Source organism: Balaenoptera acutorostrata, chromosome 17 (genome assembly GCF_949987535.1).
Source record: "Balaenoptera acutorostrata chromosome 17, mBalAcu1.1, whole genome shotgun sequence".
Classification (NCBI taxonomy): Eukaryota; Metazoa; Chordata; class Mammalia; order Artiodactyla; family Balaenopteridae; genus Balaenoptera; species Balaenoptera acutorostrata.
In genome coordinates, this window is record NC_080080.1 from 54,387,248 (window position 1) to 55,540,680 (window position 1,153,433).

A 1,153,433-nucleotide genomic window follows, 5' to 3' on the forward strand; every position below is an offset into this window, starting at 1 on the left:
ATTTATTCCAATCCAGCTACACTGCCTTCCTCACCTTTCTTGAACACACCAAGTACATTCCTGCTTCAGGGGATTTACTTCCTGTCCCTCCTGCTTAGGACGTTTTTCCCATAAATCGCCTCAAGTCTCACCCCTTCACCTACTCCACATCTTTGCCCAAATGCCACCTTACCAAGGAGACTTCCTGATCAGCCTATTTAAACACCCCTGTAAAACCTCACCAGTTCTTCTTTCCTTCCTGGATTTGTTTTCTACTCGATGTTTATCATCATTATCATCTGCAATACTATACATTTGCTTGTTAATTGGCCTATTGCGTGTCATCCCCCCGCCACCCCCCCCCCCCCCAACTGTATAAGCTTTTCAAGGACAGGACTTTCAGTTTTCATTATTTACAGCTGGACTCCTATTGCCAGGAATAGTGCTTAGCATAGATTTCGTATTCAGTAAAGAACTGACTAAATAAATGATCTGCCTTCTTTACTTGGAAACTGGAGCTAACTATACCTATCCTGCAGCTTTCCTGTGTGCATTACTGATAGTGCATATAAAGTTATTAGTACAGTGCTGAGAACATAGTAGCAGCTTAACAAATTATACCTCAAAACATTTTTTTTTTAATTTTAAGGTGAAAACCCAGAACACAGCGTGTTTCATTTAACTCCCCAAATATTTATGGAGAAATAACCTGTATGTACAAGGTACCATTTGTACAGGATATAAAGATAGAGAAGGCATAGTCCTTATATTACAGATGCAACACATAAACATGAGGGTTATTTTGCATGCTCAGGCACCCCAAATTCTTGCCTGAACCATATTTAAATTCCTAAAATGGTTCTATGTATCTCAAGGGCTGATAGAAAGACTTTTCATTAACAAATAGGAAATACACTTGTAAATCCCTCCTCTGCAAAAATGGCTTAGAACATTAGAATAAGGCATCTCTCTTTCTCTAAGTTATATTCTTTTCTAGGAATCTGAACATCTCTAGAAAAGGTAGATCACAAACTTACAGACTTCTGACAGATTCAAAGATCCAAATTTCTACATCTTTATATGCTATTTATACCACCCACATCTCTGTATCTTCAATATGCACATCTCTATCTACCTATGCACAAACATTGTGAAATAAATCACATACTTTTATCATTCTGAAGTATTTTTAGCCTACAAAAAACGTAGAGAAGATAAAATAAACACCAGTGTAACCTATACTTAGTTGGAGATGTATTTGATTTAAAACATTTGATTCAAATATTTTCCTAATAAATTAAATATTACAGCTGCTATTGAATACTCTTATTCTATTCTCCCTTCTTTGCTCACCAGAGATAACACTGAATTTGTTGTTTCTCATTATTTTAAGCTTTTTCTTTAAGTTTTACAACTATTAAATCCTGGATATAAATCACAGATATGGTTTCATTCACCTTCATATTCATATTAAAACAAAACAAAATAGGCTATCTCATTTAAAACTCTGGATGCCTACCTTCTCTTGAAAAATCAGGAAACCTTGCCAATCCAGGTCTGCATTTCTTAATTAGGCAGCCAGCTGTATCTCCTCATCAGCATAGTTGCATTGAATGTCTGCTAACTTACTTCAGGCCTGATTAGTGCATTTATATTTCTTATCAGGCCTCTGCAGGCATTTGCGTTTGTAATTCCTGTTCTCTGAACTTTAATCTATTTAAAATAGTTTCCACTTATCTTGTTTCATTTGTATCATTTGTGTGTGTGTGTGTATTTCTGCTTTGAAAACTATTCTTTTATTGAAGAAGATGGATGCAAAATTGGTATTTTCCCCTTCCCACTGTCACCAGCGCCCAGTTTACTTAACTTCCCAAGCAGTGGGCCTATTGTCCCATATTTTTTTTGAATCGAATGCAGCAACAAATGCTCCTTTCCTTTCCTTTATGAGACTGATGCTATTTGGAGTTAGAAGAAGTATACACTCCCCTCCTCATCTCTTAAAAATCTTCCTTTTCATTTATTAAACTAAACCTTCAGGGATTATAATCCCCAATAATCTATATTTTGTTGATCTGGTGTATATTTTATTCCATCCTTGTCATCAAAAGAAACTCTTAAGCCAGGAATGGGTAATGAATAAAGAGAAAGACCCATGGTTTCATATTTCAAGGCCTGTGTGGAGAAAATCAAACTCCAATAACAAATAATTATTTTGGACATCTGAATTATTCATTTTATTTTGAGAATAGTTAATGAATACCTGAGAAAGTATAATTCTCTTAATTTATAATAGTGCCAGGTTATAAATGCTACACTGTTTATTGACTACTATGAGGACAAATGGCAAGTTTGGAAAAATATCCACATGCATATTTTCTTAATACACAGTACCCGCAACACTTCCTTTCTGGAGTATCAGTTTATCCCAGGCCTCTATTGGCAGCAAACCAAGAAATCACTCTGTTGATTTTATTCCCTTGTAGAACCACATACAGGTTCTTTGCAGCTTCAGAATTCAATCACAGCAGTTACAAATTCTCCAATACCCATTATGGCCAAAACCAGTGTACTACATTGTGTTTTTCACATTACCTTAAAAAGGAAGCGCATTCCTGATCCAGACCCCTAGGTTCTAGTGGGAAAATTGTTAAAGACTTTAAATAGGCAAATGCGATATATTTCTTTTCTTTAATAACAGAGTTCTAATTCTTTTTTTTCTTCAGAATTTTTTTTGATATTCCTTGTTATATGAAATTGTATAAGATTTCATTAGCTTATATTTGAAAGTCATAGAGAAAGAAGATAAATCACCTTAAAGGAATTAAACTAGAAAAATAAGATAAAACATACAAAGCTGATTTTAGACCCTTGATTTCTTTGAAAAAAGGTGGCTTTAAATCCACAAAGTGCTCTTGGTGATGCTAAATGTTTTTTCTCTGTTCTTTAATGAGGAGCTGGCAGTCATTTAGTGCAGAGTTTTAGCTGCACAGAGCATAAATACCTATGCTCAAGTAGTTTTGCTTTCTATCTTGAAATATTTTCTTAAAATTCTATATTTGGAGTAAAAAATATGCCTTCTAGAAATATAAACCATAGTGTGCCTTCTTTCATGGATTGAGGGCCATCTGACTTTCAATTACATGACAAATTAATATGCTCCAGAATACAAGTCATTCCATGAAAAGTGAAGGCATAAAGAACATATAATATGCATATTAATAAAGTTATGCTACTTTCATTGTTGCATTGATTTTGTGGCATTACAAGTTACTTAAAAATTCAAACCAAGTATTAAAACTAAGTGCACCCCAAAAGAAAGATACACACCAACTTTGTTTTAAAAGAAACAGTATTTATTAAGAAATTATATGCTGAATTCTCCTACAGTCTGTGAAGATGGTTTCTTCCATTTCCACAGCACAAGACAATGGCTAAGGGCATCTGGAAAACACTTGCAATACCAGGGAATGGAGAGTTCCTAGTAATAGGAGATGAACTGAAGTGATGTATGTACTAATTTGAACTTTTGGATCCAAAGACAAGGCAATCATCCCTGCGAATCTAGTTCTCACCTGTATTGGCATTAAAACCTGTCCATGGGATCTCCTACCCAGACTGAAATATTGGGTAATAATTGGGTCATTTCAGTTCAGTCGAGCAGAGAATGCTCAATTTAATCACAGGTCAAACCAACAGTCCTTTAGCTATTGAATTACATCTGAAATATTTGCAGTATTTATTAACAAAAATGGTGCTTATTGAGGGCAGAAATAAAACTTTTCAAGTATTTTATCCTTATGATCTGAAGTACTTTAAACTATAACTTAAAAATAAATTATAAAAACTAGCATACAATGCATCTTTTCTTACATGACATTGTTGGAAATAAGTTTTAAGTGTATAATTGCAATATCACTTGACTTTTATATATGATCAACAGTAAAACATGCTAATCATAAAAATAGCTTTTACAAATATACATTTGTATACAGTGTCTCCCTTACCATTCATAAATGTCCTCCACATTTTAAGACTTAAAAAAAAACATAATTAGCAAAGGGAAAAAACACATTTACAATCTAAACCATAAAACCTGACAATTATACAGCTTAGAACATAGAAGAAATGGAATTTCTAAAATTGAACAATATTGTCCATTTTATTTGGGTTTTTATAAATTGAACCAAAGATACTGTTATGCAGTAAGAAGCCTCCTTTCACATTTCTGGGTGTTGTCACAGTTTCTTTTCTGCTTTCATGGCATCATTCATTACTTCAAATCACTTTATCTGTAGAAACTGAGAAAAGAAAAAAAGTATTTTAAAATATAGAGATTTATGTTTCATTGCTGACAGCATGCATAAATAAAAAAGTTGGTAATTAAGGCTTAATTAGGAGAAGAATAAAACAAGTCTTAAGTCTTTAGGACAAATACTTTTGAGAAGCTTAAGTTCTCAGATCCTTTGCTGTACACAACACTAAAATTATTTATATTTATAGCATGATAGATTTTTTAAAATCCAGCTAATTTACTGACTGAGATCAACAATTATTTTTCAACCTGAGTTCTTGTCCAGGTCAGAAGAGAACCACTTGAAGTTCTAGGCTAGGGAAAGAGATTTGGGCTGCTCATGAATCTTTGCTGCCCCTAAAGAGTGAACATAGGATATGGATATTAGGAAAAATAGGATGTTTTTCCCCTGGAAAAGGCTTTGAACAGTGCACTCTTAAGCCTTACGTACCCGGGATAAGAGAAAAAGCCAGTACAGGGCTCTGATCTGAGTTACACAACCTTGGTTGCAAAAGAAGAAAGCTAGAAGCAGGAAGGACAGTGGAAGACTCATGGTGCAACCATGAGCCAGAAAACACCATATAAGAGTCAAAATTCAATTGGTTGAAGAACTGAATTGAGAAATTGAATATGAATATGAAGATAAAATAATGCAAGTTTATTTAGATTAGTGGAAAAAGGCATTTATTTATCCTAGAATCCTATTAAGTTCAAGGTCTTTCTAATTAGGTAAAAAATATAATTACACCTATTATCCATCAACTTCAAAGGTTTTTTGCAGTTAGATGGGAAACCTATGTGTATGTCTTATGAACCAAAGACAAGCAAATCAATTTGGATGGGAGTTGCTGCTGAGAAGAACATAGTGCATCAGTTATCAATATTGGGGGAGCAGAATACCTTGCAGTGCTCCTGGTTATCAATCCCAGGGGAGAACTACAAACATTTTTGTCTTTGTATTTTGGTATCAAAGTTGTCAAGGAAAACCTAACACAGTCAAGCGCTGGATGGAACGACACTTTACAGCTCTAATAGCGTGTGCTGGTCCCTATAGATATCGAGTCTCCTTGGCAGCAGATGGAGGACAATTGGTCTATGACTACCCCTGTTGCTACTGTAGAAGGACCTGGAACCCACTCTCATGGAGTTTGAAATACTAAAAGATGGAGGTGTGTCTGAGGACCACTGACGTACACATTTAAGCAGGACAAAGGAACACTTATTTAGCTTAAAACAGGGAAAGTATTTCCATACAAGGCTGTAAGACTGACTGCGTGGGCTCTTTATTTCTCAGTAAGAAAGTATTCCAGACCCAAGGCCCATTCTTATGTGGCTGAGTGAGGGCTGACAGATCATAGCTACAGGCTACCCTTTCCAATAGTTGCTGACTCCTATGAGTAGTCAGAGAATTAGGTAACTTGACCCTTTATTAAAGTTTTGAGGCCTGTGATATAGAGCTTATGAAAAAGACTGGTATGGCAGTTGAGGTGGTGAGAGTTGCTCTGGATGTCTGCAGCTTCACGTCACATGTCCTACCAAGATCACAGTTGAAAAGAACTCAGTGAACCTGGATGGTATTTTCTCTTCCTTCATGGGTGTGCAAGTTTCACACTCAAGAATAGATGTGCACCTCAATAATTTTAGTTAACTGGATGTCATCTTCCTTAGTGAGTACATATCTTTTAATTCTAGGAAGATTTAGAGTTGAACATAAAATGTTTACAAGAACAGAAATCATAGTACTAATAGTTTTGTGTTAAGAAATCTGTGAACATTTGGTACTATAAACACATGTTATTTCAGATAATTTAGTCTATTAATGTGACAATCTTATGATTTCAGCTTAGAATATGCAACTAAAAATTGAGAAATAAGATTGCAGTTTTGTGATCTGAAATCTTACATCCACATCTTATGTTCATGTGTGATATTAGAAAGTCTAAGAAAACTTTAGGCCATCATATTGGTACATTTAACTTACTAGATTTTAAGAATTATCTCCTTCTCAGAAAGATTTTATTTGTTAAACCAGACAAATGAAGTACTTAAAAACATGATATATAATATGTAAAAATTTACAAATGTCATTTACAACATTTAATTAACTAATCAGGGACAATCATTTTTCAAAGGACTCTTAGAAGTACTTTTGTAAAACTTGTTCTACTTATAAATATAATCCTACTAATAAATGCCTAACAATTTTGATTAAAAGCTTTCATAAGTCAAACAACTAAAAATAACAAAATATATACCCTTAATAGTCTTTTCTCCAGTCAAAGCATTAAAAAACTTATATCCCCAGGAAAGAAAATTTCATGGGTGAGGCCTAAGTACATTTTGATATTTTGATATTCTTTCTCTCTCTTTCACTTTTTGCTTCTCTCCCTCAGTCCCTCTTTCTTTTTCTTCTTCCTGTCTTCTTCCTCATGCAATCTATATTATGTCCTTACTGATCAAACATATATGTATTTTTTTAAAATGAAAACGTTATTATTTGTGTTCTTTATGTAGTTCCAGGCTGTGTGCATGTACGTGGGAAGAGTAAATTAATCTTTAAAGCACAAAGTCTTGAACTTAATGGTTCAAAGTCAGTGTGCTACTTTTTGCATGGCGTAAAGGAGATTTTGTACATTTCCTGTATGCACATACTAAAAATCATCCCTTATCAATGCGAAATGAATACCTTAATAAAGAGAATTAAACTTAGCCTATAGAATGATACTGACATGCAGACACAAGTCATTGTGGTTTGGGGGTTTTGATGGATAACACCTGTGTGCAGGAAGGAACCGAGGCTCTTTATATGCTCGCATTGCACTCTTTCCTCCAAGGCCTCCATTGATCACTTTCTTATTACATATGGAAGATGCTTAAAATGCTGCAGCAGCTGTGTATGTAAAGTTTACTAATCATTGTGTTTCTTCAGGTTAAGTGATGGCAGATGACATTAATTTAGTATATTCTTACACCATCCTGCTGGTCTCAAAAAACGTAATGAATGGTTGTTTAGCAACAATCCATTTTGTTAAGCCTTCTGCAGCCTGCAGATTTTTTGTGCATATTCCATTACCCCAGCATGATTTCTCCTCAACCCTTCCTTTATTCCTTGATGGTAAATGATTACATAAAAATAATTATCCTGGAAAGAAGAAAGGTAGGTTTGGAAATAATTTATTGAAGTCTTACTTCCTTGTCATAAAACTTCAAAGCATTTGCCTGTCACTAGTACAAGACAAAAGCTTCATTAACTTTGCACTGTAAAATATGGATACAAGTCATGAATATAATTCTCCTTATCTAAAAACAACAAAATATATTCACCCTGGGACTTCCCTGGTGGCACAGTGGTTAAGAATCCACCTGCCAATGCAGGGGATACAGGTTCAATCCCTGGTCTGGGAAGATACAACATGCAGCGGAGCACTAAGCCCGTGTGCCACAACTACTGAGCCCACGTGCCACAGTTACTGAAGCCCACGTGCCTAGAGCCCGTGCTCCGGAACAAGAGAAGCCACCTCAATGAGAAGTACGTGCACCGCAATGAAGAGTAGCCCCCGCTTGTTGCAACTAGAGAAAGCCCACGCACAGCAACGAAGACGCACGTAGCCAAAAATAAATAAATTTATTAAAAAAAAATATATATATATATATTCACCCTGCTTTCCATAGAATTTGTAGTCTGAGAAAAGACTAGCTGTTTGCTTCTAAAGGCATGGGAGGAAGGAACAACTATGACATTCTTGCTGCTTTTTCTCAAAAAAGACAGCCGCTTAAGGAGCTGATTGGTTTAGTATAATGTGAAATTAATTGTGCTTTCCTTCTCTTGACTAGTGGGTAATTTATCTGCTGGCTGTATAGGAGCTTGGATGTTTTTAAAATAAATTCTCCTGATGATGAATTCTTTTTCAACTCTCAATCTCTCCTATTTCTGAAAAACAACAAAGAAGAGCCATTCAAATGTGCTTAGTTTATATTGAACCAAGCAATTTACTTCTATTTGACAAAGATGAAAAGGATAGTATTAATCTACAGGGAAAGCACATTAAATTTTAAACCTCATGCAGTAATATATTTGAAATAAAATAAGTACAGAAATATATTGAATAAATACACCTTATTTAGAGTTTTACCAAAAAAAAGCATAATACTTTTAAAGAAATATTCTTTCTTTCATGTCAGAAATGCTTCTGGTTATCTTTTTTCTATTTGAGATTTATAACTAATAAATAGATATAGTAATCTATATTTCTAAATAGCATCTACAGAGCAAAAAAAGTAAATGAAAATATGTGGATAAAGCAAGCTATATAACATTTTATGGAAAAGCAAGTCTCATGAACGAGAATAATCTATATTTGTTGTCACCACTAATTATGTTTATTGAGTAATTATTCAGTCATTCACTTTTTATAGACAATGTGAATATATTTGGTTTTTACAAATCCCTTATTACAAATGAGATCCAATTCAATTCAATTCAAATTTCTAAATAACATAAATAGATTCCCAGGAGCGACTGTTCATTATAAATTAAAACTTACCTTCTATTAATAAGCTCTTGGGGCCAAAATTGCATTATACTGTAAGGTGAAATAATCACATCAGAAAATCCATAATGGAATGAAAACCAAGAGGGAAGTAACTCACTGGAATGGTACAAATGAAGGCAGCTGCTCTACTATGTGATTCTTGGAGGCTGATAGTCTCCAATCCTGGTGATAGGGGTAGAGTAGGATAACTAAATAGTCAGTTTAGAAACCCCACTAGGGGATTCAAGATAGAAAGGGAATTTTAAGGGAGTTTGGGAGACTGTTATAAGCTAATGACCACTCAAGGAAAGAATCCAGTAACCTAGCAACAATCTACACTACCTTGAAGGAAGACCAGGTACATCCAAGCACCGGACACACTCAAGCCACAAACCCTGATAGTTAAAACAGAAGACAATAGATATGGAGTCTTAATCTTGTTACATGAAGTCAGACAGTTAATAGTTCTTGAAGAGTAGCACTTCTGCATGTAGTCAAGACAGAAATATAGGTGAAAGGGGACATTATACCAAAACCTGAGATGAATTACCATATTTTATTAATAGTATATGTTACCATCCTTTTGCTAATAATATACATATGATTTAAATAGTGCCACGATAGTCCCAGTTAAACCACATAGGGTCAAAGGAGGAACTAATGATGTAAGCATAGACGTCTGCCTAAGAATGTGGAAGAAGGTGATCTTCTCCCCCTCCCCACTTTTGTTTATGAAAATAAAGTCCTCTCAGTCCTTGAGGCAGAGCCTCTACCACCTGCTCACTTGTATTTCTCACAAGCATCCTATGTTAATAAATTCACTCTTTGCCTGCAACTTTGCTTCTCACTGAATTCTTTCTGCACCGACACAAAATAACCTGAGCTTCAGTAAATCCTGACACCAGATGAGCAGTTTCAATGAAAAGACAGTGGGTTTGAGTCCCCTCCTAAGTCAGGGATCATGGGTTCAAGTCCCAGTCTGAGTTTTGGCTGGTTCGAGTCCCACCTGAGAAGAAGTGCAGTTTTACTAGGGTGATGACCATTTAGGGAAGCAGGGTGTGGAAAACAGAGGAGAAAACAAAAGTGTAGTAACCAGCCAGAAATTTGGAAATAAGATGATCAAATTGTCTTCTGAGACTATAACTTGAAGATCAAAACTGAAATGATCAGGGCAGAGAATATGCAATGTCACTTAAGACAGGCTGAAGATTTTAGGGTCTTTGAGACTTGATTAGAACATAACTGAAGATTATTAAATCAGCCAAAGGAAAAAAATGTGTTGATCTGAGAGAGACTTATTTGGCACTGCAAGCACAGAAAAACAGGAAAGTCTCAGAGGACAGTTTGGCTGTGCCATTCAGGGGCTGTCCACAGGAGAAGGTGGCCAGACCCTGGAAATGTACTTGGCCCGTAATGACAGGTATATTCCTATTACAGACACGGACACATCAGACAGACTAAGAACATTCGATCAACACTCTGTTCTAAATCCATGTTTTCCAAGTAGAACTTCTGATTACAATTCTGAGCAGCTTGCTTTACTGGAAGAGAAAGCTCAGGCCAGAGAACATTGGGCTAGCCTCTCTTTCAGTTAGTCTCCCTATAAATGCATAAACGGATGTTCTGGGTTGATTGGCCAGCCTATTCCAGATTGGTTAACATTTGTCTGAGGTACTGTTCCTGTCCCAGCCCGCTGACAAAGAAGTTCTGGGAGCCTGGGAGGCTAGCCCCAGGCTATGGACTGTGGAGGATGGTAATGAGACCTTGTGGAGCTGCTTTGCCAGCTGATCTCTCCTGGTTTTACCAATGCTTGCCATGTGCATTTCAAGGTCAGGCAATATTGATAAAGCTACATGACAAGGAATAGAGGACTTCAACAAATATGAGCAATAAGGAATAATTCAAAAAGACACATGCACCCCAATGTTCATTGCAGCACTAGTTACAATAACCAGGTCATGGAAGCAACCTAAGTTCCCATTGACAGACAAATGGATAAAGAAGATGTGGTACATATATACAATGGAATGTTAGCCATAAAACGGAAAGGAATCGGGTCATTTGTTGAGATGCGGATGGACCTAGAGACTGTCATACAGAGTGAAGTAAGTCACAAAGAGAAAAACAAATGTCGTATATTAACGCATATATGTGGAATCTAGAAAAATGGTACAGATGAACCGGTTTACAAGGCAGAAATAAAGACACAGATGTAGAGAACAAACATATGGACACCAAGGGGGAAAGGGGGTGTGGGATGAATTGGGAGATTGGGATTGACATATATACACTAATATGTATAAAATAGATAACTAATGAGAACCTGCTTTATAGCACAGGGAACTCCACTGTACAGTAGGAACTAACACAACATTGTAAAACAACTATACCCCAGTTAAAAAAAAAAAATTATCTCTTCCTGCTATAGGTGAAGATACTAAGGCACAGACAACCTGAGTAACGTGTTCAGGTAGTTGGTCGAAGCCTTGACTAGTTCTGGGATCCTGACTGCTATCAAGAATTCTTTTCATTACACTGTTGGTTCTCAAACTTTAGTGGGTCTCAGAATTACTGAGTGGATTTGTTAAACTCAGATTGCTGAATTTCTGTTTTTCTAGTCTTGCGGGCTGAATGTTGTGTCTTCTCCAAATTTGTATGTTGAAATTCTAATGCCCAATGTGATCATATTAGGAGGTAGGGCTTTGGGTAAATTATTTGATCATGAGATAGAATCCTCAAAAATTGGATTAGTGTCCTTAGAAAAGAGGAAGCTTTTCCTCCCAGAGCTTCATCACCCCTTCTGCAATGTGAGGACACAGTGAAAAGACATCAGTCTATGAACTAAGAAGTGGGCTCTCACCAGACACCAAACCTGTCGATGCTGTGATCTTGGACTTCCCAGCCTCCAGAACTGTGAGAAATAAATGTTTGTTGTTGATAAGCCACCCAGTCTGTGGTCTATTGTTATAGTAGCCTGAATGGTCTAAGACAACTAGGTCTGAAATGAGGCCCAAGAAATTGCATTTCTTTTAAGGCTGTGAGTGATGCTAATCTGGGCATCCTGCTCTTTGAGAACCACTTTGTTTCACTGTTGAGAGGCATTCCTTGTGGGCCGCTCACATTCCTACATGTCTTGCTGAGTGTGCTAACATCACAAAACTGACTATTCTTTCTCAAAGCCCACTTCTCAGGATTATTTATTTGGCTGGCAATCCTGAGAACTGAGGACTGTACTCAGGAATGTATCACATAGTTCTGCAATAAATCTTGTTTCCCTCTGGACAAAGAACAGGTTTGATTACTGCTTGTTAGGAAATTGGATCTCCTAAACTCAAGGTCTCTCTCCTGCGGTGCATGCAAACTCTACCTGGCCTTCCATCTCTGACGTGGGTCTTGGGTCAAAGAAATCAGTGCAGCTATCCTGATACTTGTACTCTCTTGAGGTGAGTAGCTGAGTCTTTTTTTTCAGGAGTCTCCTGTCTTTTATCAGCATCCGTGGAACTAGGGATGTTTAATTTACTAGCTTATATAGTTATTTTGGTGGGAGTTCTCTGGCTTCAGTTGTCCTAAATACCATCAAACTTATTTAAGTTGGGTGCAACTTATGACCCAATCTGTAGTGCACATTAACTATAGTGATTTTTGGCAAGTTATGACTCCACTGGCCAACTGTCTTCTGGACGTGCTACCTGGTCACTCTTACTGCTTCTTTCCTATCTCCATCCCATTTTCTCTCTCCTTACTTATTTTTCCCTCTGATTCCTAACAGTTCAGTTTTATAATCCACACCCATTATTCTGCCCATTATTCCCATGTCTTTATCTTATTTTCCATCTGTGTCTCATGACCAAGAGACAAAACCCTAGCTATTTATACTATATTGGATCACAAATATCCAAATCATTAGGCTTTGTTATTCCATAACCAAATGGAAAGATGTAAAGACTGGGAAAATCAGTCATTTTCTATAGCATCATTGGATTTACTACATAAATAATGTTCAGATGTTTGATGTCCTCTCATAAAATGAAGGAAAATACAAAACAATATTATAAAACCATCATAAAAGTAAAAGGAAAAAGAAAACAAAATTAATGTTAATTTAACTTTATTTACCAAATTCAAATAAATTGTGTTCCTACAAATATTATAAAGTGACTGCTAAACTTTTGACATTCACGTTTTAGTTTATGACATTGATGATACCAGATACAATATAAAGAGTTTTCGATATTGAACTGAAAATAGCGTGGTAATGTAAAATTACAATTAGAAATGCCATATTCTTTATGGATATTTGGTTTGGGACATGGCTTACTATATGTAATTAAAAAAAATATTTTCAGAGTTAATTACATCATTTTTGTATCTAATTACTAATATCTCTAACAAATACATTAGTGCAGTAATAGTCTTTACATCTAAACACACAGATCATTTGTGTTTCTGGAGTACATTTCATTTAACTGAAATCACAAATAATATTCAAATAAGAGGGGAATAGTATCTTCTTTTTTGGATTCATCATAGGAACAATTTGTTTAGTGTGGTAAAGAACAACAATGTCAGAAGGCATACATTGTCCTCTCTATTGTCATTCCAGAAGCATTAGCAAATCAGAGCAACAGAGGAGTTAAGCAGGTGACCTAGGATTATAGAATGATCTTGTCTAACCTCCCAACCAAAGCAGCAGGGCTTTCCATTGCTGGTGGGTACATAGCTTTGTCCTGACTAGCTTAGGGGGATACAGAACTCTTTACCTCACAAGGAATCTTGCTCCATTTGTAGATAATAGTGGTTAGAAGAGAATTTGCTTCTTTGAGTCTAAATCTGCTAATTGGCTGAACAATATATTGAGACAAAACCTAGAGTGTGGTAACATATCAGACAGTCAGACAGAATTTGAGAGGTATAGAAGTACCAGGAGATTCCCGTCTATGGGACATGGATTCAGGTCATTTCTCCAAAGATAGTAAGAGAGAGGAAGGCAGAGACCAACTCCAGGGGGAGGTGAACTGGTATTAGACAGAACATTAGAGCAGGAATCTGAAGAATAAGATTTTCTTGTTTTGATTCACTTATTCATTTATATTTTGGGACCCCATTTGTTCCCAGGAATAAGGAAGGATACAGTTGTTAGAATAAACCTAGAGAAACTAATAAATTTACAGTAAGAGAGACAACAAGAATGTCTTACAGTCTGAAGCATCTTAATTACTTAGCTAAGACTCCCTTAATTTGCCCCGAGTAGAGATTGGGTTTGGACTATTCTTAGAATCTGGGACTGGGTTAACACTGTGGGTATGGGCCACAAGCATCAATAATAACTTTTATTTGTATACTGTGTGAAAGTTTATAAAATACTTTATATATATATTCCCATTTGATTTTTTTTTTATTAATTTATTTATTTTTTTGGCTGTGTTGGGTCTTCGTTTCTGTGCGAGGTCTTTCTCCAGTTGCGGCAAGCGGGCGCCACTCTTCATCGCGGTGCGCGGGCCTCTCACTATCGTGGCCTCTCTTGTTGCGGAGCACAGGCTCCAGACACGCAGGCTCAGCAGTTGTGGCTCACGGGCCCAGTTGCTCTGCAGCATGTGGGATCCTCCCAGACCAGGGCTCGAACCCGTGTCCCCTGCACTAGCAGGCAGACTCCCAGCCACTGCGCCACCAGGGAAGCCCCCCCCATTTGATTTTTATGAGAAACCATTGAGGTAGGTTGTTGGGCAAGAATCATCCTCATATCACTCACAAATCCTTGGATCAGACAGTGATTGTCTTGACTAAATCAAACCCAGGCTGCTTTATTTAAGACCAGTGTTTTCTCTAATATTCTGTTCTGCCCAGTTGTAAGAAGGACAGGAAGCAGGCAGACTGGGCACATCATTAATTTTAGCATAGGTGATCTCAACTGGGATGTGAAAATACACTGGTGCGCCTATGATGAGTGGGACAAAAGAGATGGAATTACTGGGAAAGTACTAGGATTTGCATATAACCTCCCACCTGCCTTTCTCTGGATTTTTTTTTAAAGTTCTGTCTTGAATTAATTCAAAATCATTTAAATTAAAAACTTGATTTAGGTACCTGTCTAAAGGAGAGCACCGAATCCTAACCACTAGACCACCAGGGAACTTAGGCCTCTGTCTAAAGGAGACATTTTATGTTGTAAAAATACATTTGATTAAGAAAAAAGAACATTTAACTTCAGAGTAAAATTATCTAATGTGGGTTACAAGTTTTATTGTTTAAAAAGTCTGTGTAAAAATTTAATTAATTTACTACTGAAAAATAATTGCTAAATTATATGATTTACCAGAGCTTGAATGCTCTCTTATACAAAGTATTAAAACATTTCTTTTAATTTTTCCCAGACTGTTCCCTGATACTTTCTGAAGTTAATTATAATTGTGTTTTGAGTGTTTTGGGCTCACTGACAATCATATTTGAGTAGCTGAATTGATAAATTACAGTAATTTTATTTGGCACATAACTTGTATTTGATCATACATCGATTTCTGATTTCTCATGCTAATTATACAGTGTCTAACAACCATTAGCTACTCCCAGGGCTGGTAAAGATAATGATAATTTCAAGATAATACTCCAAATTGTTTAAGTTAATTCCAGTGCTAGAAGCCAAATGCTGATTAATGCCGAGATTATTATGAACTTTGAAATTTTACACATTTTACTGCTTTCTACAGTTCTTTGGGTAATTAGTTTTGGCACCACAAGAAGAAATATTTTAAATAACTTTATATATAATTGAAAATGTGATTTAGAATTGATTGGTTTAGAGGCTGAATTTTAAAAGCCACTAGAAATTGTATAGTTAATTCATGACTATTCAGAATAGCTGGCGGAAGGTTTTCATGGTTATTTAACAATTCTCATTTAATTTAATTAAATTTACTGTATACACCTGTCAAAGAATTAGAAAATAAAATAGCTTCAATTTCAAAATTGAGCAAAATTAATCTGAGAGAGCAAGTGAAATAGTGAAGTGAAAGAAATAATTATGCTATTATTGTATTAATAAAACCTTGTTTTTATCAGTATATTTGAGAAATACAGTTAATTTAAAAATCTGAAGCTTTGGAATATTATCAAAATACTCTTAGCACTCAAATTATGCTGGATGTAATAAAATCCTGAATGACTCAGAGAGATTTCAGAGTCATAGTGCCTTGGATTATTATGACTGTAAAAAAAAAATCCCAGAATTGTAACATGTAGAAGGAATTGGAAATTGGACTTTGTCATATCCACTGCTAGTTACTTTTTGAAATAGGCTTAGGATACCAGCTCACTTACCTCTGTTTTCCTTTTTATATTATAAGAAAATGTAGAATTTAGAAATAGTATCAGTTATATGATCGTTCTGATATGGATAAAGATAAATAAGAGCTGGGAGCATTTTAATTCAATAAATTAATGAAATAATTTAACATAAGCTGAGTTCTCTCCTAGAAAATTTCTGTGAACCAGTCTTTCCCCAAATCAGAAAACAAACTTTTATTTGAAAAGATTTTTCCTTTATAATTAGATTCCTCTAGGAAGTAACATTTTATGGACCTGAACAGAATGCTGTAGCATCACCTGTTCATCGGATTTGATTGTGCAAATCCACAGAAGGCTCATGATTGATCACTAAACTGTGTCGTGTGCTAAAGAGAAAGGGCACTGTGTCTGCCTGGCTTTTTGCTGTTATCACCTACCCCTGGAGTTTTTTTGCTGCATAAGCACTATGTGGTATTACTTGGACCATAAATATAATATCTCCTACGTTTGCAATGTACATCTGAAATGATAAATGAGTTCTGAAGCATTTTACAAATACTCATCTTAATGAAGAGAAGTCTGAGGCACAAGGAAAGATAGTCACCTGCCGAGGGTCTAATTGGAAGTGGTAAAAAAAATCCAGTCCAGAATCGCATTAAGTTGCCCTTACTTGAAGGCCAAATTAAAATAAATACTTGATTTGAAATAACCATCACAGAATAGATGCCCCATGTCTGAATGTAGGCAATGACATGCTCTCCACAAAAACCTTCCTCTAAAAAATGTGCGTCCTTGGTGGGAGGTGCTGGGGAAATAATTGTGCAGGTGAAGTTTTAGACAGAATGTCCCCAAGGATTTTGTTGGTTTGTTCGGGCCTCAGGAGCTACATTTTGTCTAATGGAGTTTTGGTAGATGAGTGCTGGGAAGCTGATAGGGAAGGCACTTGTGACACGATTTTGCAGATTCTCTATTTTGCTGCTAACAATATAGGCAAATAAAAGAGCACAGGAGACTGGCTTCTGAGTCACAAAGAATAATTACAAATATTTACTTGTTTATCTGCACATAGCCTTACTACACTTTAAATAAATTTTATTTTAGGGGGTGATGGACAATGTTATTTTGTAACTGGACTTCTATCTCATTTTTTTCTTCTTATAACACTGTCAATGCTTACATACCTATAAAGCAATAATAATAGCTAACAGTTATTGAATATTTTAGTGTAATCATCTCATTGGCTGAACCATTTGAACTACAAAAAGGAATAAACAATTTTACCAGAAGAAAATATACCATAAGAAAATACTATACCTCACATAGGGAAAAAATCAATTATATGGGTGAATTTTTTCAACCTAATTTACTTCCAGATATAGTTACTCGATTTATGTTTACAGAGATAGTTCAAAGAAAAATGTCCTTTGCTTGTAGCATCAGTATTTATGGAGAGCAAATGTGGCCCCAAAGATTAGAAAATGAAATGTATCTTAAATTTTAAAACCATTTAAAATTCTGGGTAAAATTTGAGAATAACTGGTTTCACAGTTATTACTTTTCATATACATACTATGATATTTCAAACTCTTTCGATTCATATGAACGTTTTTCTTGTAGTAAAGGTTAAGAAAACTTTTTTTAAGGAGATGATATTGAATATTTTTTACAGGAGCAAAAATCGTTTACTTTTAGCACACAGATAAAATCCAGAAGAATGAGGTGCACTCAAGTTATTTTAATGGAGAAGCTATGCACATGATTAAAAACACATATCAAATTGTATAAAATTTGACATACTTTTCTAATGTGAGCTAACAATTCATTTGCATACAAAATTTCTGCCAATTTCAAGTAGAAAACTGTGCAAGGCAGATGACTGCAGGAGCGTGATGGCCAATCAGGATGTCATTCAGTCATCATCACATCAAGCGTGAAGTGCAGGGTAGCACAACTGAGCTCCACGTTTGCAGAGTGGTAAACAAACTGCTGAAGGTGCCCAAGACATTGTTAGGTGGGAAGATGCATGAAAAACATTGAATCATCAATTGTCCTTCTCAGTGTTCTTCCAGTTCTGATTGCATTAAAGAGAAAATTTCTGCTCATGCTTGTTCTGACATTTCTCTATTATAGTCTATGATATTTTTTAATGAGAGAGAGAGAGAGAAGAAGGAACACAAGATTTTTCAACATATGAAACAAACCAAGCTAAATTAAAAAAAATTCTGTCTTTTCATTACATTTATTTAAAATATATTTCTTACTTATGAAAAAGGATAACATGGTTTTTCATTTACTGGAATGGACTAAAGTTTAGTTTTAAAGATACATTTATTTTAAATTAAAAAAGATAAGACAATTTAATTTTAAAAATTAAGTTAAAATACTACCAATGGTTTATAGATATGGCAAAAATCATAAGAGTACAGCACAGATTAAAATCAATAAAATCTGTGAACAGTAATCCGTGAAATATCTAAGGTCACTGGAATCTTACAGACCGTGGTTGAATCTTGATTCTGCCTTTATTATCATGATGACCTTTGGGAGGTTACTTAACGTCTTTAAAACTAGTTACTTATAAAATACCTACTCCCCAAAGTTATTTTAGGCAATAGATGAAATGATGTATATAAAAACTCATTATTATTCCTGGAAGAAAGTGAAAATGGAAGTATTGTTTCCTTTTCCTCCTTTTATTTTTTGACTTGGAATGAAATAAAAATCTGTCTGTGTGTGTGTGTATGTGTGTGTGTATGATATATTATATCACACTTTTTCAGCTTTCTGCCTTTTTAAAGATAAGCTATTTTTCTACATTTTTGAGACAACTAAGCCCCAAAGATTTCACACCTTGTCCAATTCACACAGTTTGAAATGACAGCTATAGCTGTTACTTCCAGTAGACCACAGGCTAGCAAAGTTTGCTTTTAGGAAATGTTACTGAACATTATTAAAATGTATTCCTAAAAATGTGGCAAGATAGAAAATATCAAAAATGCATGAGGTATCCAGAATACTTATCAGGTTCCAGTTGATTAGAATTCTTTTCAGACTTCAAAGGCCTGAATGTTCATTTTATCCCAGGCTACCCTGGAGCTTGTGATTTTTCTATATTCAGAGCCATCCTAGAGACAGTGAAGGTTTGTGAGGGAAGATTCTGAGGTAGAATAGGACTGATAGTGTGGGCTGGTTTGCACCTGTGAGAGTTTTATGCATGGGGAACAGCCAGACATAGCCCCCTACTGCTTTGGTGATGAAGACACAGGGTGTGGGAGTGGGTGGTGGGGTGGGGGAGGGGGGATGGGGGTGGGAGGGTGTGAACTGAAGATGACCCTTTGCAATTCAAATGCTGCCTGGATAAAAATTTCATACCATTGCAGGAAAATAGATTCAGGGATTAAGTTCCAGAATACGGGGCAAGGATTATAAAAGGTTGGCACTATTTAGACAATTAATTTCTTTTCCACTGGGATCCTATCTGTTGAACTATGAATAAAATTGAAACAAGCCATGTTTTTCCTTTCTTTCAATTTCTGACTTAATGAAAAGCTTTCATAACTTTTCCCATTTATTCTGTCACAGATTATTAGATTCAGTGTAGCTTGAACAGGTATAACATTGGTTCCATCAGAAATACTGCTGTAATGACTTTCTTAGCTTGCTCAAGTACAAGTTTCTTGCATTGATATTTATTAAATGATCACAGTCATTTAACTACTTTTAAAATATTTATTCTGAGGTTTTTGAAGTACATCACACTCAATGTTTTAAAAACTAGCAGTACAAAATCAGTAAAGTCCTATGCATTTAACACTTGGTAATGGATCAATTATATTTGGAACATTAAAATAATTCAAGAGAGGAGATTTAAGACGGTGGAAGAGTAAGATGCAGAGATCACCTTCCTCCCCACAAATACATCAGAAATACATGTACATGTGGAACAACTCTTACAGAACACCTACTGAATACTGGAAGAAGACCTCAGACTTCCCAAAAGGCAAGAAACTCCCCACATACCTGGGTAGGGCAAAAGAAAAAGAAAAAACAGAGACAAAAGAATAGGGATGGAACCTACACCACTGGGAGGGACCTGTGAAGGAGGAAAGGTTTCCACACACTAGGAAGCCCCTTCGCGGGCAGAGACGGCGGGTGGCGGAGGGGGGGAGATTCAGGGCCATGGAGGAGAACACAGCAACAGGGGTGCGGAGGGCAAAGCGGAGAGATTCCCACACAGAGAAATTCACCAGCCCAAGAGGCTTATCTGCTGGGGGCTGGGAGCTGGGGCTCAGGCTTCGGAGGTCAAATCCCAGGAAGAGGACTGGAGTTGGCTGCGTGAACACAGCCTGAAGGGGGCTAGTGCACCACAGCTAGCCAGGAGGGAGTCCGGGAAAAAGTCTGGAGCTGCCGAAGAGACAAGAGACTTTTTCTTGCCTCTTTGTTTCCTGGTGTGCGAGGAAAGGGGATGAAGAGCACCACTTAAAGGAGCTCCAGAGACGGGAGGGCCACGGCTATCAGTGTGGACCCCAGAGACGGGCATGAGACGCTAAGGCTGCTGCTACAGGCACCAAGAAGCCTGTGTGCAAGCACAGGTCACTCTCCACACCTCACCTCCCAGGAGCCTGTGCAGCCCGCCACTGCCAGGGTCCAGTGATACAGGGAAAACTTCCCCGGGAGAACACATGATACATCTCAGGCTGGTGCAACGTCACTCTGGCCTCTGCCATTGCAGGCTTGCCCGGCATTCCGTATCCCTCCCTCCCCCCAGCCTGAGTGGGCCAGAGCCCCCAAAGCAGCTGCTCCTTTAACCCCGTCCTGTCTGAAAGAAGAACAGACGCCCTCAGGTGACCTAAACACAGAGGCAGGGCCAAATCCAAAGCTGAACCCTAGGAGCTGTGCGAACAAAGAAGAAAAGGGAAATTTATCCCAGCAGCCTCAGTAGCAGCAGATTAAATCTCCACAGTCAACTTGATGTACCCTGCATCTGTGGAATACCTGAATAGACAAAGAATCACACCAAATCGAGGAGGTGGATTTTGGGAGCAATGATATATATATTTTTTTGTTTTTCACTTTTTGTGAGTGTGTATGTGTATGCTTCTCTATGTGATTTTGTCTGTATAGCTTTGCTTTTACCATTTGTCCTATGGTTCTGTCTGTCTGTATTTTTCTGTTTTTCTTTGTTTTTAGTATAGTTTTTAGTGCTTGTTATAATTGGTGGATTTGTTTTTTGGTTTGGTTGCTCTCTTCTTTCTTTCTTTATTTTAGTACTTTAAAAAAATTTTAACAACTATTTTTTACTTTAATAATATTTTATTTTATTTTATTTTATTTTATCTTCTTCTTTCTTTCTTTTTTCTTCTCCCTTTTATTCTGAGTGGTGTGGATGACAGGCTCTTGGTGCTCCAGCCAGGCGTCAGGGCTGCACCTCTGAGGTGGGAGAGCCAAGTTCAGGACATTGGTCCACAAGAGACTTCCCAGCTCCACATAATATCAAATAGCAAAAATATCCCAGAGATCTCCACCTCAATGCCAAGACCCAGCCCCACTCAACAACCAGCAAGCTACAGTGCTGGACACCCTATGCCAAACAACTAGCAAGACAGGAACACAACCACACCCATGAGCAGAAAGGCTGCCTAAATCATAATGAGAGCACAGACACCCCAAAACACACCACCAGACGTGGTCTTGCTCACCAGAAAGACAAGATCCAGCCTCATCCACCAGAACACAGGCAGTAGTCCCCTGCACCAGGAAGCCTAAACAACCCACTGAAACAACCTTAGCCACCGGGGGCAGACAGCAAAAACAATGGGAACTACAAATCTGCAGCCTGCAAAAAGCAGACTCCAAAATCAGTAAGTTAAGCAAAATGAGAAGACAGAGAAACACACAGCAGATGAAGGAGCAAGGTAAAAACCCACCAGACCTAACAACTGAAGAGGAAATAGTCAGTCTACCTGAAAAAGAATTCAGAATAATGATAGTAAGGATATCCAAAATCTTGGAAATACAATGGAGAAAATACAAGAATCGTTTAACAAGGACCTAGAAGAACTAAAGACCAAACAAACAGTGATGAACAACACAATAAATGAAATTAAAAATTCTCTAGAAGGGATCAACAGCAGAATAACTGAGGCAGAAAACGGATAACTGACCTGGAAGATAAAATACTGGAAATAACTACTGCAAAGCAGAATTAAAAAAAAAAAAAAAAGAATGAAAAGAATTGAGGACATTCTCAGAGACCTCTGGGAAAAATTAAACACACCAATATTCGAATAATAGGGGTCCCAGAAGAAGAAGAGAAAAAGAAAGGGACTGAGAAAACATTTGAAGAGATTATAGTTGAAAACTTCCCTAATATGGGAAAGGAAATAGTTAATCAAGTCCAGGAAACACAAAGAGTCCCATACAGGATAAATCCAAGGAGAAACAGGCTAAGACACATATTAATCAAAGTATCAAAAATTAAATACAAAGAAAAAATATTAAAGCAGCAAGGGAAAAACAACAAATAACACACAAGGGAATCCCCATAAGGTTAACAACTTAGCTTTCAGCAGAAACTCTGCAAGCCAGAAGAGAGTGGCAGGACATATATAAAGTGATGAAGGGAAAAATCTACAACAAAAATTACTGTACCCAGCAAAGATCTCATTCAGATTTGATGGAGAAATTAAAAACTTTACAGACAAGTAAAAGCTAAGAGAATTCAGCACCACAAAATCAGCTTTACAACAAGTGCTAAAGGAACTTCTCTAGGCAGGAAACACAAGAGAAGGAAAAGACCTACAATAACAAACTGAGAAAAAGTAAGAAAATGGTAATAGGAACATACATATTGATAATTACCTTAAATGTAAATGGATTAAATGCTCCAACCAAAAGACATAGACTGGCTGAATGGATACAAAAACAAGACCTGTATATGCTGTCTACAAGCGACCCATTTCAGACATAGGGACACTTAGAGACTGAAAGTGAGGGGATGGAAGAAGTTATTCCAGGGCTTCCCTGGTGGCACAGTGGTTGAGAATCTGCCTGCTAATGCAGGGGACACAGGTTCAAGCCCTGGTCTGGGAAGATCCCACATGCTGCGGAGCAACTGGGCCCGTGAGCCACAAAACTACTGAGCCTGCGTGTCTGGAGCCTGTGGTCTGCAACAAGAGAGGCCGCAACAGTGAGAGGCCCGTGCATTGTGATGAAGAGTGGCCCCCACTCGCCGCAACTGGAGAAAGCCCTTGCACAGAAGCGAAGACCCAACACAGCCAAAACTTAATTAATTAATTAATTAATTTTTTAAAAAATGCATTAAAACAGAATCCAGAGCTTTCCAGTTACTAATAAAATAAAATAAAATAAAATAAAATAAAATAAAATAAACATTGCTACTTCAACTTTAAAAAAAAAAGTTTTTCCATGCAAATGGAAATCAAAAGAAAGCTGGAGTAGCAAGTCTCATGTCAGACAAAATAGACTTTAAAACAAGAGTATTACAAGAGACAAAGAAGGACAATACATAATGATCAAGGGATCAATCCAAGAAGAAGATATAAGAATTGTAAATATTTAGGCACCCAACATAGGAGTACCTCAATACATAAGGCAAGCACTAACATCCATAAGGGGAAATCGACAGTAACACAGTCATAGTAGGGGACTTTAACACCCTACTTTTATCAATGGATAGATCACCCAAAATAAAAATAAATAAGGAAACACAAGTTTTAAATGATAAACTAAACAAGATGGACTTAACTAATATTTATAGGACATTTCATCCTAAAACAACAGAATAAACTTTCTTCTCAAGTGCTCATGGAACATTCTCCAGGATACATCATATCTTGGGTCACAAATCAACCCTTGGTAAATGTAAGAAAATTGAAATCGTATCAAGTATCTTTTCTGACCACAACACTATGAGAGTAGATATCAATTACAGGAAAAAAATCTGTAAAAAATACAGACACATGGAGGCTAACAATATACTACTAATAACCAAGAGATCACTGAAGAAATCAAACAGGAAATGAAAAATGCCTAGAAGCAAATAACAATGAAAACACGATGACCCAAAACCTATGGGAGGCAGCAAAAGCAGTTCTCAGAGGGAAGTTTATAGCAATACAATACTACCTTAAGAAACAAGAATCATCTCAAATAAAAAACCTAACCTTACACCTAAAACAATTAGAGAAAGGAAAACAAAAAACCCCCGCAAAGTTAGCTGACGGAAAGAAATCATAAAGGTTAGATCAAAAGTAAATGAAAAAGAAATGAAGGAAACAATAGCAAAGATCAATAAAACTGTAAGCTGACTGACTCTTTAATAAGATAAACAAAATTGATAAACCGTTAGCCAGACTCATCAACAAAAACAGGGAGAATTCTCAAATCAACAGAATTAGAAATGAAAAAGGAGAAGTAACAACTGACACTCCAGAAACACTAAGGATAATGAGAGATTACTACAAGCAACTTTACGCCAATAAAGTGGACAACCTGGAAGAAATGGACAAATTCTTAGAAATGCACAACCTTCCGAGACTGAACCAGGAAGAAATAGCAAATATGAACAGACCAATCAAAAGCACTGAAATTGAAACTGTGATTAAAAATCTTCCAACAAACAAAAGCCCAGGGCCAGATGGCTTCACAGGCAAATTCTATCAAGCATTTAGAGACGAGGTAACACATATCCTTCTCAAACTCTTCCAAAATACAGCAGAGAGAGGAACACTCCCAAACTCATTCTACGAGGCCACCATCACCCTGATACCAAAACCAGACAAAGATGTCACAAAGAAAGGAAACTACAAGCCAATATCACTGATGAACATAGATGCAAAAATCCTCAACAAAATACTATCAAACAGAGTCCAACAGCACATGAAAAGGATAATTCACCGTGATCAAGTGGGGTTTATCCCAGGAAGTCAAGGATTCTACAATATACGCAAATCAATCAATATGATACACATTATTAACAAATTGGAGGAGAAAAACCATATGATCATCTCAATAGATGCAGAAAAAGCTTTCAACATAATTCAACAACCATTTATGATAAAAACCACCCAGAAAGTAGGCATAGAGCGAACTTACCTCAACATAATAAAGGCCATATATGACAAACCCACAGCCAACATCATCCTCAGTTGTGAAAAACCGAAACCATTTCCACTACGATCAGGAACAAGACAAGGTTGCCCACTGTTACCACTATTATTCAACATAGTTTTGGAAGTTTTAGCCACAGCAATCATAGAAGAAAAAGAAATGAAAGGAATCCAAATTGGAAAAGAAGAAGTAAAGGTGTCACTGTTTGCAGATGATATGATACTATATATAGAGAATCCTAAAGATAATACCAGAAAACTACTAGATCTAATCAATGAATTTGGTAAAGTAGCAGGATACAAAATTAGTGCACAGAAATCTCTTGCATTCCTTTACACTAATGATGAAAAATCTGAAAGTGAAATTAATAAAACTTTCCCATTTACCATTGCAACAAAAAGAATAAAATATCTAGGAATACACCTACCTAAGTAGACAAAAGAACTGTTTGCAGAAATCTATAAGATACTGATGAAAGAAATTAAAGATGATACAAAAACAGATGGAGAGATATACCATGTTCTTGGATCGGAAGAATCAACATTGTGAAAATGACTCTACTACCCAAAGCAATCTACAGATTCAATGCAATCCCTATGAAACTACCAATGGCAGTTTTCACAGAACTAGAACAAAACATTTCACAATTTGTATGGAAACACAAAAGACCCCGAATAGCCAAAGCAATCTTGAGAAAGAGAAACAAAGCTGGAAGAATCAGGCTCCCTGATTTCAGACTATACTACAAATCTACAGTAATCAAAACAGTATGGTAGTGGCACAAAAACAGAAATATAGATCAATGGAAGAGGATAGAAAGCCCAGAGATAAACCCACCCACTTATGGTAACCTTATCTTTGGTAAAGGATGCAAGAATATACAGTGGAGAAAAGACAGCCTCTTCAATAAGTGGTGCTGGGAAAACTGGACAACTACATGTAAAAGAATGATATTAGAACACTCCCTAACACCATACACAAAAATAAACTCAAAATGGATTAAAGACCAAAATGTAAGGCCAGACACTATAAAACCCTGAGAGGAAAACATAAGCAGAACACTCTATGACATAAATCACAGCAAGATCCTTTTTGACCAAGCTCCTAGAGAAATGGAAATAAAACAAAAATAAACAAATGGGAACTTATGAATCTTAAAAGTTTTTCCACAACAAAGGAAACCAGAAAGATGAAAAGACAACACTCAAAATGGGAGAAAATATTTGCAATTGAAGTTACTGACAAATGATTAATTTCCAAAAGTTACAAGCAGCTTATGCAGTTCAATAACAAAAAAACAAACAAACAACCCAATCCAAAAATGGGCAGAAGACCTAAACAGACATTTCTCCAAAGAAGATATACAGATTGCCAACAAACACATGAAAGAATGCTCAACATCATTAATCATTAGATAATTGCAAATCAAAACTACAATGAGGTATCATCTCTCACCAGTCAGAATGGCCATCATCCAAAAATCTACAAACAATAAATTCTGGAGAGGGTGTGGAGAAAAGGGAACCGTCTTGCACTGTTGGTGGGAATGTAAATTGATAAAGCCACTATGGAGAAAAGTATGGAATTTCCTTAAAAAACTAAAAAAAGAACTACCATACAACCCAGCAATCCCACTATTGGGCATATACCCTGAGAAAACCGTAAATCAAAAAGAGTCATGTACCTAAATGTTCATTTCAGCTCTATTTACAATAGTCAGGACATGGATGCAACCTAAGTGTTCATCAATACATGAATGGATAAAGAAGATGTGGCACATATATACAATGGAATATTACTCAGCCATAAAAAGAAACGAATTTGAGTTATTTGTAGTGAGATGGATGGGACTAGAGTCTGTTATACAGAGTGAAGTAAGTCAGAAAGAGTAAAACAAATTCCGTACGCTTGCACATATATATGGAATCTAAAACACAAACAAAAAATGGTCATGAAGAACCTAGGGGCAAGACGGGAATAAAGACACAGACCTTCTAGAAAATTGACTTGAGGATACAGCGAGGGGGAAGGTAAGCTGCAACAAATTGAGAGAGTGGCATGGACATATATACACTACCAAATGTAAAATGGATAGCTAGTGGGAAGCAGCCACATAGCACAGGGAGATCAGCTTCGTGCTTTGTGACCATGTAGAGGGGTGGGATAGGGAGGGTGGGAGGGAGGGAGATGCAAAAGGGAAGAGATATGGGGATATATGTATATGTATAATTGATTCACTTTGTTATAAAGCAGAAACTAACACACCATTGTAAAACAATTATACTCCAACAAAGATGTTAAAAAAAATTCAAAACTTGAAAAGAATGCTAGTCATTTGGTGGATAAAATTCTTAGGCCAATAATTTCAATCACCTCTGGATAAGACAAAGGGAGGTCAGTATGTATAATTAACTAACTCTTTCTGGAAATGTTTATTAATCTATCCAATAAATAAATGTTTGAAAATCGTCATGTGTAATTTGAATATACTTTAACACTTCAGATGAATGAATTGTGAGATATTTTTAAGAAATAGTTTAGATATTTCCAGATAGAATATTACTTGTGAATAACATTTTAGATTTAGAATAAAGAAATGATAACTAAAGTTTCCAATATTTTATAGATTTGATACTATAGAACAGGGGTCCCCAACAATCTTTGACAAGAAAACACTGGAATTCACCAAAAAAGATACCTCACATTCAAAGACAAAGGAGAAGCCACAATGAAATGGTAGGAGGGGAGTAATCACAGTAAAATCAAATCCCATGACTGCTGGATGGGTGACTCACAAACTGGAGAAAACTTATACCACAGAAGTCCACCCACTGGAGTGAAGGTTCTGAGCCCCTACATAAGGATTTCCAACCTGTAGGTCCTGCAATGGGAGGAGGAATTCCTAGAGAATGAGACTTTGAAGGCTAGTGGGATTTGATTAGAGGACTTGGACGGGACAGGGGGAAACAGAGACTCCACTCTTTGAGGGCACACACAAAGTAGTGTGCACATTGGGACCCAGGGGAAGGAGCAGTGAGCCCTTAGGAGACTGAACCAGACCTACCTGCTAGTGTTGCAGGGTCTCCTGCAGAGGCAGAGAGTGGCTGTGTCTCACTGTGAGAACAAGGACACAGGCAACAGAAGTTCTAGGAAGTACTCCTCGGCGTGAACCATCCCAGAATGCGGCATTAGCCCCACCAAAGAGCCCTGGTAGGCTCCAGTGTTGGGTCACCTCAGGCCAAACAACCAACAGGGAGAGAACCCAGCTCCACGCATCAGCAGACAAGCAGATTAACCTTTTAATGAGCTCTGCCCACCACCAGTCCCTCTCATCAGGAAACCTACACAAGCCTCTTAGATAGCCTCATCCACCATAGGGCAGACAGCAGAAACAAGAAGAACTACAATCCTGCAGCCTGTGAAACAAAAACCACATTCACAGAAAGATAGACAAGATGAAAAGGCAGAGGGCTATATACCAGATGAAGGAACAAGATAAAACCCCAGAAAAACAACTAAATGAAGTGGAGACAGGCAACCTTCCAGAAAAAGAATTCAGAAAAATGATAGTGAATATGATCCAGGACCTCGGGAAAAAAATGGAGGCAAAGATCGAGAAGATGCAATTAATGTTTAACAAACACCTAGAAGAATTAAAGAACAAACAAACAGAGATGAACAATACAATAACTGAAATGAAAAATACACTAGAAGGAATCAATAGCAGAATAACTGAGGCAGAAGAACGGATAAGTGACCTGAAGACAAAATGGTGGAATTCACTGCTGTGGAACAGAATAAAGAAAAAGTAATGAAAATAAATGAAGACAGTCTAAGAGACCTCCGTGACAACATTAAATGCAAAAAGATTCGCATTATAGGGGTCCCAGAAGGAGAAGAGATAGAGAAAGGACCCAAGAAAATATTTGAAGAGATTATAGTCGAAAACTTCTGTAACATGGGAAAAGAAATAGCCACCCAAGTCCAGGAAGTGCAGCGAGTCCCATACAGCAAAAAACCAGGGAGAGAGATGCCGAGACACATAGTGATCAAATTGGCAAAAATGAAAGACAAAGAAAAATTACAGAAAGCAGCAAGGGAAAAACAATAACATACAAAGGAACTCCCATAAGGTTATCAGCTGATTTCTCAGCAGAAACTCTACAAGCCAGAAGGGAGTCACATGACATATTTAATGTGACAAAAGAGAGGAACCTACAACCAAGATTATTCTACCAGGCAAGGATCTCATTCAGATTCAATGGAGAAATAAAAACCTTTACAGAAAAGCAAAAGCTAAGAGAATTCAGCACCAACAAATCAGCTCTACAACAAATGCTAAAGGAACTTCTCTAAGTGGTAAACACAAGAGCAGAAAAGGAAAAACCCAAAACAATTAAGAAACTGGTAATAGGAACATACATATTGATAATTATCTGAAACGTGAATGGATTAAATGCTCCAACCCAAAGACACAGGCTCGCTGAATGGATACAAAAACAAGACCTATATATATGCTGTCTACAAGAGACCCACTTCAGACCTAGGGACACATACAGACTGAAAATGAGGGGATGGAAAAAGAAGGAAATCAATAGAAAGCTGGGGTAGCAATACTCATATCAGGTAAAATAGACTTTAAAATAAAGATTGTTACAAGAGACAAGGAAGTACACTACATAATGATCAAGGGATCAATCCAAGAAGAAGATATAACAATTATAAATATATATGCACCCAACATAGGAGCACCTCAATACATAAGGCAACTGCTAACAGCTACAAAAGGGGAAATTGACAGGAACACAATACTAGTGGGGGACTTTAACACCTCACTTACACTAATGGAGAGATCATCGAAACAGAAAATTAATAAGGAAACACACGCTTTAAATGACACAATAGACCAGATAGATTTAATTGATATTTATAGGACATTCCATCCAAAAACAGCAGATTACACTTTCTTCTCAAGTGCACATGGATCATTCTCCAAGATAGATCACATCTTGGGTCACAAATCAAGCCTCAGTAAATTTAACAAAACTGAAATCATATCAAGCATTTTTTCTGACCACAACACTAAGAGATTAGAAATCAATTACAGGGAAAAAAACTTAAAAAACACAAACACATGGAGCTAAACAATACGTTACTAAACAACCAAGAGATCACTGAAGAAATCTCATAGGAAATCAAAAAATACCTAGAGACAAAGGACAATGAAAATGCAATGATCCAAAACCTATGGGATGCACCAAAAGCACTTCTAAGTGGGAAGTTTATAGCAATACAATCCTACCTCAAGAAACAACAAACATCTCAAAGAAACTAACCTTACACCTAAAAGAACTAGAGGAAGAAGAACAAACAAAACCCAAAGTTAGTAGAAGGAAAGAAATAAAGATCAGAGCAGAAATAAATGAAATAGAAACAAAGAAAACAATAGCAAAGATCAATAAAACTAAAAGCTGGTTCTTTGAGAACATGAACAAAATTGATAAACCATTAGCCAGACTCATCAAGAAAAAGAGGGAGAGGACTCAAATCAATAAAATTAGAAATGAAAAAGGAGAAGTTACAACAGACACCACAGAAATACAAAGCATCCTAAGAGACTACTACAAGCAACTCTACACCTATAAAATGGACAACCTGGAAGAAACAGACAAATTCTTAATAAGGTATAACCTTCCAAGACTGAACCAGGAAGAAAGAGAAAATATGAACAGACCAATCACAAGTAATGAAATGAAACTGTGATTAAAAATCTTCCAACAAACAAAAGTCCAGGACCAGATGGCTTCACAGGTGAATTCTATCAAACATTTAGAGAAGAATTAACACCCATCCTTCCCAAACTCTTCAAAAAATTGCAGAGGAAGGAACACTCCCAAACTCTTTCTATGAGGCCACCATCACCCTGATACCAAAACCAAACAAAGATACTACAAAAAAAGAAAATTACATACCAAAATCACTGATGAATATAGACAGAAAAATCCTCAACAAAATATTAGTGAACAGAGTCCAACAGCACATTAAAAGGATCATACAACATGAAAAAGTTGGGTTTATATCAGGAATGCAAGGATTCTTCAATATACACAAATCAATCAATGTGATACACCATATTAACCATATTAAGAAAAAAAATTAAAAAAAAATATGATCATCTCAATAGATTTAGAAAAATATTTTGACGAAATTCAACACCCATTTATGACAAAAACTCTTCAAAAAGTGGGCATAGAGGGAACCTACCTCAACATAATAAAAGCCATATAAGACAAGCCCACATCATTCTCAATGGTGAAAAACCAAAAGAATTTCCAATAAGATCAGGAAAAAGACAAGGATGTCCACTCTCACCACTATTATTCAACAAGGTTTTGGAAGTCCTAGCCATGGCAATCAGAGCAGAAAAATAAATAAAAAGAATCCAAATTGGAAAAGAAGAATTAAAGCTGTCACTCTTTGCAGATGACATGATACTATACAAAGAGAATCCTAAAGATGCCAGCAGAAAACTACTAGAGCTAATCAATGAGTTTGGTAAGGTTGCAGGATACAAAATTAATGCACAGAAATCTCTTGCATTTCTGTACACTAATGATGAAAAACCTGAAAGAGAAATTAAGGAAGCACTGCCATTGACCATTGCAACAAAAAGAATAAAATACCTTGGAATAAACCTACCTTGGGAGACAAAAGACCTGTATGCAGAAAACTATATGACACTGATGAAAGAAATTAAAAATGATACAAACAGATGGAGAGATTTACCATGTCCTTGGACTGGAAGAATCAACATTGTGAAAATGACTGTACTACCCAAAGCAATCTACAGATTCAATGCAATCCCTAACAAATTACCAATGGCAATTTTTACAGAACCTGAACAAAAAATGTTAAAATTTGTGTGGAGACACAAAAGACCCCAAATAGCCAAAGCGGTCTTGAGGGAAATAAACAGAGCTGGAGGAATCAGGCTCCCAGACTTCAGGCTATACTACAAAGCTACAGTAATTGAAACTATAGGGTACTGACCCAAAGACTGAAATATAGATCAATGGAACAGGATAGAAAGCCCAGAGATAAACCCACGCACGTATGGTCAACTAATCTATGACAAAGGTGTCAAAGATATACAATGGAGAAAGGACAGTCTCTTCAATAAGTGGTGCTGGTAAAACTGGACAGCTACATGTAAAAGAATGAAATTAGAACACTCCCTAACACCATACACAAAAATAAACTCAAAATGGATTAGAGACCTAAATGTAAGCCCAGACACTATAAAACTCCTAGAGGAAAATATAGGAAGAATACTCTTTGACATAAATCATAGCAAGATCTTTTTTGATCCACCTCCTAGAGTAATGGAAATAAAAACAAAAATAAACAAATGGGACCTTATGAATCTTAAAAGTGTTTCCACAGCAAAGGAAACTACAAACAAGACGAAAAGACAACCCTCAGAATGGGAGAAAATATTAGCAAATGATTCAACAGACAAAGGATTAATCTCCAAAATATATAAACAGCTCATGCAGCTCAATATCAAGAAAACCAACAACCCAATCCAAAATTGGGCAGAAGACCTAAATATATATATACATATATATATACACGCATATATAGGAATACTACTCAGCCATAATAAAGAACAAAATTTTGCCATCTGAGGCAACATGGATGGATTTGGATGGTGTCATGCTAAGTGAATTAAGTCAGACAGAGAAAGAAAAATACTGTATGTACCAGTTGGGGGGAGGGCGATAAAGGGATGGAAGAGAGACACAAACAATTGGGTATAAGATAGTCTCAAGGATGTATTGTACAACATGAGAAATATAGCCAATATTTTATAAAAACTGTAAATGAAAAGTAACTTAAAACAATTGCATATAAATTAAAAAAAAATTTTAATTTTCAAATTTTAGTAGTTTTAAATATCACTTATAGCACTCACCAGCCCGAGAGGCTTGTCTGCTCACCCACCGGGGCAGGTGGGGGCTGGGAGCTGAGGCTCGGGCTTCGGTTGGATCACAGGGAGAGGACTGGGGTTGGCGGCATGAACACAGACTGAACTGGTTAGTGCACCACAGCTAGCTGGGAGGGAGTCCGGAAAAAGGTCTGGAGCTGCCGAACAGGCAAGAGACTTTTTCTTGCCTCTTTGTTTCCTGGTGCTCAAGGAGAGGGGATTCAGAGCGCTGCCTAAACGAGCTCCAGAGACCGGTGCGAGCCGTGGCTATCAGCACGGACCCCAGAGACGGGCATGAGACGCTAAGGCTGCTGCTGCCACCACCAAGAAGCCTGTGTGCAAGCACAGGTCACTGTCCACACCACCTGTCCCAGGAGAATGTGCAGCCCACCACTGCCAGGGCCCGTGATCCAGGGACAACATCCCCGGGAGAATGCACGGTGTGCCTCAGGCTGCTGCAACGTCACGCCAGCCTCTGCCGCTGCAGGCTCACCCCGCATCCATAGCCCCCCTCCTCCTCGGCCTGAGTGAGCCAGAGCCACCAAGGCAGCTGCTCCTTTAACCCCGTCCTGTGTGAGCGAAGAACAGATGCCCTCAGGTGACCTACACGCAGAGGCGGGTCCAAATCCAAAGCTGAACCCCGGAAGCTGTGCTAACAAAGAAGAGAAAGGGAAATTTCTCCCAACAGCATCAGAAGCAGTGGATTAAAGCTCCACAATCAACTTGATGTACCCTGCATCTGTGGAATACCTGAATAGACAAAGAATCATCCCAAATTGAGGAGGTGGACTTTGGAAGCAAGATACATTATTTTCTCCCCCTTTCCTCTTTTTTGTGAGTGTGTATCTGTATGCTTGTGTGTGAGATTTTGTCTGTATAGCTTTGCTTTCACCATTTGTCCTAGGGTTCTGTCCGTCCGTTTTTGTTGCTTTTTTTTTTTTGTACTTAAAAAAAATTTTATCCTGAATAATTTTTTTATTTTAATAACTTTATTTTATTTTATCTTTATTTTATTTTATTTTATCCTCTTTCTTTCTATTTTTTCTCACCTTTATTCTGAGCTGTGTGGATGAAAGACTCTTGGTGCTCCAGCCAGGCATCAGGGCTGTGCCTCTGAGGTGGAAAAGCCAACTTCAGGACACTGGTCCACAAGAGTCCACCCAGCTCCACGTAATACCAAATGGCAAAAATCTCCAAGAGATCTCCATCTCAACACCAAGACACAGCTTCACTCAACAACCAGCAAGTTACAGTGCTGGACACCCTATGACAAACAACTAGCAAGACAGGAACACAGCCTGATCCATTAGAAGAGAGGCTGCCTAAAATCATAGTAAGGCCACAGACACCCCAAAACACAGCAGCAGACGTGGACTTGCCCACCAGAAAGACAAGATCCAGCCTCATCCACCAGAACACAGGGACTAGTCCCCTCCACCAGGAAGCCTACACAACCCACTGAACCAACCTTAGCCACTGGAGACAGACACCAAAAACAACAGGAACTACAAACATGCAACCTGCGAAAAGGAGACCCCAAACACAATAATATAAGCAAAATGAGAAGACAGAAAAACACACAGCAGATGAAGGAGCAGGGTAAAACCCCACCAGACCTAAAAATGAAGAGGAAATAGGCAGTCTACCTGAAAAAGAATTCAGAATAATGATAGTAAAGATGATCCAAAATCTTGGAAATAGAATAGACAAAATGCAAGAAACATTTAACAAGGACGTAGAAGAACTAAAGAGGAACCAAGCAATGATGAACAACACAATAAATGAAATTAAAAATATTCTAGAAGGGATCAATAGCAGAATAGCTGAGGCAGAAGAACGGATAAGTGACCTGGAAGATAAAATAGTGGAAATAACTACTGCAGAGCAGAATAAAGAAAAAAGAATGAAAAGAACTGAGGACAATCTCAGAGACCTCTGGGACAATATTAAATGCACAAACATTCGAATTATAGGGGTCCAAGAAGAAGAAGATAAAAAGAAAGGGAGTGAGAAAATATTTGAAGAGATTATAGTTGAAAACTTCCCTAATATGGGAAAGGAAATAGTTAGTCAAGTCCTGGAAGCAGAGAGTCCCATACAGGAAAAATCCAAGGAGAAATATGCCAAGACACATATTAATCAAACTATCAAAAATTAAATATAATTGAGACACGACAACCCAAAACCTATGGGCTGCAGCAAAAGCAGTTCTAAGAGGGAAGTTTATAGCAATACAAGCCTACCTCAAGAAACAGGAAACAACTCGAATAAACAACCTACCCTTACACCTAAAACAATTAGAGAAAGAAGAGCAAAAAATTGCCAAAGCTAGCAGAAGGAAAGAAATCATAAAGTTCAGATCAGAAATAAATGAAAAAGAAATCAAGGAAACAATAGTAAAAATCAGTGAAACTAAAAGCTGGTTCTTCGAGAAGATAAACAAAATTGATAAACCATTAGCCAGACTCATCAAGAGAAAAAGGGAGAAGACTCAAATCAATAGAATTAGAAATGAAAAAGGAGAAGTAACCACTGAAACTGCAGAAATACAAACGATTATGAGAGATTACTACAAGCAACTCTATGCCAATAAAATGGACAACTTGGAAGAAACGGACAGATTCTTAGAAATGCACAACCTACCGAGACTGAACCAGGAAGAAAAAGAAAATATGAACACACCAATCACAAGCACTGAAATTGAAAATGTGATTAAAAATCTTCCAACAAACAAAAGCCCAGGACCAGATGGCTTCACTGGCGAATTCTATCAAACATTTAGAGAAGAGCTCACACCTATCCTTCTCAAACTCTTCCAAAATATTGCAGAAGGAGGAACACTCCCCAACTCATTCTACGAGGCCACCATCACCCTGATACCAAAACCAGACAAAGATGTCACAAAGAAAGAAAACTACAGGCCAATATCACTGATGAACATAGATGCAAAAATCCTCAACAAAATACTAGCAAACAGAATCCAACAGCACATTAAAAGGATTAAACACCATGATTAAGTGGAGTTTATTCCAGGAATGCAAGGATTCTTCAGTATACACAAATCAATCAACGTGATACATCATATTAACAAATTGAAGGAGAAAAACCATATAATCATCTCAATAGATGAAGAGAAAGCTTTCGACAAAATTCAACACCGATTTATGATAAAAACCCTGCAGAAAGTAGGCATAAAGGGAACTTTCCTCAACATAATAAAGGCCATATATGACAAACCCACAGCCAACATTGTCCTCAATGGTGAAAAACTGAAACTATTTCCACTAAGATCAGGAACAAGACAAGGTTGCCCACTCTCACCACTATTATTCAACATAGTTTTGGAAGTGTTAGCCACAGCAATCAGAGAAGACAAAGAAATAAAAGGAATCCAAATTGGAAAAGAAGAAGTAAAGCTGTCACTGTTTGCAGATAACATGATACTATACATAGAGAATCCTAAAACTGCCACCAGAAAACTACTAGAGCTAATCAATGAATTTGGTAAAGTAGCACGATACAAAATTAATGCACAGAAATCTCTTGCATTCCTATATACTAATGATGAAAAATCTGAAAGTGAAATTAAGAAAACACTCCCATTTACCATTGCAACAAAAAGAATAAAATATCTAGGAATAAACCTACCTAAGGAGACAAAAGACCTGTATGCAGAAAATTATAGGACACTGATGAAAGAAATTAAAGATGATACAAATAGATGGAGAGATATACCATGTTCTTGGATTGGAAGAATCAACATTGTGAAAATGACTCTACTACCCAAAGCAATCTACAGATTCAATGCAATCCCTATCAAACTACCACAGGCATTTTTCACAGAAGTAGAACAAAACATTTCACAATTTGTATGGAGACACAAAAGACCCCGAATAGCCAAAGCAATCTTCAGAAGGAAAAATGGAGCTGGGGGAATCAGGCTCCCTGACTTCAGACTATATTACAAAGCTATAGTAATCAAGACAGTTTGGTACTGGCACAAAAACAGAAATATAGACCAATGGAACAGGATAGAAAGCCCAGAGATAAACCCACGCACATATGGTCACCTTATCTTTGATAAAGGAGGCAAGCATATACAGTGGAGAAAAGACAGCCTCTTCAATAAGTGGTGCTGTGAAAACTGGACAGGTACATGTAAAAGTATGAAATTATAACACTCCCTAACACCATACTCAAAAATAAACTCAAAATTGATTAAAGACCTAAATGTAAGGCCAGGCACTATCAAACTCTTAGAGGAAAACATAGGCAGAACACTCTATGACATAAATCATAGCAAGATCCTTTTTGGCCCACCTCCTAGAGAAATGGAAATAAAAACGAAAATAAACAAATGGGTCCGAATGAAACTTAAGAGCTTTTGCACAGCAGAGGAAACCATAAACAAGACCAAAGGACAATGCTCAGAATGGGGGAAAATATTTGTAAATAAAGCAACTGACAAAGGATTAATCTCCAAAATTTACAAGCAACTCCTGCAGCTCAATAACAAAAAACAAACAGCTGAATCCAAAATTGGGCAGAAGACCTAAATAGACATTTCTCCAAAGAAGATATACACATTGCCAGCAGACACATGAAAGAATGCTCAACATCATTAATCATTAGAGAAATGCAAATCAAAACTACAATGAGATATCATCTCACACCGGTCAGAATGGCCATCATCAAAAAATCTAGAAACAATAAATGCTGGAGAGGGTGTGGAGGAAAGGGAACCCTCTTGCACTGTTGGTGGGAATGTAAACTGATACAGTCACTATGGAGAACAGTATGGAGGTTCCTTTAAAAACTAAAAATAGAACTACCATACGACCCAGCAATCCCACTACTGGGCATATACCCTGAGAAAACCATAGGTCAAAAAGAGTCATGTACCGCAATGTTCATTGCAGCTCTATTTACAATAACCAGGACATGGAAGCAACCTAAGTGTCCATCATCGGATGAATGGATAAAGAAGATGTGGCACATATATACAATGGAATATTACTCAGCCATAAAAAGAAATGAAATGGAAGTATTTGTAATGAGGTGGATGGAGTGAGAGTCTGTCATACAGAGTGAAGTAAGTCAGAAAGAGAAAAACAAATACAGTATGCTAACACATATATATGGAATCTAAGGAAAAAAAAAAAGGCCATGAAGAACCTAGTGGCAAGACGGGAATAAAGACACAGACCTACTAGAGAATGGACTTGAGGATATGGGGAGGGGGAGGGGTGAGATGTGACAGATGGGAGTCTCTGCATTCAGATCAGTGTGAGGAGACCAAGGTTCCAATGGTGAGGATTAGGTGGTAGATGGTGGGGATGGAGTCAGATCCAATGACTAAAACATAAAAATCTAGAATTTGTCAAGTGTGATTATGTATGGCTACATACATGATAGACAAATCCTTCTTCCTAAATAGGATAATTATGTACCTTCTTATTTCTTGACCACTTTTTAGTATCTATCCTCATAGAAATGAAAATAACTTTCTCCAAATTTGAAATCACTGAAACTTTTTTCAGAGATTTCAAGTGTTTCTATGTTAGTTTACAAACCACTATTCCTGAGCTCGACAGAGATGATCTCAAAAGAATGTCTTGATATATGACATAAGATTTTAACAAAATATGCTGAAATTTTAAGATAAAGTTACAAGGGAACATGTACAAACACTGTAATCAAATCATTTACATTTTTTCAAGTTATTAAAATTTCCTACAACTGGAAATTTTGGTACTTGAGGGGGGAGATTGTTTGCATACATATATACTCATAGCAGGAATTTTTATAAACATGATCTTATTTATTCCTCTCAATAACTTGCAAAAACTTCCTTTAAAACATGTGAGAGTGAGCCACAGAGAGTCAATGACTTGCCTAAGGTCCTACAGCTATTAAAAGCTTGTTCAACTAAATCTAAACCCCCAATAACCCTTCTTTGAACTGAATTGCTTAACTTATATCTGCACTTTGTCAGGGTAAATGAAAATGTTTTTCTCTATTTAAAAAGGACAAAGAGACCAAATTCCCCTTACCTCTTTTCTTAGAGTGTTTGTTTGGAGGTCTAGTGAATCTGGGTCCTTCTTCTAACTTCTGACATAGAAATAAGTCTCATCAGGGATTAATCCCACCCTTTAATGTTTACAGTGTAGAGATATCTCCAAAATCAAGGGCCAAACAACCTCTAGATACATGATAATGTTGAATTTTACTTGAGCCCTGTGATCCTAAAAAACAGTGAAAGTTAAGACCCCCCCACCCCCCTATCCCACCCTTCGTGTTTTAGGAAAGGCTTACTGCAAAGAAACATCCTTCCACTATGACTCAGATAAGATCACTGATGCCTCTTTGTTTACCTATGACACAGACCAGCCAAATTCCTCTTCTTGGACCCATAAATGATTAGCTAAACTGTTTTATCCCTGTTGATCAATGAGAATAAAATTCTTGTTAACCAAACTTTGGATAAACTTCTCTCCTTCCAAGACTCTGAACTTTGGCCCACAATCAGACTGAGCCAATATAAAGCACCTCTAGAAAGATCCCTCCTGGAAAATAGGTTGCCCCCAGGATAAAACATTACCCAGTCTACTATTCATCCCATTTCCCAACATCCAGTTTGTTCTAGTCTTGTTTACTCCTCTCTATAAAAAGAAAAACCCTTTTAGCCTAACTCTTGAGATGCTTGCAGATTTTATGGTCAAGGTTCTCTACTGCAATAGTTCCATCTTCCCTTGCAATAATTCTTTCAAATAAAGCATCTCCTAACCTTAACCCTAACCCTAACTTAGTAAAGTCCATATTTGTTTTTAATTTGACATATGTAAAGGGGTAGCTCTGGAATTAGTTCTGAGATCTCTTAGAAGCTGTACAGGAGACTGTCATGAGGTTCAACTTTTTGTCTCTTGGGGAGATAATTGTTGTATGAAATGTGTGAGATTTTGTCCTGATGAGCAAGACAGCCTTAAGTTCCCCTCAGTTTGATTAAACTTTAGACAGGTTTCTTCCTGACTACAGGTCCATGACCTCCATTTTCTTAGAGCATTTACTTTAGAGAACTTGTATTTGTAAATTCTTTCTCTGCCCCTTTGAGGTGTAAATCTTCTCCTAGCCTCTTTCCAGTTTCACAATTTAGGTATTTCTTTCTCAAGAACCTGGAAGCCGTCCCTTTGAAATGTAATCATCAGGGAAGATAAGGGCCCCCTATTTCCCAGTGACAATTAGCAAACACAGGTGACTTAATCACCTTGACCAACCTCCTCTCTAATGTCTTCTAGTACTTTTCCACCAGCTCATCCCAATACTTAAAAACTTTGCTCCCTTTTGTTTCAATAGAGTTGAGTTCAAGCTTTCTCCTCCATTGTAATAGTCTTGACCCCTACTGCCACATCCTTGAAAAAAGTCTTCCTTTACTGTTTAAATCCATGCAGTACAATTTTTCTTTAACATTAACATAGCGGTCACTTTGGTGCTAGCTTACATGCATGTAAATGTGTGAATGTTTCCTCAAAAAATTGTACTTTCTGTTCTATGTTGGTAGCCTAGGGTCTTTTTGTTGCAGGACTGTTTTGTTTCTCCAACAACTTTCATAACTAGCCTTTTGAAATCTGACAGCATTAATACTTCAGATTGCTCTATTTTCCTAGCACATTATAGCATTACTAGCAAAGCAGTTTTTTCCTCTCTTTTTATATACTTAAGACATTTTTGGACTGCCTCTCATTTCTAAATGACTTCAGAACCCTTCTATCCTCTTCCTCTTTTGTTTCTCTCTGTATAGAAACTCTGGGATTGTGAAAATATTTTATTTTGTTTGAGTCTATACTCCAGATTTATTATTCTACTTCTTAACATTAGTAGAGGCAGTTTGCAAATTGCTTGTCCACCACAATACTTTTTTTAAAATTAATTTTTATTTATTTATTTTTGGCTGTGTTGGATCTTCGTTTCTGTGTGAGGGCTTTCTCTAGTTGCAGCAAAGGGGGGCCACTCTTCATCGCGGTGCACGGGCCTCTCACTATCGTGGCCTCTCTTGTTGCGGAGCACAGGCTCCAGACGCGCAGGCTCAGTAGTTGTGGCTCACGGGCCTAGTTGCTCCGCAGCATGTGGGATCTTCCCAGACCAGGGCTCGAACCCATGTCCCCTGCATTAGCAGGCAGATTCTCAACCACTGCGCCACCAAGGAAGCCCACCACCACGATACTTTTAACATCTAAAAATCCCTTAGCCCTAAAGCCCATTTTCTAAAGACCATATTGACCTCATGTTGTAGTTGGAATCATAACATCTAGTGTACTTATTGAGGCATACTTTAGTTCTGAATTCTCTGAGGTTTATTTTCTTATGAACTTGTGATTTTCACCTTTTTTGTACTTTTGTATGTGTATGCTTCTGTGTGTGATTTTTTTTGGGCTTAAAAATTTCAGATGGGGAGGCTTATTTTCTGGTTTGTTTTATAGCTCAGTGTTCTAGCTTTGCTAACTAAATTCAGGTTACTTAAAATTTGCATTTTTATCCCTCATCGGAGGTAATAATACAAAATCACCGAAAACCAACACAGCAGAGTCAATACTGCTGTGTTGACTTTGATGTGCTGGTTTTAAGCCTCCTTCTGCTGTTCCTCCTCAGTGCCTTTAAGATGCAGGCTGCTGCCTGAATGACCCAGTGAATAAGTTATAATGAAAACTGTTTGCTCCTCTGCTTTATATGATAATGCTCTAAATCACAGAGGGCATGCATACACAAGTAATATTTAGAACAGAATCTGATTGCAATACACAATAAAGTGTACTTAAAATGATAAAAGTGCTCCTAGTTTGAGGTAATATGAGGATATTTTTCTCTCTTTCTTTAACCAATATGCATTAGCATTAACATGTGCTAAGCCCCACACTAAGGAAAAATACCAAATAAAATGAGCCCTGAGAAAGTCACAAATCAGTGAGCCAGAAAGAAGGGAAATCACTAATTACAATATACCAAGTTAAGTATAATGAGACTCGTACAGTGTGGTCTGAGAAAGGAGCAAATCCAATTGTGTCCAGGACAGGTTGGGGGCCTTGTTCAGGGATTATTCATGACATGTGACATTGGTCTTGAAGAAATGGCATGTGTTGACCAGTCAGATGAAATAAAGAGTGGGGAAGGATATTCAAAGGAGGAACAGAATGTACAGAGACATGATATAATGTGTCAAATATTGTCAAGTAATCCAGCATCCCTCTATTCCACCTATCTAACCCATCCCCATATGGCCTACTGGAGGCTGAAGACTGGGCTATGCATGAGGAATCCAAAACCAAAAGAGACCATACAGCCTGCAAGGGGTTTTTAGGCTAGTGCAGATAGACCTTTAAAAAAAGTTGTAGCAGCAATGAAGTGAGCGTCCTAATAGAGGTCTGTGTAGGTTATAGAGGACACACTTAACTCTAGGAATATCAGGAATGTTTCTATAGGGTGTGGTATTAGATAGAGCTGAATATTGAAATAAAAATGGATGTTCACAAAGACAAGGAAAAGAATGACATTCCAGGAAAATCACTCCCTGCCCCTAACTCTGACCCTTCAGGAAACTTCTGTTTATTTAATTGCAATCACACAATATTGTACTCTTTTTTACAAGGCCTCTTTCATTCAGCATAATGTTTCTAAAATTTGTCCACATTGTTGCATGTATCAATAGTTTGTTTCCTTTTATTACTGACTAGTATCCGTTTTATGAATAAACCCCACTTTATAAATCCATTTTCCAATTGATGGATTGTTTCTAGTTTTGGGACACTATAAGTAGAACTGCTAAAACTTCCTTATACAAGTACTTCCTGGACACATATTTTCATTTCTCTTAAATGCTTAGGAATTGAATTGCTGATTCTTTATGTCTAGTTATATAAGAAATTGCCAGACATTCTCAATGGTTGTTGCAATTTATTTGCCTACCAACCACGTTTGAGAGTTTCAACACTCCACGTCTTTGCCAACATTTGACCCTATCAGTCAATTTTGGCTATTCTGGGGGTGGGTGGGGGCAGTGTTCAGTGTAATTTTATTGTTGTTTTAATTTTTGTTTTCCTGAATACTAATGGTTTCAAGTGAATTTTTATGTGCATATTTCTTCTTTGATGAAGTACTTATTCGCCCTTCCTCTTTCATGTACGATGTGCTCTATCTCAAGTGTTCTCAAGCCTGACCACACACTAAGACATCTTTGGACTTTTGCTTGGGCCCCACCCCCAAGTTTGATCTGATTTAATTGTTAAAGCTTGAGGTCCCTGTCCTTGAGATTTATAAAAGAGCACCCTTGGTGATTCTATGCACACCCAGATTTGAAAACCCTGTTGCTATAGTCCAGTGATTTTCAAACTGTAGGTATCAGAATCACTTGGAGGGCTTGTTAATACACAGATTGCTGAGATTCACTCCCAGAGTTTCTGATTCAGTGAGTCTGAGTTAGACCCTGAGAAATTGCTTTACTGAAAATTTGCCTTTCTAACAAGTTTCCACATCATATAATGCTGCGGGTCCTGGGGCCACCCACTGAGAACCAATGTTTTAGCCAAACGAATCAACTAACTTCTCAATAGACACCAGTCTTTCAAGCCTTTCCTCTTGGTATTTTCCATTTTCTGTTGGTAATGCGATCTAAGCCTTTGTTTTCCTTACACAGGCTTTTTCATTAAGAACCAAACCCCAATGTCACAACCTTTGTGAAGTCTGTTCAGATTCATTTGCTCTGTCATTTCACTTCCCATATGTCGTGATGAATGTGATACTTGCACTTATCACAATGTTTTGTTAATATCTGTTTATTTGTTCTGGCTGCAGCACGTCCCTCTCCTACCCAGTGAGAGCTCCAGAGAATTAGAAGCCACTGCCTTGTTCTTTGAATCTTTAGCAACTAAAATTACATAACACATTACTGAGTTTCCATGATTTTATTTAAAAAATTCTTGGTACTTTTAATGAATAGCTGGGTGACCATAGAAAATGTGATATATTAAGTCTTGTCACATTCGCAGATTCTTCAAAACCACAATTGACCATCTGTGATTAAACTGGTAGCCAGGAGGGAGAACTTCAAGATGGCAGAGTGAGATGTGGAGATCGCCTTCCTCCTCACAAATACATCAGAAATACATGTACATGTGGAACAACTCCTACAGAACACCTACTGAATGCTGGCAGAAGACCTCAGACTTCCCAAAAGGCAAGAAACTCCCCACATACCTGGGTAGGGCAAAAGAAAAAAGGAAAAACAGAGACAAAAGAATAAGGATGGGACCCACCACTGTGAGGGAGCTCTGAACGAGGAAACGTTTCCACACAATAGGAACCCCTTCACTGGAGGAGATGGGGGGGTGTGGGGGCTGGCGGGGGGAAGCTTCAGAGCCATGGAGAAGAGTGCAGCAACAAGGGTGCAGAGGGCACGGTGGAGAGATTCCTGCACAGAGGATCAGTGCCGACCAGCACTCACCAGCCCAAGAGACTTGTCTGCTCACTCGCTGGGGTGGGAGGGGGCTGGGAGCTGACCTCCAGCTTCAGAGGTCAGTGAAGGGAGAAGACTGGAGTTGGTTGCGTGAGCACAGCCTGAAGGGGGCTAGTGTGCCACAGCTAGCCGGGAGGGAGGCCAGGAAAAAGTCTGGACCTGCCTAAGAGGCAAGAGACCATTGTTTTGGGGTGTGTGAGGAGAGGGGATTCAGAGCACCACCTAAACGAGCTCCAGAGAGAGGTGAGAGCTGTGGCTATCAGCATGGACACCAGAGACAGGCAGGAAACATTAAGGCTGCTGCTGCCGCCACCAAGAAGCCTGTGTGCAAGCCCAGGTAACTATCCACACCTCCCGTCCTGGGAGCCTGTGCAGCCCGCCACTGCCAGGGTCCTGTGATCCAGGGACAACTTGCCCAGGAGAACACACAGTGCTCCGCAGGCTGTTGCAACGTCATGCTGGCATCTGCCGCCACAGGCTAGCCCCTCATTCCATACCCCTCCCTTCCCCAGGCCTGAGTGAGCCAGAGCCCCCTAATCAGGTTCTACTTTAACCCCGTCCTGCCTGAGAGAAGAACAGATGGCCTCAAGGGACCTATACACAGAGACGGGGCCAAATACAAAGCTGAACTCCAGGATCTGTGTGAACAAAGAAGAGAAAGGGAAATCTCTCCCAGCAGCCTCAGGAGCAGTGGATTAAATCCCTACAATTAACTTGATGTATGCTGCATCTGTGGAATACGTGAATAGACAACAAATCATCCCAAAATTGAGGTGGTGGACTTTGGGAGCAACGATATATATATTTTTTTCTTTTTCTCTTTTTGCGAGTGTGTATGTGTATGCTTCTGTGTGTGATTTTGTCGGTATACATTTGCTTTTACCATGTGTCCTACGGTTCTCTCTGTTTGTCTTCTTGTTTTGTTTTTTTTTAATATAGTTTATAGCGCTTGTTATCATTGGTGGATTTGTTTATTTGTTTTTTTATAAGTTTATTTATTTATTTATTTTTGGCTGTGTTGGGTCTTCATTTCTGTGCAAGGGCTTTCTCCAGCTGTGGCAAGCGGGGGCCACTCTTCATCGCGGTGTGCGGGCCTCTCACTGTCACGGCCTCTCCCATTGCAGAGCACAGGCTCCAGAAGCGCAGGCTCAGTAGTTGTGGCTCACGGGCTTAGTTGCTCCGCAGCATGTGGGATCTTCCCAGACCAGGGCTCGAACCCATGTCCCCTGCATTGGCAGGCAGATTCTTAACCACTGCACCACCAGGGAAGCCCTGGATTTGTTTTTTAGTTTGGTTTCTCTCCTCTCTCTCTTTTTTTTTTTCTTTTTCTCATTACTTAAATTTTTTTTAATTTTTAATAATTATTTTTTATTTTAATAACTTTCTTTTCTCTTTCTTTCTTTCTTTCTTTCTTTCTTTCTTTCTTTCTTTCGTTCTCCCTTTTCTTCTGAGCCATGTGGCTGACAGGGACCTTGTGCTCCGACTGGGTGTCAGGTCTTTGCCTCTGAGGTGGGAGACCCGAATTCAGGACATTGGCACACCAGAGACCTTCCGGCCCCATGTAATATCAAATGGCAAAAGCTCTCTCAGAGATCTCCATCTAAGTGCTAACACCCAGCTCCACTCAATGATGAGCAACCTACAGTGCTGGGCACCCTATGCCAAACAACTAGCAAGACAGGAACAGAACCCTTCCCATTAGCAGAGAGGCTGCCTAAAATAATAATAAAGCCACAGACACCCCAAAACACACCACCAGACGTGGTCCTGCCAACCAGAAAGACAAGATCCAGTCTCATCCTCCAGAACACAGGCACTAGTCCCCTACACCAGGAAGCATACACAACCTACTGAACCAACCTTAGCCACTGGGGGAAGACACCAAAAACAACAGGAACTATGAACCTGCAGCCTGCGAAACGGAGACTCCAAACACAGTAAGTTAAGCAAAATGAGAAGACAGAAACACACAGCAGATGAAGGAGCAAGGTAAAAACCCACCAGACCAAACAAATGAAGAGGAAACAGGCAGTCTATCTGAAAAATAATTCAGAGTAATGATAGTAAAGATGATCAAAAATCTTGGAAATAAATTGTAGAAAAAAAGAGAAATGTTTAAAAGGATCTAGAAGAACTAAAGAGCAAACAAACAATGATGAACAGAACAATAAATGAAATTGAAAAATCTCTAGAAGGAATCAATAGCAGAATAACTGAGGCAGAAGAACGGATAAGTGACCAGGAAGATAAAATAGTGGAAATAACTACTGCACAGTAGAGTAAAGAAAAAAGAATGAAACGAATTGAGGACAGTCTCAGAGACTTCTGGGACAACATTAAATGCACCAACATTGGCATTATAGGGGTCCCAGAAGAAGAAGAGAAAAAGAAAGGGACTGAGAAAATATTGGAAGAGATTATAGTTGAAAACTTCCCTAATATGGGGAAGGAAATAGTTAGTCAAGTCCAGGAAGCACAGAGAGTCCCATACAGGATAAACCCAAGGAGAAACAGGCTATGACACATATTAATCAAACTATCAAAAATTAAATACAAAGAAAAAATATTAAAGCAACAAGGGAAAAACAACAAATAACACACAAGGGAACTCCCATAAGGTTAATAGCTGATCTTTCAGCAGAAACTCTGCAAGCCAGAAAGGAGTGGCAGGACATATTTAAAGTGATGAAGGGCAAAAACCTAAACCAAGATTACTCTACCCAGCTAGATCTCATTCAAATTTGACAGAGAAATTTAAACTTTACAGACAAGCAAATGTTAAGAGAATTCAGCACCACCAAACCAGCTTTACAACAAATGCTAAAGGAAATTCTCTAGGCAGGAAACACAAGAGAAGGAAAAGACCTACAATAACAAACACAAAACAATTAAGAAAATGGTAATAAGAACATACATATCTATAATTACCTTAAATGTAAATAGATTAAATGTTCCAACCAAAAGACATAGACCGGCTGAATGGATACAAAAAGAAGACCCATATATATGTTGTCTACAATAGACCCGCTTCAGATGTAAGGACACATACAGACTGAAAGTAGGTGATGGAAAAAGATATTCCATGCAAATGGAAATCAAAAGAAAGCTGGAGTAGCAATTCTCATATCAGATAAAATAGACTTTAAAATAAAGACTATTACAAGAGACAAAGAAGGACACTACATAATGATCAAGGGATCAATCCAAGAGGAAGATATAACAATTGTAAATATTTATGTACCCAACATAGGAGCACCTCAATACATAAGGCAAATACTAACAGCCATGAAAGAGGAAATAGACAGTAACACAATCATAGTAGGGGAATTTAACACCCAGCTTTCACCAATGAGCTGATCATCCAAAATGAAAATAAATTAGGAAACACAAACTTTAAATGACACATTAAACAAGATGGACTTAATTGATATTTATAGGCCATTCCATCCAAAAACAACAGAACACACTTTCTTCTCTAGTGCTCATGGAACATTCTCCAGGATAGAGCATATCTTGCATCAAACTGAAGCCTTGGTAAATATAAAAAAAATTGAAATCGTTTCAAGTTTCTTTTCCGACACAACACTATGAGACTACATATCAACTACAGGAAAAAATCTGTAAAATATACAAATACACAGAGGCTAAACAATCCACTATTAATAACCCAGAGATCACTGAAGAAGTCAAAGAGGAAATCAAAAAATTCCTAGAAACAAATGAAAACATGACGACTCAAAATCCATGGATGCAGCAAAAGCAGTTTTAAGAGGCAAGTTTATAGCAATACAGTCCTACTTCAAGAAACAAGAAAAATCTGAAATAAACAACCTAACTTTACACCTAAAGCAATTAGAGAAAGAAGAACAGAAAACCCCCAAAGTTAGCAGAGGGGAAGAAATCATAAAGATCAGATCAGAAATAAATGAAAAAGAAATGAAAGAAACAATAGCAAAGATCAATAAAACTAAAAGCTGGTTCTTTGAGAAGATAAACAAAAATGATAAACCATTAGCCAGACTAATAAAGAAAATAAGGGAGAAGACTCAAATCAATAGGATTAGAAATGAAAAAGGAAAAAAAAAACAACTGACACTGCAGAAATACAGAGAATCATGAGAGATTACTACAAGCAACTAGATGCAAATAAAATGGACAATCTGGATAAATGGACACATTCTTAGAAAAGCACAACTTTCCTAGACTGAACCAGGAAGAAATAGAATATATAAAAAATTAATCACAAGCACTGAAATTGAGACTGGGATTAAAAATCATCCAACAAATAAAAGCCCAGGACCAGATGGCTTCACAGGCGATTTCTATCAAACATTTAGAGAAGAGTTAACACCTGTCCTTCTCAAACACTTCCAAAATATAGCAGAGGGAGGAATACTCCCAAACTCACTCTACGAGGCCACCATCACCCTGATATCAAAACCAGACAAAGATGTCATGAAGAAAGAAAACTACAGGCCAATAGCACTGCTGAACATAGAAGCAAAAATCCTCAAAAAATAACAAACAGAATCCAACAGCACATGAAAAGGATCATACACCATGATCAAGTGGGGTTTATCCCTGGAATGCAAGGATTCTTCAATATACGCAAATCAATCAGCGTGCTACACCATATTAACAAATTGAAGGAGAAAAACCATGTGATCATCTCAATAGATTCAGAAAAACTTTTGACAAAATTCAACTCCGAGTTATGATAAAAACCCTCCAGAAAGTAGGCATAGAAGGAACTTACCTTAATATAATAAAGGCCATATATGACAAACCCACAGCCAACATCATTCTCAATGGTGAAAAACTGAAAACATTTCCACTAATATCAAGAAGAAGACAAGCTTGCCCACTCTCACCATTACTTTCAAATAGTTTTGGAAGTTTTAGCCAGAGCAATCAGAAAAGAAAAAGAAATAAAAGGAATCCAAATTGGAAAAGAAGAAGTAAAGCTGTCACTGTTTACAGATGACATGATACTTTACATAGAGAATCCTAAAGATGCTACCAGAAAACTACTACAGCTAATCAACGAATTTGGTAAAGTAGCAGGATAAAAAATTAATGCACAGAAATCTCTTGCATTTCTATACACTAATGATGAAAAATCTGAAAGAGAATTTAAGGAAACACTCCCATTTACCATTGCAACAAAAGGAATAAAATACCTAGAAATAAACGTACCTAAGGAGACAAAAGACCTGTATGCAGAAAACTATAAGACACTGACTGATGAAAGAAACTAAAGATGACACAAACAGATGGAGAGATATACCATGTTCTTGAATTGGAAGAATCAACACTGTGAAAATGACTCTACTACCCAAAGCAATCTACAGATTCAATGCAATCCCTATGAAACTACCAATGGCATTTTTCACAGAACTAGAACAAAACATTTCACAATTTGTATGGAAACACAAAAGACCCCGAATAGCCAAAGCAATCTTGAGAAAGAGAAACAAAGCTGGAGGAATCAGGCTCCCTGACTTCAGACTATACTACAAAGCTACAGTAATTAATACAGTATGGTATTGGTGCAAAAACAGAAATATACATCAATGGAACAGGATAGAAAGCCAAGAGATAAAGTCAAGCACATAAGCTCACCTTATTTTTGATAAAGAAGGCAAGAATATAAAATGGAGAAAAGACAACCTCTTCAATAAGTGGTGCTGGGATAACTGGACAGCTACATGTAAAAGAATGAAATTAGAATACTCCCTAACACCATACACAGAAATAAACTCAGAATGGATTAAAGACCTAAATGTAAGGCCAGACACCATCAAACTCTTAGAAGAAAACATAGGCAGAACACTGTATGACATAAGTCACAGCAAGATCTTTTTTGACCCACCTCCTAGAGAAATGGAAATAAGAACAAAAATAAACAAATGGAACCTAATGAAACTTAAAAGCTTTTGCACAGCAAAGGAAACCATTAACAAGACCAAAAGACAACCCTCAGAATGGGAGAAAATATTTGCAAATGAAGCAACTGACAAAGGAGTAATCTCCAAAATGTACAAGCAGCTCATGCAGCTCAATATCAAAAAAACGAACAACCCAATCCAAAATTGGGCAGAAGAACTAAAGAGCCATTTCTCCAAAGAAGATATACATATAGCCAACAAACACATGAAAGAAAGCTCAACATCACTAATCATTAGAGAAATGCAAATCAAAACTGTAATGAGGTATTACTTCACACCAGTCAAGATGGCCATCATCAAAAAATCTAGAAACAATAAATGCTGGAGAGGGTGTGGAGAAAAGGGAACCCTCCTGCACTGTTGGTGGGAATGTATATTGGTACAGCCACTATGAAGAAGAGTATGGAGGTTTCTTAAAAGACTAAAAATAGAACTACCATATGACCCAGCAATCCCACTTCTGGTCATATACCCTGAGAAAACCATAAATCAAAGAGTCATGTACCAAAATGTTCATTTTAACTCTATTTACAATAGCCAGGAAATGGAAGCAACCTAAGTGTCCATCGACAGTTGAATGGATAAAGATGTGGCACATATATACAATGGAATATTACTCAGCCATTAAAGGAAACGAAATTGAGTTTTTTGTAGTGAGTTGGATGGACCTAGTGTCTGTCATACAGAGTGAAGTAAGTCAGAAAGAGGAAAACAAATACTGTATGCTAACACATATATATGGAATCTAAAAAAAAAAAAAAAGATTATGAAGAACCTAGGGGCAGGACAGGAATAAAGAAGGAGATGTAGAGATTGGACTTGAGGACACGGGGAGGGTGAAAGGTAAGCTGGGACGAAGTGAGAGAGTGGCAGGGACTAATATATACTACCAAGTGTAAAATAGAAAGCTAGTGGGAAACAGCTGCATAGCACAGGGAGATCAGCTCGGTGCTTTGTGACCACCTAGAGGGGTGGGTTAGGGAGGGTGGGAGGGAGACGCAAGTGGGAGGAGATATGGGGATATATGTATAGGTATAGCTGATTCAGTTTGCTATAATGCAGAAACTAACACACCATTGTAAAGCAGTTATACTCTAATAAAGATGTTAAAAAAAACCAAAACAGAACACTGGGAGCCAGATCACTTGTGCTGCAGAGGAAATCTATAGCAAAAACTAAAATAAAAGCCATATATCACCGCAGGCTACTGTTAGCATTATCTTTTTTTTTTAAAGTCATAAAAGGACTTGAAAAGGAATCCTTTTGAATTGAATAAGCCAGCAAGTATAAAATCAAAGAAAAATTTAACAAGATGAAAGTAAAGTATGATTCTTCTCAGAATATTACATTTGTTTCCTGAAGGCCTTCTTGTCAAATAAGAAGTGCTTTTAAACAAATGTGGCTCTCTAGAGACTTTAAAGACAAAGTTCCATATGAAAGATTATGCTGCTAGAAATTTTGAAATGTTTTATTGAAAGCTTCATTTGCAAAATGAGATGGTAATGATAATATCAATAATGATAACAATAGTTGCAATTTGCTTCTTAAATTGTGTTAGAGTCTTTGTTAAGTGCAGTTCATGAATTATCTCATTTAATTCTTACTAGAGCCCTGTGAGGGGGTGTTATTATTCTAGTTTCATGGATAACAATACAGAGGCTGAAAGAAGTTAAATAATGTGTTGAAGGCCAGTAGTCAAAACTATTTCTATGGAGTGTTGCCAGGTAAATGACAGGATGTTCAGCTAATTTGAATTTCAGATAAATGATAAATATATATATTTTTTGTTACAAGTATGTCCCATGGAATATTGGGGAGATGATTATATTAGACATTTATTCATTTTTTATCTGAAAATCAAATTTAACTGGTGTCTTGTGTTTTTATTTGCCAGATCTGGAAACTCTACTTCTATCTCACTCCAGAAAAATTTGCATCAGACCACTAGGTTACACTGTATCCTAATCCTCTATTATGTACAGGCAATTCCTGATTTACTTACTTGAAATTTATGGGATAAATTTCAAACATCTAGTACAGCATGAAGACCCTTTATGATTTGGACTCCACTTTCCTGATCTCCACATTCCGGGCTGCATCGAATGCCAAGATTCTGAGGCAGGAGCTGAATGGTGTGTGTCTGGAGGCCAGTGTAGCTGTCGTGGGCTGAGGGGGAGAGAACTCAGAGCCACATCAGAGAGGGGACAGGGACCAGATAACACAGGCCTTTGGAGATCACTGTAAGGACATATGTTTCTACTTTGAGTGAGGTGGGCAGCTATTGGTGAATTTAAAATGGAATGACCTGGCTTAAGTTTTAACAGGACCAAATTGGCTGCCGCTTGGAGAGCAATGGGAGAGGGACAAGGGTGGAAGCAGGGAGGGACTGCAAATATCAGGCAACAGCTCAAGAGCCTGCTTTTCTTGAGCTGTTGGGCTTCAAGGATTTTGTGGGTTCAGGCTGCAAGCTCTGGGTGAAAACTTCTAACTTAGAGCTAGAGAGAGGGGAATCATTCTTCCAGTTTTAGTGTGGAACCTGGTGTGGCTTCACATTGAGACATGAAAGGAACCTGTTCCAGGTGAACCTTGTGGATGTTGCATCTTTAGGTGCAGAAGAGGCAGCCCTACTGGCGGAGAGCAATGTTCTGTCACAAAAGGCAGCAGCAAAGGCTGTGGCAAAACTGTATCCTCAAGGGGAGAGCAGGTGGGGGGCAGGCAGCTGGAGCACATAATCAGACATGATCATGCACACAGCTGAGACACTTCCTGGACCCCTCAGAAACAACTGGGAAAGACAGGGGGTGGCCAGGTACTGCAACTATGCAAGAGTTCATATGACACTGTTAGACTTTAATTTTTAATTTAACTATGACCTAATTTATACCTGCATAGGCATGGAAGCATTAGGGTTAGCAAAATTAAACGAATGAATTTAAAGAACAAACCACAAACACTTAGCAAATTTTAACTGAATGTCTACTTTGTGCTAGGCATGTGCTTTTTAGATATTACCTCATTTACTTTTCACAACAATCCCAGATCAGGCATATATTATTATCAATCCCTTTTTACTGATGAAAGACATAGATAACTAGCTTGCACAAAGTCATGGAGATTTGAACTGTTTCCGTCAGAAATTCAAATTTAACTGGCTGCAGACAGAGTTCATGTTTTTAACAACTAAGCCATTTAGCCTCCTGAGGAAAATAAAGTTCACCCTAATGAGCTAAGCAGAGTTCTTTAGCAAAAATAAAAATGATTGAAATCAAGGGAGATGTCAAAAGAAATAGTCTGAAATTCACTCTGACAAACATTTATTATAGAAGGATCAGAGCTCCCAAAGAGGCTGGATTCCAAGGTGGGAAGCCAGAGCAGCTATGTCAGTCTATCACACCCTTGGCCTCAGATCAAAGTCTTAGCCATATCCTATTTCTGTTGAGAAGAGCTGGCCACTTAGCTGTCATGGCCTTGGCCATTTTTGCCTCAAAAGCATGTCACCCAGCTCAGGTCACTTGCAGGACACATGCACCATGATTGTTCATCCTATCCCTAACTCCATTTAAATTATGAATGGAGGCTTTCTTTATGTCCTTAATATCTGTTGTCAGTAGGATAGGGAAGATAGCTTATGATGGATTGACAGAGTTCAAGATGAAGGTTTTGAATACAGACCCAAATCAAACAGGTTAAGTAAACACTTTCTTGCTCCCTTGTGATATATACCTCTAACCAATTCAGTTGGCACTACCATTGGGAATGTGTCTCCCAAGTTCTTTTTTGTCCTCTAGCTAGTTTAGTCCATATGGTGATATTAAAAGGAGATCAAAGCACAGTTGATATGGGGGAGCATCCAGGTGAAGGATTTCATTAGGAAAGAAACAAAAAGCTTCAAAAAGAAGGAAACATTTTCAGTCTAGTTCATGAAGGCCAAGAATATTGATCAGAATGCTTTACACATTCCAGATTTTCAGTGGTGTATCAGAAAGCCTGCTTTGAGTTCTCTTCAACTATAGCATTGGATTTGTGGTTCAGACCTTCCCCAATGTGCATAGCAATTCAAGAGTTTGTTAAGTCCAGGTGACTAACTGCTTAGTTGAATGTTTTGTTAAACACTGAAAGATGTATTACAATGTAGTACTCAGCTTGCATGCATAAGTATTACACAATCCAGATAGGTAATTCCACTGTGGATTTGTACTAGATTTGCCTGATTTGATTGCATGTAGTCAGCAAAAGTAATTACAAGTAGAATTCTAAACAGCTCAGATTCTCTAATGAATTTAAATGCTTGGTCTGTCTATAGTTTCCTTTGGGAATTGATGTAGCTCTATAGTTTCAAACCTCAGCCTGGTAAAACTATAAATTCCTGAACTCTTCCCCAGATAATCAATATCAGCATTTTTAGCAAGCACCTTAGGTCTTTGGATGTGAGTGGACCAAAAACTTTGCTTTGGAAACAACTGACTAGCCTCTCAAAGGCTCCTGAATGTAGCTGACAGCTCATGATGTCCTCAGGTGTACAGAGTCACCTTTCTCATTCATCTTTCCCCATACACGTGGGGAGAGTTCATTCACCCTTTTGAATTAGCAGAGCACTAAGCAATCACTTTTCTATAGAATTTCCATTTTGGCACAGACTACTTCTTTGTACATTATTTTATATAAAAGGGGATTACAATTTTGGTGGATATGGAAAAAGTAAAAGAGCTTGAAATGTAAATGTCTTGTGAAGTTTTTAGTAGTTTTATCAAAAAATCTATTTACCTATCTGCCTATCTGTCTATTGATCCATCGACCCACCCACCCACCACCTACCTAATAAGAAATATCTAATGTATTTTGGATATTAAATATACTTTATGTGATTCCCCACTTGTAATCTACATCTTTTATATTGGTCTTATCATAATACAGGGCTTTGTATGTTTTGTCTGTAGCTTTTATCCTCAGATAATTGATAGCCTTCTTTTTTAATTTTATTTTATTTTTCTTGCTCTTTTTCCTTTTTATTTACTTTTTAAAATAATTAATTATTTAATTATTTTTATACAGCAGGTTCTTATTAATCATCCGTTTTATACACATTAGTGTATACATGTCAATCCCAAACTCCCAATTCATCCCACCACCACCAACCCCTGCCGCTTTCTCCCCTTGGTGTCCATAAGTTTGTTCTCTACATGTGTGTCTCAATTTGTGCCCTGCAAACTGGTTCATCTGTACCATTTTTCTAGGTTCCACATATATGCATTAATATACGATATTTGTTTTTCTCTTTCTGACTTATTTCACTCTGTATGACAATCTCTAGATCCATCCACGTCTCTAAAAATGACCCAATTTCGTTCCTTTTTATGGCTGTGTAATATTCCAGTGTATATATGTACCACAACTTCTTTATCCATTCGTCCGTCAATGGGCATTTAGGTTGCTTCCATGACCTGGTTATTGTAAATAGTGCTGCAATGAACATTGGGGTGCACGTGTCTTTTTGAATTATGGTTTTCTCTGGGTTTATGCCCAGTAGTGGGATTGTTGGGTCATATGGTAATTTTATTTTTAGTTTTTTAAGGAACCTCTATACTGTTCTCCATAGTGGCTGTATCAATTTACATTCCCACCAACAGTGCAAGAGGGTTCCCTTTTCTCCACACCCTCATCAGCATTTGTTGCTTTTAGATATTCTGATGATGCCCATTCTAACTGGTGTGAGGTGACACCTCATTGTACTTTTGATTTGCATTTCTCTAATAATTAGTGATGTTGAGCAGCTTTTCATGTGCTTCTTGGCCATCTGTATGTCTTCTTTGGAGAAATGTCTATTTAAGTCTGCTGCCCATTTTTGGATTGGGTTGTTTGTTTTTTTAATATTGAGCTGCATGAGCTATTTATGTATTTTGGAGATTAATCCTTTGTCTCTTGAATCATTTGCAAATATTTTCTCTCATTCTGAGGGTTGTCTTTCATTTTGTTTGTAGTTTCCTTTGCTTTGCAAAAGCTTTTTAAGTTTCATTAGGTCCCATTTGTTTATTTTTGTTTTTATTTCCATTACCTTAGGAGGTAAAAAAATCTCTTGCTGTGATTTATGTCAAAGAGTGTTTGTCCTATGTTTTCCTCTAAGAGTTTTATAGTGTCTGGTCTTACATTTAAGTCTCTAATCCATTTTGAGTTTATTTTTGTGTATGGTGTTATGGAGTGCTCTAATTTCATTCTTTTACATGTAGTTGTCCATTTTTCCCAGCACCACTTATTGAAGAGACTGCCTTTTCTCCATTGTATATCCTTGCATCTTATGTCATAGATTAGTTGACCATAGGTGCATGGGTTTATCTCTGGGCTTTTTATCTTGTTCCACTGATCTATATTTCTGTTTTATTTTTGCCAGTACCATATTGTCCTGATTAGTGTAGCTTTGTAGTATAGTCTGAAGTCAGGGAGTCTGATTCCTCCAGCTCCACTTTTTTTCCCCTCAAGATTGCTTTGGCTATTCAGGGTCTTTTTTGTCTCCATACAAACTTTAAGATTTTTTGTTCTAGTTCTGTAAAAAGTGCCATTGATAATTTGAAAAGCATTGCATTGAATCTGTAGATTGCTTTGGGTAGTACAGTCATTTTCACAATATTGATTCTTCCAATCCAAGGACATGGTATATCTCTCCACCTGTTGGTATCATCTTTAATTCCTTTCATCAGTGTCTTATAGTTTTCTGCATACAGTTCTTTTGTCTCCCTAGGTAGGTTTATTCTGAGGTGTTTTATTCTTTTGGTTGCAATGGTAAATGGCAGTGTTTCCTTAATTTCTCTTTCAGATTTTTCATCATTAGTGTATATGAATGCAAGAGATTTCTGTGCATTAATTTTTTATCCTGCTACTTTACCAAATTCATTGATTAGCTCTAGTAGTTTTCTGGTGGCATCTTTAGGATTCTGTATGTATAGTATCATGTCATCTGCAAACAGTGACAGTTTTACTTCTTCTTTTCCAATTTGTATTCTTTTTATTTCTTTTCCTTCTCTGATTGCTGCGGCTGGAATTCCAAAACTATGTTGAATAATAGCTGTGAGAGTGGACATCCTTGTTTCCTGATCTTAGAGGAAATGTTTTCAGTTTGCTGTGGGTTTGTCATATATGGCCTTTATTATGTTGAGGTAGGTTCCCTCTATGCCCACTTTCTGGAGAGTATTTATCATAAATGGGTGTTGAAATGTGTCAAAAGTTTTTTCTGCATCTACTGAGGTTATCATATGGTTTTTATCCTTCAATTTGTTAATATGGTGTATCACATTGATTAATTTGCATATACTGAAGAATCCTTGCATCCCTGGGATAAATCACATTTGATCATAATGTATGATCCTTTTAATGTGTTGTTGGTTTCTGATTGCTAGTATTTTGTTGAGGATTTTTGCATCTATATTCATCAGTGATATTGGTCTGTAATTTTCTTTTTTTGTAGTATCTTTGTCTGGTTTTGGTATCAGGGTGATGGTGACCTCATAGAATGAGTTTGTGAGTGTTCCTTCCTTTGAAATTTTTGGGAAGAATTTGAGAAGGATGGGTGTTAGCTGTTCCCTAAATGTTTGATAGAATTCACCTGTGAAGCCATCTTATCCTAGGCTTTTGTTTGTTGGAAGATTTTTAATCATAGTTTCAATTTCATTACTTGTGAGTGGTCTGTTCATATTTTCTAATTCTTCCTGGTTCAGTCTTGGAAGTATATACCTTTCTAAGAATTTGTCCATTTCTTCCAAGTTGTCCATTTTATTGGCATAGAGTTGCTTGTAATAGTCTCTTAGGATGCTTTGTATTTCTGTGGTGTCTGTTGTAACTTCTCCTTTCTCATTTCTAATTTTATTGATTTGAGTCCTCTCCCTCTTTTTCTTGATAAGTCTGGCTAATGGTTTATCAATTTTGTTTATCTTCTCAAGGAACCAGCTTTTAGTTCTATTGATCTTTGCTCTTGTTTTCTTTGTTTCTATTTCATTTAACTCTGCTCTGATCTTTATGATTTCTTTCCTTCTGCTAACTTTGGGTTTTGTTTGTTCTTTTTTCTCTAGTTCCTATAGGTGTAAGCTTAGATTGTTTATTTGAGATTTTTCTTGTTTCTTGAGGTAGGATTGTATAGCTATAAACTTCCCTCTTAAAACTGCTTTTGCTGCAGCCTATAGGTTTTTGATTGTTGTGTTTTTTTGTCATTTGTCTCTAGGTATTTTTTATTTCCTCTTTGATTTCTTCAGTGATGTCTTGGTTATTTAGTAACGTATTGTTTAACCTCCATGTGTTTGTGTTTTTTACGTTTTTTTCCCTGTAATTCATTTCTAATCTCATAACGTTGTGGTCAGAAAAGATGCTTGATATGATTTTAATTTTCTTAAATTTACTGATGCTTGATTTGTGACCCAAGATGTGATCTATCTTGGAGAATGATGCATGCACACTTGAGAAGAACGTGTAATCTGCTGTTTTTGGATGGAATGGCCTATAAATATCAATTAAATCTATCTGGTCTATTGTGTCATTTAAAGCTTGTGTTTCCTTATTAATTTTCATTTTGGATGATGTATCCATCAGTGTAAGTGAGGTGTTAAAGTTCCCCACTATTATTGTGTTACTGTCGATTTCCTCTTTTATAGCTGTTAGCAGTTGCCTTATGTATTGAGGTGCTCCTATGTTGGGTGCATATATATTTATAATTGTTTTATGTTCTTCTTGGATTGATCCGTTGATCATTATGTAGTGTCCTTCCTTGTCTCATGTAACATTCTTTATTTTATAGTCTATTTTATCTGATATGAGTATTGCTACTACAGCTTTCTATTGATTTCCATCTTTTTCCATCCCCTCACTTTCAGTCTGTGTGTGTCCCTAGGTCTGAAGCGGGTCTATTGCAGACAGCATATATATGGGTCTTATTTTCGTATCCATTCAGCAAGCCTGTGTCTTTTGGTTGGGGCATATAATCCATTCACTTTTAAGGTAATTATTGATATGTATGTTCCTATGACAATTTTCTTAATTGTTCTGTGTTTCTTTTTGTAGGTCCTTTTCTCCTCTTGTGTTTCCCACTAAGAGAAGTCCCTTTAGCATTTGTTGTAAAGCTGGTTTGGTGGTGCTGAATTCTCTTAGCTTTTGCTTGTCTGTAAAGTTTTTGATTTCTCCATCGAATCTGAATGAGATCCTTGCTGGGTAAAGTAATCTTGGTTATAGTTTCCTCCCTTTCATCACTTTAAGTATATCATGCCACTCCCTTCTGCCTTGTAGAGTTTCTGCTGAGAAATCAGCTGTTAATCTTATGGGAGGTCCCTTGTTTTTTATTTGTCATTTTTCCCATGTTGGTTTCAATAATTTTTCTTTGTCTTTAATTTTTTGCCAGTTTGATTGCTATGTGTCTCAGCGTGCTTCTCCTTGGGTTTTTCCTGTATGAGACTCTGTGCTTCCTGGACTTGGTTGGCTATTTCTTTTCCCATGTTAAGGAAGTTTTCGACTGTAATCTCTTCAAATATTTTCTCTGGTCCTTTCTCTCTCTCTTCTTTTTCTGGGACCCCTATAATGTGAATGTTGCTGTGTTTAATGTTGTTCCAGAGGTCTCTTAGGCTGTCTTTATTTCTTTTCATTCTTTTTTCTTTATTCTGTTCCGCAGCAGTGAATTCCACCATTTTGTCTTCCAGGTCACTTATCCATTCTTCTGCCTCTATTATTCTGCTATTGATTCCTTTTAGTGTATTTTTCATTTCAGTTATTGTATTGTTCATCTCTGTTTGTTTGTTCTTTAATTTTTCTAGATCATTGTTAAACATTTCTTGCATCTTCTCAATCTTTTCTTCCATTCTTTTTCCGAGGTCGTGGATCATCTTCATTACCATTATTCTGAATTCTTTTTCTGGAAGTTTGCCTATCTCACTTCATTTAGTTGTTTTTCTGAGGTTTTATCTTGTTCTTTCATCTGGTACACAGCCCTCTGCCTTTTCACCTTGTCTATCTTTCTGTGAATGTGGTTTTTGTTTCACAGGCTGCAGGATTGTAGTTCATCTTGCTTCTGCTGTTTGCCCTCTGGTGGATGAAGCTAAGAGCTTGTGCAAGTTTCCTGATGGGAGGGATTGGTGGTGGGTACAGCTGGCTGTTGCTCTGTTGGGCAAAGCTCAGTAAAAGTTTAATCCTCTTGTCTGCTGATGGGTGGGGCTGGGTTTCCTCCCTCTTGGTTGTTTGGCCTGAGGCAGTCCAACACCAGAGCCTACCCGGGCTCTTTGATGCGGCTAATGGTGGGCTCTGGGCGGGCTCACCCCAAAGGTACTTCCCAGAACTTCTGCTGCCAGTGTCCTTGTCCTCATGGTGAGACAGAGTCACCCCCCAGCTCTGCAGGAGACCCACCAACCCTAGCAAGTAGGTCTGCTTCAGTTCCCTATGGGGTCACTGCTCTTTCCCCTGGGTCCCAATCACATACTACTTTGTGTGTGCCCTCCACGAGTGGAGTCTCTGTTTCCCTCAGTCCTGTTGAAGTCCTGTAATCAAATCCCATTAACCTTCAAAGTCTGATTCTCTAGGAATTCCTCCTCCTGTTGCCAGACACCCATGTTCAGAAACCTGACGTGGGGCTCAGAACCTTCACTCCAGTGGGTGGACTTCTGTGGTACATGTGTTCTCCAGTTTGTGAGTCACCCACCCAGCAGTTATGGGATTTGATTTTATTGTGATTGCACCCCTCCTACCATCTCATTGTGGCTTGTCCTTTGCCTTTGGATGTGGGGTATCTTTTTTGTTGAGTTGCAGTGTCTTCCTGTCAATGATTGTTCAGCAGTTAGTTGTGATTCTGGTGTTCTCACAAGAGGGAGTGAGTGCACGTCCTTCTACTCTGCCATCTTGAACCAATTCGAGTTCTTGATAGCCTTCTTGATGGAAAAAATATGATTTCCTTCTTTATTCCCATAGCAAAAATCTGATTAGTGGTCAATCAATAAATATTTGCTAATGGATTTATTCGGAAATGAGTATGGTAACAGTTTGATAGTGTATGTATAATGTGTCAATATAGAGTTCAATTTTAAATATATTCAAGTCTTAATTTATAGGCACTAATGAAATACATAGGCATAGATTATTATAGAATCACAGATTTTTAGCCCTGGCTCACTTCTTATAAATTATGAAGTACAAGTATATTATTTTTTACATGAGGAAATCAGTCTTCTCTAAGGCAGTAAGCTACTTGAGAAAAAGAACCATTTACTTAAACATTTCATTTTACACATAAAGCAATAGTTTTAGTTATCTGTACAATTTTTGTAGCACCTGATTCACACACAGTAGGCACCTGAACATCAGTTGAATGGATTGCTTAATGGAAATCGATTTCACTAACTGGATATTTAGACTAGGCAATGTATGGAGCAGCTTCCCACATGCTCCACAAGGGGTGCCACCACTTATGGCTGTCCCACTATCACATTTTGCTGGATCTCCTTTGCTTCAGATACAAGTTTTGCTTCCCATTCATTTCAGATTTTCTTTGAGCAGCTGACTGAGCACGTGGATGCCAGTTCTTCTTTTTGGTTCCTACTGTATGTGCTAAAGACCTAATTATACCGTATCCTTGCTGAATCTGTAATCATACCCACTCTTCAAAAAGAAAAGATTTGTGTTTTTACTTTCCTTTTCAGGAACCAAGTATGATTTGGTTCATGTGGTCTGGAAAAGAGAAAATAGTAGACACCAGAACAGGGAATTTTCTCTTGACCAATCACTGGGGGGACTCCCCAGTCTCCATTTAGACTGCAGGGACTGAGGGCTACACTCACCCTCACTCATTGTTTTCCAAGTTTTAGAAATGAAATGAGATACTAGAGATAGTATCCTTACCTCTCATTAGCTAAACCCCCAATTATAATGCAGGAGTTGAGGGAGAAAACCTGAGAACCTCCAGGCAGCAATAGTTCTAATCAGTTACTTTCTGCGTGTTTAGAACATAAACCAAACACCATGGTTTGGCTTTGTTCCCTTGGCTGCATGCTCAACCCTTGCTCTTTCAGACATGGTGTTCCTGGAACACAGACTCACTCAGAGGAAAGATCAAACAAAATGGATTTTAGAAATTTCTGACCTAACCTTACTATTTTGCAGATAAGAAAGTTGAGACTCAGAGAAGTTATGTTTAAGGTGAATCGATTGGATTGGATAGTGACAGATCTGGGACTAAAATGGGCCTTGCTATCTCTTTCATGACAGCTGATTTTCATAGCTGTCTTACTCTTGTACTTGTATCTGATATTTGGAGTGATTTCATGCACATGTAGATGAGCCATCTTGCATCTGAGGCTCTCAGTTCATTGAATTCTTCATATGCAGTGACTTTTCTTCTGATCCCACTTCCATCACCCCCTCCCATGGATTTTCTCATCACCTAACTCTCACTCCTCTGAAATATCTCAGTCTCTGAGTACAACCATTGCTTTTATCTTATTCATTTCCTTTCCTTTCCTCTGGTCCTTAATGCTATAGGGACTTCTATTCCCTTTGTGCCTCTGTTTTCTCCTTCTCAGCCCCCTCCTATGTTCCCCTCCTTCCCTGCTCAACAGTGGTTCTCAAAGAGAACCCCAGACTGGCAGCATCAACATGACTTGGGAGCCCATTAGAAATGTGTATTCCCAGACACACTCAGCATACTGAATCAGAAACTCTTGGAATGGGACACAGCAATATGTGTTTTAGCCATCTGGAATGGGAATTAACAAACTCCAGGTTATTCTGATACACCTTAAAGCTTGCAAACTACTACTCTTTAATTCTGGGTCTCTAGCCTCAACTGGCTATGGACACTAACCATCAATCTTTATATGTTTTCCAAATTAGTGATCTTCTATGTTTTCCATACTCGCTTCTTCAAATCTTCTCCTTTCTCCTTAAATCTGTGGCAATGCCCATCTCTCCTCACTCTCCAGAGATTATCACCCTCTGACTTACAGTTCGTGCTTGAATTCCCTCAACACCTGCCACCAAATCCTCAGACTTACTACAGTTTGTTGCAATGAAAGAGTCCCTCTTCATGTCAAAGGCCAGCCTATACATACACCTGTGTCCTAAATTCCTTTCCTGTCAGCACTGGGGACTTTCTTTCTCCTCAGCAAGTTCTCTCTCTCTCTCCTGGCATCTTCCATCCAATTTTAATTTAAATTCACGCACTTAGGGATTTTGATTCTAAGTGTGATAAAAGCACTGTAGGGTTTTAAGCAAGGGAGTAGCATTACCTGGTATACAGTTTAAAAAGATTTTTATCCTCCTTGTGTGGAGAATGGATTGCATGGGCTGAAGCAAAAAAGTCAGTTTAGCTGTAGTGGAGATGTAACTAGCTTTGGGCTATGATTTGAAGGTAGAATGAATGGGGGAATGTGGAGCGAATCAAAGGTAATCGTCGTCTTTTTGGTTTTTAACAACTGTGTGGATAATGATGTTGTTTACCAGAAAGAGGAAGGCTGGAAAGTAATAAGATGGCTGGAAAAAATCAAGAATGTTTCTGGCATGTTAAGTTTCAATTTTTTATTGAACATCTTTGAGGAGAGAGGCATCTACTTGAGTCTAGAATTCCAGGAAGAGATGAAAAGTAGAAATATAGATTTAGGAATCTTTGACATATAAATAATACTCAAAGCTCTGGTGTCTGATGAAGTTACCTTGTGAAAGTGTGTAGAAAGAGAAGGTGGCCCATGACAAAGCCCTGGGCTATTCCATTATTTAGTGGGAATATGGAGGGACTGTTTCTAGCACGGGTGAATGAGAATGAACAACTAGTATTCTGAGAAATTCTCCTAACCAGTTTTCAGCCAAATTCTGCTGATAGGTTAATTAAAATAAGAACGGAGAGGCAACCATAGGTAATGGCAACATGGAGGCTTTCAGAGACCTCAACAAAAGCAGTCACAATGAGATGGTGACAACAAAAGTCTGATTAGAATGGCTTGAGGAACTTATGCTGTTGGATTAAAGTCCTGCCTAAGGAGAAGTTGAGAAACTTGTTAGTCTTTCATTCTAGTCCCTGATCAACAGACTCTAGAAAGCAAAACAGTTCTAAAAATAGGTATTCAAGTCCTTCAAACTGAGGCAGACTTTTGTAAAAATAAGGGTGGTTGTTAAAGACTCATATCTGAAAAGTTTAAATAAAGGTACCATGCAATTTAAACAGAACTGGAATGTTAAAAATCAATATAGAATTCCATAAATGAAACTAGGGATAGGGTAGTTACCATGCCAAAACAACAACCACGACAAAATCAGTTAAATAACAGTAGGTATTAAAACAAATTGGAATCTGATATTACCTAGGATAAGTCAAGTTTAATGCAATCAGTCCATAGATACTTGAGAGCTGGCAACACACACACACATACACACACATTTGCCTTATTCTTATTAGTCAGTCCCTTTAAGATAGTATATTTAATTTCATGACTGATAAAATATGAGGAGTAGCATTCTCATCAGCATATATTTACCAAGTCCTGGTGTGTTTATACAGGAAAGAACATCTGGAAATGAGCAGTATAATGACTACAACATTGGGAAAACAAAACATGTAAAGAATCAAGTCTCGGTCAAATCCGCAACTCATAAAAACTGGTTATCAAGCAGCACAGGCACTGAAGATGATAAACTGGTTATACACCGAAGGATCACCTTAGCAGAGTGTACAAAGGGCTGTTGGCCATATAACTAATATAATTATCATCAGTGAGTGACACTACTAAATAAGAGGGGAGCCAAGTATCATCCAATAAATGGTTGTTTTATTACCAGGATATTATACCCATGTACAGTTCATGTGTAGCTGCACAAACACAAGATTCCTTTCATGATGAAGCATTTGAGAAAAAGAATCTTTCATATGAGGCTGTAAATATACCTAATCTCATATATAATATTCCTGTTCATTCATTTATTCCCTCATATTTTAAATTAGCAAAAATATATTGAGCACTTATTATGTGCAAAGCACTGTCTGAGGTTGCCTTAAATATATGCATGTAAGAAAGAAATAAGTCCCCAATAATTAATCTATATTTTAGAATGAATGAGTCACTGACATGCTGGTACTATTACCAAAGGTGTGTGGACACCAAATGTTTAGTTCCTACCAGCTCATGACCCCCATCTTCATCGAAGTCCTCCTCTATCCCATCAGTCATCTCTTCTCCATCGGCATCTGGCCCTCCTTCAGCAGGCTCCTCTGTAGAGTGGTCTGCATTCTCTGACACACATTCATCTTGGATCAGCTCTATACTCTCTTCCAATTGCTTCTTCTGAGCTTCTGGTGGGGGGGGAAAAAGCAAATGACTACTACTTTGGGTTGCTCATGAGCCATTTGGATAAACCATGAAAAAACAGCCTATGAATGGGTAAACTCTGTACTATTAAGTGTGTGAGGAAGATAAAGTAATATTACATTAAGGTTGAATTTATTCAGTCATGTAAATTATGTTCATATATCTGTGTATTTACATGTAAGCATATTATTTTTTAACAGCATTAGCAAAAAATTGGGGAATGCAGATGGTACTTGTATATAAAGAAACAAAGATTTACATAAACAGATTGATCTTTCTGGTTATATATAGTCCTTTCTGATAAGGATGTTCTCTCTAAGGAGAAAATACAGCAAAAAAAAAAAAAAAAGAAAAGAAAAGAAAATCAGCTAAAACATAGAATTTGTTCACTCAAGGAAGGAAGACAAAGAAATCTCTCACTGACAAGTTCAAACCTAAGTGAAGAAGACAAAAACTCACTGAGGAAAAAAGTACAAAAGCAGATATGTTGGCTGTCAACAACATGTCCATGTGAACAATCCTTTGATATTTTACTCTAAATTCTGTTGGTAGATGTGGTTAACCACAAGGGTTAAAAATAAAATTCTGGTGTAAGAGAGCCTGCGTTCAATGTCGAGCTTCATCATTTACAAGCTTTGCGATGCTGAAATGATAAACCCTCCTTGTGCCTCAGTTTTCTCATCCACACAATTAGGATAGATAGATTTTAACTTTCAGGGCCTAGAGTAGTAAATCAAAGTGTTTAGTTTAGTGATTTGCAAATAGTAAGTGCTCAACAAATGATGCTACATTCTACATTAACAGAATTCCCTCTAATGCCAGGGTGTGTGCATTTCGTTCACAGAAATTTGCCCAAATGGGAATTATGCTGACAACATAATAATTATTTCCCCTAGTGTTTGGTTTTCTTCTCTTGTGAAAATACCAAGAAGCACTGGGTATTGAATAAATGAGATTATCTTATGTACCTCCTTCTCTTATTCCCATGTGTACATGACTATGTCAAAAGCTATGTGCTTTTCACACTCATTTTGATTATTATTATTTTATCAGATGATTATCCCATTATTCGAGTTTTAAAAGATGTTGCACTTTGAGTTTATTTATTTATATTTTACAGCAATAAGGATAGTTTATAGAGCCAAAATATTTTGGGGTATTCATTCTTGGTCTTTTTTGTAATGTGAGTTAAAAGGAAAATAAGCATTGTTATATACATTTTGACTCAGCACAAATCTTTTCAAACATAACTAATATGTAAATCAATAAATGGATAAATGTTATGTATAAGTAAACAGATGTTCTCTCCTATAAATTGTTTAAAATTGTAATAATAGTTACTTATATAAATACAGGCATAACTCCAAGGAGATATTGCGGGTTCAGGGTTCAGTTCCAGACCACTTTTTTTCTGTTCTTTGCTGTTCACCTGAAACTAACACAATATTGTAAATCAACTATATTTTAATTTAAAAAAAAGCTGTGATGGGCAGACTAGTGAGAGCACTGAAAAGTTTGGAATCCTTTGATATTAATCATGGCTTATGCTCCACCCTGTTGCCTCTGTATCACTGATCCTGGAAGACACATGGATTTGGCTACTCTAGTTTGATCTTCCACTCTTTCTTCTAAAAGAGGTTTTTGTACTTATCACCGGACCCCCTCACTTCTAGCCACTCTGGGTCACTACGTTGGTGGTTCAAATGCTCTCAAGTCCTGGTGTTGGTATTTTAAGAAAGAAAAAGGAATGAAGGTCTGGGATTGGATAATTATTATTCTATTAAAAAAGTCCCTAATATTACAACTTTTCCTAAAGTCAAACTTTCTCAATTTTTAGTAATTGTGTTTATTATTTTGTTATGACACACAAATGGGCTTCTGGTTAAAATTCACATTATATTGGAAATTCATTTGGTCTGGCATATCTATTTCTTCTCTAATGACTTCAGAAATATATGTTCTCTAAGAACCGTCACTTTTTGATGTTGAAAGTTATATTGTTTCTTTTTTTTTTTTTCTCTAGAAAATCTCTGGTCCTAAAAGTGTAATGGATTTTCAGAGAATGTATGTAGGACCAGATCTCGGAGTTGTGTAGTCCTCATTTGGCTTTGTGTAACAATTTGCTTCAGTTATCTTTGGAATCCAAGTTGACTTTCCTGATCTTCTTAGTTGAATACAATCCCTCCTCCTTTGATCAACCAAAACGTGGATCAGATAGTTCTGTTGTTGTCTTCTCCTTTTCTCATTAGTGTTTAAGCTTTCTTGAAACTTGAGCTATTGCCTCAAAAGGTCATTATCACACTCTAAGGGGATAATGAAGATATCAATCTTTTATAAAGTGAAAAGTGCAATACTAGTCAGTTATCAAGAAATATTTTGATGTTCTCTGTACCCCTCATTGAACGTGTTATACAGAGAAGAGATAAGGTATTAGAGAGAATATAGGATTTGAGATCCACACTTTTGTTAATTACTAGTTCTATTAACCGTAATTTTCTTTTCTAAAAAATGAGCATAAAGATGATATCTTTCAGAAGGCTACAGTATGCTCAAATGAGGAAAAAGAGGTGAATGCGTTTTTTAAACTATAAAGGGCACACAAACATGTTCTCTTAAGAGGTTCAAAATAGTTCTTGAGTTGAATCTATATTGATTACTTGATTGCTACAGATAAGTTGTCCATATCAAAATAATTCATCACTACTGATCATTAAGAATCATATATTACAAAGACAATTTTGGCTTTGACCTGGTCCCTTAATTTCTGTTTAGACAGACATAGTGTTTTAAGTTACTCTGTTTTGTGTATTAATATACAACATACCTGTAATTCCTCTGATGACCTATTTTAAAGGCAGTTGTGTATTAATATAGTTCATTGCAAAAACATCCTATAACATCCTCATTCATCCATTCATTAATTTGAAAGCTAGATGCATGGAAGACGTTATCTGGGTTGAGAAAAAAAGCTTAATTATAATGGCAATTGATTCATAGGAGTTTAACAGAAATACAATCAGTCTGTGCTTTAGTAGTGTGGCCACCATAGATTTTTGTCATTATCTCAATGGGAAATGTTATAATCACTAAGCAGTTAAAGGGTTCATGAAAAAAATCACACATGAAAGCATATCTTGTTTATAAAACTGTTGGTTCACAGTTTACCAAGCAGTTTTGATCCAGTTATTATCTTGTTGAAATAGAAAGAAACAAAGCAACTTGTTCTATTTTTATGAATAATTATCTAATTCTACTTCTATTAGAAATGAGTAGTTTATTAGTAGTTGTTAGTTTTTTAGTTTATTCTTAACTTCATAACAGTCTCCTTATCTGCATAATTCTTTTTCTACTTCTCACTTTTACTTTTTATTGTGAGTGTGTGTGTGCGTGTGTGTGCACACACGTGTGCATGCATTTATGTCTCTACTACTGAAGCTTTTTTGGGGCAGAAACCTTTTTATACTTTTTTGTATCCCTGGTGGCTCAGAGGATTACATGTAAATTAAATATTTGTTGAATATATTCATGAATTTTTGTGGAACTAAAAAGTGAAAATAAATGTCTGGGTATCAAATTCTTTATATAGAGTCACAGTGATTTTTGAATTTGGCACCATGGTAGCAAAAATACAAATTCAAAGAACCTAAAAGAAACCTCCTTGAAACATTCTACACAAGAGCCCCACACCACTAAGGCAAAATCAATCGTGGGGTATGAGAATTTCTGAGAGGAAAATTGTTCATGTTTATAACTGACAAGTCTCCAGGAGAAAAATAAACTATGAAGTCTTCAAGTGCTTGCTGGAGGAGGGCTGCCTTTGAACACTGGCATTTTTTTGAGTCTTTGTTGACTTTTTAAGTCAGAGTGAAGGACAACCACAACATTTCTTTTGTGAGAAAAGTGAGTTAGTTTTAGATTTTTAAAAGAATATATCAGGAACCAAAAAGTTAGCAGTTTGTGCCTAAAAGATATCACTAATATTATATAAATTATGAATTTCAACAGAAAAAAGTTTATTTTGGTTGCAAGTTAGTAAGTGCTTACAAAGTGCTGACTATGGGACATTCATTACCTTTAGGCCTTGAAATATCCTGAAGGGCAGGCTTATTTATCATTTTTCCAGAAGGAAAAATTGAGGCATACATATATTCAGTAAGGTGCCCACAGTTACTATATGCAAGAGTTGAAATTACCACCTAAGGTTTTCTGACTCCATAGCCTGGGCTGCTTTCTAATAATATCTCCAGAAAAAAAAGCCTAATTTCACATACCAGGGGAGTGTTTTTAATCTCTTCAGGAGCCAGACAACTTTTTTTTTTTGAGGTTTTAATTTTTTTAAATTAAAAATTATTTTTACTGAAGTATAGTTGGTTTACAATGTTGTGTTAATTACTTCTGTGCAGCAAAAATATTCAATTATATATACATTCTATTTGTAACTATTCTTTTCCGTTATGGTTTATCATAGGTTATTGAGCATAGTTCTCTGTGTTATACAGTAGGACCTTGTGGTTTATCCATCCTATATATAAAAGCCTACATCTGGTAACTCCAGCCTCCCACTCCATCCCTCCCCCAACCCCCGCTCCCTTGGCAACCACCAGGCTGTTCTCTACATCCATGATTCTGTTTCCATTTCCTAGATAGGTTCATTTGTGTCATATTTTAGATTCCATGTATAAATGATATCATATGGTATTTATCTTTCTCTTTGACTTACTTCACTTAGTATGAGAATCTCTAGTTGCACCCATGTTGCTGCAAATGGCATTATTTCATTCCTTTTAATGGCTGAGTAGTATTCCATTGTATATATGTACCACATCTTCTTTATCCATTCATCTGTTGATGGACATTTATGCTGTTTCCATGTCTTGGCTATTGCAAATAGTGCTGCTATGAACATAGGGGTGCATATATCTTTTTGAATTATAGTTTTTTCTGATGTATGCAAAGGAGTGGGATTGCTGGATAATATGCTAATTCTATTTTTAGTTTTCTGAAGAACTTCCATACTGTTTTACACAGTGGCTGCACCAACTTACATTCCCATCAACATGTAGGAGGGAAGAACCAGACAATTTTAAATTCAAGAATGAAGAAATCTGCTTAGTTAGAAACACATGTTCAAACTAAACAATGGCTATCAAAGGAAACGAAGTGCAAGTGACAGGTAAATACTTCTGTTTAAGGGAAAACGCCTCAGGCTTTAAAAAGCCCTGAAAGGAAAGAATTTGATATAAAATTTTAATCATCATATTCAAATTTTTTTTCCTGTACCTTTCATTTCTATTTCAACATGTATATATGATTTAGAAGGCAAGTTAGAATTTTGGGGATTTATGTTCAAAGCATTTTTATTAAATTCAGTTTGCTGTAGAGCTATTATCATTAATATAACTTTGAAAATTGGTTGAGTTTGCAATTAAGTTTTTTGACATGCTGGCTTAATTGCTAGCTAATTGCTAGCTGTATTGCACTTAGCAGATGGTTGGAAAGAATGTTGATATAAAAACAGTCACATTATTCATCAGAGCCAGCTAGTAGCCTCAAACTATTGTTTTCACATTGCAGTACAAACTGTATTTTTTAAAAAAATTCTACAATACCTGTGTATAAGATGAATTTAACTCAATGATTCCAGTAAATGCCATTTAGAAAGATGCACTTATTATGGCTGGTGTCACTAACAATGACATAAATGAGCATTAGGAAAGGTATGCAGGAGGAATGCTTTTAGATTAAAATACCAGTTACATAAGTACATTCCTGGTGAAAATGACCTCAAAGTTGTTCACAAGAAGTATTCTCGATAGTTGAGGTGACCATAGATTCAATATACATCACTTAAAAAAAATTACTGAGATATTGTGTTTATTTAAATCTCACAATAATTTTAAGGAATAGATATTATTTTACCCATTTTATAAATTTTATAATGACCTTTCCAAATTTTATGCAGGTAGTAAGTTCTGGGACTAGGTCTCTAGTAGGATGTGAACCTAGTTCTGTTTGATTCCCAAGTCTGGGGCCTTGGATGTTTTAGTAGTGTAAATCTATTTGCACCAAGGAAGATGAATTAGGGAGGAACTAGAAGTGTAGATAACAGCTGAAAGTTCTTAAAAAAAAAAAAAGGTGACTGCAAGAGAGCAAGTGAGTGGGCTTGGGTATCAGCAGTACCATTGAGAAAATAGAAGGGATGGAGTAAAAAGATGCCAAAAGCCAGATTTTGCAATACTGGCTATAGTAGTAATAGAAGATGATATCGAGGTTGGCAATGTGATTGACAGGATTTATGTAATGGTGATGTGACAGAGGCAGGGTGCAGAGAGAAGAGTATATTTAGAGGAGAAAGAGTTTAATTTTTAAAGACTATGATTGAGTTGTTATTAAGAAAGCTTTAACATTCCCCTCAGCTTGATTGCACTTTTGACAGACTCCATTCTGATTGTGGGCTCTGACCTCCTTTTTCTTACATCATTTACTTTAGAAACCTTGTACTTGTAAATTCTTTCTATGCCCCTTTGAGTTGTACATCTTTTATAACCCAGGCATGTCTTTTCAAGACCTGGAGGCTCTCCCTTTGAAATGTAATCATCAGAGAAAGATAGGACTCCTGGCTCCCAGTCTCTGTGGGCCAGTAGGAGCCTAACTTCCATGGAGTCAATCAGCAAACATGGATGGCCTCATCATATTGATCAACCTCCCTACTAGCATCCTCTAATACTTTTCAGTCAGCTCACTCTTGCATTTAAAAACCCTCCTACCTTCTGTTTTGGTAGAGCTGAGTTCACTTTCCATCCCCTATTGCAATAGTTTTGACCCCTATTACAATAGTCTTGAAAGAAGTCTTCCTTGCCATTTTTAACAAGTGTCCAGTGACACTTACCTGAGGGATGGCCACTGGAGCTCTCTAGGAAGCAGCTGGAAAAGTTTTGATCCATTTGCTAGAGGCAACTCAATCTCTTTTTTTCCCCCATAAATTGAGCTTCTTTAAAACATTGAATTTTTGTAGTTAAATATTTCTACAAGACTTTTTAATGAAAACAGTAGTCTTCTCTTCCCATTTGCTTACCATTTCCAGCTCTTTAAGAGCTTTATACTCACTTAGCTGATTCTTTTAAATATGTGTCCTCATATTTCTAAATAGCATGTTTATATTGCTACTTCTTGATTAGTTTTATATGCTATCTATTAACATCACCCTTGGAAAGCTGAGGATTCAGCTTACTTCCCATCCCCACTTACTTCCCATCTCCCTCAAGAGTTATATTGTAAATTGTATTAGATCAGTTTTCAGTTTTTACATAAATTAAAAAATGTAAATGCATTGGGCAGCTAAGTTGTTAGTATATAATGAATAATTTGTTCTTTTCCAAACAATATTTGACTTTCTTTGGAATTAAAAATTGTCTTAGGTTGTTTGTTTTAAACTTGGTACTTGTACTAAGTACATGTACTCCTTTCTATATGCTTAAACAAACTTACCTGTCCCTCAACCAGATGTGTAAATCTCATCTCAACCAATTCACTTCCCCAACTATTAGCCACTGAATACATTTCATCTTCTTGAAAAAGTCTCTCCCAGAACCTTTGAACAGGTCTGATCTGTACTCATTACTTTCCAGGTCTCTTTCACAGCTCATATGCTAGAATCTTCATTATCATTATCCTGATGATTCCCTTTGCCCTTGGATTCCCTGCTTTGGGAAAGTCATGTTATTCTGTTTCTTGGTTTAACTCCTTGTTTTGGTGAAGTATATCTTCAGTAATTGTCAGAGAAACGGTGAATTGGAGGTAAGTTTTTTAAGCCTTGTACATCTGAAAATATCTTCAATCTACCCTCACTTTTTAATAGTTTGGGAATTAGGTATAGAATTGTAGGTTGCAAGAGGATGTTTTCATTGCTTTCTAGCTTTTAGTGTGGCTGCTGAAAGGCCCATTGGCATTCTGATTTGTTTCCTTATATAAAAACTGTTCTCCTCTCTTTTCCTCTCTGTCTCTCTGGAAGCTTGTAGGATCTTCTCTTTGCCCCCATGCTATGAAATATCACAGTTTTATGCTTTGAAGCACATCTGTTTTCATGCCCTGTTTCAGGTACTCCGTGGATCCTTTCAATCTGGTTAACTATGTTCTTCAGTTTTGGTTATTTCTTCCGCCCCAAAAATTGTTTTTGGATGCTCCTTCTCTTTCTTTCTGAAAACCTGTTTTTCAGATAGTCATCCAGTAACTTTCATATCCTTCCCTTCCGATTTTCCACCTGAATTTTCTTCTGTATTGTCTGGGAGAGTTTCCCCAATTTTGTCTTTCAATCCTGTTTATTTGTGCTATCATATGTTAATTTCTAAATGCTCTTTTATCTGCCCTTTAAATACTGAGTTTTAGTCTTGTGTTCTTATTTCATGAATGCAATACCTTCTCTTTCTCTCTGAGGGTATTAATCAGTGATTTTTTTTTTTTTTTGAAGTTTTATTCTTCCTGCACAATCTGTTTCCTCCAATTTTTAATTATTTTTCTCTTCTTTTTTTGGTATTTGCTTTTTACATTAAATGTTTTCTGCCATCTGGTGAACCTTGTCTGTTTGTATTAAGAGTGGGGTATTAAAATATGGATGGGAAGCTTTGTAAGCATAAGGGGGATATCGTTTCTGCAGGGTGATTTTGTTGACTATTTCTTTGGGTGGCATCCATGCCAACATCTTTAAATCTTTTCTCTTCAGCTGCTCATATTCCCAACTGAAACCTCTCCTAGTGTCCTGCCAGTAGTCTGGCAGCTGAAGGGGAGGAGAATGCTTGGAATTTCTGTAGTAATTGTGTAAACTTCTGCTTTTCTCCCTGTTTTTAACTGCTCTCAAATTTGTTTGTTTTCTATTAGCCCTGAGATATGCTGTTTTAGCTTTTCTAGAGGAAACTTCTCAAGACTTCTAGTGGGCCAGTGACAGTTGGGAATGGTAACACAGGAATCTGTTTCTTTAACAGACTTTCAGCCATTTATACCCTCTTTTCCAGAGGACTATAATGGCTTTGATTCTGAGCCTTTTGGGAGTTCTATGGTTAAAACTGGACTTATTTCTAGAATGCGATAAGTCAGGTACACTTCTCCATCTGCTGTTTAGCTTCTAAGATTTTGTTCCCATTTTCTTTATGCCTAGGGATTTTCATTTTTTAAACCTGTCATTATTTTAATGCAGATTCAGGAGGGAGTAGAGCTCAATTCATGTGTTCAGTCCAACATCTGTAACCAGACACATCACCAATCTAATCCAAAGTGTAAGATAGCAGTTAGGTATTCAGGACAGAACTAGTAGCCACGTTGTAGGTGGCAGCAGTCAGATCATATCTGGAGCAACGTCTTCCATTCTGAGTACCACACTCTGTAGTTGACAAATTATACAGTGACTAGAGAAGAGAGATGACAATGGTTCAAGATGCAAAACTAAATGACATGAGAAGCAGCTGAAGAAATTACTGATATTTATCTAGAGAAAAGAAGGCGTCAAAGATGCTTTGACCAAGATTTGAATGAAGCTAAGTTGAGCATCTATGGGCCAATTATATTGACTCTATTCAAAAGCTTTGGAAGGGTGAGAATACTACAGTTCTTTTATATATTTAATTGGCTGTTACATCCACAAGGGATTAGATATTAAGCTTCGTTTCAGGGGACATAAAAAGAGTAACTGAACCAAGTGAAAGCAAAGTCCATTTTGGCTCCGTATAAGGAGAACTTACTTACCATAGGAGTCTGAGACACAAATATGATCAAGGACCAAGCAAGTAACATAAATGTGTAAATTGGCTGGATAAAGGTATTAGCAAACTGAAAAGTGCATGCCATGTATAATATGGCAGCAGTATTGAAAGATTCCAATTTTTCAAAAGAAATTATATATCTTGACATTTATCTGTAATATTCTAATTCTTGAACATTAATTTATTAAAATAAATTCTGTATCTTTTACCAAACATATGGGCAGGATGAATTTATCCTGATGGGACTGATGTGTGACCTCTCTAGTGGTTAGGTCTAATGGATAGGGTAGGTTGGTTATTCTCATTGGAATTGTCCAAGTGAGTTTGGCTGGTCATATAGGAAGCACATCACTGAGAATAAAGTTGAATTAAAGAATGCCTAATTGCCTTTTCATATCAGAGAGTCTTTGCCTGAAATTTGATTTTTTAAAAGATGTCATTGCTCATTGTACGATACTCAGTCTTTAGTTTTCCTTCTCACTCCTTTCACCCTTTATGGTCATTTTACATCACTGTGTAAACCACATATAAATTGTGGTCTTCATATATGGCAATTTATGATTCTCTTTTAAAAGAATTATCTAAGAATGAGGCAAAATTGTAGGCTAAATTGATATGTGTTATTTGTTGTTTTCAATAATCTATAGTCACCATATCCCAAAGTAATGTTATTTGAATTATTCAAATAGGAAAAAGTAACAAATGCAGGGTGGATTCATACTAATCATAATTTAAAAGCTGGAATATATGTTTGAGGCCATAGTCCCTTCATACTAATCATAATTTAGAAGCTGGAATATATGTTTGAGACCATAGTCCCTTCATACTAATCATAATTTAAAAGCTGGAATATATGCTTGAGGCCGTAGTCCCTTCCTCTAGTTTACATTTGAGGGGCTTGAGACATAGAAAAGTTAAATGACCTGCTCAATCGTGTCCAGTGCATAGTACATGGTGTTGGAAAAGTCAGAAAAGTTAGAGAAAAACATGACCTTGTTCTGAGGATGTTTACAACATCAAAGGAAGAGATAGGATACCATGCAAACATCTATTAGCAGTAATTTAAGGTACAGAGAATCCAAAATGATGTCATTATACCTCGTTACAATTATTCCTGATAGCTTAGGAATTCACTTCAAATGAAAAAGAAAAAAAGTGATCCTATGAAACTTGAACTCAGGACAATCTCCATGCTGTGTGGCTTTATCCTGTTTGTAACCCTCCATCTCCTTCCTGCCACTATTCTATGCTGGAAACTTTCATCATCAAATGACTAAGAGTAAACTAGGAATGAGAGATGTATAAAAGAGCAATAGTGAAGAATAAATATTAACTACCGTATAATTGGCTTGCAACCAAATAAACATTAAAATGGGTGTCTCCTTAAAGTTAATAAGGAAGTATTGAGCACTTAAAAAGAATTTTAATGTATTTCTCTCAACTTTCCATAATGTAGTATTGACTCCATACAGCCCTGCTTTCTTTTAATAAAGAAAATATAGAAAATGATCATCTTATCTCCATAAATATGAATACTGTTCAGGAGACAATTACTATGAAACTGAAATTACAAATTAAATAATTCCATTTTCTTCCTGACATGTTCAAGTAAGAAAGACATAAATATCAAAGGCCTAAGCCTATCATTTTAAAAATAACTGTCTCATGACTGGGAAAGTTTAAACACGTACAAAAATAAGGTGACAGCCTTTCATGAAAAGAAAATGCAAGCTTTGAATTTTAGTGTCACGTTTATAGATGATCTTCTAAGAAGATATGTGGAAGGTATTATTCATTGCAGGAAACTGGAAATTATAATATGATGGAATAAGGATCACATTTTTCTCGTTGAGGTGATTTATATTTAAATGAGTTCTCCATAATCCTTTAAACTGAAGTGCAAATTGGTTATCAAAGTCCTTTGCTGTAAGGGTTGTTTTACATAATAATGAATTTCACAGAAGTTCCTCAAAGGGAAATATTGATTTAAGCAACATCACAGGGTATTTCAATTCCAGCAACACTTTAGATTAGTGCCATAGACAGCATATAAAAAACTTTCTAAAATCTAAATTTCTCTATTAAGAAGTGTAGGCAGCATATTTTTTCTCAATAGAAAATATAACAGAAATTTTTAATAAAAATGAGCCTATTTTATCTATTATTTATCTACCACTTCTAATCCACATTAACTTACCAAAAGTTAGTGAGAATCTACCATGTGTTAGGTATATGGCTTATTGTTTTAGAAATAGGCTGCATGATAGTAGTAGGAAGTATTTGTTTGCCTATATATGTTTATGTTACTAACAAGACCAAATAGCACCAATTATTGAGCCTTTACTCTGTGTTAGTTACTGTACTATACAACTTACATGCTCTACGTTACTCATTTCTCACGTTGCCAGGTAGCCATTACTGTTCTCATTTTATAAATGAGAAAACTGAGGCTAAGAAGTTGTGAGGATTTGCACCACAGTATATTTCTTTCACCCATTATGCGGTAACACTACCTCACTGCTGGCTTCTTTTCAGTCCTGAACCCTGCATGCCTCATTACCAGAAGGTAAGCTCTAGTCGTCTCCCCAGTGATCCAGTCAACAAAGAGGCAGGTTCCTCTTTGTTGTAACTCAGTGGCCCTAGATCCCAAGTGGTTCTCATCAGTTAGTTGTTACCCAGGTAGCCTCACTTCAGGGAAATCCTGGGACCAGCCCCTGGGTGGAAACTGAGATTGTTCCAATGTTCCTATAACATTGGAAAGGGCAGTGCTTTCACTCACAAGACCTGGGTTTGAGACCTAGGTCTATCACAAACTATTTATTTGGCTATGGAAAAATCAGTTTACCTCCTTGAACCTTCGTTTTCTCATCTGCAAAATGCAGAGGCTGGATTTGATCAATGGTTTTCAAAACTGTATTGTTTATTTTTGAAAAAAGTGAAACCCTTTTAGCAAATGAAGTCTTATGTTGAATCTCAACATATAAAACAGATACAGGTAGAGCTACACTGTTTGCAGCCAAGGCTGGGTCATATAAAAGGGTATTAGAATTTTATTAGCATGGAACGAGGGTCAGGGCAGATAATTCAAAGGAGAGAGGACATTCAGTTAAAGAATTAAGTCAGGTGATGTGGCCTTGGGTGGCCAGGCATACCGTTGATACTGAGATCCTGAAAACGGGTTCTGAAGTTTTGCAGAGTTGCAGCAATGCAAGAGCGGGACTTTATAATCATGGTTTTTGAAATCTGTTAAATTTTGCTGCAGTTAATTTAATGAAATGTCAATATAATTTTAGCCCAATAGAACATTTCATTAATTGATTTAATTTTCTTAAAGGTTACTTGATATTGAGATGTAAACGTTTAATTATGATCCAACTGTTACTTATTATTAGCATCAAAATACTTTTCCTTTTTTCTCTTCTTTTTAAAAATATGAATTTTAGGCAAATTGGCTCACCTTCTCTAAAAAGTTAAAAATCAGATTCCATCATTGCAAGTCTAAGCTTAAAGACTGTATTCATGTAACTGTACTAAACTCTATTAAACTTAGCCAATATCCCCCTGGGCCTGCACTGTCTCCGTGATTGACACTGTTTCAATGGTTTAATTCTGACATGTCTGTGGCCACAGATCTTTTTCACTTACCTGCCTCCGCCTTCTGCTGCTTCTCAATCTTCTCCAGGCGCCCTAGCAAGGAGTCAATTTTAGTTTTGATCTGGGTTAATTCTTTCTTGATTGTCTGTAATTCATCTGATTTCACTGGAAAGGGGAAAAGGGATAGAATGCAACAGAACGTCAATTGCACCACGACCCACTTAGAGCACAACTCACAGACACCCCATATTTTCTCAGGACTGTGTCACATCACATAGGATACTTTTCAATCTTATCTGTTTCTCATTGCTTCCAGTGATCTTGCAATACTGGATGACTTTGCCTATTACAAGCAGTGATTCTCAGCGATGTAAACGTTTGATACTAAATCTTTTCACTGAAAGTTATGCAATGGGATAGAGGAATCTAGAAATGTTTTATACACTAACTAAAGATACTAAATTCAGTGCAAATGGTAGAGTAAATCTGTATTGTAAGATGGATTCAGATTGAGGAATGATTAAATCATGACAGGTATGCTTTGAGAACTATGATACTGTTTTGAGGACTATGTTGTAATGTATATTTTAGTGATATTTTTAATCCAGGTCCTTAGTGATTGATTGAAACCAAGACATAACATTTGTCCTCTAAAGAAGTGTCTTAAATGCTAGAGAACTCTCTCCAACTTGCTGTACTTTTGCTACTTTCTTTATTAAAAAATGCAGCAATGGGTTGTGTGTGCCTCTTTTTAAGCCCTGGGACTGGAAGGAAAGGAAATTGACTGAAGTCCCCACTGATATTTTCTACAGTTGTGGTTCCTTTTCCAGATTTTGAGTGTTTAATGGGACTATCTAAAAATGGGACTAACACAAGATTGACTACTTTTAATTTGGCAAATAAGGATGTTAAACACAACAAACATCCTACTATCAATGATAAGAAAAGGCCAGTTTCCTATTTTAAGGACAATCCTTTCAATGAAGTATGTTTATGTTTATGAAAATTTCACTGCACTGTTCTTATTTTCCCATTTCTTTGAGAATCACTGGAAACTTTGTCATGAACCCTCAATAATGAGATCAAAGATTTTTAAAGCTATAAATCTAGAAGAGCTAAACCTGTCTATGAGCTTTCATTAAGTGAGTTTTTGGGTATCCATGCCTCAGCAGAGAGCTATGCTTCAATATCTGGGGTAAAGATCTTGATTTCAGTCTATTATTCTTTTCTGTCACTTTTCCTTTCAAGTTTATAATAAACTTGGCTTGGATATTCCTGAAGAAATTGAGTATTTAGTTTGATTGATTCTTTAGTCTTCAGAAATTTTTTATAAGTAGTTAAAAACTAAAGGCAATATATGTTTGCTTGAAATAGAGCTAGTTGTCAACTAAAACATATGATATAATCTATATGATAAATTATGTATCAATATACACTAATTGCTCAAAGGAAGAATAGATTTTTTTCCAATATAAACATGAAAAAACATTTTCTATTATAAAATCAGAAATTTTTCATAACAAGCAGATTTTTATTTATGATACAAAATAGTTTGCAAAATAAAAACTACAAGAATAAGCGATCCTGTAGAGAGTTCCTATTATGAAGAACCAGACTGAAAGTGGAACACAGTTTAAAATAGAAAATTGCTCCTATGGCAATTATTTCTAAGACATCAAAGTGCCATTGTTGAATCACAGCTAAATTTGAAACATCATCTGTCACAATTGCAAATTGATTCAGCTTTGAAGAATGATTTTCATTTCCTTTGATGGAAGCATGTCATGTAGTTTTACTTAAACCTATCAAATTTAATAGAAAATATTTTATCTTAAAACATTAGATTTCAGTGCAGGAGAAATGGGACTGCGGCTGGAAACAAATAGGATATATTTTTTAGTAAGTGAAGTCACTCCTCAGCCCAGAAATGAGGTTGACTAATTATCTCCTTAAAAAACGTAACTAAACAAATCACTAATACCCTATTTAGTAGAAATTATATTAAGACTCATGTCTAACACTGTAGAAATGTCTTTTAAGATCAGAGCGATATCATTATAAAATTTGGGGCTACTTAGTTAATGCGATTCAAGCTTAGATACAGCTAAGGATGTAATCCAGACATCCTATCTGCTCTTTCCTGGTCCCTCCCAGGGAATGTTGAATCAATCTCCAGCCCTGTGCAAACTGCCCAGCTCCAATCTTGGAATGGCTAGCAGCAAATACTCATCATGGTCCTGCAAAACAAGGCTTAGAAATAGTCTTGCTTTTTGAGCAATTGTGAAAGTTGTTTCTTTACTGCATTCAGTGCTCTCCTTGGAAGAAAGGTGCCTGCTCACCTGGCCTAGTTGGTTGTAGCCCTGTTGCTCCCTCCTTCAGTTGTATTCATTATCTATAGATGGAATATGGTTTTGTGCTGTTGTGTCTGGTTTCCAGATGATATTGCTGGGATGAGCCACCTCTGTGTCTGATATACTTCTCTTTCCAATCTTTTCTGACTTTTTCTACTTTTGAGGGGCTCCTGTTAACAATTTTTCCACTGCACCATGGATTAAGCTCCTATCTGTTTTTACTTACTCTATCAAAATAGATGTATATTTTACAACTATAGATTTCCAAACCTAGAATTTTAAAAATCTTTGCAACTTGGATTTCTGATATTTTTTTGAAAATTAAAGTCAGTTCAGAGTTAAGGAGAGTCTTAGGTGTAAAACATCCCTGTCCATTTTCTTTTCTTTTCTTTTTACATCTTTCTTTTCCTATCCATTTCCACTGCACTCTGAATCGGGCTTCTGCTTTTAGTTCACCTGGCCTCTTACATAGTGAACTCAGAGTAATATATATAAAAGTCGTAAATCCTCCCTACTGAAAACTTCCAGAATGTCCCCATTTCTATAGGAAAAAGACCAAAAGCACACATGCACCAACTCTTTAAACTGGTATTTAGGGTCTGCTCCAAAGTATATTTCCAGGTGTATATTCTATTTCTTATTAAAGCAAACTCTTCACTTGAACAGAACAGCTTAATGCTTAATCTAATAGTATATGGAACCAGATAGACTGTAGTTTTCATCTATGTCCATTGGAGAGTCACTTGTAATCACTAAGATTCAGGTTCCTTATCTTTAACTTCCATCCTTTACCCTAAAGGCTTGTTATAAGAATTTAATGAGATAATGAACATAAAGCACTTTAGCACCGTGATCAGAATATCACCAGGCAAAATACACGGTAGAAGCAGAAGCTATTATTATTATTATTTACATGCCTATTCCAGCAAAGACTCTTTCTCTCCCCAAATATGTCTACCTGCCTTTTGGAGCTTAGTTTTAGTCTTGCCTCACCTATTAATTCTTCTTCGTTTAACCCACTGGAGGGTGTATCTCTTATCTGTAATCTATTTAACAGCATCTCACATTTACTGCTAGACACATATTGCTAGTTGATTTTTCCTTTATATATCTACTTTTCATATTAACTTGCAAACTTCTTGAGAGTGAAGACCTAATTAGGCATTGAAGAATTTTAGGAGTCACGCTTTTCTGTGTTTTAATAAGCTCCTTCTCCTCTTATTGATTGATGAGGCTCCTGATGCTTACCATGAAGTCCTAGGCTGTGAAGTCTGTCCTCCTTAATTAAAAAAATGATATTAACAGGTTTAAGAAGAGATCCTATATCAAATTGGTACCTAATGAAAACTTTTTGTCTTCTCATCATATACCAGATTCACGAAAAATTATTCAGATTCCTGGGTAAATTATTCAGATTTCTGATGATACAACTTTTTAAAAAGAAGGAATATTGGATGGTTGTCTGAAGCAAGACATATTAATGGATTTATCCCATTATAGGCCCTCTACAACCAAATTTTTTGAATGAAGAGAGGGCATCCAATTACTTCTTTCCACTTTCTCTCCCTCCCTCCCTCTTTCCCTCCCTCTCCTTCCTTCCTTAATAGAACTTTCATTCTTAACAAAACTTAGTTCAGTGTATTAAACACAGTAAGAATTACCAAATACCAGAAAATTTGTAGGTATGTGTATGTAGATATGGTTACACTGCACGCCAACTTCAAACAGACCAACAAATTTTATTAAAAGCTTTGTGTATGTGCTGGGCACTACTTTTGAGTTGCCTGTCTAATGGGGAGATAGATAAGCAAAGAGGAAGTGCAAAAAGAAAATTAGCATGAAAATATGCCTTTTCTCCAGAAGCACTATGAGGAAAGAATATGAAAGTTACCCATGCCTGTGGTAACAACCCTTTTCCCAATTCCACCTAGTACTCTAAATCCATAATCTTCATTTTTTAAGATACATTGGCAGAGGATATAATACCATTATTTGTATTTATGTAGAGTATTAGTGCGAGTCAGGAGTATTTCTTTTGCTAAGAATAATAACGAATACTTTAAATCAACTTGTTGTTATGCAATTTTCCCCTAATATAGACAAGCTAGAAGCTTGGGAAAATGAAATCTAATTACTGAAGATTATGAATCCTGCAATTTAAAAGTTATGAATTTTAGAATTTGAGAAAATTGCTTTATTTCCCAGCCAGCTCCAACTTACCATCTCTTGCCTCATCTTCTTCTTGCTTTTCTAATTATCTTAGTCTCTACATAGTCACACCTGTTCAGTGTCTCTTGAATATGTCCTGTGTTTTCAGACATCCATACCTTTGTTTCTGTTGTTTTCATTGACCTGTCTTACACTCTCATCTTCCTCACCTAGTAAATGCCATTTAATACTTAAATATTCAGCTCAAATGCTACCTACATTGTAAAGTCATCCTCAACTTTCGATCATCTTCTTCAACAATCTCATCCTCCTCCCAGCCATACTTCTTTCATATGATTCTTTGCATGATCATTTATTTAAATGTCTCTCTCCATGACAAGAGCAGGAACTACTCTCATTTTTTTTTTTTAAACTGCTCTCATTTTTTAACTCAAATGTCTAACATATTCACTCAACAATATTTATGGAGACCCAGTATTTTCAGGCTCCTTGCCAGGAGCTGGGGATGTATTAGTTAACAAGAGGGATAAAAGTCCCTGAAATTGTGGAACTCCCATCTAGGTGTGGAAGAAGATGATAAACAAACATCTATATATCTATATCTATATCCATATCTATATCTATATCTATCTATATCTATATCTATATCTATATCTATATCTATATCTATATCTGGGAGAGAGAGAAAGAGGTTTGCAGCAATTTTCTTTACAAGTATACATTTAACATAATGAAAAAAACACAGATATAGCTAAGTCTAGTTAATAGTAGTGTAACAATATGTATCATTTGATAATTATATTATCTTAAAATACAAACTACACTGTTTCAAACTACAGTGAAATATACACCTCCAGATGGGGAAAAAAAATAATGAAGACAAGAAGTTAGGGAATGCTTGGCTAGGGAATGAGTTTTGTTATTTTATACAGGGCGGTCAGGGAAAGCTCCACTAATAAGGTGACATTGGGGGGAAAGTTTCAGTAAGGGGAGAAAGCAAGTCATTGGAATGTCTAGGGATGGTGGGATGGGGGAAATATGAGGCAGAGGAACGATAAACACAAAGGCCAGAGACAAGTGTGTACTTGAGGTGTGTAAGGGACAGCAAAGAGACCAACGTGGCTGGAGTGGAAAGAGCAAGTGGGAGAAGAGTATGAACAGTCAGGAGGTAAGGCAGGGACTTGAGAAGGGGAAAAACACATGGAGAATATTGTACAGAGTCTTTTTGGCCAGAGTAACACTGTGGCTTTTACTCTGAGTCATGTAGGTGTCACTGATTTACCTGACGAGCATCATTCTGACTTCGTGTTGTGAAAAGACTGCAGAAGGGCAAGGGTGGAATCAGTGAGATCACTAAGAAGCCTGTGGATTATAATTCAAGGGAGAGATGGCAAGAGATTGGATCAGACCAAGGTATTAGCAGTCAGGTTGTGAGAAGTAAATGAATTCTGCATATATTCTAAAGGTGGAGGGGAAATAATCTGCGGATGGTTAGAAGTAAAGTATAGGTGAAAGAGGGGAGTCAAAGAGAACTCCATAATTTGGGGTCTGAGTAACTGGAAGGGTGGACTTGCCATTTGCTGGGATAAGGAATACTTGTAGAAGTTCAGGTTGAGGGGGAAGATCAGAGGGCCAGTTTAGACTGGATTGTGAGATGCCTATTTGTGTCTAAATACAAGTGATAAGTAGGCAGTTGGGTATATAAGCCTGGAGTTTATGGGAGTGATCAAAGGTACAAAAATAAATTTGGCAGTAACCAGTTAGAGAGATGGTATTTCAAGTTAATATAGAGGAAAAGTTTGCCCTCGTAGTTGAGTATACACACATATTGGTGTTTTAGAAGACATTAGTAATATTACCTTCAAAAGAAAATGTCTTTTACTCTTTCCTCTAGATAAGTTCAACAAAAGAAAAATTGCAAAAAATTATAGACAAAAGAAACCATACTGTCATAAAAATCTTTAGTTGTCCGGTTGAGTACAATAGTTTATTTTTGTATGGATGATTACCAGACTTGAATTTAGAATTATTCTTCAAGATCAGCAAAATGATAAATTGAAAAACAACTAACAAAGTTCCTAAGATAGATTCCTTTAGCTTGTTTTTAGACTCTAGAGAAACTAGGAGCCAGGTTATATCATACAGATAATCAAATATTTTCTTAAACTATCACTGTAGTTTTTAGTTAGAAATAAAAAAAAAAGCCTCCTTAAATCATTTCAGACCTGCTCTGTCTAAATAGTTCATTGATTTGGTGATAAATGTTACTGTGTTTTGATAACAGTCAACAAAATGATGTCTGTGCCTTTTGCTGTCACATGAGATACAATCCAAAAAGGAAATTAGGCACACAGAATGACACCATTTGCCTATATCAAAAAATGTGTGCTTCTCTGATTTATGTGGTGAAAGATATTTCAATTTATTTTAATCACCTGTGGGGTAAGTCTATCGAGGGACAAATGAAGACTCTTAAGCTAACTGTCTAGATCAGTGGTTCTTAACAAAGGGTAATATTGCCCTGCAGAGGACATTTTGCAATTTCTGGATACATTTTTGATTGCCACGACTTGGACAGGGTGGTGTTACTGGCATCTAGTGGGCATCTGGTCTGCTAAATGTCCTACAGTGTACAGGTTAGCCCCCAACACCACACCAAAGAATTATATGATCAAACAAATACAAAGCCTTGGAAGCCCTGGTCTAAATAATTATATACCCTCCCTCACCAACACTGTGTTTCCTAGGAAATATTAAGAAAATTTTAAAATGTTTGTAATCATGTGACCTTTAACAATAATTCACGTTAATTTATGTTACTCTTTTAATTTCCCCCAGCCTTTGATAAATTATATATATATCAAAAAATATAATTTGCATAGAACTTAAATTTATTAATCACTTTTATATACACTATTTCATCAATAAGAAACCTGAGAATCTGACAATTTACATGACATTCTCAAAGCCCTATAATTTATGATTTTGTGTAATGTAGTAATCAGAACAGGTGGAGTTCAGGTTCAAGCTTAGGTCTTCCGACTATAAACTAATATGCAGAAGAAGCTAATTTGCCAGCCTAGTAAATATTTTTCAGAAGTCAGACTTTGGAGGGGGGGTGGGAGGAACTGGGAGATTGGGATTGACACATACACACTATTGATACTATGTATAAAATAGACAACTAATGAGAACATATTGTATAGCACAGGAAACTCTACTTAATGCACTATGGTGACCTAAATAGAAAGGAAATCCAAAAAAGAGGGGATATATGTATATGTATAGCTGATTCATTTTGCTGTACAGTAGAAACTAACACAACATTGTAAAGCAACTATACTCCAATATCAATTAATTAAAAAAACAAAAGTCAGACTTTAAAGAATTTTGCTAAAAAAGTGAAGCAATTGAAGTAATTCTCAATTTATATATGTAAATATAATTCGGCAGTTACCACCCCTATGGATGGAATTTTCTAGAAAAAGCAATTACATATATGTGCATGTGTATGCATTCATAGTACCTATGCCTATGTACATTTTTACCAATTATTTATGTATATTTTTAGAAAGTGAAAATGAAATGGGGAATGAATGTATTATTTTATTCAATAACTATTCATTAAACACCTACTGTATTCATCCATGCATCTAACATTTCACTAGCAGCTGCACATATACCATATCATTTAACCCTTAAGATAAACAAAGTATATAATATTAAATTTGTTCTATGGATTAGAAGAGTGAATGTTAGAGAAGTTAAGTAATGTGTTTAGGGTAGCCTAGCAAAGACGCAACAGAATCAAGTTTAGAGTGGGCTGCTTGATTCCAAAGCTGTGGTTTATGCTTGTTTGTTTGATTGATTTTTTTTGCCCCAAGCCTGCCTCCTTGTTCTCATGGAGTTTACAATTAGTGGAGCCAAAAAAAATAGGTAAACAACTTATTATAATACATAAGAACATAAAATATGTAAAATCATGGAGGAATAAGTTAAATGTGTCTATTGCTTGATGTTGAAGTTACTTTTTGGTCTTCCCTACCAGACTGTAAGATCTTGAAAATGAAAGATCCTGTCTATTTTGTCTACAGAATATTTGTTTCTTAGGAGTCACATCTATTTGATCTATGGAACATCAGTTTGGCAGTAATTAAAATTATGTTAACTATGTGAGTAAAAACAGAATCAAAATTAATTTCCATATGGTTAAATCACTGATCATAAAAATATTCATGAAAAAATGGGGACTTGAACTCAGACTGGAAGGATACTTTGGATTTCAGCAAGGAAACAAGATCTTCTAAGTAAAGGAAGGAGCAAATCTTAAAGAGCTTGGAAATGTGCATCAACATCCTGGCTTCTTTTAGACCCTGGAGTGTAGGTCAGAATTTGTCCCCTTGTTTCACTAACCCAAGATATTCTATAACTAAGTAGCATTTCTAAAGAAGTAGTTCATAGTCAACTGTGAAATGTATAAAAAACAAAAAGGAAAATGCAAAAAGCCAAAATAATATTGGTGACACACATTCCATAAATAAATAAGAATATACTTTGTGCAATGCAAAAGTGACTTGACGGATACATTTGTAATCTAAAATGGAGAGATTAGATGTCCATAAAAATAGCTATAAAATTAAGCAGAAGGGCTTAAGTCTCCTAATAAGAAGATGAACAATTGGTTTGGCTTTAGAGGACAGACAATACCTTTGTAGCACAGAAGGGTTCAAACTTGTTTCATAAGAATGACATTAAAATCATTAATAACGCTTATTTGTATGTAAGAAGATAATGCGTTGATAACACATTTCTTGAGATAAAGGAAAGGGCTTTCAGATGGATGTATATGAACATGAGTTTCGAAACATTTAAATAAGTGTTCCATTAAGCTAGGAGAAGAGTAAGGGGCAAACTGGGAATGGAAGTACCAGATCAGATATACCTGGATGACTACACTGAAGATTTTGGATTCTTACTTAGTAAATGGTAGTAATTTTGAATCCTGAGTGAGGAATTGACAAAGCATTTGGTTTAGAATAATCCTGCAGTTGGGCATGTAATTAACAAGATTAAGGGAGAGCACAGAGTCAAGAAAACTAGTTTTAAGAGACTATTAGAGTAGTCAAGGACTAGTTATTAGGACCAGACCTAGGAAAAGAGCAGAAGAGGAAGAAGCAGAAGTAAGAAATGTTAAGGTTTATTGATTGGACCTAATGCTCACAAACTTTTATAATCTCACAGTGGAATGATTAGCACTTTTCTGGAACTGTTAGTGGAGTACAAAGAAAAGCATAAGCTCTACAGTAAAACTGAGAAAACCATCTCAAATGTTCAAAAGCTATGTTGATATAAAGATTCTGTTGAACCTTTTATTTGCCTTGTTTTCTGTCTGTATTTTTAAATCTGGTTATGTTAACGAGCCGCATTAAACCCTAGTGAACAAGCCAAGCACAGATGCTCACAAATGTATTTATTTATTATAAACACATTGCAATTGTTTTGGTTGGGCTGCTGTGTATCTAAATACTAGGTTGTGATTTTAGCAGGGACTTATTACTCTTTTTATACAAAGTGCTCATCAACATCCAGACACTGAAGCCATGTGTTTCTGAGAAATTCAGTGTGTTTACCAGGATGAGCTAAATGGGCCTGAATCTCATTCTCAGCTAATTACTTAACTAAAAAATATCCAAGAACTTGGTTATTAAAATGAAAAGAGCTGAAGGATATGCCAAGATCTCCACATTTTGTTTTGGCTTTATATGCACATAATTTTTTGTTGTGGACTAAATTCTGTACCTCCCTCAAATTTTATATATGAAGGTTCTAGCCCCACTAGCTTCCAAACTGTCACTGTATTTAGACATAGGGCAGTTAAAGAGGTAATCAAGTTAAAAGGAGGTCAGTAGATCCAGTAAGCCCTAATCCAATATGACTAGTGTCCTTATAAGAAGAGGAAATTTGGAAACATAAACACAGAGGGCAGATGATGTGAAGACTCAGGGAGAAGATGACCATCTACAAGCCAAGGAGAGGGGGCTGACACAGACCCTTCCCTCAAGGCCCTCTGAAGGAACCAATATGACCCACACCTTGATCTCCAACTTCTAACTTCTAGAACCGTGAGGAAATAGATTTCTGTTCTTTAAGCCATCCAGATTGTGGTACTTTGTTATGGCAGACTTAGCACATGAATACAACCACCATTTAAATTTCTTTTTTCTTTTTTTTTTTTTTTTTTTAGAAATTTCATGTAATGTCTGAAACATTTATATTAACATATTTCTATACATATTTCCATACAAATACAAATATAAGATTTTTAGAAATTTCATGTAATGTCTGAAACATTTATATTAACATATTTCCATACAAATAACCCAATGAAAGTTTAGTATTAGTTGTTTTGTTTGTTTTTTTATACTGCAGGTTCTTATTAGGCATCAGTTTTATACACATCAGTGTATACATGTCAATCCCAATCGCCCAATTCAGCACACCACCATCCCCACCTCACCGCCGTTTTCCCCCCTTGGTGTCCATATGTCCATTCTCTACATCTGCGTCTCAACTTCTGCCCTGCAAACTGGTTCATCTGTACCATTTTTCTAGGTTCCACATACATGCATTAATATACGATATTTGTTTTTCTCTTTCTGACTTACTTCACTCTGTATGACAGTCTCTAGATCCATCCACGTCTCAACAAATGACTCAATTTCGTTCCTTTTTATGGCTGAGTAATATTCCATTGTATATATGTACCACAACTTCTTTATCCATTCGTCTGTTGATGGGCATTTAGGTTGCTTCCATGACCTGGCTATTGTAAATAGTGCTGCAATGAACATTCGGGTGCATGTGTCTTTTTGAATTACGGTTTTCTCTGGGTATATGCCCAGTAGTGGGATTGCTGGGTCATATGGTAATTCTATTTTTAGTTTTTTAAGGAACCTCCATATTGTTCTCCATAGTGGCTGTATCAATTTACATTCCCACCAACAGTGCAAGAGGGTTCCCTTTTCTCCACACCCTCTCCAGCATTTGTTGTTTGTAGATTTTCTGATGATGCCCATTCTAACAGGAGTGTGGTGATACCTCATTGTAGTTTTGATTTGCATTTCTCTAATAATTAGTGATGTTGAGCATCTTTTCATGTGCTTCGTGGCCGTCTGTATGTCTTCTTTTGAGAAATGTCTATTTAGGTCTTCTGCCCATTTTTGGATTGGGGTGTTTGTTTCTTTGACATTGAGCTGAATGAGCTGTTTATATATTTTGGAGATTAATCCTTTGTCCGTTGATTCATTTGCAAATATTTTCTCCCATTCTGAGGGTTGTCTTTTCGTCTTGTTTATGGTTTCCTTTGCTGTGCAAAAGCTTTGAAGTTTCATTAGGTCCCACTTGTTTATTTTTGTTTTTATTTCTATTACTCTAGGAGGTGGATCAAAAAAGATCTTGCTGTGATTTATGTCAAAGAGTGTTCTTCCTATGTTTTCCTCTAAGAGTTTTATAGTGTCCAGTCTTATATTTAGGTCTCTAATCCATTTTGAGTTTATTTTTGTGTATGGTGTTAGGGAGTATTCTAATTTCATTCTTTTACATGTAGCTGTCCAGTTTTCCCAGCACCACTTATTGAAGAGACTGTCTTTTCTCCATTGTATATCTTTGCCTCCTTTGTCATAGATTAGTTGACCATAGGTGCGTGGGTTAATCTCTGGGCTTTCTATCTTGTTCCATTAATCTATGTTTCTGTTTTTGTGCCAGTACCATATTGTCTTGATTACTGTAGCTTTCTAGTATAGTCTGAAGTCAGGGAGTCTGATTCCTCCAGCTCCATTTTTTTGCCTCAAGACTGCTTTGGCTATTCGGGGTCTTTTGTGTCTCCATACAAATTTTAAGATGATTTGTTCTAGTTCCGTAAAAAATGCCATTGGTAATTTGATAGGGATTGCATTGAATCTGTAGATTGCTTTGGGTAGTATACTCATTTTCACAATGTTGATTCTTCCAATCCAAGAACATGGTATATCTCTCCATCTGTTGGTATCATCTTTAATTTCTTTCATCAGTGTCTTATAGTTTTCTGCATACAGGTCTTTTGTCTCCCTAGGTAGGTTTATTCCTAGGTATTTTATTCTTTTTGTTGCAATGGTAAATGGGAGTGTTTCCATAATTTCTCTTTCAGATTTTTCATCATTAGTGTATAGGAATGCAAGAGATTTCTGTGCATTAATTTTGTATCCTGCAACTTTACCATATTCATTAATTAGCTCTAGCAGTTTTCTGGTGGCAGTTTTAGGATTCTCTATGTATAGTATCATGTCATCCGCACACAGTGACAGTTTTACTTCTTCTTTTCCAATTTGTATTCCTTTTATTTCTTTTTCTTCTCTGATTGCCGTGGCTAGGACTTCCAGAACTATGTTGAATAATAGTGGTGAGAGTGGACATCCTTGTCTCGTTCCTGATCTTAGAGGAAATGCTTTCAATTTTTCACCATTGAGAATGATGTTTGCTGTGGGTTTGTCATATATGGCCTTTATTATGTTGAGGTAGGTTCCCTCTATGCCCACTTTCTGGAGAGTTTTTATCATAAATGGGTGTTGAATTTTGTCAAAAGCTTTTTCTGCATCTATTGAGATGATAATATGGTTTTTATTCTTCAATTTGTTAATATGGTGTATCACATTGATTGATTTGCGTATATTGAAGAATCCTTGCATCCCTGGGATAAATCCCACTTGATCATGGTGTATGATCCTTTTAATGTGTTGTTGGATTCTGTTTGCTAGTATTTTGTTGAGGATTTTTGCATCTATATTCATCAGTGATATTGGTCTGTAATTTTCTTTTCTTGTAGTGTCTTTGTCTGGTTTTGGTATCAGGGTGATGGTGGCCTCATAGAATGAGTTTGGGAGTGTTCCTTCCTCTGCAATTTTTTGGAAGAGTTTGAGAAGAATGGGTGTTAGCTCTTCTCTAAATGTTTGATAGAATTCACCTGTGAAGCCATCTGGTCCTGGACTTTTGTTTGTTGGAAGATTTTTAATCACAGTTTCAATTTCATTACTTGTGATTGGTCTGTTCATATTTTCGGTTTCTTCCTGGTTCAGTCTTGGAAGGTTATACCTTTCTAAGAATTTGTCCATTTCTTCCAGGTTGTCCATTTTATTGTCATAAAGTTGCTTGTAGTAGTCTCTTAGGATGTTTTGTATTTCTGCGGTGTCTGTTGTAACTTCTCCTTTTTCATTTCTGATTTTATTGATTTGAGTCCTCTCCCTCTTTTTCTTGATGAGTCTGGCTAATGGCTTATCAATTTTGTTTATCTTCTCAAAGAACCAACTTTTAGTTTTATTGATCTTTGCTATTGTTTTCTTTGTTTCTATTTCATTTATTTCTGCTCTGATCTTTATGATTTCTTTCCTTCTGCTAACTTTGGGTTTTGTTTGTTCTTCTTTCTCTAGTTTCTTTAGGTGTAAGGTTAGATTGTTTACTTGAGATTTTTCTTGTTTCTTTAGGTAGGCTTGTATAGCTATAAACTTCCCTCTTAGAACCGCTTTTGCTGCGTCCCATAGGTTTTGGGTCGTCGTGTTTTCATTGTCATTTGTCTCTAGGTATTTTTTTATTTCCTGTTTGATTTCTTCAGTGATCTCTTGGTTATTTAGTAACGTATTGTTTAGCCTCCATGTGTTTGTCTTTTTTACGTTTTTTTCCCTGTAATTCATTTCTAATCTCATAGCATTGTGGTCAGAAAAGATGCTTGATATGATTTCAATTTTCTTAAATTTACTAAGCCTTGATTTGTGACCCAAGATGTGATCTATCCTGGAGAATGTTCCGTGCGCACTTGAGAAGAACGTGTAATCTGCTGTTTTTGGATGGAATGTCCTATATATATCAATTAAATCTATCTGGTCTATTGTGTCATTTAAAGCTTCTGTTTCCTTATTTATTTTCATTTTGGATGATCTGTCCATTGGTGTAAGTGAGGTGTTAAAGTCCCCCACTATTATTGTGTTACTGTCGATTTCCTCTTTTATAGCTGTTAGCAGTTGCCTTATGTATTGAGGTGCTCCTATGTTGGGTGCATATATATTTATAATTGTTATATCTTCTTCTTGAATTGATCCCTGGATCATTATGTAGTGTCCTTCCTTGTCTCTTGTAACATTCTTTATTTTAAAGTCTATTTTATCTGATATGAGTATAGCTACTCCAGCTTTCTTTTGATTTCCATTTGCATGGAATATCTTTTTCCATCCCCTCACTTTCAGTCTGTATGTGTCCCTAGGTCTGAAGTGGGTCTCTTGTAGACAGCATATATATATGGGTCTTATTTTTGTATCCATTCAGCCAGTCTATGTCTTTTGGTTGGGGCATTTAATCCATTCACGTTTAAGGTAATTATCGATATGTATGTTCCTATGACCATTTTCTTAATTGTTTTGGGTTTGTTTTTGTAGGTCCTTTTCTTCTCTTGTGTTTCCCACTTAGAGAAGTTCCTTTAGCATTTGTTGTAGAGCTGGTTTGGTGGTGCTGAATTCTCTTAGCTTTTGCTTGTCTGTAAAGCTTTTGATTTCTCCATCAAATCTAAATGAGATCCTTGCTGGGTAGAGTAATCTTGGTTGTAGGTTCTTCCCTTTCATCACTTTAAGTATATCATGCCACTCCCTTCTGGCTTGCAGAGTTTCTGCTGAGAAATCAGCTGTTAACCTTATGGGAGTTCCCTTGTATGTTATTTGTCGTTTTTCCCTTGCTGCTTTCAGTAATTTTTCTTTGTCTTTAATTTTTGCCACTTTGATTACTATGTGTCTCGGCGTGTTTCTCCTTGGGTTTATTCTGTATGGGACTCTCTGCGCTTCCTGGACTTGGGTGGCTATTTCCTTTCACATGTTAGGGAAGTTTTCGACTATCATCTCTTCAAATATTTTCTCTGGTCCTTTCTCTCTCTCTTCTCCTTCTGGGACCCCTATAATGCGAATGTTGTTGCGTTTAATGTTGTCCCAGAGGTCTCTTAGGCTGTCTTCATTTCTTTTTATTCTTTTTTCTTTAGTCTGTTCCGCAGCAGTGAATTCCACCATTCTGTCTTCCAGGTCACTTATCCGTTCTTCTGCCTCAGTTATTCTGCTATTGATTCCTTCTAGTGTAGTTTTCATTTCAGTTATTGTATTGGTCATCTCTGTTTGTTTGTTCTTTAATTCTTCTAGGTCTTTGTTAATCATTTCTTGCATCTTCTCAATCTTTGCCTCCATTCTTATTCCGAGGTCCTGGATCATCTTCACTATCATTATTCTGAATTCTTTTTCTGGAAGGTTGCCTATCTCCACTTCATTTAGTTGTTTTTCTAGGGTTTTTTCTTGTTCCTTCATCTGGTACATAGCCCTCTGCCTTTTCATCTTCTCTGTCTTTCTGTAACTGTCTAAATTTCTTAAACTATCATTTTGATCAGGTAGCACTTTGCTGAGAGTCTTTTCCCTCAGCCCTGGATGAAATTCCAACCCTTCAATATTCTCCACAGCTTTTCACTGTCCTGTTATCCATCTTTATCTTTCATTTTGCTTAATCATAATATTCTCAGTTTCTTAACTGACATTATTAGTGATAAATCTTTGCTTCAGATAAAAATAATAACTGTTATTATTATTATTATATCTTATTATTAAGACTTTCATAACTTTCATAACACTGTTCTAAGAGCTTTACATGTATTAACTCATTTAATCCCTACAAAAACTTTATGGAGAAGATGGTAAGATTATCATTCCCATTTTATAGATGAGGAAACTAAGGCACAACAAACAATGTATGTTGTCCCAAAATACACAACTAATAAATGGCCGAGACACTACTGGATTCCAGTTATAGCAGTTTCATATCCCATACTCTTAACTGCTATTCTCTGCTATACCACTCCTACAACTAATAGTAATAATAAACTTCACTGACATTGACTATTTGACAAAACTTGCCTAAGCTATGCATAAGTAATTTAATTCCCATGAAAAACTATTTGATATACAGTACTATTATTTCCATTTTACAGATAGAAAATAGAGGCATATAAGGATTACAGGATTTCCTCAAGACCACAGTGCTAGTATGTTGTGGAACACGAATTCCATACCAGGCAATCTGAAAGCAAAGCCTCTGCTCTTCTCCACCCAGAAAAGTAGGAGACTCTCTTATTCTCTTTTCAAATCCACATATCCTTCTACACTCAATTCAGTATTCTCTATTGAGCCTTCTCTAACCCCTCTGGCCAAAAACCTAAAAGCAGAATATGTAATTAGGTCAAAATAACAGATGAAATGGGATGTTTATTTGATATTTGGCTGGATATTAACATTGTTTCTCTGAGTGATGCTTCATCTCTATATTAAAATCATGGGGACGGGTGCTTCAAGATGGTGGAGTAGTAAGACATGGAGATCAACTTTCTCCCCACTAATACTTCAGAAATACCTCTACATGTGGAACAACTCCTCCAGAACAACTACTGAACCCTGGCAGAAGACCTCAGACTTTCCAAAAGGCAAGTAACTCCCCACGTACCTGGGTAAGACAAAAGACAAAAAAAAAAAAAAAAAAAAGACAAAAGAGTAGGGATGGGACCTGCTCTTCTGGGAGGGAGCTGTGAGGGAGGAAAAGTTTCCACACACTAGGAAGCCCCTTCACTGGCAGAGACTGGAGGTGGTGGTGGGGAAGCTTCAGAGCCACGGAGGTGAGCACAGCAATAGGGGTGCAGAGAGCAAAGCAGAGAGATTCCCATAGAGAGGATCTGTGCCGACCAGCACACACCAGCCTGAGAGGCTTGTCTGCTCAGACTTCGGAGGTCGGATCCCAAGGAGAGGACTAGGGTTGGCCCGTGAAAACAGCCTGAAGGGGTTAGCACCACAGCGAAATGGAAGGGAGTCCGGGAAAGAGTCTCGAACTGCTTAAGAGGCAAGAGACCATTGTTTTGGGGTGAGCAAGGAAAGGAGGTTCAGATCACCGCCTAAACGAGCTCAAGAGATGAGCACGAGCCGTGGCTATTACCACGGACACCAGAGACGGGTATGAAACGCTAACGTAGCTGCTGCAGCCACAAAGAATCCTGTGTGCAAGCACAGGTCACTATCCACACCTTCCACCAACCGGCGGCCTGTGTAGCACGCCACTTCCAGGGTCCTGTGATACAGGGACAACGTCCCCAGGAGAACATAAGGCGTGCCTCAGGCTGTTGCAACATCATGCTGGCCTCTGCCGCCGCAGGCTCTTCCCGCATTCTGTACCCCTCCCTCCTCCCAGCCTGAGTGAGCCAGAGCCCCCGAATCAGCCCCTATAACCCTTCCTGTCTGGGTGAGGAACAGACGCCCTCAGGCGACCTACATGCAGAGGTGGGGCCAAAACCAAAGCTGAACACCAGGAGCTGTGTGAACAAAGAAGAAACAGGGAAATTTCTCCGAGCAGCCTCAGGAACAGTTGGTTAAATCCCCACAATAAACTTGATGTACCCGGCATCTGTGGAATACTTGAATAGACAATGAATCATCTCAAAATTGAGGTGGTGGACTTTGGGAGCAAGTGTAGACTTGGGGTTTGTTGTATGCGATAGATGTTTCAGATTTTTATGTTTATCTTAGAATAGTTTTAGCGCTTGATATCACTGGTGGATTTGTTTATTGGTTTGGTTGCTCTCTTTTATTTTTTCATTACATTATAAAATTTTTTTTTACTTTAATAATATTTTTATTTTAATTATTTTATTTTATTTTTAAAATTTATTTATGTTTTCTTTCTTTTTTTATCCCTCTTCTTCTGAGCCAGGCTGACAGGGTCTTTGTGCTCTGGCCTGGTGTCAGGGCTGAGCCTCTGAGGTGGGATAGCCGAATTCAGGACATTGGACCACGAGAGACCTCACAGCCCCATGTAATATCAACTGGCAAGAGTTCTCCCAGACATGTCTGTCTCAACGCTAAGACCCAGCTCCACTCAATGGCCAGAAAGCTCCAGTGCTGGACAGCCCATGCCAAACAACTAGCAAGACAGGAACACAACCCCACCCATTAGCAGAGAGGCTGCCTAAAATCATACTAAGTTCACACACACCCCAAAACACACCACCAGACATGGCCTTGCCCACCAGAAAGACAAGATCCAGCCCCATTCACCAGAACACAGGAACCAGTCCCCTCTACCAGGAAGCCTACACAAGCCCCTGAATCAACATTACCCACTGGGGGAAGACAACAAAAACAACAGGAACTATGAACCTATAGCCTGCAAAAAGGAGACCCCAAACACTAAGTTAAGCAAAATGAGAAGAAAGAGAAATATGCAGCAGATGAAGGAGCAAGGTAAAAACCCAGCAGACCAAACATATGAAGAGGAAATAGGCAGTCTACCTGAAAAAGAACTCAAGGTAATGATAGTAAAGATGATCAAAAATCTTGGAAAAAGAATGGAGAAAATAAAAGAAACGTTTAACAAGGACCTAGAAGAACTAAAGAGCAAACAAACAATGATGAACAACACAATAAATGAAACAATGATGAACAACACAATAAATGAGAAAATAAAAGAAACGTTTAACAAGGACCTAGAAGAACTAAAGAGCAAACAAACAATGATGAAAAACACAATAAATGAAATTAAAAATTCTCTAGAAGGAATCAATAGCAGAATAAATGAGGCAGAAGAATGGTTAAGTGACCTGGAAGATAAAATAGTGGAAATAACTACTGCAAAGCAGAATAAATAAAAAAGAATTAAGAGAATGGAGGACAGTCTCAGAGACCTCTGGGAAGATATTAAATGTGCCAACATTCGAATCATAGGGGTCCCAGAAGAAGAAGAGAAAAAAGAAAGGGACTAAGAAAATATTTGAAGAGTTTATAGTTGAAAACTTCCTTAATATGGGAAAGGAAAGAGTCAGTCAAGCCCAGGAAGTGCAGAGAGTCCCATACAGGATGAATCCAAGGAGAAAAATGTCAAGACATATATTAACAAAATTATCAAAAATTAAATACAAAGAAAAAATATTAAAAGCAGCAAGGGAAACACAATGAATAACATACAAGGGAAACCCCATAAAGTTAACAGCTGATCTTTCAGCAGAAACTCTACAAGCCACAGCAGAGTGGCAGGACATATTTAAAGTGATGAAAGGGAAAAACCTACAACCAAGATTACTCTATCCAGCCAGCATCTCATTCAGATTTGACAGAGAAATTTAAACCTTTACACACAAGCAAAAGCTAAGAGAATTCAGCATCACAAAACCAGCTTTACAACAAATGCTAAAGGAACTTCTCTAGGCAGGAAATGCAAGAGAAGGAAACGACCTACAGAAACTAGCCCAAAACAATTAAGAAAATGGTAATAGGAACATACATATCGATAATTACTTTAAATGTAAATGGATTAAATGCTCCAACCAAAAGACATAGACTGACGGAATGGATATAAAAATAAGACTCATATATATGTAGTCTACAGGAGACCCACTGAAGGCTTAGGGACACATACAGATTGAAAGTGAGGGGATGGAAAAAAATATTCCATGCAAATGGAAATCAAAAGAAACCTGGAGTAGCAATTCTCATATCAGACAAAATAGACTTTAAAATAAAGACTATTACAAGACACAAAGAAGGACACTACATAATAATGAAGGGACCAATCCAAGAAGAAGGTACAACAATTGTAAACATTTATGCACCCAACATAGGAGCCCCTCAATACATAAGGCAAATGCTAACAGCCGTAAAAGGGGAAATCGACAGTAACACATCATAGTAGGGGATTTAAACACGCCACTTCACGAATGGACAGATCATCCAAAATGAAAATAAATAAGGAAACACAAGCTTTAAATGACACATTAAAAAAGATGGACTTAATTGATATTTATAGGACATTCCATCCAAAAAAAAACAGAAAACACTTTATTCTCAACAGCTCATGGAACATTCTCCAGGATAAAGCATATCTTGGGTCACAAATCAAGCCTTGGTAATTTTAAGATTATTGAAATCATATCAAGTATCTTTTCCAACCACAATGGTATGAGACTAGATATCAAATACAGGAAAAAAACTGTAAGCAATACAAACACATGGAGGCTAAACAATACACTACTAATTAACCAAGACATCACAGAAGAAATCAAAGAGGAAATAAAAAAATACCTAGAAACAAATGACAATGAAACATGACGACCGAAAACCTCTGGGATGCAGCAAAGGCAGTTCTAAGAGGGAAGTTTATAACAATACAACCCTACCTCAATTAACAAGAAAAATCTCAAATAAACAACCTAACCTTACACCTCATGAAATTAGAGAAAGAAAAACAAAAAAACCCTGAAGATAGCAGAAGTAAAGAAGTCACAAAGATCAGATCAGAAATAAATGAAAAAGAAATGAAGGAAACGATAGCAAAGATCAATAAAATTAAAAGCTGGTTCTTTGAGAGGATAAAAAATATTGATAAACCATTAGCCAGACTCATCAAGAAAAAAAGGGAGAAGACTCAAATCAATAGAATTAGAAATGAAAAAGGAGAAGTCACAACTGACACTATTCACCATTCACAAGCACTGAAATTGAAACTGTGATTAAAAATCTTCCAACAAATAATAGCCTAGGACCAGATGGCTTCACAGGCGAATTCTATCAAACATTTAGAGAAGAGCTAACATCTATCCTTCTCAAACTCTTCCAAATTATAGCAGAGGGAGGAACACTCCCAAGCTCATTCTATGAGGCCACGATCACCCTGATAGCAAAACCAGACAAATACGTAACAAGAAAAGAAAACTACAGGCCAATATCACTGATGAACATAGATGCAAAAATCCTCAACAAAATACTAGCAAACGGAATCCAACAGAACATTAAAGGGATCATACACCATGATCAAGTGTGGTTTATCCCAGGAATGCATACACAAATCAATCATTGTGATACACCACATTAACAATCAAGTATGCACAAATCAAGCAATGTGATACACCACATTAACAAATTGAAGGATAAAAATCATATGATCATCTCAATAGATGCAGAAAAAGCTTTTGACAAAATTCAACACCCATTTATGATAAAAGCCCTCCAGAAAGTATGCATAGAGAGAACTTACCTCAACATAACAAAGGTCATATATGACAAACCCACAGCCAGCATCATTCTCAATGGTGAAACACTGAAACCATTTCCACTAAGATCAGGAACAAGACAAGGTTGCCCACTCTCAGCACTATTATTCAACATAGTTTTGGAAGTGTTAACCACAGCAATCAGAGAAGAAAAAATATAAAAGGAATTAAAATTGGAAAAGAAGAAGTAAAACTGTCACTGTGTGCAGATGACATGATACTATATGTAGAGAATCCTAAAGATGCTACCACAAAATTACTGGAGCTAATGAATGAATTTGGCAAAGTAGCTGAATATGAAATTAATGCACAGAAATCTCTTGCATTCCTATACAATAATGATGAAAAATCTGAAAGAGAATTTAAAGAAACACTCCCATTTACCATTGCAACAAAAAGAATAACATACCTAGGAAAAAACCTACCTAAGGAGACAAAAGACCTGTATGCAGAGAACTGTAAGACACTGATGAAAGAAATTAAAGATGATACAAACAGATGGAGAGATTTACCATGTTCTTGGATTGGAAGATTCAACATTGTGAAAATGACTATACTACCCAAAGCAATCTACAGATTCAATGCAATCCCTATCAAACTGCCAATGGCATTTTTCACAGAAGTAGAACAAAAAAAATTCACAATTTGTATGGAAGCACAAAGGACCCTGTATAGCCAAAGCTATCTTTTGAAAGAAAAACAGAGCTGGAGGAACCAGGCTTCCTGACTTCAGACTATACTACAAAGCTACAGTAATAAAGACAGTATAGTACTGGCACAAAAACAGAAATATAGATCAATGGAACAGGATAGAAAGCCCAGAGATAAACCCATGCACATACGGTCACCATACCTTTGATATAGGAGGCAAGAATATACAGTGGAGAAAAGATAGCCTCTTCAATAAGTGGTGCTGGGAAAACTGGACAGCTACATGTAAAAGAATGAAATTGGAATACTCCCTAACACCATACACACAAAAAAGCTCAAAATGGATTAAAGACCTAAATGTAAGGCCAGACACTCTAAAACTCATAGAGGAAAGCATGGGCAGAACACTCTATGACATAATTCACAGCAAGATCCTTTTTGACCCACCTCCTAGAGAAATGGAAATAAAAACAATGATAAACAAATGGGACTGAATGAAATTTAAAAGGTTTTGCACAGCAAAGGAAACCATAAACAAGACAAAAAGACACCCTTCTGAATGGGAGAACATATTTACAAACAAAGCAACTGACAAAAGATTAATCTCCAAAATATACAAGCAGCTCTTTGAGCTCAGTATCAAAAAAACAAACAACCCATATCAGAAATGGGCAGAAGACCTAAATAGACATTTCTCCAAAGAAGATATAAAGATTGCATACAGACACATGAAAGGATGCTCAACATCACTAATCGTCAGAGAAATGCAGATGTAAACTACAATGAGGTATCACCTCACACCGGTAAGAATGGGCATCATCAAAAAATCTACAAACAATAAATGTTCGAGAGGGTGTGGAGAAAAGGGAACCCTCTTGCACTGTTGGTGGGAATGTAAATTGATACAGCCACTATGGAGAACAGTACGGAGTTTCCTTAAAAATCTAAAAATAGAACTACCATATGACCCAGCCATCCCACGACTGGGCATATAACCTGAGAAAACCAGCATTCAAAAAGAGACATGTAGGGCTTCCCTGGTGGCGCAGTGGTTGAGAATCTGCCTGCTAATGCAGGGGACACGGGTTCGAGCCCTGGTCTGGGAAGATCCCACATGCCACGGAGCAGCTGGGCCCGTGAGCCACAATTGCTGAGCCTGCGCGTCTGGAGCCTGTGCCCCGCGACGGGAGGGGCCGCGATAGAGAAAGGCCCGCGCACCGCGATGAAGAGCGGTCCCCGCACCGCGATGAAGAGTGGCCCCCGCTTGCCGCAACTGGAGAAAGCCCTCGCACGAACCGAAGACCCAACACAGCCAAAAATAAAATAAATAAATAAATAAAAATCAAGTAAAACTTTAAAAAAAAAAAAAAAAAAAAAAGACATGTAGCACAATGTTTATTGCAGCACTATTTACAGTAGCCAGGTCATAGTAGCAACCTAAGTGTCCATAGACAGATGAATGGATAAAGAAGATGTAGCACATATATATAATGGAATATTATTCAACCATAAAAGGAAATGAAATTGAGTTATTAGTAGTGAGGTGGATGGACCTAGAGACTGTCATACAGACTGAAGTAAGTCAGAAAGAGGAAAACCAATACTGTGCATACATTATATATGCACATATATATATATATGGAATTAAAAACAATGGTTTTGCAGAAGCTAGGGGCAGGACAGGAATAAATATGCAGACGGAGAGAATAGACTTCAGGAGACGGGGAGGGGGAAGGGTAAGCTTGGACGAAGTGAGACAGCGGCATGGAGATATATATACTCCCAAATGTAACATAGATAGCTAGTGGGAAGCAGCCACACGGCACTGGGAGATTAGCTCAGTGCTTTGTGTACGCCTAGAGGTGTAGGATAGGGAGGGTGGGAGGGAGACAAAATAGGGAGGAGAAATGTCAATATATGTATATGTATAGCTGACTCACTTTGTTATACAGCAGAAACTAACACACCATTGTAAAGCAATTATACTCCAATAAAGATGTTAAAAAAAAAAAGTATATTACTGACACAAAAACAGAAATATAGACCAGTGGAAGAGGATAGAAAGCCCAGAGATAAACTCACGTATATAGGGTCACCATATCTTTGATAAAGTGGGCAAGAATATACAATGGAGAAAAGACAGCCTCTTCAATAAGTGGTACTGGGAAAATTGGACAGCCACATGTGAAAGAATGAAATTAGAACACTTCTTAACACCATACACAAAAATAAGCTCAAAATGGATTGAAGACCTAAATGTTGGCCAGACATTATAAAACTCTTAGAGGAATACATAGGCAGAATACTCTATAACATAATTCACAGCAAGGTTCTTTTTGACCCACCTCCTAGAGAAATGGAAATAAAAACAAACATAAACAAATGGGACCTAATGAAACTTAAAAACCTTTGCACAGCAAAGGAAACCATAAACAAGACAAAAAGACAACCCTCAAATAGGAGAAAATATTTGCAAATGAAGCAACTGGCAAAGGATTAATCTCCAAAATATACAAGCATCTCATGCAGCTCAGTATCAAAAACACAGACAACCCAATCCAAAAATGGGCAGACCACCTAAATAGACATTTCTCCAAGGAAGGTATACAGATTGCCAACAAACACTTGAAAGGATGCTCAACATCACTAATCGTCAGAGAAATGCCAATCGAAACTACAATGAGGTATCACCTCACACCAGTCAGAATGCCCATCATCAAAAAATTGACAAACAGTAAATGCTGGAGAGGGTGTGGAGAAAAGGGAACCCTCTTGCACTGTTGGTGGGAATGTAAATTGATACAGCCACTATGGAGAACAGTATGGAGGTTCCTTAGAAAACTAAAAACAGAACTACCATATGACCCAGCATTCCCACTACTGGCCTATACCCTGAGAAAACCATAATTCAAAAAGAGACATGTAGCACAATATTTATTGCAGCACTATTTACAATAGCCAGGACATGGAAGCAACCTAAGTGTCCATCAACAGATGAATGGCTAAGGAAGATGTTGCACATATATACAATGGAATATTACTCTGCCATAAAAGGAAATGAAATTGAGTTATTTGTAAGTGAGGTGGATGGACCTAGAGTCTGTCATACAGAGTGAAGTAAGTCAGAAAGCGAAAAACAAATACTGTATGCTAACACATATATATGGAATCTAAAAAAAAGAAAAAGAAAAAGAAAGTTTCTGAAGAACTTAGGGGCAGGACAGGAATAAAGATATAGACGTATAAAGTGGACTTAAGGACACGGGGAGGGGGAAGGGTAATCTGGGACAAAGAGAGAGAGTGGCATGTACATATATACACTACCATATATAACATAGATAGCTAGTGGGAAGCAGCCACATGGCACAGGGAGATCAGCTCAGTGCTTTGTGTCCACCTAGAGGGGTGGGATAAGGAGGGTGGGATGGTGATGCAAGAGGGAGGGTATATGGGAATATATGTATACATATAGCTGATTCACTTTGTTATACAGCAGAAAGTAACACAACCTTGTAAAGCAATTATGTGCATTTGGGGTGAAAAAACCAACACAGCACTTCCTTAGTGTTAAGATATGTTCTCAACTACTACTTCTTTTTTTTTTTTTTTTTTTTGAAATCTTTATTGAATTTGATACAATATTTCTTCGATTTTTTTTTTTTTTTTGCCACGAGGCATGTGAGATCTTTTTTTTTTTAAACATTTTTAAAAATTATTTATTTATTTATTTATTTATTTATTTATTTATTTATTTATGTATGGCTGTGTTGGGTCTTCGTTTCTATGCGAGGGCTTTCTCTAGTTGTGGCAAGTGGGAGCCACTCTTCATCGTGGTGCACGGGCCTCTCACTATCGCGGCCTCTCTTATTGTGGAGCACAGGCTCAGTAGTTGCGGCTCACGGGCCCAGTTGCTCCGTGGCATGTGGGATCTTCCCAGACCAGGGTTCGAACCTGTGTCCCCTGCATTGGCAGGCAGATTCTCAACCACTGCGCCACCAGGGAAGCCTGGCATGTGGGATCTTAGCTCCCTGAGCAGGGATCAAACCTGCACTCCCTGCATTGGAAGGCGAAGTCTAAACCCCTGAATCGCCAGGGAAGTCCCACAACTACTACTTCTTAAATTTAATTGAACTGCCTTTATTTGTCTGTTAGGCGCTTCAGGGATTTTACATTCGTCTGTCACCTGTCCTGTCACTGAAAGTGCATTGACAGGACCCCAAAGGCATCAGAACTTACTAGAATTTCTCTTGATAGACATTAGAATTTAAATTAATTATTTAAAGAAAGTAATTTAATATTGTATTTTTTTCAGAAGACACTGTTTTTTCAACTAAAAACTCAGCTAAAGGTCATAGGTGTTCGTGTCTTCTTTTTTGTAAAGTGTTTATTAGCAATATCACATCTTTATCTTATGATTCCATGATGTGGGACAGGAGAAGTTGATTATAGTATTAGTTCAAGTTGATTTGAAAAGGGACAAAAATACCTAGTGGTAATCTAATTTTATTTTAAAAGAGCAATCCATTTTAAACACTTATCGGTATTCAACTTTGGCAAATTATAGCATTAATATATTTTTTCTTTATATGGTTTTTCTCCTCAGTTGAATTTAGTACTATTAAAAACTCTGAAATAAGAAAGACAAACTGTCCAAGCTATAACATTAATTTCCTCCCCTAAACTTGCCAAGTCATTAAGTACTGGGAAACAACTATTAATAAAAGACCAAACTATATACCTCAGTAAATATTCATTCACTTAAGCCAATATTAACACAGTATATTTCACACTTCACTCAAATTTTTTATGTGTGATTTGAATTTGAAAATTATTGTTTTTCTTACATACCAGGTTAATTACAGAAGTACTATCAAATAATGAATACTTATATACACACAAATATACACACATACTTATATGTGTGTGTGTATAAATAATATTGTCTGCCAATATGCTTTTAGAGAGAATGTGCAATTGTGATTCTAGTTATGCTTGCCAGTGAATTATATACAAATCTTGTTTAGATTTATATTTCACTAAAATAACACTAAAGTTAATTTTTGTGAATTGAGCCTTTAAATATATAGAACTATATGAAGCATACACAGAATTGATCAGTCTGTTGCCTTTCTGTGCTAATAATTTTATTTAAATTAACATAATTTGAGAATTAATACATCCATAATGTATTTCAAATAATTATTTTATTAGATGGTCCTTACAAAAGGGTAGTTTTCATTATGTCTGCAAGTAGCTGACTTTGGCAATTTGGTTTTTATAAACATCCTTTCATTACTGATTTATTCCAATGTAAGAAAAAATGTTATTAGATTTTTCAGTATTTGGGGATTTCTGAGGGATAGAAACATGAATACAGTCTATGTTTTGGTGCCTCAACCCTCAAAACAATATTAACTTAAATTATAAAGTAAGATAAATTATGGCTGACATGGAAACTGGAAGAGCATCCATATATACCTAAGACCCATGTCCTCTGAAAGAAGGTGGAGGCATGGAATTGGAGTATTTGAACATACAGTGGCAAGGAAAGAAGCTAAGTATACAGAGGTTCAAAAAAGGGCTGTTTGCCTCTCCCAGAAGGCTGGAATGTTATTGTTCCCTGGGTAGGTGGGGGAAGAGGAGAGGGATTCTGTAGAGTGATGAAAGGGACTATACCTAGCACCTTGCAATATATAGTCCTTGGAGAGTCTGAGAGTCCCGTTGACACCAGAGGCATTCCCTGAGGGGAGATGCACTGTTGAGTGGACATCTATCTCAGTTTATACCTGAGAACAAGGAAGTTCTCACATGTCAAAAGAGAGGTCCAAGATAGCTACTAGTCAATTTGGTAAGAAATCACATTGGCTTTTAGTCCCTCACTTACGGACAGAAAAAAATAGCTCGAGGTGCACAGATGTTGAGGAATTCTCCAAGAAAGAAAGTGATTTACAGAGTAGCTTTTTGTAGGAGGGAGACGAGGCAAATAACTGGACTAGGTGGAGACTGAGGATGTAAAACCAATGTTATAAAATGTTAATAAAAATGTCATGGCCTTAACACTTAAACAGAAGCAATTTCAAACAAGGATTTCTAGAAATAAAAACTTGATTTCTGAATAAAAAAGTGTTAGTAGTAAAATTGCTAAAAAGCAAATTTGGGAGAGCAAAAGTTGAAAGAAACTATCTCACAATAAAGAGGAAAAATAGAAAAAAAAAAAAAAAGAATGGTAAAAAACAAAGAGGACAGAAGTTGGAGTCCAAATATGTCAAAAGGAAAAGAGACATGGAAAAATTTTCCATTGATTACACATAAGAATTGTTTGTAGAATAACAAATAGAACAAACAATCCTAACATTTGTATGGAACCACAAATTGGCCCTGAATAAATCAATTTTAAGAAAGAACAAGGCTGAAGATATCATGCTCCCTGATTTCAAACTATATTCCAAACCTAAAATAATCAAAACAAAATAGTATTGGCATGACAACAGACATGTAGATCAATTAATAGAATAGACAGCCCAGAAATAAACCCATGCATATATGGTCAATTAATTTATGACAAAAGAGCAAAGAATGTACAATGGGGAAAGAACAGTCTCTTCAAAAAATTGTGTTGGGAAAATTGGACAACCACATGCAAAAGAATGAAACTGGACCACAATCTTATACCATACACAAAAATTAACTCTAAATGGATTAAAGACTTGAATGTAATGTAATCAAGACTTAAAACCATAAAGATTAAAGATTAATGTAATGTAATCAAGACTTAAAACCATAAAGCTCCTAGAAGAAAATGTAAGCAGTAACCTCCTTGACATAGGTCTTGGCAATGATTTTTTGAATATGACACCAAAAGCAAAAGCAACAACAACAAAAATAAACAAATGGGACTACATCAAATTTATAAGCTTCTGTACAGCAAAGGAAACCACCAACAAAATGAAAAGGCTAAATGGGAGAAAATAATTGTAAATTGTATCTGATAAGGGGCCGATATGCAAAATATACAAAGAACTCATACAACTCAATAGCAAAAAAATAATCTGATTAAAAAGTAGGCAGAGGATCTGAACAGACATTTTTCCAAAAAAGATATACAGATGGCCAACAGGTAGATGAAAAGATGCTCAACATCATTAATCATCAGGGAAATGCAAATCAAAACCACAGTGAAATATCACTTTATATCTGTTAGGATGGTTATTCAAAAAGACAAGAGATAAATGTTGAGGAGCATGTGGAGAAAAGGCAACCTTCATGCGCTGCTAGTGGGAATTAAATTGGTGCAGCCACTATGGAAAATAGTATGGAGGCTCCTGAAAAAAATTCAAAGTGCAAAAAAATTGTACCTTAGCCCAAAGACATTCAATTTATAGTGATTAATGAAGTCACAGAAGATATAGCAGTATCCTTATCTCTGATGACCCCAGCTCTCTTAGTCAGTCAGACTCACTTATAGTGAGCTCTCCCAGACCTGCTCTAATGCCTTCTGTCTCGAGTCTTGCTATCTGTCCCTATCATTTTTTATCTACTAGTTCTATAGCAGATTTCATATTTTCTCTTTTCTGTAGTAGGTCTGAAATTACTTTACTTCTATGGATTTACTAACATTTTATCCATAAACTCAGATATGAGCTGAGTATCCTCATGTCCATTTGGAAGATGAGAAAATGTAGTTTTACAGAGTGTAAATTCCAGCCATCATTCCACAGTACTACTTGACTAAAACGCTAGTTTGTCCAAGTTCCAGACTACAATCTTAATGGAAATAGTTTGCTTCTGAGTAATTCTGATTACTCTGTTTTTGAAGCTGAATGAATCATTTTGGGAAAGCTTTCTGCTTCTCATTTAATTTTATGGATTGATCTTATTATATTTCACTGAGTATCGGGCAGGCAATCTCTCCCTGAGTCTGTGAGGAATTGATACTGATGTTAAGTTTATGTTTATATCTTACGCTTGCCCCTCATGACAAAGATCTCTTTTAAAAAAGGCCGGAGGAGCTTCAAGATGGCGGAAGAGTAAGACAGGAGATCACGTTCCTCCCCACAAATACATAACAAATACATCTACATGTGGAACAACTCCTACAGAACACCTACTGAATGCTGGAAGAAGACCTCAGACTCCCCAAAAGGCAAGAAACTCTCCACGTACCTGGGTAGGGCAAAAGAAAAAAGAAAAAACAGAGACAAAGAATAGGGAAGGGACCTGCAGCAGTGGGAGGGAGCTGTGAAGGAGGAAAGGTTTCCACACACTAGGAAACCCTTTCGCGGGCAGAGACTGCAGGTGGTGGAGGGTGGAAGCTTCGGAGCCACAGAGCAGAGCGCAGCCACAGGGGTGCGGAGGGCAAAGTGGAGAGATTCCTGCACAGAGGATTGGTGCCGACCAGCACTCACCAGCCCTAGAGGCTTGTCTGCTCACCCGCCGGGGCGGGTGGGGGTTGGGAGCTGAGGCTCCGGCTTCAGTCAGATCGCAGGGAGAGGACTGGGGTTGGCTGCGTGAACACAGCCTGAAGGGGTTAGCGCACCACAGCTAGCCGGGAGGGAGTCCAGGAAAAAGTCTGCAGCTGTGGAATAGGCAAGGAACTTTTTCTTGCCTCTTTGTTTCCTGGTGCGTGAGGAGAGGTGATTAAGAGCGTCGCTTAAAGGAGTTCCAGAGATGGGCGCGACATTCGGCTATCAGCGCAGACCCCAGAGACAGGCATGAGACGCTAAAGCTGCTGCTGCAGCCACTGAGAAGCCTGTGTGCAAGCACAGGTCACCTCCCCTCCCAAGAGCCTGTGCAGCCCACCACTGTCAGGGTCCCGCGATCCAGGGACAACTTCCCCGGGAGAACGCACGGCACGCCTCAGGCTGCTGCAATGTCACGCTGGCCTCTGCTGCCGCAGGCTCACCCGGCATCCATACCCCTCCCTTCCCCCAGCCTGAGTGAGCCAGAGCCCCCGAAAGAGCTGCTCCTTTAACCCTGTCCTGTCTGAGCAAAGAACAGACGCCCTCAGGCGACCTACACGCATAGGCAGGTCCAAATCCAAAGCTGAACCCCGGGAGCTGTGTGAACAAAGAAGAGAAAGGGAAATTTCTCCCAGCAGCTTCAGGAGCAGCAGATTAAATCTCCACAATCAACTTAATGTATCCTGCATCTGTGGAATACCTGAATAGACAACGAATCATCCCAAATTGAGAAGGTGGACTTTGGGAGCAATGATATATATACTTTTTCCCCTTTTTCTCTTTTTGTGAATGTGTATGTGTATGCTTTTGTGTGTGATATTGTCTGTATAGCTTTGCTTTTACCATTTGTCCTAGGGTCCTCTCTGTCCATTTTGTTTTTAATTACTTAAAAATTTTTTTTCTTAATAATTATTTTATATTTTTTATTTTAATAACTTTATTTTATTTTATCTTCTTCTTTCTTTCTTTTTTCTCTCCCTTTTATTCTGAGCCGTGTGGAGGACAGGCTCTTGGAGCTCCAGCCAGGCATCAGGGCTGTGCCACTGAGGTGGGTGAGCCAAGTTCAGGACACTGGTCCACAAGACACCTCCGAGTTCCACATAATATCAAATGGCAAAAATCTCCCAGAGATCTCCACCTCAATGCCAAGACCCAGCTCCACTCAACAAACAGGAAGCCACAGTGTAGGACACCCTATGACAAAAAACAAGCAAGACAGGAACACAACCTCATCCATTAGCACAGAGGCTGCCTAAAATCATAATAAGGCCACAGACACCCCAAAATACACCACCAGACATGGACCTGCCCACTAGAAAGAAAAGATCCAGCCTCATCCACCAGAACACAGGCACTAGTCCCCTGCACCAGGAAGCCTACACAACCCACTGAACCAACCTTAGCCACTGGGGACAGACACCAAAAACAACAGAAACTATGAATGAGCAGCCTGTGAAAAGGAGACCCCAAACACAATAAGTTAAGCAAAATGAGAAGACAGAGAAACACACAACAGATGACAGAGCAAGGTAAAAATACACCAGACCTAATAATTGAAGAGGAAACGGTCAGTTTACCTAAAAAATAATTCAGAATAATGATAGTAAAGATATCCAAAACCTTGGAAATAGAATGGAGAAAATAAAAGGGACGTTTAACAAGGACCTAGAAGAAATAAAGAGCAAACAAACAGTGATGAAGAACACAATAAATGAAATTAAAAATTCTCTAAAAGGGATCAATAGCAGAATAACTGAGGCAGAAGAATGGATAAGTGACCTGGAAGATAAAATAGTGGAAATAACTACTGCAAAGCAGAATAAATAAAAAATAATTAAGAGAATGGAGGACAGTCTCAGAGACCTCTGGGAAGATATTAAATGTGCCAACATTCGAATCATAGGGGTCCCAGAAGAAGAAGAGAAAAAGAAAGGGACTAAGAAAATATTTGAAGAGATTTTAGTTGAAAACTTCCCTAATATGGGAAAGGAAATAGTTAATCAAGTCTAGGAAGCACAGAGAGTCCCATACAGGACAAATCCAAGGAGAAACACGCCAAGACACATATTAATCAAACTATCAAAAATTAAACACAAAGAACAAATATTAAAAGGAGTAAGGGGAAAACAGCAAGTAATACATAAGGGTATACCTGTAAGGTTAACAGCTGATCTTTCAGCAGAAACTCTGCAAGCCAGAAGGGAGTGGCAGGACGTATTTAAGTGATGAAACAGAAAAACCTACAACCAAGATTACTCTACCCAGCAAGGATCTCATTCAGGTTTGACAGAGAAATTGAAAGCTTTACAGACAAGCAAAAGCTAAGAGAATTCAGCACCATGAAACTAGCTTTACAACAGATGCTAAAGGACCTTCTCTAGGCAGGAAACACAAGAGAAGGAAAATACCTACAATAATAAACACAAAACAATTAAGAAAATGGTAATAGGAATGCACATATCGATAATTACCTTAAATGTAAATGGATTAAATGCTCCAATCAAAGGACATAGACTGGCTGAATGGATACAAAAACAAGACCTATATATATACTGTCTACAAGAGACCCACTTCAGACCTAGGGACACATACAGACTGAAAGCAAGGGGATGGAAAAAGATATTCTGTGCAAATGGAAATCAGAAGAAAGCTGGAGTAGCAATTCTCATACCAGATAAAATAGGCTTTAAAACAAAGACTATTACATGAGACAAAGAAGGACACTACATAATGATCAGGGATCAGTCCACAAGAAGATATAACAATTGTACATATTTATGCACGCAACATAGGAGCACCTCAATACATAAGGCAAATTCTAAGAGCCATAAAAGGGGAAATAGACAGTAGCACAATCATAGTAGGGGACTTTAACACCCCGCTTTCACCAATGGACAGATCATCCAAAATGAAAATAAATAAGGAAACACAAGCTTTAAATGACACATTAAACATGATGTACTTAATTGATATTTATAGGGCATTCCACCCCAAAAAAAAGAATACACATTTTTCTCAAGTGCTCATGGAACATTCTCCAGGATAGATCATATCTTGGGTCACAAATCAAGCCTTGGTAAATTTAAGAAATTTGAAATCGTATCAAGTATCCTTTCCGACCACAATGCTATGATACTAGATATTAATTACAGGAAAAGATGTGTAAAAAATACAAACACATGGAGGCTACACAATACACTACTTAATAACCAAGAGATCACTGAAGAAATCAATGGGGAAATCAAAAAATACCTAGAAACAAATGACAATGGAGACACGACAACCCAAAACCTATGAAATACATCAAAAGCAGTTCTAAGAGGGAAGTTTATAGCAATACAAGCCTACACCCAGAAACAGGAAACATCTCGAATAAACAACCTAACGTTGAACCTAAAGCAATTAGAGAAAGAAGAACAAAAAAACCCCAAAGCTAACAGAAGGAAATAAATGATAAAGATCAGATCAGAAATAAATGAAAATGAAATGAAGGAGACAATAGCAAAGATCAACAAAACGAAAAGCTTATTCTTTGAGAAGATAAACAAAATTGATAAACCATTAGCCTGACTCATCAATAGAAAAAGGGAGAAGACTCAAATCAATAGAATTAGAAATGAAAAAGGAGAAGTAACAACTGACACTGCAGAAATACAAATGATCATGAGCGATTACTACAAGCAACTTTATGCCAATAAAATGGACAACCTGGAAGAAATGGACACATTCTTAGAAATGCACAACCTTCTGAGACTGAACCAGGAAGAAATAGAAAATATGAACAGACCAATCACAAGCACTGAAATTGAAACTGTGATTAAAAATCTTCTAACAAACAAAAGCCCAGGACCAGATGGCTTCACAGGCGAATTCTATCAAACATTTAGAGAAGAGATAACACCCATCCTTCTCAAATTCTTTCAAAATATAGCAGAGAGAGGAAAACTCCCAAACTCATTCTACGAGGCCACCATCACCCTGATACCAAAACCAGACAAAGATGTCACAAAGAAAGGAAACTACAGGCCAATATCAGTGATGAACATAGATGCAAAAATCCTCAACAAAATACTAGCAAACAGAATTTAACAGAACATTAAAAGCATCGTACACCATGATCAAGTGGGGTTTATCCCAGGAATGCAAGGCTTCTTCAATATAGACAAATCAATCAATGTGATACACCATATTGACAAATTGAAGGAGAAAATTCATATGATCATCTCAATCGATGCAGAGAAAGATGTTGACAAAATTAAACACCCATTTATGATAAAAACCCTGCAGAAAGTAGGCATAGACGGAACTTTCCTCAACATAATAAAGGCCATATATGACAAACCCACAGCCAACACCATCCTCAGCCGTGAAAAACTGAAACCATTTCCACTACGATCAGGAACAAAACAAGGTTGCCCACTCTCACCACTACTATTCAACATAGTTTTGGAAGTTTTAGCCACAGCAATCAGAAAAGAAAAAGAAATAGAAGGAATCCAAATTTGGAAAAGAAGAAATAAAGCAGTCACTGTTTGCAGATGACATGATGCTATACATAGAGAATCCTAAAGATGCTACCAGAAAACTACTACAGCTAATCAATGAATTTGGTAAAGTAGAAGGATACAAAATTAATGCACAGAAATCTCTTGCATTCCTATACACTAATGAAGAAAAATTTGAAAGTGAAATTAAGAAAACACTCCCGTTTACCATTGCAACAAAAAGAATAAAATATCTAGGAATAAACCTACCTAAGGAGACAAAAGACCTGTATGCAGAAAATTATAAGACACTGATAAAAGAAATTAAAGATGATACCAATAGATGGAGAGATATACCATGTTCTTGGATTGGAAGAATCAACATTGTGAAAATGACTCTACTACCCAAAGCAATCTACAGATTCAATGCAATCTTTATGAAACTGCCACTGGCATTTTTCACAGAACTAGAACAAAAAATTTCACAATTTGTATGGAAACACAAAAGACCCTGAATAGCCAAAGCAATCTTGAGAACGAAAAATGGAGCTGGGGGAATCAGGCTCCCTGACTTCAGACTATATTACAAAGCTGCAGTAATCAAGAGAGTTTGGTACTGGCACAAAAACAGAAATATAGATCAATGGAACAGGATAGAAAGCCCAGAGATAAACTCATGCACATACGGTCACCATACCTTTGATATAGGAGGCAAGAATATACAGTGGAGAAAAGACAGCCTCTTCAATAAGTGGTGCTGGGAAAACGGGACAGGTACATGTAAAAGTATGAAATTAGAACACTCCCTAACACCATGCACAAAAATAAGCTCAAAATGGATTAAAGACCTAAATATAATGCCAGACACTCTCAAACTCTTAGAGGAAAACATAGGCAGAACACTCTATGACATAATTCACAGCAAGATCCTTTTTGACCCACCTCCTCGAGAAATGGAAATAAAAACAAAAATAAACAAATGTAACCTAATGAAACTTAAAAGCTTTTGCACAGCAGAGGAAACCATAATCAAGGCAAAAAGACAACCCTCAGAATGGGAGAAAATATTTGCAAATGAAGCATCTGACAAAGGATTAATCTCCAAAACATACAAGCATCTCATGCAGCTCAATATCAAAAAAACAAACAACCCAATCCAAAAATGGGCAGAAGACCTAAATAAACATTTCTCCAAAGAAGATATACAGATCGCCAACAAACACATGAAAGAATGCTCAACATCATTAATCATTAGAGAAATGAAAATCAAAACTACAATGAGATATCATCTCACACCAGTCAGAATGACCATCATAAAAAAATCTACAAACAGTTAATGCTGGAGAGGGTGTGGAGAAAAGGGAACCCTCTTGCACTGTTGGTGGAAATGTATATTGATACAGCCACTATGGAGAACAGTATGGAGGTTCCTTAAAAAACTAAAATTAAAACTACCATACGTCCTAGCAATCCCACTACTGGGCATATACCCTGAGAAAACCATAATTCAAAAAGAGTCATGTACCAAAATGTTCATTGCAGCTCTATTTACAATAGCCAGAACATGGAAGCAACCTAAGTTTCCATGAACATTTGAATGGATAAAGAAGATGTGGCACATATATACAATGGAATATTACTCAGCCATAAAAAGAAACGAAATGGAGGTATTTGTACTGAGGTGGATGGACCTAGAGACTGTCATACAGAGTGAAGTAAGTCAGGAAGAGAAAAACAAATACCATATGCTAACACATATATATGGAATCTAAAAAAAAAGAAAAAGAAAGAAAATGTTCAGAAGAGCCTAGGTTCAAGATGGGAATAAAGATGCAGACCTACTAGAGAGTGGACTGGAGCATACAGGGAGGGGGAAGGGTAAACTGGGACAAAGTGAGAAAGTGGCATGGACATATATCCATTATCAAACGTAAAATAGATAGCTAGTGGGAAGCAGCCGCATAGCACAGGGAGATCACCTCAGTGCTTTGTGATCACCTAGAAAGGTGGGATAGGGAGGGTGGGAGGGAGGGAGATGCAAGAGGGAAGAGATATGGGGACATATGTATATGTATAACTGATTCACTTTGTGATAAGGCAGAAACTGACACACCATTGTAAATCAATTATACTCTAAAAATGATGTTTAAAAAAAAGAAAAAGAAATGATAATTATGTGACATGACAGAGGTGTTAACTAGAACTCTGATGGTAGTCATATTGCAATGTATAAATGTATCAGATCAACACATTATACACCTTAACCTTACACAGTGTTATATGTCAATTGTGTCTCAATATAAATAGATAAATACATAAATAAGAAAAGCTAATTAAAAAAAAAAAAAGCCCTGCTAGTTAAACCTAATATTCAATCCTGTTTTTCTTTGTTCTCCATTTCTAAACTTTTTTCACATTTCTGCTCTCCATTCAATAAGTTAAATATACTTCATCTCCATTAAATTCACACATTATATATATGTGCTTTGGTTGGTTTCACTTAATATAAGAACCGAACATATGTTTATTTTAACCAATTATTTCTTTATACTCTAATTGTGAAATATAACTTTAATATGGGGAATTGTTTAATATATATTTAGAATTTAGCAAGTATTACTAAAAGCAATGCCTCTGAATCTCCACTGAGGGAAATACAAAGAATGCCGGCAGTGCCCTGCCATGTTGAGTGCTCTGTCCCAGATACCACACATTATGCTGCTTCCAAGTAGATCCCTCTCCCCTCCAAAAAAGATTAGAACCTTCATTTTCAAAAGGTTCATAAAGTCCAAAGGAAAATTGATAAAAGATATACTTCTAGATCCTTCTTGCTGAGATTTATGAGCTGAGAGAAAGAAAATACTAACAAAGGATAGAGAATGATACAAACAACAGTATTTAAGTGGAATACTAGATGTGGTTAAGATGTTGGGATATTGTACATGGGATATTAAGAGAAAAAGAAATATAATTAAATAATTTAGACCAAGTCAAAATATGCATATGTGGGGAAAAATAAAGACTTCTCTAGGCATGCATAGATTCAGAAATTATGTTATCAGTTTACCCGACGTAATTATTTTAGAAGCAACCTAAAAACTAAGAATTAAAGGAGAATGGATATAACCAAAAAAATCTTACAAAATTTTAAATTAAGTCCTAACGGGTAGTAATGATAACAGACACTTGGAGTGGTCAAAGAAGCACTAAGTACAGAGTATATGAGAAAGAAAAGATATAAAATACATAAATATTTAACAGAAGCTGGAAGCTAAAAGTCTAATGTTTATGTATAAAACTTGAGCTTCTATGGCAGAGAAGGGTGGTGGAGGAGAAGGTAAGGTGGTTTGGGAGTGATGAAATAGAAGCTTTGTAAAGTTCATGTCCTGGCAAAGGAGACCAGAATATACAATGGAGCAAAGACAGCCTCTTAAATAAGTGATGCCTGGAAAACTGGACAGCTACATGTAAAAGAATGAAATGAAATTAGAACACTCCCTAACACCATACACAAAAATAAACTTAAAATAGATTAAAGACCTAACTGTAAGGCCAGACTCTATAAAACTCTTAGAGGAAAACATGGGCAGAACAGTCTTTGACATAAATCACAGGAAGATCTTTTTTGACCCACCACCTAGAGTAATGGGAATAAAAACAAAAATAAACAAATGGGACCTAATTAAACTTAAAAGCCTTTGCACAGCAAAGGAAACCATAAACAAGACGAAAAGACAGCCCTCAGAATGGGAGAAAATATTTGCAAATAAAGCAACTAACAAAGTATTAATCTCCAAAATATACAAGCAACTCATGCAGCTCAATATCAAAAAAACAAACAACCCAATCAAAAAATGGGCCAAAGACCTAACTAGACATTTCTCCAAAGAAGACATACAGATGGCCAACAAACACATGAAAAGATGCTCAACGTCACTAATTATTAGAGAAATGCAAATCAACACTACAATGAGATATCACCTCACACTGGTCAGAATGGCCCTGATCACAAAATCTACCTTCAACGAATGCTGGAGAGGATGTAGAGAAAAGGGAACACTCTTGCACTGTTGGTGGGAATGTAAATTGATATAGCCACTATGGAGAACAGTATGGAGGTTCCTTAAAAAACTAAAATTAGAACTACCATGTGACCCAGCAATACCATTACCTGGCTTATACCCTGAGAAAACCATAATTCAAAAAGACGCATGCACCCCAATGTTCATAGCAGCACTATTTACAATAGCCAGGACATGGAAGCAACCTAAATGTCCATCAACAGAGGAATGGATAAAGTAGTGGTACATATATACAATGGAATATTACTCAGCCATAAAAAGGAACAAAATTAGGTCATTTGTAGAGATGTGGATGGACCTAGAGACTGTCATACAGAATGAAGTGAGTCAGAAAGAGAAAAACAAATGTTGTATATTAATGCATATATATGGAATATGAAAAAATTGGTATAGATGATCTTATTTACAAAGCAGATACAGAGACACACGTAGAGAACAAACGTACAGATACCAAGGGGGAATGGGGGGATGAATTGGGAGATTCGGACTGACATATATACACTATTGATACTATGTATAAAATAGATAACTAATGAGACCTACTGTATAGCACAGGGAACTCTACTCAGTGCTCTCTGGTGACCTAAATCGGAAGGAAATCCAAAAAAGAAGGGATATATATACACGTATAGCTGATTCACTTTGCTGTACAGTAGAAACTAACACAACATTTTAAAGCAACTATACTCCAATAAAAATTTTTTTAAACAGGTAAAAAAAGTAAAGTTCATGTTGGATGGGAGTTAGCATAGCTATTGTTTGATTTTAAGAGAGAAATAGGTTTTATCTATAAATGTTTAATATATTATAGCCACTAATGAAATAGAGAGGCCTAGTAGAATATACAAATTAAGGCAGTTGAGAGGGAATAGATAGGAAATAAAAGAAAATTCATTAAGCAAGCATAAGGAAAGGAAGAAAAGAGGAAACAATAAGTTAAATACTTGGAATTAGGATGGAAGAAATATAATCCAATAGATTAGTTAATAAAATAAATGTAAAAGTATTAAATTTCCCTTCCAAAATACAAAGACTTTCATGTTGCTTTCAAAAACAAGATCCAGATACATGTTGTTTTAGGAAATATGCAAAAATAAAGTGACAGTGTTATGTGTTAAAATATTCTACCAAAAGATATGTTGAAGTCCTCATCTCCAGTGCCTGTAAATGTGACCTTAGTTGGAAATACATCTTTGCAGATGTAATCACAATGAGGTCATTAAGGTGAGTCTTAATCTAGTATAACTAGTGTCTTCATAAGAGAAGGAAAAGAGACACAGACACAAAGACATGGGAGAAGACCATGTGATCATGGAAGCAGAGATTGGAGTGGTGTGTCAGTAAACCAAGAAATGCCAAAGATTGCCAGCATACCAGAAGCTGAGAGAAAGGCACAGAACAAACTGTCCGCTAGAACTTCCAGAGACAGAGCACAGCTCTGCTGACACCTTGATTTCAGACATTCAGCCTCCAAATATCTGTTGTTAAATGATTCAGTTGGTAATAATTTATTACACCTGCCCCAGGAAACTAACAACAAAGAAAGGTGGAGAATAAATGGATATATTCGGGAAACACAAACCAAAAGAGAGCCTTATCAGTAAAGGATCAAGCAAAGTATCAAACAGAGTAAAATTCTAGGCTAAAGATAGTAAATGAGATATTATATAAATGTAAAAGTTACGATTCTCCAGGAAGTTATAGAGAGGCAGTATTGAAAAGGGCACAGACTAAAGAGCCTATACTCTAGACACAGATGCTCTAGAAACAGGCTGTAGTTCCTGGCTCTGTTATTAAATAGGTCTGTGACTTTAGGGATATTCCTTAACTTTTCTATGCCTCATTTTCTACACCTATAAAATGGGAATGATAATAATACTTCACTTATAGGCAGTTATGAGAAACAAATGAATTAATATATGTAAAATTAATATATTTAAATGAATTTATATGTACTAATATATAAAAAAATATATGTTTAAAACAATAGTTATCATAGAACAAACACCAACAAAAGTTAGCTATTATTTTTCTCCTCTTATTATTATAAAACATCATATAAAAACCATCCAAGCAATGTGGGATATAAAATAAAACCTGAAGAAAAGAAAAACTTTATAAAGTCACTATCTGGTAGAGGATTTTTAAACAATCACTTTCAGAATTTGACATATCAATTTGCCACAAAAGAACAAATTCTACAGAGGATTGGATGATACAATCAACAAGGTAAAACAAACACATAGTATTATACTAAAAGCAGAAAATATATCCTATTTTCCACTTACAAAATCTCATTATTATGAAAGCAAGAGAAATTCTTAATAAGATCCTTAAAAAAGATTTTATAATTCCCATTCTCTCTCCATGACCCAAGAAAACTAGAAATCAAAAATAAAATGGCCAAATGCAGCTTAAGCATTTGAATATTAAGATATTTACATCAAAATAACCATTGTAAAATACCACTCTTCTCTGCATCACTGTGTTTTATGGCAATCAAGTGGCTGAGTTATACGAAATTGCTCTTGCCCAAGAATGGCCACCATCCATTGGTTCTAAACCAGGGTGATACCATCTCCTTAAGGAAGATTTAGAAATGTATAAGGGTACGCATGGTTGTTACAAAGACTGAGGAGTGCTGTTGGCCTTTCAGGTTTGGAGATCAGGGATGCTAAATGTTCGGCAAAGCTCGGAATACTCTTACACAATGTAGAATTGCCATGGCCAAAATATCAATAATGTTCCCATTGGTAAACATTGTTTTAAAAGTGACTACAGGGCAAAGAATCCACAGATGCTTAAGATATTTCTATTTGAAATTAAGTTAACACTACTAGGGTAAAAACATCCTCTATAAACCTAGCAGGCAATTCAATGTTCAATTTTCCGCAGCAAGAACCAAATTCAAGAAACTTCTTTGCTTTTGACAATACTCAGAGAGCATATAAGATTGTTTAGAGATTGTTGCAGAAACTCATTTTCTTTTATTACTAAGACTCAAAAAGGGAATTCACATTTTTATTCATAGAGTAATTAGATAAATGGATAAGTCAGTACATAGGGAACTGTAAATCTATGTAATTTGCTATTTAGGTTATATTAGCTAAGTCAAATTCTGAGTGCACAAAACTTAGTTACCGGAAACATTAGTGCTTCCGATAACTACTTCTTGCACATTCTCATGTAAAAACAAAGTATTTCAAGAGCGTTCTCTCTTAGTATTTCTGATGGGACTAAGACAAAAGGCAATGTTCTAGAGTAGATAGCATATAGGGATGAAAATGAAAAAACATGGGTTCTAGTGTTGGCCCTACCATTTACTAACTATGTGAACTTCTCTGTGCTTACTCATCAGTGACATTGGAATAACGGTGTTTGCCTTATTTGTCTTGAAAGATTGAGATGCAGAGTAACTATAAAATCCCTACAATGGCCTGACAAGCTTCCCTGGAACTCGCCTTCCCTCTACCTTATTTCCTGCGTAATTTCCTCTTTCTCCCTCTGCTGCACTGGTTTCTTGTTCCAATGTAAGATCTCTGCACTGACCATTCACTCTACCCAGACACTCTACCCTTGATAGCTTCAAGCCCACCCTCTCACTCTCTTACTTCCATGAGGCCTCTGCTGAAATGCCACCTCATCTGAGAGGCAGTCATATACCATCCCATGAAATACAGTGCTTTATTCTACTTTATTCTTTGACATAGTGATGATCTACTGTGTAACACCTCAGATTTTACTTTGCTTGCTCTTGTCTGTCTCTTCTCCGTAGAATGTAATCTCAAGAAATGCAAGAAATTTTGCTATCCTTTCCTTAGGAATAATATTCTACTAATAAATTAGAGTTTTCTGAATCTGTCCATATAAAAATTTAGCAATGTGTTTAGTTGGGAAGTTTGTATCTCTACTTTTTATTAATTAATGTGAAATCATATAAATATTATTTTTTATGACATTACATGTTTTCAGACACATAATTCTCATGATTTAGAATAGTATGGAAAGTTACCCTTTTAACCTATCTACTATGCCTATCTTAATTATCCCAGTGCTCAAATATTCGAAACATGCATTGAATTTGCACGCTGTTTCCCTGAAAAGATACTATATGCACTCTATTTTGAAGTGAATTTTTTTCTTCATTAAAAGCAACATGTTATATTTCAAGACTTCAATATGTCACAAGCTAGGTGGGCCAAGAGCATGTTATTTGCTCTAATAAAACAGTTTTCTACTGCAGTGTAGTGTAGTGGAAAGCAGAGACCATTTCTTATCCATTTTACATTCCTCTCATACATTGTACACAGCAAATGCTCCATAATCATTGATTAATTTATTGAATATAGACATTCATGCAGTGATAAGTATCCCCACCCTTCTATAAAGAGAAAAAAAAAAATAAAGAAGATACTTACATTTAGAGCCTGATGAAGAAGATCCACTGACAGTAGATCTTGATCCCCCTTTCATGGAAAAGACTCCTTTCCCCCTGCGAGTTGTTGTTACAGCCACTCTGGGACGCTTCAGTGGAATTACTGCGCGGGGAGGTGGAGGCACACGCCCATGGTAATCAAATAACCTTCACAAAATACAAACGTGGCTGAGAATTGGTTTATGCCTAAGTGTTCTATCAAATGTGTGAGACGATTAAGAGAATGGCCTTGTAAAAAATGTCAGTAAATGCTTTTGTTATCATTGTTGTCCTCAAGAAGATTCATTTTTCACTAAAGAAACAGGATGCTAATATAGTCTATGCTTTCTGGGCATTAGAATCTGACCCTTAATATGAACTCATTTTTAAGGTATGAGAGAACAAGGAGCTTTTCAATATGTTGAAATTATGTCGACCTTCATTCCCAAGTATATTTCTTTGCTTGATTTAACAGATTTATCCATTTTAGGAACAGAAATCTTCCTTTAACACATCAGATACTTATTAGCACATAAGTGTGAATGGAGGAATAGACCATGCAGAATCAGGGACAAAGAAAAGAAAATTACTGTATGATCAGAAAACAGCTCAGAAGGAAAAAAAAAAAAAAAGGAGTATATCTAGTTTAAAGAGGGCAGCTATAAGAGACAAATCAATATTGTTCCTTACCTCTCTGTAAGGACTTCCTTAAGTAATGAAAGGCTCAGCTGACTACAGAAAAAAAGGAGGCTGAGTTTGAATGAAATGCCGGTAGCATGAGGACAAACCTTTGTTGACTAAAGAACTGGTGGGAAATATTTATCAGGATAACTTTTTACTATTCTGACCATTTGATAGACATGCAAATTGAGACTAGAGATATTTGTAGTTAGCTATTAAAAAATTCTCTAAAAAAAAGAATACCAGTAAAATTCTTTGAAGCTTCTGCTAAAAAGTGAGAAATTGTATTCACTACAACCAAGGCATTTCCATTAAACAGTGAAAGGAATCAAAAGTATAAGAATATTTACTCATTTATATAAATATATAATTAATAGATTCAAAGTTTCATATTATTTATACTGCATACACATAACAAATTTTTGTGTGACTTAGCACATTTGAGCAGAATAAAAGGGTCAGAGAAAAAAGTATGATATATATATTCTATTTGCCAGTGAACCAGAGGTATTATTACTTTGTCCACTATAAAGAAAATCGTGTTATTGACTTAGAATGATGATTATTATGTAGTTTACTGTGACACCATTATATGGATTACATTCTCATAACTGCTTTAAAACAGTCAATAAAAATAATGGGAAAGACAGAAATGAGAAAACTAGAACAGTTTTAAATTTTAAAATATCTAAAACCTTTTATAATAGGTTATTTCATAAAATTACATCTCATTTACACATACAGATGGAAATGTGATCACCTCTTTTTGGAAAATAGTATATGAAATATAATAACAAGATAGGCTGGTTTCCAAATATTCATTCATAAACATTGAAAACTATGACACTATGGAGAAGAAAAGTTGTATATAAAACACCTTTAAAGCAGAACTTAGTACTAGGAATGTCTTCTACATTAGAGAGCTAAACTGTCCAAAAATGATTTGGAAACATGCTAGGGAAATACTAAGAGATGTCTGGAAAGGAAAATAAATGAAATGAGACAGAATTCAAGAGAGGTGTCATCTTCTGCGCATAAGCAAAGTCCATTAGAGCCAAAGAACTGCCAGCAAAGAGCAGGTCATTGATGTCAACACATTATAGTTTACTTCAAAAGATATAGACAGGATGAGGCTGAAAAGGGTTGTAAATCTCATTCATACCACTAAGGGCTGGAAAATCAGAAGGGTCAACTAAGCCTGCCCCTCATTTCAATCACAAAACAAAGTCTACATTACTTATTTATAAGTTGAAATCACAGAGCAGTTTAAGTCAGTGAACCAAGATACTAAGGCACTTTTCATGAGCTACAACACCCAAAGCTATTGAGCGAAAAGAAATATGACAATTGACTGATCTCTCCCAGGGTAGAAGTTGCTGCTTGAGATGAACGGCAAGCGCTTTTGGAGGAACAATTTCCCCAGGACTTGAAAATGCAATTTAGCAGGTTCATTAAATAAACTAATCTATACACTGGGTTAAGAAAATTTCTAAAGCACAACTAAAATATATAATGATGTAAGAATACTATACTGGAAATGCAGGCCAAGTAAAGTCACCATAGTCACTGCTACTTCAATTACAATAAAATTCAATAATATTTTAACTGCAATGTTTATCAATATTTCTATTGCTTCCCCCCAAACAGGGATTACAAAGCTTCCAGTGTTGGCCAGGCCTGCTCTCCTGTGGAGAAAAGAGAGCTGCATTTGTTCACTGTATTTGTGACATACTTTTACTATAGGATGTACATTTTAGTAAAATGCTCAGTGTGTGTTGGGTTCTTTGTTGTAAATTCCTATAGGAAGTAGCCCTTGTTCTCTGAATATTTTGATGTGTTGCTTCAAAGAAACATGACTCCTTTATCACCGTGGAATCAGGTTTTACCAATTCATTCTGTCACTGTGTTGGGAAGATATGCGGCATCGGAACTTAATTTTTAAAAAGTGATATTGTAATATACAAACAAAGCTAAATGGGCATTTCATGTGAGAACATAATTTTAGATTTTAATGGAGTTGGGGTGTTTGTTAATTTTCACTGGGCAAAGTTGAGTTTACCAGAAATAAAAAGAAGGAAGACTGGGTATTGTCCTAAAGCATAAAAACATAACAAGATAAGGATGGGAAGGGGTCAGTTTTCTGGGATTGCAAGATGAGATGTAGGGGCTCTTCTAAATACAGAAGGAAGTAGGTGAAAGGCAGCCTGTGAAGGAGACACAAGCATTGGCTTTCTCATCAGAATCCTGTCTATAGCAAATCAAAGAAAATAGTCCAACAAAAATTTCCATACAATAGAATTAAATGGAATCCAAATCTCCAAGGTCAGTTAAAAGCTTAAATTTTCTTCCTTCCTCTTGGTTTTTTGTTCTTCCACTCCCAGAATTATGTTCCCTTTCCTTTTCTGTAATGGTCCTTCATTTTCCCTAATATTGTTAGAATACTGTTTTTACCATAATATTTACAGGTCAAATAGATAATGATTTATAATGAAGTCAAACACATAATTCTCCCTTCCCTAAGGTCTATTTTAAAATAAAAACTTTAAAAGACCTACTTTCAAACAGTAAATAACATAAATGTAGTCAGATTTTAATAAAAACAACCAATTGAGGAAGTTTGAGGGTCTATTTTATTGAATAAACATTTCTACTTTTCATGTCCCCATTTCTTGTTTGGATTTTTTTTTTCTTTAATAATATCATTATCATTATTTCATGTATAATTTCATTATCAAGCAAAAGCTAAAAACTGGTAAACAATTTTAATATTGATTTACTTGATAAAAATAGACATACCTTGTCTCTAGAAATAATAAGGATATTAGTTATTTTAGTAAGTTGTTTTTTGGACAAAGACAATTTAATGGCATATTGACATATAAAATGAATATAATTTTGAATTCTTGTTTTTACTAAAAGTTTAATATTATTAAACTTTAACAATAATAAAGCAACATTTACATGTATTTTCAGAAAAAAATACATGGGAAAAAAACAACTTCCAATCTCTCACCCTAAAACAACTACTGTCATTCTCTAATATTTTTTTCCACAAGCATCCATATTTTTCACATAATTGAAAACATAATATATATACAGTCATGTATCCTGGCTAATTCTCTTTGGTTTATATTAAAAACGTTTCTCAAGTTTGCTAAATGGTCTTCCTAATGTTTATTTTAATTGCTGTGGTGCATTTTCTCCAGTAGATACACCACAGTCTAATAAATCATTATTTGATTGACGGACTTTTGACTTGATGCTTATTTTTCACTGTCAACCAATGTGATTTTAAAATTCGTGAAAAAAATTTGAAAATGTAATATTTGCATATTACACTGAACACTAAAATTTCATTTAGATAAATAGTAATTTAAGAAGCAATAATTACCTGTTTTCTTCTAAATGTCCCTCATAAAAAAGAGTTTTTCATTTTCCTTATTTATGAATCCAAACTTACAGTCCCTATGTGGTTAAATGCTAACCAAACAATGTAGTCTGGACTTAGGGTTAAATAACAGGCCTGCCCAGAGCCAAAATCTGACAACAAATTCAGGGCCGTGTTCTCACTGGGGTCTTTTAGCAGATAAATGAAGATCATTAACTCTAGAACCAGAGAAGATTTCCACCTCTGTCTTGATTCAACCTTGCACCCTTCTGTCTTCAGCATGCTTAAATTCTGATAAACATAGTCTATAAAACCAAATTAAGGTGCCTATTCATTTTTAAGAAAGGATATATTTGAAATCCACATGAATGATTCTAGCCTATTAGTATATCTGTTTTCTACACTGTTTGAACTACTCAGAATTCTGTTTATAATTTCTACCTTGACTTCAAATAAGCTTTTGGTTACAACTGAATCCAAAAATACTTTTTAAAGGCACACTTCACTTGAGACCAGTCAATGAGTAATTCTCATTTCTTTTTTTTCTCACTAAACTGTTCCAAGATTTTCAGTGAAGCCACCCCTGCCAACCACCCACCCCACATCGGGCTCCATCCCCAATCTTGTCCAAATGCTTCTTGAACATGCTTTTAACGGGCTTACTGAAATTGTCAATGATCTTTTTTTGGCAATATTTTGATCTTAATCTTTATATTTTGTACAATTTTGCTGTCTTCTATATCTTGTATACAGCTTTGGGTAGTTAAAAAGTGTACACAATTAAATAGCAATGGTGAGGTTATAAATCAATAAAATTATTCTCCTATTTAATTCTTACAATTCTGTAATGTGTGTATTGCTAAGTCATTTTGCCCATGAACGAAACCTGTGAAAAAGGGATGAGATGACTCCCCCCAAGTTTAACCAGTCAACACACGCACACTGAGGCCTGAAACTTGCTTCTAACTCCAAATCACACCCTTTGTCAACTGGGCCATGCTATGGTTTCCAAATGTTTTAGGTGGAATCCCATTCTACCAGATGGTAATTTAAATTTGCACAATGAAACAGACGTTGCTTCTTGCTAATATGTTTTTCCAGTATTCATGAATATATACTGTGCTCTATAATCAATGATCTGAGACAAGTGCAACTTGACAGAGTTTTTTTCATTAACTTCAACTCTGGTAGCTTCTCTTATGTTAATTTACACAAGGTCAAAATGGATCCAGGTCTGAACAATACAGATTTTGAATCACTGATATATATATATGTTTTTTATATGGTAAAGCAGCTCTGGCATTTCTTTTTCTCTGTCAATACATGTTTACTCATTACTGGAGGTTATAAATGGCTCAGTGCCTTTCCTGATACTATTGAATAAAGGTTGGATTAAAACTGCTAATATCTCAGAAATTGAAAACATTCCTTGGGGGTGTTCAATATAATTTTAGGTATACTTCTCCGTAAACTTTACTTGGAAGAGTATATATATTTATGTTTCATTTTAATAACATGTGATGTTCTTCATGTAGAGTCACACTTGACCTTTTAAAAGACAATGCCACTGAATACTGTAAATTATTGGGCAATTCTTTGTGTAATATAAAAAATGAAAGTTTAGAATAACCACTCAATTCTATTATTTAGTGATACTCTTCATGATCCCTGAAACCATGGATAGACACTAAATTAGTTTTTGGAAAAGTTACTGCTGGATAAATGTACCAAAACAATCACATTAAGATGGAACTTTGTGTAGAGAAGTTTTCTAAGCTGAAAGAGTTTAAGGGTTGAAAATCCCCAATTACATTAGAATTCCCAAACCTGGCAGAAGTAGTCTAACAATAGGATGCAAATTAATGTCAGTTATTAAGATATTGTCTCTCAGCTTATGTGAGACATTTAGTCACATCTGGGGTTGGGAGTCTGCAAACCACATTTCTGTGGGAGCCAGCTGGCTCCTTGCTAGGCTCAGCCAATTAAGGACCTGAGAAGAACACTGGAAGAGGAAGAGAGGACTCGACCCTTCCTGTTTAGCTTCCTGTTTTTGTTTTGGGTCCCTGTTCTTGTCAGTGTTACTCTAGACTTGTTTCTTTACCCTGGCAGCAAAAATTCATTCCAGTAGTAGCAACTGAATCCAGTTTGAGTAATTTTGCAACATTTGCAGAACAGTCTTCACACTTCCTCAGAGACCCTGGTACCAGTTGGTACTGCCTCCTTAGAGGTCTGGGTTCCAGCCCCACGGGTTCCCCCTCTGCGCTCAGATACAGCAGAAGCAGCTAAGCAGAACCTCCTACTCACATTGTGAGTTGTGCAAATCCGCTTTTCTACAGTGATATTTGATAATCCCATCTTTTCCTCTGTTTCCCCAACCCTAGAGGTGGTAGCTGCTTCCTGTAGTTTGCTAACTCCATCATACCATTGTGGGTTTTATTGTTGTTGTTTATTTGTTTTTGCCTTTTCAGTTCCTTAATACATAGTTAGAAAGTTTTTACAAACAATTCTCCTTGTTCAACATAACTATATGATTTCCGTTTTCCTGACAGAAAACCAAGCAGCATGGAGTTAATGGAAATAACTGAATGGTCTCTCTCTGCAGATAAGAGTGTTCAGCTCCAACTAGAATGTTCTGGGGGGTAAGAGGAGGGAAAACAATGCAAACAGAATGATCCAGAGGTGTCACAATGGACTATTATGGAAGGACAACTGAGCAACCAGTGTATTGCTCAGTTATAGGGACACTGCTACATGAATAACAGTATAAGAAACATATTCTCCATCACTGTTAATGGTTACTGTTAACAGTTGCTAGTAGCTAACATGGATTAAGCACAAAAAACATACCAGGCATAATGCAGGTCATAAAAATATGCTACTTCATTTAATCCTCAGAACAATCTTATGGGGTAGGCATTAATTTCATGCTCACTTCATAGATGAGACAATAGTTTTTGTGGTATTAAATAAGTTGCCCAAGTTTGCACCACTAGTAAAAAGAGAAAAAAAAAATTAACCATAACTACAAGCAGAGAGTAACTAAGGTGGAATTAGTGTGGATAAAACTGTTAGCACTGACTTGGTAAGTTATTTCTCTTCTCCAGCCTCTCCACTCTGTTTTCCTTTCCTGGGGATCTATGTTCACAGGGAACTCCTGACTACCTCTACTAGTGACAGATGCTTCTGTCTTTCTTAGCCAAGTGAAAAAATGAAAAATAAACTAATGAGGGCACAGACTGCTCAGAGAGTCTGTTAGCAATACACCCATACTGATCTTTGCACAATTATAAACCAAACAGATTTTATATAAGACAAATAAATGATTTTGGAAATTGTTCAGAGTTAGCTTTTTTGTGTAGTGGAGTGTCATCTGAAAGCTTCAGGCTCTGTAATTATTTGCTGATTAAGGCTCTTGCTCTTTTGCATGTAAAATCTGCCTATGTATCTGCCTATCTATCTATCTATTTATCTATCTATCTATCTATCATCTGTCTATATCTATCTAATGCTTTTTATTGATAAAATGCAAATGCAAATTTTGGCTTCATTTTAAAAATGAGAAAACTGAAAACCTGCCTAGTTGCCCAAAGTTACAGGTTAATTACCAGAACTTGGGTCTCCTACCATCTACTCCATTTTAGGTAGAAATTCTTTCAATGTGGAAGGAAATCACATGATAGAAAATACTTTAGAGACTACAATGCAAAAACATTTTCATATTAACAGACGAAAAGACAATGTATATTAATTGAAAACTTTATTCATAGCAATGAAGACAGTGTTCTGCATACTGAAACATAAAAGCATATCAGAAAATGTTTTTACAATTGTCAAAAACTAAAATTTTTAAATAAAGAATATCTAAATGTTATCTTTCTTTCATAGTAACTGGGATTATTTTAATGCTGCCAGATCTTCACATTGTTAGAAGAAGTTATTATGAGCTATTTAATATTTAAAATAAAATATTATATTTGATAGAAATTATAAAAATTATTTGAGAAAACCATCCTTAAAAAGTCATGTTTGGTCATAAAGTGTTGACTAGAGAAATCATTTGCTTAACTCAGTAGTTTGAACATAGTGGTGATAAAGGTATGGTTGTGGATCTAACTTCCGTGCAGATAAGGCTATTTCCTGTTATATAAATATTGCTCCTCTTCTGTTTGCATATCCACACAGTTGGTTGTTGAGTATAAATGGAAACCTAGTTTATGATTGTAGTTCTGCCACTAATTAACTATGTGACCTTGGAGAAAACAAAATGTCTCTAAACCTAAGGAGATGAATTAATCACAAAAATTGAGTATCCACTATGTGTGAGACTTGATGATAGCGCCTGAGGATACAATGAGCAAAACTGAGCATCTTCCCTGCCCTTTTGGAGGAAGGAAGGACATAAGCAAAACACTGTTGTTGCAGAGAGAAATATAGCAATAAAAACCAGGAACAGTGCTGTGAAGGAATAGTAACGGGTGCTGAGAGGGGAACAGGGGAACCTCATTTAGTCTGAGAGAGGTGTTCATGCTGAGATCTGAAGGATGAAGTCAAGTTAACTAGATGGTGGAGTGAGGTATGAGGAGAAGGAGCAATCAGAAGAAGGTCCCCAGGCAGGAAGGAACACCGTGTTCTTGTGGAACTTAAAAAGGACCCTCATGGCTGGAGCAGAGAGAACAAGACCCTTACAAGGGATTATGAAGTTTCTTCCCTATTTAAAATGTCTATTCTGTTTTTCTAAGTTTGCATTTTTATGCCTTGGGATTTTTGTTTGTTTGTTTGAATGAATTTATTTACAATTAAAGGCTTAAACAATATTTACCTCATTTTGTGTGTGTGTGTGTGTGTGTGTGTGTGTGTGTGTGTGTGTGTGTGTGTGGTCCAATGATCTATCTACACACAGTCAGTCCTTGTTTTGCATATCTCTAATATCTCAATTACCAATGCTTAGTTAAATAATACCAGTCCCCCAACAGCACAAAACAAATTTCAGTTACCACATATATTAACTGTGAGTAATTTCGTAAAATCCAAGCTTTGCTGCTAGCTTTTCAGTCCACAAATCACTAAGTAAATGACAGATGCGCATGATGATCAGTGGCCAATCACATCACCTCTTTCAAAGTCTGTCAGTGATTTGTCCCTGTGCATCTGTTTGTTCACACATGGATAGCAAATGTGTAGTTGTATTGTTTCCTTTTATAAAAGGAGTTTTATAAAAATGGATAATCAAAAGAAGGGATTGGTGCAACAAAGAATTGAAAAGTAACACTGGAAATAAAATTAAAATTAAATGTAAATGGAATTAGAGGAGAAATAGCTGACTCTAGGGATGTGGACACTCTTCTATTCAAGAGACTCTAGAGATGGAGGCAGAGGAACTTAGTAAAATAAAACATATTTTTTTTATTCCAAATATATATATTACATCCCATATGTTTATATGAATTTTAAGTAGTATGCTCCTCAGAAAACACTAAGGATTGCTTTGCACAGCCTAAAAATGGCCCTGAATGCCAAAAAGTTCCTTCAAAATCCACAAAGCTATTTGATATACAGTTCACCTGAAAAAAAAAAAAAAAATTCCCACAGGGTATCATAAATTGACTTCCTTAAGCACAATGCCCACAGATGAAGCAAAATAGTGGTTTAAGCCAGAGATAAATGCATGCCTTTACATAAAATTACATCTAAAAGGAAAATATCAGAAATTAAAGATGTTATATTAAAATATGCAATTGTACGTTGAAATTAAAACATATTGACATAAATGAGGAAAGTGGTTGTGATGTGCTGGAAAGGGACGAAGATTTCCCAGAGGAAGTGACACTTGGCAAAAGAACCACACACTGGGGGAAGTCTCAGAGGTAGTTCACAACATTAATAAAATGTCAAAGCTGATCCAGTCTTAGGAGTATGACAATTCACCAAGGGATAAAAGAGGTGTTTTCTCCATATCATAATAAAAGAAGAAGGCAAGTGCTGTTCAAATTACTTTCGGCAAGTCTTTTTTTACAAGAAATGAAGCACACTAATTCTCAGTATTTTTACATTACAGTGTTAAAATTTTAAATTAGTGTACTAAATAGCTATTAGTTTCACTGTATTTTCCTATACATATGAATAGGGAATTTACATATATGTATACATGTGTAAATACGTATATTTATAACATAAGAGAGTTTTTAATGTTTTAACAAAAAATTGTTAAAGGTCATGGAAAAATCCTATTTCCCCCCATTGATTATTAACATCACTCTGCATGGTTTTCTTTTATGGTCACACACTGCTATGCAAAGCAAGAATTGTCCTTAATTTTTACAGAATCTATGTGTTGTATGAAAGCAGATGTATTTTAGAAGGTTGTACTCATTTTCTGAATTTATAAATCTCTCAGTCTTGAAGAATTCCAAGTCAACTACAGATCTGGAAAATAATATGGGTTAATTAAATCTTTAGAATATCATCCAAACATTAGAAACCAAATATTAGGCTTAAGCACCTCTGAATTCTGAAAGTCCAAGATCTACTATATTTCAGTAAGTACAATCAAAATAGAAAAATCTGGCTATCTTATATTTTATTGGGACTTTTTTTTTTACTATAAAATATTATTTAAATGTTATTAATCAATAATACCTGTGAATGAAATGTATGGAACACTTAAAATATAATTTAAATCAAAGGGAAAGAAGGATGAGAAATTTACATACCTATTGTAGAAATCATCTCTGTAGTAATCATAGTCAAAGACATAACCACTAAGGAGGGAAACAAAAAATTAGTTGTTGACAACAGCAATTTTGGTATTAATTTATAATGTAATAGCAATACATTTGTTACTTTTAAATATTTATTTTTCAGTGTAATTATGTATCCAAAGGGCTTTACAAGATAATGTCTAATTGGATATAATGCTGTATCAAACTCATTATATGTTTGACAATGTAAAGACTGATAATGGATTGAGTGGTTTGGAATGGAAGATGATAGCAAAAAGCAAAGTTAATTTTTTAATACTTGTACTACTTGTAGGACCATTTTTTTTCCCCAGACAAGATATAATATAGCTATCCTTTTTTCCTAAGGTATGTATACTGAGGCTAAATGAACAATAAACAAATGGTATAGAAATAATATAAATGGAAAGGTTTAATGACCCATTCATTGTTAGAAAAGTAAATAGAAATGTAGTTTCCTCAGAAATCCAGCATTTCCTTTTTATTCTAAAAACTTATGATTCAATAATTTATATAGAGAAAAATTAAAAAAAAAACAGTTTGAGTCTTACCAACAATAACAATAATTTAGGGCATTTAAATAGGAATTAATAGGTACATTTTAGTGATAAGATTATTACCAAGCTCCTTAAAGGAATGTAAAATAAAAATTTCCCTCATCCACTTGTACAATTGTTGTTTACAAAGCACTTTATATGAATTATTTCCTTTTAATTTTAAGTCCTCACAACAACTCTGTTGGATACTGTAACTGGAAAAAACTAATGTGCAAGGGACCTAAGGGGCTAGCTCAAATTTTAATCACTAGTAAGAGACAGAGCTGAAGCTTCAGAGAAAGACTTCTGAATCCACGTCTGGAGCTATTTTTTATGACACCATGCAACCCTCCCCAGCCTGGAAGAAATTTAATCTCGTGATGAATGGAGTATCTCTACTGCAGGGGAGTAATCATTTTAAATGTTTATTCATTTATTTTATTGTTGTAATATATATATATATATATATATATATATATATATATATATAACATAAAATTTACCTTTCTAAGCTTTCTGTAGTCAATTTTTTTTTTAAGTATAAAATACACACTTTTAGTATGAAAATAACATATCTCATTTGTATTTTTATATTATTACACATTGATTATTAATTTCATATTGAAATGATACTATTGTGAAATGTATTGAGTTAAAGAAAATATATTATTAAAATTAATTTTCCCTATTTCTTTTACTTTACTTTGGCTGCTGAAACATTTTGAATTACATGTGTGGTTTGGTTTACATTTCTTTTTCTTTTTCTTTTTTTTTTTTTTTCCACACACACACACTGTATTTTATTTTTACAAGAGATAGATAGACTGACACCAAGCATTGTACATGGATGACCACAACAAAAGCAACAATGATTGCAATTACCAAACATGAAACACACTTATACTATGTCATAATATTGACATTCAGTCCAGTAATCCTCCACTGTAACAGCTCCTTTACTTTGCAGTGAAAATTGATTTGTATATTCTTTTCCTCTGAGTCCTTGTGGGATTTTTTTTTTTTAATTCAGACAGAAAGTCACAAAAATTATACTCATCCTCATCAGTTCACTCAGTCCCATGTAATTAATTTCTTTTTTTTCATCTTGATCTTTTGTTAGCAGTTTTATGAGTTCATCAGTTTTTCATTAGAGTTCTGAAAATGCTTATTCATTCAGTTCAGCAGTACAGTCAGTTACCAGAAACCTGTACTTGTCAGAGTCTTTTCCATGAATTTCTTGAAGATGAAACTCTTTTATAGGAACACATTTGCAAAATCATCAGAGTACACCCAGAACTGTCTGTAAATGACAAAAGACTTAAAAATGACCATGGTTAAAGATTTGAACTGTAGTCAATTTTTAATGCCAAAATTCAGTGGCATTAAGTACATTCACAATGTTGTGCAAACATCACCATTAACCATTTCCAAAAAATTTTATCATACCAAACTGAAACTCTGTACCCATTAAACAATACTTCTCCATTCCCTCCTTCCCCTGCCCCCACCCACCAAGCCCCAGTGACTGCTTTTCTACTTCCTGTTGCTATGAATTTCCCTATTCTAGGTACCTCATATACGTGGAATCATACAATATTTGTCCTTTATTGTTTGGCTTATCTTACTTAGCATAATGTTTTCAAGGTTTATCTATGTTGTAACATATCAGGATTCCACTTTTTTTATGACTATGTAATACTTTATTGCATTTATATACTACTTTTTGTTTACCTATTCATCCATTGATAGACATCTGGGTTGTTTCCACCTCTTGGCTGTTGTGAATAGTGCTAATATGAACATTGGTGCGCAAGCATTTGTTAGAGTTCCTGCTTTGATCTCCTTTGGGTATATGCCTAAAAGGAGTATTGCTGGGTCATATGGTAATTCTATGTTTAACCACTGTACAACAGGCAAGTCATTTTATATTCCCCAGATGGTCAACTTAATGGTCCTTTACTTTATAACTATTCTTATGTTAGGAAAATTGAAAGAACATATTGAAGAGGGCTTGTTATTCCTGGTTTTCTGGATAAATGTATGTATTTGTCCTGACAGTCGTTACATATGGCAGGGTGGAGAAAACCTGCTATAGCATACATAGCCCATCAGAGAGAGTTTGTTTTGCCTCCAACCAGTCTAATGGAACACAATAAGTTTGAACTCAAGTTCTGAAATGCAAAGTGGAGACCTATTCCATGTGAGTGTCTAATGGAAGACCGAGCATTGTCTAGCCAGAGCAGTGCTGCTGTATATCTACCCCTGCAAACAAAGGAAGACAATGAGACCACTGCTGAAACAGTAAGAGCAAAAGTAACCATTTTTGTTCCACAGTCACAGATTGTTTAAGTCATAATGTTTAATGCTTTAGTTGATATTGCTGGTGTTAGACTCAACTATGATGTTAAGTTGAGGGATTTTAAAGAAAACCTACTGGCTAGCACCAAATCCAAGTTATAAATTTCACCTCAAAACTTTCCTGAAATAGCAGTACATATAATTTTCATTGTGATTTGGTTTCTTCTGCAGATAAGGGATATGATGACACCTTATCCAAACTTTTGTTTGGAAGTCTCAAGTTAAAGGTTATGCTACTTTCATACACATTTGTCATGAGTCATCATTGTTGTACCTTATGGCTGATTATTTTTAAGAACATGTTGGTAGATCTCCACAGCTTATTTATCTTACAACTGAAAGTTCATACGCTTTGACCAGCCCCGTTTCTTTCAACTCCAGCCCCAGCCAACTACCATTTTACTGTTTCTATGGGTTTGGCTTTTTCAGATTCCACATATAAGTGATACCATGCAGGATTTGTCATTCTCTGACTTACTTCACTTAGCATAATGCCCTCAAGGTCTATCATGTTTTCACAAATGGCAAGATTTCCTTCTTTCTCATGGCTGAATAATATTTCATTGAATATACATACCACATCTTCTTTATCCATTCATTTGATGATGGACATGTTAAAAAACTCTATGGTGGTAATCATTTTGCAATATATAAGTGTGTCAAATTAACATCTTGTATACCTTAAGCTTGCACAATATGTCAATTATACCTCAATAAAGCTGGGGGGGGGGAAAGAATATGTTTGTTGAATACAAATGTATATATAATAATATTCATGTTTGGATAACACAAATGAAGTTCCCAACAGCCAAGGCAAAGAAAAAAAAGATAATCAAAACAATATATCATTTTAAGAATTTTGTTGAGACTTTGTTTATGAAACATGATGCCTGGGGAAGGAAACATTCTAGTTATTGAAACACTATTCTTGGTGCTTTTCCATGCATAATCTGATTTAACCTTAACAATAGTCTATAAGATGTAGAGTGTTATCCCAATTTTACAGGACACTGAGGTCTAGATATATTAAATATCCTAAATAACACAGATAAGTATTCTAGTACAGCATAGTCATTCATATGCTCATTTGCCAAAACTTGAGTTAGAATCTATGTGTCAGGAACTGTAAGAGGCACTTGCATTTAGAAGTGAAATAGTTTTGGTTATGCTCAGGAATCTCACAGTCTAGTGGTGATCAAGATGGCCTTAATATCCTGCCCAGCTTGCTTAAACTATAGGTAGATTTCTTCCTGGATATAGTCCTCTGACCTCTCTTTTCTTAGAGCATTTATTCAGAAAACTTGTAATTGTATTGATAAATTCTCTGTCACTTTGACATGTAAATATTCTCCCAGCCTCTTGCCTTGTCTTTCTTAAGGACCTGGGAACTATCTTTGAAATTAAATAATAACAGTCAAAATAATGACAATAATTAAATAATGTTGAGAAGTTACTGATTCTAATACATTAATTTGATATTAACCTAAGCATCAGACATGGTGATAGACATTTTAGATGCATTAAATAGCTATTGCTTGATAGGACAGTAATATCCACTCAGTGTTAATTCTCAATATTTTCAGATGTGACCAAATAGAGAGAGAATAGTGGCTAAAGTGTTTTACCTTTTTTTCTGAAACTCTTTTAAAATACATTATAACTTCAGACAGTGGAGTTTAATAGGAAGAAGAAAATATGAACTATTATTTTTTTTTTTTTAAAGGATTTTCTTATTTATTTATTTATTTATTTATTTATTTATTTATTTATTTATTTTTGGCTGTGTTGGGTCTTCGGTTCGTGCGAGGGCTTTCTCCAGTTGTGGCAAGCGGGGGCCACTCTTCATCGCGGTGCGGGGACCGCTCTTCATCGCGGTGCGCGGGCCTTTCTCTATCGCGGCCCCTCCCGTCACGGGGCACAGGCTCCAGACGCGCAGGCTCAGCAATTGTGGCTCACGGGCCCAGCTGCTCCGTGGCATGTGGGATCTTCCCAGACCAGGGCTCGAACCCGTGTCCCCTGCATTAGCAGGCAGATTCTCAACCACTGCGCCACCAGGGAAGCCCTGAACTATTATTAATGTGGATATGACAGTAATGATTCTACTCATGTCTTATACCTTTAAGAAATACTTCAATAATTTACCAGCCTTCTGGAAATTGAAAAGTGCATGAGAAAAAAATTGTATTTTTATTTTTCTCAGTCTATGCTTAACTTATCTTGTCCAATCTGCTTATTTTTTGTTCAATCCTGACTGCTAAGGCATATTTACAAGAACAAGTTATAGCTAAGCATCCTAAATTGTTTGATCTCCAAGTCTCACTTTCTGCCATCATAAACTCAATTTTACTTGTCAAGTTAAAAATGAAATAAAATGCACAAACAAAATCTGTATAATCTTGGCAAGGCTGCTTTTGTCTTAATGGTTTGGATTTTAGCAGAAATGCCATGGCTGTAGTTGGCTCAGGTCATAAGCTGTAAAATCAAGCTGGATTTCCAAGGAAGAGGAAGAGATTCAAGGAGATGAATCACCACGGGGCAAGTCTGATTCATGCCTGATGTGCTTTCCTCAGTATCCCTCCCGCCCTCAATTCTTTTTTTTTTTTTTTTTTTTTGTCTTTTTTTTTCTTCCTGCAGATTCTCTCTCTCTCATAAAAATCCCTTCTTTTTTCTTTCTGTGTCAAACTCTATTTGAAATTAGATGTCAAAAATGGCATTTCCAGGAGTCATATTCAGCATTACAAGGTATTTTATGTATCCTAGAATTGTATTCGTAGGAAAAACTTGTCTTTCACATTAAAAAAGATCCCCATTCCCCGCTATAAGCCAAGAGTGGTGCTGTTATGCTCATGAGTTAATATATTTTCGCTTTTAAAGGAGGAACCTTTGCAACTTTCACTCTGGTAGTTTTCTGTGACAATCTGGTTCTTAGGCCATTGAAATAAAAATGATAATAAAGTAGATGTTTAAGGCAATGCCCAGGAGGAAGCTAATTCCTGTAAATGTCGTTTTTGTCATTTGGGGGCATGGTCAGTGGCAAAGGGCAAGTAATGGACTGTTTTTTTTTTTTTTTTAAGTTCTTATTTTTTTCACAATTTATTTATTTATTATTTTATGGCTGTGTTGGGTCTTCGTTTCTGTGCGAGGGCTTTCTCTAATTGCGGCAAGTGGGGGCCACTCTTCATCGCGGTGCGCGGGCCTCTCACTATCACGGCCTTTCTTGTTGCGGAGCCCAGGCTCCAGACGCGCAGGCTCAGTAATTGTGGCTCACGGACCTAATTGCTCCACAGCATGTGGGATCCTCCCAGACCAGGGCTCGAACTCGTGTCCCCTGCATTGGCAGGCAGACTCTCAACCACTGCACCACCAGGGAAGCCCAGTAATTGACTTTTTAGAAAACTGAAACAGCAGTTTTGAATATTTAACACAAAGAGTTTATATTTGAAATTTTAAATCTTGAACACATTTACAACTTTTATTCTACTTTACAATGTATCTATATTCTATTTCCTCAGATTCCCTCAAACGTTAATGGGAAATAGGCAGTGGTAAAGTGATTGTTTAGAGCTGCACACTCACACTCTTTTTTTTTTTTTTTAACATCTTTATTGGAGTATAATTGCTTTACATTGTTGTGTTAGTTTCTGCTGTATAACAAAGTGAATAAGCTATACATATCCATATATCCCCATATCCCCTCCCTCTTGCATCTCCCTTCACCCCTCCCATCCCACCGAGCTGGTCTCCCTGTGCTATGCAGCTGCTTCCCACTAGCTATCTATTTTACATTTGGTAGTGTATATATGTCCATGCCACCCTCTCACTTCGTCCCAGCTTACCCTTCCCCCTCTCTCTGTCCTCAAGTCCATTCTCTACATCTGGGTCTTTACTCCTGTCCTGCCCCTAGGTTCTTCAGAACCATTTTTTTTTTTTTTTTGTAGATTCCATATATATGTGTTAGCATACGGTATTTGTTTTTCTCTTTCTGACTTACTTTACTCTGTATGACAGACTCTAGGCCCATCCACCTCACTACAAATAACTCAATTTCATTTCTTTTTATGGGTGAGTAATATTTCATTGTATATATGTGCCACATCTTATTTATCCATTCATCTGTTGATGGACACATAAGTTGCTTCTATGTCCTGGCTATTGTGAATAGTGCTGCAAAGAACATTGTGGTACATGACTCTTTTGAATTATGGTTTTCTCAGGGTATATGCCCAGTAGTGGGATTGCTGGGTCACATGGTAGTTCTATTTTTAGTTTTTAAGGAACATCCATACTGTTGTCCACAGTGGCTTTATCAATTTACATTCCCACTAACAGTGCAAGAGGGTTCCCTTTTCTCCACACCTTCTCCAGCATTTATTGCTTGTAGATTTTTCGATGATGGCCATTCTTACTGGTGTGAGGTGATACCTCATTTTAGTTTTCATTTGCATTTCTCTAACGATTAGTGATGCTAAACATCCTTTCATGTGTTTGTAGGCAATATGTATATCTTCTTTGGAGAAATGTCTCTTTAGGTCTTCTGCCCATTTTTGGATTGGGTTTTTTGTTTTTTTGATATTGAGCTGCATAAGCTGCTTGTATATTTTGGAGTCTAATCCTTTGTCAGTTGCTTCGTCGGCAAATATATTCTCCCAGTCTGAGAGTTGTCTTTTCATCTTGTTTATGGTTTCCTTTGCTGTGCAAAAGCTTTTAAGTTTCATTAGGTTACATTTGTTAATTTTTGTTTTTATTTCCATTTCTCTAGGAGGTGGGTCAAAAAGGATCTTGCTGTGATTTATGTCATAGAGTGTTCTGCCTATGTTTTCCTCTAAGAGTTTTATAGTGTCTGGCCTTACATTTAGGTCTTTAATCCATTTTGAGCTTATTTTTGTGTATGGTGTTAGGGAGTGTTCTAATTTCATTCTTTTCCTTGTAGCTGTCCAGTTTTCCCAGAACCACTTATTGAAGAGGCTGTCTTTTCTCCATTGTATACTCTTGCCTCCTTTGACAAAAATAAGGTGGCCATATGTGCATGGGTTTATCTCTGGGTTTTCTATCTGGGTCAATTGATCTATATTTCTGTTTTTGTGCCAGTCCCATACTGTCTTGATTACTGTAGCTTTGTAGTATAGTCTGAAGTCAGGGAGTCTGATTCCTCCAGCTCCATTTTTCTTTCTCAAGATTGCTTTCGCTATTCAGGGTCTTTTGTGTTTCCACAAATTGTGAAATTTTTTGTTCTAGTTCTTTGAAAAATGCCATTGGTAGTTTGATAAGGATTGCATTGAATCTGTTGATTGCTTTGGGTAGTTTATTCATTTTCACAATGTTGATTCTTCCAATCCAAGAACATGGTATATCTCTCCATCTGTTGGTATCATCTTTAATTTCCTTCATCAGTGTCTTAGAGTTTTCTGCATACAGGTCTTTTATCTCCCTAGGTAGGTCTTTTATCTCCCTAGGTAGGTTTATTCCTAGGTATTTTATTCTTTTTGTTGCAATGGTAAATGGGAGTGTTTCCTTAATTTATTTTTCAGATTTTTCCTCATTAGTGTATAGGAATGCAAGAGATTTCTGTGCATTAATTTTGTATCCTGCTACTTTAACAAATTCATTGATTAGCCCTAGTAGTTTTCTGGTAGCACTTTAGGATTCTCTATGTATAGTATCTTGCCATCTGCGAACAGTGACAGTTTTACTTCTTCTTTTCCAGTTTGGATTCCTTTTATTTCTTTTTCTTTTCTGATTGCTGTGGCTAAAACTTTGAAAACTATGTTGAATAATAGTGGTGAGAGTGGGCAACCTTGTCTTGTTCCTGACCTTAGTGGAAATGGTTTCAGTTTTTCAACATTGAGAACGATGTTAGCTGTGGTTTGTCATATATGGCCTTTGTTATGTTGAGGTAAGTTCCTTCTCTGCCTTCTTTCTGGATGGTTTTTATCATAAATGGGTGTTGAATTTTGTCGAAAGCTTTCTCTGCATCTATTGAGATGATCATATGGTTTTTCTCCTTCAATTTGTTAATATGGTGTATCACATTGAATGATTTGCATATATTGAAGAAGCCTTGCATTCCTGGGATAAACCCCACTTGATCATGTTGTATGATCCTTTTAATGTGCTGTTGGATTCTGTTTGCTAGCATTTTGTTGAGGATTTTTGCATCTATGTTCATCAGTGATATTGGCCTGTAGTTTTCTTTTTTGTGTGACATCTTTGTCTGGTTTTGGTATCAGGGTGATGATGGCCTCATAGTATGAGTTTGGGAGTGTTCCAAAATATGGGGGTGCTATATTTTGGAAGAATTTGAGAAGGATAGGTGTTACCTTTTTTCTAAATGTTTGATGGAATACACCTGTGAATCCATCTGCTCCTGGGCTTTGAGTTCTTGGAAGCTTTTTAATCACAGTTTCCATTTCAGTGCTTGTGACTGGTCTGTTTATATTTTCTATTTCTTCCTGGTTCAGTCTCAGAAGGTTGTGCTTTTCTAAGAATTTGTCCATTTCTTCCAGGTTGTCCATTTTATTGGCACATAGTTGCTTGTAGTAATCTCTGATCATCCTTAGTATTTCTGCAGTGTCAGTTGTTACTTCTCCTTTTTCATTTCTAATTCTGTTGATTTGAGTCTTCTTCCTTTTTTTTTTTTTTTTTTTTTGAGGAGTCTGGCTAATGCTTTATCAATTTTTTTATCTTCTCAAAGAAGCAGCTTTTACTTTTATTGATCTTTGCTATCGCTTCCTTCATTTCCTTTTCATTTATTTCTGATCTGATCTTTATGATTTCTTTCTTTCTACTGACTTTGGGGTTTGTTTTACTTTCTCTAATTCTTTTATGTGTAAGATTAGGTTGTTTATTTGAGATTTTTCCTGTTAATTGAGGTAGGATTGTATTGCTATAAACTTCTCTCTTAGAACTGCTTTTGCTGCGTCCCATAGTTTTGGGTTGTTGTGTTTTCATTGTCATTTGTTTCTAGGTATTTTTTATTTCCTCTGATTTCTTCAGTGACCTCTTGGTTTTTTAGTAGTGTGTTGTTTAGCCTCCATGTGTTTCTATGTTTTTTACAGTTTTTTTCCTGTAATTGATATGTATTCTCATAGTGTTGTTGTCGGAAAAGATACTTGATATGATTTCAACTTTCTTATATTTACCAAGGCTTCATTTTGACCCAAGATATGATCTATCCTGGAGAATGTTCCATGAGCACTTGAGAAGAAAGTGTATTCTGTTGTTTTTGGATGGAATGTCCCATAAATATCAATTAAGTACATTTTTTTAATGCATCATTTAAAGCTTGTGTTTCCTTATTTATTTTCATTTCAGATGATATATCCATTGGTGAAAATGGGGTTTTAACATCCCCTACTATTATTGTGTTACTGTTGATTTCTCCTCTTATGGCTGTTAGCATTTTCCTAATGTATTGAGGTGCTCCTATGTTGGGTGCAAAAATGTTTACAATTGTTATATCTTCTTCATGGATTGATGCCTTGATCATTATGCAGTGTCCTTCTTTTTCTCTTGTCTTTATTTTAAAGTCTATTTTGTCTGTATGATAATTGCTACTCCAGCTTTCTTTTGATTTCCATTTGCATGGAATATCTTTTTCTATCCCCTCACTTTCAGTCTGTTTCCCTATGTCTGAAGTGGGTCTCCTGCAGACAGCATATATACGGGTCTTGTTTTTGTATCCACAGCCTGTCTATGTCTTTTGGTTAGAGCATTTAATCCATTTATGTTTAAGTTAATTATCAATATGTATGTTCCTGTTATCACTTTCTTGTTTTGTGTTTGCTATTGTAGTTCTTTTCTGTCTCTTGTGTTTCCTGCCTAGAGAAGTTCCCTAGCATTTGTTGTAAAGCTGGTTTGGTGGTGCTGAATTCTCTTAGCTTTTGCTTGTCTGTAAAGGTTTTGATTTCTCCATCAAATCTGAATGAGATCCTTGCTGGGTAGAGAAATCTTGGTTGTAGGATTTTCTCCTTCATCACTTTAAGTATATCCTGCCACTCCCTTCTGGCTTGGAGTTTCTACAGAAAGATCAGCTGTTAACCTTATGGGGATTCCCTTGTGTGTTATTTGTTGTTTTTCCCTTGCTGCTTTTAATATGTTTTCTTTATATTTAATTTTTGATAGTTTGATTAATATGTGTCTTGGCGTGTTTCTCCTTGGATGTATCCTGTATGGGACTCTCTGTGCTTCCTGGACTTGACTGACTATTTCATTTCCCATGTTAGGGAAGTTTTCAATTATAATCTCTTCAAATATTTTCTCAGTCCCTTTTATTTTCTCTTCTTCTTCTGGGACCCCAATAATTTGAATGTTTGTGTGTTTAATGTTGTCCCAGAGGTCTCTGAGACTCTCCTCAATTCTTTTCATTCTTTTTTCTTTATTCTGCTCTGCAATAATTATTTCCCCTATTTTATCTTCCAAGTCACTTATCCGTTCTTCTACCTCAGTTATTCTGCTATTGATTCCTTGTAGAAAATGTTTAATTTCATTTATTTTGTTGTTCATAATTGTTTGTTTGCTCTTTAGGTCTTCTAGGCCCTTGTTAAACATTTCTTGTATTTTCTCCAATCTATTTCCAAGAGTTTGGATCATCTTTGTTATCATTACTCTGAATTCTTTTTCAGGAAGACTGCTTATTTCCTCTTCATGTGTTTGGTCTGGTGGGTTTTTACCTTGCTTCTCCATCTGCTGTGTGTTTCTGTTTTCTCATTTTGTTTAACTTATTGTGTTTGGGGTCTCCTTTTCACAGGCTTCAGTTTCATAATTCCCATTGTTTTTGGTGTCTGCCCCCAGTGGGTAAGGTTGTTTCAGTGGGTTGTGTTGGCTTCCTTGTGGAGGGGACTGGTTTCTCTGTTCTGATGAATGAGTCTGGATCTTGTCTTTCTGGTGGGTAGGACACCATCAGCTGGTGTGTTTTAGGGTGTCTGTGAACTTACTATGACTTTAGGCAGCCTCTCTGCTAATGTGTGGGGTTGTGTTCCTGTCTTGCCATTTGTTTGGCATGGGGTATCCAGCACTAGAGTTTGTTGATTGTTGAGTGGAGCTGGGTCGTAGCCTTGAGATGGAGATCTCTGGGAGAGCTCTCATCAATTGATATTATGTGGGGCCAGGAGGTCTTTGGTGGTCTAATGTCCTGAACTCGGCTCTTCCACCTCAGAGGCTCAAGCCTGACACCTGGCCAGAGCACCAAGATGCTGTCAGCCACATGGCTCAGAAGAAAAGGGAGAAAAAAAAGAAAGAAAAAAATAAAAAAAAAAGAAAGAAAGAAAGAATGAAAGAAAGAAGGCAAAGAAAGTAAAGTTATCAAAATAAAAAAAAATGATATTATTAATATAAGAAAATTTAAAAAGTAATTAAAAGGAAGAGAAGAGAGCAACAAAACCTATAAAGAAATTCACCAATGATAACAAGTGCTAAATACTAAACTAAGGTAAAAATAAAAATCAGAAACTAGTCAGTCGCATACAGCAAACCCCCGGTCTATAGTTGCTCCCAAAGTCTACTGCCTCAATTTTGGTATGATTCATTGTCTATTCATGTATTCCACAGATGCAGGGTACATCAAGTTGATTGTGGAGATTTAATCCACTGCTCCTGAGGCTGCTGGGAGAAATTTCCCTTTCTCTTCTTTGTTTGCACAGCTCCCGGGTTTCAGCTTTGGATTTGGCCCCACCTCTGCATGTAGGTCGCCCTCTGGAGTCTGTTCTTAACCCAGACAGGAGGGAGTTAAAGGAGCAGCTAATTAGGGGGCTCTGGCTCATTCAGGCCGGGGGAGGGAGGGGTACAGAATGCAGGGAGAGCCTGTGGCAGAACAGGTCAGCATGACATTGCAACAACCTGGGACGCGCTATGAGTTCTCCCCAGGAAGTTGTCCCTGGATCACGGGACATTGGCAGTGGCGTTCTGCACAGGTTCCTGTTGTGGGGGAGGTGTGGATTGTGACCTGTGCTTGCACATGGGATTCTTTGTGGCTGCAGCAGCAGTGTTAGCATTTCATGCCTGCCTCTGGTGTCCGCAGTGGTAGCCACAGCTCGTGCCCATCTCTGAAGCTCATTTAGGCGGTGCTCTGAATCTCCTCTCCTCATGCACCCTGATACAATGGTCTCTTGCCTCTTAGGAAGTTCCAGAATCTTTCCTGGACTCCCTCCTGGTTAGCTGTTGTGCACTAGCCCCCTTCAGGCTGTGTTCACATAGCCAACCCAGTCCTCTCCCTGGAATCTGACCTCCGTCCTCAGCTCCCAGCCCCCACCTGCTCTGGCGGGTGAGCAGACAAGCCTCTCAGGCTGGTGAGTGCTGGTCGGCACCAATCCTCTGTGCTGGAATCTCTCTGCTTGGCCCTCTGCACCCCTGTTGCTGCACTCTACTCTGTGGCTCCGAAGCTTCTGCTGCCTTGCCCACCCTCCCGTTTCCACCAGTGAAGGGGCTTCCTAGTGTGTAGAAACTTTTCCTCCTTCACAGCTCCCTCCCTGTGGTGTCGGTCCCATCCCTATTCTTTTGTCTCTGTTCTTTCTTTTTTGTTTTGCCCTACCCAGGTACATCACACTGTTTTTCATTACTGGAGATTAAATGAGACCTAGTAACTTTCCTGGGATTTCATTTAAACTTTTTAAATAAGAAGAAGAAATCACAACTCATTGGGTTTTGCAGTATATATGGTCCATTTTATATAATCCCTTTTGAATTCATAAAACCAGCTTTATTTGAGTAAACTAATACACAGAAGTATTTCTTTTAATTTTTTTTATCACAGAACATCATTAAAATATAATCTGAAGAATATTAATAAATTTCCTAGCACAAGGAGGGAGCATTTTAATGGTTTCTTAACAGACATCCTACCAATAATGATTGGAGCCTTCTCAATTACTATATCTTGATCCCTAAATTAAATTGAATAATCAATTATTGAATACTTATTGTAAGGAGAATACTGGGAGTTGTGAATAATAATATCATATGAGTAGAATGTGGCTTCTAACCTCAAGGTTTAAGGGATTAAGCAAGTACAATCTAGTTTAAGGGACTAGACAAATACACATATGAACATAATTCAAAGCCAATTTGATAAATGCCAAAATACAAATATAAACTACTATGAGAGCTTATAGGCAGAAGAAATAGGATGTGGTTGGGACAAGGAATCAAACAAGGTTTCTTGAAAGAGATGACATTTTAGTCTTTGAAACAGGTTGTAGGGATTTGATAAGTGAACGTTCAAAAGTAGTCCTTCTAGATGGTCAAGATTTAGTGGTAGAAAAGTGTGGGACAAGTATGGAGAACAGTGCTTTATGAAGTTTATTCTCTCTCTTTAGCACAGCTATTCTTCAGAATACCTATGGAAGTTGTGAATGCAGAAATTATAATGTAAGATAACTGAATTTCCAGAGCATACTTCTCTACAGTTGAGGTTCCCAGTGAATCAAATTTTCCTCAGAGATACCTACAGGATTCTACTTCTAACTTGTCATAAAATTTGATGTGTGTTTCCAAGAGTATATACAGAGTACATACAGTTGAACAGATTTATGAACTTTACTAACTTTGCTAAGCTGTATATGGACAAAAAAATTGTCCATTTTCATTTTGGGGAATACAAATAAATCTGTATATTTACTTTGGATAGTGTGTGTGTGTGTGTGTGTGTGTAGTGGATACACATAAACACATGGATTCAAAATGCAAAAACAATGGAATAAGCTATTGTCTTAATAGCATTGACAAAATACTCAATTGACTACCAAGGATTTTGGAATGGGGGAGGAACCCAAGGATTATGGCACATTTATAAAATTCCTGGCTAACTGTGAACCAGGACCTAACAGCTTAGAAAGATGGAGTGACTAAGAAGTTCAAAGATTAAAACAATCCACCCAGTACATTTAAGAGTTCTGGTCTGTTAGTTGTTGTGAGTCAAGCTTACTGTCTCACACATTTAAAGGATGATTTATTTAATTGAAGCGTGTATGAAGACTGAATTCTGGGGACAAGAAAGAGGAGGGAAAAAAAAGAGAAATATTTTTCTCTCTTCTGGCTAACACAGGGATTCTGATTTTGGAAGTGTCACCTTGAATGGGGTATGCTTGTTACTCTTCTCTGTGCTGTGTTCCCTAGGAAGGATATTCACACATATAATTCCAAAATTGTGTTTACACAATTCTTTTTACAGAATATAAAAAATAAACAAATAAGAACAACAACAAATCCTCCAATGACTCCCCATGTTCTCCAAGGTAATGTTCAGACTCTTCGATATTCAGCACTCTCCACATGCTGCTCCTTCTTCTGACATTCTTTAACAATTCCTTCAATTACTCTTTTAATCACTCAGACTTTCCCAGCACCTATTCTCTGAGGTGGCACAGAATAGCTCCTTTCTCTCAGACACAGATATTCTTGTATCTCTACACAATCTTCTGCATTAACCCAACTGGTTGCTCAACAGAAATTTCCGGTTATGGGGCTTAGCTCAAGCTCTCCATCTGTCAACACATGTATCTTCTTTCTGTTGAATATGAATCCATTCTTAGGGCATAACTCAAGCCCTACATCTTCCCCAATTAAAAGTTTGTGGAGTTAGACTAAATTCCACTTACTGTGCTATTCCTTGATTATAGTTTTTTGTATTTACATCTGACTCATGCTTGTCAGCTCTCTGCTTTTCCTGTCACATAGCTAATCTATATAGATTTATTTCTGTTAGCCTTTCCTTTCACAAACCAATCTCTCTGTTCCATTCATCATTCCTGTCTTCCTTCTTTGAACTTACTCTAATTTGTCTGAATTTTTTGACCCTGAAGTTTTCAGAATATTTTAGGAAGACTCATGTCAATATCCTGTAGCATATTACACATCTTTTTGTTTTAGCTGAATTTATTCACAAATGTGCAGGTTTCATTCTTAGAGCTTCTTATTCATACTTCCATCTGAACATATTTATATTGTTATTGACAATTCATGAGTCTATCTGATTAGATTGTGAGCTCTGAAAAAACAGGGTGTTTGTAGTCACCCAGTAGATATTTTTTGAATTGAATATCAGACTTCTGTGGAACTTTTCACTATAGTATTTATTATTATTACTTTTTGTAAGGAAACAAAATGTCTATATTAGAATTTTTAAACACCTGAAGATTAATATTAGAATGTGTACACAATTATAATCAGGTTAGATCATGTTGGGTTAGAGCTTTCTATCAATAAATATCAATTTATTGCCTCTTACTCTAAATCCACCTTCTTTTTACTCTTGCTTTGTGAGCTGGATCTTGTAAACATTGTTCCTTTGGCAGCTGGCACCATGTTAGGATTTGTCAGTAGAGAGTGCTTGGAGGAAAACTGACAGTCAATGAAGAGAAAGGGGCTTCTTTTTCCTGGTTTCCATGTGTTTTTCTCCTTGCTTCTCTGGCACAGCTGTCAGCACCATACAGGACACCCACTGAAGCTCACTGGCACTCCAGCAGGAGGATGCCTACTCATTATCCCCAGTCCACCAACACCCCAACAAACTCCTGTGACATCCAGTGGGCTGCAGCCAGCCTCTCTCCAAATGAGATGTGAATCTCAGCCAAGGAGAAAGAGGCTTTTCTAGTTTGTTCCTTCTTTGGATACTCTCCTTCAGCCATAGTGATAGTAGTTGTTCCCTACATTTTCTATTCTCATATCCTTTTGCAGTCGCTTTTACCTTTTTTAAGTAGGCAACCATATTTTCCTAGTTCATAATTATTCATATTACATTTTCCCTGTTAAAATTACTGGTGTGGTTTCTGTCTCTTGTCTCCTGGTTGGACCTTAACCAAGACAATCCAGTTTAAGCATTCTTGGATTCTACATGTTTAAGAATGACCAAATGCAGTTGATAAACTTTTAGCCAGACTTATCAAGAAAAAAAAGGGAGAGGTCTCAAATCAATAAAATTAAAAATGAAAAAGGAGAAGTTACAACTGACACTGCAGAAATACAAAAGATCATAAGGGACTACTACAAACAACTATATGCCAATAAAATAGACAACCTAGAAGAAATGGACAAATTCTTAGAATGGTACAACCTTCCAAGTCTGAACCAGGAAAAATAGAAAATATGAACAGACCAATCACAAGTACTGAAATTGAAACAGTGATTAAAAAACTTCCAACAAAGTCCAGGACCAGACAGTTTCACAGGTGAATTCTGTCAAACATTTAGAGAAGAGTTAACACCTATCTTTCTGAAACTCTTTCAAAAAATTGCAGAGGAAGGAACTATCCTAAGCTCATTCTATGAGGTCACCACCACCCTGATAACAAAACCAGAAAAAGATACCACAAAAAAAGAATATTACAGGGCAATATCACTGATGAACAGAGATGCAGAAATCCTGAACAAAATACTAGCAAACTGAATCCAACAACACATTAAAAGGATCATGTGGGATGATCAAGTGAGATTTATCCTCGGGGTGCAAGGATTCTTCAATATATGCAAATCAATCAATGTGATACACCACATTAACAAACTGAAGAATAAAAACCATATGATCATCTCAATAGATGCAGAAAAAGCTTTTGAAAAAAATCAACATCCATTTATGATAAAAGCTCTTCAAAAAGTGGGCATAGAGGTAATCAACCTCTAGATAATAGGGGCCATATATGACAAACCCACAGCAAACATCATTCTCAATGGTGAAAAACTGAAGGCCTCCTCTAAGATCAGGAACAAGACAAGGATGTCCACCCTCACCACTGTTACTCAACACAGTTTTGGAAGTACTAGCCATGCTATCAGAGAAGACAAAGAAATAAAAAGAATCCAAATTGTAAAAGAAGAAATTACATTGTCACTGTTTGCAGATGACATGATACTCTACATAGACAATCCTAAAGATGTTACCAGAAAACTGCTAGAGCTCGCAAATGAATTTGGTAAAGTTGCAGGATAAGAAATTGCTTGCATTCCTATACACTAACAATGACAAATCAGAAAACAGAATTAAGGAAACAATCCTATTCACCACTGCATCAAAAAATAATAAAATACCTAGAAATAAACCTACCTAGGGAGGCAAAAAACCTTTATTCAGAAAACTATTAGACACTGATGAAAGAAATTGAAGATGACACAAACAGATGGAAAGATATACCATGTTCTTGGATTTGAAGTATCAATAATGTCAAAATGACTATACTACCTAAGGCAATCTACAGAGTCTATGTAATCCCTATCAAATTACCGATGGCATTTTCCACAAAACTAGAAAAAAGAATTAAAATTTGTATGAAAACACAAAAGACCCTGAATAGCCAAAGCAATCCTGAGAAAGAAAAATGGAACTGGAAGAATCAGTCTCCCTGACTTCAGACTGTACTACAAAGCTACAGTCACCAAAACAGTATGGTACTGGCACAAAAACAGAAATATAGATCAATGGAACAGGATAGAAAGTCCAGAGATAAACCCATGCACCCATGGTCATGTAAGACAAATGAGGCAAGAATATACAATGGAAAAAAGACACTCTTTTCATAAGTAGTGCTGGGAAAAATGGACATCTACACATAAAAGAATGAAATTGGAACATTCTCTAACACCATACACAAAAATAAACTCAAAATGGATCAAAGACCCAAATGTAAGGCTAGACACTATAAAACTCCTAAAGGAAAACATAGGCAGAACACTCCTTGACATAAATTGCAGCAAAATCTTTTTTGATCCATCTCCTAGAGCAATGAAAATAAAAACAAAACAAAAAAACTGGGACCTAATTAAACTGAAAAGTTTTTCACAGCAAAGGAAACCATAAACAAAATGAAAAGACAGCCCTCAGAATGGGAGAAAATGTTTGCAAATGGAGCAACCGACAAGGGATTAAGTTCCAAAATGTACAAACAGCTCATGCAGCTCTGTATCAAAATAACAAACAACCCAATCAAAAAAACAAACAACCCAATCAAAAAATGGGAAGAAGATCTAAATAGACATTTCTCCAAAGAAGACATACAGATGGCCAAAAAGCACATGAAAAGATGCTCAACATCACTATCAGAGAAATTCAAATCAAAACTACAATGAGGTATCACCTCACACCGGTCAAAATGGCCATCATCAAAAAGTCTACAAACAATAAATGCTGGAGAGGGTGTGGGGAAAAGGGAGCCCTCCTACTTTGTTGGTAGGAATGTAAATTGGTACGACCACTATAGAGAACATTATGGAGGTTTCTTTAAAAATAAAAATAGAACTACCATGTGATCCAGCAATCCCACTCCTGGGCATATATCCAGAGAGAACCATAATTTGAAAAGATACATGTACCCCAGTGTTCATTGCAACACTACTTATAATATCCGGGGCATGGAAGCAACCTAAATGTCCATTGACAGAGGAATGGATAAAGAAGATGTGGTAAATATATATAATGGAATATTATTCAGCCATAAAAAAGAATGAAATAATGCCGTTTGCAGCAACATGGATGGACCTAGATATTATCATACTAAGTGAAGTAAGTCAGACAGAGAAAGACAAATGCCATATGATAGCACTTATATGTGGAATCCTATTAAAAAATGATACAAATGAACTTATTTACAAAACAGAAACAGACTCACAGATTTTGAAAACAAACCTATGATTACCAAAGAGGAAACGTGGTGGGGGAGGGATACATTAGGAGTTTGGGATTAACATACACACACTACTGTATATAAAATAAATAACTAACAAGGACCTACTGTAAGTACAGGGAACCTTACGCAATATTCTGTAATAACCTATATGGGTAAAAATTCTGAAAAAATAAGAATATATGTGTATGTATAATTGAATCACTTTGCTGTACACCTGAAACTAACACAGCATTGTGAATCAACTAATCTCCAATAAAATTTAAAAAAAAAGAATGCCCACATGTGATAGATAGTGAAAGGTTAGAGGTTGTCTATTTGTAAGTGAATCTTTTTTCATAACTTGTACAGTTGATATTTTTATTATTACTATTATTTAACTTATTGGATTATAATGGTTTTTCTAAACTGTTTTACTTCAAGGGTAAATATATCAACTGCATATGTTCCCCATTGTAGAAACTAACTTATAAAAATATTTGAGAGTAATGTCAAATGGGATAAGAGTAATAATAATATCACCAATGATAACGTTAACATTTACTGAAAGTTTAGCATTCATTGGTCACTGTTCTAAGTGCTTTATATATATCAAATCATTTAATTGTCTTAAAAATCCTTAGAGTTAGTATTAATATTATCCTGGTTTCATAAATGACAGAAGCAAGGTATCAATACGACCAATTAAAGTCCAAAGCAGAAATCACCTTGTCTATGGCTTACCAGATATTGTTGTAAGAAATATTTAGATACTTTCTTCAACTGCAAGTTCAGTATAAGCCAGGAGAACGATACCACTACCATAAAGCTAATGGAATATTAGAAAGCATTAAATGAACTGTAGTTTCTATTAAAAAAGGAGGTAACAATTCCATTGCACTTTCACTTTTGAGACATCCCTGTAAATATTTAGTTCAGTGTATTTCAGTGAAGTTTCAGAAGGATTTCAACCAACTGGAACACATGCAGATGAAAGAAATTAGGATGGCAATAAGTTTCAAAACAATGCCCCTGTATAAAAATGGTTGAATTAAATAAGAATGTTTGGTCTAGAGAAAAAAGCCTTTGGGAAGGAAGGAAGCTAATTATTCAAACATTTGAAAGGCTGTCTAGTGGAAGAGGTACTGAATTTATTCACTGTGGCTCCAGAAGGGAGGACAATTATTGAAGAGTAGTAATTACAAGGAAGAATGTTACTGCTAAGTATAACAAAGAAATAAAATAATGAGTTCCAGATACCTTGAGCTTCTAGTAGTTTGGGAAAGAAAACAGAATCATTAAAAGGAGAATACTGTGGGGAAACATTATATGATCTAGCATAACACAGTGTAACAAACACATATGTCTCAAAAAAAGCCCAAAAAACCATTTGTTAAGGATTTTATAGAGAAGAGAATTAATGCATTATGTATTTCTGGGATATCTTCCAAGCTGAAATTTCATGATTTTATTAAAATTAAATTACATTGTTAAAATGTAACATTTAGCTATTCACATACAGGTTTTAGGAAGGTGATGGCCTGAATCTGACTCCTTTTCCTTTAGGCACCAGTTCTAGATTCCCTGACTCTCTTCAATCAAATTGGTGCAGAATTAAAGAAGAAATAAAAATTGAACTTTTATATTATCTAGAAAAAAATAAAAATAATGCTTCTTCCAAAACCTATGGGTCACAGTAAGAACCTGACCAAAAAAAAAAAAAAAAAAAAAAAAAAATTACAGTTTTAGAGGTTTCATTGTTAAAGACAAAATATGAAAAAGAAAGGAATTCAGCCTTAATCTCATTAGATAAAAGAGCAACATGGTAAGTCAATGTAAACTAGTTTGAAGCCTGGAAATCTATAAACAATCTGGCACAAAAAGAAATTAAAGGAGGAAAAATATGATTTTCATTAGTAGATGATAGACAGGCATTAGGTAAAATTTATGAGACATTCCTTATAATATATCATAAGTAAAATAGTAAGAAGAAAATTACTTAAATACAATAGATATGTATCTGAAACAAGAAGGAATTAATGTAAAATAGTAAAACTATTTAAATTAGAATTGGGATGTTAGCTTTTATCACTATTTTTTTCAAAAATATCCTGAAAGTTTTAGCAAATCTTTATACACTAAACTTTTTCTTCCATTATGCACATTTACTTGGTTTTTTAAATTGCCCATTTTCACAAAATACCTAACTATTAAGAGATAACCTCTATGTTCTTTTTATTACAAACTCATATTGCACTAAACACCTATTACTTAAGATGAGTGTTTCCTATAAATTTTATAGAAGAAAAAGGAGCATATTGAATCATTCGTCCCCTCCTCGTTGACTTAGTTTGCACTCTTTGTCAATTATCACTTTATTGTATAAACATGGCTTATTGTGGTTTTTATTTTATCCCCACTGATAATAAGGCAATTCTTATCCCTAAATTTCATGTTTGTAGAAGAGATAGTCTCCCTCATAATTACCACCCTTCAAAATTTTCTTTTATATTCTCATCTCTAGATGAACTTTAGAAATGTCAAATTTTTCCCACAATCATTCTCAAGCAATCATTTAGCCTGTTTCATGAATTTCCCAGTTAAAGAACATGACTAAATAATTGTTATAATTAAGTTGATCTTTATGATGTTGGTGTCCAGGTGAGACAGGCTGGGACCTGGGATCCTTTGCTGCAGTGCTACAATGTTTGCACCTGGCCAAATGTCTCAAGCAATAAAATACAAAGAAACTATAAGGGACTGCAAATAACTGCGTGCATGTGCAGTTGGGGCAAATTATGGATGACAAGATACAAAAAGACCAAAACCCCAACTGCTACTTCTGAAGAGCCAGGAGCAAAAGCAGGGGGCCAGGAGTAAATGCAGGTACTGGGCATGTCCCCTGCACACAACACCACCAAAGGGATGGGCAAACCCCCTAAGCCACCCCTCCAGCCCAACCCCTGGACACACCCCTACCCTCACTCTGTATAAGGAACCAGCTCACCCTCCCACCCAGGGAGCAAGCAAGGGAACATGTTACTTGCTCTCACTCCCTGCTACTGCAGCAGGGGCCCCATTAAAGCCTTGCCTGAATTTCTTGTCTGGCCTCTTATCAATTTCTGTTGCTTAAGGAAGACAAGAACCCAGTCGGTAACACAGGGTGGACAAAATCAGACTAGCAGCTACATTTATAGAATTCTGTCTGTGTTTGGTACACGGTATAACATATTTTCTGTTGACATCTTTCTATTACCTTCATAAATGAAAAATGACATAGCTGAACACAGAATTGTTGTGTTACAATCCTTTCTCTCAAAACTACGTCCATCATTGTCTTCACATCACCAAGAAAACTGAGTCCAACATTATTTTTTCTCTTAAAGTTTTAATTTTTCTCTTAGATTTTTCTTTTGGTATGGATACCTATATGTTTCTTTACATTTCAAATATTAAAAATCTCATTAAAATCAATGAATTATATTTTACCTTTCATTACTGACTCTTTCACGTTCTCTTTGGGAACACATATTATTACAGATAAAACCCAATGGTCTTTCATCCATTTTTTTCTTTGTTCTCATTTTTTCACTTCCCTTTCCTCTATTTTACTCAAGGACTATTTATCAAATTTTTCTCTGGGTATATACCACTTACTGGATTTTTTTCCCCTGTAGTATCAAATCTGCCATTTATTGCTTCAAATGAAGCATTGCACTTAATCAGGAGTTTTGTTGATACTGAAATTTTCTAGATTAATATCTTATCATAACCTACTAACGTTTCTCAAAGATACTTTCATTCTGAGCATTACTGAGCTAAATTAACAGACATTTTCTATAATATTCTTGTTTCTAGAAATAAATCTTTTTTAAAAAATTGAGCAAAATTGACATAACATTGTATTAGTTTCAGATGTACACATGATGATTTGATGTATGTATATATTGTAAAATGATTACCGGAATAATTTGAGTTAACATCCATCACCACACATAATTACATTTTTTCTCATGATAAGAACTTTTAAGATCTCCTCTTTTAGCAACTTTCAAAACATATAATACAGTATTAACTATAATCACCATACTGTAATTACACCCCTAGGATTTATTTACCTTATAACTGGAAGTTTGTACCTTTTGACCACCTATTCATTCTGAATAGAATTAAATTTTATTCAAATAAATGAGTTCTTTTTGAGCCTCAGAATACTGCTCTGTTTGCTTGTACTTAAGAATTTTTTCCAATGTTTTTTCCAAGCTTCCATGGTTTCTTTCTCATTAATTCTCTTCTGCTTTGATTAAGTCAATTTTCAGTGTTTTCACTGTTATGACCAAGTAAATATTGTTTACAGTTGGGTAATATACTGTGCAATAATTACATTTCCTTCTTAAAAACTGTTGTTGACTTGGTATTTATAGTGGCCTTATTTTTTCATTCTTCCTGGAGTTCTCCATTCCCCAGACTGGTCCTCTCTAGGTCTGCTACAGAGTTACCATCCTGGGACTCCTCTTCACCAGCCACCAGGAGACTTGGTTCTCTTTTGTGTTAGACCCTCTTTTTTTTTTTTTTTAATTCAATGATTTTGGTGAATCAAGGTTCAGGAGATTTCTTAGAAAAGGTTTGTTAATCCTTAGATTTCTAAAAAATACAGTTGATTCTCATTATTCATGGATTCTGTATTTGTGAATTTGCGAAGTTTATTTGTAACTCCCAATTCAGTATTGCAATGCTTTCATGGTCATTCAGAGACATGCACAGAGCAGCAAAATATTTCAGTCACTGAGGCAGCATTCCAGTTGAGATTGAATAAGACGATACCCTGCCTTCTTGTTTTACCTCTCACACTGTAAACAAGTGTTATTTTTCATGGTCTGTTTAGTGCTACTTTTTTTGTACTTTTGTGTTTTGTTGGTGATTTTGCTATTTGAAATGGCCCTCAAACAAAGTGCTGAAGTGCTGTCTAGTGTTCCTAAGCACAAGAAGTCTGTGGTGTGCCTTAGGAAGAAAATGCCTGTGTTAGATAAGCTTCCTTCAAGCAAGAAGTATGGTGCTGTTGGCTATGAGTTCAATGTTAATGAACCAGCAGCATACAGGAAATAAGCTGTCTTTAAAGAGAAACACACATAAAGCAAGGTTATGTATTGACTGGTTAACAAAAATGTGATCAGAGGCTCACAGAACTTAATCCTACACTTCCCCTGGGGGCAATGACTGCGTGTTTGCTAATGCAGTGGTTGAAGTGAATTTATGGAAGATAACTACCACAAATAACAAGAGTCCACTGTATCTTTTCCAATCTTCATGCTTGATTGATGGTGTGTGTGGTGGGATTGACAGTCTGGATCTTCAGGTTGAATATATTTTTCTCTCAGAATTTAAAAAGCATTATTCCATTGTCTGTAAGTTTTTCTAATGTTGAGAAATTTGATGTCATTCTGATTCAGAATCTTTGTGTCTCTTATTCCTCTGTTTGAAGGTTTAAGGTCTTCTTATCTATAGTAATTAATCTGCCGTAGTTTGAGTCATCTTTCATTCATTGTGCTGAGTGTCTTTCTATTTGAAAACACATATCTTTCAGTTTTAGGACATTTATTGCATTACTTATTTGACAATGTCCTCTGTTTTCTCTTTGTGAAACAACTTTTACTAGATATTGAACTCCTGGAGTAACTCTCTAATTTTAGAGCCTTTACTGTTTTTCATCGCTTTGTCTTTTTGGTCTTTTAAGTTCATATTCCAAACTTTTATTGAATTCTTCATTTCTCTTATAATGTTTTTAGTTTATTTCCTTTTTAAAAAATTTTATTTATTTTTGGCTGTGTTGTGTCTTTGTTGCTGTGCCGGCTTTCTCTAGTTGCGGCTAGCAGGGGCTACTCTTCATTGTGGTGCATGGGCTTCTCATTGCAGTGGCTTCTCTTGCTGTGGAGCACAGGCTCTAGGCGCATAGGCTTTAGTAGTTGCAGCACACGGGATCAGTAGTTGTGGCATGTGGACTCAGTAGCTGTGGTGCGCATGCTCAGGAGTTGTGGCACACAGGCTTAGTTGCTCCACTGCATGTGGGATCTTCTCGGACCAGGGCACGAACCTGTGTCCCCTGCATTGGCAGGTAGATTCTTAACAACTGCACCACCAGGGAAGTCCCTTAATTTAATTTCTAAGAAAATTTTCTTGTTCTCCATATATTCCTTTTTAACTATTCCTTTGCACATAAACATGACATATTTTCCTATATCTAGGGATAGTAGTTATACATTTTTAGAGTTTTTTGTTGGTTTGTTTAGTTTACTTTTACACTCTCTCTATTTCCTCTATTTCTGTAGAGTTCTGATTTTCTCTGGGGTGTCTTTCTTTCATGTTAGAGTATTTTTTCAAATATCTGGTGGTCCTTTGCTGGTTGGCCATAATTCAGAGCAAGGCACCAAAAACCTGACAAGTAGCTCTGTGTGTGTGTGTGTGTGTGTGTACATGTGCACATCTTGCTGACTGTTGGTCTCATTGGAGTGTGATTGGGCAGGGTCTTAGGAGTTTATTGAGACTGTAAAATGTCAGCATATCCAGGTCTTCTGGGATAGTCAGTTTCCTCAGAGAGGATAAACTGCTAAGTCTTAAATAAAAAGAAGTCTTATCCTAGTCTAATGTTGAAAAATTATGGTATTTTGGGTTTACCCTAATTTTTTCATAGGCCATTAAGATAGTGGCAGAATTTTTTTCTCAATTGTGAAACTAGAGCATCGGTTGGAGTGTTAGCAGTTAATGTCATTTCTGGCACCCAGCAAACATTTCACGTATACCATCATTCCTTCTAATGGTGAAATCTATTGCAAAGCAAAGGGGATAGTTGAGGACTAGACAAGAAGACATAAGCTCCTTTTGGGGGCATATATTTTTAAAAATGAGGAATATGAAAGAATAAGCAGAAAGGAAAAGGGAGAGGGAGATAAAGCAAAGGGGTAGGAGTAGAAAACATGGGGGAATGGGAGGAGAGAGAGGAAGAATGAAGGCAAAGAAGAGAAGAGAGAGGAGGCAGGAGAGGGAAGGGAGGGAGGAGTTGATGAAAGATTGAAACACAGTCAGGGATTTACAGTCTTTCTGATGTGGTCATTGTTTAATTTTTCAGTTAAAAATTCAGTGTCTCTTCTAAGATACCCTTTGGTGTAGCCAAATGATACTACTAGCTATCTCCAAAACAGAAACCAAACCTGCCTGACTGGGTCCCATATCAACAGTCTGACGACTTTTTGTTTATAACCACCTGTCTTTCAAGGATACTCAAGTAATGGCTTACATTACAGATATTTGCCTATTTTTATTTTATCTTCTTTAGGTTAGAGTTACCAAGCAATGTCTTGTATTATAGATACCAACTCATTTGTTTTTATCCTCATCATTAGATGATAATGTCCTTGAAACAAAGACTTAGTTTTAACCAAGGCTTCTCAGCTTATTGTAGTGAGGGACCAGGTTTTTAATTTTAAAATTACCAATCCATCACAGACTAATAATTTCATAAAATACAATATCATACACTTAGATGTCACAGCAGTATCAAAATGCAATAAAGGTTTCTAAATGCTTATTCGTCTTTTTTGTACTTTAATTAGTCATAAACTGGTAAAAAACAATTCATGGATTGGCAGTGTTTTACTGAGTCCCTGAGAAACACTGGTCTAATCCACCTTTATAATTTGCTTTGCACCTAGCAAGATTACTTGAACAGAATTTTGCACTGTGTAAATTTCACCTAAATATAACTGAATTGATATTCAGAACTAAGGATAAAGATCCTGGAAATGAAGCCTTGATTAGAATGAAATGGCATCATAACATTCACTTCTTGTTTTTAACTTGTACTTTGAAAGTTTAAATATTAAGCCATTAACAGTGTTCTCAAAAATATTGTGAATTGCAGAATATTTTCAACATATTAGTTATTTAAGTCTAAATAATTTAGCATCACCCTCCATCTGTCATTGTCAAAAATAAATGTCTAAATATTTTACTAAATTCTCCAGCAATGATAATTTGGTGTGTGATCTTTGTAATATGGAAGGAAAGCTCAGTAATCAATCATGCAATAGGAAACTATTCTTGTGTAGTAGGTTAGTTTAGAACAGCAGCTGATGTTGTTCTCACATAATATTTTGCACACACACACTTACAGTGCCCTTCAAATAATGAATTGATGCACTTATTGGAATTGAACAGCTGTTCATTGTGCAAAAGGCAGAGATGCTATCAAATTCTTTCTCAAGAGCTTCAGATGAAAACCTGATGACTGAAGAAAATTATGACTGAGTGCTTTGATTTATCAGGCAGTGCCTTAATCTGTGACTTGGTGGTCTTATAAGGGAACTTGGAGTATTTAGCCTGCCATGGGCCTACTGAGATTAATGTGGATAATCAAGGGCCCATGATTAAGGAACACATTTTAAAAATAAATTCTTTAGAAAGCCTCACTTTTTAAAACAGTTTTCAAGATTTTTAGTATCCAGTTGGGCTATAACATATACTTCATTGAAATACCTCCTGCATGATATGATAATTTAGCCAATATCTGAGAGAAATGTCTCATCAGGTGCTCCATCTTTCATATGCTTTTCATTGAAGCTAAGGGAAAGCTATAGTCAAGGGTAGCTTACCATTGAGTCAAACCACAGGCACCATTATATCATTTTGAAGTTGAACATGGCCTGCAGGTTCTAAATGTTGAGTTTTGAGTGTGATCTAGTAAAAAGTTCACAGAAGAAATAGTAAGGTTTCTAAAAACATAAAACATTTGGGGGTTGGCTTTTCATTTTAATATAAACCTTAATTACCATGCAGAAATATAGCAGCTCAATGTATTTTTTTCACTGATAAGCTCTTAAAGCACAAGTGATGCCTTCCGTTTGCTAATATTTGGCCACTATTGATTATGCTGTGATAACTGATTTGTTCTGCAGCATTAAGTAGGAAATCTTTTGAATCAAAAAATATTCTGTATTTTGAAAATGTCATTAAAAGTGTTGAAAAGGTCACATTTTGAGGTTGATGAAATATAGATCAGTCATTCTTGGCTGGATGAACAGAATTTAATTGAAAAGTGAGGCTTCGAAATTTTTGCCAGCACTTTTATAATGCAAATCTGGGATTCACAATGACTCTAAAAGCAATAAATAACTTTTTATGTACATAATTATTTTCCTGAATAATTAAAGCTATTATTTAGGCATTCATGATGATTCAAATGAATATGAAACTCAGAAGAGAGCATAAAATGTTAGTATGCATGAAATTGGCAGCTGTTTAAGCAAAAGGCCTAGGCTGGACTCCATTCCAAAATCGTTACTAATGTGCTATGTGTCTTTATGGAGATTACATCACCTCTCTATGTCTCAGTTTTCCAGTTTTAAAAGAGTTATAATATCTATTTTATCTATGTGAGAATCAGTAATGATTCAGTGAGCAACAAAAAATAAAGGCTAGTTAATAACTTGAACCCTCTAAGATGAGTGCTTGCTTCCAGGAAATTATTTAGATAATCAGGTATGATTCAATTGGAAAGCCAGCTTTAGGTATATTTTACGGAGTTAAAATAGGAGCAAGAATTTATTCTCTTCAAATAAGCTTAACTAATTTTCTTTCCTTTGAGTTGGGTTGATTTCAGATTAATGAAAGCAAAGCACTTTATTTATTTTTCATACTTATTTCCAGTGAGCGATTGTTTTCAGGACAGATTTTAAAAGTACAGGAGACTAAGATTTCATTTCAAATTGAATCAATAGCACTCTCTTCATGCAGTATTTCTACATATGGCATCTAAATTATCTGAGCCACCATTTCTATTTTATTCATACATACATTCAATAAATATATTTTTCATCAATCAGATTATATGCATACCCTTTCCAATATGGCTTGACACTTTAGAAACTTGTTCGTCAACAACAGTGCTGGTGGCAATAAGGAAACAGTGGTATTTGTATAAGTTATCATACCTGTCAAAGCCTTTATTGCTTTAGATTTGATTCCATAATATCACTCAAGATTAGTTCTTCACATGGTGGGATTTTATGTATGCCAAGTTTAGTTATTTATTTTCTTATGTATAGGTATTTGATGTCTATAAATTACTTTGGCTAAGTTAGAATTGTGTAATAATGAAGTGATTTTAAATCCTTCACGTATTTTAAATCTCATTAGACTTGCCTTTTAAAAATAATTAAATGGTGAAAATTTTAATAGCTAAGAGTTTAAATGGTACAGTTAGATTATTTAGTCAATATTATTTAAGCTACAATTTTAACAACATTTTGTCTTATACAGACATATAACCTGTATGAGATCAAATTTGTTATTGGGTTGAATGGATTTAATGACTGAACAGGTGCTTTTTATTTCTACATATATTTATATCAAATGATAGATTAATTTTAAATGCTTTAATTTATTATGATCAAAGATCTCATCCAAACTTGGAGGGGGGGGAGGCTGCCTATGATATATAATGTTATCAATTCTCAAAGGAAAATTGATATGAACTGTGACATTTGGCTTAATGTGACATTTTATTATACGAATGAATTAGATAGTAGTGAAAGTGCTGATAACACTCTTTTGAAATATCATCAGCTATAAAGTCCTGCACCACTGCTTTCTTTATAAGCAGAACTTAAATAAATATACTTGATCATCCTATGTATTTTCTTCCCTCCAGGTAACACTATATTCCTCCCTGCTATAATCTGAAATTACTTCCTTTTCCCTGAGGAGAACATTTCACTAAAGAAACAAAAGATGTTTCAGTCACAATCAGCCCCTCTGTTTCCTAAGACATTTTTAAATTGTAAGAATTGAGGAAGACTCTTTGATGACTCTACTGTATTTTATTATTGAAGTGTAATGAATTCTTGCTTCTTAAAACTATGTCCTGGAACCCATGCATTCAACACACCAGTGTCAAAATATATATAAACACGATTGATTACCCAATTTATTTGTGATATTGTATATGCTATCGTAGCGCAGTTTAAATGATTTTGACAAGTACAGAAGACTGTCATTGACAAGTGCAGAAATAAATGATGGGTTTAAGTGTTCCAATGTTTTTACAGCATTTTACTGAGTGGCAGGATGATAAATTAAAATTACAGTTGTAGCATCAGGCCTGAAAGCACAACTGCTTTAGATTACAAAAATAGCACTGTGGAAATTTTGTGTACTCTCCAGAGAAGTAGCCTGGAGGACCTTGGAAAAAAATGAAATGTGCAGTTGCTAAAGGAATCATTAATTTTGTGGTAGCCTGAGTCTAAAAAAATTTAAAAAATAGATTTTTAGAAGAAGAAAATTGGCTTTATCCCTTTATCCCTTTTTCCCTGGAGACCTAGAGAAAATTGGAACCACACTATCAAAAGATAGGCATTGAATCGGCCATTAGTGATTCCATGATGTCTGATGGACATGTTTAAAGCTTATGGACAGTTTCTTGCTAACTTTCCCTTAGTTTCAACACTACACCTGGATTTTTGCTTGTCATTCTGTCACCACGATCCACGAAATTCAGTTGAGAATCCTTGAAGACATCATTCAATCACACTGATTCTGATACAATTAAAGAAAATAATATTTCATCAGGCATTTCTTTTCCATTCTTTTTTAGATATGTTTTTGACAAATGAAAATTGTATACATTTAAGGTACACAACGTGATGTTTTGATATACATATACATTATGCAATGGATTATCACAGTCAAGCTAATTAACATATCCATCACGTCGCATAGTTACTTTTTTTGTGGTGAGAACACTTAAGATCTACCTTTTTAGCAAATTTCAGGTACACAATACAGTATTATTAACTATAGTTACCATGCTGTAACTATAAGTTCTCCAGAACTTAATCATCCTGCACAACTGAAAATTTGTCTCCCCATTTCCCCCACCTCCCTGGCAACTACCATTCTAGTCTCTGTTTCTGAATTTGGCTATTTCAGCTTCCACATATAAGTGAGATCATGCAGTATTGTCTTTCTGTGTCTGGCTTATTTCACTGAGCATAATGTCCTCCAGGTTCATCCATGATGTCACAAATGGCAGGATTTCCTTCTTTTTAAAGGTTGAATAATATTCCAGTGTGTGTGTGTGTGTGTGTGTGTATACATACATATATTACATTATCACATTTTCTATATCCATTCATCTGTCAGTGGACATTTAGGTTGTTTCCATATCTTAGCTATTGTGAATAATGCTGCAATGACCATGGGAGTGCAGGTACCTCTTCCAGATACTGATTTAAAAATATTTCCTTTGTATATATACCCAGAAGTGGGCTTGCTGGATCATATAAGTAGTTCTATTTTTAATTTTTTGAGGAACTTCTATACCATTATCCATATTAGCTGCACCAGTTTACATTCCCACCAACAGTGTACAAGGGTTCCCTTTTTTCCACATCCACACCAACACTTGTTATCTTTTGCCTTTTGGATGACAGCCGTTCTAACATGTGGGAGGTGATTTCATTCTGCTCAAGTTCTGAATCTTTTCAAGTCATGCCTAAATTATTGCAACAGCTTTCTAAGTGACTCTACTATGACCTCACTTTGGAGAACATTCTTCAGTTAAAAGCAAAACAGACAAACAAATACACATACAACCATCCAATTACTCTAGTGAATCCTTAGAAGGTAAAGGAAGTTCCTTGCATTATTATAATTTCTCAGGATATAGCCACTACTTTAATTTACCAATCTTAATCTCTCTCCTGTCTTTTCATGAACCTTCAAGTTTGTTAGACTGGGATGTCTGACATGCTTGGTGCAGTCTCTTCTTCCTGCTGCCAATTTTTTCTTCCAATTCTTTCTTCCAGAAATGCTACTCTTAAAACCTCTCTATTGAATTCTTACTTCACCTTGAAGATAAATTCAAGTCCTACTTTTTGTCTTGAAAATTTTCCTAACAATCTGGCCAATTTCTTCAACTTCTCAAATCCTAGATTGAGACCATCTTTTAATTCCTAAATGATTGGTAGAAACCAATCATTTTACAGCAGTCGTATAACTCTCTTTTTACTTTTTGATGCTCTTTTGCAACTATCCCTAAATTGGCATTGCTTTCCTATCTTCATGCTCCTATTATTAAAATTTTAAATATTGTACTTGTTATTTTATATAAATCTGAGCACATTCCAAAACTGTCTTCCTGTCTTTGTGCTTTTATTTCTTTCTTCTCTATCTTCCTCAAAGATCTCCCAAGTAAAGTATTTCTTCACTACTGTGCTTGATTTCACTCTTCTGAACTTCTTTTCCAAGAATTTAATCCATTACCACTCTTCTAGAATATTCAGACCTTTGGATTTAATTAGTTGGAATTTCTGTAATTCAGAGGAACTCACTCCTTTAGGAAAGATTTATAATATAACTTAGATGTTGCACAGAATGTTGATAACAATTGATATCTATCCCTGTTTACTATGTGTAAGATACTGTTCTAAGCACTTTGCAATATTATCTTATTCAAAACAGCCCTAAGAGTTAGCTATTACCTCAGGGGAGAATATGAAGGCAGAGAGGAGTTAAAGAAATTGCCCAAGGCACCTAGCTAGGAAAAGACAGAATGGGATTCAAACTAAGAAAACCAAATTACAGAACTTAGTTTCCTAAAATAGGTAGCTAATGGTATAATAATGTACAGAATCTGTCAGTAAATACAAAGTCTCAAACAAAACCTGGATAAAAGTAAACTAGTACAAATCTTTGACCTAATAAGAATGTCGAGGTTTAATAATGTCTTTATAACAATAGCAGAAGTACACTGAAGTTCCGAATTCAGTTCCAAGACTGGAAAGAAAAGGGGGAAATCTTCTCCAAGGAAAATTATTTAACAAAATAAAGCTGTTAGCATGGGACTTCCCTGGTGGTCCAGTGGTTAAGACTCCATTCTTCCACTGCAGGGGGCATGGGTTCGATCCCTGGTTGGGGAAGTTTCACATGCCATGCAGTGTGGCACATATATACATATATATATATATATATATATATATATATATATATATATATATATATATATATATATATGTTAGCAATTACTTAAGAATACTTTTAGTTGTAGGGTGAGCTTTGCTGCCCTGGCAGTGTTAGCCCCCTCTTGGTTGGACTTAGTAGAATAGGTCAGGTACCTTTCAGGGGATGCAGGAACTCCATTGGCTGGGCCATGATTAGCTCACTCATACAGCCAGTGTTTTAACTGAGATAAATATAATAATTTTGATATTTTTATCCTTGATGTGTTTTTTAATGTCTCTCAGCCAAGCCTGAGAAACAATATATTCTGAGCTATTCCAATAAAAATTTCAAATTCTTCTGAGTTATTTAAATTATTCTAATACAATGAAAAAATCTGAAAAAATATTTACCCATGCAGTAAATAATCATCCTCATAATAAAGCTAATCATACAAAAATTCAACTGTAAAATCATTGGTATGATTCAGAGTTTCAATTTCAAAATACAACTCATTCATAGTAAAAGTCTTTGAAAAAGTTAACTTCATGCTAAAGAGGTAAGAGGAAATAACTCACATGGAAAATTTTATTAGTGCCTTGAATATACTTTTAAGTGGCTCAGTGTCTGCAAAGTGTTGACAGCCACTTGCTCTTGAAGGGAATTCATGCATTGTCTTGACATGTTCTTTTACACTATGAATCTGAATGTCAAATGAACAGGAGCTTCCTTTCCCCTCATCTCTTTTTTTCGTTAAAAAGCTGTAAAAAGATTTTTCATGGCAAGACTGGTTTCAAACTAAGATTTATATCTTAGACTCTTAATTGAGACCATCACTTGGTTCTTACTCACTTTTCTGAATGCAAATTGATGTCTGTTCTCTTCCAGCTTATTTCCAAAATCAGAATCTGTCTGATGCCTCATACAAGAAAACATTTGCCAGAAGAGTTTTCTAAATTGCTCTAAAATGTAATGTTTTGAGGATGAGTAGAATATCAAACATCTAGTACTCATTTAGCACTCAAGTCTAAGCTCCTCTCTAAAAAACTGAGTCGATTGATTTTTTTTTTTTTTACTTTTAGGTGAGTTAGATAGGAAAGAACTTGAATTTTTAAATCTATTATTTAAATTTATTATATTTATAATAAAATGTATTTTATGATATATTTTAATGAATTTACATATGTAATACATAAGTTACATAAAATTTATATTAAATATATTTATAATAATTTTAATATAAAACATTTTATTTTCATGTAATAGAATATTTATTAAATATTAAGCTATAGTATTTAAAAATATAATCCCAACCTTAGGTCTAGGAAAACATTAGAATGAACACAGGCAGTGTGTTCCCAAGGCACCATGGTGACCTCCATGGCACACCTTTTCATCTGTTTACATCTATCCTGGTCTCTGATGGATGAACTCCAAGACAGTTCTCGATCAATGTGTCCACTTCCGCCATATATATCCAAAACAGAGAGATGCCATGGGAAGTTGTATTTCAAAGATTTTCGGAAGAGATTCCAGAGACCATAAATGTCTGCAAGACCAACCTGTGTATGCTTGTAAGGAAAGGATGAGGGAGGCTGCATACATGATGTAGACAGTGATTCCAGCCCTGGTTGGTATCAGAATTGCCTAGATAGCCTTGGAAAACACTGCATCTATTGACCTACCTGAATTAACAGAATCAGACTCTGGGATGAGCCTTAATGCCTCACTCCAGGATAAAGGTTAGTTTTTAATTTTTCTTAATTACATTATTTTACTAATAATTTACTGGTGCATAGGAAAGAAAGTTCCTCCTTTATCACCGCATAGTTGAAGGTCTAAGATCTGAAATTTCACTTAATTTCGTTTCACAATTCCCTAACCTTTTCCAATAAGCAAATACTCCCTTGTGTTATAACTTTCTCTGACAAATTTTTCTGCTGGCATATTTAATTTGAATTTATGTTTGTGACACTTAAATATTTTATTTCATAATTACTGTAGCACATTTATCAAAGGAAGAATTTTGCTCCCTAATTTACATTAAGAAGAGACGCACATTAAAATTTTATCAATATTTCTTCCCATTAAAATTTTATTTTATTTTATTTTTTTTAACATCTTTATTAGAGTATAATTGCTTTACAATGGTGTGTTAGTTTCTGCTTTATAACAAAGTGAATCAGTTATACATATACATATGTCCCCATATCTCTTCCCTCTTGCATCTCCCTCCCTCCCACCCTCCCTATCCCACACCTCTAGGTGGTCACAACTCACCGAGCTGGTCTCCCTGTGCTATGCAGCTGCTTCCCACTAGCTATCTATTTTCCATCTGGTAGTGTATATATGTCCATGTCACTCTCTCACTTTGTCCCAGCTTACTTTTCCCCCTCCCCATATCCTCAAGTCCATTCTCTAGTAGGTCTGCATCTTTATTCCAGTCTTGCCCCTAGGTTCTTCTGATCATTTGTTTTCTTTTTTTAGTTTCCATATATATGTGTTTGCATACAGTATTTCTGTTTCTCTTTCTGACTTACTTCACTCCATATGACAGTCTCTAGGTCCAGCCACCTCACTACAAATAACTCAGTTTCAATCTTTTTAATGGCTGAGTAATATTCCATTGTATATATGTGCCACATCTTCTTTATCCATTCATCTGTTGATGGACACTTAGGTTGCTTCCATGACCTGGCTATTGTAAATAGAGCTGCAATGAACATTTTGGTACATGACTCTTTTTGAATTATAGTTTTCTCAGGGTATATGCCCAGTAGTGGGATTGCTGGGTCGTATGATAGTTCTATTTTTAGTATTTAAGGAATGTCCATACTGCTCTCCATAGTGTCTGTATCAATTTACATTCCCACCAACAGTGCAAGAGGGTTCTCTTTTCTCCACACCCTCTCCAGTATTTGTTGTTTGTAGAGTTTTTGATGATGGCCATTCTGACTGGTGTGAGATGATATCTCACCGTAGTTTTGATTTGCATTTCTCTAATGATTAATGATGTTGAGCATTCTTTCATGTGTTTGTTGGCAATCTGTATATCTTTTTTGGAGAAATGTCTATTTAGGTCTTCTGCCCATTTTTGGATTGGGTTGTTTGTTTTTTTGATAGTGAGCTGCATGGGTTGCTTGTATGTTTTGGAGATTAATCCTTTGTCAGTTGCTTCATTTGCAAATATTTTCTCCCATTTGAGGGTTGTCTTTTTGTCCTGTTTATGGTTTCCTTTGCCGTGCAAAAGCTTTTAAATTTCATTAGATCCCATTTGTTTATTTTTGTTTTTATTTCCATTTCTCTAGGAGGTGGGTCAAAAAGGATCTTGCTGTGATTTATGTCATAGAGTGTTCTGCCTATGTTTTCCTCTAAGAGTTTTATAGACTCTGGCCTTACATTTAGGTCTTTAATCCATTTTGAGTTTATTTTTGTGTATGGTGTTAGGGAGTGTTCTAATTTAATTCTTTTACATGTAGCTGTCCAGTTTTCCCAGCACCACTTGAAGAAGCTGTCTTTTCTCCACTGTATATTCTTGCCTCCTTTATCAAAGATAAGGTGACCATAGGTGTGTGGGTTTATCTCTGGGCTTTCTATCCTGTTCCATTGATATATATTTCTGTTTGTGTGCCAGTCCAATACTATCTTGATTACTGTAGCTTTGTAGGATAGTCTGAAGTCAGTGAACCTGATTCCTCCACCTCCGGTTTTCGTTCTCAAGATTGCTTTTGGTATTCGGGGTCTTCTGTGTTTCCATACAAACTGTGAAATATTTTCTTCTAGTTCTGTGAAAAATGCCATTGGTAGTTTGATAGGGATTGCATTGAATCTGTAGATTGCTTGGTGTAGTAGAGTCATTTTCACAATGTTGATTCTTCCAATCCAAGAACATGCTATATCTCTCCATCTATTTGTATCATCTTTAATTTCTTTCATCAGTGTCATAATTTTCTTCATACAGGTCTTCTGTCCCCTTAGGTAGGTTTATTCCTAGATATTTTATTCTTTTTGTTGCAATGGTAAATGGGAGTGCTTTTTTAATTTCACTTTCAGATTTTTCATCATTAGTGTATAGGAATGCAAGAGATTTCTGTGCATTAATTTTGTATCTTGCTACTTTACCAAATTCATTGATTAGCTCTAGTAGTTTTCTGGTAGCATCTTTAGGATTCTCTATGTATAGCATCATGTCATCTGCAAACAGTGACAGTTTTACTTCCTGTTTTCCAATTTGGATTCCTTTTATTTATTTTTCTTCTGTGATTGCTGTTGCTAAAACTTCCAAAACTATGTTGAATAATAGTGGTGAGAGTGAGCAACCTTGTCTTATTCCTGATTGTAGTGGAAATGGTTTCAGTTTTTCACCATTGAGGATGATGTTGGCTGTGGGTTTGTCATATATGGTCTTTATTATGTTGAGGAAAGCTCCCTCTATGCCTACTTTCTGGTGGGTTTTTATCACAAATGGGTGTTGAATTTTGTCGAAAGCTTTCTCTGCATCTATTGAGATGATCATATGGTTTTTCTCCTTCAATTTGTTAATATGGTGTATCACGTTGATTGATTTGCATATATTGAAGAATCCTTTCATTCCTGGGATAAACCCCAGTTGATCATAGTGTATGATCCTTTTAATGTGCTGTTGGATTCTGTTTACTAGTATTTTATTGAGGATTTTTGCATCTATGTTCATCAGTGATATTGGCCTGTAGTTTTCTTTCTTTGTGACATCTTTGTCTGGTGTTGGTATCAGGGTGATGGTGGCCTCGTAGAATGAGTTTGGGAGTGTTCCTCCCTCTACTATATTTTGGAAGAGTTTGAGAAGGATGGGTGTTAGCTCTTCTCTAAATGTTTGATAGAATTTGCCTGTGAAGCCATCTGGCCCTGGGCTTTTGTTTGTTGGAAGATTTTTAATCACAGTTTCAATTTCAGTGCTTGTGATTAGTCTGTTCATATTTTCTATTTCTTCCTGGTTCAGTCTGGGAAGGTTGTGCATTTCTAAGAATTTGTTCATTTATTCCAGGTTGTCCATTTTATTGGCATATATTTGCTTGTAGTAATCTCTCATGATCATTTGTATTTCTGCAGTGTCAGTGGTTACTTCTCCTTTTTCATTTCTAATTATATTGATCTGAGTTTTCTCCATTTATTTCTTGATAAGTCTGGCTAATGGTTTATCAATTTTGTTTATCTTCTCAAAGAAACAGCTTTCGTTTTATTGATCTTTGCTATCGTTTCCTTCATTTCTTTTTCATTTATTTCTGATCTGATCTTTTGATTTCTTTCCTTCTGCTAACTTTAGGGTTTTTTTGTTCTTCTTTCTCTAATTGCTTTAGGTGTAAGGTTAGGTTGTTTTTTTGATATGTTTCTTGTTTCTTCAGGTCCAATTAAAATTTTAAATAACAATTGTTAGTATTCATCATTAAAATATGAAGCCGAATATTGGTACTCATGTTTATTCCATTCACAATTTTCATTTTTTTCTCCCCATTATAAATCTTCTTTTATTTTCCCCATGCAACTCAAAACACAGCCTACAGAAGTGGAGTTTTATTCTCTAAACTATTTCAGACCTCTGTGATTGAGTTTTTAGAACATTATATATGAATATACCTTCCATAACTGTAATAATAGCTGACATTTATGAACAATTACTATGTGCCAAGAACGGTGCTAAATCCTTGATTTAAATTTTCTTTTTTGATCTCCATTTCACAGATTAGGGACCTGAGGTTTGGGAGTTTAAGTAACTGACCAAATTAATAAAACTAGCTTGTAAGTGTCAGAGTCTCTGATGGTGAAACAACTTCTAGAAGTACATATATATTAATAAGTGATTTCAGACACTGTCAGGCAATGGACTGAAGTATGCAATATTTAGTACTGATTTATTCATTAACGTAATTTTATTGAACAGAGAGTTAAAATTAATGTAAGAAGATATGCAGGGCTCTAGAAAAACTCAACCTTAAATACTCACATGTCAACTGATACCATAGATAGTACATCATGCATATTTATTCCCTTTGGCAAGTGACGAAATTGAAGACACAAATTTGAATCATGGTTCTTATAGTAGATTACCTGTTGCCTAGTAGGCTCATATGTGTCCATTATGTTCATTATCACCCTTTCCTCTTACTGAACAGGGTCAGGATAGAGATTCATACATACTTTTGGACAATGTTATTCAAAATCATTTTCTTACAGGAGAATGGAGACATTTAGCTATAAATTAAAGTATCCAGTCAGCAGAACTATTTGGGTTGCTTGTTTCCCCCACTTATTTTAAGACAAATCTAAGGAAATCAATATCTTCTTACTGCCATGCCAGTTTTCCCATTTTGAGTAGTATTTGTTGAGTGATAGATCATTCTTTTGAAGAAACTTTTTCTCAGTGCTCTAATACTGAGTTCTAAACTCCTGATAAGTTTAAAACAAAGACTACTGAGCATCTGCCCTCGTAAAACAGAGGTTTGCAATAAAAACTGGATTCCACCTCAAAGTAGTCGACAGAACAGGAAATGCTGCAGAACAACTGCACTGAGGCATAACGAGAAGCTATTCCAGCCTCCGGACTTGAGGACAGGACACATATGCATTCAAAACAAAAGATTACTTCAGGCTTAAAAGTTTTTAAAAATAGGATCTTATGATCATTGAAAGAAGCATGTGCTAATGATTTTTTTGAGCCAGATCAACTTGACCTTTCATTTTTCATGAAGTCATCCAATAAATGCATTTACTGTTTTTCTCTCCCAGAACCCCTAACAATTATTTTGATTCCTGTGATTCAAATGGTCTTCTGAAAAGCTTTTATGAGGAGTAGAAGGGCAGAGGGAACCATGTTGTTCAATGAGTGACAGAAATATTCATCTGCTGCAAGCAAAGTAATAAAAGAAAACTGATGTCATCATTTAAAAATCTAACCTCATCCTATGTTTCTGGTCATGACTGCCTATGTGTGTGTGTGGTTTTTTTTCTTATCAAATATAGCATGATTTCTTCTAAACTAGATGTCACATCTTCCAATGCTTTTTGATACTTTATAACATCAACCATAATGAGTAAGAAGTCCCTTAATAAAACATTTTAATATGTTAGTCAAAGGATTATGTAATAGATCAGTAAAAACATCTTTGCTGAGTCTTAATTAGCTAAATGGCTAAAAATAGTACATGCATATTCTTGTCAACAGTATATTATTATTAGAACATGTACTGCGACTCCGAACGATACTATCAGAGAGGGCAAGCATTAGTCTTACTTAATCTGCTTCAGGGTTTTTCAGCTTTGTGTTCAGAGAAGCAGTAAGTGTGAGCAGCGGAGAAATAAAAGGGAAATGAAAGAAAGGGGAAAACGAAAAAAGATTTTGGATACAGATTTAGAGAAAAAAGGGGGAAGAGATACTGAATAGAGTAAATTTAAAGGAAACAGTACAAAAATGAATAGACAGACTAGGAATACTGAAGCTGTGGTTCAGAGGAATTTTTAAAACCAATCAGAGCACACTTTTACGTGATGAGATAATCACTGTGTACCTTTTTAGATTTACATAGGATACAGGATTTCATATACATTCATTAGTTAAATTTCTGAGATCAGAAAACAGCCCAGAGAGCATTTTAGTTGTCTTTTAAAGGTAGATAGCCTTATTGCTAAGGAAATGATGAATCAATGGTAGATTATGACTTTGAATATGGGCTTAAAAGGACTGAAAGTACTGTCTTGGAAGACCTTGTTAATTTGAATTAAAAATCAATTAGAGAATTGAGATTTTAAAAATTTAAACATATACTCACCCAACAGACAGGAAAGGCTCCTTTGACTCAAGTCTATGAAAAAAGATATGAAAATTTTATTTTAATATAACAATTTGCTGTACACTTAAAATTGCTTTTATATGAATCTGACAGAATTATTATACCTGTTTGGATGAAAATGCACAATTTGGCTCTAGTAAAAAGCTACAAATAATATATTAAGACCTAATCTGGACTAATTCAATTTCTGCCTGGATTAATGCAGAGGCTAAATAAAATGAGAGAGACATGGAATGGAAACATAGCATTTAATTAAGATAATAATATTGCTAGTCTAATTCTGATTTGAACTCTCTATATTTACTTATTTTCTTTTTTACAGCAATTTGTAGAATTTTTAATACATCTATTTATAGTTGTAGTAGTGAAACAATTTATAATATATTTGGTTAAATATTGACTAAATAATTTGTTTACAGTAAATATTTTGTAATGAAGAAAGAAGCAGCATACCATTCATGGTCATTTATTGGCAGCAACACAACTTAGGGCAAGGGAAGCTAGGTCACAGATTAGGGTTCTCCTGCCTCCTTTGTGTCTCCAAAGAACCAGGTATTCTTTGTACCTCCTAATATATTAAAGGAAAATTGTAATCCTGAAGCCTCTGGCTAGTTGTGACATCTTGAGAAAACCACTAAAAACCTTCTGGGTCTTACTTTCTCCACTAAAAAATAGGCTAGGATTGCTTCCAGCTAATTTTCTGATTTCATAAATTAACTATATCTTTGCAAAAGGTAAATAAATCAGGAAATTATCTACTTCTAAACATTTCCTAATTAATAATTAAGGAGACCAGTTGGTAGGTGTAAGTTTTTAAACTTATGATTAAGGGTTAAATGTAGGCAAATGCTGAGGACATTTTAATCTAAACCTTGGTGTTTAAAATTTTTAAGAAGCATTCATGTTTTAAACTATTTTATTAATATATAAATAGTTGTAGGAAAATGGCAAGAAATTTAATTTGGCAGAAAACATTTACTGAGCATCAGCTGATTATGCTTTGACATGGAAAACTAATGAGACTACCTTAGAATTAAGTCAAAAGACTTTACTTTTATATGAGTCTAAACAATGAAGGCAATAACCCCTTTTTTGTCTTATTTCATTCAGTGTATATAAAAAATGGCTTAGGATAGCCTCATCCACAAGAGGGCAGACAGCAGAAGCAAGAAGAACTACAATACTGCAGCCTGTGGAACAAAAAACACATTCACAGAAAGATAGACAAGATGAAAAAGCAGAGGGCTATGTAGCAGATGAAGGAACAAGATAAAACCCCAGAAAAACAACTAAATGAAGTGGAGATAGGCAACCATCCAGAAAAAAAATTCAGAATAATGACAGTGAAGATGATACAGGACCTCAGAAAAAGAATGGAGGCAAAGAATGAGAATATGCAAGAAAGGTTTAACAAAGATCTAGAAGAATTAAAGAACAAACAAACAGTATTAACAACACAATAACTGAAATGAAAACTACACTAGAAGGAATCAATAGCAGAATAACTGAGGCAGAAGAACGGATAAGTGACCTGGAAGACAGAATGGTGAAATTCACTGCTTTGGAACACAACAAAGAAAAAGAATGAAAAGAAATGAAGACAGCCTAAGAGACCTCTGGGACAACATTAAACACACCAACATTCACGTTATAGGGGTCCCAGAAGGAGAAGAGAGAGAGAAAGCACCTGAGAAAATATTTGAAGAGATTATAGTTGAAAACTTCCCTAACATGGGAAAGGAAATAGCCACTCAAGTCCAGGAAGCACAGAGAGTCCCATACAGAATAAACCCAAGGAGAAACATGCCGAGACACAAAGTAATCAAATTGGCAAAACCAATGACAAAGAAAAATTATTGAAAGCAGCTAGGGAAAAATAAAAAATAACATACAAGGGAACTTCCATAAGGATAACAACTGATTACTCAGCAAAAACACTACAAGCCAGAAGGGAGTGGCATGGTATACTTAAAGTGATGAAAGGGAAGAACCTACAACCAAGATGAATCAACCCAGCAAGGATCTCATTCAGATTCAATGGAGAAATCAAAAGCTTTACAGACAAGCAAAAGCTAAGAGAATTCAGCACCACCAAACCAGCTCTACAACAAATGCTAAAGGAACTTCTCTAAGTGGGAAACACAAGAGAAGAAAAGAGCCTACAAAAACAAACCCATAACAACTAAGAAAATGGTAATAGGAACATACATATCGATAATTACCTTAAATGTGAATGGATTAAATGCTTCAACCAAAACACACAAGCTTGCTGAATGGATACAAAAACAAGACCCATATATATGCTGTCTACAAGAGATCCACTTCAAACCTAGGGACACATTCAGACTGAAAGTGAGGGATGGAAAAAGAAATTCCATGCAAATGGAAATCAAAGGAAAGCTGGAGTAACAATACTCATATCAGATAAAATAGATTTTAAAAGAAAGAATGTTACAAGAGACAAGGAAGGACACTACCTAATGATCAAGGGATCAATCCAAGAAGAAGATATAACAATTATAAATATATATGCACTCAACATAGAAGCACATCAATACATAAGGCAACTGCTAACAGCTATAAAAGAGGAAATAGACAGTAACACAATAAGAGTGGGAGACTTTAACACCTAACTTAAACCAATGGGCAGATCAGCCAAACAGAAAATTAATGAGGAAACACAAGCTTTAAATGACACAAAAGACCAAATAGATTTAATTGATATTTATAGAACATTCCATCTAAAAACAGCAGATTACACTTTCTTCTCAAGTGTGCATGGATCATTCTCCAGGATAGATCACATTTTGGGTCACAAATCAAGCCTCAGTAAATTTAAGAAAATTGAAATCATATCAAGCATCTTTTCTTACCACAACACTATGGGACTAGAAATCAATTACAGGGAAAAAAATGTAAAAAACACAAACACATGGAGGCTAAACAATAGGTTATTAAATAACCAAGAGATCACTGAAGAAATCAAAGAGGAAATAAAAGAATACCTAGAGACAAATGACAATGAAAACACGATGATCAAAAACCTATGGGATGCAGCAAAAGCAGTTCTAAGAGGGAAGTTTATAGCAATACAATCCTACCTCAAGAAACAAGAAAAATCTCAAATAAACAAACTAACCTTACACCTAAAGGAACTAGAGAAAGAAGAAACAAAACCCACAGTTAGCAGAATGAAAGAAATCATAAAGATCAGAGCAGAAACAAATGAAATAGAAACAAAGAAAACAATAGCAATGATCAATAAAACTAAAAGCTGGTTCTTTGAGAACATGAACAAAATTGATAAACCATTAGCCAGACTCATCAAGAAAAAGATGGAGAGGACTCAAATCAATAAAGTTAGAAATGAGAAAGGAGAATTTACAACAGACACCACAGAAATACAAAGCATCCTAAAAGACTACTACAAGAAACCCTATGCCAATAAAATGGACAACTTGGAAGAAATGCATAAATTCTTAGAAAAGTATAACCTTCCTAGACTGAACCAGGAAGAAATAGAAAATATGAACAGACCAATCGCAAGCACTAAAATTGAGACTGTGATTAAAAATCATCCAACAAACAAAAGTCCAGGACCAGGTGGTTTCACGGGTGAATTCTATCAAACATTTAGAGAAGAGCTAACACCCATCCTTCTCAAACTCTTCCAAAAAATTGCAGAGGAAGGAACACTCCCAAACTCATTCTATGAGGCCACCATCACCCTGATACCAAAACCAGACAAAGATACTACAAAATAAGAAAAGTACAGACTAATATCACTGATGAATATAGATGCAAAAATCCTCAACAAAATACTAACAAACTGAATCCAACAATATGTTAAAAGGATCATACACCATGATCAAGTGGGATTTATCCCAAGGATGCAAGGATTCTTCAATATACGCAAATTAATCAATGTGATATATCATATTAACAAATTGAAGGATAAAAACCATATGATAACCTCAATAGATGCAGAAAAAGCTTTAGACAAATTTCAACACACATTTTTGATAAAAACTCTCCAGAAAGTGGGCATAGAGGGAACCTACCTCAACATAATAAAGGCCATACATGACAAACCCACAGCAAACATCATTCTCAATGGTGAAAAACTGAAAGCATTTCCACTAAGATCAGGAACAAGACAAGGATGTCCACTCTCACCAATATTATTTAACATAGTTTTGGAAGTCCTAGCCATGGCAATCGGAGAAGAAAAATAAATAAAAGGAATCCAAATTGGAAAAGAAGAAGTAAAACCGTCACTGTTTGCAGATGACATGATACTATACATAGAGAATCCTAAAGATGCCACCAGAAAACTACTAGAGCTAATCAATGAATTTGGTAAAGTTGCAGGATACAAAATTAATGCACTGAAATCTCTTGTATTCCTATACACTAATGATGAAAAATCTGAAAGAGAAATTAAGGAAACACTCCTATTTACCATTGCAACAAAAAAAATAAAATACATAGGAATAAACCTACATAGGGAGACAAAAGGCCTATAGGCAGAAAAGTATATGACACTGTTGAAAGAAATTAAAGATGATACCAACAGATGGAGAGATACAACATGTTCTTGGATTGGAAGAATCAATATTGTGAAAATGACTATACTACCCAATGCAATCTACAGATTCAATGCAATCCCTATCAAATTACCAATGGCATTTTTTACAAAACTAGAACAAAAAATCTTAAAAGTTGTATGGAGACACAAAAGACCTCGAATAGCCAAAACAGGCTTGAGTGAAAAAGATGGAGTTGGAGGAATGAGACTCCCTGACTTCAGACTATACTACAAAGCTACAGTAATCAAGTCAATATGGTACTGGCACAAAAACAGAAATATAGTTCAACGGAACAGGATAGAAAGCCCAGAGATAATCCCACACACCTATGGTCAACTAATGTATGACAAAGGAGGCAAGGATATACCATGGAGAAAAGACAGTCTCTTCAATAAGTGGTGCTGGGCAAACTGGACAGCTACATGTAAAAGTATGAAATTAGAACACTCCCTAACACCATGCACAAAAGTAAACTCAAAATGGATTAAAGGCCTAAATGTAAGGCCAGACACAATAAAACTCATAGAGGCAAACATGGGCAGAATACTCTATGACATAATTCACAGCAAGATCCTTTTTGACCACCTCCAGAGAAATGGATATAACAACAAAAATAAACAAATGGGACCTAATGAAACTTAAAAGCTTTTTCAACCAAAGGAAACTACAAACAAGACAAAAAGCCCTCAAAATAGGAGAAAATATTTGCAAACGAATCAACAAAGTATTAATCTCCAAAATATATAAACAGCTCGTGCAGCTCAATATTAAAAAAACAAACAACCCAATCCAAAAATGGGCAGAAGACCTAAATAGACATTTCTTCAAAGAAGACATACAGATGGCCAAGAAGCACATGAAAGACTGCTCAATATCACTAATTATTAGAGAAATGCAAAACAAAACTACAGTGAGGTATCACCTCATACCAGTTAGAATGGGCATATCAGAATATCTACAAACAACAAATTCTGGAGAGGGTATGGAAAAAAGGGAACTCTCTTGCACTGTTGGTGTGAATGTAAATTGATACAGCCACTATGGAGAACAGTATGGAGGTTCCTTATAAAACTAAAAATAGAATTACCATATGACCCAGCAATCCAACTTCTGGGCATTTACCCAGAGAAAACCATAATTCAAAAAGACACATGCACCCCAATATTCATTGCAGCACTGTTTACAATAGCCAGGTCATGGAACCAACCTATATGCCCATCGACAGACAAATGGATAAAGAAGAAGTGGTACATACATACAATGGAATATTACTCATCCATAAAAAGGAATGAAGCTAAGTTATTTGTAGTGAGGTGGATGGACCTAGAGACTATCATACAGAGTAAGTCAGAAAGAGAAAAACAAATACCGTATGCTAATACATATATATGGAATCTAAAAAAAAAAAAGAAAAAAAAGATGATCAGAAGAACCTAGGGGCAATACGGGAATAAAGATGCAGACCTACTAGAGAATGGACTTGAGGATACGGGGAGGGGGAAGGGTAAGCTGGGACAAAGTGAGAGAGTGGCATGGACGTATATACGCTACCAAACGGAAAATAGATAGCTAGTGGGAAGCAGCCACATAGCACAGGGAGATCAGCTCCATGCTTTGTGACCACCTAGAGGGGTGGAATAAGGAGGGTGGGAGGGAGGGAGATGCAAGAGGGAAGAGATATGCGGACATATGTATATGTATAACTGATTCACTTTGTTATAAAGCAGAAACTGACACACCATTTTAAAGCAATTATACTCCAATAAAGATGTTAAAAAAAAAAAAAAAGATGTGGTACATATATACAATGGAATATTACTCAGCCATAAAAAAGGAACAAAATTCGGTCATTTGTGGAAACATGGATGAATCTAGAGACTGTCATACAGAGTGAAGTAAGTCAGAAAGAGGAAAACAAATATCACATATTAACACATATATGTGAAACCTAGAAAAATGGTATAGATGAAGTGGTTTGCAGGGCAGAAATTTAGACACAGATGTAGAGAACAAACGTAAGGACACCAAGGGTGGAAAGCCGCGGGGGTGGGGTAGTGGTGTGTTGAATTGGGAGATTGGGATTGACATGTGTACGCTGATGTGTATAAAATGGCTGACTGATAACCTGCTGTTTAAAACACTGAATAAATTAAAATTCAAAAAATAAAAAATGGCTTATTAGAAATATGCCTTGGTCCACTTACAGGCTGAGCCAATATGGTTCTCTGCCCAATGTCCTGCTGCTTTGGGTGAACAATTATAGCAGGGAGAGACTTTTTTAGGGAGCAGCCGCCCTAGCAAACCCTCTAAACAGCAGCATATAAGGAAGAAGCAGAGAAAACCAATAGTTGGTGTTAAGAGTTGGAGGCATATATTTATGTAACCTGTTCCTCTCCTGAATTCCAATATTATTCCCGCCTCCATGTAAATTATTGGCCATATTGTGTGCTTGTTTTTCCCATACATTTATGATATGGATAGATAAACAGATCTAAGAGAAAAATACTGAAGATAAATAGTGAAATATGTTTGGATATGCTTGTTTTATAAGACACGATTAGTGCTAAATGGTGAAAAGAAATTACCTTGAAGAAATGAGGGGGATTCTATATAACGTGATGCAGAAGACGGTTAACTTATTTGGAACATCAACATGATGATGATATCACTTCTCCCTTATTTTTCCATCTAATAACACTTGAGAAATAGCTAACATGAGGGCATGAATAGAATACCCTCTCCCCGTGTTTGCCAATAATTCAGCCTAACATCAGTCAGACTTTAGTGCACATGTGTGATTTGCTTGTGTAAGGTGCTAGCCTCCAGTCACCTAGTTCTCCATTTCCCATGGCCTACACTGGCCCCCTTGCCTCTCACTGCTGCATGCTTCTTGGTGGCATTGAGTAATATACTAAACAAATTTTAAAACATTTAATGTATGACTCCCCTTTCATTCTGCACATCTTAATTACCAATGCCCGGTCAATTTTTCCTTTATGTTCCTCTTATCTCTCTCTTCACTTGGTTTCCAGGCTAGTTCTCATCACCTATCCCAGCCTAGCTGGTCTCTCCAAATGTAAATTCTTTGTTCAGAGTTGCTCCAACTTGATACACTGGACTCACACTAAGCTTCCTTCCATGCTGCCACCCACACTACTTGTTTAGAAACTGCATTTGTGCTGCTCTCCTTATGGGCATCATAATCAACATGAATAGAGGCAAGATCCACCACTTTCCTTTCCCTGTGCAATTACTAGAATGCTGAGTTCAGAATGTGTTTGAAGTAATATTTATTGATTGATTTTCCCTTTTCTTTTGAAGTAAGTAGCTGTTGGATTGGAGCTTATAGGTACATATGTTGCCCCACTGACCCCAGTGATTTATATGGTTAGTCTTACTATCTACTTAGTTGTCTCCTTCAACTTTTACCACTTGACTCACCATTTCAACCATCTCCTTTCAAGTGCTCAATATAAGATCTCAGAAGAGAATCCAAAGTTTTCAAAATGATGTTGGATAGAGTTCTGACTGATGTTCTATAAACCAGGGGTTTGCAAACTCCAGTCTATAGGCCAAATCCTGCTCACCACCCGATTTTACACAACCTGTAAGCTAAGAGTGTTTTTTACATTTTTTAATGTTTGGAAAATATCAAAAGAAGAATAATATTTTGTGAGTTATGAAAATTATATGCAATTCAAATTTCAGTGTCCATAAATAAAGTTCATTGGGACACAGTCATGCTCATTCATTTATATATTGTTTAAGACTGTTTTTGTGCTACAGTAGTAAGTTGAGTCATTGTAACAGGGACTGAACGTCCACAATCTTAAAATATTTACTCTATGATCTTTACAGAAAAAAAGTGTGCCATCACTTGAAATATGATTATATTGTGGGAAGGAATTGGAAACGATTTCTCAAAAGTGGCACTCTTTATTTTGCTACCTATCAAGATATTCTCCCAGACTTCAAAGTTCAGAATAATTTGAATTCCTTGTCTACACCACCAATTCAGTCTCTGACCCTACTGACAGATTAATTCCCCTAAGTGCTGTTTTCATGTCACCACCTTTCTTGATGATTTCAATAACTACAGAATGATGCCCAAACTTTTCCGCTTGTCATTTGAAAGCTCTTCACAAACATGCCTCACACCAACTTTCTATGTTATTCTTTATCACTTCTATTACTAACTACTTTATTCCAGGAAATTTGTCTATATATAGCCCAAACAAATCTGGTTTAGCTTTGCTTTGGTGTCTTTAAATTTTGTTTCTATACTGGAATATTGTTTTATTCCTTCTTTTTGCTATCAAACTCTATTTATCTTTTGAGTTTATCTAACTTAAAAAGCCATTCCTGACACCTTCATCTTATAGGGACAATCTTGTCTCTAAACTTCTATTACTTATTATCTCCATCACTATGCTATAGTCTCAAGACAATAGTCCTTGTTAAAAAGCTAACTAAGAGTTTATTAAGATTGGTAAGAATGTTAAACTTGCCTCTCTGCTTGGATAAGAAGCTCCTGACAGTTTTTTGTTAAGCTTTCCAATGGGCCCAGGAGGGAGATGTCTGCTGATGCTCTATGAGCTGAGCAGAAAGGCAAGGTTATTGTGCATTAGTCACTGTAAGTCATGAAGACAAGAATTTTCAGTGGTGACATGGAGCAGGAAATCTTGGTCCCCACAGAGGGGACCTTGATGGTCATGACTATGCCAAAGATAAGTAGTTAACTCTAAGGGCTGAAACTGCTTGAATCTACGAAAAGCTCATTTTTGTAATTTTCATTCTGAAAAGTGAAAAAAATGTAAAAGAAGAAAACTACTAGAAGAAACATCCTTTTGGAGAAAATTGTTTATCAATTTGATCCTTAGAAACAGGTGATTACATTGTGATATGCCCAGAGAGAACTTTTCTGAGGTTTTAATAAGGTAGTTGTTCTGTGAAGAAAAGGATTGATTTCATCTTTCCTGGGATTTTCTTTTAACATGAAATAGGTAGTGAATTTAGTAATTCTTCATTCAGGACCCGCTGGAATTAAGAGTGGAATAAGGTAAACAAATCACAGCCCTTAGAAAAATAAGACACAGTAGAGAAATAAAATAAAATGAGAAATGAAGATCAATATTTGCGGCTAAAGGTTTTATTATACTTTGTATTTAACAAGAACAAAAAACTAACCCAAATTTACTAAGGGCCAGACATTACTCAAAATGCTTTATAAACATTGACTTATTTAAACATCATGATACCTCTGAGGTAGATCTCATTTTGCAGAGGAGGAAACTGATACCCAAAGATGCTAACTATCTTGCACAAAGTCACACAGCTGAAGAGTGGTTGAAGTAGGATCTGAATTTAGGCAATCTGGCTCCAAAGTTATTGCGGTCATGTCTTGCATGGTGTGCTGCCTCACATCTGTTTATTTATTTTGTTTGTTTTATTTTGTTTGCATGTGCCTTATGGCATTTCCTCTCTTTACACATTCTGTGTTCTACTGAGAAATCGTATTTGATTTCAAATGTCTTCAAATGATGGATATTCACAAACTTAAGTCTGCAGCATCACACAATTTGTTTATGCATGGCTATATCCACTCACCATACAACTCCAATTGTAGGTGCCTTTAACTTAACATGCCCCAAATGAAATTAATCATCTTCTTCTTTCATTCTGCTCTTCTTTATCCCTAACTGAATGGCATAATCAGTCATCCAGATAATCAAACTAGAAAGATTAGAATCTTTCTCATTAACTCCTTTCTAGCAACACTCACTTTCAGTAGATTCTCCTAGTTCTGTTGTTTCTATTGCCAAAAGTCCTCTTCATTCTGTTCTTCCCTCTCTATTATTATGACAGTTCAAGTGGTCATCAACTTTTATGTGGGCTATTAGAATAATCTCCTCTGTGACCTTCCTTCTTCAGTATTCCTTTGGAATAGCCATATCTACTAGCAGAACTATCTTTCTACAATACAAATGTGATCATGTAATTCCCTTCATTACAAATATCTGAGTGCTTCTAGGAAATATTCCCTTATAAGGCACCATAGGTTGGTTAGGAGTGCTTCATAACTCTTCCCATAGTAGGCCCCTGTAACACTCAATCATGATGTATTAAAAATTACAAGCATATTTTCCAGGCTCCCCATTAAGACTGTATACTCCTTGAAGGTAAGAACTCACTGTATTTCAAATACTTAGAATCATGTCTACTTCATAAGAGGCTCTTGGTAATGATTTTGTCAGATGAACTTTCCCTGCCTTGCTCCCCCACCCCCCAACTACTTCCATTATTTGCCTACAGAATAAACCCTTTAATATAACTAAAAGTTCGTTCAAAATCTGGTTCTAGGGTACCTTACCAGCCTTTTATCTGCTACCACTTCAGCCTACAGATTCTATGCTCCAACCAAGCTGAGCCAACTGCTCACCGTCAAGCGACATCTTGCTTCCTCACATCCCTGTGCCTTGGCATATACTGGGTTTTTGCAGAAATGACTTCAAGTACCTTGTTTTTGCAAAACTAGTGTTTTTTATGAATCCAAAGTGACTTATAACTATGATCCCCTACTATATTTATAGGATTTTGTAGTTAAAATTATGGAGCAACAACACTACCATCTGATCTATTCTCTTTAGCAATGGTAACCCACACGTGACCTACATTTAAGATGGGTGTACCAAAGGGCTGAGAATGCAGCTTTCAGAATCAGACTGCCAGGTTCTGGTCCTGACACTACCACCTTCTGGCTGCACAGCCTTGGAAAAGTAAGCCACTTTTCTTTGCGCCTCAATGACCTCTCTACAAAATGGAGGTAATAATAGACCTAATTCTTAGGGGTGTGGAGAGAATTAAATAACTAAATACATCAGATACAGGGAGTCCAGGTTGGGGAATAATTTGTTGTAGCAGTTATATATTAATGAGTCATGTTGGGATATGTTGGGGAAGATATGCTGGAGGCAGAGGTGGAATTGTAGGCCGGGAACTCAGGGAGGACATCTGGGGAAATACAGGTTTAGGAGTCATGTCATCAACCCATAGTTAGTATGTGACATCATAGGAGAGAATGAGGGCCCCAGAAAGAGTGTGTAGAACGGGAAGAAAATGGTTTTAGAGAGAATATCTGGGGTCACTAACAGGCTTCCAGGTGTAGATTCAAAGTTCAGAAAGGGGCAGGAGAACTGTTTAGCCATTGGTACTAATCTGTAACTGGCATGGCACCCAGCACATAGCTGATGTCCACCAGTATGGGCTGAGTGAGCAAATCTGTGCCTGGATCTGTCACCAGCCTTTAATCCGTTCTGTGGGATAGGAGTAAATAAAAAAAGAAAAGATTTCTCTCTGGAAATAGCTCATGTGTGCTTAACCTAAGCTAGAAAGGAGGAGAAATGGAGGAGGATTACATTCTTAGATATACATCAGAGTCTAGTTTGAAATCTAGTGATGTTTGAAATATAGTTTGTCAACCCATGAATGAATGAATTAACCCATTAAAGGGATGGAAAATCTTTTATCATTACGTACATTTTTTTTCTCAAAAAGAATTGATCTTCATCTGCATTTCAAATAATATTTTAAATACAAACATGATTGCAGGCATTTTATGTAAAGAACAGTATGGCTGACTCCTATCTGTCCCATCACTCTCTCCAGGAACCCTGGGAGACTAATGATGATCACCATAGCCAGAGCTTACTATGTGCTAGAAACTATGCCAGGCCCTGTGTACATGTAATTTTGACAATAGCAGATGAGAAAATAAGTTCAGAAAGACGAAGTAATTTGCTCAAAGTCATACAGCAAAATTATGGAGTCTGAATTCAATCACAGACCTGACTCCAAAGTCTATACTCTTAACCTCTGCTCTATCCTCTAAGAAATGGGAAAGAAAAATAAATGCTACACACTGGCTGGGCCTCTGGTCTATCTGGCCCCACACAGGGCAGGGTGTGGTCCAGGTCATTGTGAGTTAACACTTGCTAACCAATTGCTCTTTATTTATGGAGTAACTTGATATGCTATTTTACAAATAGTTTAATAACCTTCTTAAGGATTATAGGAATCTTATTTTGATATTTAAAATTTAGCCTAAATTTCATCATTAGCCATTTGTAATCTAAACACATCCACATGACATTTTCATCATTCCAAGGTCCTCTAATTTAAACAGGCTTTTTTTTTTTTCAATGTAAGTGGTTAAATATGAGCAAAAATTTATGATTTTGATCAAAGATAAATACTTGTAAGGTGATTCTTAGATGCTGTCCTTTACTGAACATTAAAAAATAAAACAATTCTGTCAGCATTCTTAAAAATTCATTTATCACCAAAAGGTAAAAAAAAATGGAACAAAACAAAACAAAAACTACATAAGAGTTTTCTTTATGTAACAGGAACCAGATATTCATAGGTGAGTTCTTTGACGTTCAGTGAACGTCGGAATCTGTCTATGGTACTTATTCTTTTGGCTCTTCTCTCCTCACCTAACAAGAAAAAATAAAAGCAAAGGCAGCCCAGTCTTCTGTGCTGACTGACCAGGGCCTGGATGCCTAGGAGCCCTTGCTGTGGGGAGCAATACAAGAGGCTTGTTAGGAAGGACAACCTCCTTGGTGCCCGGCTTGGGAAGGAGCACTGGGCTGCGCAGGCACCAACCTCCTCATCTCCATCTGCCCAAAGTCTGAGTTCACATCATCAGTCAGTGTCTTTGGTGGAACAAGAGTTCAAGACGCTGTTGTCTACTGATCATAAGCAGCACTCAGAGCGTTCTCGTGCCAACCATGGTGTTTTCCCAGGGGTGGCTACCTACAGTGGTGTAATGTTAGAATAGAGGCTCAAGGATTATCCCATGTGTAGCCTTTTGCTGTGTCCTGTCAACCACACTGAGAAATTTGTGGCAAAGCAGAGCTCCGGGATGAGACTGAAATGGGATACTCTGGGGTGGCTAAGAATGGAAACTATCGTTTCCTTAAAAGCTTGTATGCCCTAAATCTGAGAGGTCAGATAAGCTTTAATTTTCATGTCAATGTGGACTAATTGATGGTGGTTGCTGGGAACAACATGTTGACAAGAATTCTAAAACATATTTAGGTCTCAGGGTGTAACAGTGCTGTAATTAACCTATGTCTGCGATAGAAATAGGAAGAGAGAGGAGAAGAATGGTGTCCAAATATGTATTTACCAACTTTGCACTAATAGAAGGCACAGAAATTTGCTCAAACTTACAAAAGGAATAAAGAGGTATAAAGTCTGCAGTGAAACCTAGATTTCTAGACATATATCAATGTGTACAAATAATAATGTATACCTAATGCCACATATGTAATAATAGCCAATATTCTGAATCTGACACACTATTTCAGCATTTTAATACATTTAATCCTCATAACCTCCCTGTGAAGTTGGTACCATTATCATATATTTTATACATAGGAAACAGAGTCGGAGAGGGATCGAGTAATTTCCCCAAGATCTATTAACCTAGAAAGTCATAGAGCAGGATGATAAATCAGGCAGTCTGATTAAGACTTTCAGTTCTTCATATGATAGTGTATCTTTACCATTTTCCTATACGTTATTTTTTGGTCATTAGAGGACGTAAAATTCACCTCAAAGCTGTAGAGAGCCAGCTCCTGTGGTGGAATTTGCTACAATGGATTCCATTACTCGGGAGTAAAAAAAAAAAAAAAAGCTTTTCCCTTTATTTCCTGTGATACCTTTTTCAAGGGCTTTCATGCTCAGTTGAAATCTCTGCTTAGGGCTCTCATCAGGCCCCTTGGTACATTCTATTTGCGGTTACCACCATCTGCGCTGCTGACTCCAGGAACAAGTTAATGGATGGCTGTGGTATCAATGAAGAATCTCAGTGGCAGTTTTGACACTCACAGTTATGACTTTTGCCCCCTTGGAAATTGAGGCTGCAGGGCTCATCTCCCTTGGACAGTCGTAATGTTCTTTCATAACTTTACCGGGAGGCTTGATCCATGGCAAGAGGAATGAAGGTGAAGAATAAAGAGGAATCTCCTGGTAAGAAAGACCATTAACCATTGGCAGATTCCCCTGGGAGCCTTGAAACTCTTTCTCCAACTGGGAGTGGAGCTAGGGGTAGGGATGGTAGCTTTTTGGCCAAGGCAGAGTAGAGTGTCTCAGCCCTGCTCTGTTATGATTCCACAGTCAACCTCATCATACCTCACATTGCAGGGGAATGCGCACAACTCTGGATGTTTCTATTAAAATAAGAAAAATGATTTTTTGAAAAGAGATACTTTCAAACACAATTATTTTCACGTTGGAAGATTTGCTCATCTCAGTTCCAACCCTATGTAGTGAAGGGACGTAAATTTACGAAAAACTAGCAAGTGGCTGCTCAGCTGTCTCTTTCAATTGTCTTCTTTAGTTACTTGCTAATAGATGTTAAATCTTACAGAGAAACTGTGCATCTGCCAAGAGCACAGTCGAGGGAGGCCGGTAATCAGTCACAGAGTTATCCAGCTTCCCATCTCAATCCTCAGCCCTGCTCTTTGCAGAATTCTAATGTCATTTATCTTTTTTCCTCCATTTTAAATGAAACTATCAGAGCCAATACATTTCTGGGCGGTCTTTTGATTGCCAGTCACAATAAGTTGTTCAGAGTGTGAATGGTGCTAAATGACATAACACATGTATTTGTGGGGCTGCCCCAGTAGCTTGAGATGAGCAGTCGACTTTTGTCCTCACCTGCCTCCCCTGCCCACCACCCGGCCTCCCTCCAGTCCACACTGCTCACCTGTGCCCCACATTCTCACACCCGCTTTGGTCCCAGGTGCAACCTCACCTCTCTCCTCTGCCCTGTCTTAGTCAAACACTTGAACTTCATTTAGCTTAAGTTGTAGCTAATGTCTGATACAGGCTTGGAAACAATAACTCATGTTTGCATGTGTTGCTTAACTGTGTTTCTTCTCTTCCCAGTGACAAACTTGTCTGGCAGATAATGTCCTGCCTGAGTTCCTGTCTTTGTAACCTCAGGCCCTCTCAGACACAGCTCTCCATCCTTCTGGTTTAGAAAAAATTCTGGCTCTTAATGTCAGAATTGAATGACGCCCACGGCCACATGCTGACAAAATTGTGTGATGCAAATTGTCTGCCTGGGCTACTCAACATTATGTCCTCCTGGATTGTGTTGAAAGTTCCACCTGACTGGCTAGGCTGTGTTTTAGGGCAGGGATTCATGATAGTGTCCCTCTAACTCTACAGCTATGGCTGTCTTACAAGAGCATGGTTTTATAATTCCAGGTCCCAGACTCTCCTGGGCAGCTCCCTGAGTTAACTGTGCAGGATCTAGCCATGACCCCAAACCTGATGGATACAGTTTTGTTAAAGAGTGCAATGGTTTCCACAATGCTGAGTCCACTGGTGAATTATTAGTTTAACATGACCTTTGAATGGCTGACCCAGTTGATTTTGTCTTCCCGAAAATATTTTCTCCTCTGGGTTTCATGTCACTTAGTGTAACAATCTCACTAGTTGTTTCTTTTGAGTCTCCTTTGCTAGTTCCTGACTTCAAATATTAGTGTGTTCCAGAGCCCACTTCTTGGAATTCTTGTCTTTTCGATCTTTAGTTATTCCTTTGATGTTTGCTCTCATCCAGTCTCTTGGCTCTGAGTACCATCTACATACTGATGACTCACAGATGTGGACACCCAGTCCAGACCTCCCACTGAAATCCCGATTGGGTATTCATCTGTCTACTTTACATCTTCACTTGGATGCCTAATAGATATCTCAACTTTAGTATGTCCAAAAGCTACACTTCTAATCTCTACCACCTACCTTGGCTTACTGTAACCTCTGCTGTGAGTATTCCTTGGCTCACTTAATTGCAACTTCATATGTCCAGATGCTCAGTCCAAAATCCTTGGAAACATCTATGGTAGACAGTCTGGCAATCATCAGTTCCTTCTCTCCACCCATCAAGAGGTGAAGTCTATGCTCCTCATCTTACATATGGACTGGCCTTGTGACTTGCTTTGATGAATAGAATATGTGACAGATGTGACATTGTACAATTTCCAACCCAGATTTTACAAAGATAGGCAACATCTTCTTCCTTCTTGAACTAAGTCACTATGTGAAATTCTGACTAATCTGAGCCCACTGTGCTGTGATAAAATCTAAGTTTACTGCAGGGCAAAACCATGTGTAGAAAGATGCTCAGCCACCACAGCTGTTCTAGCTAGCCCCAGCTGAGGTACCAGATATGTAAGTGTAGAAGCCATCTTGGACCCCACACAGAACAGAACCACTAAACTGAACTCAGCTCAGATTGCTGGATATGACAAATAATACATCTTTTAAGCCAGTAAATTTTACGTAGTAGTGGAAAATAATATCCTTGACTCTGTACTTTCTCTTACAGTCCACATTCAATCTGTCAGTAAGTCTGTTGGCTCTCTTTCAAAATATATCCATAACATAACCATTGTTTTCATCTCAGATGCTACCACTTCATCTGAGTCACCAAAATCTCCTGCCTGTTTTCCCATGTTCCTCCCTCATTCTTTTATAACCTGTTCTCAACATAAAGCTAAAGTGACCCTTTAAAATTTAGGTCCTGTCATGGTACTCCTTTGCTTAAAACCTTCCAAAAACCCTCCTTTTCACTCAGAGTAAAAGCCAAAGAACTGCAATGGTCTATAAGGCTTTACATGACTTGGTGACCCCCATTAAATCTCTACCATTTGTTTGGGGAAAATTGGCCTCCTTGCTTTTTCTTAACCACATGGGTATGTTTTTGCTTTAGGGCCTTCGTGCTGCTAGTTGCTCTGCACAGGACACTTTTCTCCCAGGTAAAACCTTACCTGCTTATCACCTCCTTCAAATCTTTGCTCAAATGTTACCTTCTCAGCTAGGTCTTCATGGACCACCCTATTGCAAATTGCAACACTTATCCCCTTCCCACTCCTTTATACCTCTTTCCTTGCTTTACATTTTCTTTAACACCTACCTTCTAACTTATGGTTAATTTCATTGTTTATTTTTGTTTATTATCACTTACCCCACACTTGAAGACCAGGTCAGGGATTCTTACACATTTGGTTAGCTGATATATTCTCAGTTCCCAGAACAAACTCCAGTAGGTGTTTTGTTAATTACTTGATGAATGATTGTATCAGTGAATCTGTGTTTTCTTCTCCTCCATTAAACCCACTAAGTGTCTTTAATATAGGCTGAATTTGGTCAATCCCTGAACCAGCTCTGTTTATAGAGGCTTAGAGATAAGTCATTCTTCGAGGCTTGAGAGTTTGTGGTCCATTCAAAATTGCTGGGATCAGAAATTCTTCTCCAAGTCTCCATCATTCTACCATATACTCTTAGGGCTGACCCCATGTGAAATTCTTATTTTGTCTTTCATCTCTCTCTGACTCTCTCTCTCTCTCTGTCTCTGTCTCTATCATTTTGAGTTGTGGCTAACATTTGCTTTCTCTCTTGGCTCCTAATAAATTCTAGTGGTGCTATCTCAAGATCCATCATGGAGACCAGCTGACTGGGTTGTGCAGTTGCCTTCCCAGACTTTTTCAGTCAATATTCCAGGACTGGAGCTTTGTTCTGGATCTGGGTCTATGCCCAATACTCATAACTTGGCCACTGGATGACAACTCTCTCTGGCCAGACTGAGTATACAATATCTGTCTGATAACTGTCTTCCCACATTATTCTCATCTATACACAGAGCTATTTTTTCTTGCTTTTTATTTCTTCAGCATTATATTACAAAAATCTATGTTTGATTTTTCAGTTAAAATGGATGCCTGGTATTACTTATTTCTTTCACAGTATCTTTATGGGTTTTTTTCATGCCACATATGTCAACATTTTTACACTCAATTTAGTTTGTATTTTCAAATACTAATCATATAATATTTCTTTTCTCAACCTTCTAAACATGGGATGTGCTATATTGAGTGTACATAATAAAGAGTAAAAAAAATGAGAAAAACAAAGTCTTCAGCAAATCAAGCAATTAGAAGTTACAGTTCTACTTAAGTTCTTCTAGAATTGTCACAATATCATAATAATGCCTTCACCCTGATGTTGTGGATAATGTTAGTAAGAATAGCACTTAAGGTGCCTGTAACAGTTGCTAGGCAATCCAACTCAAAATGCTATTTCACAAATGATTATCTGTATTTTGTGGGTCATCCTCTGCTTCCTTTTCAAACTTAGCTATTGGTTGGTGTATCATTTTCTTAAAAGTACATCCTGATACATTTACTGTACCCAGACTCATTATGACTAGCTGTCCTGCAATGATAGATTCTCTCTGTTAAGAGTCAGGAACACAAAACCTCTGCCTTCTCTTTCTGTCATATACTACACACTGCACACTGAGGCTATAACCTGCGCTTTATTCAAAACTATTCTGTTACTATTTGTAGCTCACTACACTATGCCCTTTTAAAGCAGCAGCAGCAGCAGCAAAGTGGCTGAAATACAGCTTTAAGTACAAGGGGACAGTTATTGTCAGGCAAGCACCGTTGTCTTACTACTGGCTCACTAATCTGTAGTCAGAAGAACTGCCATCCCCATGCATTCATGATTAGTTATTTTATTGCACCACTTTAAAGGCTCATAAAGTTTGACTTTTTTGTTTTTGAAGATCAGATGACTTCAGCTGCTCTCCCCCCTGCACCCTGCTCCTTCCACTCCTCTCTGCACCATGCACTCCTAATCCTGCAGTTAGCCCTGGCAGGGACCACTTCTCCATGTAGGGCTGTTGGCCTGAGGTGAACTGTAAGACAAATGTTAATGAAGTTGCCCTTTTAGAAAATTAACATTTTAATAACCATGATGACTAAGAGTCTAGTTCTAAAGATGAAGGGCTGTATCTGTTTAACTGGTTTTACACAACACTGAACACAAAATTCCTCATTCTTGCCTGCGTGAGTGCTTTTGTGTTTATCATCTACCACTGGCAAAATCTGCTTTTAAAATCTGTTTCTCTCTCTTTTTGGTTAGAAAATTCTCATTAAAGAAAATTTGCATTAGGTACTAAAGTTGCAATAAAAATATTATCCATATCCTCACTGTCCAAATACAATTACAACTAATATATTGACCTCTATTTTTTTCTCTGCATATATTTGTTTCATTTGTACGTAGTTTTGTTTTTCTGTTTCTATAATACATACTGTTTATGTAATTAGATGCTATTATATATGCTGTGTATATAATTTTGCTTTATTTTTCTACTCATTTCTTAAATCTTTTCTCTTGTAACTTGAATACCTTGTGAACATTCCATCTACTGGATGTGTCATATCCATTACTGCATAATATTTTGGTCGAATCAGATTACTCAATATTATAAATAAAACTGCAAAGAACATCTGGGAATAATTTCTTTTTTTTTTACATTTTTAAATATTTGGGATTATTTATTTAGACATACTTCCAGAAATCGAATTACTTAGTCAAAAGATATGAATATTTTAAGATACTGGATAGCGTTTGAAGGAATAAAGACATAAACTTGATAATGAAGCACCTATGCCTTACTTTACTCTCTGGATTAGAAAGTAAATAGCAAGATCCGAGAATGTTAGAAATGGGAATAAAGTAAGAAATGATTTAACGATTCCTTCATGTTATTATGAGAAAACTGGGCTTAAAAGAGGTTAGATTGCTTATAATTACATAGGTGGCATGGGCAGGTAGTAGCAGACACAGGACGTGGTTGCAGGTTTCCAAACTTCCAATTCAGTGCACCTTCTCATGACCACTAATATCTTTTCAGACTGAGTAATTCTGAAACATAAGTGGAGATTTTGCTGGAGAGAAGATATTTCAAACAAATACTAAAGTGCAAACTATACAGCAACTCAGTTTCATTTGCAATGTAATGTTCTTAACTCAGAACAAGCTCCTTGTCCTTTGATTCCAGCACAGAATAAACATACATGAAATACATTTCAATACTTCAATTTGGAAGGATATCCCCCAGTGCTCTATTCTGATATTTAGCAATACCAATAGGATGAATTATCAATCATGTCATCATTCCACTAGAAAGGAATTTTGAAAGTTTAATAGAGTCAATTAATTTCCAAAAAGATGAATTTTTGTTCAAAGAATTTATCATACATAGCTGACTGATAATCTGGTGAGACTATGTTGCATTTTTTGCCCTCATCTGTCTAGATATCAAAAAAGGAAGCATTTGTTTTTTAGTACTTAACTCAGTCAGAAGAATTATTCTTGCAAAGTCATCAAAAGTTTTATGTAATTTTTACAAGAAAATTGTGGACTATTTTCTAATTAATATATTTAAAGCCAACCAAAGTTTATAACAAACTTATAAACTTCACTTTTTTATTGTGCAGAACCTGCTTATAATTAAAACTTCAGAATAAATCTTTCTATAAATCAACATTTTCTATTACCTTACAATTTGTGATATTTTCAAACTTTAATTGACCAGGGGAAAATACTTTTTTATAAAGTATTTTTTTATAAGATACTTTTTTATAAAGATGGTAAAATTAGTTAATTTTATAAAATAGCCATATGTGGTTTAAAAAAACAATGACATTGCAAAGGTGAGACAATATGATAGAGGAAAAAGAGCTATTTAATTTCTCACTAATCCAATCACATCCATCTATATTATACATATTCATTTTATCCTCTCCTCTCCTCATTTTGTATGGGCTCAGACATTCCTCTACATCATGGCACTTTTCTTCTTACTTTTTCTCCAGTTGTTAGAAAATAAGCAGTCAGACTGGTCATAAAGCATCCTCCTATGTGTGATGGGAATGTTACAGAAGCCCTGGTGCTTCAGAGGAGCAGTCAGTGGGGCAGTACAAAGGTTAACCTCTGGGGCAGGAGTGTAATAAAAGGAGCTTTCCATCAGTCTAACACAAGCCAGTCCTTAATTATCACTCTCAATTGTACTTTAAAAAATTGAGAAAAAAACCTAAGAACTTAAAACTTAATACTTCCTCTTGAAAATAAGGGAAGAGATTTCCCTCCCCTCCTTTTGAGCATTTACTTTAGAAAACTTGTCATTGTAAGGACTTTCTTCTTTCTTTGAAATGTATATAAATTATTTTGAAGATTAGATAGGGCTTTATGACCTAGACGTGTCTATTTTCTAGGACCCAGGAGCCATCTCTTTGAAATTTAAGTATCAAGGGAGATAGCACGCCTATCTCCCCATTTCTGTGGGAAGGTAGGAGCCTAATTTAGGTGTTCCAAGGTGTGAAACTACTACCTGTCACAAAGATATGAGAAGGTTAATTTTCCTCCGGATAAATCCAACTACCAATTGGTTAACACAGATGGTCACCCTAATTACCTGGTGGAATTACAATGAACTATGCATGATGAATGGTGCTGTCATGCCTCTTACTTGAGAAATAGTTATGGTATATCCTGAGAACATGTATGAAATGGGTTATAGCTGTTTCAGGATATAAAAGAGTGAGATTTCTTTCTGTTTTTGTAATCTCTTAGTTGATTACCTGTGATGTGTATGGCATTCTGGATTAATGCTTATTCAATAATAAGTGCTTTCTTTCTCTACTAATTTTGTGCAGAGGATTTCTGGGTTTGGAGAAGATTTTGTTTTTAATTATATTAAAAACAGTGTAAAGAGAGGGTACCACTCCCACAGTAAAAACTTTTTAGGCTTTAATTTGATTTGTTTAAAAAATAGGACTTTAGACACATTTCAATTTTTTTTCATGCTCCCTTCCATGTAATCTTGTGGAATGGGCAACATATCCTGGAATTTTTAATTTATGTATAGATTGAGAAGATGGAAATGATATGAGCCCTTTTGGGCAAAAGAGGAATAAACTAACTCTTCAAAAATAAACACAAACAACTTAGATTAGAAGCTCAGGACCTTAAATTCTCTACCAAGGGCTATCCTAAAATAACAGGTTACTGTAATGATCAAAAAAATAAAAGAATGAAAACATATGACATCAGCAGTGATAGTGAAGACACTCCATCTTGTGACCAAGCAAGATGTCTTTTGGAAGGTAAAATCCAGAAAGCACCTTCCTCCCAGGCAGGGAGCACTTCCCCAGTGACCCAGCCATGAGAGATTCTCACCATTCTCCTATGCTCTGGTGGGGACCAGCAGTGTTACTGTCAGTGCTCTAACACCCCATCATGAAAGCATGAAAAACACAGAGTGAGACACAGGGAATATATAACACAAAGACAATAACACCTGAGTCCTCTTGATGAGGAGGCTTTGATTCAACAGAAAACCCCATTTTCACAAATGAAAGAAAGCAACTATTTCATGACAGGCAGGAGCTTCTAAAGTACAGTAAAACTACCAGCTAGAAGAAAAGAGTTGTGTGTCTTAATCTACACCTGCCAACTGTGAGGATGAGGTGAAATTTCAGTGCTTTCTCTCCCATGCTAGATTTATCATTCCTTTTCCATTTCTCCCAATTACAGAGGAAGAATATTAAGTAACAGGTCAAGAGACCCCTGTGTGAAAGGTCATAAACATCTAAGCATGGTCTTTTTTTTCCAGTCTCTGGGGCTGGGTAGACAAGAAAACCAAGGGCTCAGCCCTCTCCTCCTAGCATGCAGCTATGTGGGTGATTTGAGCCGAGGCTGCTCTACAGATCTAGCCATCTTGGGACATCACTCTTTCTGAGTTTCATGCAGTTTGTCCCAGGATGGTAAATTGCTTTGGGAGAAGCAGAAAGAAAGACTGTGTGGCTTGTTCTACTGCAGTTTATCCTTGGCTTTTGCTGAGAGACTTCATAATAAAACTCCCATTAGTTTAAAAATATTGTGTGTGTGTGTGTGTGTGTGCACATGTGTGTATTGTATAACTGCTACTGAGGGTGGTATCTACTATGCTGTTTAGATGATTTCATATGCGATTAATAATTCTCTCAGAAGAGAGAATTAGGGAAAAAATAGTTTCTCATCACAGATGGTAGTACTCTCTTTTAATAGATGATTACGTAAATTATCACGCACCCTCTTTTTGCACTGACTGCTAGGAATCTCATGGATAAGTTTGATGCCCAATTTTAATATCTTATTATTACATACATTTTCTAAGTATAATTTGCCTGATCCTACCCACCCACCCCACTCCTAACTCATATCTTGTTCTTGGCTCTTACCTCTTCTTAAAATTTGTTGTATCGTTTTGCTTCCTTTGATTTTATCATAAATTGCCTCAAATCAAACAAATAGAACTGTAATGTTTCAAAAAGCCTTAAAGATGAATTCTCTGCATCAAGGACTGTACCATCCAGTCTCCTTATACCAGTACCATATTCTTTCTATATGCAAGAAAATATTCATGGATATTTATGCATTAAAAACATAACAGAAGACTGCAAATAGGTCATCCTTTAACCTAGCAGAGAATTGCCTGCAGCAGAACTATTTTAATGGGTATTGTGTCAGCATTTCTTTTACACATTTCACATTAAAAGGTTTATAAATTACATTCGCTTAGTATTGAAATACGAGGTATATACTATAAGTAAGTGTAATCTTTTTTTTTTTTTTTTAAGTCTCCTCTTTAGGCAGTTATAAGAAACATTAACCTGTTTAGTTAACTGTGCAAATTTTAGCAACATTATCATAGCTCACAGCTCATTTTAAGTAACTTCTTAGAATACTTTATTATAGACCTTTTCTTTGAATCATCATAATAATGAGAATAACTAAAACATGGAAAACATCTGTAACAGTTCCAGGCTCCTTAAACACATATCATCTTTCAGGAAACTTGTCTTCTTCTTTTATGCAGCTGGAAAAGCTAAGGAATAAGAGATCCAATTCGAACCACTGGTGAAGCTTTGCCAGTTTTAGGATCCAGGCCACTTAACCCTCTCTTCATCAATCATATGCACAATATTGAAGCATCCACAAAGTGAATGTTTGGAACCTTTTCTGCTTCAGCAGCATTTTATGTTTGCTTGGGAAGTGTGAATTAAAGAGAAGACACCGTCAGTTACCCAGATATATGGATGTTCAGCTTTGAGTTTTAGAAGTAAACACTGTTTTGTGTGTATTTTCTCTTGTGGATATTGGCAACTACACTTTTCATGAAAGTAAGTTCGTTGCCCAGGAAAGATTGGATCAGGAGCAAAAAAGAGATCGCAGTTGCTACACAGACCCAGCAACAACTGAATTTTAAGTTGAACCTTGTAGGCATGTCAGTGCTGGGCTTGTATACATTTCAGGACAGGATGCATTAGTGCAGGGGTAGGAGTACATTTCCCTGTCCTCCTCACAGTCCGTTTAAAAACCACAGAGCCCATTCCTAGATGGCTTCCTGAGTGAGCTCACCTGACTAGGCAGGTGAAATGGATGCCTTTACCGGTGCAAAGGGAGGCACTGACACCGGAAGGATTACACTTCTGAAAGTGAAGGTGTTTTATCCTTGACATTATAAAAGAAGACGTAAATAAAATAATAATAATCAATAGCTAATTGGTAAACTTTCTCAGCAAACAGAGCAAGTTAATGCAGTGGAGATGTCCCGGCCATTTTTCCTCCATAATGATGTTTGGTATTTAGCATTAGCTGAAATTAGCTTCTATTGCTTTCATTTCTATTGTCAAGGTTCTATGAGACACTGTGGGTCACCTGAGGGTCCCCCTTTCCCATGATGTGCCAGAGTTACCATGAAGGGTGAAAATAGAACTCATGTAGGTCAAGTGGTAAACAAATTACCGGAGATATTTTGCTGTAGAGTCACCTTACTCGGCTCACACTCTGAAAGTTTTTTGATCATTGACATTCGTATAATGTAACCCGCATTCATGGCTATCACCTCTAATTGTGGTGATCTTAAAATTGTAATACTATAGGTTACCTTGTGACAATCTTAAGGAGTCTTAAAGGTACTTGCATTGGCAATCCTGAATCCCATGGTCATCTCTGTGAGGTGAGAAGGTTGCTATGAAAAACAACTGTATACAGCAATAAAACCATGTTTGGGAATAATATCTAGTAATATCCATGAAATGAGTGGGATGAAACTTGATGTTTTATGTGTCTCACTAAGCTGTGCCCCCTGTGACCCAGAGGGCTTCCTCTTGGTGTTAAAACCTGTGCTGTTCAGCTCTGATAAATAATATCTGTGTGCCCTGGTTGTCAGCTTTATTCACATCAGAGAGGAAAGGTCTGTCTCCTTTGCAAGCAGAAGCAAAACCATCATACAGTTATTCTTATTTAACAATTGTTTAGCATTAATTGGAACTTGGCATGCTGGGAAACTCACTTTATTTCACAGCACCATAGACACTGTGTAATGTACATAGCACATTTGAAGCAGCAATTTATGAAAAGTTACAATATTCTTTCTAGAGAATGGATTTGCTATTCACCATTAAGACTAGGTCCAATATTTATGGAATGTTCACAAATGATTAATTATGTATCATTTACAAATAGCCTCTAATAGGAGATATTTTTATTATAAGTGCTATTTTAATGAATTGTCTGTCTCTATAGATTCATGGGCAAGACAGCAATAATTTCTTTTTACTTCCTTCCGCCAACCCCAAACCTGACCCTGCTGCTGCTCATCATGCCTTTCCTATTTATTTGGCAGAATCATGTGAGCATTCCCCTAGAAACCTTGGACATATCTGTGACTCTCACTTATACCCCATTTCCAGTCACTCATCATATCCAAATGGATTCTTGTTGCCTGCAGAATAAAAGCCAAATGTCCTTAGTCTGATAAGCAGCCAGATAAGGATGCTGACAGCCTGAGCCACCATAACATGGTGGTCCAAGTGCTCTATCCTAGCTCTCACCATGAGAAACTCATCTTCATCTCTGTGTCTGTGTTCCTGCAAATGTTCTCTGGATGGCATGCCCTTCTTCCCCTTTGTCTGCAGAGTGAATGCCTGCTTGTTCAGAAGTTGGCTCTAGAGGCATCCAGACTTTTCACTCCCTGTCCACCAGGCAGAATCTATAACTCTCTCATTTATTTCCTTATAGAAATATATGCATACTTCATTTATGTTCCTTATTTATATGTATATCTAACTCATGTATAAGATATTAATATATTGAAGCTTTACTCAGTTTTTAAAAAATTGTGTCTTCTATGTGTACCATGTTAACTTAGCACATGACAAAATCTTAGGGAAGGTTGTTTGGCTAAACTGAAAATCATGTTAAAAGAAGTAACAAATCAAAGCAATGCCTCAGTGAATATTCTATGTAAATACTACTTTGTGGTTGATGATGCAGGTAAAATAGACATAAATGAAGAAGGAAGTCTGATAGCAGATCACTGATATCCCTAATAGAGTAAATAGATATAAGACATAGTGGTTTAGGGCACAAGGTAGATCAGAGGTTACCTATAACCATAAAAATAGTTTACTTTTATTTTATTATGCTCTCTCCTTGCCCTTCAGCCTTGGCATTTTCTGTGCCATTTATCTAGAAGAACAGCTACCTTAGAGTTTAGATCATAGTAGACTCACAATGAATATGTCTTGTATGAAAGAATGAATGAATGAACAAATGAAATTGTTCCAGCTCTTTCATTTTACAGATAAGGAAACAGACCCAAAGATGTAAAAAATAGAAAAGCAGAAACCACCTTTTCAAGCTGCTACTATATTCCCCACAATGAGCTAAGTGCTTTCATCTCAATTATTCCATTTTACAGTATCAAGAAAAAGTATACAACTATTATGTTAGATAAAGAACTTGAAGCTCAAAACCTGTGCCCTATGATAACACAGATTGGTGGCAACTTTTGTTCTTATACTATGTACAGTGTGCAGGCTCTCTTTTGCCACCGGCTGGCATGATAATCCTGGACAGAAACATAATTGATTATTGGTTTTGGTGGGCAGGATCTCTGCTTTTTAGAATCTGCATTGTTTAGATGGTAGCAGTAAATATGGGGAGTTGTGATCAAGTGGCAAGATCTTTAGAGTTGAAAGCTGAAAACCAGTGTTCAGTTCCTAATTTTGTTACCTTTCTTTGGGCAAATCCTTTATTGTCTTGGAAACTTAGTTTCCTCATCTATAAAGCAAGGCACATAATACCAACCTTGGGGAGTTCTGTGGTGAACAGATGAATAATGACTATGAAAACACATTTTGTCTACATAAAAATAAATTATTATTATTATTAAGCTTATGTAAGAATGAGAGCATGTGTATGAAAGGGCTTTCTAGGCTGCACGTTCACTCTCTTTTGTTCCCTCTGTTATCGTTTTGCAGTTTCATAACATCCCAGCCTTCTTTTGTGTAAACAGATGAAAATAGGATAAATAAATATTTCCCCACTAATGTGATTTGTATACAATATATCAGATTTAAATAAACTTCTGCTTCTAATTCTTCTGAATTCACAATTCAGCAAAACTTAGTAATAGAGAAATAACAGTTAAAAAGACATTTGTTTCTTGTCATAAGCTTCTATTCTTGTAAGTAAATCAAAACACTCCAAGAACAGGGAAAATACAAAAATTAACATCATCGCACAGACAGTGGTAGCTCTTTGATGAGAATAAAAGCCACTGACAGCTTCTTCTGGTAATCATTGAAATTATGACTTTTCAAACATTCTGCATTAGCTGCAGCTCTAGCATACATTTTAAAATCAATCTGATCAAAAATTATCTGCATTTCTCAGCTTTTTAAACATTGTCTTTTTTACCTCAAACAAGTTACAGAAAGCATCATTTGCCTTTTGTTGATGACTTCATCTCTGACCTTTAACATCAATACTGCCTTATGACCAATTATCAACAATTGTTATGTTCTGTAGCTTTCCCCTTTTATATAAAAATTTTTATTAAAATTAAATAAATGTACACAGCCAAAGTGAAAACAGCAATTAAGATATATTTCCAATGTATTTTTTAAGATCGCTGATGGTCATACATTAGAGAATCCTGGTACATTAGGCTTGAAAAGGACCTTAGAACTCATCTAGTTCTGACCCTTTTATTTTATAGACCGAGAAATGAAGCTGTGAGTGGCTGAAAAGGAGATTTTCTAATTTTCTGAGAACAAAGACAAGGAAACAGCTCCAAACTATCTTTTGAGCACTCTTCTTGCTATACTATATCAGAATATAATCAATTTTGATATGTATAACTCAATTCTCCTTTATCCAAATGACATCAGGAAAAAGGGGGCCTTGCTCAGCACTTACATTAGCTTTTTGGATGTGGACACTGACAGAATGAAGATTATGTATCTGGGACAGGACCAAATAAATTGGAAGATAGGAGATCTCAATAGCCTGGAACAATTGGCTAAGTCTAACAAAAGGGAATTTAACAGAGAGAGATGAAAAGTCAGCACTTAGATTACAAAAACCAATGGCAAAACTACATGAAGTGGGACATATGGCTTAGCGGCAGAGCACTGTTTTTTTTTTTTAAGTGGCCATTTTTAAAGGAACCAAAATTTCTATGAGTTTAATCTTAACGTCTTCTCCAAATCAACTGAATTTTCCGTAACCTAATAGAAGTATATATAGAACAATAAACATGCTAAGTATAGTCTACTCCGTCTACCTGGAATTGAGATTATAGGCATACACACTGATAAACTGGGGCATGTAGAGGAGAAAGACCAGAGTGTTAAGTTGACTCATATCCAAATATATGAGGAAAGTTTAAAGGAATTGTTAATGTCTCTCTAGAAAAGAGAAGGATTGTATTTGTTTTTTGGTGAAATGGAGGTGAAATGAACATGTCCTTTGTAACAAAGAGGCTGAATGATCTGTTGGAAAGAATTCAGGGCATGGCATCAGAAAGCATGAGTTTGAGTATTGGCACAATCATTTACCAGTGGTGTGACCTAGGAAAGATCTCTAAGAAACTGCATATCAGCTTCTTGATCTATAAGATGAGAGTAACAATATCTACATTGCAGGATTGCTGTGAAAATTAAATTAAATTAAATAACATATGTAAAATATATGTAGTACATGGCATGCAGAAGTTAACAAATATTAACCTTTGCACCACTTGTTAGGTAGAGTCATGAGAGATTTTTATTAGATTTTATTAGAGGAATATCTTGTAGAAGGGTTGTTTAAGCAAAGATGAAAAGGTTAGGCAAGATCGCTGCCAATGCTGCTTGATATATTTATATGTTGGCCACCAGCATTTTGTTGTACTTTATGCCAGTTAGAAGTGCTCTTCAAAATATTTGATTCCTTATAGGTTATATTGCCTTTTAAAGTTGCAAGAATTTTTCACTACTACATATCATAAAATAGTGTTTGCTTACTTACCTATAAAGTGCAGAAAGGGGCCTCTTATTTCCAGGTTTTGGTCTGTATGGTTTGGGTTCTCCTGCCATGTTGATATCTGAAAGCATAAAATAAAATAGCACTGATTAAGAAAATATTAAAACTTTTGAGAAAAGTAAATCATGAAGTTGTATTTTTATTTTTGTCATTTGTCTATGCAAATGTTATATGCCATTCATTCATTCACAAGTATTTATTGAGCAGCTCCTCTAGGTCAGGCACTGTTTGGGATACATCATGCACCAAACAGGTTAGATCCATGCCCTCGTGGGACTTATCTTCTATGGGGAGGGGGCTTGAGAGATAGTTATTAAAACACAATCATAACAAATAAGAAAGCTATATAACATATCTGAAGGTGAAAAGTACTACGAAAAAAAAATATTGAACAACGTGGGGGGTCAGGAATTCTTACTAAAAATAGAAAGAGTGAGAGACAGAGGGAGAGAATGAGATATCCTACTGATTTGGAGTTTTGCCAGGAACATCTCAGTTTGTATAGACATTTTTGTGGAATAAAGCTTTGTTCCTAAGAGGAATTGTTATATTTTCTTTGGTGATATCTTCTCCGAGTGTTAGAAGAGTGGAACTGTAAAGCATACCAGGTTTACTGAGGAAAAAACAAAATGCACTCAGCAACTGGAATGTGCAGTTACAGAGTTCTGGGGTGATCAGAAGGAATAAAGAGCACATCTCTTGTCTTCATGAACTAAAACTATAATAAAGCCTCTAAGATGAGACAAGAAGATTCTTAAGTACATGACAAAAGAGTAGTTGCAAATAATTGACCAATCTTAGTCTTAAAAAAAAAATGTGTAAAACTGTTATGAGGTTGGGTGTTAAAGGTTTGGGAAATGACATAAACAATTTGATTTAATAAGGTTAAAATTTTAAGAGGATGATAAAAAAGAAAATCTAAAGGAGGTGAACTTCAAGAAAACTTTGAAAGAAGTGAGACATTATTCTGACAGAAAAGAAAGGCAAAGTTCTATTTCTTGTACAGGGGACTAAATATGCTGTTTGGGGATAGATGAGCCACCCATCAGTAAAAACAACCAAAATGTCTAGATGAAATACAATGTCATCTCTTTTTAATTTAATTTTTATTGGTGTATAGTTGATTAACAATGTTATATTAGTTTCTGCTGTACAGTAAAGTGAATCAATTATACATATATACATATCCACTCTTTTTGGATTCTATTCCCATATAGGTCATTATAGAGTATTGAGTAGAGTTCCCTGTGCTATACAGTAGGTTCTTGTTAGTCATCTTTTATAAATAATAGTGTGTATATGTCAATCCCAATCTGCCAATTTATCTCTCCCCCCCTTCCCCCTTGGTAACCATAAGTTTGTTTTCTATGTCTGTGACTCTATTTATGTTTTGTAAATAGGTTCATTTGTACCATATTTTTTAGATTCTGCATATAAACGATATCATATATTTGTCTTTGTCTGACTTACTTTACTCAGTATGACAGTCTCTAAGTCTAGCCATGTTGCTGCAAATGGCATAATACATCTCTTTTAAAAAACACATTGGGCTAACAGGAAAGTAAGGCATTCACGGAAGCCTACAGCTGAGTGGACATAGCAAGTCAGATGGAAATGGAACACTGAACCTGGCTTGGTCTTTGAAGACATTTGTAGAAGCCAGAACTTGAGCTTTAGTTTTCATTTCCTTGTGGATCAGAGGGGACAGGAGACAGTGCCCACACTAAAGGATAGGAAACACATGCTCATCTAATTCAACATCCATATGTGGGAAAATCCTTAACTAAGAAGAGAAGGAAACTTCTTTCACCCCCAAAGAGTATCTATATAAAATCCATAGTAAATAGCATACTTAATAGTGAGACATGCGGTACATTTCCTTTAAGATCAAGGGATTTAAAAGCCACATAGCACAGGGAGATCAGCCAGATGCTTTATGTCCACCTAGAGGGGTGAGATAGGGAGGGTGGGAGGGAGACACAAGAGGGAGGAGATATGGGGATATATGTACACATATAGCTGATTCACTTTGTTATACAGCAGAAACTAACACACCATTGTAAAGCAATTATACTCCAATATACTCCAATAAAGATGTTAAAAAACAGACATGACTCTCCCTCTTTGCACTCGCATTTTACTTCACTACGTCATTCCCACAGCAATGACTACTGAGTGTTTGTTCCCTTTGACTCTGGACTTCTAAAAGGCAGTCATAACTTCACGCAACGTCTCATGCCCTTTAGTTAGCATCCTGCACAGGGCTGTTTATACAGTAGGTGCTCAAGGGATCCATCGGTTAACTAAATTCATACAAGCCAGAAGGTGTGTCCTTGCATGGGTTGTAGTGTGTCCAGCCAAACACACTTTGTCAGAACATTTCCTAAAGTGGTATTTATCTAAACAATGTTTTAGAAGGTGTTAATAAGAATGTTGCCAAATAAATAAGTCACGGTAAAATAAATTTGGTAAAAATGCAATAATGTACCCCTTTCTCAGGTATTTGTAATGCATATTAAAAGAAAAGATTCGGGAAGCAGAAACATTCAGTTATGTTTAACTCAAATGCTTTCATATATATATATATGAAAGAGAGAAAGCGAGTATTTTTTGGATAGCACACCTGTTAACATCCAGCAAAACAGAGTGCCCCCAGAACACTGGTTTATGAGATAACCTGAAATGTTTAGAAAAATATTTCACATTTATTTCTTTGCCATGTATTCAATTTGGAATATCCTCTTTTGAAAAGTTAATTTAATGTTTTAAATTGCACATCATTTATACTGCTACAATAAACAAATACTTGCTACTTAGCTTTACCACTAATGATCCCTGCTGGCATCTGTTATTTCTAGAGAAATTTAGCCTTGATATTGAAGTGACGTCTAACTTACAGTATAATAAGGTGTCCACATTACCAGTGTTATTTTTTAGATGGAGAAAAAAAGGAAAATAAATATTTTTCTAAGGAAATTAATTAAAAATAATATCTTTATTCTTGGGATTTTTTTGTTTTGTTTCCTTCCCCAGGTTTAAATAAAAGTTTAAATAATTCAGCTACGGCATATAGACTGCCAGGAAAAGTTATTCATTCTTTTATCCTTCACATTTGGATGATTTAGGGATTCATTACTGTTCCATTGAATAAAAATTCAGGAAATAAAGAAAATAGTCTGTTATGCTTGACAAGTGAATGCATAAAACCATACATTATCCTAGTATAAGCACCATACCACTAAAAAGTGCTTTTGCAGTTATTATTAGTTTAGATCCTCAGAACAATCCTGTGAAATAAGTAGAACAGGGATCATTATTCCCATGTCATGTATATAGATGTTTGTGATACTGAGAAATTAAATGGCTTTCATAATAATATCATCAGCTCATTTCACTACAGCAGTCTTTATTACTGAGCACAGCCCATGTGCCAGGCACTGAACTAGTAGGATAGGAGATACCCTGCCCCTGCCCTGCAAAACATGATTGAGAGTTGGACTGGAGCTGTACCAGACTCATGTTCTAGAACTTTCCCTATTATCTCATTGCTTTTAACCAGACTTTGGATGCCACATTTTTTATGCCACTTAAATCTGGTTTGGCTGTGGAAAGCAGCCTGTAAAGTAATATATTCTGAGTCCCCAGCAGTTTTGGCATCATGGGGGAAGATGTATGATTAAAGAAATGCTGTAGGGAGATTTGTCTGGCAGCAGTGGGGGAAACACATTTGACTTTCAACTGAGCTGCTTGAGATTTCTTGGCCATGTAGGTTCACAACCCTGTGGCTTGATAGAGCTGCCCAGAAGTGCTTTTACTCTAAGAGAAAAATGCACCAGACTTGGAGAGGCAAGTGTATGTTCTAAAATATGACCATTTGAAGCATTTTAAGCCTAAATCTGAGAGTGGAACCAATTTTGCACAAAAGTAAATGACTTTCTAATCTTGTTGTTTTTCCCTTCACAGAATCAAAACTAGTTTTAACACTTGAAATATGTCCTTAATAGTATGTTAAAATATTCTCTGTTATGGGAATGAAACTGTAGTCTAATTTCACTGGGCAGTCACTGAATTGTGACCATTTTAATGAGCCTTTGGATGTAGTTTCATAAATTAGTTCTGACACAGCACTATGGCAGATTGGCCTCTGGTTATTAGAATGCTAATGCAAAGATCACTTGTTGGCCAGATTCCCATTTGTTACCAGAAAGTACTGTAATGCTCCCAGGCTTGGTCTGCAAGGACAAATAAAAATGGAAACTTGAACTTATTACTAATTAACTGGTAAGTCTGATCATTGTATGTGACTTATTTAGATCCAAACTGATTTTTTCCCCAATAGAAACTGAAGTAAAAAAATTGGACATGTATACTTGAATGCCCATTTTTATTTATGTCTATTACATAATGGTTATATTACAAAGAAAATAGAGATGATACAAATCATTCACTTTCATTGATCAAATAATTACTGAACATACAGAATGTGCCAGGTACTGTGCTAAGTATTGGGTAAATAGACATAAATGCTGTTTCTGTTCCCAGGATATCGCAGAGAAAGGTAAACCTGCAGCTAACCATAGTAAATGTGGTGAATGCCACAATAAAGATGTAGACTTTGTACTTCGTGAATGTGCTGCCCTGTCTTCTATTGCTGAGGATGCCCTTAAGTGTCCATTGTTGGTAAATGAAGTGGTTTTCTACCAAAACACCAGTTATAATGTTAGCAGTTTCATAAACCCACATCTATCAGCAAACTCTGCAATAAACCTCAGCTTGTTTCTGTTCTTTTTTTTTTTGTTTAACTTTGTTGTTCCCATTGAAACTTCCATTAGCTAATTGTCAAAATACCTTTGATTTGCCTTGAAACATAAGTAGCCATGAAACTAGATGAAACTTTGTGGCTTTGGTGCGTGTTTAATAAATATAGTTTAAAGTAATTTAGCAGAGAACACAAACATATTTTCAAACAGGTGTAAAGCAAAAACCAAATGGTAACAATCATCAAACTGGAATTTACTTAATTCTTAAAACTTTCAACTTGGATGATTTTTTTCTATTATTTTATCTCATATAATCTTGGATAAATTTTTTGAAGAATGCATTTTTATATTCCATGACCATCTCTACAAATCTCCACAAAGGTAAAAATGAAGAACAACATGTTTTATTAAGAGAGAAAACCTCTAGAAACCAAATGGATAAAATACAAAATTTGGATAAATGTTCCAGCAGCATCATGAATATATTTAGAACCTCGATTAATAATTTTATAAATACATCTAATGATCTATTGACATCAATAGTGGAGACAACTGTTATGATAATTAATATAAAAATACCTAGTGAAAAATAATCTTAGCCATATGTTCATTATAAATGCATAGACTTAACACTATTAATTTCTTTGCATCCTGAGTTTATTTAGTTTCATACTTGGGGAAAAATATTCTGTAAGGAAAGTAAAATTCAATGAACAGAGAGTCTAGATTATCAATTTCTTTAGGAGCTCAGATCTCAATCAGTGAAGTAAAGTAGACCCCAAGATTTGAGTATTGCTTCTTTTTGTTTTCTTCCTTTTCTAATGTCTCTCTTTCCATATGTGTATATATGAACTTATTTTCTCAGGTCTTTTTTTGTAGTGGCTTTGTATTCAGTGTTTAAAACACCAACGCTACAGTGGTATGCATTTTATAATTCATAAATATGATGAAATGCCAAAGCTAATGTTAGGTAGTTAAAAGCATTTTATGTGGAGAGTAGTATACAACTCTGATAAAGTTTGGTTGGCAGACAAGCAGCATCTGTATCATGTAGGAAGCTGTTAGAATGCAGAATCCAGGTTTCATCCCAGATCTGATGAATCAGAATCTGCATTTTAACAAGACACCCGGGTGATTGCTATGCACATTGAAGTTTGAGACACATGGCTATATAATACATTTAGCTTAAATCCCTTCCTTCAATTATCTTTTAAGAACTTTATTTTTTAACTGTTTTGAAAAGAGCGTGATAAGAATTCTGAGCATACAAACAGTGCCTTTAAGGAAGAAACTTGAAAAATGCTTGTCTAAAGGCTTAGAATGTAATAATGCTACTCTAACCTCATCTTTGATGATGATAGTAGTTGCTAGTATTTGTATATCATTTAACAGCTGATCACATTTTCACACACATTAACAAATAATCATCACAATAATCTTGGGCCATGGGTCCTATTGTCAATTCCCACTTATACAAATTGAAGTTGAGAAAGTATGAGATTTTGCACAAAGTAGCTTAGCTAATAAGTAGTGGTGCCAAGACTCTGAGCTCAGGAGTTCTCACTCCAAACATCTTGTTCTATAGATAAAGTTTCACTTTTCAATTAAAAATAAATCTACTGCTTTTGACAAGACATATAATTTGTTGGCAAACCACAAAAATATTTCATAATTTCATTTATTAAAATAAAAAGATGAATCGTTCATAAAGTCTCCATGAGCATGTATAAAGTAGAAATCCATTAAATTAAATCCTACTGTTAAAATTCCATGAGAAAACAAAATTTCAAAGAACTCTTTGATTGAGAATGCAAATATGAAAGACAGAGCAAGAAATCAAGGTAATACAAAGAATCTAAGATCCTTCATCAAAAACGAGAAAGGTACAGTTTATCTGATATTGAATAACAAAGCCAAGCTAAGATAAAGAAAAGAACACATGAGATTTAATCAGATAAAAAAAAATCTTGATATTATTAAGAAAAAATATTTAGAGGATAAAATTATTCCACCTGGAATGAAATCAGTATCATCCCAAGGAGATTCTCGGAAAATACATACCCTTTTGCAGAACTGAAATTCCTCATATCAGATGCCTTTTACTAAATGCTTTGTGATGTGTTGCCCTCATCAGACAATGAAACTGCAAAAATAATTTTATGGATCATATTATAGTATAAACATCAGTGTTCTGCATTATTTACTTATTTCTTCGAATGTTCTACCACCAGCAGGAAGGTTTTGTAAAAAGATACTTCGTGACATTATGGCATCCTTACCAACTCTGTATGCTTCTGATTCAGATTGTTGCCTATACATCACTGACCTTAAGTGTGAGAACAGATAGTGAATACAATTCTAAATGAAAGGACATTTTGGAAAGGATTAAAAGACTTTTAAGGGTCATATAGTAGCAGAAGTGAAGTTGGAATTCAGAGCTTCTGATCAGAAGCTGAGCAAATTTTCATAATACTAAAATGACTGTGTCACTCCTCATGAGAGTAAACAACCAAAACAAAACAGCCACACCAGCACAATAAATTATAGATTTTTTTTTTAAAAGAGGCAAGCATGTCCTTTTATTATAAAAAAGTTTAGGCATGAAGGATAGAGTGGTTTACCCAGACCATACGACCATTTGATAGCACAGCTTGGAAAGGACTCTCTTTTCTAACTCTAAGTCTAGCTCTCAATCATTATTTCTGTCACTGGCTTAAAAGTCATTGATAAAATATTTACTTTGCTTCAGTCCTTTTATATATCCTCAGTTCACAGGTATTTAAACATACAACCTGCCTTCAAATTTCTTCCCCCACCAAGAATATTTCCATTTTCGTTATTGGAAGTTAAATATATTTACTGAGCCATTATACGATGGTTTTCTTCTATGTATATTGATATCATTTTCTTAGGTTTTCAGAAAGTTCACATTGAAGCATAAATCTTTTTTGCTGTATGTATCAAAAATATATTTTTAATTTGTTGTATTGTCATGGTTTAATTTTGAAGGCAATTTAGATTAAAATATCCTCTGATGCCTGTACTTCCATCAGTTTCTCTAAAACTTGTTATAGGTTAGTCAAGTTTGAGCATTTTTTAAATCATGTAGTTCTAGGAGTAACTCATAAACAATACTTTTCTAGACACCAAAAATGGGAGCTCACTCATTTATAGGGTAAATCACTATGGTAAGCCTAGTTTACATAGATGCTGACAAGAGAAAAAAGTACCCTCTTCATGGTGTTTATACTTTTGCAAAGAAGACAATAAAAAGAAAACAAATAAAAAGTGATATTTCAAAAAAAAAATATTCTACCTGTATCTTACTCTGTCTCTATCCAGCCTCATTCCCTCTCTTGCCCTCCACACCTCATATTTCACTACACTCCCCAGGATTCTCTTCTCCAACTATACTGGTCTCCTTGTTGTTTTTCAAGCAGGTCAGATACATCCCTGCCCTTTGCTTTAGCTGCTTCCTCTATCCCAGCTTCCTCTCCCCGTAGATAATCCCATGGTGAACTCCCCCAAAGCCTTCAAATCTTTGCTTAAATGTCACCTTTCTCACCTGTTTAATGTGCTGACATTTCATTTCCCTACACTTCTCACATTCAGAATCCCCATTACCCTGCTTTCATTTTTGTTTTCCAACGTATTTATCAACTGCAAATATGTGATACAATTTATTTACTTATTATATCTATTGTTTGTTGCTAGATGAACCACCCCCTACCTCCATGCTAAAATGTTGGCTCCGTGAGTCAGGGATCTTTGTCTGTTTTGTTCACAAATATATTCAAAGAACTTAGAATATTTGGCTAATAGATGGGACTTAATAAGTGTTTGTCGAATGCATGAATGACAATGCAATGAATTAGTGAATGCATTATCTGAAATTCCAGGACTCAAAATGGCTGTTGAAGGTAAAAAGTAGTCAGGAAAGGTTATAGTTAGAGTGACCATACAATTTAGTATCTAAATTGGTCATTTTTTGAGTGTGAATAGGGAAATAAAATTATTAAAATTGTAAGATTTTGAAAATTTAATTGATCAACAAGTTGGCTTATTATATCACTGGTTTAAAAAAAGACTAGCAATCAAAAATGATTTAAAAAAATTCTTTTAATAAATATGTTTAGAATAAAGCAAAACTAACACAAATTTAGGTTTATTATCTGAAATAAAAATAACATAACTGAGTAATTTCCCATGTTGCTTTGATCATTTTATTTGGATTAACCTCTCTTATATTTTGTCACTTACATTTTTCTGTAAAATTTATTTTTCAATTATTCTATTTAAAAATTTTCATAGAATTTCTCAGATCTTCAAAATTGCATTTTACCTTTAATAGTTTTGAAATTAATGACACTTTCAAATGATTCTGCTTTGCAAATATAATATTTTAATTGAGAATACATTTTTATAGGTGCTGAGGAAAATAAGATCAGATAATTATAAGTGGAAAATATTCTCAATTCTATATTTACATTGATATGTGTAAATATATTAGCCCAAATATTTTCATAGGTACTGTCTTTTTACTTCTATTCGACAGAGTACTTTTCTTGACATATTTTTATAAGATAAAACTTGTCCAAAATGTCTTAACATCCTTTTGACTGTCTCAGTAAATGTAGATGCCATACAACCACAGGGATCCTCAATTTCACTTCATTCTGGTACAAAATACAACTATTTAATTATAAATAGAAGCTCCATCAAACGGCTTTTCCCTACAGTTGAGTTATTTCAAAGCATTATCATAGAAAAATCAAAATTAAATCTTGTATACCTTTATAACTTACATTGTTTAATTTATTTATTCTAGCCCTTGCTTCTGTAAGAATTTTTCTTTTCATTTGTGAGATTTGCTTTTAATAATTGAAAATCTTTAAAAACTTCAAAATTTGAACTTTGTTGAACAATTTTATTAGAGATTTCCAGCTAATTTTGAATAAAATGTAAGCAAAATTTAGAGGATTTGCAAAGTAGTTCTTCAAAAGCTCAAACATTTCTAAAATTCAATTGATGATAGGTAGCAAAGAGAGATTATGTGATAACATACTTATGTTGTCTTTTTAGTTCAAAATAAAATTCATCACCAAAATTTTTTAGTGTTGTTTTCTGACTGTGTAAACCTAAAAATATTTATAAAATGTGATACTTACAGCTCAGTTTGTATAAATTAGTAGAATATCACAGCTTGATTGATGCAATTATGAATTATGTATATAATATAACCAACTCCAGGTACATTTCTGCTCCATATGTATCCTAATTTACTAAGAACATTATTTTTACCACCATGCTGTGTTCCACCCAAAGTTGTATTCATATTATTATGACAAAACTCGCATAATTTTATTTTCAATGTTGAATTTTTATACTAAATTTAAAATACCATTCACATATAATGTCATCAGTTTAACAGTTATCATTTAGTAGTCAAAAATAAGGGTTTTAATTTTAAAATAAACATCTAAATGCACATAAGCAAATTAGCTTATGGCCTATTAAAAGTTATGAATAAAATAATTACTGTTATTAAAAAGCCTTCAGAATAATTATTATGGCTAGAAATTGCCCATAAAATGGGAAGCCAGGAAAACATGTGATTCCTCAAAAGAAATTGTTTTTCCCACCAGACCTGGTGGACAGGCTTGCCCCAGAGTGGTTCCCATTCACAGTAGCCCCTGCCTCACCAGACCTAGGGGGTGGGCTCACCCAGGCCCAGAACTGTTTTGCTGCAGCCCCTGTGCCACCAGATCCAGAAGGTGTGCCCACCCCATACAAAGGATGCCCTTAAATTCCTGGCATTTCTGAGCCCCAAGAGACTGAAACAATCACAGAGACAGGTCTTGGCAGGTGACCATCACCAAGGCACTGCACAGACAGACCAAAACACACCCCCAGTCTTCCAGTGACTGTTCCTTCAAGACTGGGAGAGACAGCAGTTTCATCTTATACACAGGAACAAACACAGATAATCAGGCAAAATGAGGAGACAGAGGAATATATTTTGAACAAAGGAACAAGACAAAATTTCAGAAAGAGATATTAATAAAATGGAGATAAGCAATTGACCTGATTAAAGACTTTAAAGTAATGGTCATAAAGATGCTCACAGAATTAAAATAAAGAATGAAAAGCATGGTGAGATTTTCAACAAAGAGATAGAAAATTTAAGAAAGTTCCAAACAGATGTTACAGAACTGAAGCATATGATAGCTAAACTTAAAAGTACACTAGAGGGATTCAACAGCAGACTCGATGAAGCAGAAGAATGTGTCATTGTGCTTGAAGACAAAGCAATGGAAATCACTCAGACAGAGAAACAAAAAGAGAAAAAGAATTTTAAAAAGTTAAAATTCTTTAAGGGATTTTGGGATAACATCAGGTGGAATAACATTCTCAGTATAGGGGTCCCAGAAAGAGAAGAGGGAGAGAAAGGGCCAGCAACCTTATTTGAAGAAACAATGACTGAAAATTTCCCTAATCTGAGGAAGGATACAGATACTCAGGTGCAGGAAGCTAAAAAATTTCCAAATAGAATGAACCCAAAGAGATCCACACCAAGATGCATTACACTTAAAATGGGAAAAATTAAATATAAAGAGAAGATCTTGAAAGCAGCAAGAGAAAAACAACTTCTTACATACAAGGTAAGGCTATTAGATTTTTCAACAGAAACTTTGCAGGCCAGAAGAGAGTGGCATGACATATTCCATATCATGAAAGGAAAAAACTTCCAAGAATTCTCTACCTGGCAAGGTTATCATTCAGAATCGAAGAAAAGATCAAGAGTGTTCTCCAGATCATAAAAAACTGAAGAAGTATTGGGTTGGCCAAAGAGTTCATTTGGATTTTTCCACAACACCTTATGGAAAAACCCAAAATAACTTTTTGGTCAACCAATACATCCCCACTAAATTGGCCCTACAAGAAATGTTAAAGGGACTTTTTTGGGCTGAAAAGAAATGACATAATTAACAACAAGAAAACATACAAAAGAAAAAAATCTCACTGGAGATTATAGTGAAGATGGTGTATCAATCAATGATAAAGTAGGTATGAAGGTTAAAAGACAAAAATAGTAAAATTAACTAAAACTACAATAATTAGCTAACAGTGCATAAAATAAAAAGACATAAAATGAGACACCAAAAATATAAAACATGAGGGGGGAGTGAAAATGTAAACTTTTGGAATATGCTTAAATTTAAATTGCTATCAATTTAAAACAGACTATTATATACATAGGATGTTATATGTAAACAAAGCAAAAGCTCAGTAAACACACAAAAGAAAATGAGAAAGGAATCTAAGCAGAACGATGAAGAAAGCCATCAAACCACAAGAGAAGAGAGAGAGAAGAAAGAAACAGGAGGAACTATAAAAACAGACAGCAAACATAAACAAAATGTCAGTAATTATTTTAAATGTAAATGGACTAAACTCTCCAGTAAAAAGATATAGAATGTCTGATAAAAAAGAAAAAGAAAAAGACAAAAGCAAGAACCATCTATATGCTGCTGACAAGAGACTCACTTCAGAAGTAAGGACATGCAGACTGAACATGCAGGGATGGAGAAAGCTATCCCACTTAAATGGAAACAAAAAGAAGGCTGTTGTAGCTATACTCATATTAGACAAATAGACTTTAAAACAAACACAGTAATAAAGGACAAGAAAAGTATTACATTAATGATGATGGAGTAATCCAGCAAATAAAATATAACATTTATAAATATATAAATATATATGCACTCACCACAGGAGCACTCAAATATACAAAGCAAATATTGATGGACCTAAAGGGAGAAATTAACAGCAATACAATAATAGCAGGGGTCTTTAACATCCCACTTACAACAATGGATAAATCAACCAGACAGAAAATAATAAGGTAACACAGACCTTAGATGACACGTTAAAACATATTGACTTAATAGGTATAATCAGAACATTCTACCCCAAAGCAGCAGAGTATACATTCTCCTCAAGTGCACATGGAACATTCTCCAGGATACATCACATGTTAGGCCACAAAAAAAGTCTCAATAAATTTAAGAAGATTCAAATTCTATCAAGCATCTTCTCCAACTACAGTAGTATGTAAAACTACAAATCAACTATAAAAAGAAAACTGGAAAAGTGCAAATATGTGGAGATTAAACAACTTGCTACTGAACAATCAATGGGTTATCAAAGAAATCAAAGAAGAAATTTTAAAAAATACATAGAGACAAATGAAAACATACAATATCCAAAATCTATGACATTCAGAATAAGTCGTTCTAAGAAGGAAGCTCATTACAATTAATGCCTACCTCAAGAAACAAGAAAAATCTGAAGTAAACAATCTAACTTTATACCTAAACACACTAGGGAAAAAAAGAACAAAGCCTAAAGTGTGTAGAAAGAAGGAAATAATAAAGATTAGAGTGAACAAGATGGTTTCATTAATGAATTCTACCAAAAATTGAAAAAAATTAATACTTATTCTTTTCAAACTCTTCCAAAGGACTGAAGAGAGGGGAATACTTCCAAACTCATTTTATGAAGCCAGCATTACCCTGATGCCAAAACTGGACAAGGGCACCACAATAAAAATGTCTTTAATGAACATAGATGCAAAAATCTTCAACAAAATATTAGCAAACTGAATTCAATAACACATTAAAAGGCTCATAAACCATAATCAAGTGGGATTTATTCCAGGGATACAAAGATAGTTCAACATCCCCAAATCAGTCAATGTGATACACCATATTAACAAGACAAAAGATAAAACTCTTATGATCATCTTAATAGATGCAGGAAAAACATTCAACAAAATTCAACACCCATTCATGATAAAAAGTCTCAACAAAGTGGGTATAAAGGGAATGTATCCCCATATAATGGAGATTATATATAATAAATCCACAGCTAACATACTCAATGGTGAAAAGCTGAAAACTTCTCCTCTAAGATCAGGAACAAGACAGGGATGCCCACACTTGCTACATTTATTCAACGTTTTATTGGAAGTCCTAGCCACAGCATTTATGCAAGAAAAATAAATGAAAGGCATCCAAATCAAAAAGAAGGAAAACTATCACTACCTGCAGATAACATGATGCTTTATATAGAAAACCCTAAAGACTCCATCAAAAAACTGCTAGAACCCTAAAGACTCCACCAAAAAAAAAAAACCTGTTAGAACGAATGAATGAATTCAGTAAAGTTGTAGAATACAAAATCAATCTACAAAAATCAGTGGCATTTCTATACACTAATAACAAACTATCAGAAAGTGAAATTGAGAAAACAGTACCATTTACAATTGCATCAGAAAGAATAAAATAGCTAGGAATTAAATTAACCAAGAAGGTGAAAGACCTATACTCTGAAAACTATAAGTCACTGATGAAGAAAACTGAAGAAGGCACAGATAAATGGAAAGATATTCTGTGCTCATGGATAGGAAGAATTAATATTGTTAAAATGTCCATACAACTCAAAGCAATCTACATATTCAGTGTAATCCTTTTCAAAATTCCAGTGGCATTTTTCACAGAACTAGAACAAATGATTCTAAAACATGTATAGAACCACAAAAGATCCTGAATAGCCAAAACAATCTTGAGAAAGAAGAAAAAATCTGGAGGTATCATGCTCCCTGATTTCAAACTACACTACAAATCTATAGTAATCAAAACAGTAAGGTATTGTCATAAAAACAGACACATAGGTCAATAGATCAGAACTGAGATCCAAGAAACAAACTCACAAGATACAGACAATCAACTTAGGACAAAGGATCAAGAACATGCATGCAATGGAGAAAGGACAGACTCTTCAAAAAAAATGGTGTTGGGAAAACTAGACAGACACATGCAAAAGAATAAAACTGGGCCACTATCTTACACCACACAAAAATATCAACTGTAAATGAATTAAAGACTTGAATGTAAGACCTGAAACCATAAAAGTCCTAGAAGAAAACATATGGGTTAACCCCCATGACATCAATGTTAGCAATGTTTTTGTGGATCAGATTCCAAAGGCAAGGGTAAGAAAAGCAAAAATAAACAAATGGGTCTACATCACATGAAAAGCTTCTGAACAGTAAGGGAAATCATCAACAAAATGAAAAGGCAACCTACTGAATGGGAGAAGATATTTGCTAATCACATATCTGACAAGAGGTTAATATCCAAAATATATAAAGAACTCATACAACTTAACAGATTTAAAAATGGGCAGAGGGTCTGAATAGATGTTTTTCAAAAGAACACGTATAGATGGTCAACAGACACATGAAAAGATGTCCAACGTTACTAATTACTAGGGAAATACAAATCAAAACCACAAGGAGATACCACCTCACACCTGTTAGAATGGCTATCTTCAAAAGCCAGGAAATAGCAAGTGTTGGAGAGGATGTGGAGAAAGGTGAACTGTAGGACAATGTTGGTGGAAATGTAAATCAGTGCAGCCACTATGGAAAACTGTATGGAGATTCCTCCAGAAGTTAAGAATAGAACCACCATATGGTCCAGCTATTCCACTTCTGGGTATTTATCTGAAGAATACAAAAACTCTAATTTGAAAAGATATATGCACCCCAATATTCATAGCAGCTTATTTATAATAGCCAAGATATGAAAACAGCCTAAGTGTCCATTGATGTATGAACGGATAAAGAAGATGTGGTGTATATACACAATGGAATACTTCTTAGCCATAAGAAAGAATAAAATGTTGCCATTTCTGACAATGTGGGTGGACATTGATGGTATCACATTAAGTGAAATAAATAAGAAGGTGAAAGACTAAAACCATATGATTTCACTCATATATGGAGTCTGAAAAAAATTGAATAAAAAAAATACAAAAAACAAACTCATAGACACAGAGGACAGATTAGTGGTTACTGGAGGGAGAAGTGGACCAGGGGGTAAGCAGAATGGTTGAAAGGAGTCCAGTGTATGAAGATGGTTCGTAACTAGACTTTGGGTGATGATCACTCTATAATGAACACACATATCTAATCACAATGTTGTATACCTAAAATTTATATAGTGTTATATACCAATTTTACCTTAAAAATAGAATGAAAAAAAAAGAGAATGAATTAAAATTATTTTAAATTGATATATAACTCACATATAACAATATATTAGTTTCAAGTGTACAGTATAATGATTTGATATATGCATATATTGCAACAGGATCATCACGATAAGTTTAATTAATGTCTATCACCACAAATACTTACAAATTGTTTTTTCTTATGATGAAATCTTTTAAGATCTTCTCTCTTAGCAACTTTCAAGTATACAATACAGTATTATTATTATTAACTATAGCCACCATGCTGTGCATTACATCCCCATGATTATTTATTTTATAATTGGAAGTTTGTACCTTTTGACCACCATCGTCTACTTCACATACCCTTCACTCCCCTCACCTCTGACAACCAGCAATCTGTTATCTGTATCTATGAGCTTGGTTTTGTTTTTGTTTTTGTTTTTGTTTTCATTTATTTGCTTTTTTAGTTTCCACATATCATATGCTACTTATCTTTCTCTGTCTGACATATTTCACTGAGCATAATGCCCTCAAAATCCATCCGTGTTGTCACAAATGGCAGAATTTCCTTCTTTTTATGGTTGAATAATCTTCCATTGTATGTATGTATATATATATATATATATATATATATATATATATATATATATATATACCCCGTTTTCTTTATCCATTCATCCACTGATGGACACTAAGGTTGTTTCACATCTTGGCAACTATAAAAATGCTGCAATGAAATAGGGGTACAGATATCTTTTCGAGTTAGCATTTTTATTTCTTTTGGATAACTACCCAGAAGTGGAATTGCTGGATTGTATGATAGTTCCTAATTTCAATTTTTTCCTCAAAAGGAATTCTTGATGTGTGAGTTAGGTATTGTACCTGTCTCAGGGGCTCATAATTACAAATAATTGGTGGAAAGTCTAGAATATGGCTTTAAAGAAATATTATTTATTAGTGACTTATGGGCACTAGAAAAATTTAATATCACAGATACGTAGTGGGGTTAATAGTAGTCATTTTATAAAAATATACTAGATTTTGGACAATGGAGAAGACTAAATAACTAATAAATTTCTGAATTATAAGCTAACCTGCACAATATGTATGCAATATTCAATATTGTTTTCACCATTTTACAGGTAGTTAAACCTTAGGCAAGAGAGACAAATAACTTGCATAAGGCTACACAGCTAGTATTCTGGCAGAACCCACATTTAAACTAGATTCTTTCTGAATCCAGAGGTACATTCCTCAAACTATACCCAATTACCTGTTCCTACTTTAAGTGTAGAAATTTTATCCTATTGCTCTTGGCAACAACAAACACTTGAGAAAAAGAAAGGTAAGGAAGTTTATCTCCATTGGATATTGAATGACTAGTGCAGGCAGCTTGCTACATGGGTTAGTGCTTATTAGCTTCTGATGAATATTTTTAAGGGAGAGGATACTGAGTGCATGTATTTGGGGAGGAGACAGATTCTAGGGACATTATCTGATAGTGATTGATTACTGTAGTAGCTTAAAAAACATGTCCACAAATTCTTTCAAACATGTAGTAAGCTGAATAATAGTCCCCTGAAGGCATGCCTGTCCTAAGTCCCAGAAACTGTGAGTGTGTTACATTACATAGCAAAGGAGAATTAAGATGACTTTAAAATAGAAAGATTATCCTATATTATCTGGGCGTGCCCAGTGTAATCACAATGATCCTTAAATATGGAAGAAGTAGGAAGAAAGGAAGGTCAGAGTGATACAGGCTGAGAAGGACTCAACCCACTATTGTTGGCTTTGGAGGTGGAAGAATGGGACCATGAGAAAAGGGATGTGGGAAGCCTTAAGAAGCTAGAAAAGACAAGGAGATAGATTCTCCCCACAAGTCTCCAGAAAGGAATACCACCCAGCTGACACCTTTACTGTTGCCCAGTGAGACCTGTGCTGGATTTCCGACCTACAGAACTCCAAGATAATAAATTTGTATTGTTTTAATTCTCTAAGTTTATTGTACAGGCATGCTTTGGAGATAATGTGGGTTCAGTTCCAGACTACCACAATAAGGCAGATTATCACAATAAAGTGAGTCACATGAATTTTTGGTTTTCCAAGTGTATATAAAATTTAGGTTTACACTATACTATAGTTTATTAAGTGTGTAATAGCATTATGGCTAAAAAATGTACATTCCTTAATTAAAAATACTTTATTGGTAAAAAATGTTAGCCATCATTTGAGCCTTCAGTGAGTAGTAATCTTTTTACTTGGCTTGATATTGATGGATGCTGACTGACCAGGGTGGTGGTTGCTGAAGTGTGGGGTGGCTGTGGGAATTTCTGAAAATAAGATGACAGTGAAGTTTGCTGCATTGATTGACTCTTCCTGTAACATGTAATGCTGTTTGCTAGCATTTTACCCATTGTAGAACTGCTTTCAAAATTGGAGTCAGTCCTCTCAAAACTAGTTGCTGCTTCATCAAGTTTAAGTAATATTCTAAATTGTTTATTGTCATTTCAACAGTCTTCACAACATCTTTACCAGGAGCAGATTCCATTTCAAGAAACCACTTTCTTTGCTCATCCATAAGAAGCAATTCTTCATCCATCAAATCTTTATCATGAGATTACAGCAATTCAGATACATCTTCAGGATCTACTTCTAATTCTAGTTCTCTTGCTATTTCTACCACATCTGCAGTTACTTCCTCCAATTAAGTCTTGAAGCCCTCCAAATCATACTTGAAATTTGGAATCAACTCCTGTTAGTGTTGATATTTTTACCTCTTCCCATGAATCAGCAATGTTCTTAATGGCATCCAGAATCTTTTCCAGAAGGTTTTCAATTTATTTTGCCCAGATCCACCAGAGGAAGCACTATCTATGGCAGCTATAACCTTACAAAATATATTTCTTAAATAATAAGACTTGAAAGTTGAAATTACTCCTTGATCCATAGGCTACAGAATGGATGTTGTGTTAGCAGACATGAAAACATTAATCCCACTGTACACCTCCATCAGACATCAGAACGCTTGGGTGACTGGGTACATTGTCAATGAGCAGTAATATTTTCAAAGGAATCTTTTTTTTTTTTTTTTTTTTTTTTTTGAGCAGTAAGTCTCAATAGTGGGCTTAAAATATTCAGTAAATCATGTTGTAAACATATGTGATGTCATCCAGGCTTTGTTGTTTCATTTACAGAGCACAGGAAGAGTACATTTAGCATAATTCTTAAGGGCCCCAGATTTTTGGAATAGTACACGAGCATCGGCTTCAACTTAAAGTCACCAGCTACACTAGCACCTAGTAAGAGATTCAGCCTATACTTTGAAGCTTTGAAGACAGACACTGACGTCTCTTCTCCTGCTATAAAAGTCCTAAAAGGCATCTTCTTCCAATAGAAGGCTGTTTTATCTATATTGAAAATCTGTTGTTTTGTGTAGCCACCTTCATTAAGTATCTTAGCTGGATCTTCTGGATAACTTGCTGCAACCTCTACATCAGCACTTGCTGCTTCACCTTGTACTTTTATGTTATGGAGATGGCTTCTTTCCTTAAACTTCATGAACCAACCTCTGCTAGCTCCAAACTTTTTTTTTTTTTCTGCAGCTTCCTCACCTCTCTCAACCTTCATAAAATTGAAGAAAGTTAGGGCCTAGCTCTAGACTCTGCTTTGACTTAAGGAAATAGTGTGGCTGATTGATCTTCTATCCAGACAACTACGACTTTCTCCATATCAGCAATAATGCTATTTTGCTTTCTTATCATTTGTGTGTTCACTGGAGTAGCACTTTTAATTTCCTTCAAGAACTTTCCCTTTGCATTCACAATTTGGCTAACTGTTTAGTGTAAGAGGCCTAAATTTCAGCCTATCTCAGCTTTCAACATGCCTTCCTCACTAAGCTTAATAATTTCTAGCTTTTGATTTAAAGTGAAAGACGTGTGACTCTCCCTTTCACTTGAACACTTAGAGGCCATTGTAGGGTTATTCACTGGCCTAATTTCAATATTGTTATGTCTCAGGCAATAGGGAGGGCTGAGAAGGAGAGAGATGGGTAAAGAGCTCTTGGGTAAAGCAGTTACAACACACACAACATTTACTAATTAAATTTGTCATCTTATATGAGCACAGTTCCTGGTGCCCCAAAACAATTACAATACTGACATCAAAGATCACTTATCACAGATAACCATAACAAATATAATAATGATGAAAAGGTTTGAAATATTGCGAGAATCCCAAAATGTGACACAGAGACACAAAGTGAGCAAATGCTGTTGGAAAAGTGGCACTGATAGATTTGCTCAATGTAGGGTTGCCACAAACCTTCAATTTGTAAAAAATGCAGTATCTGCAAAGTGCAATAAAAAGAGGTATGCCTATAATTTGTTATAACAGCAATAGAAAAGTAATATAATACTCTTTCCTTCAGGAAGGAGAAGGTAATTCACCTCTGTGTGAGTGTGGGCTGAACTTACATCTAATGAATAGAATGTGTGACTCAATTCTAATGAATAGAATATAGCAAAAAATAGGATATCACTTCTTAGATTAGGTTATACAAAGACTGTGTCTCCCATCTTGGGTACACTCTCACTCTCTCTTGGATTTCTTCTTCATTCTGAGATAGATGGCTGCCATGTCTTCAGTCTCCTTGTGGAGAGGCCACATGGTGCAGAACCAAGCCCTAGCAGCAACCATTTGGATGAACTTGAAAGACTGTCTTCCCCCAGTCAAACCTTTAGATAGCTGTAGCCCTAGTTGACACCTTGATGGTAGTCTCGTGAGAAACTTTAAACCAGAACCACCCAGGTAAGCTGCTCTCATATTCCCAATGCACAGAAATGGTGAAATAGTCAATGTTTGTTATTTTAGGTTATGAGGCTTTGAGATATCTTGTTATGTAGTGATAGATAACTGATACAATTACTCTAATGTTCTTATTTACCTACCAAAAGAGAAAACAGGTAGAGAAGAAAAAAAAATGTTACTTAGGTGGGTATTCCTCCTTTTCTACAAATAAACTGATGTGAATGTGCATATTTCATTGGAAAGTTATGACAAGAACATGCAGTAGTTTTCTTTGTATTTTTGTTTTTTTTATACGCAAATGTTCATAGTAGCTTTATTTTGTATTAGTCAAATACTTGAAACAAACAGAAGTCCACCAACAGTGGAAAGGACTAACAAACTGTGGTATATTCATACAATAAAATATGACCAAGAATAAAAGTTAATGATCTACTTATACTTATAACAAGATGAATAAATATCAAAATTATCATTCAGTACAAAAAGCCAGACCTTCACCTCCTCCCAAAATAGTATCTCCTCATTCCCTGATTTCATTTGTTTAAAATTTTAGAAAATTCAAACTAATCTCTAGTGATAGAAACCAGATCAGCAGTAGCCTGAGGATGGAATAACATGATGGAGAAGTAGAAAAGAGGAATTACAAGGAAGAACAAGGAAATTGTTGGAATTGATGGATATGTTCATCATATATATATATATATATATATATATTTTTTTTTTTTTTTTTTTTTTTTTTCCTGCTTCTCCTGGATTCCACAGATCACCCATTGCCTGTGTATTTACATATGTCCTAAGAATAAAAGTTATTTAAGACAAAATATAGAAGCTTAATGCTTTCAGGATTTGGGGAAAGTGTTCTGAAAAGATTTTAGTTATTTCTCATTAGTATATCAATATTATTTTAATAAATTGGAGTTTTGGGCAGAGGCCTGGTTAGAAAGTTAAGCCCATTTTTATGACTTTGAGATTGTTGTGCTTGTGTAGCACCAGGAGGTCATTTTTAAACAATTTTATTGAAGTATAGTTGATTTACAATGTTGTGTTTAATTTCTACTGTACAGCAATGTGACTGAGTTATACACATATATATTCTTTATCATATTCTTTTCCATTATGGCTTATCATAGGATATTGAATATAGTTCCCTGTGATATACAGTTGGACCTTGATTTTTTTTTTTTTGAATTTTATTTTACTTAATTTTTATACAGCAGGTTCTTATTAGTCATCCATTTTATACACATCAGTGTATACATGTCAATCCCAATCACCCAATTCATCACACCACCACCCCCACTGCCCTCCACTTTCCCCCCTTGGTGTCCATACGTTTGTTCTCTACATCTGTGTCTAATTTCTGTCCTGCAAAATGCTTCACCTGTACCATTTTTCTAGATCCCACATATATGTGTTAATATGTGATATTTGTTTTTTTCTTTCTGACTTACTTCACTCTGTATGACAGTCTCTAGATTCATCCACGTCTCTACAAATAACCCAATGTCGTTCTTTTCTATGGCTGAGTAATATTCCATTGTATATATGTACCACTTCTTCTTTATCCATTCCTCTGTCGATGGGCATTTAGGTTGCTTCCATGACCTGGCTATTGTAAATAGTGCTGCTATGAACATTGGGGTGCATGTGTCATTTTGAATTATGGTTTTCTCTGGGTAAATGTCCAGGAGTGGGATTGCTGGGTCATACAGTAATTTTATTTTTAGTTTTTTAAGGAACCTCCATACTGTCCTCCATAGTGGCTGTATCAATTTACATTCTCAACAACAGTGCAAGAGGGTTCCCTTTTCTCCAAACCCTCTCCAGCATTTGTTGTTTGTAGCTTTTCTGATGATGCCCATTCTAACTGGTGTGAGGTGATACCTCATTGAAGTTTTGATTTGCATTTCTCTATTGAATAGTGATGTTGAGCAGTTTTTCATGTGCTTCTTGGCCATCTGTATGTCTTCTTTGGAGAAATGTCTATTTAGGTGGTCTGCCCATTTTTGGATTGGTTTGTTTGTCTTTTTAATATTGAGCTGCATGAGCTGTTTATATATTTTGGAGATTAATCCTTTGTCTGTTGATTCATTTGCAAATACTTTCTCCCATTTTGAGAGCTGTATTTTCGTCTTGTTTATGGTTTCCTTTGCTGTGCAAAAGATTTTAAGTTTCATTAGGTCCCGTTAGTTTATTTTTGTTTTTATTTCCATTACTCTAGGAGGTGGATCAAAAAAGATCTTGTTGTGATTTATGTCAAAGAGTGTTCTTCCTATGTTTTCCTCTAAGAGTTTTATAGTGTCTGGGCTTACATTTAGGTCTCTAATCCATTTGGAGTTTATTTTTGTGTATGGTGTTAAGGAGTGTTCTAATTTCATTCTTTTACATGTAGCTGTCCAGTTTTCCCAGCACAACTTATTGAAGAGACTGTCTTTTCTCCATTGTATGTCCTTGCCTCCTTTGTCATAGATTAGTTGAGCATAGGTGTGTGGGGTTATCTCTGGGCTTTCTATCCTGTTCCATTTATATATATTTCTGTTTTTGTGGCAGTACCATATTGTCTTAATTACTGTAGCTTTGTAGTATAGTCTGATGTCAGAGAGTCAGATTCCTCCAGCTCCGTTTTTTTGCCTCAAGACTGCTTTGGCTATTCGGGGTCTTTTGCGTCTCCATACAAATTTTAAGATTTTTTGTTCTAGTTTTGTAAAAAATGCCATTGGTAATTTGATAGGGATTGCATTAAATCTGAGGAATGCATTGGGTAGTATAGTCATTTTCACAATGTTGATTCTTCCAATCCAAGAACATGGTATATCTCTCCATCTGTTGGTATCATCTTTAATTTCTTGCATCAGTGTCTTATAGTTTTTTTCATAGAGGTCTTTTGTCTCCCTAGGTAGGTTTATCCCTAGGTATTTTATTCTTTTTGTTGCAATGGTAAATGGGAGTGCTTCCTTAATTTCTCTTTCAGATTTTTCATCATTAGTGTATAGGAATGCAAGGGATTTCTGTGCATTGATTTTCTATCCTTCTACTTTACCAAATTCATTGATTACATCTAGTAGTTTTCTGGTGGAATCTTTAGGATTACTTATATACAGTATCATGTCATCTGAAAACAGAGACAGTTTTACTGCTTCTTTACCAATTTGTATTCCTTTTATTTCTTTTTCGTCTCTGATTGTCGTGGCTAGGACTTCCAAAACTATGTTGAATAATAGTTGTGATAGTGGACATCCTTGTCTTGTTCCCTATCTTAGAGGAAATGTTTTCAGTTTTTCACCATCGAGAATAGTGTTTGCTGTGGGTTTGTTATATATGGCCTTTATTATGTTGAGGTAGGTTCCCTCTATGTCCACTTGCTGGAGAGTTTTTATCATAAAAGGCTGTTGAATTTTGCCAAAAGCTTTTTCTGCATCTATTGAGATGATCATATGGTTTTTATTCTTCAATTTGTTAATATGGTGTATCACATTGATTGATTTGCATATATTGAAGAATCCTTGCATCCCTGAGATAAATCCCATGTGATCATGGCGTATGATCCTTTTAATGTGTTGTTGGATTTTGTCTGCTAGTATTTTGTTGAGAATTTTTGCATCTATATTCATCAGTGATATTGGTCTGTAATTTTCTTTTTTTGTAGTGTCTTTGTCTGGTTTTGGTATCAGGGTGATGGTGGCCACAAAGAATGAGTTTTGGAGCGCACCTTCCTCTGCAATTTTTTGGAAGAGTTTGAGAAGGATGGGTGTTGGCTCTTCTCTATATATTTGATAGAATTCACCCATGAAACCATCTGGTCCTGGACTTTTGTTTGTTGGAAGATTTTTAATCACAGCTTCAATTTCATTACTTGTGATTGGTCTGTTCATATTTTTCATTTCTTCTTGATTCAGTCTTGGAAGTTTATACCTTTCTAAGAATTTGTCCATTTCTTCCTGGTTGTCCATTTTATTGGCATAGAGTTGTTTCTAATAGTATCTTCGGATGCTTTGTATTTCTGCGGTGTCTGCTGTAACTTCCCCTTTTTCACTTCTAATTTTATTGATTTGAGTCCTCTCCCTCTTTTTCTTGATGAATGTGGCTAATGGTTTATCAATTTTGTTTATCTTCTCAAAGAACCACCTTTTAGTTTTATTGATCTTTGCTGTTGTTTTCTTTGTTTCTATTTCATTTATTTCTGCTCTGATCTTTATGATTTCTTTCCTTTTGCTAACTTTGGGTTTTGTTTGTTCTTCTTTCTCTAGTTCCTTTATTTGTAAGTTTAGATTGTTTATTTGAGATTTTTCTTGTTTCTTAAGGTAGACTTTTATAGCTATAAACTTCCCTCTTAGAACTGATTCTGCTGCATCCCATAGGTATTGGATCATCGTGTTTTCATTGACATTTGTGTCTAGGTATTTTTTTATTTCCCCTTTGATTTCTTCAGTGATCTCTTGGTTATTTAGTAACGTATTGTTTAGCCTCCAGGTGTTTGTGTTTTTTACTTTCTTTTCCCTGTAATTGATTTCTACTCTCATAGTGTTGTGGTCAGAAAAGATGGTTGATGTGATTTCAGTTTTCTTAAATTTACTGAGGATTGATTTGTGACCCAAGATGTGATCTATCCTGGAGAATGTTCCATGCACACTTGAGAAGAAAGTGTAATCTGCTCTTTCTGGACGGAATGTCCTATAAATATCAATTAAATCTATCTGGTTTATTGTGTCATTTAAAGTTTGTGTTTCCTTATTAATTTTCTGTTTGGATGATCTGTCCATTGCTGTAAGTGTGGTGTTACAGTCCCCCACTATTATTGTGCTACTGTCAATTTCCTCTTTTATAGCTGTTAGCAGTTGCCTTATGTATTGAAGTGCTCCTATGTTGGGTGCATATATATTTATAATTGTTATATCTTCTTCTTGGTTAGATCCCTTGATCATTATGTAGTGTCCTTCCTTGTCTCTTGTAACATTCTTTATTTTAAAGTCTATTTTATCTTATATTATTATTGCTACTCTTTTGATTTCCATTTGCATGGAATATCTTTTTTCATCCCCTCACTTTAAGTCTGTATGTGTACCTGGGTCTGAAGTGGGTCTCTTGTAGACAGTCTATATATGGGTCTTGTTTTTGTATCCATTCAGCGAGCCTGTGTCTTTTGGTTGGAGCATTTAATCCCTTCACGTTTAATGTAATTACTGATATGTATGTTCCTATGACTATTTTCTTAATTGGTTTGAGTTTGTTTTTTTTTTTTTTTTAAAGAAATTCACGTTCTTTTATTTATTTATTTATTTATTTATGACTGTGTTGAGTCTTCGTTTCTGTGCGAGGGCTTTCTCTAGTTGACTCTTCATCGCGGTGCGCGGGCCTCTCACTATCGCGGCCTCTCTTGTTGCGGGGCACAGGCTCCAGATGCGCAGGCTCAGTAATTGTGGCTCACGGGCCCAGTTGCTCCGTGGCATGTGGGATCTTCCCAGACCAGGGCTCGAACCCGTGTCCCCTGCATTGGCAGGCAGATTCTCAACCACTGCGCCACCAGGGAAGCCCCTTGAGTTTGTTTTTGTAGGTCCTTTTCTTCTCTTGTGTTTCCCACTTAGAGAAGTCGCTTTAGCATTTGTTGTAGAGCTGGTTTGGTGGTGCTGAATTCTTTCAGCTTTTGCTTGTCTGTAAATCTTTTGATTTCTCCATCGAATCTGAATGAGATCCTTGCTGGGTAGAATAATCTTGGTTGTAGGTTTTTCCCTTTCATGACTTTAAGTATATACGTCACTCCCTTCTGGCTTGTAGGGTTTCTGCTGAGAAATCAGCTGATAACCTTATGGGAGTTCCTTTGTAAATTATTTGTCATTTTTCCCTTGCTGCTTTCAATAAGTTTTGTTTTTAATTTTTGCCAATTTTGATTACTATGTGTCTCAGCATGTTTCTCCTTGGGTTTATTCTGAATGGGACTCTCTGCACTTCCTGGACTTGTGTAGCTATTTCCTTTCCCATGTTAGGAAAGTTTTCAACTATAATCTCTTCAAATATTTTCTTGAGTCCTTTCTGTCTCTCTTCTCTTTCTGGGACCCCTATAATGCAAATGTTGTTGCCTTAACAGTTGTCCCAGAAGTCTCTTAGGCTGTCTTCATTTCTTTTAATTCTTATTTCTTTATTCTGTTCCACAGCAGTGAATTCCACCATTCTGTCTTCCAGATCACTTATCCTTTCTTCTGCCTCAGTTATTCTGCTATTGATTCCTTCTAGTGTAGTTTTCATTTCACTTATTGTATTGTTCATCTCTGCTTGTTTGTTCTTTAGTTTTTCTAGGTCTTTCTTAAACATTTCTTGCATCTTCTCGATCTTTGCCTCCATTCTTTTTCTGAGGTCCTGGATCATCTTCACTATCATTATTCTGAATTCTTTTTCTCGAAGGTTGCCTATTTCCACTTCATTTAGTTGTTTTTCTGGGGTTTTATCTTGTTCCTTCATCTGGTACATAGCCCTCTGCCTTTTCTTCTTGTCTACCTTTCTGTGAATGTGGTTTTTGTTCCACAGGCTGCAGGATTGTAGTTCTTCTTGCTTCTGCTGTCTGCCCTCTGGTGGATGAGGTTATCTAAGAGGCTTGTGCAAGTTTCCTGATGGGAAACCCTGATGGGGTTTCATGAGGGACTGGTGGTGTGTAGACCTGGCTGTTGCTCTGGTGGGCAGTTCAGTAAAACTTTAATCCACTTGTCTGCTGATGGGTTGGGCTGGTTCCTCTACCTGTTGTTTGTTTGGCCTGAGGCGACCCAACACTGGAGCTTACCTGGGCTCTTTGGTGGTGCTAATGGAGGACTCTGGGAGGCCTCACGTCAAGGAGTAGCTCTCAGTACGTCTGCTGCCAGTGTCCTTGTATCATGGTGAGAAAGAGCACTCCCCTCAACTCTGCAGGAGACCCTCCAACACTAGCAGGTAGTTCTGGTTCAGTCTCCCCTGGGGTCACTGCTCCTTTCTCTGGGTCCCAATGCACACACTACTTTGTGTGTGCCCTCCAAGAGTGGAGTCTCTGTTACCCTCAGTCCCGTCAAAGTCCTGCAATCAAATCCCACTAGCCTTCAACGTCTGATTCTCTAGGAATTCCTCCTCTCATTGCCGGAACCCAAGGTTTGGAAACCTGATGTGGGGCTCAGAACCTTCACTCCAATGGGTGGACTTCTGTAGTATAAGTGTTCTCCAGTTTGTGAGTCACCCACCCAGCAGTTATGGGATTTGATTTTATTGTGATTGCACCCTCCTACTGTCTCATTGTGGCTTCTCCTTTGTATTTGGATGTGGGTTATCTTTTGTGGTGACTTCCAGTATCTTGCTGTCGATGACTGTTCAGCAGTTGTGATTCTGCTGTTCTCACAAGAGGGAGTGAGAACACGTCCTTCTATTCCACCAACTTGAACCAATCTGATCCATGCAGTATTTGTATTTCAACAATGTACACATACACTAATTGACATTTCTATAAATATAATTTAATCAACTTTATTCAAATTATAAATGGAATTAAAACCTCAATACATAGAATAAAATTTCTCAACACATCATTTTTTGAGAATACAATAATCCATTTTTGCACATATTTTAATGGATCAGAGTTGTCAAAACTACTGTGAGATCAACTAAGGCAATTAACCTCTAATTTTTTCCTCTGTTCTTTCTTCCCTTGAATTTTGCTTTTCCATTGAAGTCTATACATAATGGAACAAAGCATGTCATAAATTGAAATTAATTAGTGGGTTTTCTACTTTGCTGTCTAGAAATATTCTCCAGCCTGTAATTTATGAAGGATAACAATTTCCAACCTAAAAAATATACATATATATGTATATGTATATCCATTAACTAAAGAAAATAGTCTTTAGCTTCATGATACTCAAGTTGATTTTCCAATTGAATGTTTATTGAAATAGAGCATCTTTTTTTCCAATTATGAGTGTAATTTGTCTCATGTAAGGAAATATATGTACTAGCCACATTATGATTACCATGTGAAAAGTAGCCAAGTTCTCTCCCCATACTGTTTTTTAATTTTACTAACATACAGACCACAAATTCAGTATTCATAATTTTTTTTAACATCTTTATTGGAGTATAATTGCTTTACAATGGTGTGTTAGTTTCTGCTGTATACCAAAGTGAACCAGCTATACATATACATATATCCCCATATCCTTTCCCTCTTGCGTCTCCCACCCACCCTCGCTATCCCACCCCTCTAGGTGGTCACAAAGCACCAAGCTGATCTCCCTGTGCTATGCGGCTGCTTCCCACTAGCTATCTATTTTACGTTTGGTAGTGTATATATGTCCATGTCACTCTTTCACTTTGTCCCAGTTTACCCTTCCTCCTTTTCATGTCCTCAAGTCCACTCTCTACATCTGCGTCTTTATTCCTGTCCTGCCCTTAGGTTCTTTTTTTTTTTTTTTTTAAGATTCCATATATATGTTTTAGCATACAATATTTGTTTTTCTCTTTCTGACTTGCTTCACTCTGTATGACAGACTCTAGGTCCATCCAGCTCACTACAAATAACTCAATTTCGTTTCTTTTTATGACAGAGTAATATTCCATTGTATATATATGTCACATCTTCTTTATCCATTCACCTGTCGATGGATACTTAGGTTGCTTCCAAGTCCTTGTTATTGTAAATAGTGCTGCAATGAACATTGTGATACATAACTCTTTTTGAATTATGGTTTTCTCAGGGTATATGCCCAGTAGTGGGATTGCTGGGTCATATGGTAGTTCAATGTTTAGATTTTTAAGGAACTTCCATACTGTTCTCCATAGTGGCTGTATCAATTTACATTCCCACCAACAGTGAAAGAGGGTTCCCTTTTCACCACACCTTCTCCAGCATTTATTGTTTGTAGAATTTTTGATGATGGCCATTCTGACTGGTGTGAGGTGATATCTCATTGTAGTTTTGATTTGCATTTCTCTAGTGATTAGTGATGTTGAGCATCCTTTCATGTGTTTGTTGGCAATCTGTATATCTTCTTTGGAGAAATGTCTATTTAGGTCTTCTGCCCATTTTTGGATTGGGTTGTTTGGTTTTGTTTTGATATTGAGCTCCATGTGCTGCTTGTAAATTTTGGAGATTAATCCTTTGCCAGTTGCTTCGTTTGCAAATATTTTCTCCCATTCTAAGGGTTGTGTTTTCATCTTGTATATGGTTTCCTTTGTTGTGCAAGAGGTTTTAAGTTTCATTAGGTCTCATTTGTTTATTTTTGTTTTTATTTCCCTATCTCTAGGAGGTGGGTCAAAAAGGATCTTGCTGTGATTTATGTCCTAGAGTGTTCTGCCTATGTTTTCTTCTAAGAGTTTTATAGGGTCTGGCCTTACACTTCTCACCTTTATTATTCAACATAATTTTGGAAGTCTTAGCCACAGCAATCAGAGAAGAAAAAGAAATAAAAGGCATCCAAATCGGAAAAGAAGAAGTAAAACTGTCACTATTTGCAGATGCAATGATACTATACATAGAAAATCCTAAAGATGCTACCAGAAAACTACTAGAGCTAATCAATGAATTTGGTAAAGTAGTCGGATACAAAATTAACGCACAGAAATCTCTTGCATGCCTATACACTAATGATGAAAAACCTGGAAGAGATATTAAGGAAACTCTCCCATTTACCATTGCAACAGAAAGAATAAAATACCTAGGAATAAACCTACCTAAGAGACATAAGACCTGTATGCAGAAAACTATAAGACTCTGATGAAAGAAATTAAAGATGAAACAAACAGATGGAGAGATATACCATGTCCTTCAATTGGAAGAATCAACATTGTGAAAATGACTATACTACCCAAAGCAGTCTACAGATTCAACGCAATCCCTATCAATCTACCAATGGCATTTTTCACAGAACTAGAACAAAACATTTCACAATTTGTATGGAAACACAAAAGGCCTCAAATAGCCAAAGCAAACTTGGAAAGAAAAACGGAGCTGGAGGAATCAGGCTCCCTGACCTCAGACTATACTACAAATCTACAGTAATCAAAACAGTATGGTGCTGGCACAGAAACAGAAATACAGATCAATGGAACAGGATAGAAAGCCCAGATATAAACCCTCACACCTATGGTCACCTAATCTATGAGAAATGAGGCAAGAATATACAATGGAGAAAAAACAGTCTCTTCAATAACTGGTGCTGGGAAAACTGGACAGCTAAATGTAAAAGAATGAAATTAGAACACTCCCTAACACCATACGCAAAAATAAACCCCAAATGGATTACAGACCTAAATGTAAGGCCAGACATCATAACTTCTTTTAAATGGAAGTGTTATTTAATCAATTCCATTGCCCTGCATTGTTAAAATATAATTCTCCAAGTCCAGTTTAAATATTGACTCATATATTAATCATCTCTATGTACAACTCTAAAGGAGATACACAAACTGCACACTGGGGATTTTGTTTCCATGAGGTTGAAAGAATTTCCATAATTAAATGTTGCAGTAGGGACAATTGTCCTTCTGTATAAATCAGTATCCATTATTATTTTCTCTGTGAAATCAGTACTAGTTTTACCTTTTGAAACTAACTCCTAAGGAAATTTCTAGTGGATAGAGATTATATACTTTTAATTTGTAATGTCGTCTACTGCTACAGTAATATTTGACATTACTTCTGATCTGAGTTTAATTTATAGCATATAGTCAAATATTCATATTATCAAAAATATTTCTAAATTCTACTCATATTCAGCAACAACAAATTAACTCCATATCTCTACATAGAAGATATGGAATTCTATTTCTCAGAAGCACTTTCCCTCCTTAATTTAAACTTTTCTTGTTAGTGAATCAACATATATGTCATCACTGTTAAATTTAAGAGGGGAACAAGATACAGTACCACAGGAAATTTCAAATAAGAATGGTTGAGTTCACATTTTTTGTCCCTAAATTAAGTAAGAAATTGCTAGGGAAGAATAATAATTTTTGTATATTTTTAAAAGGGAGGAGTAATCTTGATTTTATTCACAGTGTAATCAAAATATGCTCCCATTGAGTAAAGGAAAATATGCTCATCTACAAATCAATTAGTTCTGCTAATGAAAAAATAGAACAGCTTTTTAAAATGTATCTTTTATTACGTCCTTGCCCTGCATATAAAGCTTAGATAATAAATCATGACAAGAAAATTTCATCAGCAATATGAATATTAAAATATGAATATAATTAATTATGCACAACTACATTCCTCCTCAGATTGGGGCTCCAGTATCAGCAGAAGATGCTGTATAAATTATTATGTTAATAGTGGAATTGTTGGGAAGAGAGTCATGTGTTACCTGTGGGTTCCTAAAATATGTACATAAATAAAATGACATTAAGCCATCAATATTTTTCTTAGAAATGTGACAACTCAATGCTGGCAAAGCAAACATTTTTCAATTGTCGGTGTGGTTTGTGACTAGGATGTAACTGTCATTAGAATGTATTAGCATGTTTGAACTGTTATTTGTAGGAAAGAATAGGAAACCATCACTGAGAGGCTGTTATGTACTATCCATGATCTTAGGGAAGTTATTCAGGTAGTTTTGTGTGCTGATCACATAATCTTTTTCTTTCCTTCTAAGGACTGCCTATAAATAAATTTGTATTGCTCTATTTCTTATTTACCTCTCTTATTTGCTTTACTTTGTTTCTTTTCTTGTTTACTTAGAATTTAGGCATCTGAGAACATGTCTGAAACATTTTATCACCTCATATTTCAGTATTCCTACTGTTTTTTTTTGGGGGGGGTTTGTGGGTGCCATATGTAATAAAATCCATGGAATATTGGTGTAGGTAATGTATGTCCCTTATACTTTATGGGCATATTACTAATATCAAATATTCAAAAAATGTGGGTTGCCTTTATTTGTTCATGGCAATAAATTATAACAACTTTCTGTAAACCTTTTTGGAAATGCTCAGCTTAATCACAGCTCACATGGTTTAAAACTCTGATTTCAATACGTCTAGCTTAATGGCATTCTCAAGTGTCAAGGTCACTCAGTAAGAGGTTGATTTCTTTTTTACAATACGCCGTGTTTTACCTTTTTTATAACAGCTGTCAAGTCACAAAACATTTGCAGTAAAGAATGATTAAATTAAGTGGATTAAAAATTTAGTCACAATATTATATAACTAGAATCTTCTTGGATTTCTACTGGGGCCGAATAATTTTATTATTACATTTTTATTAATATGTAAAATATGTGCAGTTCAATAATATAAAACAACGTAAGATAGATAATTTCTTGTTTCTTAAAGAGGCAGTTTTATACAAACACAACACCCATACACGCAAATTCAACCATGTTGAAAAATCTAATTCAGTAAAAACAACAATTTTCTGGTTCTATCTAGAAAGCATTTAAACATTTCAATTTGACATTGCAAGACTGAAATGAAGTCCAGTTTATTCATGGTTACAGCATTTGTTAGACATGTGGACACACTGATACAGTAAATATAAAAGAAGGGGACTATTGAGATTTAAAGTACCTGCTGTACCTCAGTGTCCTTGATGCCTTAAGAAGGTGCTTCTTTTGACAGCATGTTATTCATGTGTGCAGCTGTGACAGAAAAGACTGATAGGGGGTCAAAATTGATTTTTAATGTCCCTGCAAAATGACCGTTACTTGGTTTGGGGGACATAGCACCTGTCTGTAGGAGATAGGACTGCTTCTTTGGCCACACCAGCATTTTATTCTGATCCACCACTTTCTGCTAGCTTTATAGCATACATATGCCATTTTGCCATGTTTCAACAGCTCCTTCAAATTTTACATCTTCACTCTCCCTGTTATCTCAACAGTTGAGCCTCAATATCCCATGGTGCTTAAGCATCAATATATTCATAGGTGGTCAGAGCACCAGGCTCAGGAGAAAGACTGCCTGGGATCAAATTCTAGCTCCAATACTCACTAGACTGGAAATGGGAAAATTGCCTAACCTGATCCATCAAAAAATATTGTACTACCTCATAGTGCTTTGGGGAGTAATTAAGTGAATGAGTATATGTAAAACTCTTAGAGAGAGCTTGGCGTATAATGCACTCAATGGTTAGCTGTTGTGGTGGTTATTATTATTTTAATTCTTCTTCTTCTTATTATTATTATCATCCACCTCCCCATGACTATTGGGTGGTGCCATCTATCACTCCTTTTTCCTCCTTATCTCTCTGTCCTTCATTCAATAAAAGAGGAGGTGTTGGGATGGGGAGAGTTGTCTTGTGGGAGTGTGCAGTACTTATGAACTATTGTCTCCTTTCCTCTTCACATTGAGAAAAGATAGAGTGGTATCCAACTTTAGTACATCTCTGAAGCCAAGAACAGAGATTTCAAGAAAATCACTCAGAAAATGTAATGATTTTAACATGAAAAGACTACTGATAGCTTTGTCACTGGATGTCTACTTAATCACTCAGCCTGTCTGATCTTCCTTGTGCTACCTGCAAAGGAGAAAGGGAACTTGGGAGAAAGTAAGGTAGGACGGTCAATTAGAGGGGGACAAGAATCACCTCTTTGAATTCATAATTCAAATCCAGATTCTGTTTGGGCCACAGACAACAAGTATGAGTTATCCATAGAGGGTAGTTGGGATTTGCAGCCATAGGCTTGCCTGAAATTACATCAACATGGGGACAAAAAAGTGCACACGTCAGAACACTTTGGAATGATGCCACCAACTGGGTATCAGACCGAAGACCTGATCTCACCAGAGACCAAACTCCTTGTCAAAGGAGCCTGTTCAGGCCATCACTCATATTTATCATGATCACATAAAATGCGCTAAAAGCAAAATGACGTGGCCACAAAAGGACTAACACGTTTCTAAGGTCAGGTAAGTAAGAAGATGATGTCTAGGGTCTCTTGTCTCCTCTTGTCCACATATGAGCAAAGTGAGTGCAGGGAAGAAAGATGGGGCATGAGAGCAAGTGGAGCAGCTGGCTGGAACTGTTGGTTGACCATCTTCAACCAAGAGCAGAAGGGCAACACTGCAGGAATAAAATCATAACAAGATAGCATGTGCCCATGTCCCATCACAAGCTACCATATCAGTCACAGAGAGCTTGTGTTCAGACTTCAATGTGTGAAAGTGATTTCTATCTTGTTAAAGGCACTGCATTTTGTTATAGTTGCCTAATATCTGTCTAGTTAATATAGTATTAATATATCATTTCTTAAATGATTCTTCTAACTATTTTACCAACAACTAGACTTGATTATGTTGGATAAAAAGGTTTTATGTACTATATTGTAGATGCCCAAAGATGCTATGTCCTTTCTCTTACCAACCTATGCCCTGTGAATTTTTGCCTAACTGGTTTAAAATTCAGTTTAGCTATCACTTCTTGAGGGCAATTTTTCCTGACTCCTTAGTAAAGTTCCTTTTTCTGTGCTGTCCAGGTTTACCTCTTTCATAGTATACAGAATATGATATTTATTGATGACTTCCCCTAAGAGACAGTGCATAACAGTTTCTCAGCACATTGTAAGTGCTCAAAAATGGTTTTTAAAATAAATGAATACAAGGCTCAAAAGAAGGATAATTCAAAATTGTGCTTAAGGCAGAGTGATATGACCACAAGTCTGTAGGAAAGTGTTAGAAGCAAATGCATCAGACAGTGAGATCAGTTAAGACACTATTAAAATGATGTGGATGAAAATGAAAAGGCTATAAACAATGGGGTAAGAAACAATGCAAAAAGGTAATAATAATATTTATTTTTTTACAACTCCCATTATCTGTTACAGAAGGATTCTTATATCTAGATTTTAATCTACATTTCTTTGAACATTTGACATATAATTTTCTTTTAACTTCATGGCCTCACTTAACTAGTTATTAGACAATGGGGAGGTTAACTTACTGAGTTGTTCAATTCTCAGAACAATGCTGCTGCCATTACAGAGAATTCTCTTTAAAGAAAGTATCGAAAACAAAAATGATCAAGTTAATTGCAGAGAGCAGATGTTAGGGTGACTGAAGATTACCAAGGAAAGGAGAAAGGAGACAAAGGACATAAAGGATGTAAGAAAAAATGGGGGAAAATGCCTGCACATTGATACTTTGTACTGGATCAAAACCTACATCAGAATATAATCAATAGGTTGAATAGTAATGTCTTAATAATAGTATTTGGGAATTTTTGATTATGGTTACATATTTCTATATTATTAAACAAATATTAAACATTTGCATTCAACCAGCCAGCAGATTCCAGATTCTGATCAAAGAACTAAATATTGTATAGATTGGAGTCAGGATGCAAAGTCAATGTATCAATATTTGAAGTGATCCATTCAAGTAGAATGTTAACACGAGAAAGAGATGCTTTACTGTAAGCTATATTTTTTGCTATAGTAGTTACTGGCTTCAAAAACTTTCCAGACGATATACCACTTCCTTTGTTTGGTAAGTAACTCAGAGAATTTCAGATATTGGAACATAGGGCAGGATTATAATAGATCATCTTTTCCTTAGAGATTTTCCAAAGATTAAATATGAGAGCCAGGTTAGAACTAGATCTTCTCATTTTTCATCTGAGCTGCTTCTCTCCTATCTTACTCATCTTCCATCTGTATTATCCACATACTCTTCAAGCTCATACTATGATGACTGAAAGCTGCACATTTTATTTGACGATTAGGTAAACTATGCATAGCATTCAACTCCAGACCTACAATTTCTACCTGCAAAGATATGCTTGTGCTAATAAACTCTCTGTTGAATTACAGCCAAGAGTTAGAGGAAAAAAAAATATGAACAAAATGCAGAATCCTCTCAGGTAGTGAGAAAATTAGATGAATTCATTCAAGTAGTGTTGGAAGTTACCTGCAACCTTAGTGGGGTTACAGAATTATACTTCCCCACCCAATGAGCTAAAAACAGTTTAAACAGATCATGATAAAATGGAAAAGGAGAACAAGTGATTCACTAAGTTGCAAAACAAATTCTCAGCTGTAATATGTGGACTTGTCTTTTATTTTTGAACAAGCATATGGAAATTAACTCTAAGAAAATTTTTAAGGTGTTTACCCGTACCTTGGTTAGAACCTGAGAGAACAGAGGGTCCAATGATTTCCTTTGGGCTCAAATATGTGACTAAGAGATAAATATGTATATCATGACCTTGGATTTTGTCTGACTACAATGGAAACTCTAGTCTCCTTATCTAAGTATCTTTAAACCCTGAAAAGATGAAAAAATAAGTAGAGAAATGACAAATTATATCAAGTCATTATTATTATTTTTCTATTCACTTTTAAAGTATTTAATGTAATCTTAAACTTTGTTATGTAAGGTATTTGAAATGATAGTTATAGCTTAATAATATTTATAGGATCTACTTAGAAAAAATGTGCATGCTATATTTATGTCTTCCCTTGTAGGCATGTAAAATATTGAGAGGACCAGATGTACTAAAGTTATCTATTTAATGTCATAAATGTTTAAGACATTAAAATTATATGTAAAAAGGATTAACTTTACAGAGAAATTCAATTTCTTAAAAAAGAATTAATTTGAACATTAATCAAAGAACGTATTAAGAACAAGCCATTATTATTATTTTAATACAATTACCAAATGTATAAATTGGATTTAAAAGTATGTAAGATGAATGAACCTAAATCTTAAGAAAAGTAAGACTTAAATGTGTAACGATAAATTGAAAGTTAATTTAAATAAAAATTAACTTACTTAAATATCTATATACAAAACTAACATTAGACATTAAGTACCTTAAATTTGGTTTTTAAGTCAATCTTACTAATTATTTTGAAGAACCGTATTGTTGTTGAGTGTGAGATTAGGTATATTGACAGATTTCTCTATATTCCTTCGATTTTATACATGGAGCTAGTTTCTTATTGAGCTATCTTGGGGAGCACTAGGCCATTTTACTGCAATTTCTTATCAGGGAATAAATAGAATTTATTTTTCTACTTACTTTTCTCTTTCTAAGGTATGAGAAAGAATGCCTTCCAAGAGTTTGTGTTTGGTGGTATAGCTCAATAAAATTAAAAGGTCACAGGACTCCTTTTTATGGTCATGACTAATCCCTTGATTTTCTTTTCATCATATACTATGCTTGAGTATGAAGAAACTGCTGTGCCCTTTCTGGAGTAGGAGTTACTCTTAGCCAAATTGTCTGATTTGAATCTGAGAATTTTAAAAAGTAAGATTTTCCTCAATGTACTCAATGCATCACTAAAGTTTCAGAGTTTTATATGTTTTAAACATTTGTGTTTTTTTCTTTCTAACATAAAATACTATGCCTATGTCAACCAAATAGAATAATATATATTTGTGATATATTATATATTTGTGATAGAACTAGTATTTGTTGAAAAAATTTATTAGTAGTATTATTGTTATTTCACATTTTCTTTTGGTTGATTTCCCCCTCCTATGGGAGGTGTCTACTGACTTGGATTCAAATTGTTATCAGAGAATGCAAAGAGAAAAAAAAAAAAAAATGTTGATGTCCAGAGTGGGATTTTTTGATTCTGAAGCTAGAAAACAAACTTGAAAGCCAGGCTTTGTTGAGAGATAAAAGAAATTCCTCCATTCCTTTACTCTTTCTTAGCAAATATCAAGAGACACCCTGTAGACCCAATCTTAGGTTCTTCCATAGCCTGGAGAAGCTACTGCTTCAACTAATCTGTCTGAACCATGAGGCTACTCTATAATATATAAGAGAAATCCAAGCCAAAAACTATAGAAATGGAAATCATGCACTTTTAACCCCAAGGGGTATAGGAAGATGGAGCCAGGAATAGAAGTAGGAGGTAGGCAATGAGATATACACGTCAAAAATCCAATGACTGGGTTGAATGAAAAGACAAAATTACAGGGTTTTTGGCTAGTTTCTGTGTGGGATTCTGGAAGGAGAGGTTCCAGACTGGCATTACTTGCATAAATAAGAGATACCTCATGAGAGTAAAAATTCTATATGCTACCTAGCAAGTGGGAGCCTCATGAAGAAACTTGGATAGTTGCAGAAAAATAAAGAAGACATATTTTCTTTGCATTACTGAACAGTGGAGAGTAAACCTTGCAACCCCAACTTACCCAAGAGAGTCACTTCTATTATAACTTGTGTCCCTAAAAACGCTATACTACATCAAATTGCACAATAAAAACCACAGAGTTTATGGGAAAATGTGGGTTGTTGCACAGCACTCAAACACTTCATCAGTGATACATTAAAAAAAGGAGGGGCTTCCCTGGTGGCACAGTGGTTAAGAATCTGCCTGCCAATGCAGGGGATGCGGGTTTGAGTCCTGGTCCGGGAAGATCCCACATGCTGCGGAGCAACTAAACCTGTGAGCCACAACTACTGAGCCTGTGCTCTAGAGCACATGAGCCACAACAACTGAAGCCCGTGCGCCTAGAGTCCGTGTTCTGCAACAAGAGAAGCCACTGCAATGAGAAGGCTGCACACCGCAATGAAGAGTAGCCCCCACTCACCACAACTAGAGAAGCCCACGAGCAGCAATGAAGACTCAATGCAGTCAAAAATAAATAAATAAAATAAATAAATTTATATTAAAAAAAAGGATCCTAATAAAAACAGTAGCATAGTTTTACACATGCTAAACCATTAAGAAACACATAAACATTGCAATAAAATGGCACTTTATCTTGCAAAAGGACGATTGTGGAAGAGTTGTAGTTTGTGAATCAATGTGAAGTGGTGGAAGGGAGTAATCTGAAATTGTAGGGAAGGTTGTAGCACCAGGTATGGATGGACTAAGGTGATTGGTGCATTTAGCTGGTAGATGTTTAAGGGGTGTGTGTGTGTGTGTGTGTGTGTGTGTGTGTGTGTGTGTGTATGTGTGTGTTTGGGGTGGGGGTTATGCGTTCCTCTTTGGCTAGGTTCAACTGGGTGAATGTCTTATGTTCACCTACTGTTTCTCCTAGATGAACTTATACATACACAAAAAGATAATTCCTGTTATGCTGAAATATGCTTTAGTATATTAATTACTTTGGAACAGATTCACAGTTTCAAACAACCGCCTGCAATTCAAGGTTTAATATCATCAGTGTTTACCATCCCTAGTGCAGATGAAAAGGTCTAAATCCGAAGCACCATTCAGATACCAATCCCAGATCTCTGCTTCTCTAAATAAAATGATTCGCTCCAATTTCAGTACCAGCAAAACAGAAGGCAATTCTGGGACTTCTATTAGTGATCCTCCTTTAAGAAACCTTGAATGACCTTGACTTTTTGCGAGTAATTTAGATTGGCGATTTTCAAAGTGTGGTTCACAAATAATACTTGACTGACACACATGCTGAAGTGTGTTTTGTTTTATTTATTTTATTTTTTCACTTTTTAAATTCATTTGTTGGTTGCACTGCGTGGCATGTGGAATTTTAGTTCCCCGACCAGGTATCGAAACTGCGCCCCCTGCAGTGGAAGTGTGTTCTAACCACAGGACTGCCAGGGAAGTCCCCTGAGGTGTGTTTTAAATGGGACTGCACAATTCAATGGAATCTAGTTTCTTCCCCACAAAGGTCAAGCAGTTGGTGCTCTGAACTTGCTGGGGTAGGTTCACATTTCTTTGTCTCTTTAAAGAGTGTGGCTTCCTGCTGTGCTTAGTTGGGACCTAAAGAGAGAGAGGCAATGGCAAGAGAATGTCTGGCTCAGTCCAGCAGCATTTTTAGGCAAACTGAGCAACACCAGGTTTGTGTCTGGGCCTCACACAGTGGGGCTCCGACTGCCACCCTGCACCTCTTCAGCCGGAGTGGGGCAGGATCTGTGGGGTCAGGGGTGTTTCAGGGAGCTACGAGCTTCGAATTATGGATCATGCAGAGGGAGCAGTAACTAATGAAATGTCTGCTCTTATTCCATCCCACTCATAATTCCCCAATATCTCTCTCTTCCTTATTTCCTTTTATTTTTTAAGTTGTGATAAAATATATGTAACAAAATTGACCATTTTAACCATTTTTAGGTGCACAGTTCAGTGGCATTCAGTACATTCACACTGATATGCAACGATCACCACAGTCCATCTCTAGAACTTTTTCATCTTTCCTAAATGAGACTCCATCACCATTAAAAAATAACTCCCCACTCCCCCGCAGCCCCAACCCCTGATAGCCACCATTCTGTTTTCTCTTACTATGAGATTGACAACTCTAGCTACCTTATATAAGTAGAATTGTACAATATTTGTCTGGTTTGTTTCACTTAGCGTAATGTCTTCAAGTTTCATCTGTGTAGTAGCATGTGTCAAAATTTATTTCCTTTTAAGACTGAATAAACTTCCTCTCTCAATTTTCTTTTGATGTTGAGCAAAAAAGTACTATTTACTTCTAGACAGTCTATGTCTTGGCCTGTTTTGTTGCAGCACTTAGGGTAAAGTGTGGCCAGATGTTCTTAGTTGATATAAGCTTGAAAATATTCAGTTACTCCTCAGGCTTTTCTTTAGACTAAATAGTTTCAGTTTTAAAAACACTTAGTTTTAAAAGTAACTCTCCAGCTATGAATAAAATTGGTGACTGAAATGTTGAAACCATTTTCTTAGATCAATCTGTCTTCAAATATTGAACACAAATTGACAGTGTTTCCACAAGAGGTACTTTTAGCTTGGTGAGGGGAAGGCAATCAACCAGAATGCTAGGTGACATTTCCTGTGGCAGTATCTTTTATTTTCTGATACTCACTGCGGCCAAACTGTTTCAAATGAAGGAGTGAGGAGTAGATTCAAATGCAAAGTGACCTCTGAAGCTGAGGAAAGAACACAGAGTAGAAAACTTCTCCATTTAGCTTTATCCCATATCAGGGAATCACTATCTTATTTTAGAATGCTGTCATTTTAAAGCTTTGAAATGCTTTCTATAGAAATGATTACATTAATCCTGCAGTCAATTTGTGTGAAGTTAGCAAGTGTTACAGTTACCAAAAGTGCTACAAAAATAATTGAATACATTTTTAAAACTAGTAGATAATGTGACTGTAATTTATTTTCTTGGGATTGCCAGGAAAGAGCAGAAGAGAAATAACTCTATCAGGCACCAGAAAAGAGATAAATTGAATAATGTCAAGCTTAATGTTATTCAGTGATCTCACTTGGTCAATAAGTGCCATTAACTTCTGTTTTCAATTATTCTTCCCCTTAGGAGCACACAGAATTTAGGACAATTCTTTCTTGGTTTAAACTATATGTGTAGAAGTCAGCCTGATGGATAACCTAATCTGACTGCTGAAGGACAGCCTGATTCTCTGTCACACTTCACCAGGACCAATGTGTAACGTACTACCCTTATTTTCCCTTTGGGGATGTTCCATTATACCTACCTTTCCTTGCTTTAAATGCTTGGTGCACATCAAAATCATTGACCTGTAGGAGTTGAGGTCTACCTATCCTAATTTTTTCTAGATCTTTCTTACTTCCTGGAGTCACTGTTATGACACGTAAGGCAGAGAGCTGATAAAACTTGAAACAGGAGGTAACAGTTATGTGGATGTATCCCTCTTTCTTCTTTTGCATATAGTTAACTTCTTAGGATTAATCATTTTTAACAAATATTTTTGTTCCAATTAACTTCCTGGACTCGACTAATATTTATAATTTTGTTTTCATTTATTGATCATTTATTCCATGCTTGTAATTGTATACTGTTTGCTGAGGAAATTTCTTCAGAAAAAATAAAATTGCATGATAGTTTGAAATATCTCAAATTTTTTTTAAAGTACTGCATTATCTGAACACAGACTCCTTTTGTTGGCAGAAACTTTTCCTGTTATATATAAAAATGCTCACCAATTGTCCAGGAAGGTATTTGATGTTATACTGGATATTTATCCATTAAATTCACAAGGCTATAGCTCAATGCCTGTCTAGAGTCTTGCCAGTGTTTTTCTATCTAAACTTGTAATAGACAAGGTTATCAAGGACATTTGAGCTCTTTACAAAATTAATCCTTATGTGACTATCAACTTCTCATTTATATCTTTTCATCTCTTCTTTGTCTTTTCTCATCTTCAGCTCTCCACCCCATACCCCACCCCACCTCAGGCTCAAGGGAGAACCTAAATTAAAAAAAAAAAAAAAAAATGGCCTTGGAAATAAATGGCCAGTGTAATTTCCAAACCTTGGATAATATTGGTCCACATTTTTAGTCAGCTAGCAACTTAAAGAATATGCAGTACAGAAGACTGTGAAAATTAAACCTCTTTAAACTAAGTATTTCCTTCTGACAGCAAGGTTCTCAAGGGAAGGGTTGTATGCAGTGTATGTAGGTATGTATGTATGTATGTATGCCATGGCACAAATTCTTTCCTTCAAGGTGGCATTTTCTTCTGTAAATTACAAAGACATTCTGGATAACATCACTGTTCAGGAGTAGACAGTGGGCATGGAGTAATGGATAGTGAACCTGGAGGAGACTACAACAAGCAGTGCTCCTAGGGCTAACAGTGCTGTCATCGTCATCTTTTCCACCTTCTGTGTGAGACTTGGTGTCTTTTCTTTCCCAGGTTTTTTCTGAGTCTCATGTAGGGTATGATACTGAAGCGGTACATACATAGGCAGGGAGTCAGATCCCTTTAGAATAACCATTCCTCCAAGTCCATTTGGGGGACTACGGCTTGATAAACCATAACTCCTTTTCTGGTGGCCTCCTACTTAAAAATAAAGCACCCTCCTTCCTTCCTTTCTTCCCTCTCATCTTCCTTTATTTTCCTTGCAAGACTCTTCAGGCCTCAGAAGACATAACATATTAATGTACCGTTATAATATTAACCCAAATAGGTGTCATCTGGCACCTTGGTTATGTTAGGAACATAATCCTCTTATTATCTTTGCATTTCCAGGTGCTTGTCATCACTGAACCCTCCAGCTAAGACTGCTAGGATAACTTTCAATTACTAAAAGCTTTCTCCAGAATAATACAGAAACTTCTTAGCCATTTGTGCAGAGCCATCAACCTTATGCCCTATACAATTCAATTTTTGTGATTCATTTTTTAAACCCCTGGAGTTTTAATGCAAGTTCCAAAATGTATTAATGTGTTTTGAGCATCTCAAGGAAACCTTTAAAAGTTTCCTTTGAACTACAGACTTTCTTTTTAGAAGAAATTATACTCTGTTGTATAACTTCTTCTCTCTCACTGGTTGCTTTTACTCTGCAACCAGTGAGAGAGAGAGAACTCTGTTCCTCCTTTCTTCTCCTGACTTTTAACAATAACCCTCAGGACTTAGTCTTTTGTCCTTTTTTCTCAGCACTTCATCCTACAGAGAGAAACTAACTCTCCATGTTTCAAAACTATCTTCCCATGAATGACTCTAGATCTTTCAAAATCTTTCACTTCATTTTTGAAGTCTTCTGTTTCCAGAGGGATGTGATACATACCTAACGTATAACAAAAAACCTAAGCTGGCTATCTTCCTTTCCTAAGGAAACCTTTTCCAACTGCTCTTTTCTAAGCACAAATACTAGTCTTCCTCCAATTTTTTCACACCACTAGACCACGATACTTAGACTTATTCTTTAGCTCTGTTTATTCTCCACATTTACCATGGAACTAAGTCCTCATGATATGATTATTTTCTATTGCTCTAGCCACCCCTCTCAAACAAACCCATCAAAACACACATGCTTAGGTTAATACTTGGATTTCTTGTTCTGTTCATCTTACATATGTTTATTTCAATTCTTTTTTATATCATTTCACTCTTTTTATTAAGGCATCCAGTTACTTTTGACTCTTTTATATTGAGGTTTAACTTTAAAGATTACCATTAAATCATACTCAACTAATAGTTCTCAGCTGCATTTTTCCAAAGCGATCTTTCACTGTTATTAAAAATGGTTCATCTGCTTCCTTCAAGTGAACCACTTTAATCCATCCTCTAGATGTATTGCTAATTGTTTCCTTCATGATTTTGCTCAATTGATTTCTTCTACCTGAAAAATATCTTCACTCTTTCCTGCTCAATAATTTCCATTATTTTTTTCAAGACATAGAACATAATACTTCTTTTTGAAAAATTCTCTCTAACTCATATTTCTTTGTGTCTATACTCTTCATTTACTTGGCTTCTATCTAGTTGTTAATGGTAGGGGAGATCATCAAGAAGATGTTACTGCCAGTTTGACCAGTGAGCTGGACCCTGATAATTGGAGGCTTCCTTTCCCCTACCCTGTCCTTGGAATGTACATCTCCCTTGCCTTCCCCATTCCCAAAAGCTGTCCAAAGGACACAGCCTTTAGATGATGTGATAATGAGGCAATCTGGACAAGTACAGGTGACTGAACCTGAGGCAGGAGACAGATGGGCCCTCAGGGCAAACAGTTTGAGTTCATTCCCTGTGGACCGATACTCCAAGACAGGAATAACAGGACAATTGAGAGAGGAGGCTGGGCCCTGCCTGTATAGAAGATAAGAGACCACATATTTCTCACTCTTGAAGTCGGGAGACCTCCCTGACTACACATGTGCAGAAAGGCTCCTTGGAGGTCAAAAGGAGAGTGAGGCCAGCTAATGCTCACTACCCATAGGCCTCTTCGGTAGAATCCATCTTGGCTAAGAGATGCACACACACACGGGAAAATCCTGAGCTATACCAAATACAGACTTTGAACCAGGCAAAGCAAAATGATTGGCCAAAGGAAACCTGGAAGAAATGCCCCATAAAAGTGATTTAAACTGCCATGAGGGCACGACTCTCTCTCTGAGCCTGCCTGTGTGTCTATCCACACGTACTTACTCTTTTTTTCCTCCTAATAGTTACTTTATTTGTTCCACTACTTTCCATATTTGTGGGAATTCTTTTTCTGCAAAGCCATAGGGCCAGCGCCTTGTCACTGACCACTGGTCTAGTGGCTAGGATTCGATGCTCTCACCACCGCGACCCGACATCAATCACTGGCTGGGAACTGAAACCCTGCTTCAAGCCACTGCAGGCCAAGGCCACCTGGAATCAAACCCAGTTAAGGCTTCTATATAAACTTTTAAGATTCTGGTTAGCAGGTGCAGAAATCTACTTGTCTTGTGGCCACCCAAGACATGTCTCTTAAGTAAGTTCCCGTGCTTATTAAAGCTGCCACCTGCCAATCCCACTCCTGGGCATATAACTAGAGAAAACCATAATTCAAAAAGATACATGTACCCCAAAGTTCATTGCAGCACTATTTATAATAGCCAAGACATGGAAGCAACCTAAATGTCCACCAACAGATGAATGGATAAAGAAGATGTGGGGTGTGTGTGTGTGTGTGTGTGTGTGTGTGTATAAAATGGAATATTACTCAGCCATAAAAAGAATGAAATAATGCCATTTGCAGCAACATGGATGGACCTAGATTATCATACTAAGTGAAGTAAGCCAGACAGAGAAAGACAATCATATGATATCTCTTATATGTGGAATCTAAAAAAAAATTTACAAATGAACTTATATATAAAACAGAAACAGACCCACAGACATAGAAAACAAACTTATCGTTCCCAAAGGGGAAAGGGGAGGAGGGATAAATTAGGAGTTTGGAATTAACATATACACACTACCGTATGTAAAATAGATAACCAACAAGGACCTACTGTATAGCACAGGGAACTATACCGAATATTCTGTAATAACCTATAAGGGAAAAGAATCTGAAAAAGATATATTTGTATATATAACTGAATCACTTTTCTGTACACCTGAAACTAACACAACATTGTAAATCAACTGTATTTCAATTAAAAAAAAAAAAGCACAACAAAAAACCTGCCACCTGCCACACTGGAGCAGTCTGCCTTTTTCTCTGCTCTCCTTGCCCTCCTTGTATGGAGAGGGGTGGGGAGTTGGTTTAAGATTATACCAGGAGGGTCCTGAGATTGTGAACTGATAGTTAATTTACATTATTTTATTTTACATGTTTCTATCTGACCTTAATTTTTCTTAGTTTCTTTTGTACTAAACTGTAAGCTCTTTAATTCAACTGGTTAATATCTGAGACAGTACTCTTTCCAGTGATAATACAATATGAAGCATTTGTTTATGAACCAACAAAAGCATTTGAGAATTGTTTATGAACTTACAAAAGAAAACCACAGCATTAGACCTGAATATTTTTAGCCAAATTTAATCATCCCAATGAGCTTAATTTTCAGTGAGAACTATGGAAGAAGCAACATACAAATTTAAACATTCAGAGTAAAAACTGTATCTTAAAAATGGACACATTAATTAATTTTAAAATTTCCATTATTTAATTTTATGTTTTTGCTGGCAATTAAAATGTCATCTTTAAAAAAAGATATGTATTCATGTATTAACAAAATGGTTCCTATTTAATAAGCCATTTACCTGTTAATCAGCTTCACACTGAATGGTTAGTTTAGTAATAAATGTTTAATTTTACAATTAAGCTCCATCAGCTAAGAAAATAATTTTAAGTCTCTCAAAAATTGCAAAGTTTAAAAACTTATTAATAGGTTTGGGCAGTTTGTGTTAGACCATTCCATTAAACTTCACTACATTTATTATAGCATTACAGTCATTTCGAAAACCTTATGCATACAAATGTCAAGACATTCAGAGCTGTGGTTCATAGTATACTAAAGTATGTTCAGTTACTACAGAGTAATATTTTATTGTCTTATGATGCTCACATTAATAACAATATATATCTGTACTGTGTACAAGATGTAGCTGCAAAGGTGATATTTGTTCATATTTTCCCAAATGATTTTGCCATTTAGGGAGAAGTTTAAAAAATACAAAATAACAAAGGGTATGAAAAATATCTGTAAGAGTTTTGCTGACAATGATGCAAATCCAAGTTTTAAGAGTGTCTATAAGATCTAAGTTTTAAGAGTGTCTATAAGATCTAACCCTATTTGCTGCTAACAGTCCTGCAATGACTTCTCATAGATTACAGGAGAGCACTTAAATCTTTAGTTTGGCATGTGAATGAATCATAGCCTGGCTCTAGCCTTGTCTTAAGCACAACTTTGTACTTCTTGATGCTCTTCTTTTGTTTTCTATATCAGGAATGTTCACCTCTTCTTTTGAATTCCTACTCTTCAAAACTCAACTCAAGTAGCACCTTCTCCAGCCTTCCCTAATTACACCATCTGATTTGAATGGTGCTCCTCTGGCCCCCATGGCAATCTGTGCTTCCCTTTATCACAGCATTTAGTACAATCATTGATTTATTTATCTGAATATTTGGCTGCAAGTTCATCAAGGGAAGGAATCATACCTAATTTGATCACATGTCAACACCTAGCACAATGTCTGACATAGAGTAAGTAACCAATGTATTTTTTAATGAAAACATGGATTGATTTGCATAAACTTCATCTGAAAATTAGTCTAATTATCCTGGAATTATACATACACATTTCATACGGTCATCTTCTTTACTAGATATGTGTGCCTTCCAGTGGCACTAGTCTATGTACATTAAAGTCTGAAATAATCTTTAGTTCTATAGGGAAATCTGCTAGAAATAGATTATTCAGATGGAAAGAGGAAAAAGGTCATAAAATATCTCCCTTAAAAGTTGGACTGTTAATGGTACATAGGATAAAATTGAGCAATGTTGTATAAAGGTCAATATAATGTCAATATAATACTTATATCTGTTAACATACTTTATGAATTAAAATGAAATTAAGCATTTTTTACCTTTAAGTTTATTGCAACAAAAAGTTAAATATAACTGCTAATAATAGCAACTAATAGTTTTTCAGTAATTCTGAGTTTTAAAAGTATTTTTGCCTAAAAATGTGGTGATTTAACCATGGTGTTTGGAACCAGACAGAAATTTCATGTCTTGGTTTTCTCACTATTACCTCCTTGAGATACTTAACCTCTTTATGCCGTAGTTTTCTCATCTGTAAAATATGAATTGCCTAATACAGAACCTGGCAAGAAAGAACTCCATTAATGTAGCATTATTTTGGTACTAATATTAGGATCTCTTTTGTCTTTCAAAATTTGTATAATAGCTAAATAGAATTTAAGGGAAAAAAAAACGTGAACTATTTCTTTTAAAAATGTTTTCATATTAGGGGTTGGTGGAGGAATAATTGTACTAAATATTAGGTAAAAGAGCTTTAGCTAGAGCATAGCAAGCAACTCTGGATACTCAAAACAGGATAAGAAATGGTTGAATATTTTCTTAGAGAACACACAATTCAGAATCAACAATCAAATTCAACTGTGTATCACCTGAGAATGGACCTCTAATCATGTTGTTTGGAAATGGAAGTGTTTACCTAATAACATCATAGGGTAGACAATATGAATATGCTGGGACTTCACATATCTGATATTTCAAGTGCCTAAGCTATTCTTACATACTCTGCATGTGTAGTTCATATTTCATCTGTTTCATGAAACTTTTTCAATCCCTCAATTTCTGTAACACAGAAATATTACTAAAGTTTCAACGACATGTATCCTAAACTGTTCTTTACTTGTTTTTAGTGATTCCCCAAATTATTTTTGGAAGAGAAGATGAGATTTTATGTTATCTTTTTATCATAAAAGACACAGTAGTTTGACTGATGTCTCAAACACCTAGCTCAGGGCTGTTTATAGAGATGCTTAATACAAGCTTTTTGTGCTGATATAGAATTCAGGTATCTTTGGAAACATTAACTTTTCCCAGTATATGAGTATATTTATTGCACTGAGAAAAAACATTAAATTAAAATAGTTTGCTCAATATTGTAATTATTTGTTCCCTATGAAATATAATTAACTATGCTCGAATCTGCCTCCTATGTCTCTCACATTGCTAGGAAAGTCTGGCTATAGTTAGTGTTTGAGTTTTGCATTTTGGGAAGAACATTTTAGGAAAAAATGTGTCATAATTGCATGTGTTTGACTTTGTAGCATTTGGGGACTGACTGAAAGGCTAGCCTCCAAAGAACATGGTCAGAAATAAAGACTGCAGTGTTTGAGAAGACATCCTGAATGATGTCTCTGAACCTGTATTTTCTTTCTAAGTGTTTGGATCTTAAGGAAAGGAGCATGCTTTTTACTCATAGTTTGATGGTAGCATCCTCCTTTTAGGAAGGTTGATTCAAGTTCAACCAGAAGCTTAATTCATGGCTGAAGAGAACCTCATGTTTGATGGTCCCAATAAAAAGTGTAGATTATCAGTGTTCCAGTCAAGTGGAATGGGTTTCAAGCTAGCATACCAGCCTAAAAAAGAAAATGGAACATTCACGTACAACTAGGTTAGAGATTCAGTCATTTACACTGAGTCCACGCAGGTGGGAAGAGGCTCAGTTGGCAGTTGGCACATGGGAAACTCTACTGCTGGACTAAAAGGTGACTGATACATAGTTAATCTTGGTTCTCTTCAGTTTCAGGAGCCATGCATGATAGAGTTTGCAGAATACACTGAGAGGAAAATTTTTAAATTCTTTGTCTATAAATTGCATTGTTTTATTACTTTTTAAAATTGAAGTATAGTTATTTTACAATGTTGTGTCAGTCTCTGCTGTACAAGAAAGTGACTCAGTTTACACATATATACACTCAATACTCTTTTCCATTATGGTTTATTCCAGGAGATTGGATATAGTTCCCTGTGCTATACAGTAGGACCTTGTTGTTTATATGTTCTAAATGTAATAGCTTGCATCTACCAACCCCATATTCCCAATCCATCCCTCTACCTCTTTCCCTCCCCCTTGGCAACCACAAGTCTGATCTCTATGTCTGTGAGTCTGTTTCTGTTTTGTAGATAGGTTCATTTGTCTCATATTTCACATTCCACATATAAGTGATATCATATGATATTTGTCTTTTTCTTTCTGACTTACTTCACTTAGTATGATAATCTTTAGTTGCATCCATGTTGCTTCAAATGACATTATTTCATTCTTTTTTATGGCTGAGTAGTATTCCATTAATACACCAAAAATGCATCTATTGTTTCTGGTATTCTGTTCTTGTCACTCACTAAAGACGTGGATTACTCTTATAAGAATGGTCTGATCTAAGGGGAGGGGAGGGATGGATTGGGAGCTTGGGGCTACAAGATGTAAACAACAAGGTCCTATTGTATAGCAGAGTGAATGATATTCAATTATTCATTGTCGTAGTGATAAACCATAATGTAAAAGAATATAAAAAAGAATGTATATACATGTATAATTGAATCACTTTGCTGTACAGCAGAAATTAACACACTGTAAATCAGCTATACTTCAATAAAATAAATTTTTAAAAAGAAAAAAATATATATATATATAAACTCCTTTGCTTTTACAGCTTGATCTTTCCATCCACAATACCCAAAATAAAACTCTGTTTTATTATGCAATTTTAACAATAAAGAAATAGCAAATGAAAGATTTTTACAAGGTTATACCTTAAAAATGAAAGAAAAATTTACCTTTGGCATATTCTATTAAGGTAAAAATAATAAACACAGATGTTATAGCAAAATTCATTGTTTTAGCCAATTATAATATTTTTAAAAGATGAGTAAAGACTTTTATTTGTTTTGCTCTGAAAATTATTTCAATTAGTAAATTAGTTTGTCAGAGATTTAAATTAAGTTGTGATATGCACAACAGGAATAGAAAATGGAATTAACAACAAAAGATATTCAAACATAAGCAGAGATAAATCTGACTGCCAACTTGTTGATTCAAATAGACTGTGCAGAATTTGTATATTGCAATCTGTGTGCATAAATCATGCAGTTCATATACAAAGAGCAAGACTTATTTGCAGCAGTATCCCCAAATAAAACGATTGTGTATATTTTCAAACAAAAAGACTACTTTGTATGTAGGTCAGAACTCACATTTATTTTGCAGTAATAGCAAGTATTGTTCTGCCTTTTTATTATTTTTGTTAGCCTCCTTTGAACATTTAATCCAGAGGTAGGTGACACATTTTGTGCAGCAAATCTTCCCATCTCTGGACTTGACTGATTGTGACAGGTCAGATGTTTCAGTGCTGACTACCATTCATCAAGTGCTCGTTGTGGTCCGTGCACAGGGCTAAGGGTTTTGAAGATACTTTCCTATTTAATAAAACATCCATATGATGTAAATCCTGCTATCATTCCTGATATTTAGGTGAGCAAACAGGTTGGTGGGGCTTGGAAGTGTTCTAACTTTGGCCCACTTGATTCCAAGATGAGCGCTTTATTTATTTATTCATTCATTCATTCATTCATTGAAGTATAGTTGATTTACAATGTTGTGTTAGTTTCAGGTGTACAGCACAGTGATTCGGTTACGTGTGTGTGTGTGTGTGTGTATGTATTCTTTTCAGATTTTTTTCCCTTATAGGTTATTATAAATTATTCGGTATAGTTCTCTGTACTATACAGTAGGTCCTTGTTGGTTACCTATTTTATATATAGAAGAGTGTATATGTTAATCCCATCCTCCTAATTTATCCCTCCCCTCCTTCTCTTTGGTAACCATAAGTTTGTTTTCTATAAAGCTTAGACTAAAATTGAGTTTTTCTCTTATAAATGCCACTGTATTATTTTCCTGCTTTCTCCATCTTTAGGACTAGCTTCATCATTCTGTTTCCAGTACTAACGCTAACATTATATACTTTTTTCATTATGTGTCCTCACATAAACCATTGTATTAATAAACCCACAATGATAGGTAGATCAGGAATAAAACCATGGAGTGAATGAAAAGGAATCTTACAGTTTTAGGTTAGTTTAATTTTTTAATTTGTTAATATGAGGAAATTTTTATATAGTATAAGTGAATGAGACAGTATACCCTAGGGGTCTGAAACAAATGACATATGAATGACAGATGACAGACTGAATATAACACTAGGTTTATTACCCTATACCTGCTTCCTAAAGTGTAAGCTAGTTACTCATTTAAACATTCTTCATAATCTCCATTTACCTTATGGCAGTAAGTATTAGCATACCAAAAAGATAATAGTATGGTGGATCACCGTTTCTATTTTTATTGGTCATTCTGACTTTCCCCAAAACTAATAACTGACTCTGGGACCCAAAAGGATTAGGATAAAAGCATAATAATTTTCAAAATAAGCATTTAAAATCATGATTATATAAATAGTCTTGTCAAAGAGACTCACAGACATAGAGAACAGACTTGTGGTTACCAAGGGGGAGAGGGGTGGGGGAGGGATTGATTGGGAGTCTAGGATTAGCAGAGGCAAACATACATAGTACAGATAAAAAACAAGGTCCTACTGTGTAGCACAGGGAACTATATTTAATATCCTGTAACAAACCATAGTAGAAAAGAACATGAAAAGGAATATATATGCATATATATATGTATACATATATATATATAACTGAGTCACTATGTTATACAGAAGAAATTAACACAACATTGTATATCAACTATACTTCAATAAATTAAAACAACTTTTTTAAATAGTTTTTTCAAGTAAGTTATAAGTACATCCTTTTTAGGCACTGCCAAAAAATTAAAAAAGTATTTTATTTTCATTGAATTTCTACAAAAAGACATTTCCCCTTCTATAAATGTTAGTTTTGTTCTTTGGGATCTCTGATGTCTGATATTTTGATAATATAATAATAGGGTTTTTTTTAGTACTTTATATATGTTAAGAGTTTTGTGTGAATAATCTTACTCATTGGATTGTGACTATCCCTTTTCCTCTGGTGGGGAAAGAAAAGTTTGTGGAGTTTGAGAAAATTACCCAAGGCCATGCATTTAGTAAATGGAGAGGCTAGTGTATAAACACAGACAGGGTTATTAATCATTCATGGTTCAATTTAACAAATATTTACTTAACACCTACTCTATCTTGGTGCAGGTTCTAGGTATAAAACAATGAGCACAATATGTGATTTTTTTCTCCTGGTGCTTCTAGACAAATGCAAGGAGCAGATATTAAACAAAGAACACATTTGTGAATATATATTTACCAACAGTGGTGAGGGTTACATACAAAAACTTAGAAACTTGAGAGCCTGTAGAAAAGGGAAACCTCTATGGGGGATAAAGGAAGATTCCTGAGGAACTTACATTTGACCTGAGGTCTCAAGGACAAGGAGTGTGTGTTAAACAAAGAAAGTGTGGGGAATGGGAGTGAGGATTTAAGAGTGTTTTATGAAAGAGAACACCATGAATGGAATCCCAGCTTATTGAAGGATGGAAAATGATGACAGTGTGGCTGAGGTGGGAGAGCTACGTGGAATATAGGCTGAAGGTACAGAGGTGGTTCAAGGACTTTGGTCTTTTTCTAAGGGCAATAGAAAGCCATTAAAGGTGTTTTGTATCACTATTTTATTTTTATTTTGGGGAGCTAAATGTGAAAGCTAGATTTGGGTTTTTACGACATCACTCTGGCTAGAGTATAAAAAACAAACTGCCGCATGGAAATAACAGATGTAGGAGACACCATTTAGAAGGTTATTGCAGTAGCCCAGATACAAGATATTTAATGCTTGAAATAGCTAGGTAGGTGTGAAGGTGGAGTGAAGTGGATGGATTACAGGACAGTTTAAGAGATACAATCAGTGATGTTTGGTGATGGATTAAAGATGGAGGATGAAGGAGAGAGAGGCTTCAAAGATGATAACCAGATAAATTGCTTGCATAATCATTATGTATGCTGCTTCTCTGTACTCCAAAATAGAGGGAGATTTTTAAAGCAGAAAATCCTACTCCATGCTCTCAGGTAAAATCCTTATCTGAGCTTTATCCTTGAAAGAGGGTTAACAATCCCACGCTGCTCACCACACAGAATTACTGGAAGGTCAAGTGATCACCTCCCACCTGTGAGTGCAGATCTCAGCTTCACAACTTACAGGCTGTATGGCCCCAGGCAAATGAGGTTTTCCAAGTCTTCATTTCCCCTTGTAAAATTAGAGATAATAATATCTGACATATAGGGTCGTCATAAAAAGTAAATATTCCATGTAGCCTATTTGCTTAGTTTACTTTTTGTCAAATGGGATTTTTCAGCAAATAAATGCTCTTGTTCCTCCTTTTCATTTTTTCTTCTTCTCTATCCCTATTTCTTCTGTACCTTCTCCTCCTATACCATTTCCATTTTCTTCTCTTCCTCCTCCACCCACCCACCATCATCAGCATCCTTCTCTTTCTCCTCTTCCCACTTCTTTTTACTCATTAACATACTCATTCATTAATCTCAAAATAATTTTTTCATTCCCTCTTTGTATTAGCCCTTTTATTTTGATTCCCATACCACCACCAACTATTGGACTTTATTATTTTATTCCTCTACTAAGATGAACTGTGTCATTGCTTCTGGTCTTGCCATCTCCAAATCATATGACACACCCCTGTCAGATTAGTGTTCCTAAGCTACTATTTTTATCATGTCTCATTGTCCTGCTCAGAACTTTTTGTAGCTTCTCATTGATGGTATGTAAAATGGAAATACAATGAGGATTTATTTAGATCTTTGGAGTCAGAAGGGGTTGTTTTGTTTTGTCTGTTTTTTGGCTCATGCATTCACCAATTTAGGGGGAACTATTGCATGTCTCTAAGGCTTGGCATCCTCTTCTGTAAAATGGAGACAATAACTACGTATAAGCTTGTTATGAAGATCGCTGAGATAATGTATTCAGATGCTTAGAATCATGCCTCATACATCTCAGGAGTCATTCAATAGTTGATGTTATTATCATCATAGAATGAATGTCATACTTCTAAAGTAAACCACTGAAGATCTTCCAATCTGATGTCTATTCATATTTACATAACCCCGTTTCCAGAAGAACTATTCAAGAGGAGTTCTAACTTGGGAATAAACTTAACCCTTCTTTATTCTCTAAACCACCTGGTCTCTTCCAAGTCTCCATTTCTCTTTCATTATATACCTTCCTCCCTACTTCTAATCACCAATAGTCTACGTGTCCTTCAAATTTTAAATGCCATGGCAGGAATAATCTCATTTTTCACAAGATGACAAGGGAATTTTGTGCACAGCTTGTGTTGTATTTCTGTAAAATTCTTTAGGATGTAGACCACCATATGTATATTTACAGCCCCTAGTATAGTTTATTTATCATTAAATGTTTGCTAAATGTATAAATGAATTTAATGCTTTTATCACTTAAAATATCCATACATATTTTATGGATATTTTATATGATATATAATATTTTGTTTCCAACATGAATTTAAGGCAATTTATGTTTTATAAATATTGTTGTTAAAGATGGCATAGTGCTGTTTTCTCTCTTTTAAAAGTCTAAATAGAGTTTAAGTCATATTAGGTTAATGATTATCCTTTAGTTATAGTGCACATAAACCAAGTAAACTGCTAGGTGGTAACTAAAACATTTATTTTGGACTTTCCCTAATTTTTCAACCATTATCTGTAAGAAAGACATTACCTAGGACTACACCCCCAGAAAGAAAGTTATATAAATGTAATCTGGATGAATTATGCTACCACTGAACAGGTTTGTCTATTATGCAGTTATTCAAAATGATAGTTATTTAAGGATTTCTTGATTTTATATATTCAAGTTGCTTTAAGTCCATTTAAAATATCTGAATTTACTTTTATAGTAAAGAAATGCTTTTGTTCTCTTAAAGTTTTGTGAAGTGGTGATAGTTTACTGTTTTATAGCCAATGAAAATACAAACCTACTTGCTTGTAAAGAGTAATTATTTTCATAATCTTCATTTCAAATTTAAAGGAAACTGATGATTTCAAACTAGATTGTTCAATGTTTAAATGCGTTTGCTACTCCAGTATGCATCCAGGAAAAAAAAAAAAAACATAAAATGTATTTATGCAGGCTGTTTACAACAACGATTAAGATTTTCATCATTTCTAATGTTTATGAGCAGGGTATACAGAAATCTGTGTCATTCATTATGAGATTCACTTATCTGGGTTCTGGCAGTTCTATTATCTCTCATGGTAACTCATATTTCTAAATTGAAGAACTCACAGACATATATTACATAATGTTCACACTCAACTAGAACATGGTGAGTGTAAAAATTATTGTTATTAAAGGAACTGAAAATTAAGTCTTTTAATGAAACATCATTTTTTTAATTAATTAATTTATTTATTTTTGGCTGCGACAACAGATGTATTTTCTACTAAAGGACACAACACTTTTTGATTAAAGCATGCATCAAACTAATTAATCTATTTTAGTAGTCCATTCTAATGTTACCAAAGTTCTTCTTTATTACTATCCTTTTTCCTTGGTAAACTGACTAGATTGATCAGATTCATTGTTTAAAATAATTAACTACCATTATCACAAATCAAATTTCTACAGTAATGGGGAAAGAAACCAGTGTGGCCTATATCCATTCTTGGTTGGTTTTTTGTCATGACAATGTATCTTCATATATTACTTAATGACCTTGGCAATTATGTTATATCTAGAAAGAAAAAAAAACAAAAACAAAAACAAAAAACAAACTATGCTTAAGCCACTTCTCCAAAGATGAAAATAACATTTTTCATACAATGTATTTGAATAACATTAGTGCTCAGATGATTAAAAAATAATACTGGTTTAGGCGAATCTTAAGCAGTGGGAAATTTATAGAATATTCATTAAATACATACAATTGAAGTATATACAACAACCTTACCTGCCATTAAATTCAGACCATGATAAACAGCGGGTTGATTGCACATCGAGGAAAAGAATGAATGAAGCTATGCTTCAAAATTAATAGGTGATTGCAAAAATAGAATATTCCTAGAGCTCATAATACTATTCGCATTATGAAAATAACATTGACGTGTTCCATTGGGGAAGATTAATTAGGTATTGTGAAATATACAGAGTACTTCTGCTGAGAGTTTAATTATGGACTATTGATTTGATAGTTATCTGGTGAACTTCCAAGCACAACTTTCAGGGAAATGAGGGGCTTGCCTATAAAATCTTAAATAGTGTAATGTGCATAGTGTGGGGGAAAATGATGAAATAAGATCCAGAGGAATAACTGAGCATTTTGGTAATTACATTGATAAAAATATAGAGGATTTTTAAAAATTGGTTTTATAATGATTTGGCAAGTAACAGTGTAGAGGCCAAAACAAGTTGCTTTAGAAGTCCTCGATCAAAGCCTGTGTCTCTGGGCCAGAAGAGATAGAAAAGATGGATTCTAAATGAATGTCAAAGATGGTACTTTTTAAGTTTGCCAGGAATTGGAGCAGTAGGTCAAGAGCCTTGAACATTGTTCTTATAGCAAAGATAAATTGATGGCTAACTGAATATCTTTAACAAAGGTACCTAGCACTCTAAAGGAGTGAAAAAATGATGATGAAAGATCTCTAATTCAGATATGAAACCTGTCTTTTATATTTTTACCTAAAGATAGACAATGTAAAGTTTTCAAATTATGAATTTGGAATAGTTATTATATTGCCAACCATGAAGAGGAGTTGAGGTTTAAACCTTTGTAGCCATGCACATTTTAAAAAACTGCCAAGAATATTATGGCTCCCTCAGGGACAATTACATTAGAAGGTAAATATATGTGTTCATTTACCTATGTTACTGAATGTAAGCAGTGCAAGTTAAAAATATAATAAAAATAGAATATAAAAACTAAAGCCAAAGTCTCAACCATATTAGTGAATTCATTCATTTATTCATTCATCATATAATCATTGAGCTCCTACCATGAGCAGGGTACAGAGCCAGTAAGGTACAAGATACAAAGATTAAAAATAAATCTAGTCTTAAAAAAAAATAAAAATAAAAAAATAAATCTAGTCTTATCGTAGTTTACTAGAGAGAGCTATGAGAAGAAATAAATAGAATTTGCAGCATGGTAAGCATTTCAACAGAGATAATAAAGAATGATGGGAAAGCATATAGGAAACAGTTATGTAGCAAATGGTGAGTTTAGTAAAGGTGGCTATAAATAAGAAGATAGAATATTGTAATAATAAAAAGAACTACTTGAAAATTGATGTTAATTATTTAAATATAAGAAAATATTATCATAAGTATTTCTATTACACATTAACTTTACTGCCTTACAATATTATTTTTTAATGAAATAACTAGTGCTGAATAAACCCCTAATCTCCCAAGGAAGGAAGGTGGGCAAGCACATTTATTGGTCACCATTGCTGATGGGTAATAAAACAAATCCTTTCCTCCTCTATGAAATGCAGGCATTAGCCGAGATAACTCTGCAGTCTTTTTTGCTTGCTTCTTTGTCATTGTAACATTTATAAATAACGGAGCACAGAATCAAATGAAAGTCCTGACAATTCTGTCCAACCATATCCAAGTCTATGGGACACTGTGATTGAGTATGATGAACATGATAACTTTAGGTTCAGACTGGAAGTAAATCAGTAGTTTGTGGTTTGCACTGTTAATGGAGGTATAAAATATGTGGTTATTAAAAAGATACCATGCTATACTGTCATTCTAACTAGATAAAGTTGGAAATTTTCCTACTAATTTTACTCAAAGCAGGACCTGAACCCATTTTAAGTCTTCCTCAATGAACAAATCTTATATTCTTAGATCCTTTCATGGTAAGCAAAGTAAAGTTCCTTAGAGAAATTTAGTCACACTCATTCTGATGCCTTGAAGGAAAAGATAATAGCATACTCTATTAGTGTAGTGTCCTTTAAATTGCCTAAAATTTAACCTTTGCTGGCTAAAATGAAAAAGTTATAATGAAAAATACTAATTGAAACTAACTTCACATCCCTCTGTGAAGAAAGCCTTTTCTGAAATTGTAGATATTTATATTCTGTGAAATTCCACATGTACAAACTTGACACTTGATCAAAGGAAAGTTAAGGTGATTGAATTTTACTGCCTTCATAATGTAAAATTAAAACAAATAATTGTTTATTCAAACATAGGTGTACTGCATTTTGTATATGAAGGTGTCACAAGAAATATGGCACAAATATTATATATGTAAAAGTAGCTATATATATAGTTAGAGACATTGTAGTTCTGATGGCTGTGTATTGGCCCTAGTCTGGTCTGTCTTCCTTCTTTCATCAATGTTATCTTGGAAGTAGGTCCTTCTTTGAAGGATGGCTGGGCAGGGTGACCACATTGGCCCCTGATCCAGAAAGAGGGTTAAACTATCCAGGCCACAGAAAGCTCAAATCTATGACCTTGGACCTTTTAGCTCAGTGCTCTAACTCAGGTAAGACGCTTGAAATAAATTTAGCAAGCACATAATATTTTGCTTTCAATTCTTTATTGAATCCCTTATTGCTCCTCTAAACAATTTTATCTTTTTTTTTTTTTTTTCAGTTACCAAGTCCAGAAGGTAAAATGACTTGTCAGTAAAAATTTTTGGAAATCTCAATTATACTTAAAAAAGAAAAAATGTGTAGCATGGAGATCCTTTCAGAGTCTCTTCATTATTCTAATAGCTTCTTTTCAACTGTTCCATTCTAAGCTTTTATGTCAGAAATTTGCCAATGCTGAGAAAAACGTTTGTGCTCTAACTAACTATTCAGGTCCATTTAATGTGAAGTATTCATTATTGACACAGATTGTACACATATTTGAAACATTGAAAGCCCTTGAGAGAGCTTTTAACTGCAATAACTTTAAATGCTTTGGAAATGAGGTCACTTTTAGTTACAATTCAAGAATTTCTAGTTGGTATCACTACTGAGTAGTGAGAATAATGGAAAGGACATTGAAAGAAAAGAATAAGAAAGTAGGCAATGAAATTACTTTATATGACCATTCTAAATATATCCCAAAGTTAAAAGTTACATCACAACTTAGTAACACAGATGTATTATGTATGACATGAAGTCTTATCTTTCACAGACTCAGCCAGTAGGTCTTGGACTTGATTCAAGATACTCCTTCTAGTCTATGTCTCTGTGACTTTGAGGTCTGAAAAAAATCAACCACTGAGTTACTGCTGAGATTAATAGCTACAAATCTGTGGAGAAACAAACAATTTGTTCCTCTAACTGATGCAAAATTGATTTAACAAATAATGAAACCTAGAAAGAGAGCCAACCCTGGCTAGGGGGAAAAAAATTGAGAATGTAGAGAAACAAGTTTTAATGCTGAATGTGTTACCAGCTTAAGTCTTCAGTTCTTAAAACATAATGATACAAAAATCTGGAAACGTTAAATTAACTAGAAACTAGCTCAATGATTAGTGCAACAGAAGTCCTTGGGAGAAAGCCATTTTTCCATGTCACTTCCAAAGTATGCCTTAAATTTGGGGTAAACATGATTAAATTACCCAAGACATAATGTAAGTGGTTTTAGATTCCTTTTAATACCTCTTATGAAATAAGTATATTAGAGTTGTTAACAGAAAAAAAATAACTCTAAAATCTAAGACCAGAAATGGTTAGCACATTGAACATCATCCATGGATATTTTTGAATATAAAAAGGAAAAGATATTTCATCAATAGACCGAATCATAGTGATTTGGGCGGGAGGCAGGGGGGATAACTGCAGTTTCTAATTGCTGAAAGAGGTGCATAAGTAAAGAAATCTATTCCTTTAATCCTTCAACAACTATTGATTGAGGGCTTTCTAATGCCAGACCATGCAGGGGATGTAGCAGTGAAGAAAGATATCTAGTCTCTGTCCTCAGGGGGTATAGCCAAATGACTAGATACATTATAATTTACACACGAAGCACACATAGGGTACAAAGGAATACATATAAAGATCAACTCTGCTAACCATACAGAGCTTAGAGAAATTAATCTGTAGGAGGTGATTGCCTAAACTGGTTCCTGATGGATGAGTAGGAATTAACTAAGATAGGGGAGTAGGGTGTTCTAAACAGAAGACGCTACATAAGGAGTTAATGATGGAAAGAATTCTTCAGAGGACAGAAAGAAAATTCAGCATCATACGCTAAACCAAAATATTCAAAATGGGATGGCAAGAAATGAATCCATACACGAAGGATTATCTTACTTAATAGTAAGATAATCAAGAAATGCCTTGTAAGTTTTTTAAAGTCATAAAATTAGACAATGCTTTCTTAACATATATTTTAATGCAATGATTGAAAAATTGGTTCACTGTAACACCTGAGCAACAAAGTTTAGATGGATAAATAATATGAAGGCTTTCAGTTAATACTGATATAAACACTGACCCAGGATAACTGAAAGGAGAAACCAGAGTTATCAACTAGTGTTAGTTGATAACACAGAGTGATGATGCTTGCTTGTCAATGGAAATAACCTCTAGACTTACTTGGGTTTTCAGTAAATTTGGCAGTTAAAATTTATTTAAATTAGAACAATTAATGTAGATATATACTGCTGTCCAATAAATACAACAAAATCTTTTTTTTTTTTTTTAAAGGATTTTCTTATTTATTTATTTATTTATTTATTTATTTTTGGCTGTGTTGGGTCTTCGGTTCGTGCGAGGGCTTTCTCCAGTTGCGGCAAGCGGGGGCCACTCTTCATCGCGGTGCGCGGGCCTTTCTCTATCGCGGCCCCTCCCGTCGCGGGGCACAGGCTCCAGACGCGCAGGCTCAGCAATTGTGGCTCACGGGCCCAGCTGCTCCGTGGCATGTGGGATCTTCCCAGACCAGGGCTCGAACCCGTGTCCCCTGCATTAGCAGGCAGATTCTCAACCACTGCGCCACCAGGGAAGCCCACAACAAAATCTTAACAATTTCATAATAACTTATTTGGAGATCTCTGCTATTTTACTTTTCTAGATGGAAGATAATAAAATATCTAAGACATACATGTTATTCTATAGCAAAAGAATTCTGTAACTGTTAGTCATGATGAATAAACATAGGGGAGAAGTTTATAATTTTTCTTAAGTCATTTCACTTTATAATAATCATAAAAACAATAATGACCAAAAGTCATAATTTCATAGAGTATCCTAACCAGCTTTATTGCCACATAAATATGGCAATGCTAAGTATGTGCTATGAAGTTATATTGTTATTAAACACACAAAAACGTATAGCAAAATGTAAAAAATGTCCACTATATCAGAAAGTCTCCAAGGACAAAGAATTGTTTGACAGTCATATTTTTAAGTATCAGTCTATACCAGTGATTGGAATCTTAGTCAAAAAAATGGTACAAATGAACATATTTACACAACAGAAATAGAGTCACAGATGTAAAAAAAATAAAATTTATGGTTACCAGGGGGGAAGTTTGGGGAGGGATAACCTGGGAGATTGGGATTGACATATACACACTACTATATATAAAGTAGATAACTAATAAGGACCTACTGTATAGCCCAGGGAACTCTACTCAAAACTCTGTAATGATCCTGTATGGGAAAAGAATCTGAAAAAGAGCGTATATATGTGTATGTATAACTGATTCAATTTGCTGTACAGCAGAAACTAACACAATATTGTAAATCAACTATACTCCAATAAAAATTAAAAAAAAATACAAAGATTAGTGAGATATAATCATCATTGCAGCATACCTTATACATTTCCTTATACATTTAATGACTCTGGTCCCAAAATAAAGTTATATTGCTACAACTGATGTGATTGCATTGGATAACAATATTTAGAACATGCTTTTGGGGAAAAAGTATTACAACAGATATTTCTTATACCTTACAACCTATTCTTAAGTTAACATTGATAAAATTTAATAACGTGGGCAACTTAGAATTTTGGGCCAGTTGATCCTTTAACATACAGATAAACAACACAAGATTTACTTAACTGGGCTTGAAAATGCAATGATTGAAAAATCTGTTCACTGTAACACCTAAATAAAAAAGTTTAGGTGGATAAATAATATGAAGGCTTTCAGCTAATACTGATGTGAAATGGAAAATTACTACAACTGTTGATTTAATTACTGCCAGTATTAATCTAGGAGAAATAGTATTACTAAAGATTAGTAGCTTCCTCAACTAAGTACATTAGATAACTGTTTCCATAGGACAAAAACAACTTGTAAGCATCTTTAACCTGATAGATTACTGTATTATTATAAGAGAACTGGTTTACTTAGCATGGTTCCAACTTCCAAAGCCGCATTTCCATAGGCTCAAAAGAGAATCTCAGCAACAAACATATCATGCTCATGACATAATTTCTTATATCTTGTTCCTGTGCTTGCTTATCAACTGCTCCCTTAAATATTCAAGTAACAAAGAAGGTTTTTAAAGAATTTTAAATTATTTGTTTTTCTTTCAATTTCAAATAAATTGTCATGTCCATTCAAACAGCATCCTCTCTCAAAATCTAGCTTGGGTTCTGGAGAACTGACATGGTGAACAATCTGAAAATTTTTTCTGTCTAAATTGTGAATAAACAAGTAAATTCTAGATACGTTCATGGAGTATCCATGCTACAGTCTCTTTGGGAGACTCTGTACCCATTAATCACTTGAGTGTATCATCTTTTTTAGAAATGATCATTAGAAAAAGGCTACTTTCAAATAAATAGTTCTGGGAGGACAAATTCAGAAAAATTTTATGACCACTTGTAAAATTCAAGTGACCATTTTCCCCGTGCTACCTCAGCAAAGCTGAAGTAAAAGAGTAAATGAATTTTTCCTCTCACTCCAATTAAAAATAACTGTTTTCTGAATTTGTGTAAGTGTATTTTTATTTAATTGTGAACCAACCTTTCATTAATTACTGACACTATAAATTAGATAGAATTAAATAGTCCAGGGAGTCTGTATACATTTACAGGTATAGTATATTCTTGATATTGTATTTTATGTTACATTTGATTATCATATAAAATACCAAAAAAAATTAAAATCTGAAAGTACAGGTAAAAGTTAAGTTATGACTATATGCTGTACATTTAAAAACAAACTTGAGTTGAAAGGCACTGTTCAATTATGGAAGGAAAAAGGTATAAAGCAGTCAGACATCTACATGAACCCAGCAGAGGTGACTTCAAAGTCAAAATTCCCATTGCCTGTGGAGCCTATTAAGAGGACAGATACTAGCAATTTGAAGAACAATGTGTGTTTATTTAAGGAAATACATCCAGCTGTTCCTCTAAGGCATTTTCAAGTTCACTGAGTATCAAAAGGATCATGTAATATAAAATATACTTATAATACTTTCCAATGATAAGCAGCCTAAGGCATGAAACATTACAAAAATATATGCCACAGTCTCTATAAGGAGCTTAAGGAAATAAATGTGGATTTTATCTTTATTTTAGAATAAAAATGAAGCTCTAGAGATAATATATGTCAATGATAGGAGACCATTAAGACCTTGAGTCAACATTAACACATATATAATGTTGCCCTGTATAACTAAAGCTGTCAGAAATTCCACAATCAGAATTAGAGTGCAATTCAGTAAATAATGCCAAGAAAACCAATAATTACAAAAAAGGAAAATGAATCAAAAGGTTATGCCAAACAATTTAGGTGTTCTAGAACAAGAAGAATGTAATGACTCACAATGAATTTCTAAATCACTGCAAAGCATTTTGCTTTTCTAAGTTCTGGAAACTTTTAATCCTTTTGCAGAAAAAATAGCACACAAAGTAAATGTATTCATATGTGAACATTTCACTGCATGTTTATATATGTAAAACTTTTCCTCAGGATATTTTTTTCTGTTTTTATATGATTCAAAGAATAGGGGTATTGATCAAACAATATCTTTTGCCTTTTAAAGTTAATTTATTAGTTTCCTCATGGGATATATAAGCTTATTCTTTCACTCTAGTCAATATGTGTTTGATTGGTGCAAGATGGCGGAGTAGAAGGACATTTGCTCACTCCCTCTTGCAAGAGCAGCAGAATCACAACTAACTGCTGAAAAATCATCGACAGGAAGACACTGGAACTCACCAAAAAAGATACCCCACATTCAAAGACAAAGGAGAAGCCACAGTGAGATGGTAGGAGGGGTGCAATCACAATAAAATCACATCCCATAACCACTGGGTGGATGACTCACAAACTGGAGAACACTTATACCACAGAAGTCCACCCACTGAAGTGAAGGTTCAGAGCACCACATCAGGCTTCCTAACCTGGGGATCTGGCAACAGGAGGAGGAATTCCCACCGAATCAGACTTTGAAGGCTAGCGGGATTTGATGGCAGGACTTCGACAGGACTGGGGAAAACGGAGATTTCACTCTTTGAGGGCATACACAAAGTAGTGTGCACATCAGGACCCAGGGGGAAGGAGCAGTGACCCCATAGGAGACTGAACCAGACCTATCTGCTAGTGTTGGAGGGTCTCCTGCAGAGGTGGGGGGGTGGTTGTGGCTCACCATGGGGACAAGGACACTGGCAGCAGAAGTTCTGGGAAGTATTCATTGGTGTGAGCCCTCCTGGAATCTGCCATTAGCCCCACTGTAAGCTCCAGTGTTGGGTTGCCTCAGGCCAAACAAGCAACAGGGAGGGAACTCAGCCTCACCCATCAGCAGACAAGCAGATTAAAGTTTTACTGAGCTCTGTCCACCAGAGCAACACTCAGCTCTAACCACCACCAGTGCTTCCCGTCAGGAAGCTTGCGCAAGCCTCTTAGATAGCCTCATCCACCTGATGGCAGACAGCAGAAGCAAGAAGAAACATAATCCTGCAGCATGTGGAACAAAAACCACATTCACAGAAAGATAGACAAAATGAAAAAGCAGAGGACTATGTACCAGATGAAGGAACAAGATAAAATCCCAGAAAAACAACTAAATGAAGAAGAGATAGGCAACCTTCCAGAAAAAAGAATTCAGAATAATGATAGTGAAGATGATCATTCAGGACCTCAGAAAAAGAATGGAGGCAAAGATCAAGAAGATGCAAGAAATGTTTCAAAAAGACCTAGAAGAATTAAAGAACAAACACCAAGAAGAATTAAAAAACAAACAAACACAGATGAACAATACAATAACTGAAATGAAAAATACACTAGAAGGAATCAATAGCAGAATAACTGAGGCAGAAGAACAGACAAGTGACCTGGAAGACAGAATGGTGGAATTTACTGCCAAGGAAGAGAATAAAGAAAAAAAAGAATGAAAAGAAATGAAGACAGCCTAAGAGACTTATGGGACGCCATTAAACACACCAACATTAACATTATAGGGGTCCAAGAAGGAGAAGAAAGAGAAAGGACATGAGAAAATATTTGAAGAGATTATAGCCAAAAACTTCCCTAACATGTGAAAGGAAATAGCCAACCAAGTCCAGGAAGTGCAGAGAGTCCCAGGCAAGATAAACACAACGAGAAACACACCAAGACACATAGTAACAAATTGGCAAGAATTAAAGACAAAGAAAAATTATTAAAAGCAACAGGGAAAAACAACAAATAACATACAAGGGAACTCCCATAAGGTTAACAGCTGATTTCTCAGCTGAAACTCTACAAGCCAGAAGAGAGTGGCACGATATATTTAAAGTGATGAAAGGGAAGAACCTACAACCAAGATTACTCGACCTGGCAAGAATCTCATTCAGATTCAATGGAGAAATCAAAAGCTTTACAGACAAGCAAAAGCTAAGAGAATTCAGCACCAAGAAACCAGCCTTACAACAAATGATAAAGGAACTTCTCTAAGGGGGAAACACAAGAGAAGAAAAGGACTTACAAAAACAAACCCATAACAATTAAGAAAATGGTAATAGGAACATACATATTGATAATTACCTTAAATGTAAATGGATTAAATGCTTCAACCAAAAGACACAAGCTTGCAGAATGGATACAAAAACAAGACCCATATATATGCTGTCTACAAGAGACCCACTTCAGACCTAGGCACACATACACACTGAAAGTGGGGGATGGAAAAAGATATTCCATGCAAATGGAAATCAAAAGAAAGCTGGAGTAGCAATACTCATATCAGATAAAATAGATTTTAAAATAAAGAATGTTACAAGAGACAAGGAAGGACACTACATAATGATCAAGGGATCAATCCAGGAAGAAGATATATCAATTTTAATATATATGCACCCAACATAGGAGCACCTCAATACATAAGTCAAATGCTAACAGCTATAAAAGAGGAAATCAACAGTAACACAATAATAGTGGGGGACATTAACACCTCACTTACACCAATGGACAGATCATCCAGACAGAAAATTAATAAGGAAACACAAGCTTTAAATGACACAATAGACCAGATAGTTTTAATTGATATTTATAGGACATCCCATCCAAAAACAGCAGATTACACTTTCTTCTCAAGTACACATGGAACTCTCTCCAGGATAGATCACATCTTGGGTCACAAATCAAGCCTCAATAAATTTACGAAGACTGAAATCATATCAAGCATCTTTTCCAACAACTGAGATCAGAAATAAATTACAGAGAAAAAAATGTAAAAAGCACAAACAATGGAGGCTAAACAATACGTTACTAATTAACAAAGAGATCACTGAAGAAATCAAAGAGGAAATCAAAAAATACCTAGGGACAAATTACAATGAAAAAATGATGATCCAAAACCTATGGGATGTAGCAAAAGCACTTCTAAGAGGGAAGTTTATAGCAGTACAATCCTACCTCAAGAAACAAGAAAAATCACAAATAAATAATCTAACCTTACACCTAAAGGAACTAGAGAAAGAAGAACAAACAAAACCCAAGGTTAGTAGAAGGAAAGAAATCATAAATCTCAGAGCAGAAATAAATGTAATAGAAAGAAAGAAAACAATAGCAAAAATCAATAAAACTAAAAGCTGGTTCTTTGAGAAGGTAAACAAGATTGATAAACCTTTAGCCAGAGTTATCAAGAATAAGAGGGAGAGGATACAAATCAATAAGATTAGAAATGAAAAAGGAGAACTTACAACAAACACCGCAGAAATACAAAGCATCATAAGAGTACTACAAGCAACTCTATGTTAATAAAATGGACAACCTGGAAGAAATGGACAAATTCCTAGAAAGGTATAACCTTCCAAGACTGACCCAGGAAGAAACAGAAAACATGAACAGAACAATCACAAATAATGAAATTGAAATTGTGATTAAAAATCTTCCAACAAACAAAAGTCTAGGACCAGATGGCTTCACAGGTGAATTCTATCAAACATTTAGAGAAGAGCTAACACCCATGATTCTCAAACTCTTCCAAAAATTGCAGAGGAAGGAACACTCCCAAATTCATTCTAGGAGGCCACCATCACCCTGATACCAAAACCAGGCAAAGATACTACAAAAAAAGAAAATTACAGACCAACATCACTGACGAATATAGATGCAAAAATCCTCAACAAAATACTAACAAACAGAATCTGACAACACATCATAAGGATCATACACCATGATCAAGTGGGATTTATCCCACTGTGATATACCATATAAACTAATTGAAGAATAAAAACGATATGATCATCACAATAGATGCAGAAAAAGCTTTGGACAAATTTCAACACCCATTTATGGTAAAAATTCTCCAGAAAGTTGGCACAGAAGCAACCTACCTCAACATAATAAAGGCCATATATGACAAACCCTCAGCAAACATCATTCTCAATGGTGAAAAACTGAAAGCATTTCCTCTAATTTCAGGAACAAGAAAATGATGTCCACTCTCATCACTATTATTCAACATAAGTTTGGAATTCCTAGTCATGACAATCAGAGAAGAAAAAGAAATAAAATAATACAATTGGAAAAGAAGAAGCTAAATTGTCCCTGTTTTCAGATGATATGATACTATATATAGATAATCCTAAAGATGCCACCAGAAAACTACTAGAGCTAAACAATAATTTGCTATAGTTGCAGGATACAAAATTAATGCACAGAAATCTCTTGCATTCCTATACACTAACAACGAAAAATCAGAAAGAGAAATTAAGGAAACAACCCCATTCACCATTGCAACAAAAAGAATAAAATACTTTGGTATAAACCTACTTAAGGAGGTAAAAGACCTGTATTCAGAAAACTATAAGACACTGATGAAAGAAATCAATGATGGCACAAACAGATGGAGAGTTATACCATGTTCTTGGATTGGAAGAATCAATATTGTGAAAAAGACTATACTACCCAAAGCAAGCTACAGATTCAGTGCAAACCCTATCAAATTACTAATGGCATTTTTTACTGAACTACAACAAAAAATCTTAAAATTTCTATAGAGACACAAAAGACTCTGAATTGTTCAAAGCAATATTGAGGGAAAAAAACAGAGCTGGAGGATTCACACTCGCTGACTTCAGACTATATTACAAAGCTACAATAATCATGACAATATGGTATTGGCACAAAAACAGAAATATAGATAAATGGAACAAGATAGAAAGCCCAGAGATAAACCCACACACCTATGGTCAACTAATCTATGACAAAGGAGGCAAGGATATACAATGGAGAAAAGACAGTTTCTTCAATAAGTGGTGCTGGGAAAACTGACAGCTACATGTAAAAGAATGAAATTAGAACACTCCCTAACACCATACACAAAAATAACCTCAAAATGGAGTAAACACCTAAATGTAAGACTGGACACTATAAAACTCTTAGGGGAAAACATAGGAAGGACACTCTTTGACATAGCACAGCAAGATCTTTTTTGACCCACTTCCTAGCATAATGGATATAAAACAAAATAACAAAACAAAAACAAAAATAAACAAATGGGACTTAATGAAACCTAAACTTTTGTACAGCAAAAGAAACTGTAAACAAGACAAAAAGACAGCCCTCAGAATGGGAGAAAATATTTGCAAATGAATCAGCTGACAAAGGATTAAACTCCAAATTATATAACAAATCATGCAGCACAATATTAAAAAAACAATCAAGCCTACCAAAAAATGGGCAGAAAACCTAAATAGACATTTATCCAAAGAAGACATGAAGATGGCCAAGAGGCACATGAAAAGCTGCTCAACATCACTAATTATTAGAGAAATGCAAATCAAAACTACAGTGAAGTACCAATTCACACCAGTTAGAATGGGCATCATCAGAAAATCTACAAATAACAAATGCTGGAGAGGGTGTGGAGTAAAGGGAGCCCTCTTGCACTGTTGGTGGGAATGTAAATTGTTACAGCCATTATAGAGAACAGTATGGAGGTTCCTTAAAAAACTAAAAATAGAACTACCATATGACCCAGCAATCCCACTACTGGGCATATACCCTGAGAAAACCATAATTCAAAAAGACACATACACCCCAATGTTCATAGCAGCACTATTTACAGTAGCCAGGTCATAGAAGCAACCTAAGTGCCCTTCAACAGACGAATGGATAAAGAAGATGTGGTACATATATACAATGAAATATTACTCAGCCATAAGAAGGAACGTAATTGGGTCATTTATAGAGATGTGGATGGACCTAGAGACTGTCATATAGAGTGAAGTAAGTCAGAAATAGAAAAACAAGTATCGTACGTTAACGCATATATGCTGAATCTGGAAAAATGGTACAGATGAACATGTTTGCAGGGCAGAAATAGACACAGATGTAGAGAACAAATATATGGACACCAAGGTGGCGAGAGGGTGGTGGGAAGGGATGGTGGTGGTGGTGGGATGAATTGGGAGATAGGGATTGACATATATACACTAATATGTATAAAATGGAAAACTAATAAGAACCTGCTTTATAAAATAAATAAATAAATAAATAAAATTTAAAATAAATAAACAACATGGACTAATTATAGCACAGGGAATTTTACATTCAACACCTCATAATAACCTATACTGGAAAAGAATATGAAAAAGTATATATATATATGTTTGTGTGTGTATATATATGCATAACTCAACTACTTTGCTCATACCTGAAACATTGAAAGTCAACTATACTTCAAAAACATATTTTTTTTTAAAATAGTGTGGTCTGTCAAGAGGTCATTCCTGTCCACCCTAGTTCTGAGGATGATATTAAAAGGTAGCTTTGGCAGGAATATTAATTAAGAAATCCATGTGAAGTTCACACTTTGTTAGGCCAGCTGGCTCCTGGTCACCAAATTAAAGGCTTATGAAAGGTCAGTAAAAGTTGGGAAAAAGTTTTAAAAAAATGTATTTTAATTTAACTTCGTGTGTTCAGTTTCCTAAAGATTAGATATCAAAATTATTAATAACATTTTGAAAGTGCAATGAAAATCAGAAGTGCTATGGATTACTATATTTTTGCTTTTACATGTTAGATTATTGCTCTATTACATAAATTACATTAGTTAGAGATAACAAAATGTGTAAAACAGTACTTGGAATATGGTAAGGATTCAATAAATGTCAAATGTTATTTTTATCATTTCTGGTATTATTATTAATTCATTTACAGCTGTCCCATTTTCCATTTGGATGAAAGCAAAGGTCTAATGATAAAATCATGTAAAATTAGACAGCAAATTTTTATAAGAAACATTTTAAATATGGTGGAAGATAGGCAATTTCTAAAGTTTCAATAATCTTCGAAGCCCAGTTGGATGTGTCACTTGCCAAGAAAATGCCATCTTAATTAATCTATGTTGACAAGGCTGAATACACTTTCTTTCTTTTTGGAAAGTTTAACCTTACATATTATAAGGAACAACAATGAATACATTATTTTACTTAAGTCTATTCTTTTAGTATATCAAATACTCATCATTAGCTTAGCTATAAATGTCCTTGATTTAATGTCAATTTGTGCTTGTGTGATGACTTTTTAGCTACCTGCCCCCAACCTTTTTTTGACCAACTTCTGTCATAGCTGGTATTTACATTTAATGATGTGAAACTGCCATTTTTGACTTACAAAAATGACAATTTAATATGGCTCAACTAAATACATAGACTGTCCAAAAGACATAATTACACTAGATTATGTTTTTTAAGAAGTTGTTTCTAAGTAGATCAAAGACTACTTCCTATACTTTCCCACTATCCATAAATGCTTTTGAATGGTCGTCTTTTCTTACAGTCATGTAAAAATCCCTGCATTCATGACAATATCTTAAAAGGATGTATTGACATCTACTTTAATACCAACCTTCTTTTGCTAAGAGCCTAGTTGCCACACGTGTATCTTTTATGCTCAGTAAATACAAATCCACAGCATAATTTCCAACTGTAACATTCTTTGAGAGTTAAATGCCATTTTGTAGAGAACATTTACCTGAACAACTGGCAGAGTAAATGTCATGGTTTTTATGCAGGTCTAGATACAAATACAGCACAGATTCTTAGACAAGAGAAACTAAGAGAGCAGAAGATGTATGATAGCCACATTGTTTTCTGAATGTAGACAGGTTGAAGGAAAATGTACAAATGCTCACAAAAGTGACATTTGCCTTTGTGGAGCATTGTTATGTAGAAAAACACATTGAGGAGAGAGAGAGAGATAAATGAATAAGTATTCCCGCAGGCAGAACCAGTTGCAGGCTGGAGCCTGTAAAAGCAAAGTAAATGATTAAGGATGCTGGGCTGACCAATATGTATTTCCATATAAGGTCAATTTGTATCAATGGTGTTATCGGTCAGCCTGTACACCTCTGCTCCCAAACTGACAACTATGGTCCCATTAAGCATGCTCAATCAGACCATCCTGATTCTATCCATGAAGACATGATTCCATGGAGGAATGTATAAAGTAACAAATTATCAATCCATACCTGTTATAGAATTCATATAAAGAACTTGAGAGAAAAAATGACTGGAGAAATTTCAGATGTCAGAGTAGAATTCCCAATAAGCATCAATAACAGAGAAATCAAGGATTGAATTTAAGAGGGTACTCCAGGGAGGACAGCAGTCTGTGTCTTTCTGTCCATGCCTTAAGAAGTCTTATAATAATTCTATAAAACTATAAATTTATTTTTTTCTCATCGCAAGAGTTTTAAAGAAAGAGTTTTAACATATCAAGAATACAAGGATATTTATAAGATGATAAATCAGAAAATATTCTTGTTCAAATAATATATTTCTGACCTCTGGGTGACCGCTGTTTGATTCTCTTGCAGTTAATGATTGAATGCCTTGCCTACTATAAAGTGTAATGAATTTTATACATTCTTACAATTGTCATTTTAATAAAAATATTGCATGAGTCACTTAAAAGTGTGGATAGTGCTTCTTAAAAGTTAATAAATACATTTTATATCTCAATTTAGTTATACATAAAATATACCATTCCACTTAATTCTATTGGGTTGGCCAAAAAATTCGTTCGGGTTTTTCCATAACACTTTATGGAAAAACCTGAAAGAACTTTTTGGCCAACCCAATATGTTTTACTCTACCCATCCAATGCTCCTGATGCTTTTTCTTTCCAATTCTTTTTTTTTTTTTTTTATTAAAGTATAGTTGATTTACAATGGTGTGTTAGTTTCAGGTATACAGCAAAGTGAGTCAGTTATACATATATACACATCTATTCTTTTTCAGATTATTTTCCATTATAGGTTATTAAAAGATATTGAATATAGCTCCCTGTGCTATACAGTAGGGCCTTGTTGTTTATCTATTTTATATATAGTAATGTGTAGCTGTTAATACCAATCTCACATCTTTTCATTAATTCAACATTGCCTCCTTTGTGGTCCTCCATATCCCAAGTACCCCAGGGACTCTGCACATGCTGTTTCTGCCTGAACTATCCAGGAAGCAGAGCTTGCTCCTTCATTCCCTTTGGGTGTCTGATCAACTGTCACCTTAATCACCTTGGCTTTTCCTGACTGACTACCCTATGGAAAACAACAATTTTCTACCTCACCTTCCAAAAGTCCCTTTCCTTTTTTTGCTCTATTTTGTTCCATAGTACTTAGCATCACATGGAGTAATATACATTTATTTGTGTGTCATCTTCCCTTCTCCAATAGAATTTTGTTTTGTTCATTGCTACAGCCATAGCACTAGAGCAGTGTCTGAAGGTAATATAACAAGTGATCAATAAATATTTATTTAATGATTAAACATTATTAGACAGTGATGGATTGTTATGGGTGAAGCATTTTTTTATGCTCTGAGAATGCTTCAAGAAAGAATAAAAGGTACCTCACATAAAAAAAAAATCTTAGATTAGAGGAATAAACAAATAATTTTCAATGTATATGACAGAATATAGAAAATGTAAATAAAATTACAATTTACCATCTGAAAAAAGAAGAACAAAAAGATAAGTTTGACTTGGAAACTGGGGGAACCTTTAAGAAGGAGATGACATTTGAGTGACACCTCTACCAGAGATGATTTCTATACATGAAGATGCAAGTGAAGGCCACCCATCAACAGAAAGATATATGGGCAAAGACATGGAGATGAGAGAGTATGAACGTTTGGGATAATGAAGTAGCCCATTAAAGGCTAGAACATAGTATCAAGAAGGAAGTATGCAGTGAGTGACAATGATATAAATGTCTGTGTTATAAGGTCATGGTTGTATTTCATTTTCTAGTTCAGCAATTCCCAATATTTGAGAATATGAGAACATGTCTTTTAAACATTGAAACACAATGAGATCCCTGTGTGATATAGTTGTTTAAAATAAAATATAAAACATATGGCATTAAAAGCTATTAAAATTTACTATGACCTTTTAAATATATTAGTTTTCATTAGAACCAAAAAATAGTATATGGGTATATAGGTATGTGTACATGATATACATATGGGGGGATATACATATTTTTTCATCATTGTACAGGCAGTGATTAATATTCATATGGATTCTAGGACCTCACAGTAAATCTATGGTCACATGGATCTGAAGCACATGAGCCCAGAGCCACAGTCTAGGCAATGAGAACTTGTCACACGTCTTCGAGTAGGAATCTTACTTGATGAGGCCTATGTTGTGAAAGCACTGAGGGTTAGAGATGGAAGACACCTTAGAAAACATCTTCTCTGCACCGTCTGCTGAAGTTATAGAAGAAGAAACTGCAACCCACAGAGATAACAGACCTTGGCTGAGATTACAAGCAGAGAACTGTGACTAGTATTCAGATTTCTGAAGTGATCTCATCACATATTTCCATAATAAGATGGATAACATCACCCAAACATATCATTAGCAATCAAAAATGAATATCTGTTCCTAGTTAGTAATAAGATTAACACGTTACACACCTAAAATTAGATATACACAGTTTTCTCTGCTGTGGTACAAGGATTGTAGTATTTTTCAAATTCTCTCTCTAATATCACATGGATCCTACTCTAGTTTTTCTCTTAAGCCTGTATTTCAAAACATATTCATCTTTAAGAATTTATCTCCACCTCTCTTTTCAAAACCAAAAATTGTTTTCTCAAGGTCATCTGGAATTTCAGCAAAGGAGATTACAGGTGTACCTTGTTTTATACATATAAGGATTTTTGAAAATTAAACATAAGCTGCACACTTCAATAAATAGATTGATTCAATATGTATAAAAATTCAGTATTTAAATGCTAACAGAAAAATTTATAGTGGTGATGATTTCCACCCCAAACTAATTTGTAAAAATAGACTTACATATATTAGAGTTCCTTAAAGTGGTTTCTACCTGCTTGGCTCTGGTGAAATCAACATCTGACACATGGAAACATTTTTTATTACCACTCGACCAATTCTGTATCTAACTGAAAGTCCTTACGCAGTTAGGCATAGGTAAGATCTGCTATATGAATGAACACTGAAGCGGTTTCCTTTTCGATAACAATTGCTCCATCAAAAGCAAGGAAAAGGGGACTCTTCCCTTTCTCTCCTCCTCCTCTGCAGGGAATTATACATAACTAATCTAGACATGAGTGAGGAATGGATTTCAAAGTCTCCCAGGAATTTCCAAAGACTTAGTGTCATTTACACTTTAAAAAAAGACAGATACCTGTCTTTTACAGGTATCTGTGCTCTCCTGCTTCTTTTCAAACCCCTGGCATAATCATATGCACCTTTCCTATTCCTCCTTTTGGAGCCTCTAAAAGAAAGTTGCATTATTTTTACTAAAGGACATTATATTAAATTGTTAGGGAATGAGAACATTAGAAAGTTTATTTACGTATTTTTCCAGTTTAAAAAAAAAATCATAAGAACATTTTCCTTCTTTCCCACATTGAAATTTGTTAAGTGTGCAATTATTGCTTTAATTGGATTACAATTGCCTCTACATTAGTTTATGCTTTTTACATGATCAAAAACACATAAAAGATATGACTGAAAGTGGAAATGCACTGTATTTTGGTGATGGATAATTCAGATATTTTTATATACCCATTAGATAGCAAACAATTGTTTACATTCTGCTTTTGCAAATATTGTTAGTATAAGAAGGAAATTCATTTAAGGAGTCTATTTGCTTTTATTGCTAAGTTTTCTATATACCTTAACTTATTATATTCTTGCTGTCCAATATTTTATATGATTGGAATATAGAAACAGTTAATGCAATGTATTACAGCTAACTGATACAATTAAACATAAGTAACACATTAGTTTTTTTAAACTAAGTCATTCAGTACACCCTACTGTGTTCATCCTGTATAATTATACATCTTCTGACTTGTCTCATGTAATTCACAATTTCTTCCTGCTGCTTAATCGCAGACTTCAGCAAGCTCATTTTAGGGGAAGAGACTCGGTAAAATTTTTCTGAGAATCTTTTATTTGTCATGTGCATTAAGGCAATGATAACTCCCATGGAAAAAAATGAGGGGGTGTACAAAAGATACAGGAGTAAAAGTGCAAGATGGTTTTCAAGTACATGCATAATTTAGATTCATTCTTGTGGGAGGAAATCATAAGGGAATTAATCAGCAATATATTTGTAGATTTTGCACCAATCATTTTTATAAGAAAAAAGTAGCAATTATTATATGTTGTTTCTCAATCACAAGAAAGAAATAGCATCAAAAGGCAATCAGGCAAAGAAAATCAAACTGGCAGTCCTGTCCCTCAGAGCTTTCTGTGATGCACAAAACTTCTTTGAACAAGAGAAATGTTAGTGTTCAGGTCTTCAGTGAAAAATAGACCAAAATGAGATCATTCTCAAAAAAAAAATCACATGTCTATCATATTTTGGCCTTTTGATGGAGTAATTGTTGCTGATAGTCTTGCTATGTTTTAAAATATTTGATAACATCTAAAGACATCATAGGAATAATGAAAAGGTGCAGACTTTGACTATAGAACAAGTTGTAGTTACCTGTCTAAGATGGCAAATAGAGTCAGTGACAGGACACACTGGGCTAAATATGGTGATAATTACTTTAGGCAATGGAAAAGATAAAGTGATAAAGAGTTGGGCTTACTGGAGAAAGATGTGATTGGAAAGCTTTCCATGACAGGCGTATTGCTTTACCATAAAACACAGTTTTATTATAAGACTCTTTGATTTTTAGCTAAATCCTAATGGCTTTCAGTTCCATAATCATCTTTGTTCTAGACTTTAGGCCAGGGTGATTGTGCTGCTCCTTTTCAGTCAGAATCAGTCCCTTTAGGTTAGATTACAGATGACTCCTTTTAACCCTTTGAAATGATGCCTGTAGTGAATTATGTTACAAATATGCTCTGCTCCAAGAAGTTTGGCAATGAATATCTTGTTAAATATTCAGCTTGTCATTCACAATTAACTCTCTCCCTGCCATTCAGAACTGTTTTATTTCCCCTGAGAGTTATGATTGAAATTGGATGAATAAATAGAAGTTAAAAAAAAAAAAGAGAGAGAGAGAGAGAGGGAGAGAGAGAGAACTATCCTGTTATCATGCCTGTATGAAGGATGCTGAGCTAGACTGAAATTGCATTTGATCTGTTTCTCTGTTGATTTTGTAAACCTTTCCAAAGGTTTCCATAGTAACAAGTGAATTAGCCCCTTTCCCCCCAACATCTTTCAAGCATGTAACAGGGATAAAGGTTAGGGTGAAAAAAGCTACAATATCTTTTCTACTCCCAGGATATATCTGAAGTCATGATTAGTCTTTTAAGAAATCAAGTATGTTTCTCCCACCACAGTCATATGAAAAAGTTGGGTCAGAATTTACTTACATCTCTGATGTCTGCGTTTGCTCCTGTACATGGTCATTCTGAAAAAATCCGACTTTCTAAGAAGTAATTGCTTTGACCACGGAGACAAAGAGAGGGTTGTGCTCCTGCTTTGCAGTAAGACTGTTGCTCACTGACAGAAGGTAACCAGCAATCACACAGTGAAAGCCAGGGTAATACCATTCTCATAAAATTACAGGGGAGATGTTACAGCCTGTAACTACTCTATCTAATGCAAATCTTCTAGAGCAAATTGTATTTCCTTCACCCGCCCCCAACTGATATCAGTTAAGTTTTCTAATAAAATCTCTACTATTAAAGTGCTGTGCTCAAAATAATGTTGAATTAAGAATAGATTCATATATTTAGCAAGAATAGTAAAACTGAAAATCTAAATATGAAATATAAGAACCCCTGTTATTTATTTACATAAATTAAAAACTATCCTTTGGATTCTCATGTCTTTTAGCCACTCTCGAATGTTTAGATTTGTATTTTATTTTGAAACTACTGAATTCTTTCCTTCTTTGAGCTCCCAATGCACTTCGTAGTTTCAATTATTAAAGCAATTATCACTTTTAGGTTTGTCTAATTCTCTAAACAGACTGCTTCTCAGGAAAAGCAGGAACTGCATGTTTTCACATTATATCCCCAGACCTAGTACAGAGGAACACACAACAGGGTCTCAGGTTTAGTGAGTACCTACTCTGTGCTACACATTCTTCCCCCTCCAGAAGGAAGACTTTCATGAAGCTTTCTCCCACCTTCACCCTGCCACCTCATCTCGTTTTAGTCCTCAGACCTCTATTTTCACAGTATTTTGGGCATATCCTTATCTGAACATTGTCATCTCAACTGGACACAGAAGAAGCTTTGTCTTTGTATGTCTTGTACTCTCTGCTCTGAAAGCAATGCCTGGCACGCAGCAGAAACTCAGGAATACTACCTCTCTCAAACCCTCCACAAGAGTACGTGCTTTCAAATCTCCTTTATGTGCTCATTAGGGTGTCTGAAATGCAGTTTTTATTTAAAATACAGAAGGATTTATACACTAGTGAAGAATTTCTATGAGATATGACTTGATTATGCATAAACCTTCATCTTCCAGCCAAAACCAGAAAATGTCTTCAACTGTCAAAATTATTTTTTAGTGTTAGCAAACTCAGGCTACTTACTAATAGGAGGAGATATCATTTCCACAGCTCTTCTTAATAGAAGGATTATTTCAGTGTCATGAGTACTTTTACACTTAAGTAATTACTACAGTTCATGATCACAGATGCCAAGAACAGCATTTTAACAAGTTTTTGGCAGTATTCCTCTCTAGTTTCCTTGACTTTGGACTAACAAACTGCACTGTTTAATAAGATGCTCCATCAAAGACCACTATGGGTATTTCTTACTGTAAGTCATAGTTAGTATCTGTATTTATCTACATACAATATGAAACACTGGGAGGATTTTCCTTGTGTTTTCTACAATAGTGAGATGAAAATATTTCAAAAAGAAATTAGGCCTTTTCTGAATGACATATAATACACCTTATGTTCCACAACCTTACTTGCTTAATTTTTCTCCATAGCACATTGTGATCACCTAACATAATCTGTATTCACTTGTTTGTTTTCCTCCTGTCTGTCTCTGCCTATTAGAACATAAGCCTCCAGAGGACAGGGCTTCATTTTCCTCAGAGATGTATGTCCAGAGAGTAGATCAGTTCCAGGTACAAAGTAGGGTCTCAGCAAATATTTGCTGAATAAATGACTTTTATGAACAAATTTAAATGATAAAAACAATATGATCACAGATTATTTTTCAATGAATTAGTACAATAACAAAATTCATGCTTATTGACTAAAATTACTTTCTTACTTAATGCAAATACTTATCATTTCACACCTCTCTTTTGGCCCCAAGATGAGTCTGAATGAGTTCACTGATTTAGATGAAATTGCTTATATTCAGAGATGTGAAGATATATTTTAAAATTTGCTGGAACAAAAAGTCACAATGAACAAGCAAGTTCTCTTTTATAAAAATTACTCATTCCATAAGACCAACAAACATAAAACCTATTACAATCAAACAAATTAAAACAAAGTTTGTCTGACATATGTGTTATATATAATTTTGATATGAATAACCATGTCATTAATGATTATTAGGTAGAAATAGCCTAATTACATAATGACACAAATGCTATTAATTTTAACAATATTACATGGTACAATCAAATTTGTAGTTTTTCTCTTTTACACTGTTAGTTCTTCATTATCTATAATTAACATCAATCTGAACATTCTTTGCAAAGACCACGTAACAATTTAATTTCATCCACATATGCAACAACCTCTCACCCAGCCTCATTCATCATCACACATACACAGATGCATGTTAAAACAAATATCCTGACTCATAGTCATCAATGTTTGGCACACCTTGTACCAAAGCCGACTTTCTTAGGCTCTATATAGGGGTTTTTATCTCATCAACTCCTTCTTACGTTACTTTTCTCACCTCAGGGTATAGAGAGCATCCACTCTTGAATCTTATATCTCGGGTCAGTGGCTTAAATCCTGTTTTAAACCATCAAAATTGGGGATCTCAAATAGACCTAATGAATTAAGGCCAAATTCATGAGTACCACGTTGCAGTACAGGTAGGAAGGTGAGAGAGAGGCAGGGGCAGTGGCTGAGGGAGAGGAGAGGCTTTAGTAAAAGCAGAACCTGGGCAACTTTCAGCCAGCCCAAGAATGAGGAGGAAGAATGTAGACATAATAAGGGAAAAAATGTCAGTGAAAAGAAGACAGGTGCCAGCATATCATTCTTTTTATCCAACCGTCTTAAAAAATACAGACTGAATAGAGGTGTTTTGTCTTCAAAATCGGATTTATGCCTGTAATGTCAGAGATCAAAAGAAGCATCACTTCCTTTATAAAATATCTCCATATCTACTCCCGCACAATACGATTTCCTTTAATGGAAGGAAGGAAGGAAGGAAGGAAGGAAGGAAGGAAGGAAGGGAGGAAGGAAGGAAGAGGGAAAGAGAGAAAGGAAAAGAGGAAGAAGCAAGCCTCTGTGTGTGTGTGTGTGTGTGTGTGTGTGCACGTGTGTGTGAATGAGAGAGAGACAGAGAGAACTACTCTGTGCTATGTGTCAAGCACTGGGCTAGTTATATACTGTATCACTAATCTTCATAATCTTCACAACAATCCTGTTACTTAGCTATCTTTACCTCCAATTTAGAAATGAGTAAACTTTAGCCAAATGAGGACAAGTACAGGTAACATTCAGGGACACTGCATGACTTACATAGCTGTGTTGACAACATTTAATTGGGAACTAGACCAAAATGATTTTAGAAACAAATTAGGTAGCAATGCACTTGGCAGCTGCTGGAGAAGACTTAAACAAAAGGGTCACTATAATGTCACTAGTAATGTACTGAAATCAACAAAATGACATTTGCCCAAACTCATCACAGGGAGTGAACACTGTGTGGTTTAATAAGAGCTAACATTCATTTAGGGAGTTCACATTAGGTGCCAGACTCACTTCTAAGAGTTTTATATGCATTACTCATTGGATACTGAAAACAGTTCTATGATGGATTTATTATTATTATTATTATCATTGTTGTTATTATTATTATTATTACTATCATCATCATCATCCTCATTTTATGTTTCAGTAAAATGAGGCTGAGAACAAAGTGTTCTGACTAAAGTCTCACAGAGTGCAAGAGGTCGTGCCCTGCTTTGAACTGGCTGGCCTTTCTCCAGAGCCTGTGCACTATAACATGCCATGTAAGGTCGAAGGGATACTTTCAGCAGCTATTTAGGCAGTAGGGGATGAGGACCCACAAGGGACATGTTTCCATAACAACGAGTGGTGTTAAACTAACTTCTAAGCGGGGTGGATGCAATTAACTGCAGAGTTTTGGCTGCTGGCAGGGACAGTCAAGTTCAGAAGCACAGCAGACTGCTTGGGACAAGAGAGGTCTGCTCACCTCTGCAACAGTGGTGACTTCCCTTTCCCAGACATGTCATCTCCCCTGCCTCTCCTCCCCACGCCCAGCCCTCATCCTTTCCTCCAAATAAAACACCAAAAGAACATTTAGAGAATACCAAAAGTATCAAATTATTAGCCCATCCAGAGTTCTAACATCCTTATCTGGTTTAAAAATTACAATATGTGTTGATTTGGATAAAACTTCTAAGAATTTCATCAAGGCATAGTATGTAGACCATATAGAAGTATTTAACTTGAACTGTATGATATCTATATTTCAGAAAATTACTAGAATAATAAAATGTTAAAACTTTTCAGGGTAATAAAATTATTTTTTCTGTGTAACAAAATTATGCTGCCAAAATTCCTCATTTACAGATATCTACTCCACAACAGACAGCTCTTACAAGTTTGTTGGATGGAAAACTGAAGGGAACTGCGGGGCATGACCTCAAGGGCCTTGACCCCCATACTTCCAGCAGGAGCCTGAGTCCAGATTCCCTAGGAGTTAGCCCACAGCTTTTTCCTCTGAACACACTAGCTCTGAAATTATAACCTTAAGTGATATAAGTGATATCTCTACACTCCTTCGGTCAAATTCTCTCCAGTTTGGACAGAAAGTTAACCTTTCTCTTATGTCATTCTTCTCACTCAACAGCACGAGGTACAGATGTGGACCTTCTTTATCCTTCCTTCGCTACCATGCCAGCTGTCCCCATGGAAACGCTGCCCCTTCTCCTCTCAGATATGAACTCTGCTTTCTTTTTTTTTTTTAATTTACTTTATTGGAGTATAGTTGGGTTAGTTTCTGGTGTATAGCAAAATGATTCAACTATACATATGAACACATATATATGTATTCGTTTTCATATTCTTTTCTATTATGGTTTATTACAGGATATTGAAGATAGTTCCCAGTGCTGTACAGTAGGACCTTGCTGTTTATCCATTTTATACATAATAGTTTGCATCTGCTAATCCCAAACTCCCAATCCATCCCTCCCCCACCACCCCCTTGGCAACCAGAAGTCTGTTCTCTATGTCTGTGTTTCTGTTTCATGGATAAGTTCATTTATGTACTATTTTAGATTCCATGAACTCTGCTCTCTTTATTGAAACATCTCCTTGCTAGTTTAGTCCCTATAAACTCTTGACAGAAGTTCTTTCCTCAGGATCTTTCAGGGATAACATCCAAATAATTTTCAGCCCCAGCAGAATCACCAATCCATCTTTTCAATAATTTAAGCAAGTATATCTATATCTTCTGTACATGTCTATATTAAGTGGCTTGCTCTCTTGCCTAATGTCTCTGAAACTGAACCCTTGCCTATTTGTCCAAAGTCAAGTGCTCTCCTGTTAGTGGATAATCTAAAAATAGTTATTAATTAAAATACTGAGTGGCTATCATATAAAAATCTTATCATTTTACCTAGTACCTCATATTAATAATATATTCACCATTGTTCTTTTTAAATCAAAGGAAACAAAACTTCTTAATGTTCAGTTCAAGTTTTCATTCAAAATATTGGTTCAAATGAGGAAAAAAAAATCCTGAATGATGCTTCTTTATACTTGACTGCTGTTGAAAGTGAAGCAATAAACAAACAAGTCAATTCTGTGTTCTTTGGTTTGGTTCATTAAATTTTTTTATGTATCTGGAAAAGACTTTTCTAAGATTTTTTGTAAACTATAATTGGATTTTATTACTGTCTTCATTCATTTCTTTGGACTTTCTCCAATTCCTTATGCTCTAATATCAAATAAATCTTTGAAATCATTAATTTTTTGAAATATGTAATGCCAAGTATTAAATACAGTTAACATATTTCTCCTTTATAACTCACTCTAATGTGACTTTATTTTCACCAAATCTTCTTAGTGGTAATTGTTTTTGAGCATTCTCACTTTTGCTTGCTACTCTTTTTTGTATGGTTCCCATTCCATTTTATCTCAGTTTCATCTTTCCTTTAGCCTAAATTTGATTACTCAGACTTAGTTTTATCTTCTTAATCGTCTTATTTGCCCATTTATATTTGGATAAATTTGCATTGTCTCAAGTTGAATAGATTGAATACTATCTTTTTTCATCATATCCTTTGGATAGGTCCAAATACCTAATGGTTACTAAAAAAAAGTTTTTTAAAAGAAGACTAAAACATATACAATTAAATCAACCTTGAATTTCCTAGAATATGAAGTGAGTTATTTATACCTGTGTAAATAGTTTACCTCACTTCAACATATTTTAATAAATGTTGTTAACAAATTATACACGAAAGATGTAGTAATCCTAGACCTAAAGAAACACAGTCTCTTTGAGATCATAGCCACATAAAAGGTACTAAAACTATAACGAAATACCTTGCAGACATAGGAACACAATAATATAGCTTATTGGATGTGAACATGATGTAGGGGAATTGCTGTACCATGTTCCCTGGAGGTGTTTTATTTATGAAAAACATGTGTTCAGTAGTTCACAACTCTGTCTCAGAAACACCATCTCCACTGCATCCTGAGATGGAGAGACACTATGAGTTTACAAGGCATAATGATGAGAAAGTAAAACATCCTTAAAGTCATAAGAGTTTCCATAATTATGAAAATTATGTATAGAATTTCACTATAACAAAATTTACAAAATAGGAAATGCACTCTTATCTATCATCTATCTATCTATCTATCTATCTATCTATCATGTATCTATCCATCTATCCATTCTTTCTGTCTCTCTATCCACATACCCACCTACCTATCTTAAAAACCAGAGAGTTGTGAGTTGTAAAGCTACCTAGCAAAACAGTGTCTGGGGGTGCTTAGAGGATGTCATACTCTAGAGGCCAGAATGTAGCTGAAGAAGATGCTTAAAAAAGCAGAGAAAATGCAGTCAATGGTGGTGCCAACCAAGTGGCACCTGAAGCAGAGGAAGGCAAAATGTAGCAATGCTCCACGGAGAAATAGTGTTAAAAGTCCTGTTGCACCACCTGTGGATTTCTTAGGACACTGCCTTTCTCTTTTTTCTGGCTGATTCTATCTCAGTCAGCTCCTTCCATCAAACTTGTCCAACTCTCTTCTCTTTAGTTTCTGAATTCAAGCATCTGGTCTTGTCTTTCTAGTCTATTGTTTTTCCTTCTTGCTGTCTTTTGTCTATATAAAACTATACTTTATTGTATACATGTATAGTGGAGTATAAGTAAGGGGTTAGTTACCTCAAATTCTTATTGGTATTAGGCAAGGAATAAAAATATGATGCCAAAAAAGGCTGAACCAGGGGATTTATCACTTTATGATGCCTTGCATTTTCTGCTTTAATGAGTATACATTATTAAGGTTAGGACCAAATATTACAATTTCAATTACTACCCATAGAGTCCACCAATATTAGTTTCATAATGTAAGCGAAGTACATGAGATACTTCAATTAAAAACTGTTCACTAATTATAAAAATTGAATGGAATCATATAAACGATTATTAAGTGCTTACTTTGTGCCAAAACATTATTTAGGATTTTACTTCAGTTTGAATTGCTGGGCTTATTGTTCTTCTTTTAAAAAATATACTTCTGTTACTTTATTTAATCTTGTGAGGAAGGAGTTGTTATCTCATTTTACAGATAAGGGAACTGAAGTTCAGGTGTCAAGTTCATAAAGCTGGCAAGAAGTAGAGCCAGAATTTGAATCCAAGTTTGAACTGTAAAAAGCCATGTCCAATCCATGATACCACTATCTTATATATTGAACAAATAAATGTCAGACAATAAAAGCAAATTCAGAAAACAGTAGAGAACAGAAAACACTACCTAGGATTTTACTTCAGTTTGAATTGCTGGGGTTATTGCCACTATTTTGGAAAATATACCTGATTTTAATGTGTAAGACAATGGGAGAATAAAGTTGATATACAGAATTTCAATATAGAATGCATGCTGATAGTCACCCATCTTAGTACTCCAAATAAAGGATTCTAGAGATGCATATACAAGGATTCTAAAGATATTTATGTGATGGTAGAATAGGAGCCTAATCAATGCATATGATATATTTGTATTAACCTAAGGTCTAATGTGGACTTGGAGTATGTTCTTCATGGAAATGAATCAGGTAATATAGAATGGCCCAGGGAAAGTTTTCAATTAAAAATAGATAAAATTAGGTCAAAAAGTTAACTACACATACACACACACACACACATTTTTTAAAATATTGGGCTAGATGTTACAATGTTTCTTTCATTGTTTAAACTATAATATTTTAAATGGGCAAAGACCAATACTAGATGTGTGAATCTTTACGGAGTTTTAAAACACACTAGCTAAAAATAAATTTCTATTTATGGATCATATTCAGCATATTTTGGTTTCTAATGACACTATCAAAATTGTTACTCCAAAATGTCTAATCATTTCCAATGTAAAATGTGCATAAATTATCTTAAGTATATATTAATAGAATTCATTTCAGCCTGTCTACAAAGTAGTATACACAGCAGTCCTGTTCTCTTAATTCCTTTCCTGTTCATATTTAGTTACAATTATCACATTGATGAGCGACTTCAGCCTGCTGAGTTGAATAGATTGAATTTTCAGGTATAATTTAGCATTACATAGCCGAACGGTAATTCAGGAATCCAGCTCCAATCCTCATTTTGTGTGGATTTGTGTCTGCTAAGGGGCTCGGAACCACCTGGATAGTCTTTGACCTCACATATGTGTTCAAAGACAACTATTTGAATAAAGTCTGCATCTGCCATTACCAGCACAGCAGTATGAGAACAGTAAATATGTAAATGAAATTCACAGTTCTCTTACTGTCATAAAAACTATTTTTAGATGTTTTCTTAAATGGCTTTAGATATAGAAACAGGAGCTATAGGTGGGGAAAAAAAAAGTCTCAACTTTTATTTTCCAAACTGTCTCCTTCAGTTTGGCGAACACTAAATCTCATGTTATCTTTAAATTATGCCTTGGAAAGCTTTAGAAATCCTGCCAGGATAGCGTAAAACTTAAATAAGTCATTAAGGGATGGGTCACAAAACATGAACACAAATACAGCATATGAAAATGTGATTATTCGATTTTAAAAACCTTTGGTTCCTAACTTCTAAGACTACCTAGAGAAATGATTGTAAGAAAAGAGTATAACAGAGAAAGAAGGGGGATTTCAGCTTGTAACTATCTGATCTTGATTCAGTGAGAAAAAAATCTGTGTTTTGCTTTTTCTATTTTCTGGGGGAGTTGATGGTACAAGTTTCCAATAGCATAACTACCCATGTTCCCACCCAGATCAGATTAACCTGATTCTTTATTATTATAAAATTTAGGACTCCAGCTATTATCCTTCATTGAAATTAAATTAATTTAACCTTTTTTCTTTCATACACCTAATACATATACTTTGTGCACTCAAACTGTGCCCTTCGGAGCTCTGAGCAAAAACAGATTGATTGTTCATGCAGCTTTTATTTTAGTGGGGAATACAGACATTAATTGAATGATAATATGAAACAATATATTCTATAGGTTCAAAAATAGGTGTTCTGAAAGTAGATGTGTGGTCTGTCCTCTGAAAGTAGATGTGTGGTCTGTCCTATGAGAATGTATAAAAAACCAGTCCTTGACAGTAATTAGGTCCACTCTTCTCTGAGGCTATATGGATGAGTGCCATGGTAGGAGTGAAAGAACAGTCACAGGTGATCATAAAGTATTAGTGAGAAAATTACTGAGATGAGTAGAAAGCTTATAAGAAATACATATGCTGATATATGAAGTGAATGATAGTATACAATTGTTATTCAACAAATAATGTTGATAAAAGTTATTATGTTAAGTTTGTTTCCAATTTGCAATCATATTTCAAACAATTGTTCATTACTCAAATTAAGACAATAGTAGTTAATAGAATTCTATGCCTTATCACTCCCTCCTACAAAAACTGGTTAAGTGTATACTAGATATAGAGGGTAGAGGAAGATAAATAGCCATGATCTTAATCTTGAAATTGTATTTACTAATAGATATTATGTGAATATAAAGGTTTTTAAAATGAATGTTTTAATGAAAATACCAGTGAAAATACGTGTCTATATCAAAGAGGATAAATGTATCCAGAACCCTGACACTCTAAATGCTGCTTTTCGTTTTGCAAAAGTGGCAGTGAGTGGTGATGGAAAGTTGTGTAATAAGTCGATAAGTGTCTGACAAGAGCTCATTCAATGCAGATCATTGGACAAGATATCTTGGGAAATTTCAGTGGAAGCAGAAGAAATAATATCTGTCCTAGAGGACATCATAGAAACATAAACCAAGATATATGTATGTGAGTTGGTGACCATGACATGAATGATTTAGTGACAGCTGCCCAAATACGCTAAAACAGATGAAACAAATAAACTGCTGAAAATTATGTGCAAAGACCTGACACATTACTGAGAAACAGTGATGAATAAACATGACTTCAGAAAATGGTAATAAGAAAATATTTATAAAATGAATACCAAATCAAGGCATTTCTGGTTAATCCTCATTCTACTTGATATTAATCAATATCTGACAATGCTAATTATTAGCTTATTTCTTGGCTTTTATGCCATTGTTGTTTCTTGTTTTCCTTACTAGTATGAAATTTATATTTATTGATCCAGCTATGCAAAACTAGAGATTCAAATTCTGTATCTGCTAAACATGTTTTAAAACTCAAGATTCTGAGCCAGACTGGCTTGGTTTATTTGAATACCAGTTCTGCCACTCACCAGCTTTGTGATCTTGGGCAAGTTGCTTTGTATATACATACCACAGTTTCCTCATCTGTAAAAGTTTCCTCATCTATAGCATCCTCACATTATTTTTATAATTAATATAATTATTATAAGAATTAAATGAGTTGATATATAAAAAATGTTCAGAACAGTGACTAGAATAATAGGTATTATTACTAAACACATTCATGTAGATTTTCAAAAGTCATATCAAATTCAACATGGTGCAAAAAAACATGCTTCTCTTCCGTTGTTTTTGGCCAGATTACAACATACCATAAAACCACAAAACTGTAATCTACTCTGTCTGCTCATTTGCTACTATGTCCCTAGCAGCCCACCCAATGTCTGAGATATACAACTTGCCCCACTAATATTTATTTATAAAGTTAATTAGTATATTGATTTTCTATTTTTTTTTTTTGTAAAAATTACCACAAATTTAGTGACTTTAAAATAGCACAATTTTTTTCTCATAATTTGGGAAGTCAGAAGTTGAAAATAAGGTATTAGCTGGGTTACGTTCTTTCTGAAGAATTCAGAGGAGAATCTGTTTGCTTTTTCCAACTTCTAAAGGTTGATTGTCTTCCTTGGCTCATGGCCCCTTCTTCCACCTTAAAAGTGCGTCATTCCAACCACTGGTTCCATCACCGTATCTCCTTCTTCTTACTTTGACCCTCCTCCCTTTCTCTTATAAGGATTCTTGTGTTTACATTGGCCCACCCAGATTAGCCCAATCAATATTTTAAGATCCTTAATTTAATCATATCTGCCAAATCCTTTTTATCACATAAAGTAACATAAATACAAGTTCTGGGGACTGGGATGTGGACATATTAGGAAAGTTGTTATTCTTTCCTCTACAGTCTGCCTCTAGCTCCCAAAGGGTTATGTCTATCCCACTCCATTATGTTTCAGGCCTGGGAATAATCCTATGTGGTTCTTGGTTCCTACCTCCAGGGCCATAGCTTTGCCCTCTGGGCCCTTGGTTCTATCCTCTGGAGCTGAAGCTCCACCCTCAGAGACATCCTTATTTTTTCTTGAGGGTAGTACATGTTTGTAGTAGTGAAGTTTTATCATACTGTTTTCTTTCTGTAGAATTTTGGGAGTCAAGTAGGCTTTGTATATTTTGTCCTTTCTTTGTCCCTTCAGTTCAAGCATTTCCACTTTTATAACTTCCTCAAGAAACTTGTGGATCTCCCATGTATGGCATGGGACATGACTCCATTGGACAAGAAGATCATCCACAATTCTCTTGTGGATAATCGGATTTCTATTTCTAGATTCTGCTGAGATAATTGAGAGGATCCATGAGACACATGCTCATTATCTCTTCAAAGAGCTCTCTGTGTGACTGAACACACAGTCTATCCTTATACTTTCAAAGCATTAGCAAAAGGTTGTCCAGCCACACACTTTGCAATATCTCCAGAGCATGCCTTCCTGACTGTGAATTTTATTATTATTTATTTTAGCATCTTTTGCAGTCTGGATAGTCTGGGAATTTCCCTTTTGGCTTAACAATTCTTTCCTGAACTTATCTCTTTCTTCTTGCATTTTACTATAAACAGCAAGAGGAAATCAAATCATACCTTCAACCTATTGCTTGGAAATTTCCTCAGCTAAATATCTAAGTTCATCACTTAACCATATGATTATATCATATGTACACATAACAGTTCATCTGCTTTCCACAAAACTGTAGAACACAATTCAGCTAAGCTTTATACCATTATATAACAAGGATCCACTTTCCTCTAGTTTTCAATAACATACTCCTCATTTTGTTTTGAATCCTCACCAGCATTCCTCAACTCAGATTTAATGTCCTTATTTCTACCAACATTCTGCTTATTATGAGTTAAGTGTTTTCTAAGACAATATAGATTTTCTCTATCGTGCTACTCACTTCCTTTTGAGTCCTGCCTAGCAGCAACTTTAACATACATATCTCTACCAACAATTTGTTAAAAGCAATCTAGGATTTTTATCATGCTCAAAATTCCTCCAGCCTGTAACCATTACACTACCTAATTTTAAAGCCATGTCCAGGTTTTTAGATATTTGTTACAGCTACACCCCACTTCTAGGTACCAAAATCTTTATTAGTTTCACTTTGCTGCTGTAGCATATTATCATAATAATAGTGGCTTAAAACAACAAAAAATTGTTCTCTTAAGTCTGGAGATCAAAAAACTAAAATTAAATTGTGGGCAGTGTTGCATTCCATCTAGATGCTTCAGAGTAGAATCTGGAGGATCCATTTCCTTGCCATTTCCAGTTTCTAGAGGCTGTTGGCATTTCTTGGTTTATGATCTCTTCCTCTATCTTCAAACTGAATTACTTCAATAGCTGGTCCATTGTCATATCTCATTTGTCTTGCTTTGATCCTGCTGTGGGTCTTATAAGGGCCCTTGTGATTACATGGCCAATCTAGATAATCCAGGATAATCTCTTCCCATCTCAAGATCTTTAATTTAACGGCATCTGCCAAGTCTTATTTGCCATGTAAATTAACATATTCACAGGTTCTGGGGATTAGGACATGGACATCTTAAGAAGAATATTATTCTGTCTACCACATTGAGTGATACATCATACTCAAGCTCTTTTTGACTAGTCATATTCTAGGGCTCCTTCTCTCATAACTAATCCTGTTATTACTAATTTACCGACATATCCCTCTTATGTAGGTTTCTTTTCTCCATTCCTACTATCACCACCTTTTTCTGCTCAAATCTCTCCACTAGTAATGTAGAGGTCTCTTAGCTCCAATCTTTCAACTGGCTAATCCAGTTTTCATATTGCTATCAGAATGTTCTTTCTAATCCTCTCAGATTTTGATACCTCATTTAAGTAGCTTTCAAATAACTAGAGAAAAACATCTAAAATTCTTGGCATGACATTTATGATCTTCCATAATCAGGCCTTAACTTTTCCTCTTTCATATTCTTAGCTTCACCCACCTTTCATAATATGGGCAAAGCACCTAGATTTAGGTTGTTCCATAAACCTAACTGTCCATTGATAATATTTTCACTATGCTTATTTTTTGAAAAGCCTTCCCTTCTACCTTAGTTAATTCAAAGAAAACATCTGTTTTGAAACTTTCTCCAAATACCATCATTTGGGTTTTTGCTTTTCCTTCTTTTATGCCAACATAATTATTTATTTACAATATTGACCACTATAACAGACTATAGTGGGATTTTTTTATAATTAAGTGTAAATATTTCTGTCTGCTTCTCCCAAATGCCCATACTAATACTTCTGTATGTAATATTCATGTGAATAAAATTTATATTGAAAAATAACCTACACACAGAGAAGTGAAAAGAGAATGCATGTGGAGTTTAGTACATTTTACAAAGGGAACACACTGTGTAATCAGCATCCAGATCAAGAAATTGTCCCTGTTCTGTCTCTTCCCAGTGACCTCTTCCCAAAGTTAACCACCATACCAACTAATAACACCATAGTTATTTGTATGTGTTTTTAAGCTTTATATAAATAAAGTCATGCCCTGTAGAGACTTGTATTTGGCTTCTTGTGCCCAAAATTATGTTTGGGATATTTAAACATGTTGGTGGGTGCCATGTAATCTGTTCATTTTCATCTTTATTGTAGTATTTGGTTGTATCAATATGCTACAATTTTTTTTTGTCCATTCTACTGTTGATGAACTTTTGGGTGGTTTCAGTTTGGGGCTTTTAGAATTAACACTATTATGAATATATTTGAACAAGTCTTTTGGTAAACATATATATCTGATTTTAACATATATATTTGATATTTATATTTCAGAGTAGAATTACTAGTTCACAAGGTAATGTATGATCAGATGTAATAGATATGCCCAGGACCTTGCTTTAATTATTGTAGATTTATAATGTTTTCCAAAGTGCTTATATCAATTTACATTCCCATCAGCAATGCATGGCAGTTCTAGATGTTCCACATCCTTGGCAACATTTGTCAGTATATTTATTTGAATCAGTTTGGTAGCTGTTCACTGGGAGATCACAGTTTTAATTTGCATTTTTCTGGCGATTAATGAGTTGAAAACCATTGTGTTTTTTTCATTTGTATATCCTCTTTTCTAAAGTGTAATTTCAACTTTATCTCCATGTCTCTGTTGAATTTTCAGTGTTTTTTTCCTTTAATTTCATTTGTAGGAATTCTTTACAAATTCTGGATAGGAGTCATTTGTCATATATATATATATACGGAGAGAGAGAGAGGGAGATAGAACATGCAAAAGAAGCGATGCTCAAATCAATGGAGTGGGAAAATATAGTCTGAGTTTTCTCATATTCATGGATGCAAAAATCTAAATCAGAGCAAAATATTAGCAAATTATATGTGGTGATCCACAGAAAGGATAACATATCATGATCATATTGGGTTTATTCTAGAAATGAAGGTCGGATATAATATTTAATAAATGAGAAAAAGTCATATGCATCAGTAGTAAAAATATATATCTCTCAAATACCTTCTTCTACACTGTGACTTTCTTTTCACTCTCCAAATGATGCAGTTAATAAACATGAGTTCTTACTTTTAATAAAATCCAAATTTTCAAATTTTCCTGCTGTAGTTATTATTTTCTGTTACCTTTAAGAAAGCTTTGTGCTCTCCAAGATAATGAAAATATGTTCTTATGATTACTTCTAGAAGTTTTATTATTTTCACCTTTTGATCTCCAATATAATTGAAATTTCTTTCTGTATGGTGTGAGGTAAGGGGTCAAGATTAGAGCTCTTTTTTTTTTTTTTTTTTAATGGAGATCCAATTTATGGCACATAATTTAAACAGACTATTATTTTCCTACTGAACTGTAGTGTCACTTTTGTTATGAACCAATTGACCACATATATATAAATCAATTTCTGGATTCCATATTCTGTTCCTTCAGTCTGTTGATTTATCCTTGCACCATACACATTGTCTTAATTATTGTAACTTTATAATGAGCCTTGATATCTAGTGGTGTACACCTACCAATTTTTTGTTTGTTTCAAGAGTGTTTGTATATTCTTAGTCCTTCTTATTTCCATATTGAATTTTAAAATAAGATTGTCAGTTTTTATTTAAAAAAAATATTGGGGTTTTGATTAGGATTGCATTTAATCTATAGATTAATTTGGACAGAAATTGTATCTTAATAGTAGGTATTCAAATTCATGAACAGGTTTTGTAGGTTTTAGTGTAGAGATTTTCCACATCTTCAATTAGATTTATTCTGAAATATTGGAAGTTTTAAAAACAATTTTAAATAATGTGCCTTTAAAATTTAACTTTCTATATGTTTGTTGCCTTTGATGGTATAGAGAAAAAAATTTGACTTTGTATATTTGACTTTCTGGAATTGCTAAACTAATTCTAATTGATTAAAACAGTATACAGTTATATTGTTTTATATTTTCTATAGCTCAATCAAGTTATCTCTAAATAAGGACAGTTTTTATTCCTTCCTGTAATGGCTATGATGTCCAGTGTAATGCTAAATATGAGTGGTTAGAGTGGGCATTCTTTTGTCACTCCTGATTTCAGGGCAAAGAGTTTCAATAATTTACCACCAAGTACGATTTTGCTTTTTTGCATATTTTATTTTCAGAAACTCTTTACCCCATTAAAGACATTCCCTTTTATTTCCAAGAGTTTTTTAAAATCACTATTAGATGTTGAATTTGGTCAAATCTTTTTCTGCATCTACTGATGCATATGATTTTTTCTCATTTATTTTGAAATATTTTGATTGATTTGAAAATGTTATACCAGACTTGTATTTCTAGAATAAACCCAAAGTGATCATGATATGTTATCTTTTCTATGGATTACTGCATTCAATTTACTAATATTTTGCTCTTGTTTAGATTTTTGCATCTATGCATATGAGAAAATTCAGACTATATTTTCCCACTCTACTGAGTCTAGCATCACTTCTTTTGCATGTACTTTGTTTCTGTGAGGATATGCCATCTCTGCCATTCTCCCAGGAGAGATAGAGCCACTGTCTTCTGTGGTTCACATAGCACCTGGAGCATCCTTCTGTTATAGGCCTCACCATTGCCACACTAGACTATGCGGGGGAAATAGAATGCCAGTACTTGTAGCTTAGGAGGTGTACCATTAATCTTTCTTAAATGCAATGGTGATTAATTCCTTAGAGATACAATCAAATAATAACTTGGAGGTTTTACTCTTCATTTTCGTATCTTATTGTACCTCTTCTCAATTCACTCTCACTTCAACAACTTAGTGATGAAAATAAACTGTTCTTATAAAATGCACAACTTAATTTGTCTCCAGCAAAGAGATTCAGAAAGCTAAAACATAATCTATACTTTCAACTAGCCACAGATGGCTAGAATGTCCCAGATTCTATCTCAAGAGAGATGTGTAGAGAAAGATAACCCTCCTTGTAATCTGGAATGCCATAATTTATATATGACAGAAACCAAAGTCCCTTTGACTTTCCTTCAGTAGCAGTTCATCACAAGCACATTTATCATTTCTAGATATTATACAAAATTATACTGACAAACAGACAAACAATACAAAATGTTGGTATTGCAATAAAACTGAAGAAATTAATTTTAACTTTTAGGTTTAATAAACACCAGCTACGTGGAAATTCTTCAAACAGTGCTTTAACTTGCTTGTAAAAATGTTATAACTGTAAAATGCTTACAGAGTCTAGATTTCTTTTCCTGTTAACCTCAGAAATCACTTTTACAAGGAAAAAAAATTGGCAGTCACACTATTCTAAAGTGGTTATGTCATTTTTTTCTGTAGATTCACATTTGTCTGACTTAATTTCACAGATAAATTTATAGAAATATATGAAATAACAGATGCTATGTCCAAAAACTGGGTGATCACAATCCAACTCTTTAGACTTCATCATCCACTTCCCTTCACTTTCCTGTTTTAATTATTTAATATTTGACTGTAGAAGTGAAAGACTGATTCTCTCTTTTATATTATTTGTATATGATAATGAAAGATAATTTTTTAAGCTGTAAGTGTTCCTTAATCTTTTACATTAGTAATTTCTTTTTTTATTTCAATTTTATTTTATTTATTTTTTTATGCAGTAGGTTCTTATTAGTAATCTATTTTATACATATTAGTGTATATATGTCAATCCCAATCTCCCAGTTCATCCCACCATCATCTCCCCCCACTTCCCCTCCCACCTTTGGGGTCCATACATTTGTTGTCTACATCTGTGTCTCTATTTCTGCCTTGCAAACCGGTTCACCTGTACCATTTTCTAGATTCCACATATATGCACTAATATACAATATTTGTTTTTCTCTTTCTGACTTACTTCACTCTGTAAGACAGATTCTAGGCCCATCCACGTCTCTACAAATGATCAAATTTTGTTCCCTTTTATGGCTGAGTAATATTCCATTGTATGTATGTGCCACATCTTCTTTATCCATTCATCTGTCGATGAGTATTTAGGTTGCTTCCATGTCCTGGTTATTGTAAATAGTGTTGCTATGAACATTGGGGTGCATGTGTCTTTTCGAATTATGGTTTTCTCTGGGTATATGCCCAGTAGTGGGATTGCTGGGTCATATGATAGTTCTACTTTTAGTTTTATATGGAACCTCCACACTATTCTCCATAGTGGCTGCATCAATTTATATTCCCACCAACAGTGCAAGAGGGTTCCCTTTTCTCCACACCCTCTCCAGCATTTGTTGTTTGTAGATTTTCTGGTGTAGTTTTGATTTCCATTTCTCTAATAATTAGTGATGTTGAACATCTTTTCATGTGCTTCTTGGTCATCTGTATGTCTTCTTTGGAGAAATGTTTATTTAGGCCTTCTGCCCATTTTTTGATTGGGTTGTTTGTTTTTTTTTAATATTGAGCTGCATGAGTTGTTTACCTATTTTGGAGTTTAATCCTTTGTCCATTGATTTGTTTGCAAATATTTTCTCCCATTCTGAGAGTTGTCTTTTTGTATCGTTTATAGTTTCCTTTGCTGTACAAAAGCTTTTAAGTTTCATTAGGTCCCATTTGTTTATTTTTGTTTTTATTTCCATTATTCTAGGAGGTGGGTTAAAAAAGATCTTGCTGTGATTTATGTCAAAGAGTGTTCTTCCTATGTTTTCCTCTAAGAGTTTTATAGTGTCCAGTCTTACATTTAGGTGTTTACTCCATTTTGAGGTTATTTTTGTGTATGGTATTAGGGAGTGTTCTAATTTCATTCTTTTACATGTAGCTGTCCAGCTTTCCCAGCACCACTTATTGAAGGGACTGCCTTCTTTCCATTGTATATCCTTGCTTCCTTTGTCATAGATTAGTTGACCATAGGTGTGTGGGTTTATCTCTGGGCTTTCTTTCGTGTTCCAATGATCTATATTTCTGTTTTTGTCCAGTACGATATTGTCTTGATTACTGTAGCTTCGTAGTATAGTCTGAAGTCAGGGAGTCTGATTCCTCCAGATCCACTTTTTTTCCCTCAAGATTGCTTTGGCTATTCAGGGTCTTTTGTGTCTCCATACAAATTTTAAGATTTTTGTTCTAGTTCTGTAAAAAATGTCATTGGTAATTTGATAGGGATTGCATTGAATCTGTAGATTGCTTTGGGTAGTATAGTCTTTTTCACATATTGATTCTTCCAATCCAAGAACATGGTATATCTCTCCATCTATTGTGTCATCTTTGATTTCTTTCATCAGTCTCTTATAGTTTTCTGAATACAGGTCTTTTACCTTCTTAGGTTGGTTTATTCCTAGGTATTTTATTCTTTTTTTGCAATGGTCAATGGGATTGTAGCCTTAATTTCTCTTTCTGACGTTTTATTGTTAGTGTATAGGAATGCAAGAGATTTCTGTGCATTAATTTTGTATACTGCAACTTTACCAAATTATTGATTAGCTCTAGTAGTTTTCTGGTGGCATCTGTAGGATTCTCTATGTATAGTATCATGTCATCTGCAAACAGTGACAGTTTTACTTCTTCTCTTCCAATTTGTATTCCATTTATTTCTTTTTCTTCTCTGATTGCCATGGCTAAGACTTCCAAAACTATGTTGAATAATAGAGGTGAGAGTGGACATCCTTGTCTTGTTCTTGATCTTAGAGGAAATTCTTTCAGGTTTTCACCATTGAGAAAGATGTTTGCTGAGGGTTTGTCGTATATTGCCTTTATTATGTTGAATTAGGTTGCTTCTGTGCCAACTTCCCTGAGAATTTTTATCATAAATGGGTGTTGAATTTTGTCCAAAAATTTTTCTGCATCTATTGAGATGATCATATGGTTTTTATTCTTCAATTTGTTAATATGGTGTATCACATTGATTCATTTGTATATATTGAAGAATCTATGTATCCCTGGGATAAATCCCACTTGACCATGGTCTATTATCTTTTTACTGTGTTGTTGGATTCTGTTTGCTAGTATTTTGTTGAGGATTTTTGCATCTATATTGATCAGTGATATTGGTCTGTAATTTCCTTTTTTTGTAGTATCTTTTTCTGGTTTTGGTATCAGGGTGATGTTGGTCTCGTAGAAAAATTTGGGGAGTAATTCTCCTTCTTCAAATTTTTGGAATTGTTCGAGAAGGATGGTTGTTAGCTCTTCTGTAAATATTTGATAGAATTCATCTGTGAAGCCATCTGGTCCTGGACTTTCATTTGTTGGAAGATTTTTAATCTCAGTTTCAATTTCATTATTTGTGATTGCTGTTTTCATATTTTCTATTTCTTCCTGGTTCAGTCTTGGAAGGTTATACCTTCTGAGAATTGATCCATTTCTTCCAGGTGGTCCATTTTATTGGCATAGAGTTGATTGTAGTTGTCTCTTAGGATGCTTTGTATTTCTGTGGTGTCCATTGTAACTTCTTTTTCATTTCTAATTTTATTGATTTGAGTCCTCTCCCTCTTTTTCTTGATGAGTATGGTTAAAGGTTTATCAATCTTGTTTATCCTCTTAAAGAACCAGCTTTAGTTTTATTGATCTTTGCTATTGTTTTCTTTGTTTCTTTTTCATTTATTGCTGCTCTGATCTTTATGATTTCTTTCCATCGGCTAACTTTGGGTTTTGTTTGTTCTTCTTTTCCTAGTTGCTTTAGGTAAGGTTAGATTGTTTATTTGAGATTTTTCTTGTTTCTTGAAGTAGGATTTTATTGCTATAAACTTCCCTCTTAGAACTGCTTTTGCTGCATCCCATTGGTTTTGGATCGTCGTGTTTTCATTGACATTTGTCTTTAGGTATTTTTTGATTTCTTCAGTGATCTCTTGGTTATTTAGTAACGTATTGTTTAGCCTCCATGTGTTTGTGTTTTTTACGTTTTTTTCCCTGTAATTGATTTCTAATCTCATAGTGTTGTGGTCAGAAAAGATGGTTGATGTGATTTCAATTTTCTTAAATTTACTGAGGCTTGATTTGTGACCCAGGGTGTGATCTCTCCTGGACAATGTTCCGTGTGCACTTGAGAAGAAAGTGTAATCTGCCATTTTTAGATGGAATGTCCTATAAATATCAACTAAATCTACCTGGTCTATTGTGTCATTTAAAGCTTGTGTTTCCTTATTAATTTTCTGTTTGGATGATCTGTCCATTGGTGTAAGTGGGGTGTTAAAGTCTCCCACTGATATTGTGTTACTGTTGTGTTACTGTTCCTCTTTTATAGCTGTTAGCATTTGACTTATGTATTGAGGTGCTCCTATTTTGGGTGCATATAGATTTATAATTGTTATGCCTTCTTCTTGGATTGATCCCTTGATCATTATGTAGTGTCCTTCCTTGTCTCTTGTAGCATTCTTTATTTTAAAATATGTTGTATCTGATATGAGTATTGCTACTCCAGCTTTCTTTTGATTTCCATATGCATGGAATATCTTTTTCCATCCCCCCACTTTCAGTCTGTGTGTCCCTAGGTCTGTAGTGAGTCTCTGTAGACAGCATATATATGGGTCTTGTTTTTGTATCCCTTCAGCCAGTCTATGTCTTTTGGTTGGAGCATTTAATCCATTCACATTTAAGGTAATTATTGATATGTATGTTCCTATTACCATTTGCTTAATTTTTTGGGTTTGTTTTTGTAAGTCCTTTTCTTCTCTTGTGTTTCACACTTAGAGAAGTTCCTTTTGCATTTGTTGTAGGTCTGGTTTCATGGTGCTGAATTCTCTTAGGTTTTGCTCGTCTGTAAAGCTTTTGATTTCTCTGTCAAATCTGAATGAGATCCTTGCCGGGTCGACTAATCTTTGTTGTAGGTTCTTTCCTTTCATCACAGTAATATATCATGCCACTCCCTTCTGGCTTGTAGAGTTTCTGCTGAGAAATCATCCGTTGACCTTATGGGAGTTCCCTTGTATGTTATTGTTGTTTTTCCCTTTTTGCTTTTAATAATTTTTCTTTGTCTTTAATTTTTGTCCATTCGATTACTATGTGTGTCGGCATATTGCTCCTTGGTTTTATCCTGCCTGGGACTCTCTGCGCTTCCTGGACTTGGGTGACTATTTCCTCTCCCATGTTAGGGAAGTATTTGAGTATAATCTATTTAAATATTTTCTTGGGTCCTTTCTCTCTCTCTCCTCCTTCTGGGACCCGATAATGCAAATGTTGGTGTGTTTAATGTTGTCCCAGAGGTCTCTTAGGGTGTCTTCATTTCTTTTCATTCTTTTTTCTTTATTCTGTTCCACAGCAGTAATTTCCACCATTCTTTCTTCCAGGTCACTTATCATTTTTCTGTCTCAGTTATTCTGCTATCAATTCCTTCTAGTGTATTTTTCATTTCAGTTATTGTATTGTTAATATTTGTTTGTTTGTTCTTTAAATCTTATAGGTGTTTGTTTTTCATTCTCCTAGGTCTTCGTTAAACATTTTAACATCTTCTCAACCTCTGTCTCCATTGTTTATCTGAGGTCCTGGATCACTATCATTATTCTGAATTCGTTTTCTGGAAGGTTGCTTTTCTCCACTTCATTTAGTTGTTTTTCTGGCGTTTTATCTTGTTCCTTCATCTGGTACATAGTCTTCTGTCTTCTGATTTTGCCTATCTTTCTGTGAATGTGGTTTTTGCTCCACAGGCTGCATGATTGTAGCTCTTCTTCCTTCTCACAAATTCCTTTTGAAGGCAAATTTCTCTGGCACTAAATTCTTGAAAAGTCATCACAGACAGTTGAGGTGTAGGTTGGCCTCCTCAGTTCTTTGTGACTGGCCAATTAGCTGTGCCTTCCCTGTTCTCAGTTTCTCAAGTCAGAGAGTCCAGGTATGATGGTAAATGTACAAAATACGAAGCGCTGCTAAACCCACAGGAAATGCTGGGTGGACGTCTACATTAGTAATTTCTAATTTACTATATTTGCATATTATCATTGGACACATCTTTGACTGTATTTGTACATTGTCATTTTGTCACCTAACATTCTTAGATGATAGGATTCCAAGTTCTCAACTAAATAAATTTTACACAGATGAACATAGCATGTTATTTAAATCATAAAGGGATGTTTTATCTAGACTTGTTTTATATTACAAATATTCATTCCAAAGTTAAAGAAAAAGAGAAAAAAAAACAATGAAGAATAGAGAAGTAGCCCAGTTAATCAATGGCATTTGTAGAGAAAAGCTGAATAAATCAAATACTTAAAGTTCTCGTTAATCCATTTTAATTCTTTTTCTTTGATTTATCACAATAATGAGTGGTAGAATTAACTGACATAAATTTATTATCTTTCCCATACTTTCCCTAACCATAAAGTACCAAAATAAGCAAAGTGAGCAACGTGAAATGAGCAGAAGTTCAGGAGGGGGAATAGGAATAGAAAAGAATCAAAGGATCTACATAACAGTCCTTAGATAATAAGAGTCACTACAGTAACTATCTCAGAGATTTCAGTAAAACAAGTGTCTTCAAAATGTGGTGGGAGAGTTAATGAATACTTAGAACACAAAAGTACTAAAGAATTTTTGTGGAAAGTAAAAGAAGTTTTTAGAAATTTTCTGTAGAACAATGCATAGCACCCTGAAGGAGATAACATACTACACAGTTTGAATAGGTTCAATGATTTTGCTGTATGATACTCTGTTTCTCAAGTGACTGTTCCAACTAATAAAGGTATTTTCCAATATGAAGTAGTAAGCTATGGAGAAACTTAGATTGCAGTGTCCTCAAATGATTAGGCTCTAAAATAAATTTGATCCTCCATGTGGAAAAACAAGGCCCATGTCTATCAGGAAATCAATTTACACAATCATTTGAGTGAATTAAATAGTATTGTTGTTTTTCACTGTAGTATTTCTTCCCATTCAGTGTACTTCCTTCAAAAGTGTGAAAACATATCCATGATACTCAGCACAGGAGGGAGCACTGGAAGTTATGATGTATGAATTGAAATGAAATTGAATCATAGACGAAAAACCATATTACACAAAACGCATCTTCTGTTTTATTAACTCGTAATAGACTAATTTAAATTAAACCCCTAGAAGCAATATTCTCTGGCTGAAGTAAAAATACTAAATAACTTTAATTTTAGCCTTCGAGTTTGTAATATTTCAGAGTACAGATAAAATGAAAACATGATTATCCCTGGATTAGAACTCATAAAGTTGCAATTGTAGTCATTTCAAGTATGAAAATGATGTTTCCTTAATTTGGGATCTAGAAGGACTATTTGTAATATTTAACATCAAGGCAAATCCAATTCAGCTGTTAAAATGAAGGCAATTGAAATGCATATGATGTTTGTCATATTATCTGGTGAATTACAGAAAAATAAAAACACATATAAAATGAAGATTTTAGATATCAAATGAAGGCAAATCACCTTCCCCAAAATTATAAGCAATAATAAATCAAGTGTTGGAAAAGGAGGCAAATTAGAACAGTTACTATGAGGAAAAGAATTTTCAAAAAAAAGAAAAAAAAATATATGTAAAATGGATTAATATAGGAAAATCACACATTGGGAAATTTGCCAAAGATGACGATCTTTTTCACACCAGGCGCCCTGTATGCATGTTGTTCTTTTTGCCTAGTTCCCTTCCCTCTTTTCTGATGGTACACACTTTTTCATGTTTCAAGACTCAGTTCTCGTGTCACCGCCTTTAGGGTGATTTTCCCATCTGCTCCAGGCACAATTACACTCAATTCTGCTATAATGCTTGTTTTGAATTTCTTCCAGAACAATTGATATATGGGAATAGTTTGAGGTTGCTTATGTGTGATTTCCCCAATGAAAAACAGGGAATGAATGCAAAAAATGGCATCAGTTGAACTTAAGCTGAGTAGAAATACACAAAATTCACCCATACACACCTCAGCCATGCTACCTCAGTTCACTGCACGTGTTTTGAGCCACATATGCTACAACCTTCCCTCTGATTTCAGCTCTCCATCCCTTCTGTACCTCACAATAATGCACAACTGCAACTTTTCCAATGGCAAACACAAACTTCAGATTTTAAGGTAAAAATACCCTATATATTGTATTATTTATGTACTTGTTAACTATTAATATATATATAAAGTGCTACATTTGTATTAGGCTCTTAAGAATTTAAAAAATATGTCTCTAATGAAATGTTTTAGTGTTGTGCTCCAAACCCCAACTTTCTCATTAGTCCTATTTTTTTTGTTGTTTTTTTTTGTTTTTAATTTTGCAGTTTTGAATAGTGTGGTGATTTTTAGAAAAGCGTATATTGTGTTATAGCAGAATTGGCTATACCTCCATTAGTGGCTTTCTCTTCTGTGATCCAGTAGTACTTAGCATACTGAGTTGCATTTATTTGTATACTTATCTATTTCTTCCACCAGAATGTGCAAATCCCCTGAAGTGGGAAAGAATCAGGGACTTGAAGGAAGCTGTTCAGAGTCACTGTGGCTGAAGGGTGCCTAGGAGGGTGGTGGGGTGAGGGGCTGCAGTGTAGAAAATGGGTGGGAGTTGGGCGATGTGCAGGGAGGAAACTAGGGTAAAGCCTAGTGCAGTAGCCTCACCTGGTGGCTTGGGGTTGATGGGTGACAGTGGAGATGGAAAAAAGTGGATTGCTTTTTGTCCCACAGCTCCAATCAATCAATCACAAAAACCCATTGATTTCACCTCATAACTGCTCTGATTCCTTCTTTCCAGCTTATTGCCTCTACTTCAAGGCTCATTATTCTGCCCCTTTATTATTACAACAGCCTTTTTCTCTCCTGTTATAAACTGAATGTTTGTGTCCTCCCTAAATTCCTCTGTTGAAATCTTAACCCCCAATGTGATATTATTTGTAGATGGGGCCTTTAGGAGGTAATTACAGTTAGATGAGGTCATGAAGTAGCGTCCTCATGATGGGATTAGTGTCCTTATAAGAGATACCATAAAGCTTTCTCTCTCTCTCTCTTTCTCTCTCTTTCTCTCTCTCTCTCTCTTTCTCTATCTCACCATGTTCAAGCACAAAGAAGAGGTTGTGTGAGCACACAGCGACATAGTGGCTACATAAAAGCCAAGGGCAGAGGCCTCAGAATGGAACTTACCTTACCAGCAACTTGATCTTGGACTTAACCAGCTTCCAAAAATGTGAAAAAATAAATTTCTATTGTTTAAGCCACCCAGTCTATGGTAATTTTTTTCTGCATCCCTAGGTAACACATCCGCATAAATATAAACTCTACTTTGGCACGTATGTAACATATGTATATAAGCTATGCAGAATTTTTGAAACTCTTGATTGGCTTCTCAAAGCTATAGAATAAAGTTTAAATATCTTAACATATCACACCAGTTATTTCATGATTTTAAGTCTACATAACTTCCCCCGAGCCTTAACGTTTGCCAGTCCCAACCTCCTCAATGTCAAAATCTCAATAGCTCCCTAAACACATATAGTTTTCCCATCAGTACTTTTGTTCACACAACTTCTCTGTTTAGACTGTCATTTGGCTTGATCTTTATGTGAAAGTCTTCTAATTATCCTTTAATATTTTTCTCAATCCTCAACTCCTCCAGAAAACAAAAACTTTACCAAAGGCTAATCTGTTTTTTTCATAATTCCCATAACATATCTTTATCATTGCTTTAAACACCTCTCTTTCAATATTTTTTTTTATTATTATAAGTTCCTTGAGGGCAGTGGTCACTTTCCTTTTTCTAATTCCTTCTGTACTACCAGATATATACTGGGTACTCCATAAATATTTACAGACTGAACAAACAGATGTGTCTAGCACAGAGACTCGGCAGAGTATCATGTATTCAATAAATGACAGCTGTTACCATTATTTATTTTATGCACTAATGCTAAATCAGCATTAGCTTTCTTCAGGAAATGTGAAAATAAGAAAGAGACTCAAGAAAGAACTTCATGTTGAAGTAGAATCAAATAATTTTTCTGACCTTTTGTGGCCTCCTTTTAAATTCTTTATCACACACCTGTTGTTGGTTGTATTAAAAAATGTTACACATCTTGCTGGGCAGAGGAGGTTCTTTGTATAACAGGTAATCCATAAAGCTGACAATTCAGCCCTAGTGATCAGTTGTTGTCCATTCTGATATAGACAATGACAAAAAAAGTGAGAAAAGCAAGGTGCTCTTGTATAACTTACAATATAGGTGGAATTCGAAATTTTGAACTAATGATTTTTTTTTCAGTTGGCTGGTAATTTGAGAGAAAAGTATACCACTTGACCTCACTCTGAAACACACATTCTGAAAAATCTATAGATCCAGCAATCCAAAGAAGTTCATCCTCCTATAAATAGCAAAATAGAAAGTGGTTTTATTTTCCACTTGTGCTATATGTGTTTATTTCTTTAAAGAAAATGCTACTGAAGTGGGTAAAAGAAAAGTAGTTCAGGCTAATAATTTAGACTAGGAGTACATGCACTGAAGGTACATTGAAAATGTCATAAAAAAGTCATCTCATGTGGGAGCCAGTTTAGCCATTCCTCTAAGTTTTCCTTAAAAACTGCTTTAACTGAGAAAGTAGCTGAAGTAATTGTATCTTTTATTTTCTTTTATTGCACAAAATATCAATAAATACTTCTGGTTTTAATCATTTTCCATTCAGAAGCAATCTTTATTCTTTTTTATTTCCAGGTTTATCACCAGTTTAAATTGTTAGATAGAATATGTTGTAGGTACACTTTTCTGATTCAGAAAGTCTCTGAAAAACACGTTTTGTTATGATTATTAAGAAATAGACAAATTAATTATTCTTGATATAATAACATACCATTTTTAATAGGTAATCTATTCTTATTCCCATTTACCATACTTTCCTTTAATTCTTTTTAAGGTTATAGGAATAACCTTGACCATGTTTTAACTGTTTATATCATCTCCAGTCTGTATCTAGTACTGTCTGAAAATAGCTGAACCATGTTATTTATAATGCATTTTACTAATGCAACAATTTTAACTATTATCTTATTTAATAAGGGCAAACCAAGATCAAATTTTATTTCATCCAGGACATTGACAGCTGGAAAAAAACAAGTTAAGCCTTTAAGGTTTAACTCAAATGGCCCCACCTTGATGAAACTTTTCTGCTTCTTCTTTCCTTTAATTCCTCATTTATTCCTCCAAAGTGCAATAGTACATCAAACTTATCCACGTGTATGTAATCAACTCTAAGCAACTGAAAACATTTTGAGAGGATTACAATATCTTCATTCTTTCTTCTGTTTCCCATAAATGTTGAGCACAGAAGGTCCTCAATAATCATTTGGTTGGGCATAACTATGACATAATTAGCTGAGCGGAATCCATAATGCTGTTCTAGGATTGGGTGGGGATCTTAAATGGTCATCTGCTCTTAAGCATAACACACTGAATCCATGGAGACAGATTCAGATATCTCATGGGCTCACTGTCAGATCTGTTTGCTGACCTGACTAAATGCTATTAGGCACACGGGATTTGGAGGCACACTGTGAACATTAGGACATGGTTTTGATTGCAGTATCTTCCTAAAAAATCCATAAGTAAAAGTGTTATGTCTGTGATCAAGCTTTGTGCATTTACATGCAAACCACAAACTAAGACCTATTTCTGCCAAAATTGCACAGATTTTTTGAAGAAAGGAATAAACTGCACTTTTAATATAATCATTGTATAAGAAATCCAAATTTAACATCCATATTTCTAAATCAGTGATTCCTTTACTTTGGGATTTCATGAGTCAGAAAATCTCCAAGGGGGAAAATATTCTTTCAAGTAAGGACATTAAAAAACAGTATCTCCCATCACTACCATTTCATAAAGAAAAGATCATCCAGTGTCTATAAATTATGATGAAAAGACATACAGTGTAGTATCTATGGAAAATGGAGGGCTAGAAAAGACAGACTTTTTATAAGTGTACACAGTCATGAAATATTAAGGGATTTGACAAAGAAGTCAAAGATGGCCTTTTAGAAGAAAAGATGTGTTTGAATTTGAGAATATTTGTATTTGAGGCATGAATACCATCAAATAGTTTTTCCCTCAATTAAATATCAACTTCTAAAATTTTAATTAGTAACTTAGTTTTGAAAATATTCCCTAGGTTTTGGGTGGTAATTTTTGTACTTTTAAAGTCAATTTTAAAATATTATTTGAGGAATCAGGCAATTACCTTTAGTTCCCCTATATCCGGTATTTAAGGGGTATTTTGTAAAACTTTATTTAAGATAAATTAGTTTAAAACATTGGTGGAAAAACAATTGAACTGGTAAATTGATTATATTTAAATACATTTTTTATGAAAGAAATTCCTCAAACTGATCTCTGAAACCACTTAAATTATCCAAAGGTATATTATAATTAAAAATTAAAAACATTTAATAAGCATATCTAAGGAGGTTCATGGAAAAATGCAGGTTAATTTTCAATTGCTATATTTATTTGTTAAACTTTCAGAATAACATAATTCTCAAACAGTTTGGAACTGGCAGTACAAATATCTTGTTGTTTATGGGTTTTATGCTTTAAAGTCCTTCACTTTAATTATTTAACTAAGCATGTTTATGTTTTAAGAACTCTGTTATTTAAAAGTTGGTGACACTGAGTTTTGTCTTCCTTTTCTTTTTTTCACTAACAACATTGGCATATGCCCTCTTATAATTAAATTTTAGGTAAAAATAAGTAAGACTAAATCTAAGGACCCAATTTAAGTCAAACTGTGTTTCCTTTGAAGAAATTATTCTAAAGTATTCTGTAAGATTGGATTCCTTGCATTACTTAGTAAGCAAGGACAGGCCAGACTAACAGGCAGGCAGGAGTTTTTTTATTTAATGAATTTTTATTGAGGGCACAGTACATGGGGAAAAAAAAAATGCTAGGGATAAGAGATAAATTGTCCTGCCCACCAGGATTATTCAGTCTTGAAAAGATAAGAACTACCTTTTTAGTACTTATAAAGTCCTGTGTAATCATCCTGACTATACAATTGGGCTTGAAGAAATAGGAAGAGGCCAGAGAGAACCTGGAGAGGAAGTGACATTTGGACTGATAATGAAGAATGCAATGAATAGAGAGAGCAACAAGCAGGGAGCAGGAAGTCCAGGCCTAACCCAGCCCTCCTGAAGCCTGCAGAATCTAGCAGTGCCCACATTTCTGTGGGCCTCAGTGCAATCACCTGAAAAATGAGAGGTTGGAGCTGTCAAAACTCTACCATCTCTTCAAATTCTAAAAGTTCATTAACTCTTTTTTTTTAAACCACAGTCAAGTTGGTAAAGCAAAGTCCTTGCAAATTTGTCCAACACAATTAGATGAGCACATTTCTAGAAACCAGAATTTCTTGGTGAGAATACTTTATTAAAATTCTCACATTTTTGTGTAATCATCTCTTTAAGAAAGATGAGATACCTGATGTTTCCTTCCTGAAGCCCCTTCTAAAGGGACAGTACAGTGAGAAACTGTTAATTGGTTTATAAGCATTGTGTTCAAAATGAGTTGAATGCCTGGCAGAAAGAGTTATGAATAATTCTTTATATAGGAAAAGAATAAAAGCAAAACAGAAGATCTTTGAAGTCCTTTAGGTGTCTTCTCAGGGGAAAAAAGTTAGAACTGATCCTGAGCAGAAAGTTTATAAATAGGATCCCAACAGCAGTCGGAAATCAGTGCAAAAGACGAAAGAAGATGGGTTTCTCTTTTTTGTCAGTGGGAAATAGTTAGAGAAGATATCTTAAAGTAAAAAAATTAAACCCTGTTGCGGAGGAACAAGCTCTCAAGAATTTTGATGTCAAATAAGCAAGAGTCAGCTTCAACCATCTGGGGGCATTTTGAGACTAAATTAAGGGAGATGAATACAAAAAAAAAAGAGTGAAAGGACTAAGAATCCGTTTCAATGCAGACTTAATTTGTGAATTGCTCTATTTACAGAGATGCATTAAGAAGTAAAATATTTAAAGTTAGTGTTTGATGGAAATGAACGAATTTATGCTTATTTAATAAACACTTAATTTTTAAAGAATTTGTCATTTACTAATCTAATACATAGAACCAGGGTAAAAGTTAGATACATCTACTCCACTAGTGATAGAAGCACCACTTTTACTTAAGGCCTGACCTGTAAGAGGTGAACAGTCATACTGTACTGAAGAGGGATTTTGAATCCTTAACATTTGCTTTGGACAGAGTTGATCATAAATATGCTCAGAATCATAAACACACTCACATGAGTGTTCTGAAGTGATAACTCCCAAGCACAGAGACTATTCATGATCAATTATAATGTCAACATGTAGCAAAAGTGGGCAAATACCATGTTATCTTTGGTATAAAATATGGAGTCAAAGAGTGAGAGGTGTTGTGACGAAACCAACACTAGATTGGGAGTTCTGGCTTCTTATCCCAACTTTCTATCACCTGCTAGCTGTAATTTACCACAATATTGTAACAGCTCCAAGGGCAGGACCAAGTTTTATTTTTCTGTTTCTTGCACATAGCAAGGTACCATGAACATTACAGTGATTTCAAAGTTGAAAGTGTAGTTGATCTGTGTGTTTGCAGTATGAAGTACCTGGGTGGATGTTTGAATACAATGCTGAGAAGATGATCCTGGGCAGAAAGAATGTGAATAAATGAATGTGATAATTCATTCATATAAATGAATAAATGAATAGATGAATGAGGTGTTGAGTAAGTCAATTAACCTCAGTTCTGCTAAACAACTCATTTATTAGTGAATCTTTTTGATGCTTGTCTACTTGATTTCTTTATGGTGCTTGATTTTGTAAGTTCTTTCATATTTTTATCCTACTGGGTCATTTTTGAGTTTTAACTACCCTGGAATGGTCTAAGTCCATTATCAACCAAGTAATATCAGTCATCATAAGCAAAATTATTTTGTCATCTGTAAATCTTTAAATCCTCCCTCACATTCACTCACCAAGATGGCTGCTTTATCTCTACAGTGCTCAGCAAACTGCTTCTCCATTTATTTCTTACTGTAATTACCTAAGTTTAGATAATATCTTTGTAAGTGGTCTCCCTGCCTTAACAAACTGACCCAGGTGTCTTCTCAACATCATATTCAGACTTCCAATGAGGCACTTTATACAGCAACCACATGGATCAGCCACCCTTTTGAAATTCCTAGGTCTTACTACTGCTGTTCTAGTTGTTTTAAATAATATCTTACATCCTCTTCTCCATCCCCAGCCCCTCCACGCCAAAGTTTTACTCCTGTCCAGACCTTTACTCAAAAACTTCTTCCTCCTCTGCGAATGCTCTCTCTTTCACTGGGCAGAATGTTTCACTTCTTTCTCTGAGCTCCCACAGTAGCATTTAGCACTATTTAAATGAGCTGAAGGACAAGGTGAAGTAAAGTCTTAGTCACGTTTGAATCCCCTATACCTAACACAGTGACTATTCAATAAACATTTTCTGATCATCATTATATCAATACCTTGACAGATACAGCATTCCATGACAGGTAGTGGTAGTACTTTATAAAATAATTGCCTGCTAGTATAACATGGCTTTTCTTCACCATCCAAGGAGATACACCATGGGAGAAAGGTGACATAGTCTACAGATATTTGCCTAAAAGTTTTAATGAGAAAGCTTAGGGGAAAATCCTTTTCTCTAAGGCACCATTTCCTCACAGAGCACCATATACTCCATAGCTATGTGGAAGCGCCCATTCCTCTCATTCATTCCCAGAAAAGCACAGCCATCTTCTCCATTTTATATGAATACAGGCAAAAGACTGCACAACAGGTCCCCATACACCATTTCCTACTGACATACTTAAAAAGACTGGCTCATTCCGGGTGTGGGTCAGGAACAGTACAAGATAAGTTGGATACATTTTATCATACCAGAAACAAAGAAGCTATCAGAGATGACTCTGGTCATGTCTTCAATTTCTTTGGAGGCAACCTGAAGTGGTTCTCACTGACTAAAGTTGGAAAGATTTGAGGAAAAAAAAAAAAAAGAGAATAGCTGTAATGGATTGAAAACATGAAGTATTTAAAACCATGAGTTCATAATGATAGTAAGATAAATGCTTCATCAGTCACCTTTAAATGATATTAACCAATTCATTATTTTGAAAACTGATAAATAAAGAATCAAGCATTTATCTTGATTTTCCTACATGCACTGTACTGCAGCATGACTAAAAGAGCTGATCAGAAGAAACGTCTTTTCACAGAAATATTACAGCAAATAAATTAAGAAAGAATAATAGAAAATCACCATTTTGGAGTCCTTGATGGGATACCAGATTTAGACAATGATCATAAATGGGCACTAAAATCCAAAAAGAGGGACAAACAGATAGCTTTGGTCTCTTGATGGAAGTACTCAAAACTATCTATGAAGTATTCCTGCCAAAACTTGAACCAGAAGCTGATCAAGTCTTCAGATGTAACTTGAAGCTTACAGGAAGTACAGGGGCAGTGGAAATAAATAGTTTAAAATTATAAGATTAAAATAAAAATATCATAGGACAAATTACCCATTTTTCTTCCACAAATGAGTTTAACGGAAAGAGAGAAAAGAGAAAGGGCGAATTCTTTCCTCTGTTTGAATAAAGCCACTCTACTTCCTCACTTTTACCTGGCTATCTAAAATTAATCTTCACAACTCAGCACTTAGTGTTAGGGGTCGTGATCAGATTATTTACCTGTCTCTCCCAATAGACAGAGCAGGAACAATGTATTATTAATTTTGTATTACTCAGCAACTACCAGAATGCCCAGCACATGGCACATAACATGTGTTCAATAAATGTTTGCAGAATAAATAAGTGAATAAATTCCAAGCACCATCAAACTGCCATTTCTCTTATCTTTGCAACTCCTTTTTTCATCTTACCAGCTTTGGGAGTAGAGGAAGCAATGGAAGGCAAGGTGACAAAGAAAAGCTTTTCATCTGACCACAGGAGAAGGCTTGCAAAACTTGCCATTTATCAGTGTCCTGAATACTTGCTACATGTTAGTATCACCTGGGGAAATTTTAAAAATACTTATAGTTGGTCCCATCTCCAGAAATTCTGATTCATTTGATTTTGGGTGGAACCCAGGTACATAATTTTTTTAAGCTTCTTGAGGAGATACAAATGTGGGGCCAGGATGAAGAACTGTTCTGTACTTGTTTTTAATGTCTTTCTATTCCACCCAGCCTCCCAAACTCTAACATCCTGTAAGTACAGGGTTCATTGTTATATCCTCAGAATCTAGTCCAGAGCCTAGTTTATAGTGTTAACTATATATCTGTGTGTGTATGTGTACATATGCACAGTCATTTCATATGCATACTTTGTTCATGTGAATGAATATGAAAGCTCTTTGTCAAGAGAACATCTTCACTTTGGTGCTCCTCAGAAGTAAATAGCACAGGCCATGAAGTCAGCAGAAAGAAAAATGAGTTTTTTATAACAATGCAAAGTATGTTATGGTGGTTCGATATATGTGATAAAGCTAGTTCCTAATGCAAGAGCAGAGTCAACCATGGTTGGCAGAATAAAAGTTCTGTTATCTTTGTTTTACTAAGAAAACACATACAGATCCAGAAGTCAATCAATGCACGTGCCATCAAAGTGGTTGCCGGTTCTCAGTGTGCCAAAACCAAACACGTCTGTATTCCAGAAAATACAAGAGTAAGCAAAAACTGGCCCAATATTGCTTTCATTCCTTGTTGCCAGATAGATAGTTCCTATTTGATAGTAAAAAAAGATCTGAAAAATACCTTAAATCAGATGGATTAGTCAAGACCTGTGATTTTCTTTATTTCTTATTATGGAAAGTTTCAAACATATACAGAAGTCAAGAGATTAGTGTAAAGAATACCATGCACACATCAACCAACTTAAACAAACATCAGCTCAAAACAAATTTGTTTTATCTATTGTCCCATTCCAGATTATTCTGAACCAAATCCAGACATATCATCTTTTCCATTAAGTATCTCAGCATAACTAAAGGATAGGATTTCTTTATTTAAACAAAACCATAATACTATCATCACATCTACAAACCTTAAGAATAATTTCTTAATATCATCAAAAATCCAGTTAGTAGTCATATTTCTCAAAAATACTTTTCTTTATATACTGTTCAAATATAGATCCAAATAAGATTCATGAGTTAATCATGGAGCTAAAATGTATATTAGTGTGACTGTAGCATAGAATACAAGAAGTTTTCAGAGGCAAGGTAAGAAATGAAAGCACATTCCTATCAGGAAAGGCATGATAAGCTGTGTGAAGGAGTTTGGGCATTATCCTGAAAGCAATGAGAAGCCTTTGAAATATTTTAAGGATTGAGAAGCATGAGTATATTTAAGAGGAGAAGAAAGTGAGCGATGTTAAGGGAGCTGGAGAAGAAGTCACATATTGAATCATGGGTTTCTGAGTTTGCAAACTTCTGGGTTTTTTAAATTTTCTTTGAGAACTGGACTTGGAGGTCTTGTAAGGTCATGAGGAAAGCAACTTTCAAATTTGGATAACTATCACTAGTGTGGGTCCATGAGGAGAGAACAAAACAGAAACTATAATATTACTAAATAGACCTGCTTCAGCTCAAAGGAAAGAGAAAAAAGCATTTTGCACAACTCGCCTTCTCTGCTGGCAGGGTGAGTTTATCTGGGAAGAAAAGGAGCAAAATCAAGGAGTAAATGAGCATATAATTAGGTGAAGTTCCCTTTTTTGTTTTCTCAAAACATATACGTAATAAAAGATAAATATGTCAAAAAAATTATTGCTATAAAAGAAAGCCATGCATATAACAAAATAACTCGGAGAGTCTAGAAATTAAATCTGGTACATTTAAACAAGAAGAATAGGGAGATTTTTATAATAGTAAAAGTCATGTTTGATTCGAAGGCCAAATCAGTAAACAAGACAAGACTACATATATAATTCACAATAAAGATTTGTCACCCAACAAATAAATCAAAAATAGAAGAGAAACACTTGAAGAATAAAGTAGACTTATCAGAAAAGTGGGTGACTTTTATTTATATTTTTTAATCTATGGCTCATCAAGTAAGCCCAAAATGGTAAGAATTTATAGGTTCGGTTACATGTATAAAATATAATTCATATGGTAAGGCATTTTAGATATATACGAATGTACTAAACTCTACACCCTGAAAATAGCATATATACTATCTTTTCAAATTCTTCTGGATACAGATTCAAAATTTGCTCTATAGTAAGCTCCAATTATAACTTTAGTGAATTCCTCAATTTACAATTAATATATACCTTGTTTTCTGATGACAACATCAAATAAAAAATAAGATCTCCCTCAAAAACGTCTTCAAATAAAAACCTGGAATCTAAGGAAAAGCAAAAACAAAAATATAGAATGTCTAAAATATAATGATTAAAAAACAATAAAAAAACAAACTCTATGATGTAGGTCAAAGTTGTCACTACAGGAAGATTTATAGTCTTAAGTACACATCAAAATAAGAAAATATAAATTAAATGAATTGTGAACTAAAAAAACTAAAAATAAAATAAGTGAAATAAATCTAATTAAACAGATGGGAAAAACTAATAAAGACAGAAATTAATGACATTTAGAAGGTACAAATACAGTCTAATTAATATATAAATCCAGCATATGGCTCTTTAAAAGAAATGTTAAAATAGATAAACTACTTAATAAACTAGTTAAGAAGCAAAAGGAGAAATCATAGAGTTAGAAATATTAATAGGAGAAATAAAGAGAAAATTAAAATAATTCTCAATTTTCAACTCTATGTTCATAAATTTGAAAATTTAGGACAATTTTCTTTAAAAGGAACATTAAACACAAACAGCTCAACTGTAGTAGAGGGAATTGAGAAAGTTGTAAAATGTCATGCTTATATGATTTCAAAGGTACTACCAACCAAACTTCTGTGGAATAAATGTTTCTAGTATTATTTAAACTGATCCAGATCTTATGAAGATTAGACAAAACTTTAAAACTCCAAGCTTTTTAACAATATTCAACATATCGTTGAAATGAAATCTGATAAAGATATAACCGCAAAACAAACAAATAAAACCTAGGGGCCAATCCTGCTTATGACTATTGATGCAAAAATTCTATACTATAACCCCAAATGAATAAAAGGCCCAAATACTTTATTCTTGGATAGGCAAACTCAACATTGCAAAGATGGCAATTCTCCCATATTCATTTCTAAGTCCAACATAAGACTCTTCCCCTCCAAAAGCAAACAAACAATAAAACTTCAAACATTATTTTCAGACACTTGAAAGGTGATCTAGAGAAAGAATAAACATGTAAGAACAGATAGGATTTGAGGTGAATGTGTATAGGGGGATAGAAATACGAATATTAAATGGGAAAAGCCCCATCAGATGTTAAAACATATAAACACATTATAAAGCTGTGATATAAAAACTAGTTGGTGCTGGTGTTTATATGGAGATTATATATATATATAATATATATATCACATATATATAAATAAGAAAATAGCTAATAACTCAAACATATATCAAGGAAATATGAATATACATGCACATCACAGGAAAAACTTATGAATATATGAATATAAGCTAATTTCATTCATAAAGAAACGCACATAAATCACTAAGAATATTTATTTTATCACCATATTAATAAAGGTAAAAATTTTTATAATACACATTTTTAACACAGGGCAGAAGATGAAACAGGCACTTTTATCAACCATTTGTGGGAATAGATATGGATTCAACAGCTTAAGGTGCAGAACAACAAGACTGACTGTATGTATTTCAAAAGTATACTTTTATGGCCATAGAAAATTTCTAGAAACATATAACAAGAAGCTTCTAAAATTTAAAAATATTTTGCATATATAAATGTGTAGGAATACAAATAGTGTGAAAGCTTATAAGTAAAAGTAGTCATTCTCTGCCTCACTCCTTGCTTTTGATATTGATCCTTAAGGTCAACTACTTCTTAACAGCTTTAAAAAAAAGTCCTCCATGTAGCTTCCTTACATTTCTTTAAATAATATGATTCTATGGTTTCTCTTGATTTATCTAGTTTTTACCATATCATTTGATTTCCTGCTCTCATATTATAAGATAGGTCATTTATACCATCATTACTTTTCATTCACTCTTCCTTTCAATATAGTCATGTCGCTATTTTCATTTCTCTTTGGTAACCATGTAAAATTGAATAATTTACTTAAACCTCCAATTCTTGTGCCATTAATAGAGATGGTATTTGCTTTCCCACTTTATCTTGTAACCTTACTCTGTCTCCACTTTCTCCTCCCAAACATCAGTTATCTATAATTTTATGTTTTGATTATTAATGTGAAGAACAAATGCATTTTGTTTTATAACCATTCATCTTCTGAATTTCAGCAGTTGCATATAAAAGGCAAAAAGAATAAATAATGTTGATATTATTATACCTATATAAAGCCAAATGGTTATTATACTTCCTTCCTGACAAAATTTACCTTGACCATCCACCTCCTCTTAGCCCACTGTCATAGATTTTATAGGCCTTCTTTTTTTTTTTTTTTTCTTTCCATTGCTGCCTCTGTCATTGTCAAGCTCTTCTGATGTCTCAAGCACACTGTGACACCACTTAGATCTCCTTTAAGGGATCACCTGCCTCAGCAGCTGGAAAAGTTTTCAGCAAGCTGCCTTTCCTCAGGTCACAGCCCTTGTCAGATTGCCTCATATGCAGAGAGCTACATTGACCAAGGAAGCACGCTTCAGGGGTGACTCTCATTAGATAACTTATCCGAGCAGTGGGATAAACGCTCCCCCCTTTTGGGTCCAATGGATCCAATGGAGAGACATTTTGGGTCCAATGGAGAACAACTCAGACAGACAGTATCAACTTCTGAGCTTCCCTGGGAAGGGCTGAGGCTACTGAATCTGTATCACCGCTCCACTTCTCCATCCTCCCAATCCTGTTTCCTTTCACCTTTTCATAAAGATGTTGATCCATATTGTAGTCCCTCATACTAATTTCAATCTGCAGAATCTGCTTCCTGGAGAACCCAACTTGCAACAATGCTGTTCTAGTCTGACTAGTACCTTGGTGATAAGCCAATAAACAGAATGCTGATAGAGCCTAAAACCACTAATACTGAAGAAAAATTCACCAGGTGTCTTTTCTCTGTCCTTCCATTTGTAGTAAACTTCCTCCCTGGGAGTAAGTCAGAGTCCATCTAGCAAGACCTCTCTTCACTCTTTTTCTACTGGAGCGCCTTTATCTCTTGAGGGAACCCATATCCAGCTGCTAACTGAGACATAAGGCCAGAAGGAGAATCTGGCTTAATACAAAGCCAAGATGCAGTCTTCTCTATCTCTCTTTTTTTTCCTCCAACTCTTCTCCCAATGTCTCCCCTTTTCACTACTCTGTCTGAAGAAGCCTAGACAGAGAAGTTCCATCATCTTCAGTTTTCTATTTGTCTTAGTGAGTTTGAGCTGCCATATATATATATATATACATAAATACCATACACTGGGTGCCTTATAAAAAACGGAAATTTATCAATATTTCTTACAGATCTGGAGGCTGGAAGTCTGAGATCAGCTTGCCAACATGGTTGTATTCTGGTGAGAACCCTCTTCTCGTTTGCAGATTTCTGACTTCTTATTGTATCCTCACATGGTGGAAAGAGGGTGAAAGAGGTCCCAGGGGTCCCTTTTTTAAGAGCATGAATCTCATTCATCAGTATGGAGCCCTCATGATCTAATTATCTCCCAAAGGCCCCACTTTCTAATACCCACTGTGGTTAGGATTCAGCATATAAATTTTGAGGAGAAACAAACCTCCAGTTCATAACACTACTTCATTTTTCCTTATTTGTGTCTTTTAATAGCTATTAGGGTCAAACAGAAAAGCTTCATCTCCCAGCAGACAGGACATCAGCTCTGGGTGGTTAGTTCTCCTCCTGGGCTGTTGCCTAATTCCTCATCTTGTAACAAACTGTTGGAACCTCTTCCTATGTGATCATTAGCACTGATGACTCTGTCTTTGGCATACTTCCTGCTGTTTCTGAAACCATACAGCTTATCCACAATTTCCTGTGTATACATTTTCATAATAACCAAGTGTGAGAAGGGGAAAGAGTGAAAGAGAAATATGTGCTTTCACAGAGAAATGCTATGCATACTTTAAAAATAGGTATATACTTAATAAAGAAAATAGCACTCTATGTTAAATGAAGGACTCCCTTTCTTTCTGAGATATTCTCTTAGAATCCTCCTCCTCCAGTTTTTCCTCCACTTGGTGGGGCCAAGTTCAACCAAGACTGACCACTCTTTAGTCCTGTTGCACAGCTTTGTTTGGAATTGGATCCACAGTTTCCTGAATTTCCTTTCTTCTTTATTGGTTTGTTCCCCCATTTTTTGGAAAGGCATCCTCTTTCTCTGTTCTATTTCCTCATTCAACTTTCTTCCATTCAAATTTGTCTCCTTGAAATTGTTGAAGGTGTTCATTTGCAGATGAAAACCCTTCTGGTCTTTTAAAACTTGGTAATGTACACTCTTTTAAACCATTTTATTAATGTAGTATCGTGAAGGAAAACATATCTGCATGAAAGCTCTCTGCCAACTTGATGTCTTCCAGGAAACTTGGATGAGTTTCATCTGGCAATAGGACTGGGATTCTAAGAAATGAGGGAGGCTCCTTTTTGACTGCAGTTCTTTTGAGCTGTTGGAAATTTTTACTGTGAAAGCATATTCTTTTGTTTTTCAATAAAATACAACTTTTTTTGACAAATGGACAAACATTTAATAAGCAACAGCTATGTACCAGACACTGCTCTAGACAGTTTTTGAGGGTACAAGAGATTGAGGAAAATCAAACATCAATTATACAATTCAAAAAAGAAATTACCATTGAAACAGCACATCAATTTCTGGATTTGTCATTATATGCTAGGTCTGTTGAAGCATATAGATTTTCAGTATGCTTTATAAAAATACAGTGAAAGCAATCTTTACAGTGTCAGGAGCTGAAATTCCTTTCACTCTCATAATGTGGTCTCTGAAACAATTTTTAGCATTATGTAAAATCTGAATCAGAAGCTTAAAGTGAGCTCTTTTTTGCCATGTAAAAGATTTTTCCATTGTCTTATGTGTTTGAGAATGACTTCAGCTATAAAATTATAATCAGAGTCAAGCAAAATGAAAGAGAAAACCTTCCAAGCTACTTTAGATATGGAATGGAAGAATACTCAATTGATCTATCACATATGGCTCCTTAAACCTAATGCATTTTAAGACATAAAGAGTTTTACTCATTTTATATACATTTAAATGACATTTAAAAATACATAGATAATGCTTTTATAAATTTTTGCAATTTCTCTAATTTATAGGAAATCCATACTCAATTTTGGATAAGTTTATATATTTACATTCATTTTTCAAATACAAGGGAGCTCTAGGGTGGTGAGGGAAATAAAGGCACTAACACTTTTTGAATGCTTACTTGTTACCAAGCGTTGTGAAGCTAGTATTTATAACTCTGGTTTTCTAACTACAGTATCAGAATATTAATATTTCATCTTGACCTCTGGGATAATATTAAATGCAACATTTGTATTATAGGGGTTCCAGAGGAGAAGAGAAAGGAAAGGGCTTGAGAAAATATTTGAGGAATTAAAGCCAAAAACTTTCCTAACATGAGAAAGGAAATACTCACTCAAGTACAGGAAGTGCAGAGAATCCCATGTAGGATGAACCCAAGGAGGAACACCCTGAGATACATATTAATCAAACTGACAAAAATTAAAGACAAAGAAAAAACTATTAAAAGCAACAAGGGAAAAGCAACAGATAACATACAAGGGAATCTCCATAAGGTTATCAACTGATTTTTCAGCAGACACTCTGCAGGACAGAAGGGAGTCACATGATATATCAATATTTCAAGTGATGAAAGGGAAAAACCTACAACAAAGAGTAGTGTACCCAGCAAGGCTCTCATTCAGATTTGATGGAGAAATCAAAAGCTTTACAGACAAACAAAAGCCAAGGGAATTCAGCGCCACCAAACCAGCTTTACAACAAATGCTAAAGGAACTTATCTAGGCAGGAAAGAGAACAGCAACTTAAAACAACCTTGTACATATATAAACTGCTAAACCAAAACTTCATGAGAACAGCAAACCCAAAAACTACAATAGATACACATATAAAAAAGAAAAGGCAACCCAAACAAAACATTAAAAATGGTCATCAAACCATAAGAGAAGAGAACAAAAGACTAGGGGAAGAAAAAAAACCCTACAAAAACAAACCCAAAACAATTAAGAAAATGGCAATAAGAACATACATACTGATAAATGCCTTAAATGTAAATGGATTAAATGCTACAACCAAAAGATACAGATTGGCTGAATGCATACAAAAATAAGACCCATATATATGCTGTCTACAAGAGACCAACTTCAGACCTAGAGTCACATACAGACTGAAAGTGAAGGGCATGGAAAAATATATTCCATGAAAATGGAAATCAAAAGAAAGCTGGAGTAGCAATACTCATATCAGACAAAATAGACTTTAAAATAAAGACTGTTACAAGAGACAAGAAAGGACACTACATAATGATCAAGGGATCAATCCAGGAAGAAGATATAAAAATTATAAATATATATGCACCCAACACAGGAGCACCTCAGTATATAAGGCAAATGCTAACAACCATAAAAGGGTAAATTGACAGCAACACTATAATAGTGGGGGATTTTAACACCTCACTTACACCAATGGACAGATCATCCAGACAGAAAATTAATAAGGAAACACAAGCCTTGAATGACACATTAGACCAGATAGATTTAATTGATATTTATAGGACATTCCATCTGAAAGCATCAGAATACACTTTCTTTTCAAGTGCAAATGGAATATTCTCCAGGATAGATCACATCTTGGGCCACAAATCGAGCCTTGGTAAATTTAAGAACATTGAAATCATATCAAGCATCTTTTCCAAACACAATGCTATGAGATTAGAAATCAATTACAGGAAAAAAAAAACTGCAAAAACACAAACACATGGATAGTAAACAATATGTTAATGCACAACCAATGGATCACTGAAGAAATCAAAGAGGAAATCAAAAATACCCAGAAACAAATGACAATCAAAACACGACAATCCAAAACCTATAGGACACAGCAAAAGCAGTTCTGAAAGGGAAGTTTATAGCAATACAATCTTACCTCAGGAAAAAAGAAAAATCTCAAATGAACAACTTAGCCTTACACCTAAAGCAACTAGAGAAAGAAGAACAAACAACAGCTAAAGTTAGTAGAAGGAAAGAAATCATAAAGATCAGTGCAGAAATAAATAAAATAGAGATGAAGAAAACAAAAGCAAAGACAAATGAAATTAAAAGCTGGTTCTTTAAGAAGATTAACAAAATTGATAAACCTTCAGCCAGACTCATCAAGAAAAGAAGGGAGAGGACTCAAATCAATAAAATTAGAAGTGAAAAAGAAGTTACAACTGACACCACAGAAATACAAAGGATCATAAGAGACTACTAAAAGCAACTATATGCCGAAAAAATGAACAACCTAGAAGAAATGGACAAATTCTTAGAAAGGTACAACTTTCTAAGACTGAACAGGAAGATACAGAAAATATGAACAGATCAATCAGAAATACTGGAATTGAAACTGTGATTTAAAAACTTCCAACAAACAAAAATCCAGGACCAGAAGGCTTCACAGGTGAATTCTATCAAACATTTAGAGAAGAGTTAACACCTATCCTTCTGAAACTATTCCAAAAAATTGCAGAGAAAGGAACACTCCCAAGCTCATCCTAAGAGGCCACCACCACTGATACCAAAATCAGACAAAGATATCACAAAAAAAGAAAATTACTGGCCAACATCACTGATAAACATAGATGCAAAAATCCACAACAAAATACTAGCAAACCAAATCCAACAGCACATTAAAAGGATCATACACCATGATCAAGTGAGATTTATCCCAGGGATGCAAGGATTCCTCAACATACATAAATCAATCAATGTGATACACCACATCAACAAAGTGAAGAATAAAAACCATATGATCATCTCAATAGATGGAGAAAAAGTTTTGGACAAAATTCAACACCAATTTATGATAAAACACTCTCCAGAAAATGGGCATAGAGGAAAATTACCTCAACGTAATAATGACCATATATGACAAAACCACAGAAAACATCATTCTCAATGGTTAAAAACTGAAAGCAGTTCCTCTAAGATCAGAAACAAGACAAGGATGTCCACTCTTACCACTATTATTCAACATAGTTTTGGAGTCCTAAACACAGCAATCAGAGAAGAAAAAATAAATAAATAAAGGAATCCAAATTGAAAAAGAAGTAAAGCTGTCACTGTTTGCAGATGACATGATACACTACATAGGAAATCCTACAGATGCTACCAGAAAACTATTAGAGCTCATCAATGAATTTGGTAAAGTTGCAGGATACAAAATTAATACACAGACGTCTCTTGCATTCCTATACACCAACAACAAAATATCTGAAAGAGAAATTAAGGAAACAGTCCCATTTACCATCACATCAAAAAAATAAAATACCTAGGAATAGACCTACTTACGGAGGCAAAAGACCTGTACTCAGAAAACTATAAGATACTGATGAAAGGAATCAAAGATGATGTAAATTGATGGAGAGATATACCATGTTCTTGGACTGAAAGAATCAATATTGTCAAAATGACTATACTACCCAAAGTAATTTACAGATTCAATGCAATTCCTATCAAATTACCAATAACATTTTTCATGGAATTAGAACCAAAATTTTTATAATTTGTATGGAGACACAAAGACCCTGAAGAGCCAAGGCAATTTTGAGAAAAGAAATAAAAAGAAACGGAGCTTGAGGAATCAGGCTACCTAACTTCAGAATATACTACAGAGCTACAGTCATCAAAAGAGTATGGTACTGGCACAAAAACTGAAATTTAGATCAATAGAACAGGGTAGAAGGCCCAGAGATAAACCCATGCACATATGATCATCTAATCTATGACAAAGGAGGCAAGAATATACAATGGAGAAAAGACACTCTCTTCAATAAGTGGTGCTGTGGAAACTGGGCAGCTATATGTAAAAGAAGAAAATTAGAACATTTTCTAACACCAAACACAAAAATGGATTATAGACATAAATGTAAGACTGAATACTATAAAATTCTTAGAGGAAATCATAAGCAGAACACTCTCTGACATAAATTGCAGCAAGATCTTTTTTGATCCACCTCTGAGAGTAATGAAAATGAAAACAAAAAATAAACAAATGGGACCTAATGAAACTTAAAAGCTTTTGCACAGCAGAGGAAGCCATAAACAAAATGAAAAGACCCCCCACAGAATGGGAGAAAATATGTGCAAATGAAGGAAATGACAAGTTATTAATCTCCAAAATAGGGGAGGAGCTTCAAGATGAAGGAAGAGTAAGACACGGAGATCACCTTCCTCCCCACAAATACATCAGAAATACATCTACACGTGGAACAGCTCCTATAGAACACCTACTGAATGCTGGCAGAAGACCTTAGACCTCCCAAAAGGCAAGAAACTCCCCACATACTTGGGTAGGGCAAAAGAAAAAAGAAAAAACACAGACAAAAGAATAGGGACGAGACCTGCACCACTGGGAGGGAGCTGTGAAGGAGGAAAGGTTTCCACACACTAGGAAGCCCCATGGTGGGTGGAGACTGCAGGTGGTTGAGGGGGGGGAGCTTCAGAGCCACGGAGGAGAGCACAGCAACAGGGGTGTGGAGGGCAAAGCGGAGAGATTCCCACACAGAGGAATGGTGCAAACCAGCACTCACCAACTTGAGAGGATTGTCTGCTCACCCGCCAGGACGGGTGGGAGCTGGGAGCTGAGGCTCAGGTTTTGGTCGAATCCCAGGTAGAAGACTGGGGTTGGCTGTGTGAACACAGCCTGAAGGGTCTAGTGCAACACAGCTAGTGGGGAGGGAGTCCGGGAAAAAGTCTGGACCTGCAGAAGAGTCAGGAGACTTTTTCTTGCCTCTTTGTTTCACGGTGTGCAAGGAGAGGGGATAAAGAACACCGCTTAAAGGAGTTCCAGAGATGGGTGCAAGCCACGGCTATCAGCGTGTACCCCAGAAAAGGGCATGGGATGCTAAGGCTACTGCTGCCACCATCAAGAAGTCTCTGTGTGAGCACAGGTCACTCTCCACACTTCCCCTCCTGGGAGCCTGTGCAGCCTGCCACTGCCAGGGTCCCATGATCCAGGGACAACTTCCCCGGGAGAACACAAGGTGCACCTCAGGCTGGTGCAAAGTCACCCCAGCCTCTGCTGCCGCAGGCTCGCCCCGCGTACGTACCCCTCCCTCCCCCTGGCCTGAGTGAGCCAGAGCACCCGAATCAGCTGGTCCTTTAACCACGTCCTGTCTGAGTGAAGAGCAAACGCCCTCAGGCAACCTACACGCATAGGCGGGTCCAAATCCAAAGCTGAACCCCAGGAGCTGTGCGAACAAACAAGAGAAAGGGAAATTTCTCCCAGCAGCCTGAGGGGCAGTGGATTAAATCTCCACAATCAACTCAATGTACCCTGCATCTGTGGAATACCTGAATAGACAACGAATCATCCCAAATTGAGGAGGTGGACGTTGGGAGAAAAGATATATATATATATTTTTTCCTTTTTCTCTTTTTGTGAGTGTGTATGTGTATGCTTCGGTGTGTGATTTTGAATGTATAGCTTTGCTTTTACCATTTGTGCTAGGGTTCTGTGTGTCCGTTTTTTTTTTTTTTTTTTTTTTTTTACTTTTAAAAATATTTTCCTTAATAATTATTATTTTATTTTTATTTTAATAACTATTTTATTTTATTTTATTTTGTTTTATCTTATCTTCTTTCTTTCTTTCTTCCTTTCTATTTTTTCTCACTTTTATTCTGAGCCGTGTGGATGAAAGGCTCTTGGTGCTCTAGTCAGGTGTCATGGCTGTGCCTCTGAGGTGAGAGAGCCAACTTCAGGATACTGGTCCACAAGACACATCACAGATCCACATAATATCAAACAGGGAAAATCTCTCAGAGATCTCTATCTCAAAGCCAAGACCCAGCTTAACTCAACGACCAGCAAGCTACAGTGCTGAACACCCTACGCCAAACAACTAGCAAGCCAGGAACATAATGCCATCTATCTGCAGAAAGGCTGCCTAAAATCATAAAAAGGCCACAGACACCCCAAAACACACCACCAGAGGTGCACCTGCCCACCAGAAGACAAGATCCAGCCTCATCCACTAGAGCACAGGCACTAGTCCCTTCCACCAGGAAGCCTATACAATTCACTGAACCAACCTTAGCCACTGGGGACAGACATCAAAAACATCAGGAACTACGAACCTGCAGCCTGCAAAAAGGAGACCCCAAACACAGTAAATTAAGCAAAATGAGAAGACAGAAAAACAAACAGCAGATGAAGGAGCAAGGTAAAAACCCACCAGACCTAACAAATGAAGAGGAAATAGGCAGTCTACCTGAAAAAGAACTCAGAATAACGATAGTAAAGATGATCCAAAACTTGGAAATAGAATAGAGAATATACAACAAACGTTTAACAAGGACCTAGAAGAACTAAAGAGGAAAATAACAATGATGAACAACACAATAAATGAAATTAAAAATACTCTAGAAGGGATCAATAGCAGAATAACTGAGGTAGAAGAATGGATAAGTGACCTGGAAGATAAAATAGTGGAAATAACTACTGCAGAGCAGAATAAAGAAAAAAGAATGAAAAGAACTGAGGACAGTCTCAGAGAACTCTGGGACAACATTAAATGCACCAACATTCGAACTACAGGGTTCCCAGAGGAAGAAGAGAAAAAGAAAGGGATGAAAAAATATTTGAAGAGATTATAGTTGAAAACTTCCCTAATATGGGAAAGGAAATAGTTAATAAAGTCCTGGAAGCACACGGAGTCCCATACACGATAAATCCAAGGAGAAACACGCCAAGACACATATTAATCAAACTATCAAAAATTAAATGCAAAGAAAAAATATTAAAAGCAGCAAGGGAAAAACAACAAATAACACACAAGGGAATCCCCGTAAGGTTAACAACTTATCTCTTAGCAGAAACTCTGTAAGCCAGAAGGGAGTGGCAGGACAGATTTAAAGTGATGAAGGAGAAAAACCTATATACAAGATTAACCTACCCAGCAAAGATCTCATTCAGATTTGATGGAGAAATTAAAGCCTTTACAGACAAGCAAAAGCTAAGAGAATTCAACACCACCAAACCTGCTTTACAACAAATGTTACAGGAACTTCTCTAGGCAGGAAACACAAGAGAAAGAAAAGACCTACAATAACAAACCCAAAACAATTAAGAAAATGGGAATAGGAACATACATATCAATAATTACCTTAAATGTAAATGGATTAAATGCTCCAACCAAAAGATATAGACTGGCTGAATGGATACAAAAACAAGACCCATATATATGCTATCTACAAGAGACTCACCTCAGACCTAGGGACACATATAGACTGTAAGTGAGGGGATTGAGAAAGATATTCCATGCAAATGAAAATCAAAAGAAAGCTGGAGCAGCAATTCTCATATCAGACAAAATAGACTTTAAAACAAAGAGTATTACAAGAGACAAAGAAGGGCACTACATAATGATCAAGGGATCAATCCAAGAAGAAGATATAACAATTGTAAATATTTATGCAGCCAACATAGGAGCACCTCAATACGTAAGGCAAATACTAACAGCCATAAAAGTGGAAATCGATAGTAACACAGTCATAGTAGGGGACTTTTAACACCCCACTCTCACCAATGGACAGATCATCCAAAATGAAAATAAATAAGGAAACATAAGCTTTAAATGATACATTAAAAAAAGATGGACTTAATTGAGATTTATAGGACATTCCATCCAAAAACAACAGAATACACATTCTTCTCAAGTGCTCATGGAACATTCTCCAGGATAGATCATATCTTGGGTCATAAATCAAGCCTTGGTAAATTTAAAAAATTAAAATCATATCAAGTATCTTATCCGACCACAATGTTATGAGACTAGATGTCAATTACAGGAAAAAATCTGTAAAAAATACAAGCACAGGGAGGCTAAACAAGACACTACTTAATAACCAAGAGATCACTGAAGAAATCAAAGAGGAAATCAAAAACTACCTAGAAACAAATGACAATGAAAACACTACGACCCAAAGCCTATGGGATGTAGCAAAAGCAGTTCTAAGACATAAGTTTATAGCAATAAAATCTTACCTTAAGAAACAAGAAACATATCAAATAAACAACCTATCCTTACACCTAAAGCAATTACAGAAACAATAACAAAATGCCCCAAAGTTAGCAGAAGGAAAGAAATCATAAAGATCAGATCAGAGATAAATGAAAAAGAAATGAAGGAAACAAAAGCAAAGATCAATAAAACTAAAAGCTGGTTCTTTGAGAAGGTAAACAAAATTGATAAACCATTAGCCAAACTCATCAAGAAAAAAAGGAAGAAGACTCAAATCAATAGAATTAGAAATGAAAAAGGAGAAGTAACAACTGACACTGCAGAAATACAAAGGATCATGAGAGATTACTACAAGAAACTCTATGCCAATAAAATGAACAACCTGGAAGAAATGGACAAATTCTTAGAAATGCACAACAATCCGAGACTGAAGCAGGAAGAAATAGAAAATATGAACAGACCAATCACAGGCACTGAAATAGAAAATGTGATTAAAAATCTTCCAACAAACAAAAGCCCAGGACCAGATGGCTTCACAGGCGAATTCTATCAAACATTTAGAGAAAAGCTAACACCTATCCTTCTCAAAATCTTCCAAAATATAACAGAGGGAGGAACACTTCCAAACGCATTCTATGAGGCCACCATCACCCTGATACCAAAACCAGAAAAAGATATCACAAAGAAAGAAAACTACAGGCCAATATCAGTGATGAACATAGATGCAAAAATCCTTAACAAAATACTAGCAAACAGAATCCAACAGCACATTAAAAGGATCATACACTATGATCAATTGGGGTTTATTCCAGGAATGTAAGGCTTCTTCAATATATGCAAATCAATCAACTTGATACACCATATTAACAAATTGAAGGAGAAAAACCATATGATCATCTCAATAGAGGCAGAGAAAGCTTTTGACAAAATTCAACACCCATTTACGATAAAAAACCTTCCAGAAAGTAGGCATAGAGGGAACTTTCCTCAGCATAATAAAGGCCATATATGACAAACCCACAGCCAACACTGTCCTCAATGGTGAAAAACTGAAACCGTTTCCACTAAGATCAGGAAAAAGAAAAGGTTGCCCACTCTCACCACTATTATTCAACATAATTTTGGAAGTTTTAGCCACAGCAATCAGAAAAGAAAAAGAAATAAAAGGAATCCAAATAGGAAAAGAAGAAGTAAAGCTGTCACTGTTTGCAGATGACATGATACTATACATAGAGAATCCTAAAGATGCTACCAGAAAACTACTAGAGCTAATCAATGAATTTGGTAAAGTAGCAGGACACAAAATGAATGCACAGAACTCTCTAGCATTCCTATATACTAATGAAGAAAAATCTGAAAGTGAAATTAATGAAACATTCCCATTTACCATTGCAACAAAAAGAATAAAATATCTAGGAATAAACCTACCTAAGTAGACAAAAGACCTGTATGCAGAAAATTATAAGACACTGATGAAAGAAATTAAAGATGATACAAATAGATGGAGTGATATACCATGTTCTTGGATTGGAAGAATCAACATTGTGAAAATGACTCTACTACCCAAAGCAAGCTACAGATTCAATGCAATCCTTACCCAACTACCACTGGCATTTTTCACAGAACTAGTACAAAAAATTTCAGAATTTGTATGGAAACACAAAAGACCCTGTATAGCAAAAGCAATCTTGAGAAAGAAAAACGGAGCTGGAGGAATCAGGCTCCCTGACTTCAGACGATACTACAAAGCTACAGTTATCAAAACAGTATGGCACTGGCACAAAACAGAAATATAGATCAATGGAACAGGATAGAAAGCCCAAAGGTAAACCCACACACATATGGTCACCTTATCTTTGATAAAGGAGGCAAGAATATACAGTGGAAAACAGAAGCGTCTTCAATTAGTGGTGCTGGGAAAACTGGACAGGTACATGTATAAGTATTAAATTAGAACACTCCCTAACATCATACACAAAAATAAACTCAAAATGGATTAAAGACCTAAATGTAAGGCCAGACACTATCAAACTCTTAGAGGAAAGCGTAGGCAGAACACTCTATGACATAAATAACAGCAAGATCTTTTTTGACCCACCTCCTAGAGAAATGGAAATGAAAACAAAAATAAACAAGCGACCTAAGGAAACTTAAAAGCTTTTGCACAACAAAGGAAACCATAAAGAAGACCAAAAGACAACCCTCAGAATGGGAGAAAATATTTGCAAATGAAGCAACTGAGAAAGGATTAATCTCCAAAATTTACAAGTAGCTCATGCAGCTCAATATCAAAAAAACAAAGGAACCAATCCAAAAATGGGCAGAAGACCTAAATAGACATTTCTCCAAAGAAGATTTACAGATTGCCAACAAACACATGAAAGAATGCTCAACATTATTAATCATTAGAAAAATGCTAATCAAAACTACAATGAGATATCAACTCACACCAGTCAGAATGGCCATCATCAAAAAATCTACAGACAATAAATTCTGGAGAGGGTGTGGAGAAAAGGGAACCCTCTTGCACTGTTGGTGGGAATGTAAATTGATACAGCTAATATGGAGAACAGTATGGAGGTTCCTTAAAAAACTAAAAATAGAACTATCATACGACCCAGCAACCCCACTACTGGGTATATACCCTGAGAAAACCATAGTTCAAAAAGAGTCATGTACCAAAATGTTCATTGCAGCTCTATTTACAATAGCTAGGACATGGAAGCAACTGAAGTGTCCATCAACAGATGAATGGATTAAGAAGATGTGGCACATATATACAATGGAATATTACTCAGCCTTACAAAGAAACAAAACTGAGTTATTTGTAGTTAGGTGGATGGACCTAGTGTTTGTTATACAGAGTGAAGTAAGTCAGAAAGAGTAAAAGAAATACCGTATGTTAACACATATATATGGAATATAGGAAAAAAAAAAAAAAAAAGGTCATGAAGAACCTGAAGAACCTAGGGGCAAGATGGGAATAAAGACACAGACCTACTAGAGAATGGACTTGAGGATATGGGAAGGGGGAAGGGTAAGCTCTGACAAAGTGAGAGATTGCCTTGTACATATATACACTAACAAACATAAAATAGATAGCTAGTGAGAAGCAGTCGCATAGCACAGGGAGATCAGCTCGGTGCTTTTGACCACCTAGAGGGGTGGGATAGGGAGGGTGGGAGTGAGGGAGACACAAGAGGGTAGAGATATAGGAACATATGTATATGTATAACTGATTCACTTTGTTATAAAGCAGAAACTAACACACCATTGTAAAGCAATTATACTCCAATAAAGGTGTTTTAAAAAAAAAAATCTCCAAAATATGCAAACAACTCATGCAGCTCAATAGCAAAAGAACAAACAACCCAATCAAAAAGTGGGTGGAAGATCTAAATAGACATTTCTCCAAAAAAGACATACAGATGGCCAACAAACACATGAAAAAATGTTCAACATCACTAATTATTAAAGAAATGCAAATCAAAACTGTAATTGCGCATCACCCCATACTGGTTTGAATGGCCCTCATCAAAAAATCTACAAACAATAAATGCTGGAGAGCATTTACACTTTGATGGGAATGTAAATTTGTATAGCCACTATGGAGAACAGTATGGGATTCCTTAATAAAGTAAAAATAGAACTACCATATGATCCAGGAATCCCAGTCCTGGGTGTATACCAGGAGAAAACCATAATTTGAAAGGATACATGCATCCCAATGTTCATTGCAGCACTATTTACAATAGCCAGCACATGGTAGCAACCTAAATGTCCACTGATGGAGGAATGGATAAAAGAAGATGTGGTACAATGGACTATTACTCAGTCATAAAAAAGAACAAAATAATGCCATTTGCAGTGACATGGATGAACATACAGACTGTCATGCTGAGTGAACTAAGTCATACAGAGAAAGACAAATATATGATATCACTTATATTTGGAATCTAAAAAAAAATGGTACAAATAAACCTATTTACAGAACAGAAATAGAGTCATAAACGTAGAAAACAAACTTACGGTTACCAAGGGGGAAGGAGGGTGGGGAGCTAAATTGGGAGATTGGGATTGACATATATACACTACTATATATAAAATAAATAACTAAGAAAAACCTACTGTATAACACAGGAAACTCTACTCAATACTCTGTAATGACCTATATGGGAATAGAGTCTATAAAAGAGTGGATATATGTATATATATAACTCACTCACTTTGCTGTACAGCAGAAACTAACAACATTGTAAATCAACTATACTCCAATAAAAACTTAGTTAAAAAGTATGTTTCATCTTGTTCGTTTCGAACGATGACTGGGTATGCCTAGCACATTGTCAGTAATCAGTCAGTGATAATATTTTCACTTATTGTCCCATTTTCATGGGTTAATCTAAATGAGACTGGCCATGTTACTATGAACAGAAAAAGCTATTTCAAGGGAACAACTGTTTTTCAAGTCTGCCCATAGAATCACTGATTAATATTTGCCTATCAAATGAGAACCTAAATAATATCAGAAAGAAAGCTGTCTTGGGCCCCTGGGAAGCAGATCTTCAAACAAACATGGTGTATATAAAAGGAAATGAGGCTGGATCCACAATCCAGGAGTGAACATCAGTCTTACACTTTGTGCTCAGTCATATTGCAAATATGTCCCATTGCAACAGGATAAACAAAACAAACAAACACACAACAACTGACTGGTCATAAACTGAACCCTCTATCCTTCGATAACTATAGGAAAGAGTCATATTATTTAATTTCATATCCATCTTGTAGCATTATTGTGAGCTTTTGTGCTATGTATGCACATAAGGTGGTAACCATTGCTGGTTCTCAGAGATGGCTAATATCTAAGAGTAATCAAAAAAGGCTGCTGTTCCAGTGGGTCATCATGCTAATCTCTGAAACATACTTCCAACAAGAGTGTCAAAGCATCATCTCAAAGCTGAAATTCAGCATATTCAGAATCTATTTCTTCATTCTTTTTGTCAACAAATATTTATTGAAGACCTACAATATGCCAGACATTGTGTTATACATCACAAGAATACCAGTGAAAGAAATAAACCTAAAAAACAAAACAAAGCAAAATAAAAACCCTACTCTCAATGGGCTTACATTTTAGAAGGGCAGATAAAGAATAAGAAAAATGTAAACTACACAGTATGTTAGAAAGCACAAGTTCTGTTGAGAAGAGTAAAGCAGGGAAAAAAATAAGGTGTGTGGAGAATGGCGGACTACTGCTTTAATTCAACTAAAACGGGCTCCATTTGAAGATGACATTTAAGCAAAGACCTGAAGGAGTGGAAGCAAGTGATGGGGATCTCAGAAAGAACAGTATTCCAAAGTACAGGGAACAGCAATTGCAAAGCCTCCATAGGCCATTTAAGGACTTTGGCCTCATGCTCAGCTGGTCTATATTTATGTATAGATAATTATTTTGATGATAATATTCTTAGAACTTCCTTGGCTGAAAAAATAACCTATTTTGTTGTATGTCAGTTAAAAAAAAAATAGTGGCAGGGAATTAAAAGCACTTGAAGAGTATCCTTTATTAATATTTTACTCAGGGACAAATTCCTTCTAAAGTAATCATGTTTGCAGCATGAAAAAATTTCTAATATTTATCTCTGATAGCCACCCCCAAGTTTCATACCATGTTTGTTTTTAGTGTTAGACTAACTGTTGTACACAATGATATTTATGCAAATGTCTTGTAGACACTAACTTGACTAGATGTTCAGATTCTCTTTTTAATTTTTTTTAAAGCTCTTAAGTAGAAACCACATTTCTAGCTTTCCAGTGAATTGATGCAGTATCTGAATCCTGATTAAATAATCCTTGTTTCTTAGTGTGATCTAGAGTGACCATATAATTTATCATCTAAAGTAGGGCACTTTGGTGGAGGACAAATGTTAAACTAGAAGAGCATAAATCAGAACTGTCCCAGACACCAGAGCGTATGGGCCCCAGAGATAGACTGAACAAGAATTTTGGGGTTAAGCAGGTTTAGAATTGAAAAACAGCCTTATCTGTTAAGGAAGCTTATCCAGGCTGTTTTAGACCCATAATATGGAGTTGTGAAACCTAACATCGTTGCTTAGGAGAGTTTATTCAGATGAAAACACATACATGTCCAGGACAGAGCAATTTTAAGGAGTTAAATCTCAGCAAAAAATGGGAAAGTTTTAAAGACTTATGTTCAATTATTGTAGAAGTTATTGAAAGAGGATTATTATAAAGCTTTCCTGGGCTAAGTTACTCTAAGGCCATTGTAGGGTAGAACTATAGTTACTCAGTGAGTAACAAAGTAAGCAGTAGTGGTTATGAGTATACTCTGGCATGAATAATAGTGCAATCCTATTTCTGTAGCTAAAATCATAATAAAATGGAAGTAATGGAATCATGAAATATAGTATCCATAGTCTTGTTATTAGAACAATGAACCTCATAATAAATAATTTTTAAGTTTTTAGGTATCATATTGATTTATTCAAAATTGTAAATTTTGCTAACAAAAGTTTCTTTGGTAGAAGAGATTTAAAATTTTCACCTCCTCTTAAAATTATAGTCCAATGTCATATCTACTTGTAGAAACACATTTGACACCAAATTGCCTCATACTGGAATCCTTATGGGACAATCTAGTCTCTTGAGATTTAATAACATGATCAATTGTCATGTCAAATACAAATCTGAGTGCACTAGCAAAAGATTCTAAGATGCTTTCTATAAAAAGACATTGAAATATTATCATTTTCTGAAATTCAAGATATTCAGACCTTTCTCTACTCTTTTAAATTACCTTAATCCAATTAACCGACTTTTCTTTCCCAGGCTTTATGCACAGAATTTGACGTTCTGCTCCATCTCAACTACAGTTGGCATAATACATTATCTACTTTGCTCCCCAAATCTACTTCAGTAATTGTCTTTATTTCCTCACCTCTACTAAAATGTCTATTTCTATTTTAAACAATTTTTCATATAATATGTAAAGTTTTATGAAATTGTTATAATTTTCAATAGTTAACTTTTGTCAATTTACATAGTCTGTAGTATATTTTAAATGACAAAATTACAGATTCTGCTGCTTATTTTTGACACCTCAAACGTTTTCAGATGAAATAACTTCAAACACTATATTTATTACACAGAAAACATTTGCTTCTATATGTAAACTTAACTCTGCCAAAACCTGGAGTTTGAAGTACATCTCTGTGATTCATTAAATTTTCCTATTTGTCTTAATGTAATACATATTTTTATCATTCCTTGTGCTTTGAAATAAGCAATCTAATATTGTGGTTCTATGCATATTATTTAATAGTACTACAACCATGAACTATATCAATGATACTATATTAATAATATTAATAACATTTATATTATGTTCTCCATGTTGCCTGGCACTATTCTAAGTGAATTTAATGGTTTTAAAAATTCATATACTCCTGGGGCTTCCCTGGTGGCACACTGGTTAAGAATCCACCTGCCAATGCAGGGGACACAGGTTCGAGCCCTGGTCTGGGAAGATCCCACATGCTGCGGAGCAACTAAGCCTGTGTCCACAACTACTGAAGCCCGTGTTCCTAGAGCCTGTGCTCCACAACAGGAGAAGCCACTGCAATGAGAAGCCCACACACTGCAACAAAGAGCAGCCCCCACTCATCACAACTAGAGAAAGCCCACGCACAGCAACGAAGACCCAAAGCAGCCAAAGTAAATAAATAAAATAAATTTATTAAAAAATTCATATACTATATGTTGTAACAAAGTTTTGGATAAAACATGGGTAATCAGTATGCATATAAAAGATTGAATATTATTAATTACTAAACTGTTTTATTAAAATAATACAAAAGGTGGGAGGTCTTAAAAACGATATCACTGTGTGATATTTTAATTCAAACAATATTTCCTGAATGAATGAAACTATGAAATGTCATTTTGATCAAAAGGCTGATGGGTGAATAGACATGGTGCCTTCCATCCTGAAGAAGACACTCCAATGAGGAATGATTTGCTGGGAAAACCTCCTCAAATAGGTAGATAGCACCACCATGTATTCCCTGCATAATTTGTGTTAAGCTGTTCCAATATTATTAAAATGTGTGTATGGGACTTCCCTGGTGGCACAATGGTTAAGAATCTGCCTGCGAATGCAGGGGACACGGGTTCGAACCCTGGTCTGGGAAGATCCCACATGCCGTGGAGCAACTAAGCCCATGTGCCTTAACTATTGAACCCGCGTGCCACAACTACTGAAGCCCACGCACCTAGAGCCCGTGTTCCAGAACAAGAGAAGCCATCGCAATGAGAAGCCCGCGCACCACAACGAAGAGTAGCCCCCGCTCGCCGCAACTAGAGAAAGCCCGCACACTGCAATGAAGACCCAACGCAGCCAAAAATAAATAAATAAATTAATTAATTAAAAAAAAAATGTGTGTGTATACACACACACATATGTATTCATAATTCAATTCAGTACATTGGATACATGTTCAAATAATGTATGCAATATTTTTACTAAATTGTTGAAGATGTCTAATTGTGATGTACAATAATGTGAATCTAACATAAAGTTTTAGATTTTTCTTATGTTAACAATTCATCAAATATGAGAATGTTTAACATGGTCTGAGAAAATGTCAGAATCCTTGCACACACTAATTTTGACCTTGCAATGAGAACCAACTCTCTGGCACCATCTATTGATTGCATCGCTTTACTTCTGCATCAAGATACATGCAAATTAGTACTGAATGAATAAAACATAATCTCTTCTTTCTCATTTTTCGTTGATGATCAGTAGCTGGAGCCATCAACACTGACAGTAGTTAACGCCGTCAGATATATCCATAAATTTAAGCTGCACCCTTGAAATCCGATGTAGCCTTCTAATCATGAATGAAAACTTGCCTTAATTTGTCTGCTGGGGTCTACCTCCACAGGTGATATTCATGCTGAAATGTATAATCAGAGGCCAAAATAATCTTTACCATGATTAACTGGCTCTGTTGTATGTCTTTTTTCCTTTAAAGCATTTCAACTCTGCTGGAGAACCTCTGACAATCCTCTGTGGTGCTGACTTTGAACCTGGGTGTCAAAAGGACAACTATGTAAAAAGCATCAATTAGGTGCCATTACTTAGCTAGTTACTTTGACATAGACCATTCAATTTAATCCTTCCCCAGATTACAGATGAGGAAACTAAGTGCAGAGAGATTAAACATCTTGCACTAAGCCCTTCATATCTTTCAGGTATTTAATTCAAATAGCACTTTTTTTCCAGTAAGTACTTCACTAGCTATTGTGCCTGAAATTTTGAACACCACACCCCTCACATTTCTTGTCCCCTTTTATCACTATACCACATATTTCACTTATGTATCTTGCTTCTTGTCTGTATCCCTCCATGGGATGTAAGCTGCATGATACTAGGAATTTTACTTCTTTTTGTTCATGACTGCCATCTCAACACCAAAACAGTGCCTGGCACAGATTAGATGCTCAGTAAACATTTGTTAATAAATGAATGGGGAAATTAATGAATGTCTAGTCAATGGCAAAGCTAGGATTTGAATCCATGATTCTTCACATGCTCTTTCTACTGTCACAAGCTATGATACTTTCATCCTGTGCACAAAAAAAAAAAATGTCTCCAATGTTTCATGTTAACTTAAGTCATTCAAGAGATTTACTTTTCAAGTCTCCTGAATTAACCAGAAAAAGGATGCATCTAAAGTGACCACTCATTTTTCCAGTATATAATACATTTCTGCTGAGTGTGTTGTATGTACTAGGCACACATACAGGAAATGCTCTTTCTCTCATTTGTGCCTACAGTATATATGTGTATGAGTCACTGTGTAAATACTTGTATGTTTGACAGTTCCCTACAAAACCTTCTTGCAGGATGTATGTTTGACAGTTCTCTACAAAGCCTTCTTGCAGGATGCAAGGAAAAGGATCCACAGATCAACATTCCACTAATAGAATATGGGGAGAGGGAGGATTAGGACACACTGGTTTATCTTGTTTGACTTAAAGAACGTTAGTCTCCTCTGTGCTCTTCTCTGTCTATTTACAGTACACATTGTCCTATGCTTTAATGATCAGCTTATAATTTTACTCATCCTTGTAACCTAATGCATTCATTCATTTATTTGAGTTTGCTTCCTGGCCCTTAGAAGTGACTCAGTTACTTGAATATATAATGTTTAATGGTGAGAGCTTAAATGGAGTAGACTTATTTAAAAGGTTCCTTCACTCCTATTTTTCAGATGCTCCCAGGTGCTCCTGATGAGAAAGTATGTATCTAATGAATTGCAAGGCAACACAAAAGAGAGATCAAACTTGTCTATCTTTTTCAATAAACTCAGTGACTAACTAGACACAAAGGTATTAGAAAGAAATTTAAAACACAGAAGAGAGGTCTTATAATCGCCACTAGGTTATTTATTTATTTTTTAATGTTCACTCCCTTTTTTTTTTTTTTTTTTTTTTTACCATGCTGCACGGCCTGTGGGATTTTAGTTCCCCAACCAGGATCCAACCCATGACCTCTGCATTGGAAACATGGAGTCTTAACCACTGGACCACGAGGGAAGTCCCATCCACTAGTTTATTTTAAAGAAATACACACACTTACCCCCAGTGTGTTTACAGTAAGAATGCTATGGAATTTATTTCTTTGTGGATAAAAGGGAAGAACACATCAATTTGCTAAGGAAGTGGAGTCATATGAGAAAGTAGATCCCAACCTAGTGTCAATTATCAGGGAATGCAAGCAAGAGGGAAATAATCAGATGTGAAAAGGCAGCTAGAAGAAAGAACTTAATCTCCCTCTAACAGTCCAATAGGTTTTTGTGGAGATAATATATCTAAACTTGTGCAGAGCAATGATTCTATAAACAAGATCAGCTAAATTTCGTGGGCAGCCTCAGGGAAGATGTTTAACTGTGCCTCAATTTCTTCACCTTTAAAATAGAATTGAGAGGATACTTAGTTCTTAGGGTTGTTGAGGAATTAATGATTTAACATATAGAAAGCAATTATAATGGTTCCTAGCACATAATAAGCACTACATAATGTCAGTATTATAAGTTTTATTATTAGGAGTTGTAGTTTTTTCACTGTTTCACTTTTGTTTCTAATAAATCTTTGGTTTATTGTTTCGGCAGTTATATTTACTATATATATTTTTAGAGATTTAAAGGGTATAAAGTAAAGGATTGCCTATTTGTTTTGAATTGCATGTTAAAATGGTTCAATTCTTCCCTAGAAATGTGTACTGGGATGTCAGTGGAAATGTATAACAGGCTCAAGGGAAGGGCGAACACCAGAGATAAATTGGGTCCATATTTCCACACTGTAAGATTATTTTACTAATCCAAAATTGGAGATTCTGGGTTATAGTTTTAATTTAGATGAATTTCATAAAACTTTTTATAAACGTTAACATTATATTGTGCAAAGAACACAGCTGGAGACAGATTTAGATCTGAATATCACCTCCACCAACTGTAATCCTCAGACAAGTTAACTCAGCCTTTATAATGGTCCCCATCCCCTCACTTCTCTGACCTCTCACACTGCTCTTTTCCTCACACCACCTACATCCACATCCATAGGCTACGTCAGCCCCCTCATTTATTTCCTCAAACATGTCAGACATGTTTACACCTTAGACCTTCTCTGTTTCCTCTGCCTGAATATTTCTGTCCCCAAATCCCCATGGGTAACTTCGTAATCTCCTACAGGTCTTTGTTTGATGTAACTTTCTCATTAAAATCTCCTCTGTTGGGCTTCCTTGGTGGCGCAGTGGTTGAGAATCTGCCTGCTAATGCAGGGGACATGGATTCTAGCCCTGGTCTGGGAAGATCCCACATGCCATGGAGCAACTAGGCCCGTGAGCCACAACTACTGAGCCTGCACGTCTGGAGCCTGTGCTCCGCAACAAGAGAGGCCGCGATAGTGAGAGGCCTGCGCACTGCGATGAAGAGTGGCCCCCGCTTGCTGCAACTAGAGAAAGCCCTCGCACAGAAGTGAAGACCCAACAGAGCCAAAAATAAATAAATAAATAATTTTTTTAAAAAATCTCCTCTGTTGACCTTATTTCAGATCTTGAAGATCGATGAGTTTAGAAGCCAATGGTGGCTGCCTGAGTTTGATTCTCCTTACTCACCAGCCCCTCAAAACCTACAAAACTAACAATAAGAGATGATCCACAGGTAAAACCACAGCTGATCCACACCTTTAGCAACAGTAGGAAACAGAAAATGTAGTAATCTTCAGATCACCTGTAAATAGTAGGAAAAAAATTCCAATAGCAGTTCCAATGCCCGCACTGTAAGCCTGTGGGTGTCAAGAGGGGGAGTGAGAGGAGGCTTAGGAGGCTCAGTTGAAAAGAATAGATGAATGAAGATGCCTTAGATAAAACACAAATGAAATCATAACTAAAGAGAGAAAGTTCAATACTAAATGCCAAAATACTGAGCACAGGTCAGGACTTGGTGGTTCATAGCACTGTTAGGGGATAGTGAGTGGCATTGGAAGTGGCAACTGCTAGGAGTCTTTGCTTCTGGGGAGAGGGGAGGAGTCAGATGAAGATGAGGAGGTACAACTCGGACATATGGCCATGAAGGACAAGGATGAAACAAGAGGGGAAGGCTAAAGAAACCAAAGACACAAAAAGGAAAATCATACCAATCTCTCCACTCGCCACACTGCTCTCAAAACGCCATTTATAAAAGAAGTTGCACAGATTAGGGCAGAACTAAAACAAGTGGACACTCTCGAACTATGAAGCATAGAGGAACAGAAAAGAGCAGACGACAGCCATACAAAACTATCATGAAAAAATCAAGAAAAGTTAATTAAAGAATTTCAGCTTATGAAAATTTTCTCAACAAACCAACCAAAAAGCTGATGAAAACTATAACACAATATGCCAAACCGAATTCAATATCCTCAAACAAGCATTAAGAAATACTTTTAAAATACTTTGAATTGGAATTTAAACATTCAGTGCATAAATAGATAAAAGAGAAAGAAATAAAATGAGAATTAATTGAACCCAGGAAAGAAACAGAAGAAACAATTAAATATTGCAAATGAAGACTAAGGTACAAGACAACCAAGTGAGAACAGATTCGAATGAAAAGGGCCTTGATGAAAGAAAAAAGCCACCAGAAGAATGACAATGACAAAAAAAAGGAAAACAGAATGGGTCAGATTGAAAGTGATGGACATGGAAGGTGAGCAAAGGATGTCCAGCATTTGTATGTCTAGAGTCCTTGACTAAGCAAATTAAAACCATGGAACAGAACTAATATTTACAACTATAATCCAAGAAAACTCTCCATAAAATAAGACTTGAATCTGCACATTGAAGGGGCCAAATGGATATCAGAAAAAATTGAACTAGAACAAGCAACTCCAAAATATATCTAAGTAAAACTTTTAGACTTTAGAGAAAATTAAAACATCCTCAGGGCCTCCAAAGATGATGAAGACCAAAGTCATGAGAAGTAGACAGGCAACCAGACTTCTCAAAAATGAAATATAAAACAAGGCAACGTGAACCAGCATTTTCAAGAAATAAAAGAAATCCTGACACCAGCTGAGTTCTTCAAGTGTCAAAGTAATAGAAAATCAGGGTTTTTTTTTTTTTTCTTTTTACAAATTTATTTATTTATTTATTTTTTATTGGAATATACTTGATTTACAATATTGTGTTAATTTCTGCTGTACAGCAAAGTGATTCAGTTGTACATTATATATACATTCTTTTTTATATTGTCTTCCATTATGGTTTAGTACAGGATATTGAATATATTCCCCTGTGCTATACAGTAGGACCTTGTTATTTATCCATTCTGAATATACTAGTTTGCATCTGTTAACCCCAACTCCCAATCCACCCCTCCCCCCCACTCCATGGCAAATACATGTCTGTTCTCTATACCTGTGAGTCTGTTTCTGTTTCGCAGATAAGTTCATTTGTGTCATATTTTAGATTCCACTTATAAATAACATCATATGGTAGAAACTCAGTTTTGAATGTGCAAAAATTCAAAGAACACATGTGCGTTTCTAAAGGAATCTATTAGAGGATGAACTTCTAGTTGAAAGCTGACTGGAGGAACTCTGGCAAAAGGATTGATGGTGAGTATTTCACATTTTTAATTATAGAATTAAGAAGTATAGAAGAAGAGTATGTAAATACAATATGTTCTGACAAATAAAATAATGAAACTTAAAGAAAAAATGAGGAGAGAAGAAGTAAGATTAGTTCATTGACTACCGCATCTGTATTAAGTAGGAGTCTAATTAAAAACTGACAGAAGAGATATAAACATTTAAAAGAGAGACTAAAAGAAAAGAATTAAGATCATGGTAAAAGTATTAAAACAAAGGTAACTACCAGAACAAAAAGAGAAATCTTTATAAGTACCAAAATATAGTAGAAAAATGAAAAGAAACAGACAATGTGAAAAGCAAAGAGGACATACAAGAAACAGAGGAAAAACACTGTAAAAATAAGATAACATAATACACATGGTAATTACAACATGATACTATGACAGAACTGAGACCCAACATATTAGTCATTTAATAAATGTCATTAGGGTATACTCATTTAATGAAAAAATAGATTTTCAATTTGGCTTATAAAACAAAATCAAACGCTATGCTATATACAAGAGATAAACCTGAAATACAGTGATTCAAAGGCTGAAAACCAAAGAAATAGGCAAAGTTTACTAGATAAGGTGAAACCTAAGAATGCAGAGATTATAATCCTGATGTCAAATAAAGTAGAATTTAAGCCAAAAAACTTTAACTGAGGAAAGAATGACACTTTATAATCCAAAACTCCCCTGCTATCACTCCAGCAATCCAGATCTTCCTTACACTGCTTTACTCTTTCTTTTTTCTAAAGAATGTATACATTTCTAATATATATTTTACTTCATTTATTATGTCTAATAGTAAGTGAGTGAATTTATTATTAGAATGTCAGCCAATGACAGGAAATATTTCAGCTGTTTTCTTAATTGGTGTATACCAAATTTCTAGAATTTCAGGGTGGGTTGTTTTTAGAGATTACTCCCCAGTTTTCCCCTCCTGTCTCCTGACATTTTCTGGCCCTTGGCAACAGCCAAGGTTCACAGTGGGCGGGAAGGGGGAGGCCGGGGATGCCCTGTAGGGGCCCGGAGCCCACAGCTGTTTCCCTTCCTGCTGCCCCCACCACCCCCACCCCGTTGTCCAGGAGGGACCCTCCGGGCTGGCTGAGCTCAAGGCCGAGGTGGCTGGGAGGGGAGGGTATGTTCAGAGGCATGGCCATCGCCAGAAGGAGACATCACTAGCTCACCTTCCCTGTTTGGAGGTAATAAAAAGAATTCTCTGGGGTCAGAAAAAAAGCTCGATAAATAATTGGTTAAGTGCATGAATAAATAAATTTAATCTGTTTTTCTTACCTGTGATAAGAAAACAGGAGAAAAATGCATAAAAATCTTTTATCAAAGACCCACCTGACCCCTGGATGCATTTAATAATAACAATAACAATAGTAATATTTTCAAAGCTAACTCCTTGTGTCCTTAAATACCTGGCAATATTGTTTTGACAGACCCAAACTATCCTAGAGGAGACAAAAACTGAATTGATGGAATCTTATCTAATTGTTGCTATTTAGATGAAATGTCTGCAAGTGGTGCTCCAGCTTTCTCTATCTCATTCCTTCTTCATTGACAGAAACATTGTTCAACTGAGTAGTAGTAAAATTTAAGGAAGGAATAAACACATTTTTACTCAATAAAATTTTAATTACCATGGTACACATCATACTTCAATACCTGCCTTCAATTTCCACCCACCATAAATTCACTGAATGAATTAACATGCAAGAAAACACAAGTGGTAAGCAACCATAAAATATATGAGTGGCCAATATTAAGACATATGGTTCTCTTTTAGCCTCTATTTTCTTCCATTTCCCCATTTTCACTGTGTTTAAGTCTATGGAAAAATAAATATTGAAAAACATTTCAGGGTGTTTAGGTGTACATTTAGAACTCTTTGCAATGTGAATTAGCCATAACTATAATAATATCAAATGAAATAATAATTTGTGAGTCTCACAAGCATTTAGAATCATAAACACAGAATTTTGGAACATGAAGTATAGAAAATTTTAATACCATAACTAAATATAGCTCTATGTATATAGAGCTCTGTGTATACATAGTTCTATGTATATTTTCTGAAAAGTAAAGTAGTTTGACTATATTCTTTTTAATTTTCAGATATGACAACAAACTCAAGCTTCACATAGATAAAGACAAGCAACAGCACAGTAGTTAGAAAGTCAGATAAAGAGCCCTTCCGTTTGGGTGAAATGGAGAGAAATAAGCTGTGAAGGTGTTTTTTTTCTGCAAGGAACACAAGACATTACCTTAACTTTGAATAGATTTGAAGATGTACTTTAATACTGTTATATATTTTTTCTTCTCCTCACATTCTAAAACAATGCATGTCACTGTGTGTGATAGATTTTTTATGGCCATGGAACGATTTTCTTTGTGAAAAAGAAAACAGTCTAAAAAATAAGTGTGGAATAGCCCTGTTTGTCAACAAGATAAACACTAGTAAAAGAATCAGTGGGTGGAAAAAAAGAGAGAAACATTTGGGTGTCAATGAAAGGGAAAAAAGTGAAGTGTTATTCTTGTGGGAATGTATTCCACATAGGCTGGCCAGCCAGACACAGGATATGGTGATCTGTCTGTCCTACTGCAGGTCATCCAACTGACAGAATCAAGATGTCACAAGGGGAGATATCTTTGAGGTTTCTTCTGGATACCTTTACTCTTATAAATAAAATGTGTATATCTCTTAACTTGTCCTACTTACAAGTGTCACAAGAAGGGTTCTTCCCTGATAATAAAGGAAGTTGCTTCAGCTTAACAAACTACAGAGAGAAACATTTGTTTCCAATTTTGAATTTGTATCATCTAGAAAGGAATCACTGATAAGGATCATAATTCCAAATTTTAGGAGAGTAAATTGTAGAAATTTTAGAGCAAATATAAGAAGAATAACTTTAAAGAGTGATGTTAAAAAGGAAGGTGGCTTTTTCTGAATATGTGTAAAATTAAATTCTGGTAATACAATCAGATAATCCTAATAAGTACGAAAAAATCAGAGGCTCTAAAGAAGGTGTGTAGTGTTACTAGACTCTCAAGTGGATTTTGTTGGAAAAGTACACTTTACATTATAGAAAGAGATCAAATAAACAGAGTGAATTGGGGTGGAAGGACTGAAAAAATGGTGTCTCAGCATCTTAAGCCAGGAATAGGCAGAGGTTCATAAGCCAAAGGTAGTCTTTATTATGCTCAGAGTGAGAATACCAAAGATGCCGTAAATCCAGAGATTGGGTTATAGGGCATAAAGTTAATTGTTGAGAGTGAGAAAGCTGAATTATTCAATTTCCTCATCTTTAGAACAGAAAACGGATAGTAACAGTGCTAAAATTTATTGAATATGCGTATTCCAGGTATCATATTAAGAGCCTTATGTGGAATAATGTTCCTCCCAGATCTGTACTTTCAGTGCCATTTTATCTCTTAGATCTAAAGAAACAATGACCCCCAAATTATTTGTATCCAAGGACAAGGTGACATAATTTCACTTTATATGAAAAGAAAGACAGGTTTTTATGACTTTTGTTTAAATCCCTCAACACTGTATATAATTGCTGAAAAGCTGACTGTAAAGTAATGTCAGGAGATTTGGAGTTTCTACAATAAAAGAGGTGATTATTACACTGTGTTTGAAAGACTATATCCAAAAATGCTTTAGAAGAGGTCATTGTGCACATTTAGAATATCCTGATAAATGTATCCAGGAAGACAAAATGCCTAAAAATTTTGTCATAAAAGGAATAGCTCTTCTGCAAACGATAGTACTTAGAGAGAACGACAGTTGTTATAAAAATTGGAAGGGATGTAAACTAGAAGATAATTGGACTTATTTTATCTTCTCCCAACATAGCATAGCAATTAAAAATTCTTTCATTTTTAGGGGGCTTCCCTGCTGGTGCAGTGGTTGACAATCCACCTGCCAATGCAGGGGACATGGGTTCAAGCCCTGGTCCAGGAAGATCCCACATGACACAGAGCAACTGAGCCTGTGCACCACAACTGCTGAGCCTGTGCTCTGGAGCCCGTAAGCCACAACTACTGAGCCCGCATGCAACAACTGCTGAAGCCCACGTGCCTGGAGCCCGTGCTCCACAACAGGAGAGGCCACCGCAATGCAAAGCCCACTCACTGCAACGAAGAGTAGACCCCACTCACCGCAACTAGAGAAAAGCCTGTGAGCAGCAACAAAGACCCAACACAGCCAAAAATAAGGTAAATAAATTTTTAAAAAATTCTTTCACTTTTTGATTTTTTCTTCATTAAGTATGGATTATAATATAACATACCTCCTTGTAAAATTGTTGTGAGAATCAAATAAGAAGACAACTAGAGAGTACTTAACATATTAATTAACCTAATGTAAATGTTCAACAAACACCATCCTTAGTAAATAGGATGTACACTTCATAATGGCAGCAATCAGGAATCATGACTATCTTTGTATTATCCTTATACCACCATAATCTGGCAAACAGAAGGTTATCCCTAACCACATGATGAATATATAGATGTGGACTTTCCAGAGTCACAAACAGAATTGGGAGTGTGACTTACAGGGTGAAAGGCTTCAACTCAATAAATGCAGTGGAACCAACCTAGAGGAGCATAGTGGTTTACCACTTTTCCACCATTTGCACATCAATAGAATGAGTTCATGAAAATTGGAGTGGTTGTTAACTTAACATGTTGACCTCCCCCAACTTCTAGGTGTTCTCTCTCTGTGACACACTGCACAGTGGTTTCCCTCCTACCTCTTTGACCATTCCTTCTGTTTTTTATTGAACTTTCCCTATTGTTTAAACTTTAATCCTAGAAGATTCCCTGCCTTCACACTCTATTCACTCTACCTGGTGATGTTTGTATCTAATTCTATGGTTTCAACTATAATTTATATGCTGATGACTCCAAAAACTGAATCACAAGTTTATTCCTAGATGGTGAGCTCAACTGTCGATTCAGCTGTCAATTAAATAGATCTACTGCAATTTTAGTTTGACCACTGTTAATCTAAAGCTAATATCCTCTAAATACTGCTAAACACTTCCAGGAATCCAGACATATGATAATCCTCTTCCATTTTATGTCATAATACCAACTCCAAGTTCAACAAGGAATACAATCTCAAATTAGACAAGATATTTTGGAATTATTATGCCTTAGAATTGCTATTTTCATGTTGTTCATGTTGAATGCATAGCTGAGTTAATCTATTATTAATTCAATTGATGTTTCAATCAAAATGGGTCTTGACTAGCTGGATTTCTTCAATATAGGGAATATGTCTTTTAATTATCTATAAAATAATATTCAGTAAAGTTTTATCCACTAATGGAAAAATCCTAAGTAGTTACAGAATTCTTATTTTGGTAAAGATAGCTTACAAACATTTTAGAGTGTTTCCAACTTGGATGCACTGCTATGATCACCAGTTCCTTTGTAAGACCTGTGGTTCACTGTTAAAGTTTGTGGCCTCTTTTGGTTTCTACAGCTGTTTGTTATGATGAGTGCATTCAGCTTAGCTGATGCTGAATTATTTAATAGCTACAAAGGACTGTTTCTTGAAGGCATGCTTTGCTTATCCTTGGAGATGTTTACTTTATTTCTACTCAACTGGAACCCGTCAGAGTCTATTGACATGGGTGGAGTTGGTTGCTCTCCCACTAAAAAGCCCAACTTGCCATTCTTTTTTTTTTTTTTTTTAACATCTTTATTGGAGTATTATTGCTTTACAATGTTGTATTAGTTTCTGCTGTATAACAAAGTGAATCAGCTATATATATACATATATCCCCATATCCCCTCCCTCTTGCATCTCCCTCCCACCCTCCATATCCCACCCCTCTAGGTGGTCACAAAGCACCGAGCTGATCTCCCTGTGCTATGCAATTGCTTCCCAATAGCTAGCTATATTACATTTGGTAGTGTATATATGTCAATGCTACTCTCTCACTTTGTCCCAGTTTAATCTTCCCTCTCCCCATGCACTCAAGTCAATTCTCTATGTCTGCATCTTTATTCCTTCACTCTGTATGACAGACTCTAGGTCCATCCACATCTCTACAAATGACCAAATTTCATTCTTTTTTATGGCTGAGTAATATTCTATTGTATATATGTGCCACATCTTTTTCCATTCATCTGTCGATGGGCATTTAGGTTGCTTCCATGTCCTGGCTATTGCAAATAATGCTGCTATGAACATTGGGGTGCATATGTCTTTTTGAATTATGGTTTTCTCAGGGTATATGCCCAGTAGTGGGATTGCTGGGTCATATGGTAGTTCTATTTTTAGTTTTTTAAGGAACCTCCATACTGTTCTCCATAGTGGCTGTATCAATTTACATTCCCACCAACAGTGCAAGAGGGTTCCCTTTTCTCCTCACCCTCTTCAGCATTTATTTTTTTAGACTTTTTAATGATGGCCATTCTGACCAGTATGAGGTGGTATCTCACTGTAGTTTTGAGCTGCATTTCTCTAATAATTAGTGATGTTGAGAATCTTTTCATGTGCCTCTTGGCCATCTGTATATCTTCTTTGGAAAAATGTCTATTTAAGTCTTCCACCCATTTTTGGATTGGGTTGTTTGTTTTTTTGATATTGAGCTGTATGAGCTGCTTCTGTATTTTGGAGATTAATCCCTTGTCAGTTGCTTCATTTGTAAATATTTTCTCCCATGCTGAGTGTTGTCTTTTCACCTTATATATGGTTTTCTTTGCTGTGCAAAAGCTTTCAAGTTTAATTAGGTCCCATTTGTTTATTTTTGTTTTTTCTTTTCATTACCCTAGGAGTGAGTCAAAAAAGATCTTGCTGTGATTTATGTCAAAGTGTGTTCTTCCTATTTTTTCCTCTAAGAGTTTTATAGTGTTGGGTCTTATATTTAGGTCATTAACCCATTTTGAATTTGTTTTTGTGTATGGTGTTAGGGAGCATTCTAATTTCATTCTTTTACATATAGCTGCCTGTCCAGTTTTCCCAGCACCAAATATTGAAGAGACTGTTTTTTCTCCATTGTATATTTTTACCTCCTTTGTCATAGACTAAGTGACAATAGATGTGTGGGTCTATCTCTTGGTGTTCTATCCTGTTCCATTGATCTATATTTCTGTTTTTGTACCAGTACCACACTGTCTTGATTACTGTAGCTTTGTAGTACAGTCTAAAGTCAGGGAGCCTGATTCCTCCAGCTCTGTTTTTCTTTCCCAAGATTGCTTTGCCTATTCAGGATCCTTTGTGTTTCCATACAAATTGTAAATTTTTTTGTTCTAATTATGTGACAAAGGCCATTGGTAATTTGATAGAGATTGCATTGAATCTGTAGATTGCTTTGGCTAGTACAGTAATTTTGACAATATTGATTCTTTCAATCCAAGAACATGTTATATCTCTCCATCTGTGTCATTTTTGATTTCTTTCATCAGTGTCTTATAATTGTCTGAGTACAGGTCTCTTACCTTCTTAGGTAGGTTTATTCCTAGGTATTTTATTCTTTTTGTTGCAACGATAAATGGGAGTGCTTCATAATTTTTCTTTCTGATATTTTGTTGTTAGTGTATAGGAATTCAAGAAATTTTTGTGCATTAATTTTGTATCATGCCATTTTACCAAATTCATTGATTAACTCTAGTAGGGTTCTGGTGGCATCTTTAGGATTCTCTATGTATAGTATCATGTCATCTGCAAACAGTGACAGTTTTACTTCTTCTTTTCCAATTTGGACTCCGTTTATTCCTTTTTCTCCTCTGATTGCCATGGCTAGGATTTCCAAAACTACGTGGAATAATAGTGGAGAGAGTGGACATCCTGTCTTATTACTTAGAGGAAATGCTTTCAGTTTTTCACCACTGAGAATGATGTTTGCTGTGGGTTTGTCCTATATGGCCTATATTATGTTGAGGTATGTTCCCTCTATGCCAATTTTCTGGAGAGTATTTATCATAAATCAGTGTTGAATTTTGTCCAAAATTTTTCTGCCTCTATTGAGATGATCATATGGTTTTTATTCTTTAATTTGTTAATATGGTGTATCACATCAATTGATTTGCATATATTGAAGAATCTTTGCATCCCTGGGATAAATCCCACTTGATCATGGTGTATGATACTTTTAATGTGTTGTAGGATTGTGTTTGCTAGTATTTTGTTGAGGAGTTTTGCATCTATGTTCATCAGTGATGTTGGTCTGTAATATTATTTTGTTGTGATATCTTTGTCTGGTTTTGGTATCAAGATGATGGTGGCTTCATAGAACGAACTTAGGAGTGTTCCTTTCTCTGCAATTTTTGAATTAATGTTTTAGTTTCCTTCAGACTAATATCCAAGAGTTAAATTGCTGGATTAAATTGTGGTTTTATTTTTAATTTTTTGAGGAACCTCCATACTGTTTTCCATAGTGGCTGCACGAGTTTACATTCCCACCATCAGTGTACAAGTGTTCCCTTTTCTGCACTTCCTCGCCAACACTTATTTCTTGTCATGTTGACAGTATCTGTTCTGACAGGTATTTTTCCAAAGAAAGCGTACAGATGGCCAACAGGCACAAGAAAAGATGCTCAACATCACTAATTATCAGGGAAGTGTAAACCAAAACTACAATGAGTTATCACCTCACACCTGTAGGAATGGCTGTTATATAAATTTTGAAAGCTCATTGGCCTCCCTGGCAATATACATATATTTGACCTGTGTTACAAACCTCCTTTCACATAAGTCCAGTCCCATTTATAATAAGAATTCATTGCATAAGTTTGATCTCTAAGTCTGTGAGTCTGTTTCTGTTTTGTAATTAAGTTCATTTGTATCACCTTTTTAGATTTTGCATGTGATATCATTTGTCTTTCTCTGTCTGACTTCCTTCAATTAGTATGATAATCTCCAGAATTTATGGTTACCAGAGGGGAAGGGTGGGAGAAGGGAGAGATTGGGAGTTTGGGACTGACATACACATGCTGCTATATTTAAAATAGATAGCCAACAAGACATACTGTATAACACATGGAACTCTGCTCAATATTTTGTAATAACTGAAATGGAAAATAACCTGAAAAAGAAGAGATACATGTGTATGTATAACTGAATCACTTTGCTGTACCCATGAAACTAACACAACATTGTTAATCAACTATACTCCAATATAAAATAAATTTTAAAAAAGGAATTCATTGCAGAGCACACTGGGTAGCCAAGCTGTGTTTAGGATGACTCCCATGTTCCTAATCGGTAGAACCTTTGTGACGTCAGATTTTCAGTTTCCAGAGTCTTCTACCCATTCTGAATTATTTTCAATTTAGATCCTCCCTCCCTCCCTCCCTTCTTTTATTCCTTCCTTCCTTCCTTTCTTTCTTTTTTGTAATTTTCTGTGCTAATCTTATCTGGAACAAATTCTAAATGGCGTTGTCTGATTCTCCTAAATTTTCCTTCACTTAAATGATATTCTCTTTTGGTGATTAGAATTATGCTTGGAGTCTTTATTTCTTCTTCCATGTTCTCAGAGATAATGCTCTTACAAAGGAAAGCTAAGATGCTGTATGACTTTTAACAGGACATTTAACCTTCCTGGACTTCAGCATAATCATTTATAAAATTTCTGGGTTAAAGGTTCTTTTTAAAAAGTATACAACCTATTATTTTATTGACTCCCAAATTCATATCCATTGTAGAACAATTAGAAAAGACATACAAGGAGGAAATATCACATATAATTCCACTTGATAAAAACTTTCAAAATTGTAGATAACCCTTCAAGCTTTAGCCCATGAAGTTCTGTGTGCATACACACACACATGCACAAACACACAGATATATGCTCACATTATGTACTATAATATTGTATAATATTATATGTATTATACACACTACTCTGTCATTTGAGCTTAGTTTTCTCTGAGAAATACATGCAAAATATTTTTATAAACTAATGACATCATTTTTATTGTTTGCTTAGGTTTGCATTCATGGATGATCCAGAATTTGTTTAATGAATCTGCTATTATTATGGAGTATTAGGTCTCATTGATTATTATTATTATAAAAAAGTTGCAATGCACATCTTTGTATAAATATATTTGCATACTCACTTATTTTCCTAGGATGGATGCCCATAAGTAGTTTCTAAGCCTAAGAATATGCACATTTTGAGGTAATTTTCCCAAATCTCTCAATTGTTTTCCCTTAAATATTTTCCAACATGGAAGGTAAAATAATGTAGTTCACTTTTATTTCTATCCATTGAATAAAAAATTATTGAGCACTTACGTACTATCTAGGTGCAGGAGATATAGAGGTAAACAAAACAGACAAAAATTTCTGCCTTCAAAGTGCATACACACTAATCAAGCAAGACAGACAATAGTTAAAAAAATCAATTAATTCCATAGTATATTAGAAGGTGACATGTGCTACAGAGAAATCCAGGGAAGGGGTTGGGAGGATTCAATTTCAATAACAGGCTAGATTCTTTCTGTGGTCACCTTCAGTGTATTGTAATTCTGAGTCAAGGTCGTAGACATGATCAAATGCTCTGCTTTTTGCTCATCCATTCAGGAATCCAGGTAACTGAAATGTCTATAATTTTAATTATAGTATATACAAATGCCAGTTATGTGGTCTGTTTGTGAAAATTATCTTTCCTATTTCTCTTACCTATTGGAACATTGAGATGGGATCTTTCAGCATTAATATTTATGTTTTTCTCCCTATTTTTACCAAAATACTAATGCTGAAAGTTCTCATGTCATTTCCCTTCATTGATATTTCAATCTGAGATTGTGAATTCTCTTGCAAAATGCTTCTATCTTTTCTGTTAGGTCTCCCTATCTACCCCTATTTTCACTTGTGTTTTTTTTTTTTTGAAACACTCTACCTCAATGATCCTCCCCATAAGCATTCTATCCCAACACATTCATCAATAAAGTTTCATGATCCTGCTTGTCACTTTTCATGGTGATTTCTTCAGAATTTAACTGCCATGTGGGCTGATATAAAAATAGATTCATTAACTCTTTTAGTGAATATTAACAAACCACCTACTATTTAGGATTTACTTTTTTATTTTTTTAAATTTTGTTTTTGTAGTGAGCAAAAACAAGTTGGTCTATCTTCAAAGGTGCTTATATTATAACAAAGGATGAAGATAAACAAATGTATAGAAATAAGGAAGTACCATAAAGAAAATAGACAGTGTCTAGTGGAGATCATAATGGGACAGGGTAGTCTGGAAGGTTTTCTCAAAAGGCATTACTAATTTGTAGCCTGAAAGATGAGAAAACACATGAGAAATGCATCCTAATGCATCTTGTGCCTCAAGGAAATACCCAATGAGCTTAGAAGCTGCATAAAGGCTGATGGCTGTAGAATAATGAGAAGAGGGGAAAGTGACTCTAGGTACAGGAGTAGAGGCAAGTACCAGTCCAACCATATCAAGTAGGTTAACAGTAAGAATTATATTCTATATTCAATAATAAATTGAAGGGTTTTACACAATGAGTAACATCATGTTTATTTATATTCTTATAAGATTACTTTGATTGAGGTTCCAGAAAATGGATTGAAAGAGGGGCAAGAGAGAAAGATATCACACCAATTAGAAGGCTAATACAGTAGACTGAGTGGGAAATCATGGCCTGGATCAGCTGATGGCAATAGAGATAGAAAGAATTTAATTTGGGAGGGGGTACATAATTTGAAAAAACTTTTGTAAAGACTGTATTGGAATTGGGGGTTTTAAAGGAGAAAGGGGAATCAGGGATTGGCATCAGGTTTCTGGCTTAAACAAGTGAGACAATGGATGATTGTACTATTTGTTACAATGGGAAAGTGGAAAACATCAAGAATTCAATGTTAGCTACAAGGTATGAACTTAGAGAAGAGGTCTGAGCTAGATAAATAAATCTGGAATTTATCAGAATATAGATTCATAAGTGAAGAAAATAGGGAAAAAGAAACTGAGAAAGACTGGCTAGAAATGTAGCATGAAACCTAGAAGAATGCTGTTGCAGGAAGAAAGATATGTTGTGTGTATCAGTGAGAGACCCTAAGAGATAAATATCAATACTAGAAATTATCCATTGACTTATAAACCTAGCTACTGTCGGTGAGCTCAGTAAGACTTTTTTTCTGGAGAGCAGTGGGAAGGATTTTAGGTGAAAATTAGGTTAAGAATGAATGTATTGGGCTTCCCTGATGGTGCAGTGGCTAAGAATCTGCCTTCCAATGCAGAGGACACAGGTTCGAGCCCTTGTCCGGGAAAATCCCACATGCCATGGATCAACTAAGCCAGTGTGCCACAACTACTGAGCCTGCGCTCTAGAGCCCATGAGCCACAACTACTGAGCCCGTGTGCTACAACTACTGAAGCCCGCGCACCTAGAGCCCCTGCTCCGCAACAAGAGAAGCCACTGCAATGAGAAGCCCACGCACCACAAGGAAGAGTAACCCCCGTTCACTGCAACTAGAGAAAAGCCTGGGCGCAGCAACAAAGACCTAACACAGTAAAACAATAAAAAAATAAAAAAAAAAATAAAAAAGAATGAATGTACTACCACTTAGGCTTCCTCCAAACAATGCTTTAACACAAAGATGTCACCCTTGGACAGGAATTTCAGGGACCCAGATGCTGAACAGAGAAATGGAAAAGTATCACGGTTTAAAAGGGAATCATTCCAAAAGAATTGTGCTACCTAATAAGAAAAATGGGAGTCTGAACTGGGGAGAGGAATGCTAAGTTTTAATATTTTACAACATTTTTTAGGTCGTTCAACCCAGCCCAGAAATGACAAGAACCATGTCCTTCTATGGCTGCAATTTAATTTAAAAACACTGCAACTACTTAGGATATCTAATTAAAGATACATTCAAGAACAAGGCTATGTCAAGGGTAGAATAAATATGTAAAATGGAGGAAGGTAATGGTACCAATTTTACTTTGTCCAAATCTGTCAGGCCTTTACATTTTCTCTGGAATAGGGATTAGATTGGTCCTTCAGCATCACATGAAATAAAGCCTGTGAACACACAGCAAACTGTAAGGTTCTCCAACCTTTTTATTACTTATTATTAATAATAAACCTTATTATTACTCATTATTACTCTATTCTAAAACGTTATTAATCAAAGGTCAAAGACCGATAACCTTTGGTAATATATATTAAATTTGGCAGAAATATGCATACAATGGAATGTAATTTGATAATATGTTGTGTACAATCACTTAACTATTTTTAATAAATTTAAAACTTGATTCAGACTGACAGTTTGTATTAAATCAATCACTATGAAACAGCATTCTTTTCTCAAGCAGTTATATATTTATGTTTTTTCAGTGTCTCTTCTAAGAATCATTAAAATCGATGTTCCTTAATTAACTAATATTTTTCAGCAATCTCAAGTTACATCTGAAATAATCTCTGGCTTGTTGTGAATACTCATTGAATTAATTTTCCTTGTCAAATGGAGCCTCAGTTTTTTCAGAGGAATATTCTGGTAGTTTAAATGTCTTTTATTACATCTAGTATTTACCTGGATGGATTTTCTTAAAAGAAAAATCAGTATGAGGAAAAGTGAAGAAAGATCCCCATCGTGTGGTCAAAAACTAATAATACAACAACAGTAGAGAATGGGAGTCGATTTTCTATGTTCTTTATTTAGATATTCAGAATTTTACTGACAAATCATTTAGAGGGTAAAGCCAGGCAGAATTAACACAGTGCAGGCACATGAAGGCAACTGCCTGCTGGCAGAGCCTGGAATCCCCACCTGCAGCTCGATGTCAATATGCTCATATTACCTTATTTTCTGCCCTCAAGTATCCTCTAACTTAGTGAACAACAAAAAGCCTCTCAAAGCACTGTTTGTAATCCTCGATTCCGTGTTCCCACAGCGCACTTTCTCCTAAATGTACCCAATTGAAAATTTCCTCCCCATACTTCTCCAAGAGAACTTTTATCAAGGTCAGTGATAATCTCAATATTAAGAGAATATAAATTGAATTCTGTTGCTGTTGGTGACTTACCACTGGAAAAAGTAAGACTTAAGGGGTAAAGTGTTTTTCAAGATACTAATTAGGAGATTTATTAATTTCACAAACACATCTATCCTAACCACTGTATTACCTATTAATAACAAGGAATGCTTTTTTAAAACAGAATATGGGTAATAATAATTATTTCATGTGGTGAACTAGATCAAAATAACGTTTCATGCTTTTAGACTAATATTGTAACTTGACTCACTAATTCTTTACCTAATAGAAAACCTGTTCCTATTGAAGGTTTAAGTAATAAAATAAAAGAACAAATCCAACAGCATGTCATAACCAAGGAATGGAACTGACCTAATATTTAGAAGTGAAATAAAACTAAGAGCTAGTTCTTCATTTAGGGTGACATTTAAGTTTCTATTAGGCTTATCATCATTATTATCATTTGTTTTGTGAGAACTGTACATATTATAATCATATTTAACTTTTAGTTAGCCATACATATCTTGAATTTTTGAGCATGTGATGTGTACAATGCCTTCAAGAGATATCCACTGAAAATTTTATCTAATAAAGGTATAGGGTCTATCTAATTCTTACTTTTTACAAGACTACAGATCTTTCACTAATAAATCAATCTTGTAATAGTTTTTTTTTTCTTTCTTTCCATACAGGTACCACCTTGGGATATGTACTCCAAATCTTATACGTTGAAACACGGATATGTCTATTTTTCAAACTAAAAAATATTTTTGTTCCTTTATTTCCCATTATATACTATGTGAGCTTTCCATGATCCACAGGACTTTATGTTGGCAGGGTTTATACACCACATAGGTGCTTGAATCCTTCTCATTAGACAGTAAGGAAATTAGACAGGAATTTGTTTTATGACCTTTAAAGGGACTTCTCTAAAAAAGTTATACTAATGCCCATGAGTCTCTGTTGATCACATGACCTGACCCCTTGGCCACACTAGCTCTGAGGGAATTCTTCTACATTTATGGCTGCCATTTTTCTAGGAAATTTCAGGCAACTCTGTAAAAACCTGCTCAGAGTTTGATGACCCCAATTAGATTCTAAAATTTTTCCATGCCTGCAACATAGTCTGGCCCAATAAAAAATGAATGTTCATGTCTGAGACTGAATTCTGAGCTGGAAGAAAATCGCTCTTGGGATTTATTTGACATTATCAATAAAGTAAACCCTTCTATATTCTTCCTAGAGTAAACTTTGAACAAGCCCTTCATGCTGAAATACAACTTGGGACAAGCTTTTCCCTTGTTTCTCTCTAGGTTACTACCATCCACTGCTCTCCCTGCTTTGGGGCATCAAACACATCTTCCTTCCCATTTTTATAGCAGCATAGCTCCAATTTTCACTCACTACTACTTTTGCCTTGAATTGTTCCCTCCACAGTTCTATTAGAATATAACTATTATATTATCCTATTATGTGCAAAAGCCCAAACTAAGCACTAAGACACTGTCTGGTTTACCCTTTTTCTTTTTCATAATTTTTAACATGATAGCAGAAAAAGGAGGGGTAGCTGTTTAAAGCTGATACAGTTGGGAATCAAGATCTAATAGGAGAGAAAGATTCCATAACAGTTCTCTGTTAGTTAAATTAGGCAAACTAAACTCAGTTTAATAAAAAAGAGTACAGCAAAAAAGTGGTAATCCATTTTAGAAAAATTTCCATAAAATATTACAAAGTATCTAAAAGTGGAACTTTATGAGATGGATCTAATTAAAAGGCAATGTGCTTATGATTGCTTATTAAGTATTTTCGAAATACCTATTAGCCATTAGGCATTGTAAAAATGACTGAAAATATGATAGCACACAAGGAAATACAATAAGTGGCTTCTGCCTATATAGCCTGATTTTACAGTTAGTTATGCTATCATTCCTCAAGGACAGGTACCAGGGTGATGTTTTCCTGAGGTCAGGAAATGCCATGTGCAACATATACACTAATCCTCCTTATCATCCAAAATATGTACATGTTTTCAAAAGAAGAAAGTGAAAAAAAGAAAGAAGGGAAGAAAAATTTGACTGTGGTCCCAGCTCTTTTATTAGCAAGCACACTGTTTGTACGGCCCTCTGCAGAAACAAGGAGTTGAATTCAATGACATCCAAGGTCCCTTCCAGCCTTAAACATCTAAGAATCTGTAAGCTATTCCACAGGTAAGTTAAGCAACCTATTCTTGAGCAAGTTCGAAGAGCTAGGGCCAGAGTCTACTTGGAGAGATGGGGAAGATGTAAACTGATCACATTCTTATAATTTCAGCACAGAATCTCAAAGTAGAGAGAATAATTTTTCTTCTGTTCTTGTAAGATCAGTTCTGACACCAACATTGAAACCTACACTGAGCATAATACTAATACTTATATTAATAACAACAGCAACAATGAAGACTTACTTAGTCTTTACTGTGCGCCAGGCACAGCAATAGTGCTTTATATTTATTGATATTTGAAAATTAATCTTAACAAACAATAATGTTTATATCAATTCTATGTGGTAGGTACTATTAATGGGTTTCATTTTACAGATGAGGACACCAAGGCTTAATAACTTAATTAGCTTGCTAGAGCTTATAAATTGAAGAGCTGTAACTTGAAAGGGAAGATGCCTTGCCTCAAAATACTATACTATGTAGCCCAAGGAAAGAAGGTGGCTTGTAGGCCTCAAATTCTGTAGCCATTGAAGTGGAATGGCAAAGTTTCTATACGGAATTTCTCAAGCATTATGAAGCAAATTATTCTGAGTAAAAGCTGCAGAGAGAATTCTGACTTTAAGAAATGATTCAGTGTAAATTAGGAAAATATTTGAGAGACTGCAAAACCTAATAGTATTAATCCTTTAATTGTGTAAGGCTATGTAATTTTTCAAAAGCCTCTCTTTCCTGAACATTATTGTACAGAATCCATAGAATTCTGTAAGTGGTTAAGAATGAATAGTATGAATATGTTAAAATGAAGAAAATGGTGCTCAGAAAAGTTAGAAAACTTCTGAAGCTCTCAAAAGAAAGAAGAATCTAAATTAGATCAATCGACTTCTATGTGCCATGCACAGTAGGTGCATCAACCTGAGAAATTCTCACGTGAGGAGAAGCATGGAAATCAGTTCTTTATAATGTACACTTAAAGGAAAATTTATTATCAGAGATATTTACTAATATCCCACTACTGCCCAGCATTTACAAAAAGCACTAGTTCTATGTGGACAAGACAGACTTTAGTGCATGGTGATTTCCACAGTCTTCATGGTATGCAGGAATGGTTCCATGGGCCTGCGACCTGGACAGCAGCACAGGGCCCTGCTAAGAAGCACCTGAACTTGACTTAATGCTCTGCAGGTCAGAAATGATTAACCAGGGGACCCACATTTTCGTTTTGCATTGAACCCTACCAATTATGTAGTCAGCTCTGACCAGAAGCATTGGCATCACCCGAGAGGTTTTTAGAAATGTGACCTCTTAGGCTCTACTCAGAACTTTTGAATCAGAAACTGCACTGTAACAAGATTCCGAGGTGGCAGATATGCACACTAGCTTTGACAAGCACTAATGTGGATTATGAGCTCAGAGGCAGACTGGAACTGGCTCTGCATCTTTGTTTTGCCCACTACTTTGGGGGTTTGGGGAGATCACATAACCTCTCTAAGTCTCAGAATCTTCACTTGCAAGATGGAGAAAATAACAGTTGCTAAATTAAATAGTACAACATAACACTTAGCACAGTGACATGCACATGGGAAGAGTTGGTCAATGTTAGCTTATTATTACCATTATTATTACATTATGGCCTCACGACTTCTGCTTTGCTGCTTCTGCAATTCCTGGCAAAGTTATTCATGGCTTAAAGCCTTGCCTAACTTGCTCTCAAATGCATGGCCACTTTATTTTAATGGATATTGTTTACCTAATGCTAGTCTTATCTACACATGAGTTTCTTCTTGCCATTTTTAGTAAGATAGATCCATCTTTCATTTGGAGAGATAGCGTAAGCACTTTCCCTGTGTTTCTCAACCAGACACTCGTTCTCTCTGCTAGCAGTCACCTGGAAGCCACACTTGCCCAGTCCAGCCTGCAACAAACCCATGTGAGAGTGCAGACAACTGTCCCCAGCTCAGGCCAACTCACTCAGAATCTCAAGGGGTGCAGCACTGGAAACCTAACTTTAATAGTATTTTCACATCCAGCAATTCTTTTATATAATGTAGTTAAGGAACAATTTCTCTAGGAAGCATCTCTAGTCATTAAATTGCAAGTTTCAATAATTTAGAAATAACAATAACTGACAAGCTAGGAAGACACTTTTATAACTTTATTTTTTAACTAATTTTTCTTCCTTAAAGTTTTTGTTTAATTTTGAATTTATTTTATCATCTATATATGCACAGGATTTAAGTGCTCAGTCCAATGAAATTTGACAAAAATATATTTTATAACTTTCTTTAAATTGCCCCAGTCAGTGGCTTGGTTATATTTCTTTCTTTTTTATTCTTTTCCCAGCCTTTTGAAAATATAGCTGCAGTTTAGTTTATTGGGACAAATTACCAATAATCTATATTGAACTGCCTTCTACTCACTCCAATTACTGTGTGACCTCAGACATCTAAACTTTCTGTGTCTAAATTTCCTCATATGGGGGGAACTTCAAGATGTCAGAGGAGTAAGACATGGAGATCACCTTCCTCCCCACAAATACATCAAAAATACATTTACATATGGAACAACTCCTACAGAACACCTACTGAATGCTGGCAAAAGACCCCAGACTTCCCAAAAGGCGAGAAACTCCCCATGTACTTGGGTAGGGCAAAAGAAAAAAGAAAAAACAGAGACAAAAGAATAGGGATGGGACCTGCAACTCTGGGAGGGAGCTGTGAAGGAGGAAAAGTTTCCACACACTAAGAAGCCCCTTCACTAGCAGAGACAGGGGGTGGGCAGGTGGGAAGCTTCAGAGCCACAGAGGAGAGCACAGCAACAGGGGTGCAGAGGGCAAAACAGAGAGATTCCCACAGAGAGGACTGGTGTCAATCAGCAACCACCAACCTGAGATGCTTGTCTGCTCACCTGCCGGGATGGGTGGGGGCTGGAAGCTGTGGCTTGGGCTTCAGAGGTCAGATCCTAGGGAGAGGACTGGGGTTGGCTGTGTGAACACAGCCTGAAAGGGGCTAGTCCACTAGCTGGGAGGGAGTCTGGGAAAATGTCTGGACCTGCCTAAGAGGCAAGAGACCATTGTTTCAGGGTGCACGAAGAGAGGGGATTCCTTCCCTGTCTGACCACAGAGGGCAGAGCACTGCCTGAAGGAGCTCCAGAGTTGGGTGTGAGCCGCAGCTATCAGCTCAGACTGCAGAGACAGACATGAAATGCTAACATTGTTGCTGCAGCCACCACGAATCCTGTGTGCAAGCACAGGTCACTATCCACACCACCCTGGAAGCCTGTGCTGCATGCCACTGACAGGGTCCCACGACCCACAGACAAGTTCCCTGGGAGAACACACAGTGTGCCTCAGGCTGTTGCAACATCACGCCAGACTTTGCCACTGCAGGCTCGCCCCACATTCCAGTTATAACTACTGTACCCCTCCCTCTCCCTGGGGTGAGTGAGCAAGAGCCCCCTAATCAGTCACTGCTTTAACCCCAAAATGTCTGGACAGAGAACAGATGCCTGAGGGTGACCTACACACAGAGGTGGAGAAAAAACCAAAGCTAAACCCCAGGAGCTGTGCAAACAAAGAAGAGGAAGTGAAATTTTTCTGTGCAGCCTCAGGAGCAGTGGATTAAATCCCCACAATCAACTTGATGTACCCTGCACCTGTGGAATACCTGAATAGACAACTAATCATTCCAAAATTGAGGTGGTGAACTTTGGGAGCAATTGTAGACTTGGGGTTTGCTGTCTGCAACTGACTTGTTTCTGATGTTTATGTTTATCTTAGTATAGTTTTTAGTGCTTGTTATCATTGGTGGATTTGTTTATTGGTTTGGTTGCTCTCTTTTTTATTTCTTTTATTTTTATTACTTTAAAATTTTTTATATTTTAATAATTTTTTATTTTAATAATTTTATTTTATTCTTTATTTTTTAATTCATTATATTTTTTCATTCTTTTTTTCTCCCTTTTCTTCTGAGCCATTTGGCTGACAGGGTCTTTGTGCTCCAGCCTGAGCCTCTGAGGTAGGAGAGCTGAATTCAGGACATTGGACCACCAGAGACATCCCAGCCCCACATAATGTTAATTGGCGAGAGCTCTCCCAGAGATCTCCGTCTCAACACCAAGAGCCAGCTCCACTCAACTATCAGCAAGCTCCAGTGCTGGACACCCCATGCCAAACAACTGACAAGACAGGAACACAACCCGACCCATTAGCAGAGAGGCTGACAAAGTCATATTAAGCTCACAGACACCCCAAAACACACCACTGGATGCGGCCCTCCCCATGAGAAAGACAAGATACAGCCCCACCCACCAGAAAAGAGGCACCAGTCCCCTCCACCAGGAAGCCTACACAAAACACTGAACCAACCCTGCCAACAGGGGGCAGACACCAAAAACAACAGGAACTATGAACCTGCAGCCTGAGAAAAGGAGACCCCAAACACAGTAAGTTAAGCAAAATGAGAAGACAGAGAAATATGCATCAGATGAGGGAGCAAGGTGAAAACCCACCAGAACAAACAAATGGAGAGGAAATAGGCAGTTTACCAGAAAAATAATTCAGAATAATGATAGTAAAGATGATCCCAAGTCTTGGAAATAGAAGGGAGAAAACACAAGAAATGCTTAATGAGAATCTAGAAGAACTAAAGGGCTAACAAACAATGAAGAACAACAAAATAAATGAAATTAAAAATTCTCTAGAAGGAACCAATAGCAGAATAACTGAGGCACAAGAACAGACCTGGAAGATAAAAATAGTGGAAATAACTACCACAGAGCAGAAAAAAGAAAAAGAATGAAAAGAATTGAGGACAGTCTCAGAGACCTCTGGGGCAACTTTAAACACACCAACATTTGAATTACAGGGTTCCCAGAAGAAGAAGAGAAAAAGAAAGGGTCTGAGAAAATATTTGAAGAGATTACAGTAGAAAACTTCCCTAAGACAGGAGAGGGAATAGTCAGTCAAGTTCAGGAAGAGCAGAGAGTCCCATACAGGATAAATCCAAAGAGAAACACACCAAGACACATATTAAGCAAACTATCAAAAACTAAATACAAAGAAAATATATTAAAAGCAGCAAGGGGAAAGCAACAAATAACATTCAAGGGAATCCCCATACGGTTAACTGCTGATCGTTCAGCAGAAACTCTGCAAGCCAGAAGGGAGTGGAAGGACATATTTTAAGTGATGAAAGGGAAAATCCTACAACCAAGATTACTCTACCCAGCAAGGACCTCATTCAGATTAAATGGAGAAGTTAAAACCTTTACAGAGAAGCAAAAGTTAAGAGAATTCAGTACCACCAAACCAGCTTTACAACAAATGCTAAAGGGACTTCTCTAGGCAGGAAACACAAGAGAAGAAAAAGACCTGCAAAAACAAACCCAAAACAATTAAGAAAATGGTAACAGGAACATACATATCGATAATTACCTTAAACGTAAATGGATTAAATGCTCCAACCAAAAGACATAGACTGGCTGAATGGATACAAAAACAAGACCTGTATCAAGAGACCCACTGTCTACAAGAGACCCACTTCAGACACAGGGACACATACAGACTGAAAGTGAGGGGATGGAAAAAGATATTCCATGCAAATGGAAATCAAAAGAAAGCTGGAGTAGCAATTCTCATATCAGATAAAATAGACTCTAAAATAGAGACTATTACAAGAGACAAATAAGGATACTATATAATGATCAAGGGATCAATCCAAGAAGAAGATATAAAAATTGTAAATATTTATGTGCCCAACATAGGAGCACCTCAATCCATAAGGCAAATGCTAACAGCCATAAAAGAGGAAATCGACAGTAATACAAAATAGTGGGGGATTTTAACACCCCACTTTCACCAATGGATAGATTATCCAAAATGAACATTAGTAATGAAACACAAGCTTTAAATGATACATTAAACAAGATGGACTTAACTGATATTTATAGGACATTCTATCCAAAAACAACAGAATACACTTTCTTCTCAAGTGCTCATGGAACATTCTCCAGGATAGATCATATCTTGGGTCACAATCAAGCCTTGGAATATTTAAGAAAATTGAAATCCTATCAAGTGTCTTTTCCTATGAGACTAGATATCAATTACAGGAAAAAAATCTGTAAAAAAATAAAAACACATGGAGGTTAAAGAATACACTACTAAATAAACAAGAGATTAGTGAATAAATCAAAGGGGAAATAACAGAATACCCAGAAACAAATGACAATGAAAACACGAAGATCCAAAACCTATGGGATGTAGCTAAAGCAGTTCTAAAAGGGAAGTTTATAGCAATCCAATCCTACCTCAAGAAACAAGAAACATCTCAAATAAACAACCTAAACTTACACCTAAAGCAGTTAGAGAAACAAAAGAAAACAACACCAAAGCTAGCAGAAGGAAAGAAATCATAAAGATAAGATCAGAAATAAATGAAAAAGAAAAGAAGGAAACAATAGCAAAGATCAATAAAACTTAAAGCTGGTTCTTTGAGAAGATGAACAAAATTGATAAACCATTAGCCAGACTCATCAAGAGAAAAAGGGAGAAGACTCAAATCAATAGAATTAGAAATGAAAAAGGAGAAGTAACCACTGACACTGCAGAAATACAAACTATCATGAGAGATTACTACAAGCAACTCTATGCTAATAAAAAGGACAAACTGGAAGAAATGGACAAATATTTACAAAAGCACAACCTTCTGAGACTGAACCAGGAAGAAACAGAAAGTACAAAAGACCAATCACAAGCACTGAAATTGAAACTGTGATTAAAAATCTTCCAACAAACAAAAGCCCAGGACCAGATGGCTTCACAGGCAAATTCTGTCAAACATTTAGATAAGAGTTAACACTTATCCTTCTCTTCCAATATATAGCAGAGGGAGGAATACTCTCAAACTCATTCAATGAAGTCATCATCACCCTGATACCAAAACCAGACAAAGGTGTCATAAAAAAGACAACTACAAGCCAATATCACTGATGAACATAGATGCAAAAATACTCAATAAAATAGTAGCAAACAGAATCCAACAGCAAATTAAAAGGGTTATACACCATGATCATTGTGGTATATTGCAGAAATGCAAGGATTCTTCAATGTATGCTAATCAATCAATATATACACCATATTAACAAACTGAAGGATAAAAACCATATGATAATCTCAATAGATGCAGAAAAAAACTTTTGAGAAAATTCATCACCCATTTATATAAAAATTCTCCAGAAAGTAGGCATAGAGTGAACGTACCTCAACATAATAAAGGTCATATATGACAAACCCACAGCCAACATCGTTCTGAATGGTGAAAAACTGAAACCATTTTCCTTTAAGAATAGGAACAAGACATGGTTGCCCAGTCTCACCACTATTGTTCAACATAGTGTTGGAAGTTTTAGCCACATCAATCAGAGAAGAAAAAGAAATAAAAGGAATACAAATCAGAAAAGAAGAAGTAAAACTGTCACTGTTTGCAAATGACATGATACTATATATAGAGAATCCTAAAGATGCTACTAGAAAACTACTAGAGCTAATCAATGAATTTGGTAAAGTAGCAGGATACAAAATTAATGCACAGAAATCTCTTGCATTCCTATACACTAAAGATGAAAAATCAGAAAGAGAAATTAAAGAAACACTCCCATTTACCACTGCAACAAAAATAATAATATACCTAGGAATAAACCTACATAAGGTGGTAAAAGACTTGCACTCAGAAAACTGTAAGAGACTGATGAAAGAAATTAAAAATGATACAAACAGATGGAGAGATATACCATGTTCTTGGATTGGCAGAATCAACATTGTGAAAATGTAGTATTACCAAAGCAATGCACAGATTCATGCAATCCCTATCAAACTACCAATGGCATTTTTTACAGAACTAGAACAAAAAATTTCACTATTTGTATGGAAACACAAAACACCCTGAATAGCCAAAGCAATCCTGAGAAAGAAAAATGGAGCTGGAGGAATCAGGCTCCCTGACTTCAGATATTACTACAAAGCTACAGTAATCAAAACAGTATGGTACTGGCACAAAAACAGAAATATAGATCAATGGAACAAGATAGAAAGCCCAGAGATAAACCAATGCATGCCACATATGGTCACATTATCCTTGATAAAGGAGGCAAGAATATACAATGGAGAAAAGACAGCCTCTTCAATAAGTGGTGCTGGGAAAACTGGACAGCTACATGTAAAAGCATGAAAATAGAACAATTCCTAATACCATACACAAAAATAAACTCAAAATGGATTAAAGACCTAAATGTAAGGCCAGACACTATAAAACTCTCAGAGGAAAACATAGGCACAACATTCTATGACATAAATCACAGCAAGATCATTTTCGACCCACCTCCTAGAGAAATGGAAATAAAAACAAAAATAAACAAATGGGACCTATGAAACTTAAAAGCTTCAGCACAGCAAAGGAAACCATAAAGAAGATGAAAAGACAACCCTCAGAATGGGAGAAAATATTTACAAATGAAGCAACTGACAAAGGATTAATCTCCAAAATGTACAAGCAGCTCATGCAGCTCAATATCAAAAAAACAGAGACACAGTCAATAATGAGCAGAAGACCTAAACAGTCATTTCTCCAAAGAAGTTATACAGATTGCCAATAAACACATGAAAGGATGCTCAACATCACTAATTAATATAGAAATGCAAGTCAAATCTACACTGAGGTACCACCTCACACCAGTAAGAATGGCCATCATCAAAAAATCTACAAACGGTAAATGCTGGAGAGGATGTGGAGAAAAGGGAACCCTCTTACACTGTTGGTGGGAAAGTAAATTGATACAGCCACTATGGAGAACAGTTTGGAGGTTCCTTAAAAACCTAAAAATAGAACTACCATATGATCCAGCAATCCCACTGCTGGGCATATACCCTGAGAAAACTATAACCCAAAAAGAGTCATGTACCACAATTTTCATTGCACCACTATTTACAATATCCAGGACAGGGAAACAACCTAAGTGTCCATAGACAGATGAATGGATAAAGAAGCTGTGGCACATATATACAATAGAATATTACTCAGCCATAAAAAGTAACAAAATTGAGTTGCTGTAGTGAGGTGGATGGACCTAGAGTCTGTTATACAGAGTGATTTAATCAGAAAAAGAAAAACAAATGCTGTATGCTAACACATACATATGGAATCTAAAAAAAAAAAAAAAAGGTTCTGAAGAAGCTAGGGGCAGGACAGGAATAAAGGTGCAGACGTAAAAAATGGACTTGAGGACACAGGGAGGCAGAAGGGTAAGCTGGGACGAAGTGAGAGAGTAGCATTGACATATATACACTACCATATGTAAAATAGATAGCTAGTGGGAAGCAGCCACATAGCATAGGGAGATCAGCTCAGTGCTTTGTGTCCATCTAGAGGGGTGAGATAGAGAGGGCAGGAGGGAGATACAAGAGGGAGAGAAAATGGGATATTTGTATACATATAGCTGATTCACTTTGTTATACAGCAGAAACTAACACAACATTGTAAAGTAATTATACTCCAATAAAGGTTTAAAAAAAAAAAAAAAGACAAACCAATAAATAAATAAATAAATAGATAGATAAATAAATTTCCTCATCTAAAATAGGGTTAATAATAGAATCTCCTTCATACAACTGCTATGAGGGTTCAATTAGTTACTATATATAAGATACTTAAGAGTCAGTGTCTTGCAATTGGCAAGTATTCAGTAGATTCTAATTATTGTTATCACGATTAGTATAATATTAAAAGACAGGAAAATATCACATGAGCTTTCTGCCAAAATTTTGTAATTACATTTAGAAACAATTATTTCTTGAAAGGATCAATACACAGCAAACATTTTCAGAGATGTATATTTAAGGATGTAAACATACCTTTTATGTTTCTACTGTTTCCATCTAAGAGTTTACTGTGCTAAAATTTATTGTGTTTAAAGGATTCATTTTTAGGTGTTATGCAAATAAAGGCTTTAGGGTTTCTGACAGTAATTCTATAAGACAAGCATAACTCTTTCCATTTTAATTCGTTTATATTGAAATTCTGTTTACTTATATATTTTATATTTCCTACCATTTAAGTTCTTTACCCACAGTAATTCATAAGACCCTAATCTTTTCTTTTCTTTCTTTTTTTTTTTTTTTTTTTTTTTTTGCCCCTAATCTTCTCAAGAGCTTCTGCACTCCCTGAACTTGGATCACAAGTAAATACACTTTGCAACCACCTCCAAAAGAAAGATTGAAAATAATCCATTCTGCACTGTATATTTTACTACCATAACTAAATTATATTTACTGGAAAATACAAGCAATTTACATGCAGTGACAATCTTTTTCTTTGTCACTGTGTCACTATGGATTCATAAGAGTGTATTTTAAACTTACATTAGCTATGCTGTTCCAAGTATATTGAACGAAAGTTGTCTTACTCTTTTTATCCCTTGTTTATTCAGAGTACATTTAAATGATTTTTGCAGTTTTCCCTTTTACACCAAACCACACAAAGCAGTACCCCCAAGTAATACAGAGATGTACATCTTCCAAAAGTTTTTTACACTGTTCTAATAAAAATAAAAGAAAATGTGATGCCTCAAATAAAATAATCAAATTCTCTCAAAAAAGGAATATTGAAGCTTATTAATTTTTATTTTATCTTTTCCCCTCTGGACACAGTAATAGGCTGGATCTATTTTCTTTCTCATAGTTACTTCCCAAAGCAGGTAGTGGCTGCTTATTGGCTTTATAAAATGCATTAGTGGTCTTGTTCTGGCTCAGAGATAAGCAACTTATGGACTGCTAACAAAGCCTACAAATACAAGATTTTGTCACAGGGACTATGTTTTTCTGCTGTGCTTTTGCGACATCTGCCATTCTGGTAACTGATATGGCCAGGTACTTATGATTTGGGTTGCACACAGACAGCCATATGAGCCACTTTTGATGCTGTTTTTGTAATAAATAACATTTTTTTAGGTCACAGTGACATAAGAGTCAGAAATCATAAGAAATAATAAATATATTTGACCACTAGAAACAAACAAAAATTCCCCAAATTGAAATCTTCTACATGGCAAGCAGACAAACCACAATCTGAGAGAAAAAGTTCAGTCTATTTTAGAAAACAGGCTAGTAGCATTACTATGAAAGAACTCTTATTAGTAAGACAAATATACAAATAAAAGTTTACAAAAAAGGAATAATGAATTCATAAAAAACAGCAAAGAGAGACAAATTATCAAAAACATAGGAAAAAAATTCAAGCTCACAAAAAGAAACCCTATATTTTGTCCATCAGGAAGATAATGTTTTGTCTTCTTGGGGATGTACACCCACTACAGATGTGGCTGTAATAGTAAAATTTCTAAACTATTCTTAACATCACAACATACCTACAAGTATAGAGAAAATATGGATGAATGAACTATGATAAAGAGAAAGTAGATGGAAAATATTTCTAAAAACAGAAATGTAATATGCAAATATTTAACGAGGTTTGGCCACATAATTATTGCATTAATCAAACATGTTATGGATTCATATAATGAATCATTCATTTAACTTACAAATATTTATTGAGTGCCTACTGTGAGCCAGGCAGTAAGCAAGGGAATATGTGATAAAAATATTCAGATAAAATCCCAAATTTCATATGTGTTTCTGTGTGTGTCACATACACACATATAAATACACATACCTATGTATCTCTGCCTGAGTCTGTCTATGCCTAACACCTAATTGCAATGGCTATAAGAGCTCTGGTTAGGGTGGACATCTAGCCAAAGCTTGCTAGGACTTTCCCAGTTTTAAAAATCAAAGTACCGCATTCTGGGAACTCCCTCAGTCCCAGGAAAACTGGGATGTTGTCACCCTTGGAAGAAAAAAATGTTGGCAAATGGAAAATATGTGTATATCACTGTTAATTTTTAAAAAATAGATTAATCTTGAAAATATACAAACAGCTCATGCAGCTCAATATCAAAAAACAAACACCCTAATCAAAAAATGGCCAGAAGACCTAAATAGACATTTCTCCAAAGAAGATATACAGATGGCCAAGAGGCACATGAAAAGATGCTTAACATCACTCATTATTAGAGAAATGCAAATCAAAACTACCATGAGGTATCACCTCACACCGGTTAGAATGGGCATCATCAGAAAATCTACAAACAATAAACGCTGGAGAGGGTGTGGAGAAAAGGGAACCCTCTTGCACTGTTGGTGGGAATGTAAATTGATACAACCACTATGGAGAACAGTATGGAAGTTCCTTAAAAAACTAAAAATAGAATTACCATATGACCCATCAATCCCACTACTTGGCATATACCCTGAGAAAACCATAATTCAAAAAGACGCACGCACCCCAATGTTCATTGCAACACTATTTACAATAACCAGGTCATGGAAGCAACCTAAATGTCCATTGACAGATGGCTGGCTAAAGATGTGGTACATATATGCAATGGAATATTACTCAGCCATAAAAAGGAACGAAATTGGGTCTTTTATAGAGACGTAGATGGACCTAGAGACTGTCATAGAGACTGAAGTAAGTCAGAAAGAGAAAAACAAATATCGTATATTAACACATATATGCAGAATCTAGAAAAATGGTACAGATGAATTGGTTTGCAAGGAAGAAATAGAGACACAGATGTAGAGAACAAACATATGGACACCAAGGGGGGAAGGGGGGTGGTGGGATGAATTGGGAGATTGGGATTGACATATATACACTAATATGTATAAAATAGATAACTAATGAGAACCTGCTGTATAGCACAGGGAACTCTACTTCACTTTGCTGTACAGTAGAAACTAACACAATATTGTAAAACAACTATACCCCAATTTAAAAAAAAATTACCTTACCTCTCTCAAGTATATAATAACTTATAGGAAGTTAATGACACTTTCTACACATCAAACCACGTGTCACTTACTTGAAAACCCTATGTGAATGAACTATTTACAAAAGGCACTCAATAGCTTCTTCATAGAGTACTACTTTCAGATTTTTGCAAGATAGGATAAACCATGATAAAATAACACCATGAATGTGGTCATTAAGATCCAAATGCCTCAAATAAATGGCACACCAGGAGCAACAAGATACCTAGTGTCGTGATCTTAGTTTCTAATGTCATTCTCCACTGAATAAAAACATGAGCTCCCTGGAGAAATGGCTGATTCTGGGAGTGGGACAGGAAATAGACAATATGTGCCTGGAACATCTTGAAGCATCAGAGAGTAAGGAAGTGCTACAACATACACACACACACACACACACACACACACACACACTGATGGGGCTATATCAAAGAGCACAGGGCCGAACTGAAAGAGCTCCCGATGGCCAAAGCTGGAACAATGTAAGCAACAAAGAAAATGAAGCCGTATTGGATTATAACTCCAAATATATATGTGTGTGTGTGTATACATATATCCATGGCTCCATACTGATATAAATAGTTGAGTAAATTTATAAATACATGAGAAGAATTCCAAATAGATATGTAATACTCCATCCTAAGGGAGGGGAGGCATAATTCTCCACTCCTTAAGTGTGGGTTGAACGAAATAACTTCTTTCCAAAGAGCACCGTACAGAAAGGGGAGCAAGGGAAGGAAACTGACAGTGGAGAAACCTAACAAACATTACTACAGCCAGGTGATCAAGATCAGTGTCAGCTGTTGTAAATATGTTGAGAGTATGCACTCATAATATGATGTGATGAAAATGACACTATACCCCTGTGGTTTTCCTTCCAAAAATCTATAATCCCTGTCTAATCATGACAAAAGCATTGCACAAAATCCAACTGAAGGACATTTTACAATATACCCGACCAGTATTTCTCAAAACTATCAAGGTCATTAGAAACAAGGAAAGTCTAAGAAAATGTCATAGCCAAGAGAATCCTAAGGAGACTTGACAATTAAATGGAACCTGGTATCTTGGATGAGATCCTGGAACAGAGAAAAAGACATTAGGTGAAAACTAAGGAAATATGAAAAAGCTATGACCTTTGGTTAATAATTATGTGTCAATATTGGTTCATTAATTGGAGCAAACATATCGGATGTTAGTAATAGGGGAAACTGTGTGTGTGGGGGGGGCTGGGATTTATATGTCCTCTTCAGTATCTGTTCAGTTTTTTTCTATGAATCTAAATCTATTCCCCCAAAATAGTATATAGATAAAAAATCCGGTATTGAACCAGGCACAGTTATAATGAATTTGCACCTTCTACTTAGTATTTTTAACATGTAAAATTACATCTAATAGGCCCCAGTGTTTGGATTTCAAAAAAATGTACTAGAAAGGGAAAGGAATTCTCATTTACTGAGTTCATAATATAACACAGCACTGGGGATAGGTACTTACATGTATATCATTATCTTTAATTTTCATAGGAACCCTATGAAGTAGACACGATTCCCATTCATGGATAGGAACTGAGGTTCAGGGTTGAAGTTGATCAAGGAGAAACTGTAAATTAAGATGCTCAGTTTAGATCTGAGTTATTTGACTTCCAGCCCCTGACTCCTTCCACTATTCCATGCCTCCTGCAAATTGGAAGGGACTTAACAGACCTAGTAGAAACTCCTGCTTACACAAATCATCTGGATGCATACAGTATGCAGCAAAGACTGACATAATTCAGAAATTTCTGCTAGCTTGGTTCTCAGACTTGTGAGGAAGAATGATAAGCAGAAAGGTCACTGGACTCTGAGCCAAAGGCCTGATGTGAGGGTCCTCCATTGGCCCGTGCACTGGCTGGGAGATTTTGGGTAACTGCCTAAGCTCTGGACTTCTGATTCTATGTCTGCTTAAAAAAGGCCGATGAGACTGTGCACTCCTTGAGTGGTTGGGCTTGGGTTTCTGCAGCCTGATTCTCCCAGCACCCAGTGCAGTGCTTGACCCCTAGCAGGTGTGCACCACATTTCTGCTGAATTAAATTGAACCACGGAATCCCGGCAGAGCTGGGGCCAGGACCAGCGTCCTCAATAGAATTTTCAGAGGCAGCTTGGCAAAGAGGTATTGTTAAAGCAGCCAGAATTCAAAAATCAGTGACATTCCTAAAAAAATATATCTTGGGAATCTATGAATTTAGCATATGCACATTTTATTTCCCTTTAAGAACCTGCTAATTGTTTATAAGTTCATTCACAAAAGAAAAAGGAACAAGAATAACCCCAGATGGGAATATGAAACAACTGCATGGAAAATGAAGGTCAGCAGAAGGGCCACACAGGAGTCAGGCAGGAATTGCAGGATTGGACCAGCAGTTCCAAGGAGATTGGACTCAAGGGACAGAAGGGCTGGGCAGCAGTAAGACCCTCAGAGGCACAGAAGCACTGACAAAACAGCAATGCTACCCCAGTCCAAATCCAACATTTTCAGGAAGGAGGGCAAAAGAGTAAAGGAAGGCACTGCTGAGGGCCTGGGCCCCTCTCTTCTCATCCCAGACCTGGTCCTGCATCGGGGGCTCATGTCCTCACTTGAGGACACCTAGGCCCACGCGCTCAAGCTCCAGCCACAATCCTACAACCTCCGCCAAGCCAACAGTTGTCCCTGGGCCATGCTCAGGCCTAGGGGTTCCTTACCACCTTTGGGAGAAAAAACCTGGAAGGGAGGCTCCAGGCCCTTGGAGGTGGTATGGGGCCTTTGGATAGGGAATTTGGGGGTCTTTAGTATTGAGACTGCAGTTTAGAACAATGCTACTCAATGTGTGTTCACAGACAGCCTGCTGTCTATAAACTCTTAGTTACTGGAACTCAAGGCAATATCTACAAAAATTGAGAGTTCTTTGTAAAGAACATTACAGCAAGTTGATAGAGTAATTTTATGTCTGTTGAAACTAAAAATAAAAAAAAAACCTAGAGGCTTAGAATTTATATATCTTTTAAAATACATTTTATCTTTCTAGGAATTTATTTTTATTGTTTTCTTTATCAAAATATTGATCCTCAACAGAGTGGGGGACAAAAATGGGTCCTTCATCCAAGAGAGTTTGAGAAACACTGTTGAGAAGAAGAATGTGAATTCGGATGCACACATACCCTTGGACCTACAGATTCCTCACCAGGTGAGGAGAAAAACAGAGGTGGAGGATAGAGTGGAGCTTTTAAAGATCAGGGTCCAGTTTGAGCAAAACAGTTGTCCAGTTTGACTGAATGACCCTGCTTTCTACAGTTTCACAATGGATGAGAGCAGAGTTTGCACAATGATCAGGGGTTCTGTCTACCTACGGGCTTAGGCATGTTGGAACACACTTGAGAAAATTGTTGGATATCTGACCTGATTTCAAATTTTAAATGGAAAACATGCTTACTGAAATAGGCTTTGTAAATCAGAATGTTTCTTCACATGGTGAGTGAATATTAATTGGTCAAGTGTGTGTGTATGATTGGCTTCACCCATAACCACACTAGGGAAAAAGGTCTCAAACTATAAGTCTTAATATGATATCCCCAAAACACTCCTTTTTTTTTTAAATTTAGTATATATTTTATTTTTTAATTTATTTTTTTAAACATTTATTTATTTTGGTTGTGTTGGGCCTTCGTTGCTGCACACGGGATTTCTCTAGTTGCAGAGAGAGGGGGCTACTCTTTATTTTAATTTTTTAACATCTTTATTAGAGTATAATTGTTTTAAAATTGTGTGTTAGGTTCTGCTGTATAACAAAGTGAATCAGCTATACCTATACATATATCCCCGTATCTCCTCCCTCTTGCGTCTCCCTCCCACCTTCCCTATCCCGCCCCTCTAGGTGGTCATAAAGCACCGAGCTGATCTCCCTGTGCTATGCGGCTGCTTCCCACTAGCAAAACACTCCTTCTGTATCTAGTAAGTGCCCCAGCATTATACACCAGCAAACATTTATACAGATGGTCCCTGACTTATGATAGTTTGACTTATAATTTTTTACTTTAAGATGGTGTGAAAGCAATACAAATTAAGTAGGAACTGTACTTTGAATTTTGAATTTTGATCTTTTTTCAGGCTAGTGATAACGTGGTCCAACACTCTCTCATGATACTGGGCAGTAACATCGAGCTGCAGCTCCCAGTCAGCTATGCGATCAAGAGGTTAAACATCTGCTACACTTACAACCATTCTGGACCCATACAACTGTTCTGTTCTTCACATCAAGCACAGTATTCAACAAATTGTATGAGATATTCAACACTTTGTTATAAAATAGACTTTGTTTTAGATGGCTAATGTAAGTGTTCTGAGCATATTTCAAGTAGGCTAGACTAAGCTATGATGTTTGGTAGGTTAGGTGTATTAAATGCATTTCCGATTTATGATATTTTCAATGAATGATGGTTTTGTCAGGATGGTGCCCCACTGTAAGTCGTGGAAGATCTGTACAACGTTGTGTCTCTTAAAAAGTTCTGCTAGATCATTTCAGAACAATTTGGAGTTTCTTATTCTGGCTATCTTTGGCTTTCAAATTTTGGAGTCTTAATGCCATATTTAACTGTCTGCCAATTTAATATTCTTCAATTTTGATTTGGAAATTATGTAATAAATACTTTTTTTCATCCTTATATTTATGTCTATATATGCATATAAAATTATATTTCCTTAAAACTGGTCTAACACCAATGTTTCAATCTTGCAGCATAAATTTCTTTTATGGTTTTTACGAGGTGATTACTTAGTCAAATAGTCATTAACTAGGTACGTACTTAAACTAAATCAGGAGTTAAACAGTCTTAGGAGGGCTGTTTCTCTTTGATGTAAAATAGGTTTTGTTAAAAATAAAAAACAAACCTGAAAACAGGCATATTTTCATAATCTCTGGTAAATGAAATTTTAGGAGCAGGGACTGCTGGAGCCAAGGATAAATTTCTCTGTGTTAATTATAAAATAGCATCACATGAAGGTCTCAAAGTTACATGTGTTAGGGAAAAAAGAAAGAAAATAATTATATATATTGAGAAAATGATTATAATATATTGAGAAAAAAACATATTCTAAATTGTACCCTTCTCCACACTTCCGTAAATAATCATATTGTTACAGCACTTCATAGTTTCTAAAGATCTGTGTTTGTCTCATTTTATTCTCACAATAACTGTATCAGATAGGCAGAGCAAAAAGCTGATATCCCTGTTTTATGTATTTCAGAAACATGAGAGAAATGGTCAGGCAGCTACCTGCCCAGCCAGTGACTTACCCAGCACCATGCCCAGGCCTGCTGATCTGGCCTGTGTCCTTTCTCCACTACTGGATCATCATTTGCTAAATTAATATTTTGTTAATTTTCTCTAACCTGGAACAACATGAGATGTATTTCTGAAATTTAAAATAAGTTTGAGGGCCTGAATTCATATTTAATTACTCTCCAACCAAAATAACTTTTACAAATGTTCCTGAATTTAGTATTGAATTACTACAAATTCTATCTATACTCTGGCCAGAGAGAGTCAAAGGAAATTAAGCAGTTGACTTGTAAAAATCTAATACATATTGCTTCTTTTTCACATTCTACTGCTTTTTCAGGAAAAAGGAGAGGTAAGAAAAGAGAAACAAGAGAGAAGAAGAAAGAAGAAAAATTGGGAGAGACATAGGAAGGAGAAAAAAGAGAGAGAGAAATGCTGTTTTAGTTTTATTAAGTTGAGTGAAAACATTTTTAAAAAGATCAGGCAAAAACTAGAATATAGCAGTCACACGTGGAACAATTTAGATTTATCATTTTTAATCACACCGTACTCACACACAGATACACACATGCAAACACACCACTTCCAGTAGAAGAGCATTATTTTCTCAATTTATGTAAAATGTTTTCACTGAAATGAAATGCTGATAAGTCATTAACACAGGAGCAGAATTAGGACCCAATGCTGTGACTCCAAATATTTCCACTATACCACACTGAGATGGTTTCCCCCATATACTCACCTTAAACATACATATTTATAGTATATCACTCTTCACTCTTTAATGACTAAACTTTTTTATATTCTTCTTGTAAGAAAAATATCTATTATCACAAGACAACATCTATTAACTGTGCAAGACCTCAGGGCCCTGTATAAGGGTCCCTAGAACATCAACAACAGGTTGGATAAACATTTGGAAGCTTACACCAGCCATATTTGAATTATGTGCATGCAGTAGAAAGACCCTCCACTTCTTTATAGAAACACTTAAAATATACTGATACCTTCAAGGGAGAATTAAAGTAAATAATATTCAAGGAAATTATTCAGGACTTCATGTTATTTTCTGTATACACAGAATGATATCAGGCACTAAGGCTATATTCTTGTGTTTTTAATTAAAACAACATAAAAAATGTCCTCAGTCTTTCTCGATCCCAAGATTTCAGATGCAAATGTAACCTAAACTTAGGGGTTATTCTCAAGATCAAGGTCACTAGTGCTTAATGACATGTTCCTGCTCAAATAATTGAAGGACAAATAGTTTGCTGATAATGATATATTCTATTTGATGATTGAAGAAACTGGCAAACTCTCCTCCTTAAGTCAATTTACTAGAGGAAACTTCTTGAAAGATGAAGGATGTCAACAGTGTTTTTAAAAAAGGGAAGATGTTTGATGTGTGTATGAGGGTGGAGGAGCTTCATGGGAATAGGGAAGCACACAGGGAAGTGGGGATATCAGGCAGCAGAGAGCAACGCAGACGAGCTCGGCCGTTTTGGGTGGAAAACGTACTGTGATCTTAATAACATGCTGAGGAGCAGCTGGGCGGGGATCAGGGGCTAGTGGAACAAACTCCAGTGTGAGGCTGGCTTGTACAGGCTTGTACCTGCAGACAAACGAACTCCGCTTGGCTCCGGTAGGTTTGACCTGCTAGCGGGGGCATTTCAATAGAAAGACTGCTATCAATTGGCCACAGGCATCATAGTTCAATCACTTAAAGAAGGTCAGAATGCAGGGTTGTGCTCTTCCCCAGTGAGGAAGTGGTGCGCTATGTTATTGTGGCAGGAGTTCACACTGGTTGGGCCAACAGCGTAGGGAGAAAGAATGACTGCCAGTGAACCTGAGCACCCAGCACAGTACAGTCTAGGACTAGTAATGGATCCAGTGCAGAGCCTGTAGACTGGGAACACTCGTAAGTGAGAGACTCTGCAGAAGTTAGAGTATGATAGCAATGAGCAGCAGGTTTACCATGGCCATGAGCAGCGACGAAGGGGCTCTGCTATGGAAGCCGGTGCAGGAATGGAAACTGCAGATGATGATGATGATGGTTGTGGTGACGGTCATTACTGCAAAACGTTGTCAAGAAGATTAAATGTTAGTTTTTGTGGATTGCTTACAATAGTGTCTGGGTCCTAGTAAGCCATATTAACGTTGGAAATGAAAAGAGTTAGAGGGATGATGCACTTTTGATTAGAACACAAATATGCACCTGCCTGAGGTTGTGTACTAAGATGGAAACCCAAATGAGAGATATTGTTCAAAGATAATGTTCTTTTTTTTGGAATTCCTTAAATGAAGTTTGTAAGTTAAGACTTTCCCCTATTTCACATTTAAAGAAAAAAATAGAAAGAAAGCACTTTGGCTGAAAAGTTAAATGTTCTCCAAATCAATTTCAGCCAGTTCGTTGATTTACTTTATAACAAAAAATCACCTTTTCAAGGATAATGGGGCAGCTGGATTTTAGGAAGATACTGTGTATGCAAGTAGACTGAGAACCCAATGTCCCAAAATAGTTTCAAAAATACCAAATATTTACCACAAGGTGGCACCAAAGGGCTTTTCAAAGATCTACCTTCCTGCCTTTATATGTTTGTTGCGTTCGCTGTTTTCCTTCATCTATCACATATAATAAGTAAAAACTACAGAGCATGCTTCATCCTCTAAAAGGGAAAAGGAAACCTGACAGTTAAGTTTCTCTTGGTAGCAAATCCTGAATGTGACACATCGATGGATTGCAAACTGATATGAGGTTAAAATTAAGGAATAAGAATAGATGAAAAACAACCCTATTACAATGTGCTACAATTTCAGAAACAATAACCTCTTAAAGAGTGTGTGTCAGATCTCTGTATTTTCAACATATTTGTAGAACTATTCTAAACCGTTTGCAGAAATTTGAATTAGGAGTATGTAGGAATTCCTGCAAGAAACATGGTACACCCTGCAGGCACAAGCAAGAAAACAGGACTATATTTTTGGCACTCGGAGTACAGACAGCCTTCATTGTATTTCTCATCAATCTCACATTTGCGTGGACGGCACTCAGATCCACCTTACTGCATGTGTTAACATCTGCCCTTTATGTAGGCAGCAAAGGTTTAAGAAAAAAGTGGTTGAGATCAACAAAAAGGCAACCAAAATGGAGATCCTGTACTGACAGACAATAAGCCCCATGTTATTTAGAATATTTTCCCAACTTTCACAGCTTACAAGCAACTCAAAATAAAATATTTTGAGTGAGTAGGGCATGGAAATTCATTATTTATCATTAAAGGTTCAAATAGATTAGTCTAAAGACATGCTGTTAGGTGAAGGGCACTGACTTTATAAGAGGAAAAAAATATCCATCTTATATTTCTCATTGCTCAGGGAAAACTTTGTGAAGAAGGAAAAACTATGTATTACCTTTCTCACTCAAATCATTGGCTCCATAAAAGTTTTCCTCTCATAAAACGTAGGCAAATGAATAGAAAATGCCAGGTAGGGACAAGTGTTATTTAAAAAATAAGAAAGAAAGAAAAAAACTGAGAAAGAAGGTCTAGAACAAGGACGGTGAGATTTTTCTTAACGTCGACTCTGGGAAAGCATATTTCAAGAAGTGATATTATAGCAGAGAGTTGAATGAAGTGACTGACAGTGAGCTACACAGATATTAGGTTTAATCAAATCATAACCACAAGGACATGTCTGTAGCCTATAGTGCAAATGTCCACGTATGTCAGAGAAAGTGTTACTTATTATCTAAGTCTAGTTTTCAAAGTAAGGGCAGCGCTTACTTTTCAGCCGCCAAGTTAGGGGTCTCATCCTAGCTCTTTCACTTACTCAGGTGCCAATTTGAGTGAGTTACTTGAACTCTCTCACCTCTGTTTTCTTTTGCCCTAGAGTGAATAGAATGATAGCCCTCTCCTCGCCTTGAACTGTGAAGTCTGGTGAAATTACATACCTACGTCAGAGTCCTTTCTTCCCCTCCCCTTTTCTCCCTGATTGTTTTCATATTTTCTCAGCTATCACACAGTAGCAGTAGTACAATGGCACAATTCTTTACTCATGCATCCATTTATCCGATAAGCATTTATCAGGTTCTAATTACATATCAATACTATGTTCTCTGCTAGATACTGTTGATTTAAACATGAATAAATCCCAGCATAAGCCTATAAAGAATTTAGTCTAAGGGGAGAAACAAGCATGTAATTACACTGGAATGTGATCGTTACTATCAGAGTTATTCACAGTATTGGATGAGAAGTTAGGAAGGGGTACCTAAGTCCTGTTCCCCAAAGGAATTTGAAAAAAAGACCAGTTATAATTATAATAATAGTAATAATAATAATAATAATAATAATAATAATAATTATTATTATTATTATTATTATTATAAGCACACATAAAGAAGAGGCAATAGAGAGTGTGTCACTTTTTGGGGAGAATTACAAGTAGTTCATGTTAACATCTCTCCCACTACTTAGTCTCCCTCACAGGCCTTCTGACAATTTCTAGAACGTTCCAGACTCTAACTCTTTGAGACATTTATAATTTCTGATCCTTATGCTTAGGATATCCTTACCCTCAACACTTCATGTGGTTGAGTCCTTCTCATCCTTTAAGTCTCAACTTCAAGACTATCTTTTCAGTGAGATCTTGTCGGATCATACAATACAAACTACTCTCCCCCATCATTGTTCTCAGTGAAAGAAATCTATTTTATTTTACTCATCAAAAGTTGATCTCATTTTGATGACTTTTTAAACTGTCTGTCTCCCTTACTCCATTTTAAGCACAATGAAGGTCAGGAAAACTCTGTAACCCCACAGTTAGCCTGGTTCTCACACATATCATGTGCTCAGTATCCATTTCTTTAGTGGATAAATGGACATGAGCACAAGGGGTAGGACAGCTAGAGAATGGATTAGAAAACTACACAGAGGTCAGGAAATGCCATGCTGTAAGTTTGCACTAAATCCTAAAAGTGCTGGAAAATCCTGGAAGGATCTCAGTGGACAAACGGAACCAATGCATTTTTAGTATAGAAAATCACTCTGGTGAAAATGTAGGGGAATCACTTGGAATCAGGGCAGGCTTGAATTAGGGAGATCCATCAAGGCCCTGCTGCAGTAATTCAGGTGAGAAAATGCTGCAAAAGGGTAGGCTAAGTGAGCAGCTCTAAGGATGGAATAAATAGATTCATGCGTTATCACAAATGGACAGAATTTTGTGTATGACTAGAAATAAAGGGAGAATGCAGAGCAGTCTAAAAGGACTTCTTAGATTTCTGACTTGGGTGACTGAGTAGATAAGAAAACAAAATTGGTATGTAAAGATGAGAAGCAGGTATTGAGTGTTCTGAACTTAAAGTGATTGTTGGGTATATTTTGGTCTGGAGCTCAGGGGAAAGGTCTAGGATGCAGACTGGGGAGTCAAATGACTATGATGTCACGATTAGGGTACTTTTATGGCAACAATACATGGCTATTTGACAGCAAAGGGTGGATGAGCTCACTTAGGGCGAGTGCATGCAGTGAGAAAATTAGAAGAGAAGAATGGAAATGGCAGCGACATCAGCATCCTGACTGAGTCAAACATCTCTTGTTTTGGTCCCCACCTCAACAACGACATTTTGGCATCCATCCACATTCAAAAGTGCCCATGTGGGAGCTGTGAGATACAGCAACAAATGCCAGCAGACACAGGATGAGTCTTGCTAACCCATGTCTCAGGCACTAGCCTTATAACCCTCAGTGTTGGCTGTGGACCCTGCAGTGGCCTATGAACGGGTTCCAGCCACTCCTGGCTGCAGTCTGGGAGGCTCAATGTCTTAGACAATCACTCATGGCCAAGAGAGGCTTTGTGGAAGCCCCAATTCCCAGAGAAATTCCAGCACACCACTGGACCCACAACAAGGAGTTTAGATGCATTGAATAGGGTGAGGAGAACAGCTTGACTTTATCCACATCACACCGCCCCCTACCCCTGACCCTGCTCAAGTGGCACAGCTTAAGGCCAAGAGAGATAATCTCAGGTTTGATTTCTCCCAAGGTGGAAAGTGAGAGCTTGTGAGCAAGCACCCAGCTTCCTCAGCTGTGTGAGATGCTGCCAAAGAGGCTGATTTCTCTCCCACCTCATCCAGAATACTGAATCATGAGCTGCATGACTGGGGGCAAGGAGAGGCTGGGAGAGTGGCAGATAGGACTCTCAGAGGGCATTAAAGGGATGTGGATCCAACTAACTGTGTCACAGACTCTGTCAAGAAGCCCGTCCATGTGCCACTGGGAATACCTAGCCTGCAGATCCCCACAGCCGGCCCATGGGCACCCCCAGTGCTCCTTGCATCTCACCCACACAAACCCCAACCCTGTGGCTAGCTCCCTGTGCACACTGCCCACAGTGGTGGAAAGAGTGAGCTTTGGCAGGTGGCTAGTGAGCACACACAAAAAGCCGGCTCAAATCTGTGAACCAGAGAGAGAACACAAACTTGAGCTTTAGTGCCACCTTTCAGAAAAACAAAAGGAAGGCTGTCATCACCCAGCCTGGTGCATTGAAGGATCGAGAAAAGACACACAAGCTTAAGAATTCTGCCACAAGAGGGAGCAAGAGGCCTAGAGCAGGTGTATCCATAGATGGTCAAAAAAGGCCTCAGAAGCCCTAGTCACAGGGCTGTGGGAAGGCATTTTTCTACAACAGGCTGGTGGTAAAGATCTCATATGCAAAGACAGCAGTGAAAAATTTCAAAGAACAAGAAAAAATCGAGAAAACATGACACCAGCAAAAAATCACTATAATCTTTCAGTAACCCATCCTGAATACATGGAGATCCCCGGGGGCAAATTCCAAGCCATGCAAAGCTGTTGAGGGTGCTGTCTTACCCATGTGGGGAGAATCTAAGTAAAGAGGTGGAAGGGGGAACCCCACCACAAGGAGGTGTGGACATGAGATTCTACCAGTCTTATATATTCTTTTCTGGTTATTACAGTGTGTTGAGTCAAGTTCTATGTGCCATACAGTAAGTTCTTGCCGATTACCTATTTTGTCTATTGAAGGACCAGCCTAGAAGAACCTAGAAGGGTAGAGGGCAAATCTTCTTACCAAACAGCTGGGATGAGAATGGGATGCAACTTTAATGCCTGGATACTGCTTGCCGCAAAGTTGTTGCAGTAAGAGATGTTGAGACACCTGACAGAAGCCAGCAGAAGATGAGAATTCCTACTACATCAGTCAGTCTCCTGGATCTCTGCTTGCAGGGTCTGTTGGAAACAAGAGTGCTGTGTGGCTGACAGGGTCTTGGTGCTCCAGCTAGCTGTCAGGCCTAAGCCTCCAAGGTGGGAGAACCAAGTTCAGGACACTGGACCACCAGAGAACTCCCTGCCTCAGGTAATATCGATTGGCAAGAGCTCTCCCAGAGATCTCCGTCTCAACACTAAGACCCAGCTCCACCCAGTGACCAGCAACTCCAGTGCTCGATGCCCCATGCCAAACAACTAGCAAGACAGGAACACAACCTCATCCATTAGCAGAGAGGATGCATAAAATCATAGTAAATTCACAGACACCCCAAAACACACCACCAGATGTGGCCCTGCCCACCAGAAACACAAGATCCAGCCCCACTCACCAGAACCCAGGCACCAGTCTGCACCACCGAGAAGCCTACACAGCCACTGAACCAACCTCACCCACTGTGGGCAGACACCAAAAACAATGGGAACTACAAACCTGCAGCCTGTGAAAAGGAGACCCCATACACAGTAAGTTAAACAAAATGAGAAGACTGAGAAATATGCAGCAGATGAAGGAGCAAGGTAAAAACCCACCAGACCAAACAAATGAAGAGGAAATAGACAGTCTACCTGAAAAAGAATTCAGAATAATGGTAGTAAAGAAGATCCAAAATCTTGGAAATAGAATGGAGAACATACAAAAAATGTTTAACAAAGATCAAGAAGAATTAAAAAGCAAACAAACAATGAAGAACAACACAATAAATGAAATTAAAAATTCTCTATAAGGAATCAATAGCAGAATAACTGAGGGAGAAGAATGGAGACATGACCTGGAAGAGAAAATAGTGGAAATAAATGCCACAGAGCAGAATAAAGAAAAAAGAATGAAGAGAATTGAGGACAGTCACAGACACCTCTGGGACAACATTAAACACACCAACATTCGAATTACAAGGGTCCTAGAAGAAGAAGAGAAATAGAAAGGGACTGAGAAAATATTTGAAGAGATTATAGTTGAAAACTTCCCTAACATGGGAAATGAAATAGTCAGTGAGGTGCAGGAAGCACAGAGAATCCCATACAGAATCAATCCAAGGAGAAACATGCAAGACACATATTAATCAAACTATCAAAAGTTAAATACAAGGAAAAGAATATTAAAAGCAACAAGGGAAAAGCCACAAATAACATACAACATATAACGTTAAAAGATGATCTTTCAGCAGAAACTCTGCAAGCCAGAGGGAGTGGCAGGATATATTTAAAGTGATGAAATGGAAAAACCTACAAGCAAGATTACTCTAATCAGCAAGGATCTCATTCAGATTCTATGGAGAAACTAAAACCTTTAAAGACAAGCAGAGATTAAGAAATTCAGCACCACCAAACCAGTTTTAAAACAAATGCTAAAGGAACTTCTCTAGGCAGAAAGAAAAGACCTACAAAAACAAAACAAACCCAAAACAGTTAAGAAAATGGAAATATGGGCATACATATTGATAATTACCTTAAATGTAAATGGATTAAATGCTCCAACGAAAAGACACAGACTGGATGAATGGATACAAAAACAAGACCCATATATATGCTGTCTACAAGAGACCCACTTCAGACCTAGGGACACCTACAGACTGAAAGTGAGGGGATGGAAAAAGATATTCCATGCAAATGGAGATCGGAAGAAAGCTGGAGTAGCAATTCTCATATCAGACAAAATAAACTTAAAGTCTATTACAAGAGACAAAGAAAGACACTACATAATGATCAAGGGATCAATACAAGAAGATATAACAATTCTAAATGTTTATGCACCCAACATAGGAGCACCTCAATACCTAAGGCAAATGCTAACAACCATAAAAGGGGACATCAAGAGTAACACAATCATAGTAGGGGACTTTAACACCCCACTTTCACCAATGGACAGATCATCCAAAATGAAAATAAATAAGGACACACAAGCTTTAAATGGCATATTAGACAAGATGGACTTAACTGATATTTATAGGACATTCCATCCAAAACCAACAGAATACACTTTCTTCTCAAGCACTCATGGAACATTCTCCAGGAGAGATTATATCTTGGGTCACAAATCAAGCCTTGGTAAATTTAAGAAAATTGAAATCATATCAAGAAAATTGAAATCGTATCTTTTCCAACCACAAAGCTATAAGACTAGTTATCAATTACAGGAAAAAAAAACTGTAAAAAATACAAACACATGGAGGCTAAACAATACTTTACTAAATACCCAAGAGATCATTGAAGAAATCAAAGGGGAAATCAAAAAATACCTAGAAACAAATGACAATGAAAACACGACTACCCAAAACCTATGGGATGCAGTAAAAGCAGTTATAAGAGGGAAGTTTATAGCAGTACAGTCCTACCTCAGGAAACAAGAAACATCTCAAATAAACACTCTAAACTTACACCTAAAGCAATTAGAGAAAGAATAACAAAGAACCCCTCAAAGTTAGCAGAAGGATAGAAATCATAATGATCAGATCAGAAATAAATGAAAAAGAAATGAAGGAAACAATAGCAAAGATCAGTAAAACTAAAAGCTGGGTCTTTGAGAAAATAAACAAAATTGATAAACCACTTGCCAGACTCATCAAGAAAAAAAGGGAGAAGAATCAAATCAACAGAATTAGAAATGAAAAAGGAGAAGTAACAACTGACACTGCAGAAATACAAAGGATCATGAGAGATTACTACAAGCAACTATATGCCAATGAAATGGACAACCTGGAAGAAATGGACAAGTTCTTAGAAAAGCACAACCTTCTGAGACTGAACCAGGAGGAAACACAAACTATAAACAGACCTAACACAAGCACTGAAATTGAGACTGTGATTAAAAATCTTCCAACAAACAAAAGCCCTGGACGAGATGGCTTCACAGGTGAATTCTATCAAACATTTAGAGAAGAGCTAACACCTATCCTTCTCAAACTTCCAAAATATAGCAGAGGGAGGAACACTCTCAAACTCATTCTACGAGGCCACCATCACCCTGATACCAAAACCATACAAACATGTCACAAAAAAAAGAAAACTAAAAGCCAATATCACTGATGAACATAGATGCAAAAATCCTCAACAAAATACTAGCAAATAGAATCCAACAGTACATTAAAAGGATCATACACCATGATCAAGTGGGATTTATTTCAGGGATGCAAGGATTCTTCTATGTATGTGAATCAATCAATGTGATACACCATATTAACAAATCGAAGGCTAAAAACCATATGACCATCTCAATAGATGCAGAAAAAGCTTTTGACAAAATTCAACACCCATCTATGATAAACTCTCCAGAAAGTGGGCATAGAGGGAACCTACTTCAACATAATAAAGGCCATATATGACAAACCCACAGCTAACATCATTCTCAGTGGTGAAAACTGAAACCATTTCCTCTAATATCAGGGACAAGACAAGGTTGCCCACTCTCACCACTATTATTCAACCTAGTTTTGGAAGTTTTAGCTATGGCAATCAGAGAAGAAAAAGAAATAAAAGGAATCTAAATTGGAAAAGAAGAATAAAACTGTCACTGTTTACAGATGACATGATACTATACATAGAGAATCCTAAAGATGCTACCAGAAAATGACTAGAGCTAATCAATGAATTTGGTAAAGTAGCAGGATACAAAATTAATGCACAGACATCTCTTGCATTCCTATAGACTAAAACGAAGATCTGAAAGAGAAATTAAGGAAACACTCCCATGTACCACTGCAACACAAAGAATAAAATACCCAGAAATAAACCTACCTAAGGTGGTAAAAGACTTGTACACAGAAAACAATAAGACACTGATGAAAGAAATTAAAGATGATACAAACAGATGGAGAGATATACCATGTTCTTGGATTGGAAGAATCAACATTGTGAAAATGAGTATACTACCAAAGCAATGTACAGATTCAATGAAATCCCTATCAAACTACCAATGGCATTTTTTTACAGAACTAGAACAAAACATTTCACAATTTATATGGAAACACAAAAGACCCTGAATAGCCAAAGCAATCTTGAGAAAGAAAAACGGAGCTGGAGGAATCAGGCTCCTGTACTTCAGACTATACTAGAAAGCTGCAATAATCAAGACAGTATGGTGCTGGCACAAAAACAGAAATATAGATCAATGGAACAGGATAGAAACCCCAGAGATAAACCCATGCACATATGGTCACCTTATCTTTTATAAAGGAGGTAAAAATATACAATGGATAAAGAGAGCCTCTTCAATAAGTGGTGCTGGGAAAATTGGACAGCTACATGTAAAAGAATGAAATTAGAACACTCCCTAACACCATACAAAAAAATAAACTCAAAATGGATTAAAGACCTAAATGCAAGGCCAGACACTATAAAACTCTTAGAGGAAAACATAGGAAGAACACTCTGACATAAACCACAGCAAGATCTTTTATGAACCATCACTAGAGTAACAGAAATAAAAGCAAAAATAAACAAATGGGACTTAAATTTAAAAGCTTTTGCACAGCAAAAGAAACCATAAACAAGACAAAAAGACCACCCTCAGAATGAGATAAAATATTTGCAAATGAGACAACAGACAAAGGATTAATCTCCAAAATATATAAACAGCTCATGCAGCTCAATATCAAAAAAAAAAAAAAAAAAAAACAACAACTCAATCCAAGGATGGCCAGAAGACCTCAATAGACATTTCTCCAAAGAAGGTATACAGATTACCAACAAACACTCAACATCTTTAATCATTAGAGAAGTGCAAATGAAAACCATAATGAGGTATCTCCTCACACTGGTCAGAATGGCCATCATCAAAAAAATCTACAAACAATAAATGCTGGAGAGGGTGTGGAGAAAAGGGAACCCTCTTGCACTGTTGGTAAGAATGTAAATTAATACAGCCACTATGGAGAACTGTATGGAGGTTCCTTAAAAAACTGAAAAAAACCTACCATATGACCCAGCAATACCACTACTGGGTCTATACCCTGAGAAAACCATAATTTAAAAAGAAATGTGGGACTTCTCTGGTGGCGCAGTGGTTGAGAATCCGCCTGCCAATGCAGGGGACACGGGTTCGAGCCCTGGTCTGGGAAGATCCCACATGCCGCGGAGCAACTAGGCCCGTGAGCCACAACTACTGAGCCTGCGCGTCTGGAGCCTGTGCTCCGCAGCAAGAGAGGCCACAATAGTGAGAGGCCCGCGCACCGCGATGAAGAGTGGCCCCCACTTGCCGCAACTAGAGAAAGCCCTCGCACAGAAACGGAGACCCAACACAGCCATAAATAAGTAAAATTAAAACAAAAAAAAAAAAATTAAAAAAAAAAAAAGAAATGTGTACTATAATATTCATTGCAGCACTATTTATAATAGCCAGGACATGGAAGCAACCTAAGTGTCCATCGACGAATGAATGGATAAAGAAGATGTGGCAGATGTTTACAATGGAATATTACTCAGCCTTAAAAAGGAATGAAACTGAGTTATTTGTAGTGAGGTGGATGGACCTAGAGTCTGTCATACAGAGTTAAGTAAGTCAGAAAGAGAAAAACAAATACCGTATGCTAACACATATACATGGAATTTAAAAAAAAAAAGAAAGGTTCTGAAGAAGCTAGAGGCAGGACAGGAATAAAGGCACAGATGTAGAGGATGGACTTGAGGACACAGGGAGCGGGAAGTGTAAGAGGGGACGAAGTGAGAGAGTATCATATGACATATATACACTACCAAATGTAAAATAGCTAGCCATTGGGAAGCAGCTGCATAGCACAGGGAGGTCAGCTCAGTGCTTTGTGACTACCTAGAGGGGTGGGATATGGAGGGTTGGAGGGAGGCTTAAGTGGGAGTGCATATGGGGAGGTACATATACATATAGCTGATTCACTTTGTTATACAGCAGAAACTAACACAACATTGTTTAGCAATTATACTCCAGTAAATTTGTTAAAGAAAAAAGACATGGAGACTTATGATGCACTTCATAAAGAATTCAAAATATTTGTTTTAAGGAAACACATTGAGCTACAAGACAACACTAAAAGGCAATTTAATGAAATTAGAAAAACAATACGTGAACAAAATGAGAATATTAACAAAGAGATAGGAACTATAAAAAGGAATCAAACAGAAATTGTGGAGCTGAAGAATACAATGAATGAAATAAAAAAAAGAAATAGAGAGCATCAACATATGAAAAGGTCAATCAGAAGAAAAAAATCTGTGAATTAGAAGACATGGCCCTTCTAAATTATAGAGAGGAGAAAAAAGAAAAGAATGAAAAAGTTTAAAGAAAGCTTATGTGATCTATGGGATGCCTTCTAAAGAACCAGTTTGCAAATTATTGGAGTTTCCAGAAGGAGAACAGTAGTAGATGTAGACAGAAAGTTTATTTAGAGAAATAATGGCTTAATATTTCCCAAACATGTGGGAAAATTTGGAAATCACTTTAATAAATGGTGTTCAGAACACTGGATAATCATATGCAGAAGAATAAATTTGGACCCCTTTCTTACACCACTCACAAAATTAACTCAAAATGTATTAAAGTCTTAAACATTAGACTTGAAACTATAAAACTCTTAGAAGAAAACATAGGGAAAAAACACCTTAACATTGGTCTTGGGAATGATTTTTTTGGTGATGACATCAAAAGCACAAGAACAAAACAACCAAAGCAAAAATTTCATAAGTGGGACTGCGTCAAACTAAAACGCTTCTGCACAACAACAACAAAATCAACAAAATGAAAAAGCAACCTACAGAATGGGAGAAGATATCTGCAAATCATATACCTGATAAAGGATTTATATCCAAAATATATAAAGAACTCACATAACTCAATAGCAAAAACACAATCAACCCAATTAATACTAGGCAGAGGAACTAAATAGACATTTTTTTTCCCAAAGAAGACATAGAAAAGGCCAACAAATACATGAAAAGATGCTCATCATTTAATCATCAGAGAAATGCAAATGAAAACCACAATGAGATATCACCTCACACTTGTCAGAATGCTTATTATCAAAAAGACAAGAGACAGCAAGTGTTGGTGAGAATGTGGAGAAAGGAACCTTTGTGTACTGTTGGTGGGAATGTAAGCTGGTACAACCATTATGGAAAAAGCATGGAGGTTCCCCTGAATATTAAAAAATAGAAGTAACATACGATCCAGCAATCCCACTGCTGGTTATATATCCAGAAGAAATGAAATCACTACCTTGAAGAGATATTTGCTATTCCATGTTTATTGCAGCATCAGACACAATAGTCAAGATATGGAAAACAACCTCAGTGTCCACCAATGGTTAAACGGATAAAGAAAATGTGGCATACACACACACACACACACACACACACACACACAGAGTGGAATATTATTCATCCATGAAAAATAAGGGACTCCTCAATTTGTAATGGCAGGGATGGATCTCAAGGACGTTATGCTACATGAAATAAGTCAGACAGAGAAGACAAATACTGTATGATATAACTTATATATAGGCTCTTAAAAAGCAAAACTCATAGAAACAGAGAGTAGACTGGTTGTTGTTGCCAGTGACTGAGGGAAATGGGGCCATGTTGGTCAAAGGGTACAAACTTTCACTTACGAGAAGAATAAGTTCTTGAGATCTAATGGATAGTGTGATGAATATAGTTAACAATAATGTATTATATACTTGCAAGTTGCTAAGACAGTCAATCTTAAATGTTCTCACCACAAAAAAAATGATAATTATGTGAGGTCATGTAATAATTTTGCAATATATAAATGTATAAAATTTTACACCTTAAACTTAAACAATGTTATATGTCATTTATATCTTAATAAGCTGGAAAAAAGAAAAAAAATGTGACCTTGGGGAATAAGGGGAATAGCATTGAGACAGGAAGTGAAAGAGTCTACAGAAGAAATGTAGTATGGCTAACCAGACAGTTATCCCAAAACCAAGAATAAATAGAGCCATGAAAATCAATGAAAACAAAAATGTCCAAAAGGAGGAAGATGCTACTATCATCACAGCATCACTAGCTTAGGTTAAAGGTGGATTTTGTTATTTAAGTTACGGTTCAGCTTCAAATATCAGAAAACCTGCTTTACACTGACTTAAACCAGCAGAGCATTATTTTTCTCAATATACAGTAAGTGCAGAGGAGGACAGCTGCTAGGGATGGTCATAAACTCCTCTGAGCCAGGTCTGTAGAATTCTCTTGCATTTTTTCTTATGTTACAAGATGGTGGCAACAGCTTTGGCCACTGCATCTGTGTTTAAGGCAGGAAGATAGGGTAGGGTGAAGCCAAGCAGAGTCAGCCTCATCTGACTTACTTAAAATCTCATCAGTAGACTTTTGGGCAGAATCTGTCCCAATGTCATTATTTCAGGAAGGCTGGTAAAAATGAGTATTTCATTTTTATATCATCTCCAATAGAGGTATTCATCTACCACAGCATTGAACACATTTTTGGTTTCCTCTTCTCTGTCTTTGCTTTCTCTAGGCATTGTTACTTAGTGGTAAATATCATAGGTTAAGAAATAAGACAGACACGCTCCACTCCTGACTTCCTATGGGACATGAGACCACAACTTCTCTGTGGCCCCAGTTTCCGCCCCTGTAAAATGGGGATTACTTGTTATAAGATTAAATTATTAAATTAAATAATTTATAACATACTTTAGTGAAGTAATAATATATAATATTAAGATATGTGTTATCAATAGTAATAGTATCCTATTTGTATATATCAAATGTATTTATAGCATTCTCTGACTACATCTTAGCTTTGCCATTTTGGAACCTTCTTGAAGGAAGGAACAATATCTTAGATACCTTCACACATCTAAGATTTTCTATAACCTTGTTTTATGCATTATAGGAGCTCACTAAATATTTCCTAAACCTCTTGTTGAATCTAATTAATTCCTGATGGTAACTAACAGCACAATGATGCAAACTGTTATGTAGAAATACATGAAACATTAAATCTGATGCATTTCCCAATATAAATGGACATTTCAGCAGGCTCTCTTTGATGTTTATTTCTAATATCGTGTAGTCAGTTTGTTCAGGGTGGCAGAATCATGTTCATTCCAACAATGGGGCTTTGCATTAAAAGAAAAACAAATCTTCATAAAAGTAATTTTTTTTCAAATTCCCTCCTCATTCCCCTCAGTCATATCAAAATCATCTTAGCATAGATCTGCTTCACCAAATGGGCTGTGCATGGAGCCCCAAGGCCTGCAAATTCAGACTGGGAGATCTGCAAAGAAAGCAAATGTCAGCGATAAACATCCTCCTAGGAATACATTTTGCCTCAAATACCAACCTCTCTTTATCTATTAACTTCTTAAAGAGCAGACCTTTCTAGGCAGTGTGTAAAAGTGAGAGTGTGAGTTCAGCAGGCAAATAACAGAGTGGATGGTCACAAGGTTAAATAAATCAAGCTGAGAGAAGGAGTCTAACGTAAACCAACAATGTAGGGAAATAGCTCACAATCAGTCCATGATTTGTCGGTACAAAAAAGAACCAAATGCCTCAGCTCATCCCCTGGATTGGTGTTATTATTTTACATGGTTAAAAAAAAGGATTAGGTAGGGAGTTTGGGATTGACATGTACACACTGCTATATTTAAAATGGATAACCAACAAAGACCTACTGTATAGAACAGGGAACTCTGCTCAACATTATGTAACAACCTAAATGGGAAAAGAATTTGAAAAAGAATAGATACATGTATATGCATAACTGAATCACTTTGTTGTACACCTGAAACTAACATAACATTGTTAATCAACTATACTCCAATACAAAATAAAAAGTTAAAAAAAAATGAATTACATTTGGTGAAATAAGGATGAGTCCCACTTAGGGGACAGAGTGTAATTAAAGATTACACCAGCTATTTTGCTTTCAGGGAAAAAAAGCAAATAATAAAACCAATATTAAGGCAAAAAATAACAGCAGGTTTTTAAATTAAAAGTTTCAGGAATGAATAAGTCAAACAGTGATTGAAAACCCACCATTGTATGTGCTTAGGATATTACCCATCAATTTGGCAAAGAGTGGCAACGTAAAAATTATATTCAAAACAGAAAATGATCCTATTGTCAAATTAGATCAGGCCAAGAGAATGAATAGGTTGATCACAAAAGAAAGAATATATGTATATACCCTCTTAAACCCTGGACCGATTTCTCACATCACTCTATAACAAAAAAAGCAGAGTCTCCTTTTTAGGAACAATTAGTTTGAAGCAAAGTACCTTTTTTTTTTTTTTCATATAGGAAGCAAAGCTTCCCTTGTTTGAAACACACACACATACATTTATGGGATGGCCAAAAAGTTGGTTTGGGTTTTTCCATACAATGTTATGGAAAGACCCGAAAGAACTTTTTGGCCAACCCAATACATACAATTGAATCATTCCACATGCTTTTTTGGAGAGAAGTGATAAAAGAAATGAATGGTAAAACACTTAAAACACTAGATTTTCTTCCTTAGAGATATCAAAGGAAGTAATTCCTTTTTATATCTCAATAATCAAGAGTAAATTTTAATCATAGTAAGTTCAATAGATATAGACTATCTTAAATTTTTAAAAATAACATTTCACTAATATTTAAATAATGATATATTTATTGTGGTTATTTTATTAGCTCCTATGGGAGGAAGCAGCTTATTTTGTTATATAGTTTGTTGACTCACAAAATATATACAAAGTATCATCTAGAAATTTAATATCACCATACTAAATCTTTTCTTCTAGCCTAGAGAATGCATACAAAATATTTCACCTACATGAGGTTTTAATTTTCTCCATTTATAATCATAATACATTTATGAAATTTTTACTTGTCAGTGATACATGTTAATAAGGGATAATAGCAAGCTTAGTTGTTTAAGTATTTATTAAATGTGTTATCCAGCCCTATGATAGAAATTTATTTTTCCATGTAAAAAACTAACTTAAGTTTATACACTTCTTTCTGCAATATTCCCAAACTGAAAATCACATATTTTTTTTCTAATGATTTATAAAAATTAAATGCTTGGAAATAATTTTATGTTACATTTTTGTTATAGAATGATATTTTTTATAATTATATACAAAGTCCTCTTTTAAACCTAAGCTTTTTTTTTTTTTTTTTGGCTGTGTTGAGTCTTCATTTTTGTGCGAGGGCTTTCTCTAGTTGTGGCAAGTGGGGGCCACTCTTCATCATGGTGCGCGGGCCTCTCACTATCGCGGCCTCTCTTGTTGTGGAGCACAGGCTCCAGATGCGCAGGCTCAGTAGTTGTGGCTCACGAGCCTAGTTGCTCCGCGGCATGTGGGATCTTCCCAGACCAGGGCTCGAACCCATGTCCCCTGCATTAGTAGGCAGATTCTCAACCACTGTGCTACCAGGGAAGCCCCTAAGCTATTTTTAATTAACTCATATGTCAGGTTTTTTAAATTATTCAACAAACACTACTTGAGGCAATATTAAGTGAAAGACACTGTGATATTCACCGGGGGTAGAAAAGTAAAGAAGACTCTTTTCCAGCTAATAGGCTTAAAATCCAGAGCTTGCTATTTAGACACATGCATAAATCAATGTCCATAAAATATGTCATAAGTGGGACAAGAGAAGTCAGGAAGGACACATCATTGCGGGGGGAGGTCTAGGGAAATCCCTGGAGGAGATGGCCTCCATACTCCTAAAGGGAGGAGAAATATTTAGCTTGACAAAACGGAGGAAGGAGGCATTCTAGGGAGAAACACATAGGAACCCAGGCAAGGTACTACCACATAGCAGAAGGTAATACAAAGAGCCTGAGGCTGAACAGACACAGGGCCCAGATAACAGAGGTCTGTATGTCATGCTCAGGAGACTGGTTTATCTTGTAGGTGATGAAGCATCAGCAAAAGACTTTGAGCAGACAAATGATGGGGTCATCTTTATGCTTTAGAGCAGGGCTGGGCAAACGTTGTCTACAAAGGGCCAGATAGTAAACATTTCAGACTTCATGGAGCCTATTGCAACTACTCAAGTCTACTGTTAAAGTGCAAAAACACCAAGAGACAATAAGTTAAAGAAGTGTGGCCGTGTTCCAATAAAACTTTATTTATGGATACTGAAATTTGAACATCATATAATTTTCATGTGTCACAAAATATTACTTTTCTTTGTTTCTTTCAAAGCCATTTAAACCATAAAAATCAATTTTTGTTTGCGGTTTGTACAAAAGTAGACAGCAGGTCAGATTTGGCTCACAAGCTGTAGTTTGCTCATCCTTGTTTAGATGTATGACTATGGCCAAATCTATGGTGCATGGGCTGGAATGAGACAAGACTGGAGTCATAGGGACCTATTAAGAGGTTATTTCATTCACTCAGTATAAGAATTATGTGAGCCTGAACAAGGATATTGGAGTATAAGAATTATGTGAGCCTGAACAAGGATATTGGTAGTAGAGATTGAAAGGAAGGGGAAAAAATCTGGAATATTTGGGCAATAAATCAGCAGAATTAGGTAATTAAGAGATTAACCTAAGGGAGAAATCACAAAATACGTACAGGTTTCTGGAGTGAATAACTAGGTGGATGGCGGTATCACCAAATATGATAGAGAAGTTAAGGGAACAGGGTGCAGTTTAGGGCAAACAATGATAGATTCAGAGAATTCTGAGAAATTTAAATGCCACAGTGACCAAGGGCTTATTCCACTGGACTAACTAAAGCTATGTTTCATTACTTTAGAAAGACTTTTGCCTGTTCTTTCTGCTTTTATATTTATGAACATACTTCACTGCCCTGGACACCTTGCATTATTTGAAATTTTCTTATTTCAGAGAATCTAGTTTTTAAAATGGTTCATTTTCCTATTGAAGCTTATACTCAGTTTATTGAAACTCCTGGTCTTTTGTTTGTTTGTTTGTTTCTGTTATTTATTTTATATTACCTTAATCTTGCACCCTGCTTCTTTAAGTAACAGGGAGACCCTACCAATCTCTCCCTTTCCGCTCCATTGATTGGTATGAGTTCCTCTAGTTGCTAGACACAAATCACTGGATTTTCAGTAGAATCACTGAGGCTGCCTTAGTAGAAACTTTAAGCAAGTTCTTGGCCCATAGAGAAGGTTAGTGTTAGAAAACATACTTGTCCTGTCATGAAACAAAATTACACCTGTGATGGAATAGTTTGGTAATTGGAAAATAGATTTATAAAAAAAAACTGTGATCAGGAAACTTGCACAAGCCTCTTAGATAGCTTCATGCACCAGAGGGCAGACAGCAGAAGCAAGAAGAACTACAATCCTGCAGCCTGTGGAACAAAAACCATATTCACAGAAAGATAGACAAGATGAAAAGGCAGAGGACTATGTACCAGATGAAGGAACAAGATAAAACCCCAGAAAGCCACCTAAATGAAGTGGAGATCGGCAACATTCCAGAAAAATAATTCAGAATAATGATAGTGAAGATGATCCAGGACCTCATAAAAAGAATAGAGGCAAAGATCAAGAAGATGCAAGAAATGTTTAACAAAGACTAGAAGAATTAAAGAACAAACAGACATGAACAATATAATAACTGAAATGAAAAATCACTAGAAGGAATCAATAGCAGAATAACTGAGACAGAAGAATGGATGAGTAACCTGGAAGACAGAATGGTGGATTTCACTACTGTGGAACAGAATAAAGAAAAAATAATGAAAAGAAATGAAGACAGCCTAAGAGACCTCTGGGACAACATTAAATGCAACAACATTTGCATTATAGGGGTCCCAGAAGGAGAAGAGAGAGAGAAAGACCAGAGAAAATATTTGAAGAGATTATAGTTGAAAACTTCCCTAACATGGGAAAAGAAATAGCCGCCCAAGTCCAGGAAGCACAGAGCGTCCCATACAGGATAAACACAAGGAGAAACACACCGAGACACACAGTAATCAAATTGGCAAAAGTTAAAGACAAAGAAAAATTATTGAAAGAAACAAGGGAAAAACAACAAATAACATAAAAGGGAACTCCCATAAGGTTAACAGCTGATTTCTCAGCAGAAATTCTACAAGCCAAAAGGGAGTGGCATGATATACTTAAAGTGATGAAGGGAAGAACCTACAACCAAGATTAGTCTAACCAGCAAGGATCTCATTCAGATTCGATGGAGAAATCAAAAGCTTTACAGACAAACAAAAGCTAAGAGAATTCAGCACCACGAAGCCAGCTCTACAACAAATGGTAAAGGAACTTCTCTAAGTGGGAAACACAAGAGAAGAAAAGGACCTACAAAAACAAACCCAAACCAATTAAGAAAATGGTCATAGGAACACACATATCAACAATTACATTAAACGTGAAGGGATTAAATGCTCCAACTAAAAGATACAGACTCGCTGAATGGATACAAAAACAAGACCCATATATATGCTGTCTACAAGAGACCCACTTCAGACCAAGGGACAGATACAGACTTAAAGTGAGGGGATGAAAAAAGATATTCCATGCAAATGGAAATCAAAAGAAGGCTGGAGTAGCAATAATCATATAAGATAAAATAGACTTTAAAATAAAGAATGTTACAAGAGACAAGGAAGGACACTACATAATGATCAAGAGATCAATCCAAGAAGAAGATATAACAGTTATAAATATATATGCACCCAACATAGGAGCACCTCAATACATAAGGCAACTGCTAACAGCTATAAAAGAGGAAATTGACAGTAGCACAGTAATAGTGGGGGACTTTAACACCTCACTAACACCAATGGACAGATCATCCAAACAGAAAATTAATAAGGAAACACAAGCTTTAAATGACACAATAGACCAGATAGATTTAATTGATATTTATAGGACATTCCATCCAAAAAGAGCAGATTACACGTTCTTCTCAAGTGCGCACGGAACATTCTCCAGGATAGGTCACATCCTGGGTCACAAATCAATCCTCAGTAAATTTAAGAAAACTGAAATCACATCAACCATCTTTTCTGAACACAACGTTATGAGAGTAGAAATCAATTACAGGGAAAAAAACGTAAAAAATACAAACACATGGAGGCTAAACAATATCTTACTAAAAAACCAAGAGATCACTGAAGAAATCAAAGTGGAAATCAAAAAATACCTAGAGACAAATGTCAATGAAAACACGATGATCCAGAACCGATGGGATGCAGCAAAAGCAGTTCTAAGAGAGAAGTTTATAGCAATACAAGCCTACCTCAAGAAACAAGAAAATTCTCAAATAAATAATCTAACCTTACAAATAAAGGAACTAGAGAAAGAAGAACAAACAAAACCCAAAGTTAGCAAAAGGAAAGAAATCATAAAGATCAGAGCAGAAATAAATGAAATAGAAACAAAGAAAACAATAGCAAAGATCAATAAAACTAAAAGCTGGTTCTTTGAAGAGATAAACAAAATTCAAAAACCATTAGCCAGACTCATCAAGAAAAAGGAGAGGACTCAAATCAAGAAAATTAGAAATGAAAACAGAGAAGTTACAACAGACAGCACAGAAATACAAAGCATCCTAAGAGACTACTACAAGCAACTCGATGTCAATAAAATGGACAATCTGGAAGAAATGTACAAATTCCTAGAAAGGTATAACCTTCCAAGACTGAACCAGGAAGAAATAGAAAATATGAACAGACCAATCACAAGTAATGAAATTGAAACTGTGATTAAAAATCTTCCAACAGGGCTTCCCTGGTGGCACAGTGGGTGAGAATCTGCCTGCCAATGCAGGGGACATAGGTTCGAGCCCTGGTCTGGGAAGATCCCACATGCCATGGGGCAACTGGGCCCGTGAGCCACAATTACTAAGCTTGTGTGTCTGGAGCCTGTGCTCCGCAACAAGAGAGGCCGCAATAGTGAGAGGCCCGTACACCGCGATGAAGAGTGGCCCCTGTTGCCACAACTATAGAAAGCCCTCACACAGAAATGAAGACCCAAAACAGCCATAAATAAATAAATAAATAAATAAAAATAAAATGACTAAAAAAAAAAAATCTTCCAACAAACAAAAGTCCAGGACCACATGGCTTCACAGGTGAATTCTATCAAACATTTAGAGAAGAGCCAACACCCATCCTTCTCAAGCTCTTCCAAAAAACTGCAGAGGAAGGAACACTCCGAAACTCATTCTATGAGGGCACCATCACCCTGATACCAAAACCAGACAAAAGACTACAAAAAAAGAAAATTACAGACCAATATCACTGATAAATATACATGTAAAAATCTTTAACAAAATAGTAGCAAACAATCCAACAGCACATTAAAAGAATCATACACCATGATAAAGTGGGATATATCCCAGAGATGCAAGGATTCTTCAATATATGCAAATCAATCAATGTGATACACAGTATTAATAAATTGAAGAAAACCCATACGATCATCTCAATAGATGCAGAAAAAGCTTTTGACAAAATTCAATACCGATTTATGATAAAAAAACTCTCCAGAAAGTGGGCATAGAGGAAACCTACCTCAACATAATAATGGCCATATATGGCAAACCCACAGCAAAAATCATTCTCAATGGTGAAAAACTGAAAGCATTTCCTCTAAGATCAGGAACAAGACAAGGATTTCCACTCTCACAACTACTATTCAACATAGTTCTGGAAGTCTTAGCCACAGCAATCAGAGAAGAAAAAGAAATAAAAGGAATACAAATTGGGAAAGAAGTAAAACTGTCACTGTTTGCAGATGACATGATACTATACTTAGAGAATCCTAAAGATGCCACCAGAAAACTACTAGAGCTAATCAATGAATTTGGTAAAGTTGCAGGATACAAAATTAATGCACAGAAATCTCTTGCATTCCTGTACACTAATGATGAAAAATCTGAAAGAGAAATTAAGGAAACACTCCCATTTACCATTGCAAGAAAAAGATAAAATACCTAGGAATAAACCTACCTATAGAGACAAAAGACCTGTATGCAGAAAAGTATAAGACACTGATGAAAGAAATTAAAGATGATACCAACAGATGGAGAGATATACCATGTTCTTGGATTGGAAGAATCAATATTGTGAAAATGACTATACTAACCAAAGCAATCTACATATTCAATGCAATGCCTATCAAATTACCAATGACATTTTTCACAGAACTAGAAAAATAAATCTTAAAATTTGTATGGAGACACAAAAGACCCCGAATAGCCAAAGCAGTCTTGAGAGAAAAAAAACGGAGCTGGAGGAATCAGACTCCCTGACTTCAGACTATACTACAAAGCTACAGTAATCAAGACAATATGGTACTGGCACAAAAACAGAAATATAGATCAGTGGAACAAGATAGAAAGCACAGAGGTAAACCCACTCAAATATGGTCAACTAATCTATGACAAAGGGGGCAAGGATATCCAATGGAGAAAAGACGGTCTCTTCAATAAGTGGTGCTGGGAAACTGGACAGCTACATGTAAAGAATGAAAGTAGAACACTCCTTAACACCATACACAAAATTAACTCAAAATGGATTAGAGACCTAAATGTAAGACTGGACACTTTAAAACTCTTAGAGGAAAACATAGGAAGAACCCTCTTTGACAAAAATCACAGCAAGATATTTTTTGATCCACTGCCTAGAGTAATGGAAATAAAAATAAAAATAAACAAATGTGACCTAATGAAACTCCAAAACTTTTGCACAGCAAAGGAAACCATAAACAAGACGAAAAGACAAGCCTCAGAATGGGAGAACATATTTGCAAACGAGTCAACGGACAAAGGATTAATCTGCAAAATAAATAAACAGATCATACAGCTCAATATTAAAAAAACAAACAACCCAATCAAAAAATGGGCAGAAGACCTAAATAGATATTTCTCCAAAGAAGACATAAAGATGGCCAAGAAGCACACTAGAAAAATGGTACAGATGAACTTGTTTGCAGGGCAGAAATTGAGACACAGATGTAGAGAACAAACTTATGGTGACCAAGGGGGGAAAGCGGCAGTGGGTGGGGTGGTGGTGTGATGAATTGGGTGATTGCGATTGACATGTATACACTGATGTGTATAAAATTGATGACTAAATAGATAAATAAATTAATAAATAAATAAAGATAAATAAATAAATAATAGATAAATAAATAAATAAATAAAGTGATCACTTTTATTAAAATAAGGTGCAAGTCTTCTTTATTGACTTGCCTGGAGATCAATGCATGAAAACTATAAAAAATATAAAATAAAATAACTGTAAGTGATTTTTATGGTCAGTTATACACTATCATCTGAACATTGATAACTAAAAACTTACAAAATGTTCTTATCTAGACACAGTGTTTTAATTGGAAATAAAGAAAAATACATGAATGGTAACCAACTATTTTTTTAAACTCCCAATTGGGATTTCTGTTGCTGGAGAACAAAAGTAACTCGAACATTGCAAAAGGTCTCACACATTGATGTGTGTCTACACGTATCAGCTACTGAACCCTCCCAACTTCCCAGGAGAGCCCTGCTGAGCACTCTGGTCCCCGCTGAAGAGTTGGAGGAAGGAAGGTAGGGCAACAGCAAATCAAAGAATACCAATGAAAGAAAAAAAATGCTTGCAAACCCAGGGATTCCTTTCTTCTCTATACCCTCAACTGGGTAATTAAGAATTATTCAGGGGAGTTGGGACCAGGAAGAATTTGTCTGTAGGTATCAAAAAGCAGCTTGGACAGAAACTGTAGACTTGAAAAAAGTGAACTCACTTTTGTTTCTTTATTGGGTTGGGTTGGCTTCATCATAACTTGTTCCCACCAGACTGTCTGCTACAGGAAGAATGACAATCAAGCAGTTAAGGCCAATGACTTTAATGTTACAGTCAGCCCACAGGGTCTACATCTTCAGATTAAACTAATATAGAAAATATCCAGATAGAAAATATTTGAAAAAAAAATATTCAGAGAGTTACAAAAAGAGAAACTTGAATTTGCTGCATGTTGGGAACTATTTTATAGCATTTACTGTATTAAGTATTATAAGTAATCTATAGATTATTTAAAGTATACTGGAGGATGTGCATAGGTTGTATGCAAATACTATGCCATTTTATATAAGGAACTTGAGTATCCATGGATTTTGGTATCTGTGGGGGTCCTGGAACTAATCCCATGCAGAAACCTAAGAATGGCATTACATAAATTGTCAAGAGGCATAGCTTAACAAAAGTATATGAGGAAAGAAGGTGTTCTTTGCTGAGTAAGATTGTTTCTTCTAACCCTGGAAAACTGATGGTGCTGGCCCAAATTCTCACGTTCCCTCTAAGGAACATGTATGTCACTTGAAATGTGGTAACCAGATGGAAAGAATGGGAGGTTTGGGAAGCAGGTGTCTGAGTTTCTCTAACCCTGTTCCCTGGAAGGTTAACCTCACTGAAGATCATGCCTGCTCAGTTTTCATGATATATATTTTTTTCTATTTTGGAGATGCATGTCTTAAACATCAGGCTCATAGTACAAATCCTTCTTGCTCTGATTTCTTGGACACCAAAAACACTTTTCTGATTTTAATTTCACTCTCTGTGATTTTCTACAGAGGGAAAAATGCTGTTGCCAGAAGATGGGATTTTCTATGGCCCTTGGCAGTTATGTTTCATATTTTATTGCCACCATTATTAGAGCGGCTCCTTTTTAGGAATCACAACTACAAATACTTTGTCTAACATTCAAATCTATGAAAGTACATGTTATCCAAATTTTAAAGGGCTAAGGAAAATTAAGAAACTTACCCAAACACTCATAACTTCAAGCACTGCTGCCAGGATTCGAATCTAGTAGTATTAGACCCCAAACCTGCATTCTAGCTACTCCATCAAATGGTCTCCTTCTAAATCAGCTTTCCAGTAAGTATTCTAGTACTTTGTGAACTGCTTAGATTGAGTCACCTTGTGTCCAGTTAATTCTGGGCATCAAATCATATCCCAACAATGCCTTTCTCTTAATGAGTCAAGAGGCATTTTCAACAGTTCATAAATATGATTCAGTAATTTATTAACTTATTATCATAATTTGGTGCATAAAAGTTATCACTGGGGAATTATTATTTTTACTAGAGTTTTTTTTTTTCTTTTTTAGAATTACCAGTGTGCATTGTGTCCTAGCAGCTATTCAACAGTACTTCCTACTTACTGCTCTACACATTATGTAGCTTACATATTTAAATATATGTATTATTCGTTTAACTTGTGTGGGGAGAGGTTATTATAAACAACGTTACCTCTAATGTCCATTTTATATCTGACTCTAACTTGTCAATGATGTAAAATGTTACTAGAGATAATTTCTCGCTTGCTCTCTCTCTCTCTTTAAAAGCAACCATGCTCTAAAAATTCAAGGTTAATAAAAGTGTGACTGGACTATCAATATTTTAAATGGAGATGGTTCATTCAAGCTGAAACCCCAACTTGATAGACTTCTCTGTTTTAAACATTCCACTAATGAAATGAATCAGTTTTATTTGAAAATTTGGATTCAGGATCAGGATCAATAGGTTGGAATCATTTAGGTTAAAAAAAAAAAAAAACACACCTCAGGGCTGTCAACATGAAAATGTCTCCTCTCCTATGTTAGCCAAAAGCATATTGGTTTTAACTGAAGTAATGATTGCGGAGATAGGAGAAATAATGATTTGTGCTATAATAATAAAATGTATTCTCTATTAAAAGAGACAGGTTGATTGTTGTTTGCACATTTTTTTTTTTTTTTTGTTTGCACATTTTTTTAAGTTAAAGTATAATGCGTCAATTATTTGTTACCTCAATGCTATTGATAATATAAATATTCTGAATATTGATTTTGTTTGTAACAAATTACAGTCATTTTTACATATATATGTAGAATATAATTTGATAATAAAATAAACCCTTAAAACGTTTCCACTTAGGACCAAAAAAGGAGGAACTTTTTTGTCTTACGGTGAATAATTTAATAATTCAGAAGATTTTTTAGTATATCACTAAATGCTAGGCAACATTTTTATATTGCTCAAAGTATCCTATTTTGTCTAATTCATTGTAGATTGTACTATGACTCTTTCCATATCTAACAAAAAAGTTAAGTTATTAAATAAGAATAAATATTTCAGAGATGTTAATGTTTTTTAGGTATTGGGGTTGATTGATAGATGATACTGAAATTGGGCTGGCAAATTAGAAGCCAGATATAGGAACTGAATGAAGATTAGGGTGGAGATATGAATGTAAATGAAGCTAAGTAGAAAATGTAGAGATCTGTAAGAAAACATGGTGGAAACTGATGTAGAAAGGTACAAGACCATTAAAATGGGCACAAATGCTACCATGAATGAGACAGTGAGGAAAAGAATAGTGGGTCATGAGGTATAGTCACATGGAAGATAAATTTACACAAGCAGATGGGGAGGTTCTAAGAAAGACTGGTGCATCTATGGGTGTGTTCAATCTAGGAAAAGGTAGAGAGACTAGACCTGAACTTAGGCAGCTATGAAGAAAGATGTTCACTTTGCCAAGGAAAAGCTATATCTCAAACCAAAGAAATATATGCAATATTCCCCTAGGCCTAAGAAGAAAAATGTGTAAGCTATTCTGGCCTCTGCTTTAAATGAACCAGCTTGCAGACAAAAAAATACAATCCATGAAATTACAAACGGTCTGTATGTACAGAGATTTACACTGGATACATAAAACCAAAAATGCCTGTGTACCTAAAGCTTACCTTCTAACATGTCCATCACTTCTGCTCTGTTTGAAGGCATATGGCTACATATTATTTAATATACTAAGTGTCCACATTCTGTTTCATACAGTCCCCTATTTAAGGGTAGATGCTAAAAAGTGTGTGCATATACTGGATAAAAGCCAGGTGATAAGCTGCTAGGAAAAGCTGCTTTGGAAAAGCTCGGCCCAAGTTAAGATCCTGGAGTCTAGTGTCAGCCAGATTTTCTTTTTCAGGAGATTGGAGATACATGGAGAAAGTTTATCAGTTGATAGAAAAGAAGCCAAGAGTCTTTAAGTTAGAGCATAGACAATGTGAAACAGCTGAAAGCTTGAGTTGCAGAAACTATGAGTAATCAGAAGTTATGAGTGAGCAGAATTCATGAGGTAGAGAAGATCAGATATACAGGGGAGAGTTTGAATCAGGTTGTAGGTAAAGTAAGAACTACAGAAGCAGAAAAAAAAAAAGAATTTGAACCCTTATCTGATACCATATACAAAAATTAACTCAAATGGAGCAAAAGCCTAAATGTAAGAGCTAAAATTATAAAACTCTTAGAAGAAAACATAGATGTAAATCTTCATGATCTTGGATTAGTCAATGTTTTCTTAGATATGACACCTAAAGTACAAGCAACCAAAGAAAAAATATATAAATTGGACTTCATCAAAATTAAAAAAAAACTTTGTACTTCGAAGGACACAGTCAAGAAAGTGAAAACAAAACCCCACAGAATAAGGGGAAGTTCTTGCAAATCATGTATCTGATAAACCTAAGCATTTCTCCAAAGAAGATATGCAAATGGCCACTAAGTGCATTAAAAGATGTTCAACATCATTAGCTAGCTATCAGGAAAAAGCAAATTAAAATAATAATGAGATACCACTTCACATCCACAGGGATGGCTATAATCACAGGTAGACACTAGTGTTGGCAGGGGAGTGGAGAATTGATACACTTATACAATGCTGGTGGGAATGTAAAACGGTGACACTTTGGAAAACAGTCTTGCATTCCTCCAAAGGTTAAACATAAAGCTACCATATGACTCAGCAATTCCATTCCTAAGTGTGTACCCAAGAGAAAAGAAAACCAATGTACACACAAAAACATGTACACAAATGCTCATAGCAACATTATTCATAATAGTCAAAGAGTAGAAAAATCCAAATTTATATCAACTGATAAATGGATAAATAAAATGTGGTATATCCACATGCTACATCATGGATGAACCTTGAAAATATGTTAAGGGAAAGAATCCAGTCACAAAAGACCACTTTTTGGTATGATTTCATTTATATGAAATGTCCAGAATAGGTAGATACATAGAGACTGAAAGTAGTTTAGTCATTGGCTAGAACTGGGGGTGGATGGAAAATGGGGAGGGGGTGCTGTCAAAGGGCATGGGGTCTCTTTTTTGGGTGATGATAATGTTCTAAAATTGATTATGGTAATAGTTGTACAATCCTGTGAATATACTAAAAATCATTGAATTGTATATTTTAAAGTTGTACACTATATGTGAATTATATCTCCAAAAGCTGTTCTCAAAAAAATGGATTCTATCAGTTTATTAATAACTTTCCAGGGTCCATAGATTATAGTGATATATCTTTTCTTATTCCCTTGAATTTTGGCTGTGTGCCACAGATACCTATCTGCCCCATTTCCACATTTTCCATTACAAGAATCACCCTTGTTACTACATAACATAATACAAGTTTGTCTCTATTATATGAATTCAGAAGATGCTACCAGAAGATTTTACATGAAGATGTTTGCAATTCCATGATCTACACTGTCTTAAGTGTGTGCTATGAAGCTATGGAATTATGCAGAAAGATCTTTAATAAGAATTAAAGGGAAAATCCCCAAATCTAATGAGCAGAAACCATTCTTTCCCTGGATGTTTAGCAGTGGATTTCCTGTAGAAAACTCCCATCTGTTTATCTGGGGGATGACTTGGTTCAAGTGGAGATTTTCTTATTCTTAGGCAATTTTAAAATTTTACCGTGAAGAAAAATCAATGTTTCAATATGTATTATAGGCATCTTCCTGGACTTCTTTCTTCACAAATTAAACTTTGAAAATTCATGAAAGAGATTAAGAGACTAGCCTAGGTTTCAACATTCATACTGTCAACAGCCTCTTGTACTGTAAAATCGTGTCTAGATCACATGTTCAATGATCTTCCTATTAAAACCTATTAATTCATTTAAAACAGTTTTTTGTGTTTATAATGTGCACTACGCCCAATTGTTTTCCTGGTATAGAACTGATATACTAATGCACACAGACATAAGACCCCAAAACACCCAATAGTGCTTGTTAGCATAGGTAAAGCTGAGAATTTCAAACAGTGTCTGTCTTTGTTTTTCTAGTGCTGGAATTACAAACCCTGACTCAACTGTGCCTGCCAGATGCTGAATTGAATATATATATTTTGAGTGAATAGTGTGTGTTTGATATAATGAAAACATATGTGTTTGATATGAATAGGTATGTTGAAGTCCTAACCCCCAGTACTTGTGAATGTGACCATTTTTGGAAAGAGGGTCTTTGCAGATGTAATCAGTTTAAAATGAGGTCATTAGGGTGAGCCCTAATCCAAAAAAAAACTGATGAAATTATAAGAAGAAGAGGCAGAGACACACAAGGAGAATGCCAATGATAAAGAGACAGTGGCTGGAGGATGCATCTACACGCCCAGGAATGCCAAGGATTGCTGGTCGTCACCAGAAGCTCAGAAGGAACCAACCCTGTTGATAGCTTAATTTCAGACTTCTAACCTCCAAAACTGTGAGAAAATAAATTTCTTTTGTTTGAAGCCACCCAGTTTGGTACTTTGTTACTGCAGCCCTAGGAAACTAATACAGTGCCCAAAGGTGACACGTCTGACATATAAAGTAAATCCACTGTGACCTCCACTTTCTTTCAAGAGACGCTATTCACCTCAGGAACACTGAGATTTATAGGATCACAGTTTTTTAAACTATGGTACTAAATATATCACAGGAAAAAGTCTTTTTATTGTATAACTGCAACTTATGTCAACATTTTGAAAGTGACAAAGTAACAAAATAACAAATGTTTGTTCAGTGTATGTTTTTTCTGTCCTTAGTATAAAAATCATCTAAAATGAAGAGGTAAATTTTATTTATGTGTCATGTTAAAGGATAAGTATTTTTAGAAGGTGATATATTCTACAACCTCATAGTGGTAACAATCAGCTAATTCTGAGAAGAGCAAAAATATTTCTTTCCCTTGAGAATAATACAGGGAATGTTAACACAGGAGCTGGTTCATTGGAAATAACATTTTGTAGATCACACTTTTTAAAGTATTATGTTCAGTTCATTCTCATTTGGGCTGGATGCAAGCGAGCATGAGAGAACTTGCATTCTGTTCATGCCATGTATTTGAAATAATATGCTCAATGCATGGGACTCAAGGAGGGCACCCTCATGATGACATAACCAAGAGATGTTGGTTGTTGGCTTAATGAGGTAATTCACAGTTTAACAAAGGAGATAAAGACAAAGATAACACACTACAATACAAAGTGATGACTGTTATAGTAAGAGTGTTTACAATGCATTGCTAGCTTATAGAGGACATTTCAACTAAACATGTTTAGGGGATTTCAGGAGAACCTCATAGAGGAAGGAACATTCTGTAAGGTTCTTGAAGGAGGAAGTGTATTCCCCACATCATAGAAGTAGAGAGGTGGGCTAGCTTATTTCTCATATAACACTCAACTGATGAGATAAAAGATACTCTCAGAATTCTGAGTGTAGCCAAGAAGAAAAGCCCTGATGCTGTTCAAATGAACCCCATACATTTCAACTTTGAAGACCACTGAAGACCCTTTGGAAAAGCCAAACCAGCATTTCTATGGGAAAAAATATATAAGATTTACAGAAATATTTTGAGACACTAAACTATTCCTTCAAGATATATTAGAATGACTTTTGAATTATTTTTACTCTTTTTAAAATTGAAATATAGTTGATTTACAGTGTTGTGTTAGTTCCAGGTGTGTAGTAAATTGATTTGTTTATACATATGCATATATAAAAATATATATATTCTTTTTTACACTCTCTTCTATTATAGGTTATTATAAGATATTGAGTATAGTTCTCTGTGCTATACAGTAGGTCCTTGTTGGTTGTCTATTTTATATATAATAGTGTGTACATTTTAATCCCCAAATCCTAATTTATCCCTCTTCCCCCTCCTCCCCTTTGATAACCATACATTTGTTTTCTATGTCTGTGAAATTTTTAGACCAAAAGAGAAAAATTAAGTGTTCAACTTCACATTGTTTCAGCATATATTTCCTCAGTGACACGGATGGTAGCGTTTTCTGTGTCTTAATGTTATATCAATGACTAAGACATGGTCCTTTAGCTATTTACAATCCAGGGAAACAAGAGGGCTATATCAGATATACCAACAATGATCTAATACAAGTCCTAAATCTGTAAGTACATTCGTGGGCAAGGGAAAACCTATCTGGATTTCTGCATAGGACAGTGGCCATGAGGTCTTTAATTAATTATGTATATGTATGTGTATGATTGCCTCCTCTAAAAACTAAAACATCTACAGTTACAACTTCAAAGAAAATGAGTAATTTTTTAGTGAAAGTAGGTAATTATTGAGTCATATGCCTCCCATATACATTATAAATTACCTATCTGCTAATTCTCATTAAAGATATTAGAGACACCACTTACTGCTATTTTTCATGCTGAAAAAGCTTCTAAACTACTTTAAGTATCTAATGTAGTATCAGATAATATCTAGAATTTAAGAGACAATTGAGTTTACTGTGTAACAACATTTGGTCAATTGGCCTTTACAAATATAGGGCTCATTTCTGCATGTCAAGAGCCGTTCTCAGTGAAAACAGGCTCCGAATCCAGAACTCTAATTCTGTAGAATGCTTATGATTTCTGTCATACCCTATCCCTTGTTCTTTTTGATCAACATCTAGGTAGCACTCAGTTTGTGGAATCTATGGGATGTTCATCCTCGCCCCCCCCCACCCTTCCTCCCTCAGTTCCTTTTCCCCTCTCTCTCTGTCTCTCTGCCTCTCTCTATGGTCCTCATCAGTGATTTTGTTATCAAAGGTGAACTAGAGCCAGGAGAGTAGCAAGACCATGTATCAAAAATCCTCACTTACCCTGTCTGACTATTAGATATCTGTCACGATTGTGTGGAATACATTTATGATCATACATTTGTACTCTAGTCTCTAGATCCTACATACACAGCGGATAAAAAACAACAAACAAGCAAACAAACAAAAAACTTTACCCAAGAAAGATAACAAAAGTAAGGAGAACCATAGGCAACAGTAAATGAGGAACCCCAGGTAAAATTCCAATAAATTTAGAGTTGGAAATGCCTTAGAGATCATATAGTCTAATCTTATTTTTAGAGTTAAAGAAATTAAGACCCAGAGAAGCTGAAATCATATAGTTGAATATGTGCAAAGGATTATGCTTAGTCCTTTGTATATATTGTCTCATGTGATATGCATGACCCTAATCTGGTAGGAATTGTCACCATTAAACAAGAGGAAACTGAGGATTAAGTTGGTGTGATTAAGGAACGTGTTGTATGTAGCACAAAGAGTTAGGGGTATATGTCAATCCCAATCTCTCAGTTTATCCCTCCCCTCCCCTTATCCTCTGGTAACCATAAGTTTGTTTTCTACGTCTACCTCTGTTTGTAAATAAGTTCATTTGTACCCTTTTTTTAGATTCCACATATAAGGGATATCATATGATATTTGTCTTTCTGTGTCTGACTTATTTCACTCAGTATGAAAATCTCTAGACCCATCCATGTTGCTGCAAATGGCATTATTTTGTAATTTTTTATGGCTGATTAATATTCCATTGTATATATGTAGCACATCTTCTTTATCCATTCAGCTGTTGTTGGACATTTATGTTGCTTCCATGTCCTAGCTATTGTAAATAATGCTGCAATGAACATTGTGGTGCATGTATCTTTTTTTTTTTTTTTTTAATATCTACGTTACTGATACATAAATTTATTTTGCATATAAAAGTTAATTAGAGGTTAGGTTGAACACAGCAAAATTAAAGACATTTAGAGCTTTGCAGATGAGTTTATATAAGATCATATACACACTACTATATATAAAATAGGTAACTAATTAGAACCTACTGTATAGCACAGGGAACTTTACTCAATACTCTGTAATGGCCTATATGGGAAAAGAATCTTAAAAAAAAAAAAAAAAAAGACTGGAGATGTGTATATGTTTAACTGATTCACTTTGCCGTACACCTGAAACTAACACATTGTAAATCAACTATACTCCAATAAAAAAAATTTAAATGAAAAAAAAAAAAAAAAAGAGTTAGGGGTAGAGTTAGGATTCCATCCAGCTCTCTTTTCTGCCTGTGCTCAGAACCACCTTGTCACATTGAAAGGATAAGGGCCTCTGGAACGTCAGTGTAACCCTTAGAGACACCATCTTTTCTTCTGAAACGAATAAGATAGTCATTGCATTATTCTTATGTTAAAGTAAAAGAATAAGATCCAAACAAGTACATTTTAAAATGTACTGTAAGTAGATGAGGTGTAAAAGCACATGTGTAATATTGATGCTCTTAATGTAGTTTTGGAATCTACCAATGCAGTATATTCATCCAAGAAGCATGTCTCAGTGGTTCTCAGGGAGCCTGCAGGCTAAAAATGTATGTATTAGATGAGACAATGCTAACCTACTAGTGGATGATATCCTTAACCTTGTATGGAAATCAGAGAGTGATGAAGGCAGAAATGAAAAATTTAATAATGAAAATGATATTCACTTCTTTTCATAATTATTGAAACCTTTGATGAAAATTATGATTTTTATTCTTTGTCCTCATAAACCCAGTCTGCTCAGTTCAACTATAAGTTATGGGATATTTCCTCTGTTTCAGTTACTATTGTGGGATAATATATCATTATAATCATCTACTTGATTTTGTATGCATTAATTATCATTGTTCAATAGTATTCAAAGGCCCACATTCAATTAAGTACTTCAAAAATAGAATCTGATGTTAATGATGAGAACACATTCCATGAAATTAAAATTAGTAATTATTTATAGAATAAAGTTCCACAGAATTTAAAGAAATTTAAACCATACATTCTGTGTATCCTAAATAGACAGATCTGTATAATTTACAAACCTTGCCTATCTACAGAGGAAATAAAAAGAAAGCAAAGAGAATGAGGGCCTTGGTTATTTCTGAATAGAGCGAATACTGTTATTTTGGAAAAGGAACTTGCTCTCTCTGAAACTTTTAAAGTAAAACAGGATCTTGTCCCTGTATATTTTCATGATAATATCTACTATCATCTTCCTATGCCTTTAAATAGAATTGCTGGTCTCTAAGGTATGAAAACCAACCAAGTTACAGAAATGTTTATAGAAGACCTGGCTTTTTGGAAGTTGTGTTTTATAGGTCATTTTTTTTAAGTCTCCCATCCTGGTTAGGAACACCATCCCTTCAAAATGACAGGTTAGCTGTTCACACGTGTGGCCAGTAAAATAAGAACTAAAGTATAGATTAACAAAGGTACAAAAGTAACATCTGAACAACAAAGAAGAAATAAACTATTGTGAAGATAGAATCAGAGTTGTTCTAACAATGAAAAAGTCACCAGTATCATGAGAGGCCGTAGCTAGCCACTGCTATTTGCACCCTGTACAAATTATTTATCTAAAGGTAATTCATAGTCTTCAGGTCACTTCTAACACAATGTATTTATGAATTTCATGTTCCATGTTCTTTCTTTTCTCCCATCATTTTCACACAGTGCTATATCAAAGTGTGGCTCAAACTCTGCACCCTTTGTTCACAATGCAGAAGCATTTTATGAGTGGGAGACAATTCTTCATGGGTCTCTTGTGTTTTTGCATGTCTTGTGAGAGGCACCAACTAAACTTTCTTTGAACTATTTTTTCATCCAAAGATATTTGTATAACAAACAGCCTAGGAAGATATATTTTCCCCTCTGGAGCAGAGGAAAAACGTGGTTACTCTCCATTATAAAAGATTTGGGGTTCCAAGTTCAAGTTTATCTTCTGTAATGCAACCCATTGGCTATATGCATGCACCATCTTGGCCCATATGTATTACCGCCCGCTGCCCATACCTGGTGGTAAGGGGAACTGACTCACTTATGCTAATGCTCATAGTCTTCACTGTATTGTGAGTAATAAATCCTGTGTCTCTAACCCAGGCATCCTGGGTCCTCTGTTAACATTCTCTGACCCAAGAATCTTGAGTGTTCAGTCAGCATACATAAAACTGAGGTAGGGTTAACCTCTTAACATGCAAGCTGGGTAAAACCTCAGACTTCTCACAGTTCTTGAGAGCCCTCTCTCATGAAAGTGTTATATGTTTAAGAAAGTACTATTACATATTAATTTTATAATATTCCCAAATATTTATGGTGTGCTTTTATGTTCAAGGCTTCTAGACCTCCTATAGGAGGTAAGACTATAAATAAAATGCAGTTACTAATCTTATGGAATTCACTGTATAAGAAAATAATCTAGCAAGAAACTAGACATGTACATAAACAGCTGTGATTAGCAAGATAGAATATAAACGCCAAGGAGAGAGCTGATGGGTTACATAAGTGAAAAAAAATACAATCCAGGAATCTCAAAATCAGAAGGGACCTTAGTGACATAATCATTTCTTCCAGATTTGATTGCAGAAATGTTTTGATATAATCAGCCTTCCTGTCATAGTTATATAGTCATTGCTTGGAATTATCCAAGGACACTAGGGAGAAAGTATTCACTATCTTGCAAAGTAGTCATTTTCATATTTGATAGTTCTGGTTGCTAACATGTTATTTCTTGAATTTAAAACCGTCTAAAGATAAATTCCATAGTTTCACCTGCCTACAGTTCTAATCCTCCTTCCACAAGAGTGTCCTTCAACTGTTGTGCAATGTTCTCACTCTTAACTGGGCTCTTATTCAGTAGTTCATTTATCAACATATGTTTCCATATGCTACATTTGCACAAATGACCGTTAATGCCCAAACACACAAGTTTTCATTTCTCCTGTTAAATTTCATCTTATTGATTTCGACCTTGAATTCCAGACTGTTGAAATAATTTTGAGTCTTGATTCTGTTTTATATCTGTAACAAGGTGGCAACATAATTTGATGATCACATATGCTACAGAAATTACTGAATGAGTTTAACAACTATATTCTGAACCAATGATTATGCATAAACTTAATGTTTGTTACCTATGGACGTTTAACAAGGACTGAAAAAAAAATTGATGTGCAAAACTTCTGATCATTATTGCTTGAATTTCATGTGATATTTTCCCTTGCTATTTTTAGGAGAATGATTAATTATCTGATTGCTCTCTAAAGAAATGAATTAGGAAGATTCTGTGCTCCAAAATGTACAGAACAGAGGAATTAAACCGCACAGTGTTCAGTGTTATTAATGATAATATATGGCCATTGGGGCTAAAGACCTCTCATATGTCCTTTTCATTTCTCTAAGTAATTAGGTCCTCTCATTGGAACACAATCAATTCATCATGTTCAAGGTACAGGTAATATGATGACTGATGTCTCTGCCACAAGCTACATGATATAGAAATATTATATATGACTTTTTAAATAATTTTACAAAACAGAATGTCTGAGTTTATTTCATACTCATATGCTTCTTTTCCCCTTTTGGCATTCTTATTGCTCTTCTCCTAAAATGTGACACAGATGTTAATTTAAGTTGCCATTAGGCCTCTTGTTCTGACAGTGCTAGATATGATCAGCTGAATATGATTAATAATTGGGCTTTAAGCTATGAATTGGGATAACAAAATACAATATTAGCTGTTTAAAAGTATTTTCCTGATACATAATCTGATGTTCTAAAATATGTATTTCCACAATTATTTTCATTAATATTTCATAAGCTATTATATATAAATTATGCACCTGTATATGAAATATATGCTACTTCCAAGATTGTGACATCATTAACCTCATCTGAAGTTAGTAAATTTGTATTATTTTAATAATGAATACTTGATAATTCAACATAAAATTAATTTCAAGGAAATTAAGCATAATGCCTGTAACTGGCATATCGGACGGGCAGAATCTAATAGGATACAATTAAGAAAAAAGCTTGGGATTTCCCTGGTGGTCCAGCAGTTAAGACTTTGTGCTTCCAATATAGGGGGCCTGGGTTTGATCCCAGGTTGGGGAACTGAGATCCCACATACCGCAACTAAGCCTGTGCACCACAACTCTTGAGCCCACGCACCACAACTAGAGAAGACTGCACACTGCAACGAAGATCCAGCATGGCCAAAATAAATAAATAAATAATAAATAAAAATAAATTTTAAAAAGAAGCTTTATTTTTCTGAAAACCATGTGTTCAATATGTTCTTTGGGGAATCCTTTTCAGATCCCTAGAATACATCTCCATGAGATGTTATAGCTTTACAGTCACTATCATTGATTAGAACAAGTCCTGTATCAGGGGATTGGGGAAAGAACAAAAACAAAACAACTCTTATTTATTAATAACTCCAGTCCTAAATAAATCTAAAATTCACATTTACAACTAGTTAAATGCTCTTCTTTTCCCTTCATTTTGGTCTGAACTGTGGTTCTGGGTCTCCCAGTGGGGAAGGGAGTGTGACTTAGTCATCAGCTCTCCTGCCACCTCTATCTCCTGTATTTTCCAGGGTCAGTGCAAGCAAGGAGGAATTTCAGGCAGACATGCAAAAGTCTTAGTTCCTTAGTAGTTCTTATCTGGCTAATACTGGCTGACCATCATGCTCTCCGCTATGGCCCATCTACAAATACTGGCTATATTGTGAGGTACATATGTGATTTCTTCAAAGACATCCTCGAGACACTGCTCTATACCATACTCCCTACGCAGAGTTCTGCATAGTTCCCTAAAGTGGGTCAGGTGGCTCTAACACTCCTCCCACCTCCGGCAGCCATTCCCAGCGGCACACCTTACAGCTTCTTTCTGCCTTCTCAGGTGGCTGCTGTGCAAAAGCCATCTTGATGATTGATTGAGCCACTTAGTCCACTTTAAACCCATACATTCAACATACTCTGGACATGAAGAAACAGAAACCTCTTTCCTCATTCTGCCCGTTTTTTTTTTTTTTTTTTTTTTTAAACCATAACTGTCCACAGCTTGAAAAAGCTTAGGCATGAGAATCAGGTACTAGTCTCTATGTTCACATACATTCCTTAATTGAGTGACCTAAATCAAGCTCTCTCAAGAATCATCTTGCTAAACATCCCTCAAATGCACATGTGAGTTCCACCCGTTTCTTCAGCTCAGCATTTCACCAACTGAGGAGAACAATGCCACCCTGGACATTCCAGAAAACCACAAAGCTGTGAAGTGGTTCCCTTGGCTTAGAGAGGTAGTTGCAGTCCCCCGCACTCCTCTGTGTGTGTGTGTGTGTGTGTGTGTGTAGGGGTGGTACAGGCTCAGAATAGAAGTAGGCATATGAAATGACGTTTTAGTGTCTAGTGAGGCTGACAACTCTATTTCCATGGCTTTATGCCATCATCCTGTTGAATTTCTGGCATTCTCTTATATGGGTTAATGGAGACTTAAAAACTGCTGAGCACACCTGTTTTTACTCACTTATTATGAATGTGTTTAGCCATTCTAAGTAGGTTGTGGACTAGCATCAGCTGTTGTTCTCAGTTTTGGAGTTTCAACAATAACTTGAGACATCTAGAAAGTCCTTAAGTTTTATATAGATATATAAATTATATAAGTTTTATATATTATGTAAGTTTTATATATATATAATTTAAAATTTCAGCTAATGAAAACAGCATATTATAACTATTGTGGTATTTTGCCTGGAAAATCCTTAATTTTAGTTTCTAAAAAACTAACATAAACATAAAAACATTTCTTAGTCAAATAAGTTTGGAAACCCTGCATTCTGTAACTCTTTTCTGGCAGATGAAAAGTTCTAAAAAGTGTTACAGAAAAAACATACTTATTTAATTTTGTTTACACAACACAACACTTTTTCTACATAAACTGTCAATACTATTATATCTTATGGAATAAATGTCTCTGAAACACAATTTGTGGACTTAAAAATAAAATTTAAAAACTAACATACAGCCTTCTGAAATTCAATGTGATTGCTCTGAAGTGGGAATGGACTGTAGGTTAAAGTCAATTATCAATGCCTTAAGAAGTGAGTGATTCTCTAGGACTTAGTCTCTTGCGATTCCATCTCAAGGAACTTGTAACCTCAAGTAAACTTAAAAATTAATAGAAAATATAATTTGATACTATAACATTTAGCCAAAAATACTGTATCTCAATGTTCCCATTATAATGAGTGAAGAAAATGTCCACTTTTAATTTATGTTTATTCCATAACCTTATGTTCTATGAATAGGTAAATGGCAACATCAAGAAAACAAATTTGCATTTGACTGGGCTATATCTGTACTTTTTGCTCCTCAAGGGTGAGTACTGCTTGCTACTTGAAGCTTATGCTGACTTCACTGACTACTGTATTTAATAATACATGCTGTAGCCATCCATTTTTCAGGCCTGGACATGAATGTTGCTTTTTAACTCAGACAAAGTGAATGAAAATGAGTCATACAATTTTTGTACAGTGACGTTGGCATCACAAAAATACCTTATATGGTACTCTTACATTACTGAGTCAAAGCAAAAGAAAAGAATATGCATCTCCAGTAAGTTCAGAGTATTATCAGGTCATAAGACATATTTTTAAATATTAAGAAGAATATTAGATTTACCTTTAGCCCTAGGAGCATATAGAAACCTGCAATGTAGTTTTTTTAAAAGAAAATATTACTAGTATTATTTTCCAGCTTAATTTTACAATATTAGCTTGAGACTCAGCATTTAAATATTAGTTACAGTGGGAAGCAGCCGCATAGCACAGGGAGATCAGCTCGGTGCTTTGTGACCACCTAGAGGGGTGGGATAGGGAGGGTGGGAGGGAGACGCAAGAGGGAGGAGATATGGGGATATATGTATATGTATAGCTGATTCACTTCGTTATAAAGCAGAAACTAACACACCATTGTAAAGCAATTATACTTCAATAAAGATGTTTAAAAAATAAATAAATAAATATTAGTTGCTATTCTTCTATGGATAATAACTCTTAATAAGTCAAATCATAGGTTTATTATACATCCATTAATAGATCAAATGAAGGAAGGCTTCCTAATTTTCTAAGTGCTTGGATCTGAGGGCTTGATTTAGGGAGTCATTAAGTAGAAAGAGTTTTGGACTCGGGTATGGCAAGCCTGAATTCAAATCTCTGCTCTGTGACCTTGGACAAGTCAATCACAAATAACGCTAAGTTGAAGTTTTCTCACGTGGAAATGGAAATCAAATACCTCCTTTGGTTCTTTTGAAGCTTAATTTGGGCTAGCACATGGTAGTGCTCAATAAGGCCCTCTCCTGGAATCAAGAAAGAATCCTAAAAAGCACATTTCCTAAGGGAATCTTAGATAAGCTTTGCACACCTGACCCTGTCTCAGCATTCAGCACCCAGGACTGCAAGTGTCTGCTTAATCATATGTACCTTACATGATGGGCAGCTTGAAAACAGGGACCATTTCTTGTTTCTCCTTTGTCTCCAATATGTAGCAGAGTATTTTGCACATTTGACAAATATGTTAATATATAAATAAAAGGTATTTTCTGAATTAATTAAAATGCCAATGCAAACATTTAGATGTATGCTTCCTATTTCCTTTGTCATTTAGATTAAAGTATATTTAAATGAAGCATAAAGCAGTCATCCAAGAAACATTTTCTGTTAAAATGTGGATGTGAAAAACAATCATTGTTAAATATACATACACACACACATATATATAATTGTGTATGTGTGTGTATATACACAAAAAAATACATATAGATGTATATGTATACACATGCAACTGTATTTCCCTCATTAAGAAAAGTTAGGTCTAGTTACCTCCTTCCAGTAATAATCAATGCATATTATTATCACTACTATGAATCAATAATATCCACTAACAATGTTGACAATTATTTTCATTAATAAACGTTTATTGAGCTCATGCAATGACTTTAGAATGTACACAGCACCAAATTAGGCTTTTCCCAGACAGCTTTAATTCCAAATTAGACAGGCAGACTAGACACAAACACAGAGAATGAAGGTTAATGCATTCAGGGAAAGAATGAGTGACATCATGGCACATACATCAATCCCTGATGCTTAAGAGGAAAGTGAGAGATTCCAAATTGCTTAATACAATTCAACACCATTAACAAAAATACCCATAACAACCACAAAGACTCAAGCACACATTCTGGGTGAAGGTTGACTTAAATGTCTCAAGTCAAGGAAGGACCCTGAATATATTACTCATTGAACAACCAGTGAGGCAGAAAAAAAGGGTTGTATTTCCCTAGATGCTGAGTAACATGGTAGAGAACAGTCACTCTAGGAAATGCCATTTACAAAAAGCTTTTAGTGGAAGTGAAAAATCATCTGTCTAGCATTTTCTTCATCATCCTAAGAAGATATTAGGAGATGGAAAAGAAATGTGTTATAGTGGATCCGTTACCTCTGTGTGATAGTTACTTTATTTTTTTCTCAACTCACAATCTCAGCTCTTTAACACAATATCAGTCGAATTTCTTTTGCTTCTGCATATCTCAGGTGATTACAAAATAATATTACTGCATGGAAAAAGAAACTTGAAAGAAAATACACTCAAATATTAATAACTTTTTTAAGAGAATAAGAAAAAATAATCAAAATGATTAAATCCTCATTAAGTTTAATCTATATTATCTCTAAAGGTATTTATTAAAGAGTAAATCTTTAAAGGTATTTAAGAAAGATAAGAAGTTATGTGAATGTGGTGTATTTGTTTCCATAAGTTTTCTGTATATATTCTGCATGTAATATGTTCTGATATCATCTGATTTTTTTCCAATTAAAAATATCATCAAGTGTGTGGGTATCCTAAACTTTGTGATCATGGGTTATATGCAGGCTCTAAACTTTCCCAGCTGAATAAATGTGGCTAATAATTTCACTAGTTCTAAGCCTCTGTTTTCTTGACTTTTCAATAACAACTTACATCCTTGTTGCAAGGATTTAATGATGTCAGATATTTTAGCTACCAAGCAAAGCTTGGCATATACTATGTCATCAAAGACGTTGGGTTTTTTTTTTTTTTTTCTGGACTAAGCTTTATAATTATGCAGGGATGTTTCCTTCACTCTTCCAGAAATATAAAACAATCTAAAGATCATTGTATGGTCTGAAAGTAGATAGGGAGAAAGTTTACCATATACAGACGTAGCTTTCATCAATTAACTTTATCACTCATATCCTGGAATTCAACAATTAATTTAGAAAACCTGCCAACTCAACAATCTGGAAGCATTCTTACCTTAGCTAGCCACAAGCTGATTTCAGTAAGTTCACATGTGAACTAAAGATTGAAAAGTCTATAAGGCTATTTCATTTCATGGAAAGAGCACTGTTGTTTATCAGAAGATCAAGAAAATATTGGGTCAGTTTATACCAGAAAAATAAAACACAGGGAACAAGGATATCAAAGACCAAATAACTGTCATTGATTTCTGTCACTAAGGCAAGCTCAGTGTCATTTAGTATTCAGATACATGGGAGTCAGGAAGGATGTCATTGTTAAGAATGCCATTGATTACTTAGGAATAAAGGAAATTTAAATTAGTGTTTCATAACATCCCAAACTATATACAGCTTTTAGTCTATAAAAGTTGTATATTTAATATTGATCATTACAATGAGACACAAATCTATGCATAGTTTATGAAATCAACGAACATTTGTAGTTAAAGGCCCTTATAGTTTCTAGACCATACCAACCATTATATACCAAACCTGCCTGGAGGGGTTAGGGGCATGCTCAAAAATCAGTTACTTTGTTAACAGTTGAGCAGGACTGCAACCCAGCTCTCCTAACTCTCCTCTCAGTGATGTTTTTACTAAACAGCTTCATCTACATTTTAAAATAGTTTTCTTACCATCAAAAGTGAACTATAAATAGGAGGATAACAGCAATGTTCAAGAAAATATTACATATTTGTAGCAATACCAATCAAATGGGTCATGTGGAAAAATGACAGATCTTTTAACAAGCTAAGTGGGATGCCTGGAACTTTTTTTCAGTTACATTGTGAAGTGGGTAAGAGCTGAAGCTAACTCACCAGTCTGATATACTATTTCCAAGAAAGTGTGATTCTTTATGCATTTATGTCTTTTTACTGTTCAGGAAGTAAAAGTAAAATTTGAACAAAAAATCCAAGTTACATTTTCTATAACAGTAGTTATCAATGCAGTTCAAAAAGTCTTCAATGTTTATTGGTAAAATTAACCAGAGTTTTAAACTCTGATAGTCTTGACTGGAGTATGTAATTATGGTTAAACATATATGAAGATCAATTCTTAGCCACCTAGGAAGTATTGGATGTACTAAAATATATAGAAAGGAATATCACAATGAAACATTGTGTGGAACTCTTTTATTTCTTAACCTTCTACACTAGGGTAAGAATCAGACATGTAAGAAGACACCTAATTATCCTAATTTTTTAAATTAATTATAAATGTTTTCAATGCTCAGTCATTTTTTTTTTTTTTTTAATTTTATTTATGGCTGTGTTGGGTCTTCGTTTCTGTGCGAGGGCTTTCTCTAGTTGTGGCGAGCAGGGGCCACTCTTCATCGCGGTGCGCGGGCCTCTCACTATCGCGGCCTCTCCCGTTGCGGAGCACAGGCTCCAGACGCGCAGGCTCAGTAATTGTGGCTCACGGGCCCAGCTGCTCCGCGGCATGTGGGATCCTCCCAGACCAGGGCTCAAACCCGTGTGCCCTGCATTGGCAGGCAGATTCTCAACCACTGCACCACCAGGGAAGCCCATGCTCAGTCATTTTTAATATCAATCTGGAAATTTGATTTGATTAGTCTTAGACTATTTCAAGAACACAAATGATATTATGTAATAAAATATATCATCATTAAGCTGCCCCAGGTTTGTCCCTCTCTACTGATTAGAATAAGTAACGACCTCTTCCTTTGCATTGTTGATTAAAAGCCCTTCCTCCACGGAATAGTCTATAGATAAATTTGTTGGAATTAAAACTTCTGGACAAACTTTCATAAAATATTTTGCTTACTATGTACCAGACACTATAATAATCATTTATATGGATTATTCCTAATATCTTATAAAATTGACTATTATTATCTTCCTTTTACAAAGGAGAAACAGAGACTTAGAGAATGGAAATAACTTAATGAAGGTAAAACATGTCAAAGGCAGTAGAACTGGAACTTAAAGATTATCATTATGGTAATAGCTCTCTAGAACACTTAAAGCTAACAGTTATGGAGTATATAAAGTGTGCCAAGCCTCTGCAGAATACTTACCATGTTATCAGTTAATGTAATCCTCACAAGTCCATAAATTATGTGTGCAGTTAGGTGGCATTATGTCAGACTCTGGGCATGCAGAAATGAGATCTCTGATGAATCTCTGAATACAGTGATTATCTGGAGTTACAATAGATAAAGACTGAGGAAAGTTCATAGAGCACACATAACTGTGGACATGGGGGAGCAAAGTTTTCAGAAAGCAAAATTATGTGATGATTGTAAAATATGTTCTCAAATTCTTTGACACTAAAATGGAGAGGTGAGTCACCTCTTTTTGAATTTGGACTGAACTTTAATGACTAGCACATAACCAATAGAAAGGAGTGGAAATGACACTGTGGGAATTTTAAGCCAATGCAACTTGGGTCTTATTTGCTGAATCACTTACACTTGGAGTCCTGAGCCCCGCGGGAAAAGCCCTACCACCCTGATGCTCCATGCTGTAAGGAGGCCAGGCCACAGGGGGAGGCCAGACCACAGGGACACCCCAGATGGAGGTGCTGTGGTTGGCAGTTCTTGTCTCCCAGTTCTCCCAGATGAGCCACCAGATAAGGGAGTGAACAAAGATTCCAGATGATTCCAGCTCCCAGACATTGCAACATTCTTCAGACTTCCTGAATCACATTCAAGGCTCCGGAACTTGGGTATCATAGACATGCCACTCCTGCTCTGCCCTTTTAAATACTGACCACAGAATCTGTGAGCATGATAAAATGGTTGTCTTATCCTGATAAAATGAGGGGTAGCTTGTTATGCAGCAATAGCGACTGGAACAATGTTTTTAATAATTTTAAGAGTATTTGTAATGATAAGATAAGCCTGAGAAAAACCTCTAACAGTGGATATTCTTTAGCTAAAAACAAAATGTTACCAAAAAGAACATGAAAATACAGTTTAGTATGTAATTTAGAAAATAAAATACGTCTGGCATCAATTACCATCTCACTTATGGATTTCGAGCACATAATGAATGAATGAATGAGTGAATGAATGAAATGAAGGTAAAGTATCTAAATAGTGTGGTTGGTTGTGGTAGATAGCCACTGGCCACATGTGGCTATTGATCAAATTGAGAAGTATTGTAAGTGTAAAATACACACCAGGGTTTGAAAACTTAGTATGAAAAATGATGTAAAAATATCATTAATAATTTTATATTGGTTAACCACTTAATATTTTAGACATTATCACAATAGTTTCTACATTGATTATATGTTGAAACAATATTTTAAATAGTAGGTTAAATAAAATATATTACAAATTAATTTCCCCTGTTTCTTTTTTTGATTTGTATAAAATTTTAAATTTAACTGTGTTTCACATGGTATGTCTATTGGACAGAACTGGATAACCATAATTCTTTCTTGAAAACTTATTAGATACTTAACTAATGAAAAAAATAGGACAGAATCTAATTAATAATTCTCATCTTCTCACAGTTTTCTCCAATTCTGAAGAGGAAGAAGACTGCTTTTAATTTATTCAATGACTTCTATAATCCAGGTCACTAATACATGAATTTAATTGCCTCTTATTTCACAATAAGGGGGAAAAAAGAGTTAGTGTTGGAAACAAACAGAGTAAAGCTAATGGTGTCACATTAGATGCTGGATTTTATTAAAGATACTTTATTTACTATTTTGTTGTACTATTTAAAATATTTACTTTATTTTTACACTGAAACACCATGAATCAAAACTTTTCACATATTTTATTTTCTCATTAACTTTGAATTTATTTTATCTACCCTCTGCCATCTTATCAATGTAATATATTTATTATTTTCCTAGATTTTCACACCTCTTACAGCAGAGACCAGCATGATAAAAATGTAATAAATATATAAAATGATTTTTAAGCAGAATCTCAATATCTTGGGATCATTTGAAAAAGGAGGAATTTATATTAACATCTCAAAAGTAAAGAGAGTTAAAGCTTTATCTTAGTAAAATCATGGACGTTTCTCTTTTGAATGTTGAAATAATTGTGCAAACATAAATCAGTATACATTCTAGCCTTTCTACCCCTAATCAAAACCCATACATACTCCAACCACGGACTGACTCTTCTTTTCCAGCTAACACAGTCTTCTCTTCACCACTGGCCATTCCTCTGTCACTCTTAATTCTAGACTTTCACTCTACCTGCCAGGCTGCTAGAGAGCTGCCACCAGTTCCATCTTAAAAGCCTGACATTTAGCCTTTCCTCCTCAGCTTCAGTCAATCAACTATTTGAACTTTGTGAATGTACCTTGCAAAATAGGTGGATAGTGTCAGCCTGACTAAAAACTGTGAGATTGACTGTTTCCTTCCTCGAAGAAGCATGTAATTATGCCAAATGTAACTGTTGGCCTGCTTGTCTGATGGCCTTTCTGTCATGTGCTCTCCTCAGAAGGACCTGAAAACTGTCAGATAACAGCTGTGTGAAGCAGTTGGTGTCACCTCTGGGAAAACACCTGTCAGCTTCTATGTACAGTCAAAAGTTCAGTGAACAGGAAGACAGTCAAGGTGGTGGAACTACAAAAATAGCAATAGATTCTGTAGACTGGAAAGCAGATAGGCCAGGGTTCTGCCAATAACCATGTCATTCTGTTCTGGAGCAGTGTAAACTAACGTTTAGAGCTTCTGTTACAAATTTAAATGTCTTCTGGATCCAAGCAGGTAAAATATTTGTGGAAAGACCAGATATTATTATTACTGCTACTAGTGCTTTCACAATTGTTTCTGGCTTATTATATGCCAGATGTGGTTTCAAGAAATATTTATATACATTTATTTAACTTTTACAAAAGTGCTATAAGGTACTGTGATTCTCTTCATTTCTCAGATATGTAAACTAAGACCTGGAGTAATGTGGCCAAGGTCACGCCATAAGCAAATGTAGGATTCAATTTCAAGCTTTCTACCTCTGGAGACTGCAGTCTTAACCTCAAGCTATACTGCTACAGGGAGTGATGGCAACTGTGTCAACCAGAAGTGCAAATGTATTGCCTGAAGTCATTCACTTTTGGTTGCAAAAACCCAATGCATCTGCCATTCAATTCAGCTACTGATTTATCTACCGTCACAGGCAAAACAAAAGTTGGCACGATTTTTCTAAATTCCAGCCATGTGTTCTCATGAAATCTGAAATTAAATATAAATATCTAACTGTTAAACAATTTTATTTATAGTAATCAAAACACATGCTTTAAAAAGCCTTTTCTATACTAGTATTCCTTAATACTTAAGTTCACTGCTTGTTTTATTTATATTTCTAGGGTAAAGAAGAAACTAACATAAAAATCTCACAGTGTAAATAAATGAAAGTCTAAAATATAGAGTTTTAATGAGTCTTTTTTTTTCAAACTAACAAGTAAGTGATTGAAGAAAATATACACTGATTGTGCCTTATGGTAGATAATAACTATTGGATAAACTATTATAAGGGGTTTTTTTTGTTTGTTTTTCAATTAAGGAAGGATGTGATAGAATAATCAACTGTTTCATATCCAGTATTCCCATTTCTAAAGACTGTAGGGTAATCAAAGCCTGGGCTGTCTTTAATCACTTGCTGTCTCAAAAGTAATCAGATCTAGGTGGTTGAAATCACTTCTTTTAATTTTCAAATATAGACTCTTGGATATGCAGGGAGAGGATTCTCTCCCATTACCTTGACCTGATTAATAAAATGGAGGGAATGTGCAAATCTCTATTCATTATGGCACACAGGTACTCATTGATGGACCTGTGCTTTAAGAATGTGCTTTTGGAGGAACTTCAAGATGGCGGAAGAGTAAGACGCGGGGATCACCTTCCACTCCACAAATACATCAGAAATACATTTACATGTTGAACAACTCCTACAGAACACCTACTGAACACTGGCAGAAGACCTCAGACCACCCAAAAGGCAAGAAACTCCCCACGTACCTGGGTAGGGCAAAAGAAAAAAGAAAAAAAACAGAGAAAAAGAATAGGGACGGGACCTGCACCAGTGGGAGGGAGCTGTGAAGGAGGAAAGGTTTCCACACACTAGGAAGCCCCTTTGAGGGTGGAGACTGTGGGTGGCAGAGGGGGGAAGCTTCGGAGCCACGGAGGAGAGCGCAGGCACAGGGGTGCAGAGGGCAAAGCAGAGAGATTCCCGCACAGAGGATTGGTGCCGACCAGCACTCACCAGCCCGAGAGGCTTGCCTGTTCCCCCCCCCCGGGGCGGGCGGGGGCTGGGAGCTGAGGCTCAGGTTTCGGTCGGATTGCAGGGAGAGGACTGTGGTTGACTGCATGAACACAGCCTGAACGGGGCTAGTGCACCACCACTAGCCGGAAGGGAGTCCAGGAAAAATTCTGGAGCTGCCAAGGAGGCAAGAGACTTTTTCTTGCCTCTTTGTTTCCTGGTGTGCGAGGAGAGGGGATTAAGAGCGCCTCTTAAAGGAGCTCCAGAGATGGGCGCAAGCCGCGGCTATCAGCGCAGGCCCCATAGACGGGCATGGGTTGCTAAGGCTGCTGCTGCGGCCACCAAGAAGCCTGTGTGTGAGCACAGATCACTATCCACACCTGCCCTCCCGGGAGCCTGTGCAGCCCGCCACTGCCAGGGTCCCGTGATCCAGGGACAACTTCCCCAGGAGAACACACGGAGCGCCTCAGGCTGGTGCAACGACACGCTGGCCTCTGCCACCGCAGCCTCGCCCCGCCTCCTCCGTACCCCACCCTCCTCCCCCGCCTGAGTGAGCCAGAGCCCTCGAATCAGCTGCTCCTTTAACCCTGTCCTGTCTGAGCGAAGAACAGACGCCCTCAGGCGACCCACACGTAGAGGCGGGTCCAAATCCAAAGCTGAACCCCGGGAGCTGTGCGAACAAAGAACAGAAAGGGAAATCTCTCCCAGCACCCTCAGGAGCAGCAGATGAAATCTCCACAGTCAACTTGATGTACCCTGCATTTGTGGAATACCTGAATAGAAAACAAATCATCCCAAATTTAGGAGGTGGACTTTGGGAGAAAAAAAAAATATATATATATATTTTCCCCTTTTTCTCTTTTTGTGAGTGTGTATGTGTATGCTTCTGTGTGTGATTTTGTCTGTATAGCTTTGCTTTTACCATTTGTCCTAGGGTTCTATCCGTCCATTTTTTTTTTTTAATACTTAAAAAAATTTTTTTCTTAATAATTATTTTTTAGTTTTTATTTTAATTACTTTATTTTATTTTATCTTCTTCTTTCTTTCTTTCTTTCTTTTCTCCCTTTTATTCTGAGCTGTGTGGAAGACAGGCTTTTGGTGCTCCAGCCAGGGGTCAGGGCTGTGCCACTGAAGTGGGAGAGCCAAGTTCAGGACACTGGTCCATAAGAGACCTCCGAGCTCCACGTAATATCAAATGGCAAAAATCTCCCAGAGATCACGAGCTCAATGCCAAGACCCAGCTCCCCTCAACGACGAGCAAGCTACAGTGCAGGATACCCTATGCCAAACAATTAGCAAGACAGGAACACAGCCCCATCCATTAGCAGAGAGGCTGCCTAAAATCATAATAAGGCCACAGACACCCCAAAACACACCACCAGACGTGGACCTGCCCACCAGGAAGACAAGATCCAGCCTCATCCACCAGAACACAGGCACTAGTCCCCTGCAGCAGGAAGCCTACACAACCCACTGAACCAACCTTAGCCACTGGGGACAGACACCAAAAACAACAGAAACTACAAGCCTGCAGCCTGCAAAAAGGAGACTCCAAACACAGTAAGTTAAGCAAAATGAGAAGACAGAAACACACAGCAGATGAAGGAACAAGGCAAAAACTCACCACACCTAACAAATGAAGAGGAAGTTGGCAGTCTACCTGAAAAAGAATTCAGAAAAATATTAGTAAAGATGATCCAAAATCTTGGAAATAGAATGGAGAAAATACAAGAAACGTTTAACAAGGACCTAGAAGAAGTAAAGAGCAAACAAACAGAGATGAACAACACAATAAATGAAATCAAAAATTCTCTAGAGGGATCAATAACAGAATAATTGAGGGAGAAGAACGGAGAAGTGACCTGGAAGAGAAAATTGTGGAAATAACTACTGCAGAGCAGACTAAAGAAAAAAGAATGAAAATAATTGAGGATAGTCTCAGAGATCTCCGGGGCAACATTAAACGCACCAACATTCGAATTATAGGGGTTCCAGAGGAAGAAGAGAAAACGAAAGGGACTGAGAAAATATTTGAAAATATTATAGTAGAAAACTTCCCTAATATGGGAAAGGAAATAGTTAATCAAGTCCAGGAAGCACAGAGAGACCCATACAGGATAAATCCAAGGAGAAACATGCCAAGACACATATTAATCAAACTAATAAAAATTAATACAAAGAACAAATATTAAAAGCAGCAAGGGAAAAACAACAAGTAACACATAAGGGAATCCCCATAAGGTTGACAGCTGATTTTTCAGAAGAAACTCTGCAAGCCAGAAGGGAGTGGAAGGACATATTTAAAGAGATGAAAGAGAAAAATCTACAGCCAAGATTACTCTACACAGCCAGGATCTCATTCAGATTTCACAGAGAAATTAAAAGCTTCACAGACAAGCAAAAGCTAAGAGAATTCAGCACCACCAAACCAGCTTTACAACAAATGCTAAAAGAACTTATCTAGACAGGAAACACAAGAGAAGGAAAAGACCTACAATAATAAACCCAAAGCAACTAAGAAAATGTTAATAGGGACATACATATCGATAATTACCTTAAATGTAAATGGATTAAATGCTCCAACCAAAAGACATAGACTGGCTGAATGGATATAAAAACAAGACCTGTATATATGCTGTCTACAATAGACCCACTTCAGACCTAGGGACACATACAAACTGAAAGTGAGGGGATAGAAAAAGATATTCCATGCAAATGGAAATCAAAAGAAAGCTGGAGTAGGAATTCTCATATCAGACAAAATAGACTTTAAGACAAAGACTATTACAACAGACAAAGAAGGACACTACATAATGATCAAGGGATCAATCCAAGAAAAAGATATAACAATTGTAAATATTTCTGCACTGAACATAGGAGTATCTCAATACATAAGGCAAATACTAACAGCCATCAAATGGGAAATCAACAGCAACACAATCATAGTAGGGGACTTTAACACCCCACTTTTACCAATGGACAGATCATCCAAAATGAAAATAAATAAGGAAACACAAGCTTTAAATGACACATTAAACAAAATGGAATTAATTGAAATTTATAGGACATTCCATCCAAAAACAACAGATTACACATTCTTCTCAAGTGCTCATGGAACATTCTCCAAGATAGATCATATCTTGTGTCACACATCAAGCCTTGGTACATTTAAGAAAATTGAAATATTATCAAGTATCTTTTCCGAAACAATGCTATGAGACTAGATAGCAATTACAGGAAAAAATCTGTAAGAAATACAAACACATGGAGGCTAAACAACACACTACTTAATAACGAAGAGATCACTGAAGAAATCAAAAAATACCTAGAAATGAATGACAATGAAAACACAATGAACCAAAACCTATGGGATGCATCAAAAGCAGTTCTAAGAGGGAAGTTTATAGCTATACAAGCCTACCTTAAGAAACAAAAAAATCTCAAATAAACAACCTAACCTTACACCTAAATCAATTAGAGAAAGAAGAACAAAAAAACCCCGAAGTTAGCATAACGAAAGAAATCATAAGGATCAGATCAGAAATAAATGAAAAAGAAATGAAGGAGACAATAGCGAAGATCAATAAAACTAAAAGCTGGTTCTTTGAGAAGATAAACAAAATTGATAAACCATTAGCCAGACTCATCAAGAGAAAAAGGGAGAAGACTCCAATCAATAGAATTAGAAATGAAAAAGGAGAAGTAACAACTGACACTGCAGAAATACAAAGGATCATGAGAGATTACTACAAGCAACTCTATGCCAATAAAATGGACAACCTGGAAGAAATGGACAGATTCTTAGAAATGCACAACCTGTCGAGACTGAACCAGGAAGAAATAGAAAATATGAAAAGACCAATCACAAGCACTGAAATTGAAACTGCGATTAAAAGTCTTCCAACAAACAAAAGTCCACGACCAGATGGCTTCACAGGCGAATTCTATCAAACATTTAGAGAAGAGCTAACACCTATCCTTCTCAAACTCTTCCAAAATATAGCAGAATGAGGAACACACCCAAACTCATTCTACGAGGCCACCATCACCCTGATACCAAAACCAAAGATGCCACAAAGAAAGAAAACTAAAGGCCAATATCACTGATGAATATAGATGCAAAAATCCTCAACAAAATATTAGCAAACAGAATCCAACAGCACATTAAAAGGATCATACATTATGATCAAGTGGGGTTTATTCCAGGAATGCAAGGATTCTTCAGTATACACAAATCAACCAATGTGATACACCATATTAACAAATTAAAGGAGAAAAACTATATGATCATCTCAATAGATGAGGAGAAAGCTTTCGACAAAATTCAACACTGATTTATGATAAAAACCCTCCAGAAAGTAAGCATAGAGGGAAACTTCCTCAACATAATAAAGGCCATATATGACAAACCCACAGCCAACATCATCCTCAATGGTGAAAAACTGAAACCGTTTCCACTAAGATCAGGAAAAAGACAAGGTTGCCCACTCTCACCACTGTTATTCAACATTGTTTTGGAAGTTTTAGCCACAGCAATCAGAGAATAAAAAGAAATAAAAGGAATACAAATTGGAAAAGAAGAAGTAAAGCTGTCACTGTTTGCAGATGACATGATACTATACATAGAGAATCCTAAAGATGCTACCAGAAAACTACTAGAGCTAATCAATGAATTTGGTAAAGTAGCAGGATACAAAATTAATGCACAGAAATCTCTTGCATTCCTATACACCAAAGATGAAAAATCGGAAAGTGAAATTAAGAAAACACTCGCATTTACCATTGCAACAAAAAGAATAAAATATCTAGGAATAAACCCACCTATGTAGACAAAAGACCTGTATGCAGAAAATTATAAGACACTGATGAAAGAAATGAAAGATGATACAAATAGATGGAGAGATATACCATGTTCTTGGATTGGAAGAATCAACCTTGTGAAAATGACTCTACTACCCAAAGCAATCTACAGATTCAATGCAATCCCTATCACACTACCACTGGCAGTTTTCACAGAACTAGAACAAAATATTTCACAATTTGTATGGAAACACAAAAGACCCCAAAGCGCCAAAGAAATCTTAAGAAAGAAAAACGGAGCTGGAAGAATCAGGCTCCCTGACTTCAGACTATAATACAAAGCTACAGTGATCAAGACAGTATGGTACTGGCACAAAAACAGTAATATAGATCAATGGAACAGGATAGAAAGCCCAGAGATAAACCCACGCACATATGGTCACCTTATCTTTTATAAAGGAGGTAAGATTATACAGTGGAGAAAAGGCAGCCTCTTCAATAAGTGGTGCTGGTTAAACTGGGCAGCTACATGTAAAAGAATGAAATTAGAACACTCCCTAACACCATACACAGAAATAAACTCAGAATGGATTAAAGACCTAAATGTAAGTCCAGAGACCATCAAACTCTTAGAGGAAAACATAGGCAGAAAACTCTATGACATAAATCAAAGTAAGATCCTTTTTGATCCATCTCTTATAGAAATGGAAGTAAAAACAAAATTAAACAAATGGGACCTAATGAAACTTAAAAGCTTCTGCACAGCAAAGGAAACCATAAACAAGACAAAAAGACACCCCTCAAAATGGGAGAAAATATTTACAAACGAAGCAGCTGACAGAGGATTAATCTCCAAAATATGGAAGCAGCTCATGCAGCTCAATATCAAAAAAAAACAACCCAATCCAAAAATAGGCAGAAGACCTAAACAGACATTTCTCCAAAGAAGATATACAGATTGCCAACAAACACATCAAAGAATGCTCAACATCATTAATCATTAGAGAAATGCAAATCAAGACTACAATGAGATATCATCTCACAGCAGTCAGAATGGCCAACATCAAAATATCTACAAACAATAAAAGCTGGAGAGGGTGTGGAGAAAAGGGAGCCCTCTTTCAATGTTGGTTGGAATGTAAATTGATATAGCCACCATGGAGAACAGTATGGCGGTTCATTAAAGAACTAAAAATAGAACTACCATATGACCCAGCAATCTCACTACTGGGCATATACCCTGAGTAAACCATAATTCAAAAAGAATCATGTACCAAAATGTTCATTGCAGCTCTGTTTACAATAGCCAGGACATGGAAACAACTGAAGTGTCCATCTACAGATGAATGGATAAAGAAGATGTGGCACATATATACAATGGAATATTACTCAGCCATAAAAAAAGAATGAAACTGAGATATTTGTAGTGAGGTGGATGGACCTAGAGACTGTCATACAGACTGAAGTAAGTCAGAAAGAGAAAAACAAATACCGTATGCTAACACATATGTATGGAATCTAAAAAAAAGAAAAAAGAAAATGGTCAGAAGAACCTAGGGGCAAGACAGGAATAAAGATGCAGACCTACTAGAGAATGGACTTGAAGATACGGGGAGGGGGAAGGTTAAGCTGGGATAAAGTGAGAGAGTGACATGGACATATATACACTACCAAACGTAAAATAGATAGCTAGTGGGAAGCAGCCACATAACACAGGGAGATCAGCTCTGTGCTTTGTGACCACCTAGAGGAGTGGGATAGGGAAGGTGGGAGTTAAGGAGATGCAAGAGGGAAGAGATATGGGGACATATGTATATGTATAACTGATTCACTTTGTTATAAAGCAGAAACGGACACACCATTGTAAAGCAATTATACTCTAATAACAGTGTTAAAAAAAAAAAAGAATGAGCTTTTGCTGTGTCAGCAAGATACACCCCACAAGAATGATCCTTTATTGACTGAGCTGTCCTTCTCAATCTTGTGAGGGAGACCACTTTCCATGCCGCACTAGACAATTATTGACCAGCATTAATGCCTAAAAATGTAAAACAAGTTGTTTCATGGAAAAAATTGTTCTGATACTAAACTAACACAAAACAATTGCTCCCCTTCTAGGATTCTATGGAAGGAAGCAAGTCTTTCAAACTATCTTTAGTTAATTTAGTTTTCAGAAAATGAACTTTATTTTATATAAAGGTATATATTTTAAATACAATATTTTGTGTTTATATTTGATTATAAGCAAACAATAAACACACATATTTAGTTCTGACTTATAGACCAGCAACAGACATACATGAGATTTTAATGGGAGAATAAATGGGAGATTCAGTAGCACTGAAATAAATAGAAAAGACTTTTAATTTCTACTGCAGAATAAAAATGTCATATTATTATAAATCATAGTCAATGTTTTTCCATTTTATTTTACAAATCTGAGGTTGAAGATTTCTGCATCATCACAGAAGTAAAATGAAAACAAAACCTTATTGTGATTATTGCAACACTTGGTGAAAACTAGCCAGAATTTTCTGCATTCCAGGGACTTTTACCTTATATGTCATGTAAACAAATATTGCCCAATTACGGACACGAAAGAAAAAATATGATAAGAATTCTTAATCAAGTTTTAGTCTGATGACAGAAGAATGGAGACATACCCAAATATTTAGCTTTATTGCTGGATTAAAAATGCAAAGTAAAGTATTATTTATGCCCACTTTCAACCATGACAGAATTACTAAAATCATCTTGCCCTATTGCCATAAACAACTAAAAACATGAAAAATATATGTGAAACAAACATGCTCAGATACTGAACAGCAGACAGCACTGGACTGAGAAAACAGAGAAAAAGGAAACGTATGAAGTGAGTCCTATGATAACCATCTCAGCTTTCTACCAGGAGGCTGTTTCCAGATCACTGTGCTGGAAAGGTGGAAAGAGGGTGCAGATAAGTAGAAACAGTAGGCTTTCTGAGTTGAAGAGGCAGAGATATACGTTTGGTAAAACTGAAGCAGCTGGAATATCTAGGGTAAAGTCCTAAAGAAAATGGAGCTATGAGAAAATGGAGAAAGAGATTCAGAAATCTGCATAAGGGTTTGCCTGAGACTTTCTGACATTCTAATAGGTGTGTAGCAGTATCTAACAGCTATTTTAATTTAAATTTTCCTGATGATGGTTTATGATGTGGAGCATCTTTTCATATCCTTATTTGCCATCTGTGTATCTTCTTTGCTGAAGTATCTGTTAAGGTCTTCAGCCTTTTTAAAATCAGGTTTTTTTTTTTCAGCATGGACTTTGAAAGAGATATTATAAATAGGCTCAAGATTAAAGGAAAACATGAATACAATGAAGAGAAAATGAAAGGTATATAAAAGAGTCAAATTGAACTTCTATGAATTAAAAACACAATATCCAAAGTGAAGAACTAAATAGATGGGATTAATAGCTGATTTGATACTTATTCTAAAAAGATCAGTGAAGACATATCAATACCAAATATCCAAACTGAAGCACAGAGAAAAATAAATGAAAAAAAAAAAGTAATTCAGTGACATGTTTAAAAATATTAAGATGCTTAAAATACATAAATTGGAATTCAAGAAGGAAGGGAAAGCAGAAACTATATTTGAAAAATACTCCAAATGTAATAAAACCAATAAACATTCAGTTACAAGACCTGTCAAAACTCTAAGCTGGGTAAACCAAAAGACAACCATATCCAAGTACATCTTAATCAAATTGTTGAAAACCAGTGGGAAAAAAAATTGTAAAAGCAGAGGAAAAAAAGACATATTTTGTGCATAGCAGCAAAGATTACCAGTCTTCTTATCAGAAATTATCTAAATCAGAAATCAATGGAATGACATTTTGAAAGAATAGACAGAAAAAACTGTCAAGTTAAAATTCTATATCCAGAGAAATTTTCCTTCAAGAATGAAGGCCAAGAATTCAGCCCATCAGAAGCTAACAGAGTTTGTTGCCGGTAGATCTGCGTGATGTTTTTCAGATAGAAGGAAAAGGACCCCAGAAGGAAAACTGGGTCTACATTCAAGGAAAAAGAACACTGGAAATGGTAAGTATGGATAAACATAAAATATTTTCCCATTTTTTAGTTTCTTTAAAAGATAATTGAGAGTTAAAAGCAAAAATAATAACAATGCATTAGGTGTTAGCATATATATAAAATATAATATGAAAAAATGGTCAGAAAAGGACCAAAGAAGTTTATGGAAGTATACTGTTGTAATGTTATTTTATATATGAAGTTATATTATAACAGGATTTGAAGGTAGACTGTGATAATATAAACTTGCAAATTGTAAACTCTAGACCAACCTCTGAAAAGTAAAAGGCAAAAGGTATAGCTAATAATCCAATAGTAAGAGATAAGATGGGATTCTAAAAATAAATCAATTAATCTAAAAAAAGATAGGAAAAGAGGAAAAGAACAAAGAGAAGGTGGATGAATGAAATAGATTAACAAGATGGTAGATTTTAATGTAACCATGTTAATAATTACATTAAATATAAATTGGTTAAACACTCCAATTAAAATGCAGATGTTTTAAGACTAAATTGTTTCCTTATATGTCATTGTAAAATTTTCTACTTACGTTATGTAGATGTATATGTGTGTGTGTGTGTGTGTGTGCGTGTGTTGTGTAATTTTAAGGAACTGGCTCACACAATTGTGGGAGCTGGCACATCCAAAATCAACAGGGTAGTACATCAGGCTGCAAACTCAGACAAAAGTTGACATTTGAGTCTTGAGTCCACAATTTGTAGGTCAAACTGAAGATTCAGGAAGGATCTGTATGTTATAATCTTCAAGCAGAATTCCTTCTTCTCTGGGAAAGCTCACTTTATGCTCTTAAAGCCTTCAAATGACTGGATGAGGCCCATCTGTATGATCAAGGTTAATATCCTTTACATAAAAGGCAGCTAAATCTCCAAGATTTACAAGCAGCTCATGCAGCTCAATAACAAAAAAACAAACAACCCAATCCAAAAATGGGCAGAAGACCTAAATAGACATTTCTCCAAAGAAGATATACAGATGGCCAACAGACACATGAAAGAATGCTCAACATCATTAATCATTAGAGAAATGCAAATCAAAACTACAATGAGGTATCATCTCACACCGGTCAGAATGGCCATCATCAAAAAATCTAGAAACAATAAATGCTGGAGAGGGTTTGGAGAAAAGGGAACACTCTTGCACTGTTGGTGGGAATGTAAATTGATACAGCCACTATGGAGAACAGTATGGAGGCTCCTTAAAAAACTAAAAATAGAACTACCATATGACCCAGCAATCCCACTACTGGGCATATACCCTGAGAAAACCATAGTTCAAAAAGAGTCATGTACCAAAATGTTCATTGCAGCTCTATTTACAATAGCTAGGACATGGAAGCAACCTAAGTGTCCATCATCGGATGAATGGATAAAGAAGATGTGGCACATATATACAATGGAATATTACTCAGCCATAAAAAGAAATGAAATGGAGGTATTTGTAATGAGGTGGATGGAGTTAGTCTGTCATACAGAGTGAAGTAAGTCAGAAAGAGAAAAACAAATACAGTATGCTAACACATATATATGGAATATAAGGGAAAAAAAAAAAAAAAGGTCATGAAGAACCTAGTGGCAAGACGGGAGTAAAGACACAGACCTACTAGAGAATGGACTTGAGGATATGGGGAGGGGGAGGGGTGAGATGTGACAGGGTGAGAGAGTGTCATGGACATATATACACTACCAAATGTAAAATAGATAGCTAGTGGGAAGCAGCCGCATAGCACAGGAAGATCAGCTCGGTGCTTTGTGACCACCTAGAGGGGTGGGATAGGGAGGGTAGGAGGGAGGGAGATGCAAGAGGGAAGAGAGATGGGAACATATGTATATGTATAACTGATTCACTTTGTTATAAAGCAGAAACTAACACACCATTGTAAAGCAATTATACTCCAATAAAGATGTTTTAAAAAAAAAAAAAGGCAGCTAAGTGTAAATGTAAATCACATCTACACACATCTTCACAGCAACATCTAAACTAGTGTTTGATCATATGACTAGACACAAAATTTAACCATCACAATTAGCAAACCTTAGATCCCACCTATGAGTCTGATTACAATCATTTTTACTATGTTTCTTTTTGAACCATCCTTCCCCTCTTTATTTAATCCAAAACCCATCTCATTCTCTTTAAGTGTTTGCTAAAGCATCCCTTCTCACAAGTAAATCCATTCAATATGGATTTTTCCTTAGATGCCTTCTTTATACAGTATGCGTTTAATGTTGGTTTCCTTCTGCTTATGATCTATTTTTGCTCATGCGTATGAACTGTGTTTCATTCATTTGATTGTAAACTGAGAAGGGGAAAATGCATATAATCAATCTTTTTAAATCTCCCTGTAAAGCCTTATTTACTAAAAAATAAATCTCCACGTCTGTTCCCATAATATGTTAAATTGTTGATTTAATGGAAGGAAGGAAAGACAAGCCAGGTTGTGACTTGCTATTCATATTCTGTTTTCAGAAACCTTTATTATCCTCAAAACAATTTATCTTTGTATCATGTAGACAAATAATATGAGTTTTGAAAGGGGGAGGTTTAAGGAAAATATTACAGTGTGAAACAGCATGTAAACTGATTCGAAAAGATGTTACTTCCTTTTTACACAAGAGGAAAAAAGTTTCTCAATTCTCTTTAAAAAGTTTCAAGTATTGGTTCTAGTTTGCCCCAGAAGTCCTATCTTTTGTACTGACATAATTATTAAAGAGAGCCCTCTTTCAAATGAATCCCTGTTTAGAGAATTGATTATATGATCACTCTAGTTCAGTAAGAGGATGTGCCAATATTCAGGCCATAAATACTGGTTATGGCAATGGGTAAATTTTGATGCATTAGAATCCTATTAAAAACAAAGCTGTCTACCCTTCCCCAACTTTCTTTACCCCACCCCAATAAATCTGGGGCAGGATTCAGACCTTTAAGAATTTAACATATTTGAAACAATCCAAATTTTGAGAACCACTAACCTCTAAATTGCAATACACTTTCAATTATTACACTTAAAGCCAACATCAATTTACACTTCTTTGTGCAGACAATAACACACTTTACTACTGCAGGTCTTTTGAGGGATCTTTATGGCTTATGTTGGTTTTTTTTTCCTTATACACTCTGTATTCCAGAAAGACCTCAGAAGGCCTTTGAATCTAAACCATTAATAGCCCTCTTAGTCCTCTGGAAGTCATGAGGAAAAATGAGGGCAAGTAATGATGTAGTCCTTAGGCATAATTTGAATAACTCTAAGATGTGATTCTGTCCACATTCAATGAAAATGATGAATAGGAAGAAGTTGTTCCATGATATAAGATAGGTATAAAAAGAAACTGTTAATGAGGAAAATTATATTCAAATATATGAACACAGTTAGTCTGAAAAACCTAATATAATCACAGACTCAAGAGTATACTGGTTCTACAAAACAGTGTAACCTGACAAACTGAGGCCTAATGCACTTCAATAATTTAAATAGCTTACCCCAAAATAATAACTGGTTTTAGAAAAACTGTATGTCGCCTGCCTCATTTCAGCTTTTTAAAAATACCACATTACCCAGTAAAGTTTGGATTATGTACTCTCAGGATTAGCTGTCTGACTCTATTCGTTCATTAACTTAGATAATTGAACCATAATGTCTGCAACCATCTGAAAAAATCATGGGTGTGATGTCTCATTTAGTTATATTATTTCTGAACAGACATTCAGAAGGTCAATATGCATTTGTAGTACATGAATAAAATAAAAATAAAATAACAAAAGTAAAAGAGCCCGCAGTTTTATAATAAGTGTAATATGAATCAAACAGAAAAATAAGTGGCTGTAGCATATGTAAAGAAGGAAAAAGAAATCCCTTGTTTTGTCATAGCTCTCTAAAACCTTCAGTCATTCAGTATATAACTGTTTCTAATTCAGGAACATATCCCCACGGTTTTGATTATTTTTTTTTTTCATAGTCCCCAACCCTGCCCCACAAATTTTTTCATGAAAACTCATGAATTTATTTGGGTATTTGTAATTTTTATTCCAATATAGCGCAATATCACCAGGATATAGTTTTTAAACTCTCTTGTTGCAGAAGGACTTTCTCTTAAAAAGGCAAAGGGTAAATGGTATAGCATGAGAAAGCACAAAATGTTCTATGCAATTCAAGATCATCATTCTTTCTGCTAAAGACATTCAAATGGCCTACAGTCTAATGGCCCCTATGAAAAAACACACACCATAATACTTCCATTATGGATGGATACTACTAGCCAAATGACTGAACTTCTGCCTGACCTAATTCAAATGAATTGGTTTTGTGTTCAATGTACTAAGGAACAAGGCAATTAATCATTTTCATTTTTAGTTACTGGGGGAGGCATGGGATGAAGAAATGAAGGAAACTAACAATTTTGTGCTGTTCTATCTACTGTATAATTTTTTTGTTTACTTTTTTATTGCGATATAATTGAAATATCATTAAATTCATTTCAGGTGTACAACTTAATGATTCAATATTTGTATATATTGCAAAATGATCACCACAATAAGCCCATGTTAACTGGGCTTATTCCATTGTATAGATGAAGAAATTGAGGCAGCTCAGAAAAGTTATGTACATTGTCCAAGGTTCACAGTGTGAGTAAATAGCAAACTTAAAATTTGAACCCCCAAAAATCTGACTCTAAATACCCCTCACTGCATCAAACCAAAAATAAAGGCACACCCAATAGGAGCTTTAGGAAAATTCAGTAGTTAATTTGTCCTTAGAAAGAGTTGTGCTTCAAATAGTCTTTAAAATACCTGGTTAGTTATAATCACTATATGATTCATGTCAAAGGAGCCGAAGATACTTATTCATGCAAATTAATTTACCTCCCACAACTTTCTGAATCCTTGCTCAAACTTGATCTTTTTTATACCATTTGTATAGCTGATCTCAGCCCTCTGGCTAACTGGGTCAGACAACACTCACATTGGGGCGCTCAGGCCACATGGACATCTGGTGTCCCATGGTAGATATTCTGTCTCTACCAAGGCCCCACAGCAAACCAGAAGCTGTTTCTCTAAAGGAGGGTAATTATCTGCAGAGGAAGACATATATATGGTCCAAAACCTAGAGGTCTGCTTGCCAGAGGCTCTATATAGAAATTCTCTTTGCCAAGGACACTTGAAGTATCATTATTGGATCTGCTAGATCATGAGGCCTGTGTGGTAAGAAAGCTTACACTGCAGCCTGAACTTGGTGCAGAGCCTTCTCATTTTCTGATCCCTACCCAAAACTAGCAGCCTGATGGGTCACTTTTTAAACGGGTTAACATTGCACATTCAAACATGGTAAATGGTCCACATCCATTTGGGGAAGAATTAGAGAGAGATTTAAGGTGTGTAGTTTTACCAGCGGTGCAGGGTACTTCTTCAAGAGGACTTGGCCTCCCCCTAAATCAAGAGACTCTGGATATGTGAATTGACATAGATCTGGAAAGGGAGTGAGGAGCCATGGCTCCTCATTGTGGAGACTCAGATCAGGTCTATGGCCACCAGACCTAGAACAATTCCAGTTACACAGATCAAGTGATACTCTAGTAGTCTGCTCACATATTTTGTTCCTAGAGAAAGCGTGATTGCTTACCTCCAAATATATCTATAGGACCAAGGCAATCTGATTACCTATATGTCCCTGCTACCTTTAGAACACATGTTCCTATCTGTCTTCAGCAATTAAATATTGGCATTGGCTTTTGCTACTCTGGGATCCTATAATCCCCATTGAAATCAGGGAACCCATTTAATGATAGTGTGGTAGGCTGAACAATGCCTTTCCTTCCTCTTTGTAAAGATGTCCACATCCTAATATCAGAAACCTGTGAATATATTACATTACATGGTAAAATGGACTTTGCAGATGTGGTTAAGTTAAGGATCTTGAGATGGAGATGTTGTTCTTGATTATCTGAGTGAGTTCAATATAATTGCAAGGGTCCTTTTAAGAGAGAGAGAGACAGGCAGGTGGTCAGAGGAAAGCTATCCTACACTGGCTTTGAATATTGAAACGGGGCCATGAGCTGTTTCTAGAAGCTGAAAGAGACAAATACAAATTTTCTGCTGGAGTCTCCAGAAGGAAGAGGCACTGCGGACACCTTGTTTTAGCCCTGTAAGACTTATTTCAGAATTCTAACTTCCAGAAATGTAGGAGAATAAATCTTTGTTGTTTTAAACCACTAAAATTTCTGGCAATTTGTTACAATATCAATAGGCAACTAATATGGACTTCACTCCATAGAAAAGTGGTTCTCAACCCGGATTAATTTTGTTTCCCTCAGGGCATGTTGGCAATATCTGGAGATATTTTTGATGGTCATGACTCAAGGGAGGGTAATTCTGGCACCTAGAGGGTTAAGACCAGGAATACTCTTAAACATCCTGCAATGCCCAGGACAGTCCCTCACACAAAGAATAATTCCATCCAAAATGTCAATAGTGCCTACAGTAAAAAATTCTGCCCTACCTGGCCATGAAAGGAGTGTAACCACAAAGCTTTTCAAGAATGCAGGTATTCTCTCACTAAAGTGTTTTCTCAGTGCCTTACTGAGGGCAATGTTTTCTGGGCCTTCTCATGGAACATAGTTATACATGATAAATCCAGTCCAACATTTCTAACTCCCTAAGTCCTTGGATTCCCTGTTCCACATCATGCTAGAGGAGCAGTAGGGTGTCAACCTCATTAACTGTAGGCTACTACCATGGGGTCCAACAACGTTCAGTCGATGAACCAAGTAATCTTTCAGAGCCATCTCCAGCTGCACAGCTAATTCATAAAAACAGAATCTCCAGCAGCTCCACCCATATCAATGAACTCAGCCAGATTTCAGTTTCTATTCCATTCTCCTTTGGTCTAACATCCTTAGAATCCATTCCCATTCATTCCTCAGATTTCTGTTGACATATATTTACAAAGACTTGCAATTCTTTTGGTGTGTAAGCTGTTTTCTCCTAGGTAATAATATATAACTGTTGCTCTTGGAATATGCTGACATTTTATCCTAATTATGGGTATAGTAGCAAGAGGAAGTAATAGGTCTTGCGAATTGGCATCCTTTTCCAGATGTTCATCCTAAATGAGGTTATCACAGGGTTTTCAAGAGAAAGAAAGCTAGCGTTCTCAGATACTGGAGGGAAAGTTATTTCCACTGGAATGGGAGTCTCAAAGTGTTCTGGGGCCCAAGATTGTCAGTTTCATCTGTGTTGAACAACAGAAGTACCCTTTCCAAGATTTAGGGTCCCATTCTCTATCAGTTAATGCTCTAATTGATTCATATGAGACATTTACTGAGACCGTGAATTAAACTGGAATTGTAATATAACAACACACACAATTACATTTTGTGTTTCATTTTCAGCTATATCAACCCTGCAGCTACCAGAAAAATAGCTTTGTTTAGGGCTACTATGGAAGCTCTCTGATTCTCAGGTAGTTATTTAAACACTTTAGAAACTAGCTTGAGTTTAGTAAAACTAAATGATACTCAAATAAATATTTTCTCATTGACTACTAGAAATAGTACATAAATTAAAAGCTATAGAAATTGAAAATCTTGATTTTGGCAAGATATTTCATAAATTTTCCTGTGCTAGCCAAATAGGCAATATTACAGAAATATGGTTATATAAATATATAGTTTAAACTAAAAATAGAATTACCATATGACCCAGCAATCCAGCTACTGGGCATACGCCCAGAGAAAACTATAATTCAAAAAGACACATGCACCTCAATGTTCATTGCAGTACCATTTACAATAGCCAGGTCATGGAAGCAACCTAAATGCCCGTCGACAGATGAATGGATAAAGAAGATGTGGTATATACATTCAATGGAATATTACTCAGCCATAAAAAAGAATGAAATTGGGTCATTTGTAGAGACGTGGATGGATCTAGAGACTGTCATACAGAGTGAAGTAAGCCAGAAATAGAAAAACAAATATTGTATATTAACACATATATGTGGAACCTAGAAAAATGGTACAGATGAACCGATATGCAGGGCAGAAATAGAGACACAGATGCTTAGAACAAACGTATGGACACCAAGGGGGGAAAGTGGTGGGGGCGTGGGGGGTGGTGGGATGAATTGGGAGATTGGGATTGACATGTATACACTGATGTGTATAAAATGGATAACTAATAAGAGCCTGCTGTATAAAAAATAAATAAAATAAAATTCAAAAATTCAAAAAAAAAAAGCCATATACTTTGGTAGCTTTACGTCTTTGAAATTCTGCACTCAAATAGTATTAGATAATTATCTTATTTAGCATCATCTACATGTGTCACTTATATAGTTCTGAAGAGAGGTTTTCTAGGATATAATTTTATACTGTCCCATTCATTAGTCACCAGAAGATAGGTAACACAAGTCTGGGAGTGGTTGCTATTATATTAGAAAATAAAATAAAAAAAAATTTAAAATAATTTCCTGAAGGGAAATTATGAAACAAAATTAACAAAATGAATGTTAGCAATGGTAAATATAATGCCTTGGTTTTACATTCAGATAAATAAATTGCATGAACACAGCATGAAAAGGCACTTGCCTAAATAGTATTTTATATGAACAAGATTTTAATATTTTTTGACTGAAAAATCGTTACAAGGTAAAATAAAGCATTGCTAACTCATCCATTAAATTTGGGTAACATTGGAGCTTCCCTGGTGACACAGTGGTTAAGAATCTGCCTGCCAATGCAGGGCACACGGGTTCGAGCCCTGGTCTGGGAAGATCCCACATGCCGCGGAGCAACTGGGCCCATGAGCCACAACTACTGAGCCTGCGCGTCTGGAGCCTGTGCTCCGCAACGGGAGAGGCCGCGACAGTGAGAGGCCCGCGCACCGCGATGAAGAGGGCTCCCGCTCGCCGCAACTGGAGAAAGCCCTCGCACAGAAACGAAGACCCAACACAGCCAAAAATAAATAAATAAATAAATTAATTAATTTTAAAAAAAAATTAGGTAACATTAACATAAATATGGTAAAGTATAGCGTAAGGGATTCAGACGCAGGAAAACCTTCCTTTCCAGTGTTCAGGCAATAATTGAAAAAGTCTTTATATATTTAAAATCCCCACCGTTCACAAAAGTTACCAACAATTTCAGTAGAAACCAGGCAAGGACAAGCAGGAAAACAAAAGGTCTAGAGACCAGTCATGGGAAGAATATTGAAGGGATTTAGGCTGTTTAACACAGGGAAAATATAAGACTTTCATAGGACAATGATGGCAGTCTTTAAATATCTGAATGGATATTATATGGATAAAGTGTTAAGCTTCTCTAAAGATACAGATGGAGAGCTTGGGACAACGGTAAACGTTAGAAAAATACAGATTTAGGTTTAATACAAGAATATATTTTGCAATAATAGTAATAATTCTTGAAAGCATTCAAGAGAAGCCAAATTATCATTTGTAACAGATATTATACAGAGGCATTTCTACACTGAGTATGAGATTGGGCTAGGTATATCTAGTGTCCTCTTGCTTCCTAAGATTCATTATTCCGAGTACATACGAGCACTTACTAAAAGGAGAGATGATAGAGAAGGCAGGGCTATTTAACGCATATTTTTGGACCAATTTTTTTCATCAGTTATATTGATCTTAAGGCTGGAATCGACAGAACAAACATGGTTAGAAGAATTACATGTGAGAGAGGTAAGAAAACTGTAAGATAATACCCAGTCACCTGAGTGTAGTTTATGTAAATACATTTTTTTGTATAGACATATCCTCATTTCTTCCAGGGAAATTATCAAATATGCTTTCACATAAATGTAAAAATCTAGGAACTTCTGAATTAATACTGAAATTTTTAAACTGTTAAAATTATGGTCCTCAAGTGTAAAGATTAAAAAAAAAAAACAACAATTAAACATAACATTTGGTAAAATCTATAATAAAGTATATCTACCAAATATATATAGAATCTTGTTATTAAAATAAGCAACAGATTCATAGTATCATAAACTTTAAAAGTTAACAAAGAGACATCCCTTTAAGACCTTAACCACAATTTAAGGAAAAGAAGGTTTTTTTCTAGTGAAGCAATTTCCTGCACATAAAAACAGCAAAGAAAAGATTTAAGTTCACTGTAACATATTGACTGCTGGGAATTAGCCAAAAATAAATAAATAAAATTTTAAAAAGTTCCCCAATTTAATCGCTCAGCTTTTGCTTACAGTAAAGGCTCTAAATCTGTCCCAAACTACTGGTGTTTCTAAGATAAAGCACAGAGTTTTCCCTGAGGTTCCCTTGGTACCCGAAACTACATCTCTGCATAAAATTATTCCAAGAGAGTCACACTAAATATAGAAAGAGAACACCTATCCATATGCTTAAAAACTATTTAAAAGATATGAAATCAAAGAACACAAAATTATATTATATATAACCATTTTCCATATCTAATATCAGTTTCAATGAGATTAGAACTGTATTTTATATTTTTAGGGACTTGAGTTTGTTAGTAATTGTGTGGGCTTGCAAAATGAAATTACTATGATAATTATGGTAAGTGTGGAATAAGGATAAGATTTTCATTTTTTTTTGTCAACCATACCCCATTCTTGTCCTCAGCCCCAGTGCTGTGGTTGTGTGATTTGAGGTAAGTTTGTGGATAAATGGATGCATTCATCATTCTTAGGTTTTCTCCAACAGAGGCATCTCCTCTTGTTCCTCTTTTTGAAGATACACATCTCCTGGACTGGGCTAGAGCCAGGATTTAACACATGACGTGACCCTGACACAGTCCTGCTGAAGAAATTGCCTATCCTGGCCTCTGGGGACGTGAAGTGGGGAAGCTGGAGGCGGCAAAGGGACTCAGAAGTGAGGATGCAGATTGACTCAGATTGCCCAGGGCTGTTCACAGTTAAAACATTATTCCCATTTTACAGATGATGAAATTGAGGCTTAGATAAAGAAATTGTGATCATATAGAGTTATATCATATTGGCATGCTCACTCTTTATTTCCTGAAGCATATTTATTAGATTTTACTTGAGTTAAATATAATATCTTGACTAGCCAAGTTAAACTTCAAAAGATTTACCTTTAGAAGATTAACAATCACATAGAATAACAGGTAACCATTTGAAAATTTGAACAAGTGCATGAAGAGTTTGGGATCATTTCAGATATGTTCAAAGTGAACTTTCAGATGTGTGTTCAAAGATTCCAACTATAAATATGAATAATTATCTCTTGCAGATAAGTCATCTGATAACTTTCACTTCTAAAAAAGGCTACTTTTGATTTTTTTTTTCACATTAATGATGACTGATGAAAATATTTGCTCCTACTCCAGAATCCAAACAATAGGAAAGTTCAAATTACCAGACATTGCTGGAAAAATACTATAAAAACTGTGTCCATCATGAGTTCACAGTTTCATAATTCTAAAGATATAAAGTGATTATTAGATTTTAAATATTAAATGTCATTGACAGTAACATTGATGTTAAACATTAGCCACCACTGTTAACTTAGGAGAAATTTAAGTAGCTCTAATAATGCTCTGACTCTTAGTAGTAAATCTTTCTGTATTCTACTCCATTCCTCCTCAGGATAACTGAATTTTTACCTGTTGGCTGTATCAGAGGGGCTAGTCTGATGACTGATAACTGTCTCATACCCTGTTTCCTTTTCCATTCCAGGAGAGGTTTGCTGTCTACTTCCACGATCATAATCGGACACATATTTCTCTATTTTATGAAAATAAAATATAAGCTATATCCATCTTCCCTCACCTACTAAGCAAAACTACCACCTCCTCCTTCTCTTCTCTTCCAGGTTGATGAGACTTTAAATTGCCTTCACTCTGCACTGCTTCCCACCCCCTTTCCCACAGTAGAATGCTTTCCCTCTACTGACTCTGTCTTCCTCTACCACCTTGGCTCTACTGAGATTGTATAAACATCTTAATTCCAAGCAACTACTAGGTTTTTCTTTAAGTACATTTCCTCTCTTACGAAAATCTTTATTTAGCCATTTTATTACAAACTCCCAGTCATTCCAATATTATTCACATAGATTCATGCACACATATTCACACATGTACACAAACGGAGTGTGCAAGTTTCACTGCTTATTACTGTTTCCTTAACACATCTTCTACTCCCTTCTTTAGGTCTCTGTTCTGATTCATTAAGAGTACTTTTAACAAAGTAATTTTAAACGTATTTTTGACAAATAAGGTACACGATATGGATATAGTCTCTGAGTCCTTGTCTCCTTGAAAGTTTTTCACTTTTTTCCTGACAGATGAATGGTGCTTTGGCTAAGTATATATTTCTTCACTGGCAAACGTCTTCCTTCAGTAGTAGTTTGTAGATGTTATTCTATTGTCTTCTACCTTCGTGTTGCAAATGAGAAGTCTGATGACAGACTATTCTTTTTTTAAGTTATTTTTATTTTTGTATGAAAGCTTGAATTTTTTTTTTCCTTTTTAGGCATGGATTTTGAGAATTTTAGAAAGATATGTCCAAATAATTTCTTTTGTATTCAAGCTTTCCTGTGGCCCTTTCAACATGCATACTCAGGGAAATGTTTCTCTAGTATGTTTTACTTATTGATTTTCCTCCATCTCTAACTTTTTCTTTGTATCTTCTATAAAGCACTGCCTTGAAATGCCTTGTCTCATTTCAACCTTTTCCTTCATGGTTTCATTTCTTTGTATTTTGGGTCTGTGTTTTTAAATATTTCTTATTCTAGATGTTCTAGGCTAATAATCAAATTCTCAGCAGTAACCATCCCCGTCTTTAATTAATTTATTGAATTTCTAAATTCAAATGTTTCTGTCATTCCAGTGTAAATTTTTATGCAGTAGATTCCTTTGGTTGCTTTTGTTATTATTTTTGTTTGGTGAAAGTAACAGTCTGCCTCCTTCAATTTGTGCTTCCTCCCTAGCAGATGTCCATGGTGATTACTTTCTTTGATCTTCTGTTTAATTTCTCAGTGCACTCACGGACATTTTGTTGTTGTTGTTTGTTTGTTTGTTTTGGTTTTTTCTCAGAGTTTATTTTCTTATGAGAATCAGAGCAAGATGGTATAGAATCTTATGTAGAAACAACCTGCACTTTCTGTTCTGTGGACCTGTTATATACCAGCTGGCAAGCCACCTGTCCTCCACTGAAGGTATCATAAAGTTTCTCTGCTGCCAGGTTTCCTTGCTATCAAGGTCAGTACTGTGTAGTTCACCTGTTACAAAGGAAGGCAGCTATACTCACCACTATACCACCAATGCTTCTCATCTGTTACAAAGGAATCATCAGGTAAGTACTCCTAGGATTGCCCATGTACCAGTTACTGCAATTCATTTCAAAAAGCTACACTTCACCGTAGACAAAGCTAGCTCCAGGTATTCTGACCATCATATCCCAAGGACTCTATGCCATAAAACCACAAGCTCCTATACTGTACCTATGGTGATTAAGTCCTGTGCTCAAGACCTCTCTGCATGGCCTCTGATCAGTCTCTGAGAACCTCAGGAGATTAACATGATGCTTCCTTAACGTTAATGTGCACAAAAAATATCTAGATATTTTAATAAAATACAAATTCTGAGTCAGTAGGTCTCCATTTGAGCTCATGTGTCTCCCAGGTGAGGTAGATGTTTCTCGTCTGCAAAACATACTTTGTATAACAAGGGAGTAGTTAATGTAGTCAGTAATGATTTGTAAAGAGAAAAGTAGCAAGAAAGTCTATTCATATTTCCATATTACTAAGCTTCCTTCTCCAACTCTTTAAGTGCCCTGCCTGCTTGTGCCCTCCATGTGGAGTAGAGAAGCCCCAGGGTCACAAGTCTGGCTCGTTGATGAATGATGCTCAATGCTAAAGCCAAATGTCCATTTGTTTCATTTTTGAGAATGTTTCCCCATGAATTTCTTGTTACAATCATTTACCCACTTGCTGGAACTTCTAATTACAACAGGCTGGAATTCACTGTTTTCATAACATGTTGATATTACTCTTGGCTTCTTTGACTTCATTCTCCACTCTAGTTCTAGGTCCTGACATTTAACTAATTTGCAAAATCTGGTCTGATTGTTTGGGGCACGGCCTAATACAAAACAGTAAGTAGACATAGTAGAGTAATGATGCTGTGGACACTTCAAGTAAGACAATTTGCATAGATGCCTCAAATGTTTATTTACTTATTTGTTTGTTTGTTTAAATAAGAAGCACTAAAAAGGACTTCCCTGATGGCACAGTGGTTAAGAATTTGCCTGCCAGTGCAGGGAATAAGGGCTAGAGGCCTGGTCAAGGAAGACCCCACATGCTGTGGAACAACTAAGCCAATGTGCCACAACTACTGAGCCTGCACTCTAGAGCCCATGAGCCACAATTACTGAACCTGCATGCCACAACTACTGAAGCCCATACACCTAGAGCCATGCTCTGCAACAAGAGAAGCCACTGCAGTGAGAAGCCCGTGCACAGCAATGAAGACCCAACACAGGCAAAAATAAATAAATAAATAATAAATAAATAAATAAATAAATAAAAGTTTATTTAAAAAAAAGAAGTGCTATAAAATTAAATAATTAGCTGATAAAGTAATCAATATCTATGTCTAAATATTTCTGTATACCAAAGCCTGTAGGCATCCTCATATTCTAGAACAAATAGTTGTTTGATTCATTCATCCAACAAACATATATTGAAAATCTATCATGTGCCAAGCACCCTGCAAAGTGATTGTGATTTAACAGTAAACAAAGCAGGCATTGCTAGTTATCCTTAAATGTTATCACTGATTAGAGAGATTCGGAAATGTACTTTACCAAGTTAAGGGACATCATTAGACTATACAATCTGCATATAAACTGAATTTGGTTAAACAGCATGTAAAGAAATAATCTTGAGAGCACCAGAATCACAACTAACTGCTGAACAATCATCGACAGGAAGATGCTGGAACTCACCAGAAAAGATATCCCACATTCAAAGACAAAGGAGAAGCTGCAATGAGATGGTAGGAAGGGTGCAATCACAAAAAAATCAAATCCCATAACCACTGGGTGGGTGACTCACAAACTGGAGAATAATTATACCACAGAAGTCCACCCATTGGAGTGAAGGTTCTGAGCCACACGTCAGGCTTCCTAACCTGGGGGTCAGGCAATGAGAGGAGGAAATCCCAGAGAATCAGACTTTGAAGGCTAGTGGGATTTGACTGCAGGACTTCGATAGGACTGGAAGAAAAAGAGACTCCACTCTTGGAGGGCACACATAAAGTAGTGTGTGCATCAGAACCCAGGGGGAAAGAGCAGTGACCCAATAGAAGACTGAACCAGACCTACCTGCTAATATTGGAGGGTCTCCTGCAGAGGTGGGGGGGTGGCTGTGGCTCACCGTGGGGACAAGGAAACTGGCAGCAGAAGTCCTGGGAAGTACTCCTTGGTGTGAGCCCTCACAGAGTCCGCAATTAGCCCCATAAAAGAGCCTATAGGCTCCAGTGTTGGACTGCCTCAGGCCAAACAACCAACAGGGAGGGAACTCAGCACCATCCATCAGCAGAAAAGTGCATTAAAGTTTTACTGAGCTCTGCCCACCAAGCAACACCCAGCTCTACCCACCACCAGTCCCTCCCATCAGGAAGCTTGCACAAGCCTCTTAGATAGCCTCATTCACCAGAGGGCAGAGAGCAGAAGAAAGAAGAACTAAAATCTTGCTGCCTGTGGAACAAAAAACACATTCAGAGAAAGATAGACAAAATGAAAACGCAGAGGACTATGTACCAGATGAAGGAACAAGATAAAACCCCCAGAAAAACAATTAAATTAAGTGAAGATAGGCAATCTTCCAGAAAAAGACTTCAGAATAATGATAGTAAAGATGATCTAGGAACTTGGAAAAAGAATGGAGGCAAAGACTGAGAAGATGAAAGAAATGTTTAACAAAGACCTAGAAGAATTAAAGAAGAAAAACCAAAAAGGATTAAAGAATAAACAAACAGAGTTGAAAACTACAATAACTGAAATCAAAAATACACTAGAAGTAATCAATAGCAGAATAACTGAGGCAGAAGAATGTATAAGTGACCTGGCAGACAGAATGGTGGAATTCACTGCCACAGAACAGAATAAAGGAAGAAGAAGGAAAAGAAATAAAGATAGCCTAAGAGACCTTGGGGACAGCATTAAACACAACAACATTTGCATTATAGGGGTGCCAGAAGGAGGAGAGAGAGAGAAAGGACCCGAGAAAATATTTGAATAGATTATAGTTGAAAACCTCCCTAACAAGGGGACGGACATAGCCACCCACGTCCAGGAAGCATAGAGAGTCCCAGGCAGGATAAACCCAAGGAGAAACACGCCAACACACATAGTAATCAAATTGACAAAAATTAAAGACAAAGAAAAATTATTAAAAGCAAGAAGGGAAAAACGACAAATAACATACAAGGGAGCTCCCAGAAGGTAAACAGCTGATTTCTCAGCAGAAACTCTACAAGCTGGAAGAGAGTGGTACGATATATTTAAAGTGATGAAAGGGAGCAACCTACAACCAAGATTACTCTACCCAGCAAGGATCTCAATCAGATTTGAGGGAGAAATTAAAAGCTTTACAGAAAAGCAAAAGCTAAAAGAATTCAGCATCACTAAACCAGCTCTACAACAAATGCTAAAGGAACTTCTCTAAGTGGGAAACACAAGAGAAGAAAAGAACCTACAAAAACAAACCTAAAACTATTAAGAAAATGGTAATAGGAACATACATATCAATAATTACCTAAATGTGAATGGATTAAATGTTCCAACCAAAAGACACAGGCTCACTGAATGGATACAAAAACAAGACCCATATATATGCTGTCTACAGAGACATACTTCAGACCCAGGGACACACAGACTGAAAGTGGGGGGATGGAAAAAGATATTCTATGCAAATGGAAATCAAAAGAAATCTAGAGTAGCAATACTCATATCAGATAAAATAGACTTTAAAGTAAAGAATGTTGCAAGAGACAAGGAAGGACACTACATAATGATTAAGGGATCAATCCAAGAAGAAGATATAACAATTATAAAACTATATGCACCCAACATAGGAGCACCTCAATACATAAGGCAAATGTTAACAGCTATAAAAGAGGAAATTGATAGTAACACAATAATAGTGGGGGACTTTAACACCTCACTTACACCAATGGACAGGTCATCTAGACAGAAAATTAATAAGGAAACACAAGCTTTAAATGACACAATAGACCAGGTAGATTTAATTGATATTTATAAGACATTCTATCCAAAAAACAGCAGATTACACTTTCTTCTCAAGTACACACAGAATATTCTGCAGGATAGATCACATCTTGAGTCGCAAATCCAGCCTCAGTAAATTTAAGAAAATTGAAATCATATCAAGCATATTTTCCAACCACAACACTATGAGATTAGAAATAAAGGACAGGGAAAGAAAGGTAAAAAACACAAACACATGGAGGCTAAACAATACTTTATTAAGTAACCAAGAGATCACTGAAGAAATCAAAGAGGAAATCAAAAAATGCCTAGAGACAAATGACAATGAAAGCACGACGATCCAAAACCTATGGGATGCAGCAAAAGCATTTCTAAGAGGGAAGTTTATAGCAATACAATCCTACTTCAGGAAACAAGAAAAATCTCAAATAATAAATAAATAAATCTCAAATAAATAAATAAACAATCTAACCTTACACCTAAAGGAACTAGAGAAAGAAGAACAAACAAAATACCAAGTTAGTAGAAGGAAAGAAATCATAACGATCAGAGCAAGAATAAATGAAATAGAAACAAAGAAAACAATAGCAAAGAACAATAAAACTAAAAGCTGGTTCTTTGAGAAGATAAACAAAATTGATAAACCTTTAGCCAGAGTCATCAAGAAAAAGAGGGAGAGAACACAAATCAATAAAATTAGAAACAAAAAAGGAGAAGTTACAACAGACACTGCAGAAATACAAAGCATCACAAGAGAGTACTACAAGCAACTCTATGCAAATAAAATGTACAACCTAGAAAAAATGGACAAATTCTTAGAAAGGTATAACCTTCTAAGACTGAACCAGGAAGAAATAGAAAATATGAACAGACCAATCACAAGTAATGAAATAGAAACTAAGATTAAAAATCTTCCAACAAACAAAAGTCCAGGACCAGATAGCTTCACAGGTGAATTCTATCAAACATTTAGAGAAGAGCTAACACACATCCTCCTCAAACTCTTCCAAAAATTGCAGAGGAAGGAACACTCCCAAACTCATTCTATGAGACCACCATCACCCTGATACCAAAACCAGACAAACATACTACAAAAACAGAAAATTACAGACCAATATTACTGATGAATATAGATGCAAAACTCCTCAACAAAATACGAGCAAACAGAATCCACCAACACATTAAAAGGATCATACACCATGATCAAGTGGGATTTATCCCAGGGATGCAAGGAGTCTTCAATATACACAAATCAATCAATGTGATACACCATATTAACAAACTGAAGAAGAAAAACCATATGAACATCTCAATAGATGCAGAAAAAGCTTTTGACAAAATTCAACACCCATTTATGATAAAAACTCTCCAGAATGTGGGCATAGAGGGAACCTAATTCAACATAATAAAGGCCATATACGACAAACCCACAGCAACCATCATTCTTAATGGTGAAAAACTGAAAGCATTTCCTCTAAGATCAGGAACAAAACAAGGATGTCCACTCTTGCCACCATTATTCAACAGAGTTTTGGAAGTCCTCACTATGTCAATCAGAGAAGAAAAAGAAATAAAATGAATCCAAATTGGAAAAGAAGTAACTGTCTCTGTTTGCAGATGATATGATATTATACATAGATAATCCTAAAGATGCTGCCAGAATACTCTTAGACCTAATCAATGAATTTGGTAAAGTTGCAGGATACAAAATTAATGCACAGAAATCTCTTGCATTCCTATATTCTAACAATGAAAAAGCAGAAAGAGAAATTAAGGAAAGAATCTCATTCACCATTGCAACAAAAAGAATAAAATACCTAGGAATAAACCTACCTAAGTAGACAACAGAACTGTACTCAGAAAACTATAAGACAATGATGAAAGAAATCAAAGATGACACAAACAGATGGAGAGATATATCATGTTCTTGGATTGGAAGAATCAATATTGTGAAAAAGACTATACTATCCAAAGCAGTCTACAGATTCAGTGCAATCCCTATCAAATTACCAATGACATTTTTTACAGAACTAGAGCAAAAAAATCTTAAAATTTGTATGGAGACACAAAAGACCCTGTAGAGCCAAAGCAATCATGAGGGAAAAAAACAGAGCTGGAAGCATCAGACTGCCTGACTTCAGACTGTATTACAAAGCTACACTAAACAAGACAATATGGTACTGGCACAAAAACAGAAATATAGATCAATGGAACAGGATAGAAAGCCCAGAGATAAACCCACGTACCTATGGTCAACTAATCTATGACAAAGGAGGCAAGGATATACAATGGAGAAAGGACAGTCTCTTCAATAAGTGGTGTTGGGAAAACTGGACAGCTACATGTAAAAGAATGAAATTAGAACACTCTCTAACACCATACACAAAAATAAACTCAAAATGGATTAAAGACCTAAATATAAGACCGGACACTGTAAAACTCTTAGAGGAAAACACAGGAAGAACACTCTTCGGCATAAATCATAACATGACCTTTTTTGAGTCACCTCCTAGAGTAATGGAAATAAAAAAAAAAAAAATAAACAAATGGGACCTAATGAAAGTAAAAAGTTTTGCATAGCAAAGGAAACTATAAACAAGAGGAAAAGAAAACCCTCAGAATGGAAGAAAATATTTGCAAACGAATCAACATACAAAGGATTAATCTCCAAAATATATAAACAATTCATGCAGCTCAATATTAAAAAAACAAACAACCCAATCAAAAAATGGGCAGAAGACCTAAATAGACATTTCTCCAATGAAGACATACAGATGGCCAAGAGGCACATGAAAAGCTGCTCAACATCACTAATTATTAGAGAAATGCAAATCAAAACTACAATGAGGTGTCACCTCACACCAGTTAGAATGGGCATCATCAGAAAATCTACAAACAACAAATGCTGGAGAGGGTGTGGAGAAAAGGGAAACCTCTTGCACTGTTGGTGGGAATGTAAATTGATACAGCCACTATGAAGAACAGTATGGAGGTTCCTTAAAAAACAAAAAATAGAGTTACCATATGCCCCAACAATCCCACTACTGGGCACATACCCAGAGAAAACCATAATTCAAAAAGACACATGCACCCCAATGTTCATTGCAACACTATTTACAATAGCCAGGTCATGGAAGCAACCTAAATGCCCATTGACAGACGAATGGATAAAGAAGATGTGGTACATATATAAAATGGAATATTACTCAGCCATAAAAAGGAATGAAATTGGGTCATTTGTAGAGACGTGGAAGGACCTAGACACTGTCATACAGAGTGAATAAGTCAGAAAGAGAAAAACAAATACCATATATTAACACACATATGTGGAATCTAGAAAAATGGTATAGATGAACTGTTTTGCAAGGCAGAAATAGAGACAAAGATGTAGAGAACAATGTATGGACACCAAGGGGGGAAAGAACAGGGTGGGAGTAGGTGGTAGTGGTGTGATGAATTGAGAGATTGGGATTGACATTTATACACTAATATACACTAATATGTATAAAATAGATAATTAATAAGAACCTGCTGTATAAAAAATAAAATAAAATTCAAAAAAGAAGAAATAATCTCATAATTTTGCTTGCTTTGAAATGACTTGTAGATTATATCGATATAAATGTATTTGTATTAAAGTGGTGAATCTTTAGTATATGCGTTGTTCCCAATCATATATGAAGACATGGATAAGTTTTGTTCTAGATTTTTGATACCATTAAAAATGGAGGGCATCAATGTCAAGGCAGAAGTTAACCACAAGGAGGCAGAAAGGACTGTGCTGGCTTTAACCATGATGGACGGCTTACAGTTCACTCTCCATAGGCAAATCATATTGTAATGAGTAAAACCCTATGCCAGTAAAATAATATCAATCAGGGATGGGCTTACATTCTAGCTGGTAAGCTCTCTTCTGGTGGAAGGAATTGGGCAAATGTGGATGATCTGACAAGAGTCCTAGGGGAAGGGTTTAGAGGGTAAACAGAAGGTGCTGCAGAGGACTTGGGAGCTGCAGAGCATCCTGGCATGTGCCTGGGATGCCACTGTAGGCGAGGCTGTGAAGACATAAACCAAGTATGTCAGAATGGCCTCCCTTTTCTGACTTTCTTCACTGCTGCATTGTTGAACTCCGCTGCTAGGAAATGGTGCAGCTCATTCCTTCAGTAGATTTTCTGAGTTGGTGTGATTATGGACTATTGTGCCAGGATGCAATTTTTTATTGCTCTCCCTAGCCTTTGTCATTGAGGGTCAAGCCCATTTGTGGTTGGGCCCTAATATGTAAGTTAAAGAATACTTAGTATATGCCATTGTTGAGCTTACAGTCTATATTATAAACACTTGAGTCATTCCTAGATCTAAAGGATAGCAAGAATACATATAAACCTGTGCCAGGAAAACTATATGCAAAGCCAACATACTTTAGGAATTATGGGGAATGTTGTTCTTTTATACTGTATAATATGATTCTTGATAATCAAACAATAGGAGACACTTAAAAAGTAGGACTATTAGGTCAAAATATAAACAAAACTAAGGAAAGGACTGTAACCAATCTTCTAGAGGGCTTCTGTTGAACATTAAATAACAAAATACATCAGTTTTCTATAATTGCCCAATTGATCAAAACCAAAACAATGGTCACTCAAATGGAACTCTTCCAGAATGACTCTCTAAGAAGGGAAGCCAAGTGAATTGAACAATGACATAGGAACAGCTAATACCTTTTGAATGCTTATTATGCACCAGTACCTGGTTAACTGTTTTAGATGTGCATGGCAGGTATTTTTTAGATTCACCATTTTGCAGATATATGGAAACAGAGGCATATATTTCACAAAGTCACACAACTAACAAGTGGTGTGGTCAGGATTTAAATCCAATAGTGTTTGGCTATTGAGTTTGGACATTTAATCACTAATACAAGCAGAGAAGATGAGCAAACACTTGGAAGTTAAACTGAACTACAGTTTGAAGCTTGGCATGGCTGTGGATGAAATGACAGTAGACCAAACCACCCTATATTCTGAAATCAGAGAATTTGACTGTTGGGGAAAATCTGAAAGGCTGCATTGAAAATGGTTCATAGATGCAGACTTCAATCATACTTCAAAGTACGTGGATGACCTAAACCAAGGTAATTCTTTTAATCATCAGTTTTGCAAAGAGAAACACAGAATGAAGCACAATTTGCACGTTCATCAATTTTGTTTTCTTTCCTCTTCCAGAGCTATTACCTAGATATTATTCTTTAGATATTCTTTAAGTAATCATATATACTTAGTTCCAATTTAAAAATTAGATTAACTGACATGCTTTAACTTTGGTATCTTTGATGAGAGTTTTTCATAGTCTCTTCAGGGAGGAAAAGCATTGCTACAACTAGTAATCACAATTATGAAACTGAAATAGTGATCATGATGGATTATTTAATAAAAATATCATTATATCTTATGCTATGGTGTCTCCACTGTTGTTGTGTTGGTCCTTCAGAAGTTGTTAGGTATCCATAGAATTACTTATGGCATTAAAGAATTTCTACCTTTTGTTGCTATTATTATTATTAATTTCTGTTGTTTAGTATCCATTTCACCTTCTTTGGGTAATTTCTTCTTCTGAGAAATTGTCTCTTCTTCTATTGTTTGTAGCCCAGAGAGAGCCTTAATCAAGTTGTGTTGCCCTTCTCTAGCCAAGAGGTAGCTCGGGTAATCTGAGCTTAGCATTTGGACTCTCTCCTTATAATCTGAATCATGCATAAGAATGAAAACTGAAAACGTGCCCCCATGAGCCTAGGAAGCAGTCACACTTTTTAGACCCTAGAGTTACTTGGGATTTATTGTTTTCCATGTCTGTTTCTCTAATCTTCTCCTGGATGCTGTAAGCTCTCACACAGCCTTTCAATCAATTCTGTTTTTGCTTAGGTTAGCTTAGTATCTATTTCTGGGAACTTAAAAAACTTAAAAGAAAAATAGGATACATTGATTTGACGTGATTGGGATTTGGCATGTTCTCAATATGCCTCCACAGTTCCCTTGGAACTTATTACCTAACCCTCAATATCTCTGAGCAGCCTACTTTTCCTCCCATCTCTGGCCCCTTCATAGCTGACCTATTAGTTCTCTGCTCTGACCTGATTTTATCTACTTTGAAAACTTGACCACAGATTGGTCACATCCTGAGATGTCCACCTTTTCCCCACCTGAGCCCCTTATATTCTGAAATAAGTTCTCACTGTCATTAACAGTATTTTTTATCAGCCAGATCTTTGCCTTGTTACTATTTATTTAGTAATCATATACTAATTTTTCCCATTCTACTATACCACTTCCAATGCTCCCATGATTATTCAAAATAGTAGTCCAATATAATAAGCTAAAATCATGATCTTTTACATGAAGAATGAATCAGCATGAAATATAAATTTAATTCCATCAAAGATAAATAATTTTCAAACTGCCCAATGGGTTATAGCAAAGGCTGTGTTAATGGCTTCAAAATTAAAAAAAAAACAAAAACAAAAACAAATAAAGAACAAAAGGAGTCTTATTTCTGCTTCTTGAGAGTGTCCTTAGATGTATTTTGTGGTTCCAGAGGAGGTTAAACAAAATTCTTGTTTGCTTCTAAGAAAATTCCACTCTTACATCCATAAGCACAATTATTTCTGTATGTCTTCACACTGTGCATTTTTATGATTACAAAATAAGTCTTATATTAAATACTTATAAATTTGCTACAAAAACACCATTAATCAAACTACTAATATAAGGATAAAAAAACATTTTATCACTTTTTTCCCAAATAAATAGCAAATATCACTCAGTAACTGAAAGAAAAATATTAGAGAAAGAACCATATGAATGAATGGAAAGTACTATTTTGAGCTTCAGTTAACAAACATTCAATTATTTTTCAGAAAAAATATGATAATTACATGAAAATGTGATTAATGTTTAATGTGCTATTACGGTATTATTTATAGCTTAATGTTATTGTTGGTTGACATTGTGTTCTCTCACAGTCTTAGGACAGTTGTAGTTGCATAGGGCAAAGGCTAGTGACATTCTTCAGAGGAAAGAGAATGATGTGTTTCAGGTGCCACTGAACTCAAAGCATGGTGCCAAGGACAAAATTAGAAAGTGCTAAAAGCAATTATAGAGGACAATCCTCACTGAAATTTATAGCACATTTGAAAAACTACATGCATACTGCCTAATTATCTCTGTAGGAGAACTTTCATCTCCAGCGACCAGAAATTTTAAATTCAAATTTTAGTAATATAGGTCAACATAAATGCAGAAAGAAAAAAAAGAAAACTGATAATTGCGAAACTGGGAAATAAATCCAGAGAAGTGATTTCAGCTAACAGAAATAGTACAGAAGTGAGTTCCGCTAACAGAAATAGCAACTATCATTTCAAAACAAATTTTTAAAAAGTATTCCTAAATATAATACAAGAAATGCTCCAATCTTCTACAACTAAAAGTCTATAAATGACAGTTCACAAATAGTGACTTCTCACCTCTTAATGATCAGCTTTGCAGAGTCATATCTTTTCACAAGGAAACTACAGCCTCAAATGAATCATAAAGGTCAGTTGAAAAGAAGAGAAAAAGGGTTTAATGAAGTTTTTTCAATGGAAAAAGTTTTTATCACCTGGAATCACAGGGAATTTGGCCAGCAACACAGGTGCATTGGCTGGATCAGTTTCAAGGAAGAAATTTCTCTGCATGAAATTTATGGGTCTAATATTATTTTGAAGAACAGTTTAAAATGATCACAACAATAAACTGGGGGCTTTACTCACAAGATACGCAGATATTCCAATGAACAACCTACACTATTCCAGGAAGAGGAGGATGTTTCAAGGAACTTTCATGCACGGAGTTCTCCAGGGTGTTGGGTTATAGTTCAGAGAACTACAGGGCATCTAATAGGTACCTAGTTGTGTAGGAGAACATCTGAAAAGCCAATCTGGGTCAAAGGGTGCAACAGCTGGATGCATGACAAGCCAAGGAAGTCATCAGTTAATGATGGATGGGAACTTAGGGAACATAATTCTTTCTTCAGCAATGTAAGCACCTTGAATGCAAGTCAATATTCTCAAAACCTGGCATAAAGATGTTAGTGTCTGTGAACAAAGCCTTTTACTGCTGTTGTTACATCAAACAATGATTGCCTTTAAAGGATTCTAAATTTCATCAGTAGAGATTACTGGATTTAAACAAAAAATACTCTTTCATATCTCATTAGGTTAGCTGCAAATATAGATATCATAATTCACATAAAATTAAAATAGGGCTCTGTCAAGAGTAGGCTTTGTCACAACTGCTTCCCAAACTTCCTTAAAGTAGGGTAGACTATGAACTCAGTATTTCCAGTCTCATTCTCTCTAAATATTCATTTATCCAGCACAGATTTTCTAACCCATGCCCTGCTTAGAGTAGGAAAATTTTATAAGTAAAATCACTTGAGAATCTCAACTGGGAACTTCAGAGTTTGCTCTCTTTGTAAGTTTAAGGTTGGAGATACATTATATATATATATATATATATATATATATATATATATATATATATATTACATATATAAATTAATATACAAATTAATATATATATGCATACTTTGAGAATAGGATTTCTTTAATGAGTAGAACTCTATAAAGAAAAAGCAAAATTCTTGCAAACCTCAGTGTTGAGTTAGATTATATTTTTATACTACTTAAAATATATATAAACATGAAACTAGGTATAAACTATTTATATATAAATTAGGTATAGAATTAACACATAACCTATACATATAAAATTAAACTGACATAAATGAAAAACAAAACCACAATATCAATAAATTCAAATTATCAACATAAATTTAATGTGACAGATAAAGTTGTATCATAAACTAAATAGCAGCTGACAGAATGAACACATAACTTAGCTGTGTGGTGCAGATTCTTTACACTTCTGCATTGTGTTAAACCCCAGGGCTATGCCCCTAATGACAACATTTTATGGCTTTTCTTGTTAAACTATTGCAAAATCTTCCTTTGGGCAGTGTGACTTGAAGTCTTGTAACTTTTATCTTCACTCAAATGAATCAATGGCCTATTACATCAGCATTTGTTCTTTTCCCATTAGCCCAGAAAATTATAGTTGTGATATTCGGGGCCAACTCTATTGTAAATACAAACTTTTGTAAATTTCTAGCACTGAAATTGTGCAATGTACACATTTAAAAGATGGTCATTCATACAATTCAGATTATGGTGTATCATTCTCATTCACATACCATAATACATATATCAAAATGTTTAAAGAGAATGTTTATTCCAGCTTGTTTTATAAAGTGATCACAGTGATATAAAGGAAGTCACAATAGTCCTTTCATTCCTCAGCCTGTGCCTCTTTTCCCTCTGTTTTTAGACTTCTATCCTTTCCTTTCCATCCAGTAACTACTGATTGCTCTGTGTCCATGCCAGACCTGTCCAATCATGGAGAAAATTACTTTGATGAACACATGCACAGTAAAGCATTGCTTTCATAATGAGTTACCACTCCCAGGATTATTTATAAAAACTACCTAGGTAGAGAAAGCACTGCTTATACAAAATGAATTAATTTCTATCACCTACCATAGTAAGGATATATATTTTCATAGCAGCCCTTTCTTGGTGTCAGATAAACCAAACTATGCTGAAAAATAGTATTCTGTCTATGTTGACAGAATTAAATTTAATTAACCAATGCTATCTATATAGGATGGATATATTTTTCTAGAACAACTTTCTGCTTTCCATACATACTAAAAAAGAACTGTAACAAGTTAGGTTTTCTATTGTAAATTGCTACCAATTATCAATTTATATCTAAGACTATTTCCTAGATGCTTGCTAAATGAATTATTCATATTTCTCTAAGTTAGGCTGAGGATCAACTAAGTCCAAAATATCAGTGGCTTTAATACTTATTTCCCATTCAAATTATAGTGGTTATGCCTTTGTATTGGGCTGTGGTCAGTGTGGTCAGTGTTCAGATCTGCAGTATTGTCTTCTCAGAGACTCAGGCTGAAGAAGCAGCCCTGCTTGAGACATGTTGTTACATTAACAATGGTCGTAAACAGAAGCGGCAAAATTAAACAATATGAGCACATTTAAAGCTGCTTCTTAGAAGTAGCATATTTCATGTCCTCTCATGTTCTGTTAGTCAAAACGAGTGTCATGAGCAACGCTGACAGCTGAGTAGAGAAAAACTCGGCCTATAAGGACTCGTTGCAAGAGTGTGGAAGAAGCCAAAAACTGAGCCCAATGTTACAAAAATTACCACTGTAAATAATGTGTTAGGGATGTGATTAAACAATATAGCTGATTTTCTCATCTTTTACAAATCCCTCATGGTGGCCAGGAGCTCAGTCTTTGGAGTCAGGCAGCCATGATGAGACTCAAACTTTGACACTCACTAGCTGTTTGATCTGGAGCAAACCCTCTCCGTCTCAGTTTTCTCAACTGAAAAAAAAAAAAAATAATATCGGTCTCACACCTTTATTCTAAGTATTAAATGAGGTACTTAATGTAAAAATCTTGAATATCCTCTTAGAATTTTGTACATTAATATGCTTTCCATCTCTCCCTCATCCATCATCTCTACACCTCATACCACCTTAATTCTGAAAAGTTCAAGCAATGTGCAATTTAAATAGTCATTTTCAGTACTATTTTGCATGAATCACTCTTGTCCTTAATCAAATAAAATGACCTTATTTTGTTTTTATCATTTGTCACATTGTTCCTGCAAACGTATATGATATGAAAGCAATTAATCTGGGAAGGGAGTAGAAAAATTTCACAATAAAACATTGTGTAGAAGTAAGCTCAAGTGAGCAGGTCATTTTATGTTCTGACATTCTTTCTAATGTTCATGACTTTTCACGAAAGCAAGTTATCCAAAACAGTGAAAATTTTATACACTCCCCCTGTTCTTTCTAGTAGGAGTAACTACATGTTATTATATTTATTTCACACTAAACTGTTAGCCAGTAGCTTTATTGTTATGTATTTCTAAATGAAGAAAATGTTATATAGGCTACAATGATCCTCACATACTTAAGAGTTGATCTACATGTTGAGCATGGGGTAGTTTCCAGAAGAGGCCACTTCTCAGAAGCTAAATCTATTTCCAAAAAAAAAAAAAAAAATCGTAAAAGAAAAGTTGGAACATATTAAATGAAAATTTCTAACCAAAACCTTAGCATTACTTTTGTTCATTCAAGTGTTCATTGGTTAGGAAAATGGTTCTTAGGATGGAGTTATACCACTTAAGGAAACAGAAGGAAGTGATTTCCTCCAGTGAGTCTGTGGCATGCAACAGCCTAATGAGGTTCAACAGGGCCCATCAAAAGCCCAGTGAATGACCATGTATGTCAACGTGCTATTTCTCAGCCATTAAGAACGCGCTTGTGTATAAAAGAGATTTGCCCCTACAGTCATGGAAATTGCTGTTTAGATGAGGAAGGAAGTGTTAAACAAATAATTACAGGGGAGTAAACATGTTACACAAAGTTAGGAACCAGAGACAGCACATAAAGACAAAAAATAATAATGACTCAAAATTAGCCCTGAAAAATCCCTTAAATAGACCAAAAATATATGACTCACATTATAAAGGTTGATACTTCGCCATATTCTTTATTTTTTGGAAGAAGTAATTTATAAAAAATTGTATATTGGGCCTAAAAATGCTTTAGACATTTACCTTTTATTCAATTGGATTTATCTAGGATTACTTAACTTAGGGGATGAGATGCTGTTGTATACGAGGACATTGTAAAGAAGGTAGTGAAATGAGGGTGAAAATGATTGAGATTTGGTTTGTGATAAGGAAATGGAATTTGTTCTGGGTAAAAAGATTTTTCTGAGGCAGAGAACAACACTCCCAAGAACTAACAGTTGCTGGAGAAAACGATAGGTCAGAGCGGTGTAAGTATTACTGGAACTATGTGTCTAGAATCTCTTTGGCATTTATTGAGTGCCACCAACAGTGATTGGAATATAATTTGGTAAGTTTTATATTTTTGCTTCTTTCAACTGTTTTTTTTTTAAATTAATTAATTAATTAAATAATTTCTGGCTGTGTTGGGTCTTCGTTTCTGTGCGAGGGCTTTCTCTAGTTGCGGCGAGCGGGGGCCACTCTTCATCAGCGCGCGGGCCTCTCACCATCGCGGCCTCTCTTGTTGTGGAGCACAGGCTCCAGACGCGCAGGCTCAGCAATTGTGGCTCACGGGCCCAGTTGCTCCGCGGCATGTGGGATCTTCCCAGACCAGGGCTCGAACCCGTGTCCTCTGCATTGGCAGGCAGATTCTCAACCACTGCACCACCAGGGAAGCCCCTCAACTGTGTTTATTTGTAAATATCCCTTGCAAAGACAGAGAAACCTGTTAACTGGATTTTTAGTATTTATACTTATGTATAATAGAAACACTGGACAAGTAATAGTCATTTTGATATTTTCTCTTCAAAAGATACACACTCACATTGAACTGAACTCATCCTGATTGCAAAGCAAAGCACAATGAATTCCCAGAAATTGCAAAAAAATTGTTATGTCTATTACATTTTCAGTTTCTTAAATGTGTGATAGTCTAATTAACTTAAAGTGAAAAATACTGAGATGATTTCAGCTAATAATAAAACATTGTTGCCTACACAAACATGAATGTCTTTCAGCTGGGATAGCTTAATTTTGCAAGGAATTTTGTTATTATAAAACTACTGTTACATCACGATAACCAAGTTTCTAAAAGAAACCAATTAAGTTTCAATTCTGTAAGATAATTAAAGGAATATGAGAAAATAAAACTATATTAAGAATGTGATTATGTCACACTAACTCTATCTTAAAGGCTTTTTTAGAGGTTAATTTAGTATTCTAAATATTTAAAAATAGTTATGTGTATGGAAAGATGATTCACCTCACAGCAAATGTTTGTACAACAGTTACTTTGTCCACATACACCACTTCATATCAGTAGGCTAATAGTATATAAATATCTGCTAACATAGATATACATATTAAAAAGGAAATGGGCAGCAAAAGCCAAGAACATTAATTTTCTTAAAGGTCCACTGTCACCTATAGCTTGATTTTACTTGGGTTTATGACCGGATTTTCATTAAATTCTCATTCATATTTTTTTCCGGGCACAGAGGCCCAGAAAAAGTTAGAAGCTACTAATTTTCATGGTGTTCTAAATACCTCAAGAAAAGGTTACTCTAGTTCTTTTTAGAGGTTACTAAATAGTTTATTAGACACTCTTATAGGAACACTTCTAAAGTTCAGTGTTACCATTTTTGCCTTGAAACAGTTTGAGGTACATAGCTCAGTCCTGAAAACATGCCTCGCTTGAGGGGTGATGTAAGGTTCATAGGTGAGATCTGCAAGAAACAACTTGCTCAGACCCAGAATATGTCATTGGCCTATCCTCCATGCTTGGCAACAAGGAGTAGTGTTTTTTCCTTAGCAAATTACATAAGATTTGATTGATTTTACTGTATATGAATTTGAAATTGTTTAAAATTTGAATGTCTTGACATTTAATTTTTTTGAATAATAGCATATGTTTTCTTTCTTCCTCATCGAGCTCATTTATGTATGTGTCTGTGTGTGTGTGTCTGGGTGTGGATTTTCTCTCTCATGCCTTTTGACTCCCACCCCAGCATCTTAAACTACTTAATTGAATAGTCACATTTCTGTTATCACTCTGTCTTACATTGAAGACTCTTTAAATATAATAACTTTCTTATTTCAAAAGTTACTTCTTATATATAATGAGTTGATGGAAATATTTTAAACATGAGGCTGGTAAATTGGATAGAATTAATATGACCACTCCACTACATGAAGCTATAAAAAATGTCAGCAGTTGGAATATGAAGAAAAAAGTGGGTCTAATTAGGAAGCCAAAGTCAAAACAAAGATCCAAAATCAGAGTACCAGGTTTGAATAATAGCAAGATTATAAAATCAAGTAACATCAAGAAAGGACCCACAGATATCTGAACAGGATTGTTTGCTTTAGCTTGTAAGTGGGACCCTTCTCATCTGTAAAACTGGGCTGATTTCCTTTACCTTATAAAAACAAGATGTGTGTATGGATGAGGCCATATTGGGAGACAGGTTCACCAACAATGACCCCACTTTGACACAGCTACCTTGCTGAATTTCCATTTCCCAGATGAATACACATCTCACTGTAGTTCACATGACAGATAAAACAAAAAATATGTTCTAAATTTAATTGGAAGTATAGCCATCTTGGTTTTTTTTCCAGAACTTTTCTGAAACCACATTGCTCCCAGTTCAGCTCAACTTTGGAGTGATTTTCAAACTCATTTTCTCTCAACTTTTTTTTTTTTCCATTTTCGATATCCAATAACCAAGTCATAAAACTTCCTCTCCTAAAAGTTTCTGACAGAGTTACTCCTACTTTATTCATCACTCTCCTTTTGAACTTACCAAAATGTACTGAAATTATGTATATTCCTGTCACTCTATAGCCTCCAGAAAAATGTGAAGATCTGTAGAACCAGGGCAATATTTTACTCCCTTTGTGGTAGGCATTCAAAGCAGAGTTGAGGATAAATGAATGATTTAATGAATCCTTTTCATTTACAGTTACTATTTTGGTCCAACCATGGAAGAAATGACATGGATTTATTCCAACAAATATTTATTCAGCACCACTCACTAGCCTAGGACAAGGGCATACAACCCTGAGCAACTTAGATGTGGGCCTCTGTCCCCAACATATTCCCACTATTTTTTTGTAATTACCTTTCCTTGCTCTCCAGTGTAATCAATCACTGCCATTAGGTACCTGTATGTATCATCCACCTAAGAATATTCTTTCCTTACAGCTCTTTCTTGCTTAAACTGTTCCTCTTAACTGCAATGTGCTTACCTATAACTCTACCAACTCATTAATGATAACTTTTTAACTCAAAAGTCACTTTTTAAGGAAGAAAACTTTACCTAATTAATCCCATCTCAACTTCCTCTCTTTTTTATACCACGTTCACCTAGCAAGTATGTATAAAATAGTCTAGTAATCCTATGAACTATAGGTAGATTTAGATTTAAATGATCCTGAGGTCCAAATTGTGCCTTATATTATTCCCATTTTTCAAACCAGCAACAACTATGCTCATCTACAAATCTTTTTTTTTTTTTTTTTTTTTTGTAAAAGCTTGTTAACTGAAACAATAAAAAGTTATATTGTCAAAAATATAACTTTGGATGTTTCTGTTATAATTATTTCAAAAAGCTTAATTTCATGTGCCATTTGCATTCTTCTCTAGAGTTTATCTAGAAAAGATCTAAATTTCAGTAGGAAAACAAATAAAACAGGCAGTTATAATAAATATAGTAAATTTAACTTTAAAACTGGGAAAAATTGACATATTCTCTTGTTAATGTCTCCTTGGTTTGCATCTAAATGTCTGTAGCTTTGAAAATTCTTGTTGTACCTCATTTTCCTTGTTTTTCTTTTAAATATTAGGTTATATTTCTACCATGAGTGATAGTTAGAGAACTAAGATTCAACTGCAATGGTGTAATTATTTTCTTACCTTGAAAAATAATTTGTTTATAGGTTTCTTATGATATTTTAATAGCTAGTAAACAAAAAAAGGTTAAAACTCACTAAGAAATTTGGAGTCTTTATTTTTTATTGTAAATCTTTATTTTCATTGTTGGAGAAAACTTTCAGAATGATAGCATTTGTAGAAGTTCTGTTTGTAACTTTTATATTCTGAAATAGTGAGAGAGTCTTATGAGTTTCTAAAGGACTACAATATTTCTGTTATAATATAAACCCCCTTTTACTTTTGCAAAGTAAGGTAGAAAGCTGTATAATAAAAAAAAGTATATTTTTTAGAACTGGATAAACATTATGTTAACTAAATCTACATAGGCAGGTTTTTCAGTTCACTTTTAGTGATTAAGTGGTTAAGCAAGGAATGCTATAATACTATTTGAAATCTAGAACCTATTAATATTTTCAATATCATGGAGGAAACATGAAGCAAATAATTTTGTTCATGTATTTTGATTAAACTTTAATTGCTGTGTTAGCAAGACTGTTCAATTATTAGAAAATATCTATATTATATCCCCTAGTACTTCTCTGGAATCTTTAAAGAGCTGAAGCAAAATAACTGCCAACCTAGTGAAAAGAACCTGGTGAAAAGAACCTTCAAAAGTGAAACCAGACAAAAAGGTAGGGGGAGAGAGAGTGACTGCCAGATAAATAAAAATTGAGAGAAAGTTTTACAATCAGACTGATATTAATGAAATGCTAAAAGGATTCTTCACAGAGAAACAAGGAAAAAAAGGGAAGGAATGAGGAGTAGTAGTAAGGGTAAATATTTGGTAAATATTAATGGTTATTGGCTGTACAGAACAATAAACATATAATCTCACACTGCTTAAAATACATGTAGTGAATATTATGGGTAGGTGGTGGTGGCAGCATGGATTCTAACAGACAGAGCAACTCAGATGGTGAAAGTACAAATCCAAATACAACATATGCAACAAATATCAGTAAGGAGATTGAGGAGTTCATCTCCCAGCCAGAAATCCTATGGATTTGTTCAGGTCTGACCATACGTAATTAAAAAGGCTTTACCTGAAGGGCCTCATGGGGGAAAACTGTCCCCCTACACCAGATATGGTGCACAGCCAATGCACTGCAGTCTCTGAATGGCGTTGCAGACTTGCAGTCAAGGACTCAGGGTCCCCTGGCCAGCCATGCTCTTCTGAGTATCTGCATTCCTATCCCAGGCATCTCTCTTCAAAACTTTCTTTGTGTTTGTGTCTTTCCAAGATATCTTCCTCAGAGTCTCTGCCAAAACCTACTAGCTGGGGGAGGCAGGAAACCTTGAAGATACTCTTCTGCACTCTGACTCAATACTCAGTACTTTTCCACACTGAACCCTTCTCTTTTGCTCTTCCCTTAGCCTCAGGTTCATAAAAAAGCAGGAACCTTTTCTTCATGGCCCCTTAAGCAATGAGAAGACGATGATGACCCCCACGTCTCTGCTAATTCACCTGACCCTCAACCAGTATGCCAGCCCTTGGGGAAAAATGGAACAGGGAGGAGTTGGCCCTTTCCTCAGTTTAAGCTCTTGCCTATACCATCAAGATAAGTGACGAAAAGCTTGACCATTACTTTCATTTTGGCTTCTTGTTTTAATCAGCTATTCTGATATTTGGCAGCTCAGCTCTCTCCAGCTCAGCTGAGCCTCTGACAAAATATGCCCATGGACCTCTGAGCATGAGTAAGTACATGGAACAAAATCATCACCTGCTAAAATACCTATACAGCATGACTGCATCTGTGTGGGATGAAGAGGAGTAACAATAACTGGTCAGCATTACAAGCAGTGACTCCCTGCAAATGTAATAGACCCATATGGAAATAGCAGCCGAAAACTTAAGATGGCTGTTATTATCCAATTTGTTGGAAAGAGGGGTCTGAATTTTCAGGAAACCATTTTCGTTCCAGAGAAGTTTTGACCTTTTAAGCTCTTAACTAACAACCAGCAATGCTATTCCAAGCAAAATCCTACAAAAAATTGCAAAGAAAAAAATCTAAATTTAACAGAACAGAACAATAAGGGCAAAAGAAAGAAAAGTAAAGGAAAGAAAAGAATAGTTCAGCTTAAATTGAAAAGTGAGCACAGGAAAGAGATCTCAGATTGTAAGATGACATGTTTTAAAATAATTTGTGAAAACAATATAAGAACTTTAAAGTTGTGAACGAGAAAACCTTTTTTGCCCTACTGTCTCTCTTCTAAAAACATTAGATAATGAATTTAATTCTAGAATGAGAAACAAAAATAGATGCCACACAAGTCCCAAAATAGGTTTTAAGAGAAAATAAAATATAATAAGGAAGATGAAAACATTCATATAGGCAATAAAAGCATACCAGAAATACATGGCCACAAACACAACAAAATTATACCTTACAATTTCTAAATTAGTTAACTATTTTAATGAAATTATAGAAGTTTATGAAATAACTACACAGATCAAAATACGAAACTCTCTGAAATTAGGTGAGTGGAAAAGATATCTGTAAATATGTGACAGAACTCAGGAAACTTTGGAATTAATAGAAAAAATAATTTCTTAAAGAAAATCTAAGCTTTGAGGAACACATGAACAAGTAAACACATCAGATAACGTCTTAGGAGAAGTAGGAGATGGAAAGGAGGTAAATTTTAAAAATCAAAAATAAGTGAAGACAAATAATAAAAAGAATTTGAGAAAAAGTGATAGACATAGAAGATAGCAAAGAAACTTCAAACAATGTAAATTAACAAATATAAATTATAATTAAAGAATACTTTCCTGAAAGAAAAGATGACTTGAAAATATATAATAAAAGAAAACATTGCATACCTGAGAAAATTGACCCCAAGCAGCCAACACCAACAGATAGTGTCCTTTAAAACATAGTTTAAAAATCCTTTTGACATTTGGTCAAAAACACTGAGTCACTTATAATGGAAAGAAAGTCAGTTAGCCATCAGAATCCTACAGCTAATCTTTATAGCAGAAGACCATGCAGAAATGTAATTAAAAATCAAGGAAAGCAACAGATACACACAACCATATATAAAACAGATAAAAAACAAGTATTTACTGTATAACACAGGGAACTATATTCAATATCTTGTAATAACCTATAATCAAAAAAAGAATATATATATACATATATATACACACACACATACAGACACACACACACACACACACACACACACAAATTGCTTTGCTATACACCTGAAACTATTTTAAATCAACTATACTTCAGTTAAAAAAAAGAAAGAATCCAGGAAAGCAAAATAAGAGGTGGATATCATATCAATTCAAACTGAATTTCAACAATAAGTCCACAGCTTTGAGGAAAAATTCAAAAATTCAGGGAATATTATTCCCATAAACCTTTCTGAGTAATCTGCTTAAGTCAAGCTTAAGACAAGGAAAACCACTGGAGACATAGATAAGTACTTATGGTGAGCATTTAAAATATAGTAAGAGTATAGAAAACCTAAACACCATGATCAGTAAGATAGACATTATTGCACTTTATTAAATTAAAAAATAATTATACTGGAGACTTCACTTCTTGAAGTTAACATGGAAAATATCAATGCTCATTAAAATGTGGCCACAAATTAGGCTACAAAGAAAACTTCAGTAAGACAAAAAACTAATAACAGGGGCTTCCCTGGTGGTTAAAAGTCTGTCTGCCAATGCAGGGGACACGGGTTCGAGCCCTGGTCTGGGAAGATCCCACATGCCGCGGAGCAACTAAGCGCTTGAGCCACAACTACTGAGCCTGCGTGTCTGGAGCCTGTGCTCTGCAACGGGAGAGGCCGTGACAGTGAGAGGCCCACGCACCGTGATGAAGAGAGGTCCCCGCTCGCCGCAACTGGAGAAAGCCCTCGCACAGAAACGAAGACCCAACACAGTCAAAAATAAATAAATAAATTAATTAATTAAAAAAAAACTAATAACAAAAAACGGTATTCCTAAAGATAAAAGAGAAAAAATTATTAATAACTTGGATCAAAGGGTAGATAAAAATAAAATTACAGAATTAAAAAGAGAATAAAAGCATAAGATATCAAATGCTACAAATAGCAATAAAAATCTATATAATTTTAAAATCAAAATTAAAAATAAAAAGTAGGACACACTCAAAAATTGGGAAAAGAAAAAAATATTAAAAATATTGAAGGTAAAAATAGAACTAATAAATAAAAATAATAAGTTCAAGAGCTTTCCTTTGAAAAGTTCAACAAAATAGACCACTATCATAATAAAAATTAAATGGTTGGGGAGAGGTAAGATATCACAATTATTATTGAAGATATAAACAAAGTAATTTAAGTGTTCCAAACACCCCCAAGCACCTAAGCACAGATTATCCAGGTGAATCCTGCCAAATCTTTAAGCAATCAGATAATCTCAAACCTACTTAGCCTACACCAAGCATAGAAAAAGGACTACTCCCAAACTAACTCATAATGAATACGGTATAATATTATTGTCAAATTCTGACTAAGATTTCTCAAAAATAGTAAACAACCAATCAAATTCACTCATAAAAATCAAGGTAAAATCCTAAATTCTAAAATTTATCCAACAGAATCCAGCAACACAATAACAAACATATTGTGATCAAGTGGGGTTTATTCTAGTAATGCAAGGATGGTTCAATATTTAAGATATTCATTAATTTCTATGAATATATCACATTAATGGAGCTGTGATAAAAGTCATATGATCTCAATAGATGCTAAAATGATGTTTGATAAAATTCAGTACAAATTTACATTAAAATTCCTCTCTCTCTCTCTCTCTCACACACACACACAGACACACAGACACACAGACACACACACAGACACACAAACATAACCTTGGTCCACCAAAATCAAAAACCTAATGTGGGAACACAGGATACTTTCCTACAAAATCAGGAGCAACAGAAAAACACCCACTACTTCCACTAATATTTGTTTCATTTGGAGCTCAATATAATTTGACAAGAAAAAGCAGTGATAATTATAAAAGGAGCCATAAAATATGTTTATTTGCAGATATGAATATATCCTAGTACAACCAGAAAATATCAATATGACCACTTAATAGACAGTTTAAGTAGTTAATGATCTTAGTAGATCATTAGTGTACTACCAAAAATAGTATCTGTGTATAAAAAATGGGTTATAAGATACAATGTAAGAAAAGACTCCATTTACACTAACAAAATTAAAGTAATATACAAAAGTGGAAATTGAAAAAGAAATATATATGGATAACATGAAATAAACCATAAAACATTGCTGAAAGATACTAAAGTAGATCTGGGCAAATAGAAATACATACCATGTTCTTGGTTACAGTCTCTATCACAAAGATGTCAATCTTCCATGTTAATTTGTAAATTTAAAGCAAACCCAATAAAAACAATATTTTTTTCTGTATCTAGAAAATTTGAATAAAAAATGATTTGAAAGAGTAAACTGGTAGTAGATTCAGGACATTTTTGAAAAACGGAAAGCATTGTGGAGGGATATACCCTACCAAATGTCAAGACATACCCTTCTTTAATGAAAGTAGTTTAGTATTGATCGGTTTTAAGTGAGACATACAAATGGAAGAGGAAAGAAAATTCAAAAACAGAACAAATTGCTTATGGAAATTTAGTATACCATAAAGGCAGGATTCAAAATCATAAAGGAAAATATGGATTTTAAAATAAGTGATGATGTTATAATAAGATAGCCATATGGGATATAGTAAAATTAGAAAATTCCTTATTCACATAACAGGATAAATTCCAAATGAATCAGAGCAATGAATATTAAAAAATTCATGAGGAACAGAATTTAAAAAATGGGTGAGTTCTTATAGAACCTAGGAATAGAAAAAAATTTTTATAAATATGATTCAAGGGACTTCCTTGGTGGTCCAGTGGTAAAGAATCTGCCTTCCAATGCAGGGGATGTGGGTTCGATCCCTGGTTGGGGAACTAAGATCCCACATGCCAAGTGGCAACTAAGCCTGTCTGCCACAACTATTGAGCTTGCGTGCCTTGATGGAGAGCCCACATGCTGCAAACTAGAGACTCCACACACCCTGGAGCCTGCGCACCACAACTAGAGAGAGAAAACCCACATGCCACAACTAGAGAGAAGCCTGAGTGCTGCAGCTAGAGAGAAATCCGGGTGCTGCAATGAAGAGTTCTCGCATGCCTCAAGAAAGATCTCATGTGCCACAACTAAGACCCAACAGAGCCAAAAATAAAAGGAAAATAAATAAATATAAATATGATTCAAAAGCAACAGTGAAAAGGTTAAGGAGTTTAATTAAATAATTATTTTAAAAATTTCCACAAGCAGAGGAAAACTAACATACATGAAAAATATTAACTCACATCACTCATAATTAGGGAAATGCAAACTCAAGCTATATAAGATTCCATGTATCATACATCAGGTGGGAAAAACATTCAGAATTCTTTCAACATACATTTTTAGGGAGTTTGTGGGGAAAAGTCACGGCCATACATTGCTAGACAGAATGTAAAATCGAATAACATCTACAAATGAGATATTTGGAAATATGTGGCAAAATGTAAGATGTTATTACTATTTGACCCAGCACTCTCACTTCTTGAAATCCATTCCAGAGAACCTTGAGTAAAATATGAAAAAAAAACATTTCAAAAAGCTATTTATAGCAACATTATTTGTAATAGAAAAATATTGGGAAAACTCAAAAACCCATCTCAGAGGTCTGGTGGAAAAGGTACGGTACAAGGAACATCTACACAAAAGAGTACTATGCAGCTGTAAAGAAGAATGAAAATATCTCAGAGATATGGAATTGTTACCAAAAGAGACTACACACACAAAAAAGGAAATATGGATAAAGTATTTTTAGTATGTCATTATTTATCTAAAATGGAGGGTGTATAGATAAATAGATTAGATCTTAGATAATAGACAAGTAAAGAGATAGACAGGTTAACCAAAGACAGCTAATTTTAAAAATTATAAATAAGGGTGAGAGCATACTTTAGAGGAGCTAGGGATAACAGCTAACCTGTCTTTGAATATATCTTATTTTCACTTTGATTTTGGAATCATGTAAGTATTGCACATAACTGTAAAACAAAATAAGTTTAAGAAAAGCAAATGGAAAATTTCCTTCTTTTTCAAGACTGAATAATATTCCATTGCATGTATATAACACATTTTCTTTATCCATTTGTCTTTTGATGAACACTGGGTTATCTTGACTATTGTAAATAACACTGCAGTGAACATGGGAGTGCAGATATCTCTTTGAGATCCTGATGTAAATTATTTTAGATAAATATCCAGGAGTGGGAATTCTGGACTAAATGGTAGTTCTGTTTTTAATTTTATAAGGAATCTCCATACTTTTTATCTACAACACCCTTTCACATTTCCAACAATAGTATATACAAGGTGGCTAATGTTTCCACATGCTCTCTAACATTTGTTATCTTTTTTTTTTTCTGATAATAGCCATCTTAACAGGTGTGAAGTGACATCTCATTGTGGTTTTTATCTGAATTTACCTGATGATTAGTGATGTTGAATACTTTTTCATATACCTGGGGGTCATTTGTTTATTTTCTTTGAGAAATGTATATTCAAGTCCATTTTAATTAGGTTATTTTTATTTTTTTATTTTTTTGCTAATGAGTTGTAGGAGATTCTTATATGTTTTGGATATTAACCCCTTATTAGATAAATGGTTTGCAAATATTTTCTCCAATTTCATAGATTGCCTTTTCACCTCTGTTGATTGCTTCTCTCCTTCTGTAGAAGCTTTTTAGTTTGATGTAGATGAACCTTGAAGCTATTATTCTAAGAGAAATAGCCAGTCACAGAAGGTCAAACATTGCATGATTCCACTTATATGAGGTATCTCAGACTCATAGAGGCAAAGAATAGAATGGTGGTTTCCAGGAGCTGGTGTGTGGAAAATGTTCTAGAGATATGCTATACAAAATAGCACCAATAGTTAGCAATATGGTATTGTGCACCTCAAAATATGTTAAGAAGATAGATCTCATGTTAAGTTTTCTTACCACACACACAAAAAATACACAAAAGAACAGAAAATTTGTGGAGGTGATGGATATTTAGCCTCTTGATTGTGGAGTTGCTATCATGAATGTATGTGTATGTCCAAACTCAGCAAGATGTATGCATTAAATATGTGTAAATCTTTTACATCAATTATACCTCAATAAAGTTAAAACAAAATAAAAGCAATTCCTAATAATCCAGCATTTTAATTGGGTATCTACTTAATGACATAATCTCACAGAAAGGAACTACCTCAAGGGACTTTAAAAGTTTATAGTTTTGTTGTTATTACCTAGTAGAATATTCTTTATGAAAAAACACACCAAAAACAAGAAAATATTAAACTGTTTCAGAAATCATAATGATATTGGTGATGATGATACTTATTTTGTGACACATTTAAATGTATGCTATGGAAAAATCAAATGAGTAATTATAAAGTGATGTTGAGAAGTGAGATTTCTGGTAATGCTGAAAGGAGATATAGATGTAAGATTGATGAGGTTAACTAAAATTCCTGTAGAGGGAGGTTTGCAGCTGCCAAAGAGGCAAGAGACTTTTTCTTGCCTCTTTGTTTCGCGGCGCATGGGGGGAGGGGATTCAGAGCGCCGCCTAAATGAGCTCCAGAGACTGGCGCGAGCCATGGCTATCAGCGCAGATCCCACAGCAACAGGGGCACAGAGGGAAAAACGGAGAGATTCCCGCATGGAGGCTCAGCGCTGAGCAGCACTCACCAGCCCAAGAGGCTTGTCTGCTCAGCCGCCAGGGCGGGCGGGGGCTGGGAACTGAGGCTCCGGCTTCGGTGCTAGCCGGGAGGGAGTCCGGAAAAAAGTCTGCAGCTGCCAAAGAGGCAAGAGACTTTTTCTTGCCTCTTTGTTTCATGGCGTGCAAAGAGAGGGGATTCAGAGCACCGCCTAGACGAACTCCAGAGACGGGCGCGAGCCGCGGCTATCAGCACGGACCCCAGAGGCGGGCGCAGGCTGCGGCGGTCAGCACGGACCCCAGAGATGGGTGGGGGACGCTGGGGCTGCTGCTGCCGCAACCAAGAGGCCTGTGTGTGAGCGCAGGTCGCTCTCCACGCCACCCCTCCCGGGAGCTGGTGTGGCCTGCCGCTGCCAGGCTCCCGTGATCCGAGGGCAACTTCCCTGGGAGAACGCACGGCGTGCCTCAGCCTGCTGCAACGTCACGCTGGCCTCTGCCGCCGCAGGCTCACCTCGCATCAGTACCCCTCCCTCCCACCGTCCTGAGTGAGCCAGAGGCCCCGAAGCAGCTGCTCCTTTAACCCCGTTCTGTCTGGGCGGGGAACAGACACCCTCAGACGACCTACATGCAGAGGCGGGTCCAAATCCAAAGCTGAACCCTGGGAGCTGTATGAACAAAGAAGAGAAAGGGAAATCTCTCCCAGCAGCCTCAGAAGCAGTGGACTAAAGCTCCACAAACAACTTGATGTGCCTGCATCTGTTGAATACCTGAAAAGACAACGAATCATCCCAAATTCAGGAGGTGGACTTTGGGAGCAGGATATATTAATTTTTCCCCTTTTCCTTTTTTTGTGAGTGTATATGTGTATGCTTCTGGGTGAGATTTTGTCTGTATAGCTTTGCTTTCACCATAGTCCTAGGGTTAGGTCCATCCGTTTTTTGTTTTGTGTTTTTTTCTTTTCTTACTTAAAAAAAAATTTTTCCTAATAAATGTTTTCTTAATAATTTTTTCCTTATTTCCTATTTTTAGAAATTAAAAAAAAATTTATAAGTTTTTTCATATTTTTTATTTTTAAAAATTAAAAAATTTTTTCTTAATAATTTTTTCTTAATTTTTTTCTTATTTTTTATTATACAAAATTAATAAATCTATTTTTAAACATTAAAAAAATTTTCTTAATAAATTTATTCTTAATTTTTTTTCTTATTTTTTAATATAATAGTTTTATTTTATTTTATTTTATCCTCTTTCTTTCTTTCTTTCTATATTTTTCTCCCTTTTATTCTGAGCCGTGTGGATGAAAGGCTCTTGGTGCTCCAGCCAGGCAACAGGGCTGTGCCTCTGAGGTGGGAGAGCCAACTTCAGAACACTGGTCCACAAGAGACCTCCCAGCTCCACGTAATACCAAACAGTGAAAATCTCTCAGAGATCTCCATCTCAACATCAAGACCCAGCTTCACTCAACGACCAGCAAGCTACAGTGCTGGACACCCTATGCCAAACAACTAGCTAGACAGGAACACAACCCCATCCATTAGCAGAGAGGCTACCTAAAATCATAATAAGGCCACAGACACCTCAAAATACACCACCAGACGTGGACGTGCCCACCAGAAAGACAAGATCTAGCCTCATCCACCAGAACTCAGGCACTAGTTCCCTCCACCAGGAAGCCTACACAACCCACTGAACCAACCTTAGCCACTGGGGACAGATACCAAAAACAACGGGAACTACGAACCTGCAGCCTGTGAAAAGGAGACCCCAAACACAGTAAGATAGGCAAAATGAGACGACAGAAAAACACACAGCAGATGAAGGAGCAGGCTCAAAACACACTGGACTTAACAAATGAAGAGGAAATAGGTAGTCTACCTGAAAAAGAATTCAGAATAATGATAGTAAGGATGATCCAAAATCTTGGAAATAGAATAGACAAAATGCAAGAAACATTTAACAAGGTGTAGAAGAGCTAAAGAGGAACCAAGCAGTGATGAAAATCACAATAAACGAAATTAAAAATACTCTACATGGGATCAATAGTAGAATAACTGAGGCAGAAGAAAGGATAAGTGACCTGGAAGATAAAATGGTGGAAATAACTACTACAGAGCACGATAAAGAAAAAAGAATGAAAAGAACTGAGGACAGTCTCAGGGACCTGTGGGACAACATTAAACACACCAACATTCGAATTATAGGGGTACCAGAAGAAGAAGAGAAAAAGAAAGGGACTGAGAAAATTTTTGAAGAGATTATAGTTGAAAACTTCCCTAATATGGGAAAGGAAATAGTTAATCAAGTCCTGGAAGCACAGAGAGTCCCATACAGGATAAACCCAAGGAGGAACACGCCAAGACACATATTAATGAAACTGTCAAAAATTAAATATAAGGAAAACATATTAAAGGCAGCAAGGGAAAAAAAAACAAATAACACACAAGGGAATCCCCATAAGGTTAACATCTGATCTATCAGCAGAAATTCTGCAAGCCAGAAGGGAGTGGCAGGGTATACTTAAAGTGATGAAGGAGAAAAACCTACAACCAAGATTACTCTACCCAGCAAGGATCTCATTCAGATGTGATGGAGAAATTAAAACCTTTACAGACAAGCAAAAGCTGAGAGAGTTCAGCACCACCAAACCAGCTTTACAACAAATGCTAAAGGAACTTCTCTAGGCAAGAAACACAAGAGAAGGAAAACACCTACAATAACAAACCCAATACATTTAAGAAAATGGGAATAGGAACATACATATCGATAATTACCTTGAATGTAAATGGATTAAATGCTCCCACCAAAAGACACAGGCTGGCTGAATGGATACAAAAACAAGACCCATACATATGCTGTCTACAAGAGACCCACTTCAGACCTAGAGACACATACAGACTGAAAGTGAGGGGATGGAAAAAGATATTCCATGCAAATGGAAATCAAAAGAAAGCTGGAGTAGCAATTCTCATATCAGACAAAATAGACTTTAAAATAAAGACTATTACAAGAGACAAAGAAGGACACTATGTAATGCTCAAGGGATCGATCCAAGAGGAAGGTATAACAATTGTAAATATTTATGCACCCAACATAGGAGCACCTCAATACATAAGGCAAATTCTAACAGCCATAAAAGGGGAAATTGACAGTAACACAATCATAGTAGGGGACTTTAACACCCCACTTTCACCAATGGACAGATCATACAAAATGAAAATAAATAAGGAAACCCAAGCTTTAAATGATACATTAAACAAGATGGACTTAATTGATATTTATAGGACATTCCACCCAAAAACAACAGAATACACATTTTTCTCAAGTACTCATGGAACATTCTCCAGGATATATCATATCCTGGGTCACAAATCAAGCCTTGGTAAATTTAAGAAAATTGAAATCGTATCAAGTATCTTTTCCGACCACAACGCTATGAGACTAGATATCAATTACAGGAAAAGATCTGTAAAAAATACAAACACATGGAGGCTACACAATACACTACTTAATAACGAAGTAATCACTGAAGAAATCAAAGGGGAAATACTACAAAAAAAAAAAATACCTAGAAACAAATGACAATAGAGACACGACGACCCAAAACCTATGGGATGCAGCAAAAGCAGTTCTAAGAGGGAAGTTTATAGCAATACAAGCCTACATCAAGAAACAGGACACATCTCGAATAAACAACCTAACCTTGCACCTAAAGCAATTAGAGAAAGAAGAACAAAAAACCCCAAAGCTAGCAGAAGGAAAGAAATCATAAAAATCAGATCAGAAATAAATGAAAAAGAAATGAAGGAGACAATAGCAAGGATCAATAAAACTAAAAGCTGGTTCTTTGAGAAGATAAACAAAATTGATAAACCATTAGCCAGACTCATCAAGAGAAAAAGGGAGAAGACTCCAATCAATAGAATTAAAATGAAAAAGGAGAAGTAACCACTGACACTGCAGAAATACAAATGATCATGAGAGATTACTACAAGCAACTCTATGCCAATAAAATGGACAACCTGGAAGAAATGGACCAATTCTTAGAAATGCACAACCTGCCAAGACTGAACCAGGAAGAAATAGAAAATATGAACAGACCAATCACAGGCACTGAAATTGAAACTGTGATTAAAAATCTTCCAACAAACAGAAGCTCAGGACCAGATGGCTTCACAGGCGAATTCTATCAAACATTTAGAGAAGAGCTAACACCTATCCTTCTCAAACTCTTCCAAAATATAGCAGAGGGAGGAACACTCTCCAACTCATTCTACGAGGACACCATCACCCTGATACCAAAACCAGACAAAGATGTCACAAAGAAAGAAAACTACAGGCCAATATCACTGATGAACATAGATGCAAAACAAAATACTAGCAAACAGAATCCAACAGCACATTAAAAAGATCATACACCATGATCAAGTGTGGTTTATTCCAGGAATGCAAGGATTCTTCAATATACGCAAATCAATCAACGTGATATAACATATTAACAAATTGAAGGAGAAAAACCTTATGATCATCTCAATAGATGCAGAGAAAGCTTTTGACAAAATTCAACACCCATTTATGATAAAAGCCCTGCAGAAATTAGGCATAGAGGGAACTTTCCTCAACATAATAAAGGCCATATATGACAAACCCACAGCCAACATTGTCTTCAATGGTGTAAAATTGAAACCATTTCCACTAAGATCAGGAACAAGACAAGGTTGCCCACTCCCACCACTATTGTTCAACATAGTTTTGGAAGTGTTTGCCACAGCAATCAGAGAAGAAAAAGAAATAAAAGGAATCTAAATCGGAAAAGAAGAAGTAAAGTTGTCACTGTTTGCAGGTGACATGAGACTATACATAGAAAAACCTAAAGATGCTACCAGAAAACTACTAGATCTAATCAATGAATTTGGTAAAGTAGCAGGATACAAAATTAACGCACAGAAATCTCTTGCATTCCTATACACCAAAGATGAAAAATCTGAAAGTGAAATTAAGAAAACACTCCCATTTACCATTGCAACAAAAAGAATAAAATATCTAGGAATAAACCTACCTAAGGAGACAAAAGACCTGTATGAAGAAAATTATAGGACACTGATGAAAGAAATTAAAGATGATACAAATAGATGGAGAGATATACCGTGTTCTTGGATTGGAAGAATCAACATTGTGAAAATGACGGTACTACCCAAAGCAATCTACAGATTCAATGCAATCCCTATCAAACTACCACTGGCATTTTTCACAGAACTAGAACAAAAACTTTCACAATTTGTATGGAAACACAAAAGACCCCGAATAGCCAAAGCCATCTTGAGAACGAAAAAGTGAGCTGGAGGAATCAGGCTGCCTGACTTCAGACTATATTACAAAGCTACAGTAATCAAGACAGTTTGGTACTGGCACAAAACCAGAAACATAGATCAATGGAACAGGATAGAAAGCCCAGAGATAAATCCATGCACATATGGTCACCTTATCTTTGATAAAGGAGGCAAGCATATACAGTGGAGAAAAGACAGCCTCTTCAATAACTGGTGCTGGGAAAACTGGACAGGTAAATGTAAAAGTATGAAATTAGAACACTCCCTGACACCATACATAAAAATAAACTGAAAATGGATTAAAGACCTAAGTGTAAGGCCAGACACTATCAAACTCTTAGAGGAAAACATAGGCAGAACACTCTATGACATAAATCACAGCAAGATCCTTTTTGACCCACCTCCTAGAGAAATGGAAATAAAAACAAAAATAAACAAATGGGACCTAATGAAAATTAAAAGCTTTTGCACAGCAAAGGAAACCATAAACAAAACCAAAAGACAACCCTCAGAATGGGAGAAAATATTTGCCAATGAAGTAACTGACAAAGGATTAATCTCCAAGATTTACAAGCAGCTCATGCAGCTCAATAACAAAAAAACAAACAACCCAATCCAAAAATGGGCAGAAGACCTAAATAGACATTTCTCCAAAGAAGATATACAGATGGCCAACAGACACATGAAACAGTGCTCAACATCATTAATCATTAGAGAAATGCAAATCAAAGCTACAATAAGATATCATCTCACACCAGTCAGAATGGCCATCATCAAAAAATCTACAAACAATAAAAGATGGAGAGGGTGTGGAGAAAAGGGAACACTCTTGGACTGTTGGTGGGAATGTAAATTGATACAGCCACTATGGAGAACAGTATGGAGGTTCCTTAAAAAACTAAAAATAGAACTATCATATGACCCAGCAATTCCACTACTGGGCATATACCCTGAGAAAACCATAATTCAAAAAGAGTCATGTACCACAATATTCATTGCAGCTCTATTTACAATAGCCAGGACATGGAAGCAACCTAAGTGTCCATCATCGGATGAATGGATAAAGAAGATGTGGCACATATATACAATGGAATATTACTCAGCCATAAAAAGAAATGAAATGGAGGTATTTGTAGTGAGGTGGATGGAGTTAGAGTCTGTCATACAGAGTGAAGTAAGTCAGAAAGAGAAAAACAAATACAGTATGCTAACACATATATATGGAATCTAAGGAAAAAAAAAAAAGTCATGAAGAACCTAGTGGCAAGATGGGAATAAAGACACAGACCTACTAGAGAATGGAGTTGAGGATATGGGGAGGGGGAGGGGTGAGATGTGACAGGGTGAGAGAGTGGCATGGACATATATACACTACCAAATGTAAAATAGATAGCTAGTGGGAAGCAGCCGCATAGCACAGGGAGATCAGCTCGGTACTTTGTGACCACCTAGAGGGGTGGGATAGGGAAGGTGGGAGGGAGGGAGATGCAAGAGGGAAGAGATATGGGAACATATGTATATGCATAACTGATTCACTTTGTTATAAAGCAGAAACTAACACACCATTGTAAAGCAATTATACTCCAATAAAGATGTTTAAAAAAAAAAAAGAAACAAATTTTCTTCCCACTCTAAAGAGAAAGAACAATGCTTAAATAGGTTGTGGTACATGAAGTTAATATCTATTTCATATGTCAGTGGTCTATTATTTGATCCATAATCAATCCACTTCAAATCAAGGGCTTGTAGGGTTTAGTGGGATTTGCAAATCATAAAAGGTTTATTTGAGAGTCAAAAATTTCAAGAAGCAAATGATTTTACCTAAACCTAAGTTTCCCTTGTCACTAAAAGCAAAATACTTAAAACCAGTAATGAATATACATCCTGGGAAACTAAGTGTTTTCTTCAGGAACCAGCGTCCTATAAGGAACATCTGGAAGACAAGATGTTCCTGAGTCTCTAGCAATATGGTTTAAGAAAAAGTGAGTATGTTGAAACACTTGCCCTGAAAAGCAAAGTTATTAAGTTATAAAGCACTTGCTTTGTATGAAAAGACATTCAACTTAGACACAAGGAGTGAGAGACTAGATTTCAACTAAAAGAATAAAGTCTTTGACTTGGATTCAGGCAGAAAGGGTGATTATGGCTGATTAAATAGGTGTTCCAGAGACTAACTGGAGGACACAACCGAGAGAGGATCCCAGAATGACTGGGAATGAAAAATGGTATCTTATTAGAAGCACAATTTAATTTTGTGGCTCTCAAAGCATAGTGATTTGGTGTCATCATTTTTTTTCCTTGGGTTTTTCTAAGTAAGGCACTAAATTTTTAGTGTGGGTATTGCTCCTTCCCCATTGCATTCTTCTCAAAAGGACAGTGAATAAGTGAGCACCCTAACAGGTGTTAGGGCCCAGGGTAGGCTGCCCCAAAATATGCCTCATTGACATATTGATTATTTTGAATTAAAGTTACTTAAGAAAGAGCTGATGCAAGAGGGACACTAACCCTCCTCTCTGTCTCTCTAAAGTCAGGAAATAAATCTCTCTCATGTGAAAGGTGCCCTCCCTACAACAGGAGGTAGAAGGACACCCTTATTGCCAGAGATAGGGAATTTGGGCAGAGAAACCTGTATAAGCAAACCTTACTTCTTTACTAATGTGCTACTCAAGCCCATACTTTGCTTAATCTCCTTACTAATTAAGTCCCCAAACCTAAGTTTCTTCATCCTGTCAATTCCTCTCAAATTTATTGTTTCTTTTGAATGGATAAAAAGATGTGGCACATATATACAGTCGAATATTACTCAGCCATAAAAAGAAACGAAATTGAGTTATTTGTAGTGAAGTGGATGGACCTAGAGTCTGTCATACAGAGTGAAGTAAGTCAGAAAGAGAAAAACAAATACCGTATGCTCACAGATACATATGGAATCTAAAAAAAAATGGTTCTGAAGAACCTAGGGACAGGACAGGAATAAACACGCAGATGTAGAGAATGGACTTGAGGACATGGGGAAGGGGAAGGGGAAGCTGGGATGAAGTGAGAGAGTGGCACTGACATATATACACTACCAAATGTAAAATAGCTAGTGGGAAGCAGCTGCACAGCACAGGGAGATCAGCTCGGTGCTTTGCGTCCACCTACAGGGGTGGGATAGGGAGGGTGGGAGGGAGACACAAGAGGGAGGGGATATGAGGATATAAGTATACATATAGCTGATTCACTTTGTTATACAACAGAAACTAACACAACAATATAAAGCAATTTTACTCCAGTAAAGATGTTAAAAACAAAATTTATTGTTTCTTTGTCTCAAAAGTATAAAAGCTGCCTGCTCTGGCTACTTCTCAGGCCCCATTTCTATGAGACCTCCATGTGCACAAATTACAATTGTTCCCTTTTCTCCAGTTAATATATGTTTTGTCAATTTTATTACTAGCCCACCCACAAGTACTCAAGAGGGGTAGAGGGGGAAATTTCCCCCTCCCTGACATAGGAAAAGGGACTCTGGAAAATTAGCTATAGTTCTTTAACACGTGAACTGGACTTTACATTTGTCATTAATTTTTAAAAATTAATTGTTAAATGCATCTCTACTAGTATGTACTAATCTCATAACAATCAGGATAGAGGCAATAAATGGGTATTTCTCTGATTTTGGCTCAGATGTGGCCCTAAGTAGAGATTTCAACTTAGAAGTTAAAGCAAAATTGGTCAGAAAATTCCAATATCAAGGTAAACAAGTAGAATGGGGATGTTGAAAAAAAAAAAGACATATGTAAAACTTACCAATGTCTTTTGGACGGCATTACTTTTTCTTTAAAATATAGAAAAGTGAATTGGAGAAATATAAATAAAACTATATTCTTATATGGTAACGATTATTTGTGGTTTTATTGCAAGCACTTATGTAAAACATCTTTTTTTCCTCAAGACTATTACCTCAGACTTCACTCTCACTTTATCGAATTCCATACCTTCCCCCCAATTTTTCATAATTACATTATATAACTTGGTAATACAACATTCTTAACACTCTTCTAACTTGATTTCTTTATGCTTTTATATCTTGTTTCTTTTATATGCTCCTTCTTCTTTGTTATGTCTGTGGACATGATAGAAGTAACATCATAAATTAAAATATGTAATTCCAGGGAGTTCTCTGGTGGCCTAGTGGTTAGGATTCTGGCCTTTCCTCACTATGGCCTGGGTTCAATCCTTGGTTGGGGAACTGAGATCCTGCAAGCCACGTGGTGTGGCCAAAAAAATTTTTATAAAAATATGTAATTCCAGATACTGATGAGGGCTATGAAAAAAATACAAAGTACAATAATAGAATAGACAGTGCAGGCAAGAGGGTAGAAGACTATTTTATTTTAGATAAGTTGGTCAGAAAAGCCTCTTTGGGAAAGTAAAATTTGAGCACAGCATACAGTAAAGCAGGGAAAGAATGATTAGCAAGGACCTGTCTTCTGAGCAGAGGGAATAGCAAGTCCAAAGCCTCTGAGGTAGAACAATCTTGGAATGTTTGCGGCATATCAAGACAGCCAGCAACACTGAAGTGGTACAAGAAGGCAGAGAGAAGGAGATGGAGTTGAAGATGTGGTAATGTGGTGAATCATCGCCATGGTATAGAATAAAACCTTATTCTGGGTGCAATGAAAGGCATTACAGACTTAAGAGCAAATTAATGGCATAATCTCATTTATGTTTTTAAAGGGACACTGGCAGGAGTGGATAGAGGCAGACCAGTTAGGGGGTTATTTCAGTAGTTCACGTGAGATAACAGTGGCCTGTATAAGACGGCTATTGGTATAGATTTAAAAGTTGATTGGGTTTGGGATATATTGATGAAACATGATGATGGATTACATTTGGAGTGCAGGGGGAAGAGAAGAATCAAGGTTGATACCTAGGATTTTGTTTGAAAAACTGGATAAATGAAGGTTCCATTTATTGTGATGGAGAAGTATGCAGGTGAAGGAAGCTGCAATGTGGATATCCAAAAGAAGACCTGGTATAATCAGTTTAATATAAGAATCTGTATAACTGATTCACTTTTTTATAAAGCAGAAACTAAAGCATTGTAAAGCAATTATACTCCAATAAAGATGTTTAAAAAACAAAAAAGAATCTGAACCTCACAAAAGATATAAATTAGGGAATCACTGATGTATTAATTATACTTTTTCCTTATGTAGAAAAAAGTGTCTAATTTTTATTTTTATCTGCATACTTACTACAAAGTATTTTCTCCTAAGAATTTTCCTTTTACTTCAGACTATATTCTCATTTCTTTGAAAAAAAAACTATATTATTCCCTGGACATCAGACATAAATCTGATTATTGCACATGACTGAACAGGCATGACATACAAGATTCCTGCCTAGATAAGAAAGAATAGTTTATATTCCTTTTCCAGTTATTAAGATTTACTTCCCTTTGCTATTTTCTATCCCTTCTCCCCCCAAAATAAAAACAGTAAATGAGGAAAAAACATTAGCCCCTCAGAGCAAGTGCTATAAGTATAAAAAGTAATTATTTTATTTTTTGCTCCACAGAGTGTTTCCTAGAAGATAAGACATCATTGCAAGTCAAATAAAGTTAAACATGATGCATATCTTTTATTTGCCTGGACCTGTTAAGACTGGTGGAGGCAAGAAGTATTACAAAGCAGACGATCTCACGCTTATAAATTTGTAGAGAAAATAAGGCACTTATAAGTAAACCAATATGAGAACAAGAAAATAATATAAATTATAAATATATAAGTACTATAATTGGTTAAGAGATAAATATTATAGTAGTGCTTGTCCAGATATGCTCAGAGACTAGAACACTAATGTGAAACCCGTACCGGAGTGGGACTTACCAAGCGGTTGGCCTGCGATGATCCTGGCGTTTTCTCCAGCCACTGCAGCTCTTGCGTGCCGCTCACTCATGTACTGTACAAATGCATAACCTTTGTGAACTGAGCAGCCAACTATTTTTCCATACTTTGAGAAAATGGCTTCAATGTCAACTTTCTTGACAATGGCTGTATTTAGATTGCCAATGAAAACACGCGAGTTGATGGACTTGGGGTCATTCTTATTGGTGACATTGCTGGTCTGTGTTTTGCCAGTCATGGTTGGCTCACCTTGTTTTAATCCTTAAACAAAACAAAACAAAACAAATCAAAAGGAAAATAATTAGATTGAATGGATACCATTGGCTTTTAACAATTTTTCAATAGTGTACCAGGTAAACTCAAATCCCCAAGTACTACTGATTTTCTTGAGAAGAAAATTTAGTAATATAGTAATAAAAGGTGAATATTGCATTGCAAAATGAAGTAGAAAAATAATTATAATTATTTAGCATACAGTTATAAATTCCTGATTAATTTATCTAAAATTCAGGCCTGCACAGTGATTAAATGTTTTGTAGTTTTTATTTTTAAGTCTATCAATATTTCAGAAGCAAGTATGAGAAATAAGCCACCTTAATCTATCAGTGAAAAAGAAAATCCAGAATGGCTAAGGTCTGATGGTGGAATATAGTACTGTAACCTCCATTTATAGTGGAGAACATGCATTTTTATTTCTACATTTTCTATAATACGTAGATATGTTAGCTATTTCATTATCAAAACCCTTCTATCAGAAACTAACAATTCATTTAGTTAAATGCTGTGGAAGAGAAAAAAAGGAATTAAAAATTAAAATTTTTTTTGGAAAATTTAACATAAGAAAAACATATTTTGAAATAAAGGATTTAACCAGAATTAATTCTGTACATTCTCTATAACCAATACCAAATATCAGTTTTTAAAAAAAAAGAAAGATAAAACAGCATGTGTAGCTAGTTTTCATCAATGATCAGCAAATTAGTAGACTGGGCATCTGTATTGAAATTTTCATTCTCAACCGCAGTTTTAATTCATTTAACTAATGGCTCCTATGTTGCCTAAGGACTGCTAGTATTTCTAAAAACTGTTTTGTGAGTTTGGCAGAGTTTTTAATTGTGCTTAATTAAACTCAATGAAACTTTTATTTCCAAGTACTCCAGAACTTGCAGATTTATTTTTTAAGCCTTTAAAAATTCATTCATTCATTCAACAATATTTATTAAGCACAATCTTTGTTTTTGTTTTTTTTTTTTTTGCCAGACATCATCTTCTAAAGTGCCTACCAATTTAAAGAAACTAGTATGGTGAAACTAAAATTTCAACAAGGATACAATCTCTAATATTGATGATAATTGTTGAACACTAGCTAATTGATACATTTTATCAGTGACATTATATTTTTATGCAAATAATCTCTTAAAATCTTATAGCTATATAAATAATTAATAAGTGTATATTGTTTTTAAAAACAATTTAAAATGACATTTCTAAATTGAGCACTAAAGAGGTGGAAATTTTAAAGACATGTAAATTAGATATACTTGAAAATTTACTCATTATTCATTTAAAGTAGCTACTTCTAAAATCAAGAGCAACCACATAACACAAAAATGTTTCAAATTAGGCTGTTAATGATTACTTCTTGGATTATTAAAATTTTACTAAATATTGGACACGACATTATACATATCTCCTTATAATGAAGGTTGACTTCATAAACAGTTATTCACATAAAAATTGAGTATGGCATCATTGAAAACAGGGATTATATTGCTGCCTTGTTTGTTTTGGCTTAGCTACATTTAAGGGCTTCCTTTAAGAATTATTCAAGGTTAGGGTTGAAGGAAACAAAAGTTGATTCTTTTTTTTTAAATTTCGCAATTTGAGCTATTGCATACCTTAAGCTAATGCTGTGAGAATCAATTCAAATAAGAAAAATTAAGGTGTATATATGTATTTTAAACAAACATTTAGCTTCCTCCTATAATCTAGTGTATTTTAACCACACTGAGGAGGAAAAATAAACTAAATATCCCTTTTTGGCTCCAGAATGTATTAAGGGCTACCTTTCTTACAACCCTAGTCCAACATCAGTAATGCAATCCATAGAAATAATATTATTTTCTTTTTGTTCTTATGTGGTAGATATTTTTAGAAATATCATAAAGTTACTTTTAAGAATGAATGATTCTTATGGTTGACATTTTCTTTCCTGGACAGGAATAAATTGGTTAAAATGGAAACACAAGAATTGTTAGAAGAGGTCATAAACATGGTTTACAGAGCCCAGTGGTCTTTCTTTGACAGTGACCCTGAGTCAAATTTAAAATGAGGGCACAGCTGCAGTCTGAATTCTTACTGTAAGTGTCTACATGCTTTCTGTGACTCCATCCTTTTACTCTATGTAGATGACTCTCATAACTGTAAGTCCAAACTGTCATTTGTGTAATTCTACCTAATGACTTTTGATCACCTTAAAATCTCTGTGTATCTAACTGCTCACATAAAGACTTACTTGCCAGTTTCTAACAGGTTTTAATAATGAAAGAGTTTTGTCACTGTGTTGTACACTATCAATATTCCCTGAAAAATTAAGCCTTAACTCATAATGTAATATTTAGCTTGTGCTTCTCTGTTACATGACTCTTCATCAGCTGAAGAAAGACTGCCACTTTCTGGCATGATGGAATGACAAGAGTTAAATTACCTCTCTGACTCAAACAACTAGAAAATCAGGCTAATATACATGGAACAAATGTTTTTCTGTCATTAAGCCACAGGCAGTGTGGATCTATGACAGCTGAGCCAAAAAAAAAAAAACAAAGTAAGGTCTAGGATTGCTCCAGCTTTCTGTCTGGGAAGCATATTTCATGTCATAGAGTTGGTGAGTGTGTGTGTGTCTCTGTGTGTGTATGTGTGTGTGTGTGTGTGTGTATCACTGAAAGCAGAGACAGGGACCTTACTGAATTTATGTGATAGATCAGAGTTTAAGGCGTCTAAAGAGGCAGGAATTTGTGAAGCAGATTTCTAGAGAGAAGAGAGCTATACAAAGAAGTAATTCCAGAAATCATCTTAGGGGTCCCTTGAATCTATGCTGATTCCTAGGATATGCATGAAATGGATGAACTTCTATGAGGCTGGTTAAAAAGTTATTGGAAAGTTGTGAGCTGAATGCTTCCCAGACCCACAAAATGCTATGTATCATTCAATTCCTACCAGCAACAGTAGAAAGTCCAAATTGGATCCCTCAATCATTAAATTTAGACATCAGAAGGACCAGACCTTAGTAATGGGCATAAATAATCCCCAGAGTAAAAAGTACTCAAGGACCACCCTAACAAAACTTAAAAACAATTCTCAGGATGATCAAACTAAACCAAAAAACAACTTAACTGTCTATGAGAGCAAAGCGTAATACTTCTTTATGAAAAGTAGAGCTCAGACACTAAACAACATAAAATACAAAATCTTTAGAATCCAGTTAAAACCTCCTAGAGATCCCAAGATCAAAAAATATGACCCATAATCAGGAGAGAAATTAAAGATACAAAAAAGAATCAAGTGGAACATCTAAAGATGAAAACTGTAATATCTAAAATGAAAAATTGATTTTTTCTCACTAGGAGCTCCATCTGAAGTGCTGGGTGAAAGGCTTCCGAGTGCAGCATCCTACGAGCAAAGTGAAAGAATAAGCACAAAGGGAAAGGAAAAAAAAAAGAAGTGTAAAGACTTAAAATGCAGCAAAGACCTAAGCAGTTTGAGTTTGCTCCTGCCCTTTCTGCAAGGGGCAATCACGGGTGCGAGCCCTGGTCTGGGAGGATCCCACGTGCCGCTGAGCAACTGAGCCCGTGTGCCACAACTGCTGAGCCTGCGTGTCTGGAGCCTGTGTTCCGCAGCAAGAGAGGCCGCGATAGTGAGAGGACCGCACACCGCGATGAAGAGTGGCCCCCGCTTGCCGCAACTAGAGAAAACGCTCGCACAGAAACGAAGACCCAACACAGCCATAAATAAATAAATAAATAAATAAATAAATAAATAAATAAAACGAAAAAAAAACTCTACTGCAGAGAGGAGGAGCTTCAAGATGGTGGAAGCATAAGATGTGGAGATCACCTTCCTCTCCACAAATACATCAGAAATACACCTACATGTGGAACAGCTCCCACAGAACACCCACTGAACGCTGGCAGAAGACCTCAGACCTCCCAAAAGGCAAGAAACTCCCCACGTACCTGGGTAGGGCAAAAGAAAAAAGAAAAAACAGAGACAAAAGAATAGGGATAGGACCTGCACCAGTGGGAGGGAGCTGTAAAGGAGGAAAGGTTTCTACACACTAGGAAGCACTTCGCGGGAGGAGATTGTGGGTGGCGGAGGGGGGAAGCTTCAGAGCCATGGAGGAGAGCACAGACACAGGGGTGTGGAGGGCAAAGCGGAGAGATTCCCGCACAGAGGATCGGTGCCGACCAGCACTCACAAGCCTGAGAGGCTTGTCTACTCACCCGCTGGGATGGGCGGGGGCTGGGAGCTGAGGCTCGGGCTTCGGTCAGATTTCAGGGAGAGGACTGGGGTTGGCAGCGTGAACACAGCCTGAAGGGGGCTAGTGCACCATGGCTAACCAGGAGGGAGTCCGGGAAAAAGTCTGGAGCAGCCGAAGAGGCAAGAGACTTTTTGTTGCCTCTTTGTTTCCTGGTGCGCAAGGACAGGAGATTAACAGCGCAGCTTAAAGGAGCTCCAGAGACGGGCGCGAGCAGTGGCTATCCGCATGGACCCCAGAGACAGGTATGAGATGCTAAGGCTGCTGCTGCCGCCACCAAGAAGCCTGTGTGCAAGCACAGGTCACTCTCCACACCTGTCCTCCCGGGAGCCTGTGCAGCCTACCAATGCCAGGGTCCCGTGATCCAGGGACAACTTCCCAGGGAGAACGCACAGCGTGCCTCAGGCTGCTGTAACGTCACGAAGGCCTCTGCAGCCACAGGCTCGCCCTGCATCCGTACCCCTCCCCCTCCCCGGCCTGAGTGAGCCAGAGCCACTGAATCAGCTGCTCCTTTAACACCTTTGTGTCTGAGCGAAGAACAGACGCCCTCAGACAACCTACACGCAGACTCGGGTCCAAATCCAAAGCTGAACCCTGGGAGCAGTGTGAACAAAGAAGAGAAAGGGAAATTTCTCCCAGCAGCCTCAGGAACACAGGATTAAATCTCCACAATCAACTTGATGTACCCTGCATCTGTGGAATACCTGAATAGACAATGAATCATCCCAAATTGAGAAGGTGGACTTTGGGAGCAAAGATATATATATATATTTTTCCCTTTTTCTCTTTTTGTGAGTGTGTATGCATATGCTTCTATACGTGATTTTGTCTGTATAGCTTTGTTTTTACCATTTGTCCTAGGGTTCAGTCTGTCCGTTTCTTTTTGTTTTTTTTACTTAAGAATTTTTTTTTTCTTAATAATTATTGTTTAATTTTTAATTTTAATAACTTTATTTTAGTTTATTTTATTTTACTTTATTTTACTTTATTTTATCTTCTTTCTTTCTATTTTTTTCTTCCTTTTATTCTGAGCCGTGTGGATGAAAGGCTCATCGTCCTCCAGCCAGGCGTCAGGGCTGTGCCTCTGATGTGGGAGAGCAAAGTTCAGGACACTGGCCCACAAGAGAGCTCCGAGCTCCACGTAATATCAAATGGTGAAATTCTCCCAGAGATCTCCATCTCAACACCAAGACCCAGCTTCACTCAACGACCAGCAAGCTACAGTGCTGGACACCCTATGCCAAACAACTAGCAAGACAAGAACACAACCCCATCCATTAGCAGAGAGGCTGCCTAAAATCATAATAAGGCCACAGAAACCCCAAAACACACCACCAGACATGGACCTGCCCAACAGAAAGACAAGATCCAGCCTCCTCCATCAGAGCACAGGCACTAGTCCCCTCCACCAGGAAGCTTCCACAACCCACTGAACCAACCTTAGCCACTGGGGGCAGAAACCAAAAACAATGGGAACTATGAACCTGCAGCCTGCGAAAAGGAGACCCCAAACACAGTAAGTTAAGCAAACTGAGAAGACAGAAAAACACACAGCAGATGAAGGAGCAGGGTCAAAACACACCAGACCTAACAAATGAAGAGGAAATAGGCAGTCTACCTGAAAAAGAATTCAGAATAATGATAGTAAAGGTGATCCAAAATCTTGGAAATAGAATAGAGAAAATACAAGAAACGTTTCACAAGGACCTAGAAGAACTAAAGAGCAAACAAACAGTGACGAACAACAGAATAAATGAAATTTAAAATTCTCTAGAAGGGATCAATAGCAGAATAACTGAGGTAGAAGAACGGATAAGTGACCTGGAAGATAAAAGAGTAGAAAAAATACTGCAGAACAGAATAAAGAAAAAAGAATGAAAATAATTGAGGACAGTCTCAGAGACCTCTGGGACAATAATAAATGCACCAACATTCGAATTATAATGGTCCTAGAAGAAGAAGAGGAAAAGAAAGGGACTGAAACAATATTTGAAGGGTTTGTAGTTGAAAATTTCCTTAATATGGGAAAGGAAATAGTTAATAAAGTCCAGGAAGCACAGAGAGTCCCATACAGGATAAATCCAAGCAGAAACATGCCAAGACACATATTAATCAAACTATCAAAAATTAAATACAAAGAAAAATATTAAAAGCAGCAAGGGAAAACAACAAATAACACACAAGGGAATCCCCATAAGGTTAACAGCTGATCTTTCAGCAGAAACTCTGCAAGCCAGAAAGGAGTGGCAGGACATTTTTAAAGTGATGAAGGAGAAAAACCTACAACCAAGATTACTCTACCCAGCAAGGATGTCATTCAGATTTGATGGAGAAATTCAAAGCTTTACAGAGAAGCAAAAGCTGAGAGAATTCAGCACCACCAAACCAGATTTACAACAAATGCTAAAGGAACTCCTCTAGGCAGGAAACACAAGAGAAGGAAAAGACCTACAATAACAAACACAAAACAATTAAGAAAATGGTAATAGGGACATACATATTGATAATTACCTTAAATGTAAATGGATTAAATGCTCCAACCAAAAGACATAGACTGGCTGAATGGATAAAAAAAATAAGACCCATATATATGCTGTCTACAAGAGACCCACTTCAGACCTAGGGACACATACAGACTGAAAGTGAGGGGATGGAAAAAGATATTCCATTCAAATGGAGATGAAAAGAAAGCTGGAGTGGCAATTCTCATATCAGACAAAATAGACTTTAAAACAAAGACGATTACAACAGACAAAGAAGGACACTATGTAATGATCAAGGGATCGATCCAAGAGGAAGATATAACAATTGTAAATTTTTATGCACCCAACATAGGAACACCTCAATTCAGAAGGCAAATACTAACAGCCATAAAAGGGGAAATTGACAGTAACACAATCATAGTAGGGGACTTTAACACCCCACTTTCACCAATGGACAGATCATCCAAAATGAAAATATATAAGGAAACACAAGCTTTAGATGATACATTAAACAAGATGGACTTAATTGATATTTATAGTACATTCCATCCAAAAACAAGAGAATACACATTTTTCTCAAGTGCTCATGGAACATTCTCCAGGATAGATCATATCTTGGGTCACAAATCAAGCCTTGGTAAGTTTAAGAAAATTGAAATTGTATCAAGTATCTTTTCCGACCACAATGCTCTGAGACTAGATATCAATTACAGGAAAAGATCTGTAAAAAATACAAACACATGGAGGCTACACAATACACTACTTAATAACAAAGAGATCACTGAATAAATCAAAGAGGAAATCAAAAATACCTAGAAACAAATGACAATCAAAACACGACGACCTAAAACCTATGGGATACAGCAAAGCAGTTCAACGAGGGAAGTTTATAGCAATACGATCGTACCTTAAGAAACAAGACACATCTCAAATAAACATCCAAAACTTACACCTAAAGCAATTAGAGAAAGAAGAACAAAAAAATCCCAAAGCTAGCAGAAGGAAAGAAATCATAAAGATCTGATCAGAAATAAATGAAAAAGAAATGAAGGAAACAATAGCAAAGATCAATAAAACTAAAAGCTGGTTCTTTGAGAAGATAAACAAAATTGATAAACCACTAGCCAGACTCATCAAGAAAACAAGGGAGAAGACTCAAATCAATAGAATTAGAAATTAAAAAGGAGAAGTAACAACTGGCACTTCAGAAATACAAAGGATCATGAGAGATTACTACAAGCAACTATATGCCAATAAAATGGACAACCTGGAAGAAATGGACCAATTCTTAGAAATGCACAACCTGCTGAGACTGAACCAGGAAGAAATAGAAAATATGAACAGACCAATCACAAGCACTGAAATTGAAACTGTGATTAAAAATCTTCAAACAAACAAATGCCCAGGACCATATGGCTTCACAGGCGAATTCTACCAAACATTTAGAGAAGAGCTAACATCTATCCTTCTCAAACTCTTCCAAAATATAGCAGAGGGAGGAACACTCTCAAACTCATTCTATGAGGCCACCATCACCCTGATACCAAAACCAGACAAAGATGTCACAAAGAAAGAAAACTACAGGCCAATATCACTGATGAACATAGATGCAGAAATCCTCAACAAAATACTAGCAAACAGAATCCAACAGCACATTAAAAGGATCATACACCATGAACAAGTGGGGTTTATCCCAGGAATTCAAGGATTCTTCAATATATGCAAATCAACCAATGTGATACACCATATTAACAAACTGAAGGAGAAAAACCATATGATCATCTCAATAGATGCAGAGAAAGCTTTTGACAACATTCAACACCTATTTATGATAAAAGCCCTGCAGAAAGTAGGCATAGAGGGAATTTTCCTCAACATAATAAAGGCCATATATGACAAACCCACAGCCAACATCATCCTCAATGGTGAAAAATTGAAACCATTTCCACTAAGATCAGGAAAAAGACAAGGGTGCCCACTCTCACCACTACTATTCAACATAATTTTGGAATTTGTAGCCACAGGAGTCAGAGAAGAAAAAGAAATAAAATGAATCCAAATCGGAAAAGAAGAAGTAAAGCTGTCACTGTTTGAAGATGACATGACACTATCCATAGAGAATCCTAAAGATGCTACCAGAATACTACTAGAGCTAATCAATGAATTTGGTAAAGTAACAAGATACAAAATATATGCACAGAAATCTCTAGCATTCGTATATACTAATAATGAAAAATCTGAAAGTGGAATTAAGAAAACACTCCCATTTACCACTGCAATAAAAAGAATAAAATATCTAGGAATAGACCTACCTAAGGAGACAAAAGACCTGTATGCGGAAAATTATAAGATACTGATGAAAGAAATTAAAGATGATACAAATAGATGGAGAGATATAGCATGTTCTTGGATTGGAAGAATCAACCTTGTGAAAATGACTTTATTACCCAAAGCAATCTACAGATTCAATACAATCCCTATCAAACTACCACTGGTATGTTTTCCAGAACTAGAACAAAAATTTTACAATTTGTATGGAAACACAAAAGACCCCGAATAGCCAAAGCAATCTTGAGAAAGAAAAGTGGAGCTGGAGGAATCATGCTCCCTGACTTCAGACTATACTACAAAGCTACAGTAATCAAGACAGTATGGTACTGGCACAAAAACAGACATATAGATCAATGGAACAGGATAAAAAGCCCAGAGATAAACCCATGCACATATGGTCACCTTATCTTTGATAAAGGAGGCAAGAATATACAGTGGAGAAAAGACAGCCTCTTCAATAAGTGGTGCTGGGAAAGCTGGACAGCTACATGTAACAGAATGAAATTAGAACACTACCTAACACCATACACAAAAATAAACTCAAAATGGGTGAAAGACCTAAATGTAAGGCCAGACACTATAAAACGCTTAGAGGAAAACATAGGCAGAACACTCTATGGCATAAATCACAGCAAGGTCCTTTTTGACCCACATCCTAGAGAAATGGAAATAAAAACAGAAATAAACAAATGGGACCTAATGAAAGTTAAAAGCTTTTGCACAGCAAAGGAAACCATAAACAAGATGAAAAGACAACCCTCAGAATGGGAGAAAATATTTGCAAATGAAGCAACTGACAAAGGATTAATCTCCAAAACATACAAGCAACACATGCAGCTCAATATCAAAAAAACAAACAACCCAATCCAAAAATAGGCAGAAGACCTAAATAGATATTTCTCAAAAGAAAATATACAGATTGCCATCAAACACATGAAAGAATTCTCAACATCATTAATCATTAGAGAAATGCAAATGAAAACTACAATGAGATATCATCTCACACCGTTTAGAATGGCCATCATCAAAAAATCTAAAAACAATAAATGCTGGAGAGGGTGTGGAGAAAAGGGAACCCTCTTACACTGTTGGTGGGAATGTAAATTGATACAGCCACTATGGAAAACAGTATAGAGTTTCCTTAAAAAACTAAAGATAGAACTACCATACGACCCAGCAATCCCACTACTGGGCATATACCCTGAAAAAACCATAATTCAAAAAGAATCATGTACCAAAATATTCATTGCAGCTCTACTTACAATAGCCAAGATATGGAAGCAACCAAAGTGTCCATCAACAGATGAATGGATAAAGAAGATGTGGCACATATATACAATGGAATATTACTCAGCCATAAAAAGAAACAAACAACAAAATAAGAATAACAATGAGAAATACCCAGGATTCAAAAAAGTCAAACAACAATATTAACACATACTGTATTCAAGAACCTGGAAAGAGATTAAAGGGATCCAAAAATGAATTTAAAAACGAACTCATACCCTAAAATTCATCACATGCTGACATCTAAAGCTACTACTCAAAAAAATCCTATAAAATAAGGTAAAGCCTGGCAAATGCTGCAAGATATACAAACTAAAGTTGTAATTTCAGAAAAAAAAGAGATCATATCCAGTTGAGAAGAAGACCAAAGAAAACTTTTTGAAGCAGATGATATATGAATTAATCATTAAAGGATATTATTAAGAATTCACTGGGCATACAGTTAATTTCTCAGCATTCACAAAAAGATAGTTGTTTTTTAAATACTTTAACTCATATACACATACTTGAATAATTTTTTCATTAAACGAATTGGTATAAAATTGCTTTGACTTATAATTAGAAAAAAGAAAAAAAAAAACTGAACTGAAATAAACTAATGTATTTAAGCAACTCTTCAGGACAAAATAAACCAAAAGAAAAGTCTGAATTTATTCTTGAGAAAACCATCCCCAATTCAGAAAGATATAACATATCCATCAGGGCAGTGACAATTCTTCAACAGATCTTAAGCATCATAAACACTATTTTTTGAAAAATCTTTTGATTTTTTTTTTTTTTTTTTTTTTTTTTTTGCCATGGGGCAATCACCAAGCATATTTGGTGATACCTCTACCATTCATAAAAACAAAAATCACAATTACAATTAAGATTAAATTCTTAAGCCTCAAACTACTCCCTGAAATAAGTCAAATGTAGTTTTTCAAAAGTAAAGATTTTAGGGAATGTGTACAATGAAGGAAAAAAATATAACTGCAACCTCAAAAAATACTCATTGTTACAATTTTGATGTATTTTCTTTATCATTTCTTTCTAGTACTTAGAAAAAAATTGTAAATTAGAAAAAAAATAAAGTCATCATAATTTACATCCAAGTGCCATTACTTATTACTGCAATACCCATGTTATCAAGTTGTTAAATAATCTTACTAGATATAACAAATAGTTACATAGTAATAAAGCTATACCATAATCTTCATTCTCTTAATGAATATTCAGTTTGTTTCCAATTTTTTTAGATCACAAAAAAATCTCAGATTAATACCTTGACAAATTCCGGGTAGTATAAGATGGAAAAATATTTTTTAAAGTTATTTAATTATCAGTACTCAGCTACTTTCCAGAAACGTTGAGTACCTCTCCTCTCCCACCAGCAGTGGCTGTTTTAGGATACTCAAAGTAGTTTTGATGCCTGCCAGCTCTTCCCTAAGTATTCAAAGTATTTTCTGACTCAATACGTTGAAAAGGAGGAATGGGCAGATCATACGTTAAATAAGAGAAAGATAATCTGATCTCTGCAATGAAGTAAGTGAAGTTCGTTTAAGAGCTTAGCTAGGCAGGCAAATAATAGAAACAGCATAATTCCCTTGTACTCAGGGAAAATGAATTAATGTTTGGAGCTTCCAGGCATATCATCAAAGTCATTATTATTTAAAAAATGTAGTAAAAGTTATTCTGATTTCATTTGTTAAATGCACACTTTATTAAATCCACATATTATATTTTAAAATATTGGTGAATAGCATGTGTTCAATGTTTATTAAAAATTTAATGGTTGATAATATAGAAATTAAAAACACTATATATTAAAACATTTGATAAGATAGATAACCCTTCTATCTTAATATTGCAATTGAGTTGCTACAATTATGATGATATTCAGAAAAAAAAGTGAAATTTCCTAGTTACACAGTTTTTGAAAACATATTAATTATATTCACATGAAATTATTTTTTATACCTTTTTAAAACTATGTGCCTCAGAAACCGAGTATAATATTGTGGCAGTAACACCATATAAGAAACTAGAAACCCATTTTTCATTTTCCTTTTTAACTACAAATCTATGTGTAAAAAATTTAAAAATATAAAATAGTTTTCTTTTAATAAGGACTCACTAATAATAAAGGTGATATGATAAATTTCATAGAAATTGCTTAATATGAGATATTTTTGTAAGAAACATGTTTTAAAATGACAATATGATATAGAAAGGTTTAAAAAATGAGGCAAATTCATTCAATAGCTCAAGGCAGAACATAAAAATTTAATAAAATTGTGTAAGCAATTGAAAAAATTACTATATAAATAAGAATGGCATTAATTTTGTAAAGCAAACTATGTTAGCTAAAATATCTTCATAGCAGTGAATAGATTTGAAAAGAATCGTTAGCTACAGAGAAATAAGTATTTTTCATCTAGAGATTGAGATCAAGTAGTTGACTGGCAAGCAAAAAAATAAATATGTTAAGTATAGATAATGTAATAATTATAGTTATACAAAGTTAATGATTTTTTATTGGTTATTGTAACTATAAAGTTGGAAAGCAATGAATATGGGTAAGACAACATTTCAAACGTAGTTAAGAATTTGGGATATTAATCAACTTTTGTGTTAAACTGAGTTAAAATTATTTTGGAAAATGCAAATTAGTAAATTTTGTAAACAGAGTAATGATAAGTGTTAAACCACCTATTGGGAAACATTTAATGAGTTGCTGCAGATCCAACCATTCATTATTAGGCAGAGGGTTACAGTCTTTAAGAGACCATCACCTAGGTTTGTGAGGCATCAGACACATCCTGTGGAAATCATGGGCAATATGATAGAACATGGCTGGGCAGGGCCAAGCATCAAGAGTAAATTAGGGAATATATCAGTGTAACTCCTTTCTTTGCTCATGCATTAGTCATCTGGACTGCTGTAACAAATTATCATAGGCTGGGTGGCTGAAACAGCAGACATTTGTTTCTCACAGTTCTGAAGGCTGGGAGTCCAAGATCAATGTGTCAACCGATTAATTTCCTGGTAACATCTCTCTTCCTGCCTTTCAGACATCACCTTCTCACTGTGTCCTCACATGGTGGAGAGAGCACTCTGGCCTCTCTTCCTCTTCTTATAAGACACTGATCCCACCATGGGAGCCCTACCCTCACAACCTCATCTAAACCTAATTACTTCCCAAAGGCCCTTCTTCCAAATAACATCACACTGGAGGTTAAGGCTTCAGTGTATGAATTTTGAGGGGACATAATTTAGTCCATAAAAGCTCACATCACCCAAGGTTAAGAACCCACTTGTGTTTGGAGTTTTCAGCAATTGGAACAAGCTTCCTCTGAACCACTAGAAATGTTGTGACTGATGTTGTATCTATTCTATCAGGGATCATGTAAACATTGTCTATTTATCCAATAATTACATTCAGTGTGAAAGATTCCAGTGAAATTTTTACAAATAAGAAAAATTAACTAACATCTTTAAATTGAAACCAAAAGAGTCAAAGAGATAAAACTATATGACGGTATAACTCAAGAGTATGCACTTATAAGTCCTTAGGTACACTTATATTCTCTAGAATATGAACAAATTGATATAATTCTAGGAAATTTACTGCATATGACATTCTATGTGAAATAGAGCCTTTAGTCACACAAATTGTCCAAGATAATGACTGTAATTATGCTTCCAGGATAACTTTCTACTGGTCAACATGACCTAGGCAGAAGATTGTTTTGAGTTATATAGGGAGGTCAAATCAATAATAATTAGACTCTTTCTACTTGACTGGGGGAAATGGGTCAAGCAGGGTTAGTACCCACTTGTGATATAAGGGTCTTGGGAAGTGGAACAATTAAGAAATAAGCTCCCTCTGAACCACTGGAGATGTTGTGATCGGTGCTACATCTATATTATCAGGGATCATACAACAAGGACAGACACAGCCCTATGACACTGACTGCTATTTGAACCATTAGTTGGCAGAGAGCCATGGACCATGAGGCACCAGTACTTTGGTTTGTGACTAGTCAACCACATCCAAGTAGAGACAAAGACCTATTTGAAAAGATCCCTCTGTGGGCTGGGACCATGCAGTCAAAATAAAGTATGGAACAAATATTCAGTGTCATTTCATTATTTGTCACATAACCCGTCTTCTTTTTTAATTCATGTTATAAACATTGCTAAACAGGTTCCATTTAGGAGATTCTGAATTTTAAAACATGGTCCATAAATTATTAAAACTATCTCAAAAGCAGTTCTACAATACTTACTTTATATTTACCAAGCACAGGGCACTTATTATATACCTGCTCTTGGTTTAAGTGCTTATTAAAATGTTCATTCACATACAGTAGTAAGGAGAGGGTTCTACCTTTTCCTCTAATTTCCTCTGGGATCTGGAGTATTTCCAGAAAAGAGTTCCAAGTTACTTAAAGAAGGCACCCATCACTATAGTGCCCAAGGGTTCTATAATGAGAAGCCTCTTCACCACCAAAACTATTCACATTATGCTGAAGCAGGAATAACCACAAACTGCTAAGACTTAGTCTGTGATTTATATTAAAAATTATATTAAGAATGACAGGTAGGTAACACAGTATCTTGAGAATGCCCAGAGATTATTCTGATATTTTTTTTCTCAGAATTTATAAGATCCATCTATTTACTAACTCCAACTAGATTTTTCCTGAAATAATATAAAAGAATAGAAAACATACAATTTTGTATTTGCCTTCTTCTGTGACTCCCAAAATAGTAAGTTGTATGGTGTAGTTCACTTAATCAAGTATAATAAAGAAAATATGGAGATTAAAAGTAAAAGCCTCATAATATTCATTTCTAATTGATGTACAATATGAGGCCAGCAATGGAAAAATAGTAAGAGGATTATTCTTGTGTATTCACTAAAATAAAACTCTGCTCTATCCCCTGTATGCCTCCACTGAATGAAGCATCCTTCTCCATTTTAAAACTCTTAGGTCACTTAAAGCTAAATTGCAGGAGGTAAACATTGTCATGCCCATAGGAGAAATTCACTCACTCCTACTTAACAGGTCCATTCCACTCTTGTCCTCTTTGTTCAAACTGTCAATCATGACTGTTCCCTCAGGAGTTAAATTCAGACCACTAAGTGATTTCATGTAGGCTACTAAACTGCCCGCAGAGATGAACAATTTTCAATCATTATCGATGTGGCTTTGGAAGACTGGCCCTAGAGTGAAAGGTCTTAAACCACACAACAATTCCCTGAAATTTCTGTACTCTCCTAAAATATAAATAAATTCCCTACAATAAGTGCAACAGTGAATTTCCCTTCACAAACTTTAATGTTTGGGGTTGTATTAAGTAGCAATAAAAATGATACAGTGAAAATGCCTACTGTATGTCTAGATCAGATAAAATTCTTGTTTACAAATTCCTTAAACTCAACAGCTATGAAGGCAGATGCAGTGTTATTCATGATAGCAACTAGCAACCCACGTATTGCAAAAAACTAATTCAGAACATAATTTCTCCTTGGTGGAATAAATCCCAGCCTTGTTGATATAATTTTCTATGATGACAGTCAAGACTTCCCAATTCTCCCCTCCCCTTAGCTATCTAAGGCAGAATCTCCACAAAACATTAGAAAATCCCAGGTGATGTAGAAATTAAAAATTATGGATTCCCTTTTCTGAATGAAAGCTATAGGATTATTATTAATGATCACCCACTCATAAGCTTAGTAAAAGTTAACATTTGTTAAGACCTTACTCCTGAAATAATAGGTAAGAAGAAGGTTGACTCTAGGTAAGAGATAACTATGCCACTTAAGTGTCTTAATTCTCTAGATGTTTGCAGTCTCCACATGCAATAAGGAAGAACAAATACGACTCCATATTAGATCTGTTTCTTTTACTTTAACCTTTGTATTCTATTGCTTTTGCTACAAGTTAATCACTAAATTGCTGTTACCTATAACTTAAAGCATATATACTGGCCCATCTCTGGGAACCCCGCCTTCCATGCCTGGACTTTAAGCTAAAATACATTCGTTCAGTTCACAAAAAACATTCCGACCAGACCCACCTATGAAAGGCTGCAGGAAAGAAGAAATTAACATCCTTTAAGCCTGGCTGAAACCAGGAAATATTTGCAGCAACTATCGCCTTTATTACTTTACCGCCTCACCTCCCCAATCTTTGTTCTATAAAAGAAACTAGCATCCAAACCTGGGTAAGATGGTTCTTTGGGACACTAGTCCGCCATCTTCTCAGTCTGCTGGCTTTCTGAATAAAGTCGCTATTACTCCCCAACAACTTGTCTCTCGATTTATTGACCTGTCATGCAGCAAGCAGTACAAGCTTGGAATTGGTAACACACATAGAATAGGTTTTAATATTAACATAACTAGTATAACTTGTCAGACTTGAGGAGGAAACCTACGTTTTAAAAAATGCTGTCACTAGAGTTACACACACAACGATTCCAGTCTCAGGTCTGCCTCCTTTTAGGTGAGTAACTTTGAGCAGTTATTTAACCTCTGATACTCATTTCTTATCTGAAATTTAGGAATAACAATAGCAACTATTGATATGACTTTTAAGAGACTTAAATGAGATTCAGTAAAGCACTAAATACAGTATTTGGCACATAGGAATTCATTAAAAGATGTTAGCTGAGTTATTATTCAGAATACATGGATAGGTTAGAAAGTCATTCCCTAGATTATTTTTCTTCAGTGAAAATTACATTTATCCATTTTCAGATACATAGAGTTGACCCAAGGATAATTTACATCTCCCCTTTGACTGCTTCAAGATTCTCAGGCAATGTTCTGGTAATCTGATAACTTCTCTGAGGCTGGATTTGGACTCTGATTTCTAGTGCTTTACACCAGGTGTTTCCCAAAGTGCTTTTACAGTGCACTCTAGAGACACAGAGTGACACAGATTCAAATAATATTATATCTGAGATCATTGCAACTTTAAAGTCAGCACGTTGTTCTCAAAAGGGGTTCTTGTGAATCAACACACTGGAGAGGTTTTAATTAACAAATGATGTATCACAGCCTTGGTTGAGGCTGTGTATTCATGAGCAGTTGTGATTCTACAGGTATCTTGCCTTTGGCAATATGACCTAGCCCTTGAGTATCATTGGCACATACATAAAGACCTGATGCTATAGAAGTTCTAGTGTTTTTGGTCTGTTCATATAATTTCAAAAATAACCTTCATGTTTTATGCATCTTCTCTTTGACTGCTTGATTTTGCAAGCGAAGTCTGCAATAGCCTACAGAGGGACCACAAGAATTATGTGGATGTAAGCTTCATCTGGAGTGTACATTTCATGTACTCAGGTAATAGTGTTGGTCAGGGCTCTTTTTGCACATTTATATTAGAAATTTATTCCATAAATTTGAGATGCTGCTACAAATATTGCTATAATTTCTGCTAGAAAGAATGAGATAGTCTGTGGGGGTAAAATTCTGGGAAAGTCAGGTTTCAGAGATTGGCCAATCATATTCAAACTACTGTAGGTATTCAGAAATATGCTGTATTGGGCTTCTATTAGCTTCCAAGGTGATGAAACAGATAGAAATTAATATTCATATGGTAAGTTGCACACACACACACATGCACACTGATAGAAATGGTTTATAATTTACAAATGTCTGTACTAAGCCAACACGACAAGCTGCAGGCAGAACAGCTCTGTGTCTCTCACACATATGAAACCTGGATCGCAGCTAAAGGGAACTCCACCCTGGATAGGGAAGCAATGTGCAGTGAGATATCCTCCTGGGGACTGGACACCCAGGGAGGCTTATACCTGAGAAGTGGAGAATGGTGTAGGGTCTCCTGCTTTATACAGTCTTTGTCCTGCAGTTAAGGTATTCTAGCTTTTCTTGACATTAAAGAGACTCTTACTTAACCTTGGGTTGACATGAAAATTTTGTTCAATAGAGTTGTCACTGAAGGGTTTCAAAACAAACTTCATATATAAATTTTTCTCAGAACATATTATTATTTAAAATATTTCAAACTATAATCCTAGAAGAATTCATGCAGGTCCAAATGTAAGCAACAAAATACCTTCTTCAGGTTATGGTTTCAATTAAGATATTTAATTCTCTGGTCAATGAATTATATAAAATTTTGCAAATAGGCATAAAATGGTTGTACATTTGACCTTATAGACAACTTAGAGGAAAATGTGTAGGATCAAAGTGAACTACTTATGGCCTATAGCTATCCTTTCATGCATCTCTTATTTTCTTACTAAGTTAAATGCAGGAATGAAATATATTATCCATTACATGTGTATATACATATAGAGATACACATATATATAATATACATTTTAACTCTGTGATATAATTTAGCTCAGGGTTTTGAATACCACAGATGGCTAACGCTCATTGAGTTCATTTAAATTTGTAAATGAAAAATTTTAAAAAATGAATGAATGATTGAAAAAATGCCTAAAATTATTTTTAGTTCTTATTGATGTTGCTAGTTTGAATTAAATATATACTTCTACATCAACACTACCACTCCAACTCCCCAACCAGACAAATAGCAATTAGATTATTATTTTTAAATTTTGATATAATTGTATAAGACAATATTCATTGGTAAATTCACTGTCTTCTATGATTGTATGATGAACTGTGTTGATAGTCAAAACTGACAGAAGCAGTAAGACATTCCATTGGAGGAGAAAAATCCTTCTGACAGGTTAACATTTGTAAAAGGTTCTGTCGTATCTCATGGGCAAGAGCTATGTTTTCTTCCCAGTTGTGTCAACTGAAAGTTTTCCATGTATATGTGTGTGTGTGTATACACACACACACACACACACACATACATACTATATATTCCATATATATAATTTTCAAGTGAAAATTTATTCCATATATACATATCCTATACATGCAAATAATGATTACTGTCCTTCTTGGCTTGAGCAAACCATCTAAATCAAAAAGAAGAGTCTATGTAAATTAAATACATATGTAAACTAAATAGATTGAAATACAAAATCCTGCAGGGATTATCATATTTCTGGAGGAAAAAAGCACAATTTTGAGAATCAGAGATATGTAAGAAATACTTTTGACTACTATTGTTAATGGTATGCTTTTAAACATCTTCACAATTTTTGTGAACAGCATTGAAAGGAATATGTACTCAGTACTGAATTAAGGGACATGCAATTCCATACTGGAAATGGATCTCATTATTTTAAAATGGTGTAAAAACACATTCCTCGCTATGAAAACATTTTAACACCCACAATACACAATAGATTCAAACAGGAAAGAAGAGCTATTAAGAAAATTGGATGGGGAGTGGTTCCCTCCATTGTATTAAAAAAAGCGCCTGTATTTTACTAAAGTATATTTAGAAATGATAGCTATCCTTTTGTAGCTATTGTTTAGTTGATAGCTGTGTAGTTTATTTGGTAAAATAAACTTGAAAGTCACTTAGGGTCATAAACACAGTCAGTAAGGTCCTCAACTTTTCAAAGATTTATACAGAAAAACATAAATATTGTAATATATAAGTAGGTTTTATAGTCTTGAGAGTCCAGAAGCCAAAATGATTTTTAAAAGAGTGTTGATACTTTCTTACCTATTGCATATTCAGTGGGCATTATCTGTAGTGTTATCTGATTATCTCTGAGTTTCCATAAAACACTTTACATATAACAGCCACTTCTAGAGGACCACCTGCTAGAACTCTGAGGGCTCTCCAGAGGACTTCCTCATCTGTAATAACGCTAGCATCTGCGAAACCCTTTGTCTTTTCTGGGGTAGCCCACGTTGTGTGCAATCCACACACAACACAAAGACTGCTTAGAATTTGGGTGAAGGCTCATAATGTCTATTCTTAGAGAAAGATAAAATTGATGTCCATTGTTAAACTTTAAAAACACTTGGAGATCAAACAAAATCTGACATTAAGAAGATCTTACTACATTATTAGCTCTTATGACTCTTCAGTGATAGTAAATTCCCAAGTATGCTATTATTTTTAGAAGCATCACCGTACTTCCTTACTTTGTAAAGGTAAAGTAGGTCAGGACACCTAGGTGGGTGTCACACATTGGTGTTTCTTATCTTCAGAGAAGGAGTTTATATTAGATACATTTTCTTTAATATTCATTTCCTTCCATATTTTATATTTTATGAGGTAATTGATTTATATCTATTATACTTTTTATCAACAAGAAAGTTAATTTAGAATATATGCATCATTTTAAAAAACTAAACCATTGAAACTTTATCTAAATGTAACAAAATATTACATTTCCTGATATCAAACCTCAAAGAAGGATGTTCAAGAAATGGCTCAAGATCATGAGTTTGTGCACTGTGGAGAACAAACCTCATTGAGAATCAGCAGCCACAACCCCCAGGGACACCCATCATTTCTTAAATACTGTCTTCTGGCTGGTAAGTTTCTTCACTAAGGCATTAATGTAAGGACTGACAGTCAATGGACAACTAATCCTTATTACCTGTTAATACAGTTAAAAAAGTAATACTTCAACAATATCCGGACTTACATATGTTTCGCTTTTGTACACACAGACAGTATACAGAGAAGAGGCACAATCTAAGTTGGGCGTGTAAGTCGTAAGTTATAACCTTTAAGCAAGGAAATGAGACAAACCAACAAAAAACCACCACCACCAACAACAACAACAAGAACAAAAACCCAGAAGAATAGCTTTTCGTTGTCTGAAAATTAGGAAGAGGAAAAGAAAAGAAAGAGCAACCAAGGGGAAAAACAAAACAAACAAACAAAACCAGGAGAACAATCAAGGTTTTAGCTAGACTTCATCCTGTCAGTTCTGTGTTGGGTTATTAACAGCTGCCCTTCAGTGGGCTCCAACATTTGTCAGAGACTGTCCTAGATAGTTCATAAGTTGTCATTAAATTAAAACAAAACAAAACAAAACAGCAAGCAAGCAGTGTTACTCACATTCCACAGATCAAACAAATGATGCACACAGAGGATAACTTGTCTGAAGTGACACAACTACAAAATAGTGGAGTTCGGATTCAGATCTCTGCCTCATTCCAGTCCATCATGCTATTATACCTCATTCAGTACCACAACTCATTTCAAAATTTCAATATTGGAGGATTTGACAAAGAAGCAGAGCAACTCAAAAACATGCAATTCCTTCTCATTCTGAGAAGATCCTCTCCTTTGAAGAACCCTATTGAAGTACTAGCATCAACCCTAGTGAACCATAGTGGACACATCAACCCTAGATGTGTCCATCCAGACAGATAACCCCCCAATTCTTTAAACTGTAGCATATAATGCATTGTGCTGTTTTTAGAAATGTCTCTTTCTCCAACCAGATACCTTTTATCATGTAATATATATATATAATCAACACGCTATGTATATATTTTTTCTAAAGGTATTTTGGCAAGCAAATGTGTAAGTAGAACAATATTTTGGGAATTCAAAATTTATTTATTTATTTACAAACTATAGTCACATTCATGTTCATCTAACATGCTTATGTATATTTATCCTTCTTATAATTCTTAAATTTTATAAAATATGTCTGAGTTTAAAAGATTTGTTTGAACTCCTTTATTATTAGAATTTTTACAATGCATCATCAGCCTGGTGCAATAGAGGTAGCAGTAGTTTAAGAATCATAATCTAAGGCAGTGGTCCCCAACCTTTTTGGCACCAGGGTTTTGTGGAAGACAATTTTTCCAAGGACAGGGGTGGGAATGGTTTTGGGATGATTCAAGCGCATTGGTTTATTATGGTCTCTGTGCAGTCAAACCTCTCTGCTAATGATAATCTGTACTTGCAGCCACTCCCCAGTGCTAGCATCACTGCTTCAGCTCCACCTAAGATCATCCAGCATTAGATTCCCATAAAGAGAGCGCAACCTAGATCCCTTGCATGCACAGTTCACAGTAGGGTTCACGCTCCTATGAGAATCTAATGCTGTCGCTGATCTGACAGGAGGCAGAGCTCAGGTGGTAATGAGAGCGATGAGGAGTGGCTGTAAATACAGATGAATTTTTGCTTGCTCCCCCGCCGCTCACCTCCTGCTGTGAGGTTTGGTTCCTAACAGGCCACAGACTGGTACCGGTCTGTGGTCTGGGGGTTGGGCACCCCTGATCTAAGGCAAAATGCTTAACTTCTTCGCATTCTTGATTTCCTCTGAGTAAAATGGGTTATACATTTTATAAGATAAAACTCAATCACAAGGCAAACTTTGAAAAATTCAGTTTTAAAAAAATATTACAGATAATTTGTGCAGTACTTAGCAAATAGTACTCGCTTACCAAATGTTAATGATCAGCATATCTGTCACACTACAGTTCCTTTCGAGAATTTTATTTAGCCTATGTTTATATTTATATAGTAATTTGAAGCTCACAAAATGCTTAATTACTATTATCTCATTGATTTTTATAACCTTTTGAAGTAGATGGGACTTGTATCACTGGTGCTGTTTACACAGAAACCAACTAAGGCTCAAATATCCAGTGACATTGATCATACAGCTACAGAGCTGAGTACTGGGGATCAGTTAACACCTAATTTAGCAGCATTTATATTATACAACACTCTTTCTGTTTGTGATGCATTTTAGTATAAACCATTGGATTAACTCATTCATTGTAACTTTAGTGACGGTCTAAAGTAATACTTGGAAAAGTGTTTACCTTGTTCACAAATTAGAGGATCTTACTTTCTTTTCAAGGTGTACAAACCTGAACATTACATTGTACGAGAATTCTATTCTGAAGGATAATAATCTTTAAAAAAAATAGTGTTTCTGAAGTACTGTAAGACCTTTTCCATGTGCCTAGCATGCCTTCCTTTAATTTTTTCTCTGAATCATTTCCCTTTACAATGATAGAGACAAGAGCACATTGACTCTAATGCATCAAGTTAAGTATTTATTTACATTCTTCAACACAGTCTTGGAAATGTCAGTCATTAATCTACTGCCAAGTATCAACTAGTGAAATATGTCCTTGATTTCCCTCCTTCAGAAAGGGTTAGCTTTGTATACAAGGCCTTCCAGAGCAAAAACTTAAAATTCTCTTTTAGCTAATTGTGAAATATACTGTTATCACGACCTAATAATTACTGTGTGAAATATAAACCCAAGCAAATGGCTTGTAATTGTCTATGCCAATGTCCAAAGTCATTGGCTAGAGCTCACCTCTGTGAATACAGGGTAAGACCTCTGTGCCAAACATGTGCCCTGCCATTGGAGGGAAAAATAAACCTTTGTTAGCTGTAAAGTCACTCGGGCTTATCTCCTGTGTCACAGAGCAGCAAAGGAGCAAACAAAAACCCTATGTGCTTAATGAGACTTGACAATCCATCCTTGATGGCAAATTAATATACTTTGTACTTAAGTGGACCTTTTTATTTCCTCCTAATTGCAAGATACTAACCAGATGCCACAGCCTGCATTTCAGTCTGGAAAACTCTTAGTTTATCCCACCCAGCCACAATCTCTGCATATTGCTTTACTAAGAATGACACATTTGAAGAATTCATAATTAGATTTCAGTATCTGATAATTAAATAATTAATTAAAATAAAATGGGTCACATATGGACCAATAATGCCTGTGTCTCGTTAACCAAGAATTACTAATTTAATTCTGTGCACCTGAAGTTAATAAGAATCAATCAAAACAGAATCTCTAACTCAATTATATTTCTAGATCTGATGGATAAACAGGCTTTGGGGATAGTATCCTAGTAATTCTAGAACATTTTTGTTTTTCCTTAAGAAAAGGAGATGCGGCAGGGAAAGTGCAGAGTAGAAATAGTGGAGGACAATACAAACTCCAGTATCATTAATTTAACGTGTCAATGGGAAAAAAGAAAAACCAGTTCTATCATATGTTCTAGACACTTTTGTCAAAGTATAGTGCTTTCTAGATAAATACCAACTAGATGACAGCTTTTCTCTGATTACATAAGTCTATACAGTTTTTGGTTAAACTGATCTCTGCCTTATGACAGGTTTCAGATGTGGAAACTTATATTGCCTTTGTTACCTTCAGAAGAGAGCAAAATATCAGGTATCATGCAAGTTTAAAGAACAGATTGATTTAGGCTGAAAGGATTCAATCTAAAAATGATATTTCAACCAGGTAAATTTTTACTTGTATTCCAGCTCAACTAAGCTATTTAAAGGTCACAAATAGTATGTGTATCTTATGAATGTAGATTTATTTTTTTATCTGCTGAATAATTTAAACCGTATTTTTGGACAAAATGCAAAGTAATTGGAAGTTAGTCTACTGCGACCTAATCTATTATTTGACTAAAATTTCAAAACCATCTTTAATCCTAATGGGATTTAGAAAAACAACTTAACTTCCTTGTCATAAGAAAAATCACTGTTTCATTTAGCATAAATATATTTTCAAATCTGAAAAAATCTAATAACCTAATACTTCATAAAATATTTTGATTACCAGTGTTCTAGAAAATGATAATTTGAATTATAAAGTTTGTAATAATTAATGACAAAGATAAAACTTAGAAAAATCCAATTTTCTATGAATTAAATTACAGACCTGGAGGCAATAATAGAATACTAAAATCATAGAATCTGGAATCAGATGACCTTGGTTCAAATGGCAGCACAATTTCCCAGCAGTTGCATGTCTTTGAGAAAGATATGTAACTTCCTCCACCTTTGTTTACCCTATTTGTAAATTTAAGATAATGATGTCACTTTTCTCAGGAACCCGGAAAGGAGATGAAGGCAATTATTACAATGCCTGGGTACATAGTAAACGCTTAAAATATTACTGACAGCATGGTGATCTAGTTGGAACAGAGTTGGTCATAAAGGGAAAAAAACAATGATGCATAGAAACAAATCAGCAGTTGCAGAGAATAGTATCACTCTAATGTCATGGTCAATTTAATCAATGTTAACTTTGTCACTGCTACCATTTAAATAGTAATTATGAAGTTCTATACCACAATATGCTAAAAAACATAAAGAAGATACACAAAATAGAAAAACAAGCTTAAACACATAATGATAATTACACGAGTAAAAATGAGAAAATAAAAATAGTCACCATATATTCAGTGATTCTATGTACAATATACTATTGCCAACATTTTTATGAACTTTATCTTTTTAACCTTACCACCTAACAACTATTTTTAAAATTTTAATAAATTTCCCTTACGGCTATTTATTTATTCTATTTTGGGATTACCTTTCAAAAAATATTTCTAATCTCATGCAATTTTAGATTTTTTTCATTTAATATTAAATCATCCAAAAATCTCCACATTATTCTACATATTTTTTTTATTTTAGTTATTTCTTTTCATGAAATGGTTTTTAACTGATAAAAATCATATAATTTATTGTTAGTATATAACAAGTAAAACAACACAGGAAAACAATTATAGATAAAAATTAATCTTTTCTTTCAATATTAACACATCTCTCCTCTCCCTCCATTAAAATGTGAATTGTTGGGGCTTCCCTGGTGGCGCAGTGGTTGAGAATCTGCCTGCCAATGCAGGGGACACGGGTTCGAGCCCTGGTCTGGGAAGATCCCACATGCCGCGGAGCACCTGGGCCCGTGAGCCACAATTACTGAGCCTGCGCGTCTGGAGCCTGTGCTCCACAACAAGAGAGGCCGCGATAGTGAGAGGCCCGTGCACTGCGATGAAGAGTGGCCCCCGCTTGCCACAACTAGAGAAAGCCCTCGCGCAGAAACGAAGAGCCAACACAGCCAAAAAATAAATAAATTCAATTAAAAAAAAAACAAAATGTGAATTGTTTAATGTGTATTTGCCCATCTTGTTTGAAGCATATATAAACATAGACAAAAAAAATGTATATAGGAATATATCAAATTTTTAGGCACAAAAGCATTATGAAAGAGGGAAATGTTTCTGGAATTGCGGAGCCCGGATGAAACTCTATTTTAGAACCAAGAAGATTAAAAGGTATTGAATCAGAATCTAGTGCAGGCTGGTGGTAAATGGGAATCCCAGGATGCTGAAAAGATGGAGGCAGATGTACTGTTATGGATAGGCAGCGTCTGACTCTCCTTTCTTCCCTCAGATGGGAATGAAGCGCTGTTGATACTGAATTTGACTCCAAAGACAGGTGAGTCAATATACAGCATGACAGAGATTGACAATTTAAAATTTTTCCCAATTGGTTATTTATACGTTCAGTATAAAAAAGTAGGAGTACGGGTGTAGCAATAATTGAACCTCTCCAATCTTCCAGCTCATGACCTTGGGGCCAAGGGAATAAGTGTTAAAGTACACTGGTTCACTCCTTCTCTGTATTGATTGCCTTTGACTAATTAAATCTGAAACAGTATAGCTTTACTTGGTGTGTATACATGTGTGCATGTGTCTGTTTGTCTCTGTATATGCTATAACTTACCTAACACACTTGACTATCATATCATACACGTTATTTGCAACTTGCTTATGTTACTTAACAATACAATATGGACATCCTTTCAAGTCAGTACATATAAAGTTACTTATTCTTTTTAAATCTTGCATAATATTTTCTACAACAGATTAAATATATTTTGTTTAACCAGTCCCTTATACCATTACCATGCAAACACTTCTTTATTTTTGTCATTGCAATAAATAATGTAAAAATATTCGATGCATGTATGTTTAATATATTGGCATTTTTGTTTACGTAGAAAAATTTTCAAACGTGATTACTGGGTAAAATTATATACTTTTTTAATTTTAATTTTAATTTTTATTAGATATGGTGATCTTAACTACCAAAATTATTATTCATAGCAACTCACAGTTCCACCGGAAACATGTAAGGGTACCAATTTTTCCATTGCCACAAAAGCATTAAATATCATTAAAAGTTTAGTTTTTGCCAATCTGATGGGTGAAATGGATAGCTCATTGTTATTTCCCTTTACATTTCTCTATTAATGATTTTTAACATTTCATATAGTTATTATCCATATGCTTTTCCTCCCTTTGAATTTCCTGTTAACATCATTTGTCTATTTTTTTAAACTAGATTAGTTGTATTTTTCTTATCAATTTTTAGGTGCTTTTTGCACAAGAACCATAGTAATTATTTATTTCACTTAAGTATCTCCCAGTATTCTCTGTGTATCTTGATTCTATGGTGACTTTCATCAGCAAGGCATTTTTATTCTTATGAAATCAGGTGTATTAATATTTTCCTTTAAATCATTTGCATTTCATGTCTTGATTAATATACTTTCTTATATCTGTTTAATAGTTGAATAATTAATATTCACATTTGAATAATTAATATTCACTTTTGAATCTTTACAATCTTCTGAATATTTTTGGTTTGTTTTCATTATTTTTTATAGGTTTAAAGGTAGAATTGATTTTGTTTATAGATTGATGACCCAATATATCAATATTATTTATCAACTATACTACCATTTCTTCCATTGGAAACAAATGAGACCCCTTAATACATTAAATCCTCGCAATAATCAAATATTTCTCTGGAATTTCTTTCTAGTTAATAATATTTTCTCTATTGCTATGCCAACATTCTGATATCAAAATGGATGGGTCAAAAAATTCTTTAATGTTCTTCCTTTTCAAATTTTTCTCTCAAATTCATTTGTCACAATATACTGTAAATTATTTTTCCAGCTTTTTAAAAGAGTAGGTCTTTTATATACTTGTATCAAATCATCATACTGTACATCTTAAAAGGAATTACACAAGGTTATATGTCAATTAAATCTCGATAAAGCTGAGAAAAAAATCAACACTAGACATCTTTTTTTTTAAATATATTTATTTATTTATTTTTGGCTGTGTTGGGTCTTCATTGCTGCATGTGGATTTTCTCTAGTTATGGTGAGCGGGGGCTACTCTTTGTTTTGGTGCAGCGTCTTCTCACTGCAGTGGCTTCTCTTGTTGCGGAGTATGGGCTCTAGGCACACGGGCTTCAGTAGTTGTGGCGCTCGGGCTCAGTAGTCAGTGGCTCGCGGGCTCTAGAGCGCAGGCTTCAGTAGTTGTGGTGCACGGGCTTAGTTGCTCCGCAGCATGTGGGATCTTCCCAGACCAGGGCTCGAACCTGTGTCCCCTGCATTGGCAGGCGGATTCTTAACCACTGTGCCACCAGGGAAGTCCTAGACATCATTTTTAAAGGTGAGAGCTTGAAGTTTTTCCCTCAATGATTGGGAAAAATCCAAGTATGTTCCCTTGACTACTTCTATTCAGCATGGCACTAGAGGTACCAACCGATTAAATTTAAAAAAATGGGTCTTTGATGGAATCTGAATTAAATATACAGATTAAATTTTTAGAAAGGGCATTTTAATGATAAGTCTTCCCATACAGCAAAATTTTCAGCCATTTTTTTATGTAATTTTATGATATTCAGTGAAATTTAAAAGTTTTAGTGAATAAAAACTCCCATATATAGTATTCAATATAAATTTTTTTAACTCATGATAAGTTCATGTTTGTTTAAAAGCACATGGGAACTAAGAAAACTAAAAACACACAAGAATAAAAATAATCCCCCAAAGAATATAATTAATTCTGTCATATTTCTTTCCAATTTATTTCTTATTTCAGTTTTTTAAAAATAAAATTTTGGTATTCTACTTTTATACTTTTCTGTCATGGGAATTTAATAATTACTGGACTTTTAGAGTTGCTTATTTTTCCCTATTACTAATCGTAATTAAGTCTACGTCTTTGTGCACTTTAATTTTTAACTTTGTTATGGATTCCTAGAATAAAAATAACTTGATCAAGGGATGTACCTGATTTTTCTGTATCTTCATCTGATTTTCCCCCCTAAGAACAGCCAATTATTCTGACACCATTCACTGAACAATAATTTGGTTAGCCAATGGTTGCAATACTTTTCTTATACACATGAGGATTATGCTAATTATTGTACGTACAGATGTGTATTGTATGAATATATAAAGTGCTCTTACTCCATTTCTTTTAAATAGTATATAGAAATGTAACTATCTACTTTTAGATAAGAACTTTGGAATAATTTGTCACTTCCCAAATTGTTTAAGAAATTGGTATTTGATTGGATTGCTATACAGACTATAAATTAATTTGAAAAAATCTGTATCTTTACAATAGTCAATCTTGCCTCCTAGAAACATGGTTGGTATATTTTAATTTACTTAAGGCTTCTTTTAAAATCCTTGAGTAAAGTTCTAATTTTTAAATTACAGATCAATAGGTCCCAGTCCTGGAAGTACAAAAGAATCACATAAGGAGTTTCTAAAAAGATGACAGCTGGAATCCATCCCCAAAGATCTTGATTTTATGAGACTGAGAGAGAAAGACAGAAATGCAGACTTAAAAATAGACATAGATCAATAGATTAATATAATCTAATTTTCTTGAACACATGTTTATTATAATGATTTTTTTGGTTTATATAATTGGTTTTCATTTTGTCTGCGGGAAATCATCATTCTGAAATATATTATTATGTTTATGTCTTATTGCATTGACCATGGACTTAACAGAATAATATTAAATAGGAAGTATTTTGATGACTTTAATTGGAATATCACAGTTTCACAGTTTTATAAAGAATTACATTGGCAAATCAATTGTGTGTGAATGTGTATATAAGACATGATTCATTATTTCTAACATTCTAAAAAGTCTATGAAGAAAGTTAAATTGGATGTGTAAATGGCATTTGAAGGGTAACAGTATGTATTTTTTAAATGTTATCTGATTTTGAAGAGCAAAAGAAACACAATTTATAAAACTGCATCATTTTAAGGAGTTTTAGAAAATAGTATATAAAATTGGAATGTTGGCTTAGAACTTATCTCCTTGTGAACTGCAGTGTTTTGTAAAAACAGTAACATTTCCTACACACACACACAGTAAATTCGATGAGTACAATGAATATTCCATATGTAAACGGCACTACAGATGATGACTTATATGTTACATTCAAGGTTATTAACATGAACCTCAGTATTAAAAGAAACGATCCGATCAAGTTTGACAGCCAGAATTGAAGATTATTGTTTAATATCATCTTGTCATTCCAAATAATTATAATATATGTGAGGGAGGTTGCATATTTTTAACTTAGTCCTGTCAGCAACATTAATTATTTGACAGAACTAATTATTTTGAGAATAAAAATCTGCTCAACAGGAATAGAAATTGCACTTTTACACGCAAACCTAGCTCCCAGGCTATGCTGACAGAACACCCAGATCACATTTAATTTCCATTAGTAAGGCCAGTCATTATTTTAATATGATTGCACAGTGTTGTAAAATGTCCTTTTTTTATGAAAAGCAATTAATTTTCATTTAGTAACATTTTGGTTGCCAAGTATTTAGAAGTGACTCCTCAGAATGCAGTTTTCCTACAAATACCTGTATTAACCCCAAAATCAATATTAGAATGGAGACAAGGACAAGCAGAATAAAACATAAAGACCTGGATTTTAATTGCCATCATTAATACCACATTAATTTTGAACACTCCCATTCATGCCAGGACATCAGTAACAAAAAGAACTTTTCTAGTTCTAGAGCTACAGGATAAGATGTTAAATAGCAGCACTTAAAAATAGTTCATTAAAAAAAAAACTATATATATATATAGGAATGAAATAAGCATGTGTAATGTTTTTTCATCAGATTTGATTGCATTCTGATTGTAGATGTTATAAGTTATTCAGCCTTGATTATCAGTAAAGTGTACCAGATGTCATGAAGTAAAAGGCCAGAACAAGGTTGCAAAATAAACACTGCAGCTCTAAAAGACACAGAAAAACAACCATTTTCAACATTTTGAAAATTAGGTTTTTTTTTAAATCATCGTATTTCAGTTTTATAGTTCGTACTACATACATGATGTTAAATTACACTTCAGATTATCCTGGTTGTAGAAGAAAATAAATTATTTACAAATCATCTTATCTATTACCTCTCAAAAAAAGAGAATAGGTTTTTGCTCAAGAAATGTCAATGAGTTTAATGATCCCTCAATTAAGTGCAAGGTTAGACCTTTTCCCTAGAAATGTGAGGAAGCACCATGATTTTTTCTTCATTGGCTTTGCCTTGTCTGGGAGTTCCCTAAATCACACTGTAGGAGCATAAGACACAACAGGTCTCCACTGTCTGTTCAATGCTTAAAAAACGCCACTGCTTAACTGGTTAAAAGGTCGTAATATGGGTAAACAAACTTTAAATAAAAATAATTGCCCATTGACAGATGAATGGATAAAGAAGATGTGGTATATATATATATACCCAGTGGGATATTACTCAACCATAAAAAAGAATGAAATAATACCATTTGCAGCAACATTGATGGACTTAGAGATTATCATACTAAGTGACGTAAGTCAGACAAAGAAAGACAAATATCGCTTATATGTGGAATCTAAAAAAAGGATACAAATAAACTTATTTACAAAACAGAAATAGACTCTGACAGAAAACAAACTTATGGTTACCCAATGGGAGGGAGGAGAGAGATAAATTAGGAGTTTGGGATTAACAGATACACACTGCTATATGTAAAATAGATAACCAACAAGGACTTACTGTATAGCACAGGGAACTCTACTCAATATCTTGTAATAACCTATAATAGAAGAGAATGTAAAAAAAGAGTATATATATATATATATATATATATATAATGAATCACTTTACACCTGAAACAGAACATTCTAAATCAACTATATTTTAATAAAAATTAAAATAAAAAATTGTCAGATCTTATTAATGATTTTCAGTGTCTCTCATTTTGAGTCTTTTTTTTCAGCTTGTAAAATGGACAAATAAAAATTGTATATATTTAACGTGTGCAACTTGTTGCTTTAATATATGCATATATTGTGAAATGATCTTACTTATGTATGGAATCTTAAATAGTCAAACTTACAAAAGCAGAGAGTAGAAGGGTGGTTGTCAGCACTGGAGGGAGGCGGAAATGGGGAGATGTTAGTCAAATAGTACAAAGTTTCATCTCTGCAAGATGAGTAAGTCTAGAGATCCAAAGAACAGATGGCGCCATAGTTAACAACACAGTGTGTATACTTGAAATTTGCTAAGGGGGTAGGTAAGCATCCTTATGAGGGTGGGATATTGGTGGTGGCGAATGTTAACTCTGTGAGGTGATGGATATGTCAAGCTAATGCTTGACTGTGGTGATCATTTGTTTCTTTAAGATTTGCCAAGAAACCTCACAATTCACTAATTTAATATTTACACCTATTTTCCCCAAACCGGTATTTTACTGATAACAAGGAAGAACTTCAGCTTGAAAAAGCAATTTAAAGAATGCATTATAAGCTCCTCTACCACAATGTAAGCTACTGAAGAAAGCTGGTTGCATATTCTCAATATTGTATTTCTTCCTTTTACTCACAAGGCTGTTCCCATAGTAAATACTTAATAAAGTTTGCCTAATGAAACATGCATTAAGGCAGCATAGAAAGAGAAAACTATCAGCAAAAAATCTTTTATACTCTGAATAAACAGGAGTTCATCAATCATCGCTAGGTGAAAGGAAAAAAAAAAGCTATGAATATAATTTTAATGCTGGATATTATTTGGACTTTTTCTTATGGAATTATAGAAAGTCTTTACTATCGTCTTAGGAAATATAACATTTCAACTTAGCATGTTGAAAAGTATGTAAGCATTACCCTGTTCCTCCTAAAGGAATATATTACAAAAAAGCAGTTTCATTTAGATGTGAATAAGAACAAAATATATAGAGTTCTACGGAAGCTTTGATGATTAAACTCAAATGCATATCAAGTCCAGCATCTCCTACTTCCCTCACTAGAGGTTAAAAGTACTATTAATGGGCACCTTCAATACTAGGAAGGTTAGAAGTACATCTTGCTACCAGACATTGAGTGCTTTATTCGAGGTGTCATGTTAACAAGCCCTAAAAGGGATTCATTAGTCGTTGCAATGAGGCTTTTTAGTAAAAATAAGTAATTAATGGAATTATGAATAATGGTTATTATTCAATTCAATCACAGAAAATGACATTGAATATAAAAAGAAGGATTTGATACTGTTCAATAACGTAGTTAGAATTTTGGAGAACTAATCATATAATGGAAATAATATCCTAGGGTGATGATACTCAGTCTACAACATGCAAACTCAAGAGAGCTTATTCATTTGGAGCATGAAACTCTTTTATGAATTTCTAATTTTTAAACCTGGGTATTATACTAGCTTCTACAGGACACATGATAAGCATGTGGCGCTCAGTGATTAATAATTACAACAAAGATATGTTGGCTTCTAGCAAATAGGAATGAGATGATTTCTTTACTACTCAAAAATAAAAGCAAACTTAAAATTCATTCATTTCTTCTTCTGAAATTCATTTCTTCTTTCTTCTTATGATATAGATGAAAGAAAATATTGTTAATAATCTACACAATGCTATCCCTATATATACAATCTTAAGAGTTTGGTATATTATGAAAGCGTAGAAAGTTAACTTTCTTACCCAAAGCTCATTCTTTCCATTCTACCCATATGTGCAAATCAGGAAGCAGCAGTTAAATAGGTGAATTGATTTTGAGTCATCTAAAAAACTACAGTTACTAGCAGGTGTAGTCACCATGTTATGAAAGGTATAAACCCATACTTTGCTCCCTGTTTTGTAGACCTGAGTCAGTAGATTGATTCAGGCCTTACAAGAGGCCCTATAGGTTCCCTCTCTCTTGTTCTGTCTCCATGTAGACATTTGAGTGGTGATCACAGAGACACGTTTCTATACCTTGTTGCAATACTTACTGGTTCTCTACCTACTACCAGATGGTAGTAGGATCCCAAGATCTGGGTGGAGGTTTTAATGGGTAGTAAGAAGTCTCTTACTAGATCGTGAGCCTAAGTGGTGTCATGACCCAGTTTTTCCAGAGTTTGAATTAGAATGTTAAGTGCCCCAGCAGCTATTAAGGTACATTTTGGTTCTTATCAGTTATTCTTCATGTGTTTAGCCTCATTGGGAATTCCAGTAAGAATGAGAGGAAGATTTCTGTTTTTTTTCTTTTTTTCTTTTTTGGATTTGGAGGCCATAATACCATGGAAAAAATATCAAAACTGCCCTAACATCATACTTATAATAAACACTAAAACATGGGAGAAGGTTGAAGATAAAACTGCAATTATATTACTTTGAATCTGATTGACTGTGGTTTGACGTGTTCTTGGAAAGTTAAAAATCAGGGCTGGAAATACACACACACACACACACACACACATACACTTAGATACATATGTAGATATATTTAGATATATATTCCCAGATTATTTATATATAAGAATATAATTGCATATTTTTCATGGATATAGATAAGCTAAAGTTTGCTTCACTAAAAGGGTTCATTCTGAGAATGATAGTTATGTCTCAAAATGATTTGAGTATATACTCAGTAGTTTAATTTGCTTAGTTACTAAAGGCACGGTTACGAGTTGATTGTTACCATAGAAGGAAACATCTAAACAACACTGGAAAGGACAATATCATGTCAACCCTGTCAAACTTCCCTTTGAGGGAATCTACAGCATTCCAAACATACTCATCTAATCCAAAACTGAACACTTGGTGATAGTACTAACTAGCTTGCAAACTTTGGACTGTGACTATCTTTGATATTCCATGTATAACCAGTCCTTTCACTACCTTGCTTGTTCACATGGAAAAGAGACTGGGGTCTAAATGGCCCATTACACCATGACTAAACCTAAAATAACAAAATAAAAAGAATAATAAATTCAATATAGTTTTTATTTCTGCTGCTATTAATAGTCTCACTAACTGAAATCCTTTATTGCACCATAAAAAACAACTTTTCTAGTAGATGGTATTCAATAAATATGTACCTACATGTGTCAGGCACAGTGCTTCCACTTATTATACTTAAATGTCACCAAGCTATATTAAATATTTTATAAATAAGCAGATGGAAACTCAGAGAAGTTCATAATTATTCAAAAGCATACAGCTAGAGAGTGCTGAATCAGTCTGTCTATCCTCAAAAAATCTATTATCTTTCCACTAAGAAATAGTAAATAGTAACCAGTAACTGGTAATTCAATGTTTTCCTCATTCCTGCTCCTTCTGAAGAGATGCTTTATACATTTACTTCTATTCATACTGTGAAAAAGAGCCAAAAGTCACAGATAGAAGAGAAAACATAAAACTGTTTAATTTTAAGGTTGTAAAAAGTAAGAAAAGTGAGTACCTAAAGTTTTCAGAATGAAGATAAGTGGAAATGAAAGATCAATAAGATAGTCAAAACAATTTCCAAATACCATACACCTTATATAAATAAATTAGTTACCTGTTCCTAAAAGATTCCATATGCCAGGTAAATATGTAAAACTATGAAACTGCATGCTTTTATATCAAGTTATGTTTCTTTAAAATATCATCTATTGATGGATATTTTTAAAACATCAAAGAATAATGTGTAATAAAAAATTTAAATAAACAGAGCTTTAAATAAGCCATCACAAACTCAAAATGACACTTTTAAATTGATGTCTCAAAATATTTTACATCTCTCTGACACTGTTCCAGTTATCCAGGAAAGAGGGAGAATCCATGTACCACTTTAGGCACGTCTAAAGGCATATAAAGTATGCACCATTTGCTTATTTGCAGGTCACTTTTTTTAATAGAAATTTGTTTCCCAAGGAAGAGCTAAAGTGAAGATCTTAGTCTTTACTGTGTATATCAAAGATGAATGTATGTTGTGTCTGTTCTAAGTAGGTCCTCTGGTGTGGAAAATATATAATAATGGGACCCCTCTCAGAGTTTATAATCTATTAAGGGGCAAATACAACCATAAATACAAATATAACTATAACACAAGAAACTGTTATGTGTAATGCCTTATTAAAGATGTATTCATTCATTTGTATAATGTGTACCCATTTGTATTATGGGTAATCATAGTAGGGAAAAACACAATCTTCTATGGTATCCAGTACATTTAATGAAGCTTGAGGCATTTGAATGGTTAGTTAAAGAGAAAGGTTTCCAACAGATTAAAAAAACATGAACAGCTTCATAGAATATTCAATTTGATGAGTGTACTACATACATATAAAGAAGCAGTTTGGAGATCTGCTGAAAAGGCAAATTAAGGTCAGATTGTGGAGATTTTGAATGCTAAGCAAAGGAGTTTGAATGTAATTTAGAGAGCAAGGAGGATTTACTGAAGTATTTGTTAGCTTTTGGAGCAGAGATATAATACAGTATCTAAATATTTGCAAAAATATTTTGTAAGCAAATCTCTTTTAAAAGCTCTGCTTGGGCTTCCCTGGTGGCACAGTGATTGGGAATCTGCATGACAATGCAGGGGACACAGGTTCAAGCCCTAGTCTGGGAAGATACCACATGCCGCGGAGCAACTGAGCCCATTTGCCACAACTACTGAGCCTGTGCACCTAGAGCCCGTGCTCTGCAACAAGAGAAGCCACCACAATGAGAGGCCCGCATACTGCAATGAAGAGTATCCCCAGCTCGCTGCAACTAGAGAAAGCCTGCGCGCAGCAATGAAGACCCAACACACCCAACGAAGACCTATTTTTCCAAACCCATAGAATGTAAAACATCAAGAGTGAACCAAACTGTGGATTTGGGTAATTCTAATGCAAAAATATAGGTTCATCAATTGTAACAAGTGTGCCACTCTGGTGGAGGACGTTGATATTGGAGAAGGTTATTCATGTTTGGGGGCAGAGGGTATATGGAAAATTTCTCTACCTTCCTCTCAATTCTACCGTGAATCTAAAACCTCTCTAAAAATTGTCATTAAAAAGTCTGTAAGACTAGTTTTGATCATAGGTTAACTACTTATTTTATAAGACATCCAACTTCATTTTTAAAAAAATCCCTAGATAGTAGAAAGCTTTGTCCTGGAGCTTTCATCTTTAATTCTTGTTAAAGCATTAAAAAAATGCTGAAAAAATGTAGGGCCACTTTCCAGAGCCCCCAACCCCCAACCCACACATTGTGTCTAACAAACTCTCCTGTGAGACTTAGTACAACACTAACAGATGGGCTGGCTCTGTCCGTGTGTGGAGGATTTGCACTCTGCCATGCACAGGGAGAGTGAATTTCTTGCCCCGTGGATCACACAGGAACACTGAGGACGGTAGCAGCATGGTGGTAAGGTGAAGATTCAACTCTCCCTGGCCCACAGGACAGGGCTGCAGCATTACAGATGACATTGTTATGATAATCTATGGGCATGATAGCCCCTGAAGTGGAGCCATGAATGCCCTGCATGGCCATACCTTGCAGCCCACCCCTGAAAGGAGCACCTACTGAGTATCCCTAGCTTAGTAAGAACTGCTTTAAAAGTCAACCCAAGTAGGTTGACTTCTGTCCTATCCCTCAGCTGAGATTTGCTGAAGTCTTGAGACCATAAAGACCTGGGAGCTTAGAGGCTGCTCAATGGAGGACAGAGAGTTTAAGAACTGGTACAAAACCAGCCAGCAGAAGACACTGCTGCTCCTCCATCTGCTGGTTTGTTTCCTCTTGAGACTTCCCACTAGCTTGACCTGCTCCAAGCATCACCAAAGACACGAGAAGATAAAACAGAATAACAAAGCACCTCAGACCTCAGAACTAGGGAAAGGGGGAAAAACAGTACTAGAATAGGTGGTTCCCAGAAAAGTAACACTGTTAGAGGAGAAAGACAGTAATTTTCCCAAATAGGGAAATGAAGGAAAGGAAGAAGGGAGGAAGGAAGGGAGAAAAAGAGGAAGGAAAGAAGGAAGGACAAACCATCTCTATAATTTTGCCGTTCCAGAATATCATATGGTTGGGATCATACAGTGTGTAGCCTTCTCAGATTGGCTTCTTTAACTTAGTATCATGCATTTAAGCTTCCTCCCTGTCTTTTCATGGAAGAAAGAAAGGACAAAAGGAGAAAAAGAAGGAAAGAAAAAAGAGCTCCCTAATGAGAAATCCAGCTTAAAGACTTAAGGACTTCAGGAACTAAAAGACAAAATGTCATTCACTCCTGAAAAGCAAAATGTATTTCGAAGCATAGAGAAAACATGTAAAAAGATAAAAATAATCAGGGAAATATAGTAATGTGGAGGTTATGACAAAACCAGGAGACAGAAAATGCAAACACAAGTCATACTAGAAGGAAACACATTAACTCATGGAGAAGGGGCAGAAATTCAAAAGATAATAATACAGAATTTCCCTACTTTAAGGAAAAATTTAATTCTGCATCACAAAAAGGCTAGTTCCAAACAGGAATTTTTAAGTACACATAGGTATATCCAGGTAAAGTGTCAGAGAAAATTTTATAACCTCTAGACAAAAAATAATAGTAATAATAAGAACTTACAGGGAAATAGATAGTATAAGATTTCCTCACTTATATCCTAGGAAACTAGAAATATGACAGAGAAAATACTATAAAGGATTCTAAGGTATAGATTAATACACAATATCACTAATTATGGTTATCTGAGTTGGACACAGGTAAGGTTAGAGAGTATAAGGAAAAGGGGAAAAAGAAAAGAGAGCCATATTTTTAGGGCTATTTTTAAAAATTACCCCTGATGAAAATACCATGTATCATATAATCTCATTTACCTCAACTGTATATGTAGGGGTATTTATAGAGAAAGTAGTATGAAATATAGTTAGAAAAAAGACTTTTTGTAATGGAGCTTCAGATTTTTTTGGTTTTTTTACCTATACTTGTCTTCATTTTTAAAAATTATTAGCATGCATTACTTATATAATCAGGGAAAACAATAAATCTATTCTTATTTTGGGAAAAATAGTTCTTCCAAGTTTTGACTCCTCATAACTCCTCCCAGAGGTCTTCATATCTGTTTGCAAAATACCACAAAATAAATGGAATCCTTTCTCTACATGAAGGATCTCTAAAAATATGAATGAATATTTGAAATATACACAAATATAAATTTAAATAATTTTGAATGATCCCTCCAGGATTCTTCTACTTGTACTCTAGAAATCCTTGCTTCCTTCACAGAACTCTTCTACCACCACCAATTGCCATTCAATTGCCATTGAAATTTTCCATCTCTAATTTACTCTAAGCCTAAATTGCATTCAAATCTTTTTCTTCCTGAAACGTATTCTTGGAGACATCCATTTCCTTCACATAATAAATATGTGTTCTCTTCTCAAATTCTTTTCTAGACCCTGCCTTCCATTTCTCCTTCCTCCTACAGTCAAATGTCTCAACAGATTTGTCAATTCTCATTGACTCATGTTCTTACTTGACAGTTCCAGCCTTCAGTGTCTAGAGGAAGCATTAAAACACCAATAACTAAAAGCTGCTTGGCTCCAGGAATTTTTCCAGGCAACACTGTAAGGCAGATGTTAAACATTATTTTAGAAACAGAAAGCTATATATAGTCCATTTATTTCCAAGGTGGGCCCAGTATTACCCTGGAAATCATCTTCTCTATAGTAGTCTACTAACTGACCTCTTAGCTATGCAAATGCATGGTGAGTAATCATCCTTCAGAGAACAGGGAGCAGGGGATAATTTCACCTCCAATGGTCTGACTAACACTGCCCCAGCCAATGTCTTTTGGTAATAAGAAATGAAGGTAAAGGAGGAAATAGATCAATTAAAAGAGTTCAAGGAACCTCCTGGGAAGAAAATGAGCAGGGCACAGAGGTTCAGCCCAGGGCCCAGAGAAGACTGAAATTTAATATTCAGGAGCAATTTATAGCAATGAAACAGGGGCAACAATAAAAACCAAGGATGTTTGAAAATGGGAATCTCTTGGGTATTGGGCTCCAAACTACTCACCTGTGTGTTTTTCAGACTAAGAAACCTCCAAACCCATTGCAATTCTGGATTGACAAGGCCTCTAAAAGTTAATATTAAGCTCTTTGCTAAACCTTGTAAATGATAACTCATGCAATTAATTGGACAAGTACAGTATTCAATCATATTTGTACAACCAAACTTGTGAAGCAGGCCATTCAACTTAAGCTGAAGGGGAAAAAAAATCACATTTGTTACAATCTTTTCCAGATATAAAGTATGTGTACTATGAAAATAACTGTCTCTATAAAGTGAAGTTATAAATTATCTCAGGATAAATTCTTTCCTGTTATTCTACCTTGCACGGATGCTAACACTTCAATCATTCTTTCTCTATAATGCTATTTTGGTTCCAATATTAATGCAAACACAGAGCTAATGTTTCATAATCTCACTCAATGGAAACAAACATCTTTCTTCTGTTGAATTCACAGTCCTGGTACAAACATTTGCCTCAATAACATTTTTCTCTGATAGTAAATCCTTACTGCATACATCTTTGCCAAACTAGATCAATTTTATTTACTTTTCTGTTTCTCATTAACAGAGTTCAATAAATAAATTCATTATAAAGTAAACTTTAACACCCAATTTGTACACAAATGTAATAGAAAAGGTATTTGCAGACTTCTTATAAAGGGGCAGAGAGTATAAATTTTAGGCTTTGCAGGCCATTTGATATCTATTTCAACTACTCAGTTCTGCCATTGTAGCTTAAAACACCATAGACAATATGTAAATGAATGAGCATGGCTATATTCCAATAAAACTTTATTTACAAAATCTGGTGGTAGACTAGATTTGACCTCTGGGCAATAGTTTATTGACCCTTGCTCTATATTAAAAACCTGGTAATAATTTCACACACTAAAAGTCTTTTTCTATTAACCAACCACCAGTTCCAGAGTGTACTTATTGTATATCAAAGATTCAGCCAAAGTGAAGTAGAACTTGACTTCTGCAAATGTATCCAAAGAATTCTTTTAAAGTATATTTATCTTAGTGTTCTTATTATTATCCCATAATCCAGTAACCTACAAAGGGTGGGGCAGTGGGAGCAGTATGCCAGGGTGCAGGTGATTCTAACCAGTGTCAGTGAAAAATCCTTTCCAGGAAAATTAATTGTTGATTGGTCTAAATTCTAAACAATTGCTTTGGCTATTTTTGAATTTTAATGCTTTATTTGTAAGTTTCAAATTGTCCTGTTTTTATTATTTATCCTTAAAAATAAATAAAAAGACATTCTACATGAACATTAATTCTGACAACTTTGTTATACAGTCAGTCTCTGAGACATCCATGAGTATTTTAAGAGTGAAGTTTTTGTGAAGTTTTGGATCATTTGAACCCACTTTAGGCACAGTTCAGTCTCCAAACCCTGTGCTACTACATATCCCTATCCCTGCACTTAAACAGTAGGCTAGATATAAACAGGAATGATACTGTGATTATACACAGGAGGAAATTGAATGTGAGTTACTTTACCTCCATCATTTGATGTAATTACTTGTTGTTTTTATGTATTTATAAATTTTCTGGAGTTTATTGTGAAGTGGAATTTTTATGCATCCCTTTCTAATTTAGTCTTATATTAAGAATGTTTTTCTATGTTTGTGTATATCTCTTGTTCCCAGTTATGAGCATAGAGAGACCAACAAATCTATTTATACTGTCTATTGAACATGAATATACAAAGAAGATTAATTTGGACAAAGTCATTGAAAATTTGCAGAGGTTAAAGCTGGAAAACAAAATGTTAGTATTTATTTTTACAATCAACTAAAACATAGGTATGCTTTTCCTTTTTTTCCAAAAATGTATTAATATAATTTGTAAGTAGTAAACACCATTACTGGACACTTGTTTTATTTTTTAATTCTTTACTTATTTATGTTTATTGGCATATATATACAAGTTCAATAAAAGAAAAATTTCATTGCTTGGAATCCTTTTCTGGCTATTATGATTACTTGTTTCATTTCATGATTATTACTAAATATATTTTATTGTATAGAGGAAGGGAGTCTTAAGCAAGAGTCCCCAACGAGTGTCAAGTATAGTAGGCACACTGCTGCCACACTCCATAACATGGAGAGTTAGGGGGTAGATTACATGGGCCCTAGAAGCCATTGTCAGAATTTTGACTTTTAGAAAAAATAATAAGTTCCAGGTCCATCCACATTGCTGCAAAAGGCGTTATTTCATTCTTGTTAATGGCTGATTAATATTCCATTGTATATATGTACCACATCTTCTTTATACATTCATCTGTCGATGGACGTGGAGATTATTATACTAAGTAAAGTAAGTCAGACAGAGAAAGACAAATATGATATGATATTGCTTATATGGGGAATCTAAAAAAATAATTGATACAAATGAACTTATTTATAAAACAGAAACAGACTCACAGACTTAGAGAAAGAATTTATGGTTACCAGGAGGGAAGGGTTGGGGGGAGGGATTGGGATTTACATGTATACACTACTATATTTAAAATAGATAACCAACAAGACCTACTATATAACATAGGGAACTCTGCTCAATATTCTGTAATAACTTAAATTGGAAAATAATTTGAAAAAGAATTGGTACATGTATATGTATAACTGTATCACTCTGCTGTACACCTGAAACTAACACAACATTGTTAATAAACTATGCTCCAAAATAAAATAAAATTTAAATTTAAAAAAAGAAAAGAAGTCTTTTTTTTTAATTAAAAGAGTGGCATAATATAACTTACATGGTAAAATAACCACACTAGAACAAAACAAAACAAAAAGGAACGAAATTGGGTCATCTGAAGAGACGTGGATGGACCTAGAGTGTGTCATACAGAGTGAAGTAAGTCAGAAAGAGAAAAACAAATACTATATATTAATTCATATATGTGGAATCTAGAAAAATGGTATATATCAGTGGTCCCCAACCTTTTTGGCACCAGAGACCGTTTTCATGGAAGACAAGTTTTCCACGGACAGGGGTGGGGATGGTTCAGGCAGTACTGCGAGCGATGGGGAGTGATGGGGAGTGGCAGATGAAGCTTGCCCGCAGCTCAGCTCCTGCTGTGCCACCTGGTTCCTAACAGCACAGCTGTTATACCAGGGGGTTGGGGATCCCTGGTATAGATGACCTTATTTGCCAAGCAGAAATAGAGACACAGATGGAGAGAACAAATGTATGGATACCAAGGGAGAAAGGAGTGGGCTGGGAGCAATTGGGAGATTGGGATTGACACATATACACTATTGATACTATGTATAAAATAGACAATTGATGGGAACATACTGTCGAGCACAGGGAACTCTACTTAATGCACTGTGGTGTCCTCAATGGGAGGGAAATCCAAAAGAGAAGGAATATATGTATATGTATGTCTGATTCATTTTGCTGTGCAGTAGAAGCTAACACAACATTGTAAAACAACTATACTCCAGTATAAATTAATTTAAGAAAAAAAACACATTACAATAGATTATAGGAGAGTTAAGCATAGAAGAAAGGAGACTGATTAGGAGCTATTTCAAAAATACGGATGACATAATAGATAATAGTGGTAACAGTGAAGGCTGTGAGAGCAGGCTTCATTCTGGATATATTTTGAAAGTTAAACCCATTTAGTTTCCTGGAGAACTTTGAACATGAGATGAGAGAAAAAACATAAGTCAAGAAGACCTCCAAGGTTTTTTTTGTTTGTTTGTTTTTTTAATGCAGTCCTTCATCTTTTTTTTTTTTATTAATTTATTAATTTATTTTTGGCTGTGTTGGGTCTTCGTTTCTGTGCAAGGGCTTTCTCTAGTTGTGGCAAGTGGGGGTCACTCTTCATTGCGGTGCGCGGGCCTCTCACTATCGCGGCCTCTCTTGTTGCAGAGCACAGGCTCCAGACACGTAGGCTCAGTAGTTGTGGCTCACGGGCCTAGTTGCTCCGCGGCATGTGAGATCTTCCCAGACCAGGGCTCGAACCCATGTCCCCTGCCTTGGCAGGCAGATTCTCAACCACAGCGCCACCAGGGAAGCCCACCTCCAAGGTTTTTTGTGCTGAATAATTGTAAGAATAGAATTGTCATCAACTGAGATGATGATGGCTGTAAAAGGAACAGGTTTGGTGAGAAGATCAGGAAATCAAATTTGGATGTATTGAGTATGAAATGTCTATTTGCCACCCAAGTGGTGATGTCAAGTAGGTAGTTTAATATATGAGTTTGTAGTATGGGCAAGGAGTCTGGGTTGGATATAGAAATGTGATTGTTGCTAGGATATAGAGGGATATGAAATCCATGACACTAAATGAGATTACCAAAGAACAGAGTACACAGAACCAAAGATGGAATCCTTAAGCACTCCAACATTAGAAGTTTAGAAGAAGAGGTTAAATCAGCAAAGATGTCTGAGAGGGGTAACCAGAGAGGAAGCACACATCTATATGGTGTACATGAAGCCACTTTAAAAAGTCTTTGCAAGAATAAGATATTGCCTGAAAAAAAGTTAGTACAGTTTTTGGCATATAATATGCACTCAATAAAACTAACCATTGTTAGTCATAAGTATAATAAGTATATTTTGTGATATACTTAAATTGATTGGTCTATATCTAATTCACAGATCAGTGAAAAACACTAGTTAAAAAACTAGTTCATTGCTTAGTTGAAGCTCACCGTCTCCAAAATAAAACTCACATATCACTTTAAATTAATGTTGATAATTATATTTTAATTGGTTTTGCGATTTTGTTCATATTTAATGAATAAATACATTTTTGGACTTTTATCGTTGTAGAATGAAATAAATATTACATATTTAAAATAACATAATAAAAATAACTTGAGTCAACACTACAGATTGGCAAGATATTTCTTTCCTTTTAAAGTGCTCTGTTCGTTATTCATGTTTGAGAGAAACTGCCCTATACTACAGTTCTTCTAGACTACTCAACATTCCTTGCACACACCCTGACATTTCACACCTCCCTGCCTTTGCTTATGTTCCTTCCCCTGCTTGGGATCCTACCACTTGATGAGTTCTTTCTCCTCTGAATAGCATGTCCAGAATTATTAACTCCCTCTTTGGTTATCCTATGGCATTTTAAATATATCTGCATTACACTGCAGTGGTAATTTACTAGATTGTATTCTATCTAATTGTTTATACATTTATTTTACCTTCTAAAACTCTAAGAAAATTGAAATCTCGTCTGTCCTTGCTGCAGTTTTCTCAGTATCTAGCCTTATTCCCGGAAGTGCAGGTGCTCAATATTTGTTAAATGAATGAGTTTATTGAATGACCATTTTTTCTTGACTTCTAAGGTGCTATCTATGTCAAGAAAACCTGTAGACTTAATAAACGTTTTTCCAGAAAGGAAAGCTGCATTAAACAAATGCCCGTTTAAAAACGCAACTTAATTTCAGAAATATTAAAATGGAAAAGTTACTTACATCTCTGAATTGATGTAATTCAGTAATGTCTATCTAAAAGGAGATCTGAACATTATAACAGGAACAGAAAATATGTAAAGTGTATAAATGAAAGAAGATGTGAAATATTTTGCAGTAAAACTATATTCTCTCTTAGAAAATGACATTGCATAAAAAAATGGCAGGCTTTTTTTTTTTTTCTTTCAAAATTGGCTTTCAGTTCCAATCCATTCTGTTTTTTCTCTTAACAGCTTTGCAAAAATATGATAATTCTGTCTCTCTGTTCTTTCTTGATGATAACTGCCCTCCCAGTTAATCATCTCATCCTTTCATCAATTATTACATTTACCACCCTTGAAATGACGATGTGCTTGCTTGGCTGCGCATAGGTGGAATTAAGCTTAAGGACAAAGGCATATTATTTAAGTGATTTATAATCATTGTGTTATTATTAAACAGAGAGCAGAGGACTACTAATGTGTTAAAATTTTCAGAGTATTAGCATCCTAAGAAAGTTATTAATTAGTCACAACATTGTGACCTGATTGACCCCAAGCACTCAGAGGTCCTCAGTGACTTCACAGTTGCTACGTTATAGCAGCAATTAATACTCTCCATTTCAATGAGAAGACGAAGAGGAAAAAGTGATGCACCAATGTTAGTATTTGCAAATAAGATGTCTAATCTCCAGAGGAAAAATTTTAAGCGCCGCCTTTTTAAAGTATTAGCAAAGCACCATATCATGTTACATAGGTATGTGAATTAGAGGAAAATAACATCACATTTAGACATAAAACTGAAATCTGCAATTAGAAATTGGAGTAAATAATTTTATCTTTATTTTAAATGTTAAATCTCCATGAATACTGTATTTCATGTTGATTTTATTCTAATTCTCTCTTTTGTGTATTGTCAAGATCCTTTAGAAGTATACTGTACAGCAAAGAATCTCAAAAGTATATCTTTTCCATAAGGAGGTTAATTGAGACACAATATAGAAAAATAATATCAAATATAGTTCTTATATACAGTGCCTTACCAATCTAGGGATAAAATCAAAAGTGCTATTTTCACTGTGTGTCTGCTTAGGACTTTCATTTATCAATAGTGAATCAGTGACCTACAAGGGTGTCATTATTTCTCATGAAAGTGCAAATACCATTACACTTTATGCCATCACACACCAAATTATTTGGTTATAATGTAATTCTTTTAATGATGGGTGCGTTAGTGGAGATCATCTTATATCTATAAGAGCAGGAAACGAAACATATGCACAGCTCCCTATAGCAATTGTTAAAATAAAAGCAAGTGCTACTGGAACCACTGTTAAAAAACATATACCCTAACACACACAGATCTTTGTAGTGCATGTCTATGTTCTGTTGGTCTTTTTTCATGAGCATTTTCAGCAACTTGAGTGTAGGCAATTACAGACTGATGGAGATTTTTGAGGTTGCTAAATGTTGAATGGAATTTAAGACTGGCTAAATTTTTGCAGAAGAATACAGATAAATAGTTCAATCATTTAATAGAAAAACACAAAATTATTCTTTGAGCATAAAAGAGCACACAAGAAAGTCAAAAACAAAATAAAATTAGTCTGCTAAATATTCATTCTCACCAGACCAGCAAAGTACTTTTATTACAGACCATAGGATTAAAAATGGAAATAACTTTGTTATACAGGATATTTTTTCAAAAATGCTATCTAATATGGGATACTATCTTTATCCATATTTGGAAAATTAAAAAAGGAAAAAATAAGATATTATTCCTCTGTTCTCAATAATGTGTTTCTACTAATCGATTTATTCTTTTTTAATTTTCTGGTTTTGTTAAGTACTACAGTAAAGCATAAGCATATATTAATTGAAGAAAACACACTATTGAAAAAAACTTATCCATTTTCCTTATCTAGTTTTGAATATATTTCTAGACAATATTAGAACACAGTTCCTATTTAAATTTTCAGTTTCATTTTTTTTTTCTTTTAAAAATTAGGTATTATTCATATACATTAAAAATGAGCACTTAAATACAATATTCAACTTTATGAAGGCTAACAACAGTACACATTTACACAATACTGCCCAAGCAAACTATAGCACATTTCTATCACTCCATGATATTCTCTTGTTCTTTTCTTTTTTAAATGGAAACCACCAAGGGGCTGGTTTGTAACCAATATCTGGGTTTTTCGTAGAGAAGTGTGTGATTCTTCCAGGGTGTGTCTTAAAACAACCAAGAAAAACTAGATTCTGGTCTCTTACTTTTGTTGTGATAAGTCTATATTTCCAGCCAGTATTACATGTTTGTCTACTCTGAATAGGGAATAACAAAGCAGTCATTGCCGTTTTAAATCAAAGGAACAATTGTATTTAATGGATCCATTTTGTTGAAAACATACTTGAAGCAAAGATTTTAAGTCCTAGATTCAAACTTCATCATGGTGGCTAATACTGAGGAATTACTATAAATTTTAAAAATGTAAACTAGAAATTATCTAAGGATATATAATTGTATTAGTTTAAATTTTAAACATTAATAAATTGAACTAAAAATGTAATGCCAAATTCAGGTTCTTAAAATTCTTCTTTAAAACATTTTAGCATACGTACAATTAGAACTTGAAATTTTAAGAATATACTAACTCTGACAGTTAGGACCTAACTTGAGAATCACTGGAAATTTGGGTCAATCAAGCTAGGAAGGAGACGCCAAGATGGCAGAGTAGAAAGATCCTGAGCTCACCTCCCTAGGGCATACCAAAATTACAACTATTTACAGAGCAACTACTGATAAGAAAGACTGGAAGACTAGTAGAAAAGATCTTCTACAACCAAAGATAGAAAGAAGGAACCAAAATGAGATGGGTAAAAGGGGCAGAGACGCAGTATAGTTAAGACTCATACCCCAGGAGGGCCAACTTGCAGAGGTTCTCCCCTAGGAGTGAGGAGTCTGAGCACCCAAGCCTGGGGGTCCTAGCCTGGGAAAATGAGCCCCCAGAACTTTTGGCTTTGAAGGTCAGCAGGACTTACTTAAGGGAAAGCCAGAAGGCTTTGGGAAATAGGCTCTACTCTTAAAGGGCGCACACAAAATCTCACATGCTCTGGGAACCAGGGTAGAAGCAGTAATTTAAAAGGATCCTGGGTAGGATCCATGCGCTGATCTTTGAAAATCTCTTCTAGAGGCGGGAACCAACTGGAGCTCACCCTGGGGACATAGACACTGGCATTAGCAGATTTTGCGAGCTTGTTTACCATGAGGTCACTGGTGTTGTTAAGAACCATTTTGGAATCCTCCTTCTAGCTTATTAACCCTGGGACCTAGCCATGCCCAACAGCCAGCACTGGGTCACATCAGGCCGAGCAACTAGCCAGGAGGGGACACAGCCCAGTGCACCAGCAAGCCAGCTGCCAAAAGACCCCCTGACCACACAGCTGCCCTAGAAACTGACCCTACCTACCAGAGGTCTTAGGACTCAGCCTTGCACACCAGTGTGCCAACTAGTAGCCCCCAAGACTCCCAGAGCCCTGGAGCCAGAGACCCTAGGACCAGGCTGTGCCTACAAGTGGACTGGCAATAGCCCCAGGACCATCCTCACCCACCTGGGCCCTGGCCCCACCCACCAACAGGCAGACACCAGCCCCAGGATCACCATAGTTCAGCAGTCTGCCATGTCAAGACCCAGCCTCACCCACCAGCAGGATGGCACCAGCCCCAGGAACCCATGGGCTCAGGTCCTGCCCAAGAGGAAGCCAACACCTACTTTGGGACACCCTGGATCCCACAAAAACTATGTCAGAAACCAATGTCACCCACCAACAGGCAAACACCAGTTCTAGGACTCCCAGTGTCCTTCACCCAGAGTCCCTGGGACCAGATTCTGCATAACACTGAGCTGGAACTAGTCCTGGGAGCCCTGGGCCCTGTCTCTGACCATCAGCAGGCCAACACCACCTTTAAGACAACTTGAACCCCTCATCCAGCTTCCCTAGGATCCAGTCCCACTTGCCAACAGGCCAACATCAGCTTTAGGACACCTCAGATCCTGCCTCCAGCAATGTCAGGAACTGGCCCCACCTACCAGCAGGCCAACAATAGATCTAGGTCCCACAGCACCACAGACCCATAGTCACCCACCCCAGATCCCAGCTCCACCAACCAGTGGGCTAAGTGCCCCACACCCCCACCAAACACTCTGCAGAAAGTTGCCTTGTGACCTGACCTTGCCTACCAGCCATGAGCAGCCTTCATACAAGACAGGACTTGGCAATGGACTGGGCCAGGGGCCAGCCATGCCTAACAGACTGCTCACAGTCATTAGCTTGCCAAAACAGAAGGACCCATGCAGCCCACATATGGAGCACCCCTAGAGCATAGAGTTCTGGTGGCCAGAGGGGAGTGCACTGCTGAGACACACAAAACATTTCTTACAAAAGGCCACTTCCCCAAAGTTCGGCAACAAAACCAACCTACCAAGTACACAGAAGTAAAAACAGCAAATTAGAGAAAATGAGGCAACAAAGTAATATGTTCCAAACAACGGAACACTATAAAATCACAAAAGAAGAACTAAGTGAAGTATAGATAAATAGTCTACCTGATAAAGAGTTCAAGGTAATGATCATAAAGATGTTCAAAGAACTCAAGATAAATTGGATGAATAGAGTTGAGAAGTTAAAAGTTTTTAACAAAGAGTTAACCAACAAATTAGACCAAATGGACCAGATAGATAGATAGATAGATAGATAGATAGATAGGTAGATAGATAGATAGGGAAAACATTCCACCCAAAAGTAGCAGAATATACATTCTTTTCAAGTGCACACAGAACATTCTCCAGAATAGATCACACGCTAGACTACAAAAAAGTCCCAGTAAATTTAAGAAGTTTGAAATCATATCAAGCTTATTTTCCAACCACAAGGCTATGAGTCTAGAAATCAACTACAATAAACAAACAAAAAAAAACTGCAAAATAAACACACACACAAGAATCACATGGAAGCTAAACAATGTGCTACTACACTATCAATGGATTACTGATAAAATAAAAAAATACCTGGAGACAAATAAAAATAAAAACACAGCGATGCAAAATCTATGGGATGCATAGATTTCTTCTTTTTATTTCTTTTGCTTGTATGATTTTTTGTGGTTATTGAACCATCCATGCATCCTGGAATAAATCCTACTTGATCATGATGAATCGTCCTTTTAATATATAGTTGAAGAAGACAACTTGGAAAGGAAGAAGTAAAACTGTCACTCTTTGCAGATGACATGATACTAAACAGAAAATTCTAAAGACACCATCAAAAAACTAATAGAATTCATAAATAAATTCGGTAAAGTTGCAGGATACAAAATTTATATACAGAAATCTATTGCATTTCTCTACACTAACAACCAACTATTAGAAAGGGAAATTAGGAAAACAATCCCATTTACAAACTGCATCAAAAAGAATTAAATGCATAGGAATAAATCTATGGAGGTAAAAGATCTTTACTCGGAAAACTATAAGACACTGATGAAAGAAATTGAAGATTAAACAAACAGATGGAAAGTTATGCCTTGCTCTTGGATTGGAGATTTAATATACATAAAATGACCATACTACCCAAGGCATTTTACAGATTCAATGAAATCCATATCAAAATACCAATGGCATTTTTCACAGAACTAGAACAAATAATTCTAAAGTTTGTATGAACACACAAAAGTTCCCAAATACCCCAAACAATCTTGAGAAAGAAGAACAAAGCATCACACTTCCTGATTTCAATCCATACTACAAAGCTACAGTAATCAAAGCAGTATGGTACTGTCACAAAAACAGATATATAGATCAATGAAACAGAATATAGAGCCCAGAAATAAACCCATACTTACATGGCAATTAATCTAAGACAAAGGAGGCAAGAATATACAATGGGCAAAATATAGCCTCTTCAATAAATGGTGTTGGGCAAACAGGACAGCTACATGCAAAAGAATCAAACTGGCGTACTTTCTCATTCCATGAACAAAAATAAATTCAAAATGGATAAAAGACTTAAATGTAAGGCCTGCAATCATAAAACTTCTAGAAGAAAACATAGTCAGTACACTGTTTGACATAAGACTTAGTAATATTTTGGGGGGAACTGTGTCCTCAGGCAAGGGAAACATAACCAAAAATTATGAGACTACATCAAACTAAAAAACTTTTGCTCAGGAAAGGAAACTATCAAATAACCAAAATGAACATCTACTGAATGAGAGAGGATTTTTGCAAACAATATACCCAATAAGGGGTTAATATCCAAAATATACAAAGAACTCATACAGCTCAATATGAAGAAAAGAAACACCCTGATTTAAAAATAACAGCTCTGAATAGACATTTTTCCAAAGAAAATATATAGATGGCTAACAGGCACATGAAAAGATGCTCAGCATCACTAATCATCAGGGAAATGCAAATCAAAACCACAATGAGATATCACCTCACACCTACCAGAATGGCTATTATCAGAAAGAAAAACAAATAACAAGTGCTGGTGAAGATGTGGAGAAAAATTAACCCTCATTGGCTCTTGGTGAGAATGTAATTTGGTGTAGAGATTATGAAAAAAAGAGAGGAGATTCATCAAAAAAATTATAAATAGAAACTGATCAATCAATTCCACTCCTGGGTGATTAACTGAGGAAGACAAAGACATTAATTAGAAAAGATTAATGCATCCCTATGTTCATTGCAGCATCATTTATTTACAATAGACAAGATATGGAAGAAATTTAAGTGCCTATCAATAGGTGAATGGATAAAGAAGATGTGGTGTGTGTATATATATACATATATATAATGTATATATATACACATAATGGAATATTGTATGTGTGTATATATATATATAGTATGTATGTATGTGTGTGTGTGTGTGTGTGTGTGTGTATATATATATATATATATATATATATATATATATATATATGGAATATTAGCCATGAAAAAGAACGAAATCTTGTTATTTGCAACAACTCAGGTGGACCCAGAGGGTATTATGCTAAGGGAAATAAGTCAGATAGAGAAGGAGAGATACTGTATGATTCCACTTATATGTGGAACCTAAAACAGAGTTAGATGCACAGAACATGTAGGTGGTTGCCAGAGAGAAGAGGGGTCAGACAGGAAAAAAATAGGTGAGGGAGATTAAGAGGTACAAACTTCCAGTGGCAACATAAATGAGTCACAAGTATGAAATGTACAGTGTGAGGAATATAGTCAATACCTAAGTAACATATTTCTATCATTTCAAAATATATAGAGATATAGAATCACTATGTTGTGTAACAGGAACTAACATAGTTGTGTCTGTCAGTTATACTTCAGAAACAAACAAACAAGTAAACTTATAGAAAAAAAGATCAGATTTGCTGTTACCAGAGGAGGAGTGTGGGCAAGGGGGCAATTGGATATAGATGGTCAAAAGATACAAAATTTCAGTTATAAGATAAACAAGTACTAGGGATGTAATATACAACATTATAAATATAATTAACACTGCTGTATGATATATATAAAACTTGTTGGGAGAGTAAATCCTAAGAGTTCTTATTACAAGAAAACATTTTTTTTTCTTTTTCTTTAATTTTGTATTTATATGAAATGATGGATATTCACTAAACTGATTGTAATAATCATTTCATGATATCTGTATGTCAAATCAGTATGCTGTACACCTTAAACTTACACAGTGCTCTATGTCAATTATATCTCAGAAAAATGGAAGAAAAAAAAAAGTTCTGCTCAGGTATGCTCTTATTTATTTATTTATTAAAAAAATTTTTTTTAATTTAAATTTAATTTTTTGGAGGTCACTGACTTTAGTGTTTTATTATTTAATTTATTTAAACTAAAAGCAAATCAAAACAAAATAGTTCACCAGTATCTTGTCAATTTCTAGTCAAACCACAATATCCAGCCTCAGGCAATCATCTTTTTAACTTCTAATTCCATAAATTAGTTTTACTTTTCTATGTTATCATACATGGAATGCAATATGAGCTATTTTCTGTCTAGCTGCTTATGTTTTGCATAATGTCTGTAAGATTTGTCCATGTGAGTGTGTGTTAGTAGTTCCTTTCCTTCTTATTGCTGAGTATGAATATTTTAAAAATCTATTCAAGTATTTCACTCATTCTCTTGTAGATGAATATTTGGATTGTTTCCAAGTTTGCCTATTATAAACAGGTTTTCTGTGAGCACTAATGAAAATAACTTTTTGATAAAATTCAAGATAGGATGAGAAGGGAAATTGCTCAGCCTGCAAAAGGGCATCTACGAAAGTTCTACAGTTAATATCATACATAATCATGAAATATCAATCTTTGTTCCCCTAAGGGAATTAGCCAGGAAAAGATGTTTCCTATTACCATTTTATTTCAACACTGGAATATCTAGCCAGTGCAATACTCTAAGAAAAAGAAATAAGAGGCATAAAAATTGGAAAGGAAGAAGTATAATGGTCATTATTCTTAAACAACATCATTGTTTATGGAAAATATCCTTATGAATGTTACAAAAAAATGTAGAAGATCAACACCTCAATTTTGTAACACTGTAGGATGCAAGGTCAACATACAAAAAAGTAATTTTATTTCTATATAATCTAGTGAACAGTTGGAAAATGAGATTTAGAAAAATACAATTTATAATAACCATAAATCTTTTTTAAATAACTTCATTGAGATAGACAAAAAGCTGTACATATTGAATGTATATAACTTAATAAGTTTGGAGATAAGAATAATAAATAAGGAGGGTAGGAGGAAACTTTGAGGTGATGAATGTTTATGGTACAAATAATCTCTTAAAAATAGACTGTTCTCAAATTCTAGCTGTCGTTTATATCCTGCCCTGGCCAAGACTTCTACGCATTCTTCTGCTGTCACACTGAACCCCATTTCCACTCTTTATAATAATTGTCAATCATGGAAGCGACCTAAGTGTCCATCAACAGATGAATGGATAAAGAAGATGTGGCACATATATAAAATGGAATATTACTCAGCCATAAAAAGAAACGAGATTGAGTTATTTGTAGTAAGGTGGATGGACCTAGAGACTGTCATACAGAGTGAAGTAAGTCAGAAAAAGAAAAACAAATACCGTATGCTAACACATATATATGGAATTTAAAAAAGAAAATGGTTCTGAAGAACCTAGGGGCAGGACAGGAATAAAGAGGCAGACATACAGAATGGACTTGAGGACATGGGGAGGGGGAAGGGTAAGCTGGAACAAAGTGAGAGAGTGGCGTGGACATATGTACACTACCAAATGTAAAATAGCTAGTGGGAAGCAGCTGCATAGCACAGGGAGATCAGCTCAGTGCCTTGTGTCCACCTAGAGGGGTGGGATAGGGAGAGTGGGAGGGAGACGCAAGAGGGAGGGGATGTGGGGATATATGTATACATATAGCTTATTTACTTTGTTATACAGCAGAAACTAACACACCATTGTAAAGCAATTACACTCCAATAAAGATGCTAAATAATAATAATAATTGTCTACGATAACAAAGCATGTATTGGGTAGTTAATATACTCAGTGATCTGTAAATTCAGATGATACTAAGCATTATATTAATATAAAACATTAAAGGAATATTAAAATATTTAATTTATTTTAAACCTTTTTCATGGAGTACTTTTATTTTACTAGCTCTTTACTTTAGAAGACCATCCCTCAGTTGCAGTGGAAACTAATTACAACCAAGATTATTAAATCTACTTTTGGCACACATTGATAGCTGTGCTTTATTGCTCAGAATCAGCAATCTGCAGGGATATAAAAGTCATTTCTCCACTATTACTGGTCCGTCTACCTTCTACCAGGAACTCTAGAAAATGGCTTCTCTTTTCAGCCCAATAGGAACTACAACACTCTATTTTGAACCCTAGCCTATCACTACATTTTTTGACTTTCTTCTCCCCATCTCCTCTTTGACTTACTTGCCTACCTCCTCCAAAATTCTCTGTATACCTTTCTGAAGAGTAGTTTCTCCCACCAAGCTTTTAAGCTATCTGTTTTTCTTACTCTATCCAATTTAGGATGTGCACAGATGTCCTTAATTAGAAAGCCAAAGGCATTCATTAAGGTGCCTTGCTAAACAAAGACAGTTGTCTTCCTAAGGGAATCCTGTAGACAGCTCTTAAAGTAAGCATTTTTTCCCTCACTGAGGCAAGATCATTACAAGCACCAATGTACACTCAAACTCAAGATCATTAACCCATTTTAGTTTTCTTTTGATAATGATGATGAGTCATAGTCATGAATTACAATTAAAGTGCACCTTTCTATTTTATATTTTCCAGTTATTCTCCATAATGTTCCAAATTTGGAATATATATTAGATGAATATCTCTTGAAGAGTTCAGAATAATATTTTGCTTATATTTAGCTTTAAACATCATTAATTAATAACCAAAGCCTATTTATTTGACAACAGTAAGAGCAAGGGCCCCACTTGTCTACTGGTTTATAGGTGTTAGCGGATTAAATTTAAAAAAAAACAATTGTTAACTATTTCAAGCAGGACACAGCCTAAGCTCTCAGTAAATATCTGGGAATTAGCTGATATCAATTCCTTTGGAAACAAAACCATGTCCCAGTATTACCTCTCTCTCTCTTTTCAGTAAGATTAGTCTATGATGCTACTGTGGATCAGAATCCATTTGCCCAAATCGGCTTGGGATACCAAATCTCAGCATGTAATTTCCAACTTCGGTCAAAGCAGTTTACAACAACTGCTGGACATTAAAAGATGTTCTGATTATCTGAAGTGGTTAATGTTTCCAAATTCTCAGCAGACTAAGTAATCTACACTGGGAAGACTGGCTCAAACGGAAAGCAGCTGGATTTTAATTAAGAGAATATTTTGTAGTAACACGGATGGACTCGGAGGGTATTATGCTAAGCGAAATAAGTCAGACAGAAAAAAATACTGTGTGATATCACTTATATGTGGAATCTAAAAATACAACAAACTAGTGAATATAACAAAAAAAGAAGCAGACTCACAGATATAGAGAACAAACTAGCAGTTATTAGTGGGGAAAGGGAAGGGGGGGGCAATATAGGGGTAGGGAAGTAAGAGGTACAAAGTATTAGGTATAAAATAAGTTACAAGGATATATTGCACAACATGGGGAATGAATATAGCCAATACTTTATAATAACTATAATTGGAGTATAACATTTTAAAATTGTGAATCACAATATTGTACACCTGTAACTTATATCGTACAGCAACTATACTTCAACTTTAAGAAAGAGGATACTTGAGAATTACAATTCATGTTGTATTTAATATCTAGAAACCAGACTCGGGAGGAGGAGGCAACAGCATAAGTAGTAGCAAAGTAATCTGTAAAGTGCACTTCCTGCTACACTACAATTTTCCTCTCCTATAAGAATAATCATTAATTATACCAACAATATACTAGAGTTTCAAGAATAAAGCCCTCCAAACTGTCAACTGATTGACTATTTTAAAGATATGAATTAAAATAATTTGCAAATAACTATTCATTACTTTCCAAGGTGAAATCGATCCTTAGTTTTGGAACATCAGGCACTATTTGAATCTTAAACACAGGTTCCAGTAATTTGGGGGAAAAACCTTGTGCCATTTTTTGTGGTTAATAAAATCGTTGGTCCAAATGTTCCTTTGTGTTTATTCTATGCTGCCCATCTTCGATTACAATGTTTATGGAAGGAAACAGGATAGATCGATTTCTGCATTCAAAACAGGAGCTTTATTTTAAGCATTCAATTGTCATGTAGTATTTGTGTATAATGATGATGAACAGCCATGATCTTCAGGAAAAGAAAGCACATTTAACTTGGGGTATTTTGGAGATTTTAATAAAGGAATTGTTTACAAAAGTGTGTGAGATTAAGGGGAAAGCACAAGAGACATGCAGAACCCTGTCCGTAGCATCTGAGTGGATAAAAGGGAAGTGGTGATGACACAGCCTGAAGAAACTACATGAAGAAGACACTTCTGGGCAGAAACAGTGAGAGAGACAGAGATAGAGAGAATGACTGCTGGCAAATTAGTACATGGAAGCCAAGACTCTCCTGGGCAAACAAGATGTATGATTATCTTATTTTGAGAGGTCATTAAAATAATATCTAGAGCTTTTTAAATTACAGAGAAACAGTTTCCATCCCCAGATATTCTGATTCAATTTATTTAGGGTAGGGCCAGGCATCTGTAATTTGTAAGGCCAAAATAGATGATTTCGACATATAGACAATATTGATAGACTGCTCAGTATTTTTCCTTGTGCAAAAAGTGATTATCATAGAAATCTGGACGTTGTAGTTATTTTTATTTAGACATTAGGTCAGATTTCCTTTTCTCCCTTCCCATCTTCAGAACACATGTTATACTGCTTTTTATTTATTTGTTTGTTTGTTTGTTTGTTTGTTTATTTATTTATTTATTTATCTTTTTGTCTTTCCTCCATTTGGTGATAAATTCTCACCACAGGGGGCAATCTTTTCACCTCTTTAACCAGGATGCATTTATGGCCTTAGTAGTGATAAATCAGTAATATTCTGAACAGAGGTAGGAATGGACTTCTTTAAAGAATAAATAAATAAACAAATAATAAATAAATCACAGATAAGTGACACCTGTATCAACATACATAAAACTCTTGGATTTTAAAACCATAAGTAATCCACATTAATACATATTTTGTATCACAGAGACTTTTACTGATAATTTCGGACTGAGAATTCATGCTTGAAAGAAATAGGGAGTTTTAAAGTAAAAAAAAAAATAAAATGTTATTTGAGCTGTGAAATATAAAAAAAAAAAAAACTGTTTCATTTATTCAACAAGTATTTAGTTGGAGACATTACAAAAATCAATGAAAACTATTCCTCACCTATGGAATAAAAGGAGTTCCTATTCTGATACTCTTACACTTTACTCGTTTGGTCTGATGCAATTATTGTTTAAGCCTATTTGACAGGTATCATATCTTCCTCTGAATCCTGAAGGGAGTTAAAGATATGACTGGTAGTCATTTTCTGAGAAATAATGCTAGAAATATTATTGTCTCTGCTCTGAGAATCAAGATGAAATGCTAAAAATCACTTTCTGTGAAGCTGTAATCCAATTCTTTTGTCTGAAATAAAACTTTCAAAAACTGCTTAGTATTTTTACCTTTGCATAAAGTGATTATGAAAAGAAACCAGGAGTCACAATGAATTTCGACAAATAGAGAGAAGGCTCATGGTGAGAAAGACACAGGGTTGGATTCTAAAGGAGAAACCTTAACAACCAACACTTACAATCTGCCTAACAAAAATTAGATGTAGATGCATGAATGATGTAAAGAAGTGCAAAGTCTTCTATGAGCTAGGTCAAAATGACCAATACAGCCATTGTGGGGATAATAAGAACAGAAAGATCTGAGATTTCATCTAGAAAATAAAGTATGGGTAAGATTTGTATCAATACTTTACAAAAGGATAAGTGAATCAAACAGAAGCAAAGAAAATGGTATATTATGATCCCAAATCTTCTATCACAATGTTTTTACCCTGCATGAGGAGCACAGAGGTCTTCCTTGTGTTCCTTTTACGCTATATTATATCACTGAATCACCTCACCTTCCAAAACTGTGCCTTAATTACCACATAAAATTCTAATGCTACAAAATCTGTTTTGCTACAGGGGTATTTACAACTGAGCTCCAGGTGTAGTTACTGCAGTTACCTACAGGGCCTCTTCAAAATGAAAATGTTCAAAACTGAATTAAAACTTCTTTCTAAGGTTGCACCCCTTCTGCATTTTCTGCATCATTTTATAGCTCCAACATTTTCCCCCAATTAGTAAGACATCACAAGCCTGGGAGAGCATGAGAAATGTGTTTGCTCTGGTTCCATGGAGATCTTTATAAATAGAGTAAATGTATTTGAGAAATGTGGCAATGAAGGAATAAAGATACTATTCTGATGGATATGGGTTGGAAGACATAGTGTGAGTCAAGAACCTTCAGGTATCAAGAGGAATACGACAAATCTTTAGAGATTATCAGCAAGTAAACCTCTGTTAACCTCAAGGGAATAATGATAAGAGTTGAAGGAATAGCATTTTGATGAGATTTAAAAAAAAAAGATTAAGGATACTTCAACTTTCTTGATTTTGATCTTTTTAGAAAGCAAGGCAGATTTTCCACAGAGTCAAGGCATTGGGTATATAAGTAGAAGCTTGAGACATGTTTTGATATTTATTAGGTTGTTTGTGGAATATAAAAGTTTTATACAGAGGTGATTCCATGCTAACTTTCCTTTGATATAAATAATCAATTGGATATATGAAATAGGATTGCATTCATCTCACATTTTAATGAGCATAGCATCTGACCTCCCGAACTAGTCAAAAAGCTCCACCACAGACACGTTCCTCTTCTTAATGGTGATTTTCCATATGGACCCTACAACCACCTCTATCTCGAACTGTAAGATACAGAAAGTCAGGAGCTGTATCCATTTTCAGTCACCATTTTATCCCTGACACAAGGTAATAATAACTCAAATATTTATTGCATGAATGTCTGTTATTAGTATAATCCTTCCGACCTCTTAAACTGATTCATATTTCACCTCGTATCATTTAGTAACCTTAAAGCCAAATTGAAAAATCTTCTCTACTGTCCTTCCTTTGACTAAATACTTAATACTTTTATGTATCATGCATTCAACCAAAATACGCCAACCTAATATGTTTTCTTGAAAGTGTTCATTAACACAAGAGACTTGATCCATTCCAAAGTGAGGAGACAGTAGCAACTGCAGTATGTTAAAAAAAAAAAAAAAATCCTAGAGACCATACCTCCAATAATTTCTTTAGCCACTAGGTACCAAAAACATCTTCTCTACTAGAAACTTCTTTTAACATTATTGTCTAACGTACCAGCTAACAATTTATCACAATTCACAATCCTCATAAAAGAAACTATAGTCTCCTCTCTTTAGTATACATCTAAACACATTTTTCTATCTTTCTGGCCCTTCACTAAGCCCTTGGAAATTTTATAGTAGAGACTTTTCCAATCTGTCCAAACTTGTTTTATACATTTTAAAAATCTTTAAAAAGCAGTTGCCTTTATATCCGTGATTTTTCTGTCTCTTTTTAAAAAATTAAATTTATTTATTTTATTTTTTGACTGCGTTGGGTCTTCGTTGTTGCGTGTGAGCTTTCTCTAGTTGCGGGGGGCTACTCTTTGTTGAGGTGTGCAGGCTTATCATTGTGGTGGCTTCTCTTGTTGTGAAGCACGGGCTCTAGGCATGCGGGCTTCAGCAGTTGTGGCACGCGGGCTCAGTAGTTGTGGGGCACGGGCTTAGTTGCTCCGCAGCATGTGGAATCTTCCTGGATCAGAGCTCGAACCCGTGTCCCCTGCATTGGCAGGCAGATTCTTAACCACTGCGCCACCAGGGAAGCCCTGTTTCTTTATTTCGAAGAAATAGAGAGTGGAGTACAGAGTACACTCACCACACAAAACTTAGTCTAAGATACTTCTAAAAATCGAAGTTTCCTCAGCCAAAGCACTTGCAGGAAATACATTTGCAGGAATGACTGTTTACAGTGCAATGGAGCTGGACTTTTCACCTTCAGTACAAAGTCAAGATAAAGTCTGAGAGATTATTGCATACTATAATTGCAAATATATTTCGTAAGTAATAACCTACAGAGCTGAAACTCCATTGAAGGAACTTATTCCACATGTACATGCTTTAAAGAGCTAGAAAATGTATTATAGCTCCATGCAATTCCCTCATAAAGTTGCACTTATCCTATTTCCTGGTTATAACAATAGTTTATAATTAATTAACACACATTTCTAGTAGGGAAAAATAATTAGAAATTTACTTTTCCATAACAGTTTCTTACTACTTTTACTAAAAAGATTTTTTTTTAAACTCAAACAACTCCAAAGATTTCCAAAATTTTGGGCAAATAACAATAAGACCTTTTACAGGCACAAGCATGAAACTGTTGAAGTGGAAATTATGTGCCATTAAAATTTTGTATTCAGCTAATTTAACCTTTCTGCTTTGAAATAATCTTCAGTCAACACTTCATTTCACTATTAAGTCTCCGTTTCTTTCCCATTTTAAATTTTGTAGCAAAGCTTGTGCCAATAGTGGTGAAGCTGAAAATAAATCAGTTATTGAAACAGCAAATAAACTCAACTTTTATTTCATCCTATACCTCATAATGACAAGAATCTCATAGTTAGGGTACTTAATGCATCAGAAACATTAATTCCCTGAGTTAGAAGGCACTTTAATATAAACAAGAATTTCATATTGATAAACCAAATTCCATTTTATTCTTTGAGGCAGAGATTTTTAAAAATTAATCTTATTATGCATACCAGTGATAATATTATAGTATTTATAATAACAATACCAATAACACAGAATACTTTATATAGAAGGAATTTATTTGCATATTATGCAGGTTTCATATGCCAGACCAGGGTAATAAATGTAACATAAGTAATACAGCTTGGCACCTATAAATGTATGGAAGTTTCATTTCTTGAATTAATACTGCCTTCATCTAACAGGTTGAAATGTTAAGAATTTCCCAACTTAAAATTATTTCTAGTAACTAATAGAAACTCAAAGCACATTGTTAAATTATGAAATGTACACAAAATGAACACATACGAAAGCATGAGATATATAGGATGTTGTATATTGTATTAAAAATACTTTATCAGGGCTTCCCTGGTGGCGCAGTGGTTGAGAATCTGCTTGCCAATGCAGGGGACACGGGTTCAAGCCCCGGTTTGGGAAGATCCCACGTGCCGAGGAGCGGCTGGGCCTTTGAGCCACAACTACTGAGCCTGCGCGTCTGGAGCCTGTGCTCCGCAACAAGAGAGGCCGCGATAGTGAAAGGCCCGCGCACTGCAATGAAGGGTGGCCCACGCTCGCCACAACTGGAGAAAGCCCTCATGCAGAAACGAAGACCCAACACAGCCAAAAATAAATAAATAAATAAAATTTAAAAAAAAAAATACTTTATCATATGAGGATTATTTTTTCAAAGCAAAAAGATCAAATAAAGAGGAAGATTTCATTCTTTAAAACATCCAAAGTTTGAAAAATAATTAAAAAAGGAGATCTATTAGTAAAAGTAATAAGTAAATTTGAGTATTTTATAGTAAATGTTAATTGCATAAACTCACTTTTAATTTTTCATTTATCTCTTGGTAAAAGTATCTTAAAGATTATTAAACATTTTAAAGATGATGATGATGATAATAAGAGCCTAACATATCCCATCTAAGCAGAGTCAAGAGTATTCTAACATTATTTACCTAACTGGATTATCTGCTCAATGTAAAACTTTTCTTTGACATTCCTTTGTTTTTAAATGTATAATTTAAATTAGAGACTTCTTAAGAATTTGTAGCACAAATATTATATTACATATGAGAGTTTAATTCTTAAAAAAATCTGAATAAGTCAGTTGAAAAGACTAAAGTGGAGCAAAAATAAACCATATATTAGTATATGGATCATTCTAAAGGAACCACCCTTTCTCCCCACAGATTTGTACAGGAATGTAAAGGACTACTACAAGAAATTCATTTAAAGCTTCCTAATTTGTTCCTTTTTTTTTTTTTTTTTTTTTTGCTGACAGTATTCTAAAGGTGTGAGCCACCAGAGTCAAGGATTTTGGTCTCACAGCTGCCATAAAAAGAGTTTTGTGGCAGAGTTTCAAAGACAATTCCATTAAAATAAATCCTTATAAGGGAGTAAGCTAGTAGGTGATCGACATAGAACAGTTTTTGGAAGAAAATAATAATCTTGGAGCTGTTATAATGAAGGAGAGATTTCAGAAAAGTAAAACTAATTAAGTCAGAAGATATTTTTCATCCTTATTTGAGATCTAAGTAGTATCCAGCTTGATTTCATTAAAAGATGTGAACTCATCTACTCTTTTCCAGGTATGAATGCACTCTTTGCCCATTGAAAAAAGCACAAAGTCCTCATTTGCATTCAAAGCCCTCTATGATCTGGTCCAACTATATTTCCAATCTTATTCCCCCAGCCCATCTTTATGTACTTGATGTGTTCCAGTTAAATGGACTAGGTCCCCAACACGAAGATACTTTGCTTGACCCCCTGGTTCTATAGTTCTCTTTGCCTGGAATTCTCTCTTTGCATGTCCCAAACTGACTATTTCTTCAGCTCAATTTAAAGCCTTTCCCAATCTCTCAGAGAAAATTAATAGCTCCTCTCTTCTGAACTCCCTTGGGACTTTTATCTTCATCTTTCTTCTGCCACCAAACAACTTTTTGTAATAAGGAAGAACAAATCTGACTCCATATTAGATCTATTCCTTTTCCTGTGCTTAGTCATGCTGGCTCTGCACTTTTTGTAGACGAATGTTACTTATAGCCTGAAATATACAGGATAGCCTATTCTCAGGGCTCGGACATTTAAGAGTCCATTCATATAGGGATTAAAATTTGCAGAACAGAGAATAACATTTGTCTTGTTGGAGGTTTACAGGAGCATAATGACCTGACCTACATGGACAGTTACAAAAAAAAAAAAAGGATTCTGACACCAAGAAGTTTGCAACAACTAACCACGCCCCTCCCTCACCTTGCCTTTAAAAGTGCTTTGCTGAAACCCTTCAAGGAGTTTGGGGTTTGGGGGGAACGAGCCACCCATCTCCTTGCATGGCCCTGCAATAAACCTTTCTCTGCTCCAAACCCTGACATTTTGGTTTCTTTGTTGTGCATCGGACACACGAACTTGCGTTCAGTAACATTTTATCCCCATGTATTATAAAAATTCATATATTTATCTCCCTTGAAAGGAGAGGCAGAACACCTTATACAGATATGTATAGCCAAGGACACAGTAGATTCTGAATGAATAAATAAATGATGAATAAATGAACGGTCAAATGAAAGAATGAATTGACAAAAGATATTTTTACCAAGTTGTACATCAATGCATGGCTACCAGATTAGCAGCAGATGAGAAATTAGCTAATCCAGGGTAAATTTTTAGAATATTTTGTATAAAAGGATAAAGATTAAAGTGCCAATCATGAATAAAGTCATAAAAGTGTTTTTACTGAGAAGTTAGTCATGTAGTACACAAACACTGAGCCCCTAATTTCTCTATGTGTAAGTCATTGTCCAAAGTATTGTAATTCAATATACTGCCAAGATTACCAGATTTGTTTCTTTTATATAACAAACACTCCATAGTGTTTTTTGTGGGCCAAGTAAATGTCCCAAGAACTTTATCAATATAATTCATTTTTTTCCTCATAAAATCCTGTGAGAAAGGTTAGTATCCCCATTTTATAGACGCAGAACTGATGCTCACAAGGTTAAGAGATTTACCCAAGGTCACAGTGAGGATACATGGTCTACGCTGCATCTTTCAAGTGAGGTTTGCTCTACAATATGCTTATTTGTTTATTTTTGTAGAACGTTGGCTGTAAAATAATCCTATATGTCCTAATTTATGGTAATGTGACATTTGGGAAACTGGGAAACTTCTAATCCTTGTTGTTTTCTGACTTACTTTAAAAAGCCTCAAATCAAAAACGTTATTTTAAAAATCCATATTTCTGTTTACAGCAATAACTTTGAAATACAATAGTTCAATATATTCCCCACCAGGTGTGGTGTAATTTGATTTTCTATGTAAAAAACAATTAGAAAATCATCACAATTTTTAGGAGAAATCATACTTCTGACACCATGTCTGTGTATTGATTCCAGTTTCACCAAACAATGTTAAAGCCAAGAGGCAATGTCCAATGTTACACAAAATTAGCATGGTGAACATGACACAAAAATGGTCCTTCTGATACATCAACAGGGTCTGATTTGAGGAACTCTAAATGATAGTAACATGGCATCTGCATTTCGGGGAGAGTGAGCTCCTGCTTAAATAACTGCGATTAACAACTAAGGCTTTATGTACTAACAAGCCAAGTTTGATTGTAATTCGTTTGTGTAATCATCCCTCTAACATATAATTATACACAATGACCAGTGAATTAGGAACAAACAAAAAAAAAGGAAATGGAATAACTTTCAGATTTAAAGAAGCAGGCTCTGGAACACAAGCTGGCTTTCAGCCGGCACACTGCTGCTATATCATAAGAGCTACTCCGCAAGATCATTCAGAAAATCATTGGGAATAATAACAGCATTCACATGTGATGTACCTCGCAACAGGCCAGCAGGCCACAATGTCTGTAAAACAGCAAACTGCCAGCAAGATTTCATGTTGCTACTAAAATCTGAAGTGTGCAATTACTTTAATTTTATACCTCTCTTGTTCAGCACAAAAAGACATTTTTTGGCAACAGGAAAAAAAAAATCCTACACAATCAGTCATACCTTGGCCTTTCAATCCCATGTTTCAAGAAAGCCATCTCCTGTTTTTAATTTCATCTCTAACTATATGACTACAAACATTACAAAGTTATAGTTTCTGAAAACTATGCCCTTGGGAATTCAGTTTTCATCTGAAAGAAATAGATAAATATTTCCAAAATGATGGTACAGGGCTTAAGAGAACTATTAAAATGCCATTGTCTATATTTTATGGTAATAGATGTATTACATATCTTTATTCAATCATGTAATTTCATAATAATTTTATAAAAGGAATATTTTTTATCTTTTTCTCAAAATATATTAATTGGATTTCAATACAATTATATAAAACTACCTTTTCTTCATATATCAACAAAAAGGAACAAACTACTGATAAATATAATAGCATGGATAAGTATCAAAGAATATTATGAAAAGTGAAGGAAGCCACATCCAGTATGATTCCATTTATATAACATTCTGGAAAAAGCAAAACTATAAAGACACCTAGTATATTAGTGGTTACTAAGGGTGGACTACAGAGAGGCTGGTGGGGATATGATGGGTGGTAGAATCATTCTATACCATGATTGCAGTGGTATGTACATAACTGTATGATCTGTTAAAACTGATAGAACTGTGCACTAAAAAGGATGATTTTTACTGTATGTAAATTATTCCTCAGTGAACCTTACTTAGAAATTATTTTCATATATGTTTCCATATTAATTTTCCAAAACTCACTAGAAGATAGATGGGGCAAGTATTGCTATCTTCGTTATTTCACAGAGGAGGACTTGATGCTCAAAGAAGTTAAATAACTTACTTGTGGACAACAGCTAATATGTATCAGATATAAGCTAAATTTGGGTCTTCCAATGCCATATCCAGCATTTTTCTTATTATAGTACTTTGGATACTTTAGCATAATGTTCAGTTCAATTAAAATTAGTCCCCTACTCCTACATTCACTCAAGGCATCTCATAGTGACATTTTCCATATTTAAGAAACAATATTGAATATGACCACCAGGCAAATGTTAACTTCATAATGAATTTAATATAATGGTGTATTATGCCATTTTGGCAGCACAAACACCAAAGATTTAAGGCTTACTTAATAATTCATTCTGATTAAGGTGATCAATATCACATTAGGAATGTTTGAAAGAACAGAAAAGTGTTAAGATGAAAGAAGGAGTGAGAGGTACTCTAACATCTAACAAAGTCAATAGAAGAGGAAATTGCTGTTTGTTTGTATATTGCTCAAGAGAATTGCACCAAGATCTTCTAATTTTAGGCTCAGTGTAAATTCTTAGTCCAATATCTGACATATAGTGAGTGTGCAATATATTTTGAGTGAATGAATGAATTATAACTGGGTTATCCAACCAAGGTATGAGTTGCTTTATGAAGTCGTCACCTGCCATTTAATAAGGAATGGATGATAAGCTGCAGGAAGGCTATGAAAGAGATTTCTCCTTTAGACAAGGGGTTGGGGAAAACATGGAAGATTTCTTCTAAAAGCATAGTATTCTGGGGAGAAAACTTGCAGTACAGAGTATAAATGAGTTTGAATACCTGCAATTTGGGAGTGGAAATAGAAAGGCAATAGATAAAATAGAAAAAAATATATTTTTAATGAAAGCTTTTCAACAAATGATGTTGGAACAACTGGGCATCCACATAAAAAGAAAATGAATCTAGACACAGACCTTATGTTTTTCACAAAAATTACTCAGAATGGATTATAGACCTAAACGTAAAATGCAAAACTATAAAACACCTATAAGATAACATAGTCGAAAATCTCAGTGACATTAGGTCACTAGAATTTCTAGCTTCTGCCTGAAACCAAAATTTTGCAGAGATTGTACTTATAAGATATGCTCATCTGAATGTTTAACATAAGTTACTTCTTTATTGTCAGTTATGCTGAAGATGTAAAACAAAATGGTCATTCATTTTAGTTGTGAGTTATGTGTGCCTTCTAACAATCTATATTATTCTTCATTAAATTTTTCTTGGAGACAAATTCTTGCAATATTCTCTTAATTTATATAAGTGAATATATTTTATTTATGATAACAGAAAAAAGTTCTTGGTAGGGACATCTGTCACAAGACTGGGCTTTTATTCAAATGCAAGATACTATAGAAGAATCCACATTTATCTCCATTAAATTTTCTTGCAAACTATCCAAAACATGGTTTCCACATTAGAAAGAATGAAGTTTTAGGAATTATTGAAAAGTATTTTTTAAAAATACTTTTCAACTTACCCAAATATAAATAATGCATATTCACTGAGATATATTCACAACGTTCTTTAACAAAAAGAAGAGAATAAAAATTGCTTGCAATGCAATCCTATCACCTGTTATATCCACAGATATTTTGGGGTGTACGTTCTTATCATCTTACAGTGCCTGCATTATATACCCTTATCTTTTGAATTTTCTCTCCCCTGTCCCCGGACTCATTATTTTGAACATGTTTCCAAGTCACTAAAATAAAATTTCACAATAACTTTTATATTTAGATTTGTTTTATCAATAGTATGAGTTTTTAAAATTTCCAAATAGTTATACAATCTTATGATTCAAAATTCATGAAGAATGAAAAGATGTACAATAAAATGGTTATGAAAGTTCTTTCTCTATTTCTGTCCTCCTAAACTTCCAAATTCTCTTCTCACCAATGACTAATGCTATTATTTTCTCATAAATTTATCTGAAAATAATTTGTACATATATACTAAATATGTGCATGAACTTCCCCCTTTTAATATAAGATGGCATTATACCACATGCTCTGTTCTGAACGTTGTTGTTTTACTTTTCAAAATAACAATGTATCTTAGAGAACATTTCACATCAGTAAAGAGTTTTCACATTAAGTTTTTATAGCTTCATAATATCCTGTTTAATGGATGTACCATAATGTGCCAGGCAGTTCTCTATTGATGGGCATTTTACTCTTACAAACTACGCAGCTACAAACTACCTTGTTCATTTTGCATGTGTATAAATATATTTGTAGGGTAAATTTGTAGAATTGGAATTCCTGATTGAATGACATTTGCATTTAAAATTGATGGACAAGGCCAAATTGCTTCCATAAAGGTTCTACCAATTTATTCTTCCATAAGTATTTTGATTTACCATAACTCGTTTAAACCCTCCTCTGTTATTGTACTTCTAAGTTTTTGCAATCGTTTGCTATTATTTACAAGGCTCTGATGAACATCCTAAGTTGTTAACAATATTTGTGCCACCCTAAATTATTTCCTGGTGAATAATCATAGGAGTAAAAATAATAAGATTCTTTGAGACAATTGATTTTGTAATTACATTTTCACTTCACTCTCTTATAAAACTACATCATTGTTTCTTTTTGTGATACTTTTTAAAATATTTATTTATTTGGATGCACTGGGTCTTAGTTGTGGCATGCAGGATCTAGTTCCCTGACCAGGGAAAGAACCTGGGCCCCCTTCATTGGGAGTAAGGAATCTTGACCACTGGACCACCAGGGAAGTCCCTACATCATTGTTTCTAAGTCTTTTAGGTGAATCTCTTGAACTTTCCCAAAATGCCTCCACCTTTAAAACTGTAAACTCCAGTATTCTACACTTTCAACATCTCCTTCTATCCTTTCAAGATTCTCATACCCTCATGTCTTCTCCACATATTCTAGACTACTAGGCTTCAATATATAATCTGTCTGCTCCAAGCTGTCTTCACCCCCTTCTGTATCTAGTCAAGATTCCACAGCTCATCACTTTGGCTGCTTTCCAACACCCTTAACTCTATTCCTGTTTCCTATATTTGATAAAGTCTAAATTTCACATCAACCTAAACTGAGATGTCTGTGCTTTAGGGACTTAGCTGCAATGTTTTCTGGCCTTTCTTATAGACTTCCAAGCAAGGAGAAAAAAGACGTGAACCAGTACCATGACAAACTGAAAAGGAAGTTTGACAGTGTACAGCAATCACTTCTCATAACTTCCCTGGTCAGTTCTCTGCCCCATTTCCCCACAGATGCTACTATAAGTCTTCATCATGTTCCATAAACACACTACTCCACTCTCCTCTTCCTCACCCACAAGGGACGATTTCAGCAATTTACTTATAGAGAAAATAGAAGCTATCAAAGGGGAAATTCTCTGCCTTCTCTCCAGCTCCCTCTCCCCTTTAACTACCAATATCTTTGCCTCCAGTGAAAAGGATGTAAGACTGACATTGACACTTCTGCTTAACCTCTCAGTAATTCCCCAATGCCTTTAGGATAAACTCCTTAACATGACCTACACTGTCCTTAAGGATTTGAACCCTTGCTGCCCGCTCATATCTATGTCTCTTCACTTCCATGTACAGATTATACTCCCGCACAATTCCCTGATCTGCCATGTTTGCCCTAATCTCTTACCTGTTAGAAATGCATTTCATTTTATTTACTATTCACCTAATTATGCCTCCTACTGTTTCAAGACTCAACCCAAATGCAACACTTTCTAGAAAAATTTTCTAGACCTCTCATCTTGGTCAGATGTCATTTCTACGTGGTCTCAGGAACACTTTTGTAGACTTTAACCATAGCATTTATCACATCATATACAATAACTGTTAGGTAGACATTGATTCCATTAGATTTACATACAGAGTAGAAGCTAAATAAATATGTTATAAAAATATTTATAAATAAATTTTGGCATGGACTTGTTATTTAACTTATTATCTTTTTTTTTATGTTTCACTACTATGTCTCAAGAGTTTCTAATACCAGATGTTTTGATTTGAAAATAAAATCAAATTAATTGATAATTATGATTTTGCTCCCATGAGAATTCTTCATTCTTATGCTTTCTCACTTCATTTTAAGGAAAAAATAAGTATATACTTCATTTGGGGTGGAGAGTGATCAAATAAAAATTATTCACTTATGATATTTTTATAAATATCCAATTATCAACACATATTTTCTGATTTTATATTTTAAGGCCATAATAAATATAATAAAATATTTTTTGAAATTTTTTTCAAGCTAACCTAAATTCTCCTTATGTGTTACATCATTCTTCTTATCAGTTATAAACTTAAGGTAGCATTATAAATACTAGTAGTTTCCAGCCTTGACGTACCTTTTCTTTTTATATGATTGTGAAATATATTTTGTAAGTTTGAATTTTTTTTCTCAAATGTTTCAATGTACTTTTTTAATTAAGAAGAGAGGAAAGATAATGGAGTAGCTCTATACTAGGGGAGAAAGCATATAATAGTGTCATATGAAACAAAATCTGGAAAAGAAATGACTTTCTGTCCCAAGACTCAAGACTTGATATAACCAACATTAAACATAACAACAATTTTAGATACGGTATTGAACCTTAACAACATCTTTTAAAATGAGTGGTGGAAAGATTTAATTTTGTGTCATGTTTGGAAATACAGAATTGTACTTTTGTGACCTCATGGTTTTACCTATATGGAAATTTCTACAACTATGTACACTGGACCAGTATATGAAGATGCAAGACTACACACTAATCATATTTGACATTTGTCATATCATCTAAATAGCAAAGAATCAACTGTCACATGCAAGGAACTATTAGAGAAAAGTACAGTTGAAGTTGATTATTTCATACAATTTCAACGGTATTTCCTGACAAATTAAAGAATTAAGTTGTAGTTAAACAAGACATTGATTTATTTGGGTGTAAAAATTAATTGTTGAGCAGATGCCTAAGGTCTTTTATACTATAAACTCTTCAGCAGTTTAAAAAACACTTACTGAGGATCTACTCTGTGCCAGACAGTATTCTTGGCACTGGGGCTAAAAGCATAAATAAGATAAAGTTTGATATTTTGGGGATGTCATCGTATAATTCAGAAGACACACTGTTACCTAAACGAGTTCACTATAAGGTGGTAATTGGAAATAATATAAGAAAGCAAAAATAGCTGTAGATACACCAAGGAAAGGAAATCTAACTTTTTCTGACCTAAAATTCATTTCAGAAGGGTGAGTAATTCAAGTTCATTTGTTCAAGATCAATGGAGAGGAGAAAAGCATATGCAAACAATTAGGCTTAAAAAGAGTACAAATTTAGGTAAACAAGCATTGTAATTCAACCATGATCCATGATATATATGTATTTAAAAAAGACAAATTAAACTAGAATTACTTTTGCTACTATTTATTGTTTCCTAAATGCGGGCACCGTTATGCAAACCTTGCCTAACTTAATGATATTACTCATCCCATCAGGAAGGTGAGATCCATAAATAGATAGATATCTCAGAAGCTTGAAAGAGTTAAGTCATTTCTAAGGAACAGCACAAATATACCCATCAATCATATTTGCACCAGTAAAAATTTGAACAAAGCATTAAATCTTGCCTTGCTAGTTATCACCCATAATTTCAAAATATAATCATTTGGTCATCATTAATAATTATTTCCATCAATATTTTAAAAGAATATCCTGATACACTCAATGCTCTCATTTAGAGGATTTACTTTAAAAATATTTTGTTCTTAACAGATTTCATAATTAGTAAATTATTGAAGAATTATAATTTCACTTTAGCATAAAACTATGTTATCAATACAAAAATAAAAGAACGGAATTAATGTTGAGATAAAAAGACACTAGGAATAAGCAATAGCTGATTGATTCCCATAACTAGGGTAATGAAATAGACAAGGCAAAGAATATAACAGAATGCATTAAATACACACAAATCACAAAGTCTTCTAAATCTACAATGATGTCATACAACAGCACAATTATAAAATGATTCTATTCCTTTCAAGAAATGTTTCTAAATATGGAAATGTTATTATGTCCCTTTTCTGTAATACTGCAAAACAACATGCTATATGTAGTTAGAATGCCTCAAGACATTTGGTAAAGAGTGAAATGGTCTACTAGACTACGGTTAAATCAAGAAAGGAAAACACTATCAATAAAAACAAAAATGAAAGCCACTCCTGCCAGCAAAAAGCATTTAAAAATTTTAAAGTATACTCAAATTTTTATATTATCCATTACCAGATTTAGAAAAGTGCTTGTGAATATGATATCTTGTAATATCCCTTATCTGCTCTGTGAGTCATTGCTACATAATTTAGGGATGGGGGAAAACAGCTTTTACTGCTTTTTATTCATGAAAAGCAAATATCCAAACCCTATATTCCATTTATTCTTCAGAATGACAACTGGAAAGGAAACTAAGATTCTAGAAATGTTAAAGTTGGGCTTGGCTATGAACAGGGAATAAAATAAAATTTTTTAGATAAGCTTTTCATTGTCAGTACAAAAATAAAATAGAGATTCTTAATTTTAGATTAGTCTTTTATTTTCTGATAGTTTCATAAACTCTATGCATTGCAGAGAAAGGTATGGATGCAAAAGCAACTCCTAGAATTGAGCATCTATGGAGAGCAATTATGATAATTCATTACAAAATGTACTTTAATATCTTTGTCAGAGTCAAATGTCTACATGGTAGAGAATAAAATTTTTAAAACTTCTCTGACTAATGTCATTGTTTTTACTCTAAAATGAAGTAATGTAGACTGAAAGTTCCTATGACACATTAACAAAATACCGAATGTTAATAATACATTTTGCCCTTATGAGTCTCAGTCACCTGTAGTCATTGTATATTTATTCATTTGTATATTCCCAGTGCCTGCCTCATAGTAGGGATGCAATAAATATTTATTGAATTAATGACTAGACAGAGGTTAATAAGTACTTTGAGCATGCATATGAGCAATAAATCATTCATTGTTCTCTTTGGAACAAGGTCAATCATCCAGTACTTTCAAATATAGGTCAGGGAACGGAGCACAATCCAGGAAGAGTGTGTGCTCTGCAGCAGATGTCTAGGGTCAGTATCGCGATTATCATATTATAGTAAGTACTGCACCACTTACTAGTTGCCTGACCTCGGGAAAGTAAAGTAACCTCTCTAAACCTTAGTACCCTCTGCCTTCTTCTTTGGTATAAGAGGGATACCAAGTTCAGATGGATGTTGTATTAAATGAGTTAATACATGTAAAGTGCTTAGAATAGCTGTAAGATTGGAGCTTGAAAGGTCATCCATTAATGTACTGGAAAACGTTTGAGAACTTGCCATGGTCCAACATCTGTGCTGGGCACTAGAGAGTAACCCTTCACACAGTTTCTGTCTCAAAAAGCCAAAGTGGGGCAGAGACAAGGGTATTTTAGAGTTGTGTACATTTTGCTCAAATAACAAAATGAGTCAGCTGAAATACACTGAAAAGGTTGAGCTGAGTTTTAAAGGATAAATAAGGCCTAGAGAGTTATCAGATAAAACTGAGGTTGGAGTTAGGGTTCTAGGTAGAAAAAATAACAAGGATGAAGACAGGCTGGAACTGAGATGCTACTAGAAAGATTTAGGAAATCAGACTAGACAAAATGACCATGGATAAGGTCTCATGTAAATTGTCTGGGGAAAAATATATTTCTAAGATCTCAAGTACAATGATAAAACAGATGTGAAAATTTATATGGAAGCTGACTTAACAATGATTTCAGTCCAGTTAACTTAGAGTTCCTAAAAGCAAAAGATTGAATAACTGAAATAATTTCCTAATGTTTATGAAAATAAGTAAATATAAAGAAGCTCTTGATATTTGATTATCATAGTTTTTGTGATTGATTTTGTGTTCTATCAGGTTTAGGTTAAATCTGTTTTTCGATATTTAAGTGCTGAATGACATAATTCTTTGAAACAAAGAAAATGGTCCAGAGTCCTATAAAATACTATATTTTCTCTACAAATACAAACATCTGAGTAATTTGGGGTACTTATTTGAGCAAAAGCCAGTACTTTTGGGAGACGGCTAAATCACAGGTTTATTATATTTGAACTTGTTTTCCCTACTCTAATTAAAAAGCCTCTTTTCTCATAATAAACTCTTTTTTTTCCCCTGTTGGAAGAAAATAATCCCACTTTTCTGTTTTGTATTCCACAGTGAATGCCTTATCTTTTATACCAGACTCAAGGTATCCCTTATCCAGTCCTGAAGCCTTGAGGAATTTCAATAAGAAAAAAAGAGTTAACATGAAGAAAGCACAGGCTGTTTTGAAGTGACATTAGCTGAACAATCAGGGGAGACCGATTAACAGCCAGAGATTTGTTCACATAATAGGTCTCTACTTCAAAATTGTTCCCCAGTCATTGTTCCCAAATCCTGTGCTATGCTTGGCTCATTTTTGTTCCCCTTTGCATGGTAGTGCATTTTATATTATACTGCGTATATTTATCCCAATTCAATCCATATAAAATAACTTGTTGCAGATTACGTGAATCTTTTATGAATTGATTTAGTCTTTCTGAAGCTCTGAAGAGTATCCTAGTTTCTAGCATAGAGCAAAACCTGCTGTACACAATATAGTAGTTGGCTTTTATTCATTCATAAAATAAAGATTTCCTGAGTTCCTCTTACGTGCCTGGCACTGTGCTGGGAACAGAGATTCAGAAATGAATGACACGGTCCGTTCTCCCGAAAAGCTGTGACTTTATTATGGCAGATCATTATGAGACTGAAAAAAAGGTACTGAGCAATGAATGTTAAACAACAGCTTCCTGAAGGATTAAATGTATGAATTAATTCTTAAACTAGATGAGAAAGAATACACCAAATGAGAGAGAGCACAAAGAGTTGACAACAAAGCTTCCGCCAGTGCACGTGGCCAGATCAGCTGAATGACCTCCAGCCCCCAGACCTCCAACTACAGTGTCCAGGATAAGGATGTGATCTTGAACACCAGTCAGGCTGATCTGAGATGTAAGGCTCTTTATCAGTTGAAGGAAAACACCCTCCTTCCATTATCCCTGCCTCTATTTAACCACTGGTCCTTAACTTGGTAAAGGTTTCAGTTAGTCTATGAAGTCCTTGAAATTATATAACAGCAGTTTGTATGTATGTGTGCAATTTTCCAGGAAGAGTTCAAAAGCTCACATCAGATTTTCAAAAAAGGTTTGCCCCACTGCCCCAAACAAAGACAGAACTTGTAGATGTCTAATTGTCCATCTACGTGATGCTGGCTACCACTGCCCCCATCTTGCATCTCTAGAATGACTCTGGTCTGGATAGGTATTCTGTCCATAATGCCTGCCTTACCTGGAAGAGGCCCTACCTCCTTCTCACTGGTACTCACCTGCAGGACCCTCACATTACAGAATACTCATTTTGTTCTTTGTGGAAGCATCCAGTCTGCCTTGAGACCAGAGTTGTGCTACTTCTGACACTGGAATTCTGGAAATGCATGAAGTCCTCTATTATATCTAATCTTAAGCATGCTTTTATGCCAGAATCATAACCTCTGCTAGCCTTTTATGTTTGAGACTGAGTTAGCCTACACCTGGGTTTGGCAAACAACATACATACATACATACATACATACATACATACATACAAACATAAAATGGTACAAAATTTTGCAAACAGAAAGGCAGTCAAAGTTTCATTTCCACTTAAGGATCTAAAATGCTGTTTTTGTCTGCTTATATCTATATGCTCCCAAAGTATACAAATTTTTTTTAAAACCAATGAAACTTGTTTGAGATAATGTTGAAACTATCAGGCACATTTAATTCATTTCTGAATAAGAAATGCTCATGTCATTAATACTATGACCCTGAACGAGGACAATATCAGCATCAGTCTGAGACAATTGTTCAAGACTAAATTAATTGTCCTTTCCTTTCTCTGGGTCAGATGAGCACTTCGAGTCTATTTCTCTGATTGCAGTCTCTTGTTTTGACTGTTTATAAATTATGTATGTTCATTTATCTCTCTTGTTAGATTTTAAACTCTTTGTGGGCATTGAGTCTGGCTTGTTCCTATTTATATTCCTATTTATATTCTTGGTATATAGCTCAATAAGCTTAACAAAACAAATAAATAACTTGTATGCTAAAATGTTACTTCTTCACCAATCATGATGTCCATACTCACTCTTCCCTCATTCCCTTGTTTTCAGAGATATCATGTCTGAATACAAGAGTCTCTAGAGATTGTTAAGCACCTCTGGATGTTGAACTTGTAAACAGCCAAGAACTCCAATTGTATATTGTATGTATATGTACACACATACATCCACACATGTATATGTGAGGGTGTGAGTATAAAAAATTACATACTTATACAAAGTTATATGATGCAATATAATATCATATATCAAGGAATTATGACTAAAATTCTTAACACTTAGAACTATCAAATTCTATGTCAGTCTAATTAATTCTTTAAAAGCACTGATGAGACACAGTAGGAAATACTGTACTGACACTATTTAAGCAGTGTACTCAAATAAGATAAAGGTGATCACTGTAAATCAAATTTATAAGATCAGGAAATGGGCTAACTTTTCCTCTGAGGAAAAATGTCCAAAAATATCTTAACTATAGGTAATATGCATATACAGAAATGCAAAGAACATTTTCCCTTTCTTTTAGATATTTTTATCTAATAATCTATTATATTTTATGTTTAGAAAATTAAAGGTCAAGAAAGAAGTGTAGAAAAATACATGAAAATTTCAATACTAAATACAATAATGTTGTGAACAATGCAATTCTGAAAACCATGGCAACATTTCTTTAACTCTTGAAAAAAATTTGAGCTGGCTGAGACTTACAACACAAGATTTATAGTATTTTCCTTCTAAAGAGTTCTATAAACAATTAATTCATTTAACAACATACCATATCAATTTTGATAAGCAATGTTTTCTTCAGTTTTTTTACTAGTGGGAGGAGAACCAAAATAATTTTATAATATAGACTAAAAGGTAATATGTTATTGGGCTTTATAATATTGGCAAAAATCTATCTACATGTAAATTTTGTGTCTAACTTATTACTGATACATTTATACACTTTATAACAGCTGCATTCTATTTTAGGTTATCAACAATTAGAACTGAAATAAGTAAAGAGGAATGAACTACACATCTGAAGATAGCTGACTGGACTCAGACCCTGGCAGCACACAATTCTGTTAGCTCTCTAGTTAGCAACTTAGGAAAAAAAGAATCATTAACAACCAGCCAACTGTCACCCTGAACAAAGTTGGAAAGGTCAATATGATGCTTTGATGGTTAGACAGACTGCCTTATGTGTAAGAATTTTTTTTTTTTAAAGCATCTAGAGAAAAAAGGAAGAGTTGCACACTGCCCTATCTGTGGGGAACCATTTATTAAATGGGTCAAGGAACACATATTTCAAGTAAGACTGTTGGCAATAAAGGGCATAGATTCAGTCTGTAATAAACACCAGCCTGATGTTCACTGAAATAACACAGTCAGGGCTGCCCTTTAGAACATTGATCCCTCACTGGTAAATATCAGGTACAAGAACAATATAGCAAGTACAAACCATAGGCATTTTGAATCGTATTACAGCAAAAAACAAAAAAACAAAAAATACCAAGAAGAAAGCAAAGGGGAGCTGCAAGTAATGCCAAATATTCTTAATTTTGAGATGCTAGATAAAAACTCTGGGCCATAAGGCAAAGGTGTCTGTGGTATTGTCAACTAATATTCAAAGCACTCATTTTAATATATTAGGGATGGCAAAACCAAATGCTTAATGAGATTTAACAAATTTGTTATTCTAAGCATTATGTTGCTCCCTCTCATTGTGAAAATTATCTAGTCTTAATTACATTGATTTTAAGTCACAATTTTTCTAACAGCTACTCAGAATTCAAACCCTCATAATCCAAAATCTAAATAAGTCATATTTTAAGTCAGATCCTAATTCATAATATTACTCAACAGTTAGGCAAATGTGTCCACTATTTACACAAATAAAGAAAATAAATATATAATTAATTTGATATTGTCATGTGAATTTAATTGATCAATGTTGCCTTTGGGCCGAAGACCTGAAATTATATTGGAATCATCAGAATTTTTTAGCATACCATAGTATCAACTTCTCACTCTCTCTTTCTCTCTCTCAGATTTAGTTTTTTTTCTTTTTTGGCCACCCTACATGGCTTGCAGGATCTCCACCGATTCCTCACCACTAGACCACCAGGGAACTTCGTCAGATTTAGTTTCTTAACACTATCTGAATTTGGGAAACAACCTAAAAGTTGATGGGAATGTTGAACTAAAAATAAGTGTTTATGAACGATGACAAAATATTTTAAGACAATGACCATTACCCCACTACAAAACCCATCAAGGTAGCTGCAGTATTGGTGGACTGCAGGTGGATTCAAGAAGTAGATGATCCAAGACCAAAATGTACCCATGGTGACTCAATTCTACTTTCTTTGGCTAGAATTAATCACATTACTCAAATAGGAATAGAGGATAATATTAGAACCCTCCTACAATCTACTTCTTTACCTGTTTGTGTACCACACCAAACTTGGGTAGGAGTGGGGAACAGCTGTCCTCCACTGGCTACTCCTAGGTGTTGAGAAACAATATCCAGGCAAAAACAGAACCCACGTCTGAAGTAGAAATTTATAAAATAGGAAGGTGAATTATCAAAAGTTCAATGTCTTTCTGGAACATGACATTTGGCAGCTTGTTAAATTGAGTCACTTGATAGAATCTTCTAAAAAATTTCACCCCTTTTGCTCACAAAATTGTAAAAATTAAGCACAATGAAAAAGGACTTAATAAGATGTTATTTTCCTGCAGTTTAAAGTTAAATAAAATTCCAGAAAGTGCCTAACTTTTGCATGAAATAATGTGGAAAAAATTCAAGGATTTTTGCTCTTTTATAGGCCTTCAAAAAAGCAATTTAGAATTGAATAAAAAAGAAAGATATTATCTGAACTGTAGGTATTGTGAAAACTGTGCTTCGAAAATTAAAATACTAGTTTGTGCAGCAGCCATAAATTACTAAACTAATTATCTAGTAGCAGGCATAACTGAATCATTCAAAGGGGTAATTAGCAATCAGACATAATGAGCACTGCTACTATTTCTTGTCATACTGTATTTAGCTTCCATGCAGGCTGGAGGAACTGAATTATTTCCTATCCTTCTCAGAGAGCATTACTGCTACATTGAGTGCATCAGCCCATATTATTACTCCCAGTACTTCAATTCTTCACTGGACTGCACATTTCTGATTTCCCCTGTCAAAAGTTTCCCAGTTCTCCCAGGCCCTTTAAAAGCAGTCATCTTCTTAGTAATCATTCCTTAATGTGTATGTAAACTGCATCAGAACCAAATTATATATTTTCTTTATTAGTTTTACTGAATTCTGACCCAGTCGCTTAGGTGGTATCATTTTAAACCATATTTTTGGAGTAATAGCTAAAGTTTTAATGTAAGATTAAATTAAAATACTTCTAGAACTTTTCACGCATCTTTTAAACAAAAATCTGAACAGTGCTATAACTCATCCATTCATTCATTTTTTTTACTGAACGCCTTCTACAAGTTCAGACATGAGTTTGTGTCCTGGGACATGACAATGAGGAAGATATGGTCCCTCCATCAAGGATCACAAAGTCTACTCTAGGGAGACAGGTACTTAAATTTTTGCACTAGAATGTGGTAAAAGTAATAATGAGGCAGTTACGTGAGCAAATGGATGTATCAACACACTACCATACACCCCTTCCCCTTACTGCCTCCTCATATTAGGAGCAAATTAGAAAGATTGGATGGAAGAATAAAATTAATAATGCAAATCAATTAGGAGAGAGTATAGTTTTGAGAAAAAATAAAAATTTAATTAAGTCCATTGTTTTATTCAGTTGAGATTTATTAAACACCCATGATATGAAAATGCCTTGCTTCTTAACCTTAGCTTCAAAAGACTAATGTTCTGAGTTATGATTCAGAAACTCTCTTGGGGAGCCAGGGTTAGGAAGCACTGCACGGAGGCACTGAACAGTTAAAAGAAGCAAATCCCTTACTCAGCCACTAGGTTTAGCCAAAGAACGTGTGAGGACATTTATGGTGGAGGAGAGAATACAGCTATAAAGGAAAGGGTTTTTAGTAATGGGAACGAGCTTTGCAAGCAGCACTCAAACAGGATCATAAGACATTTTTTCTCTCCCGAATCCATCAAGGAACATAACATCCCTTCTCTCCTTGCTGTGAAGGTGCTAAGTGCTTCAAAGCCCGCCACTTTTGCATTTGGGATGAGGATGCACCTTCTGCAGTCCTGCTCTGTCCTGAATGAAAACAGCAATTTAAAAAGACAAAAGATCAATATAAATATAGACATATTTTAGGAGAGGCAAAATTCTGTTCTTTAAGGATTTATTTTTTTTAATCTCCTGAGAGGGGATCATTCTGCAATTAGCATAGAAACAGTGAAATCAGGAAGAAAATCAGATAGTTCACAAACCTTTAATATTTTGGTTCCATTATCTGGAAGGGACTGGATCTCATGTTTGCTGGATATTTGCATATTATCATTACATGTGAGGATAAACAGAGTCTATTATAGCAGTTCATATTCTGAATTTCTTTTGGAAGAATGCAAAGCAGAGAGAAAGAGAAAGGAACTATCATGACCCCAGCATCCACTCTGCACCAAGCATGGCACTAAGAGTTTTAAACGTGGAGAGTGAGTAGACATGCGTGAAGCTCGTATATCCTAAGACTTTCATCTGTGATGAGATTCCCAATCCCTGTTTGGACCACAAGTCACCCAGGAGCTCTACTGCTCACTGATGGGTTAGACAGACTATTCTGGCTATGAGAGGTGAGTTCCAAGCATTAACTAAAAGTACAAATCCCCAGGATTCAGGAAAGGCATGATAGCTGCTCTCTTTATCTTCATTTTGGGCTCTTTACCTACCTAGGGTCAATGATTCCCCAATTCAGAGTCACAGAGGTGATACTCCGAAGTTACTGATATTTCCCTATAGCAGAAAAAAAGAAACAGTCTACCAGTGCTTTGTTATGGTAGCACAAATTCTAGAGTGTGAATAATCCTGTACGAAAATTGTACATCATCTCTCTTCATAAATTATTTGTGCACTATGTAGGGAGCCAGAAACTGAATTGGGACAAAAAAAAAAAAAAAAAAAAAAAACTTTTCAGAATTAACATTATTTATAAAAAGTCATCAAATGGAAATTGTTCATCAATTTAAACATATCAACAAGCAAACCAAAAAACCTCTAAACTCTCTGCCTACCCCGTTCCTCCCCCCGCACACACACGCACACACTCTCACACACATGCACAGGAACACAAGCCATATAAGGTTTAAGATAAAAAAAAAACTAGGTTTGTATGTATCATAGGGTGGTTGGGCTGGAGAGTAGTTGCTACTAAATGGAAGGTTCCTCCTCTCACCTATGTAGCCCCTTCCTAGTAATGTATCTATTTTAATAACTGCAACAAAAATGACATTGACTCTGGTTACTTATATATAATCTCATTTATATATTAAGCCATACAAAAATCTTTCTCTCAGCATGAAAGCTACCATGCACAATAAGGGCTCCTGTGGTTGCTTATATACAAAATTTTGTATGTTCTACCACCACCCACAATATAATGTGCATTACAATGTATTCCCTTCCTTCATGTCTGTCTTTCTCAGTGGAATCTTAAAACAGTATTAGAAGGCAAACAATAGATTTCCTTGAATAAACAAAAACACACATTCATTTGTAGTTCTGGCTGTCCACACCAAGATACCCATGTCCATCTTATTTTTTCATATCTCTCTGAAGGATCAGAAACAGTTCTCTGTCCTGAGCTTCCCACAAAGGGTTTCATCTGGTACCAAATTTCTTAATGCAAAAGGGATCTAATTACTACATTGAATTCATCCAATAAATGTTTTTAGCCTAAACTAGCAGTGGACGAATGACAGTGTTAAATATCCCACTAGCCATTGCTGTGGCTCATTTTAACTTGACTGATCTCAGATGAATCAGCACTTGGACAAGGTACAGAGTAAAAGGAAAGATTGGTCTATGGGCCACAGACTGTGGACCAGAGTATGATCTGAGAAATGGAGCCCAGGAATCAAAGGAAACTCAAAGACAAGGTAAGTAGTCCACACAGGTGCCACTCCAAAAGGAGAGAAGCCCAGGAATATGACACTAAGAAGAGTGTAGGGATCCAGACAAGATGATTCAGAAGTGGGGTGCATTCCTGAGCAGGTGAAGAACCTGGTGGCTGATCCCTAGAGAAGATTGTCGTTCAACCTGAGGAGATGCTAGTGACATAGAAGTTCTCTGGGCAAAATGTAACACTAGTGACGCAGGTAATGGACACCAATTCCTGATATGTCATTTCAGGCCACAAACTCAACGGCCTCCTGGAGTCTCAGGAGTAACATAAATGACTGAAGTAGGCTGTGCAAAAACATAGCAGACTGACAGCATTTGGAGTGGAAAGAAAGCTCATGCCCTGCATTTAAGTTTTTGAAATTGGTGGGCAGTATACAACCTATAGTTTATGACTCCAGCAAAATGCTGGACCATTTATCAATTACAGAAATAAAAAAAGAATAACACGGGTAGGAGAGTAAAATCCCAGTCCTGGTTCTCATACTACCTACCAATATGGCAATGCCAAAATGGTTTAGCCTTATAGAATATAAAATATATAACTGTGAATCTAGCTTGTTTACAGTTAACCAGTGCGGAATGGCCCTTACATGGCACCCCTGTCAGCTCCAGAACATATGTTTGCCTTGGGCTGTGTTTTACAGCCCTCACTCCTGATATCTTCATTCACAGGCTGCCAAAGTCCCTATTCTATCACCCCACAGACATTGTCTCAATAATTAATACTCAAGTGAGTCATAGAAATATGTTATTTCCCACAGATGTGTTTACACAGAAAATAAGTTGAAAAGCACTGATGTGGGTTAATTACATTATACAGGTGAGAAAATAGACATTCCAAGAAGGAAAATGACTTGCCCAAGGATATGTAGGTAGTGCATAACAGGGCCAAGATTAAATCCAGTTCTTTTATTTCATAGCCTGGTACTGAGATGACCTTAAAAGACCCTTTCAGAGCTGGGTCCCTGAATTTAACTATTAAGTGATTTTTCCCCCCCACTACACTCTTTCATGCACACACATGCAAACATAGCATATAACCTTTCCTTTAAAAAATAGCTGAAAATTTAATTTTTTCTTGTTAGACTTTCTCATTGTGGGCATTCCTAATAGTTCAGTGTGAGTGCTGCTTCCTTGGGGAATGTAGAAACAATACACATGGATAGATTGCAGAGCAAAACAGAGAGAAATACCACACACTTTGAGAAACACAAGCACATCTATCAAACATGGGGAACATTCAGAATATTAAAAAAAAAATGTATGCATAGCTTGGAGTGCCAGTCAGTTAAAATATTACAAGGACTAATTTCTCCAAAGAGTTTTCAGAAACATATAGTAATACATATAAAATGCAAAAGAAGAGAAGACAAATCTGTTCTTTCCTCTTCTCCTTGGCATTTTCAACATAACTATAAAATTTAATATTTTAAAATATATACACATTTTTAATGCAAATTAGAATCAAATATTGGTCTCTTTTTAAAAAAACTGAAAGAATTAATTATCAAAGAAAATAATACTATAAATGATTAAATAATTTTATATATAATATTATTTGACAACAAAAGGGCATAGATGAGTGATTTAGTTTGGCACAGAAATGCATTTAAAAATCATTGATTTTGTCACAAGAGGGAGCCCATGTTTTTTCAATTAATTCAAACACGTTGCAAATAAATAAAATGAAGGTAATTTGATCCTGACTAAATATGAAGCTCTAAATTTTATAGCATAATTTATTATTGATAACAAAATATAAATTAATATTAAATATCAGCAGACCTCTCCCCTTCATTTCATGAAGAGATGAGAGAAAACATTTTTTAATGTTTTATTTCCCAAAGAAAACTAGAACATGATATGTTCTTCCCCGATATGCAAGAAGCAAATGAAACATGTAATACAGTTTTAATATAAAAATTTAAAACTCAAATATATCACTCTGATATTGTGCTATAAAGAAAAAAGTACAGACTCGTTTTCTCCTGGTTCATGATTATGTACTAACTATTCTTCTAAATTATCTTAAATCTTTCTAGAACGGTTATTGGGTGGATAACAAACAGAAGGACAAATATTGATTACAGAGTCACGTAACTTCCTGAAAGATATGTAACTTCTATGAAACTAAATTTCCCACATCTATAAAAGAAAGATGTTCAGCAAGCTTTCGGCAGAGTTATGAGAATTAATGAGATAACCTAAACACATTTGGAACTGGCATTTGGTAATTGTTAATAAACAGTAGTTTCTTTCCACCTTTTGGGTAAGCATTATAGAAATTTCCCTGATAATAAATATTTTGAAGTCTTTTTCATAAAAATAAACTTTTTCCCAATAGCTAATTCCCCTTCTACTGACTTTCAACACCTATTCTTTCCTTCATAATCTAAACTTCTCAAAAGAGTAGCATACACTGGCCACTACCATTTTTCATCTACCAAAATTCCTCCTATTAATCTCCCAGTAAATTCAAAGGACTTTGTCTTTATTTCCCTGGATCCTTCTGAAGCATATGATGTGTCCTTCTTATAAACTTATTTCTCCTCTCTGATTATTCCTTCTGTTTCTTCTATATGCCTGTCTCTCATTATTGGTTATGCCTAGGGTTCAACCAGGAGTCTTTGATTGTCCCACTTTTTCCATTTCTCTGGAAATTTTATCTTCTTTCATGGTTTCACTACAACCTCTAGGATAATGACACAGTAGACAAATGGGTCTGCTAGAATGATCTGTCTAGCATGCAGATCTAACCATTTCTGTTTTCTGCTGAGCAGTCTCCTGATATTCTCCTTACCCAGAAAGAGGCAGCTGACTGGGAGGTTACACAGTATGCCTGTTTTGGCTGGCTCTCATACTGTTGGTCCACACAGTGTATTGTTTTGTATGTTTTATTTTAATTATGTATCCACAAAAAGAAAAATAAGATAAAACATAAGATTCCACTACTCTAGCTTCCACTGAAAAACTGAAAAAAATGAAAATACTGGGGCCTCATCCATCAGCAGTGAGGCAGAACTACAAGGTACGTTTGCTTAGGTATGACATGTTTTCCCCAATTCATCAGCATCCACGCCATACTTTACCACTTCACTGGCATTGGAGGTCACTATTCATCGTCAAATTTGTGTTATTTTATTTATTAGGATAGAATTAAGAGGATAGTGAAGTACTTTTTCTATCCAAGTCAATATCAAAAATGGGAAAATTAAAGCTAAACAAAGGGGCTGTGCACTTCAAGAAAAATTCAAAGAAAGATGTTCTGCATCCAAAGAATTAACTTAAGAAACCATTATGGAATTAAACCTGCTGCTTTCCTCAGTGTCTGCCTGGTTCCCAGAGGCACTGAGATTGTGATCACACGGCATGCCCCAAGTACCCACTCTGTACCAGTGGGAACTAAGGGTTTTACAGGAAGAGACTGAGTGAACATGCATGAAACTCATATGTTCCAAGCTCTCCCTGTGGGATAAGATCCCCAGTCCACATTCTCACCACAAAGCAACCAACCAGCTCTACTGTTCACGGGTGGATAAGACAGAAGTTTCAGGCTGTGAGAGGTGAGTTCCCAAACATTAACTGAAAATAAAAATATCCAGGACACACTAGTTATTCTCCTTGTCTTCATTTTGGGCTTTTTACCTAACTAGTGTCAATGATTCCCCAATTCATAGAGTCATAGAGGCAAAACTCCCTGGTTATTTTCTAATTGCAGAAAAAACCTCCAATGGTGCTTGGTTAGGTGGTGCCATTCACTACCTATGTGATGTTAAGCTTGTCAGTTAACCTCCTTGAGCATGAATTTCTCTTCTGTAAAGTAGGTTATTAACATCCATCTCATAAAAATTGTGGAGAGAGTTAACCAACCAATGTAGTAATGTAATAATGGTACTTGGCATACTAAGTACTTAACAATGTGGCTATGACCTTCTCATCTTCACAGGCATTTATATAATTAGCCCTTGTAAGATATGTGTTTATGTCCACCTCCATTCACAGATGAGGAGGTACACAGCAGAGGAGTGTCAGAACCTGTGTTGGAAGCCAGGCTTTTTGACTCCACAAACCAGAGTATTATCCACTACTTGACCAATATAGTATGCTGACTCCCTCTCAGTAAATGGCAGATAAACAGATATATCTGTAGTGTGATATGTAAGTTCTTTCATGACCAAACCCTAGTTGTTTTCTGTTATTCCTTGTCTTGATCCTTACAATACTAAAACCTGCATAGAACATCTGCTTCCCCGAGCCTGCATCCAAACATGCAGCTCAACACTTCCTCCTCTCCTTAAATGCTGTCTTCTGTGATAGGAAAGTCTTTCTATTCATCCTTGATTGCAGCCCAGACATTACTGAGTCAACGTATGTCTTCTCCTTCCATAGGGGCTCCTATGGAAACTTTATCCCACATTTGAGTTAAGCACCTTGGGGTTAGGAAGGAGATATTATTCAGTTTTGTGCCTCAAAGCTTTTTGTAGTTCTTGATATGTAGAAGGTAAGCAAAAATGGCCATTGTCTGAGGACTAAGGGAATGAACAAATAATAAAAGCCCTATACAGGTTTTGATACTGAGGAAAATAGATTCTATATGCAGCATTTAAATTTGAAGCATTTAATTAGAATCAAATTGCAAGTGCTAAAATAAGCTGATCCTAATTTAAAAACGGAGCATACATAATATATTTTGTTACCACTTAAATTTAGCTGTGTCATCACAGTGATGCATATTTATAGTCTTTTCTCATATTTATACAAAAATGTGTGTGCCAAGAAAATTTAAATTTCAGAAGAGTTTGTAAAGTAAAACCACATAAGAGGGTAACAAACATCTCAAATGCATTTCCATAGCTTTTCTTGCTTTTCTCTCTTTTTGCCTTTTTTGCTGTTGTCTAATATTCAAATGTTCAGTGATATTCCCTTTTGTTTAAAATAGCATTTGTTTACAAAACATTTCTTTTTTTTTTCATATTTCTACTTAATGTTTGTGTTCAGCTCATTCTTAAATGGTGGTCAGAGGAACGTATACCTGTATCTGTGAGAAAAACATTTGAGTACACTTTGACCCAGAGAAGAATTTTCAAAGCCAATTGGGCATGAGGTGGGGAGCTGACCTGGAAGGTTTTAAAACAACAGAAAGACCTTAGTTTTTGAGGTCAGAGCAATGACTAAAATTTTTATTAATATTACTGATACTTAAGTAAATCATAATATGAAAGAATTTGCTGATTTAAGATGGCACAGACATAAGGTTTTACTCAGAACACCTCCCTTTTTTTACCTCCCTTTTTCTCTTTCCTCGGTTCTTCTATCTCCTACAGCTCACCATTCTACCTGCTCCATTATTTTGAATACATTACCATCCACATTTAAGAGTTCTAAAGCAAACTGAAAAAGATTAAATTTTATTATAGTTAGATCAAAAATGAAGGTAATTTTAAATGTCCAAATCTGATCATTCAAATCTCTCTTATGCCTTATGGTCATAAGCAGCACAACCACTTTCTAAATTCATACTGGCCGATCAACAAAATTCACACATTTAACTGCTGGGCTGAACTGTGGTCTCTCTCCTAAATAGTCCTAGGCTTCTATTCAGGGCTCCAAACTCCAATAAATTATGAGCGATCTGAAGACAGGGATCATTTCTTATAAAATTTTGAATTTTCAGAGATCTCACAGTGCCTTATAAAACTCATAGAAAAAAGTGAAATTCAACAAAGCTTCTCCTCCTGAAAAGTCTGAAGTAAAGGAGGAAATGTGAAATTCTCTTAGAAGAAAATGTACAAATTTGTAATCACCAGTTAGTTTGTAGACTGTTTTATACTTTCATATGCTTGATGAAAATGTACTTTTCTTATTTAAATAAATACATCACCACTACATAACTATTAGACAAAATCCTGATAACACTAAATGATGGCAAAAATGTCAAGCAATTAAAACTCTCCTTTATTTCTGGTGAGAATGCGAAAACCTCAATCGGTGATGGATAAACAAACTGTGACATATCCACACAATTGAATACTACTCAGCATAAAAAGGAACTGATTATTGATACGTGGAACAAAGTAGATGAATGTCAAATGTTAACTGAAAAAAGAAGCAAGACTTTAAAAAGACTACATACAATATATTTACGTTCATATGACATTCTTGCAAAGGTAAAACTATAGGGACAGAAAACTGTTTTGTCTTCACCAGGGACAGGAGAATACAGCAGATTAATTTTAAGAGTAGCTGCATTCCTGCGTGCTTGCCATGTACCATTATCTTATTCAATCCCTCCAAAATAATCCTATGTGAAGTAGAAATTATTTTTATACTTTCTTCTCAGAAGACACTGATTTAAAAAAAAAAAACAAAACAGAATTTGAACTCATGCTTTTATTTTTTTTTAATCACTTTTCTATTCTTTTTCTCTCAGATTTAGGGCCATGTCAAAATTTTAGATGTCAGGGACTTCCCTGGTGGCACAGTTGTTAAGAATCCACCTGTCAATGCAGGGGACACAGGTTCGAGCCCTGGTCCGGGAAGATCCCACATGCCGGCAGAGCAACTAAGCCCGTGCGCCACGACTACTGAGCCTGCGCTCTAGAGCCTGTGAGCCACAACTACTGAAGCCCCCGCGCCTAAAGCTCGTGCTCCTCAGCGACGAGAAGCCACCGCGATGAGAAGCCTGTGCACCACAACGAAGAGTAGCCCCCACTTGCCGCAACTAGAGAAAGCCCGTGCAGAGCAACGAAGACCCAACGCAGCCAAAAATCATAAATAAATAAATTTATTAAAAAAAAACATTTCAGATGTCATAAAAGAGATAATTTTTTACTATTAACAAATACATACCTTTTTCAGTGCTTGAAGAATGTATGCGTTCCAAGTCCTGAAAATAAATATCACTAGTGTTGGTCAATAAATTCTCCAAGTGATTACCTACCTAAAACTCTAAAATGTAAAGTCACTTGTATATGAAATGCTGTAAGCTTTTTCTCGCTCATAAAATTTCATAGTAAATTCCTACCTTCTGCATTAATTATAATGAGTTAAAAATGTAAAATAACGTAATTGAAGATATTATGAGTTAATATTCATTCTATCATATACTGTACTGATTTAAAATTTGTTTCTTGGGCTTCCCTGGTGGTGCAGTGGTTGAGAATCTGCCTGCCAATGCAGGGGACACGGGTTCAAGCCCTGGTCTGGGAAGATCCCACATGCTGCGGAGCAACTACGCCCGTGAGCCACAATTGCTGAGCCTGCGCGTCTGGAGCCTGTGCTCCGCCACAAGAGAGGCCGCTACTGTGAGAGGCCCGTGCACCGCGATGAAGAGTGGCCCCCACTTGCCACAACTAGAGAAAGCCCTCGCACAGAAACGAAGACCTAACACAGCCATAAATGAATTAATAAATAAATACATGAATAAATAAAAATTTTTAAAAAAGTATTAAAAAAATTGTTTCTTAAAGTAACTATGACTGCATATATCATTATGCATTGTTACTTTAAAAAGTTTGAAATTGAGGCTAAACAGTGAAGATTATTGGTATGCATGAGTGAAGGAGTAGCAAGTATAAATCCGGCATAGCCAATCAGCTGATTTTTTTTTAATTAATTAATTTATTTATTTATTTATTGGCTGCATTGGGTTTTTATTGCTGCGCGCAGGCTTTCTCTACTTGCAGCGAGAGGGGGCTAATCTTCGTTGCGGTGCGCGGACTTCTCATCGCAGTGGCTTCTCTTCGCTGCGGAGCACGGGCTTTAGGCATGTGGGCTTTGGTAGTTGTGGCTCGCAGGCTCTAGAGCACAGGCTCAGTGGCTGTGGCGCACGGCCTTAGTTGCTCCGCGGCATATGGGATCTTCCCGGACCAGGGATCGAACCCGTGTCCCCCGAATTGGCAGGGGGATTCTTAACCACTGCACCACCAGGGAAGTCCCTGCTGATTTTTTTAATTGCAATTAAGTATTAATACATTTTCAAAAACATTTGTCCTTACTGTAACCATAAGAATCTGACACGTTATTAATTTTGGCTGAAGAAAATACTTGTATAGTCATCTGTGTTTTAATTATTAAAATTAGGAACATAAATCAAATGAAAACTATGATCAGAATAAAATCACATATGTATAAAAAACAACAAAATGTCAATCACAATTAATCTAGTCTCCATGATGCAGAAAGAAAAATCCTGAAAACAGAAGTACGGATGATGTAAGTAGCTTATAGGAACAAGAGCCCCTCAAAATAAAATGATACAAAAAAACAAACTAAAACAATGCTTACATCAAAGTGCGCATGAGAAACTCTGTCACTGCTTGTATTATGTATACCTAGGCTTGAAATTAACATTTAATTCAGTTGGCAACCTCTAGACAAGTACCATATGTCATATAAAACAGGGGTGTCTCTACAAGGACAGTGGGGAGAACACATTAGAGAAAAGGGAGAAAGCTGGAATAAAAATGACTCCTATGACTGCTGGAAGGAGATTATTAATCCAGAACAGCAATGATTCCAGAGAAGGAAGCATCCTCCATCCAATCCTGCATCTCCATTAGAAGGACAGCTCTAAGGGAGTGAGTCTGGGGGATACTGTGCTAAGAAAGAGTAGGGAAGAGTGGCTCCTGACCTTAAAACACAGTGTGATGCCTAGTTTGAGGAGTGAAAGAAAAGGCCAGTTCTAGAAGTAAGTAGGGGCTACCAGGCTTCATGGAAGACAGGCTGGCCTCAGTCTCTGTGGTGAGTATGGTAGTGATTGCTCTGAATATCTGATTCCTAGAGAACAAGGAAATTATAGGGTCTATGACATGTTGAGATTAAAAATGACAAAATCTAAGGAAAGCACCTCACATGACCCAATCTTGTTATATTGCAGGTAGTATAAAGCAATTATAGCACATGCCTAATTTAGTTATATTAGGTATATTATGTATTTAGTATGTGTGTAATGTATCTGGAGTCAATTTAAAAGTCCCCTCTTAGTAAGTGATTTTCTCTTATTTTCTGTAAATATTCTGAAAACTACAAATTATTACTTAATATTCTTCTTTGCAGGTAATGCCTGATGTGAGTCAATATACTCAGCACCATAAATCTCCACTTTGAGAAGAAATTTTCATCCAAGATTTGCAACATCTCCACCAATAACAGAGTGATAATGTCATGTCTACACTAGATGTTTTTTAGGAAAGAGAATCATATCCTTTCTCACATACAGGAATAAATTTGAGTTACATAAAGCTATGAATTCTAATATCCGTGTAGGCTACTAAGCTCTGGTACAGAGAGAAATAATCACAGATTCCTAGAATCACATAATCCTACACATCAAAGAATGTGAAGCCTTTCTTTTTTTCCACATTAGCTGTTTTTCTTCCACTTCCAAGTTTCTCAAACTGAGACAGTGCATCCTTTAAGAGACTAATGCATTTTTCTTAATTCTATTTCATTTAATTATTTTTATTTTTGGCTGCATTGGGTCTTCGTTGCTGCGGGCTGGCTTTAGTTGCAGTGAGCAGGGGCTACTCTTCGTTGTGGTGTGCGGACTTCTCATTATGGTGGCTTCTCTTTGCTGTGGAGAATGGGCTCTAGGCACGCAGGCTTCAGTAGTTGTGGCACACAGGCTCTGTAGTTGTGGCTCACGGGCTCTAGAGTGCAGGCTCAGTAGTTATGGCACACAGGCTTAGCTGCTCCGCAGCATGTGGGATCCTCCCGGACCAGGGCTTGAACCCGTGTCCCCTGCATTGGCAGGTGGATTCTTAACTACTGCGCCACCTGGGAAGTCCCGAGACTAATGCATTTTTAGTCCATCTAAAATCCAATGAGGGCAACAGAAGAGGTCATGTCATATTTTTTAGAATAGTCATATTAGTATCTTCAGAATATTAGTTTATCCTTCCCATTCATTACTTTTTAGAGATATTATTAGTTGAAATAATAGAAACGTATAGGGCTGGCCAAAAAGTTCGTTCGGTTAGTGAATACATTGTTCAATAAAATTCTTGGTGAATATGAAAATGTGTCTTTTATTTTTACTTAAAACTGAACGAACTTTTTGGCCAACCCAATACTATCATGAAATCAAAACATATATTGCCAGTTTGATCAGGTATTTCAACAAAATAAATATCAACAAAAATGAAATCTCAAATCTCAAATCTCTCAACTTAAATACACATATTTTTCTTACCTAAAAAAAAAAAAAATTACCAGTTTGAGAAGCAATTCTATTACTAATATACATTGACTTTTGTTGAAATGGTACTAAATCTGCTTTAAAGAAACATCTTAGCTACCCATATCAATTGTACTTTCAAATATTTCTTAGGGCTTTCAAAAGCTAGGTAGGTCCTCAGCTAAAAATCCATACAGACACAAGCTATTTCATGCCTTCTGTTTTGGGCTGATTGTGTCCCTCCAAAATTCATATGTTAAAGTCTTAACCCCCAGGACTTCAAAGTGTGACTGTATTTGGATATCAGGTCTTAAAAGAGGTAATTAAGTTAAAATGAGGTCATTAAGGTGGTGTCCCTAGTAGTAAGAAGACAAAATTAGGACACAGACATGTACAGAGGACGAGCACATGGAAACACAGGAGAAGATGGCCAATCTATAAGCCAAGGAGAGAGACCTCAGAAGAAACCAACCCTGCCAACATGTTGATCTCAGAGTACCCTCCTCAACTGTAAGGAAATAAATTTCTGCAGTTTTAAGCAACACAGTCTGTGGTACTTTGTTATGGCAGCCCTAACACACTAATATACCTTCGTGCAATGTTCTCCTTGAGAACAAAAGATACCATTGAGCTGAACAATGGTGGTTCCCACTTACAAACATCCAATGTGAACATCACTGATTCAAAGAATAGTTCTTGTCATGGTCCAAAATTTGAAAAAAAAAAAAAAAAATGTATAAACACCATTCTGTTTCAGGTGTTATGTATTTTACAAAAGTACAAAATATAATCCCTCCTCTCTAAGAATTTACAGTCTAAATACAGAAAAAAAAAATAACATATATGGAATAAAAATAAATACGGCACAGCCATATAGAGGCCCACCTGGGTGCCATAAATCATAAGTGCAAGTTCTGGGTATATTTGCTACTAGGCTGAAGGGAAAAGAAACACCTGTGTCCACAGAGATATATATCTGCCTCCTGATGGAGTATACAAGAATTCCAAGGTTTTATAGATGTTTAACTTTAGAAAATGATATATAGGAAGAGGTTTTTCTTATAAGATTGCCATAAGCACAGATTCCCATACCACTAACTTATAAAAAGATAGTAATAAACATTTATGGAGTGATTATTATACCTGACACATTGCTTACAATCACATATATAATATTATATAAATATTATGTAACTATTATATATTAGTTTCCTAGAAGTCCTATAAGGAAGACCACAAACTAACAATCTAGGTGACTTAACACAACAGAGATTTATTGTCTCACAGTTCTGGAGACTGGAGGTCCAAAATCAATATGTCAGCAGAGCCATCTTCCCTCTGACACTCTGGGTAGTCTTCTTTTGCCTCTTTCTGGCTTCTGGGGGTGGCCCACAATCCTTGGTGTTCCTTTGTTTGGAGCTGCATGCCTCTGTCTCTGCCTCCATCTTCACATGGCATTTTCCTTTGTGTGTTCACATCATCTTCTTATACGGACACAAGTCATGTTGCATTAGGGGCCCACTCTACTCCACTAAGACCTCATCTAAACCAATTACATCTGCAATGACCCATTTCCCAAGCAAGGTCACATTCTGAGGTACTGGGGGTTAGGATTGTAACATATCATTTTGGGGGACACAACTCAACACATAACTAGATAGATAGATAGATACATAGATAGGGATACTTTTTAGAGAAATTTAGTGTGTTGTAGGTGGTGGGAGTCAGCATACTAAATTGATCAAGTACATAGTACTTTGATTTATGGAGTCAAAGCATCTGGCTTCCAACACTGATTCTGACACTACTCTGCTGTGTAACCTCACCCTCTGCCCGTCAGTGTCCTCATATGTAAAGGGAGGTGGACTGTACAGACATACTTTACAAGGTTGTTCTGAGGGTAAATATACTAATGCCTGTAAAGACAAGGAGATTGTGGACACAGCCCTAAGTACTTAGTATGCCAACTACCATCACTGTACTACTACATTGGTAAGTTAATTCCCCCTGCAATTTTTATGAGACAGACATTAATGCCCTACTTTACAGAAGAGAAGCTCATGCTCAGGGAGGTTAACTGACAAGCCTCATATCACGCAGAAAGTAAATGTGACATCATGAAACCCAGTTACATGCTACTTCGATGCTGTGGCAGGCACTGTCCCATCTCAGGGCACAGTGAGAAACACATGAAACTAACCCCAGTTATAAAAGAAACATGCTAGGGCTTCCCTGGTGGCGCAGTGGTTCGGAATCTGTCTGCCAATGCAGGGGACATGGGTCGAGCCCTGGTCTGGGAAGATCCCACATGCCGCGGAGCAAATATGCCCATGAGCCACAACTACTGAGCCTGCACTCTAGAGCTTGTGTTCCACAACAAGAGAAGCCACCACAATGAGAAGCCCATGCACCACAATGAAGAGTGGCCCCTGCTCACTGCAACTAGAGAAAGGCGGTGTGCAGCAATGAAGACCCAATGCAGCCAAAAATAAAAATAAATAAATAAAATAAATAAATTAAAGGAAACATGCTAGAGGAACATTTCCTTGATCACTATAATCTGCTTTGAAAGTAAGTAGTTTATATATGTTTTATTTACATAGTCTGAATCTATCCAGTAAGGAAATTTTATAATAAATAATACTTACAATATTAAAAAATTCAGAACTGTTATTCATAATTTTATTTTAAAAAGTACATTTGTGTCTTATGCTGTATGATTTAATAAAATAGCTTTTTACATAATTAGATAATTTTACATAATTTTTACAAAGTTATCTTGATTTTACACCCTGAGAATATTTTTTGATAAATAAAAAAGCACAAACATACTACTTAGGAAAAAGAGAAAAGTGTGTTTGAATGTTTGTTTCAAATGGGTAACTCTCTAATGCTGGTTATTTATGCACTTAAACCCTGATCTGAACTGATCGTTCACAGATAAAACATGAAACTCCTAATTTCTAAAATTTCCTCCCTGAAAATCCTTTCATGAAATAATTTCAAATTTTACACTAAAGGAAACCACTGACGCTCACTGGTTTTCTCACAGTGGTTCTTACTGTCTCTGTAAAGCTGGGTCTCAGGTGGAGAATAAGAACGTTTTTCTAGTCTCTGCGCATTACCACTTTGTCAGTGACTTTCTTTCCTCACTTTGAACAAAAAAGAAGAGTACATCTGCACTTGAACTTCACAACAGAGTATAGAAATAAAAAGGATCTCCAGAAAGCAGTGAATATTCCCCAAAGGCAAAACTGTTTTCAAATATAACTAATGCTTAAAATATATGACAGCATGATAGAAGGAAAGAAGGGTTTTGAGGCAGGTAAAAGTGGATTGTAATCTAAGCTATGGCATCTCTGAGAAAGTTTCGTCACTATCTGGGTTTTCCATTCTCTCACTGTAAAAGAAGGAATAGGTTGTTGGGAAGAGCACATTAAATACAGAACTGAGGTAACTAGCAGACCGTCTAGCACAGAGTGTGCACTCAACAAATGTCCCTGCTATGACAAATCTAACAAGGAGAAGTGAAAATCTGCACTGTACAATCTCCATGAAAATGGCACAACAGACTCTCTGTAGAAATCTGTGCTTTGCCTTTTGTCATTTCCTCCTGCTTCTTCTGCAGCAAAATGCTAAAATGTTGGGTGGGAGCCATACATTTAAGTTTCCTGAAGGTAAGGGTTTTGCCCATGTCCATGCTATCCATACAAGGATAGTGAGTACTGCTGAAAAGGGGGCTAGGGGACATGTCTTAAACTCGATTTGCCTAGTAAATGCCATGTTTTACTTAAAATTGCTGATGGCAAATTTAATTGGAGATTTTAAGAGGCTGTTACCTAGATTTTCCTCCACCTCCATCATCTAAGCCCCACCCCACCCCCGACACACATCAAAATAAATGGGAAATGCTTCCTCTGTGCCAGCCACTCTATTAACATGAAAGTTTGGGGACCTAGGAATCTCCTAACATTTTAAGAAAAGCAATTAAACTGTCTCAGCGGTAAACATGTGAAACAAACTAAAAATAGAGATGTATACTTGTCCACATCTATTTTTCATGTGGAAGTAGAAGGTAGCCTTTGGAGGAAAAATGTTGTTTCTTTCTTTAAAAACATTTAAAAGGTCTCATTTATTTCACTTCTCATTTAAGATATTGGTCTAAAATACATTGGAACTTTATTCAACAATGGAATAAAGATCAAAACTACAGCTACAATATCAGGTTTTTAAAGATGTCAAATCTCAACAGCACTAAACCAGTTCTTCATTGTTCCTTATGTTATTCTCATTTTGTAAGTACTCAAACAGTCTGTGCAATTCTTCACTGCTTTTTTTCTGCAATGATTTCCTTTTCAATGATTTAAGCAGTCTATTCTCAAAAGCAATGCTCAGAAATCCAATTACCATTCCAACACCACGCTTTTGTAAGCCCAGAGCATTAAACCATAGAATATGATTCTTCTTGCCCCTTCCTTACACCTCTCACTCAGGCACTCTGCGTTTCTTATCGAAAGGGGTTTTGGTTTTGTTTCGCTTTTCTTGGATTTCTTTGGATAAGAAAAAGTGGCCATAAATTTTGTTACAACGAACAGAAAAGAAACCCCCATACATCTTTCATGTGAAAATAAACACAAGAAAATATATAAGAGAAGAAAAATTGATCAATAGGCGATTTCTCCCTTAAAATAGTGTTTGTTCTATCTTAAAAGTGGTTTATGAATTATAAATTGTAACGTTTTAGTAGACATAACCAACACTTAATTTCCTTCATATTTAACTTCTAGTTTTTTAGATAAGTTAAGAGATTTAAAGTGGAAGGTCCTATGGTAATGATAGCAGGTAACTTCCCACTTATATATTTTATCTTTCTGAATTCATCTCATGAATACATTGTGTGTGTTTCTATGCATATCTGTGCACAAGTGAGCATGTATTGTGAGCAAATAAAAAAAAGATCGAAATTGATAGAGATATTACAGCAAAATTTCTAACTTAATTTCTGGAAGCAATAAGCAAAGACATTGACAAAGGGTCAAAGAAAGAGAGAAATCTTTAATTGGATTAAGGCTGACTAAATCCACTTAGAACTAGAGCTCTGTGTTTAAGATTTTGTTTAACCATGAGCCATTTCTGACTAGCTGTATTCTAAATAAGACAAAAGGAAGTAAATCATTTAAACTCTAAATCTGAATTGAAACCAATGTTTTCACAGCCCATGTTAGAATGAAGCCAAAATACATGCGGGACTCCTTAGAAGTGATGGAAATTTTACGAATGTGGAATCAAAAGCTCTTATGATCAATGACCATCTGGCCGCCTGAATGTCTTTTTAGTCTAATATTAGCTTTGAGAAATAATAATATGTTTTTTAAAGGAAAGTATAAATAATAATTTAAGAGTTTATATGTTCTACAGAAATCATTTTTAAAATAATTTCAATATAAGCGAAGTATATTGAACGATTTTCTACGTATGTACATATATGTATATATACACATATGTATACGTACATACAGAGTGGAGAGAGAACATGAGAAGACAAGTAATACATAAGCACAAAATATTTAAGGGCAGAGAGCAGAAAATGATAATAAAGAATGAACTTCGAAAGGTCTTTTGTTTCATGTAAATTTGTTTGGACATCATTATGTAGGTCAATGTTTTCTCAAAATGTGATTTTTGGAGCAGTAGCAATAGAGAAACACAGAATGTTTAATTAAAACGTAGACTACTGGGCAAGCTCAGAATCTAAATCTGTAGGATGCAGTCCAGAAATCATCATTTTACCCAGTTCCCCAGGTGCTTCTATGGAAGTCTAAATTTGAGAACCACTCCTAAATAAAGTACAATAAGAACACCACACTATCAGCTTCTTTATACAAAAAAAACTCTGGAGAGAGTGAGGAGAAAGGACTGGAGGGCTGAGGCAAAGTCTGGACTTCTGGTTGACAGCCTATTCTAACTGCTGAGGCAAACAGTGGTACATACCATCCTGTTAACATGCTTTTAACACTCAGTCTTCTCCCACATACACAGTTGCTCTTTTCCATTTTGAATAACCAAGGTGAAATTCCTCTTTGTTTTTTATCTTAGTAAATGGGCCTTCAAAATTAGTAAAATGGCCCTGGATCTCAGTTCAGGAAGATATTTGGAGAGATATTCAGCCAAAGATAAGTAAAAAGATGTACTGTTATCCTGAATTTCTTTATACTTTGAAAGATAGATAGATAGATAGATAGATATGCTTTATTTCCCAGTTTCATTGCCCCAAGTGAGACTGCACACATGCTGCAATGGTAGTAACCAAACCCAATTTACCTCTCACCTCAAGTTGTCAATTGCTGATGTTACTTTCCAAGCACCCTCCCTCCCCCACCAATACACACACACAAATCTTGCTTCCTAACAACTGGTCCTGCAATTGGATCCACCGTTGGGCTGATCAATTTTCCACTGGAGTCAGGATAGGACATCGAGTTTGATAATTAGCTGGAGGGAAAAGTTTTGAATTGCTGTTTTGCAAAATCAGACAAGAAGCTGTTGAAGATCATGTAAAAGTTAAGATCATAATTTGAATTATCAATTTTGATAGACATCTCTGTATAGGACTAGACAAGTAAGTCTATTAGACTAAGGAAGGTAGGAAGGATGGTGCTACAGGTGCAGAACTGGATAAAGGAGTTGAAAAGGCTGGAGAGACAGTGAGTTCCAGGAAGAACAATGGAAGCAAAACCAGAAGTGATGACAAAAAGTGAGTTTGCTAAAGCAGAATGTAGTTCATGGTGAAAAGAGAATTGGAGAGTTGAGCAAGATACATATCAACATGAAGTGTGTTTCTGGGCTGGGCCTATTGTCTTGCCCGTTTCCTTTCCCCTGAGATATCATGATACATGTGTGGGGAATCTAGCATAGAGGGAAGCCATTCCCCCTTCCCAACTTGGTATCTGAAGGTAGCAATCTCATACCATGCAGTGAGAATAAGAAAGAAAGATGGCTATGGTCCCAGCAATGAGGACCATGACAAACTCAATTCACCTAGGAAAGCATGCCACAGAAGAAAAAGGACACAAAATGCTTCTGATTTTGTGATACTATTTCTATCCCTTGAATTTTGTTGCAACCCAAAAGAAAAGCAGTGTCACTATCAAAAGAAAATAGTCCAGGCTTTACAAGAGGTTGTTCCCAGCATTCTTCTTCCTTCTACGGAATACTGTGTATTCTAATTTGGACTTTCTAATTTCTACCCTACCTTGTCAAAATGGTTCTTGGAGCTTTGGGCATAAAGAATCTGGAAGAATAGAATTTTTCAGTTCATATTTTTGGAACACCAAGAAATGGACACTACTCTCCAGGAATGTTTCTAAAAATATTATTTTTCCTTTCTTAATTGGTGCACATATTACAGCTGTTCCTATGCTGTCTCAAAAGCCTCCTCAAATTCATTTTGTTTCCTCTTCCTCTTTCACTGCTATGTACTCATTGCCTAGCATTTGGCCAGGCACAGTGTAGACGTTCTATAAATATTCAAATATTTCTTTGAAAGAAGAAAAGGAAGAAAGGGAAGGAAAAAGATTAAACACTGATTGGTTGGTGGGTGGCTTATTGCTCTATAGCAAGAAATTATATAAAACATCTAAGAAAGCAGTGTTTTCCTAGGGTATGCATTCACAAGAATTCATTTTTCTGTAACTTGGTCCAAGAATAAACAATATTGGGGGCTTCCCTGGTGGCGCAGTGGTTAAGAATCCACCTGCCAATGCAGGGGACACGGGTTCGATCCCTGTCTGGGGAAGATCCCACATGCTAGGGAGCAATTAAGCCTGTGCGCCACGCGCCACAACTATTGAGCCTGCGCTCTAGAGCCAGCGAGCCACAACTACTGAAGCCTGTGCACTTAAAGCCTTTGTTCCACAACAAAAGAAGCCACCACAATGAGAAGCTGGTGCACCGCAAAGAAGAGTAGCTCCCCCTCGCTGCAACTAGAGAAAGCCGTGCACAGCAACGAAGACCCAATACAACCAAAAATAAAAACAAATATACAAATAAACTTATTTTAAAAAAAGAAACAATTTTGGCTTTCATTTTAGATAGACTGATCATAAAATGTATCTTCCGAGCTATAACACATTTGAGAGTAAAAGGTCACTATTAGTAATTAAGTTTGGAAAAGTGCACCCTAGTACTGTTACAATAGGGCAAATGAGGAAACCAGTCACCCTAGTTTTTGATGACCTTCTGCAAAACTGAACTCACCAATTCGATATGTTGCCTAAACAAAAGTAAGAGTGATTTTGTAATAAAACCTACAAAAAATGGTTCAAATTAATACCTGTAAAAATCTCACTTTCCATTTATTTCTTCCATATCCTTGAAAGTACCAAATCTTTGAATTTACTCTTCTCTCTTCATACGAGAGCCAGTTTCCACCCTCTTTGCTTGTTTAATTCCTCCTTATCATCTGAAGATTACTTAAGTGCCACCATCCCAGGGAAGCCTTACCTTCCTTTGATCCTTCATCCAGCCCAATTCCTACCACAGACTAGCTTAGCTCCTTGGGCTACTGCACTTATCACAGGTTGAATTCTACATTTATTTGTTATATTTAATGTCTGTCTTAACCAGTAGCTCTTATGTATACATAAGAGGACCAGAATGAGGTATAATTCTACTCATCTTGTATTCCCAGCTCCTATGTTGTATTTGGTACATAATGAATGCTCAATAAATATTGAGTGAATAAAAAGTTAGTGGATATATGAAGAACAGAATCTCTTTCATTGCCAAAGGGTGATTACTATGTAAGAAATCTCAAAGTGCCAAATAAGCAGTGCATTTGTATGATACAAAGATATCTATAACCTTTAATTCATCTTTAAATGACCCTTAATCATGTAGTTTTGTTGGCATTGAAAATGTCTGATGATTGACGTTGGTATCCAAGAGTAACAGATGTGTTAAAGGTTTAATACTTCATGAGTGAATGAATAAATGAATGACTGAGAAAGAAGTGTGTTGATAACAGAGGATCAGTGCATTTCCTATAAAAAATTACACATAAAAATTCTATATTCACACACAAAGATACACATAATTAAATGATTAAGTAATATTGTCATGGCAACTCAGTAATTTATTTTTGTTAACTATACAAGATATCAGTTTTTCATTTCTAGATATTGTCTGCACATAAGGACACAATGCCTCTAGGACACAGAGGAGTTTAACAATTCAGTTAGAATTGCAGAGCGAGCGGGCTGGTGGATCCAGGCAAGGAAACTGTTTACCAAGTTTGTGGTTAAACTTAAAATGTGTCTTCAAATAGAATACATCCATTCTTTAAAAACAGATACAGTATTTTATAGTGAAGGTAGTATCAAGTAGCCTAATTCTAATTTCAATTCTGCTAGTAAGAAATCACTTGAGTCTTATATTCTTTCTGGAAAATTAAATGCATTAAATAAATGTTTTCAGTCTTACAGTCCATCACAATCACCTATAGCTTTAAAAATTAAGAATGACTAGGACCCACTCTGAATCTTGGATTTCAGTGTTTCTAGGGTATAGGTCTAATCTTGTTTAAAGAGCTCCAGATGATTACCATATACATCCAGAGATGAGAACCAGTATAGTACTGGGATGGAAACCAGAACACAGAAGCACTACAATCATCTCTCTTATTCTAGATTTCCTAGGCCACATAATTGAGTTTCAGTATGGACCTCTAAGGTCTCTCCCAGAACAACATTTTTTATTATTTTGAGGGAAAATAAAGTATAAACACCAGCAAGCCATAAAAAATTCAAACAAACAAAGAAACAAAAGTTACTTCTTTTCAGATATTCAGACACTTCACTTGTAGTGATAAAATGGCACCTGAACTTTATTACATTTTTAATGATAATGTACATGTTGGTAGTTGAGTATTAAAAAGTCTGTACATCAACTATACTCAATATCATTTACCTTGGATGCTATAAAATCATAGTGAAAAGTACAAAAACATAGGAACAATAGACTGATACAAGATCTAACTATGTTTTGCATCAGTTTGTTACATTTGGTCTACCTCTTCATTTGCTTCCCTTCTCCTGCCATTATAGAAACCAAGGACATTTAGCCATGTGAAACACAGACATAAGTAGACTTTCTAAGCCACAGTCATATAGGCTATTTTCAGCAAACTTTCTCCTGGGAAATTCACATTAATGTATTACGAATAAAATAGAAGGAAGACCATCAGGAATAGACCAAAAGTGAATAAAAACAGCAAAAATAGTGTTAATGTTTCTTTACTACAAAGAATAACCATTGATGTAGAATTTATATCAACAGAGTTGAATATAATTTTCAAGACAATTTACAAAGTGATAAAATGTTATTATGAGATTATGAGAAAATAAATCTCATAGGGGACCAAAAGGGAGGAACATGGTGAAACCATATATTTAACACACCAGAAGCTATGTTTAATTACATTCTTTTATAAATTCATATTAAGATTTCTTTACTTAAAAGGATTTGAGACTACATTAAATATAATAAAAAGTCTAGCATACCAAAATGAGATTTTCAATAGGTAGAAAACCCCACTGACATATAAGACATACAAAGAAAAATAAGATTAGAAATAATAATACATTCCAATCAGGAAACTCTAAGCTACATACTTGATGCAAGATTTGGATCATGACTTAAAACAGAGAACAAGAAACTGATCTTCTTGATTACATTAGTAACTCCCTATAATAACACTCATTCTATATGCAAATCATTCGTAAAATGAAGACTATCTATTCAATTCATATAAAACCTTATGCATTTCTCCTTCATTTTGAGTAAAACATAAGATAGACATTACAACAATTTTCACTTTTATGCATGTTCTAATTGAAGATCAGCTGTGTTTGACAACTTTAAATATAAGGCTTTCTACAAGGAATACATTCCAGAGAATCATGAAAAAATGAGACAAAGTGAGACAAGTTCTCCTTTTTCATATGCAAAACTTACAGTGAAAGATGTTGGAATGTCCAATAAATTAAGCTGCTCATCCAAAAACATTTCTAAACATATATTATTTGGGTATCAATATAGGTGCGTCTGATAAGAAGAGGGAATTTTTTTCCTTCTTCTGCAAACATATAGTGTCCAGTTAGAATAATACCTACTTTCCCCTAAAAAACTGTAATATTTCTAAATAAATAAACATAATGTTCATTTATAATCTCTAAATTAATGAAAATGTTACACAAGGTATAACAATAACTGAGAAATGGATAACTTAAAAAATATTGAAAGTACCTGAAAATATTTAAAATACCTAAATGTTTTTAAATTCCCAGGACTTGCTCTTGGTCTTAACATGACAGTTTTATTGGAGACTTCTAATTTTGATAATGGATTTTGAAGAACTAGAAAAATTTCAGTACATAATTACTTATTTATTATTTATATAATTAGTAATATATATAATCAGTATTATAAAATAGCAGTGAGAAAGGAATTATAGTAAATATTTCTTTAGCAAGACTTTTTTTTTTTTTTAAAGTATTTCTTTTAAACGTTTCTTTAATTAATTTATTTATTTTTGGCTGTGTTGGGTCTTCATTTCTGTGCGAGGGCTTTCTCCAGTTGCGGCGAGCGGGGGCCACTCTTCATCGCGGTGCGCGGGCCTCTCTCTGTCGCGGCCTCTCTTGCTGCGGAGCACAGGCTCCAGACGCGCAGGCTCAGTAGTTGTGGCTCACGGGCTTAGTTGCTCCGCAGCATGTGGGATCTTCCCAGACCAGGGCTCGAACCCGTGTCCCCTGCATTGGCAGGCAGATTCTTAACCACTGCGCCACCAGGGAAGCCCTAGCAAGACTTTTGTTAACCCTTTTGCTTCTTCTCTGTTTCATTCTTTCTTTTTGATTCCTCTTCCTGCCTTTCCTTTTAGTGAACTTGCCACCTAATCCTCCAAAGTCTGTGGGGCTTTGCTTTCATAACCTCTTGGTAAGTTCACCAATTATGAACGAAACTTGGAATTTTGGATCAAAATGTTTTTACCTTATAATATATGCCACTACTTGAGTCCAATTCCTTGTACTATTAGAGGACTGCAGTTACCTGGGCCTTTAATGACAAAGTTTTTCCTGCATGTCTAGTCTATTTTCTCTCTAAGGAGCCAAGAAGATATCTACTTAATTGCTTTTAGCCTAAAAGTTATTTCAGAGAGATTACAGATTACTTTTATCATTAATATAAAGGCTGAAATTAAAGGAAAAGAAATCTATAATTAGAAGGTTATTAAAAGAATAAAACTGGGACCTTAGTATTCCAACTACTAATATCATCTTACAATGTAAAAGCCTTTGGGATCTGCAATTCACTTGTGATATAAACAAAACCCACAGTAAAATCTCTCTAGACCGAAAATGTCCTGCTTTCCTTAATAAAGGACAATCTAGGATCCATGTGAGAAGACTCTAAGTGAACATTCAGGTAAACAACATAGATAATGCTTTGGATTTTATTATATTCAGAAAATAAAACATTACCTCTATCAAAACAAAATAAAATGAAATAAAATTCAAATAGAGCACCTACTCATCCTTAGGATCTCACGCTTGCTCCATTTTCCAGTCAGTCAGATTCCCTCAGTCCACTGGATGTTTTCCTTCCTAGCTCTTAATATAGTATGTAGTTTTATTTGTATTTTTGTATTTATTTTGTTAATATTTGTTCCTCCTTAGAAGGAATATATTTTTAATTGCTTTGTGTTCTAAAATCAATCATAGTGATTAAAGATTCAATATATTTGCTGAAATAATGAATGTTGAATACCATGAAACTAGTCATAGCTAACATTTTTGAGTGTTTAGCATGTGCAGATACTTATAAGCACTTTACATATATTAATGTTCTTCCTCCTCTTTATTACACTGGCTATAGACTCTCTTATAACCCATCTTAACCAATGAGTAAACAGGCAAATTTAAGTATCTGGATATTCGTCCCATAATTTGTGACAAAGGAGGGATTTGAGCCCAGGGAGTCTGGCTCTTGCCCCCTTGCTCCTAACCACTATTTTATGCAGTTATTTTTGGATATTAGATGACATATGGCAATTTCCAACAGTTGGAAAAATACCTTGTTTTCAAAGGCAAGTATTTCAACTGAAGGAAAAGTTTTTAAACAAATAATCCGTGGCTGAATCTTTGCCCACTATTTAATAGGGTAAAAGAGAAATAATAGCTATCATTATTATGTGTCTGGCATTATGCTAAGTGCTTTACATGGATCATCTCATTTAATCCTCATAATGGTGAAGACTGTGCTTGCCACAGTAACTTGCAGACAGACGGTGGAAACTGTTGAACTGAACTGCTTGTTCTAAAGAACAAAACCAGGAAAAAAGTGAAGAGAGTTCAACGATCCCCATTTAAGTTAAGGAGCTTGAGATCACCCGGTTTAGATGGAGAGGGAATAGAAAGATTGTGGTGAAACTGACGGGAATAGTGAAATATTGGAAAAACCACTGAAAGGACAACAAAATTAAGTTTTTGAAAATGAAAAAAGGAAAGAACGAAAGAAAGAAAAGAGACTGTGAAATACCAGCTGAGAGTTAATCTGAAGCTTCGTACGTAGTGGACACCATCAGCAAGTTCTTCTATTTTTTTTTTTTCTAATAATGTTCTGCAGCTCAGGAATGGCAGTGGAAAGCACAGATGCTGGAGTAAGTATCCTCAATGACAGGAGCATGGGAAAAAGTCAAGCATAAAATATATGACTTGCTCATTCTGAAAACAAGATACATTTAAAAAAAAAAGTCTGTTCTGGTTATTGCCAAATTCCCATCCATATGGCATTTATTTCATTTTCAAGAATTTTTTGAAAAATAATATTATCTTAGTTTCTAAACCTAGAATAAGAGCATTTATTGATCCTGGGTGTTGTTTTCAAAAAAAAATATCCCACTTTCAGTAAAAAAGCTATAACTTACTGTAATAAGATTCATCCTAGAGTTTATTTCCTTTCTCATTTTGTATGTATATCATAAGCTGGGAATTCAAGCAGAAAATAACTGTATTCTCCTGCTCTGTTCTAATATACACTTTAAAATTCCAACTTAAATACTTGGGTAATATTTTCTTTAAGCATTAAGAAGAGGACAATGATAAAACAAACACACTTCAATCAAACATAGGCAATGGCTCTTATTAAATCAATTTTTTTTTTTTTTGCTTAATCTATAAAGTGCTCAAAAAGTTAACATAATATCACTGTAGTAGGTTAACAGGGTCAGAAATTGAAACCAGGTAGTCTTGTTCTAGGGTGCAGATTCTTAACATCACTTAATACTGTCTTTCCCTTTACATTATTGTAGACAAAGGAGAAAGCTTCAATATATGTTAATCGGGGGGTAAATTTTCAGAGAGTATTTTTTTGTTTACCAATTAATAACTTGTGTTTGGCATATGGTAGACACTCAAAGAATAATATAGTAATTTCAAGTGAAAATAATATTTAGCTATCTCTAGAAACACCAAAGATGTGTTCTGCCCTTATGTCTACCAGAGACCGTATTAATGGAGCTTCTGCGGCTTGGCCATTTCTTGGTTCAGCTCTATGGTCTGTCAAAGAGAGACATGCCATTTGTTCTACAACATAGAGTCATTAGGATATAAAAAATATAGTCTGGACTATAAGATGAAAATATATTTATATAAAATAAACTTCATATAACACATACTTAATAGGTTTAGAAGAAGTTAATTTGTGTTCTAAAGGAATTAATACAGATATCTGTTATTAATGTGCAAGATTTAATTCTGGCCTTTAGAGTCTTAGCTGATGTTAATATTGTTTTAGAATATAATGATCCTATGTCCCATATACAAGTGCAGTGAATGACTGCCAAATTGTCATATTAATCGTTCATTTAAAAATGCCATCTACTTGAATGAGAATCATTAATCTATAGAAAATATTGTTTTTTTCTCTGGCCCTCAGATTTCTCACTCTAATATAACATTACAGTAAATGAAGTCTGTGATCGCTTTCCTCCTCTAAGATTCTATGATCCCAAATCTTAAAAAAAGCTGGCCCAACAAAGTGACTATTTGTCCCAGTTTCTCAGGACTGTCCAATTTTCACCTGTTGTTCTGGAATAATTATTAAGGACATCCCTTTACTTCTCAATAATGTCCAGTTTGGATAATAAATTATTCACATTGTAAAGAATCAGAGATAATGTTAATTTTCACTTATATATCCTAGAGTACCTAGTGTAATATTCAAATAATTTTTAATATATAATGAATAAAATAATGCATATCACACATGAGTAAAGGGAACTCAATAACAATATAAAAATATGCCCTAATATACATTTAATGTTAAATATTAAGATATTTCATATTAAAGTTAGTTTATGCAACATTATGGATGATCTAGTGATGAGTGCACCTGGCTTCTAACCATAGTCATCTCCTTCAGGGAAGTTAAGCACACATTTTTCCCCCATAATATAATCAAGACAGATTTATCGCACTACTTTCCCCATGTGAGGATGTCTATAGTTAATTACACCACAGTGCTAAGTATTCAATGGTAATGTTATTCTAAACATTAATAGGAAAGTGTAATGCAAGATCAACAGTTTCTCTATTTCTCTTAAATTATAATCCTGTATGTAGAGTTGCTAGAATTAGCAAATGAAAATATAAGACATCCAGTTAGATTTAAATTTCAGGTAAACACTAAATACGTTTTTAGTACAAACATGTCCCCAATACAGCATGAGTGTCCAATATTTTATCTAACAACCCTACCTATATGACATTCTTATTCCTAGATGGCTACAAGTGCTTTGAAAAGCACCGTGGTAGTCAGAAGCACATCCATATCTTGGTCTTGCCACGTCCTATCTTTGTGCCTTTAGGTAAGATATATAAGCTAAGACTCAAAATCCACCTCTATAAGGAAACAATATTGGTCATCTAACAGAGCTATCGTGAAGATTAAATGAGATGATCAGCCTAGTACACAGTAAGCAATTGATCAGTATGAACTATACCTTTATTATTATTCTGAATAAAAATATACAAAATATTTTAGTCATTTTTTGGAATCATTTTTAAAAAACTGATAGCACTCACTAAAACCCATATTCTCCTCTTCTTTCTGAGTCTGTAGCTAGATTATATTTCCCAGGGTTCTCTTGCAGTTAGGTGTGACTGAGTTCCAGACATGAAATGTGGAAGAAGTATCGTGCACCGTTTCCAAGTCAGTCCCATAAAATTCTGTCTTAAGTGCTCCTGTGGGCTTTTTGCCTATTACGCTAGCTGCAATGGAGAATCCCTCCTACACTCACCAGGTCAACACTGTGAACCTTGGACTGTCAAGTCAGACTCACAACAAACACAGATCTTATCCAATATCAAGATTTAGTAATAATTTCCACAATACCAGAAAGCAAGGCAAAGCGGAGCAAAGTTTAGCACCACTTTAGGACTCATTCTTGCCCAGATTTAACATGAATGTCTAAGAGATAAATACAGTAATCTCTGATACAAAAGATATTTTCTTCATGAAACATTTCCATTTGATACTTTATTTTTATGTACTTTATATGACATTTTCACGGATTTATGCTTCATAAATTCATAGATTTGCATGCAATCCTAGTCGGACCAGGAACATTCCAATAGATGAAAATATAAAAACAAAAAAACCTCTCCCGATGGTAAATATCACCAGTGTAGTAATTTACAGGAGGCCTGTCATTAATCAGCTTGCTTACAAAAGATTTGACTTGTTCACCTTTCTTTCTTTGGCGGGGGGGATCCCCCAAGTGAGGCAGATCATGCATTACAAACCTATTGAAAACTCTTTCCTTTCAAAAAGCCAGGTGTTAGATGCAAGATCCTCAACCTGCCTGGGTTCTAAGTAACTGAATGGAGTACGGTTGCCATGGACCCTTGTTCACCTACCTCATGCTAACAGAATGAACAAAGAAAGAATTTTCTATCACTTTGTGCCATTACATATATTTGGATCTATTACTGCAGCAGCTGGCCCAGCCTACATATATATATATATATATATATATATATATATATATAGTTTTTAGATTTATATCATTGCAGGTATAATTAAAATGATAAATACATAGAAACCTTTATTTTTAAATAAAGTAATATTTCATAGCCTTCCTATTCCTAGATTATTAGGCTAAATATCGTAAAATGTTTTGAGATACGTTATAGTGCTTAGAAGTAATCTCTGGAGACAGCCCTCTATTTATGTTCTAGTCTTGTCACTTGCCTTGGACAATTTATAACTAGGAATAAGCCTCAATTTCTTCATCTATATAATAATAAGTATAGTAGTCTTTAATAGAGTTGCTGTGAGAATTGAGATGATGTTGAGCCTGGTTCATAGTATGTGATCAATATTTATAGGTAATATTATTATTGTTATTATGATGATGAAAGATCTATCAACATGTTTTATTAAGAGAATCAGCTTTTCAAAGTGAAAAAAATTAAAAAACGTATCATTTAAAGTTTCATTTTCCAGTAAAAATTGACTCTGCATTCAGAAAGCTTGTTTTCGCCCACATTCTGTCCAAAGACAGAACAATATCAGCAAACACATTTCTTTGCGATAGAGATACAGGGAATTTTATTACAACAAGAGGTACATAAAAAATACATGGGAAACTAAACCTGTTCAGTCTTGAGTCAGAATATTTTCATTACATCTGCAAATTATTTATTCTAACACTGTTTGCCACTGTTGATCATTGTTGAATCTGGGTGATGGGTATATAGGGTTACTTCAATCATTATCTCTAATTTTTCATGCTTGAAATTTACCATAATAGAAATTATTAAAAAAACAAAAAAAAACACAACTCTGTTCTTGTCTTTTGTATTCTTTTGAAACTCTGGAACTATTAGCCATGATGAGGAAGGCAGCAAGCTGTGCAGGGGTGCGTCTTCCCACCACCAGCTATGCACAACAACAAGAACAGAAACCACTAAAGGATTTACCACTCACTGAAAATGTACACAAAGATGTATAAATACACCACAGAGATCAAGTTGTAAAAATAATCTGATGCTCATGTCTGAAAGAATAACATTATTATAATTGTAATAACTAGCAAGTATTAGTACTTATCATTTGTCATTGTTTGGTGTGCCATTAGTGCCTGATTTCACCCTCAGATCAAACCTATGCTTATGCGCTATTATTATCCCCATTTCACAGAACAGGAAAAGGGGAGATAGAGCGGTGACATAGTTCATCCAAGGCCAGAGTTTGTACTCTGATTCTAGAACTAGAGCTTATACCCTTAGCTATAACAACAGCTAAATACTATATTAATCCATGTAGTGGTTTTATTTAGGAATGTGTTGGAAATATATTTTTAATATATCACAACTTAATAATAAACAGATAAATAACCTAATTTAAAAAAGATCAAAGGGAACCCTTGTGCACCGTTGGTGGGATTTGAAAATGGTACAACTGCTTTAGAAAGCAGTGTGGTGGTCCTCAAAAATTAAAAATAGAATTACCATATGACCAGAAATCCCAATTCTGTGTATATATCCAAAAGAATTGAAAACAGGGTCTCAAATAGACATTTGAACACTTATATTCACAGCAGCATTATTCACAATAACCGAGAAATGGAAGTAACCCAGATGGTCATCAGCAGATGAATGGACAAACAAAACGTGGTAAAAGCATACAGTGGACTGATATAGGCTACAACATGGATGAACTTTAAAAAATTTTATGCTAAGTGAAAGAAGCCAGTCACAAAGGACAACATATTGTATGATTCCATTTGCATGAAAAGTCCAGAAAAGGCAACTCTATAAAGACAGATTATAGATCTGTGGTTGCCTGGGGCAAAAAAGTATAGGAGGGTGGGGATGGTTTGGGGATGAAGACTAAGGAGTGCAGGATTTCTTTTTGGGGTAATGAAAATGTCCTAAATTTGACTGTAGTGATAAATGTACAACTCTGTGAAATACTCAACAAAACACTGAATTGTACATTTTAAATAAGTGAATTGAATGATACGTGATTATGTCCCGAGAAAGCTGTTTAAAAAAAAAAAAAAATGTGTTGGAGGAAGCCTACAGGATTTGAAATAGAGAATAAAATAAAGTTTGAAATGTATCTTAATATTATTTAAGAAAAAAATGTTACCAATATTGTTGTGTAAGAGGACAATTCTCTATTTTCTATTCAAACATTGAAGCATCATGTGTATATCTCCTAGAGAGAGACAGAGGAAAGCAAAAAATACTCACAAAATTCCTGTGTTACTATGTAAGTTTTCTTCCCTGCTTCTAGATGTTTCAAAGTCTGTTAAAATTATTCTGTGTCTGCACCAGCACTCCTTTGAAGATTATATTTGAGAACTAGAAGCTTTGACGGTATAATCACCCATAATCTCCTTTCCATGCCGAAAAGGACAAATTCCAGCAAATACTGAATGCATGAGGTTCTTTAATGCTTTTAGAGAGCACTGGTATTTTATTTATTTCAACATGTCTTAGACTCTTAGGCCCATGGTAGTTGAAATGTTTTCCTGATTATATAAACTTAAGTGTTCAGTTTTGGTGTTCCTGGGTAAGAGGTAATATGCACATGTTTGTGCAAAAGATTTATTTTAAATGGCAATATTATATCAAAAGAAAATGGCCAGAAGTGCCACCTCTTACTTTCCACTTACCTAGCACTTCCTAATCCAGAATATATTTGAATATATTTACCTAATATTATATTCCCAAATGTTATTTAGTAAAATAAGCAAAAGGTAAGGGAGGTTTTTTCCCCATTTATTTTCACCACCGACCCACCTTCATCACTACCCCCACGTGACTTCATATTGCCAAACTGATTTTCAGAGTGAGTGTACAACCCAGGGTCTCAAGAAGAAATATAACTAGATTTCCTAAATCCTGGAAATGCACACTCTAACTGAAAAAAAGGAATAATAAACACCTAGATGTACATAAATACATAACACTTACTAATACACTCAGAATTCCAGAAGTGTTAATTCAGCTATTCAACTATTTGTGTAGCCACTTAAAAATGTGAAAAAATCAATGCCATGAAAATGCCTTAAGAAAGGTAAACATATATACAACAGTCTCTTACTTAAAACACTGTGACCCAAATTTGGAATAAAAGAGGTGGTGGTATAGTTAACTGAAATTTTTTTCTCTTTTTTTCTTTTCTTTTATGTCTTAAATAGAAGAGAATCATCTTGCTTTCTTCATATCAAGCAAAAGTCTATAATTCATTTGCACTGTTTTTCTAGTTTATGGCCATTATTAATTAAGAATGAAAACATGTACAACTAATCATCAGGGAGATGCAAATCAAAACCACAATGAGATGTCACCTCAAACCTGTTAGAATGGCTATTATGAAAAAGACTAGAATAATAAGTGTTGGTGAGGCTGTGAAGAAAAAGAAACCCTCGTTCACTGTTGGGAGGAGTGTAAATTGGTGCAGTCACTATGGAAAACAGTATGGAGGTTCCTCAGAAAATTACAGACAGAACTACTATATGATCCAGCAATTCAACTTCTGAGTATTTATTTGAAGAAAACAAAAACATTAATTCTAAAATATATATGCACTCTTATGTTCATTGCAGCACTATTTACAATAGCTAAGATATGGAAGCAACCTAACTGTCCATCTATGGATAAATGAATAAATAAAATGCAGTACACACACACACGTGCACACATGCATATGTACACACACAAGGGAAATTTATGTAGTTATAAAAAAGAAGGAAATCTTGCCATTTGAGACAACATAGATGGACCTTAAGGGCATTATCCTAAGTGAAATAAGTCAGACAGAGAAAGACAAATACTGTATGATCTCACTTATATGTGGTATCTAAAAAAACAAAAACAAAACAAAAAAACAAACAAAAACCAAATTCATGGATACAGAGAACAGATTGGTGGTTTCCCGGGGTGAGCAAAATAGGTGAAAGGGGTTAAAAAGTACAAACTTCCTTGTATAAAATAAATAACTCATGAAGTATGTAATGTAAAGTATTATGACTATAATTAATAATAACATATTTTATATTTGAAAGATGCTAAGAGAGCAGCTCTAAAAATTCTCATCACAAGAAAAACATTTGGTAACTATGTATGGTGATGGATGTTAACTAGACTTACTGTGCTGGTCATCTCCCAATATACACAAATATCAAAACATTAGGATATATGCCTGAAACTAACATAATGTTACATGCCAATTTTATCTCAATAAAGAAGTAATAAGAACACATGTAGATTATTAAACTAAAAATTTAGAATGAAGAATCTCATCATTTTTATGGTTTGAATAATATCCTTCAAAAATAGATTAGTATATTCAAAGAAACAACTCTATTCTCTTATTAAAACTTTAATGTCAGAGTCGTCTTTCAAACTACAAACTCAAAGGATATCTTTTTGAAATGAGTTGAAAATCTGAAAGAGCACGTAGTTTCCAGACATAAGTCCTGGAAACGATGTTAGCGGTAGCTACTTTCACTACCAACATGTGGCAGGAAACAGCATGTCTTGCTTGTTAAAGTCAAGATCATCAGGCTGAAGGATAGTGTTGATTCCATTATTGAGTTCATTGGGCCAATGCACTTGATCCTGTTTTAGTCAACTGGTAGTTAGTAGATTATATACTTCTTTTATTTTTTTAAGAGAAGCTGTGAAAGCTAGCTTTATTTCTGGAAAAAAAATCTTTATTACTATTATGTAGTCTATATATTGAAATCTAAGTCATTTATTCAAGACACAACCAACAGCAAAGGGTATTAAAAAAAGATTTCATTTAATTTAATTCCTGCAATAAATTAATACAAATGAACAACGTACGGTGAGCTCTCAAGCTCTTCATCTTAGGTAACATGTTTAACACAGTGATGCTTTTGTTGGTGAAAATGTCATTATCATTTCATTATTTATTGTCTAATTCTCTATAGGAGCACCAATATAAATAAAACAAAACAAAACAAAAGCCAGATCTCTTGACCATTTACAAGGCTCTTTGCTAAACCTGATGTGGAAAGCAGAAGTGGGTAAGGGAGTTACATTTTTCTCAAGTTGCCTATACCTTTGGAGGTTATTCAAACTTGCATTCAAGAAAGAGATTACGCAAGGGCCATCAAAAAGTAGAAAGATCTCTGAGCATAAATTGAGAGGTTTACAAGTGACTTCATAAAAAAGATGAGATCTGAGCTGAGCCTTAAAAAAAAAACAGGTTTTGGACAGTGTAACCAAGAGAAGTGCTCAGAGGCAGAGAGAGCATGAGCAAACCAAGGAAGTCTTAATCAGAAAAGGAACTGCAGTTCTACTGCAGTGATCTTGAAACTTCAAGGACATGACCCATTACAATATTTCTCATAAAAGTGATAATGACCTTTTACATGAGAGTATTTTCCCACCTACTGTAGGATGTTTAACAGCATCCCTGACCTCTGGCTACTAAATAGGTCCCCTCTATTCCTTTAGTTATGGAGAAAACAGAAAATCCCCTCATATGTTTTCAAGTGCCCCCTAATGGTAAGTAAGACGTTCCCACAACCAACCACTGAGTCAAGAATTAAATGAAATTTATTTTTTAAAAGAGTGAAATAGAATAGGGGAAAAAGTGCATTAAGTGCATTATAGTAGAAAGGGTTACCAAGTAACGAAGGGTCTTGTCATAACTGACTATTGACCTGTTGAATTTTAGAGCTGACAGGGATCTGATCAAGCACAGTCTCAGTGATTTTCAAGTTTCATATTTTATTAGCATATCCAGTGAAAAAAACTTATAAGTCATATACCCAGCTTCATGGAAATTAAAGACCAGAGAACTAAAATAACTTATCAAATTAAGTATGTCTGCTATAACTAAAATGAGGAGTTATTAGAGATATTTGAGAGGGGACAATTTAATTAAATTTATCCAGAAAGACTGTGTTAAGTCAGAAAAATATATTCCCTCCTTAAATAATCAAACACATAGCAAATGTTTTCCTACCTTTCTTTGTTAGTTGAAAACTGGGCAATGAAAATCCCTGAAGTGGTCTTCCACACCTAAAGAAACTAATGTTACCTAAAGAGTTTTTTCACAGCTTTTTCTTAGATAATTTGAATACTTTGTCTATCTTTAAATCTTTATGTGCAAAATTTACGTACAGTTCATCCCTCATCCCTCAAAAATGGCCCATGTCTGCCCTACACCATGGCTGGGTAAATCACCTACAGGGCTGGTTTAGAAGTATTACCTCAGCTGCCTTTACTAGCTGCTATCAGTCTCATATCTGTGGCCATAAGACAATTAATGCTGTAGGCTAGATCTTAATATGTTCTTCTAGTCCCTTCAGTATACGTGCCCTCCTCAGAACTCAACTTTTGCCTTGGCTTTTGAATCTGAACATCCCTCTGATTTCAGTATCTGCCCCAGTCTCAGATAAGAAGCTCCCTCTTCTGTCCTGAGACCAGATAGGCCACATGACTAGGCATAAGCACAGGTCTTTGTCATGAAAGGGTAATTGGACAACATAGTTCTGTTCATACTCTATTCACAGGAATTTTTACATTCCCTGATAAAACTTGAATAAAACTGAAATTAATAAAGGAATAATTATGCATATAAGTAGATGCTTTTGAAAGCAACATGGCTTTGTGTAGAGCTTAAAACAGAGGCCAAAAGCTGAATACAATCCGCAAATATGCATTGGTTGCCCAGTGTGTAGTTTAAATGTAAATACATTTAAATTGTAATCAATTTGCTACAGTCTCCATCATCCCATATTACATTATACTGGGCAACTACATAAATCTATGTTACTATACATGTTTGAATTTGCAATTACTGGCAGAGTATTTAAGAGCATAGACTTTGATGTCAGAGAGGTTGATTCAAGACTATTGCTCTGCAAGCAACCTTCTAGCTATAAGGTGGGATACTAGCCAAAACTATATCATACAGTCAGTGTGAGCATTAACTTGGATAAGGCATGTAAAGTACTTAGCATATGCTCTAGCATATAGTAATTAATAAATGCTAGTTCTCATTATTCTTTAGGAAATGAAACCCCTGCTGCTAATGACATCATGTGAGAGCAGAGAACATGAGTAAAATGCTTTGCCTAAAAGCAGTACCACCTGGGCATAATTTCACAAACATAATTTTATGTAGACTGCTTTAATGGAAACTGACATTAGGGAAGTGAACTTTAGTAAATGACAGAACTATAATAAGATTTCCTTGGATTGGTTTTTAAATGTGCTACATTGCACCGAAACAATTCTGCCCATTAGTTCCAAAGCAAATGTAGTTTTCAGCCATGTGTTTCATACATCACTTTTTCAGGTATGTAACTCTATGAGCTAAGTGTTTAAAAAATTAAAATTAAGTCACAGAATCCAAGGAGGAGATGATTACTATGAAAGGAAAACTCAGGCTTACCTTGAGTTTTATAAAAGTGAAATGTCTCCTAGGTCCTCTTAGCTTTCACATTATTTGTTGAAAGAAAAAGTCAAAACTTATAACCTCATTTTATCCACAAGAAAACATGTAGGCTAAAAATGTTTTGTTGTTTGGTATAGAATACCTGAAAACTAATAGAGATTAATAATGCATTGGCAAGGTTAAATAAAAAAGGGAAATTTTACCTTGTAAAAATCAAAAAACGTTCTGTTAGCTGAGAGGTGGATTAGAATGTTCAAAGTGCTTGGGGACCAAGCACTCTGTAAACTCTGATTTATACTGCAGGCATCATATGCCTACCTACTTCAGAATGACAAACAGTACCAAGCTGAAATCTCAACAGCAGCCCCAGAGCGTTAATGGCAAATGTCTTCCATCTTAATAGCTGAGTCTGTGCCATTCTGTACACTTAAAATTCTGAGCATTTAACACTTCTTATTGCATCTAAATCCAGATACAAAAACCTTCAAATCAAACTATTTACCTCAACTGAAATCTACCTTGAATAAGTCATAAGAAGGGAGAAAGATGGCAGTGAAGAAAGCCAGAGAGAGTTTTAATGAACTCTAGAATTTCAAAAATAATGGCACAGAAGCTATTACAGTTTTTCCCCTCACATTGCAAAAAAGAGTATCGGTCTCGCTTACACTCAATAATCCCAGAAAACAGGAGGAGCAGTACAGGGTTCAGTGCTCTGCTTGTCTGCAATTGATATACAAACAGCACCACTCAGATTATTTACCACGAAAGGCTCTTTTTTAAATGTGTTACAGTTGAGGAGGCATCTAAAGTATTCACATTCAAATGGTTTATTCTTATGCTGTTCCCTAAAATTCCAGTGGTATCTGGAGACTCAGTTAAAAAGAAACTATGACAATCAATAAATGCGATGGCTCTGGCCTAGGTTCCACCAGCACCTGCTATTGTGCTGCTTTGTTCCCTGTGAAGACTTAGTTAGCCTGATGGGTAGAGTTAGCAGCTACCTACCTATGTTTCCCTGGAAGTAATAACAAGGTTTCATATTCTGCTCTACTAGATAAGCGTCTCTGCCATGATTCCTCTGGTGAATGAATTTAGGATTCTAATTAAATTACCAAAATAGAGGCCTTTTGACAGTGTTATTACTGTGTAAATTTGTGTTTCCCATTGCTGCTGTAACAAATTACCACAAGCTTAGTGACTTAAACAATACAAATTTATTCTCTACAGTTCTGGAGGTCGGAAGTCCAAAATCAGACTTATGGGGGTAAAATTAAGATATACACGGTGCTGCATTCCTTCTGGAAGCTCCCAAGAATTCATTTGCTTGCCTTTTCCTGCCCTGAAGGCTGCCCACATTCCTTGGCTGGAGCCCCTTCCTCTGTTTTCAAAGCATATCACTCCAACCTCTATTTCATCATCCCATCTTCTTCTGCCCTTGATCTTTTTGCTTCCCTCTTATAAAGACCCTATGATTGCATCAAGCCCCAACTAGATAATCCAGGATTATCCTTCTATCTCAATATCCTTAATTTAATCTCATCAGCAAAGTCTCTTTGCCATGTAAGGTAAGCTATTCACAGGTGTTGGGGATTAGGAAGTGGACATCTTTGGGGGGCCATTATTCTGTCTACAGCAAGGTTGCACTAAGTTAATCGTTTAATGGAAATGTATTTACACATTAGATATTAGGCCCCATGTGTATTGATTATAAACAAAACCAGAAGAAAATCTCAATAATTGTAATGTGACCATTTTTTTCAAAGTAATATTTTCTAAAACCATATTTCACAAACCTTTATAAAGATTACTGACAAAGTTCTAAATATATAAATTTCTGAGTTGCTACTCTCTGTTAATTAAGAATAACTGAACATTTCAAATATAGATAAGATTTAAATATCTATTTCAAAGCAATTTTCATTAATCCTTTTTATTTTTTTATTATTATTATTTTTAATGTGTCTGTCATTTCCCCTTCTGGTCTGCAAGTGCTTAGATGCCTAGAACTTAAAACACAAGTAAATGGTTTTGTTAATGTTTATTAAAATGAATGAGTGAGTGAATGAAGCTATTTCAGATGGCTATATGTTAAAAGACAAAACTCTACTTTTATCTTTCCACATTTTAAAGCAAAGTAACATTGCTGTTTGAAATATTAAATGCAAACCTGATGTTCAATCAACTTGTGAGAACTATATAAATGCTTTTTTAGACAAGCCTTATTCCAAATACATGTTAGTACTTTTTAAAGAAGTCCTTAATAAGTCAATCTTACAATAGAAACATTTTCAAATAAAAATGATCCATAAATATTATTCTTATTTCAAGTTAATTTAAAAGCTTCCTGATCTAGGACTTGCTCTAGATGCACATGACAAGTTCAAACACATTTCTAACAACGTGCTGAATTTGTGAACAGTTTTATACTTTTTTTGCAAAAATTACTATCAAAGCACAAGAGCAATATTTTAATTGATAAATAATTAACCTATGTGCAACAAAACAAAAAGTTAAATAAAATGAATATAGTTAAGACTTTTAAAAAATACGTTTCCTTTAAAATTGTTTAATAAATCAACTTCCAAATTAATATATGATCATATCAAGAATTACACCCTTATCTAAAAGCAAGAACACTTTAACAAATGATCTATAAATTAAAATTAGTTTACTTAAACTTATATACCTGGGAAAAGATATATGAAGTAGCTTCCTCACAGGTATATTAAATTTCTAAATATTTCACCCTTCATATTTCTCATTCTAGAAAATTTTACCAAAGACATGGTTTTTATTTCACTGTCAGTCTCAAAAAGGAAAGAGAACTCATTTAAATAGAATAATTAATCCTCATACAAATATTCTCCACTACCTCAGGATCCCATGTGCACATCAAATTTTGCTGATGTTTTTAAAAAATATTAGTGATGATATGAATATTTATAATGTGTTAAATGTTATTCAGTAGAAAAATAATAAATGTCATTGATTTGAATTTCTATTGTAATTTGAAGGAAAATGCAAATGCTGATGGTAAATTACTTCATTTACAGATAACATTGAAGATTTTTGAAACTAATTGTATTGGCACTTCTTCTTACAAAAGAAAATAAACATAAATTTCTGATCACAAGAAATCCTCGAATATTTTCAACCCAAAATTCTAAGTTACTGAAAATAACCTCACTGCATAATTCATTAATAAAATACATAGAAAATTATATTTTAAAATATTTTATTCTATTTTTATTGGAAATAGGGAAGTGGGAATTGGGTGTTGGGGCAGTAGGTGCAGTGGAAATAGAATGCCTTTGCAGTGGAAAAGAACATGCAATGGAAATAGAACATGACAACAAAGATAGAAACAAAGAACACATAGAGCTTAAATCTCTACTACGTGCATGAATATGTTTACATAAATCAAAGACATTTTAAAAACCATTAAATAAAATATGAATATCCCAATAAAAAGTGGGCTTATGATAAATGTCTAAAAGAATATGCATTAAATGTGGACAGTGGTTTCTATGGGTTATGATGATTTTTTATTTTCTTCTTTATATCTTGGGTGTCTCCAAATGTTTTGCCAGGAACATGTATTACTTTAACAAACAAAACTAAACAATGTTGAACTTTCTGTTAAAAATATATTTCGTGTTTAATCTATGAGCCAAAATAAAGATGATCTTAGTTTCATTATACTTTCTAAGGAGAAAAAATAGAAAACACTATGCCTGACTTTTTAAAAATAGCACTTTCTATTTGTATGTGAACTTGTAAGAATTGTTCACTTAGGAAAAAATATTTAAAGCTACTTTTATCTTTTTGTGGAAATCCTTTGCACAAAATTGTGGATTATCAAGAAAGTATATTTTACTGAGTCATGAAAATCCATAGTCAAACACATATATAACATCACATTTATATTCAGTTAAGATTTCATCATAGCATATTGATAAACATTGTATATTTATAAACCTAAGAAAAAAACCTGATGAAGCTGTTAAATGATTATTTTAATAGGTGACATTTTATTTAAAAGAAGAAATGCCACTTTCTATGTATAAGGGAATAAATTACAATTCAACCTAAGGAATTGCTTTTAGGTTTGTATTAATATTGAGCAATGACAGAAATATGATTTTTTACTCTAAGTATCCTGATTATATTATTGCTAAATCATCTATTCATGATAAATGAAATATATAAAAGAAGAACCATGAGGTATCAAATTGTATAGCTGCACTTCACTTTCAGTTTGTTTCATGCCTATTTTCATGAATCTCTATTAAAGTAAGGGGTTAAATAATATTATAGCCACCATTAGATCATTTGTAAACTACTATCATTTTCAAGAAGAATATTCATGGATATCATTGTACTAGTCAAAATCTAATTACTTGAGGGGAGCTTCAAGATGGCGGAAGAGTAAGACCAGAGATCACCTTCCTCCCCACAAATACATCAGAAATACACCTACATGTGGAACAACTCCTACAGAACACCTACTGAACGCTGGCAGAAGACCTCAGACTTCCCAAAAGGCAAGAAACTCCCCACGTACCTGGGTGGGGCAAAAGAAAAATGAAAAAACAGAGACAAAAGAATAGGGATGGGACCTGCACCAGTGGGAGGGAGCAGTGAAGGAGGAAAGGTTTCCACACAGTAGGAAGCCCCTTGGCAGGAGGAGACTGTGGGTGGCGGAGGAGGTAAGCTTTGGAGCCACGGAGGAGAGCGCAGCAACAGGGGTGTGGAGGGCAAAGTGGAGAGATTCCCGCACAGAGGATCGGTGCCGGCCGGCACTCACCAGCCCCAAAGGTTTATCTGCTCCCCTGCCGGATCGGGTGGGGGCTGGGAGCTGAGGCTCAGGCTTTGGCTTCAGTCGGATCGCAGAGAGAGGACTGGGGCTGGCGGCGTGAACACAGCCTGAAGGGGTTAGCGCACCACAGCTAGCCAGGAGGGAGTCCGGGAAAAAGTCTGGAGTTGCCAAAGAGGCAAAAGACTTTTTCTTGCCTCTTTGTTTCCTGGTACACGAGGACAGGAGATTAACAGCGCCACTTAAAGGAGCTCCAGAGACGGGCGCAAGCCACAGCTAACAGCGCGGACCCCAGAGACGGGCATGAGACGCTAAGGCTGCTGCTGCCACCACCAAGAAGCCTGTGTGCGAGCACAGGTCACTGTCCACACCTCCACTCCTGGGAGACTGTGCAGCCCGCCACTGCCAGGGTCCCGTGATCCAGGGACAACTTCCCCAGGAGAACACACGGAGCGCCTCAGGCTGCTGCAATGTCATGCTGGCCTCTGCCGCCGCAGGCTTGCCCTGTTCTCCATACCCCTCCCCCTCCCCGGCCTGAGTGAGCCAGAGCCCCCGAAGCAGCTGCTCTTTTAACCCCTTCCTGTCTGAGCAAAGAACAGACGCCCTGAGGCGACCTACATGCAGACACACGGCCAAATCCAAAGCTGAATCCCAGGAGCTGTGAGAACAAAGAAGAGAAAGGGAAATCTCTCCCAGCAGCCTCAGGAACACAGGATTAAATCTCCACAATCAACTTGATGTAACCTGCATCTGTGGAATACCTGAATAGACAACAAATCATCCAAAATTCACAAGGTGGACTTTGGGAACAATGATATATTTTTTTTTTTCTCTTTTTCTCTTTTTGTGAGTGTGTATGCATATGCTTCTGTGTGTGACTTTGTCTGTATAGCTTTGCTTTTACCATTTGTCCTAGGGTTCTGTCTGCCCAGTTTTTTATTTGTTTGCTTGTTTATTTTTTAGTATAGTTTTCAGCATTTGTTATCCTTGGTGGATTTGATTCTTGGTTTGGTTGTTCTTTCTTTCTATCTTTCTTTTTTTTTAAATACTTAAAAAAAATTTTTACTAATTACTTTTTGTTTTTTATTTTAATAACATTTTATTTAATTTCATTTATTTTATTTTGTCTATTTCTTTATTTCTTTCTTTTTTTCACCCTTTTATTCTGAGCCGTGTGGATGACAGGCTCTTGGTGCTCCAGCCAGCGAGTGCCTCTAAGGTGGGAGAGCCAAGTTCAGGACATTGGTCCACCAGAGACCTCCCAGCTCCACATAATATCAAAAGGCAAAAACCTCACAGATATTTCCATCTCAACACCAACACCCAGCTCCACTCAACGACCAGCAAGCTCCAGTGCTGGACACCCTATGCCAAACAACTAGCAAGGCAGGAACACAACCTCACCCATTAGCACAGAAGCTGCCTAAAATCATAATAAGGTTACAGACACCCGAAAACACACCACCAGACGTGGACGTGCCCACCAGAAAGACAAGATCCAGCCTCATCCACCAGAACACAGACACTAGTCCCCTCCAACAGGAAGCCTACACAACCCACTGAGCCAACTTTAGCCACAGGGGGCAGACACGAAAAACAATGGGAACTATGAACCTGCAGCCTGTGAAAAAGACACCCCAAACACAGTAAGTTAAGCAAAATGAAAAGACAAAGAAACACACAGCAGATGAAGGAGCAAGGTAAAAACAGACCAGACCTAACAAATGAAGAGGAAATAGGCAGTCTACCTGAAAAAGAATTCAGAATAATGTTAGTAAAGATGATTCAAAATCTTGGAAATAGAATGGAGAAAATACAAGAAACGTTTAACAAGGACCTAGAAAAACTAAAGAACAAGCAAACAATCATGAACAACACAATAAATGAAATTAAAAATTCTCTATTAGGGATCAATAGCAGAATAACTGAGACAGAAGAACAGATAAGTGACCTGGAATATAAAATAGTGTAAATAACTACTGCAGAGCAGAATAAAGAAAAAAAAAAAAAATGAAATGAATTGAGGACAGTCTCAGAGACCTCTGGGACAATATTAAATGCACCAATATTCGAATTATAGGGGTCCCAGAAGAAGAAGAGAAAAAGAAAGGGACTGAGAAAATATTCAAAGAGATTATAGTTGAAAACTTCCTTAATATGGGAAAGGAAATAGTTAATCAAGTCCAGGAAGCACAGAGTGTCCCATACAGGATAAATCCAAGCAGAAACACACCAAGACACATATTAACCAAAGTCTCAAAAAATAAATACAAAGAACAAATATTAAAAGCAGCAAGGGAAAAAACAACAAATAACGTACAAGGAAATCCCCATAAGGTTAACAGCTGATTTTTCAGCAGAAACTCTGCAAGCCAGAAGAGAGTGGAAGGACACATTTAAAGTGATGAAAGAGAAAAACCTACAACCAAGGTTACTCTACCTAGCAAGGATCTTATTCAGATTTGATGGAGAAATTAAAAACTTTACAGACAAGCAAAAGCTAAGAGAATTCAGCACCACCAAACCAGCTTTACAACAAATGCTAAAGGAACTTCTCTAGTCAGGAAACAAAAGAGAAGGAAAAAACCTACAAAAACAAACCCAAAACAATTAAGAAAATGGTAATAGGAATATACATATCGATAATGACCTAAAATGTAAATGGATTAAATGCTCCAAACAAAAGACATAGACTGGCTGAATGGATACAAAAACAACACCCATATATATGCTGTCTACAAGAGACCCAGTTCAGACCTAGGGACACATACAGACTGAAAGTGAGGGAATGGAAAAAGATATTCCATGCAAATGGAAATCCAAAGAAAGCTGGAGTAGCAATTCTCATATCAGAAAAATAGAATTTAAAACAAAGACTATTACAAGAGACAAAGAAGGACACTTCATAATGATCAAGGGATCAACCCAAGAAGAAGATAAAGGAATTGTAAATATTTCTGCACCCAACATAGGAGCACCTCAGTACATAAGGTAAATACTAACAGAAGTAAAATGGGAAATCTACAGTAACACAGTCATAGTAGGGGAATTTAGCACCCCACTTTCACCAATGGACAGATCTTCCAAAATGAAAATAAATAAGAAAACACAAGCTTTAAATGATACATTAAACAAGACGGACTTCTTAATTGATTTTTATAGGACATTCCCTCCAAAAAAACAAAAGAATACACTTTCTTCTCAAGTGCTCAGGGAACATTCTCCAGGATAGATCATATCGTGGGTCACAAATCAAGCCTTGGTAAATTTAAGAAAATTGAAATCGTATCAAGTATCTTTTCCAATCACACCGCTATAAGACTAGATATCAATTACAGGAAAAAATCTGTAAAAAATACAAACACGTGGAGGCTAAAAAATACACTACTTAATAACCAAGAGATCACTGAATAAATCAAAGAGGAAATCAAAAAATAACTAGAAACAAATGACAATGAAAACATGACAACCCAAAACCTATGGGATGCAGCAAAAGCAGTTCTAAGAGGGAAGTTTATAGCAATACAATCGTACCTTAAGAAACAGGAAACATCTCAAATAAACAACCTAACCTTACAACTAAAGCAATTAGAGAAAGAAGAACAAAAATCCCCAAAGTTACAGAAGGAAAGAAATCATAAAGATCAGATCAGAAATAAATGAAAAAGAAATGAAGGAAATGATAGCAAAAATCAATAAAACTAAAAGCTGGTTCTTTGAGAAGATAAACAAAATTGATAAACCATTAGCCAGACTCATCAAGAAAAAAAGGGAGAAGATTCAAATCAATAGAATTAGAAATGAAAAAGAAGTAACAACTGACACTGCAGAAATACAAAGGATCATGAGAGATTACTACAAGCAACTCTATGCCAATAAAATAGACAACCTGGAAGAAATGGACAAATTCTTAGAAATGCACAACCTTCCAAGACTGAACCAGGAAGAAATAGAATATATGAACAGACGAATCACAAACACTGAAATTGAAACTGTGATTAAAAATCTTCCAACAAACAAAAGTCCAGGACCAGATGGCTTCACAGACGAATTCTATCAAACATTTAGAAAAGAGCTAACACTTATCCTTCTCAAATTCTTCCAAAATGAAGCAGAAGGAGGAACACTCCCAAACTCATTCTATGAGGCCACCATCACCCTGATACCAAAACCAGACAAAGATGTCACAAAAAAAGAAAACTACAGACCAATATCATTGATGAACGTAGATGCAAAATTCCTCAACAAAATACTAGCAAACAGAATCAAACAGCACATTAAAAGGATCATACACCATGATCAAGTGGGGTTTATTCCAGAAATACAAAGATTCTTCAGTATACACAAATCAATCAATGTGATATACCATATTAACAAATTAAAGGAGAAAAACCATATGATCATCTCAATAGATGCAGAGAAAGTTTTCAACAAAGTTCAACACCCATTTATGATAAAAGCCCTGCAGAAAGTAGGCATAGAGGGAACTTCCCTCAACATATTAAAGGCCATATATGACAAACCCACAGCCAACATCATCCTCGATGGTGAAAAACTGAAACCATTTCCACTAAGATCAGGAACAAGACAAGGTTGCCCACTCTCACCACTATTATTCAACATAGTTTTGGAAGTCCTAGCCATGGCAATCAGAGAAGAAAAAGAAATAAAAGGAATCCAAATCGGAAAAGAAGAAGTAAAGCTGTCACTGTTTGCAGATGACATGATACTATACATAGAGAATCCTAAAGATGCGATCAGAAAAGTACTAGAGCTAATCAATGAATTTGGTAAAGGAGCAGGGTACAAAATTAATGCACAGAAATCTCTTGCATTTCTATACACGAATGATGAAAAATCTGAACGTGAAATTAAGAAAACACTCCCATTTACCTTTGCAACAAAGAGAAAAAAATACCTAGGAATAAACATACCTAAGGAGACAAAAGACCTGTATGCAGAAAATTATAACACACTGATGAAAGAAATTAAAGATGATACAAATAGATGGAGAGATATAGCATGTTCTTGGATTGGAAGAATCAACATTGTGAAAATGATTATACTACCCAACGCAATCTACAGATTCAATGCAATCCCTCTCCAACTACCATGGACATTTTTCACAGAACTAGAACAAAAAAATTCACAATTTGTATGGAAACACAAGAGACCCCGAATAGTCAAAGCAATCTTGAGGAAGAAAAACGGAACTGGAGGAATCAGGCTCCCTGACTTCATACGATACTACCAAGCTACAGTAATCAATACAGTATAGTACTGGCACAAAAACAGAAATATAGATCAATGGAACAGGATAGAATGCCCAGAGATAAACCCACGCACCTATGGTCACCTTATCTTTGGTAAAGTAGGCAAGAATATACAATGGAGAAAAGACAGCCTCTTCAATAAGTGGTGCTGGGAAATGTAAAAGCAGGAAATTAGAACATTGACTAACACCATACACAAAAATAAACTCAGAATGGATTAAAGACCTAAATGTAAGGCCAGACACTATCAAACTCTTAGAGGAAAACATAGGCAGAACACTCTATGACATAAATCACAGCAAGATCCTTTTTGACCCAGCTCCTAAAGAAATGGAAATAAAAACAAAAATAAACAAATGGGACCTAATGAAACTGAAAAGCTTTTGCACAGCAAAGGAAACCATAAACAAGATGAAAAGACAACCCTCAGAATGGGAGAAAATATTTGCAAATGAAGCAACTGACAAAGGATTAATCTCCAAAATATACAAGCAGCTCATGCAGCTCAATATCAAAAAATCAAACAACCCAATCCAAAAATGGGCAGAAGACCTAAATAGACATTTCTTCAAAGAAGGTATACAGATTGCCAACAGACACATGAAAGAATGCTCAACATCATTAATCATTAGAGAAATGCAAATCAAAACTACAATGCGATATTATCTCACACCAGTCAGAATGGCCATCATCAAAATATCTACAAACAATAAATGCTGGAGAGGGTGTGGAGAAAAGGGAACCCTCATACACTGTTGGTAGGAATGTAAATTGATACAGCCACTATGGAGAACAGTACAGAGGTCCCTTAAAAAAGGAAAAATAGAACTACCATACAACCTAGCAATCCCACTACTGGGCATATACCCTGAGAAAGCCATAATTCAAAAAGAGTCATGTACCACAATGTTCATTGCAGCTCTATTTACAATAGCCAGGACATGGAAGCTACCTAAGTGTCCATCAACAGATGAATGGATAAAGAAGATGTGGCACATATATACAATGGAATATTACTCAGCCATAAAAAGAAACGAAATTGAGTTATTTGTAGTGAGGTGGATGGACCTAGAGTCTGTCATACAGAGTGAAGTTAAGTCAGAAAGAGAAAAACAAATACCGTATGCTAACACATATATATGGATTCTAAAAAAAAAAAAAAAAAAAAATCATGAAGAACCTAGGGGCAAGATGGGAATAAAGATGCAGACCTACTAGAGAATGGACTTGAGGACACAGGGAGGGGGAAGGGTAAGCTGGGACAAAGTGAAAGAGTGGTATTGTATATATGGACATATATACACTACCAAATGTAAAATAGATAGCTAGTGGGGAGCAGTTGCATAGCACAGGGATATCAGCTCGGTGCTTTTTGACCAGGTAGAAGGTTGGGATAAGGAGGGTGGGAGGGAGGGAGAGGCAAGAGGGAAGAGATATGGGGATATATGTATATGTATAACTGATTCACTTTGTTTTAAAGCAGAAACTAACACACCATTGTAAAGCAATTATACTCCAATAAAAATGTTAAAAAAACTAATTACTTAAAATTATTCTATAATTATAGGCTATCCATGTCATTAGTAATAATCCTTCCTTTTTTCCTCCTGTTCTCTCTTTCTTTCTTTCATAAATAATTATTTGTTTTGCATGAATTAAAATATACCTGAAGGGACTTCCCTGGTGTCGCAGGGGTTTAGAATCCACCTGCCAATGCAGGGGACACGGGTTCGAGCCCTGGTCCAGGAAGATCCCACATGCCACGGAGCAACTAAGCCTGTGCACCACAACTACTGAAGGCTTCACGCCTAGAGCCCGTGCTCTGCAACAAAAGAAGCCACCGAAATGAGAAGCCTGCGCACTGCAACGAAGAGTAGCCCCCACTCGCCACAACTAGAGAAAGCTTGTGCTCAGCAACGAAGAGCCAACGCAGCCAAAAATTAAATAAGTAAATAAATAAATAATATACCTGAATTTTTTTTTTCAGCTTTGTGTAACAACTTACAGATCGACTATAATCTAACAGGAATGTTAAGAAGAGAGTGACTTGCAGGCTTGAAATCATGCTATACCAGGATCATTTGTAGAAACAGAGAGGCCTGGAATGTGCAGGGGAGGGGAAAAAATTGGAGGCAAAACATGTACTGTCTTCTGATGTAAATTAAAGGCAGGGCTAGCATTTGGTACTGAATCTGACTTGATTAGTAAGTCCCAAGTTTTTCAACTTAGTCCAACAGGAAGAAGTTTCAGAGAGCTAGATTTCAGGTCAGGAATAAGATTTGTACACAGATAAAAATAAAAAAATAATATTCATTGAACGCTTACTATTTGCCGAGTACCATGCTCAAAGATTTACGTACATTATTGTGTTTAATTGTCAAGGCAATTTTGTCAGGTATTAGGGAACTGATGCTTAAAGAGTCTAATAAATTCCCAGACATATGGCTAGTAAGTGGTAGAACTAGAAGTTAAACAAAAAGAGTCTGATTATAAAGCCCCCACTCTAACGCACTATTCTTAATATGAAAAGAATTAAAGCACTTGTCAGATGGCTTCTTCAGGGATTAAGCCTGGGTAGTTAGCTGAATCAGGTAGGCTTCCTGTGGTAAGCAGCTTTTAAGATGCCTTCCAAAGATCCCTGCTTCCTGGTATTGATATCTTTGTTAATGCCTTTCTCTTGAGTATTTGTTTCTAACCAAGATTATATAGCAGTGTTGAGGGGATGTCATTCTGTGATTGGGTTATAAAAATTGTGACTTCATTTTCCTAGCTGATTCTCTCTATTGCCTTCTCTGTCTGTGCTCTTTAATGAAGGGGTCATATTGGACTAAGTCACTAACCAAGTAACTGAGAGCAGCTTCCAGTCAGCAGCCAGCAAGGAACTGAGGCCCTGGGTGCAATGGCACTCAAGGTACTGAACTCTGCCAACATATACATTAGTGAGTTTAAAAGTAGATCCTTTACCAGTTGAGCTTTCAGATGAGAGGTCCCAGGCCTGGCTGGCATCTTGACTGCAGCCTTGTAAGTCAGCCTGAAATAGAAATCTCTCTCAGGTAAGCAGGGCCTAGATTTCTGATTCACAGAAACTGTGAGATGATAAATGTGTGTTGTTTAAAGCCACTAAATATTGGGGGTTAATCTGTTACACAGCAGTAGATAACTAATACACGTTCCTGAGGCAGGGACTATACCTTATTAGATTTCATGTATCCAGCAACTAACACAGTTCCTAAAACACAGAAAGCAGCCATGGATACCAACTAAGTGGAAAGCTAATGAAAGAGGACAGGATTAAACTAATTGATCTTTAAGATAATTTGAAACTTGAGATTCTATTATTATTTCATGTAAAACATAATTAAAATAAACTCTCCTCCATGGTCCTATCCACTTTATCAGAATAAAAGATATTACAAGTAAAATAGCCTAAACTCAATAACAAAGATTTTTTTTCTCCTCCACTCCCCCAGGTTTATTGAAATATAATGTAGATACAAAAGATTCACCCATTATAAGTATGCCATTTGATAAATTTTCAAAGCTAGAAATATTCATGTAACTACCACCAAAACCAAGATACAAAGCGTTTCCAACTAATGTGCCCCTTTGCAATCAAGCCTCTTTCCTGACTCCTTCAGGCAACTATTTACTGATCAACTTTCTCTCATTATAGTTTTACATTTTCTAGCATATCATGCACAGAGATGTTTTTAAATGCTTGATGTATATTTCAAATGCACTAGGTGTAAAGATACAAGACCATATAAGTCAGCTGTAGCTGAATTTAATATTTTCATTTTTCATTCATAATTTTATATGTAAATCTCTTCAATAGATTCTCTTTACAAATAAATAATGTTATCTATAAGAAAAAGACTAAATATTTCCAATGGAATTTTTACTAACTGATCTTTAATAAATTGATCTGACCAAGAGGACAGTTTCTAAAATTCCTCAAAGATCCCCGGAATTTATCCAGAATTTTTCCCTCTGAACATTGAGAGAAAAATGAGAATACCTGTTGTACTGTATTAAGCTATTCTGCAGTGGCCATTTATAAGCATTTTTTTATTTAACAGCTAAAAGAAGGTTGAGGCTATAGTAAAGCAGGAAAGGATTTTACATTTACAGTTAGAATTCTCTGGATTTTGATGCAACTTGGCTCTGTGAAATTTGTTCTTGCTGATTAAATTTTCAACACTGACACAATCAGGCTGCTTTTGAATGCCTGGTCTTTCTCCAAGTTGCAAGTAAAGAGTCATACAGTCATCTAATAAAAATGCTAAAGACATTTCCTTGAATGTAAGCATTGATGGATGGATAAACAACAGTGAGACCTGCATAATGAAAGCAGTCACAAAACTCTACAGTATTAGGAGTAATATTTACTGAATTCTCACAATGAGCAGGGTGCCACATTTGCTATATCAAGTGTTTCTTCACTTACTGGGGGAAAATGACTAATAGTTACTAGCACAAATGCAGGAGTCAATTAAGTCAGAAAAGCCTTGATATGCCTACAGCATCAAAGCTCCATTTTACGTGGTAAGTATCTAAATAAATCCCAAGGAGTGCCACTAATGTCTGTCTCAACTTGTAGATGCCCTTTGGTAACCACTTACAATTGAACGATCTCATTCAGAGGTAAACAGTACAGTGAACAGAACCGTCTGTTTGGGATCACACTAACCTAGATGCAAATTGAGTTTTGACTTTCACTAAATAAGTTTAGTGGCCATAGGAAAAATAATGTAACTCCTAGAGACAGTTTCTTCAGATATAAATGAGTGCTTTATATATGACAAGATGTGAAGCAGGGTTTTTCCTGTTACTTCAAACATTTCAGCTAAAGCCTCAATTGAGAACGATAAGAGAAAGGACTGTAAAGAGTAGCTGCTAGGCACCTCTCCTAGGGTTTCCTAACAGGCAGCAAAACTGGCTACAAACCTAGCCCTTCATCTGGATCATCAAATGCAGAATTTGGAGTTCATCGTGAGAGAAAGTTGTCAAGGCAATGATATGTTATCCAAAGGAGCGGTTTCAGCTTATCTCCTGCCCTGCACACACACTCCACACACTTATCCTAGGGGGCCAGCTCCAAGGGATCTAAAAGTAGTGGGTGGGGCAGATCAGACCAGTGTCTCAATTCTGACCACAGGCTTTCTGAGCAGAAGTGTGCAGGCAAATTTCTGCATGACCACTGTGATGAGAAGATTTTGGAACAGCTGGCTTGTGGCCCCTGGAGTTTGGGGAAGCATTTGAGCATCGAAATGGCTGACCCTTTCCCTCCTAGATAATTCAGAAAACAGAATGCTGGCTGGAAGACAGCAGACAAGCAGACCTACATTCCATTACTTGTCAGGACAAGAATGCCTGCATCTCCTATAGGCTCAGTGCATCCCACAGAAAGTATTTTGCTATCCTTATAGGATCCTACAGAAAAGTATTTCCTGCCAAAGTAAGAGAAGGAGGTTATTGGATTGGTTACCGTGTGCTGGAGCTGAGTGATAGGTAAAATGCAAATGTCCATTGTCAGAGAGCTGAGGTCCAAAATAGTGGTGGTATGGGGGAGATAGCAGGGTTCTAAAGAGCCTACCAGTATACCCCACAAAGCAGACAGCTCCTGTCAACAATGGAGATATCTATTACTGAGAGAGACTAGAAAAATCCCAGTCAATTCATAATTATTCTAAAATGCAGGGCTAGAGCTAGTGGCAGGCCTGAACTGAGGGGATGGGAGACATATTGAATTTTATCTAAATTTAGGACAGATTGAAAATTTTAATAACTGAAAATAAGTTTCAGTTGTTGAAATTAAATTGTGTTTATAATCGATGGTCTGCAAAATTATGGCCTCTGCCTTACCTGTATCAAATCACAGGGTCAAAGATGTGATAACACAGTTGAAGACAAAAAGTAAAAGTGCTTTCTGCTTATATTGGCTTTGAGTTCAGACCATTGAATAAAATCATTACATAAGGATTACAGATAATACACGTTAAATGTCTTCCATAGTACCTGACACACAGAAAATGAGTTTAATAAATATGAGTTACTGTTAGTTTTATTACCATGTCTCTGGCACTGTTAGTTACTTTACTTACTCTAATCCTCCCAATAAATCTACAAGGTAGCTATTGTTATATTTATTTTATAGATGAAAAGAAAGCAGAAACAAAAGTGAAAGAGGCAGTCATTACCCTGAGAAGATAAATCTAAGGGAAACAGAGTAGTACATTAACGGTGCTAATGGCTCAAATAGAGATTGTACAAGGTGGCATCAGAGGCCAACTCAGACCACACTTAGGCTTTCCCAAAGGATCTGGTCCCCAAAATAGGAGTCAGTTATCCAGGTTAAAAAGAGGGACAAAATTTCCAAATGATGGGCTCTACAAGAGGTCCAGGATGACCAAGGTACAGGAAGGGACATAGCAAGAGGAGAACAGAGCTGCAGGATGGAGTGATATAATGAAATACCTGTAACCCTCCTTGGTCATTTACCCTGAAGACAGTGTGGAACTAAGGGATGAATTTAAGTAAGGTAGTGGTCACTGCCATGTAGGGATCTCTACACAGAACCCAGAAGTATGGTATTGCAATCTGAGAGCCCCTAGTTGCTGAATCAGGCCAATCTGTGAGTTCTCTGACCTCTTAGTATCCCTCATCTGTAAAGCCCGTTAATGTATTTGTCTTTAAATGGAGTAAAAATAACACCTACTTCATGGGACTATACTGAAATGATGAATTACAAAGTGCTACATAAGTCTTATATTATGAGCTCAAACACTGAAAATGCCAGTCAACTCTCCCCAATTTTTCTTAAAATTAACAGTTAATTATATTATCAGTAATTAAATTTCTCCTCTGCATGTTGATACGTGTTAGGCATCAAACAAATTTTTAAAAACTCATTATTTGTACTAGTCTAAAAACATTCAGCTGGATTCTTTAAATTTCTGCTTCTACTATACATTCTAACAAAGGCAAACATAGAAAAATATGGCAGGAAAGTCAGGACAGCTAAGGGCAAAAGCTAACTATGGAGGCTTCACTTGAAGTTCCCAGAGTGGCAATAGTAATTACAGGTTTGGAGCTTGTGGCAATTAGAGCAAATTCTCAAGTGCAGTGCTTCTCTTTCCTCCATAAATCTGCAGTGACCTGGTGACCTAATCCAAGTATCAAAAAAGACCCAACTCTGACAGAATGCCCTCTTCCCTAAGTGGATGTTTGCATTTCTTTGTATAAGTGCCACGAAAAGAGAGAGAGAGGGAGAGACAGAGTTATCAGGGTGAAATATAATGAGGGCATCTTATGAGGCAGCAGAACGATATAGTGGGAAGAATATGGCATCTTTTCCTAGAATCAGCTCCTCACTACAGCCTCCTAGAAGCGTGGTGAAACTGGCTAACAGACTTAGATCAGAAAGGTGAATGGTCAAGCTCAGGGTCATCCACAGACCAGCTTACCGGGTGCAGTGTGTGGGATGTCTGAGATTGATCTAACACCACCAAAGGCTGGCCCTGACACTTCTGGCACCTTTTCTAGGTGCAGCTGGGAAAGCCACAGTGCAGAGGCCAAGGGGCTTCATAAACCTAGGACCAGTTGCATCAGGTTCTGATACAAAGAGAGTCAGCCTTGAGAAGAGGGCATGTAAAAGATTCTAGGGAAGAGGTGTCAAGGAATAAAAATACAAGTTATGCAATGATCCAGAACAATGGGGCTATTCCTTCCAGGACCTAGGAAGAAGCCCTTCAGAATTGAGGACTGAGAGTAGATGGATGGGGAATCAGTCCCCGTCCTTTTCATTCTAAAATGATCTTTAGATGAAGTAAGAATAATACCGAAGGTTCATTTTTATTGTAACTTTTCTCACATGATTAGATGGTTTTCAAGGATTTCTTTAAAAATAACAGTACATATCTGAAATTTGGCTTATCCAAAAATCCATTTATATGCCTCTTAGAAGTTGATTAAATTTAACTTCTTGCATTTAGTATTCCAATCAGCAATGTTTTTTTTTTATCTTTTAAGAGGCTTGGAACATAAAATTAGCCCAGTATTGTAACAATCAAATTTACTCAATTTTTTCCAAAAAAGGCAATTTTAACATATGTAAATGGAGCACTTGATTACTCATATGCATGTGAAATGCTCTAATATATACTGTACATCTAGAGAATTTGAACTATTTGCTTTACTTTCCTGGATTTGGGGGGCAGAAAGAGATGGTAATCATAAAACCTGTGTTTACCCAAGGGATTATGCCACTCTTGCTGTCATCATTATGTCAATGGCCAAAACAAACACTATAAGCATTGTCTCAGTACTAATTTGATGAAGGGTTGGAGGAGAGTTAAGAAAAATTAGAACTTTCTTTGACACCACAGCTTTTGGGTCTGGTTGTTACCAAGCCCCAGTTCCAAGCTGCTCTAAATGATGAGGCTGATGGTGCCATGTTCTTACAAGACCTCCAATGTCTGGTTGGATTCCTAGGACAGACTGGTACAAGCGGGTAGAGCCCATAGGAAGTGCTTATCCTAGAATTAAAACTCACAGAGTGGGAAAAGATGAAGTTATAAAATGAAAGAGATAGGAAGAAACTCTCAGAAGTATATTGGTCCTTGAAATGTGTATTAGTCTTCATCCAGAGTTCAAAGAATATCTATTACAGAAACAATATTATGCTTTCATGAAAATGCATTTGTCGTTGATTAAAATAGAGTCCTATGATAAAAATCTGTGGGACATACTCTACAGGAATTAGAAGAGTGGCATGATAGATGAAAATTGAAAATTGTTTCAGGTTCATATAGAGGGCACTGTATAATCATAATGATGAGAGCTTGCATTTGTAAAGGATTTTAGTTTTCAAAGTGCTTTCATACCCATCATCTCTGCTGATCTTTACAACAACCCTGTGAGCTACGTAGGGCAAGAATTATCATCTCCATTTTAAAGGAAGGGAAACTTTATATCTTTCTCTCTCAAATAAGTAATTTTGTATTTAGAATGATTGTACAACATTTCACTCATCTTGATAACTGCACTAGCCTACTGAAAGCACTTACCCATTTATAAAATAAATTTTAAAAATGATAGTGAAAACTAAATAAAATTTATAAGATGGAAATGTTCTGGAAGAAACAGACACAATTAAAGAGAATAAAATAGTGTGAATATGTATGCAGGTAGGTGGGCCTGGGAAATTATTTTGTATAATATAGTTTTAAGTAGTTTCCTTATTTTGTGGGACATTTCCATGTAACTCTCTGGCTACCATCTCAAATTTCACGTGTCAAAACTTCACCTTCATCTCTCAATTTTCCTATCTCTAACTACAGAAGCCCAGTTCATGTCTTTACCCAAATTAGACAGCTTGGTTCACCTCTTTTTCATTTAACTATCTGAAGTCAATCACCCCATCTTTTTCTTTGAATTCCTGCTGTCTCTACATAAATCCCAGGTCTTCACTCACTGAATTTCACACTGTACTTCAGTTTATCTGATTTATGATTTTACCTTAGGTACTGCAATATACCATCAGCTTATTCTTTTCCTCACAAATATTCATTAGATCCCTATATTTTTTTCTCTCTAAGGTAAAAAGTACTTTACCTGCCTTTCAGAATCCTTTATTATCAAGATACAAATACTATCCGATTTCCAAACACTCTCTTTTCTTTTTTTAATGAGACCTGGGTCCTCTTGCCTCTCCAATGTTTTATGATTTTTCCTTCCTCAAGCCTTCAATGTCTTGCTCCATTCATGCAGAAACCAAAGTTCCCCTGTTTCTTGCAAATATTTATTCTCTATGCTTCATTCTGCTATCACTTCCATGATCTGATTCTCTGTAGAAGGCCCTCATTAATGAATACCTACATGATTTATACTTTGTGAAATTCAAGTAGGATCTTAATTATATAATGTCTTATACTGATCCATATTCATTAATCTGTATCTCCAGTTACGCTGAAGGCCTTTGACAGAAGGCAACATGTTTTAATATTCTTCTGACGCCCTAGGGACCAAGCAGTGATAAAGACATAGGGGTGGCTCATTTTTAATTAATAACTATATTCAAAAGCATAGAAACAAAAGTTTGAAAATAAATGCATTCATTCATGCTAACCATGCATTATGTTAAGTGCTGAGAATATAATGGCAAATAAGAAAGACCTGCTGCCACCCTCACTGAGCTTGTGGTCTCCTGCCATGGAGAAACCCAATAAACACCCTCCATGGTGAGTTCTAACTGCCTAACATCATGTAAAGTCACAAAGAAAAATAAGAGAGGAGAGTTGATCAGTATTTATTATAAAAGAAGCTCACAAATGAAATAACACCTTTTGGCTTTATGAAGCTTAAATGGTTGACGAGTATTGCTATTTTCCATATAGCAGCACAGGGACCATAAATGGTTCTACATTATGTGAAATATGAACATCAGTGAAATGCTTGGCATTTCAAGTTGGAAGCTAGAGGGAAAATGATTTATAATTCAATAGTACATATTTTTATATTCATCAAACACTGTATGCTTAACATCATTTAATTTTAAATAAAAATGAATAATTAAAACTACCCTAATAAGCATATAAAATAGCTTGAAGAACTTTAAAATTTTGGTTATTCATTAACAGAACAGATAAATTATGTTAATCTCCACTAATTCTTTAAATTTTTACAGTAATATTGAATTTAACTTGCAAATGTTTGATAATCTAAGCCATCATAGAACAATCTGGTAAACTGATGCATTTTCTTTATGCATCAGTATGTATTATGTACAGATTTTTGTAGACTTAATTAGCAATGTTAAACCATGGGAAAGAATTAAAGACAACCTTAAGAATAACTATTTCAAACGAGATATGTTAGTCATATTTCGATTTAAAAAAAAAAAATGACTGCAGTAATTTTTTATCCTAGAGCTGGTTTAATGTTGAAAAAGAACATATATTTAATTCCCATGCCAAATGTAAGTATTTTAACCAGCAGATGTTCACTTTTTGACATTCTCATGTACGATATGCCCAATCATTACAGAGACAAAAGAGAGAAAATACCTCTAATGCAAAAAAATAAATTTTTGATGATATTAATTTGATCATATAATTTATTTATAATTTAGAGACATTCAAAAACCACATTAGACAGAATTTCCAATCATCAGTGAAACTTATGTAATCAACAGACCTTTAATGTTTCAAAAGATGCTTTTAGTTTTTTTCCTATGTACAAATTCATTAATATTTAGAGGGGAGACAGCAAGGAAAAAAGCTACAGCAATAATCATCAGGTATATAGAAAGAAAATCAAAGAAAAACAGTGTCACAGAAACTAATGAAGACAACTATATCAAGAAGACAGCAGGCCATGTTAGACGCATCAAGAAAATTCATTGAATGAAGGATGAAAACAGGTTAATTGACTTAGTAATTAGGTCACAGATAAACTTAGTGCAGTTTGAGAACAGTGAGGGGTGGGAGAGCTGAGGTCCTGAGCACCAAACCTTTTCTACCCCTCCAATATATCTGATGTCAGGGAATTCCCCGGCAGTCCAGCAGTTGGGACTCCGCACTTTCACTGCCGAGGGCCCAGGTTCGATCCCTGATGAGGGAACTAACATCTCACAAGCCACACACTAGGGCAAAACAAAAAAACAAACAAACAAAAAAATCTGATGTCAAATAAAGAAAAGGGTGGATCACCTCGGGTGTAAATGCAGATCGAAGGAATTGCAGGGAACAGGAGCATAAGCACATTTGGAAGCAGAGAATATGGAAGTAGTAGAAAAGAAGAAGCTGTACATCAGAAATGAAATAGGATAAGTAATTGAAGAAGACGGAAAGATGGTGAAACAGAGAGAATGGGGAAGAGTGAGTGTTAAGGACACCTTTTACTTTAAGATAAGAAGGAGTGTTGAGAGAAGGAAGAGATGCACATGTAAATTTTCAAGTGGGGAAGGGGTTGAGGACAAGGTCAAACACTGAGAAATGGGGGGACCTGAAACAAGATAAAAAATCATACCAACAACTACAGAGAAAAATCATATCAACAATTACAGAGAAATGGGGGGACCTGAAACAAGGTTAAAAAAAACCCAATCATACCAACAAATACATTGGTAATTGTTGAAATGGGAATGTAAAAAGAGGATAAAGTAATATTGTCACCAGAGTATGATTCAACACAAGAATATCTACTAAAGTAACATTTAATTTAATAGGTTAAAAAAGGAAAACCATGTACCAATCTCAATAAAAGGAAAAAAAACACTGAAAAAAAAGTCTATTAAATACAAGTATGCTTAGAAAAAAAGTTAAACCCCTTAACGTGATAAAGAATAGCTATCAAAAATGAAAAGTAAACACATACTTAAAGGAAGCATTTAAAATATTCACATAAAATTAGGAATATAATAAAGAACCATCTGTATAAACTTCTATTAACATTAAAACTGGTAAGGAAAAGATAAAGTTGTGTTTGTAAAGTTTGAGGACTAAGGAAACTGCTGCAAAGATGCTGGGTGTTAAAGCAGTCTACAAAATCAATAACATGCCTTTATACCAGAAATAACTGATTTGAAAGAATAAGTGGGGAGATAAAACACCCTTTTACAATAGCAACAAAATAATAAGGTACCCAGAAATGTCCAACAAAAGAGGTGTGAGCTGTCCTTTGGACATTCACAAAATATTGTTGAGAGACTTTAGCAGACCAGAAAAAAAACAGCATGCGATTGTTCGTTGTTGGATGGAGGACACTCATTGCAAATATGCCCTTTGTCTCTGAATTTAACTATAAATTTACATCAATTTCAATAAAAATCTTAGCAAAGTTTCTCACAGAATTAGAGAAACTGACCCTAAAATTTATAAAAAACTGCCAAGAAGCAACATTTTTCAATTTTGAAGAAAAGAACAAAGTTAAGGCTCATTCCCTACCAGATACCAAGATTAATTTTAAACCTGTGGCAATAAATAAATAAACATGGTGTATTGAGTTATATAGGGATGGACAAATAGAACACTGGAATAGATTGTAATCCATAGATAGATAGATAGATAGATGATAAGATAGATAAATAGATATTTAGAGAGAGAAATACTGTTTGAAAGTGGTGGCATTACAATTCAATGTGGAGAGAAATACTTTTTTAATAAATGGCTCCTTAACAAGAAGTTATCTCCATGGAAAATGGTAAAGTTAGATCCTGACTACACCTCCTATGGGTACACATATGTAACAAATCATTGTGGATTAAAGACTTAGGAATAAATAGTAAAGCTTTAAAATTATGTAAGATATTATAGGAGAATGTGACTTTAGTGAAGAAGGATGCTTAAACACTCTCATTGAGAGTAGAGGGGGCATGCTCACGGCTGTACATTGGGTTTTCTCTTTCTTTTTGGTGATTACCCTGTACCACCTGATCGCTGGGAGTTTTCCTGGCTTCTCTGTTCCTGATATGACTGTTAGAATCGGGGGGGGGGGGCATTTTTGTTTGTTTGTTTGTTTGTTTTTGATGATTTGGCCTAACCTTCACTTGGTGGCATTGGTGGACTTTCTAAGATCAACCATGTCCTCCAACAGCTCCTTCCAAAGCTGCCCAGCCCTCAGCTTCTGTAGGGGGACACCTCATGCAAAGTCATGGGCGACTTGATACAAGTACACTGCTGATGAATGCATATATCATGCCATATACCGCAAAGCAGGTAGAAACTTCTTCATCCTGCCAGGCAAATCTGGGGTGGTTACTTCTGACCCTCTCTTCTCTTAAGCATTTTATGATACCACTTTCCTACTTTGCTTGGGTCCCCACCATTGACGCTGGTCTACCCCAGGCAGCTGCAGTCTTCTCCCAAGTTTATGATGGGAGACCAAAGCACCTGCTTGCCTTTCCCTCTCCACTTCTAGGATTTTAAACAGGAAATACATGTAACTTGGCTGCTTGCTTCTCTTTACTTGCACTCTAAAGCAGCAAAAGGAACAAGCTTTCCTATTTTTCTTCCCATGTGATCTAAATTTATCTTACATCATCTGGTCCTCATTCTTAGTGGTAGGAAGCCTCACGGTCCTGTGAACTCAGGTGTAAAGATTATCTTCTCCATAACATGAAAATAACTCTCCAGTGAAGGTCCACCAGGGGTGGTTCTTGATGTAAACCTATGGGTAACAAGGGACTAGAGATTACCAAGGAAGAAAATACATTGGTTTATATCTCAGAAATATTATGTTTCTTAAGTATATTTTACAGAAAGAAGTTACAAGGCTCAAAACAGATTGGATGTGAGGAGGGAGGAAGTCTATGAAATAGACATCATTCGTCCCATTTTGCAGGTAAATAAACCAAAGTTTTAGAGGAATTAAGTAACCTGCGTGACATCAAATGAAGCAAAACCAGAATTCTAACCTAAGTGCATATTATTTCTACAGTAATAAATTATCTGGGACTTCCCTGGCAGTCCAGTGGTTAAGACTGTGCTCCTAATGAAGGGGACTTAGTTCCTGGTCAGGGAACTAAGATCGCCCATGCTGCAAGGTGTGGCCAAAAAAAACCCCCAAAAACAAAAATAAGTAAACAAATACATACATACATACATACATACATACATACATAAATATCTTCCTATTAAAAAAAGAAAATAAATCATCTAATCTTTCAAGAAACATAGAGACTACCAGCACTAAAATTTCATATCATATGATGGAGTAATGGATAAAACACAATTCACTAAACATGCTGTGAAATCAGGTCATTCATGACAATTCTCAATGTAAACCTTCTAGCATTAATCAACCAGTATTAAAGCAAATTAAAGGCATATTTTCATATATCTTGAAGGAGAGTACACTGTCGATGAAAATCTTTTAATTAATAAGATGGCACCTGTGAAGTTTTTATATTGTAATTAAATTTATTTCAAGTTGTATTCATTACTAAAGCTGATATCAGGAATATTTATAAATACACTGTCAGAGTAGTATGAATGCTAGGAGGTATTACTCTTTTATTGACAAGCACTTGAATGTACGCACTAACAACTCTTGACCTCCCTGGATGTGAATGAAAGTTGTACAATCAGTCAAAGTGACATAAAGCACTGTTTTTAAACCAGTGAAAAACACTTTAATCTAGTCCTAATTTGATCACCTCTCTCACCACTGTTATTATCGATAATTATTACAATTAAATCATCATTAACTAATCCATCAGAGGATTACAAAAATTGTTAAGTATCTTCCCAATGCCTCCTTCAGTGAGATTTCCCAGGGAGGCAATTAGAATTTTGTTTCTTTTATAATGTACTGTTCAAATGTAAATTTCCATATTCCAGACTGAAGCCTGATCTAAATGAGAAAGTGATTTGGGACATATCCACAGAACATGGAGCTAAGTCTGAGAAAACAGGCAGCAATCGATAGCAGAATAGGTACTGAGAGAACAGGCAGCTTCCAAGGGCAAAACTGAATTTGAAATGCAAGTTCACAGACCACCAGCAGTTCAATGTATAGGGGCAAACAATAGAAATCCACAACTAGTACATCTGATCTCCCATGTGGTGAGCACTCAATAAATAGTTTCCTATTTTCATGCTATGAGTTTACCTGAAGCAATAAACTATGATGCCAAATTATCACATGTCATATTACAGCAAACTCAAAGCTGGGTAAGGAGCTTTATTTTCTTCTAGAGAGCAGTGAAAAGAGCCAAATGAACTGTCTCAAGGACAGAAGTTACCATCTCAACATGGCATATCAGTTAGATCTTGTGGGAAACACACAATAATCATAATTCTAGACTCTGCTCTGTATTCTAAAAAGCTATCATTTATGATTAATGCATTTTGCCCATTTTATAAATAAATAACTCAGCCACAACCATAGTGAGATTTTATGAAGGCCAATTCTCCAGTCTCCCAAACTCATCTATTGTTCTTAGAAGGATGCTGGTGTCTATGCAATTGAATTTTTAATATACATATATTATATCTTCTTAGATGTCTACAAAGACATGAAATATCATTCCCTTGGAGGTAAAACTATTATGTGAAAATCTATTTTTAACTATACTTGTTTCAGGATAATTAAGAACACACAGTTTCTCTCTCCAAGCAAGAAATTCTCAAAGTAATGTGTTCTAAAAAGAGACTACTGTATTAAACATTATTTTAAAAGCACCACGTGGGCAGCGTCATTCAGTTAATGATCTTATTGCTTTAATAAATTATTTAAATAAATCATGGAAAAATATGCACTCACCATTCTCACATTTTATTATTTTCTCTTCAAAGGGTGTACACTGACAACTTGTTTTAGTCCACCAGGTTGCAAGATTAGAAAATGAAAATCACTAGTCTTTTTGAAGCCTTGATGGATGGCAGTCACGTTGCTTAATCAGCCAGGATTCTGGTACATTGACCATTACAAAGTAGTGGATATGTTTTGGCCAAAGACTTCACAGTTCACTCTTACACATGTTCAGTCTTTTGTTGAATGACATTATCTTTATAAATTATTTATACCTACTTCAGCAAATTAAGTTGAATGTTCTTTAACATTTATTACAAAGAGTGGCATTGACATATATACACTACCAAATGTAAAATAGATAGCTAGTGGGAAGCAGCCGCATAGCACAGGGAGATCAGCTCGGTGCTTTGTGACCACCTAGAGGGGTGGGATAGGGAGGGTGGGAGGGAGATGCAAGAGGGAGTGGATATGGGGATATATGTATACATATAGCTGATTCACTTTGTTATACAGCAGCAACTAACACAACAATGTAAAACAATTATACTCCAATAAAGATGTTAAAAAACAGTCATTAGAATTGAGTTTTTAGTAAAGCATGTGGCATATATTTGCATACCACCATTGCACCATTAACACCCCTGCCTGTGCTCAATTTTCACAAAAATGTGATCAAGTAATTCTCTCTATAGCTTCCTGTTACCGGCTTTAGTGTATTCTATAAAATAGCTTTAGGTCTTTGAATCTGTGAGGCTCAAACTTCCACTGAATTATGCATAAAATGCATACTTCACTCTTTCATACAAGAGGTATTTGTTAAATATCACTATGTGCTCTCTTCCAGACTGCAAACAGTAAATTTATGGTATAAACTTTAAGAATCTCACAATGATAAAGAATCATATGGTTCAGATCTGGCTCACAGTGGAAGCTTGGACAATTTGTATCCACTGTGGTATCTGGCTATTGTATGTGGGCTGCAGTCAAGATTCTGGATGAAAAAAATAGAAAATAACTCTGTATATCCTGAGCCAAAAATAACCTTAATGGATAGATGATGGGTGGCTCAGAGAATCAATGGGCATGAGGGTGATTTGGGCTTGAAAATGTTCAGAAATCAAAGGAAGCCTGGTGGTTAGAACCACACTCAAGATGACCTCACAAAGACTGTGTTTTTAAACTGCTCTTGGCTCCTTGGCTCCCACGCCCACTATCCTATTGGAGCCAAGGAGCCAAGAGGGTGCTGTTGCTGCTGCCACTTGCAGAATAGATTTTAAACTATCCTTTTTTTTTTAATGATATATCCAGACTAAATACACACCAGGAGGATGCTTATGATTGGTTGAGTGTAGCCCAATGTCCGCCATTCATCTGCCAGAGTTCTCAGAAGGCAAATACCTCGTCTTCCTTTTTCCCTAGTGGTAGATAACAGTCAGAAATGTTCACAAAAATGTGCCCAGGGACGGTTTTTGTTGTTGTGGATACGGACGTCCTCCATTAGCAGCCAGGAGGTACCATGTCTCCACTGTTATCTCTCTTCCTCTATATCTTGAAATCTCTAGCATGGTTTACATACAAATTACTTCAGTTGCTGCCAAGCACTTTAAATACTTTTTGGGTTTTATTTTCTTTTTGGTTTTTATGTTTTTAAAATTCATGTAGAAGACTTAATGCTCTGGCCAGGCTATTCTACTGCTAATCAGAGCTGTTAAGTGTCTTATAAGCTGGCTGCATGCAGTGTCATTATCACCTTCCACAACACTGAATTCTCACTATGCTTCCTGAGTTCATTAGAATTAAAATTTACCAACTTTACTTTTTTTTCAAGAACATTGTCCATTAAGGCAGACATCTTCAAAGGGTTTACCTTTATGAACAGTTTTCCAAATTGCTGAAGAATCTAAAGTTTTTCTCATCTTTAATGATGTTTTTGTATTCAAAATGTGTTTATGGGATGGTTTCCCATTCATCTTGATTCGGGGTACTTTTAATGCTGCTTCTGTCTTGTAATGCTGCATCCTCCTGTAAGCCTTGCTTTTCCTCTTGCAGGCTGGCAGAGGACAGTAGAGCAGCCAACACAGAAAACTGCTGTTCGTGCATGGCTAAAGACAGTCGTGATTTTATAGCATCCTGGGCATTTCACATTTATGAAGTAGGAATTGGGGCTCTGCACCAGGCACTTCTTCTTGTGTTTCCTCTTCTATCTTGGAGAGGGATGAAGGAGATCCTTTGCAAGAGGCATCTTCTCATGGGGAAGTCATCATCCCAGAAAGTCTAATAATTTTTTTAATGTTATGAGTCAGTGTTTCAGAATGTAGCCTCCTAAGGACTTTGGATTTTAGTGTCCAGTAATTTCACTTAAATAAGATGTCAAAAGCTTCCCCTATGTACATATGAATGATTACTATAAATTTGTTTTTCATTTTTCCTGAATTTGAGCTCCAGAGGTCTTACAATGCTCTCTTTTATGATTATGACAGTTGCAGTTATAATCACAAAAAATGTAATATAGAAAATTAATAAGGAAGTAATAGTTTTGAACAGTTTTGTTGTTTTTTGTTTGTTGAAAAGAAAGAGTGAAGGGTATTAGATGCCACTAAATATTTCCACTAAAAATCTCTAAACATCTCCCTCCTAGGATATTGCCCACAGATATGTTTCATGGTGAAGAAAAAAATAGTGTCAATGCCTGTTATCACAAATTTTTTTACCAGATAATATTAAATACATTAATGTGTTTAGCCCAGCTCCTGGCATGTAATAAACTGAATAAATGGGAATTGAAGAGGTTTCCTTTAACAGGGGAATAGAAGACAGTAGAAATAGAGATTCTGGGAGACTTTTAAGAAGCTAAACATAATGCAAAATCAGTGGGCTTCTGTGAGGAGGCATGAGAGAAACGGATTATGAGGAAAGGGAGTAGCACTCTATTCTATTCAATCTCTATTCTCAACATCACAGACCAGGGTGTGTTTGCCTAATAATTTAATTTTTCAGTAGTAGCACTCTTTGAGGATTTTTTACCCAGAAATAATAATAATAATCTTATTAGTAAGACTCTTTTTGTCTCCTTTCTCTGAAACAAGGTATTTCTGCAACCTCTGATAATCTGAGGCTTTGTTTTATAAACTCTGAGAATCTGATAACCTACTGACCACAAGAGCAACCCTAACCTCCTAATTCCCACGAAATGAATAAAAGGTACTGCCCTCATCCTGCTGCCAGGCTTCTGCCAGTTTGCTCCTTCACAGTGTTGAAAATATTTCTGACCACTTACTCAACTGTAGTTTGTGTAATTATTCAAGTCCTAATACATGGAGCTAACCACCACCATCTAGCAGTACTGAAGAGTCTACACTGATAATCACTTGTAGCACACCTACTGTTTCGAAGCTGAGAACTTTTGTTGGTTTCCTTCATTCCTACTTCTGTCCCTTACCACTCTAAAATACTAATTTTACTGAACAAATCATATGGCTTGCCATTTACACAATTCATGGACAATATACACTGAAACACAAAACATCACTTTATGCATGTATGGATGGGTGTGGTGGGCGGGGGTGTGTGTGTATAACTTCCTGTGTTAGTTCTAACTACTCTGAAAACACCTTTAATTTACATGAAAATAATAACTTCTTATTCTTGAAAATCTAACTATTTCAGCAGATGATTCAGAAGGTTAGGTAATTCATCTTAGTCTTCTCAAAAGGTAATTAGGTAATTCTCTTAGTCTTACCCAAATTTTTACACGTAACCAAGTTAAATCAGATTATTTCAGCTATACACAGTGAAACTGAATACATATTGTCTTTTAAAACTTAATTCTTCAATGCCCACTGGGAGAAATACTGAGTCATTCCTCAGCAAAAGAATATAAACACATACACTTGGAAATAAAATGATGACAAAGACCAATATTATTCAAAACTTGCAAGGTTTCGTAAAGCATCACTGTTGGAATGTTTTGTGTCCCATTGCTGTTAATGAAATTTGAAATTGATGGAATTAGAATGAAGAAAGGCCAAATAAGACTCCCTGCTGAAATCATAGCTTGTGTTGAATGTTCAGTATCTGAATGTCTCTAATTCCTTCTGTTTTGAAATTGTGCCACCAAAATCATGTTCTATTTTAATCCATTATATTAACTGATTGAATGCTTAAATAGTTTTCTTTGGGAAGAAAAGGATTCATTAGAATTTTTTAATGGTTTGCTATAGGCTAATGTATTTTAATAGGAGAGCACTTTCCTATAACTATTTAAACTAAAGCATGTGAGAGATTAATGTTTTCTATTCACTAGTGTCATTTGTTTACCTTGTTCTTTTAGAATATGAAACTCAGCTAGCTGATTTGCAGTGTTAAAAGGTTCAAAATAAATATACTCCTGATTTAAGAACATCTAAATTAACATGCTTGAGTGAAAGTAAAACTAGTGATTAAAGGAGAAACAAATTCTCCTGGAAATGTTTCTATAACCTACTCTCCCGCTGACCTTCCCCAGTTCCCTTCATCTATCACTTAAATCTTGATCAGAAGATCTGTAGGAAATGACTGAACTGGACAGAAATGTGTCTTCACAGTCAGAGAAGAGAAACAACATGCAGAACCCAGAACTCCAATCAGAAGCCCTTACTGACAGAAAGTTGGCACACAGTCCCCTACAGAGGCTGCTCTCAATCTCTTTTCCTTTGGCCTCCATCGATTAACTATTTTCCAAGAAAAAAACTTTGTCCATCACAACTGTTAAGTTTGATACCCCTTAAACTTAAGTCTAGATTTTATTGGATTCCAAGATGACAGTGTGGCTGCGGTTCACGGAATAACCCGTGCGCTCCGCTCTCCATTTCTCAGCACCAGGAACCCTCCTGTGCGTCAGTAGTCACTGACTCTTTCTGGACAAAAGGCTGTTCACAGAAGTGGTGTGTGTCACTCCTGACACAAGCATTTCAGAGCATGTGCTTGATCCCTCAGTCCTCTCCTCCTCTTCACAGTGACCAGGAGGCCACCTTCCCCAGATGGTGCAAGTAAAAGATGGTGGAACCTCTGTCAGCCTGGCCCATGGGTGACCACGTGAGGCAGAGTTCTCTGCAAACGGACTTAGAGGTGCAGTAAACATGAAACAAACTTCTGTTGTGTTAAGCAAAGGAGATTTCTGGGTTAAGTTGCTGCCACAGCATTACCTCTGATTAAACAGGCTTGCCCTTTAGAGATGGAGGTATTAATGGACACCTGGGTTACCCTGCAGGACTCAAGACAAATGGAAAGGCTCAAATATCAAAATGAACATCTGCAGCTCAACAAAGATATTTCCATTCTTGGTTAGGGGTCTTTCAGATGAAAATAATTAAAACCCAGCTCAAACTACTAAAGGTAAATGAATGTACACTGGTTTGTTAAAGCCATGGGAACTACAAAACTGTTGGAAAGGAGAGGGTTGCAAATGGGATGCTTCAGGAACAAGAATCAGAGACTGCAAGGTTGACACGACACTCTCCAATTCTCACCCTTGTATCTCCATATAGGATCCCTTCATTTTCTCTCTGTGCGGCCAAACTCTTCCCATAAGCCAAGAAACACGGCTCCTGATGGTTCTCAAACCTCTGCCACCAGAGAGAAAGTGACAGATGAACTCATGTCTTTTTGCTGTAATTTAAAAATCCCAAGGAAAAATATGATAGTCATAGCTGGAGGTAAGTGTCCCCAGGTGGGCTAAGCAACTGTGTCCAGCAAGGGATGTGGTCTGTAGACGCCATTAAGCTTCAATGCAGAACATCTAGTTGGAACAGAAGCAAACCCAAAAATTATTTCTAAAAAGAGGGCCTTTCTGGTCAGATAAAGCATTCATAAACATGTTCAAAATCCATTATGCACATAAATAAAATCCAAAAATCTCTTAAAACTAAAGGTTTTGTTTTCTAATTCATTTGATGGCAAAACTTGACCTGATCTGAACTAATTTGGCAAACTAGGCATGAACTTGACATGAAGCTGTTGAAATGTTTTTTTTCTTTTTTTAAACATCAAGGTTTTATTTTCTGAGCACAATATTCTGCTTTTCTTTTTTTTAATAGTATTTTGATTTTATTTAAGTATAATACATGCACATGGTAAAAATTCAACTGCAATGTTTATTTGTGAATAGTAAATACATTTCAACATAGAAATATTTGAATGTAGAAATATTTGTAGAATATTTGAGTATGGGTTGCTGTCCAAATCCTTCTGGGGGTGTTATATAAAACATGGTATATGCATTATATTACTTTTCAGATTATAAATTCCAAAACATGCCTCTAAGGTTTTTAGATAAGAGACTTACATCAGGAATTATAATAGTACAAATATAAATATCCATAGAATAAATTATGTTATCATAATTTAAGAACACACATGTAATAGACACAGAGATCTATCTACCTATATCTATAATTCTTTTTGAGAGAGAGAGTGAGAGAGCACATATCCAAATAGATACATGGACATTTGTGTTTCTTACACATTTAACTTTCCATTTTCAGCTACAAATTCTTAACAGGAGAGTTAAATATGTCAAGAAACATCAACTCAATACTACTTATGCACACAGTGCGAGTTTGCAACTTGCTGAAGTAAGGAGTGGTATGATGGAATCACATAGATTCAGAGATGAAAGTAATCTTAGAAATCATTTAGGACGCTCCCTCATTGTCATATGAGAACATTGAAAAAGGGAGAGAAAAAGTGACTTCCTAAGCACAAAGAGTTGGTGACAGTGCGCTTCTACAATCTTTTTTTTTTAATTTTAATCAATGAAACACAGCTTTTTAAAGATTCTAGTGCACTGAGGTTTAAGCCCTTTCAATATTACATATTTGCTTAGATACCTTAACTAAATTATGAGCAAAAGGATAGGGAAAAATTATAATGATACTGAAGTGGTCTTAGATAAAAGGTGCTATAAAAGTGTTATTTATTATCAAAAGAAGTATGGGAGAGCCTGTTATGTCTCAAGGCAAAATTTGCTAAAATAAAAATATTTTGAAAAATACTTGAGTACTTCTATGATGATTCTAACCTTTGGATTTGTTAAGGTATCTGAAAAGTAGTAATTTTTTTCTTACAGATGTAAACTATATTGAAAGATATGAAAAATTATGAAACATATAAAGGTATATTATATGAGGTACATTTCTCTCCAATCACTATGTAGTTGGCTTTGTTTTCAAGATAATTTCTGTAGAGTGTTTTTCCCCAAACTCCACAATGTAGTTTACCCCACTTTCTGTTGTAAATAACCTGAAAGATTGCTATGTTTTGTCACAGACTCTATTTCCTGCTCTTCCCCAAATTTCTCGTCCTTTTCACCACTCTTGTGAAAATTTGCCTTAAAAGTAATAACATCTAGCTGTCATTATGGGGTTCATGCAAGTGGTGAATTGTATACATCATGCAGGTAAACAGCTGACTAGCCCCCAAGTTATTCATCTCTGATATCACTAGTTATCAAATAGTGTAAACATTTTCTTTACCAGTACTCTATCATTTCACTCCCAGTGGTCCAGATTCTCACTGATTGTTGTTGTTGTTTGCACAGTGTGCTTGCATTATCTTTCTAAGTGAACTTAAAACCTATGCTGCTTTAAGGTAGACATTATGGATATCCCGTCTTTATTTTGCAGGTTTGAAAATTATATCCAAGGACTTCCCTGGTGGACCAGTGGTTAAGAATCCACCTTCCAATGCAGGGGATGTGGGTTCGATCCCTGGTCAGGAAATTAAGATCCCACGTGCCACGGGGTAACTAAGCCCATGCACCGCAACTACTGAGACTGTGCACTCTGGAGCCCATGCGCCACAACTAGAGACAAGCAAGCGTGCTGCAACTAGAGAAGCCCGCACGCCACAATGAAAGATCCCGCAGGCCACAACTAAGACCCAATGCAGCCAAATAAATTAATTGATTAATTTTTAAAAAAAGAAAATTATATCCAGAGAAGTTGAATCATGTGCCCTCTTAGATCACACAGCTTTTTAATGGTTTTAGTGCTTATTAGTCATTTTGATACATACAAATTTCACTTTAACATGCATACAATTCATGCTTCCAGTTTTGGAGACTCTGTCTTCCTATTATCTTTTGGTTAGAGGTAGGGTCTTCCCTCCCACAGCAGAACCAGAACATTCCAGTTACTTGCTTGCTCTCTCTGGTTCCAGGCCTCAGAGCATCAACATGTGACTCAGGAAGACATCATCTGGGACTGTGAATCTAGAGCAAGTAACCCAAAGAATTAAGGGCAGTTAAAAACCAACTATAACCACAGCCACAGTGCAGCACCCACGTGTGTTGTCAGTGTCAATAGTGTCAGTGTCGTCAGTGTGGGGTCCAGTATCAGCAACAGAATGATCCTAGCCACTATTCCAATGGCATGATTTTGCCAAGTAGCTGTCTTAGGTTCCCAACCATTTCGAAATCTGTGGTTTCCCGCATTCCATTTAACTCTATGAGCTAACCACTTCCTTCCAAAAAAAATTCCTTTCATGGTTAAAACCCATATTTGCTCTCTGTTGTTTACAACCAAAAACTCTGATTAATATAATGTCAGTATTGAGTTAGCACACAGGCTCACCGACCTGTAAAGCTTTATTCTTTTTCCATCATATGTATCTCACTGTTTTCATAAAATAAATTTACTTTAATTTTCTAGGCCCTATCAGTGGTACCTTCTGCTGCCAATAATTTCTTTTTAGCTGTTAAATTTTTTAGCCCTTTATTTATGATACAAATTGGGTTATAATGACTAACATCAATTTTTTACATAAATAGCTTATAGAGTGTAGTCAAGGTATTGACTTTTGCGGCCAACATTAGTTTTACAACACTGTAAATCTGTTTCATCCTACAGATGAAGAGTGATTTATAAGTAATTAATAAACTCTGGAAAAGAAAAACAAGTAGTGTCTAGATGTAAATGAGAAAAATATTGGATGAATATATGAGAGACATATTTGTGCCTTCAATATGTAAGAAAGGACAGGTGGAACATTATGTAAAGTATAAAATGTATCAGACAGGTATATCTCAAAACTCCCAAACAGCTATGTATTTTAACAACTGACTGGAGGATAGTTTACCATTAAAAGGAAGACTAGTTAATAATCAAAGCGTAGAAATCATTCATTTATTTACTTACTCATTCAGTTATTTGTTCATCAGCGAACAGTTCCAAATGCACCAAGCATTTCCCAGTTGTCATCTCTGGTTTATTACCTATGAAAGTTTAATAGTGCCTCTCACTGCCAGTGGAGGTTTGTGCCCTGAAATGCATGGAGGTGGGGGCGGGTACATGCATTGCATAGAAAGTTAAAAAAAAATTGAAAATTGGAGCTGAAAATAAGATTTTCTCTAAATTTCTTAATCCCACATATGGTAGACTTTTCTAAATTATATGTTAATTTATCTTAAAATGTGTGAATTAATTTTCCAATGTAACATTTTAGCAACATTTTAAAATCTTAAACTGAACAACTAGAAAAAATTATGAACTGAAGAACTGGTGTGGAATGTACTTTCCTAATAAGTATTGTTTGTAAAATTTTTAAAATGCAAAGCCATGTTTTATAAGTTAGCATTTATGAAACTTAAGATTTATCACAACATACAGACTTTTTACTAACATAAATATTATTTATTTTTGTAAATTCAGGATCATTTACTCTTTTAGTAACTTAATTTAATTATAACAGCGAATGACATATTATTTAATACCAAATCACATTCACAGTTTTAATGTTATTAAATTCCTAATATTTTACTAATTGGGGGAACAAATAAGACAATGTTATATATTAATACACTTCTTATTTTCCTCCAGCTATGTCAATAAGTTGCAATAAAGGGCTTTTTAAGTAGGTCATATGCTACTTCATTGAAATATTAAAATATTTTTATTTTAGTTTCCATTAGAGGGTTATTATCAAAGCTGTTAGAGATCTGTATTGCTTATGAACATCATTTGCTGGTCACAGTATAATCCATAATACTTGATTCCTTAATGTAAGTCACATTGGATGAAGCTTAGGCTCCTAGTAATAAAAGTAAACTTTATATATTAAAATGGCAACCTCCACCATTTTCTCAGAAGTGATGGCAGGTGGTGTGTAGATGTCCCCAGGGAGTGGGGCAGGTGGTAATGGTATATGCATTTTATTTGGTCTCTTCCCCTATCAATCACTCTCACTCCTCTCTCTCCCTCCCCTGCCTCCCACTTGCCCCATCCCATGTGAATAGCTTTAGGTTAGGTACTGTTACTCTGGTTCTAGCACTCAGCCCCCACTATCCTCTTTGCTCTCACATTTGTGTTGTGTATTTGGCCCTTGAGGGCACCTGAGTTTGAGAGCTGAGAGTTACTGCATAACAAGACTAAACATAAATTGGAACAGAGTGTGAAAGACAGAAGAAAGACTCCCCTCTTGCCTTTAAGGAGCCAAGAATTCAGCAGTAAAAACAAACAAATACTACTATAGAATACAAAACAGCGATCCTCATCTATATTCCACACAGACATAACCAATGGAAGGGGCACATTTCCACCAGTATCGGTAATTGCTGTGCTGTGATTTTTTCAGCAGTAGCAGAGTAAGTTCTCTTGCTCTAAATCAAAATACGTAATTAAAATCTCAGGTCGTTGGGAGGTGAAGAAACAGAAGCAGAGGTGAGCAGTTAGAAAATGCTCCTGAAGTGATTCTTGGATGCCTCCCCTTACTCACCTAGCTCTACCCTTCTCAACTCCTCCTCCACCTCTTTTTGAGAATCACAGATGCAGACAGGGTTAAATGGAATCACACTGCAGGGAGCTTGTCTATAAGGATAATGATACCAAAAGGCTTCCCTCTCTCAGGGGTGGTTTTGCACTGTGCCAACCTAGAAAGGCTGAAAACTGAATCTCCCAGAATTCCCTTTCCTTTGTGGTATTGGGTTAGTTTGGCCATACAGGAATACACACGACGTTTAGAAGGTGGCGATAAAGCATCACTCGTTATCCTCAAGAGGTCTGTGCAGGGCCCCACGAGCCGCTGCATCTCACTCACTTTGTGGCTAATTTGGTGGCACAATATTGCACAGGAAAGCAGCCAAACTAGCAGTTCATTCAAACTCACCCTTCTCCCCATCCTCTTCCAGTTCCTTGGTGTCCTGAGTGAGGTGCATGTGCAGGTCCCTGATGAAGGCCCTCAGTTTCTTCAGCAAATAGCCAACAACACTGAGTTTAGGTGTAGTGACAGATGGACGTGGCTTCTGGTTTGTCCTTGTGGGTTCCAGAGTGTCCTCATGGATCCCAGCTTGTCCTTGCTTTATCTCTGCTTTACGTCCAGCTGCCCAGTTGACTTACAAGGACGTCATGCTTGTCATCACATGCATAGGTAGCAGCTTTCCACAGACATTCCACAGAACTTCTTCACCATTAATTAGTTTTTTTTCGGATCCCTCAATCACCCCTTTTCAGGTCTTCATTTTCCCCGTGTTTCTTACAATTGTGAAATGTTTAATCCCCCCCCCAAAAAAAAATCCCTTAGTCTAAACCACTCATGGTGGTTCTGCTTTCTTACTCAAACTCTAATATAATTTATATTATATATATGTATATACACACACATTTCATATATATATATATGAAAGCCTTTAGTAGTGCCTCAATTCCTGTGAGACTGGCTAAAGTGCTATTACCCAGAGAGGAAGAAATCCCTCTAGAGAGAATAATTAGGGACACATGAAATGTTGAGATGTCTGAAACCATTATGATCTCAATAAGAACAAATACCCAACTCATGCAATTCCTCTCTGTACTTTACTTAAATCTTGGTGCCTTCCCCTCTGTAGCAAGTACTATGCTGATACTTTGCTACCAGTGATCTATATTCTAAGGAAAGTGTAACTATCTCCTGAATGTATCCTCTGCCTCCAGCACTCTCTAGCATTTTGTGTCTATTCAAGAATTACTTACTGAATGAATGAAGGAAGGAATGATGCAGTGAATGAATGAATGTTAAAGGCATTTTCCATCCACTGAAACTTCAACATAATAATGTTCACTGATTCTCTACTACATTATCAGGCAGAGTACTTGTTCGATTTTAAATAGAATAACCTGGAAGATAAGAATTATTATTGGAATTTTACAGATGAAGAAACAGAGATTAAGTAAATATCTTGCTCAGAATCACACAGCCAGTGTATGAAAATAAACTTGTGTTTGTCTCACCCCAAAGCAGGGGCTTGTTCTGCTACATCAGGCTGCCTATCAAAAGAACCTTCTCTCTGGAGAAGCCTCACACAGACAATTTTATCTTGACTTCCTCACCCACCCATCTCCCAGGAGCATGTTCTCCTTCCAGGGTCAGTTCTTATTTTTCATTGTTTATTTGGTCAGCTATTCTCAAACACAGTTTTCTGCAGATATAAAATGCCATCTGGTCCAGCCTTTGATTCCTGCTTCTCCCAAATTCTGCCTTGTGAGTATGACTCAGCCTGACCTGCTTCTGCTTTCCATTTTAAACCCGGCTAACAATGACATCAATGGATAAAAAAAAATTAGTCATTGGCTTTTCAGGTGAGCTGTGGCTTTGGATTTCTTCTTTGATGTACAGGATATGTGACGAGATTCACTGCAGCTCTGAAGCAGCCATGCCATCAACTATGGCAGCAAGCCTAGCCCTCCTGTCCCAGTTTCCTAACTGTCCAGTTTCTTCCAATGCCTCCCTAGTGGGTGTACTCAGGCCACTTGCCAACTTCCTGGTTCTCTGTGGCTCTGACCTGGGTGTCCACTGCCTCATTTCCAGCACAGCCACAGGCTTGAATATTGGAGTGCTAGAACCCAATCCAGGTAGCTGGAACATCAAACCTGTGTAAGTCTGATGGAATATTTTCACACAAAGTGAGGAGTGGGGCTTATCATGTCACTCAGATTAAAGGCACAAATCATTATTTCATATGTATTCTGAAATCACAGTAAATACAACATTAGCCCATTCACTGCAGAACAGCCATGTCAGCAGTTCAGATTTGGTCTTTGTTGTAGTTGTTGAAATAAGTTCTTAATGTGAAATGCTCAGTAGCATCTGAGTAATGCATTACAGTAGACATGAACCAAGTTTCGATATTTCCTCTTTGGAACGAATTATGCTTATTTACAAGTTAAGAGTAGGTAGTTCTAATTACTTACCCTATTGTGAGTTTTAATGACTGACTTTAAGCTACAGAGGGTTTTCCAGCTATTATTTCCTTTAGAGTTTCTAAAAGCAACAACTCTTATTAATGTTTGTAAAAGATAATGTTGGAAAAAAGGTAATGTTAAAATCAAGGCGCTCTATACATATATTTAAGGACAGGAAAATGTATTACCATTGAAAAAACTGTACATATTTTCAAGCACAACACAAATATTGTAGGAGTATTTAATTGAACTATTTTAAAATAGTGGCAGTTATACTTCCTTACATACTTTTCTAATTTTTAAACCTCAAAATTACAATCTGAATATACAGTCTGACATAATTAGAACTATGCACAGCTTCTAAAGCGTGCATAGGAAAGGAAAAGCTAATCCACTTCAAGAAACACTGTTTCTTAAAATGACAAAGCACTAGCATTTTGTAGTTTTCAGGTTTTTTAATTTCCTGTTTTTGAGAAGTTGTTGAATGTAGGATAATATTTTGGCCCTGATTCACTGTTAGGACAAGCAGTCTGGAGACCTGACTTCCTGCAGAGCACAGTGAGAATTATCCAATGTCATGTCCTCTACAGATTCATAGAACTGTTGCTGTGAAAAAACCATGGCAATGAATCTAATTCATCCTCGCACTCAATGCCTGCTGGCATATCACATACCTCTCTAGAGAGATCGAAATGTATTCTATTTTTAAAGATTTCCAGAAATCCCATAACCTCACTCAATAAATCCTTCCAATGTGCAATTACTTTCCACACCAGGAAACATTTCCTTATATCTAAATAAAATCTCTTATTCTATAGTATCTTTGTGCCCTCTGCTTCCTCTTGTCCTATTTGCAGTCAAGATTAGGAATGGATGCTTTCTTAAATATATATATATATGAATCACTTTGCTGTATACCTGAAACTAACACAATATTGTAAATCAACTGTACTTAAATTTTAAAAAATGGATGCTTTCTGTATTGTCTTATTTATTGGCCTTTAATCTTCACTGGAATGAATAACTCATTAAAACTTTCTTGAACATTTCAGTGTCTCTTTCACTAGAAAGTTCCTGAATATTTCAAGTCTTTTACAAGTAAGTAGTTTTTATGTTAATACAATGTCTTACAAACTTCACAACAATTATTGGATTAATACAAAATGTTCATGTTTATCATCTAGCACAAGTGCTTACCTGGGAGGGTCTCAGAAAATATTTCTTAATAGTTTACAGGAGTATGGGGTTTCCAAACTCTAGCATTAACTGAAACAAGTAAACCCTAAAAAGATCAGAGAGTATTCAAATAACACCCCTGTGCTCCACAGCAAGAGATGAACACACTATTTTTCACTGTATTTCATTTTCATTAATTTAAGGTTAATAAGCCATACGTAGCTAATGACTACTGGATTGCACAAGGCATGTCTAATAAATACAAATATAAAATTGTATATTAGAAATTTTATTTAGAAATTATTAAATTTTAGAAAAGTGAGTTTATGTTTTTTCATCTCAGAACATATCCTGTTACTGCAGGAGTGAATTCAGATTCTAAAAGTATCTGTTTTGTATATACAAACTGGGAAAGTCTGTTCTTTATTTTATTATATAGTTATTTTATGAAATTAGTATTTTCAAAGTGATTAGACAAAATATGAAAATGTACAGGTAGGAATACTAGCTATCATTAAAAATGCTTCTATTTTAAACTAAAATAAAAGAAACGATTCCTGAAGATAGTTAAGAACATTAAATATTTAAATATTAAACTCATATATAAAATAAGTATATTGTAAGCAGAATAAATGTTTTCTTACTTTACTACAATAAATTTATCTTTGAATCTACAAGTGATTCATTACTAATCTAGCAGCTAATTCAATCCTTCATTCTATTCACTTCACAAGGCTATATGGTTAATTTAACAAATGTGGTTTATGCTGATTCAGTAGAAACCTACAAGATAATAGCATTAAATTTTGGAAATTTTTGTCTGGGTTTGTTTGCACTTTCAAACCCTGTCTCAAAATAATTTAAGGATTGTTACCTTATAATTCAGTCTCTCACCCCCACCTCCATTCCCTAGGAAATAAAATTACAGTTTTATACTGTGAAATAATAAGGAAAAATAATATTTCCTTTCATTCATATTTAATAAAATTGATTAAATTGGTTAGATAGCATATGTGTGTATATATATATATATATATATATATATATATGCATATATCTACCTATAGATAGATATATAGATAGATACACACACAAACATATCTTTTCATTTTTTCATTACCAGGTTCTATTTCTAGCATCTGTATTTTTTTGCCAGCAGTTTAACCACCTAGTCCTTGTTCACCTCATAATTGAACTACTTCAACAATTTTATAACCGTTCTGGATCCCTCTAACCTTGCCCTTATCCAATAAGATACCATAAATCTATTTCACATATTACTCGTGTAACACCACCCTCTTACCTAAAGCAATTCTGGAAGATTTTGACATTTTGTCATCTGAATCTATGGCATTAAATCAACCACCTCCTCATTCTCTCAACATTAATATTTCTAAGCATTTTTCAATTCCTCATTAACACAGCTTTATCAGTGTAGCCAAGCCATTCTTCCTCCATGACCAGTTCAAGATGGCTTTATTTTCTCCATATTTTCTTAGCCCTCAATGTCATATCAGTATTCTCACTGTCACATATTCATCATTTCCTTCAAGGCCCTGCTAAAAACCATGCCCATCATTTGCTAATCTATCATTCACTAATCTCTTCTCTAATCTTTTGCTAATCTGTCCTGCTTTATAGTTTTCTAATCTCAAACCTCATAGCAATAAGCTACAAAATTTCACATATTCATAGAGGTAACAGTCTTTATTATTTTACAGAACACACATGCACACTCACACACACACACAATTTTGTCTTCCTGCCTAAACGCTGTGATTCTGGGGTATTCTCCAAATTCCGCTGTAAAGTTCTATTCCCCAAATATTTCATTTTGGGTTGATAAATTAATAAAATGACTATTTCTTACCTAAACTAAATATTTTAAATGGGATTGAGAAATTTTAAGACCAACGACTTCACTAAAATATCCCAAATGAAAAACAATAAAATATTCATATTTAAATTCATTCCTCGACATCTCTTTCTATTTGCTACTTGAAATTGTTTGGTGAAATAATTCTAATTTAACTTAAATGCAAAATATAATTTTAATGGCTCTAGAAATACTAATGTGTTTTTCAAAATTATTTTTTATTTCAAAATTATTTTCTTATTAGGCTGTCCATGCAGATGGAGAGCCAGATTTCAAAGAAAAATTCTTATTTCCTTCATGTAGCAGAAGAAAAACAGCCAAGCATTTGAAACTTTATTATACTAATTAAATTTCTTTTTGTTTCTCAGTTAATCATTTTCAAGATTGACTGCTTTTAACTTTTGATTTCTAACGGGCAAATAGCCATCAGCAAAAATGTTTGGCAAGTTAGACTATAGTAAATAATAAGAAAGAAAAAGTTGAAGTCTAGCTAGTTCAGTATAGGATGATAAACTACACGAGCCAATAATTTAAAAGAAAACAACCTAAAATGATGAAAAATTTTTTCTAGAGATCCAAAAATATAAGTTAGGTATTTCACTGAAAGTCCTGAGAACATGGATTAAAAGTTGTTTTCACTAGATACATTTCCCCAGTGCCCAAGGTACTGAGCAATATTTCGCAAGGAAACCTTGATCTTCAATTAGTGTTATGCTGGACAGAATTAATCAGACTCCTTAGGGCTAGACACATAATGAGAATTAGTGCAGGGTAAGTTTTAATTTAACTTTATGGTGAATGTCTGTAATAGTTGCAGACAGTACGTGGAAATTTATGAGATGCCACTCAAAATCAGGGAAATCAATCTTTCTTCGCCTTCAGCTGCTCTTACATTTCTTCTCTGATCTACAGTGTGTCAATCACACTTTATTCTTCCTGGAAATTTGCTTGTCACAATGATCAGAGACAGTACTGGCATAGGTTGGTGGGGTCCCGGGTATGTGTCCCTGCAATATGAAGGACAAAAGTGCATATCGTAGAACTATTCTGCATTCCCCATGCTCTTGAATGTACCTCCAGGATTGGAACTAGCATGTTGTTATAGTTTGTTTTATTCACTGTGTTACCAAGACTTCTTCAACATTTTAGAAAAGGTCGATAGCAACACCACTCATGCTGTTTGTGACACCAATACAGCACATATGTGTCAGTCTGATCACCACTGCTATGTTGTGGTGATTCTACATATTGTTGCAAACATCATGTACCCCACTGCACTATATATACAGTTGCAAACATCCAATTACCTCATTTTGAACCTTGCCTAAACATTTACATATCTTTTCATTTTTCTATTTTATGACAAATAAATCATTAAATATATTTTTCGTATGAGGTATATAGGTAAATTATATTGTCTATGAATTTCACTTCAGATTACTAAAAGGGATTTTGGTGTCTAACAGGGTTGAGAACCACTGTTCTAAGCCAACTGCGATGATCCCTTTCTCTTTTACCAATCACTCATTATTCTTTGCAGCAAGGGTAGGCCAAGGACAGGGAAAACTATAAATAAGTCCTCTGGTGGTCTTAGAGGAAAACATTTGCTTACTGCTTATTCTAAAAGGGGAAAGAATACGAGGAGATCTTGTCAAGTCTTTACTCTTCCATCCTCGTGCCTTCAATGAGAACACAATTGCATTGTAACAATGAAGCAACAAACTTGGAACAAAAGGGCAAATGCCACTGAACCAATGGATCACCTTGGAATTACTCTCTCAGTCTTCTTGATATATGAGGGTAGAGGGGTTTACATGGTTTAAATGACTGTTATTTGGATTTTACACAGCCTAAATCAGTTGCACCTGGTACACAAATGAATTTATTGAATAATACCTTACCTTCAAACCTGGTTATTCCCCATTGTTCTATGCCACCATTTACCCAGCTGTTAATGACAATAACCTTAGAGTCACTTTTATTACTATCCATCTCCCACATTTAACCAGTCTTAAATACTATGGATCTGACCTCATAAATATGTGGAAGTCATTTACATTTTCATTTTTCCCTTTCAACATCTTAAGCCAAATGACCATCACATTCTAACTGCATTTTCTGCTATAGCCTTCTAATTGGCCTCACTGGGTCTCCCTCACCCCCTACCATATTCTCTACCCATAACAGACTTAACTTTTTAACATACAAATTTAATCGTATTAGTCCTCTCAGGAAAAGAAGTCTCCTCTTGCTGCAGAACAAATTCCCAAAGCCTTCACTAGGTACATAACATCAGTCCCACAATATACACATTAGCCAGGCTATTCCCCTTGCCTGAAAAACCCTTCTTCCCACTGTCTCCACCACCCCACCACTCCACACACAAACTCTCTTTTCATTGCTAACTCATAGTCACTTTCAGGTGAAGTCAGCTTAAAACATCACTTCCTTGAAAAAGCCTTTTCTAACCATATATTCAGTCAGCCAGGTGTTACTCACTCTCATGAACACTAAGCAACATGAGGGCAGTTGATATGACATACTTATCATTGTAGTCCTGCTTCCCTGCAGAGCCCTTGTCCTAGACTAAGTGATCAAGTGATACTGGTAGAATGAATGGAAGAATGAACTATTTAATCTCCCCGATCTGATTCTAGATATAACAATTTTCCTAGGATAAAATTTGGCTCTCTCCCTAGGTCGTCCTCAGGGAAGAATGAACTAGGCATGTCAAACAGAGACCTGTCCTCTTAAAAATTGCATTTGCCAATATAAATTAATCATTCTGATTTTACACATGGGTCTCATATGATTGTGATTAGTGTGAGACAGAAGTGCTCTTGGATGATCATAAAAATCAGATTCATTACAAAGCTGAGGGGTCTTCCCTGGAAGGTGGTAAATTAATCCAAGTAAAGTCAACTTGTGAGGCCCTATTTGTGTGGCTTTCCCAAAGGACTATTGCCCTGAAGTAAACTGAAATCTTAAATTCTCACTGTGATAGGACAAAAATACCAAAGTATAAATAGACACAAGCTTTCTGCTATCTGCACCTTCTAAGAAGGACTCTTCCATTGCTCTGCTTGGCTCCAAAAACTCTTGTGCTGATTTAGGAATTCAATGTAGAGAAAAATTAGAAGACCTTTTGAGAGGCTAAACTGATTTATACAAGAATGAATTACATTCCACAGAAAATGTAAAGTTAAGAGGGAGAAGAGAGTCAAACTGGAATGAGAAAGGCCTGGAGCTAGAGCTGGAATTCTGAAAAAGAAACTGAGAAGTGAGCTGTGGAGGCTGTCTGGGTGAATCTGACCCTGTGAGAAGGAGAAGGAAGAAAACGATTTCTTAGGAAGTTTGCTTCATGAAGTATGGTGTATAATCCCGACCCTACTGTGCACTAAAAACATTGAGTAAAACTTCTAAGTAGAACTGTCCAGAGTTTGTTTTATATTTTATTTTAAGGGAGATCATGCCTTAGGGCAGGAATGTAGAATTACAAGGCTTGTCAAATACATTGAGTAAATTGCCTTCTAAAAACGTGAAAACTCTAACAAACTGTCTTCAGTCAGCATGGCTTTCACCAAGCCGGGTCAAAAGAAAAGTCATTACTATATATATAAAATTATAATCCTTAACACAGCTTCTAATAATTTATTCATGTAACCACAAGGAAGTGTCTTTTAAAGGGCCATGTGAAATAACAAAGATCAGAGCAGAAATAAATGAAATAGAGACCAAAATGGCAAGAGAAAAGATTAATGAAACTAAGAGTTGTTTTTTTTTTTTTTTTTTAAGGTAAACAACAGACCTTTAGCTACCTACCAAGAAAAAAAAAAAAAAAAAACAGGGAGAATGCAAAGAAATAAAACTATAAATGAAAGAGGAGGCATTACAACTGATACCACACAAATACAAAGAATCATAAGAGACTACTGTGAACAAGTATCTGCCAAAAAACTGAACAACCAACAAGTATCTGCCAAAAAACTGAAAACCTAGAAGAAATGGATACATTCCTTGAAGCATACAACCTCACAAGACTGAATCAACAATAAATAGAAAATATAAATAGATCAATTACTAATAAACACATTGAATCTGTAATCAAAAATCTCCCAACAACAAAAAATCCATAATTAGGTGGTTTCATTGGTGAATTCTCCCAAACATTTAAAGAAGAATTAATACCAATCCTTCTCAACCTCTTCCAAAAATCAGAAGAGAAAGGAACACTTCAAAATTCATTTTATGAGACCAAAATTATCCTGATACCAAGGCTAGATAGGGACACTACAAGGAAAATAAAAGTATAGGCCAATATCCCTGATGAACATAGACACAAATTCCTCAATGAAATATTGTCAAACCAAATGCAACAATATATTAGAAGGATCATACACCATGATTAAGTGGGATGTATTCCAGGGATGCAAAGAAAGTTCAACATCCACAAATCAATTAATGTGATACACCACATTAACAAAATGAAGTCAAAAAATCATACAGTCATCTCAATAGATGTAAAAAAAAAGCATTTTACAAAATTCAACACCAATTCATGATAAACACTTTCAACAAAGTGATTATAGGGGGAACATACTTCAGCATAACAAAGGCCATGTATGACAAGGCCACAGCTAACATCATACTCAATGATGAGAAGCTGAAAACGTTTCTTCTAAAATCAAGATCAAGACAATGATACCTGCTCTTGCCACTTTTACTCTCCTTTACTTCCAATTGATGCCTTTTATTTCTTTTTCTTGTCCAACTAGGACTTCCAGTACTGGGTCTCTGCTTGCACATGACATGATCTTAAATACAGAAAACACTAAAGACTCCATCAAAAAACTATTAGAACTAACAAGTGATTTAAGTCAATTTGCAGGATACAAAATCAACAAAAATCAGTTGTGCTCCTATACACCAACAAGTAACTATCAGAAAGAGAAATTAAGAAAATAATCCCACTTACAATAGCATCAAAATAAATAAAACACTTAGGAATAAATTTAACCAAGGAGAAGGATCTGTACCCTGAAAACTATAAGACATTAATGAACTAAATAGAAGATGACACAAATAAATGGAAAGATATCCCATGTTCATGGATGGGAGGAATTAATACTGTTAAAATGTTCATATAACCCAAAGCAATCTACAGATTCAAGGCAATCTTCATCAAATTCCAACATCATTTTCACAGAAATAGGAAAAGCAATCCTAAAATTTGTATGGAACCACCACCACCACCAACAACAAATCCTGAAAGCCAAAGTAATCTTGAGAAAAAATAACAAAGTTAGAGGCATCAAACTTGCTGATTTCAAACTATATTACAATGCCATAGTAATCAAAACACTGTGGTACTGGCATAAAAACAAACATAGATCAATGGAACAGAATATAGAGCCCAGAACTAAACTCATACATATATGGTCAATTAATTTATGACAAAGGAGCCAAGAATACATAATGGGGAAGGACTGTCTCTTCAATAAATGATGATGGGAAAACTAGATAGTCGGATGAAAAAGAGTGGAAATGGGCATCATCTTATACCATACACAAAAATCAACTTAAAGAGGTTTAAAGACTTGAATGTAAGACTTGAAATAATAAAACTCCTAAAAGAAAACATAGAGGGTAAGCTCCTTGACACTGGTCTTGGCAATGATTTTTTGGATTTGATACCAGAAGCAAAAGCAACAAAAAACAAAAATAAACAAGTGGGACTACATCAAACTAAAAAGCTTCTACGCAGCAAAAGAAACCTTTGACAAATGAAAAGACAACTAGTGGGATGGGAGGAAATATTTGTAAATCACATATCCTTTAAGTGGTTAATATCCAAAATTTACAAGGAACTCATAAATCTCAGTAATAAAAAAACAAACAAACAACAACAAAAAAAAAACAAATAACCCAATTTGGTTAGACCCAATAGGATCTAAATAGACATTTTTCTAAAGAAGACAAACAGGTGACCAACAGGCACATGACAAGGTGCTCAACATCACTAATCATAAAGGAATTACAAATCAAAACCACAATGAGATAGCACCTCATATCTGTTAGGACATCTATTATCAAAAAGACAAGATAAATGCTAGCGAGAACATGGAGAAAGGGAAAACCTTGTATATTGCTGGTGGGAACATAAACGCATACAGTCACTATAGAAAACAGTATGGAGGTTCCTTAAGAAATGAAAAATAACACTGCCATATGATCCAACAATCTCACTTCTTGGTATATATCTAAAGGAAATGAAATCATTACCTGGAAGAGATATACATACTCCCATGTTCACAGCAGCATTATTCACAGTATCCAAGGCATGGAAACAACCTAAGTGTCACTTGACAGATGAATAGATAAAGAAAATATAAGATACAGGTAGGTAGGTAGGTAGGCAAGTAAATAGATATAGATATAGACACATAGATATTCAGTCTTAAAAAAGAAGGAAATCCTGTCATTTGCAACAATATGGATGAATCTAAAAGGCATTATGCTAAGTGAAAAAATAAGCCAAAATGAAAAAGAAAAACACTGTGTGGTATCACTTACATTTGGAATATTAAAGAAATGCTGAACTCATAGAAACATTAAGAAACTGTAGAAAAGTGGTTGCCAGAGGATGGAGGTGGAGGAAATAGGAGACAGTGGCAAAAGGGTACAAACTTTCACTTATAAGATGAATAAGATCTGAGGATCTAATGTATCAATATAACATGATGACTATAGTTGGTAACACTGTATTGTATAAATGAAATTTGCTAAGATAGTAGAACTTGAATATTCTCACCAAATAAAAGGAAAAAAACGTGAGGTGATGGATATCTTAATTAACTCAATGGGGGGGGAATCCTTTCACAATGTAGACATATATCAAATCATCACATTTTACACTTTAAATATCACACAATTCTGCCAATTATACCTCAATAAAGCTTGAACAAAATCCTGATAAAAAGGGGCCATATGAAAAAATGTTTTAATGGTAATTGCCTCAGGCATGCAAACAAAGACCTACACAAAAAGCAGTTTTCTATGGTTAGTAATTGGCAATAACTTCAGACTCTCAAAAACTATCCTAGAATATTTAATAACAAATATATCTGTGTTTGAAAACTGAAAACCTCTTACATAAAGTAATTATTTTGTAATATAATAGGTTTCAAAGAGGAGCAAAGATATTTTATGGCACTATCAAATATGAATGAAAATATTTATATTTCATTTTAGAAGACTTTATTAAAAAATTTACTCAGCACTGTTAACACCACTCAGAGAACAACTCCCAGTCCTGTAACAAATTCTCACAAATCTCTTTTTAGGTGGTTGAAATGTTTTTCATAAGTTAGAAATTCAGTCAATGTTCAGTCTCATACCTTATAACAAACCTCTGTATGCCCTATGACCAAAGAGTGAATCTTACTTTCTGAGTGATTCATTGATTAATTGCGAATTTGCATTTCTAAAAGTATAAATTTGATGAAAGTTCAAGCTACAGGGAAATTAGCAACATTGCCACAGCTGGAATCTATTTAAGTGGAGGGATAGATTTCATGAAACTGTAAGTTTATATGTTTATGATTGAAAAAAATGTAAAAGAAGGGGTGCATTGGGAATACTGCTGTAGTATGTGTCTGTGTGAGATACAAAAATTACGAAAACACAAGTCCTGTCCCATAGGGGCATAAAATCTAGATGGAACATGTACACATATAATCAAGACAGTATGTTAAACGACTCATTGGAGTAGTGATGACAGGAAAAACATCTCTATGAAGGTCCAGAATTTGGTATTTATATTCAAATAAAGTTATTTTCTGGCTTTAAACGAGTTTGCAATTCTTTTGTAGAGTAGAAAAGTCATAGGTTTTGCAGTCAGAGCTCAATGGTCAAATTCTAGCTGCCCAAATGGGCAGTGTAGGAAAACGGCTTAATCCCTCCAAGCTTGTGTTTCATTGTCTTCAGAATGGAGATGATAAAATCTAATCCATATTGTTGTAATGAGAAATAATTGAGCATCAAATGACAGCAGATTACTTGTCATATAGTTTACATTCAATGGGTATTATTTCCCTTTCCATTTCACTAGCAGTTTTTAAACACAGCCTATTTCCATATTTAATCCAATTGTCTAGTCTCAAACACCTGCTAGTCCTGCGGCTATGGGGAAAGTATTTAAACTGTCTGATCCTCAGTTTCGTCTTTTATAAAATGGGAATCAAGGTGGTACCTACCCACAGGTATCACAAAAACATATCAACTGGCCTTTCAAATGCCCTAATTTTATTTGAACTCTGTCTATTGGGATTTTTAAAGATGTATTTCTTCTCAGTATTTATAATTTCTGTATCTCCTATTGATTAGCTTTCCTTTTTCATTTATTATTCCTCATTAATTCTGGTTCACTTTATATATATGAGGGGGCTATAATAAAATTTAAAAACCCAGCAACTTGTTGAAGGGGGTCTCAGTTTTTCAAAGGTTCTGAATTCCTGAAGAGTATAACCAAAGAAAGAACCAGGTAAAGCAAAAACAAGGGGGATCTTCTCTGGTCTTAGTACAGGGGGATTTGTATTACTAGCACTGGAATAGCAAATTAAAAGAAAAAGAAAACTTTCTAATATCTCCACTAACAAAGCAAGAATTAAATTAAAGAGATATTGGTGGATAAAAATTTCTTAAATGAGGAGCATTCTTAATCAGCTTGCCTTAAAATCTCTGCAGCTCCCTCTCCACGGCAGGGTAAAAGTCAGGCTTACAGGTATATATCTCCATGGAAAAATTAACAATTATTGTATGCTGTGAAATTAACTTCTCTATGTCACTTTGTAAACTCTCACTCCCATCCCATTCAGTCTCTATAAACTTAAATTCTTTTTTTTTTCTTAAGTAAATTGAAAATATAACCAATGTGTTAAAATGCCAAAAGATTTATTATTACAAATATATAAGCACAATGTGCATTTCAAGATCTACTGCATAACAAGCACTTTATATACCCTCCAATAAAGTTGCGGAGCAACCATATTATGCCACAGATAAAGAGCAAAAACAGAAACAAAAATTACTAATCTTAAGAGAACTAACTAGGACAAATGAGAAGACACTGCCAAGAGAAAAATTACAGATTAATAACAGGACAGTTCGTCAGAGAGCACATTCCAAAGATGGGCTATATTCAAGAACAGCGAGGTGGCCACTTTCTAGGGATATTGTAGATGCAAGTCAATTACACACTGGCCAGCAAAGCAGTAGAAAGAAATTCAAGTCATTCCTGAGAGGTGGAAAAGTCCCTCTGTTCATGGGATTCTGTAATGCTAAGTACAAATAATAGAGTTAATCACCTTTTGAAATGGATACCTAAATACAAAATATACATTCAAAAGAAACCACAGTAAGAAATAGCCTGAGGAATAAACCATGTGAATATAAGTATGCAATATCGTGATCACTTTCAGAAAAGGAATATGGGAAAATGAATTCAGAGTTTAAGTTTCCTCTTAGTTATTGATCAGTTTAGAACATTCTAAACAAAATATCTAGGTAATCAGATCCAAAGTGACAGTAAATTATTATTCAGTATTGAACTGGTTTTAATTGGGTACCATAAACAAGCATTTCACTTAAAGTAATATTGTATGATTTCTAATGTCCAAAGGAAGAGTAACCCAGAACAAACAGAAGGGAATAAATTATTTATCACTATTGTTTTTGATAACTTGTTTTGCTATTAACAACATGATTGCAAAAATCCATGCTATAACACAACCTCCCAGCCCCATCGGGCCCCCTCCCCATCCCAAGGTGGTCCCCAGTCCTTAAAAGCCCAGGGTCATTTTCTACTCCAAAATAACTCCATTTTACCACTGAACAAAGATAGCTGAAAAAGTTCTTGTGAGCAGAGAAAATAACTCTTCTATCGATCCCTCTCCGTCAAATAGTGCTCTAATCCTCCCTTCTAATTATAGCATTTCAGTCACCACAAAACTCCTTGCCCCTAATTATTTGTAGCCATTTTCCTCTAGAGAGTTTTATTTGTGTTTTGTTATTTGGCAGTATTGTCGCAGTGATAATGAGGAGGGGCCACTTGTCATTGTAAATGGTGCAGTACTCTGATTAATGTCCCTTTGTGAAGTGTACTATAGCGCCCTGATCCTGGAGCAATGTACCCATGACTTGTTTTTACTTACTTATTTGCTTGCTTGCTTGCTTACTGACTTATTTATTTCATCTTGGGGACCCCAGGCAGACCAGTATAGTACTGGGTAAACCAGGGACAATATAGATTTCAGAATATTATAAACCCAAGAAAATAAATGTAAAACTTGAAATCATGGGCAAATACTAGGAAACAATTTCTTCATTTTAGAAAAAGCTTTGCAAATAGCACTCAATTACAACTGCTTTTTCATAGTTCTACTCTGTACAGCAAATGTTATTAAATGTTATTACAGTTGGCATTTGGGGCCTGTGAATTGGTCGACTGAAGGAGGTATTTGGCAATGGAGAGTATACAGGGGTAATTAAGTTATAGGGCTAACCAACTGTGGTGGGCATTGGCCATACACAGGGCTGCACACTGTCTTTTGAAAAGCCCTTTGGTGCTTGAACAAATTTTCAAAATATGAGTTTCTCCATTCTCATTCGAAGGTCAAATTGATATTCCCAAATTCCCTTAAATTGAGATGGAGGTGTGTGATTGAGGCTCCAGAAATCAATTGCAGAAATTGAGACACTTGCATTTGGATGGGAATAATGTGAGGAAGAAGCTCCTAATTCTGTTGGAGGTTTGGGGGTTTTGCAGTGGCCTATGACTATTCCTGGTAACAGCATCAGGGACAATAATGACCCAAATGATACAAGGTCAATTCTTGGCCCAGACTTAACCTCATTGGGATGGTAGGCATTCCTCCATCTTACTGCACAAGTAGCTATGGGGCTAATGCTCTTGTGACATGCTTGTAAGCTTATCTCCTGAAGACTTAGCCTCAAGCCTGGTTCTCCAGGATGCCCACCAATTCTCTGAGCTATCAAATACCTTATAATTAATACTTTGGCTATTTAAAGTCTGTATCCATTGATTGCAATTAAGAGCAATGACCAATACTGATTGGATGCAAGATTGAGCGGTGGGGAGAAAAAAATATGAAGGCAGACTCAAGAATCTAAAGCTCAGATAACTACACATGATTGACCTGCTGAGGAAAGGTGTCCAATCTGCTCCAAAGGATGCAGCAACAGAAGTTCTAGGGGGCTTATGGTACCCCAAATTAAGTCAGAGACTGATGTGGGTTTGGATCTCAGCTCTTCTACTTTTTCAATTTTTTAAACTGTAATACATAATATTATTGTAAGAATTGGATATAATCTATGTAAAGTGCTTAGCACAGTTGTCAGTATAGGCTGTTGTTATACAGACGAGAAAGGGACAATAGCTGAGTATTCTGGATGAATCACCTAATCTGTGGACATAGCCCCAGATAGAGGCAGGTGTAAATGCTAAATTGGGTACCTGGGATCTTAACCAAATAAAATGGGTTTTAGGCCCTGGTTCTAGGTGTGGTCTGAAAATATGACAAAACTTAGGTAAGAAGGCAAATCCAGGAGAAGTCAGTAAATATGGTGTCTGAATGGTTGCTTCCTGGACCTGGGGGTGCCAAGACACTAATCTCAGAGACAGTGACCTCAAGGCATAGAGCAGCAAATCTAAACCAGTGGTGTTCGGCTGCTCTTCCCTCTCCAGTCTGTGTAAGGGTTGCCTGAAGAACAGGGCCGAACCCAGCCTGCAGGTGAGGGCTACTTTAACCATAGGTGAGTGGACCACGAATGTCAGAACTCTCCATTTCTCTCATGTTAATTTACATACACACACACACACACACACATAAACACACACACATACACACACACACCACAAACCTTCTATCATAGACCTGGAACCTGTAAGAAAGTTGGTTCTCAATAAATATTTGTAGGATTGGATTAAACATATAAATTGAACGCTTTTGAGAAGCTGCTGGAACATAGTTTTCTTGTTATTCTGAACTCCAGAAAAAATGTTCAAGGTCGATAAAGCAGTAACAGTTCCTGGTGGTTTAATTGTCTGGCATTGTGCAATGATTTGCTCAGTTCTATCCAGACACTTCTGTACATTAAATGGACAACTGACTGCGTAAAATAACCAGCTTTATAAAGTGATGTTCATGGCAATCTAGCTGCAAAACAGCCTGAGAGGAATGGATGTCAGTGGGACATTCAATGAGTTCTTGCAAGGTGAACTGAAATGAAGCAATGGTAAACAGAGGATGAAGGAAAAAATGTATGCAAGACAATTTCAAGCTCAGTCATAGCTTCAAACAACAAACCTGATCTCAGGAAAAGTCACAGCATTTCACAAGATGGCCTGGCACAAAGGTACCAAATTGTAAGATCTTTACTCAAAGGGGGTGGGATGAATTGGGAGATTGGGATTGACATATATACACTACTGATATTATGTATAAAATAGATAACTAATTAGAAACTATTGTATAGCACAGGGAACTCTACTCTGTGGTGTGGTGACCTAAATGGGAAAGAAATCCAAAAAAGAGGGGATACATGTATACGTATAGTTGATTCACTTTGTTGTACAGTAGAAACTAACACAACATTGTAAAGCAACTATACTCCAACAAAATTTTTTTTAAAAAGTGATTTTGTCAGCAGAGCCTAAGAGGCAAAGCTGCAGACACTAACGCTCTGCAGAGAAGCTAGAGTTGCCAATTCCAATCAAAGCTAAGCAACACAAATGAATAGAAGACTAAAATATTCAGATGCAGTTTATGCATACTTTATTTTTTCTGCTCAGAAAATAGACAATAGGAGCCTATGCCATTGCCTGGATTAGAACCAAGATGAACCTATAGGTAAAAAGTAGTTTTAGAGAAAATATGAAGGATGGGTTAGATTAAAAATAAATAGGACAGATGAATGGATAAAGATGTGGCACAGATATACAATGGAATATTACTCAGCCATAAAAATAAACGAAATTGAGTTATTTGTGGTGAGGTGGATGGACCTAGAGACTGTCATACAGAGTGAAGTAAATCAGAAAGAGAAAAATAAATACCGTATGCTAACACATATATGTGGAATCTCCAAAAAAAAAAAAAAATGGTTCTGAAGAACCTAGGGGCAGGACAGGAATAAAGACGCACACGTAGAGAATGGACTTGAGGACACAGGGAGGGGGAAGGGTAAGCTGGGACAGAGTGAGAGAGTGGCATGGACATATATACACTACCAAATGTAAAATAGATAGCTAGTGGGAAGCAGCTGCATAGCACAGGGAGATCAGCTCGTTGCTTTGTGACCACCTAGAGGGGTGGGATAGGGAGGATGGGAGGGAGATGCAACAGGGAGGGGATATGGGGATATATGTATATGTATAGCTGATTCACTTTGTTATACAGCTGAAACTAACACACCATTGTAAAGCAATTATACTCCAATAAAGATGTTAAAAAAAAAAAAAAACTAAATAGGAAGACATTCTAACTAATCAACAAGGGACAGGGAGCTTCCCTGGTGGCGCAGTGGTTGAGAGTCTGCCTGCCGGTGCGGGGGACGTGGGTTCGAGCCCTGGTCTGGGAAGATCCCACATGCCGCGGAGCAGCTGGGCCCGTGAGCCACAATTACTGAGCCTGCGTGTCTGGAGCCTGTGCTCCGCAACAAGAGAGGCCGCGATAGTGAGAGGCCCGCGCACCGCGATGAAGAGTGGCCCCCACTTGCCGCAACTGGGGAGGTCCCTCGCACAGAAACGAAGACCCAACACAGCCAAAAAAAAAAAAAAAACAAGGGACAGGGTATTCACCTTAGAGAGGATAGATTGGGCAGGCTCCTCTGAAGCCTGGAATCACAGATGAAGCAGTAACAGATAGAAAACAAGGTCATCAGTGGTTAAGGGATGAAGGAGAGACCTTAGCACAGTAAGGGTTAGAGATACCAGAGATTTGATATGGATGGGGTGGCACCGAAGGGCCAAGAACAGTATCTGCCCAAGAAAGATGCAAAAATGGAAAAGAAATGGGAAGGACAGCAAAGCAAAGAGGTAAAGAGCTTAGAGTTCTGAATAATAACAAGATGGAGGGGCTAAATATACTACAATAGTAAACATGTTTATTATAAATATTTCATAAATATCAACTCTGTATTATCAGAATTTCTATTTGTGTATACTCATGTATTCTGACATGTTTACTTTCGAGCTTTAGACTGTATTAATTTTCAAGTCTCCAATAAAATCAATATTTTGGCATAAAAATTCCAGGCCTGAAAGAAACATTAGAAACTTTCATTTATCAATTTCCCCTACAATTAGAATAATTATTCATTCATTCATGCAATATATATTTATTAACTCTCTATTATAAATATAAATACACTCTCATGATAAACAGAAACCATTTATAATACAAAAATCAACATGTAGAAATAAAATTATGTTTAAAGAAAAGTTAGCTTGTCAGTCAGTCATTAACATCAGTAATAGAAGCACCTGAGGTTTACAGTCATCTGAATTTGGCAAATCTAGTCAGATACTGGATGTCAACTTGCTTAAATACTAATTTGTATAATTTAAAAAATTAAACAATGCAGTATTTTTTCCTCATTATTACTGGTATTGCAGTATTTTATTCCTTATTATTATTGCAATATTTTATTTATTATTATTACTCACTGAATAAGTACCACAGAGGAAGATAAAATCAAGCACTTGTCCTTAACGAATTTCAGTTCAGGGTGGAAACATCCAAGCAGGCAAACCACTGCATTCAGAGTAATTATGGATAAGTGAAATAATAGAAATTCATAGAAGGTACAACTGTGGTCCCAAATAAGGAGAAATTAATGCAGGTTGGAAGGTTGAAAGAAGGTTTCATAGAGGGGAAGAACAGGTAGAGGTATAAAGTAGTAACAGGCAATCTGGAAAACCACCACCCAGTGCATAGTACCTGAGCTGTCCCATAGCATGCCTTGGAGTTATAGTTATTAGGTAATATCCCCATTAGCCTCTGTGAAGATCCCCAAGAGTAGGATGGGGTCTTTCTGGTTCACTGATATTTAACACCGGCATCTAGCACAGGGCCTGGCTTATTGTCAGTGCTCAATTTCCATTACTGGATAAGTGAAGGAATGTGTTTCCATATTCTGGAATATGGAAGCAGAAAGAAGAACAGGGCTGAAACAAGTAGGGTTGGAGAGGGACAGACTGGAGAGTGTTTTAAAAGGCAGTATTGGTCATATTGAAAAAGAGTAGACTTTACTTCAAAGGTGATATTTCAACCAATTAAATTCATTAATTACCTAGAGAAGACATGAAAAGACCCATGGATCCAAAAGATACTATTGGGGTAAATATAAAGTGTTATGGATTGAACGGGAAGAGACTTTTACTAAATACAACAGAATTTTGTTTAACTTCTATGATGATGTTTTTCCAAACTGCCTTTTTGAGAAGAGGCTAATATTTCCTAATGCAAAGCACACGAGTACCATTGATCTAACTGGCTCTGGGAGCATCTTCCTAAGTAACATTAAACAGGAAGCTCCAGTTGGTAGCTGTACCTAGCCCAGTACACAGCAAGACTATATACTCTTTGCCTCCCAAATAATTTTAACAGTAAATATAACAAGGCAAGTGTTATGCTGGTCAAACTACAATCTGGTCGGTGCCATAATCTTACACGTTCCCCACTTTAGTCATTTATTCACTTAGGTCACTGCCCGGCCCCTGAAAGTATTTAAGTGTGTTATCCTAATTTACATACAATACTCTTTTTTAAAAACAAGATAGAAAGAGAAAATTGTAGAATTTAAAAGTATGGTAACAGAGTATTTCTTTTTTTTTTTAATAACTTTTTTTTTTAAAGGAATTCCTTTATTTTTATTTTTATTTATTTATTTATTTATTTATTTTTGGCTGTGTTAGGTCTTCGTTTCTGTGCGAGGGCTTTCTCCAGTTGTGGCAAGCGGGGGCCACTCTTCATCGCGGTGCGCGGGCCTCTCACTATCGCGGCCTCTCTTGTTGGGGAGCACAGGCTCCAGACGCGCAGGCTCAGTAGTTGTGGCTCACGGGCCCAGTTGCTCCGCGGCATGTGGGATCTTCCCAGACCAGGGCTCGAACCCGTGTGCCCTGCATTGGCAGGCAGATTCTCAACCACTGCGCCACCAGGGAAGCCCCAGAGTATTTCTTTTGAAAAACAATATAGTTTTTGTTTATGTAATAAGACACGTTTTTTCTTGATTAACTGTCAGAATTACAAGCATTTAATAGGTTAATTTGTATTACACTTAATCATATGCTGCTCTGTGAGATCATGGGTTGCAATTGCTATGAAATATAAACCAAAGAAGGAGTAAGTTCCTTTTCAAATTTCCCTCACACTGTGGCAAATGCCTTTATTATAAAAATGAAATTCTTGTTACACAAGATCACATTATTAATGATAGATAAACATTTTAAGAAGTACTAGTTGTTTTAATGTGAAATTAGACACATTGGGGATTTTTCTAAGTGTGATCAGTATACCAATTGCTGTACCTCAGGGCCATATCTTAAAATTTTTATATAAGTTGTTTCTGTCTTATTTTTAATTGTGAAAATATATCCAATTGTGGTTAGTCATCTGTTTGTATGCAGCTTTTTTAGAGAGGGAGAATTAAGAAAAGAAAAAGAATTACTTTAAATCAGAGTGGAATTACTTAACTCATTTCTTCCTTTCAATTATAAAATATAAGACTGCTTATTCTGTTTGGCCTTCCAGTTTTTCAATTTTGTATTATTTACATGATTCTTTGCTGAGCTAGGTAGAAAGGGATCAATGTTAGGATTGATAAATGTATGTACTTTGCTTGCTTTTCAAAATGCAAGGAGGATGTATCAGATATTCCGAGTGAGCAGAGCAATGCTTATCTGCATTGCTGAAGGTCTGCAAAAGTCCCATAAATTGTAAGAAACTGACAGAACTAATATTTCATACCACTGTGAATATAACTTGCTAACAGTATAAAGCTATCAACAGTAAATATTCTTTGTACTTTTCTGTGAGAGGATTTTCCCATGGATTTTCATTAAGAGGTAACCTACAGAACTAAATCTTTAAAATACACCCCTTTGATAGAAATTATTCTTTAATGCCAGTACACACAGCTGTCAATTTCTGATCCACTTTGAATGTAGAATCATTTATTTAATTCTTTACTTCTATGATGTCTACCAAATGATCAATGGTTAAGCATTTTATATCACTTTTTAGATTTTCTTTGCATTTGAGAGATTTGCATACTTCCATTGTGACTCTTGTTTCAAATTCGGAACAGTAGAAAAAGCTGGAGGCCTTGCTGGGATTCTGCTTATCTGATATACATTATATATAGTGATTACAGCTAGGACAAAACACCAGCTTCAACAGACTTTCCCATCCAGATCATATCTTTTTTCTGTAATATACTGATATAACAAAGGAAGCCAAAGCAAAGCACAACTTGACTAAACAAAATACTACTCAGGCATGCAGAAGTGACATGAGATGAATCTGCATTACCTTGGCTAGCTGGGTCCCACTGTAGCACATCAAGGATTAATGGGCATATGAAGCTTAGGTCAAATGCTTATTTATTCAGTAAGCAATTATGGAAACCCTTGACTTATCCATCACCATTTGGAAATAAACACCTACTTCACTGATTTCTTTAGATAATGGAAACTCATGCCTTAAACACCAAAGCTTTTGGTTTAATTTTCATCTTCTGTGAAATGTATTAGATATTTCTCTGTTATCTCTGTGCTGATGCCTTCACAGTGATTAATGTGTGTAGGCCTGGTTGCTCTCATTCTAAATGACCTGGGATGACTATGCTTTTGGAGTTTTATAGATATGTATTTTTAAACTGTTCTGTACCTTCACTTACTGTCAAGGTATTGTTAACAATTTTTGCTACTGTGAATTTAACTGACTTTATAGTGGGTTTTTTTTTCTTTTAAAATTTTTCTAAGCAACGGTTTCCTGAGTAACAGTTCGGTTCTCCTCTATAGTAAAGTAGATCAATTTTAGTGTAAGTTTGTGTGTGTGTGTGTGTGTGTCTGCGTGCACGCGTTTATATTGCATTTAACTTATCAGTGCGGTTTGATTAAAATACTTTTTCTTATCTCTATAATGATAATGATAATAAAAGCATTTACTCTTTACCATGTGCCATGCTCTGTGTTAATCACTTTACATATGTAACCTAATTAAATCCTCATTACAATTCTGTAAGTTATGACCTCTTATTGCCTACTATAGTCTACACATGGGAAAACTGAGGAAAAAGATGTTAAGTGAATTTTCCAGGTTCCCACTGAAGGTAGTGTTAAGAGATGGAGCTCAATAACCCAAGGCTGTCTGATTCCAAACACTCTACCTTCTACAACGTCCAAGTGATTGATATTTATTATTACTGAATAGTGAATTGAGTAGTCACTTCAGGATGAGTGAAGCATATCTAAACAATGGTTTTCCTTACTACTGGTCCACACTGACATAACATAATTATAGGTATATAAATGCAAAACTGATTTTTATTATAGACAAGCAGCATTTTTTTAACTGTTTATCTTAGATTGGAGTATAGTTGATTAACAACGTTGTATTAGTTTCAGGTGTACAACAAAGTGATGCAGTTTACGAAACAAGCAGCAGTTTAAAAAAGGAAATATTCAGCACTAACTATGTGCCAGGTGTTAAGGAACTGCATATCTACTAACCTCATTTATACCTCAAGCAACAATTATCTCAAATTTAGAGTCAAGGAAACTGCATTCAAAGAGCTAGAATGTGAACTCAGAATTTCTACATGCTAACCTGCATGTTTAACCAAGTTAAGAGGAAGGTTAACATGATTATGTAATAATGAAGATCATGCCACATAAATATACTTGAAAAAATGGTAATGTTTAGTCCAGAAAAGGCAAGGCTTAACAGAGACATGATACCTGTCTCATAAAGTGAAGGCGTGATTTCATGGAGAAGCATCAGATTTGCATTAGGTCTTCCTGCTAGCAGGACTAGGAAGAGCCAAAAGTAAATTTCAGCTAAGTGAATGTTTCATTGTCATTACCCTGTGCTGATGGAGGATCTGTTTTCTAGTCCATTTAGGTTACCGTCTTTCAGTGGTTCTCATGTATGGAGTAGAGCAAGTTGCAATTTTGTTCACATGGGCAAATGGGAAATCACAAGCCTTGGTACCGAGACTGACCCCAGGTTCCCCCTCAGCCCTGGGTTAACCCCACCTTCAGTTCATGTCTGACCCAGTCTGAGTTTTGGTGCTCTTTTGGTATGTGGCACTCTTTGGCTCTTATGGTCTTTGAGGATATCTCTTAATTATTTGTGAGCTCATCTATGCCTGCATAAAATATATTTTATTTAGAATGCCTAGGCTCTTATTTTGTGATTTCAGGTTACTAATTTTGACATATTTCCAGAAGCATCAAAATGACATTCCTTGGAAAACCGTAATGTTCTATAAGAGCACTAAGTATCATCATTATTTATATTAGAGAGATTCTAAATTATTATCACTGGAAGTTTACCTGAAGATATAGATGACTAGCAGTGAGACAATATGTTAGTTAGCATTGGACTTCTTTTTTTGGGTAATATTGTACAGAATCCCGGAGTATAAAACAGATCAGAGAGGGCTGGCTGATTTGAAAGTCTGGCAGCAGCTGCACAGTAAGTTTCATCTCCACTCAAAGTTTACATTAATGTGCTTGTTTCAGTAGAAATCTTATATTTTTCCCCAGAGAATTAGCTGGGTTAATATTGCTAATAACACTCAATCAGTTCCAAGATGTTTTATTCATTACAGCACCACAGCTAATTTCAGCCTTTTAGATTTATTAAAATATACCTCCTGATTAATTGATCTTAACATTTTTAGTTCTTTTTGGATAATTCCTATTCTACATGCTTCCATGTTCCTAGTACAGTTAGATGCATTTCTTTCTATCACTTAGGAAATCAGTACTGTATACTAAAGCACAAGTGTCAGCACTGTGGTCCCACTCTGTGACTAACACTAACCTCTATGTAACTTCCCTCACCTCTAAAATGGGATAGTGCATAAACTTCCCATTTTACAGAATTATTAAGAATATGAGTGTTGTAAAAATATTCTATAAAGTTTTATAAAAGTTGGAGGAATGTAAGGTATCTTTTATTCTCTAAAAAGAATTTATATTAAAAACAACAACAAAGACAAATATTTCATATCAAAACACTTTAAGCTATCTCTAATTTCTTGGTGCATTCATTTACTACTTTGGCTAATGCATAGTTTCACTTTTTCCTTTGAGTTGATTTGAGCTGTAAAAATTGTCTAATGGATAGAATATGCTATGGCACACAGCATGATGCTGGAAATTATCAAGCACCTAGTGAATGTGAGCCCCTCTTTATATTATCTTCCCTTAGAGAAAAAGTTGATGGTTAAACAGAGAGAGAGAGAGAAAGAGAGAGAAAAGAAAAAAACTCTACTTGCTTAAAAGGTGAGTTGAGTATCTTTTACCAGCTTTTACAAGGTGTATTGCATGCCTATTTACAAAAGTAAGGAAACTGTCAATTTGATGAAGTACAGCTCACAACTCATTAGTGTGGAACACAGAAGAAGTATTCCACATCAAAAATGATTGCTGAAATATTCACAATTACCAGCTGCTCAGAAACCATTGTATATGGATAAAAAACATGTCACATTTAATTTATCAGATGCTTTCTACTGCCATACTTTTCTTTCGTTCAATGTACTGAAAAGTTATAAAAACAACTTTAGTCTCACTGTAGCCATGTATAGACATTAAGAATAACACAAATCCATTATCTACCACGATATAATTGTATCTACATGGGTGAATAATCTTCTCCAGCTTCTTTGCACTCAATTCTGAATTAAGTATTCCTTTAAAGATATTTGAATACACAACACTCAGTATCTCTATTAGAAAACTACCATTTCAATATAAAGAAAAGAAAACACATTCATTCCTGAAGCTATAGTCCTTGAATGAGCTGACATGATTAGCTCCATTTCTATAGTGACTAAAATGGGAAACATCATCAGAAAAACAATGCTGTATTAATTTTCTAACAATATTGAAACGAATCAAATATGCACTCAGACACTTGTGAAAATAAAACAGTAATAGTCTAACTTTCCACTGTGTGTAATTCTGTGATGTAGGCTTCATGTAAAAATGTAATAATCAAATTAACCCTTTGCAAAGATCATCAGACACAGCCAACTGCTATGACCTACTAACTCTACCTTGAAAAGTCCAAGAATAAGCAGACTAAAACAACCGTATATACACTTACTCACACACACACACACACACACACACAGTATAATTATCCCCAAATAAAAACAAATGAACAAGCTAACAATAATCCATGTGTAGGTTTCAGTCTTGCATTTAATCCAATGTAAATGGTGTAGTGTTTAGACTAGTGTCTGCGGAGGGCCTTGCTCTCCTAGGCTCTCAGTGAACATCATTTCTGCTCCACAGCACTGCATGTCATCGGCTCAGTCGTGTTATGGACTCTGAATGGGTGGCCCTCACTTTCTGCTTTCAGTATCAGCTGAAGCTATGGTTATGGCTCTATTTAAACTGTCATCAGAAGCTGTTTAAAACCATGAAAAAGAAATAAGGCCTGTTTCTTTAGAGTTTGTCTCTAAAGAAATTTGAAAATTCCCTAATAATTACAGATTTGTCTTATTTTTAAATAATTCCCCAACCACTCTAAAAGTATCTATTAGAACACTTAGCTCTTTACATACTTTAAAAATATCCTATCCTGTCCCTAAAGTATATAGAAAGTTATAATGAAGCTCTTCCCTGATATGAAATAAAATATTACTATCTATCCTTCTTATAAATTTATTCATACTTTACTTGTTGCAAAAAGGATTTTTCTAATGCCAGGCTATAACTGAAGAAAAAAGTGAGGAAATTCACTGAAAGGAAAAAAGAAGAGAAGGAAAATAAAGGCTGGGTTGTATCTATAGACAAAATATATGGACCTTGGAGTTTTGCACATTTTCTAGACGTGAACAACCATACTAGCTCCAGTGGATATAGCAGTCATCATAAGTGAAAAATATTCAACTGTAGTGTCCAAAACATTAAAAAAAAAAAAAAAAAAAGCTACTGAGGAGAAGTACAGCTGTTCCTGGAACTGAAGACTGAGGGAAAATTCTCCTGTAATCCATGTAGAGAAGTCGCTAATAATAGAGTAGTATAACCAAACAACCTTTAAAAACTACAGAAGGTTTCCCAGGATGGTCTTACACTGTCACTCAGATGAATACAGTATAGTTTTTTCATGTTTAAATCAGTTCCATATTGAGAAACATCCTTCGAATGTTGACCACTATTCTGGAATAGCACATCTGAATGCCATTCATTCTAGTCTTTAATATTCATTAATTTATTTATTGAGCAAATGTTCAAGGAGAACCCACTACTTGACCAATTGTTCCTGACTTGGAGAAACACCAGTAAAGAAGATAAACAAGACCTCAGTTTTCCAGTGGTTTATATTCTAGTTGAGAGGGGCAAAAAGAGAGGTGACAGAAGTGTACACAGAGGGGAAATAGATAATAAAAGAGTAAAGGAATAATTGAACCTAATAGTTCTAGATCTGTGCTATAGAATAAGATAGCCACTAACTACAGCTGGCCCTTGAACACTTGAAATATGGCTAGTATGACTGAGAAACTGAACTTTTAATTTCCTTTGGTTTTAACAAATTTAAATTTAAAAAGTTTTATGTGGCTAGTGGTTACCACACTGCCAGCACAGTTCTAGACAGCGCCAAGTGCTATGAAAAAAGAAAACATGGTGAAGGCGGATATATGGCAAGGAGATTATATTTGAGCCTAATTCTGAATAAAATGAAGAAGCAGCTATTCAAACACCTGGGACCTGATGATCCAGAAAAAGGAAAGAATAAATACAAAAGCCATGAAGCAGAGTGCATGATTAAAGAGACAAATGAGTATGAGAGTTTGAAACAAGGCCCATGTGACCAAAAGCTTAACATCAAAGGCAAAGACGGGAGGATGAGGCTAAAAAGGACAAGTCACCTTTACATATTTGTAGTATTGGATTTTGCAGTAAAACTAAGAGGTTCACTCTAAGAAAACGAGAATAATCTGAGTTCTATACTGATTTTGTACTCCTTAGCCGATAACATATTCCTGGTCCAAAGAAACAGAACCAAGTAAAATTTGGAATGCATCATAAATAATGTTGTTCTTTTTGGCTTTATCAACAGGTGAAATAAATTTGATTAGAGATAGAAAAATCATGTTTTGAGCCTATCTTCTTATAAGAAATAATATATTTTCTATGTTCTTAAGCTCAGTCTATAATTTTGAGGGCAAGAACTGTTGACTCCTTTTTAAAAGTGAAAAAAAAATCAATCTGAATCTAACCAAAGAGGACCACACTAGAAAAGTTAATAAAGTTAAACACTGGGAAGGACAGGAATTTACATGTTTGAGTGGCACTTGGAGTGCTCTAGAGACAGGACATTTTCATAGGATGCTTTATTTAGCATCATCATCAACTGTGCTATATGGAGGGGCAATCAGATGCCAGCCTGTAGTGTACAGACTTCAAGGCAGTTGACTTTGGAATGTAAACTAGAGGAAAACATTTTTCCTTAGTCAACCAGAATCTGAGAATCCATAGCCCCACTCACTAAATACATACCTCAGGTGATTATGGCAGAACCTCATTACCAAAACTATGGGTTCACCTCTACCTTCCCAAAATGATGTGTTATGTCTCAATGTATCAAGACAATGTCATGTTTATGGTAAACTTTTCTTTTAAGATGACCCCACTTCTGAATGTAACCACTTCTGATTTTTATTTTAGACGTGATTTTTCTAACCTGGCCAAGACTTATTTTATGCCATTTGTTCCTGACTCAATATATTTAACAAATCAAAACCTAGAGGGCTTAAGTCTACATTTTCTGGGCATAGATAAAACATTTTGCTTTTGTTTTGTTTTTAACAATTCATTGAAAAGAGGCAAGAGTGGATCTTCTTCAAGACAAGTGAGTTTGATTTGTTTGTTTTTTTATTAAGTTTCTTAGATAGACAAAGTTGAACTCTCTCATTCCAGTCACACCAAGTTAAAATGATAGTGAAAGGACAGTTCCACCAAGTTAAAATGATAGTGAAAAATAAATCTTTTACCTGGACAATGGTATCACTGGAAAGACTATAGAAAGTACAGAAGAGATCATTAAAATGTATTCTATGATGCTGGCATCCAGGTTGAAAACACTGTAAAAGTTTCTTCTACATTTATCCCACATGTTACCATTAATCCATGTCGGATTACTTATATATAAATCTAAAAAGAAATTTTCTGTGATTAATGCCTTTAACTCTAGAAGAATAACCTAAAAAATAATTCTCTTGCCTCAAAATCCCAATGTCCCCATTGTACTCCAAGTCAATGCAGAGCTAATTAATTCTGCAAGAGTGTGGATAGAATAAGTCAAAGATTACCCATATACACCCAAATGTCCATGCAAATAGTATGGAATTTAAAAAGCAGAATGTAGGTGTCAAAATGAAAGCATATTCAGCTTGACAGGAACCAAATGCAATCAGGAAATGAGGTTTCCCCCATATGAATACCAGGGACCTCATTAGTAGTTCCATTGAGGTAGACAAAAATGAAGCCGAAGAATTCAACTTTCTACCTGCCAATATTGTTTTTGATGACCAAATATGTAAATGACTTTAAATATTGACTATGGTGAGCTAAATGTGCTAAAATCTATTTTTTTTAAAAGTATAAAACATGGTCTCCTTAGAGCTAGCCTCTCTGGTCAAATTCTAAAAAAAATATTTACTATTGAGGTGAATACTCTAAGGGATTATCTGCATTAGAAAGTATGCAACCACTGACTTTTCCAAAGATAGCTATCACAATTCCAATTCCCACATAAGCCATTTGACTCAATTCTAGAAAGCCAAGCTCATCTGACCTAAACTGGAACACGGCAGAACTTTTTCTGAAAATGAAGGAGTCTGCAAGCTTTCTAGACCAATCCACCTGTATTAAGGAGGAGATCATTGCTGACTCAGCCAGATAAGGAAGATAAAGAAAATCTCCATGGATTACTATTAGGGAAATGGGGGTAGACAATGAGTGGTCATCTCAAAGTCAAAAGTTAGAAGACTTCATGGTTCTTCTAATGGTTCTTAACATTTTTCTATTTTAGCTACTATTAAGACATATGTATGATTTTCCCTATTAGACTGAGAACTTTCTAAGGATAGACTCTGCTTTCAGTTCATGTTAATAGTTTCCATTGTGCCTCACACAGGGTATTTCATTTATAAGAAGACTGTTAACATTAAAGGACACCCCTGGCTCTTTACTGGGCACTTTTATATGTCATCTCACTGATATTCATGAAAGACTGATCAAACAACTAAAACAATGCATTTAGGTGTCCAATGTTAGCATACAAAGGTAAGGCCATGAGTTGGTTATTTAAAAGTGTAAATTCAGAGGGAAGGGAAAATGGGGAGTTATTAACTGCTGGGCAAAAAATTTCAGTAAGGTAAGATAAATAAACTCAGAGATCTGCTGTAAAACATTATACCTATAGTCAACAATAATGTATTTTTCACTTAAGCTCTGTTGAAATGATAGATCTCATATTAAGTGTTCTTACCACAATTTTTTAAAAGATGTTAATTTAGAGTTAGCCTTCAGATCATTCTCCTGGTAGGGGAAAGAAATCAAAAACAAAAACATAAGTAATACATAATTAACCATAGGTAAATGGAGTCTAAAGAAGCTATGATTACTCTTCTGTAAAATATTTAAGAGTATTTCTGTCTTCCTCTGCCCTTATGGAAAATTTGTTCCTTAGTTCAGGAAGGTAGTAGAGTACAGTCTGCTCTTATGTCTAAGTGGTGTGAAATAAAAGGACCACTGATGTATTTTTAGGGAAAGCACCTAGGGACCTTTAATAAGATTTAACTGTCTGGGTTCACGTCTGGATCTTAGATTAGTTTACAGGTCACCCCTCCTCCCCTCTGGCTCTTCTCTGAATCCAAAGAATGGCCTCTGGGGATGCATCTTTGCTGCCATTATACAGGCATACTTCCATTAGAGTCCTTCTCAGCTTCTGAGAGTCACTAGGAAGACAGACACTAGCAGCCAGCAATAATAGGTTGGAGTTGAAAGTAATAAACTCGGAGACATTCAAAAGGGGAAAATCCTTAAAAACCTGAATATTATTATCAAGGTTCTTCATGAAATGTGAATAGTTAAGATGGCTCTTTATTAACCTGTTCCTTCATTGATCATGTGGTTACTTGTTTTTTGTTATTTTGATATTTTTTTTTTAATGGGACCAAATCTTGTATAATCCTTCTATTTGCATTTCTCATGCTCCTGAGTGACTTCTCCTTTCCCTTTGCCTTCTGTTTTTTTCCTTTGAATCAGACTATCAACAAATAATGGGCACTGGATCAAACCTTGTGTAATGCTTTCATTTCCTTTCCTCAAGCTGTGGACCCTTCCGCTTCCCAGGTGACTTCTGTATTTTCTTGAGAATCTGACCCTGAAAGTACTAAAAGAAAAGTATGTGATAGGTAACCAGACCCATAAGGCTCAAAAAAACAAAAATAAGTGAGATGACACTTCAAACTGACATTTTAACAAAATGTCCTTCTGTTTTACACACAAAAGTTATTGTCTTTTCCTTATAAGGAAAGATGTTATTTGAGAAAGTCACATTGCCTACGGCACCAAGAGAAAGTTACAATCCAGTAAACATGGAAGAAAACCTATAAAAAGTAGATTCAAGAACTCCCAAATTTTGGAGGAGGGGTTATTAAATGTACAGTTAAATAGCATTGATTATTTTAAGAACTTCATAACGCAAACGTAATTTCACGATTCAAATAATATAGCCTATACCTGTTTACTATAATGTATTGTACAAATTTAAGGAATCGTTAGGATTTGCAAGACTATAATTGTAGGGACTTCTCTGGTGGTGCACTAGTTAAGACTCCACACTCCCAATGCAGGGGGCCAGGGTTCGATCCCTGGTCTGGGAACTGGATCCCACATGCATGCCACAACTAAGAGTTCACATGCCACAACCAAGGAGCCAGTGAGCCGCAACTAAAGAGCCAGTGAGCCACAATTAAGGAGCTGGCGAGCCACAACTAAGGAGCCCACCTGCTGCAACTAAGACCCGACACAACCAAATAAATATACAAATAAATAAATATTTTAAAAAGACTATAATTGTGACTGAATCATTCAGAAAATATGGAAGCTATGTGTTTGATTACAGAATATTATGCTTAACAAGTCAAGGCATGTGTAATATTATTTGAACATTGTCACTGATATGAGAAAATAAGACAATGATAAACTGACTTTCTTTTTTTAATTAATTAATTTATTATTTATTTTTGGCTTCATTGGGTCTTCTTTGCTGTGCACGGGTTTTCTCTAGTTGCAGCGAGAAGGGGCTACTCTTCGTTGTGGTGCGCATGCTTCTCACTGCGGCGGCTTCTCTTGTTGCAGAGCACGGGCTCTAGGCACGCAGGCTTCAGTAGTTGTGGCTCGCAGGCTCTAGAGCACAGACTCAGTAGTTGTGGCACACTGGGCTTAGTTGCTCCATGACATGTGGGATCTTCCCGGACCAGGGCTCGAACCCATGTCCCCTGCATTGGCAGGTGGATTCTTATCCACTGCACCACCAGGTAAGTCCCTGATTGACTTTATTTCTGCATAACTTAGTAACAGCTAGGTTTACTTCGGTGACAAACATTTCGGGGGAAAAAATTAATTTGCATAGGCTTTTCAGGTAAGTTTTTCTTATTCAGAAAGCCTTTCTCATAGACTCTGAGTGTGACCATAGTTACTGACTCAGGATGCATAATGAAGAACGAGCTTTCAGGACTTCCCTGGTGGCGCCGTGGTTAAGAATCCACCCGCCAATGCAGGGGATACAGGTTCGACCCCTGGTCCGGGAAGATTCCTACATGCCGCGGAGCAACTAAGACTGTGCACCACAACTACTGAAGCCCACGTGCTTACAGCCCATGCTCCACAACAAGAGAAGCCACTGCAATGAGAAGCCCGTGCACCACAACAAAGAGTAGCCCCCGCTCGCTGCAACTAGAGAAAGCCCCTACGCAGCAACAAAGACCCAACACAGTCAAAAAAATAAAATTAATTAATTAATTAATTAAAAAAAAAAAAAAAAAAGAACGAGCTTCCTGGGGATTTCTGAGGATGGCTTGAAGAAACCTGTGGAGTCCAAGTTCACAGAGTCTATAACCTATCCAAAATAGCAGCTCTTTTAAAAGGTAAATTTGGGTTTTACTACATCCAAATGATAGGAGGATGATTATAAGAATTTGATGCTGTTGCTCCAGAGTTACACATACTGTAGCTGTATAGGATAAGATGAACACTCTTCTTTCTGTGATTCAGACACACATACTCTGGGATACTGCTTTAATTGTAAAGATCACAGACAGTTGTTATAAATGAAACAACCCTGAAATTACAATGATGAATATTATGGTGACTAGCTGCTTGAATAGTTCTTAAAATATTATTGATACAAGCTCAGTCTCTGCGGAGATGTTCTGATTAGCGGGGATAGCATCCTAAGCATTAGGATGATACAATGTACATTTTCAGTAAATGGAATAAATATTCACTATTCTTCCTGTTTATAGAGAAAGTAAGTATATTAAATTCCTCAATAAAATCCAGCTTAAAATATCAGTGTCTCTTTATCATTTTCAAGATAAAATACTGTCCATTTTGCATAGCATACAACGCCCTCCATGGCCTTTCTCACCAGGCTCAACTTTTAAATCTTGTCCAAATGAACATAATGGTTTAGTTTTATAGAAATTCTTGAAATTCCTCAAACATACCACCATGTCTGTACCTTTGCATGTGTTATTTTCCTTGCAATAAGTGTTTAAAATGTTGGTTATTACCCAACTGTAACCAATAATACCCACTGTATTGATTTCATGACTCATGACTTGGTCACCAATGACACTTTGAAAAAATATGACTGAGGGAAACAGTATGAGAAAGGAAATGAGTCTTAGGTAGAACTTTGTGAAATCCAAAATTTAACTGCTAGTTTAGGGAGGATGAGCCTTCAAAGAGAGGGGAAACCCAGATACTTAGAGACAAATACAGGTATGCTGTGAAGAAAGCAAAGGGAAGAGTATTTGGAAAAGAAAGAAACTATTATTTTTACTCATCACTTACAACATAGTAGCTGAGTAACAGCCATTTGATGAATGCACCATATGGTATTCCGCCAGCTCACAGTGGATAATAACTTTGGTTATTTCTATCAATAGTTCTCAGGACCAACAATGCTATCACATGAGCCGTCTTATGAATGCATCTTTATGCCCTTGTTCTACTATTTCCTTAGCATAAATTCCTATAAAATTATCAGAACGATGCTGTAAATAGCATAACACTTAAAATGTAGTATATATAGCCAAACTGTCTTCCAGAAAGACTGAAAACCATACTCTTGTCAACAGAAAATTAGAGTGTTTATGTTTTTATGGACCCAAGCTACTGGAGCTAATACTTTTCATTCACCTTTATAATCAGGTAAGTAGAAATATTAGTATTTCATTATGTTTTTAATTGGCATTTCTTTTATTTCACTGAGGTTATGCATCTCTTCACATATTTATTAGCCATTTCTATTGACATTGTGAACTTAATGTCCACATTTTTTCTAATTTCTGTTGAGATATGAGCTTAGTTGCTCCGCAGCATGTGGGATCTTCCCGGACATGGGATCAAACCCGTGCCCCCTGCGTTGACAGGCAGATTCTTAACCACTGTGACACCAGGGAAGTCCCTATTTATGATCGTTAAGTTCTTTACATATTCATGATAATACGGTTTTTTTCTGATTTACCAGTTTGTTTTTCATGCTTTAAACATGAAATAGTGCTTTTTAAATGTCTTGAAGGGATTTATCTGTTTTCCAGTAAGGCAGAGACTCTGAAAAAACAAAGACTCATGGCTGCATCTAAAGGCATCAGATTGCTCTACATCCTCACTATGCAAAACAAAAGGTAGCTCGATAGCACAGTTGTCATTTACAATGCAAGAAATTGATGGTAAATTAAATTATGAGGAATAAAGGAGTTCTAACAGAATCTGCTTATTTAATAACAAGTCACAGTGATTTATATTGCATTAGTAAAACAAAATACTTTTATTTACAACAATAGAACAGAAAAAATTACACAAGGAAACACTAAACCTTAAAACCTTATAAAAATATGGTAATATATGAAGTAATATATGAACAAAAGTGCAAAAGTTCGTGGCTTAAGGCATTACCTTTCAAGTACACATTTGCCAAGGCAAGACATTTTTGTGTGTATATACAAATATCACACTCCAAAGCGATTGTTGTTGACAGGTGAAATTTAAGCTCACAAAGGACAAAGGTAATGCAGTAGGCAGTAATTATTTGAAGTATAATGTCTATCAGATTAATGTAGACTTAATGAATGATGCTCATTGTGCATTAATACCATATGACAACTTCATGAAGAGCTCTTTAAAACCTTCGAGTTTAAGAAAACTTGGGATAACTTGGTTTTGAAAGAAGTTACTCGGAAAACTGACAGATTTCTAGGTCTAGAGATTTCTACTGTTTTAAAACTTCCAAAGAGCAATCCTTGTCTACATCTGGAAGGTTGACAGTCTTTTTCTGTGAAGGGACAGATGGAAATATTTTAGGCTGTGTGGGCCTTACTGCATCTGTCACAACTATTCAACTCTCCTATTGTAGCAGCAAAGCAGCCATAGATACTTGAGGTACACAAGTGGGTGTGACTGTGTTCCAATAAAACTTTATTTACAAAAACTTGCAAACTGGATTTGGCCCATGGGCCCTAGTTTGTGGATCCTTGGTCTACATGATAAAATTCAAACACACAGAGCCCTTCACATCACATCACAAGATACCTCCATGGGCTCATCTACTACTTTCCCTCTACAGACTCTCTACATACTGCCATACTGAACTTATTCCTGTTCTCTACATTGTGCCATTTCATGACACAGCTTGTTTTCACAGCCTATCTATCTCACTACTGTGCAGGAAGAAAAGTAAATTTCCCTCCATACTTCTGAGTTCTTGGCTCGGACTCCTGTAATAAAATACATTAACAAGAGGAAAAACAAACAGAAGTTTATTAACATGTATACCTCATGTATGCATGGTGGGTACTCAAGAAAAAGTGAGTTTCCCTGAAGTGGCTTAGAATTCAGGATTAAATACCATCTTAACAGGGGGAGTGGGGATGCAGGCCTCTTAGAAGTCAGTTGATTTTTAGGAAAAATGAATGAACCCTTAGAAGAAGAGATGGGAGGTATCACTGCTTGTTACAGTGTGTCTGGGTGTGGTGTGGACTTCCAGTCTCCTCTCCTGTGATAAAAGTCAATATTGGTTGATGAAAATCCCAGGGATGGGACCAGACTGTTGACAGCTGAGTTCCTTTTGAAGGATAAGTCTTTAGGCAGATAAGCAGAGTTCAGAGAAAGCCTCTATCTGCATTTGCTGTTTTTCAAGTGTCTTCAGATCAAAATAATCAATATACCAAAGTGGCATATTTTGAAGTGGCATGTTCTGATACATTTCACTACCTAGAATGTCTTAGCGCATTCTTCCCCTGGAAAATACATTGCATCATACTCCTATCCTCCACCCCTGCTTATCACAAGGACTAACTTATAATCTCCAGGGTAACGATTATATTCCATTCATTTTTAAATCAACTGGATCTGGCTTATGGTGAGAGCTCAAAAAAGGTTGTTTCTGAAAAAGGACCGGAGAAGTCATTAATATAGGAGGTAGAGACTGCTAGTTGCCTCCCAATAGCCATTAACATCCTTAGTAGTAGAGTTTGTATTACAAGCCAAACTCATGGCTGCCTTAAAAAATGACATTTTTTTTTTCATGGAAAGGCATTTTACTTTAAATATAGCAGTGTGTACATGTCAATCCCAAACTCCCAATCTATCCCTCTCTCCCACCCTTCCCCCCCGTAACGATAAATTTGTCCTCTGAGTCTGTCTCTGTTTCGTAAATAAGTTCATTTGTATCATTGTTTTTATTAGATTTCCCATATAAGTGATATCATATGATATTTGAAAATGACTATATTTAAAGCCTCCCTGGCAAAAAAGTTCTGTCCAGTGGGATCAGCATAGAAGTAATGTACGCAAATTCTGGGTCATGCCCTTAAAGGGAAAGGACATAGATTTTTATGTGAGAAAAAAATTATGTTTTTAAATTACTCTCATTGCAGTGTCTATCATACATGATTACATTGTCACGTTAATTATACTAAAAACTTAATATAATTATAATTAATATACTTAATGTTAGTATTCTGGTCTTAAAATGTATTGCTACAGAATATGAAAATATTTATTTATTAGGTGGGTATATATATATTTTAAAATACTCCTTGCTATTATAACTGTATTTTAAAATAAAAATAGCTTAATGTTTAAGGCATAAACTAAAGAATTAAAGTTTTCAACCGTCTACCTGTTGTAGCAATTATTTCAATTGGGAAAAGTTAAGCAATTAGCTAAGTGCAAAGAGAAAACACTCTAATTTTATCTCCTAGAAAAGGAATGAACAGTCCAATTAGGACAGTAAGTGGTCATTAGCAGAGAAGTAATCAGAAAGGTTAGAATCTGATACAGTTTAAAATGGACCATGAGAGTATCTTAAACAACATACTAAGGATTAGAGTTATAAACAGAGTTTTCCTTGAAATCCAGGTGCCGTAATTTATACAATCATATATGGCACTATAATGTAAGTAATCATATATGTATATTAAATTGTTAATATGAAATTAACCTACTAGTTTGTAATGTGTTAACTACTTATTATTTTTAAATAAACAAATGACACAAATGTTTTTATTCTTTGGATTTTTCCCCAAGAGACACAGACCAAAAGTTACCTGCTATCCATACAGAATGGTCAGCAAAGTGCAACTTTTGCAGGCCAAGAAGCAGGCCATCTTGAGATACTAACTGGGCAACATTAAAACAAATTATGCATCTCCAGCTTAGGAATAGAGGTGGATAAATGAAGAAGAACATACAAGAAGGTTAAATTCAGGTTCAGATTTGTCAATTGTCAGTTCAGAGTTTGTTAGTTTTCAACTTGAAGGTGAAGTACTTCTGAATGATGACACTTTTCAAGCCTTGGCTTTACCACTGGTGGCTGAAATGAAGGCATGTCACATGCCAGAAAAGCTGAGGCAATCAGGGAACTATGAGTTTAGTATATTTCATCAGTTATGAAGAGTGATTTTGTAGTCATGGCAGAGGCTGTCAGAGAACAGTATAATTACAAGAATTTATCCAGGAAAGGGGAAATTTAAAATTCAGTGAATGAAATTGACTAGGACATCAAGAATGTAATGTAAGAGAATCACTTGGTCATTAAAAATATATGTAGTTTGATGATAATGAAATAATGAAGGTAGCATTCGAGAGTGAGTGGTGAGGTGTTCTGTCCCCATAACAGTGAATCTATAAAAGTGGACTTGGTGACCTCCACTGAACATTCCACAGAAATGTGGGTGTTTTATATATTATATAGGAAATATAAAGGGAAATCACTCTCCTTTCCCACCAGCACAATTATTTTTATGCTACAATGGGAAAGGTTATTGGAAATCTTGGCATGGATAAAGCATGTATACAGTTTGATCCAGGCTTCCTAGAATTAAGAGTACCAGAGGAAGTAACAGTGCAGGAGGTAAAGAGCAGAAAGAGCCTGCATGATATATTTAGGGTCATTTCCTAATGAAACCATGGTGTTATGGGTTATGTGGGAGGCACACGTCAGTGAGAGAATTATGAATTTAACACCTTCAGAATCCCAGGTAGGAGGTAGAAGGCTACAACCAGTTTCCCCAAGTGAGAAATTGTGCAGAAATTGGCATTCATGCATTTGTGAAGTAGGAAGAAAGCAGGCTGCAGAGAAGCATGAATAGTTCTATAATAGTAATATTAAATAGTGTAAAAACAAGAGCATCACACCAGTCACCAAAACTTAATTTTAAGTAAAGTGTTTACTGAAAAGCATAATAATGAAAAAAACATAAACAGGGACTTGAAAAATTCCAAAAGGAATACAATCCTTGCAATGAAATTCCACTGAATGGATTCTTAACATGTTGAGAATTTTAATATGTTTCAGGCACTCTTCAAAAGAACTTGATGAGGTTAACTTTAAATGAGGAAACTGAGTCATGCAATGGTTAAGAAAGGTCACTAGTAAATGGCTCTAAACTATACTACCAGTAAAAATTCATCTTGTTTGAAGTACAAACTATGAATAATGTTACCCACAGTCATAGGAAGGAAGGAAGGCAGGAAGGAAGGAAGGAAGGGAGGGAGGGAGGAAGGGGGGAACAAAGGGAGGAAGGGAGGGAAAGAGGAAAATTAGCCACGTATCAATTAAAAAACTTGATTGATTCAACAGCAAAACAACCAAGATATTCAATAGTCAAATAACCAGTAGACTTAGTTGAATAGTGCAAATCACCAATATACTAATCTTAAACCAATTAGTGAAATAGAGACCCTTTAATTCATCAAAATGCATGTTTAGTAGATAAAGTATCATCACTCACAACCCACACACTATCACAAACACACACAAAATTCACTGGAGCACAGTTCTATGGTTTTAAATATGCTATTAACTAACTATATTACATGATTCAACTATATAACACAAGAGACTCACAAAATATTTAAAAAGATGATTACATAAGTGCTGTAGTGACATTCCAATCTCTTTTAACACATTCTAGTATTCCAACCCTGTGATTACCAGAATAATTGTTGCACTGAGTCATGCTGTAGCACTGTCATCTGTTGTAAGATGGCATGTTTAAAATTTTAACACACTTGTTTGATGATGAATGATGGAAATCATAATACAAGAGAAATTTCCTTTCATGGTAAATCCCTGGAATTTACAATGTGTGGTCATGTAGGCAGTCCATGATTTTCCTCATTCTGTTTATTTGAAGATATTTAATTTAGAACTACATTTCAAGTGCCTTTACCTACTATTGTACTGGTCTACCAATTGAACATTGTGCATTGAATTGCAAAGAGGAAAAGAGACTTCCTTTTTAAAAAGCTCAGCCCTAGGCCAAGAAGTGGAATGACTTTTTGTTTGTTAAGGGACATATATGGAGGTAAAAGGAAAGCATTATTCAAAGTTCCAAGGACAGCCTTTTTCAGAAACCTAGGTCATCTAAAACCTTCTATCAAATGATTTTAAATTTAAAGGAACAAGAAAATGAAAATGCTTTTTATAGCTAGCTTGTTAGATTTAGGCAAAATTTATGATACAATCGAGTTATTTATGTGTTATATGAATGCCACACTGCATACCTTTGTAGAAAATAGATTTAATTTTGTATGCAATATATTTATCATATATTTATGAGCTTTTCCTAAAACTTGAGGCATGTTTTACTATTTTAAATGATCATGAGGGATTGTAACTCATCTAACATTTATTGAAACAACTTCTATTTACGAATCCCAAGTTGGTGGAAACAGAGATGAGTAAGTTATGGTCCTTGCCCTTAAGAATCATGCAAAGTACTGCAGCCCATCTTTGCTTGGAGGAATATTATATCACAATTTAGAAGGAAAAAAAGACAGCTTCCTTATTTTAAGCATCTCCTCTATTTAGCTTCTACCCCAATCCTGGTCCCATAACCCAAAAATAGTTGATACTCCCAAATTCTATTTGCAGACAAAGTCACTAACTTTACTATAATAATAGCCTTTTCACTAATTTAAATCATATGAAATGATGGATGTGGGGTACTTGATGAAAGCATCCCTGCATTCTAAATTGATCTGCAGAGGAAAACAAGGTTTACAGCAAAGGGGGAGGAAGGTCTGTGATCCAAGAGGGTTGGCTGGTGTCAGAGAGACTGGAGACTGATTAGGGAAAGGACATGGGAAAAACAGGAGCTGGTCACCTCATACATGCTCACTGATGAATGAAGCCATTCTAGATTTGAGGTATCCAGCTCAGCTTCATAAAAGGTAGCCTTAACCCCATATTAATAGAATAAACAAAATCAAGTCTTGGTTAAGGTAGGGTCTCTGGTTTTGAATCTTGACTGTCACTGACAAGCTACTGAAATTCTTTGTACTCTCTTTTCCCTTGATGATTTTCCTTGTTCTGATATCTGCTTTCTCTGAAATTATAATAGGCATGTCACCTTTCTTTTGAGCGTGATATATTTTTCTCCATCCCTTTAGATCTAAGTCTGTATCTTGAAACCCTTTCAGCTATAATCTCTCTATACCTATACTGGAGCCCTGTTAGCATGGTGGTAGCATACAGAGAAGAGGGAGAGTTCCATGATCTTATGACTAAGTCTCGGTCTTTTAGTGGCCCCATGTTCCAAGATTGTGACCTACACAAATAAGGGTTTCTTAGCTTCCCCCGCAACTGACAGGTGACAAAGGAAGACAAGAGGTACTGTAGTGGCAGAAATCCCCCCTATCCCCTTAAGATATTTTTCCCTGAAGAGCAGGTCTTTGTGATGGAGAACACCCTGAACATATTTCACAATGATTACTCTTCTTTTCTCTTTTCCAGAACCAAGAGAGTATCTTAGTTCCTCAGGAGGTAAAACCCATGAAAGTTGGGTGTATTCCCTAAGACTGTACTACTCGGAATTTTTCACAATCACACTAGTCCATAGCCTCTAGCAATTCATGAAAATTATCATTTAAAGATTCCTTGACCAGTGTACTACTCCAGGGCTTCTGCTCCAGATCTTGGATGTGCCTCTGGATTAGCCTCTCTCCAAATTTCAGCATGGCAGTTTGCCACGAGACCTCATTTATCTGATGCTTCCAAGAAAAGCCATTGACCTTCAGTTTGTTCAACTTTTTCTTGTTGTAAGGACAGGATTGATGACTTCCAAGATCATTACATGTTGAAGCTAAAATCACAAGTCCTGCTTTTAAACCTCTTCCTTTCCTCTTTACTTTCCCGACAATCGACTTTCTTTCCCTCTTCTTTCTAGTATTAGACCAAGAAAAAGCTTTTTACCACCATACAAAGGATAATCTTCCTTAACCAATGACATTTCATTAGGAAATTTAGATATTTTGAGACATCTTAAAAAATGAAAACAAATTGAAGAATGGTGCCATGATAAGTCACCAAGTCTAAGTAAGAATTACTTTCATGGAAAATTCCAAGGCATGGAATTCTTTTACTCCTAGAAACTCAAAAGTTAGGCAATAAACAGAGGCATTGCCAAAAGAGATAAAAACTTCCTAACAATCTTAGCTGGAACTATGAAGAATCTAGAATCATATTTTAATTTTCTGCTCTAGTTCATTTGAGTCAAACAAACAAACAAAAAAAATGGAGTACACAGAAAGGCACTGGGAGAAAAGAAGCCTTTATACCTATACATAGAAACAAGGTTATTGTGTTCCCGTACATAGCAGGTATTAAGTAAGCATTTGCTGAATGAATGAATAAACGACTCCATTTCACTTTAACTTTAAAGCCAACTGCAAATATAAATTAAGTTCTGTATGTTTTGTATTTGTATTTAATTGTGTTATGCAGCCAACACACAGGACATATACATATATAAAGGTGACCCTTGAACAACAACTGTTTGAACTGCATTGGTCCACTTATACCTGAATTGTTTCAATAAATATGTATTACAGTACAACACAATCCACAATTGGTTGAATACAGCCAATTCAGAGGGATGCCTATAAAATTATAGGAGGATTTTCTACTGCAGGAGGCAAGGTTGATGCCCCTAAGCCCCGCATTGTTCAAGGGTCAACTGTAATTACATGTGGAATGCAACTTTATTACAGTGAAATAAACTGGGAGTGGGACACAAGTTTGTTTGTTTGTTTTGCCTGTGTGTATGTGTGTATATATATACATGTATGTGTGTATATATACATATATACACACACATCACACATATATATACATATACATATAGACCATATATATATATATTCATGTGTAGGTATATATGGTACACATACATACATAGAGAGAGAGAGAGAGGAGTGGAAAGGGGATTGGCAACCTGAATAGATAGGGAAAATTTCAAGCTTAGAATGCCCACCATGTACCTACCTATAGTTCATATCACTCTAGATTAGATAACACACATTATTTGTTCGTATTATGCCCTTCATGAAAAACCTAAGCAAATATAGTGAATCTGAATCTGATATCATTATTCTGACTTTGACAGATGTGTTTTCTTTCCTATAAAATCAATTCTACTACAGAAATTCAGAATTTCAACTATAAATGTTGGAATTTGAATATGGAGAAAGTGTTTACCCAGCTTACATTTTTAAATGAAAACATTTTACTTAAGGATTTATGTACAACTGACACCATTCATGTATTTTAAGTATATTGCAGGAATCTTACATATATATTTTAAAATAATTTGGAGAACAAGAAACAGAATAAAACAGGTTACATGTTTGAATTCCACTTTCACAAAATTCCTTAGAGAATGTGTACCTTTTGAAAAACAATTCTTTTATGACTAACACCATTCAAAAGATACATTTCCTTTGGAAGTTTAACAGGAACACATTCTAATATATTTATGTGGTGAAAGGATGAAAAAAATGTGCTTCTTCACTTCAAATATAGCTTCATCTTTCCTAAGTTTTTTCTATGCACAAATGACTCAGAAACTATTAGTAATAAAAGTTTTACTTACCTTTGGAAAATATCAAAACTTCCTAAGAGACCTGTCTCCTAGCTGTGATTAAAGGAATAGGGAGTTAAAAAGACAACCAGCAAAGCACTCTGAGCATGTCACTTGGTGTCTGCGGCAACCTTAAGAAGAACTTAAGGAAGCCCTCCCTCTGTCTTGCTATCACAGACAATGAGAAAGAATTTTGGTCCCTCTCCTCAGGAGAGAAAGTTATGCATTTGGTCAGCTATTCACAACATAAATGCAGTTCTTTTTATTATGAGTATTAAAACTACTTCAGACCAAGGGCAAAATCTGACCCCTTGGAGAAGTCAAACCTTTCCTAGAAAAAACTTTACCATCTATATTCACCATGAAGACAGAGTACTGTGAAGAAATACTGAGAAATTATTTCCAGCTGACTTAAAACAGTCTTAGCATCATGAATAAATACAACTTCTCTATTTTAAATGTAAGTAAAACAAATCTATTGATTCTATGAATGTACAACAGAAGGGAGACAAACCTTCTTCAAGATGTCCACTTGAACGCTGTGTTCCAGCTCCTGATGCAATTGTATAATTGGCTGAAATTCAGCCACATAGGGAAGCATGTGTATATCTCAAATTCACTTAAGAAAATGCTCTTGGTTGAGAATCATTGCAAAGAGTGTGTTAAGCACTTCAATTCACTTAATGGTCATTCCTAAGCAAACCAGTCTTACCCATATCAAAACCAACCCATATTCTGCACAAATAAAACCTGTAAGAATAATATAAGGAGGAAAAAGATAAATCATCTTTCATTGATTTAATTTAAAATATTAAAATATCAATATTTAATATTATTTTTAAATATTTGATATTTTAATATTAATATTTTAAATATTTAAAAATTTTACAGATAATGAAACGAATGCATTAGCTTCATAGAATCTCACTACCAGTTTGTCTATATTATAACCATTATTGTAACAGAAACCATATCTGTCCTATTCTCCACTCTATCCTCATCACCCCCATTCTGCCATTGAATTGCTGAGTATTTATTGAGACACTTCTTTCTGTATGCCTGACACTGTGCTAGGCAGTAAGATTTTAAACAACAAGTAAAGACATTTGATCTTCCTGACCAAATGGCCAGGAAGACAGTTTAAAAAAAAAAAGTATGCAAAACAAGAATAAATTTATTTATAAATGTAACATCTATAAATGTTACAATTGCTACAAAAAAGCAGTGCCACATGATAAAAGTTTGCCACAATTACAAAGTCAGTGGAGGCTTTAAGAGGATGTGATGAATGATATGATTTGAAAGATAAACAGGACAGGAGGGGCAGGCAGAAAATACAACATATGCAAGTGTCCAGTGGCTTGGTATAAGAGGGGCAGTGAAAGAAAACTACTATGGCTGGAGACCAGAGAGTTAAGAGCAGGGACTAGTGTGTTGTAGATGCAGATGGAGAATTAGGATGGTAACATTTAGCTCATATTAAGGATGGAGGTCCTCATCTTGAGAACAATAGAAAAGATCTCTTTGGGGATAGGATGGAGGACAAACTGTAAAACAGGGCCCAGGTTCACAGGAATGTAGCCTGTGCAGATGCCACAGTGTCACGTGCTTAGTTTAATGTTCTGCTGTTGCCATATTAAAGTTTTAATACATTTTGAAAATAAAGTCTTGCATCTTCATTTTGCACTAGGCCTCACAAATGATGTAACCGTTCTAATTGTAGGGGGTCAACAATGGATTAAGATAGGTTTTATGTCTATTTTAGTTGCCTGTAAAAGAAATAATTGTAAGACTAAGGTGAAGATGAAAGGAAATGATATTTAACAGGAAAAAAAGTAAGGGTGATAGATGCAAATATTTAGTAAGTGAAATAATTAATTAAAATTATAAAGAAGAGGAAAGAAAGAGAAGGAAGGAAAGAAGAAAAAGAGAAGCATAAAATAGCCAGTTTCCATGAAACCTAGGATGTGCTTTTCCAACTGTGCCAAATTACATTTCACTTGCCAAGATAAAAAGCACAGCTTTGATCATGACAATTTGCTCCTCAAAAAATTTTAATAATACAGCAGGTATTAACAGTTACCTAAATAAAATCTATCCCTTTTCCCTTTCCTCCTTACTACCAGAGGCCTGACTGTGTTCAGTTGAAACCCTTCTTTACAAGGCCGTGTGCTTCAGTAAGCCAGTCAGGGCAAACCCATTTCCTTTGGTGGTTATTAGTTTAGAAACTGGGTGTGGCACAATTCTGTCCAATGTGATGTGATGGGAAATCTGCTTGAGAGTTTCTGAACATACTTTCTCATTGCTAAAGAAACACATCTATTTCCTCCTCCCCTCTTCCACTTGACCTTGCCACATAACCCAGAATCAGTGCAGCCATCTTGACATGATGAGGAAAGAGACTACAAGCTCAGAATAACAGGGCAGCAAGACTCTAAAAACCCATGCTCAGCTGCTGAATTACAGAGCCTCTAAGCATCTACTTCAGAAATTCTAATGTGCAATCATAAAATTCCTTTTGTTTAATCCTCTACTAGATTTAATATCCTTGAGGTCAGACGCTGTTTTATTCATCTTTGCTTTGCCCCAAGCATCAAACACAGTGTTTTCAATCTCATAACTATATCTTATGTTTGAAAGGTGAGTTAATTTAGGAGCCAAGGATTACATGTAGCTAAAGTATCACAAAATAATATTTGGTACTGATTTACATGTACTTCATCCCTGCTCTTCTCATTATATTCCATTTAACTTAGAATCATTATATTGCATAAGAAGTGGGTATTTTTGCTTCTATGAATCGTAAAATCGAGTTTTGGAGTGCTTTTGAGAATACGTAACCTAGTTAAATGAAGTGTTATTAAATTTTAATTAACATGTGCGATTCAAAATTAATCAGATCCGTAACTAAAATCGTGCTCAGCAAATGATCACACACACACACACAAAATGAAGCTCTCTAGTAATTTCAAATTATGTTTTGTTTCATAAAGGGTTTAGTATGTTATTTCCTCTGCTGAAATAGGGAACCCCCTATTTTTTTCTTTATTGTTTCACTTTATTGCACTTCACAGATACTGTATTTATTTTTACAAATTGAAGGTTTGTGGCAACCCTGCATGGAGCTAGTCTATTGGTGCCATTTATCAAACAGCATTTGCTTACTTAGTGTCTGTGTCACATTCTTTTTTTTTAATTTTTGAATTTTATTTTATTTTTTTTATACAGCAGGTTCTTATTAGTCAACAATTTTATACACATCAGTGTATACATGTCAATCCCAATCGCCCAATTCATCACACCACCTCCCCCACCCCCTGCCGCTTTCCCCCGTTGGTGTCCATACGTTTGTTCTCTACATCTGTGTCTCAATTTCTGCTCTGCAATCTGGTTCATCTGTACCATTTTTCTAGTTCCACATATATGCGTTAATATACGGTATTTGTTTTTCTCTTTCTGACTTACTTCACTCTGTATGACAGTCTCTAGATCCATCCACGTCTCAACAAATGACCCAGTTTCATTCCTTTTTATGGCTGAGTAATATTCTATTGTATGTATGTACCACATCTTCTTTATCCATTCGTCTGTCGATGGGCATTTAGGTTGCTTCCGTGACCTGGCTATTGTAAATAGTGCTGCAATGAACATTGGGGTGCATGTGTCTTTTTGAATTATGGTTTTCTCTGGGTATATGCCCAGTAGTGGGGTTGCTGGGTCATATGGTAATTCTATTTTTAGTTTTTTGAGGGACCTCCATACTGTTCTCCATAGTGGCTATATCAAGTTACATTCCCATATATGACAAACCCACAGCAAACATCATTCTCAATGGTGAAAAACTGAAAGCATTTCCTCTAAGATCAGGAACAAGACAAGGATGTCCACTCTTGCAACTATTATTCAACATAGTTTTGGAAGTCCTAGCCACAGCAATCAGGGAAGAAAAAGAAATAAAAAGAATACAAAGGGGAAAGGAGAAGTAAAACTGTCACTGTTTGCAGATGACATGATACTATACATAGAGAATCCTCAAGATGCCACCATAAAACTACTAGAGCTAATCAATGAATTTGGTAAAGTTGCAGGATACAAAATTAATGCACAGAAATCTCTTGCATTCCTATACACGAATGATGAAAAATCTGAAAGAGAAATTAAGGAAACACTCCCATTTACCATTGCAAGGAAAAGATAAAATACCTAGGAATAAACCTACCTAGGGAGACAAAAGAACTGTATGCAAAAAACTATAAGATACTGATGAAAGAAACTAAAGATGATACCAACAGATGGAGAGATATACCATGTTCTCAGATTGGAAGAATCAATATTGTGAAAATGACTATACTACCCAAAGCAATCTACAGATTCAATGTAATCCCTATCAAATTACCAATGGTATTTTTTACATAACTAGAACAAAAAATCTTAAAATTTGTATGGAGACACAAAAGACCCCGAATAGCCAAAGCAGTCTTGAGGGAAAAAAATGGAGCTGGAGGAATCAGACTCCCTGACTTCAGACTATACTGTAAAGCTACAGTAATCATGACAATATGGTACTGGCACAAAAACAGAAACATAGATCAAAGAAACAAGATAGAAAGCCCAGAGATAAACCCACGCACCTATGGTCAACTAATCTATGACAAAGGAGGCAAGGATATACAATGGAGAAAAGACAGCCTCTTCAATAAGTGGTGCTGGGAAAACTGGACAGCTACATGTAAAAGAATGAAATTAGAACACTCCCTAACACCATATAAAAAATAAACTCAAAATGTATTAGAGACTTAAATGTAAGACCGGACACTATAAAACTCTTAGAGGAAAACATAGGAAGAACACTCTCTGACATAAATCACAGCAAGATCTTTTTTGATCCACCTCCTAGAGTAATGGAAATAAAAACAACAATAAACAAATGGGACCTAATGAAACTTCAAAGCTTTTGCACAGCAAAGGAAACCATAAACAAGACGAAAAGACAACCCTCAGAATGGGAGAAAATATTTGCAAACGAATCAACAGACAAAGGATTAATCTCCAAAATATATATACAGCTCATGTAGCTTAATATTAAAAAAACAAACAACCCAATCCAAAAATGGGCAGAAGACCTAAATAGACATTTCTCCAAAGAAGACTTACAGATGCCCAAGAAGCACATGAAAAGGTGCTCAACATCACTAATTATTAGAGAAATGAAAATCAAACCTACAATGAGGTATCACCTCACACCAGTTAGAATGGGCATCATCAGAAAATCTGCAAACAACAAATGGGCTTATTTTTAATGGGGTCAGAATAGAGACTGATAAAAATTCCACATGTAAAGAAGGGTAGGTATTCTCTTAAGTTTCAAATTCTTGAGAGATGTTGAGTTTAAGTCATTGAATTTATGGGTACAGAATGAGAATAAACATCTGAACAATGTAACATATTTTATGCTGATATAAAAAATAAAGAGATCCACCAGGGAAACAACTACAATTAAATTTAACAATTTTTAAGCAAACGGTAGAAAGGATATTAGACAAAATAATAAATAACTTAAGATTTAGCTTTTACTCCAACCATACTTACCAGAATGCACATGTAATGGATAAAAACCACCTTTCCTAATTTTCTACCTAATTTTCTATATCAACTAATAAAACATGTTAACACAGGTATTAATAATAACTTGAAAAAACTTATGGAAGTTAATTTATCTTTCTCATCTTTCTCAATTTTGAGCATGATATTACACAAATACTTTCTGAGAAAAGAATAATGAATGATTTAGAGTACATGAAATATGGTCATAGAATGGAACACCACCAGTAATTTTCCATATCTTTCTTAGCCAGAATTTCTGTAAATTGCAAATGTAAATTGCAAACCAGGCATTTAGACAGACTTAGGACAGAGATGAAGAGTAAATTGATTAACAAGAGAAGTTCTAGTAATTCCTAGGAAATCAAAGTAAAGATTGACTTTGGTAAAATTTTGATAGAAACATGAATTTAAAGAACTTTCTAAATGTCTGATTATCTGGGTCTTAAAAGTTAGCCAAGTGGAAGACACAGATTTTACATACAACAGTAATCACATGCATGTGCAATTCCCTAAATTGAAAATAATAATTTTTACAAAGTATTAGATTCTTTGCTTTCTAGTCAAGTAATTTTACTAAACATGATCAGTTATGCTAAAAGCTAAATCTTACTCCAATTTTTAATGAACTACTATCAAAGCAACCTATAATTTTCATTAAATTTAAAAATACAAGGAAATATTATATACAATTTTAATACTGGTGTACCTGATTCAGAAAAAAAAAAAAAAAATTGGCCAGGCAGTGGAATAGCAGAATTTGGCAATTTCTCATTCAGATTAAATATTCAGAATTGGCTATAAACTATGCAGCTAGTGACTATCTTAGACTCAGGTTATATTCCATAAAAAGGCTACAAGAATCCTCATTGTATGCAAAGTCTATTTAACTAGGCTTAGATTAACAAGAAATTGGGCAGCTAATTTAACCAACTTTGATCAATGTGTAGATTCCTCTGAAATTAATAATCTTCATTATTTTGCCTAAGGTAAGGCAAAATTATATGGTTCAAAACTCAGGAGGTGCAAAAGAGGCAGTCATTGAAAGTCTCCTAACGTGCAATTCTCCCTCAGGCCTGCGAGTCCTCCTCCCACAAGTTGCAAATTGTATCAGTGTCTTATATATGAATTTAGGTATATATTTTTGCATATTCAACAAATACATATAAATATTCTTTGTCTCTCTTTTATACAAATAGTTTTATAAAGATGATATAAAATTAGTAAGCACACTGTTGGCATATCATTTAATATGACTGGGAGATGATCACACATCAGTTCATAAAGGCTTCCTCAATACTTTTTAAAGGTGACTATTATTCTATAGTGTAGACTATAAATCATTTAATCACTATTTTCTTATACATATGGAAATATAGGTATAGAAAAATTCTTAGATGGATTGTGTGTATAAAATGTAATTTATTTTCTTACTGAAGGACATTAATTTTGTTTCCAGTTAATTTTGTTTCCAGTGTTTTGTTATCACAAATAATGTTAAGTGAATAAATTTTAGTCTATATCCTCTTATACACATGGGAATGTACCTACAGGGAAATTCTTAGATATGCATGGTAATTTCAGTAGCAACTGCCAATCTGCTTTCCAGCTATGCATGAGAGCAACTGCCTCTCTAAAGCCACACACCAGAGAGTGATTTTGAAGGAATTCCATATGTTTAATAGCTATTTATTTTTGTGAACTGTTAGTTCATATCTTTAGCCTATTTTTCTATTGAATTTTTCAACTTTTTCTTACAAACTAATATTAGCTCTTTATATGTATCTTAGGAAAATACATATCGCAGTCTGTCACTTTTGTCATTGTATTTTGCTTATGGTAATGTGTCTGCAGAATTTTTTTTAAAGCGCTTATGTATTATTTTTTAATTGGGTTTGAGTTTTGTATCATATTTACAAAAGTCTTGTACACATACATATGTATACACACACTTATATACACATGTATATGTATTCGTAATTGTTTTTCTTCCAATATTTTCCTGTTTTTTTTCTTTTAATTATACATGTATTTTTCGCTCAATTTGGAATGTTGTGGGTTTAAGGTAGTACACATAGTCCCAAATTTACTTTTTTCCAGGTAGATACAAGATTGTCCAACATCATTTATTATATAATCCACCCAATTTGAAAGTCACTTTTATTTTATATTAAATTCCTGTATGTATGTTCTCTATTTCTGTTTTTATTTTATTTCTGCTTTATTGTTCTAGCAGTCTCTCTAAGTTTATATACAGAATCACATCTGTCAAATGATCGCAGCTTTATAATAAATCTCAGTATCTAGTAAGGCTAGTTTCCTGTCATTACTCTTCCCTTTCTGATTTTTTTCTTTTAACTATTTATTCTGATTTTATTACTTAGATATAATGCCATCAGTTACTAAAACAAAATCCCCAAGATATTTTACTGGGATTTTGGGAATTTCAGAGATTTTTAGATGATCAGTCCTCTTTTGTAGATTCAATCTTCCAAGCACATAGAATAATCTTCATATAAGTCTTGTACATTTCTACAAGGTTATTTGTAGTATTTTTGCTTTGCTAGTAGAGTTAAAAGAAGTTTTAAAAAAATCATTCTATGTTTAAACTGTGTTGTTTATGAATAGAAAAAGTGATTTATTTTCCTTGCTAAGTTATTTTATTGTTTATAATAGCTTTTCTGTGTATTTTCTTGATGTATTTTTCATTAACTTATCATTATTTGCAAAGATAATGACTGTCTACCTGGAAAACATTATTATATACATAAACAAATAAATATATATACTATGTAAAAATATTTGTATGTATTAACATTTTCATCTTTGTGTAAGATTATTTCCCTCTTGCTATTTATTTATTTTTGGTCATAGTGCATTCTTCCATTTTTCTTAATTAGGTTAGCCAATTTTTTTCTCTTTCAAAAAGTAGCTCTGAGATTTCTCTTTTTAAGAAGTTTTATTGTTCTTTTTATTTTTTCAATCCATTATTTTCCCATTTTACCTCTATTAATGTTTCCTACTTTTCTTAAGTCCATTGTTTTCATAACTTAGATGCTTAAGATATTTAATTTCTTTTTTGTTTTTTCCTAATATAAATGTTTAGGTGTGTGAATATATCTCTGAGCTTCCTGCCTCCATTCCAACTACTCAGATATTAACCATTTCTATTTTATAAATTTTCTAGAATTTCTACAATGTTTTATTTTAGGATTACTTTTTCAAATAGAAGGTTTTTATCAACAATTTTTTCTTATTTTTAATACCACAGTGGTCAGACTCTTTAACTTTTTAATGTTTTTATTAATTTCTTGTTTTCTTTTTTTTAATTTTTATTGGAGTATAGTTGCTTTACAATGTTGTGTTAGTTTCTATTGTACAGCAAAGTGAATCAGCTATACATATACATATGTCCCCTCTTTTTTGGATTTCCTTCCCATTTAGGTCACCATAGAACACTGAGTAGAGTTCCCTGTGCTCTACAGTAGCTTCTCATTAGTTATCTATTTTTTTAAAAAATTTATTTATTTATTCATTTATTTTTGGCTGTGTTGGGTCTTCATCTCTGTGCGAGGGCTTTCTCCAGTTGCAGCAAGCTGGGGCCACTCTTCATCGCAATGCGCGGGCCTCTCACTATCACGGCCTCTCTTGTTGCAGAGCACAAGCTCCAGACACACAGGCTCAGCAGTTGTGGCTCACGGGCCTAGCTGCTCCGCAGCATGTGGGATCCTCCCAGACCAGGGCTCAAACCCGTGTCCCCTGCATTGGCAGGCAGATTCTCAACCACTGCGCCACCAGTGAAGTCCCCAGTTATCTATTTTATACATAGTGTCAATAGTTTATATATGTCAATCCCAATCTCCCAATTCATCCCACCCCCGCCTCCCCCTTGTTATCTATACGTTTGTTCTCTACGTCTGTGTCTCTATCTCTCCTTTGTAAATAAGATCATCTATACCAATTTTTTCAGATTCCACATATATGCATTAATATATGACATTTGTTTTTCTCTTTCTGACTTACTTCACTCTGTACAGGATGTGTTTTATTACAGAATGCTTTCTGCACTACTTCTACTTTGACTAATTGATTGAAACTGTCTTTACAACCTAAGATGTTATAAATTTCTATTAATTTTCCATTGATGCTAAGAATGTATATTTGATTTTTTTTAGGTTATAGTAGTATAGAAAGATTAATTTAATGTACCTAATTACATTATTTAAATCTCCCGTATTTTTGTTTAATTTATCACTGACTGAGATAGTTAAATTAATGTTTGCTGATAATGTGATTCTGTTCTATTTAATTCTATCTCATATGGTTTTTGCTTTTATGGATGTTTTTGCTTTTATGGATGTTTTTGTTTTTATGGATTGCTTTTATAGGTTTAAGCTATATTGTTTGTATACAAAATAATTGTAATTGCTATACTTTCATTGTATTATGTATACTTTAACATTATAATTGTGTATAAATTAGCAGTTGGCCTTAATTCAACATTCTGCAAATTAACACTCACAATCTTTGATAGCTATTTATTGGCATTTTTTTGTTTATCATTGCCCATGTTTTTATTATCATGCTTATATTAGCAATCACTAAGAATCACCTTATTATAGAAGTATCTGTTGTTTAAAGGACAAAATTGAGCTTTGATTCGTGATCAAATATAACATTCTTTTTGCTTTAATAGTTATACTTAACCCATATTTATTTATTTATATCACAAATATTTGCCTTGTTTCTGACAGTTCATTTTAATATATTCCATCAATTTTAATATACACATTTTCACATCTCTGAAATTGGGATGGATTATTAAAATCCATGAAGTAATACACTCTTCAGCCTCTTGCAGTTGCTTTTGGGTAGGGGTTGTTACAGCTTCACTGGCATGTACAAACTATCTGAAAAGTACACTGTTTTCTTCCTCATTCTAGGTGGCATGACTGGACACCTGCAGTCAACAAACCATTTAAGGACCATTTGACCATTGTCTGAAACCTTCTGTTGACCACTTTAGAAAGAGACCTAGAAAGTGCCAGGATGCACCAAATCAAAGGCATGAAAAAACCTGGGACGGAGGGAAGACTGTTTTAGATTTTTCAAAGACTTAAAATATAATAATAAGTTTCTTGTCTTTCCATGCATTCCATGAGCTCTTATTTTTCTATGTTTGGTAATTGGTCATAGATGCGTAAGATTTTTAAATTTGGGGCAAAATGGTTAAAATTTTTCTCTGCTATGTGGCCACAGATTTTTTGTAAGTATTTTTTGTTTTCTGCCTTTTATGTTCATTTCCTTTTTTCTTTTTTTTTTTTTTACAGAATCTTTGTAGAGACATTTTATTGGTTCCTTTTTGATTACTCATCCTTTAAGTCTCTGAATTTTTCCTTGTTGATCTATTTACATATGATTTGTGTTTAGGAGGGATTATAGCTATTTCTTAAGATGAGTGGGGGGCTTCCCTGGTGGCACAGTGGTTGAGATTCTGCCTGCCAATGCAGGGGACACGGGTTCGAGCCCTGGTCTGGGAAGATCCCACATGCCGTGGAGCAACTGGGCCCATGAGCCACAACTACTGAGCCTGCACGTCTGGAGCCTGTGCTCCGCAACAAGAGAGGCCGCGATAGTGAGAGGCCCACACACCGTGATGAAGAGTGGCCCCCACTTATCACAACTAGAGAAAGCCCTCGCACAGAAACGAAGACCCAACACAGCCAAAAATAAATAAATTAATTAAAAAAAAAAATATATATATATATATATTTTTAAAAAAAGATGGGTGGGATTTTCTTTTTCTTAAATAGAGTTTTGGGTTGAGGTTCAATAAGCCTTTATTTATTAACAGCTAGTGGAAGTATGCAACTATTATTTCTTTTCACAAGTCAAGGACTTCCTTATTTCCCCTGCTATGGAGACAGATGTCTTCCTAAAAGTACAGCTTAGGTGAATATTCTTCACTTATCACCACCCTCTGTTTGTGGGAAACCAACTATATTCTGGGAAGTTCCTGACTCAAGCCAATGCACCCCATTCTAACTACTTCAAATAGAGAACCTGGTCTTGTGTCTCAGAATGTGCCCTGCACCTTTGAAAAGTGAACTTGACTAGCTTTCTGAGATGTGCACTGTGGGCATCTCCACTCCTCCTTCTTCTTTATTCTCTTCTCCCTCTCCACGGGTTTGGCAGCCCTTCTAATTTACTGTCTCCACAAATATAATTAGAAGTTTGTTTTCTATTCTCTTTCTGGCCTTGAGTAATTTTCAGAAAGAGAAAGAGGAAATGGTTGTTCTGAATGTCATTTTTAATTAGTGTTACTTTAATCAATGAAAAAATTTACTTTAAAAATATATATGGCTATGCATTTTTAAAAATTTGTCTGTGAAAACATATAAACTGGAATTTAGAAGGAAAGATGATATACTTTCTACTTTCCTTTTACTTTTCTAATCAAAGATCCATTGTTTGTATTTTCCTAGGTTTTAAGGCAAAGACCCATGTCCAAGTGGATTTAGAGACTGATTTATCACATTATAGGCCAGGGTGAAGTATACCCATAATCGGCTGAATCAAAAGGGAAGGAAGAAAGGCAAGTCTACTCTACAAATGCACAGAGAAATTCCAGAAAAGCGGTGTTTCTATGTTCTTCCTAATTAACAGAAAGGTTACTGTTCCTCCCTCTGTAATGAATGCAAATCACCACGACAGCTGCCAACATGAGTCCCCCATTCACCGGTGGCCTCAAGCTTCAGTTGGCTGCTTCAGGAGTTAGGTAAGTTGGCTATACTCACGTAGATACTGTAACAGAACTTGTCACTCTTCCCCCATCCACTCAAGATAGAAGGACCTCGAAGGCTTTCAAATTGTCTAACTCTTTCCATGCCCTATGATGTACACGCTAAGACTGGGAAAAGTTCCCTCAGGGTAACTGCCGGTGTCTCTCCCCAGTTTTCTTGATCCTGATCTGAAACACCAGAATACAGACCTCTGGTAATTCAATTTACTCCCATGAGGATAAGTATTCTGCTTTTGTAGAACAAGTCTCCTAGAGTTACGGGAAGGCTTTGTGCTTCATCTTGGTCCAAGACCGTTAATCCTCAAATCCTCTGTCCACTTCCAATGTTCTTCACTTTCAAGCTATGGTAGCTCCCTCAGCTGAACTGAGGCAAGGGGGCCCAGCCCTGAATCAGCTGGTCAGTGACCTTAGGCTGTCCCCTGAGAGGAGGTTTAACCTTGGACCAGGCAGTTTCCTAAAGTTGAAGAGAGGTACCACTGGTTCTTGAGGCAACTCAGGATAGGCGCATTGGCCCTGATGAGAGATCAAGGAGGAGCACCACTGAACCCACTGCAACATTGAATCTTGACCAAAGCTTGTTAGGATAATAGTCTGAAAACACTTAGCCTGGTAGACAGGGTTCCAGCATCAACTTACCTCGCAGACCCACCCAAAATCTAGCTTTGGAAACAATATTTTTCTGTTTATTTATCATTTATAAAATGTCCTAAAAACTCATCACAGCCAAAATATTTGCTTAAGAAATCTTATTTGGGCATAGTCATAGACATCTAAGTTTTATTTTGAATGCTGTTGGAATAATTTTTGCCATTGATAAAGGTTACTAGTTTCCGAAAATCTCTTTGCCTTAAGACACTGGAGCTACATGTTCTTCTCTTGTTTTCTTCCCCTACAGATTGTAGAATACCTTCCTTCATTTCACATTAATATTCTACTTTACCTTTGGTTTTCCAATCCAAATCTTCCTACTGGTGTTGAACTATTCAGTAACGGAGGCTATGTCACCTCCTGGGATGAATGATCCCTATTACACTCAATTACCAACCAGTGTGGTTTCCTTACCATAAATGGAGGAAGAGTAAGAATGGGACTAGAAGGTGGAATATAAGCTTTTTAATAAGCTAATATGACAAATGACATATTATGAATCCAATTTATACTCCTAAATTATCTATAAATAACAGAAAATAAACAAATACAATTCAAGGAAGTTGAAAAACATGTACATTCTTTTCATTCGCTTCTTTGTCATGCAATTTCTGTTCCCTTTCTTCACATTTCACACAATTAAAACTATACAGATTTTTTTCTAATTGCCCCATATATATTCCACTAAATTAAAGCTTACTCATATTTTCTAAATAACTATGTGCTTTTAATCTCCCCTACTTCCTGAACATATTGTTTTTTTTTTATTTTATGTGAATGAGCATATGTTGCTGAATAAACATCAGCTGAATGACTAGATGCATTATTAAAGGAAAGATCAGTGACAGCTAGAGTTATACCCAAGTCTTTTATAACTCCATATGAAGAACTTTTAAATGGAAACAATCTACCCTGAAACAAAAAGCTCTCTTGATTCAATTTTCACATGAGCAAATATTATATGCTTAATAAATGTTAGTTATATACTTGGATGAAAGAATGAATAAATGAGTGGGTTTTTTTACTCAATAGTTCATATATCTCTTAGGTTTTAAGCTTAAAACAGAAAAACTAAAGCTATCTTCTAGTTTTATCACCTCAATTTCTCATTCTGTTAGGTTCAAATATTTTTCACAAATCAGCTCTGTATCATTTGTTCCCCAAAAGTCATATGAAAAATAGTTTTAATTAAAAAAAAAATGTAACTTGACAATAAAAGCCTTCATCACTAGTACACAAAAATTCCAAGAATAGAAACTGTTTAATGAGTTTACCATAAGTCAAGTCAACATCTAGAATTCTCTAGAATCAATGTTCTTATCTCAAGGTACATAGTTCAGACCTCAAGCTAATCACACACCATTAACATTCTGCTTACACTGTTGCACGATCCCATCTATTCTGATTCACTGTGATAAACTTTAATATTATGAAAAATAAGGCACTAAAACATCTAACAAAATGTACAATTGTGTTGAAGAAGCAAAATAATCCTATAACTTTTCTTTAAAAACTTGTGTGATTGTGAGAAAAGTAGAAAATTAGAAGTCACTCCTTTTTAAAAGATAGTGTAAATATTTGTAGGAATTCATTTCACATAGAACATTGAAGAATATGATTATAAAGTGCTAGTGGTTTTGAACTGATTAGAAAAAGAGAACTCATTTTCAAAAGAAGTAACTGAAGGTAAAGAATTGCTAGATAAAAGATTTCACTAATATCACATTATATTAGTTAACAGGTGACCAGAAATACAAAATTGATACAGATTTAAAAATACAACTTTAAAACATGAAAAAGATATGATGAATTTTATATTTTATCATATATTTCTAAAAAAAAGAGAAAGTGTCAGAACAGAAATGTGTTTCATATATAGGCCATAGAAACGTGCATTTACTTCTGCTAACCTTTGATTCAGATGGAAATTGTAATATCCATATAACCACAGAAGTGTACATGTGATATCTTTTCCCATCCAGTGGACCAAAAATAAAATATTATTATTCTGAAGAAGAAAGTAGAAATACGTAACTATTTTACTTATGATTGAGTATTACATTATACCCGTTGTCCTCAGGAGTTTTGCAATTACTAAGCTTTTGTTTCAGGTCACACATTTCTGTTTTAAATTTCTTAGCATGGTTTAATGAAAGACTCCTAAATACCTACATCTCACCCTGATTAGCTATCTTGGAAAACTAATTAAATAATCAATAAACAGAACAAGTATAAGTCAATAGGACCTTTGATAAGCAGGCATGATCTTCAACCTACAACAACAGAGTTGTTAGCAATTATAGGGGAAGCTATACCTTAAAGTTCATTAAAACACACTTGCAAAGCTATTAAATGTTATCTAAAAATGGTTTCTGTACTGTTTATAATGTGGCTCTTCATTACTAAATTTTATCTCAGTCTATTTTTAAACACAGTAAATAATAGACAACACATTTTACCCAACTTAAATAAGGTAATTTGAATAACAACTACATACCGTTTCTATAATTCATTCATTTATACATTCATTGAGCAAACATTTATTCATTATGTTCTTAATATGTGCCAGGTGCTGTGTTATTACAAAGACAGAAACACCAATATGTCATTCTATTGACCATCAGTCAGATTGCAGTTTAGTGGAAGAGACAGACACATATAGAGAATAATTTAATTTATTATTATAAGTGAAAATGTACCCTGAATGTTCTCTAACCTCAACAGAATATTGGTAAAAATGAAACCATATTAGTAGTAATATTTAATTTCTCTGGTTATAGACTCCCACCTACATAGCTGTAGGACTTAAGATGCTCCATCTCAAAATCTCCCAAATTATTTCTGGGAGTGCCTCAGGTGTCCAATATAAATTCCTGACCAGTCGTTTCCCATTACTCTGCTCCAGCATCCTTGTGAGTGCTCATTTCCTCAAAGGAATTTGGAGGACTCCCTTCAGCAGTGTGTCTCCCACCAGTGCTCTTTATAGAACAGTGTCCCTTCCCTCTGGTGCTGTCCCTTGTTTTCCAAACGCTGTTCACCCTTAAGCAGCCAAACAGGCTGACTTCACTTCTCATTGTGCCAGAGCCAGATTTTATTTTGTACAGGGATGGTGAGAATGTTGCTAACCCAAACTCTGACCACACATTGTCACCTGTGTACTGAAGCATTGATACTTGTGTTATCCAGTTCCTCATGCAAAAACACATTTTACTTTTATTTACAGCCCTCCTTTTTTTCCTAAGCCTCCGAACTGGTCACTAGAGTGGAGTCAAGAAACTGATACCATGGCTCTCCATCATCCCTGACGCTCCCCAGGAGAATCTGGACAAAAAATATTCTACTTCAGGAATTTCCAAACCCACTCCATTCATGTAAAACTCAGTTCATGCATATTAATTCCCTGGGGGTCCTCCAGACCCTATAATCATTTTGCTATACAAACCTGCTGAGTTTCCTGCCTCAATGCACAGCATATCCACACACTCCACTGTTTAAGCCTTACATGTTGCATTAATTAATTCTTCTTCCTTCTCTCCTATCTCCATCATTTGATTCATATTAAACCCCCTCTAAACCCACTCCCCAACATCATTTCATTTTCTAAAATTCTGCACAGATATCTTTATAACAATGTGAAGCTGTCTATCACATTTCTCTGTTACATATAACTCTTAAATGGCTTTCCACTGACCTTATGTAACCAAGCAGGACCCTCTAGGACCTTCCTAGGACAGACTCTCCCCCTCATCCACCATGTCCTCTGCCTGCCTCCAGCTAGAGTATCCCAGGCCTCCCCTGAGTCACAAAAGCCTGGCTCAAAAATTAATGATAGAAAGGATGTCAACATGTAGTGACAAAAATTGCAGTTGGGCCAGGAGAACTAATAACAATAAACTTTAAATCAGCCATATGACTGTCACAGAATCTTTAGTCCCTCTCTGAAGAATCTAGATAACAGTATCTAAAGCACACTTCCTGAATTGTTTTACAGATGCTAAAACCCCCATCAAATAGAAAAAGTTAACTACGTGATGACCATGAGCACATGGCCCCAAGCCTACTGGACCTGAGGATTGATAATGTTAATCCCTGTGATACCACCCTGTTACTTCACCATCAACCAAGCAGAGAATTGCTCACCAGCTGATCACATACCCTGCAATTCCCCTCTCTCAATTTGCCTTTAAAAATGCTTCCCTGAAACCCACTTGGGAGTTTGGGGTTTTTGAGCATCAGCTGCCCACATTCCTTGTTTGGCACCTACAATAAACACTGCATTTTCCTTCACCACAAGCTAGTATCAATAGATTAGCTTTACTTTGTGCGGGCCAGGGGACCCAGGTTTGTTTCAGTAACACAAGATATTTCAGGCTCCTTACAGGATACTCCAGCTTTCATTAAAGAGACTTTCAGATATATTTTATGGTATGGCAAGTGCAATGGATAAAATATTGGACTCTGATCCACCCTTAGAAAGGAATATGACAATTTGCCAGGGCAAAGAAAAGATGTTCACTCAGTATCATAAGCTATATGATGAGAAGATGCAGACAAGTACTATTCAAACTATAATTAATAAGTTATTTAAAAGAAATAAAACATTTTAATTTTCATTGTTTCTAATTTTAATACTATAATTTTTACTATAACTAACATTATAATTTAAATTGCAGTGTACTAAATAAATATTAGTTTTACAATTTTTTATTTCCTTTTACATTTATACTTTCAAGTAAGAGAGCTTTTGATGTGCTGACAAAAATGGAAAGATCACAGAGCAATCATAACTTCCCACATGGATTATCAAAATTACTTTGCATAGTTTCAGCTTGCACAGTCATTTTTATGGTCTCACACTCCCACACAAAGTAAGAAATACCTGTACTCTCTTAATTCTAATCTTACAACACATCAATCCACAGTCATCCAATTTCTTCCATGAAAACTTCAACTGTTGCCTATTTAGCCCTCTCATTACATGTATATCTACTCCATAAAAGCAACAATGCTAACATTTCTAAGTCTCTTTAAGCAACAGATTAAAGGATAACAAACAGCTGATCAACATTACATATCCATTTAGTTATACAGTAGTGCGTGGGTGTCCCTCCCAGACCCTCATTATCCTCCTCTGATTGATTTTTTTAAGCAAGAGAAACTACTAATTACTTTAGATTTACGAAGAACCAAGTAAGCTTGGAGCAGATTTAATTTTTCCTACCTTTTTTTGATTGGTATACCTCTCGGTCAAATAAATGCAAGAGCTGAATGTCTCCTTCCCTAAGGAAAGGGTAAAACAGGACATTTTTTTGACTCAGTGTGCCACATTTTTGCACGCAGAGCTCTGGAAACTGGATGGAATAATTAACATAAGGAGCCTGGGGCCTTTTCAAGGGAAGGGGAAGATGAATACAGTGAACAGGATAAAATGAATGCAGCAGCCCCAGGAAAGATGTAGCCTGGGATATATGTGTGGGATTAAAAGCATTGTTCACTAAGATAATACTCTGGTTGCTTGGGAATTTTTTGGCTTTGAAATCTCTGATCTGAGTTTATTATTAGGAAAATTTCCATGCCTTGAATAATTAGTACCTCTGTAGGAAACCTCCATTCAGCCAGTAGTAGATGCTACATTATAGTTTTGAGAATAATATACCTTCAAGTTACTTGAAAGACACATACAGTAAGAAAAAAAAAGAAGAAAAGGGGGGGCATGCTTGTCATGCAAACACAACTGCACAAAAAAATCTACTTCATAGACATTCTGGAGTCACACACTTCCCCCTCCTGAGGACAATACCTACATTGCAACTACTCACCAAGAGCTAACACTGCTTCCCCACCTCAGTAGCTTCTCCCAATCAGCTCTGAGCCTCCTGGTACCAGCAGAACAAAGTATAGTTTATGTTACCATGTTTCAGACACACAAACTTCATTAAATGATTTTGTTCAGAGAAAGTCTCCCTTCTATCATCAGCAGGACCAAATAAGATCAAGTGCCAAATGACACAAGGATTCTTAGACCCATACGGGAGACCTCTGGGTGGAACAGACAGCATTTGCAGAGAATACCACTCTACAGTGGAATGTAGGGTACAATTCTGAAAAACTGCTTTGTGGAAACAGGACATGAAATTAACATAACTATTTCATCTATTATGCAACCTTCAACACAGGACAATGGCATCTAAGGGAGGCAAAGAGAAGATGGTCCAATTGAAAAGGGAGAACAAGGGTTATCTGCTCCCACACTCATCCTGCACATTGAGAACCAAAACCACACCTTGGTGTATTTTTTAACAAAATTCTCAACAGATTCTGCCTTTAACTCCCCCATGCCAAAGCACTGTCAAAGCTTTGTGAGGTAGCATTCTCCCTGACCTAGACAAGCAATAAACTCAGCCTTGTCTTATCAGCAGGTTCTGGTTAGTAATATCTGGGGAATGACAGACCATATGTGACAAAAGAACTCCAACCCACAACCTCTTCAGCAAGCAGCTCGGAAAGGGCAGGACTTGGGTCAATGACTGCCAGATTTCCCTTATTTTTGCCCCCACTTCAAACTCAGGACTAACCAGAAAGGGTCAAATATTCTCTCCAACCAATCACAAAAGATGTCCCACATTCTGGACAGCCCACCTCCAGCTTCCCATGTCAACAACCTCCAATCAGAGAAAAACGAACACTTTCCCAGGTTTTTTTTTACTCTGAGCTTTCCCACTCCCATCTGCCTTTGAGTCTCTGCCAAATACAGGTGATGGTGGCTGACTTCACTGTTAAAACAAGCTCCAACTTAATGGCCTCTATTTTTCCCATTTCAGTAGTCCTCCTTGCTTTCCACAGGAGTTGGTTTTTGACAACAGAATTTTAAAACTACAAGAGAAGCTTTTAGAAGAATGGATTGGCAGCATATTTTTCAGAACTGCTAATTTTTCAGTCAAGCTTTTAAGAAAAAATAGCAAATTCCCTGCCCATCCAAGAGTTTAAAAGTTACTTTAGCTCTGGATACTACTGATTTTCTCATATGAAATTCAGGATAACAAAAGCAAGCATTCCTGAATAACATAATCTAGTTCACATACAAAATTCACCATCAAATCCTGCCACTTAAAAAACTATCTTCTACATTTCTCATTTTTCATTCTTTAGTTCCATACCTGGTTAACTAATCACAATTCACTTTTATTTCCTTCAGCACCACTTATGATAATGCTAAATTGTCAATTTATTATCTTTAAATCATTCTTAAATGCCAATGGCATTTTCTAAGTACCTATTTTCTCAAAAGGAACTAAAATAAATTAAAAAGAAGACTATAGAGGACTTTATTATTTTTTCTTATAAAGAGTAGAGAAGGAAAACATATCCTGCAATTTCATATGCAGGAGGAAAGAAAACATACAATGTGCCTTCGAGAGAGACACGTAATTTTTCTCCAGCGCAGATGACTACTCAGAAAAATAGCATTACATGTTGTTTTTCGGATAGTCAGAGCTTTCTGCAACAGGAAAAATAGAGAACTAAATTTCATATATATTAAAATGTGGAGAAACAAAGAAGAAGAAGGAAAATAGTGAGGAAGGTTTCAGTTCTCCAAGAGTGGGGATCATGAATCTCAGCAAGATCACGAACAGTGAGGAGATGAGGACATCGATGTCCGATGACAAATGACAGCCTGTGAGAAGTTACGAGAGTGGGAATAACTATGAGACTGTTAATAATATTCTAAGCATCAATTTGTTACTGTTTTCTATACTGTACAACCGAAATTGGTTTTAAAAAATTGTGCTAAATTCAAGAGTTCTGTGATCATGATTGATTTGAAGAACCAAAGAAAAAGATGCCTAACCTGGAATGTACAAAGATGTCAGAAGACTTAGAATTCAGGGGAAATGTGAAATCAGACCAAGAGGTGACTGGGAGAAATGTAGATCCCAAGTATTCTTACAGATAGTGTGGGGGAGTTGCTGACTTTTCTGTAATAATTGGGATGGAAACTTAGCTAAATTTCACTTACATATTAAAAGAATAAAGGCCAGAGGATTTGGGAACCCCCAGGCAACTGACATTTAGGTGACATACAATTCTGTAATGATAGCCATATAAGTGTTAATTAATAGAGACACAATTAGGGCTGGTTCTTTCTTTGTTTCTCTCTCTTTCTCCTTATTTCTTTAAAAATTTCCCTTATTGGTGAGTTTGTTGGTATTTATAATGAATTATCTGGTTTGCATTTCAAATCTAGAAGTAGTTCTTTGTCCTCTTTCCACTTTTCCCATTATCATATTAAGCAAAAATGTAACATAGAAGTAATTTTAAAAAAGAATTTATTAGCATTACAAATATTCAAAGCATACAAATGTGATGTGGAAGGGGAGGACTGAATGAGGAGCTATTTCCCTGGGGTTCGAGGCCAGGTTTTTAAACTGAGTTTTCTCAGTTAACAATCCCATGTTAGTAAGAAAAATCAGTGAGACTCAAATTTCAAATCAATACTATGTGGAGAATAGAATAGTATCCATTTGTAACTTTGTAATGGGGTTCTAGGGTAGATAGAATTGTAAATTATGTGTATATATATATATATGCATTTAACATAAATATGTTCACATATACATTTCACATATATACATATTCCATATGTATATTTTCCACATATATATTCCATATATACAGCTAATATATATTCTTAATATATGCATTATAGAATATACATAATCCCTATATATGTAGATTATATATATATAATTATACCTTTATTTTAATTACTTTCTTGGAATTGAACCATAAGGAGTTTGAGATAATATCCTCCCTCATCTAACCAACAGCTCAGTAGAGAAAGTATAATTGATTATTATGCAGCTTCACTGAGATTCTACAAAAATATAATGTCATTTTATTGATTATCAATTGAGATAAAATTTGTCATTTTTATAAAGGCAAGCCCTCCCCACTCAAATGATAAGCCCTCCTGAAACTGGATGCCAATTATATTTACAGTAAGTACATTTTTGTAGTTAATATACACTGCATAATATTTTACTAGTTTTAACTAGTATTCTCAATCAGCAATAAGGTCATGTTATTAACAGGTCAATAAAATGTCAGCTTTAATTCTTAGGCAATGCTTTAAAATCAAGTTTTTATAATTAGTATTTATTAGAGACAGAAATAACTGATATTTTTGATATCCATAATATTTATGAAAATTTATATACTATATTAAATTTTTTTAATGCTTCTCATTTATTTCACATAAACTTTAAGACCAGTTTAAATGTCCCTTATTTCCCAAACTTATTTAATGTCTACTATGTGTCAGATCCTTGGTAAACTTTGAGAAAACTAAGTATAAACAGTGTTCCTCACAGATCGTTCAGTCAATCATGTCCCTTATTTAAGTAAGACTGGACCTTTCTCAGTGCTTGGCAGTTAGAAGACATTTAGTGAACTCATATTACCCTCCCTCTCCTTCCCTTATTTCACACTTTCTACCTTTGTTGAAGCCTACAGTTAAACACACAGCATTGAAATTATATGCTTGTATGACTGTTTCCTCTAGAATGAGCTTGCAGGGTTTCATTTCACTATTTCAAGCCTGAAGAATACACAGTGTCTATGTCCGAAAGGCAATCAATTCATTAATTATTTGAAAGGTGACAGGAGAATAAAATTAATAGACAAAGAAAAGAGATCTGGAAGATATCAAAAGCAGAATTACATTTCAATGTGCTACTTTTCTCCAATGATTTATGGCTCCTTCTGAGAAAAATTGAAGCTTTCAGAATTTAATGACATTTAAAGATGGGGACTCTTAAAAAGGCCAAAGTATGTAAACAAGAGGTGACAGTGGATATGTTACAACCAAGAATATTTAATATAACAAGCTGAAACATTCAAGATACACATCCGGGTTTGCTGAGGTGAGGGGGAGGGTGGCTGTTTCTGGGGAAGAGGGTGGGCAGCCAGAGAGAGGAAAGATTGTTTGATTGTCATTTAATGTTTCTTGTAAAATATTTATCCTCTCCTTTTCTCCCTCCAACAAGCAGTGATTGTCTTCTGTGAAACAGAAATGTCAGTGTCTAATATTTCGCTAAAGCTAAGACATAGCAATTCCTTCTGCCTGAAGCCAAAACGAAGAAAATACCCTCAAGCTCGACATATTCTCTTACTGCAGCTGTTCTTATAAAAAACTAAGGAATTCAGTCAATACTGAGGTTTGAAATTTACAGGGAAAAAACAAATACCTAGATTTGTAGTTAACTCTTGGTTCATTTTACTGATTTTTCTCCCATTTATGAACTGTTAATCAGGGTTAACACTGCAGTTTTCTTTTGAAAGCAACATAAACACTATAAAAGAAAAAAAAAAAAAGAAAAACTTCATGAAACGGCAATTGCCAACAGAGGAATTGCAAATGGACGATACATATATTGGGTTTTTTTAATAAATTTATTTATTTATTTATTTATTTTTAGCTGTGTTGGGTCTTCGTTTCTGTGCGAGGGCTTTTCCTAGCTGCGGCAAGCGGGGGCCACTCTTCATCGCAGTGCGCCGGCCTCTCACTATTGCGGCCTCTCTTGTTGCGGAGCACAGGCTCCAGACGTGCAGGCTCAGTAGTTGTGGCTCACGGGCCCAGTTGCTCCGCGGCATGTGGGATCTTCCCAGACCAGGGCTCGAACCTGTGTCCCCTGCATTGGCAGGCAGATTCTCAACCACTGCGCCACCAGGGAAGCCCCGATACATATATTTTTAAAGTTCAATCTCAGTGGTAATTAAACGTATGATATTCCATTCTTCACTTACAAATTGGTTAAAATACAAATACCATATGACATCACCTATATGTGGAATCTAGAATATGACCCGAGTGAACTTATCTACAAAACAGAAATAGACACACTGACACAGAGAACAAACTTGTGGTTGCCAAGGGGGAGGAGGGGTGGGAGAGGGATGGACTGGGAGTTTGGGATTAACAAATGCAAACTATTATATATATGTATAACTGAAACAGTTTGCTGTACACCAGAAGCTAACACAACATTGTAAATCAAATATACTTCAATAAAGTGAATTTTAAGAATACATATTGGTCAAAATAAAAATAAAAACTGAGAATAGTCTCTTTTACCAAATCCATGTTGGCACACATAGAGGAAAATGGATTCCCTTATACCCTACTAGTGACAATACAAATTAAAAAAAAAAAAAGTCTGACAGCGATTTTCCACTATGAATCAAATGTTTTAAAAGCATTCTTGCACTCACCTAGCAATTCACAACTCTTCCTTAAGAACTAATATGAGGTGTGCATTGATGAAAACGCCTTGACTAAATTTTAGACAGACATTGTTCTGACTGTAGGCCCTAATTTCCCTTTTCTTGGAGTGTTTACTTTAGAAAAGTTGAAATTATAAATTCTCTCTCTGTCCTTTGAGATAGAAATCTGTTTTAAAAGCCTCTTGCTAGCTTTGCAACCCAGGAAGGTCTTTCTCAAGGACCTGGGAGCCATCCTTTAGAAATGTAACTATCAGAGGAGACAGCTTCCCTATCTCCCAGTTTCTGAGAGAAGTGAGAGCCTACCTTCTGCCTGTGCCTTGCTCCAAATAATAAAACTATCTCCTGACACAAAGGTAAGAGAAAATTTACTCTTCCTTTGAGTAAAACCAATTAGCAAGCACAGATGGCCTCTGGTCTTCCTCTCACCCCAGCATTTAAAAGTTCTCTTGCCCTTCATTTCTTAGAGTTGAATTCAGTTCTTGTCTCTCTCCACTACTGTGATAGCTTTAAATAAAGTCTACCTTTCCTGTTTAACCTTATCCAGTGTAATTTTTGGTTTGGAAGCATAAAAAGGTATGCATTACTATAGTAATGTGTGATTTATGATAGCAAAAATAAAAATATTAAATGTTCAATGATACTAATTGCTTAAATTATAAGTATTGTGAAGCAAATAAAATACATCAGAGAAAAAATTTTCCTTTTACAAATTTTCACACACAGATTTTTAAGTAGGGAAGCAAGTTGTAAAATGAAACTATCATGAATCTATTCCTATTCTTTGGGTCAGTATCTTTGTTGGCTAATTATGGTTTCAAACAGGGCATTAAAATGCAATAGAACAATAATGCACAACTAAAATGCAAAAGGAGCACAAGGTGACATTAGAAATCTTCCATATATGCAGAATTCCATGTAATTGATGAATGCAACATTCTGCAACTATTTATGTAGCAATTTAAGCCATTGAAAAATGAGGTCCTGTCAGAGTTTGCACAGATGACAACTGAAGAAGAGAAAATCAGCAATGATGACATGACAGATGCCTCCAATGATTTGAATATCATAGGATTAAGAGATACTGCAGCACCATGGTCCTCAAATGTGGTTGCCCATTGGAGTCAGCTTGGGGAATATTAAAAAATACTGATTCTGGGGGGCTGGCCTGGGTGTTGCGATTTTTTTTTAAAGTCCCAGATGTTTCAAATGCGCAGAAATATTACAGAATCACCACTGTAAACAATAGGCTTGGTGCCCTGCATATATCCCTCAATATCACTTCACTGTATCCACATGTACACTGGCCTGACTTCCAACCTGAGACTCAGCCTGTGGGCTTTCTATGTCCAATGGAGCTGGATTAATTTCTTTATTCCTTTTATTTCAGAATACCAGCAGTCCTCACTTTGCACAGTTCTATGGTAACTGAGATTTGATGGTAACTTGATTTGATCTCAGTAATCACAGAACTGGGCCAAGTGAGGATTGCCTGCATGTCTGTCATCACAAGAAGCCCAGGATCCAAGGTCATGTTTCAAACCCAACAAAAATCTTTTACAGCTTTCTGCATCCCCCTGATTGATACCATCACCCACCACTCTCCAATCCTGAAATCATTAGATCTTGCAGAAGTCATGTTCAATTATCAGCAAAATTCTTTACCCACACACATCCTTCTCTGACTATTCTGATCATCCTCTTACTCTAATTAAATCCTGTCTCTCCAGGATAATGCTTCTCCTACATCCCTTCAAATTAAGGTGGCTGTTTTTCTCTCCCACAGTCCTTGAAACAATAGCTTTTCCTCCTTGCCACTATCAGTTCATTTCCCTCCATTTTTCCTAAAATCTCCTAACTGTCACAAAATCAGATACCACCCATGACCCTTCATCATTTTATTAATCTACCAACCACCTTGTTAATTTCCCTCCTTCCTGGAGGATATCAGCTCCTGGTTTCTGTCACTCTCTCCAGCTCTAACTCAAATTTGTTGGTGATTTCAATGATCTTCCCAATAAACTGGTCTCATAATTTCTTGATCTCTTCTTTTCCATGATGTAATCTCCACTCTGTCTCATCCACTCCTACCCTCATCACTCTTCGCCTTTTTATTTATCCAGATTAGATTGTTTGGCTTTATGATTGTTACCATCATAAAGTGGTAACTTTCTGTATATACATCCAACTCCTTAACATCTCTCTTGCCTCACTGTACTCACACAGCAGAAGGTCAAACTTGGATACATCTAACTCTCAACATACTTGGTTTCTGTTGGCACATAATCAACCATGGACAGAGAAAGACAAAGCTGTGTCATCTAATGGTGCATCCACCTTTTCAGTTACGCACATCAAAAATACTTAACTCATCCTTGACTTCACTCTTTCTCTCATACCATAAATTCAATTATCAGCAAATCCTGCCAGTTAAACCTTCAGAGTATATCTGATATCCAATCGTTTGCCACCACCTCAATTCTACCTCTGTGGTCTAAACCACCATCATTTGTCACTTTTATTATTGTGATAGCCTTCTCAGTGGTCCCCCTGCTTCCATCAACTCAGCATGCATAGGTATCCTTTTAAAATTGTGTTACTCTTCTACTCAAAACTCTCCAATAACTTCTACTCTCACTCAGTAAAAAGAAGGTACTCAACATTGCATACAATTACCTCTATTATTCTGTCTGACCCCGTTTCCTATGACTGTTCTCTCTCACGTACACCTCATCAGTCACATGGACCTCCCTGTCATTCCTCTAACATGTTAGACATGCTCTCACCCCAGGGCCTTTGCACTTGCTGTTCCCTGTTCCTCTTCCCTAGAGATCCATATAACTCTTTCTCTCTCCTCCTTCAGGGCTTTATCAAATGTCATCTTCTCAGTCACTACCTTATTTCAAATGGTAACCTTGCCATCCCAGCACTCCTGATCCCTCTTCCAGGCTCCACAGCATTTGTAACTGTCTATCACACTATATGATTTATTTTTGTTTATTCATTTACTTGTCTTCCACTAGTAGGCTTGTCCTTAGGTTTAATCCCCACATCTTAAAAACATGGGGTGAAGTGTAGATAGTAGTAACAATTTTTGCCATCTAACAATTAGCCCTCTATGCATTATTAATGGTAACTCTTAAATCACAAGACATATTATATATTCCCTGGAATAGATATACTTAAATGACTTTTTAAATCTTGGGACTCATGTAAGAATATTTTTTAACTGTAGCTTTGAAACGTATTACTGTAGTTTCATAGGCATGATAGGTTTGATCAAAGTTCCCAGCTCCTCAGAGGTATAAGACAGAGCAATATCTGGAATTCAAATAATATCCAAAATCTCATTATGGCTAAATTAATGTGCTGAAATGAAAAAAAAAACAAATGGATGTATTAAGTTTTTGCTTTTCAACATCATATACAATTATATTTTTCTCCCCTCATTTCTCCTTCCCTGTCCCCTCTTTAACTCTCTACTCCTTTGTACTTCACTTTTTTTTTCCAGGAAGGGAATTCACTTGAATATTTCAGCTTAAATACAGACACCCAAGCAGGCCTTGTGTTGAATATACTCCTAGCACTAGAAGTGACACTAATTTTAGGTCTCCAAATTATTATATCTTTCACTGCAATTAATATAATTCAAAGTGGATATTTTAAAACAATGGGAAAAAATATCTAGTTAGAAAGAAAGAACTTGGCCCTAATCATCTTTTGCCATTACTGGGTATGAAGAGTCTCTCCCAAATGAGTTTTAACCCATGCCTCTTTCATCTAATGACTTCATAGGCTCCTTTAATCCAAAAATCTCTAGGAAATGCCCAGCCTGACTGTGGTAAGGTTAAATACTGTTAATCATCTATGAAACCTTTGCATTGAAAATCTCTTTATACTTCTACAGAGCTCTCCTTGAACAATCCTGTTTTAAAATAGTAAAAATATCTAAACAAGAAAAAATCAAAAGCTACATAACTGGGCCTTAAATATCCCTGAGTGATATATACTTGAGAATCTAAACATTTCATTATTTTACTGGAAATGCCCTGGCTTGTTTAAGAAAACACCAATGTCACTGTTATAAGAGAGTAAAAATGAATTTTATATAGCCAAACATTATACATTTCTCTAATGCTGAACCACAGATGGCTTAAGAAGCTAAAAAACAATCATTCAAACAGCAATTTTCTGCGTTACTGCCTGACTTTCTGAGAATAACTAACCTTTTACATGATGGAAAATTGGAAGAAAATAGTATTATTAAATAAGATATTTTCACACCTGGTAATCTGGGGAAGGAAAGACTTTATGCCTATCATTGAATAAGATTGCTTCTCAATGTGATTTTTTTTTAGCCACATTTTATTATAATACAGGAACAATTCTCTAAAGCCTACTTCAGCAACTATTTCCATCTATTTGTTATTCTGTCTTTTCTTTGCCTTTGAAACAAAATTACAGTGGGTTTTACAAATGATATCCTATTTTAATTGATTTCTTTAATTTGCTGTGCTGAAATTTCTTTTTAATTTTTTACCTGGTCTAGAAAAAATTAAATATCTTTTTAATTTTTAAATTATATTTATTAGATGCTCCATTTAATAAATACAACCAATACTTTTTATTACTCCACTAGAATATGTATTCACTTCCGAGTTTCAGTCATTTCATTAACCATGATAATTATGTGACATCATATATGCTCCAAGTTTCCACCTCTGAGGAAATTTCTAATCCTTTAGATATGCTACCCTCCTCCCCCTTGTCTTAGGTAAGCCCAGAAAGCCTTGGTGATAATAAGAGCAACCAGTCTAAAAGGGATGCTTTTGGCTACAAATAATAGCAAATCCAACTAACTGAGGCCCAAATCATAAGAATATTATCAATAATTGTTCACTAAAATGATCCAAGTTTCATTCAGTGATTATACAAGGACCTAGGTTCTTTTAATCAGTTGTAACATCATGTTGGAATTTCTTCCTCTGTTTAATTACATGATGGTCATCACAAGATAAATGCTACCTTTCCAGGAACATGTCCCCATACTGTAATCCCACAAACAAAGAGGGAGTGGGAAAAATGGAATGACTTTTTTCTAGGCAGTGCTGCTGACAAGCAAAGTAGGAGCATAACATGGATGTCAAAACATGATTTTTGCCTACAACAACTTGACTAAAGTCAAAAGAAAAAACAACAGGTCAGCAAAGTCCAAGGAAAATACCCAACAGCAGGCTCAGGTTAACTCTTCATTCTTAACTCAAAATTTACACATCATCCTAAGTTGGTTGCACAAATTCTTTCCAAATCCCTTCTCCAAACTTTCTTAAGAAGCTAGTTATATTTGGATACACTTCTAATTACTAGAAAGTTACCACATTTCTATGTAGATTATTTTATTAAATACCACTAAAAAACAGGGAGAAGAGGTATCTAACTTCTACGCCAACCAGGAGTGAAGCACGTAATTCACTTAGGTGAATGCTTTGCTCCATTTTTTCAAGTTCAAATGGTTTTCTTGGCTCTCCTCACTTTTCATAACTTAAAAAAATAAAAGCATTCTGTAATTTCCCATTCTGTGTTTGGTCTAGCCCATAAAGTCTGGGTGACATATACACAGCCACTTGATTTTGGTGACCTCACATATTTTATTTGAATCTCTTGCTTAGATGTCTGCTCCTCAGCCATTAAAACAGCATTGTCCTTTGATCAATACCAATGCCTCAATAAGAATGGCAAAACAAATATATAAACAGGACCTTGCAAACCGTGCTTGAGTCTTTGTGCAGTTGAAGGATGAACCTTTGAGTTAGGAGCCATTCCCACCTCCCACCCACTGCTGCCTTTCTGTTCCCAGCAGGCCAAAAAGTTCACAGTTTGAAAAGGATGAAAATATAGGGTAACAAGAGAGAAAAAAATCAATACTGTTTCATTCAAATATGCTTTTGCAATTACTATGTGTGCCAGCTATACTACTAAGCACTGGGTATATACTACAGAACAAAGTGATAGGGTCCCTGACTTTGTGGAACTTTCAGTCTACTGAGAAACAGGGTCTATAATCAACTTAACAAATACAAAGACCCATAATTAACATCTTTTCAGTGCTATATAGTGTGTATATGCTATACAGTACATGTAGTAATAAAGGATAACAGAGGGGAGCAACTTAGATAAAATTCCTAGGAGAGGAAGGTCTCTCCAAGAAGGTACTTCCTAAGACAAGGACTGAAGGACAAGAGGAGGACAGACACATAAAGCATGGGGGGAAGAAATTTCCAAGGAGAAGAAACATCGTAAGACAGCAAAGAACTTGGCATGCTCAGAGAAGTGAAAGGATACCTCCAAGGCTGAAGCACAGGGTACAGAGAAAAGAGTGGAATTAAGACAAAATGGAAAAGGTTTGCAGGGGATACATCATGATAGAATTCAGAATTCAGGTTTTGTTCATGTAAAATGGGAAGTCACTGGAGACTTTCAAATGGTGGGAGGACAGGGTAAAATTATTATATAAAAATAAGTGTATATTATTATTATATATAATTGCATAATATATAATACATAATATTGTCATATGTATTTTATATATATATGAAATTTCTCTTATTACTTTCTATTACTTTCAGGTGGATAGAATAAAGAAAGAAAGTTTAGGGTAGAGCTTTAGGACAAACTGGTTCCTGCCGAGCTTTCTAAAAACTCTTTGATAATTCATATACTAGACTTTGAAGAAGGTAATACTGGAAAAAAGAATATAGCATACTCCAGGGGGTTGAAGTTAAATAGTGGTACGTACTCAAGAGAGAACACTCTGGGTAGAGTTATATTTGGCTTACAGCATTTAATTTTTTCATTCATCTGTAAAAGCCTACATTTTTAAGCCATTTTTGAGAAAAAACATATACTCAAGTGTGGAGATATGAAATATCCCACCCCACTTTTCTCTCCAAGAGAAGATGAAATTTAAGAAAGACAGAACAAAATTGATATGATTAATCCATACTGGAAAAAAATTTAAATAACCTTGTGTTGTTCATGTATCTAGAAATTCTCCAGGGGTATTTAGGACATTCCAGTGTCCTGACTGATTTTAAGAAACTGCTCCACTTAGACCTCCCACCACAATTTGGGTCTTCAATCCAGAATAACACTTAGAAAGCAAGCCATAATTTGAAAAGATACATGCACCCCAATGTTCACTGCAGCACTATTTACAATAGCCAGGACATAGAAACAACCTAAATGTCCATCAGCAGAGAAATGGATAAAGAAGATGTGGTATATATATGTAATGGGATATTACTCAGCCTAAAAAAGAATGAAATAATGCCATTTGCAGCAACATGGATGGACCTAGAGATTGTCATACTGAGTGAAGTAAGTCAGACACAGAAAGACATATATCATGATATTGCTTATATGTGAAACCCAAAAAAAAAAAAAACAAAGAGTACAATTAACTTATATACAAAACAGAAATAGAGTTACAGATGTAGAAAATAAACTTATGGCTACCATGGGGTAAAAGGCAGGGTAGGGATAAACTGGAAGATTGGGATTGACATATACACACTACTATATACAAAATAGATAACTAATAAGGATCTACTGTATAGTACAGGGAACTCTACTCAGTACTCTGTAATGGCCTATATGGGAAAGGAATCTAAAAAAGAGTTGATATATATATATGTATAACTGATTCACTTTGCTGTGCACCTGAAACTAACACAATATTGTAAATCAACTACACCCCAATAAAAATGTTTTAAAATAAAAATAAATTAAAAAACAAATAAAATAAATAAATACATAAATAAAAAGAAAGCAAGCCAGGACTCAGGCCTAAGAAACATCTCCTTATGAGGATGTTAACACCCTTTTTGGTGTCAATGAAAGAGCTGCATAGCTATCGGTGCAGATTCTCATTCACTCCAGGCAGGGAAGTGTGAAAACACAGGCTCACAGCAGCCCAGAGTTTTAAAGCTGGAAAATAAACTCAAGTGAAGAAAGCAGTCTGACTACTCTCCATGTTTGTATGCCATGGGATCACAACAAATATGTTATCTCCTCCCAAAAGAGATTTGTTTTCATGTAGATTAACCACTTATGAGAGGGAACACACCATTCCTCTCCTACTAAAATAAAAAAAAAAAAAAAAAAAAATATATATATATATATATATATATATATATATATATATATATATATATAAAATCTCAATTCAAATTGTCCCTCAAGAAATTGTATGAATCACCTAGTATGACCTATTATGCACAAATACAATTCTGGGTACTATGAATTCAAAGCTGAGCTATGACATACTCAAGGAAACATGATCAGTGCAAAGCTGAAGTCAGTATCTTTGAAATCTCATGGACCTTTATTTAATGTGTATGGTGTTAAATCCAGAAATGAAAGATATTACTGAGTTTCTTATGATACTTCCCTTTGAAAATTTCCAAATCCTTAGACTAGGACATATTGTATTAGGTAAACTTGGGAAATGACCAACAAAATTGGTATGGCATTGTATATTTTGATGTTTCAGGAAAGAAAGTGAATATACTACATCCTGTCTTTCAGTGATTTTTAAAAATATCTCTAAATTAATATTTTGTATGTGGAAAGTTGGGCATATTGTTCTTTGCCTATGAGCAATTCTTATCTAGTGACTTCAGAGATATCATTAGTCATTGAGATTTAATGCAAATACTTTGCTGTTGAAAGCTTTGAAAGGCAAATGCAAGAGTATTACTGTATACTCATTATTGAGACACAAATTTAATGTTGGAGTTACGAAGAATCAGTAGACCCTATCCTCTCCTATGTGCTAATAATTCTTTTCAGAGAAAACCACCAAAGTGCAAGTTCTTAAACTTACATAACTGATGACTTCACCAGCACAGCTATTAGGACTCAAGATTTGTCTCTATCTCCCACTCCTCAGGGCTCTCAACACTGGTTCCTGGTGATGAGGTAACTGCTATATATATATGTGTGTGTGTGTATATATATATATATATATATATATATATATATATTTAAATCTTTCTTGATTCTACTGAGAAAATGGTGGCTAAGTGGAAGGAACATATTTTTTCACATTAAGAGTACTTTACCACACAGAAGCTTTATATGCATATTCTTTCAGCATTTTTATCTCAGCTCAACTGTTACCCCTCAGACAAATCACCTGTGATTACACTATATGAAGGTGCCCAGTCCATTCTAGATCATTCTCTTATTTAACTTCACCCAATAGGCTGAAAAAAGACCCCTACCCAAGAGGTCCATGATCCAGTCCCATGAACCTGGAATATGTTATTTTATATGGCAAAGAGGATTTTGCAAATGAGATTAAGTTAGGATTGTGAAATAGGAGATTATCCTGGATTATCCAGGTGGGCCCCAAATATAATAATCACAAGGGTCTCTTAAGAGGGAAGCAAGAGGACTTCCCTGGTGGCACAGTGGTTAAGAATCCACCTGCCAATGCAGGGCACATGGGTTCAAGCCCTGGTTCGGGAAGATCCCACATGCCGCGGAGCAACTAAGCCTGTGCGCCACAACTACTGAGCCTGTGTTCTAGAGCCCGCAAGCACTGCAACTACTGAAGCCCACGCACCCTAGAGCCCGTGCTCCGCAACAGGAGAAGACACGGCAATAAGAAGCCTACGCACTGCAACAAAGAGTAGCCCCTGCTTGCTGCAACTAGAGGAAGCCCGCACGCGGCAACAAAGACCCAACACAGCCAAAAATTTAAAAAATAAAGAAAAATTTAAAAGAGGGAAGCGACAGGTTCAAAATCAGTGGTAGAAGATATCAGAATGGAAACAAGACAGAGAAGTGATGCCAGAAGGTGCTATGAGCCAGGGAACGCAGGGAACCTCTAGAAGAAGAAGAAGGCAAGGAGAACAGATACTCCCCCGAGGACTACAGAAATAACACAGTCCTGCCGACACCCTGACTTCAGACTTCTGATCTCCAGAACTGTAAGAGAATAAATGTGTCTTGCTTTAAGTCACTAATAGCAAAAGGAAATTAATACACTTAATTTTCATTTTCTTCATAGCACTTGCCTCTACCTAAAATTGTCTTGTTTCTAAATTGTATTTTTTTTACTAAATTTCTTTCCATATTTGAATATAAACTTTCTAATGTAGGCACAGAACTTGTCTATCTTGTTGGCTGCGGAAACCCCAGCACTAGAAAGAACATCCCAGACATAGTAAGTGCTACATAAGTACTGAAGAAGTAAGTAGACTAGGTAATAGAAATACAAAAGACATGGACGTGAACACTAAACTTTGTTCTCATGACAACTGTGTGCTTTCTTCACTGTTATGTCAGGAATGCCTTTATCTCTTAGGGGGAAAAATGGTGAGGACAGATTGGTGAGGGTAGATGTGTTTTAGTATAAAATTCTAATGTAGTAAGTTAACTGCTTTATTGAAAAGTCCAAACTTCACTGGGGTACAAGTATTAAATCGTTTTATTTCATTCTCTAATTCCTATACTACTCTTCCCTGTCCCTGAAGGATATGTAGAGCACGTTTAAATTTAGCCCAATTTAAACTTTAAATATCATACCTAACTTAACACTCATGTCTTCCTCATCCTCCGTGATTTATCCTTAAATTCCTCTCCGTCCCACTGTTGTCTGCTTATTAGGACACAGGACCAGGTTTACCATTATTTTAAAAGGAATTATTATACAAATCTTGTTTTGAAATGCTAACTATCCATCCTAAGGGAGACCTGTTCCTTACTTAAGGACTTATTTCCTCTGGGACTGTATTTTTGTTTCTAAAACTTATTAGCAAAACTTATTTTTCAGAAATCCTCACTGTGAATGTCAAAGTATACTCTTAAGTATTTTATACTGAATTGTAAACTTTTTGTTGGAGTCTTGTTTTATACTTGTTAAACTGAACATAATTTTTGGATAATGTTTAAACATTACTTTTCATACTTGAAATAAACATTTATTTTTAATTAAAAAAGTAAAAAAAAAAAAAAAAAAAAAAAAAGGATACCTTACAGCAGGCCTGGATCAGATGCCTTTTAATAACTTTCAAAAAGTATGCTTAATTTCTACTACTTTCAACTTTGTTTCTCAGGTTGCTTAACTGAAAAATGGAGATAATAGCTTTCTTCCCATAAAAAGAAGTTGTCAAGATTCAAAAAGCACAAATTACAAGAAAGAGCTTTGTAAACTGAAGAATGATAAATAAAGAGTTGGGGAAGCAAGTACCTGTTAAGAGAGGGAAAGGAAATCACTTTGCTGAGCCATGTTATGGTCCACAAAGACACCTGACACACTCCATAGCATTTAACCTTCCCAAGTGCAACTGAGTATAGGACAATTTGGGACACAAAGACAGTGAGAATCATGGCCATATTCACATTGGCTAATAAGTGGCAGAGCTGGGATTCAAAGTTAGTCTCCAGAGCTCATCTTCTTTCCAAAACATTACACATTATTAACAAAGAAACAAAAAAACAAAGCAGCTTATTATCAATGGGCTCTTTTTACTTCAAAGATTATGCTCCATGTATAAGTCATATATATATAAATGTCACAGTTAAGTTGTTATGTTTTAAGAGCAAATGCAACATGATTTCTTACATGCCATTGAGTGTAGGCTAGTGAGCTTGGAGTTGAATGATACCATATTTTTTTAAAGATTTTTTTTTGATGGGGACCATTTTTAAAGTCTTTATTGAATTGTTTACAATATTGCTTCTGTTTTCTGTTTTGGTTTTTTGGCCACAAGGCATGTGGGATCTTAGCTCCCCAACCAGATATCGGACCCACACCTCCTGCATTAGAAGGCGAAGTCTTAACCAACCACTGGACTTCCAGGGAAGTCCCCAGATACCATACTTTTAAAAATGAGTTTGCAGAAGTAAACTTAATTTTTTCCTTAAAGAACCAAAATACAAAGATTGTCTCAAGGCCACTGACTCCTAGTTAACTCATGTCAGGCATGACATCCATAAAGAACTCCCTAAGAAATTTTAAAAATGGATCAGATGGACTATTTTATCTTTCCAGAGGACGTCTTTAAGAAAGAAATGAATGTTCAGTTGAGAAAAAGTAGTACTGATTTTGGAAATTTAAGTTGCTTGTATAAGAACTCCAAATTTAATACTGGTATCCAACTCATGTATATCTGCCCCTCCCCAATACAGTTATAAGATAGCATATTAGCAAGGTGAAGGGGATTGAATATATTTGCACAACATACTCAACAAATAGGCTAAGTTTTCAAAAACATGAGAGGTTGAGAGATGGCAATGCCCTTTTTTAAAACTTTCCTAGCTTTCTTCTCTTCCTTTGAAAACTGTTCCTTCTTCTACTCTATCTTGTTTTCCAGTATAAGCATGGAGCACGGAGACAGTGTTTCTTAATACTTTTGCTAGAACTCTATAAAAATGTCTGAAAATATACAAAATATATTAGGCCTAAAGGCCAAAAGGAGTGGAATTATAACTTACATAATGTTTGTTTATCACGCCACCTGCTGGGTTGCAGCTGATCAGTACAAGAGAAACACCAGACCCAAGTAGTGTCAATTACAGGATCTTGATCCCCTGGACACAGGTGACTGACCCCAGAGTGACCTCAGCCTGGGCTATCAGAGAATATCTCTGGGATTTTTCATTCTGGTGGTCAAGATCTCAGCTATGGACCTTTGAAGACTGTCTCTCTCATATGCCATATGGTGAAAACCTACCATGAGAAGAGATGGGACAGAGCCTGGGCAGAGTTCTAGACTTTCATGCAGCTTTGTTTTTTTAACCCTCTCTTCAGTAATATAGGAATCTTTCAATAAAATCTCAGTTTTTCCTGGGCTCATATGAATTGGATTTCCGTGACCTATAGACATAAAATTTCTGAATTATACAAAAACATCAAGACCAAAGGAATAGTGTCTCATGGGTGTCAGCAAGTTTTATGAATGTCAGTGGTGAGATTAAAAACAAAAAGTTTTCAATTTGCTTTAATGTTCAAAAAAGAAATCTTAGATACAAAAAGCTGTGCTTTTAGTTTTACTTTGGAAGATGAAAATCCTATTCTTTCTTCTGAGCTACTTAGCTAAATATTACCTAAGAGAGAGTAAACTTAGTTTCACGATACTGTGTACAGATTATGCAGAGTACTAAATACAGGATATACAGGTAGGACTCTGAATTTAACTGAGAAAACATTAGTGTATCTTCTCTCTCAATTATTAGATTTCAATAATACTCAGATAGCACAGCAAAATAATAATAGTTAATAAAATATCATTAAAAACAAATTATTATGGAGAGAAAGGGAAAGGGCTTTTACTGAGATTTGTAACGTTTATTAACAGTTTACTAAACTAAAGCACACAGGTGCACCATCACCACCACCACCACTATGATCACATTTAAGTATTAAGATTTTTTTAAATGTCATATTTATATTTAAGCAAAATGTCATTCTTGGAATTTGATTATGACCTTGGATTTTGGAGACCTCAGAGCAGCTTGATAGGGAAAAAATGTGTTTCTTGCCAATTAACTAATCAAAAAGCAAGTGTAGGTTTTAGAATGAGAAAGGAGACAGGGATACAGAGGCAGTAGACAAGGGAGACACAAAAGATGTCTCTTCCATGCTTACATGTTCCTAGTTTTCTAAATAAAAAAATAAATAGTAGCAAATTTACATGGAAGCATGATGCTTACTGTATTTAAGTAATCCTGTATCTCTCAATCCCCCACCAGATAAAATATATCTCCTCTCTCCTTTCTTATTATTATATTGTCTGATTTTTTTGCTCTCCAGTTCAGTCTTTCTTTGCAGGAGATATATTTTCATCCTTGATGACATCTCGAACAATGCTGGCAGCTAAAGTGAGGTTTCTCCTAAAATCTACAAACAAAAATGTGGTTGGCACCCTCTACAATGACCCCCAACATCCCCATCTCCTAGTTTTTAGTCTCTTGTGTAATCTTATCCCTTTGAGTAGATATTTAATGATTTGTTTCTATTGGATACAATGTGGCAGAGGTGATGATAGGATTTACTTGAGATTAGTAACAAAACAACTATGGCTTCTACTTGGATGCTCTCCTGCTTACTTGCTCTGAGGGAAGCCAGTTGCCATACCATGAGCTGCCCTTCAGAGGGTCCCACATGCCAAGTATGTGGCCAACAGCCAGAGAGGACCTGAGGCCTGCCAAGGGCCACACATGACTAAGCCTGGAAGTGGATGCTTCCTCAGAAGGGCCTTGAGATGATTTGACTGCAGCCTTGCACGTGGCCCTGAGTCAGAGGCACCCAGATCCTGGATTCCTGATCTACAGAGACCGAGATAATAAATGTGTGATGTTTTAAGGTGCTAACTTTGACTAGGTAGTAATAGATAACTAATACAAAAAACAATAAATTTGCCCTCAAACTATAAAACATTATGATCAACAAATTCATTTTCAGTGCTAAAAAATACAAATCTACCTAGGCAAGCTGAATAATTGCTAGACTGAAAGGCATCAACCTAGCAAATGTATATAACTATTTCTATATCTCTATATCCATATCTGTATCTATATTTATATTTATGTCATCTATCTGAGGGGGCTGATTGGCCAAAGAAAAGGCTGCAAAACAGAATGAACACGCTATTGTATCCTGATACCAGTGAATATCAACTTGATCTAATTAACTGCACTAATTATGACTCTGTGTTTATCAAGCAATTTTCTGATTATGATGTAGCTTATGAGCCATTCATACAGGCTGAAATCCTTGCCTCTGCTATTCTCCAAAATATTCCAATGTGTTTTCATAATGATTTATAAATGAAATTTCATTTCACTGCCGTAAAGTTCTGTCTACAGTAGTAAATAAACTAGTTATATGGACACTAGTATTCTGGCCCATGTGACAATGGTATTTCTCATTTTGCTGATAAAATCAGGTTTCTCAGCCAGATGTTCCATCACAGTAAATTTACTGAGTTAATGAAAGCCACTCTGAAATCTCACAGGTAGTGGCCTCCTAGTCTTCTCCCCAGATGGATGCTTTTACCTTCAATGTCTTTCTTTTAATTAAATATATATATATACTTTTTCTACTAATAATAGAAAATAATCTTAAAATCTTATTTTGAGGGTAGCCTAATAATTTTTAACAGCACCACTGAGTTAATTTAGCACCATAAAATTCACTTATTTTAATTCTCCAGTTCAGTTTTAGCACATTTATACAGTTGTGCAACAATCACCACAATACATTTTAAATGCTTTAAATCACCCCCCAATTGCTTTGTGCTCATTTACAGTCAATCCCCACTCCCACTCAGCCTCAGGCAGCCACAGATCTGCTTTCTGTCTCTACAGCTTTGCCTTTCCTAGAACTTCAATATAAGTGAAGTAATACAACAAGTAGTCTCTTGTGGCTGGCTTCTTTTACTTAGCAAAATATTTTTGAGATTCATTTGTGTTTTCACATGTATTGGTAGTCCATTCTATTTATTGCTGGATAGTATGCCATTTACTGAAAAAAGTTGAAAAAAAAATTTTTTTTTGAATAGAGGACGTTTAATATTTCTGTGCTGGTCAAACAGAACACAGGTGGGGAGTACATAGGGGAGGGGGTGGAGGGCCCCCTGCCTCTTGGGAGGGGTGGCTTGTGAAGGGGTGTATGTGGAGGTTTCTTGGGAAATAATCCAAGGAGTCTTCTCAGCAAAGGGGCCTGGCCTGGGGTGTCAGAAGCATCAAACACACCCAGTCCTTGGTCTTAAGTTGGGGTCCCCCATAGGGGACATCACAAAAACCTGCACAGGAATGTCTACAGTAGCTTTATTTATAATCGTCAAAACTCAGAGACAACTTATATGTCCTTCAGGAGGTGAATACACTGTGGTTCATCCAGACAATGGAATATTTTTCAGCCCTAAAAAGAAATGAGCTCTCAAGCCATGAAAAGACATGGAGGAACCTTAAATGCATATCACTAAGTGAAAGAAGCCAATCTGAAAAGGTTACATACTGTATGATTCTGACTATATGACATTCTGGAAAAAGCAAAACTATGGAGACAATTAAAATATCAATTTTTGACAAGGGACAGAGAGATGAACAGGCAGAGCACAGAAGTTTTGTAGGGCAGTGACATAATCTATGTGATATTATAATGGTGGATATATGTCATTATATACTTGTCCAAACCCACTGGCTGTACAACTCTAAGAGTGAACCCTACATTAAACTATGGACTTTGGGTGATTATGATGTGTTAATATAAGTTCATCCTTAATAAAAATATACCATTTTGGTGAGTGATGTTGATAATGGAAGAGGCTATGCAAGTGTGGGCCAGGAAGTATATGGGAAATCTCTGCACCTTCCTCTCAATTTTATTGTAAGCCTAAAACTGTTCTAAAAAATAAGTCTTTTTAAAAAAAGTTCTTTTCATGTATTTTGGAATACAAGTCCTTTATCAGATAACTGTTTTGCAAATATTTTCTTCCACTCACTAGATTGTCTTCTTATTTTCTCATGTTGCCTTTTGAAGAGCAAACATTATTAATTTTGATAAAGTTCAATTTATCATTTTTTGGTTCTTATACTTGTCACACTAAAAAATCTTTGCCTAATCCCTAGATTACAAGGATTCACTCTTATTTTTTCTTTTATAAGTTTTTACATTTATATCTTTTAGATGCTATCATGAATGGGATTCTTACTGATTTTTTATGTTATTTCTGGATTGTTTCTAGTTTCACTTGTGTGTGTGTGTGTGTGTGTGTGTGTGTACTCCGTGACCTAGTTGATATAAAATTTTTGAATAGAAAGATACAACTGTTTCAACACAAATACAAGCATACCAAAAAAAATATTAAAGGCATTTAATTTTAATCATGTGCGGTCGAGAGCAAAAATGGATTTCTTATAACGTTACAAAAAATATGTAATGTTTTAAAAATTGAGTATGGAAAGCTGTAATGAAGAAAGAAGAGCTAATATCCCCAATCACATTGTGAATTTATGGCAGAGTTTGAAAATTCAGTTCCACATGAATTGTACTCACACTGGCATCCCATGAGATCTACCTCTAAGTTAATTTATTCACTGTGATTTGTTGTCAGACTCAGCCAATAAAAATTACTTTTAAATTTTAAACATGTTTAATTTGCTATTTTCAAAACTTTAAGAAACGTGGAAGGCATTTCTTCTACTTCTCCATTTTAAATAATAATTAAGAATAAAAGATACGGAATGTGACATTCTATATAAACATTGTAGTGTTACAGTGTCATCCTTAGGCCAGTACACTGCATGATAATTTTTATAAAAAGATATGTGAAAATGATACACACACACAGGGATATATAAACTTTATCAAGTAGTCAGTTGAAAACTCAAGCCAAAAGGCTCCAGGTGTTGCACTCCCTCGAGCAACCAAAATCCTTTTACATTTCTTCAATGTCAGCATCCTCCCTTTCCTTCTCTAAACAATTATTTTGAAGACATGTTTTCAAATGTTAATCTCTACTTTCAAATTTTCAAATCATAACCTCTATTCAAATCTATATTTGCTTTTGTCTTTCATGAATCATCAAACTTTCCATATAGCATCTTTGAAATCTGTTATTTTATAATGAGTTCCAACATCACCATTCCTACTGACCATTAATGTGCCACTTCTTCCTTCTCAGAGAGTACCCAGTTCTCTACTCTCCTGTACTTGGTTACAGGTCAAATCTGAGAAGAGTTCTTAGTATCTGCAGATATAAAAGACCTTTTGCTCTTTTGACTTGTTAGGAATTCTGCTGTCATGGTTCAGTCCTTTACTGGTGAGTGCTCAACCCTGCCTTCAAGTAATGCGACTCACATACATGGCAATATCTGAGTCTGTGGTCTTCTTTCCACAACAGCATTATTATGAATAATAATGAGCTGTGTTTTCTATGATTGAGGCATTCTCACATTAAAATTATATAGTTAAAAACTAATTTATTTGCATTCTTACCATTAAAAACTTCAGGAAATGATCAAGATAAACATTTGTACTATAATTTTAAAATACCAATGATCAAAAAAGTACTTCAATTAATGTTTATATTATAATTTTCTTTAATTTTCCAATGATATATTTGGATAGTTATTTCCACGATTTGACAAGTATTAATGCCCATTTCTGCCAATAAGTGTTTATAAAAATAGGAAAAGATATTGACCGTAAATATAACATTGAATCACAAACACTCAGAGTTGATCTTTCTTAAAATAATAATTAGAATTGTTGGCACACATTAAATACTCTATTATAGAAATCATTTTGATATTACTCAGCCATTGTTAGTCTTAACTATTAATTAAATTTAATGGACTACATTTTCCTGTCATAGGAACATGTGGTTTCTAATTCCTAAAGAACTTAAATTAGATATTGGAATTGAAACTAAAAGAACAGAAAGCCAAATAAGTAGTCTTAATTCAGGGAACAATTAAATAATATATTTTACAAGATAAAATCATTAAATAATGACTAAGGAAAAAAGCTACCGCTGGCTCCATCTGTATTCATGACAGGAGACCTACATCCCCACATTTGTCAATCACTCCCACTAAGAATTCTGTTGAATAATGCAGTTGCTTACTAAAGCATTCAATGCGTCATGGCATAAGTGGCCACCAGTCCATAAATCTCAAATTAATTAGTTTTTAATTTATCTGTATTCACCAATACACTTCTACTCTGACTATGCAGTAGAGTCATTTTTTCTCATATTAATTATGTAATCCCTACAGTGTAAAATAAGAGATCTTGCTCTTGAAAGCACTAAAACCTTTAGAGAAAGAATGAATTATAAACTCACAGTGATCACCTGAAAAGCAGCAACACCAGCAGTTTATTTCATGTGTAAATGTTTTGCGATTGCACCGTTTACACTCAGTGCTAATTACTTAGTACTTTTTCATCTTCTGGATTTATTATATGCAGTAGGGAGGGTGTTAGAATGACTTTTTAAAATGTCTTTAATTTGACTGTATATACTAACAGATTACTGTATAACATGCGAGCCTTTCCCCATCACCACCCCCCCCCCCCACCACCTCCCTGTTAAACAGTATGCTTGCCTTGCCTTAGAAGAACTTAGATGCCAAAGAAAGCAGGGAATGGTTCATTAAGATGTGAGACGGCAAAGGGCCCATCCAGTCTTCCCTCTTACTGGAGAATGCTACAGCACATGACAGCCAGCAATACTTTGTTATAGAAATTGCTTGGATGGAATGGACTGAACAAAACAACCATATTAGAAGAAAGGAATAGTGCTATGATAGCCTCTGTTCTACATTTTCACTCCCAATTAACACTGAAAATTGTGGCTATACTATAATAATTATAGTTTTTCTTAATTTGTAAAGTGGATATATCTGTGGTTTACTGAAACAAATATAGAAAGGAAATAAACTACAAAGTAATATAATGAACTACAGAAAATGCATTTATTATTACTGTTTCCCTTAGTCATAGTTTTATTTTACTGGATTTTATTTTACTTTAGGCCAAGTTTACCCCCAATAATTCCCTGATAAACACTAGTTTTTGAACCTATACATTATACACTGGGTTGCAGATTGCTTTTTTTTCTTTTTTTGCAACTCAACATAACAGAGTTGTGTCTAAATTTAAGATATTTTCATCATCCACCCGCAAAAAGAAACCGTATATTTTAGCAGTCAGTCTCCGTTCCCCTTTACACCCAGCCTTCAGAGACCACTTATCTACTTTCTCTATGGATTTGCCTATTCTGGACATTTCACATAAGTGGGATCATACCATGTGTGGTTTTGTAACTGGCTTCTTTCACTTAGCATAATGATTTCAAGGTTAATCCATGTTGCAGCATGTATCAGTACTTTACTCCTTTTTTATCTTAAATGCTATTCCATTGTATAGCTTTACCACATTTTATTTATCCATTCATCAGCTGATGGATATTTGAGTTGAGTTGTACCATCTTTAGCTATTATGAATAATACTGCTATGAACATTCATGTACACGTTTTTGTGTGAACATATGTTTTCAATTCCTATATGTACATACCTAGGGGTGGAAATGCAGGTCACATGGTTTACTCAGCATGTTTAACATTTTGAGGAACTGCCAAACAGTCTTCCAAAATGGTTGCATCATTTTACATTCCCACCTGCAAAATAGATATGAGGGATCTATTTTCTCCACATCTTCACCAACACTTACTGTTTTCAATCTTTGATTATAGCCATCCTAGTGGGTATGAAGTGGTATTTCACTGTGATTTTGGCTTGCATTTCTCTAATGGCTAATGATGTTGAACAACTTTTCACATGACTATTGTCCATTTGTCTATCTTCTTTGGAGAAATGTCTATTCTGATCCTTTACTCATTTTTAAATTGGGTTCTTTGTCTTTTTACTTGGAGTTGTAAGAAATTCTTTCTGGGTACAATTTCCTTTGCACCAGAGTACAATCTAGTGGCTCCTTCAGCCAAAATCTTTTGGATGGTAGACTCTTTCTATTTTTGAAAATGTCATTTTTTTCACATTTATCTTTTCTCTATCTTCTGGTGACAATCTGCTACTGTGGGCTGTGGAAACATCCCTGTAGGGAGGTTTCGTGTTTGCTTCTGCTGGTCCCAGGAGGTTTCAGGTGTTTCACTTTGGGATCTCCGCATCCTGCACGGTGTTAAATCACACTCCACATTCACGAACGGCCAAGCTGGGGATTGAATTCTCCCGCAGAATCCCATTTTTCTACTCACAGCCTGAAGAAGTGACCTTCAGAACTTCTTTGGTCAGAGTTTTTTAATCTTCTTTTCACTGGGGGAAGAGGGGGTCCCAGCTTTTTGAAGGAGTCTAAGTTTTAGTTCCCTACCTCACGTGAGCCCAGGCTACATCACCTATCCTCCTCCAGGCATTGGACTGATACCCCCTGGGAAAAAGTATCACCCTTTCTTACTGTTCCACCTGTGGGTTTCCACATCACTTCTTCCACCTTGAGATTTCCTATTATTTCTTTGGAGCTTAATTTTGTATTATGTATTTCTACAGTATGTGTTGGATTTCAGATTTCTTTTAAGAGTGATGCCTCTCAGGGAGGTGATTATGGCTTGTAAGTGAATGGGTATGGCTGAAAAAGGCAGAAGACTAACGGCCGTCTAAATAGCCTCTACAAATTAAATGAAATATTGTCATCAGTTCATGACTGCAGCTATTTGAAGAACCCCTCACTATATCAGACTGTCTCTTAGAGTCCTGATCTCCTGAAGCATTTGCTAAATAAAGATGTACGCTACTTCTGATAGCTTCATGTCATCTAGGATTAGCCCTACTGTTCACAGCTACCACACATTGTTTAAGATATTCTCAGGGATCCTCACAGAAGTTTGCCCTCCAGTCCTCACTTGAAACCATTCTGCTTATTATCCAATTTTTTAATGACCTGACAAATGGAGGAAGTTTGACACTGGTAAACATTGATAGTCCTGGCAACAAGCCTTTGGGAAAATAAAATCAGCAACAGAGTAGCCTACCACCTGATACTGAATCTTGTATAGTCAAAAGTTCCTGGATTTCTCTCTACTCTGATTTCAATTGCAGTGATGGAGTTTATGCAAACCCTGGTGAAAAATAGCTCTCAGTTATTGAGCCTAAACTCTGAATTATTTTGGTCCAATCAGATATATTATAAGGTATTCTGTATCCAGTGCAAAAACATCAGTGAACATTCAAGGAACAAGCAAATTGTGTTTTTGGATGCAGATTTCTGAGTCTGCTTTCCTGCTAACAGATATTTTTAAGTGACATTCTAGAGATGAGAAAAAGAACGTCACATAGTCAAGATGTGGGTATCCATAACAGTGCTTGACTCATAGTAAACACTCAGTAAATAACATTTGAATGAAAGCTCTGGGGGCACCTTTGGAGGCACAATAAATAAAGAGCAGTGGCTTCCTTCTAGGACCTGATAATTTGGCTATGGAGGTGTGACAAAAACAGAGTGAAAGGCAGTGCATAAGAGGCATCAGCCACTCTGGGATTAATCATCAATGTATGCTTTAGGTACTGTAGGGGTGCAGAATTTAGGACATTTTAGGCAATATAGCTAAAAGGGCTTAGAATTAGAACTGGGTATTTTGAGGGATCCTCAGGAAAATAATCAAATGAGTCCTAAAACTCATAGATTACCACAAAACAATCTTTCTTTCTTATGTGAAAGATGCAAAGAATAGATTATGATCATTTTCCTTTATCAAGGCTGCCAAGCAAGATCACTCTGCCCTTTCCTGTAAGATTCCTGCAGATCTGCTCTCAGAGTGAATAATGAGCACATCTGCTGCTTAAGTCCCTGTGTTTATACTCTTTCTCAGTATACGTCCCTGAATACTGATGAGGGAGAGAGGTATCCCTTTGTTTCTCACACCAATTGAAAGGATTGGCATTTACCTACTGAGGTAGTAATTTGATTTCACCAGGGGCTCTCAATCTCTGTCCCAGGGAAAGTAATGAAAAACAAAGGGTCAAAACACCCCTTGCCAGAGGGCTAGCCTGATCTGCCAGACCCAGCTTTGAAGTCTAGGATAGTTTCATATTTGCAGATTCCCACCTTCAGAACTAAAGATAAAAGTAATATTGGAAAAACCCTACTATCATCTGAGACTGCATTTGATAGGAAAGAAAGAAAATATAATATCATTGGTCTAGTTTTCTTGGAGCTCTGAAGTTTCCTTCTTGGAGCTCTGAAGTTTCCTTGTTATTAAAAGAATAGGACCACAATCTATTCCAGAGGCAAAGCATTTCCTAGTTGGAAAGACACAAAACAAAAGAGGACTAGGGTTTGAAAAGGTAGTGTGCCAGGGAGTACACTGAAGGTGAGAGGAATGAAATGGAAAAAAATCGTAATGGCAAAATCCAAGAGGTATATTTAGGGGATTTAGAGTGAGCCAACTTGGCTAGTGAAGATGATTTCTGTAGAAATATAATGGGATATGAGGCATGATAAATGGGAGTTGAAACTAAGCTGCCGAGTAGTTTGAAAGCTATACTACAGAGGAGCCTATAAATGTCAGGGAACCATTTAAAGGTTTTGACTCAGGCAGCAACATGATCAAAAGGAGTTTTAAAAGATTATTGTGGAGCTATATTTAGGTGAGCCTAGATGGAAAGGGTGAGAGAAAGGAGGCTTATGTAGTTGGCAAGTCAAGATATGATCAGGTCAGGATGAGGAACGTGGGAAAAAGAAAGGGGAAAAGGGAATGAATATGAGAACTAAAACTACTCAAAGACTGTAATATCTGATCTTGATAAAAAATAATACATTAGTGGGGAGAAGGCTGTAAGTGGCACATTCAAGACTGGTTAACTAGGAAAAAGGTGGCACTTATTAAAACCAATCACAGAGTTATTAGCAGCTCCCTGAACCATGCTGCCTGAACTGACCAATATATCACTGAGGTCCTCAAACCTAAGACACTGTGGAACAGAAAGGAGAGAGAACTACTCCTCTTCATGCATTCCTTCTCTCTGGATAGCCCAGAATTACTTCCCAATCCCAAGGGCCGTACCCTTAATCATATCTACAAAGTCCTTTTATCTATAGGGTAACAACATTCATAGGTTCAGAAGATAAGCATGTAGACAACTTTTAGGTGTCATCATTCTGCATACCACAACCACCTAGATATGGAAGCCTAAGGAGAAAGCTGTTTTCCTTTGGAAGGAGAAAAGAGGTAGGAAAGAGCAGGCTTTACAAACACTTCTAGTTCATGACAGTAGTTTTGTTCATACAACCTCTCCCATCTAGAACCCATCCCTTTCTACCCTTTAAAGTTCAGCTGTAGTCCAATCTCCTTTAAAACCCTTTTCAAAGCAACTTGAGCTCATATTATTTCATGCTTTTCCATGAGCATGTTAAACTCATAAATTCATGAGCAATACCTCGGGTTTTCCTACATTATTTAAATTAATTCATTCAATCATCCATTCATTCAACAATACTTACTAAGTTTTGTTAAAGGAAATCTTGAAGGTGTAGCCACCATAAGTATAACTATACATCATTACTGACTTCAAGGAGCTCATGTATTTTAGGATCCTATTTTGTCTCTTCAACTAAAACACTAGCTTCATGAAGGAAGATTCACACATTTGGTGCTTTAGCATAATGCTAAGCCAAGGCACAAACATTAAATATATGAATGACCAAGTACTAAAAATAAAAAATATCAGTCTTCAATACTAAAGTAATATATTAATCTTTGATCAACAACTACAGACATTTAAGCATAAACTAGTGATTTAAGTTGTATTTAAAATGGTAGAAATTGGCATTATTTACTATCCATCATCTCATTTTTTAAAATTAATTTATTTATTTATATTTTATTTTTGGCTCTGTTGGGTCTTCTTTGCTGCGCGTGGGCTTGCTCTAGTTGCGGTGAGTGGGGGCTACTCTTCGCTGTGGTGCACAGCCTTCTCATTGCAGTGACTTCTCTTGTTGCGGAGCATGGGCTGTAAGCATGTGGGCTTCAGTAGTTGCGGCACATGGGCTCAGTAGTTGTGGCTTGCAGGTTTCAGAGCGCAGACTCAGTAGTTGTGGCGCACGGGCTTAGTTGCTCCGTGGTATGTGGGATCTTCCTGGACCAGGGCTCGAACCCATGTCCCCTGCATTGGCAGGCAGATTCTTAACCACTGTGCTACCAGGAAAGTCCCATCATCTCATTTTGAAAGTATCTTGTCAGGTCATAATTACATAAGATTAATAGAACCATATATTCCTTAATATTACGGCTCTTTCTGTCCTGTAAATAAACAGATTTAATCCTATCAATAGAAAGTATCCTGTCAAAATACTTCAAGAATGACTGACAACTATACTACAGTTATGAAGAATAAACTGAAAACTTTGAGATAAATCAATAGATTTGAGTCACACGCATTTTATTATTAAAAATAAGCATTTAATACAGGAGGCCAATATTTAATTAAAATGTGGAAGACCAAAATTTCACACTTTTTCTGACTAATAACAGCTCACCTTTAAAGTAATCTGTGTTTCATCAAAATACAGTTGGAGACACCAAACTTAGTTCAATGGTGAGGTGTAAAGTTGTTACTGAAGAATTATATAAAGTTGCATATAGCTTTAAAATTGATTTGACCATTACTCTCAGCTAGAGGCCTATTTTACACTGTGACCAACTACATAAAAATGTATAAAACTCAAACAAAGCTTACATAAAACATCTACTCTTTACTACATGCCTATGTACTCTGCTATTTTCTATTCTAATCTAGTTTACTCAATTCTATTCCACTCTTTTAAAAATGCTAAATTTAACCTAAAATTGATTTCATCAGCCACTAATAGATCACCAATAGGTTGGAAAACTATTGTTCCAGAACATTCTACACAATTCATCTAAAAACTTAGAAACGTTTTTTCTCTTTATCAATTCAAAATCTATAGAAAAGAACTCATGGTAGTTATTTTACAGAACGGGATAAGACAGACAATTTGCTAAATTACACTTAAATGCTGTATCTTTCACTATAAAAAGAGTTATAGAAGCCAATAGATCATAGTTTGTTTACTTTTTGTTTACAGAAATGCTCAAGAAACAGACTCGGACTTTGTTCCATATTTATTATTTGATACCACCAGAAAAATAAACTATAAACATTTTGATAAACACATTGAAAGATGGTCTGTTTTCGGTTTAGATCTGTAAATACTCTTAGCTCATAAGTAAACTGGAAATGTTATTTTGAGTCTCCAGTGTGAATCAAAACAAATATTCTTATGCATATACAAGCTGCAATCAAAAAGTACACTATATTTTTCCAGTAGTGAAAGAACACAGTTGCCAGAATGAAATGTTAAATCAGAAGATTAGGCTTGAAACACTGAAATTAATAACATCTACAAACAGAAAACCTTACCCAAAACTTCTGATCTGGAACCATGACTCCTACAGTCACTGGTATCACGCAAATTTCTATCAACAGAGAAGAGCTGACTTTATTGCCATGAAAATATTCTATGTATGTTACTGATGAAAAAACTATTTTTAAAAATATAGCTTTGAGTTGAGTAAATGATGAGACAAAATTGCCTCTGTCAAGTGTTGTATTATGTTAAGTCTATTCCCAGGCAATTCATTTATAAACATAAATGGATTTTATTTTTAAACTTACAAAAATCTGAATTGATGCAATGAACTTTAAAAAAAAAGCAGTCTATACCTCTTAAAATCACTAAGATGGCTAATTTAATGCTGGGTCATAAAGCAATAAACATATGTTGAAAATGAAATTTTCAAACACCAATGCCTAGAAAATGAATAAATTTAGATAGAATTAATGAAGACATGCCCAAACATTTTGGACTAATATTGTAGAGCCATCTTTTCTGATCTCAAAATAGTATATAGACAGAACTTTTATTATATATTGATCAATACGTGGTAAATAAAAGCAAATGTGACAGGATTTTGCTGAGATAACATAAATCAGATATGTATTAAAGAATTTGATTTTAAAATTATTTAAAAATTAATTCAATTCTACCTGAGTAAAATTCAAAAACTAAGTAATACATAATAATAATACTAATAACAATAGTAATAAATGAATCTTTGGAAACAATTTATTATAGTTACACAAAAGTTGGTGGTACTAATCATATTTAACCATAATTAAGGCAGCACAAACAGTTAAATAATCAATATATGGATGACAGAAATTTGCAAGCCCAAAATTATCATCTGCTATATTTCAGAAAGTGTTTATCTCACCTCAAAATTACAAAAAAATAACTAAACAGACAGGAAAAGCATAATCATAACAACAGAATTAATGGCAAATTGATTTACTCTAAGAAAGGCAGGATTGTTAGGGCTTTTAAGCAATATGGAGAGAAACATCATTCGTATAATTTTTAGGTGATTATTTCTATGATCTTGACAAAGGAGCAATGTGATTCCAGAGTTCACATCTTCCTTCTCTGCATGTTACTATTTTCCTGGTTGGCCAATGTAATAAGGTACATACACCTATGGCCACCAACAATGGCCACTAAGAACCTGCCTTACCCCTTTTACTCGTTAAGAGGTGTTCCTACCATTAAGAGGTGCAGTCAGTTTCTCCTGCCCTTTTATCTGAGCTGGCCTTGTGAGTTGCTCTAATCAACACAATGTGGCTGATAATAAATGTGAGGTGACATCCCTGGACTTTAGAGTCAGGCCTGAATAGGACTGGCAGTTTCCACTTCTCTCTTAGAACCCTCAGACCACCATGCCATGAGATACCAAGCTAGCCATCTGGGCAGGCCACGTGGAGGAGAACTAAGCTGGGGCTCTGGCTGAAATCCCAGTCCTACCACCAGCTGAATGTAGCTTCGTGACTGATGACATCTAAGACCAGCAGAGGAACAGTCAATACACAGAATCATGAGGAAGAAAAGAATTATTGTATTAAGCCACTAAGTTCTTTTTTATATATAAATTTATTTTATTTATTTATTTGTTTGTTTGTTTATTTATTTATTTTTGGCTGCTTTGGGTCTTCGTTGTTGTGTGCGGGCTTCCTCTAGTTGCAGTGAGTGGGGCATGGGCTTAGTTGCTCTGCTGCATGTGGGATCTTCCCAGACCAGGCCTCGAACCCGTGACCCCTGCACTGGCAGGTGGATTCTTAACCGCTGTGGCACCAGGGAAGCCCCAAGCCACTAAATTCTAGTGTGGTTTGTAACACAGGGCTAGGTAACTGAAATGATTGGTTTACTTCCTCATATGATCTTAACCTTACTGCAGGAAATATCTAACTTTAAGTGCAATCTTTCCTGTACAGCTCTCAGAGTAGGAACACAGGTAGAACATAATAAAATAAAATTCATAATAGTTGTTTAATGCAATCCAGAATGACTCCTCTCTATTTCTAGCCTTTCCAGGGAATGTGCTGAAGCCAGATATCGCTGTCAAATCTGGCCACTCACCTGCAATAGCCCGTGCTCCACTCTTGGGGGTCCTGACATGGAATGCAGGGGGTATGCTCACATAGTGAGACTTTCACACAGCCAGACTTTTGAAATATGTGGTATGTTATCACTGTTTCCTCTTAGGCATTGTTTTATATATATGCTTTTCTGTTGTCCTTGCTATTCAGAACAATCAAAAAAATACAATAATTAAAATAGCATGAAAAAGACAGTCAGTGGTTTGATCATTAAAAAAATTAACCATGCATAAAAGCATAAACAGGAAAAAAACATATTTCTTAATGAATATCTAAATGAGCATGTACCCCAAATGTCCAAATCAGACCATTTCAGATATTTTTATCTATAAAAGAATGCTAAACTACCACGAGGAAGAGGATATTCTGGTCTCAAATTTCATGCTGATGGAGTATCCCTGTTCAAGTCACTTAATTTCTTTATGCCTCATTTTACTGAACAATTAGAATGATAATCCCTATCCCTACATACATCACAGGAAATTTGTTCAAATAAATGAGATAATATATATGAAAGTACTTTTGAAGGCTACCCAAGAAGGTAGTTACTGACACGTGAGAAAAATGTAAGGCATGGGATATAGGAGCTGGAAGGGAATTTAGAAGTCAGGCTAAGCAACATCTCTTACGCATTATCATTCACCTTGTGCTTAACCTACATTGTAAAGGCAGGTCATTTCATTTTCAGACAGCTTTAATTGTTAGTAATGGATTTAACTAATCTGCGTCCTTGTCACTTCTGCCCTTTGACCCTATTTCTTTCCTCCAGAGCAAAGAAGAACATTTCTTTTCTACCCCTGGTTCAATTCAGTACAAAAGCATACTATCAAAAATTGAACTAGGACTTGGGCTACAGATATGAATAACACACAATACTAAGATGAGGTCTGTGCTCTCACGTCCATTGCAGGCTAGTGGAGAGAGGCACATGTGTCAATAAATTAATGTGCTTCAATGTGGTAAGTCCTGAAACAAAAAGGATGGGTCAGGGACATAGGGAACACAAAAAAGGGAATGATCCATCCACCTGGGACCATCAGGCAGGTTATCACAGAGAAGGTGTCTCTAGAATTGAGTCTTGAAAGGTAATTACGAGAATAGTTAGTGGGGAAATATAAAAAAATGAATTTGTGAAAAAGCATAAATAGTAACAACCATTCAGTCATTTGCAGGTAGTTAATATGCTCCCAATATCACCTGGCTAAAAATTTCTTAAACAGTATTTACATTAACTTCTTGGTACATAATTTACAGATCTACTCATCATCCAGTCAAACTGGCATCATCTTCTGAATGTGTTACAGATCTGAAGAAGAATAAGGAAGAGAAGGAAAAGAAACAATATACCAAGTTCTAGACACAAATTTTGAACTAGAGAATGTCTTTTGTTGATACCATCCAAGACAGCAATTAGTTTGTTTGGGTAGGAAAAGGAAGGGAGGGGAAGGACTTCTCTGGTGACACAGTGGTTAAGAATCCGCCTGCCAATGCAGGGGACACGGGTTCGAGGCCTGGTCTGGGAAGATCCCACATGCCGCGGAGCAACTAAGCCCATGCACCACAACTACTGAGCCCGCGTGCCACAACTACTGAAGCCCGGGTGCCTAGAGCCCATGCTCCACAACAAAGAGAAGCCACCACAATGAGAAGCCCACACACCACAACGAAGAGTAGCCCCCGCTAGCCGCTCTCTGCAACTAGAGAAAGCCGGCGCACAGCAACAAAGACCCAACGCAGCCAAAAATAAATTAAATAAATAAATTAAATTTTTTAAAAAAAAGGAAAGGAGGGGAGGAGAGGTACAAAGAAACTATCACTTGTGTACAAAAAATATCTAGTCCATCTTCAAACTAAGCCTTTTAAAGCCTGTCTTTGCTATCCTGTCTGTAGTATTTAATATTTCAACCTAAATGTAACATTTCATATTTATTCCTCTAAATTATCATTTTGTTTTCAGACACTGATTCCAGTTAAATGAAAATAGCTGAATCTGACTCAGTGCAGCAGGCACTCATGCCATTCAGTTCATATCTGAAATCCTGAAAAGCCCACCCACTTTCTATGTGCTAATCTAAATAACTGATTAAAAAAATAAATAGCAGAAGAGAGTAATAAGCAAACCCCACTGCCACGATCCTCCACTTTACAGAAAATCTGATAAACCACACTCTGTGTGTGTGGCTACCTCAGCTCCCATTCTTCCAGCACCAAATAAGCTAATGATTCTCAAATTGATGTCTAAAGTCACTATTTCTCCTCTAAGTTCCAGTACTGTATGTCTAGTTATCTTCCAGAATTTTCACACAGATACCCCACAAGGACTGTAAACTCAGTGTTCCAAAATGTCTAGTTATTCCCATGTGTCCTCTAAACCTGCTTTTCCTCTGTTACTATCCAACTTGCTTAAAGACAGCTTTATCCTAATGGTCTCATCGGAAACCATGACTCATTAAATTTTCTTTTCACGAAAGAGCTTGGTCCTTAAAATATAAATTAGTTTAAAATACTCACAAATCCATATGATTAACCAACATTTCATCCCACTTAAAATATTTACCGAGAAAATCAAGTCAATGCAATTTCAGAAAATGTACTTATCCAGTTAGGAAGGCTTATAGAATCAGAGAAAACATGCTTTTGGTATGATGTGAGTCTATTGCCTACTGCCCTGGAGTCACTCCCAGTCAGCCAACAATTGACCACAAACCAAGCATGATATAATTTCTGACCTGGTATTAGAAGGCATATGTTAGTATCACCATGATGATGCTGATGAAAATTTATAATACCAAAAGATTTGTCTGCTATGAATTTTAGCATTTTATGGCTGTACTTGGCATTTTGCAGTCCCATTAAATAATTAAGTGGGTCTTCATTTCTTCCAAGTGTCACTGTTCTAAGTATGACCTTTCAACTCCAGGCATAGCCTTTAGCAATTGGAATTTAAGTAGGCAAAAACAATGAAATCCTGCATAAATTTTCCACTATAATTCGAAGATTCAATAATCTGTGACCTAATGCTCCATAAAGTAATTCAGGCTGAAAGTGGGGCTCTACCAACCACCTGAATGTGCTCCAATTACCTTTACTGACCACATTGTTCACAAATATTTTTCCCAGCAAGTTTCTTTATCAAGAATAAAAATTTTTGTCAAAAAATTAAACTTTTGGGGCTTCCCTGGTGGCGCAGTGGTTGAGAATCTGCCTGCCAATGCAGGGGACACGGGTTCGAGCCCTGGTCTGGGAAGATCCCACATGCGGCGGAGCAACTAGGCCCGTGAGCCACAACTACTGAGCCTGCGCGTCTGGAGCCTGTGCTCCGCAACAAGAGAGGCCACGATAGTGAGAGTCCCGCGCACCGCGATGAAGAGTGGCCCCCACTTGCCACAACTAGAGAAAGCCCTCGCACAGAAATGAAGACCCAACACAGCCATAAAATAAAAATAAATAAATAAATAAGCAACTATGGTTAAGAAAAATATATTTAAAAAAAAAAAAAAAGAAAGAAACCCTGTAGTGAAAGAGAGAAAAGGAAGACTCTATTTCTTTCCTTTAAAAAAAAAAAAATTAAACTTTTTAGGGGACTTCTCCGGTGGTTCAGTGGGTAAGATTCCATGCTCCTAATGTTGGGGGCCGGGGTTTGATCCCTGGTCGGGGAAATAGTTCCCACATGCATGCCACAACTAAGAGTCCACATGCCACAACTAAAGATCCCGCCTGCTGCAACTAAGACCCGGCACACCCAAAATTAATTAATTAATTTAATTAAACTTTTTAAAATCTCTACTTCTCAAAAGTTTATATTCAGAATCAAAAACCATTTAATAAACACCTGCTGTGTTCAGACATTTACACCTCATAAGATTCTTATAAAGTAGATAGTATTTGATAGGTACAGAAGAAAATGGGTAAGGTTATGACTCAGGGGACAGAAGCCTGGTTCATTTCCTAGGCTTACATGTTATCTGCTTCGATAAATTACTTGTAGTTGAATTTCCTGTTATGGTATCTACTCCCTAGAGTTGTCTGAGAATTAAGACATTCATGTAAAGCCCTTAGAATAAGAAAAGTAAACTGGGACACACAAAAAGAGGTTAAATCACTTGTTGAAAGTTATATAGTCAAGAAGTAGCACTTCCCTGATTCCGATAACTTTCTGTTACCTGATTCCAGTTCACTTTCTCTACCACGGCTGCATGAGGATTCCATTTTTTTTTTAAGATGTAGACAAGATGGGGACATCAATTAGGGCCAAGATTACTCTAAAGGTTCTCAGAACAGCAAGCACAGCCTTTAGAAGTTGTTTTATGTCAGAGAATATCTTTTAATGTAAGTCACTCCCACTTATTCCACAGGAAACCTTTTGCCTGCTGTTTGATTTAAGAAAACGCCCTGACTTAGTGAAAACTGATGTGTAAAAATACAAGTTTCTGCTGGCAAATAAAAAACGCTTTTCAGAAATGGGAAATGTTCTTCTTTGTGGAAGAACATATGTTCAGAGAAAAAAAACCAGCATATACTTTTGTATGTAACTCCACTCAGCTTACACATTTGAGGATATCGTATTAAGGCTGAAAACTAGAACAGAGATGTGGCACCCTGCAACAGCTGACAGATGTCGGCAAACAAGCCAATGCATAGAAACCTTCTCCACCTCAGAGATAATTACACCCTTCACCAGTATTCAGACATACCCTTTGCAGCTCTGGGCTTTGGTGGACCTGTTAATTGTGGCAAATTGCTTCTTTTGCCATGACACTGGGTATTTCATGATATTCAATCCATGTCTTTCAATGTATTTTTAATTGAAACCTTACTCATAATGATAATAATTTTGTTAAGTGGTATCCTTACTTATGTTCCTGTTTACTAATGGGGAAAAAATCTTTTAATTTAGTCTACAGTGATATTATATGCAAATCTCATTCATTCATCTATTTCCATAAAATTGGTTTTGAAAAATTTAAACAAACTTCCGGAAAAAAAAAAAAAAAAAAACTCTACATGAGAGAATTTAAGCACATACAGAGTCATTTTGGATGTGCAGTTACAATTTTTATGACTTCATTTTACACAAATATTTTATTGAGTGTCTACTGTTAGGCAACATTTTAGGGATAGAAACACAAACAAGGAAATTTTTCTCTATAAAAAAGTTAAACTCTTAAGTCTGGACCTCAAAGCCTTCACACAACTGTCCTAACAGAACTCTCCAGAATAACTGGTACTAACCTCCATCAGTGACCTGGAGCATCAGTTATACCCAGCTTCTTTTGAATTTTCAAATACACCCTGAACTTACATACTCCACATATTTTTTTCTAAAACATATTTTTTCATATGCTTCTTCCAATACTGTCTAAGTTTAACATACTTTTAACCTTATCTCAAATAATCCTTCCATGATCTCCACCAACCAGAAATAGTCCTTTTCCAGCACTTTTACATCTCTTTTACATGACGTCTCAGGCTTTGCAGTCTAGTAATCTAGGTTTGGCAACTCTTTAGTACTATAAGGGAAATTCTGGAAGGCAGAGTCTGCATCTAAAGCTGTATGTCCTATACATTCTGGTATATTACTTTACACATAAAAGCTATTCATTCAGTACTTTTTGAATTAAGTTTTTAAAATAATTATGATTTTCAGTGTAAGCATGCATCATTTTGTGATACAAAACTGACATACCTTTACTTTTTCATTTCATTTAACATATACGCACTTTAGAATTCCTATAGTACTGAAATTCTGGAATTCAGAATATGTTTTCAAAAGCCAAAGGCAGTTGGAGTCCTCAGGAAGAATACTTAGGCTAGACACAGTTAAAGGAGAAATTACCCATCCCTCCCACCAAGGCAATTGACTTCCCTGATCACAGGGCCTGAAGACCCTACAGACTTTTCTAGATCAGCCAGTTATGGGGACTGTGTTAGTCAGGGTTCTCCAAAGCAATATATATATAATGTTACTATAGGAATTGGTTCACATAATTATGGAGGCCCAAGAAATCCCACAATCTGCCACCTGTAAGCTGGAGACCCAAGAAAGCTAGTGGTATAATTCAGTCTGAATCCAAAGGCCTGAGAACCAGTGGAGTTGATGGTATAAGTCCCATTTTGAGTTTGAAGATCTAAGAACCAGGAAGCACTGATATCCCAGGGCAGAAGGAGATGCATGTCTGGCTCAAACTGAGAGTGAATTGGCCCTTCTTCTGCCTTTTTGTTCTATTTGTGCCCTCAACAGGTTAAAGGACGCCCACCCACACTGGGGAGAGCTGTCTGCTTTACCAGTTCAAATGCTAATCTGGAAACACTCTCACAGACACACCCAGAAACAATGTTTACCAGGTATCTGGGCATCTCTTAGTCCAGTCAAGCTGACAAAAAATTAACCATCAGAGGGACCAAATTTCACCTTTCCATTCCTTCCATTTGCACTATGCTGTCTGAATCATTTGAGGTCAGGCTAGGCAAGCCTCAGAATTACCTGAGTTGTAAAGATACCCATAATTTGAAGAAGTATATTCAATATTATGAATTAATCTTATATCTTTAAAACAAGAAATAATGTATTGCTTTCAAAATATAAACAACAGAAGATAAAATCACCTTGACTACTGTTGATACTAAAACGATAAATAATTTTCAATGGGGGTAAAAGGAACATGGTCCAATGGAAGTAGCAGAACCTCTGGAAAGTTTGGAATTTTATGTTTATTAAAAGATGGCATCAGTCGCAGATAAAGCTACCAACCATTACAGTTTACCCAGAACAATGAAAGTCCTCGGGACATGTGACTTGCAGTGCTAAAACCAGTAAAGTCCTGTGCCAATAGGGATACTTTGGTCACTTTCTTACAAAGGAATTAACAATAATATTTTCATCCATTTAGGGATATTAATTCCCCAAAACTCAACGTGGACTGGGCAATGGTGTGCTGCATCTTGGAATAGGGAGATGGCAGTAGGAAGGGACAGAACCATGAAAAACTGTGAGAGAACTGCTTTTCTGTATCAGTGATGTCAGAGGAAGAAATATTGCTTTAAATGAACTAAGAATAAGTTCTATTTTACCCGAGCAAGAAAATGGGTGAGAGATTACCTAATTCAAAAAACCCATAAAAAAACACACAAAAATATGGCTAAGACATTTATACATGAACAACTTTTCTAATTTAAGATGCAAGGCCACTGTAACAGCACCCAAGGGGTCTCAATGACAGGACACTCAGAATCTACCTCACCCAGTCAATTACTTTGCAAATGCCAGGCAAGGTAACACCTCTTTTCATTCAATGGTAAATAAAGTAACATGGGGATATGCACACATGTTTTTAAGGACAGTGATACTGGTGGTGAGGTAAGTATACATCAAATAAGAGGCACAGATGTTTAGGAAAGAAGTTTTATTAAGTGTAGGTAAAATGGCAAAATTGAAATCAGAATTTGAAGCAGAACAACAGGGGCTTATGCAGAAAGCTAAATCTATAATATAAGTGACAAACTTGAGAGGACTTTCCAACACTGTAAGGGAAATAAAGACATATGGAAGGAAGTAAAAAATGAGACACAGATATTTTTAAAGAAAAGACCAGAACACATGGCAAAGAAATAACATTCAAAAATAAAATACTTTAATTTGAAACCTGTTTGTTTGAAAACTGAAAGGGATTACTAATTATATTTCAACTTAATTTTTAAAAATTGCTTTATTATTGCAAAGATTTTTTTTCTCTTTATTTCTAGGGATAAGGGAGAAAAGTCCAGATTAAAACAAAACAAAAAACAGGTCATGTACATCAGGAGTCATGTTTGACTCAACTTCTCCTCTTCACCACTAAATTGTAAAAATCACTCAAGCAGTGTCTACAGAAAGAGTAGCTATCCATGAGCCAGATGTGACTTAGAGTCATTTTTTCCTTCCCTGCTTAAAAACAAATTGAATATGAATGCCTTCAAAATAGGTCTGCACCTCTCCCTTTTGCCATAGACTTTATCTAAATATCTTATATCTGATACACTTCATGATTTAACTTCCAGCTTGGACCCTGTATACATTTGTGAGTTTACTTTAACCTGTAGTCTACAGAGAATTTTTAAACTAATTAATATTGGAATTCATGTCTGAGGCAAAAGAACTTGTCTTCTGATATTCATGGCACTCTTAAAACTTATATCCCCAAATAAGCACCAGTTGTCTAGAAATAAAATAGATAAGAATAGGCAAGACATGGTTTACTAACAGTGTCAACAGAGTATTAAAGGTTTCTCTCAATGTTTGTCTTACACTACAAAATATAATTGTGAATATCTGTGTCTTAAAGATAAAAACATGACAGTTAACTTTATCTAATATTATATCAACAAAACCTGTGAAATAGGTGAGTGGGGGCATAGGAGCAGTAAAGAGTGCTAATTCCTTCATTCTGCCCTCTAATAGTTGATATAATTTCCCCATTGACATTAACTTAGGTTTAAGTAAAGTAAAAGTTTTTAAAGTAAAATGGAACTAATAGGTGAATCTGTAACAGAAGGTAAATCTTCTCTCCAAATCGTTAGAGAAAAAAAAATAACAGGAATGAAAATAAATTTCACACATCAAAAGAAGGAGGCAAATCATAAACAAACAAACAAACAAATCAGAAAACAGTAAATTTTAGAGTCTAACAGCACTAGCTGTTATTAGCAACAGTAAATGAATTAATGCCCTTATTAAAAGACAAAGATTTGAAGACTGAAAATAAAAATCAACCATATGTACTTTCATAAAAAACTATTTAAAAGAAAATGTCATATAAGGGTAAGATTAAATATACACACATGATTATTAATTTCAGCCAAAGTGGAATTTTTTTTTAAAGACTGTGTTTTTTAGTATCAGTCCCCCTAACTAAATTCTAGACTACAAAAAAGGAGAGAAGTTTATTTATTTTTTAAATCACAATTTAATACTCTGACCTAAATCACAGTGGGAACTCATTAAATATTGAACAGATGGGGGAATGGATGAATGAAGGGCAGGGTGAGCAAATGAATGAAACATGGCCCAAACGCCCTGCCTGGCTCCAGTGGTAAGGAATTCTTCCTTCATCTGTTACACTTCCCACACTCTGCTTCCATAGGACCTTTCGCAGACCTTTCCCATAACATTTTCACCAACTGCAGTTATCAGCTTGTTTTTTCTCTTTCCCACTAGTCTGTAAGCTCCTTGAAAGCAGTGACTACAATATTATATACCAGTATTTCTAGCCCTCATGTTTATTAAATGAACTTCCTTGTATCTGGGTGCAGCTTCCTACAACAGGGAGATTCTACAGCCTACAAAAATGCAAAATAGCAATAAATGTAATATAAAATGTGATGAATGTCACCAGGAATGAATGACTAAGTCACATAACACAATATGCCAAGTGCTGTGCAGAGTGTTTATGCACATATTAATTCATTTGTTATTCCAATATCTCCAGGTTGAAGGTCCCATTTATCATTCCCATTTTACAGAAGAGGCAGTTAAGACATAGAGGGATAAAATAACGTGGTCCATGTCACACAACTAATAAATGGCAGAGCCTAGATGCCAACTCAGGGATTCTTGGAGTCACAGCTCGTAGTAACCGCAGTGCACTGCTATAAGATGACTATAATTCAAAAGTCATGTCAAGTGAATAATTTTTCTATTGTAAGAGTTATAATTTGTACCAGGAGACTTTTTTACTATTAGACAATGAAAGTAAATTGCTACCAAAATTCAATATAAATATACAAGCATCTTAAATTTCTGTATCTTGATACAATATCCTCACAAAAACAGTCAGGTTATTTGATCTGACCAGCAGAGCCTCTGAGATCTAGTCTGAGGTCTGCTTTCCAGAACCTGATGATGCAAACCCATCATATTCTGTGGTTGATGTTTATTTTTCCTCAGCTTTATTTAGATATAATTAACATAAAACACTGTGTAAGTTTAAGGTATACAACGTGATGATTTGGTACATGTATTTATGCATAGATGGGGTAATGACTATCACAGTAAGGCTAATTAACATGTCAATCACCTCATCTTCCTGTGTGTGTGAGTGTGTGTGTTTGTGTGTATGGTAAGAATATTAAGATCTCTATTAGCAACTTTTCAAGTATATCATACAGCGCTGTTAACTGTAGTCACTCCACTGTACATTAAATCCTTAGAATCTATTCATCTTATAACTGGAAGTTTGTACCCTTTGACCAATATTTACCCATTTCCCCTACTCCCAGCCCTTGGCATTGACCAGTCTACTCTCTGTTTCTATGAGTTCTTCTTTTTTAGATTCCACATGTAAATGAGCTCATACTGTATTTGTCCTTCTCTGTCTGGCTTAAAATTTCACTTAGCACAATGCCCTCAAGGTCCACCCATGTTGTTACCAATGTCAGGATTTCCTTCTTTTTCATGGCTGAATAACATTTCATTGCATATCTATACCACATTTTGTTTATCCATTCATCTGTAGACAGACACGGGTTATTTCCATATCTTGGCTATTGTGAATAATGCTGCAATGGACATGGGGATGCATATATCTCTTCCAGATCATGATTTGGCTTTGCTTGTATATATACACAGAAGTGGGATTGCTGGAGGCATCAAATCACACTTCTATTTTTAATTTTTTGAGGAACCTCCATACTGTTTTCCATAGTGGCTGCACCGATTTACATTCCCACTAACAGTGTATAAGGACAAACCCATCATTTAAATGTTACCTGCTTCAGTTTCAACAATTCTATAAAGAGAATAATATCTTCCTCATCTACGTTTTTACAAGAATATGGTGAAATAAAGAAGGCACACTAAGTAAAAATGACTTGTAAACATCACTTAGAGCTTCTTTATCTGTCATATTGCATACAGGGAACACTCTTTCAACATTACTTTTTAGAATTTTAAGAAAATGTTCAATATTGGTGAATTAGGAGCAATTAGCTTTGCAAAGAAGGTATAAAAATCACCTGACATGCCTGAGTAGAGGTAGACAAGGGAGATACTGTTCTAAAGTATGACTTTAGAATGGTTGCTTTCTAATATACTAAGGTTGGAAACAGAAATTGGGCTCCTTGGCACTCTATTTTCTATTCATTACACCCTATTTTGCCTTTAACTTGGTAAGAAATCTGTAGTAAAAGTCTCTAAGAAAGTACATGGCAGACTCTGTTTTAAAAAAAAATCACCTTTCATACTAAGGAAAATCAGTATCGACTATAATATTAAATTTTGTGTATGATTTTTTCAAGCAATTAAGCAGTATGTTTATACTATTTGTTTCCATTTTTTTAAACAAAATCCACATAGTTCTGTATTTCTATCTTGCAATTTCTTATAATGTACTAAGCAAAGTTTTGTACATAACAATATCAAAAATGGCCATTATTTCATGGGCTAATAGAAAAAAAGACATTTAAAACTGGAACACAACATCACCACACTAAATTCAAATATAAATTAAGTAGATTATGTATGAAACATGAAGCTAGGACACACCTGAAGTTCTGCTTTCTACCAACCAACTGCTCAGATGCTTATGTGGATTTGATTTCAAGGAGAAAATTTTTTTAAAATCCAGAACAAGATGTTAACTGCTATTTGACTGTCATGGTATCAATTGTTGATTGTTAGAAAGCCTGTTTCCCTAAAATTAAAAAGTATATGTATGTAAGTAGATTTTCAGTTTCCTTTCTATATTATCTTAGCTATTTAATGAACTAAGACATTGGACTTCGTGATAAACTAATTTAAAATAAAACTAAACCAGAAATTCTGTACCAATATTTTTATAAATTTTGGACTTGTTTTCCAAACATTTTCCTTATTGTAAGAAATTTAGCTTTTTATATTTTTCCTGTTATTGTGTTATTAGTAGCTCACTTATGTGTGTATAAAGAAAAAAAAAAACATTGCACTGAAAATAATAACAAATTAATCAGGTATTATTTTTCCTATTTTCTCTCTGGGAATTTTTTTCAAGACTTAGAATCTTCTCTAAATGTAGTATAGTATAATGAAGAAGACATTCTCTAAGACATCAAGAAACCTGAGTTTGGTCCTGGACTTGAAACAATCTCACAGCATTCTTTGATTTTCTAGAACTCAGCTTAGTTTACTATAAAATGCAAAGTGAATCCTCAACTCTTTTTCAATTTTAAGACTATAGGATTCCACATTCATCTTTTTTCACTTCCTCAAGTCTTTGCATTAAAAAAAAAAAGAATTGTAAAAATCAAGTTAAAAGTTTCAGTTACTATCTCAGAAATGTGTTGGTAAAGTTATAAATTTTAATAGCTTATTGATAAAATTTAAGTTGCTGGAGAATCTTAAAGAGGAAATTTTAAATGACAGTTGTACTGTGGTTACTCTTCATTGATGTGGATCGCAGATAGATGAGGAATAACTGTTTATGTGATCTCTTCCACTGCATCTGTTTAATTGAAAAATTTAGAGAAATCCTAATAAGTGTCAAGTAACTGTATCTGGACAACTATAGTAAATTCTACTGGGACAAAGGAAGAACATAGTAACTTTATAATTTAATTAGTCAAATTCCAGGTACTCCTAATTTCTTACCTCAATTTGGTAATACCAGTTTTTTTAAAAAGTATCTCCTTTCTTCTATTTTTATATTCATCTGTTTCAATATTGTCTGCACAGACCATTGATGTTCATGATGTTGTCCTTTTCATCACAATGGATAACTACTTTTGTTCAAGAAATAGTTCCTCCATGACTATGAAATAAATAAATATATAAGAAGAGAGGCATGAATACAAAGTGATGTTTCTTTCTTTCTCTCTCTTTTTCCCGTCCCCTCTCTTTATTGATTCTCAACTCAAAATCTCCAATAACATCATAAGAGATAACGAGAGAGGGTTGAGAGGAAGAGTTTTTTCCCCATCTGCAGCTTCACAATGTAAATCTACAACCAGGAGAGAAAGTTTTGGAGATGAACACAGGATGACTAAGGACTATGCAGAGGCAGACTGTATTCACAGCAAGAGAGGAGGGGATCAAATTACTGCTGCTATTTTGGGGAAACAATATTAGAATAATCATTAATGATGTCTGAATTCTGACAACCAGGAGTTCCTAAGTGTATTAAGAGGGACGGATCAGGTGTTATCCCCTGGGAAAGGCATGGCATTGTTTGCCTATCAGCAGATTATTTGGCCCAGGTTTGATACAGCTGTGTAGGACCATTACTGACTTAATCTTTACTTTTTATTACTCCCATGAGCCCCTGAATCATCCTCAAGCTGTAAGACTAGACCTGGTAAATTTCTTTATGAATATTCTGAAGAGATGTCTTGTGACAGCCTGATGTACCCAACCAAACTTGATCCAGTCAGATATTTTACTACCTAGCATATTAATTAGTGATCCTATTTTTTTCCTCTTAGGTACGTAAAGGAATCCCTTAAGCAAATTAAGGAAGGAATAAAGCCACACGAACCTTATTGTTGATTATTATTGTTATTATTAATATGGCTGTAATTTATTAGTTCAGTAATATTAAGCATAAATATTGTTAATATTTTGAAACTTTTCACTTAACAAAGAGCTTTTATAAAATATATTCACCTGACATAATAATACATAGAGGGATTTTTTTCCATTTGGCTGTTTTTTTAAGAGTTATAAATTAATGCAAAACAAGGATAGTCTGGGTCCCGCCGTTTACTATATTTGCATAACTGAAACTCTGGCAGACCCTTTTTACTGTTATCCCTGCCTAAACAGCAGAACTGTGAGCAGATGTTGAGCTGGTTCTCTTAGTTTAGACATGTCTGGATTATTACACTTGAAGGGATACTTTATTACAGGTTCTTGGAAAATAATAAAAGAAAGTATTTTTAGAAAAGAACTTTATAATAGAATTTAGAATAACTAAAACTAAACTACAAATTTACTTAACAATTCACTAATAACTAACACCTGCATTCTATCATGTACTACAATCTTCTAGGTTCGGGCCAAATTTTTTATACAATTACATCATTAAATCATTGCACAAAGTTGCGGGAATAAACTTCAAACAGACCTAAATCTTTGACTTGCTAAAAGACACAGGTGTTCTAACCTTGAGGAAAATGCAGTAAGATGTTGGGAGTGTTAGTATTAGTTACATGCACCTAATGAGCAATTCATAAATATTGCAACAAGCCAAAAGGGGCTAAGGCATCACATAAAAATGGCAAGGTAAACACCAAGAAAGACCAGCCACATGGGCAGCCTTCCGGTCAGGGGAATGCTGGGACACCTCTGATGTACTTGAAGGTCTGGGACATTTGCTCCTCTAACGGGGATAAGGTGGAAAGCTTCCTGCTTTGCACAACCTCCGCCACCCAGTTAGGTTCTTGTAAACTTCCTTAAGTTAAACAAATTTGTATATTTGGCCTGTGCTGTCTTTCCACAAATTATCATCACCATTTTGACAATCTCACAGATGCTATAAAAAGATATTTCTAAGCAACTTATTTTACAGTTGAGGGATCTAAAGGCCACACTGCCTAAGTTCATGTAGTTAGGACGTGGTAGAACTAAGATTTGGACACAGCTAGTCTCACTCCAGAGCCTGTGTTGTCAACCTTCATGCTTTCAAAGGGCCATATACAACTGATGACACTTAGAAAATAATACTGGTAGATGACAAAGTCTTTTTTTCTAGAATTGGTGAATTCTTCTACTCAGTGATGTTGAAAAGCATCCATCCATGTCTTTCCTCCAAAGCGAGCTCTTTAGTCCATGCCACCAACACATCTCACCCGGACTATGGTCACAGCCTCCTGCAGGTCTATCCTCATGTATATCTCCTCACCACCAAACAGGTCTCCAAGCAGAAGCCAAGTTCAGCTTTTGGACCCTGCCCAGTTCTCCAACCTCACCTCAGACCACTTCCCCACATCAACATTGCTCTAGCCACATTGGCAGCCTTCTGTCAGTTTCTAAATGTGCTACGGTCTTTCCCATCATGTCTTCTATGACAGTTCCCTCTTTCTTTACCTGGCAATCTCTTATTTCATGCATACCTCTGAGTCTGCCCTTCTCCAGGCTAAATATTTACTCTAATTGTAATAAATGTTCTTATGAAACTACGTCATCCAAAACTACTGAAGCATATTAGATGTGGTAAGTCATATGCATATGCTCAAACAGCTAATGACAATAATAACAATAAGACAACAATAGAAGATTTCCTCAGTATCTAATTTACTTCCTTTGTGCGTTTTCTATCTGAAGCCTTCTCTGAATCAGAGCCCCCAAGCAGAATTTGCCAGATTGCTTTTAGACCACCAAATAAGAAGTCTAAATTCCCTTATACTTATTACATTTTGGTAAAATTATTTGTTGATAACTCAGTTTGTTCTAATAAACAGTGTGTCAGAAGTTGCTAATTATTTTTCAATATCCATTCTCTTCTTCCTTTCACTGAGACAATCTTCTCAATGGGTCTTTTGTTTCTGCACATCTTACTAGCAGAGAAACTTACTGTCCTTTGTTCCAGATTCTCTTTCCAAAATTGTTTGTACACCAAACAAACTGGTGAGTTAGACAGAGTGTCTCCCTCTGGAACAAGGGTAAATTCTTTGATGGCAAGTATGAGAATAAAGATCATGCTGCCTTCCAGTACAAAGTTGGAGTAAGTTTGCTTGCAACTCCTTGAAAAGACTGAGGTTTCCTAAGCCTCCTCAGCTGTCATGTACACCTACATGTGCAGCACCCACCTAAGTTACTCCACCCCTCCCCCCTGCCCTCCATGGGTCTTAAGGAGAAGAGTAACAATGTGAACTTGAAAATCATGCTGCCTGCCGTGCCCTGAGTAACAGTCTTTTGCCTCTAACCTGGGAGTCTTGTGTCTTCTGACAGCATCTAAGATGCTGAGAACACGTTAAGAACAACCTCAGACCCTTCACAATTCTTCACGGATTCCAAGTAATGGCCAGCATCCATCTTTAGTTGTGAGTGTAGGAGACTTCTGATGATTCTGGCTCCCAACTTCTGATTCTTCCAGCCAATCCCCAGATACTAGCAGAGACTAGCCACAGCTACTGTGCTGTCTGCATTCATGACCCACAAAAGTGAGAGATTATGAATGATCATTTGTGTTTTAAGCCAATATGCTGTGTGGGAACTGGGTTAGCAGCAAAGACAACTAAGACCTGGGAGTGAGGTGCTGCCCTAACAAAAATCTAAAAATGTTTCAGGGGACTTGGACCTATATGGTGGGGAGAAGATGGGAGGGTTTTGAAAAAAATCTGTTAGAGGAAGCCTGATGGCCTTCAGGATAACTTAAAGGAAAGTAAAACCATGATACTGAAAACTGGAAGAAAGAAGACCTTTGCTCTGTGGGACAACTCTGGCTACTTAACGCTGTTCAGAAAAATCTGCCTGTGTACTTGGATAAATATAAAAAGGGAAAATAATGCAATGGTGCACAACTTCATATATAGTTTGCTTGGCCAATAAAATTATTAGAAGCATAGAATATAAAGGGAATATTATACAGTTGTCCTTAATGTTAAAAAGTTTGCAATCCTCTCTTGTTGTGATCCTTTATTCTTCCTGAGAACCAGTGGGAAAAGTATAAGCTTTTGAAACAAGCCTCATTTAACCTTAGTTGAATCTCGATGTCTTTATATGTTAAATGGGATAACTTCACAGGCTTACTGGGAAGTTTATTTTAAAAACAGCAATAATAATATAGTTGCTTCTATTTCATTGTGGCAGATTGAACATGTATGGCCATCTCCTGTCCTTCCCCCTAAATTAGTAAGATGGTAACAGAGAACAAAATTTTACTAAACTACATGGACAAAGTGAGAAGAAGAAAGAAAAGAACAAGAAAGAGTGGCATACCCATTTAAGTTGAGGGAAAGCACTTAGAAGAATGACAACTGGAGCTAGCAGAGCCAAGCCAGTCTGACTTTAAAGAGCACTAGCAAAGAGAGGGGCACTAATTCATGTCCTCCAGAACCCCTAACTCAGAATGCAGGTCCCCAACTCATGAACCCCGATAGGGACACCCTCAGGCTACTACACCATGACTATACAATCGGGCAAAGGGAGTATCTCCTAAGAAACAAAATCTGAGAGACCCTGGAGGGGAGGACCTTCGGCATAGCAAAGCGAAGAATAAGGCAAATTAAGTCATGAAGCAAATTTGTGGGGGGAGTTATAATTGAGTCTATATATTTAACTATGGGACCCTTAGCTCTTTTCTACCACTGAGCTTCCAGAACTTGGATAGAGAGGTACACACCTCCCAGATAGAAAACTAAAGTATTCCACTCTGGAAAATCTGATGAACTTCAAAGAAAAATTCTGTGGATACTGATGCTTGGAAGAGCTCATCGATAGACAGTTCAGCCCAGATCACTGGTCCCTCTCTAGGAAACCCAGCAGCTGTCCCGCCCACCATGTGCCCACTTAATTGTCCAACCCCACCCCAAGCACACAGAGCTTTAGTGCCTTACTGTTACATATCAACATAACTAGGGACCATGAGACATTTGAGGATGCTCCCAACACACACAAAAATGGGAGACCAACAAAAACAAGCAGAAAAATAAAACCAGGTGGAAACAGACACCATGAAAGGAAAGAAAAAATTACAAATAAGAGCAATCATACTGCCAATGCACCTTAACTTACTAAAAGTTGTGGGGAAATATGAGGAGGGGAAGTATCTCGGTGTGTGTGCTCATGCACGTGTGCATAATTGTGTATGTATGTGCATGTTTGTTTTAGAGAAAAGGTATATGTAATAGAAAATCAATGTCCGTATTATTTTAATATATGCAGGCAAATATTAAAAGAAATATTTAAGAGAACTAAAAGTGCTTTTCCCTTTTAATACAGTGAGGTAGAGGGTGGGGTTTTTCTTTACAAGCCTATTACTACTATTATATTTTTAAGCTACGTGCATCTATTGCTTTAACTTAAAAATACATGTTTTTAAAATGCACAATGCTGCTCCTAGGATATAATTGGTTCTCAGGTTTGATCCTCTTTAGTTTACCCTTTCCATTTTTTCGGGTTAAGCTGAAAAGTCTATAGCTTAGCTGGGAAGAGTTTAAAAGTTACTGACTCAAGGTTCCCACAAATGGCTAATGCACACCAGTCTTGCCTTGAGAACATAGTTAACCATGAGGGTGAAGCAGAGTTCGAAGCACTCTCTCTTCTCTCAGAAACACAATAGCACTTGCTGTCTATTTTATTCATGTGGCAATGAGTCATGCTATCATTTATGACATTTCTTCTATCATCTTGAAGCATTAAATTTCCCTACAACAATGCATGTTCTTTGAAGATATTTATTTCTTTGTAACAGTGTTGCACTTAGTAGGCACTCAATACATATCTGTTGATTGGAATTGATTATAGGAAAGAGGCCAAGACTTTCAATATTCTAGATCTCAGGAAGTCAGGAGGTCAAAATCAGCAATACCTCAAATGACACTTATTAGAATTTTGGAAGACAGCCTAACACACGAGATCAGAGTTGAAGAGAATTCTAGATAGAATAATTTTCTGGAAAACTCCAAATTTTTACATTATTTAACTTCTAAATAAAGATAACTAATCAAGAATATAATTGTTATTTAATTTTATACTTTTATAAATCAGGTAAATTCACAGGCTAGGGGAAATTTTTTTGTTATTCATTTGTCTCAATTCTGGTTTAGGAAACATATATAATTTTTTTAAAAAATTTATTTATTTTTGGCTGTCTTGGGTCTTCGTTTCTGTGCGATGGCTTTCTCTAGTTGAGGCAAGCAGGAGCCACTCTTCATCGCAGTGCGCGGGCCTCTCACTATCGCGGCCTCTCTTGTTGCGGAGCACAGGCTCCAGACACGCAGGCTCAGTAGTTGTGGCTCACGGGCCTAGTTGCTCTAGGGATCTTCCCAGACCAGGGCTCGAACCCGTGTCCCCTGCATTAGCAGGCAGATTCTCAACCACTGCGCCACCAGGGAAGCCCCAGGAAATACATAGAATTTTTACGGCCTACAATAATATTGATAAACACTGGTAAATAATTTTAGAAAATAGTCATTTCTGCTAGTGATTCTTCAACAATGAATTAAAATACTGGCTTTCTATTTTTCATCTATCATCACTTTTTCACTGTGAAATCCATTTTGAGGAAAAAGCACCAAATATGATTCAGTATTTTGGCACATACACCAGAGACAGTGCCTTAGTGTGAATCTTGGCAGCTACTAGCTGAGTGATCTTGAGTAAGTTATTACCCTCACTGTACCTCACTTTCCTATTAACCTCACTGCACCTCACTTTCCTCACCTGTAAAATGCGCATAATAATTACTATGTCACACTGTCATGAAGACTCAATGAGCTGACATACGTCAAGGCTTTGAGCAGTGCCAGGAACATTATAAACACAATGTAGCTATTTTAAAAAAAGTTTTCTGCAGATAAGCATATTCTAATTTACGACGTATTTACTGTTCTGATGGAATTAGAAAATGCCCCAGTGGTTCAATGCATGACAGGGATCAATTACAGTTATCAAAATATCAGAATATTTTTATTTGAGTTGATCATGAATGAATGATCAGCTATATAAACGTTCAGTTGGTGAGAATTTGTTCAGCCCCCTATCATGAAACATCTTAATTTTTAAAAAGACATTTCCTATTAACTCTGGAAGTGTCAAACCAAAAATGGGGGAAAACCAACAATGTGATTGGGTAGCTTCATGCTGTTTTTATATGTTGATTCCCAGTACTTATAAGAGAGGAAGCTACTACATATTACAGGGCCGTCTGTGTCTGATATAAGATGCCTTCATCTCTTTGACAGCTGAGGTAAAGTCCATGGTTCACAGTATAGCTTCTAATTCTGACCAGGAAACAGGATGCATGGTATAGATTGTCATAAATCTAGACCATGTGGAATTCATTGTATTTTTTATTAGAAAGCCAGAATTAACACACTGAGAGGCAGCAGCTGCCACTGTGCCTTCTGCTTTCAGGTTACTGTTACCCTGTGTCCACTCTGAACATGTTATCCCCCACTAAGCCCTGAGGGAGAAGCTCTCAGGTCCCCCTCTCTCCTCCTCACACCCTGTCACTGCAGCCTCCAAGGCTTTACCACTCTCCCATCTTCCCCACTGCCTCCCAGTTAAGCTCAGTCAACACACCTCTCTGATCTGATTCACTGGACTCATATGAATTTCAAGACAATATAAAAAGGAAAGTTATCCTCTACTAAAAATGTGAGTCTTTCTGTTATAAGGTAAGCAACAGCTGGCTGACATGTGCTCTAGTTCACAGAGCAAACATTAACTGTGCACCTAGGATGCACAAAGCATCGTGAAAAGTTCTGGAAATAGAAACAGAAATGAGGAAGGACAAAGTCTGCCTTCAGGAAACTGGTAGCCATTGAAGAAAAAAATAGATATAGATGATATAGATAGATATAGATATAGATAGATATAGATATAGATATAGATATGTATGATGCAGTGAAAATATCTGCAACAAAATAGTTTCTCCGGTGATATGCATAAGATCAACTTCTGGGAATCACCACGGAGATATTTTATAAATATTTCCCAATTTTCATTCACTAATGAATGTCAGACTGTCTGAAAAAAATATGTACCCCCACTTTTGATAATGGATAATTATAGTTTTTTGAAGGAGAAAGGGTGGATCATACTTCAAAATATTTTAATTTTGCTAAATGCTATACAAGCAATTTTAGATTAATTTTATGACTGAAATTAATGTCTTCTTACAAGTTAATATTTTAACAGTTGTTTTCCAAATACTTTTATTTTTAGAAGGAACATTAATTTTTTTTGTAGATGATGTTTCTTTTTCTTATATTTCCTGGTTTTATCAACTCTTGTTTCATATCCTCCAGTTTTTTTGTCCATTCATATTCTGAGTCTTAGAATTTCCAATTTTGCAATGTTCTTTCACATATGCAAATATTGGTTTAATGATATTTATTTCATGTTACATTTTCTTCTACTCTGTGGATGGTATTTGGGAAGTATAATCATCTGATAAAAATATTAGTTCTTACTTTTTGTTTTCTTCTTACAGTAATGTACTTTGGATATTGCTTGATGTTTTCTATTCATTTTAAATGATCTTGGGATTTTGTGTATCAACAAGAAAATGGTTCTATCCAGGAGTGAAGGATTTGAATTTTTTTAGTGTTATTGTTCAAGAGTACCTTCTTCTTTGGTATAATAAGTGTATTTCATTATACTAAAATATAATACATTTTATTATATTGTGTTTTTAATTAACTATTTAATTTAAAAGTGTTTTTTTTAATTAACTATTAAGCAGAAAGAGGATGATGCATCATATGACTGCATGATACTCTTTCCCCTCTTTAATACCCATGATTTCTACCAACTGCTTCTCTCCTTTCCTTCACCCCTCAGCCCCTAAGGGTTCCTCCTCTTTTCATCTCTCCCTTAGGCAATGCCTTCCTAGGCTGCTGCCACCTTCCTTATATTCCCCAGTAGCCAGGGTTGTGATCCACCAGGTGCCTGACCTCTTCTCAGTACTTCTCCCTCCTTCTTGGGAATCATCTTATCTGTGTTTACACCAGCAAGATCCTCATGAACTCACCTGTCTACTACTCAGTCTCCACCTGATTCTCCATTCCATCATGGGCTTTGGAACTGGATGTGCGGATGTCATATAATTTATTTCCCATTTAGAAGTACATTGAAGTCTGCTGTATTCTTCGTTTCTTAGTTACTCTGTAGGCATGGGTTATAAGCAGTCTTACTTGCTCTCCTCATTGATTTCTTTCTTTTTTATTTTTATTTTTTGGCAGGATGTTTGGAGAGACTAAATTTAGAGAGCCATCATTATCCTGTAGGAATCTAGACGATTTACCATTTAAGAACCACACAGGTTTATCTACTAATTAGAAACTAGTTAAATAAACTACATTATATCATACTCTTTCCTTCAGTTTAATAAACTTTTGGTAAAGTACATGTCATCTCCCATTATTTTGTTATTTTCTACCCTTGTCTTAAGCCTGGAACCATTTTCCTTTTGTTTCCAACTTTTTCTTTTGCATTTTTATTATGTCTGTCTTAGTTTTTTGATATGGTAAAAATGCCATCACTGCAGTTACTGTATGAAGATATTGTTTGGAAAAGTACACTGAGTGATCAGAAGGCAGGGTCCTTGCAACATCTGTACCTGGCATACACAGGGCAGTCTTTTGTGGAAAAGTTCTTCAGTGGGCCCTCCCTAGAACTCTTTTCCTTTCAGCACAGACCTGTGCCTTACATTGAGTGGCAAGTTGATCACCTGAATTAGGCCAGATTCACAGTACTGTAGAACAGATATCCATTATGAACAGGCCTCAACTCTACCCAAACACTCACCCCTGAATGGCAACAAACCAACCACAAATGACCTACAGGGAGAGTAATTCAGCAAAGACAAATCAGAAACTCTTGGTAACTTCATTTGACAGGAAAAAAAATTCATTCTCACTCAATTCCTTGCATATGCTTAGCACAAACTTTGATTACTATCAACTTTGAGTACTATAAGTAATTTGTTTGCATTGTTTCTTTTTCATCCTGAGTAACTTTATATTATTGGACGGATGCAAAATCAAAAACTTGTTCATAAATATGTGACTAAAAATGAATTGCAGTTCACATCCTCCCAAATATGCCATATATACATTGTGTATGTGTGTGTATACACATTGCAAAATGTATTACTCAGGTAGATTATATTGGATGCATGTAGTACAATTAAACTATCTGGATAAACAGTGAAACACAGCCATATAAACAGGTTTAAATAACTGGAATCATGTTGGTTATATATGAGAAATTCATCAGATAATATTTAGCATTTCATATCAATCTAGCGTCAACTGATTTGAACTGCTAATACAGTACTTACTAAAAGCACTATGAACTATCAGCTGCTGTGTTGAGATAACAGCACCGTTGCTGAGGTAAGCTGTTAAATTTGGAGATTCCATTCCTGGAGTTCTCCTTCTATGATTTATATATCTTTTATATCAACATCTTGCTGGACATTCCGAGATTACTTTCTGGCCATCCCAACTTCCAGCTGTCTTCAAATTATGCCAGCAAAAATTAGTTTAATACAAATTTGGGACAGACTAAAATTCAGAACTGAAGGTGCCTGACTACCCTTCCAGGAGACACAACTGGTAACTGTTAATCAGCTACAATTAAGGCAGGTAAAGTGTTTCAGAGATCTTCCCCACCAGATGGCTCCCAAACAACTGAATGTATGCATTGACCACAGGCGAAGAGGATAAGTAAATGCATTATTGAAGGAACCTGATATCTATACAAAGTTTCTAGGCTCTATTTCTGGCATAGAAAATCCATAAGAAACTAAGGAATGGTAAACAAGTCAGAAGATTAAACTGTTTTGCTTAAATTGTTTAGCCTTCATAAGTGAATTTAATGGACCCTTTATTTGTTAAATAAAGAAATTACTATGATATTTGTCATTCTCTGACTTACTTCACTCAGTATGACAATCTCTAGGTCCATCCATGCTGCTGCAAATGGCATTATTTCATTCTATTTTATGGCTGAGTAATATTCCATTGCATATATGTACCACATCTTCTTTATCCATTCATCTATCGATGGACATTTAGGTTACTTCCATGTCCTGGCTATTGTAAATAGTGCTGCAATGAACAATGGGGTGCATGTATCTTTTTGAATTATGGTTTTCTCAGATATATGCCCAGGAGTGGGATTGCTGGATCATATGGTAGCTCTTTATTTAGTTTCTTAAGGAACCTCCATACTATTCTCCATAGTGTCTGTACCAATTTACATTCCCACCAACAGTGTTGGAGGATTTCCTTTTCTCTATGCCCTCTCTAGCATTTACTGTTTGTACATCATATGATATGGAACAAATGAACTTATTTACAAAACAGAAATAGAGTAACAGATGTAGAAAACAAACTTATGGTTACCAAGGGGGAAGGGGGGGAGGGATAAATTGGGAGATTGGGATTTGCATATACACACTACCATATATAAAACAGATAACTAATAAAAACCTACTGTAGAGCACAGGGAACTCTACTGAATACTCTGTAATGACCTATTGGTAACTTGATTACTAAATATGGGAATAGAATAGAATAGAATCTAAAAAAGAGAATGGGAATAGCATCTAAAGAAAGTGGATATATGCATATGTATAACTGATTTACTTTGTGTACAGCAGAAACTAAAACAACATTGTAAATCAACTATACTCCAAGAAAAATTAATTAAATTTTTTTTAAATAAATAAAAATTTTAAAAAGAAATTTCTGACATCTGAAACATAACTTCTGGGGAGAGGGATAAATTGGAAGATTGGGATTGACATATACACACTACTATATATAAAATAGATAACTAATAAAGACTACTGTATAGCACAGAGAGCTCTACTCAATACTCTATAATGGCCTATATGGGAAAAGAAGCTAAAAGAGAGTAGATATATGTATATGTATAACTGATTCACTTTGCTGTACACCTGAAACTAACACAACATGGTAAATCAACTATACTCCAATAAAAATTTTTAAAAAAACAACTAGTGATCTAATGTAAAGCATGATGACTATAATTAACAATGTGGTGTGATATATATAAAAGTCATTAAAAGATTAAATCCTGAGTTTTCCCCACAAAAATAAAATAAAATGTGACTTCCCATAATTTACATCACTTTTGTAGTTTCTTTTAAATCAAATGTTTAATTTCAAAGCATTAGTGTTTTTATTTATAATCATATAAATAAGTGGATTTTGAATTATACGATGATCTCCAATGCAAGATCTGTAACCCCCCATGCAGAAATACTCCTTTATCAATTTTCATGAAATTATTTTTTTTAAATGAGAACAGTAAATACTACTTATTGTTAAGCCTGTCTGTTTTGCACGGGGTCAGAGGGTAAATAAGCCCCTCAAAAACAAGGACACTTTTTATTCATTTCCATGACCTCAAGCTAAAGCAGGTGTATGGCAAGGTAGATAATTAACTTGAAAAATTATAAGAATTTTCAAAAACCTATTTTCTCACATTTCATATATTTTACATAAATATATTACTTTTCTCTCACATATCTTTTGTCTTTCATTCCCAGAATTCTGTTTCAGTAGTCATGCAACTCACTTCCTTATGGAGATGGAAAGGTTACTCAGTAATTATCAGGCTGCCAGGACCAGGAGACACCTCTGCAGTTAAATCAGCCTAGAAAGGTAATAGTAGTTTTGGAGTTTTCACTCTATGATTTACAGGCCTAATGTATCAAAATCTTTCAAAACATTCTGAAGTTATCTTCTGACCATCACAATTTCAAGTGGTCCTTAAATTATGGTAACACAAATAGTTTAATACAAACCCAAGAGGACAGTCCAAAATTCAGAACTAGAGTTGTCTATGACTGTTGTTCAGGAGACATAAATGTCAATCTGAGGTATACCTGTAAACCAGCTAAGGTCATGAAAACTATGTTTAGCCAATCCCTTAGAAGGTACATAAAATAAGGATCATGAAAAGAGAATCAAAAGGACAAAATGATACCTCTTATGTGAATTAAATCCATAGATAGATCCATGAACTAGGTAACTAAGAAGTTCTTCCAGACTTTCGAGGGCACTTCAGTAAATAATAGTGAAATATATTGTAAGTATGCTTGGGAAAATAGAACATTCTAGAAAGAATAATGATTGAATAAGTTTATAACACTAAAAGTATGGTAACATTAAAGTATAAACACCAAAACTATAGATATCGAAGTTATTATTTTGTGATGTTCTAATTATATCTGTTAGCTTTAGAGAAGAGAAAAACAGTTCAACGAATCAGATTTAAAAGGCAGAGGAAGGATGAGGACAGGGAGTAGGGAGGGAGGAGGGAACAAAAAGGATAATTTTTCAACCTTAGTCTTGGCATACAAAGTAAAAAGGGCGGATTCCAAAGTTATATACTGTAGGAGTGGGGTGACAGATAATAGAATATTCCCCTAACCAGTTTGCCTAACTGACTTCTTCACCTGTATTTCAAACTCTTCTGAAAATTTTGTATTAAAAAATGTCTTAGGGTGGGAGGAATTGGGAGATTGCGATTGACACATATACACTATTGATACTATGTGTAAAATAGACAACAGATGGGAACAAAATATATTGCACAGGGAACTCTACTTAATGCACTGTGGTACCCTAAATGAGAGGGAAATCCAAAAGGGAGGGGATACATGTGTATGCATGGCTGATTCATTTTGTTGTGCAGTAGAAGCTAAGGCAACATTGTAAAGCAACTATACTCCAATAAAAACTAATTAATAAAAAAAAAAATTTAATGTCTTAAACTGAAAATGATATTGCATTAAAGTTAACCAAAAGTAAAATTTCTGTTATAATTAAATGAAAATAAATATTGAAGAAGAATGCAAACAGTGAATGAAATTTTCCTAAAATGTTCAAAATAGACAAATGGAAAGGGCCACTTAGAACAAAACAAAACATTTCTAATGTTTCTGAAATGTTTCAAATTCAGTAAATACTTTAACAAAATTAGGTCAAATATCCTCCCAGAAAATTGATTTTAAGATGTTGCAAGTTTTATTAAACCAGCAACAGAATGAAAACGCAACCTACAGAATGGGAGAAAATATCTGCAAATCGTGTATCTGATAAGGAATTAATATCCAAAATATATAAAGAACTCACACAACAGCAAAAAAAAAAAAAAAATCTAATTAAAAACATGAGCAGAAGAACTAAATAGATGTTTTTCCAAAGATAACGTAGAAACAACCAACAAGTACATAAAAAAAGTGCTCTCCCTCACTACTCATCAGGGAAATGCAAATCAAAACCACAAGGAGATATCACCTCACACCTGTCAGAATGGCTATCATCAAAAAGACAAGAGCTAAGTATTGGAGATGATTTGAACAAAAGGGAACCCTTCTGCACTGCTGGTGAGAATGTACATTGGGGCAGCCATTATGGAAAACAGTATGAAGGTTCCTCAAAAAAATTAAAATTATGATCCAGGAATCCCATTTCTGGGTACATATCCAAAGGAAATAAAAACAGAATCTCAAAGAGATATCTGCATTCCCATGTTCATTGCAGCATTATTCACAACAGGCAAAATGGATGAATGGATAAATAAGATGTGGGGCGTGTATATATATATATATATATATATATATATATATATATATATATATAATGGAATAGTATAGCCACCAAAAAGAAGAACATCCTGGCATTTATGACAACATGGATAATGCTTAAGGGCATTATGCCAAATGAAATAAGTCAGACAGAAAAAGACAAATACGGTATGATGTCACTTATGTGTGGAATCTAAAAGAGCTAAACTCATAGAAACAGGCTGGAATGGTAGTTACCAGGAACTGTTGGGGGTTGGGGGGGTGAGTATAAAGGGAGATATGTTGGTCAAGGTATACAAACTTCCAGTTATAAGATGAATAAGTTCTTATATGTATGGCAGAGTGATTATAATTAATAATACTGTATTATATAATCGAAAGTTGCTTAAAGAGATCGTAAACATTCTCACCACAAAAAAAAAAAAATGATAATTGTGATGTGATACAGGTGTTAGCCAATGCTATGGTTGCAAACATTTTGCAATATGTCAGTGTATCAAAGCAACATAAACTTACCCAATGTTATATTTCAATTATATCTCAATAAAGCTGGAAAAAATAAATAAAAAGCCATCTTACAAATCAATAATAAAGGGGGATGAATACTTTAATGGGGCTGAATGGGCAAGGGCACAAAGAAAACATTTACAAAATGAAAAAAAAATATGTTGCAAATTTTTAAAAAGTTGACAGAAAGGAAAAGACATTCCAATGAAGGCAAATCACTCAACAGTGGTAGCTCTTTCCAGATAAGAAAAGGAAAGCTTAAGGAGGTTAAATAACTTGCCCAAAGTCATCCATCTGGATCAGTTATAAGAGATATTTATATCTGTTAAATATGGTAAACCAATCTCTCTCTCTTATCATTACAGATCAAAAATTTACTCTCCATGCCATATTGTATCTTGGTCATCAGGTATAAAAGCCTAGGAATCAGGTGATTTCTGTTGGAGATATGAGACAGAAACTTGTCACTTTATCACACTGAACAAAAAAAAAAGGATAAAAGTTATATGTGATAGTGCTCTTAAAAGCAAGAATCTTTTTTTTTTTTTTCAGATGAATCAAAAGACAAATGGACAAATCTAAGAAATGCCAAAGCTAAGAAATGGCCAAGCAAAAAGAACTAATTAGCAATGACTAGACTCTTCAGAGGATAGGAGCACTTTAACTGTGGAATTTTTCCAAAAATCCCTAATGCACTGAAAATTAGGGTAGTTACCTAGCTTTCCTTTGTATTTCTGTTTGTAATTTGTACCAGAGAGAGGTACAAAAAAAATAAATAGGTAAAAGAGCTGCCAAAAAAAATTGGAAAGAAAGGCAAGGTAATCAAAATTGCAGCAGGATATTCTAGACAAATGAGACAGGAAAGCCAAGTGTACATCAATGGCACAATGGCTACCTAACTGAAAGTTTCACAGTCAACATCAAAAGCACAAAAAGAAAGGAAGCCACTCTCAAGTAGGTGATGAGAAGTGACTTAAAGAGTCTGAGCTGTATAATGACATTTCCAACACCATTTTAGCAGTGGTGTTAGAATAGACTAAAGACAAGGAGAGAGAGAAACAAGACCAAAAAGAAAGCTAGTGCATCATCAACACACCGAAGAGCCCAGAATATGATGACGGTCCAAGTGGAATAAAAAAGAATGGATGGGAGAATGAATGGGACTTGGTACGCAGTGAGAGTGACCACAACAAAGAGAGGGAAATACCAGAGAAAATTTCAGTGTTTGTAATGGAGGGACTGGAAGAATGGAGGTGGCATAATGGCAACATGAAAGCAGTGCCAGTCCTTCCTTTCTGCCTCAAAATTGCAAAAGTAAAATATTAATTCTAACTCTACTCAGTTCCTAAACTATAGAAGACAAAAGCTGGAGTGAGTTAGGCACTTTGAGCCCCTTAGCTGCTAGGTTTGGAATTAGTCTGTGACAGCGTCGTAGACATACCCAGACCCAGGACCTGCCACAGTTATAAACATGTCTCCACCAAATCCATCAGGTTTTTTCCTATAAAATGGAAGCCTTTATTGCTCTCTATTAAAATATGTCATAAATAAAAATCCAAATATGAGAAAGAAAGAAATTACCATAACCTAATTGCCAAAAGATATCAACAATATGTCAAGGGATTTTTCATATCCACAAATATTAATCTACTTTACCACTTTCGATGGCTATATTTTTATAATACTTAGCTTTTAACTAGTTCCTTCCAGATAGGAATTAAAGTTGTTTCAAGTGTTCTAATCTTACACATAAATTGATAACTGTATAAAATGCCTTTGCTGAACATTTTTATTAACTTGTATGACTATCTCTTTAAGGTACATTCCTTGATGTGTATATATTATATGACTAAATATATACATTTTTAAAACATTTTCATACATATTAACAAAATACAATCCAGAAGGAGTACACCATTTTATATGCCCGCAAAGAGTATATTCAAATGCCCATTTCCAAACACTCAGAAAAATACTGAATATTGTTAACTTAAAAAAAATAGTTTTCAAATGGATAAGCTAAAATTACATCTCATTATCATTTTGCATTTACTAGATTATTAGAAAATCTGAATATATCTGCATATTTTATTGGTCACTCATATCTCACATGTGCAATGTGAGAACAATTTTCACATTTTTCTTTCAAGTTGTACATGTTATTTTTATAGTAGAAAAATTTTATGTCTTATGTAGCCAAATGTTATCTTTTCTCTTAGAATCTTTGCCCTTGGTATCACTTACTAAAAACCCCTTTACATTCCAAGTCACCCAAATTTTGAGTACTTTTATTGTTTCAATGTTTATAATTAAATCTCTCATGCATTTGGAATTCATATTGGAATAAGGAGTGAAGGACTGACCAGACTTTTTTTCCCCAAATGACTACGTTTTATCAAGGCCTCTTTTGGAGTATCTGCCTTTTCTATGATTGTCTGAAATGTCAACCTTTCAGATGCTAGGGATGCCAAGATACATGAGAAGCTCTTCCAGGCTTCTCCAGGAAGAGAGGGTATTAAAAAAAAAAAAACAATTGCAATGGAATCTTACAGATGCTGTGGGAGAAAAGCATAAAGACATCAGAATGTAGTGAGGACATCAAATAAGGCATATTATTCCCTTGAAGGTCAAAAAGGGAGGGGTGTCACCTCGTAGTAAGTGCTTTTCTCCCACAGAGTCTGTAAGATTCCATTGCTTCTGAAAGAGTGTTACTATATGAGGCTCGCTAAATATATGTGGACTGAATAAAGGCAGTTTAACATGGAAGTTAAGAGCAAGGCTTTGGAATCAGAGAGGCTTGCACTTACGAAAAACCTCTGCTATTTAATGGTGGTTTGAGTAATTTCCTTTTCCTCATAAGATTCTGTGTAAAGGACTTAGTACAGTGTTAGGCATAAAATATTGATATGTGCAGAATAATGGTAGCTATTTGTAGTGAATAGTAATAAGCAATATTAAGTTGTGTCCATAGTAATGACCATACTAGTATGAAAATTGAAAAAAAAAAGTTCCATTTCTACAGGATTTGTAAAAATCTCTCTTAAGGAGAATAACTAGAGAATAATTTACTATACAACTAATTTATATTTAAACTTATGTAAATACATAAGTTTTTAAATACTACAATTTGCTTTTGTCATATTATTCATAAGAAAATTTATGAAATTCACAAATATAATTAAATTTAAAGAAATACAAGTTCTGTTTATGCATGTTATTATTATTTTCCTCATCCAAATTAAGTAAACGGATTTGTGTCACTTTCACAAACTGTTCTGTAACATTTAATAATGTTATGGGGTTGGTAATAACTCTCCATGTATAAATTATCTCATAAATTTTATGACTGTAATTATCTCATTGAACAAAATGCAAATTTCCTTAATTAAGTCGGCTACCATAGAAAATTTTATGAATTGTTACAAATATTTTTTAAATAGAAATTTGAAGAAATTTCTATACCGTTATGTAGTCTGTTAGCACTAATAGAGATTAACAATGAACCCTGTGTCTGTGGACTCTATTAGGTTAAATTTTATTTAGTCAAATATACATTATTTCTTTGATTTGTCATTTATGTCCTATCTACTTCTCAAACTAATTAGGGATGGCATACAACAAAAGGGATATGTAAATTATTTTAGTAGTTGTCTATTCTTTTATATCACACTCAAGTTCTCCTATTTTAATTCTGCAAACAGTTTTATTACCCTGTATTATATAATCAGATTCTCTTAACATGGGAAGAAAGTCATTGCAGGTCAGGAACCATGGGTTCTAGTTCCGGTTCTGCCACTGCAAGAGCACTTGACCTCAGGTGTCACATAACTTACATTTTCATCTATAACATGAGAAAGTTGGACAGGAACTACCTCAGGGTTTATTCTATCTATAATTTCTCTTTCTTCTAAAAGATCCATTCTCTTTTCTGACTCTGAAGTCCCTAATTATTCTCCAGTTACTCAGATTTTAAACCTGAGTCATCTTAACATGAAGTGAGAGATACGAGCATCTACATAAATGATTATGATAGGAGTGAAAAAAGGTGTTTGGGTTAGCGTGGCCTGTTCTTGGAGTGACTGAGTCTCAGTAATGAGGCAGGAGATAGATGGGCCCCAGACTGAAGAGCCAGAGTTCGCCCCCTGTGGACAGATGCTCCACAATAGCAGGAGCGAGAGAAGAGCTGAGCCCTGCCCAGATCAGAGATAAAAGACCACATATTCCTCATTCTCGAAGTCAAGGAGACCTTCCCGACTGACTACACACATGCAGAAAGGCTCCTTGAAGGTCAAAAAGGTAGGGGGCGTCACCTCATAGTGAATCCATCTTGGCTAAGAGATGCACAAGCACACATGGGAGGACCCTGAGATATACCAAATACGGACTCAGAGCCAGGCAAAGCAAGATGATTGGTCAAAGGAAACTTGGAAGAAATGCCCCATTGTATTGCCAAAAGCCCGTTTTCGGTTTTAAGGTTCATTGGATCCGCTGGCAAAATAACCATTTGTTTCACACAAATAAACAGCTTTAATCAATTCTTTAATGAAAGGTGATTTAACTTAATTTTAATATACAATTGTTAGAATGAAAGGAATAAGAATATTACAGAAACACAACAGGGTATACATCACCGAATTGGGCCGACACCTACTTCCAGATCCAAACAGCAGCTGGGAAGTCCGAAGTGACAGCAATCTGGAGCCCCATTTGGGAAGGGTCCCAGGTGGTGCGTCCACCCCATGGATGAGACTTCAGATTGGAGTTCTGGGGGCTTCCGTTTTTAATTCCAGGCTGCAAACTGACATCAGTTTACGTGCAAAAATGCAGCTCTGGATGCACTTTAACCATGCTGTTGGTTTCACCATGTAAGTCACAAGATTTTCCAGACCCCGGGGGACTGGCCAGGTGCCCAGGGCTCAAGAAATTCCAAGACTCACTCCTTTTCTTATCGTAAGCGCCGCTTGACTTGCTAGCAGCAATTGTTAGGTGTGCAAGCAGGCGTGCAATCCAGGCAGGGTCACAGGTCGGGTAGAGGCCTTTTTCTGCCTCTGAAACCTGAACAAGACTCCTTTACTAGTTTTCCCAACACCTATAAAAGTGATTCAAACTACCACTACTACAAGGGCGCAACTCTCTCTCTGAGTCTGCCCGTGTGTCTATCCACACGTACTCTTTTCCTCCCAATAAACACGTTACTTGTTTCAGTACTTTCCGTCTCTATGTGGAAATTTATTTCTACACAGCTGACAGGCCAGGGTCTTGTCACTGGCCACTGGTCTCTTGTGGTCTAGTGGCTAGGATTCAGCACTCTCACTGCCTCAGCCTGACTTCAGTCTCTGGCCAGGAACAGAAATCCTGCTTCAAGCCACTGCAGGCCGAGGCCACCTGAGATCAGTAAGACCCCAAATGAGATGCTAATATTATGGAGTAAATAGTTTCATATTCCCTCCTAGTTGAAGCAATATAAGGGGAACTGGGTTATTACCCACTTAACGTGCTTTTCCCCTCTGTGCATTGAGGACTGCTGGTCCTCTACTGTGCATTCAACAGGCTCATTCTTCAAGGCTCAATTCCAATCCCACTACCTCTATGAGACCACCCTTGTTTTCCTGATGAAGACACAGAGCAATTCATACACACTTCCATTATGACTCTGAACACATCCTATTTCCTCTTCAAGGACAGAAAATTACATTTCAGATTATTTTGTGTACCAAAGAAACTGGAAGTATGCCTTGTTTTATAAATTCTGTCCAAAATATGGCTGAATGATCACATGACTGTCTGAATGTACACGTGTATGTATGTATACAAATTGAATAAATGAATGAAGCATGAGATGAAACTGAAGATCTGCGACCTGAGTATTAAGGGCCATTTAAAGAAGAGACTGGGAGGATGTTTAAATCACAGCATGGAAATGAATGGCATATAAGTTCTTACATATATTGTGTGTGTGTGTGTGTGTGTGCTCATGAGCACCTACAAAATAAAACTTTGATGAGTCATTCACATTTAATACAGTGAATGATACGCAAATACAGGTGCTTCCTCTGTTTCAAAATTTTGAAGATTCTTTTCGAAATACTGATGTTCTTACCATTTCCAACTCTACACAAAAGTTGCAGGATTTTGTCAGTTCATACTTTTTGTGCCCAGTGTTAGTCTTATTCTCAGGACTCTAGCGTTAGGACTTCCCTGGTGGTGCAGTGGTTAAGAATCCGCCTGCCAGTGCAAGGGACACGGGTTTGAGCCCTGGTCAGGGAAGATCCCCCATGCCGCAGAGCAGCTAAGCCCGTGTGCCACAACTACTGAAGCCCGTGTGCCACAACTACTGAAGCCCACATGCCTAGGGCCCATGCTCCGCAACAAGAGAACTCACCGTGATGAGAAGCCCACGCACCTCAACAAAGAGTAGTCCCCGCTCTCTGCAACTAGAGAAAGCCCACGCACAACAATGAAGACCCAACGCAGCCAAAAATAAATACATTTATAAAAAAAAGAAAAAAGAGTCTAGTGTTAACCCAGCCATCTAATGGTCAAGTGTACTTGGATCAGCAGTGTTATCAAAATCCTTCTTTGCTGGTAATTTTGTACGTGCTTCCTCATACACTTGAAAACTTCCCCTACATCCAGGATGGAGTTTAAGTTCTTTAACTTGTCTTACTCTTGTCACTCCATTTCACGGCCCTCCTCCACCTTCATTCCCACATACTACGCTATTTTCTCTGACTAGAACATTAACTACCGCAATCACATTTTGGGGGCTAACATATTCATTCTTCATGTCTCAGATTAAATAACACTCACAAGACAAAAAATTTTCACTGAACACTCAAGAATGAGGGAGCATCTCTTCAAATCACTCCCTTACAGTTCTATACTGTGCCTACTGAAGCATTTCTCTCACTGTATAATGTTATCTGCTTACAAGTCTGTATTCTCTGCTTAAGTACATGTTCCCTGTGGACCAGGAAGTTGTCTTTTAACTTGCAGTGACAGGCACAAAGTAGTTCCTTGATTAATAATTGATAAACAGATACACAATTGTGACATATGATAGTAATAATTTAAAAAGTCAAAGAAGAAAAATTGTTTTCTAAATCATGATTACAATACTGAAAATAATTTCTAAGACTTGATGCATGGTGCCTAATGACCCATAACTACTGTAATCATAAGTAATCCTTATCAGTTTTACATCATTCCTTAACAGTAATAGGGGAGTCAGGAGGGATAACTGACTGGAGAAAATATTCTCACAGAGTGTGACTTTGATACTACAAGAGGACACTCAGATGAAAATACCAAAAAACAAAATTTTTAAATAAAATTATAAATTGTAATCGTGGAGAAGAAGATTACGTAAATTTTGCTTCATAAGTACTGATCGAATTGTCATTTTCTAGTTATACCTACAAATAAGTATTGAATTCCCTCTCAATGCAACTTTGCATAAGACTGAGTTAGCAAGAATTATACACAAAGTTTTTAAGAATGATAGCACCTAGAATAGCAGCTTTCAAATGTTTTTTTATCACAGTATTTTCAAGAAATACATTTTTTTCTTGAGTTCCAATAAAGACAGATAACATAAGTATGTACAAACACATAACTGAATCAAGTTTCATGAAACAATACCTAACCTACTACAGGCAATGCAATCTATTTTCCAAAAAATCCCTGCAAACATGCATAGATTATCATACTTTCTTAACAGACTTCTGAAAAATAATTTCTCCCAAATTTAAAAATTTAAGAAGAGGGATTTTATGTTTCTTAGTTATATTCTTTGTAGCTTGACTGATGGGTTGAGTAATAGTTGCTTTATTTTTAATGAGTAATAAGAATACATTGAAATAATACAGATAAATGAAGGTGTGAATGATAAGTTTAGGTACTCAACAAACATCTAAATAAAATATTAAGTTTTAATCTAAATAAGCGTATGAAATTTGTGAAGATATATGAGATCTTACCTGAAGAAATGCAGCACCTCTTTGATCTAAATAAACAGGTAGTCATGCTTACCCCTCGATACATTATTATGTTTTTGATATGCTGTTACCTATAGTGATTGGCTCCTCTACTCCTGTTAAACTCACTAAAAAAAACTACTTCTCATTATTTCTCAGTCATTCATTCTTTCCAAAGCATATTGGATCTGCACATGTGTCAGGCACAGGGCTGGGTGATAAAGATACAATGGAGAAAAAGAGAGACGTGGTGTCTGTCTTCATGGAGTATTCATTCTAAAGAAGCCAATTGATAGCAGCCAAGTAAACAGCACACACAGTCTGGATTGCGCTACAAAGGACATATACAGGGTGCTGTGAGAGAGGAAAACCTGAGTGGGAGAAGCCATACAAGTTTGAGGCCAAAGAGCCCCTCTTTGAGTAGGTGCAATAAAACCTGAGACCTCAAAAATGAGAAGACATCAGTCCTGCAAAAAGCTAAGGGCAGAATTCCCATGCAGAGAAATGGCCAAGAATCTGGGCAGAACTAATGCTTCCTTGAGGAACTGAGAAGGACTCTATGGCTGAAACATAATCAGCAAGAAGGAATAAGACAAGATTGGAGAGATAAGCAGGAACCAAATCAGGCAGGGCCTTGTAAGTCATTGCAAGGAAGCTGGATTTTGTTCTAAGTGTAATGAAGAGCTACTGAAAGGGTAAGTCAACTCATGCCATGATCTGATTTACATTTTTGAAAAGTCACCTCTAACTGCTATGTAGAGAATGGATTAGAAAGTATAAACATGAAAGTCAGGTTAAGAGACTACTTCAGTAAATCTAGGCCAGAAATGATGTAACTTGGCCTAGGGCAATGGGAGATAGGATAAAAAGGTGGAAAAATTCAAGGTCCATTTTGTAAGAGAACCTGTAAGACTTGCCCAGGATTAGAAAAAAGGGGCAAGGCAAAGAGAAGAATCAAGGCCAATCACACACCCTCAGCTCACAACCGAAGACTTGGTCTTTTTATAGCATTCTTTCCCCCATCCCTTTAGCCCTGTTGGTTACATCAGAAGCTACTTGGTTATCAGTGGCATATGAACCCTGAAGGACCTTTTGTGCATCAGGGACCAGATTACTATTGGCCAAAGTGATTTACTGTATCCTTCCAGTGAGGTTTTACAAGCCCATAAAATAATTTTATACATAAACTTCCATGGTACAGGTGAACTTGTGCTCTCCTTTCATCATTTCCCAAAGTGAGATAGAGGAAATTTTACACATTCTCCACACAGATTTAAGCATCACCATCTTAAGGAAACCCTCACAGGATCTTCTGATCAATAAAACAGACCTATGACTGGGCTTCGGTGCCTCACTGTGTTCACTTCTATGATGGCACTCAACACACTGCACTTTGATTCAGGATCCAGGTTACATATTTGTTTCTGTAACTAGCTAATACACAAGCATTGTTAAATATGCACTGTTGGAATAAATAAAGTTAATTAGTGTGTTAATACAGCACAGATTAACATACAGGACAGAACATGGTAAGTGTTCAATAAATAATCTGGACTTTTACTGATTTACATGGATGAATTTCAACTTATACTTGAAAGAGATTTTTTACTTATTACAAGCATAAAAATTACTTACTTCTGCATGTCATTTATATTTTACAATGTACTATTTCAGAAAATAAATAATCTCAAATGTCCCTCAAAAAACTCCTGAGGGGACTGATATTAATGTACCCATTACACAGATGATTAAACAATGCTTATTTTACTTACCTAATACACAGGCACAGTATCCATGTACCTCAAAATATTTAAAATAGATATACTATATCTAAATACAAAAATGGATAGTTAAATCATAGTTATATAAAAAAAAATACTTAAGGTCATGAATAAAACACAGCAATTTTCTGCTTTGTGTTAAAAAAAAAAGAAGAAGAAGATTGGCAGGCTCTAGGAAGATGGGCTGCATGAGAAGCCGAAGAGTATAGACATTTCCCCTCCAGATGCACTCCAGTTAACCTACATCCAAGTATATCAAGTATATGGATACTGAAACATAAGAAATATTATGTTTTTCTCGCTTTAATTTTAGATTTCCTTTTGTGTCATGATAGGATTGGGAAAAACACATTTCTATTACTTGGACTTGTGATATCTAATAAAAACAGGTAAGATTTATTTAGCATTACTTTGAACATTTTATAACACTTTGTTTCATACAAGGTACTTGTTTACAGTACTTTGTTTAATTCTTTAAATACCCCCTTTTGCGCACTATCATTATTCCATTATATGTGGATGAAGCCCAGGTTTAGAGAAAAAAAGTAACTTGCATAAGATCTCACTGCTAGGAATCAATACAGCAAATATCTAAACCATAGCTTTCCCTGGTTCACACACTTACCCACCATGCTATATTGACTTCTCTCCATCAAATGTTATTCCTTGTTACCTCCATTCCTGTAAAGAATTCCTGAGTTATAACTACTTGTCCCTCTACAAATGTGAAAATAATTACTTGCAGTTCTGTTTCTCTTTGTGCATATTGTGTATATATACTACTCTCTATTTTCCTATAAGATTAGTTTATTTTTAAATGTTGTTTATGGTGCTACCAAAACCTCCCAATGGAATTAATTAATGAATATTCTCTATTCATTGTAATATGCAAAGTAATAAATGCCTTCTCAGATTAATGGCTGAGACAAAACTAAGATGGTTAATGAATCTCAAAGCCTATTTACCCCTAGGCAATAGTGATTATTGTTCTTTTACAGTCAACCATATCATTAGGAGGAAATACAAGAGAAATATATTTTATCTCACCTGAAAGTGTTGAAGATGATGGCTGTGTAAAGGGTTCAGCACAATACAAGCTAATATCATGATATAAATATTTAATAGAATATTTTAAATGATTTAGAGTTTATTGGGGTTTACTAAGACAGTACAGCTTAGATTAATAAATGCATTAGAGATAAATTTTATGAAGTATAGGAAATAAAAAGAAATTATATTAATAATGTACTTCTAATCACTTATGTACAAATTCTATTTAATTTTTCCAGACTGTGGTTTACAGAAATTGTTCTTCTTGTTTGGTTTAATTGCATGAAACTCACTCCAAAAGAAACTCAAAATGAGTGGCTAGTTTCATCACCTGTGGGAAATAAAATATTGGCTAATATGGAAATTGTTTCAAATAGCTGCTATGTGTGCATAAAAATTATGCTCTTATGTAAAACTCAGGAATACATTTGGAAGTGGGTTGTTTTTCTTCTTTTTGTTATCATTTACCATAATCTTCCAGAAACGTATTATGAAACAGGGAGCTCTCTATCAATCATTTCTGGGATAAACATTTCCCAAAAGGTAATGTTACAAGAATATCTGCTTTCCAGTTGTCGATTTATCAGGGACAAAAATATACCATATTTCTCCATATACAGAAAAACCATCTTTTGACTCACAGTAAAACCATACATATTATATCAAGCCAAATCATTCCAAAATGTATTATACTTATATAAATGACAAATTGAATGACTGAATATATAAACATGGAACAAACAGGTTTCTGCAGTCTTAAAATACTTATGATGGCATAACTGTTTAAAATAGTAGCAGCATTAATCTCAAAGTAGTAATACAATATTTTAAAGAGATGATTAATAGATTATCTAGTCATACTTATCTACCTTGTTAGGAAAACCTGGATGACCATATCAAAATATGCACCTGAGGGTATCCAAACTTTCCAGAGTACCCCAGTCAAACATTCATTTAGTTGACTAGGTTAGGAATATCAATATAACTAAAAAAACAAATCGTTATTGTTGTCATAGCCAGAAAAATAAAGGACCCCATTTTCTTTTGTTTCACATCATCCAGTCACAGGAAGAATGTTTGACCAATCTCAAGATTCCTCTTTGCCCGTCTACATGTCTTCTATTATCATTACTTTTTAGGAGGATGGAGATAGCAGTAATCTTCTGGTGCCAGTGTCCTTATTTCCTTACCTTTAGAGCCTACTATCTGTGTTATACCCAGTTAAAGTTACTATTACTTAATAATTTTCAATATTAGAATTTCTTTTTATTTCCTTTTGTTCACATACTCTATGCTTCATCATGCACCCTCATCCACTTCCCTTTAGGAAAATATGCTTACTTTTCCTATTTTGTTAAGAAAAAAACATAGAGGTGTCCTATTCATTTTAAGTTACATTTAATACAAAGTGTGAGTGAAAAATAGCAAGCTGATCATTACATTAAAAAAAAAAAAAACACATGAAATCTACAAAGTACACAGTCTCAGCTTTTCTTGCTTATAGTTTTTAATTTATGTTCACTGTAACTAACTCCAGGCCTCAGTTTGACATCACATGATCTAAGCGTATGCACTAAATTTACCAGGTTCCAGGATAACTTGAAAATGTCACTGAATAGTGATTCAGATGTGGGAAAATCATACTGTTAGCCTGCTGGAAGAGTTTAAAAAGAAGACTTTCATTGGCATTGTGGCTACTACATCATCATCACCCCTTGCGTTTATTGTTCATCCATTTATTCATTTGTGAAAGAGTCATTTAACATGAACCGGGCCCACACACTGGGCCCAAAGCAACAAATTTGCATTAAGTTTATCATATGCCCTGGAAGATCAGAAATCATGTGGTAGGCACAGAAGAGCAATAAATTGATTGTTGGGATAAGCTTCCACAGAGCTGTGCACAGGTGCTGGGGGAGCCAAGAGGAGGGGCACCTAAATCAAATTTGTACTGGGCACGTTCTCTGCAGGGAGTAAAATGTCTTTGGAATTCTAACCTGTGGGGCATGAAGGTCTACCCTGCTGTCAATCTGTCAATCCACAGTATTTCAAAAAACTATTGCACCAGAAATAGTCATCTGAGGATTCTTTGTCATAAAATTATTGCCCTATTTTATAACATTTTAGGTGCATATTCTTCACTTTTTAACATCTCTGAAAGAAAGCCATATTATACAATTGAAAGCATGGCATAGTTTAATTGACAGCACTTTCTCCCTTATCAGTGCATACAATAATGATGCTTCTGACCATCACAGGCATCTTAGAGTTGATGATATACAGGAAGATATCATTCTGCAAAACACTGCTTGGGCAATATTTCTCTTGGGATAGCATAACTAGCCCGATTAGCTTCTCTCCAGTTATAAAGGGTTACATGTCCCACTGACTCTCCACAAAGACTTAAACACTATCATCATCACTGCTATCAACTTGGAAAGAGGCTTGAATAAATTGTCGATGACAAGACTATCCACTTATGAGAAATGGCTTCAGCTTGCCCATACTTTTCATAAATGGTGAAATAAAATGTTCCAAAATCTCTCTCCTAAAGAGTCTAATTTTTTCCAGAAAACATGTTAATACAATGCTTAACCTACAGGATCAGTAAAGAGAACCAGCTTATAAAATATCCCACTAGTTTTATCCTCAACCATTATTTTACAGCCTGATTATGCAGGGCATATCAAAACAGGCATGTTTATGAAACATCAAATAGTAAGAGAACTATTTCCAAGGATGATCTACTATAAAATTTTTCCAAGCATTCTGCTTTTCAAGTGGATCTGAGAATTTCTATTATACATGGACCAAGTTGTACAAGCCTGAAAAAACATCTATATGATCAAGATATATGAGGGGTTTAAAACACTTATATTCTCATCTTTAACTCATAATTATTTCCTTCTCAGTGTATCGCTGATCTAGGCTTAAGTGTCAGCCTCCAGTTCTTTAATATTACATAATTTGTCATCCTCTTTTGATAATTATTTTTATTTAATATTGTACAGGTACAACTTAAAAAATAATTTATTTCAAATATATTTAATATTTAGTGTATTTTAAATACCTTAAGATGTTTTCAAAATTGGTTTTAACATGCATTTCCTAAACCACTTTTATTTTGGAAATTATAATAGTCTTTTTTGTAATAGAAAACACTGACCTTAAATATCATGGTAGATTTTAAAAACTAAACTCATGCAGCAAATTAAAATGCAAAATGTGCTTGTCTGGAACAATTATTCACAGAGAAACAAGGACACACTAAGTGGAAAGAGATTACCTACTGAAGGTAAGATTTACATATTAATGACAGAAAGTTTGCACAAACTCAGAGGCTAAGCTGTGTTCGGTGACCAGCAGGCTTCTATTTATAAAGGACTCTAACCCACCACAACCTTTTGTGTTATTATTACAGACATTAATCTACTAGCAGCATAAATATGTAAGCTAGGTCCAATTTTATTTCAGGACGAGAACATAGAATACTGATTATGAGACCCATCTGATCTGATGCACCATCTCTATCTGGAGAGTGAATTAGCTCATATGGATTAATGAATAGAAGAATGATACTAGTACAATGTGAAAATCAGTTGGCTTTACCTGCAACGTCCTATTTGGTAGCCACCAGTCACTTGTAGTAATTGAATGTACATAAGTTAAAATTAAATTAAAAATTCAGTTTCTCAATCCCAGTAATGACATCTTAAGCGTTCGTTAGCCATACGTAGCCTACTGAACAGTGCAGATATATAACACTTCCCTCATCACAGAAAGTTCTACTGGATAGTGTGGAATTAATTAAAGAAACCTCAGCTAAAATTAGAGTTGGGATAGGCCTAAAGAGGGAGCTCTCACGACACATCATACATCCTCCCATTACTCCAAACAGGAAAAGACAGTAGGCCGACATCTCCCACAGGAAGGTGTTGCCTACTTTACTAACCAGCAGGAAGAACAAATTTTTATCTGCCAATGACAGCCCAGTGAACCAGGCACTGTAGTAACCCAACCAATGAGAAGCCTCCATACTTCCTCCAATGGACTCTTTCGGTATTAGAGCCCCTCCCAAATACCCCCTATTCCCTTATAGCCAGCTCCTCTTCCTGTTCTCTGGATTTGCCTATGGTGCACCACAGTTCGAATATCCTCAGTTGCAATTCCTCTGGCTATTCCTGAATAAACTCACTCTGCTGGGTGAGATAACTAGCTGTTTTATTATTCAAGTTGACAATAGCACTGGTTTATACTTACTATTGCCCAAAAAGTTAAGGATCTATGCCACCAAGTAGAAGCAGGTGAACACAAAGTTCATTAGCAGAGCTGCAAGCAACAAGAATTCCTTTCCACTCATCTCGATAACATCACAGTGTTATTCCTTCCTTATGCCTCCTTCCACCTGCCACCTCCACCATTTTTTAAGGTTAATTCTTACATCTGTTCTGTTACTTCTTTTTTATTAGGAATTTTACATTACTTTTTAACACTGCTGAGACTTCTATTAAAATAGTGTGATTTTTCTTCATGATATGGTTACACAGACTTACAGTGATAAAAGCCTAGGTCCATTTTCCCCATAAGCCTTATAAATTTTACTGCATAATTTAGCAAATTGTTTGATTTTTCAGAAATGAATATACTGTATCATAGCCAAAATGTCTGTACAGTCTCTAAGAACAAACTAGGATCAAATTCAGGATCTGGCATCCCTGCAAACTACTCAACATGTAAGGCCCACTTTCATGTGTACCACAGGGATAATTACACCTGGGGTCATAGCATAATGAGGATGTTTGTTATGTGCCTTATGAACAGTAAGTGCAAATGTGTGGCGTTATTTACAGATGCAATCATTTACTTTCAAATGTTTCACTGAGACTGTAAATTCTGACTTCATAAAGAATTTCTTGTGAGTATATCTTTATATGGGAGAATACTTACATTTTCTCATACAAGTAGCTGGTACAGTTTATTCCAGGAAGTGTGTACAGTGATGAGAAGGGAGACCTAAATTTCGGTTTATAACTTCCTATACCATTTATTTTTGTGTGTGTGCCACGTGCATACATTAGTTACTCAAATGAATCATTTTTAAAATGTTCTTTAAAGATCCTTTGTCCGTGTTCTTCTCTTCGACCTTGGGGATGGGTGAGGTAGTGTGGTTTGGATGACCAGAAATCACAAAAGTCACCCAAACATCCTCAGAACTAGAGAATAAAGTATTGGTTGGCTTATGGATTAAAGATAAATAGGCCACTGTCTAAAAGACTGAGAAAACCTACCTAAGTAGCAGGGAAAAGTTACAGAGAAAAATGAAGATGCAAGTGGCAGAATAGATAAGTTAAGAAATATGATCCAGAATTTTTTTATAAATAATTAAAATTTTAATGTATCTGTACTTAATATAGTATCCCCCTTAAATGAGTAGTATTTTTAATGTAAGATCACTTACATTATACAGAATCAATAAATAATAAGGTATAAATATTCTCTTTATAAACAGAAAGGATATATTTTAGTACTGCTGACCATTTTGATGAAAAGTTGTTTATTAGTCAAATGGTAATGCCAGTTTTTGCATTTTATGTCAAAAAAATCATTAAGGACATGACATTTATTCAAGTAGTACAGGTTTTACTGTAACGCCAATAATATTAAACTTTAAATCTTATTTTTGTTGTACTTTGAACTGCTGGAATCATGAATCAGATAAATCAGTGCTTTTGAAACCCTGTAATGAAGGACCAGTCTTCCCTTCTCCCCACCCTTAATCTGCTGTGGACTGATAAAATAAAAATTAATTACTAGGAAAATGAAATAAAACCTACATACAAAAAGACAAGCCAAAATGTTTATCAGACTCAATAGGTAAAAATTACTCTGTCATTTTGCTATAAAGCTTCTTAAATGTTAACTCTCAGTTTCTGTCTCCTGGCAGACCCAAAACACACACTGGTGAAGTAACTGTGGTCCCACAGACCACCTTCTGAGTAGCCCTGAGTTAATCACACCACATTTTTTTTCCTGGAAAGAGGGCTAACATACAATTCAATAAAAATGTTTCAAATGATTCTTGCCTCAAATAATTCTTCTCTCAAATATATATATATACACACACCACTTATATGTTATTGTAGCTATTATAGTAAATATGTTAAATTACTTCTTTCACAATATTTGAAAATGTTAACAGAATGCTGAAAAAAAATAAATTTTATTGCATATTTTAGAAATATTCAGTTCAATAGCCTTTTTTTGGTAAATATGTGATCGCATTCACGCATATGAAGATGTATACAAATACAGTATCTCCTCTACTTAGTTATATAAATTTGATAAAGCACAAATACACATTCCATCTTATATAAATGCCCCAAATAAAAATAAAGTTTGGGGACTTCCCTGGTGGCACAGTAGTTGGAAGTCCACCTGCCAGTGCAGGGGACACAGGTCCAATACCTGGCACGGGAGGATCCCACATGCAGCAGAGCAACTAAGCCCGTGAGCCACACCTACTGAGCCTGTGCTCTAGAGCCCGCAAGCCACAGCTACCGAGCCCAGGTGCTCCAAGTACTGAAACCTAGAGGCCATGCTTCACAACAAGAGAAGCCACCGCAATGAGAAGCCCACAACGAAGAGTAGCCTCCGCTTGCCGCAACTAGAGAGAAAAGCCCACGCAGAGCAACAAAGACCCAACGCAGCCAAAAAACATGAAAGTTTGAACATAAAAACATACCAAAATTTTACTTCCATTTTATGTATATGAAATAATACAAATTTCTTATGTGCAATTTATCAATTTTCATTATTCAAAGCTGATTTACATGCTGCCTGATTACCTTGCCTTATCTTTTCCACCCAAGGGTAACAACTGTAATATGGTCTAATTTAGGGCTTCCCTGGTGGTTCAGTGGTTAAGAATCCGCCTGCCAATGCAGGAGGCACGGGTTCGAGACCTGGTCTGGGAAGATCTCACATGCCACAGAGCAACCAAGCCCGTGCACCACAACTACTGAGCCTGTGCTCTAGAGCCCGCAAGCCACAACTACTGAGCCCACGTGCCACAACTACTGAAGCCTGCATACCCAGAGCCCATGCTCCACAACAAGAGAAGCCACCACAATGAGAAGCCCGCGCACTGCAAAGAAAAGTAGCCCCTGCTCACAACTAGAGAAAGCCTGCGTGTGGCAACAAAGACCCAGCACAACCAAAAATAAATTACTTAATTAATTTTTTAAAAATGGCCTAATTTAACATATTCTGTACATGATAGGCCTAAAGTATTAGGTACAGATTGTGACAATTGATAATAATAATGGACCACAGCCATAGAAAATTAAATTGCCTAAAGACAAAGAAAATTGAGGTAGTGTTAATAATTTAGGGGAAAAAAGGAAATTTTAACAATAACAAATTTTTTTATTAAACTCTGCTGAACATTTTTTTCATTCAACTTCCAATAATATCAGTGAAAGAGCCATACTTTTATTTATAAAGAAATCCTTCTTACACTAACAAGATATACTGAGGACATTCATGGTACCTACATCGACAGTTGTTGTACACATAACTCCATAGCGTATGTATGTTAATTATGAATATTCAGATACATATTCTGAGAATAGAATCTAAATACAAATATGCAATTATTATATTCCTTAAAGTATAATAATGGGAAACATGAAAATCATGTCATGAATTTATTTTGAAAATTACAAGTATGGATTTATGAAAGCTGATTTTTAATTTGCATTTTGTGTCAGTGTTATAAGTGATTACTTTTATCTTGAACCAGAAATACACACACACACACACACACACACATATATAAATTCCTTTTGAGGCAAACATAACCTACATATTCCAAATAAAATAAATTTAAGAAAAATGGGAATCGCTTAAGTAAAATTTGATGCATTGTTTCAAAATAATAGTCATTTTAAATATAACTTTTCATTATATGCAGAAATCTATTTTCACACAATAAGACAGTTACCAATTATATCTGTATTTTGAGAATAACCCAGAAAGTAAGGAAAAGGAAACACAGATGAATCTTGAAGCATGTTATAGAGAACAATGTCTAGAGGTTAAAAGAAATCTACTTTGGTAGACTGAAGTAAATGGAGAACTTTTTATTACTTAATTACTACTGAAATGTCCTTTCTGTTACATACCTAAATCTTCTTATGAAACTCTTCATGATAAAAATTGCCAAAAAATGTTTGTTTCGAAAGATGAAAAGACAATTGAAAAAAAAGCATGTTTAAGAGAATAATGATTTTTTCAAGTATATACTCATATATTCACAGAGTATATTTTTAGTGAGATACTGAAATCATGTCTTGTTTTTCAAAGGGAACATTTCTAGTTGTATAGTTCTCACATCTCCTTTACCTCAATTATGCTACCTGTACTCCACCTATAGCTCCACATATAGCTACTAAAACATTGTTTCTTGAAGCCTGAAGCTATTTCATCAAAATTTGGATGATGCAATAGCCTTTGCTTCTTCAGAGATCAAATGTGTGTTCTCATTCTAAGCCTCAGATTCATTTTGCTGGTGATTTTGTGCTACTCATTACACAGCTCTGTGATTAATTTCTTTATTAATAGATTTAGAAAACACCACCTGCCCCCAAACACAAAGGAGTTATGAGGATCACATCAATTTACTCATTGGAAATGGGTTTCAAAAACTAAAACATAAAGAAACAAAAGATGGTATTGTCATTACAGCAAGACAGAAGGCTATGATAGCATTTTTCATGTTAAAAAAATAAAATGTGAAATATATGAAACTTCCATTTTTTGTCAGGAAACAACACTATGTAATTCACAAAAAAATATTTTTACTCAAAATTTATATTCAGAATTATTCATCTTTGTGCTAGAAATCCTCATGTAAATCTGCATTTTTTTATTCAGAACTACATTTACATCCACATGAGGTTTTCTGAAAGACAGAATTCACAATGGTTAAGAACACAGAATCTTAGGGTGATGGATATGTTAATTAGCTTGAGTGTGGTGATCATTTCACAGTGTGTATGTATATCAAAACATCAAGTTATATACCTTAAATATACACAATTTTTAAATGTCAATGATATCTCCATAAAACTGTTAAAAAACAAAGACAGAATCTGTCTTTAATAAAACTGCCTGAGTTGCAATCCTGGCTTTGCCACTCTGTGACCTGGGCTTACCTTCCCTATACTTCGATTTCCTCAATGCTTTTGTGATACCTAAAGATATTAATGCATGCAATGTGCTTAGAATATTGCTTGGCAAATAGACAAATAGACAAGTAGTGAATAAGTTTTTGAGAATGTTAATATTATTATTATTATTGTTATTATTATATTGTCTCCATAGATTTCCTTACGGATGGTTCTCCAGCTCCATGAATTCACTTTTCTATATTCTAAATATATTTTCCTGGGTTCTGATTGAGTGTAAACATTTATACACAGCCATATCAAATCATAACACATCTTGATGTCAGCCAACAGAACAGTTTCCTGAATTTCATGGAATTCATCACCATTCATCAGTATATCATTTTGGATCAAGGTACAGGCAGTTAGTGGATTAACCCAGCAGCCAACTTGAAACATAGAATACAGAGTTTCTTATTGCTTAGAGTCGGGAAACTATGCATGCTAATCACTGACATTGTAATCTAATCACCAAATGATAAAAACATCATGGGAGGAAGCAAAATCTAAGTGCTGGATCTAATTACATTACTATTCAGTGGCTTGATGGAGAAGCTGGGCAAGTTGCTGCAGTCATTTATACAACCAAACACTCAACAGACCATTTTAGGCCCCAGTCCAAGCTGTGACTAGGAAGCTAGTAGCTGTACATTTCGAATCAAGATGAGTTGTTAGAGAATAACTAAGGGAGGGGCTCTGCGAACTCCAATTCTTATGATCTTTGGGTAACAGAAAACCGAAAGTGGAGGTTATGATAATAAAACAGTATCGTTTACAAGAAAGAGGTCAGGCATAGAGTCACACAGACATGTTTTCCAATCTTGATACCGAGCAGGACCCTGTGGGGCTCCTGCGCACAAAAGCTTTCCTGTGTCCCCCATCTCTTTGATTAAAGGAAATAGGTTTCATTCAGCCTCCAAGACCTTCCCTGTGCTCCAACCGGCAAGTTCAAACAATTGTTAAGTAGGGAAGGGAGGGGATGCAAGACAAGGGAGGAAACAAACAGTAAAGAGAAACAATAGTGCAGCCTTGGGGCAAGATCCTGGTTCCCCATCAAAGGATAAATACAACACTATCTTTGAGCTATTTTGCAGATACTGAAACCCCCACCAGGTGGGAGAAGTTAACAGTTAAAGAGGACGTAGACCCCAGACCGGTTGGAACCAGAAGGTTGATGATGCCGGCTCCCACTTACCTCACCACCAACCAATCAGAAGAATGACCACGAGCTGATCACACCCTCTTTGAACCATTACTATAAAACTCCTCACTAGCTCCTCCAGGTTGGGACACACAGTTCTGAGGGCGTTAGCCCGCTGTGGCCCACTTTGCCTGGCAAAGCAATAAAGCTGTTCTTCTGTACTTCACCCAAAACTCTGTCTCCGAGATTTACTTCGGTGTCGGGGTACAGAAGCTGGATTCAGCTTCGATCTCTGCTCTGCTGCTTGCTGACTGACATGGGGCAAGTGACCTAAATTTTCAGTGCCATCATCTATAAAATGGGGATAATAAAACACCTACCTTTCAGGGATCGTGTCAATACTAGAGACAATGACTACAGACTATCTGGCACATGGTTGTGTTCAGGTAGTAGTGCTGATTTTTACTTCTCATCATGAAATTATAAAATACATTACGGAAGAAACCAACATTTAACATCATACACAGCTCTATTATCACTCACTAGAATTACATGAACAACATGGAGATTACACTAGTTGTATATCAGTGCCAAGCACACCTTAGGCAGGCAAAGTTGGTTATGATGCTGATGATGATGATGCAATTTATGGAAACAGAGTGAAGTGAATAATCTATGTATATGTGTCTCTCATATAAGCATGATCAGTACAGAGTCTCATTTTAAAGAACTAAGATTGTGAAAATAAAATGTAATAAAAAATGTTGAGCCAACTACAAAATAAACTTTCAGTGGCCCGTGACCTTACAACTTGGATTCTGCCAATGAGTAAAACAAAACACAGTACTATATTATGAGCATTTCTCCATTTTCTGCTCTGGTAGAGGGAATGACTCGAAGAACAGATGATGTACACTTCATTTCTATTTGCATTCTTCAATCGGTACTTGTATATATTTTGTTTACATCATAGTAGCCTTGCGTTTTTTGGAGGCTAATGGAATAATGTTTCTTATGGACGATGCATTAATTGAGAAAGAGAAGTAGTTCGTGCTGCCACTAGCTCTATAGAGGCCTATAGTATGGTATAGTAAAATAAGAAGTTTGCTAAAAAATATCCACTGTGAGAAATCTATAATGTATTGAATACCAGTTATCAAAATGTTATCAAGACTTAAAGGCTTATCAGCTGTCAATATAGAGACTCTGCAAAAGTAATTTTAAATTTTTGAAAAATAAGAAGACATATATATACACACATATGTATATTTATGACTAAGCTTGTACAGTTCTGAGGCTATAAAACTAGAGAAGAAACTATAAAGAAGAAACTATAAAACTATAAAGAAGTGAGATTCATTTTTAAAATATATCAGAATATCTACCCTGATGTCTGTATTGTCAATCCAAAGTTATCAGCTTCACAGATATACACTTATTCCAATGATGTTGTCATACTCCTCTTTAATAACTGCCTTTGTGTAGGTATTGCCATAGGAGAAAAGTAGCTGCATTAATTCATAATCACACTACCTAAGTTGTCAACCAAAAGCAAATGAGATGAGAGTACAGAGAAGCAGCATATTGTACAAATAATGATAGTAGACTATTCAGAAATAGTCATTGTATTGGAACATATACACGTGCATATATACACACACACAAGCACGTGCATGCACGTGTGCACACACACACACACACACACACACACACACACACAGGTGGGGTTGGAAAGGTAAAGGAACACTACACCAGAATGCTAAATCTACTTTGTAATGTGTTTTATTTACCTGATGGGATTATAACACTGGTTGCCATCCCAATAGCACCTTAAAATAAAACCAGGGAAATTTTAATATGCAGAATTCCAAGCTCCACCTTAAATCCCCAGAAATCTGAGTCTCAAAGCTGTAGTCAGAGCACAGAGGATTTTTTTCTGCTCTCAGATGCTTCTAAACTCGATATAAGGCCACTGAGTTAAAAGACAGAGGCCATCATTTATAAAAAACATTGCCATGTGGTGGTTCAGTTTATGAAAGGTTATGCTCACAGCGGCCATTAGAGTGAGATATTATCATCCCCATTTTCCAGACGACAAAAGGAAGCTTTCAGAGATTAGGATGCAAAGCCAATCGGTATCTGAGTCCAGATCTGTCTGATTCAAAAGTTGTGCTTTTCACAATACACCAGACTTAAACCAAAACGCTTTCATGGAGTTTATAACTGGGGCCACAAAGTGACCAGTGAAAGGAAACTCACAAAGAGCCAGCGGTGTATTGTGTTCAGTAATCAGCGGTGTTTTGAAAACTGCATGTGAATCTGTTGGATGTCAGCAAATATCCAAAAGACAATACCTCCTGAAAAAATAGTCTCCTTGTAATATCTGACATGAAGAGCTTTTTGAGGGGAGGGACTATATTTGCAATATTTGTTAGTTAACTCTTTTTTAACGTTTTTATTTATTACTATTATTGTGTGTGAGTGTGTATGCAACAAGCTTCTCTAATTCAAAATTAAAGCAGAGCATCGGACTTCCCTGGTAGTCCTGCGGGAACTAAGATCCCAAATACCGTGGGGCAACTAAGCCTGAGCACCGCAACTAGAGAGCCGAGAGCCCACGGACTCTGGAACCCGCGCTCCACAACTAGAGAGAAGCCTCCGCGCCCCAACTAAGAGCCTGTGCACAGCAACGAAAGACCCCGCAGCCGACGCAGCCATAAATAAATAAATATTAAAGCAGAGCACTGCATAACTCCCAAAGGGATGGTAACATCATGTAGCCAATACGATCTTCCATCTCCTTCTTATTTATCTCTTTCCCCCCAGATTGCTAGATACAAAATGTGAGAAACAAAAGAGTTCATATTTAGACAGCGCTGCTACTCTCAGGTAGCCATGTTCGAGAACGCTTTTATGTCAAAAAGGAGCAATTTCAGCCTTGTTTGTGACCCCTGATTTAAAACTTCCTTATTTTTTTGAAATTACACATTTAAATAAATAATATATTTGAATAACACTATTTAAGTGCTCATTTTTGTCCATCATCCCAATAATCAGACAGGGTAAAAGAATTTAATGCCACTTTCTACAGATGAGGAAACTGAGGCTCAAAGAAAGTGCGATTGAGCGCAAAGGCCAGGGCAGGAATTACACACAGGTCCTTGTGCCTGCACTTGTAAGGCCCTTCCAAGGTTCTCCCTTCCTGAGGAGCTGAGAACCCTCCTTCTGGAAAGCCCATGCTCCTCCTGAAGGTATTAAGAACAATCACAAATACAACATTGCTAAGAACTGACTAGTTAAAAAATTTACCAGTCACAGTTAAGCTCTTTCAGCTCAGAGAGTTAAGTCTGAAAAGGTTGATGTACTAATTACATTTTGAGGAGAAAAGAATAACTCATGATAACTTTTCTAAATTTGTTAGTATATTCTGATTTACTTAGATATAAAGATAGAAAATTCTGACTTTTTTTAAACTACTATTTTGTAAAAACGACAAAAAAAATAACTTTAAAAGATTTTGGTTCCTGTAGTAATGACAACTTTCTAATGCAAATACTCTCATTACTGATTAATTTTTTTTTAAATTTAATACTTTACAGAAAAGAACTTTGTGTAGCCAATCAACTTCAGTGTCCCTTAGACAGAGTCATGGGATGTGTTTGCCACCATACATAAGGGGAACTCAAATTGTTGACTGAAAAATGGTGAATTTGATCTATACTTGACAGTTGCTAACAGGATTTTGCAGCTAAAATCTTCGCTCCTAATAATACTTTAACAAATTAAATGTCTTAATAACCTTTTTAAACAGCAAATTGTGAACTCTACTTTGATACACTCTATTTTGATAGACCTATTTTCCTTAATAATTTCTCCCTCAGCTTCCACAGAATTACACAATCTTTCCAACTTCCTCACTGGTTTGCCTTGCTTTCACCCACTAACATTGGATATAAATGCTCTACAAGAAGTTCTGTCCTGCCTACTATTCCTTATTCTCAGATTCATGCATTTGAATTTCAACTACTACATATCACCTCCACAGAGACAATTCCAAACTTGTGCTCTCTATTCCTAAAGCACCAGTTATTCTATCAAATGATAACTTCAACTACTCACTTGACAACCTAAATTCATATTGTCCTCTAATTTGAATGTTTATAACATTGAATCAACCCTAATCATATGCCCCCACTGAACAGTTTTTCCAGTGTCGCATGTAGTCTTGATGAAATAATTACATTTTCTAATAAGAAAAGTGCCCCTTAAAATGAGTAGTTTTTGAGTGACTGAGTAAAGAACACTTCTCCAGCTACTCAAATGAGGTCTCCTAATTTTAGGTACCATCAGAAAGGCTGGAATTACCTCCAGATTGCCCACACACTAATGTCATGGATGCAAACTCCTTGAAATCCAGAACTGTGATCTAGTTTCCTAGTATTTCCCACAGTGCTTAGAATACTTGAAACTTGTCAAGGACTGAATCATGTCTCCCTAAAATTTGCATGTTAAGGTTTTAACCCCCAGTACCTGGGCATGTGACTGTATATAAAGATGGGGCCTTTGAGAGGTAATTAAGGTAGTATGAGATCATATGGGTCGGACCTAACCAAGTATTACTGGAGATCGAGACACCAAGGATGTGAGCATATAGAGGAAAAGTCATGTGAGGACACAGCAAGAAGGCTGCAAGTCAAGGACAGAGGTCCCAAAACAACCAAACCTGCTGACGCCTTGATCTTGGACTTCTAGCTTCTGGAATTGTGAGAAAATAAATTTCTGCTGTTTAAGCCCCCAGTCTGCAGTATTTTGTTATGGCAGCCCTAGCAAACTAACATAATATTCATCATTTATTTGTTGGATTGATTAAAACTTGTAATTTGCTATTTTTCTCCTTCTCAGACCACACTTTTTAAGGCAGATGCACAAAGATAAATGCCTTGAAATTATGGATTTCTCTTTGTTCTTTTTATTGCTAACTTAGTGTTTTAGAAAAGCCCTGCTATTTCTAGTCCCCACATCCCCCACCAAAGATACATTGAATTTAGGTTACTTGTTCCTTCAAATAATGTGCTGTAGTGGAATCAAGGCATATTGAAAAGATAAAGCATCCAGGTAAAAGAGCGGCGGGGGTTTCTCTTCCAAACACCCTGCATATGTGTTGGAGGGGGATTGTGCAATATTTTCAGGTTACAATATTTTTAGAATCCTCTCCAATTCAAACTTAAACAGATCACTCCTTAATTCCTGAACAGGAAAGGGCTTCATGCAGTTGACTTCCAGCCATATGGCCTTCCTCATCCTGATCTGTTTATCTTACCCTGAGACACTAGAGACAAGAGCTATAAGGGAGAGATGGGAGTAAAACTTATAAACTGCTGTTACTTTAGCTGGCTTGAACCAAGGTAGCAACTGTTCAATAACTGTATATTGAGAACATTATCTGAGGTCAATGGCTTTGAAGACATGCTAAGGGGTCAACACACGTTTTGCTAGCCAAAAAAAAAAAAAATCAACATCAGATGAAGGAGTGTTATGGACTGAATGTTTATGTCCCCTCAAAATTCATATGTTGAAACCCTAACCCCCAATATGAGAGTATTAAGATGCGAGGCCTTTGGAAAGTGATTATGTCACAGGGTGGAGACCTTATAAATGACATCAGTGCCAATGTAAAAGGGACCCCAGAGAGCTCCTCCCTCACCTCTTCTGTCAAGTGAGGATGAAACATGAAAACAGCCATCTATGAACCAGAAAGACTCATCAGACACTGAATCTGCCAGTATCTTGATCTTGGACTTCCCAGCCTGTAGCACTGTGAGAAAAAGTTTCTGTTCTTTGTAAGTCACCTGGTCTATGGTATAATTATAGCAACCCAAACAGACTAAGACAAACGGTCATATTTGTAAATAATCAAATCCTAGGTAACACAGCATATATTATGAGATGACAGTAACCTAGTGGGTTAGAATTCAGAGTTTCTCATCAGACTGACCTGGGCTGAAGTTTTGGCTCTGCTACTTACTAGCCCTGTCACCTTGGGCAAGTAACTTAATTTCATTGATTTCCCATTCCCCAGTCTATTATCTATAAAATAGAAACAGAAATAAGGAACCTCAGAGACCTAGGTATGTTTTTTTTTGCCTAGTCCATAGTAAGAATTTAAATAGCAATTATATATTATTTTTTAAACCTAATAATAGTGAATACTCTTTTTGCTTACTAAAATTATGTTTTCAGAGTAAATTATTTTTGGAAATGATTTTGGAAATACCCACATAATCTTTCTTTGTGAAGAAATTTGTGACAGTAGTTGAACATATGGCATGCACAAAAAAGATACATTTAAGAATTCACCAAATATTATAAAAAAGCAAAATGTCACAGTGGTACTTTGGGGAACATAGTATGGTGAGATGACATTTTTGTAAAGATGACATTTTTGTAAAAGTAAATAACAAATAGATGAAGACAGAGCAGAGTAACTTGATTTAGGTAAAATTGATATTGATCAGGGATACGTAAAAATATACAGGTAGAACCTGTAGGCAGTAATAACACACAGAGTTATAATGAATGTTTATATGCATTCAACATGAACCAACTGCTTCAAAGTATAATCTTTGTAAATAAGAAAAAATATCTTATTCCATTTTTTAAGACTATCATATAATATTATTTACAGATTTTAATTTATCAATATTCTTCCAGATATTTTAATCTGAAGACAAAAACAATATCTTTGTGCTCCTCTTTCCTTTATTTTTCTGAGCTGGGATGCGTCTATCAATAGATGATTCTGATATTTTCTCAGATCTTTTGGGGGAATTCCTGAGAATCAGTCGCTACATGATATTTTTTTCTGTTTTATTCAAAATTATTAAATTATAAGAATAATTCAAAATGATTTGCCTGTAATGATTACTTATGAAATGTTAGTCAATTCACATATAATGCTATAAGTTTAAAAAACCAAAAACATTGTAAGTGGATATACACACAAATATATATTCACTTAAATCATACAGTTAATTCTAGGAATGTTTATTGAATCTATAAAGACTGGGGCAGCTACTTTCATAGAGAGAGTAGTTGGAGATTTTGAAGCCATGGAGAATAGGACAAAGTTTTATTTATATTAGTATTATATTTTGTGTATTAGTAACTAACACTGGGTCAACTGATAAGTGTTTATGAATGAATGAATGAATGTGAATTAGTGAATGACTGAATTATAGTCCTATTTTTAAGAAGCATATAATCTAGAAAGGACTAAAAATGCATAAGTACAATGTGCTATGTTTTATACCAGTGCTTCTCAAGCAATTTGTGGTGAATGACCATTTTTTTATTTCCAACCAATCAAAAAGCAGTATTTTATAAAATACAATAAAAATAAATGACTAGAAAAATAAGGAAAAACAAAAAGACATACAATGAGACATAAAATTATTCAGTAAAATTGCTAGGAAGTTTCAATTTCCTGTCTCCAGCTAGCAACCAACAGGCTACAGAATATATTTTGAGTAGCTCCATTTTTTACTATTGCCATCAACAACGTGATAGAAAAAAACCCCAGTTAACCCATAAGTAAATGAAAGAAAAGCAGTTGAAAACGTCCATTAAAATCAGTTTAGGATAATCTGCTGGGAAAATGATCATTTTCTTCCTGTACTTTCCAGAATTCTATTGTGAGTCACACAACAGACAAAAAAAGCAGGACACCAAATGGTCCTGGTTCTTTTCAGCAAACTCGACTCATCTTGGCAACTCTGCAGGATTCAAAAGGAGGATATGCACGTATAGCTTCTCTCCTCTAGAAACAATTCACAGCACCAAGCGCTCCCCTTATGGCAGGTAAAAAAAACAATTTACATGAGTGATAAATGGTAAATGCCATAAGCATCCTTCCCATTTCCATTTGTTTCCTTTTGAAAATAACTAACATTCCTTTGTTATGTTGTTGGAAATAGTTAATTTACAACTGCAAAAAGTACTGATGTCTCTACACCTTTCCCATGTAATACTGTTTTTATGTTAATATGTTTCAAGTACTTTTCACCTATGAATACTACTTAAAAAGTGTTATTATTTGTGCTTAGTAAGCCACCACAGTATTCAAAAGTTAATACATACACCTATATGTGTTGAAAATATTAAGAAATCAGTATAAAATTTTAAACTTAAATTTTTAAATGTTTGGCAATTTTTTTAAACATTCAAAATGTCTTTGCCTATGCAAAAAAAAAAAAAAAAATCTACAAAATTCAATTAAATAGCCTATTTCCTGGTGGTTACGTTCTAAAACTATCATGAAAGGTTTGTAAAAATTGCTCCTGAAAATACCTTTGATAGATCATATACTACTCATACATGAATTTATGTTTTTTATCTCATCTATAAGTAAGTCTAACCCAGTCAGTTTTTCTACCAAAGGTGGATAAGGAGACAAATTCCTTGGATGAACACCGGATGAAGTACTAGGCTTGTGCTTTCACCAAAAATATAACCAAAAGTATATGAATTCATGTAAATCAAAAGTATACAGTGCTAGAACACTGGAATAAAACAAACACAAAAAGATGGAAGTATGGGAATACACATTATTTAAAATAACAATCAAAAGAAAAAGCAAAAAGAATCAACTAAAATATTCACAGTGGAGCATGTCAAAGTACATCACTACAATGACATACTATATAACCATTAAACTTATGCTGCAAATAATAGTTAATGACAGTGTGTTTAAAGTATATTGCTAAGTGGAGAAATGTTTTGACTATAAATAATTTTATGTTATACATAATAAACAATTATGTGATTATTATGTATAAACCACATAGATTATATAATGTATTACATAATTATGAGTGTATATTATAAATTATATCATTAGTGATTTAAACAAAAACTGAAAGGATATATCCCAAATAATATAGAGTGGGAAATGTAATTTTTAAACTTCTCCCTAGTACATGATTAAAATTTCAGTATTAACACTATTATAATAACAGTCCTTCCCTTTAAGATTTTTTGAGCATTTTTAATTTTCATTTCATTTTTAAAAGATATGCACTCAGAACATGCACATCAATTTAGTTATTTGGAGGGAAATCATGTAGTAGAGTATAAAATTAAAAATTTCAATTTTGAGAATGAATAATATTCTATATCAAACTTCTTGCTCCTAATATTAAAGGAACTTATAAGGCCAAACAGCTTATTTTCTTGTAACAAATCCAAAACTATCTTTTCTCTCAGGTATGTTATAAACTTAACCTGAGATTATGGAATTTCAGTACCTGCCAGATATATTAAACTGCTTCTCCTTTACCAATGAGAATGAATAATATTCTATATCAAACTTCTTGCTCCTAATATTAAAGGAACTTATAAGGCCAAACAGCTTATTTTCTTGTAACAAATCCAAAACTATCTTTTCTCTCAGGTATGTTATAAACTTAACCTGAGATTATGGAATTTCAGTACCTGCCAGATATATTAAACTGCTTCTCCTTTACCAAAGTGCAAAAGGAACTAAGGAATACTCTCCTAATTGAAGATCTCACAGATAGAGCAATAATGATCACTAGATAAGTAAAGATACTAAGTTTCACAATAGTATTTTTGACATAAAGGGAAAAATAGTATCACTGATTCATTAATATTTTGAAATTAATTAATTTTGTAGTTATATATCTGAATCAAAGCCATGGCACATTCAATCAAAAACTCAGAACCCGGGCTTCCCTGGTGGTGCAGTGGTTGAGAATCCGCCTGCCAATGCAGGGGACACGGGTTCGAGCCCTGGTCTGGGAGGATCCCACATGCCGCGGAGCGACTGGGCCCGTGAGCCACAACTACTGAGCCTGCGCGTCTGGAGCCTGTGCTCCGCAACAAGAGAGGCCGCAATAGTGAGAGGCCCGCGCACCGCAATGAAGAGTGGCCCCCGCTTGCTGCAACTAGAGAAAGCCCTCGCACAGAAACGAAGACCCAACATAGCCATAAATAAATAATAAAAATAAAATTTAAAAAAAAAAAAAAAAAAAAAAAAAAAAAAAAAAACTCAGAACCCAAAATCTGGCATTAACATGCTTTGAGTATTTCCAATTCCTTTTATGATTATCAAAAACAGGAAACCTATCTCATAGTAAAATTTATATAAATTTAATAATGTCAGGCATCTTTTAGAGATAAAGAGACATGGTATCCAATAAATAGGCAAAAAATAATGAGAACTACTCCCCTAATTTGATTCCACATGGCAACTATACACCTAATACCATTTTGTAAAGATGTTAATAATCATCAAATAATCTCTTCCCCACCCTCTCACACACATTCACACAGTCATATCCCCCCTCACTCACACAAGGACACACCTTGAAAGACCTGTAATATGGATATATGCTTCACTCTGAAACAAGCACATAATGAGAGACAATAAACCAAAATCCAATGCTCATATTTCCCCACCAAGTTCGTGGTGATTTTAACCCAAAATACTAAATCACTTTAAATCTTGGAGACTACACAAATTGCTTAACAGTCTATAAACTTGAGGTGTTTCAATTAATGAGTCATTCTACATAGAGTCAACAAAAACTGGTTTGACTTTATTCACTGTATTATGAGTTCTATTTTGTAAGTGGAATTACATATGGAAATTAATCCTCTCATTTAATATAAAATAAGACACCATTTTAACCCTGATCTTTATTTTTACCCTTATGGAATTTGTCAACATCTACCCCTTCTAAACTGAAAGCCCATTCTCCTACATGATGTCATACCTCATGACACACAAAATAATGAAAAAAGAATTTTTCAAGAAATACTTACTGGATAAATATTAATATTCTTTGCCGACTGACCATATTTTGGGATCACTTTTTAGCAAAAATGAACCTGAATGAATTTCAGTTCAGATTCTTAATAAAATGTGAAAACTAAAATTGAGACACTCAGAGAGTATTTTAAAATATATCTTGACTAATCTCTGGTAAGGAGCAAGATGCCAAAAAAAAATTAAATACATGACATAGTCCTGAGATCTTCTGACGTCTCTACATCTACGTTATCCTATGGGGTAGCCCCTCACACGTGTGGCCCTTCCACACTTTAACCTTGGCTAGTTCTGTGCTGTAAGTGTAAAACACAAACTGGATTTCAAAAACTTAGTACAAAGAAAGGTAGACTACTTAAAAAATAATTGTATATTGACTACATGTTGAAATGATAATTTTTGATCAGCTGAGTTACATAAAATATATTATGAAAATTAGTTTCATCGGTACATTTTTATTTTCTTAATGTCTTTTAAAAAATGTAAAATTATGTACGGTGGCCTGCTTTCATGGCTTGCATTGTATTTTCCCTGGACAGTGCTGATCTGGAGAATGTCTTGCCATCGCTGTTAGCTGGCCTCTTCCTCTATCTCCCCTCCTCCCTCTTCTACTGTTTCTTTTTTCTTCTTCATTTTTCCTTTCTAGAACTGCAACAATGTCAGGAGAGAGGTCTGGAACAGGGAAGGAAGATCTACTGATTCTGAAATAAAAAGACTGCAAACATGATGGTATGGGTTCAGAAATTAAATGAAACAAAATATTCTCATATTTTATTGGTTCACTAATCTAAATTATTAATAAAACTATATTGTCCATCTGGAAGAGCAAAGATCATAGATATTTCTGAGCTCATTTTATAGTTTTTATAATATTTAAGTTTCCGATATTTTTTTTGAAATATTAAATAATCTCAAGATATTCCAAAACAAAATTCATTTTGCCAAACACTGGACTCTATTTTAGGGCATAAAATGTGCATGAACACAAAGTCACACACATATTAATTTTCTGCTGGCCTCTTTTTCTCCTCAAAAATCTATCATTCCTGTCATCTCCCAATTTTCTTTCCAGATAGCCCTCTCTAAATCTTTTTGTTGCTTTTGTCCTCTTCCTTGGCCCTTTTACAACACTTTTCCTGCTACACATTTCCCCTGTATGCTCCCATATGTTCCTGACTTTGGATAACAATGTCAAGAGTGTACTGTCAAATCTCCCAACCTGAGGACCTTGCCAAGTCATTGGAGAAGAGGGAGAAGCATTGCATTCCAAAATTTTCAAGTGTCTTAATGACCTAAATAACCATAAGTAATCACTGCTACTTTGTTTAATTCTGATAACTTCATGCATTGCCCCTTTTCACATGTACCATTTCCTTCCCCAAGTAGATGGTCAGTTCATGAGGGTAGGCCCAATGTCTGGTCTTGTTTTTAAACTTTTTTAAATCTCCTAAAACACAGTGACTTAGATTTGGTAGATTCCCAACAAATATTGGCTGAATGAACAAACAAGTGTTCAAAATCTCACCAGTTATGCCCAGAGCAGAAACACTACGGAAGACTCTGAGAAAACAAGAACTGGAACATATATAGCAGCACAGTTCCAACTGAAAGCATTGTGTGTTTTTAAATCTTCTGTACATAGGGAGCTGTTGTGAGTGTGTCTATTTTGTTACACAAATGTCACTGACCTACTGATGTACACATCAAAGTATCCCTTTTTCTCCACCTTTTAAACAAGGCACGGTGGTGTAACCCAAGTTGTGGAGCCAAAAAGTCTTGGGTTCAAGTCTTTACTCAGCCATTTGACAGCAGTGGGACATTTGACAAGTCACTTGTTTGATCCTCAATTTCCTCCTGATATTACTGTCTAGGATAATAATAAATTCCTTCAGGGTGTTACAAAGATGAGGCACAACATGACTAAGCATTTAGCAATCAGTCTGAGCCAGGAGGGATGATCTATAAATGGAATGAAGCAGTAGCAGTTGCAGCAACAGAACTGGCAGTAGCAAGAGCTACTGTCTATCTACCTGCCAACTGGACGTCTGATTTAAATAAGGAGTTTGAACTGAACTCCAAAATATATAGCAGATACTCTACAATGTTCTTTTAAATATGAGTCATTTACTGCTCTATTTAGAAAGTACTGAACTGCAGTATCCTTTATTTTTGGTTTTGATCAGTTATGTCCTTATAACACTCAACTTTGGGTTGCAGTATCATTGCAGAATTTATTTCTGTATTACCTAATAATTCTAATCAAACACAAACAAGATAAACACACACACACACACACACACACACACACACACACACACACTATATATCTACAGCTCTCATAATGTTCCGAAAGAAAGGACTAAAATCCCAGCAGTGACAAAAGAAAAAAAAATTCCTTTATGGCATCAGTTGATCATAAACTTCCAAGAATGTCATTGACACTTTTAGCACGTTTCAAAGTTTTCCTTTTCACTTTTTTCCCTGTCATCCCCTTATGAATTTTTAAAAGGTGTTAAAAATGACCCCTTCAACGCTCAGCTTCTCCTCACAACACTTTCAACTTCTCGACATCAACAGCAACTGCCTCAGTTAGCTGCATGCCTTCCCATACTCTGAAATGTGTCATCATTTGCCTGTGCTCCACTTTCAAAATCTGGAAATACAATATTCTTCTCTGATCAAAACCATCCATCCTTGCACCTCTCTCATCTTATTAAAAACAGTGAACCTACTATTACTTTTCATTTTGACCTTCAGGCTCCCAAATCTTCTCTGTTCTTAGTCTATTCATCTTCTGTAGCTGCCCTTGCCTCCTTCCCCAGCCCAGATTTATGGTCAGTCTGCAAGCCCAGCTCTTTGTTTTACATTATGCGTGCCTTGCTAATCTCCTAATCAAGGAAAACTCAATTGTTTGTTGACCCATTCAAATTACATGTTGTGTTGCCAGAGAGAGTGATGCAATTGTGTCAACTAGTGAAAACAAATGGTTAATTTTACCAACTTCCTCCTTATGGCTGTAGACTCTTCGTATAGACCTCTTGCATATTCTCTGCTAAATTCCTATCCCTATGCTAGTTGATCTCAACCTACCACCTTGAGTTTACCTGAGAAAACTAATCATTAGATGGCAAACTCCCCGCAGGCAGTGTCCTTAACTAGTCTTACTTACCACTGAGTCCCCATCCTCCAGTACAGGGCTGAATAAATAATGAATTGAGTTAACTAACGAACTGATACAATTCCCTTCCTCTTCTAAGATGTGACCAGCCTCTTCTTGTGCTACTACTGATCATACCAACATTCTTAGAACATTCTGAAACTTGCTCCTGAAAATTACTTTCCTCCCACGATACCGCTATCTCTTCTTGCTAAGGGGGTTCCATCCTGAAAAAAGTAAATACACATCCATAGTTCCTTTATTATGGCTTAAAAATACATCCCTCCTCCAATAATATTACTCCCTTGAATAATATTTCATTTCTACAATTAACACTTAACTGAACGTACTTCTTGTCTTCATATCTTCAAAGAGCCCATGTGACCTTAAACATGGACAACTGGATTTCGGCTTGTATTTAACCCTAATATGCACATTTTTTCTCAATGACAAGTAACAGACTTTTCAACACTTTTGCTGAAAATATTCAAACAAACAGATAATTTGAAAGAATAATACAATAAAATCTGAACAATCATTCCCTGGATTCAAAAATTATTAACAAATGATTTGATTTACACACACACACACTTTACCATGACTTATATGAAATTAGGTGGCAAACATCATGGCATTTATCCCTAATTCAGCATGCATATCCTAATATCACTTATAAGCTAGCCCATGTGCAAATTTTCCCAATTCTACCAAAATGTGATCTTTTATAGCCTTTTTTAAAAAAACTAAGATCAAATAAAGCTCCATACACTGCATTTGGTTGTCTTTAGTCTCTTTTAATCTAGAAAAGTCTCCCCACAGTGATAATGTCTTTTGAAGAGACTAGGCCACATGTCTGGTATCTTCATGAAAAATACTAAACCCTGTGAATTTGTATGATTATTTCCTCATGGTTCAGTTTAACAGCTTCCACTTTCTCTGTATTTTTCTGTAAATTAGAAGTTAAGCCTAAATAGGTTTTAGATTCAGCTTAAAACATTCTGGCAACAAGATTTCACAAATGGCACTGAAGACTTCATACTGCATCCATCAAGAGGCTCATGGCCTCAGGCGATTAGTGACACGGGGTTTGATCACTCAGCTATTTAAGGTAAATGCCAGATGCAATTAAGAAGTAATCCTTGAGCACAAGGAGAACACGTTATTCCCCCAAATATTTGTAACTAATGGTTTTAGCACCTGTTGATGATTCTTGCTTGAATCATTTATTTCAATGTGAATTACAAACAGTTAATTCTAGCATTTCTTATACTTACTTACATATTTTGTAAAGAAGAGCTGTCCTTCATCAACTAAACAAGAGCTCCTCCTAACAAGCAGGACAACCATTTATTTCAATTTATATTATTTTCAGAATCGATTTCTTTTATTAATATTTTTTTATTTAGAGGATCAGGTTGGACTCATGGGCTTTATTCAATGTTTTACAGTCTGTTACAGTCACTCTTGTTGGAGGAGGTTACTGAGAGGATGTGACCACTGGTTGACCCTAGAGTAGGACCCGAACAATCAGAGGCTTCCTATCCCCACCCCTGTCCTTGTATTAGGCAGGAAGTTAGCCCTGAGCAACAAGAGGCGGCGCGGTCGGCTGAACGTCCAATAGCTGCCTAATCCCGCCAAACCATCTGCCAACCCGGCCCCAAACATGCCCTCATCAGTATTCCAAAACAATCAGGGGACCGGAAAAATCCCCCACTGGCCGACTGGAGGGACCTTCCGCACTCTGGCCCATGCTCACACCTCACGCTATCATGTCCATAGATAAACTTTGGCGGCCATTAGGCTCATTAAATGTTCATAAATACTCTACGAATACATACATCTGATTATAACAGACTGAATTATGGGAAGGACATGTGCAGCAGAGCCTCTTGTTATATAATCTGCAGCTGTCAATCAAGGCTGTCAATCAACAACCTTGCCTTAAAAACTCTGTACCCCCAGCCCTCCCGGGCCACTGCCTTCCTTGGCCTGGCCCGCCTCTCTCTTGAGGTGTTCTCTCTGTTCTCCCCGTATCTTCAATAAACTCTCTTGCAACAGTTAAGACCTCAAATTCTTCTCTGCGTCCTTACCAACAACCGAGGCCCACGGGAGGAGGGGTCTCCAGACCCTCTTCCACTAACACTTGGAATGTATATTTAGGCACTTCCAGGACTCAGTCTTGAGAAAGCAATGTGTTGTTGAGAACATCTGGACTGGATACGTGACTGAACCCCATCAAGGCTTCTATACAGGGATCTCCCACTTCACTTTTACTAAAGACCTGCATTAGTACCCATTTTCACTAACTGAAAGAAATCCAAAGAGGATTTTCATTTTATGAATAATATCAAGAAGCGAAAATAGCATTCAGGATTTTGCATCGAGCCTCATAGAGGCACACCAGAGCATTGAGAGTGGCACCGCCAAGTTCCCTCCTCAGGAATTACACTCAGCATCTCAGCAGCAATCCCCCATACCTTTAATTGCGTTTGTGAGCATCTGTGCTTTCTCTTGATTTATTTTGTGCATCTGTTAGCAAGATGTGTCCTAGGGTAATTGCTTCTTCTCTTTACACCATTTCGGCTTACAAAAGGTTTCACGGCAACGCTCCACTTTCAGAGAGTGGGGGAAATCTGAATAAACTTTTAAGATCCTGGTGGGTGGATGCAGAAATCGATTTGCCTTGCAGCCGCCTAAGATAAGCCTTGTACATAAGTTGTCCTGATTATTAAAACTGCCACCTACCAAGTTGGAGTAGTCTGCCTCTTTCTACAGTCTCTCTTTGCCCTCCCTGTACAGGGGCCAGTTTCTAATTTCACCTGACATTGGGAACCAACAACCACTGATATTCAAATTTATCTGAATTTGGCAACTGGGAGGCCCTTCAAGCTAGTCCCTATTTACAGTTACAGTTTACAAATAAGGCTTATACAACCTTATTTGTCTGGGATCGTTTCCTCACTTCCTGGCACAATGAGAGATCCCAGGCTCATCTTATACTTTTTCTGCCTGGACTTAGAATCAGCAATTTCCTTAGAATCTGTGTAAATCTCCAGAGAAGGGAAATTCTCCATTTTCCCTTGAGTGGGAAATGGTACTTAGAAACCATGATTTGTGCACTAGATGTGCTCATTGCTGCTGAAGAAACATTGCTTGGAAGTAAGGAGACAGAGCTAGTAAATCTCTTTTTAAAATAGGTACAATATATTTTAATATCTGATAGCTTAGCCCCCTTTGCCCTTCTTTTTCTGAGTTACCCTAGCTGTTCTTCCTTTTTTTTATTTCTTCTATATTTAATTTAAAATCAATATACCTAGTTCCAGAAAAACTTCTTACTGTTCTTCCTATTTAGTCATGTTACATGCTCAAATGCATGCACACACACACACAAGAATGTGACACATACAGTCTTGAGAAATGATCTCTTTATGATGCTGTCACACCATATCCAGAATCACGGAATGTTTCTTCACTTATTTAAGTCTAATATGTCTCATTCATTTAGTTTCTTCTTAAAATTAATAGATTTTAATCACAGATTCAAGGACCTTTTTCTCAGGTCTCACCTTCCTTCAAGCCTATACAGCATCAGCCTTGCTGAACAACACTCCTCTCTCTCTACACACACACACACACACACACACACACACACACACACACACACACACACACACATGCTCCTCCTAAGCTTCAGTGGCTGTCTTCCTTTTTCTCTTTCTCTGCCTTTAACCAGATCCCTTTACATCCACTCAGAAAAATGCAGGTGTTTCCCAAATGTCTGCCTCCTAAAGTTTTAATGTAGGTAATTTTGTAACATCTTTCTCTAGTTTTCAGTGTGCTTTCCAGCTCTAGATCTGAATTTCAATTACATATCGGTCATTTTATCCAGGTTAATATTAGAACTTCATGTTAGTGATATGTCCAAAACTGAACCATTCTCCCACCCCCAACCAAACCAGGCCCTCTTCTAGATATTTTTATCTTCTCCTGTTTTGTTTTATGCTCCTGGTTTTCAAGATATCCAGATTCCAAAACTCAAAAGCAGCACTTGATAGTCCCTCCACCTTGGCCTCCAAATTCACTGATTTTATGGACTTGTAGATTAACCATCGTCTTTGAAATCCATTGCATCACGTTCATTCACACTGCCTCTACTATAGTTTATGTTTCCCATTCTTTACTGAAAAATATTATTTTCAAGTTCCAAGGAAACTATTTAATAATAAAATCCTTTTTCACACATCTGAAGAGGCAATTAAAAACAGCATCCTAAAATAACATCTTGCAGTTATATGTGTTTTATGTTTTTAACAAACAGATAAAATGAGCTTGAAAAATGTCACATACAAATATGTGTAACAGCGAAATTCTGAGGTGGAGATGATGTTGATAGTGAGATGTTGGTAGACAGAAGAGACACCCATATTTATAGATTTACTGTGCTATGAAAGAATTGGCTGTTGAGTTTTCCTTTACAAAAGAATAACTTTCCACATCACACTGCAAAAGCTTCAAGAGTAGAGACTGCATTTTGTACTAAATATTTGTGCAGTGCTTTTCCCACAACCTCGTCAAAGCCACCGTGGACACAGAACCATCTATTCTGTCCTGACCACAGAGCATGAGTGGCTTCTCACAAATGCCCACGTATTGGGTCTGTTCAGAAAATCCTACAGTCCTGGAGAGCTGTGTGATGGCATGGTCACTTGAAGGCCCTTTCAGCACCAGTAAAGAGTCTCTGTGTAAATGGTGCCATTTTCTGTTATTTCTGGCTGCAGCATTCAGTAGTAAAAACTTACCAAAATACAGTCATTTTAAATAATGTACCAAGAATACATATATAGCAGTTGTTTTATGCTAGGTAAAAGCAAACAAACAACATTTCATCTCTACAAATGGAGCATACCTGTACAGAAGGAGAGAGACACATGGTGTCAATTCAGACATTCCTATCATTTGTCCCTCTACTACCTATGGAGCCTTGAGCAAATTACATATCTCTCCAAGTTTCAGTTTCCCCAAAAATATAAAAATGATGGTATCACTCATGGAGGGGAAGGACACATCGAAGTGCATTCATCTGACACATCAATAAATGTAGTCCTACTTTTCTTTCCCTCTCTTCTTGATTTAATGAAAAAGTAGCCTTTCCCTACTCCAGCCTGTTAATAGTTTCCAAACTGACTCAAAAATATGTTGCTCCTGTTATGATTTAGCATATGGCTACCAAAATGTGTATAAATATTTTCTCTAAATACATGGATTAGGTACAAATGCAATTAATTTCCACTGCTGAAGTTTAAACAAAATATTCAACTACATTATTCTAAGCAAGAAAAAAAAATAGATAGATGGATGAGTCATATGTAATTTTATGAAACATATTGATGCAAGTAAAATCTCTAGTTTTTCTTTAGTATGAAGGTGCATATTGAGGCATTCCATTGCATCTTTCAGAAAAGCAGGATAACGTTCCCATGATCTCTGCTATAATTCTCCTCTCCATTTAGATTTATACATGGCCCAAGAAATAAATCTTGCAGTCCTGACCCCAGCTGCGGAGTCTCCAAGGACAGTCCAGAAGACATTTATCCTAAACACTAACTGACGTTCTCCCACTGCCCTCTCTATGTCTAGGAATGGAAAGAAAAAGGGAATCAACACCTCTATATTTTCCAGAATGCAGTCCCAGAACAACTGTATCATACATAAATTAAAAACCTTTAATTTTATGGGAGAATTAGAAAAGCACAAAATCAATTTTCCACAATGTAAGTTTGTTATTTAACAAGAGTCTAACAAAACAACAAAAAAATTCCCCAATATTTTCTTGAAAATCTAAAAAAGCTACAGGAAAAAGCAAAACTACTAAAAGTTGGCAATAGCTGGGTTATATATATGTATTCTACATGTCAAAACTTAATAATAAAAAGAAGAGTGATGACAAACATTTATGTAAGACTTGCTAAATATGTAACTAGTTTTTGGTACATTCAGAAATCAAACTATTACTTAAATTTTATTTAATAATTATTGTTCTCAAAATCATGATGTAGTAAAACTAATTGCTTTCATTGTCACTAATGTGAAAGTTTGTTGCCACTGTCAATTACCGAAATTTATTAAAAAGTCATACCGAATTATGAAAATAGGATTTTAAAGGTATTTATGCATGTCACTAGAAGCAGCAAATGATAATAATAATGAAACAATTAGAAAATAATAACAACAACTTCAGACCAGTAAGAAATTTTTTAAATTAGTTTTTAATTTCTTTCCGGAGCTCCATAAACAACTTGAAGAATACATTTCAACATTACCTCAGTTTTTCATACACAAAATAGAATTTTCTTAATGGCAATGTGATAAAAGAAGTGAAGAAAATAGCTGTATTTTTTAAAGTCACAGCTAATCATCATTTAAAAATAAAATTTTGAAAAGTCAGAGAGGAGAATAAATTAAATTGTAAGTAAAATATTTTCAATTTCCTTTTTAGCATGCAAACAATTTTAAATACCCACTTCACTTCTCTTCTACTTCCAGTGTAGAGTTTTATTTGATTTGATGCACTGTATAATTAGTGCTTACAATATCTGTAAACAGTAAGCAAAGCATTTACTCTAGTCAAATGCTTTCAGGAATGTAACAGATATAGGAGCTTTTCCACACACTTCTTGCTAGCTGCTTTAAAAAAATGACTGTTTTAGTTAAGAAACAATTATCCGTATAGCATGCGATTTTTCTAACTAGGAAAATATAATTTTTTTGTATATCAAATGTATGTGCATTCTTTTTCTATTCCATTATTTTCACATTCTGATAGCATCATTGGTTTGCACAAATTTGGTAGCTCTTTTAACCACTAGCCTTTCATAAAAATTAGAGAAAATAAACCGACTATCTTTTTTTAAAAAGGCAATATACCTTTTGTAATTAAGAGTGCCTTTATAAATATGTGTTTGAAACTTTTCCCCCTTATATCTAACACCACCACAGTGTGGCTGCTTGATGCACACTAAGAAAAAAATCAGTGTGCTACTTGCTTGCTTATAATCATGTAAGGATAAAAATAAGAAATAATTAAATGTTTACTTTTCATGAATAAAATTTCTTCATTTAAAAATTCTTGGACAGACCAAACACTCAAGACAGAACTCCAGGTAGGGTTTTTTTTTTCTCTACAATGTTCAAGACTGGGACAGAAAATGTAAAGTTAATTCAGTAATACAGGATTTTTCAAAATGTCCAAATTTTGGTATCCCCTAGAAAAGTTCTAGCAAATTCAGCAGGTTGTTTAAAATCTGTGACGATTTCTTTGTTGCATGCAGATGATAAAATACTTAAGGTCAGTTAGTCATCCAGAAGCCAATTTAATCTTATATGTCTTCCTTCTCTCATCCTCTACCTTCACCCCAAACCCTCTCTCCCAGCGAAACATCTTTTATTTCCTCTCAGTAAGCAGTAAAAAGTAATTTGCATGATTAAGTTCATCAGAATCAGGGTGAGTTACTTACTGAATTTAAGAACAATATTATTTTTCCATGAGGAACCAGTAGGCGGTGCTAACTCTAGTATACCACATTCAAAGATTTAAACCAAAACACTCACAGACCAGGTGACCAGTTTTTTAACGAGTTGTGGAATTCCCAATATAATTCATGGAGGAGGAAATTTCAAAGTTTCAATATAATAGAAATTTAACATAAGTATGTAACATAATGGACAATCAATATTTAATGAAAACCTAATATGACTAAAGGTTCTTAGCATGATCTTTATTTACAGAATATTTGCACAACTAAATATCTATTCCCACTTGAAATCCTATGAACATCTTCTTCCACCCCATTATGGTTTTAATCTCATTTGGAAACATCACACAGTACCGTCTACATTCTGCACCAATCTTAAGACACAACTACCTCCATCTTAGGGAAGCAAGTGCTCCTCTTAATGAAAATTCTGGTATTATTACTCAAGTTTTTCTTTCTCACTCACTGTCTCTCTCTTCTAAAAGAACTAAATGACTTACAGTGCATACACCCTGCAAAGAAATATTACACACATGCATTGTCTTGCATTTTTAAATAAATGAGCATATCTACTTACATACATTATTATGATAAAAATGATTTAAAAAACACAAAATGTTGCAAGGGGCTTTTTAAATGTTTTTGCTGGCTGTTTAAACCATATGAAAGACTGCATTTTAGTTGAGTGCTCACCACAGCAATAAAATCAAAATTTACAGCTATGTTACATAATACTTGTGTCAAATCTTTGAACTATGCCCTTCAGGATATCAAGTCTGGTGTATACATGCAACAGGAATTTCTAAACAGAGAAAAGCTACCCTGGGTACAAAAGTAACTCACACTGCTACTTCCAAAGACCTCTGAAATGAGAGAGTGCATTGTGAATTTAGAAATATATAGCTTTCTAAATATTGCAATAAATTTTAATCTTCTGCAGATAAATGATCACTTGCACTCCTCTTTCACCACAAAGAGTAAAGAAATACAGGCATAAAACTTCATTCCACCAACTGAGCTTGCAGACTTAAATATTTGCTTGAAAATCCATAGTGTATGTTATTAACATGCTTGTTATGAGCCCTTTTGTATATTGGATTTAGTTTTTATGCCTAGTTTTATAAACTAGAAGAAAACTTAACCTGAGAAGTAAAAGTTATTTCACTTGCCTTATACTTATTTTAACAGAATCCAAATTATACAAAGCTTCAGAATCAAATCTTTTAAATAATGGCCTCTAGACAACACAAAATTTATTTGGCGATCAAGTTTTCCAGGAGATTCTGTCACTGTGTTAAATACAGAAAAGGCTTTTTATTACCAACTACTCCAAAAAGTAGTACCAGATTACACTGGAAACGTAACAGGACAATCAAAAAATATCATAAACTCCATAGAATACATTCAGCACTGAGTACTGTGCAATGCTATCAACACACCGAAATCTACTACCACCATCACCAACACCTAGTCCTGTCCTGTGGCCGGTTCTCAGGGGAAAAAACCTTTGTAACCACCATGAAGTGGTTAAAAAGAGGGAAAACACATTGTCCCTGTAACACTCAACCTTATGGGTGTAGTCTCATTCATGCAAACTAACAGTTTCGTCCTCAACATTAAACCCAACTGACCATCACAGAAAGTAACTATCTCCCCCCACCCTGGAAGGCGCCAGGCACTTAAAACCAAAGCAACACAACAGGGAAAGAAAAAATCCAAAGACGGCACCGCTAAAAAGACAAACCCTTCGGAACCAGCAAAACAGGCTGGGAAAGACCTACTGCGTTGTTTACTCAATGCAAACAGGAGGAGCGGGAGTTGAGCTTGCGGGGGCTGCTGCCATCCTCAGGGATCTGTAAAGGTCTCGAGCTCCCGGGCCCCGTGGCTAGACGCCAGCCCCTTCGGAAGATGCCGCCCCTGCCTCTTCTCTCCCCCAGTCTCCCGGGCGCACGTAGGGGCCGCCCCGGCCGGCCCGAGCCACATCCTCGACCCTCGCCCCTGCTGCTCTGCAAGTGGCCCTCGGAGAACTTACAGGGCCCGCCGGCTGCCGCGTCCCCGGCCGGCGACGCCCGGGGCGCAAGACGCCGCCCGCTGCGGAGACGACCTGGGAGCAGCCGAGGGAGGGACGGTATTTTGCGCACATCCAAAAACCAGCCCGAGGCCGGGAACTGACTTTGGCTTCCCCTAGCTCCCGTCACGGCTTTCCCCACCCCGGGCTCGGACACTGCCCGGAGCCGCGAGCGCCCACACACGCGCACAAGCACACAAAACACACACACGCACATACACACATAGAGATTTCTTTGCCAGGACCAGTGTTGCCATTACAAACCCGGGAAACGCCTCCAAGGGGACCAAGTACCTGCTCTCTGCGAGCTGCTCAGCTGTTCACTTCATCCTCCGTTGACAAGGAAACCAAACCGCACTTCATTTTTTTTTTTTTTTTCCAGAAAAACCTTCCACTGCCATCATTTGAAAATTGATTTACGGGGAGGGGAGGGGGAGGAAGAAAGGATAATATAGATATAGATATCAGGATATCTTTCATAAAATTATCTCGGTTTTTTAAAAAAGTCAGATGTGCAAAAGTCATGGTTAATTTAAAGGAGGAAAAAAGTATTCGCTTAAAAATAATCCTAGTAACCAGCTGCAAGAAAAGTTTCATGTTATCAATGGGTATCAAAAACAGGAGGGAAAAAAACGAATTTGTTCTCCCCGGCTTCCAAAAAGGGCACAAAAATAGAAAATTCATGTCTTTGCTCAGTGGTTTGTACCAGTATTGCAAAACCACAAACTTGTAAACACTGCCGTAAAATCCCACCTATACAAAAATCTTATCAGAAAAAGAGTATGCCAAAAAAAGAGAAACATGCTTTTTATTTTTACAAAGGAAAAAAAAATAGGCACCATACTTCACATCGCTTTTTCCTTCAAACCAGTTGCATATCTTGCTGGACTTGGGAGTCGCTCCCAGCGGGCACAGTCGCCGCGGACTCCCAGACACAGCGCCTTGTCTACAGAACCATCGCATGCTAGAAAAACTTGGATTCAGGAAAAGGCTCAAAACCATGCTCCTCCAGCTTTCCCAAATATAAACAGTAATCAAAGAAGTGGAAAAAAAAAAAAAAAGAAGAAAAACAAAAAAGGGACAAAAAAAAAAAAAGAATAGGACAAGAATGCCACTGAGAAGGTACTCACCGAGAGGGAGTAAAATGTTGGAATAAAAATGAGATTTAGGATAAAATACAGTATGGCGGTGGAAGAAGGAATGAAGCGCGTTTTTTTCTCTCAGTCTCTGCCTCAGGCACTGACACGTGACTCGCAGCCAGGCTGACTTGCAGGCAGCCAGGAAGGACCGAGGCTGCGAGGGGGGAAGCCCCACGGAGCCCAACTCCAGCAGACGAGGCTGCGGCGGCCGCGGCGGGGAGCCCGGCGCCTGCGAGCGGCAGCACCAGGGGCGGCAGCAGCTGCAGCTCCCGGCGAGGCTGCCTCCGCTGTGAGCCCAGACGAGCAGGTGCCCCTCACGCTGAGGCTGAGCACACGCACACGCACACGCAAGACAGGCAGGGCGCCGGCGAGAGGGGGAGCCGAGCGGGGCTGGGCTGGAGGCGCGCAGCTGCCGCTGGTACTGCTGCTGTTGCTGCTGCTACTGCTGAGGCTGCTGCCGCGGCCGCCGCCTCCGATGGGGAGCGCGTGTTCTGGGGCAGCTCGGGGGATGCTGATCAAACGCCTGGGAGGAAGTGAACAACTTGCTGCTCACCTCAAACTTGTTGTTGCTTGCCACTTCCTTGTGTATTCATCTATTTTTCATCTCAGCGTAGTTACCTGGGGAGAGATCCCATCCCTTTCTCTCCCGAAGTTTCACTATTAAAGCCCAACTGAACTCAGTCTTTTTTTCCCCCCTGATTTCCCATTTCTCATCCCTGCTAAACTGCCTTGGCCTCTGTCATTCCCTCCCCCTAGATATGCGCTTCCCCCTCGCGGTTCTCAGGGAACCTGGCTCAGCGCGCTACGGGGGGCGTTGTCACGGGCAAAGCCACCGTCAATCTTTATTGCCAACAGAACCCACAGCATCTCCTTTGCCGTTGTCAGACAGGAATGTTTGCAGTTTGAAAGACAAAACAAAATCTCTCATTTAGGCAACCAGGTCCGGGGTTTCTTTCTTCAGGTTGCAAAGCGATGGGCGGGGGCGGGGGTGTCGTTAATTTATTCATTCTTGGACCAGGCATTGTTTGTTTTGTCTGCGTGGGCGCGCGTGCTTCCAAGCTCCTCTGGAAGGTCCCTGATCCATGGCAAGAGGCTCCTGCCAGACTCTTCCCCAAGTTGTGGGCTGGGGCTGGAAGTCAAAGGAGAGGTGCCAGGGAAACAAGTGAGTCCATTGTGTAAGTGCTCCCTGGGAGAGAGTGAGCACTTGGCGGTCGAGAGGGGGAGACGTGCACCGGGAGTGAGGCGACGGCGCAGCCCGCGAGAGCCCAGGTGGCTGAGCTGTGGATTGTGAAGGTGAGGGTGAGAGAGGGATTACTCCACCTAGCATCTGGCTAGGATGCCTATCGCTTGAACAAAGATTCCATCAGCCAATCGCTGGATGCAGTGGGATTCTTCTATTGCTTCCTGTTAAAGAATCAGTTTTCTGGGAGCTTGAACACATCTATTTTTCTTCATTTTTGTGCAATACTAATATCAGGACCGTTTCCCTGTGCTGCTTTGAATCTGGGTTGTGTGGAATTAATTGGCATCGCTATGTTTGAGAATGAGCAATTGACACAGTTCTGCAGTTCACAGGTTTCTGCCCCTGATCTTTATCTCAATGTTTCCAATGTTGACATTTAAGATAAAATGCCTCCACCAGACATGATCTAGCCTGGACAATTCTGAAAATTAAGTACACATCCACTATAGAGATCTTCAACAGCAAAGATATTTCTCAAGCATTCTGGTTCAGCATTCATTGACCAAATAAAGTATTAATCCCAATTTAAATAAAAGAGATTTAAAATAACCATTAAAATATCATTAAATATTTATTTTGGTGAATTGCCAACTCTATACCCACTTATTATACTTACTTTAAAGTGAGATTTGCTGATTAGAAATACTGACTGAGAAAGATGAATGCATCAAAGTGGATCTGGTAATTTTGGAAGCCTTGTTGAGTTCCATTCAGAAATGACAGGATTTTAAGCTGGATAGTATAGATCAAATATTGTGCTTTTCACTTGTAAAATACATGGGGCTTCTTCAAAAAAAAAAAAAAAAAAGATCTCTCCAAATGTGGTCTTTTTCTTCTCTGAGTCAGGAATTAATTCTTCCCTACCATAAAACCCTTAGTTTGCTAAATTTTCCAAAATTTTCCTCCCATGTCAAAAAATATCTGATTCTAATCATTTAATAAGAAAATATTGTTTAATGCATTTTTTTACAGCAGTATTGAGAAACTCCACTTTAAAAATGAGTTTTGAACCCTTCAACTAGCTTGGGCAATGCCTGGGTTTTAAAGAGTTATTCAAGAAAAACTTTGAAAAACAAGCTGTTTAGAATTACACTGCAGTAATGGCTGTCAGCCAATCACAGTGATTGCCAGGCTTTTATTATTCAATAAAATGACTCCCCTTTATGTTAAATGCAGTTCTGCTGAAGAAAAAAATGAGACGTCAATATCCTCCCTGCCTTTTCCCATTACTTATGTAATGACAGTAAGGTGCTCAAAATATTCCATTTATTTTATTTCCAGTTTGCCATTTTTATCTTTTAAGTTGCATCACCATATTAAAACCAAGAGTAAACAAAATTAGACCAAGGGAACTAGTATTTACTGAGCATAGCCTCTCATTTAGTTCTTGTTACTGCTGTATGACATTGATTCTATTATACTCATTTTACAGATTAGGAAAATAAAGTCAGAGGATTTAAGTAATTTGTCAAGCATTCCATTGTTAGTATTAGAGGTGGAATTGAACTAAATTTTTATCCAGTTTTAGAGCTAGAATAAAGTATTTCCAAAAAATACATGAAAGATACTAAATATTTTCAAATACTGCTACTGATGCCAATTAATAAATGCATGATATTCTAATTAATTAAGTAGATCTAAAATAAATTTGTGGGAATTGATTTGGCTATATTATTCCCAAGTTAGTAGCACACATATTTTCATACACTTTTTTGATTCCATAAAACACATGGAGAAGGAAATGAAATTTCCTCAAAAGCAGAGATTAAGGGGTTAATTTTTTCTTTAGCAAAGATCTGTACAAAAAATATGGTCATGAACTTCCTGGTCACATCCTCAGGAGTTAATGATAGAGACTTTTTAAAGCAAAGTTGCAGTTGTGAACTGTGCCCTTTTATATCCATTCTGAAGTAAGCTATGGAAGATTCATAATTGAAAACTATACTAAAAAGTATACTAAATTTACAATAAGACAGACAAATAATGATGATTAAGGAAAAATCTATTTTGAAATCTATGCTACATGATCTCAGTGTTTTTCCATTAGAAAATATTGAAATATATGAATCATATATGCATACATATATTTTACATATGAATATACACTTAGAAATTATGTGCTACAATATCATGGATTCAATGCACACTTTTACATCCAATGCCCTCAGATCATTTTCTTCTGTTTTGCTTGATATTTTTTTCATAATTTACTGATTTTAATTTTTGATTAATTTTATTTTTTTCCATTATATTTCCAATCCCTACCTATGAACATACTTCACTTATGTGTCTCTTTCAAGTTTGAATGGTTTCCTTTACTTTTTCCAGTACTTCTATTGGAGGAACTGCAAATACCAAAACTCATCAAATAATTTGTACATATTATCAAAGAAAGTGATTATAAGATATGAAAATAAACAGTAGCAGTGTATATGGCATGAGTAAAATAAGGAAGAAAGAACTATCAAAATTTCTGTGTAATTTAATTTTTAATATATATTTTATTCTTCATATATTTTGTGGAATCCAAAAAAAACAGATGTGTAGAAAAATACATATCAAAATTTCTTATGATTTATGTACACTCATAACTACTTCCATATAAAATTAATAAAATATGCTAAGAAAATTAATTTAAAACAAATTAATGTGTCTATTAATTAATATTCTTACTTTGAATGTGTTTATTTTGCATTAAACAGATTGTAGTTCTGTGATAAAGTGACCTCCAGCAAAAGTGACAGTGTGTACACAAGAAAGCCCTGATGAGCTTCCTGATAAATACACTTTAGGCACAGAGAGGAAAAAGAGCAGCACATGACATGTTCAGTGTTCTGCACCATTTGTTATTATTCATTGATTACTGATGTGACAATCATGCATTCTAAAGAGGATATAAAATATATCAGTTTTTAAATTTAGAAGCTATGAATTTATCCATGATATCTCTTTAGATTTGAGGAGTTAAAGATGAAAATGTGGTAATCCTAGAGCCAGGTATGTGCCTCTGAAAAGGTACTAAAGATTTAAAATATTAAGTTAATTTTAAAACACTCTATTATGTATTAATATAATATAAGCATTCAGGGAGCCTGAAGGGAACAAAAAAGAAGGGGAATTTATGCAAAACAAAACAAAATGAAGTGAGAAACATCATAAAGGGTAAATATGTGCTATTTAATAACTGCTTACTATGTTTTAGTTGCTTGACATATATACTGTCTTAAAATCTTCATAATTGAAACTGAGATTCTAAATGACTCTGCTCAGGGACACTGGACTAAACAAACGGAACAGAAGAGCTTTCGTTACTTTTCTAGCAATGGGAAAAGTAACTTTAATGGCAAAGTGCTATCACTACAGCTAAGAAACTGAGAAAGTGATAGTGCGTGGAGGGCAGGAGGGGAGGAGAATACAGAGGACAAAGAGGGATGTGGAGGGGGATGAATAGAAAGAAAGGAGGAGAGGAAGCAAGGACAGAGGAGAGAAGGAGGGAGGAAGGGAAATTGTGAGACCAAGAGCATTGGGTGGGGGGCCTGGAAAATCTCCCCCAAAATACATGAGAAATGTAAGACAAGTGCAAACACTGGACAGATTTGGGTCACACAGAAGAGTCCTAAAAGACATGTGACAAAAAGTACAATAGAAAAATATTGCAGACTTTACAGTATATTTCTTTGGTGAAATTAAATGTTGCCTGAAAATTCCAGAAAACAGTCTTGCTGAGGTTAACAAAACTGTATACCAGAGGAAGTAACATTTTTAAAAAGAGAGAGAGAGAAAACCAGAAAGAGCTATCTTCATCTGTGTTTAAAAATCAAGAGATTGATTTATCCTATGACCCAGACTGGCAACAGAAGACAGTATGGTTTCATTGGAAAAATAATTTTGCCTAAAGAGAAAAATCTTGAAGATGTATGAGAAAAAAATGGACATTTTATTGTCTGTCCACAAGATCTTAAATTCAGAGTTATGAAGTAGCTCCTTTATGTAGAGTGATATAGTTGTATAGCTATAGGTATGATTCTCCCGTTGATTTTTTAATCTTTGTTTATTTGTAATTTTTAAAACATGTGGCTTAGAGATGATCTGGATTTTAAGTATCAATATTAATTTAATTAAACTGTACTTTTTTTTTTCTTTGAGGTAAAGGTTATTCACTTGTTGTTTGTTAAAGGATTATAGCATTCAAGAGATGAAAGCATGAGATTTGTTGGTTATTATTAACCAGCTCCTGTCAATAAGAGGCACTTTTAATTTCTATGAAATTTAGTAAGTTATTTATTTTTATTAACATAAAGCTTACATTTGAAAACAATATTTTTCTAGAAATGAGATGAAGAGTTTTCACAAGCCAGGTAAGTATAATAAAATAATTTTATGCTGACAAATTATGTGACAACATACACTGTAAGCCTCTTACTCCAGAGTTGGACACCTAAATAATCAATATTTGCTCATGAACATTTTTCGTACTAACAAATGTGTGAATAGACGTTTGGTTAAAAAATGATTATAGGAAATAATTAAATCTAATTTGTGGCATGTATAGATCTGTATTTTCCAGATTCTTTTTTTGGTCTCATTGAAACAATATGTTGTTTTTATATAATTTTTCTGTTTTATATTCTTAATTTCCTCTGATATTCTCTACTCCCTTTTTTCTATCATCTCAGAACTTGGACCTCTTTTATCTTCCTATACATATTCAGAGTGTGTATGTGGGGAGGGGATAGAACATAGTAATACATTAATTCCTTGATTTTTACTTTATTTAATTAATGGAAATATTTGGTACTAGCTAATGTGCTAGTAGACATTTGGTAAAAAAAAAATGATTTTAGGGAATAGTCAATTATGTATGTGATATCTATATGTCTGTATTCCCCAGATTCCTTTTTTCCCTTATGGATATCTCCCTCCTCAGTGTAGAGAGAGGTCAAACATGTTAAGATCTGAAAAGATCACAGTCCTTGCCTGCTTGGCTTCTGGTAGTAAATTATTTGTTATTTTATTCATCTAAAACTCCAGAGAAAAGAATAATGAGGATCAAACACAGGCTTTCCAAATAAAAGTATAATGAACTACTAGTAGGCCACTGGGCAAATATGAATATTTCAAACTACAAACTTATAAATACACGAACATTCCAGTTAAGCTTCACATCACAGGAAAGTAGCTCACCATTCATTATAAGTACTCACATGTTCTTGCATGAGTGCCAATTTCAGATGCATTTATCTTTACAAATTACAGAAAATCAAACGTAGGGCTTTTCTCTATTGTCACATAACTATAAAAAGATTTCATTAAAATTTGATACACATCATTTTTTGCTTGTTTTCAAGAAGAATTGGTAACTAATTTTTTTAAAATAAAAATAAACTTAAACAGAATGTTCTATTAGTAGTCCCTAAATCAACTGTATTCAAAGCCCAGGAGATTAAAAAAAATGTATAAATTCCAGACAAAATGTAATATTTAAACTTGATACTTATTTTTCTTACAATCTGTATTTTTTTGTTATTTGTACAAACAAAGATATAACATGATTTAAAGCTTATAAGAATAAATCAAAAAACATTCTTCAGACATTTACTGGAGGCACAATTAATTGAAAAGGCCATTATCAAAATATTATAGTACACTAAATGAAAGTTTGCAAAGAGAAAACAAAGATAGGAAATTTAAATTTAAATTTCCCATTAAGATTACATTCCTTTTTGCAGAGGAGGAGAGATTTGGTCGATATCATTTTGTCAAAAAGAAATGCATCTCCTAATTTTCTTCCAGCAACCTTCTCTGTTGTTTGATGAAATGTTCCTAGAATTGAGTATAGGTACCAATAAAGCTAGAATCTCTTCTATTCAGGATAAGGACATTAATTAGAGTCCTGAAGCATAATACCTCATAATTATATGCTAATTTAAATGTTATATATAATGTATTTTTATCATCATCAACCACAAAATCCAGTGGCTATGACAATGAATTGACAAGTGTAACATTTAAGTAGATAAACAGATTAGGGAGGTAGATAGACTATTAAAACTTATACAATTTCCTTACTCATATCCTACAAGCCATGTACAATTTAAATAATGATTATAAAGACATTCATTTTTTATTATGAAATAAATTTATTCTGTGTTAGAGAAATGCTCCTTTGGTACACTAAAGTATGTGACTATTTGCAGTTATCCAGCAATATGTAGAATTATTTTTCAACCTATTCAAGCACGGTTGGGGATGCATAATGGGGAAAATCTGACAGAATAATCTCAGAGCTGAAACTTTGTTAACGTGACTGTGAAAATGAACAAAGAAACACATGCTTCAGTTCTCTTCTCCAGGAAACATTTACAATATGGATCATAAAAGACATTCAAAAATTCAGACTTGGATTTCTTTATTCAAGAGTCAAATTTAACTAAGATGGAATCAAAGCATGTCATATGTAAAGATTCTCAAATCAGACTAAAATATTTAAATTCAATAAAATATTTGTTTATTGATCCTATTTCATTCTTTTTCAATTTTTTAAAAAGCATGATTTTGTTTGATAAAACAAAATATCTTCAAAAGTTGCAGAGAAACCAATGTACCAGGTACCTGGCATCAGTTTCTTTAACAAGGGATTACATTTCTCTCTGTACCTTTGTTCTCATTGACTGATCAAGGAAATACACAAATTCACCAGGAAGGATTAACTTTATTCTAATACTGAGATCTCAAAGGATTTTATTCCCTATATCTTTGTAATGATTCTCCTGTAAAAAATACTGAATCATCTTCAAATAAATATTTTATATTGTCCTTCTATAAAAATTAAGGACCTACCATTAATTTTTACCTTGGTGAAAGCATTTCTGCAGGATTCTGTTTTCTTTCTATACTCTAACCATGCAGGGTTAGGTTTTTGAGAATGTAGAGTCATGGACAGTTCATGTGTTCCCTACACATTCTTAAATATCAGATTTTCAAGCAAGCGTTTCCCAAGTACTAGATCATAGTCAAATCATGGTTGAATTATTTGACAAGTGCCTAAAGTGCTGATAGAGGCTGTTGCTGAATAGATATCCATATGCTTTAGATACCAGGCGTTCAGGCAGCAGAAATGATATTCTCTGTTAGAACCCAGGGCCTGATATGTATATTTCACTGAGGTGGAGAACCAAGACACTTCTCCAAAGTGGTGTGATGAAGGGCAGATTCCCATATATAGGTACAACTTTTTTGCTTTTAAAAAAACACTGAATAATTTGGCTCCGCATTCTATGAAGATCCAGAATCCTGCCAAGGGGAAGAAACAAAAAAGATGAACAAGGGCCTGAACCTTTTTAGGGACAATTATTTCAATATGCAGCCCAAACAAAAAACAGTTCTGATGTTGAACAGACCTGTGTTCTTAGGGATCTGCCAGAATGTTGAGCTTAAAAGCATTCCCAGAAGTATCCAAGTCCATGTGCTTATTGAATGAGACTACTTATCATTATCCTTTTGACAGTGCAAGATGCTTGTTCCAAATAGCCATTCAATAATATTATGAAACTTTTATTTCTGATAGTAATTACCCAAGACTAGATTGCTTTTGTAAATGCTGCTGATTTGCAATCAGATGCTAATAAAATGCCAGGGAGCAAAAATTTTCAGAGGCATGGGTACCATCATTTATTTATTTATTCATTTATTTATTTGCTCATCCATGAGTTTCTTTCACTCATGGAAGTGAACATTATTTCAGACATGCAATGCTCTCTACACTGTGCTCGATGCTGGGAAGACAAAGATAGAAGAAGGAAGTTACTATGCCCAGTGCACTCCTCTAGATGAAGGATCTCCAATTGCTGCTGTACGGCCATTTACAGATTCTGCCTGTGCTTGATCTCTTTCTATCTCTCTTTCTGTCTTTGGTGCATTTTTCTTTACACCTTCACTGTTCTCTTCTCTCCCAGCACTTAATCTTATATCCTACATATGGTTACAGCCAAGCTAGAGCTTATAGGATAATCTGGAGTTTTAAAAGGTAAGATGAAGTATAGAGAAGGGAGGTGAGGACAGGTGAGGGAGAGGGAGAAGAGAATAAAGAGTGAAGGGAAGAAGATGTCTGTGAAAAATCCAAGTGAAAATTTCCATTGCATAATTGGAAATATTTATCTGGAGCTCAGGAGAGTTATCTAACCAGAGCTAATAAATATGGATAAAATCAGTTAAAGTTATAATGACCATATGGCATAGATACACAGAGAGGTGATATGATTACACCTGAATGGTTACACACCATTCTGCAGAGCCAGAATTCACACTCAGACAGTGTTACTTCCAGCTCTGAACAAGCTCCCAACATTTAAGAATGCAAAGGAACTGTCAGAATGCAATGGAAGCTAAGAGAGTTTCAAGAAGGCGAGAGTGGTCAAGAGAGGAAAATGTTGCTAAGTGTTCGAGGGAGAGAAGTGATTTTGTACTGAAGCAAATGATATGAAGAAAAGCACTGGAAAGATTCTAAAAATATCTCATTGGTGAGAACTGTGTAATCTGAACATCACAGCTGCAGAAGAGTTTGTTACTGCTCTCCATGCTTGAGAGAAAAACCTCACCAGAGTTGTTGGAGGAGGTCTTCAAGAGTACGTGACCACCAGGTGACCCACAAGCTGGAGGCTTCTCACCCCCATGCCCCCTTTGTAATGTACGTTCCACCCACTGTTCACACATCAAAAGCCTTTTCAAGGAGGAAGCCTTGAGAGAACAATCTGTACTGTATACATGACTGAACTCCATTAAAGCCTCTATATAAACATTTAAGATTCTGGTGTGCAGGTGCAGACATCTACTAGTCTTGCAGCCGCCCCAAAACAAGCCTCACATGTAAATTCCCGGCTTTCTTTGGACTCTACTTGCCCTTCGTGTTCTGGGGGTGGGAGTGGAGGAATTTTGAATTTCATCCAGGAAGCTCCTGAGTTTGGGAACCAACAAGTGTGGTAAGAATGTCACTAGAGAGGTGTTTAGAAGTGAGTTGAGATTACTTTGCTACTTTTACAGAGCAAAGGCTCACTGCCAGACTCACATAGAAGCCAATACTATGGCTCCAGCTTTTGAGAAAAGAGTGAGCTTTTTTTTTTTTTTTTTATTTTTGGCTGCGTTGGGTCTTCGTTGCTGTGTGTGGGCTTTTCTCTAGTTGCCGCGAGCGGGTGCTGCTCTTCCTTGCGGTGCACGGGCTTCTCATTGCGGCGGCTTCTCTTGTTGCGGAGCACGGGCTCTAGGCACGCGGGCTTCAGTAGCTGTGGCACGCAGACTCTAGAGCGCAGGCTCCGTAGTTGTGGCGCACAGGCTTAGTTGCTCCGCGGCATGTGAGCTCTTCCAGGACCAGGTCTCGAACCCGTGTCCCCTGCATTGGCAGGTGGATTCTCAACCACTGCGCTACTAGGGAAGCCCAAAGAGTGAGCTTTATTTCGAGGAGACAGGCAGCAAGGCTCTCAAATCTGTCTCCTGGATCCAGGGTTCAGGGCAAAATTTAAGGGGTTAGGGACAGAAGCTGATTGGTGACCTCAAATCAGTAATCAAGCTACTTCTGCTGCTGGAAGCCAGATTTTCCATACTGAAAGATCTCTTTGTAGGGGGGCTCTGGTGGCAACATTTCTAACTGAGTTCTATAGACTGAAGGTTCTTGGTTCCTGGGCCATCCAGGTTTGGAAAATGAGCAGTGTGGTCTCCATAAAATAACTCAAGGTTTGATTAATCAACAACTTATTTAAGGAGGCAAAACCAGTTTAAGTTGGTCAATGTTTTAAGTGCTGTTTCACTACCAGATTTTGGACAATTGAGAAGAAAAGAGAAAAGAGAATCTGATGCCACCTATTTCCTGGAAGAACAGAGGTATCATGGTTTAAAAAAAAAAAAAAGGCAGCGGGATAAGTTGGTGTTGGGACTAGTGTTGGAAAAATTTATTAAGTTAGTTTGGGGACACACTATGCTAGAAGTGACAGCAAGCTACACAAATGGAACTACTCACGGGGTAATAAGAAAAATGTGCTTTTTGTAATCTAAATTTCCCAGTTGTTTCTTCAGTCTTGAGAGTAATTGCCAAGGATTTTGAGAGCAGAAGCTCTTTGAATGGATGAGCCTCCAAAGGAAATACCTGGAGAGATCAGAGGGACTAAATTTTCAGAAGTCTAAGTTAAAGAGCAAAGTAAAAGAAGGGAGCAAAGGGGCTGGCATTGAGTGAACAGATAAGAAGAGTTACTGACTGGAGGAGAGAGAGGAGATGGGAGATGCTAGAGCTGAAGGATCGTCAGCAATAGGAGATGGAGAGCAAGCTGCAATTTCACTCACACCTTACTTTATTGGACATGCGAACACAAGTTCACAACTTTGAAAGTTCACAACTTGAAGGTTCATATGTAGGGGAACTTACTGTACTGTAAATGAGAGAGACTATTTGTTATCTTTCATGTTAACTCAGTTTATGTAAAGTGTGGGAGGACATAATATATTTAGGAATTTAAGATGCATTAATGATCCATTCAGGGCTCTAGTGGTGGTGTATGAGTATAGATGCTAAGTGTCAGAGGAATAGGCTTGTTTTTTTAATGCCCCAATTTCCTGCTATACAAATATCTAGGAGCATTAAAAAGATGACATGCGGATATCTGCTACATATATTGTTAATACTGCCTATGTTTAGAGTGTGGACAAGTGACGAGGAATAATAATTAGAGTGAAGCAGTTTTAAACAGGTTCAGGAAGGATTAGCCATAAGGAAGATACTGCTGAGATGCTTCTGAAAGCCATGGAGTTGTCTCTTGTGATGTGCTTTGTCAGGCAGAACTAATTATCTGTGGATGATAAGAGAAAATATGGTGAAAAACAGCAGCCATTTCCCATAGCGGGAATATCCATTTAAAACCCAACAACTCCCTGAACCATGAGATAATTGAAACAGTACCAAAGCTGGCATGAATAACAAGGCCTGTACTATCTTTCTCGGAAAGTGGTGGAGGCAGGCAATGAAAATATCTTCAAACACATTTTAGAGAAATTAAATTTCATTTAAATTTACCAACATTACCCAATTAGAATAAGAAGAGAGTTATTAAATACACCCAAACTAAGGCTTTCTTACCAGAAAATTAACTTAGCTTGCAGAACTCTGCAGGTGGCATAATCTGATATATCATACATTTTGGTTTTAACATGAAAACAAACTTTAAAGATTTGTTTAGATTGCCTTTGACTATATATTCAGCAACCAAAATTAACACTAAGTGTCTTAATGAATGTTTGTGCCAAATTAAAAGAGATAACACCTGAGAAAACTTAATATTCTACCCAACTTTCAGAATCTCTATCAATAAGGAAGTTATTTTTGTACCTGGATTCAGTTAATGACAGCAAGAATGATTTACAGGTGTGAATGCTGCCAATTCTCTCATACACTGTCCTTCTTTAACACCCCAATTTTCCAGGGCTGGGACATTGTCTCAAGAAGTCCTCAAGGACCCAATGTCTTCTATGGGTCTTTTATACTATGCTGAGACTGTGGCTTTTTTTATCCTGGTACCAAAATGGCTGCTTCTACTCCAGGCATCATATCTGCCTTCTAGTCAGAAGGAAGGAGAGAAGGTCAAAAGGCAAAAAGGTAAGGAAAGCCAGGAAAGTGACTATGTTTAACTAGCACTTTAAGAAAATCAGAGTTTGTTAACAAAGAAGAGACTAGGTATTATTAAGGCAACCATAGTGTTCGCAAATATACAAATCTGTTACCAGATACTGAGAGAAATAAAAGAACAGGGATTCTGTGCCTTTTAGAATTTTAAACTATATTTATTGGTGTGTAGCACAGGAACTGCAATAGTAGCACTAATGTTTGTTTATTCAATAACCAAATGGTCTGAAAGTTGCAGAAAATTTGAGTAAAGAATTTTTTTTAAAATTCAACAAAATTGTTAAAAGCATTTTTTGAGTCAAACATGAAATAAGAAAGGTGAATAAAAATGGATATTTGAACTTTACCAATATATTTTCTCTTTGTTTTATATTAGTTTCCCATTACCAAGGATAATCACAAGTTAATTATAAATGAAAACTCTGGTAAGGTAGATTATTTATCAAAATTTAAAAAAAAATGATAGGAAATTTCTAATGTGACAAATTATTAGAAAAAATTAAGATTTTTTTCCTGTAAATTTAAAATAATGATGAGATACATGTAAGGTTTTTTGTGTCTTGTTTTAAATGTTCATTACTTTGTTCCTGCTGAATTCCCAAAGTGGGATATAAGTTATAGTGAACTGCATTGCTATTCATGTATTCCTTTCTTTACCACTGCCTATCTCTGCATCTCTTCAAATAGGCAGCATGTTCTTTGAGTTTATAATGATACCAATAGTCAGTGTAAATGTAAGCTGCAAGTAGCAGTATAAAACCAACTTAAAATCAGTAGGTTTCATGAATCGCTCTTAAATGATATTTCTCTAAAAAAGAAGAATGTACATGCTAAGGAAAGACTGAACTTATTAGAATATTTGCAAACAGTAATAATATTGGCATTTTAAAGAACTATATTCGTTAGAGTATAAAATTATTGATGGTGACTAACATTGTAATTAGAATATAGCGGCTCACATAATTTTATAAAACAAGTAGATATATATACCGTTTTCAAATATGATGCTCATTTATCAAAATAGAAAAATATTTCCACCCCCGTCAGCAGAAACTAATTGTCAACATATATAAGGTAAAATATATGGATATAAAAGGATTATTATAAACATTCCTGCTTTATGAAGAAATAATAAAATTGTCTTATGAAAAAAAATCTTTTTAGTCAGAAAAGTCACATTTTCAATCCAATCATTGAAAAATAACACAGGTTTTGTAATTCAACTGTTACACATTATAATGTCTATGTAGAAACTTTAAACAAAATTTCTATATTTTAGTAGGCTAATATTTATAATCTATCATACTTTCTATAGTATTTGCATTATGATGCTAAAAATTAGTCAGATATAAAAAGTTGGTAAAATCAAGGACATAAATTATGCGGACACCATTTTTTACATACCTCATTCTCAAATCGGAGCCATAAGGACATTACAAAACAATGAACACAAAAAAAGTATCTTTTGTGCTCGTCTAAATGAGAACTACTGTAAAGCTGTAATTCGGTTTTGGCTTTTAGGTATTTGTAATACATAGCAGCCAAAACTAATTTCATACACACACACGTAATTTTCATACACACACTTAAGAGGAACACCTTGGCAGAAAAATGTAGAATATTCTCCTTATATGCAAAGGAAGGCTCCCTAACTGATGTGAACTGAAAAATAAAACTGATTGAGTGGTTGCCCAGAAAGTGAACATAGCAAAAAAGGTTAGTTTCTGTGTAGTTAGGAAAGCCTCTAAAGTACGGAAAGAAAATTCCTTCCTGAGGGGAAGAAGAGTGACTAAAGGTTTTTAATTTTGTTTTGTTTGATTTGAAAAAAAAAAAAAAAAAAGTGTTGGAGAGATGGATCCAGTGTGATTTTGAAAAGGAATGGGTAACATGATCTTTCAGTGAAACTGAAGTTTGGTGAATTGTATTTTTAGAAGTTATACTATGAAAAGGAACATATGCCCCTTTTTAAACAACAAAATTAACTGATAAGTAAATTTTAAGGAACTGCTTGATTGACCTTTGGGAATTTGGGAGGTGAAATGAACTGAAGTCTGGGATAAGCCATCACAAATGTATCAGCATAATAACTGAACAGAATAGTCTAGCTTGGAAGTCAACGCTTAAAACAGGTAATTTCCCAGTATCTCTTTCCTTGTCTTAAGAAGCTTTATTCCTTGTCTTTTTAATCCAAAATATAGATATTTTTAAAAGGTTCAAATTCAATTAAAATCATGTTCTAATTAGACAGCCCTCTTATCATATAAGCAAATAGCAATTTTTTCTTTTGCTGAATTCATTACACTTACAGTCTGGCTGACTTCCACAATATTGTTTGGAAATTCGTAACCCACAGTTATAAGTAAATCTGTTGATCTTTACTTTGGAATATGCTTCATAGAGTTCCCTATGTGTGATGCAGCTCAATAACAAGCCAATGCCTACGAAGTGAAACACCTGCCCTCATGACTTCTAATTCCTGTCTCACGTTTAAAAACAGTGTTCTCAGTCCAAATTGTCTCAACAGTACAGCAGGTCTGTTGCAGATAGCGTCCATCCACATGGGCCTCTTGGACTACATTTCAGCTACTCCAGGCATTATTGCAATTTCTTTCAGTTGCCCCCAAGGCACTCCTAAGTGAATTCTATCAATGCCACGTAGCCTGCACTTTAAGTCCCAAACATACTCTTGAAATTTGTTGAAAATCCACTCAGACATTTTCACACTATGCAAAAATAGTAAAAAAAAAAAAAAAATTATTTTCTGTGTACCACTCATTTTGGATATATACTGCATTGTTTTATTTACCTCCTTACTTAACAATATGTGTCCCTGTGTGATGGTATGTGTGTGTATATGAAAGAGAGGGAGAGAGAGAGAAACAGAGAGTCTTATCTTTCTAATCGGATTCTAAAGTCATTGAGAGCAGATGAGTACTATATACCCTAATTGTGTCACACACAATATTGGTGGATAGAATAAAAAATAAACCTATATACTAGTTGGCAGTAAGCTGAGTGATGATGTCTATGGGATATTGGAATTAATCTATGGCATTATTTCTGTATTCTTTAAACCTCTGGTGCATGTGCTCACACACTTCATTAGTTATTTAAATACTTGCTAAGGCATAAATCATACTCACTAATGGAAAATACACTTGGGTTGCACATGAATGTCCACCTTTAAACAGAATGATATTGGAAGTGGCTGCCAGAATTGGAATTCTGTTAGTCACATGCTTTGCACAGAACTGGAATAAATGCTTGTTGAATGAATATTTGGGGTGAGTGAGTGATCCTTCAGGGACAGATGTAAGGGATCCATCATGTGGAATTGGCCTGATGTTGTTGGTGAAAGCAGTTCAGCGTCTTAAAGACCTCAGCAGCAGCTCTGTTTTGCTGGTACATAGAATAGCAGTTCTTACCTCTTTGATTTTCTGTCAGAGCAGGGAGAGGGCTGTTCAAATGCTTGCAGCGCTCCCCAGGGTTGCCAGGTTGCTAACTGCAGGCACAGCTTTAATCCTCTTCTCAAGAAAGTGCACTGCCGTAGACATGAGTCAAACAGACACTGTTTTATGGATATGTTAGAAAATTTAATTTATCAAACTTGTAAATCATTCACGTATTTCAGTTCCTTATTAGTAGTAGCAAATTGTCTGTAGCCTCAAAAAATGAGTGTATTACATCAAAACCTTGCTACCCAGCAGTTAAGGATAACTGCATAAAGAAACAGCATTGCATTTTGATCATTAGTTTTTCCTTAAAGTGCTATTATATTGATTCTTAGATCACTCTTCTGTCATGATAAGCATGATAACTTCCTTCTTGATGTGTATTTTTGGAATTCATTTTTCAGTCATTTCACTAGACCGTGAGAGACCTCTTCTCAAGTCTTTTGTTGCTCCGGCACCTGCCACAGTGCTAATAAAAACTTGGAGTATAGGTGTGGTCAAGATGTTTTATTTGTATGTGCTTTTATTTGGTGTCAGACTTGTGCCAAGTGCTCCAACAGTAATAATGACATAAACACAAGACCCCCTTTTTTTACCTGCCTGATTGTATAAGTTATATGATAAACAGAGGAATGATAGAGTCTGATTAGTATTTGTAACAAATCCTTGTGACCTCAGGTTGGAGGGTGGTTTTAAGGAGGCAAGACTGAAGACAGTGAGATGTCAGTAGTTCATGTGACAGTTGGTAAAGACTAGAACTAGACTGGAACTAAGGAAGCTGAAGCAATCAAAAAGAGGGAGAGGATTTGATAGTCTTTCATGAGGTAAAATGAACAGGACTTGATTGTTGAGTTGGAGGCAGAATGAGAGAAGAGACTAGGATAATTCTAGTGACCGGAGGCTGGCTGGGTAGACGGTGGTGGTATTAATGGAGATTATGAGAAGGATAACCCATTTGGTGAGGGAACGATGGTGAATTCAGTTTTGCGATGTCTGGCTTGAGGTGCCTGTGGAATTCTTTTATTTATGCTCATCAGGCAGTTGGAGTCTTTAGTTGAGGGAAAAGGTCAGAGTTTGGGAGCCAGCAATATACAGGGTGTAGTGTAAGACATGAAAATAGATGAAATCACTCAAATAGCATGTAGAATGGGAACTGCAGGAATTGTGGATAAAAAATACCAGCATTTGAGGGGCAGGCACAGAATAATCTGAAATAATAGATAGGAACTGAAGTTCTCAGTCCCTGGTGAATGAAGGAAGTCTAGATTTTCAAAAGTGACTAGTCCACACAGCACGCAAATCTTGGTTCCTAATACCTTTCTCTAATAAAAGGAACCAAGACTCCTTGGAGAAATAGCTGAATTTAGGGCTAGGGCAGGGAATACACAAGTGATCCTGGGGCATCTTGTAGTGCCAGAAAGTAAGGAAGTGCTAACACGCACATACACACACAATCCACAACACATTGATGAGGTTAAGTCAAAGGGACAGAGAAGTCAACAGAAAAACTCCCAAAGATGGCCAAAGATGGAATAATTTGAGCAACAAGTAGTATCAGTATCGAATTATAATCCTGAGTATAAAATATCCACAAACCCATATGGGATTGAATCATTGAGTATACAGATAAATGAAGGCAAATGGACAAATCTCCCATATTAATTCCAAATAATTTATGTAGATACACTGTGCTCAAGGAAGGAGAATATAAATCTCCACTCCTTAAATGTAGGCTATATGTGGCATCTTCCTTCTAAAAAGTATAATATGGAAAGGGGCCAAATGGTAGTTTTGCAGTGGAAAAAACTTACAACCACTAACCTAGACCAGTGATCAAGGTGAACATTAACAGTGATGTCATATTGAAAGAATGTACCATTTTTATGATGTGATGAGAATGACACCTTGCCTGTGCTCTTCTTCTCCATAATTCTTAACTACAGTCTAACCATGAGAAAAACTCCAATTGTGATACATCCTGTGACATATCTGACCAGTACTGCCCCAAACTGTTAAGGTCATCAAAAATAAGGAAAATCCTTAGCAAGGAAAGGATGAACAGTGGTAATACATTTAATGCAATGTGAAGAGTACATAGCAACAAGCAAGTGCTCAAAAATCCGAACTTTTCTTCGCCTCTCCTCTTTTCCTCCCCTTTCTTCTCGTGAAACTTTAACAAATGGAAACCTTTTGTGTACATAGTATGTATATATTTGCTTATTTGAAAATTCAAGACTGAAGCCTTCCTAAGCATTTCTCTTGACTTCATATCTGTGTAACCCTCTCCTAGCATATCTTTATTTATTCTTGCTACATTTTATCTATAGATTAAATCAGGAAAACTGGAAAATGAAATCGCATCTGTAATAACAAATTTGAGATAGTCTCAAATAGAAAAAATTCTTATAACTTCCAAGGAGTAGAGATAAATCAAAGCAATTGAGAATGGTTACAGCCTTAGAACGGTCCCACCCATGAGATGTGGTGTGTGGCAGAGATTAACTCCTAATCTTATAAAGAGTGATCCTTCCTGGATTTCCTGGACAAAATCTTTTTAGCTATAATCTCTCCCTTAAGATCACCCTCCCCTTTTAAGAAGTGATTATTCCAGGAGAATAAATACAGGGAGCTGAGGTCAGCTATATATCTTGTAAAATACTTGTCTGGAGCAAAGGTCTTGGTGTCTTGTGATAAACCCTGGGAAGCAGGCAAAATATGACTTGATCATCCCTTTACCTTCTTTATTTCAACTCTTAGTGATTTTGTAAATCATTTGCTTTTTATGCTTGCCTATTTAGGCAATGAAAGCCTGTCATTGAATCTTAGCACTCAGATCTGCTTTTCCTCAGCTGGCTCCATATACTCTACCCACTTTCACTATCAACAGCAAATTTATCTTTCTTTGATCTCATTCCTTCATACTTTCTATTTTGTTATTATGTTACTAGTCCTTCTGCCAGGCAACGGATTTAGTAGAAGTCTACAAAGAGTGTTATAACTAAAAGGGAATTTGTAACCATTAGTCAGTAGATAAAAGTGGTAATTTCATGTATGTGTTGAAAATTTTCAGCTCCAGGTCAGAGCACAAAAGTGGCTTCTAGGTAGGTTTCTGGAAATGCCTATAATGGAAATGAGATGTCCATTATGAAAAATTGTACACATACAGTTGTCCCTCAATATCTGTGTGGGATTGGTTCCAGGACCCTGCAAAATCCATTTTGATTAAGTTCCATAGTTGGTGTTCCACATCCTCAGGTTCAACCAACCACAGATATTGTAGCACAGTACTGTAATGTTTACATTGAAAAAAATCGCTTATAAGTGGACCCGCACAGTTCAAACCTGCTTTGTTCAAGGGTCGACTGTATGTTCATATATATATACACACACACACATATGATCCTCTCTTCTGTATGTGGTATGTGTATTTTTGCTTATTTGAAGATTTAAGGCTGAAGCCTTCTAAAACATTTCTCATAACCTCATATCTATGTAATTATGTATATATGTAAGATATGTAAAATACATATAAAATTTTTTCTTGCTAAGCAGATTTCTTGAATGAATTCAGGATGATTATTTTTATTTTTTTAAAGATTTTTTTTTTTAACGTGGACCATTTTCAAAGTCTTTACTGAATTTGTTACAATATTGCTTCTGTTTTATATTTTGTCTTTTTGGCCACAGGGCATGTGGGATCTTAGCTCCCCGACCAAGGATTGAACCCACACCCCTTGCATTGGAAAGTGAAGTCTTAACCACTGGACTGCCAGGGAAGTCCCCAGGACGATTCTTAAAAACCAAAAGCAATGCGATTCAAACCTTAACATTGTTAGAATCACACAGAGAAATACAGAATTTTTTTGTGAGATTTTCTGCAAACAATGTAGGCCATTTGAACAATTTGTGGTGATAATTCTCTCCATTTGCAAGGTTTGCTCGCATTCCCCATATTCTAATTATAAATCAACAAAAATAGATGCAGCAGCATGTTGTGGACATAGCACTAAAATTGCAGGTAATTTAGTCAATGGAGAATGAGTGCTAAGCAGAAAGTACTCACCATATCCCATTAGAACTCCACAAGTTCAAAGTCAATGCTAGGTATCTAGGCCATCCAAGAACAAGATCACTTGTATTAATTAGAATGGTAAAGGGCAAGTGGCTATACCAAAAAGACTGAAAAAAATACAGTGGTTTAACTGAGATGGAAGTTTATTTCCCTTTCACCTAAGCATGTTTAGGTTGGTGGGTATGTCATCTTCACAAGATCATTGTTTTTTTCTCAGTTTGGTTTGCCCATTCAGCACCACTGTCCTAGTCTTCTGAGTCTATTGTGTATTTCTGACACTTCTGTGTTCCATCTCAGAGGAAAGGAAAAAGACAGGAAGATGCAAGCAATTTCCTTTAAACAAGTGAGGCATGCTTTGTGCTCATGTCCTATTGGTGAGAACCTGATAACGTGGCCACAGTGTAAATGCTGAACTTTGCTTCATAAGATTAATAGCTGGTTTGTGGCTTTCAGCTTAAGGAATTGAATACAGTGAAAATAACGATGTCTATCCCATATGTTTTTTGAGAAATACACAAAATAAAATCATGTCTCCTTATCAAGGCATATAATAATCATTCACTAAATATCAGGCATCTTCCTTTCTCCAGATGATTCGGTTAGACCTAGTGATTTAGGATTTCTTTGGCGAATTCATGATCTGCAGTGTCTGCTGAAGATACAAAAACTCAAAGTCCCTATGGGCCTCAAGAGAACAATATGTATAAGTAAGTCAGGATTGATAAGCAAGGGCTTCACTGAACAATAAAATCATTTTCTGCTTTTTGGAAAATCATTCTACCCTATGTGGGATTAAGATTTAATCTCTAATTGAAGAGGAATATATTATTTCAGCTAATAATTTTGGATTAGACAATGTGGTTCTAGATTCCCAAAGCTCAGGATCCCTATATGGTAAAAAGTCCTAGAAAATGCTGCACATCACCTGACACCTGCCTGGCATGTTCCTCTAATGTTACTTAAGTGCTCATAGATTTACCACTCACAGTATTTAAAAGAAATGCTCTGTGATTTGGATTTTAGCCTTACCTCCTACATATTTCATGGCATTTCATTTGTCCTAATGTGACATACTGCAATAAGCTTGCCTGAATAAAATAGACAAGTTTTCCACTGTGATTCTGAAAAAGGTGAAAAAGCCCTCCTTTTCAACGTTTGTTTCATTGTTGAGTGCTTTGGAAGATGCCATGGTCATAACTATTACATAAATCCCTTGGGAGATCATGGTCAACACTGAAAGAGTTCAAATTCTAGAAATGTGATTATTTACTGTCTAAAGATTTCAAAAGAAAACATGGCTGGAAGACGTGTTCTATGTTTAGTCTATAAAATTACAATAGTAAATTTAACATGATCAGAAAATGAAATGTTCTTCACATTTCTGCATTCTCTGGCTAAGATTTGCATTTGGAGGACCTGAAGCATGGGAATAACCTATGAGTCAGTCATTGGAAGCCAATACACTCAGACATCATGATGGATAATCTAGAATCATGAGTAAAGATACAACCAGCATTAAGTGAATGGTATTAGGAAATTGTAGAGGCAAGAAGGCCTAAATTATTTCAGTATAAACAGGTTCCAAAAGCAATGACATTACAAGTAATAATAGCGTTGCTACTTTTTTCTCATGGTGGGAGACATGAAATTAGCTAGTAATGAAACATTTGACAATAAATAACAGGAAGAAATGCTTTCTAGACATAAACAAATGCCTGAACACAAGGAAGGATCCTCACATGCAGTGATTGAAGGACTAACAAATATGTAGTCCTATTTTCTCTACCCACTAGTCTAAATATTTATTGATACATAGTTATATCTCATATAGACCCATGAGTTTTGTATTACGCATCTTAATTAAATTAACTATACTGGCAGGAACCCACAAAAGTATTTTCCCAGGGTCCTGCACATACCTTGGGAGACACTGCCCTCTAAAATATTTAGAGATAGAGAAAAGAGATCTTAAGATATTTGTTTCTTGCGGTTTTTTTGTGGGTTTTTTAATATTATGAAAGGATTTTTCTTTTGGTATCCCTTGGAGACACTTCAGGCATGATTTAAATTGTTTTTCCTCATGTTAGGCCAGTATCTTTTTACAAGCAACACCTATTTCACAAATGAGAACATTCAGACAGAAAAAGTGATAATATAAGGATTACTAGTAACAAAGAGTGGAACTGAAGTTTGTGTCAAGGTGTGTCTGACTCCACCACACAGCACATCTTGTTGTTCCTATGATGAGGGGCTATTACAGGCTCTGAAGTTCTGGAGATAGTAGCACTTAGAATCATCACTCCTTTCGCTTTCCTGTGGTATCAAAGCAATCTCACATTCATTATATTCCTTAAATAAATATTCTTCACTAATACAGAATAAAATCACTAGGATCATTAAATCAAATCTTCTCAGCAGTTGTCTTACAATCAATAAGCATTTGCTTGCTGTAGGTTTGATTGAGTGCACATGATCTGTAGAGTCAGACCACTGCCACAAAATGACATAACTAAGTTCCTCTGCAAATATTCAGGACTAGAGGTTAGATACATTTCTCTCGCCTCAAGTTTCTGATTCCATAGGGAAGCCTGACTATATAGGTATCTATTGACCTTTCTTTGTATCACCTTAACTTCAACATAGGCAGTACCTGCCAGAGTTTCTTGCCCATATATGATTCAATAAATACATATTGAATGAGTGAATGAATGAATGAACAAATGAATAACTATCTGAATACTCTTAATACTCTGAATTGAGGTGACATGACACTTTATTGAGTAATTTTCATATCCTATTCTTATGTGCCAGATATTATCAAATAATTAAATATACATTTTAAAGTTAATATTCTGACAGAACTGCCAAGATTCAGTAGAAAGTAATTAGTAAAAGTATGTTATTATGGCATATAAAATTATAAAATTGTTATTCACAAGAAAATATGTAGCTTAGATATATGGATCAAAATGTTTGAAGCATAAATAATCAAATTCCTCTGATATGACTATATCACTGCTCAAAGATCAGATAAAAACTATGCTGAGGAGAAAATCAAGCCCAAGAAAATCTTGTAGATACTATATTGTTTATGTATAAAAATAATTGAATTAGTAATATATTCTTTTTTGTGGTAAGTGCTTAACAATTGATAAAGCAAAATCTAAAAACCATGCAATCTAATGTTAATTCTGCTAGAAAAGGAATAGTTTTTTTATCGAACTGGATTTATTCCAGAGAAACCAGCTTCTGGGGGTGTTGGGATGTGGCTTTCATATGTTAATGAATAGTTTTACTTTGCAAAGTTGTTGGTGGGTAGTCAGGGAGCAAGGAGAAAACCCTCGTTGATCCCTAACATAAACTGATCAATGGGAAAGCACAATGAGCTTGCAGCAATGAGCACGTTGTTTCTATCAGTATTGATGATCTAATTTATAATAAAAAGAGAATGCCTTTGGTGTTATCAAAGGTTGTATTCCTCCTAGAATAATTAGGGAGGAGGGAATAGAGGAAATCAGCTCCGTGCAAGAGGTTTGTGCTTAGAAGTTGGTCAAATAAAACACATGCTCGATTCAGTCTGTATATCTTTAGACCAGAGTTATTCCGAGCCACACTGGTAAGATTGAGAGGCATTGGCCACACTCAACAGTTAATATCCACAGGTCCTTTAGAAACATTCTATTTTATTTCAACGCCTCCTATACAGAGACCAGAGTAATGTTTATCACCCATTAGTCATTCAAATAAAATATTCAATGAATGAATTGATTAATTGATGGATAAAGCATTTGGCAACTGGCACCATAAGGATAACTTTATTGATTTATTTATACTTTTCAACCTTTAGAATATTAATTATCTAGAATGCTTAGGTAGATGCCTAATTGAAATGATAAAAATGTTCATTTAGCTTTTTAATTACTTGAAATTATTTTGATATATTTCCTCTTTCTCTTTGTATATTTCTTCAGATTTTATAAAGGTCAAATATATAATCAAGAAATTGAAAATAATTCCTGGCTAATAACTAAAGAGTCTTCCTGCTGTACCAAACATTGGTAGTGAATGAATTATTTATATCACCTGATTTAAATGCCATCCTGATAACATACATATTTTCTCAGTTAACTAGTTCTGGAGGAATAAAATTAAAAACCAAATTTTCTCCCAACCCAGAAGAGTTCTTCATAAAAGTAGTAGAAAAAGAAAACAGCTTTATTATTAAACAAGCATTCAATCCAAAAATAATGCACATGAAAAATAATCTGCTAAGAGATTGCAAAGGCAGAAAGAAATCTCACTCTTTTATATAGCCAAGCAGATACAACCTGTTCCATACAAGTTCTTCAAGATAAATAATACTAGTCCCCAGGTAAGAGGATTTGGCCACACCAATTGTCATGCGTAGTTCTTCCTAGATTCACCTGGTAATTGGAGTGACTATTCTTATTAGCAACTGCCTTTATCCAAAGGAGTACAAACTTCTCACATCTTTACGAAAGGAGTTTTGCTAGTTGGAGCAAGGTGCCTGCCAAAGTTAGCCTCCTACCCTCCCATAGAAAGTGGGAGATAGGGGTGCTGTCTTCTTTGACATTTACATTTCAAAGAGATGGCTAGCAAGGCCTTAAGAAAGACATTCTTGGCTCATAAAGTTGACAAAAGGCCTATATAGTTTCAAAAGGGATTATACACACTTAGAAGACAAGAAAAAGTACTTAGAAGTTTTTTGTTTTGTTTTGTTTTTTTAATTAATTAATTAATTTATTTTTGGCTGTGTTGGGTCTTCGTTTCTGTGCGAGGGCTTTCTCTAGTTGTGGCAAGCGGGGGACACTCTTCATTGCGGTGCGCAGGCCTCTCACCGTCGCGGCCTCTTTTGTTGTGGAGCACAGGCTCCAGACGCGCAGGCTCAGCAATCGTGGCTCACGGGCCCAGTTGCTCCGCGGCATGCGGGATCCTCCCAGACCAGGGCTCGAACCCGTCTGCCCTGCATTGGCAGGCAGACTCTCAACCACTGCGCCACCAGGGAAGCCCCTTAGAAGTTTTTTAAAGCAAATATTCTAAGAAAAAGGAGGGGAGGAAAATTTCTTCCTTTATTTTCAGCAGGGAGGATCAAGCTTCTTATTTTCAGTTTGTATTTGTTCTTCCATGGTCATACGTTTAATTCCAGAATTACCTTGCTGATGGCGATAAGTTCACACCCTAATGGCTGCCACCATTTCTCTCTCAGAATTTCCTCGTTTCTCTTTGTATTTCCTACTTAATATCACTCTGGTATTACCGAATTAGAACGCTTGGTAGCTCAACTTTTAATAAACTGTTGATTTCTGGGCAACGTGATTACTTTGTCTGAACCATAATTTTAAAATTTAGAATATACTATAGGTATATTTCTAATTCTCTGTGCATAATGAAGAAAGCTAATGCTAGGGGACCTCGATATCTGAAGGTCTCTGATTTGAGTTGTACTAATCTCCATGGTAAGCGTTTTCTTTATACCCAATCTCATTTTTTTAATTTATTTTTTTGAAGTGTTAATTACTGCTGTACAGCAAAGTGATTCAGTTGTGTATATATATATATATATATATATATATATATATATATATATATATATATAATATTATTTTCCATTATGGTTTATTATAGGATATTGAATATAGTTCTCTGTGCTATACCATATGACCTTGTGGTTTATCTATCCTATATATAAAAGCTTACATCTGCTAACCCCAGCCTCCCACTCCATCCCTCCCCCAACCCCCTATCTCTTGGCAACCACCAGTCTGTTCTCTATGTCCATGATTTTGTTTCTGTTTCATAGATAGGCTCATTTGTGTCATATTTTAGATTCCATGTATAAGTGATAACATATTTGTCCCACTCTCATTTTTGATAAATGGAATTATTTTAAAATTGGGCTTGGTAGTCCTGTAACCAAACCCAGATTTGACTGCTCACTGCTCATAAGCCAATAATTCAAGAGGCAAGTGTTAGTAGAAAGGAAAGATGCTTTAATCAGAAAAGCTGGCAATCTGGAGAGAAGGTGGACTCGTGTCCAGAGAGCAACTCCAAAGATTCTGCTCAGCCATGACAGTTTTTAAAGGGGAAGAATGGGGAAGAATCTCAGTGAATCATCGAGGCAGGAGGTTGGGTTGTACATCATTCTCCATTGCGCTCAGATTGGCTGACTCTTTCTTCAGATGTTATCTTGCCTGTGTGATCTGCCTGCAGGATTGCTAAGGGAGCTGTTGGGGATAGAGAGCTGGTCATTTTTTAATTGCTTAATTCTTCACTCTTACTTCTTTTTATCTAGGAAAAGAGTCAACAGTTTAGGCAAGGCATGCTGTGCATTCAGGAGAGCGTAAGTCAGGAGTTAGGCTAAATTGCCTAGTGGTCTCACTCCTATGATTATGTTCTTTTAAGGTTAGAGGGGAACAGAAATGGGCAAACAGGAGAGGGGCAAAAGAGTTGTTTTCACTAGGTCTCAATTTATTTACTCTTACAAAGAGAAATACAAATGGCTAATATGAATAGAGCAATTGCTTAGTGCTGGGCACAGTTCTATGCACTTTACATCTAGTAATACATTTAGCCTTTAAAACAGCTACATGGTAGATACTATTATTATTATTATTATTATTTACAGAACAAAAACAGAAATACAGAGAGTTTTAGCCATTTTCCAAAGCTTGCATAGCTAACTAGCATCAACATTGGAAATTTGACCCAGTGCCCCCAAAGTGTAATAAGGACTATATTACATGGTGTTATGAAGAGGCAAATTAGATAATCCACTTAGTGCAATGCTCAGCACATAGAAAGCACTCAATGAATACTATCCACTATTGCTGTTTTATGATTGTTGCTGTTGTTGTCATTCTACAGCTGCATTCTTCAGGCTTCCAGGGTAATCTTTATTCTTTTCTCCATTAACTTCAAAAAGCTATTATTCTACCTGCTCTATAGGTAATATTAACACATAAAGGCAGAATTTTAGGTTGGAAAATTCTGAGTTTTTTGATATTGCAATTTATTTTTCTTTTAAAAAGTTAACAAAGATCAAATGTAAAACTTCGACATGTGGAGACTGAGTATAGTTTGGGATTTTCTGATCCTAATCATTCATTTGGTCATTCATTCATTGATTCAGTCAACAGCTATCTAGTGAGTGCCTACTACATGCTAGGCTGTATGCTAGGTGAAGTCCATCTTTTAAAGATTTGAGAAGAGTCAAGGAGTATTAGAGGTTCAAACCCCAAAGATATTGAAACCTATTATTAGAGCTTAATCTTCAAACAAATTTGGCATAAACTACACAGAAGGCTCAGAACCTTTTGAATATGACCCTGTCATCTTTCACTAAGTGATTTATTCAGAAATCTGTTACTATTTCCTTGAGGCAAAATAGACTTGAATGACCCACGGTTTCCATTAGTGGTTTTCGATTTTTTTTTTTTCTCAGCTAATTGCTTTAGAATACCTCTCCATCTGCAATATCCTTATAGTTAATATTTTAAAACTCTCTGATAGAAACTTAGCTTCCCCTTAGGAAACCTGAAACTTGCAAAAGCAAAGTATTGAACTTATGAATGGTGGAAGTGAGAAGTCAGACATAGTAAAAAATGTTTAAATTTTGAAGAATTATTCATAGAAATAATTATACCTTGGTGAAAACATACCTTGAAAGTGTCTCTTTGTGCTACTCACCTCAAGGTCAATTTTTGCCACAGTCATCGGTGGTGAGTAGAGGTGTGGGAAGGCTATTGTGTAAATGTCACAGGACTGGGTAGTTTGGTTTCAAATTCCCTCTCTGATTCTTAGTCAACATGTGATTTGAGGGCATTTACTCAACAGCTTTACATCTCAGGTTCCATATCTGGAAAGTGGGTTGATATTGTAGGGGAGGAAAATTGATTTTCCCCTCTACCCTCTAGGTTCTTGGCTGAGATCCCTCTGTAATAAAAGACAGATGAGCAGTAGAAAAACAAAAGCTTAATAACATGTATACCTCCTGCATACATGAGAAGTACCCAGAAAAACTGAATAACTCCCAAAATGGCCCAAGTGATCACCTTGAATACCATCTCCAGCTAAAGACAAAAGATGTTGGGAGTGGAGGAACCAGTTATGGCAGGTTTTCAGGCAAAACACAATAAACATGGGTATGGTTGATATGCAGATTTAGGCCATTGCCTTCTCTAGTCCTTACAGGGTCTGCATTATTTTTGCTCTCTGATTTCATTTCTTTCTAGGCCACAAGAGCTCAGGACCTTCTTGTTCTTCTTTGAACAGGAGAGATACAATCCTGCCCCAAAGTTTAGGTAATTGATGTTGCCTCTCTTGGAACACTTTTTGACCTATGCACTGCACAGCTAGCTTCTCAGTTTCTTCTCTTTACTCATATGTGACCTTCTCTTTTAGGCCTTCAGTAACCATCCTACTAAAAATGGTAGCTCCCCTCTGAACACTTCCTAGTCTTCTTTTAGGTTTTATTTTCCTCCATAACACTTATCACCATTTATTATATGCTATAATCTACTTACTTATGCTGTTTATTGTTTGTCTCCCCCATTAGAATACAAACACCTTGAGGGCAGGAATTTGTGTCTGCTTTGCCCAATGCTGTGAACCTACTTCCAAGAAAAGTCTAAGATTCAGATGACATTCAATAAGCATATGACAGTACAAATTGTCCAAGTAAAAAAAAGTAAATAATCATAATTATTAAAGTGTGAATAAAACAAATACTGTGGGTCAGAATATGTAGGATGGCATTGTGATGAGGAAGACTTGAATTGTATCCTGGGATGATCTGTATAATTTGAGACAATGGGAGAGAACTTGAAAGAGCTTAGGAAGAATACAGTTACCTTATATCATCATTGATTGTCTTAGTTGTTTACCATTTATATTAGGTAATCAATTCCTAGGTATTTAACCAGGAAACCAGATATTATAATTGGTCTTAGCCAGTTTGCTATATCATACTTATGATTGAGTACTTCACACTTTCTATCAACTGGAAATCCCATGATATGTAAATATAATAATCTAATAGTGCTCTCCATATCCCAAGGGTTGGTTCAGCCTCAGACACCCTTCAAGAAAGACCCTATACATTTAGCATAACAAGTAAATTCTAATTTTGAATTAAGCAGAGGCTGCATGAATTGAGAATCCTATGAACTGTCTCTACCATGTCTATTAACATTAAATTAAATTAAATTTTTAATAAAGGATTTTCTTTGCATTTGTTAAATGAAATATGAGTCTGTTTTGAGTAATGGAAGGGTAGCTTTATTTTTGTGATGCTCTGATTTATACAAAAATTGCTTGGGTATTGTTCAGTACTATATTCTATGAAATAAAGTTACCAATATGTGATATCCTTATCTTGCTTTCAGATGTGTTTATGTCCAAAGAAAATTATGACCCATAAAAATGATCTCTCCTAAACAAATACATGGTATAGAATAGAAAAAAAAATAAAAAATAACACTGTGGTTTTACTTGACTTACCTGTATGTGCTTGCTTACTTCTTAAGTATTGGATGCCTCAAATCAAATACTGTTATTGGTCTTAGACACTTTCATTTTTATTAGCTATACTCTGCATATTTTTCAGGGACTTACATTTTCTGTGACATTGCCAAATTGTCCTTACATTTGATAAAATGTATTAAATATTATGTTCTTATTGAATTTAAACTAATTGCATTTGTTTCAGTTACTGAGACCACATTCTGTAGCATTCTGTGCATTTGTGTCTGTTTTTATTGTGGTATACTGAAGATTTTCTCTAAGTAAATTAGCGATAAGCCAAGAAATATTTATGAAGAGTTTATATCATTAAGTAGTTGAGGGAGGTTAACAAATTATTTTCAATGTTAATTCTTATCAATCTTTCATATTAATATGCAACCTGAACATTTTATAATTTAGTGAATTAATCAGATTTATTGAGTGCTTTATAAAATTGCTTAATCTTAATGTAAAATGCATTAAAGTCTTCTTCCCTTGTAGAATGAATCACACACTTTTGCCCTAGCCTGTAAAGGCAGGCATTATATCTAACTTATTCTCCTATCACAGAGTGTTTGCACCAAGTCCATAAGAGCTGCTTAGCAAATATTTGTTAATTAAACAGTTAACAGTCACAGAACAAAAATTTTCTCTAATTTTTGCTATTTTGAAAGGAATTGCTGTATTAAAGCATAAAATCAAATATACTATTAACCTCAAGAAACTTACAGTCTGAAAATAGTTTCAACTTTTTTAACTTTTGATTTTCCCTGAGATATCCTAAAATATTTTTCTCTTTTAATCTCCATGTGTTCTGATACTAAATCCAACTCAGCACAGGCAAATCAATATGTGGAGTAGATTGGTTGCAGAGAAGGCAAAGGTGGATTGAGAGGCACCTGGGTCCCTTTTGTGATTCATGCTACTTAAGAGCTAGCTTGGATTCTGCATTGGTTTCCCTTGGCAAGTCCTAATAAGACCTGTTGTGCTGGTGTCCATACATTTTTTTTTTTTTAATTTATTTATTTATGGCTGTGTTGGGTCTTCGTTTCTGTGCGAGGGCTTTCTCCAGTTGTGGCAAGCGGGGGTCACTCTTCATCACGGTGCGCGGGCCTCTCACTATCATGGCCTCTCTTGTTGCGGAGCACAGGCTCCAGACGCACAGGCTCAGTAATTGTGGCTCACGGGCCCAGTTGCTCCGCGGCATGTGGGATCTTCCCAGACCAGGGCTCGTACCCGTGTCCCCTGCATTGGCAGGCAGATTCTCAACCACTGCGCCACCAGGGAAGCCCCTGTCCATACATTTTAACATTTTTGCTCTAAAATGTGTTCCAACTGAGTTAATACATTGTATGGTCACTCTACGTATGACTTCCTCTTTCCATCATCACCAGTTTGCCATCTAGATTTTTCAAAGTTCCCACTCCATGAGTACCTTAGAATGTGCAGGGACTTTTAGATAGCTGACCCTAGTTTGAGAAATTCTAAAATTGAGTATAAATAAACACAAAAGTCCTGCAAATTACCACTCCTTAGTTGGTTCAATAAGTATGCCACATAGCAGTGCCTGAGATCCAATTCATGTATTGTTAGAAAAAATTTAGAAGCTTCAGTCCAAATGTACCAGATGCTTCATGTCAAGCACCAGCGGCAGCATTGCTATTAGCATCATAATAAAGGACAAGATGACACATTAGATATCAAAAGAATGGCTTATATTTTTTCTCTTACTAAATTAGAGAAGTTGCCAAACATCTAAATTTGTATTGAAAACTTTGCTTTTTCTAGCTGAAGCTGGATATTGACCCTGCTCTATTTTTCCTTAATTTGCAAAATGTTCCCAGTACATAAATATCTGGGTACGTGTACAAGTTTTAAATATTATAATCACATTCTTAAAATAATTTGTATTTTTGTCTGTTACAATTTTGATTTATGCATGATATAAATGACTTTGTTTATAGCCTTTTGATACTTGAAACGTAATCTTGCCCAAACAATCAGAATAACAAATATAATTATTCAAACCAACCGATCTCATTTTGGCAGAAAGGAAACCATAAGCTGTGAAATCTAACTGCCTAGTTTTCAATTTTCTATATATTCAGTCATCTTGAGGACATAAGGATCATTCAAGATTTGATGCATTTTTTTTAAATGTGTACCTTAAAGGATGAAGGGTAAGTTTTAGATTCAAACAGATCTGGGCTTGAATCCCAAGTCAGTCAATAACTAGCTTTGTGAGTTGGGCAAGTTATTTGATCTTGTTCAGCTTCACTATCTTTATTTGTAAATGAAAATAACAATGCTCCCTTCCAGAAGGTTACAGGATTATGTGAGATAATGCACTTAATGTGTCCAGCACAGTGCCTGGCACATAATAAGGGCTTATTGTTTTTCTTTTTTTTTTTTTTTTTTCCAACAAAATTACCAGTGTGTTGAAGGAAGGAACTGTACTTATTATTCTTTGTCATATCTCTTTCTTACTTGTCTATCTTCTTTTCTCAAAAGTGCCACCTACATGGTACTCAATAAAAATATACTGCCTTCATTTAATAATTTCTAGAACTTGACTATAAACCTGACATTTCTTAAGCTCTGTCTGATAATACTGATCACTTTACCTGTGCTCTAAATCCTGTCCTCTCTAGTCTAATCTGATAATCTCTACTCACAAATATTGCCTCCTCTCAACTTTACTTTCAACCCATCCATATACACTAACACTGTTCTTTTAGCATGTAAATATTATATTCTCAAACTAATCTTTCCAAGAAGAAGAAGGAGTAGGAGAGGGAGAAGAAAAAGAGAAAGACCCCCTTCGTCCTACATTCTAATCTAGCATTCCAATATTCTTCTCCCTAGAACCATGCTCTTTGCAATAACAGTTGGCATTCTTATCTTGGTTTTGTCACCCATCATTTTTTTTCCTTAACCCTTAACAACCTGGTTTCTGACTCACTTTTCAGTATTTTTGCTCTCTCCAAAAACACTAGTAGCCTACTATTTGCCAAATCCAGAGATATTTGTCAGTCCTTATCCTGCCTTGCCTCTTTAGTTGACCTCTCTACTGATCTGAGCTCCCTGTCTAATGCTTAAAATAACTAAAGTCAGAAGGAAAACCCAACTTTCCATTCATTAGTTAAGCCAACCACTCATAGAGGAAAAGAAAATCTGAATTTGTTTGATTATTGCACTTTCATCTGTTATAATTGTATATTTACCTAAATTAACATTGTCAATTAAACTATTTGCAACTCAAGCAGGGGGTTTTAGATGTTTTTCTATTGATATTGATTATTCACCATTAATAATCTCCCTTGATAAATATACAAAATTAGCATTTTAAAATATTTTTTGGAAAATAGGCATAACATTTTTTGATGCTATCAGAAATTTACCATCCAGTTTTAGTATTATGGATTTCCTGCTATTTGTCTTGCTTCTGAAGTGATCATTTTTGTTTATTCAGCCAGACCTATCTAGCCAAAGAAAAAGATAAGGATTTTCCATAAATATATATCAAAGAAACATCTTAAGCATATCATTGTCACTATGATAGATATTTATTTGAAAAAAATACCAAGCTTTATTCTGTTAAGAGAATAGGAATTGACTGGAAAGAGAGAGCTAAAGGGGAAGGATGGGTGAGGGAGGCTGTGGCAGACACTCAGATTCAGAGGCAAGTGGGAGCATGGGGCTTTCTAGGAACTGAAAGAAGGCTAATGAACCAAGAGAAGGTAGATAGGGAAAAGATCTTGACAGCCCTTTGGAGCGTTTAGAGATTTTAGTCTTTATCTTAAAAATAATGTAAATATTTAGTAATACTTTAAGCTTGATGAGGGAGAGATGAGGGAATAGATAAACTTTATAAAAATATCAGTTTGGCTACAGATTGCACAGTTTGACTACAGATTGGACAGAAACCACAGTAAGTGCAAAAAGGCTGTTAGCATGCTACTGTAGTAGTCCAGGAAAGAGATTAGAGATTATGAGAATTTGGAGGACTAGAATTAGTGACAGATGTAAGACATGTTTAGAAAGTAAAACTAAAAGTGAAAGGAGTTGGTGAAAGTTTATATAAAGTGTTATGAAGGTAAGAGTTGTATAAAGCATTTCTTCAAAATATTTAATTTATCAGCTACAAGGTGAATAATTGAATAAGCAATGTGGAGGAGACCAGGTTGTGATCAGAGAGAATACTAAAATCAGGACTTTTGGTGAGAGTAGAGATGGCAAAGATTGAGATGATAAGGAGGGTAGGAAGAGGAGCAGGAAACTGCAATCAACTAAGAGCAAAACATTGGAGGATTAGATGTTGGACTGGCCATGCATATCAACACTGGAGTCACCTCAGATACTAGAGATGAAAGCTGAGAGTGAGATAAAAACATCTTCAAGAACTAAAACAAATGAGCTATTGGGAGAAACAATATTTAATAGATGGATAGAGAAGCTTGCAAATGAAGCTGATAAGAAGCACATAATTTGGTTTGTATGAGTAGGGGATAGTGAATGTGTAATTTAATTATCCCATCAGAGATAACATCGGCCTTCTTGGAGAAGCAGACTAAGTGCACATTGCTGAGTGCCATAAATTTCAGTCTCATTTTCTTCAAGAGGGACCTTTTGTAGTATATGTGGAAAAGGAGGATGACTAACATCTGTCACAAATCTTCCAGGTGCATCTACTTCTTCACGTCATATGCTCCTCAGTGTTTCCCTCAAATCCTTCTGAGCTTTGTTCTTTCATACTAGAATCATTATACATTTGCTGTGATACTGCTATTTCCTGCCTAACTGTGTTGCAGGAGGTATTATATTCTTTAATTCCTATAGCAGTATTCTAAAATACTGAATTTGTGCAACAGACTTCAATGAAGCATTAGAGTGTGTGTGTGTGTGTGTGTGTATACACATACATATACAGCTATCCAGGGCCTCTGTATTAAGGTTCATCCTTAACATTTCTCCATAAGAGATCATTCGTTGAACCACTCTTTCAGTAAATCTCCATACAGGAAGTGGTGCAATGAATTCAACATTATTTTAGTAAACAATCTTTATTCATCAGTGTGCTTTTCTTGTATGTTTAATATTAACAGTTGAAACCTGAAGTTTTAAAAAATTATGGAAAATTCTGAAATATTGACTTACAATTAATCACCCAAATAGTCAATCAATAAATCACAGATAGTATTTAGTGTTACCTTATGTAAGGTATTACGTTAGAAAGCACTGAATCAACACACACACACAAAAATCAGATTCATGCCTCTCAAGAAGACTTTAATCAAGTGCATAAAACAAAACATATATGCACCTAAGAGAGTCCATTTATTTAGCTATTACTTTTAAAAACACCTACTATTGGCAGGGAACTGTGATAGGTACTTCATATATGTCACTTTTAATCCTCTCAAGGGAGATATTTTTATTCTCATTTAATATATGAGAAAACTAAAGCTCAGAATTTTGTTGATAGAAAGTTCACTTTCAAGTTTAAGAAATTAATTCCTTCCTAGAATAACATGTTCATAACAGTAAATGGCATTTTGAACCAAAGGTACTATAATTAAATGCAGAAAGTTTCAAAAAATTAAGAACATACAGAACTTACTTTCTGACAAAAATAAAGTTAGAAATTTTAAAAAACATGAAAAATTTATATGCAATATAATTCTAAATAATCAATAGTCAAGTTAGAATCATACTAGACTTTAGAAAATACTTGGCACCAGTAATAATAAAAATTATTCAGAGCAAAACATGTGATATACAGTGAAAGTGAAACATAAGTATTCTCATTAGAAAAGAAGAAAGCCTAATAAATTATGACCTAAGTATCCAATCTATGAACCTACAAAAAGAATAATAAACAAATACATTTAGGTAAAGGAGAAAAAAAAATAAGAGCAGAAATTAATTAAAAACATAAAATTGTGATGCAATAGAGAGAATTAAAAAAGTTACATGTGTTTGTTTTAAACATCTATACAGTTAACATATAGCAGGATGATAAGATTAAAAGAATATACATTAAAAAAACATACTAGAAGTAAAGCCCAGATAAATAGATGCAGCAGAGATCATCAAATTAAGAGTCAATATTATGAACTTGATGACAATAATTTTTAAAACATAAATTATGTGAGCAAGGGAGATTGGTTCAAGATGGCAGAGTAGAAGGACATGCACTCACTCCCTCTTGCGAGAGGACCAGAGTCACAACAAAATGCTGAACAATCATTGACAGGAAAACACTGGAACTCACCAAAAAAGCTACCCCACATCCAAAGACAAAGGAGAAACCACAATTAGATGGTAGGAGAAGTGCAATCACAATAAAATCAAATCCCATAACCACTGGGTGGGTGACTCACAAACTGGAGAACAATTATACCACAGAAGTCCATCCACTGGAGTGAGGGTTCTGAGCCCCACGTCAGGCTTGCCAAGCTGGGGGTCTGACAATGGGAGGAGGAATTACCAGAGAATCAGACTTTGAAGCCTACCAGGATTTGATTATAGGACTTCAACAGGAAGAGGGGAAACAGAGACTCCATTCTTGGAGGGCACACACAAAGTAATGTGTGCACCAGGACCCACAGGGAAGGAGCAGTGACCCCATAGGAGACTGAAACAGACCTACCTGCTAGTGTTGGAGGGTTTTCTGCAGAAGCAGGGGTTGGCTATGGCTCACCACGGGGACAAGGACACTGGAAGCAGAAGTTCTGGGAAGTACTCCTTGGTGTGAGCTCTCCTGGAGGTGCCATTAGTCCCACCAAAGGGCCTGTGGGCTCCAGTGCTGGGTTGCCTCATGCCAAACACCAACAGGGAAGGAACTCAGCTTCACCCATCAGCAGACAAGCAGATTAAAGTTTTACTGAGCTCTGACCACCACCAGTCCCTCCCATCAGGAAGCTTGCACACTCCTCTTAGATAGCCTCATGCACCAGAGGGTAGACAGCAGAAGCAAGAAGAACTACAATCCTGCAGCCTGTGGAACGAAAACCACATTCACAGAAAGATAGACAAAGTGAAAAAGCAGAGGAGTATGTACCAGGTGAAGGAACAAAATAAAACCTCAGAAAAACAACTAAATGAAGTGGAGGTAGGCAATATTCCAGAAAAGGAATTCAGAATAATGATAGTGAAGATGATCCAGGACCTCGGAAAAAGAATGGAGGCAAAGATCGAGAAGATGTAAGAAATGTTTAACAAAGACCTAGAAGAATTAAAGAACAAACAAACAGAGATGAACAATACAATAACTGAAATGAAAAATACACTAAAAGGAATCAGTAGCAGAATAACTGAGGCAGAAGAACAGGTAAGTGACCTGGAATTCACTGCCACGGAACAGAATAAAGGAAGAAAAATGAAAAGAAATGAAGACAGCCTAAGAGACCTCTGGTGCAAGATTAAACGCACAAACATATGCATTAAAGGGGTCCCCAAAAGAGAAGAGAGAGAGAAAGGACCCCAGAAAATTTTTGAAGAGATTACAGATGAAAAATTCCCTAACATGGAAAAGGAATTAGCCACACAAGTCCAGGAAGTGCAGAGAGTCCCAGGCAGGATAAATCCAAGAGGAAACATGGCGAGACTCTTGGTAATTAAATTGGCAAAAATTAAAGACAAAGAAAATTTATTAAAAGCAACAAGGGAAAAATGACAGCTAACATACAAGGGAATGCTCATAAGGTTATCAGCTGATTTCTCAGCAGAAACTCTACAAGCCAGAAGGGTGTGGCACGATATATTTAAAGTGATGAAAGGGAACAACCTACAACCAAGATTACTCTACATGGCAAGGATCACATTCAGGTTCAACGGGGAAATCAAAAGCTTTACAGACCAGCAAAAGCTAAGAGAGTTCAGCACCACCAAACCAGCTCTACAGCAAATGCTAAAGGAACTTCTCTAAGTGGGAAACACAAGACATGAAAAGGACCTAAAAAAACAAACCCAAAACAATTAAGAAAATGGTAATAGGAATATACATATTGATAATTACCTTAAATGTGAATGGATTAAATGCTCCAACCAAAAAACACAGGCTCACTGAATGGATACAAAAACAAGACCCATATATATGCTGCTTACAAGAGACTCACTTCAGACCTAGGGACACATACAGACTGAAAGTGAGGGGATGGAAAAAGATATTCTATGCAAATGGAAATCAAAAGAAAGCTGGAGTAGCAATACTCATATCAGATAAAATAGACTTTAAAATAGAGAATGTTACAAGAAACAAGGAAGGATACTACATAATGATCAAGGGATTAATCCAAGAAGAAGATATAACAATTATAGACATATATGCACCCAACATAGGAGCACCTCAATACATAAAGCAAAATGTTAACAGCTGTAAATAAGGAAATCAACAGTAACACAATAATAGTGGAAGACTTTATAACACCTCATTTACACCAATGGACAGATCATCCAGACAGATAATTAATAAAGAAACAAAAGCTTTAAATGACACAATAGACCAGGTAGATTTAATTGATATTTATAGGACATTCCATCCAAAACAGCAGATTACACTTTCTTCTGAAGTGCACATGGAACATTCTCCAGGATAGATCACATTTTGGGTCACGAACCAAGCCTCGATAAATTTAAGAAAATTGAAATACCTAGAGACAAATGACCAAAAATACACCACCATCCAAAACCTATGGGATACAGCAAAAGCAGTTCTAAGAGGGAAGTTTATAGCAATACAATCCTACCTCAAGAAACAAGAAAAATCTCAAATAAACAATCTAACCTTACACCTAAAGGAACTAGAGAAAGAAGAACAAACAAAACACAGAGTTAGTAAAAGGAAAGAAATCATAGAGATCAGAGCAGAAATAAATGAAATAGAAACTAAGAAAACAATAGCAAAGATCAATAAAACTAAAAGCTGGTTGTTTGAGAAGATAAACCAGATTGATAAACCTTTAGTCAGATTCATCAAGAAAAAGAGGGACAGGACTCAAATCAATAAAATTAGAAATGAAAAAGGAAAAGTTACAACAGACATTGCAGAAATACAAAGCATCACAAGAGACTATGACAAGAAACTCTATGCCAATAAAATGGACAACCTGGAAAAAATGGACAAATTCTTACAAAGGTATAACCTTCCAAGACTGAACCAGGAAGGAATAGAAAATATGAACAGACCAATCACAAGTAATGAAATTGAAACTGTGATTAAAAGTCTTCCAGCAAACAAAAGTCCAGGACCAGATGGCTTCACAGGTAAATTCTATCAAACATTTAGAGAAGAGCTAACACCTATCCTCCTCAAACTCTTCCAAAAAATTTCCAGAGGAAGGAACACTCCCAAACTCATTCTACAAGGCCACTGTCACCCTGATACCAAAACCTGACAAAGATACTACAAAAAAAGAAAATTACAGACCAATATTGCTGATGAATATAGATGCAAAATCCTCAACAAAATACTAGCAAACAGAATCCAACAACATATTAAAAGGATCATACACCATTATCAAGTGGGATTTATCTCAGAGATGTGAAGATTCTTCAATATATGCAAATCAATCAGTGTGATACACCATATTAACAAACTGAAGAATAAAAACCATATGATCATCCCAATAGATGCAGAAAAAGCTTTTGACAAAATTCAATAGCCATTTATGATAAAAACTCTCCAGAAATTGGGCATAAAGGCAACCTACCTCAATATAATAAAGGCCATATATGAGGAACCCACAGCAAACATCATTCTCAATGGTGAAAAACTGAAAGCATTTCCTCTAAGATCAGGAACAAGACAAGGATGTCCACTCTCGCCATTATAACTCAACATAGTTTTGAAGTCCTAGCCACAGCAATCAGGGAAGAAAAAGAAATAAAAGGAATACAAATTGGAAAACAAGTAAAACTGTCATTGTTTGCAGATGACATGATACTATACGTAGATAATCCCAAAGATGTCACCAGAAAACTACTAGTGCTAATCAATAAATTTGGTAAAGTTGCAGGATGCAAAATTAATGCACAGTAATCTCTTGCATTACTATACACTAACAATGAAAGATCAGAAAGAGAAATTGAAGAAACAATCCCATTCACCACTGCAACAAAAAGAATAAAATACCTAGGAATAAACCTACCTGAGGAGGTAAAAGACCTGTATTCAGGAAACAATAATACACTGAAGAAAGAAATGAAAGGTGACACAAAAGATGGAGAGATATACCATGTTCTTGGATTGGAAGAATCAATATTGTGAAAATGACTATACTACCCAAAGTAATGTACAGATTCAATGCAACCCCTATCAAATTACCAATGACATTTTTTACAGAACTAGAACAAAATATCTTAAAATTTGTATGGAGACACAAAAGACTCCTAATAACCAAAGCAGTCTTGAGGAAAAAAAAACAGAGCTGGAGATATCAAACTCCCTTATTTCAGACTATACTACAAAGCTACAGTAATCAAGACAATATGGTACTGGCACAAAAACAGAAATATAGATCAATACAACAGGATAGAAAGGTCAGAGATAAACCCATGCACCTATGGTCAACTAATCTATGACAAAGGAGGCAAGGATATACGACGGAGAAAAGACAGTCTCTTCAATAAGTGGTGCTGGGGAAAATGGACAGCTACATGCAAAAGAATGAAATTAGAACACTCCCAAACACCATACACAAAAATAAACTCAAAATGGATTAAAAACCTAAATGTAAGTCCAGACACTATAAAACTCTTAGAGGAAAACATAGAAAGAACACTCTTTGACATAAAGCACAGCAAGAACTTATTTGACCCACCTCCTAGAGTAATGGAAGTAAAAACAAAAATAAACAAATGGGACCTAATGAAACTTAAAGCTTTTGCACAACAAAGGGAGCTATAAACAAGACGAAAAGACAACCCTCAAAATGGGAGAAAATATTTGCAAACAAATCATTGGACAAAGGATTAATCTCCCAAATATTAAACAGCTCAATATTAAAAAAAGCAAACAACTCAATCAAAAAATGGGCAGAAGACCTAAATAGACATTTCTCCAAAGAAGAGATACAGATGGCCAAGAGGCACATGAAAAGCTGCTCAACGTCACTAATTATTAGAGAAATGCAAATCAAAACTACAACGAGTTATCACCTCACACCAGTTAGAATGGGCATCATCAGAAAATCTACAAACAACAAATGCTGGAGAGGGTGTGGAGAAAAGGGAACCCTCTTGCACTGCTGGTGGGAATATAAATTGATATAGCCACTATGGAGAACAGTATGGAAGTTCCTTAAAAAACTAAAAATAGAATTACCATATGATCCAGCAATCCCACTACTGGGATATACCCAGAGAAATCCATAATTCAAACGGACACATGTACCCCAATATTCATTGCAGCACTATTTACAATAGCCAGGTCATGGAAGCAACCTAAATGCCCATCAACAGACAAATGGATAAAGAAGCTGTGGTGCATATATACAATGAAATATTACTCAGCCATAAAAAGGAACGAAATTGGGTCATTTGTAGAGACATGGATGGACATAGAGACTATCATAGAGAGTGAAGTAAGTCGGAAAGAGAAAAACAAATATCGTATATTAACACATATATGTGGAATCTAGAAAAGTTGTACAGATATACCAGTCTGCAAGGCAGAAATAGAGACACAGATGTAGAGCACACATGTCTGGACACCAAGTGGGGGAAGCAGTGGGGCTGATGGTGGTGGGATGAATTGTGAGATTGGGATTGACATGTATACACTAATATGTATAAAATAGATAAGTAATAAGAATCTGCTTATAACAATAAATAAATTAATTAAAATTTAAAAAGAATTAATCAATGAGAGACTATAGATAAAATGAAGTACAGCTGTGCTAACAGAGGCATTCTCAAAATTGAGTAGGAATCCACTAATTTAGAGATTTGCAGAGTAGAAAAGCCAACGCTTTCCAAACTCCCAACATCAAAAATATGCATGTCACCCCAAGTCTTTTTCATGATCTTTTCATTAAATACATTTTTTCTGGGAAAATAATAATTGTGTGGGCAACCTTTTGGAAAAAATGTATCTTACCAAAATTAATTCAAGAAAACATAGAAATTCAGCTAGAACCCCAAAGTTTCTTACCTAAAATTCTTGGAAAATTTTTTTGTTTGTTTTGAAATCAAAGTTTTTCAGATTTTAGAACATGATATGTTACATATATTTTATTTTATATGACATTGCCAGCAGGTAAATGCATAATAATTGGATTGCAGGACTTCAACTGTAGAGGGTTGGGCTATACAATCATTAAAGAATTTGAAAGAATATTCAAAAAATTACCTACAAAGAAAATATGAGGACCAGTTTAAACACATAATTAAAGTGAAAAATAGTTGCTATCTTGCACATGTCTATGAGAGAATTTTTTTAAAACAAGGAACTTATCTTTACATTTTTTTAATGGCATGAGTTTAACCTTGCTGGCAAAACAGAAAATAACCATATGAAAATGAAACACTACAGGTTAACCTCTTTTGTATGTATAATGGGAACATCTTAAAGATAATATTAGTTAATCAAATCTAGCGACATAACAGTACAACCAAGTTGGTGTATTAAAGAAATGCAAGGCTAATTCAACATTAGAAAATTTATTAATGTGATGTAATTTATTGCATTTACAAATTAATGACAAAAGTAGGATCATCCCAATAGATGCATAAAATAATCATGAAAATCTTTCAGGAATTACAACAAAAAATACTTTAGCAACATAGGAACAGAAGAGAACTTTAATGTGATAAAATCTAGAGAAGAAAATAACATTTAATAGTAAAATGTTAAAAGCAATTCTCTTTTAAAAAAGAATAAGACAAGGATACCCACTGTCTTGATTTCTATTCAATATTGTTCTAAAGGGATTAGCCAGAATAAGAGGAAAGGAAAAGACATACTGTTTTGAAAAAGAAACAAAGATATCAGCATTCATAGATGTATGATCTCCAACACAGAAACCCCAAAAGACTCTACAGACAGAATTAATTAGAGATTAGAAAACAGTAGCCAAATATAAGATAAATTCTATGGCATTTCCCTACACCAGAAAATCAGAGAAACTTTTATTTTAAAATATATGTTATCTATGAGTATAACCAAAAGTACAAGGTACTAAAAATAAATCTCACAAGATATGTAAAAGATCTTTCTCAGAAAATCAGAATACTTTATTGAAAGACATTAATAACCTAAATAAATTGCATTATATGCAAGGATAGGAAGAACCAGTAATGTAAAGGTGTAAACTCTCCAACAAAATAATGTAAAAATTCAACGCAATTCCAGTTAAAATTTACACAAATTATTGTCGTGGAACTTGACCAGCTGATTCTTAGATAGACGTGAAGGATTAAAGAGCAAGAATAGACAGGAAAGTTTTTGAAAGATAAGTTGTTGCGTTTTATCTAACAAATATCAAGATTTGATAGGAATCTCCAGAAATGAAGGCAATGTGATATTGTCACAAGGAAGAAAATAATAATGAATGATGAAAATCCTAACATATAAGGCAACTTATTTATGAGAGACATTGGAAATTAAAAAAATAATTTTAATAATTGAGGTAGAAAACCTAATTAAGGCACATGAACAATCAAAAGAGAGAGGAAAATAATACAAAAATAAATGTTATATATTAAGTAGTGCTCAGGGGTATGAAGAATATTAAATCAGAGTAAAAGATGTTAAAAGGTAACAGCAAGAAAACACTAGTTAGATAGTGTAGTCAGGGAATGTTTCTCTGAGTAGTGAACTGAAATGAGAGAACAAGTTATGTAAATATATCTGGAAACATCAATAGTGAAGGACCTGAGGGAAAAGTGTTTTTGACAAGTTCAAGCAACAACAGGAAAACAGTGACAGAATGAGACAGAGAGTAGGTAATAGATGATGAGGTCAGAGGAGAATGTTGAGTGGGGGAGGGGTGCAGATCATATAAGACATTGAAGGTTCTGGGAAGAATTTTGGACTTATTCTAAGAGAGGAGGAAATTTATTGGTGGGTTTGAAGGAAATATACCTTAAGATCTGATATTTAAATTTTTTTTTTAAATTGTGGTAAAATAAATATAACATTTACCCTCTTTTTTTTTTTTTTTTTTTTGGGTAAAAGGAAAAATATCTTTATTGAGGAAGCTGGCAATCCTTGGGAGAAGGTAGACTCAACTCCCAAAGAACCAACTCCCCATTGCCAGTCAGGGGGAAAGAGCTTTTAAAGGGGGATTTCAGGGGTCACAGGTGGGTGGAGGGGGGATACATGCAGAATACCACAGTTAGCTCTGACAATCATCTTGAAATTAATTGGTCATGTGGTGGTCTGATCAGTGTCATCTTGATCGTTTTTTTGTTTCTATTTATTTATTTATTTACTCTGGATTTTATTTTATTTGTTTTTTTATACAGCAGGTTCTTATTAGTTATCAATTTTATACTTATTAGTGTATATATGTCAATCCCAATCTCCCAATTCATCACACCACCACCACCCCCCAACATTTACCCTCTTAACCATTTTTTTTTAAGTCTACACTTCAGTAGTGCTAAGTATATTCATATTGTTGTATAACAAATCTCCAGAACTTTTTCATCTTGCAAAACTGAAACTCTCTTCTTATTAAACAACGATTCTCCATCTCCCCCTCTCCTTAACTCCTGGCAGCCACCATCTACTTTCTGTTTCTATGAGTCTGACTACTCTAGATGCCTCATAGAAGTGCAATCACACAGTATTTGTGTTTTTGTGACTGGCTTATTTCATTTAGACTAATGTGCTCAAGGTTCATCCGTGTTGTAGCATATGTCAGAATGCCCTTCCTTTTTAAGGTTGAATTATATTTCTTTGTCAGTATATACCATATTTTGTAAATCCATTCATCCATCAATGGATATTTGGACAATAAACTTCTACCTAGTGTCTACTGTGAATGATGCCGCTATGAACATGGGTATATGTGTATCTCTTTGAGATCCTACTTCCAACTCTTTTAGATATATAACCAGAAATAGAATTACTGGAGCTGATCTGACTTATTTTAAAAGGATCATTTTCTTGCTGTATGTAGAAAGACAAGGTGAAAGCAGGGGACCAGTATGACGGCTATCCCAAAATCCAACACAGTGATGATGTTGTTTTGGGCTAGAACTCTAATGGTGTAGGTGGTGGTAAAAATGGTCAGATTCTGGTAGAGTCAATTAAATGTGTCTCTGGATTAGAAGTGGGGTCTTAGAGAAAGAGAGGAGTCCTGATGACTCTAAGTGGTTGGCTTGAGCAATTACTGGAAAGAGGCAGAAAAGGGGACTATTAGGGGATGTTCACTCTAGAGTGTGGGGATGATCAAGAACATGGTTGGGTATTAAAGTGGACATATCAAATAGTCAATTGTGTATTTCTCTTTAATTGACAGTAAAGTTAAGGGCCAACGCTATAAATTTGGGTATTGTCCTCGGTGTGTAGGTGGTATTTTAAGGTGAAATCCCCTAGTGAGTGAGTACAATCCTCCTTAGGTATTTGTGGGGGTGTTGGCTCCAGGACCCACATGGATACAAAAATCCACAGATGCTCAAGACCCTTATATAAAATGGCATAGTATTTGCATATAACTTATGCACATCTTCCCATATACTTTAAAGCATCTCGTAATTACTTATAATACCTAATACAATGTAAATGCTATGTAAATAGTTGCCAGTATGTGGCAAATTCAAGTTTTGCTTATTGGAAGTTTCTGGAACTTATTTTTTGAATATTTTCCATCACGGTTGAATCTGCAGATACGGAATCTGCGAATATGGAAAGCCTACTGTATAGATGGGGAAAAGAAGATGTTCAAAGACTGAGCGCTTGAGCTAGCTGACATTTAGAGGTTGAGAAGAGGAGAATAATCTGGCATAAGAGTGAGAGAAGAAAGGGCAGTGAAGGATAAGAGAAGCAAGCTGAGTGATGTGCCTTGGAAATCAAAAGAAGAAAACTATTATATCAAAGAGGTAATGATAAAACATTTTGAAAGCTGATGACATCAAAGTAGTTAGAAGAAATTAAAAATGGCCTTTACACACATGAAATAAGTTAATTGTACTTAATTAAAGGAAATGAAATTTCAAATTACATTGAGATACCACCTATTATCTATTAGGTTGGTAAGCATCGAAAATTTTGACAACATTCCCTGATGCAGAAGCTGTGAAGAAACAAATACTCATATTGGTGGTGGGAATGAAAAATGTTCTAGCCCCTATAGAGAGAAATTGAGCAATAATTAGCAAAATAATATATGCATTTATACTTGACCCAGTCATATCTAGGAAACCATTCAAAAAATGCTCTGGGAAGAAATCATAAAATGTATGACCAGAGACTAATTTTCAACGCCATTTAAGAAAAAAAAAAACAACCTACCACCCAGGAGAGAACTGCTCTATTTAAAAGAGAAAAAAACAAAAAACTAAAAGCCCTATCTGGATTCTACTTAGAATAAAGCAACAATACAAACACAATTTTTAGATAATTGGGGAAATTTGGTTGTAGACTGGATATTATTTTATTTTGTTCTTAATTTTGTTACTGTTTCTTCTGCTAGATGAGATCATGTATTTGGGGGTTTTGGCAGGAAAATGTTTATTTTTTTAGAGCTGCATATTGAATAGTGATAAATTTGGGAATTTGCTTTAACATATTTTGGCTTCACAAGCTATACATATTTTAGCAAATGAAAAAAGAGAAATGTGACAAAATCTTGACAGTGGTTAAATTTGAGTGACGGGTGAAGGGCATTGTTTGAATATATAAGGGCTTAGCATTATGTGTTCGAGGTTCAGCCATGTTTGTGGCATATGGCAGGATTTCCTTCTTTTTAAAGACTGAATAATATTCCACTTTATATATACATCACATTTTCTTTATTCATCCATCCATCAGTGGACATTTACATTGTTTCCAGATCTTGGCTGTTGTGAATGAACATGAAAGTGTAGATACCTCTTTAAGATCCTGATTTACCCCCTTTGGATGTATACCCAGAATGAGATTGCTGGATCATATTGTAGTTCTATTTTTAATTTTTTTTGGAAACTTCATACTGTTTTCCATAGCAGCTGCATCATTTTACATTCCCTCCAAAAGTGTACAAGTAACAGAAGGACATATACTGCATGATTACACTTATAAGAGGTATCTGAAAAAATCAAACTCATAGAAACGGGAGTAGAATGGTGGTCTTCACCATTCTCCAGATGGTGGTTTCCAGAGACTGAAGGGAGGGGGAAATGAAGAGCTGCTGTTTAACAGTAAAAACATTCAGTTACGCAAAATGAATAAGTTCTAGAGATCTGATATACAACATTTTCCTGTAGTGAACAATATTGTACCATGCACTTAAAAATTTGTTAAGAGAATAGATCTCATGTTAAGTGTTCTTACTACAAAACAAATTAAAAGAAGAATGTGTTTTAAAAATATATGTAAAGGCTACATGGGGTTTCATTGTATTATTCTTTCTACTTTTGTGTATGTGTGAAAAATTAATAATAATTTTTAAATCTGCTGATACTAAGTAATAAGAGGACAAAATGACTCTTGGCATTGCCATTGCAGTGGTGACTTTCAAAGAAGCTCACAGTGGTTTATGTACAACCAAAAGAAATTAGGCCAAGACGAATTATCAAGAGAGACAACAGGTGAGTCTTTGGAAGAACAATGTAGAGGGGAGTAAAGAAACGGAGAATGATATAGAGTGACATGTGAGATCAAATTCTGTTTTAAAATTTTTTTCAGTTGAATTATTTCAACATGATTTGATGGAGTCAGATTATTCTCTCCCCAATAAGAAAGTGTAGTCAGAAGTTCTCTTCTAAAACATGTAATTAGGATGAGTAGGGTTAGAGAAATTGAAAAAGATAAATTTTTGTGTTTATCTCAAACGGGAATGGTTTTACCAATGGGCCAAAATACCTAAAACCCCTCAGGCAAAATACTTTCATCCCTGGACCCTTGGAAATTGCAATGCCTCTACTGTTATTCTTTCTCTAGTTTTCCTTAGGTTATCAATCGCTTTCTGTTTGTCACATTCTTTCTTTAAATACATGAATACTTTCAATTTTGTCCAGAATGTCTTTACTTCAGAGTACTGTTTCACTGGGAGACTTTGCATAACTCTTCTTTGTACCATTATGAGTTAATCTCAACTGTAACTTTCCAAGAGTGATATTAGTTTCTTTAAAAATAATAGCACAGTAATAACTTCTTAGTTCTTCAAGAAGGCTTTATTTAGTTCTTTAAGAACACTTTATAGAACTGTATTAAGATTTACTATAGTGTAATGAGCAGTTTATATTTTGAGATCACATATTCACATTTATAAGACAAATATTTCAAAAAAAGTCTTTATATATATATATATATATATATATATATATATATATATATATATATATATATATATATATGATCAAATCTCCAGGGACAATATCAGACCTAATTCTCACAACTCATATAGAAGTGAAGTTGATATACTCTTTAAAATGTGTTAGATGGCTCAAAAAATTGCCCTTATTTTGACAAAGCCTGCGGCATTAAAGTTGCTTTTGCAAAGATTGACTATAATTTTTTTGTCAAATGTAGTGGTAGAAAAAAATAAATATTTTAAAACAAATATTTCTGTATAATTTTAATAACAGTGAACAATTATGCAAAATTTAACATTTGATTTATTCCCTCATAACACATCAGTCTTCATTGTCCCAGGAATTTCCATCTCCATTTTTATAACTGATGAGACCCAGGACCTTGGGATGATCTTTAATATTTCTCTTTCTTTCATACCATACATTTAGCCATCACAAAACACACTGACTGTATATGCAAGAGATATCTAGAACCCTACCACTTCTCCTCACCACTTTCTCTCTCATGCTGGTCCACACCTCCACTAAATCTTGCCCAGGTTGCTGCAGTAGGCTCCCACTGGTCTCTCTGCTTTTGTTTTTACTCTTCCCCCAATAATGTAATGCGACACAGCAGCCAGAGCGATCCCTTTAAAATTAAACATCAGATAATGTTACTTCTCTGCTCAAAATAACTCTATGAACTATTTCTCTCAGAGAAAAACCAAATTGTTTAAAATGGTCTACAAAGTCATTCATGATCTAGCCCACCTCCAAACCATCCCCCTTCTCCTACCACACTTACCCTCACTTACTAAGCCACAGTCACAAGGATCTCCTAACTTTTTCTCAATACAGTAAACAATCCTACCGATGGACTTTGCACTTGCTGTTCCCTCTGTCTAGAATGCTCTTTCCCAGAAACCTGGCATATTCTCTCCCTCATCAATTATATCTCTGCTCTAATGTCTTGCTATCAGACCTGCCTCAGACCTGGAATCAGCCAGTTATCCAAGTAGCCCTGGTTCCTTTTAGTGGGAGATGGTATTTAGAGATCACAGTTTGAGAAAAGGGGTTTCACTCCTGATGGGTTGATCATGGTTTCAAGAATTTTCCAGTGAACAGAACTAGAAAATATATGAGTGTTCTATCTATCATCTATCTATCTATCTATCTATCTATCTATCTATCTATCTATCATCTATCTAATCTATCATCTATCTATATGAACATATACACATATGTAGACAAAGCCATAGATATGTATATATTTTAAAAATAAAGCATCTTTTGATTTTACCTGAAATTCCTATTGATATTCAGTAAATCTTAACCTCTACCTTTTTACATACATACCTCCTCTCCCCCACATTGGATGTCTTGAATTGTAAGGATACTGGGGATGATAAAATTAGAATTGTTTATTTTATGGTACATTACATACAAAGTACATTTAGATAGTAATAGCACCATTAGCACCAATTTAGTTTAAAAAAGTCATTTTTGCAAATGCTCTCCTCATTCTCTATGATTTATTCACAGTTTTATTGTACCCATCGTCAGAACATGCTGCTGACATACTTTATACTCTCACCTTTAAAGCCTACATTAATTTTGATTCTATAGGTAAATCACTATATCTATAATTCTTATCATCATTAACGTCAAAGTTTTTGCAGTCATTTTGGTTGTCTGAAGCTGATTCTTTAATAGATTTTAAGTGAAGGCTCATGGGGAAAACATTTCTTGAGATCTTGCATGCTGATGACAAATCTTCTGCAACCTTTATACTTGAAATTGTTGACTGAAAAAAATACACAACCTGAAAGTTGAGAATTATGTTTTATTTGGTGGACAAAACTGAGGACTTAAGCCCAGGGTGCAGGTCCTCAGATAGCTCTGAGAGACTGCTCCAAAGAGGTAATGGAGGAGACAGGATATATAGGAGTTTTTGCAACAAAGAACACCAAAACAAACAAACAAACAAAAATCAAAAGATTATTCTTAAAGAGAACAGATATCTCAAGATAAGAAATTAGCACTTTGCTAGGTGTGGGAAGATACAAAATTCTGGCCTTATTGAAATCATTCCTTTGATATGTACCTCAGCTATCTGTGGCCAGTATCCTGTGTTTTCCCATCCTAAGCCTCTTCAGGGTGCACCATTTGGGGGTGGCTGCAGTGGCTTATGGCTCAATGACAGCATCCTGTTTCTATCCTGAGTTCCATCAGGGCTCACCTTTGGGACAGCTGTAATGTGATGGCTTGATGGCTGCAACGTCCTTTGTTTACTGATATGGCAGGCAACATTTTTCACTCACAAAAGTAATGTGAAGAGATAGATGGCATAGTTGGAGTACTTGGAACTCACTTCTCCCCATGAACACATCAAAAATACACATACGCATGGAGCATTCTCACTGAAAACTAACTGGAAACTGACAGAAAGACTCCTGTACAACCAAGGCTGTAAGAAAGATCCACATGGAATTGGGAAGGAAGGGAAGAGAAGAAATCAGGTAAGGATGTGTGTGTCTGGGAGGGGTCTTAGAAGGAAAGGGAGATCACAGGGGTGTGTAACTGCCCTGGGGAGGGAGCAGGCTGAGCCACATGTGGGGTGCCCACAGCCATGGAGTCTGATGCAGGGAATATGAGCCCCCTTGTTTGATTGGTGGGCCAGTGGGACTAACAGGACAGTTGTGGAAAGCTTGCACTCACTTGTGAGGAGCACATGCACACTGACTTGTTCCAGAGGTGGGGCAGAGATGGTGGATTGAAAATGCTTCAGTGGCTGCCCAGTTTCCTGCAACCACCGATCATACACCCTAGCCTAAGCTGAGCAAATGTTCCAGCCCTGTTTACTTCATGTCACAGGTCTACACTGGAGCAAGGGCTGCCAAGACTGAGGATAGAGTTTGGCCATGGGACACACTTAGACCCGAAGCAGTGTCTGAGTGGGGAAGGGGCAACCATTACTGGTACTTGCATGGGCAGTGCATCAGAGGCAGCCTGAACCTCTGTCTGTGGCTAGACCACCACAGTCTTTACCCATCACTAGCCAAGAGCTCACACAGACCCCTCTTGTTCCAGCACTGCTCCCCTCTGGGGCAGGGGTACTGGTGTTGGGAGAGGGGAAAGCACACATTTGAAGGGAACAGAGCCAACTTGGACCTGACACTAAGGTCTTCTGCTCCAGCAACTTGGGATCTGCCCCTGCTCCTGATAAGGTGGTGATGGCCACTGAGCAGAGGGAAATCCCACCTCACACATAGCTCTGGGCCCTAGTCCCTCCTCCAGCCCCACTTCCTACTAATGTGATAGCTGCCAGCACTCCCTGAGGAAAGACATAACTTGTGTTCACATGAAATCCAGATCTCCCACCAAAGCCTGAGAACACGCAGAGTATATAGGTATGCTACCACATAAGGACACTGCTTCAAGAATGGAATGGGTAACTCTTTCACCTAAAAAAGTTAAGCAAAATGAGAAAACAGGAACTGGTCTCAATTGAAAGAGCAAAAGAAAACCTCTGAAAAAGTAAATTACTAAACAAAATTTACCAGATAAAGAATTCAAAGCACTAGAAATAAAGATGCTGAGTCAGAGAAAAGAATATATGAATACAGTGAGAATTTTAACAAGGAACTAGAAAATATAAAAAAAGAACCAGTCATAACTGAAGAATACAATAAATGAAATGATAAAAAACACTAGAAGGACAGCTGACTAAGTGATACAGAGGAACACATGAATGATCTGAAATATAGAATAATGGAAATCATCCATTCAGAAGAGCAAAAAGAAAAACAAATCAAAAGAATGAGAACAGTTTAAGAGATCTCTGGGATAACATCAAGTGTATCAACATTCACATTATAGGGGTCCCTGAAGGTTAAGATGGATAGAAGAGGTTGGAAAATGTATTTGATGAAATTATGGCTGAAAACATCCCAAACCTAAAAAGGAACAGATATCCAGGTATAGGAAGAACAGAGGTCCCAAATAAGATGAATCCAAATGGACCAACACCATAATTTTATCATAATTAAAATGGAGAGAGTTAAAGAGAGAATTCTAAAAGCAGTAAGAGGAAAACAAAGAGTCATATACAAGGTGACCCCCACAAGGTTATCAGTTGATTTTTCTACAGAAACTTTGCAGACCAGAAGAGAGTGGCATGATATATTCAAAATGCTGAAACGGAAAACCTGCAACCTAGGATACTCTGCTCAGCAAGATTATCATTTAAAATTAAAGGGGGTAAACATGAAGATGTAAAATAGGACATCAAAATACAAAGTGTGGGGAAGCAGAGCAAAAAATGTAGGTCTTTTAGATTGTGTTTGAATTTAAATGACTGCCACTTTAAAATAAGTAGATATAGTTATAGGTCAACATATATGAACCCCATGGTAACCACAAATCAAAAACGTACAATAGATACACAAAAACCAAAAAGAAAGGAACACAAGCATAACACCACAGAAAATCATCAAACAAACAAAAAGGGAAGAAACAAAAGAAGAACTGAGTAGAGAACTACAAAACAACTGGAAAACAAGTAATAATATGGCAATAAGTATATACCTATCAATAATTAATTTACATGTCAATGGACTAAATGCTCCGATCAAAAGGCATAAGGTGACTGATTGGATTAAAAACAAGACCCATGTATATACTGCTATCATGAGACTCACTTCAGAGCTAAAGACACACACAGATGGAAAAAGATATTTCATGCAAACAGAAACAAAAAGAAAGCAGCAGTAGCAATACTCATATCAGACAAAATAGACTTTAAAACAAAGTTTTTAACAAAAGACAAATCAGGCATAATATAATGATAAAAGAATCAGTACGAGAAGAGGATATTACACTTGTTCACATATATGCACCAAATACAAGAGCACCTAAATATATAAAGCAAATACAAGCAGATATAAAGGGAGAAATGGAAATTTCTAGAAACGTATAGCCTGCCAAAACTGAGTAAAGAAGAAACAAACAATTTGAAGAGACTGTTCACAAGAAGTGAAATAGAATCTATAAAACAAAACAAAACAACACACACACACACACACACACACACACACACACACACACACACAAAATCTCCCAGAGATCAACATTTCAGACCCAGATGGCTTCACTGGGGAATTTTACCAAACATATGAAGAAGAACTTAGACCTATCCTTCTCAAACTGTTCCCAAAAATTGAAGAGGAGAAAACACTCCAAAATTCATCCCACAAAGCAACCATTATCCTGATGCCAAAATCAGACAAAGACACCACAAAAAAGAAAAAAATAATAATTAAGGGCCAATATCTTTGATGAATATAGATGTAAAAATCCTCAACAAAATATTAGCAAACTGAATTCAACTATATATTAAAAGGATCATATAATATGATCAAATAGGATTTATTCCAGGGATGCAAGGATGCTTCAATATTTGCAAATCAATCAATGTGATAAACCACATTTACAAAAGAAAGGATAAAAATCACACGATCATCTCAATAGACTCAAAAAAAGCATTTGACAAAATTCAACATCCATTCATATTAAAAACTCTCATGAAAGTTGGTGTAGAGGAAACATATTTCAACATAATAAAGGCCATTTATGTCAAAACCATAGCTAATATCATATTCCACCGTGAAAGACTGAATGCCTTTCCTCTAAAATCAGGAACAAAACAAGTATGCCTAATCTCACCACTTACATTTAACAAAGTAGTGGAAGTCCTAGCCTTAGCAATCAGACACCAAAAAGGAATAAAAAGCATCCAAATTGGAAAGGATGAAGTAAATTTGTCACTATTTGCAGATGACATGACACTATATGTAGAAAATCCTAAAGTCACAACCAAAGAAAATACTAAAACTAATAAATGAATTCAGTAAAATTGCAAGATACAAGATTAATATACAGAAATCTGTTGTTTTTCTATATGCTAATAATGAACTTGGAGAAAAAGAAAGTTTTAAAAAATCCAGCTTAAAATTGCATCATAAAATATAAAATACCTAGGAATAAACTTAACCAAGGAGGTGAAGGATTTATACTCCGAAAATTATAAAACTTTGAGTAAAGAAATTGAAGGTGATACAATGAAATGGAAAGATATCTTGTGTTCTTGGATTGGAATAATTAATATTTTTAAACTATCCATAGTACCCAAAGCAATCTACAGATTTAACACAATCCATATCAAAATACCTGGGACATTTTTTTCAGAACTAGAACAAATGAACTTAAAATTTATAATGAAGTACAAAAAACCCTGAATTTCCAAAGCAATTCTTGAGAAAAAAGAACAAAGCTGTAGGTATCAACTCCCTGACTTCAGACTATAGTACTAAGCTACAGTAATCAAAACAACATGGCACTGGTGAAAAAACAGAATTATAGATCAATAGAACAGACTAGAGAGCCTGGAAATAAACCCATGCACCTGTGTTCATTTAATCTAAATAAAGGAGGCAAGGATAAACAATGGAGAAAAAGACTCTTCTGTAAGTGGTGCTGGGGAAACTGGATAGCTACATGTTAAAGAATGAGATTAGAACATTTCCTCATACCATATGCAAAAATAAACTCAAAATGGATTAAAGACTTAAATGAAAGACCTGAAAATCATAAAACGCCTAGAAGATAACATAGACAGAACACTCTTTGACAGAACTCATAGCAATATTCTCTTGGATCTGTCTCCTAAGGCAAAAAAAAATAAAAGCAAAAATTTAAAAAATGAGAATTATACTTAAAAGCTTTTACACAGCAAAGGAAATTATTAACAAAATTTAAAGATAGTCTACCAAATGGGAGAAAATATTTGCAAATGATATGACCAAAAAGAGTTAAGATCCAAAATATATAAATAACTCAAACAACTCAATATCAAAAAAATAACCCAATTCAAAAATGGGCCAAAGACCTGAATAGACATTTTTCCAAGGAGGACATGCAGTTGGCCAACAGGCACATGAAAAGTTGTTCAACATCACTAATCATCAGGGAAATGCAAATCAAAACCGCAATGAGATATCACCTCACACCTGCCAGATTGGGTATCATGAAAAAGTCTCCAAATAACAAATGCTGGTGAGGATGTGGAGAAAAGGAAACCCTTGTTCAGTGTTGGTGGGAATGTAAGTTGGTGCAGCAGCTGTGGAAAACAGTATGGAGGTTCCTAAAGAATCTAAAATAAAACTACCATATGATCCAGCAATTCCATTCCTGGGTATACATCTGAAAAAAAAAAAATAAAACACTAATTCAAAAAGATACTTGCACCCCAATGTTCATAACAGCATTATTATTATACAATAGCCATGATGTGGAAGCAATCCATGTGTCCATCAACAGATGAAGAGATAAAGAAAATGTGCATACATGCACACACACACACACACACACACACACACACACACAGGAATATTACTCAGTCATAAAAAAGAATGAAATTCTGCCATTTGCAACAAAGTGGATGGATCTAATGAATATTATGCTTGGTGAAAAAGTCAGAGAAAGACAAATACTGTATGTTGTCACTTGTATGTGGAATCTGAACAATAAAACACACAAATGTATACAATAAAACAGAAACAGATTCACAGACATAAAAAACAAACTAGTGGATACCAGTGGGGATAGGGAAATGGGAGGGGCAAGATAGTAGTCTGGGATTAAGAGATACAAACTATTATGTATAAAATACATAAGCAATGGGCATATATTTTAAACACAGGGAAATATATCCCTTATTTTGTAATAACTTCAAATGGAGTATAATCTACAAAAATATTGAGTCCATATGTTGTACACCTGAAACTAATATAATATTGTAAAGCAACTATACTCACCAAGAAAAGAGGTATCCTTAAATTTATATAGCACAACAGAAAATCTAGATTATATTCATCGTATTAATCAACATGAAAGTAAAAGTTAAATGAAAAGATTGAAATAAATAGAATAACAGTTGTTATTATCTAGGATTGTTGATATTATAAAGTTACAAAGAACACATTACTTTAGAAAAAAAAAGTAAGGTAATGTTGTTCTTAAGTAGAGAGTACTCATGTTTCCTAACCAAGTCTATAACATGATTTCTGTAATTTAGGTTGATTTCCTTAAAGATTTACTTTACAAAATTACCTAATTTCTGTGCAAATTCTCCTTCAAGGACTTAGTGCTACGGAGAGACACACAATTCATGATGATTTTTAATATTTTAAGACATTTAAAACCATGCTGGATGAAAATTCTTTATGAAATCTGATGTGAAAACATATGGATTGTTTTCTTATTTTAACAACAGCCAAAATTTGCCAATATCATTATGGTAGTCAGCTTTGATACCTTATCATCTTTTATTAGAGTTTAGTAATTTGGATTATTCGATTTATTACAATATACTCCCTTATGAGTAACTCATTATCTCTTCCTCTTTCTTCCCTCCACCAAACCTGTATATCCTGCAGGATGTCTATAGTTATCGCTATGATCCCATACAACCAGTCAAGCATTGCAGAAACTTAGCGTCATTCTTAAGTCCTTTTCCTTTCATACTGTTTTCAATTGACCAAGGAGTTTTGTGGATATTTATCTATTAAATATTTCCTTTTTCCCATTATTTTCTACCCCTATAGTCAATATATACAATTATGACATTATATTTTATCTAGATTATTGAAAGGAATGGCCATTATACTCATAGCTTTGTCTACTCCCTATTTTCAGTCCAATCTATCCTCCTCCCTTACTGTTGATATAATAATCTTTCTAAAATACAAATGATCATGTGAAATCTCTGATATAAAGCACTAGCAGATCCTCTTCACTAATAACATGAAGTTACATTTATTAACATGGCAAAAAAATACTCTTCAAAATCCAGTATTTATCTACAATTCCAGTCCCATTCACCACTTTTCTCTCTCTCATATCCCATATTCAGATGTGGATAACAATTTTTAGTTCCCTGAAAATACACTTATGCCTTTGTACATGTTATATATGACTAGACTTATTTTTGTCTCCAGATTGACCTCGATTCTGTTCATCCTTTAATAACTATATTAATTTTTTTCTCTTCTTTGAAGACTTATCCTGTCATCCTAGCCAACATCAAATAGTTTATAGCATTTGACATATCCACTCACTTAATTTTTAAAATTCGATTTCTCCTGAGTTCTACCAGCTCATGGTTTAATTATTCCTGTTGACTTGCCATATTGACCCTGAATTTTTATATCTGTGCTTTGGTCTTTTATACATGAAATTTTTTGTTATTTCATATACATGAGCATTTCATTTCATTCATGAGCATTTCGTTTCATTTACAGTGTGAAGAGATTTTTCTGGCCAATGTTTTGTACTTGCCATTGGCCTTTCCTGTTCCCTTTTTCCTTTTGTCATGGAGCATCTTATACTCCCTTTGGTTTCTTTGTGATTATTACTTACCTTTCTATGAGGTATATTCTTCTTAAACCAAGATGTTTATGTTGAGAAGGGAGTAAGCTTAATTTCTGGCTAGTACAAATCCTCTGTGACACATATTTGTGTGTGTGTGTGTGTGTGTGTGAAGGCGGGGTGGATCTTTTAGGTGTCATACCTCTCCATGCAACAACGAACAGAGCTTGGAAGCCATAGATGTGCTGACAGCATTGTCTTCTTCACCACACCTCCTCTACAAACCTCTTTCTGCAAATTTGACTTGTCTGTTGGTTCAGGGAAGTTCTTACAGCAGGTACCTGTAATGATGTTCATTGTTCTAAACAAGGAGTTATTTGTTTTTAGGCGTGTGCCACTTTCCTCAGAGTAGGATTCTCTACTAGCAATGTCTGATGGACATCCTCTCTCAAAGTCTTATAATATTACTTTTTGACCTCGATTGCTATTGTAGTCCAGGAATATAGATAAATCTTAATTTCACAGAAGATGATATTTGGTCCTTGCTCTTCTAGTCAATTGTTAAGTTATTTCTGAGAAGGGAAGTAGGGATGCCATCTTTCCTCTGCTATACCAGAATAAAAATGAATTCTCTGTACTCAAATTATTAATTACAAATGGATTTGATACTATAGACTGAAGGCATCTTGAGGATAGGAAACTTTATATCATATATATATATATGTTTGAATCCACATTGCATGGTTTCTAGATCTATTTGAAATGCTAATGCAGACTAACTGATGAACAAACTTAGCTAAGTAGAGAGGATGGTGGTGGCACTACAAGTTGAAGCCATTACAGCCAGAGGAAAAACAAATTAAGATGTGTATGGCATCTGGGAATCAGTTTATTTTACAGGAATGAGTTTATATTACACTCAAGTGTAATTTTGTATTTTTTCAATTTCTCAACTTTAAGAATAACTATTTCTTTAAGTTTGAAGTTTTTTAAGTTTTTAAACCATTTAATCCTAGAACCAATTCTTCACAGTACATAGAAGATATGCTCAAAGTTGACTCTCTCTCTCTCTCTCTCTCTCTCTATAGTCACCTTTGAGCATAACTTGAATATAATATAAAATATATGATATATAAAATATATATAATATATATTTTATATTGCATACTATATAAATGCATATTGTCTAAAATATGTAATATTTTACATATTTCTGGAGATTACATATAATATAAGATAATAATATATATAATAAAATAATAATATATATAATATCCAAAAATCCAGGTAGATAAAGAAGCATCTGGCAACTTTTAATTGGCATCTTTACAAAAGTTCTTTCTAACCAGGCACCCAGATATAGATAGAAATATCTGATCTGTTGTACTCTTTCCAGCCTATGTTTATGCTTGTCTCATTCAGCAAATATCTATGAATAGTACTCAAGGTATCCAGAGAATGTGCCAGCTTGATATAATTCATTAACTTCAAAAACTTCAGAAGAATAATATGGCCAAAACTTTAAAAAATACTTAACATTTTTGATGCACAAATTGTGTTCCAAAAGTTTGCCAGGAACAAATTACTGTTATTTTATGCCAATAGAAGTTGGAGTTGTTTATGGTTTGGGGCCATGGCAAAGAATACCTCTATGAACATTCTTTTCATGATTTTTGTACTTATATTAACACATTTATGCTGGGTACATGCCAAGGAGTGGATTTGTTAGTCATAGGAATTGATTTTTATGTATGGTGTGGGGTAGGGATCAAGATTAATTATTTTCCTTGTGGATATACAATTGATTCAAGGGTTAGTGAAGAGAACATCTTTTACCCAATATACTTCAGGCTTACCTTGCCATAAATCAAGTGGCCGTAGGTGTGTGAGTCTGTTTACTGTTTTGTTTTTGTTATTTCTTATGCAAACATATTACTTCTCTGTTAGTTGTTTGGTCCTTAAGTTAGATATACTGATCGATTATTTTTTGTTGTTGTTTTCTTTGTTTTTGCTTTGATTTTGTTTTGTTTTGTTTTTAATTGGAGTATAATTGCTTTACAATGTTGTGTAAGTTTCTGCTGTATGATGAAATGAATCAGCTATAGGTATATATATATATCTACTCCCTCTTTGACCTCCCTCCCACCCCCCCATCCCACCCATCCAGTATATTACAGAGCACTGAGCTGAGTTTCCTGTGCTTTATAGCAGGTTCCCACTAGCTATCTATTTTACACATAGTAGTGTATATATATCAATCCTAATCTCCCAATTCAACCCACACTCCCTTTCCCTCCCTGTGTCCACATGTCTGTTATCTATGTCTGTGTCTCTATTCCTGCCCTGCAAATAGGTTCCTCTGTGCCATTTTTCTATATTCCACATATATGCATTAATATATGATATTTGTTTTTCTCTTTCTGACTTACTTCACTCTGTATGACAGACTCTGGGTCCATCCACATCTCTAAAAATGACCCAATTTCATTCCTTTTTATAGCTGAGTAATATTCCATTGTATATATGTGCCACATCTTCTTTATCCTTTCATCTGTTGTTGGACGTTTAGGTTGTTTCCGTGTTGGGGAACATGTGTCCTTTTGAATTATGGTTTTCTCAGGTTATATGCCCAGTAGTGGGATTGCTGGGTCATACTGTAGTTCTATTTTTAGTTTCTTAAGGAACATACATACTGTTCTCCAGAGTGGCTGTATCAATTTACATTCCCACCAACAGTACAGGAGGGTTCCCTTTTCTTCACACCCTCTCCAGCATTTAGTGTTTGTAGATTTTTTTATCATGGCCATTCTGACCAGTATGAGGTGATATCTCACTGTAATTTTGATTTGCATTTCTCTAAGGATTAGTGATGTTGAACATCCTTTCTTATGTCCCTTGGCCATCTGAATGTACTCATGGAAAAATGTCTATTTATGTCTTCTGCCCATTTTTAGATTGGATTGTTGGTTGTTTTAATATGAGCTGCATGAGCTGTTTGTATATTTTGGAGGTTAATCCTTTGTCCATTGCTTTGTTTGCAAATATCTTCTCCCATTCAGAGGGTTACCTTTTTGTCTTGTCTATGGTTTCCTTTTCTGTGCAAAAGCTTTTAAGTTTAATTAGGTCTCATTTTTTTATTTTTGTTTTTATTTCCATTGCTCTAGGAGGAGTGTCAAAAAAGATCTTGCTGTGATTTATGTCAGAGTGTTCTTCCTATGTTTTCCTCTAAGAGTTTTATAGTGTCCAGTATTACATTTAGACCTTTAATCCATTTGGAGTTTATTTTTGTGTATGGTGTTATGTAGTGTTCTAATTTCATTTTTTTACATGTAGCTGTCGAGTTTTCCCAGCACCACTTATTGAAGAGGCTGACTTCTTCATTGTATATTCTTGCCTATTTTGTCATAAATTAGGTGACCACAGGTGTGTGGGTTTAACTCTGGGCTTTCTATCCTATACCACTGATCTGTATTTCTGTTTTGGTGCCAGTACCATAATGTATTGATTACTGTAGCTTTGCAGTATAGTTTGAAGTCAGGAAGCCTGATTCCTCCAGCTCCATTTTTCTTTCTCAAGAGTGCTTTGGTTATTCGTGGTCTTTTGTGTTTCCATACAAATTGTAAAATTTTTGTTCTAATTCTGTGAAGAATGCTGCTGGTAATTGGATAGAAATTGCATTGAATCTATAGATTGCTTTGGGTAGTATAGTCATTTTCACAATATTGATTCTTCCAATCCAATAACATGGTATATTTCTCCATCTCTTTGTGTCATCTTTGATTTCTTTCATCAGTGTTTAATAGTTTTCTGATTATGGGTCTTTTGCTTCCTTAGGTAGGTTTATTCCTATGTACTGTATTCTTTTTGTTGCAATGGTAAATTGATTGTTTCCTTAATTTCTCTTTCTGATCTTTCATTGTTAGTGTATAGCAATGCAAGAGATTTCTGTGCATTAATTGTTTATCCTGTAACTTTGCCAAATTCATTGATGAGCTCTGGTAGTTTTCTGGTGGCATCTTTAGGATTTTTTATGTATAGTATCATGTCATCTGCAAACAGTAACAATTTTACTTTTTCTTTTCCAATTTGTATTCTTTTTATTTCTTTTTCTTCTCTGATTGTTGTGCCTAGGACTTCCAAAACTATGTTGAATAAGAGTGGTGAGAGTGGACATCCTTGTCTTCTTCCTGATCTTGGTGGAAATGCTTTCAGTTTTTCACCATTGAGAATGATGTTTCTGTGGGTTTGTCATATATAGCCTTTATTATGTTGAGGTAGCTTCCCTCTATGCCCATTTTCTGGAGAGTTTTTATCATAAATGGGTGTTGAATTTTGTCAAAAGCTTTCTCTGCATCTATTGAAACGATCATATCATTTTTATTCCTTAATTTTTAATATGGTGTATCACATTGTTTGATTTGCATATATTGAAGAATCCTTGCTGTCCTAGGACAAATCCCACTTGATCATGGTGTGCAATCCTTTTACTATGTTGTTGGAGTCTGTTTGCTAGTATTTTGTTGAGGACTTTTGCATCTATGTTTAACAGTGATATTGGTCTGTAATTTTCTTTTTTTGTGATTTCTTTATCTGGTTTTGGTATCAGGGTGATGGTGGCCTTGTAGAATGAATTTGAGGGTGTTCCTTCCTTTGCAATTTTTTGGAAGCATTTGAGAAGGATAAGTGTTAGCTCTTCTCTAAATGTTTGTTTGAAGCTGCCTGTGAAGCCATCTGGTCCTGGACATTTGTTTGTTGGAAGATTTTAAATTACAGTTTCAATTTCATTACTTGTGATAGGTCTGCTTATACTTTCTAATTCTTCCTGGTTCAGTCTTTGAAAATTTTACCTTCCCAAGAATTTTTACATATGGCAAAAAAAAAAAAAGCGAATAATAATAAAGAGCAAAAAATAAAATATTAGAAAACTAACAGATATGTTAGAAAAATAAAAATATAAATGAAACAACAAGCAGAAGGTAAAACAGAACCCCAATAGCAAAAAATAAAAAAAAAAATGGCCAGAAAAGGCCTTGGTTGTGGGGGGGGGAGATTGTGCTTAGGTGGAGGAGGTGCTTAGGTGGGGCGGGTCTTAGGTGGGGGCGGGGTCTAGGTCTAGAACACACGTGGCCGGAAAAGGCCCTGGGGGGCGGTGTGGGGCAGGGCTTAGGCTAAGTGCTGCAAGAGGGGCCCCAGAGTGCCTCTGGCTTCAGAGTGCAGATGATCAGGCCCCAGACCCCAGCAGGCTTCCCAGCGCCCGAGTGGTCAGGGGAAACACTAACCACCTCTCCCCCATCCTCCAAACCCCCCATGGTCCTTCCTGGCATGGGAACCCATCCTCTCCCCCAGCCACCCCTCAGGGGCACTGGTCCCATCTGGCCTCCATTTCTTCTGCCCCCTCAATCCCCCCCATGTCCTACCTGGTCGCTCAGGGGGTTCCTCCTAACCCCTTTGGTGTTGAGGTCCCCCATCAGCACCTCCTGGTAGGTGTTAATACATTTTCTCAGACAAACCTTTAAGAACACTGATAAATTGTATTTCAAACCTGTCAAATCATAAGCTAAAGACATTTTATAGGGAAAATGGAATAGCTAGATGATCATTATTAAACTGTATTCTCCTTAAAAACCACAATCTCTTTGTAAGTCTGGTTAGGCTCCTTCCCAAGAATGACTTACAAATAGACATGTTTTTCAGAATGACTCTGAAATAATTGGTGTCTCTACTAAGACATTTTAATAGGAATTCTAATTACTTCCCAGAGGGATAATAGATTCTACCCATTCACAAATTCTGTCAAAGGCCAGTTTTAGAACAATTTTCTTTCTTATAGATATTTTTTCAGCAAACAGCTGTAAATGTTCAATTACAGACTCCTGAATAGAAATGTTCTTATAGATTTTGAAATTGAGTACAGAATATCCTCTTTTTTTTTTTTTCAGCTTATTCTAATTTTAGTCCTCAAACCAGTCATTTAAAATAGTATTAAACTTTTAAAAACATTTTATTTTCCTCCTCCTTTTCATAAAGAGTGGCGGCAAAGCTCATGATTCAAACCAGTTACAATGACACTGAAGGATTTTGGATTATCCATATGTTGAAAATGTTCTACTATTTCAGCAAAACTTGCATTTAACAACCTGTATCTGAATTTTCCAAAAACAAAAATAATTCATATGAGGAAAATAAAATAATTATCAATAGATAATATTTAATTCACTTTTATTTCAGATCTTGTCATTAAAAATATTATAACGTGGAATTAAGTCAAAAGAGTGGGAGAAAATGAGTCAGTGGATACACTTTTATCACTCCTACAACTTATTATTAAGAATACTACCATGACTAATGAGAATTTTTTAATTTGTGAAAGGATTGTTTTGAGGTGTTATTAGAAAACATCTTTTCATATATTCATTTATTTAAAAAACCCATTTTATGGGGTAGTGATTAGACTCTAAGTAGGTGTTCTCTTTCTATCTCCTTCAAAAATAAAAGAACATAATATTAAACAAAGACATTAATTTTGCTTCAGAACTTCTTTAAATTTTCTGATGATAAGGTAAAGTCAAATTTAAATGTCTTTCAAAGTAACAAATATAGCACTGCATTTATTTCCATAATGCAGAATTTTTGATATGCATACTGTTAGCATGATTTTTACAACTGAACTGGTGCAAACAGAAAGTAAATCAGTCCTGTAATCTCCAAACATGCTCCCTGGGCCTTGCATCTAAAACCATCTGGACACTATGACTGCATTCTATTTATTGCATACAAAAGCCTGGATCCTGCCAATGCATAAACAGTAATTAAACGCACAAGCCAACCATGCATGCCAGATTGGCGAGAACTATCCTTTGAGTATCTTACAGTTTCTATGCCAATGAGCTTACTGAGAAATTGGCTGGTGATTAAAGATTAATGATTTATGGTTGCAAGTGAGGTTCATTTGCTGCTTACTGAAATATGTTTGACAGCATCTTTATGATTTTTCTAGAGTCCATAGTCTTAGAAGTAATTATTCTTAAGAAAATATCTCAATTAATTTCCAAGATGAGTTTAAGATATCATCATATGAAATCTTAAGATCTTAACATATAATTATCATGCAGCATGCCTCTTTTCCAATACCTTCTTTGATAAGCAAGTTTACCTTTTATGCTTTTACATATAGTTCTTACACGTTACACAGTGGAGAGAAGAGCTATTTAGGCTGTTTTTTCTAACTTTGCTTCTGTAATTCATATCTTCTTTGGCTGCTCACAGCCCCTGCTTAAAGCAAGAGGGCATGATGGATGAAAAAGAAAAATAATGGAGGCAGTTACAAAAAAGACTAGTTTTACCTTTGGTTAATCGGCATTTTACCTTTTAAAGATGTTTAGATTTTTCGAGAATTTGTTGGTTCCCATGAGAAAGCAAGTGTTGGGAAGAATTATTCACTTAAGTGTGAGAATAAACTTGCAGATGCTGCAGAGGGTAGAGGAACTCATAATTTATGTTTCAGAAAAGAGTATATTCTTGAGTGCTACACCCTTAGAGCTTTTGAAATCTGTTAATTCACCAATACCAACATAACATATAATTTTTTTTTATAAATTCAGTAAAGTATAACTAAAAAAATGACTGACCCCTTCAAAACTTTAACGGTTCTATAAATACAGAAATAAAGTAATTTATAAAGGTGTTAAAATTAATTCTGCCATTAAAATAAACTCCACATTACATTACATTATTACTGTAGTAACCTAACTCTGAACTTCTCTTGAGTCAGCAAAGTGAATCAATGGTGATGAATGATGATTACAGCTGAGCAGTGCATGGATTAAATGCTTGCCTAGTCAGGAAGGCATTTTCTTCCAGTACAAACAGGCTTGTCCTCACTGACTCTTTCTGGTCTCTGCACCTTCCCTTCTGTGAAGTTTTTTGGCTTGGGAGGCTAAGCCTTAGCAGGTACATATTTGGCAAAAGCTGCTTCTCCAATTAAATTCTTCTTAAAATTCTCAATATCAGTTTTTATTCACAGTACTATTTTGTTCAGAACCTTTGCGGAAATGTTTGTGCAGGTTCCTGGGTTTAACCTGGATTGTATTTTCTTCAAGAGGTATGTGTTTGCTGTGAATACCCTCAAAACACAAGTTAGTGGTATTTAAAGTCTCTCGGGTATTACCTCTAAGTTGATGCAACATACTGTCAAGGCCCTTGCTGAGAAGTGGCACGTACTGCTCTGGTTTCTCTACTCAACATGAGATGAAAGTAAAAATAGCTTAGATAAGATCCACAACTTGGTTGTGGATCTTAATAAAGTCACTGCTTTATTTAACCAAGACTCTCTATTTTCTCAATGATATCCACAGCCTTTTAAAAACCCATTGTTTTGTCTAATATTTCTGCTCCAACTTTATAAGGTGAATTTTTTTTCAGGCTTTTTTTCTCACAGTAAATAAGAATTAGTGCTTTCCCTAGAGATAACAGAAATGCCAGTAAATAAGACGTGCAGAGAGATGCAGATGCATTAACTAAATGACTCACATTGCCACCATTCAAATTTCTGTTTGGCAAAATTTCAATAATTATGTGACCTAGACTTCGGTGGTCATTGTCCAATTGTTGAAAGCAGAAATGCTGAATCTCTGAATCACAGGGCCTACTGTGCAGCCTGAAATAGTAGTTTAAAGCTATTCTAGGAAAAAAAGAGAAAAATATATAAAGAAGGCAGTGAGAAATACTAAAAAGCATGGATGTTTTCCATAATGAAAGCATGTAAGCTGCCAGATCTAACTGATTCAGACAGTTTTATATTAAGAATCAATAAAATAAGAAGTGAGCAATTATTACCTATAGTGTAGGTGGAGAACTGCCTAAATAAACCCTGCTATAAACTGTAAAATGAACTATGCCAGTCCAGGATCCAACTAATGATTTGGATAAATAAGATACAAGAAATGAAAGAGGTGAATTTTAGTAAGCAATAAAATCAAAATCAATAATCTACTCAGAGGGAATGTTGGTAAAATATATTAAAAGTCTTAAAAAATTCATGTTCTTTGACCCCAACATTTATTTTCTAGGAATTTTTCCTAAGAAATCATGGAAGTTATCAAATATTTGATTAAAAGGATGAATACATATGGAATTTTTGACTATAAAGGAAAATTGGAGAAACATAAATGGCAAATGACAGATGCCATTTAAATAATGTTGAAAATATTTAATAATATGGAGGAAATAACATAATTATAACTAGAAAAGGGGTTTACAAAAAATGCTGCATGAGTTTCTTTTTGTTGACTATAGGTGACAGGGACAAAACATTAAATCTTAAATATTAGTAATAACCCCAACTGCCTATTAAATGTGAGTCCCTAGAAAGGTCTTAAAATTTTTTTAAATTTTATTTTGCAAAATGTTTTAAAGGGATGCACATAGGACATGCTGAGTGAATGAAAAGATGAGCCTCCTTAAGGAAGTGCATATATCAACAAGGACATGTTTGCTTGATAATTAAATAATCTTGGGCGTACCTGTTAATATGCTCCAATATGACCTTGAAAGGGCAGGCGACTTTTCCTAAAACTCAAATACCTAGAAGAGTGACTGTCATGTAGTTAGTATTCGATAGATCAATAAATATTTGTTGATTGCATAAGTGAATGTTCAGTAAGTTTGAGAAAATCTCTCCAATTATTTATGACAAGTTGACCTAAGATTTGGACAATACACTGAAATTTACAACTATAAAGGAAAAGTGTACTCACTCTGAAAGGCATTTTGAATAGAAAGATTTATAAGTACATATAGTTGATGCAAGGCGTTTACAATTTTATGCATTTACATCTTGGGCAATTTAAATTTTCTTTATATTTGCTTTATTTTCCATTGTTTTATTTGACAAAGAATGGATATTAATGAATGGCACTCAAAACAATAAAAAATAAATGTTTATTATAAATATTGGGATAAATTATTTATGAGTATACTCAGGTCTTAAGATAATTGGTATACTGCCAAATTACTGTCAGATATTCGGTACTGTGCATTTATAAGTGCACTGTTTCCTTTAAGTGCTAAAAAATTTATATTTGAAATACTTACATTAATTTCTTGTGCATGTAGATACACAAACACATGTATACTGCATTAACCCCTGAGAAGGCAAAAATATTTGAATTGAAAGTCTACATGGAACAATATGAAAATCTACATGGAATTGCTGTTTTCCTCTCAAAATATGATGCAGCTAAACTTATAGATTTTGTGTCCAGTGGAAGAATCAGACTCAAAATTACTTTGTAATTAAAGACAATTATGCACTTTAAAATGTGTTTTGACTAGTTTCCTCATCATTGAGTGTTGACTGCACCAAATGACTACTTTTAAAGAAAAGAGTATGAAAAGAGGAAATTAAATTTACAGTGGGGAAACCTGGCAAACATTACCTTGGCCGCGTGGTCAAGGTGACCTTTGTCAGGGATAAGTCATGTTGATAACCTGTACTCTTACTATGCTGTGAGAAGAACACTTCACTTCTATGATATTCTTCCTAAAAACCTCTAACCCTAGCCTTACCAGGAGAAAAACATCACACAAACAGAAATTGAGAGCTTTTATATATAATAACTTCCTGGTATTCAAAAACCTCTCAAGGTCATGAAAAGCAAGGAAAACTTGAAAAACTGTCATAGACCAGAGGCAAGTAGAGAGATGTGACTGCTAAATGTAATGTGGTGCCCTAGATCCTGGGACAGAAAAAGATTTGTGAAATCTAAGTTGAATTAATAGTAATGAGCCAGTGTTAGTTGTTTCAAATGTACCCTGGTAGCGTAAGCTGTTATAATAGAGCAAGCTGGGTGAGGAGGTAAGGGAAATAGTTTTCCAACTTGTCTGAGAATCTAAAACTATTCTAAAATTTTTTAAGTTTATTTAAAAATGTGTTCTGACATCCCTGCATACTTACCAACTCACTAGAATACAAAGCAAAGGAGGTAGAGAAGGAGAAATAAACAATAGAGGAATTAATACCTGGAAGGAAAATTTTCAGAAAATTTTAATTGTTTTTTCCTATTATCAAGTGGTAAAGCCGGGTAAGATTGCCCTGCATCTTCAGATCCTGCCACCAGATTTGAGCTTTTTTAGCATATGCTCATTAGTGATTTTTCCTGGAGGAAGAGACCTGCCTTCTGTAACCATATGTTAAACAGAAAATTTAAAAAGCCTTGTTTCCTCAAAAAACAACATTTCATTGCCAGATAGTGGGGTATTGGTTTGAGATGACTCCTCTCTCCAGAAGCTTTTATACTAATAGCCTGTAATTGTTATTATCTGGATATTTCAGGGATTATTTCAGCAAATTAGGCATGAAATCTCAAGATAATTGTTTCAATTATCCACTTTACTTTTGTTTCTCTACATATATTGTGCTTGGATTTGTTTTACTGTGGTATCCTAAGTATCAGAGTCATTATGCAAACCATAAGAAACACTGAGAATCTTTATATGTTCATAACCATTTCCAAATCACAGAAAACAGCCATCAGTTTAATCAGCACAACATGTGTTTGAGTTTGTGTGTGTGTGTGCATGTGAGGTGTGTTGGTGAATAATAAAATTTGACTTCAGGGAGACAATTGCTTAATTAATTTAATTTTTGTCCTTCAAACTTTATTTTATTAGTTTATTAATTAAAATTAAGAGTACTGATAAAAGATGATTTATTGTTTTACCAGGATCATATATATAAATATAGCAATTCCTATATATTGTGAAGAGACTAGTCCAACTTATATGTTTCTCTATCATTATAATCATGTTTTCATTTCAGATATGGTTTTCTGGCACCACTGTGGCAGTTGTATTTCATGTGCACAGGATGAAAATCATCTTTGCTCCATTAGTTAATATTGTAGGATGTTAAAATGGCACTATTTTTGTCCTAGTTTTGGTTCACGCTCCAAGGGCAAATACAAATCCATAGGTCATAAGTACTCCCACTTTCCAAATAACGTGGTGGGATTGCAAAAGAGCCATTGAAGACTGGTTTTATAGATATGCAAACAACTGACTTCCCTTCCCTTCCCCTCTGACACACCTTCCCGTCCACACCCCCCTCATCCCCCAACTTTTTAGTTCATTGAATGATGAGCCTGAGCATTGCTAAGAGCATTGCTTTTCAAAAAGGTGGACCTTAGGCCACTGGAAACGAACCTGCACCTGAGGGGCCTCTGACCCTTTTTCTTCCTCTACTGTGACCACCCAGCCTCTTTTGCAGACACTTTTAATTGTGTTCCTTACTGCTGCCACAATTAGCATGATTGTTAGAATTCAGTTAAATCATTTACATACCAAGAGTTACATTAAAGCAGAATGCACAAATGAACATGTCATTTTTGTTATAATAAATATAAAATTTACAAAAAAAAAAATACTTGAGGTATTAAAGGATTGAAGTTGAAGTGGCCTGAGGATTAGGGAGGGGATTTCTTTAGATAAGCTGTTTCAGTGCTGTGACAGGACCCACCTACCTCCCACTCCTGTGGGGACGAGCAGAATTTGCTTGCTAATGACCCCAAGCCCTTAGGGAGAGGAGCCCCAAGAAGGACAGTTAACCTGAGAGTTAACCTCAGGTGAGAGTTAACCCCCTGTCCCTTGGATTTTGGGAAGCACAGTAGACAAATGTCTGAATTATGCCCATAACCAAATGGAACTAGAGGTAAGAGTGGCAGGAGGAGCCAGGGCAGCAGGGAACAGGCTCTATGGGGATTAATTTGCTAGCACTGATGGTGGGTTCAAGGTCTGAAACCGCTAGGTGGCGTTTCAGGGGACTCCTAGGAGCTCTGGTTCTTTATGTCTCAGTGCAGAAAGAATTCTGTGAGAAGCAAAGTGATAGCTAAGAAGTGATTTATTACTTTAATTATTGTGATAGGCAGTCTCTACAATGATCCCCAATGATATCTGTGTCCTGGATTCGTATCCCTGTGTGTGGGCTAGACTTATTGGACTAACTTTTACAAAGTAGAATACCATAGAAATGATGGAATGCCTTTTCTGAAATCAGATTTAAAAAAAGATAAAAAAAAGACTGTGGCTTTCATCCTGGACACTCTCTCATTTATATGGAAAGCAAGAACAGAGAATGGGCAAGAGGTAATATTTAAAGACATAAATGGTGGATAATTTCCCAGATTCTAATACAGAGATGAGTCTTGGATAGCATTGAAAATATAGTCACAGCTAGACACATTTTAATGAAATTGCAATCGTTGGGAAAAGAAACATAATTTTAAAACAAAAAGAAAAATTGAAACAAAGGAAATTGTATCAAAAAAAAATCAAAGAAAGAGAACAAACAAACTTTGGTGAATGCAAAATTTAAATAAACAAAGATAATTGTAAGTAAAAAAAAAAAGTGATTTATTAGAATAGAATGCTTGTGAGGCTTACAAACGGGCAGGTAAGAGGGTGCTGTGCCCTGAGAACTTAGTGGGCTACAGTTTTATAATCAAAGGAAAAGTGGGGAGGGGGAAAAGACCACCATCTTCCAAATTCTTGAGTAGATGTCAAGTTTTCATCATCAGCTCCTCCTCCTCCAGGTTAGACAGGTAATATTTCTTGTCCCTACATGGTCCAGCCAGGCCTGTCATGGCCCTATGGAAAAATTATTTTGAGTCTCAGTACAATGCGGGTCTTTCATTTTGAAATGTCACTTTTCCATAAATTATTGGTTTTTTTATGTGTGCAAAGAGTATATCCTAGGGGTCATTAACTTACTGAGCTCACTGGGCAGGATGTGGGTCTCATGCCACCATTGTTTTATTGTTTTGGGGTATGCTTCTGTTGCATGGTTTTGTTGCTCAGCAAAGCCTGCTTGATTTTGTGGTTAAGCAAACCTGCTTTCTTGAATGATCATTAACTTACAGGGGTCTCCCATACTTTTTCCTTTACTTACAATCCCCTAGTGGGATTAACTATTTAATTACCTACTTTGTCCCTTTACTCTATCCTTATCAGTCAGATGTAGAAATAGTGTCCTGGTCAGATGAGGTGACAGATGCAGACCCTGATGGGTGATTTTAAGCAGCAAGCCAAAGACAGGGTAGCCCCTTCCCATGGCAGCTGCAGTTAGTGCGACCCAGAAAGGACAGATGCTAAGAGAAAAGAGTCTGCTTTAAACATATGATCAGGTCATAGGAAATGGAGATCAGATTAGATTGATACTGGTTAAGTGTGACTTTTTCTTTCCCTTACCTCTATCCATCCCTTCCCTCCTCCTCTTCAGCCTTGGGGAAGTCAGAGGCAGCCTGAAGAGCAGGGGTGGGGAACTGGCTACCAGGAAAGAGAAATGTTACTAAGGACCCTCAACTTTCAGCCTGCCAGCCTGAAGCAGGTTCAAGTCAGCAGGGAGCTTTATCTTTTCAATGAAGGTGGGAGACATTCCTTCCCTTCCCTTCTCTGTCTTCCTCTCCCTTCCTTTTCCTTAATTAACTTTCCTTTTCTTTCAAAAACAAAGAGTGGAGATACAGGGTATTGAACCTAAACTGGAGATTTACCTTTAAATGAAAGTTGGAGTTTATTTATTTTTGTCATACAGGACTGAATATACCAATCATTGAATCTGGAGGTCTTTTTATTATCTGAGATAATAAACTTGCACTAGATCTCATCCAGAGTCAGGGGAATAACCTAACCCACAGGAAGCGTTTGAATGGTCAAAGGGAGAATAATTAAGTTTTCTAAACCCTCCTGTCAATCCTATTCATTCAAGATACAATTACAACTGTATGCAGCACATTCTACTTGGTTTATATTAGTTGGAATTGGTTTTGTTCCTCTTCAATCCAGCATTCTATAGAAATGTCATGCTTAACTTTGATCTTCTGGTACAATTGCCTGTGCATATTTTTATATTGTGTATTATGTACATAATGCTGTTTCCAGTGAATAAGTGGATCTTTAAAGACGTAAACCTTATGTGGCTCTCCTTGTGCCTTGTGAACACCACATTTGTATTATACAATTGTGTATTCAAAATCGGAATGGTTTTTTTTTTCCCTGTGAGGTAGTGATTATGAAAATGTGTTCTTTTTTGCTTTCTTGCAACACAGCATTGTTTGTCTTTTCATTAATTGCTGCCAGCATAAATCTCTACTCTTTAGCCAGGGTAAGCTTCTGGGCTCTGTATACTTTCTTTTGATTTTTTTTTCTTTCTTTTCTGTCATTGTTCACAGACTCAGCTCAAGGATTTGGGATATTTTAATACCCATGGAATTAAACAATACTTGTATATACTAGGGCCTGCTTGTTATTAATATTCTCAGTTCTAATTTTATTGCTCTTTTCTATACTCCAGAAAAGTGATTTTTAGACTGTGTCCCGGGGTCTCACAGAAGGGGCTGCTGCTGAGGGTCTCCCCATCTTTATTTCAACAACGGCAGCTCTCTTTTTGCCTGTTTTGTATCTTAGATCTCCAGATATGATTTCTTTGAAGGAAGAGGTCTATGACTAAATAGATTTTAAAAATCATTACTTTAGAAGAGCAGCCTGAAGACTTCATTGAGTCACTTTTGCCTTTCCATATTTGCTAATTGTAAAATCTTTTTATAGTTCCCCACAACTTCAACATGTTTTAATCAAAACTTTTGCTATTCTCTGATATTTCTTCACACAGGTTTTAATGACTAAATCAGCCCTTTCATTTAATAGAAGAAGAAATATTTTTTCTTCCTCTTAAAGATAGTGTACCAATGATTCCTTCAGCTCATTGAGTTATATTTAAAAGGAATAACTAAACTGAGTACATTATATTCCTTTAAAAAAGTAATTTTTGGACATCATTTACATTTTTTCTCATTATAAGAGTGATACATACTCACTATGGAAAAAGTGGAAAATGCAAAAAAAAAAAAAAAAGCCATTCACAATCTTATAACTTTGAGAAAAAAAAACTATTAACATTTTAGTTTATACATACACTGAGCATTTTTATATATGCTTATATTTATATCTCTAACTCTTTTTGCCTTCATAGCAACATGGTCAGTTTCCAGTCACAGTTTAATAATACACTGATATTGGTACAGACAGAATGGTATGCTCAGAGAAGAAATAGTAGGTAAAAAAATGTGTGGATAATTGGAAGCATAAATTGTGGTCTGAAGGTTGATACCGACAAAAATAGAGATAAAATACAAGGGGTTTGATTATATATCAATTATATCTTAATAAAAAATAAAAGGGGTTTGCATGGCAATATAAGCTCAGGTATAGTTTAAGAGGCAAGAACCAAGAAGAATCTGATCGGGGGGAAAACAATACTGGGAGATTTTAAATGAGTAGGTAGTGGAAGAGCCATTAAAAAGAGCCTGGTCACTATAGGAATTCTATCTGAAATAAGGAGAGTGAGAATAAAAGTGAAAATAAAGCTCCATGAAATGTCATGAGCAAGAATGTTGGAAAAAATCAGGACCTGATGGCTGTTTTGGGCATTGAATTTAGATTCAACATATCACCATTGACCTGGTTGGATTGGAGGAGACACACACTATGTACCCAAGAGAACCAAGCACTTTGGGAACTTTATGGGACATAGCCTACTGCCTCAAGTTCATAAGATTGAAAAAGGTCAAGTGCAAGTTGTGGGCACCTTTGCACTCAAGCAAATGGAAAGACACAAGAAATTTTTAAATAAAATATTTTGCTGGGTGTTGACTCAGCAGCTTGATGGAACCAGTATGTATAAGACCAGAAAATCCAGTCTCACCCTGTGTTCCATATGTCCAACTCTACGTCTAACTCCATATTCAGTGGTATGGTGAAATTTTCCCCATGGTGGGAGTATTTACACCACAGAAATTAGCCAACACTACAATCAGGTTATTTTTTCTTTCTTTTCTTCCCAGAGATCTGCTTTGTTACCACACCACTGTGCTGGCCTCTCATCTTTTATATATTTATTAATTTTTGGCCTTTTTCATTAGCTAGAACTACCAGTATGATGGTGAGAAGCAGTTATGAGAAGGAATGTCTTATCCTTCTTCCTGATCTTAGAGGGAAAGCTTTGAGTTTCTCACCATGAAGTGTGGTGTTCAGCTGTAGACTTTTTGTAGATAGTCTTTGTCTACTTGAGAAAGTTCCCTTCTATTCCTAGTTTACTGAGAGTTTTTATCATGAATGGGTGTTGGATTTTGTTAAATGTTTTTCTGCATTTATTGATATGATCAAGTGATTTCTGTTTTAAACTGTCGATGTGATGGATTACATTATTTGATTTTCACATGCTGATCAAGCCTTGCATAACTGGGATAAAGCTCACTTGGTTGCAGTATGGAATTCTCTTCAGACATTGTTAGATTCAATTTGCTAATTTTTTTGTTGAGGATTTTTGCATCTATGTTCATGAGAGATATTGGTCTGCAATTTTCTTTTCTTGTAATGTCTTTGTCTGGTTTTGGTATTAGAATAATGCTGGCCTCAGAATGAGTTAGGAAGTATTCCTTCTGCTTTTATCCTCTGGCAGAGATTGTAGAGAATTGGTATAATTTCTTCCTTAAATGTTTGGTAGAATTCACTAGTGAATGCACCTGGTCCTGGTGCCTTCCATTTTCAAAGGTTATTAATTATTGATTCAATTTCTTCAATAGATATAGGCCTATTTAGATGGTCTATATCTTCTTGTATGAGTTTAGGCAGTTGTGTCTTTCAGGAAATTAGTTCATTTTATCTAGTTCATCAAATTTATGGGTATAGAGTTGTACACAGTATTCCTTAATATCATTTTAGTGTCTATAAGATGTCTAGGAATGCCTTCTTTTTAATTTCTGATATTAGTAATTTGTGTCTTCTCTCCTTTTTTCTTAGTTACCCTGGCTGGAGACTTACAGATTTTATTGATCTTTTCAAAGAATCATATGATTTCATTGATTTTTCTCTATTGATTTCCTACTCCCATTTCATTGATTTCTCCTCTACTTCTTATTAATTCTTCTCTTTTGTTTATTTTGGATTTAATTTTCTCTTCTTTCCTAGTTTCCTAAGGTGTAAACTTTATATTATTGATTTTAGACCTTTCTTCTTTTCTAATATATGCATTAATGCTATAAATTTTCTCCTAAGCACTGCTTTCACTGCTTGCTACCAATTTTTATAAGTTGTGTTTTCATTTTCATATAAGCTCAAAATACTTTTTAAATTTTCCTTGAGATATTTTTTCTTTGAACCATGTCTTGTTTAATCTCCATGAATTTGGGGGTTTTCCAGTTTGTCTTTTGGTTATTTACTTCTAGTAATATCATCATCATCATTAAATATCATCATCATCTGAGAGCAACCATTGTATGATTTCTATTCTGTTAAATTTGTTGTGGTATGCATTATGGCCCAGAATGTGGTCTATCATAGTTAATGTTCTATGAGAGATTGAAAAGAATGAATTCTTGGATGTGTTTTGCTGTTTTTGAATGAAACAAGCCATAAATGTCCACTATATCCAGTCAAATAATGGTGTGGTTGAGTTCATCTTTGCCCTTATTGATCTTCTGCCTGCTGGATCGGTCCATCTCTGATACAGGATTTTTGAAGTATCCAACTATGATAGTGCATTCAGATATTTCTCTTTGCCATTCTATTAGTTTTTGGCTAACATAGTTTGATGCTCTGTTGTTAAGCACATACACATTAAGAATTGTTATGTAATGCCCTTCTTTATCCCTGATAACTTTCCTTGCTTTGAATTCTGCTCTGTCTGAAATTAATATAACTACTCTTGCTTTCTTTTGATTAACATAGTATATTTTCCTCTATCCATTTACTTTTAAGCTATATGTGTTTTCATATTTAAAGTAAGTTTCTTGGAGAAAACATATAGTTGAGTCTTATGTTTTGGTCCACCCTGACAATCTCCATTATCTATTTTAATGGATACATTTGGGTTGATGACATTCAAAGTGACTATTGATATTGGTAAACTAGTTATCTACTATATTTGTTACTGTTTTCTATTTGTTGCTCTTGTTCTTTGCTCCTAATTTTGTCTTCCAACTTTCCCTACCAATTGTGGTTTTATTTGAGCATTTTATATACAATTGACCCTTGAACAACACATGATTGAAAGACACAGGTTCACTTATACGTGGAATTTTTTCCATAAATATGTACTACAGTGCTACAGGATCTGTGATTGGTTGAATTCACTGATGCAGAATCTCGGACGTGGAGGGCTGACTGTAATATTATAGCCAGATTTTTTGACTTGCTGGGGTGTCAGTGCCCCTAACTCCCACATTGTTCAAGGTTCAACTGTAATTCCATTTTGCCTTCTTTCTCAGCATATTGTTTATACTTTTTTTACACTTTTCTATGTGGTCATATTTTAGTTTGTGTTATAATTTACAGCTAATCCAAGTTTGTGCAGAAGTAACATTGTACTACTTTACAGATAGTGTGATTAGTTTATGATAATAAAATAATTGTAATTCCTCTCTCCCAACACTTGCATCATTGTTGTCATTCATTTTACTTATCTATAAGGATACATAAGCATATATATGGACATAAGATATATACATAAGCTTATATAATTGAATATGATATTCAGTATTATAATTCTGAAGAAACACTTATCGCTTAGGACAATCAAGAATAAGAAAAATAAAAGTTTATTTTACCATTACTTACTCTTTTTTTGATGTTCATGTTCTTTCTTTCCATATGTAGATTTGAGTTTCTGGACTATATTGTTTGCCTTTTCTCTAAATAACTTCTTTTAACATTTCTTGCAAAATAGGTCTACTGGAAATAAATCCCCTCAATTTTTGTTTGTCTGAAAAGTCTTTATTTCTCCTTCACTTTTGAAAGATAATTTTTTTAGATACTGAATTCAACAGTTTAAATGTCATTCCACTCTCTTCTTGCTTGCATGGCTTCTGAGAAGCTGGGTGTAATTCTTATCTTTGCTCCTATATAAGTATTTCCTTCACCACCCCTTCCCTGGCTCCTTTCAGGATGTTTTTCTTTATCTTTGATTTTCTGTAGTTTGAAAATGATATGTCTAGATGTAGTTTTCTTGACATTTATTTTGCTTGGTGCTCTCTAAACTTCCTGGATCTGTAGTGTGTTGTCTTACATTAATTTGTAGAAATTCTTAGTCATTATTGTTTCAGGTATTTCTTCTGTTCCTATCTATCTCCTTTCTTCTCCTTCCAGTATTCCCATTATGCACATGTGTTAACCTTTTATAGTTGTCCCACAGTTCTTGAATACTCAGTTCTGGTTTTTTTTTTTTTTTTTTTCAGTCTTTGTTCTTATTACCTTTTAATTTTTGAAGATTCTATTGATGTATTTTCTAGCTCAAAGATCTTTCCTCAGCCATATCCAGTCTATTATAAACTTAACAAAGGTATTCTTTTCTGTTAGAGTCTTTTTGATCTCCAGTATTTATTTTTATTTCTTTCTTAAGATTTCCATCTTTCTGTTTACATTGCCCATTTGTTCAACATCTGTGCCATGTTTGGTTCTGATGCTTGTTGTTTTTCTTCAAATTGTGTTTTTTTGCCTTTTGGTATGCCTAGTAATTTTTTCTTGATAGCCAAACATGATGTACTAGGTAAAAGAAACAGCTGTAAATAGGCCTTTGGTAATGTTGTAGTGAGGTGGTGGAGTGGTGGGGGAGGAAAATGTTCTGTAGTCCAATGATTAGGTCTCAGTCTTATAGTGGGCCTGTGCCTCTGAACTGAGAACTTTGCCAGTGTTTCTTAGATTTTTTTTTTTTTTTTCTTCCCCCATAGGTGGGACAGGATGACTAGAGTGGGCTGGAGTTGGGTATTTCCCTTCCTCTAGGCCAGTTAGGCTCTGATAACACTCTAACGGGTAGGCTCTTGTTAATTAGTTCCCCTGAGGGCAGGCCTTCTTAAGAAGAACAAAATGCTCTGGTGTATTTCAAAATAATTCTATTTCCCTTTCTCCTGATGGAAGCGTGAGAGGATTTTTCTGTCTCACTACTGTGGGAACTTGGTCAAGGTCCTGGATGTAAATATCAATATTTTGTGAGCCTCTGTATGACTGGGTCCCCCTGAAGTTTTTAACTCTTAGACTTACCCATACTGAGCATCCAGCTATTCATCAATTACAACTCAGGTTTTCCTACCCTGGCACTGATTCCTAGGTGGTTCTACTCCTAAATCACTGCTCCCATAAGCTGTGACACCCAGGAATTGCCTGTATATCTCTAATCTTGGGGAACAATGATTTACACCAAGTCTTCCTTTCTTTTAAGGATCCATGAAGAGTTGTTGGTCTTTCAGTCTGGTCAACTTTTTTATTTGTTGTTAAGACACAGTGGTGATTTCCATGCTCCTGACATTCAGAACAGGAAACTGGAAGTGAATTACATAATAATTTTTATCATCATGTTGTCAATTTTTGCAGAAAAAAAAAAAAAAAGCCTCCTGGGATTTGATTGGGAATACAATGAATCTGTAAATCAATTTAAGGAGCATTGCTATCTTATCTTGTGTTCTGAAATATGAACACAGTATAGATCTCTATGTATTTTACTCTTCTTCAATGTCTCTCAGCAACATTTTGTAATTTTCAATTTACTGGTCTTACACATATTTTGTCAAAATGACCTAATTATGTCTATTTATGCTATTCTAAATGGTATCGTTTTCATATTTAAATTTTCACATACTCCTTGCTAAATATAAAAATGTATTACATTTTTGCATATTCACCTATTGTCCTGTGATATTGATAAAGTTGCTTATTAGCTCTAGTACTGTTTATTTGTATTTTCCTTAGAATTTTCTACATAGATGACCATGTCATCTATGAAACAAGATAGTTACATTAATTGTGTTGTAAATTTATTTTTCTTGCTACATTGCAAGAAAATTAAAGGTTCTGTAAATGATTATGACTCCCATTATTAATGTTAAGTAGAAATGGTAAGTCTGGACACCTTTGTTTTACTACATATTCAGTAAGAAAAGACTCAAGGTTTCACCATTAAATGTGATGTTAGCTATATATTTTTCTTAGATACCTTTTATCAGATTTTGGAAGTTCTGATCTATTGCTAGTTTGCTTAGCACTCAACATAATTTGACATTAAATTTTATCAAGGTTTTTTCTGCATCTTTTGAGATTTTTATAACATTTTCAATTTGTAGTGTCTTGATATGGTGACATGCATTGAAAGACTTTCAAATTTGAATCAACTTTGTATCAGTGGAATAAGTAAATAAAATTTTACTTGGTCAAGATGTACTGTCATTTTTATACATTTTACAATTTATTTATAATTTTTAATAATATAATGATTGTTTATTTTATAATATAATGTTTGTAATTTATTTAAGGATTTTTGTGTCATGAGGAAAAATAGTCTATAGATTTTGTTTTCTGCTTTTTGTTTTTTTTTTGGTAAGGTCTGTGTTTTGGGAACAAATGTATGGCTGGTCTCATGAAATGAGTTGGATACTTGTCCTTGTTCTTCCATTCTTAGAAGGGATTATGTAAAACTGTATTATTTCTTACTTAAATGTTCAGTAGAATTTCCCAGTGAAGACTTTTTGGTCTGAAACTTTGTCTGAATAAATTTTTTACTATAATTTCAATTTATTCAATAAATATAGGGCTATGCAGATTATTTATGTTTCCTTGAATAAACTTAGACAGTTTGCATCTTCCAAGAAATCTGATTATTTTCCTAAATTCTTGAATTGATTGTCATTCAGTTGTTCATAATTATCCCTATTATTTATTTAATTTCTGTAGAGTCTGTAATGATATTCCCTCAATCATTCCTAATATTGGTGACTTGCATATTCTGTAGTTTTTCTTGATCCATCTAATTTAGAATGTTTTCTCACTAAGTAAATTCTTCATTAACCGTGGATTTTTTAGAACTGTGTTGCTTAATTTCTAAACACTGTAGATTTTTCTAGGTATTTTATGGAAAATTATTGTGTTTTTTAAAATGTATAGCTTAATGCCCTTATGTTCAGAGAACATGTTTAAAATGATTTTAACATTTAAATTTATTGAGATTTATTTCATGGCCCAGAATGTGGTCTATTTTGTGAATGTGGCAGATAATTTGGAAATAATTATTCTCCTTGTAATTTTTTTTTTTTAATTTCTATGTCAATTAGGATAAATTGATTGGTTGTGGTGGTGTTGTATATTCTATAATATATTCATTACCTGTATGCTTATTTATATTGTCCATTGGCTCTTAAATACACTATTGTGTTGTTGTTGTTTTACTTCTTTTCCTCTTTTTTTTCAGTTTGGATAATTTCCATCGAAATAACCTTCAGTTCTCTAATTCTTCCCTCAACTCTATCAAGTGTCATGATAATTCCATCAAAGGGATTCTTAATTTCTGATATGGGGTTTTCTTTTCTAGAATTTCCTTTTGACTCTTTTCTAGACTAGGAAGTGTTTTTATTTTTTAATTTAATTTCTTAGGTTTATTTGTCTATCTATTTTTATTGAAGTATAGTTGATTTAAATACTGTTATGTTGCTTTCATACCTTGACAATTGTGAATAATGCTGCTATGAACATTGGATTGCATGTATCTTTTCGAATTAGTGTTTTTGTTTTTTTCTGGATAAATACTCAGGGATGGAATTGCTGGATCATATGGAAGTTATATTTTTTGTTTTTAAAGTAACATCCATACTGTTTCCAAAGAGGTTATACCAACTTACATTCTCAACAAAAGTGTAAAAGTGTTCCCTTTTCTCCACATCCTTTCCAGCATGTGTTATTGTAGACTTCTTGATAATAGCCATTCTGACAGGTGTGGGTGATAACTCACTGTGGTTTTGATTTTCATTTCTTTATTATTAGTGATATTGAGCCACTTTTCATTTGCCTGTTGTCCATTTGTATGTCGTCTTTGGAAAAATATCTATTTAAGTCTTCTGCCTATTTTTTTTCTTTTGAATTTTTAAATTTTATTTTATTTATTTTTTTATACAGCAGGTTCTTATTAGTTATCCATTTTATACCTATTAGTGTATATATGTAAATCTCAATCTCCCAATTCATCACACCACCACCCCCACGCCACTTCCCCCCCCTTAGTGGCCATACTTTTATTCAATACATCTGTGTCTCTATTTCTGCCCTGCAAACCGGTTCATCTGTACCATTTTTCTAGGTCCCACATATATGTGTTAATATACAATATTTGTTTTTCTCTTTCTGACTTACTTCACTTTATGTCAGTCTCTAGATCCATCTACATCTCTACAAATGACCCAATTTCATTCCTTTTTATGGCTGAGTAATATTCTATTGTATATATGTACCACAGCTTCATTATCCATTTGTCTGTTCATGGGAATTTAGGTTGCTTCCATGACTTGGTTATTGCAAATAGTGCTGCAATGAACATTGGGGTGCATGTGTCTTTTTGAATTATGGTTTTCTCTGGGAATATGCCCAGTAGTGGGATTGCTGGGTCATATGGTAATTCTATTTTTAGTTTTTTAAGGAAACTCCATACTGTTCTCCATGGTTACTGTATCAATTTACATTCCCACCAACAGTGCAAGAGAGTACCCTTTTATCCACACCCTCTCCAGCATTTGTTGTTTGTAGATTTTCTGATGATGCCCATTCTAACTGGTGTGAGGTGATACCTCATTGTAGTTTTGATTTGCATTTCTCTAATAATTAGTGATGTTGAGCAGCTTTTCATGTGCTTCTTGGCCATCTGTATGTCTTCTTTAGAGAAATGTCTATATAGGTCTTCTACCCATTTTTTGATTGGGTTGTTTGTTTTTTTTTAATATTGAGCTGAATGAGCTGTTTAAATACTTTGGAGATTAATCCTTTGTCCATTGATTCATTTGCAAATATTTTCTCCCATTGTGAGGGTTGTCTTTTCGTCTTGTTTGTAGTTCCTTTGCTGTGCAAAAGCTTTTAAGTTTCATTAGATCCTATTTGTTTATTTCCATTTTTATTTCCATTACTCTAGGAGGTGGATCTAAAAAGATCTTGCTGTGATTTATGTCAAAGAGTGTTCTTCTTATGTTTTCCTCTAAGAATTTTAGAGTGTCCAGTCTTACATTTAGGTCTCTAATCCATTTTGAGTTTATTTTTGTGTATGGTGTTAGGGAGTGTTCTAATTTCATTCTTTTACATGTAGCTGTCCAGTTTTCCCAGCACCACTTATTGAAGAGACTGTCTTCTCCATTGTATATCTCTGCCTCCTTTGTCATAGATTAGTTGACCATAGGTGTGTGGGTTTATCTGTGGGCTTTCTATCCTCTTCCACTGATCTGTATTTCTGTTTTTGTGCCAGTACCATATTGTCTTCATTACTATAGCTTTTTAGTTTAGTCTGAAGTCAAGGAGTCTGGTTCCTCCAGCTCCATTTTTTCCCCTCAAGACTGCTTTGGATATTCAGGGTCTTATTTGTCTCCATACAAATTTTAAGATTTTTTGTTCTAGTTCTGTAAAAAAATGCCATTGGTAATTTGATAGGGATTGTGTTGAATCTGTAGATTGCTTTATGTTGTATAGTCATTTTCACAATATTGATTCTTCCAATCCAAGAACATGGTATATCTCTCCATCTGTTTGTGTCATCTTTAATTTCTTTCATCAGTGTCTTATAGTTTTCTGCATACAGGTCTTTTGTCTCCCTAGGTAGGTTTATTCCTAGGTATTTTATTCTTTTTGTTTCAATGGTAAATGGGAGTCTTTCCATAATTTCTCTTTCAGATTTTTCATCATTAGTGTATAGGAATGCAAGAGATTTCTGTGCATTAATTTTGTATCCTGCTACTTTACCAAATTCATTGATTAGCTTTAGTAGTTTTCTGGTAGCATCTTTAGGATTCTTTATGTATAGTATCATTTCATCTGCAAACAGTGACAGTTTTACTTCTTTTCCAATTCGTATTCCTTTTATTTCTTTTTCTTCTCTGTTTGCAATGGCTAGGACTTCCAAAACTATGTTGAATAGTAATTGTGCGAGTGGACATCCTTGTCTTGTTCCTGATCTTAGAGGAAATGCTTTCAGTTTTTCACCACTGAGAATGTTTGCTCTGGGTTTGTTGTATATGACCTTTATTATATTGAAGTAGATTCCCTCTATGCCCACTTTCTGGAGAATTTTTATCATAAATGGATGTTGAATTTTGTCAAAAGCTTTTTCTGCACCTATTGAGATGATCATATGCTTTTTGTTCTTCAGTTTGTTAAAATGGTGTAACACATTGATTGATTTGTATATATTGAAGAATCCTTGCATCCCTGGGATAAATACCACTTGATCATGGTGTATGATCCTTTTAATGTGTTGTTGGATTCTGTTTGCTAGTATTTTGTTGAGGATTTTGCATCTCTGTTCATTGGCAATATTGGTCTGTAATTTTCTTTTTTTGTAGTATCTTCGTCTCGTTTTGGTATCAGGGTGATGGTGGCTTCATTGCATGAGTTTGGGCGTGTTCCTCCCTCTGCAATTTTTTTGGAAGAGTTTGAGAAGGATGGGTGTTAGCTATTCTCTAAATGTTTGATAGAATTCACTTGTGAAGCCATCTGGTCCTGGACTTTTTTTGTTGGAAGATTTTTAATCACAGTTTCAATTTCATTACTTGTGATTGGTCTGTTCATATTTTCTATTCCTTCCTGGTTAGGTCTTGGAAGGTTATACCTTTCTAAGAATTTGTCCATTTTTTCCAGGTTGTCTATTTTATTAGCATAGGGTTGCTTGTAGTAGTCTCTTGTGATGCTTTTTATTTCTGCAGTGTCCATTGTAACTTCTTCTTTTTCATTTGTAATTTTATTGATTTGAGTCCTCTCCCTCTTTTTCTTGATGAGTCTGGCTAAAGGTTTATCAATCTGGTTTATCTTCTGAAAAAACCAGCTTTTAGTTTTATTGATCTTTGCTATTGTTTTCTTTGTTTCTATTTCACTTATTTCTGCTCTGATTTTTATGATTTCTTTCCTTTTACTAACTTTGGGTTTTGTTTGTTCTTCTTTCTCTAGTTCCTTTAGGTATAAGGTTAGATTGTCTATTTGAGATTTTTTCTTGTTTCTTGAGGTAGGCTAATATTGCTATAAACTTCCCTCTTAGAACTGCTTTTGCTGCATCCCATAGGTTTTGGTTCATCGTGTTTTTGTTTTAATTTGTTTCTAGGTATTTTTTGATTTCCTCTTTGACTTCTTCAGTGATCTCTTGGTTATTTAGTAATGTGTTGTTTAGCTTCTATGTGTTTGTGTTTTTTACATTTTTTCCCTGTTATTGATTTGTAATCTGATAGCATCATGGTCAGAAAATTTGCTTGATATAATTTCAATTTTCTTAAATTTACTGAGGCTTGATTTGTGACCCATGTTGTGATCTATCCTGGAGAATATTTCGAATGCATTTGAGAAGAAATTGTATTCTGCTGTTTCTGGATGGAATGTACTATAAATATCAACTAAATCTATCTGGTCTATTGTGTCATTTAAAGCTTGTGTTTCCTTATTAATTTTCTGTTTGGTTGATCTGTCCATTGGTTTAAATGAGGTGTTAGTGTCCCCCACTATTATTATGTTACTGTTGATTTCCTGTTTTATGGCTGTTAGCAGTTGCCTTATGTATTGAGGTGTGCCTATGTTTGGTGCATATATATTTATAATTGTTATATTTTCTTCTTGGATTGGTCCTTTGATCATTATGTAGTGTCCTTCCTTGTCTCTTGTAACATTCTTTAGTTTAAAGTCTATATTATCAGATATGAGTATTGCTACTCCAGCTTTCTTTTGATTTCCACTTGCATGGAATATCATTTTCCATCCCCTCACTTTCAATCAGTATGTGTCCCTAGGTCTGAAGTGGGTCTCTTGTAGATAGCATATATATGGGTCCTATTTTTGTATCCATTCAGTGAGCCTGTGTCTTTTTGTTGGAGCATTTAATCCATTCACTTTTAAGGTAATTATTGATATGTATGTTCCTATTACCATTTTCTTAATTGCTATGGGTTTGTTTTTGTATGTCCTTTTCTTCTCTATTGTTTCCTACTTAGAGATGGTTCTTTAGCGTTTTTTGTAGAGCTGGTTTGGTGGTGCTGAATTCTCTTAGCTTTTGCTTGTCTGTAAAGCTTTTGATTTCTCTGTCAATTCTGAATGAGATCTTTGCTGGGTAGAGTAGTCTTGGTTGTAGATTCTTCCCTTTCTTCACTTTAAATATATCATGCCACTCCTTCTGGCCTGTAGAGTTTCTGCTGAGAAATCAGCTGTTAACCTTATGGGTGTTCCCTTGTATGTTATTTGTCATTTTTCCCTTGTTGCTTTCAATAATATTTCTTTGTCTTTACTTTTTGTCAGTTGGATTACTATGTGTGTCAGCGTGTTTCTCTTTGGGTTTATCCTGCCTGGGACTCTCTGAGCTTCCTGGACTCAGATGGCTATTTCCTTTCCCATGTTATGGAAGTTTTCGACTATAATCTGTTCAAATATTTTCTCAGGTCCTTTCTCTCTCTCTTCTCCTTCTGGTGCCCCTATAATGGAAATGTTGGTGCATTTAATGTTGTCCCAGAAGTCTCTTAGGCTGTCTTCATTTCTTTCCATTCTTTTTTCTTTATTCTGTTCTGCATCAGTGAATTCCACCATTCTGTCTTCCAGGTCTCTTATCCATTCTTCTGCCTCAGTTATTCTGCTATTGATTCCTCTAGTGTATTTTTCATTTCAGTTATTGTTTTGTTCATCTCTGTTTGTTTGTTGTTTAATTCTTCTAGGTGTTTGTTCTTCAATTCTTCCAGGTCTTTTTTAAACATTTCTTGCATCTTCTCAATCTTTCCCTCCATTCTTTTTCCGAGGTCCTGTATCATCTTCACTATCATTATTCTGAATTGTTTTTCTGGAAGGTTGTCTACCTCCACTTCTTTTAGTTGTTTTTCTGGGGTCTTATCTTGTTCCTTCATCTGGTACATAGCCCTCTGACTTTTCATCTTGTCTATCTTTCTGTGAATGTGGCTCTTGTTCTGCAGGCTGCAGGATTGTAAGTCTTCTTGCTTCTGCTGTCTGCCCTCTGGTGGATGTGGCTATCTAAGAGGCTTTTGCAACTTTCCTGATGGGAGAGAGTGGTCTCTTCTGCCTATTTTTTGATTGGGTTCTTTGTTGTTTTGATATTGAGTTGTATGAGCTGTCTGTATATTTTGGATTTTAAACCGTTATTGGTCGCATCATTTGCAAATATTTTCTCCCATTCTGTAGATTGTCTTTTCATTTTGTTGATGGTTTCCTTTGCTGTGAAAAAGCTTTTAAGTTTGATTAGGTGTCATTTTTATTTTTGCTTTTATTTCTTTTGCCTTGGGAGACTGATCTAAGAACATTTGGCTATGATTTATGTCAAAGAATGTTTCACCTATGTTCTCTTCTAGGATTTTCATCACATTATGTCTTACATTTAGATATTTAAAGCATTTTGAGTTTATCTTTGTATATGATGTGAGAGAATGTTGTAATTCCATTGTTTTACATGTGGCTGTCCAGCTTTTCCAACACTACTAGTTGAAGAGACTCTCTTTTCTCCATTGTGTATTTTTGCCTCCTTTGTCATAGGTTAATTGACCATAGGTGTGTGGGCGTATTTCTGGGCTCTTTCTTCTGTTCCATTGATCTATGTGTCTGTTTTTGTGCCAGTTCCATGCTCTTTTGATTACTTTAGCTTTGTAGTATAATTTAAAGTCAGGGATCATGATACCTCCAGCTTTGTTCTTTTTCCTCAGTATTGCTTTGGAAATTCTGTGTCTTTTGTGTTTCCGTATAAATTTTAGGATGGCTTGTTCTAGTTCTGAAAAAAATATTTTGGGTATTTTGATAGGGATTGCATTAAAATCTGTAGATTGCTTTGGCCACCCAGTTTTGACATTTTAGCAATACTAACTCTTCCAATAAAAAGGCATAGGATTAAAGTCTCCTACTATTATTGTATTATTGTTAATTTCTCCCCTTATATTTGTTAGTATTTCCTTTATATATTTAGTGCTTCTATATTGGGTGCACGTATGTTAATAAGCATAATATCCACTCTTGTATTAATCCCTTTATCATATATATCGTTATATAATGCCCTTATTTGTCTTTCTTTATGGGCTTTGTTTTGAAGTCTATTTTGTCCAATGTGAGTATTGCTACTCCTGCTTTCTTGTCATTTCCATTTGCCTAAAATATGTTTTTCCATCCCTTCACTTTCAGCCTGTGTATGTCTTTCACTGTGAAGTGCATCTTATAGAGGCAGAATATTGCAGGTTCTTTCATTTTATTTAACCCAATTGACCACTCTATGTCTTTTGATTGAAGCATTCAGTCCATTGATGTTTAAAGTAATTATAGATAGATATGCACTTATTGACATTTAATTCCTTGTTTTCAAGTTGTTTTTGCAGTTCTTTGTTTATTTCTTTTAGTTTTTCCTTTTGTGGTTTGATGATATTCTTTTGCAGTATGCTTGAATTCCTTTCTTTTTGGTTTTTGTAAATCTATTAAGTTTTTGATTTGTGGTTACCATGGGACGATCCATAAATATATCTATTGGGGTGGCCAAAAATTCATTCTAAGTAAAAATAAAAGACACATTGTTCATTTTCACTAAGAACTTTATTGAACAACATATTCATTAACCAAACAAACTTTTTGGCCAAGCCAATACTTGCTTTAAACTGATAATCATTCAAGCTCAAATACATTCTAAATATTGGCATTTTTATACTCCCCTCCCCTACATTTTGTGATTTTGATTTCCTATTTTACATCTTCATGCTTATCCTTTTACTGTTTATTGTTGTTGTAATCTCTTTTACAATTTTTTGTTTGCTTTTTAATCTACATACTGGCTTACTGAAGTGAAGTTCATTCCTTATCATAGATTTGCTCTTCCTATTGTGATTTTTCCCTGTCCTATAGATTCTGGCTTATTTTCTATTTAGAGAAGACCCTTCAGTATTTATTTCAGAGTAAGTGTAGTATTGCTGAATCCTTTAATTTTTGTTTATCTGAGAAGTTCTTTATCATTCCTTTTATTCTAAATGATAATTTTGCCAGGTAGATTATCCTGGGTTGTACTTTTTCTCTTTCAGGACTTTGAATATATTATGCCACTCCCTGTGGCCTGAAAACTTTCTGCAGAGAAATCAGCTGATAGCCCTATGGGGGTTTGCTTGTACCTGACCCTTTGTTTATTCTCTCTTTGCCTTTATAATTCTCTCTTCATCATTAACTCTTGCAATTTTAATTATGATATGTCTGTTGTGGGTCCATTTGTGTTCATCTTTTTGGGATCCTCTGAGCTTCTTCTACCTGGATATCTGTTTCTTTCTTCAGATTTGGGAATTTTTCAGAACTAATTTCTTCAAATACTTTTTCCTTTTTGATCCCCTTCTCTCTCTTTCTTCCTCGTGGAACCCATATTATGCGTAGGTAGACACGTTTTATATTATCTCACAGCTCTTGTATGTTGCTTTCATTTTTTTTTTTTTTTTAATTTGTTTTTCTTTCTGCTGTTCTGATTGGGTGATTTCCATTATTCTATCTTCTTGATTACTTATTCATTCTTCTGTGTCATTTAGAAAGCTATTCATTGTTGTTTGATTGCTTTATATCTCAGAAATTGAATTATCTATTTTTGGTTGTTTCTGTTTTGTCTTTATAGTTTCTAGTTCCTTGTTGCAGTGATCAACAAGATTATCTATCAAGATAATATTTTTTTAATCCAGGTAATTTTTTTTTTTTCTTTACCACCTTTGTGAACTGAGTATCTGGTATACTGATGAGCTCTTTTTCATTATGTGTTCTTTCATGGGATTTCTCTTGCTCTTTTAATTGGGAGTATTTCCTCTGCTTTTTCATTTTCCTTAACTTTCTCTGTCTCTGTGAATTTAGGAGAAACAGTTATTTATTTTGGTCTTGAAAGGGTGTCTTATGTGGGAGTGTCCCTGTGTAAGCTGTGTGTTCAGTGTTTTTAGTGCAAGGGTTGGTTTTGATATGGACTTCAGCCACATCTTTCCTCAGGGTGTACTGGCCACTATCACTATGATTGGGGTAGTGGCTGGTGTTGGAATATCTAAAGCTTGTGCAGAGTGTGAGGCGAGACTTCCTCTATGCTCTGTGGATGTTGCTGCCTTGTCAGGGTCCTGTTCTGCCACCTAGATGTTGGAGTAGAAGTCCTGAGGGTTGGACTCAATCAGGCTTCATTCCCCTTGAGAGTGTGCTCTGTCCCAACGGAGGGGTTTACTGCAGCAAGTGAGGCCAACATGCTAAAAGAGGAATGATGTGCCACCTGTGTAGGCGTCCACAGCTCTGCTCACATGCAGCCCATCACATCCCTTCCCCTGTTGTGGTTGTCTCAGACCTAATGTAAACCTACAGCATGGAGTGGGTGGGGCCAGAGTATCTGCTAGGCTGGCACTGGGGGTAAAGGCATTATGGCTGCAGGAATTGAGGTGGCCATGCTGATGGCAGATATCTGGGCTGCTTCTATGGCAGTCTTCTCTCAGAACCTGTTTGCCCCAGATCCTGCACCAAGCTGTAGTGTGCAGTGGGTGGGGCTGGAGAATTCCCTTGGCTGGGAGATGTGGCCTGGAGTGTGGACCCAGGTATGACCACCACCACCCAAACTGGACTACACCCCAGGCCCCTGGGCAGTCTGCATAGCTAGACCCAGATCCTATGCCAGCTGTGGTGTGGAGAGATCAGGGTTGAGGTGTTTGCCCCACTTGGTTTGGGGAGCACAGTGAGGCAGCAGCTACGAGTGCAGAGCTCTCTCTACTCTGATTGTTGGCAAGCCAGCACCTACACACTCTTTGTGAGCAGAATCTAAGCTTCCCTAGCCCTCCTGTCTATCCCTGCAGTTCTCCCAGCAGCTAAGCAAGCTTGTCTCTTCTGTGTAGGACCCCAGGACTGGAATGCCCAGTCTGTAGCTTGACCTGCTCACTCTCCAGGGCGAGGGTTCACCTGTGTAGAGCTTCTCTTTCTTTCACATCCATCCTGGGGTGGAGGTCCCAACCCTATGCCTTTTTTTCCACACTACCTGGTTATGTGGAAATCTTACTTGCAGTTTTTTGTGTATAGGAGTTCTTTTGCCAGTTTCCAGTTAGTTTTCCATGAGAATTGTCCCACATGTAGATGTATTTTTGATGTGCTTGTGGGGAGAGGTGAGCTTCATGTCCTCCTACTCTGCCATCTTCATTCAATCTCCTCCATTTGATTCTTTATTAAAGTTTCCATCTCTGTTCAAATTCCCCATCTGTCCATGCACGTTTCTCACCTTGTACCCTAAATCCTTGCCATGGGTTATACTCTTGTACTGTGTTTTTGTGAATGTCTCATAATTTTTGATAGACTGCTAGATATTGTAAGTAAAAGAACAATAGAGGCTGAGGTAAATAATATTTACACCTGGAAATGTGCACACCTCTTTTTTTTTTCTTGCCATTAGGAGAGGGTCAGTGTTGAAGTTGAGCTGAGTGTGGGTTTCTGGTTGTACTAGTTCTCTTCAGGGAACCAGAGGCTTCACATTTCTTTGGTTGTATGAAGCTAATGTCTTGTGCAGAATATGAGGCCTGAAGTATTGAGGAGTATGTCTTAGCATTTCTGTTACTCCCCAACAAGTCCTACATGCCTTTGCCATGGAAGAAGTCTCATTCTCTCTCTTCTTTTACCTCTTCCCCAGCAATAAACTCTTCTTCCTTTTTTACTCATTGCAGGGGAGTGTCTTAGTTCTCTTGCTCTCTCACTGGCAGACCTTTTCCACCAGTGCCTCACTGGTAGAGTGCCCTCAGCATTCTTGTTTTTCCCACAGTGGTAGCAGAGTTCTGCTTCATATCAGTGCAGGGTCCTAGATCTGAGCTGATTTTTCTCCTCCACCCCTCTCCTCTCATGCATTGCCTATGGTAGCAGAATTCCTCACAGTATATTTCACATTGATCAGAGTGGGCGGAGGTACAAGCGAGTTTCCTGCTCCTTCTTTAGTAGGTCATTGAATCACACTTGAGTAGATATAAATAAAACCATAACCTTTCTGAATTTTACCTGTGATAAACTTAGTGAGATAATGATTGCTGGATGATATGTTTAAAATAATTTGAGGCAAATTTCTAGCGCCTGGGCTCCTATATCACTTATCTTCAATTTTTAAAATGGTGTGCTAATTAAAGTACTTGATTCCTCAAAAAGCTTATGGAGTGTAATTTTTATAAACAATTAGTGCAGTGAAGAGGAACAAAATCAGCCAACAATGCCATGTTTTCAAACAACAGCCTAATAAAAAATCTCAAATAATTTTATTGACAAAAATTCTGGAGGTATTAGAGCTTGCCTCAAAAACTGAAGTTAAATTTATAGTGCCAATGAATAAATGAAATTCCTGGTTGATAAGCAATTATCCTAAGGGGAAAAGCCAGGGTAATGGGTGCCAGTTGGCAAGTGGTACACTTGTTGGCAGTCTCTGTCAATGATACAAACCGAATCAACATCCTCACTGAACTATCATCTCACCCACAGAGGTGTTCTGTATACAACACGGTTGACACATATTTTATAAGAGTACTGGAAAGCTCTTTTGCTACGCCTATTCTGTATCTATTCTGAGAACACACAATAAAAAAAAAAATAAAGAGAATTTCACTTCATTAAAATATATTTTGTATCTAGAAACACTTGTGTGTCTACTTTAACAAATTTTATTGACATGTTCAATATGTTCTTTAAAATGTGAACATTATTACACAAATAGATTTAGCTCTTTTAAAAATTATATACTTTACTTACCCATAAATCCTAAGCTAAACTCATGCCAAAATTTTGGGAACAAATGTTTATTTTATTGAAGTTAAATACATTTGACTTGCTAAATTCTAGAGAACAGTCACCCTATAAAACAGTAACAGAAAAGCCTCCAGCAGGAGGAAGAGTTTAACAAGTTAAGTCTGACCCAAATGGATAAACTCTAAGCACAGAACAGCTGAGCTACATATTTGTAATATTGTGTGAGGCAGGTACTAGAGTAAAGGATGTCACAGAAGGAAGGGTAAAATAACTTAACTCCTGGTAGGTAAACTGAACTCCAAACTGATTTGCTGAGCTCAAAAAAGACACTTCTACTGTGGTGAGTTGACATATTTACATTTTGATATAAAGACAGTAACAGAAGGAGAAATATTTTTTTAAAAAAATTATTTTCTTGAAGTATAGTTGATTTGCAATGTTGTGTTAATTTCTGATATACAGCAAAGTGAGTCAGTTATATGGAAATATATACATTCTTTTTCATATTATTTTCCATTATGGTTTATCACAGGATACTGAATACAGTTTCCTGTGCTATACAGTAGGACCTTGTTGTTTTTCCATTCTGTATATAATAGTTTGCATCTGCTAATCCTAAACTCCTAATCAATCCCTCCCTCACCATCCCCCCCTTGGCAATCACAAATCTGTTCTTTATATCTGTGAATTTGTTTCTGTTTCATAGATATGCTCATCTGTGTTGTATTTTAGATTCCACATATAAGTGATATCATATATGGTATTTGTCTTTCTCTTTCTGACTTACTTCACTTAGTATGATAATCTCTAGGTCCATCCATGTTGCTACAAATGACATTATTTCATAGTTTTTTATGGCTGAGTAGTATTCCGTTGTATATATATATACTACATCTTCTTTATCCATTCATCTGTCAATGGACATTTAGGTTGCTCCATGTCTTGGCTATTTATTGTAAATACTGCTGCTATGAACATAAGGGTGTATGTATCTTTCTGAATTATAGTTTTGTTGGGATATATGCCCAAGAGTGGGATTGCTGGATCATATGGCAACTTTATTTTTAGTTTTCTGAAGAACCTCCATTCTGTTTTCCATAGTGGCTGCACTAATTTACATTCCCATCAACAGTGTAGGAGGTTTCTCTTTTCTCCACACCATCTCCAGCATTTGTTATTTGTAGACTTTTCAATGATGGTCATTCTGACTGGTGTGTGTGTGTGTGTGTTTAATCTAGCATAAACATGCCATTTTTCCTTTCCAAGATGCATTTAACACCATCAGTGCTTCATCTGCATCAAAATTCTGTGGCCAATCCTCAAGTCTGCCGTTTGTACCTGGAGGTAATTGGATTCATTGACATTGAGTAGGTTAATCACAGAAGGAGCTTGAATCTCAGTGACATTATTTGTGTTGCTTCCTGCATCTGTGTATCCAAAATAATTATTAATATCAAGTATAACTTTTACTTAGAACAATTTTATTTACTATCTTTTAACTTTTATATAAATGGAAGATGGGTAGATAGATAGAAAAGTAAAGTACACATGTATACCAGAAAAATAGATAAAAAGAGTTAAATATGTAAAAAAATATAGTGTTATTAAAAAATCGTTTTCCTTGAAGTGGTTTCATTTGCCTTTCTTAATGTTTTTCTATGCATACACAGTTATCTATTTTATGTAAAAACAACAAAAAAAGTATAGTTCTTGCCATGATGATTAATTTTTTTCACTGAACAATTGGTTAAAAATATCTTTTTCATGACAATATTATCACAACTTCATTTTAATATATATATGTATTCATTAACAGATAGTACGGGATGGACATCTGTTTAGCTGAATTTTTGCATCCATCATTTCCTTAAGCTAATTTTAAGGTAGATGTAAAGTATAAGTTGAGACTTTGAGTCTACATTAAAAATTCATATATATATATAGTTATATATATATATATATATATATATATATATATATATATATATAATTTCAAATGTGAATGTTTTAAGATCATGGACCATGTAACTTCATTTATCTCTAACACAGGACCTGGCACAGAGTACTCAAACATTAAATGGAGGCAATTATTTGTTTCAATATCACTGACAGCATGTGGAAATTAACTTACTTTGAATATAAGAGAAACTTTATAAATTATTGTTAAGATTTTTTAAAAAATCAGACTCAGCTCTCTCATCCTGATTATGATCAATTATTTGAAGAATGTGAAGGAAAAGTAGGCTTTTACTCAAGAGCTTAAAAAGGAAATCAGGTAGGTTATGACCTTGGCCACTTAGCACCTTGAAAAAGAAGTTGTTCTAAACATGCAGATATCCCAAATATACAAACATCTTTATGATTTAACTAATTTCAGACAATTTGTCTTTTGAAATGTACAAGCAGTTTTTTTTTTCTTATTAGTGTATATTGTCGTAGATAATACATATAGGTATATTGAAATGATAGCTAGAGATTGGCATATACTAATTCAAGTTAGTGAAGTTTTTTGAACATCCTATGTAGGATGTTAGTTGTTTTGGGATGTTACAGGATGAATAACCTGTATCTGTAAAAGTCATTGTAACATAGTAGAAAGGAAGGAGAAGCCACAAAACTATGATATAAGGTAGAATTTAATGAGTCACAAGAAAAGTGATTAGTTTAGTTAGAAAGGTTAGAATACATTTCAAGGAGGAAGAATACATTTTGTTAAAGAATGGCTGACTTTGAGAACAAACAGGACTGGAGATTGGGTTACCAGGTAAAATACAGGCCTCTCAGTTAAAGGAGCATTTCAGAGAAACAATGGATATTATTTTAGAATAAGTATGACATATGTAATATATGGGACAAACCTATTATTTTTTAAAAATCATTTATCTGAAATTGAAATTTAACTGGTGTTTTGTATTTTATTTGCTAAATGTGGAAATCCTAGTAAGAGAGGATTCCAAATAAAGTAAACTGTATTATAAAATACAGGAGTTTGGTGAAGAGCAGGGATTGTTTGGGGAAAAGCATTCAATTCAGTTCAACAGAGAAGCCATGCTGATAGATAGGTAGCATCAGAAGAGCTAAGTTCATGTCCTGGTTCTAACACTTGATTAACTGAATAATATTAGACAAGTTGAGTAACATCTTAGTTTTGTTTCAGTTCTGTTTCTCCTTAATGCAAATATTAGTTACTACCCTCCTTTTCTCATATCTTTGTGAACGTCATGAGATGCGATGCATGACCGTATTTGGTGAGTTTTGGAAGCTGTATGAATTTTAGTTACCATCAGGGCCATAGTACGGGGGCAAGAGTAGAATTTTATTTCTAAATGTAAAACCAGAGACCTTAAATAAAGTTTACACTTGGCATAGGCAGAAATGATATTTAAAATATTTGACAATTGGTATGACAAGGCACTGACCAATCTGAATAGATACCATAAAGAATCTGATTCTTTTCTCTTTTTTCACACTGGCCTGTCTTGTTATATACCTGACTTTCTGTGTGGTGTGCAAGTGCCAGAGATTGATTGCAGAAATGGGGAAGAAGAAAAAGGAGGTTTACAACTTAACATCAAGACTGACAGTGCTTTAATTTTATCACCCCCGCAAATTCTACTAGTAATTTTAAAGCAATAATGTTTTCTTTTCCTAAACAAAAATATCACATATTTGTAACAGAAAATTCAGAAATATGGAGAAGCAAAAAGGGTATATTTGATGAGAAATAGAAATAATTTTTGATAAAATTAGCAATCACTTAAAACTTTGGGGGAGAATTGATATCCTAACAACAATAACAGTATATATATAGATATACATATATACATATTATATTAAGTCTCTCACAAATAAATGGAATAATAAATTTAAACAATCAATTGAAAAATGGGCAAAGGATATGAAAAAATTCAAGGTAGAAGTAAAAATGGCCAATAAATATTTTAAAAGTTGTTGAACCTCATTAAACATATATATATATAAATGCAAATTTAAAAAAAACAACAGTTTATGTTAAATTCAGGAAATACTAAAGAAATAACTATATCTTTGCTGTTAAATATAAGTAAAAATGGGCAATTCCTTACCTTTGTGATAGTGCAACTTAATATATCATTTTTGGAGGATAACTTGAAGTAGCTACAAAAATTTTAAAAGTAAAAAGTCAAATGATTGATAATATGTGATTCCATTTCACGGGGGGGGAAATCTTGTATAGACACATTTATAAGGGTATTCTCTGTAATATTATTGGCAATAGTGAGAAAATTGGAGACAGCCTAAATGTCCATTATAGAGAAAAAACAAATTTAATTATAGAACATCCATATAATATCATGACATGAAGGTAATAAGGAGTGATGTAGATTTATATGTATTAATTGAATAAGTGATTATGAGCTATTTACCTAAAAACAACTCTTTATTTATTAATACAGATGTATCAAGATATATACTGTATTATATATACATAATACGACATAAATATTATATGACAGATATATGTTGGCTTATTATTTTAAAAAACAAAACTTTTGTGTATGTATATGTGTGTGTGCATTTATGTGAGATGAATGTGAGTGTTTATATATGTAAAGTGCCTTCTGGAGCTAGAAGATGAGGAAATAAGGCCTTAAAGTCATTAGGATAAAGACAAACAAATAGCTTCGAGAACAAATTAGAACACAATATTGAATATGCGACATCTTTTTGGATGGATGTGTGGATAGGGACAGAATGAGAAAGAGGATACGATCAAAGAAGACTGAAGAGTCATGCTTTGGCTTTTATAGAAATAATATCTGAGGTTAAAGAGACACTACTGAGTGTTGAAAAATAAATAGGTTTATATTAATGTGTGTGTGGCTCTAGAAAGAATAGTTGACACTAGAGCTTTGGACTGGAGATCTGTCTTTATAGAAACTGTAGTCTGGGAACTAAGAAGGTTGCAATAGAGAAGAAAAGAATATTAAATACAAAAGACCCAGGAATTTACGGGATTCTCGGATGCAAGAAAGTCAAAAGTCTGAAAACTAGAAAACTAATCTGATTTATCATCTCCTATGTTGCTTTCTCCTTACAGGTAAAATTATGATCTTACTAATAGGGTTCCCCTTATTAGAGTGCAGAATCTCTTTGAAGCTTAACAGTATATGTGGACTACCCTATTGCCAAGCACTCAATATTGCTTATAAAACTTTGAAAACACTGATTTAAACTTGGACAACATATCCCTCATTATTTTACTTCAGTTGGTACACTCTCTCACAGTTTATATATGTATGTATTGACTACTTCATAATGAATCAGTCCTTCAACAATGAAAATATAATTCATATATCACACTTATCTTGCATGGCTCAGTCAAGGTTTCAAATGTCTATAATTAAACTAAAAAGAAGAAAACACTATCTGTGGCAACTTCTTCAAATTACCATCAGACTTTAAAGATATCCTCCAACTACTCAAATGGCACAGCTAAGCCATCACATTCCACACTATATTTCAATATTGTATATTGCATTAAGCCATACAAGAATAATGGTGATCTGAACAAAGGAACTGTTTGCAATAAGTATAGAGTGGAAAACACAGACATTTAAGAAGTAGTTATTAAGCATTTTGAAATAATTTCAGGTTAAATTCCAAGTCTCCATCATGGGTGCCTCATAGGGTCACTTATTAAAATAGGAAATATAAAAAAGGATAAGTTTCTGGGACATAGTTAGCTGGAGTTGCTTGCTGAAAAAAACAAAGAGAGATGTCCAGTAAACTGTTGGAGCTTGAGCATGAAGAGGACAATAAAATAAAATTCCAGATTTCAGAACTATCAGCTTCAGCCACCAGGGGAGGTGGTGGGATCAGAGTGAGAGTGTGTAAAATAAGAATAGAATAAAACATAATGTATTGGCAGTAGAAAAAGCCCTAATCTAATGTCAGAGACTGTGATGGAATATTCAGGACAAACTACTCAAATATTGTACGTAATATCTAATATTATTTATTTTGTACTTCTCCTGCTCTTTGATATTAAAAAGCTTTATGTGTTATTTTACCCTATGATAACTGCTATTGTCCTGAGTCTAGCCCTGTTTGTGCCTAACCAGTTGCTTAATAATTTTCTTTTTATACTTAGTAGCAATGATTTGCTAGGACTTCCAGCAGAAATTATTATTTAATGCATATAAGTGTGGTATTTCTTACTTTAACAAGAAACATTAGCATTAAATTTCTATAATGTCAGCTCTTTTTATTGTGTAAACATTTAAAATAAAGAACAAAATTTGGAAATTTAAAATTTAACATAAAAGATACTTGCCTGTGGTATCTTTATGTGTTAATAACAAACTCAACCACCCCAAGTAAGCTGCTCTATCATACTGATTAAAAAACTCTTGCTGTTCAAAAAAGATATTATCTATAAAAACTGCTCTTTTGTAAACAGAGTAGCTTCACCAATCCATCAAAGGAGACAATGTGTGTAGCAGTGCCTATCATAGTACCTCCTGAATAGAGGGGATTAAATTATATTTACCACTGGCATATAACTGTAATTTCACAAAATTCCAAATTCTACAGATTTTATAAATACCCCACAGACATGCAAAAAAATAAATAAATTTTTTTCACAGCGCTTACCACCCAGTAATGAAAACTGGTACCAGGATTGTTCTGTCACTGTTCCATATAATTTAATAGTTTTCCTATGAAGAGTAAATTTATGACTAGAAAATATGATTTAATGTTTTTCACTTTCAACAGGACATGTCATTTTTAGTCAAATTGAGTGTATAGAAACTTCATATATCTTGAAGTGTTATTTTGAAAATAACCAAAATTAGCCTTGTTAGCCAAAACTCCAGGCTGCAAAGGACTTCTTCCATAGAGAACTCAGCTTTAAAAACAATTCTTTTCTGTGGGGCAGATTCTAAGGACTTCTCTACTCATTTTGATCAAAGCTACCACTCTTCAACCATTTTAAAATTAGGAATGGCTGTTTATTTGTCTAAATTATCTGTATTATGAATTTATCAAATGAATGAAAAATACCCGTCCCCCCCTTAAAAAGTACCCAGCCTATTGCACACACAAGTGAGGAGAATCTCTGCAACTAGCAACTGGACGATTTATCTGGGGCTTCTTAAATTAAAAAGCTGAATTTGTTGTTAGTATTGTACAGATACCCTTGACTTCAGAAAAATCTAATAATAATGATAATTATGCTAATAGTCTAACTGTCACTGAGTTGGGACCTGCGTAGCTTTGCCTATAACTCTACAATATCTTCAATGGTAGATCATATTAAGCTCATATTAAAGATGAACTAAGATTCAGACATGGAAGTGACTTAAACCAAAATCATACAGTAATGATAGAGAAGAGAAGGGGAAGCAAGGTTTTCTTTTCTCAAACCCAAATCCAGGGTCAAAATAGTACAGAGATGGAGATTTTTTTTTCCTGTGTGCTTCTTAGCAGATATGATTATTGAATCAGTGGAACAAGTGGCTAGTAGCTAAAGTATCTGAAAATTCTGAGTGATGTCCACGTGGACCACCCCTTGATGACATGTAAACTAATGCTTTACAAGTCTCTCAGAGAAAAAGTAAAAATACAGATTATTGAATATTCTGAATTGCAGAGTCCTAAATTTTTACTTTTCTAGTCGTATATCAGGAGTTTTTGGCAAACTGCATACTTTGTGCAAGTATTCCTATTAGCATGATTGCCACTGTGCTTTGCAGTAAATTCAAGTAAAAGGGTGGGGAATTTAAAGACTACAAAATGAATTATTTTCCACCAGCTGCTTGTGGCCAACTAGGAAGATTACAATTAGGAAGCATTACACTCTAGCTGGCCCTGCAAGAATACGAGCTCATAAAATCAAGGACTACAATGAATCAAACATTTGCATAATTTTAGGTGCCATACAAACAACTGAACTGCAGTGTCTTTGTTTGTGAATACAGAAGAGACACAGAATCCTGCCTAAAATGAGATGAGATGGTGGTGGGTTTATCAAAAGTGGAAGCTCTGCCTCAAGGATTTGTATGTAACAAATCCTGAGGCTAGTGCTGCAAAATGTTGAACATCTATTTCAACTGAGTTCGCCTCCACCCTTTAATAAAACATGAGTACTGTGTGCCCTTTTCATTAATTTTTTCCAAAAATGTGAGATAATGCAAGAGGATTAAGTGAAATGTAAAACCACCCAAAGTTTAATTAAAATGCTTCAAAAGAAAAACTTTATTAATGTTTAACTTCCCTCTTCTAGTAAAGGTTCCTAGCACATCAAAAAAATTTCAACCAAGGATGAGAGAACACATTATTCTAAAACTCATGATTATTATATACTTGAAATAGAGCATTTTGCCATTTCACATAGCAGATGATGGTTTGGATCATAAAAATTTACAATAAAACCATATGTATAAATATATTTGCAAAATAATTAGCTGTTTTTCCTCCAAGTACTGGGGATAAAGTAGGACATTGTAAACCAAAAAAGGGATGCAGAAATAGGCTTAAGAGAGAGCATATTTCTACCTTAGTGGATCAAGCATATGAAAAGCCCCAATTTTCTGCCTGTCACTGTATTCATGTTCTTTCCCATGTGACTTTTAGGGTCTTTCACTATGTTCCTCACTTTTACATCACTACCACCACCACCGTGAATCTTGATTAGCCTTGTTGCTATCTTGGATTAGCTTAGCTAAGTAGGATGTTATCAGATGTGATGCTAGCAGATGTGATGCAAAAAAGACTCGGTAATGTATTTGTGTATTTCCACTTGCCTTTCTTTCCTTTGCCAGAGAATATGCCTGAGCTAGTTTGGTGGAGGATGAAAGATATGTGGAACAGAACCAAATTGTCCAAGTTTTCAGCCAAGGATTTCCTTTATAAACTCAGTTATGTGAATGAGACCAGACAAGGTCATTAGAGCTGCCTAGTTGACTCACCACTGATCACAGAAGCATTGGAGAGAGCAGCCAAGATCAGCCGAGCCCAGTCCAAATCAGTTGAATTTTGTAAGCTCAGGAGCCAAATACATGTTTATTATTTTATGTCACTGATGTTCTCTGTTACTCAACATTTTTGTGGCAATAGATAAATAATACACCTACCTAATGAATTAGAAGCAAAATATAACCCATCAGCAGGTATTTCCAAATGGAATCACATTCCATTATATGTGAGGAAGAGACAGCACTTGTAACAGATAAGGATTAACTGAACTTCTAATTGAATAGACTGTCCTCTTTGTCCTTTCCCACCAAATCCACTTCTCTTTGAAATTATTTATGTTTTTCTGTGGGGAAAAATAAAGAAACAAGGAATAGCTTTATCAGCACTTATACACTATACTAGAATGATTTATTACTACATTACTCCTTCTGATGTGGGAGTGTGTGTATGTAGTGCGTGTATGTAGTGCATGTATGCAGTCTGCTACCAGAAACACTCATACTTACTTCAAGTAAAACAGTTGCAGGAAAATGTCAAAGAAAAATTGCACCAGAGGAAAGGAAGACTATATTCAAGACTATTTAAATAAGGGAGAGAAAATGAACTTAAATCTGCTAAAACAAAAAGCAGGGAAGTTTTTAAGCACTGGGGTGAGCTAGTGGAGCAGTGCTGGAGGGCATTAGTTGGGGGGTTGGTCAGTGTGATTAGACCATCTATGTTTGCTAATTGACATTGATCTTGATCAAAGTTAGACAGCTACCTTTTCAGGGAGACTGAGAGATAAGGGTGCTATTTTTCTTGGTGATTATATTTGAAAGGGATGACTCCCAGGTCCTTGAGAAAGACATTCTTGGGTTGTAAAACTGGAAAGAGGCTGGGAGAAAATTTATACCTCAAAGGGCAGAGAAAGAATTTACACTTTACAGGTTTTCTAAAGTAAATGCTCCAAGACAAGAGAGGTCCAGAGTCAGGCAGAAACCTGTCTAAATTTTAGTGAGGCTAAATCTGTGTTAAGCAAAAGTTCTGTGTATTCATTGTAAACAGTTCTAAATTGGTTTTGATCTGGCTTGATATTATAATCAAACTGACCTATAAAAAGTATAGAGTTTGTCAAAGTCTGAGACAGACCTTATTCTTCATTGTTTGATTATATATAGCTTCTATCCTAAGTTTAATCTAGATGTCTGCCATTGCCAAAAATATTGCTGACCTAAAAATATATGGAAATTAGAGTACACATTAAATGAAGCACATTTATTCCTATTCTAAAATATAAGGGTCACATGATATAACTGAAAATGTTTCTCTGCTCCCAAATGGATTACCTTGAACAGCATTTTCACATATGTTACATTTTTGGTGCAGGGAGCAAAATTGCTGTAATGCATATAGAATTATCCACCAAATCATGTTTCTGATAGCAAAGAGGTAATAAAATTCAAAACAAAAAGAAAATCCTAAAGGTTGCTGCTTCTTTGAGATTTAACACTTATATTTTAAATAAATGAAAAAAATTCAAAGCCAGAAAAAAGAAATGATGATTCAAAAATATAATGCTTAACCCTAATAGTAAGTAAATTAGCTTATTTGCAAGTGTAAAACCAAAGCTTTTAAAGGAAATTTCCTCTAAGCTGTAAGTTTGCTTTTAAAAATACAATTAAGGAAGCATTTTCAATGAGTCAAGGGTCAAACAGTGATTCTTTATGTGCATCCAAGCAGGAAGAATCACAAGGTACTTTGTCTGGTGTTTCTAGATCTATAGGTGGGACACACAAATGGACTGATTTGGGCATATAACAATGCCAGAACCTCTAAACAGACATTTAAAGAGATTTTGCACTTTCAAATAGAAGGGTCAGGAACTAAAGGTTAGGAAGTTATCAGGGATTGTTTCAACTTTGTCCCAAGTATATTTCCAAATTATTTACAGAGGATATGAATTGACTGTAGATGTCTAGGTAGAATGGACTCAACGATTATGATTATGGTTTGAAAAATATTAATATTAATTGTATTTGGATTATGACATCTTATCAGAAAGGAATACAGACACCCAAACACACACACACACATATATATATGCATATATACGTGTGAGGAAACAAAGTAATTTCCTTCAAAACAGTAGAAAACACACAGGAATAAGATATTTGACCTTGCAAATATCTATGTATTATGCAGATCAATAAAAAAAACTTTGAGATTTGGGCAATATTATTTTATGTGTACTTATTGTTTTTTTTACCTGAATCATGATTTAACTGGAAGCCATTCTATGTATTATTATTATATACCTGGGGTTATACACCATGCAAGCTAAATATGGCCTGTCATCCATTTTGGAACAGAGAGATAAAACTGGATTTTATATTTTTGGATATTATTTTGAAGATATTTTAGATGTTAATTTACAAAAATTAAGAATATTTTGGTAGGTAAAATTATATAAGATTCAAATTTCGGTGTCCATTAATAAAGTTGTATTAGAATACATCCACATTAATTCATCTACGTATACTGTAAGAGTGCTTTTGTAATAAAATGACAGAAATGACATGGGACAAGTATTGTAAGGCTCACAAAGTAGAAAATATTTACTAGCTGGCCCTTTACAGAAAAAGTGTGTTGACTCATGTTACACTTTATAATGTATGCAAATAATATAACAAAAACAAGCTTTTATTTTACTTTGAGTGATTATAAATGAATATTTGTGCTCTTCCACCTTGATCCTTTCAGAAACTATTATTATTATTATTCAGAAATAATGGGGGATGGGGAGCAAGCAGGTGGATAAAAAGTGGGTGGAAGTCAGTAGTGATTCAAATCCCTTTTCCTCTTTAAAAAGGCATGAGAAAAAAAAAAGACATGAGAGTTTTCTAGAATAATTCATCGAAAAGAAAGGAGGGAGAGAAAGAGAAAGGGAAATGTCACGTGAGAATTGAATATTTGACTTTTAATATCTTCAAGTAATACAGTTTAAGGTTCCTGTGATTATGTCACTTGATAGCAAAGAATTTTAATGAATTAATTTTGAAAGTAAGTAATGCCAGCCTCTTAAAAATGTGTAATGTATTTTACAATATGGATGATTGGTCAATTAACTTGGTGGAGATGAAATTTCATACATGCACCCTTAAAATTTTCATGTGTTAAATTTCAAGCCTTAAAACTACAAAGCTATATGTAATAACTTCAAAGGTAGTTTTCTCCTCCTGTGAAAATCCTAGTGGCGGCATGCCTATTTAGTAAGGACAAACCACTAAACCTGGAAAAGGAAAATAATGTGAATAATCAATTTGTCAAAAACATGTAAATAAAAATGTTATTTCACTTATCTAATAGACTCAGAGCATATTTATTCACAATTTCTCTGGGCTAAAAAAACGAAAATGTTCAGCTATAGCTGCAGGTTTTTCTACCTTCAGTATAAAATCTCAGCTTTCACAGGTGTTAATGAAAGAGATGTAAGTGTATGGAAAAGAGAATAGGCACTGAATTATTTATAAAGGTGAATAATAAAGAAGTGTAAAGAACTGGGTGTCTTGGAAGATGGTGATAAAATATGGATCATTTTCGTTATCACTTCTGATCAGTGCTTTGATTAATAGGCGTCTGTAATCATCATATTAAACCAGTTCCCTTACCAGAATGCATCTATAAATCTGTAGTCAGAATGACTAATTTGTTTTACTCCATATAAATAGCTTTTATTACATTATACTTAAAATTTGGAAACAAGCATACATGGCAAATTAAAACAGATATATAGAATATCTCATAAGGCAAGAAGAAAAATATACATTGCTAAAATTGTCAACTTTTATATTATCTACAATCTTGTGAATACTTAAACATTCTCAACTCATCCTTATTTAACAAGGTAATGTGACAGAAAAAAAGAAGCCACGGGTTAGGGATCCTCAGGCAACTGTAGATCAGTGCATATGGTACATCATTACCAGCCTGATTTTAAAGGAGTTTTAGAGCTTTAAATTCCAAATCACAGTTGTTGCCGATATGCATTTTACTGTTATTGCCTTCCCTTTACCAAATAAAGGTAATTGATGATTTTAGTGTATTTTGAAATTTCAGTGTAATGTCTGTATTTAACTTTTGACGTTCTCTTTTTGCATTATCTTCATTTATTCCCACGTCCAATTTGTGTGGGTCATTGTTAAACATTTAAATTGAACAATTCTTAAAATCATTTTAATGTTTTATTCGCTTAGTCTCATGTTGCACTGTCCAACCTGCTGCCTTTTTTTGAAATTAGCCATATGATCCTTTCATGCAACCAAATATAAGAATTCTAAAATTTTATTACAATCTTTATTGCAGACTTTGTTTTAATTCATGTGAAGTAATTTAAGGAATAAAAATATTGAAAGAACATGTTTTGATTCCCAAGTCTGCCAATTTTTACAAATCATAATAATTTCTACCTTTCTAAAACCCTTATGAAGTATACCTTTAGAATCATCTATTTAATACAAAATTAAAAACTATTATATATGTTTTCTAAATTACATACATCTATGAAGCTTCCACAATAACATTCCAATTTACTTAAGTACCAGGAGTATGTATCATAACACTTTTATTTTTCTCACAGCAAATGACACAATACTTGTCACATAATATTTTCCCAAGGTATTTCTACTATAGATGGGAAACGATCAAAGGAAGGGGTAAAGCTCCACTCTGACCTTGCTATTTGAAATAGCGAGACCCCTGGAATGTAAGAAGAGCTGGTTCCTGAATAGCTCCTCACTAACAGAAATGAAGGGTGGAGATGTCGACCATTGTCTGAGTAAGGGTATCAATGAGAAAAATACCTCCCTTTGGATAATCTGCTCGACTCAACTTTGAAATAAGCATAACATCGTCAATTAATGGGTTGCAGTGGGCTGTAGAGTGTGTGATTTTTGTGTTAGTGGGGAAAGAGGGAGTGCCACAAAGGAACCAGAATGACTTGAGATGAAATGTGGCTACTGTTGTCAACCACAAAGCTATATCTTCAGTACTGTGTATTTTCTGTCACCTCACTTTTGACAACATATTTAAGGGATGAAGAAACTCTCCAAAGATTTGTGTTTATTTGTAAGGAATTTGACACAGTTAAGTTATAAAATCAATGTATAATTAGGACAGTATTAAACATTCTACAGAATGAATAATTGTGCATTCTGGGGCTAATTAAAACTTGTATATTATTGAAGACATTTCAACATCAGCAACATCAATATTAATAATACTTCATGAACTGTTACCTTGTGCAGGACATAATCATAGGTACTATGACTTCAAAGTGACATAAACATATATTTGCTATAGAAGATAGCATATCAGTTGTCTATCCTCCAGTCATTCCCTCTTCTTCCTTTTCAGTAGAAACCTGCCTTTTAAAGGTATCCCCCACTCCTTCCTTTCATCCCAACTCCCCTTTCGACCATAAACCCCACCCAGCCTTAGGGAAAGCTAACATCACTTTTGGACCCATGGGTTCAGTAATGAGTATGCAAACTACTTCAGGCCAATAATATATGATAAATATATTGTGCGACTTTGGGAAAAAAATTCTACACTCTAAAAAGAAAGACAAAGAAAACAATGTGTCTCTTCTTTTTTTTTTTTTTTTTTTTTTTTGCTGTTATGGTATGTGAATGTGACCATTGCAGTAGCAGAGACCTTTTTGCTATAGTTGTAAGATGAAGCCATCTGGTGAAAGACGGAGCAGAGGAATTGAAAAAAACTGAGGTTCTCATTGAGTACCTGCATCAACTGATCTTTAGACCACTTACCATTTACTACATACACATTTCTGGACTTCCTGTAATGTACAAAATACATTTTCTTATTAATTAAACCAGTCTGAATGAGGCATTTCAGTTATTTTGCAGCTGAAACACATTTTAACTGATGCCCCAGGAGCTTTAGTAGCCCTTGAGAATTTGTTGGAGATACAGGTCAAATAATAAAATAGTAATAATTGTCACTGAAGGCTTTCCATTTGCCAGGCCCACTTCCAAATATTTTAAGTGTGTTATCTCAATAATCCTCCCACCAACACACAAAATCTGAGGTAGGTGTTATTGTTGTTAGCCACATTTTATAAACAGAGAAACTAGGATTTATACTCCAAGATAGTGACAGAAACAGGATTTGAACTCAGGCATTTGACCCTCAGGGATTGAATTATGGTGGTTCTCTAGAAGGTTATGTATTCTAAGAAAAGACCCAAAGGCTCATTGAGGTCTATAAATTATTTCAGATATAGAATTTTCAAATCTAAAACTGGTAAAGAATTAAAGAGTAGGTAGAATTTGTGTTGAGTCACAAAGAGAACGGGAGGTCAAAACAACCAGTTTATAGAGAGAAAGGTATTGCTATTTCAGGCCCAGGTGAAGGCGTGAAAACAAAGGTGGAAGTGAGCTTGTCACTCTTTTTTGAGGAAGGGTGGGTTGTGGTGGCCAGATTCTTGAGAGGATTAGAGATAAAGAAGGTTGGAGGAAGGGTAGATACTATGATAGAGATTAATGCCTTCCCTCCCCTTAAAATATCTACATGATAATCCCTGAAACCTGTGAATGCTACCTTACATGCAAATGGGACTTTACAGATGTTATTAAGATTAGAAATCTTGAAATCAGAGATTTATCCTGATTTCACATGAGCCCTTGAAATCAGAGAAATTTCTCCTGCTGGAAGAGAGGAGAGATGAGGCAGTAAAGAGATCAAAGACTTGAAGTGTGAGAAAGACTCAATCTGCCATTGCTCCCTTTGAGGATGGAGAAGGAGCCAAGGAATGCCGATGGCCTCACTAAAGTGAGAAAGGCCCCCTTGCTGACAGACAGAAAGGAAAAAGGACCTGAATTCTTGGAACTGAATACTGCACATAACCTGAATGAGTTTAGAAAAGGATTCATCTCCAGAGCCTCCAGAAAGGAACACAGACATGCCCACATCCTGAATTTGGCCTTGTGTAACCTAGAGCAGAGAATTGGCTGAGCCACATTTATTCCAGGACTCTGAACTACACCTCTAGGAGATAATAAATGGGTGTTGTGTTGTTCTTAGCCACTAAATTTGTGGTAATTTTTTACAGGCAACAATGGAAAACTATTCGAGGTACCAAATAAGTATAGGAGATGGAGACAAAGCAAAGATAACAGAAACATAAGCTAGTGTCTTCTGTGTGGTGTTCTACAGAAAACTAATTATTTGAAGTAAAACGCTGGATTAAGCAAAGTTGAAGTATTTAATTATTTGACTTTTTACATTTTAAATTTGGAAATGAAATACCAAGGTGAACATCCAAGACAAAGAATATGTGGTGCTTCTCAAACTTATTTAGGTTTAAGTTACCTAAGATTCATCATAAGCAGCTGATATAATCCATCCTAATTCCAAATACGTTCAATTAAATACTCATTTTAAATTAAACTATGTTTTGCCTTTTAATTCATTTTTATGATTTTTAAATTCATTTTTCAGGTTATCTGTTATTTCTTTTTCAGATCTGAGTTTTTCTTTGTTCTCATCTTTTATTTTTTCCTCTTTTCATTTTATTTATAATTCTATATAATTCTTTTGTTATTACCATTTTTTAAAGAAGGTAAAATGTTTCTTGCCATTTACAAACATGTAAAACACTGCAGTTATCACAGGGCAATATTCTGCAATTTTTAAGTGGATATGTATTAAGTATTTCAGGCTTACAAAATTGTATGGCAATAACACAGCCCTAGGGTGTGAGATTTAATAGGATTGCTCAAGAGTTCCTGGTGAAAAATAATTAGAGCTTTAGTCACACTGAAATAAGAGTGAGTACTTCCTTCTGGCTGAGCTTTCAGCATATATATATATATGCTAGGGGAAATTTCTAAATGAATTATTGGATAAGACTGAGGAAGAGTCTCAACAGAGAATTGCCAGAGAATGAATAAAATGATGTCATGTATGAATGGAGAGAGGAAGCGATACAAATTTATTGGGGCAGCATACCAAAGATCAATAGCAATATAATTTTTATCTGTCAATGTGAGAAATAACTTCAAGTATTAAAAGATTTCATAAGACATTAGGTTAATATTACCAATCAGAAAATTTTATATATATAAGCTAAATAATCTTGAATTTATATATATTTTAAATTTCTAATTAAAACAATAGAAAAAAAAAAGAACTTTTAACACAATTTCCATGAAATACATATTCTAAAAGTGTGATCTGTTCTAAATCAACCATTTTTCTTATTTTATGTCCTGTATGTTTTATCACATTGATGTGATACACTAATTCATATGTTGAAAATTAAGAACCATTTTTCTTTGTTTCTTCTTTCTTCTCTGTTTAGTTTGTTTGTTTTTCCATAAGCTCCTTTATGTATGCTTAATATAAAATTTTTGCTGCTGATACGAATAAGAAACGTTAAGCAATGAAATTCAGCATTGATGCTGAATATAGTCCAGATCATATAAGACTTGTAGTATGTCTTAATTTTGTCTTTACATTTTCAAAATACTTACCTCTAGGTTTTGTTGTCAATATTTCTATAGTGTATTGACCAATAGATAAAACTTTTATAAACATGGCACCTCTTACATACAAAACACAAGTTGTATAATTAACATAATAGGTTAAATCATTTTGTTTTACATCATAGATATAAAATTCAGCTCAGATTAAAGTTGATTATTTAATATTAGCTTATATAAAATATAAATTTAGACATAATTTTTATACAGTTTTTTGCCAAGAATAATTTGAAGATTGCAAACTCATTACTTCTCTAGATATGAGTATTGATAGTACTGATACACTTTGCAGTACTGACAGAGAGATATATAGTGTTAATATTCAGGTCTTTTCTCACAACAGACTATATCGATGCACTTTTATTTAACATGGTTTGGTTGTTGTAAGTGCCAAAGTCATTTGGTAAAATTTAAATACTAGATATTTGCAAATAGACATGATAGTCTACTTTGTTAGTCCATATTTAAATATCTTCAGTTATTGTGATGTGCTCCATTACTCTAGCCCTCTTTTTTTTTTTTTTTATAAAATGTGTCATTTACAATTATATCTTTTCTCTCTCTGTCTGCCCTAATTACCTTCCTTTTCATGAACCTAAACCCCACAATACATAATACACGCTGCCCTGCAACAAGGGACTTCAAAGATGCAGTTGTTTGTAACAAGGTCTCAAATTTAAGTGGAAATAGTGTTTCCTACCAGCCAATTCTCCCTCTATTGTGAGGAGAATCAAGGCTGCAAACTGATGGGATTTGGTGGATAATGAGACACAGAGAGGGTACAACATATGCTGAAGCTCTGTAAAAAAACTTGCTTATATACAATGGGTTAGGGATCATGGAAGTTTACAGTATCTTACACGTTTGGTAAAATAGAGCTTTGATTAGGAAAGTCCCTTTTAACACCAAATTAGAAGCAAATTGATTTTACTTACTACTTCTTTACTGGCTATTCTGAGGTACAAAATAAGGAAAGATAGAAGTGTTCATGTAATAATGGGTCCTGAGTCAACAAAAATAACTGGCCCAGAAAGAGATGTCAACATTTGGAGAAGTAAGCAATTAGACTTAAATTGAATGACAACCAGTCTGGGATGTTTCAGAGATCAAAGCTAGCCTTGATAATTCAAAATAATGCAAAGAGAAAATCATTGTAAAAAAGTAAAATAGAATGAGTAGAAAAATAATCTAAAGTTTCTGCTTAAATTTTATTATCCTCATATTTACTATATCATTTCTATGAATTATATTTTAAATATTCATATGTTTAAAAAACAGAGTTTTTCTGTTAAGAAATAGCAAAATGGTCTCTATTAAATTGGATCATTTTTTTTTTTCGGCAGTCTCTAAAATGATGTAGAATTATAATGTTTTACAGTTTTGGAGTTAAAATTTGTGAGCTGTGGAGATACACTTGAGCTGCAGTCAGAATCCTGGATTCAGTAGGTTATTGGGTGGCTCTTCTCCATTTGCTCTCTAGGTCCATCGTGTGCCCTCTTCTACAGTGAGCTGTGCTCTGGGTACTTACCTCCTTGGATTGTAATATCTGAATATCTTTTGCCCTGTTTACAGTAAGTCAGGTAACAGGAGGCATAGCCAGGGAAAAGTATGTTGAGTCTTTTAATTTTGTTTTCATCTCTCTAATCTCTTTGGAATTCTAACCCAATGTGCCTTCTGTTTCCTTCTGGAAGTATGACTGACATAGATGGGGAAACTGCTGGCTGATAGGAATGTATCAAGTGAGATGGAAAGATATACCAAGTTCTTGGATTGGAAGTATCAATATTGTCAAAGTGACTATACTACCCAAGGGTAGCTACAGATTCAATGCAATCCCTATCAAATTACCAATGGCATTTTTGACAAAACTAGAACAAAAAGTTTTAAAATTTTTATAGAGACAAAAAAGACCCCGAATAGCCAAAGCAATTTGAGAAAGAAAAACAGAGCTGGAGGAATCAGACTCCTGGACTTCAGATTATACTACAAAGCTACAGCCATCAAAACAGTATGGTAGTGGCACAAAAACAGAAATATAGATCAATGGAACAGGATAGAAAGCCCAGAGATAAATCCATCCACCTATGGTCACCTAATCTATGACAAAGAAGGCAAGAATATACAACAAAGAAAAGACAGTCTCTTCAGTAACTGGTGCTGGGAAAACTGGACAGCTACATGTTAACAAATAAAATTAGAACACTCCCTAACACCATACACAAAAATAAACTCAAAATGGATTAAAGACCTAAATGGAAGGCCAGATACTATAAAACTCTCAGAGGAAAACATAGGCAGAACACTCTTTGACATAAATCACAGCAATATCTTTTTCAATCTGTCTCCTAGAGTAATGGAAATAAAACCAAAAATAAGCAAATGGGACCTAATGAAACTTAAAAGCTTTTACACAGCAAAGAAAATGATAAACAAAACAAAAAGATGACCCACAGAAAGGGTGAAAATACTTGCAAATGATGCAACCGACAAGGGAGTAGTCTCCAAAATTTACAAACAGCTCATGCAGCTCAATATCAAAAACACAAAGAGCCCAATCAAAAAATGGGCAGAAGACCTACCTAGACATTTCTCCAAAGAAGACATACAGATGGCCAGCAAACACATGAAAAGATGTTCAGCATTGCTTTTAGAGAATTGCAAATCAAAACTACAATAAGACATCACCTCACACCAGTCAGAATGGCCATCATCAAAAAGTCTACAAACACTAAATGCAAGAGAGGGTGTGGAGAAAAGGGAACCCTCCTACACTGTTGGTGGGAAGGTAAATTGGTATAGCTACTATGGAGAACAGTATGGAGGTTCATTAAGAAATGAAAAATAGAGCTATCATATGATCCAGCAATCCCACTCCTGGGCATATATCCAGAGAAAAACATGGTTTGAAAGCATACCTGCACCCCAATGTTCACTGCAGTGCGGTTTACAATAGCCAAGACATGGAAGCAACCTAAATGTCTATCAACGGATGAATGGATAATGAAGTTGTGGTACATATATACAAGGGAATATTACTCAGCTATGAAAAAGGATGAAATAATTCCATTTGTAGCATCATGGATGGACCTGGAGATTATCATACTAAGTGAAGTAAGTCAGACAGGGAAAGAAAAATATCATACGAGATCACTTATATGTGGAATCTAAAAAAAAATTGATACAAATGAACTTATTTACAAAACAGAAACAGACTCAGAGGCTTAGAGAACAAACTTATAATTACCAGGGAGAAATGGTGGAGGGGGAGGGAAAGATTGGGAGTTTGGGATTGACATGTACACATTGCTCTATTTAAAATAGATAACCAACAAGGACCTACTGTATAGCACAGGGAATTCTACTCAATATTCTGCAATAACCTAATGGAAAAAGAATTTGAGAAAGAATAGATACACGTATATGTATAACTACTCAATATTCTGCAATAACCTAATGGAAAAAGAATTTGAGAAAGAATAGATACACGTATATGTATAACTGGATCACTTTGCTGTACACCTGAAACTAGCACAATATTGTTAACCAAGTATATTCCAATATAAAGTAAAAGTTTAAAAAATAAAAAAATAAAAATAAAATAGTAAATATAGTACAACATAAAATATATGATAGTAATCTATATCTATATCTATATCTATACACAAATATACATATATAGAGCTTTGTCTGATGGTTGTCAAATAGCCATTTCCCATATTGAATTATGTCCATTTTAAGATATCTATATGTACTATATTATGTATTGTATAGTATTTATACATATATCACTATGATATATAGTATATATTATAATGTGTACAGATATTATTAATGTATATAATCATCTTTTAGTTATTAATAAAATATAGTTTGAGAAAAAAAGACCTAAAGTCCACACATTTTATTTAATTTTTATGTGCCTATGTGCATAACTCTTTTTCATTCTAAAACAATGTTTCATCATTTTTCACTTTTTATTTTTTGCCCATTGAACTTTTACAGAAGAAGCCAGCTTATTTAGACTATAGCATATTCTACATACTGGGTTTGGTTGATTGTTCCTTGTATTATCCTTTAACTTGGTCCTTTATCATAGCTGATAGCTCCCATAAACAGAGAGAGACCCAGAGGCTTGTTAGATTTAGGCTGACTTCTTTAGACTGATTTGCTCTCTGCAGAGGATTAAACTTCAATCTTCTGCCCGGGTGGGTAGGTCCCATCCTCCACCTGCATGATGTGGGTGAGAAGATATTCAGGGTGACCTACCTGCTTCTAACAGACTTTCACCAGCCCTCTTAATGTTATTGCAGCTTTCATTCCCCTCCCCAGGAGCCCTATTGCCGCCTACTTCTAGGCTTATTATAAGTTCTGTAGAATGAATTTATCTTCCACTTTCCCTTTATCAGTAGCTTTAGAAACAGGTTTTCTTTTTTTTGTGGATTTTATTTTATTTTATTTTTTTGCTAAATTACTTCCCCCTTATTCTTCTGCTTTCAGATTGTAAACTTTTGTTCTATTGTCTCTTTATTGTTATATTTGACCTGATGGGTTTATGTCTTTAAGAAATACCTTTAAATCTGGGATTTGGAAAAAAACATACTTAAATGTGTATTTTTGATCCATTATATTTAGCTGTTTTTAGAGTGGCTATTGTTCACTGTTTATGTATGCAAAAGTACAAAAATATTTTAGTGCCCTAGAGACAGTGATACAATCTGTTGAAGTGTAAAGGGAAAACACTGCACAGGAAATCTGCCTCCAGGAAAGGAAAGTGGTCAGATTGTCAAGAAGCCTCATGTGTCATCTTAAACTGTGGAGAATTCACTTGGCCCTCACATCTACAGGTTTACAATATTTATCTTATGATCACCATGAATGTGGATCTACCTCTTATTTATTCATTCATTAATGCAGTGAATAGCTTTTAGCCTTTACCATGTATCAGAGTATGAATTCAAATTACACATCACAAAGAATGATATGTCGAATCAGATTGCCAATTGCTAATTTCCAAAAGGAAGTAGAGCTATCGTGTGAACATGCATATTTACAGAAACATGGCCAGCACAATAATCCTTTAAGCAGGTCTACACTGGAAGCCAAATTGTACGTAGAAGTTTGCTGAAGCAGGACAGGAAAGTCTTATGATCCAGATATTTATTGGCATCTGAGTGTGAGAGGACTAGACTTGCCAAAGGACCTGGTGTGATTGAGTCATGGACAGGAAAGCCATCTTCTTTGGACAAGGCTTCAGCAGGCTCTGCCAAAACATGGCTCTCCAGTGCTTATTTTGTATGTATGTCTACTGCTAACACATCGCTCTGAAAGAAATACTTCATTTCAGAGGAACCCTGGATCTTTTCTATACTTTAATGTGACCATTTGTTTATTTCATGAGTGATGCGTTATGCATTTTTTATGCTTAAAATCTTAGATTCCGATTTTATATCCAACTGGTTAGCATAGCCCCTAGTGTACCCTTTATGCTTACCAGTATTTATTGTGAGTGATTAAATCATTAAGTTCTATACAGTATAATCTGATTGTATTTATCTATAAAAAAATTTTAAATTTACCCTCCAAACAAAGGTAAACAGGAAATTATATTGAAATTTTTTGCATAATTAATTTATCATGCTTAATAACCATGATATAAATATACACACATGTAAGTATAAGTATGTGATTTAAGTCTATATTTCATTTTTCATAATGGAAAATGTGAAATGGATACATGTAAAATATATGTTATAATTTACTGTTGTATATTTTAAGCATCAAATTAATAAAATTTTAATAAATATCACAGCTTTTATTACAACCATAATCTCAAGAAATGGGAAAAGAAGTATTATCAAGGGAAATCTTCATATCAATTAGCTTTTTGCTTTTAAAAACATAAGAAAAAATAACTTAATGATGCATGGAGTAGATCTAGAAGGATGAAAGTGAAACTTTGGCCTTGAGGCAATATTATTTAAACAAAAATGCTACTTGCTCAAATTAAGAAAAACAAACCTGATGATTGTAAGTTTCTGCTTCTTACAAGGTTTTAATTTAATACTTGTTATCATGTGGAAACAAAACGCATATTAAAAAATTAATCCACAAATTTGTAATATCATTAGCTTTATTAAACAACTTTATCTTGGTTTTTATAATGAAATTCATGTACAGATAATCAAGAGTCCACACACAGGTTCTGCTTCATATTCTCATATCTGAAAGGTATGGCCACATCAAGCCCATTTTAACTTAGGTCCAACCCATGTTAGCTTTGAAATTGAGAGGACTGGAAGCTAAGTGGTTACTGCTGCTGCTTCAGTTTTGATTCACCAACTGAAGAGTTTAGAATTTGAAGGGGAACTATTAACCATTCTTTGTCATAAACAGAAGGGCTTCTCTGGGAACAAGAAATTAAAGAATACAATTAAAACTATGTTGTTTGAACATTTAAAAGATAGAGAATTCTAGTAAGAGTAAAATGAATACTGCAAATTATACCTGAAGCAAAGGATCAAAGAAGCTTTAATTATTAGAAAAGGACAAAATAGTGACAAAGGTGGGGAGGTGAGAGATAAAAGTGTACCATAGGAGGGCATTCATGTTAAAGAAGAGAACTTTATCTATCTAATTGCAAGAAAAAATATTTAGGATTCATAGGGAATCATTAGAAAATGATATTAAAAAACTCACCATCCGGGATAGTTTGGAAATCAGTGTCCAAAATCAAAAAGAAATCTATCCATAAATGAGTCCAAGGTATATGGTCACATGAGCTTTGATAACATAGTTAATTTTAGCATTCTTTACGTTTTGTAAGGGAGAACAATCACGGGGAGATCAAAGGAAAGAACTGTTTTTTGTTTTTTTTTTTGTTAAGACACTGAAAGATTGTGAACTTCTGCACCAATGAGAGGTTTGCAAGAGAAATTCGTTTTATTCTGAAAAATCCATTATGTATTGTTTTATAGATATCATTGTTCAAATGGATAATTCGATCAACTCCAGTGTAGCAGATATTTAATGATTTTTAAGAAAGTGTCTAGCAAATTTTGATAGCATATGTTATTTTATTCTAGGTTGCCAGTTTTTCCCCACATGAGTGAGGTTTGTCAGACTGTTGATAATAAATGACCAGACCCAGGTGCTACTTAGTGAGGAGAATGCTGCCACTTTCTAGAATAAGCTTTCAGTAACTAGCTTCTTTTAGTACTGTTTTGAATAAGTAAGATGTCTATATTTCAGAGGTTAAATAAAATGGAAGAACGTTAAAAACAGAAGATGATAATTTTATGCAATACTTTATTTTCTAGAATAAAAGAAAAGAAAAAAGACAATGAGAAATGTTATTTCTATACTCGGGGTTTGAACATGCATGCTGACTTTTTAAAAAATATTTTATGATTTTCTTCCTTTTCTAGTATTGATTTTAGCCTTAGTCATCCACAAGGTCTCATCTGATTTATCTCATTTTCATTCAGTAATTAATTAATTGATTCAACAAATATGTATTTACACATCTATTTGGGTTTAATGGATACAACTATGAATACAAAGTCTCTATTATCAAGGAGGTTACTCAAAATCGTTTGCATTAGAGGTAGGTATTGAAGGGTTTGTGTGTGTGTGTGTGTGTGTGTGTGTGTGTGTGTGTGTGTGTGTGGTGTTGGTCCACGAGGTAGGGAATGGGGACAAAGTATTGCACCTGTGACTCTGACTTCAGTAAAAGGAGATGCTTAAAATTAGCTTGCTTACTCCAGCCATGATTCTGTTACATACACTGTATCTTTAGACGTTATCTAAAACATTAAATTTATTACAAACTTACCTTTTAAGTAGAAATGAAGAAAGCAGTAGAGACCATTTTTCATTCTAAGGAGAAATTCAATGGTTTTTAGCAATTTTAGACAAAAGGCTTAGAAACATCCCTTAATGCTCTTCTTTTGGTGATATTTCCCACTAGATCAGATCATTCCTCATATTTTCAATCTTTTGGGGAGAAAAATAATTTCTCAAATTATCTCAATGAGATAAATTGCCTTTTGTCCCACTCACGCTTTGTTTTCACATCTAAAATGAGTTTCTATTGAATTCTTGGTACATTATCAAAGACCCCGACAGGAAGTGGTCGGGGGAGCCTTCACCTCAGGAAAGAACTGGGAGGTCACTGAACCTTTTTGCACAGCTCCAGGGAGATGCTTAAAATAGTTTATTGACTTCTTGTGCCTGAAAGAAAGTGAAATAAAAACTAGTGTAGAAATCAGAAACGAGCAATACAAGAGAATTGTTGCTGAAGGGATTGACTTAAGAAAAATTGCAATAACTAAATATGTATAGTTTGTTGAAATAACTTGGGAGGCTATAAGAGCTGACAACAAACATTTGTATCCTTAGAGGAGATGATTCCTAGGAGCAGTTCACAGGCACTGTGATGTGGGGTGGGAGTGGACTTACAAGAAAGCAAATTTAAGTTCAATATTAGTATATATATTTAAAGTGAAGTGTATCAGTTTGAGGGAAAGAAAACTATTCCTTGGGGTAGAGGCTTGAGTTATTCCAAAAGCAGGAGGAACAAAACAGAATATGCTGTTGGCTGTTTTCAGTGAAAGCGTAATATGCGTATCAGTCCTGAGAGAATTGATTTCCTCTTTGGTTTGATTATTAGTAAATTTAAATGAGTCATTTTGGGACAACGTTTTAGCGTTGAAAAGATAAAGGTAATATATAAATATTTGTAGACTATCAGAGTTTTTAAAAATTCATGACAAGAATGATGTGTGATAAGCAAAGTCCTTATATAAAGAAGAAACCTAATTATAATTCAATACAATCAAACCTTGATCATGTGTTGTAATGCATTTGAATATAGAAAGTGTTATGTCACTCATAGATGATTTTCAAACCTCATTTTAACAACTATATGCAAGCTCCATCAAACTGTCCCTATGCTGTTGAAAAGGAGTCAATTAACTGATGGATATTTTATCTTTTTCGTTTCTCTGTGCACCCATTGAGGTAGTTTTGGATGAGTAGTGAAATTGCCAAAATGGAAGAGATCTTAGGGAATGAGAAGAAACAATGGGTCAAATGGTCCACAAAGCAGACGATCACACTTAATAACTTAGAGGTGGCTGTGGTTCATTAATACTCATAAGGGACATTTTCTAAGAAAAGAGAAGTTAGTGATATTTTTAAACTACAATAGAAAAAATCACACTGCTCTTTATAAGTCAAACTGTATAATACTACACTCTGTTATAAGTATTGTAATGTGTTAACATCCAAAAAAATTATTATTCCCAAAGAACAAATGAGGCTAGCAAATTTACTTTTGGTGAATTTTAATTTACTAGTTACTAATAATATGGACTTATAATGTCAGAAAATGAAATGTAAATTGGACACATATTATTTTTCTACAAATCTTCAACTACCTCTTGGATATATTTTTACGGTTGTAGACACAGAAAATCATCTTTTTCCAGGAGAAACTTTAATGTCCTCTTATGTTGTTCTTGAATGGTGGTTCTAAAAGTGCGATTGTGGCATCATAGAAGCACAGGGTGAGAAATGGAGAGATGAGGCCATGCAATCCTTTCCCCCATCACAGCATGGCTTTGCCTAAGCTACCCCAGATAATGAGGCAGACAGTTTCTTAAAGATTTTCAATGTGTGAGATGTCATTTCTCCTTTGGTGATGTTACAAATGAGATATATTTCTTCTTGTTCTGTATTTTGTTAAAGTGAAAAACAGCTCCTAATTATTCTCTATGTAATAATTATTTGTATACTTGGGGTCAGTCTAGTCATCTAACATTTTCTTTTTTGACAGTGACAGCAGGATGCAACTTTGAGATAGGAAAGAATTTCCTATTGTACCTAATTGCTTTCATTTCAGTTAACAGTTAAGCTTGAAATGACATTTCTTGGTTTGGTCCTGTGTAGTCATTTTGACTAGGGATATCCAGTGCCTTTGTCTCTTGGGAATGGTTATAGACTGAATACCAGGGCTGTCCAGAAATTCTACAACTCCCTAAGGGAGATGTTTGGGATTTAGACTGTACTACCCCAGAGGAGTAGTTTGAATACCAGAGATATCTAGATCTAATTTCTCTCACATGGGTTTTATCTGAGTATGTCCGGAAGAGAATTTAGCAAAAAATTTTAAGAGTTTCTCTTATAGATCTTTAACGATGTATTAAACACTGTCTCAAACTTTATATGCCTTATCTTATTTAATTCTTATTATAACACTTTGGTGTAGATATTTATTCTTCTTCTCATTTTTATACAGGAAGAGACTTGGGTTTGGACAAGTTAAAAAAGTTGCCCATGTTTACACAGCTGGCTGTGTGTTAGATGCAGCTGTCAAAATTCTGACTTTAGTACAAAGTTGTCACGCTCTCCTGGCTCTACTAAGGAGGCAGAATTCAGCTTTTCTAATTCACAGAAATGGCTGAAGCAGAACTTATCCATTCATGGGTGAGTAAGGAAGCAGGCCTTTAGCTTGTTGTAAACTGTAGTGTGGGGAGCAACTCGTATAGCAATCAATTGATGAAATTCACTCATAGGAAAATTTCTTCAAGCTCTTGATTGGTGAGTGAGTATAAGAGCTTGATAAACACAAGACTACTCTTACCATGGGACAAGAATTAATAAAGGCAACCAGCAGAAGAAATAGATATATAAGGCAGATGCATTTCCCCAATTGAGTCTAGGGTTCATGTCCTAGCTGCAGCTATTGACCCTGCATTGTTGGTGAAATATACATATAAGCCTAAGTTACCTCTGAAAAAATGTGTGTAGTTTCTATTTCAATGAACTTTTTTGATAATCCTATATGGTCAAAACTAAAATAATATTTCTAGATTGAATGAGGAATAGATGATAGAAACAAGGCTCAGGAGAATTGCATATGATACTGTTTTTTGGAGGTGATGAATATGTTCATTACCCTTTTAAAAAATTTTATTGAAGTAGAGTTGATTTACTGTGTTGTATAATTTCTGCTGGACAGCAAAGTGACTCAGTTGCATATATATATATATTCTTTTTCATAGTCTTTTCCACTACGGTTTATCACAGGATATTGAACATAGTTCCCTGTGTTATACAGTAGGACCTTGTTGCTTATCCATCGCATATATAACAGTTTGCATCTGCTAATTCCAAACTCCCAGTACTTCCCTCCCCCTCCCCCTTGGTAACCACAAGTCTGTTCTTTATGCATATGACAATTTTTGTCAAGAGCTTGGTATCCAGAATGCACCAAACTACAGCCCTTATCTGATGCTACTATTAACATTTATTTAAGTGTTTTAGGTCCTCGTCAAAACCAGGGTTTATTTTACTTTTCTAGGCCAGGCCTACTTAAGTAATTAGGCAACATTTCAGGATCATGGAAAGTTTTTAGCCTCCCACCCCAATGATCCCTTTATTTATTATCAAAAATGATGTTAAAAACATTATTCTAGGTCTTTTCTCGGATTTCACCTTCTTAGTAAGGACTGACTTGACCATTTTGTTTAAACTGTAATCTCACTCCCAGCCCTCCTAAACCCTTTTACCTCCTGATCCTCCTCTACTTTTAAACTTTGCTTTTCTATTTTTAACTGTATCATTTATTTCCTTCTAATATGTGTGTATATGTGTTTACTTCTACATGTGTAGATTATAATTTAAATATTGTATTGTCTGTCTCTTGCCACTAGAATACAAGTTCCATAGATCAGGGATACTTGTTTGCTTTGCTCACTCTTATATTCCCAGTGTTAGAATAATGCTCAGAGCATAGTAGGCACTCCATAAATATTTATGAATGAATAAGCAAATGGCCACTCATTATTGCTCTAACTTCAGCTCTCTGCTTGAAAGATTACTTTTTCAAAAGACTATAAATATATGGACTTTTTTGTTTTTTGTTTAATACAAAAAGGCAAATAAACTTATTGGTTTCTGCTTACCACAGGGCAACTGCTTTTAAAGGGATAAATATTCTAACTCCTTTTATTGATCTTATTTTACAAAAATTATGACTACAGATAATATACAGGAAGACTTGACTTTGAGATAGTCCAGTGGGCATTTCCTTCTCCATTCCATATTATATATATGAAAACATTGAAGAGGCAGAGTTTTTAGAAGAAGCAATTCCTCACAAAAATTTTTGCAACTTCAATTGTTCTAATTAAGTAATATAATCCTCATAGCTATCCTATGATGTCTGTTCAATTATACCAGAAGTTTAAATATCCTGTACAATATCACTCCTTTAATAAACAAGTAAGCTAGCATTCTGACTGAAGCTCCCTGGCTTCAGAGTCTATTTTTTTCTACTGTACTATGCAGGTTCATGTTTTAATTTACTCTTCTGCTGAAGATGGAGAGCAAATTAATTGTATGGTGAGAGCTGAGGGAGAGGGCTGTCCTATCTTTTTTATGCCCATACAGCGAAATTTGACCAAGGTTCTTCCAGAGAACACTGAGCTATAACTCAAAGCTGGAGAAGACACATATTGGTCTGTGTAGAAATTCTGATGTCAGCTGTCAGGTCAATTCAAAGTACTCAGTGTTCCCAGCCTAAGAAAAATAAAAGTTTTATATCAGAACAGTTGAAGTTAATTGGTTTATGCCTATCTAAAGAGAAATATAGGTATATACCAATTACCAGGCAATAAAAAAAAGAGATTAGGGTTAATACCAGATGCTCCCCTAAGAAGACAAATACAAAATCAAATGTTGCTATGTCAATGCTGAGGGTCATCTAGGAGCTGTATAAAGTGTCCAGGCCAGCAGGTAAAAACTTGTGTGTTACAAAGTCCCAGATCTTTAGATTCCTGCCTTTTAATGGTGAAAACTTTTAAATAGGTGTATTAGAGATGCTTTGTTACAGATTAACAAGGTCATAGGCAATCTACCAGGATGCTAAATATGTCTTTGAAAATTGACAGAGATTTTTAAGACAACATAAAATTGTAGACATTCGCTTGGATTTTGCTATTGATTAGTGAACTGGCTGTGCTGAAACATCAACATAGTAATTAGTATGTCCTCTAATTAGTTCAACCTCCCTCTGCCTCCTCTCTTCCTTTGATCATTCCTTGGCAATAAAAGAGGCTAAAAGTTTGTAAATGTAGCACCCCATATAATTTTGTTATCAATACGTATGTTTGATTCAATTACAGCTTGAAAAGGAATGGCGACTTTCTTAACTCTTTCCCTATAACTTTATGGTTTAATTATGTTTGTATATTTCAGGTCTAAAATGATAATCCATTGTTTACCTCATTAATTATGTGTAAATATATATTTTATCATGTGAGAAATAGTTTAAGGGTGACTGCTAGTAAAATGATATCTCCTTAGCCGTTTCTTTGTTTGCCTGAACCAACTATATAACATACTTATGAGGATAAAAACTTTTAACAGCATTGTCCATGAAGTTTTTTAAGAGTCAACAGATTGGCAAAATGTGAAATGCTTTTCCACTAACTACAAAACTTCTGGTGATGAAATGACTTCTGAAGTTGATGATGCAGCTATGTTTTTCCATTTGTAATATAGCAAACCCAAATATACTGTCCTGAAAATAAGTAGAGTTAAGAAATGTCTGTTCTGTGCTCTATCGGCACTGTTTCAAAGATTCTTCCAGCAAGTCAGGTCTAAATAGTCAAACAGCTATTGTGTTAGCATTGTTTGAAGGGGTACCCAAAGTATTGTTTTCCTGACCCAAATTATATTTGGCATCTCATTTTATGGCTTATGTGGATAACTAAAAAAATAAAAATAAAAAAAGAACCTGAGTGGGGATACTGACAGAGAATCACTGCCTCTTACTTCAAATAGTGAAACTCTCCATGTGCAGGTTTTGGATGGCTGGGTGTGTGATGGAGGGCAAAGGAAGAGTGCTGGCCACAGTGCATAATTAGAGTCAGCATCTTTTTGTTGTCCATTCATTCACCATATGGGAGATTCAGCCATGAAGGAAGTGGATGCTTTACTTACATTCAGCAGAGCTCTACTGAAGGCTATGCCTACACACACTGCAAAGTTGTTGTTTAAAACAACCTACCCTCCGTGTGCAGACTTCACAAGAACATTTTTACTCACATCTAAGTGAATCTAAAGTGGAATAAATAGAGTCATATTAGTGTTGATTAGTGAACCCCTATCTGGACAAATCTCTTCTAACTTGAGGAAGAAAAAACAAAATGCTATGGCCTATCACTAGAGGCTATAGAATGATATTAGAAGCTTATTTGGAGGATTTAGAGGAAGACCAAACCTTGTAAAATAGGTTACATCTTAGGAACCAAAGTTTAAAAAATAGTTTGTGTTTTTATGGGTTAGAAGCATATTGCTTCTATGAAAAAGCCAAAAAACAGAAGGTATCTGGAAAATACAGTTGAACCTTGGACATTTTAGGGGTTGGAGTGAACTCCCGCACAGTAGAAAATCCACCTATAACTTTACAGTTCACCCTCTGTTATCCACAGGTTTAACCTACCTCAGATTGTGTAGTACTATAGTACGTATTTATTGAAAAAAATCCATGTGTAAATGGATCGACGCAGTTCAAGCCCATGTTGTTCAAGTGTCAACTGTATAAGCTAAAAATAAATATTGAAAAGGATGAATTTCAAAGTCAGTGTCTAAGATGAAAATAGAAGTGAAATAATTAAACTACAAGATTGAAAGAAAACAAGGTTAATAAAATAGGCAAAATCAATATTAGGGCGTTTATTGAGTAATAATGATCTTGTGGAAAAGAGATCACTAGTGAGTTGACAAACTTGAGGACATTTTCCAGATTTAGAAGGAAAGCATATAGAAATAAAAAAATAATGAGAGTGTCTCTTCTTATAAGGGTACTATTCCTATCATGATAGCCCTACCCTCATGATCTCATCTAAACCTATTTTTCTCCCAAAGTCCCCTTCTCCAAATACCATTGCAATGGGGTTAGGGCTTCAACATATGAATTCTAAGGAGACACAAGTATTCAGTCCATAATATTATCCTACATTGATAATCAGTGTCTCTAGTTAGAAACACAAAATTGGACCTGAGGAAACAAGAAAAAGCATGCAGTAATAATCTCAACTAAATCTGGACATTAATGTATTTTGAGCACTAAATAAGGGAGAGAAAAAGTATAGAAGGTAGTGTAGTACATTTTTAAGCAACTGAAACTGTATGGACTTTTTATGTCTGGGTAATTACAATGATTGGGTCCATGCCATAGATATAAATAATAAAAGGTAAAATTGTTTTAATATGCATAGCTGATGTACAGACACCATGACTCAATTTGCCAAACCTTAGTCTCATAAACAAGATCTATTCTCAGATATAACAATAGCTTTCATACACTTCTTGTTATTTGAACTATAATTCTGTTTCCCAGGAAACTGGGCACTGGAGTTACCAAGTATTCTAATGTTATCAAAATAAGTTTCTAAATTACTGTTTTACTTTTGAAATTATTTTAGCTAATTCATTTTTTAAATTAATTAATTTATTTGTTTTTATTTTTGGCTGTGTTGGGTCTTCATTGCTGCACATGGGCTTTCTCTAGTTGAGGCAAGTGGAGGCTACTCTTCGTTGTGGTGCGTGGGCTTCTCATTGTCATGGTTTCACATGTTGCAGAGCATGGGCTCCAGAGTGCAGGCTCAGTAGTTGTGGCACAAGGGCTTATTTGCTCCCTGGCATGTGGGATCTTCCTGGGCCAGGGGTCGAACCCGTGTCTCCTGTATTGGCAGACGGATTCTTAAACACTGCGTCACCAGGGAAGCCCAACTAATTCATTTTTAAAGGAATCTATACAATTTTTTTCCAATAGATTTTTCAACTTAGAACTAGATTTTTAAAAATATACTATTTTGGCTATTCAAAATTATACATTTCAATTTAACGTTACTACCATTTTAAGTGTATATTTACACTATAAAATGTGGATTGAAAAATACCGAAAGGTCTCAGATGCATCTGATTCAGCACAATGAGAATTCTCTCTGACTGTTTACATTGGCAGTTCCCCATCTCCCTCAAAGTAATATTGGAATCTCATTTTTTTCTGGATGACAAATCATTGCAATATTGGAATGCTTATATAGCATGTGTTATTTCATTCTCGAGGTGGAAAGGGAAAAATGACAATATTTTTATTGCATCAGTATGGAGCATGGAATTAGTTGTCATGAAAGCTGATTGAAGAAATGCTCCTATCTCAAATCCATTTAAAGTGACTTTGAAAGGACTGAGTTATAAACATGAAATGACCAGAATACAATAAAGCCAATGTGACTGCTTTAGCCATCTTAGTAATTGATTCCAATGGCAGCTGCTGATGCAATCAGCAGCATTTATCATTAGGACAGCCCACGTGATTGGATTGGCAATTCCCATCAGATTGTAGTGTGTGAGGGTGTATGTGTTTGCCTGTATGTATTCACACATTACATAGCTTATTTGCTATCATCAAATACGGAGGTCAGTGGGATAATTTGAGTTTTGCTAAGCAATAAGCTCATGTTGAATTATTATACCAATGGCAGAATTTGAGAAAGGGTCAGATTTTTCAAATGTAAAGGGAAGACACTCTAAATTTGAGATACAATTTTTTCTGCAGTTTTGATTATTATTTTAATATCCATTAATAAATATGCTGACTTACCAAATTAAAATAAAATCAGATAATACTATCTGGTACTATGGCAACAACTAAAAACATGTTCATATATCCTAAATAATTCAATTTGTAAATAAAAGGGGGAAAATCCAATATTTTATTTCTTTTTTTTTAAACATCTTTATGAAGTATAATTGCCTTACAATAGTGTGTTAGCTTCTGCTTTATAACAAAGTGAATCAGTTATACATATACAATATGTTCCCATTTCTCTTCCCTCTTGCATCTCCCTCCCTCCCACCTTCCCCATTCCATCCCTCTAGGTGGTCACAAAGCACCGAGCTGATCTCCCTGTGCTATGCGGCTGCTTCCCACTAGTTATCTATTTTACATTTGGTAGTGTATATATGTCCATGACAGTCTCTTACCCTGTCACATCTCACCCCACCCCCTCCCCATATCCTCAAGTCCATTCTCTAGTAGGTCTGTGTCTTTATTCCCGTCTTGCCACTAGGTTCTTCATGGCCTTTTTTTTTTTTTTTTTTTCCCCTTAGATTCCGTATATATGTGTTAGCATACTGTATTTGTTTTTCTCTTTCTGACTTACTTCACTCTGTATGACAGACTCTAACTCCATCCACCTCATTACAAATACCTCCATTTCATTTCTTTTGATGGCTGAGTAATATTCCATTGTATATATGTGCCACATCTTCTTTATCCATTCATCTGTCGATGGACATTTAGGTTGCTTCCATGTCCTGGCTATTGTAAATAGAGCTGCAATGAACATTTTGGTACATGACTCTTTTTGACCTATAGTTTCTCAGGGTATATGCCCAGTAGTGGGATTGCTGGGTCCTATGGTAGTTCTATTTTTAGTTTTTTAAGGAACCTCCATACTGTTCTCCATAGTGGCTGTATCAATTTACATTCACACCAACAGTGCAAGAGTGTTCCCTTTCCTCCACACCCTCTCCAGCATTTATTGTTTCTAGATTTTTTGATGATGGCCATTCTGACCGGTGTGAGATGATATCTCATTGTAGTTTTGATTTGCATTTCTCTAATGATGAATGATGTTGAGCATTCTTTCATGTGTCTGTAGGCCATCTGTATAGCTTCTTTGGAGAAATGTCTATTTAGATCTTCTGCCCATTTTTGGATTGGGTTGTTCGTTTTTTTGTTATTGAGCTGCATGAGCTGCTTGTAAATCTTGGAGATTAATCCTTTGTCAGTTGCTTCATTTGCAAATATTTTCTCCCATTCTGAGGGTTGTCTTTTGGTCTTGTATATGGTTTCCTTTGCTGTGCAAAAGCTTTTAAGTTTCATTAGGACCCATTTGTTTATTTGTGTTCTTATTTCCATTTCTCTGGGAGCTGGGTCAAAAAGTATCTTGCTGTGATGTATGTCATAGAGTGTTCTGCCTATGTTTTCCTCTAAGAGTTTGATAGTGTCTGCCCTTACACTTAGGTCTTTAATCCATTTTGAGTTTATTTTTGTGAATGGTGTCAGGGAGTGTTCTAATTTCATACTTTTACATGTTCCTGTCCAATTTTCCCAGCACCACTTATTGAAGAGGCTGTCTTTTCTCCACTGTATATGCTTGCCTCCTTTATCAAAGATAAGTTGACCATATGTGTGTGGGTTTATCTCTGGGCTTTCTATCCTGTTCCATTGATCTATATTTCTGTTTTTGTGCCAATACCAAACTGTCTTGATTACTGAAGCTTTGTAATATAGTCTGAAGTCAGGGAGCCTGATTCCCCCAGCTCCATTTTTCGTTCTCAAGATGGCTTTGGCTATTCGGGGTCTTTTGTGTTTCCATACAAATTGTGAAATTTTTTGTTCTAGTTCTGTGAAAAATGCCAGTGGTAGTTTGATAGGGATTGCATTGAATCTGTAGATTGCTTTGGGTAGTAGAGTCATTTTCACAATGTTGATTCTTCCAATCCAGGAACATGGTGTATCTCTCCATCTATTTGTATCATCTTTAATTTCTTTCATCAGTGTCTTATAATTTTCTGCGTACAGGTCTTTTGTCTCCTTAGGTAGGTTTATTCCTAGATATTTTATTCTTTTTGTTGCAATGGTAAATGGGAGTGTTTTCTTAATTTCACTTTCAGATTTTTCGTCATTAGTGTATAGAAATGCAAGAGATTTCTGTGCATTAATTTTGTATCCTGCTACTTTACCAAATTCATTGATTAGCTCTAGGAGTTTTCTGGTAGCATCTTTAGGATTCTCTATGTATAGTATCATGTCATCTGCAAATAGTGACAGCTTTACTTCTTCTTTTCCGATTTGGATTCCTTTTATTTCTTTGTCTTCTCTGATTGCCGTGGCTAACACTTCCAAAACTATGTTGAATAATAGTGGTGAGAGTGGGCAACCTTGTCTTGTTCCTGATCTTAGTGGAAATGGTTTCAGTTTTTCACCATTGAGGACAATATTGGCTGTGGGTTTGTCATATATGGCCTTTATTATGTTGAGGAAAGTTCCCTCTATGCCTACTTTCTGCAGGGCTTTTATCATAAATGGGTGTTGAATTTTGTCGAAAGCTTTCTCTGCATCTATTGAGATGATCATATGGTTTTTCTCCTTCAATTTGTTAATATGGTGTATCACATTGATTGATTTGCATATATTGAAGAATCCTTGCATTCCTGAGATAAACCCCACTTGATCATGGTGTATGATCCTTTTAATGTGCTGTTGGATTCTGTTTGCTAGTATTTTGTTGAGGAGTTTTGCATCTATGTTCATCAGTGATATTGGCCTGTAGTTTTCTTTCTTTGTGACATCTTTGTCTGGTTTTGGTATCAGGGTGATGGTGGCCTCGTAGAATGAGTTTGGGAGTGTTCCTCCCTCTGCAATATTTTGGAAGAGTTTGAGAAGGATAGGTGTTAGCTCTTCTCTAAATGTTGGATAGAATTCACCTGTGAAGCCATCTGGTCCTGGGCTTTTGTTTGTTGGAAGGTTTTTAATCACAGTTTCAATTTCAGTGCTTGTGATTGGTCTGTTCATATTTTCTATTTCTTCCTGGTTCAGTCTCGGCAGTTTGTGCATTTCTAAGAATCTTTCCATTTCTTCCAGGTTGTCCATTTTATTGGCATATAGTTGCTTGTAGTAATCTCTCATGATCTTTTGCATTTCTGCAGTGTCAGTGGTTACTTCTCCTTTTTCATTTCTAATTCTATTGATCTGAGTCTTCTCCCTTTTTCTCTTGATGAGTCTGGCTAATGGTTTATCAATTTTGTTTATCTTCTCAAAGAACCAGCTTTTAGTTTCATTGATTTTTGCTATTGTTTCCTTCATTTCTTTTTCATTTATTTCTGACCTGATCTTTATAATTTCTTTCCTTCTGCTAGCTTTGGGGTTTTTTTGTTCTTCTTTCTCTAATTGCTTTAGGTGCAAAGTTAGGTTGTTTATTCGAGATGTTTCCTGTTTCTTGAGGTAGGCTTGTATTGCTATAAACTTCCCTCTTAGCACTGCTTTTGCTGTGTCCCATAGGTTTTGGGTCATCGTGTCTCCATTGTCATTTGTTTCTAGGTATTTTTTGATTTCCCCTTTGATTTCTTCAGTAATCACTTCGTTATTAAGTAATGTATTGTGTAGCCTCCATGTGTTTGTATTTTTTACAGATCTTTTCCTGTAATTGATATCTAGTCTCATAGCGTTGTGGTCGGAAAAGATACTTGATACGATTTCAATTTTCTTAAATTTACCAAGGCTTGATTTGTGACCCAAGATATGATCTATCCTGGAGAATGTTCCATGAGCACTTGAGAAAAATGTGTATTCTGTTGTTTTTGGGTGGAATGTCCTATAAATATCAATTAAGTCCATATTGTTTAATGTATCATTTAAAGCTTGTGTTTCCTTATTTATTTTCATTTTGGATGATCTGTCCATTGGTGAAAGTGGGGTGTTAAAGTCCCCTACTATGATTGTGTTGCTGTCAATTTCCCCTTTTATGGCTGTTAGTATTTGCCTTATGTATTGAGGTGCTCCTATGTTGGGTGCATAAATATTTACAATTGTTATACCTTCCTCTTGGATCGATCCCTTGATCATTATATAGTGTCCTTCTTTGTCTCTTGTAATAGTCTTTGTTTTAAAGTCTATTTTGTCTGAGATGAGAATTGCTACTCCAGCTTTCTTTTGATTTCCATTTGCATGGAATATCTTTTTCCATCCCCTCACTTTCAGTCTGTATGTGTCTCTAGGTCTGAAGTGGGTCTCTTGTAGACAGCATATATATGGGTCTTGTTTTTGTATCCATTCAGCCAGCCTGTGTCTTTTGGTGGGAGCATTTAATCCATTTACATTCAAGGTAATTATCGATATGTATGTTCCTATTCCCATTTTCTTAAATGTATTGGGTTTGTTATTGTAGGTGTTTTCCTTCTCTTGTGTTTCTTGCCTAGAGAAGTTCCTTTAGCATTTGTTGTAAAGCTGGTTTGGTGGTGCTGAACTCTCTCAGCTTTTGCTTGTCTGTAAAGGTTTTAATTTCTCCATCACATTTGAATGAGATCCTTGCTGGGTAGAGTAATCTTGGTTGCAGGTTTTTCTCCTTCATCACTTTAAGTATACCCTGCCACTCCCTTCTGGCTTGCAGAATTTCTGCTGATAGATCAGATGTTAACCTTATGGGGATTCCCTTGTGTGTTATTTGTTTTTTTTTCCCTTGCTGCCTTTAATATGTTTTCCTTATATTTAATTTTTGACAGTTTGATTAATATGTGTCTTGGCGTGTTCCTCCTTGGGTTTATCCTGTATGGGACTCTCTGTGCTTCCAGGACTTGATTAACTATTTCCTTTCCCATATTAGGGAAGTTTTCAACTATAATCTCTTCAAAAATTTTCTCAGTCCCTTTCTTTTTCTCTTCTTCTTCTGGTACCCCTATAATTTGTATGTTGGTGTGTTTAATGTTGTCCCAGAGGTCCCTGAGACTGTCCTCAGTTCTTTTCATTCTTTTTTCTTTATCGTGCTCTGTAGTAGTTATTTCCACCATTTTATCTTCCAGGTCACTTATCCTTTCTTCTGCCTCAGTTATTCTTCTATTGATCCCATCTAGAGTATTTTTAATTTCATTTATTGTGATTTTCATCACTGCTTGGTTCCTCTTTAGTTCTTCTACATCCTTGTTAAATGTTTCTTGCATTTTGTCTATTCTATTTCCAAGATTTTGGATCATCCTTACTATCATTATTCTTAATTCTTTTTCAGGTAGACTACCTATTTCCTCTTCATTTGTTAAGTCCAGTGTGTTTTGACCCTGCTCCTTCATCTGCTGTGTGTTTTTCTGTCGTCTCATTTTGCCTATCTTACTGTGTTTGGGGTCTCCTTTTCACAGGCTGCAGGTTCGTAGTTCCCGTTGTTTTTGGTATCTGTCCCCAGTGGCTAAGGTTGGTTCAGTGGGTTGTGTAGGCTTCCTGGTGGAGGGAACTAGTGCCTGAGTTCTGGTGGATGAGGCTAGATCTTGTCTTTCTGGTGGGCACGTCCACGTCTGGTGGTGTATTTTGTGGTGTCTGTGGCCTTATTATGATTTTAGGCAGCCTCTCTGCCAATGGATGGGGTTGTGTTCCTGTCTAGCTAGTTGTTTGGCATAGGGTGTCCAGCACTGTAGCTTGCTGGTCGTTGAGTGAAGCTGGGTCTTGATGTTGAGATGGAGATCTCTGGGAGATTTTTGCCTTTTGGTATTACGTGGAGCTGGGAGGTCTCTTGTGGACCAGTGTTCTGAAGTTGGCTCTCCCACCTCAGAGGCACGGCCCTGATGCCTGGCTGGAGCACCAAGAGCCTTTCGTCCACACGGCTCTCATATCACAGTCTAGAGACAGTGTGAAATAGTTTGAGGACCCAGGCTCCTTCCATCGTCTTCTTTGGGTTTTGCCTTTAGCAGGTGAACGCAGGCTCACTAACGCCACAATTAGAGCTACTGCAGCTGAGAGCTCCTTGAACCTCTGACAAAAGCTGGCAGAAGGTAAGAGTTCTTACCACATCAGCTTCCTGGATCTCTGCCTTTTTCTTCCTTGGTGCTTAGTCTAGTCTCACTTGCTCATAGGGTGCTGCGTGCAGAGGCCTCCCACCAGGTCCTTCAGACCAGAGTTCTATTTTATTTCTTTATAATGTTTCAAGCATGTCAAATGCAGTGAAGCCTCTGTGAAAAAAATACTAAGATTATTAATAGGACTGGAGTAGCTTATATTTTGAAAGATGTGGAAGTTAAAATGTCACAAACTACATAATTGTGATGATATATGTTTATTTGCAGTATCATTTTCCCGTGTAAGGTGGCAGAGCATATAGATGTTATGTTAGGTAGGAAAGTACTGAACACATTTTTACTGGATTTTATGCATTTGAGGACTTACTTTATATATTTTTATTTTCCAATTTGTGTTCCACAGAACATAGTGTTATGAGAAGTTCTGTACAAAAAAAGTAATCTATGGTCAAATAATATTGAAAAATACTGCATTCTTTGTCCTCACCTTGGAAGGTCATAAGAAACATCAACATATTAAAGGCTCTGAGAAGTTCAATAATGAAAACTTGTTAGTTCAATGACTGATTCTCAAACTTATTTAATTATTGCAACGTTTAAAGTATAACATTACATAAACATAAATGTAGAACACACTTTGGAAAATACTGATATAAAGGATAATATTGTTTTCTAGGACATGAAAAGTATTACATACTAATACTTACAAGCATAGAAAATAATGACTGGCAGGGGTATTGAAAGTAAGAAATTATACATTAGGTTCTGGAATCTTTTCCTCAGCATTCCGTCAGATAATCTTCTGGCATATTCTTTGACGGTTCCTGTGAAGCACAACTCAATTTACTCTCTGATATTTGCCTTTTGCCATCCCTGGACAGCTCTGATTCTTAGTTCCCGGGTTTCCAATATTGAGTTGGTATATAATTCTCCACACCTGCTCATTTGTCCTAACTGTATTCTTTATTCAGAGGTGTTAGGGATCCCGGAGAGATATCATCCAAGATAATGAGTTGATTGTGATTCTCAGCTTTTGTGAGTGAGGGGGTTGGCTTGGAAAATATTATCTAAGATGAAGTAGTGAATGATATAAGAATCTTGTTTGGCCCATCCCTGTAGAAAAGGTGCTGACAGGAATTAGGACCATGTTTTCCAGTGGAAAAATAAAGATGGCCTCTTCCAAATTAAAATTGGCTGGGGGTGAGGAGATAGGGTTTCTTTAGCCAGGCAGGAGGCTCTTTAGCCTCAAATTTTAACATACCTGTTAATGACTTGGTGATTTTAGTAAAATGTAGATGCTAACTCACCAGTTTGGGGTTGGGTCCAAGATTCTGAGTTCTAAAACTCTTCTAGGTGATACCAGTGCTGTGGATTCTCTGACCTCACTTTAAGCAGCAAAGCTCTAGGATACTCGCAGTGCTTACTGATTCAGGAATGTGAGAATCTACTGAGTCAAGTTAGTTAATGCAGTTTCCCAAACTTTCTTTATCAAAAGAATCACCTGGAGGTTCTTCTCATAAACATGGATTCCCACATCTAATTTCTATATACGAAATAATATACTTTAGGGAAAAGGGCCAACATTTTATTTTTAGTAATTACCCAGGTGTGCCCTGTGGTTAACAAGTTTACACAACATGGAGATAATGCAGTGTTTTTCCGAGTTGATCTTCAGACCACAACCAAGCAGCTTACATAAGGATCCGCTCTCCTGAATTCTTTTTGAAAATGAGCATGGATGTCCTCATTAATGTTAGAATTCAAATCTCCCCAAGACCCTGATGCACATCAGGCTTGTGAATCACTGCTTATGAGTGCTACTTTTTGATGTGAGTTAAGAGATATTCCCCAGATTTTATAGAAGGTGTTTAATATTCTAGCCTGCCAGTATTCACCCAAGTAAGAGTGCTAGAAGCAGTGCCTCCCTGAGGTCATTGTGGTTACAACAGTGGTAATTAGAGAAAAGGCAGAGAGAAAGGGCTCCTTGCGGAGAGTTGGGCCTTTACCAACCTCCATTAATCTGAGAGGTTTGTGTATAAGAGTGTTTTAATGAGGCTGACAAGGTTTTTCATGCTGGCAATTCTAGCAAGATTGCTGAGTTTAGAGTAGAATTTTATTCTCCACAGTGAACTGCTGGGTTTGGTGGAGAGTTATATGGTAGAAAATGAAAGTTCTTAGTATACTTGAAAAAAAGAAAAAACAGTCTTTTGAGTTGGATAGGTTTAGTGTTGGCTCTATTTATTTATCTTAATAGTAATACTAATAGTTATTCAGTGCTTACTATGAACCAGGATCTGATCTAGGTGCCGAATATTTCTTTAAATTTCGAAGCAAGTGACTTAAGCCATCTACATTCTTTCAGTGTCCTACTTTGGTTTTCAAACCATTATTTGATCTCCCTCATGCAAAAAAAATTTTTTTTCTTCAAAAACCAACCCAAGTGACTTTATCTTCAATGTTGGCAGCCTCTGTGCCACTGTAGGTGCAGTTCTGTAGTCTCCTCAGTTTCAGTTGATTTTTGCCTTCATTTAAACTTACTCTACACCCCAGACTCATAGCTGTTTCATTTTAGCTATTTCTAAACACCTTCCTAAAGAACACATTGTTGGTCTAAAGTTCTGTACATTTACCTCAAATATGCCCTTGCTATATCTGTCCTTTCTCCTTATTCCTATGGTTTCATGATTCTTTTACTTTCTTCCAACCTATCTGGACACTTGCAGCTCTCTTCCTTAACAAACCTAGATCCTTGTTCACTTGCACTATGTCTCAGCAGACTCTTCTATTCTATCCTATTAGGTCTCACCATTCCTAGAAAATTCTACAATCTCTTCCTCCTCACTGCTTGGACATCTGAGTACTAATACAGAAACTCTATGACCAGGTAGAATGGTGAGATTATTGAGGGGGGTTTAATCTCCATATGGCTGTGAGTACACACCCAACAATCCTTTCACTCTGTTATGGTCTGCTCCCTGGAACATTATTCACAGGAATGATTCCAAAATTTTATTGTTATCCTTAAAGCTCTAACTAAGGATTCTTAAGTCTGTCTGTATTTTTGATTCACCCAAAAAGATTTATTTTCTCATGATCAAACTCAAACCAGAGCAATTAAATAAGAATCTGAAGGTTGGGCCCAAGCAATTTTACTTAAAATTTCTTTGCAAGTTAATTCTAACATGCAGCCATGTCTGAAACCACTGCTCTAATGACCACTGCCCAATGTCTCTTGTTTCAGCAGAGAGATTTCATCTCCTAATCTTTTCAAAGATATTGAGACTATCACACTTGAATTCACCCTGTTTCTTTCTTTCAACTCCTGTAAATTTGCACGCATCAACACTCATTCTAATCCATTTCCGTTCTCAAGGATGAGATCTTTGGTCCTGTCCATGGTCAATCCTTCACATTTGTCCTTGAAACCATTTATTTTTATTCTCTGTGTCAGTTTCTGTGTCTCTGTCTTTGTGTCTGTCTCATCTCTTTTTGCCTCCATCTCTCTGTTTCTGACTTTCTTTATGCATGGGGAGGCTGTGTGTATGCCTCTCCCAATCTTGGTGTCTCCCTGTTCTTCATCTATGGCTTTGTGCCCAACTGGGTGGTGGGTTGAGTGTGTGTTTTCTCAGTTTCTTTATGCCTCTCTATCTCTTTTTTTCTTTCTCCATTTTTCTATGTCTCTTCCTGAGTTTTTTTTTTTTTTTTCTCTCTCTCTGTCTCTTTCTCTGTGTGTATGTGCATCTCTCTCTCTCTCTCTGTGTCTTCTTCTCTGTCTCCACATTTCTCTCTCTGTCTCTTCCTCTTTTCCTTTCTCTCTCTCTCTCCAACTCTGGTACTATCACTGTTCCCTGTTTCTGTCTCTATGTCCTTGTCTATATCTGTCTTTCTCCAATCTTTATCTCTCTATTAGCTCTTATTCTTAAACCTATAGATATACTCATATCTCTCCCATTAAAAAAGAGAACCATTACATGATTCTGAATCTCATGCTACATCCCTCTCATCTAAAACTCTACAAAGTAAACTAACATGGCTATGTCAATTTCTTGCTCCATCTACTTTTCAATAAACTTCAAACTGGCTTTTATCCCTACTCTGCAACTAAAACTGTTCTCATTCTGTTCACCAAGGGCCTCTAATGACTAAATCTAACAGACACATTGAGTCATTAGGTCAAGTGGTACTTTAACTCTATAGGAAATTTGACCCTCTTAACCAATCTTTTCTGTTTAATGTTCTTTCTTCTTTTGGCTTCCATGAAATAACTCTCTAATGATTCTTCTACACTCACTAATATTGTGCCTAATTTTTTTCAGCCTTTTCTTTCTAGTCTTATTCTTACATATTGGTGTTTCCCAAATGTGATAGATTGACCACAATATTTTGCAGCTCCTTACCAAAGATGGTGAAGTATATTTCCTCACCCAATCTGAGCTAGCCTTTTGTCTTGCTTACACCAAGAGAATGTGGTACAAGTGGCATTGTTGAGATCTGGAGCCGAGTCCTCAAGAGACTTTTCAGGGTCAGCCCTCACTCTCTTGGAATATTGAAAAGCACCTTGTGATCAAAGACTGCTGCATAGAAATAGAGCCCAGTCTATCCAGTTGTCTCACCTGAGACCCACCTCCAGGTGATCTATAAGTTAAATGCAGCCACATGAATGAAACCAGGCAAGACTGCCAGAAGAAAAATTGTCAAAATTTCTATACTACCCAAGGCAGTCTACAGATTCAATGGAATCCTTATCAAATTACCAATGGCAGTTTTCACAGAACTAGAACAAAAAATCTTAAAATTTGTATGGAGACACAAAAGACCCCGAACAGCCAAAGCAATTTGAGAAAGAAAAACGGAGCTAGAGGAATCAGGCTCCCTGACTTCAGACAATACTACAAAGCTATACTCATCAAAACAGTATGGTACTGGCACAAAAACAGAAATATAGATCAATGGAACAGGATAGAAAGCCCAGAAATAGACCACACACCTATGGTCAATTAATCTACGACAAAGGAGGCAAGAATACATAATGGAGAAAAGACAGTTTCGTTAATAAATGGTGCTGGGAAAACTGGACAGCTACATATAAAAAATGAAATTAGAACATTCTTTAACATCATACACAAAAATAAACTCAAAATGGATTAAAGACGTAAATGGAAGGCCAGATACTATAAAACTCTTAGAGGAAAATATAGGCAGAATGTCCTCTGACTTAATTCTCAGCAATGTCTCTTTTGATCTGTCTCTCAGAGTGATGGAAATAAAAATAAAAATAAACAAATGGGACCTAACTAAATTCAAAAGCTTTTGCACAGCAAAGGAAACCACAAGTAAGACAAAGAGACAACCGACAGAATGGGAGAAAATATTTGCAAATGATGTGATCAACAAGTAATTAGTCTCCAAAATTTACAAACAGCTCATGCAGCTCAATATTTAAAAAACAAACAACCCAATCAGAAAATGGACAGAAAAGTTAAATAGACATTTCTCCAAAGAAGACATACACATGGCCAAGAGGCACATGAAAAGATGCTCAACATTGCTAATTATTAGAGAATTGCAAATCAAAACTACAATGAGATATCACCTCACACCAGTCAGAATGGCCATCATCAGAAAATCTACAAACAATAAATTCTGGAGAGGGTGTGGAGAAAAGGGAACCCTCCTACACTGTTGGTGGGAATGTAAATTGGTACAGCCACTATGGAGAACAGTATGGAGGTTCATTAAGAATGAAAAATATAGCTACCATATGATCCAGCAATCACACTCCTGGGCATATATCAAGAGAAAAATACGGTTCAAAAGGATACATGCACCCCAATGTTTATTGCAGCACTGCTTACAATAGCCACAACATGGAAGCAACCTAAATGTCCATTGACAGATGAATAGATATTGAAAATGTGGTACATATATACAATGGAATATTACTCAGCCATTACAAAGAACAAAATAATGTAATTTGCGGAATATGAATGACCCTGGAGATTATCATAGTAAGTGAAGTAAGTCAGACAGAGAAAGACAAATATCATGAGATATGCCTTATATGTGGAGTCTAAAAAAAAAATGAATTTATTTACAAAACAAAAATAGATGCACAGACTTAGAGAATGAATTTATGGTTAACAGGGGGGAAGTGTGGGTGGAGGGATAGACTGGGAGTTTGGGATTGACATATGCTCACTGCTATATTTAAAATGGATAACCAACAAGGATCTACTGTATAGCACAGGGAACTCTGTTTAATATTCTGTAATAACCTAAATGGGAAAATAATTTGAAAAAGAATAAATGCATGTATGTGTATAACTGGATCACTTTGCTGTACACCTGAAACTAGCACAAGACTTAAGCAACTCTACTCCAGTATTAAAAAAAGAAAAATTTAATTAACTCCATATGTATTTTATCATTTTTGTTTTAATCCATTAAGTTTTGGGGTGGTTTTACATGCAGCAATAAAAAGAGTGATATACCAGAATTCCTAATGTCACTAATTTCTCTTCACATTCTTAAACTGTCCTAGAATAACTTCTTAATGTTCTATTTTTAATGTTTTAACTGCCTTCTTTATATTTATGACTGACAGATTAATTTTTTTATCTCTAATATCTCTTGAGGATCCCAAAGCCATAAATTTAAATTTTAAGCAATATCAATGATTGAATGTCCCATAATTACTTCTAACTCAAAACATCTAAAAACTTAAAAACACTATGTGTTTTCTAATTCATTTATTGGCACCACTACCCACCAATTTCCTAACCCTAAAATCTGGCAGTCACTCTTTTTCTTTTTTTTTTTAAGGCTGTGCTATTCTGCTGTGGGATCTTAGCTCCCTGTCCAGGTATCGAACCAGGGCCCACAGGAATGAAAGCATTGAGTCTTAACCACTGGACTGCCAGAGAATTCCCTATGGGTCACTCTTGAATCCTGCTCTTCCTCAAAATCCGTATCTAATAAATCTTTTGGTATAAATCTGACCTATTAAATATCTCCTTCTGTTGCTGCTTGTTCTCATTACTCAAACATTGGCTAGTTCTTGCCTGGACTGGTTGACTGGTTTATCTGGCTTTAGTCTCAGGCCTCCTCAAATTTTTACTACATAGTAATGTAACTAAGTTAAAAATTTTACTGATTCATCCATAAAAAATTTAATCTGCTAGTATGACACACAGAACTTTTCAGTTTGAGCCTCACCAACTTATCCAGCTTTACCATCTCCATTTCCTGTCTCCATGTTCATCTACATGACATTTTCTATGTGAGAAATACTGGACTATATATAAATATACATATATAGGATGAAGTTTCAAAGATTGTGCTTCAAATAATGTCTTTTCTGTGGGGGAAGATGGGAGGATATTTTTGTTCATTTGCTTGGTTCAGTCCTATTCAGTCTTCAAGGTGAAACTCAGGAATTACCTTCCCTAAGCAGATTGGGTTAAAACAGCATCTTCTGCTTTTTGCTGTAATATCATGTGCATATTTCTATCATAGCAGTGGTCCCACCATATTGGAATTACCTGACTTCCCATCCGTCTCCCTGTATCTCCTATTAACTCCTTGAGCCTATTAACACATTTTTCTCACAATTCCCAATATGATGCTCAAAGCCTGATACAGAGGTAACTCAATAAGTATGTGTTTAACTTTTATTTTGAACTCAGTTTTCTCAGCTATGTGATTAGTCATATCATTATTGTGAAGTAAAATGTACTAGTGTAGAGTAGATAGTGTAGAATGTAATTTGCAAAACTATTAGCTTTCCTTCTACTCCCCACTGAAGAAATAAAACTGGAGACTGGAGCAAAAAGGCTAGAACTAGGCACAGTCTGCCTAGATAAAATGAGTTAAACATTATAAAAAGAATATTAAGGATAAAATAGGAATATACCTTCCGGGATATTTGATGATTTTCTCCCTGAGAAACTAGACAAATGGAAGCAGATTCTTCAGGTTCTTCATTAACTTTTGCAAAGGGTTCCTGATATGCTTACAGGCCTGGTCCATCAAGAGTCAATATTCTATATAAGTAAGATAAAGCTGGATTAGGAAGGGATCAACATAGGTTATACTAAGTCATGTATTTTTTGGTTATTAGAATCTTTTCTGTGTTTGTTTCATTTCTATGGAGTACATTTATATTTACGTTGTTAAATTTAACTCAGAACTCCTCTTTCTCAAGATGTTTTTAGATCCTGATTTGTAAAAGGCAAGGAACATGACCATTGTAGGGAGAGGAATATCTGGATCTGGAGAGAATAGAAAAGTTAGACTTCTTACAATTGCTTTTGTTTGTTTTCAGTTATTCTGGATTATGTACTTGGAATGTCAAATAACATTTAAAAATGAAGGAAATATTTGGGTTTACCAAGGAAGGTGTTATGGTCGAATCTTTGTGCCCCCCCCCATCCATATGTTGAAATCCTAACTCTCAATGTGATTGTATTAGGAGGAAGGCCTTGGATAGTAATCAGACCATAAGGGTAGAGGCCCCATGAATGGGATTAGTGCCCTTTTAAAAGGGACCCCAGAGAGCTCTCTTGCTCTTTTCCTACCTTGTAAGGATACAGTAAGTCAGCTCTCTGCAATTTGGAAGAGGGTTCTGACCTGATCCTGACCATGCTGTCACCCTTAACTCAGACATCCAGGCTCCAGACTGTGAAAAATAAATTTCTGTTATTTATAAGACACTCAGTCTGTGGTATTTTGTTAGAGCAGCTCAAACTAAGATGGAAATTGGTACTGAGAAGACGGGGTGTTGCTATAACACATATCTAAAAATATGGCAGCATTTAGCATTCCCCCCAAATGGGTAGAGGCTGGAAGAGTTTTGAGGTTCATATTAGAAAAGCCCAGATTTCCATGAATGAACTTTTAAAAGTGATTCTGGTGAAAGCTAAGAAAGAAGAGAGCTGTACAGAAAACATTAAATGTGGAGAATACGTAAGTAACCATGAACAGAATGTTGGTATAACATGGATGGTAAAGGTCATTCTTATGAGATATCAGGTGAAATGAGAAACACATTATTGGACAATGGAGGAAAGGCAATTCTTGTTATAAAGTGGCAAAGACCTTGGCTGAATTGTGTTTCTGACCCAGTGTTTTGGGTAAGGTAGAACTCACAAGTGATGAAATTGGATATCTAGATGAAGAGCTTTCTAAGCAAACTGTTGAAGAGGACTTGGTTCCTCCTGACTGCTTATAGAAAAATGTGAGAGGAGAAAATAAACTGAAGATGGAATTCTTAAGCAAAAAAGAACCAAAATGTAAATTTTGGACAATTCTCAGCCTGTCCATATTGTAAAAAATGAGAATATTTGGAAGAGAATGTTAAAGGCATGGCATACCAACCATTTGATAAGATTAGTTGTGGGTGTGAACCATGGATTTAATCAACCATCTTGACAAAAGCTAGAAATAAAGATGGGATTATGCTAGCAGAAACACTGTCACTAGGACTAAAGGAAACAGAGAAAGTGGGAAAAATGAAGGAAGACTTGGACTTCTTAGAACCTATAAGACCAAAGCATAAAACTGTTCAGCTGTGATCACAGATTATTCTTCAAGATAAGAGAAGAAGAATCCCAGAGGCAATTCAGAGATCATCAGGGCAGCCACTTGCACCACAGTTTCAGCATGCAGGGGCCAGAGGCCAGGGTTTCTTCCACTTCAATATCAAAGGGTGGGAGACCAGATGACTAGTGGAGCTATGGGGTTGGGGCCAACCAGCTGAGCCTTGGAAGCTCAGCCCTTGGAGCCTTGTCTCTGCCCAGACAGAGAAGGTTGATTTGGGTGGGGTCACTGCAGAGATTCACAGTGGAGGCAACACCTTGCTGAGCTGTTGGGGTGACACTGTCACCCCAATGGGTATGGAAGGGAGAACATCCAGCCAAAAAGGATTGTTCTTGAAATTTAGGATCTTATGGAGCATGCCTATTAGGTTTTGAACTTACTTGAGACCTGTCATCCATTTCTTCTTTCCTAATTCTCCCTTTTGGAATACTAATATTAATTCTATTCCTGTGCCACCATTGTACTTTGGAAGCACATAACTCGTTTGGTTTCACAGGTTCACAGCTGGAGAGGAAATTTGCCTGAGGATAAATTGTACCTTGAGTCTCCCTCATATTTGATTTAGATAACATTTAGATTAGACTTTGGACTTTAGACTTTAGAATTGATGCTGGAACTAGTTATGAATTTTGGAGCTGTTGAGTATACATGAGAGTATTTTGCATGTGAGAAGGACATAAAATTTGGGGGACTAGGGACAGAATGTTATGGATTGAATATCTGTGCACCGTCCCCATTCATATGTTGAATCTTAACCTCCAATGTGATGGTATTGTGAGGGGGTGCTTTGGGGAAGTAATTAGACCAGGATGGTGGAGTCTTCATGAATGGGATTAATAGCCTTATAAAAAGGACCCCAGAGAGCTCCCATGCTCTTCTTCCACTATGTGAGGATACAGCTAGGAGTCATTTTTGCAACCCAGAACACCACCATGCTAATATTCTGATATTGGACTTCCCAGCCTCCAGAACTGTGAGGAATAAATTTCTGCTGTTCATAAGCCATTCAGTCTGTGGTGTTCTGTTATAGCAACCTAAACTGACTAAACAGAAAGGTTGCTTAAAACAAGTTTAGAAACACTATTTTTAACATATGTTATACTAAGACCTAGAGGACCTTACATGGAGTTTTCATCCAGTTTTGGGAATCACATTCCAAGGGGCAGGGAGAGAAACTATAATATGTGTGAATAAAACTATCTAGAATAAGAAATGCAATTACTTTATTTATAGTTACACAAATATGCTTCCTTAAAAAATTGACTTTAAATTTTTTAGAGTGTTTTTATGTTCAAAGCAAAATTGACAGGAATGTACACAAATTTCCCATATATCCCTGGCCCCCACAAAAGAGTAGCCTCCTTCATCAGCAACATCTTCCACCAGCGTGATCCATTTACTACAACTGATGAACTTACACTGGCACATCCCCATCACTCAAAGTCCAAAGTTTACCTTTTAGTTCAATCTTAGTGTTGTACATTCTATGGGTTTTTAATTTTAATGAACTCAAATTTATTAATTATTTCTTTCATGAATTGTGTCATTGGTGTTGTATATAAGAAGACCTCACCATATTCAAGTTTATCTGGGTTTTCTCCTGTATTATCTACTCAGAGTTTTATAATATTGAACTTTATATTTAGGTCTATAATCCATTTAAAGTTAATTTTTGTGAAGGATATAAGGTCTGGGTCTAGATTCTTTTTTTTCTTTTCCTTTTTTTTTTTTTTTTTCAGTTGGATATCTGGTTGTTTCAGCATCATTTGTTGAAAAGACTCTCTTTACTGCAATGTATTGCTTTTGTGCCCTTGTCAAAGATCAGTTGACCATATTTATGTGGGTCCATCTCTGCATGTGTTCTGTTGATCTATTTGCCTATTCTTTCACCAATTCTACACTGCCTTAGTTATTGGAGCTTTATAATAAGTCTTGAAGTCAGGTAGTGTCAGTTCTCCAATTTTGTTCGTCTCTTTCAATGCAGTGTTGGCTATTTTGGGTCTTTTGATTCTCCACATAAATTTTAGAATTAGTTTTGTTGATATCTACAAAATAACTAGTTCCTGATCTTAGAGGGAAAAGTTTAGAGTCTTTACCTGCTTTTTGAGTGTTGAACCAGCCTTGCATGATTGAGATAAATCAACTAGGTCATGGTGTATACTTCTTTTTATACTTTTTTGGGGACTCAGTTTGCTAATATTTTGTTGAGAATTTTTACATCTATGCTCATGAGAGATATTGGACTGAAGTTTTCTTGTATGTCTTTGTATGGTTTTGGTATTAGAGTATAATACTGACCTCACAGAATGAGAAAGGAAGTATTTCCCTTAGCTTTTATCCTCTGAAAGAGATTGTAGAGAATTGATATAATTTCTTCCTTAAATGTTTGATAGAATTCACCAGTAAACACATCTGTGTTTGGTGTTTGCTGTTTTGAAATGTTATTAGTAATTGATTAATTTTCTTTAAGAGGTATAACACTATTCAGATAGTCTATTTCTTTTTGTATGAGTTTTCACACATTGTGTCTTTTAAGTAGTTGGTCCATTTCATCTAGGTTAACAAATTGGTGGGCATAGAGTTGTTTATAGTATTCCCTTATTATTATTTTAATTTCCATGAGATCTGTCAGGGTTTCCTCCCTTTCATATGTGATATGAGTAATTTGTGTTTTCTCTTCTTTACTTAGTTACCCTGGTTATAGAATTATTGATTTTAGTGATCTTTTCAAAGAACTAGCTTTTGGTTTCTTTGATTTTCTCTATTGATTTCCTATTTTCAATTTAATTGATTTCTGCTCTAATTCTATGACTTTTTTCTTCTGCTTACTTTGAATTTAATTTGCTCTTCTTTTTCTAGTTTTCTAAGGTAGAAATTTGGATGATTGATTTTAGATCTTTCTTTATTTCTAATATACACATTCAATGTTATAATTTTCTCTCTTAATACTCCTTTTGCTGAATTCCACAAACTTTGATAAGTTATATTTTCATTTTCCTTTAGTTTGAAATATTTTAAAATCTCACTTGAGATTTCTTTTTGACCCTTGTTTATTTAGAAGTGTGTTGCTTAATCTCCATGTATTTTGGGATATTCCAGTTATTGTTCTATTGTTGATTTCTAGTTTAATTCATTGTGGTCTGTGAGAAGATATTGTGTGATTTCTATTCTATTAAGTTTGAAATTTATGTGAGGTCTATGGCTCAGAACAGGGTCTATTTTGGTGAATGTTCTATGTGAGCTGGAGAAGAATGTGCATTTTGCTGTTGTTGGATGAAATCGTCTATAGATGTTGATTATGTCCTGCTTATTGATTATGTTGTTGGGTTCAACTGCATCCTTACTGATTTTCTGTCTCCTGGATCTGTCCATTTCTGATAGAGAGATGTTAAATTTTCTAACAAAATGGTGCATCTATTTCTCTTTGCAATTCCATTCATTTTTGGCTATCATAGTTTGTTGCTCTGTTGTTAGGCACATATGGGGTTTTGGAGAATTATCCCCTTTATAAACATTATGTAATATCCTTCTTTATCCCTGATAACTTTCCCATGCTTTGAAGTCTGCCCTGTCTGAAATTACTATAACTACTCCTGCTTTCTTCTGATTAGTGTTTTCACTATGATGGATATTGGCAATAAAAAAAAAAATTGGTGCTTGCCCTCAAATAATTTATATAATACTCAATTACATACAAAGCAGTGGTTTTTGGGGAAAACATTCTAAACTTAAAATAAACAAGTCAACTTTTAAATTTCATTAAAAATTGTGGCAAATCAGAGAATATGATTATTCCAATTAAATTTATGTAATTTAAAAATCTATGTGATAATAACCAAACTCAAATACTATTGCAGTGCATGTATACACATACACACACACACACACACCCCAAAAGAAATGAAAGAAAGGAGAGTGATTGTGATTGGTGGAGAATGATCAGTCAAACTGGTGTTGGGAAAGAGAAGGGCTGAGTAGAAACTCTTTCTTAGACTTATTTTGCTGATTACTGAGCAGTGACCATCATTTTTGTCATGTAAGAATTTGATTATAAACTATTAAAATAACAAAAGGAAATTAACAGTGTGGTATAATGCATTCAGGTATTCACATGAAGTCAACAGATCTGTATTTTTTTTGGTAAAGATGGTCAAATTCGTTTTTCGTTAGATATCTCATCATCCATGAGTCCTCAAAGTTCATAATGAATGAGTTCTGAGAGTGCTATTATATTATATTATATTATATTATATTATATCATATATTATATTATATTACATGATAATTATCTGTAACTATAACATCTATTTAAAATTCTGGTTCATAGTTTTATAATCTTTCAGATTATTCTGTAGTCATGTTAAGAATAAGAAAAGAACAATCTTTTAATTAAATACATTTGATATTTTTCTAATGTTTTACATTTATACTTCTGTATATTTTATTATTCTTGCTCAAAAGCCCAGAGGTTTAAATTTGACATAAGACATTGTGAAATAAAAAAAAAAAAAAAAAACAACTAGAGAAACTGAGAAACAAAATTGATGATACTAAAGAAAACCTTAACAATAATATCTACACACATGTAATTTTATAAAGAATGTATAAGAGGAAACCCAGCTATAGTCTGTGAAACATCATACAACACAGGATGTGCTCAACATTTTATTTGATATTATTTAATAATTTATATACATTGTATAAAGTACACTAGAATCTCCTCTTCATTTCACTTTAAAGTTAGATTTTCATAACATTCTAACCTTTGAACAATTTATTATCAATTTTCTTTACTTCAGAAAATTACATTAGAATTTTTGGCAAGTCAACAAAAAATCTCAAGTTCAAGAATACTGGTGCTATCTAGCTAACTTAAGTACATCTAATTATCTTGCATTAAGTTTGAGTTCTAATTTGTTTCCTATTTCAAGCAATAAAACCTTTTCCTGTGTAATAACATTTAGGATTTATTTTTGTAAAAAATGTAAGTGTACCTTTTGTGCATCTTTCTCCCTAATGCTTCCCTAGTTACAAATGTTATCAAATCATTGCCCTTTAAGCAAAGATGGAAAAGTTGGCAACTGTACAGCTAATTTTGAACATTTTCATTATTTCCTAATAAAGCAAGAGGGTCATAGGCTCAAAGTATAAAGCAAAATGTGTTCTGCATCTGAAATATGCTCCAGTGAGACATCTAAACATGGAGTCAGGGCAACCAAGAGTAGTTAGTGCACAAAAAAACTGCCACAAGCAGCAGAAACCAAAGTGGAAAAGAACAGCTTCTTCTTGGAAGGCAGAGCTCATTTTCAATTTGCTTTTTTTTTCCCCCTTAAGATATCTAGGATACAATAAATTTTAGAATGTTCTCTGGATTGCCATCTGATTGCTCCCTCCCTTTTAATTTGTAAATTGATTTAATCTGGGCTCTCAAGAGACAGAACGATTTTCTGAACCATCAGTGCAATTACCTATTAAAGTTTGAAATTGTTTGTAAAATGACATTGCTTAGAAGAGGCAATTCTTTTCAAAATTAAACAAGATCAGGATAACAATCATAACAATCATATAATGGTACAATGTGAGGTTCATTACTTGTACCTTCTAGGGCAAAATGACATCAGGTAGAGTAGGTACAGAATTCACCATTTTTGTCTAAAAATAGAAACATTTTCTAGAGGAATAAATTATTTTTTCCTTATAGTAATTGTTAGGTAATAAAAAAAAAACCCAAAATATGAGAATTATAATTGCTTTTAATACTTTTAAAAATCACAAGTTATTTAAAGGCTAGGAATAGTTACTATCGGTATTAATTATATGGCATAATGTCACTATCACATATGGATGTACATGCATTCTTTAGTTTCATCAGGAAACTTCATTTAATATTAGTGATCAGAGTGGGTGTGGTCGAGGTGCACACCCTGACGTCACCTCACCCTGCTGCTCCACCCACGCCACCTGCTCCTGGCACTCGGTTAGCCCTGGCAGGCCAGGGTCCACCAGACCCGGACCAGCGTCCTGTACATTGACCGTCCCGGCCAGCCTGGATGTAGAAGTTAAGGAAGGGGACACAGAGACTCGGATGGCTACACATCTGACATATCAGCAAAGAATCATCTTTTCATTTGTGGCAGAAAACTAGGCAGAAGAAGTAAATCTAGCAGAAAACATTGTTATTTCCTAAGAATACTGCAAGGATTAAAATACAGCTAAAGCCAAGTTCCTGATAGAGACCTTCAAGATGGCAGAGGAATAAGACGTGGAGATAACCTTCCTCCTCACAAATACATCAGAAATACATCTGCATGTGGAACAACTCCTACAGAACACCTACTAAATGCTGGCAGAAGACCTCAGACCTCCCAAAAGGCAAGAAACTCCCCACATACCTGAATAGGGCAAAAGAAAAAAGAAAAAACAGAGACAAAAGAATAGGGACAGGACCTGAACCTCGGGGAGGGAGCTGTGAAGGAGGAAAAGTTTCCACACATTAGGAAGCCCCTTCACTGGCAGAGACAGGGGTGGGTGGGTGGGGGGGAAGCTTCACAGCCAAGGAGGAGAGCACAGCAATAGGGGGGCAGAGGGCAAAGCGGAGAGATTCCTGCACAGAGGATTGGTGCCGACCCACACTCACCAGCCCGAGAGGCTTGTCTGCTCACCCGCTGGCTGGGATGGGTGGGGGCTGGGAGCTGAGGCTCCAGCTTTGGAGGTCAGAGCCCAGGGAGAGGAGTGGGGTTGGCTGAGTGAACACAGCCAGAAGGGGGGTAATGCACCACAGCTAACCAGGAGGGAATCCGGGAAAAATTCTGGAACTGCCTACGAGGCAAGAGTCCATTGTTTTGGGGTGCACAAGGAGAGGAGATTCAGAACACCACCTAAACGAGCTCCAGAGATGGGGCACAAGCCGCGGCTAACAGCGTGGACACCAGAGACGGGCATGAAACGCTAAGGCTCCAACTGCAGCCACCAAGAAGCCTGTGTGCAAGCACAGGTCACTATCCACACCTCCCCTCCCCAGATCCTGTGCAGCCCACCACTGCCAGGGTCCCATGATCCAGGGACAACTTCCCCAGGAGAACACACGGCATGCCTCAGGCTGTTGCAACTTCACGCCAGCCTCTGCCGCTGCAGGCTTGCTCCTCATTCCATACCCCTTGCACCACCGGCCCTGACCGAGCCAAAGCCACCTAATCAGCTGCTACTTTAACCCTATCCTGTCTGAGTGAAGAACAGATGCCCTCAGGCAGCCTACACATAGAGGCGGGGCCAAATCCAAAGCTGAATCCCAGGAGCTGTGCGAACAAGGAAGAAAAAGGGAAATTTCTCTCAGCAGCCTCAGGAGCAGTGGATTAAATCTCCACAATCAACTTGATGTACCCTGCATCTGTGGAATACCTGAATAGACAACGGATCATCCCAAAATTGAGGCTTTGGACATTGGAGCAATGATATATATATATGTTTTTCCTTTTCCTCTTTTTGTGACTGTGTATGTGTATGCTTCTTTGTGTGATTTTGTCTGTATAGTTTTGCTTTTACCATTTGTCCTAGGATTCTGTCAGTCCATTTTTTTTGTTTGTTTGTTTTTGTATTGTTTTTAGTTCTTGCAATCATTGATGGATTTGTTTTTTGGTTTGGTTGCTCTCTTCTTTCTTTCTTTCTTTTTTTTATTAGTTTTTATTTTTTTTAATTTTTAATAATTATTTTTTATTTTAATAACTTTATTTTCTTTTCTTTCTTTCTTTCTTTCTTTCTTTTTTTTTTTTTCTCCCTTTTGTTCAGAGCTGTGTGGCTGACAGGGTCTTGGTGCTTCAGGCAGGTGTCAGGCATGTGCCTCTGAGGTGGGAGAGCCAAGTTCAGGACACTGGTCCACCAGAGACTTCTCGGCTCCATGTAATACCACACGGCGAAAGCTCTCCCAGAGATCTCCATCTCAATGCTAAGACCCAGTTCCACTAAAGCACCAACAAGCTACAGTGCTGAACACCCTATGCCAAACAACTAGCAAGACAGGAACACAACTCCATCCATTAGCAGAGAGGCTGCCTAAATTCATAATAAGGTCACAGACACACCAAAACACACCACTGGATGCAGACATGCCCACCAGAAAGCCAAAATCCATACTCATCTATCAGAACACAGGCGCTAGTCCCCTCCACAAGGAAGCCTACACAACCCACTGAACCAACCTTAGCCACTGGGGGCAGACACCAAAAACAACAGGAACTATGAACCAGCAGCCTGCAAAAAGGACACCCCAAACACAGTAAGTTAAGCAAACTGAGAAGACAGAGGAACACACAGCAGATGAAGGAGCAAGATAAAAACCCACCAGACCAAACAAATGAAAGGAAATAGGCAGTCTACCTGGAAAAGAATTCAGAGTAATGATAGTAAAGATGATACAAAATCTTAGAAATAGAATGGAGAAAACACAAGAAACATTTATCAAGGACCTAGAAGAAACAAAGAGCAAAAAAACAATGATGAATAACACAATAAATGAAATTAAAAATTCTCTATAAGGAATCAATAGCAGAAAAACTGAGGCAGAAGAATAGAAAAGTGACCTGGAAGATAAATTAGTGGAAATAACTACTGCAGAGCAGAATAAAGAAAAAAGACAGAAAAGAACTGAGGACAGTTTCAGAGACCTCTGGGACAACATTAATCACACCAACATTCAAATTATAGGGGTATCAGAAGAAGAAAACAGAAAGGGACTGAGAAAATATTTGATGAGATTATAGTGGAAAACTTCCCTAATATGGGGAAGGAAATAGTTAATCAAGTCCAGAATTGCAGAGAGTCCCATACAGGATAAATCCAAGGAGAAACACGCCAAGACACATATTAATCGAACTATCAAAAATTAAATACAAAAAAATAATTAAAAGCAGCAAGGGAAAAACAACAAATAACATACAAGGGAATCCCCATAAGGTTAAGAGCTGACCTTTCAGCAGAAACTCTGCAAGCCAGAAGGGAGTGGCAGGACATATTTAAAGCGATGAAAGGGAAGAACCTTCAACCAAGATTACTCTACCCAGCAATGATCTCATTCAGATTCGAGGGAGAAATTAAAAGCTTTACACACAAGCAAAAGCTAAGAGAATTCAGCACCACCAAACCAGCTTTACAACAAATGTTAAAGGAACTACTCTAGGCAGGAAACACAAGAGAAGGAAAAGACCTACAAAAACAAACCCAAAGCTATTAAGAAAATGGTAATAGGAACATACATATCGATATTACCTTAAGTTTAAATGGACTAAATGCTCCCGCACAAGGACATAGACTGGCTAAATGGATACAAAAACAAGACCGTATATTGCTGTCTAAAAGAGACCCACTTCAGACCTAGGGACACATACAGACTGAAAGTGGGGATGGAAAAAGATATTCCATGCAAATGGAAATCAAAAGAAAGCTGGAGTAGCAATTCTCATATGAGACAAAATGGACTTTAAAATAAAGACTATTACAAGAGACAAAGAAGGACACTACATAATGATCAAAGGATCAATCCAAGAAGAAGATATAACAATTGTAAATATTCATGCACCCAACACAGGAGCACCTCAATACATAAGGCAAATGCTTACAGTGATAAAAGGGGAAATCGACAGTAACACAATCAAAGTAGGAGACTTTAACACCCCACTTTCACCAATGGACAGATCATCCAAAATGAATATAAATGAGGAAACACAAGCTTTAAATGACACATTAAAGAAGATGGACTCAATTGATAGTTACAGGACATTCCATCCAAAAACAACAGAATAAACTTTCTTCTCAAGTGCTCACGGAACATTCTCCATGATAGATCATATCTTGGGTCACAAATCAAGCCTTGGTAAATTTAAGAAAATTGAAATCATATCAAGTATCTTTTCTGACCACAACCCTATGAGACTAGATATCAATTACAGGAAAATATCTGTAAAAATACAAACAAATGGAGGCTAAATAATACACTACTTAATAGCCAAGAGATCACTGAAGAAACCAAAGAGGAAATAAAAAAATACCTAGAAACAAATGACAGTGAAAACACGACGACCCAAAACCTATGGGATGCAGCAAAAGCAGTTCTAAGAGGGAAGTTTACAGCAATGCAATCCTATCTCAAGAAACAAGAAACATCTCAAATAAAAAAACCTAACCTTACACCTAAAGCAATTAGAGAAAGAAGAACAAAAAAACTCCAAAGTTAACAGAAGGAAAGAAATCATAAAGATCAGATCAGAAATAAATGAAAAAAAATATGAAAGAAACAATAGCCAAGATAAATAAAACTAAAAGCTGGTTCTTTGAGAAGATAAAAAAAAAAAAAAAAGATAAACGATTAGCCAGACTCCTCAAGAAAAAAGAAGACTCAAATCAATAGAATTAGAAATGAAAAAGAAGTAACAACTGACTGCAGAAATACAAAGGATAATGAGAAATTACTACAAGCAAATATATGCCAATAAAAGGGAGAACCTGGAAGAAATGGACAAATTCTTAGAAAAGCACAACCTTCCGAGATTGAACCAGGAAGAAATAGAAAATATAAATAGACCAATCACAAGCACTGAAATTGAGACTGTGATTAAAAATCTTCCAACAAACAAAAGCCAAAGACCAGATGGCTTCACAGGTGAATTCTATCAAACATTTAGAGAAGAGCTAACACCTGACCTTCTCAAACTCTTCCAAAATATAGCAGAGGGAGGAACACTCCCAAACTCTTTCTATGAGGCCACCATCACCCTGATACCTAAACAAGATAAAGGTATCACAAAGAAAGAAATCTACAGGTCAATATCACTCATGAACATAGATGCAAAATTCCTCAACAAAATACTAGCAAAGAGAATCCAACAGCACATTAAAAGGATCATACACCAGGATCAAGTGGGGTTTATACCAGGAATGCAAGGATTCTTCAATATACATAAATCAATCAAACTGATACACCATATTAACACACTGAAGGATAAAAACCATATGATCATCTCAATAGATGCAGAAAAAGCTTTCGACAAAATTCAACACCTACTTATGATAAAAACCCTCCAGAAAGTAGGCATAGAGGGAACTTACCTCAACATAATAAAGGCCATATATGAGAAACCCACAGCCAGCACCATTCTCAATGGTGGAAAAATAAAAGCATTTCCACTAATATCAGGAACAAGACAAGGTTGCCCACTCTCACCACTATTATTCAACATAGTTTTGGAAGTGTTAGCTACAGCAATCAAAGAAGAAAAAGAAATAAAAGGAATCCAAACTGGAAAAGAAGAAGTAAAGCTGTCACTGTTTGAAGATGACATGATATTATACATAGAGAATCCTAACGACACTACCAGAAAACTACTAGAGCTAATCAATGAATTTGGTAAAGTAGCAGGATACAAAATTAATGCACAGAAATCTCTTGCATTCCTATACACTAATGATGAAAAATCTGAAAGAGAAATTAAGGAAACACTCCCATTTACCATTGCAACAAAAAGAATAAAATACCTAGGAATAAACTTAACCTAAGGAGACAAAAGACCTGTATGCAGTAAACTATAAGATACTGATGAATGAAATTAAAGATGATACAGACAAATGGAGAGATATACCATGTTCTTGGATTGGAAGAATCAACATTGTGAAAATGACTGTACTACCCAAAGCAATCTACAGATTCAGTGCAATCCCTATCAGACTACCAATGTCATTTTTCACAGAACTAGAACAAAAAAATTCACAATTTGTATGGAAACACAAAAGACCCTGAATAGCCAAAGCAATCTTGAGAAAGAAAAACGGAGTTGGAGGAATTAGGCTCCCTGACTTCAACCTATGGTACTGGCACAAAAACAGAAATATAGATCAATGGAACAGGACAGAAAGCCCAGAGATAAACCCACACACATATGGTCATCTTAACTTCACAAAGGAGGCAAGAGTATACAATGGAGAAAAGACAGCCTCTTCAATAAGTGGTGCTGGGAAAACTGGACAGCTACATGTAAAAGAATGAAATTAGAACACTCCCTAACACCATACAAAAAAATAAACTCAAAATGTATTAAAGACCTAAATGTAAGGCCAAACACTATAAAACTCTTAGAGGAAAACATAGGTGAACACTCTATGACATAAATCACAGCAAGATCCTTTTTGACCCACCTCTAGAGAAATGGAAATAAAAACAAAAATAAACAAATGAGACCTAATGAAACTTAAAAGCTTTTGCACAGCAAAGGAAACCATAAACAAGATGAAAAGACAACCCTCAGAATGGGAGAAAATATTTGCAAATGAAGCAACTGACAAAGGATTAATCTCCAAAATATACAAGCAGCTCATGCAGCTCAATAACAGAAAAACAAACAACCCAATCCAAAAATGGGCAGAAGACCTTAATAGACATTTCTCCAAAGAAGATATACAGATTGCCAACAAACACATGAAAGAATGCTCAACATCACTAATCATTAGAGAAATGCAAATCAAAACTACAATGAGGTATCACCTCACACCAGTCAGAATGGCCATCATCAAAAAATCTACAAACACTAAATGCTGGAGACGGTGTGGAGAAAAGGGAACCCTCTTGCGCTGCTGGTGCGGATGTAAATTGATACAGTCACTATGGCGAACAGTATGGACGTTCCTTAAAAAACTAAACATAGAACTACCATATGACCCAGCAATCCCACTACTGGGCATATACCCTGAGAAAACCATAATTCAAAAAGAGTCATATACCACAATATTCATTGCAGCTCTATTTACAATATCCAGCACATGGAAGCAACCTAAGTGTCCATTGACAGATGAATGGATAAAGAAGATGTGGCACATATATACAATGGAATATTAGTTAACCACAGAAAGAAACAAAATTGAGTTATTTGTAGTGAGGTGGATGGATCTCGAGTCTGTCATACAGAGTGAAGTAAGTCAGAAGGGAAAAATAAATACTGTATGCTAACACATATGTATGGAATCTAAAAAAAAGAAAAAAATGGTTATGAAGAACACGGGGCAGGACAGGAATAATGGCACAGACGTAGGAAATGGACTTGAGGACATGCGGAGAGGAAAGGGTAAGCTGGGATGAAGTGAGAGAGTGTATGGACTTATATATACTACCAAATGTAAAATAAATAGCTAGTAGGAAGCAGCCGCATAGCATAAGGAGATCAGCTCGGTGCTTTGTGACCACCTAGAGGGGTGGGATAGGGAGGGTGGGAGGGAGACACAAGAGGGAGGAGATATGGGGATATATGTATATGTATAGCTGATTCACTTTGTTATAAAGCAGAAACTAACAGACCATTGTAAAGCAATTATACTCCAATAAATATGTTAAAAAAATAATAATATTAGTGATCAGATACTCTAGTGTTTTTCAAAATTAGAACTTTATTACTTAGTTATAAAACACTTGATCTTTAGGCAATCATCACAACATTTTTAAGCACTGCAATGAATAATATTTTTAAGTTTATGCAGAACCGGAATATTTTTGTATCATAATTTTATGATTTTTTATTAATTTTTGTTTTGCAGTCTCATTCAAGTTAACTTTTGCATTATTTAATTACATTTAGTCTGCTTTAAAAAGTTCATTGTCATTTTTCTGCAATAATGGAATGGATTGTTTTTTCAATCTTTTTTTGCAAGATACTTTTTACTTTCTATACCCTAAACTTCCTCTTTTCTTTTAAATTTGTTCATGATTGACCTCAGTGAACCAAGCAGTCAAAGTAGTCTCAATATGCATTGAAGTCTCTATGTCACGTTAAACTCTAAATAATTCATCTAATGATGAACACTTGTGTTGCTTCCAGTTTTTGGCTATTTTGACTAATGCTTCAATGAACATGGGTATACAAATATGTGTTTGAGAGCTTGTTTTCAATTCTTTTGGGTATATACCCAGAAGTGGAATTGCTGGATCATATAGTTATTCTATGTGTAATATTTTGAGGATCAGCTCTACTGTTTTTCTCAGGGGCTGATTCACTTTACAATTCCACCAGCAATGAATGCACAAAGGCTCCAATTTCTCTATATCTTTGCTAACATTTGTTATTCTCTCTTTTTTTTTTTTTTAACAGCTATCCTAATGCGTGTGAAGTGGTATTGAATCATTTTGAATATGATTTTATTCATGCTGTTGTCAACAAATATAAAGATATAAAATCCAAAATAATTAAATATACATAAAATAATTTATGCAATTACAAGCAAAAATATAAATCAAGGAGTTTCACTTATCCCACTCTCAAATAGGTCTGGTGAAAAGGTTTTTTGTGCAATGAAACATGCAATTAGCATAAAATATTTAGGACTTAGTTGAAAGTTTTGTGTTGTTGCTGTGTAATATATCACTTTCAGGTTTTTATTTAAGAGTGAAAGAAAAATAGAAAAATGATCAGAGTACAACATTTAGAAGTAATTTAGATTGAAAATGATGTTGTGGTGGGTTATTTCCACATATATGTCTGACCAGATCTCTCATGGCAACATGTCTTTTTGTCATGTGACTTCTATATTCACTCATTCAAGAAGATGATGTCTTACGTCTGGCCCAGTATAGTTTCTCCAGCTGACCAGGGACTCTCCAAGTGGAATATGGCCTCACCGGAAAGGTCGCATTTATTGTCTATAAGCCTCTTTGTCAAGACCTCTGAAAAATTTGAGACGGTCCCCAGTAGGCTCTCTCAGCTAGACATTAAGTACTTCTGAGAATCTTGATAGCATTTTCCTACAGTATTCTCACACATGCAAAATAGAGATAATTCTACCTTGAAAAAAATGATAGATATTGCTTTGAGGGCATGAAGCATCCTAATGAAATTTATAGAAAAATCTACAAATTTTAAAAGCCTCGAACCAACAACACACCACCTGATTGGACTGAAGGGACAAAGATATTTCAAAATGCAAAAAGCTCCCAACTTCTAAAGATAAGAAACAGACTTAGAGCTACTCAGCTGTAAATACCTGCTATTTCTTCTAGAAAAGTTTGGCTAACTCTGAGGCAAAGCCAAGATCTTTGAAAAACAATGGATTAGGAACCAGAACTACACTCCACTCAGACTTTTCCTTGTGTCTCAGAGAAAGGGAACTGGTAACATGTGTCCAGCTGGATTCAGAATTGCCATGGGTCAGTGATAAATAAATGCTTTCTGTTTTTCTTTTATTTATTTTATTTTTTTGCTTTTTTTTTAGCATCTTTATTGGAGTATAATTGCTTTACAATATTGTATTAGTTTCTGCTGTATAACAAAGTGAATCAGTTATATGTATATGCTCTTCTTTTAAAATGCAAGTGTCCATTGCAATTATTTTATCTGTGCTTTATCAGTGTATGCAGAAGGCAGATAATCTGTCATTTTATGTCTCTAGATTAAGAGCAATTGAATGTGAGCAGCTGCATCCAGTAATCCTCAGGCATATATGGACATAATTTAGATAATGACATTCTGGATTTTGAGAAAATACCTTAAGGGTATGAGGCTTTTGGAGGAGGGAGGAATGTATTTTGCATGTGGGAGGCCTGTAAATTGCTGTGGCCAGAGGGTAGACAATGGTAGATTGTTTCCAAAGTTGTGCACATAAATCCCTCTCTCTCATCCTGCATGTCTGTTTGCTATGTGAATTTTCCACTCCTCCATTAATAAGAGAACATACTTCTCTTCCCTTTGAATTTATGAAAGGTCCTGTTTCAATCAATGGAATGTAAAAATGACATTGTGTAATTTCTGGGTCTATTAACTAAGAAAACTTGCAATTTCCATTTTAACCCTCATTTTCACACTTCCAGTTTCATCCAGCTACCATGTAAAGAAGCTTAAACTAGGCTAGTTAATGATGGTTATGGGAGAGTAGAAGAGATGAGAAGAGAAGGGGGGGAGGGAAGAGAGATTGAGATGGAGATTATGTTCAGGAGAACCTAGGCACCCAATACATCTCTGTAGAAAATAGAACTCATTAGGTGAATACAGCTAAATTTTGGAGTGATTTTCTTATACAACAAGAGATAACTAGAAAAGGTTTATTTGTCTTAATCTTTGAAAGAGATAATAAGGTTGGGGAAACTTATGTTCCTTTTTATTTATGGCTTATATTTGTTCAAATTAGAAATATTTTCATTGCCAGGTGACAGTAGAAAATTTATGGGCAGTATTACAGAAAAGAGCTAAAAGCACCCTTATACTATGGCATCATTAACTTTTCTTCTTTTTCTGTCTTTTTTTAAGAAACAAATTACCAATACTATTTTTGACTACCAAACTGATTATTTTGGTAACATTTTTGGAATAATATCCACATTCTTTTCCTTATTATTATACTGATGATTATCCCGTTTATATTGCTCAGTTTGTTTTTTTGATCCCAAACTAAGCACCAAGAAATGCAACTTCTTTGGAGCCAGGCCTAAATATTGTTATTTTTTCTGCTTTTAATTTTATATATAAAAATATGATTTAAAATAATGAATGAATATGGCATCTTATCACAGTCCTAAACTGTAAATTTCCAGTAGCTGCTATTCTTAAAGTAATGCTTAAACAATCACAAGATTACAAACAGGAACTCAGTAAGATGGAGTAGCTTTTCCTAACCACGATAAACCCAGTTGTTTTATTGGAAATGCATCAAGCTGGTATTTTAGGATAAAAGAAAATTTAGTGAAATCAAAAAAGCAAATTGCAGAAAATTAATTACAGCTATACCCCATTTTCATCATAACACCTGTTTACTTAACCAAGATTGAATTCACATCAATATCCTTTCAAAATTTGATCACTTATTAACTTACTGGTTACGCTCAATAAGAGACATTAAATACACACTGACAATTTTACAGATTAAGACAAATCTCACTTTAGAAGATTCCTTTCTTTTAACCAATGTTCATTTAACATCATAAGTCAAAAATATTACTATTTTAGGTTGTTATATTTTAAGATTTATGTGATGTCTTTAGACATCTTTATAATCTCTTCTAAATAATAGCAATTATATGTCAAATTATAATCACAAGAAAAAATGAAGAATTTTGGATGTTTAAAATTCCCATAGATCTTTTGAAAATGAAAGAATAGACTGTTAGTTTGGAGAAAATACCAAGAGAAGTTCTATTTTCTGAACTTTGCCTTCTAGTAAGTATTTGAATATTTTAAAAATGAAGCATTCATATCTAAAGTGATTTTCTACTATTTTTGAACTTCAAAAGTCTTCTCCATTTTTATATGGTAGCAAAAAATTCTCTTAAACACATGACTTGGTGCTCACTAAATTGAATCTCTATAATTTGAATTTTAATTACTAAGTATGCCTAAATTATTTGAAACATTTTTGATTTTTCTACGTAGATTCAGGGTGAGTAGATTACACTGGACTGGAAAAGAAAGTCTTGCTTTTGGCTCATTTCTGAAAACTGGATCATCTCTTTTTTGCTTACTGATTTGTATGTGTTATTTATGTTTTGATGCAAGTCCTTTTTAGGTCATATGCATTTTCAATATCTTCTTCCACTGTTAGCCTTGCTTCTTCACTCTTTTAATGGTGTGGAAGACAACTCCCCATGGTGCTTCTGCATATCTGGAATCTGTTTCTCTTTCAGAGTATCTTTTCAAGAATTTATAGGAAATAGTTTTGGAAGATAGAGATAGTACCTCCCTTTGGGGCAGAGGGAAGTTTTGTTTCCTGATCAGGATAATAATAAAGATAATGCCTTCTTCTGTAGCCTAGACACCTTCTAGGCTACATTTTCTAGTGGCCTTCTTATAAGACTATAGATTTCCTTAGCTTGGGTTTCACTCCTGTAGTGCATCTCATGGCTATAGAGGCATCATCTGATGAGTCACATTGTTCTTTAGGTATTGGGCTCAGGGAACTGGTATGAGTATTACTCTGTCTATTGCTCTTGCTGTGAGAAATAAACTGTCCTTTGTCTTTGACCTAGCAGCTTCATGACTACTACCAGTATCCTTATACCTCTAATTATTTTTGCTTTATATATTTTGAGACCATGTTAACTAGTATATTTTGAATTGAATAACTTCTAAGTTGGTTGGCTCCTTTATTGTTCTAAAATACCCTTTTTTGTCTCTTGTAATGTTTATTGTCTTATTGTCCATTTTGCCTTATTAATGTCAACATATACAGTTGATTCTTATTTTTTAATCAATCATGATCTTTTTAAAATTGGAGTATTTATTTTGTTTATACTGGATATAATTATTGATAAATTTCTATTTAGATTTATCATCTATTTGGTTTTCTTTTATTTGTTTGAAATTCTTTTTTCTGATTTTTTACCTTCTTTTCAGTTTATCATGGTTTATTATGTCTTTGTTTAAGTTCAGTCTGACAATTTTTATCTTTTAATTGGTGTATTTAGTATATTTCCTCATCAGTTTGTGTTTAAATGTACCATCTGGTTATTTGTACTGTTTTTGTCCCACGAGCTTTAAACATTCTTTTTTCTCCTTTTTTTCATTCTTTGGTTTAATTAAGCATTTTTAATATTTATCCTCTTGTCTGTCATATTTTAAAATTATTGTTTGAGTGGTTACATGAGAAATTACTTTATTATTTATTTATTGAAGTCTGACTTAACGTAATGTTTTTAATATTCCCCTGACAATGCAAAGACTTTAAAACACTTTAACTCTATTTTTCACTTTCTGATTTTTCTTTTGTTTGCCATTTACTTTAATTATTCATAATTTTTAAATCCCACAAGACAGCAATGTTTTTGTATGCAGTCAATATTCATTTAGATTTATTTATACATTCAATATTTTCAATCTTTATTCTTTTCTGAATTTCCAGGCTTCTATTAGATCATTTTCTCTCTGTCTTAAGTATTCCCTAAGTATTTTCATTAATATAGATCCAATAGTGATGCATTTTCCTAATTTTTATATATCTGAAAAAGTATATATGAAAATATACCTTCTTTTCTTTTTTTAAGATTTATTTACTATTTATTTATTTATTTAACTTATTTTTGGCTGCATCAGGTCTTAATTGTGGTGCTTGGGATCTTCATTGAGGCATGCGGGATCTTTCATTGTGGTGCATGGGCTCTTCACTGTGGTGCGTGGGCTTCTCTCTAGTTGTGGCATGTGGGTTTTCTATTCTCTAGTTGTAGCGTGCAGGCTCCAGGGCACATGGGCTCTGTAGTTTGCAGCATGCAGCCTCTAGTTGAAGTGTACAAGCTCAGTAGTTGTGGCATGCGGGCTTAGTTGTCCCACGGCATGTGGGATCTTAGTTCCCTGGCTATGGATCGAACCCATGTCCCCTGCATTGTAAGGCAGATTCTTTACCACTGGACCACCAGGGAAGTCCCTACCTATATTTTTGAAGCACATTTTCTCTGTGAATAGATTTCTATGTTAGTGCATTTTTGTCACTTAAAAAAAAATTCAGCTGTAAAATCTTCTGCTTCCATAATTTTTATAGAAAAGTCAGCTGTCAGTTCTATTGTTTTTATTCTAGCTAATTGGTCAATTTTTTTTTTTCTTCCTGCCTGCTTGTATGATCTTATTTGTTTGCCTTTGATTATTTATTTTGTTTCTATTTGTGTATTTGATCAGTCTGGAAAATTATCTGCTTTTTTCTTTCAAATATTGTTTATGTACTCTTTTCTTTGCCCTTTCCTTCTGAGACTCTGTTTACAGGTTATGTTAGGTATTTTTAATATATCCCCTTTGTCTCTTAAGTACTTTGGTGTATTTTCCATCCTTTTTCCTCCCATCTCTCTCTGTGCTTGGAATTGGATCAAAGAACTATCTTCCACCTCATTAATCTGATTTCTTTTTTGGAGAGAAGACACTGTGGCTAATCTGCCATTAAACTCATATATTGAATTCTTTATTTTAGTTTTTTATATTTTCAGATCTGAAATTTCTATTTATATTCCTTTTATATTTTCCTTTTCTTTGCTGAAATTCTGTATCTTCTCAATTTACTTCATAATATGTTTTACTATTACTATAAAGGGTATATCTGATATTCCAATATCTGGATTCCCTGTGGGTTTCTATTATCCATTTCTGTTATAATTTGCTCTTTTTTGTCACTTTTCCTTTAATTCTCTGCTGAGACCTTTATTAGTTTCAACTGAAAAACTAGAGTATTTATAAGGCCTTCCTCTTTGGGAGTCTGAACTTCACTCTTTGTCTTTTAGACATGTGGGGTTGCCAAAAGTCTGTTGGTTTCTCATTCATAGCTAAAGCAAAGGTAAATATCCATATTAAACTCAAGAAGTGAGGTGTGTCAGTGACAGGTTTTATTTTTCTGTATGGGTGATCTATTTCTGGTTTGTCTTTACTCCGTTGGGAGACCCACCTTAAATCCAGGGCTCATTACCAGAGAGCCTCTACCTTGATGGATCCTGAACTCTAACTCTTGTTTCTCTAGTTCTGTGAGATGGTTGCAAGTGCTGCCCAGATTCTCAGATGCCTATCTTGCCATTGGTAGATTGCAAATGCCTTGAGCAAAAAGGTAGCACCAAATGCTGGTCTCACATAACTTACTTCCCTTCTCTTCAGGATATGGATGTTTTTGGACACAGCTACAGGCTACTTTGGTTCTCTCTGATGCTTTCAATCATATTTAATTAACTGGCATTTCTTTATTTTTGGTGATGGGGTTGATCAAATAAAGGCTAATCTACCTTCCTTAAAACGCTTTACATTCAGCACTCATAATCTTATGGAGGTAATATCTTAATTTCTTCCAGATGTTTTGCTTTTCTCACTTTTGTTTTGAAATTAAATCTGGAGTTTTTGTTTTACATCATATGAGATAAAGTTATGTTTCAGTCTCTTTCCATATGGACCTCCAATTAAACAAGCACCATTTATTGAATAGTTCATCTTTTTTCCCAGTGATATATAATGCTTCTGCTCTCATACACAAACTTTTCATAGAGGGTGGATTTGCATCTGTTTTCCTTATTTAGTTTCATTGGTCTAATTATCTCTTACACAATTTTTGAAATGCTCTGTTTTTTGTCTTGAAATAGAGACAATATTTGTTCTTAAAAATGTCTTTATTGTTGGCTCTATGTCATGTAAATTTTAGGCAGATTCTTTTCAAATTTTGTGAAAAACACTGCTTGAATTTTATTGGATTGCATTAAATTAATAGAATGATTTTGAGAGACCCGAATTTATTAAATATTTTCATCTATTAGCATTGTAGAAAATTCACCATTTGTTTAATTCAATAAATTTAAACAATTTTGTCCATGAGCTTCATGCTTATTTTTTTTTTAACATCTTTATTGGAGTATAATTGCTTCACAATGGTGTGTTAGTTTCTGCTTTATAACAAAGTGAATCAGCTATATGTATACATATACATACATAATACATATCTCCCCATATCTTCTCCCTCTTGCAAAAAATATGGAATGCTTCACGAATTTGCATGTCATGCTTGCACATGTATCGTTCCAATTTTAGTATATGTGCTGCTGAAGTGAGCACTTCATGCTTATTTTTGGTTGGACTTATTATTTGGCAACCTTTTTTTCATTATAAATGAGATTTTTTTAGTAGACTTTTTTTTTGAACTTTATAGATTTAGAGAAAAATTGAGATTTCATTGAGTACAGCATACCCAATTTCCAATATTATTAACATCTTACATTAGTATGGTCAATTTGTTTGCATCAATAAATCAATATTGATACATTTTTATTAAATAAGTCTGTATTCTCTTCAGAGTCCTTACATCTTACCTAACAATTTTCTGTTCCAGGATTCCATCTGGACACCGCATTCCATTTAGTTGTCATGTCTCCTTAAGCACCTCTTGGCTGTAACAGTTTCTCAGAATTTCTATGTTTTTCATGACCTTGACAGTTTTGAGTACTGAACAGGCAGTTTGTACAATGTTCCTCAATTTGGGTTTATTGCATATTTTTGTCATGGTTAGGCTAAGGTTATAGGTTTTTAGTGAGAATACCATAGAGGTGAAACACACTTCTTATAGTGTAACAGGTTACATATTGTCAAGATTGCTTATCACTGATGATGTTTACTTTGGTCAGTCGGCAAAGACTGTATTTTCCAGGTTTTTCTAAAATAAATTTCCTTGTCTCTTTCTTTTTCCATACTTCACTCTTTTGAACTAATCATTAAGCACCAATTCTTCATTGTATACATACACCACATTTTGTTTATCCATTCATCAATCTATGAACATTTGTTCTGTTACCACTTTTGGACTATTATGAATAATGGCTGCTATGTACATTGGTACACAAATTTGTTTTTATTTATCTTGGGTATATACCTAGGAGTGCAAAGACTTCTTTATACATTTTCTGTATGTTTGAATTTTGAGGAACTGGCAGTCACTTTTTCCAAAGTGGCTGCATCATTTTACATTCCTATGAGAAGTCTATGAGTTTTCCAATTTCTTCATATCCTTGCCAACTTTTGTATTATTTGTCTTTTTGATTTTATCAATCCCAGTGGATGTGAAGTGGTATCTCATAGTGGTTTTCATTTGCAAGTACCTAATAATTAATGCTGTTGAGCATTTTATGTGCTTATTAGCCATTTGTATATCTTCTTTGGAGAAATATCCACTCAGATCCTTCATCTATTTTTAATTTGGATTATCAGTCTTCTTATTATTGACTTGGAAGAATCATTTATATTATAAATACAAGTTTCTTATGAGTTATTTATAAATATATTCTCCATTTTTCCAGGTTTCTTTTCACTTTGTTGATGGTATTCTTTGAAGCAGAAAAAAAATTAATTTTGATGAAGTCCAATTTATCTGCTTTTTGTTTTGTCCCTTTTGCTTTTAATGTTAGCCAAGAAGACTTTGCCCAACCCACAAACTTGAAAATTAACTACTATATTTTCTTCTAAGACTTTTATAGTTTTAGCTTTTATAGTTTTAGCTTAGATCTATGATTCATTTTTAGCTCATTTTTTGTATGTCAAGAGGAAGGGTCCAACTTTATTTATTTGTATGTGAATAACCAATTGTCCCAGCACTGTTTGTTGAAAAGACCATTCTTTCTGATTGAATTGTCTTGGGACTCTTGTCAAAATTCAACTGACCATTAATATAAGAGTTTATTTCTGAACTCCCAGTTCTATTTGATCAATTTATCTATCTATCTATCTGTCTATCTATCTCTCCTTATCCCATTACCACACATTCTTGATTACTGTAGCTTTATTTTAAGTTTTCAAATTTAGAATTGTGAATCCTTCAACTTCGTTCTTTTTCAGTATCCTTTATCTTTTTAAAGATTGTTTTGCATTTCTCTATGAATTTTAGATCACCTTGGCAATTTCTGCAAAAAAAGCTTGCTAAGATTTTGATAGAAATTGAATTAACTTTATAGATCAATTTGGGGCATATTGCTATCTTAATAATATTAAGTTTTGTAATCCATGGACCTGAGTTTTCTTTCCATTTATTTAAGTCTTCTGTAAGTTCTTTCAGCAATGTCTTAAAGTTTTCAGGTTATAACCTTTACATTTGTGTTAAATTTATTCCTAAGTATTTTATTTTTTGATGCCACTGTAACTTGAATTGTTTTGTGATTTCATTTTTTGATTGTTCATTGATAATGTATAGATATGCAATAGATTTTTGTATATTGATATTGTATCCTGCATCCCTAATGAACTTGTTTATCAGTTTAAAAAATTTTTATGTGTGTCCTTCAGTTTACACATAAGATTATGTCACCTGTAAATAAAGATAGTTGTATTTAACTCCATTCTAGAAAGGCATTATTACTTCCACTATAAAGTAGTGAAAAATGAGAATTACAGGACTCATATGGGTACTAACAAGTGACAGAACTGAATTTGGATGCATCTATTTGAGATCAGAGTCGTCCTTTTTCTTTTTTATAAATTTATTTATTTTTGGCTGCGTGGGGTCTTTGTTGCTGCATGTGGGCTTTCTCTAGTTGAGGTGAGTGTGGGCTACTCTTCTTTGTGGTGCACAGGCTTCTGATTGCAGTGGCTTCTTTTGTTGTGGAGCATGGGCTCTAGGCACGCGGGCTTCAGTAGTTGTGGCTCATGGGCTCTAGAGCACAGGCTCAGTAGTTGTGGTTCATGGGCTTAGTTGCTCTGCAACATGTGGGATCTTCCCAGGCTAGAGCTCAAACCCGTATCCCCTCCATTGGCAGGTGGATTCTTAACCACTGCACCACAAGGGAAGCCCCCAGAGTGGTTCTTCTTATAGATCTCTAGCATAATACCAAGATAAAGAAACATTGTAATACTTTAAGATCCATGAAAAGAATCTTATCCTTGGGAATGAATGCATCAGTTTTCCACTGTATGCTCCTGCTTCAGTAATTCATAATTTGGTAAAGTTGTAACATCTTTATGGTGCTAATAGTGGAGAGTACACATCACTCATAACCATTTCTCCTACCACTATACCCATTAAACAAAAATTCTTCATTGGCCCCCTTGCCTAGGCCTCTGGCAGCCACCCTTCTACTTTCTGTCCCTATTAATTTCACTTCTCTAAATATCTCATATAAGTGGAATATAATATTTGCCTTTTTGTGACTAGCTTATTTCACTTTGTATAATGTTTTTTAAGGTTCAGCCAAGTTGTAGTATGTATCAGAATCTTCTTTTTAATGCTGAATAATATTCCATTGTATATATATATATATATATATATATATATATATATATATATATACACACACCACATTATATACCACATTTTATTTACTCATTCATTCATCATTGGATGAATGCTTAAATTGCTTCTACATTTTGGCTATTATGAATAATATTCTATGGACATAGGTGTACAAATATCTCTTTGAGATCCAGCTTTAAATTATTTTGGGTTTATACACCCCAAAGTGGAACTGTTGGGTCATATGATAATTATATTTTTAATTTATTAAGGACCTCCCATACTGTTTTCCGTAGTGGTTGCACAATTTTACATTCTCACCAGCAGGTGACAAGTGTTCCAATTTCTCTACATCCTGGCCAAAACTTGTTCTTTTCTTTTCTTTCTTTTTTTTTTTTTTTTTTAATAGACTTTCAGTTTTGCAAGATGAAAAGAGTTCTGGAGATACTTTGCACAACAATGTGTGAATGTACTTAACACTACTGAACTCTAAACTTCAGAATGGTTATGGTGGTAAATTTTTAAGTTATGTGTATTTTACCACAATTTTAAAAAATTACAAAAGTGAAAAGAAACAATACTTTACTAAAAAATGTGAATGTGAAACACATTTTTAAAACTACCGAATTTAGAAAAAGTCGTAAATATTATTGCCTTTAAATATATGGTAATATGTAATATTTTGAGACCCTAACTGTATTATATAATTACATTTCTTTTTTTTTTTTCATGAAATCTTTTTTCTTCTGGAAATAAATATTCACTTTAAAAAGTTCTGGAATTTTCATCTTTTCTGATTTTAAACATGTCACAGTACTCCTTTTCAATTTTTGCAACATCATTCTTGATTTCTTATATTGCAAATTTTGTATGGATTTTTTAGTATTGAAACAAATAGCTCATCAACACTATAACCATAAAGAATATTGGTGTACAGAGGTTGTAATTTTAAAATGTATTTTTAAATTTTTTAAATGTCTCTAGATTTGTACTGGAATATGGGCTTAAGTTTTTCACTGCTCATATAATTCATGCTGAATAGAACTCCGATTCAAGTTTATTTTATTCTGATATTTGACTTAGAAACAAAGAAACAATCAGCTTCTGTATGTACTGGCTTCATATTAGCACAGCATGTACCCCAATCTTCAAAAACTTTAGGATGTAGAGCCACATTCTAGGAAAGATAGCAGTGTGTATTTAACTTCAAACTTGCATTACATTTCCTTAAGATTAAATTGCAGGATCAGTGAATCTTAGATTAGACATGGTTCTTTAATTATTATTTATTAATATTATTATTATAATACTTCCACTCTGCAAAGCCATTATTGCATATGAAATGCTTTTAAAACAATCTTATGGGTTGGAAACATTGGACAAAACTTGGAAAAGTTGATACATCTACCTCAACTCGTGTAATTTGTAAGAGGTTGAACCCTGCTTTTGAACTGGTTACCCGTTAAGGCTGTTAATACCTATTGTAGCTTAGTGCATTACCTAGGAGAGACTTAGCCATTCAAATACATTATTTTTTTAAGTTCCAAAGCAAGAGCAGATTGTGGGGGTAGACATATATAATTATAAAGATAAGATTGATGACTACTAAATGTTAAAAAAATATATTTCCACTTTTAACCCAGAATATCATTTAAGCAAAGTATATTCTGGACAAATATGCCTTAAAATATATGATGAGAGACTTGACAATAGTGATTTTTGTATCTTTCTACCCAAAGCATAGGAAAACTACATTAGATGCTCAATAAATATTTGCTGAACTAATGAATTACAAATGGATATAGAACATTGAATGATAGCCACCAAAGTCTAAGACAACATTATTGTTGAAAGGAAAGCTAATAGATCTCACCACAACATAGTACTATTCCTGGTGGCTGGCCATATCTTGGCCAATTTTTTTTTTTTGGTCAGTGACAGTGTCAAATGTAACACCATAATCTTTTATGAAAATTTAGTATCCAGTGGTGAGCAAAAATGATATTATTCCCAATACTGCATAAAGTGAAATTATATTAAAGAACAATAAGACCTTTCATTGTATTAGTTAACAAAGATATTTGACATTATTGACCAAAACAAAAATACTGAAGAAATACTGGCATAATCTGAAGTACATCTTTAGGGAACATGGCAAGCTCAGATGCAGTGAGGAGAGCGAGCACCACACTCTAGTGACGGATTCTGTATCCAGAGTGAATACAGACCAAACTAAAGCATACTTTTCTTTGACATTGGTTGTAGAGTGGCCTTGTTATTCTCATACAATTTTACAAGGAAAGGCAAATCAATGAGTTTGTTATCTTCATGAACACAGAAGTCTATATGCCATAGTTACAAAGATTTCAAAAGCTTTCTCTTCTGAAATCTGGAGTACTGTTTGAGGAAAACTGTGTTTTCTTTGGGCAGAGTTTGTTTCTCTAATGGGTTCTGCTCACATATTTAGATGTGTCTTGTAGTGGAAACCACACCACGAGTCTCTCTCAAGGCCTATGTTCTGACTCCAGCCCATCGACTAACTAGCAATATGATTTATAAAACTGAAAACAAAAAGTATATGATCTTTCCTGTAACTTCAAAATTTTAATTTTAAGATTATCTTTTTATTATGGATGCTAAATCTGTATTTGAATTGTCTTATTTTTTACGATGTGCAGCATGGTTTTGTCTGTTTTGTGTGTGTATGTGTTACTTTTAGATTGAGCCATGACGACTATAGAACAGTTATGTTCATTGCACAAGTATAAACAGGTTTCCCAAATGCAGTCTTTTTCACTGGGAGTTGATATTGATAGAAACCTATGTCCTTGCTCTCATTCTGCCCTTCAATTTTGACATCTATCAAATCTCCCTTTTTTTTCTATCTCAAAGAGAATATTAAGGGCTGCTGATCAGAGAAAAGACATCAGAGAAGACCAAAAGAGCACAATGTCCTGATGTTAGATATATAACAATGCTTCAATTATAGTTCCTTAAATTCTATAGATATTTAGGAAGGCTTTAAAAACATTATTTATATTACATAAAATGTGATACATTAAGAACAAATACCCATAAAAGTATTTAGATAGATTCACAACAGTTAAGAGCATGTTGTTAACATTGTGTGAAATATTATAAACTATGAGGGAAAATAATAATTTACTAACAAGAAAATCACAATATTGGGTACATTAAAATATTGAGAAATCAGAAGTAATAATAATAATAATAGAAGAGTAGAATATAAAGGAAACACCAAAACACTTTCATCACACTTACGAATAAACTGCTTTCTTCTTCCCACATTCTCCTCTGGGCCTAAGGCATAGCTGTAAGCAGCATTATAATTGTGGTGGATATGGATGCTAACACATTTATTCTCTTTTTCTGTGGGAAGTGGGAAGGAAAGGAAGACATCATTTTTAACATAATTTTTGAATAATCTTAAAACTTTAAAAATTATTTTCTAATTAAAAAAAATCAATCTAAATTTTAGCCTGTTAATACAATAAAAAGAGAATTGTAATGGAAAAATAAGATCACAATTGTTATTGATAATATCATCCCATTGATATTTATCTAATGCACAGGACCATTTGACTGCAGCTTGAGCTGTCACTAAACTTTGTAACTTCACAATTGGGATTGATTATGGAAAGGCCAATTTAGCTACAGTGATTAGTACTGACTGCTAAAATAGCTGAAACACCCCTACAGGTCATGATTCTGGTTGATTTTAACTCTACGAAGGAATGAAAAAGATGAGCTCTTCAGTGATTTGAAATAATAGAAATCCAAACACAACTTTGTATTTTGGAATAACAATAAATGATATTTTAAAATACAATGTTAAGTCTAATTTTAGACATCAATTTCCACTTTATTCTGCTATTCTGCATCACCTTTTTTTGTTTTTTGGTTTTTTTTTGGTCACAGCTTCCAATACACAAGGATATTGTGATTATCAGTCTAGTCTCCCATGAAGATGTTACCATGAGCTGAAATTCTAGCCTCCTTATTCAGAAAATGTTAATGTAAGAAGATGTTGGCATGCATATACTCCTTGGCATGTGCATTACTGGGGACTGCTGGTTCTTTCAGGAGTTACATGGAATAAGAAAAGCTCTTCTTCTATATGAAAATCTGTGGTGGTGGTGGGGATCTTAAAAGAGTCAAATCTTGGGCTTCCCTGGTGGCGCAGTTGTTGAGAATCTATCTGCCAATGCAGGGGACACGGGTTCGAGCCCTGGTCTGGGAAGATCCCACATGCCGCGGAGCAACTAGGCCCGTGAACCACAATTACTGAGCCTGCGCATCTGGAGCCTGTGCTCCGCAACGGGAGAGGCCGCGATAGTGAGAGGCTCGCGCACCGCGATGAAGAGTGGCCCCCACTTGCCGCAACTAGAGAAAGCCCTCGCACAGAAACGAAGACCCAACACAGCCATAAATAAATAAATAAATAAATAAATTAATTAATTAATTAATTTAAAAAATTAAAAAAAAAAAAAAAAGAGTCAGATCTTGCCTAGGGACTTTAAAGATGGAGATCATTATTCTTCTGCCCTGTCTACCCCAGGAGGCTTTTCAGCTGGGATAGGACTCTTCAGGAAGTAGAGAGAGTAACAAACCATATTGTCCCAGAAGGATGATACAGAAAAGAATAGCAATTAAGCTGGAGGAATCTAAGGCTGAAGATCCCATGGGGCTTTAAGATGCCATCTTATCAACATGATTAGAAATACTAGTCATCATTTTGATAAAATATTTATACAATTCTGAAATCTTAGTAACTGTATATTTATTTCTCACTTCAGTTTCACAGCAGTATGTGACTTTAAAAACCTTTAGAAATACTAAATTGGTGTTTGAAATTAGCAGGGAATTATGTACAGTTTCACCACTTTACTTGGGGGAGGAAGCAGCTTTTAGTTATAGATAAATACTAAAACTCTATAGCATAAGAGGTGAAGATGAGATTGATAAGACCATCAGCCCTCTTTGAGCAAAAATACACAAGTATAGGAAGAAAAGAGGAAGGAGACAACAGAATAAAAATTTTAAAAACCCCAAAAATTTATGGCAGTGAAACTGCAAAATGAGAAGGTAGCAAAACACAACCTCAAGGAAATTTTGCAAGATACAAAATGCTCTAGATAAATTGATGAAAACACTAGGAGCTGATGAATGACTTCCTTTTCTGGGAAAGCATTACAGTTTTCCAGGAAGGAAATTAAAGAAATTTGGTATATTCTACCAACATTCCCTGTTTTGGAGGGATTACTGAAGGATGCATGGGTAGACCATAAAATAAATGGGATATGTCATATGTTTTGCTCCTTCCCTCACTATGGATAAATAGCATTTAAGGGTTCAAATGGAGTTCAAGGGTAAAGCTTGCTTTTTGCCATTTTTCTCTAAGCCAGTTTCTTAAAAGTAGCAGGGATGTACTCCAATTTGTGACAGTGCTGTCTAGTCTAGGAGAGTTAGGTCTGGAGGCAAGAGGACACCACTGAGAAGATGGTCCTTTTGGGCTATTTCCATAAGGAAGGTGCCAAAGCACAAAGAAATTACACTTTCCTCACCAAAAATTACTTAAGTCCATGGAACTTTTTTTTTTTTTAATTAGCATCATTATTTTCAGATGTCATGATCATGTGCATTAAAGAGGAGCATCAATGTAAAACTATTAAAGCAAATAAAATAGGTCAGGGTTGTGGTCAGTTGCAATGTGAATGTGTAAATATCAGTATTTAAAAAATATATCAGCAATAATTGCTTAGAAAATAAGATTGAAATAGTCGTCAGTAGCAGTAATGATAATTGTATAGCAGGGAATACACTTTTAAAATATGTACAGGATTTACATGAAAAGAAAACACATACTATTCTATCAGGAAAGAAGAAAGAAGGGGTAAATATAGCAGCATGCCATGTAATTGACTGATAAAAATGGAATACTCTAAAAATATATAATTCCTAAATTAAAATTTGATATAATTTGCAAAATAATTCAACAAATTTTTTGAACTTGGAAAAGTTATTCCAGACATCCTCTATAAAAAGAAACGTGAAAATACCTAGGAAGTTTAAGACAAAGATTAATAGAAGATGTTAAATTTTAAAACAATTAAACACTATATTATTTAACAAAAATCAGCAAGGTACAAAAATAGACTCATCAGTGGAACAAATTATGGATGTCTAGAAAAAGACATCGATATATTTGAAAACAGTGAGGTAAGGAGAAATTAGTCAATAAACGTTACATAGACAGGAGATTTGCCATTTGAAAAAAGTTACATTTCTGTTTCATATATCACATGAAATCTTTCCAGATTTATCAAAGAAATAAATTTTAAAAATTATAATTTTGGTTTTAAAAAGAGTTTTCCTAAGATATAAAACTCAGAAACAAGAGAAAATCTTTGTTATCTTTCCATACTTAAACATCTCCATCCTCAACCTTACCACACAAAGAGAAAAACAATTTTTCTCTGGAAAATAAATAAAAACCACCAACATCTGAAAGAAACAGGTTCACATGTCTGATACACAAATATTTCTTAAAATGTAAAAAAAAAACAAAACATGGGGGTATTGAACCTTAGTAAAAAAAAAAAAATAGTAAAACAAAATGTTATTTTATTATAGCAGATAGAAAACAGTTAAAAACATTGAACTCTGTTTCTGTCCAACAGAAGCTTTTGTGATGATGGAAATGTTCTATATCTTTAATATCAAATAGGCATTAGCCATATGTTGTTATTGAGCATTTGACATACGACTAGTGTGACTGAGGAAATGAATTTTAATTTTATTTGTTCAATTAATTAAATTTTAAATTGGAATAGTCTCTGATGGCTAGTTGCTGGACATTGAAGTTATAGAGTTTCAGCTGAAATATAGGCTTTTTCCCATATCATCAGTAAAGGAGTTAACATCACAATTTTTTGAGAAATCTGGCCATATGTACAAATTTTCTGGGTATTTTCTCTCTGACCTAAAAATTCCACATCTAACTTTTTACTGTAAGAAAATAGAATGATAAGTACAAAAAATGTGTATACAAGAATGTTTATTGAACTGGAAAAATGAAGACCTTGTAAATGCCTAAAAATAGAGAAAAATTTAATTAGATTTGGTGCACTCACACCTCCACATAACATAACTTCCATGTTCCTTCTGTTTTGTGGTCACTATCCTCTGGAGTTTCAGATACAATGGGACACAATAGTTAAGAAACAGTATGACCAGTGCCTGGAAAAGTTGCATTATCCCTTATCTTGTTTCTGAGACCACTCTTCTGTTAGTAACTCCTCAGTGAATTTTGATTCTGTATGAATGGCTCATCATACTTTTTTCTCATATGGTATTTACTAATTACTACAACTCTTAAGCCTTAAAGAGGTGGAATTTTGAATTTTACGTATGCCGTAATATGAAACTGAAATTTTGTTTCTTATCCTCCATTAAACTATAAACTCACCAAGAGGTGGGAATGTTTCCTAGTCAATAGTATTCCCCAATGTTATCATAACACATAGTATTACACAATAAATATATGTTGAACTAATTAAGTAAATGGCTTCGATTCCTTTAGAGACCTGCTCATTGCAATGGGGTAAAAATTTGTATAAGTCTAATACAAAACATATCTGTTGTAGATGAATGATAAATTCAACTTTCTGGATCAAGTTAATGCCCAATTCTGAATCTTGGTCTGTGCATCTATCATCAACTCAGCTTGGCATTTTTTTTTATTAATGCAACAATGATTATAAGTACATAAATCATTCAAAAGTAAATAAATAAGGCAAGGATTATAAAGGCTTCATTAATTGCAAAGTTTGATAAGCTATCCTGATAATTTAGCCGTAATCACTTGTACATTTTTATTGGTGAAGCCATAAATCACTTTATCAAATTTTATTCTTTGATATTTAACCAATAGACTGCACATTATTAAAACAAGTGATGTATCTCCTCCAAGGTTTTTCTTTTTATCTCTGGAAATATTTGTGGAAAACTAGTTTAATTTCAAATTAAAGAATGCTTTCCTTTGTTTTTTCATCTACTGATATTTTAATGACACTGACATCACATTTGTAACAACATAGAAGTCATCAGAAAAATATGCCACGTTTCACAGGAAAAAATGTTCATGAAACAAACCAAAATTAAAATGTAAGAAAAATGAAAAGGAGACCAGTTGAATCCATTTGGAACAGCTGCCACAGAACATAGAACAGAGAGATCTTCTTCAAAGGGATATTTAGACCATTTATTTCATCTCCTCTTTTACTTTATATATTTTTCAACAACAGATGGATTAGGACAAGCTGTGTCCCCATGCATGAGTGTTTTATATAGGTATGTGATGCTCATTTTGGCTAAGCACAACTGAGTGCTTTCTTTTTCACCTGCCAAGGGTTCTTTAAAGTGACTTTTAAGATTGGTTTTTATGTTGTCCTGTTCTTGCCTGTCATTGGAATCTGAAGTTATGAAAGGAAAAAAATGTCACCCCTTTGAAATTGAGTCTTGCTCTTGAACTCACTATCTGAAGACATGTGGTTACCAGAAAGTTAGAGGTTTGGAGGCCTTGCTTTTTTCTAAAGTTTAAAATATTAACTCTTAAAAAATCAGTATCACCACTTCACATAAATGAGGCTGCTATGAGTGAATCATGTGATTTTTCCCTCTAATTGTACAATTTTCGGGGACACAAAGGCAATAAATATTTGAGATTTTAAAATAAGACATTTTACAGTTAACTCTTTTACAAATAGCTTTTATAATCTTTAAAAAATCTCGGAAGATGGTGCTGGTGTTTTATGTTCTGTGACCAAGATGCATCATACATGTATTTTTTTAAATTAAATCAACACATAATCTGTTCCAAATAAATATCCTAAGTCCTACTTTTGGAAATGTTTAGTTGTTCAAAAACCGTTTTTATTTTTGATTTTCAGAACTTAGAATGGTTGCTGAACTTAGAAGGGATACACTTTAACTACAACTCAAAAATATCCTTTAAAAACATTACATGACAAATCTTTCCATTGATTTTTGTGAGGAAAATGCAACTGAATAAAAATATTATAAAGACATTTTTCATAACTCAGAAAAGAAAAATAATATTTACTTTCTTCTTCTTTTCATCTCTTATTATACTTATGTCTTTTCTCTAATCACTTTATATTTTTTGTTTATAAAGTTTACTCTTTATGTTATTATATGTTTATTAATTTCTTTTTGACAGATAATTTTCATTGTCTTAAAATCTTTTTGTTAACTTTGGTGTCATTTTTTAGAAATATATCCCTCTAGAATGAACTATCAATTGGTTGTGAGAATGTTAATGTTCTATAATTTTGCCACTTATTTGTATCATGATTTTGAGAAATTAAGAGATGACTTAGTATGACTGTGTTTATGCGACTCAATTAGGAATTTTTTTTTGCCTTTTTTGAGATATTTAAATAAAACTGCTAGGGACAAAGGACATTTTGCATTTTAGTAAGATTACTAAAATAAAGATTTTAGTCTGCTATTTAGATTATATTTTCTATGGTTTTAATTAACTAATTAATGCTATCTTTACCTCTTCATTTCACAACTTCTTGATTTCTTTTGGTAGTGGTAGTTGTCTACTAAGAGGTTTTTTGAGTTTTTTTGTTTGTTTTGTTTGAAACAGAATGGAAAAAACCATATTTGGATCTATAAACTGGGCTGAATTGACTGTCATTCCAATATTGACAATGTACACAGTAATTTTGGCTCGTAAGGGCTTTTGCTTTCTATATATGCACCATTACCATGGGATAATGAAGGATAAAATTCTAAGGGTCAGAAATCTGTATTGGCTTGGTGCACTAATGCAATTATTAGCAGTTTACGCTAAAATACCTATGTAGATGCACTTACACACATACACATATATTCACTCACTTAGAACAAAGCTGAAAAGTATGATGGAAAGATAACCTATTGCTAGACTTTGAGAAAATTCTCCTTTTATAAGGCAGAAGGAGCTGAGCTGAGAAATGTTTGCCCAGGTATACTTAGACTCTGCATAATGAAACAAAAACAATTGAAAGGTCATTTCATATTTTCCCCACTCTCTTTGACATAACTCAGTGTTTCATTATGCATACAAACATAAATACTTAAGCTGCATTCTATATTAAAGGCTAACTTTAGCATATATTAAATTGTTTACAAACACATAAACACACACAGAGCCCATTGCTGAACTTATTTTGTTTCACTGTTGTTATGTTGTTGCCTGGATTGTTTTAAGTGTTGTTATACTTAGCAATATCAATTAATGTATACATTGTAGCAGACACACCCTAAAGTGATTCACAGTAAATTGTGTCCTTGTATAATTCTCTCCTCTTGAGTATGGGTGAAAGCTGTGACTTGCTTCTAATCAATAGAATATGGCAAAGGTAGTGGGATGCCAGTTTCTTGATTAGGTTACTTTATGGGGCAAAGGGTCTCACTATTTTAATTGTGTTATATTATATAAAACTTTGTTTTAGCCAACCAAAGAGACAGAAGTTCTCCTACTAACCTTGAAGAAGCAAATGAGATTGGAAGCAGATTCTTCCCCAGTCAAGCCTCCAGATGAAAATGCAGCCTGACACTTTGCAACCTTGCAAGACACTGAGAGGACTCAGCTAGACCCTTCCCACTCTTGACCCATGACATTTGGGGATGATATATTTTGGTTGTATTAAGTTGCTAAATTTGTCATAATTTTTTATGCAGCAATAGAGAATTAACAAAGATATTTACACATCCTAATCATTTTGGGTACAATTCTAGATCGATTTTCCCAGATGACTTTGAGAATTACTTTGCTAGATTCCCACAAGTCTTTCACATTTTTGATTGTGATCATATTGAAACTATAAAGTATTTTTGAGTAAATATGCATTTTTGTGTAAACATTTAGTTTTTTAATCCAAAATTATGTTCTCTTAATTCTTGTTATGTATTCTTTAAAAAAAATTGTGGTAAAATACACAACACACAAAATTTACCATCTTAAACAGTTTTAAGCATACAGTTCAGTGGTATTAAATACATTCACTTGTGCAACCATCACCACCATCCATTTCCATAACTCTTTTCAGCTGAAACTCTATACCCATTAAACATAACCCTCCCATTATCATACCCCTCCCTGCCCCCAGCTCCTGGCAACCACCATTCTTCCTTCTGTCTCTATGATTTTGACTACTCTATGTACCTGATACAGTGTTTGTCTTTTTGTAACTGGCTTATTTCATTTGTCATAATTCCTCTTATTGTTCATCTATGTTGTAGCCAGAGTCAGAATTTTCTTCTTTTTTAAGACCATATAATATTCCATTGAATATGTATACACCATTTTTCTTATCCACTCATTAGTTGATGGATACTTGGGTTGTTTCCACATTTTAGCTATTGTGAATAGTGCTGCTATGAACATGGGTATACAAATATATGTTTGAATCCCTGCTTTCAATTTTTATTGTGTATACCCAGGATTGAAATTGTTGGGTCATGTGGTAATTCTATTTTTAATTTTTTGAGGAACTGCCATACTGTTTTCCAGAGTGGCTTTCCCATTTTACATTCCTACCAACAATGCACAAGTGTTCTAATTTTTCTATATCCTTGTTGACATTTGTTATCTGGTTTTTTTGATAGTATCCATCCTTATGGGTTTGTCTAGAAGTATATTTTTTGAGATAAAAAATGTATTTTGTCTTTGATCCAGATGATTATGTTTCTACATTAATATATTGCTATTATTTATAAATTAAATTTGCTAATGTTAAACCAGCACTGTATTCGTACACAATGAGTCCAAAATGTTATGTTACCCATGCTATAACTCATGAAATATTGGGTTGACCAAAAAGTTCATTTGGTTAAAGAATACGTTGTTCAATAAAGTTCTTGGTGAAAATGAAATATGTGTCTTTTATTTTTACTTAAAACTGAATGAACTTTTTGGCCAACCCAATATAATATCAAAATCAATTTACTCATATATTAATTTATTATTTTTGCATTTATTTTGAAAGAAACATTGGTAAATGCTATTATTTTTGTACTTGGTCAGTTTTTGTATCTTCTGAATTCAATTTATTAACATCTTATCATTTCTTAATACTGAGATCCAGCTTATGTATCATGAGAATTAACTTTGAAGAATTTGAAAAAATGATCACTTTTAAATCATCTGATCTCACTGATTTTCTTGGAGAAAATTTAACTTTTTCTATTTTTTTATGGTTGTTGGTTTACCTTCTTCTGAATAAATTTGATTACTCTTCATAGAAAAATATTTACTTAATAGAGAATGTCAACTATCTATTGAAATAGATATTTCAATCCTTTATCTCATTTTAAATCTTCTCCAGATCAGAGAATATATTGTCTTCTTCATTTCTAATTTATATATTTTGACCTTCTTTCTTTTTTCCTTTAAATAATTTCCTGGATCTCTCGTCTCTCTCTCTCTCTCTCTCTCTCTCTCTCTCTCTCTCTCTCTCTCTCTCTGTGAGATTAAGAATCAGAGTTTGAACTAATTTTTAACCTTTCTCTTGCTTTCCTGTTTTCTAATTAATCTCTATTATTACACCAAGTCCCCTACATATGAACGAGTTCAGTTCCAAGAGCACGTTCATAAGTCCAATTTGTTTGTAAGTCCAACAATGTTAGCCCAGGTACCCAAATAACACAACGAGCTATATAGTACTGTACTGTAATAGGTTTAAATACTTTTCACACAAATAATGCATAAAAAACAAACAAAAAATAAAGAAAGCATTTTTAATCTTACAGTACAGTACCTTGAAAAGTAGAGTAGTACAGTACAACAGCTGACATACAGGGGATGGCATTGAGTAAACAGGCAAGAAGAGTTACTGACTGGAGGAAGGAGAGGAGGTGGGAGATGGTAGAGCTGAAGGATCATCAGCAATAGGAGATGGAGGGCAAGCTGCAATTTCACTAATGCGTGACATTGATGGCATAGCTTCTGGTTCCTTGCTGCATTCAATTCTGTCTACCCTCTTGAAAAACGACCCAGTGATGTCTGGGTAGTAGCTCTTTTTTTCTGGTCATAGACGACACAGTAGCACTGGATTGCATTCAAAACAGCTTCTGCAACCTTGGTGTACTGTTCTACGTTTGGGTCCTGTGCCTCAAAAACTAACAGTGCCTCTTCAAATACAGAAAATCCTCTTGCCATTTTCTGCATCATGAATCTCTTTGGTTCTTCAGTTACTTCTTCCTCTTGTCTCTCTTCATCCTTTCTCTGGGCACGTTTGCATCTTTGAAAGTTTGCAACTTGAAGGTTCGTGTGTAAGAGACGTACTGTAGTTTCTTGTTTACTTGTTTTCCCATCATAGTCTTCCTGTAGTGAAAGCACAATTTCTTTTCATTGTTTCCTACTAGCAGTGATAATGTCAAAGCAGGAAATTTTCCTTTGAATATATCTTTAATTATATACTATAAGCTACTACTGTATGCCACTGGGGGAGAGTTAATGACTAATTACATTTTCGATTTCAACTTAATGTTAAGAATGCTTATTACACTGAAGTTTTTGAACTAAAGTATAGTTGATTTACAATGTTGTGTTAGTTTCTGGTGTACAACAAAGTGATTCGGCTTTATATATATATATTCTTTTTCATTATGGTTTATTAGAAGATATTGAATATAGTTCCCTTTGCTATACAGCAGGACCTGGTTGTTCATCTGCTTTATGTATAGTAGTTTGTATTTGCTAATCCCAAACCCCTAATTTATCCCTTCCTCACCCCCTTTCCCCTTTGGTAACCATAAGTTTGTTTTCTATGTCTGTGAGTCTGCTTCTGTTTCATAAATTCATTTTGTCATATTTTAGATTCCACATATAAGTGATATTATATGGTATTTGTCTTTCTCTTTCTGACTTACATCACTTAGTATGATCATCTCTAGGTCTACTTATTACATTGATTGAAAGAAAGATCCTGGCTTTAAGGTAACTTTCATTAATTCGAAGTTTTATTGCATTTTATTTTAAACATATAGCTTCATTTATTGTGACTTGCAAGCTGTAACTGACAATGCTACTATGTTTAACTATACATATATTTCCAGTAGCCTGATAGTACAGCATATTTATAAAGCGTTTTTTGACTCTCCATTTTTTTCATTCAAATGAATCTTCTTTAGTAATTCTGTTTTTGTGTTTTTGTAATTTTTGTTTGATTTCTTTGTGAATGACTACAAGTAGCACTTTATAAAATAAATTGCATTTTTTATTGATTTGATTTTTTCTGCCATATTTATTTTGATATTCTACACTACTGTTGCCATTGTATATTGATTACTTGAAAAGTCTCACTTCTCACAGGGGTAGACCAGCTGGTTCAGACAAAACCTTCTGCTGAAATTAAAGAAAATTATGTTAAAAAGTAAATATGATTGAAGACAAAAAAAGAGCTTCTAAGTCACTAAGGAAGTGAGTAATTGTAAGCACAGTGCTAAAAGAACAATCAATAATGGAGTAAGTATTTTCCTTGTAGTAATTTTCTAATTCCAAAAGGTATGACTGGCAGGTTCAAAAACTGAGTGTTGGTTTTGACTGACACATGGATTGGGTGTGGGAAGAATTTGGATCTAGGGTCAGCTAAGGAGGAAGAACCCTGGTAAAACAGCAAAGTTTTCCTTTGGTGGCATAAGGAACCAACCAAGTGAGAGTGAACCAGAAATAGATCATCTCTCACAAGGACTGAAACAGCTTTTTATTATCTTAACCCTTGATTGAATTAATAGGTTCTTAGATTGCTAGAGCTCCCAGAAGTTAAATATTCTCTAGAATTTGACATTGTCACCTATATTTGAACAGCAGATACACGATGATGCAGAATTCCAATTTAAATTAATGCCAACAAAGAGAAAGAAAATGAAGAAAACTGTTCATAGCAGCGTTATTTGTAAAGGTCCAGAAAAAAAACCATGTCCCTGAAGAGTACAGTGGATTAATAAATTTGGTGTATTCATTCAATGGGACAGTATACAGAAAGGGAAACACATTAGGAAAAGATATTGATCAAAGAGAGCCAATCCAGGAAGGCATATTGTACAAATTCAGTTCCTATCAAGTTCAAATGCAGACTATAAACTCTATTGTGAGAAGCTGGGATGGCAGTTTTATTTGGGGAGTGATAGAATCATGGGTAGGAGTGGATAACAGGGAGGCTTCTGAGATGCTGGAAATAGTCTGCTTCTTGAGTTGGGTGGTGGTTATATGGATGTTTGCTTTGTGATAATTTATTGAGTTACACATTAATATTTTGTGCCCTTACTATATATATATATATATATATATATATATATATATATATATTATGTGCCACAGTAAAAAAGTAATAGTAAAAATACCCAACAATATAGCACTTTTTATATATATAATTTTACTACTGGTTGAGATATTTTACCCATTCTATAAATGAGGAAGTTAGAATCCAGAAATATTAAATTATTTGTTTTAGTGGTCAATATCAAATAGCTGATATTAAATTTAAATATGTTAATATCATCTAAAACTGAAGGTTGCAGCATAGTTTTCTACATTGACAAAAAAACCCTGCTAATAATCACAACTAACTTCTAGTCCCTAACCTGAGCTATAAGTATAAGAATATCTAATATTTTCTGTAACCCACTTTCCTCTTTATATATATATATATATATATATATATATATATATATATATATGCAAATATATATTTTTTTACCTTAATATGGGTAATGTATCTTTTAACTCTAAAATCCTAGAGGGCATGGGCAGACCTTATAGAAATATTGTCCCATCTAACCATCAATTGAAAGACTCATTTGTACGTGTTCTTATTTAGTGGAATTTCTCTACATCGGGAGGAGGCTTATTCTATTTTTGGTAAAGTCTGTCTTTAGAACCATAATTCTGTTGTTTGACATTTAAATGCAAGCCTTTCAGATACAAGTCTATTGGGTATAAATCGCAAATCAAATACCTGCTAGTAGTGTGACCTTGAGCATATTACATAACCTCACTGTGCTTCAGTTTCTTCATCTGCAAAATCAGGATAATAGTTACACCTACCTCATAAGGTTGTCATGAAATGTAAAGAAGTTATATATGTAATGTATTTAGAAGTATGTACCAAATTCTTTCTGTGTTAGCTAACATTATCAATGCTAATAATAAATAATATTACTTATTAAGCCTATCAGTATTTCAGATTATACTGTTTGTTCAGAAGTGATTCAACAGCCATTTATAGAACTCTCAGAATTCCTCATAACGCATAGTCTCCTTTGCAATCCCGTTAATGAATCTGTTGCTTCTCTTTTTTCTGATTATGATTTAATAGACAAAACTATGGATATCTCTTTCAGCCACATTTTCTTCCTTTGCTTCCCATTTGGCATTTAATGTGGACAGAAGAGGGTCAATGGAAATGGAAGAGAAACACCCAGAAATTACATTTCATGTAAGTATTCTAATTTATAATGGAGTAAAATCTTTAACTAATTTATGGAATGGGATTAACTCCTCTTTAAAAATATTTTTCAGACTGTAGTCCATGAATCTCAGCATGGACTTGAGTTGGCCTTACACAGTACTAGTCTAGCTTCTTTTACTAGTATTTCTATAAATTATCCATCTAGTTATGGCAGTCTGCTTACCTGGTTTAATTGGGATGGTCTATGTTTGAACTTACTGGCCTGATGTGATTATTAATAGTGTCCCTTTTCACTCTCAAAAGTGTGTGAGCTTGGACCATACTTATTTGGTTGCTCTAGTAAAAGGCAAATCTCTAGGTCATCAACTTCCCACTCAAACAAAACCTACTAAGAAAGACTGATAGTGTTTTATTATATTTCGCCTTGCCAGTTGAATTTTTAAACATTTATTCACAATTTTCTTCCCCCAGAACATTTGAGCCAATGTCATTTTCCTATCTCACTGCAATGCTGTCTGACTACTTTGCAGAGATTTCTTCCTTATTATCCACCAGGAAACAACATCAACGTTGCAAATTTAGTTTTACAGATATGTACATATTTTTGAATACACCCACATATATTGGCAATACTTGGCTCTGGTTTAGATACTGTTCAATTCTTGCAATAGTCTTAAAATAGTCTTGCAAATATTTTCCCTTGGAAAGTAATGATCTGGATTTGATGCTGTCATTTTTTTAATTTTGATATTTTCACCATAGATGTATATCCAGGAATATTGAGTTAGAATATTTTCCTATTTTATATAAATAATAGATTTGAAAAATTATAATTATGATCTGAATCACATTTTAAGGTGAATTAGAGTAATCATACTAAATTTATTTTGTTTTCAGGACATTGTCATAGAAAATATTAGAAATAAGGCTTTTCTATCTGAGAGACAGCAGAACTCAATAATTATTGAAATAGAAGACACCCCAGTGGTAGAATGAAATAGATTAAAAGTTTTGTTAATAAAGGATGTAAATTTTATAATAATTTACTTTCATATTTAAGAAAAACTAGGAAATAATGTTATAATAGAAGATTGATGATATGTCCCTGGAAGAGATACAAAATTTTAACAATGCTGAAAAAATTTTTTTAAAAACCTAGTGCTAAGAAAAAAAATAGGAGATAACATTTGACTTTATAGCCAATAATTCTGTTGAACACTTGTAGAACTGGTTTCAAGGGAAAGATTAATTTTTCTTCCCACTTTGTAGTTTGAAATGACTTCATCATTTAGCCATATGATGATCATTCTTTCATAAGATGCTTTCAAAAATAGTAGCTTTTACAAAAATATCAGAACCAGTCATGGAGTGTCTAGTCCAAAACACAGCTGTCCCAGCTCTCATAGTGATATGGAGTGTCTGGATCCTACTTCCTAAACAATGACTGGTATGTATTTTATATTCAGGCACCAGCTGAAGCTAGTGTAACAAAGAGTTGGAAAATTGATCACTTAACATGTTGAAATAAAGTATATCAATGACTATGTTAGGTTAGTAACATTTCTAGGTATAGCATTAAACAAATATAGTATTCTCCACCCAGTTACTCATTCCAACTAGACAAGACTCAAAATGACAGAAGGAGGCAGAGTCTATATTTGAACCTAAAATATACAGCCCAGGAGAACATCCTGTCAAATATAAGATGACAGATAATTTCTCATCCACCAAGTGCATGTAGTAATGAGTATAAATCAGACTGAAATAGGACCATATCCCAAAATAGTTACAAAATCTGTAGCAGGAAATAAGGGTGGCAATAATATATGATACCTGCTATGTAAGGGAGAACTGGATCTACAATGTTATACTAATGAACTACTAAATTTCTCCCCTAATTTTAAAGGAATATCTCTTGTAGGATATATATCATTTGCTTAATCAGGCAGAGAATAATTTTAAAAAGAAATATCAAATAATAATCCAAAATATTATTTGCATGTATGTTAGGTATATCCTTTGCTATTTCTTCTTATGTGAAACTATTAAAATCTTTCATATATCTACCAAGAAAGGGCACTCTCAATTTAGAAGGACCTTTTCATTCACCATCTATAAGGGATGCACTTTAAATATACTATTCTCATATATTTAGTAGAATCTTTTTCTTTCAATTTTTATTTATTTTTTAAACAAAAGTTTTATATATACATATATTATATATATATATATATTTAAGGTGTACAATATGATCTTTTGATACACATATACACAGTGAAATGATTACTACAGTCAAGTACCTGAGATCTACTCTCTTAGCAAATTTCTAGTATATGATACAGTAATTAGTAACTATAGTCACCATGTTGTACATTGGATCTCTAGAACTTATTTAGTAGAAGCTTAATGACAATTGACATTTGTGCCAATCAGCATCAGGTACGTGTTAATAAACCTCTTGAAAGGGCCATTACATAAATCTCTATAAGAACAAAAATATATATATATTTGATAAGTAATGCATTCGTGTTATTGGATGAGTTACGATACAGTAAACATGAAGTCTTAGCTATACAAATAATTCTAAGTGATTTTTGTTTGATAATAACCCAATTTTTTCCCACTGGATACTTGCTTGAACCCTTATCCAGAAAGAACAGAAGGAATGTATCTCTCCTTCTTCCATGTGGATCCTGTTCTTCCTTAATCATGCCAGTTCTGTCTTATCCTTGTCCTTTCCTATACGCCATGTTGACTTGTGGCCATTCATCTTGGAATGACCTTCTCCTTATTTTGGATTTGATAGATTATCTATGGAGTTCTCAGTGTCTCCAACTGTAATTGCTCAATACTTGGAAATTTGGGTTTAGAGTGTTCATCAGTTGTATTTATTTAGCAATAGTTTATTATTTCTACTTGTGTTTAACAAAGAGAGCCATGAAAATGCTAGAGGTTAGGAAGATGCAGTCTGTCAACCAACATGTGCATTTTAATTATGTGCTGCAGCTGTTTGGGAATGTATTCATCTCTAGGCTTCACCATTGTGTAAGGGCTAAATAATTTGTCATGTGTTGTAGAGGAAACAATTTCTGCCCTGAATGGTCATTATGAAGAATAAAACATACAAGGACAATAAAATCTAATCCACTCTATGTTTACTTCCTATGTCAGTTATAAATATCTCTTTAATGTAGCAATACGTGGCTTTAACCTTTAAATGTCACCTCTACTTGCATAAAATATAGTGTCTTTGTATTTATTTAATATATTTATATAATAAATTCCTGGAAGCAAACTTGGTCATTAGAGATCAGAACGGAGTGAATCAGCTGCCACTTTTCTTAACACATATGTAATAATTACAACAACCATTAATTGGGTACCTGATATATGATAAAACTTATGTATTTTGTCTAATCTTAATAACATTTTTGCAAGATTTCCATAATTCTTGTTTAATATATGAGGGAAGTGAGGGCCAGAGTGATTAAGTGACTAACTCGCTAATTCATTTAATAAATATTTATTAATTACCTACTACTGATTACCTAGTTTGTAGCAGGCATGTTGCTAGGTGCTGGGTATATGGTAGTGGGATGAACAAGCATGTTTTTTTGCCCATGTGGCACTTTAACGGGTGACTTAGTGTTTGGCAGCATCGGGAGGACTGAGTCGCACTCCAGTCCTCCTATTTTCTAATTGAGTGCCACTTGCTAGTTGTGTGCCAACTTTCTGGTTGCATGTAATTTACTAGGTGCCTGAATTTCTTAAGTTTGATAACCACTGATTTATCTCATCTGTAATATGAACATTGCAGCAATATTTGCATTACAGAGTTTTTATGAGGCTTTATTGAGTTAATTAGTGGTAACTGTTTAACAAGATGACAGGCATATTATACTGCTTAATAAAAAAGAAATTTATACAAATGCATTTTATAAAATCCTATACAGTGTCAGAGACTATGGAACCTATCTTATTGCTCGGTACTGCATGGATTTTATGCCTAAAGTCAAATTATGTTCCAAGATGGATGCTAAAGCTTCAACACTTCCATCTACATTTCATCCAGCAGGAAGAATATAAGAAGCCCGTGGTCTCTAATTATAAAAACATGTCCTGACAGTCATAAAACACTTCTGCTCAAACCCCGTTAGTCAGAAGTTAGTCATGTGGCTATTACTTAACTGAAGGTGAAGCTGGGGAATGTAATCTTGATTCCACCAAAAATTGTAAAGTATCTGAGACTTGACCCTACTTGCAAGCCAATCACTTGGGCTGCCAAACTTTCATAGATGCTGGAAGAACACATGATTCTCTGGGGAAAAGGCAAAGGACTTTATTACAGCAGAGCTGGCAGCATGAGCTATATGTGGGCATCAGTTTCCCTTGCTCCCCAGCACCCACTTGGGGCTCACAGATATGGATGCCGTGCACATAGTGGGTCAGTGTCACAGCTGAGGTACACTGTGCTCAGGAAACCTCAACCTTATAAGGGACTTCCAGAAAACCTGCCCAAACTTTGCCCCAGAGGAAGACATTGTTTTCTATTATCTGACTGGGAAACACATCTGTCCATTGGGACAGGCTTGTCTTCCAAGGCTATTTGCTACCTCAACGTCTTTGAAATGAGAGTCTGGAACAAAAGATGTGTAGAAACCTGAAAGACCCATGGACAATTTTCTCCTAACATATGCTGGGTAATTCTGTGCTCAGTTAAAAGCTAGAAAGGTCCTATTAATGCTAGGAAAGAATTGGAAAACAATTGGAGAAAGCTGAAGTCAAATGCTATAGCCCATATTAAGGATGTACAGTGAGGTTTAGATTATGCCCCTATCATGTTTCAAGGAAACCGATCTTGTAATCGTATGTATTCCTAGTCGTTACATGTATTCCTATTTCTATATCAGTCTTGACTCCATTTTTTTAATTTGGAATCTCAGTCTAAGGAGCATGTACTGAACACTTGCGAAGTTCTTAGCATTAAGTTAGATCTAGGAAAATCATAATGCATGAAACATAGGCTCATCTTTCTGTGGCAGTAGAACTTGGTCAACACAATTTCGCAGAGACACAGTTACAAATTATCTTACTTGTGGTCTGTGATTCTGGCTTATTCGTGTCTCTGCTTGATTTCTCTGTCATTTGACTACTGACCATTTTTACAGTCAAGATCTACACATCTCATTTCTAATTTTGTTCTCAAACTCTACTGGACATGCCACCTCCTGCTGAAATTCTTTCTTATCTCTGCTTGCTCCTGACGGATAAACTTAGCCCTTTTACATGCAAAACTGACTCAGCTGCCTAAGTGGCATCATAGTAAGGAGGTTGTAGGCTCTATTTGGACAATACCTAAATATTGAATCTTGATTCTCCCATGTGTATTTTTGGTACTTTCTATATATCTGATTTAATATTTAATTTATTGTCACAAATGTCTTTTTTCCCATCTACATTCTGATTCCTATGCCTTTTCTTAGGTCACATTTTATTGCTTTAACTTTTTCTGCTAGTGTTGCTTACTGCAACTGACTGTGGTTTCTTCTCCTGTTCTCTGCCACTGCAGTCACACAGTTTCATTCCTGCTCTCCTGTCACCAACTCACAGCCTTTTGAAGTTTTGAAAAATTAACCAACAAGGAGAACTAGTATAAAAGACTTTTACCTCTGCCTCTTGTTTCTCTTCTCAAATTTTATACTTTCCCAAAAAGATAAGCAATATATGAATATTATATGACTATTTAGTACACAAAAAAATTGAAGTCAGATTTAATAACATTTTAGAGAGAAACACACAGTCTCTTAATATTTTTGACAGACTTGGAATATGAAAAACATCCAAGAGTCTGGCTGTGGCCTCTATGGGGAGATGTGTTATTGGGAGTGAGTTCACCAGGCCTCAAAATGAGCATGTGACACATTCCCTGGCAGAGAAGTGGGGCTCCTCCCTCCATTCTCTTTATCACTGGCCTTGGAGTGAGACTAGGAGCTGTCTGTTTCATAAGAAAAAACAGAATGGAAGGCTTACATTACCGCAGTAGGAAAAGACATGTTTTAGTTTATTTTTCCTAAAGTTTCCGAAGTAATTTTGATGTAGCTCCCATGTATAAGTAAAATAAATTAGGCACTTTCATCATTAAAGTGTTAAATTAAAAATAATGGAGTAGTGCTGGGATTTTCACGTTACTCACTTAAGGAAGATCAATGTTTTTTTCAAAATAAGGCATATTGTCAAGAAGTTTATTATTAAGAATCTATAGGAATGAGACAACCTGTGACCAACAAGCTGGAAGAGAGTTTCACTTGGTTTAAGCAACAGGACATCGGGATTGCTCTGAAATTTTTATTGATAGGATATCATTTGTAGAAAGGTGGAAATAAGTCACAAAACATTACTTGCTTAGCCAATATTATGGACAGATTTTGTTTGTTAATAGTTTGTAGTTTTGTGGTTGTGTGATCCAACCAATTAGGTTAGGAGAAAACATTGGTAGGTGATGACTATATGCATTACTAGATCTATAATAAATGTTTGGATATGCACATTCTCAAAACCGATCCCAGATACCTTGCATTTTAAATATTAAAAAATAAATTTCTTTAAGACTAGTATTTTTCTTGCTCCAGTTCACCTGATACTCTGTAATTTTTATCTGCTCCCTGCATCACCTCTCTCAAAATGAACATGTGTTCCCCTGGGTGGGACAAAAAGACACTGGGCAGTAGACTCAATGTTATGGCTCTGAGTATTTGAATCACTTTCCACCACACTAATATTTGTTTTTGTTTAATTTGGCTGAGAACAAGCTCCAATTAATTTTCCTTTAAAGTAAATACTTGCATTTGTAAGCCTTTGTCTGGTTGTTATTCTTTTAATTTTTGGATGTATAACTACTTGTAAAAAGAAAGCGTGTATATTAATATGTCTTATAAAAATCAAGTCTACTCAAATCTTTTTTCTTAGTAACTGTAGTGTGTTTTAAAACAAAAATACTAAGAGCATTGTTGAAATAGAAGTAATAATTTAATGACACAAATAAAAGGTATACCATTGAATGTACTTTTACTTTTACCTAATGATTATAGGACAATTATGACAATTTTGGATACTGAAAATTTGAGGGATCATCCAAATTAATAATTACTAAGATAAATTTTAATTGAGATCTTATATTTGTTGCTATAATGTCTATACATTTAGGACCTATGTATATGTATCCTACTTTGAATAACTCATGCCACGTTGGTTAATTTATGAATAGTTCAGAGTCTTTTACACATTTAATGTATATTACTTTAAATACTAAGCTTCAATATGGTTAAAATTGAACTTAATCTATAACTTATCCATGTTACCACATAACTTCATTAATGAGCTACTTATTTCATTTCTAGCGGCTGGTCAGGAGTAGATATATACATTCTTAGCTGGAGGGTGGAAATTAGATTGTTCATTTTACTTACTTATTATTTCCACTTATTAAACAAGCCCCTTCTTTGAAATCCTTTGAGGGTACACATGCAAACAAATTCACTCTAAGTGACATTTACTCTACAAAATTAATTTCACATCCCTTCCCTCTAGTAGAGGACTGTGCCAAAGACAAAAAGACAAAATTATTCTTTCATTGGCAGACAAGTGTTTTTCATGTGGATGGTGCATTGACTCAGGAAGCTTGAGACAGCGGAGCTACTTCTTTTAGTCTTCATTAGCAGTCCCCTTTAATCATTCCTAGCTAACCCATGAGTGGTGCACTTCTAATTTTTTGACTGATCAAAGCACCCCCAGCTAGACCCAGAGGAACCAGTTAGACACAGTTAAGCCAGACTCTTGCTAAAATGTTTAAACCCACTGATGGTTCCAATGACTCTCCTAGAGCATACTTCTACTTGCTAAATACTAATCACACTGTTATATCTCTGAACTCCTCCATGAAAGAGAAGCTAACTTTATTCCCAAGGAGATATATCTGTATAGTCATAAGCATTGTATCATTATACTTGCCCATTTGAGTAAGCATAATTGACAAAAACAATGTACGATACTAGTATTTTTGGAGTAAATTTTCCTTCCTTCCTCCCTCCCTCCCTTCCTCTCTCCCTCCCTCTCTCCCTCCCTCTCTCCTTCCCTTCCTTCATTTTGCTTTGTCATCTAAACAAAAAACCCATTCATTCATTCATTCATTCATTTGTTCATTCATTCAAGAATATTTATTGAACATTTACCATGTCCCATGCTAGGCACCAGAGATATACCAATGAATACAATATGGCACTTCCTGTGTACAGTGTAGTGGGGAAGAAAAACAAATTAAAAAATTATATTAGTTTCTACCATCTACCAAGTGGCTAGATCATAAATTAGGCTCTTTGTAAGTGTTAATGTACTAGCTGGATATAAGGAAAAAAACCTTTTTTTTGCTCTTATGTTGATAGTAGACTCATAATTCAACAGGGACACTGAGGCAAAAGTGTTAAGTTTTAACATCTAAGTTTATTTAAAGATAGCATTGTTCCTGCATAATAGCCGATTCCCAGTAAATGGCAGTATGGCAGTAAATGGCAGCTATTTTGATTTTACCAGAGCTGTGTTCCACTCCACAGCAGTTTTCCACTGACTCTTCATACAATCTTCCCATTGCATATAAGACAGAACAGAAGCTTTACTTTCTAAAGCCCATTATTCAGACTTTTGCTCAGCTTGATAGCCAACTAGTATCAAAATAATCCTCAAAAGCACCTCCAAAAACTTTTCTACTACTGAACAATAACTGGTAAGTCTAATTAGAAGGTGTGACTAAAAAAACCAGGAGCACTATTTACATTTTAATTTTAATGGGATGTATATATTAAGTATAATAAGGCTAAAACAACACTGTATTTACCAGGTGTGGTGAGGTAGAGCAGGTATCTGGACAATATAGATATTCATTCTTGTTGAAATGTTTTCTTTTTCCTTTAATGGAGGAGGATATTTTCTCCTTAAGTTAGGTAGATAAATTTCTTAACTTTCAATTTCACTTTGCCTACTTAGATATAGCTATGCTTCTAAAATTCTGACAGTTTTTGGAGGGCAAAATCATATCTTTCTTTTATTAATTTCTTTAACTTTTAGTATGACAGTTATTTCCACAAGGAGAATATTTAATAAAAATATATTATTATGAATCCAAAACCCATGAAGTCAAGTGTAGTGAAAGGTAAAAAGAGTCAGCTGTTCCAGACTCCTTACTAATTTGTGTGCTTTTACTTGCTTCCATTGCTACTTTAGGATTTCCGCACTCACTATACTAACAAGGCAAAAAAATTACAGCATCTGGGCATTCAACCAAACCTCACATGCTGTCATTAAAACTGAGCCACCTTGTGAAAGATTTGCTGAAATGATTTTTTTTTCCTCAGTGCAGGTGCTTAAATTTGTCAAGCTGTCTTTTTAGTTTGGTTGATTATTTCAGATCTTGCAAATTTATTTATAACAATATGTACAGTCATTAACAGTGTGAGGTGACATATTTATTGCTGTTTTTCCCAAGGTAGAAACCAAACTGCACTTACTGAGTGGGGTGATCTCGTTTTTCTATTGAATTGACCACTTTATTCAACTTATGTAAAAGTCTCATAATGATTGTTATTTCTTGATTTTCACGCTTAGCCATGTAACTAATTTCCTTAAGGAAGAGAAAAAAAAATCAGTAAAACTGTACATCTGCCAACTTTGTATGAGCTAAATTTCTTTTCCAATTAAAACAATGCCTCTTCTGCTTCTTCAGATGAGAAAGGTGTTAGTAATCAGGTTGAATTAAAAATAAAATTGAGAACCTATGAGTTAATTTTTGACCCCAAGAATCCTTACCTAGTATAAGAAACCAATAAAATGATGACATAGTATATTTTATATTGGGATAAATATTAACAAACTAATATTTTAGGTCTTCTTAGTGCAAAACATAAATTAATTTCAGAGAGAGAGAGAGAGAAAGACTCCTTAAAGAATTATAGGTGTTTCCCATGTACTACCTCTCTGAAGTTTTCAAAGACTTTTTTCTTAACTTTCCAGGTCACCATCTCCTTACTTGGAAGAAATAATCAGTTGCATTGTAATATTACAAAAAAGTATTATGTTTGTTAAAAATCTTAATAAAACCTTACTTGCAGTTTGACAATTTTAGAAGAGGTTTCATTTTCAGATGAAATTCCTTAGACTGATTTGTATGTCATTTGAATTTCCTGTCTCTATTGTAGGCTGACACTACCTAGTTGGAGAATCATTCTCTTTTTTTAACATTTGATACATTTTCCTTTTTGTCTCTGCAGGAGTGACTGATTGACAATACTGTATTCTAATTGAGTGAAATTCCAAAGGCAAGTCCATGGCCAGAACAGATGTTTGTTGCTTTAGTGCCTTATCCATTTTTAATAATCCTCTAGGCAGTATCTGTTTATTTTCTCTTTTTTCACTTCTTTATCCTGCTCTCCCACTTTGTAAATCTTATTTAAGGAAATAGTTACACTTCCAGTTACAAAGAATGTTGCAATAAAATAATCTTTCAGTAGTGCTACTGTGCACTTATCCTCCTGTCTCATTCTCATAAATTATTGTTTAATTCTTTAGGGCCTAATCAGCTTTTTCTTAATTTGTCTATTTGACTACCTGTGAAGAAACACTGCTACTTAGCTGCACTATCAAATTATATTTTTCATCATAATGCATATTTTCATATTCTTAAATGCAACAAGTAATGAGATTTATATTATTTTTATTCAGACAAAATTTCCATTATATTTTCCATTTTATACATAATTATCTCATTCTTGGTGTTCTTTTTTAACCACACAACATTTATGTCATTTATAATTTATTGAACAAGCTGCTCATTTGAGATTCACAAAGAATTAAAATGAATCAGTAAAATTTTAAATGTTAATTCTTTACAATTAGCAAATAGGTCACAAAGCAGATAAACTACAATCCTCTATTTAGTCCGTGAATCATCCTAGACTCTCATAAACAACTAATGCTTTTGAACCAAAAATAAAATAATTTTCAATATAAAAATACAGAGCTGTTTCTTCATTATCCTTTGTTGGCTGTAATATGTGATTCTTAATTTGAACTGGAAACACTTTCCTACTGTGTTCCTCTTATGATTTTCTTATTAAAAGAAAGAAGAAGCACAAGTAAGGGAAGAAAAATTATTTTGCCATTTTTGGGTCTATGGACATTACCCTATTATCCATAATAAAATGAAAGCCATTAAAATGTCACAAAGAATGCAAACCAAATTCAGCTACAACCTTTATATTCAACAAAGTCTTATCTATGACCTCTGTGTGACAAAGGCTGCAAAACCAGATGTATCCCTATTTGTAGGGATTTGTGATTAGTTTGATGAGTGAATCTTCTATCACATGCTGTCATTTCAGGAAAACCAAGATAGTCAGCTTATTTTAAAGAAGCTCAAAAAATAGCTAGTCATTTTACCTAGGATAGCCACTGCTGTACATTTATGACAATGCTGTCTGAGAAATCAGGGTGAGAAAAGGACTAGGAGAATAAGTAAAACATGTAGTCAACAGTAAAGACACATTTCCAAACATTTAATAATTTTAACAGAATCTACAATGGAGTGCATCACATATGTATCTCTTGAATCACTAGCTTCTCAATGCTAGTAGATTTGACTGAGTCAGAGAGCTTTTCTACAAGACTCCTGGAGAAGGCAGGTACTCCTAGCTCTGTAGTTTACCACCTGAGTGCTTTTGTTTTGTTGCTTAATATCTCTCCAATTCAAGTCTTCCTCTACTAAATAGTTATACTGAGAGCACCTACCTCATGGAATTTCTATGCGGGTTGAATAAGATAATACATGTATAGTTTCTAGTATATAGAAGGCATTGAAAGTATTCCTATTATTACTTAAGATATGGACTCTGTTCTTAAAGAGTGCACACAAAATCTCATATGTTCTGAGTCCCAGCATAGAAGATGTGGTTTGAAAGGAGACTTGGTCAGACCCACATACTGATCTTGGAGAGCCTCCTGAGGAGCCAGAAGGCAACTAGAAATTCCTCTGGTGATGGAGATACTGACTCTAGCCATTGGGGGAGCTCATTCCACCACAATAACACCTACGTTGGCAAGCGCCATTTTGGAATCCTCCCTCTAGACTAATAGCACTAGGGACTTGCCCCAACAACCAGTGGGGACACAGGAGCTATGTGAAGAGCTAGTCCCACCCAGCAGCAGGCTTGCAGCTGCCACATGCTATCAGGCTGGATAGCTGGCCCACAAGGAGTCTACTCCACCCAACAGCAGGCCCACAGACACTGCACAAGGCAGGATCTCACAGCCAGCTGAGCCAGGGATGAGCCCTGCCTACCAGTGTGCCTACAGTAGATGGCCCTGCTGCAACAGAAGGGCACATGAAACCCACATAGGGAACACCCCTAGGTCATATAGCTCTTGTGCCCAGGAGGCAATCATGCTTCCAGGCCCCACAGGACATTTCCAACATAGGGCCAACTCTCTAAGTTCAGGATAGGTAACTGACCTACTTAATAGATAGAAATAAACTGATGATCATAAGCATGCATTTGAACATAAAAGATCATCAACTTACAATAGTCATTTATAAATACAAGTTGTTATATATGGACCTCCTGATAACCACAAACCAAAATCCTATAATAGATACACACACACAAAGAGAAAAAGGAATCCAAATATAACATTAAAGATAGTCATAAAATGAGAGAGCACAAGAAGAAAAAAGGAACAAAAAAGAATTACAGAAACAACCAGAAAACAATTAACAAAATAGCAACAACTACACAACTATCAAAATTACTTTAAATGTAAATGGACTAAGTGCTCCAAATAAAAGACAGAGAGTGGCCAAATGGATTAAAATAACAAGTCCAATCTGTATACTGCCTATAAGAGACTCACTTCAGATCTGAAAACACACACAGATTGAAAAAGAAGGGATAGAAAAAGATATTCCTTGAAAATGGAAATTAAAAGAAAGCTGAGGTAGTAATACTTATATCAGAAGAACATAGTTTAGTACAAAGACTTTAACAAGAGACAAAGAAGGACAGTCCATAATGATAAGGGGACCAATACAAGAAGAAGATATAACAATTTAAAATATATATGTACCCAACATAGGAGAACCTAAATACATGAAGCAAATATTAACAAACATAAAGGGAGAAATTGACAGTAATACAATAATAGATGGGGACATTAACACCCCACTTACATCAATGGTGAGATCATAAAGACAAAAATTAATAAGGGAACTTTGGCCTTAAATGAAAAGTTAGATCAGATTGGGAAAAAAAAAAATATATATATATACACACACACATATATATATCACTTCATTCTAATACAGCAGAATACACATTCTTTTCTGGTGCACACAGAACATTCTCCAGGTTAGATCACATGCTAGGCCACAAAACAAGCCTCAGTAATTTTAAGAAGACTGAAATCAAATCAAGCATCTTTTCTGACCACAATGGTGTGACACTGGAAATTAATTACAGGAAGAATAAGAGAAAATTCAGATATGTGGAGGCTAAACAATATGCTATTAAACAACCAATGGGTCACTGAAAAAAAATCAAGGAGGAAATCAAAAAATACCTGGAGACAAGTAAAAATTGAAACAAAGATCCAAAATCTATGGGACAGAGCTAAAGCAGTTTTAAAAGGGAAGTTTTTTAGTGATACAGGCCTACCTCAGGAAACAAAAACAATCTCCAATAAACAATTTAAACTTATACCTAAAGGAACTAGAAAAAGAAGACAAACAAAACCCAAAGTTAGTACAAGGAAGGAAACGATAAGGATAAGTTAAGAAATAAATGAAATAGAGGCTGAAAAAACAATAGAAAATATCAATGAAACTAAGAGCTTGTTCTTTGAAAAGATAAACAAAATTGGTAAACCTTTAACCATACTTGTCAAGAAAAAAAGAGAGAGGATCCACCTAAATAAAATCAGAAATGAAAGAGGTTACAATGGACACACAGAAATACAAATGATCATAAGAGGTTACTACAAACAATAATACATCAATAAATTAGACAACCCAGAAGAAATGGATATATTCCTAGAAATATGCAATCTTATAAGACTGAATCAGGAAGATGTACAAAATATGAGCAGACCAATTAACAGTAATGAAATTGAATTGGTAATAAAAATCTCCCAGTAAACAAGTCCAGGGCATGCAGCTTCACAGGTGAATTCTACCAAACATTTAAGGAAGAGTTAACATCTATCCTTCTCAACCTATTCCAAAAACTTGAAGAGAAAAGAATGGTTCTGAACTCATTCTGCGAGGTCAGCACCACTTTAATACCAAAACCAGACAAATAGAACACAAAATAAGAAAATTACCAGCCAATACCAGTGATAAACATAGGTGCAAATATCCTCAACAAAAATATTAGCAAACTGAATTCAACAATACATTAAAAGGATCATCCACCATAATCAAGAGGGATTTATTCCAGGGATGCAGTATGGTTCAAAATCCACAAAGCAATCAATATGATATATCAATTAGCAAGCTGAAGAATAAAAATCATATGATCTCAATAGAAGCAGAACAAGCTTTTCTTTTACAACAGAAAAGTTGAAAAACAGAAAACAGAAAAATTTCAACAAAATTCAGCATTCATTTATGATAAAAACTCTCAACAAAGTGGGTATAGATGGAACATAACTTAATAAAGGTTATTTATTACAAACTCACAGCCAACATCGTACTAAATGGTGAAAAGTTAAAAGCATTTTCTCCAAGATCTAGAACAAGACAAGGATGCCCATTCTCACCATCTTTATTCAACATAGTTCTGGAAGTCCTAGACACAGCAATCAGACAAGATAAACAAAGAAAAGGAATCCAAATTGTAAAGGAAGAAGTAAAACTGTTACTGTTTGCAGATGACATGAAACTATATATAGAAAACCCTAAAGATGCCACCAAAAACTATTAAAACTAATAAATAAATTCAGTACAATTGCAGTATACAAAATCAATATACAGAAATGTGTGTTTTTTTTCTATACACCAATAATCAACTATCAGAAAGAGAACCAAATAAAACAATTTCACTAACAATTGGATCAAAAAGAATAAAAGACCAAGGAATAAATCTAACCAAGGAGGTAAAAGACTTCTACACTGAAAACTCTAAGAAATGGATCAAAAAATTACAGACAACACAAACAAATGGAAAGATATACCATGCTTAAAAAATGGAAGAATTGATATCATTTAAATGACCATACTACCCAAGGCAGTCTACAGATTCAATGCAATCCTTATCAAAATACCTATGGCATGTTTTACAGAACTAGAACAAATAATTCTAAAATTTGAATGGAACCACAAAAGACCCCGGATAGCTAAAGCAATACTGAGAAAGAAGAACAAAGCTGGAGGTATCACACTTCCTGATGTCAAACTATACTTCAAAGTTACAGTAATCAAAGCTGTGTGGTATTGGCATTAAAAACAGACCCATGGATCAATGGAACAGAATAGAGAGCCTAGAAATAAACCCATGCTTATATTGTCAGTTAACCTACAACAGAAGTGGCAAGAATATACAATGGGGAAAAGACAGCCTCTTCAGTACGTGGTGTTGGGAAAACTGAACAACTACATGCAAAAGAATTAAGCTGGATCACTTTCTCACACCAGGTACAAAAATAAACTCAAGAGGAATTAAAGACTTAAATGTAAAACCTGAAACTGTAAAACATCTAGAAGTAACCATAGGCAGTATGCTCCTGGACATTGGTCTTAGCAATAGTTTTTTGAATTTGTCTTCTCAGACAAGAGAAACAAAAGCAAAAAATAAACAAATGGGAGTACATCAAACTAAAAAGCTTTTGCACAGCAAAGGAAACTATCCACCAAACATAAAGCCCACCTACCGAATGGGAGAAGATATATGTAAATGTCATTTCCAATAAGGGGTTAATATCTAACATATACAAAGAACACGTACAACTCAATATCAAAAAGACAACCTGATTTTAAAATGTGCAGAGGACCTGAATAGATATTTTTCCAAAGAAGATGTATAGATGGCCAACAGGCACATGAAAAGATGCTCAACATCACTAATTATCAGAGAAATGCAAATCAAAACCACACTGAGATATCACCTCACACCCATCAGAATGGCTATCATCAAAAAGACAACAAATAGCAAGTGTTTGCTAGGATATGGAGAAAAGGGAACCCTATTGTACTGTTGGTGGGAATGTAAACTGTTATAGCCACTATGGAAAAAAGTGTGGAGCTTTTTCAAAAAATTAGAAATAGAACTACCAAGCAACCCAGCAAGTTGACTCCCAAGTATTTATCTGAAGGAAATAAAAATGCTAATTCAAAAAAGATATATGCACCCCAATATTAATTGCAGCATTATTTACAATAGCTAAGATATGTGAGCAACCTAAGTATCCACTGACAGATGAATGGATAAAGATGTGATATATGTAAAATAGAATATTACTCCACCATAATAAAGAATGAAGTCTTGTAATTTTCAACAACATGAATGAAAACTGGAGGGTATTATTCTTAGTGAAATGTCAGACAGAGAAAGACAAATACTGGATGTTTTCACTATATGTGGAATCTAAAAAATAAAACAAAGAAATCAAGACGAAAACAGACTCATAGGTACCCAGAATAAATGGGTGGCTGCTTAAGGGAAGGGAGATGTGGGGTTGGGTGAAATAGGTGACTTTGGATTAGGCAAAGCCTTCTTAGATACAGCAGCAGATATCAAAACACAAACAACTAAAGAAAAAATAGATACATTTGTCTTCACAAAATTTAGAAGTTGTGTTCTTTTAGGGACACATCAAGAAAATATAAAGACAATCTAAAAAAATAGAGGAATTATTTGTAAATCATATGTCTTATAAGGGATTTTTAACAAGATTATATAAATAACTCACAAGTCAATGATAATCTACAAATAACCCAATTAAAAAATAGCAAAATAATTTACATAGACACATATCCATAGAAGATTTACACATGGCCAATAAATATACAAAAGTACTCAATGTTATTAGTTATCAGGGAATGCAAATCAAAACCACAATGAGATAATACTTATTACCCACTGATGGCGCTAATAAAAACAAAAACAAAAACAATGGAATACATAGAGAAGATGTGCCATATATATATATATATATATATATATATATATATATATGCCATACACACACACACACACACACACACACACACACTATGGAACACTACTCAGCCATAAAAAAGAATGACATTTTACCATTTGCAGCAACATGAATGGACTTGGAGGGTATTATGCTAAGTGAAATAAGTCAGGCAGAGAAAGAAAAATATTGTATGATATCACTTATATGTAAAATCTAAAAAATTCAACAAACTAGTGAATAAAACATAAAAGAAGCAGACTCACAGATATAGAGAACAAACTAGTGGTTAACAGAAGAGGTAAGGGAGGAGGGGCAATATAGGGGTAGGGGATTAAGAGGTACAAACTTATATGTATAAAATGAGCTATGAGGATATATTGTACAATGTGGGGAATATAGTCAATATTTTATAATAACTATAAATGAAGTATAACCCTTAAAAATTGGGAAGCAGTATATTGCACACCTATAACTTACATAATATTTACGTTAACTATACTTCAATAAAAAAATAATTAAAAACAAAACAAACAAGCAAACAAAAAAAGCCCAGAAAAACAGAAAACTAAAACCAAAACGAAGCCAGTTAACTGTTGGCAAGAATGTAGCATGTAGGAATGTAAAATGGTAGAGCTACTTTGGAAAACAGCCTGTTAATTTATTGAAAAGTTAAATATAGAGTTACCATTTGATTTAGCAATTCCAGCAAACTCAAGAGAAATGAGAACATAAGTGCACACAAAAGCTGGTACATGCGTATTCCTAGTAGCATTATTCATTACAGCCCCCAAATGGAAACAACCCAAATGTCCACCTGTTTATGTATTGTTCAACAGAATGCGGTATGTCTGTACAATGGAATATTATTCAGCAATGAAAAGGAATAAAGTATGGATGCATGCTTCAACATGGATGAATCTTGAAAAAATTATACTAATTGAAAATGCCAGTCACAGAGGAGCACATATTGTATGATTCCACTGATACAAAATGTCCAGAATAGGCAAATCTACAGAGACAGAAAGTAGATTACCTTTGCCAAGGGCTAGTAGTGGAGGGTGGGGAATGGGGAGAGACTGCTAAGAGGTATGAAATTTCTTTCTGGTGAGACAAAAATATTTTAAACTTAGATTTTGATGATAATGGGACAACTCTGAATATACCAAAACCCACTGAATTGTAATCTTTAGGTGGGTCAATTGTATGGTATATGAGTTATACCTCAGCAGTGCTGTTAAAAATATAAATGATTATGTTTACAGAAAATTCTCTAATTTTGTTTACTGTGCAAAATCACTGAATATAATATGAAAATACCATGTTCTAATTTCACTGCTAAGTTTTCCCTCAGTGTAAGAACCACAGTACCCTGTATAGATGAAAATATAAACATTGCCAGATGCCTCACAAAGAGATTCTTCATGCTTTATTTTTCTATTCTCTAGTGAAAAAAATAATTTTGGAATCTCTGATATTACTTCATACTCCCACATAGAAATAGAGGTAAATTAACATAAAATGACCAGAGAAACTGGGAAAATTAGTGAAAGTGTTTTCACTTTGAGGCTTGGTATTCAATATAAAGCTAGTTGTACAATTATGGAAATCAAGGATTTATCATTGGTCCTATTGCATTTTGAGTCTTTAAGAGAAAAAGCTACCTGTTTTCTGTTCGGTGGATTCCTAAGGAGGAAGCAAGGACAAAGATGCCCCATCACTGGATGGTATTTATTCTAACCAGACCTGACAGCTTTCTTTGCCAGCTTTCACGTGGAGAGGTTACATTATGGGACCTAAAAATGCTCCACAAAAAAAGCTGTTACCTTGAGAAGTCAACCATGGGACTGTAGATTGTTTAGTGGTGAAGGAGTTGAACACTTTCTCCCAAGAAACCCAAGGCCTGGGCATTGATGCATGGATCTGAACTGGTGAAAAACTAATGAACAGCTGTCTGCTTCCCCTTGAGCGGGACTAAGCTTCAACAGCGACACCATACTGCAGGAAAATGGCATCGGGTAGACTCAACAGATGTAAGGGCTCCCCCTGCTGCTTAGGAGGAATAGCTTCACTACCCTTCCTGGCGCTTAGGGCTGTCTCAGTAGAGCTTCAAAAGAGAAGCACTGTACTTGCTGATATTAAAGTGTGTGGAGCATCAGGTAAGTCATTGTAAAAATGAATGAATTATGTACTTTACCTGGAGTTTATGGAGGTATTCACACTGGTTATATGAACAAAACATGTACTTTAAATTTTGAATTCAAATATAATAGTAGGTTTAAAATAGGTTGCAAGGAGTGGGTAACTATTTTAGTAAGGGAGAGTTTAAAAGACATTATTCTTTATTTGAAACAAAACCTATTTGAAATTTCACTTCTACTATTAATCATGTTCTTTCTCATCTTCTTCACCTAATATAAAGACAATGACTTTCACCTTGGAGAATAATAATACAAAATTGGCTTTTACTTGCAATGATTGTAGACTATATTTAGAGAGACTAAACCACCATTTCTTGTTCTCAGGAGATCTGTTGAACAAGAAAGAAGGCCAATATATTTTGACTTTTAACTTTCCTTTTAAAAACAGAATTCTTCTTTCTTACTCGTACAAGTGCTTCCTTATGCAATGAAATCTAATAAATAACATGGGTATTTGGGCAGTTCCAAAAGGATGCTTTAGAGATAACCCTGGAAAATCTTTCTACAGAAAATAATGTAATAAAAATGAGGCAAAGGAATGTGGGCAAGATCTTGAAACCAGGCAGGTATGTGGAAGCAAAGCAAGGATTTATAAAAGTTATCGACAGCTACAAACGAGTCTCTATAACTTAGGAACTAATTATTTTGTCTAGATTTTTCCATGTAGTTTAAATTTTTCCCTCTCCTATCATGCTTGAGCTCTTTAAATGTAATATTTTCATCTCAGGGAAGTTCAAATAGGAAGAGAAGAGAATGAGTAAGCCAATAATGATCCTTGATAAGAATCTCAGTAGTGACTTGGATATATTTTTACACTATGTGTAGCTTCTGATGTGACTCCTTACAAGGTAAATCTTGGGTATGCATGAAGTCACCCTACCATCCTCTTCTGCCATGAGTGATGTTGATTTTAGCCTTTAGCTGTGCTATCTTTGACTGTATCTTTACCTGGTATAACTGCTAAGGAACAACGGCAATCAGGGTCTAGCACTTTATCCCTTGTAAAGTAGAGCTTCCACCCTACATGTGGGAGCTGGGTAGAGGAGGGAAACCACAGACCACTTTGATATGCTTGCCTAGAATAGATTTGCTACATAGGCTTGGTGGGCATGAGAAATTCTGGTGCCCTGCCAGCCACAAAGAGAAACCAAAGTCCTAGACTAGGAGTTGGTGGTGAGGGAAGCCCATGTTCTTGGCCATACCTCATGGAGTAGATCATCTATTGCATTTATCAGGGGAGGGGGAAGGGAGCAGGCCATGCCTCAAATGCTGCAGGCTCTCACTCTTTTAATCATGATTTAATATATTTTTTTGAACTCATGTTTCTCTATTTGCTGTATACTCTTAGGATACTTTCCAGAGTTTTTAAATAGTTTTTTTTTTTTTTTTTTTTTTAATAATTATGATTTTTTTTTTTCACTGGGTTCAGAACCCACAGAATTCCAATATGCTGAAGTTCTCCTCTGTGGTCATACTTCCATGCTGATCTTTTGTCTTCATGATCTTTTACATCTTCTAATCATTTTTAACTTAGTCTATTATATATAAAACACAAAGAAAAAATTCAAAATTGATGAATCTTCCTCTACCTTTTGCCCCCTTTCACTCTTTATCTTTACAAAAAAGTTTTAGATAGGAGCCTATTTTCTTGATCTCAATTTTCTCAACTTTTATTTATTTTTTAATACATTAAAATATATCCTTCTCTTCCAATACTTTATTGAAACTATCCTTAAGAAGGGAAATATTATTCTCCCAATTGCAAAATTTTGTGATCCCTTCCTCCTCATATTTGCATAGAAAACTTATCTATATTTATTTTTAATATTCTTTACTGTCTAAATTATTGAACAATCATGGGAAATGGAGTCTACCTTTTAAAACTATTTTCTAATACAGTATTTGATATCAGATATAATGGAGCACATTTGACTAATTGCACGTTTGTCTGCTGTTTCCCAGAACATTCTTTATTTTCCACACCAAGGTCTAAACTTCAGCTACAGTTTCAATTTTAAAGGGTCTCCAAAATGTGGGTATTTTTCTTCAGAAAAGTACATCCTAAGTAAAATCATTTCTGCTGCGAACATATTATAAGTACATCCTAAGTAAAATCATTTCAGCTGCAAACTTATTATAAGTGAACGAATGTACTCTTTAGAGAGAATGACAAACATCATAGAAGACAAAATTTTGTACTAAAAATACTTGATTTAAACAAGATGCAAGCATTGTTGTCAAATTACACATATATACAATAGTTTTTCATAACTAATTAATTTTTCTAAAATTAAAATTTTAATCTCATTAAGATTAATTCCTAAATTGTACTTTACATATGGGTTCCAATGAAGAGGTAATCTGTTTCATTATCATAAAATTATATTATTTCATAATCTAGAGAGTAATAAATTCAATTTTATATCTTAAGAGATCATAAGTCTATTTAGGTACTAACATTTACTTCTCTGTGACTTGGACTTTGCAGATATTTAAACTTTCATATTCCTTTCCTCTGATTATATAGAATGCATGGAGTATTAATGTATTATTTGCAATGTTAATTATATTTTGACATAGACTAAATACTACCGAAATGATAATGCTTCCTTTAAGAAAATAATGGAATGGCAAAATGTAAATTTTTTAGGAATCTTGCAAGAGAGAAAAATTCTCAAAATTTTAATATATTGAATATTGAATTTTCAATATTTTAATTTTATTTTTATTCGAGTTTTAATATCTAATAAAAAATTAAAGCCATGTACATGTGGAAAATAAATTGCAGATACTTTTTTTTTTGAGTCTGTTTAGACTAGTAATTAAGAGAGGAGGTTCTGAAATCTGATCATCTGCATTCAAATGACAGCTCTCTCAACTGTTGGCTATTTAACTTTGGCCAATTTACCTGATGACTCTCTTCTTGAGACTTTTAATTTTTAAAATAGGAAGACAAGCAACTGTCTTATAGAGTTGCTTTAAAAGTTAAGCAATATAAATACTTTAACATGAGTATCTTCAGGGCAATTTAAAACTTAACATACACAAACCCACAACACACATACACATGTGCCTGTATATATAATTAAAAAAAAAAAAATCCAACCATCTTTCAACTTTTGTCAAAAGCATTGGAAATTCTAGACAATAGACTGAGACTTTATGAAACTCTTCAATAGATTGTGTCCCCAGAAAACCTGAACTTGGAAAAAGTAGCCAGTGGATGATTTAAATAAGTATATGATCTAAAGCAAACTGTCTTATTTCTTTCAACATTTAATTTTCTTTTTGCTGTTTCTGAAAATAAAGCATTCAGGAGTCCTGCCATCCCATTTTCTGATCAACACATTTATATGCATGATGCATTTCATTTTTAATCTTAAACTTGATGTTCCTCTTCCCTACTTGTATTCCCTTGAATTATTTTGCCTTCTTCTTTCCAGAGAGAGATAGATAGCTATTTTATCTTTACTTCTACCCCTTATGACTTTCATGTATTCTGTACTCACTTTTTTTTAGCACATTCTTTTTTAACTCTATTGCTGTTAAGCTTAAAGCACACTCTTTCCTCAAAGGGTGTTGAATAGCCGGAGGCTTTGAAGAAGAGAGAAAATTATTTAATGACATCTTTAACAAATGTAGACATTTACCCAAGGTTTAAAAAATAAAGTGTTATTTTGTGGAGGAAATATCCCTATAATTATTATGCAAACTATTAACTTTCTAACTTATTTGTATGTATTTTCAATCATAGAAATTAATATTTCAGACCTCCTATATATAGAAGCTTTAGATAAGTACAAATATAAAACACATACTGTAGTAAATGTAGTCCTTGTCTTCAGTGAACATTTAATTGAAATATAGGCCCTCTTGTGTTCACTTTGTTAGATGAATATCATTAAATTAGAATTACTACAGTTCAGCAGTACAGAACTTAATGGTATATAAAGATTGTATAGAACAATCTAGCAGACAAAATCAGCAAGTGCATACTTATTTCTTGAATAACAGAAACGTTTATGGTAATGGCACCTCATCTGTTCTGAGATGGTTGCCTTTTAAATTATCTCAACAGAAAATTTTGAGATGGCTACTGACAGCAACAGCAAAAACAAAACATTTTCCTATTTATTTGAATTAGAATCTATTTCTGTATCTGCTTTCTGTATGAAATAAAGCTATCAATCCATCAGTTTATCCATATGTATTTTCCCTTTCAACACCAGGGTCAGGCAATAGAATCCAAAGCTTTCTGCGAATGGTTTCTGTAGCAAAATCCTTGTCTACTTGCAGGACTAATCTCTAGCTTTAAATTCAGGATGAGATCTACTTTGGCATTTATTTCCTTCCACTTCTCTTCTGTCAATTTCTATTTTAACAATGTAATGGAAAAATATAACTAATCCCATTATGACAGCATGCTCTGATATCTACTTAGTTTCCATCAGCTTCTTTTAAATCTCATTTTAGAGCAGTCTTATTTAATTTCTGAAAACGGTCCAGTACCCTGACTAGTGAGCACCCAAAATACCAGAATGTAATACACAACCTAGCTCAATCAGCGTGCGTGTATGTGTGACTGGTTTTGTGTATAGCTAGTTATCCATAGAGAAATATGCACATATAAAGACAGGTATACTTCTGTTTCTTTTTTTCTTTTTGAGTGCCACTTTTTTTTTAAACACCTTTATTGAGTATAATTGCTTTACAATGGTGTGTTACTTTCTGCTTTATAACAAAGTGAATCAGCTTTACATACACATATATCCCCATATCTCCTCCCTCTTCCATTTCCCTCCCACATTCCCTACCCCACCCCTCTAGGTGGTCACAAAGCACCAAGCTGATCTCCCTGTGCTATGCGTCTGCTTCCCACTAGCTATCTAGTTTACATTTGGTAGTGTATATAAGTCCTTGCCACTCTCTCACTTTGTCCCAGCTTACACTTCCCCCTCCCTGTGTCCTCAAGTCCATTCTCTACATCTGCATTTTTATTCCTGTCGTGCCCCTAGCTTCTTCAGAAACTTTTTTTTTTTTTTTTTTAGATTCCATATATATGTGTTAGCATATGGTATTTATTTTTCTCTTTCTGACTTACTTCACTCTGTATGACAGTCTCTAAGTCCATCCATTTCATTACAAATAACTCAATTTCATTTCTTTTTATGGCTGAGTAGTAGTCCACTGTATATATGTGCCACTTCTTCCTTATCCATTCATCTGTCAATGGACACTTAGGTTGCTGCTATGTCCTGCTTACTGTAAATAGAGCTGCAATGAACATTTTGGTACATGATGTTTTTTGAATTATGGTTTTCTCAGGGTATATGCTATATGCCCAGTAGTGGGATTGCTGGGTCATATGGTAGTTCTATTTGTAGTGTTTTAAGGAACCTCCATACTGTTCTCCATAGTGGCTGCATCAATTTATATTCCCACCAACAGTGCAAGAGGGTTCCCTTTTCTGCACACCCTCTCCAGCATTTATTGTTTGTAGACATTTTGATGGTGGCCATTCTGACCGATGTGAGGTGATACCTCATTGTAGTTTTGATTTTCATTTCTCTAATGATTAGTGATGCTGAGCATCTTTTCATGTGTTTTTTGGCAATCCCTATGACTTCTTTGGAGAAACGTCTATTTAGGTCTTCTGCCCATTTTTGGATTGGGTTGTTTTCACTTTTGCTATTGAGCTGCATGAGCTGCTTGTATATTTTGGAGATTAATCCTTTGTCATTTGCTTCATTTGCAAATATTTTCTCCCATTCTGAGGGTTGTCTTTTCGTCTTGTTTATAGTTTCCTTGGCTGTGCAAAAACTTTGAAGTTTCATTAGGTCCCATTTGTTTATTTTTGTTTTTATTTCAATTTCTCTAGGAGGTGGGTCAAATAAGATCTTGCTGTGATTTATGTCATAGAGTGTTCTGCCTATGTTTTCCTCTAAGAGTTGTAAAGCGTCTGGCCTTGCATTTAGGTCTTTAATCCATTTTGAGTTTATTTTTGTGTATGGTGTTAGGGAGCATTCTAATTTCATTCTTTTTCATGTAGCTGTCCAGTTTTCCCAGCACCACTTATTGAAGAGACTGTCTTTTCTCCACTGTATATTCTTGCTTCCTTTATCAAAATTAAGGTGACCATATGTGTGTGGGCTTATTTCTGGGATTTCTATCCTGTTCCAATGATCTATATTTCTGTTTTTGTGCCAGTACCATACTGCCTTGATTACTGTAGCTTTGTAGTATAGTCTGAAGTCAATGAGGCTGATTCCTCCAGCTCCATTTTTCTTTCTCAAGATTGCTTTGGCTATTCGGGGTCTTTTGTGTTTCCATACAAATTGTGAAAATTTTGTTCTAGTTCTGTGAAAAATGTCATTGGTAATTTGATAGGGATTGCATTGAATCTAACACAAAGATTGCTTTGGGTAGTATAGTCATTTTCACAATGTTGATTCTTCCAATCCAAGAACATGGTATATCTCTCCATCTTTTTGTATCATCTTTAATTTATTCATCAGTGTCTTATAGTTTTCTGCATACAGTTCTTTGTCTCCTTAGGTAGGTTTATTCCTAGGTATTTTATTCTTTTTGTTGCAATGATAATTTGCGGTGTGTCCTTAATTTCTCTTTAGATTTTTCATCATTAGTATATAGGAATGCAAGAGATTTCTGTGCATTAATTTTGTATCCTGCTACTTTACCAAATTCATTGATTAGCTCTAGTAGTTTTCTGGTAGCATCTTTAGGATTATCTATGGATAGTATTATATCATCTTCAAACAGTGACAGCTTTACTTCTTCTTTTCTGATTTGGATTCCTTCTATTTCCTTTCTTCTCTGATTGCTGTGGTTAAAATGTCCAAAACTATGTTGAATAATAGTGGTGAGAGTCGACAGCCTTGTCTTTTTCCTTATCTTAGAGGAAATGGTTTCAGTTTTTCACCATTGAGAATGATGTTGGCTGTGGGTTTGTCATGTATGGCCTTTATTAGTTGAGGTAAGTTCCCTCTATGCCTACTTGCTGGAGGCTTTTTATCATAAATGGGTGTTGAATTTTGTTGAATGCTTTTTGCCCATCTATTGAGATAATCATATGGTTTAACTCCTTCAATTTGTTATTATGGTTTATCACATTGATCGATTAGTGTATATTGAAAAATCCTTGCATTCCTGGGAAAAACCCCATTTGATCATTGTGTATGATCCTTTTAATGTGCTATTGGATTCTGTTTGCTAGTATTTTGTTGAGGATTTTTGCATCTATGTTCATCAGTGATATGGCCTGTAGTTTTCTTTCTTTGTGACATCTTTTTTCTGGTTTTGGTATCAGGGTGATGGTGGCCTCGTAGAATGAGTTTGGGAATGTTCATTCATCTGCTATATTTTGGAAGAGTTTGAGAATGATAGGTGTTAGCTCTTCTCTAAATGGTTGATAGAATTCACATGTGAAGCCATCTGGTCCTGGGCTTTTGTTTGTTGTAAGATTCTTAATTACAGTCCCCATTTCAGTGCTTGTGTTTGGTCTGTTTATAGTTTCTATTTCTTCCTGGTTCACTCTCAGAAGGTTGTGCTTTTCTAAGAATTTGTCCATTTCTTCCAGGTTGTCTATTTTATTGGCATATAATTTCTTGTAGTAATCTCTCATGATCTTTTGTATTTCTGCAGTGTCAGTTGTTACTTCTGCTTTTTCATTTCTAATTCTATTGATTTGAGTCTTCTCCCTTTTTTCTTGTTGAGCCTGGCTAATGGTTTATCAATTTTGTTTATCTTCTCAAAGAACCAGCTTTTAGTTTTATTGATCTTTGCTATTGTTTTCTTCATTTCTTTTTCATTTATTTCCCATCTGATCTTTATGATTTCTTTCCTTTCTCGAACTTTTGGGGTGTTTTTGTTCTTCTTTCTCTAATTGCTTTAGGTGCAAGGTTAGGTTTTTTATTTGAGATGTTTCTTGTGTCATGAGATAGGATTGTATTGCTATAAACTTCCCTCTTAGAACTGCTTTTGCTGCATCCCGTAGGTTTTAGATCATTGTGTTTTCATTGTCATTTGTCTCTAGGTTTTTTTGATTTCCTCTTTAATTTCTTCAGTTATCTCTTGGTTATTTAGTAGTGTATTGTTTAGCCTCCATGTGTTTGTATTTTTTACAGATTTTTTTCCTGGAATTGATATCTAGTCTCATAGCATTGTGGTCAGAAAAGATACTTGACATGATTTCAATTTTCTTAAATGTAACAAGGCTTGATCTGTGACCCAAGATATGATCTATCCTGGAGAATGTTCCATGAGCACTTGAGAAGAAAGTGTATTTTGATGTTTTTGGATAGACTGTCCTATAAATATCAATTAAGTCCATCTGGTCTAATGTGTCATTTAAAGCTTGTGTTTCCTTATTTATTTTCATTTTGGATGATCAGTCCATTCGAGAAACTGGGGTGTTAACGTCCTCTACTATGATTGTGTTACTGTCGATTTCCTCTTTTATGGCTGTTAGTATTTTCCTTTGTGTTGAGGTGGTCTTATGTTGGGTGCATAAATATTTACAATCGTTATATCTTCTTCTTGGATCAATCCTTTGATCATTATGTAGTATCCTTCTTTGTCTCTTATAATAATCTTTATTTTAAAGTCTATTTTGTCTGATATGAGAATTGCTACTCCAGGTTTCTTTTGATCTCCATTTGCATGGAATATCTTTTCAATCCCCTCACTTTCAGTCTGTATGTGTCTCTTCGTCTGAAGTGTGTCTCCTTTAGACAGCATATATACGGTTCTTGTTTTTGTATCCATTCAGCCAGTCTATGTCTTTTGGTTGGAACATTTAACCCATTTACATTTAAGGTAGTATAAATATGTATGTTCCTATTCCATTTTCTTAATTGTTTTGCGTTTGTCATTGTAGGTCTTTTCCTTTTCTTGTGTTTCCTGCCTACAGAAGTTCCTTTAGCATTTGTGGTAGGACTGCTTTTGTGGTGCTGAATTCTGTTAGCTTTTGCTTGTCTGTAAAGGTTTTAATTTCTCTGTCAAATCTCAATGAGAGGGAAAAAAAAATTCCATGTCAAGACTGAAGAATCAGCTCCTGTCCCAGAGTTTCCAGCCTGCCCGACTGCCCTAAAGTTTTCCAATTTGTGAGGCAACAACATTTTCATTGGAACCAACATGGCAGAGTAGAAGGACATGCTCTCACTCCCTTTTGCGAGAACACCAGAATCACAGCTAGCTGCTAGACAATCATCGACAGGAAGACACTGGAACTCACCAAAAAAGATACCCCACATCCAAGGAGAAGGAGAAGCCACAATGAGATGGTAGGATGGCTGCAATCACAGTAAATCAAATCCTGTAACTGTTGGGTGGGTGACTCACAGACTGGAAAACACTTATACCGCAGAAATCCACCCACTGGAGTGAAGGTTCTGAGCCCGATGTCAAGCTTCCCAACCTGAGGGTTTGGCAATGGGAGGAGGAATTCTTAGAGAATCAGACTTTGAAGATTACTGGGATTTGATTGCAGGACTTCAACAGAACTGGGGGAAACAGAGACCCTACTCTTGGAGGGCACACACAAAGTAGTGTGCATATGGGGATCCAGGGGAAGGAGCAGTGACCCCAGGAGAGACTGAACCAAACCACCTGCTAGTGCTGGAGGGTCTCCTGCAGAGGAGGGAGGTGGCTGTGGCTCACCATGGGGACAAGGACACTGGCAGCAGAAGTTCTGAGAAATACTCCTTGGTGTGAGCCCTCCCAGAGTCTGCCATTAGCTCCACCAACGAGCCCAGGTAAGCTCCAATGTTGGGTTGCCTCAGGCCAAACAACCAACAGGGAGGGAACCCAGCCCCACCCATCAGCAGTCAAGTGGATTAAAGTTTTACTGAGCTCTGCCCACCAGAGTAACAGTCAGCTCTACCCACCACAAGTCCCTCCCATCAGGAAACTTGCAAAAACCTCTTAGATAACCTCATCCACCAGAGGACAGACAGCAGAAGCAAGAAGAACTACAGTCCTGTAGCTTGTGGAACAAAAACCACATTCACAGAAAGATAGACAAGATGAAAAGGCAGAGGGCTATGTACCAGATGAAGGAACAACATAAACCCCCAGAAAAACAACTAGATGAATAAGAGATAGGAAACCCTCCAGAAAAAGAATTCAGAATACTGATAGTGAAGATGATCCAGGACCTCAGAAAATGAATGGAGGCAAAGACTGACAAGATGCAAGAAATGTTTAACAAGGACCTAGAAGAATTAAAGAACAAACAAACAGAGATGACCAATACAATAACTGAAATGAAAACTACACTAGAAGGACTCAATAGCAGAATAACTGAGGCAAAAGAACGGATAAGTGACCTGGAAGACAGAATGGTGGAATTCACTGCTGCAGAACAGAATAAAGAAAAAAGAATGAAAAGAAATGAAGGCAGCCTAAGAGACCTCTGGGACAACATTAAACACAACAACATTCGCATTATAGGGATCCCAGAAGGAGAAGAGAGAGAGAAAAGATCAGAGAAAATATTTGAAGAGATTATAGTCAGAAATTCCCTAACGTGGGAAAGGAAATAGCCACCCTAGTCATGGAAACACAGAGAGTCCCATACAGGATAAACCCAAGGAGAAACACACCAAGATATATAGTAATCAAATTGGCAAAAATTAAAGACAGAGAAAAATTATTAAAAGCAGCAAGGGAAAAATGAAAAATAATATACAAGGGAACTCCCATAAGGTTAACAGCTGCTTTCTCAGCAGAAACTCTACAAGCCAGAAGGGAGTGGCATGATATACTTAAAGTGATGAAAGGGAAGAACCTACAACCAAGATTACTCTACCCAGCAAGGATCTCATTCAGATTCGATGGAGAAATCAAAGGCTTTACAGACAAGCAAAAGCTAAGAGAATTCAGCACAACCAAACCAGCTCTACAACAAATGCTAAACGAACCTCTCTAAGTGGGAAACACAAGAGAAGAAAAGGATCTACAAAAACAAACCCAAAACAATTGAGAAAATGGTCATAGGAACATACATATCAATAATTACCTTAAACGTGAATGGATTAAATGTTCCAAGCAAAAGACACAAGCTTGCTGAATGGATACAAAAACAAGACCCATATATATGCTGTCTACCGGAGACCCACTTCAGACCTAGGGATACATTCAAACTGAAAGTGGGGGGATGGAAAAAGATATTCCCTGCAAATTGAAATCAAAAGAAAGCTAATGATTACCGGATCAATCCAAGAAGAAGATATAACAATTATAAATATATATGCACCCAACATAGGAGCACCTCAATACATAAGGCAAATGCTAACAGCTACAAAAGAGGAAATTGACAGTAACACAAGAGTGGGGCACGTTAACACCTCACTTACACCGAAAGACAGATCATCCAAAATGGAAATAAATAAGGAAGCAGAAGCTTTAAATGACACAATAGACCAGATAGATTTAATTGATATTTATAGGACATTCCATCCAAAAAGAGCAGATAACACTTCCCAAGCGTGTACGGAACATTCTCAGGATAGGTCACATCTTGGGTCACAAATCAAGCCTCAGTAAATTTAAGAAAACTGAAATCATATCAACCATCTTTTCAAACCACAACTCTCTGAGATTAGAAGTGAATTACAGGAAAAAATCTTAAAAACCACAAACACATGGAGGCTAAACAATACGTTACTAAATAACCAAGAGATCACTGAATAAATCAAAGAGGAAATCAAAAAATACCTAGAGACAAATGACAATGAAAACACAACGATCCAAAACCTATGGGATGCAGCAAAAGCAGTTCTAAGAGGGAAGTTTATAGCTATAGAAGCCAACCTCAAGAAAGAAGAAAAATCTCAAATAAAGAATCTAACCTTACACCTAAAGGAACTAGAGAAAGAAGAACAAACCAAACCCAAAATTAGCAGAAGAAAAGAAATCATAAAACCAGAGCAGAAATAAATGAAATAGAAACAAAGAAAACAATAGAAAATATCAATAAAACTAAAAGCTGGTTCTTTAAGAAGATAAACAAAACTGAAAAACTATTAGCCAGACACATCAAGAAAAAGGAGAGGACTCAAATCAATAAAATTAGAAATGAAAAAGGAGAAGTTACAGCAGACACTGCAGAAATACAGAGCATCCTAAGAGACTAGAACAAGCAACTCTATGCCAATAAAATGGACAACCTGGAGGAAATGGACAAATTCTTAGAAAGGTATAACCTTCCAAGACTGAACCAGGAAGAAATAGAAAATATGAACAGACCAATCACAAGCACTGAAACTGAAACTGTGATTAAAAATCTTCCAACAAAAAAAAAGTCCAGGACCAGATGGTTTCACACGTGAATTCTGTAAAACATTTAAAGAAGAACTAACACCCATCCTTCTCAAACTCTTCCAAAAAACTTTTAGAGGAAGGAACACTCCCAAGCTCATTCTATGAGGTCACCATCACCCTGATACCCAAACCAGACAAATATACTACAAAAAAAGAAAATTACAGAACAATATCACTGATGAATATAGATGCAAAAATCCTCAACAAAATACTAACAATCAAAAACAACAACACATCAGAAGGATCATACACCATGATCAAGTCAGATTTATCCCAGGGATGCAAGGATTCTACGATATACACAAATCAATGTGATACACCATATTAGCAAATTGAAGAATAAAGACCACATGATCATCTCAATAGATGCAGAAAAACTTTTGACAAAATTCAACACCCATTTATGATAAAAACTCTCCAGAAAGTGGGCATAGAGGGAACCTACCTCAACATAATAAAGGCCATATGTGACAAACCCACAGCAAACATCATTCTCAATGGTTAAAAACTGAAAGCATTTCCTCTAAGATCAGGAAGAAGGCAATGATGTCCTCTCTAGCCACTACTATTCAACATAGTTTTGGAAGTCCTAGCCATAGCAAACAGAGAAGAAAAAGCAATAAAAGGAATACAAATTGGAAAAGAAGAAGTAAAACTGTCACTGTTTGCAGATGACATGATACTATACATAGAGAATCCTAAAGATGCTACCAGAAAACTACTAGAGCTAATCAATGAATTTGGTAAAGTAGCAGGAGACAAAATTAATGCACAGAAATCTCTTGCATTCCTATACACTAATGATGAAAAATCTGAAATAGAAATTAAGGAAACACTCCCAGTTACCATTGCAACAAAAAGAATAAAATTCCTAGGAATAAACCTACCTAGGGAGACAAAAGACCTGTGTGCAGAAAACTATAAGACACTGATGAAAGAAATTAACGATGATACCAGTAGATGGAGAGATATACCATGCTCTTGGATTGGAAGAATCAACATTGTGAAAATGGCTATACTACCCAATGCAATCTACAGATTCAATGCAATCCCTTTCAAATTACCAATGGCATTTTTTATGGAACCAGAACAAAAAATCTTAAAATTTGTATGGAGACACAAAAGACCCCGAATAGCCAAAGCAGTCTTGAGGGAAAAAAACTGAGCTAAAAGAATCAGATTCCCTGACTTCAGACTATACTATAAAGCTACAGTAATCAAGACAGTATGGTTCTGGCACAAAAACAGAAACATAGATCAATGGAGCAAGATAGAAAGTCCAGAGATAAACCCACGCACCTATGGTGAACTAATCTATGACAAAGGAGGCAAGGATATACAATGGAGAAAAGACAGTCTCTTCAATAAGTGGTGCTGGGAAAACTGGACAGCTATAGGTAAAGGAATGAAATTAGAATACTCCCTAACACCATACACAAAAATAAACTCAAAATGGTTTAGAGACCTAAATGTAAGACCGGACACTCTAAAACTCTTAGAGGAAAACATAGGAAGAACACGCTTTGACATAAATCATAGCAAGATCTTTTTTGATCCACCTCCTAGAGTAATGGAAATAAAAACAAAAATAAACAAAAGGAACCTAATGAAACCTCAAAGCTTTTGCACAGCAAAGGAAAAAACAGGACGAAAAGACAACCCTTAGAATGGGAGAAAATATTTGCAAACAAATCAACAGACAAGGCATTAATCTCCAAAATATATAGACAGCTCATGCAGCTCAATATTAAATAAACAAACAACCCAATCCAAAAGTGGGCAGAAGACCTAAATAGACATTTCTCCAAGGAAGACATATAGATGGCCAAGAAGCATATGAAAAGCTGCTCAACATCACTAATTATTAGAGGAATTCAAATCAAAACTGAAGTGAGGTATCACCTCACACCAGTTAGAATGGGCATCATCAGAAAGTCTACAAACAAATGCTGTGGAGGGTGTGGAGAAAAGGGAACCCTCTTGCACTGTTGGTGGTTATGTAAATTGATACAGCCACTATGGAGACCAGTACGGAGGTTCCTTTAAAAATTAAAAATGTAGTTACCATATGATCCAGCAATCCCACTACTGGGCATATACCCAGAGAAAACCATAATTCAAAAAGACACATGCACCCCAATGTTCACTGCAGCACTATTTACAATAGCCAGGTCATGGAAACAACCTATATGCCCATCAACAGATTAATGGATAAAGAAAATGTGGTGCATATATACAGTGGAATATTACTCAGCCATAAAAAGGAACGAAATTGGGACATTTGTAGAGATGTGGATGAATCTAGAGTCTGTCATACAGAGTGAAGTAAGTCAGAAAGAGAAAAACAAATATCGTATGTTAACGCATATATGTGGAACCTAGAAAAATGGTACAGATGAACCAGTTTGCAGGGCAGAAATTGAGACACAGATCTAGAGAACAAACATATGGACACCAAGCAGGGAAAGCAGTGGTTTGGTGGGGTGGTGGTTTGATGAACTGGGTGATTAGGATTGAGATGTATACACTGATGTGTACAAAATTGATGACTAATAAGAACCTGCTGTATAAAAAAATAAATAAAATTAAATTTAAAAAATTTTAAAAAAATCTCAATGAGATCCTTGCTGGGTAGAGTAATCTTGGTTGTAGGTTTTTCCCTTTCATCACTTTAAATGTGCCCTGCCACTCCCTTCTGTCTTGCAGAGTTTCTCCTGCAAGGTCAGCTGTTAACCTTATGGGGATTCCCTTTTATATTATTTGTTGTTTTTCCCTCACTGCTTCTAATATTTTTTTTCTTTGTATTTAATTTTTGATAGTTTGAATAATATTTGTCTTGGTGTGTTTCTCCTTGGATTTATCCTGTATGGAAGTCTCTGCACTTCCTGGACTTGATTGACTATTTCCTTTCCCATATTAGGGAAGTTTTCAACTATATTGTCTTCAAATATTTTCTCAGTCCCTTTCTTTTTCTCTTCTTCTTCTGGGACCCCTATAATTTGAATGTTGTTGCATTTAATGTTGTCCCAGTGGTCTCTAAGACTCTCCTCAATTCTTTTCATTCTTTTTTCTTTATTTTGCTCTGCGGTAGTTATTTCCACTATTTTATCTTCCAGGTCACCTATCCATTCTCTGCCACAGTTATTCTGCTATTGATTCCGTCTAGAGAATTTTTAATTTCATTTATTGTGATTTTCATCATTGTTTGTTTGCTCTTTAGTTCTTCTAGTTCTTTGTTAAACGTTTCTTGTATTTTCTCCATTCTATTTCCATGATTTTGGATCATCTTTACTATCATTACTCTGAATTCTTTTTCAGGTAGACTGCCTATTTCCCTTCATTTGTTTGGTTTTGTGGGTTTTTACCTTGCTCTTTCATCTGTGTTTCTCTTCTTATTTTCCTTAGCTTACTGTTTTTGGGGTCTCCTTCTTGCAGGCTGCAGGTTCATAGTTCCCATTGTTTTTGGGGTCTGCCCCAGTGGCTAAGTTTGGTTCAGTGGGTTGTGTAGGCTTCCTGGTGGAGGAGACTAGTGCCTGTGTTCTGGTGGCTGAGGCTGGATCTTGTCTTTCTCATGGGCAGGACCAAGTCCAGTGGTGTGTTTTGGGGTGTTTGTGACCTTAATATGATTTTAGGCAGCCTCTCCGCTAATAGGTGGGGTTGTGTTCCTGTCTTGCTAGTTGTTTGGCATAGGGTGTCCAGCACTGTAGCTTGCTGGTTGTTGAGTGGAGCTGGGTCTTATTGTTGAGATGGAGATCTCTGGAGAGCTTTTGCCGTTTGATGTTACATGTAGCTGGGAGGTCTCTGGTGGACCAATGTCCTGAACTCTGCTCTCCCACCTCAAAGGCATAGGCCTGACACCCGTCCAGAGCAGCAAGACCCTGTCAGACACATGGCCAGGTATGTGGGTAGTTTCTTGCCTTTTTGGAAGTCTGAGGTCTCCTGCCAGCTTTCAGTAGGTGTTCTGTAGGTATTGTTCCACATGTAGATGTATTTCTGATGTATTTTTTGGGGAGGAAGGTGATCTCCATGTCTTACTCCTCTGACATTTGAAGGTCTCCCCAGGTATATTTCTTTTAATGTAATGTTTTCTTCATGGATCAATTTATGTGGGTCATTACTAAATTATCTTTAGAAATATTTTCCAAATATGAAACTGAATTGCTTGGTAAAATATAGCTGTTTATTTTCAATGTTTTGAAATATTATGTTTAATGTATACTTTGAATCCATTTAATTTTGAATAATGAAATTTGATGTGCTGATACTGTGTTCTTTTAATATTGTAATCACTGTGTGTTAGGCACTGTATCAGTGATTGAAGTTTCAAAGACAAATAAAATATGTTGCTATTCCTGACGTCTAATAGTAGTTTTCCACCCTGTGTACATTAAATCACTTGGGGAGCTTTGGAGTCTTATGGGCCCCATCCCAGGGGATGGTGATTGGCTTAATTTTTAAAGCTCTCCAGTTGATTTTAATATGAACCCACTGTGAGACCCATTGTCTTACATCTAAAAGGGGAGGCTGAAAGTCACATAAACGGATATTCACCACCATGTAGTAGGAACCTTGAATAGACATGCACAGGAGCTGTGAGAGATGGAGAAGGGTCAGAGAAAGCTACTGGAGTTTTTTATGGGATGTCTGTTGTGGGTGGGGTAGGTGTGAGGAGTGGTACCATGCTGCCTGAGTTGAGTTTTGAACATAGAGCTTCTCAAGTAGTGGAGAGAAAAGTGGGTAGGAGTATGGAACTTCAAGGGAAGGAAATCCAGAGAGAGGAAACTATCTACAAAAGGATTCATATAACAGCCTGGTGTGTAAGAACTACTTGCCCTTTGGCATTTTAGAACTTTCAGGTGTGCATCTGGGAGTGGCACACATGGGACCAGAGTGAAGGAGATCATGGAGCATCATTAGACCTTATGCTATTTTATAATACATATTCAAATCCCCATTTAACAAAGAGAAAAATAGGGTAAAGTAATAAAGACAAGAAGGCTCTGAGCAAGCACTCAGTTTTGAGAGTTGCATATTGAAAGACTAGTTACATAATCCTAATCTATCCTGGTGGTCATTAAGGAAAAGAATGATGCTACAGTCTGAATATAGTCACATGTGGAAATATTGTTTTTTATATATCATAGGAGATATAATGCCTAAAACATGTGTAAAATGGAAAGAAACAACTTCCTTGTTAATTTGATCTCCTTATTCCAGACATTAAAAGAAGTATTAACTTCCTCAGCAAATAAAAAATACTTATTAAGGATGTGTAATATTGTAGGCACTCTAAATCAATTTTGGTCTGCAAAGCTTAGCCATATATTTTAGCCAAAATAACCTTCACCATTCCAATAAGGTCAATTAAATCATCATTGGTTTTATGGCTACCCTTTAAATTTTTTTTTAATGGAAAATGTGCATTTCTGGATCTGAGAGAAAGAGCACACATTTTAAACTTTCTTTCCTTGTGAGATGCCATTAAGATGATATTAATGGAATAAAAATGGTTTAAATTTACAATGCTGAAGAAAAGGGGTGATGACAAGAAAAATAATTCAACATTCTTAAGACATACTAAAAGAGAGCTGAGGAATAGTTTCTGGTAAAGTCAAAGCTGCAGGCTAAGGTAAGTAAGTAGGAGGCTGTAGCCAAGGGTGTGACAGAAGTCCTCTGTGGACCTTAGGTTGGGGAAGTGGGTTGGTGTTTGACAAGCCAAATAAAGAATGAGAATGGAAAGACGGGGGGGATGTGGATTAATTACAAATCAATAGGTGAAATGATTGACTAGTCACCTCTTTTCATTCCAGACATTTAACACTACTCACTCATCACTAAAGAAACTGAATGAACTCTCTGAAGAAGAATTAAGATAATTAGAATGGACATGAGAGCCTCAGAATATTCTTATTTTAGGGCCCCAAAGCATGAGGTCTCCATCTTCTTGAGAGTAATAATCAATAAGCAATGTAAACTACTTAGAAGCTACACTCTGCTCTTTATTGTCTCATTCTTAGGACTGAAGATCACCAGGTTTTACATCAAAATTTGTAATATGTAAAAACCCAATGTCCTCAAGCATACAAAATGACTTTGGTGTAGCAGTGCTAATTTTGGGATCAAAGGGAAATTTTAAAATATCTAAAATTTAAATTTGTAGTATTAGAGACATTCAGGAAGATATTATATCTCCACAAAAAGAAAAATACAGAACAGGAATGAGATGCAATAACAAAGGAATGATTAGAACACAAGAAAGAAACATTTAAATGTTTAGTGTGAGTGTAGAATTAAAATGTAATGGAATGGTTGGAAGATAAGGAAAAGGAAATATCCCAGAGATATATAAGACATAGGAAGTCAGGAAATATTATTTTTAAATTACAAATGTAGATAATTAAAGCAGGAGGTTAAATATCCAGCTAACTGGTATTTGAGAAAGAGAGAATAGAGGAGACATAAGAAGAAATTATCAAAGAAATAATGCAGAGAATTTCCCAGACTGAAGATCACAATACTATACATTAAAAGACCTAGTTAGATTGAAATACCTATTCACTGTATTGGGAAAGTTGGCAACACCAAGGCTAAATAGAAGATTGTGAAATTCCAGAATGAAACAAGCAAAACAAGTCAGAAACAAAACAGATCACTTACAAAGAAAGGAGATTAAACTGACTTACTTCACAATTTCGGCAGCAACGGTGGACTTGAGAGGACAGTGAAGAATGCCTCCCAGATTCTTTACTTTTCTACTGATAATTTTGATGCCCAGGGAAATTATCAATCAAGTGTGAAGACGGATTGAAAACCTTTTTTAGACATTTAAGAAATCATAAGACTTATTTATCATGCATCCTTCTTAGCATGTTATTTTAAGAGGTACTTCAGTAAAATGAGCGAATTAACAAAAATCAAAAAGTGGATTTAAACCTGTAAAGCAATGAAGGAAAATCCAGAATGAAACTTGTACACAGGTTTAAATGTTAAGATTGGGGTAAAAAGAAAGATTGCTCTGGGAAGATGATCTGCATAGATTTAGATAGCATAATGGTACAGTTTGAAAATGTAGAGTACCTAAAAAAAGCAAATGGATTATTTTTCTCAAAGGCAATTAGTAACTGCAAGAAACACAGTTAAAACCTTCTACTAATTGAACATTCATAGTAGAATTCTCAACATTACCATAGTCAATAATACTTACAATAACATGAAAATGCATTCATTTCACATTTTAAAATCAATGTAAAGTCAAAGAGCAGAGAACTTAATTTTACTGGCTTAATGGGATCAGTCTTGACAATATGAAAGTAAAAGTACACATGACACAATTGGATAGCAAAAGGAGAAAGAAGAAACACAATTAGAAAGTTATTGATATCCATGTCTTGATATTTTAATCTTTAGTGTCAATAATACCATACATATTCTGTGGAGTAAGAAATAAAAAATATAAGCAATATTTAAATGTACCCAAACTAAGCGATAGAGCATATAAACTTGGTGATGTAGTTATGCTCAGGGTTAAAAAATAAAGTGCGTTTGGTTGAATACATCATAACCAAAAAGGGCAAACATTTATTAAGTTGATAAAAGAAAAAAATACCAACATAAATGCTATTGAAAAATATGGGTGTAATCACCAAGGCGAAACAGTTACAAGAGGTGAATATGTGGAGGGAATGAGACAAGATAATGTTATATTTGATTTTTAACTATCTTATCTTTTTTTTTTTTAAAGTTATACAATTTTTATTTAGTTATTTATTTATTTATGGCTGTGTTGGGTCTTCGTTTCTGTGCAAGGGCTTTCTCTAGTTGCGGCAAGTGGGGACCACTCTTCATCGCGGTGTGTGGGCCTTTCATTATTGCGGCCTCTCTTGTTGCGGAGCACAGGCTCCAGACGCGCAGGCTCTGCAATTGTGGCTCATGGGCCTAGCTGCTCTGCGTCATGTGGGATCCTCCCAGACTAGGGCTTGAACCCATGTCCCCTGCATTGGCAGGCAGATTCTCAACCACTGCACCACGAGGGAAGCCCTTAACTATCTTATCTTTTACACAAATTCCTATATTACTTTAATAGATAGATACAAGTTAAAAATACAAATTTCGATGTATACTCTGTAGTTATGAAATTTATTAAGGTAGCTACGCTCCACTCACCAGCAATTATTTTCTGATGATAACCAGTTGGCAGCCACCATAGTGAATAACTGACAGTCTAACAATTTTGCAATCCCTAAAATCTAATGAGCATCATACTCAATTTACTTGATCCACTCATCATCCTGACTACACCTTACTCATTGTATCTATAGCTGTTACTCATTTTCTAAGTACATCATAACTTAACTGCCTTTTTTTTTTTTTTTTTTTTGTCTTCACCCTGCCTTCTATAAGGTGTTAGGATGTGTTGACACTGTTGATGACTCACACTTGAAAATTGTGTGTTCCCTTATATTCTTGACAATATTTGCTCCTCGTTCCTCTTATCCCTTTTCACAGTTTCTTTTCAGTCTCTTTAATGGAGTTCTCTTCTTATTCTTTATAATAAATCTCTAGCTCTCTCTCTTTTCATGCACTTCTCTGAGTGTTCACTTCTATAAAAATGACTATGTAATGACTCCCAGATCTATATTTAAAGTCTGACTTCTTATCAAAAGTTATTCTTTAATATATACAATTAATTATACTGTACACCTCTATTTGAATAACTTACTAGCACTTTAAACTCAAACTGTCATGAACTCAAAACTATTCTTCCTCCATCTGTTGTATTCCACCAATCTATTGTTTCTCCTAAAATAGACCTGTCATCTATTTATTTTACCACTGTGTAGGAAAAACAACACTCTGTGTGTGAATACTGAGTGTACCTTCTTCACTGATTATTCTTTAGTCACCAAACCATGTTGATTCTTCCTTGGTAATAACTTCAAAAGAAAGGCTCCTCAGCCCTTTAATCTAATATGCATATTACTTTAGATTCCATCCCATTATGAAAACTTTCAGTGGCTCCTTATATTTCATTCTTCCCCTTCACAAATTATCTGTCTTAGCCAAAGGGGTCTTGAGATTCCCTAAAAATATGAAGATCATTTTATCTTCAAGGTTTTACTTTCAAAAAAACTTTTATCTCTATACTTCACTTGCTTGTATCCTACCCAAACTTCAAATAGACCTTGATCTCATTCCTTCCATAAAATCTTTACTCACTCTTTCTATACTTTTTTTTCTACAGGTTATTATTATTTTTTTTAATGAAAAGACATTTTATTTTAAATATAGCAGTGTGTACCTGTCAATCCCAAATTCCCAATCTATCCCTCCACCCCACCCTTCCCCGCTGGTAACCATAAGTTCATTCTCTAAGTTTGTGAGTATGTTTCTGTTTCGTAGGTAAGTTCATTTGTACCTTTTTTTTTAGATTCCACATATAAGTGATATCATATGATATTTATCTTTCTCTGTCTGACTTACTTCACTTAGTATGATATATCTGAAGAAGAACATGGTTCGAAAGGATACATGCACCCCAATGTTCATTGCAGTGATGTTTACAATAGCCAAGACATAGAAGCGACCTAAGTGTCTATCGACAGGTGAATGGATAAAGAAGATGTGGTACATATATGCAATGGAATATTGCTCAGCCATTAAAAATGATGAAATAATGTCATTTGCAGCAAAATGGATGGATCTGGAGATTATCATAATAAGTGAAGTAAATCGCTCTTCCTATATGTAGATATCATTCACTCCTTTGAAACCTATAGAACTTTTTATTCATACCAATTACTTGGCATTAAACCTGTTCTATATGTTAGGCTGTAACCTTTTTGTCTTACCCACAAAATGCTAAGGGTTTCTTAAAAGCAAAATGTATCTTATGCTGATTCAAATTCCCAGCATTTAACAGTTTATCCTACACATATTAGTTTCTCACAATATATTTTTTGATGACAGAAATAAAAAATACTTAGAGGATACATTTTCCCAAATCTTTTCACATCGCTTACACTTTTAGAGAACTATATTAAAATACTAACATTTGTAGAAAAATAATTTTATCACAAATTCTATCATGATGTACTAGGATAAAAAATGTTAATATGTATGCATTACTGAGTATTAGAAGCTTAATAGGTGTTAGCTGATTAAGATGTCCTAAAATATTCCTTTAAGAATTATGACGGTGGTCATGTCTCAAAGGATTATATTTTTAGGTTAGGAAAACAGCACATATTATTCCAGGAGATATCTTTCTAATTTTCCACTGAAAAATGGCTATGCCTTATGAGATGCAAAGATCAGGTATTTAACCAAATTTTGCTCAGTATAAATGATGTTAGCTTGGGAACACGTGGATCAAGTTCAAATGAGGTTTTAAAAAGATGAAGCAGAAATAATTAAAAACATTGGGAAAATAAATGGAGGGAGATAGTTATCTGAATCTTTCTCATATCAAAATTGTCCATATATCCATGATCAGCTGATCATCAAAAATAAGAAAGATTAGAGTAAGCTGGAAAGACAAGTGATAGATACATCTTAATATTCTTTTTTAAAAAAAAATATTTATTTATTTTTGGCTGTGTTGGGTCTTCGTTGCTGCATGCGGGCTTTCACTAGTTGCAGCGAGCCGGGGTTACTCTTCATTGAGGTGTGCAGGCTTCTCATTGTGGTGGCTTCTCTTGTTGTTGAGCATGGGCTCTAGACACAAGGGCTTCAGTAGTTGTGGCTCACAGGCCTAGTTGCTCTGCGACATGTGGGATCCTCCCGGACCAAGGCTTGAACCCGTGTCCCCTGCATTGGCAGGCGGACCCTCAATGACTGCACCACCAGGGAGGGATGCATCTTAATATTCTTATCTGTGTTATTCCTGGGGCTGAGTCCTCATTTTCCACTTGGAAGGGGTAATTCCCACCCAGAATACTGAGTTTTGATTACTTCATGCATATATAATTCAGCCTAGTTTAAAATATCCTGCAATTAATAAATGACCCCAGAATCTTTATGTCTTACAACAACAAATATTTATTTTTCACTCGTGTTACATTCTGTTTACATGCTACCTGTAGTACTGCTGCCAATGTCTTCACTCTAGGTTCTTAGCTGATGGAGCAGTCTCTAAATGGGATAGTGCTTTTATGGTGGCAGAAAGAAAGGGAAGTATGCTAGCACTACATGATGGATTGTGAAGCTTCTATTTAGAAATGACATTTGCCACTTGTGCTCACTTCAATGACTAGAGCAAATTCATGATCTACTCTCCACTAAGAAAGAATGGCAAATAATTTGAAGAATAATATCTCCTTCCACAATTTATTCCTGTCATCACATATATTCTTTTACCTTCTTTCTGCATGTGACATACCCTCACTTCTTTCCCAAAAGAGATATCTTAAAAGTCATCCATCTCAGCACCAGGCTTAAAGTGCAGAGTCTCATGATGAGCTCTACATTGGTTCTGGATGTGGAATCTCCTGATTTTGAGACTTATGAACTAAAATAACGAGTCATATCACATACACACTCAATTTACAGTGTTGGAAAGGGACAAGATAACTGCAATAACTATTCATATTAAAAAAGGGAAGAATGAGCAATGCCTTGCAGTCACCTGTTTGCTACATATCCATTGAGGTTCTGCTGTGGATCAGCTCCATCTGTTTTCACTCTGGGACTTGGGCAGATGGATTAGTCTCTATCTGGGCCATTGTTGAGCTCTGAGAAGAAAAAGTAAAGCGCAGGTAGGAACCTCAATGACTCTCAAAGCTCTCAGGAACACATTCATAACTGCCACTCATGTTTTATTGCCCAAGGAAAGTCACTGAGTCAAGACTGACTTCTAGAGCTCAGGAATAGGTAGAGCATATTTTGAAAAGTAATACAATCTATCCCATTAAATTAGCCTAAGTTTATTACAACTTCAAGTGCATAAGGAGAGTTGTATGCATGCATCTGTATTAAATACACAGACTGCAAAAACAGTAAAAATATCTATCATTTCTAAATATAATATATGATATAGACTAGTTTACTTTAAGTGGGCAAAAAATATGCACAAATATATATGTATGTATATATCAATTTTCTCTAGTATATTCGTCATGAATTTCCTGGCTTTTTTGGTATGTATGATGATGACACGAATAATATCTTTGCCCAAGATGATGTACCTCCATTAATTGTAATTGCTCTATATTATCTAAATCAAAAATCAGCTTAATGAAGTCCAGCTTCATCTCTCATTTCCTACTTTCCTTTAGTGAGAGACTTGCATACAAAATACATAATGAAATGTACAAGAATAAAACATTGTTTACCAATATGAGTTATTTTTATTCTTTAAACAAACCCAAGTTGTTTTTTTTAATGCTGATTTCACTTCAAATGTTGGTGATCATGAAAAGAACAAGCTCGTATAGGAAAGGGAGTTTTAAATGAATTTTTTTGAAATTGGATAAGTTCATATGCAGTTACAGAGTAATGTTCTGGATTCTTCTAAACATGCTTTTCTGTCATGCTCATCAACAATGTATCTGAAAAACAATATAAGAATAATTGTTATTTACTGAGTATCCAAGAGTTCAGATATCATAACGAACCACTACACTCACCAGTAACTGAAATGACAAGAATCATTCTATGACAGTTCTGCTATCTTATTTGTAGTTTCACATTTTGTCTCTAGTAAAGTATCTACTCAAAGTTAAACTAACATGATTTGGCCTTAATAAACAATATATTTCAAATATACAAAACAGTTTGGGTAACAAATGTTCTTAGAGTGCAAATGAATTTATAAAATATATTTGGTATAACTGCTACAAATGCTACATAGACCTGGCCTTGGACACTAGTTCTGTGTTTTAAGCAGAATGTTATGATAATTAAAAATATAACACAAATCAATATTAGCTAAAGACATTTGTCTGACAATGATAACATGTTTTGAGAACCATCTAATTTACCTTAAAGATATCAGCTATCATTTACCTTGATGTAGAGTTGCTATTTTGGACCAAAGTGAAGTATAAAATACATTTTAAAAATACAGAGAGTAAACAGAAACAGACTCACAGACTTAGAGAAAGAACTTATGGTTACCAGGCAGGAAGGGTTGGAGGAGGGATAGATTGCGAGTTTGGGTTTGACATATACACACTGCTATATTTAAAGTAGATAACCAACAAAGGACCTATTGTATAGCACAGGGAACTCTGCCCAATATTCTGTAATAACCTAAATGGGAAAATAATTTGAAAAAGAATAGATACAATTATATGTATAACTGGATCACTTTGCTGTACACCTAAAACTAAAACAGTATTGTTAATCAGCTATACTCCAATATAAAGTTAAAAAAATGAAAAATACAGAGAATAAAACTCAATAGAGAAATTATAATAGAATATGTCATGAAAGGCTCATGTTATATATTATGGAAATTTGTTGAATTATTGTCATGCCACAGAGGAAGGTACTTTTTTATTTATCCATTATCATCACTTCCTGATTGTATTTATTAGGATTGTTTTTCTCTGCAAGTAACAAAGACCTTAAAAATAATGAATTATACAAGAAACAAATTAATTTATCTTTCTTTATGAACAAATTTGCTTCTATTTATAATAGCCATATAAGAATAGTTCAGCTGAAAATTAGTGGGATTCTCATTTGTTTTAATCACACATGGAACTTTTCATTAAAATTCACCACATTCAAAATCATTAAGCTAGCTCAAAATTTTCTAATTTCCTGAACATAAAGTAATTTATATAGAAATCAACAATAAATGAACTACAAGAAAATGCTTATATGCTTAGAAATAACAAAAATGAACAGTTCTAGATAACTCATGAGTTAAAAATATAGCTGGTGTTAGAAAATATTAAAGTAGACAATTGTTAAAATACCACATATTAAATATGGGTGATGCTTCTAAAGTGGTGTTTAGAGGCAAATGTATAATATTGAATATTCATATTAAATATAAAGTCGAGGGCTTCCCTGGTGGCCCAGTGGTTGAGAATCCGCCTGCCAATGCAGGGGACACAGGTTCGAGCCCTGGTCTGGGAAGATCCCACATGCCGCGGAGCAACTGGGCCCGTGAGCCACAACTACTGAGCCTGAACGTCTGGAGCCTGTGCTCTGCAACAAGAGAGGCCGCGACAGCGAGAGGCCCAAGCACCGCGATGAAGAGTGGCCCCCGCTTGCCGCAACTGGAGGAAGCCCTCGCACAGAAGCGAAGACCCAACACAGCCATAAATAAATAAATAAATAAATAATTAAATATTAAAAATAAAATAAAGTTGAGAGTTAATGAGCTAAGTATTTAATTTAAAGGTTAAGAAAAAGAGCAATCGACAGAATGAAAGAGGATAAAATGAATGAAATAAACATAAACTTTAAGGAGATTGAAAACAGGCATACTATAGAACGGATACATTAAACCAAAAGTTGGTTCTTTGAAACAACTAATAAAAGACACACCACTAGCTCAAAATAATCAAGGAAAATAATAAGCAATAGAGTAAAGATACATAAATTGTATAAGGCATAAAAGCGGGAATAACTGTACAACTAAGCATATATATACATGAGTGTGAATAATTTTATGCCACTAAACTTGAAATTTTAGATGACATGTCTATTTCCCTAGAAAAAGTAAATTTCAAAAGCCACCTCAAGAAGAAATAGAAATAGTGAAAAGTTATATAGCAATTAAATAAATTAAATATGAAATTCAAAAGAGTCCCTCAGATGAACTAAGTTCAGATAGCTTTGTAGATGAGTTTTTGTAAAAGTTTGTGTCACAGATATTTTTACTTTACCAATCTCTTCCATGGAATAGAAAAGAGAGAATACATGCCTCTTTATGTGATGCTGGATTTAACTAGATTTTAGATACTAAAATAAGACTTCAGGACAAAAAATGAAATTATAAACAAATCTCAGTGATAAACATACTTGCAAAATTCTGGAACAATATATTAGCAAAACAAAACAAAACCAGAATATATAATAACGAAGATTTAGTTATCCTAGAAATTCATGTTTTGTTTAATATTATAAGATATTTTAATGTAATATGCACATTAAAAGAGTAAAGTATAAAAGTTAAGCAAACACATTAACATATACACAAAAAATAAAAAATAAAAAGTATCCATTTATAATGAAGAGACTTAGGAAGAGAAAATCATTTACTAAACATGAAGAAATATATCAGACAAAAAGCACCCTTCAAAGTGACATGGATTTCCTTTAAATCATGAAGATCATAATGTATTTACCTACACCATATTATTCAACATTGTAATATGTCTTAACCACTGCAGTTAGACAAACAAAAAGAAATAATAGCTATAAGAAATTCACCAGATGAAACAAACTGTCATTGTTTAGGACATATGATTGCTTACATACAAATCTCCCCCATCTCAATCTAAAGATGTTATTATAATCAGAAATAAAATTTTGTAAGACTGATGAATAAAAAAATACAGACGTGATAGAAAATAGATTTTATACACCAGCTTGAGATAGCTAGAAAATATATCAACAGATAAAAATGTGTGTGCCTTTCATGACAATAAAGCAATAAAACTTCACTAAATGAATAGAAATTTCATCTTCCTGGATAAAGATGTACAGTATCTTTCAAAAGAAGAATTTCCTCAGTTGGTCTTTATATTTTACAAACATGTTTAGTATATTTCAAAGTAAAGAAAAAAAAAAGGAGGATTTGTATGCCAGTTCACCCTGTCCCTGGCTGGGACTGATTGGTCCAGGGGTAAATATTGATAATGCTGAAACAAATAATTGTAAATACATTTTCCTTTGCAAGAAAGAGCAATAAAGCCAATATACTAACAGAATAATATACCACAACAAAATAATTTATTCACAGAATGGATGAAAAGTAATAAATATTAGTCCCATGGAAAGTAAGAATAAAATTCATGAAGGTAAAAACACAATAAATAATGTGTTAATAAAAATAAAATACTCATACTATTGATAAAACACTCTGATAAAACTTGTGCTCTATATTAAGCATTTTTCTACATTTTTGTCTACATGAATTTTTTGTCTTATATAGATATTTTATCCAGTTTTCAGAAGAGAAACAATAAAAAATATTTGTATGACAAATAAGACCATTTATATGCTTATTGAAAATTGTTGAAATTGATTCGATAGAAACTAAAGCCCATTACTGTTTTAAACAGAAAGAGTCATTAAAGAATTAGGCATTATGCATTATGAACTTAACACAAAGATTATTTGTAGTAAACTCTCAGCTAACAGCTATAGTAAAGTTGGATAGCATAGCCTGTCCGAAGACAGATTGTCAATCACCCCACCCCCAAGTTCTACCATATACCAGCTGCATAAACCTTAGCAGGTCTTTGTGTTGCAGTTTCTTCGTCAGAAATATATACATGAAAATAGTATCTCCTCTCACAGCTTTTTGAGGATTAAGTAAGTTAATAAAAATAAATGCCTTTAGAACAGCCCTTTGCACATGGTAAGTTCTCAATAAATGTTAGCCTTTAGTATTATTGCAATTAAAGTTGAATTACTAGAATTATTAAAGTTAAAAACAAGAAAGGAAAAACGTTACTATAAATTCCATAATTATCATGTTGCTCACACTCTAAGATAATATAAAATTTTATTAATACCTTCAGTTTAACGATAGTTTTGTTTTTTAAAACCACAATCACACTAAATGTAGATAACAAATATAAGATTCACCTACATTTTGGAAGTGTGAAAATGTGAAAAAAATGTATCTTAGAATCTAAAAAATATGGTATTTAATATTGGCCTGAAAATTTAGCAAGTTACATGTGAAGCTGGATTGAGAGAAAAGAAGGATACATAATTATTATTCCAGATTGTATAATTTTATATCTAGATAACCCAAGAAGACTAAAAAAAACATGTGAATTAATGAGGGATCAGTGAAGCTGAAAATACATATTTGTAAATAAATATACATTTAAAATAATTAACTATTATGCAACTGATAAAACTATTTAAATTGCATTTATTCAGTTAATATATACTTTACCAATATTGTTTATCGATCTGTATTGTATGATATATATGCATTGTTTAGTATTCATGAAGAATTAGGTTTGATTCTATATAACTCATCAAAATCACCACAACTCTTTTGAATCTATAAAAGTTATATTGTTTGATCTTTATGTACTTGGTGGTGTCTTCCTTTTAAGAGCAATAAATATTTCCTTACTAATTATATTTAAAATTATTATATAAAATTATGATTGTAAAGTAACTTACCTGAATAGTAATAAAAACTGATTTTTTACCATAACAATGTACTGTGCTTTATAATTAAAATACATCTTCAAAATGATGAAAAAATATTTGCAATTTACTGTGGTCATAACAAAAAACAATTGTATATCAATGACTGGAAAAATAGACAAATTTTTAAAAAGTGTTTCTGAATTATAAATATGGCTCTATGCTGAACTCTTAATTTTGTAACTAATATTTTTAGATTTAAGTTTTAATTTCCTTTTCTTTGGTTCAGTAGTCACTGGAAATTTATGAAATGTAAAGAAGCTGACAGAATATCAAAAATAGGATGTTTCTTACAGATTTAAATAAAATCAGAAGTAGATAAAGATGAATTCCATATTCTTTTTCTGAAGTTACCTCACTCAGTGCAAACACAGCAAGAATAAGGGTGAGATGATTTAGTCAAGAGAAATAAATTCCTAAATAAAAATATAGGATTTTAAAGACTATTTCATCAAATATATGAACTTGGGAAATTCATCCTAATAACCAATAATTTTCATACGTAACATTAATATGAATTTTCTGGTCTTTCAATATGACAAAACTTTGGGCACAGATTCTATACAGTTCTGATTTCTTTTTGGCAGTAACATCACTGTGGATAAAATGTATTAATTTATTTTAACAACTGTAATGAGGGAAATCTAATTAGTTTGTCCTATTTTGGTGAATTATTTAGGAAGAAAATAAAAATCTATAAGATGTTTTAGATATTTAGTATGTAGTTATACTCAAGAATATTAATATAATAGCTGTATTATAAAATTATTTTAAACAAAATACCCTAAAATATTTATATATTGTAAAATATTTTGAAAATATTTTATAAGAGACTTATTTGTTACCTATTAAGTGGATGATTTTTTTCCCTAAATTTTTTAGTGTCGGCATTTTGTGGGAGGTGTAATAGATATGCTTTAATGGGAAGTAATTGCTAAATTATACTAAGTAAATGGTGTAATATGGTAGATGACATAATCAGAAGGTAAAACTGTTAGTGTAGGATTCAGAAGTGTTAAAATTTATTTGCCTTTATTCTCACTCATTGTTTATTCATTCCTCCTCTAAATAAACATTTATGTGTTTGTATCACAGCTCTTCAGCCTTCATCCCTTCTTTTCCTGCTTAACATAACAAATTCTTTTATCTATGAGATATTTTCATTTACACGAAGGTGTGACTGATAAAAAGAAATCCTACATTAGAATAAGTGTTTTTTAATCAAATAACTTAGAGTTGGAGATATAGAGAAAATAAATATTTTGAGTATAAAAATTTGTGCCCTTAATTTTCAAAGCTGTTTCAATTCCATCCTGACTATTCATAGCGAATTATCAGTGGATAGAATCCTTGAAATTAGTTCTGGTTTTTAGAAGGTGTCTTCACTTCTTCATCTGCTGCACCGTCTCGCCAACCAAAATAATAAATAAATGAAGCATCATTGCACCTGTGGTTTGGCACAGTGAACATCCAGGCTTTTAAAGACAAATAATGCTTTAATGTAAAAGTACTTTGTATAATTTTAGGTTAAATTGCAGAGATTCCACACACAATCTATTTACAGCATAATGAGCAAATATCAATAAGGAGTTGTCATTGAATTAATTTATATTTTGATTTAATTTGACATGTTGGGAACCAAGTCTCAACACATGTTACCTTGTAATACATTAAGCAGTGACAACGGATCTAAATGTAATTTTATAAAATTAGGAAAAACCTTGACTGTGTATGGGAACTTAAACGTTGGCGCAATTATCCCATTTTAGGTTCAGTGACAAATTAAAGTTGACAAAGTAGAAACGAAATTAACATACTTTGAAATGGAAACATGTTCACTCTAATGGATTAATTTCTACATTCACCTGCCATCTTTCCGTTTCAGCAATAATAAGGGGGAAAAACTTAATGAAGTTAGATGAACCTGTAAACTTCAATACAAAGTGAGTTCACTGATGTGATTATGGCTTCATCATTTCCTACATCAGAAGGCCTGATTTTCAAAGATATGTAAATTTTTGCTGAGGATTCTTTTTAGATGAGAATCTCACCTAAAGTTTAGCAATGGTATAAAATGCATTACATTTATTTCCTCTTCATTTTCACCTAAAGAAATGTTTCCGCTGTGTACAGGACTAAAGTAATATAAACTTCTTAGGTTCTATTTATGTCTCAAGTTGAACCACTTTGTACATAAGGAAATATTTTAAATTAAGCAGGAGATATTATCTTGCTCTATGTTAAATTTTCATATTTAGAAAATAAATGACACTATACCAATAATTTATGGGATTTATAAACCATTCAGTTTTCTATGAATGTTATTTATTATTCAGAACACCCTATTGTATTCCAAAAAAGGAAAATCCACATATCAAAATATTTTAAATTATTTTAATTTTGAGTGAAACTGTTATTAAAATTGGGACTTAGTCCTTATTCTTCCTGTGGTTTCCAAATTATTACCATGACTCTCAAGGTGATAGTTTAAGAGATACTTTAATAATGCTTTTATTAGCTTATTTTCCTTCTAGAATCTTTAGTTTAAGTAATGGAAATACCTAAACACAGGGTATACCTATCCTACAATTTCTCACTGATTTATACTTTAGCTATTTGTCCATTTACCTTATAAATTTGAATTTTATACTATGCCTACTCTAACGTACTTATTAAAAGTCTAAAGCAAGACATTTGATTTCTATTTCCTCTTAATATCTAAGAACCAAGGCTCTAATTAATAATGGTGATGATTAGCTCTCTACCAAAATCCATCCTCTTCCTTTTCCATTTTAAGTATTTTATTCATTTATAGTATAGTAATGGATATATGGATAAACCGTTTCCCAGCCCCACTTGCAGTATATGTGGACCAAGTTCTCTCTTGTCTAATGTGAGTAAAACTACTGTGAGTTATTTCCAGGCCAGAGATTTTAAGAGAAACCCTGTCTTTGTACTTTCTTTCTCTTTTGTTTTCTGGATACATATGACAGAAGGATCTTAAGGGATGGATAGAATGGAAATATAAAATGGTCCAGGTTCTTGTATCAATACATGGAGAGGAGCTACCTTTTATATGAACAAGAAGTCAGCCTCTATTTTCTTCAATCTCTCATTGAAGCTCATAAGAATAGAGGCATACATCAGAGATATCTTGGATTCAGTTCCAGACCACTGCAATAAATCAAATATTGCAGTAAAGTGAAGCACAGGATTTTTTTGGTTTCCCAGTGCATATAAAGGTTATGTTTACACTCTACTGTAGTCTATTAAGTGTGCAGTAGCATTATGTCTAAAGAAAGCAATGTATATACCATAATTTAAAAATACTTTATTTCTAAAAAGTGCTGAACATCATCTTAGTGAGTCATAATCCTTTTGCTGATGGAGGATCTTGCCTCAGTATTGATGGCTGCTGACTGACCAGGGTGGTGGTTACTCAAGTTTGTGGTGGCTGTGACAATTTCTTAAAATAAGATGGCAATGAAGCTTGTTGCAGCAATTGACTCTTCCTTTCACGTACAATTTCTCTGTATCATGTAATGCTGTTTGATAGCATTTTACCTACAGTAGAATTTCTTTAAAAAAGAAGCAACCTCATCTGTTACTTTTATCATGGATTGCAGCAATTCAGTCACATCTTCAGGCTCCACTTCTAATTCTATTTCTCTTGCTATTTCCACCATATCAGCAGTTACTTCCTCCACTGAAGTCTTGAATCCCTCAAAGTTATCCTTGAGGGTTGGAATCAACTTCTCCAAACTCCTATTAATGTTGATGTTTTGACCTCTTCCCAGGAATCCAAGATGTTATTAATGGCATCTGGAATGGTGAGTCTTTTCCAAAAGGTTTTCAATTTACTCTGTCCAGATCCATCAGAGGACTCATTATCTATGGCAGTTATATTCTTACAAAATTTATTTCTTAAAAAGTAAGACTTGAAAGTTGAAATTACTCTTGATCCATGGGCTGCAGAATGGATGTTGTGTTAGCAGGCATGAAAAAATTAATCTTGTTGTACATCTCCATCTGAACTGTTGGGTGACCAGGTGCATTGTCAATGAGTAGTAATGATTTTAAAGGAATCTTTTTTATGAGCAGTAGTTCTCAACAGTGGGTTTAAAATACTTGGTAAGTCATCTTTTAAACAGATGCACTGTTATCCAGGCTTTGTTGTTCAAGTTATAGAACACAGGCAGAGTTGATTCAGTCTAATTCTTAAGGGCCCTGGGATTTTTGGAATGATAATCAGCATCAGCTTCAACTTAAAGACACCAGCTGCATTAGCCCCTAATAGGAGATTCAGCCTGTCCTCTGAAATTTTTTTTTTCTTTTTTTAATGTATTTTTATTTATTTATTTATTTATTTATTTTTATGGCTGTGTTGGGTCTTCGCTTCTGTGCGAGGGCTTTCTCCAGTTGCAGCAAGGGGGGCCACTCTTCATGGCGGTGCGCGGGCCTCTCACCGTCGCGGCCTCTCTTGCTGCGGAGCACAGGCTCCAGACGCGCAGGCTCAGCAATTGTGGCTCACGCGCCCAGCCGCTCCGCGGCATGTGGGATCCTCCCAGACCAGGGCCCGAACCCATGTCCCCTGCATTGGCAGGCAGACTCCCAACCACTGCGCCACCAGGGAAGCCCTGTCCTCTGAAATTTTGAAACCAGGCATTGACTTTTCTCTTGCTATGAAAGTCCTAGATGGCATCTCCTTCCAATAGAAAGCTGTTTTGTCTACATTGAAAATTTGTTGTTTAGTGTAATGACCTTCATTAATTATCTTAGCTAGATATTCTGGATGACTTGCTGCTCCTTCTACATCAGCACTTGCTGCTTCACCTTGCACTTTGATTTTATGGAGTGGCTTCTTTCCTTAAACCTCATGAAACAACCTCTGCTAGCTTCAAACTTCTCTTCTGCAGCTTCCTCTCCTTTCTCAGCTTTCATAGAATTGAAGAGAGTTAGGGTCTTGCTCTGGATTAGGCTTTGGCTAAAGGGAATGTTATGGTTGGTTTGGTCTTTTATCTAGACCACCAAACTTCCTCCATATCAGCAATGAGGCTGTTTTTCTTTCTTATCATTTGTGTGTTCACTGGAGTAGCATTCTTAATTTCTTCAAGAAATTTTCCTTTGCATTCACAACTTGGCTAACTGGTGCAAGAGGCTTAGCTTTCAGCCTGTATTGACTTTTGACATGCCTTCCTCATTAAGCTTAATCATTTCTAGCTTTTGACTTAATGTGAGAGATTCTTTCTCTTACTGAACACATAGAGGCCATTGTAAGGTTATTAACTGGTCTCATTTCAATATTGTTGTGTCTCAGGGAACAGAGAGGCCCAAGGAGAAGGAGAGAGACAGAGGACTGGCCAGTCAATGGAGCAGTCAGAACACACACAACATTTATGGGTTAAGTTTGCAATCTTCTGTGAGTGTGGCTCATGGCACCCTAAAACAACTATATTAGTAAAATCAGAGAGCATTGATCACAGGCCACCATAACAAATATAATAATAATTAAAACGTTTGAAATATTGTGAGAATTAGAGAAATGTGGCTCAGAGACATGAAGTGAGCAAATACTTTTGGAAAAATGATGCTGATAGAGTTGCTCAATGTAGGGTTGCCACAATCTTCCATTTGTAAAAAAGTACAGTATTTGTGAAACACAATAAAGCAAAGCACAATAAAACAAGGTATGCTTGTACAGAAATTTATATTAAGTTGGGGGGTGGGGTGTTGCCATAACAAAATTAAAAGTTGTGATCCTGGTTTAGTTGATAGTGCAAAAACTTTTTTTGAAGTTTAGAAAGCGAGAGAGTCCTGTCAAGCTGTGATAAACATTTGGTAAAACTATCATATGAGATAAATTAGAAGGTAGAACAAATATGTGTTGAGCTTTTAGATCTATGGGAAATGGTTGAAAAAACAAAAGGCCACTATCTGTTGACTACTACTTACATCTTTTGGCAAGATACTACAGGAGATGAGGTTAGGTGGGAATTGATAGATTTGTAAAGAGAAGGAAGAAAAGAGAGAATCCAAAAAATGGGGAGAGATTTGAAAAAATTTAAGCTCATTATTTCAAGTAGCTTCAAGGTATAGCTACTATTAAGTTTGGAGAGAGAACTGACAGCAAATCAAGGTTATAAAAATACAGTGGGACTAATAATGATGTCTAACAAAGAAATTTGGTTGTGCCACCAGCACACAGAATATGCTGGAAACAAAGCATATCAGAGAACTACCAAGTTTTTTTTTTTGACAGTAATCATCACAATTTATTTTTCTTGTCACATTTCCGAGAAAACTACCAAGTTTTTGAGGGAATTTTATTGACACGTAAACTGTGAACTTTGCCTAAAATGTCTGTGACTGTTCAGACCTTAAAACTGTCCTCAGGCTACCAAACTTCCACCAGCAGAAGGGCATTGTGAAAGCAGTTGGGAAATAAACTGGAAGAGACATGGACCAGGTTGAGGTGAACAAAAGTGGTGAGAATTGCTGGGGTTCTGCATATTTTTCAGGTAGAATCAAGCAGACATTCTCTTGCATTGTATGTGAGTTGTGAAAATGAAAGAAGTTAGGGATTCTGTTTTTCAGCCAGAGCAATTAGAAGGATGGAGTTGTCAACAGCTGAGTTGGGGAAGGCATTATAAAGAGCAGGTTTAAGGAGAGAGAACATTGGTTAAGTTTTGGACAAGTGAAGTTTGAGATATACATTACATATCCTCGTGAAGAGGTTGAGTGTGCAGTTAGATAAAAAATGGCTGGAATTCTTGAGAGAGGTCTGAGTTGGATGCTTTGGGGAGTAGACAGCATATATCACACATTAAACCACACACCTGGATGATATCTCCAAAGGACTGATGATTATAGATGAGGAAGATGATAGATTAAGAGGTTGAGCCCTGGATAATTCTAACATTAAGAGGTCAAGGAGAAGAGAACAGTTAAGGAGACTGAAAAAGAACAGGCAATGATATAAGAATACATTCAAGAGAGTATTGAATCCTAAAAGCCATGTGAAGAGAGTTCATTAGGGAGAAGGGATATGTCATTGATGTCAGGAGCTTCTGAAAGGCCAAGTAAAATAATGTCTAGGATAATTTTTTTCAGTAGATGCATCCATGTGGCTACATTCTTTCCAATAGAAGATGAGCAGAAATCATGTGAGTTATTTCCAGGCTTTTAAGAGAATACCCATGTTCCAACCACATCTTTCTTTTTCTCAAGTATGAGGCAAAAGAAGAGAAGGTGCTAGGACAGTCTGATTCTCCCCAAATGGAATTCTGAAGCCTGGGTCACTGAATCAGTATATGGAAGAGAGGCACAAACAACCTACAATAACTGCCCTAAACTGTTATGTGAGCAAATAACAAAAAGTTATTGTTTTTAGTGATTATAGATTCAGAGTCTCTTTTTAGAGTTTTTGGCTAACCTTAACTAATGCAGTAAGTTAGCCTGACCCTCTGTCTCAATTTCTTCACCCATAAAGAGTAGTATGATCTTCACTATTCAGTAAGATGGTTATCTACTGATATGTTTATAAACATTTAAAATTTTTAAATAAGTAAATCAATGTATATTCTATTTTAGATCAGATTAAAACTCAGAGATCAATATACTACTTATTAGGAACACTAAGATTCTATTAAATGATACTACACTGCTTAATGATTAAAAAAATGGAGTAAATTCAACTTATGGGGGTGGTTTAACAAGACTATAATGATCTCAGCTCTGAGGGGTTTTCTTTTACTTTCTCCCTTATTTTGCTTCCAGTGTGCCTTTTCTCTACTTTTTATTTTATCTCGTTTCCTTTGCTTGTTTCCCATATCATCTCTTTCCTCTCTTTTATTTTTTCTCACTCTTTCCCTTCATTTATTTCCCCCTTTTCCCCATTCCTTTTCTATGTTCCCATCACTTCAATTTGTTTCCCTGCTATATTGTTCCCCTTTGTTTTGGTGCATAAGCAACCAAGAGAATCATCACAGGTTCATGACAGAAATTCAGGTAGAATATAAATTAGATTTTTTTTTTTTTTTTTTTTTTTTGGTATGGCCTAAGACAAAGAGAGTAGAGGCAATTAACCAAAGCAGCAGCTACCTATGCATGTTATTGTTAGAATTCCCATGGAATGAAGAGCCTCTGGTGCTTTAGAATACATTCCTTTCTTATTTTGTTTGAGTATTCATTCTGAAATCTGATAAATATATCTTACCAAAAGGTCGAATGCTTTCTCTTACAAACATGTAGAAAAATTGAGAAAAGAAAAACTATGTGTTGATGTAGATATTATTTGTTTTGCAATGTCTCCCAGGCTATCTGTATCCTGAAAAGAGTAAGATTATAAAAAATCACTCTCACATCCTGGAAGGAAAAATTAGCTGTCTTAGCTGTAATATTTCAACTATTTTGCCATGTGCCACTTCTGGTTTTTACTCCACCTGTGCATCTTTATTCCACACTCTTCTGCAGTAATGTTTCATCATCCAACAAAGAAATGCTTATTTGTTCACTTCAACCAGTACTTGTACAGAACTTACTATGGGCCACTTTGCTGAGTCTAGGAATACCACGTGAGAGTACTTGAATTCAGCTCAAAAGAAGTTGCAGATACATAAAGACATAATTAGAAAATATAGTGGGTACATAATTTGGGAATATAGAGAAGTTATTAAGGAAGGGGTTTTAAGCTTGAATACGATGAAGTTGATCTGTTGCTCTAATATTTTCACCCCTAATCACTCCCAAAGCACCTCTTGATGTTCTAGTGACTTGCTGACAACACTCCAAATCTCCAACAGTAAAATATTTTCTACAGCATCTCAATTCTGCACACCCTTAAATTCCTTCAGTCATTGGAGCTCACTTCTTTTCCAAAGTAAGAAGTAGAAACATGCTCTAAGAGAATTTTTGGTTTTCTGGCTCTCTTTGGAATTTGTTACACACTTTGTTAGTCATGTGACAAGATGGTAAGCTTCTTGTTTCTCTTATTAGGATAAAGGTTCATATAGCTCTCTCTTTTCCTATTTCTTCCACGAACTTTTTTCATTGCCCAAATTATTTAGGCAAATATTAAACACCCAGTCCCCTCTACCACTCTAGTTTACTAATAGAAGCCATGACTGATTCAACTGTCTTATTAAAGGGAATAATGTGGTACAGACTTTCGTCTTATTCTTTGATTAATCAAAATGAATATGCTTAATTATCTCTCAAATTAATATTTAAAGTGATGTTTCTGTCCTTCGATCTCTTGGTTCTTGCTTTCTTTTGATATCTCCCTTCATTCTCCTCTTCCCTCCATCCCTCCCTCCCTTCCTTGCTTCCTTCCTTCCTTCCTTCCTTTCTTTCCTTCCCTCTCTTCATTTTATAACAGTAAGTGTGCAACATAAATGAAATGCAGAATTGAAAAAGTCAAAATAGTTTCTCTTGGGAAACTAACTGAAAAAGAGCCAAGATTCACAATTTCAATGTGAGAATCTAGGTGATAGAGGTGTAAAGAATATGCTGAGGGACCACAAGGGAAGAAGCTTATGATTTTGCATGGGGTATTCAGAAGGAGCTTTGTGTAAAAGAAGTGATTTTCTTTAGTTGGATATTCTAGAGTGAATATGAGCTTACCAGATACCAAATGGAAACATTGGGGAAGAGGTTAGCAACCCAAAAATGTTTATGAGAGAATAAAGACAAAAACACACTGTAAACTCAAGAAGTACAGGGACTCTCTTTTTGTGCAATCTTTTCATCCTCAACACTTAATAAAGTGAGACTTTTTTAATGGAGAAAAAACAAATTACCTATCCATCATCTATCTATCTATCCATCTATCATCTATCTAATCATCTTTCTACCTATGCAAAATCTATTAGTCTTATATCTGGGTGGAATTTCATCTTAAGTGATTAAAAATATAGCAATTCTATGTTCAACTATTAACAGAAGTTTCTTTCCTCTTGAGAACCACAGTATGCTGTACCTTTCCTCATGATTCTGACAGTTGCAATAGCTTTTCATCTACACTTCTCTCAAATGTAGTATGAATATGGCTCAGAATAAAAAGCCAGAGGAATTGCTAATTGGATTTCTAAAACTTATATTTGAGAATATAGATTTGAAATACAAAACAGTTTGATTAACAAAAGCTGGGCTTTTTGAGTGAGGATAGGATTCAGAGTCTAAAAACTCAGTATAAAGTTGATCCGAAAAAGAATAAAATAAAGGATAACACAAAAGGTAGTTTTTATGCTACACAAAGAGGAACTTAAAGCTCTTTCCAGTCCTAGGAAAAACAAAAAAAACCAAAAAAAACCCCAAAAAATCTTGAATATAAATGGAGAAGACAGCTTATATATATGAGTGGGATTAGAGATGTTATCATAGTTGAGTGAGAAAAATTAAAAAAAAACCCTTAAAATGTTGTGCCTTCTTCAAAGTCATAGCCCAGGAAGATGGCATGGTATGTAGAGCAGCCCTGATTGCATCATGGAGCTGGAACTGTAGGGTAGCCAAAGTGCAGAGAAAGAGGGGCTTGAATGCACTCAACATTCCTGGACTTTAAACTGAGTATGTGGAGAGATGTCCCAAATTCTCAAGCTCCTGAGAGAGAAAATAAAGTGATTAGGAGTGGACCAGAAGGCCCTCAGGTGGACATCACAACCTACATAAAGTGACCCTGTATACCTTCATGACTGAAACCCATGGGAGGTCATAGCAAGTGTATGCAGAGAGCCTACAAAGGTTTTGTTGGTTGTTTACAGCACAGTGTGGCCGGAAGATAGTGCGTCTTCACCACTGCCAGGGAAAATCACAGTCCTCTTCCATTTACCCCACCCTGGGAAGTTAGATAAGTACAAGAGGTGAGGAAAAGGGAAAAGTGATTGAGATAAGTCTGACTTGACCAGTCACCCAGAAGAAATAGATTAAGTCAGACAAATGTTGATATAATCAGTGGGAATTGAGACTTATGGGGTAAATTAATAGAGAAATAGTACATTTTCCTACATCCAAATTTCGTGGCTATGGTGATTTTTAATATTAGCAAAAACAGCAATTTAGTGAATGCTTATGACATGCCACAATGTTTTTTACAGCTTTATTGAAATATAATTGACACATAAAATTGTAAGATTTAAAGTATACAGTGTGATGATTTGATACATATATATATGTATATGTTATGGAAGGATTCCTACCATCGAGTTGATTAATACATCCATCAACTCACATATTTATCTTTTCTGTTTTTGGTGAGAAAACTTAAGTTCTACTCTCTTAGCAAATTTCAACTATGTAATTAAGTATTATCAACTATAGACACCATGTTATACATTAAATTCTAAACCTTATTCATTTTATAATAGAAAGTTTGCACCCTTTTACCTCTCCCTGTTTACCCCCACTAGCCCCTGACAAGCACCATTATACTGTCTGATCCACATATAAGCAATACCATGCAGTATTTATTTGTCTTTCTCTGTCTGAGATAGTTCACTGGATAGTTCATAATGCTCTCCATGTTCTTCTTGTTGCCACAAATGGAAGAATTTTCTTTCTTTTTGGCTCAGTAATATTACATTGTGTGAGTATATGTTTACATACATATATACATATGTATCACATTTTCTTTATCCATTCATCTGTCAACCTACACATAGGTTGTTTCTATACCTTGGCTACTGTGACTAATGTTGAAATGAACAGGGGAGTACATAACATTTCAAGATAGTGATTTTGTTTTTTTTGGCTATATACCTAGAACTGGGATTATTGGATCATATGATAGTTCTATATTTAATTTCTTGAGTAATCTCCATGTGTTTTCCATAGTAGCTGGGCCAGTTTACATTACCACCAGCAGTGTATAAAGGTTTCCTTTTCTCCACATTCTTGCCAAAACCTTCTATTTCTTGTCTTTTTGATAATAGACATCCTAACAGGTGAGAGGTAATATCTCATTTCCCTGATGTAGTTGTGTTGAGCAAATTTTCACGTACCTTTTGGCCATTTGTAAGTCTTCTTTCAAAAATGTATATTTGAGTCCTTTGGCCATTTAAAAGTTTGATTATTTGCTTTTTACTATTGCATTGTATGAGTTCCTTATATATTTTGGATATTAACCCTTAGATATGTGGTTTGCAAATTTTTTCCCCATTCAATAGGTTGCCTCTTCATTTTGTTTATAGTTTGCTGTGCAGAAGCTTTTTAGTTTGATGTAGTCTCACTTGTTTATATTTGCTTTTTTAACATTTGCATTTGGTGTCAAATTTAAAAAATCATTGCCAAGCTCTATTCACAATAGCCAGCACATGGAAGCAACCTAAGTGTCCATCGACAGATGAATGGATAAAGAAGATGTGGCACATATATACAATGGAATATTACTTAGCCATAAAAAGAAACAAAAGTGAGTTATTTGTAGTGAGGTGGATGGACCTAGAGTCTGTCATACAGAGGGAAGTAAATCAGAAAGAGAAAAACAAATACCATATGCTAACACATATATACAGAGTCTAAAAAAGCAAAAACAAACAAACAAAAAGTTTATGAAGAACCTAGGGGCAGGACAGGAATAAAGATGTAGGCATAGAGAATGGACTTGAGGACATGGGGAGGGGGAAGGGTAAGCTGGGACGAAGTGAGAGAGTGGCATGAACTTATATATATTACCAAATGTAAAATAGATAGCTAGTGGGAAGCAGACACATAGCACAGAGATATCAGCTCCGTGATTTGTGACTACCTAGAGGGGTGGGATAGGGAGGGTGGGAGGGAGACACAAGAGGGAAGAGATATAGGGTTATATGTATATGTATAGCTGCTTCACTTTGTTATAAAGCAGAAACTAACACACCATTGTAAAGCAATTATACTGCAATAAAGATGTTAAAAACAAATTATTGCCAAGACCTATGTCGATGAGTTTATTCTGTATTTTTTTAATTTTAAATTTTTATTTCAAAAATTTTTATTGAAGTATAGTTGATGTACAATAATATGTAAATAACAGGTGTATAATATAGTGATTCACAATTTTTAAAGATTATACTCAATTTAGAGTTATTATAATATACTGCCTATATTCCCCATGATGTACAATATATCCATATAGTTTATTTTATACATAATGGTTGGTACCACTTAATCCCTTAACCCTAGCTTGCCCTTCCCCCTTCCCTCTTCCCACTGCCAACCACTAGTTTAGTCTCTATACTTGTGTGTCTGTTTCTTTTTCATTATATTCACTGGTTTGTTGTATTCTTTATCATATTTACATGATATCATACAGTATTTGTCTTTCTCTGTCTGACTTATTTCACTTAGCATAATACCCTGCAAGTCCACCCATATTTTGCAAATTTGCAAATGGCAAATCTCATTGTTTTTATGGCTGTGAAGTATTACATTGTATATGTGTGTGTGTGTGTGTGTGTTTATATATAATATATATTATATATTACATGTATAATGTGTATTACATTAATATATTTACATAATATATTTATTCTATATTACATGTAATATATATAATATCTTCTTTATCTATTCATCCATTGATGGACACTTAGCTTGCTTCCATATCTCGGCAGTTGTAAATAATGCTGCTAAGAATATTGGGATTCATGTTTCTTTTTGAATTAGTGTTTTTGTTTTTTTCAGATATACACTCAGGAGTGGAATTGCTTGGTCACATGGTAGTTCTAATTTTAGTTTTTTGAGAAACATCCATAGTTTTCCTCAGTGGCTGCATCAATTTACATTCCCACTAATAATGTGTGAGGGTTCCCTTTTCTCCACATCCTGGCCAACGTTCGTTATTTGTGTTCTTTTTGATGAAAGCTCTCTGACAGTGAGAGGTGATATACATTGTGGTTTTGATTTGCATTTCGCTGATGATCAGTGATATTGAGCATCATTTTTTTTTAATCACTTCTTTTTAAAAAAATGTGTTTTTTTTAACATCTTTATTGGAGTATAATTTCTTTACAATGTTGTGTTAGTTTCTGTTGTATAACAAAGTGAATCAGCTATATGTATACATATATCCCCATATCCCCTCCCTCTTGCATCTCCCTCTCACCCTCCCTATCCCATCCCTCTATGTGGTCACAAAGCACCGAGCTGATCTCCCTGTGCTATTCGGCTGCTTCCCACTAGCAAAACACTAGGTGTTAGCTCTTCTCTAAATGTTTGATAGAATTCACCTGTGAAGCCATCTGGTCCTGGGTTTTTGTTTGCTGGAAGATTTTTAATCACAGTTTCAATTTCAGTGCTTGTGATTGGTCTGTTCATATTTTCTATTCTTCCTGGTTCAGTCTCGGAAGGTTGTACTTTTCTAAGAATTTGTCTGTTTCTTCCAGGTTGTCCATTTTATTGGCATTTAGTGGCTTGTAGTAATCTCTCATGATCGTTTGTATTTCTGCAGTGTCAGTTGTTACTTCTCCTTTTTCATTTCTAATTCTGTTGATTTGAGTCTTCTCCCTTTTTTCCTTGATGAGTCTGGCTAATGGTTTATCAATTTTGTTTATCTTCTCAAAGAACCAGATTTTAGTTTTATTGATCTTTGCTATTATTTTCTTCATTGCTTTTTCATTTATTTCTCATCTGATCTTTATGATTTCTTTCCTTCTGTAACTTTGGGTTTTTTTTGTTGTTGTTCTTCTTTCCCTAATTGATTTAGGTGTAAGGTTAGGTTGTTTATTTGAGATGTTTCTTGTTTCTTAAGGTAGGATTGTATTGCTATAAACTTCCTTCGTAGAACTGCTTTGGCTGCATCCCATAGGTTTTGGGTCATCATGTTTTCATTGTCATTTGTTTCTAGGTATTCTGTGATTTCCTCTTTGATTTCTTCAGTGATCTCTTGGTTATTTAGTAACGTATTGTTTAACCTCCATGTGTTTGTATTTTTTACCTTTTTTTTTTCTGTAATTGATAACTAGTCTCATAGTGTTGTGGTTGGAAAAGATAACTGATACTATTTTAATTTTCTTAAATTTACCAAGACTTGATTTGTGATCCAAGATATGATATATCCTGGAGAATGTTCCATGAGCACATGAGAAGAAAGTGTTTTCTGTTGTTTTTGGATGAAATATCTTATATATATCAATTAAGTCCATCTGGTCTAATATGTCATTTAAAGCTTACATTTCCTTATTTATTTTCATTTTGGATGATCTGTCCATTGGCGAAAGTGGGATGTTAAAGTGCCCTAGCATGATAATGTTACTGTTGATTTCCCCTTTTATGGCTATTAGCATTTGTCTTATGCATTGAGGTGCTCCTATGTTGGGTGAATATATATTAACAATTGTTATATCTTCTTCTTGGATTGATCCTTTGATCATTATGTAGGGTCCTTCTTTGTCTCTTGTAATAGTCTTTATTTTAAAGTCTATTTTGTCTGATATGAGAATTGTTACTCCAGCTTTCTTTTGATTTCCATTTGCATGGAATATCTTTTCCCATCCCCTCACTTTCATTTTGTACGTGTCCCTAGGTCTGAAGTGGGTCTCTTGTAGACAGCATATATACAGGTCTTGTTTTTGTATACATTTAGCCAGTCGGTGTCTTGTTTGGGGCATTTAATCCATTTATATTTAAGGTAATTATCGATGTGTATGTTCCTATTACCATTTTCTTAATTGTTTTGGGTTTGTTTTTGTGGTCTTTTCCTTCTTTTGTGTTTCTTGTCTAGAGAAGTTCCTTTAGCATTTGTTGTAAAGCTGATTTGGTGGATGCTGAATTCTCTTAACTTTTGTTTGTCTGTCAAGGTTTTAATTTCTCCATTAAATCTGAATGAGATTCTTGCTGGGTAGAGTAATCTTGGTTGTAGGTTTTTCCCTTTCATCACTTCAAATATATCCTGTCACTGCCTTCTGGCTTGCAGAGTTTCTGCTGAAAGATGAGCTGTTAACCTTATGAGGATTCCCTTTTATATTATTTGTTGCTTTTCCCTTGTTGCTTTTAATATTTTTTCTTTGTAGTTAATTTTTTATAGTTTGATTAATATGTGTCTTGGTGTGTTTCTCCTTGGATTTATCCTCTATGGGACTCTGTGCACTTCCTGGACTTGATTGACTATTTCCTTTCCCATGTTAGGGAAGTTTTCAACTATAATCTCTACACATATTTTCTCAGACCCTTTTTTTTTTCTCTTCTTATTCTGGGACCCCTATTATTTGAATGTTGGTGCGTTTAATGTTGTCCCAGAGGTCTCTGAGACTGTTCTCAATTCTTTTCACTCTTTTTTCTTTATTGTGCTCTGTGGTAGTTATTTCCACTATTTTATCTTCCAGGTCACTTATCCATTCTTGTGTCTCAGTTATTCTGCTATTGATTCCTTCTAGAGAATTTTTAATTTCGTTTATTGTGTTGTTCATCATTGTTTGTTTGCTATTTGGTTCTTCTGGGTCATTGTTAAGCATTTCTTGTATTTTCTCCATTCTCTTTCCAAGATTTTGGATCATCTTTACTATCATTATTCTGAATTCTTTTTCAAGTAGACTGCCTATTTCCTCTTCATTTGTTTGGTCTGTTGGGTTTTTACCTTGCTCCTTCATCTGCTGCATATTTCTCTGTCTTCTCATTTTGTTTAACTTACTGTGTTTGGGGTCTCCTTTTCACAGGCAGCAGGTTCGTAGTTCCTGTTGTTTCTGGTGTCTGTCCCCAGTGGGTGAGGTTGGTTCAGTGGTTTGTGTTGGTTTCCTGGTGGAGGGGACTGGTGCCTGTAATGTGTTGGGTGGGGCTGGATCTATTCTTTCTGGTGGGCAGGGCTGCATCTGGTGGTGTGTTTTGGGGTGTCCTTGACCTTAATACGACTTTAGGCAGCCTCTCTGCTAATGGGTGGGGTTGTGTACCTGTCTTGTTAGTTGTTTGTCATGGGGCGTCCAGCACTGGAGCTTGCTGGCTGTTGGGTGGAGCTGGGTCTTAGTGTTGAGATGGAAATCTCTGGGAGAACTCTCGCTGATTGATATCACATGGGGCTGGAAGGTCTCTGGCGGTCCAGTGTCCTGGACTCATCTCCCCCACCTCAGAGTCTGAGGCCTGCCACCCATCCAGAGCACCAAGACCCTGCCAGTCACTCAGCTCAGAAGAAAAGGAAGAAAAAACAAACCAAAAAAAAACCCAAACTGAACAGATTGTACCCCAAACCAAAAGGTAAAAACATAACTAAACAAACAAAATCACACAAAGAAACATACATATACACACTCACAAAAAGAGAAAAAAGGAAAAAAAATTAAAAAATAAAAATTAAATATAAAAAATTATAAAATTAAAAATTAAAAATTTAAAAAGTAGAGGGACCAAACCAATAAACGAATTCACCAATGATAAAAAGCACTAAAAACTAAACTAAGATAAATATAAAACCCAGAAACAAATCAGAGGCAGAAAGCAAACCCTAAGTCTACATTTGCTCCCAAAGTCCACTTCCTCAATTTTGAGAACATTCGTTGTCTATGCAGGTATTCCACAAATGCAGGGTTCATCAAGTTGATTGTGGGGATTTAATCTGCTGCTCCTGGGGCTGCATGGAGAAATTTCCCTTTCTCTTCTTTGTTCACACAGCTCCTGCGGTTCAGCTTCGGTTTTGGCCCCACCTCTGTGTGTAGGCTCCCCTCAGGCATCTGTTCCTTACCCAGACAGGATGGTGTTAAAGCAGTGGCTGATTAATGCTGTCTTGCTCACTCAGGCCAGGGAGAAGGAGGGGTACAGTAGTCATAATTGGAATGCAGGGCGAGCCTGTGGCAGCAGAGGCTGGCCTGACATTGCAACAGCCTGAGGCGTGCTGTGTGTTCTCCCAGGGAAGTTGTCCCTGCATGTTGGGACGCTGGCAGTGGCGTGCTGCACAGGCTCCCAGGGAGGTGTAGGTAGTGACCTGTGCTTGCCCACAGGATTCTTGGTGGCAGTGGGGCAACTTTAGCATTTCATGCCCATCTCTCTTGTCCGATCTGATAGTTGTGGCTCATGCCTGTCTCTGGAGTTTGCTTAGGTGGTGCTCTGCCTTCTGTGTGCACACGGGGCAGGAATCCCCTCTCCTCGCGCAACCTGAAACAATGGACTCTTGCCTCTTTGGCAGGTCCAGACTTTTTCCCTGACTCCCTCCTGGCTAGCTGTGGTGCACTAGCCCCCTTCAGGCTGTCTTCGCACAGCCAATCCCAGTCCTCTCCGTGGGGTCTGACCTCCAAAGCCCAAGTCTCAGTTCCCAGCCCCCTCCTGCCCTGGTGGGTGAGCCGACAAGCGTCTCAGGTTGATGAGTGCTGGTTAGCACCAATCCTCTGTGTGGGAATCTCTCCTCTTTGTCCTCTGCACTCCTGTTGCTGTGCTCTCCTTGGTGGCTCTGATGCTTCCCCCTGCCCAATCCCCGTCCCTGCCAGTGAAGGGGCTCCCTAGTGTGTGGAAACTTTTCCTCCTTCACAGCTTACTCCCAGAGGTGTAAGTCCCATCCCTATTCTTTTGTCTCTGTTTTTTCTTTTTTCTTTTGCTATACCCAGGTATGTGGAGATTTTCTTGCCTTTTGGGAAGTCTGAGGTCTTCTGCCAGCATTCAGCAGGTGTTCTGTAGGAGTTATTCCACATGTAGGTGTATTTTTGATGTATTTGTGGGGAGGAAGGTGATCTCCATGTCTTACTCCTACGCCTTCTTGAAGGTTTCCCTGATATTGAGCATCTTTTCATGTGCCTGTTGGCCATTTTGCATGTCCTGTTTGCAGAAATGTCTGTTCTGGACTTTTGCCATTTTTTAATAAGTTTTTTTTTTTTTTTTTAATGTTGAATTGTATGAGCTGTTTGTATATTTTGGATATTAACCCCTTTTTGATCATATCATTTGCAAAATTTTCTCCTATTCAGCAGGCTCTCTTTTCCTTTTGTCAATGGTTTCCTTTGTTGAGCAAAAGCTTTTAAGTTTAATTAGTTCCCATTTTTTTTGTGTGTTTTTATTTCCTTTACTTTAGGAGACGTATCCAAAAAAGAATATTGTTCCACTTATGTCAGAGTTTTCTGCCTAAGTTTTTCTCTAGCAGTTTTATAGTTTCCAGTTTAGATTTAGGTCTTTAATCCAGTTTGAGTATATTTATGCATATGGTGTTATATAATGTTCTAATTTCATTCTTTTACATGTAACTGTCCAGTTTTCCCAGCACCACTTATTGAAGAGACTGTCTTTTCTCTACTGTATATTTTTGCCTCCTTTGTCACAGATTAATTGACTCTAAGTGTGTGGGTCTATCTCTGGGCACTGTATTCTGTTCTCTTGACCTATGTGTCTGTTTTAATTACAGTAGCTTTGTAGTATAGTCTGAAGTCAGGGAGCATGGTTCCTCCAGCTCTGTTTTACTTTCTCAAGATTGTTTTGGCTATATGGGGTCTTTTGTGTTTCCATATAAATTTTAAAATTACTTGATCTAGTTCTGTGAAAAATACCATCAGTATTTTGACAGAGATTGCATTGAATCTGTGGATTGTTTTGGGTAGTACTGTCATTTTAACAATCTTAAGTCTTCTAATCCAGAAACACAATATATCTTTCCATCTGTCTGTGTCATTTTCAATTACTTTCATAAGTGTTTTATAGGTTTCCAAGTACAGGTCTTTTACCTCTTTAGTTAGATTTATTCTGAGGTATTTTATTTGTTTTTGATGCAATGGTAAATAGGATTGTTCCTTAAACTCTCTTTCTGATACTTTGTTATTCGTGTATAGAAACACAACAGATTTCTGTATATTAATTTTGTATCCTGCAACTTTACTGAATTCATTGATAAGCTCTAGTTTTTTTCTGATGGCATCATTAGGACTTTCTATGAATAATGTCATGTCATCTGCAAACAGTGGCAGTTTTACTTCTTCCTTTCCAATTTGGATTTTTAAAATTTATTTTCCTTGTCTGATTGCTGTGTCTAAGACTTCCAATATTATATTCATTAAAAGTGGCTAGAGTGGGCATCCTTGTTTTGTTCCTGATCTTAGAGGAAATGCTTTCAGCTTTTCACCACTGAGTATGATGTTAGCTGTGGGTTTGTCATATATCGCCTTATTATGTTGAGGTATATTTCCTCTACACCAACTTTCTAGAGCACTTTTATCATAAATGGATGTTGAATTTTGTCCAAAGTTTTTTCTGTGTCTATTGAGATGATCATGTGATTTTTATTTTTCAGTTTGTTAATGTTATGTATCACATTGACTGATTTGTGGATATTGAAAAATCTTTGCATTCCTGGGATAAATCCCACTTGGTCATACATATTCTTTTTTTTTTTTTTAATAAGGAATTCTAACAGAAGATAAGGTTATATTTTACTATTTAATGAATTTACATGATTCAAGCTTTTCTTTGAAAGAATATGACAAAAATTAGATGGCTTTGCAAATACTTTGGAGTCATTTGTATTGTCTTGCTGTGGATGTGGTTCGCACACATCTTTTAAAGTACAAAATAATATAATCTTGAGTAAATAATTCAGACCTTACTGATAAGTATTAGAATGGAAAGTAAGGAAGTTACTCTTGTCTCCTTTACCCATTAACTTAGTTCTACACCCAAGAGGTAACCATTTAACAGTTTGGTGTGTATCATTCCACAGTTTTTCTGTATGCACTGGTAAATATAGATATAAATCAACATATAAAATATTATTATTGGCTAACATTTTAAGTGCTTATTTTCTGCACCTCTCTGTCTTATATTCCTCCAAGTCTTATGTTTGTTTTTAACATTTTTATGACATCTTTTGCAATAAGGTTTTTTAAAGTTTTTAGGTAATAAATGATGTTACTTTTTACCTTTATGGAATCTGGTTTTATCTCTTCTTGTGTCGGTAACTCTCACTGCCATAGTTTCACTCTACTGGACTGTAATAACAGGGATGGTGTCTGCTTTGTTTAAAGCTATTTTAAAGTCACCTAGCAAAAGTGCTAGAACATAAGGACTCAAAAAACATTCTGGACTGACTAACTCTACATTTCTACTAAATGAGTTTCACCAGTTGAACTCACTTTAAATCCTACACCAAATCTCACTCTTTTAAATTCTATGGGGTCTTGAAATATTAAGAACACTTGAAATGATTAAGCAAAACATCTGTAATTAAGGTAAGTTTTATTATCCATCATTTTGAAAATTATATCTTAATCCATATCAGAACAAACATATCCTTCAGGCTTTGAAAGCTTGATTCTGTTCATAGAGAGCTTATTAACAGAGTTCTTAAACTAGAGGCCAGATGCCTATACAAGACTATTTGCAGCACAACCCTCATGTTGTGAAATAAAATTATGGTGTAAGGCTGATTTCATTTTCTTGCATTTGCTAATTTGTTAAGGAAACCCATAATTTTTTTTTAAATATAAGAGGATTAATAGCAAATGCTATTATTGAAACATATTACAAAAACCAATGACTATTATTTAAACATAATAGCTAATGACTTATAGAGTTAATTTTAAGCTTTTTGAAACATGGCTGAATATCTTGATTCATTGCTATAATTGTCCACTCCTCTTGAAGTTAAATGGTACCTTCACTATTCGAGGGTACATAGGGAATAGGGTTTGGAGTTGTTTATGAAACATGGGAAAAACTTCTCTACTGACTAGAAAATTTTCCCACCCATAGTCATTATCCTGAAATTATTTTTGTTTGTTTGTTTGTTTTTAGTTAGTTCAGTAAAGGATTCCCCATTCATAGCTATATTACTATTAAATGACTACCATGTGATGGCCACCACACTTGGCAGGCTCCATATGCCAGCTCATTAATCTTTACAACACACTTTAGTGAAAAGTCTTTCCATATCATTTGACATTTGAAGAAACTGATGTTTGAAGATATTAGGCAACTTGCCAAAAGTTACATAGTGAGGAAATGGCAGACCTAAAAGTTCAACTCAACTCTGTTTCACTGTAAAATCCATGTTCTTTGCTTTATTGTCCTAGGATTTTCAGTTCTCTCAGGAGAAATGAACTTAGTTCTCTGCCGACCCAGAATCAAGACAGGGCCAGGGGTTCTGACATAGCTACTGGTATCACAGGTTTTGTAACGGCAACAGGGCTGAAGGCATAGCAGGAGGCCCAGTGATTGGCAGAATATTTTGTGGTGAATAATGTGAAGGGTCTCCACCTCAATGCCATAAACTTGTAATCAAACTAAGAGGACAAAAATCAGGACATATTTCCTGGGAATTAATTTCTATTGGGAGTGTTTGATTGATTGAGTTTTACAACAAGTTGTGGGCACATTTGAAAAAGACAAATAATCTAAGCACTTGAGCCAATGCAGAAGCAGAGATTGTGAATAAAGATATTGGAAAGTGCTAGACTCTCACATGTTTTGAAATTGTGGATTTGGAAAAAACTTCCCTAAATCATCAAGATCCCAGGAACCCTAATATAGTTGTATCACTTTCAGCACCATATATTTGCCTCTGGAGAGAATGAAAAGCAATAGGATCATTCTGTAAGCAATGAGTATTGACTGACTCTCCACCTATTAGGCTCAGCCTTGTACTAAGCTCTGGAGATAGAGTGGTGATTGAGATGGTATGCGTCTGGCACTCATGGGACTACTGAGGTAAGCAGGGATAAAAAAAAATGACGATAACTGTAATAGAGCAGCTGCAGAGTTCTCTCAAGACACACCATATTTCCTCAGTCGTAAGATGCCTTTAAAATCAAAGGGTCTGATGTACCTACCATTGATTTAACAACATTCAATATTTTGGAAAATAGAAAAACTACTACTTTGAGTATACATGTCATTTGGAAGAGTCTAGGTTTTAGAAATGTTTGAACATGTCTCAGAATTGAAGACATCAGGGAAGACTTTCATGAGAACAAATATTTAATTGGAGACCAGAAGGATGAGTAAAAGCTAAGGGGCCAAAGAATTGAAGGGGGAATGTGGCAGGCAGAAACAGTAATTTAGGTAATGTTCCTGAGGTGAAAAGAGCAGAGTTCATTGGGACTGAAGGACAGACAACTCCTAGGACTGGTCATCAGCAGCAATTCCAGGTAGTGTTGACTAGCATGTGAGACCTCAGCAAGCTTGAAAATCATGACATGGATTTCAGACTCCATCCACCAAAAGTTTTAAGCAGAGGAATGACATGATTTAACATCTATTAAAATAGTTTGACTTCAGTGTGAAGGGAAAATTGGACTGGGACAAAAATCAGTGTGGAGAGATATCAATTAGGATAGTATTATAGCTATCCAGAGAGACATGAGCGTACACCAGGTGAGTTGAAGAGATACAGGAATTAGATATATCTAAAATACAGGAAGGATTTTGAATAAGTAAGAAATCTCTGAGTGAAAGTTTTGTTAAACAATAAATTCACCTATAAGAATGTTTGAGAATCCCTCTCTAGCGAGTGCTTTACAAACCATGGCCTGTAGGTCACAGCTGGCCAGGCTAGTGTGCAGATCTCTGTAGATCTGTACATCTGTCAGTGAATATACACCCACACTTGTGAGTCAGCACTGTTTGAATTGGTAGGAAAATAAACAAAATGCAGAAGATAAAGTCCTTGCTCTATTTTGATGATTTCTATAATGTAAATGTTGAGAAAAATAAAAATCTAATCAATTTTGGACTAAAATGGTTGCAAGTTTACTAAGTAAGGGACTAAACAGGGCATGGAAAGAACAAATAGGATTTAAAGAGGTTAATGCAGGTGGTGGAGGCATTCTCCGTGGGGAGAACACTCCGGGAAGATGAAGAAGAAGAGTGTATAAGAACATAGTTTGTGTGTGACATTAAGTTGACATGAGTGAAGTAAAAGTTACATAACTGGTTGTAGGTCTTGTTACCACATTATATGAGTGCTTTTACTCACATAATCACAAAAGCCTACATGTTCTGCTTCCTGAATAATTCTCTTGTCCACACTTTCTTCTGAAGTGCTTTTCCAAAGAGAGTATCTGCTAATAGTTTTCATGTGCTTAACATCCTTTAATGTTTCCTGCACTGACTGCAGACGAAGTCTATACTCCCTAATATGACTTATGAAACCCATGATCTGTTGCTTGCTTAACTCTCTGGCCTCATCTATTATTCCACCATGCCTCTTTTTTACTATGAATGCTTTAGATAGAAGGGATTTCTTTTCTCTTTTAGCAGCCATGCCAAATTCTCTCTCACCTGTCAATTGTTGCACTTGGCTTTTATTTTTTCTCCCTGAATCCTACAGTCCTTTACTACTATAGGATAAGTCCTATCTTCATTTAGACATCACTTCCTCCAGAAACTTTCCTTCTCTGTCAACGTGAAAACTGAATTTACAGCTTCTCTCCTTGTAACATCTTGTTTTTTATTCATACCTTAGCACTTTCACCCTGAATGACAAATACTTATATTCATATTTGAACACTCTACTAAAGCACAACAACAACAAAAAACTCTATGTACTTCTGATTGTACATACTGCATTATATTTATGGTACCTACAAAGAAAACCTGTCATTAGTAGGTACTGAATACCTATCTGTTGAATGGATGATTGGCTGAATAGCTATCTTTGGTGAAAGGTGAGAGTTGGCTTGGGTATTTGGAGAGCTTCTTATAAGTGGTTTTAATTATAAATTGAACAGGGTTCAAAAATTTTAAAATAACAGTCAACAGTCTTAGGCCAAATCTGGTATATGGCTGACTCTTATGTGGCCTGTGAGCTAAGAATGGATTTTACATGTTTAAAGGTTTGAAAAAAAAAAAAAAATGCAATGAGACTTTATGTGGTCCAAAAATCCTAAAATATTTACTATTCGCATTTATTATCTGGCCCTTTACAGAAATAGTTTACCAAACCCTATTCTAAAGAGACAGGTAATATGCCATCTTTGTAAATGTTCTCTAGAAAAATGATAATATTGATGTGCTTTTGAAAATGTCTGGCAAGTCATATTCTGAGCCTTTATTGCTCTTGCTGTCAGTACTATGATCTAACTGCTGATTTTTAAAAATCCTATTACCTAAATTATTTCTAATTATTTATATTAGCATTTAAAAAACAGGGAGATTAACTAGACAACTTATTTTATATCTTTTTGAGCTGATATTATTTTATAATAATATGACCAGGTATAAGCGATGAGGCTCTGCTGTAATAAAAATGTGGAAAAAAGGGAAATGGGAAATGATACTTAAACTTGCTTTTTGCATAAATTAACCTATTTAATTTTCTGAACCTACTTAATTTTCTGAACAATGCATGAACCAAGTAATAGTTTACTTGTTTGCCACTACTTTTCTAGTTCATCTGTTGCATCCATCCTCAAATATCATAGTTATCAAATAAACGATTGCTGAATTAATGAGTTAATGATCTAATGGAGTATTTTGGTTCAGAGCGGCTAAGAAACTTGGTCCTAGTCATATAACTAGTAAGTGATATAATTGGATGCTTTAACCGAGGGCTACTCTTAAGGCCCATAACACTTCCATGGTTTTTAAAAATGAATGTGTTTTATGTTAAGATTTCCTTAATGAACATGATAATTATGATATGTTCCATTATTCCTAATATTAATATTGAATATTTATTGAGCTGGACATGCTGTGAGAACTTTACATGAATATATTTAGTTAAACCTCTGAAAAATATTATGGAGTAAATAATATTATCACCTCAATTTTAGAGACTAGAAATGAAGTCAGAGAGGAACAGAACACTGCCAAAAATCAATTGTGAGCAAAGTCCTGGCATGAACCAGTTCCATTGCCAGAGCTCATATCCACAGTTGTATACAACTGAAGAGTTACTTTAGTGTATATGCTTACTGTTATGTGTCTAGGACTATGCTAAGTAATGTTTGCCTAATGATTATCCTTCCTTCATAACCATAGTGCAAGTCAGTATTGTTTTCCTCTTTTGGAAGTTATGCAATGAGTTTATTTGTAAATCAATACAAATTCTATGGAGGATGAAATTGAAACTTAGAGGTTAAGTCATGTATTTACAAAAGGCTATGAGTTAAGTGGATTTGTGGAGTCGTGATCTCTAGGTACCTTATTAAAGAAATATACTATATCATTTTTCTCATACTAATGTCATGCAGTTAGGCACCAAATTAGAGATACTGAGAATTGTGATTTTTCCGTTCACTGTTTTCAACTTAATGACAAAATATACATTTGATAATTAATAAAATATGCAATGTTTTGAAGAGTACACAGTTTCAAGTTGATGGCAGGTGAACAGCCAGCCACTTTGACTGAAGGTCATTTTAATTTCTGTATGAGTGATAAAACCAGTTTTGTAGCATAGAATAACTTTATTTTTGCACTGAGAATGTTATTTGATGATATCAGAGAGATACAAGCAATATTTGTGGAGATACTTAAAAAGAATTGGTTATATAATATTATTTTGTAGGCATATGTGCACATCCATTTTGTATAGTGTCTACATATATAGATTAGAACAATGTATAGTAAAATGTGCCTGAGCTAGATTTCTGAGTAAATACTGTATGTAGAAAAAGTGCATTCATATTGCTTTCCCCCAAAACCACTAAAAGGGTGGTAAAGAGATTTTTAAGAGACATAAATCAATAAGGTCAAAATGAGAGAGGTATAAGAAAACAACAGTAAAACTATGGAAGCTAAACTTTGGTTAAAAAAGTGATCCTTGAATTACAAGAAGTAAGAAAGCAGTATCTTAAGGTGGCAAGTTGAAAGCTGAAAAGTGACATATTTCATTCCAAAGAATCTTTAGAAGGTTCAGGAATTGGTAGCACTATTTATTTTTGGCATTGGGATTATTTTCTGAATGTCTGAATACCAAACAGCTAGACATCAAAACAGCCTCTTTAACTTCTCAGTGCCAGAGAACTGCCTTTTATCTATTCTACATGAACAAATAAACAGAGTTTGGTATATCCAGATGCCTGGATATTACTTGACAATGAAGTAGAATGAAGTACTGTTACATGCTACAGCATGGATGAAACTTGAAAGCATTATGTTAAGTCAAAGAAACCAGTCACAAAAGACCACATATCGTATGATTCCATTGATATGGAATGCGCTGAATAGGCAAATCTATAGAGATAGAAAGTGGATTAGTATTTTCCATGGGCTAAGGGTGGGTAGTGGGGGCAATGGGAATTAATTACTAAAGAGTATAGGTTTTCTTTTGAGGGAGAAAAATATGTTCTAAATTTAGATTGTGATGATGGATGCACAATTCTGTGAACATGGTAAAAACATTGAATTGTAATTTGTAGGTGGGTGAATATAAAAGTATTTAAACTATATCTCACTAAGGCTGTTATTAACAAAACAAAACAAAAAACATGAGCATTTATTCTGTGGACAAGGTAAAGCAAAGGGTCTCTGAACTAAGAAAAATAAGATACAGTTGAGAGTAAGAAATCTTGTTGAAAATAAAGATTAGCTGAATATTCATATACTGAAGTCCAGTAATCTCCAGCCCTTTTCAGTCACTTAGCTCTAAAAACATCGGCTTCCAGCTGTGTGGTTTCCCAAGGTTGTCTGTCAGGAATCTGATCAGCCCCAAAGGAAACACCTACAGGTAGGAACATCAGGGATTTCCCAAACACTGATCCACCTGATCACCTTACAGTGCAGACTAAAGTGAACAAGTTCCATTCATCCCACACATTGAAAACTTCTCACTGGTTTTCAATTAACACACTGATAAATATGAGTAGACAACTATGTGCCCCAAAGAGCTGGAAAAAAGCCTTAAAAAAGGACAGGAAAAAAAAGTAAGCTAAACAAGAAATAGTTCATGCAAGGGTTAAAACAAACCAACAAAAATTACTATCACTGCTATCTTTGGAGAAATAAGAAAATATGTTGTGTTCATTAAATTCATACAGGAATTCAATTGAAAATAGTTTTCGGAAATTAAAAACATGAAATGAAATGAAAAAATCATGAATAGTAGTGAACAAAAAGTAGAGGAACTCTTCCATAACTCTTCCAGAAATTAAAAGAAAAAAATACTCAGATAATATATAAAATTTAAGACACTTGGAAAACCCATCAAGAGGTTTCATATCTGAATCAAAGAAGCAGAGAAAATCATCACTGAAGTAATTGAAGAAAGTATTCGAGACCTCAAGGGCAGTGAGGATAAATGTGTGTATACATGGCGTTACTTAAGTAAAAAAGACGAAGAACAAGTTAGCGATAAGAAGATCAATGCTCAAAACTCATATTTCAGGTAAGTGATAACCGTGGGCAGTGGATTCAGTGCATAAGAGAGAATGCCACGAGTTTGTGTTGGATGATGGGAAAGCGAGGGTAGGGGGCGGGGGGATCGGGTCGACGGTTCTGAAGAAGCAATGGAAATAAGATCAATTTGTCTTGATGGAGCTGAACCCCTGTCCTTGAGGTAAGAGGAAATTTGGGAAAACAATGAAAAGCAAAACAAAACAAAAAGGAAGCCTTCATTTGAGAAAATTGCAGGGGAGGCATTATCATAAAGAGACAGTCAAATTTTTATTCAAGACAAGGTGGTGAAGGGAACTCTTGGGGGCACCTTGGAAAGACTTGAGTAGAAGGAAAGGAAGTGGAGGACTGGGTGAGATTAAGATATAAACTAAACATCACAGAAATATATGTTGAAATAGTAGTGGATGATTTGGAGAATCTAGAGCTTCTAGCAGTGATTTTGGTAAACTAAACTCTGAGCTAGAATTTTGATAGTTTCTTAGAGAAGGGTGAGCAAACAGTTACTGTGGTGATATGGAATGTTTCATTCAGTTTTTTGTAGGGTACCTAATCACAGAAATGTTTGCATGATTCTGTGGCACTAATGGGCCAGCTATGCCCTAAGACTCTGTGTAATATTGACCATACTTAAGGAAGCATAAGTCTAATAATTCTGCCTTTTGTCACTTTCTTCTCAACTATCACCTCTGTTTCCTCCCTTAGGAACATTGTCTGTAGTGGGAATATTAATTCCAGCTGTCTATTTTCTTCCTATATTCCAAAGACCTCAGTATAATACCATGCCAGTGATAAGAATTCAAGACATTGCTTTTGAAGAAATGGCATGCATAGAGATAGTATTTGGCAAGATTTCAAAATTTTATATAGACTTACAGAATTGGGATTTTGTGGTGATTTCTATTCTGAATTTTCAAATAAGGGCTCGCATAACCCTAAAGGACATCTAAATATTTGGTTGGTAAGGTGGAAATAATGACCTGGAAGAAGCATATGCCAGATAAAGGAAAACAAATGAGGATATATATATATATATAATACCCCAGTAAATATATATATATATATATATATATATATATATATATATATATATATATATATAAATACCCCAGTAAATAGTCAAAGATGACTCCATGGAATAATGATCATATTTTTATCATTTTGGGGGATGAAGCCAATAATGGGGATGAGATCAGAGAAAGGAGAAGAACTGTTTGGAGTGAGAACTTGAATTTTGATTACCAAAAGAATGTTAACTGAAATATTCTACAATATTAACCTGTTATTCAATAAGTGCAAATTTTTATTTGAAAAATCTTAAATTTTATTGAAAAAGTAGAGAACAGTAGTATGTTTATTTAATAATTATTTTGGACTTATTCTTATCTTAAATCATTAGGTATGAGTACCTTATTTACCAAGCAAATTGGAGTGTGTCCTAATTATTTTAGAGCTCCTTAAATTTAAGATATCTGAATGTATTTGCCAGCAATTTTGCTGCTCATTCATTCAATTGTTCATTCATTAAAGACATATTTATTGAACATCTGTGTTAGGCAGTGGGACTAGATGGAAAGATAGAGGCATCTTCTGTCCTCTTGAATCTTACATCTGAAGCTAAAATATATATTGTTTGGGCTGATTTGGAGACCCAATTCCTATATATTTTATTTTGTCTTATTTTACCTTGATTTTTGATTACAATAAAATTTGGTTAAATTTCATTGTCTGCTAATGGCTAAAATGTGATCATATTTTCATTTAAAGAACAGCATTTTGCCTTGGAACAAGCTGTTCATTTAATTCCTTATCATTGTGGAAATTCTAACCAAAACCAAGATACAATAAATCACAATACTGCTTAGACAAACCATTGCCATATTCGTAAAGTAGAAGGTAAAAGCAAGTTATATGTGTTTGAAACACTCATGACAAGACAAAATAAGTATGATGTTATTAGATTCTGATGATTTGAGGAAAAGGATTACAGATGTAAGGAACAAACTTAGTTGTAGCTAAAATATATATACTAGATGAATTTTAGGATCTTGAAATATTATGTGGTATTTCTTTTGTTTATAATGAAATTTATATTAGTCAATATGTAAAACTTGAAAAAATAGAGAATAGCATAAAAAAATCTGTAATTTTTCAAACCTATGAGTAATTGAATGCGTTATCCTGTTTTCTTTGAGTATTTTTTTAGCAAATGTGTATGTGAGTGTATGCATTTTATGTAAGTGTAAACTTGTTATATTTAGTTTTATATCCTGAAGTTTTCAATTTAGGATTATATACACTAAGTCTTTTTCAAATCATTAAGACTTTTTCTAAAGTATATTTTAAATGACTGCATAATATTACATTTTGTAGTTATGCCATGCATCTACCATTCTAGGTGCATCTATCTAGTGTGGCCATTGCATACTCATGGTATTATGCAAAATTTGTTCTTAGCCTTTGGATTCAAAGATGACATCATATGCTGTATTTGTGTGTGCATGTGTGTGTGTGTATGTGTGTGTGTGTTTGTAACAGTTGGCCAAAAGTAGGTTATACATATGCCCTTGATCTTATCTGTGCAGTCTTTAATTACATAATCTAACACTGGCCATGTTTCTGAGAATGAATGTCAGCTGCACAGAGAATAAACATCTCTAATCATTCTTTGATCAACTTGTCAAGAGTTATAAATATATGTTCATCCAGTATTATTGTTTTAGCCAATGTTACTTCTGATGTATTTTATTAAATGACCATCTCATTCAGTTAGAGCATATTCCTAGCTTTGGAATTTGGAAAGGGTAGCTATCCACTTAATTCTCTCCAGGAACATCTAGGACCCTTAAGCCTGGCACAGTAAGAAGAAGAAAAAGTCAGAGCATATGGTTCCATGGATCATCTTGAGTTTAAATCTCTGCAGAGTCACTTATTACCTATTTGATCATGAACAACTTTTTTAAATGTCTTAAAATCAGTTCCTTCCACTGTAAAATCCACATTTCTGCAGGTAGCTTTGTAGAAAGCACTGTAAACAATCATTGTAATTCTTTTATAACACTCGCTGACACATAAAAGGAATGCAAGAAGTGATAATTATGATTAGTGTGATTAGGATCCATGGGGATTAGGCCTACTTTCTGGAACTCAACATTAGGTCAGCTACAGATGAGAGACCATAAGAGGACACTGTAAAAAGATAAATGGTTCCCTGTGAGGGCAGTAATGAGATCTGTGACTGTGTCATTTTATAGCAATATCACTCTTCTTTTGAATCTCACTCAACAGCAAATCAGTGAGACAGACAATTTTAATTATATGGGCCCCAAGGAAGGTAATAAATGGTTGTTCATAAACACTCCCAGTGATTTTCATGAGATAAAGATAAATCTGTGGAACTGGACTTCTTTTTTGGTTGGTGCCCACAGATGGGCATTTGATTACGATGCATCAGTCAGCAGAGGCTAATAGTCTTCCAAGGAAGCTGTGGGAGCCTCCCTTAGAGGCTAATAAAAACCACTGGAGTGGTTCAGACTAACATGTTTCAGAAATATGTATCACCCTCACATATGATAAAACATATCTGTCTAGAATTTCTAAACATAAAGGAATATCTATTCACTACTGTCATTGTGGAGTTTTTAAAATTTACTCCAATTTTCTTTGAAAATTAAGGGGAAGAATAATAAAACTAACGTTTTCTATATTTTTACAAAAAAGTTGATAATTGATGAATTTATGTATCTAGCTTTTACTGGTGAGGCCACTTATAAAAACACACAATTAAAATAAAAATAAGAAGAAAGATTAAGTAAACATATATGTGAATATTTATATTTTTGTAGCAATTCAGTAAAATTGGATATATACAAATATTTTAAAAACAAAACTTTTTTTTAAAAATCAAAGTTTTTAGCTTTACTTATTTAAAAGACCACTAATTTTTAGTTAATTAAAAGAGCATAACAAGCAAGTAATAGCTCAGATAATGGAAGACAAAATAAATAACATTCCTTCCTTTTATTTGTTGTGGTTTGTATATGATAAAGGTAGTGTCTATCTCTAATTCCAAACTAACACTGCTATTTCCAATAGCAAAAGGAAACTAAGAAAGCTAAATATTTCCTTCAAACTAACTGCTCTTTCAACCAAGCAATCCCTCGAGGTACTAGAGAAAGAAGTACAATTTATACAAACAACAAATGTTTTGCTATAGAGAGCAAGGCCATTTTTGTGTATATATGATGTATATGTGCATATACTTTGTGCATATATATCATAAAATAACAGTTTGCCCATATAAGTGGAATTCTTTCATTTTGAGTTGCTAAGGGCAAATTTATTATTATTTGCATGAAAGTTGCTGATATTGACCTTTGCACAATGTATGAAGATAGATTTTGCTCAAGTGCATTAAAGTTTCTAATGATATTGCAACAAAAACATTCAAATTTACTTTAAGGTATCAAATATTCCAAATCCCTAAAATATTATAAATTGTTTCCTTTATTATACAGACTTCATATTTTAGTTATAAGCCACTAATATTTTTCAATACAAATTCTTTCAAGGGACTTTATTAAAATTCAATTATTAGTTGGTTTGATGTTTAACTGAAATGCAGTAATTTGTAACTCATTAATTCATCTGTACATTAACTATGAGGGCAGCTTATTATGTGCCACTTTTATAAATGATAAAAAGTAAGATAGCGTCTGGCATATAGTAAAACTAGCCATCATTTATTTAGCATCTACTATTTTTAAATTATTAATCTATTGTTAGTACATTAGTGACAGTAGAGCAAAGGACTTAAGCACATGAGTTCTTAAACCAGACTAATGAGTTTTAATGCAGGTTTTCCCATTTTCCCCTTACTAGCTATGTAATCTTGTTTCTAGCCTCTCTGTAAATTACTTTTCTCAACTACACAATAGAGAAAAAAATACCACCTGCGTCCTCAGATTCTTGAGAATATTAAATGAGGTAATGCATGCACAAGATTTAAAAGAGTATCTGGGACATTTTAAGTATTTAATATATTCTGAATATTATTATTTTTACTGAATGGTAGGAATAGTAATCCTGAATCTTAAATGGTAGGAATAATTATTGCTCTGAGATCACTTTAAGTCAGGTTCAAGTGCCTTGTCACAAATCTCACAGCCAAGTAACTGTCAGAGCTGGGAACAAAATGCTGATCTGTCACCTTCCAAATCCCAAGCTCCATTCCCATTATATCAAATGTTCCCGAGTTTGCTACCTCTCAGGGTCACTATTTTTCTGTTTAAATGGAAATAGTCAAACTTCATTCCAGGTCTTTGGGAAATTCAGAAGGGTTCCTAAAATGTGAGTACCAAGGAAGAGGTGGGGAGTCTTATGTCCCTTTGGCCACTCTAAATTCTTACTGAAATTTATTTATTTATTTTTTCACTTTTAATTTCCACTCATCATTTCACAGTCTATTGGGTACTCCTTAACCTTTTTGTTATTCACACTTCTTATTCCCTTTGAAACACAATTTTCTAAGATTCTTAAAAAAAGATAAAGGTTGGGCTTGGGATGTTGGATTAACACTCCCAAGGGAAAAAAAAAATAGGAAATGACTTAAAAATAAATAGTAGGCATAATTATTGTCTAGGTTTCTTGAACAATTTTTGTGAATCAGTGTAATAGGACCTGCCATTAAAAAAATTGTCTACTCCCCCTAAACTCATTTCTCATCTTTCATATGTTTTCTGTAACATACTCTATCACACTTTTTCCTAGTAGTCACAAAAAAGTATTCTGAAGAAACTCATAATACCTTTTTTTAAAAAAAGATATTTTATATGAAGTCAGAAATACAATCTAGGGGCACACTGGATTAGTTTTAGTGTGTTTGTGTGTGTATGTGTGTGTAATCATCCTAAATCTTACTTCCTATAGCTGACAAATATAAAGATTTGGAGAACAGGTAGCTTATGTCTCGTGACAGCTACACAATTTTCCAGTTTGCTACATAGAAACACCTAGGCTTCCCTGAAGGTATTAAGCATTCTGGATATTAAGACAATAATATTAGACTTCACAGCCGTTGATGACAAATTCTTTATAAATCTGCTTAGTGTCTTCAGTTAGACTGAATGATATGGTTTCACTGTGCTTGCAGTAATAAATGAGAAGGGGAAATCTTATTTCTCTATCCTTTTATACCTCTAGAATAAGATATTTCAAATTTAAAAAGAAGAACATTTCTCAACAACTAAGCTTAATTAAACCACTACCTGGAAAAAAATAGAAAGGAACTCATATGAATCTTGTATTGTTCTAAGCAAGAACAGAAAAATATATTAACCTATTTATTTTATGAAATAAAAACACACAGCTTTTTTCAAAGATTTCCAAAGTCTTGTAAACTTCTCTGTTTCTTAAAGAAATCCAATACATAGGAGAATGATTTATTCATGTTTTTTGTCTCACCTTCTTTCAAAAGCTGGAAGTTCAAGTATGGAGGTTCCTTAAAAAACTAAAAATAGAATTATCATATGACCCAGCAATCCCACTACTGGGCAGATATCCAGAGAAAACCATAATTCCAAAAGACACTTGCACCCCCATGTTCATCGTAATACTATTTACAATAACTAGGTCATGGAAGCAACCTAAACGTCCATCAACAGATGAATGGACAAAGAAGATGTGGTACATATATACAATGGAATATTACTCAGTCATAAAAAGGAACAAAATTGGGTCATTTGTAGAGATGTGGATGGACCTAGAGACTGTCATACAGAGTGAAGTAAGTCAGAAAGAGAAAAACAAATATCATATATTAACACATATATGTGGAATCTAGAAAAATAGTACTGGTTTGCAAGGCAGAAATAGAGACACAGATGTAGAGAACAAATGTATGGACACCAAGGGGGGAAAAGGGGGGTGGGATGAATTGGGATGTAGGGATTGACATATATACACTAATATGTATAAAATAAATAACTAATGAGAACCTGCTGTATAGCACAGGGAACTCCACTTCACTTCGCTGTACAGTAGAAACTAGCACCATATTGTAAAACAACTATACCTCAATTAAAAAAAAAAAAAAGCTAGAAGTTCAGGGAATAATGTTGTACTTCTTTTCAACTGCATATTGAAAGGGCATTTTATTAAAATATCACATGGACAGACATTTGAATTCAGCAATATGGATTATTGAGTTATATATTGATATTTTATAGGGATTTTCAGTCAACTGCTAAGGAGTTTATTTTCAAAATTGAATTTAATTGAGGAAAGTAACTATTTGCTTGGTAATACAAAAATGCATTGATAATGTGATAACATGCATGCTACCAATTTAAGACATCTATATTGTCTCACTTTAGATAGCTATATTGTTGTAAAAGTGTGCATATGTGTGTGTGTGCAAGCACTCACAGGTTCACGTGTTTTTCTGAAAACAGTACAATATACAAAGCTCATGTAAGCTCATGGTGGAGGGTAGAAAAATGACTAAAACATTCTGCTTCAGGGGCTTAAAAGTTAATGAAGGAACTAAATATACATCTAGAGAACACTCACCTGAGGCAGTCCATGGGCAATGCTCACTTACACTGCAAGTTTATTTTATAGCAGAATAGAAGCAGTGAAGGATACTACTCGGATGGAATATCAGCTCTATTAGTCGCTAGCTGGATGAGATTTACTTAATCTCTTAAAGTATTAGTTTCCTTACCTGTAAAAATAAAATATCCATTCCTATACAACAAGGATTTTAACAATAATAATGATAACATTAATATTATTGTTAACATATGAATAGAATGGTTTTTATTGTCAAGCTCTCTGTTGAGAGCTTTTCAAGCACTATGTCTTTTTATTTTTATTTATTTATTTTTTGAGGGTAGATTTTAGCTTTTAAGTTATCTGAATTCACAAAGTAATTTATATTTGATTTTAATTTCCTTTATAATAAAGATCAATGTTATTTCTTTTTTTAGTTTACTTTTAATTTTTTTTTATTTTTTACCCAATTTTTAAAGGTTACACTCCATTTACAGTTTTTACAAAATATTAGCTATATTCCTCCTGTTGTACAATACATCCTTGTAGCCTATCTTACACCCAATAGTTTGTACCTCTCACTCTTTCATCCCTATCTTGACCCTCCCACACCCCACTGGTAACCACTAGTTTGTTCTCTACTCTATGAGTCTGCTTAAATATGTATGGAAACACAAAAGACCCCAAATAGCCAAACCAATCTTGAGAAAGAAAAACAGAGCTGGAGGAACCATGCTCCCTGACTTCAGACTACTACAAAGTTATAGTAATCAAAACAGTGTGATACTGGCACAAAAACAAAAACATAGATCAACGGAACAGAATAGAGATAAATACATCTATGCACTTGTAGTCACTTAATCTATGAAGTAGATTAAGAATATACGGTGGATAAAAGACAGCCTCTGCAATAAGTGGTGATGGGAAAACTGGACAGCTACATGTAAAATGATAAGATTCAAATATTTTCTAACACCATCTACAAAAATAAACTCAAAATGGATTAAAGACCTAAAGGTAAGACCAGATACTATAAAACTCCTACAGGAAAACTTAGGCAGAACACTCTTTGGCATAAATTGCAACAATATTTTTTGGATCTGTCTCCTAAAGCAAATAAACTCAAAAATAAACAAATGAGACCTAATTAGACTTAAAGCTTTTGCATAGCAAAGGAAACCATTGACAAAGCAAAAAGACAACCTACTGAATGGGAGAAAATATGACCCATAAGGGATCAATATCCAATATATATAAAAAACTTATACAACCCAACATCAAGAAAACAAAAAAATCCGATTAAAAAATAGGCAGAAGAACTGAATAGACATTTTTCCAAAGAGGAAATGCAGAAAGCCAACAGGCATATGAAACACTGCTAACCATCAAGGAAATGCAAATTAAAACCACAATGAGATATCACCTCACACCCGTCAGAATGGCTATCATCAAAAAGAACACAAATAACAAATGTTGACCAGGATGTGGAGAAAAGGGAACGCTCATACACTGTTGGTTGGAATGTAAACTGGTGCAACCACTGTGGAAAACATTAAAGAGGTTTCTCAAAAAACTAAAAATAGAACTACTATATGACCCAGCAATTCTACTCCTGTGTATAAATCTGAAAAAAAAAATTAAAAAAGACACTAATTTGAAAAGATATATGCACCCCATGTTCATAGCAGCATTATTTACAATTGTCAACGTATGGAAGCAACCTAAGTGTCCATCAACAGGTGAATGGATAAAGAAGATTATACACACACACACACACACACACAGACACAGACACACACACACACATAATGGAATACTATTCAGCCATAAATAGAATGAAATTTTGCCATTTGCAGCAACATGGATAGACTTGGAAGGCATTATGCTAAGTAAAATAAGTCAGACAGAGAAAGACAAATACTGTATGATATCACTTACATGTGGAATCTAAAAAATACAACAATCTTGTGAATATGCACTATGTCTTTTAAAAAATGATGTATAACATACATATGGAAAAGTGCAAATTCTAATTGTTCAACTCTAGGAAATTTTACAAATCGAAAACATCACTGTAATATGCACCCAGATCAAGAAACTGAATATTACCAAAGATCCAGAAGCTCTTATGTGACACTTTCCTGTCACCCTATCACTAACATACTTACACCTCACAAGGGTACCCGTTATCTTGACTTCCAACACTGTAAATTAGTATTTTCTGTTTTTACATTATGTATTTTAATTCTCTCAATAGCCCTTATATGTAAACAAAGTTAATTTTCTTTAAAACCCTCATGCATTGATAAAGTCAAAGGAGATTCATTCCCGTGGAAGGCTATGGGAATATTTCTTGGAAAATTGATTTACTTACTTCCAATTCACTGGATTGGAATTAAAAAACAAAACAATGAATTTATGGTTGTATGTGACCCTCTCTCCTGCCAACACTGGAATTCTGAGAAATTTATTTAATGTCTCTGATCCCTGATTTCCTCCTATCTTAACGGCATTGTTGTAAGGATTAAATAAGATGTGGAAGAATTAGTAAACTTTAAGTGCTATACAAATATAAGATGTCAGCAGCAGCAGAAGTAGTAATACAAGAAAAATGTGAGAAATAGCTTTGGGCAAAACTGGCAGGTACAGGGTGTATTCAGGGAATGGCAAGAACTATATGCAGATGAGGTTGCAGTTACAGTGCTGGGTACTCGGCAGAGAGATTATTTATCAGGAAATAGATTAAAACATAGCTTAGGAACATATAGAGCCAATCTCTTTTCAATATTCAGCATGGCCTGAATTTTTTTAAAAAAAGGAACATACATTACTCTTACATACATTTGTGGCAGTGATTGAGATCTCTTTTTAGGAATTTGGGTGTGGTAAACATTTTTAGTAATTTGAAACCAGAACTGATGTAGTTTCTTCAGCCTCTGGAGTTTAGAATTTGAAGGGTAATATAATTTACATTAGTAAGACTGCTTTCTTCACTTTGAAGACCCAGGAGTGAAGGAGAAGAGAAAGAAGGAAACCTTATTCTACCAGTTCTCCTGTGGCCAGTGAAAACCATAGCTTGGACTATGGGGCTAGAAATGAAATGTGCATAGGAATCACTTGGGCAGCTTGTTAAAATGCAGGTTCTGGGCCCCATACCTTCAGAGACTCTAGTTTATTATGTATCTGAAGGGAACTAAGTGATTTTGATAAAGTTATTTCAGGAACTCAATATCCTGATTCTCATTTTAGGGAAAAAAGGACCAAAAAATATGCAACTTAGGCTAAAAGTTGGAGGGGGGCAGTGGACAAAAATGAAAGCGTTGTAGAGCTTAGGAGGGAAAAGAAGGGAATGGATGTTCAAATGAACCAGGAAAGAAGAGCTTAGGCGAAAAGGTGCAGAGGCCCAGAACAGCATCAAGATGCCCTGTGAGATCACACAAGAGACAGTGTGCAGCAGGGAGATGCTTCAGAAGAATAAAATCAAAGAAGTTTAGGAAAGAAAGCATTCAGGAGACTTATGGGGGTAAAGCTCTAGTATTGTAACAAATAGCACTTGAAAAATGTAAAAGAAGTCTATAAACTCTGTGATTTATACACATGAAAAGACACCACATCAGCCATTCGTGTCTAGAGAATATGCACTAACACTGAAGTTGACCCAGGTTTTGTGGGCCTGGAATGCATTCAGTAATGAACATAAAAAAAAAAAAAAAAAAAAAAAAAAAAAGCAAAATATGAATAAAAATTAAATATGCAAATGAAAATTTACTTAGAATGAGAAAAAAAATTTAGAAAGCTGAGAAGAGCAACATTTAGAACAGTAACATATAATAATAACTACACCATCTGTCTGGCCCATGTTGATAATGTTCTTCGTAATTTGTTTTGGATCTTTGGTCTCCATGTTGAATGACAATTCAATTAATATTGTTAATTAAAAGAATGGAAAGATAGTATGTTCTTTCTTCTACCATCATTTATTGAATTATTATCATTGCTGTTATTGTTATTACTATTGATGTTTTGAAACATTTCTTCCAGCTTCACAGCTCCTTACCGGTGATGCTGCATTTGTACCTTCCTTCACAGTTCTTTGTCAGGGGAAGGTGAGTCTTTTGCCAGGGGGAAACTTCAGAGAATTACAGGGCTTAGGCTCTCCTGACACTTGGTGTTTCAGCAGCTCCATCTCTGCCAGATCTACTGTGCTGTTCAGTTCTCATGCTTTAGAGGGAGATTGTGTGCAAGGTGGGATGGTTGTGAAGCCAGGATCATACCCCATTCTCTATCAAAAGCAGGGACTAGAGTGAGGTCTTCAGCCATCTTCTCCTGGGATTCAAGCATCTTGATGCTTGATGAGGTCCATAAGGGACAGGTTGTCACTGACAGTAGGTGACACTGACCTGCAACCTGGAAACCACCACCAGGGCTGGCTAAGCCACAGGATGAGACAGCAGCTGTGTCATCCTCAGCTTCTTCTAGGACAACTCCCATCCTGGGAAAAGGCTCATACAAGTGAAGTTCCTGAAGTTTAAGCTTCGTTGCCCTCACAGGAATCTCGCCTCTGACTTAAACTTAGGATAAGAAAAGAAAGGAAGTCAAAGTTGACCAATTATAGCATGTCTGCTCATAGCTGTATCTAGTCAGTCGTTTAGTAAATTAAGATTCTGGGTTTTCCAAAGTTGAAGTTAGGTGTTAGCTAAAGAAAATATTGGTTTTAAGTGTTGGGTTGAACCCCCGAGGAAACAATTAGTATGTCAAACATTCTCAAATCTCAGTAGTCCCCAGAGGTCACCACTCCTTGGACCCATGCCCAGACCTGTAAAGCATATCAATGATTGAGTTATTCTGCCATACTAGGTGCCTTTCAGAGAACAGTGTTCAAATCCTTCTCCTGGGCACAGAGGTTGAAAGAGACTATTCTGGTCCCAATAGAAGTGTAATTTGCATGATTGTTTCCAAGAATTGATTAGCATAGACTCATGGAATAAAAACCTACTTATCATTATCATTTCAAAACCTAAATATAAAGATATACTTGCCACCCTCAAAGGTTACATAATTTACTTCAAATTAAAGCCAGGAATAACTAAACTGTTATTGTGAATGGTGTGTACCATATTCTACCCTCACACACACACACTTTGTATAGTTAGCTGACAAAATTACATATTTAAATGTCTTACAGTTGTATCACATTCTATTTTCTGAGAACTTTTAGAAAAAGTTCTTCAACTTTGTGTTCTAAATTGTGGGTTATCATAATCACCATTAATGATTTGTATCATTGACTGAATCACTTAAAGGACTCTGCCAGTAAAATGATAAGCAGTTTTTAGGGGATAATCTATGGAATAATTGAAGTCTTTAGAAAAACTGACTGTGAGTAATATTTCTAATTGTATTTGACTGACAGAAGGAACACCTCATGATGAATTGGTGCAGGCTCTAAAGCAACCCTTATTGTTAATCTGATTTTCCCATCTTTGCTAAAGTCAAAACAAATTTACATTGTTGAAGAATGGAGACTAGAAGAAAAAAAGTGTGGCTTTTGAAAGGCATACTACCATTAAAAACAAAATATAATATCCTGAAGTCTTGAACAGTGTAGTCTTAGTATCTATGTCCCATGTGTTGACTGGGCTCTTGACCAGTCGTCTCACCAAAGAGTATTTGGTGTGTGTGTAGGTGGAAGGGTTGGGGGTAAGATACAGGGGAATTTGGAGAGTTCAACTGACATATGATCACAGTCTCCATCAGTATATCCTTCCCCAACCATCTAAAGCTACCTTTGGATAACCATATCTACTCAAAATAAACATACAGTTTAATTAGGATTCATGTACATGCAATGAAGATTTGGGATCAAGACAAGCCATCTAGCCCATGCCTTCCAACTGTATTCTCACCAAGTTCCCTCTACCAAGGGTCTCCTATATAGAAATTCTAGAGTTACTATTGCTCTTCACTTATTTTCAGGAAAAGAGAAGTCTGTCATATAATATCCTTTGAGTAGGAAGATAACAATTGAACTTGTCACTACTAATAACTAGAGGTTTATAGAGACAATTGTACTATATCAAGATTGTTTACATGAGAGATTACACATTCTTGAAATTTGTCAAAAAACAATACCTTATTTATAAAGCTCAACAGTACTATACTTCACATTTATCTTATTTTGGACTGCATAAAATCATAATGCATTAGATACACACATTTTCCATTTCATAGATGAGATGCTTACGGGTTAAGGAACACAGTTAGATAGTGGTCAAATTTGGAGTCTTAGAACTCCAAGTGGAGGGTTCTATGACCACACTGAGCTCCTAAGACTCAGTCTATTCTCTAATTTGACCATCCCACTTTCTTCCACTTAGGTTGGTTCTTATTATTTTTCCTTTTTGTTTCGATTTTTCTTACATTTTTTTTCTCCGTCATACCTATGATCTAGTTTGCATTTCAATTTTGAGGGAAACTTTTCAGAATCCAGGAAGATCAAGATAAATTGAAGTATGTAATTATGATTTCCAAGCATGTTGGTGATATTATATATGATATAAAAGAGTATATTTCTTTAGAATATGTGTTGCTCTGTCTTTATAACAGACATGTCAGCATATTGAAGTCATGCCTCTGAATTGCCCTTGTCTTTTCCAATGAAGTTATCCTCTCTCCCAGGAGCCAAGTCCATTTTGCAAGCTGATTTAATGATGCTGGTAGGAACAGTGTTGAAAGTGACACTGTGCCATACTGTTGGTTGCAAAGAGGTCATCAAAAATATAGATGGCAAGGAGCGATCAATACATCTCTATTATACACAGATGGAAGGGAACTGTTTAAGACAGCAGTTCTATCATCCAAAGGTGCTTATATAAGGTGCTTATTCTCAAAGCAGCTGTCTTTAAAAGAATCAATTTTTAATGGGGTTAAGGCCTTATCACTTTAAAAGTGTTTGGCTGATCTATAACTTTTCCAAATACTCTTATGTCATTTCTCATTGTGAAGTTTTTTCTCAGCATAAGTGCCTAGAGTAACATCTGTAAAAAACAAAACAAAAACAAAACTATTTTTTCCTTTAAAAGAAGTTTATTATATAAAATTTCAAATTTTGTTCTACTTGGAATTAATAATTATCAATTAAATATTAGTTTTCAAAAATAGTAAGCACATTAATTAAAGAGCATACATTAAAAAATCTTTAAACTCAGTAGTAATAAAAATAAACTCTTCCTATAAGAGATTTAATAATTGGATAGGAGAGAGAAATGGGTTGGTGAGAATTGAGTTTGGGCTCTTTCATGCTGGATAATGACAACATTGATGTGAAACTAACTCAAGCTTTACACCAGAGCTTGACATCCTGACATTAACAGCCTTAGGGCCTCAGTTGTTCTTGCTGAGACTTACTATAGTTATCTTCCATACCTGAATCTCCCTGGCATTCCCTGACACTTCTGTTTTAATATAGTAATGTTGATCCATTGACAGTAACTTTTAGCTCTGTGTTGAAAGACTTGCACCATCTGTTACATATCAAACTGACTGGCCTTAATTTGATCTGTACATACATGAAATTTCACAAATTATTTTTTCTTATCATTCTATTGATATATAATTGACATATAATATACTTCACAGACTTAAAGTGTAAAATTTGATGTGTTCACATAGGTAGACCTATGAAACCAACACCACAATCAAGATAATGGATGGATCTATCACCTCCCCAAATTCCTTATGCTCTTTTAAAATCCTCCCTCTCTTCCCCTTTCTGTCACATCCCTTAGCAACCACTAATCTGCTTTCTGTCACTATACATTTGTTTGCCTGTTTAGAATTTTACAGAATCATAATCGTAAAATATTTACTCTTTCTTGTCTAGGTTATTTCACTCAGAGGTTTTTTTTGAGATTTGTTTGTGTTGATAAGTATAACGATAATACATTCCTTTATACTGCTGAGTAGAATTAGTTCATATGAATTTATCACATTTTGTTTATCCATTAAGCTGTTGATGGACATTTGAACTGCTTCCATGTTTTTTGTTATTACGTATACACCTGCTATGAACATTATATTCTAGTCTTTGTAAGGACATATTCTTCCATTTCTCTTAGGTAAATATCTAGGAGTGGAATATCAAGATTATATGGTTGGTATATGTTTAACATTTTAAGAAACTGCCAAACTCAGGCAATTTTCCAAAGTGGTTGCACCATTTTACATTCCCACTAGTGTTCTATGAGAGTTTCATACAGTTTGTTCTGTAGTTTTACCAAGAGTTGGTATGTTTCGTTTCTTTGATCTTAGACATTCAAATAGTGTGTAGTAGTATCTTATCGTTTTAATTTATATTTTCCTAATGACTAACGATGCTGAATAAGTTTCTCCCGTGATTATTTGCCATCCATATATCATTATCAATGAAGTATTTATTCAAATACTACTAACTTTTAAATTTGGGTTGTTTATTTTCTAATATTGAGTTTTAAGAATTCTTTACATATTCAAGATATGACATATTTATCAATTTGTAATTTGCAAATATCTTCATTCAATTTGTAGCTAGTTTTTTCATTCTTTTAATAGCAGTTTTCAAAAAGCAGAAGTTCTTAATTTTGTTAAAGTCCAGTTTTTCAATTTATTCTCTTTTGGATTGTGCATTTGGTGTTGTCTCTGAAAAATATTTGGTCAAAAAAGATTTTCTAATATTTTTCCTTCCAGCAGTTTTATAGTTTTTGTCTTTATATTTGGGTCTAAGGTCAATTGTTATTTAATTTTGGCATATTATGTGAAGTATATATCAACACTTTTTTTTTTTTTTTTGCATGTGGATATTTAACTGTTCTAGCACGATTTAAAAAAAAAAAAAAAAAAAAACTGGTCTTTTATCCCAGAAAATGCCTTGTACTTTGGTTAATCATTTGTCCAAGTTGGTGTGGGTCTGCTCGGTCCCACTGATTTTTCTTTCCTTTATGTCAGTTCCACAGTGTCCTGATTACTGTAGTTTTACAATAGATCCTGAAGTCAAGTAGGTGTATCCTCCAATGTTGTTATTTTTCAAAGTTGCTTTATCTAGTCCTAGTTCTATTTTATCTCCATATGAATTTTTGAATCAGCTTGTAAAGTACTACCAAAATGCCTGTTTGAAATTTGATTGGGATTGCACTGAATCCATATATCTGTAGATAAATTTGGGGAAGAATTAACATCTTAATATTCTGATCAATGAATACATCATACATGTCCATTTACTTGGATTTTTAAATTTTCTCAGCAATATTTTGTAGTTTTCAGAGTAAGTCTTGCACAATTTTGTTAAATTTATCACCAAGCATTTCATGTTTTTAATGCCATTTTAAATTACATTCTTTTCTTTATTTCAATTTCTGCTTGATTACTGCCAGTATGTAAAAGTGCAATTGTTTTTTGTATATTGTTCTTGTATCCTTCAGCCTTGCTAAAGTAGTCCTAGGAACTTTTTTGAAGATTTTGTTGGATATTCTTTATAAATGATCATGCATTCTACCAATAAGAACAGTTTACCTCTTTCTTTTAATTTCTTGCCCAGTGGATTGTCTAGAATGACCAGTACAATGTTGAATAGAAATGCTGACAATACACACACTAGATATTTTCCTGATTTTAAGAGTAAATCATTCAGTCTTTCACAGTTAGGCATGATAATAACTGTAGGATCTTTTATTGATACCCTTTTTTAGGTGGAGAAAATTCCCTTCTTTTCTCATATCTCAATGCTTTTTATAAGGAAGGGATGTATAATTTTGTCAGTATTTTTTGTACCTGTTGAGGTGACCATATGTTGTTGTTGTTTGGTCTGTTTACATGGCAATTAATTTTGTTGATCTTTTAATGTTAAATGAAACTTGATATCCTGAAGTAAAATCCAATTGGTCACAATGCACTTTCTTTTTTTTTATATATAGTTGCATTTGGATTGGTAAAGTTTTGATAAGAATTTTTGCATCTATGTGAAGAAGTATATCAAGGTGTAGTTTTCTTTCCTTGTAATGTCTTTATGTGGTTTGGGTATTAGAGTAATGCTGGTCCCATAAAATGAGTTGGGTAGTATTGTAGCCTCATCAATTTTCTGGAAATGTTTGGTAGAGTTTCACAGCGAAGACATTTTGTTCTGGAATTTTCTTTGTGGAAATATTTTAAAATACAAACAATTCAATTGAGAGATATAGAAATATTATTTTGGAAATCTGTGTCTTTCAAGACTGTATTCATTTCATCACCCCCTAAAATTTTTCATATTTACTTTATTAACATTTTAATATGTGCAATCTGTGATCATATTACTTCTTCCATTCGTTATATAGGTAATTTTTATTATTTTTTCTTTTGGCCTAATTAGTCTGACTAATGATTATCAGTCTTAGACATCATTCAGTTGCTCATGTTTTAACTTTTAATCTAATCTGATGTTCTCCACTTTTTGAGAATATTTTTTGTATTATTTCATTTCTTTTAAATTTGTTAAGGTGTGTTTTCTGGCCCAGGATGCCATCTATCTTTGTGAATATTTTTTATGATCTTGAGATGAATGTTTATCATGCTGTTTTGAGGTGTAATGTTCTGTAAATGTCTATTAGATCATGTTGGTTGATGCTGTTGTTGAGTTCCTCTTATTCTTTGCAGATTTCCTGTCAAGTAGTTATATCAGCTGAAGATAGAAGGTTATTGAAGATACCAACTATAATTTTGGATTTCTCTATTTCTCCTTGTAGTTCTATCAATTTTCACTTTTTCTTATTGATTATTATTATTATTTTGATTTTATAAGTATTTAGGATCACTAGATGTTCTTGGATAATTGAAATTTTATCATGTAATTGCCCTCTTTGTTCTTGATCACTTAATTTGCATTGAAGTCACATTTATCTGCTATTAATATTACTACTTCTGCTTTTATAAAAACAAGTAATGTTTGTTGCATGGTATGTCTTTTCCTGTTTTTGTACTTTTAACCTACTTATGCTGTATCTTTATATTTAGCATGAGTTTTTTTAAAGAGAGTGCATAATTTGATCATTTAGAAAAATCGACTCTAAATATTTTTAATTGGTATATCTAGATCATTTTCATTTACACTAATTATTGGTATATTGGGGATTATTTCACCATTTTATTATTTGTTCCTGTCTGTTCCATCTGTTTCGCTGAAGCACTTTTGTGATGGCTGTTTTAAAATCTTTGTCAGATAATTTTATCAACTGAATCATCCTAGTGTTGGAATCTGTTAATTATCTTCTTTTATAAATTATGATTTTCCTGTTTGTGTGTGTGTGTGTGTGTGTGTGATGAGTGATTTCAGTTGTATCCTACTGGAGTTTATTATGATAGTCTACATTTTATTTAAATATTCTATTTTAACAAGCAGTCATCTTATTTAAGTTTAATGCACAAGTCCTGGCCTGCTTTTATGAGCTGTGGTTCTAATGACAACTTACTTTTCAGAGTCCTTGCAAAGTGCTATTCTGATCTGCCTTGTATTTGTGTGATGATGGGAGGTTACTCTGATAATCTGGGTGCTGTTGATTCTGGTCAGTGTCAGATTAGTCAGGGATCTACCTAGGACTTTCTTTGCAGGTTTAAAGAATCACTTTCTTTTTTTAAAAGAATTTTTTTATTGGAGTATATTTGCTTTACAATGTTGTGTTAGTTTCTGCTGTACAATGAAGTGAGTCAGCTATATGTATACATATATCCCCTCCCTCTTGGACCTCCCTCCTACCCCCCCATCCCACCCATCTTGGTCGTCACAGAGCACCAAGCTGAGCTTCCTGTGCTTTATAGCAGGTTCCCACTAGTTATCTATTTTACACATGGTAGTGTATATATGTCAATCTTAATCTCCCAATTTGTTTCACCCTCTCTATACCACACTGTGCCCACATGTCCATTCTCTACGTCTCTATTCCTTCCCTGAAAATACATTCATCTGTACCATTTTTTCTAGATTCCACATAATGTGTTTATATACAATATCTGTTTTTCTCTTTCTGGCTTACTTCACTCTGTATGACAGACTGTAGGTCCATCCACATCTCTACAAATGACTCAATTTCATTCATTTTTATGGCTGAGTAATATTCCATTGTAATATGTATGACATCTTCTATATCCATTCATCTGTCAGACATTTAGATTGTTTCCATGTCTTGGCTATTGTAAATAGTGCTGCAATGAACATTGGGGTACATATGTCCTTTTGGATTATGGTTTTCTCAAGGTATATGCCCAGAAGTGGGATTGCTGAGTCATATGGTAGATCTATTTTTAGTTTTTTAAGGAACCTCTATACTGTTCTCCACAGTAGCTGTATCAATTTATATTCCCACCAACAGTGCAAGAGGGTTCCCTTTTCTCCACACCCTCTCCAGCATTTATTGTTTGTAGATTTTTTGATGATGGCCATTCTGACTGGTATGTGGTGTTACCTCATTGTAGTTTTGATTTGCATTTCTCTAATAATTTGGGATGTTGAGCATGCTTTCATGTGCACCTTAGCCATCTGTATATGCTCCTTGGAGAGATGTCTATTTAGGTCTTCCGCCACATGATACTACACATAAAAAAACCTAAAGATGCCACCAGAAAACTACTAGAACCAATCAATGAACTTGGTAAGGTTGCAGAATACAAAATAAATGAACAGAAATCTCTTGCATTCCTATACACTAACAACAAAAGATCAGAAAGAGAAATTAAAGAAACAATCCCATTTACCATCACAACAGAAAGAATAAAACACCTAGGAATAAACCTACCTAAGGAGGCAAAAGACCTGTACTCAGGAAACTATAAAACACTGATGAAGACATTAAAGATGACATAAACAGATGGAGAAATATACCATGTTCTTGGATTGGAAGAATCAATATTGTGAAAATGACTATATTACCCAAAGCAATCTACAGATTCAATGCAATACCTATCAAATTATCAATAACATTTTTCACAGAATTAGAATTTAAAAATTTATAATTTGTATGGAAACACAAAAGACCCTGAATAGTCAAAGCAATCTTATGAAAGAAAAATGGAGCTGGAGGAATCAAGCTCCCTGGTTTCAAATTATACAAAGCTACATTAATCAAGACAGTATGGTACTGGCACAAAAACAGAAATATAGATCAATGGTACAGGATAGAAAGCCCAGAGATAAACTCACATACATACGGTCACCTAATTTATGACAAAGGAGGCAAGAATATACAATGGAGAAAAGACAGTCCCTTCAATAAGTGGTGCTGGGAAAACTGGACAGCTACATGTAAAAGAATGAAATTAGAACACTATCTAACACTGTACACAAAAAATAAACTCCAAATGGATTAAAGACCTAAATGTAAGACTGAACACTATAAAACACTTAGAGGAAAACATAGGAAAAACACTCTTTGACATAAATCACAGCAAGATCTTTTTTGACCCACTTCCTAGAGTAATGAAAATAAAAGCAAAAATAAATAAATGGGACCTAATTCAATTTAAAAGCTTTTGCACAGCAAAGAGAACCATAAACATGATGAAAAGACAATCCTCAGAATGGGAGAAAATTTTTGCAAATGAAGCAACAGACAATGGATTAATCTCAAAAATATACAAACAGCTCATGGACCTCAATATCAAAAAAACAAACAACCCAATCAAAAAATAATCACTTTCTTTTTTAAAGTTATGTAAGTTTCAGGTGTACAGCATTGTAGTTCAACATCTGTATACACTACAGTGTGATCACCACCATAAGTCTAGTAACCATAGATCACTATATAGTTGACCCCCTTTACACATTTTGCCCACCCCCTAACCTCCCCTTCCCCTCTGGTAACCACTAATCTGGTGTCTAATGAGTTTGTTTTTGTTTTATTTTGTATGTTCAGTTTTTTTCCTTTTTTACATATATTCCTCATATGAATGAAATCATATGGCATTTGTCTTTCTTATTTCATCTAGCATAATAACCTCAAAGTCCATCCATGTTGTCACAGATGATGGGATTTCATTCCTTTTTATGGCTGAGTACTAGTTAAGTAGTAATCTTCTTTATGCATTCATTCATCCATGGACACTTAGTTTGTTTCCGTATCTTGGCTATTGTACAATTCAATGAACACAAGGGTGCATATATCTTTTTAAATTAGTGTTTTGTGTTCTTCAGATAAATACTCAGAAGTGGGCAAGCTGGGTCATGTGGTAGTTCTAGCATCACTTTCTTTAATTTCCTCCTTTCTGATATCCTACGTGCAATGCCTCATTGGGATGAGGGTGGTTGTAACTTGCCATCGACGGGCTGTAATTGAAAATTTCAGCTCCCTACACCACACACTCCCTCTGCTGACACCACACCACAGGTGAAGAAGAATGCTGGCTGGGCCACCTGATACCACTTCTCTTCATTACCACTGTGGAGGGGTGGGAGGATGTTTATGCATGGTATTTGGCTGGAAAGGACATGTATTATCAAAAAGCTTTTGGGGCTTCCCTGGTGGCGCAGTGGTTGGGAATCTGCCTGCTAATGCAGGAGACACGGGTTCGAGCCCTGGTCTGGGAAGATCCCACATGCCACGGAGCAGCTGGGCCCGTGAGCCACAGCTGCTGAGCCTGCGCGTCTGGAGCCTGTGCCCCGCAACGGGAGGGGCCGCGATAGTGAAAGGCCCACGCACCGCGATGAAGAGCGGTCCCCGCACCGCGATGAAGAGTGGCCCCCACTTGCCGCAACTAGAGAAAGCCCTCGCACGAACCGAAGACCCAGCACAGCCAAAAATAAATAAATAAATAAATAAATAAATAAAATTTAAAAAAAAAAAAAAAGCGTTGATTATAAGGTAAAACATTAAAAAAAAAAAAAAAAAAAAAAAAAGCTTTTGGTCCTGTAAGGCTGACCCTTTCCCAGTCCTTTGTCTAGAGAGAGTGGGTTTTTCCTGGAGCTTTTTTCTGTTTGTGCCTCTTGATGGTTCAGAGTTGCAGGTTTCTCTACTAGCCAACCCATTAGATATGGGAGATTGAAAGACAAAAACACAAAAACCCTGGGATTTGTTCCTGAAGTCCTGAAGCTCCTAGTCAGTCCAACTTTCTTTCCTCACATTTCATATCATCTTACTATTATCTGTTGTAGTAGGACCTCACTTAGTGAGGAAGATCCGGGAGAAAGAAGTTTATACTATCCTATCACTAAAATACATCTTTTTAAAACTCGAGTATACTTACTAATATGCTATGGAATTGCCTACCTGTGGAAGCCATTTTGTGAAATAATAGTTATTTATATAGGAACGAGATAAATTGTTAGTATTTTTCTTTCTCTGTTCTTATGCCTGTTTTCCCCACCTTCTCCCACTGGTATAAGCTATTCAAGAAAAATGCAGAATTAAGTAAAATAAATACTGTAGCATAGATAAGGTTTCCAATTCAGAAGCCATCATTCAGCTACTGTAGGACTTTAGGAAAGTTATTTGGCTTCTCATTCCCAATTTCTTTATTTCCAAAAAGAAAATGGATATGATATTATTTTGTATTCCTCAACACTTTTTTCATCTTGTGCTATTTCTCAGCCAGTCGGAATACTTACATGCTCCTTGCTTTAGAGAAGGTTTAATCTAATTTAGTCCAATAAAGCATGAGGCTGTCCTCAAATCTTTTTGTTCAAGGCTTCTGAGAAAGAAGGCCAGTCTTTTTCTGGCAGGATGAGGTCAAGGAACTTGTGAACCCAGATGCCCCCTTTTTCAACCATTCTGCAGCTATCAGGGGAACCAGACTTAAGATAAAATCTATACTATGAATAAAAGTAGAAAAGCATGGATCATTGATAATACTGATGAAGTATTGAATCAAACAGCTTTGAAGCCTGTCCTTTTTCTGCAATCTTCAAATGTGATTTACTACTTTTAAAAGTCAGTTAATCCAGTTGGAGTTGAGTTGTATAACTTGAAGTATCCTAACTAATGTAGAATAATAATAAACCCTGCCTTATAGGAGGACAAATATTAAATGAGATAATGAATGTTAAATGCATACTACCACTTCAGGCACATAGAAGGAGTTCAGTAACTAAAATAATCAGTGTTGATTATTTTAGGTCTTTTGGAGATTGAGATTGGAGTGAGGGAGATTAATCCCATATATGTGGCAATTCAAGTTTTTGGAAAAAAGAATATATTACTAATAGTAGCTATTTCCCCTTTCTTTGTGCTATAGATAAATTAAGCACATTAATTTGTCTATTTGAATATTGAGTCTGACATATACAGCTTTAAATTACTCCTAGACAGAGGCCTCCCAATTCCCATGGTTACATTTCAAACTATTTTTTTGTTGTTGTTGTTGAGGTTCGCTGAAAACCTTTTACCTTAGAATTTCTTGGTTGAGGATTGTTACTTATCCATCAATTTTGTTTAAAAAATAAGCATTTTATCATCTAGGAATTGTTACTTTCAAATTTGACACTATTAAGAAATTATAGAAAATTTAATGAAGTTTTATTATAGAAAATACAGTAAATGTGTGTTTTGTGTGTGTGTGTGTTACCATATTCTGATCATATGGTCTAAAATGAAACATATTAAGAGATCTAGATGTGCCCAAATTTTTTTTTACATGTAGGTAACTAGATTTCATACAAACATTCTGTTCCTTATACAGATTGCACTGCTAAATATTTATACGTTACCAGGTTTAGACCAATATATATTGACCAATATATATATATATATATATATATATATATATATATATATACAATATACATTGTAGAAAGTTCACGCACGATCTCCATGCCTTTCTTCCGTATGTTTACTATGATGAGACATTAAAACAATAACTGGATTCAGAGATATAGCTGATTTTGCAATCAGCCAAGATTGTCAAAGTTACCGCAATCATTGGTCCCAGAATTTTTCAAACATTTTAATCCAGAATTTAAATTTCTCTAAATACAACTTATCAATTTCTATATTAACATCGTACATATTACCAATACATTTACACATTTATATAAGCAACTCTGAGGCTTAGTCGGTACTTGGTGAGTAATTTGATCTTCTAGGGTAGAAATTACTTTCAGAAGAGAAAGATATTGCAATTTATAAACTTACTTGAAGAAGATGCAAATATTAAAATTATCATGTTTTAAAATTATGTGTTCATTTATTTACATAAGACTCATTTTATATAAACCATTTCTGTATTAGCAAGACTGTAGGATAGAACATATTGTCCTTCTGGATGTGATTGCTAGGTTATTATACAAAAAGGTGGTAAAATTTGGAAATACATGGCTACTAAGAGTGTAGAAATAAATATTATCTTTTTAATGCCATCAATGTTCTTGGTTTAACTCAATATTACCTATTTTGGCTTGCAAAATTTTATTAACATAGTTTTTAGGACATCTAGAGGTATGAATTTAGCAAAAATCCTATCTTAAAGAACTCTGGTATTATATCATATGAAGAACATCTGCTGAGCCAGCTGTTGTCACCATTCAAGTTCAAGCTGTTTCCAAGAAGCATCTTACCCCCAGTCGTTTTATTCGTTCATTTGGGGAGAATAATCAGGGACTGAGTGCCAAAGCTAGATGTGATTATTATGGTAAAGAGTGATTTGGTGAGCCTCAAGTGGGCCATCATGTCTTTGCAAATCAAATGGTTTGAATTGCTGCCAGGACATGTTGGAGTGTACTTGATAGATAAGGTATACTGAATGGCACTGTTAACAGTGATGGTGAAATATTTTGCTTTAGTGAAGGTGAATGTGAACTCTGCACTGGGGCCTGCTATAAGTGTAGTCATTTAACCAGAACGAAGTACCTGTTATATACTGGACTCAGGTAATTGAGACAAGAGTCTGACCTATGCAGTCAAAATGAAATGCAGGTTGAACATGAAACTCAGTTAATTTTGGCAGTGTACAGAAACACCCACGTTATCTAGGTCAGCTGTCTATGTTTTCTTTTCTCTGGATGATTGCTAAGCTCTTCATTTTCTATAAACAGAAGAAAAGATTTGAGATATGACAGTAGTTTGATTTATTTTTAAAGATTAAATAAATGTTCAAATATCATTGAGAATTGCTTCCAATTATTCAGCAAGAGAAAGAGCTCAGAAACATAAAATTATTTCTTTTGTACTTTGTCTCACAAATATATCTTTAATTAGAAGAAAGCAGTGATTTGTATGTATTTCCTGTCAGTTTGCCTCAGACAATCACAAACCCCTGAATTGACCTGCCCATCAAGAGAAAAGAGAGCTGAATTAGATTTTAAACTTTTAAAATTGTGATATAAGCAATATTCCACCAAGGAGAAGAAAAAAAATGCTTTTTTATAAATGCTTTTACATTGTGCTAGGGAGGAAAGAAGCTACAGGGTAAAATTACTTGAGTGTCAATGATTTTGCAGAAATAACCATTTACAAATGTTTACATGGATGCATCACGGAGTTAAATGCTTTGCTTTTTAAGACAAAGGTAATACATTTTACACTTCTGGGACTATGTCTCTAAGACATCCCAGGAGTACAGCTTTGCTTCTCTTGGGCATTAGGTCAGCTTCTCTGGAAAACTTAGCTGCACTGCAGTATTGCCTAATACTGTTTCTCACATGTTATGTAAGAGAACTCAAGTTTACTTATGCTAGGTCTCTGTTGGGGCAGAAAGCAACTTTTCTTAATATTAGTATTACACTATTTAACAATTAAAACACAATATAAATCATGATAAAAGAGTTGATACATTTCAATTTTTTTTATCTGCAAAGAGGAGAACAGTTGTCATCTAAGGAGGCAGGACCTAATTCTTTGGGAACATGGGGATAGGTCTTACTCCACCTCATTTATAAGAATCTTCACTTTACCATAATCTGCTTTTGCTAGACGTTGCTTCTGTTAGTCTACCCTTCTAATGACAATGTCTCTTTCCAGCCCTCCTCTTTTCCACCTTTAAATCATCAAATAACCCTCATACCACTTCACCATATGAAAATTTCATGTCTTCAACTTGGCTGAGATCAGATTTAGAAAATTTTTAGATGTCACATCCAGGAGTTTGGAATTTACTTTTATGGGAAAGGGAACAGTAAAAGATTTTTTGACAAAGTAGGGAAATTACCTCCTCAGATTTAACTATATCATTAATAAAAAATTATGTATTCCTATTTTTATATAGCAAAATCTGCCACAGAAAATTTAGTACATTTTCAAATTGGCCTTTAGAACTTTGGTAAAGTGTGTAAAAGATGGATCTTGTGAAGGCTGGAAGATTTCCCAGTAAGAACCAGTCATTTTGGAGATTGATGGGGAAGAGAGATAAAAAGAGGATGCAGCAAAGCATTAGCAAACTGTGCCTTGCCAAGTGTTTTAACTTGTCAAGAGAAGTTTTGGACCTGGTGAATGAAAAACCCATGAAGTTCAATGAGGTTGAGAAGCTTCTGTGAGCTAACTCTATCGGCCTCTTTGGTCCAGCACAGGGATTGACTTCATCAAGTAAAAAGACCTAGGGCATCCAGGAAAGATTTAGCCTCAGTTTTTGAGAAACAAGAGTTTGAGTGCTACAGTGATATTTTAAGGCATTTTGACACAGCCAGTTCTTGTGGCTCTTGTTTGTTGCAAGCCAGAGATGAAAAAGGGGTCAGGGCATAAGGGCAGGTGGCCTGGTACTAACAGACTTGTGTCCACACAAGTCCACTCTGCTGTCCACAGCAGCAGAGTACTTGGATGTTTTGGGATGGGTCTGGGAAGTTTTTTAGACAATGTTAATGCAGTCATGCAAAAAGTAGGCCAATCACAGAATTTTCCTATAGCCCAGGAATTTTCTCTGTCTTTTTGAACTAAATTTCTTTCTCATTTTGCCAAAGAAAGAGCTATAGTTTTGGCAACAGTATCTTAGGTACTTATTCTGGTAACCAGGAGTCTATAAGATGGACAGTTCTGTGAAGCCCTCTCTCTGACAATGAATGACCAAGCAAGCAATGATAGATCCATTGAAAAGTGATGGATTTAGCTCTGTTTCTCAATGTAAGTGTTCTCTCAATGCAGAGCTCACCCAGCAGGCCCTTTGCTCTGGCTTCCAAGACCATAATATTTAGTGTTCAGAACTCAAGCAGCCACACATATTATATAGCATCTGCCATTCATAGAACTCACTACACTTGAATAATTCTTGCCCTAATTACAGTAATTTAGTTGGGTTTTAGAATCAAACTGCCTGCATCAGATTGCAGCTTCAACAAGTACTAACTATGCACCCTTGGGCTTGTGACCTAAGCTATTTATTCACATTTCAGTTTCCCCATTTGTAGACTGAATATAATAGCACAGGATTACTTTGACGTTTAAATGAGATAATATCAATATGTTGAAATCCTATAGAGTAGTCTCTGCACACGGTAAGTGCTCATTAAATATTAACTAGTTATTTATTTGGTATTCTGAAGTCTTGAATACTTCCTAATGGCATTACTTTTTATCCTTTTTCCTTTAAAAAATTCAGTTCACTTTTACTGAAACTAAGCTTTTCAAGCAAAGGTTTCAGTGTAGAAACACAGCATGTTGTTAATATCCCCAGTCCAAACTGCTATACCAGATTAAGGAGCCTATAGCTCAAGGGGTAAACTTGAAAATCCTTAAACTGGGGTGAAAGTGGAGTGAAGACTCCCTTCTCCTTTGCTGATGAACCAACACACACAAAAAAGAAAGAATATCAAAAAGAAAAAGACAATTTAGTTTTTAAATGCCTTATTCTTTTTATTATTTACATTTTATAAGAAGACCTTGAATAATTTAATACCATTTCCCCTTATCTTGGGAAAAACTTGACTATTCATAGTACCTTGTGATGAAGATAAATATTTTTAAGCATGTTTGGGAACTCTTAGAAATAGAAGTCATGCTTGGTTATTGGATTTGTTTTAAGAAGGCTTAGAAACACTGTGACATTTAGCAAGTGCATGTTTATTTGGAATAAAAAACAGTGCTTGTACACAGTCCTTGAGAGGAACTGTAGGAAAAAAAAGATGTCATTTAGAAAAAAGGGAAATACATTTTGAAATAAGGTGTGATTTCTTGACAAGAATTAATGTTTGATCTTTGGAGAAGGAGATAATGAACTCTACCCTCACTTAAATTCTTGATAAACAAAGCACTAGCATTTTTATTTTCTGAAAATTTGAAGAAGCTATTTCTTGAATTTTCCACAAAAGAAAATGCCTCCAAATTAAATGCACCCTTCTTTCAATGCAAAAGCAGGAAAGCACAAACCTTTAAAGTATAGAAGCATTTGGAAGAAATAGAGCTGGGCAACATGCACTAAAGCAATTCTGGATTTTTGTAGAATCAGCATTGGAGTGAATCAGCATTGGAAAATAAAATTGTACAAGTGAGGCATGCAGAATTTTGGATTTTTTCTGGAAGAGTATTCAGGAAGACTCATAAAGAATATTTAATCTTCATTTTTCCTTCAATACCCCTGTGAGCCAAGCTAAACTAAACAAGAAGCATAGTTCATATTTGATTGCCCTTCTCTCTTTAGGGTTAGATTTTCCATTCTCCATTCATCTATTTTATTTCATCTAGTGCCCTGTATGTGTATGTTTAGTTTGATAATTGTTCTGTATTTATTCCCATGTACAAGTCAGCTAAGGGAATGAGAATGTCTGTCTACCTATCTGTGTATCCATCCATCTATCCATGCATCCATCCATCCATCACATCCATCATCTCAAGTAATGTTTGTAATTTAAATAAAACTTTATGTAAATATTAATAACTCTTAATATAAACAAAATACTACTATTACCAAATCCTTAATAACTTTTAGTCATTCTCTATTTCTTGATCAACATACACTAAAATTATGAGATTACTGAATAGAGGGAATGTCTTTATATTTGAAAGATTGATAACTATTTCTGTAGGTCAGCATTTCCTAATAGATATTAATAAGTGTATAGAACAAAATAAGAATACATAGACAAATAATTCCTGGAAATGCTCAGTGACATGAAGACGAATTGGATTCTTTTTTTTTTTTTTTTTTTAATTAACTTATTTATTTATTTATTTATGGCTGTGTTGGGTCTTCGTTTCTGTGCGAGGGCTTTCTTTAGTTGCGGCGAGCGGGGGCCACTCTTCATCGCGGTGCGCGGGCCTCTCACTATCGCGGCCTCTCTTGTTGCGGAGCACAGGCTCCAGACGCGCAGGCTCAGCAATTGTGGTTCGCAGGCCTAGTCGCTCCGCGGCATGTGGGATCTTCCCACACCAGGGCTTGAACCCGTGTCCCCTGCAGATTCTCAACCACTGCACCACCAGGGAATCCCAAAAAATTGGATTCTTAAATGCAAAACTTTACTGAGCTCTTGGTCTAGTTATGTGCTATGTGTATGAAATATTCTACAAACCTGTATCCTTTGGTCAAAGGATCTTTCCACACAAAGCCATTCATAGGACAGGTTTTGGAAGAAAATGGTTGTCAAATGTGGAAACTTATTTCTTGTTGATATATTTTAAAGTATGCAGTGTCCTAGCACTGCTCTGCTCATAGATATTAATATGAGTTTTGTGACATAATATTCTCATTTATAAAATCAGGGGCTTGAGGAGATGAATTCTAAGACTTCTATGCCCCTTGTGTCACAGATTTTTTTATTATATAATTTTATATTACAATCACCATGATAAATTTATACTTCAATGTTAAGGATGAATAGTTGATTTTTCATTGGTAAACTCCAATTTACAAGAAAAATTATGTAGGTTGCAATTTTTAATTCAAGTAAAACATAAAAGTTTGACTATCCTGAAAGACAAGCACAACCTTCCTTTCTGCAAAAATGTACCTTTCACCAAGATTTTGCTCCACAATACTGGATGATGATTAAGCCTATGCTACTGTCAAGAATGTCATACAGAGTCTTTAATAGTCCATATTCACATGACTGAATCTGGAATGGAGCTAGAGAGCTTTTTATTTCTTTACACTCAATACTGGATATATTATTGTACCCTAATGTCCCCAAATAAAAGATTTATGCAACCATGTGCAGAAAGTTATGGCAGAAAGAGCATTAACTAGGTCAAAGTATTGCTAAAGATAATTAACAATTTTGAGTCTTATATTTCATCACTGTAAAATGAGAGGATAATCTCTATATTCTCCATTTTACAGTAGGGTGACTATACAGTTTATCTTCCAAATCAAGATACTTTAAAAGATGAAATGGGACACCATTAATAATGATAACAAGTTAGCAGGTATAATTAAGTCTGTTATGGACAAACTAAGATGGATGGTTACCCCTCATAACAAGCAAATATAATAACGTGTAACAGAGGGTTGAAAAACTCAGTAGCTGTGCGAATACAGGGTACTATGAGATCTTTTACACAAATGTGCTTTTGATGAAGCGATAGGAAAATGGTTGGGCTATTTGCAGTTTATAAAAGGGGACACAGGATTATGGCAGTTACTCATTACCCAGACTTGTACCAGGAGGGGGCTGTGAGACTAGAAAGTTGCAGGATTGCTGATTAATAGATAAATGCTCTGAGTGCTTTAATGACTGGCTAATTGCTAGAGACAACTCCCTGTGTAGCAAAGGGAATACAAATGTTATTCTAAATATAAGGGAACCTGTCTCATAGTTGAGCAAACAAATTCTATATTCAGAACTTTCGAGAGTCCTTTTCTCAGATTAAGCTATATTTTAAAATTTATGTGCCCATGTCTAGAACTATTTAAGATATTTGTTTGTTTTTCATTGTTTTAACATAAAATATTTTATCCAATATGACCTTCTGTTGGTCTATGTAGACATGTTTACAATAGAAATAGCCAAAATTAAACATTCAAGAACAGCGTAGCAGGCTTTCTAATTTAACCCCCCTGTACTCTTTATTGAATTATGAAGAGGGTGGGAGATCTGGTCTAAATTACTATGCAAGGTGGAAATGTTCAATGTTTGGTCTCTACATTAAATCCATAGCATTCCAAAAATAAGATACTTGAAGTCAACCTTATATAAATCTCTCTAAGCCATTTGACAGTATTAAAATGGCATTCTGGAACCATACATTTTTTGGTCCTCACATTCATTTAAACTTGTCATTCAAACAGGGACTAATTATTGCATGAGGGTGAGGATAACATGAAAACACTGATCAGCGGTGAGATCATGAAATCCATTTTGTCATTATCTACTCTAGCAATCTAATCAAAGCAATTCTTTGACAATTCTTATTAGTCTAGATGTGAGCCTCAGCCCCTGCACTCAGCAATCTGTGATTAATTTATGTAGCTACTCAGCTCCATTTACTATTTTTTTTCCAGGTTCATAATTTATTGTACAAATTGAGTATCACATGATGAGTTGATATTAGCTTCTTCAGGCATGGGAACTTAACAGATGAGGTACAGCTTAGAATCCGTTTATGTTGCTTTCACAGCTGGAGTTTTTTTAGACCTTAACATAAAGTATAAGACTATCAAAGCAATACCTCCATATGTGGTCAGTGCACAATTCATTCTCCCCGTAAGAGTGTAAGAGTTGAAATATTTTTTGATACCAGTGAATTTGAACTGCGCGTCTGTTTCTGGACCCCGTCATGATTTCAACCTTCCAAAACGCACAAACTCCGCAGCCAGTGTCCTTCAATTTACGCAGCCTTGGCCCCGCCGGAACAAACCCTCCATTTCCTATTAATAACGTGTTTATCATATAACTGTATTCAAGGGCTTAGCCTTTTATCTGATTTATAAACACATTTAATACATTTTGCTGATGCAAATTTTAATGTATTTAATAAAATGGTCTACAAACTTTATTATTAATGTGTAAATTTCATAGATAACTGAGACTTATCTTCTACCTAGGTCATACTCTAAACAATTTATAACAATTTTTAATGCTTTATTTAGATGCCTTTGGAATGTTGAATGAAGGGTTTGAAATAAGCCTGAGGCAGCTTAGGTGGCATACATATTTCAAAGGGTAGTTTTACAATTCTAATACAGACTCCATGCACAGAGAACCCCCTTTGAAGCCTATTTTTAATGCAGGCCTGGATATACTATGGGCCATGCTTGTCCTCGGAAATAAAAACCATGAGCAGGACAAAGTTTATCTGGCTTAATTTTTTTCCCCATAACATCTAAGTTATAGTGAGTTTCTACTCCAACACTCTGAACTTTTCTTTTTTTAATATAAAATTTACTTTCCTAACACTATGCTAGATGCAAGGAAGACAATTTTAAACAACAAAATTATTACCTTTATGCTGTCTTTAAATCAGTGAACAAAAGTAAATGCCAATCAAGTGAGATAGACTCCCAGATTATGTAAAGGATCTAGAACAACAGAATGACACAGAGAGGGAAATGTCATGGATAGGGAAGAAAGATAATGGAATTTTAAACACCATGGATGGTGTAGGCTGTCACAGAAATGAAGACAACTAAAGTGGTAATAAAAACATACACAGAATTTTAGTGGCCTTGTAGCATCTAGAAAAACAAGAGTTAAAGCCTTTTGATCAAGACACCACCACACGACACCACCACACTATCTTTCTTAACTTACTAAAGTAACTATCCTTTTAGACAACATAAGAGATGCCTGCCTGGACAGCCTTTGATTGTTGAATATATCACAGAAGACAAATCAACTTCATATTCTGATCTCATATTTCTCAGGAAAATGTTTTCTCTTCATTCATTTTCTCAGAAGTTGGGTCATTTAATAAAATTACCCAGGTTTCCTTCTACTTAGGTTTCTCATTGTACATTACCTTATTGGTTTCTTTTTTTAATTGAAATATAGTTGACTTATATAATTATATTATTTTCAGGTGTACAACATAGTGTTCAGTATTTTTAAATATTATGTACCATACAAACTTACTATAACATTATGGACTATATTCCTTATGCAGTACATCACATCGCTGTGACATATTTATTTTATAATAAGTAGTCTGTACCTCTTAATCCCCTTTACCTATTTCAACCATACCCTCCCACCCCTGTCAACCACTAGTTTGTTTTCTGCGTCTGTGTCTGTTTCTGTTTGTTTTGTGTTTAAGATTCCACATATAAGTGAAAACATCCAGTATTTGTCTTTTTCTATCTGACTTATTTCATTAAGCATAATACCCTCTAGTTCCATCCATATTGTTGCAAATGGCAAGATTTCATTATTTTTCATGGTTGAGTAGTATTTCATTGTATATATATATACCACATCTTCTTTATCCATTTATCTGTTGATGGACACTTAGTTTGGTTGCATATCTTGGCTACTGTAAATAATGCTGCTATGAACATTGGGGTGAATATATCTTTTATAATTAGCATTTTCATTTTCTTTAGATAAATACCCAGGTGTCGAATTGCTGGGTTGTATGGTAGTTCCATTTATAATCTTTTGAAGAAACTTCACACTGTTTCCCATAGTGGCTATATCAATTTACATTCCCACCAACAGTGTAAGAGTTTCCCTTTTCTCCACAACCTTGCAAATACTTGTTATTTGTTGTCTTTTTGATGACAGCCATTCTGACAGGTGTGAAATGATGTATCATTGTGGTTTTGATTTGTATTTCTCTGGTGATTAGTGACATTGAGCATATTTTCAAGTGCATGTTGGTCATCTGTACATCTTTGGAAAAATGCCTATTCAGGTCTTCTAGCAAATTTTTAATCGATTGTTGTTGCTGTTGTTGTTTTGATATTGAGTTGTATGAGTTCTTTATGTATTTTGGATATTTACCCCTTATTGGACATATCACTTGCAAATATCTTCTCCCATTTGTTAGGTAGACTTTTGTTTTGTTGATGTTTTTCTTTGCTGTGCAAAAGTTTTTTTAGTTTGATGTGGTCCCATTTGTATTTTTGCTTTTGTTGCCCTTACCTGAGAAGACAGATCCAAAAATATACTGCTAAGACTGATGTTAAAGAGTTTACTGTTTATTTTCTTCTAGGAGTTTTATGTTTTCAGGTCTCACATTTAAGCCTCTACTCCATTTTGAGTTTATTTTGTATGGGGTGTGAAAAAGTAGTCCAGTTTTATTCTTTTGTGGGTACCTGTCCAGTTTTCCCAACACCATTTATTGAAGAGACTGTCTTTTTCCTATTGTATATTCTTGCCTCCTTTGTCAGAGATTAAATGCCCGTATAAGTGTGGGTTCATTTCTGGACTCTCTCTTCTGTTCTACTGATATATATATATATATATATATCTATCTATATATATATATATATAGATATAGATATATATATATATATATATATATATCTGTTTTTGTGTCAGTACCATACTGTTTTGATTACTATAGGTTTGTAGTATTGTTTGAAGCCAGGGATCTCTAGTTTTTTTCTTTAGTAAGATTGTATGGCTATTTGGGTCTTTTGTGGTTCCATTCAGATTTTAGGATTATTTGTCCTAGTTCTGTGAAAAATGCCATTGGTATTTCATAGGGGTTGAATTGAGTCTGTAGATTGCTTTGGGAGTATGGACATTTTAATGATATTAATTCTTCCAATCCATGAAGATGAAACATCTTTCCACTTATTTCTGGTGTCTTCAATTTCTTTCATCACTGTCTTATATTTTTCAGAGTACAGCTCTTTCACCTTCATGGTTAAGTATATTTCTACATATTTATTATTTTTGATGTGATGATGAATGGGATTGTTTTCTTGATTTCTTTTCTGGTAGTTTATTATTAATGTATAGAAATGCAGCAGATTTCTGTATATTGATTTTGTATCCTGCAACTTTACTGAATTTATTTATTATTTCTAAGAATAGTTTTTTGGTGGAGTCTTCAGGGTTTTCTATATAGAGTATCATGTCATCTGCAAATAATGAGTTTTACTTCTGCCATTCCAATATTATGTTGAATAAAAGTTGTGAGAGTGGGTGTCCTTGTCTTATTCCTGATCTTAGAGGAAAAGTTTTCAGCTTTTCACCGGTGATTATAATGTTAGCTGTAAGTTGGTCATAAATGGACTTTATTATGTTGAGGTATGTTCATTCTATTCCAACTGATTTGAGAGTTTTTATCTTGAATAGATGTTGATTTTGTCAAAAGCTTTTTCTGCATCTATTGAGACGGTCATGTGATTGTTATCCTTTGTTTTGTTAATATGGTGTATCACATTAATTGATTTGTGGAAATTGAACCCTGCAAGGATATTCATCCTTACATCCCTGGAATAAATCCCAATTGATCATGATGTATGATCCTCTTAAGGTATTGTTGAATTCAGTTTGTTAATATTTTGTTGAGGACTTTTACATCTATATTCATCTGGGATATTCCCTATAATTTACTTTTTTCTTAAGTGTCTTTGTCTAGTTTTGGTATCAGGGTAATAATGGCTTTCTAGAATGATTTTGGAAGTTCTCCCCCCACTTCAATTTTTTGTAATAGTTTGAGAAAGGTGTGTATTAACGCCTCTTTAAATGTTTGGTAGAATTCCCCTGTGAATCTGTCTGGCCCTGGACTTTTGTTTTTTGGGATTTTTTTGATTACTGATTCAATTTCATTACTAGTCATTGGTCTGTTCAGATTTTCTGTTTCTTCCTGATGCATACTTGGAAGGTTGTATGTTTCTAGGAATTTATCCATTTCTTCTAGGTGTCTGATTTATTGATATATAGTTGTTGGTAGTATTCTCTTATGATTGTTTGTATTTTGGTGCTGTTGTTTGTAACTTCTCTTTCATTTCTAATTTTATTCATTTGGGCCCTCTCTTTTTTTCTTAATGAGTCTGGCTAAATGTTTATCAATTTGTTTATCTTTCAAAAAAACCAGGTCTTAGTTTCAATGATTTTTTTCTATTTATTTATTTATTTTTGTTTCTCTATTTCATTTATTTCTGCTCTGATCTTTACTATTTTCTTCCTTCTACTAACTCTGGGCTTTCCCTAATTCCTTTAGGTGCAAAGTTAGGTTGTTTACTTGAGATTTTTCTGGTTTCTTGATGTAGGCCTGTCTTGCTGTAAACTTCCTTCTTAGAACTGCTTTTGCTAGGTCTCATAGATTTTCAAAAGTTGTGTTTCTATTTTGATTTGTCTCAGGGTATTTTAAAAATGTCCTCTTCAATTTCTTCGTTGACCCATTGGTTTCTTTAGTAGAATGTTACTTAGTCTCCATATATGTGTTTTTTCCAGTTTTTTTCCTGTAACTAATTTCTAGTTTTATACTGTTGTGATTGGAAAAGATGATTGATATGATTTAATCTTCTTAAATTCATTGAGACTTATTTTGTGACCTAGCAAATACTATCCTGGAGAATGTTCCATGTGCACTTGGAAAGAATGTGTACTCTGCTGTTTTTGGATGGACTGTTCTGTAGATATTATTAAGTTCATCACGCTTAATATGTCATTTAAGGTCAATGTTTCTGTATTGATTTTCTCTCTGGATGATTTATCTGCTGATGTTAGTGGGATATTAAAGTCCACTTCCATTAATTTATAACTGTCAATTTATCCATTTGTGTCTACTAATATTCTCTTTATAAATTTGGATGCTCTTATGTTAGGTGCCTATATGTTTACAGATGTTATATTCTCTACTTGGATTGACTCTTTTATCTTTATGTACTGTCTTTCTTTGTCTCTTGTTACAGTGTTTGTTTTAAAATCTATTTTGCTACCCCAACTTTCTTTTCATTTCCATTTGCATGAGATGTCTTTTTCCTTCCCTTCAGTTGCAGTCTGTATGTGTTTTTAGCTTTTAGAGTGACTCTCTTGTAGGTAGCACATGGATGGTTGTTGCTTTTTATCCATTCAGTCACCTTTTGATTGGAGCATTTAGTTCTTTTATATTTAATGTGATTATTGATAGGTATGTACTTATTGACATTCTGTTACTTGTTTTTGGTTGTTTTGGTAGCCCTTTTCTGTTCTTTTCTTCTTCTTTTAGTTTCTTTTCATGTGCTTTGATGATTTTCTTTACTGTTATGTTTGGGTTCCTTTCTCTTTGTTGTTCTTGTGTGTGTGTGTGTGTATCTATTGTATGTTTTTCATCTGTGTCTATATATATATCTTTGCTTTAAACTGATAGTTGTTTAAGTTAAAAGCTCCACATTTTACCCCTTCCCCAGGTTCTATGTTCTTGACTTCATATTTTACATCTTTCTGTATATCCCTTAACTACTTATTGTAGTTATCATTGATTTCTTTAGACTTTTGTCTTTTAATCTTCATACTGACTTTTTAAGTTGTTGATCCACTGCCTTTAGTATATAATTGCCTTTATCAGTGAGATTTTTTTCCTTCATATATTTCCTTATTTCTTGTTATGACCTTTCTTTTTCACTTAAGGAAGACCTTTCAATATTTCTTTTAAGGCCAATTTAGTGGTGACAGACTCTTAGTTTTTGGTTGTCTGGGAAACTCTTTATCTCTCTTTCAATTCTGAATGATAACCTTGCTGTGTAGAGTATCCTTGGGTGTAGGTTTTTTCTTCCTTTCAGCACTGTGAGTATATCATGACACACATTTCTGGACTTCAAAATTTCTGTTGAAAAAAATCAGCTTATAGCCTTATGGGAGTTTCCTTGTATGTAACTCTGTTTTTCTCTTGATGCCTTTAAAATTCTCTCTTTATATTTAACATTTGCCATTTTAATTATGATATGTCTTAGTGTGAGTCTCTTTGGGTTCATGTTGTTTGGGACTCTGTATTTTCTGGACCTGACCTGGATATTTGTTTTCTTCCACATGTTAGGGAAGTTTTCAGCCATTATTTCATCAGATAAGTTTTCTGTCTTTTTCTCTCTCTCGTCTCTTCCTGGGACACCTATAATGTGAATGTTAGTACACTTAACATTGTCTCTGGGGTCCCTTAAAATATTCTAATTTTTTTTTTTTTTTAATTTTTTTAAAGTGAGTTTATTTATTTATTTTTTAATTAATTAATTTATTTTATTTATGACTGTGTCGGGTCTTCGTTTCTCTGCGAGGGCTTTCTCTAGTTGTGACAAGCGGGGGCCACTCTTCATCGCGGTGCGCGGGCCTCTCACCATCGCGGCCTCTCTTGTTGCGGAGCACAGGCTCCAGACACGCAGGCTCAGTAATTGTGGCTCACGGGCCCAGTTGCTCCGCGGCATGCGGGATCCTCCCAGACCAGGGCCCGAACCCCTGTCCCCTGCATTGGCAGGCAGATTCTCAACCACTGCGCCACCAGGGAAGCCCTCTAATTTTTTTAAATTCTTTTTTTTCTGTCTGTTCTGATTGAGTGATTTCCACTATTCTGTTTTCTTGGTCACTTATGTGTTCTTCTGTATCATCTAATCTGTTGTTGATTTCTTCTAATGTATTTTTCATTTCATTTATTGTATCCTTCAGCTCTGATTGGTTCTTTTTTATTTTTTTCTAATTCTTTGTTAAGTTCTCACTGTGTTTCTCTATTCTGTTGAGGGAAGGGAGTATTTTTATGACTGTTGTTTTGAACTCTTTATCAGGTAAATTACTTAGCTCTGTTTCATTAGGGTTTTTTTGAGGAGGGTTATCTCGTTCTCTTGTTTGGGTACATAGTACTCTCTCCTCTCAATTTGTTTGGCTTTCCATGTTTCTCTATTTATTAGGTGAAACAGTTATCTATCTGGGTATTGGCAGTGTGTCCTTGTGTGGGAGCATCCTTACAGAGACTGTGTGCCTGATGGTTTGACAGAAGGGCTGGAGCTGAAGTGAGTATGGGGTGTGGCTTCTCCCTGGTGTATTGGAAGCTGTCTCCTTGGTGGGGTTAGGGGGCTGGAGCTGGAGCCCAGTGCAGGCCAGGGTTTCTCCTGGGGAATGTTGGAAACCACCACCTTGGTGGGGGTGAACTGGAGCCAGAGGAGCTAGAGCTGGAGACTAGTGCATGACAGGACTTCTCCTGAGTTTTTTTTTAGGGCTGCTGCTTTGTGGGGGGTTTGGAGCCAGAGCAGGCTGTGGGCTGGGGGGCTGTGCTGGGACCATCTTGGAAGACCAGCTAGAATACCAGGTGCTTTTCAATCTGCTGCCTCTGTGCTAAGATGTGGAGTGAGCACATTTGTGTGAATGTCCTTTAAGAGCAGCCTAGTTTTTTTTGTTTTTTGTTTTCTTTTTTCCTACAACCTTCTGGCTCTTCCAGTCATAAACCCTGCTTGTTTCAAAGCCAGTTAAGGGGGTTCATCTTCCTGGTGCCAGTACCCTGGGCTTGGGTACCCAATATGGCGTTCAAAACCCTTGCTCATTAGGTAGGACCTCTAAGTTTGTGACATTCCCTCCCACTTGTGGCTTGCCCACCAAGGGCATGCGTCCTGACTAGATCACTTCTTTTCTCCTCCAACTTGCCTTGATGTGTTTTTTTTTTTTTTTTCTTTATATACTTAACTGTAGAAGAGCTGTTCTGCTAGTCTTCAGGTCTTTCTCAGAGAAAGTTGTTCTATATGTCTTTGTAATTTTGTTGTGTTCATGAGAGGAGGTGAACTCAAGGTCCCCCTACTCTGCCTTCTTGATCTTGCCTCCAAATTGGAGTTCTTGTATAAAGTCATCATGTATAAGTTTAGACAGCCTACATCCTTTTCTCAGTTCAGGTACTCAAAGGAAAAGATCATTTCCAAGGTCCAAGACCAGCTTGGGAAAACAATCAAACACTGAACTGGTAACATGTGATACATAGCCTGGTGTTAGCAGCCCTTTGTCCCCTCAGAAACATGTGTTAGGGAAGATGCTAGCATTCTTTATATTATACGTACACATGCTTCTGAGGTCGTTTTCTTATCTCTTATTAGAACATTCAGCAATATATAATCATGTTATCTTGAACAGTATGAAAGGAAAATTAAAAAACAAAACAAAACAAAACTAAATACCAGGACAAGTGTAGAAATTAATTTGTATGTTAAGTGGTTGGGTTCCTGGACTTTGTGGAAAAGAGGTTGAATTACAAAAGCAAAGGATGGAAGTATCATTGAGAAAAAAAAATATTTTAAAATAACTTTGACAAAGCTTCTGATACAGAATTTGAACAGAATTTATTATATATCCTAATTCTAAACCACAGTACCAACCTCCTCTTTGGGTTGACTCAGTTATGACTGATTAAATCTGAACTGAAAATTAAATAATCAATATTAAGTAGATTATAAAAATGTTGCTAAGGAAATGGAATTACTATTTGGTTGAGGATATATAACATGTCAAATATTTTATGTATTACTTTATAACATCTGGGAGGGAAGCAATTATTATCATCTTCACTCTTTAGATAAGAACAACTTCCCAGTTTAGAGATATTAAGTGATACTGGTGAGGTTGATTTGAACCCATAAGTTCCTGACTCTACATAAACATTAGCATTTCTATAATAAGTTAAAAATTAAATAAATATTTCTCAGTTACCTTTTCAACATACTATATGGTCATAAGGGCTGTCAAAGCAGAAGAAAAATATCTGATGTTTCCATACGGCTGTCATGTAAAAGGTAGAGGGAATTTGGTGGTCTTAGTTGACATGAGTCAGACCATAAGAAAGAACAGGAGAGACTAAAATGGAAAGGTCCTCACTCAGCCCTCTTCCTTCTTCTGCGACCTGTTACCTCAGTAAAGGAGATTTCTGATTTCTCTGTAGACATTATAGGAAAGTTAAAAAAAGCTGGAAAATAAAGTCTGAGTTCGGACATGGAGAAACTCTTAGCCTGTATAAACATAGTTGTGTTCATTACTCTTACCAGTTCTTAATTATTTTTTTTTAATTTCAAAAGTAGAAGTAATGTTCATTTTACATCATGAAACAAAGAAAATATTTTAAAGAAAAATGTAAAATATCTCCCCTCAACCCTTTTTAATATTAATAGCTTCATGGTATCTCCCCAGACTCTTATCCATACACATATATGAGGTTTATTGATATTTTTAAAAGTGTGATAATAACTTTGGCTCATAATTTTCTTATTTAAAATATATCTTGGTTATCTTTCCAAATTAAGATATACTTCTAAGTAATTCTCTTTTAATAACTGCATTAACAACCTCAATATGATCATAACCATAATCTACATAACTGCTCCCCCATTGAGAGACATTCTGATTATTTTCAGTTATCTTGCTATTACAATTAATGCTGCAATATTCTGCAAGTACTGGTGCTTTTGTTTTAATAGGCTAGGTTTTCAAAAGTTATAATAGATTACATATATTTTTAGTTTTGATGTATAGTCAGATTGCTTTTTGTATCAGTTAGGCTCCAGCATGAAACATTGACATATTAAAATCATCAAATTTGAGAAAAGTTTAATAAAAGGACCAGTTATAAAAGAGTGGGCAGGATTTAGGGAGAACACCAGGGATGGTTCAATTCTCTAGTGCTAGTAACACTGAAGAATTACCACTTCTAGATCAGAAGACTTTAGAGGCAGAATGTGTGAAAAGGCTTGTCCCACAGGAGTTGCAACCTTCCTTGAGAGATGCAGTCAGGCAGTGGAGATCCTGATATTAGGGAGATGATGAAATACATACTATGACCTCAGCCTTCTTCCTCACTCTCATCTTCTGCTGAATCCCCTCACTTGCTGAATAAAACCAAGAAATTCAAAGGACAGAGATCCTATTAATGTAATTTCTGCAGGTAATTTCCCCAAAAGCTCAAAGAAGAACGGGGAAAAGTTTGAGAATGGACCAAGAGGAAGGAATGGAAAATATCCTTCACGGCACTCATCCCAAATACTTTACCATTGATCTTTCCCTTTGTCCAAGTAAAATGATTGTGCTTCTCCCACAGAGACCACAAGAATCCTTTCAGTTACCATGTCAATGTGGGGTGAAATCAGTTAAGGAACAGAAGATATCCAGCATCTCATTCAAAAATAAAAAACCCAAAAAACAAATATGTTACAGAAATTCATACCTCCTCAGTCTCTGCATTTTATAATTTTTTAATATCCCAATCTGATGGAAAAATTAAAATCTTGTTTTACAAAATTTTGCAATTACCTTTATTCTGTTGAGTTGAACATATTTTCGAGTGTTTATTGGCTATTTAGATTTCCTTACCTGTGAATTGTCTATTCATATCCTTTGCCAACTTTTCCTACTATATCAGTAAAAAAAAACCTCTTTAAATATTAAGCATTCATTCATTTATTCATTCATTCAATACATATACATTGAATGTCCACTATGTGACAGGTTTTATTGTAGGCAGTGGAATCCAGTGAACAAAATAGGCAAAAATGCCTGCCTTCATGAAAATCATATTCTAGAGATGAGAGATATGAATTAGTACAACATATGGTATATTAGGTGGTGAAACATAAGCAGGAGGGAGGAGGCAAAGTGAAGGATGATTTTTGGAAATGCTATTTTAAATGGAATAGTCAAAAAATGTCCTAGAGATGTAGCTAAGCAAAGATCCAAGGATCTAAGCTAGGGAATGATGTCTATACTTTGTAAAGAACATTCCAAACAGAGAAAAGAACAAGCACCAATACCCTTTGGTGAGCATTTCTGACTGATGGTTGAACTGTTGGGAAGGCTGTGTGGTTGCAGCACAATAACAAAGAGTGAGAAAAGTAGAAAATGAGATCAGGGAGTCTACGGTAGTAGAAGACTAATAGATAATGGAGGGCCCAGGGGCCCATTATAAGAATTTTACTTTTTATTCTGAGTGAAATGGGAAGTCATTAGAAAGATCTGAGCTGAAGAGTGACAAGACCTAACTCATTTAAAAGAATCACCCTGGCTTCCAAATTGATGTTTGGCCAGATAGGGAGGAGATTTCGTAAAGGCAGAACCAAGAAGATAACTTTGGAGACTTCAGTAATCCAGGAAAGAAATGATAGTGAACTGAGATGGCAGTGGAGGATAAAACAATGGTTGAATTCTGGGTATATTTTGAAAGTACAGCAGATAAGGATATGTTGAAGTTTTAGATGTTGCATTTAAATTTGATCGTTTGTTTGAGGATCAGAGGTCTTCTTAATAGCAGGATAAGTTTGAGATGCCTACCATCCATCCCAGATGTGGTCATAGTTGGATGTAGAAGTCTGGAGTAACTTGGGGAGATACCAACTGGGGATATTGTCACTTGTATATGAAATGTGTTGAAATTATTTTTTCACAATCTTGCATTTGCCTTTTGACATTTTTTCCATTCTTTTTGATGTCATTGTTACTGTTTTTTTGTCTCTATTCCTTTGTTCTATTTCCTATTTGCTTAGCAAAATCTCTAACAGCACTAGTTTATAGCTACTTTATTTATTTATTTATTTATTTTTGGCTGTGTTGGGTCTTCGGTTCGTGCGAGGGCCCTCTCCAGCTACGGCAAGTGGGGGCCACTCCCCATCGCGGTGCAGGGACCGCTCCTCATCGCGGTGCGCGGGCCCTTCACCATCGCAGCCCCTCCCGTTGCGGGGCACAGGCTCCAGACGCGCAGGCTCAGCAGTTGTGGCTCACGGGCCCAGCTGCTCCGTGGCACGTGGGATCCTCCCAGACCAGGGCCCGAACCCGTGTCCCCTGCATTAGCAGGCAGACTCTCAACCACTGCGCCACCAGGGAAGCCCTAACAGCACTAGTTTATAAATATAGTTATTAAAATTTTTCTTCCAATCATACTTAAGGTTAGAGAAAAACAATAACATTATATAAACTTTATAACTTTGTATAAATTTAATCCAGTTGAAACATATTTTAAAATATAGTATAAATGGAGTATTCTAGCTTTGTTGCCAGATGAAAGCCAGTAATAAAGTGAACAGTAATTTACCTGTATTTTTCAATATTGCAAAATATGTTTTTTAAAGCTGAATAATGTAGAGGAACATCAAAAAGGAAAAAAAAAGTCAAAGAGTAAGATCTTAAGGCCCTATATATTTACATATTCTGTGAAAAAGACTCATAAAGAAAATGTCAATGTTTTTCAACATGTACACAAATAATTGGGAAGCTTTTGGTCTGTATTCTTCACAAATGCCTTTTTTCTTTCTTTACAGAAAATAAGAGCTCACTTTTTTCAATTGTTATAATGACAAATACCCACACCCAGCCCCTCCACACATATTATGTATTTTTAAAACTGAATATGGGGATGATAGAGAAGATGGCGGAAGAGTAAGACGCGGAGATCACATTCCTTCCCACAGATACAGTAGAAATACACCTACACGTGGAACTGCTCCTACAGTACACCCACTGAACGCTGGCAGAAAACGTCCGACCTCCAAAAAGGCAAGAAACTCCCCCCGTACTTGGGTAGGGCAAAAGAAAAAAGAAATAACAGAGACAAAAGAATAGGGACGGCACCTGCACCAGTGGGAGGGAGCCGTGAAGGAGGAAAGGTTTCCACGCACTAGGAGCCCCTTCGCGGGCGGAGACTGCGGGGGGCGGAGGGGGGAAGCTTCAGAGCCACGGAGGAGAGCGCAGCCACAGAGGTGCGGAGGGCAAAGCGGAGAGGTTTCCGCACAGAGGCTCGGCGCCGAGCAGCACTCACCAGCCCGAGAGGCTTGTCTGCTTAGCCGCCGGGACGGGCGGGGCTGGGAGCTGAGGCTAGGGCTTCGGTCGGATCGCAGGGAGAGGACTGGGACTGGCAGCGTGAACACAGCCTGAAGGGGTTGGCGCACCACAGCTAGCCGGGAGGGAGACCGGGAAAAGGTCTGCAGCTGCCGAAGAGGCAAGAGACTTTTTCTTGCCTCTTTGTTTCGCTGCGCGCAAGGAGAGGGGATTCAGAGCGCCGCCTAAACGAACTCCAGAGAAGGGCGCAAGCCACGGCGATCAGCGTGGACCCCAGAGACGGGCGTGAGACGCTGGGGCTGCTGCTGCCGCCTCCAAAAAGCCTGTGTGTGAGCACAGGTCACTCTCCACACCTCCCCTCCCGGGAGCCTGTGCAGCCCGCCACTGCAAGGGTCCCGGGATCCGGGGACAACATCCCCGGGAGAACGCACTGCGCGCCTCGAGCTGGTGCAACGTCACGCCGGCCTCGGCCGCCGCAGGCTCGCCCTGCCTCCTCCGTACCGCTCCCTCCCCCCGCCTGAGTGAGCCAGAGCCCCCGAAGCAGCTGCTCCTTTAACCCCGTCCTGTCTGGGCGGGGAACAGACTCCCTCAGGCGACCTACACGCAGAGGCGGGTCCAAATCCAAAGCTGAACCCCAGGAGCTGTGCGAACAGGGAAGAGAAGGGGAAATCTCTCCCAGCAGCCTCAGAAGCAGCGGATTAAAGCTCCACAAACAACTTGCTGTGCCTGCATCTGTTGAATACCTGAATAGACAACGAATCAGCCCAAATTCAGGAGGTGGACTCTGGTAGCAGGAGATATTAATTTTTCCCCTTTTCCTTTTTTTTGTGAGTGTATATGTATATGCTTCTGGGTGAGATTTTGTCTGTATAGCTTTGCTTTACAATAGCTTTATTTTACTTCACTATATTATAGCCTCTTTCTTTCTTTCTTTCTATTTTTTCTCCCTTTTACTCTGAGCCGTGTGGACGAAAGGCTCTTGGTGCTCCAGCCAGGCATCAGGGCCGTGCCTCTGAGGTGGGAGAGCCAACTTCAGAACACTGGTCCACAAGAGACCTCCCAGCTCCACGTAATACCAAACGGCAAAAATCTCCCAGAGATCTCCATCTCAACATCAAGACCCAGCTTCACTCGACGACCAGCAAGCTACAGTGCTGGACATCCTATGCCAAACAACTAGCTAGACAGGAACACAACCCCATCCATTGGCAGAGAGGCTGCCTAAAATCATAATAAGGCCACAGACACCACAAAATACACCACCAGACGTGGACGTGCCCACCAGAAAGACAAGATCTAGCCTCATCCATCAGAACTCAGGCACTAGTTCCCTCCACCAGGAAGCCTACACAACCCACTGAACCAACCTTAGCCGCTGGGGACAGATACCAAAAACAACGGGAACTACGAACCTGCAGCCTGTGAAAAGGAGACCCCAAACACAGTAAGATAGGCAAAATGAGACGACAGAAAAACACACAGCAGATGAAGGAGCAGGATCAAAACACACTGGAGTTAACAAATGAAGAGGAAATAGGGAGTCTACCTGGAAAAGAATTCAGAATAATGATAGTAAGGATGATCCAAAATCTTGGAAACAGAATAGAAAAAATGCAAGAAACATTTAACAAGGATGTAGAAGAACTAAAGAGGAACCAAGCAATGATGAAAAACACAATAAATGAAATTAAAAATACTCTAGATGGGATCAATAGTAGAATAACTGAGGCAGAAGAAAGGATAAGTGACCTGGAAGATAAAATGGTGGAAATAACTACTACAGAGCAGGATAAAGAAAAAAGAATGAAAAGAACTGAGGACAGTCTCAGGGACCTCTGGGACAACATTAAACGTGCCAACATTTGAATTATAGGGGTACCAGAAGAAGAAGAGAAAAAGAAAGGGACTGAGAAAATTTTTGAAGAGATTATAGTTGAAAACTTCCCTAATATGGGAAAGGAAATAGTTAATCAAGTCCTGGAAGCACAGAGAGTCCCATACAGGATAAACCCAAGGAGGAACACGCCAAGACACATATTAATCAAACTGTCAAAAATTAAATATAAGGAAAACATATTAAAGGCAGCAAGGGAAAAAAAACAAATAACACACAAGGGAATCCCCATAAGGTTAACATCTGATCTCTCAGCAGAAATTCTGCAAGCCAGAAGGGAGTGGCAGGATATACTTAAAGTCATGAAGGAGAAAAACCTAGAAACCAAGATTACTCTACCCAGCAAGGATCTCATTCAGATTCGATGGAGAAATTAAAACCTTTACAGACAAGCAAAAGCTGAGAGAGTTCAGCACCACCAAACCAGCTTTACAACAAATGCTAAAGGAAATTCTCTAGGCAAGAAACACAAGAGAAGGAAAACACCTACAATAACAAACCCAATACATTTAAGAAAATGGGAATAGGAACATACATATCGATAATTACCTTGAATGTAAATGGATTAAATGCTCCCACCAAAAGACACAGGCTGGCTGAATGGATACAAAAACAAGACCCATACATATGCTGTCTACAAGAGACCCACTTCAGACCTAGGGACACATACAGACTGAAAGTGAGGGGATGGAAAAAGATATTCCATGCAAATGGAAATCAAAAGAAAGCTGGAGTAGCAATTCTCATATCAGACAAAATAGACTTTAAAATAAAGACTATTACAAGAGACAAAGAAGGACACTATATAATGATCAAGGGATCGATCCAAGAGGAAGGTATAACAATTGTAAATATTTATGCACCCAACATAGGAGCACCTCAATACATAAGGCAAATACTAACAGCCATGAAAGGGGAAATTGACACCAACACAATCATAGTAGGGGACTTTAACACCCCACTTTCACCAATGGACAGATCATCCAAAATGAAAATAAATAAGGAAACACAAGCTTTAAATGATACATTAAACAATATGGACTTAATTGATATTTATAGGACATTCCACCCAAAAACAACAGAATACACATTTTTCTCAAGTGCTCATGGAACATTCTCCAGGATAGATCATATCTTGGGTCACAAATCAAGCCTTGGTAAATTTAAGAAAATTGAAATCGTATCAAGTATCTTTTCCGACCACAACGCTATGAGACTAGATATCAATTACAGGAAAAGATCTGTAAAAAATACAAACACATGGAGGCTACACAATACATTACTTAATAACGAAGTGATTACTGAAGAAATCAAAGGGGAAATCAAAAAATACCTAGAAACAAATGACAAGGGAGACACGACGACCCAAAACCTATGGGACACAGCAAAAGCAGTGCGAAGAGGGACGTTTATAGCAATACAAGCTTACCTCAAGAAACAGGCAACATCTCGAATAAACAAACTAACCTTGCACCTAAAGCAATTAGAGAAAGAAGAACAAAAAAACCCCAAAGCCAGCAGAAGGAAAGAAATTATAAAGATCAGGTCAGAAATAAATGAAAAAGAAATGAAGGAAACAATAGCAAAAATCAATGAAACTAAAAGCTGGTTCTTTGAGAAGATAAACAAAATTGATAAACCATTAGCCAGACTCATCAAGAGAAAAAGGGAGAAGACTCAGATCAATAGAATTAGAAATGAAAAAGGAGAAGTAACCACTGACACTGCAGAAATGCAAAAGATCATGAGAGATTACTACAAGCAACTATATGCCAATAAAATGGACAACCTGGAAGAAATGGACAGATTCTTAGAAATGCACAAACTGCCGAGACTGAACCAGGAAGAAATAGAAAATATGAACAGACCAATCACAAGCACTGAAATTGAAACTGTGATTAAAAACCTTCCAACAAACAAAAGCCCAATGACCAGATGGCTTCACAGGCGAATTCTATCAAACATTTAGAGAAGAGCTAACACCTATCCTTCTCAAACTCTTCCAAAATATTGCAGAGGGAGGAACACTCCCCAACTCATTCTACGAGGCCACCATCACCCTGATACCAAAACCAGACAAAGATGTCACAAAGAAAGAAAACTACAGGCCAATATCACTGATGAACATAGATGCAAAAATCCTCAACAAAATACTAGCAAACAGAATCCAACAGCACATTAAAAGGATCATACACCATGATCAAGTGGGGTTTATCCCAGGAATGCAAGGATTCTTCAATATACGCAAATCAATCAATGTGATACACCATATTAACAAATTGAAGGAGAAAAACCATATGATCATCTCAATAGATGCAGAGAAAGCTTTTGACAAAATTCAACACCCATTTATGATAAAAGCCCTGCAGAAAGTAGGCATAGAGGGAACTTTCCTCAACATAATAAAGGCCATATATGACAAACCCACAGCCAACATTGTCCTCAATGGTGAAAAACTGAAACCATTTCCACTAAGATCAGGAACAAGACAAGGTTGCCCACTCTCACCACTATTATTCAACATAGTTCTGGAAGTCCTAGCCACAGCATTCAGAGAAGACAAAGAAATAAAAGGAATCCAAATCGGAAAAGAAGAAGTAAAGCTGTCACTATTTGCAGATGACATGATACTATACATAGAGAATCCTAAAGATGCTACCAGAAAACTCCTAGAGCTAATCAATGAATTTGGTAAAGTAGCAGGATACAAAATTAATGCACAGAAATCTCTTGCATTTCTATACACTAATGACGAAAAATCTGAAAGTGAAATTAAGAAAACACTCCCATTTACCATTGCAACAAAAAGAATAAAATATCTAGGAATAAACCTACCTAAGGAGACAAAAGACCTGTATGCAGAAAATTATAAGACACTGATGAAAGAAATTAAAGATGATACAAATAGATGGAGAGATACACCATGTTCCTGGATTGGAAGAATCAACATTGTGAAAATGACTCTACTACCCAAAGCAATCTACAGATTCAATGCAATCCCTATCAAACTACCACTGGCATTTTTCACAGAACTAGAACAAAAAATTTCACAATTTGTATGGAAACACAAAAGACCCCGAATAGCCAAAGCAATCTTGAGAACGAAAAATGGAGCTGGGGGAATCAGGCTCCCTGACTTCAGACTATATTACAAAGCTTCAGTAATCAAGACAGTTTGGTATTGGCACAAAAACAGAAATATAGATCAATGGAACAGGATAGAAAGCCCAGAGATAAACCCACACACATATGGTCAACTTATCTTTGATAAAGGAGGCAAGCATATACAGTGGAGAAAAGACAGCCTCTTCAATAAGTGGTGCTGGGAAAATTGGACAGGAACATGTAAAAGTATGAAATTAGAACACTCCCTGACACCATGCACAAAAATAAACTCAAAATGGATTAAAGACCTAAGTGTAAGGGCAGACACTATCAAACTCTTAGAGGAAAACATAGGCAGAACACTCTATGACATACATCAAAGCAAGATTCTTTTTGACCCAGCTCCCAGAGAAATGGAAATAAGAACACAAATAAACAAATGGGACCTAATGAAACTGAAAAGCTTTTGCACAGCAAAGGAAACCATAAACAAGACCAAAAGACAACCCTCAGAATGGGAGAAAATATTTGCAAATGAAGCAACTGACAAAGGATTAATCTCCAAGATTTACAAGCAGCTCATGCAGCTCAATAACAAAAAAAACGAACAACCCAATCCAAAAATGGGCAGAAGATCTAAATAGACATTTCTCCAAAGAAGATATACAGATGGCCTACAGACACATGAAAGAATGCTCAACATCATTCATCATTAGAGAAATGCAAATCAAAACTACAATGAGATATCATCTCACACCGGTCAGAATGGCCATCATCAAAAAATCTAGAAACAATAAATGCTGGAGAGGGTGTGGAGGAAAGGGAACACTCTTGCACTGTTGGTGGGAATGTAAATTGATACAGCCACTATGGAGAACAGTATGGAGGTTCCTTAAAAAACTACAAATAGAACTACCATACGACCCAGCAATCCCACTACTGGGCATATACCCTGAGAAAACCATAGGTCAAAAAGAGTCATGTACCAAAATGTTCATTGCAGCTCTATTTACAATAGCCAGGACATGCAAGCAACCTAAATGTCCATTGACAGATGAATGGATAAAGAAGATGTGGCACATATATACAATGGAATATTACTCAGCCATCAAAAGAAATGAAATGGAGGTATTTGTAATGAGGTGGATGGAGTTAGAGTCTGTCATACAGAGTGAAGTAAGTCAGAAAGAGAAAAACAAATACAGTATGCTAACACATATATATGGAATCTAAGGGAAAAAAAAAAAAAAAAAGGCCATGAAGAACCTAGTGGCAAGACGGGAATAAAGACACAGACCTACTAGAGAATGGACTTGAGGATATGGGGAGGGGGTGGGGTGAGATGTGACAGGGTAAGAGAGTGTCATGGACATATATACACTACCAAATGTAAAATAGATAGCTAGTGGGAAGCAGCCGCATAGCACAGGGAGATCAGCTCGGTGCTTTGTGACCACCTAGAGGGGTGGGATGGGGAGGGTGGGAGGGAGGGAGATGCAGGAGGGAAGAGAAATGGGAACATATTGTATATGTATAACAGATTCACTTTGTTATAAAGCAGATGCTAACACACTATTGTAAGGCAATTATACTTCAATAAAGATGTTTGAAAAAAAAAAAAAAAACTGAATATGGACCACCTTTACAAAGCCCTGTGTTTTATGAAGACTGTTATCAATTATAACAAAACAGTTATTTTATATCATGGAGATTTTTATAATTTGTCTGCAAAATGATTTTGACTTACACATGTTTGCATGTGTTTAAAAAATATTGAGTTCATCAAAGAGCCATTAATGAATTATTGGTGGCGAAGCAAGATTTAAGTCTTGTTTGTTTGTTTGTTTGTTTTTTTAATAAACTAAATTTTAAAAATATTAGGAGAAATAAAAGCCACCAGCATAATTTAGCATTCTCAACAAACTTTTTAAAACTTCTTTCATATCCTCAGAAACCTATTACAAAAGCTGAAAGACACATACTATTTATAGCAAGGGGTTATATTTTTTATTTGTAGAATAAAAAATAAATTAGGTCTGCTTGGCCATGATAATTCATTAATATACTGATTTCCTTAATTTCTATATATTATATATATATATATATATATTTATATTTACTTTTTAATTTATTTACATTTTCATTTATTTTTAAATTATAATATTTGTCTTGATTTTCTTTACATTTTCATTTTTTTAAGTTGTAGTATTTGTCTTGATTTTATTTGTTTCTGTAGTTTCTTATGTTTGAAAATATCAAGCCAAAGTTGTTGATATTTGGCCATGAGATGGCCTTTGGAGAGTAATATAAAAATAATTTGATGATAATAGTGAATGAAACCTGAATTTAGAACAATAATAACAAAATTCCAGGAAAGAATGGGAAGGGTGGGAAATGAAATAGAAGAATATGCACATTTCTGAAGTTTGGAAATGATTTCAAAAGAAAGGAAAATATTAATCATGCAGTAACTGTTCAATCTTTAAGCCATGATTCTTTGGGGCTGCTATTTTCACTTCCAAATTAAAGAATGAATTTGGAAGGTTCACAAAAGAACTAAATGCATTTACAATCAAAGTATTTCACAGCTTAATGGAAACTTACAAATACAATCCATACATTGTATTTTTATGACACAATCCCCAAAAGATTTTTAAGCAATTTGACCACAGGTTTGACATCAGTGTTATTTGAAACCGTCTTCAGATATTAGTGAGTGAAATAGCATGTTGAGAAAAATAATGTGTGAAAGTAAATAAGGAGTTGGCTAAATATTATACATGACCTAATTATTTTTTCTCTCATAGACCAGCCATTAAGGGTCAAGATGCTCAAGGATTAAATGAGTGAGAATGACTCGGGCCAACCCTCCTACTCTTCATCTTCTCTTGTAAGGTGCAGTAAAGTCACTGAGCATATGGACACTGCTTTCTGGGAAAACATTTGATATACAGTTTAATTTGTAAATTCAAACACAACCATAAAGTCAGTTCACTTTGTTTCTGGCTGCACATCACTTCTGCCAAGAGCTGCTCTGTGTGCTACCAGATAAATAAACATTTCTCACTTGGGGCAGAACTCTGAAGCCAGATTAGACTGAGGCTAAGCACTCTTGAATGATAATTTAAGAGTAAATAAGACTCATGTATTTATTTAAGAGTAATAAGTCTCTTATTTATGGTAAGTTATTAGCATAATTTAACTTTTCAACTTGAACAGTTTAAAATATGATTCAAATAGTGACATTATCATAAACACATCTAAGAGATTCTCAGACTTCATCAATAAGGCATCCAGACAGTGAATAGAAGACAGTATTTTTTACCTAACTAAGCCAGAGTGAGTGTTTCTCTAGCTGCTTGGGTTCCCCAGTTTTGCTTTGATCTGAGTGACTAACTTCCAAGGCATATTAAAGAGGTGACTGATAGGTCCTTACATCACTAGCATGACTAATCAATAAATCAATCACAGAAAACTCATTCTTCTTTACTTTTTAACCAAATTTATGAACAAGTCAAAGAAATAAATGAAGTTGGGAGTGTAGGGTTCCAACCCAGTAGATTGAAGTGCAGCTGCAGAACAACTGCCCTATCTGGAAGCTTTCATGTGACAAGTTAAATTTAAGTTAATTTTTTAAAATTAAAAATTCTCTTCCTCCCCAACACCAGTCACTCCATTCAGAAAGCTTGCACAAGCCTCTTAGATAGCCTCATCCACCAGAGAGCAGACAGCAGAAGCAAGAACTAGAATCCTGCAGCCTGTGGAATGAAAACCACAATCACAGAAAGATAGGCAAAAAGGAAAGGCAGAGGACTATATACCACCTGAAGGAACAAGATAAAATCCCAGAAAAACAACTAAATGAAGTGGAGAGAGTCTACCTTCCAGAAAAAAGAACTCAGAATAATGATAGTGAAGATGATCCAGGACCTCGGGAAAAAAAATGGAGGCAAAGATTGAGAAGATGCAAGAAATGTTTAACAAAGACCTAGAAGAATTAAAGAACAAATACCTAGAAAATTAAAGAACAAACAAACAGAGATGGTCAATACAATAACTGAAATGAAAAATACACTAGAAGGAATCAATAGCAGAATAACTGAAGCAGAAGAATGGATAAGTGACATGAAGACAGAACGGTGGAATTCACTGCAGTGGAACAGAATAAAGAAAAAAGAAAAAAAGGCAATGAAGACAGCCTAAGAGACCTCTGGGACAATAATAAATGCACCAACATTCACATTACAGGGGTTCCAGAAGGAGAAGAAAGAGAAAAATGACTCGAGAAAATGTTTGAAGAGATTATAGTTGAAAACTTCTTTAACATGGGGAAGGAAATAGCCACCAAGTCCAGGAAGTGTAGAGAGCCCCAGGCAAAATAAACAGAAGGAGAAACACACTGATAAACATAGTAATCAAACTGACAAGAATTAAAGATAAAGAAAAATTATTAAAAGCAAAAAGGAAAAAACAACAAATAACATACAAGGGAACTCCCATAAGGTTAACAGCTGATTTCTCAGCATAAATTCTACAAGCCAGAAGGGAGTGGCACAATATATTTAAAGTTATGAAAGGGAACCAAGATTACTCTACTCGGCAAGGATCTCATTCAGATTTGACAGAGAAATCAAAACCTTTACAGACAAGCAAAAGCTAAGAGAATTCAGCACCACCAAACCAGCTCTACAACAAATGCTAAAGGAAATTCTCTAAGTGGGAAACACAGAGACGAAAAGGACCTACAGAAACAAACCCAAAACAATTAAGAAAATGGTAATAGGAACATAATATTGATAATTACCTTAAAGGTGAATGGATTAAATGTTCCAACCAAAAGACACAAGCTTGTTGAATGGATACAAAAACAAGACCCATATATATGTTGTCTACAAGAGACCCACTCTGAAGTGGGTCTCTAGGTCTGAACATAGGAACACATACAGACTGAAAGTGAGGGGATGGAAAAACATATTCCATGCAATTAGAAATCAAAAGAAAGCTAGAGTAGCAATTCTCATATCAGATAAAATAGACTTTAAAATAAAAAAATATTACAAGGGAAAATGAAGGATGCTAAATAATGATCAAAGAAAGAAGATATAACAGCTATAAAAATATTTGAGGTGCTCCAACATAGGAACACCTCAGTACATAAAGCAAATACTAACAGCTATAAAAGAGGAAATCAACAGTAACACAATAATAGTGGGGGACTTTAACAACTCAATTACACCAATGGACAGATCATCCAGACAGAAAATTAATAAGGAAACACAAGCTTTAAATGACACAATAGACCAGATAGATTTAATTGATATTTATAGGACATTCCAACCAAAAACAGCAGATTACACTTTCTTCTCAAGTACACATGGAACATTCTCCAGGATAGATCACATCTTGGGTCACAAATCAAACCTCAGTAAATTTATGAAAATTGAAATCATATCAAGCATCTTTTCCAACCACAACACTATGAGATTAGAAATCAATTACAGGGAAAAAACCATAAAAACTATAAACACATGGAGGCTAAACAATCCATTACAAAATAACCAAGAGATCACTGAAGAAATCAAAGAAAAAATCAAAAACTACCTAGAGACAAATGACAAGGAAAACATGTTGATCCAAAACCTATGGGATGCAGCAAAGGCAGTTCTAAGAGGGAAGTTTACAGCAATACAGTCCAACCTCAAGAAAAAAGAAAAATCTCAAGTAAATAATCTAACCTTACACCTAAAGGAAATAAAGAAGAACAAACAAAACCCAAAGTTATTAGAAGGAAGGAAATCATAAAGATCAGAGCAGAAATAAATGCAATAGAAACAAAGAAAACAATAGCAAAGGTCTATAAAACTAAAAGCTGGTTCTTTGAGAGGATAAACAAAATTGATAAACCTCTACCCATACTCATCAAGAAAAAGAGGGAGAGGACTCAAGTCCATAAAATTAGAAATGAAAAAGGAGAAGTTACAACAGACACCGCAGAAATTCAAAGCATCATAAGAGACTACCACAAGCAACTCTATGCCAACAAAATGGACAACCTGGAAGAAATGGACAAATTCTTAGAAAGGTATAACCTTCCAAGACTGAACCAGAAAGAAATAGAAAATATGAACACCAATCACAAGTAATGAAATTGAAACTATGATTAAATATCTTCCAACAAACAAAAGTCCTGGTCCAGACAGCTTCACAGGTGAATTCTATCAAACAATTAGAGAACAACTAACATCAATCCTTCACAAACTCTTCCAAAAAATTGAAGAAGAAAGAACACTCCCAAACTAATTCTACAAGGCCACCATTACCCTGATACCAAAACCAGACAAAGATGTTACAAAAAAAGAAAATTACAGACCAATATCACTGATGAATATACATGCAAAAATCCTCAACAAAATGCTAGCAAACAGAATCCAACAACACATTAAAAGGATCACACACCATGATCAAGTGGGGATTTATGCCAGGGATGCAAAGATTCTTCAATATATGCAAACCAATCAATGTGATACACCATATTAACAAACTGAATAATAAAAATCGTATGATCATCTCAATAGATGCAGAAAAAGCTTTTGAGAAAATTCAACATCCATTTATAATGAAAACTCTCCGGAAAGTGGGCACAGAGGGAACATACCTCAACATAATAAAGGCCACATACGACAAACGTACAGTAAACATCATTCACAATGGTGAAAAACTGAAAGCATTTCCTCTAGATCAGGAACAAGACAAGGATTTCCATTCTCACCATTATTTTTTTTTTAACATCTTTATTGGAGTATAATTGCTTTACAAGGGTGTGTTAGTTTCTGCTTTATAACAAACTGAATCAGTTATACATATACATATGTTCCCATATCTCTTCCCTCTTGCATCTCCCTCCCTCCCGCCCTCCCTATCCCACCCCTCTAGGTGGTCAAAAAGCACCGAGCTGATCTCCCTGTGCTATGCAGCTGCATCCCACTGGCTATCTATTTTACATTTGGTAGTGTATATATGTCCACGCCACTCTCTCACCCCGTCACATCTCAACCCTCCCCTTCCCCATATCCTCAAGTCCATTCTCTAGTACATCTGTGCCTTTATTCCCGTCTTGGCACTAGGTTCTTCATGACTTTTTTTTTTTTCCCTTAGATTCCATATATATGTGTTAGCTTACTGTATTTATTTTTCTCTTTCTGACTTACTTCACTCTGTATGACAGAATCTAACTCCATCCACCTCACTACAAATACCTCCATTTCGTTTCTTTTTATGGCGGAGTAATATTCCATTGTATATATGTGCCACATCTTCTTTATCCATTCATCCGATGATGGACACTTAGGTTGCTTCGATGTCCTGGCTATTGTAAATAGAGCTGCAATGAACATTTTGGTACATGACTCTTTTTGAATTATGGTTTTCTCAGGGTATATGCCCAGTAGTGGGATTGCTGGGTCCTATGGTAGTTCTATTTTTAGTTTTTTAAGGAATCTCCATACTGTTCTCCATAGTGGCTGTATCAATTTACATTCCCACCAACAGTGTAAGAGTGTTCCCTCTTCACCACACCCTCTCCAGGATGTGGAATGAACAATCTATTCATTGTTTATAGATTTTTTGATGATGGCCATTCTGACCGGTGTGAGATGATACCTCATTGTAGTTTTTTTTTTTTAATTTTTATTTATTTATTTATTTATTTTTGGCTGTGCAGGGTCTTCGGTTCGTGCGAGGGCTTTCTCTAGTTGCGGCAAGTGGGGGCCACTCTTCATCGCGGTGCGGGGACCACTCTTCATCGCGGTGCGCGGGCCTTTCACTATCGCGGCCCCTCCCATTGCGGGGCACAGGCTCCAGACGCGCAGGCTCAGCAGTTGTGGCTCACGGGCCCAGCCGCTCCGTGGCATGTGGGATCTTCCCAGACCAGGGCTCGAACCCGTGTCCCCTGCATTAGCAGGCAGATTCTCAACCACTGCGCCACCAGGGAAGCCCCCTCATTGTAGTTTTGATTTGCATTTGTCTAATGATTAATGATGTTGAGCATTCTTTCATGTGTCTGTTGGCCATCTGTATATCTTCTTTGGAGAAATGTCTATTTAGGTCTTCTGTCCATTTTTGGATTGGGTTGTTTGTTTTTTTGTTATTGATCTGCATGAGCTGCTTGTAAATCTTGGAGATTAATCCTTTGTCAGTTCCTTCACTTGCAAATATATTCTCCCATTCTGAGGGTTGTCTTTTGGTCTTGTTTATGGTTTCCTTTGCTGTGCAAAAGCTTTTCAGTTTCATTAGGTCCCATTTGTTTATTTGTGTTTTTATTTCCATTTCTCTAGGAGCTGGGTCAAAAAGGATCTTGCTGTGATTTATGTCATAGAGTGTTCTGCCTATGTTTTCCTCTAAGAGTTTGATAGTGTCTGGCCTTACACTTAGGTCTTTAATCCATTTTGAGTTTATTTTTGTGTATGGTGTCAGGGAGTGTTCTAATTTCATACTTTTACATGTACCTGTCAAATTTTCCCAGCACCACTTATTGAAGAGACTGTCTTTTCTCCACTGTATATGCTTGCCTCCTTTATGAAAGATAAGATGACCATATGTGCGTGGGTTTATCTCTGGGCTTTCTATCCTCTTCCATTGATCTATATTTATGTGTTTGTGCCAGTACTAAACTGTCTTGATTACTGTAGCTTTGTAATATTGTCTGAAGTCAGGGAGCCTGATTCCTCCAGCTCCATTTTTCATTCTCAAGATTGCTTTGGCTATTCTGGGTCTTTTGTGTTTCCATACAAATTGTGAAATTTTTTGTTCTAGTTCTGTGAAAAATGCCAGTGGTAGTTTGATAGGGATTGCATTGAATCTGTAGATTGCTTTGTGTAGTAGAGTCATTTTCACAATGTTGATTCTTCCAATCCAAGAACATGGTATATCTCTCCATCTATTTGTATCATCTTTCATTTCTTTCATCAGTGTCCTATAATTTTCTGCATACAGGTCTTTTGTCTCCTTAGGTAGGTTTATTCCTAGATATTTTATTGTTTTTTTGCAATGGTAAATGGGAGTGTTTTCTAAATTTCACTTTCAGATTTTTCATCATTAGTATATAGGAATGCAAGAGATTTCTGTGAATTAATTTTGTACCCTGCTACTTTACCAAATTCATTGTTTAGCTCTAGTAGTTCTCTGGTAGCATCTTTAGGATTCTCTATGTATAGTATCATGTCATCTGCAAACAGTGACAGCTTTACTTCTTCTTTTCTGATTTGGATTCCTTTTATTTCTTTTTCTTCTCTGATTGCTGTGGCTAACACTTCCAAAACTATGTTGAATAATAGTGGTGAGAGTGGGCAACCTTGTCTTCTTCCTGATCTTAGTTGAAATGGTTTCAGTTTTTCACCATTGAGGATGATGTTGGCTGTGGGTTTGTCATATAGGGCCTTTATTATGTTGAGGAAAGTTCCGTCTATGCCTACTTTCTGCAGGGCTTTTATCATAAATGGGTGTTGAATTTTGTCAAAAGCTTTCTCTGCATCTATTGAGATGATCATATGGTTTTTCTCCTTCAATTTGTTAATATGGTGTATCACATTGATTGATTTGCGTATATTGAAGAATCCTTGCATTCCTGGAATAAACCCCACTTGATCATGGTGTATGATCCTTTTAATGTGCTGTTGGATTCTGTTTGCTAGTATTTTGTTGAGGATATTTGCATCTATGTTCATCAGTGATATTGGCCTGTAGTTTTCTTTCTTTGTGACATCTTTGTCTGGTTTTGGTATCAGGGTGATGGTGGCCTCGTAGAATGAGTTGGGGAGTGTTCCTCCCTCTGCAATATTTTGGAAGAGTTTGAGAAGGATAGGTGTTAGCTCTTCTCTAAATGTTGGATAGAATTCACCTGTGAAGCCATCTGGTCCTGGGCTTTTGTTTGTTGGAAGTTTTTTAATCACAGTTTCAATTTCAGTGCTTGTGATTGGTCTGTTCATATTTTCTATTTCTTCCTGGTTCAGTCTCGGCAGGTTGTGCATTTCTAAGAATCTGTCCATTTCTTCCAGGTTGTCCATTTTATTGGCATAGAGTTGCTTGTAGTAATCTCTCATGATCGTTTGTATTTCTGCAGTGTCAGTGGTTACTTCTCCTTTTTCATTTCTAATTCTATTGATTTGAGTCTTCTCCCTTTTTCTCTTGATGAGTCTGGCTAATGGTTTATCAAATTTGTTTATCTTCTCAAAGAACCAGCTTTTAGTTTCATTGAGTTTTGCTATTATTTCCTTCATTTCTTTTTCATTTATTTCTGACCTGATCTTTATGATTTCTTTCCTTCTGCTAGCTTTGGGGTTTTTGTTCTTCTTTCTGTAATTGCTTTAGGTGCAAGGTTAGATTGTTTATTCGAGATGTTTCCTGTTTCTTGAGGTAGGCTTGTATTGCTATGTACTTCCCTCTTAGCACTGCTTTTGCTGTGTCCCATAGGTTTTGGGTCGTCGTGTCTCCATTGTCATTTGTTTCTAGGTATTTTTTGATTTCCCCTTTGATTTCTTCAGTGATCACTTCGTTATTAAGTAGTGTATTGTGTAGCCTCCATGTGTTTGTATTTTTTACTGATCTTTTCCTGTAATTGATATCTAATCTCATAGCATTGTGGTCAGAAAAGTTACTTGATATGATTTCAATTTTCTTAAATTTACCAAGGCTTGATTTGTGACCCAAGATATGATCTATCTTGGAGAATGTTCCATGAGCACTTGAGAAAAATGTGTATTCTGTTGTTTTTGGGTGGGATGTCCTATAAATATCAATTAAGTCCATCTTGTTTAATGTATCATTTAAAGCTTGTGTTTCCTTATTTATTTTCATTTTGGATGATCTGTCCATTGGTGAAAGTGGGGTGTTAAAGTCCCCTACTATGATTGTGTTACTGTTGATTTCCCCTTTTATGGCTGTAAGTATTTGCCTTATGTATTGAGGTGATCCTATGTTGGGTGCATAAATATTTACAATTGTTATACCTTCCTCTTGGATCGATCCCTTGATCATTATATAGTGTCCTTCTTTGTCTCTTGTAATAGTCTTTATTTTAAAGTCTATTTTGTCTGATATGAGAATTGCTACTCCAGCTTTCTTTTGATTTCCATTTGCATGGAATATCTTTTTCCATCCCCTCACTTTCAGTCTGTATGTGTCTCTAGGTCTGAACTGGGTCTCTTGTAGACAGCATATATATGGGTCTTGTTTTTGTATCCATTCAGCCAGTCTGAGTCTTTTAGTGGGAGCTTTTAGTCCATTTACATTTAAGGTAATTCTCGATATGTATGTTCCTATTCCCATTTTCTTAAATGTATTGGGTTTGTTATTGTAGGTGTTTTCCTTCTCTTGTGTTTTGTGCCTAGAGAAGTTTCTTTAGCATTTGTTGTAAAGCTGGTTTGGTGGTGCTGAACTCTCTCAGCTATTGCTTGTCTGTAAAGGTTTTAATTTCTCCATCAAATCTCAATGAGATCCTTGCTGGTAGAGTAATCTTGGTTGTAGGTTTTTCTCCTTCATCACTTTAAATATATTCTGCCACTCCCTTCTGGCTTGCAGAGTTTCTGCTGAAAGATCAGTTGTTAACCTTATGGGGATTCCCTTGTGTGTTATTTTTTTTTTTTCCCTTGCTGCTTTTAATATGTTCTCTTTATATTTAATTTTTGATAGTTTGATTAATATGTGTCTTGGCGTGTTTCTCCTTGGATTTATCCTGTATGGGAATCTCTGTGCTTCCCGGACTTCATTAACTATTTCCTTTCCCATGTTAGGGAAGTTTTCAACTATAATCTCTTCCAATATTTTCTCAGTCTTTTTCTTTTTCTCTTCTTCTTCTGGGACCCGTATAATTCGAATGTTGTTGTGTTTAATGTTGTCCCAGAGGTCTCTGAGACTGTCCTCAGTTCTTTTCATTCTTTTTTCTTTATTCTGCTCTGCAGTAGTTATTTCCACTATTTTATCTTCCAGGTCACTTATCCGTTCTTCTGTCTCAGTTATTCTGCTATTGATCCCTTTAGAGTATTCTTAATTTCATTTATTGTGTTTTTCATCGTGGCTTGTTTCCTCTTTAATTCTTCTACGTCCTTGTTAAATGTTTCTTGCATTTTGTCTATTCTATTTCCAAGATTTTGGATCATCTTTACTATCATTATTCTGAATTCTTTTTCAGGTAGACTGCCTATTTCCTCTTCATTTCTTAGGTCTGGTGTGCTTTGACCCTGCTCCTTCATCTGCTGTGTCTTTTTTTGTCCTCTCATTTTGCTTATCTTACTGTGTTTGGGGTCTCCTTTTCACAGGCTGCAGGTTCTTAGTTCCCGTTGTTTTTGGTATCTGTCCCCAGTGGCTAAGGTTGGTTCAGTGGGTTGTGTAGGCTTCCTTTTGGAGGGGATTAGTGCCTGTGTTCTGGTGGGTGAGGCTGGATCTTGTGTTTCTGTTGGGCACGTCCACGTCTGTTGGTGTGTTTTGGGGTATCTGTGGCCTTATTATGATTTTAGTCAGCCTCTCTGCTAATGGATGGGGCTGTGTTCCTGTCTTGCTAGTTGTTTGGCATAGGATGTCCCAGACTGTAGCTTGCTGGTCGTTTAGTGAAGCTGGGTCTTGATGTTGAGATGGAGATCTCTGAGATTTTTGCCGTTTGGTATTACGTGTAGCTGGGAGGTCTCTTGTGGACAAGTGTCCTGAAGTTGGCTCTCCCACCTCAGAGGCACAACCCTGATGCCTGGCTGGAGCACCAAGAGTCTTTCATCCACATGTTTCAGAATAAAAGGGAGAAAAAAATAGAAATAAAGAAAGAAAGAGGATAAAATAAAATAAAATAAAGTTATTATAATAAAAAATAAGAAAAAAATATTAAGAATAAATTTATTAAGAAATTTTTTAAAAAATTTTTATAAATAGATTTATTAATTTTTGTATACTAAAAATAAGAAATAATTATTAAGAAAAAAAATTTAATTTTTTAAAATAAATATGAAAAAACTTATTAAGAAAAAAGTTTTTGTTATTTTTTAAAAATAGAAAATAAGGAACAAATTATTAAGAAAACATTTATTAAGAAAAAAAAAAATTAAGCAAAAAAAAAAAAAATAAGAACGGATGGACCGAACCCTAGGACTAATGGTGAAAGCAAAGCTATACCGACAAAATCTCACCCAGAAGCATACACATATTCACTCCCAAAAATAGGAAAAGGGGAAAAATTAATATATCCTGCTCCCAAAGTCCACCTCCTGAATTGGGATGATTCATTGTCTATTCAGGTGTTCAACAGATGCAGGCACATCAAGTTGTTTGTGGAGCTTTAATCCGCTGCTTCTGGGGCTTTTGGGAGAGATTTCCCTTTCTCTTCTTTTTCTTTTTTTTTTTTTGGCTCTGTTGCGTCTTCGTTTCTGTGCGAGGGCTTTCTCTAGTTGCGGCGAGCGAGGGCCACTCTTCATCGCGGTGCACGGGCCTCTCACTATCGCGGCCTCTCTTGTTGAGGAGCACAGGCTCCAGACGCGCAGGCTCAGTAGTTGTGGCTCACGGGCCCAGTTGCCCCGCAGCATGTGGGATCTTCCCAGACCAGGGCTCAAACCCGTGTCCCTTGCTTTGGCAGGCGGATTCTCAACCGCTGCGCCACCAGGGAAGCCCCTTTTCTCTTCTTTGTTCGTACAGTTCCCAGGGTTCAGCTTTGGATTTGGACCTGCCTCTGCGTGTAGGTCACCTGAGGGCGTCTGTTCCCTGCCCAGACAGAACGGGGTTAAAGAAGCAGCTGCTTCAGTGGCTCTGGCTCACTCAGGCCAGGGGGAGGGAGGGGTATGGATGCGGGGCAAGTCTGCAGCGGCAGAGGCCGGCGGGAAGTTGCAGCAGCCTGAGGCGCGCTGTGCGTTCTCCCGCGGAAGTTGTCCCTGGATCTCGGGAGCCTGGCAGTTGTGGGCTGCACAGGCTCCCGTGAGGGGCAGTGTGGAGAGTGACCTGTGCTTGCACACAGGCTTGTTGGTAGAGGCTGCAGCAGCCTTAGCATCTCATGCCCGTCTCTGGGGTCCGCAATGTGAGCCGCGGCTCGCGCCCGTCTCTGGAGTTCATTTAGGTGGTGCTGTGAATCCCCTCTCCTCGCGCACCAGGAAACAAAGAGGCTAGAAAAAGTCTCTTGCCTCCTTGGCAGCTGCACACTTTTTCCCGGACTCCCTCCCAGCTAGCTGTGGTGTGCTAACCCCTTCAGGCTATGTTCACGCCGCCAACCCCAGTCTTCTCCCTGGGATCCGACCAAAGCCGGAGCCTCAGCTCTCAGTCCCCACCCCCCCTGGCGGGTGAGCAGACAAGCCTCTTGGGCTGGTGAGTGCTACTCGGCACCGATCCTCTGTGCGGGAATCTCTCCGCTTTGCCCTCCGCACCCCTGTGGCTGTGCTCTCCTCTGTGGCTCCGAAGCTTCACCCCCTGCCACCCGCAGTCTACGCCTGCGAAGGGGCTTCCTAGTGCGTGGAAACCTTTCCTCCTTCATAGCTCCCTCCCACTGGTGCAGGTCCCGTCCCTATTCTTTTGTCTCTGTTATTTCTTCTTTCTTTTGCCCTACCGAAGTACGTGGGGAGTTTCTTGCCTTTTGGGAGGTCTGACGTCTTCTGCCAGCATTCAGTGTGTGTTCTGTAGGAGCAGTTCCACGTGTAGATGTATTTCTAATGTATCTGTGGGAAGGAAGGTGATCTCCGCATCTTACTCTTCTGCCATCTTGCCCACCATCCATTCTAGCCACTATTATTCAACATAATTTTGGAAGTCCTGGCCATGGCAATCAGAGAAGAAAAAGAAATAAAAGGAATACAAATTGGAAAAGAAGAAATAAAACTGTCACTCTTTGCAGATGACATTCTATTACACATAGATAATCCTAGAAGATGCCACGAGAAAACTACTAGAGCTAATCAGTGAATTTGGTAAATTTGCAGGATGCAAAATGAATGCACAGAAATCTCTTGCATTCCTATACACTAACAACGAAAGATCAGAAAGAGAAATTAAGGAAACAATCCCATTCACCGTTGCAACAAAATGGATAAAATACCTAGCAATAAACCTACCTAAAGAGGTAAAAGACCTGTACTCAGAAAACTATAAGACACTGATGAAAGAAATCAAAGGTGACACAAACAGATGGAAAGATACACCATGTTCTTGGATTGGAAGAATCAATGTTGTGAAAATGACTATACTTTCAAAAGCAATCTACAGATTCTATGTAATCCCTATCAAATTACCAATGGCATTTTTTACATAACTAGAACAAAAAATCTTAATATTTGTATGGAGACACAAAAGACCCCAAATAGCCAAAGCAGTCTTGAGGGAAAAAAAACGGAGCTGGAAGAATCAGATTTCCTGACTTCAGACTATACTACAGTAAAGCTACAGTAAACAAGACAGTATGGTACTGGCACAAAAACAGAAACATAGATCAATGGAACAAGATAGAAAGCCCAGAGATAAACCCACTCACCTGTGGCCAACTAATCTATGACAAAGGACTCAAGGATATACAATGGAGAAAAGACAGTCTCTTCAATAAGTGGTGCTCGGAAAACTGGAGAGCTACATGTAAAAGAATGAAATTAGAATGCTCCCTAACACTGTACACAAAAATAAACTCCAAATGGATTAAAGACCTAAATGCAAGACTGGACAGTGTAAAACTGTTAGAGTAAAACATAGGAAGAACACTCTTTGACATAAATCACAGCAAGATTTTTTTGACCTACCTCATACAGTAATGGAAATAAAAACAAAAATAAACAAATGGGACCTAAGGAAACGGAAAAGCTTTTGCACAGCCAAGGAAACTATAAACAAGACAAAAAGACAACCCTCAGAATGGGAGAAAATATTTGCAGCAAATCAATGGACAAAAGATTAATCTCCAAAATATATAAACAGCTCATTCAACTCAATATTAAAAAAAAACCAACCCAATCAAAAAATGGGCAGAAGACCTAAATAGACATTTCTCCAAAGAAGACATACAGATGGCCAAGAGGCATATGAAAAGCTGCTCAACATCACTAATTATTAGCGAAATGCAAATCAAAACTACAATGAGGTATCACCTCACACTTGTTAGAATGGGCATCATCAGAAAATCTACATACAACAAATGCTTGAGAGGGTGTGGAGAAAAGGGAACACTCTTGCACTGTTGGTGGGAATGTAAATTGATACAGCCACTATGGAGAACATTATAGAGGTTCCTTAAAAAACTAAAAATAGAATTTACCATATGACCCAGCAATCCCACTGCTGGGCAGATACCCAGAGAAAACCATAATTCAAAAAGACACTTGCACCCTCATGTCCATTGTAATACTATTTCTAATAGCCAGGTCGTGGAAGCAACCTAAATGCCCATTGACAGACAAATGCATAAAGAAGTTGTGGTACATATCTACAATGGAATATTACTCAACCATAAAAAAGAATGAAATTGATTAATTTGCAGAGACGTGGATGGGCCTAGAGACTGTCATACAGAGTGAAGTAAGTCAGAAAGAGAAAACAAATATCGTATATTAATGCATATATGTGGAATCTAGAAAAATGGTACCGATGAACTGGTTTGCAAGGCAGAAATGGAGACACAGATGTAGAGAACAAATGTGTGGACAACAAGGGGAGAAATTGCAGGGGCGGGTGGGATGAATTGGAAAATTGGGATTGACATATATACACTAATATGTATAAAGTGGATAACTAATAAAAACGTGCTGTATAAAAAAAGCAGTTTTAGACATAAAAAGATAAATAAGAAAAATAATAAAATTCATGATGTTAGTTGATAATAGACATATTAAAATGACTTTTTTTTAAAAGAATTCTGTTCCTCAGTCATACAAGTTGCAATTCTAGCTTTCAGTAGCTGTATGTGACTAGTGGCCACCATATTAAACAGTTCAGATATGGTATATGTCCATCCAATTAAGAAAATCCAGTTGGGCAGTATTGCTAGAATCATGAGTACCTTGATCAGGGTTGTATTCTTTGTTCCCCCTCTACCCTGCAGGGCCCTGCCCTGCTGGAATTGAGCCTGGTTCAGGGCAAATGTATTGTGTGTGGTATTCGTGCCCTCAAAGCATTTCAAAGTCTTGTTCTGGTACCAGGAATAAAGTCTCCATCCTCTATCACACTTCAAATTACTATTTTTTCATACCATTTCCTAAGTGAGAGTAGTGCAGTGTATACTTAGAAATAGTTAAATTTTTTATACCATTAATTTAACTGTTTGCTTTATATAATATTTTCATAAGTCTGAAACATAAGATTTAACTTTTATATGCATATATTCATTTTGGCTCTAGAAATTTTAAAGAAGCATGGCCTTCCTTGATACTGCCAATTATTGATATCTTGGTTGTAGAAATTTTATTAACGCATCTTTCTATATCCGATTGGATATACATCAGTCTGTTATAGGTTATATAGAACTTGATTAATTTTGGAACATCACTTCTCATTAGGTGGCTCAGTTCACAACTCAGTTCTGGACATAGTTTTTCCCATTTTAAAAATTGTAACCAATGCTGAGTTTGATTTTCTTGAGAAATACAAAACATTTTGTCCACTGGTTGAATATAAGGGAATAAACTGTTTTAATATTCTGGCTTAAGTCTAAAGGTAACACATATGTTTAATATCAAATGTGAATCAACATCATGCAAAAGATATTTGGAGCTTGACCCCTACCATGAAAAAAAAAAAAAAAAATGACATTACTGAATCTAAAGCTTAAGCAAATAAAGTTTTGCAATTAGTTACTATAATACTTGTGTTTAAAATATTTCAACTAATCATTTATTTTCATGTTTGAGTTTTAATACTTTCAATCATTCATTTATTTACAAATTATGTTTTAAACATCTATGTAAGCATAAATGACAATATCTTATCAAAAAACCTGATAAGCTGGAATGAGTAGACTTTTCAAATTAAGACATTATTTTATGCATTTAGAATATATCTCTCCATATATGTATAAATACATATATATATATATATATATATATATATATATATATATATATATAAGTTTGATGAACTGTAAAAGCATTCTATATGCATGAGGAAATCTAGAAGTTCCTCAAATGAAAAAATTTAAAAATTGCCTTTTATCAATTACTGTTACTTTTTCTATATATGGCATTATAGCTATCTATGTCTATCACATAGTTATATACATGTGTAGATATATACTTTGATACATTTAAGTATTCATATAAACCAATTTTAAAATACAATAAGATCATACTTTGTATATTTCATTTGGTATTACTTGGTGTATTTGAAATCATGGTTTTTCATGTAATATGCAAAAATGATGCTGTTATATATCTTCTACAATAGCACAACTATGCATATGTTATGATATCTTCTATTTAAAATAGATACATGTTCTTTCAGTTTTTGATGTGGAAGGAGAAAAAACAACCAAGGACATTATTTCATGCCATTATTAAAATGTACCAATTTGAGAACAGCTGAAAGATGAGTATTTTGGAGAAATGAGGAGTTTAAAGATTTTACAGGACACAATAGTGAAGGTCAGAGTTGTGTTAGTTGTGGACAAGAAATTGGGCCAGTAAGACTGTGGTCATGATGTACCAGCTGTTGGTTGGTCAACATGGGTTCAACAAGAGAGGTGGGGAGAAAGAGTTAGGGAGTAAGGTCTTGAAATGATCAGAGTGGAAAACTTTTAGTTCTTCAGGATCTTTTACAAAAATTATAATCCAGCTACTATTGTTGGTATTATTTTCTTCATTTTAAAAATTAAAACCAATGTTCAGATGGGTTTTTCTAGCTCTTTGTACCTTCTACGGATTTTATTAGGCTTTATTTATAAAAATAAATATTCATATGAATAGGACTTGGGTCAAACAAGTATACCAATTTTTTAATGTATTAGGCACCCACTTTTTTTGTACATTTGTACAGATGGTTGGTAATAGCTTCTTTCTTGCTGATTATGTTTGCAAAAACTAATTATTTAATCATTTGTGTTTTTCAAAGATTCCTGAACACTTTATTTGTATTATTATATTATTTTGGTATATGCAAGGTGCTGTGTGATAGATTCATTGTGTTAACTGCCCAAGTTTTTCACATCTCCTTGTTTTCATGCCATTTGCTAGTGTCCTCTTACACTGGCCCTTAGCTTGAACATGTGATTTGCATTGGTCAATATTACAGCTCACAAACTTGACTGAAACAGATTTGAAAAAACTCTTGTACATTTTTACTTTGTCTTTCTTCCATGTGACTGCCATGGGAAATATCTGGGCTAGTCTGTTATAATGATATGATGAATGCTTAGAGGAGATTATAATGACACATTTGAGACCATTCTAAACCAGGCAGCAACCAGCTGAGCAAAAACCCATGAGCTGAGATTAACCAAGCCAGGCAAATATCAGCAGAATCACCCAGCTGACCCATAGATTTCTATGCCGAAAGGAACTTTTATTGTCATATGCCATTGAAAATTTGTAGATTTTTGTTATGCAGTATTATTATGGTAATAGATAAGTGATATACACTGGCCAAATTAAGAACAGACAAAGCAGTCAATGTATACTTGTCTCATTTTAATAAATATCCTAGATTTCTCCCCAAATCCCTCATGTCATATAGCACAGGGTGGTGTTCTTTCTGTATGACTAGCAATAATGGATATGGCATTTCTCTGAAGATATTTCTATTATCCCAAAGTAGTCCATCGCAGGAAATAATTCAAACACCAGTAAGAAGATTATTAAGATTTGATATTTAAATTTGTAGTCCTCTTTTCAACAAATACTCATTAGAAATTCTGCTTTTTATTTTTTATTTATTGTATTTATATTTATTTGATATTTATTTTATTTTTATTCAGCATAGCTATCGATAATTCTATATATTTTCTTATATGTGATATCATAAGACTATGCATACTCTAATTTGGTAGTTTCAGTGTTTCTCTGCCTTTGTTTCATTTCTCAAACTCTTCACATTAATTATCTGAGTTCTATCTCTGCAAGCTCCCTCCCTACTCATTCTCCTACTTGACTCCTCCATGCAATTCAGATATTCTGCTCAAAAAGTCACCTTTCTGATTCCCAATCCAGAAGATTCATTTGAGTTGGCTGTACTTTCTATGTGACTGGACAGAGCTCTCCACTTCCTGGGTGATTTTTTCTTGTCTTTTTTTTTTTTTCATGACATTATTCACTTATGTTCTCTTTGTCTCCTTTCACCTCTATGAAGATTTATTCTCTGTCCTCTTCTTCTTTATTTAACCATTATTTCTCTTCATCCAGCATTTTGTCCTTGATTCTCTTTTTACTCCACCTAAACTCTCTTGCCTCTTCACAGATTCCTCTGACTTCAACTAACACCTATATCCTAAAGATCCTTAAGTAGGTATCTCCATCCCAATGACTGGTTCTGAGTTCTAAACTGGTTATTCAAAATGTAGTTTACATTTCTTTTGACCTGGTCCACTTCTTTATATTCCCTACCTTAATAAATGGTGCCTCTAACCGCTCCCTCATCTAAAACAGAAACTCAGAAGGCATCTTAAACTCCTGGCTCTCCTTTCATCTCCACATCTAATTAAGGAGTCCCGTGCATTCAAACTGCTTAATATATCTTATACAGGAGTCTTCCTTATACGTGACTTGACCTTAATTTTGCCCTAATAATTCTTACTTAAATTATTTAAAGAGCTTCCTTCTATATCTCTTCCTCTAGTCTTGAAGCTTTTCAGACTGACCCTCGAAATTTGCCAGATTTATCTTTCTGATATACATATCTAAGCATGCTGATCCAAACTTAAAATTTCTCTGTGACTGTCAAATACCTGAAGTATAAAATTCAAAATTTTATATTGACATCAAAGAATGGTCAACTGAAAATTGCATAACACAACAGAGTAGATTTGGATATGCTTGGCTGCCTTCTTTCTATTCTTCAGCCCAAATCCCAGGAGGGAAACACGTAAGTGTGAAGTGTGTGTGTGTATGTGTATGTGTGTGTGAGAGAGAGAGAGAGAGAAAGAGAGAGGGAGAGAGAAAAAGAGAGTGAGAGAGAGAGAGAGACACACACTTAACAATGCTAGAAATCCAGAAAGTCTGCTACAAGAAATTATGTGGACTCTCTGGAAGTTGCATGGAAGATGGCACTAGATACATAGAATATAAATTCCAGTGGAAACCAGAGTTTCAAATCTGCAGGATAAATGCTACAAAGTGTGAAAGATGATTATAGGACAACTCCTATTTCAGATGGAATAAACATTAGGTGCAAGGGCAATCCAGAAGCAAACACAAGAGAGATTAATTGGAGCATTGCTTTAAGAGAAGCTGGGTCACTCTGATTCCTATGTTTATGCTCTTAATAAAAAGATATTTCTATAAATAAAAAAAAAGAAGAGTAATGCTATTTTCAAAATAGAATCTCCACTTACCATTAAAAAATATAGTATGATCAGTTGAAACTCACAATAGTAATAAAACAGCACACTGCAGCTAGATCTAAATATATCCTCGTAATATATAAATCAAGTGAAGTTTATTTTCAGTTGCTGAGCTCTGATGCAGTTGTGCATAGTTGATCTAATTTTGTAGTTGGTAGACAAAGTCAAAATAACTGAATCTGATATTCTGACGACCAGTTTGCTTTGTCTATTTAACACTGAGCTTGACCTCTGCAGATCTTAACTGACCAAATACACTTTGGCAAAAGAACAAACTTTCTTTTAGAAATGGAAAAAGATCCCCTCATATAGGCAAGTAGATACTGAGTAACCATTTGAAATCTTTTTTGCGCATTAGTAATTACCTCTTCCCCCCAATTCAAATGCTCTTGGTCCCTAACATATAAAGATGTTTTTGAGTGGTTGCTAAGCTTTGCCAGTATTTCATTGTTCAATAATTCTCTAGATTGTATAGCTCCTCACCCCACTGTGTGCAGTACACACATGCACAGACACACACACACGAGATACACGTGTTGCCTCAGCTAACCAAAACTGGTTTCTGTTTCTCATAACCCAATAAATTAGTATGCTGACCTTAGAAAATACTTTTCACTTGCATGAAAGTATCAATGGATCAAATAGACTGATTCATTCTTGGAAACAAAAAGCAATCTTAAAAGTGAATGACAGGACTTCCCTGGTGGTGCAGTTGTTAAGACTCTGCGCTCCCAATGCAGGGGGACCAGGTTTGATCCCTGGTCAGGAAACTATATCCCACATGCATGCCGCAACTAAGAGTTCACCTGCTTCAACTAAGAAGCCCTCCTGCCGCAATTAAGACCCAGCACACCCAAAAAAATAAATAAAATATGTATTTTTAAAAAATTGAATAAGATATTTCATTTAACAATTATTTGTTGAATATTAAATAGGGGTTTATATCTGTTGTCAGCACCAACACCGATATCATTGATTTGACCTTCCTTTTTTATTTATTTGTTTATTTATTTATTTGTTACAGTATAGTTAATTTGCAATGTGTTAGTTTCAGGTGTACAGCAAAGTGATTCAGTAATACATAGAAATTTTTTTGGGATTCTTTTCCATTATAGGTTATTACAAGATATTGAATATGGTTCCCTGTGCTATACAGTAGGTTTTTGTTGTTTATCTGTTTTATATATAGTAGTGTGCACATGTTAGTCCCAAACTCCTAATTTAACTCTCCCTGACCCCTCTATTCCCTTTGGTAACCATAAGTTTTCTATGTTTTCTATGTCTGTAAGTCTATTTCTGTTTTGCAAATAAGTTCATTTATATAATTTTTTTTAGATTCCACATATAAGTGATATCATATGATAT

The 1,153,433-nt window shown here is 35.4% G+C and overlaps 2 protein-coding genes and 2 pseudogenes across 7 annotated transcripts; all 4 read right to left on the reverse strand.

Moving 5' to 3' along the window:
• Nucleotides 1-3,163: 3,163 nt before the first annotated feature.
• On the reverse strand, nucleotides 3,164-819,858 carry RALYL (RALY RNA binding protein like). Of its 6 annotated transcripts, XM_057532502.1 has the most exons (11): nucleotides 819,685-819,771; nucleotides 818,849-818,948; nucleotides 493,935-494,213; nucleotides 433,826-433,861; nucleotides 205,008-205,083; nucleotides 175,126-175,158; nucleotides 133,831-133,878; nucleotides 123,056-123,219; nucleotides 79,359-79,472; nucleotides 65,773-65,945; nucleotides 3,164-4,277 (listed from the first exon to the last, which is right to left on the reverse strand). In XM_057532502.1, the coding sequence occupies exons 3-11, from the start codon at nucleotides 494,188-494,190 to the stop codon at nucleotides 4,260-4,262; spliced, it is 918 nt and encodes a 305-aa protein (XP_057388485.1). In that variant the 5' UTR covers nucleotides 494,191-494,213; nucleotides 818,849-818,948; nucleotides 819,685-819,771; the 3' UTR covers nucleotides 3,164-4,259. The 6 variants fall into 6 exon arrangements, with proteins under 6 accessions (XP_057388485.1, XP_057388487.1, XP_007180213.1 ...); XM_057532504.1 differs by lacking the exon at nucleotides 818,849-818,948 and having other exon boundaries at nucleotides 819,685-819,858; XM_007180151.2 differs by lacking the exon at nucleotides 433,826-433,861.
• LOC103012598 (40S ribosomal protein S27-like) lies at nucleotides 640,412-640,666 on the reverse strand (annotated as a pseudogene).
• A 163,599-nt stretch (nucleotides 819,859-983,457) lies between the features above and the next one.
• On the reverse strand, nucleotides 983,458-983,544 carry LOC114237707 (U6 spliceosomal RNA; annotated as a pseudogene).
• Nucleotides 983,545-1,112,534: 128,990 nt separating this feature from the next.
• On the reverse strand, nucleotides 1,112,535-1,112,798 carry LOC114236864 (ATP synthase membrane subunit K, mitochondrial-like). Its single transcript, XM_057531909.1, has 2 exons — nucleotides 1,112,792-1,112,798; nucleotides 1,112,535-1,112,710 (listed from the first exon to the last, which is right to left on the reverse strand). Exons 1-2 carry the CDS (start codon nucleotides 1,112,796-1,112,798, stop codon nucleotides 1,112,535-1,112,537), a joined length of 183 nt encoding a protein of 60 aa, XP_057387892.1.
• Nucleotides 1,112,799-1,153,433: the final 40,635 nt, after the last annotated feature.

What these genes read in the sequence shown, in the direction of transcription:
- RALYL (XM_057532504.1), bottom strand. Translation starts at nt 494,190, where the DNA reads ATGACTGGCAAAACACAGACCAGCAATGTCACCAATAAGAATGACCCC. An exon ending in AGAGATGATTTCTACAATAG is followed by an intron (nt 123,220 to 133,830) that starts GTATGTAAATTT and finishes TATTTTGTGAAG; the next exon opens with GTTATTTGATTACCATGGGC. An exon ending in GCAGCAGAAGGCGGAGGCAG is followed by an intron (nt 65,946 to 79,358) that starts GTAAGTGAAAAA and finishes CCCCCCCACCAG; the next exon opens with AAGCTCAGAAGAAGCAATTG.